This window comes from Eleutherodactylus coqui, chromosome 5 (assembly GCF_035609145.1).
Source record: "Eleutherodactylus coqui strain aEleCoq1 chromosome 5, aEleCoq1.hap1, whole genome shotgun sequence".
Taxonomy (NCBI): Eukaryota; Metazoa; Chordata; class Amphibia; order Anura; family Eleutherodactylidae; genus Eleutherodactylus; species Eleutherodactylus coqui.
This window is the reverse complement of record NC_089841.1, coordinates 18,418,867-19,572,299: the sequence shown is the minus strand read 5'-3', so window position 1 is coordinate 19,572,299 and position 1,153,433 is coordinate 18,418,867. Positions and strand designations below refer to the sequence as shown.

At 46.4% G+C, this 1,153,433-nt stretch overlaps 14 protein-coding genes, 4 long non-coding RNA genes and 2 pseudogenes across 26 annotated transcripts; 11 read left to right on the top strand and 9 right to left on the bottom strand.

Annotated features, from left to right (window-relative positions):
- Positions 1-47,324: 47,324 nt before the first annotated feature.
- On the bottom strand, positions 47,325-51,435 carry LOC136628713 (oocyte zinc finger protein XlCOF7.1-like). The gene is made up of 4 exons (XM_066604814.1): positions 51,143-51,435; positions 50,693-50,878; positions 50,493-50,610; positions 47,325-49,012 (listed from the first exon to the last, which is right to left on the bottom strand). The coding sequence occupies exons 1-4, from the start codon at positions 51,218-51,220 to the stop codon at positions 47,580-47,582; spliced, it is 1,815 nt and encodes a 604-aa protein (XP_066460911.1). The 5' UTR covers positions 51,221-51,435; the 3' UTR covers positions 47,325-47,579.
- Positions 51,436-93,313: 41,878 nt separating this feature from the next.
- Positions 93,314-185,811, bottom strand: LOC136629069 (zinc finger protein 585A-like). Its single transcript, XM_066605192.1, has 7 exons — positions 185,692-185,811; positions 181,001-182,457; positions 180,216-180,219; positions 180,033-180,052; positions 161,087-161,092; positions 140,565-141,539; positions 93,314-94,482 (listed from the first exon to the last, which is right to left on the bottom strand). The coding sequence occupies exons 1-7, from the start codon at positions 185,774-185,776 to the stop codon at positions 93,493-93,495; spliced, it is 3,537 nt and encodes a 1,178-aa protein (XP_066461289.1). The 5' UTR covers positions 185,777-185,811; the 3' UTR covers positions 93,314-93,492.
- Positions 105,782-112,391, bottom strand: LOC136629059 (gastrula zinc finger protein XlCGF66.1-like). The gene is made up of 4 exons (XM_066605184.1): positions 112,311-112,391; positions 106,571-106,674; positions 106,051-106,230; positions 105,782-105,968 (listed from the first exon to the last, which is right to left on the bottom strand). The coding sequence occupies exons 2-4, from the start codon at positions 106,646-106,648 to the stop codon at positions 105,828-105,830; spliced, it is 399 nt and encodes a 132-aa protein (XP_066461281.1). The 5' UTR covers positions 106,649-106,674; positions 112,311-112,391; the 3' UTR covers positions 105,782-105,827.
- LOC136629061 (gastrula zinc finger protein XlCGF66.1-like) lies at positions 153,030-154,044 on the bottom strand. Its single transcript, XM_066605187.1, has 3 exons — positions 153,780-154,044; positions 153,266-153,445; positions 153,030-153,183 (listed from the first exon to the last, which is right to left on the bottom strand). Exons 1-3 carry the CDS (start codon positions 153,855-153,857, stop codon positions 153,043-153,045), a joined length of 399 nt encoding a protein of 132 aa, XP_066461284.1. The 5' UTR covers positions 153,858-154,044; the 3' UTR covers positions 153,030-153,042.
- Positions 185,812-217,072: 31,261 nt separating the features above from the next.
- LOC136628998 (zinc finger protein 665-like) lies at positions 217,073-231,346 on the bottom strand. The gene is made up of 5 exons (XM_066605097.1): positions 231,202-231,346; positions 223,258-223,361; positions 222,812-222,991; positions 222,606-222,729; positions 217,073-219,125 (listed from the first exon to the last, which is right to left on the bottom strand). Exons 2-5 carry the CDS (start codon positions 223,333-223,335, stop codon positions 217,513-217,515), a joined length of 1,995 nt encoding a protein of 664 aa, XP_066461194.1. The 5' UTR covers positions 223,336-223,361; positions 231,202-231,346; the 3' UTR covers positions 217,073-217,512.
- Positions 231,347-298,435: 67,089 nt separating this feature from the next.
- Positions 298,436-756,404, bottom strand: LOC136628986 (zinc finger protein 420-like). 2 transcript variants are annotated; one of them, XM_066605071.1, is made up of 5 exons: positions 756,364-756,404; positions 751,288-751,406; positions 306,425-306,604; positions 306,219-306,342; positions 298,436-300,803 (listed from the first exon to the last, which is right to left on the bottom strand). In XM_066605071.1, the coding sequence occupies exons 2-5, from the start codon at positions 751,372-751,374 to the stop codon at positions 298,699-298,701; spliced, it is 2,496 nt and encodes an 831-aa protein (XP_066461168.1). In that variant the 5' UTR covers positions 751,375-751,406; positions 756,364-756,404; the 3' UTR covers positions 298,436-298,698. The 2 variants fall into 2 exon arrangements, with proteins under 2 accessions (XP_066461168.1, XP_066461169.1); XM_066605072.1 differs by lacking the exons at positions 751,288-751,406; positions 756,364-756,404 and adding an exon at positions 306,874-307,041.
- Positions 323,128-332,890, bottom strand: LOC136629058 (gastrula zinc finger protein XlCGF66.1-like). The gene is made up of 5 exons (XM_066605183.1): positions 332,829-332,890; positions 327,071-327,180; positions 323,952-324,055; positions 323,361-323,540; positions 323,128-323,281 (listed from the first exon to the last, which is right to left on the bottom strand). Exons 3-5 carry the CDS (start codon positions 324,027-324,029, stop codon positions 323,141-323,143), a joined length of 399 nt encoding a protein of 132 aa, XP_066461280.1. The 5' UTR covers positions 324,030-324,055; positions 327,071-327,180; positions 332,829-332,890; the 3' UTR covers positions 323,128-323,140.
- On the bottom strand, positions 375,509-420,573 carry LOC136629012 (oocyte zinc finger protein XlCOF7.1-like). The gene is made up of 4 exons (XM_066605117.1): positions 420,454-420,573; positions 418,184-418,248; positions 401,744-401,846; positions 375,509-378,061 (listed from the first exon to the last, which is right to left on the bottom strand). The coding sequence occupies exons 1-4, from the start codon at positions 420,536-420,538 to the stop codon at positions 376,491-376,493; spliced, it is 1,824 nt and encodes a 607-aa protein (XP_066461214.1). The 5' UTR covers positions 420,539-420,573; the 3' UTR covers positions 375,509-376,490.
- LOC136627317 (ubiquitin carboxyl-terminal hydrolase 5 pseudogene) lies at positions 423,526-426,421 on the top strand (annotated as a pseudogene).
- LOC136629008 (zinc finger protein 260-like) lies at positions 443,745-466,116 on the top strand. Of its 2 annotated transcripts, XM_066605111.1 has the most exons (10): positions 443,745-443,863; positions 444,168-444,347; positions 444,430-444,553; positions 449,087-449,151; positions 451,966-452,068; positions 452,294-452,385; positions 452,472-452,547; positions 452,642-452,739; positions 455,522-455,624; positions 465,026-466,116. In XM_066605111.1, the coding sequence occupies exons 1-10, from the start codon at positions 443,786-443,788 to the stop codon at positions 465,952-465,954; spliced, it is 1,848 nt and encodes a 615-aa protein (XP_066461208.1). In that variant the 5' UTR covers positions 443,745-443,785; the 3' UTR covers positions 465,955-466,116. The 2 variants fall into 2 exon arrangements, with proteins under 2 accessions (XP_066461208.1, XP_066461210.1); XM_066605113.1 differs by lacking the exons at positions 451,966-452,068; positions 452,294-452,385; positions 452,472-452,547; positions 452,642-452,739.
- LOC136629084 (uncharacterized) lies at positions 477,818-502,016 on the top strand. The gene is made up of 4 exons (XR_010792910.1): positions 477,818-477,905; positions 496,834-496,893; positions 501,403-501,506; positions 501,915-502,016. It is a non-coding gene; the product is annotated as an uncharacterized lncRNA (long non-coding RNA).
- LOC136629080 (uncharacterized) lies at positions 544,819-547,445 on the top strand. 3 transcript variants are annotated; one of them, XR_010792906.1, is made up of 3 exons: positions 544,819-545,415; positions 545,804-545,977; positions 546,994-547,445. It is a non-coding gene; the product is annotated as an uncharacterized lncRNA (long non-coding RNA). The 3 variants fall into 3 exon arrangements; XR_010792905.1 differs by having other exon boundaries at positions 546,989-547,445; XR_010792907.1 differs by lacking the exon at positions 546,994-547,445 and adding an exon at positions 546,783-546,843.
- On the bottom strand, positions 550,041-564,206 carry LOC136629079 (uncharacterized). 2 transcript variants are annotated; one of them, XR_010792904.1, is made up of 3 exons: positions 563,954-564,206; positions 562,540-562,685; positions 550,041-550,327 (listed from the first exon to the last, which is right to left on the bottom strand). It is a non-coding gene; the product is annotated as an uncharacterized lncRNA (long non-coding RNA). The 2 variants fall into 2 exon arrangements; XR_010792903.1 differs by lacking the exon at positions 550,041-550,327 and adding an exon at positions 560,782-561,066.
- Positions 554,220-557,089, top strand: LOC136629078 (uncharacterized). Its single transcript, XR_010792902.1, has 4 exons — positions 554,220-554,462; positions 556,284-556,429; positions 556,661-556,759; positions 556,848-557,089. It is a non-coding gene; the product is annotated as an uncharacterized lncRNA (long non-coding RNA).
- On the top strand, positions 564,390-895,908 carry LOC136629072 (zinc finger protein 585A-like). Its single transcript, XM_066605195.1, has 12 exons — positions 564,390-564,690; positions 571,502-571,605; positions 571,801-571,980; positions 572,063-572,186; positions 578,447-578,511; positions 584,635-584,737; positions 584,978-585,069; positions 585,152-585,227; positions 585,322-585,419; positions 848,508-848,610; positions 855,251-856,505; positions 894,034-895,908. The coding sequence occupies exons 1-12, from the start codon at positions 564,567-564,569 to the stop codon at positions 895,415-895,417; spliced, it is 3,708 nt and encodes a 1,235-aa protein (XP_066461292.1). The 5' UTR covers positions 564,390-564,566; the 3' UTR covers positions 895,418-895,908.
- LOC136627153 (zinc finger protein 585A-like) lies at positions 636,261-694,308 on the top strand. Its single transcript, XM_066602089.1, has 11 exons — positions 636,261-636,360; positions 636,627-636,806; positions 636,889-637,012; positions 641,969-642,031; positions 642,086-643,450; positions 666,437-666,540; positions 667,038-667,217; positions 667,300-667,408; positions 667,491-667,555; positions 675,338-675,440; positions 693,164-694,308. Exons 1-11 carry the CDS (start codon positions 636,283-636,285, stop codon positions 694,045-694,047), a joined length of 3,255 nt encoding a protein of 1,084 aa, XP_066458186.1. The 5' UTR covers positions 636,261-636,282; the 3' UTR covers positions 694,048-694,308.
- On the top strand, positions 774,886-809,293 carry LOC136628996 (oocyte zinc finger protein XlCOF7.1-like; annotated as a pseudogene).
- A 17,819-nt stretch (positions 895,909-913,727) lies between the features above and the next one.
- On the top strand, positions 913,728-942,795 carry LOC136629020 (oocyte zinc finger protein XlCOF22-like). Of its 2 annotated transcripts, XM_066605133.1 has the most exons (5): positions 913,728-913,814; positions 927,784-927,886; positions 928,085-928,261; positions 934,213-934,315; positions 940,939-942,795. In XM_066605133.1, the coding sequence occupies exons 2-5, from the start codon at positions 927,791-927,793 to the stop codon at positions 942,228-942,230; spliced, it is 1,668 nt and encodes a 555-aa protein (XP_066461230.1). In that variant the 5' UTR covers positions 913,728-913,814; positions 927,784-927,790; the 3' UTR covers positions 942,231-942,795. The 2 variants fall into 2 exon arrangements, with proteins under 2 accessions (XP_066461230.1, XP_066461231.1); XM_066605134.1 differs by lacking the exons at positions 913,728-913,814; positions 927,784-927,886; positions 928,085-928,261 and adding exons at positions 929,039-929,371; positions 929,454-929,518.
- Positions 942,796-953,148: 10,353 nt separating this feature from the next.
- Positions 953,149-981,473, top strand: LOC136628994 (oocyte zinc finger protein XlCOF7.1-like). 2 transcript variants are annotated; one of them, XM_066605091.1, is made up of 7 exons: positions 953,149-953,231; positions 967,622-967,724; positions 967,981-968,160; positions 968,243-968,366; positions 968,449-968,513; positions 973,541-973,631; positions 979,400-981,473. In XM_066605091.1, exons 2-7 carry the CDS (start codon positions 967,629-967,631, stop codon positions 981,019-981,021), a joined length of 2,178 nt encoding a protein of 725 aa, XP_066461188.1. In that variant the 5' UTR covers positions 953,149-953,231; positions 967,622-967,628; the 3' UTR covers positions 981,022-981,473. The 2 variants fall into 2 exon arrangements, with proteins under 2 accessions (XP_066461188.1, XP_066461187.1); XM_066605090.1 differs by having other exon boundaries at positions 973,529-973,631.
- Positions 981,474-983,138: 1,665 nt separating this feature from the next.
- LOC136628997 (oocyte zinc finger protein XlCOF6-like) lies at positions 983,139-1,152,927 on the top strand. 2 transcript variants are annotated; one of them, XM_066605096.1, is made up of 11 exons: positions 983,139-983,215; positions 1,030,015-1,030,117; positions 1,030,453-1,030,632; positions 1,031,618-1,031,741; positions 1,111,764-1,111,867; positions 1,112,134-1,112,313; positions 1,112,396-1,112,519; positions 1,113,925-1,113,989; positions 1,114,961-1,115,063; positions 1,120,000-1,120,881; positions 1,152,247-1,152,927. In XM_066605096.1, the coding sequence occupies exons 1-11, from the start codon at positions 983,193-983,195 to the stop codon at positions 1,152,843-1,152,845; spliced, it is 2,487 nt and encodes an 828-aa protein (XP_066461193.1). In that variant the 5' UTR covers positions 983,139-983,192; the 3' UTR covers positions 1,152,846-1,152,927. The 2 variants fall into 2 exon arrangements, with proteins under 2 accessions (XP_066461193.1, XP_066461192.1); XM_066605095.1 differs by lacking the exons at positions 983,139-983,215; positions 1,111,764-1,111,867; positions 1,112,134-1,112,313; ... (3 more) ...; positions 1,120,000-1,120,881; positions 1,152,247-1,152,927 and adding exons at positions 1,014,781-1,014,861; positions 1,031,824-1,031,888; positions 1,044,612-1,044,714; positions 1,050,001-1,051,940.
- The last annotated feature ends 506 nt before the right edge of the window (positions 1,152,928-1,153,433 follow it).

Sequence of the window (1,153,433 nt, the reverse complement as noted above, 5' to 3'; positions counted from 1 at the left end):
AAATCGATTATTCAATTCTAAGCGCCAAAGATTTAGCGTCCAAATTTTACGTACGGAATCTAATTTTCTCGCTTCCCAATGTCATAGAAAATTGAAATTTGGCATGAGCATTGATTATGTCAAAAATAGGAAAAGTTAATAGGTCCCAACTCGATTATTCAATTCTAAGCGCAAAAGAATTAGCGCTCAAATTTTACGTGCGGAATATAATTTTCTCGCTTCCCACTGTCATAGAAACTTGAAATTTGGCACGAGCATTGATTATGTCAAAAATAGGAAAAGTTAATGGGTCCCAAATCGATTATTCAATTTTAAGTGCAAAAGAATTAGCACTCAAATTTTACGTGCGGAATCAAATTTTCTCGCTTCCCATTCTCATAGAAACTTGAAATTTGCACGAGCATTGATTATGTCATAAATAGAAAAAGGTAATGGGTCCCAAATCGATTATTCAATTCTATGAGCAAAAGAATTAGCGTCCAAATTTTACATATGGAGTCTAGCGTCCAAATTTTACGAACGGAATCTAATTTTCTCGCTTCCCAATGTCATAGAAACTTGAAATTTGGCACGAGCATTGATTATGTCAAAAATAGGAAAAGTTAATAGGTCCCAACTCGATTATTCAATTTTAAGCGCAAAAGAATTAGCGCCCAAATTTTACGTACGGAATCTAATTTTCTCGCTTCCCACTGTCATAGAAACTTGAAATTTGGCACGAGCATTGATTATGTCAAAAATAGGAAAAGTTAATGGGTCCCAAATCGATTATTCAATTCTAAGCGCCAAAGAATTAGCGTCCAAATTTTACGTACGGAATCTAATATTCTCGCTTCCCAATGTCATAGAAACTTGAAATTTGGCATGAGCATTGATTATGTCATAAATAGGAAAAGTTAATATGTCCCAAGTCGATTTTTCAATTCTAAACGCAAAAGAATTAGCGTTCAAATTTTACGTACGGAATCTAATTTTCTCACTTCCCACTGTCATAGAAAATTGAAATTTGGCACGAGCATGGATTATGTCAAAAATAGGAAAAGTTAATGGGTCCCAAATCGATTATTCAATTCTAAGCACCAAAGAATTAGCGTCCAAATTTTACGTACGGAATCTAATTTTCTCACTTCCCAATGTCATAGAAACTTGAAATTTGGCACGAGCATTGATTATGTCAAAAATAGGAAAAGTTAATGGGTCCCAAATCGATTATTCAATTCCAAGCGCCAAAGAATTAGCGTCCAAATTTTACGTACGGAATCTAATTTTCTCGCTTCCCAATGTCAAAGAAAATGGAAATTTGGCATGAGCATTGATTATGTCATAAATAGGAAAAGATAATAGGTCCCAACTCGATTATTCAATTCTAAGCGCAAAAGAATTAGCACTCAAATTTTATGTACGGAATCTAATTTTCTCGCTTCCCGCTGTCATAGAAACTTGAAATTTAGCACGAGCATTGATTATGTCAAAAATAGGAAAAGTTAATGGGTCCCAAATCGATTATTCAATTCTAAGCGCCAAAGAATTAGCGTCCAAATTTTACGTACGGAATCTAATTTTCTCGCTTCCCAATGTCATAGAAAATTGAAATTTGGCATGAGCATTGATTATGTCATAAATAGGAAAAGATAATAGGTCCCAACTCGATTATTCAATTCTAAGCGCAAAAGAATTAGCGCTCAAATTTTACGAACGGAATCTAATTTTCTCGCTTCCCACTGTCATAGAAACTTGAAATTTGGTACGAGCATTGATTATGTCAAAAATAGGAAAAGTTAAAGGGGTTGTCCCGCGCCAAAACGGGGTTTTTTTTTTCAAACCCCCCCCCCCCCCCCCCGTTCAGCTCGAGACAACCCCGATGCAGGGACGTAAAAAAAAAAACGCTCAGCGCTTACCTTAATCCCCGCGCTCCGGTGACTTCTATACTTACCGGTGAAGATGGCCGCCGGGATCCTCTTCCTCCGTGGACCGCAGCTCTTCTGTGCGGTCCATTGCCGATTCCAGCCTCCTGATTGGCTGGAATCGGCACGTGACGGGGCGGAGCTACACGGAGTCGGCATTCTGCACGAGCGGCCCCATTGAAGACAGGAGAAGACCCGGACTGCGCAAGCGCGGCTAATTTGGCCATCGGAGGCCGAAAATTAGTCGGCACCAAGGAGACGAGGACGCCAGCAACGGAGCAGGTAAGTATAAAACTTTTGATAACTTCTGTATGGCTCATAATTAATGCACAATGTACATTACAAAGTGCATTAATATGGCCATACAGAAGTGTATAGACCCACTTGCTGCCGCGGGACAACCCCTTTAATGGGTCCCAAATCGATTATTCAATTCTAAGCGCCAAAGAATTAGCGTCCAAATTTTACGTACGGAATCTAATTTTCTCGCTTCCCAATGTCATAGAAAATTGAAATTTGGCATGAGCATTGATTATGTCATAAATAGGAAAAGTTAATAGGTCCCAACTTGATTATTCAATTCTAAGCGCAAAAGAATTAGCGCTCAAATTTTACGTACGGAATCTAATTTTCTCGCTTCCCACTGTCATAGAAACTTGAAATTTGGCACGAGCATTGATTATGTCAAAAATAGGAAAAGTTAATGGGTCCCAAATCGATTATTCAATTTTAAGCGTAAAAGAATTAGCGCCCAAATTTTACGTACGGAATCTAATTTTCACGCTTCCCAATGTCATAGAAACTTGAAATTTGGCACGAGCATTGATTATGTCAACAATAGGAAAAGTTAATGGGTCCCAACTCGATTATTCAATTCTAAGCGCAAAAGAATTAGCACTCAAATTTTACGTACGGAATCTAATTTTCTCGCTTCCCACTGTCATAGAAAATTGAAATTTGGCATGAGCATTGATTATGTCATAAATAGAGATGAGCGAACGTGTTCTTCCGAGCTTGATATTCGTGCGAATATTAGGGTGTTCGGGATGTTCGTTATTCGTAATGAACACCATGCGGTGTTCGGGTTACTTTCACTTCCTTCCCTGAGACATTAGCGCGCTTTTCTGGCCAATTGAAAGACAGGGAAGGCATTACAACTTCCCCCTGTGACGTTCAAGCCCTATACCACCCCCCTGCAGTGAGTGGCTGGGAAGATCAGGTGTCCGCTGAATATAAAAGTCGGCCCCTCCCGCGGCTCGCCTCAGATGCCATGTGAGTTAGATGAGGGACAGTGCTGTTTGTACCGGAGCTGCTGTAGGGAAAGAATTGGTAGTTAGTGTAGGCTTCAAGACCCCCCAAAGGTCCTTATTAGGGCCACTGATAGCTGTGTGTTGGCTGCTGTTAGCAGTGGCAATTTTTTTTTCCTCAAAATCGCCTCTGCAGAGCGTTGCACCCGGCATTAGGGACAGAAGTGCTGCATAGGCAGGGAGAGTGTTAGGAGTGAGTGTAGCCTTCAAGAACCTCAACGGTCCTTTCTAGGGCCATATTTAACCGTCTGCAGTACTGTGCTGGCTGCTGTTAGCTGTGCTGCATTTTTTTTTACTTCTCAAAATCGCCTCTGCAGAGCATTGCACCCTCCATTGATACTGCAGGGAAAGAATTGTGTAGGCAGGGCCACAACACAGTTATTATTCATTGAATATACGCAGTGCTGCCTTTTGGTGGAAAAAAACGGAAAATAATTCTATTTGTCCTGCCTCTGTCCGTCCTAAGGGCGGTGGACACGTGTCGGCTGCGTGTGCAACCTTTAAAAATCAGACGCACCCAGCTACGTTTTACTCCTGGCTTCGCCATTTGCTTTCCTTAATTGGGAAAAAAAATACCTGCTCTGCCACAGTTAATAACTCTGCTACCCTCACGTTCTGTGACACATTAGCAGGGACACAGCACAGTTATTAAACTTCTCATGTTCATTGAATATACGCAGTGCTGCCTTTTGGTGGAAAAAAACGGAAAATAATTCTATTTGTCCTGCCTCTGTCCGTCCTAAGGGCGGTGGACACGTGTCGGCTGCGTGTGCAACCTTTAAAAATCAGACGCACCCAGCTACGTTTTACTCCTGGCTTCGCCATTTGCTTTCCTTAATTGGGAAAAAAAATACCTGCTCTGCCACAGTTAATAACTCTGCTACCCTCACGTTCTGTGACACATTAGCAGGAAAACAGCACAGTTATTAAACTTAGATTATACATTCACTAGAGGCAGTGGGGCCTTTCGTTTTCAAAAAAGGGAAAAAATTATATTTGGCCTGCAGTCTTGCGCCAATTTATTAGCTGCCTGTGAAATCAAATCACTGGTAATACAGCATGCTGAGGGGTAGGGGTAGGCCTAGAGGACGTGGACGCGGCCGAGGACGCGGAGGGCCAAGTCAGGGTGTGGGCACAGGCCGAGCTCCTGATCCAGGTGTGTTGCAGCCGACTGCTGCGCGATTAGGAGAGAGGCACGTTTCTGGCGTCCCCACATTCATCGCCCAATTAATGGGTCCACGCGGGAGACGGTTATTAGAAAATGAGTAGTGTGAGCAGGTCCTGTCCTGGATGGCAGAAAGTGCTTCGAGCAACCTATCGTCAACCCGCAGTTCTGCGCCGTCCACTGCTGCAAATCCGAATCCTCTGTCTGCTGCTCCTCCTTCCTCCCAGCCTCCTCACTCCACTACAATGACACCTGCTCAGGAGCGGGAACACTCCCAGGAACTGTTCTCGGGCCCCTGCTTAGATTGGGCAGCAGCGGTTCCTCTCCCACCAGAGGAGTTTATCGTCACTGATGCCCAACCATTCGAAAGTTCCCGGGGTCCGGGGGAAGAGGCTGGGGACTTCCGCCAACTGTCTCAACAACTTTCTGTGGGTGAGGAGGACGATGACGATCAGACACAGTTGTCTTGCAGTGAGGTAGTAGTAAGGGCAGTAAGTCCGAGGGAGCAGCGCACAGAGGATTCGGAGGAAGAACAGCAGGACGATGAGGTGACTGACCCCACCTGGTGTGCAACGCTTACTCAGGAGGACAGGTCTTCAGAGGGGGAGTCAAGGGCATCAGCAGGGCAGGTTGCAAGAGGCAGTGCGGTGGCCAGGGGTAGAGGCAGGGCCAGACCGAATAATCCACCAAGTGTTTCCCAAAGCGCCCCCTCGCGCCATGCCACCCTGCAGAGGCCGAGGTGCTCTAAGGTCTGGCAGTTTTTCACAGAGACGCCTGACGACCGACGAACAGTGGTGTGCAACCTTTGTCGCGCAAAGCTCAGCCGGGGAGCCAACACCAACAGCCTCACCACCACCACCATGCGCAGACATATGATGGCCAAGCACCCCACAAGGTGGGACGAAGGCCGTTCAGCGCCTCCGGTTTGCACCCCTGCCTCTCCCCCTGTGCCCCAACCTGCCACTGAGATGCAACCCCCCTCTCAGGACACAGGCACTGCCGTCTCCTGGCCTGCACCCACACCCTCACCTCCGCTGTCCTCGGCCCCATCCAGCAGTGTAGTTCAGCGCACCGTCCAGCCGTCGCTTGCGCAACTGTTGGAGCGCAAGCGCAAGTACGCCGCCACGCACCCGCACGCTCAAACGTTAACCGTCCGCATAGCAAAATTCATCAGCCTTGAGATGCTGCCATATAGGGTTGTGGAAACGGAGTCCTTCAAAAGTATCATGGAGGCGGCGGCCCCGCCCCACTCAGTTCCCAGTCGCCACTACTTTTCCCGATGTGCCGTCCCAGCCCTGCACGACCACGTCTCCCGCAACATTGTACGCGCCCTCACCAACGCGGTTACTGCCACGGTCCACTTAACTACGGACACGTGGACAAGCACAGGCGGGCAGGGCCACTACATCTCCCTGACGGCACATTGGGTGAATTTAGTGGAGGCTGGGACAGAGTCAGAGCCCGGGACCGCTCACGTCCTACCCACCCCCAGAATTGCGGGCCCCAGCTCGGTGGTGGTATCTGCGGAGGTGTATGCTTCCTCCACTAAAGCACCCTCCTCCTCCTCCTCCTCTGTCTCGCAATCAAGATGTGTTAGCAGCAGCATGTCGCGAGCAGTCGGTGTCGCGCGGTGTGGCAGCACAGCGGTGGGCAAGCGTCAGCAGGCCGTGCTGAAACTACTCAGCTTAGGCGATAAGAGGCACACGGCCCACGAACTGCTGCAGGGTCTGACACAGCAGACCGACCGCTGGCTTGCGCCGCTGAGCCTCCAACCGGGCATGGTCGTGTGTGACAACGGCCGTTACCTGGTGGCGGCTCTGCAGCTCGGCAGCCTCACGCACGTGCCATGCCTGGCCCACGTCTTTAATTTGGTGGTTCAGCGCTTTCTGAAAAGCTACCCATGCTTGTCAGACCTGCTCGTAAAGGCGCGCCGGCTCTGCGCACATTTCCGCAAGTCCCACACGGACGCTGCCACCCTGCGCACCCTGCAACATCACTTAAAGCTGCCAGTGCACCGACTGCTGTGCGACGTGCCCACACGGTGGAACTCTACGCTCCACATGTTGGCCAGGCTCTATGAACAGCGTAGAGCTATAGTCGAATACCAACTCCAACATGGGCGGCGCAGTGGGAGTCAGCCTCCTCAATTCCTTTCAGAAGAGTGGGCCTGGTTGGCAGACATCTGCCATGTCCTTGGTAATTTTGAGGAGTCTACCCAGGTGGTGAGCGGCGATGCTACAATCATTAGCGTCACCATTCCTCTGCTATGCATCTTGAGAAATTCCCTGCAAACCATAAAGGCAGCTGCTTTGCGCTCGGAAACGGGGGCGGGGGAAGACAGTATGCCGCTGGATAGTCAGGGCACCCTCCTGTCTATTTCTCAGCGCGTACAGGAGGAGGAGGAGGAGCATGAGGAGGATGAGGAGGAGGGGGAAGAGACAGCTTGGCCCGCTGCTGATGGTACACCGGCTGATTGCCTGTCATCCTTTCAGCGTGTATGGCCTGAGGAGGAGGAGGAGGAGGAGGATCCTGAAAGTGATCTTCCTAGTGAAGACAGCCATGTGTTGCGTACAGGTACCCTGGCACACATGGCTGACTTCATGTTAGGATGCCTTTCTCGTGACCCTCGCGTTGCACGCATTCTGGCCCCGACGGATTACTGGGTGTACACACTTCTCGATCCACGGTATAAGGAGAACCTGCCCACTCTGATTCCCGAAGAGGAAAGGGGTTCGAGAGTGTTGCTATACCACAGGACCCTTGCGGACAAGCTGATGGTAAAATTCCCAGCCGACAGCGCTAGTGGCAGAAGGCGCAGTACCGAGGGCAAGGTAGCAGGGGATGTGCGTAGATCGAGCAGCATGTACATCCCAGGCAGTGCAACAGTCTTTAAGGGCCTGGCCAGCTTTTTGGCTCCCCACCAAGACTGTGTCACCGCTCCCCAGTCAAGGCTGAGTCGGCGGGAGCACTGTAAAAGGATGGTGAGGGAGTACGTAGCGGATCGCACGACCATCCTCGGTGACGCCTCTGCCCCCTACAACTACTGGGTGTCGAAGCTGGACACGTGGCCTGAACTAGCGCTGTATGCCCTGGAGGTGCTTGCTTGTCCTGCGGCTAGCGTCTTGTCGGAGAGGGTGTTTAGTGCGGCTGGGGGAATCATCACAGATAAGCGTAGCCGCTTGTCAACCGACAGTGCCGACAGGCTAACACTCATCAAGATGAACAAAGGCTTGATTTCGCCAGACTTCTTTTCTCCACCAGCGGACAGCAGCGATACGTAAGCAATACGTAGGCTGCACCCGCGGATGGAAGCTACGTTCTCTCTCACCATCCAAAACGGGGACATTTCTGCTTCATCAATCTGTGTCTAATATTCCTCCTCCTCCTCCTGCTCCTCCTCCTGAAACCTCACGTAATCACGCTGAACGGGCAATTTTTCTTAGGGCCACAAGGCTCACTCAAATAATTTTTCTGAACAATTTTTATAAGTTTCAATGCGCTTAAAAGCGTTGGAACTTTAACTTGAACCAATTTTTCGTTACACTGGGCTGCCTCCAGGCCTAGTTACCACTTAAGCCACATTAACCAAAGCGATTCACCTGCCATCTTGGTTGGGCATGGCCAATTTTTACTGAGGTACATTAGTACTGTTGGTACACCAAATTTTTGGGGCCCTCACCTACAGTGTAATCATAGCAATTTGTATGTTCTTCGCCTGCACTCATGGTACAGAAAGGTGTGTGGGGTTGGCCTACACTTTAGCTACATAAATGTAACTTGGGCCTTGGCTATACTAAGGCTACTGAAATGGAACGAAGACTGCGCTCCCGCTATACTGCTGCTTCAGAATTGTTACTGGGGCCTGTCTTGAGTGCTACTATTGCTGACATGGAACGAAGACTGCGCTCCCGCTATACTGCTGCTTCGGAATTGTTACTGGGGCCTGTCTTGAGTGCTACTATTGCTGACATGGAACGAAGACTGCGCTCCCGCTCTACTGCTGCTTCGGAATTGTTACTGGGGCCTGTCTTGAGTGCTACTATTGCTGACATGGAACGAAGACTGCGCTCCCGCTATACTGCTGCTTCGGAATTGTTACTGGGGCCTGTCTTGAGTGCTACTATTGCTGACATGGAACGAAGACTGCGCTCCTCCTATAATGCTGCTAGTGATATGTTAGTGGGGCCTGTCCTAATGCTACGGCTGAAATGTTACGAATTCTGGGCTCTGCCTATACCGCTGCTAATGGTATGTCTCTGGGGTGTGGAAACAGAGGCTTCCCAAAGACATGATGGCGGCGAGGCCATTTCCCACCAACGCGGTTACTGTTAAGGTGCATATAACCACGGACACGTGGAGAGGACACGTAGTGCCTCAAAAACATCCCCCTCCTCCTCCAACAGGGAAAACATTCTTGGCAAATGTCTTTGCATTGGTTCGTCTGGTGGCAGTCCAAGAATTTCACCTTTACCGACACAACAAGAGAGCCCCCACACCATCCCCCCGCCATGGCCCACTTAATCCTGGCCGCATTCCGAAAACCAACAAAATACAACCGTGCTACTAGGTCCGCAGTCACCACCACATTACCACCAACGCGGTTACTGTAAAGGTGCATATAACCACGGACACGTGGAGAGGACACGTAGTGCCTCAAAAACATCCCCCTCCTCCTCCAACAGGGAAAACATTCTTGGCAAATGTCTTTGCATTGGTTCGTCTGGTGGCAGTCCAAGAATTTCACCTTTACCGACACAACAAGAGAGCCCCCACACCATCCCCCCGCCATGGCCCACTTAATCCTGGCCGCATTCCGAAAACCAACAAAATACAACCGTGCTACTAGGTCCGCAGTCACCACCACATTACCACCAACGCGGTTACTGTAAAGGTGCATATAACCACGGACACGTGGAGAGGACACGTAGTGCCTCAAAAACATCCCCCTCCTCCTCCAACAGGGAAAACATTCTTGGCAAATGTCTTTGCATTGGTTCGTCTGGTGGCAGTCCAAGAATTTCACCTTTACCGACACAACAAGAGAGCCCCCACACCATCCCCCCGCAACGGCCCACTTAATCCTGGCCGCATTCCGAAAACCAACAAAATACAACCGTGCTACTAGGTCCGCAGTCACCACCACATTACCACCAACGCGGTTACTGTTAAGGTACATATTACCAGTCTGACTGGGGCATGCAGACACCTTGACAGAATGAATAGTGTGTGGCACATAGGTTCCCCATTGCTATGCCTACGTGTGCAGCTCCTGATGGCGGTGGCACAGGATTCTATTTCTCATTGCTTCTGTACAGCATTGTGGGCTATCGCCCCGCCACTTTTAAAGAGGGTCGCTGCCTAGCCATGCCAACCCTCTGCAGTGTGTGCCTGCGGTTCCTCCTCATGGCAGACGCACTTCTAAATAGACATGAGTGTGGCGTGGCATGAGGGCAGCTGAAGGCTGCGCAGGGACACTTTGGTGTGCGCTGTGGGGGGAGGGGGGGCGGTTGGTCAGCATGTAACCCAGGAGAAGTGGCAGCGGAGTGTCATCCAGGCAGTGATTGTGCTTTGTTGTAGGTAGTGTGGTGCTTAGCAAAGGTATGCCATGCTAATGAGGGCTTTTCAGAACTAAAAGTTGTTGGGAGGGGGGGGGGCCCACTCTTGCCGGTATTGTGGCTTAATAGTGGGACCTGTGAACTTGAGATGCAGCCCAACATGTAGCCCCTCGCCTGCCCTATCCGTTTCTGTGTCATTCCCATCACTTTCTTGAATTGCCCAGATTTTCACACATGAAAACCTTAGCGAGCATCGGCGAAATACAAAAATGCTCTGGTCGCCCATTGACTTCAATGGGGTTCGTTGTTCGAAACGAACCCTCGAACATCGCGGGAAGTTCGTTCCGAATAACGAACACCCGAACATTTTGGTGTTCGCTCATCTCTAGTCATAAATAGGAAAAGTTAATAGGTCCCAACTCGATTTTTCAATTCTAAACGCAAAAGAATTAGCGTTCAAATTTTACGTACGGAATCTAATTTTCTCGCTTCCCACTGTCATAGAAAATTGAAATTTAGCACGAGCATGGATTATGTCAAAAATAGGAAAAGTTAATGGGTCCCAAATCGATTATTCAATTCTAAGCGCCAAAGAATTAGCGTCCAAATTTTACGTACGGAATCTAATTTTCTCGCTTCCCAATGTCATAGAAACTTGAAATTTGGCATGAGCATTGATTATGTCAAAAATAGGAAAAGTTAATAGGTCCCAACTCGATTATTCAATTCTAAGCGCAAAAGAATTAGCGCTCAAATTTTACGTACGGAATCTAATTTTCTCGCTTCCCACTGTCATAGAAACTTGAAATTTGGCACGAGCATTGATTATGTCAAAAATAGGAAAAGTTAATGGTCCCAAATCGATTATTCAATTTTAAGCGTAAAAGAATTAGCGCCCAAATTTTACGTACAGAATCTAATTTTCTCGCTTCCCAATGTCATAGAAACTTGAAATTTGGCACGAGCATTGATTATGTCAAAAATAGGAAAAGTTAATGGGTCCCAACTCGATTATTCAATTCTAAGCGCAAAAGAATTAGCACTCTAATTTTACGTACGGAATCTAATTTTCTCGCTTCCCACTGTCATAGAAACTTGAAATTTTGCACGAGCATTGATTTTGTCAAAAATAGGAAAAGTTAATGGGTCCCAAATCGATTATTCAATTCTAAGCACCAAAGAATTAGCGTCCAAATTTTATGTACGGAATCTAATTTTCTCACTTCCCAATGTCATAGAAACTTGAAATTTGGCACGAGCATTGATTATGTCAAAAATAGGAAAATTTAATGGGTCCCAAATCGATTATTCAATTCTAAGCGCCAAAGAATTAGCATCCAAATTTTATGTACGGAATCTAATTTTCTCGCTTCCCAATGTCAAAGAAAATTGAAATTTGGCATGAGCATTGTTTATGTCATAAATAGGAAAAGTTAATAGGTTCCAACTCGATTATTCAATTCTAAGCGCAAAAGAATTAGCACTCAAATTTTACGTACGGAATCTAATTTTCTCGCTTCCCGCTGTCATAGAAACTTGAAATTTGGCACGAGCATTGATTATGTCAAAAATAGGAAAAGTTAATGGGTCCCAAATCGATTATTCAATTTTAAGCGTAAAAGAATTAGCGCCCAAATTTTACGTACGGAATCTAATTTTCTCGCTTCCCAATGTCATAGAAACTTGAAATTTGGCACGAGCATTGATTATGTCAAAAATAGGAAAAGTTAATGGGTCCCAACTCGATTATTCAATTCTAAGCGCAAAAGAATTAGCACTCAAATTTTACGTACGGAATCTAATTTTCTCGCTTCCCAATCTCATAGAAACTTGAAATTTGGCACGAGCATTGATTATGTCATAAATAGAAAAAGTTAATGGGTCCCAAATCGATTATTCAATTCTATGCGCAAAAGAATTAGCGTCCAAATTTTACATATGGAATCTAGCGTCCAAATTTTACGAACGGAATCTAATTTTCTCGCTTCCCACTGTCATAGAAACTTGAAATTTGGCACGAGCATTGATTATGTCATAAATAGGAAAAGTTAATGGGTCCCAAATCGATTATTCAATTCTAAGCGCCAAAGAATTAGCGTCCAAATTTTACGTACGGAATCTAATTTTCTCGCTTCCCAATGTCAAAGAAAATTGAAATTTGGCATGAGCATTGATTATGTCATAAATAGGAAAAGATAGTAGGTCCCAACTCGATTATTCAATTCTAAGCGCAAAAGAATTAGCACTCAAATTTTATGTACGGAATCTAATTTTCTCGCTTCCCGCTGTCATAGAAACTTGAAATTTAGCACGCGCATTGATTATGTCAAAAATAGGAAAAGTTAATGGGTCCCAAATCGAATATTCAATTCTAAGCGCCAAAGAATTAGCGTCCAAATTTTACGTACGGAATCTAATTTTCTCGCTTCCCAATGTCATACAAAATTGAAATTTGGCATGAGCATTGATTATGTCATAAATAGGAAAAGATAATAGGTCCCAACTCGATTATTTAATTCTAAGCGCAAAAGAATTAGCACTCAAATTTTACGTGCGGAATCTAATTTTCTCGCTTCCCAATCTCATAGAAACTTGAAATTTCGCACGAGCATTGATTATGTCATAAATAGAAAAAGTTAATGGGTCCCAAATCGATTATTCAATTCTATGCGCAAAAGAATTAGCGTCCAAATTTTACATATGGAATCTAGCGTCCAAATTTTACGAACGGAATCTAAGTTTCTCGCTTCCCAATGTCATAGAAACTTGAAATTTGGCACGAGCATTGATTATGTCAAAAATAGGAAAAGTTAATGGGTCCCAAATCGATTATTCAATTCTAAGCGCAAAAGAATTAGCGTCCAAATTTCACATACGGAATCTAATTTTCTCGCTTCCCAATGTCATAGAAAATTGAAATTTGGCACGAGCACTGATTATGTCAAAAATAGGAAAAGTTAATGGGTCCCAACTCCATTATTCAATTCTATGAGCAAAAAAATTAGTGCCGAAATTTTACGTACGGAATCTAATTTTCTCGCTTTCCAATGTCATAGAAACTTGAAATTTGGCACGAGCATTGATTATGTCATAAATAGGAAAAGTTAATAGGTCCCAACTCGATTATTCAATCCTAAGTGCAAAAGAATTAGCGTTCAAATTTTATGTACGGAATCTAGCGTCCAAATTTTACGTACGGAATCTAATTTTCTCGCTTCCCAATGTCAAAGAAACTTGAAATTTGGCACGAGCATTGATTATGTTATAAATAGGAAAAGTTAATAGGTCCCAACTCGATTATTCAATTTTAAGCGCCAAAGAATTAGCGTCCAAATTTTACGTACGGAATCTAATTTTCTCGCTTCCCAATGTCATAGAAACTTGAAATTTGGCACGAGCATTGATTATGTCAAAAATAGGAAAAGTTAGCTGGTCATGTAGAACACACGAACAATTCAAAAAAATATGGGGCCAATGGCCAGGCACCCCCTCCTCTACATCCCACTAAATGGCATACAGTCACTTTAGCTACAATTTAATTCAAACAGAACTTGCATATCTCACTCGTCTCATGATTTTCTTTTGGAGTTAGAGGTTATAATTAGAGATGAGCGAACGTGTCCGTAACGGACACATCCGCACCCGGACACCGGCTTTAGCGAACACTGGAGTGTTCGCGCGTAAGTGTCCGGGTGCCGCCGGGGGGCGGGGAGATGCGCGGCGGCGCGGGCGGCAGTAGCGGGGAACAGGGGGGAGCCCTCTCTCTCTCCCTCTCCCCCCCGCTCCCCGCCGCACCCCCCCGCACTGCCACGGCGGCCCCCGAACTTTTTCGCCCGAACACCGAGGTGTTCGCAAAGTTCGGTGTTCGGGCGAAAAAGGGGCGGGGCCGAACGTGTTCGCTCATCTCTAGTTATAATATAATAATAGATGTTCTCCCCCCCCCTCCCCCTCCCTTCCACACACCCTTCCTACCCTCACCTTTTTCACCATCCCAACCTCCGTTAAAAAAAAAATAATCAAGAAACGTTTTGCTTCTGTAACAATTAACATTGTTCAACTATTTTTCTCTGTAACAAATGTTTATTACAACCCTGTCGGTTGAACTTGTGCATGCCTTTCTTGAATAAATAAAGAATATTTAAAAAAAAAAAAAATAGGAAAAGTTAAAGGGTCCCAAATCGATTATTCAATTCTAAGCGCCAAAGAATTAGCGCCCAAATTTTACGTACGGAATCTAATTTTCTCGCTTCCCAATGCCATAGAAGCTTGAAATTTGGCACGAGCATTGATTATGTCATAAATAGGAAAAGTTAATGGGTCCCAACTCAATTATTCAATTCTAAGCGCAAAATAATTAGCGTCCCAATTTTATGTACGGAATCTAGCATCCAAATTTTACGTACGGAATCTAATTTTCTCGCTTCCCAATGTCATAAAAATTTGAAATTTGGCACGAGCATTGATTATGTCATAAATAGGAAAAGCTAATGGGTCCCAACTCCATTATTCAATTCTATGCGCAAAAGAATTAGCGTCCAAATTTTACGTACGGAATGTTATTTTCTCACTTTCCGGTGTCATAGAAACGGGAAATTTGGCACGAGCATTGATTATGTCAAAAATAGGAAAAGTTAATAGGTCCCAACTCGATTATTCAATTTTAAGCGCAAAAGAATTAGCGCCCAAATTTAACGTACGGAATCTAATTTTCTCGCTTCCCACTGTCATAGAAACTTGAAATTTGGCACGAGCATTGATTATGTCATAAATAGGAAAAGTTAATGGGTCCCAAATCGATTATTCAATTCTAAGCTCCAAAGAATTAGCATCCAAATTTTACGTACGGAATCTAATTTTCTCGCTTCCCAATGTCAAAGAAAATTGAAATTTGGCATGAGCATTGATTATGTCATAAATAGGAAAAGATAATAGGTCCCAACTCGATTATTCAATTCTAAGCGCAAAAGAATTAGCACTCAAATTTTATGTACGGAATCTAATTTTCTCGCTTCCCGCTGTCATAGAAACTTGAAATTTAGCACGCGCATTGATTATGTCAAAAATAGGAAAAGTTAATGGGTCCCAAATCGAATATTCAATTCTAAGCGCCAAAGAATTAGCGTCCAAATTTTACGTACGGAATCTAATTTTCTCGCTTCCCAATGTCATACAAAATTGAAATTTGGCATGAGCATTGATTATGTCATAAATAGGAAAAGATAATAGGTCCCAACTCGATTATTCAATTCTATGCGCAAAAGAATTAGCGTCCAAATTTTACATATGGAATCTAGCGTCCAAATTTTACGAACGGAATCTAAGTTTCTCGCTTCCCAATGTCATAGAAACTTGAAATTTGGCACGAGCATTGATTATGTCAAAAATAGGAAAAGTTAATGGGTCCCAAATCGATTATTCAATTCTAAGCGCAAAAGAATTAGCGTCCAAATTTCACATACGGAATCTAATTTTCTCGCTTCCCAATGTCATAGAAAATTGAAATTTGGCACGAGCACTGATTATGTCAAAAATAGGAAAAGTTAATGGGTCCCAACTCCATTATTCAATTCTATGAGCAAAAAAATTAGTGCCGAAATTTTACGTACGGAATCTAATTTTCTCGCTTTCCAATGTCATAGAAACTTGAAATTTGGCACGAGCATTGATTATGTCATAAATAGGAAAAGTTAATAGGTCCCAACTCGATTATTCAATCCTAAGCGCCAAAGAATTAGCGTCCAAATTTTACGTACGGAATCTAATTTTCTCGCTTCCCAATGTCATAGAAACTTGAAATTTGGCACGAGCATTGATTATGTCAAAAATAGGAAAAGTTAGCTGGTCATGTAGAACACACGAACAATTCAAAAAAATATGGGGCCAATGGCCAGGCACCCCCTCCTCTACATCCCACTAAATGGCATACAGTCACTTTAGCTACAATTTAATTCAAACAGAACTTGCATATCTCACTCGTCTCATGATTTTCTTTTGGAGTTAGAGGTTGTAATATAATAATAGATGTTCTCCCCCCCCCTCCCCCTCCCTTCCACACACCCTTCCTACCCTCACCTTTTTCACCATCCCAACCTCCGTTAAAAAAAAAATAATCAAGAAACGTTTTGCTTCTGTAACAATTAACATTGTTCAACTATTTTTCTCTGTAACAAATGTTTATTACAACCCTGTCGGTTGAACTTGTGCATGCCTTTCTTGAATAAATAAAGAATATTTAAAAAAAAAAAAAAATAGGAAAAGTTAAAGGGTCCCAAATCGATTATTCAATTCTAAGCGCCAAAGAATTAGCGTCCAAATTTTACGTACGGAATCTAATTTTCTCGCTTCCCAATGCCATAGAAGCTTGAAATTTGGCACGAGCATTGATTATGTCATAAATAGGCAAAGTTAATGGGTCCCAACTCAATTATTCAATTCTAAGCGCAAAATAATTAGCGTCCCAATTTTATGTACGGAATCTAGCATCCAAATTTTACGTACGGAATCTAATTTTCTCGCTTCCCAATGTCATAAAAATTTGAAATTTGGCACGAGCATTGATTATGTCATAAATAGGAAAAGCTAATGGGTCCCAACTCCATTATTCAATTCTATGCGCAAAAGAATTAGCGTCCAAATTTTACGTACGGAATGTTATTTTCTCACTTTCCGGTGTCATAGAAATGGGAAATTTGACACGAGCATTGATTATGTCATAAATAGGAAAAGTTAATGGGTCCCAACTCGATTATTCAATCCTAAGCGCAAAATTTGGCACGAGCATTGATTATGTCATAAATAAGATATTGAGAATGCTGAGGTAAAATAAAAGCTGTGCTGTGATTGGTTGCAATATATTATACCGCTGAGGTAAAATGAATGCTGCGCTGTGATTGGTTGCTGTTTTTTATATTGCTGAGGCAGAATAAAATTTCCGCTGCAAATTTTACATATGGAATCTAACTCTCTCACTTCCTGATGTCATCTATATATATAAAAATGAATGTATGTATGTCTGTCTGTCTGTCCTTTACTACACCATTCATCCAATCACCATGAAACTTTGGGAAGTTGTTGAGTACACTCCTGGGAAGATTACTGGCATAGTACAACTATCCACCGTCGACAGTTATGCCCCCCAGACAAAGATCATTTGATTTCCATCTCAAGCACAAAAACAAAAGGCATTACGAGCAACGGGATGCGTGTTCAACTACAAAATGATGCATCCGCCGAACGTTTTGCAAGACAATTGCTGCATATTGAGAATGCTGAGTTAAAATAAAAGCTGTGCTGTGATTGCTTGCTATCTCTTATACTGCTGAGGCAACATGAATGCTCCGCTGTGATTGGTTGCTATTTTTTATATTGCTGAGGCAGAATAAAAGTTGCGCTGTGATTGGTTGTTATTTCTCTTACTGCTGAGGTAACATGAAAGCTGCGCTGTGATTGGGTGTTATATATTATAAAGCTGAGGTAACATGTAAGCTGCGCTGCGATTGGTTATTATACAGTATATTATACCACTGAGGTAACATAAAAAAGCTGCGCTGTGATTGGTTGTTATCTAGATATATAAAACGAATGTATGAATGTCTGTCTGTCTGTCTTCGCAGTAACGCGCGACGGGTAAGCTGAGTGCACTCCTGGGAAGATTATAGGCATAGTACAAATATTCCATGATAAATGGCACGTGCGCGAGCGTCGTCGACGGTTACAACTCCCCACGTAGATCGTTCGATTTTCATCATTGCCACTAATTCTCTCACTTCCCGATGTCGTAGAAACATGAAATTTGGCACGAGCATTGATTATGTCATAAATAGGAAAAGCTAATCGGTCCCAACTCGATTATTCAATTCTAAGCGCAAAAGAATTAGCGCCCAAATTTTACGTACGGAATCTAATTTTCTCGCTTCCCAATGTCATAGAAACTTGAAATTTGGCACGAGCATTGATTATGTCATAAATAGGAAAAGTTAATGGGTCCCAACTCGATTATTCAATTCTATGCGCTAAAGAATTAGCGTCCAAATTTTACATATGGAATCTAGCGTCCAAATTTTACGTACGGAATCTAATTTTCTTGCTTCCCAATGTCATTGAAACTGGAAATTTGGCACGAGCATTGATTATGTCAAAAATAGGAAAAGTTAATAGGTCCCAACTCGATTATTCAATTTTAAGCGCAAAAGAATTAGCGCCCAAATTTTACGTACGGAATCTAATTTTCTCGCTTCCCAATGTTATAGAAAATTGAAATTTGGTACGAGCATTGATTTTGTCATAAATAGGAAAAGTTAATAGGTCCCAACTCGATTATTCAATTTTAAGCGCAAAAGAATTAGCGCCCAAATTTTACGTACGGAATCTAATTTTCTCGCTTCCCAATGTCATAGAAACTTGAAATTTGGCACGAGCATTGGTTATGTCAAAAATAGGAAAACTTCATGGGTCCCAAATCGATTATTCAATTCTAAGCGCCAAAGAATTAGCGTCCAAATTTTACTTACGGAATCTAATTTTCTCGCTTCCCAATGTCATAGAAAATTAAAATTTGGCACGAGCATTGATTATGTCAAAAATAGGAAAAGTTAATGGGTCCCAACTCCATTATTCAATTCTATGCGCAAAAGAATCAGTGCCCAAATTTTACGTACGGAATCTAATTTTCTCGCTTTCCAATGTCCTAGAAACTTGAAATTTGGCACGAGCATTGATTATGTCACAAATAGGAAAAGTTAATGGGTCCCAACTCGATTATTCAATCCTAAGTTTAAAAGAATTAGCGTCCAAATTTTATGGACGGAATCTAGCGTCCAAATTTTACGTACGGAATCTAATTTTCTCGCTTCCCAATGTCATAGAAAATTGAAATTTGGCACGAGCATTGTTTATGTTATAAATAGGAAAAGTTAATAGGTCCCAACTCGATTATTCAATTTTATGCGCAAAAGAATTAGCGTCCAAATTTTATGTACGGAATCTAATTTTCTCGCTTCCCAATGTCAAAGAAACTTGAAATTTGGCACGAGCATTGATTGTTATAAATAGGAAAAGTTAATATGTCCCAACTCGATTATTCAATTTTAAGCGCCAAAGAATTAGCGTCCAAATTTTACGTACGGAATCTAATTTTCTAGCTTCCCAATGTCATAGAAACTTGAAATTTGGCACGAGCATTGATTATGTCAAAAATAGGAAAAGTTAGCTGGTCATGTAGAACACACGAACAATTCAAAAAAATATGGGGCCAATGGCCAGGCACCCCCTCCTCTACATCCCACTAAATGGCATACAGTCTCTTTAGCTACAATTTAATTCAAACAGAACTTGCATATCCCACTCGTCTCATGATTTTCTTTTGGAGTTAGAGGTTATAATATAATAATAGATGTTCTCCCCCCCCCCCTCCCTCCCCCTCCCTTCCACACACCCTTCCTACCCTCACCTTTTTCACCATCCCAACCTCCGTTAAAAAAATAATAATCAAGAAACGTTTTGCTTCTGTAACAATTAACATTGTTCAACTATTTTTCTCTGTAACAAATGTTTATTACAACCCTGTCGGTTGAACTTGTGCATGCCTTTCTTGAATAAATAAAGAATAATAATAAAAAAAAAAAATAGGAAAAGTTAAAGGGTCCCAAATCGATTATTCAATTCTAAGCGCCAAAGAATTAGCGTCCAAATTTTACAAACGGAATCTAATTTTCTCGCTTCCCGATGTCATAGAAGCTTGAAATTTGGCACGAGCATTGATTATGTCATAAATAGGAAAAGCTAATGGGTCCCAACTCCATTATTCAATTCTATGCGCAAAAGAATTAGCGTCCAAATTTTACTTACGGAATGTTATTTTCTCACTTTCCGGTGTCATAGAAACGGGAAATTTGACACGAGCATTGATTATGTCATAAATAGGAAAAGTTAATGGGTCCCAACTCGATTATTCAATCCTAAGCGCAAAATTTGGCACGAGCATTGATTATGTCATAAATAGGAAAAGCTAATCGGTCCCAACTCGATTATTCAATTCTAAGCGCAAAAGAATTAGCGCCCAAATTTTACGTACGGAATCTAATTTTCTCGCTTCCCAATCTCATAGAAACTTGAAATTTGGCACGAGCATTGATTATGTCATAAATAGGAAAAGTTAATGGGTCCCAACTCGATTATTCAATTCTATGCGCAAAAGAATTAGCATCCAAATTTTACATATGGAATCTAGCGTCCAAATTTAACGTACGGAATCTAATTTTCTCGCTTCCCAATGTCATAGAAACTGGAAATTTGGCACGAGCATTGATTATGTCAAAAAAAGGAAAAGTTAATGGGTCCCAAATCGATTATTCAATTCTAAGCGCAAAAGAATTAGCGCCCAAATTTTACGTACGGAATCTAATTTTCTCGCTTCCCAATGTTATAGAAAATTGAAATTTGGTACGAGCATTGATTATGTCATAAATAGGAAAAGTTAATAGGTCCCAACTCGATTATTCAATTTTAAGCGCAAAAGAATTAGCGCCCAAATTTTACGTACGGAATCTAATTTTCTCGCTTCCCAATGTTATAGAAAATTGAAATTTGGTACGAGCATTGATTTTGTCACAAATAGGAAAAGTTAATAGGTCCCAACTCGATTATTCAATTTTAAGCGCAAAAGAATTAGCGCCCAAATTTTACGTACGGAATCTAATTTTCTCGCTTCCCAATGTCATAGAAACTTGAAATTTGGCACGAGCATTGGTTATGTCAAAAATAGGAAAAGTTCATGGGTCCCAAATCGATTATTCAATTCTAAGCGCCAAAGAATTGGCGTCCAAATTTTACGTACGGAATCTAATTTTCTCGCTTCCCAATGTCATAGAAAATTAAAATTTGGCACGAGCATTGATTATGTCAAAAATAGGAAAAGTTAATGGGTCCCAACTCCATTATTCAATTCTATGCGCAAAAGAATTAGTGCCCAAATTTTACGTACGGAATCTAATTTTCTCGCTTTCCAATGTGCTAGAAACTTGAAATTTGGCACGAGCATTGATTATGTCACAAATAGGAAAAGTTAATGGGTCCCAACTCGATTATTCAATCCTAAGTTTAAAAGAATTAGCGTCCAAATTTTATGGACGGAATCTAGCGTCCAAATTTTAAGTACGGAATCTAATTTTCTCGCTTCCCAATGTCATAGAAAATTGAAATTTGGCACGAGCATTGTTTATGTTATAAATAGGAAAAGTTAATAGGTCCCAACTCGATTATTCAATTTTATGCGCAAAAGAATTAGCGTCCAAATTTTATGTATGGAATCTAATTTTCTCGCTTCCCAATGTCAAAGAAACTTGAAATTTGGCACGAGCATTGATTGTTATAAATAGGAAAAGTTAATATGTCCCAACTCGATTATTCAATTTTAAGCGCCAAAGAATTAGCGTCCAAATTTTACGTACGGAATCTAATTTTCTAGCTTCCCAATGTCATAGAAACTTGAAATTTGGCACGAGCATTGATTATGTCAAAAATAGGAAAAGTTAGCTGGTCATGTAGAACACACGAACAATTCAAAAAAATATGGGGCCAATGGCCAGGCACCCCCTCCTCTACATCCCACTAAATGGCATACAGTCTCTTTAGCTACAATTTAATTCAAACAGAACTTGCATATCCCACTCGTCTCATGATTTTCTTTTGGAGTTAGAGGTTATAATATAATAATAGATGTTCTCCCCCCCCCTCCCTCCCCCTCCCTTCCACACACCCTTCCTACCCTCACCTTTTTCACCATCCCAACCTCCGTTAAAAAAATAATAATCAAGAAACGTTTTGCTTCTGTAACAATTAACATTGTTCAACTATTTTTCTCTGTAACAAATGTTTATTACAACCCTGTCGGTTGAACTTGTGCATGCCTTTCTTGAATAAATAAAGAATAATAAAAAAAAAAAAAAATAGGAAAAGTTAAAGGGTCCCAAATCGATTATTCAATTCTAAGCGCCAAAGAATTAGCGTCCAAATTTTACAAACGGAATCTAATTTTCTCGCTTCCCAATGTCATAGAAGCTTGAAATTTGGCACGAGCATTGATTATGTCATAAATAGGAAAAGCTAATGGGTCCCAACTCCATTATTCAATTCTATGCGCAAAAGAATTAGCGTCCAAATTTTACTTACGGAATGTTATTTTCTCACTTTCCGGTGTCATAGAAACGGGAAATTTGACACGAGCATTGATTATGTCATAAATAGGAAAAGTTAATGGGTCCCAACTCGATTATTCAATTCTATGCGCAAAAGAATTAGCGTCCAAATTTTACATATGGAATCTAGCGTCCAAATTTAACGTACGGAATCTAATTTTCTCGCTTCCCAATGTCATAGAAACTGGAAATTTGGCACGAGCATTGATTATGTCAAAAAAAGGAAAAGTTAATGGGTCCCAAATCGATTATTCAATTCTAAGCGCAAAAGAATTAGCGCCCAAATTTTACGTACGGAATCTAATTTTCTCGCTTCCCAATGTTATAGAAAATTGAAATTTGGTACGAGCATTGATTATGTCATAAATAGGAAAAGTTAATAGGTCCCAACTCGATTATTCAATTTTAAGCGTAAAAGAATTAGCGCCCAAATTTTACGTACGGAATCTAATTTTCTCGCTTCCCAATGTCATAGAAAATTGAAATTTGGTACGAGCATTGATTATGTCATAAATAGGACAAGTTAATAGGTCCCAACTTGATTATTCAATTCTAAGCGCAAAAGAATTAGCGCTCAAATTGTACGTACGGAATCTAATTTTCTCGCTTCCCACTGTCGTAGAAACTTGAAATTTGGCACGAGCATTGATTAAGTCAAAAATAGGAAAAGTTAATGTGTCCCAAATCGATTATTCAATTCTAAGCGCCAAAGAATTAGCGTCCAAATTTTACGTACGGAATCTAATTTTCTCGCTTCCCAATGTCATAGAAACTTGAAATTTGGCATGAGCATTGATTATGTCATAAATAGGAAAAGTTAATAGGTCCCAACTCGATTATTCAATTCTAAGCGCAAAAGAATTAGCACTCAAATTTTACGTACGGAATCTAATTTTCTCGCTTCCCACTGTCATAGAAACTTGAAATTTGGCGCGAGCATTGATTATGTCAAAAATAGGAAAAGTTAATGGGTCCCAAATCGATTATTCAATTCTAAGCGCCAAAGAATCAGCGTCCAAATTTTACGTACGGAATCTAATTTTCTCGCTTCCCAATGTCATAGAAGCTTGAAATTTGGCACGAGCATTGATTATGTCATAAATAGGAAAAGTTAATGGGTCCCAACTCGATTATTCAATTCTAAGCGCAAAATAATTAGCGTCCAAATTTTACGTACGGAATCTAATTTTCTCGCTTCCCAATGTCATAGAAACTTGAAATTTGGCACGAGCATTGATTATGTCAATAATAGGAAAAGTTAATGGGTCCCAAATCGATTATTCAATTCTAAGCGCCAAAGAATTAGCGTCCAAATTTTACGTACGGAATCGAATTCTCTCGCTTCCCAATGTAATAGAAACTTGAAATTTGGCACGAGCATTGATTATGTCATAAATAGGAAAAGCTAATGGGTCCCAACTCCATTATTCAATTCTCTGCGCAAAAGAATTAGCGTCCAAATTTTACGTACGGAATGTTATTTTCTCACTTTCCGGTGTCATAGAAACGGGAAATTTGACACGAGCATTGATTATGTCATAAATAGGAAAAGTTAATGGGTCCCAAAACGATTATTCAATCCTAAGTGCAAAATTTGGCACGAGCATTGATTATGTCATAAATAGGATATTGAGTATGCTGAGGTAAAATAAAAGCTGTGCTGTGATTGGTTGCAATATATTATACCGCTGAGGTAAAATGAATGCTGCGCTGTGATTGGTTGCTGTTTTTTATATTGCTGAGGCAGAATAAAATTTGCGCTGCAAATTTTACGTATGGAATCTAACTCTCTCACTTCCTGATGTCATCTATATATATAAAAATGAATGTATGTATGTCTGTCTGTCTGTCCTTTACTACACCATTCATCCAATCACCATGAAACTTTGGGAAGTTGTTGAGTACACTCCTGGGAAGATTACTGGCATAGTACAACTATCCACCATCGACAGTTATGCCCCCCAGACAAAGATCATTTGATTTCCATCTCAAGCACAAAAACAAAAGGCATTACGAGTAATGGGATGCGTGTTCAACTACAAAATGATGCATCCGCCGAACGTTTTGCAAGACAATTGCTGCATATTGAGAATGCTGAGTTAAAATAAAAGCTGTGCTGTGATTGGTTGCTATCTCTTATACTGCTGAGGCAACATGAATGCTGCGCTGTGATTGGTTGCTATTTTTTATATTGCTGAGGCAGAATAAAAGTTGCGCTGTGATTGGTTGTTATTTCTCTTACTGCTGAGGTAACATGAAAGCTGCGCTGTGATTGGGTGTTATATATTATAAAGCTGAGGTAACATGTAAGCTGCGCTGCGATTGGTTGTTATATATTATACCACTGAGGTAACATAAAAAAGCTGCGCTGTGATTGGTTGTTATCTAGATATGTAAAACGAATGTATGAATGTCTGTCTGTCTGTCTTCGCAGCAACGCGCGACGGGTAAGCTGAGTGCACTCCTGGGAAGATTATAGGCATAGTACAAATATTCCATGATAAATTGCACGTGCGCGAGCGTCGTCGACGGTTACGACTCCCCACGAGAATCGTTCGATTTCCATCATTGCCACTAATTCTCTCACTTCCCGATGTCGTAGAAACATGAAATTTGGCACGAGCATTGAGTATGTCATAAATAGGAAAAGGTAATGGGTCCCAAATCGATTATTCATTTCTAAGCGCAAAAGAATTAGTTCCCAAATTTTACGTACGGAAACTAATTTTCTCGCTTCCCAATGTCATAGAAACTTGAAATTTGGCACGAGCATTGATTATGTCATAAATAGGAAAAGTTAATGGGTCCCAACTCGATTATTCAATTCTATGCGCAAAAGAATTAGCGTCCAAATTTTACATATGGAATCTAGCGTCCAAATTTTACGTACGGAATCTAATTTTCTCGCTTCCCAATGTCATAGAAACTTGAAATTTGGCACGAGCATTGATTATGTCAAAAATAGGAAAAGTTAATGGGTCCCAACTCGATTATTCAATTCTAAGCGCAAAAGAATTAGCGCCCAAATTTTACGTACGGAATCTAATTTTCTCGCTTCCCAATGTCATAGAAAATTGAAATTTGGTACGAGCATTGATTATGTCATAAATAGGAAAAGTTAATAGGTCCCAACTCGATTATTCAATTTTAAGCGCAAAAGAATTAGCGCCCAAATTTTACATATACGGAATCTAATTTTCTCGCTTCCCAATGTCATAGAAACTTGAAATTTGGCACGACCATTGATTATGTCAAAAATAGGAAAAGTTAATAGGTCCCAACTCGATTATTCAATGTTAAGCGCAAAAGAATTAGCGCCCAAATTTTACATACGGAATCTAATTTTCTCGCTTCCCAATGTAATAGAAACTTGGAATTTGGCACGAGCATTGATTATGTCATAAATAGGAAAAGCTAATGGGTCCCAACTCCATTATTCAATTCTATGCGCAAAAGAATTAGCGTCCAAATTTTACGTACGGAATGTTATTTTCTCACTTTCCGGTGTCATAGAAACGGGAAATTTGACACGAGCATTGATTATGTCATAAATAGGAAAAGTTAATGGGTCCCAAAACGATTATTCAATCCTAAGCGCAAAATTTGGCACGAGCATTGATTATGTCATAAATAAGATATTGAGAATGCTGAGGTAAAATAAAAGCTGTGCTGTGATTGGTTGCAATATATTATACCGCTGAGGTAAAATGAATGCTGCGCTGTGATTGGTTGCTGTTTTTTATATTGCTGAGGCAGAATAAAATTTGCGCTGCAAATTTTACGTATGGAATCTAACTCTCTCACTTCCTGATGTCATCTATATATATAAAAATGAATGTATGTATGTCTGTCTGTCTGTCCTTTACTACACCATTCATCCAATCACCATGAAACTTTGGGAAGTTGTTGAGTACACTCCTGGGAAGATTACTGGCATAGTACAACTATCCACCATCGACAGTTATGCCCCCCAGACAAAGATCATTTGATTTCCATCTCAAGCACAAAAACAAAAGGCATTACGAGTAATGGGATGCGTGTTCAACTACAAAATGATGCATCCGCCGAACGTTTCGCAAGACAATTGCTGCATATTGAGAATGCTGAGTTAAAATAAAAGCTGTGCTGTGATTGGTTGCTATCTCTTATACTGCTGAGGCAACATGAATGCTGCGCTGTGATTGGTTGCTATTTTTTATATTGCTGAGGCAGAATAAAAGTTGCGCTGTGATTGGTTGTTATTTCTCTTACTGCTGAGGTAACATGAAAGCTGCGCTGTGATTGGGTGTTATATATTATAAAGCTGAGGTAACATGTAAGCTGCGCTGCGATTGGTTGTTATATATTATACCACTGAGGTAACATAAAAAAGCTGCGCTGTGATTGGTTGTTATCTAGATATGTAAAACGAATGTATGAATGTCTGTCTGTCTGTCTTCGCAGCAACGCGCGACGGGTAAGCTGAGTGCACTCCTGGGAAGATTATAGGCATAGTACAAATATTCCATGATAAATTGCACATGCGAGAGCGTCGTCGACGGTTACGACTCCCCACGAGAATCGTTCGATTTCCATCATTGCCACTGATTCTCTCACTTCCCGATGTCGTAGAAACATGAAATTTGGCACGAGCATTGAGTATGTCATAAATAGGAAAAGGTAATGGGTCCCAAATCGATTATTCAATTCTATGCGCAAAAGAATTAGCGTCCAAATTTTACATATGGAATCTAGCGTCCAAATTTTACGTACGGAATCTAATTTTCTCGCTTCCCAATGTCATAGAAACTTGAAATTTGGCACGAGCATTGATTATGTCAAAATTAGGAAAAGTTAATGGGTCCCAACTCGATTATTCAATTCTAAGCGCAAAAGAATTAGCGCCCAAATTTAACGTACGGAATCTAATTTTCTCACTTCCCAATGTCATAGAAAATTGAAATTTGGTACGAGCATTGATTATGTCATAAATAGGAAAAGTTAATGGGTCCCAACTCGATTATTCAATTCTATGCGCAAAAGAATTAGCGTCCAAATTTTACATATGGAATCTAGCGTCCAAATTTAACGTACGGAATCTAATTTTCTCGCTTCCCAATGTCATAGAAACTGGAAATTTGGCACGAGCATTGATTATGTCAAAAATAGGAAAAGTTAATGGGTCCCAAATCGATTATTCAATTCTAAGCGCAAAAGAATTAGCGCCCAAATTTTACGTACGGAATCTAATTTTCTCGCTTCCCAATGTTATAGAAAATTGAAATTTGGTACGAGCATTGATTATGTCATAAATAGGAAAAGTTAATAGGTCCCAACTCGATTATTCAATTTTAAGCGTAAAAGAATTAGCGCCCAAATTTTACGTACGGAATCTAATTTTCTCGCTTCCCAATGTCATAGAAAATTGAAATTTGGTACGAGCATTGATTATGTCATAAATAGGACAAGTTAATAGGTCCCAACTTGATTATTCAATTCTAAGCGCAAAAGAATTAGCGCTCAAATTGTACGTACGGAATCTAATTTTCTCGCTTCCCACTGTCGTAGAAACTTGAAATTTGGCACGAGCATTGATTAAGTCAAAAATAGGAAAAGTTAATGTGTCCCAAATCGATTATTGAATTCTAAGCGCCAAAGAATTAGCGTCCAAATTTTACATACGGAATCTAATTTTCTCGCTTCCCAATGTCATAGAAACTTGAAATTTGGCATGAGCATTGATTATGTCATAAATAGGAAAAGTTAATAGGTCCCAACTCGATTATTCAATTCTAAGCGCAAAAGAATTAGCACTCAAATTTTACGTACGGAATCTAATTTTCTCGCTTCCCACTGTCATAGAAACTTGAAATTTGGCGCGAGCATTGATTATGTCAAAAATAGGAAAAGTTAATGGGTCCCAAATCGATTATTCAATTCTAAGCGCCAAAGAATCAGCGTCCAAATTTTACGTACGGAATCTAATTTTCTCGCTTCCCAATGTCATAGAAGCTTGAAATTTGGCACGAGCATTGATTATGTCATAAATAGGAAAAGTTAATGGGTCCCAACTCGATTATTCAATTCTAAGCGCAAAATAATTAGCGTCCAAATTTTACGTACGGAATCTAATTTTCTCGCTTCCCAATGTCATAGAAACTTGAAATTTGGCACGAGCATTGATTATGTCAATAATAGGAAAAGTTAATGGGTCCCAAATCGATTATTCAATTCTAAGCGCCAAAGAATTAGCGTCCAAATTTTACGTACGGAATCGAATTCTCTCGCTTCCCAATGTAATAGAAACTTGAAATTTGGCACGAGCATTGATTATGTCATAAATAGGAAAAGCTAATGGGTCCCAACTCCATTATTCAATTCTCTGCGCAAAAGAATTAGCGTCCAAATTTTACGTACGGAATGTTATTTTCTCACTTTCCGGTGTCATAGAAACGGGAAATTTGACACGAGCATTGATTATGTCATAAATAGGAAAAGTTAATGGGTCCCAAAACGATTATTCAATCCTAAGTGCAAAATTTGGCACGAGCATTGATTATGTCATAAATAGGATATTGAGTATGCTGAGGTAAAATAAAAGCTGTGCTGTGATTGGTTGCAATATATTATACCGCTGAGGTAAAATGAATGCTGCGCTGTGATTGGTTGCTGTTTTTTATATTGCTGAGGCAGAATAAAATTTGCGCTGCAAATTTTACGTATGGAATCTAACTCTCTCACTTCCTGATGTCATCTATATATATAAAAATGAATGTATGTATGTCTGTCTGTCTGTCCTTTACTACACCATTCATCCAATCACCATGAAACTTTGGGAAGTTGTTGAGTACACTCCTGGGAAGATTACTGGCATAGTACAACTATCCACCATCGACAGTTATGCCCCCCAGACAAAGATCATTTGATTTCCATCTCAAGCACAAAAACAAAAGGCATTACGAGTAATGGGATGCGTGTTCAACTACAAAATGATGCATCCGCCGAACGTTTTGCAAGACAATTGCTGCATATTGAGAATGCTGAGTTAAAATAAAAGCTGTGCTGTGATTGGTTGCTATCTCTTATACTGCTGAGGCAACATGAATGCTGCGCTGTGATTGGTTGCTATTTTTTATATTGCTGAGGCAGAATAAAAGTTGCGCTGTGATTGGTTGTTATTTCTCTTACTGCTGAGGTAACATGAAAGCTGCGCTGTGATTGGGTGTTATATATTATAAAGCTGAGGTAACATGTAAGCTGCGCTGCGATTGGTTGTTATATATTATACCACTGAGGTAACATAAAAAAGCTGCGCTGTGATTGGTTGTTATCTAGATATGTAAAACGAATGTATGAATGTCTGTCTGTCTGTCTTCGCAGCAACGCGCGACGGGTAAGCTGAGTGCACTCCTGGGAAGATTATAGGCATAGTACAAATATTCCATGATAAATTGCACGTGCGCGAGCGTCGTCGACGGTTACGACTCCCCACGAGAATCGTTCGATTTCCATCATTGCCACTAATTCTCTCACTTCCCGATGTCGTAGAAACATGAAATTTGGCACGAGCATTGAGTATGTCATAAATAGGAAAAGGTAATGGGTCCCAAATCGATTATTCATTTCTAAGCGCAAAAGAATTAGTTCCCAAATTTTACGTACGGAAACTAATTTTCTCGCTTCCCAATGTCATAGAAACTTGAAATTTGGCACGAGCATTGATTATGTCATAAATAGGAAAAGTTAATGGGTCCCAACTCGATTATTCAATTCTATGCGCAAAAGAATTAGCGTCCAAATTTTACATATGGAATCTAGCGTCCAAATTTTACGTACGGAATCTAATTTTCTCGCTTCCCAATGTCATAGAAACTTGAAATTTGGCACGAGCATTGATTATGTCAAAAATAGGAAAAGTTAATGGGTCCCAACTCGATTATTCAATTCTAAGCGCAAAAGAATTAGCGCCCAAATTTTACGTACGGAATCTAATTTTCTCGCTTCCCAATGTCATAGAAAATTGAAATTTGGTACGAGCATTGATTATGTCATAAATAGGAAAAGTTAATAGGTCCCAACTCGATTATTCAATTTTAAGCGCAAAAGAATTAGCGCCCAAATTTTACATACGGAATCTAATTTTCTCGCTTCCCAATGTCATAGAAACTTGAAATTTGGCACGACCATTGATTATGTCAAAAATAGGAAAAGTTAATAGGTCCCAACTCGATTATTCAATGTTAAGCGCAAAAGAATTAGCGCCCAAATTTTACATACGGAATCTAATTTTCTCGCTTCCCAATGTAATAGAAACTTGGAATTTGGCACGAGCATTGATTATGTCATAAATAGGAAAAGCTAATGGGTCCCAACTCCATTATTCAATTCTATGCGCAAAAGAATTAGCGTCCAAATTTTACGTACGGAATGTTATTTTCTCACTTTCCGGTGTCATAGAAACGGGAAATTTGACACGAGCATTGATTATGTCATAAATAGGAAAAGTTAATGGGTCCCAAAACGATTATTCAATCCTAAGCGCAAAATTTGGCACGAGCATTGATTATGTCATAAATAAGATATTGAGAATGCTGAGGTAAAATAAAAGCTGTGCTGTGATTGGTTGCAATATATTATACCGCTGAGGTAAAATGAATGCTGCGCTGTGATTGGTTGCTGTTTTTTATATTGCTGAGGCAGAATAAAATTTGCGCTGCAAATTTTACGTATGGAATCTAACTCTCTCACTTCCTGATGTCATCTATATATATAAAAATGAATGTATGTATGTCTGTCTGTCTGTCCTTTACTACACCATTCATCCAATCACCATGAAACTTTGGGAAGTTGTTGAGTACACTCCTGGGAAGATTACTGGCATAGTACAACTATCCACCATCGACAGTTATGCCCCCCAGACAAAGATCATTTGATTTCCATCTCAAGCACAAAAACAAAAGGCATTACGAGTAATGGGATGCGTGTTCAACTACAAAATGATGCATCCGCCGAACGTTTCGCAAGACAATTGCTGCATATTGAGAATGCTGAGTTAAAATAAAAGCTGTGCTGTGATTGGTTGCTATCTCTTATACTGCTGAGGCAACATGAATGCTGCGCTGTGATTGGTTGCTATTTTTTATATTGCTGAGGCAGAATAAAAGTTGCGCTGTGATTGGTTGTTATTTCTCTTACTGCTGAGGTAACATGAAAGCTGCGCTGTGATTGGGTGTTATATATTATAAAGCTGAGGTAACATGTAAGCTGCGCTGCGATTGGTTGTTATATATTATACCACTGAGGTAACATAAAAAAGCTGCGCTGTGATTGGTTGTTATCTAGATATGTAAAACGAATGTATGAATGTCTGTCTGTCTGTCTTCGCAGCAACGCGCGACGGGTAAGCTGAGTGCACTCCTGGGAAGATTATAGGCATAGTACAAATATTCCATGATAAATTGCACATGCGAGAGCGTCGTCGACGGTTACGACTCCCCACGAGAATCGTTCGATTTCCATCATTGCCACTGATTCTCTCACTTCCCGATGTCGTAGAAACATGAAATTTGGCACGAGCATTGAGTATGTCATAAATAGGAAAAGGTAATGGGTCCCAAATCGATTATTCAATTCTATGCGCAAAAGAATTAGCGTCCAAATTTTACATATGGAATCTAGCGTCCAAATTTTACGTACGGAATCTAATTTTCTCGCTTCCCAATGTCATAGAAACTTGAAATTTGGCACGAGCATTGATTATGTCAAAATTAGGAAAAGTTAATGGGTCCCAACTCGATTATTCAATTCTAAGCGCAAAAGAATTAGCGCCCAAATTTAACGTACGGAATCTAATTTTCTCACTTCCCAATGTCATAGAAAATTGAAATTTGGTACGAGCATTGATTATGTCATAAATAGGAAAAGTTAATAGGTCCCAACTCGATTATTCAATTTTAAGCGCAAAAGAATTAGCGCCCAAATTTTACATACGGAATCTAATTTTCTCGCTTCCCAATGTCATAGAAACTTGAAATTTGGCACGACCATTGATTATGTCAAAAATAGGAAAAGTTAATAGGTCCCAACTCGATTTTTCAATTCTAAACGCAAAAGAATTAGCGTTCAAATTTTACGTACGGAATCTAATTTTCTCGCTTCCCACTGTCATAGAAAATTGAAATTTGGCACGAGCATTGATTATTTATCAAAAATAGGAAAAGTTAATGGGTCCCAAATCGATTATTTAATTCTAAGCGCCAAAGCATTAGCGTCCAAATTTTACGTACGCAATCTAATTTTCTCGCTTCCCAATGTCATAGAAAATTGAAATTTGGTAGGAGCATTGATTATGTCATAAATAGGAAAAGTTAATAGGTCCCAACTTGATTATTCAATTTTAAGCGCAAAAGAATTAGCGCCCAAATTTTACGTACGGAATCTAATTTTCTCGCTTCCCAATGTCATAGAAACTTGAAATTTGGCACGAGCATTGATTATGTCAAAAATAGGAAACGTTAATGGGTCCCAAATCAATTATTCAATTCTAAGTGCCAAAGAATTAGCGTCCAAATTTTACGTACGGAATCTAATTTTCTCGCTTCCCAATGTCATAGAAAATTGAAATTTGGCATGAGCATTGATTATGTCATAAATAGGAAAAGTTAATAGGTCCCAACTCGATTATTCAATTTTAAGCGCAAAAGAATTAGCGCCCAAATTTTACGTACAAAATCTAATTTACTCGCTTCCCAATGACATAGAAACTTGAAATTTGGCACGAGCATTGATTATTTATCAAAAATAGGAAAAGTTAATGGGTCCCAAATCGATTATTCAATTCTAAGCGCCAAAGCATTAGCGTCCAAATTTTACGTACGGAATCTAATTTTCTCGCTTCCCAATGTCATAGAAACTTGAAATTTGGCACGAGCATTGATTATGTCAAAAATAGGAAAAGTTAATCGGTCCCAAATCGATTATTCAATTCTAAGCGCCAAAGAATCAGCGTCCAAATTTTACGTACGGAATCTAATTTTCTCGCTTCCCAATGTCATAGAAGCTTGAAATTTGGCACGAGCATTGATTATGTCATAAATAGGAAAAGTTAATAGGTCCCAACTCGATTATTCAATTCTAAGCGCAAAATAATTAGCGTCCAAATTTTACGTACGGAATCTAATTTTCTCGCTTCCCAATGTCATAGAAACTTGAAATTTGGCACGAGCATTGATTATGTCAATAATAGGAAAAGTTAATGGGTCCCAAATCGATTATTCAATTCTAAGCGCAAAATAATTAGCGTCCAAATTTTACGTACGGAATCTAATTTTCTCGCTTCCCAATGTCATAGAAACTTGAAATTTGGCACGAGCATTGATTATGTCAAAAATAGGAAAAGTTAATAGGTCCCAACTCGATTATTCAATTTTAAGCGCAAAAGAATTAGCACCCAAATTTTACGTACGAAATCTAATTTTCCGCGCTTCCCAATGACATAGAAACTTGAAATTTGGCACGAGCATTGATTATGTCAAAAATAGGAAAAGTTAATGGGTCCCAACTTGATTATTCAATTCTAAGCGCAAAAGAATTAGTGCCCAAATTTTACGTACGGAATCTAATTTTCTCACTTCCCAATGTCATAGAAACTTGAAATTTGGCACGAGCATTGATTATGTCATAAATAGGAAAAGTTAATGGGTCCCAACTCGATTATTCAATTTTAAGCGCAAAAGAATTAGCGCCCAAATTTTACGTACAAAATCTAATTTACTCGCTTCCCAATGACATAGAAACTTGAAATTTGGCACGAGCATTGATTATTTATCAAAAATAGGAAAAGTTAATGGGTCCCAAATCGATTATTTAATTCTAAGCGCCAAAGCATTAGCGTTCAAATTTTACGTACGGAATCTAATTTTCTCGCTTCCCAATGTCATAGAAACTTGAAATTTGGCACGAGCATTGATTATGTCAAAAATAGGAAAAGTTAATGGGTCCCAAATCGATTATTCAATTCTAAGCGCCAAATAATCAGCGTCCAAATTTTACGTACGGAATCTAATTTTCTCGCTTCCCAATGTCATAGAAAATTGAAATTTGGCACGAGCATTGATTATGTCAATAATAGGAAAAGTTAATGGGTCCCAAATCGATTATTCAATTCTAAGCGCAAAATAATTAGCGTCCAAATTTTACGTACGGAATCTAATTTTCTCGCTTCCCAATGTCATAGAAACTTGAAATTTGGCACGAGCATTGATTATGTCAAAAATAGGAAATGTTAATGGGTCCCAACTCGATTATTCAATTTTAAGCGCAAAAGAATTAGCGCCCAAATTTTACGTACGGAATCTAATTTTCTCGCTTCCCAATGTCATAGAAACTTGAAATTTGGCACGAGCATTGATTATGTCAAAAATAGGAAACGTTAATGGGTCCCAAATAAATTATTCAATTCTAAGCGCCAAAGAATTAGCGTCCAAATTTTACGTACGGAATCTAGCGTGCAAATTTTACGTACGGAATCTAATTTTCTCGCTTCCCAATGTCAAAGAAAATTGAAATTTGGCATGAGCATTGATTATGTCATAAATAGGAAAAGTTAATAGGTCCCAACTCGATTATTCAATTTTAAGCGCAAAAGAATTAGCACCCAAATTTTACGTACGAAATCTAATTTTCCGCGCTTCCCAATGTCATAGAAACTTGAAATTTGGCACGAGCATTGATTATGTCAAAAATAGGAAAAGTTAGTGGGTCCCAAATTGATTATTCAATTCTAAGCGCAAAAGAATTAGTGCCCAAATTTTACGTACGGTATCTAATTTTCTCGCTTCCCAATGTCATAGAAACTTGAAATTTGGCACGAGCATTGATTATGTCATAAATAGGAAAAGTTAATGGGTCCCAACTCGATTATTCAATCCTAAGTGCAAAAGAATTAGCGTCCAAATTTTATGTACGGAATCTAGCGTGCAAATTTTACGTACGGAATCTAATTTTCTCGCTTCCCAATGTCATAAAAACTCGAAATTTGGCAAGAGCATCGATTATGTCATAAATAGGAAAAGTTAATAGGTCCCAACTCGATTATTCAATTTTAAGCGCAAAAGAATTAGCGTCCAAATTTTACGTACGGAATCTAATTTTCTCGCTTCCCAATGTCATAAAAACTCGAAATTTGGCACGAGCATTGATTATGTCATAAATAGGAAAAGTTCATTGGTCCCAACTCCATTATTCAATTCTATGCGCAAAAGCGTGCGGAATGTACTTTTCTCACTTTCCAATGTCATAGAAACGGGAAATTTGGCACGAGCATTGATTATGTCATAAATTGGAAAAGTTAATAGGTACCAATTTGATTATTCAATTCTATGCGCAAAAGAATTAGCGTCCAAATTTTACGTACGGAATCTAATTCTCTCACTTTCCGGTGTCATAGAAACTCAAAATTTGGCAGGAGCATTGATTATGTCATAAATAGGAAAAGCTAATAGGCCCTAACTTCATTATTCAATTCTATGCGCAAAAGAATTACCGTCCAAATTTTACGTACGGAATGTTATTTTCTCACTTTCCGGTGTCATAGAAATGGGAAATTTGGCACGAGCATTGATTATGTCATAAATAGGAAAACTTAATGGGTCCCAACTCGATTATTCAATCCTAAGCGCAAAATTTGGCACGAGCATTGATTATGTCTTAAATAGGATATTGAGAATGCTGAGGTAAAATAAAAGCTGTGCTGTGATTGGTTGCAATATATTATACCGCTGAGGTAAAATGAATGCTGCGCTGTGATTGGTTGCTGTTCCCAATGTCATAGAAACTTGAAATTTGGCACGAACATTGATTATGTCATAAATTGGGTTAATGGGTCCCAACTCGATTATTCAATTCTATTCGCAAAATAATTAGCGTCCAAATTTTACATATGGAATCTAGCGTCCAAATTTTACGTACGGAATCTAATTTTCTCGCTTCCCAATGTCATAGAAACTTGAAATTTGGCACGAGCATTGATTATGTTATAAATAGGAAAAGTTAATAGGTACCAACTCGATTATTCAATTTTAAGCGCAAAAGAATTAGCGTCCAAATTTTACGTACGGAATCTAATTTTCTCGCTTCCCAATGTCATAGAAACTTGAAATTTGGCACGAGCATTGATTATGTCAAAAATAGGAAAAGTTAATTGGTCCCAAATCGATTATTCAATTCTAAGCGCCAAAGAATTAGCGTCCAAATTTTACGTACGGAATCTAATTTTCTCGCTTCCCAATGTCATAGAAACTTGAAATTTGGCACGAGCATTGATTATGTCACAAATAGGATATTGAGAATGCTGAATTAAAATAAAAGCTGTGCTGTGATTGGTTGCTATATATTATACCGCTGAGGTAAAATGAATGCTGCACTGTGATTGGTTGCTATTTTTTATATTGCTGAGGCAGAATAAAAGTTGCGCTGTGATTTGTTGTTATTGCTCGTTAGTGTATATATATATACGCTAACATACGCACATGTATATACATAATGATAGAATGATAATTGATTATAGTTGAGACGTTGCAAAAAAAAATGCATTTCACAAAAAAATTTATTTGAGTATATATCATTTTTAGCATTTAAAAATCTGTAAAGCATGAAAAAAAAGTGCAAAAATTAAAAAATCCTACAAGTTCAATTGAAACTCCAAATTGCTTTCCGTCAGGTCCATGTAGAATTGGAAACCTGTGTAGTTTCCTTGAGGATCAGGGTAAGCTGTCCGGATTGCTTTTATGAAACACGATGGTATGGGGATTCTATGGTGTTTCCCCCGGAATCCATGTATCCAAGCTGTATAAGACCGATATGCGCCAACGCGCATAACCCTAAGGAAAATGAACTATATTTATTTTGAAAACTTATTACATTTTTTAATAAAGTCTACATGAAAACAAAAATAAAAAAAACGATGACGCATTGATAATATCTTATGTTTTTCCATGTTGCCTTTTTCACTAAGTAATTTTTTTTTTTAAATAAACTTTATCCTTTGTAAAAATTATACTTGCATTGCCTTGTGTGTTTTACAATAAAATTGTAATAAATACCTATTGTTTGTTGTGTCATAATGTCTCCTGGTGAACAGTGCAGATAGCCTGATCGCGTGTTCTAGGTTTTCACGCACAAGCGCATATTGTGCAAAAAGTGGATGCTTTGTTACACATAGGCAGTCTTCTGGTAAAATCTGGAGGACAACATCGTGTTCTCTGCAGCAGACACATTCTGCCGCTGTGGGCATGCTAATGCACTGCCCGCAGTGACACCACACTGTATTGGCAAGCCTGCCATATGGATCTTAAGTGGATCCCGACGCACCCTCTTCTGGTGCTCCCTGCGGATCATTTTGAAAGCATCGGACACTGCTTATGTCCGCCTGAGCATATAGGGAGTCTGCCAGTTGTTGTTGAACCTAAGAAGGAATTACATATGAAGAATACTGTATAAACACATAGAAACGTGCGTACATGTGTGTATGCATATTTACACTTGTGTAAATATGTTCCCCGCTGCTACACCCCGCTCCTGGAAACCACCCAGCACCCCCCTGAATCTTTTCACCGGAGTACGGAAGTACTCGAAAATCGTGGTGCTCGATCGAGTAATTACTCGAAACGAGTATACTCGCTCATCTCTATTACAAACCAAACAGAATTTTTACAATTTTAACACCTACCTCAGAATACTGCCGCCTTTCTGGAACATCCTCATTTTCATCGGAATCAGAAATGTATTCCTGCGAAAAAAAGTTCAACATTACTTTCATTATGTTTTTTGGCATGGTTTGCTGCAAAGTCTTATTACTAAACAAATTCTATTTGCAGCAAAGTCTTACCTCTTCAACATAATCAGATGGAATCTATTTCAACTTCAAGGTCTTCCTCCAGGTGGGACATGGTGGCCTGTGATTTAGACTAAATAAACAAAATCAAAGTACAAATTATTGATTGCAGTGCTATAACAGTAATGGAAAATGTAACTATTTCCCATTCCCATCTTACATATGTATATTGTAGGCAAATTGCAGGCAGATTGCTGGATATACAACAGACAGATTACAAGCAGTAAGTAGGCAGATTGCAGGCAGATTGTAGGCAGATTGTAGGATGGATTACAGGCAGATTTCAAGCAGTCAGTAGGCAGATTGTAGGCAGATTGTTGGATGGATTACAGACAGATTACAAGCAGTAAGTAGGCAGATTGCAGGCAGATTGTATGCAGATTGCAGGCAGATTGTATGCAAAGTGTAGGCAGATAGTAGCATGGATTACAGACAGATTATAAGCAGATTGTAGGCAGATTGTAGGCAGATTGCAGGCAGATTGTATGCAAAGTGTAGGCAGTTTGTAGTCAGATTGCAGGCAGGTTGTAGGCTGATTGCAGGCAGATTGTATGCAAAGCGTAGGCAGATTGTAGGCAGATAGTAGGATGGATTACAGACAGATTATAAGCAGTAAGTAGGCAGATTGTATGCAGATTGTAGGCAGATTGCAGGATGGATTACAGACAGATTTCAAGCAGTAAGTAGGCAGATTTTAGGCAGATTGTATGCAGATTGTAGCCAGATAGTAGGATGGATTACAGACAGATTATAAGCAGTAAGTAGGCAGATTGTAGGATGGATTACAGACAGATTTCAAGCAGTAAGTAGGCAGATTGTAGGCAGATTGTTGGATGGATTACAGACAGATTACAAGCAGTAAATATGCAGATTGTATGCAGATTGCAGGCAGATTGTATGCAAAGTGTAGGCAGATAGTAGGATGGATTACAGACAGATTATAAACAGATTGTAGGCAGATTGTAGGCAGATTGCAGGCAGATTGTATGCAAAGTGTAGGCAGTTTGTAGTCAGATTGCAAGCAGATTGTAGGCTGATTGCAGGCAGATTGTATGCAGATAGTAGGATGGATTACAGACATATTATAAGCAGTAAGTAGGCAGATTGTATGCAGATTGTATGCAGATTGTAGGATGGATTACAGACAGATTTCAAGCAGTAAGTAGGCAGATTGTATGCAGACTGTAGCCAGATAGTAGGTTGGATTACAGACAGATTATAAACAGTAAGTAGGCAGATTGTAGGCAGATTGCAGGCAGGTTGTATGCAAAGTGTAGGCAGTTTGTAGGCAGATTGCATGCAGATTGTAGGCAGATTGCAGGCAGATTGTATGCAAAGTGAAGGCAGATTGTAGGCAGATAGTAGGATGGATTACAGACAGATTATAAGCAGTAAGTAGGCAGATTGTATGCAGATTGTAGGCAGATTGTAGGATGGATTACAGACAGATTTCAAGCAGTAAGTAGGCAGATTGTATGCAGATTGTAGCCAGATAGTGGGATGGATTACAGACAGATTATAAGCAGTAAGTAGGCAGATTGTAGGCAGATTGTAGGATGGATTACAGACAGATTTCAAGCAGTAAGTAGGCAGATTGTAGGCTGATTGTATGCAGATTGTAGCCAATTAGTAGGATGGATTACAGACAGATTTCAAGCAGTAAGTAGGCAGATTGTAGGCAGATTGTAGGAAGATTGTATGCTGATTGTAGCCAGATAGTAGGATGGATTACAGACAGATTTCAAGCAGTAAGTAGGCAGATTGTAGGAAGATTGTTGGATGGATTACAGACAGATTACAAGCAGTAAGTAGGCAGATTGTATGCAGATTGTAGGATGGATTACAGACAGATTTCAAGCAGTAAGTAGGCAGATTGTAGGCAGATTGTTGGATGGATTACAGACAGATTACAAGCAGTAAGTAGGCAGATTGTATGCAGATTGTTTGACGGATTACAGTCAGATGGTCGTATATATTACAGGCAGATTACAGGTTTGTTGTTGGCAAATTGCAGCCAGATTACTGTCAGTATATAGGCAGTATATAGGAGGTGCTGAGACAGTGCATCAACGGGGACTACATAGAGGGCTGGATGGAGGGGGTTACCTGCTGTGGGGAGTGGGTCGGGTGCTCTTACCTTGGCTTCTTTATGTAAAATGGCAGTGAGAAACATGTGGTGGCTGAATCCTCACTTTCACGGCCTCTCAAATAACTCCACCTCCCTACTGCTCGTCGTGCCGTCCAACCAATGCGGTGGCTGGAATAGGCATTACAAGCAGTTGAATTTCCCTCCTCCCGCGATGACGTCATTGACTGAATCACGTGACCGGCGGCGTCTTGGGAGCGCGCACATCGGGCTCCATCAAGCACGGTGCACCATGGGAGAAAACCGCGGTGCACCTTGGGAAAGGACCGGCGGCCATCTTTGGAAGAAGTTTTATAAGTTGCTGAAACGCTGGAACGGTGAGTAGAAACCATCGTTAAAAGCCATTTAAACTTGTGCATAGTAATCTTTGCTTTAGAAGGGGGACTGGGCAAAAAAAAAAAATTCACTTTTGCCTCGGGACAACCCCTTTAATCGTATTCCTTGGCCGCACCATTTCCCACTGCTTCTTCCCTCTCCCCACTCCCCCAAACCTCTCCTCCCATGGGGTGGAGTTTCTGAGACAGTTTCCACTCTTCATATTCCTTACTTCCGCCCATGGACCTAAAAATAATTTCTCAATACCCCGCAAAAACGTTCAAAGACATTCCGATGCTACAAGAGCAGAAACGCAGATATAGTATGTCTGCAAGAAACCCAGTTCTCCACCAAGTCTGCCCCACATTAGCTTTCTCCCCAATACCCCACATTTTATTCAGCAAAAGCACCAACCATAAACAAGGGAGTCCCCATCTGCTTCAGTGTCAGCTCCTTTCACACATGTCTCCACTATTGCGGACCCAGAGGGTCATTACCTATTACTAACTGGCTCCATCCAAGATGTCCCAGTAACCATCATTTCCTACGATACTGCAAATTCAAGGCAAATTCAATTTTTCACGAAACTTTTCGAACTGGTTGAGGCCGACAAAACAGGCACTAAAATTCTCTGCTATGACTCAAACTGCATTTCTGACCCGAGTCTGGATAGGAATTCTACCACTCTCCTAGCCCGTCCTCAGCTGCCCCAACATGCGATCTCACACAACTTTAAGTCCCTCCTTCAACAATACCACTTAGTAGATACTTGGCGGGAACTAAACCCAACCACTAAAGACTGTACACACTTTTCAGCTCAGCACTCCCTATACAGGACAATAGACCAGATTCTAGTTCCCGACACCTTTGTATCTCAAATACTGCAGTCTAAAATCCTGTCAGTCCCATGGTCTGACCATAGCCCGCTGTCCACCATCTGTAATTCTTTGGTGTCTAAACCCACAAATACATCTTGGATCGTTAACGACTCTCTTTTATCAATCACTGAGGTTGTATCCCTATTAACACCACAACTGGAGGAATACATTCAGATTAACAGTCCCTCCGCCTCCTCCCCCATTTCTCTTTGGGAAGCACACAAAGTAGTGATTCGAGGTCATCTAATACAAATAGCAGCCCGCAGTAAACGGGAAGGCATGTCACAACAACTGAAATTAGAACAACCAGTCTCTCAGCCTGAAGAAGTAGCCAAAAAACACCCATCTAAAATTAATCTCCAAGCATTATCTTGAGCTAGAACTGAACTGGATCTTTGCCTTACTGGCTCAATAGAACAGAAATTGCGTTAGTCCTGTCAGCGATATTATGTATTCAACAATAAACCCTCCACGCCCCTAGCCCTCAGATTTCGCTCACATCCCAACATAAATTCCTTTTACAAGCTAGGTACAAACCAAAATGAAGTCACTGCAAACCCACACACAATAACATGGGAATTCCAGAAGTTTCTAGTCAAATTGTACCCACAACAATGTTCCCTCCCTATAAACCAAATCTCCTCTTATCTCCAAGAAATGCCACTATCTACACTTGAAGAAACATTCCTTGACAATCTGGCATCTAAAATTACCCAAGAAGAAGTGACAAATGCCATGAAAGCACTGAAGACCAATAAAAGACCTGGCCCAGATGGCTTTTCGGCCCTGTATTATAAGACATTTTCACCAATTCTGTGCTCCTATCTAGCAGATTACTTCAGTGCAATGAGAGACCGTCACCAAATTGGCCAGACAGCCCTTCTGGCTTCTATATCAATGATACCCAAGCCAGATAGAGACTCGTTAGACAAACAAAATTACCCCCCCCCCCATATCCTTAATAAAGGTGGACATATAGCTCCTCACCACAATCCTAGCGGCGTGTTCAAATATGGTCCTTCCTTTACTAGTTGGTAAAGATCAAGTTGGATTTGTCCCAGGCCCTTGATAGTATTTGAAGAGTAATCCACCTCACCAACCTCTGTAGAACCAGAGGTATCCCAGCAATGCTTCTATCCCTAGACATACATAAAGCTTTTGACACTTTAGGCTGGGAATACCTATTCTTGGTCCTTGACCGGTAGGGGTTCCCTGGAAAGTTCCTCTCGTGGCTACGGATATTATATGCCCACCCCAGGGCCTTTGTACGTTATAGCGGCTTCTGTTCAGATATATTCCCGATCCATCGGGGGACACAACAGGGTTGCCCACTGTCCCAATTACTCTTCATCCTGGCCATAGAACCTCTGGCTATTAAAATTCGTAATAATTTTAATATAAAGGGGATCAAAATTGCTTCGGTTCACCACAAACTCTCAATGTTTGCAGATGATCTGCTAATTGCTCACATATCTTTCCCACACACTACCATATCCAACCTAATGGCAGAACTATCCAGATTCGGGTCAATCTCTGGCTTAACAATAAACCATATAAAATCCAAAGCATTTAACCTCACGCCATCTCAGTCAGTAGATTTGCTTCAGATGAACTTTCCCTTTCAGTGGGCAACAGGCTCTTTAGGCTACCTGGGCATCCAATTGAGAAACTCCTATACATCCTTATATAGTCAAAATTACATTCCCCTCCTCCGTGAGACAAGGGTACTCCTGGAGAGTTGGAGCCGATACCACATTTCCTGGATCAGGAGAGTTAATACCTTAGAGAGGTCACTTCTCTCTAAACTATTATAGTATTTTAGAGCGCTCCCGATACGGGCACCTGGATACATGCTGAAGACTTTTCAGCAGATGTCCATTGATTCGTATGGAGTGACTCGGTCCCAAGGGTCTCGCGATCCACCTTATATAGACACAGACAGAAGGGAGGTTTGGGAGTTCCTAATTATTTGAAATACTACCAGGTGGCTCCGCTAGCTCTCTTGCACTCCTTCTCTAACACTCCTCTTTGGGTGTCCTTGGAAGCAACTGAAATACACCCCTATACTACCGACTCCATTTTATGGGTACCACCCAAACATAGGCCCCCAATCAGCAATCCCATCATTAGCCACTCCCTTCATATCTGGGACTCTATAAAGTATTCAGGGAAGCTAATATCTCCTCATCTACCTCTTACACCACTTTTGTGAAACCCTTTGTTTCTGCCGGGAATAGAATCGCCCCAATCGTTTGGGAATTGGACAAGTCAGGCCTCATCAAACTGTATCATTTGCTTCCAATAAATGGACCCACCCCTTTTCCTATCCTACAGAAGAGATTTAACTTACCGCCTTCAGACTTATTCCGATACCTGCAGCTAAAACATGTTATATCCTCTCTCCTTAAGAACACGAGCGCTCCACTGACCTCAACTCCATTTGAGAGATATTGCTATAAATACCCACCCGCAGCAAGCCTCGTTTTGCAGATTTACTTGGGACTGGTGCATTCCCCCTATAGTACACAATTACCATACATAGTGCGTTGGGTAAAGGACCTCGGCGAAACTCTCTCTGAGGAAGATTGGATTCAGATATGGGAGTCTACTAACAGTAGCACCAGAAATATATTAATGCTAGAAACTTCATGTAAAGTATTGCTTAAAGTATAACCCCAGATCGAGTAGCCCATGCAATACCCGGAAGTTCTCCCCACTGTTTCCGTGGATCTTTAGTTTCGGGAGATATGCTCCACATCTGGTGGTCCTGTCCTCGGGCTAGGAGGCTACGGATTTGAGTTTTATGTCTTAATATACTCAGGCCACAACATATGCAAAAACCCTTGGGAGGCGCTGTTAAGTAAACACATAAGCCCCCCCCCCCCCCTCCAACTCCAGGAAACTAATCTCCTTCCTTTTCCTGGCTACGAAACAAGTTATTGCCCGTTTGTGGTGCAAAGCTTCCTTGGTCTTCACCGAGGTTAAGCACAGGGTGGACTGGTATCTAATAAATTAAAAGGTGGCCTCCATTGTAGCCAATAGGCTCAAGAAAGTTTTGATAATATGGACCCCATGGCTAGATTACTCCCTCCCCTCGCAAAATAATAGATTCTTAACCTCCCTGTAAAAAAGAATAATAATAAAGGCCTACTAAATCACCATCCTATAGCCCGAGACTGTCCTCTGCAGTGTCCACCCCATGGGAAAAACTCCCCCTGTCTCAGAAGTCACCCCTCCCCCCTTTCCCTATCTTTTCCTAATTCTGCCCTATTTCCCCCTAAATTCAGGTTGGCCCTGGCCAGGCCGTTAGTATTCTGTTACTCTCAATTAACAGTCTAGCTTCAAGATTGGACCGGGACACTAAAACAGAAGACTACTCTAAATTTGCCTTTCAGACATGTTTTCTCCTCTCTTTCCCCCCAATCTATATCACTGGCTTTTGTTACATATTAATGAGACTGGGACGCATTTCAGGTAAATGTTTATTACATTATTGTAAAATATGAAAATCTCAAATAAAAATTACAGTAATAAAAAAAAAAGAAACACCAGTTTGTAACCGACAGCGTTTATTTATACTGAACAATTGTCAATCGAGTGAGAAACAGACAAAAGGTGCTGAAAGGGGCACTGTGATGGGCACTGCAATGGACACTGCAATGGGTGCTACAATGGGCACTGCAATGGGTACTGCAATGGGTGCTGCAATGGGTACTGCAACGGGTACTGCAATGGGTACTGCAACGGGTACTGCAATGGGCACTGCAATGGGTACTGCAATGGGTACTGCAATGGCTACTGCAATGGGCGCTGCAACGGGCACTGCAAGGAGCACTGCAATGGGCACTGCAAGGGGTACTGCAACGGGCACTGCAATGGGTAGTGCGATGGGCACTGCAATGGGCGCTGCAATGGGTACGTGCTTCTTGCCCAGTTCCGCAAACCCCTATGTGGGAGAGTTTATAAGGAAACACATATCATCCCAGCACCATTGGTCACATAGGAATTTATATAGACGCTACATTCACAGGTCTTCTTACATTTTACTCCGTACCTTAATACTAATGACTGGAATCCTACATTTACCGGCCTAGACTCTGATCTATTGACTATTTAGTGTGAGTCACGAAGAAAGGAGAATTATTACCAAAACATTTTTTTAAGTAACCGCCTGTTAGACTACAAAAGGGTCCATATCCAAAAATTAAAAATTCCCATCCCCTCTGTGCAATCCTATCGCTTAAGATGCAATTGTACAAAAGACGAGGATTTCCACAATCAAATTCCCATCATCCTAGGAATAAATGGAGCCGATGAAGTTTCCTGACAGCGGAACAAGTGAGGCCGGGTGAGCCGTCATTCTTTATGCTTGTGGGAAAAACATTGAATTTATGGTTTTGATTTCTCCCTTTCTTCCTAAGCTTTAGGGCTTTTACCCACTAGCGTTTTTTTAATGCTGCGATATCGCTGCGTTTATTTTACTGCAAACATCAATGGGACTTTCCAATGTTAAAATCGCAGAGCAAAAAAATCGCAAGTTTGTTCTTCTGCGATTTTAACATTAGAAAGTCCCATTGACATTTGCAGTAATCAAATGGGTATCACGGCCGTGGGTATCACGGCCCCTCTGAAGCAAACTAGTGACTATAACTGGGAATCTTGTTACACTCAAGAAAGGTTTCCAGGCGCCTCTTGTACTCTTCTAGTGAACATCACCACATCATCAGGCAGAGAATTCCACAGTCTCACTGCTCTTACAGTAAAGAACACTTTCTATGTTGTGTAGAAACCTTCTTTCCTCTAGATGTAGACCTATAACAGTCCAAAACACTATTGCCTGTCCGGGCATAACTGATATGCAATATATTACGCCATGCTTCTAGCTGACTTGGAGGGGTTTGCCAGGCCTGCGGCTGCCACTGGTGCTCATCAGCTCCTTATAATCACCCAACGGAATCCTGATGGGCTGCTAGCAGCGCCCCTCACTGTCTGACTATTGCCTCAGCATCTAGAGTAGCGTGTGGCAAAGACTGAGCTTAGTGAATAAGGGAAAGCCCTTTGTGGAGATCCCATTAAGACCAACCGCCTACACCTGTCCGACTCAGCTGAGCTCTTAGTCATGGCTTGTCAGATGTCAGGTGAGCCAAGAGGTTTATACATAAGTAGTAACTTGGAAGAGCCGGTCCGGCACAATAGTCCATATCAGGGTGCGAACATTTACATTCAATCACCACAGAAAGTGAAAATGTAAATCTGAGATCGGGCAGATATTGTCAGAACAAATACATAAGATCAGACTTAGAATTCACACCTAACGGAACCCGGGCACACAACTCCATAATCCAGGAAACTCATGTACTAATCCCCTCCCCGGGAAGGAAATGGCTATAATGTACAAAGAACCACTTTTTGCCTGAATGACATCACAACATTTCATCCAAAACCGATTCAATATGTCTTCTAAGGGTTAATCCTCCCTCTCAGTGAGGTGATTGGCACAGAAAACCTTTCCTACGTGAGTCTTACTGGATTACGGAGATGTGTGCCCGGGTTCTGTTAGGCTTGAAGTCTAAGTAAGATCTTATGTATTCCTGTTGGCAGTATCTACCTGATCTGTAAATGTTTGCACCCTGATATGGGCTATTATGTCGCAGCAGATTTCCCAAGTTGTCACTTATGTATAAAACTCTTGGCTCTCCTGAAATCTGGTGTGTTCAGAGCTCATCTGAGTGTGAAACATGTAGGGGGTTTGTTTTATCGGGCTGTGCGCCCCAAGTTGTATAGTCCTGTATAAGTAAAGTCTGATATGTTACACTGAAGTTGTAGAACCTTTCCCATGTGATCACAGCTGTATATTACTGTGTGCGACTCTTCCTAGTATATGACCCTATAGTGATGAGATGGAGGGGAGACCCTCTTGCTGGGCTCAGTGGTGGAAACATCATCTAAAGGAAGAAGAAAGATCGGCCCAAACACAAACATGTAAGTTATACAAGTAAACTTTTATTAACAGTTAGAAACAAGTTTAGAGACGCAGTTATACGTATCAGTGTGAAATATTCTATGTACACGGCTGATATAAAGGTGGGTTATCTGGATTGTATTTGTTTCCGGATAACGGATGTTTATTGGTAATTACATACATTTCTTATTCATCACTTACTGCTCTGAATTGCTTCCCTTTTCTTGTGTATGACATGTCACTTTACTTTTTATACCTTTTTTGTAGTTTGACAAGACAGGTTTAAAAAAATAGCTTCTCTCCGGTGTGAACTTTTTGATGGTGCAGTAAATGTGATTTGCGAGTAAAACATTTCCAACATTCTGAACAGGGAAACGGTTTCTCTCCGGTGTGAGTTCTCTGATGTGTAACAAGATGTGAATTCACAGTAAAACATTTCCCACAATCTGAACAAGAAAATGGCTTCTCTCCTGTGTGAATCCTCTGATGTCTAACGAGGAGTGATTTCCCTGCAAAACATTTCCCACAATCTGAACAAGAAAACGGCTTCACCCCTGTGTGACTATTTTGATGTCTAATAAGATATGATTTCACTGCAAAACATTTCCCACATTCTGAACATGAAAATGGCTTCTCTCCTGTGTGATTTCTCTGATGTTTAACAAAGTCTGATTTCACTGCAAAACATTTCCCACATTCTGAACAAGAAAATGGCTTCACCCCTGTGTGACTATTTTGATGTCTAATAAGATATGATTTCACTGCAAAACATTTCCCACAATCTGAACAAGAAAATGGCTTCTCTCCTGTGTGAGTTCTCTGATGTATAACAAGGAGTGATTTCAGTGCAAAACATTTCCCACATTCTGAACAAGAAAACGGCTTCTCCCCTGTGTGATTTCTCTGATGTTTAACAAAGTCTGATTTCACTGCAAAACATTTCCCACATTGTGAACAAGAAAATGGCTTCTCTCCTGTGTGAGTTCTCTGATGTGTAACAAGGAGTGATTTCTCTGCAAAACATTTCCCACAATCTGAACATGAAAACGGCTTCACCCCTGTGTGACTATTTTGATGTCTAATAAGATATGATTTCACTGCAAAACATTTCCCACATTCTGAACATGAAAATGGCTTCTCTCCTGTGTGATTTCTCTGATGTTTAACAAAGTCTGATTTCACTGCAAAACATTTCCCACATTCTGAACAAGAAAATGGCTTCACCCCTGTGTGACTATTTTGATGTCTAATAAGATTTGATTTCACTGCAAAACATTTCCCACAATCTGAACAAGAAAACGGCTTCACCCCTGTGTGACTATTTTGATGTCTAATAAGATTTGATTTCACTGCAAAACATTTCCCACATTCTAAACATACAAATGGCTTCTCTCCTGTATGAATTCTCTGATGTTTAACAACGAGTGATTTTGCTGCAAAACATTTCCCACACTCTGAACATGAATATGGCTTCTCCTTTCTGTCAGCCCTTTGACGTTTTCTCCTTCTGTGACATTTATTCTGCTTATCAGTCTGTGATGAATCAGAAGATGGGACCTGTATAAGAGGATCAGATGATGGATCTTTGCTGTGAAGGGCTGAGGAGATATCTGGGATAATGGCAGGTTCTTCATATGTATCTTGTGTGATACCGCAATCCTCTGCTTTACAATCTGCAGATATCAGACGTCCCTCTGAGCTCCCGGTACAGTCATCTGTCAAGAATAAAGTTGTTTTTTTTTTATACTATAGATCTTAAAATGATCCTGATATTTTATAACATTTCTGTGCAAATGACAAGTCATGGAGAAAAAGTTAATCATCATCTAAGGGTGCTTTTACACAGTGGCTAGAATAATCACTGAAAAGAGCCCCTACGGACAACTGTCTGTCCATGTAAACACGAGTCCTGACAGAGCAAGTGAGTGAGGATCATTCACTCCTAGAAGTCGCTTAGTTTGCAGCTCACTTAAACACCAAGTGATTGTCAGTGCAGAAAACATCACCAAAAACTACAGATGTGAATCGGGACTTACAAGTAACTAATTCTTGTTTTCATCAATAACATGGGGGTCCAGGGGGGTCTGAAAAAGGGTCATGAAGAGTAATTTACAGCAGAGTCCTCCACAAGCCCCGGGCTCCTGTCCCCGGAAGATCTCCGAGCCCAAGCTACAGGAATAGTATATTCCATACAGATGGAGTTCGGCCATTTCTGCACCAACATTAGTTTCTGGTTTTCCATGAAGAACTCATATAAAATCTCCCATGAAGCCGAATGTCAGTAACACACGGTGTGCAGCAAATACAGAACTGCTCATCTATAAGACAGCTTGGTACATACAGTAATTCTATATTCTGTCACCTCAGACCAGGACTAGGCCGGGGCAGGGAGGCATTCTGAGTATTGCTCTGGGACCCCATGGCTTCTTTGTATGACCCTGGAGCCTATACACTTCATAGTTCCCTGTCATGCTGCAAAATAAATTCTCTGAGGCAGAAAAAGTTTATTGTAACCAAAAGGAAAAGACCCTTCACAGAATAGACATATACCTAAAATGTATCCTTTATTAGTATACATTAAAATGTTATTGGGCTACAAACACATACTGCACGCTACAAACACAGATTGCGGGCCTCCGCAAGCGGATTCCACATATGGCCACATGAGCCCGGTGTTACTCAGACCGCTACCTGTAATACGTATTTTATAAGAAGCCCCGGGAACGCTCCCCTTCATGCAGTTCCAGGAGCAGCTTGTTGAGCGCCTTCTGTGTGAGACCGCCGCACCTCGGCAAGCTTACGGAAACCCACAGAGTGCCACTTTTTACACCCCATCCGCGCGGCTGAGGTCACAAAATAGCCCCCAAAAAGCATGAGAGGAGGGGGGATACCAGGTTTTATTGCATTGCGTTTTCTAACACAATCTTATGGCAGCTTCCAAAGGCGTAAATTCTGCAGGAAATCCTGCTGCGGAATTTCCGCCCATGTGCCGGGGGCCTAAATGTGTACTGGTGATATGTAGGCCTTCTGATATTACACTGTCATTAATCAACAACTGTGTAGTGAATGGCTCTACTAATCCAACTAGCACAGTGTCCTGCCTGGCTCACACCCCACTTCCTGCCTACAAGCACCAGGGGCACATGCCCCACATCACCCCTCCACAGCTATGATCCTGCTAAATACATCCATTACCTGGTGATGTGAGTTGCTGGTGGTCCTCCATCATGGCCTCCTTGTACAGATCCTTGTGTCCTTCTAAATACTCCCACTCCTCCATGGAGAAATAGACAGCGACATCCTGACACCTTATAGGAACCTGACAACACAATATACAGTCATTACCCAGAAGCCTCCAGTGCTGTTACTGTATAATGTCCCAGCATTCCCTGCAGCATCACCTCTCTAGTCAACAGCTCAATCATCTTGTTGGTGAGTTCTAGAATCTTCTGTACATTGATGTCCTCATGTATCAGGGGGCGAAGTGGGGGCCCCATGATTGGGCTCAGGGGTCTTCCCCATCCATCACACACAGGGGCCTGACAGTCATCACTACAGGTCTTCCTCATTACTGTGTAATCCTGTGTATGGGGAGACATTAATAAATATCACTACAGACATTTCCAGAGTCCATCACCTCTCCAGTGACATCATCAGTCATTACCAAAGATAAGAATGACATGACATCACCAGAATCTCTCCCCTCTCCAGTGACATCATCTGTTATAACCATAGATACGAATGATGTAATGTGACATCATCAGAATCTCTCCCCTCTCTAGTGACATCATCGGTTATTACCATAGATAAGAATGATGTAATGTGACATCCTCAGAGTCTCTCACCTCCCCAGTCAGCTGGAAGAGTATCTCTAGGGTGAGGTTGAATACACTCTCCGCCATCTTGTTTCTGTCCTTCTCCATCTTTGATGAATCAGTCCTGTAGGGACCTGAATGGAAACAATATGAACCAATGTAAAAACCACAAAAACCAACATCTCCAAGTTCAGCTGCTTTTTACAGGGTTTTCTCTGAAGCGCTGCGGTGTTTTAGCGCACAATATAGATGTCTGCAATGTACATGCGTGTTGGGATGTATGTGTGACATCGGGCAGCAGAATCCTCCGGACAGCCTCCCTTTAACCCCTTCCTGCAGCCATTTCTCATCCCCACCGCCCAACAACAATTGCTATTATATCTGCTAATAAAGCTGGATGAGCGCCGGTATTGTGAGGGACAAGTAGGATTTTTAATAGCAGCATTTAATGTGGGAGAACCTTAGAAATACTTTATTAGGAATTCATTTAATAAGGAATTTTCTAAAAACATTTGCTGGAATCCTTTAACCCCTTAGTGCTATAGGTAGTACATGTACGCCCTGCAGCGTCGGGGTATGTATGAACGCGGCGATCTCCCTCCATACAGCGCGAGCGCTGGCTGTTTATTGCGGCTGACACCAACTCCGATAAGCTGTCTATTCTCATAGCGCCATTTAAATGGGATGAGATCGCAGGGAGCCGTGCAGGTGTCATGGCAGCCAGGGGCCCTCTGTAACGCCCCGGGGTTGTCCTGGCAGAATGCCTATCAAGCCATGCCCGTGGCTCCTCCAGAAAAGGAGTGAGAAGATGAGCCCATTCCCATCTAATTACTTCTCTGTACTAATTACTTACTGACTCCACGACCTAAACGTTTACCAGCATCCAGATCGCGGCATCCAATAAGCTGCACAAACCTCAGTAAAGTTTACACCGCCCTATCCCGTCCTGGCCCAATTTGTAGCAGAAAGTAGGCCGACTGCTTTTATAGCGAAATCCGTTACACGCCGCCGTCACAAAGATAACAAATATCACTAGCGAGGAACGGCTAATACATTCCTGATGACAGATGGAAAAGATCCTGAAGGTCATACAAATGGCCACCAAAATAAACCTGCAGGGGGCGCCCTCCAGCCCCAGCCCTGTCCCGCAAAGAATTGCATCTTCTACACCCTGGTGATCAGAGGGATCTGGTCCTTCATCTACTAGGACGTACTATTCTTATACAGAGGAGTCTACATCCTGGTGGTCAGAGGGATCTGGTCCTTCAGCCGCTAGGTCTTACTATTCTTATACAAAGGAGTCTACATCCTGGTGGTCAGAGGGATCTGGTCCTTCATCTACTAGGACTTACTATTCTTATACAGAGGAGTCTAAATCCTGGTGGTAAGAGGAATCTGGTCCTTCAGCCGCTAAGACTAATTATTCTTAGACAGAGGAGTCAACAACCTGGTGGTCAGAAGAATCTGCTCCATCTACTAAGAGTTACTGTTCTTACATAGAGGAGTCTACTAGAGATGAGCGAGCACCAAAATGCTCGAGTGCTCGTTACTCGAGTTGAACTTTCAGTGATGCTCGAGAGTTTGTTTCGAGTAACGAACCCCATTGAAGTCAATGGGCGACTCGAGCATTTTTGTATATGACTGGTGCTCCGCTAAGGTTTTCATTTGTGAAAATCTTAGCAAATCACCAAAGTCATGAAAAAAACACAGAAATGGATAGGGCAGGCGATGAGCAACATGCAGGGCTGCATTTCGGGCTCCGAGGTCTCACTATTAAGCCACAATAGTGGCAAGGATGAGACACCCCCCCCCCCCCCGCTCTGTCAGCATAAAGATCGTTCTCCTATGCCACAGCTGTAACAGAGAAGAACGATGTGAGTCCATTGAATTCAATGGATCCGGCAATACAGCCGGCTCCATTGAAAGCAATGGGCTGCTGGTGAGCGCGGGATGAATTTTCGGAAAAGGCTTAAAAATATAAGCCCTTACCTGAAAATCATCCTAAAATGTGTAAAAATAAAAAAAAAATGTATACTCACCGTTCCGCTGCAGCGGGAGTTCAGCCGCGTCTGGCCGGCAGTTCTCCTGAACTGCTTTCTGCAGTATTCAGCAGGTAGGGAATTAAAATCCCCGCCTGCTGAATGAGCTGCCTCTGATTTGTCACAGCCTCACCAATCAGAGCCAGCTCTCACTCACCCATTCATGAATGGGTGAGTGAGTGCTGTCTCTGATTGGCTCAGCACAGGGACCAATCAGGGGCAGCTCTCAGCTGAATGACAGCTGAGAGCTGCCCCTGATTGGTCCCTGCGCTGAGCCAATCAGAGACAGCACTCACTCACCCATTCATGAATGGGTGAGTGAGAGCTGCCTCTGATTGGTGAGGCTGTGACCAATCAGAGGCAGCTCATTCAGCAGGCGGGGATTTTAAATCCCCACCTGCTGAATACTACAGAAAGCAGTTCAGGAGAACTGCAGGCCAGACGCGGCTGAACTCCGTCTGCTGGGACCAGGTGAATATATATTTTTTTTACACATTTCTGGATGAATTTCAGGGAAGGGCTTATATTTTTAAGCCCTTCCCGAAAATTCATCCCACGCTCGCCGGCAGCCCATTGCTTTCAATGGAGTCGGCTGTATTGCAAACTCCATTGAATTCAATGGTCAGTGCTCGTTTAATTGAGATGACTACCGCGTGGTGCTCGTCTCGAGTAACGTGCATCTCAAGCACCCTAATACTCGAGCATGCATCAAGCTCGGACGAGTATGCTCGCTTATCTCTAGAGTCTACATACTGGTGGTCAGAAGGATCTGCTGCTTCAGCAGCACGGACTTACTATTCTTATACAAAGGATTCTACATCCTTCTGGTCAGAGGGATCTGGTCCTTCAGTCACTAGGACTTACTATTCTTATACAGAGGAGTCTACAACCTGGTGCTCAGAGTGATCTGCTTCTTCAGTCATTAGGACTTACTATTCTTATACAGAGGAGTCTACAACCTGGTGGTCAGAGGGATCTGGTCCTTCAGCCGCTAGGACTTACTATTCTTCTACAGAGGATTCTACATCCTGGTGGTCAGAGAGATCTGCTCCTTCAGCCACTAGGACTTACTATTCTTATACACAGGATAAGGTACTGGACAGACCCCGTTGACCATAATGAGTTCTGGATGGCAGTTTCCTGGATAAGTAGCCCAGTGTGGTGTAGAGACTTCAGGCTGTCAGGCATTGTGTGTGTCAGGCCTTGGGCCTATCTCAGCTTCCATGTTATGGTTGTCATTTGTCAGGCCCTGGGAAAGCTGGATGAATTCAGTGTTCTAATCTCTTATTCCTCTCCTTTGTATCTGGCAAGCCTTCGATCTACAGGAGTCCCACCGGCTACTGACAAGGGGATGCTAAATAGGACCCTGCTGGCATGGATTGGCACCTTGGATGATTCACGCAGACATCCCGATGCCAAGTTCACATAAGAAATAATTTAATAAAGGATATTTGGGCGAATGAAGGTCTTAGCCAGATATGAATTAGATTTTCAGAATCGGGCTGACCAGCTGAACAAAACTCATCTACAGGCATTGAGGTCCAAGACTCAGAGCACCCATCCGTGTGTGGGCTCAAACCATATGCAAAATCAGGACTAAGAACATGCCACGCCCAAATTCACGTTTGCGGGGCTTTCCCGCCGAGATATGACTGAAAACGGGGAATTATGATTTTCCACCAGGAATACAGGACTCCACCCCAACTCTCCAGTGACATCAGAGGGGGCGGGGTAAGGAGTGTTCTGAGGGTCCTTTTATAATGAGGGACCCTACAGGCCCCAAATTGTCAGATCCTACAGATACGCCTTAGCATAAGGCTGTCCCATTCACTTCAGTGACTCTGCATGTATTGGAACATGGGACCAATATCCAAATCCGATATCTTTCTTTTATTTACACCAGTTTATTTTAAAAATCTGTCTTGTGTATTCTACTGTATTTCCTTCTGTCCTGTGAACAACCTTTTTATTTTTTTGTACAAATCAGATATATTGCACTGCGAGGCCTTTTCTAGATTAAATCTGCAATTTAAAAGTCAGCCTTGTCCATTTTACAACAAACCATAACGGTGAAGACTGTGTTCATAATTCGGCTTCCAGTTTACCAATGCCAAAGCTGGTGGTGGCAGCGTTATTTGTAGGAGTATTGCAGAGGTCCGGAGTGCGTTAGAACGGATCAGGTGGATGATTTGAGATTTTGCTTCACATGCGCGTAGAAGCCCGGGAAAGCTACGTATAAATCAGCCTGTATTCTAACGACTTTAAGCTTGCAATACTGCAGAGTGATCGAGGACAGAGGCGGGATCGATAGGTATTGTCCCTTCTCCTCTCTCCTACTGTCCACTACATGACTAACAGCATTGTGTGAAAAACATGAGCGGCTAAAAATCTTGTAAAAAAATAAAACACATGAAGTTTGTGGCCTGTAAACTTCAAGGGATTTTGTCATTAAAAATAAAAAAATCTTACTCACCAATTCCCCCCCCCAGTCAGTCTTCTTACCAGATCCTCACCTCAATGATCTTCTCCTGGCTCCTACAGTCTCCCGAGTCATGTCACCTCCAGCCGTCCGGATCCTCTTCTTCCTGTGACGTAGCACACATTGCCGGCATTCTGCTTCCTGCAGCTCAGTGTACCCAGTCACTAGTGACATAGAGTTCACTGCCTAGCAGGGAATGCTGAACCCTCGGCAGCCTGCTTTAGCGCGACTGCGTGACGATGAGATATTGCGAATGTACACTAAAGCAGGCTGCAGAGGATTCAGCATTCCCTGCTAGGCAGTGAAACCTACGTCACTCATAACATTCACTGCAGCTAATGGACACTCCAAAACAGGAAGTAGAGGATCTGGACGGCTGGAGGTGACATGACCCAGGGGACTGGAGGGCCAGGAGAAGATCGATGAGGAGAGGATGAGGTAAGAAGACTGCCTGGGAAGGAATAGGTAAGTATTGATTTTTTTCCTAATGAGAAAACCCCTTTAACCCCTTTCCAGAACAGGGCGCAAACTTACATCCTGGGGATAGCATGTGATATTGCGCTATCCCGCAGCGGGAGACAGCTGTCAGTCACAGCCAGCCTCCCGCTGCAGCAGCAGGGGTGCATCGGATATGCGACCCCCACTGTTAACCCCTTCCCTGCCGCGATCTATGTAGATCGCGGCATGGGATTGGTTCACAGAGGGAGCGCGCTTCCTCTGTGAAGTTGCCGGGCTCTCGCGATATAATCGCAGAGAGCCCGGCCTGTTGCCATGGCAACAGGATGCCAGACACTGGCGTCCTGTGTTGCCAGTGCCTGAGATCGCTGTATAAGCAATAAGGCATGGCAAGGCAGTAGCCCTGCCATGCCTTATCATAGCAATCATCAGGGCAGTGTTGTAAGTCCCTCAGGGGGGACACAAATAGTGTAAAAAAAAAAAAAAGATTTAAAAAAAAAAAAAAAAACTCAAAACAACTAAAAAAAAAGTCTTTTTGAAGCTTTTTCTCATATTAGCATAAAAATAGGTTAAAAAAAATTAAAATGGCACATATTTTGTATTGTCGCATCTGTAATGATGCGTACAATAAGCTGCACATGCTTTTGACTGTGCACGGAAAAAAAAGCATTAAAAAAACGCTAAAAAACTGAGGCAAAGTGCTAATTTTTAGCATTTTGCCTCCCTAAAAACACCATAAGGCCTCATGTCCACGGGGAAAATCAGATCCGCTGCAGATTCTACATGTAGAATCTGCAGCGGGTCCCTCCTGCCCCGCGGACATGAGCGCTGAAAATAGCAATTTAAAAGCATTTACCTATCCGTAGCAGGCGGCGAATCTCTGCTCTTCCTCACGGCCGGATCTTCATTTTCGGCCGGCGGATGAATTCCTGACGCCGGCGGCACGTCGCCGGCACGTCTTCGACGTGCCGCGCGCATGCGCCGGGCACATCCGCCGAGCCGAAGCAAGGGAGATGCGGCCGTGAGGAAGAGCAGAGCTTCGCGGCCCGCTGCGGGTGAGTAAATGCTTTAAATTCCTATTTTAGGTCTCCCGCGGATCCGGACGGCTTCCATAGGCTTCAATAGAAGCCCGCGGGAGCCGTCCCCGCGGGAGACCCGCATGAAAATGGAGCATGGTCCAGATTTTTTCATGCTCCATTTTTTTTTAAGTCACTTTTATTGACGATCCGCGGGTATTTATCTACCCGCGGGTGGTCAATGCATCCCTATGGGGTGCGGATCCGCGCGCGGGAGATCCGCTGCGGATTTTAAATCTCATTTTGCCCGTGGACATGAGCCCTAAAAGTGATCAAAAGAGCTGTATGTACCCCAAAATGGTACCAATAAAAACTACAGCTCGTCTCGGAAAATATAAGCCCTCATAGAGCTCCATACATAAAAAAATAAAAAAGTTAGAGGACTTTGAATGCTTCGATTTAGGGAAAAAAAAAAAAAAAGATTTCCAAAAAAAGGGTTTTTATTGCAGAAAAGTGTGAGAACCTAAAAAAAAAAAAATAAGAATTTTGGTATCGCTGTAACCGTACCGGCCCGCAGAAAAAATGGATTGTGTCATTTATGCTGCATGATTAACGCTGTAAAAAAAAAATAATAAAACCCCAAAAATCTATGGCAGAATTGATGCATTTTCTCTCCCTGCTATCATAAAAAAAAATTTATAAAAGTTTTACAATATAGTCAATGTACCCAAAAGTGGCACCGATAAACTACAGTTCGCCACGAAAAGAACAAGCCCTTACACGGCCGCATTGACACAAAAATAAAAAAGTTATGACTTTTGATAAATGAAGAAAATCCGCCAAAACTCGTTGCGTCGTTAAGCCCAAAATAGGCCGTGTCATTAAGGGGTTAACTGGAGCAACCAGCCTCAAAAGAGGTCACATGACGAGAACATTGTTGTTCCTCTTTACAAGGCACTGGTCAGACCACACATGGGATATTGTGGACAGTTTTGGGCATCGGTACTCAAGAAAGACATACCACAGCTTGAGTGGGTACAAAGGTGGGCAACTAAAGTAATTACTGGAATGGGCGGACTACAATACCCAGAGAGGTTATCAAAACTGGGATGATTTAGTTTAAAAAGAAGACAGCTAACAGCTTGATGACTATGTATACATATATCAGGGGACAGTACAGAGATCTCCCATCATCTAGTTATACCCAGGACCGTAACTAAGTCCCGGGAATTAGCCCCGCCCCCGTTCCGCCTCTCCCCATTGCAAATAGTGCAGAGGGGTGGAGAGGAGGCAGAGAGGGGGCGGGAGCTGAGTTTTTGCTACTGGGCTCTTCCAGCCTCCCCCCCTGCACATGAGGACAACGTATATCGGCTCGGCGTGAAAACCGAGCCGATATACGTTCGTGTGAACGCACCCTCAGGGTTAATGATTGAGCTGGCTGGTTGTGGTACTTTCTGATAGCCAATCCCCTGAATCTGTGCTCACATATAAACCCAGCTCCTGGTCAGTCTGTATGGCCCCTAAGGTGAGCAGTCATGAATGCTTGTCTGGTGAGGTTTGCAGTGTGATCTGGTTCATGTCCGTTTGTACGTTTAAATTGTGTCAGTTTTGTGTTAGCTTGCTGTGTGTCCTGCAATCTGTGTTGTGTCCTGTTGCAGCGTGCGGTGTGAACGGTGTCCGGTTCTGCTGGACTCCTGGTTAGTGTAGGGACTAGCAGTATAACCAGGAGCCGTGAAGTGGCCTGCTAGCTTTCAACATCTTGTACAAAATGTCAACCAATACCTGGTATTTATATTCAGCTTCCAATCTGTTACTAGTGGTTGTATGTTGTATGCGGTGTATTCTGGGTCTGTCATCTGGCATGTCAATGCATTCTGTTCTGGTGCGTGGCTCCTAGGATCAGCTAGGGCCCAGATCTGAAGACCGCTGGGCTGCCCTTATTGGGGCAATGTCCCCGCTCAGGTAGGGCCACTCTCATTCCTCCTTGTAGCACAGGGTCAGTTGCCTGAAACCGGTGTGAATCCCGTGTGTGTCCCCTTTGGTCATGATTGTGTGGGTCCCGTGCTTTGCCTGCCCACACGATCGTAATAACAGCTCTGCTACATGCATGTCACACACACATACAGCTCTACTACATGCTTGTCACACACACAGATACAGCTCTGCTACATGCATGTCACACACACACATACAGCTCTGCTGCATACATTTTTCATCCCAAACAACAGGGATCACAAGCAGCACAGCACTCTGGATGAAGTACCTGTGATGATGTCAACATCATGCTCCGTCCGTGATCACATGATAGTGACATCATCACAGGTTTTTTAACCTGAGTTAGTGTGCTTACAGGACCTGTGATGACGTCAAAGTCATGTGATCAGGGCAGAGCATGTAACTCACTCACAGATGGACAGTAGGACTCACATATCCTCCAAAAGCTTCCTGCTATCAGCGCTCCCCAACTCCCAGCAGACTGTAGTGGCCTCACCTGACCAGACCGCTGGGAAGAGGAAGCCGGGGAGCGCTGACAGCAGGAAGCCTGCAGAGGAGGTGAGAGGGAGCGCTGACAGCAGGAAGCCTGCAGAGGGGGTGAGGGGGGAGCGCTGATAGCAGCAAGCCTGCAGAGGGGGTGAGGGGGGAGCGCTGACAGCAGCAAGCCTGCAGAGGGGTTGAGGGGGGAGCGCTGACAGCAGCAAGCCTGCAGAGGGGGTGAGGGGGGAGCGCTGACAGCAGCAAGCCTGCAGAGGGGGTGAGGGGGGAGCGCTGACAGCAGCAAGCCTGCAGAGGGGGTGAGGGGGAGCACTGACAGCAGGAAGCCTGCAGCGGGGGTGAGGGGGGAGCGCTGACAGCAGCAAGCCTGCAGAGGGGGTGAGGGGGGAGCGCTGATAGCAGCAAGCCTGCAGAGGGGGTGAGGGGGGAGCGCTGACAGCAGCAAGCCTGCAGAGGGGGTGAGGGGGAGCGCTGACAGCAGGAAGCCTGCAGAGGGGGTGAGGGGGGAGCGCTGACAGCAGGAAGCCTGCAGAGGGGGTGATGGGAGAGCACTGACAGCAGGAAGCCTGCAGAGGGGGTGAGGGGGGAGCGCTGACAGCAGGAAGCCTGCAGAGGCGGTGATGGGAGAGCACTGACAGCAGGAAGCCTGCAGAGGGGGTGAGGGGGGAGCGCTGACAGCAGGAAGCCTGCAGAAGGGGTGAGGGGGGAGCGCTGACAGCAGGAAGCCTGCAGAGGGGGTAAGGGGGGAGCGCTAACAGCAGGAAGACTGCAGAGGGGGTGAGGGGGCAGCGCTGACAGCAGGATGTTTCCCCAGCCCTACCCCCACACAGAAACTTCTTAAATAACACAGAAACTACTTAAACATTGACTTCTCATGTACACAGAAATTCCTTCAGCTAGACTCCATGCTAAGAGGATAAAGTCCACACTACACTGGACTTGAGAGAAGGTGGGCAGGGAGGCAGGGAATTCTATATGACCCAGCGAATAAGAATATGTATATGTTAATGATGTAATCTGTTGCATGCCCATAAAGGGCAGGTATCATGTGTTTCAATAAAAACCCGAGGCTCTGTAACTCAAGAGAGAGCTGGTTGAGATTCAAGGCTGATGACTTGTGTTTGACTGGTTTCTTTCATTATGTGTGCACACTATACATTTTGGAAGCTACAGAATACCCTGAAACCTGCTGGAGGAAAATATTATCCAGATCAGAAATTAGCTGCACATACATGGCCAATTTACAATCAAACTGTGCATTGTCTCATATATCATCCCCAGTAGTAACAGTGACCTCCCTACGTAATCCACGAAAAGCCTGAGCAGTGATCGTGACCCCAAACACACAGTGGCCAGAGCAGCAATTGTGGCGCCCAAGCACACACACACAGTGGCCCGAGCAGTAATCGTGACACCCCCACACACGGTGGCCCGAGCAGCAGTCGTGACACACACACACACACGGTGACCCGAACAGTAACCGTGACACCCAAACACACACACGGTGGCCTGAGCAGTAATCGTGACACACACACGGTGGCCCAAGCAGTAATCGTGACACACACACGGTGGCCAGAGCAGTGATCGCGACACCCACACACACGGTGGCCAGAGCAGTGATCGCGACACCCACACACACGGTGGCCAGAGCAGTGATCGTGACACCCACACACACGGTGGCCAGAGCAGTGATCGTGACACCCACACACACGGTGGCCAGAGCAGTGATCGTGACACCCACACACACGGTGGCCCGAGCAGTAATTGTGACACACACACAGTGGCCCGAGCAGTAATCGTGACACACACACACACACACACACATGGTGGCCCGAGCAGTAATTGTGACACCCACACACACGGTGGCCCGAGCAGTAGTTGTGACACACACACACACGGTGGCCCGAGCAGTAATCGTGAAACCCACACACACACGGTGGCCCGAGCAGTAATCGTGCCACCCACACACACGCTGGCCTGAGCAGTAATCGTGCCACCCACACACACACACGGTGGCCCGAGCAGTAATCGTGCCACCCACACACACACACGGTGGCCCGAGCAGTAATCGTGACACTCACACACACACACGGTGGCCTGAGCAGTAATCGTGACACCCACACACACATACACACACGGTGGCCCGAGCAGTAATCGTGACACACACACACACGGTGGCCCGAGCAGTAATCATGACACACACACACGCGGTGGCCCGAGGAGTAATCGTGACACCCACACACACACGGTGGCCCGAGCAGTAATCGTGCCACCCACACACACGCTGGCCTGAGCAGTAATCGTGCCACCCACACACACGCTGTCAGGATGGGCGGCTATCGGGGTCACCGTGACCGCACAGCGGCCGCTGTTGCCCCTGCTGCGAGTGCGCGTCACAGGGGGACTCCTACGCTGGTCATCACTCCTGGCCGCCCCAGCTCCTACATGGTGCAGAGGTGCTAGGAGCATGGCGGCTGCTGCCCGGCGCCGTGTTCCTGTTTGCATGGCATCCTGCATCCCCACTGACCTAGTCTGGTCTGCTAGTGCTGAGGGAGGTTCTCCCAGCACTTTCTGATCATCCTGCTGCTGTCAGGTGCTCCGCCCCAATCAGCTGGATTGGGCTTTTTCCTTGCCCACCGACTCGCCCTTAAGGCAGTCCCTGGACTCTTTCTTTACCGCGTTAGGCCAGATATATGACGAGCCAGATCGTGACACCCAAACACACACACGGTGTCCTGAGCAGTAACCGTGACACCCACACACGGAGGCCCGAGCAGCAACCGTGACACCCACAAACACACACGGAGGCCTGAGCAGTAACCATGACACCCACACACACGGTGGTCCGAGCAGTAACCGTGACACCCACACACACACACGGTGGCCCGAGCAGTAACCGTGACACCCACACACACGGTGGCCCGAGCAGTAACCGTGACACCCACACACACGGTGGCCCGAGCAGTAACCGTGACACCCACACACACGGTGGCCCGAGCAGTAATCGTGACACCCACACACACGGTGGCCCGAGCAGTAATCGTGACACCCACACACACACGGTGGCCCGAGCAGTAATCGTGACACCCACACACACATGGTGGCCCGAGCAGTAATTGTGACACCCACACACACACACGGTGGCCCGAGCAGTAATCGTGACACCCACACACAGAGACCCGAGCAGTAACCGTGACACACACACACGGAGGCCTGAGCAGTAACCGTGACACCCACACACACACACGGTGGCCCGAGCAGTAATCGTGACACCCACACACACACACACACACACACACACGGTGGCCCGAGCAGTAATTGTGACACCCACACACACACACACACGGTGGCCCGAGCAGTATTCGTGACACCCACACACACGGTGGCCCGAGCAGTAATCGTGACACCCACACACAGAGGCCAGAGCAGTAACCGTGACACACACACACGGAGGCCTGAGCAGTAACCGTGACACACACACACGGTGGCCCGAGCAGTAATCGTGACACCCACACACAGAGGCCCGAGCAGTAACCGTGACACACACACACGGAGGCCTGAGCAGTAACCGTGACACCCACACACACACACGGTGGCCCGAGCAGTAATCGTGACACTCACACACACACACGGTGGCCTGAGCAGTAATCGTGACACCCACACACACATACACACACGGTGGCCCGAGCAGTAATCGTGACACACACACACACGGTGGCCCGAGCAGTAATCATGACACACACACACACACACGCGGTGGCCCGAGGAGTAATCGTGACACCCACACACACACGGTGGCCCGAGCAGTAATCGTGCCACCCACACACACGCTGGCCTGAGCAGTAATCGTGCCACCCACACACACGCTGTCAGGATGGGCGGCTATCGGGGTCACCGTGACCGCACAGCGGCCGCTGTTGCCCCTGCTGCGAGTGCGCGTCACAGGGGGACTCCTACGCTGGTCATCACTCCTGGCCGCCCCAGCTCCTACATGGTGCAGAGGTGCTAGGAGCATGGCGGCTGCTGCCCGGCGCCGTGTTCCTGTTTGCATGGCATCCTGCATCCCCACTGACCTAGTCTGGTCTGCTAGTGCTGAGGGAGGTTCTCCCAGCACTTTCTGATCATCCTGCTGCTGTCAGGTGCTCCGCCCCAATCAGCTGGATTGGGCTTTTTCTTTGCCCACCGACTCGCCCTTAAGGCAGTCCCTGGACTCTTTCTTTACCGCGTTAGGCCAGATATATGACGAGCCAGATCGGGCCGGGTATGCGGTTTCGAGGTTATTAGAACTGCGACAGGGTAGTCTGGCAGCGGAGGAATATTGCTCGCAGTTTCGACAGTATTGCGCTGAATCTGGTTGGAATGACCGAGCCCTTAAGGACCTATTTCTGACGGGTCTCTCGGATGCTCTGAGAGACGTCCTTGTTTCGTATCCTGAGCCTGATAGTTTGGAGCAAGCCATGACGCTAGCCATTAGAGCTGACCGCCGCCTTAGGGCAAGATGCTTCCCCAAGACCAGTTTTGGGTTATCAGCACGTAGGACCGACGTCCAGGGTTCACCAGCTGTTTCCACGGAACCCATGGAACTGGGGTCCATGTCTCCCAGACAACGCAAGGAGTTTCGTCTCAAGAACCGACTGTGCTTGTACTGTAGAGAACCAGGACACCGGGTCGCATCTTGCGAGAAGAGGCCGCAACCGGGAAGACTTCCGCTCCTAAGTGATGTCCGGGAGGATCACTTAGCAGCCCAGGTACCCCCAGAATGTTCCAAGTTGTTATGACCATGCTCTATTGTGTTTGACTCCTTCCATGTTTCTGGTCAAGCCTTCATAGATTCTGGGGCAGCCGCCAATTTAATTAATTTTGATTTCATTGCTCCCATAGCCAAGGTGTTAAGAAATCTTGATCCTCCTGTCCAGGTGTCTGGAATTGATTCTACACCCTTATTAGCTGGACATGTCAGTCGGGTCACTCCAGAGCTGAAGTTTTCTGTGGGGCCCTTGCACACAGAACCTTGTACCTTTTTGGTCATGGAAAACTTATCAGTGGATGTGGTGCTCGGCCTGCCGTGGTTAAAGGTACATAACCCAGTCATCAACTGGAAGACTCTGGAGTTAGTCCGATGGGGGGCAGGGTGCAGTGACCACATGCCTGGCATTCAGGTGCATACCATTGAATGCAAGGAACTGACCCTGCCGCATTATTTGACCGAATTTGCTGATGTATTTTCTAAACGGCTGTCCGATGCATTACCACCTCATCGGGAGTGGGATTGTAAAATCGACATTATTCCCGGGGCTAAACTTCCTAAGGGGGTATATATAACATCACTGTACCTGAGCGAGAAGCCATGAAGGAATACGTTTCTGAGAGTTTGGCCAAGGGCTATATCCGCCCATCTGAGTCTCCTGCTGGGGCAGGGTTCTTCTTCGTAGAGAAGAAGGATGGCGGCCTGCGGCCATGCATCGATTATAGAGGGTTGAATAAGATCACTGTCCGTAACCAGTACTCTCTTCCTCTGATACCTGATCTCCTGAATCAAGTATCAGGAGCTAAATGGTTCTCCAAGCTTGATCTGAGGGGAGCTTATAATCTGATCAGAATAAGAGAGGGAGACGAATGGAAGACGGCGTTCAATACGCCATTGGGGCATTTTAAGTATTTGGTGATGCCTTTCGGTTTATGCAATGCCCCAGCCATCTTCCAAGGTTTCATTAATGCTATATTCCAGGATGTCATGGGCATATTCTTGGTGGTCTACTTAGACGACATCCTGGTGTTCTCCGCTGACTGGGAGTCACACCGTTGTCACCTACGGACAGTCCTCAACCGACTTCGGGCTAATCAGCTGTTTGCGAAACTCGAAGTGTTTGCTTGGGGTCCAGGAGATCTCATTTTTAGGGTACATAATTACCCCATCTGTCATCAAGATGGATCCAGGGAAGGTTAGAGCAATAACAGACTGGGCGCAACCTACTAACCTGAAGGCTTTGCAGCGTTTTCTGGGATTTGCCAACTTCTACCGCAAATTTATTAAGGGTTTCTCAGTCATCACCAAACCATTAACTGATTTAACCAAGAAAGGGGCTGAGGTTGGCAGCTGGACGCCTTCTCCTCCACGCCTGTCCTTGTTCAACCCGACTTGAACAGCCCCTTCATTGTGGAGGTAGATGCTTCTGAATTTGGAGTGGGCGCCGTCCTGTCTCAGGGTCCAGCAACCCTCTCTAACCTCCGACCCTGCGCGTTCTTCTCAAGAAAATTCTCGCCTGCTGAACGTAACTATGATATAGGTAATAGGGAATTGTTGGCCATCAAGTGGGCTTTTGAAGAATGGCGGCATTTCCTTGAGGGAGCCAGACACCAGATTACCATCCTCACTGACCACAAAAACTTGGTGTATCATGAGTCAGCTAAACGACTAAATGCCCGGCAGGCGCGCTGGGCCTTTTTTTTTTCCCGTTTCAATTTTGTCGTCACCTTCTGGCCTGGGTCGAAGAACATTAGAGCCGACGTGTTGTCGCGTAGCTTCGATATGCCTGAACCCGTGGATTCTCAGCCAGAGGGGATCCTCTCTCCTGGAGTGGTTCTAGTGGCCTTAACCCCCGGTCTCTCATCTCTGCTACATGCCGCCCAGGAAGGTGCCCCGGAGGCCCTTCCGGAGGGCAAACTGTTTGTTCCCCTCTCCCTGAGACTACGGGTTCTCGAAGAGATACACTCTTCAGTTCTGACCGGTCATCCTGGCATTAGGGGGACACTGGATTTATGCTCCCGGTTATACTGGTGGCCCCAGATGTCCCGAGATGTCCGGGGTTTTGTCAAGGCCTGCGCTGTTTGTGCTCGGGGAAAGAATGTTAGGAGACGCCGTGTAGGTCTTATTCCTCCCCTACCAGCTCCATGTAAACCTTGGTCGCACATATCCATGGATTTCACTACGGATTTACCCCCGTCACAGAGTCATACCGTCATCTGGGTAGTGGTTGACAGGTTTTCTAAGATGGCCCATTTTGTTCCATTAAGTAAATTACCCTCAGCTAGGGACCTAGCTGACCTGTTTATTAAGGAGATAGTCCGTTTACACGGTGTTCCAGAAGATATTGTTTCTGATCGGGGGGTACAGTTCTTGGCACGGTTCTGGCAGGCGTTCTGTAAGCGCATCGATGTTAACTTGTCGTTCTCTTCCGCCTTTCACCCTGAGTCCAATGGACAGACGGAGCGTATGAATCAGGAACTCATTCAGTACCTTTGTCTGTTTGTCTCGGACAACCAGGAACAATGGATGAAGTTTTTGCCTTTGGCGGAATTCGCTATAAATAACCATACCAGCTCATCATCTCAGTTTTCCCCTTTTTTTCTGCAACTACTGGTTCCATCCCTGCTTTACCGTATCTGTCTCCTTGCCGTCGGATAACCTGTCGGCTGATTCCTTTACGGGGTAGCTGGACGCAGTCTGGGTCCAGGTTCGCAAGAACTTACTGGAATCGCAGGAGAAGTTGCAGAAACAAGGTGCTGGTAAACGCACTCTGTCTGACCCCTTTGTAATTGGTGACCTAGTCTATCTGTCCACAAGAAATTTAAAGTTGAAGGTACCATCTCTCAAGTTAGCTCCTCGTTTTGTTGGGCCATTCCCTATTTCCAAGGTTATTAACCCGGTGGCCTATGAACTAACCTTACCTGACTCCTGGAAGGTGCATAACACAGTCGCTCTTGAAGAGGTTCGTTCCCCCGGTATTGCCCACCCGCAAACCTCCTCCTCCCACCCTTGTCCAAGGAGAGATGGAGTTCGAGATAGAACAAATTCTGGACTCCAGGCGGGTATGGGGTGCTTACCAGTATTTAGTGCACTGGAAGGGGTTTGGAACCGAGGAGCGGTCATGGGTTCCGGCCAAGGATGTCCATGCACCGCAGCTAGTCCGTCACTTTCATAGGACCTACCCCCTCAAGCCAACCCCGGGTCATGGGGGTCCGGTGTCCCCTCGTAAGAGGGGGGGGGGGGTACTGTCAGGATGGGTGGCTATCGGGGTCGCCATGCCCGCACGGCGGCCGCTGTCGCCCCTGCTGCGATTGCGCGTCACAGGGGGACTCCTACGCTGGTCATCACTCCTGGCCGCCCGGCTCCTACACGGCACAGAGGTGCTAGGAGCATGGTGGCTGCTGCCCGGTGCCGTGTTCCTGTTTCCATGGCATCCTGCATCCCCACTGACCTAGTCTGGTCTGCTAGTGCTGAAGAAGGTTCTCCCAGCACTTTCTGATCATCCTGCTGCTGTCAGGTGCTCTGCCCCAATCAGATGCTGGGGCGGGAGCTCTGACAGCATTTAAACCCCTCAGTTTCTTCCTGACACTGCCAGTGTTTGTATAGGCTTCCTTGCACTCACCAGCGTTACCTTGTATTCCTGTTTACTAGTGTTTTGACCTCGGCTTTTCCCCTGACCTGACTTCGTCTCCTCCTTCTGTACTACGTTTCTCCGGACTGACTTTTTGTGCTTGACCCTGGCTTGCTCCTGGACTGGTTTGCGGTTTTCCCTTTGTGCCTTGCTGTGGTTGTCTGTTTGTCTATCCATTTGTTTTCTGTTTCCAGGGATTGTGGATTTCCCCAGCATTCCCCTAGCCAGTGCAGGGACCGTCACCCAGTTGCCCTTCTGGGGTTAGCCTGGGATGGAGGAAAGTAGGCAGGGACAGGGATTGTGGGCTACGTTGCAGGGACCCCCGACTCTTGCTTTCCCTGGTGTCCTGTCACACGCGGTGGCCTGAGCAGTAATCGTGACACCCACACACACATGGTGGCCCGAGCAGTAATCGTGACCCCCACACACACACGGTGGCCCGAGCAGTAATCGTGACCCCCACACACACACGGTGGCCCGAGCAGTAATCATGACCCCCCCCCCCTCCTAGTTTCCCTCTGAAACAATTAGACTTACTGCTTGCAGGTCTTATAAGCTCCACTGATCAACTCACTCAGGACTCCACAGACCAAAACCTGCAGAGCCACGAGCTTCCAGGACCTGTGATGATGTCACTGTCATGTGATCACCGATGTGGGAGGAGTCATTGGTCACATGACCAGGAGGATTAGCTTCTGCAGTATTCTGCTGCTGGATGTAGCAGAGCTGTATGTGTGTAATGTACACGCTCCTGTACTGTATGTGTATTGTGGATGTAGCAGAGCTGTATGTGTGTAATGTACACGCTCCTGTACTGTATGTGTATTGTGGATGTAGCAGAGCTGTATGTGTGTAATGTACACGCTCCTGTACTGTGTGTATTGTGGATGTAGCAGAGCTGTATGTGTGTAATGTACACACTCCTGTACTGTATGTGTATTGTGGATGTAGCAGAGCTGTATGTGTGTAATGTACACGCTCCTGTACTGTATGTGTATTGTGGACATAGCAGAGCTGTATGTGTGTAATGTACACGCTCCTGTACTGTATGTGTATTGTGGATGTAGCAGAGCTGTATGTGTGTAATGTACACGCTCCTGTACTGTATGTATTGTGGATGTAGTAGAGCTGTATGTGTGTAATGTACACGCTCCTGTACTGTATGTGTACTGTGGATGTAGCAGAGCTGTATGTGTGTAATGTACACTCTCCTGTACTGTATGTGTATTGTGGATGTAGCAGAGCTGTATGTGTGTAATGTACACGCTCCTGTACTGTATGTGTATTGTGGATGTAGCAGAGCTGTATGTGTGTAATGTACACTCTCCTGTACTGTATGTGTATTGTGGATGTAGCAGAGCTGTATGTGTGTAATGTACACGCTCCTGTACTGTATGTGTATTATGGATGTAGCAGAGCTGTATGTGTGTAATGTACACGCTCCTGTACTGTATGTGTATTGTGGATGTAGCAGAGCTGTATGGGTGTAGTGTACACGCTCCTGTACTGTATGTGTATTGTAGATGTAGCAGAGCTGTATGTGTGTAATGTACACGCTCCTGTACTGTATGTGTATTGTGGATGTAGCAGAGCTGTATGTGTGTAATGTACACGCTCCTGTACTGTATGTGTATTGTGGATGCAGCAGAGCTGTATGTGTGTAATGTACACGCTCCTGTACTGTATGTGTATTGTGGATGTAGCAGAGCTGTATGTGTTGTAACAGGGTGAGAGGAATGGTCTGGAGTGGAAGGTATGTGTCACAGAGGTTATTAGCCTCTGTGAGGTAGTCCGGTTCTCTCTCACTCTAGGCCAGATCTTACCACCTGTCCAGCATGCCATTTAAGGAGACAGGTGGAAGGTAGAGGGAGATGTGTGCGCCTGGGAGATACAGGCTGCATTACTCTGTGACATCCAGTGTGAGCAGAGAGGCGCTGTGGATGAGGCGCTGCCTGGTTGCAGCAGGACCCCTGGAGGGGATGCGCCTGCCCTTGGACTAGATCCTGAAAGATTGAAGGCACAAGGACCAGCTGCGCTCTGGACATCCACAGGTCTGTGCACCTCTATGGACTTGTATGGTCTCCTCAGCTGAGGAGTTACCTGCGTCACCTGCGGACTGTGGAGGGTTAAACCTGAACAGAGACTTTTGTTGTTGCTATCATTTACCATTTATCTAGAGACCCAGTTATTTATGTTTCTGTTAAAGACTGTATAAATAAACCAAACAAGTGGTTTGGAGTGCTCTTTAACCCCCGCTGTGCTACAGTGTGTAATGTACACGCTCCTGTACTGTATGTTGTATAGTGGATGTAGCAGAGCTGTATGTGTGTAATGTACACGCTCCTGTACTGTATGTATACTGGGGATGTAGCAGAACTGTATGTGTGTAATGTACACGTTCCTGTATTGTGGATGTAGCAGAGTTGTATGTGTGTAATGTACACGCTCCTGTACTGTATGTGTATTGTGGATGTAGCAGAGCACTGCAAAGGCAGCAAGACACAAATCATAGCAAGCTGAACAGACATATATGCACATATATATGGGGATTGACTGAGCTGGGCAAACAACCTGGCTAGCTACACTACCGTTCAAAAGTTTGGGGTCACATTGAAATGTCCTTATTTTTGAAGGAAAAGCACTGTACTTTTCAATGAAGATAACTTTAAACTAGTCCTAACTTTAAACAAATGCACTCTATACATTGCTAATGTGGTAAATGACTATTCTAGCTGCAAATGTCTGTTTTTTTGTGCAATATCTACAAAGGTGTATAGAGGCCCATTTCCAGCAACTATCACTCCAGTGTTCTAATGGTACAATGTGTTTGCTCATTGGCTCAGAAGGCTAATTGATGATTAGAAAACCCTTGTGCAATCATGTTCACACATCTGAAAACAGTCTAGCTCGTTACAGAAGCTACAAAACTGACCTTCCTGTGAGCAGATTGAGTTTCTGGAGCATCACATTTGTGGGGTCAATTAAACACTCAAAATGGCCAGAAAAAGAGAACTTTCATCTGAAACTCGACAGTCTATTTTTGTTCTTAGAAATGAAGGCTATTCCATGCGAGAAATTGCTAAGAAATTGAAGATTTCCTACAACGGTGTGTACTACTCCCTTCAGAGGACAGCACAAACAGGCTCTAACCAGAGTAGAAAAAGAAGTGGGAGGCCGCGTTGCACAACTAAGCAAGAAGATAAGCACATTAGAGTCTCTAGTTTGAGAAACAGACGCCTCACAGGTACCCAACTGGCATCTTCATTAAATAGTACCCGCAAAACACCAGTGTCAACATCTACAGTGAAGAGGCGGCTGCGGGATTTTGGGCTTCAGGGCAGAGTGGCAAAGAAAAAGCCATATCTGAGACTGGCCAATAAAAGAAAAAGATTAAGATGGGCAAAAGAACACAGACATTGGACAGAGGAAGACTGGAAAAAAGTGTTGTGGACGGATGAATCCAAGTTTGAGGTGTTTGGATCACAAAGAAGAACGTTTGTGAGACGCAGAACAAATGAAAAGATGCTGGAAGAATGCCTGACGCCATCTGTTAAGCATGGTGGAGGTAATGTGATGGTCTGGGGTTGCTTTGGTGCTGGTAAGGTGGGAGATTTGTACAGGGTAAAAGGGATTCTGAATAAGGAAGGCTATCACTCCATTTTGCAACGCCATGCCATACCCAGTGGACAGCGCTTGATTGGAACCAATTTCATCCTACAACAGGACAATGACCCTAAACACACCTCCAAATTGTGCAAGAACTATTTACAGCAGAAGCAGGCAGCTGGTATTCTATCGGTAATGGAGTGGCCAGCGCATTTACCAGATCTGAACCCCATTGAGCTGCTGTGGGAGCAGCTTGACCGTATGGTACGCCAGAAGTGCCCATCCAACCAATCCAACTTGTGGGAGATGCTTCTAGAAGCGTGGGGTGCAATTTCTCAAGCTTACCTCAACAAATTAACAGCTAGAATGTCAAAGGTGTGCAATGCTGTAATTGCTGCAAAAGGAGGATTCTTTGACGAAAGCAAAGTTTGATGTAAAAACAATGTTATTTCAAATACAAATCATTATTTCTAACCTTGTCAATGTCTTGACTCTATTTTCTATTCATTTCACAACGCATGGTGGTGAATAAGTGTGACTTTTCATGGAAAACACAAAATTGTTTGGGTGACCCCAAACTTTTGAGCGGTAGTGTAAATCAACCACTTGTGAAGCTGTGCTGCTAGAAACACTGAGGGAAAAAGATTCCAGCACAGCATAACCCTAACAAATACTGTCCCTTATATCGGCCCCAGTAGTAATAGTAACCCCCATTGCGGACCCCGTAGTAATAGGGTCTCATATTGCCACCCCAGTAGTGATAGGACCCTTCATTACTGCCCCAATAGTATGAGGGTCCCCCATTGCTGCCCCTGTTAGTGCAAATAAATATATTTGCTATGTGATATGCTTCTGGGGTCCAAATTGGTTAGAAGTATATATGGGCCCGAAAACAAATTGTCAGACTGGATGTGATCCAAAGTTATCTGTTTGTTGATTGACAGGCAGCAGCTTTTATGGAGACTCAAGCTTTGATTACAATAATTCACATTTATTATAATTCATTTATTACTATTGGTCAATGAAACATAAACACAATATGAATAGGCAAGATAAAGAATTTAACCTCTAAAATGCCAAGCAGGCGCAGTAGAATCATATATGATTAGCTTCTCAGAACACGTAAGTACAGTAATGGCATCATTAAGGGGTTTAGAGAGAACATATTTTGGAACATATGTGAACAGCGAGGAACATGTCATCTCCACACGGGGGCAGTCTGGAGGCCTTTTCATTATCTTCAGTGGCCCCGGCCTCGGCTCTTCACTCAAGGCTTTTTTTCTTATTTTAAAAAGAAAAATGACAATGTATGAAGGATCATACAAGATGGCTGCCGCATACAAAATAGAGTCATATTCATTTCACTACCAGTCCTAACATTAGTCCCCCAATGCCACCCCAATAATGATAGGGTCCCACAGTGTGGCCCTAGTAGTAATAGGGTTCTCCAATGCCACCCCAATAAGGATAGGGTCCTACATTGTGGCCCTAGTAGTAATAGGGTCCTCCAATGCCACCCCAATAACGATACAGTCCCACATTGTGGCCCTAGTAATAATAGGGTCTGCCATTGCCGCTATGCTTTTCAGAGGCAGGGAGGACTTTAGCAGTGCAGATTACAATAGGGGCGAGTGGGATGGCCGTGGGCCGCATTGCAGTCTCGCGTTGCTATGCCAATCACAGGTCCTGCTCACTAATTTCCACCTTACAGGCTGTCCAGACACTGATACAGCAGAATCCCACCATAAATGCGGGAAGAAGAGAATCTTACCAGGAATGCGGGAAGAAGGGAATCCCATCAGATATGTGGGAGGAAAGGAAGCCCAATAGCGATGTGAGGCTGTTTTCATGTGAAACTGCCTCGCATGCAGGGGTTTTCAGAAAGGTTGCGAGGGTGATATCGGGCCGTGACCAATGTAAAGGAGGTATTAAACTCCTAATTGTCCCCCCTGCTGTGTAAGGGGCACATGTTACCTCTCAGGCAGTTGTTGGGGAAATGTCCCCTTGGTATGTCATCCGGCATCCAAATTGTAATGAGTACTCATCATTGTTTAAGTAAGGCCAATCGGCAGGAAGAAATGAGACCGTACATGAGCATTGAATGTACAAAATCATCTTCGAGTTTATTGGTGTTACAAGAGGTCTTTTATAAGCATATCACATAATTAAAGTGACGTTGATTCTGAACCAAACATTACATATGTGTTTACATCATTCAGTAGTCTGCCACACGTTTGATCAAAGTCCATTCATAATACCTAATATTTTCCATTCTTCAGTGGTTTTGCTATTTTATTCTAATTAACATTTCATAATGATTCAGCATAGTTATTTATCAATACATGTTTGTCTTTATGGCTTTATTTACAGGCAAACATATTGCTTGTACCTGGTATGCCCTTGTACATTAGCCTTCATCAGCTGAGAGCTTTATCTTTCCCCACCCTCTGACTAACCTGCAAATGCTATTTTATTACTTTGTTAGTTATTTCTGAATTATTGCAATGTTTAAGGGTCATATGTGTTAGTGTTGTATGTGATAGAGAAAATGAATCTCTGAGACTGTAGAATTAATAAATAGTATCACACAATAATGGGGTCCTGGATAATTTCCCCCACAATTCCCCCTTTTTAAAATAGTCCATGCGAGGAGACGTTGATAGTCCATGCAAGGAGACGTTGTGGTACTTCAAAGAGGGTGGAGCCCTCCAAGCCAGACTTTTTCCCAATTTTCTCTTCTTTCTTCGGGCCGGGTTCCCACCGATACGGCTCCTCGATATGACTGTTTTTAAATTCATTGAAGATTATGATAGAATCGTAAGTCCTTCATTGTTTTCTTTGCGATGTTCAAGATGGTTTTCTTTTAATTCGCATATATTCGTGTTTTCTATTACTTGATTCCTCAGATATGAACAAACAAACACAAGCATTAGTTCTTATATAAATGTAATGGCATCTCTGTTATTCCCATAATAGGATAGTCTTTTTGGTACATCAGACACTTAGTCACCAAATTTGGAATACACTATATACAACAGCAGATCAATATTAATTAGAGATGAGCGAACGTGCTTGGCCACGCCCCTTTTTCGCCCGAGTACCGCCATTTTCGAGTACTTCAGTACTCGAGTGAAAAGTACTCGGGGTGGCCGGGGGGCGCCGTGGGTGAGTGGGGGGTAGTAGCGGGGAACAGGGGGGAGCCCTCTCTCTCTCCCTCTGCCCCCCACTCCCCGCTGCAACCCCCCACTCACCCACGGCGCCACCCGAATTTTTTCGCCCGAGTACGGAAGTACTCGAAAATCACGGTACTCGGATGAAAAAGGGGCGTGGCCGAGCACGTTCGCTCATCTCTACTATTAATCCCACAACTATTATTGCAAATATCAAAAATATTTTCTTTATCCCGTTCAAACTGAACCATGAAAATAACCAACTGAACCATCCCTGATCCACATCTTGTTTTATACTAATGGATATTTCCTTCAAAGTGTTAATTCTTTGATGAATTGATTCTGAATGGTAAGAGAGGTTGAAGCAACACATCAAACCCTTCACAACCATGATTTAGTGTTAATAACAGGTAATCTATAGTGGCTCTATTCTGCAGGGTGGCCTTTCCTACTCCTTACAGTCTAATAGGAGGAGGTCTAAAGCTTGAGAGGTAGTATTTAAACCTTTTGCTAAATCACAAGCTATACCATTTATGACTCTTCCATTATATACGGCTAGCCCCCAGACTCCTACTATAGAAAATCCTAACGCCTTTACTTCTGTGCCGCTAAGGAGGGTTGGTGGACCCTCACAGCTTTCATCTATCCCTTTTATTTCTCTTGTTACTCTCTCTCATTCTTCTGGTTTCTGGTACATAAAAATACTCAAACGGGACCGTGTACATGGTCCTCCTGTGACATTTGCTGGAATATATGTATAAGTGAGATTTCCACATGATAAAACCCAACCAGTTGGTAATTTAACATGTCGAAAATGATTGGAGCTTCGAACAATCACTTTACAACGCATTTCATTTGTTACCTTCTCACATTGATTTACTGAACGATTACAGAGTATTTGAGAATCATCAGTAGCCTGTTCGGGGTGTGTTCTAATATGCTGACCTTTCCCAATTTCATTAGGATCACAAGTGAAATTATAACACACCTCAGCTTCAGCTACATTTTTAACCTGAAACTTAGTCATATTAGTCCATTCAGTACCATCTGCTTCCTTACAGTCTGAGCAATAATCATACACATTTAAAAAAAAGTATTCATGCTAGTTATATCAGATTCATTTACTAAACTATCATTGTGTTTTGCTGTAAATATATTTCTGAGCACTTTCACAGGTGTAGGAACTGATAACAAACATGTCCGTAAGATATCATCTCCACTTCTCAAATTAGGCATACACATACTTGAAATATTTAATACATCTCTTGCCAAATATTCCCACATATTGGGACGCCCTTCTGTCCATACGGACCATCTCCTTTCCACCTTTGTCATTTCATTTGGTTTCCAATACCACAATATACCTGTAAGACAGATTGCAATACACACCAAAAAAACTAGGATATGCATACTTCCCCTGGGATCTGGACCTTTTTACAGTGTAAAGCATGTATCCAGTTTTGTTTTCCTTCTAGTTTTACTGAAGTAGAGGTGGTCAGGAGAACTTCGAAAAGGACCATCAAATCGTGGTTCCAATGCTTTTGTTCACGTGTCTTTTTATCACTACCCAATCACCAGGCTGTAATTCATGTGTACCCTCGAGAGAGTCTGGATCTGGAATGGAAGAGAACACTTGGTTGTGTGTTACTTTAAGTTTCTTACTTAGAGCGATAACATAATCTGTTAGGGTGCCATACTGGGCCTGCAGTTGTTGTGGAAAGTACAGTCCCAGTCTTGGCATACTTCCAAACAGAATTTCATAGGGAGACAAGCCTGTTTTCTTGTTAGGGACATATCTTACAGAAAAAAGGGCCAAAGGCAAACACTCAGTCCAAGGTTTGCCGGTCTCCTTCATGGCCTTATGTATTTTTAATTTCAGGGTGCCATTCAGCCTTTCCACTTTACCACTACTCTGTGGGTGGTATGGAGTGTGACAGGCCTGAGTGATGCCCAAAGCTGACATTATATATTTCATTATCTCTCCTGTGAAGTGGGTACCTCTATCTGATTCGATCACCTCAGGTACCCCATATCTGCAGATTATCTCGTTCATTAGTTTCTTTGCGGTCACTTGGGCAGTTGCCGAATTGACCGGATAAGGCTCAGACCACCCCGAGAACATGTCCACACATACCAACACAAATTCATACTTGCCTACACGGGGCAGTTAAATGCCAGTTTCTGAAACGGGTAGAGTGGTCTAGGTGCGTGTTTCTGGGGTACTTTGACTTTTTGCCCAAGATTGCTTACGGCAGAAATCATGCAGAATTGGACAAATGATGCGGCAGCTACAGAAAAGCCAGGAGCCAACCAGAATTTCTCTAACATTGCGACCATTGCTGTCTTTGATAGGTGCGTTCTTCCATGAATCATCTGGGCCATCAATGGGAACAAGGCATGTGGGAGGCAAGTTCTGATAACAGCTCTCCATATGCCGTCATCTTCCTTGGCCCCAGCTTTCATCCACTTGTCCTTTTCTTCTTTGCTGGCTTGTATTGAGAAAGTCTTAATAATGTCCATATCAGATGAAACAGGTTCCCTGTGTCTGCTTTAGAACAAAATGTCTCTGTGTCTGCTTTAGAACAAAATGTCTCTCTTGTGACTGGGTCGGGGTCTGTATGCTGCGTAGCAAAACCCCCCTTTTCTTCTTTCTTTTTCCATGGTTGTATCCTTTGGATGTGCTTTGATCATCAGTACTGCTATCTTATCTGCCAATAGTAGGGCCTCCATTAATTCTTTCACTGCAGCACCATTCTTAATAGGTTGTCCAGCAGAAGTTAAACATTGTCTGGCCTTCCTTATGGGGCCGTAATCATGACCTATGCCGAAAGCATACCTGGAGTCAGTGTACACATTAGCTGTTTTACCTGCAGCAACTCTACACGCTTCTGTGAGTGCTTTTAATCCTGCTTCTTGTGCTGAGACATGCGGAGGCAGAGACTCTGCTTTTACCGTGTCATGTTGTGTAACGACTGCATAACCGGAGTGGAATCGGCCATCTTCACCCTGATAACGAGAACCGTCTACAAAACATTCAAAATCAGGATTGTCTAGTGGTTTTTCAACAACATTTTCAAAACCTGACATTTCTTGTTGCATCAATTCTATGCAATCGTGCTCGTGTGTGTCATCATCAATTTCTGAATTTTCATCATGTTTTTCCCCTTCTTCCCCTCCTCCCTCCCCCCTTTTGGAATTCGGATAATCCACTGGCAATAGAGTAGCCGGATTCAAGGTAGTACATCTTTGAAAGGTAATCTTAGGGGGCATGAGGAGTGCACATTGCAAGCGGATCTGTCTGGCTAAGGACAGATGTTTTGGCTGCACTTGTGTGAGAATACCCTGAATGTCGTGTGGTGTTAATACAACTGTGTAGTCTAGTACAACTTCTGAGGCTTTGTCAATCATGGCCTGAACAGTAGCATCAGCTCTGACACAAGATGGAGCACCTCGTGCTACTGCATCAAGTCTGGCTGAGTAGTACGCCACAGGCCGTGACCTGCCACCATGTTGTTGGCAAAGTACAGCTGTAGCATGTCCAGAGAGTTCTGTACAGTAAAGTCGGTAAGTAAGTTGGTAGTTAGACCAAGTGCAGGAGAAGAAGCGATAGCCTGTTTTAGCAAATGAAAGTTAGTGACTGCTTCTTCAGAAAAAGTGAAAGTAGTGGTGGTAAGACAGTCATAGAGTGGTTGCATGAGTATAGAGGCTGAACACAACCAAGGCCTGCAGAATGATACAAGGCCTAAAAAGGTTCGAAGCTTTTTAGCAGAATTTGGGAGAGGCAAATTTTGAATAGACTTTTTTTTCTTTCTTCCGCCAAATGCCTGGTTCCTTGTGACAGGCAATGACCAAGAAAGATTACCTTCTGCTTACAGAACTGAAGTTTGTCTTTTGAAGCTTTGCATCCACTGTCTGCTAGAAACTGAAGCAGCGAGAGAGATGCCTGCTGGCAGATTTGGAGATTGTCAGCACATAGTAACAAATCATCCACATATTGTAGCAGGACCACCCCTTGTGGCCAGGGCCATATGTTCTTGTGGAGTCCATAGCTTATATTATTTGACTTTTTTAAAACTGTGTTAGGGATTTTGATATGGCTTCCTGTCTTTCCCGTAGCAGCTTCCTCTAGATTTGATTCTGCTATATTTTTCTAGTAATCACAGGGTAAAGTCCCTTAGGCATAGGGGCCGAAGGTTCTTCACCTGCTGCTTTCTGCTTTTTATCTATAGTCGGCGCTGAGAGAAGAGTTATTGCTGTGCTTTTGAGAGTCGTCTACCTGCACCACAGGCGGAACAAGTGTCTGTCCAACACGGGTTTTGCTGGTCACAGTTCCAACAAGTCCAGTAAGGACCTTTTTCTTCCGTGAGTAACTTTTGATTAGAATCATAGGGTGGTGGATTTTGTATTTTGGGGGCGTAATACATTATACCTTTATATTCTTTTTTTTTTTTTTTTATTGATAGTTAATATCTTCGCTTGTTTTACTTATTTTTATCCAACTATTTATTATCCCATACATGTTTTTAGCTGCAATCTATCCCCCCCTAGTAATTCCTGAATTCTTCCCAAAAGGAAGACTTAAGGATTTCATCGTTACTTAGTCCTACTCTTTTTAGTAGCTGATTACATCGTTTTCCTACTGCCCTCTGTCCCTTTATGTCTTCTACTATTTCCCTAGCAGTTTTCCATTAGTTACCGCTATTTTGGTGTGTATTTCCCATTTAGTTATGCCTGTATTTTCCTCCCGCTTCTTCCTGCTGACCTTAATTGCTACCCTTTACCTAAGAAGGGTATTTCCCCGACTAAGATATATATATAAAAAATATATATATATATATAGTCTATGTAAAATAAGCTGCTTCGCTAATTCTACTTCACAAGGCTTTAGAGAAGGGGATTTCTATACCACAGGGCTATAAAAAAAACCCCTCTATATTACCTTCCTGTTGGTTATATGATTCCATAAGCATACACACCCAAATTAAGAGGACAAAGTACAGTAGTAAACTTAGCAGTACTAGTGTGTGCTGAGGGGAGTCATTATAAAACATGAGACGCAACATTCTTACCCACCAAAATGACATTCCAGATCCTGTTTACAGGTTCTTTTGAGTTTCAAACTTTATAAGAGAAGAGGTCCACCTGCTTAGCTCCGGACGGGAAGAGGAGAAGATCAGAAAAGCACAGATTGAGTGGTAAGATATAAATCTCTTACCTGTACAGCGCTGTTTTGTGAATCTGTGGTTTCCTGGCATCCTCACTCCTCCACTGCTGGGTCTGGGGTCGGCAGGGGTCTTCCCTTGAATCCCTAGGTTTCTGCACCAAGTTTTGTTTGGGAAATGTCCCCTTGGTATGTCATCCGGCGTCCAAATTGAAATGAGTACTCATCATTGTTTAAGTAATACCGATCGGCAGGAAGAAATGAGTGTGGTAGACATGATAATTAGTTAGCGTAAAATGTCAATTGATTTGTAATAAACTGGATGTATCACGCAGCTGTAGTGACTTTAACTCTTAGAGGCTAATGGCTGCATAATTTCATTATAGCAATTGCTGGACAATGGCATGGTGAAAGATGTGTGTGGTATAATGTTAGCCTAATACAAAGTTCCACAGCAGCCTCTTAAAGAGTCAAGTCACATTCCAATACTAAAAAAGTGTATCCAGCCCCTCCCCCACTCTCCAACTTCTCAGACAAAGAGCTGTTTTAAGTGACCACATGTTGATAGAACAAAGACTGGCTTACACACTGGACTTGAGAGAGGTGTGGGAAGGGGGGGGGGGAATTCTATATGACCCAGCGAATAAGAAAATGTATATGTTACTGATGTAATCTGTTAAACGCCCATAAAGGACAGGTATTATGTGTTTCAATAAGTTAAGGCTTTTGGGCGTCGTATGCTCAGAACCATATTGGACATGAGACTGATATCTTGCGTCTAACTTGGGGCAGTGTGCGCATACTGTATTACACAATTAGGAAGCTGCAGAATACCCTGAAGCCTGCTGGAGAAAAACATAATCCAGCACATGAGACCGTATATGTCCATTGAATGTACAAAATCATCTTCGACTTTATTGGTGTTACAAGAGGTCTTTTATAAGCATATCATATAATTAAAGTGACGTTGATTCTGAACCAAACATTACATATGTGTTTACATCATTCAGTAGTCTGCCACATGTTTGATCAAAGTCCATTCATAATACCTAATATTTTCCATTCTTCAGCGGTTTTGCTATTTTATTCTAATTAACATTTCATAATGATTCAGCATAGTTATTTATCAATACATGTTTGTCTTTATGGCTTTATTTACAGGCAAATATATTGCTTGTACCTGGTATGCCCTTGTACATTAGCCTTCATCAGCTGAGAGCTTTATCTTTCCCCACCCTCTGACTAACCTGCAAATGCTGTTTTATTACTTTGTTAGTTATTTCTGAATTATTGCAATGTCTAAGGGTCATATGTGTTAGTGTTGTATGTGATAGAGAAAATGAATCTCTGAGCCTGTAGAATTAATAAATAGTATCACACAATAATGAGGTCCTGGATAATTTCCCCCACACAGTGAAAGGGTTACAGCTGACAACTTCCAGCAGCGACTGCCATCATCCACCAGGGGGCGCCGGCTCCTTCATGAGGAACCATAATTGTTCCATCTACAGTCACCCTCAGGGCGGCTTCACACGGCGGTTTTAAGCACGTAAAATATACAGCAGGAAACAGAAACAGCCACTAATATCAGCGGGTTCTCTCATATTTCTGTTATTTATACAGGTATTTCTTGCGCACACAAATACATAGAACCTGCTCTATTTTCTGTGTATTTGCCTTCCAAAGGTTCCTATAGAAGTCTATGGGGGGGGGGTGCGTCAAATGCGCGGCGAATGGTTGAAACACTACAAAACTTTGCTGAGAAAAGAGCACATCTGGGACTCGTTAGGCTAAATAACCCTTTAAATCATGGCGCGGGCGTGTCCTGCATGCAAGTGAACACGCCCATCATGTGCAAGAAAGTATGGTAAAATGCGCAGATACGCACACAAAAGCGCTTTATTCGTGGAGCAAATGCGTTGTGCTGAAGTGCCCATAAAAACACATGCCGCCCTTAGTCTACAGACGTTCCATGTGATTTACGGACTCTGAGTCTTCTGGCGATGAGATCTCTGAGTTTCTGTAACCAGCAGCATGCTCCATTTTCTGCGGATTCCCGCATGGACAGCTTCCATTGAAGTCATTGGGAACCGTGCGATCTGCGGTTCACCCTCAGCTGACACTGCGGACGTGCTGCGGATCCACAAGAAAGCAGGAGATTTAAAAAGAAAAAAACATCCGCTATGTGGAAGAAAGAAGATCTGGCTGGGGCGGAGAGGACCCACACCGCATCCGCACAGATAAGAAAGTGCCTATTGCTTACGGGCACAGCGGATTCCACTGCGGGATTCGGCACTTGGAATCTGCGTGTGCCGCGGACATGAGGCCTAAGTGTGATAATCAGGTCTCACCCACGGACCGTGGACAGTATAGTGTACTGGTAGATATAAAGAACCATTCACACTGCGTGAGGGAAAACAGCATTGGTTTATCGATGTTACCCACAAGACCAGCGGGACAGGAGATAAATGGGACTTATTCTCCCTTCATGCCAACCGTTATAATTGAGGTGCCAGCTGCTGGGAACAACCCGAACATCAGTGGACGGACAGTGGGGGGACCTATTATAAAGCAGCCTTATATGCCGACGATCTATTGTTATACATCACACAACCGCGCATCACCCTTCCCTCCTTGATTGAAGAATTTGAGAGATTTGGCCACCTATCCAATTTTAAAATAAACTACACCAAAACAAAAGCCCAAAATATATCCCTGGGCCCAGAAACGAAAAAACCCCACATAATAGAACACTATCCCCTTAAGAGGCAACAAGAGGCCATAAAATATCTTGGAATACATATCCCAATGGAAAACTCTAAGCTCTTCTCCATGAACTACTCCACCCTGCTGGACCGCACTCTACAAGACCTTCCTTCCTATTCCACCAGAGTCTTGTCATGGCTTGGGAGGTTCTTATACATTTTCCAGGCCATCTCGATTATGATACCCCAAACATTTCTTAACAAACTGAGGTCGGCACTGATCAGATTTGTTTAGGGGGGACAGAGACCACGGGGTGGGTATGCGCACGTTGTCATATCCCAAATCAAAAAGAAGGGGCAGGCTTGCTTGACTTTAAAAGCTATCATACGGAGAGAGGGAATAGTCCTTTGACGCCATTATTTGATAATCCAGCTTTCCTGCCAGGGAGGGCGCAAGATCGCTTTCTGGGTTGGGAGAATTGGTGGATATCAGGGTCCAGCAGGTTTTTGGTGGACAATCATTGCCCTCTCTTCAGGAATTCAAATGCCAATTTGGAGATATTCATATCTCCTGGCTCCAATACTTCTAGCTAGGCTCTTTCCTAATGCCTTGGGAAGGAGGCGGCACCCCGGCTTGGAGCTGACACCCTTTGAGGAGTTATCTGAGTTGCGGTCCCCTCTGAAGCAAACTGTCGCAAATATACGGTCTTCTTCTGCAGGACCAAGTGGAGAAGTTTCAAGTGGGCCTGTGAGCAGGAGTCGGGGGAAGAAAACACTCAGAGCGACTGGCAAAAGTCATTTATTTTCACACACAAGTTGACCATGGCATGCGCTGCTCAGGAGAAAGGGTACAAGGTGTTGGCTAGATGGTACAGATACCCAACGAGACTCCACGCGATGTTCCCTTCAGTGTCAGATATGTGTTGGCGCTGTGGGACCAATAGAGGCACTCTGCTACACATCTGGTGGTGTGTGATAAATTGCACCCCTTCTTGGACAGGGTGTTTGCCACCAATAACTCGATGTGCAGAAAATCCATAAACAATACTCCGCGGATATCTCTCCTCTCCATTCTACTGGGCCCAATTAGCGCTAAAAAGGGAGATCTGCTCTATTTCTGCATTGCAGCAGCCAGAGCAGTCATCCCTCGCCACTGGAGAACCACACAAGTCCCCTCCATGAAGGAGTGGCAACAAGAAATGTCGTATCCCAACCATATAGAGGAGCTATGTGTGGAACACTCTGGAGAACACGAAAAACAAAGGGGAAAATATAGAGAAACCTGGTGGCCCTGCATTCTGTTTGAGTCCTCTACTGAGTTCACCAGCCTGTTTCAATAGACCTACCCATGAGCCTTGAAGGGGACACAGGTCCGCCAGAATAAGGGATTGACAGGATTGCGCTCAAGGTGCCCCCCGCCCCCCTTTTTTCCCCGCTGTCCCCTCTGTTTTTGTGTGTTATTGTGGAAGAGCCTTACTATTGTCATACTTGGTTTTAATTTTCTTAGGTTTTCTCTATACTTTTTTTCTTTTTCCCCTTTCCAACGAAAGGGATTTCTATTGTCTAAGTTGTAACATTTTATTATGATATGGGGCCGCACTCCTACTTCTCAGTCAGTTTTGCACTGATATAGTAAAAGAGTAGACGACAGGGGAGGCGGTCTGGGGGATTACTTTTGGGCTAGAAGAACTATTTGCTGTTAATATGAAGATTTGCCTAATTGTTGTACAATGTGAATTGAAGATCCTGCGAGACCGGTCTTGATTTCTATTGCTATTTCCTAATGTTTGGGAAATATTTGTAAAATGTAACGATAAGGGATTAAACATAACACATGTCTGTTTTGGTTATTCCACATTATCTTTATATTTTTCACTGAATCCGAAAATGACCTCCGCTATGTCATAGGACATCACTAGAGATGAGCGAACGTACTCGTTAAGGGCGATTTCGCAATCGAGCATCGCTTTTTTCGAGTACCTGACTACTTGGGTGAAAAGATTCAGGGCGCGCCGGGGGTAAGCGGGGAGTTGCAGAGGGGAGTGGGGGAGCTCCCCCCTGTTCCCCACTGCTACCCCCCGCTCCACCACACCGCCCCCCGAATCTTATCACCCGAGTAGTAAGGTACTCGAAAAAAGCGATGCTCGATTGCGAAATCGCCCTTAACGAGTACGTTCGCTCATCTCTAGACATCACGTTTCCTGACAATCCAGTTATCTATGTTAAATAAGGAATGCCTCAAAATAAATGAAACTAATAAAATTAATTTTTAATTACAAAATTTACATGAAAATCATTTTTGAGCTGAAATGAGCACTAAAACCCACTAAAATCGTTTCTTCTTCCCTGTGAGGCTCCTCTTGGTACAGTTACACTTGTGAGTAGCATCTGGAACGTCTCTCTGAAGCATCCAACAGCAGTCTGCCATCATTGGAATGCTCCATTTTTCCTGCTATCTTCTTCACATCCCTTTATTGTCCTGGGGGAATCGTTCACCTTGTTCTTCACTCACAGCTCCCAAATTTCCATGCAATTAGTCAAGGTGGGATTAGAGGAAATGCACTTTTAAACTCATCAGGCAACCTAAAGCTTGAAATGGTTTCAGCATTCGTCCGACGATCTTTTTGTAGTCAGGATCTTTCTTATTGCCTAAAAATGTTTCTATGACCTCTTTAAATGCAATCCACCCTTCTTTTTAAATATCCTTTGTGGTATTGACAAACGGTTGATCAGCTACAACCCTTCTAATGTCTGGTCCGATGAACACATCTTCCTTCAATTTTGCCTCCGAGAGGCCTGAAAACTTGGTGACCAAATATTTGAATCATTCTCCATCTCTTCGAAGTGATTTCACGAATTGCTTCATCAATCCCAATTTTATATGCAGAGGTGGTAGAAGAACTTTATCTGGAGGTACCAAAGATTCTCGGAGGTCATTTTTCTGACCGACTGTGAGAACCCTCGGCTGCCAACTCTTCTTGGTCTAGTGATGTTGTCGGTCTCCACTGTCCATAAACACAGAAAACAAGGGGATTTGGTATATCCAGCTTGCTGCCCGAGCAGCATGCACAAGACCTTTAAATCCCCACACACTGGCCAACCGTGGTCTTCATATTTAAGTTTACAAAGAACCAATTCCACGTTCTCGTAGGTTTCCTTCAAGTGTACGGAATGACCTGCAGGGATGGAAGCGTAAAAACCGACGTTCTGTTATGTTGGAAGTCATGTATTTTGGCATTATATATCTTAAATGCACTGATGTGAATTAATTAGTAGTAATTTTGACTTTAAATTTAGTTAAAAATGCTAAGATTTAAAAAAAAAATACTAAATTTGAAGAGAATTTTGCATTTTGTGTATTTTTTTCTCATTTTTTATTGTCTTCAGCACACCAAAATACATGGAAATTAGTTGAAAACAATCAAACAGCTTTTTAGTCGCAGATCTGTATAATCAGTGGGGTCCGTCTGGCACTGTTTGGGTCCTGTATGGGCCAGATCGGCAGCTCCAACATTTTTGGTGTTCGGCTTCAAAGTCAGTGCCAGATAACGAAAAAGAAGCGGAATTACAGCCGCACGTGTGACTGGAGCCGTACAGCTAACAACCATTTTTTGCCTTTAAAACTGCCTGGAGACGTTTTGTAAAACGTGGATTTTTGCTAAAAGTCCTGATGTGTGAAAATGGAAATAACTCTAAAGTAGTAGTCAATTATATAAACTGGTCGCAGCAACAGATAATACATTTTCTGCAAGGCTGCAATTAAAAATAATTTGGTAAATCAAGACATAAAAACAGGTTTCTCTTCCCACTGGGATTTAGCTTCCTTTATATAAGAATGAGCCAAAGTACTTGGTCCCCCTGACCAGTAGAACCTAGCTTCCTCTATATAGGAATGCTAGCCTCACTGTGCCAAGGGACCCAGTCCCCCCTACCGGTAGGGTCTAGCTTCCTCTATATAAGAATGCTAGCTCTAGTGGGCCAAAGGACCCGGTCTCCTCAACAGGTAAGGTCTAGCTTCCTCTATATAAGAATGCTAGCTCTAGTGGGCCAAAAGACCTGCTCCCCCTGACCAATAGGGTCTAGCATCCTTTATATAAGAATGCTAGCTATAGTGGGACAAAGGATCTGGTTCCCCTGACCAGTAGGGTCTTGCTTCCTCTATATAAGAATGCTAGCCTCACTGGACCAAGGGACCCAGTCCTGTTGTTTGGCAGAGTCTAGTTTCCTCTATATAAGAATGCTAAAGCCTTCTGGACTAAAGGACCCGGTCTTTCTGTTTAGTAGAGTCTAGTGCCCCTGATATGTTTTTATATAGTTCTCCCCTCAGCCGTCCTTCTTCTTGAGTATTGACCACTCCATTCCACATCTACAAAAACAGTTTGTAACCGACAGCATTCAGTTTATATTGAACAATAATAATTTGAACAATTGCCAATCAAATGATGGAAAAATACCTCTACAGCGCCATCTATTGGATGGCAGCATTCCTTCAATTCAAGTGACCTTATAAAAAAAAAGTCTACAATGATTGATTGGGATTTTTAAACCAAGCCAGAAACTATCCATGTATGGGGTGTTTGCCCCTCATCAGTATGCAGCAGGTCCCTGGCTTAGTCTGTGAGGGGCCCATGACGTGGGTCAGACGCGGTGTTGTGTCTCCTTAAAGGGGTTCTGTCACTAAAAAAGAAAAATGCTCTACTCATCTATTCCTCCCCCATCAGTCTACTTACCAGATCTTCACCTCCCTTATCTTTTCCTGTCTCCTGCAGTCCGGGGGAGGGGGAGGAGGAAGGGGGGGTCCAGCTCCAGCTGTCTGATTCTTTTCCTTCCTGTGAGGTTACGTTATATAATGTACTTATGTCACAGCTCCCAGGCCAGCAGGAGGACTGCCTATCTTCTTCAGAGATTACTCATGCGAGCTATCTCTGAAATAGATTACAATTCCTTCCTAGGCAGTGAAGCTACAGAACAGGAATGTGACCTTCACTGACCCAGCAGGAAGGAGTTTGTGATAAGCAGCCTTCATAACAATCTGGGTACAGCCTGCAGTGAGCTGATCTGGGGCACTAGAGAAGCTCAACCAGGAGAAGATGTGATAAGGAGACAGATAGGGAAGGAATAGGTAAGTTTAGATAATTTTTCTTTTAATGACAAAACCCCTTTAAGGAGAGCACCCAAAGAGTGTGTGGGGACACCTAGGGGGTGAGTGGATTTGGGGATGGTATAGTCTCTCCCAAATGAGAGCACTCAGAAGGGATGTGGGGACACCTGATGAAGGGCAAACACCCCGAAACAGTCTGTTTATGCATGGTTTCTGGCTTAGTTTTAAAATCCCAATCATTGTAGACATTTTTTTACAAGGTCACTTAGAATTGAAGGAATGCTGCTATCCAATAGATGGCGCTGTAGAGGTATTTTTCCATGTTTCTGATTTGCATAAATTTCCTAGAGGAGCATTGCTTTATAAATTTCCTTACTTAGCTTTTAGGTGTCCCCACACGCCTTCCAGGTGCTCTCCTTGGGGAAAGTCTATACCATTCCCTGATGCACTCACCCCCTAGATGTCCCTACACACTTTTTGAGGGCTCTCCTTAAGGAGACAAGGACATAGCTTCTGACCCTCAATCAAGTGAGAAACAGACAAAAGGCACTGCAATGATACGTGCTTCCGCAAACCTCTATGTCAGAGAATTCATAATGCCACAACAGCACTCACATAGGTGTCTCACACCCTAAGGTGATCTACAGCCACAATGATGACACGCCTCCTCAGGCTGGATCCAAAGCCTGTTCCACTCACCAAGAAGTCCATACATAGAGAGGCAGCATCCACGGCAACAAGATGAATAAAAAGGAACTTTATTCCATTATGATTCCAGTAACAAAAGCAACAACATGGACTGCAAAACCAGGTAGTAGCGGCGACGTTTCCATCTGAATAGGATCTTACTCACACCCAGTCAAACTACCCACACTCAAAGTTTATATACATGTAATAATTAAAAACTAATTACCACCAGCCGATTGATCGTCATCGGTCTGCGTCCAGTGAGCGCCGTCATCATGCTGGGACTACCACTGCCACAGCGTAGGCCTTCCATCATCTGAGCGGAAAAGTTTCCCACCCATTATACCTACTACACATGCGCCAACCAGGCCAGCTGTCGCGCAGCCCAACCTACGTCACTCCTCACATACCTCAAGCGCATGAGCAAGAAAAAACGGCTATCACGCAGACAGTTGCGATAGCAGCGGACGCTCCCTGTGGTAATGCGGGCCCATCATGCCTACTATGTATGCGCCAACCAGACCAGCTATCATACAGCCCGCCCTACGCCCCTCATCACATACCTATAGTGCATGCACCAGAAAGAGCGGCTGTCGCGCAGCCCGTTGACAATAAGCAACATGGGCCACTTCCTTTATTTGAGACACCAGGGATTTTTTACCTAAGTTGAGTGCAGCGAGGGTATCTGACCCCCCGATCCTGGTGACACTGGATGTGGTGTCCCCTTATGCTAATATTACCCATTCCTGAGGTCTCAAAGCCATGAGGGAGCGTTTGTTGACATCTCAGTGGTCCAATACATGCCTGCAGTTTGCCCTGGCACTACTGGAATTCATTCTGGAGAATTTATTTCTCTTTAATAAATCTTTTATAGGCAGTGCCAGGGCACTGCGAAGGAGTCCAATGTGGCCCCTACTTATGCGGGCACGTATATGGACCACATTGAGAGGTGCGTCTATGTGTCTCCACACTGGCAGCTCGTGGAGATGCATAAATTACATCTTTATGCTCCGGAACGGCTCATTTGATGAGCTAAGAGATTTCCACAATTACCTTGATAATTTAGTTCCGGAATTGAAATTCATGCTGACCTCCTCTACTATGTTGATCCAATTTTTGGATATCCTAGTGGTCAAAAAGGGAACGGCGCTTATCATTAACTTGTACCGCAAGGAGACAGATCAAAATAACTTACTCCATTACTCGAGTTGTCATTCTAGATGTTTGCTGAAGGTGTTGCTATGGAGTCAATGCCTTCGTGTTCGCCAAAATGCAGCAGATTATTGCCTTGATGCCAGGCTTTCGGAGATGTGCAAACGGTTTTTACAGAGGGGTTACACTGATGACTTGGTGGCATCTGCGGCTGGAAGAGCACGTACTGTGCCGAGGGGTGATTTGTTGGTTCCCAGACTGAAATCTAAAAAGGCCCCTAGGATACCGATTATATTGACATTTGGACCCATGAGTGGTTGGATCTCCAGTATTATTTGTAGGCACTGGCACATGTTGGGAAAAAAATTGCCCGTTGGTTAATTAATTTGGCCGGCCCCCTTTGGTGGCATACAGAAGAGGTGCGAACATCTGGGACACAGTGGTGCATAGTATGATGGATAGTCATGCAGCAGGCACCCCATCTTTTGGACGTGTAGGCAACTTTCCCTGTCTCGGATGCTCATGCTGTAGCAACCTTCTTAGGGGTGATACGTTCCACCATACCAGGACGGGTAAACAATACCGGATTTGGAAAAGATACACTTGTCAGTCCACGTATGTTATATACCTTATAGTGTGTCCGTGTGGCATACTATATGTGGGTGAAACCACGATGGAGGCTCGGTCGTGGATTCCGAGCCATAAAAGTACTATTCGTACGAAGAAGCTAGATTTGCAGATACCTAGGCATTTTGACTCAGATGGCCATGCAGTCAGCCAGCTAAAGATTCGCATTATGCGCTTTAGGTATGTGATGAGTGACGTAGGGCGGACCGTGCGATAGCCGGTCTGGTAGGCGCATGCGTAGTAGGCATGATGGGCCCGCATTACCACAGGGAGCGTCCGCTGCTATGGCAACTGGCTGCGCGATAGCTGTTCTTTCTTGCGCATGAGGTATGTGAGGAGTGACGTAGGTCGGGCCGTGGAACAGCTGGCCTGGTTGGCGCATGTGTAGTAGGTATGATAGGTGGGGCACTTTTCCGCTCCGATAATGGAAGGCCTACGCTATTGCAGTGGTAGTCCCAGCATGATGACGGCGCTCACTGGACGCAGACCGATGACGATCAATCAGCTGGTGGTAATTAGTTTTTAATTATTACATGTATATAAACTTTGAGTGTGGGTAGTTTGACTGGCCTTGAGAAAGATCCTATCTGGATATAAACATCGCCGTTACTACCTGGTTTTGCAGTCCATGTTGTTGTTTTTGCTACTAGAACCATAATGGAATAAAGTTCCTTTTTATTCATCTTGCTGCCGTGGATGCTGCCTCTCTATGTATGGACTTCTCTATGTGGGAGAGTTTGTAAGGAAACACACATCATCCCAGCACCATTGGTCACATAGGAATTTATATAGACGCTACATTCACAGGTCTTCTTACATTTTACTCCGTACCTTAATACTAATGACTGGAATCCTACATTTACCGGCCAAGACTCTGATCTATTGACTATTTAGTGTGAGTCACGAAGAAGGGAGATTTATTACCAAAACATTTTTTTAAGCGGACAGTAACCGCCTGTTACACTACAAGAGGGTCCATATCCAAAAATGAAAAATTCCCATCCCCTCTGTGCAATCCTATAGCTTAAGATTAGAGATGAGCGAGCATACTCGATAAGGCAAGCTACTCGAGCGAGTAGTGCCTTATTCGAGTACCTGCCCGCTCGTCTCTAAAGATTCGGGTGCCGGAGGAGGGGGGGAGCGGCAGGGGAGAGCAGGGAGGAACGGCGGGGAGATCTCTCTCTCACTGTCTCCCCCCCGCAACTCACCTCTTACCCATGCCGGCAGCCGAATCTTTAGAGACGAGTGGGCAGGTACTCGAATAAGGCACTACTCGCTCGAGTAGCTTGCCTTATCGAGTATGCTCGCCCATTTCTACTTAAGATGCAATTGTACAAAAGACGAGGATTTCCACAATCAAATTCCCATCATCCTAGGAATAAATGGAGCCGATGAAGTTTCCTGACAGCGGAACAAGTGAGGCCGGGTGAGCCGTCATTCTTTATGCTTGTGGGGAATACAATTAATTTATGGTTTTGATTTCTCCCTTTCTTCCTAAGCTTTAGGGTTTTTACCCGCTAGCGGTTTTTTAATGCTGCGATATCGCTGCGTTTATTTTACTGCCAATGGGACTTTCCAATGTTAAAACCGCAGAGCAGAAAAATCGCAAGTTTGTTCTTCTGCGATTTTAACACTAGAAAGTCCCATTGACATCTGTAGTAAAAAAAAAAAAAAAGATCGCAGCGTTAAAAAAACTCTAGTGGGTAAAAGCCCCTACAGAGAGGTTTTGTGAATAAAACCAGCATTTCCACACTTGGTGCATTATTACTTTGTCATGCTGGTGTAATTTATATAGAATGTTATCCTTTACCGCAGATTCTGATTGCAGCGATACAATAAATAGTAACAAAACATAGAAACACAGTAAATCCATGGAGTTCAGCCCATTACCCCAATATTGATCTACAGGAAGGCAAATATACCCAATGAAGTCTGTTAGCCAGATCAGCGATCCAGGGGATCACGACCCCTCTGAAGAAAACTAGTGACTATAACCGGGAATCTTGTTACACTCTAGACAGGTATCCAGGCCCCTCTTGTACTCTTCTAGTGAGCAGCACCACATCATCAGGCAGAGAATTCCACAGTCTCACTGCTCTTACAGTAAAGAACCCTTTCTATGTTGTGTAGAAACCTTCTTTCCTCTAGCTGTAGACCTGGTAACAGTGCAAAACACTATTGGCTGTCCGGGTATAACTGATATGCAATATATTACGCCATGCTTCTAGCTGACTTGGAGGGCTTTGCCAGGCCTGTGGCCGCCACTGGTGCTCATCAGCTCCTTATAATCACCCAACAGAATCCTGATGGGCTGCTAGCAGCGCCCCTCACTGACTGACTATTGCCTCAGCATCTAGAGGAGCGTGTGGCAAAGACTGAGCTTCGTGAATAAGGTATAGCCCTTTGTGCAGAACCCATTAAGACCAACCACCTACACCTTTCCAACTCCGGTAGGCTGCTGAGGGCATGGGGGGGGCTTGTGGGGCAGATGTAGGGGGGTGATGGCCAGGAGGATGGTGGAGGGGGGAGGTAGGGGCAGGAAGGTGGGTAAGGCTTGTAGAGAGGGGCCGGTCCTGCACAATAGTCCATATCAGGGAGCGAACATTTACATTCAATCACCACAGAAAGTGAAAATATAAATCTGAGATCGGGCAGATATTGTCAGAACAAATACATAAGATCAGACTTAGAATTCACGGCTAACGGAACCCGGGCACACAACTCCATAATCCAGGAACCTCATGTACCAATAGTTTCCTGTGCCAATCCCCTCCCCAGGAAGGAAATGGCTATAATGTACAAAGAACCCATATTGCCTGAATGACATCACAACATTTCATCCAAAACCATTCAATATGTCTTCTAAGGGTTAATCCTCCCTCTCAGTGAGGTGATTGGCACAGAAAACCTTTCCTACGTGAGTCTTACTGGATTACGGAGATGTGCGCCCGGGTTCTGTTAGGCTTGAAGTCTAAGTAAGATCTCATGTATTCCTGTTGGCAGTATCTACCGGATCTGTAAATATTTGCACCCTGATATGGACTAGAGATGGAGGGGAGACACCCTTGCTGGGCTCAGTGGTGGAAACATCATCTAAAGGAAGAAGAAAGGTTGGCTCAAACACAAACATGTAAGTTATACAAGTAAACTTTTATCAACAGTCGTCAGACACAAGTTTAGAGACGCACTTATATGTATCAGTGTGAAATATTCTATGTACACGGCTGATATAAAGGTGCGATATCTGGATTGTATTTGTTTCCGGATAACGGATGTTTATCGGTAATTACATACATTTCTTATTCATCACTTACTGCTCTGAATTGCTTCCCTTTTCTTGTGTATGACATGTCACTTTACTTTTTATACCTTTTTTGTAGTTCTCTCCGGTGTGAACCTTTTGATGTCGCAGTAAATGGGATTTGCGAGTAAAACATTTCCCACATTCTGAACATACAAACGGCTTCTCTCCTGTGTGTGTTCTCTGATGTGTAACAAGGAGAGATTTCACTGCAAAACATTTCCCACAATCTGAACAAGAAAACGGCTTCTCTCCTATGTGAATCCTCTTATGTGTAACAAGCTCTGATTTCTGTATAAAATATTTCCCACAATCTGAACAAGAAAACGGCTTCTCCCCTGGGTGACTATTTTGATGTCTAATAAGATGTGATTTCACTGCAAAGCATTTCCCACATTCTGAACAAGAAAATGGCTTCTCTCCTGTGTGAATTCTCTGATGTGTAACAAGATGTGATTTGCGAGTAAAACATTTCCCACATTCTGAACAAGAAAACGACTTCTCTCCTATGTGAATCCTCTTATGTGTAACAAGCTCTGATTTCTGTATAAAATATTTCCCACAATCTGAACAAGAAAATGGCTTCTCTCCTGTGTGAGTTCTCTGATGTGTAACAAGGACTGATTTCACTGCAAAACATTTCCCACATTCTGAACAAGAAAATGGCTTCACCCCTGTGTGACTATATTGATGTGTAATAAGATGTGCTTTCACTGCAAAACATTTCCCACATTCTGAACAAGAAAATGGCTTCTCTCCTGTGTGAATTCTCTGATGTGTAACAAGATGTGATTTCACTGCAAAACATTTCCCACATTCTGAACAAGAAAATGGCTTCTCTCCTGTGTGAATTCTCTGATGTGTAACAAGATGTGATTTGCGAGTAAAACATTTCCCACAATTTGAACAAGAAAACGGCTTCTCCCCTGTGTGACTATTTTGATGTCTAATAAGCTGTGATTTCACTACAAAACATTTCCCACATTCTGAACAAGAAAATGGCTTCTCTCCTGTGTGAATTCTCTGATGTCTAACAAGGACTGATTTTACTGCAAAACATTTCCCACAATCTGAACAAGAAAACGGCTTCACCCCTGTGTGACTTCTCTGATGTGTAACAAGATGTGATTTCACTGCAAAACATTTCCCACATTTTGAACATACAAATGGCTTCTCTCCTGTGTGACTTCTCTGCTGTCTAACAAGGAGTGATTTTGCTGCAAAACATTTCCCAAACTCTGAACATGAATATGGCTTCTTCTTCCTGTCAGCTCTTTGATGTTTTCTCCTCCTGTGACATTTATTCTGCTTATCAGTCTGTGATGGACCAGGAGATGGGACCTGTATAAGAGGATCAGATGATGGATCTTTGCTGTGAAGGGCTGATGAGATATCTGGGATAATGGCAGGTTCTTCATATGTATCTTGTGTGATACCACAATCCTCTGCTTTACAATCTACAGATATCAGACGTCCCTCTGAGCTCCCGGTATCGTCATCTGCCAAGAATAAGGTTGATTTTTTTTCATATTATAGATCTTAAAATGATCCTGATATTTTATAACATTTCTATGCAAATAACAAGTCATGTAGAAAAAGGTAATCATCATCTAAGGGTGCTTTTACACAGTGGCTAGAATAATCACTGAAAAGAGCCATTACAAACAACTGTCTGTCCATGTAAACACGAGTCCTAGACTCTCACTGAGCAATTGATAATGGTCTATTAGATATGCGATAAATAACTTCATCGCCCATCAGTACAGCCTCTAAGACTCTTTGTGCTCCATAGAATCCTTACAATAAATACATTCCCCTGCCTGCCTAATAGCTGCTAGGAGAAATAAAAGATAAATAGCGAATCAAAGAAGAATACAATGGCCCCTAACCCAGATGGTAGGTTGGAGGCATCAATGACTGACAATTTACTGCTGCAGTCCCGCCCGGTTTATGGGACATCACAGGGACTGCAGCCAATAAGAGCTCAGAGATTCATCTTAACCCCTTAGTGACGGCCCCATCGGGATTCTACGTCCTCACTAAGTGGGCTTTAAATCCTGGAGGACGTAGAAATATGCGTCCTCTTAGGATTAATACCCACTTGGCTGAGGACGTGACAGCTTCATGGTGTAGGTGCCCGCAGGTAGCCGATAGCATGGAGCTGTCATCCTGGGCTGTGGGCAGGCCCCCCCCCCCCCCCCCCCACCGGTATTGCGATCAGTGCTATCGAATAGATAGCGCCGATCGCAATAAAGTAAACAAAAGTGGTAAAAAAGTTAGATATTCAGCTGCCCTGAATTCAGAATCTCCTGGCTACCGGCTCCTGAAGGTAGCGGGGAACCAGGAGATGTGAGCGGTCCCCAGGTTCGTGATCGCCGCTATCCAGTTAAAAAAAAAAAGTTAAAAAAAAGTTCCAGTTTCACCTCCCCTCATGGATCCAAAAATACTCACCTCGGGTCCTCCGCGATGTCCCTGGTATTCTGGGACCCGAAGTCCCCCTCTGCGCATGAGCGTCCGATGTCAATCATTGTGTGTGTGCACAGAGGGGCTCGAGCCTCGGGAAATTCAAAATCCCTCTGCTCCTGGCTGCCATGTGTAGCCAGGAGCAGAGGGATGTCACCCAGCATGTGATCATTTAAAGTTTAAAAAAAGTGTAAAAAGCTTACGCGTACGTAAGGCCCCTGGATTTATCCGTGGACCTTACCCTAGCTTTTGCGCACACGCCCGTCGCCAATATGGCGGACGCACTAGCAAAAGTCAAAGATTGCCCGGGAAATTCAAAATCTCCCTGCTCCTGGCTACAAAATTTAGCCGAGAGCCTGGAGATTTCACGGAGAGCCGCAGTGAGCGGTTCCTGATCACGGGTTCGCCATTTTCCAATGGATAATAACGATCACGTAAAAGCAAAAAAAGGTGAAGCTTCATCTCCCCTCCCTGATGTGATCGGTGAGAGGAGAGGAAACTTTTTAGCGGGGGCTCCGTATTTGCACCCCGACGCGATCTTTCTCCGTGAACTTTCCCGGATTCTGCACACGCGACCACCGGCAAAACACCGGACACATGCGCAGGAGTCGGGGAGCCCAGGAAATGTAAAATCTCCTTACTCCCAGCAACCAACGGTCGCCAAGAGCCTGGAGCAGTGACCTTGTTGAGCGGTCGCCGGTCACGTGATAAAAAGGTAGCGATCTACCTTAGGCCGGTCTCACATGACCGGATAGGAATTACGGATTCCGCATGCGTCTGATCCACGGTAATACGCAGATCAATTGCACTGGATTACACAATTCCGCTCACATTAGCGGGTCGGAATTACGTAATCCACTGGCAGAAAAGAGAACGCAGCAGGTTCTATTTTACTGCGGATATCAGCAACACAGAGCCCATTGTGCTCCATGGTCGCGGATATACCCGCAGCCCATACGCAACTACATTGTATACGGGCTGCGGGTACCCGTGTCATCGCTAAGCGACGGTGCGGGAAATACAAACAAAAAAAAAAAGTACTGCACATGACCGCCTGTGTGAGTAGGCAGTTATGCGCAGTACATTACGCGGCCGTACGCAGGGTCACAGCCGGGCTCACAGCTGGGATCCGCTGTGGGCCTCCACAAGCCGATTCCACCTACGGCCGCGTGAGCCCGGCGTTACTCAGACCGCTACCTGTAATACGCAATTTACAAGAAGCCCCGGGAACGCTCGCCTTCATGCAGTTCCAGGATCACCTTGTTGAGCGCCTTCTGTGTGAGACCGCCGCACCTCGGCAAGCTTACGAAGACCCACAGAGCGCCACTTTTTACACCCCATCCCCGCGGCTGAGGTCACAAAATAGCCCCCAAAAAGCATGAGAGGAGGGGGGATACCCGGTTTTATTGCCCGATGTACCCATACCAACCAGCCTCTGTAATTACCCCTGTCTTCGGAAATACCACACAGTTCATATTATTACTTTTATCTAAGATTTGGGGAACGCCGAAAAGGGCGCGGAGGGGGGGAATTTTTTTAACGTGTCAATTTTTATTTCGTACAAGTGGGCAATGGGTGGGGATAAATGGAGGGACAGGGGCAGCATGGGCCAAGGCACCTCTCCAGCCCTGCACCGCCGCCGGCTACTGTAGCAGTAGGGCTGGTGGAGCAGAGATCTTCTGTAGCCACATTCTGTTTGATATAGCAGTCATCCATCATATAGTCGCTGACTAGTGTCACTGTAGGACCGGGATGCTTATATATCAGCAATTAATAAGGCCGTCTGCAGACGACCGGGTCGGATCCTGCTGCGAGAATTGTCGCAGAGGGACCCGACTCGAGCCCCTGCAGGGACAAGCGCGGCTCCGGCTCTTTAACCCCTTCCCGCTGCAGGGCGTAAGTTTACGTCCTGGCAGTGGGATACTTCCCGCAATTGGACGTAAACTTACGCCCTGCACTTACAGTGTCGCCGCGGTGACTATCGCGGCGACACAGTAGTGACGTTTGCTAACATCGTTAGCAGACAATCACTACGTGCGGGCCAGGGACCAATCACAGTGGTCCCGCCCCAGCGATCGCTGTGATTGGTCAGTGAAGAACTCCCTGACCAATCACAGCTCGGCAGCAGAAAGCCCGCTGTTTATAGTATAGTCTCTCTCTGCAATCGCCTCACAGTGCTTCCGGCGGTTGTAGAGAGCGATAGAGCGGTGTAAAAAATAAAATATCATAGCGATCTGTAGTGTAGGGAGAGTGTAGTGAGGTGTAATAAGCAGTGTAGTGTAGTGAGAGTGTAATCAGTAGTGTGTAGTGTGGTGAGGTGTGATCAATAGTGTGATCTGTAGTGTAGCTGGGATTTGTAGTGCAGTGTGTGATCAGTAGTGTAGTGTAGCTGGGATTTGTAGTGCAGTGTGTGATCAGTAGTGTAGTGTAGCTGGGATTTGTAGTGCAGTGTGTGATCTGTAGTGTGTGATCAGTAGTGTAGTGTAGCTGGGATTTGTAGTGCAGTGTGTGATCTGTAGTGTGTGATCAGTAGTGTAGTGTAGCTGGGATTTGTAGTGCAGTGTGTGATCTGTAGTGTAGTGTAGCTGGGATTTGTAGTGCAGTGTGTGATCAGTAGTGTAGTGTAGCTGGGATTTATAGTGCAGTGTGTGATCAGTAGTGTAGTGTAGCTGGGATTTGTAGTGCAGTGTGTGATCTGTAGTGTGTGATCAGTAGTGTAGTGTAGCTGGGATTTGTAGTGCAGTGTGTGATCAGTAGTGTAGTGTAGCTGGGATTTGTAGTGCAGTGTGTGATCTGTAGTGTGTGATCAGTAGTGTAGTGTAGCTGGGATTTGTAGTGCAGTGTGTGATCAGTAGTGTAGTGTAGCTGGGATTTGTAGTGCAGTGTGTGATCTGTAGTGTGTGATCAGTAGTGTAGTGTAGTGTGTGATCAGTAGTGTAGTGTAGCTGGGATTTGTAGTGCAGTGTGTGATCTGTAGTGTGTGATCAGTAGTGTAGTGTAGCTGGGATTTGTAGTGCAGTGTGTGATCAGTAGTGTAGTGTAGCTGGGATTTGTAGTGTAGTGTGTGATCTGTAGTGTGTGATCAGTAGTGTAGTGTAGCTGGGATTTGTAGTGCAGTGTGTGATCTGTAGTGTAGTGTAGCTGGGATTTGAAGTGCAGTGTGTGATCAGTAGTGTAGTGTAGCTGGGATTTGTAGTGCAGTGTGTGATCTGTAGTGTGTGATCAGTAGTGTAGTATAGCTGGGATTTGTAGTGCAGTGTGTGATCAGTAGTGTAGTGTAGCTGGGATTTGTAGTGCAGTGTGTGATCTGTAGTGTGTGATCAGTAGTGTAGTATAGCTGGGATTTGTAGTGCAGTGTGTGATCAGTAGTGTAGTGTAGCTGGGATTTGTAGTGCAGTGTGTGATCTGTAGTGTGTGATCAGTAGTGTAGTGTAGCTGGGATTTGTAGTGCAGTGTGTGATCAGTAGTGTAGTGTAGCTGGGATTTGTAGTGTAGTGTGTGATCTGTAGTGTGTGATCAGTAGTGTAGTGTAGCTGGGATTTGTAGTGCAGTGTGTGATCTGTAGTGTAGTGTAGCTGGGATTTGTAGTGCAGTGTGTGATCTGTAGTGTGTGATCAGTAGTGTAGTATAGCTGGGATTTGTAGTGCAGTGTGTGATCAGTAGTGTAGTGTGTGATCTGTAGTGTGTGATCAGTAGTGTAGTATAGCTGGGATTTGAAGTGCAGTGTGTGATCAGTAGTGTAGTGTAGCTGGGATTTGTAGTGCAGTGTGTGATCTGTAGTGTGTGATCAGTAGTGTAGTATAGCTGGGATTTGTAGTGCAGTGTGTGATCAGTAGTGTAGTGTAGCTGGGATTTGTAGTGCAGTGTGTGATCTGTAGTGTGTGATCAGTAGTGTAGTATAGCTGGGATTTGTAGTGCAGTGTGTGATCAGTAGTGTAGTGTAGCTGGGATTTGTAGTGCAGTGTGTGATCTGTAGTGTGTGATCAGTAGTGTAGTGTAGCTGGGATTTGTAGTGCAGTGTGTGATCAGTAGTGTAGTGTAGCTGGGATTTGTAGTGCAGTGTGTGATCAGTAGTGTAGTGTAGCTGGGATTTGTAGTGCAGTGTGTGATCTGTAGTGTGTGATCAGTAGTGTAGTGTAGCTGGGATTTGTAGTGCAGTGTGTGATCAGTAGTGTAGTGTAGCTGGGATTTGTAGTGCAGTGTGTGATCTGTAGTGTGTGATCAGTAGTGTAGTGTAGCTGGGATTTGTAGTGCAGTGTGTGATCTGTAGTGTAGTGTAGCTGGGATTTGAAGTGCAGTGTGATTAGTATAGTAGTGTAGCACATTTTGTAGTCCCCCTTCCCGTCATTAGTTTGTCAGTGTATCTGTCTGTGTAAAAAAAAAAAAAACCTTTTGTGTTCCCATTTTATAGTCCCCCTTCCCGTCATCAGTCAGTGTAGTGTAGTGTATAGTTTGTCAGCGTAGTGTGTAGTTAGTCAGCGTATCTGTCGGTGTAAAAAAAAAAAGAAAAGAAAAAAAAAGTTCCTTTTGTGTTCCCATTTTATAGTCCCCTTCCCGTCATCAGTCAGCGTAGTGTGTAGTCCGTCGGTGTACTGTGTAGTTAGTCAGCGTAGTGTATAGTTTGTCAGCGTAGCGTATAGTTAGTCGGCGTAGTGTGTTCGTGTATTGTCAGCATATCTGTCAGTCTAAAAAATAAAAATAAAAATAAAGTTTGTTCTGCATTTCTGCCCCCGTTCGCTGGTCACCCCATCCCAGTGAACCCGCAGTGTCCTATACAATAATTTTTTTTTTCTGAAGTGCATATTACACTTTTATAATGGCCCGCAGGAGATATACTGCTGAGGAGGTGTACGCAATTATTGCCTCTGACTCAGATTCTGCTAGTGGGGATGACGCGACTTTTCTGGCATTCTCCTCCTCCTCATCTTCATCCTCATCTAGTGAATCTGAACTACCTGTACCCCCAAGAAGGCGTCCAAGAACGGCCACTACTGTGGACCCCAATACACCTGATGTTAGTTGGGGTACTCCTGAAAATTTTAGACCCCAGATCCCTGACTTCCATGGCAACCCAGGGATTCAGTTTGATACTGAAGGGCTCAGAGCGAGGGACTTTTTTATGTTTTTTTTTCCCGATGATTTTATTGCACACATAGTGACCCAAACGAATTTGTATGCCCAGCATTTTATACAGCAAAATCCCATCTCCAGCTACGCAAGACCCGATATGTGGACCCCTGTGGATCCACTAGAAATAAAAAAATTTTGGGGTCTTGTGTTAACCATGGGTCTAGTGAAAAAGCCGACCATCCGGGCGTACTGGAGTACTGACATTTTGTATCACACTCCTATGTTCCGCATGGCAATGTCAAGGACACGGTTTGAGATGATCCAAAAATTTTTGCACTATAACGATAATGCAGAGTGCCCCCTAGTGATCATCCCAATTATGATCGCTTGTATAAAATCAGGCCAGTAGTGGAACATTTTAATTTTAAATTTGCCCAGGCATATACCCCCTAAAAAAATATTGCAGTAGACGAGTCCCTGGTGCACTTCAAGGGGAGGCTTAAATTCCGCCAGTACCTGCCCAGTAAGCGGGCACGGTATGGCGTGAAATTGTACAAACTGTGCGAAAGTACATCGGGGTACACGCATAAATTCCGCATTTATGAGGGAAAGGACACCAAAATTGAGCCCCCAGAATGCCCCCCCGTGCTGGGAGTAACAGGGAAAATAGTGTGGGAACTGGTGCACCCACTATTAGACCAGGGTTACCATCTATACGTGGACAACTTTTATACCAGTGTCCCCCTGTTTCAGTGCTTCGCTTCCAGAGGAACAGTGGCATGTGGTACCATCCGAAAAAATCAGAGAAGCCTCCCTAAAACGCTGCTTGGGCAACTGCTCAGAAGGGGTGAGAGCCGGGCCCAATGCAGCGACAATATGTTGTGTGTCAAGTATAAGGACAAGAGGGATGTCCTTATATTGACCACAATCCACGGCCACAGCAGTACCCCCTGCCCAGTACGAGGTACCAGTACAGAAACCCCCAAACCAGACTGTGTCCTTGACTACAATAAGAACATGGGAGGTGTGGACCTATCAGACCAGGTACTGGAGCCGTATAGAGCCATGCGGAAAACACGGGTGTGGTACAAAAAACTGGCTGTGCACCTCGTACAGATGGCAATGTACAATGCCTACGTGCTGTATCGGGGTGCAGGCCAGAGGGGCACCTTCCTCGAGTTTCAGGAAGACGTTATCAAGGCCCTAATATTTGGGGACCAGGAGGTGGGGGAGAGGCCCAGTACTTCTGGAAGTGAGGCCACGAGGATTGTACCAGGGCAGCATTGTCCCAGTGAAATTCCCTCCACTGGGAAGAAGGGAAGGACCCAAAAAAAGTGCAGAGTGTGCTACAAACAAGGGATAAGAAAGGACACCATACATCATTGCGAAACGTGCCCCACACAACCCGGCCTGTGTATAAAAAATTGTTTTAAGACATACCACACATCCCTGAGATTATAATTTGACTGTTGCCCTGACGGTTTACCCCGATGTACTTCGCACAGCTTGTACATAAACCCACATGCCAAGTCCTTCCCTTCTGGGCCCTGCCATGTGCCCAAACAGTTTACGCCCAGATATGGGGCATTTCTGCACATAGGAGCAATTGGGTAACACATCATGGGGTACCTTTTTTCCTTCTGCTCCTGGTAAAAAATATAAATCTGGGCCTAAAGCTAAAGATTACTGGAAAAATTAGAATTTTTTTGTATTCAATTCAAACTGTTAAAAAAATTCCTGAAACACCTGAGTTCAAAACGCTCACTACACCCCTTACTAAATTCCCTGAGGGGACAAGTTTCCAAAATGGGGTCAATTCTTGGGGGTTTCAAATGTACTGGTACCTCAGGGGCACTGCAGACACTACATGGGGGCTGTAAATGATTCCAGCAAAATCTGCATTCAAAAACCGCTCCTTTCCTTCTGAGCCCTGCTATGTGCCCAAACAACAGTTTACGCCCACATATGGGGCATTTCCGTGCCCGGGAGAAATTGGGTAACGCATCATGGGGTACCTTTTCTCCTTCTGCTCCTGGTAAAAGCTATAAATCTGGGCCTAAAGCTAAACATTGCTGGAAAAATTAGAATTTTTTTGTATTCAATTCAAACTGTTAAAAAAATTCCTGAAACACCTATGAGTTCAAAACGCTCACTACACCCCTTACTAAATTCCCTGAGGGGACAAGTTTCCAAAATGGGGTCAATTCTTTGGGGTTTCAAATGTACTGGTACCTCAGGGACACTGCAGACACTACATGGGGGCTGAAAATGATTCCAGCAAAATCTGCATTCAAAAGGTGCTCCTTTCCTTCTGAGCACTGCCATGTGCCCAAACAACAGTTTACGCCCACATATGGGGAATTTCCGTGCTCGGGAGCAATTGGGTAACGCATCATGGGGTACCTTTTCTCCTTCTGCTCCTGGTAAAAAAATATAAATCTGGGCCTAAAGCTAAACATTACAGGAAAAATTTGAATTTTTCGTATTCAACTCAAACTGTTGAAAAAATTCCTGAAAAACCTATGAGTACAAACCGCTCACTACACCCCTTAATAAATTCCCTGAGGGGACTAGTTTTCAAAATGGGGTCAATTCTTGGGGGTTTCAAATGTACTGTCACCCCAGGGACACTGCAAACACTACATGGGGTCTGAAAATTATTCCAGCAAAATCTGCATTCAAAAAGCCAAATATCGCTCCTTCTCTTCTGAGCCCTGCCATGTGCCCAAACAACAGTTTACGCCCACATATGGGGCATTTCCGTGCTCGGGAGCAATTGGGTAACGCATCATGGGGTACCTTTTCTCCTTCTGCTCCTGGTAAAAACTATAAATCTGGGCCTAAAGCTAAACATTATGTGAAAAAATGGAATTTTTCGTATTCAACTCAAATTGTTAAAAAAATTCCTCAAGCACCTGTGGGTTCAAACCTCTCACTACACCCCTTAATAAATTTCCTGAGGGGTCTAGTTTCCAAAATGGGGTCAATTCTTGGGGGTTTCAAATGTACTGGTACCTCGGGGGCTGCAAACACTACATGGGGTCTGAAAATTATTCCAGCAAAATCTGCATTCAAAAAGCCAAATATCGCTCCCTCTCTTCTGAGCCCTGCCATGTGCGTGAACAACAGTTTACGCCCACATATGGGGCATTTCTAAAAACTGCAGAATCCTGGTAATAAATCCCGAGTTTTGTTTCTCTGCCAACTCCTGCTGTTTTATATGAAAAAATGGTTTTAAATTGAAAATCTGTAGAAAAATTGAATTTTTCTAATTTCTGATGCACATTTGTTTAATTCCTGTGAAGCATCTAAAGCGTTAATAAACTTTCTAAATGCCATTTTAAATACTTTGAAAGGTGCAGTTTTTAAAATGTGGTGATTTGTGGGGGTTTTCTGGTATACAGGCTCTTAAAATCCACGTCTAAACTGAGTTGGCCCTTAAAAATTCAGATTTTGAAATTTGCTAGCAAATTTGAAAAATGACTGCTAAATTTATATACTTTGTGGAGTCTAAAAAAAATAAAATAACGCTTAAAAAATTATTGCAGTATAAAGCAGGCATACGGGAAATGTTAATTATTAACTATTTTGTGGTGTTTGACTATCTGTCTTACAGAAAGTTTAATTCAAAGTTTGAAAATTGTCAATTTTTCCAAATTTTCTGTAAATTTCGATTTGTTTTCCTAGTTAAGACAAAATTTATTGATGCAATTTTTACACAAACATAAAGTACAATATGTCACGAAAAAACAATCTCAGAATCACATTGATAAGTAAAAGCATTCAAAAGTTATTAGCACATAAAGTGACAGATGTCCGATTGGAAAAATAAGGCTTGGTCCTAAAAGGGGTTGTCCCGAGGCAGCAAGTGGGTCTATACACTTCTGTATGGCCATAATAATGCACTTTGTAATGTACATTGTGCATTAATTATGAGCCATACAGAAGTTATAAAAAGTTTTTTACTTACCTGCTCCGTTGCTAGCGTCCTCGTCTCCATGGTGCCGACTAATTTTTGGCCTCCGATGGCCAAATTAGCCGCGCTTGCGCAGTCTGGGTCTTCAGCAGTCTTCTATGGAGCCGCTCGTGCCAGAGAGCGGCTCCGTGTAGCTCCGCCCCGTCACGTGCCGATTCCAGCCAATCAGGAGGCTGGAATCGGCAGTGGACCGCACAGAAGAGCTGCGGTCCACGAAGACAGAGGATCCCGGCGGCCATCTTCAGCAGGTGAGTATGAAGACGCCGGACCGCCGGGATTCAGGTAAGCGCTGTGCGGGTGGTTTTTTTAACCCCTGCATCGGGGTTGTCTCGCGCCGAACGGGGGGGGGGTTAAAAAAAAAAAAAAACCCGTTTCGGCGCGGGACATCTCCTTTAAGCCCAAAATAGGCCATGTCATGAAGGGGTTAATGTGCCAGCTGCCAGCCAGCAAGCACATGCCGGAGCGGAGCCGCCAGCCGGGGAGTGACATTTCTGTGCGGGGCTCGCAGAACCGCGCACAGAAATACAGCATACCGCCATTTGCTTTCCGCACGTGATTTCGCGCGGACAAATTGCGCTTGTCTGCATAGGATTGCGTTTTCTAACACAATCTTATGGCAGCTTCGACGGGCGTAAATTTCCGCCCATGTGCCGGGGGCCTAAATGTGTGCTGGTGATATGTAGGCCTTCTGATTATACACGGACTATAATCAACAACTGTGTAGTAAATGGCTCTACTAATCCAACTAGCACAGTGTCCTGCCTGGCTCACACCCCACTCCTGCCTACAAGCACCAGGGGCACATGCCCCACATCACCCCTCCACAGCTATGATCCTAAATACATCCATTACCTGGTGATGGGAGCGGCTGGCGGGTCTCCATCATGGCCTCCTTGTACAGATCCTTGTGTCCTTCCAAATACTCCCACTCCTCCATGGAGAAATAGACAGCGACATCCTGACACCTTATAGGAACCTGACAACACAATATACAGTCATTACCCAGAAGCCTGCAGTGCTGTTACTGTATAATGTCCCAGCATTCCCTGCAGCGTCACCTCTCCGGTCAGCAGCTCAATCATCTTGTTGGCGAGTTCTAGAATCTTCTGTACATTGATGTTCTCATGTATCGGGGGGTGAGGTGGGGGCCCCATGATTGGGCTCAGGGGTCTTCCCCATCCATCACACACAGGGGCCCGACAGTCATCACTACAGGTCTTCCTCATTACTGTGTAATCCTGCGTATGGGGAGACATTAATAAATATCACTACAGACATTTCCAGAGTCCATCACCTCCCCAGTGACATCATCTGTTATTACCATAGATAAGAATGATGTAATGTGACATCATCAGAATCTCTCCCCCCTCCAGTGACATCATCTGTTATTACCATACATACGAATGATGCAATGTGACATCATCAGAATCTCTCCCCTCTCCAGTGACATCATCTGTTATTACCATAGATAAGAATGATGTAATGTGACATCATCAGAATCTCTCCCCTCTCCAGTGACATCATCTGTTATTACCATAGATAAGAATGATGTAATGTGACATCATCAGAATCTCTCACCTCCCCAGTCAGCTGGAGGAGTATCTCTAGGGTGAGGTTGAATACACTCTCCGCCATCTTGTTTCTGTCCTTCTCCATCTCTGATGAATCAGTCCTGTAGGGACCTGAATGGAAACAATATGAACCGATGTAAAAACCACAAAAACCAACATCTCCAAGTTCAGCTGCTTTTTACGGGGTTTTCTCTGAAGCGCTGCAGTGTTTTAGCGCACAATATAGATGTCTGCAATGTACATGCGTGTTGGGATGTATGTGTGACATCGGGCAGCAGAATCCTCCGGACAGCCTCCCGTTAACCCCTTCCTGCAGCCATTTCTCCTCCCCACCGCCCAACGACAATTTCTATTATATCTGCTGATAAAGCTGGATGAGCGCCGGTATTGTGAGGGACAAGTAGGATTTTTAATAGCAGCATTTAATGTGGGAGAACCTTAGAAATACTTTATTAGGAATTCATTTAATAGGAAATTTTATAAAAACATTTGCTGGAATCCTTTAACCCCTTAGTGCTATAGGTAGTACATGTACGTCCTGCAGCGTCGGGGTATGTATGAACGCGCGGCGATCTCCCTCCATACAGCGCGAGCGCCGGCTGTTTACTGCGGCTGATACCAACTCCGATAAGCTGTCAATACTGATAGCGGCATTTAACCCCTTGAGTGGCACGCCCGGAAAATTTCCGGGGACGAGCTCCACTGCTCATAGTGACATAGCCCGGAAGATTTCCGGGCTATGTATCACTATGGGAGCTGCAGAGCACAATGCCACAAGCTGTGACAATGTGCTCTGCCCGCACAGACCCACAGAGAACAAAGCAAGGGCTTTGAAAAACCAGCAGAAGATATTGCCGCCATGTCGGCAATGTCCTGCTTTGTTTACAAGTTGCCATAGAGACCATCGGCTTGTCAGAAGCAAGCCGATGGTCTCTGTGGCAGGGAGAGCTTGGTGCTTGGCTATCAGAGGACAGCTAGGTACCAGCTCTTACAGCAGAGATCAGAGAAAACCTCCGATCTCTGCTGTGTTAACCCTTTACATGCTGCAGTCTATGTGACTGCAGCATGTAAAGGGTTGTCACTGCAGCATGTAAAGGGCTGTCACCATCGGACCCCCGGAATGTGATCAGGGGTTCTGATGGGTCCCTGTGGAAGTCCCCTAAAGGGACAAAAAAAAATTAAAAATTTAAAAAAAAAAAAAGTAAAAAAATAAAAAAAACACTTGTCTCCCTTTACTTTGTAGAAAATCAAAAATACAATCACACATGTGGTATCCATGCGTCGTAATGACCCAGAGAAGGAAGTTAATACATTATTTAACCCCTTAATGACATGGCCCCTTTTTTTTTCTTTTTTCCCCCATTTCTTTTTTATCTCCCCCCTGTTTAAAAAATCACAACTTGTCCCCCAAAAAACAAGCCCTTATATGGCCATGTCAATGGAAAAATGAAAAAGTTATGGCTCTTGAGACGCAACTGCAAAACTAGTTGAAATTCAATGATTAGACCATTTTAAAAAACCTGCCCTGGTGGGCACGACAGGGTGGTAGGAAACCCGCCACTCAAGGGGTTAAATGGGATGAGATTGCAGGGAGCCGTGCAGGTGTCATGGCAGCCAGGGGCCCTCTGTAACGCCCCGGGCTGTCCTGGCAGAATGCCTATCAAGCCATGCCCGTGGCTCCTCCAGAAAAGGCGTGAGACGATGAGCCCATTCCCATCTAATTACTTCTCTGTACTAATTACTTACTGACTCCACGACCTAAACGTTTACCAGCGTCCGGATCGCGGCATCCAATAATCCGCACAAACCTCAGTAAAGTTTACACCGCCCTATCCCGTCTGGGCCCAATCTGTAGCAGAAAGTAGGCCGACCGATTCTATAGCAAAACCCGTTACACGCTGCCGTCACAGAGATAACAAATATCACTAGCGAGGAAGGGCTAATACATTCCTGATGACAGATGGAAAACATCCTGAAGGTCATACAAATGGCCACCAAAATAAACCTGCAGGGGGCGCCCTCCAGCCTCACCCTGCCCTGCAAAGGATTGCATCTTCTACATCCTGGTGGTAAGAGGGATCTGCTGCTTCAGCCACTAGGACTTACTAGTCTTATACTGAGGAGTCTACATCCTGGTGGTCAGAGGGATCTGGTCCTTCAGCCACTAGGACTTACTAGTCTTATACTGAGGAGTCTACATCCTGGTGGTCAGAGGGATCTGGTCCTTCAGCCGCTAGGACTTACTATTCTTATACAGAGGAGTCTACATCCTGGTGGTCAGAGGGATCTGCTGCTTCAGCCGCTAGGACTTACTATTCTTATACAAAGGAGTCTACATCCTGGTGGTCAGAGGGATCTAGTCCTTCAGCCACTAGGACGTACTAGTCTTATACAGAGGAGTCTACATCCTGGTGGTCAGAGGGATCAGGTCCTTCAGTCACTAGGACTTTCTATTCTTATACAGAGGATAAGGTACTGGACAGACCCCGTTGACCATAATGAGTTCTGGATGGCAGTTTCCTGGATAAGTAGCACAGTGTGGTGTACAGACTTCAGGCTGTCAGGCATTGTATGGGTCAGGCCTTGGGCCTATCTCAGCTTCCATGTTATGGTTGTCATTTGTCAGGCCCTGGGAAAGCTGGATGAATTCAGTGTTCTAATCTCTTATTCCTCTCCTTTGTATCTGGCAAGTCTTCGATGTAGGACAGGAGGACAGGAAGCCCTTTGTCCCACCGGCTACTGACAAGGAGATGCTAAATAGGCCCCTGCTGGCATGGATTGGCACCTTGGATGGTTCACGCAGACATCCTGGTGCCCAATTTTACATCAGAAGGAAATCATTTAATAAATGATATTTGGGCGAATGAAGGTCTTAGCCAGATATGAATTAGATTTTCAGAATCGGTCTGACCAGCCGAACAAAACTCATCTACAGGTATTGAGGTCCAAGGCTCAGAGCACCCAGAACTGCATATCTGGGAAAATATGGATGTCAACCCATCCGTGCGTGGGCTCAAACCATATGTAAAATCAGGACTAAGAACATGCCACGCCCAAATTCACGTTTGAGGGGGCTTTCCCGCTGAGATATGACTGAAAACGGGGAGTTATGATTTTCCACCAGGAATACAGGACTCCACCCCAACTCTCCAGTGACATCAGAGGGGGCGGGGTAAGGAGTGTTCTGAGGGTCCTTTTATAATGTGGGACCCTACAGACCCCAAATTGTCAGATCCTACAGATACGCCTTAGCATAAGGCTGTCCCATTCACTTCAGTGACTCTGCATATATTGGAACATTGGACCAATATCCAAATCCGATATCTTTCTTTTATTTTCCCCAGTTTTAAAAAAAAAATCTGTCTTTTATGTATTCTACTGTATTTCCTTATGTCCCGTGAACAACCTTTTTATATTTTTGTACAAATCAGATATATTGCACTGCGAGGCCTTTTCTAGATTAAATCTGCAATTTAAAAGTCAGCCTTGTCCGTTTTACAACAAACCATAACGGTGAAGACTGTGTTCATAATTCGGCTTCCAGTTTACTGATGCCAAAAGCTGGTGGTGGCAGCGTTATGTGCAGAAGTATTGTAGAGCTCCGGAGTGCGTTAGAACGGATCAGGTGGATGATTTGAGCTTTTGCTTCACATGCGTGCAGAAGCCCGGAAAGTTGTGTATAAATCAGCCTGTATTCTAACGATTTTAAACTTGCAATACTGCAGAGTGATCGAGGACAGAGGCGGGATCGATAGGTATTGTCCCTTCTCCTCTCTCCTCCTGTCCACTACATGACTAACAGCATTGTGTGAAAAACATGAGCAGCTAAGAAGCTTGTAAAATAGATAAAACACATGAAGTTTGTGGCCTGTAAAATTCAAGGGATTCTGTCATTATAAAAAAAATAATAAAAAAAAAGATTCTTTACTCACCTATTCCCCCCCAGTCAGTCTTCTTACCAGATCTTCACCTCAATGGTCTTCTCCTGGCTCCTCCAGTCTCCCGGGTCATGTCACCTCCAGCCGTCCGGATCCTCTTCTTCCTGTGACGTAGCACACATTGCCGGCATTCTGCTTCCTGCAGCTCAGTGTACCCAGTCACTAGTGACATAGAGTTCACTGCCTAGCAGGGAATGCTGAATCCTTGGCAGCCTGCTTTAGCGCGACTGCGGATGTGTAATGACTCGCCGCTAGTCTATCATATACTATACTGTATGAAACACTAACGACGAGATATCGTGAATGTGCACTAAAGCAGGCTGCAGAGGATTCAGCATTCCCTGCTAGGCAGTGAAACCTACGTCACTCATAGCATTCACTGCAGCTAATGGACGCTCCAAAACAGGAAGTGGAGGATACGGACGGCTGGAGGTGACGTGACCCAGGGGACTGGATGGGCCAGGAGAAGATCGGTGGGGAGAGGATGAGGTAAGAAGACTGCCTGGGGAGGAATAGGTAAGTATTGATTTTTTTCCTAATGAGAAAACCCCTTTAAATGGAGCAACCAGCGTCAAAAGAGATCTAGGGGCGCATGAACATTGTTCTTCCTCTTTACAAGTCACTGGTCAGACCACACATGGGATATTGTGGACAGTTTTGAGCTTAGTCCTGTCCTCGGTGGGAGGGGCCGGAAGTGATGTCACACACCCTGGAAGTGAGCACATAGGAGGAAGTGACTTCAGGATGAGGGCGGGGCTCCCCACATTTGCTGCAAAGTCATACCATGTGGGATTTTCAACATTGCAGGGGGGAGCGCTGACAGCAGGGGAGGGGGGAGCGCTGACAGCAGGAGAGGGGGGAGCGCTGACAGCAGGAAGCCTGCACAGGAGGTCAGGGGGGAGAGCTGACAGCAGGAAGCCTGCAGAGGGGGTGAGGGGGAGCGCCGACAGCAGGAAGCCCGCAGAGGGGGTGAGGGGGAGCGCTGACAGCAGGAAGCCTGCAGAGGGGGTGAGGGGGCGCGCCGAGAGCAGGAAGCCCGCAGGGGGGGGTGAGGGGGAGTGCTGACAGCAGGAAGCCCGCAGAGGGGGTGAAGGGGGAGCGCTGACAGCAGGAAGCCCACAGAGGGGGTGAGGGGGAGCGCCGACAGCAGGAAGCCCGCAGAGGGGGTGAGGGGGGCGCTGACACCAGGAAGCCCGCAGAGGGGGTGAGGGGGAGCGCCGACAGCAGGAAGCCCGCAGAGGGGGTGAGGGGGAGCGCCGACAGCAGGAAGCCCGCAGAGGGGGTGAGGGGGAGCGCCGACAGCAGCAAGCCCGCAAAGGGGGTGAGGGGGAGCGCCGACAGCAGCAAGCCCGCAGAGGGGGTGAGGGGGAGCGCCGACAGCAGCAAGCCCGCAGAGGGGGTGAGGGGGAGCGCCGAGAGCAGCAAGCCCGCAGAGGGGGTGAGGGGGAGCGCCGAGAGCAGCAAGCCCGCAGAGGGGGTGAGGGGGAGCGCCGAGAGCAGCAAGCCCGCAGAGGGGGTGAGGGGGAGCGCCGAGAGCAGCAAGCCCGCAGAGGGGGTGAGGGGGAGCGCCGAGAGCAGGAAGCCTGCAGAGGGGGTGAGGGGGGAGCGCCGACAGCAGGAAGCCTGCAGAGCGGGTGAGGGGGAGCGCCGCATAGTATGAAATTAGCTGCACATACATGGCCGATTTTCAGTCAAACTCTGCACTAATTGTCTCATATCATCCCCAGTAGTAACAGGGACCCCAACATCATCATAACCCACACAGCGGCCCGAGAGGTGATCGGGACCCTCTGAAAAAATTTTACTTACTACTTGCAGGTCTAATAAACTCCACCGCTCAACTCACTCAGGACTGCAGAGCCACGAGCTTCCGGGATCTGTCATAATGTCACTGTTATGTGATCACCCATGTGGGAGGAATCATTGGTCACATGACCTGATGGGATCAGTGTCCGCAGGAGTCTGCTGCTGGATGAGCAGAGCTGTATGTGTGTAATGTACACGCTCCTGTACTGTATGCGTATTGTGGATGTAGCAGAGCTGTATGTGTGTAATGTACATGCTCCTGTACTGTGTGTATTGTGTATGTAGCAGAGCTGTATGTGTGTAATGTACACGCTCCTGTACTGTATGTGTATTGTGGATGTAGCAGAGCTGTATGTGTGTAATGTACACGCTCCTGTACTCTATGTGTATTGTGGATGTAGTAGAGCTGTATGTGTGTAATGTACACGCTCCTGTACTGTATGTGTATTGTGGATGTAGTAGAGCTGTATGTGTGTAATGTACACGCTCCTGTACTGTATGTGTATTGTGGATGTAGTAGAGCTGTATGTGTGTAATGTACACGCTCCTGTACTGTATGTGTATTGTGGATGTAGTAGAGCTGTATGTGTGTAATGTACACGCTCCTGTACTGTATGTGTATTGTGGATGTAGCAGAGCTGTATGTGTGTAATGTACACGCTCCTGTACTGTATGCGTATTGTGGATGTAGCAGAGCTGTATGTGTGTAATGTACCCCCCTCCTGTACTGTATGTGTACTGTGGATGTAGTAGAGCTGTATGTGTGTAATGTACACGCTCCTGTACTGTATGTGTATTGTGGATGTAGTAGAGCTGTATGTGTGTAATGTACACGCTCCTGTACTGTATGTGTATTGTGGATGTAGCAGAGCTGTATGTGTGTAATGTACACGCTCCTGTACTGTATGTGTATTGTGGATGTAGCAGAGCTGTATGTGTGTAATGTACACGCTCCTGTACTGTATGTGTATTGTGGATGTAGCAGAGCTGTATGTGTGTAATGTACACGCTCCTGTACTGTATGTGTATTGTGGATGTAGCAGAGCTGTATGTGTGTAATGTACCCCCTCCTGTACTGTATGTGTACTGTGGATGTAGTAGAGCTGTATGTGTGTAATGTACACGCTCCTGTACTGTATGTGTATTGTGGATGTAGTAGAGCTGTATGTGTGTAATGTACACGCTCCTGTACTGTATGTGTATTGTGGATGTAGCAGAGCTGTATGTGTGTAATGTACACGCTCCTGTACTGTATGTGTACTGTGGATGTAGCAGAGCTGTATGTGTGTAATGTACACGCTCCTGTACAGTATGTGTATTGTGGATGTAGCAGAGCTGTATGTGTGTAATGTACACGCTCCTGTACTGTATGTGTATTGTGGATGTAGCAGAGCTGTATGTGTGTAATGTACACGCTCCTGTACTGTATGTGTATTGTGGATGTAGCAGAGCTGTATGTGTGTAATGTACACGCTCCTGTTCTGTATGTGTATTGTGGTTGTAGCAGAGCTGTATGTGTGTAATGTACACGCTCCTGTACTGTATGTGTATTGTGGATGTAGCAGAGCTGTATGTGTGTAATGTACACGCTCCTGTACTGTATGTGTATTGTGGATGTAGCCGAGCTGTATGTGTGTAATGTACACGCTCCTGTTCTGTATGTGTATTGTGGATGTAGCAGAGCTGTATGTGTGTAATGTACACGCTCCTGTACTGTATGTATATTGTGGATGTAGCAGAGCTGTATGTGTGTAATGTACACGCTCCTGTACTGTATGTGTATTGTGGATGTAGCAGAGCTGTATGTGTGTAATGTACACGCTCCTGTACTGTATGTGTATTGTGGATGTAGCAGAGCTGTATGTGTGTAATGTACACGCTCCTGTACTGTATGTGTATTGTGGATGTAGCTGAGCTGTTTGTGTGTAATGTACACGCTCCTGTACTGTAAGTGTATTGTGGATGTAGTAGAGCTGTATGTGTGTAATGTACACGCTCCTATACTGTATGTGTATTGTGGATGTAGCAGAGCTGTATGTGTGTAATGTACACGCTCCTGTACTGTATGTGTATTGTGGATGTAGCAGAGCTGTATGTGTGTAATGTACCCGCTCCTGTACTGTATGTGTATTGTGGATGTAGTAGAGCTGTATGTGTGTAATGTACACGCTCCTGTACTGTATGTGTATTGTGGATGTAGCAGAGCTGTATGTGTGTAATGTACACGCTCCTGTACTGTATGTGTACTGTGGATGTAGCAGAGCTGTATGTGTGTAATGTACACGCTCCTGTACAGTATGTGTATTGTGGATGTAGCAGAGCTGTATGTGTGTAATGTACACGCTCCTGTACTGTATGTGTATTGTGGATGTAGCAGAGCTGTATGTGTGTAATGTACACGCTCCTGTACTGTATGTGTATTGTGGATGTAGCAGAGCTGTATGTGTGTAATGTACACGCTCCTGTTCTGTATGTGTATTGTGGTTGTAGCAGAGCTGTATGTGTGTAATGTACACGCTCCTGTACTGTATGTGTATTGTGGATGTAGCAGAGCTGTATGTGTGTAATGTACACGCTCCTGTACTGTATGTGTACTGTGGATGTAGCAGAGCTGTATGTGTGTAATGTACACGCTCCTGTACTGTATGTCTATTGTGGATATAGTAGAGCTGTATGTGTGTAATGTACACACTCCTGTACTGTATGTGTATTGTGGATGTAGCAGAGCTGTATGTGTGTAATGTACACGCTCCTGTACTGTATGTGTATTGTGGATGTAGTAGAGCTGTATGTGTGTAATGTACACGCTCCTGTACTGTATGTGTATTGTGGATGTAGCAGAGCTGTATGTGTGTAATGTACACGCTCCTGTACTGTATGTGTATTGTGGATGTAGCAGAGCTGTATGTGTAATGTACACGCTCCTGTACTGTATGTGTATTGTGGATGTAGCAGAGCTGTATGTGTAATGTACACGCTCCTGTACTGTATGTGTATTGTGGATGTAGCAGAGCTGTATGTGTGTAATGTACACGCTCCTGTACTGTATGTGTATTGTGGATGTAGCAGAGCTGTATGTGTGTAATGTACACGCTCCTGTACTGTATGTGTATTGTGGATGTAGCCGAGCTGTATGTGTGTAATGTACACGCTCCTGTTCTGTATGTGTATTGTGGATGTAGCAGAGCTGTATGTGTGTAATGTACACGCTCCTGTACTGTATGTATATTGTGGATGTAGCAGAGCTGTATGTGTGTAATGTACACGCTCCTGTACTGTATGTGTATTGTGGATGTAGCAGAGCTGTATGTGTGTAATGTACACGCTCCTGTACTGTATGTGTATTGTGGATGTAGCAGAGCTGTATGTGTGTAATGTACACGCTCCTGTACTGTATGTGTATTGTGGATGTAGCTGAGCTGTTTGTGTGTAATGTACACGCTCCTGTACTGTATGTGTATTGTGGATGTAGTAGAGCTCTATGTGTGTAATGTACACGCTCCTATACTGTATGTGTATTGTGGATGTAGCAGAGCTGTATGTGTGTAATGTACACGCTCCTGTACTGTATGTGTATTGTGGATGTAGCAGAGCTGTATGTGTGTAATGTACCCGATCCTGTACTGTACTGTATTGTGGATGTAGCAGAGCTGTATGTGTGTAATGTACACGCTCCTGTACTGTGTGTATTGTGTATGTAGCAGAGCTGTATGGGTGTAATGTACATGCTCCTGTATTGTATGTGTATTGTGGATGTAGCAGAGCTGTATGTGTGTAATGTACACGCCCCTGTACTGTATGTGTATTGTGGATGTAGCAGAGCTGTATGTGTGTAATGTACACGCTCCTGTACTGTATGTGTATTGTGGATGTAGCAGAGCACTGCAGAGGCAGCAAGACACAAATCATAGCAAGCTGAACAGACATATATGCACATATATATGGGGATTAGCTGAGCTGAGCAAACAACCTGGACAGCTAAATCAACCACCTGTGAACCTGTGCTGATTGCAACACTGAGGGAAAAAGATACCAGCACAACACAACCCTAACAAATACTGTCCCTTATATCGGCCCCAGTAGTAATAGTAACCCCCATTGCGGACCCAGTAGTAATAGGGTCCCCTATTGCCACCCCAATAGTGATAGGGTCCTTCATTGCTGCCCCAGTAGTATGAGAGTCCCCCATTGCTGCCCCTGTTAGTGCAAATAAATATATTTGCTATGTGATATGCTTCTGGGGTCCAAATTGGTTAGAAGTATATATGGGCCCGAAAACAAATTGTCAGACTGGATGTGATCCAAAGTTATCTGTTTATTGATTGACAGGCAGCAGCTTTTATAGAGACACATGCTTTGATTACAATAATTCACATTTATTATAATTCATTTATTACTATTGGTCAATGAAACATAAACACAATATGAATAGGCAAGATAAAGAATTTAACCTCTAAAATGCAGCGCAGGCGCAGTAGAATCTACATGATTAGCTTCTCAGAACACGTAAGTACAGTAATGGCATCATTAAGGGGTTTAGAGAGAATATTTCGGAACATATGTGAACAGCGAGGAACATGTCATCTCCACACGGGGGCAGTCTGGAGGCCTTTTTATCATCTTCAGTAGCCCCGGCCTCGGCTCTTCACTCAAGGCTTTTTTGAAGTACAGATATTTAATATGACAAATGACGACGTATGAAGGATGACGGCCGCATAGAAAGTGGGGTCATTCATTTCACTATCAGTCCTAACGTTAGTGGGATAGGGTCCCCCAATGCCACCCCAATAATAATAGGGTCCCTCATTGTGGCCCTAGTAGTAATAGGGTCCTCCAATGCCACCCCAATAATAATAGGGTCCCTCATTGTGGCCGTAGTAGTAATAGGGTACCCCATTGCTGTCCTAGTAGTAATAGTGTCCTACATCGTGGCCCTAGTAGTAATATGGTCTGCCATTGCCGCTATGCTTTTCAGAGGCAGGGAGAACTTTAGCAGTGCAGATTACAATAGGGGCGAGTGGGATGGCTGTGTACCGCATTGCAGTTTCGCGTTGCCTGCCAATCACAGGTCCTGCATGTTAATTTCCACCGTACAGGCGGTCTGGACACTAATACAGCGGTATCCCACCATAAATGCCGGAAGAAGGGAATCCCAATAGCGATGTGAGGCTGTTTTATGTGAAAATGCCTCGCATCCAGGGGTTTTCAGAAGGGTTGTGAGGGTGATATCGGGCCATGAATCACAGCCAATATCACCCTCGCCAGTGTGAAGGAGCCATTAAACTCCTTATTGTCCGCTCTGCTGTGTAAGGAGCACATGTTACCTCTCAGGCAGTGAAAGGGTTACAGCTGACAACTTCCAGCAGCTACTCCCATCATCCACCAGGGGGCGCCGGCTCCTTCATGAGGAACCATAATTGTTCCATCTACAGTCACCCTCAGGGCGGCTTCACACGGGCGGTTTTGAGCGCGTAAAATGTACAGCGGGAAACAGAAACAGCCACTAATATCAGCGGGTTCTCTCACATTTCGGTTATTTGTATGGGTATTTCTTACATAGAACCTGCTCTATTTTCTGTGCATTTGCCTTCAAAGGTTCCTATAGAAGTCTATGGGGGGTGCGTCACATGCGCAGCGAATGGTTGAAACACTACAAAACTTTGCTGAGGAAAGAGCACATCTGGGACTCATTAGGCTAAATAACCCTTTAAATCAGGGCGTGGGCGTGTCCCGCATGCAAGTGAACACGCCCATCTTGTGCAAGAAAGTATGGTAAAATGCGCAGACACGCACACAAAAGCGCTTTGTTCGTGGAGCAAATACGTTGTGCTGAAGTGCCCATAAAAACACATGCCGCCCTTAGTCTACAGACGCTCCATGAGATTTACGGACTCTGAGTCTTCTGGCAATGAGATCTCTGAGTTTCTATAACCAGCAGCATGCTCCATTTTCTGCGGATTCCCACACAGACAGCTTCCATTGAAGTCAATGTGAACCGTGCGATCTGCGGTTCACCCTCAGCTGACACTGCGGACGTGCTGCGAATCCGCAAGAAAGCAGGAGATTTAAAAAGAAAAAATATACGCGGTACGCCCGCACACATCCGCCATGCAGAAGAAAGAAGATCTGGCAGGGGCGGAGAGGACCCACACCGCATCCGCACAGATAAGAAAGTGCCCATTGCTTACGGGCACAGGCGGATTCCACTGCGGGATTTGGCACTTGGAATCTGCGCGTGCCGCGGACATGAGGCCTAAGGCCTCATGTCCACGGGGAAAATCAGGCCCGCTACGGATTCTCCATGGAGAATCTGCAGCGGGTCCCTCCTGCCCCGCGGTCATGAGGGCTGAAAATAAGAATAAATGAGAATAAACTCACCTCCCATCCGCTCCGTTTCTTCTCTTCGATGCGGCGTCATCTTCTCTGCGTCGCGGCCGGATCTTCTTTCTTCGGCTCGGCGGATGTGCATGATGACGTGCCCCGCGCATGCGCCGGGCCGAAGCAAAATGATCCGGCCGCGACTGAGAGAAGATGGCGCCGCGGAGAAGAGAAGAACCGAAGTGTGTGAGTAAAATCAGATTTTAGGTCTCCCGCGGATCCGGACGGCTTCCATAGGCTTCAATAGAAGCCCACGGGAGCCGTCCCCGCGGGAGACCCGCATGAAAAGGGAGCATGGTCCAGATTTTTTCATGCTCCATTTTTAAAAAAATCACTTTTATTGACGATCCGCGGGTATTTATCTACCCACGGGTGGTCAATGCATCCCTATGGGGTGCGGATCCGCGGGCAGGAGAAGAGTTAAAATCCGCTGCGGATTTTAATTCTTATTTTGCCCGTGGACATGAGGCCTAAGTGTGATAATCAGGTCTCACCCACGGACCGTGGACAGTATAGTGTACTGGTGGATATAAAGAACCATTCACACTGCGTGAGGGAAAACAGCATTGGTTTATCGATGTTACCCACAAGACCAACGGGACAGGAGATGAATGGGACTTATTCCCCTTCATGCCAACCGTTAGAATTGAGGTGCCAGCTGCTGGGAAGAATAGGAGGGCTCTGATGGCGTTTGGATTACCATTAAACCTAAATGAGTGAGCCGACTGCTGCAGCGCCTCCATGGATAGGAGCTGCTTCTAGTTTGGTGACACCATTCAGAGTAACTTATTCCTATGGTCAGTGGTGCCGGCTCTAGTAGACGCTGCGCTATTCTGTGCAGAAAAATGCTCATCAGAATGCTGGACGGACCCCATTATAATCAGTGAGGTCAGTTTCTTGCGGGAATCCTTAAACAGATAGGGCTGGGTCCTAAATTCTTGACTAGAACACTTGCCCTTTACGCTTACCCCACGGCCAGGGTTAGGATAAACAGCACGCTCTCCTCCCCCATCCATATTGGAATGGTACTAGGCAGGGCTGCCCCCTGTCCCCTCTGTTATTTGTATTAGTGATGGAGCATCTAGCGATGGCAATCAGAAACAACCCGAACATCAGCGGACTGACAGTGGGGGGACCTATTATAAAGCAGCCTTATATGCCGACGATCTATTGTTATACATCACACAACCGCGCATCACCCTTCCCTCCTTGATTGAAGAATTTGAGAGATTTGGCCACCTATCCAATTTTAAAATTAACTACAGCAAAACTAAAGCGCAAAATATATCCCTGGGCCCAGAAACGAAAAAACCCCACATAATAGAACACTATCCCCTTAAGTGGCAACAAGAGGCCATAAAATATCTTGGAATACATATCCCAATGGAAAACTCTAAGCTCTTCTCCATGAACTACTCCACCCTGCTGGACCGCACTCTACAAGACCTCCCCACCTATTCCACCAGAGTCTTGTCATGGTTTGGGAGGTTCTTATACATTTTCCAGGCCATCCCGATTATGGTACCCCAAACATTTTTTAACAAACTGAGGTCGGCACTGATCAGATTTGTTTGGGGGTGACAGAGACCCCGGGGTGGGTATGCGCACGTTGTCGTATCCCAAATCAAAAAGAAGGGGCAGGCTTGCTTGACTTTAAAAGCTATCATACGGAGAGAGAGAGAGACTAGTCCTTTGACGCCATTATTTGATAATCCATGTTTCCCGCCAGGGAGGCCGGGAGATTGCTTTCTGGGTTAGGAGAATCGGAGGATATCAGGGTCCAGCAGGTTTTTGGTGGACAATTAATGCCGTCTCTTCAGGAACTCAAACACCAATTTGGAGATATTCATATCTCCTGGCTCCAATACTTCTAGCTAGGCTCTTTCCTAATGCCTTGGGAAGCAGGCGGCACCCTGGGCTTGGAGCTGACACCCTTTGAGTAGAGATGAGCGAACGTACTCGTCCGAGCTTGATATTCGTGCGAATATTAGGGTGTTCAGGATGCTCGTTACTCGTAACGAGTACCACGCGGTGTTCCGGTTACTTTCAGTTTCCTCTCTGAGACGTTAGCGCGCTTTTCTGGCCAATTGAAAGACAGGGAAGGCATTACAACTTCCCCCTGTGACGTTCAAGCCCTATATCACCCCCCTGCTGTGAGTGGCTGGGGCGATCAGATGTCACCCGAGTATAAAAGTCAGCCCCTCCCGCGGCTCGGCTCAGATGCCGTGTGAGTTAGTGAGGGAAAGTGCTGTTCTATTGGAGTTGCTGTAGGGAGAGTATTTGTAGTGAGTGTAGGCTTCAAGAACCTCCTTCTTAGGGCCACATCTACGTGTGTGCAGGCTGCTGTTAGCAGTGGAGAAATTTTTTTTTTTTCTCAAAATCGGCAGTGCAGAGCATTGCACCCGGTATTAGGGACAGAAGTGGTGCTTAGGCAGGGAGAGTGTTAGGAGTGAGTGTAGCCTTCAAGAACCTCAACGGTCCTTTCTAGGGCCACATTTAACTGTGTGGAGTACTGTGCTGGCTGCTGTTAGCTGTGTTGCTTTTTTTTTTTCTTCTCAAAATCGGCGGTGCAGAGCATTGCACCCTGCATTGATACTACAGGCACAGAATTGTGTAGGCAGGGCCACAACACAGTTATTAGTCATTGAATAGACGCAGTGGGCCTTTTCTTTTTTAACAAAAGGGAAAAAAGTATATTTGCCCTGCCTCTGTCAGTCCTAAGGGCTCTATGTACGTCTGTGCTGCGTGGAGAACCTAAAAAAATCAGACGCAACCAGCTACGGTTGAGTGCAGCCTTGCGCCAATTTCTTTCCTGCCTGGGAAATACCTGCTCTGCCACAGTTAATAACTCTGCAACAGTAAAGTTCTGTGACACTTTTGCAGGGCCGCAACACAGTTATTAAACTTATTATTCATTCACTAGAGGCAGTGGGCCTTTCCTTTTTAAAAAAAGTTAAAAAATTATATTTGGCCTGCAGGCTTGCGCCAATTTCTTTCCTGCCTGTGAAATCAAATCACTGGTAATACAGCATGCTGAGGGGTAGGGGTAGGCCTAGAGGACGTGGACGCGGCTGAGGACGCGTAGGCCCAAGTGAGGGTGTGGGCACAGGCCGAGCTCCTGATCCAGGTGTGTCGCAGCCGACTGCTGCGCGATTAGGAGAGAGGCACGTTTCTGGCGTCCCCACATTCATCGCCCAATTAATGGGTCCACGCGGGAGACCTTTATTAGAAAATGAGCAGTGTGAGCAGGTCCTGTCCTGGATGGCAGAAAGTGCTTCGCGCAACCTATCGTCCACCCGCAGTTCTGCGCCGTCCACTGCTGCCAATCCGAATCCTCTGCTGCTCCTCCTTCCTCCCAGCCTCCTCACTCCACTACAATGACACCTGCTCAGGAGCGGGAACACTCCCAGGAACTGTTCTCGGGCCCCTGCTCAGATTGGGCAGCAGTGGTTCCTCTCCCACCAGAGGAGTTTATCGTCACTGATGCACAACCATTGGAAAGTTCCCGGGGTCCGGGGGATGAGGCTGGGGACTTCCGCCAACTGTCTCAAGAACTTTCTGTGGGTGAGGAGGACGATGACGATGAGACACAGTTGTCTTGCAGTGAGGTAGTAGTAAGGGCAGTAAGTCCGAGGGAGGAGCGCACAGAGGATTCGAAGGAAGAGCAGCAGGACGATGAGGTGACTGACCCCACCTGGTGTGCAACGCCTACACAGGACAGGTCTTCAGAGGGGGAGGCACGGGCAGCAGCAGGGCAGGTTGCAAGAGGCAGTGCGGTGGCCAGGGGTAGAGGCAGGGCCAGACCGAATAATCCACCAACTGTTTCCCAAAGCGCACCCTCGCGCCATGCCACCCTGCAGAGGCCGAGGTGCTCTAAGGTCTGGCAGTTTTTCACCGAGACGCCTGACGACCGACGAACAGTGGTGTGCAACCTTTGTCGCGCCAAGATCAGCCGGGGAGCCACCACCAACAGCCTCACCACCACCAGCATGCGCAGACATATGATGGCCAAGCACCCCACAAGGTGGGACGAAGGCCGTTCACCGCCTCCGGTTTGCACCGCTGCCTCTCCCCCTGTGCCCCAACCTGCCACTGAGATCCAACCCCCCTCTCAGGACACAGGCACTACCGTCTCATGGCCTGCACCCACACCCTCACCTCCGCTGTCCTCGGCCCCATCCACCAATGTCTCGCACCGCACAGTCCAGCCGTCGCTAGCGCAAGTGTTGGAGCGCAAGCGCAAGTACGCCGCCACGCACCCGCACGCTCAATCGTTAACCGTCCACATAGCCAAATTTATCAGCCTTGAAATGCTGCCGTATAGGGTTGTGGAAACGGAGGCTTTCAAAGCTATGATGGCAGCGGCGGCCCCGCGCTACTCAGTTCCCAGTCGCCACTACTTTTCCCGATGTGCCGTCCCAGCCCTGCACGACCACGTCTCCCGCAACATTGTACGCGCCCTCACCAATGCGGTTAGTGGCAAGGTCCACTTAACTACGGACACGTGGACAAGCACAGGCGGGCAGGGCCACTACATCTCCCTGACGGCACATTGGGTGAATTTAGTGGAGGCTGGGACAGAGTCAGAGCCTGGGACCGCTCACGTCCTACCCACCCCCAGAATTGCGGGCCACAGCTCGGTGGTGGTATGTTCCGCGGTGTATGCTTCCTCCACTAAAGCACCCTCCTCCTCCTCCTCAACCTCTGTCTCGCAATCTAGATGTGTCAGCAGCAGCAGGACGTCGCCAGCAGTCGGTGTCGCGCAGCGTGGCAGCACAGCGGTGGGCAAGCATCAGCGGGCCGTGCTGAAACTACTCAGCTTAGGAGATAGGAGGCACACGGCCCACGAACTGCTGCAGGGTCTGACAGAGCAGACCGACCGCTGGCTTGCGCCGCTGAGCCTCCAACCGGGCATGGTCGTGTGTGACAACGGCCGTAACCTGGTGGCGGCTCTGCAGCTCGGCAGCCTCACGCACGTGCCATGCCTGGCCCACGTCTTTAATTTGGTGGTTCAGCGCACATTTCCGCAAGTCCCACACGGACGCTGCCACCCTGCACACCCTGCAACATCGCTTTAATCTGCCAGTGCACCGACTGCTGTGTGACGTGCCCACACGGTGGAACTCTACGCTCCACATGTTGGCCAGGCTCTATGAGCAGTGTAGAGCTATCGTGGAATACCAACTCCAACATGGGCGGCGCAGTGGGAGTCAGCCTCCTCAATTCTTTTCAGAAGAGTGGGCCTGGTTGGCAGACATCTGCCAGGTCCTTGGAGACTTTGAGCAGTCTACCCAGGTGGTGAGCGGCGATGCTGCAATCATTAGCGTCACCATTCCTCTGCTATGCATCTTGAGAAGTTCCCTGCAAACCATAAAGGCAGCCGCTTTGCGCTCGGAAACGGAGGCGGGGGAAGACAGTATGTCGCTGGATAGTCAGAGCACCCTCCTGTCTATATCTCAGCGCATTCAGGAGGAGGAGGAGGAGGAGCATGAGGAGGATGAGGAGGAGGGGGAAGAGACAGCTTGGCCCACTGCTGACGGTGCCCCTGCTGCTTGCCTGTCATCCTTTCAGCGTGTATGGCCTGAGGAGGATGAGGAGGAGGATCCTGAAAGTGATCTTCCTAGTGAAGACAGCCATGTGTTGCGTACGGGTACCCTGGCACACATGGCTGACTTCATGTTAGGATGCCTTTCTCGTGACCCTTGCGTTGCACGCATTCTGGCCACTACGGATTACTGGGTGTACACACTGCTCGACCCACGCTATAAGGAGAACCTTCCCAGTCTCATTCCCGAAGAGGAGAGGGGTTCGAGAGTGTTGCTATACCACAGGACCCTGGCGGACAAGCTGATGGTAAAATTCCCATCCGACAGCGCTAGTGGCAGAAGGCGCAGTTCCGAGGGCCAGGTAGCAGGGGAGGTGCGGAGATCGAGCAGCATGTACAGCCCAGGCAGTGCAACAGTCTTTAAGGGCCTGGACAGCTTTATGGCTCCCCACCAAGACTGTGTCACCGCTACCCAGTCAAGGCTGAGTCGGCGGGAGCACTGTAAAAGGATGGTGAGGGAGTACGTAGCGGATCGCACGACCGTCCTCCGTGACGCCTCTGCCACCTACAACTACTGGGTGTCGAAGCTGGACACCTGGCCTGAACTCGCGCTGTATGCCCTGGAGGTGCTTGCTTGTCCTGCGGCTAGCGTCTTGTCGGAGAGGGTGTTTAGTGCGGCTGGGGGAATCATCACAGATAAGCGTACCCGCCTGTCAACCGACAGTGCCGACAGGCTAACACTCATCAAGATGAACAAAGCCTGGATTTCCCCAGACTTCTCTTCTCCACCAGCGGACAGCAGCGATACGTAAGCAATACGTAGGCTGCACCCGCGGATGGAAGCTACGTTCTCTCTCACCATCCAAAACGGGGACATTTCTGCTTCATCAATCTGTGTCTAATATTCCTCCTCCTCCTCCTGCTCCTCCTCCTGAAACCTCACGTAATCACGCTGAACGGGCAATTTTTCTTAGGGCCACAAGGCTCACTCATCTAATTTTTCTAAACAATTTTTATATGTTTCAATGCTCTTAAAAGCGTTGAAACTTTAACTTGAACCAATTTTTCGTTAAACTGGGCTGCCTCCAGGCCTAGTTACCACTTAAGCCACATTAACCAAAGCGATTAATGGGTTTCACCTGCCATCTTGGTTGGGCATGGCCAATTTTTACTGAGGTACATTAGTACTGTTGGTACACCAATTTTTGGGGGCCCTCACCTACAGTGTAATCATAGCAATTTGTATGTTCTTCGCCTGCACTCATGGTACAGAAGTGTGTGTGGGGTTGGCCTACACTTTAGCTACATAAATGTAACTTGGGCCTTGGCTATACTGCAGCTACTGAAATGGAACTAAGACTGCGCTCCCACTATACTGCTGCTTCGGAATTGTTACTGGGGCCTGTCTTGAGTGCTACTATTGCTGACATGGAACGAAGACTGCGCTCCCGCTATACTGCTGCTTCGGAATTGTTACTGGGGCCTGTCTTGAGTGCTACTATTGCTGACATGGAACGAAGACTGCGCTCCCGCTATACTGCTGCTTCGGAATTGTTTCTGGGGCCTGTCTTGAGTGCTACTATTACTGACATGGAACGAAGACTGCGCTCCCGCTATACTGCTGCTTCGGAATTGTTACTGGGGCCTGTCTTGAGTGCTACTATTGCTGACATGGAACGAAGACTGCGCTCCCGCTATAATGCTGCTAGTGATATGTTAGTGGGGCCTGTCCTAATGCTACGGCTGAAATGTTACGAATTATGGGCTCTGCCTATACCGCTGCTAATGGTATGTCTCTGGGGTGTGGAAACAGAGGCTTCCCAAAGACATGATGGCGGCGAGGCCATTTCCCACCAACGCGGTTACTGTTAAGGTGCATATAACCACGGACACGTGGAGAGGACACGTAGTGCCTCAAAAACATCCCCCTCCTCCTCCAACAGGGAAAACATTCTTGGCAAATGCCTTTGCATTGGTTCGTCTGGTGGCAGTCCAAGAATTTCACCTTTACCGACACTACAAGAGAGCCCCCCCACCATCCCCCCGCCATGGCCCACTTAATCCTGGCCACATTCCGAAAACCAACAAAATAAAACCGCGCTACTAGGTCCGCAGTCACCACCACATTACCACCAACGCGGTTACTGTTAAGGTGCATATAACCACGGTCACGTGGAGAGGACACGTAGTGCCTCAAAAACATCCCCCCGCCACGGCCCACTTAATCCTGGCCACATTCTGAAAACCAACAAAATAAAACCGCGCTACTAGGTCCGCAGTCACCACGACATTACCACCAACGCGGTTACTGTTAAGGTGCATATAACCACGGACACGTGGAGAGGACACGTAGTGCCTCAAAAACATCCCCCCACCACGGCCCACTTAACCCTGGCCACATTCCGAAAACCAACAAAATAAAACCGCAGTCACCACCACATTACCACCAACGCGGTTACTGTTAAGGTACATATTACCAGTCTGACTGGGGCATGCAGACACCTTGACAGAATGAATAGTGTGTGGCACATAGGTTCCCCATTGCTATGCCCACGTGTGCAGCTCCTGATGGCGGTGGCACAGGATTCTATTTCTCATTGCTTCTGTACAGCATTGTGGGCTATCGCCCCGCCCCTTTTAAAGAGGGTCGCTGCCTAGCCGTGCCAACCCCTCTGCAGTGTGTGCCTGCGGTTCCTCCTCATGGCAGACGCACTTCTAAATAGACATGAGGGTGGTGTGGCATGAGGGCAGCTGAAGGCTGCGCAGGGACACTTTGGTGTGCGCTGTGGGGGGGAGGGGGGGGCGGTTGGTCAGCATGTAACCCAGGAGAAGTGGCAGCGGAGTGTCATGCAGGCAGTGATTGTGCTTTGTTGTAGCTAGTGTGGTGCTTAGCAAAGGTATGCCATGCTAATGAGGGCTTTTCAGAAGTAAAAGTTTTTGGGAGGGGGGGGCCCACTCTTGCCGCTATTGTGGCTTAATAGTGGGACCTGTGAACTTGAGATGCAGCCCAACACGTAGCCCCTCGCCTGCCCTATCCGTTGCTGTGTCGTTCCCATCACTTTCTTGAATTGCCCAGATTTTCACACATGAAAACCTTAGCGAGCATCGGCGAAATACAAAAATGCTCGGGTCGCCCATTGACTTCCATGGGGTTCGTTATTCGAAACTAACCCTCGAGCATCGCGAAAAGTTCGTCCCGAGTAACGAGCACCCGAGCATTTTGGTGCTCGCTCATCTCTACCTTTGAGGAGTTGTTTGAGTTGCGGTCCCCTCTGGAGCGCGTATTGTCGCAAATATACAGTCTTCTTCTGCAGGAGCAAGTGGAGAAGTATCAAGTAGGCCAGTGAGCAGGAGTCGGGGGAAGAAAACACTCAGAGCGACTGGCAAAAGTCATTCATTTTCACACACAAGTTGACCATGGCATGCGCTGCTCAGGAGGAAGGGTACAAGGTGTTGGCTAGATGGTACAGATACCCGACTAGACTCCACGTGATGTTCCCTTCAGTGTCGGATTTGTGTTGGCGCTGTGGGACCAATAGAGGCACTCTGATACACGTCTGGTGGGGTTGTGATAAATTGCACCCCTTCTTGGACAGGGTGTTTGCCACCTATAGCTCGATGTAAGAATGCTAGCTCTAGTGGGCTAAAGGACCCGCTCCCCCTGAGCAGTAGGGTCTAGCTTCCTCTATATAGGAATGCTAGCCTCACTGAACCAAGGGACCCAGTCCTTTTGTTTGGTACAGTCTAGTTTCCTCTATATAAGAATGCTAAAGTCCAGTGGACTAAAGGACCCGGTCTTTCTGTTTAGTAGAGTCTAGTGTGAGGGTATATGTATATATTGCCACATGTTTTTTATGCTTTTATACCTGTATGCAAGTTCTATTCATTAATAATAATAATAATCTTTATTTGTATAGCGCCAACTTATTCCGCAGCGCTTTCAGGCATGGATAAATGCAAAACAATACAACAATTACAATATAAGGTACATTGGGTTAGACACAAATTGGTTGGGGGTGGTACAGGAGGTGCAGGGGGTGGGGAACACAGGCAATAGGAAATTTTATGTACAGATCATTTATCAGAAGGCAAACAGGGTGGAGCACCATAGGGAGGGGCGAGGGACTAGGTCAGGAGATTTGGTATGCTTCCCTGAAGAGGTGCGTTTTTAAGGCACGTCTGAAATTTCGTGCATCGGGAATTGTCCGGATGCCTTGGGGTAGAGCGTTCCAGAGGATGGGTGCTGCTCTGGTGAAGTCCTGTAGGCGAGCATGAGAGGTTCGTATTACAGGGGTGTTTAGTCTGAGTGTGTTAGCCGATCGGAGTGAGCGGGCTGGGTGGTGTACTGATAGGAGGGAGGCGATGTATGGTGGCGCAGCGCCATGCAGAGCTTTGTGAGTGAGGTAGAGGGGTTTAAATTTAGTTCTGCAGTGGATGGGCAGCCAATGCAGCGACTGGCATAATGCAGAGGCGTCTGAATAACGACTGGATAGAAAAATGAGTCTAGCTGCTGCATTTAGTATGGATTGGAGTGGAGCGAGTCTAGTGCGGGGGAGGCCAATGAGTAGCGAGTTGCAGTAGTCGAGCCGGGAGTGGATGAGCGCAACCACGAGCGTCTTTAGCGTGTCCGTGGTTAGGAACGGACGTATTTTAGCAATATTTCTGAGGTGCATGTGGCAAAGTTAAAATGAGAAAAACTTATATGTCGCCTTACATCAGATATTCCAAAGGCCTTGCAAGGCGAAGACAAAATGTATTTTAAACACAGCAAAGAAGAATCGGACGAAGGCCGTGTGCTTGGCTGTTTTCCCAGAAGCGCTGTATCAAGATGACGACCGTTCAACTATGCATCTGAACTTTCACTGTCTCAGGCCGGAAATCCGGACTTCCCATATATGGTTATGTGGTGAATTTGAGCCAATGAGCCCATCACCCATTCCTAGTGATGAGACCAAAGGGTATAAGATCCCATGTTATCTGTAATAAAGTGCGCAGTCATGTCCCCGTGTGAGGAGCTATACCAGACTTCCGTGTGTGGTGTTTTCTTCTTTACCGCCGGCAGCAGGGCATTGGGGTGGGCCTGATTGGTGCTGTACGCAGAAATTTCCCTGACAATGGCGTCCGAAAGTGGGGCGGTAAAACCGGAGCCTACAGCACAGTCCACCCGGATCCACGCCACGGGGAAGCTGTCCTGCTGCAAACCGAGCCTGATCAACTCACAGAACTCCAGGTAAGACCAGCAAATATTTATGTTGTGTTTTACACTGCGAGTCTTGCAGCGGGAGGGACTATCTGTGTTTTGTGACCAGACGGGTTGGGTTAAGAGTTCTACACGGTAACTCGTGGGCTTCGGGTTTGCCGTCACGGACCACTGACCGTGATATGCGCACCAATCGCTCACCCAGGAACTAGTCATTAGTCTATTTGTTGCTGAAGTCCATAGTGTTTTTAACGATAGTGAAGGTTGTTTGTTGTATCTGCAGAATTTTTTTTTCTCTTTTTCTTTTCATTTGGTCTCACAGAAGAAGGAACCCTCGGTTGTTTTAGTTGTTAATGGTTTAGCTGAGGAGAGGGATGCACTCTGTGAGCCAGGTCCCATAGACGAAGGAACCCTCCGTTTTAGTTTATTTAGTTGTTGATGGTTTAGCAGAGAGGGATACACTCTGTGAGATAGGTTCCACAGAAGAAGAGACCCTCGGTTTTAGTTTAGTTAGTTATTGATGGTTTAGCAGAGAGGGACGCACTCTGTGAGATAGGTCTCACAGAAGAAGAGACCCTCGGTTTTAGTTTAGTTGTTGATGGTTTAGCTGAGGAGAGGGATGCACTCTATGGGACTGGTTCCATAGAAGAAGATGCCTTCGGTTGTTTTGCCATATATAAGGGGCTGACAATTCGGGTCAGAAGGATGCACTCTATGGAGCGTGTTATTATTATTATTATTATTGTTGTTGTTGTTCTAATATGCGTAAGATCTTATTAAAGAAGACAGAGCCCCTCAAGGGCTGCCGCCGTGCGGATGAATTGGTGGAGGAGAGTTCCAATCTGTAAAATGTAAGAAAACTCTTATGAAAATGTGTAACAAGGACCCGCACGGTAGATTAGTTACATTGGCCATTGGCAGTTAGGTAGGGAGAGAAATATGGAGAACAAGCAAAGTCGAGAAGAAGGTTACAATGCATGTGATTTGTTGGCAAAGAAAGAGGAAAAGGTGTATAATACTAGATAGATATAGATGTATGTGTATATATGTATATATGTGTGCAAATGGTTAACTGAGCTTGCTTTTAGAGAAGGATTGTTTACAGCTGCAGTCTGTGTAGCTTTCCAAGGTCAAGAGATAACAAAGCGAGAGAAAATGCAATAACCCTGAAAAATATCTGCTTGCTTAAATGGAATGGAGGCTTGAAATGAATTTAATTAATTATACTGTCTTAGTAGGCAGGAAATATAGCAATTTCTAAGGTATATTCTTACTGGGTTCTGGTCACAAATGGAGACGTCTTGGTCTCTTTCATACAGGTGTAAGCTGTCAGAAGGTCCCAGCACATGTGTTAATTATGAGTTCAAATGCAGGGAATAGTTAAACTAAAACAACTAATAAAACAGTTACTTTGCAAAGGTGGTGGCTTTCAGATTCACTCTAAGCTCAGGGTCACAAGGGGGGCTGAAAGATACCCACGCATTCTAAAATATATCAGCGTTTAATACAGCATATAATAGTTTCAGTAAATAAGAAAGATAGAATGTCTCAGTCACTCAGCAATTTTTTTTTTCACATAATTTGTCAAAAATAGCGCTCATTCACAATCTCATCTCAATAGAATCATGTACTTTATAACATTATAGCACTCCCCTCAATGTTTTTCAACTGATGTATGTTTGTTTGTCAAACCTTTTTTGTCTGTGCATCTGTATGTACTGGGACACCTTCAATAGGGGGTGACGGGGCAGACTTGAGCGCATGGATCGATGAGAGTTAATGCCCAGTGTTCAGGCTGTGATGAATGTAACGTGTGATGCAGATATTGACTGGGGATAAAAGTCCCCTCCCCATGCATAAGACTTTACTTGGTTGTGATGTGGATGCTTGGACTGTTGGGCTTGAGTGGGGGTGTGGGGAAAGACACAAGCGACCAGTATCGAAGGGGTGGAGCAAGATGATGTAAAGGACGTAATGTTTCATCCCTCTTGTCCACAAGGGAGGGGGTGAGGATCTTGAGCAGCTAGTAAAAGTTGTTTTTTGTTTTCTCTCTCAAATTTGATAAGACATTGCAGGCAGGATCAGATTAATAATGAATTTGCTTAAAGGATATCACATTTCAAATATTAATAGAGGTTTGTAGATTATTCTGCCCTGATGTAACTCATGTCTCTGTTATTGGTGCTAACATTTTACAGGCCCTATCTGCATCCATCAAATCTTTTTACAATGTTATACTACCTTGAAACCGGGTACTCTTGTTCCAATTGAGTACCCTGGTTCAAAGGGGGGGAGGAGAAGGCATAGGTTATCTAGGTATTGCAAATCAGCCATTTTTAAATTTTTTGCAACAAGGTTCTGATCTTTTTTTAAATAGAATATCAGCCTGATTGTCAAGCAGTGATGCAACAAGAGAATTTAAGTTTTAAAAAGTTACTGAAAGCCCTTGTTAACAATGCATATTTTGAGTTGTTTTTTATAGATGGTACCAGGGGTGATTGACGACTCCACACTGGATATGCAGTGGTCACACAACAAGATGTCCTAAAAGCAGAATGCCTCCGCATGTCTCAGTACAAGAAGCGGAACTAAAAAGGCCCTCACTGAGGCGTGTAGAGTGGCAGAAGGTAAGACGGCAAACATTTACACTGACTCCCGGTATGCATTTGGCATAGCTCATGATTACGGCCCAACATGGAAGGCCAGACAGTTTTTTACCTCAGCAGGACAGCCAATTAAGAATGATGCAACGGTTCAGAGTCTCATGGAGGCCCTACTTCTACCTGACAAAGTGGAGAGCTCACACCAATTCCTACACCAAAGAAGCAAGAGGCAACGCCATCACAGGCCACACAGCAAAGGCAGCGGCCCTCAAGCCATGGAAGAAAAGAAGAAAAGAAGAATTTGACAATAACTTTGGACTTTGATAAAAACTTTGGACTTTGATAAAAACTTTGGACTTTGATAAAAACTTGGACTTTGATATGCTAAAGACTTTACAGTTACAAGCCAGCAAGGAAGAAAAAGACAAATGGACTAAATATGGGAGCAGCAGAAACAGGACGGTGTATGGTGAACAGTCAACAGCACTTGCCAACCACGGTCCCTGTGCCCCATGATGGCCCAGCTGATGCACGGAAAGACACACCTCTCAAAGCAGCAATGATGTCAACGCTTGAACGAGGACGGGTGGCTCCTGGGTTTTCTGTAGCTGCTGCATCATTTGTCCAATTTTGCATGATCTTTGCCGTAAGCAACAGGGCAGAGGTAAATTTGCCACATCACACTTGCCTAGACCACTCTACCCATTTCAGGGATTGCAAATTGACTACACTCAGCTCCCACTTGTTGGGAAGTATGAATATGTGCTTGTTGTTGTTGATGTCTTTTCAGGTCGGAGACCTACTCTGTTACCAAAGTAAATAAGCAGGTAACCGCACAGAAGCTCATGAATGAGGTAATCCGCAGATACGGGGTACCGGAAGTGATTGAGTCAAACAAAGGTACAAACTTCACAGGTGAAATAATGCAACACATCATGTCTGCTTTGGGTATATTCCAGGCTTTTCACACACCCTACCATCTACGTAGTAATGAGAAAGTAGATCTAAAAGGCAATGAAGGAAACGGGCAAATCTTGAATTGAGTGTCTTCCATTAGTTCTTTTCCAGGAGGATACATGCCACAGTAGCTGAGTTTGGGGAATGATTTTCTTGTTAATTTTGTCATAGGCCTCTCCAAGGAATTGTCAATAATGCATTCTGCAGTCTCTGCTTTTCTCCCAGGTCCTACAGATGAGTGTCACAATCTGAAACCAGGTGACAGGGTCTATGTGAAAAAGTTTGAGAGAGAAACCCGGTTTGAATGTCCCTACCAGATGTTGCTCACCACCCCAACTGCAGTCAAGCTCGAAGAAAAGCCCACTTGGTTCCACACCTCCCACTGCAAAAAGGCCCTGGGTCCTGGAGCACAGAACTCATGATCCTGCATATCCTTTACATGCGATAATGTAGTACAATTCCTCTTACACACACCTTTGACTACTGTACACTAGCCCCCTGTTTCAGGGATCAGAACAAATTAATACAATCAAATGTGCAATATGAAAACTACACTGAGGGTGAGAATCCAACACTGCATCGTGCTAAGAGAGAAGTTGACGCTCCAGGTGGTAACTTTGATCCACATGTATACATAGATGCAATAGGAGTGCCAATAGGAGTGCCAGATGAATTTAATTCTAGAGATCAGGTTAAAGCAGGTTTTGAGTCCTTATTTGCTATTGTCACTGTTAATAATAATGTAGATTGGATGAATTATATCTATTACAATCAGCAGAGGTTTGTAAACTACAACAGGCATGCTTTGCAAGGGTTAGCTGACCAGTTAGGGCCCACTGCATCCATTGCGTTCCAAAATAGAGTGGCCCTGGATATGATTTTAGCAGAAAGAGGTGGGGTATGTAACTTCCTGTATGTGTATTATCCCTTTGATCAAAAAGAGTATGAGTAAGGGACTGGATAATGTGACACCAACATTTCCCTTGTTTGAAAAAGATGAAGAGCCAGTTCCGATAGTGCCAACCACGTACGTTACCAGAAGAATGGAGAAATGTACTAGTACTGCGCTGCCCCGATCTCCTAAGATGGACTGTCAGTGGAATTCCCATTTGCCTAGGGTTAGTGCAGAAGACCTTAGGTTCGAGCGAGGGCACACCCTGTGGGGTGTTAACTTGTACAGATAGAGGGTATGGATGCCCGGAAATGAGCCCAGGGAATCCATGGCCTACTTCTGAGGTGAGGTAGGGATCCCCCCTCCTAGGAGTAGGGCCTTACGGGCAGTGGGGAAACCCTGATGCAAGGGAGAGGCGACCGAGGAAGAGTGCAAGGGCTGGTGCTTGATCTCCATATAAGTTTTTAGGGGGGTTTGTGAGGGTATATGTATATATTGCCATATGTTTTTTATGTTTTTATACCTGTATGCAAGTTCTATTCAAAGTTAAAATGAGAAAAACTTATGTCACCTTACATCAGATATTCCAAAGGCCTTGCAAGGCGAAGACAAAATGTATTTTAAACACAGCAAAGAAGAATCGGACGAAGGCCGTGTGCTTGGCTGTTTTCCCAGAAGCGCTGTATCAAGATGATGACCGTTCAACTATGCATCTGAACTTTCACTGTCTCAGGCCGGAAATCCGGACTTCCCATATATGGTTATGTGGTGAATTTGAGCCAATGAGCCAATCACCCATTCCTAGTGATGAGACCAAAGGGTATAAGATCCCATGTTATCTGTAATAAAGTGCGCAGTCATGTCCCCGTGTGAGGAGCTATACCAGACTTCCGTGTGGTGTTTTCTTCTTTACCGCCGGCAGCGGGGCATTGGGGTGGGCCTGATTGGTGCTGTACGCAGAAATTTCCCTGACACTAGTGCCCCCTGATATGTTTTTAAATAGTTCTCCCCTCAGCCGTCCTTCTACTTCAGTATTGACCACTCCATTCCACATCTACAAAAACAGTTTGTAACTGACAGCATTCGGTTTATATTAAACAATAATAATTTGAACAATTGCCAATCAAATTATGAAAAAATACCTCTACAGCGCCATCTATTGGATGGCAGCATTCCTTCAATTCAAGTGACCTCATAAAAAAAGTCTACAATGATTGAGAATTTTAAACCAAGCCAGAAACCATCCATCTATGGGGTGTTTGCCCCTCATCAGTATGCAGCAGGTCTCTGGCTTAGTCTGTGAGGGGCCTATGATGTGGGTCAGAAGTGGTGTAGTGTCTCCTTAAGGAGAGCACCCAAAGAGTGTGTGGGGAGACCTAGGGGGTGAGTGGATTTGGGGATGGTATAGTCTCTCCCAAATGAGAGCACCCAGAAAGGATGTGGGGACACCTGATGAGGGGCAAACTCCCCGAAACAGTCTGTTTATGCATAGTTACTGGCTTAGTTATAAAATCCCAATCATTGTGGACATTTTTTTTACAAGGTCACTTTGAATTGAAGAAATGCTGTTATCCAATAGATGGCGCTGTAGAGGTAATTTTCCAGGTTTATGATTTGCATAAATTTCCCAGAGGAGCATTGCTTTATAAGTCTCCTTACTTATAAAGCACCCCAGGTGCTCTCCTTGGGGAAAGTCTATACCATTCTCTGATCCAGCCCACACACTTTTTGAGTGCTCTCCTTAAGGAGACACGACACCGCTTCTGACCCTCAATCAAGTGAGAAACAGACAAAAGGCACTGCAATGGGTACGTGCTTCTTGCCCAGTTCCGCAAACCTCTATGTCAGAGAATTCACAATGCCACAACAGCACTCAGGTAGGTGTCTCACACCCTAAGGTGATCTACAGCCACAATGATGACACGCCTCCTCATGCTGGATCCAAAGCCTGTTCCACTCACCAAGAAGTCCATACATAGAGAGGCAGCATCCACGGCAACAAGATGAATAAAAAGGAACCTTATTCCATTATGGTTCCAGTAACAAAAACAACAGCATGGACTGCAAAACCAGGTAGTAACGGCGACGTTTCGATCTGAATAGGATCTTTCTCAAGGCCAGTCAAACTACCCACACTCAAAGTTTATATACATGTAATAATTAAAAACTAATTAACACCAGCCGATTGATAGTCATCGGTCTGTGTCCAGTGAGCACCGTCATCACGCTGGGACTACCACTGCCACAGCGTACGCCTTCCATCATCGGAGCGGAAAAGTGTCCCACCCATCATACCTACTACACATGCGCCAACCAGGCCAGCTGTCACGCGGCCCAACCTACGTCACTCCTCACATACCTCAAGCGCATGAGCAAGAAAAAACGGCTATCACGCAGACAGTTGCGATAGCAGCGGACGCTCCCTGTGGTAATGCGGACCCATCATGCCTACTATGTATGCGCCAACCAGACCAGCTATCGCACAGCCCGCCCTACGTCCCTCATCACATACCTATAGTGCATGCACCAGAAAGAGCAGCTGTCGCGCAGCCCGTTGACAATAAGCAACATGGGCCACCTCCTTTATTCGAGACACCGTGGATTTTTTATCTGAGTTGAGTGCAGCGAGGATATCTGACACCACGATCCTGGTGACACTGGACGTGGTGTCCCCTTATACTAATATTACCCATTCCTGAGGTCTCAAAGCCATAAGGGAGCGTTTGTTGACATCTCAGTGGTCCAATACATGCCTGCAGTTTGCCCTGGCGCTGCTGGAATTCATTTTTGAGAATTTATTTCTCTTTAATAAATCCTTTATAGGCAGTGCCAGGGCACTGCGAAGGGGTCCAATGTGGCCCCTACTTATGCGGGCACGTATATGGACCACATTAAGAGGTGTGTCTGTGTCTCCACACTGGCAGCTCGTGGAGATACATAGATGACATCTTTATGCTCTGGAACGGCTTATTTGATGAGCTAAGAGATTTCCACAATTACCTTGATAATTTAGTTCCAAAATTGAAATTCACGCTGACCTCCCCTACTGTGTCGATCGAATTTTTGGATATCCTAGTGGTCAAAAAGGGAACGGTGCTTACCACTGACTTGTACCGCAAGGAGACAGATCGAAATAGCTTACTCCATTACTCAAGTTGTCATTCTAGATGATTTCTGAAGGTGTTGCCATGGAGTCAATGCCTTCGTTTTCACCAAAATGCAGCAGATTATTGCATTGATGCCAGGCTTTCAGAGATGTGCAAACGGTTTTTACAGAGGGGTTACACTGATGACTTGGTGGCATCTGCGGCTGCAAGAGCACGTACTGTGCCGAGGGGTGATTTATTGGTTCCCAGACTGAAATCTGAAAAGGCCCCTAGGATACCGTTTATCTCGACATTTGGACCCATGAGTGGTTGGATCTCCAGTATTATTTGTAGGCACTGGCACATGTTGGGAAAAAAATTGCCCGTTGGTTAATGAATTTGGCCGGCCCCCTTTGGTGGCATACAGAAGAGGTGCGAACATCCGGGACAGAGTGGTGCATAGTATGATGGATAGTCATGCAGCAGGCACCCCATCTTTTGGACGTGTAGGCAACTTTCCCTGTCTCGGATGCTCATGCTGTAGCAACCCTCTTGGGGTCGATACGTTCCACCATACCCAGATGGGTAAACCATACCATCGAAATGTCGCCGTTAGTACCTGGTTTTGCAGTCCATGTTATTGTTTTTGTTACTGGAACCATAATGGAATAAAGTTCCTTTTTATTCATCTTGCTGCCGTGGATGCTGCCTCTCTATGTATGGACTTCTCTATGTGGGAGAGTTTGTAAGGAAACACATATCATCCCAGCACCATTGGTCACATAGGAATTTATATAGACGCTACATTCACAGGTCTTCTTACATTTTACTCCGTACCTTAATACTAATGACGGGAATCCTACATTTACCGGCCAAGACTCTGATCTATTGACTATTTAGTGTGAGTCACGAAAAAGGGAGAATTATTACCAAAACATTTTTTTAAGTAACCGCCTGTTAGACTACAAAAGGGTCCATATCAAAAAACGAAAAATTCCCATCCCCTCTGTGCAATCCTATCGCTTAAGATTAGAGATGAGCGAGCATACTCGATAAGGCAAGCTACTTGAGCGAGTAGTGCCTTATTCGAGTACCTGCCCACTCGTCTCTAAAGATTCGGGTGCCGGAGGAGTGGGGGAGCGGCAGGGGAGAGCAGGGAGGAACGGAGGGGAGATCTCTCTCTCACTCTCTTTCCCCCGCTCACCGCCGCAACTCACCTCTCACCCGTGCCGGCAGCCGAATCTTTAGAGACGAGCGGGCAGGTACTCGAATAAGGCACTACTCGCTCATCTCTACTTAAGATGCAATTGTACAAAAGACGAGGATTTCCACAATCAAATTCCCATCATCCTAGGAATAAATGGAGCCGAGGAAGTTTCCTGACAGCGGAACAAGTGAGGCCGTGTGAGCCGTCATTCTTTATGCTTGTGGGGAATACAATTAATTTATGGTTTTGATTTCTCCCTTTTTTCCTAAGCTTTAGGGTTTTTACCCGCTAGCGGTTTTTTTAATGCTACGATATCGCTGCGTTTATTTTACTGCAAACGTCAATGGGACTTTCCAATATTAAAATCGCAGAGCAGAAAAATCGCAAGTTTGTTCTTCTGCGATTTTAACATTAGAAAGTCCCATTGACATTTGCAGTAAAAAAAAAAAAAAAATTGATCGCAGTGTTAAAAAAACTCTAGTGGGTAAAAGCCCCTACAGAGAGGTTTTGTGAATAAAAACAGCATTTCCACACTTGGTGCATTATTACTTTGTCATGCTGGTGTCATTTATATAGAATGTTATCCTTTACCGCAGATTCTGATTGCAGCGATACAATAAATAGTAACAAAACATAGAAACATAGTAAATCCACGGAGTTCAGCCTATTTCCCCAATATAGATCTACAGGAAGGCAAATATACTCAATGAAGTCTGTTAGCCAGATCAGGGAGCCCGGGATCACGGCCCCTCTGAAGCAAACTAGTGACTATAACTGGGAATCTCTTGTACTCTTCTAGTGAACAGCACCACATCATCAGGCAGAGAATTCCACAGTCTCACTGCTCTTACAGTAAAGAACACTTTCTATGTTGTGTAGAAACCTTCTTTCCTCTAGCTGTAGACCTGGTAACAGTCCAAAACACTATTGCCTGTCCGGGTATAACTGATATGCAATCTATTACGCCATGCTTCTAGCTGACTTGGAGGACTTTGCCAGGCCTGCGGCTGCCACTGGTGCTCATCAGCTCCTTATAATCACCCAACAGAATCCAGATGGGCTGCTAGCAGCGCCCCTCACTGTCTGACTATTGCCTCAGCATCTAGAGGAGCGTGTGGCAAAGTCTGAGCTTAGTGAATAAGGGAAAGCCCTTTGTGCACAATCCATTAAGACCAACCACCTACACCTTTCCAACTCAGGTAAGCTCTTAGTCATGGCTTGTCAGATGTCAGGTGATCCAAGAGGTTTATACATAAGTGGTAACTTGGAAGAGCCGGTCCGGCACAATAGTCCATATCAGGGAGCGAACATTTACATTCAATCACCACAGAAAGTGAAAATATAAATCTGAGATCGGGCAGATATTGTCAGAACAAATACATAAGATCAGACTTAGAATTCAGGGCTAACGGAACCCGGGCACACAACTCCATAATCCAGGAACCTCATGTACCAATAGTTCCCTGTACCAATCCCCTCCCCGGGAAGGAAATGGCTATAATGTACAAAGAACCCATATTGCCTGAATGACATCACAACATTTCATCCAAAACCATTCAATATGTCTTCTAAGGGTTAATCCTCCCTCTAAGGGAGGTGATTGGCACAGAAAACCTTTCCTACGTGAGTCTTACTGGATTACGGAGATGTGTGCCCGGGTTCTGTTAGGCTTGAAGTCTAAGTAAGATCTCATGTATTCCTGTTGGCAGTATCTACCTGATCTGTAAGTGTTTGCACCCTGATATGGACTATTATGTCGCAGCAGATTTCCCAAGTTGTCACTTATGTATAAAACTCTTGGCTCTCCTGAAATCTGGTGTGTTCAGAGCTCATCTGAGTGTGAAACATGTAGGGGTTTGTTTTATCGGGCTGTGCGCCCCAAGTTGTATAGTCCTGTATAAGTAAAGTCTGATATGTTACACTGAAGTTGTAGAACCTTTCCCATGTGATCACAGCCGTATATTACTGTGTGCGACTCTTCCTAGTATATGACTCTATAGTGATGAGATGGAGGGGAGACGCCCTTGCTGGGCTCAGTGGTGGAAACATCATCTAAAGGAAGAAGAAAGATCGGCCCAAATACAAACATGTAAGTTACACAAGTAAACTTTTATGAACAGTCAGAAACAAGTTTAGAGACGCAGTTATATGTATCAGTGTGAAATATTCTATGTACACGGCTGATATAAAGGTGGGATATCTGGATTATATTTGTTTCCGGATAACGGATGTTTATTGGTAATTACATACATTTCTTATTCATCACTTACTGCTCTGAATTGCTTCTCTTTTGTTGTGCATGACATGTCACTTTACTTTTTATACCTTTTTTGTAGTTCTCTCCGGTGTGAACCTTTTGATGTCGCAGTAAATGGTATTTGCGAGTAAAACATTTCCCACATTCTGAACAAGAAAACGGCTTCTCCCCTGTGTGAATTCTCTTATGTGCAACAAGGACTGATTTCACTGCAAAACATTTCCCACATTCTGAACAAGAAAACGGCTTCTCTCCTGTGTGACTCCTCTTATGTAAAACAAGCTCTGATTTCTGTATAAAATATTTCCCACAATCTGAACAAGAAAATGGCTTCTCTCCTGTGTGAATCCTCTTATGTGTAACAAGATATGATTTCACTGCAAAACATTTCCCACAATCTGCACAAGAAAACGGCTTCTCTCCTGTGTGAATCCTCTTATGTGTAACAAGCTCTGATTTCTGTATAAAATATTTCCCACAATCTGAACAAGAAAATGGCTTCTCTCCTGTGTGAATTCTCTGATGTCTAATAAGATCTGATTTCACTGCAAAACATTTTCCACATTCTGAACAAGAAAACGGCTTCTCCCCTGTATGAATTCTCTGATGTCTAACAAGGAGTGATTTCACTGCAAAACATTTCCCACAATCTGAACAAGAAAACGGCTTCTCCCCTGGGTGACTATTTTGATGTGTAACAAGGAGTGATTTCACTGCAAAACATTTCCCACAATCTGAACAAGAAAACGGCTTCTCCCCTGGGTGACTATTTTGATGTCTAATAAGATATGATTTCACTGCAAAACATTTCCCACATTCTGAACAAGAAAATGGCTTCTCTCCTGTGTGAATTCTCTGATGTGTAACAAGATGTGATTTGCGAGTAAAACATTTTCCACATTCTGAACAAGAAAATGGCTTCTCTCCCGTGTGAGTTCTCATATGTTTAACAAGGTCTGATTTCTGTGCAAAACATTTCCCACATTCTGAACAGGGAAACGGTTTCTCTCTTGTGTGAATCCTCTTATGTGTAACAAGGTCTGATTTCTGTGCAAAACATTTCCCACAATCTGAACATGAAAATGTCTTCTCTCCTGTGTGAATTCTCTGATGTTTAACAAGGAGTGATTTCCATGTAAAACATTTCCCACATTCTGAACAAGAAAACGGCTTCACCGCTGTGTGACTGTTGTGATGGCTAATAAGATATGATTTTGCTGCAAAACATTTCCCACATTCTGAACAAGAAAACGGCTTCTCTCCTGTGTGAATTCTCTGATGTGTAACAAAGACTGATTTCACTGCAAAACATTTCCCACAATCTGAACAAGAAAACGGCTTCACCCCTGTGTGAATTCTCTGATGTGTAACAAGGAGTGATTTCACTGCAAAACATTTCCCACATTCTGAACAAGAAAATGGCTTCTCTCCTGTGTGAATTCTCTGATGTGTAACAAAGACTGATTTCACTGCAAAACATTTCCCACATTCTGAACAAGAAAACGGCTTCACCCCAGTGTGACTGTTTTGATGTCTAATAAGATGTGATTTCACTACAAAACATTTCCCACATTCTGAACAAGAAAACGGCTTCTCTCCTGTGTGAATTCTCTGATGTGTAACAAGGAGTGATTTCACTGCAAAACATTTCCCACATTCTGAACAAGAAAACTGCTTCACCCCTGTGTGACTGTTTTGATGTCTAATAAGATGTGATTTCAGTACAAAACATTTCCCACATTCTGAACAAGAAAATGGCTTCTCTCCTGTATGAATTCTCTGATGTGTAACAAGATGTGATTTCACTGCAAAACATTTCCCACATTCTGAACATACAAATGGCTTCTCTCCTGTGTGACTTCTCTGATGTGTAAGAAGATGTGATTTCACTGCAAAACATTTCCCACACTCTGAACATGAATATGGCTTCTCCTTTCTGTCAGCCCTTTGATGTTTTCTCCTTCTGTGACATTTATTCTGCTTATCAGTGTGTGATGGATCAGAAGATGGGGCCTGTATAAGAGGATCAGATGATGGATCTTTGCTGTAAAGGGCTGAGGAGATATCTGGGATAATGGCAGGTTCTTCATATGTATCTTGTGTGATACCACAATCCTCTGCTTTACAAGCTGCAGATATCAGACGTCCCTCTGAGCTCCCGGTACCGTCATCTGCCAAGAATAAAGTTGATTTTTTTTTCATATTATAGATCTTAAAATGATCCTGATATTTTATAACATTTCTATGCAAATAAGTCATGTAGAAAAAGGTAATCATCATCTAAGGGTGCTTTTACACAGTGGCAAGAATAATCACTGAAAAGAGCCATTACAAACAACTGTCTGTCCATGTAAACACGAGTCCTAGACTCTCACTGAGCAATTGATAATGGTCTATTAGATATGCGATAAATAACTTCATCGCCCATCAGTACAGCCTCTAAGACTCTTTGTGCTCCATAGAATCCTTACAATAAATACATTCCCCTGCCTGCCTAATAGCTGCTAGGAGAAATAAAAGATAAATAGCGAATCAAAGAAGAATAAAATGGCCCCTAACCCAGATGGTAGGTTGGAGGCATCAATGATTGACAATTTACAGCTGCAGTCCCGCACGGTTTATGGGACGTCACAGGGACTGCAGCCAATAAGAGCTCAGAGATTCATCTTAACCCCTTAGTGACGGCCCCATCGGGATTCTACGTCCTCACTAAGTGGGCTTTAAATCCTAGAGGACGTAGAAATATGCGTCCTCTTAGGATTAATGCCCACTTGGCTGAGGACGTGACAGCTCCATGCTGTCAGTGCCCACAGGTAGCCAACAGCATGGAGCTGTTATCCTGGGCTGTGGGCAGTCCTCCCCGGTATTGCGATCGGTGCTATCCAATAGATAGCGCCGATCGCAATAAAGTAAACAAAAGTGGTAAAAAAGTTAGATATTCAGCTGCCCTGAATTCAAAATCTCCTGGCTACCGGCTCCTGAAGGTAGCGGGGAACCCAGAGATGTGAGCGGTCCCCACCCAGGTTCGTGATCGCCGCTATCCAGTTAAAAAAAAAAAAGTTAAAAAAAAGTTCCAGTTTCACCTCCCCTCATGGATCCAGAAATACTCACCTCGGGTCCTCCGCGATATTCCGGGACCCGAAGTCCCCCTCTGCGCATGAGCGTCCGATGTCAATCATCGTGCGCGTGCCATGTGTAGCCAGGAGCAGAGGGATGTCACCCAGCATGTGATCATTTAAAGTTTAGAAAAAGTGTAAAAAGCTTACATTTCATCTCCCCCCACAGATCATATCCGTGAGGGAGGATGAAATGACGTACGTAAGGCCCCTGGATTTATCCGCGAACCTTACTCTAGCTTTTGCGCACTCACCCGTCGCCAAAATGGCGGACGCATTCGCAAAAGTCAAACATTGCCCGGGAAATTCAAAATCTCCCTGCTCCTGGCTACAAAACTTAGCCGAGAGCCTGGAGATTTCACGGAGGGCCGCAGTGAGCGGTTCCTGATCACGGGTTCGCCGTTATCCAATGGATAATGGCGGTCACGTAAAAGTAAAAAAAGGTGAAGCTTCATCTCCCCTCCCTGATGTGATCGGTGAGAGGAGATGAAACTTTTTAGCGGGGGCTCCATATTTGCACCCCGACGCGATCTTTCTCCGTGAACTTTCCCGGATTCTGCACATGAGACCACCGGCAAAACACCGGACACATGCGCAGGAGTGGGGGAGCCCAGGAAATGTAAAATCTCCTTACTCCCAGCAACCAACGGTCGCCAAGAGCCTGGAGCAGTGACCTTGTTGAGCGGTCGCCGGTCACGTGATAAAAAGGTAGCGATCTACCTTAGGTCGGTCTCACATGACCGGATAGGAATTACGGATTCCGCATGCCTCTGATCCGCGGTAATACGCAGATCAATCGCATTGGATTACACAATTCCGCTCACATTAGAGGGTTGGAATTACGTAATCCAATTGCAGAAAAGAGAACGCAGCAGGTTCTATTTTACTGCGGATATCAGCAACACAGAGCCCATTGTGCTCCATGGTCGCTGATATACCCGCAGCCCATATGCAACTACCTTGTATACGGGCTGCGGGTACCCGCGTCATCGCTAAGCGAGGGTTCGGGAAATGCAAACAAAAAAATATATACTGCGCATGACCGCCTGTGTGAGTAGGCAGTTATGCGCAGAACATTACGCGGCCGTACGCAGGGTCACAGCTGGCTCACAGCTGGGATCCGCTGCGGGCCTCCGCAAGCGGATTCCACATATGGCCGCATGAGCCCGGCGTTATTCAGATCGCTACCTGTAATACGTATTTTACAAGAAGCCCCGGGAACGCTCGCCTTCATGCAGTTCCAGGATCACCTTGTTGAGCGCCTTCTGTGTGAGACCGCCGCACCTCAGCAAGCTTACGAAGACCCACAGAGCGCCACTTTTTACACCCCATCCCCGCGGCTGAGGTCATAAAATAGCCCCAAAAAGCATGAGAGGAGGGGGGATACCCGGTTTTATTGCCCGATGTACCCATCCCAACCAGCCTCCATAATTACCCCTGTCTTCGAAAATACCACACAGTTCATATTATTACTTTTATCTAAGATTTGGGGAACGCCGAAAAGGGCGGGGAGGGGGAGGGGGAGGAGGAATTTTTTAAACGTGTCAATTTTTATTTCGTACAAGTGGGCAATGGGTGGGGATAAATGGGGGGACAGGGGCAGCATGGGCAAAGGCACCTCTCCAGCCCTGCACCACCGCCGGCTACTGTAGCACTAGGGCTGGTGGAGCCGAGATCTTCTGTAGACATATTCTATTTGATATATCAGTCATCCGCCATATAGTCGCTGACTAGTGTCACTGTAGGACCGGGATGCTTACATATCAGCAATTAATAAGGCCACCTGCAGACGACCGGGTCGGATCCTGCTGCGAGAATTGTCGCAGAGGGACCCGAGCCCCTGCAGGGACCAGCGCAGCTCTGGCTCTTTGATGTGCCGGCTGCCGGCTAGCAGGCACATGCCGGAGCGGAGCCGCCAGCCGGGGAGTGACATTTCTGTGCCAAGCTCTCAGAGCATACCACGATTTGTTTTCCACACGTAATTTCGCGCGGACAAATGGCGGCCGTCTGCATAGGATTGCGTTTTCTAACACAATCTTATGGCAGCTTCCACAGGCGTAAATTCTGCGTGAAATCCTGCTGCAGAATATCCGCCCGTGTGCCGGGGGCCTACATGTGTATTGGTGATATGTAGGCCTTCTGATTATACACTGACTTTAATCAACAACTGTGTAGTGAATGTCTCTACTAATCCAACTAGCACAGTGTCCTGCCTGGCTCACACTCCACTTCCTCCCTACAAGCACCAGGGGCACATGCCCCACATCACCCCTCCACAGCTATGATCCTGCTACATACATCCATTACCTGGTGATGGGAGCGGCTGGCGGGTCTCCATCATGGCCTCCTTGTACAGATCCTTGTGTCCTTCTAAATACTCCCACTCCTCCATGGAGAAATAGACAGCGACATCCTGACACCTTATAGGAACCTGACAACACAATATACAGTCATTACCCAGAAGCCTCCAGTGCTGTTACTGTATAATGTCCCAGCATTCCCTGCAGCGTCACCTCTCCAGTCAGCAGCTCAATCATCTTGTTGGTGAGTTCTAGAATCTCCTGTACATTGATGTCCTCATGTATCAGGGGGCGAAGTGGGGGCCCCATGATTGGGCTCAGGGGTCTTCCCCATCCATCACACACAGGGGCCCGACAGCCATTACTAGAGGTCTTCTTCACTACTGTGTAATCCTGTGTATGGGGAGACATTTATAAATATCACTACAGACATTTCCAGAGTCCATCACCTCCCCAGTGACATCATCTGTTACTACCATAGATGAGAATGATGTAATGTGACATCATCAGTCATTACCATAGATAAGAATGACATATGACATCACCAGAATCTTTCCCCTCTCCAGTGACATCAGCTGTTATCACGATAGATAATAATGATGTAATGTGACATCATCAGAATCTCTCTCCCCTCCAGTGACATCATCTGTTATTACCATAGATAAGAATGATGTAATGTGACATCATCAGAATCTCTCCCCTCTCCAGTGACATCATCTGTTATTACCATAGATGAGAATGATGTAAAGTGACATCATCAGAATCTCTCACCTCCCCAGTCAGCTGGAGGAGTATCTCTAGGGTGAGGTTGAATACACTCTCCGCCATCTTGTTTCTGTCCTCCTCCATCTTTGATGAATCAGTCCTGTAGGGACCTGAATGGAAACAATATGAACCGATGTAAAAACCACAAAAACCAACATCTCCAAGTTCAGCTGCTTTTTACAGGTTTTTCTCTGAAGCGCTGCAGTGTTTTAGCGCACAATATAGATGTCTGCAATGTACATGCGTGTTGGGATGTATGTGTGACATCGGGCAGCAGAATCCTCCGGACAGCCTCCCGTTAACCCCTTCCTGCAGCCATTTCTCATCCCCACCGCCCAACGACAATTGCTATTATATCTGCTAATAAAGCTGGATGAGCGCCGGTATTGTGAGGGACAAGTAGGATGTTTAATAGCAGCATTTAATGTGGGAGAACCTTAGAAATACTTTATTAGGAAGTCATTTAATAGGAAATTTTATAAAAACATTTGCTGGGATCCTTTAACCCCTTAGTGCTATAGGTAGTACATGTACGTCCTGCAGCGTCGGGGTGTGTATGAACGCGGCGATCTCCCTCCATACAGCATGAGCGCCGGCTGTTTACTGCGGCTGTCAATTCTGATAGCGCAATTTAAATGCGATGAGATCGCAGGGAGCCGTGCAGGTGTCATGGCAGCCGGGGGCCCTCTGTAACACCCCGGGCTGTCCTGGCAGAATGCCTATCAAGCCATGCCCGTGGCTCCTCCAGAAAAGGAGTGAGAAGATGAGCCCATTCCCATCTAATTACTTCTCTGTACTAATTACTTACTGACTCCACGACCTAAACGTTTACCAGCGTCCGGATCGCGGCATCCAATAAGCCGCACAAACCTCAGTAAAGTTTACACCGCCCTATCCCGTCTGGGCCCAATCTGTAGTAGAAAGTAGGCCGACTGCTTCTATAGCGAAACCCGTTACACGCTGCCGTCACAGAGATTACAAATATCACTAGTGAGGAACCGCTAATACATTCCTGATGACAGATGGAAAACATCCTGAAGGTCATACAAATGGCCACCAATATAAACCTGCAGGGGGCGCCCTCCAGCCTCACCCTGCCCTGCAAAGGATTGCATCTTCTACACCCTGGTGATCAGAGGCATCTGGTCCTTCATCTACTAGGACTTACTATTCTTATACAGAGGAGACCACATCCCGGTGGTAAGAGGAATCTGGTTCTTGAGCCGCTAGGACTTACTATTCTTATAAAGAGGAGTCTACATCCTGGTGGTCAGAGGGATCTGGTCCTTCAGCCGCTTGGACTTACTATTCTTATACAGAGGAGTCTACACCCTTGTGATCAGAGGCATCTGGTCCTTCATCTACTAGGACTTACTATTCTTCTACAAAGGAGTCTACATCCTGTTTGTCAAAGGGATCTCGTCCTTCAGCCACTACGACTTACTATTTTTAGAGAGGAGTCTAAATCCTGGAGGTAAGAGGAATCTGGCCCTTCAGCCGCTAGGACTAATTATTCTTAGACAGAGGAGTCAACAACCTGGTGGTCAGAAGAATCTGCTCCATCTACTAAGAGTTACTCTTCTTACGTAGAGGAGTCTACATCCTGGTGGTCAAAGGGATCTGGTCCTTCAGTCACTAGGACTTACTATTCTTATGCAGAGGATTCTACATCCTTCTGGTCAGAGGGATCTGGTCCTTCAGTCACTAGGACTTACTATTCTTATACAGAGGAGTCTACAACCTGGTGGTGAGAGGGATCTAGTCCTTCAGCCACTAGGACTTACTATTCTTATACAGAGGAGTCTACATCCTGGTGGTCATAGGGATCTGGTCCTTCAGCCGCTTGGACTTACTATTCTTATACAGAGGAGTCTACATCCTGGTGGTCAGAGGGATCTGGTCCTTCAGTCACTAGGACTTACTATTCTTATACTGAGGATAAGGTACTGGACAGACCCCGTTGACCATAATGAGTTCTGGATGGCAGTTTCCTGGATAAGTAGCACAGTGTGGTGTAGAGACTTCAGGCTGTCAGACATTGTGTGTGTCAGGCCTTGGGCCTATCTCAGCTTCCATGTTATGGTTGTCATTTGTCAGGCCCTGGGAAAGCTGGATGAATTCAGTGTTCTAATCTCCCCTTCCTCTCCTTTGTATTTGGTAAGCCTTTGATCTACAGGAGGACAGGAAGCCCTTTGTCCCACCGGCTACTGACAAGGAGATGCTAAATAGGCCCCTGCTGGCATGGATTGGCACCTTGGATGGTTCACACAGACATCCTGGTGCCCAATTTTACATTAGAAGGAAATCATTTTATAAAGGATATTTGGGCGAATGAAGGTCTTAGCCAGATATGAATTATATTTTCAGAATCGGTCTGACCAGCCGAACAAAACTCATCTACAGGCATTGAGGTCCAAGGCTCAGAGCACCCAGAACTGCATATCTGGGGAAATATGGATGTCAACCCATCCGTGCGTGGGCTCAAACCATATGTAAAATCAGGACTAAGAACATGCCACGCCCAAATTCACAATCGCAGGCTCTCCTGCCGAGATATGACCGAAAACGGGGAATTATGATTTTCCACCAGGAATACAGGACTCTACTCCAACCCTCTAGTGACATCAGAGGGGGCGGGGTAAGGAGTGTTCTGAGGGTCCTTTTATAATGTGGGACCCTATACGCCCCAAATTATCAGATCCTACAGATATGCCTCAGCATAAGGCTTCAACCCCTTCCCGCAACAGGGTGTAAATTCAAAATCCCTCTGCTCCTGGCTGCCATGTGTAGCCAGGAGCAGAGGGATGTCACCCAGCATGTGATCATTTAAAGTTTAGCCGAGAGCCAGGAGATTTCACGGGGGGCCGCGGTGAGCGGTTCCTGATCACATGTTCGCCATTTTCCAATGGATAATGGCGATCACGTAAAAGTAAAAAAGGTGAAGCTTCATCTCCCCTGCCTGATGTGATCGGTGAGAGGAGATGAAACTTTTTAGCGCGGCCTCCGTATTTGCAACCCGACGCGATCTTTCTCCGTGAACTTTCCCGGATTCTGCACATGCAAAACACCGGACACATGCGCAGGAGTCGGGGAGCCCAGGAAATGTAAAATCTCCTTACTCCCAGCGACCAATGGTCGCCGAGAGCCTGGAGCAGTGACCTTGTTGAGCAGTCGCCGGTCACGTGATAAAAAGGTAGCGATCTACCTTAGGCCGGTCTAACATGACCGGATAGGAATTACGGATTCCGCATGCGTCTGATCCGTGGTAATACGCAGATCAATCGCATTGGATTACACAATTCCGCTCACATTAGCGGGTCGGAATTACGTAATCCAATTGCAGAAAAGAGAACGCAGCAGGTTCTATTTTACTGCAGATATCAGCAACACAGAGCCCATTGTGCTCCATGATCGCTGATATACCCGCAGCCCATATGCAACTACATTGTATACGGGCTGCGGGTACCTGCATCATCGCTAAGCGACGGTGCGGGAAATACAAACAAAAAACAAAAGGTGTACTGCACATGACCGCCTGTGTAAGTAGGCAGTTATGCGCAGTACATTACGCGGCCGTACGCAGGGTCACAGCCGGGCTCACAGCTGGGATCCGCTGCGGGCCTCCGCAAGCGGATTCCACATATGGCCGCATGAGCCCGGCGTTACTCAGACCGCTACCTGTAATACGTATTTTACAAGAAGCCCCGGGAACGTTCGCCTTCATGCAGTTCCGGGAGCAGCTTGTTGAGCGCCTTCTGTGTGAGACCGCCGCACCTCAGCAAGCTTACGGAGACCCACAGAGTGCCCCTTTTTACACCCCATCCCCGCTGCTGAGGTCACAAAATAGCCCCCAAAAAGCATGAGAGGAGGGGGGATACCCGGTTTTATTGCCCGATGTACCCATCCCAACCAGCCTCCGTAATTACCCCAGTCTTCGGAAATACCACACAGTTCATATTATTACTTTTATCTACGATTTGGGGAACGCCGAAAAGGGCGGGGGGGTGGGGGGGGGGATTTTTTTAACGTGGTAATTTTTATTTCGTACAAGTGGGCAATGGGGCCAGGAATTTATTCAGTTGTGCCCTGAAATCCAACGGTGTTCCCTCCATTACAGGCCTTGCCATGTTTCCTGTAAGTAGATTAGGGCCACAGCGGGAATGTTTTTTAACACGGGACAAACAGGGGGATCGATTTTGGGGTGAATGTCTTCATTCCTATGTACACTGTACAAAAAAAACCTGTTTTTAAATTGACAAAAAAATGAAAATCGCAATTTTTTTCCTTCTGCTTTGCTTAGATTCATTCAAACACTGTGGGGTCAAAATACACAGTACACCCCTAGATGAATTCGTTAAGGGGTCTAGTTTTCAAAATGGGGTTGCTTGTGGGGGTTCTCTATGGTTTTGGCCGCTCAAGGGCTCTACAAGTGGGCAATGGGGCCTAAAACGCCTTCAAGCAAAATGTCTGTTCTGAAAGTCACCGATTACTCCTTTCATTTTGGGCCCTGTTGTGCATCCAGACATAAGATTAGGGCCACAATGCGCATGTCTCTGAACACTGTACAGACAGGGGGATCCATTTTGGGGTGTCAATCCTCATTTTCCTGTGCGCTATAGAAAAAAAAAAGGTCTTTAAATTTGAATTCCTGAAAAAAAACCTGTGGGGTCAAAATGCTCATGACACCCCTCAGTTGATACATTAAGGGGTGTAGTTTTTAAATTGGGGTCATTTGGGGGGGTATCTATCCTTCTGACACCTATGAGCCTTTGCAATCTTAGCTTGGTGTAGGAAAACAAAGCGTTCTTCAAAATGCTGAAAAGTAATGTTAAATTTGTACGGCTCCTAAATGGTTAAAAAAACACACAAGTTTTTTAAACGTGCGTCCAGAATAAAGTAAACAGGTGGAACTATATATCCCATCAAAACTTTGTACAGTATGTTTGGACATATTTGAGATATTACAGCTGAAAATGTGAAAAAAAAATGAAAATTTTTTCAAAATTTTCCCAATATTGGTACTTTTAATAAATATACATAAATACGATCAGTCTATTTTTACCAGCTAAATGAAGTACAACATGTGGCGAAAAACCAAATGTCAGAATCACTGGGATATGCAAAACCTTTACGGAGTTATGCTATGTTGAACGACGCATGTCAGATTTTCAAAATTTGGCTCCGTCACTAAGGCGCAAACAAGCTTCGTCACTAAGGGGTTAATGTGAAACTGTACAAAGGCTTTCCTGACACCCAGATAGGCGATATCAACGGCACAACTTTCATCCACTAATTCTGTGAAGGGGAATGCATTGTGGCTTGTAGTTTGCCCCCCCCCCCGCCCCCCGCCCCGCCCCGACAATCACAAGAAGTCCAAACTAGCTGGGCTTCATGTAATTGTAGGGTCACAGCAAACTGCGATACAACCGTACTGACCGCCATTACATCCCAATGAGAAGAGTATTGTGGCCAGAGTCTCCATGTAGCCACAGCCGTACTGGTGACCCCTTCACCAATTTAGAGGGGTTCTATGAATTACCAATATGAAACTAAGAGAACAATAAAGGCAGAAAATGATATTTTACAAGTCCCACCAAGCTGGATATCCACTCTGTAGATACAACCTAGCAGCTCTTACCGGTGATGCCAGATCCCTCCTCCTCCGGTCCTGCAGGGACTAAATGCAAAGCGGAGGATCTGGTGGGGATAGTTGGGGGGACGGGGTAGCATGGGCCCAGGCACCTCTCCAGCTCTGCACCGCCGCCGGCTACTGTAGCACTAGGGCTGGTGGAGCAGAGATCTTCTGTAGACACATTTTGTTTGATATAGCAGTCATCCGCCATATAGTCGCTGACTAGTGTCACTGTAGGACCGGGATGCTTACATATCAGCAATTAATAAGGCCGCCTGCAGACGACCGGGTCGGATCCTGCTGCGAGAATTGTCGCAGAGGGACCCGACCCGAGCCCCTGCAGGGACCAGCGCGGCTCCGGCTCTTTGATGTGTCGGCTGCCGGCCAGCTGGTACATGCCGGAGCGGAGCCGCCAGCCGGGGAGTGACATTTCTGTGCAGAGCTCACAGAGCCCGGCACAGAAATAGAGCATACCACGAGTTGTTTTCCACACGTGATTTCACGCGGACAAATGGCGGCCGTCTGCATAGGATTGCGTTTTCTAACACAATCTTATGGCAGCTTCCAAAGGCGTAAATTCTGCGGGAAATCCTGCTGCGGAATATCCGCCCGTGTGCCGGGGGCCTAAATGTGTACTGGTGATATGTAGGCCTTCTGATTATACTGACTTTAATCAACTGTGTAGTGAATGGCTCTACTAATCCAACTAGCACAGTGTCCTGCCTGGCTCACACCCCACTTCCTGTCTACAAGCACCAGGGGCACATGCCCCACATCACCCCTCCACAGCTATGATCCTAAATACATCCATTACCTGGTGATGGGAGCGGCTGGCGGGTCTCCATCATGGCCTCCTTGTACAGATCCTTGTGTCCTTCTAAATACTCCCACTCCTCCATGGAGAAATAGACAGCGACATCCTGACACCTTATAGGAACCTGACAACACAATATACAGTCATTACCCAGAAGCCTCCAGTGCTGTTACTGTATAATGTCCCAGCATTCCCTGCAGCGTCACCTCTCCAGTCAGCAGCTCAATCATCTTGTTGGTGAGTTCTAGAATCTTCTGTACATTGATGTCCTCATGTATCAGGGGGTGAAGTGGGGGCCCCATGATTGGGCTCAGGGGTCTTCCCCATCCATCACACACTGGGGTCCAACAGCCATCACTAGAGGTCTTCCTCATTACTGTGTAATCCTGTATATGGGGAGACATTAATAAATATCACTGCAGACATTTCCAAAGTCCATCACCTCTCCAGTGACATCATCAGTCATTACCATAGATAAGAATGACATATGACATCATCAGAATCTCTCCCCCCTCCAGTGACATCATCTGTTATTACCATAGATAAGAATGACATATGACATCATCAGAATCTCTCCCCCCTCCAGTGACATCATCTGTTATTACAATAGATGAGAATGATGTAATGTGACATCATCAGAATCTCTCCCCTCTCCAGTGACATCATCTGTTATAACCATAGATAAGAATGATGTAATGTGACATCATCAGAATCTCTCACCTCCCCAGTCAGCTGGAAGAGTATCTCTAGGGTGAGGTTGAATACACTCTCCGCCATCTTGTTTCTGTCCTTCTCCATCTTTGATGAATCAGTCCTGTAGGGACCTGAATGGAAACAATATGAACCGATGTAAAAACCACAAAAACCAACATCTCCAAGTTCAGCTGCTTTTTACGGGGTTTTCTCTGAAGCGCTGCAGTGTTTTAGCGCACAATATAGATGTCTGCAATGTACATGCGTGTTGGGATGTATGTGTGACATCGGGCAGCAGAATCCTCCGGACAGCCTCCTGTTAACCCCTTCCTGCAGCCATTTCTCATCCCCACCGCCCAACGACAATTGCTATTATATCTGCTAATAAAGCTGGATGAGCGCCGGTATTGTAAGGGACAAGTAGGATGTTTAATAGCAGCATTTAATGTGGGAGAACCTTAGAAATACTTTATTAGGAATTCATTTAATAAGGAATTTTATAAAAACATTTGCTGGAATCCTTTAACCCCTTAGTGCTATAGGTAGTACATGTACGTCCTGCAGCGTCGGGGTATGTATGAACGCGCGGCGATCTCCCTCCATACAGTGCGAGCGCCGGCTGTTTACTGCGGCTGATACCAACTCCGATAAGCTGGCAATTCTGATAGCGCCATTTAACCCCTTGAGTGGCACGCCCGGAAAATTTCCGGGGACGAGCTCCACTCCTCATGGTGACATAGCCCGGAAGATTTCCGGGCTATGTATCACTATGGGAGCTGCAGAGCACAATGCCACAAGCTGTGACAGTGTGCTCTGCCTGCACAGACCCACACAGAGCAGTGCAAGGGCTTTGAAAAACCAGCAGAAGATATCGGCAATGTCCTGCTTTGTTTACAGGTTGCCATAGAGACCATCGGCTTGTCAGAAGCAAGCCGATGGTCTCTGTGGCAGGGAGAGCTGGTTGTTAGCTGTCAGAGGACAGCTAGGTACCAGCTCTTACAGCAGAGATCAGAGAAAACCTCCGATCTCTGCTGTGTTAACCCTTTACATGCTGCAGTCTATGTGACTGCAGCATGTAAAGGGTTGTCACTGCAGCATGTAAAGGGCTGTCACCATCGGACCCCCGGAATGTGATCAGGGGTTCTGATGGGTCCCTGTGGAAGTCCCCTAAAGGGACAAAAAAAAAATAAAAATAAAAAAAAATAAAAAAAAAAAAAGTAAAAAAATTTAAAAAAACACTTGTCTCCCTTTACTTTGTAAAAAATCAAAAATACAATCACACATGTGGTATCCGTGTGCGCCGTAATGACCCAGAGAAGGAAGTTAATACATTATTTAACCCCTTAATGACATGGCCCCTTTTTTTTCTTTTTTCCCCCATTTCTTTTTTTCCTCCCCCCTGTTTAAAAAATCACAACTTGTCCCGCAAAAAACAAGCCATGTGGCCATGTCGATGGAAAAATGAAAAAGTTATGGCTCTTGAGACGCAACTGCAAAACTAGTTGAAATTCAATGATTAGACCATTTTAAAAAACCTGCCCTGGTGGGCACGACAGGGTGGTAGGAAACCTGCCACTCAAGGGGTTAAATGGGATGAGATCGCAGGGAGCCGTGCAGGTGTCATGGCAGCCGGGGGCCCTCTGTAACGCCCCGGGGCTGTCCTGGCAGAATGCCTATCTAGCCATGCCCGTGGCTCCTCCAGAAAAGGCGTGAGACGATGAGCCCATTCCCATCTAATTACTTCTCTGTACTAATTACTTACTGACTCCACGACCTAAACGTTTACCAGCGTCCGGATCGCGGCATCCAATAATCCGCACAAACCTCAGTAAAGTTTACACCGCCCTATCCCGTCTGGGCCCAATCTGTAGCAGAAAGTAGGCCGACCGCTTCTATAGCAAAACCCGTTACACGCTGCCGTCACAGAGATAACAAATATCACTAGCGAGGAAGGGCTAATACATTCCTGATGACAGATGGAAGACACCCTGAAGGTCATACAAATGGCCACCAAAATAACCTGCAGGGGGCGCCCTCCAGCCTCACCCTGCCCTGCAAAGGATTGCATCTTCTACATCCTGGTGGTAAGAGGGATCTGCTGCTTCAGCCACTAGGACTTACTAGTCTTATACTGAGGAGTCTACATCCTGGTGGTCAGAGGGATCTGGTCCTTCAGCCACTAGGACTTACTAGTCTTATACTGAGGAGTCTACATCCTGGTGGTCAGAGGGATCTGGTCCTTCAGCCGCTAGGACTTACTATTCTTATACAGAGGAGTCTACATCCTGGTGGTCAGAGGGATCTGCTGCTTCAGCCGCTAGGACTTACTATTCTTATACAAAGGAGTCTACATCCTGGTGGTCAGAGGGATCTAGTCCTTCAGCCACTAGGACGTACTAGTCTTATACAGAGGAGTCTACATCCTGGTGGTCAGAGGGATCTGGTCCTTCAGCCACTAGGACTTACTATTCTTATACACAGGATAAGGTACTGGACAGACCCCGTTGACCATAATGAGTTCTGGATGGCAGTTTCCTGGATAAGTAGCACAGTGTGGTGTACAGACTTCAGGCTGTCAGGCATTGTGTGGGTCAGGCCTTGGGCCTATCTCAGCTTCCATGTTATGGTTGTCATTTGTCAGGCCCTGGGAAAGCTGGATGAATTCAGTGTTCTAATCTCTTATTCCTCTCCTTTGTATCTGGCAAGTCTTCGATGTAGGACAGGAGGACAGGAAGCCCTTTGTGCCACCGGCTACTGACAAGGAGATGCTAAATAGGCCCCTGCTGGCATGGATTGACACCTTGGATGGTTCACGCAGACATCCTGGTGCCCAATTTTACATCAGAAGGAAATCATTTAATAAATGATATTTGGGCGAATGAAGGTCTTAGCCAGATATGAATTATATTTTCAGAATCGGTCTGACCAGCCGAACAAAACTCATCTACAGTCATTGAGGTCCAAGGCTCAGAGCACCCAGAACTTCATATCTGGGGAAATATGGATGTCAACCCATCCGTGCGTGGGCTCAAACCATATGTAAAATCAGGACTAAGAACATGCCACGCCCAAATTCACGTTTGAGGGGGCTTTCCCGCTGAGATATGACTGAAAACGGGGAGTTATGATTTTCCACCAGGAATACAGGACTCCACCCCAACTCTCCAGTGACATCAGACGGGGCGGGGTAAGGAGTGTTCTGAGGGTCCTTTTATAATGTGGGACCCTACAGACCCCAAATTGTCAGATCCTACAGATACGCCTTAGCATAAGGCTGTCCCATTCACTTCAGTGACTCTGCATGTATTGGAACATTGGACCAATATCCAAATCCGATATCTTTCTTTTATTTTCCCCAGTTTTAAAAAAAAAATCTGTCTTTTATGTATTCTACTGTATTTCCTTCTGTCCTGTGAACAACCTTTTTATATTTTTGTACAAATCAGATATATTGCACTGCGAGGCCTTTTCTAGATTAAATCTGCAATTTAAAAGTCAGCCTTGTCCGTTTTACAACAAACCATAACGGTGAAGACTGTGTTCATAATTCGGCTTCCAGTTTACTGATGCCAAAAGCTGGTGGTGGCAGCGTTATGTGCAGGAGTATTGTAGAGCTCCAGAGTGCATTAGAACGGATCAGGTGGATGATTTGAGCTTTTGCTTCACATGCGTGCAGAAGCCCGGAAAGTTGTGTATAAATCAGCCTGTATTCTAACGATTTTAAACTTGCAATACTGCAGAGTGATCGAGGACAGAGGCGGGATCGATAGGTATTGTCCCTTCTCCTCTCTCCTCCTGTCCACTACATGACTAACAGCATTGTGTGAAAAACATGAGCAGCTAAGAAGCCTGTAAAATAAATAAAAAACACATGAAGTTTGTGGCCTGTAAAATTCAAGGGATTCTGTCATTATAAAAAAAATAATAAAAAAAAAGATTCTTTACTCACCTATTCCCCCCCAGTCAGTCTTCTTACCAGATCTTCACCTCAATGGTCTTCTCCTGGCTCCTCCAGTCTCCCGAGTCATGTCACCTCCAGCCGTCCGGATCCTCTTCTTCCTGTGACGTAGCACACATTGCCGGCATTCTGCTTCCTGCAGCTCAGTGTACCCAGTCACTAGTGACATAGAGTTCACTGCCTAGCAGGGAATGCTGAATCCTCGGCAGCCTGCTTTAGCGCGACTGCGGATGTGTAATGACTCGCCGCTAGTCTATCATATACTATACTGTATGAAACACTAACAACGAGATATCATGAATGTACACTAAAGCAGGCTGCAGAGGATTCAGCATTCCCTGCTAGGCAGTGAAACCTACGTCACTCATAGCATTCACTGCAGCTAATGGACGCTCCAAAACAGGAAGTGGAGGATCCGGACGGCTGGAGGTGACGTGACCCAGGGGACTGGAGGGGCCAGGAGAAGATCGGTGGGGAGAGGATGAGGTAAGAAGACTGCCTGGGGAGGAATAGGTAAGTATTGATTTTTTTCCTAATGAGAAAACCCCTTTAAATGGAGCAACCAGCGTCAAAAGAGATCCAGGGGCGCATGAAGAGAACATTGTTCTTCCTCTTTACAAGTCACTGGTCAGACCACACATGGGATATTGTGGACAGTTTTGAGCTTAGTCCTGTCCTCGGTGGGAGGGGCCGGAAGTGATGTCACACACCCTGGAAGTGAGCACATAGGAGGAAGTGACTTCAGGATGAGGGTGGGGCTCCCCACATTTGCTGCAAAGTCATACCATGTGGGATTTTCAACATTGCAGGTGGGAGCGCTGACAGCAGGAAGCCTGCACAGCAGGTGAGGGGGGAGCGCTGACAGCAGGAAGCCTGCACAGGAGGTGAGGGGGGGAGCGCTGACAGCAGGAAGCCTGCACAGGAGGTGAGGGGGGGAGCGCTGACAGCAGGAAGCCTGCAGAGGGGGTGAGGGGGAGCGCCGACAGCAGGAAGCCTGCACAGGAGGTGAGGGGGGAGCGCTGACAGCAGGAAGCCTGCACAGGAGGTCAGGGGGGAGAGCTGACAGCAGGAAGCCTGCAGAGGGGGTGAGGGGGAGCGCCGACAGCAGGAAGCCCGCAGAGGGGGTGAGGGGGAGCGCTGACAGCAGGAAGCCTGCAGAGGGGGTGAGGGGGCGCGCCGAGAGCAGGAAGCCCGCAGGGGGGGGTGAGGGGGAGTGCTGACAGCAGGAAGCCCGCAGAGGGGGTGAAGGGGGAGCGCTGACAGCAGGAAGCCCGCAGAGGGGGTGAGGGGGAGCGCCGACAGCAGGAAGCCCGCAGAGGGGGTGAGGGGGGCGCTGACACCAGGAAGCCCGCAGAGGGGGTGAGGGGGAGCGCCGACAGCAGGAAGCCCGCAGAGGGGGTGAGGGGGAGCGCCGACAACAGGAAGCCCGCAGAGGGGGTGAGGGGGAGCGCCGACAGCAGCAAGCCCGCAGAGGGGGTGAGGGGGAGCGCCGACAGCAGCAAGCCCGCAGAGGGGGTGAGGGGGAGCGCCGACAGCAGCAAGCCCGCAGAGGGGGTGAGGGGGAGCGCCGACAGCAGCAAGCCCGCAGAGGGGGTGAGGGGGAGCGCCGACAGCAGCAAGCCCGCAGAGGGGGTGAGGGGGAGCGCCGACAGCAGCAAGCCCGCAGAGGGGGTGAGGGGGAGCGCCGACAGCAGCAAGCCCGCAGAGGGGGTGAGGGGGAGCGCCGACAGCAGCAAGCCCGCAGAGGGGGTGAGGGGGAGCGCCGACAGCAGCAAGCCCGCAGAGGGGGTGAGGGGGAGCGCCGACAGCAGCAAGCCCGCAGAGGGGGTGAGGGGGAGCGCCGACAGCAGCAAGCCCGCAGAGGGGGTGAGGGGGAGCGCCGACAGCAGCAAGCCCGCAGAGGGGGTGAGGGGGAGCGCCGACAGCAGCAAGCCCGCAGAGGGGGTGAGGGGGAGCGCCGACAGCAGCAAGCCCGCAGAGGGGGTGAGGGGGAGCGCCGACAGCAGCAAGCCCGCAGAGGGGGTGAGGGGGAGCGCCGACAGCAGCAAGCCCGCAGAGGGGGTGAGGGGGAGCGCCGACAGCAGCAAGCCCGCAGAGGGGGTGAGGGGGAGCGCCGAGAGCAGCAAGCCCGCAGAGGGGGTGAGGGGGAGCGCCGAGAGCAGCAAGCCCGCAGAGGGGGTGAGGGGGAGCGCCGACAGCAGGAAGCCCGCAGAGGGGGTGAGGGGGAGCGCCGAGAGCAGCAAGCCCGCAGAGGGGGTGAGGGGGAGCGCCGAGAGCAGCAAGCCCGCAGAGGGGGTGAGGGGGAGCGCCGACAGCAGGAAGCCCGCAGAGGGGGTGAGGGGGAGCGCCGAGAGCAGCAAGCCCGCAGAGGGGGTGAGGGGGAGCGCCGCATAGTATGAAATTAGCTGCACATACATGGCCGATTTTCAGTCAAACTCTGCACTAATTGTCTCATATATCATCCCCAGTAGTAACAGAGACCCCAACATCATCATAACACACATAGTGGCCCGAGAGGTGATCGGGACCCCCTGAAAAATTATACTTACTACTTGCAGGTCTAATCAACTCCACCGTTCGACTCACTCAGGACTGCAGAGCCACGAGCTTCCGGGATCTGTCATAATGTCACTGTTATGTGATCACCCATGTGGGAGGAATCATTGGTCACATGACCAGATGGGATCAGTGTCCGCAGGAGTCTGCTGCTGGATGAGCAGAGCTGTATGTGTGTAATGTACACGCTCCTGTACTGTATGTGTACTGTGGATGTAGCAGAGCTGTATGTGTGTAATGTACACGCTCCTGTACTGTATGTGTATTGTGGATGTAGCAGAGCTGTATGTGTGTAATGTACACGCTCCTGTACTGTATGTGTATTGTGGATGTAGCAGAGCTGTATGTGTGTAATGTACACGCTCCTGTACTGTATGTGTATTGTGGATGTAGCAGAGCTGTATGTGTGTAATGTACACGCTCCTGTACTGTATGTGTATTGTGGATGTAGCAGAGCTGTATGTGTGTAATGTACACGCTCCTGTACTGTATGTGTATTGTGGATGTAGCAGAGCTGTATGTGTGTAATGTACATGCTCCTGTACTGTATGTGTATTGTGGATGTAGCAGAGCTGTATGTGTGTAATGTACCCGATCCTGTACTGTACTGTATTGTGGATGTAGCAGAGCTGTATGTGTGTAATGTACACGCTCCTGTACTGTGTGTATTGTGTATGTAGCAGAGCTGTATGGGTGTAATGTACATGCTCCTGTATTGTATGTGTATTGTGGATGTAGCAGAGCTGTATGTGTGTAATGTACACGCCCCTGTACTGTATGTGTATTGTGGATGTAGCAGAGCTGTATGTGTGTAATGTACACGCTCCTGTACTGTATGTGTATTGTGGATGTAGCAGAGCACTGCAGAGGCAGCAAGACACAAATCATAGCAAGCTGAACAGACATATATGCACATATATATGGGGATTGGCTGAGCTGAGCAAACAACCTGGACAGCTAAATCAACCACCTGTGAACCTGTGCTGCTTGCAACACTGAGGGAAAAAGATACCAGCACAACACAACCCTAACAAATACTGTCCCTTATATCGGCCCCAGTAGTAATAGTAACCCCCATTGCGGACCCAGTAGTAATAGGGTCCCCTATTGCCACCCCAATAGTGATAGGGTCCTTCATTGCTGCCCCAGTAGTATGAGAATCCCCCATTGCTGCCCCTGTTAGTGCAAATAAATATATTTGCTATGTGATATGCTTCTGGGGTCCAAATTGGTTAGAAGTATATATGGGCCCGAAAACAAATTGTCAGACTGGATGTGATCCAAAGTTATCTGTTTATTGATTGACAGGCAGCAGCTTTTATAGAGACACATGCTTTGATTACAATAATTCACATTTATTATAATTAATTTATTACTATTGGTCAATGAAACATAAACACAATATGAATAGGCAAGATAAAGAATTTAACCTCTAAAATGCAGCGCAGGCGCAGTAGAATCTACATGATTAGCTTCTCAGAACACGTAAGTACAGTAATGGCATCATTAAGGGGTTTAGAGAGAATATTTCGGAACATATGTGAACAGCGAGGAACATGTCATCTCCACACGGGGGCAGTCTGGAGGCCTTTTTATCATCTTCAGTAGCCCCGGCCTCGGCTCTTCACTCAAGGCTTTTTTGAAGTACAGATATTTAATATGACAAATGACGACGTATGAAGGATGACGGCCGCATAGAAAGTGGGGTCATTCATTTCACTATCAGTCCTAACGTTAGTGGGATAGGGTCCCCCAATGCCACCCCAATAATAATAGGGTCCCTCATTGTGGCCCTAGTAGTAATAGGGTCCTCCAATGCCACCCCAATAATAATAGGGTCCCTCATTGTGGCCGTAGTAGTAATAGGGTACCCCATTGCTGTCCTAGTAGTAATAGTGTCCTACATCGTGGCCCTAGTAGTAATATGGTCTGCCATTGCCGCTATGCTTTTCAGAGGCAGGGAGAACTTTAGCAGTGCAGATTACAATAGGGGCGAGTGGGATGGCTGTGTACCGCATTGCAGTTTCGCGTTGCCTGCCAATCACAGGTCCTGCATGTTAATTTCCACCGTACAGGCGGTCTGGACACTAATACAGCGGTATCCCACCATAAATGCCGGAAGAAGGGAATCCCAATAGCGATGTGAGGCTGTTTTATGTGAAACTGCCTCGCATCCAGGGGTTTTCAGAAGGGTTGTGAGGGTGATATCGGGCCATGAATCACAGCCAATATCACCCTCGCCAGTGTGAAGGAGCCATTAAACTCCTTATTGTCCGCCCTGCTGTGTAAGGAGCACATGTTACCTCTCAGGCAGTGAAAGGGTTACAGCTGACAACTTCCAGCAGCTACTCCCATCATCCACCAGGGGGCGCCGGCTCCTTCATGAGGAACCATAATTGTTCCATCCACAGTCACCCTCAGGGCGGCTTCACACGGCGGTTTTGAGCACCTAAAATGTACAGCGGGAAACAGAAACAGCCACTAATATCAGCGGGTTCTCTCACATTTCGGTTATTTATACGGGTATTTCTTACAGAGAACCTGCTCTATTCTGTGTGCATTTGCCTTCAAAGGTTCCTATAGAAGTCTATGGGGGGTGCGTCACATGCGCAGCGAATGGTTGAAACACTACAAAACTTTGCTGAGGAAAGAGCACATCTGGGACTCATTAGGCTAAATAACCCTTTAAATCAGGGCGTGGGCGTGTCCCGCATGCAAGTGAACACGCCCATCTTGTGCAAGAAAGTATGGTAAAATGCGCAGACACGCACACAAAAGCGCTTTGTTCGTGGAGCAAATACGTTGTGCTGAAGTGCCCATAAAAACACATGCCGCCCTTAGTCTACAGACGCTCCATGAGATTTACGGACTCTGAGTCTTCTGGCGATGAGATCTCTGAGTTTCTATAACCAGCAGCATGCTCCATTTTCTGCGGATTCCCACACAGACAGCTTCCATTGAAGTCAATGTGAACCGTGCGATCTGCGGTTCACCCTCAGCTGACACTGCGGACATGCTGCGAATCCGCAAGAAAGCAGGAGATTTAAAAAGAAAAAATATACGCGGTACGCCCGCACACATCCGCCATGCAGAAGAAAGAAGATCTGGCTGGGGCGGAGAGGACCCGCACCGCATCCGCACAGATAAGAAAGTGCCCATTGCTTACGGGCACAGGCGGATTCCACTGCGGGATTTGGCACTTGGAATCTGCGCGTGCCGCGGACATGAGGCCTAAGGCCTCATGTCCACGGGGAAAATCAGGCCCGCTACGGATTCTCCATGGAGAATCTGCAGCGGGTCCCTCCTGCCCCGCGGTCATGAGGGCTGAAAATAAGAATAAATGAGAATAAACTCACCTCCCATCCGCTCCGTTTCTTCTCTTCGATGCGGCGTCATCTTCTCTGCGTCGCGGCCGGATCTTCTTTCTTCGGCTCGGCGGATGTGCATGATGACGTGCCCCGCGCATGCGCCGGGCCGAAGCAAAATGATCCGGCCGCGACTGAGAGAAGATGGCGCCGCGGAGAAGAGAAGAACCGAAGTGTGTGAGTAAAATCAGATTTTAGGTCTCCCGCGGATCCGGACGGCTTCCATAGGCTTCAATAGAAGCCCGCGGGAGCCGTCCCCGCGGGAGACCCGCATGAAAATGGAGCATGGTCCAGATTTTTTCATGCTCCATTTTTAAAAAAAATCACTTTTATTGACGATCCGCGGGTATTTATCTACCCACGGGTGGTCAATGCATCCCTATGGGGTGCGGATCCGCGGGCAGGAGAAGAGTTAAAATCCGCTGCGGATTTTAATTCTTATTTTGCCCGTGGACATGAGGCCTAAGGCCTCATGTCCACGGGGAAAATCAGATCCGCTGCAGATTTGTAATGTGGATTTGGGCTGCGGATGCACTGTAATTGTCTTTTATTTTTCATGCGGGAGATCAATTGAGCTATGTGCTCTATGAGCTCCCGCACGCGTGATCCGCACCTAAATGGAGCATGTCCATTTTTTTTCATGCTCCAGAAATTTTTAAATTCACTTTTATTGACCATCCACGGGTATTTATCTACCCGCGGGTGGTCAATGCATTCCTATGGGGCGCGGATCCGCGTGCGGGAAAAACGCTCCGGATTTTAATTCTTAATTTGCCTGTGGACATGAGGCCTAAGTGTGATAATCAGGTCTCACCCACGGACCGTGGACAGTATAGTGTACTGGTGGATATAAAGAACCGTTCACACTGCGTGAGGGAAAACAGCATTGGTTTATCGATGTTACCCACAAGACCAACGGGACAGGAGATGAATGGGACTTATTCCCCCTTCATGCCAACCGTTAGAATTGAGGTGCCAGCTGCTGGGAAGAATAGGAGGGCTCTGATGGCGTTTGGATCACCATTAAACCCAAGTGAGTGAGCCGACTGCTGCAGCGCCTCCATGGATAGGAGCTGCTTCTAGTTTGGTGACACCATTCAGAGTAACTTATTCCTATGGTCAGTGGTGCCGGCTCTAGTAGACGCTGCGCTATTCTGTGCAGAAAAATGCTCATCAGAATGCTGGATGGACCCCATTATAATCAGTGAGGTCAGTTTCTTGCGGGAATCCTTAAACAGATAGGGCTGGGTCCTAAATTCTTGACTAGAACACTTGCCCTTTACGCTTGCCCCATGGCCAGGGTTAGGATAAACAGCACGCTCTCCTCCTCCATCCATATTGGAATGGTACTAGGCAGGGCTGCCCCCTGTCCCCTCTGTTATTTGTATTAGTGATGGAGCATCTAGCGATGGCAATCAGAAACAACCCGAACATCAGCGGACTGACAGTGGGGGGGACCTATTATAAAGCAGCCTTATATGCCGACGATCTATTGTTATACATCACACAACCGCGCATCACCCTTCCCTCCTTGATTGAAGAATTTGAGAGATTTGGCCACCTATCCAATTTTAAAATTAACTACTGCAAAACTAAAGCCCAAAATATATCCCTGGGCCCAGAAACGAAAAAAACCCCACATAATAGAACACTATCCCTTTAAGTGGCAACAAGAGGCCATAAAATATCTTGGAATACATATCCCAATGGAAAACTCTAAGCTCTTCTCCATGAACTACTCCACCCTGCTGGACCGCACTCTACAAGACCTCCCCACCTATTCCACCAGAGTCTTGTCATGGTTTGGGAGGTTCTTATACATTTTCCAGGCCATCCCGATTATGGTACCCCAAACATTTTTTAACAAACTGAGGTCGGCACTGATCAGATTTGTTTGGGGGTGACAGAGACCCCGGGGTGGGTATGCGCACGTTGTCGTATCCCAAATCAAAAAGAAGGGGCAGGCTTGCTTGACTTTAAAAGCTATCATACGGAGAGAGAGAGAGACTAGTCCTTTGACGCCATTATTTGATAATCCATGTTTCCCGCCAGGGAGGCCGGGACATTGCTTTCTGGGTTAGGAGAATCGGAGGATATCAGGGTCCAGCAGGTTTTTGGTGGACAATTAATGCCGTCTCTTCAGGAACTCAAACACCAATTTGGAGATATTCATATCTCCTGGCTCCAATACTTCTAGCTAGGCTCTTTCCTAATGCCTTGGGAAGCAGGCGGCACCCTGGGCTTGGAGCTGACACCCTTTGAGTAGAGATGAGCGAACGTACTCGTCCGAGCTTGATATTCGTGCGAATATTAGGGTGTTCAGGATGCTCGTTACTCGTAACGAGTACCACGCGGTGTTCCGGTTACTTTCAGTTTCCTCTCTGAGACGTTAGCGCGCTTTTCTGGCCAATTGAAAGACAGGGAAGGCATTACAACTTCCCCCTGTGACGTTCAAGCCCTATATCACCCCCCTGCTGTGAGTGGCTGGGGCGATCAGATGTCACCCGAGTATAAAAGTCGTCCCCTCCCGCGGCTCGGCTCAGATGCCGTGTGAGTTAGTGAGGGAAAGTGCTGTTCTATTGGAGTTGCTGTAGGGAGAGTATTTGTAGTGAGTGTAGGCTTCAAGAACCCCAACGGTCCTTCTTAGGGCCACATCTACGTGTGTGCAGGCTGCTGTTAGCAGTGGAGAATTTTTTTTTTTTTTCTCAAAATCGGCAGTGCAGAGCATTGCACCCGGTATTAGGGACAGAAGTGGTGCTTAGGCAGGGAGAGTGTTAGGAGTGAGTGTAGCCTTCAAGAACCTCAACGGTCCTTTCTAGGGCCACATTTAACTGTGTGGAGTACTGTGCTGGCTGCTGTTAGCTGTGTTGCTTTTTTTTTTTCTTCTCAAAATCGGCGGTGCAGAGCATTGCACCCTGCATTGATACTACAGGCACAGAATTGTGTAGGCAGGGCCACAACACAGTTATTAGTCATTGAATAGACGCAGTGGGCCTTTTCTTTTTTAACAAAAGGGAAAAAAGTATATTTGCCCTGCCTCTGTCAGTCCTAAGGGCTCTATGTACGTCTGTGCTGCGTGGAGAACCTAAAAAAATCAGACGCAACCAGCTACGGTTGAGTGCAGCCTTGCGCCAATTTCTTTCCTGCCTGGGAAATACCTGCTCTGCCACAGTTAATAACTCTGCAACAGTAAAGTTCTGTGACACTTTTGCAGGGCCGCAACACAGTTATTAAACTTATTATTCATTCACTAGAGGCAGTGGGCCTTTCCTTTTTAAAAAAAGTTAAAAAATTATATTTGGCCTGCAGGCTTGCGCCAATTTCTTTCCTGCCTGTGAAATCAAATCACTGGTAATACAGCATGCTGAGGGGTAGGGGTAGGCCTAGAGGACGTGGACGCGGCCGAGGACGCGTAGGCCCAAGTGAGGGTGTGGGCACAGGCCGAGCTCCTGATCCAGGTGTGTCGCAGCCGACTGCTGCGCGATTAGGAGAGAGGCACGTTTCTGGCGTCCCCACATTCATCGCCCAATTAATGGGTCCACGCGGGAGACCTTTATTAGAAAATGAGCAGTGTGAGCAGGTCCTGTCCTGGATGGCAGAAAGTGCTTCGCGCAACCTATCGTCCACCCGCAGTTCTGCGCCGTCCACTGCTGCCAATCCGAATCCTCTGCTGCTCCTCCTTCCTCCCAGCCTCCTCACTCCACTACAATGACACATGCTCAGGAGCGGGAACACTCCCAGGAACTGTTCTCGGGCCCCTGCTCAGATTGGGCAGCAGTGGTTCCTCTCCCACCAGAGGAGTTTATCGTCACTGATGCACAACCATTGGAAAGTTCCCGGGGTCCGGGGGATGAGGCTGGGGACTTCCGCCAACTGTCTCAAGAACTTTCTGTGGGTGAGGAGGACGATGACGATGAGACACAGTTGTCTTGCAGTGAGGTAGTAGTAAGGGCAGTAAGTCCGAGGGAGGAGCGCACAGAGGATTCGAAGGAAGAGCAGCAGGACGATGAGGTGACTGACCCCACCTGGTGTGCAACGCCTACACAGGACAGGTCTTCAGAGGGGGAGGCACGGGCAGCAGCAGGGCAGGTTGCAAGAGGCAGTGCGGTGGCCAGGGGTAGAGGCAGGGCCAGACCGAATAATCCACCAACTGTTTCCCAAAGCGCACCCTCGCGCCATGCCACCCTGCAGAGGCCGAGGTGCTCTAAGGTCTGGCAGTTTTTCACCGAGACGCCTGACGACCGACGAACAGTGGTGTGCAACCTTTGTCGCGCCAAGATCAGCCGGGGAGCCACCACCAACAGCCTCACCACCACCAGCATGCGCAGACATATGATGGCCAAGCACCCCACAAGGTGGGACGAAGGCCGTTCACCGCCTCCGGTTTGCACCGCTGCCTCTCCCCCTGTGCCCCAACCTGCCACTGAGATCCAACCCCCCTCTCAGGACACAGGCACTACCGTCTCATGGCCTGCACCCACACCCTCACCTCCGCTGTCCTCGGCCCCATCCACCAATGTCTCGCACCGCACAGTCCAGCCGTCGCTAGCGCAAGTGTTGGAGCGCAAGCGCAAGTACGCCGCCACGCACCCGCACGCTCAATCGTTAACCGTCCACATAGCCAAATTTATCAGCCTTGAAATGCTGCCGTATAGGGTTGTGGAAACGGAGGCTTTCAAAGCTATGATGGCAGCGGCGGCCCCGCGCTACTCAGTTCCCAGTCGCCACTACTTTTCCCGATGTGCCGTCCCAGCCCTGCACGACCACGTCTCCCGCAACATTGTACGCGCCCTCACCAATGCGGTTAGTGGCAAGGTCCACTTAACTACGGACACGTGGACAAGCACAGGCGGGCAGGGCCACTACATCTCCCTGACGGCACATTGGGTGAATTTAGTGGAGGCTGGGACAGAGTCAGAGCCTGGGACCGCTCACGTCCTACCCACCCCCAGAATTGCGGGCCACAGCTCGGTGGTGGTATGTTCGGCGGTGTATGCTTCCTCCACTAAAGCACCCTCCTCCTCCTCCTCAACCTCTGTCTCGCAATCTAGATGTGTCAGCAGCAGCAGGACGTCGCCAGCAGTCGGTGTCGCGCAGCGTGGCAGCACAGCGGTGGGCAAGCGTCAGCGGGCCGTGCTGAAACTACTCAGCTTAGGAGATAGGAGGCACACGGCCCACGAACTGCTGCAGGGTCTGACAGAGCAGACCGACCGCTGGCTTGCGCCGCTGAGCCTCCAACCGGGCATGGTCGTGTGTGACAACGGCCGTAACCTGGTGGCGGCTCTGCAGCTCGGCAGCCTCACGCACGTGCCATGCCTGGCCCACGTCTTTAATTTGGTGGTTCAGCGCACATTTCCGCAAGTCCCACACGGACGCTGCCACCCTGCACACCCTGCAACATCGCTTTAATCTGCCAGTGCACCGACTGCTGTGCGACGTGCCCACACGGTGGAACTCTACGCTCCACATGTTGGCCAGGCTCTATGAGCAGTGTAGAGCTATCGTGGAATACCAACTCCAACATGGGCGGCGCAGTGGGAGTCAGCCTCCTCAATTCTTTTCAGAAGAGTGGGCCTGGTTGGCAGACATCTTCCAGGTCCTTGGAAACTTTGAGCAGTCTACCCAGGTGGTGAGCGGCGATGCTGCAATCATTAGCGTCACCATTCCTCTGCTATGCATCTTGAGAAGTTCCCTGCAAACCATAAAGGCAGCCGCTTTGCGCTCGGAAACGGAGGCGGGGGAAGACAGTATGTCGCTGGATAGTCAGAGCACCCTCCTGTCTATATCTCAGCGCATTCAGGAGGAGCATGAGGAGGAGGAGCATGAGGAGGATGAGGAGGAGGGGGAAGAGACAGCTTGGCCCACTGCTGACGGTGCCCCTGCTGCTTGCCTGTCATCCTTTCAGCGTGTATGGCCTGAGGAGGATGAGGAGGAGGATCCTGAAAGTGATCTTCCTAGTGAAGACAGCCATGTGTTGCGTACGGGTACCCTGGCACACATGGCTGACTTCATGTTAGGATGCCTTTCTCGTGACCCTCGCGTTGCACGCATTCTGGCCACTACGGATTACTGGGTGTACACACTGCTCGACCCACGCTATAAGGAGAACCTTCCCAGTCTCATTCCCGAAGAGGAGAGGGGTTCGAGAGTGTTGCTATACCACAGGACCCTGGCGGACAAGCTGATGGTAAAATTCCCATCCGACAGCGCTAGTGGCAGAAGGCGCAGTTCCGAGGGCCAGGTAGCAGGGGAGGTGCGGAGATCGAGCAGCATGTACAGCCCAGGCAGTGCAACAGTCTTTAAGGGCCTGGACAGCTTTATGGCTCCCCACCAAGACTGTGTCACCGATACCCAGTCAAGGCTGAGTCGGCGGGAGCACTGTAAAAGGATGGTGAGGGAGTACGTAGCGGATCGCACGACCGTCCTCCGTGACGCCTCTGCCACCTACAACTACTGGGTGTCGAAGCTGGACACGTGGCCTGAACTCGCGCTGTATGCCCTGGAGGTGCTTGCTTGTCCTGCGGCTAGCGTCTTGTCGGAGAGGGTGTTTAGTGCGGCTGGGGGAATCATCACAGATAAGCGTACCCGCCTGTCAACCGACAGTGCCGACAGGCTAACACTCATCAAGATGAACAAAGCCTGGATTTCCCCAGACTTCTCTTCTCCACCAGCGGACAGCAGCGATACGTAAGCAATACGTAGGCTGCACCCGCGGATGGAAGCTACGTTCTCTCTCACCATCCAAAACGGGGACATTTCTGCTTCATCAATCTGTGTCTAATATTCCTCCTCCTCCTCCTGCTCCTCCTCCTGAAACCTCACGTAATCACGCTGAACGGGCAATTTTTCTTAGGGCCACAAGGCTCACTCATCTAATTTTTCTAAACAATTTTTATATGTTTCAATGCTCTTAAAAGCGTTGAAACTTTAACTTGAACCAATTTTTCGTTAAACTGGGCTGCCTCCAGGCCTAGTTACCACTTAAGCCACATTAACCAAAGCGATTAATGGGTTTCACCTGCCATCTTGGTTGGGCATGGCCAATTTTTACTGAGGTACATTAGTACTGTTGGTACACCAATTTTTGGGGGCCCTCACCTACAGTGTAATCATAGCAATTTGTATGTTCTTCGCCTGCACTCATGGTACAGAAGTGTGTGTGGGGTTGGCCTACACTTTAGCTACATAAATGTAACTTGGGCCTTGGCTATACTGCAGCTACTGAAATGGAACTAAGACTGCGCTCCCACTATACTGCTGCTTCGGAATTGTTACTGGGGCCTGTCTTGAGTGCTACTATTGCTGACATGGAACGAAGACTGCGCTCCCGCTATACTGCTGCTTCGGAATTGTTACTGGGGCCTGTCTTGAGTGCTACTATTGCTGACATGGAACGAAGACTGCGCTCCCGCTATACTGCTGCTTCGGAATTGTTTCTGGGGCCTGTCTTGAGTGCTACTATTACTGACATGGAACGAAGACTGCGCTCCCGCTATACTGCTGCTTCGGAATTGTTACTGGGGCCTGTCTTGAGTGCTACTATTGCTGACATGGAACGAAGACTGCGCTCCCGCTATAATGCTGCTAGTGATATGTTAGTGGGGCCTGTCCTAATGCTACGGCTGAAATGTTACGAATTATGGGCTCTGCCTATACCGCTGCTAATGGTATGTCTCTGGGGTGTGGAAACAGAGGCTTCCCAAAGACATGATGGCGGCGAGGCCATTTCCCACCAACGCGGTTACTGTTAAGGTGCATATAACCACGGACACGTGGAGAGGACACGTAGTGCCTCAAAAACATCCCCCTCCTCCTCCAACAGGGAAAACATTCTTGGCAAATGCCTTTGCATTGGTTCGTCTGGTGGCAGTCCAAGAATTTCACCTTTACCGACACTACAAGAGAGCCCCCCCACCATCCCCCCGCCATGGCCCACTTAATCCTGGCCACATTCCGAAAACCAACAAAATAAAACCGCGCTACTAGGTCCGCAGTCACCACCACATTACCACCAACGCGGTTACTGTTAAGGTGCATATAACCACGGTCACGTGGAGAGGACACGTAGTGCCTCAAAAACATCCCCCCGCCACGGCCCACTTAATCCTGGCCACATTCTGAAAACCAACAAAATAAAACCGCGCTACTAGGTCCGCAGTCACCACGACATTACCACCAACGCGGTTACTGTTAAGGTGCATATAACCACGGACACGTGGAGAGGACACGTAGTGCCTCAAAAACATCCCCCCACCACGGCCCACTTAATCCTGGCCACATTCCGAAAACCAACAAAATAAAACCGCAGTCACCACCACATTACCACCAACGCGGTTACTGTTAAGGTACATATTACCAGTCTGACTGGGGCATGCAGACACCTTGACAGAATGAATAGTGTGTGGCACATAGGTTCCCCATTGCTATGCCCACGTGTGCAGCTCCTGATGGCGGTGGCACAGGATTCTATTTCTCATTGCTTCTGTACAGCATTGTGGGCTATCGCCCCGCCCCTTTTAAAGAGGGTCGCTGCCTAGCCGTGCCAACCCCTCTGCAGTGTGTGCCTGCGGTTCCTCCTCATGGCAGACGCACTTCTAAATAGACATGAGGGTGGTGTGGCATGAGGGCAGCTGAAGGCTGCGCAGGGACACTTTGGTGTGCGCTGTGGGGGGAAGGGGGGGCGGTTGGTCAGCATGTAACCCAGGAGAAGTGGCAGCGGAGTGTCATCCAGGCAGTGATTGTGCTTTGTTGTAGCTAGTGTGGTGCTTAGCAAAGGTATGCCATGCTAATGAGGGCTTTTCAGAAGTAAAAGTTTTTGGGAGGGGGGGGCCCACTCTTGCCGCTATTGTGGCTTAATAGTGGGACCTGTGAACTTGAGATGCAGCCCAACACGTAGCCCCTCGCCTGCCCTATCCGTTGCTGTGTCGTTCCCATCACTTTCTTGAATTGCCCAGATTTTCACACATGAAAACCTTAGCGAGCATCGGCGAAATACAAAAATGCTCGGGTCGCCCATTGACTTCCATGGGGTTCGTTATTCGAAACTAACCCTCGAGCATCGCGAAAAGTTCGTCCCGAGCAACGAGCACCCGAGCATTTTGGTGCTCGCTCATCTCTACCTTTGAGGAGTTGTTTGAGTTGCGGTCCCCTCTGGAGCGCGTATTGTCGCAAATATACAGTCTTCTTCTGCAGGAGCAAGTGGAGAAGTTTCAAGTAGGCCAGTGAGCAGGAGTCGGGGGAAGAAAACACTCAGAGCGACTGGCAAAAGTCATTCATTTTCACACACAAGTTGACCATGGCATGCGCTGCTCAGGAGGAAGGGTACAAGGTGTGGGCTAGATGGTACAGATACCCGACTAGACTCCACGTGATGTTCCCTTCAGTGTCGGATTTGTGTTGGCGCTGTGGGACCAATAGAGGCACTCTGATACACGTCTGGTGGGGTTGTGATAAATTGCACCCCTTCTTGGACAGGGTGATTGCCACCTATAGCTCGATGTAAGAATGCTAGCTCTAGTGGGCTAAAGGACCCGCTCCCCCTGAGCAGTAGGGTCTAGCTTCCTCTATATAGGAATGCTAGCCTCACTGAACCAAGGGACCCAGTCCTTTTGTTTGGTACAGTCTAGTTTCCTCTATATAAGAATGCTAAAGTCCAGTGGACTAAAGGACCCGGTCTTTCTGTTTAGTAGAGTCTAGTGTGAGGGTATATGTATATATTGCCACATGTTTTTTATGCTTTTATACCTGTATGCAAGTTCTATTCATTAATAATAATAATAATCTTTATTTGTATAGCGCCAACTTATTCCGCAGCGCTTTCAGGCATGGATAAATGCAAAACAATACAACAATTACAATATAAGGTACATTGGGTTAGACACAAATTGGTTGGGGGTGGTACAGGAGGTGCAGGGGGTGGGGAACACAGGCAATAGGAAATTTTATGTACAGATCATTTATCAGAAGGCAAACAGGGTGGAGCACCATAGGGAGGGGCGAGGGACTAGGTCAGGAGATTTGGTATGCTTCCCTGAAGAGGTGCGTTTTTAAGGCACGTCTGAAATTTCGTGCATCGGGAATTGTCCGGATGCCTTGGGGTAGAGCGTTCCAGAGGATGGGTGCTGCTCTGGTGAAGTCCTGTAGGCGAGCATGAGAGGTTCGTATTACAGGGGTGTTTAGTCTGAGTGTGTTAGCCGATCGGAGTGAGCGGGCTGGGTGGTGTACTGACAGGAGGGAGGCGATGTATGGTGGCGCAGCGCCATGCAGAGCTTTGTGAGTGAGGTAGAGGGGTTTAAATTTAGTTCTGCAGTGGATGGGCAGCCAATGCAGCGACTGGCATAATGCAGAGGCGTCTGAATAACGACTGGATAGAAAAATGAGTCTAGCTGCTGCATTTAGTATGGATTGGAGTGGAGCGAGTCTAGTGCGGGGGAGGCCAATGAGTAGCGAGTTGCAGTAGTCGAGCCGGGAGTGGATGAGCGCAACCACGAGCGTCTTTAGCGTGTCCGTGGTTAGGAACGGACGTATTTTAGCAATATTTCTGAGGTGCATGTGGCAAAGTTAAAATGAGAAAAACTTATATGTCGCCTTACATCAGATATTCCAAAGGCCTTGCAAGGCGAAGACAAAATGTATTTTAAACACAGCAAAGAAGAATCGGACGAAGGCCGTGTGCTTGGCTGTTTTCCCAGAAGCGCTGTATCAAGATGACGACCGTTCAACTATGCATCTGAACTTTCACTGTCTCAGGCCGGAAATCCGGACTTCCCATATATGGTTATGTGGTGAATTTGAGCCAATGAGCCAATCACCCATTCCTAGTGATGAGACCAAAGGGTATAAGATCCCATGTTATCTGTAATAAAGTGCGCAGTCATGTCCCCGTGTGAGGAGCTATACCAGACTTCCGTGTGTGGTGTTTTCTTCTTTACCGCCGGCAGCGGGGCATTGGGGTGGGCCTGATTGGTGCTGTACGCAGAAATTTCCCTGACACTAGTGCCCCCTGATATGTTTTTAAATAGTTCTCCCCTCAGCCGTCCTTCTTCTTGAGTATTGACCACTCCATTCCACATCTACAAAAACAGTTTGTAACTGACAGCATTCGGTTTATATTAAACAATAATAATTTGAACAATTGCCAATCAAATTATGAAAAAATACCTCTACAGTGCCATCTATTGGATGGCAGCATTCCTTCAATTCAAGTGACCTCATAAAAAAAGTCTACAATGATTGAGAATTTTAAACCAAGCCAGAAACCATCCATCTATGGGGTGTTTGCCCCTCATCAGTATGCAGCAGCTCTCTGGCTTAGTCTGTGAGGGGCCTATGATGTGGGTCAGAAGTGGTGTAGTGTCTCCTTAAGGAGAGCACCCAAAGAGTGTGTGGGGAGACCTAGGGGGTGAGTGGATTTGGGGATGGTATAGTCTCTCCCAAATGAGAGCACCCAGAAGGGATGTGGGGACACCTGATGAGGGGCAAACTCCCCGAAACAGTCTGTTTATGCATAGTTACTGGCTTAGTTATAAAATCCCAATCATTGTGGACATTTTTTTTACAAGGTCACTTTGAATTGAAGAAATGCTGTTATCCAATAGATGGCGCTGTAGAGGTAATTTTCCAGGTTTATGATTTGCATAAATTTCCCAGAGGAGCATTGCTTTATAAGTCTCCTTACTTATAAAGCACCCCAGGTGCTCTCCTTGGGAAAAGTCTATACCATTCTCTGATCCAGCCCACACACTTTTTGAGTGCTCTCCTTAAGGAGACACGACACCGCTTCTGACCCTCAATCAAGTGAGAAACAGACAAAAGGCACTGCAATGGGTACGTGCTTCTTGCCCAGTTCCGCAAACCTTTATGTCAGAGAATTCACAATGCCACAACAGCACTCAGGTAGGTGTCTCACAGCCTAAGGTGATCTACAGCCACAATGATGACACGCCTCCTCAGGCTGGATCCAAAGCCTGTTCCACTCACCAAGAAGTCCATACATAGAGAGAGGCAGCATCCACGGCAACAAGATGAATAAAAAGGAACCTTATTCCATTATGGTTCCAGTAACAAAAACAACAGCATGGACTGCAAAACCAGGTAGTAACGGCGACGTTTCGATCTGAATAGGATCTTTCTCAAGGCCAGTCAAACTACCCACACTCAAAGTTTATATACATGTAATAATTAAAAACTAATTAACACCAGCCGATTGATAGTCATCGGTCTGCGTCCAGTGAGCACCGTCATCACGCTGGGACTACCACTGCCACAGCGTACGCCTTCCATCATCGGAGCGGAAAAGTGTCCCACCCATCATACCTACTACACATGCGCCAACCAGGCCAGCTGTCACGCGGCCCAACCTACGTCACTCCTCACATACCTCAAGCGCATGAGCAAGAAAAAACGGCTATCACGCAGACAGTTGCGATAGCAGCGGACGCTCCCTGTGGTAATGCGGGCCCATCATGCCTACTATGTATGCGCCAACCAGACCAGCTATCGCACAGCCCGCCCTACGTCCCTCATCACATACCTATAGTGCATGCACCAGAAAGAGCAGCTGTCGCGCAGCCCGTTGACAATACGCAACATGGGCCACCTCCTTTATTCGAGACACCGTGGATTTTTTATCTGAGTTGAGTGCAGCGAGGATATCTGACACCACGATCCTGGTGACACTGGACGTGGTGTCCCCTTATACTAATATTACCCATTCCTGAGGTCTCAAAGCCGTAAGGGAGCGTTTGTTGACATCTCAGTGGTCCAATACATGCCTGCAGTTTGCCCTGGCGCTGCTGGAATTCATTTTTGAGAATTTATTTCTCTTTAATAAATCCTTTATAGGCAGTGCCAGGGCACTGCGAAGGGGTCCAATGTGGCCCCTACTTATGCGGGCACGTATATGGACCACATTGAGAGGTGTGTCTGTGTCTCCACACTGGCAGCTCGTGGATATATATAGATGACATCTTTATGCTCTGGAACGGCTTATTTGATGAGCTAAGAGATTTCCACAATTACCTTGATAATTTAGTTCCAAAATTGAAATTCATGCTGACCTCCCCTACTGTGTCGATCGAATTTTTGGATATCCTGGTGGTCAAAAAGGGAACGGTGCTTACCACTGACTTGTACCGCAAGGAGACAGATCGAAATAGCTTACTCCATTACTCAAGTTGTCATTCTAGATGATTTCTGATGGTGTTGCCATGGAGTCAATGCCTTCGTTTTCACCAAAATGCAGCAGATTATTGCATTGATGCCAGGCTTTCGGAGATGTGCAAACGGTTTTTACAGAGGGGTTACACTGATGACTTGGTGGCATCTGCGGCTGCAAGAGCACGTACTGTGCCGAGGGGTGATTTATTGGTTCCCAGACTGAAATCTGAAAAGGCCCCTAGGATACCGTTTATCTCGACATTTGGACCCATGAGTGGTAGGATCTCCAGTATTATTCGTAGGCACTGGCACATGTTGGGAAAAAAATTGCCCGTTGGTTAATGAATTTGGCCGGCCCCCTTTGGTGGCATACAGAAGAGGTGCGAACATCCGGGACAGAGTGGTGCATAGTATGATGGATAGTCATGCAGCAGGCACCCCATCTTTTGGACGTGTAGGCAACTTTCCCTGTCTCGGATGCTCATGCTGTAGCAACCCTCTTGGGGTCGATACGTTCCACCATACCCAGATGGGTAAACCATACCATCGAAACGTCGCCGTTACTACCTGGTTTTGCAGTCCATGTTATTGTTTTTGTTACTGGAACCATAATGGAATAAAGTTCCTTTTTATTCATCTTGTTGCCGTGGATGCTGCCTCTCCATGTATGGGCTTCTCTATGTGGGAGAGTTTGTAAGGAAACACACATCATCCCAGCACCATTGGTCACATAGGAATTTATATAGACGCTACATTCACAGGTCTTCTTACATTTTACTCCGTACCTTAATACTAATGACGGGAATCCTACATTTACCGGCCAAGACTCTGATCTATTGACTATTTAGTGTGAGTCACGAAAAAGGGAGAATTATTACCAAAACATTTTTTTAAGTAACCGCCTGTTAGACTACAAAAGGGTCCATATCAAAAAACGAAAAATTCCCATCCCCTCTGTGCAATCCTATCGCTTAAGATTAGAGATGAGCGAGCATACTCGATAAGGCAAGCTACTTGAGCGAGTAGTGCCTTATTCGAGTACCTGCCCACTCGTCTCTAAAGATTCGGGTGCCGGAGGAGTGGGGGAGCGGCAGGGGAGAGCAGGGAGGAACGGAGGGGAGATCTCTCTCTCACTCTCTTTCCCCCGCTCACCGCCGCAACTCACCTCTCACCCGTGCCGGCAGCCGAATCTTTAGAGACGAGCGGGCAGGTACTCGAATAAGGCACTACTCGCTCATCTCTACTTAAGATGCAATTGCACAAAAGACGAGGATTTCCACAATCAAATTCCCATCATCCTAGGAATAAATGGAGCCGAGGAAGTTTCCTGACAGCGGAACAAGTGAGGCCGTGTGAGCCGTCATTCTTTATGCTTGTGGGGAATACATTGAATTTATGGTTTTGATTTCTCCCTTTTTTCCTAAGCTTTAGGGCTTTTACCCGCTAGCGGTTTTTTTAATGCTGCGATATCGCTGCGTTTATTTTACTGCAAACGTCAATGGGACTTTCCAATGTTAAAATCGCAGAGCACAAAAATCGCACGTTTGTTCTTCTGCGATTTTAACATTAGAAAGTCCCATTGACATTTGCAGTAAAAAAAAAAAATAAATTGATCGCAGTGTTAAAAAAACTCTAGTGGGTAAAAGCCCCTACAGAGAGGTTTTGTGAATAAAAACAGCATTTCCACACTTGGTGCATTATTACTTTGTCATGCTGGTGTCATTTATATAGAATGTTATCCTTTACCGCAGATTCTGATTGCAGCGATACAATAAATAGTAACAAAACATAGAAACATAGTAAATCCACGGAGTTCAGCCTATTTCCCCAATATAGATCTACAGGAAGGCAAATATACTCAATGAAGTCTGTTAGCCAGATCAGGGAGCCCGGGATCACGGTCCCTCTGAAGCAAACTAGTGACTATAACTGGGAATCTCTTGTACTCTTCTAGTGAACAGCACCACATCATCAGGCAGAGAATTCCACAGTCTCACTGCTCTTACAGTAAAGAACACTTTCTATGTTGTGTAGAAACCTTCTTTCCTCTAGCTGTAGACCTGGTAACAGTCCAAAACACTATTGCCTGTCCGGGTATAACTGATATGCAATCTATTACGCCATGCTTCTAGCTGACTTGGAGGACTTTGCCAGGCCTGTGGCTGCCACTGGTGCTCATCAGCTCCTTATAATCACCCAACAGAATCCTGATGGGCTGCTAGCAGCGCCTCTCACTGTCTGACTATTGCTTCAGCATCTAGAGGAGCGTGTGGCAAAGTCTGAGCTTAGTGAATAAGGGAAAGCCCTTTGTGGAGGTTCCATTAAGACCAACCACCTACACCTTTCCAACTCAGCTGAGCTCTTAGTCATGGCTTGTCAGATGTCAAGTGATCCAAGAGGTTTATACATAAGTGGTAACTTGGAAGAGCCGGTCCGGCACAATAGTCCATATCAGGGAGCGAACATTTACATTCAATCACCACAGAAAGTGAAAATATAAATCTGAGATCGGGCAGATATTGTCAGAACAAATACATAAGATCAGACTTAGAATTCACGGCTAACGGAACCCGGGCACACAACTCCATAATCCAGGAAACTCATGTACCAATAGTTTCCTGTGCCAATCCCCTCCCCGGGAAGGAAATGGCTATAATGTACAAAGAACCCATATTGCCTGAATGACATCACAACATTTCATCCAAAACCATTCAATATGTCTTCTAAGGGTTAATCCTCCCTCTAAGGGAGGTGATTGGCACAGAAAACCTTTCCTACGTGAGTCTTACTGGATTACGGAGATGTGCGCCCGGGTTCTGTTAGGCTTGAAGTCTAAGTAAGATCTCATGTATTCCTGTTGGCAGTATCTACCTGATCTGTAAATGTTTGCACCCTGATATGGGCTATTATGTCGCAGCAGATTTCCCAAGTTGTCACTTATGTATAAAACTCTTGGCTCTCCTGAAATCTGGAGTGTTCAGAGCTCATCTGAGTGTGAAACATGTAGGGGGTTTGTTTTATCGGGCTGTGCGCCCCAAGTTGTATAGTCCTGTATAAATAAAGTCTGATATGTTACACTGAAGTTGTAGAACCTTTCCCATGTGATCACAGCCGTATATTACTGTGTGCGACTCTTCCTAGTATATGACCCTATAGTGATGAGATGGAGGGGAGACGCCCTTGCTGGGCTCAGTGGTGGAAACATCATCTAAAGGAAGAAGAAAGATCGGCCCAAATACAAACATGTAAGTTACACAAGTAAACTTTTATCAACAGTCAGAAACACGTTTAGAGACGCAGTTATATGTATCAGTGTGAAATATTCTATGTACACGGTTGATATAAAGGCGGGTTATCTGGATTATATTTGTTTCCGGATAACGGATGTTTATCGGTAATTACATACATTTCTTATTCATCACTTACTGCTCTGAATTGCTTCTCTTTTGTTGTGCATGACATGTCACTTTACTTTTTATACCTTTTTTGTAGTCCTCTCCGGTGTGAACCTTTTGATGTCGCAGTAAATGGTATTTGCGAGTAAAACATTTCCCACATTCTGAACAAGAAAACGGCTTCTCCCCTGTGTGAATTCTCTTATGTGTAACAAGGAGTGATTTCACTGCAAAACATTTCCCACATTCTGAACAAGAAAACGGCTTCTCTCCTGTGTGACTCCTCTTATGTAAAACAAGCTCTGATTTCTGTATAAAATATTTCCCACAATCTGAACAAGAAAATGGCTTCTCTCCTGTGTGAATCCTCTTATGTGTAACAAGATATGATTTCACTGCAAAACATTTCCCACAATCTGCACAAGAAAACGGCTTCTCTCCTGTGTGAATCCTCTTATGTGTAACAAGCTCTGATTTCTGTATAAAATATTTCCCACAATCTGAACAAGAAAATGGCTTCTCTCCTGTGTGAATTCTCTGATGTCTAATAAGATCTGATTTCACTGCAAAACATTTTCCACATTCTGAACAAGAAAACGGCTTCTCCCCTGTATGAATTCTCTGATGTCTAACAAGGAGTGATTTCACTGCAAAACATTTCCCACAATCTGAACAAGAAAACGGCTTCTCCCCTGGGTGACTATTTTGATGTCTAATAAGATATGATTTCACTGCAAAACATTTCCCACAATCTGAACAAGAAAACGGCTTCTCCCCTGGGTGACTATTTTGATGTCTAATAAGATATGATTTCACTGCAAAACATTTCCCACATTCTGAACAAGAAAATGGCTTCTCTCCTGTGTGAATTCTCTGATGTGTAACAAGATGTGATTTGCGAGTAAAACATTTTCCACATTCTGAACAAGAAAATGGCTTCTCTCCCGTGTGAGTTCTCATATGTTTAACAAGGTCTGATTTCTGTGCAAAACATTTCCCACATTCTGAACAGGGAAACGGTTTCTCTCTTGTGTGAATCCTCTTATGTGTAACAAGGTCTGATTTCTGTGCAAAACATTTCCCACAATCTGAACATGAAAATGTCTTCTCTCCTGTGTGAATTCTCTGATGTTTAACAAGGAGTGATTTCCATGTAAAACATTTCCCACATTCTGAACAAGAAAATGGCTTCTCTCCTGTGTGAATTCTTTGATGATCAACAAGGAGTGATTTCACTGCAAAACATTTCCCACAATCTGAACAAGAAAACGGCTTCACCGCTGTGTGACTGTTGTGATGTCTAATAAGATATGATTTTGCTGCAAAACATTTCCCACATTCTGAACAAGAAAACGGCTTCTCTCCTGTGTGAATTCTCTGATGTGTAACAAAGACTGATTTCACTGCAAAACATTTCCCACAATCTGAACAAGAAAACGGCTTCACCCCTGTGTGATTTCTCTGATGTGTAACAAGGAGTGATTTCACTGCAAAACATTTCCCACATTCTGAACAAGAAAACGGCTTCTCTCCTGTGTGAATTCTCTGATGTGTAACAAAGACTGATTTCACTGCAAAACATTTCCCACATTCTGAACAAGAAAACGGCTTCACCCCTGTGTGACTGTTTTGATGTCTAATAAGATGTGATTTCACTACAAAACATTTCCCACATTCTGAACAAGAAAACAGCTTCTCTCCTGTGTGAATTCTCTGATGTGTAACAAGGAGTGATTTCACTGCAAAACATTTCCCACATTCTGAACAAGAAAACGGCTTCACCCCTGTGTGACTGTTTTGATGTCTAATAAGATGTGATTTCAGTACAAAACATTTCCCACATTCTGAACAAGAAAATGGCTTCTCTCCTGTATGAATTCTCTGATGTGTAACAAGATGTGATTTCACTGCAAAACATTTCCCACATTCTGAACATACAAATGGCTTCTCTCCTGTGTGACTTCTCTGATGTGTAACAAGATGTGATTTCACTGCAAAACATTTCCCACACTCTGAACATGAATATGGCTTCTCCTTTCTGTCAGCCCTTTGATGTTTTCTCCTTCTGTGACATTTATTCTGCTTATCAGTGTGTGATGGATCAGAAGATGGGGCCTGTATAAGAGGATCAGATGATGGATCTTTGCTGTAAAGGGCTGAGGAGATATCTGGGATAATGGCAGGTTCTTCATATGTATCTTGTGTGATACCACAATCCTCTGCTTTACAAGCTGCAGATATCAGACGTCCCTCTGAGCTCCCGGTACCGTCATCTGCCAAGAATAAGGTTGATTTTTTTTCATATTATAGATCTTAAAATGATCCTGATATTTTATAACATTTCTATGCAAATAAGTCATGTAGAAAAAGGTAATCATCATCTAAGGGTGCTTTTACACAGTGGCAAGAATAATCACTGAAAAGAGCCATTACAAACAACTGTCTGTCCATGTAAACACGAGTCCTAGACTCTCACTGAGCAATTGATAATGCTCTATTAGATATGCGATAAATAACTTCATCGCCCATCAGTACAGCCTCTAAGACTCTTTGTGCTCCATAGAATCCTTACAATAAATACATTCCCCTGCCTGCCTAATAGCTGCTAGGAGAAATAAAAGATAAATAGCGAATCAAAGAAGAATAAAATGGCCCCTAACCCAGATGGTAGGTTGGAGGCATCAATGATTGACAATTTACAGCTGCAGTCCTGCCTAGTTTATGGGACGTCACAGGAACTGCAGCCAATAAGAGCTCAGAGATTCATCTTAACCCCTTAGTGACGGCCCCATCGGGATTCTACGTCCTCACTAAGTGGGCTTTAATCCTAGAAGACGTAGAAATATGCGTCCTCTTAGGATTAATGCCCACTTGGCTGAGGACCTGACAGCTCCATGCTGTCAGTGCCCACAGGTAGCCAACAGCATGGAGCTGTCATCCTGGGCTGTGGGCAGTCCCCCCCGGTATTGCGATCGGTGCTATCCAATAGATAGCGCCGATCGCAATAAAGTAAACAAAAGTGGTAAAAAAGTTAGATATTCAGCTGCCCTGAATTCAAAATCTCCTGGCTACCGGCTCCTGAAGGTAGCGGGGAACCCAGAGATGTGAGCGGTCCCCACCCAGGTTCGTGATCGCCGCTATCCAGTTAAAAAAAAAAAAGTTAAAAAAAAGTTCCAGTTTCACCTCCCCTCATGGATCCAGAAATACTCACCTCGGGTCCTCCGCGATATTCCGGGACCCGAAGTCCCCCTCTGCGCATGAGCGTCCGATGTCAATCATCGTGCGCGTGCCATGTGTAGCCAGGAGCAGAGGGATGTCACCCAGCATGTGATCATTTAAAGTTTAGAAAAAGTGTAAAAAGCTTACATTTCATCTCCCCCCACAGATCATATCCGTGAGGGAGGATGAAATGACGTACGTAAGGCCCCTGGATTTATCCGCAAACCTTACTCTAGCTTTTGCGCACTCACCCGTCGCCAAAATGGCGGACGCATTCGCAAAAGTCAAACATTGCCCGGGAAATTCAAAATCTCCCTGCTCCTGGCTACAAAACTTAGCCGAGAGCCTGGAGATTTCACGGAGGGCCGCAGTGAGCGGTTCCTGATCACGGGTTCGCCGTTATCCAATGGATAATGGCGGTCACGTAAAAGTAAAAAAAGGTGAAGCTTCATCGCCCCTCCCTGATGTGATCGGTGAGAGGAGAGGAAACTTTTTAGCGGGGGCTCCGTATTTGCACCCCGACGCGATCTTTCTCCGTGAACTTTCCCGGATTCTGCACACGCGACCGCCGGCAAAACACCGGACACATGCGCAGGAGTCGGGGAGCCCAGGAAATGTAAAATCTCCTTACTCCCAGCAACCAACGGTCGCCGAGAGCCTGGAGCAGTGACCTTGTTGAGCGGTCGCCGGTCACGTGATAAAAAGGTAGCGATCTACCTTAGGCCGGTCTCACATGACCGGATAGGAATTACGGATTCCGCATGCCTCTGATCCGCGGTAATACGCAGATCAATCGCATTGGATTACACAATTCCGCTCACATTAGCGGGTCGGAATTGCGTAATCCAATTGCAGAAAAGAGAACGCAGCAGGTTCTATTTTACTGCGGATATCAGCAACACAGAGCCCATGTGCTCCATGGTCGCGGATATACCCGCAGCCCATACGCAACTACCTTCTATACGGGCTGCGGGTAATACAAACAAAAAACAAAAGGTGTACTGCGCATGACCGCCTGTGTAAGTAGGCAGTTATGCGCAGTAGATTACGCGGTTGTACGCAGGGTCACAGCCGGGCTCACAGCTGGGATCCGCTGCGGGCCTCCGCAAGCGGATTCCACATACGGTTGCATGAGCCCGGCGTTATTCAGACCGCTACCTGTAATACGCAATTTACAAGAAGCCCCGGGAACGTTCGCCTTCCTGCAGTTCCAGGATCACCTTGTTGAGCGCCTTCTGTGTGAGACCACCGCACCTCAGCAAGCTTACGAAGACCCACAGAGCGCCACTTTTTACACCCCATCCCCGCGGCTGAGGTCATAAAATAGCCCCCAAAAAGCATGAGAGGAGGGGGGATACCCGGTTTTATTGCCCGATGTACCCATCCCAACCAGCCTCCATAATTACCCCTGTCTTCGAAAATACCACACAGTTCATATTATTACTTTTATCTAAGATTTGGGGAACGCCGAAAAGGGCGGGGAGGGGGAGGGGGAGGAGGAATTTTTTAAACGTGTCAATTTTTATTTCGTACAAGTGGGCAATGGGTGGGGATAAATGGTGGGGATAAATGGGGGGACAGGGGCAGCATGGGCAAAGGCACCTCTCCAGCCCTGCACCGCCGCCGGCTACTGTAGCACTAGGGCTGGTGGAGCCGAGATCTTCTGTAGACATATTCTATTTGATATATCAGTCATCCGCCATATAGTCGCTGACTAGTGTCACTGTAGGACCGGGATGCTTACATATCAGCAATTAATAAGGCCACCTGCAGACGACCGGGTCGGATCCTGCTGCGAGAATTGTCGCAGAGGGACCCGAGCCCCTGCAGGGACCAGCGCGGCTCCGGCTCTTTGATGTGCCGGCTGCCGGCTAGCAGGCACATGCCGGAGCGGAGCCGCCAGCCGGGGAGTGACATTTCTGTGCCGGGCTCTCAGAGCATACCGCGATTTGTTTTCCACACGTAATTTCGCGCGGACAAATGGCGGCCGTCTGCATAGGATTGCGTTTTCTAACACAATCTTATGGCAGCTTCCACAGGCGTAAATTCTGCGTGAAATCCTGCTGCAGAATATCCGCCCGTGTGCCGGGGACCTAAATGTGTACTGGTGATCTGTAGGCCTTCTGATTATACACTGACTTTAATCAACAACTGTGTAGTGAATGGCTCTACTAATCCAACTAGCACAGTGTCCTGCCTGGCTCACACCCCACTTCCTCCCTACAAGCACCAGGGGCACATGCCCCACATCACCCCTCCACAGCTAGGATCCTAAATACATCCATTACCTGGTGATGGGAGCGGCTGGCGGGTCTCCATCATGGCCTCCTTGTACAGATCCTTGTGTCCTTCTAAATACTCCCACTCCTCCATGGAGAAATAGACAGCGACATCCTGACACCTTATAGGAACCTGACAACACAATATACAGTCATCACCCAGAAGCCTCCAGTGCTGTTACTGTATAATGTCCCAGCATTCCCTGCAGCGTCACCTCTCCAGTCAGCAGCTCAATCATCTTGTTGGTGAGTTCTAGAATCTCCTGTACATTGATGTCCTCATGTATCAGGGGGCGAAGTGGGGGCCCCATGATTGGGCTCAGGGGTCTTCCCCATCCATCACACACAGGGGCCCGACAGCCATCACTAGAGGTCTTCTTCACTACTGTGTAATCCTGTGTATGGGGAGACATTTATAAATATCACTACAGACATTTCCAGAGTCCATCACCTCCCCAGTGACATCATCTGTTACTACCATAGATGAGAATGATGTAATGTGACATCATCAGTCATTACCATAGATAAGAATGACATATGACATCACCAGAATCTTTCCCCTCTCCAGTGACATCAGCTGTTATCACGATAGATAATAATGATGTAATGTGACATCATCAGAATCTCTCTCCCCTCCAGTGACATCATCTGTTATTACCATAGATGAGAATGATGTAATCTGACATCATCAGAATCTCTCCCCTCTCTAGTGACATCATCTGTTATTACCATAGATGAGAATGATGTAATGTGACATCATCAGAGTCTCTCACCTCCCCAGTCAGCTGGAGGAGTATCTCTAGGGTGAGGTTGAATACACTCTTCACCATCTTTTTTCTGTTGTCCTCCATCTCTGATGAATCAGTCCTGTAGGGACCTGAATGGAAACAATATGAACCAATGTAAAAACCACAAAAACCAACATCTCCAAGTTCAGCTGCTTTTTACAGGGTTTTCTCTGAAGCGCTGCGGTGTTTTAGCGCACAATATAGATGTCTGCAATGTACATGCGTGTTGGGATGTATGTGTGACATCGGGCAGCAGAATCCTCCGGACAGCCTCCCGTTAACCCCTTCCTGCAGCCATTTCTCATCCCCACCGCCCAACGACAATTGCTATTATATCTGCTAATAAAGCTGGATGAGCGCCGGTATTGTGAGGGACAAGTAGGATTTTTAATAGCAGCATTTAATGTGGGAAAACCTTAGAAATACTTTATTAGGAATTCATTTAATAGGAAATTTTATAAAAACATTTGCTGGAATCCTTTAACCCCTTAGTGCTATAGGTAGTACATGTACGTCCTGCAGCGTCGGGGTATGTATGAATGCGGCGATCTCCCTCCATACAGCGCGAGCGCCGGCTGTTTACTGCAGCTGATACCAACTCCGATAAGCTGTCAATACTGATAGCGCCATTTAAATGGGATGAGATCGCAGGGAGCCGTGCAGGTGTCATGGCAGCCGGGGGCCCTCTGTAACACCCCGGGCTGTCCTGGCAGAATGCCTATCAAGCCATGCCAGTGGCTCCTCCAGAAAAGGAGTGAGAAGATGAGCCCATTCCCATCTAATTACTTCTCTGTACTAATTACTTACTGACTCCACGACCTAAACGTTTACCAGCGTCCGGATCGCGGCATCCAATAAGCCGCACAAACCTCAGTAAAGTTTACACCGCCCTATCCCGTCTGGGCCCAATCTGTAGCAGAAAGTAGGCCGACTGCTTCTATAGCGAAACCCGTTACACGCTGCCGTCACAGAGATTACAAATATCACTAGTGAGGAACCGCTAATACATTCCTGATGACAGATGGAAAACATCCTGAAGGTCATACAAATGGCCACCAATATAAACCTGCAGGGGGCGCCCTCCAGCCTCACCCTGCCCTGCAAAGGATTGCATCTTCTACACCCTGGTGATCAGAGGCATCTGGTCCTTCATCTACTAGGACTTACTATTCTTATACAGAGGAGACCACATCCCGGTGGTAAGAGGAATCTGGTTCTTGAGCCGCTAGGACTTACTATTCTTATAAAGAGGAGTCTACATCCTGGTGGTCAGAGGGATCTGGTCCTTCAGCCGCTTGGACTTACTATTCTTATACAGAGGAGTCTACACCCTTGTGATCAGAGGCATCTGGTCCTTCATCTACTAGGACTTACTATTCTTCTACAAAGGAGTCTACATCCTGTTTGTCAAAGGGATCTCGTCCTTCAGCCACTACGACTTACTATTTTTAGAGAGGAGTCTAAATCCTGGAGGTAAGAGGAATCTGGCCCTTCAGCCGCTAGGACTAATTATTCTTAGACAGAGGAGTCAACAACCTGGTGGTCAGAAGAATCTGCTCCATCTACTAAGAGTTACTCTTCTTACATAGAGGAGTCTACATCCTGGTGGTCAAAGGGATCTGGTCCTTCAGTCACTAGGACTTACTATTCTTATGCAGAGGATTCTACATCCTTCTGGTCAGAGGGATCTGGTCCTTCAGTCACTAGGACTTACTATTCTTATACAGAGGAGTCTACAACCTGGTGGTGAGAGGGATCTAGTCCTTCAGCCACTAGGACTTACTATTCTTATACAGAGGAGTCTACATCCTGGTGGTCATAGGGATCTGGTCCTTCAGCCGCTTGGACTTACTATTCTTATACAGAGGAGTCTACATCCTGGTGGTCAGAGGGATCTGGTCCTTCAGTCACTAGGACTTACTATTCTTATACTGAGGATAAGGTACTGGACAGACCCCGTTGACCATAATGAGTTCTGGATGGCAGTTTCCTGGATAAGTAGCACAGGGTGGTGTAGAGACTTCAGGCTGTCAGACATTGTGTGTGTCAGGCCTTGGGCCTATCTCAGCTTCCATGTTATGGTTGTCATTTGTCAGGCCCTGGGAAAGCTGGATGAATTCAGTGTTCTAATCTCTTATTCCTCTCCTTTGCATCTGGCAAGCCTTTGATCTACAGGAGGACAGGAAGCCCTTTGTCCCACCGGCTACTGACAAGGAGATGCTAAATAGGCCCCTGCTGGCATGGATTGGCACCTTGGATGGTTCACACAGACATCCTGGTGCCCAATTTTACATTAGAAGGAAATCATTTAATAAAGGATATTTTGGCGTATGAAGGTCTTAGCCAGATATGAATTATATTTTCAGAATCGGTCTGACCAGCCGAACAAAACACATCTACAGGCATTGAGGTCCAAGGCTCAGAGCACCCAGAACTGCATATCTGGGGAAATATGGATGTCAACCCATCTGTGGGCTCAAACCATATGTAAAATCAGGACTAAGAATATGCCACGCCCAAATTCACAATCGCAGGCTCTCCTGCCGAGATATGACCGAAAACGGGGAATTATGATTTTCCACCAGGAATACAGGACTCCACTCCAACCCTCTAGTGACATCAGAGGGGGCGGGGTAAGGAGTGTTCTGAGGGTCCTTTTATAATGTGGGACCCTATACGCCCCAAATTATCAGATCCTACAGATATGCCTCAGCATAAGGCTTCAACCCCTTCCCGCAACAGGGCGTAAATTCAAAATCCCTCTGCTCCTGGCTGCCATGTGTAGCCAGGAGCAGAGGGATGTCACCCAGCATGTGATCATTTAAAGTTTAGCCGAGAGCCAGGAGATTTCACGGGGGGCCGCGGTGAGCGGTTCCTGATCACATGTTCGCCATTTTCCAATGGATAATGGCGATCACGTAAAAGTAAAAAAAGGTGAAGCTTCATCTCCCCTCCCTGATGTGATCGGTGAGAGGAGATGAAACTTTTTAGCGGGGCCTCCGTATTTGCAGCCCGACGCGATCTTTCTCCGTGAACTTTCCCGGATTCTGCACATGCGACCACTGGCAAAACACCGGACACATGCGCAGGAGTCGGGGAGCCCAGGAAATGTAAAATCTCCTTACTCCCAGCAACCAACGGTCGCCGAGAGCCTGGAGCAGTGACCTTGTTGAGCGGTCGCCGGTCACGGGATAAAAAGGTAGCGATCTACCTTAGGCCGGTCTCACATGACCGGATAGGAATTACGGATTCCGCATGCCTCTGATCCGTGATAATATGCAGATCAAGCGCATTGGATTACACAATTCCGCTCACATTAGCGGGTCGGAATTACGTAATCCACTGGCAGAAAAGAGAACGCAGCATGTTCTATTTTACTGCGGATATCAGCAACACAGAGCCCATTGTGCTCCATGGTCGCGGATATACCCGCAGCCCATACGCAACTACATTGTATACGGGCTGCGGGTACCCGTGTCATCGCTAAGCGACGGTGTGGGAAATACAAACAAAAAACAAAAGGTGTACTGCACATGACCGCCTGTGTGAGTAGGCAGTTATGCGCAGTACATTACGTGGCCGTACGCAGGGTCACAGCCGGGCTCACAGCTGGGATCCGCTGCGGGCCTCCGCAAGCGGATTCCACATATGGCCGCATGAGCCCGGCGTTATTCAGACCGCTACCTGTAATACGTATTTTATAAGAGGCCTCGGGAACGCCCGCCTTCATGCAGTTCCAGGAGCAGCTTGTTGAGCGCCTTCTGTGTGAGACCGCCGTACGTCATCAAGCTTACGGAGACCCAAAGAGCGCCACTTTTTACACCCCATCCGCGCGGCTGAGGTCACAAAATAGCCCCCAAAAAGCATGAGAGGAGGGGGGATACCCGGTTTTATTGCCCGATGTACCCATCCCAACCAGCCTCCGTAATTACCCCTGTCTTCGGAAATACCACACAGTTCATATTATTACTTTTATCTACGATTTGGGGAACGCCGAAAAGGGCGGGGGGGTGGGGGGGGGATTTTTTTAACGTGGTAATTTTTATTTCGTACAAGTGGGCAATGGGGCCTGGAATTTATTCAGTTGTGCCCTGAAATCCAACGGTGTTCCCTCCATTACAGGCCTTGCCATGTTTCCTGTAAGTAGATTAGGGCCACAGCGGGAATGTTTTTTAACACGGGACAAACAGGGGGATCCATTTTGGGGTGAATGTCTTCATTCCTATGTACACTGTACAAAAAAAAACTGTTTTTAAATTGACAAAAAAATGAAAATCGCAATTTTTTTCCTTCTGCTTTGCTTAGATTCATTCAAACACTGTGGGGTCAAAATACACAGTACACCCCTAGATGAATTCGTTAAGGGGTCTAGTTTTCAAAATGGGGTTGTTTGTGGGGGTTCTCTATGGTTTTGGCCGCTCAAGGGCTCTACAAGTGGGCAATGGGGCCTAAAACGCCTTCAAGCAAAATGTCTGTTCTGAAAGTCACCGATTACTCCTTTCATTTTGGGCCCCGTTGTGCATCCAGACATAAGATTAGGGCCACAATGGGCATGTCTCTGAACACTGTACAGACAGGGGGATCCATTTTGGGGTGTCAATCCTCATTTTCCTGTGCGCTATAGAAAAAAAAAAGGTCTTTAAATTTGAATTCCTGAAAAAAAACCTGTGGGGTCAAAATGCTCATGACACCCCTCAGTTGATACATTAAGGGGTGTAGTTTTTAAATTGGGGTCATTTGGGGGGTATCTATCCTTCTGACACCTATGAGCCTTTGCAATCTTAGCTTGGTGTAGGAAAACAAAGCGTTCTTCAAAATGCTGAAAAGTAATGTTAAATTTGTACGGCTCCTAAATGGTTAAAAAAACACACAAGTTTTTTTAAACGTGCGTCCAGAATAAAGTAAACAGGTGGAACTATATATCCCATCAAAACTTTGTACAGTATGTTTGGACATATTTGAGATATTACAGCTGAAAATGTGAAAAAAAATGAAAATTTTTTCAAAATTTTCACCATATTGGTACTTTTAATAAATATACATAAATACTATCAGTCTATTTTTACCAGCTAAATGAAGTACAACATGTGGCGAAAAAACAATGTCAGAATCACTGGGATATGCAAAACCTTTACGGAGTTATGCTATGTTGAACAACGCATGTCAGATTTTCAAAATTTGGCTCCGTCACTAAGGCGCAAACAAGCTTCGTCACTAAGGGGTTAATGTGAAACTGTACAAAGGCTTTCCTGACACCCAGATAGGCGATATCAACGGCACAACTTTCATCCACTACTTCTGTGAAGGGGAATGCATTGTGGCTTGCAGATTTCCCCCTGCCCCGACAATCACAAGAAGTCCAAACTAGCCGGGCCTCATGTAATTGTAGGGTCACAGCAAACTGCGATACAACCGTACTGACCGCCATTACATCCCAATGAGAAGAGTATTATGGCCAGAGTCTCCATGTAGCCATAGCCGTACTGGTGACCCCTTCACCAATTTAGAGGGGTTCTATGAATTACCAATATGAAACTAAGAGAACAATAAAGGCAGACAATGATATTTTACAAGTCCCACCAAGCTGGATATCCACTCTGTAGATACAACCTAGCAGCTCTTACCGGTGATGCCAGATCCCTCCTCCTCCGGTCCTGCAGGGACTAAATGCAAAGCGGAGGATCTGGTGGGGATAGTTGGGGGGACGGGGTAGCATGGGCCCAGGCACCTCTCCAGCCCTGCACCGCCGCCGGCTACTGTAGCACTAGGGCTGGTGGAGCAGAGATCTTCTGTAGACACATTCTGTTTGATATATCAGTCATCCGCCATATAGTCGCTGACTAGTGTCCCTGTAGGACCGGGATGCTTACATATCAGCAATTAATAAGGCCGCCTGCAGACGACCGGGTCGGATCCTGCCGCGAGGATTCTCACAGAGGGACCCGACCCGAGCCCCTGCAGGGACCAGCGCGGCTCCGGCTCTTTGATGTGTCGGCTGCCGGCCAGCTGGCACATGCCGGAGTGGAGCCGCCAGCCAGGGAGTGACATTTCTGTGCCGGGCTCTCAGAGCATACCGCGATTTGTTTTCCACACGTGATTTCACGCGGACAAATGGCGGCCGTCTGCATAGGATTGCGTTTTCTAACACAATCTTATGGCAGCTTCCAAAGGCGTAAATTCTGCGGGAAATCCTGCTGCGGAATTTCCGCCCGTGTGCCGGGGGCCTAAATGTGTACTGGTGATATGTAGGCCTTCTGATTATACTGACTTTAATCAACTGTGTAGTGAATGGCTCTACTAATCCAACTAGCACAGTGTCCTGCCTGGCTCACACCCCACTTCCTGCCTACAAGCACCAGGGGCACATGCCCCACATCACCCCTCCACAGCTATGATCCTAAATACATCCATTACCTGGTGATGGGAGCGGCTGGCGGGTCTCCATCATGGCCTCCTTGTACAGATCCTTGTGTCCTTCTAAATACTCCCACTCCTCCATGGAGAAATAGACAGCGACATCCTGACACCTTATAGGAACCTGACAACACAATATACAGTCATTACCCAGAAGTCTCCAGTGCTGTTACTGTATAATGTCCCAGCATTCCCTGCAGCATCACCTCTCCAGTCAGCAGCTCAATCATCTTGTTGGTGATTTCTAGAATCTTCTGTACATTGATGTCCTCATGTATCAGGGGGTGAAGTGGGGGCCCCATGATTGGGCTCAGGGGTCTTCCCCATCCATCACACACAGGGGCCTGACAGTCATCACTACAGGTCTTCCTCATTACTGTGTAATCCTGTGTATGGGGAGACATTAATAAATATCACTGCAGACATTTCCAAAGTCCATCACCTCTCCAGTGACATCATCAGTCATTACCATAGATAAGAATGACATATGACATCACCAGAATCTCTCCCCCCTCCAGTGACATCATCTGTTATTACCATAGATAAGAATGACATATGACATCATCAGAATCTCTCCCCCCTCCAGTGACATCATCTGTTATTACCATAGATATGAATGATGTAATGTGACATCATCAGAATCTCTCCCCTCTCCAGTGACATCATCTGTTATTACCGAGATGAGAATGATGTAATGTGACATCATCAGAATCTCTCCCCTCTCCAGTGACATCATCTGTTATAACCATAGATAAGAATGATGTAATGTGACATCATCAGAGTCTCTCACCTCCCCAGTCAGCTGGAGGAGTATCTCTAGGGTGAGGTTGAATACACTCTCCGCCATCTTGTTTCTGTCCTTCTCCATCTTTGATGAATCAGTCCTGTAGGGACCTGAATGGAAACAATACGAACCAATGTAAAAACCACAAAAACCAACATCTCCAAGTTCAGCTGCTTTTTACGGGGTTTTCTCTGAAGCGCTGCAGTGTTTTAGCGCACAATATAGATGTCTGCAATGTACATGCGTGTTGGGATGTATGTGTGACATCGGGCAGCAGAATCCTCTGGACAGCCTCCTGTTAACCCCTTCCTGCAGCCATTTCTCATCCCCACCGCCCAACGCCAATTGCTATTATATCTGCTAATAAAGCTGGATGAGCGCCGGTATTGTGAGGGACAAGTAGGATTTTTAATAGCAGCATTTAATGTGGGAGAACCTTAGAAATACTTTATTAGGAATTCATTTAATAGGAAATTTATAAAAACATTTGCTGGAATCCTTTAACCCCTTAGTGCTATAGGTAGTACATGTACGTCCTGCAGCGTCGGGGTATGTATGAACGCGCGGCGATCTCCCTCCATACAGCGCGAGCGCCGGCTGTTTACTGCAGCTGATACCAACTCCGATAAGCTGTCAATTCTGATAGCGCCATTTAACCCCTTGAGTGGCACGCCCGGAAAATTTCCGGGGACGAGCTCCACTCCTCATGGTGACATAGCCCGGAAGATTTCCGGGCTATGTATCACTATGGGAGCTGCAGAGCACAATGCCACAAGCTGTGACAGTGTGCTCTGCCTGCACAGACCCACACAGAGCAGTGCAAGGGCTTTGAAAAACCAGCAGAAGATATTGCCGACATGTCGGCAATGTCCTGCTTTGTTTACAGGTTGCCATAGAGACCATTGGCTTGTCAGAAGCAAGCCGATGGTCTCTGTGGCAGGGAGAGCTGGTTGTTAGCTGTCAGAGGACAGCTAGTTACCAGCTCTTACAGCAGAGATCAGAGAAAACCTCCGATCTCTGCTGTGTTAACCCTTTACATGCTGCAGTCTATGTGACTGCAGCATGTAAAGGGTTGTCACTGCAGCATGTAAAGGGCTGTCACCATCGGACCCCCGGAATGTGATCAGGGGTTCTGATGGGTCCCTGTGGAAGTCCCCTAAAGGGACAAAAAAAAAATTTAAAAAAAAAAAAAGTAAAAAAATTTAAAAAAACACTTGTCTCCCTTTACTTTGTAAAAAATCAAAAATACAATCACACATGTGGTATCCGTGTGCGTCGTAATGACCCACAGAAGGAAGTTAATACATTATTTAACCCCTTAATGACATGGCCCCTTTTTTTTCTTTTTTCCCCCATTTCTTTTTTTCCTCCCCCCTGTTTAAAAAATCACAACTTGTCCCGCAAAAAACAAGCCTTTATATGGCCATGTCAATGGAAAAATGAAAAAGTTATGGCTCTTGAGACGCAACTGCAAAACTAGTTGAAATTCAATGATTAGACCATTTTAAAAAACCTGCCCTGGTGGGCACGACAGGGTGGTAGGAAACCCGCCACTCAAGGGGTTAAATGGGATGAGATTGCAGGGAGCCATGCAGGTGTCATGGCAGCCGGGGGCCCTCTGTAACGCCCCGGGGCTGTCCTGGCAGAATGCCTATCTAGCCATGCCCGTGGCTCCTCCAGAAAAGGCGTGAGACGATGAGCCCATTCCCATCTAATTACTTCTCTGTACTAATTACTTACTGACTCCACGACCTAAATGTTTACCAGCGTCCGAATCGCGGCATCCAATAATCCGCACAAACCTCAGTAAAGTTTACACCGCCCTATCCCGTCTGGGCCCAATCTGTAGCAGAAAGTAGGCCGACCGATTCTATAGCGAAACCCGTTACACGCTGCCGTCACAGAGATAACAAATATCACTAGCGAGGAACGGCTAATACATTCCTGATGACAGATGGAAAACATCCTGAAGGTCATACAAATGGCCACCAAAATAACCTGCAGGGGGCGCCCTCCAGCCTCACCCTGCCCTGCAAAGGATTGCATCTTCTACATCCTGGTGGTCAGAGGGATCTGGTCCTTCATCTACTAGGACTTACTATTCTTATACAGAGGAGTCAACAACCTGGTGGTCAGAGGGATCTGGTCCTTCAGCCGCTAGGACTTACTATTCTTATACAAAGGAGTCTACATCCTGGTGGTCAGAGGGATCTGGTCCTGCAGCCACTAGGACTTACTATTCTTATACAAAGGAGTCTACATCCTGGTGGTCAGAGGGATCTGGTCCTGCAGCCACTAGGACTTACTATTCTTATACAAAGGAGTCTACATCCTGGTGGTCAGAGGGATCTGGTCCTGCAGCCACTAGGACTTACTATTCTTATACAAAGGAGTCTACATCCTGGTGGTCAGAGGGATCTGCTGCTTCAGCCGCTAGGACTTACTATTCTTATACAAAGGAGTCTATATTCTGGTGGTCAGAGGGATCGGGTCGTTCAGTCACTAGGACTTACTATTCTTATACAGAGGAGTCTATATCCTGGTGGTCAGAGGGATCGGGTCGTTCAGTCGCTAGGACTTACTATTCTTATACAGAGGATAAGGTACTGGACAGACCCCGTTGACCATAATGAGTTCTGGATGGCAGTTACCTGGATAAGTAGCACAGTGTGGTGTAGAGACTTCAGGCTGTCAGGCATTGTGTGTGTCAGGCCTTGGGCCTATCTCAGCTTCCATGTTATGGTTGTCATTTGTCAGGCCCTGGGAAAGCTGGATGAATTCAGTGTTCTAATCTCCCCTTCCTCTCCTTTGTATCTGGCAAGCCTTCGATCTACAGGAGGACAGGAAGCCCTTTGTCCCACCGGCTACTGACAAGGAGATGCTAAATAGGCCCCTGCTGGCATGGATTGGCACCTTGGATGGTTCATGCAGACATCCTGGTGCCCAATTTTACATCAGAAGGAAATCATTTAATAAAGGATATTTGGGCGAATGAAGGTCTTAGCCAGATATGAATTAGATTTTCAGAATCGGGCTGACCAGCCGAACAAAACTCATCTACAGGCATTGAGGTCCAAGACTCAGAGCACCCAGAACTGCATATCTGGGAAAATATGGATGTCAACCCATCCGTGCGTGGGCTCAAACCATATGTAAAATCAGGACTAAGAATATGCCACGCCCAAATTCACGTTTGGGGGGCTTTCCCGCTGAGATATGACTGAAAACGGGGAGTTATGATTTTCCACCAGGAATACAGGACTCCACCCCAACTCTCCAGTGACATCAGAGGGGGCGGGGTAAGGAGTGTTCTGAGGGTCCTTTTATAATGTGGGACCCTACAGACCCCAAATTGTCAGATCCTACCGATACGCCTTAGCATAAGGCTGTCCCATTCACTTCAGTGACTCTGCATGTATTGGAACATTGGACCAATATCCAAATCCGATATCTTTCTTTTATTTACACCAGTTTAAAAAAAAAAAAATCTGTCTTTTATGTATTCTACTGTATTTCCTTCTGTCCTGTGAACAACCTTTTTATATTTTTGTACAAATCAGATATATTGCACTGCGAGGCCTTTTCTAGATTAAATCTGCAATTTAAAAGTCAGCCTTGTCCATTTTACAACAAACCATAACGCTGAAGTTTGTGTTCATAATTCGGCTTCCAGTTTACCGATGCCAAAGCTGGTGGTGGCAGCGTTATTTGTAGGAGTATTGTAGAGCTCTGGAGTGCGTTAGAACGGATCAGGTGGATGATTTGAGCTTTTGCTTCACTTGCGTGCAGAAGCCCGGGAAAGCTGTGAATAAATCAGCCTGTATTCTAACGACTTTAAACTTGCAATACTGCAGAGTGATCGAGGACAGAGGCGGGATCAATAGGTATTGTCCCTTCTCCTCTCTCCTCCTGTCCACTACATGACACACAGCATTGTGTGAAAGACATGAGCGGCTAAGAAGCTTGTAAAATAAATAAAACACATGAAGTTTGTGGCCTGTAAACTTTAAGAGATTCTGTCATTATAAAAAAAATAATAAAAAAGATTCTTTACTCACCTATTCCTCCCCAGTCAGTCTTCTTACCAGATCCTCACCTCAATGATCTTCTCCTGGCTCCTCCCGTCTCCCGAGTCATGTCACCTCCAGCCGGCCGGTTCCTCGTCTTCCTGTGACGTAGCACACATTGCCAGCATTCTGCTTCCTGCAGCTCAGTGTACCCAGTCACTAGTGACATAGAGTTCACTGCCTAGCAGGGAATGCTGAATCCTTGGCAGCCTGCTTTAGTGTGACTGCGGATGTGTAATGTCTCGCCGCTAGTCTATCATATACTATACTATATGAAACACTAACAACGAGATATCGTGAATGTACACTAAAGCAGGCTGCAGAGGATTCAGCATTCGCTGCTAGGCAGTGAAACCTACGTCACTCATAGCATTCACTGCAGCTAATGGACGCTCCAAAACAGGAAGTAGAGGATTCAGCGGGTGGAGATGATGTGAATGGGGGGACTAAAGGAGCCAGGAGAAGATCGGTGAGGAGAGGATGAGGTAAGAAGACTGCCTGGGGAGGAATAGGTAAGTACTGATTTTTTTCCTAATGAGAAAACCCCTTTAAATGGAGCAACCAGCGACAAAAGAGGTCTAGGGGCGCATGAAGAGAACATTGTTCTTCCTCTTTACAAGTCACTGGTCAGACCACACATGGGATATTGTGGACAGTTTTGAGCTTAGTCCTGTCCTTGGTGGGAGGGGCCGGAAGTGATGTCACACACCCTGGAAGTGAGCACATAGGAGGAAGTGACTTCAGGATGAGGGCGGGGCTCCCCACATTTGCTGCAAAGTCACACCATGTGGGATTTTCAACATTGCAGGGGGGAGCGCTGACAGCAGGAAGCCTGCACAGGAGGTGAGGGGGGGAGTACTGACAGCAGGAAGCCTGCACAGGAGGTGAGGAGGAGCGCGCACAGCAGGAGATGAGGGGGGAGAGCTGACAGCAGGAAGCCTGCAGAGGAGGTGAGGGGGGAGCGCTGACAACAGAAAGCCCGCAGAGGAGGTGAGGGGGAGCGCTGACAGCAGGGGGTGAGAGGGGAGCACTGACAGCAGGAAGCCTGCACAGGAGGTGAGGGGGGAGCGCTGACAGCAGGAAGCCTGCACAGGAGGTGAGGGGGGAGCGCTGACAGCAGGAAGCCTGCACAGGAGGTGAGGGGGAGCGCTGACAACAGGAAGCCCGCAGAGGAGGTGAGGGGGAGCGATGACAACAGGAGGTGAGGGGGGAGCGCTGACAACAGGAAGCCTGCAGAGGGGGTGAGAGGGAGCGCCGACAACAGGAAGCCTGCAGAGGAGGTGAAGGGGAGCGCCGACAGCAGGAAGCCCGCAGAGGAGGTGAGGGGGGAGCGCCGAGAGCAGCAAGCCCGCAGAGGGGGTGAGGGGGGAGCGCCGAGAGCAGCAAGCCCGCAGAGGGGGTGAGGGGGGAGCGCCGAGAGCAGCAAGCCCGCAGAGGGGGTGAGGGGGGAGCGCCGAGAGCAGCAAGCCCGCAGAGGGGGTGAGGGGGGAGCGCCGAGAGCAGCAAGCCCGCAGAGGGGGTGAGGGGGGAGCGCCGAGAGCAGCAAGCCCGCAGAGGGGGTGAGGGGGAGCGCCGAGAGCAGCAAGCCCGCAGAGGGGGTGAGGGGGAGCGCCGAGAGCAGCAAGCCCGCAGAGGGGGTGAGGGGGAGCGCCGAGAGCAGCAAGCCCGCAGAGGGGGTGAGGGGGAGCGCCGAGAGCAGCAAGCCCGCAGAGGGGGTGAGGGGGAGCGCCGAGAGCAGCAAGCCCGCAGAGGGGGTGAGGGGGAGCGCCGAGAGCAGCAAGCCCGCAGAGGGGGTGAGGGGGAGCGCCGAGAGCAGCAAGCCCGCAGAGGGGGTGAGGGGGAGCGCCGAGAGCAGCAAGCCCGCAGAGGGGGTGAGGGGGAGCGCCGAGAGCAGCAAGCCCGCAGAGGGGGTGAGGGGGAGCGCCGAGAGCAGCAAGCCCGCAGAGGGGGTGAGGGGGAGCGCCGAGAGCAGCAAGCCCGCAGAGGGGGTGAGGGGGAGCGCCGAGAGCAGCAAGCCCGCAGAGGGGGTGAGGGGGAGCGCCGAGAGCAGCAAGCCCGCAGAGGGGGTGAGGGGGAGCGCCGAGAGCAGCAAGCCCGCAGAGGGGGTGAGGGGGGAGCGCCGACAGCAGGAAGCCCGCAGAGGGGGTGAGGGGGGAGCGCCGACAGCAGGAAGCCCGCAGAGGGGGTGAGGGGGGAGCGCCGACAGCAGGAAGCCCGCAGAGGGGGTGAGGGGGGAGCGCCGACAGCAGGAAGCCCGCAGAGGGGGTGAGGGGGGAGCGCCGACAGCAGGAAGCCCGCAGAGGGGGTGAGGGGGGAGCGCCGACAGCAGGAAGCCCGCAGAGGGGGTGAGGGGGGAGCGCCGACAGCAGGAAGCCCGCAGAGGGGGTGAGGGGGGAGCGCCGACAGCAGGAAGCCCGCAGAGGGGGTGAGGGGGGAGCGCCGACAGCAGGAAGCCCGCAGAGGGGGTGAGGGGGGAGCGCCGACAGCAGGAAGCCCGCAGAGGGGGTGAGGGGGGAGCGCCGACAGCAGGAAGCCCGCAGAGGGGGTGAGGGGGGAGCGCCGACAGCAGGAAGCCCGCAGAGGGGGTGAGCGCCGACAGCAGGAAGCCCGCAGAGGGGGTGAGCGCCGACAGCAGGAAGCCCGCAGAGAGGGTGAGCGCCGACAGCAGGAAGCCCGCAGAGAGGGTGAGGGGGAGCACCGACAGCAGGAAGCCCGCAGAGGGGGTGAGGGGGAGCGCCGACAGCAGGAAGCCTGCAGAGGGGGTGAGGGGGAGTGCCGACAGCAGGAAGCCCGCAGAGGGGGTGAGGGGGGAGCGCCGCATAGTATGAAATTAGCTGCACATACATGGCCAATTTTCAGTCAAACTCTGCACTGTCTCATATATCATCCCCAGTAGTAACAGGGACCCCAACATCATCATAACACACATAGTGGCCCGAGAGGTGATCGGGACCCCCTGAAAAAATTATACTTACTACTTGCAGGTCTAATAAACTCCACCGCTCGACTCACTCAGGACTGCAGAGCCACGAGCTTCCGGGATTGTCATAATGTCACTGTTATGTGATCACCGATGTGGGAGGAATCATTGGTCACATGACCAGATGGGATCAGTGTCCACAGGAGTCTGCTGCTGGATGAGCAGAGCTGTATGTGTGTAATGTACACGCTCCTGTACTGTATGTGTATTGTGGATGTAGCAGAGCTGTATGTGTGTAATGTACACGCTCCTGTACTGTATGTGTATTGTGGATGTAGCAGAGCTGTATGTGTGTAATGTACACGCTCCTGTACTGTATGTGTACTGTGGATGTAGTAGAGCTGTATGTGTGTAATGTACACGCTCCTGTACTGTATTTGTATTGTGGATGTAGCAGAGCTGTATGTGTGTAATGTACACGCTCCTGTACTGTATGTGTATTGTGGATGTAGCAGAGCTGTATGTGTGTAATGTACACGCTCCTGTACTGTATGTGTATTGTGGATGTAGCAGAGCTGTATGTGTGTAATGTACACGCTCCTGTACTGTATGTGTATTGTGGATGTAGTAGAGCTGTATGTGTGTAATGTACACGCTCCTGTACTGTATGTGTATTGTGGATGTAGCAGAGCTGTATGTGTGTAATGTACACGCTCCTGTACTGTATGTGTACTGTGGATGTAGCAGAGCTGTATGTGTGTAATGTACACGCTCCTGTACTGTATGTGTATTGTGGATCTAGCAGAGCTGTATGTGTGTAATGTACACGCTCCTGTACTGTATGTTTATTGTGGATGTAGCTGAGCTGTGTGTGTAATGTACACGCTCCTGTAATGTATGTGTATTGTGGATGTAGCAGAGCTGTATGTGTAATGTACACGCTCCTGTACTGTATGTGTATTGTGGATGTAGCAGAGCTGTATGTGTAATGTACACGCTCCTGTACTGTATGTGTATTGTGGATGTAGCAGAGCTGTATGTGTGTAATGTACACGCTCCTGTACTGTATGTGTATTGTGGATGTAGCAGAGCTGTGTGTGTAATGTACACGCTCCTGTACTGTATGTGTATTGTGGATGTAGCAGAGCTGTGTGTGTAATGTACACGCTCCTGTACTGTATGTGTATTGTGGATGTACTAGAGCTGTATGTGTGTAATGTACACGCTCCTGTACTGTATGTGTATTGTGGATGTAGCAGAGCTGTATGTGTGTAATGTACACGCTCCTGTACTGTACGTGTACTGTGGATGTAGCAGAGCTGTATGTGTGTAATGTACACGCTCCTGTACTGTGTGTGCATTGTGGATGTAGCAGAGCTGTATGTGTGTTATGTACACGCTCCTGTACTGTATGTGTATTGTGGATGTAGCAGAGCTGTATGTGTGTAATGTACACGCTCCTGTACTGTATGTGTATTGTGGATGTAGCAGAGCTGTATGTGTGTAATGTACACGCTCCTGTACTGTATGTGCATTGTGGATGTAGCAGAGCTGTATGTGTGTAATGTACACGCTCCTGTACTGTACGTGTACTGTGGATGTAGCAGAGCTGTATGTGTGTAATGTACACGCTCCTGTACTGTGTGTGCATTGTGGATGTAGCAGAGCTGTATGTGTGTAATGTACACGCTCCTGTACTGTATGTGTATTGTGGATGTAGCAGAGCTGTATGTGTGTAATGTACACGCTCCTGTACTGTATGTGTATTGTGGATGTAGCAGAGCTGTATGTGTGTAATGTACACGCTCCTGTACTGTACGTGTACTGTGGATGTAGCAGAGCTGTATGTGTGTAATGTACACGCTCCTGTACTGTATGTGCATTGTGGATGTAGCAGAGCTGTATGTGTGTAATGTACACGCTCCTGTACTGTATGTACATTGTGGATGTAGCAGAGCTGTATGTGTGTAATGTACATGCTGTATGCTCTACCATACATAATGCGTTGGGTAAAGGACCTCGGCGAAACTCTCTCTGAGGAAGATTGGATTCAGATATGGGAGTCTACTAACAGTAGCGCCAGAAATATATTAATGCTAGAAACTTCATGTAAAGTATTGCTTAAAGTATAACCCCAGATCGAGTAGCCCATGCAATACCCGGACGCTCTCCCCACTGTTTCCGTGGATCTTTAGTTTCGGGAGATATGCTCCACATCTGTGGTCCTGTCCTCGGGCTAGGAGGCTATGGTTTTGAGTTTACTCCTTAATATACTCAGGCCACAAGATATGCAAAAACCCTTGGGAGGCGCTGTTAAGTAAACATATAAGTAAGTAAAAAGGAAGGGGAGAGGAAAGGGAGGATTATGGTTGGGAGGGGGGGGGAGAGATATGCAAAATGGGCCTCGAGGCTCACTCCATTGAGAAAGCGGAGTGGGCGTCCAACCAAATCCCCCCTATTTTGCGAAACTTGGCCGGGCAGCCTCGGTTCTGGTTAATAATTTTCTCATAGGAGGTTACGGTATTTACCAGTTGGATCCAGTGTGGGATTGGGGGGGCTTCTGTAGCCATCCATTTCATGGCTATTACCTTACGGGCTAGGAATAATACTTTCTCAAGAAAGGCACGGGTGTGGTGTGGCCACACCTCCTCCTCCAGCAGGCCAAACAGCGCCATCTTAGGGTCTAAGTCGATAGATAATGGGGACGGTAGTAATGAGTTTATGAGGTCAGTAATATTTGACCAGTACTCGTTAACTGGGGGGCATTCCCATATTAGGTGCCAAAAATTCGCCTCTGGTTGGCGACATCTATGACAGGAATTTGGGGATGTGCTGCCCATTTTGTGTAAACGGCTGGGGGTAAGGTAGGCTTGGTGAGTTATGTATAACTGGATTTGTATGTTGTTGACGGCCGGGGAGACTGACAAGTGGGATTCAGAGATGTCTTGCCACTCTTCGGGTGTGAGAGATGGAATGGCATGTTTCCATTTGTCATATGCTGGAGGTGGGTTAGGGTCTATTTTAGCCGAGAGAAGGTGCGTGTATAGGGCAGAGATTAGCCCTTTAGGTCCTTGAGACTTGAGGATGCCAATTGTGGGGAACTTGGATATGCGGGTTGAGGTGGGTGGGAATTGGGAGTTCAGTGCGTGTCTTAACTGGAAAAACCTAAATAGCTGGAGATGCGGGGACTGCAACCTGTCGCGTAGTTGTGTGAATGTGGGAAGTGTTTCATCTATGTATATGTCACTCAGTGTGTGTACTCCCTGAGCCATCCAGTATTGTGGGTCTGGGATTGAGTGTAGGGCGGTGAGACCAGGATTGTCCCAAAGAGGGAGCTCGGGTATCGTGTTTTGGTATTGCTGCAGTGTCTTCACCTCCCTCCACACGCCAAGAGCTAATTTATGAAGCGGGATTGTATCGGTGGGGTTAGTGCACTCTGGAAATTCTAGGAAATTTAGAAGATTGTTACCTTTTACTTGTTTTGCAAGCTGTTTATCTGCTATGGGCATTTCTCTGTCCAAGACCCATGTTCATATATTTCTCAACTGTCCTGCCAAGTAGTAGAGTCGAAGGTCCGGGAGGGCCATTCCCGCTTGTTCTTTGGGCCTTTGTAGTGTAGCCAGGCTTAGCTTGGAGGGGGAGGAGCTCCATATAAATGTGATGATAAGGGAATTTAAAGGAGATGTCTCGAGGAAGCAGTTAATTTTTTTTTTTGCCCAGTCCCCCCCATTAAACACACATTACTAAGCCCCCCTGTAAATGACATTTCTAGCTGGTTCGTACTTACCGTTCCAGCGTTTCAGCAAGTTATAAAAGTTTCCTCAAGATGGCCGCCGGCTCTTTCCCAGTCGCTCGCTGCAGCCCGACGTGCGCGCTCCCGAGACGCCGCCAGCTGTGTCTCCATGGCAACCGGACGCATCGCAGCCGCCGACCAGACGCCCCGCAGCCGCCGACCAGACAGCAGGTAACCGGCGCTAGCCCCCGGCTCCCCAGCGCTAGCTCCCCCGGCGCAGCGACAGCCCCCCCCATCGCAGCGACAGCCCCCCCGGCCTAGCGCTAGCTCCCCCGGCGCAGCGACAGCCCCCCCGGCCTAGCGCTAGCTCCCCCCGGCCTAGCGCTAGCTCCCCCCGGCCTAGCGCTAGCTCCCCCGGCGCAGCGACAGCCCCCCCGGCCTAGCGACAGCCCCCCCCATCGCAGCGACAGCCCCCCCGGCCTAGCGACAGCCCCCCCGGCCTAGCGCTAGCTCCCCCGGCGCAGCGGCAGCCCCCCCCCCCCCCGGCGCAGCCCGGCGCAGCGGCAGCCCCCCCCGACCCATCACTTACCTGGGAGGCTTCTCGGGGCTGCTGGGCTGGGCTGGTCTTCTCCGCTGGGCAGCTCCAGTTTCTGCACCTTCCTCTAACAGAGGATGGTGCAGAATGGCCGCTTCAGCGCGCTCCCGAGCAGTGACAGCTCGTCTGCGCATGCGCAGAAGAGCTGTAGCGGGGAGCACACTGAAGCGGCTCGTGCTGAATGGAGAAGACCGGACTGCGCAAGCGCGTCTAAAAAAGCAAGCTGCCAGCGAATTTAGACGGAACCATGGAGACGAGGACGCTAGCAACGGAGCAGGTAAGTGGAATAACTTCTGTATGGCTCATATTTAATGCACAATGTACATTACAAAGTGCATTAATATGGCCATACGGAAGTGTATAACCCCACTTGGTTTCGCGAGACCACCCCTTTAAGGATTGGAAGAAGCGCTTGGGGACGCGTACTGGCATAGGTTGCAGTATGTATAGACATTTGGGTTGAATAGCCATTTTGATGAGATTTATGCGTCCAGCCACGGAGAGCGGTAACTTAGCCCATCTCTTCAATTTATGTTTGATGTTGTCCAACAGTGGGATTATGTTTTCTGCTATGGCGTTGCTGTGATCGTATGACATAAACACCCCCAAGTATTTAAATGTTGAGACCGGTTTTAGTCCGTACCTAGTGACACAGGGGTCGTTTTTTGGATTAAGGTCGGTATAGAGGATTGTTGATTTGGACCAATTAACATAGATTCTCCTACTTCTCGGGATTATATCTATCTATGTGAACCATAGCTTGGGAGAAGGAGTGTATTGGGTCTGATAGAAAGACTATTGTATCGTCCGCATACAATCCTACTTTACTTTCAAGGTCTGCCCATTTAATACCGTTCACGTCGGGGGTATTTCTCAAACGGATCGCTAAAGCCTCGATGGCTATGGCAAATAGGGCCGGGGATAGAGGACATCCCTGTCGGGTGCCTCTTGCCAGTTGATGGCAATGCCATTTACAATTACATTTGTGCTCGGGGATTTATAAATGGTATTAACCCATTGTTGGAATTTAGGTCCAAATCCAAACCGAACCAGACAGGCCTCCAGAAAGACCCACTCTAGCGAGTCAAAAGCTTTTGCCATGTCAAGCGAGACCAAAGCCCTGGGCATGTTGTATTGCTTGCCTAGTTGGATGGCTGTTTGGACTCTGCGGATGTTTATTGTCGTGGATTTCCCGGACATGAAACCCGTCTGGTCCGGATGAACAATGGACAGAATTACCTGATTTAACCTGGTAGCCAGGATTTTAGTTAAGATCTTGTAGTCTGCGTTTACCAGTGAAATTGGACGAAAGGAGCTGCAGTCTATAGGGTCCTTCCCGGGTTTCAGTATCACCACTATAGAGGCTTTGTAGAATGAAGGCGGGAGTGTTTTGTCTATTTGGGCCTGGTTTAGTGTTTCAGGTAGTAATGGGGTTAGTTGTTCACTGTATTTGCGGTACGTCTCTATCGGGAGGCCATCAGGGCCGGGTGACTTGTTAAGGGCCATGTCCTGAATTGTCTGTTGGATCTCTTCCAGTGTTATTGGAGCTTCCAGGACTTCAACCTGTTCTGCGGAGAGGGTTGGAAAATTTAGGTCCTCTAAGTAGCTTAGGATGTCTGTCACAGTGTTCTGGGAGAAAGAGCTATATAAGTTGGTGTAGAATTCTTTAACCCCTTAACGACGGCCCCATCGGGAAACTACGTCCTGGCCGGCTGGGCTTTATTCCTAGAGGACGTAGTTTTATGCATCCTCTAGGAATGACAGCCCTGCAGGCTCAGGACGTGATAGCTCCATGCTGCCGGTTACCGGAGGTAGCCGACAGCATGGAGCTGTCATCCCGGGCCGCGGGACCCCACCCCCGGTAATGCGATCGTCGGTATCGACCGGATACCGGCGATCGCGTTAAAGTCTATGAAAAGTTCAAAACAATTAAAGTTTCAGCTCCCCTTACAGATAGGTTCCGTAAGGGTAGCTGAGAGTACTCACCCCCGATCCTCCGCAGCGTCCGGATCCTTCTGTCTTCTCCCCGGCACTGTCGCCGGCGTCTGCGCATGCACGCCAGACGAATTACGTCACATGCACGCGCAGAGAGCCGGGAGGCCCGGGAAATTTAAAAACTCACTGCTCCCGGCTAGAATGAGTAGCCGAGAGCAGGGAGCTGTCACCAGGAACCGCTGTATGCGGCTCCCGGTCACATGATCGCTGCTATCCAATGGATAGCAGCGATCATGTAAAAGTAAAAAAAAAGTTTAAAAAGTGCAAAAAAAGATGATGAAAAGTTTGTTTCATCTCCCCTCATGGATCATATCCATGAGGCAAGATGAAATTAGGTACCTTAAGCCCCCAGATTTATCCGCGGACCTTGCCCGGCTTTTGCGCACGCGTCCGTCGCCAAAATGGCGGACGCAGGCGCAAAAGCCGCAGATTAGCGCGATAATTTAAAATCTCCCCGCACCTGGCTACTAAATGTAGCCAAGAGCCTGGAGATTTCATGGGGTGCCATGGTACGCGTTTCCCAATCACGTGATCACCGTTAACCAATGGATAACGGCGATCACGTAAAAGTTAAAAAAAGCTCAATTTTCACCTCCCATCACGGATTGGATCCGTGAGGGGAGGTGAAATTACTTAAATAAGGCCACCGGCGAGGTCCCCTGATGGGATCCTTATCCGCGGACCTTCCCCCAGTTTTGGCGCATGCGCCCGTCGCCAAAATGGTGCACGCCAGCGCAGAAGCTGGGGAGGGCAAGAGAAAATTTAAAATCTCCTTGCTCCTGGCTACTAAAAGTAGCCAAGAGCTTAGAGATGTCACGGGGGGCCGCGGTGAGCGGTCTTCGGTCACGTGATCGCCATTATCCAATGGATAATGGCGGTCATGTAAAAGTCAAAAGACAGTTAAAGTTTGACGCTCCGTTCAGTTTGGGCCCCGTTGTGCATCCAGACAGAAGATTAGGGCCACAATGCATATGTTTCTGAACACGGGACAAATTGGGGTATACATTTTGGGCTGAACGTCTTCATTCCTATGTATGCTGTACAAAAAAAACTATTTTTAAAATTACATAATTGCCAAAAATACAAAAATCCTTATTTTTTCCTTCTGCTTTGCTTCAATTCATTTAAAACCGGTGGGGTCAAAATACGCAGTACACCGCTAGCTGAATGCGTTAAGGGGTCTAGTTTTTAAAATGGGGTCATTTGTGGGGGTCCTCTGTCGTTTTGGTCGCTCACGGGTTCTATAAGTGGGCAATGGGGCCTGAAACACCTTCAACCAAAATGTCTGTTCAGAAAACCACCCGCTGCTCCTTCCTGTTTGGGCCCCGTTGTGCATACGGACAGAAGATTAGGCCCACAATGGGTATGTTTCTGAACACGGGACAAACGGGGGTATCCATTTTTGGGTGAAAGCCTCCATTTATATGTCTGCTATCCAAAAAAAATGTTTTTAAAATCACATAATTGATAAAAAAAGACAAAAATCGTAATTTTTTCTCTCTGCTTTGCTTCAGTCAAAAACTATTGGGTAAAAATTTGCAGTACACCCCTAGATTAATGCGCTAAGAGGTCTAGTTTCCAAAATGAGGTCATTTGTGGGGGTTCTCTATCGTTTTGGCCGCTCGAGGGGTCTACAAGTGACCAATGGGGCCTAAAACGCCTTCAAGCAAAATGTCTGATCTGAAAGCCACCGGCTGCTCCTTTCGGTTTTGGCCCCGTTGTACATACGGACAGAAGATTAGGGCCACAATGGGTATGTTTCTGAACACGGGACAAACGGGGGTATGCATTTTGAGGTGTAAATCCTCGTTTTCATGTGCACTATAGAAAAAAATTCTGTGTTAAAAATTACATATTTGCAAAAATATGAAATTTTATTTTTTTTACTCTAAATTGCATTAATTCCTGAAAAGAAACTGTGGGGTCAAAATACTCCTGACTCCCCTCAGTGAATACACTAAGGGGTGTAGTTTTTAAAATGGGGTCATTTGTGGGGTTATCTATATTTCTGACACCTATGAGAATTTACAATCTTGGCTTGGTGCCGGAAAATAAAGTGTTCCTCAAAATGTTGATAAGTAATGTTAAATTTGTACGTCTCCTAAGTGGTTAAAAAAAAACGAAAGTTTTTCAAACGTGCGTCCAGAATAAAGTGAACAGATGGAAATATATATCTGAGCAAAAATTTGTACAGTATGTTTGCACATATTTGAGATATTACAGTTGAAAACGTGAAAAAATTGAAATTTTTTCAAAATTTTCCCATTTTTGGGGTTTTTAATAAATATACACAAATTCTATGGGTCTATTTTTACCACCTAACTGAAGTATAACGTGGCGAAAAAACAATGTCAGAATCACTTGGATATGTAAAGCTTTCACGGAGTTATGATATGTTAAGTGACACATGTCAGATTTCCAAAATTTGGCTCCATCACTAAGGCGCAAACAGGCTTCGTCACTAAGGGGTTAAAGCAGTTTGTGATAAATGGGGCATCAGTCAGCTCCACCCCACGCTGATTCTTGATCTTAAGGACCGTGTTAGTGTTGTTTTCGCGTCTAATGAGGTTAGCAAGTAGGTGACTGGACTGGTTTCCCACTTCAAAATAATGTTGCTTGGTAAAGAATAATTTACGCTTGGTTTTAGCGTGTATTTGGTGTTTATGGAGGCGAAATAGGCTGAGCCAGGCTATTTTATTGGCGTCTGTGGGGTTAGTTATGTATGTTTTTTCGGCTTCCATTGTCTGGTTTTCTAATTCTTTGTTGGTCTGGGATGTCGACTTTTTAATGTACGAAATGGCTGACCTGAGGCACCCCCTAACGTAAGCTTTGAGAGTGTCCCATTTCAGGGCGGGATGGGTATTATCATTGTGGGCATCTAAGAATAGGGATATATGAAAAGGTGTTTGATCATCTGGTCCGATCAGCTTCAGCCAGAATGGGTGAAGTTTCCAGGTAGGCACTATGTTTTGTTGGGGGAATTTCAAGGTTATTAGTATAGGGCTGTAATCAGATATGCCTCGCGGACAGTGCGTAATATTAGAAAGGAATAATGCTAGTTCTGCGGAGCTAAATATGTAGTCGATCCTCGCCAGCGCATTATATCCCGGGGAGTGGCAAGTAAATTCCCGCGTATCGGGGTGTTGGAACCGCCAGAGGTCGATCCAGCCGACACTTTCAATTAACTGTCTTAGGGAGGAGCTTGGGGTGGAGGCCATACTAGGGTGTGTGTGAAATCTGTCTACATTAGGATCCATTACCTTATTGAAATCGCCTAAGCGGATCACCCCTGCCGAGGGGTATTGGTGTGCATATGTTATAGCAGTTTGTAAAAGATGGAGGTTGCTATGGGGCGGATTATAGATAGATAGGATGACATAGGGTTTGGAGTCTATTTTGCCATATATAAATATGAACCTTCCTTCAGGGTCCCTACGGACGTTAATGGGGTTCCAACGCAGCGACCTGTGAATGAGACAGAGACGCCTCTGGAGGAGGAGGTGTGGAAAGAGTGAGCTATCCATTGCACCCATGGCTTTGCTAGGGTATCGGCCTTTTCTTTAGTGAGGTGGGTCTCTTGCAAACTTATAATATGTGGGTTGATTTACCTGATATATGAAAAAACTGCCCTCCGTTTGAGTGCGGTACCGAGACCCCGGACGTTCCAACTAAGACATTTTAGAGACATAACTGACTATGCGGACAGGTAATTTACATATTGCGTCTATACCCATGGGGTGGGGAAGAGGGGAGAGTGTTGGTGGGTGTGGGGAAAGGGGTTGTGTCAGCGCAGACTTGCTAGAAATGTTGATATAGAACAGATTACAACAACTTAAACTTTTAACCTTTGACATCTTGCTTAAATTTCAGCGTAAATGTCAAAAACTAACAGATAGAAAAGTAAAAAACAATTTAGCTACAATCTATCTAGAAGTAGCAGATGGTATACTATTGGGGGGGGGGGGGATATCCCGGTGGCCTATAGAGGGTTATATATGTCCGCCAGGTCCCAAAGGCGATTTAAAGGTGCCGTGGCCTGGCGTTTCACCTCTATAAGTCAGAGGGGTATCAGTCGCATGAGTTATGGCTGGGTTCAAAGTCCTGCCATAAATGTGGTAAAGTCAATCGTCCTTCGGTGGCTCCGGGTGCATGTCCAGCCACTCCAGGGCCTCGGTGGGGGATTGAAGGAAGATCACTTTTCCTTGGGCTACAATGCGCAGGACAGCTGGATAAGCCATTGAGTATGGGATATTTCTTTCCTTAAATTTCCTCTTTGCTTCTATGAAGGTGGCTCTTTGTAGTTCAGCGGAGAAGTCCGGGAATATGGAAATTGTTGCATTATTGTATTTTAGTGGGCCCTTTAGCCTAGCCTGACGTAATGCGGCATCTCTGTCTCTACAATTCAGGATCCTTGCTAGGAATGGACGCGGGGGGGGGGGGCTCCCGGCTGTGGCGGTTTTGCTGGGACCCGGTGGGCACTTTCCACTGTAAAGTGAGTGGAAAAGGCGTCATTGCCCAATAGAGATTTCACTCAGTTTTCGGTAAATGTTTCTGGGTGGGAGCCTTCCGATTTTTCGGGTAGGCCTATTATGCGCAGATTATTGCAGCGCGACCGGTTTTCCAAGTCGTCCATTTTGGACTGGCAAAATTCTGTTACTCGTACGGCTTTTTTGACCGCCACGGAGAGCGGGCGTAGGGAGTCTTCTGCATTGGATATGCGGTCTTCCATCTCCTGCATTCTACCTTGCATGTTCTGTAGGTCTTGCATTAGCAAGGAGACATCAGACTTTATCTCTTCTATTTTGTTGGTAAGAGAGGATTTGCAGGTGTTAATTGCATCCAAGAGTTGTCGCATGGTCGGTTCTGGGGGTGTCCCGTTTCGTCTTCGGGTTCTCTCATCTGGGCGGGTCGCGTCGCTCGGGGGGTGTGATCAGGGGTTTCGGTGCGGGCAAACTCTTTTAACTTTTCCGCTGCCGATCCACTTTTAGCACGTGTGCTCATAATGAAGGGTGCTAGGTTAGTATAGCAGTTTATACAGATAGATGGTTTCCCCTTTTGTCTTTTTCCCCACCCGAGAGTTTAGATGTTGTTGACTATAAAGTCCTTGTAGTTATGCGGTTACCGTAACTGTTAGAGGGTAAAGGTCTTGTCTTTCCTGCTACAGTATGATACAAACGGTATTGAGAACTATTACTTGTGAGGTAGGCCGGATACCGGTTCTAGCGAATTGATGCGTTTCTTATAGGATTTAGATGTTGTTGGCTGTAGGGGCCCTGTAGTTATGCAGTTGCAGTAGCTGTTAGAGAGTAAGGGTCTTTGTCCTTTCCCGCCTGGTGACGTGTAATATAGAAGGTATCAAGACTATTGCTTGTGACAAAGGCCCGATAACGGTTCTAGCAATTTAATGCGCCTCTCAATTATTTTTTAGATGTTGTTGACTATAAAGTCCTTGCAGTTATGCGGTTACAATGGCTGTTAGAGGGTGAAGGTCTTGTCTTTTCCCCGCCTGCTACATTATGATATAAACAGTATCAGGAACTGTTGCGTGTAAGATAGGCCAGATAACGGTTCTGGTGAGTAGATGCGTTTCTTGTAGGATTTAGATGTTGTTGGCTATAGGGGCCCTGTAGTTATGCAGTTGCAGTAGCTGTTAGAGAGTAAGGGTCTTTGTCCTTTCCCGCCTGATGCAGTGTAATATAGAAGGTATCAAGACTATTGCTTGTGATAAAGGCCCGATAACGGTTCTGGTGATTTGGTGCGGCTCTCAGAACTTTAGATATTGTTGACTATAGAGTCCTTGTAAATTATGCAGTTACAGTATCTGTTAGAGAGTAAAGGTCCCGCAATCTGGGTTGCAATTATACAGGATTTATCCGGATCTTAGATGTTGCAAAGGTAGGGGGCAACGCCGACCTCATGTGGCGACACTGTCTATTGAGGATGACACAGTTCCGCCCCAGCGCTCCAAAAACGCAATTTAGGATACAGGGAGCACCTTTGTTGGTCAGATAGATCGCGGTCCGTGTAGGATCTTAGGTGTTAAGGCAGTTTATTCTTCTCTCCCTCTCCAGGGCGCCGTTATATAATGGCGTGGGCAGCAAGGGGTGAGGAGGATTGTGGTGTCTTGGGCTATTTGCCCGGTTTACAGTTCCAGGGGACGATGACGCTGGGTAAATGTGTTGTCCCCCAGCCCCCACAAGTTACTCACGATTTTGCCGCCGGCTCCGCAGGGCCGGGTCCGGAGGACAGAGTCTTCAGATAGTTCACAGTCTCTGGGGGCGCAGAGTGCCGCAGTCCGGCTGTTATGAGGTGGATAGCCGGTAGTACAGTCGGACCGACCGTGGCTCCAGGCGAGTTCTGTGGATATTTGTCCGCAGTGAAAGAGGGTGGCAGGGCACTTAGGTTTCCGGCCCGCGGCCGAGTCGTCCCCCGAGTCTGCGGTCAGTGCTCCGCAGGATGTTCAGCGCCGCTGGCAGGCGGTGGCAGGGTGTTGCAGAGTGGCAGGACTACCGGGTGTGCTGCAGCGCCCGCGTAGTTATTGCGATGGAGGATGAGGTCCGGAGGCTGGGAGGCCGGCTGCACCCCCCGTCCGAGAAGAAGTTGATTGCCTGTCAGTTGCAGAGGGCCTCCAGACGAGCAAGAGACGGGTGGCCTCCAGACCGCGGCTCCGGTCAGGATCCCGCAGCATGTGCTCCTGGTTGAAGGTAGGAGGGCGAGTTTCTCGGCTGAGGGGGAGGGGGGGGGGGGGTCGGGTCCGATTCGGCCTGTCGCTAGGTGTGGGTCGCCGCAGGCAAGCGGCGGTAGAGGGTCTGGAGCGGCGGAACGGCCGACGAGTCGCGACCCCGGCTTGGATTATATTGTGGCGGTTCAGCTGCTGATATAAGGAGGTGGGTTGTTCTGTCCCGCAAGTTGAGGTCCGGCTCGGGGGTTCTCTCCCTGTTCGGGTCGCAATCGGCCGGCGGTAGCGGGGCGGGGGGGGGGGGGAAAGGTCCTGCTCAGGTGAAGTACTTGAGCAGATCACGGGTCCCGGAGAGGTTCTGTCGGGTTGGCTGCTTCTGGGTGAGGGAGGACGGAGTGTACAAGCCCCGATCCAGCTTGCAGGCAGAGGATCAGTGAGGCCGGCGCCAGGCGGAGAGCGGGAAAGGCAGCAGGGCATTGGCGCGGCTCCTTTTCCGTCTTGGCCCGCTGTCTTGTTATAGATGTCAGGAGGCTATAATTGCTTCCAGCTGCGATCCAGTACTTCTCGCAAGGTCTATGGGTCCATAGGCGGTGTTCTGGACATCAGAGGTCCATTAAGGCCAGGATTTTGTTCGGATTTTGGCTATTCCCCTGGGGAGCTCTCCTCACTTGCGACTCTCCATGTTGGTCGCTAGCACTGCAATGTTTTTGTTACATATTAATGAGACTGGGACGCATTTCAGGTACATTTTATTACATTATTGTAAAATATGAAAATCTCAAATAAAAATTACAGTAATAAAAAAACAAAAAAACAAACAGTTTGTAACCGACAGCGTTCATTTATATTGAAGATAAGAATTTGAACAATTGTCAATCGAGTGAGAAACAGACAAAAGGCGCTGCAAGGGGCACTGTGATGGGCACTGCAATGGTCACTGCAATGGGCGCTGCAATGTGCACTGCAATGGGTGCTGCAATAGGCACTGCAATAGGTACTGCAATGGGCAGTGTGATGGGCACTGCAATGGGCGCTGCAAGGGTACGTGTTTCTTGCCCAGTTCCACAAACCCCTATGTGGGAGAGTTTGTAAGGAAACACACATCATCCCAGCACCATTGGTCACATAGGAATTTATATAGACGCTACATTCACAGGTCTTTTTAAATTTTACTCTGTACCTTAACCCTTTGCAATCCAATTTTGGATTCAGGGTTTCCTAGGGGGCTTTCTCTTTCTGCCATTATATAATGGCGCCATCTGCTAGCTAGAGCCAGTATTGCGGTATGTGACATGCTTGAGAGGCCCCCGGCAACAGAGCGGCCAGTAACCTACAGTAAGAATACCCTGCTGGACATCTTCCGGCATCGGAGCTGTACAGTCTTCAATCAGAATGTCTTTAGACGTCAGACAGTGGATTGGAAAGGGTTAATACTAATGACTGGAATCCTACATTTACGGGCCAAGACTCTGATCTATTGACTATTTAGTGTGAGTCACGAAGAAGGGAGAATTATTACCAAAACATTTTTTTAAGCGGACAGTAACCGCCTGTTAGACTACAAAAGGGTCCATATCCAAAAATGAAAAATTCCCATCCCCTCTGTGCAATCCTATCGCTTAAGATGCAATTGCACAAAAGACGAAGATTTCCACAATCAAATTCCCATCATCCTAGGAATAAATGGAGCCGATGAAGTTTCCTGACAGCGGAACAAGTGAGGCCGGGTGAGCCGTCATTCTTTATGCTTGTGGGGAAAACAATTAATTTATGGTTTTGATTTCTCCCTTTCTTCCTAAGCTTTAGGGTTTTTACCCACTAGCGGGTTTTTAATGCTGCGATATCGCTGCGTTTATTTTACTGCAAACGTCAATGGGACTTTCCAATGTTAAAATCGCAGAGCACACGAATCGCAAGTTTGTTCTTCTGCAATTTTAACACTAGAAAGTCCCATTGACATCTGTAGTAAAAAAAAATTTTAAAATCACAGCGTTAAAAAAACTCTAGTGGGTAAAAGCCCCTACAGAGAGGTTTTGTGAATAAAAACAGCATTTCCACACTTGGTGCATTATTACTTTGTCATGCTGGTGTAATTTATATAGAATGTTATCCTTTACCACAGATTCTGATTGCAGCGATACAATAAATAGTAACAAAACATAGAAACATAGTAAATCCATGGAGTTCAGCCTATTACCCCAATATTGATCTACAGGAAGGCAAATATACCCAATGAAGTCTGTTAGCCAGATCAGCGATCCTGGGATCACGACCCCTCTGAAGCAAACTAGTGACTATAACCGGGGATCTTGTTGCACTCAAGAAAGCTGTCCAGGCCCCTCTTGTACTCTTCTAGTGAGCAGCACCACATCATCAGGCAGAGAATTCCACAGTCTCACTGCTCTTACAGTAAAGAACACTTTCTATGTTGTGTAGAAACATTCTTTCCTCTACATGTAGACCTGGTAACAGTGCAAAACACTATTGCCTGTCCGGGTATAACTGATATGCAATATATTACGCCATGCTTCTAGCTGACTTGGAGGGCTTTGCCAGGCCTGCGGCTGCCACTGGTGCTCATCAGCTCCTTATAATCACCCAGCGGAATCCTGATGGGCTGCTAGCAGCGCCCCTCACTGACTGACTATTGCCTCAGCATCTAGAGGAGCGTGTGGCAAAGACTGAGCTTAGTGAATAAGGGAAAGACCTTTGTGGAGATCCCATTAAGACCAACAGCCTACCCCTTTCCGACTCAGCTGAGCTCTTAGTCACGGCTTGTCAGATGTCAGGTGATCCAAGAGGTTTATACATAAGTGGTAACTTGGAAGAGCCGGTCCGGCACAATAGTCCATATCAGGGAGCGAACATTTACATTCAATCACCACAGAAAGTGAAAATATAAATCTGAGATCGGGCAGATATTGTCAGAACAAATACATAAGATCAGACTTAGAATTCAGGGCTAACGGAACCCGGGCACACAACTCCATAATCCAGGAAACTCATGTACCAATCCCCTCCCCGGGAAGGAAATGGCTATAATGTACAAAGAACCCATATTGTCTGAATGACATCACAACATTTCATCCAAAACCGATTCAATATGTCTTCTAAGGGTTAATCCTTCCTCTCAGGGAGGTGATTGGCACAGAAAACCTTTCCTACGTGAGTCTTACTGGATTACGGAGATGTGTGCCCGGGTTCTGTTAGGCTTGAAGTCTAAGTAAGATCTTATGTATTCCTGTTGGCAGTATCTACCGGATCTGTAAATGTTTGCACCCTGATATGGACTATTATGTCGCAGCAGATTTCCCAAGTTGTCACTTATGTATAAAACTCTTGGCTCTCCTGAAATCTGGTGTGTTCAGAGCTCATCTGAGTGTGAAACATGTAGAGGGTTTGTTTTATCGGGCTGTGCGCCCCTAGTTGTATAGTCCTGTATAAGTAAAGTCTGATATGTTACACTGAAGTTGTAGAACCTTTCCCATGTGATCACAGCCGTATATTACTGTGTGCGACTCTTCCTAGTATATGACCCTATAGTGATGAGATGGAGGGGAGACGCCCTTGCTGGACTCAGTGATGAAAACATCATCTAAAGGAAGAAGAAAGGTCGGCCCAAACACAAACATGTAAGTTATACAAGTAAACTTTTATCAACAGTCAGACACAAGTTTAGAGACACAGTTATATGTATCAGTGTGAAATACTCTATGTACACGGCTGATATAAAGGCGGGTTATCTGGATTATATTTGTTTCCGGATAACGGATGTTTATTGATAATTACATACATTTCTTATTCATCACTTACTGCTCTGAATTGCTTCCCTTTTCTTGTGTATGACATGTCTCTTTACTTTTTATACCTTTTTTTGTAGTTCTCTCCGGTGTGAACCTTTTGATGCTGCAGTAAATGTGATTTCTGTGTAAAACATTTCTCACATTCTGAACATACAAACGGCTTCTCTCCTGTGTGAATTTTCTGATGTGTAACAAGGAGTGATTTCTGTGTAAAACATTTCCCACATTCTGAACAGGGAAATGGTTTCTCTCCTGTGTGAATCCTCTTATGTGTAACAAGGTCTGATTTGTGTATAAAATATTTCCCACAATCTGAACAAGAAAATGGCTTCTCTCCTGTGTGAATTCTCTGATGTCTAATAAGGAGTGATTTCACTGCAAAACATTTCCCACATTCTGAACAGGGAAACGGTTTCTCTCCTGTGTGAGTTCTCTGATGTGTAACAAGGAGTGATTTCTCTGTAAAACATTTCCCACATTCTGAACAGGGAAATGGCTTCTCTCCTGTGTGAGTTCTCTGATGTCTAACAAGGAGTGATTTCTGTGTAAAACATTTCCCACAATCTGAACAAGTAAATGGCTTCGCTCCTGTGTGAACTCTCTGATGTGTAACAAGGGCTGATTTCCATGTAAAACATTTCCCACATTCTGAACATACAAATGGCTTCTCTCCTGTGTGATTTCTCAGATGTTTAACAAGGAGAGATTTCACTGTAAAACATTTCCCACATTCTGAACAGGGAAATGGCTTCTCTCCTGTGTGAATTCCCTGATGTGTAACAAGGGTTGATTTATGTGTAAAACATTTCCCACAATCTGAACAAGAAAATGGCTTCTCTCCTGTGTGAATTCGCTGATGTGTAACAAAGTCCAATTTTACTGCAAAACATTTCCCACATTCTGAACATACAAATGGCTTCTCTCCTGTGTGATTTCTCAGATGTTTAACAAGGAGTGATTTCACTGCAAAACATTTCCCACATTCTGAACAGGGAAATGGCTTCTCTCCTGTGTGAATCCCCTTATGTGTAACAAGGTCTGATTTCTGTGTAAAACGTTTCCCACAATCTGAACAAGAAAATGGTTTCTCTCCTGTGTGAATTCTCTGATGTCTAATAAGGAGTGATTTCACTGCAAAACATTTCCCACATTCTGAACAGGGAAACTGCTTCTGTCCTGTGTGAATTCTCTGATGATCAACAAGGAGTGATTTCACTGCAAAACATTTCCCACAATCTGAACAAGAAAACGGCTTCACCGCTGTGTGACGATTTTGATGGCTAATAAGACGTGATTTCACTGCAAAACATTTCCCACATTCTGAACATACAAACGGCTTCTCTCCTGTATGAATTCTCTGATGTGTAACAAGATGTGATTTTCCTGCAAAACATTTCCCACACTCTGAACATGAATATGGCTTCTTCTTTCTATCAGCTCTTTGATGTTTTCTCCTTCTGTGACATTTATTCTGCTTATGAGTGTGTGATGGATCAGAAGATGGGACCTGTATAAGAGAATCAGATGATGGATCTTTGCTGTGAAGGGCTGAGGAGATATCTGGGATAATGGCAGGTTCTTCATATGTATCTTGTGTGACACCACAATCCACTGCTTTACAATCAGCAGATATCAGACGTCCCTCTGAGCTCCCGATACCGTCATCTGCCAACAATAAAGTTGATTTTTTTTCATATTATAGATCTTAAAATGATCCTGATATTTTATAACATTTCTATGCAAATAACAAGTCATGTAGAAAAAGGTAATCATCATCTAAGGGTGCTTTTACACAGTGGCTAGAATAATCACTGAAAAGAGCCATTACAAACAACTGTCTGTCCATGTAAACACAAGTCCTGACAGAGCAAGTGAGTGAGGATCATTCACTTATAGAAGTCGCTTGATTTGCAGCTCACTTAACCACCAAGTGATTGTCAGTGCAGAAAACATCACCAAAAACTACAGCTGTGAATCGGGACTTACAAGTAACTAATTCTGGTTTTCATCAATAACATGGGGGTCCTGGGGGGTCTGAAAAAGGGTCATGAAGAGTAATTTACAGCAGAGTCCTCCACAATCCCCGGGTTCCTGTCCCCGGTAGATCTGGAGCCCAAGCTACAGGAATAGTATATTCCATACAGATGGAGTTCGGCCATTTCTGCACCAACATTAGTTTCTGGTTTTCAATAAAGAACTCATATAAAATCTCCCATGAAGCCGGATGTCAGTAACACACGGTGTGCAGCAAATACAGAACTGCTCATCTATAAGACAGCTTGGTACATACAGTAATTCTATATTCTGTCACCTCAGACCAGGACTAGGCCGGGGCAGGGAGGCATTCTGAGTATTGCTCTGGGGCCCCATGGCTTCTTTGTATGACCCTGGAGCCTATACACTTCATAGTTCCCTGTCATGCTGCAAAATAAATTCTCTGAGGCAGAAAAAGTTTATTGTAACCAAAAGGAAAAGGCCCTTCACAGAATAGACATATACCTAAAATGTATCCTTTATTAGTATACATTAAAATGTTATTGGCTACAAACACAGACTGCAGGTTCTTACAAGAATCTTATGCAGCATAGTGCATAATGCGGCTGCATGAGACTGGGGGCGGGGGGGAGGTTATGCTAATAGCGAGCTTAGCTGGTGGTGGAGTTAGAACAGGAAGAGAAGAGAGAAGACAGGAAGAAGGTCAGAAAGAGCTGCACGAGGGAGAAAGAAGACGGAGCCGGACGAGACGCCCACCCACCCGCCCTTGGGGAAAAGGGTTAGGATGGACATTATACGTTTGGAAGTTGTCACAGCTTAGGTTAGGCCTGAACGTTCCATGCTGGATAAAGGAAAAGGAGGAAGGTTTACAAGCCCAAGGAAAGCGGGCTTACAAACGTCCATTGGAATACAGTTAAAGTTAAGCGGGTTTTAGCATGGGAAGAGTTATAGATTTAGAGGTAGTTAAAAAGTTAGTATATGTTTAGATCTTTTAATAAAGCTGTGGCCTACCCCACATTTATCCAACAAGAAGTCTATGGGTAAGTTTGTTTTCTGGTTAAGGGAGCGTCAGTTCAGTTTGATGCCCCCAGTCCCAGAACTGCAATCAGAACAATTAATGGGATTAGATGACAGACCAATCAGAAATCCGCTAGTGTCACTAAATCACTTATCTGTGAGCATAAACCGCTACCATCTAGACCTCACATATACAAGTCATAGATGTACAGATGGTTTACATAAATGCACTACCATCAAGACTTCTCATGTAACAGTCGTGGGCGCCGTAGAAATCTCTATAGGAGTTTTGATTTTGAAATGGAATGTCAATTGTAACCAGGAAATTATTCCTATTGGGTCGGCTGGGTTCGACACGTTTCTCTACCGATAGGGTAGTTCCTCAGGAACCGCTATCCCTCTGCACTAGTATCACAGAGCCTTTCTTTCCAGTGCTATAAATAATAGATGATTACACAATTTTCCTGATATCTCAGATATTTCCCGTATACCAAATACAGGCAGCTGGGATAGAGAAAAATTAGTATCAATGTCCTCTACTCCGGGTATTAATGTGGAGCAAACCTTGGAGATAATGGTCTGTCAGACTTCTAATAAAGCCAGGTACACAAGAGGCTGGTGGTCTTGCCAGCTCACACTCCTCAGTGCTGATTACACCCACTGGGGGATGAAAGACTAGACTCTCACTGAGCAATTGATAATGCTCTATTAGATATGCGATAAATAACTTCATCGCCCATCAGTACAGCCTCTAAGACTCTTTGTGCTCCATAGAATCCTTACAATAAATACATTCCCCTGCCTGCCTAATAGCTGCTAGGAGAAATAAAAGATAAAGAGTGAATCAAAGATGAATAAAATGGCCCCTAACCCAGATGGTAGGTTGGAGGCATCAATGACTGACAATTTACAGCTGCAGTCCTGCCCGGTTTATGGGACATCACAGGGACTGCAGCCAATAAGAGCTCAGAGATTCATCTTTATGTGAAACTGTACAAAGGCTTTCCTGACACCCAGATAGGTGATATCCACGACACCACTCTCATCCACCACTTCTGTGAAGGGGAACGCATTGTGGCTTGTAGTTTGCCCCCCGCCCCGACAATTACAAGAGGTCCAAACTAGACGGGCTTCATGTAATTGTAGGGTCACAGCAAACTGCGATACAACCGTACTGACCGCCATTACATCCCAATGAGAAGAGTATTGTGGTCAGAGTCTCCATGTAGCCATAGCCGTACTGGTGACCCCTTCACCAATTTAGAGGGGTTCTACAAATTACCAATATGAAACTAAGAGAACAATAAAGGCGGACAATGATATTTTACAAGTCCCACCAAGCTGGATATCCACTCTGTAGATACAACCTAGCAGCTCTTACCGGTGATGCCAGATCCCTCCTCCTCCGGTCCTGCAAGAACTAAACACAAAGCGGAGGAGCTGGTGGGGATAGTTGGGGGGGGGACAGGGGCAGCATGGGCAAAGGCACCTCTCCAGCCCTGCACCACCGGCTACTGTAGCACTAGGGCTGGTGGAGCAGAGATCTTCTGTAGACACATTCTGTTTGTTATAGCAGTCATCCGCCATATACTCGCTGACTAGTGTCACTGTAGGACCAGGATGCTTACATATCAGCAATTAATAAGGCCACCTGGAGACGACCGGGTCGGATCCTGCTGCCAGAATTCTCACAGCGGGACCCGACCCGAACCCCTGAACGGACCAGCGTGGCCCTGGCCCTTTGATGTGCCGGCTGCCGGCCAGCCGGCACATGCTGCAGCTGAGCTGTCAGCCGGGGAGTGACATTTCTGTGCCGGGGAGCCCCGCACAGAAATAGAGCATACCACAATTTGTTTTCCGCATGTGATTTCTTGCTGACAAATCGCGGCCGTCCGCATAGGATTGCGTTTTCTAACACAATCCGCCGTGTGCCGGGGGCCTAAATGAGTATTGGTGATATGTAGGCCTTCTGATATTACACTGTCATTAATCAACAACTGTGTAGTGAATGGCTCTACTAATCCAACTAGCACAGTGTCCTGCCTGGCTCACACCCCACTCCTGCCTACAAGCACCAGGGGCACATGCCCCACATCACCCCTCCACAGCTATGATCCTAAATACATCCATTACCTGGTGATGGGAGCGGCTGGCGGGTCTCCATCATGGCCTCCTTGTACAGATCCTTGTGTCCTTCTAAATACTCCCACTCCTCCATGGAGAAATAGACAGCGACATCCTGACACCTTATAGGAACCTGACAACACAATATACAGTCATTACCCAGAAGTCTCCAGTGCTGTTACTGTATAATGTCCCAGCATTCCCTGCAGCGTCACCTCTCCAGTCAGCAGCTCAATCATCTTGTTGGTGAGTTCTAGAATCTTCTGTACATTGATGTCCTCATGTATCAGGGGGTGAGGTGGGGGAGCCATAATTGGGCTCAGGGGTCTTCCCCATCCATCACACACAGGGGCCCGACAGCCATCACTAGATGTCTTCTTCACTACTGTGTAATCCTGTATATGGGGAGACAATGAATATCACTACAAATATTTCCAGAGTCCATCACCTCCCCAGTGACATCATCTGTTATTACCATAGATGAGAATGATGTAATGTGACATCATCAGAATCTCTCCCCCCTTCAGTGACATCATCTGCTATTACCATAGATAAGAATGATGTAATGTGACATCATCAGAGTCTCTCCTCTCCCCAGTGACATCATCTGCTATTACCATACATACGAATGATGCAATGTGACATCATCAGAATCTCTCACCTCCCCAGTCAGCTGGAGGAGTATCTCTAGGGTGAGGTTGAATACACTCTCCGCCATCTTGTTTCTATCCTTCTCCATCTTTGATGAATCAGTCCTGTAGGGACCTGAATGGAAACAATATGAACCGATGTAAAAAACACAAAAACCAACATCTCCAAGTTCAGCTGCTTTTTACGGGGTTTCCTCTGAAGCGCTGCAGTGTTTTAGCGCACAATATAGATGTCTGCAATGTACATGCGTGTTGGGATGTATGTGTGACATCGGGCAGCAGAATCCTCCGGACAGCCTCCCGTTAACCCCTTCCTGCAGCCATTTCTCATCCCCACCGCCCAACGACAATTGCTATTATATCTGCTAATAAAGCTGGATGAGCGCCGGTATTGTGAGGGACAAGTAGGATTTTTAATAGCAGCATTTAATGTGGGAGAACCTTAGAAATACTTTATTAGGAATTCATTTAATAGGACATTTTATAAAAACATTTGCTGGAATCCTTTAACCCCTTAGTGCTATAGGTAGTACATGTACGTCCTGCAGCGTCGGGGTATGTATGAACGTGCGGCGATCTCCCTCCATACAGCGCGAGCGCCGGCTGTTTATTGCGGCTGATACCAACTCCGATAAGCTGTCAATTCTGATAGCGCCATTTAAATGCGATGAGATCGCAGGGAGCCGTGCAGGTGTCATGGCAGCCGGGGGCCCTCTGTAACGCCCCGGGGCTGTCCTGGCAGAATGCCTATCAAGCCATGCCCGTGGCTCCTCCAGAAAAGGAGTGAGAAGATGAGCCCATTCCCATCTAATTACTTCTCTGTACTAATTACTTACTGACTCCACGACCTAAACGTTTACCAGCGTCCGGATCGCGGCATCCAATAAGCCGCACAAACCTCAGTAAAGTTTACACCGCCCTATCCCGTCTGGGCCCAATCTGTAGCAGAAAGTAGGCCGACCGCTTCTATAGCGAAACCCGTTACACGCTGCCGTCACAGAGATAACAAATATCACTAGCGAGGAACGGCTAATACATTCCTGATGACAGATGGAAAACATCCTGAAGGTCATACAAATGGCCACCAAAATAACCTGCAGGGGGCGCCCTCCAGCCTCACCCTGCCCTGCAAGGATTGCATTTTCTATATCCTGGTGGTCAGAGGGATCTGGTCCTTCCGCCACTAGGACTTACTATTCTTATACAAAGGAGTCTACATCCTGGTGGTCAGAGGGATCTAGTCCTTCAGTCACTAGGACTTACTATTCTTATGCAGAGGAGTCTACATCCTGGTGGTCAGAGGGATCAGGTCCTTCAGTCACTAGGACTTACTATTCTTATGCAGAGGAGTCTACATCCTGGTGGTCAGAGGGATCTGGTCCTTCAGTCACTAGGACTTACTATTCTTATGCAGAGGAGTCTACATCCTGGTGGTCAGAGGGATCAGGTCCTTCAGTCACTAGGACTTACTATTCTTATGCAGAGGAGTCTACATCCTGGTGGTCAGAGGGATCAGGTCCTTCAGTCACTAGGACTTACTATTCTTATACTGAGGAGTCTACATTCTGGTGGTCAGAGGGATCTGCTCCTTCAGCCACAAGGACGTACTATTCTTATACAGAGGAGTCTACATCCTGGTGGTCAGAGGGATCAGGTCCTTCAGCCACTAGGACTTACTATTCTTATACAGAGGATAAGGTACTGGACCGACCCCGCTGACCATAATGAGTTCTGGACGGCAGTTTCCTGGATAAGTAGCACAGGGTGGTGTAGAGACTTCAGGCTGTCAGACATTGTGTGTGTCAGGCCTTGGGCCCATCTCAGCTTCCATGTTATGGTTGTCATTTGTCAGGCCCTGGGAAAGCTAGATGAATTCAGTGTTCTAATCTCCCCTTCCTCTCCTTTGTATTTGGTAAGCCTTGGATGTACAGGAGGACAGGAAGCCCTTTGTCCCACCAGCTACTGACAAGGAGATGCTAAATAGGCCCCTGCTGGCATGGATTGGCACCTTGGATGGTTCAGGCAGACATCCTGGTGCCCAAGTTCACATCAGAAGGAAATCATTTAATAAAGGACATTTGGGCGAATGAAGGTCTTAGCCAGATATGAATTAGATTTTCAGAATCTGGCTGACCAGCCGAACAAAACTCATCTACAGGCATTGAGGTCCAAGGCTCAGAGCACCCAGAACTGCATATCTGGGGAAATTTGGATGTCAACCCATCCGTGCGTGGGCTCAAACCATATGTAAAATCAGGACTAAGAATATGCCATGCCCATATTCACGTTTGGGGGGGCTTTCCCGCTGAGATATGACTGACAACGGGGAGTTATGATTTTCCACCAGGAATACAGGACTCCACCCCAACTCTCCAGTGACATCAGAGGGGGCGGGGTAAGGAGTGTTCTGAGGGTCCTTTTATAATGTGGGACCCTACAGGCCCCAAATTGTCAGATCCTACCGATACGCCTTAGCATAAGGCTGTCCCATTCACTTCAGTGACTGTGCATGTATTGGAACATTGGACCAATATCCAAATCCGGTATCTTTCTTTTATTTTCCCCAGTTTTTTTTTTTTAATCTGTCTTGTGTATTCTACTGTATTTCCTTCTGTCCTGTGAACAACCTTTTTATTTTTTTGTACAAATCAGATATATTGCACTGCGAGGGCTTTTCTAGATTAAATCTGCAATTTAAAAGTCAGCCTTGTCCGTTTTACAACAAACCATAACGGTGAAGACTGTGTTCATAATTCGGCTTCCAGTTTACCGATGCCAAAGCTGGTGGTGGCAGCGTTATTTGTAGGAGTATTGTAGAGCTCCGGAGTGCGTTAGAACGGATCAGGTGGATGATTTGAGCTTTTGCTTCACATACGTGCAGGACCCCGGAAAAGCTACATATAAATCAGCCTGTATTCTAACGACTTTAAGCTTGCAATACTGCAGAGTGATCGAGGACAGAGGCGGGATCTATAGGTATTGTCCCTTCTCCTCTCTCCTCCTGTCCACTACATGACACACAGCATTGTGTGAAAAACATGAGCAGCTAAGAAGCTTGTAAAATAAATAAAACACATGAAGTTTTTTGTGGCCTGTAAACTTCAAGGGATTCTGTCATTATAAAAAAAATAATAAAAAAAAAGATTTTTTACTCACCTATTCCTCCCCAGTCAGTCTTCTTACCAGATCTTCACCTCAATGATCTTCTCCTGGCTCCTACAGTCTCCCGAGTCATGTCACCTCCGGCCGGCCGGATCCTCTTCTTCCTGTGACGTAGCACACATTGCCGGCATTCTGCTTCCTGCAGCTCAGTGTACCCAGTCACTAGTGACATAGAGTTCACTGCCTAGCAGGGAATGCTGAATCCTTGGCAGCCTGCTTTAGTGTGACTGCGGATGTGTAATGTCTCGCCGGTAGTCTATCATATACTATACTGTATGAAACACTAGCGACGAGATATCGTGAATGTGCACTAAAGCAGGCTGCAGAGGATTCAGCATTCCCTGCTAGGCAGTGAAACCTACGTCACTCATAGCATTCACTGCAGCTAATGGACGCTCCAAAACAGCAAGTAGAGGATTCAGCGGGTGGAGATGATGTGAATGGGGGGACTAAAGGAGCCAGGGTGGGAGGGTCGGAAGTGATGTCACACACCCTGGAAGTGAGCACATAGGAGGAAGTGACTTCAGGATGAGGGTGGGGCTCCCCACATTTGCTGCAAAGTCACACCATGTGGGATTTTCAACATTGCAGGGGGGAGTGCTGACAGCAGGAAGCCTGCACAGGAGGTGATGGGGGAGCGCTGACAGCAGGAAGCCTGCACAGGAGGTGAGGGGGGAGCGCTGACAGCAGGAAGCCCGCACAGGAGGTGAGGGGGGAGCGCTGACAGCAGGAAGCCCGCACAGGAGGTGAGGGGGGAGCGCTGACAGCAGCAAACCCGCAGAGGGGGTGAGGGGGGAGCGCCGAGAGCAGCAAGCCCGCAGAGGGGGTGAGGGGGGAGCGCCGAGAGCAGCAAGCCCGCAGAGGGGGTGAGGGGGGAGCGCCGAGAGCAGCAAGCCCGCAGAGGGGGTGAGGGGGGAGCGCCGAGAGCAGCAAGCCCGCAGAGGGGGTGAGGGGGGAGCGCCGAGAGCAGCAAGCCCGCAGAGGGGGTGAGGGGGGAGCGCCGAGAGCAGCAAGCCCGCAGAGGGGGTGAGGGGGGAGCGCCGAGAGCAGCAAGCCCGCAGAGGGGGTGAGGGGGGAGCGCCGAGAGCAGCAAGCCCGCAGAGGGGGTGAGGGGGGAGCGCCGAGAGCAGCAAGCCCGCAGAGGGGGTGAGGGGGGAGCGCCGAGAGCAGCAAGCCCGCAGAGGGGGTGAGGGGGGAGCGCCGAGAGCAGCAAGCCCGCAGAGGGGGTGAGGGGGAGCGCCGAGAGCAGCAAGCCCGCAGAGGGGGTGAGGGGGGAGCGCCGAGAGCAGCAAGCCCGCAGAGGGGGTGAGGGGGGAGCGCTGAGGGCAGGAAGCCTGCAGAGGGGGTGAGGGGGAGCGCCGAGAGCAGCAAGCCCGCAGAGGGGGTGAGGGGGAGCGCCTAAAGCAGGAAGCCCGCAGAGGGGGTGAGGGGGAGCGCCGCATAGTATGAAATTAGCTGCACATAAATGGCCAATTTTCAGTCAAACTCTGCACTGTCTCATATATCATCCCCAGTAGTAACAGGGACCCCAACATCATCATAACCCACATAGTGGCCCGAGAGGTGATCGGGACCCCCTGAAAAAATTATACTTACTACTTGCAGGTCTAATAAACTCCACCGCTCGACTCACTCAGGACTGCAGAGCCACGAGCTTCCGGGATCTGTCATAATGTCACTGTTATGTGATCACAGATGTGGGAGGAATCATTGGTCACATGACCAGATGGGATCAGTGTCCGCAGGAGTCTGCTGCTGGATGTAGCAGAGCTGTATGTGTGTAATGTACACGCTCCTGTACTGTATGTGTATTGTGGATGTAGCAGAGCTGTATGTGTGTAATGTACACGCTCCTGTACTGTATGTGTATTGTGGATGTAGCAGAGCTGTATGTGTGTAATGTGCACGCTCCCGTACTGTATGTGTATTGTGGATGTAGCAGAGCTGTATGTGTATAATGTACACGCTCCTGTACTGTGTGTATTGTGGATGTAGCAGAGCTGTATGTGTGTAATGTACACGCTCCTGTACTGTATGTGTATTGTGGATGTAGCAGAGCTGTATGTGTGTAATGTACACGCTCCTGTACTGTATGTGTATTGTGGATGTAGCAGAGCTGTATGTGTGTAATGTACGCGCTCCTGTACTGTATGTGTATTGTGGATGTAGCAGAGCTGTATGTGTGTAATGTACACGCTCCTGTACTGTATGTGTATTGTGGATGTAGCAGAGCTGTATGTGTGTAATGTGCACGCTCCTGTACTGTATGTGTGTTGTGGATGTAGCAGAGCTGTATGTGTGTAATGTACACGCTCCTGTACTGTATGTGTGTTGTGGATGTAGCAGAGCTGTATGTGTGTAATGTACGCGCTCCTGTACTGTATGTGTATTGTGGATGTAGCAGAGCTGTATGTGTGTAATGTACACGCTCCTGTACTGTATGTGTATTGTGGATGTAGCAGAGCTGTATGTGTGTAATGTACACGCTCCTGTACTGTATGTGTATTGTGGATGTAGCAGAGCTGTATGTGTGTAATGTACACGCTCCTGTACTGTATGTGTATTGTGGATGTAGCAGAGCTGTATGTGTGTAATGTACACGCTCCTGTACTGTATGTGTATTGTGGATGTAGCAGAGCTGTATGTGTGTAATGTACACGCTCCTGTACTGTATGTGTACTGTGGATGTAGCAGAGCTGTATGTGTGTAATGTACACGCTCCTGTACTGTATGTGTACTGTGGATGTAGCAGAGCTGTATGTGTGTAATGTACACGCTCCTGTACTGTATGTGTATTGTGGATGTAGCAGAGCTGTATGTGTGTAATGTACACGCTCCTGTACTGTATGTGTATTGTGGATGTAGCAGAGCTGTATGTGTGTAATGTACACGCTCCTGTACTGTATGTGTATTGTGGATGTAGCAGACCTGTATGTGTATTGTGGATGTAGCAGAGCTGTATGTGTGTAATGTACACGCTCCTGTACTGTATGTGTATTGTGGATGTAGCAGAGCTGTATGTGTGTAATGTACATGCTTCTGTACTGTATGTGTATTGTGGATGTAGCAGAGCTGTATGTGTGTAATGTACACGCTCCTGTACTGTATGTGTATTGTGGATGTAGCAAAGCTGTATGTGTGTAATGTACACGCTCCTGTACTGTGTGTATTGTGGATGTAGCAGAGCTGTATGTGTCATGTACGCGCTCCTGTACTGTATGTGTATTGTGGATGTAGCAGAGCTGTATGTGTCTAATGTACACGCTCCTGTACTGTATGTGTATTGTGGATGTAGCAGAGCTGTATGTGTGTAATGTACACGCTCCTGTACTGTATGTGTATTGTGGATGCAGCAAAGCTGTATGTGTGTAATGTACACGCTCCTGTACTGTATGTGTATTGTGGATGTAGCAGAGCTGTATGTGTGTAATGTACACGCTCCTGTACTGTATGTGTATTGTGGATGTAGCAGAGCTGTATGTGTGTAATGTACACGCTCCTGTACTGTATGTGTATTGTGGATGTAGTAGAGCTGTATGTGTGTAATGTACACGCTCCTGTACTGTATGTGTATTGTGGATGTAGCAGAGCTGTATGTGTGTAATGTACACGCTCCTGTACTGTATGTGTATTGTGGATGTAGCAGAGCTGTATGTGTGTAATGTACACGCTCCTGTACTGTGTGTGTATTGTGGATGTAGCAGAGCTGTATGTGTGTAATGTACACGCTCCTGTACTGTATGTGTATTGTGGATGTAGCAGGGCTGTATGTGTGTAATGTACACGCTCCTGTACTGTATGTGTGTTGTGGATGTAGCAGAGCTGTATGTGTGTAATGTACACGCTCCTGTACTGTATGTGTATTGTGGATGTAGCAGAGCTGTATGTGTGTAATGTACACGCTCCTGTACTGTGTCTGTATTGTGGATGTAGCAGAGCTGTATGTGTGTAATGTACACGCTCCTGTACTGTATGTGTATTGTGGATGTAGCAGAGCTGTATGTGTGTAATGTACACGCTCCTGTACTGTATGTGTATTGTGGATGTAGCAGAGCTGTATGTGTGTAATGTACACGCTCCTGTACTGTGTCTGTATTGTGGATGTAGCAGAGCTGTATGTGTGTAATGTACACGCTCCTGTACTGTATGTGTACTGTGGATGTAGCAGAGCTGTGTGTGTGTAATGTACACGCTCCTGTACTGTATGTGTATTGTAGATGTAGCAGAGCTGTATGTGTGTAATGTACACGCTCCTGTACTGTATGTGTATTGTGGATGTAGCAGAGCTGTATGTGTGTAATGTACACGCTCCTGTACTGTATGTGTATTGTGGATGTAGCAGAGCTGTATGTGTGTAATGTACACGCTCCTGTACTGTATGTGTATTGTGGATGTAGCAGAGCTGTATGTGTGTAATGTACACGCTCCTGTACTGTATGTGTATTGTGGATGTAGCAGAGCTGTATGTGTGTAATGTACACGCTCCTGTACTGTATGTGTATTGTGGATGTAGTAGAGCTGTATGTGTGTAATGTACACGCTCCTGTACTGTATGTGTATTGTGGATGTAGCAGAGCTGTATGTGTAATGTACACGCTCCTGTACTGTATGTGTATTATATATATATATATATATATATATATATATGTGTGTGTGTATTATATGTATATGTATGTACACACACACACACACGAGGGAAATACTCTCCTCTTTGCACTGATCTCCATCACTCTCCTCTTTTCAAGCCTTAAAGGGGTTCTGACATTAAAAAAAAAAAAAAAATTTGTACTCACCTTGCCTGGCCCGGCCCGATCGCCAGGCATGTCCCCTCCAGCCGGCATCATCTTCTGTGCCTTTAAAGCAGAGCAGGAGCGGTCAAAAAGACCGCTTCCTGGCTCTGGTCCGTCCGTGAGGCACTTCCGAGGTCAACGGACGGGAGCTACGTCACAAGCAGTGCTTGCTGTGGGCGGCCCGTTCGTCCTGCTGAACTCCGGAGTGCTGCGCATGCGCAGTGGAGACGCGGCCCGTCCTGACTCCTGTCAGAGGTCACCTCTCCACTGCGCATGCGCGCGATCCCGGAGTGGTGCGGCTGCTGGAGGAAGAAGACTGCCTGCCGGGAGGCATATTAGCACTTTCTGCTTAGGTTAAGCAGCGCTGCTGATTAGAGCCACCTGATTGGCTCTTCGGCACCACGTGACTGCACAGCGTGCACCAATCAGGTGGCTCTAGTCAGGCTGCTTAACCTAAGCAGATAGTGCTAATATGCTTCCGGAAGATGACCCCCCCCCCCCCCCCCCCCCCGATGTAAACAACAACAGGAGAACAGGTAAGTATAAGATTTTTATGCTTTAGCAGCCATTAAACCATGGGTTCCCTGGGTCCATTAGGCAGACCAGGGAACAATGGCTGCTAAAGCATAAAAACATTATTTGTGTCAGAACCCCTTTAACACTTTCCTCCAACGCCCAGCCCCAACACACTCCATCCACATCAGCCCCTCCCTCCTCTCCTCACCTATGTATGGCTCCCATGCACTGTTCAACTGCCTAAGACGCCTTCCACCCCCCAATACTGCAGAGAAACACTTCAGCTACCCACACAAATCCCCTAACCATGCGCTCACCCTTGCTACCCTGCTACTCCTAGCTGCAGGGGACATATCCCCCAACCCAGGCCCACCCCGTAGTGTTCTCTACCAAAATGCCCCCCTGCCCCATTCAAATGCGCCCTATGGAACTCCCAATCTGCATGTAACAAGCTGCCAACTATCCATGACCTTTTCACCAGTAAACACTTGAACCTGCTCGCCCTCACGGAAACCTGGATACAGCAGTCCGATTCTACCTCCCCCGCTGCATTGTCCTATGATGGCCTGCAGTTCTCTCACACCCCCAGATCGGATGACAGACGTGGCGTTGGAGTAGGCATCATCCTCTCCCCAAACTGTACCTTCCAGGTCATTCCCTCAGCTCCCTCGCTTACCTTCCACTCCTTCAAGGTCCACACCCTGCGACTCTTCCGCCCACTCCCCCTGCATGTCGCAGTTATTTACCGCCCCCCAGGTCCCACCCGCCTGTTCCTAGACCACTTCGCCGCCTGGCTCCCCCACTTCCTATCCTATGAAATCCCAACCCTCATCCTTGGTGATTTCAACATCCCTACTAACGACTCTAGCTCCTCATCTGCCTCCCGGCTTTAACACTTACCTCCTCCCTTGGCTTATCGCTAATCTCTGACTCCCCCACTCATAGAGATGGTAACACTCTCGATTTAGTTTTCCTCTGTCTCTGCTCTGCTTCTCACTTTACTAACTCCCCATTTCCACTCTCAGATCACAACCTTCTCTCTTTCTCCATCAGGCACCCTAGCATCTCTCCTGACCCTCCTATCTATCGCACCTCTAGGAACCTCCAGTCTGTCCGCACTAAACAGTTTGCCAAAACTATTAAGTACTCCCTATCCCCTATCTCTTGCCTCCCCTGCCCTAACCTGGCAGCCGAATACTACCACACCACCCTCAGCCGTGCCCTGGATGAAGCAACACCACCCATGACTCGAGCCGTCAAATGCAGACCACGGCAACCCTGGCTCACGTCCCAAACGTGCTTCATCCGGCGGTGCTCTAGGTGCGCCAAGTGGCTGTGGAGAAAGTCAAAGCTGCCGGCAGACTTCCTCCACTTCAAATTCATGCTTAAAACTTATAACCTAGCCCTTCACCATGCCAAACAAGTTTATTTCACCTCCCTTGTCTCCTCACTATCCCACAACCCCAAACAACTCTTTGAGACCTTTCACTCCCTCCTCAGCCCCAAAGAACAGGCCCCTGCGACAGACCTGACTGCTGGAGAACTAGCTGCCTATTTCAAAGAAAAAAGCGACAACATTCGAAAAGAAATCTCTGAAAGCTGCACGGTTAGCCCCGATCCCAGTTTCCTCAGCACTGCACCCAGCACCTACTCACTATCTACGTTAGAACCAACGACAGACGAAGAAGTCTCCAGGCTCCTTTCCGCTGCCCGCCCCACCACCTGCGCTAGCGACCCTCTCCCCTCTCACCTCCTCCGGTCCCTTTCCCCAGCTCTTATTACTCACCTCACTACAATCTGCAACCTCTTCCTAACCTCTGGCACTTTTCCCTCCTCATTCAAACACTCCATTATATCCCCTCTGCTTAAAAAACCAACCCTGGACCCAACTGATGCTGCCAATTACCGACCCGTCTCAAACCTTCCCTTCATCTCCAAATTACTGGAACGCCTGATCCACTCCCGCCTTACTCGCTTTCTCTCTGACAACTCGCTCCTCGATCCCCTCCAGTCTGTTTTCCGCTCTCTACACTCGACCGAAACTGCCCTCACAAAAGTAACAAATGACCTGTTGACTGCAAAGTCTAGAGGTGATTACTCCCTACTAATCCTCCTTGACCTGTCTGCTGCATTTGACACTGTCGACCATAATCTCCTTCTCACTTTGCTCCACTCTATTGGTCTAAAGGATACTACTCTCTCCTGGTTCTCTTCCTACCTCTCTGACCGCTCTTTCAGGGTTTCCTTTGCTGGTTCTATCTCTGCTCCACTTCCTCTCGCTGTTGGGGTACCCCAGGGCTCAGTCCTTGGTCCTCTTCCTTTCTCTATCTATACTGCCCCAATTGGACAAACCATCCCCAAATTTGGCCTCCAATACCATCTCTACGCTGATGACACCCAACTATACACCTCTTCTCGTGAGATCTCTGAACCATTCCTCCAAAATATCACCGACTGTCTGTCCGCTGTCTCTAACACTATGTCCTCCCTTTTTCTCAAACTAAACCTCTCTAAAACTGACCTCCTTGTCTTTCCACCTTCTAACCAACCTCCCCTCAACATCTCCATTCCAGTGTCTGGCACCATCACAACCCCCAGACGGCATGCCCGATGCCTTGGGGTCATACTGGACTCTGACCTCTCCTTTGCCCCCCATATCCAATCTCTGGCCCAAACATGCCATATGCACCTCAGAAATATTGCTAAAATACGTCCGTTCCTAACCACGGACACGCTAAAGATGCTCGTGGTTGCGCTCATCCACTCCCGGCTTGACTACTGCAACTCACTACTCATCGGCCTCCCCCGCACTAGACTCGCTCCGCTCCAATCCATACTAAATGCAGCAGCTAGACTGATTTTTCTATCCAGTCGTTATTCAGACGCCTCTGCATTATGCGAGTTGCTGCATTGGCTGCCCATCCACTGCAGAACTAAATTTAAACTCCTCTACCTCACTCACAAAGCTCTGCATGGCGCTGCGCCACCATACATCGCCTCCCTACTGTCAGTACACCACTCAGCCCGCTCACTCCGATCAGCTAACACACTCAGACTAAACACCCCTGTAATACGAACCTCACATGCTCGCCTACAGGACTTCAGCAGAGCAGCACCCATCCTCTGGAATGCTCTACCCCAAGGCATCCGGACAATTCCCGATGCACGAGATTTCAGACGTGCCTTAAAAACGCACCTTTTCAGGGAAGCATACCAAATCCCCTGACCTAGTCCCCCCCCCTCCCCTCCCTATGGCTCCCCACCCTGTTTGTCTTCTAATAAATGATCTGTACATGAAATCCCCTATTGCCTGTGTTCCCCACCTCCTGTACCACCCCCAACCCATTTGTGTCTAACCCAATGTACCTCACATTGTAATTGTTGTATTGTTTTGCATTTATCCATGCCTGAAAGCGCTGCGGAATAAGTTGGCGCTATACAAATAAAGATTATTATATATATATATGTGTATATGTGTGGGAGTGCAAGGTAGAGGGTCACACTTAGACTTAAAGGGGTTGTCTCACGCCAAAACGTTTTTTTTTTTCAATAGGCCCCCTGTTCGGCGCGAGACAAACCCAAGGGATTGGTTAAAAAAAAAATATATATATATATTACTTACCCGAATCCCCGCTCTGCGACGTCTTCTTTCTTCCTTCACCAAGATGGCTGCCGGGATCTTCACCCACGATGCACCGCAGGTCTTCTCCCATGGTGCACCGTGGGCTGTGTGCGGTCCATTGCCGATTCCAGCCCCCTGATTGGCTGGAATCGGCACACGTGACGGGGCGGAGCTACGATGATGACACGGGACCAGCTCTCCGGCACGAGTGGCCCCATTCACCAGGCAGAAGACCGCACAGCGCAAGCACGTCTAAAAACGCCAGAAGACAGCGAAATTAGACGGAGCCATGGAGACGGGGACACTAGCAACGGAGCAGGTAAGTGAATAACTTCTGTATGGCTCATATTTAATGCACAATGTACATTACAAAGCGCATTAATATGGCCATACAGAAGTGTACAACGCCACTTGATTTCGTGAGACAACCCCTTTAAGTTAGGTCTCTCACCAGTACGAATGTATGTTACCAAAAGGAGGGGCATCTAATTTAATTTCTGAGACTAGGTGTGTGAGATAATAGTCCAGGATTGTGTGTGTGTGTGTGTGTGTGTGTGTGTGTGTGTGTGTGTGTATGTGTATATCAATACAATCCTGGATCATTAGCTCACACAACTTGTCCCTCTGTGTCTCTCTGTCACATCACAGGTAGACACCAATGGGTTACACTTCAAATTCTTATTTCTTTTCACCTTCCCAGCAATATCATCTTGCTTCAGCACAGCACTTCATCAAATAAACCTAAATGTCTTTATAAGCAGGGTTTCATATACTTCAATTAACAGTCCAGTAGTGGTTCTCACACACTCTCCAGGGCAGCTTCATACAGTTGTCTTCAGTTCGGGACTCACTCTGCTTTCACCCAACTTTCCTGAGGCACATGAATTGTCTCTTCAGTGCGCAGGTCTCTCTCCAGACCTCTTGCTTTCCGTCAAGGTCTCTCCCTGGCTCTCTGGCTCTCACAGCCCAGGTCCCTCTCTGGACCTTTCTCTGGCTTGCAGCCCACTTCACATTTGACTATAGCAGGAATGAACACCTATATCCTACTTCCTGACCACACCCATGGGTGTTTTCCCTTGTCTCAGGCACCAGACTGCCTGTCTGTTGCCCCCTACAGGCCATTCGCTGTAGTGCACCTCTACATATCCTTCCCCCTTGATAAATGGCTGTAGGTCGTATCACACTTTTTCTCTTTTGACCCTCCAGGGTCAAAACTCCAGCCTCGGGGGTCTTTTTCTATTTTTACTTGCTGACAAGGTCTTTCTTCCTGTTTTCACTCTGCTCATCACATCATTGCAGATCTCTGTCAGACTATTCTCTCACAGCTTGCAAGTTGACTTCAAAGAGCAACTTTGTATCCTCTGTGGCTTGTAACTCATCTTCAAGTTCCTCTAACTGAATCTTGCTTTCTTCTACTTCCTTAGACTTTTCTAGTTCGTGTTCACTTATTTCACAATCATCCTTGGAGCTAACGACATCCTCCATTTCAGTGCGGAGTGGCTTGTTAAGTCTTTCAAACTGAGCCTTATTTCAAAGGTCTCTTCTAGCTCAAGAACCTTGTCTCTGTATTCTTCCAGTTCCTCTCGTAGCTCCTGCTCCAGCATGGCCTTGCTATGGATTACAGTCTCTAATTCATTTTTCAATCCATTCAGCTTTATAATTATCATCTTCTCCTCACTTTGTAACAATTCTATTTCTTCTCTTAATACAGTGTCATCATTGCTTAGAACTAGAGATAAGCGAGCACCAAAATGCTCGGGTGCTCGTTGCTCAAGTCGAACTTTCCGCGATGCTCGAGAGTTCGTTTCGAGTAACGAACCCCATTGAAGTCAATGGGCGACTCGAGCATTTTTGTATATCACCCATGCTCCGCTAAGGTTTTCATTTGTGAAAATCTGGAAAACCCAAGAAAGTGATGGAAACGACACAGAAACGGATAGGGCAGGCGAGGGGCAGCATGCTTGGCTGCATCTCAGATTCCCAGGTCGCACTATTAAGCCACAATAGCGGCTAGAGTGCCCCCCCCCCCCTAACAATTTTTACTTCGGACAAACCCTCATTAGCAAGGCACACCTTAGCTAAGCACCACACTACCTCCAACCAAGCACAATCACTGCCTGCAGGACACACCGCTGCCTCTTCTCCTTGGTTACATGCTACTTAACCCCACCCCCGCACAACCCTGCGTTCGCAGCGCACACAAAAGTGTCCCTGCGCGGCCTTCAGCTGCCCTCATGCCACACGCTGGCCTCATAGCCACACCACCCTCATGTCTATTTATAAGTGCATCTGCCATGAGTAGGAACCGGAGGCACACACTGCAGAGGGTTGGCAGGGCCAGGCAGCGACCCTCTTTAAAAGGGGCGGGGTGATAGCCCACAATGCTGTAGAGAATGAATGAGAAATTGACATTCGATCTGCATTCCAAACCTGTGCCACCTCCGTCAGAAGCTGCAAACGTGGGCATGAGTTACATAGCTATGGGGAATCCATGTGCCCACACAGTATTCATTCTGTCTAGGTGTCGGATTGCTCAATCGACACCGCAAGGGGAAAGCCATCTGCATTCTGCCCCCTACCCAAGTCAGTCAGTGTCTTTGTGCCAGACAGGTCAAACACCGCGATGGGAACTAAGTGGGCACCAACAGCATAGGTGGGTCCTAAGCAACCCAAGACATGAACAATAAGTAAATCATGCAGAGTAGATAAAATAAACTATCCGCGCTCCAAGGGAATAAAGCGGCTTCAAAGTAGGGAACCAATGTCCTTCTTTATTAGCATTCTTTGAGCAACGCGTTTCGGTAGATTAACTACCTTTTTCAAGCTCTATACATTAAAAATAGCTAGCACATATAAATAGGCACTCACATGTCAATCCATTTGTCTCCAGCCCTGTGAATAGCAGGTCTGTAATTAGTGGGGGTGTGGTGCACGCCTCTCAGGTAGATCCCACTTCATCTATGTTGATCACCTGGAACGCTCCAATCTGCGCTCCACAGTTTTCAATAAAGTTTTATTTAGGTTGCAAAAGAAAAACAAAAAACAACCCTCTTACAAATTTTGTGCATTCCCGCTAATCGCTGGCTATTATGTTAAAATTTCAATGATTACACTCTAAATAAATCCATTCTAAACTCTATAATAATCAGTTTAAAAATTAGTGAATAAATTTTACAAAAATAGGTATTACACCCGGTATGTTCCTATTCGCTGACAATATAAAATACATTCCTCGCTTAAAATAATAAATTCATAAATTAACACAATCATCCCCTATCTGTACACATATATGTGCATTATACCCACAAAAGACTGTTCGATCGTTATTTCTTAGTAATAATTTTTAACCTTTTTCCCTTTTTTTTTTTTTTTATTTATTTTTTTATAATTTTTCTAATACCTCATTTAAACCGTTTGGGCATAATGTGTTTAGTCTGTAGATCCAGAACATCTCGCGTCTTCTCAATTCGCTAACTGAACCTGTCTCTATTCATGGTGCCGATCTTTTAAAAATGTCAGTAACCCCCCTGGAATGCATAGAGACACATTATGCCCAAACGGTTTAAATGAGGTATTAGAAAAATTATAAAAAAATAAATTAAAAAAAAAAAAGGGAAAAAGGTTAAAAATTATTACTAAGAAATAACGATCGAACAGTCTTTTGTGGGTATAATGAACATATATGTGTATAGATAGGGGATGATTGTGTTAATTTATGAATTTATTATTTTAAGCGAGGAATGTATTTTATATTGTCAGCGAATAGGAACATACCGGGTGTAATACCTATTTTTGTAAAATTTATTCACTAATTTTTAAACTGATTATTATAGAGTTTAGAATGGATTTATTTAGAGTGTAATCATTGAAATTTTAACATAACAATAGCCAGCGATTAGCGGGAATGCACAAAATTTGTAAGAGGGTTTTTTTTTTTTTTTTCTTTTGCAACCTAAATAAAACTTTATTGAAAACTGTGGAGCGCAGATTGGAGCGTTCCAGGTGATCAACATAGATGAAGTGGGATCTACCTGAGAGGCGTGCACCACGCCCCCACTAATTACAGACCTGCTATTCACAGGGCTGGAGACAAATGGATTGACATGTGAGTGCCTATTTATATGTGCTAGCTATTTTTAATGTATAGAGCTTGAAAAAGGTAGTTAATCTACCGAAACGCGTTGCTCAAAGAATACTAATAAAGAAGGACATTGGTTCCCTACTTTGAAGCCGCTTTATTCCCTTGGAGCGCGGATAGTTTATTTTATCTACTCTGCATACTCTATCTAAGCCCCGGTTATCTGGTGGAGCTTAATCAAAACGGTCCTGCAGCTCTCCAAATGAGGTCGGATGGAACTAAAGGCTTTACTATAAGCGAACTTGGATTACGGTGTCAGCGAGGTGCCTTGGGAAAGGTATCCTCGCTTGACACCAGGTGAGTTAACACTCATTTTTTCATTATTGTTATAAGTATATAACAATTTTTATATCATCAAGGCGCCTCCTTACAATTTGTTTATAATAATTAAATCATAGTGGCCAAACATGGCAGACTTGCACTGCACCGACGACATAGGCCTCGGCCCACACCTTCAGCAATCGTAGGCAGGAAGCGGACTTCAAAGCTAGTACACCTGTGAAGGTCTCATTAAATCACTTACTTTTTCTTTCACTGCTCCAAAGACAGCATTAGCCAGGTAAAGGTTCCACAGGCCCAACCTGGCACCGTTGCAGTTCCCCCGGGACATAGGCCTCAGCCCACAGCTTCAGCAATCATAGGCAGGAAGCAGACTTCGATGCTAGTTCATCTGCGACGGGCTCATTAAATCAGTTACGCTTTCTTTCACCGCTCCAATGACTGGATTAGCAGGAAAAAGTTCCACAGCCCCAACCTGGCGTAGTTGCACTTCCCTGGGACATAGGCCTCAGCCGACACCCTCAGCAAACACGGGCATGAAGCGGACTTCGATGCTAGTTCATCTGTGACGGGCTCAGTAAATCAGTTCTTTTTGCTTTCCCCGCTCCAATGACTGGATTAGCCAGGAAAAAGTTGCACTGGCCCAACATGGCGCAGTTGCAGTTCCCCCGGGACATAGGCCTCGGCCAACAGCTTCAGCAATCGTAGGCAGGAAGCGGACTTTCACTACACCCAGGACATAGGCCTCTGAACAAACCCTCAGCAATCGCGGGCCTAGAGCGGACTCCAATGCTAGCGTAGCTGTGCACGTGTCATTAGCGCTGTATCGCTACTCTTGTTTGTCCCAATGCAGTGCCCCGGATAGCTGCGGTAACGTGAGATAAAATACAGGTTGGCTTCGGCCAACACTCCATGCCCTTGTCAGTCTGTGTTTTTTTTTTCTTAGTACCAGGCAGGTACAACTCTGCTATGGGAAGTCTGTGTGGACCCACACAATGGGTGGCTCCCTGGAACCCACCGACAGTACATAAATAAATCCCATTGCAGTGCCCTGGATAGCTGAGGTAACGTGAGATAAAATACAGGTTGGCTGTGGCCCACACTCCATGCCCTAGTCAGACTGGGTTTTTTTTTGGGGCCAGATACGTAGAACACCGCGATGGGAAAACTTAGTGCACCCATACTATGTACAGACCCCTGTAATATTCCTGTAGCAAAGGTATAAGCTGACCCCACTAACAGTTATGTTGCATATGTCTAGGTAGACCCCAGTAACATTTCTGTAGTAACAGTATAGACAGACCCCAGTAACATTTCAGTAGCTGCAGTATAGGCAGAGCCCAGTATCAGTTACATTTCAGTAGTAACAGTATAGGCAGAGCCCTGTAACATTTCAGTAGTAACAGTATAGGCAAATCCCAGTAACATTTCAGTAGCAGCAGTATAGGCAGAGCCCTGTATTAGTAACATTTCAGTAGCAACAGTATAAACAGACCCCAGTAACATTTCAGTAGAAGCAGTATAGGCAGAGCCCAGTATTTGTAACATTTCATTAGTAATAGTATAGACAGAACCCTGTAACATTTGTGTAGCAGCAGTATAGGCAGACCCCTGTAACATTTATGTAGCAGCAGTATAGGCAGACCCCTGTAACATTTCTGCAGCTGAAGTATAGGCAGACCCCTGTAACATTTCTGCAGCTGAAGTATAGGCAGACCCCTGTAACATTAACGTGGCAGAAGTATAGGCAGACCCCTGTAACATTAACGTGGCAGAAGTATAGGCAGACCCCAGTAACATTTTAGTTGCAGAAGTATACGCAGACCCCAGAAACATTTATGGAGCAACAGTATTGGCAGACCCCTGTAACATTTCTGCAGCTGAAGTATGGGCAGACACCTGTAACTTTAATGCAGTTACGCTCCCCACCTTTGGCCCAAACGTGTCTCTCTGATAACTGTGGTAACACGAGGGAAAATACATGATGCGCATTGCAGATCCCCTGACCCCAAGCAGGAGGAGGAGGTGGCATTACAAGGCCAAGACACCATGACCAGGACCCGCTATAGTCTGTGTGGGAAGCACGTTAGCGGGCCCAGGGCCAGGCTCGGTTCCATACCTCCACCTTGAATTCTGCCTCCTTGGGCAAAATCAAACCTTCAGATACGAACAAGAGCCAATGGACAAAAGTAAAGCCACAGAACAAAAGTGGAAGCGACAACAGCTATGTGGAAAAGCTAGTATTTTCTGAGACAAGAGGGGCATTTGATAGCAATGAAAAGGATATTCTAGGTACTAAAAGTCTAAACTCCTCCTCCTCTCAATCAGAAATGTGGAAAGGCTTCATTCATATGTTTTCTGTTGACCATTTCAAAGTGTTAGCAATGCAAGTTTCTGGCTATACCACTCCTCTTTGTCAGAAATTACCAAAGATGATCACAAGTAAAGGCCTCGTCAATCAGTCCAAAATCAGTCCTGGAGCATGTGGACCTCAGCTGGCCTGCTTCCACCAAGGATATGTGCCTGCTGCTACTCTGTCCCCAGCCCTGCAGGCATGCTGTGTTCTATAGTCGGCTCTATTCCTACCTCAGCTGTACACTAAAATATGTAATTAGCAGTACCAACAAGATGGAAGCCACTATTGCTCTACCGGTCGGCTGAAAGCTTCGGCTAGGGATAATGTAATAGGACCCCGGTTGTATTTAGTTGGTTTTCGGAACTGTGGCCAGGATTAAGAGGGATGGCCAGGGGCATTCCTATTGTGCTGGTTTAGGTGAAATTCTTGGACCGCCGCAAGACGGACCAAAGCGAAAGCATTTGCCAAGAATGTTTTCATTGTTGGAGGAGGAGGAGGGGGAGGGTTTAGAGGAGGTGGCATAGACCCCCGCAGATACCAGAACCGAGGAAAGACCCGCAATTCTGGGTGTGGGTAGGACGTGTGCGGCCCCAGGCTCTGACTCGGTCCCAGCCTCCACCAAATTCACCCAATGTGCCGTCAGGGAGATATAGTGGCCCTGCCCGCCAGTACTTGTCCACGTGTCTGTGGTTAAGTGGACCTTCCCAGTAACCGCGTTGGTGAGGGCACGATTGATGTTGCGGGAGACGTGCTGGTATAGGGCTGGGACGGCACACCGGGAAAAATAGTGGCGACTGGGGACCGAGTAGCGTGGGACCGCCGCCCCATCATGTGTTTGAAAGCCTCCCTTTCCACAAGCCTGTATGGCAGCATCTCCAGGCTGATCAATTTGGCAATGTGCACGTTTAATGCTTGAGCGTGCGGGTGCGTGACGGCGTATTTGCGCTTGCGCTAGCGACAGCTGGATGCTGCACTGAGAGACACTGCTGGATGGGGCCGAGGACAGCAGAGTCTGCCTGCTCATCAGAATGTGTCATTTTCATGGAGTGAGGAGGCTGGGAGGAAGAGGAGCAGCAGCGAGAAAATTCAGAGTTGCAGCAGTGGACGGCGTAGAAGACTGGGTGGTCGATACATCGCTGGATGCATTTTCTGCTATCCACGACAGGACCTGCTCACACTGCTCATTTTGTAATAAAGGTCTACCACGTGGACCCCAAAATTGTGATATGAAGCTGGGGACCCCAGAAACTTTCTTTGCTCCTAATCCCGCAGCAGCCGGCTGCCATTGACCTGGACCAGGAACTCGGCCTGTGCCCACACCCTCACTTGGACCGCCGCGTCCTCGCCCGCGTCCATGGCCACGTCCTCTAGGCCTACCCCTACCTCTCAGCATTGTGTATTTCGAATACAGCAGACACAGAGCGTTGTAAAAAAAATTAGGCGATTATTGGCCTGCACTTGGAGGCTGACAGCGGTACTGTAACGCACACTGTAGGCCGAAAAAATTATATGCTTGCCTGCAGGAAGGTCAAGCTGGCTAATAGTAAGCCACTGCAACTCCTAGGTGCCATGCAGTAAACTGCACACGCGCACAGGTAGCCCTAAAGAGTATTTTTATTTTTCAGATGTTTTTGAAAAAAACAGCAGCCAAAATAGCGTGTATTTGTCTTTCCCTCTATCAGCGGCGGTGGGCATATGCTGTGCGGGAAGTTGACGGGACACACAGAGCGGTGTAAATATTAGGCGATTATTGGCCTGCTCTTGGAGGCTGAAAGCGGTACAGTAACGCACACTGTAGGCTGAAAAAATTATACGCTTGCCTGCAGAAAGGCCTAGCTGGCTAAGTAAATCAGTTACATTTTTGCTTCCTGCTCCAATGATTGGATTAGCCAGGGAAAAGTTGCACAGCCCCAACCTGGCGCAGTTGCAGTTCCCCCGGGACATAGGCCTCGGCCAACAGCTTCAGCAATCGTAGGCAGGAAGCGGACTTTCACTACACCCAGGACATAGGCTTCTGCACAAACCCTCAGCAATCACGGGCCTAGAGCGGACTCCAATGCTAGCGTAGCTGTGAACATCTCATTAGCGCTGTATCGCTCCTCTTGTTTGTCCCAATGCAGGGCCCCGGATAGCTGAGGTAACATGAGATAAAATACAGGTTGGCTTCGGCCCAAACTCCATGCCCTAGTCAGTCTGTGTTGTTTTTTCATAGTGCCAGGCAGGTACAACTCTACTATGGCAAGTCTGTGTGGACCCACAGCATGGGTGGGTCCCAGGAAGCCACCGACGGTACATAAATTAATCCCATAGCAGTACCCCGGATAGCTGAGGTAACGTGAGATAAAATACAGGTTGGCTTCGGCCCACACTGCATGCCCTAGTCAGTCTGTTTTTTTTTTTTTAGGGCCAGATACGTAGAACACCGCGATGGGAAAACTTAGTGCACCCATACTATGTACAGACCCCTGTAATATTCCTGTAGTAAAGGTATAAGCTGACCCCACTAACAGTTATGTTGCAGAAGTCTAGGGAGACGCCAGTAACATTTCTGTAGTTACAGTATAGACAGACCCCAGTAACATTTCCGTAGCAGCAGTATAGGCATAGCCCAGTATTAGTAACATTTCAGTAGTAACAGTATAGACAGACCACAGTAGCATTTCAGTTGCAGCAGTATAGGCAGAGCCCAGTAACATTTCAGTACTAACAGTATAGACAGACCCCAGTAACATTTCAGTAGCTGCAGTATAGGCAGAGCCCAGTATCTGTTACATTTCAGTAGTAACAGTATGTACAGACACCTGTAACATTTCAGTTGTAACAGTATAGGCTGAGCCCTGTAACATTTCAGTTGTAACAGTATAGGCTGAGCCCTGTAACATTTTAGTAGTAACAGTATAGGCAGACCCCAGTAACATTTCAGTAGTAACAGTATAGGCAGACCCCAGTAACATTTCAGTTGCAGCAGTAAAACAGACCCCAGTAACATTTCAGTTGCAGCAGTATAGGCAGAGCCCAGTAACGTTTCAGTTGCAGTAGTATAGGCAGAGCCCAGTAACGTTTCAGTTGCAGCAGTATAGGCAGAGCCCAGTAACATTTCAGTTGCAGCAGTATAGGCAGAGCCCAATAACATTTCAGTAGCAGCAGTATAGACAGAGCGCAGTAACATTTCAGTTGCAGCAATATAGGCGGAGCCCAGTAACATTTCAGTAGCAGCAGTATAAGCATAGCCCAGTATTAGTAACATTTCAGTAGTAACAGTATAGACAGACCACAGTAACATTTCAGGAGAAGAAGTATAGGCAGACCGAAGTAACATTTCTGTTGCAGAAGTATAGGTAGGCAGACTCGAGTTACATTTCTGTAGCAAGAGTGTAGGCCAATCCCTGACACATTGGTGTACCATGAGTGTAGGCGAAGGCCAGAAAAATTACTTGGATTACAGTGTAGGCGAGGGCACAAAAAATTAGTGTACCAATAGTACAAATGTACCCCAGAAAAATTGCTCAACCGAGAGGGCAGGTGAAACACATTTATATTTTAGCTTACTGTGGCTTAATTTGTAACGGAGCCTGGAGGCAGCCCTGTTAAAAAAATTGGTTCTTGTTGAAGTTTCAATGCTTTATTTAGAAACGTAGAAATATTGTTTGAAAAAAGTTATATGAGCCTTTTGGGCCGCAGAAAAATTGGCAGTTCAGCGTGATGACATGATGTTTCAGGAGGAGGAGCAGGAGGAGGAGGACTAATATCATACACAGATTGACAAAGGTAAATGTCCCTTTTTTTATGGTGATAGAGAACAATGCTTACATCCGCGGTTGCAGTGAAAAGAATCTTTAGGTAATGCTGCTCTCTGCTGTTGGAGAAGAGAAGTCTGGGGAAATCCAGGCTTTGTTCATCTTTATGAGTATAAGCATGTCGGCACTGGCAGTTGACAGGCGGGTACGCTTAGCCGTGATGATTCCCCCAGCTACACTAAACACCCTCTCTGACAAGACGCTAGCGGCAGGGCAAGCCAGCACCTCCAGAGCATACAGCGCGAGTTCGTGCCACGTGTCCAGCTTTGACACCCAGTAGTTGTACGGAGCAGAGGCGTCACGGGGGACTCCCTCACCATCTTTTTACAGTGCTCCCTCCGACACAGTCTTGCTGGGGAGCCATAAAGCTGGCAAAGGCCCTCAAGAGTGTTCCCCTGCCTGCGCTGAACATGCTGCCTGATCTCCGCACCTCCCCTGCTACTTGGCCCACGGAACTGCGCCTTCTGCCACTAGCGCTGTCAGATGGGAAGTTTACCATCAGTTTGTCCACCAGGGCCCTGTGGTATTGCATCACTCTCGAACCCCTTTCCTCTTCGGGAATGAGAGTCAAAAGGTTCTCCTTATACCGTGGGTCAAGCAGTGTTTATACCCAGTAATCCATAGTGGCCAGAATGCGTCTAACGCGACGGTCATGAGAAAGACATCCTAACATGAAGTCAGCCATGTGTGCCAGGGTGCCTGTACGTAACACATCGCTGTCCTCACTAGGAAGATCACTTTCCGGATCCTCCTCCTCCTCGTCCACAGGCCATACACGCTGAACAGATGAGAGGCAAGCAGCATAGGTACCCTCTGCAGTGGGCCCAGCTGTCTCTTTCCCCCTCCTTTTCCTCAGGCTCCTCCCCCTCCTCCTCCTCCAAAACACGCTGCGATATAGACATGAGGGGGCTCTGACTATCCAGCGACATACTGTCTTCCCCCATCATCTGTTCCGACCGCAAAGCGTCAGTCTTTATGCTTTGCAGGGAACTTCTCAACAGGCATAGCAGAGGAATGGTGACACTAATGATTGCAGCATCGCCGCTCACCATCTGGGTAGACTCCTCAAAGTTTCCAAGGACCTGGCAGATATCTTCCATCCATGCCCACTCCTCTGTAAAGAATTGAGGAGGCTGACTCCCACTACGCCGCCCATGTTGGAGTTGGTATTCCACTATAGCTCTACACTGCTCATACAGCCTGGCCAACATGTGCAGCGTAGAGTTCCACCATGTGGGCACGTCACACAGCAGTCGGTGCACTGGCAGATTAAACTGATGTTGCAGAGTCCGCAGGGTGGCAGCGTCCGTGGTGGACTTGCGGAAATGTGCGCTGACCCGGCGCACCTTGCCAAGGAGGTCTGACAAGTGTGGGTAGTTTTTCATAAACCGCTGAACCACCAAATTAAAGACGTGGGCCAGGCATGGCACATGTGTGAGGCTGCCGAGCTGCAGAGCCACCACCAGGTTACGGCCGTTGTCACACATGACCATGCCCGGTTGGAGGCTCAGCGGCGAAAGCCAGAGGTCGGTCTGCTCTATCAGACCCTGCAGCAGTTCAGGGGCTGTGTGCCTCTTGTCACCTAGGCTGAGTAGTTTCAGCACGGCCTGCTGACGCTTGCCCACCGCTGTGCTGCCGCGCCATGCCACACCGACTGCTGGCGACGTGCTGCTAACATATCTTAATTGCGAGGTAGAGGTTGTGTAGGAGGAGGGGGAAGGTTGGTGAAGGCGTGTACAATGTTGCGGGAGACATGGTCGTGCAGGGCTGGGACGGCACACCGTGAAAAATAGTGGTGACTAGGGACCGAGTAGCACGGGGCCGCCGCCAACATGTTTTTGAAAACCTCTGTTTCCACAAGCCTGTACGGCAGCATCTCCAGGCTGATCAATTTGGCAATGTGCACGTTTAAAGCTTGAGCGTGCGGGTGCGTGGTGGCGTATTTGTACTTTCGCTCCAAGGCTTGTGCTAGCGACAGGGGGTGCTTTGGGAAACAGTTGGGGGATTATTCGCTCTGGCCCTGCCTCTACCCCTGGCCACCCCACTGCCTCTTCCAACCTGTTCTGCTGCTGCACTTGCCTCCCCCTCGGAAGACCTGTCCTCAGTTGGCTTAGCAAACCAGGTGGGGTCAGTCACCTCATCGTCCAGTGGCTCTTTCTTCGAATCCTCTGTGCGCTCCTCTCTCAGACTGACTGCCCTTACTACTGCCTCACTGATAGATACTGTGTCTCATCATCATCGTCCTCCTCACCCACTGAAAGCTCTTGAGACAGTTGCCAGAAGTCCCCAGCCTCATCACTCGTACCCCGGGAACGTTCCAAAGGTTGGGCATCGGTCACGACAAACTCCTCAGGTATGAGAGGAACTATTTTTTTCAAAATCAAGGCAGGGGCCCGAGAACAGTTCCTGGGAGTCTGCCTACTCATCAGAATGTGTCATTTTCATGGAGTGAGGAGGCTGGGAGGAAGGAGGAGCAGCAGCGAGAGGATTTAGAGTTGCAGCAGTGGACGGCGTAGAAGACAGGGTGGTCGATACATTGCTGGATGATTTTTCTGCCAACCACGAGAGGACCTGCTCACACTGCTCTGTTTGTAATGTCTACCACGTGGACCCAAAAATTGTAATATGCAGCTGGGGACCCCAGAAACTTGCCTCTCTTCTAATCCCGCAGCAGCCGGCTGTGATTCACCTGGACCAGGAACTCTGCCTGTGCCCACACCCTGACTTGGAACTCCGCATCCTCGCCCGCGTCCATGTCCTCTAGCCCTACCCCTACCCCTCAGCATGGTGTATTACAAATAGAGCAGACACTGAGCAGTGTAAAAAAATTTTGTGAATTATTGGCGCGCAGTTGGTGGCTGACAGTGGTTATGCAACGCAAAATGCAGCCAGAAATAAATTATACGGAAGGCTACAAGCAGGCATAGCTGGGCAATAGTGATGCACCTCAACTCCCAGCAGCCACGCAGTGAAATGCACACGGTCACAGGTAGCTGTAAGAGGGATTTAAAAAAAAAATTTTTTTTGGAAATGCAATGCAGGCTATATAGCGTGTATCTGACTTCCCCTCTATTGGGGGCTGTTGCCGTATGCTGTGCGTGCAGTTGACGGCAGACACAGGGCGGTGTAAAAAATATTTGAATTATTGGCGTGCAGTTGAAGGCAGACAGCGGTTATGTTACGCAAACTGCAGCCAGAAAAAAATGATACGGAAGGCTGCAAGCAGGCCTAGCTGTGCAATATGCAATAGTGATGCACCTCAACTCCCAGCAGCCACGCAGTGAAATGCAAACAGTCAAAGGTAGCTGTAAGAAGGATTTAAAAAAAAATTTTTGGAAATGCAATGCAGGCTATATAGCGTGTATCTGACTTTCCCTCTTTCGGGGGCTGTCGCTGTACGCTGTGCGTGCAGTTGACGGCAGACACAGAGCAGTGTAAAAGATTTTTGAATTATTTGCGTCAGTTGGAGGCAGACAGTGCTTATGTTACGCAAACTGCAGCCAGAAAAAAAACATTATACAGAAGCCTGCAAGCAGGCCTAGCTGTGCAATAGTGAGGTACTACAACTCCCAGCAGCCACGGAGCTAAATGCACACGTCACAGGTAGTCCTAAGAAGGACCATTGGGGTTCTTGTAGACAGGATTCCACACTACCACTATCCCTGCCTCACCACCACTCTCCCTATACTATGTAGTACAGACTGCAGCCTGAGAACGCTATAGCCTGCACTCCCGATATAAAAAAAAAATGTGCAAAACTGCTACCAGCAGCCACAACAGTAATGCACTAGGTCAGATGTGGCACTAAAAAGGACCGTTGGGGTTCTTGTAGACGCTAACACTATCCCTGAATGAGCAACAGCACCTTCCCTAATCTCTGCCAGCGTGTGTCTGAGGCGAGCCGCGGGTGGGCCCACTTTATATACTCGGCGGTCACTTGATCTCACCAGCCACTCACTGCAGGGGGGTGGGATGGGGCTGGCACGTCACAGGAGGAAGTTGTAATGCCTTCCCTGCATGTCAATTGGCTAGAAAATGGCGCTAAACTTTCAGGGAAGGAAATGGAATTGACTCGAGTACCGCGTGGTGCTTGCCTCGAGTAACGAGCATCTCGAGTACCCTAATACTCGAATGAGCATCAAGCTTGGACGAGTACGCTTGCTCATCTCTAGTTAGAACCATTAGCATTCTTCAAAGTTCCTTTACCTCTGAATCTGACTTTTGCTTGGTAGTATTCAGTTCCCTGATGAGTTGGTCCTTGGAGTCAGCATCCATGTGATAGAATGCTACCATTTGGACAAACTGTTTCTTCACTTTCTTGGTTTGCTTTTTGAGGTCATTATTTTCTTGTTGCAGTTCTTCCAAGATTTCTGCTGCCACTTCTGAGACCTTCTCAGCTTCAGGAGCCTCACTTTGTAAACATAATTTGGCATTCTTTAGTAATTGTAACTTTTTTCAGATTCTTTAACAAGATCATTTTTTTCTTTGCTTTTCTGTCTGAAATGGGTTTTAGACATCTCTGGTGTCTGAACCCTTCTTTCAGCCACTTGACTATTTGATTTCCAGCATTTCATCTTCACGCGCAACTTCTCTGAGAACTGCTGAAGCTCTGCTCTTTCTTCTGACACCACTTTCAGGGTGTGTGTCACTGTTAGTACCTCTGTTTCTTTCTCATTAGCCCTTTCTTCTGTATGCTCAAGTTCACTGGCATATCTGGCTTTCTCTTCAGTCAGCTCCTGGAGTTCACACAGCTTCTGTTTCTTCTCCAGTTTGGACACAAGGTCCTGTTGGTGACCAACCTTCACAGTAACATCTTCTAACTCTTGCTGAAGGCTTAGTTTAACCTTCTCAAGTTTATTATAGGCGGCTGTTTTCTCTTCATACTACTACCTTGTGGCTTCTAATTCCCCTTGTACTTCTCTTTTCTGCTCTTCCACAGAATCTAAGCCAACGGCACTCTTCTCCAGTCTATTTTCCAGATCCGACACCTCAGCCTGCAGTCTGCTCACCTGCTCAGACAATGCGGTCTACACACTGTCACCTTCAGTTATTTTTATTTGTAGCTCTTGAAGCTGCATCTCTACTGTATTTCTCTTGCATTCAGACTCCTGTTTAGTCTGCATAAGGACCTTCGCTTATGGGTAAGCTCAGTACACTTGCTTTCCACAGCCTGTTTGACCTCTTCCAAGGTTTCATTCATCTTTTCAACTTGCTCCAACCGCTGGGACAGTTCCTTCATAGGTAGAGCATTAGTCTGCTTAAGGTCCTGGATCTGGGCTTCATATAATTCGATCTCTTCATCCCGGCTTGTCTGTAGCTGGGTCAGCACCTGCTCCTGACGAGCTTCTTGGGCTTTCTTGAAGTCCAATATGCCTCTCAATACCTTTGCTTGCTTTTCTGCTCGACTGCAAGCAGCTTTCTCCATTTCCAGCTTTTCGTGGGGCTGATTTATCTGAACTTCCCATTCAACATTTCTCCTAGCTGACTGTGTTTTCAACTTTTTCAAACCTTGTTCACATTTGTGGGTTTGTTTTCCCAGCAACATCCTGTGATCAGCTTCAGTTAATCTTGTGAGGCGCTCCACCTTTAAGACTGTCTCACTTTGTCCTGGAGGTGCTATCTTCTTTGTAGCCCTGACTGACTCTGTCACTGCAGCGAACTGCTTCATTAAGAGTTGCCTTTCTTCCAGCTGCACCTGCATAGCCGCCACATGGGCTTTTTGCTGCTGAGCCATGGTCTCCTGTTGCTGCACCTTCTCTTGTATTAATTGCTTCAGCAATTCCTCCATACTCCTAGAGGCTGTCTACATTTCACTTCCATTTTTGAGCTGGGATATTCACTGCTTATGCCCGCATCCTCCACCATATGTAACATCCCGGGGATCATTCGCTCACATCACAGGTAGACACCAATGGGTTAAACTCCAAATTCCTATTTATTTTCAACTTCACAGCAGCTTGCTTCAGCACATCACTTTATGCAAGTAAACTTAAATGTCCTTTTACTTCAAGGGTTTAATAAACAGTCCAACTGTGGTTCTCACCCACTCTCGAGGGCAGATTCATACAGCTCTCTTCAGGACTCACTCTGCTTTTCCTCAGGAAAGCTTCACCCCAACCTTCCTGAGGCACACAAACAGTCCTTCAGTGTCCAAGTCTCTCTCTAAACCTCTTGCTTTTAGTCGAGGTCTCCCCCTGGATCTGTCTCGGGCTCTCACAGCCCAGGTCCTCTCACTGGACCTGTCTCGGGCTCTCACAGCCCAGGTCCCACTCACTGGACCTGTCTCGGGCTCTCACAGCCCGGGTCCCACTCACTGGACCTGTCTCGGGCTCTCTCAGCCCGGGTCCCACTCACTGGACCTGTCTCGGGCTCTCACAGCCCGGGTCCCACTCACTGGACCTGTCTCGGGCTCTCACAGCCCGGGTCCCACTCACTGGACCTGTCTCGGGCTCTCACAGCCCGGGTCCCACTCACTGGACCTGTCTCGGGCTCTCACAGCCCGGGTCCCACTCACTGGACCTGTCTCGGGCTCTCACAGCCCGGGTCCCACTCACTGGACCTGTGTCGTGCTCTCAGAGCCCGGGTCCCACTCACTGGACCTGTGTCGTGCTCTCAGAGCCCGGGTCCCACTCACTGGACCTGTCTCGGGCTCTCAGAGCCCGGGTCCCACTCACTGGACCTGTCTCGGGCTCTCAGAGCCCGGGTCCCACTCACTGGACCTGTCTCGGGCTCTCACAGCCCGGGTCCCACTCACTGGACCTGTCTCGGGCTCTCACAGCCCGGGTCCCACTCACTGGACCTGTCTCGGGCTCTCACAGCCCGGGTCCCACTCACTGGACCTGTCTCGGGCTCTCACAGCCCGGGTCCCACTCACTGGACCTGTCTCGGGCTCTCACAGCCCGGGTCCCACTCACTGGACCTGTCTCGGGCTCTCACAGCCCGGGTCCCACTCACTGGACCTGTCTCGGGCTCTCACAGCCCGGGTCCCACTCACTGGACCTGTCTCGGGCTCTCACAGCCCGGGTCCCACTCACTGGACCTGTCTCGGGCTCTCACAGCCCGGGTCCCACTCACTGGACCTGTCTCGGGCTCTCACAGCCCGGGTCCCACTCACTGGACCTGTCTCGGGCTCTCACAGCCCGGGTCCCACTCACTGGACCTGTCTCGGGCTCTCACAGCCCGGGTCCCACTCACTGGACCTGTCTCGGGCTCTCACAGCCCGGGTCCCACTCACTGGACCTGTCTCGGGCTCTCACAGCCCGGGTCCCACTCACTGGACCTGTCTCGGGCTCTCACAGCCCGGGTCCCACTCACTGGACCTGTCTCGGGCTCTCACAGCCCGGGTCCCACTCACTGGACCTGTCTCGGGCTCTCACAGCCCGGGTCCCACTCACTGGACCTGTCTCGGGCTCTCACAGCCCGGGTCCCACTCACTGGACCTGTCTCGGGCTCTCACAGCCCGGGTCCCACTCACTGGACCTGTCTCGGGCTCTCACAGCCCGGGTCCCACTCACTGGACCTGTCTCGGGCTCTCACAGCCCGGGTCCCACTCACTGGACCTGTCTCGGGCTCTCAGAGCCCGGGTCCCACTCACTGGACCTGTCTCGGGCTCTCAGAGCCCGGGTCCCACTCACTGGACCTGTCTCGGGCTCTCAGAGCCCGGGTCCCACTCACTGGACCTGTCTCGGGCTCTCAGAGCCCGGGTCCCACTCACTGGACCTGTCTCGGGCTCTCAGAGCCCGGGTCCCACTCACTGGACCTGTCTCGGGCTCTCACAGCCCGGGTCCCACTCACTGGACCTGTCTCGGGCTTGCAGCCCACTTCACCTCTGACTGTAGCAGGAATAAACACCTTTATCCTCCTTACTGACTACACCTGTGGGTGTTCTCCGCTTGTCTCAGGCACCAGAATGCTTACAGGCCATTCTCTGTATTGCGCCTCTACAATGTGTAATGTACACGCTTCTGTACTGTATGTGTATTGTGGATGTAGCAGAGCTGTATGTGTGTAATGTACACGCTCCTGTACTGTATGTGTATTGTGGTTGTAGCAGAGCTGTATGTGTGTAATGTACACGCTCCTGTACTGTATGTGTACTGTGAATGTAGCAGAGCTGTATATGTGTAATGTACACGCTCCTGTACTGTATGTGTATTGTGGATGTAGCAGAGCTATATGTGTGTAATGTACACGCTCCTGTAGTGTATATGTATTGGGGATGTAGCAGAGCTGTAAGTGCGTAATGTACACGCTCCTGTACTATATATGTATTGTGGATGTAGCAGAGCTGTATGTGTGTAATGTACACGCTCCTGTACTGTATGTGTATTGTGGATGTAGCAGAGCTGTATGTGTGTAATGTACAGGATACTGTACTGTATGTGTATTGTGGATGTAGCAGAGCTGTAAGTGTGTAATGTACACGCTCCTGTACTGTATGTGTATTGTGGATGTAGCAGAGCTGTATGTGTGTAATGTACACGCTCCTGTACTGTATGTGTATTGTGGATGTAGCAGAGCTGTATGTGTGTAATGTACACGCCCCTGTACTGTATGTGTATTGTGGATGTAGCAGAGCTGTATGTGTGTAATGTACACGCTCCTGTACTGTATGTGTAATGTGGATGTAGCAGAGCTGTATGTGTGTAATGTACATGCTTCTGTACTGTATGTGTATTGTAGATGTAGCAGAGCTGTATGTGTGTAATGTACGCGCTCCTGTACTGTATGTGTACTGTGGATGTAGCAGAGCTGTATGTGTGTAATGTACACGCTCCTGTACTGTATGGGTATTGTGGATGTAGTAGAGCTGTATGTGTGTAATGTACACGTTCCTGTACTGTATGTGTATTGTGCATGTAGCAGAGCTGTATGTGTGTAATGTACACGCTCCTGTACTGTATGGGTATTGTGGATGTAGTAGAGCTGTATGTGTGTAATGTACACGTTCCTGTACTGTATGTGTATTGTGGATGTAGCAGAGCTGTATGTGTGTAATGTACACGCTCCTGTACTGTACGTGTATTGTGGATGTAGCAGAGCTGTATGTGTGTAATGTCCACGCTCCTGTACTGTATGTGTATTGTGGATGTAGCAGAGCTGTATGTGTGTAATGTACACGCTCCTGTACTGTATGTGTATTGTGGATGTAGGAGAGCTGTATGTGTGTAATGTACATGCTCCTGTACTGTATGTGTATTGTGGATGTAGCAGAGCTGTATGTGTGTAATGTACATGCTCCTGTACAGTATGTGTATTGTGGATGTAGGAGAGCTGTATGTGTGTAATGTACACGCTCCTGTACTGTATGTGTATTGTGGATGTAGCAGAGCTGTATGTGTGTAATGTACACGCTCCTGTACTGTATGTGTATTGTGGATGTAGCAGAGCTGTATGTGTGTAATGTACACGCTCCTGTACTGTATGTGTACTGTGAATGTAGCAGAGCTGTATATGTGTAATGTGCACGCTCCTGTACTGTATGTGTATTGTGAATGTAGCAGAGCTGTATATGTGTAATGTACACGCTCCTGTACTGTATGTGTACTCTGGTTGTAGAAGAGCATGCATGCCATGCATGTGGCTGCCACACGAATATGAGCTGTATTAATTATGGCTGGATAAAGTATGATGCAGTTTGACAGGGTAGGAGACAGGTACGCCACAAACTCTGCCTAAATACGTTACACTTCAAAGCTATCACTAATGCTGTCACCTCTGTTCTCATCCTTGCTCTCAATTTCAGAACTTCTTTCAAGTGCCAACCTCTGGGGCGCTGTATTCACATTAGCCCCTCTCTCCTGTCCTCCCCTATGCACAGCTCGCATGCACTCTTTACCTTCTTGCTTAGCCTCAAACCCCCTAATGCCACTAATAAACATAACAGTTGTCCTCATAAATCTCCCAACCATCTGCTAACCCTCTCTAGCCTGCTGTTACTAGCTGCTGGTGATCTCTCTCCCAATCCTGGCCCACCCTCCACTGCTCCTAGCTATCACCCCCTACCCGACTCACTAATAAAATCCACAAGCCCAACTGCTAGCCCATGCAAACCTTCCCCTGACTCCTATAAATGTGCGCTCTGGAACTGCCAGTCAGCATGTAATAAACTCCCCACCATCCACAAGTTTTTTACTGCTAAATCTTTAAATCTGCTCGCTCTCACAGAAACGTGGATACAGCAGCCTGACACGGCCTCCCCTGCTGCACTGTCTTACAACAGCCTGCAGTTCTCCCATACCCCGAGACCAGATGACAGGCGTGGCGGAGGAGTAGGTGCTCTTCTCTCCCCGAAATGTACCTACCAGGTCATACCCTCTGTACCCTCACTCACTTTTCCATCATTTGAGGTACATCTGTAGTGTCCCAGAACCAGAGTCCTTGTTACACCCCTGTGCAAAGTTGCTGTGTGGTTGCATAAAGCATATTTTTCACAATGCATAATGATTAGAGATGAGCGAACAGACTCGTTAAGGGCGATTTCGTACTCCAGCATCGCTGTTTTCGAATACCTGACTACTCGGGTGAAAAGATTTGGGGGGCGCCGGGGAGCAGGGGGCGGCGTGGTGGAGCTGGGGATAGCAGTGGGGAACAGGGGGGAGCTCTCTCTCCCCCCCCCCCCCTCTCCCCTCTGCAACCCCCGGCGCCCCCCGAATCTTTTCACCCGAGTAGTCAGGTACTCGAAAATAGTGATGCTTGAGTATGAAATCGCCCTTAACGAGTACATTCGCTCATCTCTAATAATGATATATATTATGTGTATTTTGCACTGCCCTGCCTTATATTTGCAGACCTTTGCATAGCTCAGGCTATGCAGAGATATAAAGGGTTAAATTGTACAGATGAGATGTAATTTTGGTTATCAAGCCGACCCTCAGCAGATGTTGCAGAGTTCCACATCCCCCAAGAAGGTGGGAGGAACCCGACAGCAAAAGGAGTCAGTTGTCTCTTGGAGGCGGAAGGCGCGAGTAACATGTGAGCAAGAACAAAGGGCAGACAGAGAGAGAGCTCCTGGGATCTTAACCCACTCTGACATTTTTTTGTGCCAGTCCATGCTGTGAAGGGGATTACTGTGTGATGAGCTCTGAGGAAGCGAGACAGAGCTGGAGCTAAAGACAGAGAGGATAAGTTGTACAAGGACCTCCCTGCGTATGCTGTTTGTAACTTTTGGTGGAGAACAGTATTGGTCAGCTAGCACACTGATGAATTGTCCCCGCATGCGTCCTTCCAGGTACCGCGTGACGGAACAGAATTGTGAGTACCAAGTGAATATTGTAATGCAATGTGAATGGAGCCCCACAGCAGAGGTTAATCTAAACTGGACTGTGTATATCGAGAATTGAATCTAACTGTTAGCAAAGATATTCCTGCTACAAGCAAAGTAAGAGACATTTCCAAGAGCATCATAGACTGTATCGTCAATAACGCTGCTGAAGGAGCCACCTTTAAAGTCACGATAACCAAATGATCATCCATCTACGGCTTATTTGTAATACCGCACGTTATACTTTGACTCGTAACCTGGAATGTACATAAGCAATTGCAGTAAAGTTAAAGCTGTTTTATGAAATCTCAGTGTCAGAAGTCCATCCTGCACTCCGTATAACTGAAGCAGCTCTCTTGACAAAAGGGTATGGTGTGGGACCCGGGGCCATCAAGTTAGTGAAGCCACCCTGCCATGTGACAGGAGAACTATAGCTCTTGCTAGCCTGTTGCATTAACCCCCGGTACACCACAACGTCCCCCTTTTTCTGGCGTCACAAACAGGATTATTTGAGACTGTATGCTTATTGTGCAAAATCCAAAGTACAGCTCCCCTTTGTGGCTATATCAGTGATTTCTCCAACTGTGTCTGTGTTAAAGAGCAGGAGCCCTTTAAGTTTAAATGCAGCTATAAAGAGACTGAGCTTCATTTCACCGCTGCTGCACAAAATCATCCTTTGCCTTAAAGAGACAGTATGTTCAAACTTGCCAGCATGTCTGATCTCGACGCAAGTGAGCAATCAGGCAGCGGTGCCACATTGCTATCTACTGACAGTGCGATTCTTACTTCGGCAACAAGCGCAAACCCACCAACCATACCAGCTGCTACTATGACGGGAATGCCAGTTTTCTTCAGGACTCCAACGCTGCCAACCTATCGTGGGGACCCAAACACACTCAGGGATTTCCGCGAGAAAGTCTTTGGCATGTTCCAGTTTGTCTCTCTTTCTCCCCTTCAACAGGTGCAGTTGCTGCTGGGACAACTTCTGGGACCTGCTCTAGAAGAGGTTCGTACCTGGCCAGCTTCTGAAAAGACCAGCATTGAGCAGATATTGGCAAAGCTCAGGAAGGAGTTTGCGATCCAGCCACCAACAGAGGTCTGACTACGTTTCTATGAAAGGCGTCAGAGACCAGGTGAGACTATTCGGGCCCACGCAGTGGCCCTGCGAACTGCATTTTTGGCTGTTCAAAACATAGACACTGTTGCTGCAGCGGAAGTTGACAAAATATTGATGGACAGATTCATTGAGGGCATAGACTCTAAGCTGACCCAGACTCAGCTGCGCATGTTGGCTGTCCAGCACCCGTGCATATCCTTTTCAGCTTTTAAGTCCCTGGTGCAACAGGTGTTAAGAACTGACCCACCTCCTGAGAGGGCTACTGCCAGTGCATTTCCATCATGAGTCATAGGAGAGACTTTTGTTGCCCCTGAAAGGTCATTACATAGTGTTCCGCAGATTAGACAAGCTGCCCAAATTTCTACTCCTGCTCCTGAAGCCCTAACCCCAAAACTAGTGTACCACCACTTCGCAGACCCTCTCCACCAGAGCATCGCTCACGCCATCCACATCCTGTACGACCCCCTCCTGCTAAAAATGTTAGGGGCGAGAGGCCCACCTGTTTCTACTGTAATATGCCAGGTCCCACTAAAGCTCAATGTTTGCAGTTAAACGGGCTGCCCCTGAGGCCACAGACCGCCCCTTAGGAATAACGAAATAAGGTCCGACCCGAAGAGCCTCCAAAGCAGGAGCCTCACACTATGTCTCGCCCTGCCCCTATGTAACTATTGTGGGAAGACAGCTCGGTAGAGTGCGGGTTTGTGGCAGTCAGAGGTGGAGACAAGTATTTAAGGTCCAAGTACAGGCGTGACCTGCGTTTATTGCAGTCCAGGAAATCAAAATAAATCCAGCCTTATCTTCAGGCAAGAAAATAACAGTCCAGCATTAGGAAAATAGGCAGTCCCTGCCTGTACAGGTCATGTTCAGCAGGTGCACCACACAGCAGGGCTTTTACCTCCAACAGGTATCTCAGGCTGCCTGGGTCCAGCAGCCATCCAGTCTCTACTGTGTCAGTGCACACTGCTATTTATATACACCTCTTCCTGGCCCAGCCTCAGCACCTGTGCTGATTACCCCTGCACATAACCTGGAGTGGAGGAAGTGGAATGGATGGCCCCACTACCAACCTGTCATCCATTCCAAAAAACCAGGCCCAAAGACTTTTAAAGATAACATCTTCAGCAACTACTTGCTGGAGATTACATTGCCCTTCTGGCTTTTCATATCTCAAACAGCGGGACATGGACTTCCTCCAGCCCCACTAGGCATAATAACGGAACCTAGGGGCGACGTAGCAACCATCCACTATCATGCCCCTCAGTACCTCACTCTATTCATATTGATGGTGTACCACTTAAAGCATTAGTGGACACAGGATCACAAGTGTCTACTATACGTAAGAAAATGTTTTTAAAACATTGGGACTGTAATGGTTTGCGAACACCTGATATTAATGATGTGACTCTATATACAAGTAATGGTCAAGTTATACTGTTAGTGGGTTACAGGGAACATAATATGCAATTGGGTGACATGAGATTGCCTGATCAGGGTGTAGTAGTCACAGATGTAGAAGATGAAGGTGCTGCTGAGTTTATTTTAGGCATGAATATAATGCATCTTTGCTTTGTTGAAATGTTGGATGCCTTGCGTGCTTCTCTCCCTACTGCTTCTTTTTCATACAAGAAAGTTTTACAGCATCATATCAATGGAGCTACAATGGACATTGGACTCTTCCTAAATGGATAATGGACTATGGACATTGGACTCTTTCTAAATGGACAATTTCAAATGGGGGATTGTGAGGGATTATAAGAACCAACGTACCTCCATCTTGTCTTTTCATATACACAGTTAATAAATAACTAACATGGCTTCTAACTAACACTTACATGATGATTTAGCGTAAAGCTAAAAATACTAAAGCTTGTGACAATGAATAATGGACATCTTGTATCTTGTGGTATCTTGTGCTGAACGTTGGGTTCCCTAAAACTCAAGTACAGACAGTTTCACTTCAGTTATTCTAAAATCTAAAAATATATAGAAATTTTATGGGAAATTCCAGACTGTCCAGTATGCAGGTACACTGTTTGCATAGAACGCCTTCATTTCTTTGATATGGTATATAAGATTTGAGCATACAACCTCTTGTGTGGTTTTGATCTCTCTCTCCAAGCCGGCTTGGTACTCTACTTTAAACCGGCTCCCAGTTTAAAATATGGGCAATGTCCCAGGAACAGACACTTTTATGTGGAAGACAGCTAAGACAATAGTAGCAGGGTATGTTGAATAGTTGGGAGAAAGTAAGTGAGGCAACATCACGGGAAGGCTATTTGAATAAAGAGCACAAGGGCATTGTGTATTATGCACCTCCTTCAAAAGGACATCGTGCACCACCCGTGTGCTACAAACCGTCTGCACCACCCCTTGCGGATCATGCACCGGTTTGGCTTTGCTGGAAATGTGGGCAGCAAAATCCTGGGTGGCGAGACACTTGCCTTGCTTGTCAAGCACCTCGCCATAGGAAATTGCCTGCTGTCCTGCCCGTGGTAACAAGGTCAATGGCACGTGTAATAAAGGAAGAAAATGTAGCACAGGTAGAAAGTGCTGGAGTGAGGAGCAGAGAAACAGAGAAAGTTAAAGGGGTTGTCCGGCCATAGACAATTGTCATCACTTTTTGCCCAATACAGCACTGTTTGCCCAATACAATGCACTTTGTAATATACATTGTGCTTTGTAAATTAGGCAAACAGAAGATATTCACTTACCTTTTGGGGTGCTCCCCCGTGTTGCTCCTCCGTTGTCCTTGGATCCGACAAGTCTTCTCCTCCTCTTGTCGGCTGGCTCCAGGTCTTGACGGGACGACGGGGACGCGCTTCTTCAGCTCAGCTACTGTGCATGTGCTGGAAAGCACCTTCACTTCAGCTGCTGTCACGCTCTCGTCTGCCTGCAGGGGACCCGGCTGCTGGATCAGGTGAGAATCTGGGGGGGTGGGGGGAAGTTGCGGGAGTCAGGCGGCCTGTCACTGTGCGTGGGGGGGGTGCGGGAGTCTGGCGGCCTGTCACTGTGCGGGGGGGGGGGGGGTGGCGTGAGTCAGGCAGCCTGTCACTTTTTTTTTTGGGGGGGGGGGGGTGTTTGCGGTCACATAGACTTCTTGTGGGGTGGGTGTGTGGTCACATAGACTTCTTGTGGGGTGGGTGTGCGGCACATAGACTTCTTGCGGGGGTGGGTGTGTGGTCACATAGACTTCTTGCGGGGGTGGGTGTGCGGTCACATAGTCTTCTTGCGGGCGTGGGTGTGCGGTCACATAGACGTCTTGCGGGGGTGGGTGTGCGGTCACATTGACTTGTTCCTGTTGGGTGCTGTCACATAGACTTCTTGCGGAGGTGGTGGTGCTGTCACATAGACTTCTTGCGGAGGTGGTGGTGCTGTCACATAGACTTCTTGCGGAGGTGGTGGTGCTGTCACATAGACTTCTTGCGGAGGTGGTGGTGCTGTCACATTTTTTTGTCGCTGTTGGGGGCTGTCACATAGACTTCTTGCGTAGGTGGTGGTGCTGTCACATAGACTTTTTGCTGTTGAGTGCTGTCACATAGACTTCTTGCGGAGGTGGTGGTGCTGTCACATCGACTTCTTGAGGAGGTGGTGGTGCTGTAACAGACTTGTCGCTGTTGGGTGCTGTCACATAGACTTCTTGCGTAGGTGGTGGTACTGTCACATAGACTTGTTGCTGTTGAGTGCTGTCACATAGACTTCTTGCGGAGGTGGTGGTGCTGTCACAGACTTCTTGCGGAGGTGGTGGTGCTGTCACATAGACTTTTTGCGGAGGTGTTGGTGCTGTCACATAGACTTTTTGCGGAGGTGGTGGTGCTGTCACATAGACTTGTCGCTGTTGGGTGCTGTCACATAGACTTGTCGCTGTTGGGTGCTGTCACATAGCACCACCACCTCCGCAAGAAGTCTATGTGACAGCACCACCACCTCCGCAAAAAGTCTATGTGACAGCACTCAACAGCAACAAGTCTATGTGACAGTACCACCACCTACGCAAGAAGTCTATGTGACAGCACCCAACAGCGACAAGTCTGTTACAGCACCACCACCTCCTCAAGAAGTCGATGTGACAGCACCACCACCTCCGCAAGAAGTCTGTCACATCGACTTCTTGAGGAGGTGGTGGTGCTGTAACAGACTTGTCGCTGTTGGGTGCTGTCACATAGACTTCTTGCGTAGGTGGTGGTACTGTCACATAGACTTGTTGCTGTTGAGTGCTGTCACATAGACTTCTTGCGGAGGTGGTGGTGCTGTCACATAGACTTTTTGCGGAGGTCGTGGTGCTGTCACATAGACTTTTTGCGGAGGTGGTGGTGCTGTCACATAGACTTTTTGCGGAGGTGGTGGTGCTGTCACATAGACTTGTCGCTGTTGGGTGCTGTCACATAGACTTGTTGCTGTTGAGTTCTGTCACATAGACTTCTTGCGGAGGTGGTGGTGCTGTCACATAGACTTCTTGCGGAGGTGCTGTCACATAGACTTCTTGTGGAAGTGGTGGTGCTGTAACAGAGACTTGTCGCTGTTGGGTGCTGTCACATAGACTTCTTGCGTACGTGGTGGTACTGTCACATAGACTTGTTGCTGTTGAGTGCTGTCACATAGACTTCCTGAGGAGGTGGTGGCTCTGTCACATAGACTTGTTGCTGTTGGGTGCTGTCACATAGACTTCTTGCGGAGGTGGGGGTGCTGTCACATAGACTTGTCGCCGGGGAAAGAGTGTGTGGGGGGGGGGGTGTTGTCACAGCAATTTGTCGCTGTGGGGTGGGAGGGGGGCTGTCATAGTAATTTATCCCAGGGTGTAATCCTGCCTGTGCCGGGGGGGGAGGAGGTGAGCTGTGTCTATTGTGAATGGTGGGTCCAGGGGGGGGGGATTGTGGAGGACACTGAGGGCTGGGGCACTGTAGGGGGGCATTTGGGGGGGGCACTGTGCAAGAGTGCACTGTGGTGGGGGGTGCACTGTGGAGGGAACTGTGGGGGGGTGCACTGTGTGGCGGCACTGTGGGGAGGTTATTGTGGGGGGGGGTGCATTGTGTGTGGGCACTTAAGGGGGGACTGTGGGGGGCAGTGTGGAGGGGGCATGTGTGTGGGCACTGGAGGGGGCACTGTGGGGGGGAGGCATGTGTGTGTGTGGACACTGAAGGGGGGACTGTGGGGGGGGGGGACTGGAGGGGGGAACTGTGTGTGGGGCAGTGTGGGGGGGGCACTGTGAGGGGGGGCACTGTGTGTGGGCACTGTGTGTGGGCACTGTGAGGGGGGGCATGTGTGTGTGTATGTGTGTGTGTGTGGCATGCTTGGTGCTACTTTCCCTTTCAATAGCAGAGGAACGCGATCCTCTACTATTGAAAGTGCTGCTAGAAATCACAGTCTCCTGCTTACTGCGGTGACAGCTGTAGCAGGAGATTCCTTCATCTCCCCGGCACGTCCTCTGGTCACTGGACACTGGGACACTATTGTCACAGTGTCCAGTGATGAGGGGACATGCCGGGGAGATAAAGGAATCTCCTGCTACAGCTGTCACAGCAGTAAGCAGGAGATCGCACTGCTCTCTCATTGCTTTGAATGGAGCCGGCCGGCTGCCGGCTCCATTCAAAGCAGTGAAGTGTGCGTCTCCATTATGACGCCGGTCCTCCAGTCATATGACCGGCATCATCGGTAGCGCGCACGCTGAGGAAAGAAAGGCAGCAGTGCATCATGGGAACTACCCAGCGGCGCCATCTTTAAAAAGTTCTTCAGGCCAGCTTTATAAGGGGAAGAAAAGGAATAAAAAGGTGAATAAAATATCTTTTTTTTTATGGGTAAAGCTGTAGTGTGTGATGCTTCTCCTCTACAGGGCATTCATGGGAAAAAAAATTAGTTTGGGCAGCGGACAACCCCTTTAAGTATGTACACATTATTTGTTTAAGAAAGTATCTGTAAGTGAAATATTGGACAGTATAGTAAGTGATCAAGAGAGTGTCGGGAGAGTGTCTATTGAAGGTTACATTGGCAGTTAGGTAGGGAGAGAAATATGGGGAACAAGCAAAGCCGAGAGGAAAGTTACAAGACGTGATTTGTTGGAATAGAGAGAGAGGAAAGGATAGAATTTCTTACCGAAAATTCCTTTTTTCCGAGTCATCATGACGGCATACCTGGAGGTTGCCCCTTGACCTTGTAGGGACAGGAAGCAAGAGACTTGAAAAGGCTCCTCCTGCCTCCCATTCTCCAGTGTCTTCCAAATTACTTACATGGACAGGTCTCGGTTTATCAGGAAAAAATTTTATTTGCTCCAAGACAAAAGACAACATAGTTAGTCTTTTATGGGGGGGAGATATTATGCCATAATGTCGCATGTAAATTATATATGGGAGTCTCTGGACGTACGTATCTACACACAGCTGATTATACACGCCTATGTGTGCTCGGTGTGGGTGTGTGTATATATATAATTTTTTTTTGGGGGGGGGGGGGAGGGAATAACGTGCCGTCATGATGACTCGGAAAAAAGGAATTTTCGGTAAGAAATTCTATCCTTTTTCCCGGCGTCATCATGACGGCATACCTGGAGTTCTACCAGATTACTTTTTAGGGGGGGGGGACTATTGCCTGCAGGACTTTCCTCCCGAACGACAAGTCTGAGGAGAGGTCGGTGTTCAGTCTATAGTGCTTAGTAAAGGTGTGCAGGTTAGACCATGTGGCCGCCCTGCATATCTGCTCGGGCGTAGCCATGGCCCTCTCTGCCCAAGAGCAGGATGCTGCTCTGGTTGAATGGGCCTTGAGTCCTTCAGGAATCGGTCTGTCGCTGGAAGAGTAGGCCTGCTGGATTGTTGTTTTTATCCAGCGGCTAAGGGACCTTTTAGAAGCCGCTCTTCCTCTGCCCGGCCCCTGAAATTGAATAAAGAGACGGTCAGTGTTTCTAAAGGAAGATGTCTGTTCTAAATAACATAGGATGGCCCTTTTTACGTCCAGGCTGTGGTATTCTCTTTCTCTATCACTTTTGGGGTCCTGACAAAATGATGGAAGGATAATTTCCTGTTGCCTATGGAACTTTGAGGCTACCTTGGGTAGGAAAAAAGGGTCCATTTTTAGTATGATTCTATCATCTAGGATAAGCAAGTATGGTGTTTTGCATGAAAGGGCCTGGATCTCGCTTACCCGCCTCGCCGTCGTGATTGCGACTAGGAATATGGTTTTAAGGGTTAGCATTTTAATTGATGTCTGGTCTATAGGCTCGAAGGGGGACCTACAGAGGCTTTTGCGAACTAGGTTTAAGTCCCATGGGGGTACTGTACTGCGACATACTGGTCTCATCCTCTCCACTGCCTTCATCAATCTACGGATCAGCCTATGTTCGGCTAGTGGTTGGTCCAGAATGGCCAAGAGGGCCGAAATCTGCACCTTAAGGGTCCCTGGCCTTAGATTTTTATCCAGGCCCTCCTGGAGGAAGTCCAAGATCTCCGCCACTGAGGTGTCAAGGTTGGAGACCTCCAACCCCCTCCAGGAGAACCTCTTCCATATCTTGTTGTAGATCACGGATGTTATGTGTTTGCGGCACTGGCGCAGAGTCGATATTACTCTGGTGGACAGACCTTGTCTCAGCAGCATCTGCTCCTCAATATCCATGCTGTGAGGTTCAGCCTTTGTACGCTGGGGCACAGTACTGGGCCCTGCGAAAGGAGATCCTCTCTGGCTGGGAGGCGGATTGGGTCCGCGATGGACAGTTTTAGGAGCAGGGGGAATCATGCCCGCTACAGGGCGACCAATATGATGGTCGTGTGGCTTCGCTGGATCTTTTGTAAGACCCTTGGGATAAGGGGAATGGGAGGGAAGGCGTAAGCCAGACTGATGTCCCGGCTCTGGGAGAAGGCGTCCATTCCCTCGCCCTGTCCCTTGGATCGAGGGAAAAGTAAACGGGGCATTTTGCGTTTAGGCCCCTTGCAAAGAGGTCCACCTGCTACCTGCCCCAGGTGTCTATAATGCGCTAGAATTCCTCCTGGTTCAGGGACCATTCCCCGGGGTCTAGATGTCTTCAGCTGAGGTAATCTGCTGTTATATTCTGGGACCCCTTGAGGTGGACTGCTGTCAGGGACCACACCGTGGCTTCGGCCCACCGGAAAACCTGGGCTGTCAACTTCAGTAGATGGTGATTCCTGGTGCCTCCCTGGTGGCGAATAAGGGAGACCGCCGTCACCTTATCAGAGAAGACTTTAATGTGCTTATCCCTTAGGGTGTCCTGTGCTCTGCGCAGTGCTTCCCAAATGGCCCTGAGTTCCCTGAAATTTGAGGTCTGGTTCCTAGTCCTTGGGCCCCATTCGCCCTGCAACAGGCGATGTCCTATTTGCGCTCCCCAGCCGAGTTGGCTCACGTCGGTGACTACGCAAATGAAGGGTTCCGCCACCCACGGGGATTCTGCCTTTAGGTTACGCGCTGACTGCCACCAGTGAAGGAATCGTGTGACTGATGGTGACAGGGGCATCCTGGCGTCCAGGGAGGTCGCTGCTCCATTCCAGTTGCCCAGGACGGCCCTCTGGAGCGTTCTCGAGTGTGCTTGTGCCCATGGAATGATCTGGACGCAGGATGTCATGAGGCCCAGGAATCTCATCCTGTCCCATATCGTTATTTGCCTCTTCCCACAATACTTATGGGCTGCCAGCCTATGGTTCTCCCGCCTGGGTGGTGGCAAAGATAGGGTTTGTGACTCCAAGTCTATCCGCACCCCCAAGAATGTTTTACGGATCTCGGGGGGGTGGGAGGAGGTTGGATTTCTGGAAATTTACAAGCCACCCCAGTCTCTGGAACAGGGTGATGACCTGAGCGGTATCCTCCTTGACGGCTTTTGGCGAGGGTCCTATTACTAGAAAGTCGTCCTGGTAGGGAATGATATTAACGCCCGATGCGTGAAAGTGCACCACCATCTCTGCCACTATTTTTGAGAAGACTCTGGGTGCCATGGATATGCCGAATGGTGGGCACTGAAACTGGAAGTGATACAGGTGGTTTCCTATGCTGATTGCAAATCGCAGATACTTGTGGTGTTCTGGCAGGATCGGGACGTGATAGTACGCATCCTTCGGGTCGACTGTGCTCATATAGTCCCCCTTTTTTATTAGGGTTACTGCCGACCTGACAGTTTCCATTTTAAATTTTTTATAGATAATATATCTATTCAGGCCCTTCAGGTTGAGGATCATCCGGTGGGCGCCGCTTGGTTTTTTAATAAGGAAGAGGGGAGAGTAGTATCCCGACCCCTGCTATACGGTGGGGACCTGGACTATAGCCCCCATATGTAGCAGATTAGCGATTTTCCTTCTGAAAATATCCTGAAGGGCAGGTGATTGCATGGGGGTGATCCTGAAATTGTTTGGGGGCCGGACAAAGAATTCTATCCTATATCCTTGGGGTATCAGCTGGAGGACCCACGGGTTATCCGTAACGCGCTGCCATTCCCGAGCAAACCTTAGTAGTCTACCCCTCACCTGAGAATCCTCTACGGGGGTAGTGATTGCTTTCATCTTACCACTGCCGCCCTTTGGGTAGGACCAGTGGCCTGTCTTCCCCTTCCCCCGGTAGGGTCTGAAGGACGGTTGTCGTCTGGGAGGTAGCCCGGTTCTTGCCTGGTCTGGAAAGCTGTGGGTCCTGTCGGTTGCTTTCTTGAGGATTTCTTCCAGGTCTGCGCCGAAAATATGCTGGCCGTGGAAGGGGATGTTACACAATTTACTCTTGGATGCGGCATCTCTTTTCCATGTCTTCAGCCAGATCGCCCACCTAGCCATGTTGGATAGTGCTGCGTTCCTGGCTGCTAGCCTCATAAACTCTGAAGGAAGCCTGTCGCCTGTTTCAGCAGGGGTATGCACTCCTGAATCGCTTCCCTGGGTGCTCTTTGCTTGACCTGGTCGTCCAGTTCGCCCAGCCAGAGTAACATCGATCTTGCGACGGAGGTGGCGGCGACGTTGGATTCCAAGGTATACGCTGCCGTCTGCCAGGCCCGCTTCATTAGGGCGTCCACTTTATTGTCCATCGGATCCTTTGGGTGTGATGAGTCCTCAAAGGGAAGGGCTGTCTTCCTGGCCATCCTGGCTACCTGTGCGTCTACCTTCGGGACGTCTTCGTAAATGCGCACATCCTCCTCCGTGAACCGGAGCCTCTCCTTGTATTCGCGGGGTAGATAGAGATGCTTATCCGCGCAGGCCCACTCGTCCGAGATCACTTTTTTCAGGGTGGTGTTCACTGGGAAGCCGGTCTTATTTCTCGGCCTGAGCCCCCCAAGCATACCGTCCTGCACGGATCTTGGCTCGACCGTGTCCTCGATCTTCATGGTGTCCCTCACCGCTTTTATCAGTTCATTGAGAACACCCGACGAAAAGTAGTATTTCTTGTTTTCGTCCTTCGGGTCGGGAGGATGGTCAAACAGCTCGCCCTCGGAAAGCTCGCCCAATGATTGCTCTGAGTCGGAGCTTGTTAGCGGTGCATAACTAGGCCTTTTGGCGGCCCTTCTTTCCTGCTGGGCCGGGAGGAGGCTAGAGATCGACGCCCGGCCCTCTTCCCTAACCAGGGACCTTATATCCTCCAAGAATGCCTACTGTTCCTCTTTGAGGATCCTAGTTGTACATTCTGGACATAGCAATTTTTTGTATGCCTCGTCCAGCTTCTTAAGGCACAGGGAACATTTCCTGTGCCTTTTCTTAGGGTCTTGTTTTACTTTGATGGATTCCCTGTCCTGCAATTATACATACATGCGCATAAGGAAGCCCCCGTACGTTGCCCTTTAAGCCTCAAATTTTTGTACATATTGCACCGGTTTTGGTTCTTGGGTGAACACTTACGGTTTGCAGGGCTTCCATGTCAGTCTCTCTGCTAGTCATGGTATCCACAGTAGCAATAAGACAGACCTGTTCGCCTGGATAAACCTTCTCTGAAGGTGTCCTGCAGTGGAAGCTTGTCGGAGGGCTTTTTTGAATTTCCCGGGCTCTACTTCCGGGTTTGCGATGTCTGATGTCACCACGTCACGCCACATCACTAGCCCCGCCCCCGATGCTGCACGCGGGCGCGCTGGAGCCTGCCAGGAGGAGAGAGGTCTCAGAGCCTGTGGCCTGCTGCTCTCCTCCGCTGTGGTGATGACGTCCAGCCCGATAGGAGAGGGGTCTCAGGGCCTCTGGCCCGCCGCTCTCCATGGCACTGTGGTGGTGAAGCCGGGAGGCATGACCTGTGGCCCGCCGTCCCCCGGACCGCCTGAAGAGAAGAGGAGGTGAGAGGGGGAGGCGAGCCTGTGGATCACACTACCCCCCCCCCCCCCCGTCAGCTTTTCGTCTCCCTGGAGGGAGCTCTCTTGCATGTCCCTGTAGGAAGCACTGGAGAATGGGAGGCAGGAGGAGCCTTTTCAAGTCTCTTGCTTCCTGTCCCTACAAGGTCAAGGGGCAACCTCCAGGTATGCCGTCATGATGACGCCGGGGGAAAAGGTGTATAATACTAAGTGGATAGATATAGATGTATATGTATGTGAATGTATACAAAGGGTTAACAGAGTTTGTTTTAGTGAGAGAGAAAGGCTGCTTGCTCGAAGCTGCAGGCTTGGACCCCCCTTACTTCCTCATTTTCTAGGAGGAAGTGCTGTAACACTAGATTTAGGAAGTAGCTTTGTTTGCATTAATGGAATAGAAGCTTGTAATAAATCTAATGAATCATACTGTCTTAGAAGGCAGGAAAGATAGCAATTTTATTTATTTCAGTAAATAAGAAAGATAGAATGTCTCAGTCACTCAGCAAACTTTTTCACACAAATTGTCAAAAATAGTACTCACCTCAATGTTTTTCAACTGATGTATGTATGTTTGTCACACTTTTTGTCTGTGCATCTGTATGTACTGCTACACCTTCAAATGGGGGAGTGATGAGCCAGACTTGACCGCATGAATGGATGAGAGTTGATGCCCAGTGTTCAGGCTGTGATGAATGTAAGGTGTGTGATGCAGATATTGGCTGGGGATAAAGTTTTCTTCCCCCTCTGCATAAGACTTTGCTTCGTTGTGATGTGGATGGGCTCAGGACAAGCTTAAAGAATCGTCACTCTCATTAAGCAATGTGATTCAGGGGAAGGATGAAAGTGTTGAAGATTTTTATGGAGAATTACAACTCAGATGGGTGGATCTGGGTTATGGGGAAGTGGGGGGAGGAATAGGACTGCAATTGGTAGCATTAGCTTTTGTGGAAGGTCTTAAACCCTCCATAAGAACAAAATTGATGGATAACAAACCAGAATGGAGACATACAGAACCACCGGCTCTCTTGCAAGCTGCAAAAGGGCTAGAAATGAATGAAAGGATGAAAAAAAAAAAGATTTTACCAAAATGGCAATGATAATTCAAGGTGAATCAGAAGGCACTAAGGGTTTTGGGAAAGAGGGCGGCCGACCTCGAACTCATAACTTCAAGTGTCACTTCTGTGGAAAGACAGGACATTTTAAAAGAGATTGCAGGGCTTTTAAAGCACAGAAGGGGAAGGGGAAACCCCCACCTGATCCCGGGGGCACAGAAAACCAGGCATGAAGTGTAGGTGATCCCTTGCCCCTGCTCCCCACTATATTAGCTACAGATCAAGGCGTTTCTGCCTTTGCTAAGGGGGAGCTTTTAAACAAGGAAGTTTATTTCCTTGTTGATAAGGGAGCAGCCATATCAGTAATTCAGGGGCAGCACATACCTGAGTCCTACAGACAGCAGACTACTCAGTCAGTGATAGGGTTGGGAGGGGTTCTTACCTCCTTACAAGAAACTACAGCCCTGCCCTTAAAATTTAAAGATCAAACGGTAATTGCTAAATTGTTAATTAGTGATGATGTACCGTATTCCATTTTAGGTACATACATTCTGTCTGCCTTATCTGCGTCTATTCACTTCACCCCTGAAGGAATGGTGCAGGTTGATTTTGCAGACACTTGCACAGATAAATTTTGTCAGTTAGCTGCCCTTGCATCAGAAGACCCTGCCCTTATGGTCTGTGTCCTAACCCCGGAGGATGAGCTGCTGTTAGCAACCGTCCCAGATACCTTGTGGGCCAAATCAAAGCTGACATTGGATCATTGAAGGTTGCACCTATGATGGTTTTCCTTAAACCAGGCTGTATCCCTCCATGAGTCAAACAGTACCCTCTTAGAATGCAGCAAGAAGATGCTATAAGGTACAGGTGCATGATTTTCTTGCAATGAAGGCACTTAAGGAGATAGTGTCCCCTGCCAACACCCTTCTGTTTCCAGTAAAGAAAAAGACTCCTAAGGGACAACCAGATGTTTACAGGATGGTCCATGACCTCCGCGAGGTAAACAAGGTAAGGGTATTAGCGTATTTTTCAGTTCCGCTCCACCCAGATTGTCAATATTTGTTTGCTTTTACTTTCAAGGGTAAACAATATGCTTGGACAGTGTTGCCCCAAGGGGGAGCAAAACTCTCCGAACATGTACACGCACGCACTGCAGTCTGTATTGCAGACCTGGCAGATGTCAGAAGGTGTGGTCCTTCTACAGTATGTTGATGATCTTCTCCTCTGTGCGGAGAATCTGGAAACATGCCGGCTGGCCACCCTTTCTTTGCTAAACTTTTTGGCAGAAAACGGGTGTAAAGCTTCAAAAGACAAATTGCAATTCTGCAAACAAAAAGTGATTTTCCTTGGACATTGTCTGTCACAAGGTGTGCGACACCTCACTGAGGACCGCAAAGCGGCTATCCAGAACCTGCCTCTCCCTCACTCTGTTGCAAAACTCCGCACTTTCCTGGGACTGGTATCATACTGCCGGCCCTGGATCCGCTCTGCTTCTGTTCTAATGCAAACCTCTGTATCACTGTCTGTCCACTACACCTTTTTCTCTTTCTTCAGAAGCAGTGGACAACTTTTACTCTCTAAAACTGACTATTCTCAGCTCACCTGCCCTAGGTATTCCAAACTATACCTTACGTTTCAATCTCTTCTGTACTGAACTTCTGGGTCATGCAACAGATGTCCTCACTCAAAGACATGGAGGCCGACCCTGGCCAATTGGCTATTATTCCATGAGACAGGACCCGGTAGCCAGAGGAGCTCCCTCTTGTATCCGAGCAGTGGCTGCTGTCCAGTCCATGGTGGATACGGCCTCAGACATAGTCCTAGACTACCCCTAGTGGTCCAGACTCCACATGACATTCAAAGAATTTTGTCACAGGTTCAGCCAAAACATCTGTCCATTGCCAGGCAAATCAGGTTACAATGTGCCCTTCTCATGCCTCCTAACATCTCTTTTAAACGCTGCACGACATTGAACCCGGCTACTCTTTTGCCAATAGAGTACCCCAGTTCAAATGGGGGAGGGGAGAATGATAGTGCAGACAGGTTGTTTTTAAATGCAATTACAACAGAAGAAGAGGCTTTTGATGTTGAACATGAACATGATTGTGTAGCTGTAATGGAACAGGAAACAGCAGGTTTTGAAAATGTAACTGAAAAACCTCTGGATAACCCCGATTTTGAGTTTTTTGTAGATGGTTCCAGGTATCAGGGTGATGATAGTCGGTTCCACACGGGATATGCAGTGGTCACACAACACGGCACCATAGAAGCAAAATCTTTACCTCCGCATGTCTCAGCACAAGAAGTGGAACTGAAAGCACTCACTGAGGTGTGTAGAGTGGAAAAAGGTAAAACTGCGACCATTTACACTGATTCCCGGTATGCTTTTAGCATAGCTCATGATTTTGGTCCTATCTGGAAGGCCAGGAGTTTTTTAACCTCTACAGGACAACCAATTAAAAATGGACCGGCAGCAAAGGAACTCATGGAGGCTCTGCTGTTACCTGACAAGGCGGGGAGAAGCCAAGGGAAATGCCCTTGCAGATGCAGCCACAAAGAAAGCAGCAATGCTAGCGTGGAAGAAGGGAAAGGAAGAAGAAGAAAAAGGGGTCTTGATCACACGACGGGCAGATCCTAATGTGGACATTTCAAAATACTCTGATACAGTTACAAGAAATACACTTTTGCCAAAGATGGGCATTCTAAAAACCTTGGTGTCACAGAACTGGGGTCCGGGTACTGGAAGTCCCTAAAAGCTACTCGCAACCCCTGTCCCTACCTACTTGATCCCCTGGGCTAGGCCCCAGGGCGACAACTGGGCGACGGTCCCTATATTCACTAGGAAAGCGGGACAGGGGGTCAGACTTATGAGACAAACAGACGCAGAGGCAAGTCAGGAAGTCCGGGTCGGCAACAGGAGAATACGTGGTGCCAGGGATTAGGCAAGGTCAAAGTCAGGTCCAAAAGCAGAGGGTCACAACGGGAGATCAGATCAGAATAACGCGGGTGTAGCCTGGAGACAAACATACACTGGCAATGCTGGAGAGAAACAGGCACGTTTAAATGCTGTCAGAACTCCCGCCCCAGCAGCTGATTGGGGCGGGGAGCCTGCCAGCAGCCAGACCCTGGCAAAAGGCAGCGAGTGCAGATCCCAGACATCCAGCAGCAAGTGCAGATGCTGCTAGTCAGGATGTCATGGCAACATGGACTGCATCGCCGCATCTCCAGCAACTGACCACCCAGGCGCCGTTCCCTGAGCCCAGGAGCACGCGCCCGGAGCCAGTGTCCAGGACCCCGATGGCCCAGGGAGGTCACCAAGACTGGAGCTCCCCTGCGCCGCACCCGATCAGCTCGGGTGATAGGACCGGTGGTGCAGATGCGGAGACCCCGAGAGCTGCCTGTCCTAACAGTACCCCCCCACTTCTATGGGGGGACACTGGACCCCCAAGACCCGGAGCGGGCTTAAGAGGAAAGGTCAACAATACTCTCCACCTCAAATTCTAATTCTCCTTGCACCAGCGTACGAGAGGGCGGGTCCCGGGTGGGAAAAATTGGAGTCACATATCTTTTTAACAAGCTTTTATGAAAAACATTATGAATCTTCCAAGAGCCAGGAAGAGACAATCTATAAGCCAGGGGGTTAATAACCTTAACAATAGAAAAAGGACCAATAAACCGCGGTGCACGTTTCAAATTCTTAGAAGACAATAGGACTTGCTCCCCAACCAACAAAGGTGCAGCGATAGTGCTTTTCTTATTAGACTGCCTAAGTACCTTCTCCTGGGAACCCTGAAGGTTCTTACGAACCTGGGCCCGAACTGTGCAATTTTGTTCGGTGGAGGGGAATTTTCTGGAAAAATAGGCACAAGGCCTAAGGTTTGTGAGTGTGAATGTACCTTGGGACAGTACCGCTCCAACTCCAAACTCGGAGGCGTCTACCTCCACCACGAACGGACTGGACAGATCAGGTTGGATGAGGACGGGCGCTAAAGAGAGAGCAGCCTTCAGGGTAGTGAAGGCCGCAAGTGCATCTGGCGACCAATTACTCACATCCGCCCCCTTTCCAGTGAGATCCGTTAAAGGCTTAGCTACCACGGAGAAGTTCTTAATGAACTTACGATAATACTCAGCAAACCCCAGGAAGCGCTGCAGGGCTTTTAGGGTAACTGGCTAAGCCCATTTCATGATTGCCTTCACCTTAACGGGATCCATCTGAATATCACATGGTGTAGTGCTATATCCCTTGGTCAGACTGTCCTGAATATAGTCCTTCATGGACTCCCTCTCAGGAACAGTTACGTTGTAGATCCGACCCTTCGGGAGTTTAACACCTGGGATCAGATCAATTTTACAATCAAATTCTCTGTTTTGGTACGCTGAAAATGGGGAAAAACCCACATGAAGTGACAGATTCCAGATTTTGTGGTTTTGTGGTCTGTGCTGTTGAGAAAGACCTGACAGTTGATATATGTTCAGCGTCCTCACATTTCATGTCTGTGTGTGCAATGCTCTCTTGCTAATAAAGATTTACGGTTGCAGCTATCCTCCACTTTTTCCTTTGCTCTTTAATGAAAAATAAGTATTGGTTCTGAAGGACAAAATAGGCCACGTCGTTAAGGGATTAAATGCAATCCACCCTTCTTTTTAAAAATCTGTCATGGTATTGACAAACTCTCGATCAGCTATAAGGCTTCTAATGTCTGGTCCGATAGTAGTAAGCATCCATACCTTATGTCAAGCTGCCCATTTTTGGAAAGTGACAGGTGCCACGCCCCCTTCCCATGACCTTTGACCCTCCGCCTTCGGCGCACCACCTGACAGCCATCTGGTGGGTGGTGGACCCTCCCTTCCGCATTCCAAGGGTGTGTCGTGTATCAGGGGGCCCCCTTCCGCATTCCAGGCCTCTGACGTATCACGAGACACACTTTAGAATACAGTGTGTGTCATGATAATCAAGGGCCTTATCATATATATATAGCCTGACTTGATGTTATGTACCATTCAAGTCATCCCCCAATCAGTGGACTTATTATATTTATAGTCTGACTTGATGTTATATACCATTCAAGTCGCCTTATGAGTATAAGGGGTTAATATATAGAATGCATTTCCATCCACTAACAGCCTTTTCAGCATTGCCACCCCATCCTAATAAGCTTTTATGTATAGGCTAACAGTGAGCATGCTATAGAGAACACAAAGTAGACAAAATGCAAAGTTTTATAAAGCTTTATTGAGCGCACAGAATATATAACCGATGTGCGATAAAAAAAATACAGAATATAGAGTTATTACATAAAGGAATGCATAAGAATGATTACATAGATGTGTATAACACTGTATAATGTTAACATATATATAGTTACATTTTTACAATCCTTTATAAAGTTAACCACGACATGGGAAACGGTGGTGTCGGTCGCTTTTTAGGCAGCAAGCTCCCCTGTGTTATTCCGTATGGGGGTGGGGAGAAAGACAGGATTTTGTTTTTGGGGGTACCATGTGCAAAGCTGAGGTCCTAACCTGTTTTCAAATCCTGGAGAATTTCTCTAGTACTGTGGCTGCCAATGACCGTAGAAGGCGTATTAACATCTGCCAATGCTCGCATAAAAGTGTTCCAGCCCAGAGGGTCATTTTTCTTGGTAGTGCTATGGCTCTGCGTAGCATGGCGGATCAAGTCCAAAATGTTTGACCCATTAACTGGCTTCCCTTTATAAACAAACTCGTCATGCAAATTCCATGATGTAATATCACCATTCTGCGACAGTCTGTTTAGCAAAAGCTCAGCATTTTTTTTGAACCGTGGATTGACATGGCTTACAATTTCATGAACAGTATTTCTATTATCAGGAGAGGTATTTGCCACATGCTGATGATCAGCTTCACCCGCGGTTACGAGGTTTAAAGTTGTTAGCTGTTTTGCGTCCTGTTTAGCATGTACCAAGTATCTTTGTAAAACAGCTGTGTATTTTTTAATTTTCACATCATCAGGAATGTCACTACGTTGTAAAATTGAGCTAATTTCATCATCAAGGCGATGAATAGTCGTCTGTCGTATGCTCGGTGTCATTGTAGCGGATTGTCTTATCTTGTTAGGTTCGTGTTTAGGGACCAAGTACATTTTCTCCACATGCTCCATTATCGATTGGCAAGCAGACTCGTAATTATTGGGATTGCAAAACCCAAGAGCGATCCTATAAAACCAGTGGCCTGATTCACTACACGCTTCTTTTTCTTAACGGCCAGTGTTCTATCACCCAGACGCCTTATAGCACTTCGCCATTTTTTTAGTATCTTTTTCTGACGAGGTTTTAGAGGTATCCGGCCTTTTAAAATATTTAATGCGATCTCAGCTATGGCTGTAATTAGATCGTTGCTCGGGTCGCGTAAAATAGATTTTTTAACGGCCGGTTTCGCTTTCACCAGGCTTTTTAAGAGAGCCCAATTACGACGTATTCTCTCAGACATCCTGTCGGCCCAATGCGCACAGAATAAAATAAGTCGCGAAAAAGACAAACTCACTTTTTACAAGCATTTTTCTTGGGGATGTACACAGCTGGTAAAGCAGGTGGAAACAAACCCGCTCTCAAGCGGTGCTCCTCAGGCGTAACTAGCAGATATCCGTAAGGAGCACTCGTGGCATCCTCAAAAGCTTCTAAGAAGAAGCGCGTCTGCCCCGGATACATCTGTCTAGCCAACGTGACAGTTTGAAGTTTATCAGGAGGATTTTTAAATAAAACCATATAATTAGTATTCAGATTTATCATACAGCTTTTTTACCTTGACAAAATATGTTCTGCACAAAGTACAAAATGCTCAGATTTCTGTGGTGTACATACTTGGTAAACGCTTTCTCTATTTCGTTGTTCTCGCTGGCACTCTCCATGAGATCATCAACAACAGTCAAATTTACCTTATCAGGAGGGAATAAGTCATCATCTATAAAAGTCTGAGGTTGTTCTTCTATAAATCTAATGTTACAAAAAGAGGCGGAAAGTTCATCATAAAGCGGCTGCCAACACGAATGAAAAAAGACGATGTTGGTGGGGATATGAGATATATGTGTTGCAGAGTTAAGTAACAATTGCTTAACAAAGTAACTTTTCCCAGAGTTAGACGGACCGGCTAAAATACAAGAGAAGGGGTGTTGCAATCGTGTGTCCATCATGCAACCGTTAACACCCGTGAGGTTAGATTGTGAATTAGTCTAATAGTCGCCTCCTCACACAATCTCGCGAATTGCGTGGCGTTAATGCTGCGTCGATCCGGTAGTACGTATTCCTTACAGATCCTAGTTAGGAGAAGAAGCAGTTACCCCCGACATATAATTACGCCAATACGCCACAAAATCAAACAATATTACGGGTTTGCATGTCTGGATGTATTTGCACACTATATGATCTAATAACCCTAAGTGAGAGTTGTAAAATCATCTAGTAGATACCTCTTTGTATAAACACACCGCTGAGTTTTTTGTAGCGGCCTTGCTTCGGTGTCCCAATACTTTTTATTTCTCACGAAGCCAGGCTGCTCTACGCTGATAGTCTTTTGTGTTTCAGGGTCGCTGTTGCAAGGATAATCCAGAACCAGATCTTTCAGACTGTCAAAATCTATAACCTGAGTGGCTGACGTATTTAAAGTTATACCTTTCATTTTTTACACTGTTTTACCAGTGTTCAACTTGTACCTGTAGTTTTGGGACCAGCAGATACAAACTCTGCTATGTGTGTATCACCGGGGATCTCGCTGGTCAATTCCCCCAGGTAGTCGCCTAACGGCGGGTTCCCCTCACCTTCACGGTGTACAAAAATGACAGAGTCTGTGTCATGATAAAGGCAGCGTTCCTGCAATCTATCCAGAAGCGAGTAGAGCTCTAGGCGTGCGTAGGCGGTTGCAAAGCAAGCTATAAAGTTGTTGGTGTTTTTGTTGACCGTGTGGTGCTCTTTGGTATATTTCCACATGACATTGGCTGTTTTGTCATCAATAAAATTTAGACCTGAAATTTTGTACTGAGGTAAAAACACATACTCATAGAGTTAATCATGGTCAGTCACAATGTTGGTACACGGAAGGTTTGATTTCTGCGCAAACTTTCCCCACAAGGCGTTTAAGAAAAGCTTGGAGATTTGGTGTTTAGCAGGGTTTACGTCTATTTCCTCCTTACGCAATTGAACACCTTCTTTTTGAAGAAAGGAATCAATATATTCATTTTTCTTATCATCATCAGTGCACCAACTAGGATACCCTGAAGCCTCTTGCTAATCCCTAAGATGCAACTTGATGTAAGATGCAAATAGATCATCCAATGTTTCTGGAAAGTGCCATATTTCGTAGGTGTGGGCTATCCTGTAGCCTCTACAGCCATCTCGAGTTCTATCGTACACCATGTACCAATGATAGACCTCTCTTCATCGGTATGACTACACGGATCGGACTGTGAATTTAAAGCGCAAGTGTAACACAGCGGAAACATCAACCTATGATTCATTTTCACTGGTAGCAACGGGAAAAATAAATCGCGCGGCGGGTACACTTTAACTTTTGCAATACCAAAGTAATTTTTGATGTAGCCAAAATCTTCATAAATAATCGTCGGGTGCCCTATAGGGTAAGTCTTTGTTTTGTTGAGGAAAGGGTACATACTAGTGAAATCATAATAATTTATCGTCTCACCATCGGCCAGCCTGTGGTATAGCTTTATTGTGTTAGTTCGACCCCCATAAAGAGCATCACGCGGCTCTAACGGCACCGGTAACTGCATTTTAAGAAGAAATGCCTGAAGGTCTGAATTGGTCTCAACCATTTCACGCCATTCATGCTCCCATAAGATGTGTAAAGTGTACCCCTGCTGCTGTAAATAACGCTTTTTAGCTAAAAAAAGCCTGGTATAGTGGCTGTACGTCGTTTCTGTGACGTTATTTTGCACGTTTTCGTTAAAACAGACGCCACACCCATGGAAAAAGCAACCTTGGAATTCGAAAGCGATATGCCGTCCGTCAACATACGCATAACCATCTAAATAATACTTCCGACCTGTTTTTCGCCACCTCTCAGCGCGTGCTATATGACTATGTTTTCACTGTGAGACACGTACATCAACCACTGAATAGCTGGAGTTGAGTACCTTTTTTTGGTCTTGTGATAATTATCAGAGGGCATGACAGCTATAGTGTCTTTAGGTAAGAAGTTAAACCTGTATATAGCCGCGAGAGTGATGTGCTGGAACGGGTCAACGTAATAAGTCACAGTAACATTTTTCTTTTTTTCCGTACAATACCTTTTAACCTTTTTCTTAGCCATGTCCATTACCCGGTCTCTGTAACGCTCACAGGCTTTCTGCAATACATCAACATCCTGCTTACAATAGGCCTTCAATTCTGCATTAAAATCAAAAGTACAGTCCTTTTGCAATTCATACCACTCCATGAACTCTTTTCTGTCGTCAGGCATCATGTACTCTGGGCCGTAATATTTAGCATCAGGTAGGGGGCCGACATAATTCTGGTTTTCTTTAGTATTGAAAAAGTGAGGGAAATGTCCCTTTCCACCTGAAAAACCCATAGCCTGAGGTAGCTTGCTAAGCTTCATGGGGATGAAGTTAAGCGAGTCTATGAACCTCAAGTTCAGTGAAGGTACCGTCACACACAGAAGGCGACCGCCTTGAGTGATCATTTCTATTTGAATCTTTTCAATTATCAATTGCTTGACAATGAAATATGAATCATATCGTCCGGCATTGTGGGCAATAAAGGTGCAATCTGTAAAATCGCCGCTGAGAAAAAACTGAACAAAATCGCGCGTGCAAAACTCGCCCTCAAACTCCCAAGACACTGATCCGTGCAGCGGAGTGTCAAAAATAAAATTTGGAATGTGTTTACCTGTATCCTGTTGACACTCAAAGTCGTACATAATATACGACGAGGCGTCCTCAGCTGGTCCCCCTGGTAAGGCTGCATGTAACACGTGTGTTTGTCAAATTTCACCACGCTGGCTTTACAGATGTTACAGTGTAGCCCCTTGCATTCATGAGGATCGGAGCGTTTAACCACATAGCGGTAACAACTCTCGCAAGAGATTTTAGTTTTGCAAAACACTTTATTCGACGCAGCAATGACCCTGTGTCGGGCTAAACAATCGGATGAGCGACAAAACACGCGGCAAGTGGAACAACGGTATATCGATTCCGGTGTTTCGACACATGATTCTGTCTGAAAAGCCTTGCAAAAATACTGACACGAGTGATTACTTTTGTGGTGGAAAACAGAACTGCAATGATCACAAAAGTAATTGGCCCCGATAAAAGCTTTTATATTCGTAATCCCGTAATAATGATCATCATGGTGAAGGATGTATACAACATTCCCACCAGATGTTCTGCCGGTGTGAAAATAATGCCAGTCACTACGATTGTGGTATAGAACTCTTATGGTTATGCCCAGGTGCTTCTCGAATGCCTCGATATCGCTAAAACTCACTAACTGATTGTCGGGAATGTCCAATTCGTGATGTAATTCTCTAGCACGCTCCAATAAAACACTATCATCAGGAGACCCCTTCTCTAACAGTGCGAATAGGCTGGCAGCTAAGCACAGGTTAGAGTCGTAATTGTTAAAATCAAACAGCCATCGTTTTTTCTGCTTGATGATCTGTGTATAAAGTATTGATTTTAACCGTCTGCGATGTCTTCCACCGCCGCGCCTATTCCGCACTATTAGCACTCAGAGTCAGACATTCACCAGCTAAACACTCCACATTACTCTGTAATGCATTGGCCACAGCATTTAAGAAACTCTCAGCATTAAAATCATTCCGGGCCTGTTTTAGGGAATAAATAGGATCCAGCCATCATCCGCCATCGACCCTCAGCTATATAAAATCACCGGGTTGTATATCTCGTCTGATGCTGTCGAGCAAAGACTGAATGACACCGTGAACAGCATTAATTGCGCCAATAAAAGACTGAATCCTATGCAAATTTGCAAAGCTGAAATGATCAACGTGCTCCACGGCATTGAAGTGATCAACTTCACGGCGTATATGGAATAAATGCTGTAAAAACACAGACGCGCCAGCAGGTTGCTCAACATGATCAAACGGTATACGCTCTTGTCCCTGCGGGGGGATCAGCGGTGAGGGCTCATTATTTACAGGCGGATCGGGCGTGTCTGAAATCTGCGCGGTATGTGGTGTTGGATCAGGTCTTTGTGGGGATGCCTCAGGATTTTGTGGGCAAATTCTGGGTTGACTCTTTCTGCATCTTCTGGCGGATTCCCTCCTAGCGGTCATACACAACATTTTTATGGCTTTTTTAACAGACTTTGCTCTATGCCAAATGCAGCCTCTGTTAGAGCACTGTTTCTTCAGCCCTGGCCCGACCATAGATAATTATAAGGTGGGCGGCTGGGGGGGCGCCGTAATACCTATGGCCTTGGAAATCTTTTGCAACTTTACGAGCAGTTTTAAAAGTTAATCGGTACTAAGGTGCTCTACAAGTGCGTGCTCTAGCTCTGCTTGCCTTGTCCTCACTTGGGAAACTATAGCGTGATATTCTGATAGCTTAGCGATAATGCTGTCACGTAGAAACTGTAATGTATTTATCAGCTGTATCTGCTGCGTCACACAGTGACGGTAAATAGGATCATCAAGATTTCTCTGTGTTATCGACCTTTTTGAAACTTGATACTCATCAGATGATTTTCTCTTTCTATGAGCTGTAGTGGGTTGGGATGGGTTAGCTAGTGACTGCTGTGTATCAACACATGTTACAGTGTTAGTACTAGCAGTGGCTATCTGGTGTGGTGCATTATGACAAACCCGAATATCATTTGACATTACGGCATGCGGCTTACCATTAGCGGTATCAGTGTTGCTGTCCCTGGGCTTTTCGGCCTCTTCCAAAATAGATGATAGCGCTGTTTTTCTCACACGATTTTTCTCGCGCTTCAATAAGTTGCGTCGTTGTTTGACAGCAGCTGGAGTGGCGACGCGGTTGATGGTTATGTGTGGTTCTAACGGCAGCGGGTATCTCACGGGTTCGATGTCTGTCTGTAACACAGGGCTAGATGCATCCACCGACGCACTCACATGTTCCACAGAGTTTAGCGTCAGGTTTGCCATCCCTAATGTAGTGTTTTCCCCGGCGCTGCCGCGAGCATTCTCTGGAAGGAAAAAACACAATAAAAATGTGTAACGCTGTTGATGAATTACGCGGGACTTACGCATGTAACAGCCATACTATAATTGAACATTCGCTCAAATTGTTGCAAGCATCTTACCGATGACACTTTGACCGTCGTCCCCCGACTGGTTTCCATACGCATCCGATATAGGCGATAGCTCCACCATTCTCACGCAGCCATTTTGCTGTCTTAGCGGACTCCATGGATGATTGGTGAGTCCCGGCGACTGCGCTGGTCTTTCGTGAATTATGGGTGTTTCTAAAGGATATAACGGATCTAGGTGTCCATTTACATCTGCGGCATCTGTATTGAGACAATACTTATTTAGCATAAAATGTAACAGAAAGCGCGTAAACAAAACATCGCATACGGTGTGATAAAACCTACCATTGGCAGACTGTGAGAAACAATCGAATCGCGATTTGTCAAAAGTGGCGATGATGTCCTCCCAGTTCTCTTCTTTATACAGCAAATGATAAAAATGGATAAAATTAACGTATTTTTAAAATGTATCCTTATCGGGCAGCTATACGAAATCAAACGAGTAAACGCTGTTTACCTACCGATTTGAGTGTTGGTAATTTCAAGGGGGGAAACAATCGACACCCAGGCTTTCCATCTGAAAATACACAGACAGCATTACTGTAGCGAAAACTGACTTCTACCACCGCTGCTGTTCGTTAGAAAATTCGTTATTTAAAAATATTTGTCATGCATCTTTACTGATAGACTAGCGTGTCGTAGAAATATTACCGGACCGTATATTAAATACATACATATATTCTAATGATTAAAACTATAGTGATAGACTAGTATATTGCACACGTAATAAGGTTACCAATATTATAATTATACATACAGCTATTGGAATGCACTAGTTTATCGTGGAAATATTAACTGTACGTATATCAAATACATGAATATTAAAGGAGATGTCCCGCGGCAGCAAGTGGGTCTATACACTTCTGTATGGCCATAATAATGCACTTTGTAATGTACATTGTACATTTATTATGAGCCATACAGAAGTTATAAGAAGTTATTCACTTACCTGTTCCGTTGCTGGCGTCCTCGTTTCCATGGAGCCGACTAATTTTCGCCGTCTAATGGCCAAATTAGCCGCGCTTGCGCAGTCCGGGTCTTCTTCTTTTCTGAATGGGGCTCCGTGTAGCTCCGTGTAGCTCCGCCCCGTCACGTGCCGATTCCAGCCAATCAGGAGGCTGGAATCGGCAATGGACCGCACAGAAGCCCTGCGGTCCACCGAGGGAGAGGATCCCGGCGGCCATCTTCAGCAGGTAAGTAAGAAGTCACCGGAGCGCGGGGATTCAGGTAAGCACTCTCCGGTGTTCTTTTTTAACCCCTGCATCGGGGTTGTCTCGTGCCGAACGGGGGGATGGTTGAAAAAAAAAAAAACGTTTCGGCGCGGGACAACCCCTTTAATAATTATCTTAATACGCTAATATAATACACCATCAATACAGCAATATTAATACGTTATTAATAAAGATTCTAATAATTAAAACTATAGTGATAGACTGGGGTTTCACAGTAGCAGGATAAACACCTAGATGTCAATCTTATTTGTCACAGGAAGGGTTTAGCTTATCCCTCTGAAAACGTAACCTTTATTTCAAATAAAAAACTAAAAAGGATTTTATGGTAAATCCTAAAAAAAGACACAGACATACAAAAATATCTAGAACCTTGTTACAGGACTAGCTTGGTGTGTGTGAGCCAGACGAACATATATTCATGGGAATAAGGTTTGCGAAAACACCATATTGGGTATGTCGACCCTATTTCCCAGCACCCATCAAATGTTCGAAAAATGGCGGTGACCACTTCAGTGGTCAGTGTTCTTTAAAAAAAAATGGTGTTCCTAACTTATAAATTTCATATCAGTAGGCGGAAAAAATAGTAAGTGCTCCAAAACCCTGGTGCACTAATCACTCTATGAGAAAATGCTGTCTTTATTGTGTCACGGACCATAGGCATGCCACCATAACTGAGGACTGATGTCTCAGACCAATATGCATATGTAACATGCTGATGAAAGGTAGGGCTGCCGTGGTAGGTGACACAGGGTCACAAAATGCCACTAGGGTCAGAAGATAGGACCAAATGAATTGGTGCAAATAGGTTAACAGGTTCTGGCAAACATGCCACTAGAATCAAAAATTAAGACCAAATAAATTGGTGCAAATAGGTTCACAGGTTCAACGCGTTTCTGCTACAAATGTCGCAGCTTCATCAGGACCCCAACAATAGAAATATTGCCAATTATCAAATGCAGTATCTGATCTGAACAAACTCCAATATGTGGAGACAACCGCTATATAGCCACCAGCCTACCACTGAGGCAGGTGCTGCTGCTTTTTATTATTTTGTTCCTGCATTTGCTGGGGGGAAACTGGGTTTATTGTTACCTTAACTTAGTGTTAGGATCGACTATCGCTTCCTCTATGCGACTGTCTCCACACTTTGGAGTTTATTCAGATCAGATACTTGCTCTGTTACTTTAACTTAGTGTTAGGATGCTTGAAAAAGGCCAAGATTACGGCCGAAACGCATCGCAATTAAAGAATTTCCATATACATTGTTTGAATTCTGCCTGCTATCTTGGATCCAGGGGTGCTAAACCATATAGCACCCCTGCAAAGTAAGTTATATCCATTACTTTACAACTACAATTTTACCATAAATCTCTGCATTTTCTGATACCTTCCGAAACACCGGAGCGCTGGTTTATTTTTTGTCTGTCTTCTATTGGTTTAACTTAGTGTTAGAATCAACTATCGCTTCCTCTATGTTTCAGAATATGCAGCAAGCTCTACTTTTTTTCCATCCGCCGCGGCCGCGCTCTCCTCTATTCGAGCGCCGGCCGCAGCGGAAGAGCGAGCGGCCGGGCCGCTTCAAAGCCGCCGCCGGTTTTCCGCAGCGGTTCTCCCGTCGGAAATCTCGCAGTTTCGGCTGCGGCCAAACCGCGGGATTTCCAACGGCAATACGCCTAGTGGGAACCCAGCCTTAACGGGTACGTACATTAAAAATATACGGTATTAATAAAACAATGTTTATCCTTATACATTAATGCAAAAATGAAAAGATAAACACAATGTATTACTTTTTTTCCAACGATGCTTTGTGAAGTCCCGGAGATGATGTGGTTGGTGATGATGGAGTCCAAATTCAGTAGATGAACACAGAGATTTTCTGGCTCTGTAAAGCAGATGGGCTGACTGGCTCGGGAGCGGGCTGGTTGTGTGTGTGACCTGAAGGGCCACTTATATGCAATGGTCTCATGCCCACTTCGGACAAGTCCAGACAATCCCCTCAACACGTGTTTCTAGTTATTTACAAATACCCCTTGCTCCCACCATCCCAATAGGAACTTTTTTCAAAGTGTAATTAATCAGTTCTGTGACATCGCATCTTGATTTTATCAAGAGACAAGAGGTCATAAGGTTTCAAACTTCAGCTACTGTCATGGTAGATCATCCACAGGTCAGAAGGTCTCAAACTTCAGCTACTGTCACGGTAAATTAGCCACCTGGCTAATGACTTCAATTTGTTATAATGAACTCGTAAAGAGGCATTCATTGATCCTACAGATGTTAGATCTTTTTTTTGTATCCAGTTAATCAGAACTGTGACATTTACAACTAGATTTTATATTATCCTAAATGCATCATCCAGCCACACAATGAAACTTTGTAAATGCTACGAAGCTGAATATAGCATTCTATGTTCTGGCACATTTTAAAGCTGGATAGCGAAATCAAAATGTGGTAGATACTTTATAAAAAAGCGGAAAGTAATTAAAACGTTATACAGGCTTTCTACGTGCTGTAATCAGAGGATTTAAAACTACGAGTGGTAGAATCAAAGTGGGCTAGATTTATAAAAAGATAGGAGGTAATTAAACCGCAGCATCCCCATCCGTGCGGCATAATTACCATCATGCCCTCTTCACGGGATGCACGCCGGTTACAGCGCCAATATTTTACACCATCATGCGCCGGTTCTTATGCCGGAATTCAAAAATTGCATAAGGCACTTAAGGGGATAAACCAGCGCAAAATTACAGAATGGTTGCAAAAGATTAATTGTTATAGCCTTCACAAGCCGATCAGAAAGAAATTAGCTAGAAATAAAATAATTGCGGCTGATATAGATTCGCTCTGGGAATCTGACCTCGTGTGTTTAATGCAATACTCTAAAGAAAATGATGGCATAAAATACATTTTAACGGTTATAGATGTTTTATTAAAATATGCATGGTGCGTCGGGTTATCATCTAAATCGGGGTCAAGCGTCGCCAGAGCCTTCGAGCTGATATTTGAGAATAGCGATCGTGTACCTCGAAAAATACGCACAGATCGCGGCAAAGAATTTGCGAATCAACACATGAATCGCCTTTGTAAAAGATACAACATACACCATTACTTTACGAGCAACAACGTAAAGGCTTCGCTGGTCGAAAGTTTTAATCGCACTTTAAAATCGCAAATGTGGCGTTATCTCACACATCATAACACATTTCGCTATATCGATATTTTACCATCGCTGGTATAAAGTTATAACCGAACTTACCACCGCACTATTCGATGTCGACCTGTGGATGTCACGAAAAAGAACTCCTTAACAATTTAGCGAAATATCTACAGCGATATTCTGAACTCAAAACCTGAAAAGACTTCTTTAAAAATAGGGGATCATGTGAGGATTTCACAGTATAAAGGAACATTTGCGAAAGGCTATGAGCAAACTTACACTGATGAAATTTTTGTCATAGACTCTATTAATACGCGATTTCAAAAACCACTATATAAATTAATCGACCTGAGCGGCGAAGCTATAGAGGGTTTGTTTTATAAGGAGGAAATGCAGCAGGTACCCGCGGATGAGAACCGTGTCTACGGGATCGAGAAAATATTAAAGAAAAGGCGCGTCCGTGGAACGGAGCATTATTTTGTGAAGTGGCTCGGGTACCCTACAAAATTTAACAGCTGGGTCGCTGAAAATCAACTGTCACCGCATAGACCATGGAATCGGGCTCATTTTATATAACTCTTCCTAGTAATGCATCGTCCAGAATCTACCCCGAAAACTCAATGTCTGCTTAAAATAGCGAAGCCGATTCACCTCTCCGGCGCTCACAATGTGGCGCTAACCGAGATACAGTATCCGTACACGTGGGAAACGATTGGGGCGAACGAGGGAAACTTTTTCATCGCTAAGCAGGGCGATATCTATCGCGAGTATTATGTGAAGGCGGGTTTTTATGGCTCCGTATCAGATTTGACGCATGCGATAAACGACAGAATAGAGGTTTTAAGGATAACAAACGAGGTCTTTAAGCTACGCTATGATGAAGCAAAAAGAATTGTTACAGTTACCGATTCGCCAACGCTACACTTTGCGCCGGGGCATAAGTTGTCCGTTCTGCTAGGTCTGCCTGAATATAACGAAGGTTTTGTTGGAAATATCCCCGACAGGCGCCGACATTTCGCGGACATAAAAGCTGGATTTTAGTTTCAAATATTATTTATTAAAGAATCAAAACAAATTAAGTACAAAGTTCTTCGTCATCAAAATTTCGTTTCTCCTCGCAGGGGGAAAAGTATAACATTTTGCAGCCATTTTGATCATAAAATGAATATACATTAAACTTGTTTGTACTTATTTTCTTGTAGTCGACTATTATATTCTTTCTGTTATTAATTAATTTATGCAGAATGTAACATGTTTTATAGTTTTTAACTTTATCAATCAAACAATAAAACTTTAACTGAGATCTCAGGTGGTCGTCTTTTTGTCTTTATTTGACTTAATGTAGCTCACATTGCACTATTAGTTGATTTTAGGTCGACTGGAGGACATGTCTGAATCCTGGAATGTCTATCAAGGCAATCCAGGGGTCCCACACCTTTCCGAATTTTTCTAGTGAATCAGATCCTATTGCATGCAGTCTCTTATACATCACAATCCATGAGATTCTATCCAATACCTCTTGGAATGAAAGAGTCCTTTGTTTCCATTTTGATGCAACGTGGATCCTTGCTGCCATACACGCATCACAGAAGGGGAAATCAAGAATTAAAAACAATCACAGAAAAATGGCCGTTACTTACTGACTGAGGAGTGCATATAGATGCATCCTCCTCTCACCATGCAGGTAGCTGACTACCAAATGGAGGAGCGAATTACACCTGTGCAGGACACCGATATAACAACCACTCACACTGCCTCTTGATAATGAGGGGGGTGGATGCTTGGTGTAAACTCCCACACATAGTGGATACAGGGTGCCAGACCATTCTGATATATGTAGTTAACCATGCAGACCAGCAACCTATTAATGACGCCATGATAATTCGGCGGGTTGCCCTGCATATCCATCATATCCACCGTGAAGTGGTTAGTGGGCTCATGTATCTTGGCCAACATTCAACCAATGCCTTGCATTTATTATCTATCATTCACATGCAGTGTGGCATTAAGACTCCAGTGGGAGCCCAGGGTGGCAGTACCAATGTGGTTCACTGATGGATATGCAGGGCAACCCGCCGAATTATCATGGCGTCATTAATAGGTTGCTGGTCTGCATGGTGAACTACATATATCAGAATGGTCTGGCACCCTGTATCCACTATGTGTGGGAGTTTACACCAAGCATCCACCCCCCTCATTATCAAGAGGCAGTGTGAGTGGTTGTTTTATCGGTGTCTTGCACAGGTGTTATTGGCTCCTCCATTTGGTAGTCAGCTACCTGCATGGTGAGAGGAGGATGCATCTATATGCACTCCTCAGTCAGTAAGTAACGGCCATTTTTCTGTGATTGCTTGCTGCCATACACGCAGCCTGGATCAGCTTGTGAGTGCTATATTTGACCCCCATTTGGCGGTCTCCCAAGAGAAACACTGCTGGAGATTTTTGTAGGGGGCCTATAAACAGTCTCTGCAAAAGCCTGTGAACTTGTGTCCAGAGCCCTGCTACCACTGGGCAGGTCCACCATATATGAACCTGAGGGCCTTCCTCTGTACATCCTCTGTAGCAGAGGGGCGAGACTGATTGATAAATTTGGTGTAGTCTTTTTGGTACCAGGTGAGTTTGATGGAGAATCTTTAGGGATGTCTCCATCAAAGTCACCTGGTGGCTCCCCTTTGATATTGTCTCACAGCATTGTCTCCATCTATCTGTTGACATGTTAATGTTTGGGTCCTTTTCCCATTTTTCCATATATGGGAGTCTTCCTTCTCCTCCTAGACTGTTCATTATGTCGTAAATCAAGGATAGGGAGCCTTTTTTCATAGGATCTCTCATGCATATTCTCTCATACATAGTTAGGTCTGGGAGAGTTCGCGGTATTTTGAGTGAGTCGAAGAAGTGGTAGACTTGATTGATTCTATAATTCTCTAATGGGGGAGGATTGAATTTAGCTTTAAATTGGCTTATGGTGAACAGCTTCGCATTCTCTATCAGGTGATGCAGATTTGTGATTTCGTTCATTTTCCACCATTGAAAATGCATCAGGTCTTTACTTGGGGGGAATCTTTCATTTGGTATTATAGGTAGTAGTATAGATGGATTTACTGATAGTATATATTTATATCTAGATTCCTTCCAGATGCGCATTGAGTAATATGTGAGAGGGCTCCTGTCCAGAAGCTTCTCCTTCATTGGGCCATTGGACCAAATCAATTCTGAAAATGTATATGGGGCTATTTTCGTGGCCTCTAGTCTGACCCAGAGAGGTGCTTTTGCTCCTCCCATGGTTTCGGCCCATTGTGCTATTCTAGCTGCTATGTAATATTTCTTTAGATTGGGGATCGAAAGACCCCCCTGTTTTTTATGGAGGTACATGACACTATTTTTTATTCTTGCTCGTTATTGGTCCATATAAATCTAAAAATGAGCTTCTGAAAGTTGTTTAATACCTCAGATGGGATAGGGATGGGTAAAGTTCGGAATAGGTATAGTATTCGGGGCAAGAAGTTCATTTTCACCGCATGTATCCTTCCCACCCAGGAGAGCATTGGGTCGTCCCACTTTATTAGCTCAGCCGATAGTTTTTTATCAGGGGTGGGTAGTTCCACTTGTATAGTGTGGATAAGGATGTGGATAGATTAATTCCCAGGTATGGGATATAATGTGGTTGTTGCTGAAAGCCGAAGTTAAGGTCTATTAGTTTTGTCATAGAGGGTGATATTTTTATATAGGCTATGTCACTTTTGTCTGCGTTAACTCTTAGTCCTGTCAATGTCGCCCATTAAAGCTGGATTTTATACAATGCTCGTCTATAGCGATATTATCCATCATCAGTTTGTAGGAGATAGCTATGTACAGCTTTTAAGAACGGTAGAAATCAGTGGTAAAAACAGAGACAATTCAGTAAAATCGTCCTGATTACGTGCCGGTGTGCAAACAACATTTTGACACGATTACAATCTCGATTTTATCAGACCAGAACGTGCCTGATAATTCAGGTACGGAAAAAGTATAGTGCGATTACACTTTAGACCGCGTAACGATTCGCAGCGTTAAAACATGTTGTCTCAGCGGGTGTATGGAGATCCTGCGGTCTACGTGAGACATTATTTGACGCAAAGTGGAGGAGGAAAAATAGACAGGTTTCATGGAGACGAGTATATGATTGGCACAGGGATTGGCGGCATCTTCAAGTCGCTCTTCCGAAGGGCCTTGCCTCTTTTCAGAAAAGGTCTAGAATTAGTAAAGCCTCATGTAAAGACGGCTGTCAAAAATATCGCTACAGATGCGGTCACTTCTGTTTCGTCAGCTGTTTTGGACAGACTTAATCCGCCACGCCGAGAACAACGCGGCTCAGGCCTAGTTTCTGTTGTAAAAAATCCCGGTAAAAGAAAAAGACGAATCGTAGCGCGATTTCACCCGCTCCTCATGAATAAGACTCCTTCACGCAAAAGACAACATCGTCAGAAACCCACTAGACGCGCAGCAGACGACATCTTTTAATTCTCTAACATCGCGTTCATACACAACGGTTCGGTAGAGTGCACCAAATCTGAATTGGATATTTTCACCATACCGCCCACGCAGACGAGTATTGAAAAATCTTTATTTGTTGAAGTCCTGCCTATCGCAGCCCTCACTGACAACACTCCGTTGGAATTCTTCATATCGGGTAGCGGCGAATATTACTACGACCTAAATAACACCCTCCTGCACTTAACCTGTCGTATAGTTAAACAAGATAACACACCCATCCCCGATGGTGCTCGTGTGGGCTTTATTAATTATCCTGTAGCCAGGCTTTTTAATCAAGTGGACATCACATTGGGGGATCGACTAATCTCACAATCCGATAATCTTTATAGCTATAGAGCATTCATCGAAACAATTTTAAATTATAGTACTCAAACGCTTGCATCCCAATTTACCGCCGGTCTGTTTTACAAGGATTCGGCAGGTCACCACCATGAAAGGACACTCGATGGCCCAAATTTAGGCTTCGCTAAAAGAGCTGCCGCAACACAGCGCTCTAAAACTGTGGAGCTTCTGGGGCCTATCTATGGCGAGATATTTAATCAGCCGAAGCTTATCTTGAATGGTCTGGATTTAAAGATAAAACTGACAAGGAATAAAGACTTTTTCTGCTTGATGTCCGCAGACCCTGATGGTTTTAAAGTTCAAATCCTTCATGCTTCAATATTCATCAAGAGAGTACAAGTATCCTCAGCCGTCCGCATAGGGCACAGCCAAGCACCTCTAGCGACCTCTGCTAAATATACTTTGGATCGGTCTACCTTAAAAGTCTATAGTATAGCAATAGGAAATAAAATAACCAACCATGAAAATTTGTTCCTGGGCCAGATCCCTAAAACTGTGATATTAGCCTTGTGGACAATGAAGCCTTTAGCGGTAGCTTCCCAAAAAATCCTCTCTGTTTTCACCATTATTCCGTAAACCACGCGGCCTTGTATCTGGATGGTCAACAGATTCTGGCCAGGCCTTTTCAACCTGATTTTGAGGCTGAATTAGCTATTAGGGAATATATGGCTCTCGTCCATATCTCCGGAAAGCAGAGAGCGGACAGCTCGATTTCGATTGACAGGAATGAGTTCGTTAGCGGATACACATTTTTTGCATTTGACCTGTCGCCGGACATGGTGCCCGGTATGCACTTCTCGCTCGTTAAAACTGGGAACCTGCGAGCGGAAGTATGATTCCCAGTCCCGACCCCTCACATGGTTAACATGCTTGTATATGCTTCAAGTCCCGCTATTCTGGAAATAAATCACAGAAGAGAAGTTCTGTATGATTACAATTAAGTTATGAACACTCTTCAACTTACGAATCTCCTTAAATCCGATCCTTATACTTCGCAAATTTTTGCTGGCATATACCCGAGTGACTTCCTACCCCAATTCAATGCGGATAAAAGACCAGCGGCTTATATAATTAATACTGATGATTCATCACAACGAGGGAGACACTGGGTGTTAATTGTACTATGTGACTCGGAGAGAGCGGTCTTTTTTGATAATTATGACTAGCTCCGGATAGTCCCATTTTTCCTGTGACTTTTATAGAGTTTTTAAAAAGAAACTGCGAGAGGTACCTATATCAGGATAACCAAATTCAGGATACTGACAGTGTATTTTGTGGTCATTACTGCGTGTTTGTATTATATTACATAGCCCGCGGATTATCTTATGAGCGTATTTTACATTTCTTTACACCAGATTTTTTTAAAAATGATGATTTTGTAAAACATTTTAGAAAAATAACTTTTGTGATAGCCAATACCGGTGTCAAATCCCCTGTGCTTTTAATATGATCTGTGCATCGTTATATAATAGTTAGATACATGAAGTATAATAGATAGAGAGATAGATACATGTGTTAGCTGTTAACAAAGTAGTCTTTGATTCTAACTGTGTAATAATAGACACCTTTATTCATCACTATGCTGACATCCTTGCAGAGCTGGAACTAATTAGCTACTGGTTGTAAACAGCGTAACTAATTCAAGCCATGTCCCATTCATCGAGACACACACACCCCCTACGAGGTGTATACACATAAGACGACTTGAATAGTATATAACATCAAGTCAGACTATAAATATAATAAGTCCACTGATTGGGGGATGACTTGAATGGTACATAACATCAAGTCAGGCTATACATATAATAAGGCCCTTGATTATCATGACACACACTGTATTCTAAAGTGTGTCTCGTGATACGTCACAGGCCTGGAATGCGGAAGGGGGCCCCCTGATACACGTCATACCCCTGGAATGCGGAAGGGGGGTCCACCACCCACCAGATGGCGGCCAGGTGGTGCGCCGAAGGGGGGGGTCAAAGGTCATGGGAAGGGGGCGTGGCACCTGTCACTTTCCAAAAGTGGGCGGCTTGACATAAGGTATGGACGCTTACTACTTCTGATGAACACACCTTCCTTCTATATTGCTTCCGAGAGGCTTGGAAACTTGGTGACCAACTATTTGAATCATTCTCCATCTCTTGGAAGTGATTTCACAAATTGCTTCATCAATCCCAATTTTATATGGAGTGGTGGTAGAAGAACTTAATGTGGAGGTAACAAAGTTTCTCGGAGGTCTTTTTTTTTGACTGACTGTGAGCACCCTCGGCTGCAAGCTCTTCTTGATCCAGTGATTTTGTCGGTCTCGACTGTCCCATAGCCACAGAAAACAAGGGTATTTGGTATATCCAGCTTGTTGCCCGAGCAGCATGCACAAGACCTTTAAATCCCAACACACTGGCCAACCGTGGTCTTCATATTTAAGTTTACGAAGAACCAATTCCAGGTTCTCATAGGTTTCCTTCAAGTGTACAGATTGACCTGCAGGGATGGAAGCGTAAAAACCGCCATTGTGTTAAGTTGAAAGTTATCTTAAATGCACTGATGTGAATTAATTCATACTAATTTTGACTTTCAATTTAGTTTAAAAGCCTAAGATAAAAAAAAATTGCTAAATTTGAAGAGAATTTTGCATTTTGTGGTAAATCTTGACGTCTAGGATTTTTTCACATTTTTTGCCCTGTTTTCAGCGCACCAAAATACATGGAAATTAGTTGAAAACAATCAAACAGCTTTTTTAGTTGCAGATTTGTATAATCGGTTGGGTCCGCCCGGCATTGTTTGGGTCCCGTATGTGCCAGATCGGCAGCTCCAACATTTTTGGTGTTCGGCTTCAAAGTCAGTGCCAAATAATGAGAAAGAACTGGAATTACAGCCGCGCGTGTGACTGGAGCCGTACAGCTAACAACCATTTTTTGCCTTTAAAACTGCTGGAGACGTTTTGTAAAACATGGATTTTTGCTAAAAGGGCTGATGTGTGAAAATGGAAATAACTCTAAAGTAGTAGTCAATTATATAAAATAACTGGTTGCAGCAACAGATAATACATTTTCTGCAAGGATGCAATTAAAAATAATTTGGTAAATCAAAACATAAAAACAGATTTCTCTTCCCAGTGGGATTTAGCTACCTTTATATAAGAACGGGCCAAAGGACATGGTCCTCCTGATCAATAGGATCTAGCTTCCGCTATATAAGAATGCTAGCTCTAGTGGGCCAAAGGACCCGCTCCCCCTGATTAGTAGAGTCTAGCTTCCTTTATATGGGAATGCTAGCCTCACTATGCCAAGGGACCCGGTTCTCTCAACCGGTAGGGTCTAGCTTTCTCTATATAAGAATGCTAACTATAGTCGGCCAAAGGACCTGGTCCCTCCAACCGGTAGGGTCTAGCTTCCTCTATATAAGTTTGCTATCTATAGTGGGCCAAAGGACCCGGTCCCCGACTGGTAGGGTCTAGCTTCCTCTATATAAGAATGCTAGCCTCACTGAACCAAGGGACCAGGTCTTTTGTTTGGTACAGTCTAGTTTCCTCTATATAAGAATGCTAAAGCCTAGTGGACTTAAGGACCCAGTCTTTCTGGGTAGTAGAGTCTAGTGACCCCTGATATGTTTTTATATAGTTCTCCCCTCAGCCGTCCTTCTTCTTGAGTATTGACCACCCCATTCCACATCTACAAAAACAGTTTGTAACCGACAGCATTCAGTTTATATTGAACGATAATAATTTGAACAATTGCCAATCAAATGATGGAAAAATACCTCTACAGCGCCATCTATTGAATGGCAGCATTCCTTCAATTCAAAGTGACCTTATAAAAAAAAATGTCTACAATGATTGGGATTTTTAAACCAAGCCAGAAACCATCCATCTATGGGGTGTTTGCCCCTCATCAGTATGCAACAGATCTCTGGCTTAGTCTGTGAGGGCCTCTGACGTGGGTCAGAGGCGGTGTCGGGTCTGGAGAGCACCCAAAGAGTGTGTGGGGACACCTAGGGGGTGAGTGGATTTGGGGATGATATAGTCTCTCCCGAAGGAGAGCACCCAGAAGGGATGTGGGGCACCTGATGAGGGGCAAACCCCCCGAAACAGTCTGTTTATGCATGGTTTCTGGTTTTATAATCGCAATCATTGTAGACTTTTTTTTATAAAGTCACTTTGAATTGAAGGAATGCTGTTATCCAATAGATGGCGCCGTGGAGGTATTTTTCCATTTTTCTGATTTGTATAATTTCCCAGAGGAGCATTGCTTTATAAGTTTCCTTACTTAGCTTTTAAGTGTCGCCACACGCCTTCCAGGTGCTCTCCTTGGGGAAAGACTATACCATTCCCTGATTCACTCACCCCCTAGGTGTCCCCACACACTTTTTGGGTGCTCTCCTTAAGGAGGCACAACACTGCTTTTGACCCTCAATCGAATGAGAAACAGACAAAAGGCACTGCAATGGGTACGTGCTTCTTGCCCAGTTCCACAAACCCCTATGTGGGAGAGTTTGTAAGGAAACACATATCATCCCAGCACCATTGGTCACATAGGAATTTATATAGACGCTACATTCACAGGTCTTTTTACATTTTACTCCGTACCTTAATACTAATGACTGGAATCCTACATTTACCGGCCAAGACTCTGATCTAGTGACTATTTAGTGTGAGTCACGAAGAAGGGAGAATTATTACCAAAACATTTTTTTAAGCGGACAGTAACCACCTGTTACACTACAAAAGGGTCCATATCCAAAAATGAAAAATTCCCATCCCCTCTGTGCAATCCTATTGCTTAAGATGCAATTGTACAAAAGACGAGGATTTCCACAATCAAATTCCCATCATCCTAGGAATAAATGGAGCCGATGAAGTTTCCTGACAGCGGAACAAGTGAGGCCGGGTGAGCCGTCGTTCTTTATGCTTGTGGGGAAAACATTGAATTTATGGTTTTGATTTTTTACTTTCTTTCACGTTTTACAGAGAGGTTTTGTGAATAAAACCAGCATTTCCACACTTGGTGCATTATTACTTTGTCATGCTGGTGTAATCTATATAGAATGTTATCCTTTACCGCAGATTCTGATTGCAGCGATACAATAAATAGTAACAAAACATAGAAACATAGTAAATCCACGGAGTTCAGCCTATTACCCCAATATTGATCTACAGGAAGGGAAATATACCCAATGAGGTAAAATCCATTTTTCCTTATTTTAAAAGGAAAAAAATTCCTTACGACTCCAAATCTGGCAGCTAGATCAGGGATCCCGGGATCAGGACCCCTCTGAAGCAAACTAGTGACTATAACCGCTAATCTTGTTGCACTCAAGACAGGTAACCAGGCCCCTCTTGTAGTCTTCTAGTGAGCATCATCACATCATCAGGGAGATAGTTCCATCGTCTCACGGCTCTTAAAGTAAAGAACCCCTTCTATGCTGTGTAGAAACCTATTCTCTCTAGATGTACTTAGAATTCACGCCTAACGAAACCCGGGCACAAAACTCTATAATCCAGTAAGTCTCACGTGGCAGAAGGTTCCTGTGCCAATCACCTCCCCAGGAGGAAAATTAACCCTGCAATGGCTGTAATGTACAAGGAACACATTTTGCCTGAATGAAATCACAACATTTCATAGAAAACCATTCAATATGTCTTCAAAGGGTTAATCCTCCCTCTCAGTGAGGTGATTGGCACAGAAAACCTTTCCTACGTGAGTCTAACTGGATTACGGAGATGTGCGCCCGGGTTCTGTTAGGCTTGAAGTCTAAGTAGGATCTCATGTATTCCTGTTGGCAGTATCTACCGGATCTGTAAATGTTTGCACCCTGATATGGGCTATTATGTCGCAGCAGATTTCCCAAGTTGTCACTTATGTATAAAACTCTTGGCTCTCCTGAAATCTGGTGTGTTCAGAGCTCATCTGAGTGTGAAACATGTAGGGGGTTTGTTTTATTGGGCTGTGCGCCCCACGTTGTATAGTCCTGTATAAGTAAAGTCTGATATGTTACACTGAAGTTGTAGAACCTTTCCCATGTGATCACAGCTGTATATTACTGTGTGCGACTCTTCCTAGTATATGACCCTATAGTGATGAGATGGAGGGGAGACGCCCTTGCTGGGCTCAGTGGTGGAATACGGTTCTTATGGTTATCATCCATCAAAGAGTCATTCTCAAAACCAAAAAATATCCTAACAAACTCCACAAAGTCCGGGATCGGCAGTGATTCTCCCCTGACTACTTATACACATAATGGGTACCAGCTCTCCCTCATCTCCATCAGTTCTGAGGAAACATCATCTAAAGGAAGAAGAAAGATCGGCCCAAATACAAACATGTAAGTTATACAAGTAAACTTTTATGAACAGTTAGAAACAAGTTTAGAGACGCAGTTATATGTATCAGTGTGAAATATTCTATGTACACGGCTGATATAAAGGTGGGATATCTGGATACTGTTTGTTTCTGGATAGCAGATGTTTATCGGTAATTACATACATTTCTTATTCATCACTTACTGCTCTAAATTGCTTCCCTTTTCTTGTGTATGACATGTCACTTTACTTTTAATACCTTTTTTGTATGGTTTGACAAAACAGGTTTAAAAAAATGTCTTCTCTCCGGTGTGAACTTTTTGATGTCGCAGTAAGTGTGATTTGCAAGTAAAACATTTCCCACATTCTGAACAACAAAACGGCTTCTCTCCGGTGTGAGTTCTCTGATGTTTAACAAGATGTGATTTTACTGCAAAACATTTCCCACATTCTGAACATACAAACGGCTTCTCTCCTGTGTGAGTTCTCTGATGTTTAACAAGCAGCGATTTCACTGTAAAACATTTCCCACATTCTGAACATACAAATGGCTTCTCTCCTGTGTGAGTTCTCTGATGATCAACAAGGACAGATTTTACTGTAAAACATTTTCCACATTCTGAACAGCAAAATGGCTTCTCTCCGGTGTGAATTTTCTGATGACCAATAAGGTTAGATTTTGCTGCAAAACATTTCCCACATTCTGAACAAGAAAATGGCTTTTCTCCTGTGTGAGTTCTCTGATGTTTAACAAGATGTGATTTCACTGCAAAACATTTCCCACATTCTGAACAAGAAAACGGCTTCTCTCCTGTGTGAATTCTCTGATGTTTAACAAGGTCTGATTTCCCTACAAAACATTTCCCACATTCTGAACAAGAAAATGGCTTTTCTCCTGTGTGAGTTCTCTGATGTTTAACAAGGTCTGATTTCCCTACAAAACATTTCCCACATTCTGAACAAGAAAATGGCTTTTCTCCGGTGTGAGTTCTCTGATGTTTAACAAGATGTGATTTCACTGCAAAACATTTCCCACATTCTGAACAAGAAAATGGCTTTTCTCCTGTGTGAATTTTCTGATGACCAATAAGGCTAGATTTCTCTGCAAAACATTTCCCACATTCTGAACATACAAACGGCTGCTCTCCTGTGTGAGTTCTCTGATGTCTAACAAAATGTGATTTCCGTGCAAAACATTTCCCACATTCTGAACATACAAACGACTTCACTCCTGTGTGAGTTCTCTGATGATCAACAAGGACAGATTTTACTGTAAAACATTTTCCACATTCTGAACAAGAAAATGGCTTCTCTCCTGTGTGAATTCTCTGGTGTTTAACAAGGGCCCGTTTCTCTACAAAACATTTCCGACATACTGAACAGCAAAATGGCTTCTCTCCTGTGTGAATTCTTTGATGTTTAACAAGGTCTGATTTCGCTACAAAACATTTCCCACATTCTGGACAAGAAAATGGCTTTTCTCCTGTGTGAAATCTTTGGTGTCCAACAAGGAGTGATTTCACTGCAAAACATTTACCACATTCTGAACATACAAATGGCTTCTCTCCTGTGTGAATTCTTTGATGTTTAACAAGGTCTGATTTCGCTACAAAACATTTCCCACATTCTGGACACGAAAATGGCTTTTCTCCTGTGTGAATTTTCTGATGACCAATAAGGTTAGATTTCGCTGCAAAACATTTCCCACATACTGAACATGAAAAAGTCTTCTCTCCTGTGTGACTAATCTGATGTGCAACAAGGAGTGATTTCACTGTAAAACGTTTTCCACATTCTAAACAAGAAAATGGCTTATCTCCGGTGTGAATTCTCTGATGTCGAACAAACAGTGATTTCTCTGTAAAAAATTTCCCACATTCTGGACATACAAACGGCTTCGCTCCTGTGTGAATTCTCTGATGTTTAACAAGGTGTGATTTCTGTGTAAAAGATTTCCCACATTCTGAACATGAATATGGCTTCACTCCTGTGTGAATTCTCTGATGTGTAACAAGATGTGATTTCACTGCAAAACATTTCCCACATTCTGAACATACAAACGGCTTCTCTCCTGTGTGACTGCTCTGATGTTTAACAAGGTCTGATTTCTGTGTAAAACATTTCCCACATTCTGAACATGAATATGGCTTCTCCTTTCTGTCAGCTCTTTGATGTTTTCTCCTTCTGTGACATTTATTCTGCTTATCAGTCTGTGATGAATCAGAAGATGGGACCTGTATAAGAGGATCAGATGATGGGTCTTTGCTGTGAAGGGCTGAGGGGATATCTGGGATAATGGCAGGTTCTTCATATATATCTTGAGTGATACCATAATCCTCTACTTTACGATCTGCAGATATCAGACGTCCTTCTGAGCTCCCGGTACCGTCAGCTGCCAAGAATAAAGTTTTTATTTTTTCATATTATACATCTTAAAAATGATCCTGACAGAGCAAGTGAGTGAGGATCATTCACTTATAGAAGTCACTTGGTTTGCAGCTCACTTAAAAACCAAGTGATTGTCAGTGCAGAAAACATCAATAAAAACTACAGATGTGAATCGGGACTTACAAGTAACTAATTCTGGTTTTCATCAATAACATGGGGGATCTGAAAAAGGGTCGTGAAGAGTAATTTACAGCACAGTCCTCCACAATCCCCTGGTTCCTGTCTTTGGTACATCTCAGAGCCTAAGCTACAGAAATAGTATATTCCATAGAGATGGAGTTCGGCCATTTCTGCACCAACATTTCTCTTTTTCCATAAAAAACTCATATAAAATCTCCCATGAAGCCGTATGTCAGTAACACACGGTGTACAGCAAATATAGAACTGCTCATTTATAAGACAGCTTGGTACATACAGTAATTCTATATTCTGTCACCTCAGACCAGGACTAGGCCGGGGCAGGGAGGCATTCTGAGTATTGCTTTGGGTCCCCATCATAGGCGTAGCGTCAGGGGGTGGTGGGGTCCTCATGGCGACCCTGCCCCTGCGCTCAGGGGGCCCCGAGGCCGCCCTCTGCAGTACCAACATGCACATTTAGTGCATTAATTGCTGGCCGTTCTGACTGCAGCAAAATTCTCATCATGCGGCAGCCGGAACGGCCAGCGTGAGAGGAAGGCTCGGCAGAGCAGGGAGGAGGAGGGAAGTACTCACATGGGCCGGCAGGGGGGGATGGAGGAAGTCACATGGGATGGCAGGGGAGAAGGGAAGAAGTCACATGGGGAGGCAGAGCACAGTGATCATGTGCTGCCCCGTGCTACCTGCTGAATGGGAAGCTTCTGAGTTGCTTGCTTGCTGCTGCTGTCACATGAAGGAGAAGAGGACCGGGCCCTGGGGTAAGTGCATATGTGTCTGTCTGTCTGTCTGTCTCCCTCCTTTATCTATATACTATCTATCAATCTATCTATCTGCTATATATCTATATGCTGTCTATCTATATACCATTTATCTATCTGCTATCTATATACTATCTATCGCATATCTATATACTATCTATCTATCTGCTATCTATATACTATCTATATCCCATATCTATCTATCTATTGATATACTATTTATCTACTATCTATCTATCTATATATATATACACTATCTATCGATATACTATCTATCTATCTGCTATCTATATACTATCTACTATCTATATACTATCTATCTGCTATCTATATACTATCTATCCCCTATCTATATACTATCTATCCCATATCTATCTATCTATCTATATACTATCTATCTATCTATATACTATCTATCTATCCCATATCTATCTATATACTATCTATCTATCTATCCCATATCTATCTATATACTATCTATATATTCATCCATCTATCTATATACTATCTATCTGCTATCTATATACTATCTATCTCATATGAGATAGATAGCATATAGATAGATTAATAGATAGTATATAGATAGATAGTGTATAGATAGATGGATGAATAGATAGATGGTATATAGATAGCAGATAAATAGATAGTGTATAAATAAATATGAGATAGATAGTGTATAGATAGATATGAGATAGATAATGTATAGCTAGATAGTGTAAAGATATAGTATATAGATAGATAGTGTATAGATAGTAGATAGATAGTAGATAGATAGATATGAGATAGATAGATAGTATATAGATAGATGAATGATTAGATAGATAGTATATAGATAGCAGATAGTATATAGATAGATATGGGATACATAGATAGTATATAGATAGATATGGGATACATAGATAGTATATAGATAGATATGGGATAGATAGCTAGTATATAGATAGCAGATAGATAGCTAGTATATAGATAGCAGATAGCTAGTATATAGATAGATATGGGATAGATAGCTAGTATATAGATAGATAGATAGACAGTGTATAGATGGATAGTGTATAGATAGATATGAGATAGATAGATAGTGTATAGATAGATGGATAAATAGATAGTATATAGATAGCAGATAGATAATATATAGATAGATTTGGGATAGATAGATAGTATATAGATAGATATAGGATAGATAGTATATAGATAGATAGCAGATAGATAGATAGTTTATAGATAGATAGACACGTGTTCAGAAAACGCAGCTTGAAATCGTGGCATTTTTACCAGGATTTCAAGCAGCGTTTTTGAACACAGGTTACAGCGTCCGACGGCGCTTTTTAATGCACCCCATCGTTGTGAGGAGGTGTGTTAAAAACCACGACAACACAAAAATAGAACAGACAGCTCTCGAAACACTGTGTTCGAGCACAGGTTTAAGTAAGCTCATTAAAGTCTGTGGGAGTGTTGTACCGCGGTTAGTACGGCGCTCAGGACACTGCGCTAATAGCGGTAAAAAGCGGTGTGCGAGAGTGGCCTGCAGGGCTTCATACAAATGTTCATGTGCAGGAAATGCGTCATGTTTGGAAAAATTACGCCAAGGGGGAGATCATGTTTGCAGCACGATATGGGTATGGGTATGGGGGAGTGTGGGGTGGAGGCCCAAGGGGGGGCCCGAGCTGAACTTTTGCACCCGGGCCCCTGAGCCCTTAGGTACGCCCCTGGTTCCCATGGGTTCTTTGTACGCCCCTGCTTCTACTTGCAGTCTATACACTTTATAGTCCCCTGTTATACTGCAAGCTCTGCTTCATAGACCTGCAGTCGGGCTGGGACACATCTGTAAAGTGTGCCCTTAATAAGCTTGGCTCAGCTGCTGTATTTACGTACTAAGCTTGGTTCTGCTAATGCATCTATGTATATCACCAAGCTTGGTTCTGGTGCTGTAATTATGTTATGGCCTTGATTCTGATGCCTGTTAAATAGATAAACAAGGATGCAAGGACACATTGTGGCTGGTCACACACAAGCAGACCGTGCCCACCGACTGCGGCCAGTCGCCATACAATTATGCCAGTATTTTGTGTAGCCAACTGCACTGTCTGTTTCCACCCTTAAAGTGTGTTCACACACGGCAGATTGTGCTGCAGGTCCACACCAAAATCTGCATGACAATCCACACTACACAGTGTCGGTTATGGCACAGATCCGCAGCAGATGTCCTCCTTTCCTCCTTGGAAGGGTATTACGGTGAGATCACACACTGCGGGATTGTATAATCTACAGTACAATGTAAGGGAGTGGGATTCTAAGAAACCGCATTCACTCCCAGCTGAGAGATAAGATGTGACACCTGAAATATGATTTATCTGGTCAGCCATATTCAGATGGCTGAGTGCGAGTTGTGCCTGAGAACTCGCATTGGACATCATATGGACACATACGGACTGTGTGCTGCCCCATGCTGGCAGGCAGTAGGCATTGCATGTCCGATTCTGGTCCGGGAATCAAACCAGAATAGGACAGTTTTTTATGTGAATCACGTAAATGAAAAAGCTTACGTTAACCCCTTAGTGATAAAACCTGTTTGCGTCTTAGTGACGGAACAAATTTGCAAAATCTGACATGTGTCACTTTAACATAGAATAACTCAATAAAGGTTTTGCATATCCAAGGGATTCTGACATTGTTTTTTGCCACATATTATACTTCATTTAGGTGGTACAAGCAGACCGCTAGCATTTGTGTATATTCATTAAAAGCAGCATTTGTCATTTTTTTCCCATTTTCAATTGCAATATTTTTTTTTCAGCAAGCATAAAATGCTCCCTGGTAGCTTTACATCTCTCCATATTACCGAGGAGATGACCAGCCGGCCCATGTGCATCAGTCATCAGACTAAAGATCACTTGTTCCCATAGCAGCGATTCTTGGTGTAAAACAAAAAGTAACCCAGCAGTGATTGACCTGCCTACCGATCAGCGCTTGTTACATCAGATCAGAGTTGGTCAGTGTAAAGGGACCCTTAGTACCGGAGCTGGAAAACCATTTCTCCCCCATCAGTATAGATATCATATAATGAATAGTAGTTCCCGCTCACATAGGTGTGTTTCATGTCCGTGCTGTAAATGCCCATCATGTGTTATCACCTATAACGGTATCACGTGTCAGCCATATTTATTTTGTACAATTTTTTAAAAGGGGAGGGAAAAACAAAAATAAAAGGAAAAAAAAGGGGGCTGCATTGCTAAGGGGTTAATAATGTGCAGTTATCGGAGCTGAAGCATTACTGGGGAGGGGGTTACCACCGAGAGATGATGTGCAAATAATGCTGGTAAATCACTAAATGTAGCAGAAAAACATAACTTTATTAATATGTTCTATAGAGTAAAATACAAGCACTAAATGAGGGTAATAATATCAAAAACTATTTTAAAAAACCTAGACGTACCATCTGGGGGCAACCCCCTTCCCCACTGAGTAACATAACTAACTATCATATACTCACCTCTCCCCCCTCCCACTGTGTCCCACCATGGTGCTATGTCCCCCCCTCCAGTCTCAGTTTACAGCTGCAGTCCCGCCCGGTTTATGGGACATCACAGGGATTCATCTTTATGTGAAACTGTACAAAGGCTTTCCTGACACCCAGATAGGTGATATCCACGACACCACTCTCATCCACTACTTCTGTGAAGGGGAATGCATTGTGGCTTGCAGTTTGCCCCCCGCCCCGACAATTACAAATAGTCCAAACTAGCCGGGCTTCATGTAATTGTAGGGTCACAGCAAACTGCGATACAACCGTACTGACCGCCATTACATCCCAATGAGAAGAGTATTGTGGTCAGAGTCACCATGTAGCCACAGCCGTACTGGTGACTCCTTCACCAATTTAGAGGGGTTCTACGAATTACCAATATGAAACTAAGAGAACAATAAAGGCAGAAAATGATATTTTATTGGCCACCATTGCTCACAAGTCCCACCAAGCAGGATTCCCACACTGTAGATACAACCTAGCAGCTCTTACCAGTGATGGCAGAAGCCTCCTTCTCCAGTCCTGCGCAGGAAGAGCTGGTGGTGATAGTTTGGGGTCGGGGGCAGCATGGGCCAAGGCACCTCTCCAGCCCTGCACCGCCGCCGGCTACTGTAGCAGTAGGGCTGGTGGAGCAGAGATCTTCTGTAGCCACATTCTCTTACTGATGCACGACACAGCAGCCATCCGCCATGTAGTCGCTGACTAGCGTCACTGTATGACCGGGATGCTTACATATCAGCGATTAGTAAATGTGTATTGGTGATATGTAGGCCTTCTGATTATACACTGACTTTAATCAACAACTGTGTAGTGAGTGGCTCTACTAATCCAACTAGCACAGTGTCCTGCCTGGCTCACACTCCTCTTCCTGCCTACAAGCACCAGGGGCACATGCCCCACATCACCCATCCCCAGCTATGATCCTGCTAAATACATCCATTACCTGGTGATGGGAGCGGCTGGCGGGTCTCCATCATGGCCTCCTTGTACAGATCCTTGTGTCCTTCTAAATACTCCCAATCCTCCATGGAGAAAAAGACAGCGACATCCTGACACCTTATAGGAACCTGACAACACAATATACAGTCATTACCCAGAAGCCTCCAGTGCTGTTACCGTATAATGTCCCAGCATTCCCTGCAACGTCACCTCTCCAGTCAGCAGCTCAATCATCTTGTTGGCGAGTTCTAGAATCTCCGGTACATTGATGTTCTCATGTTTTAGGGTGTGAGGTGGGGGCCCCATGATTGGGCTCAGGGGTCTTCCCCATCCATCACACACAGGGGCCCAACAGCCATTGCTAGAGGTCTTCCTCACTATAGTGTAATCCTGTGTATGGGGAGACATTAATAAATATCACTACAGACAATTCCAGAGTCCATCACCTCCCCAGTGACATCATCTGTTATTACCATAGATAAGTATGATGTAATGTGACATCATCAGAATCTCTCCCCTCTCCAGTGACATCATCTGTTATAACCATAGATAAGAATGATGTAATGTGACATCATCAGAATCTCTCCCCTCTCCAGTGACATCATCTGTTATAACCATAGATAAGAATGATGTAGTGTGACATCATCAGAGTCTCTCACCTCCCCAGTCAGCTGGACGAGTATCTCTAGGGTGAGGTTGAATACACTCTCCGCCATCTTGTTTCTGTTCTTCTCCATCTTTGATGAATCAGTCCTGTAGGGACCTGAATGGAAACAATATGAACTGATGTAAAAACCACAAAAACCAACATCTCCAAGTTCAGCTGCTTTTTACAGGGTTTTCTCTGAAGCGCTGCAGTGTTTTAGCGCACAATATATATATATCTGCAATGTACATGCGTGTTGGGATGTATGTGTGACATCGGGCAGCAGAATCCTCCGGACAGCCTCCCTTTAACCCCTTCCTGCAGCCATTTCTCATCCCCACCGCCCAACGACAATTGCTATTATATCTGCTAATAAAGCTGGATGAGCGCCGGTATTGTGAGGGACAAGTAGGATTTTTAATAGCAGCATTTAATGTGGGAGAACCTTAGAAATACTTTATTAGGAATTTATTTAACCCTTTCCAATCCACTGTCTGACGTCTAAAGACATTCTGATTGAAGGCTGCACAGCCCTGATGTCGGAAGACATCCGGCAGGGTATTCTTACTGTAGATTACTGGCCGCTCTGTTGTCGAGGGCGTCTCCAGCATGTCACATACTGCAGTACTGGCTCTAGCCATCAGAGGGTGCCATTGTATAATGGTAGAAAGAGAAAATCCCCTAGGAAACCCTGAATCCAAAATTGGATTGCAAAGGGTTAATAGGAAATTTTATAAAAACATTTGCTGGAATCCTTTAACCCCTTAGTGCTATAGGTAGTACACGTACGTCCTGCAGCGTCGGGGTATGTATGAACGCGCGGCGATCTCCCTCCATACAGCGCGAGCTCCGGCTGTTTACTGCGGCTGATACCAACTCCGATAAGCTGTCAATTCTGATAGCGCCATTTAAATGATATGAGATCGCAGGGAGCCGTGCAGGTGTCATGGCAGCCGGGGGCCCTCTGTAATGCCCCGGGGCTGTCCTGGCAGAATGCCTATCAAGCCATGCCCGTGGCTCCTCCAGAAAAGGAGTGAGAAGATCAGCCCATTCCCATCTAATTACTTCTCTGTACTAATTACTTACTGACTCCACGACCTAAACGTTTACCAGCGTCCGGATCGCGGCATCCAATAATCCGCACAAACCTCAGTAAAGTTTACACCGCCCTATCCCATCTGGGCCCAATCTGTAGCAGAAAGTAGGCCGACCGCTTCTCTAACGAAACCCGTTACACGCTGCTGTCACAGAGATAACAAATGTCACTAGCGAGGAACGGCTAATACATTCCTGATGACAGATGGAAAACATCCTGAAGGTCATACAAATGGCCACCAAAATAACCTGCAGGGGGCGCCCACCAGCCTCACCCTACCCTGCAAATGATTGCATCTTCTACATCCTGGTGGTCAGAGGGATCTGGTCCTTCAGCCACTAGGACGTACTATTCTTATACAGAGGAGTCTACATCCTGGTGGTCAGAGGGATCTGGTCCCTCAGCCACTAGGACTTACTATTCTTATACAGAGTAGTCTACATCCTGCTGGTCAGAGGGATGTGGTCCTTCAGCCACTAGGACTTACTATTCTTATACAGAGGAGTCTACATCCTGGTGGTCAGAGGGATCTGGTCCTTCAGCCACTAGGACTTACTATTCTTATACAGAGGATAAGGTACTGGGCAGACCCCGTTGACCATAATGAGTTCTGGATGGCAGTTTCTTAGATAAGTAGCACTGTGTGGTATAGAGACTTCAGGCTGTCAGACATTGTTGTGTCAGGCCTTGGGCCTATCTCAGCTTCCATGTTATGGTTGTGATTTGTCAGGCCCTGGAAAAGCTGGATGAATTCAATGTTCTAATCTCCCCTCCTCTCCTTTGTATCTGGCAAGCCTTTGATTTACAGGAGGACAGGAAACCCTTTGTCCCACCTGCTACTGACAAGGAGATGCTAAATAGGCCCCTGCTGGCATGGATTGGCACCTTGGATGGTTCATGCAGACATCCTGGTGCCCAGTTTTCCATCAGAAGGAAATCATGTAATAAATGATATTTGGGCGTATGAAGGTCTTAGCCAGATATGAATTATATTTTCAGAATCGGCCTGACCAGCCGAACAAAACACATCTACAGTCATTGAGGTCCAAGGCTCAGAGCACCCAGAACTGCATATCTGGGGAAATATGGATGTCAACCCATCCGTGTGTGGGGTCAAACCATATGTAAAATCAGGACTAAGAATATGCCACGCCCAAAATCACGTTTGGGGGCTTTCCCGCTGAGATATGACCGAAAACGGGGAATTATGATTTTCCACCAGGAACAGAGGACTCCACCCCAACCCTCCAGTGACATCAGAGGGGGCGGGGTAAGGAGTGTTCTGAGGGTCCTTTTATAATGTGGGACCCTACAGACCCCAAATTGTCAGATCCTACAGATACGCCTCGGTGTAAGGCGTCCCATTCACTCCAGTGACTCTGCATGTATTGGAACATTGGACCAATATCCAAATCCGATATCTTTCTTTTATTTTCCCCAGTTTATTTTAAAAATCTGTCTTGTGTATTCTACTGTATTTCCTTATGTCCCGTGAACAACCTTTTTATATTTTTGTACAAATCAGATATATTGCACTGCTAGGGCTTTTCTAGATTAAATCTGCAATTTAAAAGTCAGCCTTGTCCGTTTTACAACAAACCATAACGGTGAAGATTGTGTTCATAATTCGGCTTCCAGTTTACCGATGCCAAAGCTGGTGGTGGCAGCGTTACTTGTAGGAGTATTGTAGAGCTCTGGAGTGCGTTAGAACGGATCAGGTGGATGATTTGAGCCTTTGCTTCGCATGCATGTAGAAGACCGGATAAGCTGTGTATAAATCAGCCTGCATTTTAAAGACTTTAAGCTTGCATTACTGCTAGAATGATCGAGGACAGAGGCGGGACCGATAGGTATTGTCCCTTTTGCTCTCTCCTCCTGTTCACTACATGACACACAGCATTGTGTGAAAAACATGAGCGGCTAAAAAGCTTGTAAAATAAATAAAACGCATGAGGTTTGTGGCCTGTAAACTTCAAGAGATTCTGTCATTATAAAAAAAAAAAATTTAAAAAAAAGATTCTTTACTTACCAGATCTTCACCTCAATGATCTTCTCCTGGCTCCTCCAGTCTCCCGGGTCATGTCACCTCCGGCCGGCCGGATCCTCTTCTTCCTGTGACGTAGCACACATTGCCAGCATTCTGCTTCCTGCGGGTCAGTGTACCCAGTCACTGGTGACATAGAGTTCACTGCCTAGCAGGGAATGCTGAACCCTCGGCAGCCTGCTTTAGCACGACTGCGGATGTGTAATGTCTCGCCGCTAGTGTATCATATACTATACTGTATGAAACACTAACGACGAGATATCGCGAATGTGCACTAAAGCAGGCTGCAGAGGATTCAGCATTCCCTGCTACGCAGTGAAACCTACTTCACTCATAGCATTCACTGCCCTGTAGGAAGTGGATTGCAGCTAACAGATGCTCCAAAACAGGAAGTAGAGGATTCAGCAGGTGGAGATGATGTGAATGGGGGGACTAAAGGAGCCAGGGGATCGGTGAGGAGAGTATGAGGTAAGAAGACTGCCTGGGGAGGAATAGGTAAGTAATGATTTTTTTTCCTAATGAGAAAACCCCTTTAAATGGAGCAACCAGCGTCAAGAGGTCTAGGGGCGCATGGAGAGAACATTGTTCTTCCTCTTTACAAGGCACTGGTGAGACCAAACATGGGATATTGTGGACAGTTTTGATCTTAGTCCTGTCCTGGGTGGGAGGGGCCGGAAGTGATGTCACACCCCCTGGAAGTGAGCACATAGGAGGAAGTGACTTCAGGATGAGGGCGGGGCTCCCCACATTTGCTGCAGAGTCACACCATGTGGGATTTTCAACATTGCAGGGGGGAGCGCTGACAGCAGGAAGCCTGCACAGGAGGTGAGGGGGGAGCACTGACAGCAGGAGGTCTGCACAGGAGGTGAGGGGAAGCGCTGACAGCAGGAGGTGAGGGGGGAGCGCTGACAGCAGGAAGCCTGCAGAGAGGGTGAGGGGGAGCGCTGACAGCAGGAAGCATGCAGAGGAGGTGAGGGAGGAGCACTGAGAGCAGGAAGCCTGTAGAGGAGGTGAGGGGGGAGCGCTGAGAGCAGGAAGCCCGCAGAGGAGGTGAGGGGGGAGCGCTGAGAGCAGGAAGCATGCAGAGGGGGTGAGGACACATATGGACTGTGTGCTGCCCCATGCTGGCAGGCTGTAGTCATTGCATGTCCGATTCTGGTCCGGGCATCAAACCAGAATAAGACAGTTTTTTTATGTGAATCACGTAAATGAAAAAGCTTATGTTAACCCCTTAGTGATGAAACCTGTTTGCGCCTTAGTGATGGAGCGAATTTGCAAAATCTGACATGTGTCACTTTAACATAGAATAACTCAATAAAGGTTTTGCATACCCAAGGGATTCTGACATTGTTTTTATGCCACATAATATACTTTACAAGCATACCACTAGAATTTGTGTATATTTATTAATGGCGCCATTTGTCATTTTTTTCCCATTTTCAATTGCAATATTTTTTTTCCAGCAAGCATAAAATGCTCCCTGGTAGCTTTACATCTCTCCATATTACCGAGGAGATGACCAGCCGGCCCATGTGCATCAGCGGTCAGACTAAAGATCATTTGTTCCCATAGCAGCGATTCTTGGTGTAAAACAGAGTAATCCAGCAGTGACTGACCTGCCTACCGATCAGCGCTTGTTACATCAGATCAGAGTTGGTCAGTGTAAAAGGACCCTTAGTACCGGAGCTGGAAAACCATTTCTCCCCCATCAGTATAGACATCATATAATGAATAGTAGTTCCCGCTCACATAGGTGTGTTTCATGTCTGTGCTGTAAATGCCCATCATGTGTTATCACCTATAACGGTATCATGTCATCCATATGTAGTTTGTACAATTTTTTTAAAAGGGGAGGAAAAAACAAAAATAAAAGGAAAAAAAAGGGGGGGCTGCATTGCTAAGGGGTTAATGATGTGCAGTTATCGGAGCTGAAGCATTACTGGGGAGGGGGTTACCACCGAGAGATGAGGTGCAAATAATGCTGGTAAATCACTAAATGTAGCAGTAAAACATAACTTTATTAATATGTTCTATAGAGTAAAATGCAAGCACTAAATGAGGCTAATAATACCAAAAACTATATAATAAACACCTAGATGTACCATCTGAGGGCAACCCCCTTCCCCACTGAGTAACATAACCAACTGTCATATACTCACCTCTCCCCCCTCCCGCTGTGTCCCACCACGGTGCTATGTCCCCCCCCTCCAGTCTCAGTTTACAGCTGCAGTCCCGCCCGGTTTGTGGGACGTCAGCCAATAAGAGCTCAGAGATTCATCTTTATATGAAACTGTACAAAAGGCTTTCCTGACCCCCAGATAGGTGATATCCACAACACCACTTTCATCCACTACTTCTGAGAAGGGGAATGCATTGTGGCTTGCAGTTTGCCACCCCCCCCCCCCCCCCCGCCCCGACAAGTAGTCCAAACTAGCCAGGCTTCATGTAATTGTAGGGTCACAGCAAACTGCGATACAACCGTACTGACCGCCATTACATCCCAATGAGAAGAGTATTGTGGCCGGAGTCTCCATGTAGCCATAGCCGTACTGGTGACACCTTCCCCAATTTAAAGGGGTTCTACAAATTACCAATATGAAACTAAGAGAACAATAAAGGCAGACAACAATATTTTATTGGCCACCATCGCTCACAAGTCCCACCAAGCAGGACTCCCACTCTGTAGATACAACCAAACAGGCTCTTACCAGTGATGGCAGATGCCTCCTTCTCCAGTCCAGCGGTGGAAGAGCAGGTGGTGATAGTTTGGGGTCGGGGGCAGCATGGGCCAAGGCACCTCTCCAGCCCTGCACCGCCGCCGCCTACTGTAGCAGTAGGGCTGGTGGAGCAGAGATCTTCTGTAGACATATTCTCCTGCTACTGTTTGATACAGCAGCCATCCGCCATGTAGTCGCTCACTAGAGTCACTGTATGACCAGGATGTAGAGATGAGCGAACGTACTCGTCCGAGCTTGATACTCGTTCGAGTATTACCGTGTTCGAGATGCTCGTTACACGTAACGAGTACCACGCGATGTTCGAGTTACTTTCACTTTCATCTCTGAGACGTTAGCGAGCTTTTCTGGCCAATAGAAAGACGGAAGGCATTACAACTTCCCCCTGCGACGTTCAAGCCCTATACCACCCCCCTGCAGTGAGTGGCTGGCGAGATCAGGTGTCACCCGAGTATATAAATCGGCCCCTCCCGCGGCTCGCCACAGATGCGTTCTGACATTGTTCAGGGAAAGTGCTGTCTTGCTGGAGTTGCTATAGGGAGAGTGTTAGGAGTTATTTTAGGCTTCAAGAACCCCAACGGTCCTTCTTAGGGCCACATCTGACCGTGTGCAGTACTATTGAGGCTGCTTTTTGCAGTGTTGCACTTTTTTTTTTTTTGTATATCGGCCGTGAAGAGCATTGTGTCCAGAGCATTGCGTCCTGCAGTAATTTTACATAGTCCAGGGCCAGTAGTGGTGACGCAGGGACAGTGAAAGACATATACAGTCTATATAGGCAGTGGGCTTTTCCAAAAAAATTTGGGAAAAAAAACTATTTGGGCTGCCTGTGACCGTCCTCAGTGTACTGCGTCTCTGCTGGGGGCAGTTGTCCTAATTCATACGGAGCCAGCTAAGTGTTACAGCAGGCTTGCGCAAAATTCTTTCCTGGCACTGCGTTGCCTCTTACATCACCGCTGTATTCCTGTCCAGAGTGAAACAGTCTGCAGTAATTTTACATAGTCCAGGGCCAGTAGTGGTGAGGCAGGGACAGTGAAAGACATATACAGTCTATATAGGCAGTGGGCTTTTCCAAAAAAATTTGGGAAAAAAAAATCTATTTGGGCTGCCTGTGACCGTCCTCAGTGTACTGCGTCTCTGCTGGGGGTTGCTGTCCTAATTCATACACAGCCAGCTAAGTGTTACAGCAGGCTTGCGCAAAATTCTTTCCTGCCTCTGTGTTGCCTGTTACATCACCGCTGTATTCCTGTCCAGAGTGAACCAGTCTGCAGTAATTTTACATAGTCCAGGGCCAGTAGTGGTGACGCAGGGACAGTGAAAGACATATACAGTCTATATAGGCAGTGGGCTTTTCCAAAAAAATTTGGGAAAAAAAATCTATTTGGGCTGCCTGTGACCGTCCTCAGTGTACTGCGTCTCTGCTCGGGGTAGCTGTCCTAATTCATACGCAGCCAGCTAAGTGTTACAGCAGGCTTGCGCAAAATTCTTTCCTGGCTCTGTGTTGCCTGTTACATCACCGCTGTATTCCTGTCCAGAGTGAACCAGTCTGCAGTAATTTTACATAGTCCAGGGCCAGTAGTGGTGAGGCAGGGACAGTGAAAGACATATACAGTCTATATAGGCAGTGGGCTTTTCCAAAAAAATTTGGGAAAAAAAATCTATTTGGGCTGCCTGTGACCGTGCTCAGTGTATTGCGTCTCTGCTGGGGGTTGTTGTCCTAATTCATACGCAGCCAGCTAAGTGTTACAGCAGGCTTGCGCAAAATTCTTTCCTGGCTCTGCGTTGCCTCTTACATCACCGCTGTATTCCTGTCCAGAGTGAAACAGTCTGCAGTAATTTTACATAGTCCAGGGCCAGTAGTGGTGACGCAGGGACAGTGAAAGACATATACAGTCTATATAGGCAGTGGGCTTTTCCAAAAAAATTTGGGAAAAAAAATCTATTTGGGCTGCCTGTGACCGTCCTCAGTGTACTGCGTCTCTGCTGGGGGTAGCTGTCCTAATTCATACGCAGCCAGCTAAGTGTTACAGCAGGCTTGCGCAAAATTCTTTCCTGGCTCTGTGTTGCCTGTTACATCACCGCTGTATTCCTGTCCAGAGTGAACCAGTCTGCAGTAATTTTACATAGTCCAGGGCCAGTAGTGGTGAGGCAGGGACAGTGAAAGACATATACAGTCTATATAGGCAGTGGGCTTTTCCAAAAAAAATTTGGGAAAAAAAATCTATTTGGGCTGCCTGGACCGTCCTCAGTGTACTGCGTCTCTGCTGGGGGTTGTTGTCCTAATTCATACGCAGCCAGCTAAGTGTTACAGCAGGCTTGCGCAAAATTCTTTCCTGGCTCTGCGTTGCCTCTTACATCACCGCTGTATTCCTGTCCAGAGTGCAACAGTCTGCAGTAATTTTACATAGTCCAGGGCCAGTAGTGGTGACGCAGGGACAGTGAAAGACATATACAGTCTATATAGGCAGTGGGCTTTTCCAAAAAGATTTGGGAAAAAAAATCTATTTGGGCTGCCTGTGACCGTCCTCAGTGTACTGCGTCTCTGCTGGGGGCAGTTGTCCTAATTCATACGCAGCCAGCTAAGTGTTACAGCAGGCTTGCGCAAAATTCTTTCCTGGCTCTGCGTTGCCTCTTACATCACCGCTGTATTCCTGTCCAGAGTGAAACAGTCTGCAGTAATTTTACATAGTCCAGGGCCAGTAGTGGTGACGCAGGGACAGTGAAAGACATATACAGTCTATATAGGCAGTGGGCTTTTCCAAAAAAATTTGGGAAAAAAAATCTATTTGGGCTGCCTGTGACCGTCCTCAGTGTACTGCGTCTCTGCTGGGGGTAGCTGTCCTAATTCATACGCAGCCAGCTAAGTGTTACAGCAGGCTTGCGCAAAATTCTTTCCTGGCTCTGTGTTGCCTGTTACATCACCGCTGTATTCCTGTCCAGAGTGAACCAGTCTGCAGTAATTTTACATAGTCCAGGGCCAGTAGTGGTGAGGCAGGGACAGTGAAAGACATATACAGTCTATATAGGCAGTGGGCTTTTCCAAAAAAATTTGGGAAAAAAAATCTATTTGGGCTGCCTGTGACCGTCCTCAGTGTACTGCGTCTCTGCTCGGGGCAGTTGTCCTAATTCATACGCAGCCAGCTAAGTGTTACAGCAGGCTTGCGCAAAATTCTTTCCTGGCTCTGCGTTGCCTCTTACATCACCGCTGTATTCCTGTCCAGAGTGAACCAGTCTGCAGTAATTTTACATAGTCCAGGGCCAGTAGTGGTGAGGCAGGGACAGTGAAAGACATATACAGTCTACATAGGCAGTGGGCTTTTCCAAAAAAAATTGGGAAAAAAAACTATTTGGGCTGCCTGTGACCGTCCTCAGTGTACTGCGTCTCTGCTGGGGGCAGTTGTCCTAATTCATACGCAGCCAGCTAAGTGTTACAGCAGGCTTGCGCAAAATTCTTTCCTGGCTCTGCGTTGCCTCTTACATCACCGCTGTATTCCTGTCCAGAGTGAACCAGTCTGCAGTAATTTTACATAGTCCAGGGCCAGTAGTGGTGAGGCAGGGACAGTGAAAGACATATACAGTCTACATAGGCAGTGGGCTTTTCCAAAAAAAATTGGGAAAAAAAACTATTTGGGCTGCCTGTGACCGTCCTCAGTGTACTGCGTCTCTGCTGGGGGTAGCTGTCCTAATTCATACGCAGCCAGCTAAGTGTTACAGCAGGCTTGCGCAAAATTCTTTCCTGGCTCTGTGTTGCCTGTTACATCACCGCTGTATTCCTGTCCAGAGTGAACCAGTCTGCAGTAATTTTACATAGTCCAGGGCCAGTAGTGGTGAGGCAGGGACAGTGAAAGACATATACAGTCTATATAGGCAGTGGGCTTTTCCAAAAAAAATTTGGGAAAAAAAATCTATTTGGGCTGCCTGTGACCGTCCTCAGTGTACTGCGTCTCTGCTGGGGGTTGTTGTCCTAATTCATACGCAGCCAGCTAAGTGTTACAGCAGGCTTGCGCAAAATTCTTTCCTGGCTCTGCGTTGCCTCTTACATCACCGCTGTATTCCTGTCCAGAGTGCAACAGTCTGCAGTAATTTTACATAGTCCAGGGCCAGTAGTGGTGACGCAGGGACAGTGAAAGACATATACAGTCTATATAGGCAGTGGGCTTTTCCAAAAAGATTTGGGAAAAAAAATCTATTTGGGCTGCCTGTGACCGTCCTCAGTGTACTGCGTCTCTGCTGGGGGCAGTTGTCCTAATTCATACGCAGCCAGCTAAGTGTTACAGCAGGCTTGCGCAAAATTCTTTCCTGGCTCTGCGTTGCCTCTTACATCACCGCTGTATTCCTGTCCAGAGTGAACCAGTCTGCAGTAATTTTACATAGTCCAGGGCCAGTAGTGGTGACGCAGGGACAGTGAAAGACATATACAGTCTATATAGGCAGTGGGCTTTTCCAAAAAAATTTGGGAAAAAAAATCTATTTGGGCTGCCTGTGACCGTCCTCAGTGTACTGCGTCTCTGCTGGGGGTAGCTGTCCTAATTCATACGCAGCCAGCTAAGTGTTACAGCAGGCTTGCGCAAAATTCTTTCCTGGCTCTGTGTTGCCTGTTACATCACCGCTGTATTCCTGTCCAGAGTGAACCAGTCTGCAGTAATTTTACATAGTCCAGGGCCAGTAGTGGTGAGGCAGGGACAGTGAAAGACATATACAGTCTATATAGGCAGTGGGCTTTTCCAAAAAAATTTGGGAAAAAAAATCTATTTGGGCTGCCTGTGACCGTCCTCAGTGTACTGCGTCTCTGCTGGGGGTTGTTGTCCTAATTCATACGCAGCCAGCTAAGTGTTACAGCAGGCTTGCGCAAAATTCTTTCCTGGCTCTGCGTTGCCTCTTACATCACCGCTGTATTCCTGTCCAGAGTGAAACAGTCTGCAGTAATTTTACATAGTCCAGGGCCAGTAGTGGTGACGCAGGGACAGTGAAAGACATATACAGTCTATATAGGCAGTGGGCTTTTCCAAAAAGATTTGGGAAAAAAAATCTATTTGGGCTGCCTGTGACCGTCCTCAGTGTACTGCGTCTCTGCTGGGGGTTGTTGTCCTAATTCATACGCAGCCAGCTAAGTGTTACAGCAGGCTTGCGCAAAATTCTTTCCTGGCTCTGTGCGTTCCGTAAGCGAAGTCAGCCTCCAACCACAGGCCAATAAGCGGCACATTTAATTACAGCGTTCTGTTTCTGCACTACTGGTAATACACCATGCTGAGGGGTAGGGGTAGGCCTAGAGGACGTGGACGCGGGCGAGGATGCGGAGGCCCAAGTCAGGGTGTGGGCACAGGCCGAGCTCCTGATCCAGGTGTATCGCAGCCGACTGCTGCGGGATTTGGAGAGAGGCACCTTTCTGGTGTCCCCACATTCATCTCACAATTAATGGGTCCACGCGGTAGACCTTTATTAGAAAATGAGCAGTGTGAGCAGGTCCTGTCGTGGATGGCAGAAAGTGCATTCAGCAATCTATCGACCACCCAGAGTTCTGCGCCGTCCAGTGCTGCAACTTTGAATCCTCTGGCTGCTGCTCCTCCTTCCTCCCAGCCTCCTCACTCTATTACAATGACACATTCTGAGGAGCAGGCAGACTCTCAGGAACTGTTGTCGGGCCCCTGCCCAGAATGAGCAGCAATGGTTCCTCTCCCACCGGAGGAGTTTGTCGTGACCGATGCCCAACCTTTGGAAAGTTCCTGGGGTCCGGGGGATGACGCTGGGGACTTCCGGCAAGTGTCTCAAGAGCTTTCAGTGAGTGAGGAGGAAGATGACGATGAGACACAGTTGTCTATCAGTGAGGTAGTAGTAAGGGCAGTAAGTCCGAGGGAGGAGCGCACAGAGGATTCGGAGGAAGAGCAGCTGGACGATGAGGTGACTGACCCCACCTGGTTTGCTAAGCCTACTGAGGACAGGTCTTCAGAGGGGAATGCAAGTGCAGAAGCAGGGCAGGTTGGAAGAGGCAGTGTGGTGGCCAGGGGTAGAGACAAGGCCAGACCGAATAATCCACCAACTGTTTCCCAAAGCGCCCCCTCACGCCATGCCACCCTGCAGAGGCCGAGGTGCTCAAAGGTCTGGCAGTTTTTCACTGAGAGTGCAGACGACCGACGAACAGTGGTGTGCAACTTTTGTCGCGCCAAGATCAGTCGGGGAGCCACCACCACCAGCCTCACCACCACCAGCATGCGCAGGCATATGATGGCCAAGCACCCCACAAGGTGGGACGAAGGCCGTTCAGCGCCTCCGGTTTGCACCACTGCCTCTCCCCCTGTGCCCCAACCTGCCACCGAGATCCAAACCCCCTCTCAGGACACAGGCACTACCGTCTCCTGGCCTGCACCCACACCCTCACCTCCGCTGTCCTCGGCCCCATACACCAATGTCTGTCAGCGCACCGTCCAGCCGTCGCTAGCGCAAGTGTTTGAGCGCAAGCGTAAGTACGCCGCCACGCTCTCGCACGCTCAAGCGTTAAACGTGCACATAGCCAAATTTATCAGCCTGGAGATGCTGCCGTATAGGGTTGTGGAAACGGAGGCTTTCAAACACATGATGGCGGCCGCGGCCCCGCGCTACTCAGTTCCCAGTCGCCACTACTTTTCCCGATGTGCCGTCCCAGCCCTGCACGACCACGTCTCCCGCAACATTGTACGCGCCCTCACCAACGCGGTTACTGCCAAGGTCCACTTAACAACGGATACGTGGACAAGCACAGGCGGGCAGGGCCACTATATCTCCCTGACGACACATTGGGTGAATTTAGTGGAGGCTGGGACCGAGTCAGAGCCTGGGACCGCTCACGTCCTACCCAGCCCCAGAATTGCGGGCCCCAGCTCGGTGCTGGTATCTGCGGTGGTGTATGCTTCCTCCACTAAACCACCCTCCTCCTCCTCCTCCTCCAACGCAATCTCTGTCTCGCAATCAAGATGTGTCAGCAGCAGCACGTCGCCAGCAGTCGGTGTCGCGCGGCACGGCAACACAGCGGTGGGCAAGCGTCAGCAGGCCGTGCTGAAACTACTCAGGTTAGGAGAGAAGAGGCACACGGCCCACGAACTGCTGCAGGGTCTGACAGAGCAGACCGACCGCTGGCTTGCGCCGCTGAGCCTCCAACCGGGCATGGTCGTATGTGACAACGGCCGTAACCTGGTGGCGGCTCTGCAGCTCGGCAGCCTCACGCACGTGCCATGCCTGGCCCACGTCTTTAATTTGGTGGTTCAGCGGTTTCTGAAAAGCTACCCACGCTTGTCAGACCTGCTTGGAAAGGTGCGCCGCCTCTGCGCACATTTCCGCAAGTCCCACACGGACGCTGCCACCCTGCGCACCCTGCAACATCGGTTTCATCTGCCAGTGCATCGACTGCTGTGCGACGTGCCCACACTGTGGAACTCTACGCTCCACATGTTGGCCAGGCTCTATGAGCAGCGTAGAGCTATAGTGGAATACCAACTCCAACATGGGCGGCGCAGTGGGAGTCGGCCTACTCAATTCTTTACAGAAGAGTGGGCCTGGTTGGCAGACATCTGCCAGGTCCTTGGAAACGTTGAGGAGTCTACCCAGATGGTGAGCGGCCATGCTGCAATCATTAGCATCACCATTCCTCTGCTATGCCTCTTGAGAAGTTGCCTGCAAAAGCATAAAGGCAGACGCTTTGCGCTCGGAAACAGAGGCGGGGGAAGACAGTATGTCGCTGGATAGTCAGAGCACCCTCCTGTCTATATCTCAGCGCGTTGAGGAGGAGGAGGAGGAGGAGCATGAGGAGGATGAGGAGGAGGGGGAAGAGACAGCTTGGCCCACTGCTGAGGGTACCCATGCTGCTTGCCTGTCATCCTTTCAGCGTGTATGGCCTGAGGAGGAGGAGGAGGATCCTGAAAATGATCTTCCTAGTTAGGACAGCCATGTGTTGCGTACAGGTACCCTGGCACACATGGCTGACTTCATGTTAGGATGCCTTTCTCGTGACCCTCGCGTTACACGCATTCTGGCCACTACGGATTACTGGGTGTACACACTGCTCGACCCACGGTATAAGGAGAACCTTTCAACTCTCATACCCGAAGAGGAAAGGGGTTTGAGAGTGATGCTATACCACAGGACCCTGGCGGACAAACTGATGGTAAAATTCCCATCCAACAGCGCTAGTGGCCGAAGGCGCAGTTCCGAGGGCCAGGTAGCAGGGGAGGCGCGGAGATCAGGCAGCATGTACAGCACAGGCATTGGAACACTCTCTAAGGCCTTTGACAGCTTTCTGGCTCCCCAGCAAGAGTATGTCACTGCCCCCCAGTCAAGGCTGAGTCGGCGGGAGCACTGTAAAAGGAGGGTGAGGGAGTACGTAGCCGATCGCACGATCGTCCTCCGTGACGCCTCTGCCCCCTACAACTACTGGGTGTCGAAGCTGGACACGTGGCCCGAACTCGCGCTGTATGCCCTGGAGGTGCTTGCTTGTCCTGCGGCTAGCGTCTTGTCAGAGAGGGTGTTTAGTGCGGCTGGGGGAATCATCACGGATAAGCGTACCCGCCTGTCAACCGACAGTGCTGACAGGCTTACACTCATCAAGATGAACAAAGCCTGGATTTCCCCAGACTTCTCTTCTCCACCAGCGGACAGCAGCGATACCTAAGCAATACGTAGGCTGCACCCGCGGATGGAAGCATCGTTCTCTATCACCATCAAAAACGTGGACCTTTTAGCTTCATCAATCTGTGTATTATATTCATCCTCCTGCTCCTCCTCCTGAAACCTCACATAATCACGCCGAACGGGCAATTTTTCTTAGGCCCACAAGGCTCTGTCATATTACTTTTGTAAACAATTTTTATACGTTTCAATGCTCATTAAAGCGTTGAAACTTTCACCTGAACCAATTTTTATTTTAACTGGGCTGCCTCCAGGCCTAGTTACCAATTAAGCCACAGTAACCAAAGCGATTAATAGGTTTCACCTGCCCTCTTGGTTGGGCATGAGCAATTTTTCTGACGTACATTAGTACTGTTGGTACACCAATTTTTTGGGGCCCTCGCCTACAGTGTAATCCAATTAATTTTTTGCCCACCTGCATTAAAGCTAACGTTACATCAGCTGTGCTGGGCACTGCAATGGGATATATTTATGTACCGCCGGTGGCTTCCTGGCACCCACCCATGCTGTCGGTCCACAGGGACTTTACAATAGGGAGTTGTACCTGCCTGTGTCTATGAATTAAAAACCCTGGTCAGGTTGGGGCATGCAGTGTGGGCCGAAGCCCACCTGCATTTAATCTGACGTTAGCTCTGCTGTCCAGGGCACTGCAATGGGATATATTTATGTACAGCCGGTGGATTCCAGGGAGCCACCCATGCTGTGGGTGCACACGGAATTCCCATTGCGGAGTTGTACCTGCCTGTGACTATTTATAAAAAAACGCGGTCTGACTGGGGCATGCAGACACCTTGACAGAAGGAATAGTGTGTGGCACATAGGTTCCACATTGCTATGCCCACGTGTGCAGCTCCTGATGGCGGTGGCACAGGATTATATTTCTCATTGCTTCTGTACAGCATTGTGGGCTATCGCCCCGCCCCTTTTAAAGAGGGTCACTGCCTAGCCGTGCCAACCCTCTGCAGTGTGTGCCTGCGGTTCCTCCTCATGGCAGACGTACTTATAAATAGACATGAGGGTGGTGTGGCATGAGGCCAGCGTGTGGCATGAGGGCAGCTGAAGGCTGCGCAGGGACACTTTGGTGTGCGCTGTGGACACTGGGTCATGCGGGGGGGGGGGTTGGGCAGCATATAATCCAGGAGAAGTGGCAGCGGAGAGTCATGCAGGCAGTGATTGTGCTTTGTTGGAGGTAGTGTGGGGCTTAGCTAAGGTATGCCATGCTAATGAGGGCTTTTCAGAAGTAAAAATTGTTGGGGGGGGGGGCACTCTTGCCGCTATTGTGGCTTAATAGTGGGACCTGGGAACTTGAGATGCAGCCCAACATGTAGCCCCTCGCCTGCCCTATCCGTTGCTGTGTCGTTCCCATCACTTTCTTGAATTGCCCAGATTTTCACAAATGGAAACCTTAGCGAGCATCGGCGAAATACAAAAATGCTCGGGTCGCCCATTGACTTCAATGGGGTTCGTTATTCGAAACGAACCCTCGAGCATCGCGAAAATTTCGTCCTGAGTATCGAGCACCCGAGCATTTTGGTGCTCGCTCATCTCTACGCGGGATGCTTACATATCAGCAATTAGTAAATGTGTATTGCTGATCTGTAGGCCTTCTGATTATACTGACTTTAATCAACAACTGTGTAGTGAATGGCTCTACTAATCCAACTAGCACAGTGTCCTGCCTGGCTCACACCCCACTTCCTGCCTACAAGCAACAGGGGCACATGCCCCACATCACCCCTCCACAGCTATGATCCTAAATACATCCATTACCTGGTGATGGGAGCGGCTGGCGGGTCTCCATCATGGCCTCCTTGTACAGATCCTTGTGTCCTTCTAAATACTCCCACTCCTCCATGGAGAAATAGACAGCGACATCCTGACACCATATAGGAACCTGACAACACAATATACAGTCATTACCAAGCCTCCAGTGCTGTTACTGTATAAGGTCCCAGCATTCCCTGCAGCGTCACCTCTCCAGTCAGCAGCTCAATCATCTTGTTGGTGAGTTCTAGAATCTTCCGTACATTGATGTCCTCATGTATCAGGGGGTGAGGTGGGGGCCCCATGATTGGGCTCAGGGGTCTTCCCCATCCATCACACACAGGGGCCTGACAGTCATCACTACAGGTCTTCCTCACTACTGTGTAATCCTGTGTATGGGGAGACATTAATAAATATCACTACAGACATTTCCAGAGTCCATCACCTCCCCAGTGACATCATCTGTTATTACCATAGATAAGAATGATGTAATGTGACATCATCAGAATCTCTCCCCCCTCCAGTGACATCATCTGTTATTACCATAGATAAGAATGATGTAATGTGACATCATCAGAATCTCTCCTCTCCCCAGTGACATCATCTGTTATTACCATAGATAAGAATGATGTAAAGTGACATCATCAGAATCTCTCCCCCCTCCAGTGACATCATCTGTTATTACCATAGATAACAATGATGTAATGTGACATCATCAGAATCTCTCCCCCCTCCAGTGACATCATCTGTTATTACCATAGATAAGAATGATGTAATGTGACATCATCAGAATCTCTCACCTCCCCGGTCAGCTGGAGGAGTATCTCTAGGGTGAGGTTGAATACACTCTCCGCCATCTTGTTTCTGTCCTTCTCCATCTTTGATGAATCAGTCCTGTAGGGACCTGAATGGAAACAATATGAACCGATGTAAAAACCACAAAAACCAACATCTCCAAGTTCAGCTGCTTTTTACAGGGTTTTCTCTGAAGCGCTGCAGTGTTTTAGCGCACAATATAGATGTCTGCAATGTACATGCGTGTTGGGATGTATGTGTGACATCGGGCAGCAGAATCCTCCGGACAGCCTCCCGTTAACCCCTTCCTGCAGCCATTTCTCATCCCCACCGCCCAACGACAATTGCTATTATATCTGCTAATAAAGCTGGATGAGCGCCGGTATTGTGAGGGACAAGTAGGATTTTTAATAGCAGCATTTAATGTGGGAGAACCTTAGAAATACTTTATTAGGAATTCATTTAATAGGAAATTTTATAAAAACATTTGCTGGAATCCTTTAACCCCTTAGTGCTATAGGTAGTACATGTACGTCCTGCAGCGTCGGGGTGTGTATGAACGTGCGGCGATCTCCCTCCATACAGCGCGAGCGCCGGCTGTTTACTGCGGCTGATACCAACTTCGATAAGCTGTCAATTCTGATAGCGCCATTTAAATGGGATGAGATCGCAGGGAGCCGTGCAGGTGTCATGGCAGCCGGGGGCCCTCTGTAACGCCCCGGGCTGTCCTGGCAGAATGCCTATCAAGCCATGCCCGTGGCTCCTCCAGAAAAGGAGTGAGAAGATGAGCCCATTCCCATCTAATTACTTCTCTGTACTAATTACTTACTGACTCCACGACCTAAACGTTTACCAGCGTCCGTATCGCGGCATCCAATAAGCCGCACAAACCTCAGTAAAGTTTACACCGCCCTATCCCGTCTGGGCCCAATCTGTAGCAGAAAGTAGGCCGACCGCTTCTATAGCGAAACCCGTTACACGCTGCCGTCACAGAGATAACAAATATCACTAGCGAGGAACGGCTAATACATTCCTGATGACAGATGGAAAACATCCTGAAGGTCATACAAATGGCCACCAAAATAACCTGCAGGGGGCGCCCTCTAGCCTCACGCCTGCCCTGCAAAGGATTGCATCTTCTACATCCTGGTGGTCAGAGGGATCTGCTGCTTCAGCCGCTAGGTCTTACTATTCTTATACAGAGGAGTCTACATCCTGGTGGTCAGAGGGATCTGGTCCTTCAGCCACTAGGACTTACTATTCTTATACAGAGGAGTCTACATCCTGGTGGTCAGAGGGATCTGGTCCTTCAGCCACTAGGACTTACTATTCTTATACAGAGGAGTCTACATTCTGGTGGTCAGAGGGATCTGGTCCTTCAGCCGCTAGGACTTACTTTTCTTATACAGAGGAGTCTACATCCTGGTGGTCAGAGGGATCTGGTCCTTCAGCCACTAGGACTTACTATTCTTATACAGAGGATAAGGTACTGGACAGACCCCGTTGACCATAATGAGTTCTGGATGGCAGTTTCCTGGATAAGTAGCACAGTGTGGTGTAGGACTTCAGGCTGTCAGACATTGTTATGTCAGGCCTTGGGCCTATCTCAGCTTCCATGTTATGGTTGTCATTTGTCAGGCCCTGGGAAAGCTGGATGAATTCAGTGTTCTAATCTCCCCTTCCTCTCCTTTGTATCTGGCAAGCCTTCGATCTACAGGAGGACAGGAAGCCCTTTGTCCCACCAGCTACTGACAAGGAGATGCTAAATAGGCCCCTGCTGGCATGGATTGGCACCTTGGATGGTTCAGGCAGACATCCTGGTGCCCAAGTTCACATCAGAAGGAAATCATTTAATAAAGGATATTTTGGCGAATGAAGGTCTTAGCCAGATATGAATTATATTTTCAGAATTGGTCTGACCAGCCGAACAAAACTCATCTACAGGCATTGAGGTCCAAGGCTCAGAGCACCCAGAACTGCATATCTGGGGAAATATGGATGTCAACCCATCCGTGCGTGGGCTCAAACCATATGTAAAATCAGGTATAGGAACATGCCACGCCCAAATTCACGTTTGGGGGCTTTCCCGCTGAGATAAGACTGAAAACGGGGAGTTATGATTTTCCACCAGGAATACAGGACTCCACCCCAACTCCAGTGACATCAGAGGGGGCGGGGTAAGGAGTGTTCTGAGGGTCCTTTTATAATGTGGGACCCTACAGAGATACACCTTGGCATAAGGCTGTCCCATTCACTTCAGTGACTCTGCATGTATTGGAACATTGGACCAATATCCAAATCCGATATCTTTCTTTTATTTTCCCCAGTTTAAAAAAAAAAAAAAAAAATCTGTCTTTTATGTATTCTACTGTATTTCCTTCTGTCCTGTGAACAACCTTTTTATTTTTTTGTACAAATCAGATATATTGCACTGCGAGGCCTTTTCTAGATTAAATCTGCAATTTAAAAGTCAGCCTTGTCCGTTTTACAACAAACCATAACGGTGAAGATTGTGTTCATAATCCACAATGCGGCTTCCAGTTTACCGATGCCAAAGCTGGTGGTGGCAGCGTTATGTGCAGGAGTATTGTAGAGCTCCGCAGTGCGTTAGAATGGATCAGGTGGATGATTTGAGCTTTTGCTTCCCATGCGTGCAGAAGCCCAGGAAAGCTGTGTATAAATCAGCTTGTATTCTAACGACTTTAAGCTTGCAATATCGCAGAGTGATCGAGGACAGAGGCGGGATCGAGAGGTATTGTCCCTTCTCCTCTCTCCTCCTGTCCACTACATCAGTGTTCCCCAACTCCAGTCCTCAGGGACCGCCAACAGGTCATGTTTTCAGGATTTCCTCAGTGTTACACAGGTGATGTAATTATTGTCGGTGCCTCAGACATTGCCATAGGTGTTCTTACTATAGGAGATCCTGAAAACATGACCTGTTGGTGGTCCCTGAGGACTGGAGTTGGGGACCTCTGCACTACATGACACACAGCATTGTGTGAAAAACATGAGCAGCTAAGAAGCCTGTAAAATAAATAAAAAACACATGAAGTTTGTGGCCTGTAAACTTCAAGGGATTCTGTCATTATAAAAAAATAATAATAAAAAAAGATACTTTACTCACCTATTCCCCCCCAGTCAGTCTTCTTACCAGATCCTCACCTCAATGGTCTTCTCCTGGCTCCTCCAGTCTCCCAGGTCATGTCACCTCCGGCCGGCCGGATCCTTTTCTTCCTGTGACGTAGCACACATTGCCAGCATTCTGCTTCCTGCAGCTCAGTGTACCCAGTCACTAGTGACATAGAGTTCACTGCCTAGCAGGGAATGCTGAATCCTCGGCAGCCTGCTTTAGTGTGACTGCGGATGTGTAATGTCTCGCCGCTAGTCTATCATATACTATACTGTATGAAACACTAGTGACGAGATATCGTGAATGTACACTAAAGCAGGCTGCAGAGGATTCAGCATTCCCTGCTAGGCAGTGAAACCTACGCCACTCATAACATTCACTGCAGCTAATGGACGCTCCAAAACAGGAAGTAGAGGATTCAGCGGGTGGAGATGATGTGAATGGGGGACTAAAGGAGCCAGGAGAAGATCAGTGAGGAGAGTATGAGGTAAGAAGACTGCCTGGGGAGGAATAGGTAAGTACTGATTTTTTTCCTAATGAGAAAACCCCTTTAAATGGAGCAACCAAAGTCAAAAGAGATCCAGGGGCGCATGACGAGAAGATTGTTCTTCCTCTTTACAAGGCACTGGTCAGACCACACATGGGATATTGTGGACAGTTTTGAGCTTGGTCCTGTCCTGGGTGGGAGGGGCCGGAAGTGATGTCACACACCCTGGAAGTGAGCACATAGGAGGAAGTGACTTCAGAATGAGGGCGGGGCTCCCGACATTTGCTGCAGAGTCACACCATGTGGGGTTTTCAACATTGCAGGGGGGAGCGCTGACAGCAGGAAGCCTGCAGAGGAGGTGACGGGGGAGAGCTGACAGCAGGAAGCCTGCAGAGGAGGTGACGGGGGAGAGCTGACAGCAGGAAGCCCACAGAGGAGGTGAGGGGGAGCGCTGACAGCAGGAGGTGAGGGGGGAGCGCTGACAGCAGGAAGCCTGCACAGGAGGTGAGGGGGGAGCGCTGACAACAGGAAGCCTGCAGAGGAGGTGAGGGGGGAGCGCTGACAACAGGAAGCCTGCAGAGGAGGTGAGGGGAGAGCGCTGACAACAGGAAGCCTGCAGAGGAGGTGAGGGGGGAGCGCTGACAACAGGAAGCCTGCAGAGGAGGTGAGGGGGGAACGCTGACAACAGGAAGCCTGCAGAGGAGGTGAGGGGGGAGCGCTGACAACAGGAAGCCTGCAGAGGAGGTGAGGGGGGAGCGCTGACAACAGGAAGCCTGCAGAGGAGGTGAGGGGGGAGCGCTGACAACAGGAAGCCTGCAGAGGAGGTGAGGGGGGAGCGCTGACAACAGGAAGCCTGCAGAGGAGGTGAGGGGGGAGCGCTGACAACAGGAAGCCTGCAGAGGAGGTGAGGGGGGAGCGCTGACAGCAGGAAGCCTGCACAGAAGGTGAGGGGGGAGCGCTGACAGCAGGAAGCCTGCACAGGAGGTGAGGGGGGAGCGCTGACAGCAGGAAGCCCACAGAGGAGGTGAGGGGGAGCGCTGACAGCAGGAGGTGAGGGGGGAGGGCTGACAGCAGGAAGCCTGCACAGGAGGTGAGGGGGGAGCGCTGACAGCAGGAAGCCTGCACAGGAGGTGAGGGGGGAGCGCTGACAGCAGGAAGCCTGCACAGGAGGTGAGGGGGGAGCGCTGACAACAGGAAGCCTGCAGAGGAGGTGAGGGGGAGCGCTGACAGCAGGAGGTGAGGGGGGAGCGCTGACAGCAGGAGGTGAGGGGGGAGCGCTGACAGCAGGAAGCCTGCACAGGAGGTGAGGGGGGAGCGCTGACAACAGGAAGCCTGCAGAGGAGGTGAGGGGGGAGCGCTGACAACAGGAAGCCTGCAGAGGAGGTGAGGGGGGAGCGCTGACAACAGAAGCCTGCAGAGGAGGTGAGGGGGGAGCGCTGACAACAGGAAGCCTGCAGAGGAGGTGAGGGGGGAGCGCTGACAACAGGAAGCCTGCAGAGGAGGTGAGGGGGGAGCGCTGACAACAGGAAGCCTGCAGAGGAGGTGAGGGGGGAGCGCTGACAACAGGAAGCCTGCAGAGGAGGTGAGGGGGGAGCGCTGACAACAGGAAGCCTGCAGAGGAGGTGAGGGGGGAGCGCTGACAACAGGAAGCCTGCAGAGGAGGTGAGGGGGGAGCGCTGACAACAGGAAGCCTGCAGAGGAGGTGAGGGGGGAGCGCTGACAACAGGAAGCCTGCAGAGGAGGTGAGGGGGGAGCGCTGACAACAGGAAGCCTGCAGAGGAGGTGAGGGGGGAGCGCTGACAACAGGAAGCCTGCAGAGGAGGTGAGGGGGGAGCGCTGACAACAGGAAGCCTGCAGAGGAGGTGAGGGGGGAGCGCTGACAACAGGAAGCCTGCAGAGGAGGTGAGGGGGGAGCGCTGACAACAGGAAGCCTGCAGAGGAGGTGAGGGGGGAGCGCTGACAACAGGAAGCCTGCAGAGGAGGTGAGGGGGGAGCGCTGACAACAGGAAGCCTGCAGAGGAGGTGAGGGGGGAGCGCTGACAACAGGAAGCCTGCAGAGGAGGTGAGGGGGGAGCGCTGACAACAGGAAGCCTGCAGAGGAGGTGAGGGGGGAGCGCTGACAACAGGAAGCCTGCAGAGGAGGTGAGGGGGGAGCGCTGACAACAGGAAGCCTGCAGAGGAGGTGAGGGGGGAGCGCTGACAACAGGAAGCCTGCAGAGGAGGTGAGGGGGGAGCGCTGACAACAGGAAGCCTGCAGAGGAGGTGAGGGGGGAGCGCTGACAACAGGAAGCCTGCAGAGGAGGTGAGGGGGGAGCGCTGACAACAGGAAGCCTGCAGAGGAGGTGAGGGGGGAGCGCTGACAACAGGAAGCCTGCAGAGGAGGTGAGGGGGGAGCGCTGACAACAGGAAGCCTGCAGAGGAGGTGAGGGGGGAGCGCTGACAACAGGAAGCCTGCAGAGGAGGTGAGGGGGGAGCGCTGACAACAGGAAGCCTGCAGAAGAGGTGAGGGGGGAGCGCTGACAACAGGAAGCCTGCAGAGGAGGTGAGGGGGGAGCGCTGACAACAGAAGCCTGCAGAGGGGGTGAGGGGGAGCGCTGACAACAGGAAGCCTGCAGAGGGGGTGAGGGGGGAGCGCTGACAACAGGAAGCCTGCAGAGGGGGTGAGGGGGGAGCGCTGACAACAGGAAGCCTGCAGAGGGGGTGAGGGGGGAGCGCTGACAGCAGGAAGCCTGCACAGAAGGTGAGGGGGGAGCGCTGACAGCAGGAAGCCTGCACAGGAGGTGAGGGGGGAGCGCTGACAGCAGGAAGCCTGCACAGGAGGTGAGGGGGGAGCGCTGACAGCAGGAAGCCTGCACAGGAGGTGAGGGGGGAGCGCTGACAGCAGGAAGCCTGCACAGGAGGTGAGGGGGGAGCGCTGACAGCAGGAAGCCTGCACAGGAGGTGAGGGGGGAGCGCTGACAGCAGGAAGCCTGCACAGGAGGTGAGGGGGGAGCGCTGACAGCAGGAAGCCTGCACAGGAGGTGAGGGGGGAGCGCTGACAGCAGGAAGCCTGCACAGGAGGTGAGGGGGGAGCGCTGACAGCAGGAAGCCTGCACAGGAGGTGAGGGGGGAGCGCTGACAGCAGGAAGCCTGCACAGGAGGTGAGGGGGGAGCGCTGACAGCAGGAAGCCTGCACAGGAGGTGAGGGGGGAGCGCTGACAGCAGGAAGCCTGCACAGGAGGTGAGGGGGGAGCGCTGACAGCAGGAAGCCCACAGAGGAGGTGAGGGGGAGCGCTGACAGCAGGAGGTGAGGGGGGAGCGCTGACAGCAGGAAGCCTGCACAGGAGGTGAGGGGGGAGCGCTGACAACAGGAAGCCTGCAGAGGAGGTGAGGGGGAGCGCCGAGAGCAGGAAGCCCGCAGAGGAGGTGAGGGGGGAGCGCTGACAACAGGAAGCCTGCAGAAGAGGTGAGGGGGGAGCGCTGACAACAGGAAGCCTGCAGAGGAGGTGAGGGGGGAGCGCTGACAACAGAAGCCTGCAGAGGGGGTGAGGGGGAGCGCTGACAACAGGAAGCCTGCAGAGGGGGTGAGGGGGGAGCGCTGACAACAGGAAGCCTGCAGAGGGGGTGAGGGGGGAGCGCTGACAGCAGGAAGCCTGCACAGAAGGTGAGGGGGGAGCGCTGACAGCAGGAAGCCTGCACAGGAGGTGAGGGGGGAGCGCTGACAGCAGGAAGCCTGCACAGGAGGTGAGGGGGGAGCGCTGACAGCAGGAAGCCTGCACAGGAGGTGAGGGGGGAGCGCTGACAGCAGGAAGCCTGCACAGGAGGTGAGGGGGGAGCGCTGACAGCAGGAAGCCTGCACAGGAGGTGAGGGGGGAGCGCTGACAGCAGGAAGCCTGCACAGGAGGTGAGGGGGGAGCGCTGACAGCAGGAAGCCTGCACAGGAGGTGAGGGGGGAGCGCTGACAGCAGGAAGCCTGCACAGGAGGTGAGGGGGGAGCGCTGACAGCAGGAAGCCTGCACAGGAGGTGAGGGGGGAGCGCTGACAGCAGGAAGCCTGCACAGGAGGTGAGGGGGGAGCGCTGACAGCAGGAAGCCTGCACAGGAGGTGAGGGGGGAGCGCTGACAGCAGGAAGCCTGCACAGGAGGTGAGGGGGGAGCGCTGACAGCAGGAAGCCCACAGAGGAGGTGAGGGGGAGCGCTGACAGCAGGAGGTGAGGGGGGAGCGCTGACAGCAGGAAGCCTGCACAGGAGGTGAGGGGGGAGCGCTGACAACAGGAAGCCTGCAGAGGAGGTGAGGGGGAGCGCCGAGAGCAGGAAGCCCGCAGAGGAGGTGAGGGGGAGCGCCGAGAGCAGGAAGCCCGCAGAGCGGGTGAGGGGGAGCACTGAGAGCAGGAAGCTCGCAGAGCGGGTGAGGGGGAGCGCCGAGAGCAGGAAGCTCGCAGAGCGGGTGAGGGGGAGGGCCGAGAGCCGCAAGCCCGCAGGGGGGGGTGAGGGGGACGGCCGAGAGCCGCAAGCCCGCAGGGGGGGTGAGGGGGACGGCCGAGAGCCGCAAGCCCGCAGGGGGCGTGAGTGGGAGCGCCGAGAGCCGCAAGCCCGCAGGGGGGGTGAGTGGGAGCGCCGAGAGCCGCAAGCCCGCAGGGGGGGTGAGTGGGAGCGCCGAGAGCAGCAAGCCCGCAGAGGGGGTGAGGGGGAGCGCCGAGAGCAGCAAGCCCGCAGAGGGGGTGAGGGGGAGCGCCGAGAGCAGCAAGCCCGCAGAGGGGGTGAGGGGGAGCGCCGAGAGCAGCAAGCCCGCAGAGGGGGTGAGGGGGAGCGCCGAGAGCAGCAAGCCCGCAGAGGGGGTGAGGGGGAGCGCCGAGAGCAGCAAGCCCGCAGAGGGGGTGAGGGGGAGCGCCGAGAGCAGCAAGCCCGCAGAGGGGGTGAGGGGGAGCGCCGAGAGCAGCAAGCCCGCAGAGGGGGTGAGGGGGAGCGCCGAGAGCAGCAAGCCCGCAGAGGGGGTGAGGGGGGAGCGCCGAGAGCAGCAAGCCCGCAGAGGGGGTGAGGGGGGAGCGCTGAGAGCAGCAAGCCCGCAAAGGGGGTGAGCGGGGAGCGCCGACAGCAGGAAGCCCGCAGAGGGGGTGAGGGGGAGCGCCGCATAGTATGAAATTAGCTGCACATACATGGCCAATTTTCAGTCAAACTCTGCACTGTCTCATATATCATCCCCAGTAGTAACAGGGACCCCAACATCATCATAACACACATAGTGGCCCGAGAGGTGATCGGGACCCCCTGAAAAAATTATACTTACTACTTGCAGGTCTAATAAACTCCACCGCTCGACTCACTCAGGACTGCAGAGCCACGAGCTTCCGGGGTCTGTCATAATGTCACTGTTATGTGATCACCCATGTGGGAGGAATCATTGGTCACATGACCAGATGGGATCAGAGTCCCCAGGAGTCTGCTGCTGGATGTAGCAGAGCTGTATGTGTGTAATGTACACGCTCCTGTACTGTATGTGTATTGTGGATGTAGCAGAGCTGTATGTGTGTAATGTACACGCTCCTGTACTGTATGTGTATTGTGGATGTAGCAGAGCTGTATGTGTGTAATGTACACGCTCCTGTACTGTATGTGTATTGTGGATGTAGCAGAGCTGTATGTGTGTAATGTACACGCTCCTGTACTGTATGTGTATTGTGGATGTAGCAGAGCTGTATGTGTGTAATGTACACGCTCCTGTACTGTATGTGTATTGTGGATGTAGCAGAGCTGTATGTGTGTAATGTACACGCTCCTGTACTGTGTGTATTGTGGATGTAGCAGAGCTGTATGTGTGTAATGTACACGCTCCTGTACTGTATGTGTACTGTGGATGTAGCAGAGCTGTATGTGTGTAATGTACACGCTCCTGTACTGTATGTGTACTGTGGATGTAGCAGAGCTGTATGTGTGTAATGTACACGCTCCTGTGCTGTATGTGTATTGTGGATGTAGCAGAGCTGTATGTGTGTAATGTACACGCTCCTGTACTGTATGTGTATTGTGGATGTAGCAGAGCTGTATTTGTGTGTAATGTACACGCTCCTGTACTGTATGTGTACTGTGGATGTAGCAGAGCTGTATGTGTGTAATGTACACGCTCCTGTACTGTATGTGTATTGTAGATGTAGCAGAGCTGTATGTGTGTAATGTACACGCTCCTGTACTGTATGTGTATTGTGGATGTAGCAGAGCTGTATGTGTGTAATGTACACGCTCCTGTACTGTATGTGTACTGTGGATGTAGCAGAGCTGTATGTGTGTAATGTACACGCTCCTGTGCTGTATGTGTATTGTGGATGTAGCAGAGCTGTATGTGTGTAATGTACACGCTCCTGTACTGTATGTGTATTGTGGATGTAGCAGAGCTGTATTTGTGTGTAATGTACACGCTCCTGTACTGTATGTGTATTGTGGATGTAGCAGAGCTGTATGTGTGTAATGTACACGCTCCTGTACTGTATGTGTATTGTGGATGTAGCAGAGCTGTATGTGTGTAATGTACACGCTCCTGTACTGTATGTGTATTGTGGATGTAGCAGAGCTGTATGTGTGTAATGTACACGCTCCTGTACTGTATGTGTATTGTGGATGTAGCAGAGCTGTATGTGTGTAATGTACACGCTCCTGTACTGTATGTGTATTGTGGATGTAGCAGAGCTGTATGTGTGTAATGTACCCGCTCCTGTACTGTATGTGTACTGTGGATGTAGCAGAGCTGTATGTGTGTAATGTACAGCTCCTGTACTGTATGTGTGTATTGTGGTTGTAGCAGAGCTGTATGTGTGTAATGTACACGCTCCTGTACTGTATGTGTATTGTGGATGTAGCAGAGCTGTATGTGTGTAATGTACACGCTCCTGTACTGTATGTGTACTGTGGATGTAGCAGAGCTGTATGTGTGTAATGTACACGCTCCTGTGCTGTATGTGTATTGTGGATGTAGCAGAGCTGTATGTGTGTAATGTACAGCTCCTGTACTGTATGTGTGTATTGTGGTTGTAGCAGAGCTGTATGTGTGTAATGTACACGCTCCTGTACTGTATGTGTATTGTGGATGTAGCAGAGCTGTATGTGTGTAATGTACACGCTCCTGTACTGTATGTGTACTGTGGATGTAGCAGAGCTGTATGTGTGTAATGTACACGCTCCTGTACTGTATGTGTATTGTGGATGTAGCAGAGCTGTATGTGTGTAATGTACACGCTCCTGTACTGTATGTGTATTGTGGATGTAGCAGAGCTGTATGTGTGTAATGTACCCGCTCCTGTACTGTATGTGTACTGTGGATGTAGCAGAGCTGTATGTGTGTAATGTACAGCTCCTGTACTGTATGTGTGTATTGTGGTTGTAGCAGAGCTGTTTGTGTGTAATGTACACGCTCCTGTACTGTATGTGTATGGTGGATGTAGCAGAGCTGTATGTGTGTAATGTACACGCTCCTGTACTGTATGTGTATGGTGGATGTAGCAGAGCTGTATGTGTGTAATGTACACGCTCCTGTACTGTATGTGTATGGTGGATGTAGCAGAGCTGTATGTGTGTAATGTACACGCTCCTGTACTGTATGTGTATTGTGGTTGTAGCAGAGCTGTATGTGTGTAATGTACACGCTCCTGTACTGTATGTGTATTGTGGATGTAGCAGAGCTGTATGTGTGTAATGTACACGCTCCTGTACTGTATGTGTATTGTGGATGTAGCAGAGCTTTATGTGTGTAATGTACACGCTCCTGTACTGTATGTGTATTGTGGATGTAGCAGAGCTGTATGTGTGTAATGTACACGCTCCTGTACTGTATGTGTATTGTGGATATAGCAGAGCTGTATGTGTGTAATGTACACGCTCCTGTACTGTATGTGTATTGTGGATGTAGCAGAGCTGTATGTGTGTAATGTACACGCTCCTGTACTGTATGTGTATTGTGGATGTAGCAGAGCTGTATGTGTGTAATGTACACGCTCCTGTACTGTATGTGTATTGTGGATGTAGCAGAGCTGTATGTGTGTAATGTACACGCCCCTGTACTGTATGTGTATTGTGGATGTAGCAGAGCTGTATGTGTGTAATGTACACGCTCCTGTACTGCATGTGTATTGTGGATGTAGCAGAGCTGTATGTGTAATGTACACGCTCCTGTACTGCATGTGTATTGTGGATGTAGCAGAGCTGTATGTGTGTAATGTACACGCTCCTGTACTGTATGTGTATTGTGGATGTAGCAGAGCTGTGTGTGTGTAATGTACACGCTCCTTAACTGTATGTGTATTGTGGATGTAGCAGAGCTGTATGTGTGTAATGTACACGCTCCTGTACTGTATGTGTATTGTGGATGTAGCAGAGCTGTATGTGTGTAATGTACACGCTTCTGTACTGTATGTGTACTGTGGATGTAGCAGAGCTGTATGTGTGTAATGTACACGCTCCTGTACTGTATGTGTATTGTGGATGTAGCAGAGCTGTATGTGTGTAATGTACACGCTCCTGTACTGTATGTGTATTGTGGATGTAGTAGAGCTGTATGTGTGTAATGTACACGCTCCTGTACTGTATGTGTATTGTGGATGTAGCAGAGCTGTATGTGTGTAATGTACACGCTCCTGTACTGTATGTGTATTGTGGATGTAGCAGAGCTGTATGTGTAATGTACACGCTCCTGTACTGTAAGTGTATTGTGGATGTAGCAGAGCTGTATGTGTGTAATGTACACGCCCCTGTACTGTATGTGTATTGTGGATGTAGCAGAGCTGTATGTGTGTAATGTACAGCTCCTGTACTGTATGTGTGTATTGTGGTTGTAGCAGAGCTGTATGTGTGTAATGTACACGCTCCTGTACTGTATGTGTATTGTGGATGTAGCAGAGCTGTATGTGTGTAATGTACACGCTCCTGTACTGTATGTGTATTGTAGATGTAGCAGAGCTGTATGTGTGTAATGTACACGCTCCTGTACTGTATGTGTATTGTGGATGTAGCAGAGCTGTATGTGTGTAATGTACACGCTCCTGTACTGTATGTGTATTGTGGATGTAGCAGAGCTTTATGTGTGTAATGTACACGCTCCTGTACTGTATGTGTATTGTGGATGTAGCAGAGCTGTATGTGTGTAATGTACACGCTCCTGTACTGTATGTGTACTGTGGATGTAGCAGAGCTGTATGTGTGTAATGTACACGCTCCTGTACTGTATGTGTACTGTGGATGTAGCAGAGCTGTATGTGTGTAATGTACACGCTCCTGTACTGTATGTGTATTGTGGATGTAGCAGAGCTGTATGTGTGTAATGTACACGCTCCTGTACTGTATGTGTATTGTGGATGTAGCAGAGCTGTATGTGTGTAATGTACACGCTCCTGTACTGTATGTGTATTGTGGATGTAGCAGAGCTGTATGTGTGTAATGTACACGCTCCTGTACTGTATGTGTATTGTGGATGTAGCAGAGCTGTATGTGTGTAATGTACACGCTCCTGTACTGTATGTGTATTGTGGATGTAGCAGAGCTGTATGTGTGTAATGTACACTCTCCTGTACTGTATGTGTATTGTGGATGTAGCAGAGCTGTATGTGTGTAATGTACACGCTCCTGTACTGTATGTGTATTGTGGATGTAGCAGAGCTGTATGTGTGTAATGTACATGCTTCTGTACTGTATGTGTATTGTGGATGTAGCAGAGCTGTATGTGTGTAATGTACACGCTTCTGTACTGTATGTGTACTGTGGATGTAGCAGAGCTGTATGTGTGTAATGTACACGCTCCTGTACTGTATGTGTATTGTGGATGTAGCAGAGCTGTATGTGTGTAATGTACACGCCCCTGTACTGTTTGTGTATTGTGGATGTAGCAGAGCTGTATGTGTGTAATGTACACGCTCCTGTACTGTATGTGTATTGTGGATGTAGCAGAGCTGTATGTGTGTAATGTACACGCTCCTGTACTGTATGTGTGTTGTGGATGTAGCAGAGCTGTATGTGTGTAATGTACACGCTCCTGTACTGTATGTGTGTTGTGGATGCAGCAGAGCTGTATGTATGTAATATACACGCTCCTCTACAGTATGTGTATTGTAGATGTAGCAGAGCTGTATGTGTGTAATGTACACGCTCCTGTACTGTATGTGTATTGTGGATGTAGCAGAGCTGTATGTGTGTAATGTACACGCTCCTGTACTGTATGTGTATTGTGGATGTAGCAGAGCTGTATGTGTGTACTGTACACGCTCCTGTACTGTATGTGTGTATTGTGGTTGTAGCAGAGCTGTATGTGTGTAATGTACACGCTCCTGTACTGTATGTGTATTGTGGATGTAGCAGAGCTGTATGTGTGTAATGTACATGCTCCTGTACTGTATGTGTACTGTGGATGTAGCAGAGCTGTATGTGTGTAATGTACACGCTCCTGTACAGTATGTGTATTGTGGATGTAGCAGAGCTGTATGTGTGTAATGTACACGCTCCTGTACTGTATGTGTATTGTGGATGTAGCAGAGCTGTATGTGTGTAATGTACACGCTCCTGTACTGTATGTGTATTGTGGATGTAGCAGAGCTGTATGTGTGTAATGTACACGCTCCTGTACTGTATGTGTATTGTGGATGTAGCAGAGCTGTATGTGTATAATGTACACGCTCCTGTACTGTATGTGTATTGTGGATGCAGCAGAGCTGTATGTGTGTAATGTACACGCTCCTGTACTGTATGTGTATTGTGGATGTAGTAGAGCTGTATGTGTGTAATGTACACGCTCCTGTACTGTATGTGTATTGTGGATGTAGCAGAGCTGTATGTGTGTAATGTACACGCTCCTGTACTGTAGGTGTATTGTGGATGTAGCAGAGCTGTATGCGTGTAATGTACATGCTCCTATACTGTATGTGTATTGTGGATGTAGCAGAGCTGTATGTGTGTAATGTACACGCTCCTGTACTGTATGTGTATTGTGGATGTAGCAGAGCTGTATGTGTGTAATGTACACGCTCCTGTACTGTATGTGTGTTGTGGATGTAGCAGAGCTGTATGTGTGTAATGTACACGCTCCTGTACTGTATGTGTGTTGTGGATGCAGCAGAGCTGTATGTATGTAATATACACGCTCCTCTACAGTATGTGTATTGTAGATGTAGCAGAGCTGTATGTGTGTAATGTACACGCTCCTGTACTGTATGTGTATTGTGGATGTAGCAGAGCTGTATGTGTGTAATGTACACGCTCCTGTACTGTATGTGTATTGTGGATGTAGCAGAGCTGTATGTGTGTACTGTACACGCTCCTGTACTGTATGTGTGTATTGTGGTTGTAGCAGAGCTGTATGTGTGTAATGTACACGCTCCTGTACTGTATGTGTATTGTGGATGTAGCAGAGCTGTATGTGTGTAATGTACATGCTCCTGTACTGTATGTGTACTGTGGATGTAGCAGAGCTGTATGTGTGTAATGTACACGCTCCTGTACTGTATGTGTATTGTGGATGTAGCAGAGCTGTATGTGTGTAATGTACACGCTCCTGTACTGTATGTGTATTGTGGATGTAGCAGAGCTGTATGTGTGTAATGTACACGCTCCTGTACTGTATGTGTATTGTGGATGTAGCAGAGCTGTATGTGTATAATGTACACGCTCCTGTACTGTAGGTGTATTGTGGATGTAGCAGAGCTGTATGTGTGTAATGTACACGCTCCTATACTGTATGTGTATTGTGGATGTAGCAGAGCTGTATGTGTGTAATGTACACGCTCCTGTACTGTATGTGTATTGTGGATGTAGCAGAGCTGTATGTGTGTAATGTACACGCTCCTGTACTGTATGTGTGTTGTGGATGTAGCAGAGCTGTATGTGTGTAATGTACACGCTCCTGTACTGTATGTGTATTGTGGATGTAGCAGAGCTGTATGTGTGTAATGTACACGCTCCTGTACTGTATGTGTACTGTGAATGTAGCAGAGCTGTATATGTGTAATGTACACGCTCCTGTACTGTATGTGTACTCTGGATGTAGAAGAGCATGCATGCCACACATGTGGCTGCCACACGAATATGAGCTGTATTAAGTATGGCTGGATAAAGTATGATGCAGTTTGACAGGGTAGGAGACAGGTAGGCCACAAACTCTGCCTAAATACTTTACACTTCAAAACTATCGCTAATGCTGTCACCTCTGTTCTCATCCTTGCTCTCAATTTCAGAACTTCTTTCAAGTGCCAACCTCTGGGGCGCTCTATTCACATTAGCCCCTCTCTCCTGTCCTCACCTATGCACAGCTCGCATGCACTCTTTACCTTCTTGCTTAGCCTCAAACCCCCTAATGCCACTAATAAACATAACAGTTGTCCTCATAAATCTCCCAACCATCTGCTAACCCTCTCTAGCCTGCTGTTACTAGCTGCTGGTGATCTCTCTCCCAATCCTGGCCCACCCTCCACTGCTCCTAGTTATCACCCCCTACCCAACTCACTAATAAAATCCCCAAAACTTTTAGCCCATGCAAACCTTCCCCTGACTCCTATAAATGTGCGCTCTGGAACTGCCAGTCAGCATGTAATAAACTCCCCACCATCCACAAGTTTTTTTACTGCTAAATCTTTAAATCTGCTCGCTCTCACAGAAACGTGGATACAGCAGTCTGACACGGCCTCCCCTGCTGCACTGTCTTACAACAGCCTGCAGTTCTCCCATACCCCGAGACCAGATGACAGGCGTGGCGGAGGAGTAGCTGCTCTTCTCTCCCCGAAATGTACCTACCAGGTCATACCCTCTGTACCCTCACTCACTTTTCCATCATTTGAGGTACATCTGTAGTGTCCCAGAACCAGAGTCCTTGTTACACCCCTGTGCGAAGTTGCCATGTGGTTGCATAAAGCATATTTTTCACAATGCATAATGATTAGAGATGAGTAAACAGACTCGTTAAGGGCGATTTCGTACTCCAGCATCGCTGTTTTCGAGTACCTGACTACTCGGGTGAAAAGATTTGGGGGGGCGCCGGGGAGCAGGGGGCGGTGTGGTGGAGCGGGGGATAGCAGTGGGGAACAGGGGGGAGCTCTCTCTTCCCCCCCCCCTCTCCCCTCAGCAACCCCCCGCTCACCCCCGGCGCCCCCCGAATCTTTTCACCCGAGTAGTCAAGTACTCGAAAATAGTGATGCTTGAGTACGAAATCGCCCTTAACGAGTCTGTTCACTCATCTCTAATAATGATATATATTATTTGGATTTTGCACTGTGCTGCCTTATATTTGCAGACCTTTGCATAGCTCAGGCTATGCAGAGATATAAAGGGTTAAATTGTACAGATGAGATGTAATTTTGGTTATCAAGCCGACCCTCAGCAGATGTTGCAGAGTTCCACATCCCCCAAGAAGGTGGGAGGGACCCGACAGCAAAGGGAGTCAGTTGTCTCTTGGAGGGGGGAGGGGCGAGTAACATGTGAGCCAAGAACAAAGGGCAGACAGAGAGAGAGCTCCTGGGATCTTAACCCACTCTGCCATTTTTTTGTGCCTGTCCACGCTGTGAAGGGGATTATTGTGTGATGAGTAGAGATGAGCGAACGTACTCGGTAAGGCCGATTTCGCAATCGAGCACCGCGATTTTCGAGTACTTCACTACTCGGGTGAAAAGTACTCGGGGGCGCTGTGGGTGAGCGAAGGGTTGCAGAGGGGAGTGGGGGGGAGAGGGAGAGAGGGCTCCCACCTGTTCCGCGCTGCTACCCCCCGCTCCACCACGCCCCGCCCCCCCCCCCCCCCCGGCGACCCCGAGTACTTTTCACCCGAGTAGTGAAGTACTCGAAAATCGCGGTGCTAGATTGCGAAATCAGCCTTACCGAGTACGTTCGCTCATCTCTAGTGATGAGCTCTGAGGAAGCGAGACAGAGCTGGAGCTAAAGACAGAGAGGATAAGTTGTACAAGGACCTCCCTGCGTATGCTGTTTGTAACTTTTGGTGGAGAACAGTATTGGTCAGCTAGCACACTGATGAATTGTCCCCGCATGCGTCCTTCCAGATACCACGTGACGGAACGGAATTGTGAGTACCAAGTGAATATTGTAATGCAATGTGAATGGAGCCCCACAGCAGAGGTTAATCTAAACTGGACTGCGTATATCGAGAACTGAATCTAACTGTTAGCTTGTAGCAGGAATATCTTTGCTCAGTAAGAGACATTTCCAAGAGCATCATAGGCTATATCTTCAATGACTCTGCTGAAGGAGCCACCTTTAAAGTCACGATAACCAAATGATCACCCATCTACTGCTTATTTGTAATACCGCATGTTATACTTTGATTGACTCGTAACCTGGAATGTACATAAGCAATTGCAGTAAAGTTAAAGGGGTTGTCCCGCGGCAGCAAGTGGGTCTATACACTTCTGTATGGCCATATTAATGCACTTTGTAATGTACATTGTGCATTAATTATGAGCCATACAGAAGTTATCAGAAGTTATTCACTTACCTGCTCCGTTGCTGGCATCCCCAGTCCGGTCTTCTCCCTTCTGAATGGGGCCGCTCGTGCTGGGGATCTGCTCCTCGTAGCTCCGCCCCGTCACGTGTGCCGATTCCAGCCAATCAGGAGGCTGGAATCTGCAATGGAACGCACAGAGCCCACGGTGCACCATGGGAGAAGATCCCGACGGCCATCTTCGCAAGGTAAGTAAGAAGTCACCGGAGTGCGGGGATTCGGGTAAGTACTATGCGTTTTGTTTTTTTTAAACCCCTTCATCGGGTTTGTCTCGCGCCGAACGGGGGGGCTATTGAAAAAAAAAAAAACGTTTTGGCGCGGGACAACCCCTTTAAAGCTGTTTTATGAAATCTCAGTGTCAGAAGTCCATCCTGCACTCCGTATAACTGAAGCAGCTCCCTTGACAAAAGGGTATGGTGTGGGACCCGGGACCCTCAGGTTAGTGAAGCCACCCTGCCACGTGACAGGAGACCTATAGCCCTTGCTAGCCTGTTGTATTAACCCCCGGTACACCACAACGTCCCCCTTTTTCTGGCGTCACGAACAGGATTATTTGAGACTGTATGCTTATTGTGCAAAATCCAAAGTACAGCTCCCCTTTGTGGCTATATCAGTGATTTCTCCAACTGTGTCTGTGTTAGAGAGCAGGAACCCTTTAAGTTTAAATGCAGCTATAAAGAGACTGAGCTTCATTTCACCGCTGCTGCACAAAATCATCCTTTGCCTTAAAGAGACAGTATGTTCAAACTTGCCAGCATGTCTGATCTCGACGCAAGTGAGCAATCAGGCAGCGGTGCCACATTGCTATCTACTGACAGTGCGATTCTTACTTCGGCAACAAGCGCAAACCCACCAACCATACCAGCTGCTACCATGATGGGAATGCCAGTTTTCTTCGGGACTCCAACGCTGCCAACCTATCGTGGGGACCCAAACACACTCAGGGATTTCCGCAAGAAAGTCTTTGGCATGTTCCAGTTTGTCTCTCTTTCTCCCCTTCAACAGGTGCAGTTGCTGCTGGGACAACTTCAGGGACCTGCTCTGGAAGAGGTTCGTACCTGGCCAGCTTCGGAAAAGACCAGCATTGAGCAGATATTGGCAAAGCTCAGGAAGAAGTTTGAGATCCAGCCACCAACAGAGGTCTGACTACGTTTCTATGAAAGGCGTCAGAGACCAGGTGAGACTATTCGGGCCCACGCAGTGGCCCTACGAACTGCATTTTTGGCTGTTAAAGACATAGACACTGTTGCTGCAGCGGAAGTTGACAAAATATTGATGGACAGATTCATTGAGGGCATAGACTCTAAGCTGACCCAGACTCAGCTGCGCATGTTGGCTGTCCAGCACCCGTGCATATCCTTTTCAGCTTTTAAGTCCCTGGTGCAACAGGTGTTAAGAACTGACCCACCTCCTGAGAGGGCTACTGCCAGTGCATTTCCATCATGAGTCATAGGAGAGACTTTTGTTGCCCCCGAAAGGTCATTACATAGTGTTCCGCAGATTACACAAGCTGCCCAAATTTCTACTCCTGCTCCTGAAGCCCTAACCCCGAAACAGGTGGACATAATGCCTGAGATGATGATAGAAATGACTAAGACCTTGCCAGAGCTCGCTGCCTGGTCCATATCTGCAGCTAGTGAGCCACCACTTTGCAGAGCCTCTCCACCAGAGCATCGCTCACGCCATCCACATCCTGTACGACCCCCTCCTGCTAAAAATGTTAGGGGTGAGAGGCCCACCTGCTTCTACTGTAATAAGCTGGCTCACACTAAAGCTCAATGTTGGCAGTTAAACGGGCTGCCCCTGAGGCCACGGACCGCCCCTTAGGAATAACGAAATAAGGTCCGACCCGAAGAGCCTCCAAAGCAGGAGCCTCACACTATGTCTCGCCCTGCCCCTATATAACTATTGTGGGAAGACAGCTCGGTAGAGTGCGGGGTTTGCGGCAGTCAGAGGTGGAGACAAGTATTTAACGTCCAAGTACAGGCGTGACCGGCGTTTATTGCAGTCCAGGAAATCAAAACAAATCCAGCCTTAGCTTCAGGCAAGAAAACAACAGTCCAGCATTAGGTCAATAGGCAGTCCCTGCCTGTACAGGTCATGTTCAGCAGGTGCACCACACAGCAGGGCTTTTACCTCCAGCAGGTATCTCAGGCTGCCTGGGTCCAGCAGCCATCCAGTCTCTACTGTGTTAGTGCACACTGCTATTTATATACACCTCTTCCTGGCCCAGCCTTAGCACCTGTGCTGATTGACCCCGCACACAACCTGGAGTGGAGGAAGTGGAATGGATGGCCCCACTACCAACCTGACATCCATTCCAAAAAACCAGGTCCAAAGACTTTTAAAGAAAAGACCTCCAGCAACTACTTGCTGGAGATTACATTGCACTCCTGGATTTTCATATCTCAAACAGCGGGACATGGACTTCCTCCAGCCCCATTAGGCATAATAAAGGAACCTAGGGGCGACGTAGCGACCACCCACTATCACGCCCCTCAGTACCTCACACTATTCATATTGATGGTATACCACTTGAAGCATTAGTGGACACAGGATCACAAGTGTCTACTATACGTAAGAAAATGTTTTTAAAACATTGGGACTGTAATGGTTTGCGAACACCTGATATTAATGATGTGACTCTATATACAAGTAATGGTCAAGCTATACTGTTAGTGGGTTACAGGGAACATAATATGCAATTGGGTGACATGAGATTGCCTGATCAGGGTGTAGTAGTCACAGATGCAGAAGATGAAGGTGCTGCTGAGTTTATTTTAGGCATGAATATAATGCGTCATTGCTTTGTTGAAATGTTGGATGCCTTGTGTGCTTCTCTCCCTACTGCTTCTTTTTCATATAAGAAAGTTTTACAGCATCATATCAAAGTTCTTACTGCTCAGCAGAAGTTTGTGATTCAGAAAGGTAAGATCTGGCGCGTCAGAGTTCAAAATGCTAGACCAGTGACACTACCACCTAATGCAGGAACTATGATCTGGTGTCGTGCCCGACCGGGTATCGCAAATAAAGACTATCCAGCCTTGCTAGAAGCTATCCAGCTAGATGGACAGCCACTGGTGAAAACTACAAGAAGTCTTGTCCCTGTCTCAAACGGTAAAGTACCAGTACGGTTAGTGAATTTAAGTGACGCACCAGTAGTTCTGCACAAATTTCACCCAGTGGCTCAGTTGTATCAATTTCATCCTGAGGATGTGGTGAAGAATAGCCCCGTTGGCACTCAACAGTCGATAGACGCCACTAGAGATAAAGGCAAATCAACTTCAAGTCCTTTATGGACCGAACTCCACGTGGGAGACACCAGTACCCCTGCTGATAGAGTAAATGGAGCCCTGAACGTTGCCAAGCGGTATTATCAGGTTTTCAGCAAACACCCCTTGTATTTTGGAAAGTCTACCCTTATCCAACATTGCATAGCGACCTGTGATCATCCTCCCGTTAAAGAAAGGCATCGACCAATTCCTCCATCAATGTACCAGGATGTGAAGAAAATGCTGCGAGAGATGAAGGAAGCCGACGTAATCTGTAAAGTCAAAGCCCCCTGGGCTGCGCCATTGGTTCTTGTTAAGAAGAAAGATGGATTGATCCGCTTCTGTGTGGACTATCGGAAACATTACAGTATTATGCACAAGGATGCGTACCCAGTGCTGCGTATAGAAGAGTCACTCACTGCCTTCGGCTCAGCTGCCTATTTTTCCACCCTAGACTTGACCAGTGGCTATTGGCAAGTGCCTATGGCACCTGAAGACAGGGAGAAAACTGCATTTACTATTCACATGGGACTTTTCGAATTTAATGGCATGCAATTCGGACTCTGTAATGCTCCCGCAACATTCCAGCGACTCATGGAGAGGTGCTTAGTTCATGTAAATTTCCAAAGCGTTTTGCTGTACCTCGATGATGTCATTGTCTACTCACTTACACTTTTTTGCCTGATGCAGAGCAATGGGTTAGGCTTCATTGGTTCCCATCATTCCTTCTGATGTCCAACTTAACTGTATCATTGGGAGGAGTGATTGCTCTAATGAAGGACACTGAACACCTGTGTAAACACCTAGAAAAGGCCAACACATCACTTATGGAGATTCAGAAGCAGACCATCTGGGTAGGAGACAAGTTAGCAGAAATAGGCACCATAATACAGGCAGACAGGACATCATTGGTATGATATCTTCACTGGATGGTCACCAAGTGCAGTTAAAATGATAAGTTTTGTGGTACACCCTATGCTGGTTATTTTCTTTCTGTTTGTTTTCTTGAGCATGATGAATTTTTTTTGGCTGTACTGTGCTATAAGGAAACAAAGCCGAACCATAGAGACGATTCCCCTAAGAATGTTTTAAACCATCCATTGAGGAAAGCGTTATGGTGGGAACCCGACTAAAAGAACCAAGGAAGCCCTACAGGAATGGAATTCCCGGAATTACCATCAGCTACAATGGACATTGGACTCTTCCTAAAAGGATATTGGACTATGGGCATTGGACTCTTTCTAAATGGACAATTTCAAATGGGGGACTGTGAGGGATTATAAGAACCAACGTACCTCCATCTTGTCTTTTCATATACACAGTTAATGAATAACTAACATGGTTTCTAACTAACACTTACATGATGATTTAGTATAAAGCTAAAAATACTAAAGCTTGTGACAATGAATAATGGACATCTGGTATCTTGTGGTATCTTGTGCTGGATGTTGGGTTCCCTAAAACTCAAGTACAGACAGTTTCACTTCAGTTATTCTAAAATCTAAAAATATATAGAAATTTTATGGGAAATTCCAGACTGTCCAGTATGCAGGTACACTGTTTGCATAGAACGCCTTCATTTCTTTGATATGGTATATAAGATTTGAGCATACAACCTCTTGTGTGGTTTTGATCTTTCTCTCCTAGCCGGCTTGGTACTCTATTTTAAACCGGCTCCCAGTTTAAAATATGGGCAATGTCCCAGGAACAGACACTTTTATGTGGAAGACAGCTAAGACAATAGTAGCAGGGTATGTTGAATAGTTGGGAGAAAGTAAGTGAGGCAACATCACGGGAAGGCTATGTGAATAAAGAGCACAAGGGCATTGTGTATTATGCACCTCCTTCAAAAGGACATAGTGCACCACCCGTGTGCTGCAAACCATCTGCACCACCCCTTGCGGATCATGCACTGGTTTGGACTTGCTGTAATTGTGGGCAGCAAAATCCTGGGTGGCGAGACACTTGCCTTGCTTGTCAAGCACCTCGCCATAGGAAATTGCCTACTGTCCTGCCCGTGGTAACAAGGTCAATGGCACGTGTAATAAAGGAAGAAAATGTAGCACAGTTAGAAAGTGCTGAAGTGAGGAGCAGAGAGACAGAAAGTTAAAGGGGTTGTCCGGCCATAGACAAGTAATGTTATCACTTCTGTTTGCCCAATACAATGCACTTTGTAATATACATTGTGCATTGTAAATTAGGCAAACAGAAGTTATTCACCTACCTTTTGGGGTGACCCCCCCCCCCCCCCCCCGTGTTGCTCCTCCGTTGTCCTTGGATCCGACTGGCTCCAGGTCTTGACGGGAGTGGACGCGCTTCTTCAGCTCAGCTACTGCGCAGGCCCTGGGAAGCATCTTTACTTCAGCTGCTGTCACGCTCTCGTCTGCCCGCATGGGGGGGTGGTGGTGGTGTGCGGGAGTCGGGCAGCCTGTCACTGTGCGGGAAGGGGGGGGCAGGTTGTCGGGCGCCTGTCACTGTGTGGAAGGGTGCGGGAGTCAGGCAGCCTGTCACTTTTTTTTTGGGGGGGGGGTTGCGGTCACATAGACTTCTTGTGGGGTGGGTGGGCGGTCACATAGACTTCTTGTGGGGTGGGTGGGCGGTCACATAGACTTCTTGTGGGGTGGGTGAGCGGTCACATAGACTTGTCTCTGTTGGGTGCTGTCACATAGACTTCTTGCGGAGGTGGTGGTGCTGTCACATAGACTTGTCTCTGGGTGCTGTCACATAGACTTGTTGCTGTTGAGTGCTGTCACATAGACTTCTTGCGGAGGTGGGGGTGCTGTCACATAGACTTGTCGCTGGGGAAAGAGTGTGGGGTGGTGTTGTCACAGTAATTTGTCGCTGTGGGGTGGGAGGGGGGCTGTTATAGTAATTTATCCCAGGGTGTAATCCTGCCTGTGCAGGGAGGGGAGGAGGTGAGCTGTGTCTATTGTGAATGGTGGGTCCAGGGGGGGGGGACTGGAGGACACTGTGGGCTGGGGCACTGTAGGGGGGCATTTGGGGGGCACTGTGCAGGAATGCATTATGGGGGGTGACACTGGAGGGGGGAACTGTGGTGGGGGCATTGTGGGGTGGTGCACTGTGGAGGGTCATGTGTGTGGTGGGGGCACTGAGGGGGTGTACTGTGGAGGGCACTGTGGGGGGGGTGCATTGTGTGGCGGCACTGTGGGGAGGTCATTGTGGGGGGGGGGGGGTGCACTGTGTGTGGGCACTTTGGGGGTGCATTGTGTGTGGACACTGAAGGGGGGACTATGCGGGGGCACTGGAGGGGGGAGGACTGTGTGTGGGGCAGTGTGGAGGGGGCACTGTGAGGGGGGGAATGTGTGTGGGCACTGGAGGGGGCACTGTGAGGGGGGGCATGTGTGTGGGCACTGGAGGGGGGGTGTGTTTGTGTGGGGGGGTCATGCTTGGTGCTACTTTCACTTTCAATAGCAGAGGAACGCGATCCTCTACTATTGAAAGTGCTGCTAGAGATCACGATCTCCTGCTTACTGCTGTGACAGCTGTAGCAGGAGATTCCTTCATCTCTCCGGCATGTCCCCTCGTCACTGGACACTGGGACACGGTCACAGTGTCCAGTGATGAGGGGACATGCTGGGGAGATGAAGGAATCTCTTGCTACAGCTGTCACAGCTGTAGCAGGAGATCGTACTGCTCTCCCTGCTCTCTCATTGCTTTGAATGGAGCCGGCCGGCTACCGGCTCCATTCAAAGCAGTGAAGCGTGGGTCTCCATTATGACGCCGGTCCTCCAGTCATGTGACCGGCATCATCGGGAGCGCGCACGCTGAGGAGAGAGAGGCAGCAGTGCATCATGGGAACTACCCAGCGGCGCCATCTTTAAAAAGTTCTTCAGGCCAGCTTTATAAGGGGAAGAAAAGGAATAAAATGACGGCATACCTGGAGTTATACCAGATTACTTTTTAGGGGGGGGGGGGGGACTATTGCCTGCAGGACCTTCCTCCCGAACGACAAGTCTGAGGAGAGGTCGGTGTTCAGTCTATAGTGCTTAGTAAAGGTGTGCAGATTAGACCATGTGGCCGCCCTGCATATCTGCTCCGACGTAGCCATGGCCCTCTCTGCCCAAGAGCAAGATACTGCTCTGGTTGAATGGGCCTTGAGTCCTTCTGGAATCGGTCTGTCGCTGGAAGAGTAGGCCTGCTGGATTGTTGTTTTTATCCAGCGGTTGATGGACCTTTTAGAAGCCACTCTTCCTCTGCCCGGCCTCTGAAATTGAATAAACAAATGGTCAGTGTTTCTAAAGGAGGATGTCTGTTCCAAATAGCATAAGACGGCCCTTTTTACGTCCAGGCTGTGGTATTCTCTTTCTCTATCACTTTTGGGGTCCTGACAAAATGATGGAAGGATAATTTCTTGTTGCCTATGGAACTTTGAGGCTACCTTGGGTAGGAAAAAAGGGTCCATTTTTAGTATGATTCTATCATCTAGGATTAGCAAGTATGGTGTTTTGCATGAAAGGGCCTGGATCTCGCTTACCCGCCTCGCCGTCGTGATTGTGACTAGGAATATGGTTTTAAGGGTTAGCATTTTAATTAATGTCTGGTCTATAGGCTCAAAGGGGGACCTACAGAGGCTTTTGAGAACTAGGTCCCATAGGGGTACTGTACTGCGACATACTGGTCTCATGCTCTCTGCTGCCTTCATAAATCTACGGATCAGCCTATGTTCAGCTAGTGGTTGGTCCAGAATGGCCGAGAGGGCCGAAATCTGCACCGTAAGGGTCCCTGGCCTTAGATTTTTATCCAGGGCCTCCTGGAGGAAGTCCAAGATCTCTGCCACCGAGGTGTCAAGGTTGGAGACCTCCAACCCCCTCCAGGAGGAGAACCTCTTCCATATCTTGTTGTAGATCGCGGATGTTACAGGTTTGCGGCACTGGCGCAGAGTCGATATTACTCTGGTGGACAGACCTTGTCTCAGCAGCATTTGCTCCTTAATATCCATGCTGTGAGGTTCAGCCTCTGTACGTTGGAGCACAGTACTGGGCCCTGCCAAAGGAGATCCTCTCTGGCTGGGAGGCGGATTGGGTCCGCGATGGCCAGTTTTAGGAGCAGGGGGAACCATGCTCGCTTTTCCCAATACGGGGCGACCAATATGATGGTCGTGTGGCTTTGCTGGATCTTTTGTAAGACCCTTGGGATAAGGGGAATGGGAGGGAAGGCGTAAGCCAGACTGATGTCCCAGCTCTGGGAGAAGGCATCCATTCCCTCGGCCCTGTCCCTTGGATCGAGGGAAAAGTAAACGGGGCATTTTGCGTTTAGGCCCCTCGCAAAGAGGTCCACCTGCTACCTGCCTTAGGTGTCTATAATGCGCTGGAATTCCTCCTGGTTCAGGGACCATTCCCCGGGGTCTAGACGTCTTCGGCTGAGGTAATCTGCTGTTATATTCTGGGACCCCTTGAGGTGGACTGCTGTCAGGGACCACACCGTGGCTTCGGCCCACCGGAAAATCTGGGCTGTCAACTTCAGTAGATGGTGATTCCTGGTGCCTCCCTGGTGCGAATAAGGGAGACCGCCGTCACCTTATCAGAGAAGACTTTAATGTGCTTATCCCTTGGAGTGTCCTGTGCTCTGCACAGTGCTTCCAAAATGGCCCTGAGTTCCTTGAAATTTGAGGTCTGGTTCCTAGTCCTTGGGCCCCATTCGCCCTGCAACAGGCGATGTCCTATTTGCGTTCCCCAGCCGAGTTGCCTCGCGTCGGTGACTACGCAAATGAAGGGTTCCGCCACCCACGGGGATTCTGCCTTTAGGTTACGCGCTGGCTGCCACCAGTGAAGGGATCGTGTGACCGATGGTGACAGGGGCATCCTGGCGTCCAGGGAGGTCGCTGCTCCATCCCAGTTGCCCAGGACGGACCTCTGGCGCATTCTCGAGTGTGCTTGTGCCCATGGAATGATCTGGATGCAGGATGTCATGAGGCCCAGGAGTCTCATCCCGTCCCTTATCGTTATTTGCCTCTTCCCACAATACTTATGGGCTGCCAGCCTAAGGCTCTCCCGCCTGGGTGGCGGCAAAGATAGGGTTTGTGACTCCGAGTCTATCCACACCCCCAAGAATGTTTTACGGATCTCGGGGGGGGGGGGGGGGGGGGAGGCTGGATTTCTGGAAATTTACAAGCCACACCAGTCTCTGGAACAGGATGATGACCCGAGCGGTATCCTCCTTGAGGGCTTTTGGCGAGGGTCCTATTACTAGGAAGTCGTCCTGGTAGGGAATGATATTAACGCCTGATGCGTGAAGGTGCGCCACCATCTCTGCCACTATTTTTGAGAAAACTCTGAGTGCAGTGGATATGCCGAATGGTAGGCACTGAAACTGGAAGTGATACAGGTGGCTTCCTATCCTGATTGCAAATTGCAGATACTTGTGGTGTTCTGGCAGGATCGGGACGTGATAGTACGCATCCTTCAGGTCGACTGTGCTCATATAGTCCCCCTTTTTTATTAGGGTTATTGCCGACCTGACTGTTTCCATTTTAAATTTTTTATAGATAATATATCTATTCAGGCCCTTCAGGTTGAGGATCATCCGGTAGGCGCCGCTTGGTTTTTTTAGTAAGGAAGAGGGGAGAGTAGTATCCCGACCCCTGCTCTACGGTGGGGACCTGGACTATAGCCCCCATATGTAGCAGATTAGCGATTTCCCTTTTGAAAATATCCTGAAGGGCAGGGGATTGCATGGGGGTGATCCTGAAATTGTTTGGGGGCCGGACAAAGAATTCTATCCTATATCCTTGGGATATCAGCTGGAGGACCCACGGGTTATCCGTAACGCGCTGCCATTCCCGAGCAAACCTTAGTAGTCTACCCCCCCACCTGGGAATCCTACACGGGGGTAGTGATTGCTTTTGTCTTACCCCTGCCGCCATTGGGGTAGGACCAGCGGCCTGTCTTCCCCTTCCCCTGGTAGGGTCTGAGGGACGGTTTTGGTCAGGGGGGTAGCCTGGTTCTTGCCTGGTCTGGAAAGCTGTGGGTCCTGTAGGTTGCTTTCTTGAGGATTTCTTCCAGGTCTGCGCCGAAAATATACTGGCCGTGGAAGGGGATGTTACACAATTTGCTTTTGGATGCGGCATCTCCTTTCCATGTCTTCAGCCAGATCGCCCGCCTAGCCATGTTGAATAGTGCTGCGTTCCTGGCTGCTAGCCTCATAGACTCTGCGGAGGCGTCCGCCAGGAAGCCTGTCGCCTATTTCAGCAGGGGTATGCACTCCTGAATTGCTTCCCTGGGTGCTCTTTCCTTGACCTGGTCGTCCAGTTTGCCCAGCCAGAGGAACATCGATCTTGCGACGCAGGTGGCGGCGACGTTGAATTCCAAGGTATACGCTGCCGTCTGCCAGGCCCGCTTCATTAGGGCGTCCACTCTATTGTCCATCGGATCCTTTGAGTGTGATGAGTCCTCAAAGGGAAGGGCTGTCTTCCTGGCCATCCTGGCTACCTGCGCGTCTACCTTCGAGACGTCTTCGTAAATGCGCACATTCTCCTCCGTGAACCGGAGCCTCTCCTTGTATTCGCGGGGTAGATAGAGATGCTTATCCACGCAGGCCCACTCGTCCAAGATCAATTTTTTCAGGGTGGTGTTCACTGGGAAGACGGTCTTATTTCTCAGCCTGAGCCCCCCAAGCATATCGTCCTGCACGGATCTTGGCTCAACCGTGTCCTCGATCTTCATGGTGTCCCTCACCGCTTTTATCAGTTCATTGAGAACACCCGACGAAAAGTAGTATTTCTTGTTTTCGTCCTTTGGGTCGGGAGGATGGTCGAACAGCTCGCCCTCGGAAAGCTCGCCCAATGATTGCTCTGAGTCGGAGCTTGTTAGCGGTGCATAACTAGGCCTTTTGGCGGCCCTTCTTTCCCGCTGGGCCGGGGGAAGGCTAGAGATCGACGCCCGGACCTCTTCCCTAACCAGGGACCTTATATCCTCCAAGAATGCCTACTGTTCCTCTTTGAGGATCCTAGTTGTACATTCTGGACATAGCAATTTTTTGTATGCCTCGTCCAGCTTCTTAAGGCACAGGGAACATTTCCTGTGCCTTTTCTTAGGGTCTTGTTTTGCTTTGGCGGATTTCCTGTCCTGCAATGATACATACATGCGCATAAGGAAGCCCCCATACATTGCCCTTTAAGCTCCAAATTTTTGTACATATTGCACCGGGTTTGGTTCTTGGGTGAACACTTACAGTTTGCAGGGCTTCCACGTCGGTCTCTCTGCTAGTCATGGTATCCACAGTAGCAATAAGACAGACCTGTTCGCCTGGATAAACCTTCTCTGAAGGTGTCCTGCAGTGGAAGCTTGTCGGAGGGCTTTTTTGAATTTCCCGGGCTCTACTTCCGGGTTTGCGATGTCTGATGTCACCACGTCACGCCGCATCACTAGCCCCCCCCCCCCCCCCGACGCTGCACGCGGCCGCGCTGGAGCCTGCCAGGAGGAGAGAGGTCTCAGAGTCTGTGGCCCGCCGCTCTCCATGGCACTGCGGTGGTGAAGCCGGGAGGCATGACCTGTGGCCCGCCATCCCCCGGACCGCCTGAAGAGAAGAGGAGGTGAGAGGGGGAGGTGAGCCGTCAGCTTTTCGTCTCCCTAGAGGGAGCTCTCTTGCATGTCCCTGTAGGAAGCACTGGAGAATGGGAGGCAGGAGCAGCCTTTTCAAGTCTCTTGCTTCCTGTCCCTACAAGGTCAAGGGGTAACCTCCAGGTATGCCGTCATGATGACGCCGGGGAAAAAGGTGTATAATACTAAGTGGATAGATATAGATGTATATGTATGTGAATGTATACAAAGGGTTAACAGAGTTTGTTTTAGTGAGAGAGAAAGGCTGCTTGCTCGAAGCTGCAGGATTGGACCCCCCTTATTTCCTCATTTTCTGGGAGGAAGTGCTGTAACACTAGATTTAGGAAGTAGCTTTGTTGCATTAATGGAATAGAAGCTTGTAATAAATCTAATGAATCATACTGTCTTAGGAGGCAGGAAAGATAGCAATTTTATTTATTTCAGTAAATAAGAAAGATAGAATGTCTCAGTCACTTAGCAAACTTTTTCACACAAATTGTCAAAAATAGTACTCACCTCAATGTTTTTCAACTGATGTATGTATGTTTGTCACACTTTTTGCCTGTGCATCTGTATGTACTGCTACACCTTCAATGGGAGGTGACGGGGCAGACTTGAGGACATGGACGGATGAGGGTTGATGCCCAGTGTTCAGGCTGTGATGAATGTAAGATGTGTGATGCAGATATTGGCTGGGGATAAAGTTTTCTTCCCCCTCTGCATAAGACTTTGCTTCGTTGTGATGTGGATGGGCTCAGGAGAAACTTAAAGAATCGTCACTCTCATTAAGCAATGTGATTCAGGGGAAGGATGAAAGTGTTGAAGATTTTTATGGAGAATTACAACTCAGATGGGTGGATCTGGGTTATGGGGAAGTGGGGGGAGGAATAGGACTGCAATTGGTAGCATTAGCTTTTGTGGAAGGTCTTAAACCCTCCATAAGAACAAAATTGATGGATAACAAACCAGAATGGAGACATACAGAACCACCGGCTCTCTTGCAAGCTGCAAAAGGGCTAGAAATGAATGAAAGGATGAAAAAAAAAAAGATTTTACCAAAATGGCAATGATAATTCAAGGTGAATCAGAAGGCACTAAGGGTTTGGGGAAAGAGGGCGGCCGACCTCAAACTCATAACTTCAAGTGTTACTTCTGCGGGAAGATAGGACATTTCAAAAGGGATTGCAGGGCTTTTAAAGCACAGAAGGGGAAGGGGAAACCCCCACCTAATCCCGGGGACACAGAAAACCAGGCATGAAGTATGGGTGATCCCTCGCCCCTGCTCCCCGCTAAATTAGCTGCAGATCAAGGCGTTTCTGCCTTTGCTAAGGGGGAGCTTTTAAATAAGGAAGTTTCTTTCCTTGTTGATAAGGGAGCAGCCATATCAGTAATTCAGGGGCAGCATATACCTGAGTCCTACAGACAGCAGACTACTCAGTCAGTGATAGGGTTGGGAGGGGTTCTTACCTCCTTACAAGAAACTACAGCCCTGCCCTTAAAATTTAAAGATCAAACGGTAATTGCTAAATTGTTAATTAGTGATGATGTACCGTATTCCATTTTAGGTACATACATTCTGTCTGCTTTATCTGCGTCTATTCGCTTCACCCCTGAAGGAATGGTGCAGGTTGACTTTGCAGACACTTGTACAGATAAATTCTGTCAGTTAGCTGCCCTTGCATCAGAAGACCCTGCCCTTATGGTCTGCGTCCTAACCCCGGAGGATGAGCTGTTGTTAGCAACCGTCCCAGCCACCTTGTGGGCCAAATCAAAAACTGACATTGGATCACTGAAGGTTGCACCTATGATGGTTTTCCTTAAGCCAGGCTGTATCCCTCCACGAGTCAAACAGTACCCTCTTAGTATGCAGCAAGGAGATGCTATTGCTGTACAAGTGCGTGATTTGCTGGCAATGAAGGCACTTAAAGAGATAGTGTCCCCTGCCAACACCCCTCTGTTTCCGGTAAAGAAAACGACTTCCAAGGGACAACCAGATGTTTACAGGATGGTCCATGACCTCCGAGTGGTAAACAAGGTAACGGTATTAGCGTATTTTTCAGTTTCGCTCCACCCAGATTGTCAATATTTGTTTGCTTTTACTTTCAGGGGTAAACAATATGCTTGGACTGTGTTGCCCCAAGGGGCGCAAAACTCTCCGAACATGTACACGCACGCACTGCAGTCTGTATTGCAGACCTGGCAGATGCCGGAAGGCGTGGTTCTTCTACAGTATGTTGATGATCTTCTCCTCTGTGCAGAGAATCTGGAAACATGCCGGCTGGCCACCCTTTCTTTGTCAAACTTTTTGGCAGAAAACGGGTGTAAAGCTTCAAAAGACAAATTGCAATTCTGCAAACAAAAAGTGATTTTCCTTGGACATTGTCTGTCACAAGGTGTGCGACACCTCACTGAGGACCGCAAAGCTGCTATCCAGAACCTGCCTCTCCCTCACTCTGTTGCAAAACTCCGCACTTTCCTGGGACTGGTATCATACTGCCGGCCCTGGATCCGCTCTGCTTCTGTTCTAATGCAACCTCTGTGTGACTGTCTGTCCACTACATCTTTTTCTCTTTCTTCAGAAGCAGTGGACAACTTTTACTCTCTAAAACTGGCTTTTCTCAGCTCACCTGCCCTAGGTATTCCAAACTATACCTTACCTTTCAATCTCTTCTGTACTGAACTTCTGGGTCATGCAACAGCTGTCCTCACTCAAATACATGGAGGCCGACCCCGGCCAATTGGCTATTATTCCATGAGACTGGACCCGGTAGCCAGAGGAGCTCCCTCTTGTGTCCGAGCAGTGGCTGCTGTCCAGTCCATGGTGGATAAGGCCTCAGACATAGTCTTAGACTACCCCCTAGTGGTCCAGACTCCACAAGACATCCAAGGAATTTTGTCACAGGTTCAGCCAAAACATCTGTCCATTGCCAGACAAATCAGGTTACACTGTGCCCTTCTCATGCCTCCTAACATCTCTTTTAAACGCTGCACTACATTGAACCCGGCTACTCTTTTGCCAATAGAGTACCCCAGTTCAAATGGGGGAGGGGAGAATGATAGCGCAGGCAGGTTGTTTTTAAATGTAATTACAACAAAAGAAGAGGCTTTTGATGTTTAACATGATTGTGTAGCTGTAATGGAACAGGAAACTGCAGGTTTTGAAAATGTTACTGAAAAACCTCTGGATAACCCCGATTTTGAGGTTTTTGTAGATGGTTCCAGGTATCAGGGTAATGATGGTCGGTTCCACACGGGATATGCAGTGGTCACACAACACGGCACCATAGAAGCAAAATCTTTACCTCCGCATGTCTCAGCAAAAGACGTGGAACTGACGGCCCTCACTGAGGCGTGTAGAGTGGCAAAAGGTAAAACTGTGACCATTTACACTGATTCCCGGTATGCTTTTGGCATAGCTCATGATTTTGGTCCTATCTGAAAGGCCAGGAGTTTTTTAACCTCTACAGGACAACCAATTAAAAATGGACCGGCAGCAAAGGAACTCATGGAGGCTCTGCTGTTACCTGACAAGGTGGCAGTAGTAAAGGTAAAAGCCGATTCCAGGACAACCACACCAGAAGCCAAGGAAAATGCCCTCGCAGATGCAGCCGCAAAGCAGCAATGCTACCCTGGAAGAAGGGAAAGGAAGAGGAAGAAAAAGGGGTCTTGATCACGCGATGTGCAGATCCTAATGTGGACATTTAAATGGACTCTGATACAGTTACAAGAAAGAGACTTTTGCCAAAGATGGGCATTCTAAAAACTTTGGTGTCACAGAACTGGGGTCCGGGTACTGGAAGTCCCTAAAAGCTACCCGCAACCCCTGTCCCTACCTACTTGACCCCCTGGGCTAGGCCCCAGGGCGACAACTGGGCGACGGTCCCTATATTCACTAGGGAAGCGGGACAGGGGGTCAGACATACGAGACAAACAGACACAGAGGCAAGTCAGGAAGTCCGGGTCGGCAACAGGAGAATACGCGGTACCAGGGATTAGGCGAGGTCAAGGTCAGGTCCAAAAGCAGAGGGTCACAACGGGAAATCAAGCAAGGATAACGCCAGTGTAGCCTGGAGACAAACATACACTGGCAATGCTGGAGAGAAACAGGCACGTTTAAATGCTGTCAGAACTCCCGCCCCAGCAGCTGATTGGGGCGGGGAGCCTGCCAGCAGCCAGACCCAGGCAAAAGGCAGCGAGTGCAGAGACCCAGACATCCAGCAGCAAGTGCAGATTCTGCTAGTCAGGATGTCATGGCAACATGGACTGCATCGCCGCATCTCCAGCAACTCACCACCCAGGCGCCGTTCCCTGAGCCCAGGAGCACGCGCCCAGAGCCAGTGTCTGGGACCCCGACGGCCCGGGGAGGTTACCTAGACTGGAGCTCCTCTGCGCCGCACCCGATCAGCTCGGGTGATAGGACCGGTGGTGCAGATGCATAGACCCCGAGAGCTGCTGGTCCTAACATTTGGACTTTGATATGCTAAGGACCTCACAGTTACAAGCCAGCAAGGAAGAAAAAGACAAATGGACTGAGATTGGGGCACTGGAGGACAATGGTATATGGAATCTTTCAGCCAGAATCTGCCTCCCTCGCATCCTGTTCCCAATGATGGGTCAGCTGATACACGGACGGACACACTTGTCTAAGACTGCTATGGTTTCTACGGTAGAGAAGTCCTGGGTTGCTCCTGGGTTCTCTGTTGCTGCTGCCTCATTTGTCCGATCTTGTATGGTCTGTGCCTTGAACAATCCGGGATAGAAGATAAGGGTTCCACAAAAACATTTGCCCAAAAACACTCTACCCGTTTCAGAGACTACAAATTGACTACATTCAACTTCCTAAGGTAGGAAAGTATAAATATGTGCTGGTCTGTGTTGATTGCTTTTCCAGGTGGGTTGAGACTTACGCTGTCAATTCTGTAGCTGCTCAGGTGACCGCTAAGAAACTCATGAATGAAGTCATCTGCAGGTATGGGGTACCAGAGGTAAGTGAGTCAGACAGAGGTACACATTTCACAGGAGAAATAATGCGACACATCATGCCAGCTTTGGGGGTTACTCAGGCCTTACACACGCCCTACCACCCTCAGAGTAGTGGCAAGGTAGAGAGACTGAATGGCACCCTAAAGCTGAAAATTCAAAAAGCAAAGAGCGAGACAGGCAAGCCCTGGACTGAATGTTTGCCTTTGGCCCTCTTCCCAGTAAGATACGTTCCTAACAAGAAAACAGGGTTATCTCCCTATGAAGTGGTGTTTGGAAGTGTGCCAAGACTAGGCCTGTATTTTCCTCAACAGTTGCAGGCTCAGTATGGCAACCTTACTGATTTATGTACAGTCCCTTTTGTAAGCGCCTCGCAATAACACACAAGCAGGTCTTCTCTTCCATTCCAGATCCAAATTCCCTGGAAGGTACACACGACCTAGAACCCGGAGATTGGGTGGTCATAAAGAGACACGTGAGAGGGGCACTTGAACCCAGATTTGACGGACCCTATCAGGTTCTGCTAACCACTAGCACCTCGGTTATTGTACCTATTGTACAGGAGTGTTTAAGGACTATGAGCCTGAGAACCATGACATTATGTGTAAATTCATGACCTTGCCAGTAATATTTGGTCCTCCAATGTATTCTCCTCAGTACTGGTTGCCTAAGTTCGTAGGTACACTGATGGACAGTAAGAACAGAACACACAGCGAAGAAACATGTGAGAGTACCTATGATGGGCTGGTGTGCGGACAAGGTACTCCTGTATATGAACCATGTTTCCTTCAGCACTCTATGAGCATCTGCGACTGGACGATCATACCGATCAGTACACAGATGTTCATGGAGGTAGGCCCACAATACATTTGTATGGTTACCAATGATGCAGCAACCACCAATTTGAACAACTTGCCTAATCCTTTCTCTGGATGTCTGCAGAATGTTTCTGTATTGTTCTGGGATAATCACACTTTTTTGCCTGATGCATAGCAATGGGTTAGGCTTCATTGGTTCCCATCATTCCTTCCGATGTCCAACTTAACTGTATCATTGAGAGGAGTGATTGCTCTAATGAAGGGAGGCATACCGCATTCCCTAAACAAACCCCTCTCTACTCCGCCTGATAACATGCTCCCTGACCTATTGGCTGCAATCCTTGCTACCCATTATAAACCTCCCCTTTATAATGACATAAAAAGTGTCCTTGACTTAGTGAAATATTAAGAGCATAATTGGATCATTTGTGTGGATCTTAAATTGGTAAATTTCCTCCTTGGACAACATAGAGGTTTCACAAAGTATCCTTACTTTCTGTGTTTGTGGGACAGCCAAGCTTGAAAGAAACACTGGACACAGAAGGAGTGGCCAAAACGTGAAGCTCTGGAAGTAGGGATGCCAAATATTGTGAATTAACCTAGTCAGTCAAGACATGATCATTTTCCCCCCGCTTCACATCAAGCTTGGCTTAGTGAAGCAGTTTGTTAAGGCTTTGAATAGAGAAAGTGAGTGCTTTCAACATACTGTTTCTGCTTTTCCTGCCTTGTCTTTCGAGAAGATAAAAGCAGGTGTGTTTGATGGACCTCAAATTCGAACCCTCATACATGATGAAGAATTGGCCGGGAAGATGAATAAGGAGGAAAAAGTGTTTTGTGGCAGTTACAAAGAACTTTTTTGGCAGCACAAAAGCAGAAAACTATGAACTTCTGGTTCAAAGGATGCTGTTGGCTTTTCTCAACATTGAATGTAACATGAGCATTAAGATTTACTTCCTGAACAGTCACCTTGATAAATTTCCTGAAAACCTTGGAGTTGTTAGTGATGAGCGGGAAGAACGCTTTCATAAATATCTGAAGACGATGGAAGAGCGTTATCAGAGGCGATGGGACAGGAATATGATGGCAGACTACTGCTGGAGCATCAAACGAGATTGTCCTCAGCAAGTACACAAATGCAAGAGCTACAAAATTCTTGCCTGAATAGAATCTAAATGAGTGTTACGCAAATTTTATGCTTAAAATAAGTGTTTTTAATTTGTTTTATTTCAAAATTGTAGACAAATTCTGATGCAATCACATGTTTTAGTGTATTTACTGTATTAGCGCTGCGGAATAAGTTGGCGCTATACAAATAAAGATTATTATTATTATTATATAAATGATTATATTCTCACCAGGATGATTCCCAAGAAGACATTCTACTTCATTATGTTAAACTAAATGCTGAAAATTTTACATTAAGATGAAAACCTAAAATCTTGAATTGCAAAAAACTGTAGCTTAAAGGGGTTGTCCCGCGCCGAAACGGGGTTTTTTTTTTTCAAACCCCCCCCCCCCCCCCCTCCCGTTCAGCGCGAGACAACCCCGATGCAGGGACTTAAAAAAAAAACAGCACAGCGCTTACCTGAATCTCCGCGCTCCGGTGACTTCTATACTTACCGGTTGAAGATGGCCGCCGGGGTCTGCTCTCTCCGTGGACCGCAGCTCTTCTGTGCGGTCCATTGCCGATTCCAGCCTCCTGATTGGCTGGAATCAGCACGTGACGGGGCGGAGCTACACGGAGCCCCATAGAGAACAGCAGAAGACCTGGACTGCGCAAGCACGTCTAATTTGGCCATTAGATGGCGAAAATTAGACGGCAACCATGGAGACGGGGACGCCAGCAACGGAGCAGGTAAGTGAAAAACTTTTTATAACTTCTGTATGGCTCATAATTAATGCACAATGTACATTACAAAGTGCATTATTATGGCCATACAGAAGTGTATAGACCCACTTGCTGCCGCGGGACAACCCCTTTAAGGCCTATTAACAAGATCGTATATCAGCCGTCATTTTCACTGCTGGCCGATATTCAATTCTATCTGAGCAGTTCCCCCTTCCTAGCCTCCCTCTCACCAGCTCTCTGCCTCTCTCCTTCACTCTGGAGTTTAAAATGGGAGGGCCCGGAATGGGGGTGGGGCAAAGCTCTGCTCAGCTCCACCCACTTCAATTGCTGGCTGTGAAGAGTGGGGGATTAGCCAGAGGGGGAGGAGAGAGGCAGTGAGGTGGAGGGAAGGGGGGGGACTGCTTAGTTGGAAGCGTACATTGGCCGGCCGTGAAACCTCCGGCCGATATACGCTTGTGTAAATAAGAACAGTCACAGTAAATGGCCGTTACTTACTAAGTGAGGAGTGCATATAGATGCATCCTCTTCTCACCATGCAGGTAGCTGACTACCAAATGGAGGAGCCAATAACACCTGTGCAGGACACCGATAAGACAGCCACTCACACTGCCTCTTGATATAGAGGGGGGTGGCTGCTTGGTGTTCACTCCCACACATAGTGGATACAGAGTGCCAGACCATTTTGATATATGTAGTTCACCATGCAGACCAGCAACCTATTAATGACGCCATGATAATTCGGCGGGTTGCCCTGCATATCCATCAGTGAACCACTTTGGTACTGCCACCCTGGGCTCCCCTAGAGTCTTAAAGCCACACTGCATGTGAATGATAGATAATAAATGCAAGGCATTGGTTGGATGTTGGCCAAGATTCATGAGCCCACTAACCACTTCACGGTTCCTTGCGCTGTAGTGGGTCCCTACACTAATATAAATGCGTCACAGAAGGGGGAATAAAGAATTAAAAACAATCACAGAAAATGGCCGTTACTTACTGGGTGAGGAGTGCATATAGATGCATCCTCCTCTCACCATGCAGGTAGCTGACTACCAAATGGAGGAGCCAATAACACCTGTGCAGGACACCGATGAGACAGCCACTCACACTGCCTCTTGATATAGAGGGGGGTGGCTGCTTGTGTAAATAAGCACTTACAGACAAAAACTAATTTCAGATTTGAGATCAGCACACTCAAATTAAGTAAGAACAAGTGTTTTTATGGATGCAACCAAAATTTTGTTCTCCTTTTCCATTTTCAATCACTCTCAGGGCGGCTTCACACGAGTGGTTTTGGGTACGTAAAGTGTACATGTGGGAAACCCAGAGAATAGAACCCACTGATATTAATGGGTTCTCACATTTCTGTTATTTATACGGGTGTTTCTTGTGCACACAAATACATAGAACCTGCTCTATTCTGTGCATTTGCCTCCAAAGGTTCCTATAGAAGTCTATGGGGGTGCGTCAAATGCGTAATGGAATGTGGGAAACACTACAAAATTTTACTGGGGAAAGAGCACATCTGGGACTCATTAGGCTAAATAACCCTTTAAATCAGGGCGTGTGCTGCATGCAAGTGAACACGCCCTACGTGTGCAAAAAAGGTATAGAAAAATGCGCAGACAAGCACACAAAAGCACCTTGTTCGTGGAGCTGAAGTGACCATAAACACATGCCGCCCTTAGTCTACAGACGCTCCATGAGATTTACGGCTCTCTGGTTCTTCTGGCGATGAGATCTCTGAGTTTCTATAACCAGCAGCTGGGAGGCGGAGGTCACCATCACAGAAAGGAGAACCGAAAACGGAACTTTTATTAGGATTGGAGTAAAAAGAAAGAACAAATAGCTGCATTCCATACAATCCACCAAACCCACGGATGAATTGCGGAATCTGCACGTGCCACCCACATGTGTTATCCGCAGTTAAATCAGCCCATAGACAATAATTAGCCCCTTAATGATGCGGCCCCTTTTTTTTCCATTTTCGTTTTTTCCTCCCCCCCTTCAAAAAAATTGTAACTCCTTTATTTATCCATTGACGTCGCTGTATGAGGGCTTGTTGTTTTTTGAGGGATGAGTTGTATTTTTCAATGGTGCTATTTAAAGTACCATATAATGTACTAAATAACTTTAAAAAAATTCTAAAAAATGAAAAAAAAATAATTTTGCCATCTTTTAGTGCGTCTTGTTTCTACGGCGCACAAACAGCAACAATAGCGACATGATAACTTTATTTTATGGGTCAGTACGATTACTGCGATGCCAAACTTGTATAGGTTTTTTCTTACTATAGTACTCTTTTTTTTTTTTTTTTTTTTTTTTTCCCAAAGACATTTAATTTTATTCAATTATATTCTGTTGTCATTTTGTGCGCACGGTAACTTTTTTATTTTTCCGTTGACGTAGTTGAGCAAGGACTCATTTTTTGCGGGATGTCCTGTACTTTCTTTTAGTACCAATTTGGAATACATACGACTTTTTGATCGCTTTTTATTGCATTTTTTGGGGGAGACAGGGTGACTGAAAAAGTGCATTTCTGCCGTTCTTTATTTTTTTTCAGACGACGTTCACCGTGCGGGAAAAATAATGCACAACTTTGATAGATCAGACTTTTACGGACGCAGCGATACCAAATACATATTTTTATTGTATGATTTAGATTTTTTAATAATAGATATGGCAAAAGGGGGTTATTTATACTTATTACTTTTTTTTTTTAACAATTAAAAAAAACTTTATTGATTTTTTTTTTTAACTTTACTTTGAAGTCCCCCTGGGGGACTTTAACATGTGATGCTTTGATCGCTCCTGCAGTATGACGTAATGCTATAGAATTTCGTCATACTGCAATTTAACAGGCAGTCTGGTAAGGCAGCCCTGGGGCCTTTCATTAGGCCCCAGGCTGCCATGACACCTGCAAGGCTCCCCCGATCTCACCACGGGGGGGGGGGGGGCTGTGCAGGACCCCCGAACATCGTTCAGGGGATTTAAATGTCGCTGTCAGAATTAACAGCGACATTTAAATGGTTAATAGCTGCGATCGGCCATATTGCCCGCGGGTGTCAGCCGTAAGCCGCCGCTGCAGCGCTGGTCTTCCTGTGCGGGTCAGCATCTTCAGGCTGCCGCTGCCACGATCGGATAGTTCCTCCTGGCAGCGGCCTCCCTGGGCTTCCTGGTCCTCGGCGCACATATCGGTGACGTCATCAGCTGTGGTGACGTCACGCACTTGACGTAGGGAGCGTGGCTACCAGCACAGACCAGGAAATGGCGCCAAATTCGAATAGTTTCTCCATAAAAGCAGGCTCTACTCCACAGAAGTTATCTTGCCGACTGCTAGAAGTGCCTAAGTATGTCTACACGCAACAGCTCAGCACAAGAAGGAGAAACAGAGACCCTACAAACCGTGAGTGGCTATATGCCAAAAAGTGGAACATGCAAACTTGCCATTTGTATTGATTGGATGCATATATGTTCCCTTTTTTTCTCCCCTCTCCCCCATTTTCTGTATGGGTTAGGCCGCCTGCAGACGAGCGGAAATCCCGCCGCGGGATTTCCCGCGGGATTTCCGCCGCTGAAAGTGCATAGGAGTGCATTAAAATACGCACTCCTATGCAGACGGCCGCGGTTTGGCCGCGCGAAATCTCGCGCGGCAAACAAAACGCGGCATGTCCTAATTTTCTGCGGGGCACGCACTCACCCGGCCGCCGGCTCCGGTCTGCGCATGCGCCGGCTGCGCGGCAGCCGGCACATGAAAGAGCCGGAGCCGCCAGGCGCGGGTGAGTACGCGCTCGTCCCTGCAGGCGCTCGGGTCGGATCGAGCGGCGAGAATTCTCGCTGCCGGATCCGACCCGCTCGTCTGCAGGCGGCCTTAGATGGATAAGGAGGATAATTATAAAAAACCCCTATGTGAGGAGTGTACGGGGAAGATCCTAGCGGAGGAAAGGTGGCATTTATAAACCGACATTCGCTGCATAATTAAAGAGGAATTGCAGGCCTTTATGGCATCCTTTTCTCACCCTCAATCCGGTCCTTTGCGGGCCCCCAAAAAGTCAAGACAAGTGGAGTCGGCGAGCTTTATTTCTGGTAAATCCCTGGAACTCCTGTCAGAGGGAGAACTAGAAGACCCGCCATCATTGCCTGAAGACGAGAAAAAATATTTTTTCTCGGACGACATAGGGCACTTCATCAAAGCAGTGAGGGAAACCATGCAAATTGAAGAGGATCACCCGCCCAGGACAGTCCAGGACGTAATGTTCGGGGGCCTTCGGTCAAGACGGAAGACCACGTTTCCAGTTAATCAGACCCTGCAACAAATTATTGTAGACGAGTGGCAGGAACCTAAGAAGAGACTATCGGTCTCAAAAGAAATCAGGAACCGGCTCGCGTTTGCTCCCAAAGACGTCCGCTTGTATAGAGAAACCCCAATGGTCGACATACAGATTGCAAAGGTGGCCAAAAAAAACCCTTCTACCTTTTGAGGACACATCGCAACTCTCGGACCCAATGGATAAGTAAATCGACGGTCTGATGAGGAAGACCTGGGAAGCGACGTCCTTTACCATCGACGCTAACGTGGCGGCAACATCCATAGCCAGGTCCATGGTCTTATTGCTGAACAGGCTGGAAACATCAATCAAAGACCGGGCTCCCAGGGAAGAGTTAGCCAGCTGTCTCCCCCTTCTAAAAATGGCCACTGCCTTTCTAGCAGACGCGCTGGCAGAGACCGTTAGATACGGCACAAAAACCGGGGTCCTCAGTAACACCACAAGAAGAGCGTTATGGTTAAAAACGTGGGCAGCAGATGTAACATCTAAGAATAAACTTTGCACCATTCCATTTCAAGGGGAATATATGTTCGGGCCCATCTTGGACAAGATATTTGAAAGGGTCGGAGACAAGAGCAAGACCCTTCCGGACAGAAAGCCCTACAGGAAACCATCTTTTCCAAGGAGGATACGGCAGCCACCTCCAGAAATCAAAGGAAAAGGGAAGATGGGAAGATGGTCGTACCCTAAGGGAGGTCAGGGTAAGGATGCTCAACCCACTTCTGATTCAATAGGGGGTAGACTAGCACATTACCTAATCCAGTGGCAGGGGTTAACCTCTAACCCCTGGGTTCTTCAGATAATTAAAGCTGGGTACCAAATCGAATTTGACTCTCTACCTCCTAGGAGATTCCTTCTAACCTCCCCTGGGTCCCCACAAGAACAGGAAAACCTGCTAAAGGTCATCCAAGAGCTGAGGGTCATTACACAGGTTCCCGATCACGAGAGGGGTGAGGGATTTTATTCACCCCTTTTCTTGCTAAAAAAAACGAATGGATCTATCAGAACCATCTTCAACCTGAAAGAGTTTAACAGTTTTAGATGTCAGAAGGGCTGTTCTAACGTATATAGAGGCTACCCACTCTTTCCGTAAAAATAACAACCTCTTTGTCCAATTTCAGGGGTCGGGCAAAGGGAAGATGGCATCTAAAAGCACTATTGCGAGGTAGATCAAGACTGCCATCCAGAAGGCGTACAAAGCTAGGGGTCTCTATCCCCTGGGGAGAATCAGAGCCCACTCTACACGCTCCCTCTCCTCCTCATGGGCAGAGAAGGGCCAGGCGTCTGCCGAGCAAATCTGCAAAGCAGCCACCTGGTCTAGTCTACACACCTTTATCAAACACTACAGGGTTAACGTCCAGTCGGACAAAGACCTGGGATATGGACGAAAAGTCCTCCAGGCAGTAGTCGCACCCTAAAGTCGCCTATAATTTGGTATTACTCCATTGTAATGGGGCCGTCGGGATGACGACCTGGAAATATATGGATTACTTACCGGTAGTCCCTTTTCCAGGAGTCATCACGACAGCCCGTAGTTCTCTCCCTTTTAGAATATTTATGTTCTTTTCAATGTAAATATGACCGAATAAAGGTAAATTTTGGTTCAGTAAAAATTGTCCACCATAATAATTTGAAAGTCATGGAAGTATGGTGGAAAGCGAGGTGCTTTTAAGGACTCTTCCTGTCCCTACCGAGGTCAGAGGGCAACCTCCATGGTAATGGGGCCGTCGTGATGACTCCTGGAAAAGGGACTACCGGTAAGTAATCCGTATATTTTATCTGTCCCTAATCCCGGGCCTATCTTATCTGTCTCTATACGCCTTGGAACTCTTTTGTGCCCTATGCTAGACAAGTCATGGCTATCCCATGACCCCCTTGCCATGGACTTTGCACTTAGAGAAGTCAGATGCTATCCCTATGGGCTTAAAGGTATTGTAATTGCTTAGCGGAAAGAGTCTGCAGGGGGGTGTAGGATTTTTCAAAGTCCTCTGGACTCTCCATGTTCAGCAGCATTGGCACAGCAGTGTCCACTATCTTCTAACAGAGTTATTTCAGGTAGGGTAGTACGCAGAAGACTATGATTGCAAGGATAATCAGAATTACAAGTATGATTATCCCTACCTGAGCCAGCACTCTCTGCCACCCACTCACCAACTAAAGTATTGGTCCCATGGGTCATTTATACCTGAGTTTTTCTTTAGCTCCACTGACAAGTCCTCTAACTTCTTAATGGCTAAGGTCACTTTACCATTTGGCCCTGTGTTGTCAGGGATGTATGTGCAGCAGGTCTCCACTATCATTTTACATACCCCTTCTTTCTCTGCTAAGATTATATCTAAGCCCATTCTATTCTGGAAAGTCATGGAGGAGGTCGGTCTTAGCTGGTCCGCTAGTCCATGTTAGGCATCTTTGGTATAATTGACAAATGTCTGCTGATTGTAATAGATATAGTTTATCCAATCTACGTTTTTGGTAACAGTGATAATGGGTATTAGTGACTCAAACCACGCTTTTATTTGATACCTGGCGTTGAATTTGTCGGGTACCCCCTTTGGAACACCGATGGTATCTATGTAGACATGAGGGTTAGAGCTTCTCATGGGAACACTGTTTTCTTTAATGGGAGTTGCTTACTGTCTCTTTTGGGAGGTCATTGTTGAGGATGTGTAAAGGCATAAGAATTTTAGCCAAGGCACACTCCCCTGTCCAACTCCCCTCCAATCTGGTTCTCAATTTCATGTCCCCACAAAGCCAGTAAATGTCCCCCAATGATTGGACCTGATTCTGTACCGCCTCCCTGCTCTTGTCACTGTCAGGGAGTTGGGGTCTGGGTAACTGGAAGTCCCTGAAACTTTCTGCAACCCCTGTTCCTACCTACTTGCCTCCCTATGCTAAACCCTAGGGCGACAACTGAGCGACAGTCCCTAGACTTACTAGGGATGCGGGGCAGGAGTCAGACTAACAGAGAAATACAGGAAACAAAACAAACACAAAGGCAGGTCAGGCAACAGGAGAAGGTGAGGTACAAGGGGTCAGGTGAAGGCAACGTCATGTCCAAAGCAAGCAAGTCACAGCAGGTAATCAAACATAGGAAATGCAGGTGTAGCTGGAGACCAAACATACACTGGCAAAGGTCTGAAAGAAACTGAGCGTTACAGCTCCCCGCCCTAACTGCTGATTGGGGCGGGGAGCCTGACAGCAGCAGACTCCAATTACAGAACACTGGGAGGAACAGCCCCCAGCACCTGCTAAAAACAGTCAGAAGCAGAACGCCGCGCCCAGGTGTCATAGCAACAGGAACACGTCGCTGAACGGCACCTGCCATGTCCCAGCAACTTGGTTACCTAGGCGCCTGCTCCCTGAGCACGGGAGTGCACGCCTGGAGCAAGCATCCAGGACTATGGCGACCAGGGCAGGTCACCAAAACTGGGGCTTCCCTGCGTCGCACCCCAGCAGCCCAGGTGATAGGACCAGCAGTGCGGGCAAGGAGACCCTTGTAACTGCTGGTCCTAACAGTCGCTATATGTAGAGTACCCATCAGTGAAATTCCCTAGGAATCTCCCTGAACCCAGTCTACTTTTATACCAGGTGTAGTTTCCAGGGGTAGATCGTGATCTCTTCACCTGGGGGGGGGGGGGGGAGTTTTGGTGTTTATGGGATACTACTTCTTCCATTTTTCACAGGCAGTGTGGTCGGTTGAGGTGTTGGTGAAGAGGCTGAGGAAGTAGTCCTCGTTTTCTGCTGGGATTTGGAGATGGACAGTACCTAGGTGTGGCCTGGCACTTCCACACACATAGCAATTGGACTTATTATATTTCCCCGCATTATATCTTATCCATTCTAACCAGAGATTTTGGTCTGAGAATCCTGCTTCTACTGCCATGGTGTCTTCAAATGTGAGGTTAGTTATGGCCACCATGTTATTTGGTGTCACTATCTTGGGGGCCAGGGGTTTGATCACTGTTAAGAGAATATGGGACGGTTTCAATTCTAGTCCAGCCTTCATGTCCCCTAGTTTGAATTTCCCTAGGGCATAGTCTGAGTCCACCCTTAGATTGGTCCCCAACAAATATGTTCCGGCATCCCCAGGACTCGGATATTCTATAGTTAGGGTGAGGGTCACGCTGAAGCCGGACCTTCCCTGGTAGAGGCATCTGCCAGTCTTGAGTAGGGTCATGCGACTTATCAAGGATTTCCCATTGCTGTCTTTCTTGTCTAAGGCACCCTGTGGTTTGTAGCCCCAGTCTGTCCCTGTGTTTCACCCTACAGATCCCCAATAGCTACAGTCCTGTCCCAGTAAGAATATATGTATATTATGCCCGCATATCTGTTACACTGCCACAAAGCATGAGAGCAGGGGGCTAGGTCACAATAATCAAAGGAGAATGTGGCTGCATGGGTGTTGGATGAATTGTAGAAGAACGTAACTGTACCCTAGTACACCTTTGACCAGGGGTTCCAGTTCCCATCCTTTTCTCTTGTGATGGCTACCTGAGATCTGCCCCCCTCCCAAGACAGCCCCAGTAGTAAACAGATATGTAGCATAATTATGCTTGCTGCTCAGGAGGTGGAGCCTTCTTGCAATGGAGGCGTGGATCCAGGAGCTCTTTCCGTGTAATTTCACTGATGTGGCTGTGATCAGTAACACCTGGTAGAGACCGTTGTATTTAGATTCAAGGGAGTGTTTTCTCACAAACTTCTTCACATAGACCCAGTCCCCAGGGAAGGGGATCATGGGCCACTGTGTTGGCCTCTGGATATGGAATAGAAGAAAACACCTGGGCATGTACTTTGGTTAGTTCTCGTGCCAGGGACGTCACATATTTAGTTAGCACATCAGACTGGTGCTCGAGCTATTTGGGGAAATAGCAGCCTAGTCTGGGGGCTGACCCAAACAGGATCTCATATGGGGACAAGGAATGCTCCCCTTGGCGGGTGTATCGGATGCTGAACAGGGCAATGGGCAGGCTCTCAGGCCAAGGCATGCCAGTCTCTCGGGCTATTTTCAGCATTCTGTTCTTCAGGGAGCCATGCAGTCTTTCCACTTTTCCACTGCTCTGGGAGTGGTAGGTGGTGTGAAAAGCCAGGTTTACACCCAGGGCTTCTGAAACTTCTTTGGTCATGTTTGCAGTGAAGGCTGGTCCCTGGTCACTCTCAATCACTGCTGGGACTCTGAATCTACACACCACTTTGCTAAGTAGTTCCTTGCTGTAGTTTTGGCAGTTATATTGGCCACTGCATAGGCTTCCAGCCAGCCCGACAACATATCCATTATCACCACTGCGTACTCGAATCTGCCACTTTTTGGCATCTGTATATGGTCGATTTGAATCCTCAGAAAGGGGTACAGAGGCTTGACCAGGTGTTTCCGGGTGACATTGTTGGTGTGTCCGGGATTGCATTCTGCGCAGATGACACACGACTTGCAAAATCTGTCGGTGAGGGAGGAGATACCTGGGCCACGGAGTACTTCTGGATAAGGGCATTCATCAGTGTCTTAGACAGGTGCGCAGGACCATGTGCCCATTGTACTACGGCTGGGTATAGGTATCCAGGTAGGCAAGTTTCCTGTTGACCTCATAGAGGCCATGTCTGTTGATTGTGGCCCTTTTCTTCACCCAGAGGTCCTTGTCTTTGTTGGATTTCTCCTGTAATTCTTGGAGGTATCTTTTGTCCACTGGGTGGGCTTGCATCCCCATCACCGATTCCGCTTCGACCCAACTCTGTTTCCCGTAGTCCTGCTGTTGCTTCCTCGGCTGCCATGTCTGCCAAGTGTTTTCCTCGTGTTTCTGCAGAGTTGAGCTTTCCGTGGGCTTTTACTTTGAGTATGGTCACTTGAGTAGGCAGGAGAAGTGCATAAATCAGGTCCCTAATGGCCTCATGATGTTTCACAGGGGTGCCCGCTGCAGTCAAGAACCCACGTGTCTTCCAGATGAATTCAAAGTCGTGGGCCTCTCCAAAGGCATACCTGAAATCGGTGTAGACATTTGCTCTTTTTCCCTTGGAGAGCTTGCAGGCTGAGGTCAATGCTTGGAGTTGGGCCTCTTGGGCTGACTTAGCAGGGGGTAATTCCTGAGCTTGGAGGATAGTATCCTCAGTGGTGACTGCAAAGCCTGTGTGGTATCTGCCTTGGTTGTCGGCATATCTGGAGCCATCAACAAAAATTGGGAGATCTGGGTTCTCCAGTGGTGTGTCGAACACAGTGGGGAGATGTAAAGTTTCTTGTTTCATCACTTCAAAACAGTCATGCTCATCAGGATCTATAGGATCTGTTTCCCCCTTGGGAATTAGGAGGAGGGTGAAAGGGTTCAGGATGGTGCACCTCTGCAGGGTGACTTCCAGGACGAGTAGGGAACACTGAAGGCAGAGATGCCTGGCAGCAGACAGGTGCTTGGGCTGCATCTGGTTGAGGATAGCAGCAATGTCATGAGGGGCCAGAAGCACCAACGGGTGTCCCAGGATCAGACCCAAAGTTTTGTCCAGCAGGGCTTGCGCTGTGAAGACTGCTTGCAGGCAGGAGGAGCCACTTCTGATGACTGTGTCCAGGTGAAAAAAGGAAGAACCAAAACGTTGGAGTCTGTTTCCGTGAGACTGGGTGAGAACCCCAGTGGTATGTCCTTGCCTCTCGGACACAAAGAGCTTGAAAGTTTTGTCATAGTCTGGTAAGCCCAGCGCTGTGGCTGAGGAGATGGCCTGCTTGAGCAGGGTAAACTGCAGAGCGCTTCCAGTAAGAGACTGAAAGGATCCATCTTGTAAGCATCGTACAGAGGTTGCATCAGTGGAGAGGCTTCTAAGATCCATGCTCTGCAGTCGGAGATGAGTCCAAGGGAGGCATAAAGTGCTTGTGGTCCTAGTGAGATCTGTTGAATGGCAGTGACCCAGTCTTGGGTGAGGTGTCTTGCATCCTTCGAGATGCAATGTCCCAAGAACACAATTGAGGTAAAACACCACTGGAGTTTGGATTTGGAGGTTTTGCACCCTTGATGGCAAGGAAACAGAGGAGGCTTTCAGAAGTTGAGTTAGCTGTGCAGAGGTCATCAGCACACAGTAGTAGGTCAACCCCATTGGGGTTTTCCAGTTGCCTTGTATTGAAAATGAGGGCCATGGCCTTGGCAAAGAATGTCTGGGTAAGGCAGAGATGGAACTTCTCCATGGACGCCCTTTTGTCCTGAGGGATATCTTGAATTGTGGCAGCTTGGTCAGCGAGGCGATCCTAGGCCCAGGTATGTAATTGTTTGCAGACTAGAAGGATTGGTCATCGATTAGCCTGGCTTCTGTGAGACATCTTTCTATGATCGGCCAGTATGTGTCTCCAGCTTTTACTTCGGTCAGTCCCTTTCGATCCCACCAGGTGGTTGAGAACATCTTCTGAATTTGCACTATCTAGTGGTAATAAGTCATTGGTTGTTTTTCTGGGTCTGAATGGAGGCCTGGGTGGGGGTGAATGCCACGTAGCTGAGCAGTGCGTCTTGTGGGGGCCCAGAGCTGGATGTGCCACTGCCCCATATGGACAGCAGGGGTGCAAAATTGATGGTTGAAGCCCCCGTGTCTAGACCTGGAGGTGGTCGATGGGCCCGAGGGGCCAATGTGATCGGGGGTTAGCGGCATCATCAGAGTTATCCCGATTTGAGGCTGGAGGGTTGTTGTAGGTGTGCATGCTGGGGGTCGGTAGATGGTTAGGCCACTGACCGGTGGTTGTGGCCGGGATGACCTGCATGCCTTCCAGTGGAGAGATTATGGCACCGGTGTCTTCTTGATCAGGAACACTAGGCATAAGGGGGGTGGGTGCCCGATGCAGGAGGGCCAGTATTAGTTGACGCATAGAAAGCGATCAGCCCTGAGGACCAGATAGAGGAACGTAGTGGGTTTAAGGCCTTCCTGGTTGTGCATTCCGGCTGGTGTACAAAGATGGCTGCCAGAAGTGGGTGAAGAAGGTGTAGTTCCAGGAGTGCTAAGATGGCCCCCGGGACAGGAAGTGGATGGAACAGTTCCGGGAGTGCTAAGATGGCAGCTGGAACAGGAAGTGGTTGCCGTAGTCACCGGAGGTGTAGTAGGATTGGCTTGGAGTACGGGGAGAAGAGGTGACATCTCGGAGGGATGGGGCGTGGCGCGTCATCTGGAATTCTGGACGTCACAGGCGAAACACACCCAGTGTGGCAGGTTGCCATTGTAGGGCGGCGTAGGGGCAGTTGCTTAAGGTACATCTCCACAATTTCTATGATACACGTTTTCATGATACACATACAGTTGGATAGTTTACTTTCACCTCTACCCACTTTTCTCTGTGAATCGCTCTAGCTACACTATACCAGCCTTCTGCTGCTTCCAGTAGATTATTATCTATTAGCATTCCTTTCTTGTCCCTTATGATTTTACGCCCTTTTTCTGGCTGTAATCTTCCTCCCTCTGTGTACAGTAATCCGCACACTTTCATTAGCTTTTTTAACTTCTTACAGCAGTCTTCTCCCTCTCTTGCCGCCACCAGATCAAATGCTAAAATGCCTTCCTGAGGCTTAGATTGTTTGCCACCCATACCCCCTCTTACTTGTCCTTTGGACTCCTTAACTATAATTCTAACTACTTAACCCTTTCCTGCTCTGTTTTCTCACAGCCCTCTGGCTGATTCTGGTGGCACAGACACCTCTCAATACTGTGTCCACTTGCTATTGCCTGCTCTTCTATCTCTCACAGAGACAATCCCACCCTCTCTTCAACTGGGTAATAGACGTTAAAGCGGAAAACCAGGACCTCAGGCGAACGTGGCGGCATCCTAGCAATCTAACCTCAAATCCTAGTCTCTTAATTTAAATTAGAGCTCAGTCACCCTCATTTATACCAACATAAGCCCAGTAACACACTTAGGACATGACATAATATTAGACAATACCGGTCATAGGAGACTGTGGAGGATACATGCTACTACGGACGTCCCACGTCACTTGACCATGAGGCGTATCCAGCGCCCTGTTTCAGTGACTCGCTACACTGCAGTGTCACTAAGGCAGTAACTGGTTCATTTAATCCTCCAAGTTTCTTTCAACTATCACGTAACATAAAACTGGGCAGCAGATATTGAGTATGACAGGTTTGGGGTTATCAGACACCGGGCAAGAAAATTGCCAGTCTTTGGTGGCCGCAGACCAGCCATATAAGTCACAGAAACAGACCAAGAGGAGAGACAGGTGTACTGGTAAGGTAACATAAAATGTCCTACCGTACTCTAGGAGGTGATCAGTCTCCAGCTGCGTCTGACTGTCTGGTCCACTTCAGCGACTTTTTCTTACGGCTGCTCATTGGTCCACAACCTGGGGTCTCATCTGGTATAGATTGGTACTGAATGTACCTAATGAATATCTGCCCCCTTCCTGATTAGAAGCTTCTTGGCCTGTGCATGCACAGAAGAATCACACTCTGACCTGACCCGCAGTTCAACTGCATGAGGTTTTATAGATGGTATGCATAGTTAGTACGTCATGAAGTACGAATCTGTAGCTGATTGGTTATTGCCTTATATGGGTTTCTTTCTCCAGGAGCTGGCATCATCATCTTGGATTTCCTGGACGAGGAATGCACTATCTTGAGTATACTGTTAGAAACGTGGTGGGAGGAGGGAGCGAGTAGTTAGTCAACACTTTAGCAGGCAGCTGTGTTAGCAAGTGTAGAAAAGAAGCACATATTTACAATAGGCAATTTACTTAGTTTATTACAGACCATCACAACATCACAAAATCTCATTCAAAACCATTTATTCAATATGTCTTCTTTATGCATTATAGCTATTAAAAAGGTCAATCCTCCCTCTCTTGGAGGTGATTGGAAAAGAAAACCTTTCCTATGTGAGTCTTACTGGATTACGGAGATGTGCGCCCGGGTTCTGTTAGGCTTGAAGTCAAAGTAAGATCTTATGTATTAGTGTTGACAGTATCTTCCGGATTTGCACCCTGATATGGGCTATTATGCCGCACCAGCTTTCCCAAGTTGTCACTTATGTATAAAACTTCTGGCTCTCTTGAAAACTGGTGTTAATCGGGCTGTGTGCCCCAAGTTGTATAGTCCTGTATGAATAAAGTCTGATATGTTACACTGAAGTTGTAGAACCTTTCCCATGTGATCACAGCTGTATATTACTGTGTGCGACTCTTCCTAGTATATGACCCTATAGTGATGAGATGGAGGGGAGATGCCCTTGCTGGGCTCAGTGGTGGAATATGGTTCTTACTATTAACATCTATGAAAGGATAATTCTCAAAACCAAACAATGTCCTAACAAACTCCACAAAGTCCGGGATCCACAGTGATTCTCCCCTCACTACTTATACACATAATGGGTACCAGCTCTCCCTCATCTCCAACAGTTCTGAGGAAACATCATCTACAGGAAGAAGAAAGATCGTCCCAAATACAAACATGTAAGTTATACAAGTAAACTTTTATCAACAGTTAGAAACAAGTTTAGAGACACAGTTATATGTATCAGTGTAAAATACTCTATGTACACGGCTGATATAAAGGCGGGTTATCTGGATTATATTTGTTTCTGGATAACAGATGTTTATCGGTAATTACATACATTTCTTATTCATCACTTACTGCTCTAAATTGCTTCCCTTTACTTGTATGACATGTCACTTTACTTTTTTTTTACCTTTTTTTGTACAGTTTGACAAAACAGGTTTAAAAAAAGGGCCTCTCTCCCGTGTGAACTTTTTGATGTCGCAGTACATGTGACTTGCGAGTAAAACATTTCCCACACTCTGAACAAGAAAATGACTTCTCTCCTGTGTGACTACTCTGATGTCTAGCAAGGAGTGATTTTCGTGCAAAACATTTTCCACATTCTGAACATCCAAACGGCTTTTCTCCTGTGTGAATTCTCTTATGTGTAACAAGGACTGATTTGTCTACAAAACATTTCCCACATTCTAAACAGCAAAATGGCTTCTCCCCTGTGTGACTACTCTGATGTCTAGCAAGGAGTGATTTTCGTGCAAAACATTTCCCACATTCTGAACATCCAAACGGCTTTTCTCCTGTGTGAATTCTCTTATGTGTAACAAGGACTGATTTCACTGTAAAACATTTCCCACATTCTGAGCAAGAAAACGGTCTCTCCCCTGTGTGACTTCTCTGATGTATAACAAGGTTTTTTTTCTCTGAAAAATATTTTCCACATTCTGAACATATAAACACCTTCTTTCCTGTGTGACTTCTCTGATGTTTAACAAGGTCTAATTTCTCTGCAAAGCATTTCCCACAATCTGAACATTCAAAAGGCTTCTCCCCTGTGTGACTAGTCTGATGTTTAACAAGAAGTGATTTCACTGCGTAACATTTCCCACATTCTGAACATACAAATGGCTTCTCTCCTGTGTGAATTCTTTTATGTGTGACAAGGACTGATTTACAAGTAAAACATTTTCCACATTCTGAACATGAAAATGGCTTCTCTCCTGTGTGAGTTCTCTGATGTTTAACAAGGTCTGATTTCGCTGTAAAACATTTCCCACAATTTGAACAAGAAAATGGCTTCTCTCCTGTGTGAATTCTCTGATGTCTAACAAGGAGTGATTTCACAGCAAAATATTTCCCACATTCTGAACATACAAATGGCTTCTCTCCTGTGTGAATTCTCTTATGTGTGACAAGCACTGATTTACCTGTAAAACATTTCCCACATTCTGAACATACAAATGGCTTCTCTCCTGTGTGAGTTCTTTGATGTTTAACAAGGTCTGATTTCGCTGTAAAACATTTCCCACAATCTGAACAAGAAAATGGCTTCTCTCCTGTGTGAATTCTCTGATGATCAACAAGGAATGATTTTGCTGCAAAACATTTCCCACAATCTGAACATGAAAATGGCTTCTCTCCTGTGTGACTTCTCTGATGTGTAACAAGGACTGATTTAGCTGTAAAACATTTCCCACATTCTGAACATACAAACGGCTTCTCTCCTGTGTGAATTCTCTGGTGTCTAACAAGGAGTGATTTTGCTGCAAAACATTTCTCACATTCTGAACATGAATATGGCCTCTCCTTTCTGTCAGCTCTTTTTCTCCTTCCGTGACATTTATTCAGCTTATCAGTCTGTGATGAATCAGAACATAGGACCTGTTTTCTGTGAAAGGCTGAGGGGATATCTGGGATAATGTCAGGTTCTTCATATGTATCTTGTGTGATACCGCAATCGTCTGCTTTACAATCTGCAGATATCAGACGTCCCTCTGAGCTCCCGGTACCGTCATCTGCCAAGAATAAAGTTGATTTTTTTCACATTATAGATCTTAAAAATGATCCTGATTTTTTTATAACATTTCTATACAAATAACAAGTCATGTAGAAAGATACGGATTACTTACTGGTAGTCCCTTTTCCAGGAGTCATCACGACGGCCCCATTTACATATGGAGGTTGCTCCTGACCTTGGTAGGGACAGGAAGAGTTTAAAAGCACCTCCCTTTCCACCATGCTTCAGTGACTTTCAAGTTATTACGGTGGATAATGTTTACTAAACCAAAATTTACCTTTATTCGGTCATATTTACATTGAAAAGAAAATTAATTATTCTAGAAGGGAGGGAACTTTGGGCCGCCGTGATGACTCCTGGAAAAGGGACTACCGGTAAGTAATCCGTATCTTTCCAGGTCGTCATCCCGGCGGCCCCATTTACATATGGAGTAATACCAAATTATAGGTGACTTTAGGGTGGGACTAGTGCCTGGAAGACTTTCCGTCCGTAGCCCAGGTAAAGGGTATCATTTAGGGTAGACAGGGTAGACAGGTTTGCGCGTATGGCCTTTTCCGTTCTTGACACCAACAAAAAGTCATCCAGATATGGTAAAATAAGGATCTGGTTTCACCTGAAATAGGCTACCATCTCTATTACTATTTTTGTGAAAACCCGAAGAGCGGTCGAGATTCCAAATGGTAGGGCCGTAAACTGATAGTGATGGATTTCACCCCCTCCCGCAGGGCGAATCTCAAGTATTTGTGGTGGACTGCGGCTATCGGGACGTGATAGTATGCATCTTTGAGATCTATAGTGCACATTACACTCTCGGGGTCTATTAGTGATACAATAGACCTCACAGTTTCCATCTTAAATTTTTTTATAGGAAATAAACTTATTTAGGGCCCTGAGATTAAAGATAGTTCTGATAGAGCTGTTCGTTTTTTTAATCAGAAAAAGGGGGGAATAGAATCACTCACCCCTTTTGTGATCAGGAACCTGCGCAATGACCCCTAAGTCCTTAAGTTCTTGGACGCCTTTTATGAGGTTCCCTTGTTCTTGTAGGGACCCGGGGGAGGTTATGAGGAGTCTTCTAGGAGGTAGCGAGTGGAATTCAATTCGGTACCCCACTTCAATTATCTGAAGTACCCAGGGGTTAGATGTTAACCCCTGCCACTGGTCTCAGATAGCGTGCTAATCTATTGCCTGTTGGCTCAGAAGAGGGTTGAGCTTCCTTGGGGTATGACCATCTTCCCGTCTTCCCTTTTCCTTTGAAGTGGCTGCCGTGTCCTCCTTGGAAAAGATGGTTTTCTGTAAGGCTTTCTGTCGGGAAGGGTCTTGCTCTTGTCTCCGACTTTTTCCATAATTTTGTCCAAGATGGGTCCAAACATATATTCCCCTTGGAATGGAATGGCGCAGAGTTTGTTTTTTGATGTTACATCCGCTGCCCATGTCTTTAGCCATAATGCCCTTCTCGTCGTATGGCTGAGGACTCTGGTTTTTGCGCCGTATCTAACGGTCTATGCTGATGCGTCGGCCAGAAAAGCGGTGGCCATTTTTAAGAGGGGGAGACAACTGGCTAACTCCTCCCTAGGGGCCCGATCTTTAATGGATGTTTCCAGCCTGTTTAGCCATAGGACCATGGACCTGGCTACGGATGTTGATGCTATGCTGGCCTCGACGGTAAAGGATGTTGCTTCCCAGGCCTTTCTCATCAGGCCGTCGATCTTTTTATCCATCGGATCTGAGAGTTGCGAGGCGTCCTCAAAAGGCAGGAGGGTTTTTGGCCACCTTTGCAATTTGTATATCGACCCTTGGGGTCTCTCTGTATAGGCGGACATCCTCAGGAGCGAACGCGAGCCGGTTCCGGACTTCCCTTGAGACCGATAGCCTCTTCTCGGGTTCCTGCCACTCATCTGCAATCACCTGTTGCAGGGTCTGGTTGACCGGGAACATGGTCTTTGGTTTTAACCGGAGGCCCCCAAACATCTCATCCTGGATTGTCCTGGGCGGGTGATCCTCTTCTATTTGCATTGTTTCCCTCACCGCCTTGATGAGGTGCCCAATGTCGTCTGAGGAAAAATAGTACTTTTTCTCGTCCTCGATTAATGCTAGCGGGTCCTCTAGTCCTCCCTCTGACAGGAGTTCCAGGGATTCGCCGGAAATTGAGCTCGCCGATTCTGTTTGTCTTGGTCTTTTAGGGACCCGTGACGGACCTGGCTGAGCATGGGAGAGGGATGCTATGGTGGCCTGTAATTTCTCTCTAATCATACAGCGGATGTCAGTTTTAAACGTCGCTTTTTCCTCCGCTAATATCTTTTCTGTGCATTCCGCGCATAGGGGCTTTTTATAATTTTCCTCGAGCCTTTTACTGCAGAGGACACATTTTTTGGACTTTTTCTTGGGGTCCGTCTTAGTCTACGGACCTTCTTTATCCATCTAACCCACACGCAAAAAATGGGGGAGAGGGGAGAAAAGAGGGGAACATATATGCATCCGATTCGGCACACGTGGCAATTTGCATGTTCCATTTTTTTGGCATATAGCCTACTCACGGTTTGAAGGGTCTCTGTTTCTCCCTCACGTGCTGAGCTGTCGCGAGTAGACATGCTTCTGGCACTTCTGGCAGTCAGCAGGGTAACTTTTATGGAGCAGAGCCTGCTTTATATGGGGAGATTTTCAAATTTGACGCCATGTCCGGGTTTCTGCTGGTAGCCACGCCCCCATGTCGAGCGCGTGACATCACCACGCCGGATGACGTCACCGCTATGCGCGCCGAGGATTGCGGAAGCACAGGGAGCCCAGGGAGGCCACCGCTGCCGTTCCCCTGCCAGGAGGAAGTATCCCATCGCAGCAGCGGCAGCCTGAATATGCGGACCGCGCGAGGAAGACCAGCGCTGCTGTGGCGACTGATGGCTTCCCGGCGGCGCAGGTCGGGGATGCAGGGACTGCGGCGGTATGCGGCCCCGACCTCTACCCTCCAGGGGGATCGCACAGCGTGTGGTAAGTCTTTTCTTTCCTGGAGTTCTTGCTTCATCTGGGCACCGTAGGGACAGGAAGACACCGGAGCATGGTGGAAAGGGAGGTGCTTTTAAACTCTTCCTGTCCCTACCGAGGTCAGAGGGCAACCTCCATTGTAATGGGGCCGTCGTGATGACGACCTAGAAAAAGGTAATCATCATCTAAGGGTGCTTTTACACAGGCTGACAGGCTAGAGTAATCACTGAAAAGAGCCACTACGTACAACTGTCTGTTCATGTAAACATGGGTCCTGACAGAGCAAGTGAGTGAGGATCATTCACTCCTAGAAGTCGCTTGGTTTGCAGCTCACTTAAAGACCAAGTGATTGTAAGTGCAGAAAACATCACCAAAAACTACAGATGTGAATCGGGACTTACAAGTAACTAATTCTGGTTTTTTTCAATAATGTGAGGGTCCTGGGGGTCTGAAAAAGGGTCATAAACAGTAATTTGCACCTCCACAAGCCCTAGGCTCCTGTCCTGTTACATCTCCAAGCTCAAACTACAGAAATAGTATATACCATACGGCCAGTCGCCATGTAATTATACCAGTATTTTGTGTGGCCAACTGCACCGTGTGTTTCCACCCTTAAAGTGTGTTCACACATGGCAGATTGTGCTGCAGGTCCACACCAAAATCTGCATGACAATCCACACTATACGGTGTGGGTTATGGCACAGATCCGCAGCAGATTTCCTCCTTTCAATTGAAGGGGTGAAGTCTGAAGCAGATCTGCATCAAAATACACACCAGTGGTAAAGACTGAAATGCGAAATTTGTTGTAGTCTTTCCTCAGCAGAAAACCCACTATGTATGAACGCACCCTTAGGTTGGATTCACACGGGGCGGATTTGCCGCGAAAATTCAGTGCGGAATTTTGCCGCGGCAAATCCATCTGCGGCCGCTAATCCAGGCATTAGCCAGCCATGTGGACGAGATTTCTCAGAAATCTCGTCCACACAGGACGGCAAATCCGCTGCGGCTAAGCCGGCAGAAGCTGCCGCTGCGGCGCGGACTTGCTGACTGCAGTATGTCCATTTTTTTTTTCCGCTGCGGCCGCGCTCTCCTCTATGGAAGCGCCGGCAATAGCAGAAGAGCGAGCGGCCGGGCCCCTTCAAAGCCGCAGCAGGTTTTGCAGCAGCGATTCTCCCGGCGGAAATCTTACGGTTTTTCATTGCGGCCAAACCGCGAGATGTCCGCCGAGAATCCACCCTGTGTGACCCTAGCCTTATGTTGGGCAGTTACTCATGGGCATGTGATAAATTCCTGCTTCACAGAGTCAAATTTGCCATCCAGCCCCTGAGCATTACACAGAGCCGCCATGAGATATATTGGGTTCCTATATAATGTAGAGCCAAAGACCAATTAGGGACTGAGGCCTCATGAAATCTGAGCGGAAATGGGTTTAAAAGGTCTTTTGGGCATTAATTATTAGAGTATTGGCTTACTAGGTAGGTATTTAATAGATGTTCTTTGAGTTCAGTACAGGGTCAGCTGTGAGCGGTCTGGAAGGTGCTGGAGGTGCCAGGGAAACTTTGGAGCCCTAGGATGGATGGCGATTGGTCTGAAGAAAATGGTGGGAATTAGCCTGAGGGATCCTTTTGTGAAGCTCAGGCCCCAGCAACAAGAGCTGATTGGTGGGAGTGATTGGTGAGAGAAAGCGAGAGCTGATATAGGGAGGTGCTGACAGGACAGGGGCTTCAGTTTTTTAAAATAGCACCAGAAGATTCTTCCACCCTCTTGTTTAGCTTCCATCTTGTCGCGGCATGTTTAAATGGAATGCCGCCCGACTCCTGCGGGTGGGTATAATGATGGATTAAAGATTGGTTATTGGTGTAGACTTGAGTATGTAGGAATCAGTCTATGTGTTATGTATGTTGGGGTTTTGAGTTTTTAATATTTATAAGGTAACCCAAAGTAAGTCACCGAGGCAGAAATTCTTCAAAAATGAGTCTAAGAGTAATCACCGAAGAAGAATTATATTAAAAATACTAACTTTACTAATAAAGATTAAAATCAGTTTGGACAGAACAAAACATATATTTTTAATTGAGGTATTAGGGAAAACCCTTCACTCTATGATTCAGAGCAAATTTCTTATCAGTAACCCCACTAATGAAAGTTAGGTGTCTAAAATCCCAGGTCCAAGTTGAGAGGGTACATGGGATAACACCCTTCCATTATTAATGTGGTGCGGTTATTGAGTTGAGTGGGGTTTAACCCTCCCCCTGCTGATACACAAATTACGGGGTTGCCCTCATTGGGGGTCCCCAGATCAGACAGATATTCCAGATAGAAGAAGGGGTGTTGTGCGTGTTACATGGACACAAAGCTGTACCCTGTAGGCTCAGCTGAGACCCTCCGTAAAAATATAAAGGAAGGAGTACAGTGTTAATACTTCTTTAATGTTCCCTTATCTAAGTGTGGTGATCAACGGTTATGCACCACTAGAGGAAAGGGTTAAATACCCTTTGAGTACCAACTATAGAAGCCTGAGACTGGTATTGTTAAAAGCGGAGTGAATGTTGTATTCCACTTAGAATATCAGTACAGGTGTATGATATAGGGCCCGGTAAGAATTCAGAAGGTCCAGTTAGCAAAGGGTTAAATAGTGCCATAAGAAAGTGGATCGGCGATAGTGAAGAGAAAAAAAAACTGGTTTTCTCTTCTAGTTAAATGATTTCTTCCTTAAATAAACTCCAAGTTATAGTGCACTGTTAATTAGACCAGGGTCGGAGAGGGAGGGGTTAACTTGTGCAATAAGGACCTTTCCACTAAATAAGCATATGGCCCAAGACCAAGGTTACTGCCCTAAATATCAAAACACCAGGTCAGGGAGTGATCGCTAATTGTTTAGCAAATCCAGCCAGCACTTCAGGGGTTAAATTTGCCCGTATGCCTGCAGTGCTATTAAATGCTATTTCAGTGTTTAAGATCACTTTAAGTCCTTCTGATAATACAAATCTCTAGGTGAATAGCCCTATACTTCAGCACAGCAGCGCTGCGAATAAGGAGAAACTAGATGGGCATTGATGTAGCTGCCCGACGGATGGTATCGGGCAGCCGTCTAGTTCTAACACCTCGACTAACTATCTGGAGAGGTTACTGACTCCCTAAAATCACGTCATCGACGCGTTTCTGCAGTGCTCTTAACATGTGCACTGCTTCATCAGGATGCGTTATTAAATGTCAGAGGGAACAGCCGTGATGTCTGGCGGTATCCCTGTAGTGAGTGCCGCGCGTCTGATATAGACAGCGCTTATATATGTGGAGCTCCTCCTTCCCTCTCTCATCCCAGCCAATCCCAAAAACTGGCTGTTATTTAGTACAGCCCCCTTGCATTCTCGCGATACAGGCTGAATAGAAAACCTCTGCTGAGGTACTTCAGCACTGGACAGCTCCCTGCTGTTGTGATGCCCAGCGTGAGTGTGCAGAGGAGAGGATCAGCACTGGACAGCTCCCTGCTGTTGTGATGCCCAGCGTGAGTGTGCAGAGGAGAGGATCAGCACTGGACAGCTCCCTGCTGTTGTGATGCCCGGCGTGAGTGTGCAGAGGAGAGGATCAGCACTGGACAGCTCCCTGCTGTTGTGATGCGCGGCATGAGTATGCAGGGGAGAAGATCAGCACTGGACAGCTCCCTGGTGTCATGATGCCGCAGAGGAGAGGATCAGCACTGGACAGCTCCCTGCTGTTGTGATGCGCGACGTGAGTATGCAGGGGAGAAGATCAGCACTGGACAGCTCCCTGCTGTTGTGATGCGCGGCGTGAGTGTGCAGAGGAGAGGATCAGCACTGGACAGCTCCCTCCTCCCTACTAGAGCCCTGTAAACGATTTCACAGGTTTATGTGAAGGCTGGGGTGGATATATTGTAATTGCGATTCAGATATATTCCAAGCTCTTTTCTGGGAAAGGTTGGGGGGGGATTTTTACCCTGGAGGGATGATTGTAGTTAGTCAAAATTTGAAGCAAAAAAGAGAGGATGCATCTCTCAGTGTTTGTTCAAAAACCAGGGGGGGGGGGGTTAAGTTTTGGTGGGGAGGTAAGGGGGGTGGGACGGGGCTTGTAGTTATTTCAGATGAAGGAAGTGTAGGATAGTTGTTCGCTCAAGCCCGTAGGTGAGCAGGTCTTGAGTCTGTGAATCCACATGCATTCCTTCTGTAGTCGTTTTTTATCGATGTCTCCCCTTCTTCCGTTATACCTAATCAGTTCAATGCCTTGAAATTTGAGAAGACTTAGGTCATTGTCCTGATGGTCTCTCATGTGTTTCGCCAAGCTTGTATGCTCCCCCCTCCGTACGTTCCCAACATGGGCTAAGATCCTTCTTCTGAATTGTTGCTTGGTCTTGCCCACATATTCCAGAGGACATGGGCAAGTTGCGAAATACACCACTCCTGGTGTCTTGCAATTTATGAAGTCGCGGATCTCATATGATCTTCCAGTGTTGACGCTCTCAAAAGTTGGTCCCTTTTTTATGAATCCACATGCCTTGCAGTCAGAGCAGGGGTATGTACCCTTGATTTTTTTTCGAAGTCAGCCAAGTGTCCCTGGGTATTTCTGGGGCTAGGTGGCTATGTACAAGGTGGTCTCTCAGGTTTCTCCCTCTTCGGTATGTGATAGAGGGCTTGTCTCCCAGGCATTCCACAAGGTCCTTGTCCTTGAGTAGGATAACCAATATTTTTGTAGAATCCTGTTCACATTTCTTGATTGATCGTCGTACGTACCAACCAGTCTAACAATGTTTTTGGTTATAAGGTAACCCCGTTTTTTTTTAATTAAAGTATTTTTTATTAAACTTTTTCACCTTTTGCATATTTTAAAACATTTTTTTTAACAAATCTTTGGTTTCCCCTCCCTCCCTCCCCCTCCCCCTCTCACCCACCCCCTTCCCCTCACCCCCCTCCCTCCCCCATCCCCCCTAAGATCTCTCTCTCAACGTTCTGTTCTTTGGGTAAACTGTCTCTGAATGAACACAGTGTTGTGTCGTAAACAATAATAACAGTTCATGTAACGTATATTTGTTTTCTTCTTTGGTCTTCGTGTTGCTTATCTTCTTGCTGTTTTCTTTTATTGATTCAGGGTTAGATTTTTTGTTGCATTCGAGGGGGGGTCATATTTCTTTTGCCCGTTGCCCGGTCTCTCTCTCTCCAATCCCTCCTTTCTTAACTTTTCCCTATTACTCCTTACCACTTTATTTTATTGTATATCGAGTCTGTAATTTGTTCTACATTTCCCAATAAACTTTATATATATCCATTACATACGTTGTTATGTCTTAGTAAATCCCCGGTTTACTGGTGCCTCCCCACACGGCTCACCACTCCCTATGTATTTGATCCAACATTACTGCTCTGGGCGTGTATCCATCTCAGCCATATGTCCTGATATTTTTGACTGGTCTTACGCTTAGTGTAAATACTCCTTTCCCACGGTAAAATTTGGTTGACCTTATTTTTGAATTCTCCCAGCGTGGGTGGTTCTTCGTCCAACCAGCGCTGGGCTATTGTTTTTCTGGCTATATACAATAGTCTGGCTACCGCTAGTTTTTCATGATCATCTAATGTTAGATCCTGTATGTATCCCAGAATGCACACGTATGGTGTAAAGTCCATACGTATGCCAAATGCCGCGTTAATTGCATTTCTTATTCCCAATATCTGTGCAATTTCGGACATCGCCATAGCATGTGGATTAGGTCCGCCGTGTGGGTTTTGCACCTTACACATATCGGGGAGGTTCTCATTCCTATATTGTGTAAGAAGGCCGGGGTGCGGTACACTCTGTGTATTAGAAATATTTGTGAGACTCTGTGTGATTCGCTCAGAGATAGCTTGGGTGTCATTTGTAGGATTTCCTCCCAGTGCGACTCCTCAATGGGCCCTATGTCTGCCTCCCATTTTGCTCTTGTTGATAACGGGTTGTGTGCATTGACCGTGTCCTGTATATGGGAATATAGTACAGATATTTTCCCCGCTGTGGTGGTGGCTTTTCCTATTATGTCCGCTACTATATTTATTACCATTGTTATTTCCGCCGTGTTTTTTTCCGCTTGTATAGCGTGTCTAAGTTGCAGATATTTGTAAAAGTCACTATTGGGGATGTCGTGGTTTTGCCTTAACTGCTCGAAGGTTTTTAGTTCCCCCCCCTCCAGTATCTGGTCCATTCTCCTAACTCCCCTGTCTTTCCACCCTTGGAATCCTTTTAGCTTGTTGATTTCTGGCAGGTGCGGGTTATTCCATATGGGGGTATGTTGTGTGCAGTTTTTTATATCAAGCATGTTTCTGGTCTTCCACCATATTTTATGTATCAATAATAGCGTGGGGGCACTTTGACCTTTTTTTTTAAACGCTCCACGTTCCAGGGTTTCAAACAAATGTGATCCGTTAAAGAGATTTACGTGTGTTTCTTCTGTCTCCCATCCCCTGAGATGTTGCAGCTGGGAGGCCATGAAGTACGAGAACGGATTGGGCAAGGCTAATCCTCCCTTTTCTTTTGAATTGTATAGCAGTTCTAATTTTATCCTAGGTGTCTTCCCTCCCCATACGAGTTCTCTAAACAGTCCCTTGGCCTTGTGGAAAAATTTTTGTGTTATCCAGTGTGGGGAGTTGTGTATTAGATACAGTAATTGGGGCATCCATATCATTTTTATAAGATTCACTCTTCCTATGATTGTCATGGGTAGTTTTTTCCATATGTGAAGTTTTTGTTTCCATTTTTCCATAAGTGGTTCCAGGTTTATTTTCCCGTACTCACTGACCTCTTTCGTAATTTTAACTCCAGATATTTAATTGTTGGGGTGCATTTCAGGGTTAATTCTCTGTTGGCAACTTGCATGTCTGGGGTGTCTATTGATAGTATTTCGGATTTGGTCCAATTGATAGCGAGTCCTGAGAAGGCTCCAAATTCTTTTATTGTTTGCATCGTGGTTTCTAAAGATTTTTCCCTGTCCCCTAAAAATAATAACATGTCGTCTGCATACAAAGCGATTTTCTCCTCCATGTTTCCTCTTATGAATCCCACTATTTCCTGGTGTGACCGAATTTTGCATGCTAGGGGCTCTATTGCAAGTGCAAACAGGAGTGGCGATAGTGGGCATCCCTGCCTTGTCCCTCTATGTAGTGGGAATGTTTCTGATGACCCCCCGTTGATGGACACATCCGCCTCCGCTCTAGCATATAGGAGTTTAACTCGTCTCACAAATATTGGGCCACAGCCCATTTTTTCTAGTACCTTCCACAGGTATTGCCACTCAACGCTATCAAACGCCTTGGCCGCGTCCAGTGAGCATATGATTCTGTCTCCGGTATTATCTACGGGTATTTGTAGGTTTAGAAATACTCTACGGATGTTCGTTGCCGTTGATCTTGCTGGTATAAACCCACTCTGGTCTGGATGCACCAAGGTGGATGCCACTTGTGATAGCCGCTTGGCTAAAACTTTTGCTATAATTTTGACATCCGCGTTTAACAGCGATATCGGCCTATACGAGTCCATCAACAGGGGGTCCTTTTCTGGTTTTAACAGAATTATTATTTTTGCTTTTCGCATTGTTTGTGGTAGTTCCCCTTCCTTTTCCGCCCCCGCCCATGTCTCCAGGAGTTGTGGTAATAAAGTGTCTGCATGTTGTTTGTAAAATTCTATTGGGAAACCATCCTCCCCTGGGGCCTTGTTATTTTGCATATCTTTTACTGCCTCTTGCATCTCCTCCAAGTCTATTGGTGCATCTAGAAACTCTCTCTGTTCCTCCGTCAATTTATGTGTTCTTATATCCGCCAAGTATTCCTCGATTTGTTCTACCGTTTTTTCCAGTTTCGAGGAATACAGAGAGGAGTAAAATTCCCGTGCAATCTCTCTTATGGATGTTGCGTCCCTGACTATCTCGCCTTGTGCGTCTTTTAGTTCAATGATGTATGTGGGGCTGGTTTGTGCTCGGGCTATAACTGCCAGCATATGTCCCGTTTTTTCTCCCTCCTCATAATATGTCTGTTTCCTGAACCCATTTTTAGTGGCTGCCGTTTCTAGGACGTATTTATTAAGGGCCTCTTGGGCCTGTTTCCATAGGTTGAGTGTTGTTATAGTTTTCTCTTTTATGTAATTTTCTTCTGATTCTTTTAGTTTGTCTCGTATTTTTTGCCCTCTTTCTCTATGTCCTTTTTTTGCCTGTGTGATTTGTTGTATGTATACCCCCCTCATATATGCCTTCATGGCCTCCCAGCAAATCGTCACACTTGTGGTATCCTTATTTAATATGAAGTATTCCTCTAGTGTTTTTTTCACTATTTCCTTGTTTAATATGTTTAGCCAGTGCGAGTTCAGATTCCATCTTTTTTGGGAATGACTCACAGTGTTACTGTGCTGTATGTCCAGACGTAGGATGGAGTGGTCAGAAACAACTCTTGGTAGATATTCTATCGAGGTTATATCTCTATATATCTGAATATTCCCTACCGCTAGGTCTATTCTAGATAAGCATTGGTATGTGGATGAGTAGCAGGAGTATTGTTTGTTTGTGGGGTGCCGTGTTCTCCATATGTCTATCAATGATATCTCGTTTATTAGTTTACCTAGTGGTGTCAGGTTCCTTTCTTCGTTTGCGTTTCTTGCCCTTAGTCTGTCCTGTGCAGGGTTAATGACCGAATTAAAGTCGCCTATGATAAGGACTGGAATGTCCGGTTTATCTGTTATGAAACCTATAACTTGCCTCATTATCATGTTATTATATGGTGGCGGGATATATACTGAAGCTATAATGCATGTGTAGTTGTAGATTCTGCAGTGTAGGCATATAAAGCGGCCTTCTGGGTCAATTTTTCGTGAGAGACATTTAAACGGTATATTTCTGTGTATCACTATGCTGACCCCCCTGGAATACCTCGTGTGTGTGGAGTGGAAGCTCTGACCCATCCCCCCTATTTTGAACGTGTCCGTATTTTCTTTTGATAAATGTGTTTCCTGCAAGCATATAATAGCCGGGCCTTGTTCCTTGATGACTTGCAGTACTGCTGATCGTTTTGTCTGGTCACTCATACCTCTCACGTTCCACGATACGACCCTTATCCTACTACCCATTTTCCTTGTTTTTTGTTTTCCGCAGGGTTATTATTTTTTGGGCGCCTCCACCCCTTTTTGTTTTTATGAGTGAGTCGCACTGGGAGGGTCCCCATCTCTGTATTTGTGTCTCGCCCGTGTCGCCCCGTATATGTGTATGTGTATTACTGTTTGTTCTCCGCATAGGGCTTCTCCAGTAACATTTTGGTTTGGTCCCCCACATCCCCCAGTACAGACATTTATCCACATTTACTATACATATTTTCGTTATTTGCAACACATTTATCATTTGTACATTTACGTTGACATTTCTTCCCCTTATCCCACCCTGAATCATTTTTCTATCGTTTAACCTTATCCCTTTTAACTGTATCTTATCTAATATTCCCCTAATATGCGAGAGAGAGACCAAACAACAGACACCCCCAACATGTAACTCACTGATCCGTTGTCTCATCGGATCGGGGTACCAGTCCTCCATTCTCCTACGCGATGCATCCTGTCGTCCCAGGAGCTCCTTTCAGAAATTTTCGGTTCCCTTTGCATGAACGTTTCTTTAGGTGCAGCCTCTTCATGGTGTCTTGCGCGGCGATCTTCCCCTCCGAATCTGTTCTTCATTTTGATCTATCCAGGCACCTGCATCTTTTGGGTTTTCAAAGAATTGTGTCGTGCCCAGCGCCGCCACTCTCAGTTTAGCCGGGTACAGCATCCCGTAGGGCACTTGTAGGTTTCGCAGTCGTCTTTTTATTTCTACAAATGTTGCTCGCTTCTTTTGTATTTCCGTGGAGAAATCTGGATAGAAGGAGACTTTCACGCCATTATATTGGATTTCACCCTTTTCGCGGGCCTTTTGGAGTATGGTATCACGGTCTCTGTAATGCAGTACTTTGATGAGTATCGGTCTGGCTGGAGCCCCCAGGGGGAGGGGTCGTGTCGGTACACGGTGGGCTCTTTCGACTGCAAACATTGCAGTTAGAGTGTTTCTTCCGAACAGTTCGGGCAGCCATGTTTCAAAAAATTCTGCAGGGTTTCTTCCTTCCGTCTTTTCTGGGAGGCCCACAATCCGCACGTTGTTCCTTCTTGACCTATTTTCTAGGTCGTCTACCTTGTTCTGTAGATATTGTATGTCATGCAGATTTTTTTCCACGTCTCGCTGCATCGGCTGTATTGCGTCTTCTACGTCGCTTATACGTTGTTCAGTTTCTGTCAGACGCTCTGATATTTTCCTCATATCTTGCCGTAGCAGGTTTACATTACTTTGCATCGCCCCCATCTGCATATTAAGGTTGTTCAGTGATGCGTTGCCTTTAGTGATTTCGCTGAATATTTCTTTCAACGTAGGCTCCCTGGCGCACCTTTCGTCCTCCTGCCTTTGATCTTTTTTGGCGGCATCTTCTGCACTTTGGGAGGTGTCTCGTATAGTGCTTTCTGAGGTGTCTGTATGATTTGCGCTGTGCGTGCATATGCCTGGGCTGCTTGCATTATTCATGCTGTCTTCTGTGTAGTGTTCGTCTGGATTGACACTGTTTGCACCTTTATTTTTGTAGTTGGGGTTGTCTGCCTGACTTGTGACTTCCTGCTTATTTCCAGCATGATCTTGTACAGCATGTAGACTATTTTGTTTTTCCTTGTCCTTGCTGTGTTTAGCAGGGTCCGTTGTTGTGTTTGCTTTGTCTGCTCTTTCCTTTTGACTTTCACTTTCTGCATGTACTGTGTCTGCAGTTTCTTCCTCCCCTCCTGCTCCCTCCGTTTGTGTGCTTCTCTGTGGGCTCTCCCGCTCTCCCCTCTGTTGTTTTAGGCTTATGGAGTCCTGTTTTCTGCCCCCCTCCTCCCTGGCATACCTCGCCAGTTTACGTGCTGTGTCTGCACTGTTTGTGCTGGGCCGCGGTATGAGTGTTCTCGGCTCCCTCCCTCCGGCGCCATGTTGTTTCTGCCAGCTGCCGGCTTCATCTGCCTTCCCCCGCTCCTTGCCTCGCACCATTAACTCTGCTGCTGTCTGTTCTGTCTCCGGAGCTTGCTACTGTGCCTCCGCTGCTTTTTGATTGCCTTTCGGCGTCTCTGGGTCCCGTTAACAGGATGGGAATGTCGGATCTTGCAGGAGCTACTCTGAGATGCGACTATCTACATCTCCGGCCAGGCTCCGCCCCCCAACCCCGTTTAAAAGAAATGCCGCAACCTTTCAGATCCATGCTGGCGTCTGTGTGTTTTAATGTCAGATATACCGTATATACTCGAGTATAAGCCGAGACAGTAAGTTTCACCACAAAAAACTGGGAAAACTTATTGACTCGAGTATAAGCCGAGCTCTACTTGAGAATATACTAGGTAGAAAAAAAACCTCCATGCTCACCTCCCAGCTGCCATCTATGTCTGTGCGACAAGCTACTTGAATTCTCTCCGCTGTCATCTCCTGCTATCCTCTCTGCTTGGCTCTGTCAGTGCTGTGTAAGTAAGCGCTGTGATTGGATTGAGCGCCAGCCACTCACAGCTGGTGCTTGATCCAATCACAGCGCTTACTTACACAGCACTGACTGCAGGGGATTTAAAAGCCGAGCAGGGAGAATTCTAAAGCAGCTTGATTGGCTGTGACTGATCGAGCACCTGCTGTGATTGGCTGACGCTCGATCTAATCCCAGCTCTTACTTACAAAGCGCTGACGGCGGGGGATGACAGAGCCAAGCAAAGAGGACGGTGGGGGATGACAGTGGGGAGAATTCAAGCAGCCTGCCGCACCGCCACCGGAGACACAGACACAGAGGGGAGTATGGAGGTTTTTTTTAAGCCTTCCCTGACTTGAGTATAAGTCAAGGGGGGCTTTTCAACACAAAAAAAATGTTCTGAAAAACTAGGCTTATACTCGAGTATATACAGTATGTTTAGATATTAATATAGAGCATAGGATTCCATAATATGAATGAGAGCCCCAGGGGACGGGTGGGGGATGGTGTTGGAGTCTTTAGTAGGAGGTGGGGAGCAGAATGGCCAGTAGGAAGCAGGGAACCCTCTCATTGGCCACAGGGGGGCTCCTTAAAGGGATCCAACCCCCCGAGATATAATTCCTACTGCTAGTATGCAGAGTGCCGGTGATCACTGACTTGGCTCAGGACATATTGATATCTTTATTGAGAGGCAGGCAGCAGCCAGCGGTCAGCGGGGGCCTCTGTAACCATTTATCCTGCCCTGAAGGCGGTCCGGTCATTAGACTCTGAACAAACTCTTTGGAACCGTTAGAAAACACATCTGTAAGCCGTTACTTTATCTCCAACCACCTTATAATCGGCTCAGACGTTATATTAGGATGAAACTACTCGGAATCTGTTTCCCAATTGTGCCCATTTATGGCACCTGGAAGAGTATTACGGTGAGATCACACACTGCGGGATTGTATAATCTACAGTACAATGTAAGGGAGTGGGATTCTAAGAAACCGCATTCACTCACAGCTGAGAGATAAGATGTGACACCTGAAATATGATTCATCTGGTCGGCCATATTCAAATGGCTGAGTGCGAGTTGTGCTGAGAACTCGCATTGGGCATCACATGGGCACATACGGACTGTGTGCTGCCCCATGCTGACAGGCAGTCATTGCAGGTCCGATTCTTGTTCGTGAATCAAACCAGAATAGGACATGCTGGATGTTTTTCCAGATGAACCACGTTAAAACATCTTCATGTTAAAGGTCTATTTGGCTATAAAGGATATAAGTGTGATCTATGAAATTCATGGTCAGCACTCAGATGGGAAATAGTAGCTATTGGCATAAGATCTTCATGATGATCAGCATCTCGGTGTCTTCCTCCCATGGCCTAACCCTATTTCTCCACATTTTTCTGGGACCATGCCATCAGGTTCTGTATTCTGTTATCGGTCTCTATGTCTCCACGTCCAGTATTATGTGGTCTGGGTGTATGTCTCTACAGGTTATTGGGGTCTTGGTCTCCATCTTCGGTATTGTGTTAGCACATAGCAACTTGTCTGGGGACAGCTGTGGCAGGGGATTCTTTAAGCCCTGTGGGGTGTCCACTGCATTAGCTGCTGCATTTCCCACGTTAGGATTATACTCGAGTCAATACGTTTTTCCAGTTTTTTATGGTAAAAATAGGTGCCTCGGCTTATATTCGGGTCGGCTTATACTCGAGTAGTTGGTACTCTGACTGAATTGGGGAACTCCCAGCGGAAACTGACAGATCCCAGAGCTGATAAATCTACATAACTATCAGCAGCCGCTGACCGAGGAGAATCTGTGACTCCTCTCTGCTGTATTTAGTGGTTACTACTCACCTGGGCAGTTACCTGTAGGAATCTCCTCTTTCCACCGCTGATCGCCCCTTACATTTGTCTCTGTGGTATTAATATTGGTCAGATCTTCATCCTGATACAAAAGCTGTGAGACAAATATTGTAAAAGTCAGCAGACGGTTGGAGAAGTCGTGTGGAAGGTTTTACATGTCAAAGTGGATGCTTCTTAAATTGATTCTTTCACTGGTTCATGAAGTTTGGCTTGGAGGTGAGCTCTGAGTCACGGAGGGGGTCATGCTGGCTTTTCCCTCCCACATCCTGCAGACTGACAGCTCTCTCCCCTTCTGTGTATAGGAGGAGAGCCGTCACTCTGTATGCTGCAGGCGGGGTAAAGCCAGCATGACCCCCTCTGTGGCTCAGAGTTCAACTCCAAGCCAAACTCCATGATGCTGGTGACAGAATCCCTTTAATTCTATAAATATTTGTATTTTGTAGCTGTATTTCATTCTACATGACTATAATGTGTATCAAACTACTCAATTATATAAAGGTCTCTTTACAACAAAGTAACTGCAGAATAACAAACGCTTGTTTTCTAAATTAAGTGTGTTTGCCTTTTTGATTATCTGACAAGTGGATTTCTTTTTTCCCCCTAACTGTATTCGGGATTTATGTCCAAATGTCTTGGATTAACCCCTTAACGATGGCCCCATCGGGAAACTGCATCCTGGCCGACTGGGCTTTATTCCTAGAGGACGTAGCTTTATGCATCCTCTAGGAATGACAGCCCTGCAGGCTCAGGACGTAATAGCTCCATGCTGCCGGTTACCGGAGGTAGCCGACAGCATGGAGCTGTCATCCCGGGCCGCGGGACCCCACCCCCGGTAACGCGATCGTCGGTAACCACCGGATACCGGCGATCGCGTTAAACTCAATGAAAAGTTAAAAACAATTAAAGTTTCAGCTCCCCTTACGGATCCGATCCGTAAGGGGAGCTGAGAGTACTCACCCCCGGTCCTCCACAGCGTCCGGATCCTTCGGTCTTCTCCCCAGCACTGCCGCCGGCGTCTGCGCATGCACGCCAGACGAATTACGTCACGCGCATACGCAGAGAGCCGGGAGGCCCGGGAAATTTAAAAACTCCCTGCTCCCGGCTAGAATGAGTAGCCGAGAGCAGGGAGCTGTCACCGGGAACCGCTGTATGCGGCTCCCGGTCACATGATCGCTGCTATCCAATGGATAGCAGCGATCATGTAAAAGTAAAAAAAAAAGTTTAAAAAGTGTAAAAAAAAGATGATAAAAAGTTTGTTTCATCTCCCCTCATGGATCATATCCATGAGGGGAGATGAAATTAGGTACCTTAAGCCCCCAGATTTATCCGCGGACCTTGCCCGGCTTTTGCGCATGCGTCCGTCGCCAAAATGGCGGACGCAGGCGCAAAAGCCGCAGATTGGCGCTGTAATTTACAATGTCCCCGCACCTGGCTACTAAATGTAGCCAAGAGCCTGGAGATTTCATGGGGTGCCATGGTACGCGTTTCCCAGTCACGTTATCGCCATTATGCAATGGATAACAGCGATCACGTAAAAGTAAAAAAAAAGCTCAATTTTCACCTCCCATCACGGATTGGATCCGTGAGGGGAGGTGAAATTACTTAAATAAGGCCACCAGCGAGGTTCCCTGACAGGATCCTTATCCATGGACCTTCCCCCAGTTTCGGCGCATGCGCCCGTCGCCAGAATGGTGGACGCAAGCGCAGAAGCTGGGGAGGGCAAGAGAAAATTTAAAATCTCCTTGCTCCTGGCTACTAAAGGTAGCCAAGAGCTTAGAGATGTCACGGGGGGCCGCAGTGAGCGGTCTTCGGTCACGTGATCACCATTATCCAATGGATAATGGCGGTCACGTAAAAGTCAAAAGACAGTTAAAGTTTGACGCTCCGTTCAGTTTGGGCCCCGTTGTGCATCCAGACAGAAGATTAGGGCCACAATGCATATGTTTCTGAACACGGGACAAATGGGGGTATACATTTTGGGCTGAACGTCTTCATTCCTATGTATGCTGTACAAAAAAACCTATTTTTAAAATTACATAATTGCCAAAAAAACAAAAATCGTAATTTTTTCCTTCTGCTTTGCTTTGCTTCATTCAAAACCGGTGGGGTTAAAATACGCAGTACACCCCCAGATGAATGTGTTAAGGGGTCTAGTTTTTAAAATGGGGTCATTTGTGGGGGTCCTCTGTCGTTTTGGTCGCTCACGGGGTCTACAAGTGGCCAATGGGGTCTGAAACACCTTCAACCAAAATGTCTGTTCAGAAAACCACCCGCTGCTCCTTCCAGTTTGGGCCCCGTTGTGCATACGGACAGAAGATTAGGCCCACAATGGGTATGTTTCTGAACACGGGACAAACAGGGGTATCCATTTTTGGGTGAAAGCCTCCGTTTATATGTCTGCTGTCCAAAAGAAAAAATGTTTTTAAAATCACATAATTGATAAAAAAAACAAAACTCGTAATTTTTTCCTTCTGCTTTGCTTTGCTTCATTCAAAAACTGTTGGGTAAAAATTTGCAGTACACCCCTAGATTAATGCGCTAAGAGGTCTAGTTTCCAAAATGAGGTCATTTGTGGGGGTTCTCTATTGTTTTGGCCGCTCGAGGGGTCTACAAGTGAGCAATGGGGCCTAAAACGCCTTCAAGCAAAATGTCTGATCTGAAAGCCACTGGCTACTCCTTTTGGTTTTGGCCCCGTTGTACATACGGACAGAAGATTAGGGCCACAATGGGTATGTTTCTGAACACGGGACAAACGGGGGTATGCATTTTGAGGTGTAAATCCTCGTTTTCATGTGCACTATAGAAAAAAAATTCTGTGTTAAAAATTACGTATTTGCAAAAATATATGAAATTTAATTTTTTTTACTCTAAATTGCATTAATTCCTGAAAAGAAACTGTGGGGTCAAAATACTCCTGACTCCCCTCAGTGAATACACTAAGGGGTGTAGTTTTTAAAATGGGGTCATTTGTGGGGTTATCTATAATTCTGACACCTATGAGAATTTACAATCTTAGCTTGGTGCCGGAAAATAAAGTGTTCCTCCAAATGTGATAAGTCTCCTAAATGGTTAAAAAAAAAACGAAAGTTTTTCAAACGTGCATTCAGAATAAAGTGAACAGATGGAAATATATATCTGAGCAAAAATTTGTACAGTATGTTTGCACATATTTGAGATATTACAGTTGAAAACGTGAAAAAATGACAATTTTTTCAAAATTTTCCCATTTTTGGGTTTTTTAATAAATATACACAAATTCTATGGGTCTATTTTCACCACCTAAATGAAGTACAACATGTGGCGAAAAAACAATGTCAGAATCACTTGGATATGTAAAGCCTTCACGGAGTTATGATATGTTAAGTGACATGTCAGATTTCCAAAATTTGGCTCCGTCACTAAGGCGCAAACAGGCTTCGTCACTAAGGGGTTAATGGAGGCATGTTTTTATACTGGCACTGCTCCTAATATTAATTAAGACTCACAAGTGTAAATACTAAAGGCCCATTTACACGGAGCGGTGATCGCTCAAAAAAACCCCCAAAAAAACAAACCGCTAATAAGCGATCATTTGAGCGATCCTCGTTGCATCTGAATGCGCGGCTATCATGCACTTTTCGTGCACTGCTACCTGATCGTTAAATTCAGTCTAACCTAAAAATCATCTTTCAGCCTTATCAGCAGTTCTCTGGGGGTAGTGCTGATAATATTGTTTACTGCTGGAGAACAAAAGAACTGAAAGCGGGTGTGCCTCTTTGGGCTTGTTGGAGGCATACCAGTGGCAGCAGCAACCCACACCTTATATAAGCTACTGTTTTTCTATGCTAAGGAGGTGATTTTGTTGAATTGGAAGCACCCTGATAGGCCGACCAGAAACGCTTGGATCCAGGTGGTGAACTCCGTGCTTCCAATGCATAAACTGACTTATTTGGCCAGGGGATGTCCTGAGAAGTTTGCAAAAAGTTTGGAGGGGGCTGGGTGAAGTGTCCGGCAACAGCAGCAGAGATGCCTGTCTAGATATTGGGAATGGATATGGTGAGAGATACCCGCTTGAACCAAACTACTGTTTAGGCTAATTCTTTTCTTTTTTAAGTCACGCAGGGTTGTTGTTTAAGGGGGGAGGGTTAAAGTTTTGGGGAGGGGAGGGGGGTGTTCTCTATTTTTTTTGTCCCTTTTTTTGTTTGTTTTGTCTTGTCTTTTCTTTTTTTCTTTTTCTCCTGGTGTCTTGTGGGGCTCCGAGGCTAGGAGCCCTCCCTGGTTTGGGTTTGTTCCATTATGGGTAGCTGATAAATAAATGTGAAAATGAACAGCCAAGTATTATGTTTTATGAGAAATGCACACGAATATGCGAGACACTCAGTGTTTTCACTTTTGTCTTTTTTTTTTCAGTTCTCATGTACTGTGATGTATCAGCAAGGTGTGCATTCTTTATGATGTCTGCTTTTTCTGTATATTTGTCTATTTTGGCTAAATTAACGCTCCTTTAACATCGAGGCAGTTTGGGATGAGATCCAGAAAAACCTTAAGAGATCGGTACAAAATTCTAAGTGGATGGCGGATAGCAGGCGGTCTGAGGGGTTAATTTCTTAATGGAAGATTTGGTCTGGTTATCAATTAAAAGCAGCAAACTCAAACAGTCTTTCGAACTGGGGCCGCGATTTATTGGTCCTTTCAATTAAATTTCATTTATTCACAAAATGAATAAATTCTGTATCCTTTAGATTGGAGATCGCCAGCTCTTTTGATGATTACAAATATGTTTCATAAATCTAAAGCTAAAAATAAAGCTAAAAAAGTATGTAGATCCAGGGAATGGCTCATCTTCTCCTGCCCCAGTGATGGTTAATGAGCATCTTTAATTTGACATCAGCCGCAATGTGGACTCTTGCCGAATGAGGAATTTGTTCCAGTACTTAGTGCGTTGGTGGGGTTATGGGCCAGAAGAAAAAACATGGGTTACCGGTAGAGATGAGCGAACGTACTCGGATAGGCACTACTCGTCCGAGTAATGTGCCTTATCCGAGTACCGCTGTGCTCGTGCTGAAAGATTCGGGACGCGCTGCGGAGCGGGGAGGAACGGAGGGGAGATCTTTCTCTCCTTCTCTCCCGCCCGCTCTGCCCCGCTCCCCGCTGCGACTCACCTGTCAGCAGCGGAGCGCCCCGAATCTTTCAGCACGAGTACAGCGGTACTCGGATAAGGCACATTACTCGGACGAGTAGCGCTTATCCGAGTACGTTCGCTCATCTCTAGTTACCGGCCATAGGTGTCAATGCAGATCCTCTAGTTAAGAATTTTAATAGACATAATCCAAATATACCTGGTCATACTGGTCCAGAGGCCCCTTTTAGTAGGGAAGGTACTTTAGTTTTCGTTCACGGAGGTCTGGTTTATGCTAGTATGGTTTTGGATTTTCCTCCCAGCTTTCTCTAGCACTGGTCGGTGTATCTATGGGAGTGTTCTGATTCTTAATGCACCTGCCAAGCAATTAGGGAAGGCCTAATGTCTTGTCTATGGACCTGTGCTGATTATTCTCAGTCTTCATCTGATGGTTGGTTGGAATCAGAGATGAATCATGGTCTTTTTTTTTTCCTGCTCATCACAAGCTAAGTACTGTGGTCACTGGTGGTAGTTGTAATTCCATGACAACTATTTGCAACTAACAGCCAGATGTATTTGGTATTGTTATATTCCCTATTTTCTTGTAAGCTGTCATTAAAGGCATTGTACGTTTGGGTCAGTAGAGGTGGACGTGTTGGAGTTCAGGTATGAAGATCTTCAATTTTTAGTGTCTTACTATATAACGGAAACCTCAGTGCTGCTGCCACCAAACCTTACTGCAGGTCTTTGGCAGCCATTGAAAGGTTTTGACCATTCGCCTCCTCAAGAATCTGGTGGCAGCCGGTGATAGATTACTTTTTCTGACATGTCTAGATAGTATAGCTAGTGTTCATTTGTGCAATGCATCCACCTATATCTCTAGGAACATTCAGTGCCTTTGTATTAATTTGCATCCTTTTCCTTTTTTGCACAAGGCAATAATCATTTCTTTTAACTTTTTGGACCAGTTTCTTGACATATCCATATTTCTAACATACAATCAAATATCAGGTCGGCAAAGCTCTTGCCAGTCCAGTTATTTGCTGTATTTTCTCTCAAGCACATCTGATGCAACTAATGAAGCCCTGGATTAGCTGCATCCGGTGTACTTGAGGCAACACCTGATTTCCAAATGTGTGCTGTTGTGAGGGATTCTTTTCTGGAGGTGAATAATTCTAAAACGGCAGTTTGATGGCAAATGTGGCATTTTGTAGAGAAGTTGGAGAACCACTTATTTTAGTTGTGTTGAGCTAGTTACACTGATCTTGCTTGATTGCAAAAAACAAAAACAAAAATGTTTGTAAATTTGGCAAAACAACTTAATCTGCAATATTAGATTACTTTCAGCACCAGCTGATTGGAATTGTGCAGTTAGTCTATGATTTACACTGCAGAACTTTACATTTGTTCCATACTAAATCTCAATTGCCAACTGGATGTGCAAACAGGTGGAAGTTCAATACTATCTTTCATGAAACCAGACACCATTTGTAACCCCAACCTACCAAAGCTATCAATATGAAAAAGCTGCATTACCATCTATAGAGGATTTGAGGTAATCTCAGCTTCATCTACCTGATGGTTCTCGGGGACACTTGGCTTTTCTTCTGGACAGTTCTGGGAATATAGATGGCTGGGACATTTCTCTGGTGGGTTTCTTTCCATGAGTCCATCTGTAGGAAACACACAGTGACAGAATAGATTATTGGCATGTGATGAGCAGATGATGGGCTCTAGGTGACCTTCAGTAACGTCTCCCCTCCTTACACTGCTGATCAGCCGTTATATCCATCTCTTCTGCTTCATCTTTAACCTCAACCTTAATATCAATTAGATTTTCACACTAAAACAGAAAAAAAAAAGTAAAAATGATCCTTGGTTCCATCACTTTATGGTCAGATTCTGGTGAGACATCAGCGTCATCTACCTGCTGGTTCTCTGGGACATTTTCCTCTTGACAGTCCTGAGAATATGGATGGCTGGGACATCTCTCTGATGGGTTTCCCCTACTGGATCCATCTATAGGAAATAACCAGAGACTGAATACATTATATATGTGCTGATGGGTGAATCTAGGTAACTGTCATACCTGCTTTCCTCTATAATCGTGAGGTCTCCTCTTACCCAGAGATGTGAGTGGTGGTCCTTCATCGTGGTGTCCTAATGTCCCTCTAAATACTCCCACTCTTCCATGGAGAAATAGTCAGCTCCCCTTTGCTGTATTTAGTGGTTACTACTCACCTGGGCGGTTACCTGTAGGAATCTCCTCTTTACACCGCTGATCGCCCCTCACATTGGTCTCTGTAGTATTAATATTGGTCAGATCTTCGTCCTGATACAAAAGCTGTGAGACAAATATTGTAAAAGTCAGCAGACGGTTGGAGAAGTCGTGTGGAAGGTTTTACATGACAAGTTATCAATCATGACAGAGTCGATGGACTTTTATGTTACAATTGCTCCTTAAATGGATTCTGTCACCAGATTCATGGAGTTTGGCTTGGAGCTGAGCTCTGTGCCACAGAGGTGGGACATGCTGGCTTTTCCCTCCCGCATCCTACAGACTGACAGCTCTCTGCCCTTTTGTGCATAGGGAGAGAGCCATCATTCTACATGCTGGGAGAGGCCGGCATGGCTCACCTCCGTGACTTGGAGCTCATCTGAAGTCTAACTTCATGAAGCTGGTCCAGGCATCATCCTCCGCGCATCAGTGTTCACATTCTGAGTGCCATTATGCCTGGAGCTCCGGAATGTGACTCTGCAGCCTCTGATTGGCTGCAATGGTCACCGAACTTCCTGTGTTGTCAGCTATCACATCCAACGCCAGGACCACAGCGAGGCGGCAGTGCGGGATCCCAGTGGTGGCAGAAGGGTAAGTACTGCTCAGTTTATTATTTATTGCATGCAGTCCTATTAAAGGGATGCTATCCTGTAACTGGACAACCCCTTTAATGGTTGTACCATGATGTATACATTCCTTTCATTTTTACTTTTTTCCTAGTTAGCTCTTCATGATGAGATCTAGATGAGGAATTCTATATTTTCTGATATTTTTACAATAACATTTAGTTATTTATCCTCCCCATACATCTGTGAAGTTATTTTGGTTTGCTCTCGAGTTAGAGGTCTATAGACGGTCCAGCAGGAAACCTCTTGTCCCAGTGGGTTATGTTCTAACTAACTGAGGTTAGCGAAACGGGTCGCTCTATGTATATTCTTGCTGTTCCAAATCAATTATAAGTGCTTGAGCTGCTCAGAGAATTACAGGTCCCACAGCATTGGTGTAATCCACTGAATTCCTTTATTTCTCTAGCAGACATGACTATTTATAGTTTTCAAACCAAGAACAAACTTTAGCGACACCTCACTTCTGAATATGTATAGCTTCTTACAATCCTATCATTAGTATTGGTCATTAACCCCTTAGTGACAAAGCCTGTTTGCGCCTTAGTGACGGAGCCAAATTTTGGAAATCTGACATGCGTCGTTCAACATAGCATAACTCCGTAAAGGCTTTACATATCCAAGTGATTCTGACATTGTTTTTTCGCCACATGTTGTACTTCATATAGGTGGAAAAAATAGACGGATAGTATTTATGAATATTTATTAAAAGTGCCAATATTGGGAAAATTGTGAAAAAATTGTCATTTTTTCACATTTTCAACTGTAATTACGCAAATATGTGCAAACATACTGTACAAATTTTTGCTAAGGTATATATTTCCATCTGTTTACTTTATTCTGAATGCACATTTGAAAAACTTTTATTTTTTTTTAACCATTTAGGAGACATACAAATTTAACATTACTTTTCAGCATTTTGAGAAACACTTTGCTTTCCTGCACCACCGCAAGATTGCAAAGGCTCATAGGTGTCAGAATGATAGCTACCCCCACAAATGACCCTATTTTAAAAACTACACCCCTTAATGTATCTACTGAGGGGTGTCATGAGTATTTTGACCCCATAGTTTTTATTCAGGAGTTAATGCAATTTAGAAGAGAAAAAATAAAAAGTCACAGTTTTGCAAATATGTCATTTTAAAGACATATTTTTTTTCTATAGTGCACATGAGAATAAGGAGTGACACCCCAAAATGGATACCCCTGTTTGTCCTGTTTTCAGAAACATACCCATTGTGGCCCTAATCTTATGTCTCGATGCACAACGGGGCCCAAAATGAAAGGAGTAGTTTGTGGCTTTCAGAGCACAAAATTTCCTTGAAGGCTTTTCGGCCCCATATCACACTTGTAGAGCTCTTGAGTGGCCAAAACCATTGAGGACCCCCACAAATGACCCCATTTTGAAAACTAGACCCCATAACGAATTGATCTAGGGGTGTACTGACTATTTTGACCCCACAGTTTTTGAATGAATTCAAGCAAAGCAGAAAGAAAAAATTGGGATTTTCATTTTTTTGGAAATTCTGTCATTTTAAAAGCAGATTTTTTTCTTCAGCACACATATAAATGAAGACTTGCACCCCAAAATAGATACCCCCCTTTGTCCCATGTTCAGAAACATACCCATTGTGGCCCTAATTTTATGTCTCGATGCACAACGGGGCCCTAAATGAAAGGAGTAGTCGGTGGCTTTCAGAACAGAAATTTAGCTTGAAGGGTCTTTAGGCCCCATATCACACTTGTAGAGCTCTTGAGCGACCAAAACTATTGAGGACCCGCACAAATGTCCCCATTTTGGAAACTAGACCCCTTAACGGATTTATCTAGGGGTGTACTGACCATTTTGACCCCACAATTTTTGAATGAATTCAAGCAAAGCAGAAAGAAAAAATTGGGATTTTCATTTTTTTGGCAATTCTTTCATTTTAAAAGCAGATTTTTTTCTTCAGCACACATATAAAAGAAGACTTGCACCCCAAAATAGATACCCCTGTTTGTCCCGTGTTCAGGAACATACCCATTGTGGCCCTAATTTTATGTCTCGATGCACAACGGGGCCCTAAATGAAAGGAGTAGTCGGTCGCTTTCAGAACAGAAATTTAGCTTGAAGGCTCTTTAGGCCCCATATCACACTTGTGGAGCTCTTGAGCGACCAAAACCATTGAGGACCCGCACAAATGACCCCATTTTGAAAACTAGACCCCTTAACGAATTCATCTAGGGGTGTACTGCGTATTTTGACTCCACAATTTTTAAATGAATTTGAGTAAAGCAGAAGGAACAAAATCCCAATTTTGATTTTTTAGCTGATTGTGTCTTTTTAATAGAAAGGTTTTTTGTGCAGCGAACTTATGAATGAAGACTTGCACCCCAAAATGGATACCCCTGTTTGTCCCGCGTTCAGAAACATACTTATTGTAGCCCCAATCTGCTAACTGGGGACATGGTGAAGCCTGTAATGGAGAGAACACCCATTGGATTTTAGGGCACAACTGAATAAATTCCAGGCCTCATTGCTCACTTGTAGAATCATTAAACTGCCAAAACCATTGAGAACCCGCACAAATGACCCCATTTTGAAAACTAGACCCCTTAACGAATTCATCTAGGGGTGTACTGTGTATTTTGACTCCACAATTTTTGAATGAATTGGAATAAAGCGGAAGGAACAAAATCCCAATTTTGATTTTTTTAGCTGATTGTGTCATTTTTTTTTCATAAATTTGTCATTTTCATGAGTTTTCTTTGTTTTAAGCAGAGAAAACTGGGGACACGTACCCCAAGGTTTATAGCGGTAATTGTTCTGTGTTCAGCAATACCCCCATTATAGGTCCAATTTGCATACAGGACACATTGCTAGGCCTATAATGGAGGGACTACCTATTGGATTTCAGGGCGCAACTAAATAAAAATGACTCCCTAAAAAGAACACTCCCCCCCCCCCCCTCCTTTTGGTGTTTCAGGACAATAAGTTATAGGGCGGCATAAGTGATAAAGAAATTAAAAAAGTAAAATTAATAATGTAAAACGGTGTGATAAATTTCGAAACAGGGGTAATTACAAAGGCCAGGGTGGGATGGGCACGTGGGGCAATAAAAACGTGTATGGCTCCTCCTCCCTTGCTTTGTGCAGACGCAACACCTTTTTTGAGCGTATTTTTTGCCCGGAGTCTCCGGGATGGGGTGCATAAAGTGGCGCTCTGTGAGCCTTCGCACCTCCTCAGATTCCAATGCATTTCGAGGTGCGGTGGTCTCAAATAATAGATGCTCGATGAGCTCCTCCTGGAACTGGAGGAAGCTCAGGATGCCCCCAGATAACTTATAGAGGACGTGCGCGTTATAGGTAGCCATCTGTATTAGGTAGATCGCTACCTTCTTATACCACGCACGCGTCTTTCTTTTAACCAAGTACGGTTGTAGAGCCTGGTCGGATAAATCGACCCCCCCCATAAATTTATTATAATCAGTCACACAGACCGGTTTTATTTTCTGCGTTGCAGCCCCCCTCTCCCTTACTGCAACGCAGGCGTCTGTGTGAACAGTGGACAGCATATAAACATCCTTTTTGTCGCACCACTTTATCGCAAGTAAGGGGTCCTTTGCCAGCGCGTAAGATGCTCCTTTGTCCACACGTCTTGAAACCAGGGGTTGTGGGAACCCTACTCTATTTCTGCTCACCGTTCCGCAGCCACCTGTGTCTGCGTCATGTAATGCCTTGAACAGGGGGATGCTGGTGTAATAATTGTCCGTGTAAATGTGGTACCCTGTATTTAAAAAAGGGCCCACAAGCTCCCACACGATTTTCCCACTCACGCCGATATCTTCTGGACAATTGGGGGGATTTAGGTGGCGGTCTCTACCCTCATAAATAAAAAAATCGGATGTATATCCGCTCGCGCTTTCACATATTTTATATAGTTTCACACCATATCTAGCGCGTTTTGATGGTATGAACTGGCGAAAAGATAGACGGCCCTTGAAGCTCATGAGTGACTCGTCTACCGCCAAATTTTTTTCTGGGGTGTAAACGTTTTTAAAATAATCTTTTAATAGAATTATAAGGGGCCTCAACTTAGACAAGCGGTCATACTCGGGGTCGTTTCTGGGGGGAATTTGTGTATTATCGGCGAGGTGGAAAAATCGCATGGTGTTTTCGAACTGCTGGCGGGGCATTACTGATGCAAACACAGGTGTTGCGTGAACGGCGCTAGCAGACCAGTAGGACCGTAAAGATGGTTTTTTAACGAGTCCCATAAGAAGGACAATTCCCAGGAATTTTTTAACTCCTGGGATGTCAATGGGGGTCCACGTCCTGGAGTATAACGATGCGGGGTGCGCGGTTATGTACTGTCCGGCATAAGTGTTTGTCTGCCGGACAATGAGATCCAGGACGGCATCACTTATGAATAAATTTAAAAAATTAAATGGAGTGAAATTAGCGACGTCCGCATTTATGCCAGGCGTGGCGGTAAATGCGGGGATGCGGGGCAAAAATTCATCTGCGTTACTCCACGCAGTCGCAGGCGCCACAATGTTTGGCCCTGCTGCCCCAACAACTACCTCAGCCTCTACAGCGCTAGAGGCTGAGTCGTCGCTTAAAAAAAACTCCGACTCGCTGGTAGCCTCACTACCGGAGCTTGACGCAAAGAGCATCGCATACGCCTGCTCTGCGGTATAGCGGCTACGATCCATTTTATAAATTTTTTAAAAATGGACATAAAAAAAAAAATGAAAAAAAATAATGTATCCCACAAAAAAAGACAGACGTGGGTATAGTGGGGTAATTAGGGTATGAGGGGCGGCGAAGACAGGGTGAGGAGGTAGACAAAATAAAAAATATATATTTTACCCCCCCAAAATTAAAAAAAAAACAGACGCGGGTGTAGAGGGGTAATAAGGGTACGAGGGGCGGTAAATATGGGACAGCGGCGGGGGTTTTTTCTGTGTTTTTTCAATGAATATCGCACACGATTTTTCTCAGCTATCTCTCTCCTGTCACAAATCACTCTGAGTGACGGGAGAGATACGCAGGACTCATCGTGTGCGATATTTACTAAACAAATGACATGGATGGCTGTGATAGGTTTATCACAGCCACCCATGTCAGCAGGTACCAATCACTTTCGTCCCTGCAAGTCACTATGCCCAAGGCAACTTTTGCCTTAGGCTCTACTTCGCATGCGCCGCCATTTTGGCAGTTTTGCCGTTATTTTCGGCAATTTGGGGGGCTTTGGGGACTTTTGGGGACTATTTTCATCTCCCCTCACAGATCCGATCCGTGAGGGAAGATGAAACTTATACACTTTTTAACTTTTTACAACTTTTCCATGATCGCCGCTATCCATGGGATAGCAGCGATCACAGAATCGGGGACCGCTGACATCTACCGGCGGCCGACTATCTGTTGATAGCCGGGCGCCAGGAGATTTCAAATCTCCCGGGCGATCCGGGCTTCTGCGCATGCGCAGAGTCCCGCGGCAATGGCAGATCGCCACGGAACATCTCGGAGGACGGGGGTAAGTATTTTCACCTCCCCTCATGGATCCGATCCATGAGGGGAGGTGAAACTTTTGTTTCTTACAACTTTTTCGCGATCGCCGTTTACCTCCGGTAAACGGCGATCGCGGTTCCGGGGACCGGTCACCGCGGTCCCCGGCGGCATCGCCTGTCTCTCAGCTACCTGCAGGTAGCCGGGAGACGGGAAATTTTAAATTTCCCGGGCGACTGCCGCTTCTGCGCATGCGCCGCCAGTTTTCTCCTGGCGCGCATGCGCAGAATACACCGGAGGGCCGCCGACATCGCCGGGGACAGCAGGGGACCGCCGGGGACTTCGGTGAGCAGTTTCAGCGCCCCCCATGGTTGCGATCCATGAGGGGAGCTGAAACTTCATCTTTTTTTCACTTTTTGTTTACTTTTTTGCGATCAGCGCTATCCATTGGATATCGCAACATCGCAATGCCGGGGGGGACTGCCCGCATCCTGGGATGACAGCTCCATGCTGTCGGCTACCTGCGGGCACCGACAGCATGGAGCTGTCACGTCCTCAGGCAAGTGGGCATCAATCCAAAGAGGATGCATAAAACTACGTCCTCTAGGATTAAGGCCCACTTAGGCAGGACGTAGTTTCCCGATGGGGCAGTCGTTAAGGGGTTAAACCTTAGCAGTAGTAGTGAGGTCAACTCTTAAGGTAGTAATACCCTCCTCCCAGATCACACCCTCTCTGCTTACTATCCCTTAGATGGTTAAAGTAAACTTTCTCTCTTATCATGTTAACCATCTCTAAAATCCTTGATTAACATTTATAATTCTTTGCAATTAGCAGTGTTTTGCAATCAATTAAAGCTTCCGTGAAGGTTATAAATTCACTAGCTGATATCCCCGGCTTCACCTAAGTTAATTTGATACAGTCGTTTACGTGTTGTTCGCATGGGAAATTTTATGAAGTCATGGTTACTTCAGAGGAATCGAGAAATAAAATATGTCTACACATAGAGGAGTGTTAGATTCTCCTCAGACTGCATGTACCAATGTCCCTCTGCAGAATGTGCCACCCCTCCCACTCTTACTGTTAACCCTTAAAAGGTAACAACTCCTTTTTATTCAAATTTAACCCCAGACTGCTTTATTTGCAGCATAATTCGCCACAATGGATTGTTCAACGATACTTTACTAAGTGAATCACATAGACGGTCACAAATATATTTGGTCCATAGAGTGTATGGTACTCTAGCCTTTCTACATGATATAGGGGTAAATGGTTGGATGCTTTCGGCCTGGTACAACTGAATTTACCCAATGGGTGAACTGAAAGTGAATAATATGGAGGGTATACCTCAATATCAAGAGAGAACAAACCAGCAATTCATAAGGTTCCAATAAAGTATGTATCTAATTATACCTTATTAATGACTGCTACCTCTAGCCCTATATGTCCACTCTATACTGTGATGTAAAACCGATATGCATGTGTGGGGGATGTATAAGCTGTATTCTTGTATCCAGACCAAAACCCTTAGGAGGAACAGAAGTGCTAGAGCTAAGTGTTTTATCAACCTAAACCCGAGTGAGCGAGCGGGGCCAACTGAGCGTGCGGGGCTGGCATAATTGTACAGAGTCCTAAGTGTGACTTGGGATCAGGGACTTTGGGAAAGTCATTTGCATTTTATTATGGTTTATCTATTTGAATTTTTGCATATATTACTTTCATCTAATCTGTCTGTACGGTCCCCATTTAGAATGTGCTCCATGATTGACAATGCCATCCAGAGTATCTCTTGTGCCATGTATTCAGTGAATGAACAGCTGGTCGGGGGTGCATACTGCTGGACAAGATGTGAGCGTGTTGCACATTTAGAAACCCTGATCCTGGACCTAAATGAGCACACCCCAGAAGGCAATGAGAGATTAGGGAGGTAAAAAAGTGTCTCCAAAGTTGATGCAGGAAGGAGGGTTTTGGGTTCCTGGAGAACTGGGCCGACTTTCCTGTTATCTCCAGGCTCTTACCGTAGGGATCAACTGCATTTTAATGGGGAGGGTGCAACTGTGTTAGGAGAGAAGATGGCTGGAAGTTTGGAGGAGTTTTTAAATTAGGGACTGGAAGGAAGGGCAACTAGAGATATAGGGGAAAAGATGGGGTGGAAAGTTTTATAGGGGAGTTATGAAAATACTCAATTTTAGGAAGGCCAAGTCTGATCAGCCTAGTGATGCCCTTAACCTTATTGACTGGGATGATGTCCTCAAAAATTAGAGTATGAACAATGCATGAGAAATGTTTAAAAACATCCTAATTACTTACTCTGAGAGTTTTATACCTTACAGGAATAAAAGACTTAGTAATGGGAGAAAGCCAATAATAAAGATATAAGAAGGGCAATAAACAGCAAAAATAAAGAGTTTAACTACTAAAACAAGAAGACAGCGAAACCTATGACCAATAAGCGAAAAAAAACTTAAAAAGCAAATAAAAGCAGCAAAGATGGAGACAGAGAGACTTATTGCAAAAGACAGTAAAACTAGCCCTAAACTGTTCTTTAACTATAATTAGTAAAAAGATAATACTGAAATGTTGGCCCTTTATAAATAATGTAGGAGAAATTGTTTCTTCTGTGCATATATTGAAGAAAAAGAAGGGATTACTTACCGGTGGTACTTTTTTTCATCCCGACGGCCCCTTTACACATGGAGGATGCCCTCTGACTTCCGTAGGGACAGGAAGAGCCTTAAAGGGGTTGTCCCGCGGCAGTAAGTGGGGTTATGCACTTCTGTATGGCCATATTAATGCACTTTGTAATATACATCGTGCATTAAATATTGGCCATACAGAAGTTATACACTTACCCCCTCCGGTGCTGGCGTCCCCGTCTCCATGGCGATGACTAAACTTCTTCTCTGGTCGCACGAACAGTCACGGTTGCGCACTGAAGATTTCTCTTCTGGATGGTCTGGGCTCACGAGCTGCATCCTGGCTCCTCCCCCTTCTCAGCATCATTGCATAGCTCCGCCCCCGTCACGTGGTGCCGATCAGCCAATGAGGTGGCTGTAATCGGCAGTGGAGCTCAGACTGGAGAAGAACATCCACGGTGCACCATGGGAGAAGACCCGCAGTGCACCATGGGAGAAGACCAGCGGTGCACCTTGGGAAATGACGGCGGCCATCTTGGAAGAAGATTTTTATAACTTCATGAAACAGCTTCATGGTGAGTAGAAACGCTCTAAAAATCCGATTTACATGGGTAGTTTGTGATGCTTGCTTAACATGGGGGACTGGGGTGTGAAAATTTTTTCGTTTTGGCCGCGGGACAACCCCTTTAAAGCACCTCCCCTCCACCATCTCCTCAGTGACTTCAAATTATTATGGTGGACAGTGTATACTGAACCAAAACTTTCCATTTATTCGGTATCTTTTTGTATTGAGAAAAGAACAGGAATATTCTATAGGGGAGGGCGCTATGGGCCGGCGTGATGACTCCCAGAAAAGGACTACCGGTAAGTAATCCCTTCTTTCCCCAGTCATCATCACAACGGCTCCTTTACACATGGAGCAATACCAAATTATCAGTATTTTTAGGGTGGGGCTACTGCCTGGAGGACTTTCCATCCATATGTCAGATCTTTGTTAAATTGTAGATTAACCCTATAATGTTTTATAAACGTGTGCAGACTGGACCAGGTAGCCGCTTTGCAAATTTGCTCAGCAGAGGCCTGTACTTTCTTTTTCCCCGAGAAGGAAAGGGATCTTGCAGAGTGGGCTTTGATATTTTCAGAAGGATTTAGACCCCGGGCTTTGTATGGCCCCCCTGATTCATCTGGCTATGGTAGCCTTAGATGCTGTCTTTCCTTTGCCTGGTTCCTGAAATTGAACAAAAAGATTGTGTTTTCAGAAAGATTGGGTAGCCTCTAGATATGCTAGGACAGCCCTCCTGACATCCAAATTATGGAATTCCCTTTTTATGTCATTACGGGGATCTTGGAAGAAAGAGGGTAGGATAATTGTCTGTTCCCTGTGAAATTTAGAAACCACCTTCGGAAGAAAAGCAGGGTCTAAGTTAAAAAGTATTTCTATCGTCTTGCACTATCATATGGGGTTCAACACAGGACAGCACCTGTTATTCTCCCTCTCTCCGTGGCGAGGTTATGGCCACCAGGAGAGAGACCTTAAAGGGGTTGTCCCGAGGCAGCAAGTGGGTCTATACACTTCTGTATGGCCATAATAATGCACTTTGTAATGTACATTGTGCATTAATTATGAGCCATACAGAAGTTATAAAAAGTTTTATACTTACCTGCTCCGTTGCTAGCGTCCTCGTCTCCATGGTGCCGACTAATTTTCGCCCTCCGATGGCCAAATTAGCCTCGCTTGCGCAGTCCGGGTCTTCTGCTTTCTTCTATGGAGCCGCTCGTGCCAGAGAGCGGCTCCGTGTAGCTCCGCCCCGTCACGTGCCGATTCCAGCCAATCAGGAGGCTGGAATCGGCAGTGGACCGCACAGAAGAGCTGCGGTCCACGAAGGTAGAAGATCCCGGCGGCCATCTTCAGCGGTAAGTATTGAAGTCACCGGACCGCCGGGATTCAGGTAAGCGCTGTGCGGGTGGTTTTTTTAACCCCTGCATCGGGGTTGTCTCGCGCCGAACGGGGGGGGGGTTTAAAAAAAAAAAAACCCGTTTCGGCGCGGGACATCTCCTTTAAGTGTAAGTAATCTTATGGGAAGTTGCGAGAGGGGTTCGAAGGGTGGCTTACCGAAACGGTTTAGGACCAAGTTTAGGTCCCAGGTTGAAAAAGTTTCCCTGATAAAAGGCCAGAGTCTGTCAGCCCCTTTTAGGAGCCTGTGGACCCAGCAATATTCTTCTAAGGGAAAATTCAGACAGGACCCCAACACTGCCACTTGCACTTTTAGGGTTCTAGGGCTTAAACCCTTCTACGCTTGGTGCCTCTCTTGGCTCTAGGTTACAGTATTCCTAGAATTTCCTACACACTTTGCTGTATATAGCTGTGGTTACAGGTTTGCGACTTTTACCCAGAATTGCAATCAACGGTTGAAGGAGGGTTGTTGTGTTCCGCCCTGGTGACGAATAAACGATAAGGCTGTCACGTAATCGGACAGGATTCTGACATGATTTCCTCCGAGGTGGGGATCTGCCACATAAAGGGTCTCCCATATCGCCCTTAACTCTCTAGAATTAGATGAGCATGCAACTATTCAGGAGTCCCAGGTTCCTTGAAAGGTTAGTTCAGTTACTTGTGTTCCCCACCCTCTCTTGCTTGCAACCAACATAACAGATATGGAGGGCTCTTGTAACTAAGGGGTACCTTTGCTAATGCTGTTCTAGGAAGTCCACTAGTGTAGGGACTGTTTAACCTGTATGGACAGGCTCACCTTATTATCTAGGGAGGCCTGCTCTTTGTCCCAGCAGGCAAGGATAAAGTGTTGCAGCTGTTGAGTATGAGCTTAGGCCCATGGGACTATCTGTATACAGGCTGTTAGGCCAAGAAGTTTCATTGCGTCCCTAATGGAAACTCACGTTGCCTGGCATAGGGACGATACTGATTGGATGAGGTCCTTTTCCTTGGAAGGGGGGAGCCGTGATTTCTGGGTGTGGGAATCTAGGAGGACTCCTAGATAGATTTTTTGCGCACCTGGGATCATAGTTTTTCTTCAGTATATGCACAGAGGAAAATGAAATGTCAGATGAGAAGCAGATAGAAAGCAGCAAAGATGGAGACAGTGAGACTTCTTGCCAAACAGAGTAAAACTGTTCTTTAACTATATAATTAGTAAAAAGATTAATACTGAAAGTTTTGGCCGTTTAACAAATTATGTAGGAGAAATTGATTCTTCTGTGCATATACTGAAGAAAAAAAATTAGAAAATCGGAGTCAAAAATCGGTGGCAGAAATGTCAACAACCTTCGATACGCAGATGACACAACCCTGCTTGTGGAAAGTGAAAAGGACCTGGAATACCTCATCCAAGGAGTGCAAAAGAAAAACAAACAAGTTGTTACTTGTGCTGCTGAGACATGTTGTACTACTGTGCTTCCAGCAGCACAGCACTTTCAGGGTTAATTGATTGAGCTGGCTGGGTGTGGTACTTCCTGCAAGCCAATCTCCTGGGTCTGTGCTCAAATATAAACCCAGCTCCTGGTCAGTCTGTCTGGTGTTCAGGGTGAGCAGTCATGAATCCTTGTTTGTTGCAAGCTTGCTGTGTGATCTGTGTCTTGCTGGTTCAGGTCTGTTTGTATGTTTATATTCTGTCAGTTTTGTGTTAGCTTGCTGTATTACCTGCGATCTGTGTAATGTCCTGTTGTAGCGTTCTGTGTGAACTGTGTCCACTCTGATGGACTCCTGGTTAGTGTAGGGACTAGCAGTATAACCAGGAGCCGTGAAGTGGCCTGCTAGCTTTTATGTTTTGTACAAAATGTCAACTAATACCTGGTATTTATATTCAGCTTATCCTCTGTTACCAGTGGTTGCATTTTGGCTGCTGTATGCTGTGTATTCTGGCTCTGTGTGTCCTGTTGTACAGTCCCTGTCATGTGGCTTGTGTATGTATCCTGTTCTGGTGCGTGACTCCTAGGATCAGCGAGGGCCCAGATCCGAAGACTGCTGGGCTGCCCTTATTGGGGCAATGTCCCCGCTTAGGTAGGGCCATGCCAACCTCCCGGTAGCACAGTGGAGGTTTGCTTGAAACCCGTGTGCGTACCCAATCCTCCTCTTTGGTCACAATCGTGTGGGCCCCGTGCTTAGTTTGCCCACACGATCGTAACACAAATGAGACTATACCATAGCAAGATAACGAAAGTCATGACCACGGTAGGTAATGTTTCAGTGAACATAAAAATCAGCAATGAAGAAGTCGAGTCGGTCCAAGATTTCGTCTTCCTTGGATGCAAAATTGATCAGAAAGGGCAATCTGGACGCAGATCAAGAGACGGATTACACTTGGTAGAATTGCAATGTAAGGAATTGAAAAGATCTGGAAAAGCAAGGATATTGCCACAAAACCAAACTGGTAAATGCAATCGTCTTCACCATAACGACGTATGTTGTGAAAGTTGGACGGTCAGGAAAACAGACAGAAGAAAAATTACCACGTTCAAACTTTGGTGCTGGAGGAGAATGCTACGGATACCTTGGACTGCCATGACTACGAACAAGGTCGTGTTAGATCAAGTCACGCTGAAAATATCACTGAAGGGAAAAATCATTAAACAGCGGCTCTCTTTTTATGGCCAGGAGATACGCGCGAACTCACTGGAGACAGGACTGATGCTTGGCAAGTCAATGGAAAGAGAAGATCAGGATGACAAAGAGCCAGATGGCTTGATACAATCAAAGACACCATGAACATTAAAATCGCAGAACTCAAAGAAGTGGTGAAAGACAGAAATGCAGTGTATACCCCTAATGTGCCGGCTTGACATAGACTTAAAAATGTCAGAGTAAAAGCCAGTCAGAAAGCTCATATGGGCAAAAAGTTGCACAGGGATAAGTAAGCTGGTGTGAGAGTCACGGCAGAGACCTATACTGCTATAGAAAAGACTCTGCAGCAATAATGGGTTGTAGGATAGAAGGAAGGTCCTCGTTTGTGAAACCACATCAGCAAGCCGGCATTATCCCCCCCTGGAACGGTCACTCAGAGAGATTTAAAGTTTCTACTATATGAAATTAAGCTGTCAGCCCTACAAAAGATGGTGTTATATGAGAGATAAGAGAGATAGCACCTCTGGCCTTGATGGTAGACTGGAGGATATGCTGCTCTGTCAGAATCGTGCAGACTAAATAGCGGTCTTACTCCTCTCCAATGGGCATGATAAGTAGTTCTGTACCAATCAAATCATACCGGGTGCAGAATGGGCTGCGGAGAGCACGCCCAAGAGAAACAAAAGCTCTGGCTTAAACAACTTTTGCTGAGCACCAGTGTTGACATAGATGGTCCATGGAGAAGAGATGCCGCTGCGTCCAAAGATGTCAAGTGATCGTTGCTAAAACCGCAAAATCACATAACGGTAGCGACATAGGCACTCCGTTACTCACCTATCATTCATAAATCCAGACGTTAGTCGTAGGCATGCGCGGGTCGCGTCACAACAGACAAGCGCAGATCAAACCAATATGAGTGCCCTGATTGATGACATGCAAAGGGGTGCGAATATTGTGCAACACGTGACCAATTACATGATGGCAATGTCTTCTTAGCTCAGTAACAGAGACCGGGACAGTTCAAAAAGATATCAGGATAGATCTGTCATTCAATGCGGACCCCATTTCACCAGAGAAAGATGTCAATATAACGTGCTGCATATTAATCAATCTCAGCATGCCGATTATAAGAGTAAACCAGAGATTCAAAGACCTATAGTTGAAAAACTCAGTATATATTCGAATCTGAATCTATCCCTGAAACTATATCTACAATAGAAGAGAAATAACCCCTATCCATCTCAGGCGTAGGTTAATGGATGCTAATAAATGTCTGTGATCCAACACTAACCATCACCAAGGTTGGGCTGAAGATGTGGGTGAGAGACGCTTTTCTGGAGAGGCCCCATCTGTCATAAGCTGGGGAGCCCCTTAATTTTGAGTTCTGTCAGCAACAGTAACCATCCAGATGGAGCATTGCTCACCTAGGAGTGTTTGAGTACAACGGTGCTTCCACCACCTGGACACCAGAACTTGGGTTATGAGGTTTCCATAAAGTCTATTCTTATGGAGCAAACGTCCATGTATAGGTGGTGCCTCCACATGCTTTCACCTTGCTATGTATTAATATACCGTTGGACCCTTATAAGAAAGGCCCTTAGAACCACAAAGGTACTGGTTTGGTTCCGGTTGGGTGTCTACAGCACAACAGGGGACCCAATAGATAGGTGATCCAGTACTTATGGACTTAAGGCAGTGTTTACACATATATATGTATTTGTTGGTCTTTTTTGGACCATTTTTTAAAACAACCAAATAAAAGTTATTTTTTAGGGATCCGTCCTGTGATAAGTTATTAAAAAAAAAGTAAGACTGAACTAGAGAGCTTTCCAGCCCTTCTACAGATTATGGGGATTATCTCCATCTACCCGATGATTATTTAGATGAATACTGATAATACCTCCCAGCAGGCAGAGATGGTACTGACAATAGCGGCTCATGTGATGTTGTGCTGACGCATCACAGCATTCATAGCTTAGAAAAATGAAAGAGAAAGCAGAAAAAATCCCAACATGAATATGGTGCCTGATAAGCATCAGAGAGGAGGCTGCACTGTGTGGAAGTGACTTTACTACACATAGGGCAGGTTCAGAGTACGGCAGACAATCAGATGAGGGGCGCAGGGATGGAAATATGTGTTTTCACCATGGCGGCACTTTAAGGTAAAGCTATAAACATTGTCTTTCTATTATATAACTGTCAGCCATGTTTTCAGCTTTAGAGATGTTCCCTGCATGTATTACAGGGTTCACAATACAACTTCATTGTTTACCTTCAGCCTGATGAGTTGTGAAACTATCACATTAAAATGATCAAGTTTTAGCAAAAGTGGACCTTGATCGTTCTTTCAATTAATGCAAACATGTCAAACTTAAGGTCCGCTGGCCGAATCCAGTCTGCTACCTCATGTTATGTGACCCACCAGCCACGTAGCCCCCAATAGGCATTCCACTCATCCAGCCTGCAGTCCCAGCAAGGCAGCCGCTGCTGAGTCTGTGACCGCCGACATCTCCAGCAGCACAGACGCTGAGGGAAAAGGTCAGCAGTCATAGACTAACCAGTGGCTGCCGGACCAGAGATAGGTGAGGGCAATGCCAGAGTCCAATAGGGGGCTTCACTATTTGTACTAGGGCAACTATAGAAGGCAGTATTACTACTGGGGCCACGGTGATGGACCCAAATACTAATGGGGTCACTATAGAGGATGCTATTACTACTGCGGTGACTTACTTCTTGGATCAATATCATGGAAACTATTACTATACAGTCTTATAATTACAACTGGCCCTTTGAAGGCCACCGTAACGCTGATGTGGCCCTCGGTGACAATGAGTTTGACACAACTGATCCAATGTCTCTGGTCAGCGGTAATCCTGCCATCTCCACCGGCCTCATCACACAAGTAGAAGACATCTAATAAGACTTAGTACTAGGGTACTATAGGGGTCAATATTGCTACTGGGGGCCACTATTACTGATCCTGCCATCTCCACTATCTTTATTACACAAGTAGAAGACATAATAAGACTGAAGGCAAGAGCTTCACAGCCTTCTATAGATCAGAGGGACATCTCCATCTACCTGATGGTCCTGTGGAAGAAGAGGACGGGGACATCTCTCTGGTGGGCTTCTCTTACTGGATGGAACTGCAGGAAACATAAAGAGACACTGAAGTCATTCTTCACATACAGATAATAAGACATGATTACCGGATTCTTCTGACCATAAGACATATTATTACAAGCATCCATCTTCCTGAAGTCTCCCTGCACCTTATAATCTGATGGTCTCCCCCTCCCTGTCCCAGGTACAGCCAAGCACAGAGCAGTGATAACGCGTCTCCCCCTCGTAGACCCCAGCGGAGAGCTGTCACTCTGAGTAACCCTTGAGTGACTGACCCTAGCCCCCCCCCCGCAGATACTGCCTGCACTCTTCTCTCCATCCCTCTTATTCCTCTTTCCTCACTCAGTCTGCTGAATCCCGTCTCCATCCCCGGCACACAGGCAATCTGCGACACTGAGACGAGGCTGAACTTATAGACCGAGCATACAAGTCATGGGAGGAAGCCTTGCTGTGTAATAATGTACAGTTATTGGAGCTGAAGCATTACTGGGGAGGGGGCTACCACTGAGAGATGATGTACAAGTGAATGCAGAGTAAGTAGACAGAGGACATCACTGCTACAATAGGTCAGGAATGCAGGTGTCCAGTGTCACAGTGAACTCCCAGTGCACAGAGATGGCAGGAGTGAGTGTACAAGTGTGCAGGAGGATATATTCCAGTTTGTGGTCCTCCAGCATCACTGAGGATAAAAACAAGCATTTATTAGAACTTCTGGCTACAAACATAGGACCGCCATCCAAAGAGAAGATCAATGTGGGCACTTCATCAGTGCCGGAGAACTACATAGGGCTCATTCCGACAGGCGTAATGTTGCTCCCCTCCCATCACCTTTATTATTGTAGTATTATAATAAAATATTAACCCCCTGTCTACCCTACAACACCAAACCCTGACACTACTCTGGGGAAGTTAGGAAAAAAATATTTTATACTAATGTCACTATTTCCTGCTGTGTAAGGCCGGGGTGCATCCGATAGTCCAAAAAATATAGTAAAGGCCAGAGGTTTTCCTGCACCGAAAGCAAAAGCCTTGTATATCTGAACATCCCCTCCGCTGGCTGACCCCTCCCACCAGTGACTGATAACGGAAAGTCACCCACACTATAGCTTACATTTGTTAGTAAATTACATCAAATGATAATGCAGGTAAATCACTAAATGTAGCAGTAAAACATAATATTATTAATATGTTCTATAGAGTAAAATACAAGCACTAAATGAGAGTAATAATACCAAAAACTATATAATAAACACCTAGATGTACCATCGGGGGGGCAACCCCTTCCCCACTGAGTAACATAACCAACTGTCATATACTCACCTCTCCCCCCTCCTGCTGTGTCCCACCATGGTGCTCTATCCCTTCCCCCGCTCAGTTTACAGCTGCAGTCCCGCCCGGTTTGTGGGACGTCACAGGGACTGCAGCCAATAAGAGCTCAGAGATTCATCTTTATGTGAAACTGTACAAAGGCTTTCCTGACACCCAGATAGGTGATATCCACGACACAACTTTCATCCACTACTTCTGTGAAGGGGAATGCATTGTGGCTTGTAGTTTTCCCCCCGCCCCGACAATCACAAGTAGTCCAAACTAGGCGGGCTTCATGTAATTGTAGGATCACAGCAAACTGCGATACAACCGCACTGACCGCCATTACACTCCAATGAGAAGAGTATTGTGGCCAGAGTCTCCATGTAGCCATAGCCGTACTGGTGACCCCTTCACCAATTTAGAGGGGTTCTACGAATTACCAATATGAAACTAAGAGAACAATAAAGGCAGACAATGATATTTTACAAGTCCCACCAAGCTGGATATCCACTCTGTAGATACAACCTAGCAGCTCTTACTGGTGATGCCAGATCCCTCCTCCCCCGGTCCTGCAGGGATTAAATGCAAAGCGGAGGATCTGGTGGAGATGGTTGGGGGGACAGGGTTAGCATGGGCCAAGGCACCTCTCCAGCCCTGCACTGCCGCCGGCTACTGTAGCTGTAGGGCTGGTGGAGCCGAGATCTTCTGTAGCCACATTCTCCTGCTGCTTGAAGACACAGCAGCCGTTCTGATTATACAATTATAAACAACAATTGCGTGGTGCGTGGGCGACTTATCTATTAATCCAACTAGCACAGTGTCCTGCCTGGCTCACACCCCGCTCCCTGCCTACAAGCACCAGGGGCACATGCCCCACATCACCCCTCCACAGCTATGATCCTAAATACATCCATTACCTGGTGATGTGAGCGGCTGGCGGGTCTCCATCATGGCCTCCTTGTACAGATCCTTGTGTCCTTCTAAATACTCCCACTCCTCCATGGAGAAATAGACAGCGACATCCTGACACCTTATAGGAACCTGACAACACAATATACAGTCATCACCCAGAAGCCTCCAGTGCTGTTACTGTATAATGTCCCAGCATTCCCTGCAGCGTCACCTCTCCAGTCAGCAGCTCAATCATCTTGTTGGTGAGTTCTAGAATCTTCTGTACATTCATGTCCTCATGTATCAGGGGGTGAGGTGGGGGCCCCATGATTGGGCTCAGGGGTCTTCCCCATCCATCACACACAGGGGCCCGACAGCCATCACTAGAGGTCTTCTTCACTACTATGTAATCCTGTATATGGGGAGACATTAATAAATATCACTACAGATATTTCCAGAATCCATCACCTCTCCAGTGACATCATCTGTTATTACCATAGATAAGAATGATGTAATGTGACATCACAATCTCTCCCCTCCCCAGTGACATCATCTATTACCATAGATAAGAATGATGTAATGTGACATCATCAGAATCTTTCCCCCCTCCAGTGACATCATCTGTTATTACCATAGATAAGAATGATGTAATGTGACATCATCAGAATCTCTCCCCTCTCCAGTAACATCATCTGTTATTACCATAGATAAGAATGATGTAATGTGACATCATCAGAATCTCTCCCCTCCCCAGTGACATCATCTATTACCATAGATAAGAATGATGTAATGTGACATCATCAGAATCTTTCCCCCCTCCAGTGACATCATCTGTTATTACCATAGATAAGAATGATGTAATGTGACATCATCAGAATCTCTCCCCTCTCCAGTAACATCATCTGTTATTACCATAGATAAGAATGATGTAATGTGACATCATCAGAATCTCTCACCTCCCCAGTGACATCATCTGTAATTACCACAGATAAGAATGATGTAATGTGACATCATCAGAGTCTCTCACCTCCCCAGTAAGCTGGAGGAGTATCTCTAGGGTGAGGTTGAATACACTCTCCGCCATCTTGTTTCTGTCCTTCTCCATCTTTGATGAATCAGTCCTGTAGGGACCTGAATGGAAACAGGAACCAATGTAAAAACCACAAAAACCAACAACATAGCTGAGCTGCAGTTTGTATTAGGGCTGTTTTAGGGGATTTAGGACTTCTAGATAATTTGTTATTCCATGTTTGGTTAGGCGAGGCGCCTACAGATCAGCCATTCTAGCATTAGTTTTTCTCTTTTACAGCATTCAGGCTGCCTTCACACGAGAAAGAAAATCATGCCAGATTTGATCACTGGAAGCAGCACAAATATGAACCCCATTTTTTGGAACAGGGTAATAAACATGAACGATATTTTTCTGCATTGCACCGAGATGCGATGTGGAAATGAAATCGCTGAATATTCTATCTCTGCTTCTTCAACCACTAGGACTTACTATTCTTATACGGAGGAGACTACATCCTGGTGGTCAGAGGGATCTGGTCCTTCAGTCACTAGGACTTACTATTCTTAAAGAGAGGAGTCTACATCCTGCTGGTCAGAGGGATCTGGTCCTTCAGCCAGTAGGACTTACTATTCTTATACAGAGGAGTCTACATCCTGCTGGTCAGAGGGATCTGGTCCTTCAGCCGCTAGGACTTACTATTCTTATACAGAGGAGTCTACATCCTGCTGGTCAGAGGGATCTGGTCCTTCAGTCACTAGGACTTACTATTCTTACAGAGGAGTCTACATCCTGTTGGTCAGAGTGATCTGGTCAATCAGCCGCTAGGACGTACTATTCTTATACAGAGGAGTCTTCATGCTGGTGGTCAGAGGGATCTGGTCCTTCAGTCACTAGGACTTACTATTCTTAAAGAGAGGAGTCTACATCCTGGTGGTCAGAGGGATCTGGTCCTTCAGCCAGTAGGACTTACTATTCTTATAGAGAGGAGTCTGTGCTGTAGATCTCTCATACTTCCCACTCACGCATAAACCCTCATGAATAATTTAGCCCTCTAATGAAAGTGTCAAAGGTTGTTAGAAATTTATATTCCCAAATTCTTCTATGGCTTTGTGACTTGAAATTGCCTTTAAGTATCATAACTTTCATATCTTCCATGTCATGTCCGTGACTGGAAAAATGCTCGGCAGACAATTCTGTCTTCCTCTGTTTAATTGTGTGGTGATGAGACCTCATCTCGCCTTTTGTGGTAGCATTCTTTTAGTGCAAATCAATTACATCCATGTCTGTGCCTTGTCATATATATTGTGAGGGACTAGCGTTAGGATAGGTAGCAATCTGGGCATCAACAGCCAGAGACAGTGACACACGGGATAAGGTTCGTAGTCTAGGCTTTGCCTGGGTTTATTTCAGCACAAAATAAAGTAAAACAGGCCTTAACTTCAGGCGAACATAAAGTAACCCCTGCTCGTCTGAGCACTCACTAAACATAGACCGGCCCTGACTAATCACTTGAAAAACAATCACTTGCTGCACGCGGCCAGCCTGGTCCTCAGACCTGCAGAGGTCTCAGCACACCCTCCTGGGTGTTGAGTTTAGGGACGTCTCCCTATGAACCTCTGGCCCCCTCAGCCACACACTGGGCTAGTCGGGCTCCTAGCTCCACTGAGCCGTCTCTCTGGCTCTCTCAGCCAACCTCTCCACAAGACCTGCAGGCCCAGGTTTTTATGAGGCCTGTTACCAGCCTCACCTTGTACATGGGAGTGGTCACCTCACCCATTGCTTTGACCACTCCAGGAAAAGCCGGCCAGGTCTATGCGGCTTGGAGCCACTTACAACACTACAATGTGTCAGTAACCTAGTGTTACGGACACCCAAATACTGGCTTCCTCCACCGAGCCCAGGCTGCTCGGTGACACGTATCTGTCCAAGCCACTTTGCCGGTCACTGTCTCACAATATATATATTATATGCATGCCTCTTCGGATCTTTTTCATTTGAGCCTGAAGAAGAACCCTGCGTTGTTTTGAAAGCTCGCTATTACATCATGTATTCTTGTTAGCCATTAAAAGGTATCATATCGACTCTCCTCCAGGAACCGGAGTCATGGTGGACGTTAAGGAGGCTCTGCTGTCTGTGCTGCCGACTATCCGGCTACCCAGGGCCGGGGACCGAGTACACAAGGACGAGTGTGCCTTCTCCTTACACACGCCGGAGTCTGATGGCGGATTATTTATCTGCATGAACACCTTCCTGGGGTTTGGTAGACCGTATGTAGAAAAGAACTACAACAAGACTGGCCAGAGAGCATTCCTGCACCTGAAGAGGACCCCAACACTGAAAACCGATGACTCCAGCTCTAATACAGGAGACCCCCCATGGAAGAAGCCCACCCGTCTCGCTATAGGGATGGAAGGTGGATTTGACATGTGTGACGAGCAGTGCAAGTACGAGGAAGAGGTGAAGTTGATCATTCTGCCCGAGTTTCTGGAGATTCAGCAAGATGGACTGTTGGGACTCCCAGAGATGGTCAGGGACAGGGTGTCTTCTGCCATTGATGCCATCTTAGCTGCTGACTCTCCTTCCCGCAAGCAGGAGGTTCAGGCATGGAATGGAGAGGTGAGACAGGTCTCTAAGCATGCATTCAGCCTGCAGCAGCTTGAGGGTGCTCCCCGCATCCCTCCTTGCGGTTGGAAGTGCAGCGTGTGCGATCTGTGGGAGAATCTGTGGGTCAATATGACTGATGGAGCCATCTTTTGCGAAAGACGATACTTTGATGGCAGTGGAGGGAACAACCACGCTGTGCAGCATTACAGGGAGACCGGCTACCCGCTGGCCGTCAAGCTGGGACAATCACTCCAGATGGAGCCGATGTCTATTGCTATGATGAAGACGACATGGTGCTCGACCCCAACCTGGCCGAACATCTATCTCACTTTGGAAATGACATGATGAAGATGCAGAAGACTGACACGACGATGACGGAGCTGGAGATCGATATGAACCAGAGGATTGGAGAATGGGAGCTGATCCAGGAGTTGGAGGTACAGCTGCAGCCGCTATATGGAACAGGGTACACAGGAATCCGCAACCTGGGCTACAGCTGCTATCTCAACTCCACAATGCAGGTCGTGTTCAGCATATCGGCCTTCCAGCGCAAGTACGTGGAACAAATGGATCAAATATTCCATAAGGCGCCTACTGATCTCACTCAGGATTTTAGCACCCAAGTAGCTAACCTCGGTCAGGGTTTGTTGTCTGGTGAATACTCAAAGCTGGCGAGTGAGAAAGAGGGTGAGGAGCAAAAGGGTTTGCAGGACGGTATTGCACCGTGTATGTTTAAAGCGCTGATTGGTAAAGGTCACCCTGAGTTTTCCACCAACAGGCAGCAGGATGCCCAGGAGTTCTTCCTTCACTTCATCAACATGGTGGAGAGGAATTGCCGCAGCACCTCCAATCCCAATGAAGTTTTCCGGTTTTGGTGGAGGAGAAGATCAAATGTCTGGTGTCTCAAAGTGAAGTACACGCAGAGAGTGGAGTACATCCTGCAGCTACCGGTACCCATGGAGGCAGCATTAAACAAAGAGGAGCTCGTCGCCTACAAAAAGGCCAGGCAGCAAGCAGAGCAGGATCACCGGCCTCTTCCGGAACTAGTCAGAGCACGGATTCCATTCACATCATGTCTAGAAGCCTTTGCTGCCCCTGAACAATTAGACGAGTTCTGGAGCGCCGCTCTGCAGGCCAAATCCACTGCACTCAAGACATCCCGCTTTGCCTCATTCCCTGATTACTTGGTCATCCAGATTAAGAAATTCACCTTTGGTCTGGACTGGGTTCCGAAGAAATTGGACGTCTCAATTGATGTCTCTGAGGAGCTGGACCGGTCTCAGTTTAGGGGTGGGGGTCTGCAAGGAGATGAAGAAGAACTTCCAGATGTTGCTCCCCCATTGGTGACCCCAGATGAGCCCAAAGCTCCCATGCTGGATGAGTCTGTGGTGACGCAGCTGGTCGAGATGGGATTCCCATCTGAAGCTTGTCGCAAAGCGGTTTACTACACCAGCAACAGTGGCGCAGAAGCAGCCATGATGTGGGTGATGTCACATATGGACGACCCAGACTTTGCTCATCCTTTATCCTGTTATCCGGGGTCAGCGCTCCACCTTCTGTCCCCGTAGGAGGAGACCCTCCATCTGAGGAGCACATAGCCACCATTATATCCATGGGCTTCTCGCATGAACAAGTGGGTCCTCCGCTCTACAAACAATAGTGTGGAGCTAGCCGTGGACTGGATTTTCTCTCACATCGATGACCTCGACGCTGAAGCTGACATGGACCTGTCAGAAGGACGTTCTGTTGCCGAATCTGTGTCCGTGAGCCTCCCTGCTGCCGGACCTCGTGTCAAAGATGGAAATGGCCGATATGAGCTGTTTGCGTTCGTCAGTCACATGGGGACGTCCACCATGTGCGGTCACTACGTGTGTCATATAAAGAAGAACAGACGGTGGATGATCTACAACAACCAGAACGTCTGTGCATCTGAGAAGCCTCCAAAAGACCTTGGTTACATCTACTTCTACCAGCGCGTGAAGAGCTAATCTCGCCCTTTCCTCTTGAGTACGTGTTCTTTGTCCCTCCATGGTGAGGATTGTGAGATGGAGGGTTTTCTGGTTCACATCTTCCAGGCTTGGGACGGCTTTATTCCAGGGTTATTGTTAGAAGACGTTCCTGTCCTTGGATTCACCCGACCATCCAATCCCATCACTGCACTTACTTCCCTGACTGTCCTCGGCAGAGAACGGCTCTGGCACAGGGGACGCTCAGGCTGTGTCTGCATTGGGACAGGACTCGGCAAGGCTTTCAGGGGTGGACATCTGATACAGGGATCTATGTGCTCCGGCTCGGGGTACAGAGGCTCCGCCCGCAGTAGTCGGCTGGTTTATGCGTTTCCAAAACTGTGTGAATAACTAATTTTTTACTTTTTTTTGCTCCCCCCCCCCCCCCCCCAAAAAAAAGGTCTCATATCTACAAGATTACTTGGTTTCTCTTGCTGGGAACAATCACACTTTGCTCTACTGGCGACATGGCACCAAACTCCTTTTCATTCTATCTACTGGAAGGATAACGGCGTTTTGTACATCAGAATTTCTAAGAAAACATGCAGTTTGTGATTAAGTTTTTCCAGGTGTTTTAAAGGCAAAAAGGCGCAGCCAGCGGTGAGGCCCGGTCACATGTGCGCCCGCTGTGCTCTTCTTTTTACGCTGTTCGCCTCTGACCTCAAAAGCGGAACTAAAATACTACAACTGTCGGAGCCAACACTGGCCAAACTCAAACGGCGCTGGACAGACCCCATTGACAGTAATGAGGCCCGGACGGCATTCTCCTGGACCAACTAGCGCGGCACGCTGGAAGCATTCATCCCAGAGATTTCTTCAATAAAAAAATTTTTTTAAAAAAAGGTAAAAAAAAAGCCACCGAAAGAACTTGCTAAAAAACATATGAAGTTTATGGCTTGTAAACTTAACTGGTGCAATCAGTGTCAGGCAGCTGCTGCCGAGGCAAACAGGATTGACGGGGGCATCAAAGAAGGTCTAGGTGTGAGGGCACGTGTGTGTGTATATATATATATCTTTATACCTGCGTGCAAATTCTATGCAATGCTTTGTGACAAAAAAAAAAACCGTAATATTCAATATGTATTCTTAAAGAATCTAATCAGATCTGACAAGGCTTTCTGCAAGGCAGACAAGGAAGAGTCTTGGAAACCAGAAAGAGGAACGAGCTACCATGGCTGTTAGCTTGGCAGTCTTCCCAGACAGGAACTTGCGACATCTTGGTCAAAGGACGGAGGAGGAAAGCAGAAGTGGCCGATATGGAAAGAGACGTGTGATTAACATCTGCTCTGAATGATATAACGGACATATATGGCTATGATATATACCGGGACCCATGAGATGCTATATGCTTTGTGAGGCCAGAGGAGGGTATAAAGCCCTGAGTAAGCCAGTAAAGGGGCCGCCATTACTCCCGTACAGGGAAGCATACCAGACCTGTGGGGGGTTTTCTTTTATCGTCGACAACGGGACATTTTAGGGAGGGCTTTGATTGGTGTTGTACTGATCCATTACCCTGACAGGGGCTGATGACAACAACATTGTTCTTCCACCTCTTAAGTCACTGGTCAGACCATAAGGGCATATTATGTATAGATTTGGGCACCGGTAATCAAGAGGGACATGTCAGAGCTGGAGCGGGTACAAAGACGGGCAAATAAAGAAATAAATGCAATGCGTATGGTGGATGTAGCAGAGCTATATGTGTGTAATGTACACGCTCCTGTACCGTATGTGTATTGTGGATGTAGCAGAGCTGTATGTGTGTAATGTACACGCTCCTGTACTGTATGTGTATTGTGGATGTAGCAGAGCTGTATGTGTAATGTGGATGTAGTAGAGCTGTATGTGTGTAATGTACACGCTCCTGTACTGTATGTGTACTGTGGATGTAGCAGAGCTGTATGTGTGTAATGTACACGCTCCTGTACTGTATGTGTATTGTGGATGTAGCAGAGCTGTATGTGTGTAATGTACACGCTCCTGTACTGTATGTGTATTGTGGATGTAGCAGAGCTGTATGTGTGTAATGTACACGCTCCTGTACCGTATGTGTATTGTGGATGTAGCAGAGCTATATGTGTGTAATGTACACGCTCCTGTACCGTATGTGTATTGTGGATGTAGCAGAGCTGTATGTGTGTAATGTACACGCTCCTGTACCGTATGTGTATTGTGGATGTAGCAGAGCTGTATGTGTGTAATGTACACACTCCTGTACTGTATGTGTATTGTGGATGTAGCAGAGCTGTATGTGTGTAATGTACACGCTCCTGCACCGTATGTGTATTGTGGTGTAGCAGAGCTGTATGTGTGTAATGTACACGCTCCTGTACTGTATGTGTATTGTGGATGTAGCAGAGCTGTATGTGTGTAATGTACACGCTCCTGTACTGTATGTGTATTGTGGATGTAGCAGAGCTGTATGTGTGTAATGTACACGCTCCTGTACTGTATGTGTATTGTGGATGTAGCAGAGCTGTATGTGTGTAATGTACACGCTCCTGTACTGTATGTGTATTGTGGATGTAGCAGAGCTGTATGTGTGTAATGTACACGCTCCTGTACTGTATGTGTATTGTGGATGTAGCAGAGCTGTATGTGTGTAATGTACACGCTCCTGTACTGTATGTGTATTGTGGATGTAGCAGAGCTGTATGTGTGTAATGTACACGCTCCTGTACTGTATGTGTATTGTGGATGTAGCAGAGCTGTATGTGTGTAATGTACACGCTCCTGTACTGTATGTGTATTGTGGATGTAGCAGAGCTGTATGTGTGTAATGTACACGCTCCTGTACTGTATGTGTATTGTGGATGTAGCAGAGCTGTATGTGTGTAATGTACACGCTCCTGTACTGTATGTGTATTGTGGATGTAGCAGAGCTGTATGTGTGTAATGTACACGCTCCTGTACTGTATGTGTATTGTGGATGTAGCAGAGCTGTATGTGTGTAATGTACACGCTCCTGTACTGTATGTGTATTGTGGATGTAGCAGAGCTGTATGTGTGTAATGTACACGCTCCTGTACTGTATGTGTATTGTGGATGTAGCAGAGCTGTATGTGTGTAATGTACACGCTCCTGTACTGTATGCGTATTGTGGATGTAGCAGAGCTGTATGTGTGTAATGTACACGCTCCTGTACTGTATGTGTATTGTGGATGTAGCAGAGCTGTGTGTGTAATGTACACAGTCCTGTACTGTATGTGTATTGTGGATGTAGCAGAGCTGTGTGTGCGTAATGTACAGGCTCCTGTACTGTTTGTGTATTGTGGATGTAGCAGAGCTGTATGTGTGTAATGTACATGCTCCTGTACTGTATGTGTATTGTGGATGTAGCAGAGCTGTATGTGTGTAATGTACACGCTCCTGTACTGTATGTGTTATTTGGATGTAGCAGAGCTGTATGTCTGTAATGTACACGCTCCTGTACTGTATGTGTATTGTGGATGTAGCAGAGCTGTGTGTGTGTAATGTACACGCTCCTGTACTGTATGTGTATTGTGGATGTAGCAGAGCTGTGTATGTGTAATGTACACGCTCCTGTACTGTATGTGTATTGTGGATGTAGCAGAGCTGTGTGTGTAATGTACACAGTCCTGTACTGTATGTGTATTGTGGATGTAGCAGAGCTGTATGTGTGTAATGTACACGCTCCTGTACTGTATGTGTATTGTGAATGTAGCAGAGCTGTATGTGTGTAATGTACACAGTCCTGTACTGTATGGGTATTGTGGATGTAGCAGAGCTGTATGTGTGTAATGTACACGCTCCTGTACTGTATGTGTATTGTGGATGTAGCAGAGCTGTATGTGTGTAATGTACACGCTCCTGTACTGTATGTGTATTGTGGATGTAGCAGAGCTGTATGTGTGTAGTGTACACGCTCCTGTACTGTATGTGTATTGTGGATGTAGCAGAGCTGTACATAGAGGTTATCAAAACTGGAGTTATACATTTTAAAAAGACGGCTGAGGAGTAACCTCATTACTATGAGCAATTTCAGCAGGAAGCCTTCGGAGATGGTGAGGGAGAGCGCCGCACAGAATGAAGTCCGCTGCGGGTGCACAGACAATTTCCAGTCAAAATCCACACCAATGGTCTTCTATCTCGGCCCCAGTAATAGTGTCGGGTATTATTGTATCTTGTCACCACAGGAAGTGTGGGTGCTGACAAGGTACAGGCTGCTTGATAGCCTGGCCACACCCCCAGTATTTGATTGGCTGCAGATCTATCTCCCCCTGTTCAGGCTCTCAAGTCCTGCTTTTCACTAAGAGCGGCTTCCCCGGTGGCACACGGCTCCCATGGCAGCACATGAGACCAGAAAGCGGCGGCGCAGCATCTCGGAGTGGAGAGTGCTGGGTCGCAGTGAGGGAGAGGAACGGGGAGGCAGTGGATAAGACTGAAGGGGAGAAGGACACTGCTGTAACACTGCAGGGGGACAGCGGTGGGTGACAGTCGGGGGGGGCAGGAAGGCTGCATCGGAGCGGGTACAGTACAAGAACACTCCGGGGACAGAGCTATGTGACATTGAGAGAGGGCAATGGTGCAGCGGGGGAGGCTGGAGGGAAGTTGAGGTTAGCAGTGTCCACTCCCCTCCATGAATGACTTATGGCTGCCATGGAGGGTTAGGGTTACATTATTAGCCCAACACTGAAACAACCCCCAACCCTAACCCCCGCCATTAAGTCAGTCCCCATGCGCTCGGACCTTTAAGGGCCTGGCTGCACACAGCCAATCAGCAGCGTGTCGGCGTACACTGGGCGGATACAGACCATCCCTAGGTCTCCAACCATTCTGCTGGTGGTGACAAGATACAGCCACCCCTGTAGTACTAGTGACCGCCTGAAACCATTATACTCACCTCTTCTAAACGCCGCTGCTCCTCTGCTCAACTCTCTCAGGACTCCCACAGATTTCCACCAGCAGAGATGGACAGCTGTGATCTTCAAGGACCTGTGATGATGTCACAGTCATGTGATCACCGATGTGCGAGGAGTCAGGGATCACATGATAGGGGGGGAAATCAGTGTCTACTGCTGGATGAGGCGGGGCTGTACTGTGTATTGTAGATGTAGCAGAGCTGTATGTGTGTAATGTACACGCTCCTGTACTGTATGTTTATTGTGGATGTAGCAGAGCTGTATGTGTGTAATGTACACGCTCCTGTACTGTATGTGTATTGTGGATGTAGCAGAGCTGTATGTGTGTAATGTACACGCTCCTGTACTGTATGTGTATTGTGGATGTAGCAGAGCTGTATGTGTGTAATGTACACGCTCCTGTACTGTATGTGTATTGTGGATGTAGCAGAGCTGTATGTGTGTAATGTACACGCTCCTGTACTGTATGTGTATTGTAGATGTAGCAGAGCTGTATGTGGAAAGTAGTCGCTGCCCCATGTAACTCAAAAGGTAGGCAGACATACTGGAAGAATCCCTCCAGAGTAGCAAAGGCAGTCTTTTCTTTGGCCTCGTCCGTAAGTGGTACCCTTTAGTTAGGTCCAAGGTAGAGGAAAAACCTAGCATGTCCTAGCCTTTCTATTAGCTCATCTACTTGTGGCATTGGGTAGGAGTCAAACTTCAAAACTTCGTTCAACTTCCTGAAGTCAGTGCAAAACCTTAAGGTGCCATCGGGCTTAGGAATCAGGACAATGGGACTAGACCAAATCACTTTTTGACACTTCAATGACCCCAAGGTCCAACATCTTTTTTACTTCCTATGTTATAGCCTTTCTATGTGCTTCAGGAATTCTGTATGGTTTCACCCGGACCCGTACATAAGGTTCCTTGATGATGTCATGTTTGATCACTGATGTATGTCCCAGTAGTTCCGAAAACACATCCGTGTTTCGAAGTACCAACTCCTTGGCCTCCTGTTTCTGAACTTTAGATAGGGACCCTGAGATAGCCACTTCAGGAGCTTTGTCCATGGACTTCACAAAAACCTGGCTGCTCAGCGCATTCACCGCTGCCAGAGACTCTTGTTCTTTCCAGGGTTTGAGCAAATTGACATGGTATACCTGCTTCGGCCTCCTCCTGCCAGGTTGGTACACTTTATAATTGACTTCTCCTATGCACTCAAGCACCTCATTAGGCCCCTGCCATTTGGCTAAGAACTTGCTCTCTACTGTAGGCACCAAAACTAACACCCTATCTCCTGGGCAAAAGGTTCTGACTTTGGCCGACCTGTTATAGACTCGACTTTCTGCCACTTGTGCCTGTTCCAAGTGTTCCTTTACAATGGGCATGACAGCTGCTATCCTATCCTGCATTACTGAAATATGTTCTACCACACTTTTGTAGGGGGTGTGTTCACTTTCCCAAGTTTCTTGGGCGAGGTCGAGGAGACCGCGTAGGTGTCTACCATACAGCAGTTCAAACGGAGAAAAGCCTGTGGAGGATTGGGGAACCTCACGTATTGCGAACATCAAGGCTGGCAACAAACAATCCCAATCCTTCCCATCTTGGCTGACCACCCTTTTTAACATCCTCTTCAAAGTTTTATTAAACCTCTCGACCAGGCCGTCAGTTTGCGGGTGATATACTGAGGTACGCAGTTGTTTAATCTTTAGAAGTTTGCTCATCTCTCTCATTACTTTTGACATAAACGGAGTCCCCTGATCGGTAAGGATCTCTTTGGAAAATCCGGTGCTGGAGAACATCTGGAACAGCTCTCGAGCAATAAGTTTGGAGGAGGTGTTTCTCAGAGGAATTGCCTCCGGATACCGCGTGGCATAGTCTAGAATGACCAGTATATACTGATGTCCCCTAGCGGGCTTCACTACTGGGCCGACTAAATCCATGGCAATCTGGTCAAATGGTACCTCGATAACGGGTAATGGCACCAACGGACTCCTGAAACGAGATTTAGGGGCCGCTAATCGACATATAGGACATGAGGCGCAATACTGCTTAACCTTCTCATGTACCCCTGGCCAATAGAACCTTTGCAACACTCGTTCGTGGTTTTTTTCACTCCCCAGATGACCTCCCAGCACATGTTTATGAGCCAGGTCGAGAACTACCTGGCGATAGGGTTGGGTTACCACTAGCTGTTCCAGTTCTTCCCCGCACACCTTATCCACTCTGTACAACATGTCATTATTAACAGCCATATACGGGTATGCTTCACTCCCACCTGGAGTTTGAGGTACACCGTTTATTTTTTTTTACAGCCTCACGGGCCCTGATCAATGTTGGGTCTTTCAGCTGAGCAGACCCAAAATTTTCACGCGACACCTCAAGTTCCGGCATGGCAGGAACTTCTGCCGGGCTTTCAGTTTCACCAACCAGTACAGCTATGGGACAAATCGACATCGTCACTTGTGGTCACCCCTACTGCGGGCACGGCAGTGTCTGGGTCATACGGTTCAGGGCTTACCTCCTGACAAACATTTTTAGCAACAGTCTTATTGTCCAAAGTCCTTTTCCTCCACATGGCCCAGAACAGTGGAAAGTCCCTTCCAATAATAGCCTCATGCATTAGGGACTTAACCACTCCTACCTCGTCGGTAGCTGTGCTGCAAGGGGTGGCTATTTGTACAGTAGCGGTGGGGTATTCCCGAGTGTCCCCATGGATGCACAGTACACCCACTCGGCCTCCATTGTAGGACGTTGCGTTAACCAACGAACCATGCACTAGGGTCACAAGGCTTCCGGAGTCCAGTAAAGCCAGTACTAGAAAGTCCCCAATGTTCACTGAACATACCTGCGGCTCATCTCCGGACAGGTTTTCGGCGGCTAGCGTGGGGCGTGCGTACAGGAAGACCTTCCGCCCGGAGCTGCAGTCCATGGGCTTGGAGCCTAGAGGACAGTGTGCCGCAACATGACCCCAATCGTGGCACCGCTAGCAGTGTAGGCATCCGGGGTCCTGCTGGCTCGCCCCCTGAGCCCCCTCCTTTCTTCCACCTAGGCCCACTGAAAGTAGAATATGGCATAGTCTTACCAACTCGACTGGAACCGTTAGCCTCTCTGTCGCAGCCCCGTCTGGTAGATGCTTGTAACAATTCCTCTGTGGCACAGTACCTCTCAACCAGATTCACGAGGTGGTTGGCGTCAGTCGGCCCAGCCTGTCCCACCCAACGCTGCACCGCAGGTGGCAAGGAACGATAGGAGATATCCAAAACGATCCTCTCTACCATTTGAGCAAGAGTGCAGTTCTCTGGCTGAAGCCACTTGGAGACAAGGTGTATTAAGCCATGCGTTTGGGACCGCGGTGGTAGGCTCCCCGAGTACCTCCAGGCATGTACCCGGCCTACACGCACCTGTATGGTCACTCCCAGTCGTGCCAGGATTTCGGCCTTTAGTTTGGCGTAGTTACGGGAGTCCAATTCACTTAGGTCATAATAGGCCTTTTGGGGCTCCCCCGACAGAAAAGGGGCCACAACATCTGCCCATTGGTCCGTGGGCAGCCCTTCTCGTTCCTCAATCCTCTCGAAGACGTTGAGGTAGGCTTCCACATCATCTGCGGCAGTCACCTTCTGCAGCAAAGCTTGCACTGTGGCCCTTGCGGTTGGTAGTCCTCCTTGGGCCCCCTGTGGATGGGTGCTCTGACTTGCTGTGAATGCAGGCCGTGGTATCATCACTGCCTCTCGCAGTGTCGCAATTTGTTCCATTAGCAGGCGATTAGTCACTTGCTGCACCTGCCTTGCCTCTCTGCATGGGTGTTTTGTTGCTGTAGACTAACCTGCACCAGCTGTCGGACCAGGTCCTCCATGACAGCAGTCGTCTTAGGTAGGGCACCAGCGGTTTTTACCCAGGAAATACAGTGATAGCCACAGGTGTCAATTCTTTGCCTATGTCTTTTAAGACTGTGTATTCCTTGCCCGCATCCCAAACACGATATGTGGGAAGACAGCTCGGTAGAGTGTGGATTTGCGGCAGTCAGAGGTGGAGACAAGTATTTAAGGTCCAAGTACAGGCGTGACCGGCGTTTATTTCAGTCCAGAAAATCGAAACAAATCCAGCCTTATCTTCGGGCAAGAAAACAACAGTCCAGCAATAGGTCAATAGGCAGTCCCTGCCTGTACAGGTCATGTTCAGCAGGTGCACCACACAGCAGGGCTTTTACCTCCAGCAGGTATCTCAGGCTGCCTGGGTCCAGCAGCCATCCAGTCTCTACTGTGTCAGTGCACACTGCTATTTATATACACCTCTTCCTGGCCCAGCCTTAGCACCTGTGCTGATTGACCCCGCACACAACCTGGAGTGGAGGAAGTGGAATGGATGGCCCCACTACCAACCTGTCATCCATTCCAAAAATCCAGGCCCAAAGACTTTTAAAGAAAAGACCTCCAGCAACTACTTGCTGGAGATTACATTGCACTCCTGGATTTTCATGTCTCAAACAGCGGGACATGGACTTCCTCCAGCCCCACTAGGCAGAATAACGGAACCTAGGGGGCGACGTAGCGACCATCCACTATCACGCCCCTCAGTACCTCACAACATACATACATCTACAAGGATGCACACGATGACTATAGTGGAATCTATTAAAATAGAATAAATACATAAATGTATAAAAGAATAAATGGAAGTACCTACACCTGTTATAAAAATCACAGCAAGAAGCGCAGCTTTAACCGCGTTAACGTTCTAAACCTCCTATCATCCCTAGATCCTTTCTAAAACCTCATTCCTACCCTGTGGTACTACTGTTTTGAGACGGTATATCCAAAAACATCTCCTTTCTACATAACTGACCTATGGATCTGGATGCGCCCTCAGTGCATTCTTTGTCCTGCCCACATATTTTAAGCCACAGGGGCATTCCAATAAATCTATGATATAGTGGGTATCGCAGCTCCATCTATATTTTGGTTTCATTTCTCGCTCATCTTGATCTCCTTTCTGCCGTGTGTTACATGTGGGCAGCATTTGCATTTCTTTTTATTACACTTGTAGATCCCAGGTTTCTGACTGATGGGGAGATTTGTTTTATTGGAGCTCTTTTTGTTTTCTGGTCGTGACGAGGCTAGAATGTTCTGTCTGGTCATGTTTCTTCTGACCACCATTCTCGGCTTTTCCCCCATACAATCTGTGGGGAGAAGATCATTCTGCAGGACAGACCAATTTCTTGTAATATCTCCCTGATCTCTTTGTGTTGGTTATTATATACGGTAATGAAGGCTAGTCACTAGAGATGAGCGAGCATACTCGCTAAGGTCAATTATTCAATCGAGCATTGCCCTTAGCGAGTACCTGCCCGCTCGGAAGAAAAGATTCGGCTGCCAGCGGGGAGCGGCGGGGGAGAGCAATCCCGCAAATCACCGCTCACACTTTGTTTTTTTTCCTTTTATTTTCTTCCATTTTTTTTCTTTCTCTCTTCCTATTCCTTTATTATTCTTTTTAGGCTGGATTCAGACGAACATATATTGGCTCGTTTTCATGCCCAGCCAATATGCGTCGTCTCTCTTTGCGGGGGGGAGCATGGAAGAGCCAGAAGCAGTGCTCTGAGCTCCCGCCCCCTCTCTGCCTCCTCTCCACCCCTCTGCACTATTTGCAATGGGGGAGAGGCGGGACGGGGGCGCCTCTGTCCCGCCCTTCTTTCATTGCAAATAGTGCAAAGGGGTGGAGAGGGGGTGGAGAGGAGGCAGAGAGGGGGCGGGAGCTCAGTTCCTGCTCCTGGCTCTTCCATCCCCCCCCCCCTGCAGATGAGGACACTGTAAATCGGCTCGGCGTGAAAACCGAGCCGATATACGGTCGTCTGAATGCGCCCTTAGGGTGCATTCGCACGAACGTATATCGGCTCGGTTTTCACGCCCAGCCGATATACGTCGTCTTTCTCTGCAGGGGGGGAGCCTGGAAGAGCCAGGAGCAGTGCTCTGAGCTCCCGCCCCCTCTGCACTATTTGCAACGGGGAGAGGTGGAACAGGGGTGGGGCTAATTTGCAGAACTTAGCCCCGCCACCGCCCCGCCTCCTTTCATTGCAAATAGTGCAGAGGGGCGGAGAGGGGGCTGGAGCTCAGTTCCTGCTCCTGGCTCTTCCATCCTCCCCCCCTGCAGATGAGGACACCGTATATCGGCTCGGCGTGAAAACCGAGCCGATATACGTTCGTGTGAATGCTGAGCACAGGGCTGCATTCACACGAACGTATATCGACTCGGTTTTCACGCCGAGCCGATATACGTTGTCTCCCTCTGCAGGGGGGTGGGGGAGGATGGAAGAGCTGTGCCCTATGCTGAATGCTGAATTCACCAATTTCTCTGGATATTTCTTCTCTTTGAATTGTTTTTGGTTTTCGAAGTCTTCTCTTTTTTTGCTGTTCCTCCTCACTCTTTTCAATTGTCCGTAGGGAATTTAGAGTTTCCAGGGACGCGCATGACAGCTGTAAACACTCTGCCCCAAAACATTCGCTCATCCCTGTTGCCTGGATGTTGCCCCTGTACCTGCTTATCGCCCACTTTTGTTTACGAATACCCAAATTTGACATGTAATTTCTCGTACTGCTTGTGTTCCCTCGTCTCCTGCCCCTGTACCCTGTGTCTTTCCAAATATTTTATATTACATGTAATTGTAGTTTTATTTTTGTGTTCCCCCTTGTTTTGAAAGCGCTGCAAAATAAGTAGGCGCCATACAAATAAAGATTAGTATTTTTCACCATAACTTCATAGAATTTTCCGTAAGAACAATGGGTAATCACCTGCGCCAAATTAACTTGAGTGAAGCCGGGTTTGTCAGCTAGTGTGTCTATATACACACGTACAATACCAAAGATGGCCTTTAGGGGGCTGGAGAGCACACTTTCCTATGAAAGATTTGGCAAAGCAAGGGTGTAGCCTGCTCCTCAATCTGGGAGCAGAGCTGGCGCATCAGCGGTGACGTTTCTGTGTGAGCGTCAGCGAGGCCCGCACAGAAATAGGACATGCTGCAATTTCTTTACCGTGCAGATTTTCCGCGGTCAAAACGGCGTGTCTGCATAGGACTGTGTGCCCGTATGCAATCCTATGGCAGCGTGCAACGGTGGTATTTCGCCGCGGAATTTCCATCCGTGGGCATTGGGCCTAAACTTGGTCTCTGCCTCAAGGCTCTGGACATAGAAACCTGTAAAACTCCATGCCAGAAGAATCAGAACCCGAAAATCTCATGGACCGTCTGTAGACTATAAGGGGGCTTCACACGGGCGGATTTGTTAATTCAGGTGCTTTTGAGCGTGTTTGCGCATTTTCCTATTCTTGTAGCATGTAGGACATGTTCACTTGTGCGCGGGATACATCCACGTTGGGATTAAAAGGGCCTGATGAGCCGCAGGGGCGCTCTATTCCTAGGGGAACTGTGCAACGTTTCACACATTCTCCTCCCAAGCCGCACGCGCCTCATAGACTTCTATGGAGATCTTTGGTAACGAAATACACAAAACAGAGCAGGTGCAATTTTTTTAGCACGTGAGAGAAATCTACACGCAAATAACAATAATCTGTATTTGTATATCGCCAACTTATTGCGCAGCGCTTATAATGTGAATCAACCCATGGGGATATCAGTGGGTTCTGTCCTCCGAGTCTGTATGTGTTCGAAAGAGCAAAAGTGCGCGATAATCGTTCAGTGTGACTGCGAGACGATGGAACAGAGAACAAGAATTGTTCATTTTTCGCTCATTTTCTGCAGGTATAAAGGGTTAATCAGCGCTCGGTCGCTCCGTCTCACTTATACGGCGAATGTGAAAGACGGAACGATTCTGAAGGATTTCTGGTTGAACGAGCAGCGATGTATCTGCTGTTATAAAAGGCCCTTAGATAAGAGTCCTTTACTGCAGCCGGGTCTACACTGAGGACACAGGAGGATACTAAATCCTGGGGGGTGAAGGACCCGGACCCTCCGACCAGGAGGGGGCAGCATCCTCACACACAGGAAGAGAGATCCTTGGGGGTGAAGGACAGGGACCCTCTGACCAGGAGGGGGCAGCATCCTCACACAGAGGAAGAGGAATCCTGGGGGGTGAAGGACCGGGACCCTCCGACCAGGAGGGGGCAGCATCCTCACACAGAGGAAGAGGAATCCTGGGGGGTGAAGGACCGGGACCCTCCGACCAGGAGGGGGCAGCATCCTCACACAGAGGAAGAGGAATCCTGGGGGGTGAAGGACCCGGACCCTCCGACCAGGAGGGGGCAGCATCCTCACACAGAGAAAGAGGAATCCTGGGGGTAAAGGACAGGGACCATCTGACCAGGAGGGGGCAGCATCCTCACACAGAGGAATCCTGGGGGGTGAAGGACCGGGACCCTCTGACCAGGAGGGGGCAGCATCCTCACACAGAGAAAGAGGAATCCTGGGGGTAAAGGACTGGGACCATCTGACCAGGAGGGGGCAGCATCCTCACACAGAGGAAGAGGAATCCTGGGGGGTGAAGAACCGGACCCTCTGACCAGGAGGGGGCAGCATCCTCACACAGAGGAAGAGGAATCCTGGGGGGTGAAGAACCGGACCCTCTGACCAGGAGGGGGCAGCATCCTCACACAGAGGAAGAGGAATCCTGGGGGGTGAAGAACCGGACCCTCTGACCAGGAGGGGGCAGCATCCTCACACAGAGAAAGAGGAATCCTGGGGGTAAAGGACTGGGACCATCTGACCAGGAGGGGGCAGCATCCTCACACAGAGGAAGGGGAATCCTGGGGGTAAAGGACTGGGACCATCTGACCAGGAGGGGGCAGCATCCTCACACCGAGAAAGAAAAAACCTGGGGGATGAAGGACCCGGACCCTCCGACCAGGAGGGGGCAGCATCCTCACACAGAGAAAGAGGAATCCTGGGGGTAAAGGACTGGGACCATCTGACCAGGAGGGGGCAGCATCCTCACACAGAGAAAGAGGAATCCTGGGGGTAAAGGACTGGGACCATCTGACCAGGAGGGGGCAGCATCCTCACACAGAGGAAGAGAAATCCTGAGGGTGAAGGACAGGGACCATCTGACCAGGAGGGGGCAGCATCCTCACACAGAGGAAGAGGAATCCTGGGGGAGTGATGAGACCAAAGGCTGATTTAGACACAATTCTCGCTCATTACCGTCTTTTGAATGAGAATGGTTGTGTCTAACTGCACTGACATCCTGTAGTTTTCGTTAACGAACTGCTAATCGTTATCTTTTAGTTGGGTCTTAACCAGGCTCAAGTCTTCTGCATCCCAGTCACAGCCCTCCCAGCAGCCTCCTCTTCCCTCTCCACAGGCGCTGCATTATTAGTAAGCCCCTCCCCTTCCAGTCATGTGACCTCAGACCATGTGACTTCCTGTCCTCAGACCTCCTAGGAGCCCCTCCATTCCAGCATCTACCCCGGCGGAGGTACGGGAGGGTTGTGAGACCTTCTGCCATCAGCAGGCTGTATGATGGGTCCTCATGAAGGAGCCGGCGCCCCCTGGTGGATGATGGGAGTCACTGCTGGAAGTTACCAGCTGTAACCCTTTCACTGCCTGAGAGGTGACATGTGCTCCTCACACAGCAGGGGGGACAATTAGGAGTTTAAGGGTTAATCACTGTAACCCTGCACTGGGCACTGAGTCCTATAGGGGCTGTGAGGAAGGGGCCCACTGAGGGATCTCCGACAGACGGCAGCTCAGGGGCTTTCTGCAGTGACAGGAAGAAGGCGGCACGTTGTCATCTGTAGGTCGCTGTGAGTCTCCCACACAGGGAGGCGCCGTCTATGGAGAGCAGCGCCATTGTTTATTACAGTCACTGCAAGTCAGAAGTTGTAGAAGAGGAGAAAAACCTGCGGAACATCCGGAGCGAACGCAGAAATTGTAGGGAGAAACACGGAGGATCCGCCGGTGAGCGACATAACTCTATCCGCCATCAGGACCATAGAAGACGTGTGTGATGTCACCGGTCACTATTATGTCACTACTGTCACCACTATCTGATGTCACCGGTCACTATTATGTCACTGTCACCACTATCTGATGTCACCGGTCACTATTCTGTCACTACTGTCACCACTATCTGATGTCACCGGGCACTATTCTGTCACTACTGTCACCACTATCTGATGTCACCGGTCACTATTATGTCACTACTGTCACCACTATCTGATGTCACCGGTCACTATTCTGTCACTACTGTCACCACTATCTGATGTCACCGGTCACTATTATGTCACCACTGTCACCACTATCTGATGTCACCGGTCACTATTCTGTCACTACTGTCACCACTATCTGATGTCACCGGTCACTATTATGTCACTACCGTCACCACTATCTGATGTCACCGGTCACTATTATGTCACTACTGTCACCACTATCTGATGTCACCGGTCACTATTCTGTCACTACCGTCACCACTATCTGATGCCACCTGTCACTATTCTGTCACTACTGTCACCACTATCTGATGTCACCGGTCACTATTCTGTCACTACTGTCACCACTATCTGATGTCACCGGTCACTATTCTGTCACTACTGTCACCACTATCTGATGTCACCGGTCACTATTCTGTCACTACTGTCACCACTATCTGATGTCACCGGTCACTATTCTGTCACTACCGTCACCACTATCTGATGTCACCGGTCACTATTCTGTCACCACTATCTGATGTCACCGGTCACTATTCTGTCACTACTGTCACCACTATCTGATGTCACCGGTCACTATTCTGTCACCACTATCTGATGTCACCGGTCACTATTCTGTCACTACTGTCACCACTATCTGATGTCACCGGTCACTATTCTGTCACCACTATCTGATGTCACCGGTCACTATTCTGTCACTACTGTCACCACTATCTGATGTCACCGGTCACTATTCTGTCACTACTGTCACCACTATCTGATGTCACCGGTCACTATTCTGTCACTACTGTCACCACTATCTGATGTCACCGGTCACTATTATGTCACTACCGTCACCACTATCTGATGTCACCGGTCACTATTCTGTCACTACCGTCACCACTATCTGATGTCACCTGTCACTATTATGTCACTACCGTCACCACTATCTGATGTCACCGGTCACTATTATGTCACTACCGTCACCACTATCTGATGTCACCGGTCACTATTCTGTCACTACTGTCACCACTATCTGATGTCACCGGCCACTATTCTGTCACCACTATCTGATGTCACCGGTCACTATTCTGTCACTACTGTCACCACTATCTGATGTCACCGGTCACTATTATGTCACTACTGTCACCACTATCTGATGTCACCGGTCACTATTCTGTCACCACTATCTGATGTCACCGGTCACTATTCTGTCACTACTGTCACCACTATCTGATGTCACCGGTCACTATTATGTCACTACTGTCACCACTATCTGATGTCACCGGTCACTATTCTGTCACCACTATCTGATGTCACTGGTCACTATTCTGTCACTACCGTCACCACTATCTGATGTCACCGGTCACTATTCTGTCACTACTGTCACCACTATCTGATGTCACCGGTCACTATTATGTCACTACTGTCACCGCTATCTGATGTCACCGGTCACTATTCTGTCACTACTGTCACCACTATCTGATGTCACCGGTCACTATTCTGTCACTACTGTCACCACTATCTGATGTCACCGGTCACTATTCTGTCACCATTATCTGATGTCACCGGTCACTATTATGTCACTACTGTCACCACTATGTGATGTCACCGGTCACTATTCTGTCACTACTGTCACCACTATCTGATGTCATCTGTCACTATTCTGTCACTACTGTCACCACTATCTGATGTCACCGGTCACTATTATGTCACTACTGTCACCACTATCTGATGTCACCGGTCACTATTCTGTCACTACTGTCACCACTATCTGATGTCACCGGTCACTATTCTGTCACTACTGTCACCACTATCTGATGTCACCGGTCACTATTCTGTCACTACTGTCACCACTATCTGATGTCACCGGTCACTATTATGTCACTACTGTCACCACTATCTGATGTCACCGGTCACTATTCTGTCACTACCGTCACCACTATCTGATGTCACCTGTCACTATTCTGTCACTACTGTCACCACTATGTGATGTCACCGGTCACTATTCTGTCACTACTGTCACCACTATCTGATGTCACCGGTCACTATTATGTCACTACTGTCACCACTATCTGATGTCACCGGTCACTATTCTGTCACTACTGTCACCACTATCTGATGTCACCTGTCACTATTCTGTCACTACTGTCACCACTATCTGATGTCACCGGTCACTATTATGTCACTACTGTCACCACTATCTGATGTCATGGGTCACTATTCTGTCACTACTGTCACCACTATCTGATGTCACCGGTCACTATTCTGTCACTACTGTCACCACTATCTGATGTCACCGGTCACTATTCTGTCACTACTGTCACCACTATGTTGTGTGACTGAGGAGATCCCTGTCGGGAGTCTGTGCTGCCTGTAGTTCGGGCTTCATTAAACTTACAAAAGAGGTTCCTTTCAATATCTCTTATAGGGGTTTTCCCATGACTTGCTTCACAACCCCCGTGTCCTTCCTGGTTGGTGCTGACCAGGACATGTGACTGCTGCAGCCAATCACGGACCACTGCGGAGACATTTTTGTAGCCACTGCAGCAGTCACATGTCCTGGTCAGCAGCAACCAGGAAGGACACAGGGGGTGTGAAGCAATTTTACCTAATAGAAAAACATTTTTAAATGTTTCCTTTCATCATGTCCAGGAAATTTAATTTTTATGTTTGTTTTTTTTGTGGTTTTTACATCGGTTCATATTGTTTCCATTCAGGTCCCTACAGGACTGATTCATCAGAGATGGAGAAGGACAGAAACAAGATGGCGGAGAGTGTATTCAACCTCACCCTAGAGATACTCCTCCAGCTGACTGGGGAGGTGAGAGATTCTGATGATGTCACATTACATCATTCTTATCTATGGTAATAACAGATGATGTCACTGGAGAGGGGAGAGATTCTGATGATGTCATATGTCATTCTTATCTATGGTAATGACTGATGATGTCACATTACATTATTCTTATCTATGGTAATGACTGATGATGTCACTGGAGAGGGGAGAGATTCTGGTGATGTCATATGTCATTCTTATCTATGGTAATGACTGATGATGTCACTGGAGAGGTGATGGGCTCCGGAAATGTCTGCAGTGATATTTATTAATGTCTCCCCATACACAGGATTACACAGTAGTGAGGAAGACCTCTAGTGATGACTGTCGGGCCCCTGTGTGTGATGGATGGGGAAGACCCCTGAGCCCAATCATGGGGCCCCCACCTCACCCCCCGATACATGAGGACATCAATATACAGAAGATTCTAGAACTCACCAACAAGATGATTGAGCTGCTGACTGGAGAGGTGATGCTGCAGGGAATGCTGGGACATTATACAGTAACAGCACTGGAGGCTTCTGGGTAATGACTGTATATTGTGTTGTCAGGTTCCTATAAGGTGTCAGGATGTCGCTGTCTATTTCTCCATGGAGGAGTGGGAGTATTTAGAAGGACACAAGGATCTGTACAAGGAGGCCATGATGGAGACCCGCCAGCCGCTCCCATCACCAGGTAATGGATGTATTTAGGATCATAGCTGTGGATGGGTGATGTGGGGCATGTGCCCCTGGTGCTTCTGGAGAGGAAGGTGCCAGGCAGGCAGAAAACTGTGCTAGTTGTATTAGTGAAGACATTCACTACACAGTTGTTGATTAATGTCAGTGTATAATCAGAAGGCCTACATATCACCAATACACATTTACTAATTGCTGATATGTAAGCATCCCGGTCATAAGGTGACGCTAGTCAGCGACTACATGGTGGATGGCTGCTGTATCAAGCAGTAGCAGGAGAATGTGGCTACAGAAGATCTCGGCTCCACCAGCCCTAGTGCTACAGTAGCCGGCGGCGGTGCAGGGCTGGAGAGGTGCCTTGGCCCATGCTACCCCGTCCCCCAACTATCCCCACCAGCTCCTGCGCTTTGCATTTAATCCCTGCAGGACCGGAGGAGGAGGGATCTGGCATCACCGGTAAGAGCTGCTAGGTTGTATCTACAGAGTGGATATCCAGCTTGGTGGGACTTGTAAAATATCATTGTCTGCCTTTATTGTTCTCTTAGTTTCATATTGGTAATTTGTAGAACTCCTCTAAATTGGTGAAGGGGTCACCAGTACGGCTGTGGCTACATGGAGACTCCGGCCACAATACTCTTCTCATTGGGATGTAATGGCGGTCAGTACGGTTGTATCGCAGTGTGCTGTGACCCTACAACTACATGAAGCCCGGCTAGTTTGGACTTCTTGTGATTGTCGGGGCGGGGGGGAAACTACAAGCCACAATGCATTAAACTTCACAGAAGTAGTGGATGAGGCCATTTCCCCTCCCTGAGAAAATTGCTTGAGATCTGTGCGTTATGAGGCACAGAAATCTTACACACATATGAACCCATTCTTTGGAATAGGGTCATGCACATGAGATATGGTTTCCCGCATGGCACCGCTTTGCGATGCAGGAAACAAATGGTTTCATGTTCTCTCTTGCTGCATGCTCTCACATCGTCCATCCATTATTCCCAACGGGGCTGGTGGCCGCATCGCAGCCCGTGCTAGGTACATGCAAAGCGATACGAGTTTCCCATAGAAAACAATTGGAGGAACTCCGCGATCCTCTGCCGCGGCTAACAGATCCTGCTGAAGATTGCTTCTTCCCAAAGTAATGCGAGGCAGTTTTGTTCAAGAGACGCCTTGCATCTGTGGAAAAATCACATGTTGGTAACTGGAAGCAGAAAACAATGAGGCAGCGATCCGAGGAGAGAGTAGGATGAAACAAGTGAAATCAAATAATGGGAAATGACTCACCTGACACACCAAAGACCCCCTTGAGAAGTTGGGGGCTCTGGGATGTCAACAATCCAGGTGGGCACACACAGCATAAGTATCCACTGGTCCTCGGTACATCCACACAGGGAAGAGCGTCGCAGGGTATACTGATGATCTAGTGATCTATATCGGAAAAAGGGCCAATGAGTGAAGGGTAGGTATAGTACCAGAAAAAACCTCAGCGCTCTATCAGATATCACAACTGTATATATAACATCAGGATCATCTTACTTCATGGGCGTGCCTCTGCCGAATGCCCCCCCTGACCAAGATGGCAGTAGCATTAAAACATTCAGGCAATATCTGGTGATGAGACTTCAATACAGCCGGACAACGCCAATAGTCAGCAATACGTTTAATCCAAATGACATGCAACGCGTTTCGGCCCAACAACATCCAATGGGGCTCAACTGTTTATATAGATAACATGTATTACCTGTAGGAGAAAAGTGGTGATGTATGGCAATGCTTGAGAAAGGCCCCATGCATGTGTGAGTGAGTATTTGACAGTTTGTTATGTTGGGGGGGGTTGTCCCCAGATGGTAGAATTCTGACAATTTCTATAAATTTCCTTTTAGAATTAAAGAAATGAATCTGTATAGCCTAAAGGAAAGAAGGGAGAGGCGCGATGTCTGATGTCTTCGATATATATGAAGGCGAAAACCCTCACTGACTCACTCACTCACTGACTCGCCACTAATTCTCTCACTTCCCGATGTCATAGAAACTTGAAATTTTGGCACGAGCATTGATTATGTCATAAATAGGAAAAGCTAATGGATCCCAACTCCATTATTCAATTCTAAGCGCAAACAATTTAGCGGCCAAATTTTACGTACATAATCTAATTCACTTCCTGATGTCATAGCAACTTGAAATTTGGCACAGGCATTGATTATGTCAAAAATAGGAAAGCTAATGGGTCCCAACTCAATTATTCAATTCTAAGCGCATAAGAATTAGCGTCCAAATTTTACATACGGAATCTAATTCTCTCACTTCCCGATGTCATAGAAACTTGAAATTTGACACGGGCATTGGTTATGTCATAAATAGGAAAAGTTAATGGGTCCCAACTCGATTATTCAATTCTAAGCGCCAAAGAATTAGCGTCCAAATTTTAAGTACGTAATCTAATTCTCTCACTTCCTGATGTCATTTTATATAAAGGAAATGTCGCATGGTTACCTCTACGTGGTGTTTCCTGGGTAACGCAAAGAACCATGCAAAATGGTGAACATATTTTTCTCCTCGGTATCTCTAAAGTAACCACGACTTCATAAGATTTTCAGTTTATCTGATTTATACATCAGATAAACACCAGTACCAAATTAACTCTGGCGAAGCCGGGTATATCAGCTAGTGTGTGTGTGTGTGTGTGTGTATATATATGTATGTATGTATGTATGTATGTATGTATATATACATATATATATATATATATATATATAGTGAGAACCCTCACTGACTGACTTGAATTCTCTTACTTCCCGATGTTGTACAAATCTTAAATTTGGCAGGAGCATTCTTTAAGTCCTAAGTAGAAAAAGTAAAGGGGTTACAACTTGATTATTCAGTGGTAAGTGAAAAGTATTAGTGTAATTTACCAAATCTAGTTCTCTAACTTCCTGACGTCGTACAAACATGAAATTTGGCAGGAGCATTCTTTAGGTCCTGAATAGGAAAAGTTAAGGGGTCACAACTTGAAGATTCATTGCTAAGTGCAGAACTATTAGCATCCCTCTGTAATGTACCAAATCTAATTATCTAACTTCCCGATGTCGTACAAATATGAAATTTGGCAGGAGCATTCTTTAGGTCCTTAATAGAAAAATTAAAGGGGTCACAGCCTGATTATTCAATGGTAAATACAAAAGTATTGGCACCCCTATGTAATGTAACTTTCCGGTGTCGTACAAACATGAAATTTGGCACGACCATTCTTAGGTCCTTAATAGCAATTTGGGGGCACTCGATTAATTGTTAAAGGTTTCACTTACTTTCGTTGGCACAGTCTTTGCTTGGTGCATTTATATCATTATGCATGGTGGCTTGATAGTCTTTTCGACTTACTGAAAAATGTAAGCTACAGTTTGAGTTACTTTCAATGATTAATCACTGGTGGAAGGGGCTCAGCAAGCAGAGAGAAGATTCACATGAGGGGGGAAGGGGGCTATACAATGCTTTTGTCCTGATTGCAGCAAAATCTAGCTCCGCCTCTGGGATTTTCTATATTTTTTCAGACTATAAGACGCTTCTGACTATCGGACGCACCCCGGCCTTAGACAGCAGGAAAAGGGGATAACAATATTTTCTACTAATGTCACTAACTTCTCCAGAGTAGTATCAGGGTTTTTGGTGTTGTAAATTAGAAAGGGGGTTAATATTTTATTATAATAGTATTATAATCTACAATAATAAAGGCGATGGGAGGGGAACAACAGAACGCCTGTCGGAATGAGCCCTATGTAGTCCTCCAGCACTGATGAAGGGCCCACATGGATCTTCTCTTTGGATGGCGGTCCTATGTTTGTAGCCAGAAGTTCTAATAAATGCTTGTTTTTATCCTCAGTGATGCTGGAGGACCACAAACTGGTATATATCCTCCTGCACACTTGTACGCTCACTCCTGCCATCTCTGTGCACTGGGAGTTCACTGTGACACTGGACACCTGCATTCCTGACCTATTGTAGCAGTGATGTCCTCTGTCTACTTACTCTGCATTCACCTGTACATCATCTCTCAGTGGTAGCCCCCTCCCCAGTAATGCTTCAGCTCCAATAACTGCACATTATTACACAGCATGGCCTCCTCCCATGACTTGTATGCTCGGTCTATAAGTTCAGCCTCGTCTCAGTGTCGCAGATTGCCTGTGTGCCGGGGATGGAGACGGGATTCAGCAGACTGAGTGAGGAAAGAGGAATAAGAAGGATGGAGAGAAGAGTGCAGGCAGTACCTGCGGGGGGCTAGGGTCAGTCACTCAAGGGTTACTCAGAGTGACAGCTCTCTGCTGGGGTCTACAAGGGGGAAGACGCGTTATCACTGCTCTGCGCTTGGCTGTACGTGGGACAGGGAAGGGGGAGACCATCAGATTATAAGGTGCAGGGAGACTTCAGGAAGATGGATGCTTGTAATAATATGTCTTATGGTCAGAAGAATCCGGTAATCATGTCTTATTATCTGTATGTGAAGAATGACTTCAGTGTCCGTCTGTGTTTCCTGCAGTTCCATCCAGTAAGAGAAGAACCCCAGAGAGATGTCCCTGTCCTCTTCTTCCACAAGACCATCTGGTAGGTGGAGATGTTCCTCTGTAGAAGGCTGTGAAGCTCTTGTCTTCAGTCTTATTAGATGTCTTCTACTTGTGTAATAAAGATAGTGGAGATGGCTGGATCAGTAATAGTGGCCCCCATAGTGGCCCCAGTAGCAATAGTGACCCCTATAGTACCCTAGTACTAATGGTGAATCCCCTGTTGGCATCTGACCAGGAAGCATCTCTACAGGTATTCCATTCACCTAACCTGCAGCTCTGGTCTGGCAGCCACTGCTTAGTCTTTGACTGCTGACCTCTCCTCTCAGCATCTGTGTAGCTTACGGGATGGCTCATACAGGCACCAAGGGAAACATGTCAGCGGTCACAGACTCAGCAGTGGGTGCCTCCGCGAGACCGGGCATACAGGCTGGGTGAGTGAAATGCCTATCGGGGTGCTGCACTGCCGGTGGCCACATAAACTGAGGGAGAAGACCAAATTCTGCCCAGGGACCTTCAGTTTGACATGTGTGCATTAAAGTCCCCTCTTAAACTCCTCTATGGATTTTGCCATCACCACATCCTCAGGCAGAGAGTTCCACAGTCTAACTGCTCTTACAGTAAAGAACCCCCTTCTGTGTTGGTGATGAAACCTGCTTTCCTCTATACATAGCGGATGCCCTCTTGTTACCGTCGTAGTCCTGGGAATAAACAGATCCTGGGAGAGATCCTTGTATTGTCCCCTCATGTATTTATACATGTTATTTTGTCACCCCCTTAGCCGTCTTTTTTCTAGAGTAAATAGTCCCAGTTTGGATAGCCTCTCTGGGTATTCCAGTCCCGTCATTCCATATATTAGTTTAGTTGCCCTTCTTTGAACCCCCTCCAGTACTGTAACATCTTTCCTGCGCTCCGGTGTCCAGAATTGTACGCAGTATTCCATGTGAGGCCTGACAAGTGCCTTATATAGTGGGAGGATAATGTTCTCGTCCCTCACCCCTATACCTCTTTTAATGCACCCCAAGACTTTATTTGCTTTTGCAGCAGCCGACTGGCATTGATTACTCCAGTGAAGTCCACAGACAACTAGTACCACCTCTACACTATAACTTCTGTGTGCCATTTTAGAACAAATTTCTTTTAATGGACGTAAACCAAACAAAAAAAATGGGGAAAAAAAAAGGACACGGTTGTTGGACAATTCTGCGCACAGGTCCTAACACAGTCTGGGATGCTTGACGCTGAGGCACCTCAAGGACTAAAACTTTAGTCAAATGAGAAAAAAATGGACGTGGATGTTCTTCACTTTGTGGGTGAAGCAGGGTGATTAGGGTGTGAGGGGGGGGGGTAATATTATACTCTGCTGGAGGAGGGGCCTAATAGCCAGAGTTACATGGCAGACATGGAGGCCTTTGTCAGGCTTCAAGCTGCCATGGAAACCTGTTGTTACCTTGCAATTGCACTGCAGAGTAGCGATGGGTGTCAGAATGTACCCCCTCTCCCTGTCATCTGCTTAAATGCTGTAGTTGCTATTGATTACGGTATATAAAGGGTTAAACTGCCAGACTCTAAGGTTTCTCCACATATGGCATTTACAGCAGGATCCTGGCTGTCAGTCAGTTTAGTCACTGCCTTAAAGAGGTGTATGTGCAGGTTAAAAGCCCATTAGTGAGGTCAGTGAAAAGGTGTATTAGTCATCACTAAGGGGTTAAAATAGCAGGAAATAAAGAACATAAAATATATCACTTTCCAGTAGGGGGCGCTGCCTATTTTCATCAAATTCCCACCCCTGTCTAAATCTCCAAGTCTCTCAAAGAAGGGAGGAAAAATAAACAAGAGTAACGATGGCGTTCACCAGTCGTTTTTTTTTCTTTCCCCCATTCCTGAGGACACATGGGACACCGCTTTGGCCAGAGGGAGATAAAGCTAGGGGAATCTCTGTGGGAACCTACAAATAATGTCATTGTAGTTAGAATATAACCCACTGGGACAAGAGGTTTCCTGCTGGACCTCCTATAGACGGCTAACTCGAGAACAAACCAAAATAACTTCACAAATGTATGATGGGGATAAGTAAGCTCTAAATTCTAAAAATGTCCGGAAATATAGAATTCCTTATCTATATCTTCTCATCCCTAAGAGCTAACGAGGAAGACATTGAAAGTGAAGGGAATGTTTACATCATTAGAACAACAATTAAGGGAGTTGTCCACTTACATGACAGGATCCCTTTAACAGGGCTGCATGTCATAAAATAATAAACTGAGCAGTACTTACTCCTCCACCACTAGGATCCCGCACTGCCGCCCCACCGTGGTCCTGGCATGTGTTGTGATAGCTGACCTCACGGGAAGTTAGGTGACCAGTGCAGCCAATCAGAGGCTGCAGAGTACAAATGCCAAACTCCTGGCATCATGGTACTCCAAATATGAGTGCCGATGCCTGAAGGATGATGCCTGGACCATCTTCATGAAGTTAGACTTGCTAATGAGCTAAGAGTCACAGAGGTGGGTCATGTTGGCCTCTCCCAGCCTGCAGCATGCAGAGTGACGGCTATCGTCCTATACACAAAAGGGCAGAGGGCTGTCGGTCTGCATGATGCGGGTAGGAAAAGCCAGTATGACCCACCTCAATGACTCAGAGCTCAACTCCAAGCCAAACTCCATGAAGTTGGTGACAGAATCCCTTTAAGGAAAAAGTGTAGCCTACAAAGTCCATCCACTTTGTCATGACTGATAACTGCTGCTGTCAGGTCAGTTTTGGTCATCATGGTGATTAATGACCTTTTCTGGTTATGTAAAACCTTCCACACGACTTCTCCAACCATCTGCTGACTTTTGCAATATTTGTCTCACAGCTTTTGTATCAGGATGAAGATCTGACCAATATTAATACTACAGAGACAAATGTGAGGGGCGATCAGTGGTGTAAAGAGGAGATTCCTACAGGTAACCGCCCAGGTGAGTAGTAACCACTAAATACAGCAGAGGAGAGCTGACTGTTTTTTTGGAAGAGTGGGAGTATTTAGAGGCACACTGGGATGTGTATGAGGGCGTCACGATGAAGGACCACCTCTCACATCTCGGGGTAAGAGGAGACCCTTTTGATTAAAGAGGAAAGCAGGTATGAGAGATTTGCCCATCATCACATATATAATGTATTCCATCTCTGGCTATTTCCTATAGATGGATCCAGTAGGGGAAACCCACCAGAGAAATGTCCCAGCCATCCATATTCTCAGGACTGTCGAGAGGAAAATGTCCCAGAGATCCAGCAGGTAGATGACGCTGATGTCTCACCAGAATCTGACCATAAAGTGATGGAACCAAGGAATATTTTTACTTCTTTTTTTCTCTTGTTTAGTGTGAAAATCTGATTGATCTTAAAGTTGAGGTTAAAGACGAAGCAGAAGAGATGGATATAACGGCTGATCATCAGTGTAAGGAGGGGAGACGTCACTGAAGGTCACCTAGAGCCCATCATCTGCTCATCACATGCTGATAATCTATTCTGTCACTGTGTGTTTCCTACAGATGGACTCATGGAGAGAAACCCACCAGAGAAATGTCCCAGCCATCTATATTCCCAGAACTGTCCAGAAGAAGACCCAAGTGCCCTAGAGAGCCATCAGGTAGATGAAGCTGAGATTTCTTCAAATCCTCTATAGATGGTAATGCAGGCTATGGTAGGTAAGGGTTACAAATAGTGGTTGGTTTCCTGAAATATAGTATTGAACTTCCACCTGTTTGCACATCTAGTTGGCAACTGAGATTTAGTATTGAACAAATGTAAAGCTCTGCAGTGTAAATCACAGACTAACTGCACAATTCCAATCAGCTGGTGCTAAAGCTAACAGAATATCGTCGTGTTCTGAAGGAGGCATTTAGTTAGCGGTTATATTCATGAAGTTGCAATCAAAATTCTTCAACTCCCATTGCAGACTCAGTTTATTTATAGAGATGAGCGAACGTACTCGTAATGAGTACTTACGCACCCGAGTACCGCCATTTTCGATTTCTTCAGTACTCGCGCGTAAAAATTCGGGGGGCGCCGGGGGGCGGGGAGAGGCGCGGCGGTGCGGGGGGTAGCAGCGGGGAACAGGGGGGAGCCCTCTCTCTCTCCCTCTCCCCCCCACTCCCCGCTGCAACCCCCCACGCCGCCACGGCGCCCCCCGAATTTTTTCGCCCGAGTACGGAAGTACTCGAAAATCGCGGTATTCGGGCGAAAAAGGGGCGGGGCCGAGCACGTTCGCTCATCTCTATTATTTACCAAATGTACAAACCTTCTGTTTGCTCTTGTTTGATTACAAAAAAAAACCCAATCTAAATAGCTCAACACAACCAAAACAACGAGTGGTCCTTCAACTTATCCTCAAAATGCCACATTTGCGTCTAACTGCCATCTCAGAATTATTCAGCCCCTGAATAGAATCCCTTATAACAGCACAGATTTGGAAATCCGATGTGCTTGAGAGAAAATGCATCAAATACCTGGACTGGCAAGAGCTTTGGTGACTGAGACATGTGATTGAAATACGGGAAAGTCAAGACACTGCACCCCAAAAGATTAAAAGAAACGATCACTGCCTTGTGCAAACAAAGAAAAAGATGCAGAGAAATACAACGGCACTGAATGTTCCTAGGGATATAGGTGGATGCCGTTCACAAGCTCAAAGCTACAGGAACACATGCTACACTATCCAGACATGGCAGAAAGAGTAAGCTATCACCGGCTGCCACCAGATTCTTGAGGAGGCAAATGGTTAAAAAGCCTTAAGTGACTGAAAAAGACCAGCAACAAGATCTGGTGGCAGCAGCACTGAGGTTCCCATTTATACAGTAAGATATATACTATAAACTGAAGGTCTTCATACCTGAACTCCAACACGTTCACCTCTACTGACCCAAAAGCAACATGTGATGCTTTGATCGCTTCTGCAGTATAATGTAATGCCATAGCATTATATCATGCTGGTATCGGGCAGGCAGTCTATCAAGCCACCCCACAGGCGTGACTTGATAGACATTCTGCTAAGATACCCCTGGGGACTTTCAGGAGGCCCACGGCTGCAATGGCACCCACTTGGTTTCCTCCGATCTCATCACAGGAAGGGGATCATTCAGGGTATTTAACCCCTTGAGTGGCGGGTTTCCTACCACCCTGTTGTGCCCACCAGGGCAGTTTTTTTAAAATGGTCTAATCATTGAATTTCAACTAATTTTGCAGTTGCGTCTCAAGAGCCATAACTTTTTCATTTTTCCATTGACACGGCCATATAAGGGCTTGTTTTTTGTGGGACAAGTTGTGATTTTTGTTAAACAGGGGGGAGGAAAAAAAGATATGGGGAAAAAAGAAAAAAAGGGGCCATGTCATTAAGGGGTTAAATAATGTATTAACTTCCTTCTCTGGGTCATTACGACGCACACGGATACCACATGTGTGATTGTATTTTTGATTTTTTACAAAGTAAAGGGAGACAAGTGTTTTTATAATTTTTTAAATAATTTTTTTACTTTTTTTTTTTTTTTTTAATTTATTTTTTGTCCCTTTAGGGGACTTCCACAGGGACCCATCAGGACCCCTGATCACATTCCGGGGGTCCGATGGTGACAGCCCTTTACATGCTGCGCTGACAGCCCTTTACATGCTGCAGTCACATAGACTGCAGCATGTAAAGGGTTAACACAGCAGAGATCGGAGGTTTTCTCTGATCTCTGCTGTAAGAGCTGGTACCTAGCTGTCCTCTGACAGCCAAGCATCAGCTCTCCCTGCCACAGAGAGCAAGCCGATGGTCTTGCTTGTCAGAAGCAAGCCGATGGTCTCTATGGCAACCTGTAAACAAAGCAGGAGATTGCCGGCATATCGGCAATGTCTTCTGCTGGTTTTTCAAAGCCCTTGCTTTATTCTCTGTGGGACTGTGCAGGCAGAGCACACTGCCACAGCTTGTGGCATTGTGCTCTGCAGCTCCCATAGGGATACATGGCCCGGAAATCTTCCGGGCTATGTCGCTATGAGCAGTGGAGCTCGTCCCGGAAAATTTCCGGGCGTGCCACTCAAGGGGTTAAATGCTGTCAGAATTGACAGCGGCATATAACGGGTTAACAGTTCTGATGAGTGATGGCTCTCTTCCTATACACAGAAGGGGAGAGAGCTGTCAGCCTGCATAATGGGGGAGGAAAAAGCCAGCACGGCCCCCCTCCGTGACTCATAGCTCAACTCCAAGCCAAACTTCATGAAACCGGTGACAGAAACAATTTTAACCTAAAAAGTGCACCCACTTTGACATGACTGATAACTGCTGCTGTCAAGTCAGTTTTGTTTGTCACAATGATTAATGATCATTCCTGGTTATGTAAAACCTTCCACACGACTTCTCCAACCATCTGCTGACTTTTACAATATTTGTCTCACAGCTTTTGTATCCGGATGAAGATCTGACCAATATTAATACTACAGAGACAAATGTGAGGGGCAATCAGCGGTGTAAAGAGGGGATTCCTACAGGTAACCGCCCAGGTGAGTAGTAACCACTAAATACAGCAGAGAAGAGTCACAGATTCTCCTCGGTCAGCGGCTGCAGATAGTTATGTAGATTTATAAGCTCTGGGATCTGTCAGATTCCGCTGTATATTCCCCCATTCAGCCGGAGTACAAATATGGATGAAATATGATACCTGTTATATAAAGAGATGGGTAAAGTGTCCCCAACTGTCCAGTAGTAATCATCTGCTGCTCAAGACACTAGGCAAGTTGCGCTGAAATTCGTCCCTCTTCCTAGGTGACGGGGATCTATCATCTCATATATCATGAGATGGGCAATGGTGGTTGATCTAAGATGGAGAAAAAGATCCTGATAATAGAATCCAGAATGGGCAGACAAAGACCCAAAGAATAGAGGACTCTTTAGAGGATATAAGTTTAGTGCTAGGAGTGTCAGGGATGCTGCTTACCAGAGACCTGGGAGGAAGACACAGAGTTGCTGGATCATCATGAAGATCCCATTCAGATAGCTTTTTCCAAAAGAACCCATGGGGCCTCAGAGCAAAACTCAGAATGTCCCTCTTCCCCACTGGGGTAAATTATAATTATAGATGGAATATCTAAAGAAGAATATAACGCGGTCTGCAGAAACTGTAGGGCTAGTGTCAGAAAAGCTAAAGCTGATAATTAATTGATGCTTGCAACAGAGGCCAAAAGCAATAAAAAAGGATTTTGGGGGTATGGTAAAAGCAAAAGAAAAGTCAAAGATGCTCTTGGATGCTTACAAGATCAAAATGGTGAATTGGTTGAGAATGATGTTGAGAAGGCCGACCTTTTAAATTCCTATTTTGTATCTGTTTTCTCTCAGAAAGTAGATGGAACAACAACTGATCTTTCCTGTGCTATTGGGGGAATAAAAGAATGCAGGCTATCTATAAGCAGAGAAATGGCGAGGGAACACTTAGCTAACTTAAATGAATTCAAGTCCCAAGGTCCAGATGAATTACATCTCAGTATACTAAAGGAAGCAGCAGAGGTAATTGCTGAGCCACTCGTCATAATCTTTGAAAATTCCTGGAGAACAGGAGAAGTCCCAGAAGATTGGAAAAGGGCAATGTTACCATGCAGCAGTTGCTGGTCCTCCCGGGGCGGCGGTGTGTGGGGTTCCAGCTTGTTGTCCAGCTGCCGGGGCGCGGGTGTCCGGCCTGCGTGGGGGACGTGGTGCTGGTGGACCTGCGAGTGCAGCTGCTGTGCACGAGCTCCCTTTTATTATGTTCTGTTGGGTGTTGGCTGTCTCCCTCTCTCTGCCCCTTTGGGCGGAGGCTTTTGTTTAAAGGTCGGGCAGAGACTTGCAATCACTGCCAGTTATTGGTTTCCCTCAGTGTGCTAGCTAGTCTGCCTCTGTTGGTCTCCTGCCTCTGTCAGCTTGTCTGCTATACTTTGCTATTGTCCGCCAGGTTTTTCCATCTTCCTCAGTTCTGCTTAGTATTGTTCGTGTTGGTTATTTACATCTGCCTTTTTTTGTCGGTATTCTACCCTTTCCATCCAGGTAAGCCAGCGTCCCTTTTCGGTCCCTAGTGAGAGTAGAGACCGCCGCCCAGTTGCACGCCTGGGGTTAGCCAGGAGTGGAGGCAAGCAGGCAGGGACAGGGGTTGTGGGTGAGATCTAGGGCACCCGAGCTGGCGTATCAAGGGTAGTTTACCGTAACATAATAACTGGCGCTTAAAATTGCTCTCCAATGGAGGCCATGAGTACCCTCGCAAGTCAGTTGCAGGATTTAGTGGTCGTGATCCAAGACCTGTCCAGTCGTATGGTGGCCCAGGAGTAGCGGGAGTTAGTGCATGTTTCTACCGCCCCTTCTATTCCCGAGCCCAAGTGTCCTCTTCCTGAGGTATTTTCAGGGGAGAGGAACAAGTATTTTGTTTTTCGGCAGGCATGTAGATTGTATTTTCGGATGCAGCCCCACTCCTCCGGCTCAGAATCTGAGAAAGTTGGATTAATTATGTCCTTACTTCGGGGTCCCCCCAGACACGGTCCTACTTCTTGCCTGAGAGTTCGGCTTGCCTGCAGTCAGTTGATTTGTTTTTTCAGGAACTTTGAGGTATTTTTGATGAGCCCTACCATGCAGAGTTGGCGGTATCCCATCTTGTGTTTCTACGTCAGGGGCAGCAGTGGGTAGAGGACTAATGCTCTAAATTTAGACTGTATGCAGGTGAAACCTCTTGGAACTATAGCGCCCTTAAAGATGTGTTCTTGTTGGGTTTTTCTGATGCTGTCAAGGATCTACTTATTTATCATCCCGCTCCCGTGACACTCAATGATGCTATGGAATTGGCGGTCAAAGCTGACAGTAGGCTGAGATCTAGAAAGGAGGAACGTCAGGCCCGTAAGGCTAGGGAATCCGGCAGGCCTGCTCCCCCTTCTCCCATGCCAACTTCTAGTGCCGACCCTATGGAAGTGGATCAGCTAAGTCCTGAGGAACGGCGATGGTTCCGGATGACTCATCGCCTCTGCCTTTATTGTGGGAAAGCCGGACATCGTGTAGCGACCTGTCCTCAGAAGCGTCTACAACATCAGTCTGAACCGGCGAAAACATTTAGATCCTAGACTATCTTTGGGAGGGTCGCCTAGGATCACAGCTACTCCCTAAGTTGTTGGTGCCTTGTCAGATTGGCTTCCGGAATTTCACTTGGACAGACCTCTGATGACTGAATTCTCGGCGTTAAAAATTCCCATTCGCTTCATTAGTATTGATTCTACCACTCTGTCTGTAGGGGTTGTACAATGGAGGACTCCCGTCTTACAGTTCACTGTGGGTGTTCTCCATTCTGAGAATCTGTCATTCTTGGTAATGGAAAGGATGTCCGTTGATGTAGTTCTTGGTATGCCCTGGTTGGCACTGCACAATCCCCGATTTGATTGGTCCACTCGGGAATTGACACATTAGGGTTTCTCCTGTCATAGTCACTTAGCTACTATATCCATGTGTTCAGCAGATACCGTACTTATTCCTGAGTATTTGTCCGATTTTCATGATGTATTTTCCAAGAAACTGTCTGAGACTTTGCCTCCCCATAGGGAGTGGGACTGTGGTATTGATTTGATCCCCAACAGTCCCATCTCTAAGGGAGCCATTTTCACTTTGTCTGGGCATGAGCACGAAGCCCTTAAGTCCTATATCTCAGAGTCTCTGGACAAACGACATATCAGGCCATCCAGTTCCCCTGCCAGGGGAGGTCTCCTCTTTGTAGGGAAGAAGGATGGGACATTGAGGACTTGTGTGGATTACCCGGCTTTGAAAAAAAATTACAGTGAGGAACCAGTGCTCCTTGCCCCTGATTCCTGATTTATTGCATCAGGTGGTAGGGGCCCACTGGTTTTCCAAATTGGACTTGAGGGGGGCTTACAATTTAATTCGCATCCAAAAAGGAGATGAATGGAACACCTTGTTCGGACATTTTGAATGTCTAGTCATGCCCTTCAGACTTTGTAATGCCCACTCTGTGTTCCAGGGATTTATGAACGCGGTCTACCACAACTTTCTGGGGGTATTTTTGGTCATATATCTCAATGACGTTCTGGTGTACTCCCCAGACTGGGACTCACATGTGCGGCACCTGAGGCTTGTTCTGACCCGTTTGCGTGAGTACCAACTTTTTGTCAAGTTGGAGAAATGCATTTTTGGTACTAAACAAGTGTATTTCCTTGGTTATGTGATTTCACCCACGGAGATTCAAATGGAGTCTGATAAAGTGGCAGCAATCTCCCAATGGGTCAGACCAGATAACCTGAAAGCTCTCCAGCGTTTTTAGGTTTCGCAAGTTTCTACCGTAGATTCATTAAGAATTATTCTGTTATTGCCCAACCCCTGACCGATCTTACCAAGAAGGGTGCCGACTTGGTAAGATGGTCACCTGAGGCCCTAGAGGCTTTTAGTCATCTCAAAAGGGCGTTTACTGCTGCCCCAGTGCTAGTACAGCCGGACGCGCGGCGACCGTTCTTCATTGAGGTCGATGCGTCTAAGGTTGGGGTCGGTGGCTGTATTGTCTCAGGAAGTCAACGGGAGACCTGGGTATAGTCCATGTGCGTTCTTCTCACAGAATTTCAGTTCGGCGGAACGTAATTACGACGTGGGTAATCGTGAGTTATTGGTCAGTAAGTGGTCTCTAGAAGAGTGGCGTCCCCTTCTCATCAGCATTCCACCCGCAAACTAACAGTCAGACTGAGCGGAAGTACCAGGATTTAGTGCAATATTTACGGTTGTTTGCTAGCGAAAAGGCTCATCAGTGGCCAGAATTCCTGCCGTTGGCAGAGTTTGCGCTAAACAACCATACTTGTTCTTCCACTGGGTATCCCCATTCCTTTGCGTATATGGTCAGCATCCTCACTTCCTTACAGCTATTTCTACTCCGTCGGCCTGTCCTGCAGCTGATGTCGCCACAGATGCGCTGCAGGGGGGTATGGAAAGAAGTACAGAAGAACCTGAAAGCAACAGGGACTCGTATGCAGTTGCGTAGTGGGAGGAGACTGTCAGTATCTGAACATTACAGGATGGGACAGAAGGTATATTTGTCTTCTAGAAATCTCAAATTGAAGGCTCTGTCTTTGAAACTGGCGCCGCATTACGTGGGTCCATTTGTCATCACGCGGGTAGTAAATCCGATTGCTTATGAACTTGATTTGCCAGCTACATTGAAGGTTCATAGGGTTTTTCATAAGTCATTATTGAAACCTTTTGTCCCTTCGGTGAGGTAGGAAGGTGGATCCAGGAAACTATAGGCCTGTGAGCCTGACTTCTATACTGGGAAAGATCTTTAAACAAATTATTAAACAGCATGTATGCAAGTACTTGGATAAAAATTGAGTAATTAACCAGAGCCAGCATGGGTTTGTAACAAACAAGTCATGCCAGACGAATCTAATTTTCTTTTATTTTATTAATTCTATTAAAATAATAGGTCTTGCCCCTCCCCCTCGCCCCTTACACCTACCTAACATACTCCCCAACTCTTCCCCCCCCCCTCCAGCTCCCTATCCCCCTTTTCTCTTTTTCTGAGCAATCTCCCTTCTTCTTCTTCTTCTTTAGCTACGCGACTTAGTAGTATTGTAATGATGAAGGTCTCAGCACTTATACGGATCCTTACTTCCCCTACATACCTGAGACACTTACACACATATATATATATATATACACGAGTTCATTTATATAAATGTTTATATGTTGAGATGTGTGTAGGTTCATAAGTTCCCACATAATACGTATATTTTGTTAACAAATTCCACCATATCAGTGGGGGGTAACCGAACTGGGAATACCCAGAGAAGAGATTGCTGATTCCAAGGTGTAGAATCAGCAAAAATTACCAGGCACCCATAGGGGCCCTTTTGAATTTACGTTACATTTCGGTTGAAATGATTATCTAAAATTGGACCTGATGTACCTTGTATTCTTGATGTTATGCTCCATAAAATATATATTGAACCTAAAATAATAGGGCTCAAAACACAGACATAACAAAATCGTCACATGGAAGTGTGGCGATAATTGGGAAAGAGAGAGAGGCAAATTTTCTAAGACTTGGAGTATCCCCTATGATGTGGGAGATACCGTACCCCTTCTGATTTCCCAGTGATTACTATATTACAAAAGACTTTGGAGTAAATTAAGCGAACACCCAAGGAAAGGAAAATTGTATCTTCCTGGGGTGTTTCTTTCAGTCACAATTAGATGATAAATGGTTCGTGGTTCAATAAATAATTTGTGGTTCGTGGTTCAACGCGTTTCGCTGGTGATATGACAGCTCTTCAGGAACCATTCAAGACGAAAAACGTTTTTTTGGAATCAAGTAGCAGTATCGTGTGACCGGAAATTTGAAAAGCTGCCTCATTAATAAGAGGGCTACCTCATTGATAAGAGGGAGGGGATATGACGTAGCAACTGTCTAAGTAAGGACAGATGAAGAATAAAGTTGTCCTAAAATGGGGAAATAGTGATGAAATGTGATACCCCATAAGATCAAATGCATGCAGAAAATCTGCTATGCAAAAAACAACAGGAGAGCTAAAGTAGTTGTCCAGTACTAAGCTCTAACTCCTAACATAGCAGCAGCTCTAGAGGACCCCTATCTAAAGTCAAAGATACAAAGCGATACCAAAATAATAAAAGTAGAGTATAAACATTTAGCCTTGATGGTAGGTAACCTAATGAATGCTGGTAATCTATAGGAAAAGTAAAAGGGTTGCAAGTCGAAAATTCAATGCTAATTGCAAAAGTATTGGCACCCCTGTGTAATGTACCTAATCTAATTTAACTTCTCGGTGTCATGCAAACATGAAATTTGGCAGGAGCATTCTTTAAATCTTAAATGGGAAAAGTAAAGGGGTCACAACTTGATTATTTAATGCTAATTGCGAAAGTAAGTGCACCCCTAATGTAATGCAACTTCTCAGGGTCATACAAGCGTAAAATTTGGCACGAGCATTCTATAACATCCCTCACTCTCCACCTCGCCATACCGTGCACACTACCAGCCCCTTTACCTTCTGTATCACCCCATTACTTGTAGTATGTAAGCTCGTTGGAGCCGGACCCTCACCCCTATTGTCTCCATCAGCTGATTACTATGTAACCGTGGTTCTGTAATGTTTGTACTTTTGTCTTTCTGTATCCCCCGTCTATGTAAGCGCTGCGGAATATGTTGGCGCTATACAAATAAAGATTATTATTATTATTCTTTAGGTCCTAAATGAGGAGAGTGGGAGGGGTGGCACATTCTGCAGTGGCCCATCAGTACATGTAGCCAGAGGAGAATCTAACGCTCCTCTATGTGTATTCATATTTTATTCCTCGGTTACTCTATTTTATTTCATCAAATTTTCTGTGCAAACACGTAAACACCTGTATCAAATTAACTCTGGCGAGGCCGGGTATATCAGCTAGTATTATATAGTATAATATTTTCTTTCAGAGTGCAACTTCTATTTCTTCCAGCCAAAACTTTCTTCGGCTCTGTCCATCATGTTGCTGCAACCACTTTTCCAGCGGTTCCCTCCCTCCTCAATAATATGCCCACTGTGGTCCCAGTTAGTAATATGACTCACTGTCTGGCCCCAATTAATAATGTGACCTGCTTTCTGGGGTCTCAGTTAGTATTGTGACCCCCATCCCCCCCTGTGTCCCTAATCAGTGACATAACTAGAATTATATGGGCCCCAGAGCAAACTTTAAACATCAAATGATATCTTTCCATATCATTCATGTCCATCTCCAAGCAGCTCTATCAACCTCTCATATCCCCAAAACAACCTCCATTATCCTCCAAGGTCCTGCAAACAGTCTCTATCATCCTCCAAATAGCCTCCATTATCAATGTCCCTGAACAGCACCCATCATCATCACCCATTGCCCCATCATCACCATCATCATCCATTGTGCAAACTCTCTTCACAGGCTCACAGGGTAATCTCGCTTTTTTTTCCCTTCGCTGTCTCTGAAACAGCCGCTATCATTCTCCGCTGCCGCCAAACAGACCCTTATCATCCTACAATGTCCTGCAAACAGCCCCCATCATGATCTTATACTGCCCCCATCATCCTCCATTGTGTGTTCTCTCACAGACTCACAGCGGGGCCTCGCTTCTTTCTCCGGACTACACTAACTCGGACTACAGTGAATGCTGGATCTGGGGAAGAAGGAGGGAGGTCACTCTGTCAGCCTATGAGAGAGAGGGGCATGGCAGTTACATGAGTAGGGTTGTAAGCCATAGAACCTGCAGGAGTGCCAAATCTTTGAGAGGGGCAAACTAGGTGGATGTAAAGCTGTGCAGGGGAACCCGGATGGCACATGCCCCACTGCCACTGGCCTAGTTCTGGCCTGACGTTACAGCATATAGAATTACTGTATGTACCAAGCTGTCTTATAGATGAGCAGTTCTGTATTTGCTGCACACCGTGTGTTACTGACATCCGGCTTCATGGGAGATTTTATATGAGTTCTTTATGGAAAACCAGAAACTAGTCTTGGTGCAGAAATGGCCGAACTCCATCTCTATGGAATATACTGTTTCTGTTGCTCGGGCTCCAGATCTACTGGGGACAGGAACCTGGGAATTACTTTTCATGACCCTTTTCCAGATCCTCCAAGACCCCCATGTTATTTAAGCAAACCCGAATTAGTTACTTGTAAGTCCCGATTCACAGCTGTAGTTTTTGGTGATGTTTTCTACACTGACAATCGCTTGGTCTTTAACCCCTTGAGTGGCACGCCCGGAAAATTTCCAGGGACGAGCTCCACTGCTCATAGCAACATAGCCCGGAAGATTTCCGGGCTATGTATCACTATGGGAGCTGCAGAGCACAATGCCACAAGCTGTGACAGTGTGCTCTGCCTGCACAGACCCACACAGAGCAGTGCAAGGGCTTTGAAAAAACAGCAGAAGATATTGCCGACATGTCGGCAACCTCCTGCTTTGTTTACAGGTTGCCATAGAGACCATCGGCTTGTCAGAAGCAAGCCGATGGTCTCTGTGGCAGGGAGAGCTTGGTGCTTGGCTGTGAGTGGACAGCTAGGTACCTGCTCTTACAGCAGAGATCAGAGAAAACCTCCGATCTCTGCTGTGTTAACCCTTTACATGCTGCAGTCTATGTGACTGCAGCATGTAAAGGGTTGTCACTGCAGCATGTAAAGGGCTGTCATCATCGGACCCCCGGAATGTGATCAGGAGTCCTGATGGGTCCCTGTGGAAGTCCCCTAAAGGGACAAAAAATAAAAAATTTAAAAAAAAAAAAAAAAAAAAAGTAAAAAAATTATTAAAAAATTTAAAAAAACACTTGTCTCCCTTTACTTTGTAAAAAATCAAAAATACAATCACACATGTGGTATCCTTGTGCGTCGTAATGACCCAGAGAAGGAAGTTAATACATTATTTAACCCCCTTAATGACATGGCCCCTTTTTTTCTTTTTTCCCCATTTCTTTTTTTCCTCCCCCCTGTTTAAAAAATCACAACTTGTCCTGCAAAAAACAAGCCCTCATATGGCTGTGTCAATGGAAAAATGAAAAAGTTATGGCTCTTGAGACGCAACTGCAAAACTAGTTGAAATTCAATGATTAGACTATTTTAAAAAACCTGCCCTGGTGGGCACGACAGGGTGGTAGGAAACCTGCCACTCAAGGGGTTAAGTGAGCTGCAGTTCAAGTGACTTTGATGAGCGAGCGATTCTCACTCACTTGCTTTGTCAGGACCTCTGTTTACATCAGCCGACAGTCATCCATAATGGCTCTTTTGAGTGATTACTCTAGCACTGTCAGCCTGTGTAAAAGCACCCTTCGATGATGATTACATTTTGCTACATGACTTATTTGTATAGAAATGTTATATATCAGTATCATTTTTAAGGTTTGTAGTACTAATGAATAATCAACTTTATTCTTGGCAGATGACGATACTAGAAGCTCAGAAGGACATCTGATATCTACAGATTGTAAAGCAAAGGATTGTGGTATCGCACAAGATACATATGTGGGACCTGCCATTATCTCAGATATCCCCTCAGCCCTTCACAGTAAAGATTTATCATCTGTTCCTCTACAGGTCCCATCACCTGATTCATCAAAGACTGATAAGCAGAATAAATGTCACAGAAGGGGAGAACATCAGAAAGCTGACAGAAGGGAAAAGCCATATTCATGTTTAGAATGTAGGAAATGTTTTACTCAGAAATCAGATCTTGTTAGACATCAGAGACGTCACACAGGAGAGAAGCCGTTTTCTTGTCCAGAATGTGGGAGATGTTTTACTCAGAAATCAGCCCTTATTAGACATCAGAGACGTCAAACAGGAGAGAAGCCATTTTCATGTTCAGAATGTGGAAAATGTTTTATAGAGAAATCACATCTTGTTACACATCAGAGACGTCACACAGGGGAGAAACCATTTGTATGTTCAGAATGTGGAAAATGTTTTGCAGCAAAATCAGACCTTGTTAATCATCAGAGAAGTCACACAGGAGAGAAGCCGTTTTTTTGTCTAGAATGTGGAAAATGTTTTGCAGAGAAATCAAATCTTGTTACACATCAGAGAATTCACACAGGAGAGAAGCCGTTTTCATGTTCAGAATGTGGGAAATGTTTTACACGGAAATCATATCTCGTTCGGCATCAGAGAACTCACACAGGGGAGAAGCCCTTTTCTTGTTCAAAATGTGGCAAATGTTTTACTCAAAAATCAATCCTCGTTACACATCAAAGAATTCACACAGGAGAGAAGCCATTTTCATGTTCAGAATGTGGGAAATGTTTTGCAGAGAAATCAAAGCTAGTTCAGCACTGGAGAACTCACACAGGACAGAAGCCATTTTATGTCTAGAATGTGGGAAATGTTGGCTTACTTGAAATTTGACAAGCTACTATTAAGAGCTCACCTGAGTTTGAAAGGCATAGGTGGTTGGTCTTAATGGGTTGTGTATCACAAGTTTTTAATCCTGCATACACTGTATAAAGTCTGATGGTTTATAGCGAAGCTGGAAAATGTTTCCATGTGATTAATATTCGTGGACTTAAGGTGCAACTCTTTTCAGGAAGAACATGTTTGAAACAATGGAATTAACCCGATTGTTTTTTATCGATTTAATTAAAACATCTAGTATTAACACATTTCGGGCACGCAGCCAATCCCTCAGAAACGGATGGGTTAAGTGTAGAGATGAGCGAACATGCTTGTCTGAGCTTGATGCTCGTTCGAACATTAGCATACTTGAAAGAACTCGTTACTCAAGTGAACACCACGCGGTGTTCAAGAAAATTTCACCCTCTCCTCCCCACATGTTTAGCGTCTTTTTTAGCCAATGAACATACAGGGAAGTCTTTGGCAACACCTGCTATGCCGTGCCAACCCTGTGCAGTGATTGGCTGGCCCGAACACGTGATCTGGTATCATAATTTCGCCTCACACAGAGGCTGGATTAGCTAAGGGACAGAGCTGCTGTGAATGAGGGAGAGCATTAGTGTAGGTTAGAAGGAGCTTTTAGGCAGGGATCCATATTCAAAGAACCCAACAGTCCTTTTTAGGACTACAACTCCACTTTTGTGCATCATCAGTTTGGCTGCCTGGGACCAGTAGTGGGTACAAAGCATTCACAAGCATCCCGGCTGTATACTGCATACTTTTACCGCTTTTATACAGTATACTGCTACTGGTGTACACAGACTTTATAGGAACTAACAAAACTCCTGTCATTTTTTTAAAATTTGTTTTTGTACAAGACTACTTATTTTCACTGTCTATTTTGGGCTACAGTGTACTTAAAATACCCAAGTGTGTGTCATGTCGATCCACACTATATGGCATGACTGTACACATTTTACACTATTTTTGGTTTAAAGCATACGCAAAATACCTCGCAGTTTACGTAGCATTTTGACGCAGTGCATTATACACCATGATAAAGACTAGCGGTAAGGGTCGAGGACGTGGGCGTCCAAATGAGGGTGTGGGCAGAGGCCGAGGTCCTGGGTGGGGTTAAACTGCCTGCTGCTAAGGAAGAAGTAGAACACCGCGTATCTACACTCCCTAGCATCATCTAACAGTTTGCAGGTCCGCGTGGTACACGATTATTAAAACCACAACAGTGCAATCAGGTGATGACATGGATAGCGGATAACATGTCCAGTAATTTATCCACCACCCAGTCTTCCACGCAGTCCACTCACTCTAGCCAAGGGACTGGACGTGTGAATCCTCACACTGATCCTCCTTCCTCCAAGCCTGGTCACTCCAGGAAAAGGAGAGATTTCTAACAGGCATACTCACAGGAACTGTTCTCAGGTCCCTTCCCTGAGTCGCAAACAACAGTTCATGAGCTAGGTGAGGAGTTTGTCGTGATTGATGCCCCAAAAATGTGGACCTTTCACAGTCTCAGGGTGATGAGAGTGGGGACTTCCAAGTAGTGTCTCGAGAAGTATTTGATAAGACACAGTTGTCCGTCAGTGAGGTTGTTAGGGCAGTAAGTCAGAGAGGAGCAGGCTGAGGATTCAGAGGAAGAGCTGGTAGATGATGAGGTGACTGACCCGACCTGGGTTGGTAAGCCTACTGAAGACAGCGCTTCAGAGGGGGAGGCAAGTGCAGCACCAGAACAGGTTGGAAGAGGCAGTGGGGTCACCAGAGGGAGAAGAAGAGCCAGAGCAAGTAATCCCCCAACTGTTCCTCCTTGGGGCAAACTCCCGTATAGATGGCTAGGTGTTCGAAGGTCTGGAGGTTTTTTTAATGAGAGAGCGGACGACCGATGAACAGTGGTTTGCAACCTGTGTTGCACCAAGATCAGCAGGGGAGTCACCACTACCAGCCTGACCACCACCAGCATGCGCAGGTATATGATAGCTAAGCACCCGACGAGCTGGAACGAAGGCCAGTCACCGCCTGTGGGTCAAACCACTGCCTCTTGTCCTGTGTCTCATGCTGGCACTGAGATGCAATCCCCCTCCCATGCACCCGCATGCACATTAGCTGAACGCGCATATCTCCAAACTGCTAAGCCTGGAGATGCTGCCATATAGACTGGTAGAAACTGAGGCTTTGTGCAACCTCATTACGGTGGCCGTCCCTCGCTATTCGGTCCCGTCACCACTATTTTTCCCGCTGTGCCGTCCCCACTCTACACCAGCACGTGTCACGGAATTTCAACCGTACACTCACCAACGCGGTTACTGGGAAGGTCCACTTAACTACCGACACGTGGACAAGTGCTGGTGGGCAGGGACACTACATCTCCCTGACGGCACATTGGGTTAACCTGGTGGAGTCTGGGACTGAGTCTGACCCTGGGTCTGCTAACGTGCTACCCACACCGAGGATTGCGGGTCTTACTTCGGTCATGGTTTCTCCGGCTTATTATGCCACCTCCTCCAACCCCCCCTCCACCTTTCAATTACCATCTGTGAGCACGTCGTCTTCAATCCATAGCACGAGGGGCTGCAGCACTGGGGAAGCGTCAACAGGCCGTGCTGAAACTCCTGGGCTTATGTGACAAAAGGGCACACCGCCAAGAGCTGTTACAGGTTTTAACGGAGCAGACAGATCTGTGGCTTTCGCCACTAAACCTTCAACCAGCCATGGTCGTGTGTGACAATGGGCATAAACTGGTGGCGGCTCTGCAGCTTGGCAGACTAACACACGTGCCATGCCTGGCCCACGTTTTCAATCTAGTGTTTCAGCGATTTCTTAAAAACTACCTGAATTTGAGCTTCTCAGCAAGGTGTTGTTACCATGCAGGGCGGCGCAGGGTCCCGCGGTCAGCGCGTGCCGCTCCGGCGTTGGCTCCGGCGTCCTGGAGCTCTGACGTCGGGGCTCTCCCGGCGACGTGGAGCGGCTGGTGTGCGGCTGCGTGGGCGTGTCCACCCGTAGGGCGCTGCCTGCACTCCTCCACCTCTCTTGTGCAGTAGTGGGGGAGCTGGCTCCTCCCACTCTCTGCCCCCGGGGCGGAGTCTTGTAGTTATAAGGCTGGCAGTGTCCTGAGCTCACTGCCAGTTATTGGTTCTGTTAGCCACTAGTTAGTTCGGTCTGCAGCCTGTCTCAGCCAGCTCCTAGTCTGCTAGTCAGCTTCCTCCAGCGTGCCTGTAGCTCAGCCTGTTTCTGTTTGGTCATTTCCATCTGCCTTTCTTGTCGGCACTCTGTCCCCCATCAGTTAGTTCCATCTAGGTAGTCGCCAGGTCCCTAGCCAGAGTAGGGACCGCCGCCCAGTTGTCCGCCTGGGGTTAGCCAGGTCGAGGCAAGTAGGCAGGGACAGTGGGGTGCGGTATGTTCAGGGCACCCCATCTGGCGCTCGGGGGTCAGAGTGCCGTAACATAATAACTGGCCCTTAAAACTGTTTTACATGGAGGTGATCAGCTCCCTTGTGAACCAGCTGCAAGCCCTGGTGCCGGTGGTCCAGGATTTATCTGCTCGCATGACAGCCCAGGAGCAGCAGGGGTTGTCACAGGGGCCGGACGCCTCAACCAGTCCAGAACCCAAGTGCCCTCTTCCCGATGGGTTTTCGGGGGAGAGGAACAGATTTTTTGTTTTCCAACAGGCGTGCCGCTTGTTTTTTCGGATAAGCCCCCGTTCTTCCGGGTCTGAGGCTCAGAGGGTCGGGCTGATCATGTCCCTGCTGCGGGGCTCTGCCCAGACCTGGACTTTTTCCATTCCCGAGGGGTCCCCCTGCCTGCAGTCCATGGACTCATTTTTTCAGGAACTCGGGGGTTTCTTCGACGAACCGGATCGAGCGGGGTTGGCGGTTTCCCGGCTGTTGGCGTTGCATCAGGGCTCGCTTTGTGTGGAGGATTATTGCTCCAACTTCAGACGCTATGCAGGTGATACAGCATGGAACGATAGCGCTCTGAAAGACGTTTTTCTGCAGGGCCTCTCGGACGCGGTAAAAGACCTGTTGATCTCCCATCCTGTTCCCGGGTCCTTAAAGGAGGCTATGGAGCTAGCGGTGAAGGCAGATAGGAGGCTCAGGGCTAGGAAGCAAGCTAGACAGGCCCATAGAGTCAGGGAGGTCGTCTGTCCTGTTCCCTCTTCGTCCTTACCCACCGCTGTTCCCGAGCCGATGGAGGTGGACCTGCTGGATCCTGAGGAGCGACGCCGGATTCGTTTGTTGCATCATCTCTGCCTCTACTGCGGGAAAGCTGGACATCGGGTGATCACCTGCCCACTGAGGCTTCAGCGCTCGCAGTCTGAACCGGCGGAACTCCGAGTCCTAGGCGATTGTAGGGAGGATCGCCTAGGACTTCAGGTACTTCCTAAGCTTCTGGTGCCTTGTCAGGTGAGATTCCAGAATTTCTCCCAACCAGGGCAGGCGTTTATTGACTCCGGAGCAGCCGCTAACCTGATAAGACTGTGTTTTGTCAGATCCCTGATGGCTGAGTTTGTGGCGCTGAAAACGCCAATTCATTTTACTAGCATTGATGCTACCCCTCTCTCTACAGGCCTGGTACGATGGAGGACCCCAGGATTACAGTTCACAGTGGGGATCCTCCACTCGGAAGAACTGTCTTTCCTGGTTATGGAAAAGATGTCGGTTGATGTGGTGCTTGGTATGCCCTGGTTGGCACTGCACAATCCCCAGTTTGATTGGTCCACCCGGGAATTGACTCATTGGGGATCATCCTGTCATAATCACCTATCTACTATAGCCATGTGCTCCGTAGATACTGTGCTTATTCCGGAGTATTTGTCAGACTTTTAGGATGTATTCTCCAAAAAACTGTCTGAGGCTCTGCCTCCCCATAGGGAGTGGGACTGTGGTATTGATCTAATTCCCGACAGTCCCATCCCTAAGGGAGCCATTTTCAATTTGTCGGGCCGTGAGCATGAGTCCCTCAAGTCCTATATCTCTGAGGCTCTGGCCAAACGACATATCCGGCCGTCCAGGTCCCCTGCTGGGGCAGGTCTCTTCTTTGTAGAGAAGAAGGACGGGACATTGAGGCCTTGTGTGGATTATCGGGCCTTGAATAAAATCACAGTGAAGAACCAGTGCTCCTTGCCCCTAATTCCTGACTTGTTGAATCAGGTGGTAGGGGTCCACTGGTTCTCCAAACTGGACTTAAGGGGGGCTTACAATTTAATTTGCATTAGAGAGGGAGATGAATGGAAGACAGCGTTCAACACCCCATTAGGACATTTTGAATGTCTGGTCATGCCTTTCGGACTCTGTAACGCCCCCGCTGTGTTTCAGGGTTTTATGAACGCGGTCTTTCACGACTTCCTGGGGGTATTTCTGGTCATCTATCTTGATGACATTCTGGTGTATTCTCCTGACTGGGATACACATGTGCGGCACCTGAGGTTGGTTCTGACCCGTTTGCGCGAGTACCAACTTTTTGTCAAGTTAGAGAAATGTACATTTGGTTCTAAAAAAGTATCTTTCCTTGGTTATGTGATTTCACCCACGGAGATTCAGATGGAGTCTGATAAAGTAGCTGCAATCTCCCAATGGGTCAGACCAGACAACCTTAAGGCTCTCCAGCGGTTCTTAGGTTTTGCCAATTTTTACCGCAAATTCATTAGGAACTACTTGGTTATTGCTAAACCCCTGACCGATCTGACTAAGAAGGGGGCCGATTTGGTAAAATGGTCGCCTGCAGCCCTTGAGGCCTTTAGTCATCTAAAAAGGGCATTTACGACTGCCCCGGTGCTAATACAGCCAGACGCACGACTACCTTTTTTCATTGAGGTAGATGCGTCTGAGGTGGGAACAGGAGCAGTATTGTCGCAGGAAGTCAGTGGGAGATCTGGGTATAGCCCATGCGCGTTCTCGCGGAAGTTTAATTCAGCAGAACGTAACTACGACGTGGGTAACCGTGAATTACTGGCTATCAAATGGGCTTTGGAAGAGTGGCGTCACCATCTTGAGGGTGCTAGACACCCAATTACCGTGTATACTGATCACAAGAATCTGGTATATCTCGCCAATGCTAAAAGACTCGCAGCTCGTCAAGCCAGGTGGGCGTTGTTCTTTGCCAGGTTTAATTTCATCGTGACATATATCCCAGGTGAGAAGAATGTGAAGGCGGACGCCCTGTCACGGAGTTTCGGGGTGCTGGAAAGTGAGACCATGACTCCCGAGAATATCTTGGCACCTGGCGTGGTGGTGGCAGCTATAGAGTCTAACTTCGTCCCCCAACTACAGAATGCTCAGCAGGACGCTCCTTCGGGGGTGCTGGAGGGCAGATGGTTTGTGCCAGAGACGTTACGTCTTCGAGTCATGGATGAATCTCACTCGTCGGTTCTCGCAGGGCATCCAAGGTTTCAGGGAACCCTGGATCTTTGTTCCAGACACTTCTGGTGGCCAGGCATGTCTCAGGAGATCCGCAAGTTTGTTAGGGGATGCTCGGTCTGTGCTCGCAACAAGAGTCGGCGGCGTCCTCCGGAGGGTCCCCTGAGACCACTACCGGTCCCTTCCAGTCCATGGTCGCAGTTATCGGTAGATTTTATCACTGATCTACCAGAATCCCAGATGTGCACCACTATCTTGGTGGTGGTCGACCAGTTCTTAAAGATGGCACATTTTGTGGCGTTAAAGAAGCTACCTTCGGCAAAAGAATTTGCCAAGATTTTTGTAAAAGAAATAATTCGCCTACATGGGGTTCCCCAAAATATTGTATCTGATCGCGGGGTTCAGTTTGTGTCGCAGTTTTGGCGTGCCTTCTGTAGAAACCTGGGAATGTCGCTTTCCTTCTCCTCAGCATTCCACCCACAAACTAATGGTCAGACTGAGCGGAAGAACCAAGATTTAGTGCAATATTTACGGTTGTTTGCTAGCGAAAAGGCTCATCAGTGGGCAGAGTTCCTGCCGTTGGCAGAGTTTGCACTAAATAACTGCCCTTGTTCTTCCACTGGGGTATCTCCATTCTTTTGTGTATACGGTCAGCATCCTCGCTTCCTTACAGCAATCCCTACTCCTTCGGTCTGTCCTGCAGCTGATGTCGCCACAGATACGCTTCGGGGAGTGTGGAAAGAGGTACAGAAAAACTTGGAAGCAATGGGGACTCGTATGCAGTTGCGTAGTGGGAAGAGTCTGTCTGTATGTGAACCTTACAGGGTGGGACAGAAGGTATAGCTGTCTTCTAGAAATCTCAAATTGAGGGGCCCATCCTTGAAGCTAGTGCCACATTACGTGGGTCCGTTTGTCATCACACGTGTGGTGAACCCGCTCGCCTATGAACTGGGTTTGCCAGCTACATGGAGGGTTCACAGGGTGTTCCATAAGTCTTTATTGAAACCTTTTGTCCCTTCAGGACACTGCAACAGCGCTTCCAGCTGCCTGTTCACTGACTTGTGCGACATGTCCACGCGCTGGAATTCAACTTTGCACATGTTGGCCAGGGTTTGAAAGCAGCGTAGAGCCATTGTTGAATACCTGCTGCGACAGAGTGGTAGTCAGCTTCCGCAGTTCTTCACAGAGGAGTGGGCATGGATGTCTGACATCTGTCAGGTGCTAGGAACCTTTGAGGTGTCAACACAAATGGTGAGCAGCGATGCCGCCATTATCAGCGTAGCTATCCTCGATGCTTTGCCTTCTGTGAAGGTCGATGCTAAGCATTAAGGCCTACGCTTCGCAGATAGAACAGGAGATGAGGGATGACAATACGTCACTTGATAGCCAGACCATCCTCAGGTCTGTTTCTCAGCGCGTATTGGAGGAGGGGGAAGAGACTGCTGCCCACACTGCTGAGGGTACCCATGCTACCTCCTTCACATCTGTTCAGCGTGTATGGGCTGAAGAGGAGGAAGAGACTGAGAGTCATCCTCTTAGTGAGGACAGCGGTGTGTTGTGTACTGGGACTCTGGCTCACATGGCTGACTTCATGTTAAGCTGCCTTTCATGTGACCCTCATGTTAGACGCATTCTGGCCAACACGGATTACTGGGTGTTCACCCTTCTCGACCCATGGTATAAGGAGTACCTTTCCACTCTCATTCCCGAAGAGGAAAGGAGTAAGAGAGTAATGCAATACCACAAGGCCCTGGTGGAAAAGCTGATACTAAAGTTCCCATCTGACAATGCTAGCGGTGGAGGATGTAGTTCAGTGGGCCAACTAGCAGGGGAGACGAGGGGAACAGGCAGCATGTTCAGCGCAGGCAGGGGAACACTCTCCAAGGCCTTTGCCAGTTTTATGGCACCCTAGTAGGAGGGAACAGTGTAAAAAGATGGTGAGGGAGTACATAGCCGACTGTACCAACGTCCTCAGTGATCCCTCTTCTCCATACAACTATTGGGTGTCAAAGCTGGACACGTGGCACAAACGTGCGCTATAAGTCTTGGAGGTGCTGGCCTGCCCTGCTGCTAGTGTGCTATCAGAGAGGATGTTTAATGCTGCTGGGGGGATTATCATGGAAAAGCGTACCTACCTGTCAACTGACAGCGCCGACAGGCTTACACTTATTAAGATGAACAAAGCCTAGATTTCCCCAGACTTCTCTTCTCCCCCGGTGGAAAGGAGCTTAACGTAAAATATCTTTAAGCTGGAACTGGAGAACCATGCACCCTCTATCACCCCAAAAAAGAGTTGAAGTAGCTGGGTCAATCCTTCTCTGATCTTCCTCCACCTAAACTAGCACGCTGAACAGCCAATTCTTCAGAGGGCCGCCTCCAGGTTCTCGCCCCCAATTTTGAAGAGGTTCACCACTAGAGTTCAGCAAACATGCTGGTTCCAGCTTCATACGCCCACAGAGTCCACAAATGTATCCCAGCGCTGTGTCCAGCTATCTGAGACTGAGAATGAATTGCCTGGTTTGGCCACTCTAATTTCTTCATAGTACCTGCTGTCTTTCCCTTGGGCACTGGTTAAAAAGCCCCTCAGGGGGAGGCAGGGGCTGAGACAGGCGGTAGCTTGCCTGTCGGTGGACCGCCACCTAGTTCCCATTAAGCAAGTACGAGTTCTATGTTAAAAAAAATATTTCAGGAGTTCACCTGCATTCTGGGTAAACAAATCTTTCAGGGGTTACCTATACTCTTGGTACACAAATTTTGCCGGGTTTTGCCTATACTCTTGGTAAACAAATCTTTCAGGGGTTCGTCTATACTCTTGGTAAACAAATACCCTGCACTCTCGCTCAAAAAATCTTTCAGGTTCTCACGGCAATCTTGGTAAAAAATCTTCTTTTTAAAATGAGTTGTTTTCTTCATTAAAAATGTAGAAGTACTGGCCTCTGAGTCCCCCTATGCTGGCGTTTGTGGCTAATGAAATGCTGCGAAGGAGGTGCCATGGGATGGCACTTACAATTATACATTAATTTGTCTCGTATTTGTCAGCTATGAAGCACAATTTTAAAAGAGTCACACGGCGTACAAAAACATATCCCAGCGCAGTGTCAATTTTTGGCCACTAATTTCTTTACAGTTCATGATGTCTTTCCCTGGGGCACTGGTTAACAAGTGGGGACAGGCGGTAGCTTGCCTGTCGGTGGACCGCCACCTGAATCCCATTAAGCAAGTACGAGCTGTCGCTCAAAAAATCTTTCAGGTTTTTACCTGCACTTTAGGTAAACAAATCTTTCAAGGGTGCACCTATACTCTTGGTAAACAAATCTTTCAATAAATTCTACGTCACTAGTGATGCTGCGTACATTGACCTAAAGGAAAGAGACTGCCGAGAATGGATGCATCGTCACAGAAAAAAGAATCGGCTGCCTGGAGGTGACATGACCCGGGGGACTAGAAGAGACAGTAGAGGATCATCGAGGAGAAGGTGCAGTAAGAAGACTGACAGGGGAGGAATAGGTAAGTATTTTTCTTTTTTTTTTTTTTTTTTTTTTTTTAGGACAGAACCCATTTAACTTTGCAGATGTCCACTCAGCAAACCAGTTCAGACTGACCATTTATAGTCAATCTTTAGACTGTTCCTCTTTTTTATGACCACTTTTACAACTCTTTAAAGGTGTTCTGTCATTAAAATAAATTTAAAAAAATCAATATTTGCCTATTCCTCCCCTGTCAGTCTTCTTACCACATCTTCTCCTGGCTTCTACAGGCCCATGAATCATGTCACAAAAGGACAACCGGATTCTCTTCTTCCAGGGATGAAGAGCATGTTGCCGGCATTCTCCTTCTTGCAGGTCAATTTATGCTACGTCAATAGTGACGTAGCGTTCAGTGTCTAGAAGAGAATGCCAACTCTTACGCCACGCTGTGTCGTGACAATAGTATATGAACACTCGCAGTGAGATATATGTAACCTGGTGCTATTCTGTCACTACTGTCACCGCTATCTTATGTCACCTGTCACTATTCTGTCACTACTGTCACCACTATCTTATGTCACCTGTCACTATTCTGTCACTACCGTCACCACTATCTGATGTCACCTGTCACTATTCTGTCACTACTGTCACCACTATCTTATGTCACCTGTCACTATTCTGTCACTACTGTCACTACTATCTTATGCAAGCTGAGGCTATTCTGTCACTACCGTCACCATTTTCTTATGTCATCTGTCACTATTCTGTCACTACCGTCCCCACCATCTTATGTCACCTGTCATTATTCTGTCACTACTGTCACCACTATCTGATGTCACCGGTCACTATTATGTCACTACCGTCACCACTATCTGATGTCACCTGTTACTATTATGTCACTACCGTCACCACTATCTTATGTCACCTGTCATTATTCTGTCATTACTGTCGCCACTATCTTATGTTACCTGCCACTACTGTCACCACTGTCTTATGTCACCTGTCACTATTCTGTCACTACTGTCGCCACTATCTTATGTCACCTGTTACTATTCTGTCACTACTGTCACCACTATCTTATTTCACCTGTCACTATTCTGTCACTACTGTCACAACTATCTGATGTCACCGGTCACTATTCTGTCACTACCGTCACCACTATCTGATGTCACTGGTCACTATTCTGTCACTACTGTCACCACTATTTGATGTCACCTGTCACTATTCTATCACTACTGTCACAACTATCTTATGGCACCTGTCACTATTCTGTCACTACTATCACCACTATCTAATGTCACCTGTCACTACTGTCATAACTATCTTTTGTCACCGGTCACTATTCTGTCACTACCGTCAATGCTGTTTTATATCACCTGTCACCACTATCTGATGTCACCTGTCACTATTCTGTCACTACTGTCACAACTATCTTATGGCACCGGTCACTATTCTGTCACTACTACTGTCACAACTATCTTATGGCACCTGTCACTATTCTGTCACTACTATCACCACTATCTAATGTCACCTGTCACTACTGTCATAACTATCTTTTGTCACCGGTCACTATTCTGTCACTACTGTCAATGCTGTGTTATATCACCTGTCACTACTGTCACCACTATCTTATGTCACCTGTCACTATTGTCACTACTGTCACCACTATCTGATGTCACCTGTCACTATTCTGTCACTACTGTCACAACTATCTTATGGCACCGGTCACTATTCTGTCACTACTATCACCACTATCTAATGTCACCTGTCACTACTGTCATAACTATCTTTTGTCACCGGTCACTATTCTGTCACTACCGTCAATGCTGTGTTATGTCACCTGTCACTACTGTCACCACTATCTTATGTCACCTGTCACTATTCTGTCACTATTGTCACCACTATCTTATGTCACCTGTCACTATTCTGTCACTACTGTCACCACTACAGAATGCCACAGAACCTGCTGGAGAAAATACCATCCAGTTCAGTGGAATCCCTGGGTGGGCAAGTAGACTTGTGAACAGTCGCAGTCTGGAAAATACAGAGATCGGCAGATAACACGCAGAATTCAGGGGCCCAAAAATCTACAAAACACGGTAAGATTGCTTTATGTTAATCTACCTGTGTGAGCTGACTTCTAACTGTTAATCTGCTATCCCTAATCCAGAGTGCAGATAGTCACTGAAAGACAGGTAATAGCTCTAGTTCTGTCTACTCGAGATTACCACCGTGTAACCTGTCTAGGGGTATTCTGTATGCTGTGAATGTTGTGTTTGAGACGGTTAAAGACTGTGTACACAAGACCAAGAGACAGATTCTGTGAGGGTTAATTTTTTTTTTTACTAGGGCGTACTTGAGCTGTATAGCAGGACACAGTGTGTGTTGCTATATGCTTTGAGAGAGCATGCCCGAGGCACTCTCCTACATAATAGTGCACAGTTTGCCCTAATACACTGGGAGAGCGAGGCCAGGAAAATTTTCTTTAAAAAGGCGTATTCACTTGTATGATCGAGCACGGTATATGCTCTCATACGTAAGGAAGGATACGCAGGGATTAAAATAGGTGTATTTACTTGTATGATCGAGCGTGTTATTTTCTCATATGTGGAAAGAGATACTCAGGGATTATAGTCGTGGTGTGAGATGGCTGGATAATCCAGAAACTGTTGAGGTCTTGGTCACTGAATATAATCGTTAGTCTTTGTGTATAGTCAAAGGTCTTGCTTAAAGGATGTGCAGTGTTTGTTACTGGGGATTTTGCTGATAGAGGGTGGGCTGTTGCACAGATAGGTGAGATGTATACTTTAGGCCACTGAGGATATTCCCCAGTAAACCCGTCTGTTCCTTTTGTTTTGTGTTATAGGAGTTAATGTGCATTGTGATTTGCGAGGAAAGAAGAGATTCTACTGAGAGAATTTGAGAAAGATGGAATCTAGTAAAGGAGTTTTACTATGTCCAGAAATTTCAAATAGGATAGAATGAGCAGGCAGAGTAGAATACGGAATAGATCCAGGCCGTCCAGGAATTCCAGAGAATGGGGAACAAAGCAAGCAAAGATAAGGGGCGTAGAGCATGTAACTTAGTTGCTGAAAGAAAGTAACAGAGTATGTTGGGAAATTAGAATAATAGGGGGGGGGGTTGGGTTGTATGCAGAAAAGTTATCAGAAGATAAGCAGGGGGGCCCTGGCAGACAGAAAGCTGCTTCAGATTGCTAAGAGGTGGTTTAACTTAGAAAAGGGATTTGCGAGCAGAATTGGGTGGGGGAGAAGGCGAGAGGGTAGTGGGGGATGTGTATTGCCTGTATCTTAACAATGTAATGCCTTTGTGTTGACTACAGCCCCTCCCTATGATGGCGGCCGCACCTGCAATGTTTAAAACCCCACATATTGTGACTCTGCAGCAAGTGTGGTGAGCCCCGCCCTCATCCTGAAATTACTTCCTCCCATGTGCTCACTTTCAGGGTGTGTGACGTCCCTTCTGGACCCTCCAATCTGGGACAGGACAAATCCCCGCCCCTTCCTCCTTAAGCAGCCATCTTGCTTCACCCAAAAGGTCTGTAGCCCCGCCCCCTTCCGCCTCTGGCGGACATCTTGCTGCACTCGGGAGGCCCAATTCCCCAATGCCACTATATCCAGTGCTATCATGATTGTCTGAAGTAAGGTCTTGTTTGACCAGACTTTATTACACTCCAAAATGTGGCCACCTTGGATGTGTGATAAGTTCAGGGAAACAAACCTTTGTTCTTTGTGAAGATGCAGCTTGGGACATAGTAGATGACCAAGCTGGTTTATAGAGTATAGAAGATTGGAGTTGATGCATGGAGGACAGAGGTCAGGGACCCATGAGCAGGGGACGCCTTCTCGTGGTGGGTTCCCAGGGGCTCTGTCTTCCTCTGCCTGCTTCTCCAATGGATGTTCAGACAGATGATGTTAAGGAAGGCTTCTACAGATGGAATAATTGCCCTACAGTCACCCAGCAAACTTTTTCACGCAATTTGCCAAAGTAGTCTGGGTTTTTTTGTGAGAAAGAGGGACTTAATTGCTCAGAGTAGGATGTCAATTCATCCACATTCTTTAGTTTTTTTTCCTTATGTCTTTGTATATTCTAGTGTCAGTCTCCACTGAAGCTATAATTTTATTCAGACAGGATAGTCAAAGTTAAACGGTGTAATTCCCTGAATGCCATTTCGACTGGATAGCTGTTAATAGCTGTTGCTTGTGTTGCGCCCCCTTGTGTTAGAAATGCTAACTGAGAAAAAAAAAAAATCAAAGGGATATTTTCGCTCAGATTTTGCTGCATACAATGGCACCTTGACCTACAAAGTACTTGTTTTGTGCCGTTTGGTTTCCTTTTTCAACGTCGTACTACTTTGAACCCGATTACTCCTTTTTTAATTGAGTATCCCTGTTCAAAGGGGGGAGGCATAGGTGATCTAGGTGTTGTAGATCAGCTATTGTGTTTTTTTAACCCGTTTAGGACCAGCCACTGTAAATTTACGGCGGCTGGTCCTGGGCTTAGAGCACCGCCGATAGTAAAATTACGGCGGTGCTCTGTGTCCTGCCTCTGCAATCAGTCAGAGGCAGGAATGGGTTATCAGCTGTTAGTGACAGCTGATAACCCGAAGCAGAAGGCAGGAGGGGTTTTTAACCCTTCCTGCCTTCTGCTTCCCCGATATACAGTGCTCAATGAGCACTGTATGGGGAAAATGAAAGTAAGATGTTCTTTCACTACGGGAGCTTCGGGGGGATTCCCTGCTACTGCAGAGCTGGAGGGTCAGACTAGACCCTGGCAGCTCTGTAGGTCACTAATGTCACCACAGGGGTTGCTTTCCCCTGTAACTAGGGCTCCTATGGACGCACCAGCTACAGTGGGAAAGTGTCAAATAAAGAAAAAAAAATATGTGAATGTCCCCCAGAGGTCTTATATGACGTCATGGGGGACATAGATAGTAAAAAACACAATTACATAAATAAGTAAAACAAAACAACAATATATACATAAGAAAGAGAATAACACAAAGCAGACGCCAACAAAAACCGTCACCGTATGCACCCTATAAACCAAAACCATACATACTATATATCAAAACGTCCGAAACAAATAAAGGAACCCGTTCCCATAATTTATTTTAGTGTAAATATAAAAATAATTTTAAAAAAACGATTTTTTTTTTAGCATTTTACCCCCAATAAAACTAAAAAACCGGAAAAAGAAGTCAGTGAAAAAGATATAAAAAAAAACAGTCCTATATGTCACAGAGAAAAAAAACAGCAAAAATAATTTTGGTAGCTAAAGGAAAAAAAATAGAGCAGTAAAACCGCCACATGGGTAAAATCCCTAAAAAGTGTCTGGTCCTTAAGGTACAAAACAGCCTGGCCCTTAAGGGGTTAAACAAAAAGGAAATAAATTTTTTGCTACAAGATTCTGATCCATGTTAAATAGAACATCAGCATGATTATTTAGTACTGATGTAGCAATAAACTGCAGGTATGCAAACAGTTACCGGAACCTCTGTTGACAATGCATATTTTGAGCTTTTTGCAGATGGTACCAGGGTGAGGATTGATGACTCCACATCGGATATGCAGTGGTCACACAACAAGATGTCCTAGAAGCAGAAGCTTTGCCTCCGCATGTCTCAGCACAAGAAGCGGAACTGAAGGCCCTCACTGAGGCGAGTAGAGTGGCGAGAGGTAAGACGGCAACCCTTTACACTGACTCCTGGTATGCATTTGGCATAGCTCATGATTACGGCCCAATATGGAAGGCCAGACAGTTTCTTACCTTAGCAGGACAACCAATTAAGAATGGTGCAGCGGTGCAGAGTCTCATGGAGGCCCTATTACTACCTGGCAGTGGAGAGTTCACACCGATTCCTACAATGGAGAAGCGAGAGACGACACCCTCGCTGACAGCATAGCAAAGGCAGCGGCCCTCAAGCCGTGGAAGAAAGAAGAAAAGATACTGACAGCATGAGTCAGTGGTAAAAACTTTGGACATTGACAAAATTTGGACTTTGATATGCTAAAGACTTTACAGTTACAAGCCAGCAAGGAAGGAAAGGATAAATGGACTAATATGGGAGCAGCAGAAACAGGACAGCGTATGGTGAACAGTCAACAGCACTTGCCTACTACAGTTCCTGTATCCCATGATGGCCTAGCTGACGCACGGAAAGATGCACCTAGTAAAGCAGCAATGACGTTGACGCTTGAAAGAGGACGGGCGGCTCCTGGGTTCTCTGTAGCTGCTGCATCATTTGTTCAGTTAGCATGATCTATGCCATAGACTAGTCAGGACAGAAGGTAAAAGGTGCCCCAAAGACACTTGCCTAGACCACTCTACCCATTTCAGGGATTGCAAATTGACTACATTCAGCTCCCACTTGCTGGGAAGTATGAATATGTGCTTGTTGTTGTTGTTGTCTTACCAAGGCAAACAAGTAGGTAACCGCAAAGAAGCTCATGAACGAGGTAAACTGTGAATATGGGGGTAGCAGAAGTGATTCAGAGTCAGACAGAGGTATAAACTTCACAGGTGAATGTAACATGTCATGTCTGCTCTGGATGTATCGCAGGCCTTTTGCACACCCCACCACCCATAGAGTAGTGGAAAGGTGGAGAGACTTAGTGGCACGCTAAAAAGCAAGATGCTTAAAATGACGCCGGAAATAGGGCTACCCTGGACAGACTGTCATCCAATCGCCCTATTCAGTGTTATATATACACCCAGGGGGAATCCTGCATTATCTCCCTACGAGGTTGTTTGGGCTAGCCCCAAGGCTAGGTTGCTACTATCCTCAGTAGTTACAATTACAATCTGATGTGTTGACTAAGTATGTGATTTCCGTTGTTAAAGCACTAACCAAAGCCTATGCACAGGTGTTCTCTTCCAGACTCAGAGGCAGACACTGGGACACATATCTTGCAGCCTGGGGATTGGGTGTGTGTCAAGACGTTCCCCAGGAAGCACCCTCTTGAGCCTCGATTTGATGATCCCTACCAGGTGCTTCTGACTACTGCCACAGCTGCGAAACTAGCCGAAAGACTTACTTGGATCCACGCTTCAGGGTGCATTCCCACGATCGTATATCGGCTCGGTTTTCACGCTAAGCCGATATACGTTGACCTCGTGTGCAGGGGGGGGGAGGTGGAAGAGCCAGGAGCAGGAACTTAGCTCCCGCCCCATCTTCGCCCCTCTGCACTATTTGCAATGGGTAGAGGTGGGACGGGGGTGGGGCTAATTCACGGAACTTAGCCCCGCCCCCGTCCCACCTCCTCTCATTGCAAATAGTGCAGAGGGGTGGAGAGGAGGCAGAGAGGGGGCGGGAGCTCAGTTCCTGCTCCTGGCTTTTCCATTCTCCCCCCCCCCCCCCTCTGCACACGAGGACAACATATATCGGCTCGTCGTGAAAACCAAGCCGATATACGTTCGTGGGAATGCACCCTCACACTGTAAGAAAGCCTCAGATTTGGGAAACCAGGCTTAGTCATGCTGTGGACATTACTCTGGTTGGGGCTAGTGAGAGAGGAGGGTGGCAACTGGAATCCTTAGTCGGAAGAATATGAGGGTATGGTTACCTTCTGGTATAACTCGTCCAACACTCAATTGGCCGCATATTCCTTCGACTATTGTACTGTGGTCCCGTGTCTAGGAGCAAAATCCCACCGCGGACCAGATTTAGCCCAGTCCAGCTGGTTATATGACTTATATACCCGGGGAATACAATATGTTTGCGCCACTGATAATATCTGGGGAGAAGACTATTGCTGTAAGGGATATGGTAGATGCTCCCGAGTGGAAGCCTTCACCTAGCCAGTGCCTGTAATTAACCCCCTCCGCCGTAAGATAAAAAACCTTGACGAACATGATGATCATAGCCGACCCTACCTTTGAGGACACCTTGACAGTAGCGACTGGCTACTCTGACCAGAATCTCTGGTTGGAGTTGATGAGGTACAATGCTAACAGGAGCAACAAGTCTAACTGTTGCGTGTGTGTGGTAGTGCCAGACAACACTCGGGGATGGTCCCCCTAAATCTCCATGTAGATGCTGAAGAGTGTTTCCTTAGTCTCTTCACTAACACCTCCACCAATTACACTGCTTGTGAGAAGTGGAAGAAGGAATACTCTATAACTACTTAAGTGTTTTGCACCGGAGAGAGTATTACTGACTACCCTGGAAACTACACCTGCCAGGCAAATGGGCAGGGTGGAGGGAGATTTTTGGGGAACTCACTAACGGGTATTGCTCCTCCTACGGTACGATAGGAGGGGAATGGATTCAGAATCAGGTCCAGTCCTTAGGAGACGTTTACTGGCTTTGTGGAGACATGAGGTGGAGGACCCGCCTGGAAGGTAATTGGACAGGGGAGTATGCCTTAGTAAAGCCCTTATGCTCCTCCACATCCTGTCAGATTCTGCTGTCATCCTGACAGCATTAAGGATAACGAGGTTACCCCCAATAGTTACCTTATTTCAATCCAACTCTGCCTGTGTTCTTCTTGTCATGTTGGTCTATCCTTGTCTTCTGCATAGGTACGGCGGTTCCTTCCAGTCTTGTCACTAGGTAGTGTAGGGTCAGTGTTGGCGGTCTGGACGTGTCCACCTTCAGGGCTATCTCCAGGAGGGACATTGGTGTGGGTGAAGATTAGGGAGTCCCACGCCGTGCGTACCTGTGCACACTACTAGTATTGTAACATTATACTAGAGCGAGAAGAGAGACCCCTGGTGGTAGTTTTGATCTACACGTGTACATTGACGTCATAGGACAGCCAAGGGGGGTACCTGACGAGTTGTAAAACTAGAGACCAAGTTAAAGCTAGATTCGAGTCCATTTTTCTGATCATTATGGTAAATAAAATGTTGACTGGATTAATTATGTTTATTATAATTAGCAGCGGTTTATAAATTACACTAGAGATGCCTTATAGGGACTAGTTGACCAATAGGACCTACCCCGACTATGACTTTTCAAGATAGAATTCTATATGGCCCAACGAATGAAAACTATATATGTTACTGATGTAATGTGTTGTATGCCCTTAAAGGGCAGGTATTATGTGTTGCAATAAAATGAGGTTCTGAGCAATGTACCGCCCAGAACCAGTTTAGACCTGAGACTTACAACTTGTGTCCGACTGGTTGTGATAATGCGTGCACATGCCATGCTATACAATTAGGAATCTACAGAATACCCCAGAACCTGCTGGACAAAATACTATCCAGTTCACACATACAGCTCTGCTACATCCGCAATACACATACAGTACAGGAGCGTGTACATTACACACATACAGCTCTGCTACATCTACAATACACATACAGTATAGGAGCGTGTACATTACACACATACAGCTCTACTACATCCACAATACATATATAGTACAGGAGCGTGTACATTACACACATACAGCTCTGCTACATCCACAATACACATACAGTACAGGAGCGTGTACATTACACACATACAGCTCGGCTACATCCACAATACACATACAGTACAGGAGCGTGTACATTACACACATACAGCTCGGCTACATCCACAATACACATACAATACAGGAGCGTGTACATTACACACATACAGCTCTGCTACATCCACAATACACATACAGTACAGGAGCGTGTACATTACACACATACAGCTCTGCTACATCCACAATACACATACAGTACAGGAGCGTGTACATTACACACATACAGCTCGGCTACATCCACAATACACATACAGTACAGGAGCGTGTACATTACACACATACAGCTCTGCTACAACCACAATACACATACAGTACAGGAGCGTGTACATTACACACATACAGCTCTGCTATATCCACAATACACATACAGTACAGGAGTGTGTACATTACACACATACAGCTCGGCTACATCCACAATACACATACAGTACAGGAGCGTGTACCTTACACACATACAGCTCTGCTACATCCACAATACACATACAGTACAGGAGCATGTACATTACACACGTACAGCTCTGCTACATCCACAATACACATACAGTACAGGAGCGTGTACATTACACACGTACAGCTCTGCTACATCCACAATACACATACAGTACAGGAGCGTATACATTACACACATACAGCTCGGCTACATCCACAATACACATACAGTACAGGAGCGTGTACATTACACACATACAGCTCGGCTACATCCACAATACACATACAGTACAGGAGCGTGTACATTACACACATACAGCTCTGCTACATCCACAATACACATACAGTACAGGAGCGTGTACATTACACACAGCTCTGCTACATCCACAATACACACACAGTACAGGAGCGTGTACATTACACACATACAGCTCTGCTACATCCACAATACACATACAGTACAGGAGCGTGTACATTACACACATACAGCTCTGCTACATCCACAATACACATACAGTACAGGAGCGTGTACATTACACACATACAGCTCTGCTACATCCACAATACACATACAGTACAGGAGCGTGTACATTACACACATACAGCTCTGCTACATCCACAATACACATACAGTACAGGAGCGTGTACATTACACACATACAGCTCTGCTACATCCACAATACACATACAGTACAGGGGCGTGTACATTACACACATACAGCTCTGCTACATCCACAATACACATACAGTACAGGAGCGTGTACATTATACACATACAGCTCTGCTACATCCACAATACACATACAGTACAGGAGCGTGTACATTACACACATACAGCTCTGCTACATCCACAATACACATACAGTACAGGAGCGTGTACATTACACACATACAGCTCTGCTACATCCACAATACACATACAGTACAGGAGCATGTACATTACACACTTACAGCTCTGCTACATCCACAATACACATACAGTACAGGAGCGTGTACATTACACACATACAGCTCTGCTACATCCACAATACACATACAGTACAGGAGCGTGTACATTACACACATACAGCTCTGCTACATCCACAGTACACATACAGTACAGGAGCGTGTACATTACACATACAGCTCTGCTACATCCACAATACACATACAGTACAGGAGCGTGTACATTACACACATACAGCTCTGCTACATCCACAATACACATACAGTACAGGAGCGTGTACATTACACACATACAGCTCTGCTACATCCACAATACACATACAGTACAGGAGCGTGTACATTACACACATACAGCTCTGCTACATCCACAATACACATACAGTACAGCATGTACATTACACACATACAGCTCTGCTACATCCACAATACACATACAGTACAGGAGCGTGTACATTACACACATACAGCTCTGCTACATCCACAATACACACACAGTACAGGAGCGTGTACATTACACACATACAGCTCTGCTACATCCACAATACACATACAGTACAGGAGCGTGTACATTACACACATACAGCTCTGCTACATCCACAATACACATACAGTACAGGAGCGTGTACATTACACACATACAGCTCTGCTACATCCACAATACACATACAGTATAGGAGCGTGTACATTACACACATACAGCTCTGCTACATCCACAATACACATACAGTACAGGAGCGTGTACATTACACACATACAGCTCTGCTACATCCACAATACACATACAGTACAGGAGCGTGTACATTATACACATACAGCTCTGCTACATCCACAATACACATACAGTACAGGAGCGTGTACATTACACACATACAGCTCTGCTACATCCACAATACACATACAGTACAGGAGCGTGTACATTACACACATACAGCTCTGCTACATCCACAATACACATACAGTACAGGAGCGTGTACATTACACACATACAGCTCTGCTACATCCACAATACACATACAGTACAGGAGCGTGTACATTACACACATACAGCTCTGCTACATCCACAATACACATACAGTACAGGGGCGTGTACATTACACACATACAGCTCTGCTACATCCACAATACACATACAGTACAGGAGCGTGTACATTATACACATACAGCTCTGCTACATCCACAATACACATACAGTACAGGAGCGTGTACATTACACACATACAGCTCTGCTACATCCACAATACACATACAGTACAGGAGCGTGTACATTACACACATACAGCTCTGCTACATCCACAATACACATACAGTACAGGAGCATGTACATTACACACTTACAGCTCTGCTACATCCACAATACACATACAGTACAGGAGCGTGTACATTACACACATACAGCTCTGCTACATCCACAATACACATACAGTACAGGAGCGTGTACATTACACACATACAGCTCTGCTACATCCACAGTACACATACAGTACAGGAGCGTGTACATTACACATACAGCTCTGCTACATCCACAATACACATACAGTACAGGAGCGTGTACATTACACACATACAGCTCTGCTACATCCACAATACACATACAGTACAGGAGCGTGTACATTACACACATACAGCTCTGCTACATCCACAATACACATACAGTACAGGAGCGTGTACATTACACACATACAGCTCTGCTACATCCACAATACACATACAGTACAGCATGTACATTACACACATACAGCTCTGCTACATCCACAATACACATACAGTACAGGAGCGTGTACATTACACACATACAGCTCTGCTACATCCACAATACACACACAGTACAGGAGCGTGTACATTACACACATACAGCTCTGCTACATCCACAATACACATACAGTACAGGAGCGTGTACATTACACACATACAGCTCTGCTACATCCACAATACACATACAGTACAGGAGCGTGTACATTACACACATACAGCTCTGCTACATCCACAATACACATACAGTATAGGAGCGTGTACATTACACACATACAGCTCTGCTACATCCACAATACACATACAGTACAGGAGCGTGTACATTACACACATACAGCTCTGCTACATCCACAATACACATACAGTACAGGAGCGTGTACATTATACACATACAGCTCTGCTACATCCACAATACACATACAGTACAGGAGCGTGTACATTACACACATACAGCTCTGCTACATCCACAATACACATACAGTACAGGAGCGTGTACATTACACACATACAGCTCTGCTACATCCACAATACACATACAGTACAGGAGCGTGTACATTACACACATACAGCTCTGCTACATCCACAATACACATACAGTACAGGAGCGTGTACATTACACACATACAGCTCTGCTACATCCACAATACACATACAGTACAGGGGCGTGTACATTACACACATACAGCTCTGCTACATCCACAATACACATACAGTACAGGAGCGTGTACATTATACACATACAGCTCTGCTACATCCACAATACACATACAGTACAGGAGCGTGTACATTACACACATACAGCTCTGCTACATCCACAATACACATACAGTACAGGAGCGTGTACATTACACACATACAGCTCTGCTACATCCACAATACACATACAGTACAGGAGCATGTACATTACACACTTACAGCTCTGCTACATCCACAATACACATACAGTACAGGAGCGTGTACATTACACACATACAGCTCTGCTACATCCACAATACACATACAGTACAGGAGCGTGTACATTACACACATACAGCTCTGCTACATCCACAGTACACATACAGTACAGGAGCGTGTACATTACACATACAGCTCTGCTACATCCACAATACACATACAGTACAGGAGCGTGTACATTACACATATACAGCTCTGCTACATCCACAATACACATACAGTACAGGAGCGTGTACATTACACACATACAGCTCTGCTACATCCACAATACACATACAGTACAGGAGCGTGTACATTACACACATACAGCTCTGCTACATCCACAATACACATACAGTACAGCATGTACATTACACACATACAGCTCTGCTACATCCACAATACACATACAGTACAGGAGCGTGTACATTACACACATACAGCTCTGCTACATCCACAATACACACACAGTACAGGAGCGTGTACATTACACACATACAGCTCTGCTACATCCACAATACACATACAGTACAGGAGCGTGTACATTACACACATACAGCTCTGCTACATCCACAATACACATACAGTACAGGAGCGTGTACATTACACACATACAGCTCTGCTACATCCACAATACACATACAGTATAGGAGCGTGTACATTACACACATACAGCTCTGCTACATCCACAATACACATACAGTACAGGAGCGTGTACATTACACACATACAGCTCTGCTACATCCACAATACACATACAGTACAGGAGCGTGTACATTATACACATACAGCTCTGCTACATCCACAATACACATACAGTACAGGAGCGTGTACATTACACACATACAGCTCTGCTACATCCACAATACACATACAGTACAGGAGCGTGTACATTACACACATACAGCTCTGCTACATCCACAATACACATACAGTACAGGAGCGTGTACATTACACACATACAGCTCTGCTACATCCACAATACACATACAGTACAGGAGCGTGTACATTACACACATACAGCTCTGCTACATCCACAATACACATACAGTACAGGGGCGTGTACATTACACACATACAGCTCTGCTACATCCACAATACACATACAGTACAGGAGCGTGTACATTATACACATACAGCTCTGCTACATCCACAATACACATACAGTACAGGAGCGTGTACATTACACACATACAGCTCTGCTACATCCACAATACACATACAGTACAGGAGCGTGTACATTACACACATACAGCTCTGCTACATCCACAATACACATACAGTACAGGAGCATGTACATTACACACTTACAGCTCTGCTACATCCACAATACACATACAGTACAGGAGCGTGTACATTACACACATACAGCTCTGCTACATCCACAATACACATACAGTACAGGAGCGTGTACATTACACACATACAGCTCTGCTACATCCACAGTACACATACAGTACAGGAGCGTGTACATTACACATACAGCTCTGCTACATCCACAATACACATACAGTACAGGAGCGTGTACATTACACACATACAGCTCTGCTACATCCACAATACACATACAGTACAGGAGCGTGTACATTACACACATACAGCTCTGCTACATCCACAATACACATACAGTACAGGAGCGTGTACATTACACACATACAGCTCTGCTACATCCACAATACACATACAGTACAGGAGCGTGTACATTACACACACACAGCTCTACTACACCTACAATATACATACAGTACAGGAGGCTAGACATTACACACATACAGCTCTGCTACATCCACAATACACATACAGTACAGGAGCGTGTACATTACACACATACAGCTCTGCTACATCCACAATACACATACAGGAGCGTGTACATTACACACATACAGCTCTGCTACATCCACAATACACATACAGTACAGGAGCGTGTACATTACACACATACAGCTCTGCTACATCCACAGTACACATACAGTACAGGAGCGTGTACATTACACACATACAGCTCTGCTACATCCACAATACACATACAGTACAGGAGCGTGTACATTACACACAGACAGCTCTGCTACATCCACAATACACATACAGTACAGGAGCGTGTACATTACACACATACAGCTCTGCTACATCCACAATACACATACAGTACAGGAGCGTGTACATTACACACATACAGCTCTGCTACATCCACAATACACATACAGTACAGGGGCGTGTACATTACACACATACAGCTCTGCTACATCTACAATACACGTACAGTACAGGAGCGTGTACATTACACACATACAGCTCTGCTACATCCACAATACACATACAGTACAGGAGCGTGTACATTACACACATACAGCTCTGCTACATCCACAATACACATACAGTACAGGAGCGTGTACATTACACACATACAGCTCTGCTACATCCACAATACACATACAGTACAGGAACGTGTACATTACACACATACAGCTCTGCTACATCCACAATACACATACAGTACAGGAGCGTGTACATTACACACATACAGCTCTGCTACATCCACAATACACATACAGTACAGGAGCGTGTACATTACACACATACAGCTCTGCTACATCCACAATACACATACAGTACAGGAGCGTGTACATTACACACACACAGCTCTGCTACATCCACAATACACATACAGTACAGGAGCGTGTACATTACACACACACAGCTCTGCTACATCCACAATACACATACAGTACAGGAGCGTGTACATTACACACATACAGCTCTGCTACATCCACAATACACATACAGTACAGGAGCGTGTACATTACACACATACAGCTCTGCTACATCCACAATACACATACAGTACAGGAGCGTGTACATTACACACATACAGCTCTGCTACATCCACAATACACATACAGTACAGGAACGTGTACATTACACACATACAGCTCTGCTACATCCACAATACACATACAGTACAGGAGCGTGTACATTACACACATACAGCTCTGCTACATCCACAATACACATACAGTACAGGAACGTGTACATTACACACATACAGCTCTGCTACATCCACAATACACATACAGTACAGGAGCGTGTACATTACACACACACAGCTCTGCTACATCCACAGTACACATACAGTACAGGAGCATGTACATTACACACATACAGCTCTGCTACATCCACAATACACATACAGTACAGGAGCGTGTACATTACACACATACAGCTCTGCTACATCCACAATACACATACAGTACAGGAGCGTGTACATTACACACAGCTCTGCTACATCCACAATACACACACAGTACAGGAGCGTGTACATTACACACATACAGCTCTGCTACATCCACAATACACATACAGTACAGGAGCGTGTACATTACACACATACAGCTCTGCTACATCCACAATACACATACAGTACAGGAGCGTGTACATTACACACATACAGCTCTGCTACATCCACAATACACATACAGTACAGGAGCGTGTACATTACACACATACAGCTCTGCTACATCCACAATACACATACAGTACAGGAGCATGTACATTACACACATACAGCTCTGCTACATCCACAATACACATACAGTACAGGAGCGAGTACATTACACACATACAGCTCTGCTACATCCACAATACACATACAGTACAGGAGCGTGTACATTACACACATACAGCTCTACTACATCCACAATACACATACAGTACAGGAGCGTGTACATTACACACATACAGCTCTGCTACATCCACAATACACATACAGTACAGGAGCGTGTACATTACACACATACAGCTCTGCTACATCCACAATACACATACAGTACAGGAGCGTGTACATTACACACATACAGCTCTGCTACATCCACAATACACATACAGTACAGGAGCGTGTACATTACACACATACAGCTCTGCTACATCCACAATACACATACAGTACAGGAGCGTGTACATTACACACATACAGCTCTGCTACATCCACAATACACACACAGTACAGGAGCGTGTACATTACACACATACAGCTCTGCTACATCCACAATACACATACAGTACAGCATGTACATTACACACATACAGCTCTGCTACATCCACAATACACATACAGTACAGGAGCGTGTACATTACACACATACAGCTCTGCTACATCCACAATACACACACAGTACAGGAGCGTGTACATTACACACATACAGCTCTGCTACATCCACAATACACATACAGTATAGGAGCGTGTACATTACACACATACAGCTCTGCTACATCCACAATACACATACAGTACAGGAGCGTGTACATTACACACATACAGCTCTGCTACATCCACAATACACATACAGTACAGGAGCGTGTACATTATACACATACAGCTCTGCTACATCCACAATACACATACAGTACAGGAGCGTGTACATTACACACATACAGCTCTGCTACATCCACAATACACATACAGTACAGGAGCGTGTACATTACACACATACAGCTCTGCTACATCCACAATACACATACAGTACAGGAGCGTGTACATTACACACATACAGCTCTGCTACATCTACAATACACATACAGTACAGGAGCGTGTACATTACACACATACAGCTCTACTACATCCACAATACACATACAGTACAGGAGCGTGTACATTACACACATACAGCTCTGCTACATCTACAATACACATACAGTACAGGAGCGTGTACATTACACACATACAGCTCTGCTACATCCACAATACACATACAGTACAGGAGCGTGTACATTACACACATACAGCTCTGCTACATCCACAATACACATACAGTACAGGAGCGTGTACATTACACACATACAGCTCTGCTACATCCACAATACACATACAGTACAGGGGCGTGTACATTACACACATACAGCTCTGCTACATCCACAATACACATACAGTACAGGAGCGTGTACATTATACACATACAGCTCTGCTACATCCACAATACACATACAGTACAGGAGCGTGTACATTACACACATACAGCTCTGCTACATCCACAATACACATACAGTACAGGAGCGTGTACATTACACACATACAGCTCTGCTACATCCACAATACACATACAGTACAGGAGCATGTACATTACACACTTACAGCTCTGCTACATCCACAATATACATACAGTACATAAACGTGTACATTACACACATACAGCTCTGCTACATCCACAATACACATACAGTACAGGAGCGTGTACATTACACACATACAGCTCTGCTACATCCACAATACACATACAGTACAGGAGCGTGTACATTACACACATACAGCTCTGCTACATCCACAATACACATACAGTACAGGAGCGTGTACATTACACACATACAGCTCTGCTACATCCACAATACACATACAGTACAGGAGCATGTACATTACACACTTACAGCTCTCCTACATCCACAATACACATACAGTACAGGAGCGTGTACATTACACACATACAGCTCTGCTACATCCACAATACACATACAGTACAGGAGCGTGTACATTACACACATACAGCTCTGCTACATCCACAATACACATACAGTACAGGAGCGTGTACATTACACACATACAGCTCTGCTACATCCACAATACACATACAGGAGCGTGTACATTACACACATACAGCTCTGCTACATCCACAATACACATACAGTACAGGAGCGTGTACATTACACACATACAGCTCTGCTACATCCACAGTACACATACAGTACAGGAGCGTGTACATTACACACATACAGCTCTGCTACATCCACAATACACATACAGTACAGGAGCGTGTACATTACACACAGACAGCTCTGCTACATCCACAATACACATACAGTACAGGAGCGTGTACATTACACACATACAGCTCTGCTACATCCACAATACACATACAGTACAGGAGCGTGTACATTACACACATACAGCTCTGCTACATCCACAATACACATACAGTACAGGGGCGTGTACATTACACACATACAGCTCTGCTACATCCACAATACACGTACAGTACAGGAGCGTGTACATTACACACATACAGCTCTGCTACATCCACAATACACATACAGTACAGGAGCGTGTACATTACACACATACAGCTCTGCTACATCCACAATACACATACAGTACAGGAGCGTGTACATTACACACATACAGCTCTGCTACATCCACAATACACATACAGTACAGGAACGTGTACATTACACACATACAGCTCTGCTACATCCACAATACACATACAGTACAGGAGCGTGTACATTACACACATACAGCTCTGCTACATCCACAATACACATACAGTACAGGAGCGTGTACATTACACACATACAGCTCTGCTACATCCACAATACACATACAGTACAGGAGCGTGTACATTACACACACACAGCTCTGCTACATCCACAATACACATACAGTACAGGAGCGTGTACATTACACACATACAGCTCTGCTACATCCACAATACACATACAGTACAGGAGCGTGTACATTACACACATACAGCTCTGCTACATCCACAGTACACACACAGTACAGGAGCATGTACATTACACACATACAGCTCTGCTACATCCACAATACACATACAGTACAGGAGCGTGTACATTACACACATACAGCTCTGCTACATCCACAATACACATACAGTACAGGAGCGTGTACATTACACACATACAGCTCTGCTACATCCACAATACACATACAGTACAGGAGCGTGTACATTACACACATACAGCTCTGCTACATCCACAATACACATACAGTACAGGAGCGTGTACATTACACACATACAGCTCTGCTACATCCACAATACACATACAGTACAGGAGCGTGTACATTACACACATACAGCTCTGCTACATCCACAATACACATACAGTACAGGAGCGTGTACATTACACACATACAGCTCTGCTACATCCACAATACACATACAGTACAGGAGCGTGTACATTACACACATACAGCTCTGCTACATCCACAATACACATACAGTACAGGAGCGTGTACATTACACACATACAGCTCTGCTACATCCACAATACACATACAGTACAGGAGCCTGTACATTACACACATACAGCTCTGCTACATCCACAATACACATACAGTACAGGAGCGTGTACATTACACACATACAGCTCTGCTACATCCACAATACACATACAGTACAGGAGCGTGTACATTACACACATACAGCTCTGCTACATCCACAATACACATACAGTACAGGAGCGTGTACATTACACACATACAGCTCTGCTACATCCACAATACACATACAGTACAGGAGCGTGTACATTACACACATACAGCTCTGCTACATCCATGATAAACAGTGCACCCCCTGCTCATCCAGCAGCAGACTCCTGCACTGTTCCCCCGGGTCATGTGACCCATGACTCCTCCCACATCGGTAATCACATGACAGTGACATCATCACAGGTCCTGGAAGCTCACCTTTGTCTGGCTCTGCAGGTGGAGATTTGTGGGAGTCCTGATTGAGTTGCGCAGCGGCGCTTGGAAATCGAGAAAGAGGTAAGTATAATGGTTTTAGGGGGCTAGTAATGCTCCTGGGGTTGGTGTGTCAGACGCTATTACTACGAGGTCCGCTGTGGGGGACACTATTACTAAGGGGGCCGCTGTGGGGGACTCTATCACTACGGGGGCCGCTGTGGGGGACACTATTACTAAGGGGGCCGCTGTGGGGGACACTATCACTACGGGGGCCGCCGTGGGGGACACTATCACTACGGGGGCCGCCGTGGGGGACACTATCACTACGGGGGCCGCCGTGGGGGACACTATCACTACGGGGGCCGCCGTGGGGGACACTATCACTACGGGGGCTCGCTGTTATGGGACGCTATTACAACGGGGGCCGTGGGGGACGCTATCCCTTTAGGGCTCACCGTGGGTGAAATTATCACTACTGGGGCCACCGTGGGGGACACTATTACTATGGGGGCCACCGTGGGGGACACTATTACTATGGGGGCCACCGTGGGGGACAGTATTACTATGGGGGCCACTGTGGGGGACACTATTACTATGGGGGCCACCGTGGGGGACACTATTACTATGGGGGCCACCGTGGGGGACACTATTACTATGGGGGCCACCGTGGGGGACACTATTACTATGGGGGCCACCGTGGAGGACACTATTACTATGGGGGCCAACGTGGGGGACACTATTACTATGGGGGCCAACGTGGGGGACACTATTACTATGGGGGCCAACTTGGGGGACACTATTACTAAGGGGGCCATCGTGGGGGACACTGTCACTTAGGGGGCTGCCCTGGGGGGACGCTGTCACTACCGGGGCCGCCCTGGGGGGACGCTGTCACTACCGGGGCCGCCCTGGGGGGACGCTGTCACTACCGGGGCCGCCCTGGGGGGACGCTGTCACTACCGGGGCCGCCCTGGGGGGACGCTGTCACTACCGGGGCCGCCCTGGGGGGACGCTGTCACAACAGGGGCTGTGGGGGACGCTAACCCTTTAGGACTCACCGTGGGTGAAATTATCACTACTGGGGCCACCGTGGGGGACACTTACTATGGGGGCCACTGTGGGGGACACTATTACTATGGGGGTCAACGTGGGGGACACTGTCACTTAGGGGGCCGTCATGGGGGACACTGTCACTTAGGGGGCCGTCGTGGGGGACACTGTCACTTAGGGGGCCGTCGTGGGGGACACTGTCACTTAGGGGGCCGTCGTGGGGGACACTGTCACTACCAGGGGGCCGTCGTGGGGGACGCTGTCACTACCAGGGGCCGCCCTGGGGGGACGCTGTCACTACCGGGGGCCGCCCTGGGGGGACACTGTCACTACCGGGGGCCGCCCTGGGGGGACACTGTCACTACCGGGGCCGCCCTGGGGGGACACTGTCACTACACAGGGCAGATTTTCTGTGGAATGTATAGTAGCTGTAGCAGGAACAAAGAAGAGATTTTAAAAATCTCATTCACACGTTGTGGAAAGTATCTGCACAGAACCGTGCGGGTGGTGTGTGGTGGGGGTGGCATGCGGCGCGGGTGGCATGCGGCGCGGGTGACATGCGTCGCGGGTGACATGCGGTGCGGGATTCAATTCCACAGCATGATAATAAATCCAGTATACTGTATATCAGTCGCCCCTCCGGCGCTCCAGGGTACCTCACTGTGGTTTTTTGAAACAACGCTGTCTTTCTTATCACAATGAAGGTAAAATTTATGTTGTGATAAGCCCCGCGCCTAACCCCTCCCCTGACCACACCCTCTGTGGGGCTCCACAAGAAACTTTTGCTACAGAAGGGCTCCATGGCTGAAAAAGTTTGCCAGCCACTGCTCTGGATATAGAGAGCGCCCCCTAGTTACAGTTCTGGGTATAATAGATTATGGGAGATCTCTGTACTGTCCCTTGATATATCTGTACATAGTGATTAGAGCGCCCCCTAGTTACAGTTCTGGGTATAATAGATGATGGGAGATCTCTGTACTGTCCCTTGATATATGTATACATAGTGATTAGAGCGCCCCCTAGTTACAGTTCTGGGTATAATAGATGATGGGAGATCTCTGTACTGTCCCTTGATATATCTGTACATAGTGATTAGAGTGCCCCCTAGTCAGCACTAAATACTCACTGGCACTATTGTGTCATTTAACTTCAAACTGTAATGAGAAAAAAATGCTTGAAGGGATCATCCAAGGAAAAGGAAATAGTACAGTTGGCCGTGCCACAAGGGAAACTATACTCTCCTCTCTCTTCCCCGGTGAAACGGCGTACCGGCTTCTACGGTGATCCTGGCCTCTGCCAACAGCAGAAGGCAGGTGAACAATCTGAGGCTGCACCGTCACCGCTCCGACCTCCTGGCATGATGGCGACCAGGATGTTTTCCATCTGTCATCAGGAATGTATTAGCCGTTCCTCGCTAGTGATATTTGTTATCTTTGTGACGGCAGCGTGTAACGGGTTTCGCTATAGAAACGGTCGGCATATTTTCTGCTAAAGATTGGGGGGTGTAAAAAGTATAAACCCCAAGTATGAGAGAAAGTATGTTGTGACTGATGAGGGGAAAGGTGGGGGGGGCAACATGAAGAAAGGTCCCTGTTTCCTCCCGTGGCGTGATGTACAGAGACACAGGCAGATCTGATCTGTCTCTGCTGCCTGTAGCTGTCGGCTCCCTGCAGCCCTTCTCACCACACTGAACTAAGGCTACCTTAAGATGAGCGAATGAATAAGTGAAAGACTGAACAAGCGCTGTTTAAGCTGAATGATAAGCCACAAACGTAATGCCTGCATAAAATGAACAAGCAAGAAGTGGATATTTCTTATTCATCTTTCAGTCGTTAGATCGCATTAAGACTGAACGATTATTGTTAACTTTCACTCATTAGAACAATATTGTTTAGTCTAAAAGCTGAAATCTGGCTAAAAGGAGGCGGCACTATTTACATTTCCTCTACCGCAGGCTGTGTAGCAAATGGCTTTATAAGACTGTCAAGCCTATTTTTCTAAGACTTTTTTGGATGTAAAACAAGGCCATGATGGATGCTGTATGTGCAACACAGCCTGAGATAAAGCCTATAGTAACCCAGGAATGACCAGACTGAGAGCTGCAGGTCTGCGCAGCAGTCACTACATCCACCTCTTCACTCTCCTCTATCTCAGGCTGTATTGTGGCCACAACCAACATTCCACATTATTGGCTTTAAAATCAGCATAAATCGATCCTCCAGCCACAATACAGCCTGAGATACAGCCATTAGCAGCAAGGATGTTATTACCTACTGGAGTGCCTCCCTGAGAGATTCATGGTCAGCAAGAAAAGGGTTAAAGCAGCATGTTATTTATGCCACACAGTAAGAAAAGGTACTGCTAGAATGGCTGATCTGTAGGCGCCTCGTCTCCCCAAAAATGAATAAAAAAAGGATCTAGAGGTCCTATATTCCCTAAAACAGCACTAATACAAACTCCAGCTCAGCCGGCAATAATCATCTCACACAGATCCACCAAAGAGCAATGTAAAAAGTCCTGGGGTTCAGAATTTGGTGACCGAGAAGAATTGAACAAAAAACGGGTAATTTTTTAATAGCAGTTAAAGATAACAGCAGCTGTAGGGATTTTACGTCACCATATTCACACCGGCGCACTGAATGGGAAAAACGGACAATTACTGCACAGTGATGTAAGCAAAAACAACTAATAAAAACTATGGGGAAATCACGTTTTTTTGTTTGTTTTTTTTTAATTCCAGCAAATGTTTTTATAAAATTTCCTATTAAATGAATTCCTAATAAAGTATTTCTAAGGTTCTCCCACATTAAATGCTGCTATTAAAAATCCTACTTGTCCCTCACAATACCGGCGCTCATCCAGCTTTATTAGCAGATATAATAGCAATTGTCGTTGGGCGGTGGGGATGAGAAATGGCTGCAGGAAGGGGTTAACGGGAGGCTGTCCGGAGGATTCTGCTGCCCGATGTCACACATACATCCCAACACGCATGTACATTGCAGACATCTATATTGTGCGCTAAAACACTGCAGCGCTTCAGAGAAAACCCTGTAAAAAGCAGCTCTGAACTTGGAGAGGAGTCATCGGGGCGGTCGCTGCCCGTGTCTCCCTGCCTGGGTCGGCTATCAGTCCAGCTGATCCGGGTGAGAAGAACCCTGGTGGGATTTTGTGTTGCCTGAAGTTTGGGCTTCATAAAACTCACAAAACAGGATCTCTTTAATATCTCTTAAAGGGGTTTTCCCATGACTTGCTTCACAACCCCCGTGTCCTTCCTGGTTGCTGCTGACCGGGACATGTGACTGCCGCAGCCAATCACTGGCTACAGCAGTGACCTGTAATAACCAGTGATTGGATGCAGCAGTCACATGTCCCGGTCAGCAGCAACCAGGAAGGACACAGGGGTTGTGAAGCAATTTTAACTGATGGAAAAACACTTAAATGTTTCTCCTTATTATCTCCAGTAAATTTCTCGCTATGTGTTTTTTTTGTTTGTTTGTTTTTTTTGTGGTTTTTATATTGGTTCATATTCTTTCCATTCAGGTTCCTTTATGATTGATTTATCAAAGATGGAGAAGGACAGAAACAAGATGGCGGAGAGTGTATTCAACCTCACCCTAGAGATACTCTTCCAGCTTACTGGGGAGGTGAGAGATTCTGATGTCACATTACATCAATCCTTCTATGGTTATAACAGATGATGTCACTGGAGAGGGGAGAGATTCGAGTGATGTCACTTTACATCATTTCTTATCTATGGTAATAACAGATGATGTCACTGGAGAGAGGAGAGATTCTGATGATGTCACATTACATCATTCTCATCTATGGTAATAACAGATGATGTCACTGGAGGGAGGAGAGATTCTGATGATGTCACATTACATCATTCTAATCTATGGTAATAACAGATGATGTCACTGGAGGGAGGAGAGATTCTGATGATGTTACATTACATCATTCTTATCTATGGTAATAACTGATGATGTCACTGGGGAGGTGATGGACTCTGGAAATGGCTGTAGTGATATTTATTAATGTCTTCCCATATACAGGATTACACAGTAGTGAAGAAGACCCCTAGTGATGGCTGTCGGGCCCCTGTGTGTGATGGATGGGGGAGACCCCTGAGCCCAATCACGGGGCCCCCACTTCGCCCCCTGATACATGAGGACATCAATGTACAGAATATTCTAGAAATCATCAACAAGATGATTGAGCTGCTGACTGGAGAGGTGACGCTGCAGGGAATGCTGGGACATTATACAGTAACAGCACTGGAGGCTTCTGGGTGATGACTGTATATTGTGTTGTCAGGTTCCTATAAGGTGTCAGGATGGCGCTGTCTATTTCTCCATGGAGGAGTGGGAGTATTTAGAAGGACACAAGGATCTGTACAAGGAGGCCATGATAGAGACCCGCCAGCCGCTCCCATCACCAGGTAATAGACAGGATTAAATCCACGGGGACTTTATTATCTGTATGTGAAGAATGACTTCAGTGTCCGTCTGTGTTTCCTGCAGTTCCATCCAGTAAGAGAAGAACCCCAGAGAGATGTCCCCGTCCTCTTCTTCCACAGGACCATCAGGTAGATGGAGATGTCCCTCTGATCTGTAGAAGGCTGTGAAGCTCTTGTCTTCAGTCTTATTAGATGTCTTTTACTTGTGTGATGAGGCAGGTGGAGATGGCAGGATTGGTAATAGTGTCCCCCGTAGTGGCCCCATTAGTAAAAGGGTATGTCGTACATGCCCCAGTAGCAATAGTGACCCCATTAGTATTAGGGCCTCTCACAATGGCACCAGTAGTAATACTGCCCCCTACAGTAGCCCTAGTAGTAATGGTGAACTCCCTGTTGGCATCTGATGGGGCAGCATCTCTACAAGTATTCCATTCACCTAACCTGCAGTTCTGGTCCAGCAGTCCCTACTTAGTCTATGACTGCTGACCTCTCCTCTCAGCATTTGTGCAGCTTACAGGACGGCGGACGCAGGCACCGAGGGAAAGATATCAGCGGTCACAGACTCAGCAGCGGGTGCAGCTGCCAGACGGGGCATACAGGCTGGATGAGAATTGAGGTGCTGCACGGCCGGTGGCCACATAAAAAGAAGTAGCAGACAGAATTCTGCCTAGTGACCTTAAGTTTGACGTGTGCTTTAAATAAAGGCCTTGGTAAAAGAATCATCAAGGTCCACTTTTACTAAGAATTGCACATTTTTTATTTGGATGGAATGTTTGAATCCTGTAACTCATGTAGGGAACATTTCTAAAGTGAAAACATGGCTGAAAGTTAGACAATTAAAAATAAAACCATTTTTATCTTTTCCCTAACCTGTTAGTGACCGCCAATACGCCTTTTGACGGCCTGTATCAGCTGTCTATGTATGAAGGGAGATCGGGGGGTGAACTTCCTTCATACATTTCAGGTGCCGGCTGTTTCTTACAGCCAACACCCAGCGGCAACAGCTCCAATCAACCACACGGCTGATCAGGGCTCTTGACCCTTTAAATGCCGCTGTCAGTTCTGACTATATTCGAGGATCTTGTATGCCCTCCCCCGCGCGCGCGCGATGAGATTACAGAGAGCCGTGCAGGTGTCATGGCAGCTGGGGTGGCTTGATAGACTGCCTGTCTGATCCCAATATGATGTAATACTTTGGTATTATATCATATTGCAGGAGTGATCAAAGAATCGCAAGCTGTTGTCCCCTCTGGGGACTAAAAATGAAAGTTAAAATAATAACAATAAAGTTTTACTAATTATAAAAAAAAAAACAACTTACAATAAAAGAATCTAAATAAAATAAAAATACATAATTGGTATTGCCGCATCCGTAAAAGTCCGATCTATCAAAGTAATACATTCACCCTGAACAGTTAACATCGTCTGAAAAAATAAAAAATGCCAGAAATGTGCTTTTTTGGTCATCCTGTGTACAAGAAAAAAAGCGAACAAAAGGTCGTATGTATTCCAAAATGGTACAAAGGCAAACTACAGGATGTCCCACAACAAATGAGCCCTCGCACAACTACGCCGATGGAAAAATAAATAAAGTTATTGTAGAAGATAGCGGCAGAAAATAATTTTTAAAAATTAAGTCTTTGAAAAAAAATACAAGTAGTACAGCAAAAAAATAAGTTATCGTCTCATTTTTCTTGCATTTTGTGCGCCGTAGAAACAAGATGCACCAAAAGATGGCGGTATTTTTTTTTTTCCATTTCTCTCCACTTAGACGTTTTTCAGTACATTATGTGGTATATTAAATGGTACCATTGAAAAATACAACTCGTCCCGCAAAAAACAAACCCTCATACAGCGACGACGATGGATATGTAAAGGAGTTAAGATTTTTTTTAAAAGGGGAAGGAAAAAACAGAAATGGAAATCCAAAAAAAGTCTTGGTCACTAAAAGGCCTCATGCCCACGGGGAAAATAAGAATTAAAATCCGCAGCGTTTTTCCCGCACGCGGATCCGCGCCCCATAGGAATGCATTGACCACCCGCGGGTAGATAAATACCCGCGGATGGTAATTAAAACATTTCTGGAGCATGAAAAAAAATGGACATGCTCCATTTTAGTGCGGATCACGTGTGCGGAGCTCATAGAGCACATAGCCCAATTGATCTCCCGCATGAAAAAAAAAAGACAATTACAGTGCATCTGCAGCCCTAATCCGCGTTACAAATCCGCAGCGGATCTGATTTTCCCCGTGGACATGAGGCCTAAGGGGTAAAAAGACATTTTCCCATCCCTGCACCCGTCATCTGATTTTCTCTTTTGCTCTAAATGTCTCTGAATATCTCCTGTGTAGATTGCAGTTACCTCCATGCAGTACCTTCTGCTGTCTGATGCTTACCAGGAGATGTGCCCGGTATGGCGAGGTGGAGAGTGAGGGATTCTATACACAGACAATGGTCAGACATTTGGCCATGTGATGGCAGAAACGATATGACTGCAGGAACGGTTTATGATGGCTAGCAATGGGTCAGGGAACATGTGATCAGGCGGAGTACAGAGGGGTTTGTTTAGGGAATGCGGTATGCCTCCCTGAAGAGGTGCGTTTTTAGAGCACGCCTGAAGTTCTGCGAGTCCTGGATTGCCCGGGTAGCCTTTGGTAGTGCGTTCCAGAGGACCAGTGCTGCTCTGGAGAAGTCTTGGAGGCGGGAATGAGAAGTTCGAATTAAAGGGGCGCTCAGTCTGGTTTCGTTAGCAGCGCGGAGAGCCCAGGCTGGGTGATGGATTGAGATGAGGGAGGCAATGTAGGGCGGCGCAGTGCTGTGGAGGACTTTGTGGATGAAGGTAGCGAGTTTAAATTGAATTCTGTATTTAACGGGCAGCCAATGCAGTGATTGGCACAGGGCAGAGGCGTCCGAGTAGCGGCTGGACAGGAAGATGAGCCTGGCTGCCGCATTCAGGATGGATTGGAGAGGGTAGAGTCTGGTGCAGGGGAGGCTGATCAGCATCGAGTTGCAATAATCGAGCCGAGAGTGGATGCAGGCAACAGTAAGCGTTTTTAGTGTGTCCACAGTGAGAAAAGAGCGGATTCTTGCGATGTTCTTGAGGTGCAGCTGACATGTTCGGGCAAGAGATTGGATGTAGGGGGTAAATGATAGACCTGAGTCGAATATGACCCCAAGGCAGCGGGCATGTTGTCTAGGAGTTATGGTGGCGCCACACACTGAAATGGAGATGTCAGGATGAGGTCGGTTAGTGGAGGGTGGAAATACCAGTAACTCAGTTTGAGAGGTTTAGTTTTAGGTAGAGAGAGGACATAGTGTTAGAGACAGCGGACAGACAGTCGGTGATGTTTTGGAGGAAAGGTGCAGAGATGTCACGGGAAGAGGTGTATAGCTGGGTGTTGTCAGCATAGAGGTGGTATTGGAGGCCAATACCTGAACAATCTCCTGATTGTTTGTCCAATAGGGGCTGCGTAGATAGAGAAAAGGAGGGGTCCGAGGACCGAGCCCTGGGGGACCCCAACAGCAAGAGGAAGAGGAGGGGAGGTAGAGCCAGCAAAGGAGATGCTGAAAGAGCGGTCAGATAGGTAGGAGGAGAACCAGGAGAGAGCAGTGTTTTTTAGGCCGATGGAGCGAAGCATACTGAGGAAGAGTTTGTGGTCAACAGTGTCAAATGCTGCGGAAAGGTTGAGGAGGATCAGTAGGGAGTAATCGCCCCTCGATTTGGCTGTCAGTAGGTCATTGGATACCCTTGTAAGGGCAGTTTCTGTCGAGTGTTGAGGTCGGAAGCCAGACTGTAGGGGGTCTAGGAGAGAGTGCTCTGATAGATAGCTTACAAGGCGGGAGTAAACCAGGCGTTGTAGTAGTTTGGAGATGAAGGGGAGATTAGAGATGGGTCAGTAGTTGGCAGCATCAGTCGCATCAATAGTCGGCTTCTTTAGCAGTGGGGATATGATGGCATGTTTGAAGGAAGAGGGAAAGATGCCAGAGGTCAGAGAGAGGTTGAATATAATGGTGAGATGGGAGATGACCACTGGGGAGAGGGATCGGAGGAGGTGTGAGGGGAGGGGGTCGCTAGCACAGGTGGTGGGGCGAGCAGAGAAGAGCAATTTGGAGACTTCTTCCTCTGTCGCTGGTCTGAGTACAGAGTGAGCAGGAGCTAGATGCAATGCTAACAAGACTAGGGTCAGGGCTAGTCTGGGATTGGGAAGTTATTTCCTAACCGATGTCATCAATTTTCTTTTTGAAGTAAGCAGCCAACTCTACAGCACTGAGATCCGTCACCGGGGGCTGCGGTTTAGGGCTGAGAAGGGAGTGAAAAGTATCAAAGAGACATTTAGGGTTGTGCGATAGTGAGGAGACTAGAGAGGTGAAGTAGACTTGTTTGGCATGGTGGAGGGCAAGGTTGTAGCTTCTGAGCATGAATTTGTAGTGGAGGAAGTCTGCGGACGTTTGCAATTTCCTCCACAGCCGTTCAGCACTTCTAGAGCACCGCCGGATGAAGCATGTTTGAGGCGTGAGCCAGGGTTGCCGCGCTCTACAACAGATGGCTCGGGTCATGGGGGCGCTGCTTCATCCAGGGCGTGTTTGAGAGCGGTGTTGTAGTGAGCGGCAGCCAGGTTGGGGCAGGAGAGGAGAGAGATTGGGGACAGAGAGGACTGTAGGGATTCAGCAAAGTCCTGGGTGTGAATGGCCTTAAGGTTCCTGTAGGTACGGTAGGTGGGTGAGTCTGGAGAGATGTTAGGGAGCGTGACAGAGAAAGAGAGGAGGTTATGATCCGAGAGCGGGAGAGGGGAGTTAGTGAAGTGGGAAGCAGAGCAGAGACGGAGAAAGACCAGATCAAGAGTGATGATAGACACAAACACCGAGAACATGTCGAATATGTCATTCACACTAACGACGCCTGATACCCAGGAATGGCCCAGGAGAAACAGACAGCCGACCTATGCAAACAAACAGAACACCAGGCAGCAGATTAGCAAACCCCAAACTTTTCTCTAGATTTCTGTCAAATTGCATCAGAAGTGGCATCGTGTATAACGCCTGGCATACAAAATACCTTAGAACGGGCCTTGCAAACCCCTCTCACTCATATTCAAGCTGAGCTAGCGTCTAACTCCAAACGAGCCGATGAACTGGAGCAATCGATACAACAGCAAAGAGAGATGGGAAATCTAAAACAAACGATTCGGGAATAATCCATCAATATCCAGAACATGGTGGACAAAATCGATGATCCGGACAACCGATCAAGGCCCAACAATCTGAGATTAGTGCGGCTGCCTGAAGCAATCCGCCAAGTCGACTTTTTTCAGATCTGTGAAAAAGAACTTCCGGAGGCACCGGGCTTCGACTACTACTGCACAATAGAAAGGGTTCATCGTGTAGGTCTGGAGCCACCAGCTGTTAGAGGGGCTGCAAAGACCACGTCAAATAATTATGGCCTTCTTGGACTTCAATATCAAAACAGCCCCAATGAGAGCTTCCAGAACCAGAAGCCATCCAATGCATGTTAGAAGCCATGAAGTACTACCACTTGAGGACTTTTCTGTAAGAGTGGTAAAACAAAGGCATGGATTTAACAACGTCTGAGGAAACGCCACGATGCGATGAGATGATACTTCGGCTCGAACCCCCGCAAGCAACAAAAGGGAGAAACGGACCAGTGTGTCGATTAGTCCATCAAGTGCAACCTGTCATACTTCACAAAGGTCACCAGCAAGCACCACTGAAACCTTCTGAATATCAACATCATCCTAACTACTCACCTTCTCCGTAGAAGCTCAGGATTCAGATACAAGATACAAGAATGCATGATCAAGGCAGAAAAATGCTACGTATTAAGAACTATTTTCGCAACAGGGGAGTTAGATAAAAGGGAAAAAGAAAAAGGAAAAATGAGAAATGAAGCTTTCCAGGACTTGTGTGTCATTACCCATGGGCCTCAGCTGGTTGTTTAGCAGTTACTAAGCACTGATGAGTGAGCTGTGACATATTTTGTTATACTTACCGGGTGGACGCAGCTCACCCATGTTAGAAAAAAGGGAGGTAAATACATTAAAACTAGGAGTTCTTATAGAGTCAGATAGTTTTCTGGAATGATTCCTGTCGTCAACTCATTAACCGGAAATCCTAATTAGAGAGCTATACCAGGGAATAACCCAAGCTCATCCCCAGTAAACCCTCCCCAACCCTCTTCATTTGATTTCACTCCTTTCCTTCCCCCTCATACCCAAATCTGAAGTTCATTAAAAAAGACTAGAGATAATATAGTAACACATAAACGTTAACAATAAACCCACAGTATGTATATACTGTTGTGAAATGTCAAGGGCCTGAGCTCTCCCCCCAAAAGAAATCTGGTACTGCGTCATCTCAAAAAATGTTGACTTGATTGTGTTTTGCTGCAGGAGCCACACTTATTGGAAAGAGACTTTCATTGCATAAAATATGGGTGGGTACAGTAGTCTGAGCATCAGCAGTGAAGGGAAGAGCAGGGGTTGTTACTCCAATTAACAAATCTCTCCAGGGCACCTTGATTACAGATAACAAGGATCATCAGGAGGGTGGGTGGTCTCACGTGCTTCTGGAACATGAGGGAACCAAGTACAGTATATACAACATTTATGCCCCAAATGAAGAAAATAAGCCTTTCTTTAAACAAATAGGGCGATTACTTCACAATGGCCCTATGGATCAAAAAGTAGTATGTGGGGTCACAAACCCAGTTATGAACGCGCTAGAAGACCGAAGGGGAACATATGAACTAGTGCTTAATAGGGATAGAATCCTGAAACCTCTCACCCAAATAGCCGACCCAAGTGATACATGGAGATATTTACATCCTGATGGCAGGGAATGTTTATTTTACTCGCATGCCCACCAATCTTGTTCTCTTATTGACTACATACTTATAACATTTGATACACAAAGTGCAGAAAGTAGAATTACTGGACATGGTAATTTCCAACGATGCAACTGTAACGATAAAGCTAAAAAAGAAGTACCCAAAGGACACAGATCACATATGGAGGTTCCCGGCCTTCTTGACTCAGGATGAAAATTTCTTAGCAGCCCTCCAAATGTGGTGGCTAGTTTACTCTGACCACAACAAAGAACATGTGACAGACCCCATCTTATTCTGCAGCGAAAGTTGTAATTCGGGGTAACCTAATGGGGTGCATGTCCAACTTATGCAAAAAGATAAATTCACACTATGACAAAGTATTAAGCTACGTGAAACCTATGTAATATGTTATGTGCAGAGTCTGCAAAAATGTCAAAGAAAAGTGGCATCTGCCTAAAGCAGATTTTGATCTCTGACTAGATAGGAAAGAAAGATCACACCAAAACTACCTTCAAGCTGAGCTATACGAACACAGAAATAAAGCAGGTCGGGTTTTGGGGAGATTGGCTAAAGGGCAACATTCCATCACACACATATACTCCATGAGAATGGTCAAATGCAAAAGCACTCAAGACAAAAATAAGCACAATACTCCAGAAGCATTTCTCAGCATCATATAAGCCCCCAATAAACAACACGGAATGCAGGAAAGAATTCCTTCTTTGAACCCTCTCCAGCACCGTAACATCTTTCCTGAGCACCGGTGACCAGAACTGTACAGTGTATTCCATGTGTAGCCTGACAAGTGTCTTATATAGTGGGAGGATAATGTTCTCGTCCTTCGCCCCTATACCTCTTTTAATACACCCCAAACTTAATTTGCCTTTGTAGCAGCTGACTGGCATTGGTTACTCCAGTGAAGTCCACAGACAACTAGTACCACCTCTACACTATATTTTCTATGTGCCATTTTAAAACATTTTTTTCTAATGGACGTAAACGAAATGAAAAAAATTGTACAAGAAAAGAAATTAACACGGGTGTTTTACAATTCTTGACTAGAGATGAGCGAGCGTACTCGGAAAAGCACTACTCGCTCGAGTAATTGGCTTTATCCGAGTATCACTGTGCTCGTCCCTGAAGATTCGGGTGCCGGCACGGAGCAGGGAGCTGCAGGGGAGAGCGGGGAGGAACGGAGGGGAGATCTTTCTCTCCCTCTCTCCCACCCGCTCTCCCCTGCTCCCCGCTGCGACTCACCTGTCAGCCGCAGCGGCACCCGAATCTTCAGGGACGAGCACAGCGATACTCGGATAAAGCCAATTACTCGAGCGAGTAGTGCTTTTCCGAGTATGCTCGCTCATCTCTATTCTTGACCAATTCTGCACGCAGGACCTGATGCGGCCTGGCATGCTTGACGCTGAGGCCCCTCAGAGACTAAAACTTTAGTCAAATACAAAAAAATGGACATGGATGTTCTTTCCTTTGTGGGTGAAGCAGGGTGATTAGGGTGTGAGGGGCGGTGATAACGGGGTGATGGGGGTCCTTCTGTACAGCACAGGATTTGTTGCTCTTATCTCTCTCCCCTTGCAAACTCTGTCAGTGAGGGTAGAGAGATACACAGCACTAATCCGTGAGGGGAGACGAAACTTTAACTTTTAAAAACTATTATCCATTGGATAACGGCAATCACATGACTCCGGACCGGACATCGTGACCCTTGATGGTAGCCGAGAGGCGGGAGCTGTCACGTTCACATCCCGGGTTTTAATCTACAGGGCTAGTGTGTTTTGGGTTTTTTTTGTTAGGGCACTGTAGATTAACGCCCAGACACCCAGGATGAGAACGTGTATGGATGGTCACTAAGGGGGTCACCAAATTTCTTTATTTTTTTTTACTAATTTCGCACAATAAAAACTCATTTTTAAAGAGAATTTATTCTGCATTCTAAGATCAATATTGTTATTTTTCTGCCGACTGGGTTCTGTGAGGGCTCGTATTTTGTGGAAGGACTGTATTTTCTACTGATGATATTTTGAGGTACATACGACATTTGAACTGCTTTTTTATTGTGTTATTTAGGAGGTAAACCAAATTAAAATAGCAATACGGCCTTAGGTTTTTAAATTATTTTTATGGCCATAAATAACAAAATACTTGTCATCGTCTGCGTCGTTCATGGACCCATTATATGCTGCGGCTTTTTAATTTTCTCTTATTTTTTATCTATTGAAAAAGGGTTTTTGTGGGGAAAAATGCATACTTTTTTATCTTCAATCAAACTTTCTAGCACTTCTCTTTGATGCTATTTCTTAGTTTTTGTAGGAGACTTTAGGTTATGATAGTTCCATTGCTAGGATAGTACACTGCATTACTTATGTAGTGCATTTTACTAAGCCTATGACAGCAACCTATTCTACTCTGCTGGAGGTAGAGCCTGATAGGCAGAGTTACATGGCAGACACAGAGGCCTTTGTTAGGCTTCCAGCTGCCATGCGAAACTATTGTTACCTTGCAATCATATTGTCGGGTGTCGATGCGTGTCAGAATGTACCCCCTCTCCCTCTCATCTGCTTAAATACTGTAGTTGCTATTAATTGTGGCATATAAAGGGTTAAACTGCCAGACTCTAAGGTTTCTTCACATATGGCATTTACAGCAGGCTCCTGGCTGTCACTCAGTTTAGCCACTGCCTTAACCTATTCCCTCTCAAGGGCGTAAGTTTACGTCCTGGGAGCGGGGTACTTCCCACAACAGGGCGTAAACTTACGTCCTGGGGATAACGCGAGATCCGGCTGTCGGTCACAGCCGGCGTCCCGCTGCAACAGCGAGAAGGCATCGGAGATGAGCCCCCCCGCTGTTAACTTCTTTCCTGCCGCGATCTAAGTAGATCGCGGCAGGGAAAGAGTTCACAGAGGGAGCGCGCTCCCTCTGTGTCGTCGGCCGGCTCTCGCGATGTTATCGCGAGAGCCCGGCCTGTCGCCATGGCAACAGGACGCCAGACACTGGCGTCCTGTGTTGCCAGTGCCTGAGATCGCTGTATAAGCGATAAGGCATGGCAGAGCTGTAGCTCTGCCATACCTTATCACAGCAATCATTAGGGCAGTGGTGAAAGTCCCTCAGAGGGACACAAATGTTGTAAAAAAAAAACAAAGTTTAAAAAAATGAATTAAAAAAAAGAGTAAAATACGCATTTTTTTAATGCTTTTTCTCAGATTAACATAAAAAAAGGTAAAAAAATAAAATAAAACCCCACATATTTGGTATTGTCGCGTCCATAACGACGCGTACAATAAGCTGCACATGCTTTTGACTGTGCACGGAAAAAAGCATTTTAAAAAAACGCTAAAAAACTGAGGCAAAATGCTAGTTTTTAGCATTTTGCCTCACTAAACACGCAATAAAAGTGATCAAAAAAGCCATATGTACCCCAAAATGGTACCAATAAAAACTACAGCTCGTCTCGCAAAAGGTAAGCCCTCATAGAGCTCCGTACATCAAAAAATAAAAAAGTTACAGGACTTTGAATGCAGCGATTTAGAAGAAAAAAAAAAGATTTCCAAAAAAAGGGTTTTTATTGCAGAAAAGTGGAAAAACCTAAAAAAATGTAAGAATTTTGGTATCGTACCGACCCGCAGCAAAAATGGAATGTCTCATTTATGCTGCATGATTAACGCTGTAAAAAAAAAAATCTATGGCAGAATTGATGCGTTTTCTCTCCCTGCTATCATTAAAAAAAAAATAAAAGTTTTACAATATAGTTAATGTACCCAAAAATGACGCCGATAAAAACTACAGTTCGCCACGCAAAAAACAAGCCCTTACACAGCCGCGTCGAGGGAAAAAAGTTATGGCTTTTGATAAATGGAGAAGAAAATCCGCCAAAAATTGTTGCGTCCTTAAGCCCAAAATAGGCCGTGTCATGAAGGGGTTAAAGATGTGTATATGCAGGTTAAAAGCCCATTAGTGAGGTCAATGAAAAGGTGTATTAGCCATCACTAAGGGGTTAAAATAGCCGCACATGAAGAACATAAAAGATATCGCTTTCCAGTAGGGGGCGCCGCCTCTTTTCATCAAATTCCCACCCCTGTCCAAATCTTCAAGTCTCTCAAAGAAGGGAGGAAAAATAGATGAGTAATAATGGCGTTCACCAGTCGACTTTTTTTTTTTCTTTCGTCTGTTCCTGAGGACACATAGAACACATCTTTTGGGCAGAGGGAGACAAAGCTAGAGGAATTTCTGTAGGTATATAACCCACTGGGACAAGAGGTTTCCTACTGGACATTCTATAGACGGCTAACCCAAGAACCAACCAAAGTAACTCCACACAGACGTATGAGGAGGATAAGTAAGATCTACATTTTATTCTAAAAATATCAGGAAATGTAGAATTCCTTAACTATATCTTCTCATCCCTAAGAGCTAACGAGGAAGACATTGAAAGTGAAGGGAATGTTTACATTATTAGACGACAATAAAAGGGGTTGTCCAGTTACAGAATATCATCCCTTTAACAGGGCTGTGTGTTGTAAAATAATAAACTGAGCAGTACTTGCCCCTCCACCACTAGGATCCAGCACTGCTGCCCCACCGTGGTCCTGGCATTTGTTGTGATAGCAATTAGAGGCTGCAGAGACACATTCCCAAACTCCTGGCATCATAGTACTCAGAATGTGAGTGCTGATGCCTGAAGAATGATGCATGGACCAACTTAATGAACTTTGACTTGCTAATGAGCTCTGAGTCATGGAGGTGGGCCATGTTGGCCTCTCCCAGCCTGCAGCATGCAGAGTGCCATCTCTCTCCCTATACACAAAAAGGGAGAGCGCTGTCAGTCTACATGATGCAGGCGGGGAAAAGCGAGCACAGCCCCCTCCACGACTCAGAGCTCAGCTCCAAGCCAAACTCCATGAACCTGGTGACAGAATCTCTTTAAGGAAAAATTGTAGCCTAAAAAGGTCACCTACTTTGAGAGTCACAAGAAGATGTACCAGATAGCGCCTCAAGGTTGTCACTCAGTGGAAACCAACACTATTTTGATCCTCCGATGCAAGGGGGAGAGCTGCAGAAAAAAATTGGGCTCTCTCATAAGAGAGTGATCCCAAAAGAATAAAATACAAAAGAGCTATCAGCAAACAAAATTTTCTGCGCTCAGTAAATAGTGTGTAACCACAAATTGTAGTCTGTCAAGAATATATAGGAGTTACACTTACTGGGGAGGAGGGGGGTATGATGACCATGAGCCCCCTCCTTGAAGTGATATCTCCTTCAGTCTCCAGAAAGATGTTTCCACACGTTTTAGAAATGAAGTAATAACACCTTTAATTCCAAACTTCGCTAAGACAACGGGCAACGCGTTTCAGTGCACACAGGCACCTTTCTCAAGCCATGGTATCACAGTAAAATCGTTACATATATATAGTAAATAGGTTACTTACAATGCATGCCGCTGGAGTCTCTCAGTGGTGGCAGCCATAATGGAGGCGTGTCTGAACGTACCGACGTCACAGCGCCGGTCACGTGGTCGGCTCTACGACGTTACACCACTGTTAGTAAGATCCGGTGGTAGCGGCCATATTGGGGGCGTGTTATCGCAAATCCACGTCATCACGCCGGTCACCTGACCAGCGTCCCGACGTCCATCACCAAACATATTGGGGGCATGTTTTCAATTTGCCAACGTCATCACGCCGGTCATGAGATCGGCGTAACGACGTTCCGTCATCGCCAGTAACACCTGGCGGTGACGGCCATAATGGGGGCATGTTATAGTAAGCCCACGTCATCGCGCCGGTCACATGACCAGCGTTCTGACGTACTCTAGTTGTTAGTATCGCCCGGCAACAGCGGCCATATTGGGGGCGTGTTTACCAACCACCAACGCTGGTAACCTGATCGGTGTCTCAACATCCCACCGAAGGAAATCGCAGACTTGTTCACAATATTATTGAGGACAACATTAACATATAATACCTCATTAAGATTACCTGACCAACTTTTACTTGGCCTTTACAGAATGAGTTGTGGGCGATGCCATATCTATAGGGATGGCTTCATTCATTCTCATATGATTGTTTAAAAAGTCGAATCATTTAAAAAAAGTATTATGTTCAATTAAAAATGCATTAAATATTATTTAAACATATCAGTATGGTCTTCCTTCTTTTGTTAAAAAACAATTATTGGCTTGTTCCTATGGTTGTAAAATTTGCACATACCAGAGAAAAATTTTTTTAGTATACACTAGCATTCGCCATGAAAGGTTATCTAAAATTCGGAATATGATATATTTTAGATAACCTTTCATGGCGAATGCTAGTGTATACTAAAAAAATTTTTCTCTGGTATGTGCAAATTTTACAACCATAGGAACAAGCCAATAATTGTTTTTTAACAAAAGAAGGAAGACCATACTGATATGTTTAAATAATATTTAATGCATTTTTAATTGAACATAATACTTTTTTTAAATGATTCGACTTTTTAAACAATCATATGAGAATGAATGAAGCCATCCCTATAGATATGGCATCGCCCACAACTCATTCTGTAAAGGCCAAGTAAAAGTTGGTCAGGTAATCTTAATGAGGTATTATATGTTAATGTTGTCCTCAATAATATTGTGAACAAGTCTGCGATTTCCTTCGGTGGGATGTTGAGACACCGATCAGGTTACCAGCGTTGGTGGTTGGTAAACACGCCCCCAATATGTTTGGTGATGGACGTCGGGACGCTGGTCAGGTGACCGGCGTGATGACGTGGATTTGCGATAACACGCCCCCAATATGGCCGCTACCACCGGATCTTACTAACAGTGGTGTAACGTCGTAGAGCCGACCACGTGACCGGCGCTGTGACGTCGGTACTTTCAGACACGCCTCCATTATGGCTGCCACCACTGAGAGACTCCAGCGGCATGCATTGTAAGTAACCTATTTACTATATATATGTAACGATTTTACTGTGATACCATGGCTTGAGAAAGGTGCCTGTGTGCACTGAAACGCGTTGCCCGTTGTCTTAGCAAAGTTTGGAATTAAAGGTGTTATTACTTCATTTCTAAAACGTGTGGAAACCTCTTTCTGGAGACTGAAGGAGATATCACTTCAAGGAGGGGGCTCATGGTCATCATACCCCCCTCCTCCCCAGTAAGTGTAACTCCTATATATTCTTGACAGACTACAATTTGTGGTTTCACACTATTTACTGAGCGCAGAAAATTTTGTTTGCTGATAGCTCTTTTGTTACCTACTTTGAGAGGACTTTGATAACTACCGCTGTCAGGTCATATTTGGTTGTCATGAAAATTCTAATTATTATTGATCTTATCTGATCATGTAAAACCTTCCACACGACTTCTCCAACCGTCTGCTGACTTTTACAATATTTGTCTCACAGCTTTTGTATCGGGATGAAGATCTGACCAATATTAATACTACAGAGACAAATGTGAGGGGCGATCAGCGGTGTAAAGAGGGGATTCCTACAGGTAACCGCCCAGGTGAGTAGTAACCACTAAATACAGCTGAGGAGAGCTGACTAGTTCTCCATGGAAGAGTGGGAGTATTAAGAGGAACACTGGGATGTGTTCAAGGACACCATGATGGACAACCACCTCTCGGGGTAAGAGGAGACCCCTCTTGATTATAGAGGAAAGCAGGTATGAGAGTTACCTGGATTTAACCCATCATCACATATATAATGTATTCAGTCTCTGGTTATTTCCTATAGATGGAACCAGTAGGGAAAACCCACCAGAGAGATGTCCCAGCCATCCATATTCTCAGGACTGCCGAGAGGAAAATGTCCCAGAGATCCAGCAGGTAGATGACGCTGATGTCTCACCAGAATCTGACCATAAAGTGATGGAACCAGGGATCATTTTACTTCATTGTTTTCTCTCTGTTTAGTGCGAAAATCTGATTGAGATTAAGGTTGAGGTTAAAGATGAAGCAGAAGAGATGCATATAACGGCTGATCAGCAGTGTAAGGAGGGGAGACGTCACTGAAGGTCACCTGGAGCCCATCATCTGCTCATCACATGCAGATAATCTATTCTGTCACTGTGTGTTTCCTACAGATGGACTCATGGAGAGAAGCCAACCAGAGAAATGTCCCAGCCGTCTATATTCCCAGAACTGTCGAGAAGAAAAGCCAAGTGTCCCAGAGAACCATCAGGTAGATGAAGCCAAGTTTTCCTCAAATCGTCTATAGATGGTAATGCAGCTTTCTACTACGCTTCTCTATGCTGTATTTCATATTGAAGGCTATGGTATGTAGGGGTTATAAATGATGTCTATTTTCATGAAAGATAGTATTGAACTTCCACCTGTTTGGACATCCAATTGAGATTTAGTATGGAACGAATGTAAAGTTCTGCAGCATAAACCATGTACTAACTTCACAATTCCAATCAGCTAGTGCTAAAGCTAACAGCTTTGAATAACACCCATTACGCTCGTTCGGATGAAATGGAGCAGCTTAAAGCAAAACTTGCTTATATTGAAGACCGATATAGGCGGAATAATGTGAAATTCAGGGGCATCCCAGAGTTCATACTACCTGCTGATATCCCTGGCTACCTGTAACAACTGATGAAAACCATGCTACCTGACTTACTAGTATGGGACCTGATACTCGAAAGAGCCCACAGGCTTCTTAAGCCAAGATTCAAAAATAGATCTGATATTGGTGGATCGTTGGACTCGTCCTTGTGTGGTATCCACTGCGACCGGCACTGCAACCTGGTCTGACTATATCCCGGCGGTTATTACCTGGGAATGTCTGGGTGATAAAGCCAGGACATGAAGAAACAAGACTTTCTTGATGAGGACCCCTGAGTGTAAAACAGAGATGACTAAAAAATTAGTGGAATACTTTGCTAGCAATACCACCCCAGATGTGAGCCCTCTCACAATCTGGAACACTCACAAAGCCTTTATCATGGGGATCCTTATTGGGATAAGTGCAAAATACAAAAAGAAAAAATGGGCCCAGATTGACAAAACAATATCCCAGGTAGTGGAGGACAAACTCCAGGGTTCCCCCTCAGGTGAGATGCACACTGAATTATTTTGCTTGAGACAGAAGCTAAGATTCCTCCTATTGGAAAATTTTGCTAGGATGATGAAAAAATCCAAATCTAACTTTTATATATCAACTAACAGACCTTCTCATATGATGGCAAATTTGGTAAGGAAACAGTCAGAGAAAGCAAAAATCCCTACTGTTTAAACCCAAATGGATGTGGAGGGAAAATATCTTCCTACTGCTACTGACCTTGGCTTCCATTTGACTACGCTTCCTGCCTTATCCTTTGTACTGCCCCGTGACCACCTGCTAACGACCTGGCTTCCTACCGACTACTCTCCAGTCCGGCTTGGCTACTCCACCGGGGCTCCAATCCTGCGCCGGTAAGACTTACAAAATAATCACACCCAAAATGGGGTCCATAGTGACCACGCTTAGGAAACAAGTTACAGAACTTCAGGAATTTTGTGCTTCCTACCAAGAGAAGGTTGTTGCTATGCAATGGGAGATCGAGGAGCTACAGAGGCAGCTCTTAGAGATGTGAAACCCTGCGCCATATGTTCGCATGCCACTGCCAGCGAAATTTGTAGCTGGCCGTCGCCAATATTGGGTTTTCTTAAATTAATGATGGATTTATTTCCAAATGCAGCCTACCATGTTTACCAGTGACCAGAAAAAGGTTTTCTTTAATATTAAAGGGGTTGTCTCACGCCGAAACGTTTTTTTTTTTATTCAATAGGCCCCCCGTTCAGCGCGAGACAAACCCAAGGGATGGGTTAAAAAAAAAAAGTTTATTACTTACCCGAATCCCCGCGCTGCGGCGACTTCTTTCTTCCTTTACCAAGATGGCCGCCGGGATCTTCACCCACGATGCACCGTGGGTCTTCTCCCATGGTGCACCGTGGGCTCTGTGCGGTCCATTGCTGATTCCAGCCTCCTGATTGGCTGGAATCGGCACACGTGACGGGGCGGAGCTACAAGGACCAGCTCTCCGGCATGAGCGGCCCCATTCACCAGGGAGAAGACCGGACTGCGCAAGCGCGTCTAAAAACGCCAGAAGACAGCGAATTTAGACGGATCCATGGCGACGGGGACGCCAGCAACGGAGCAGGTAAGTGAATAACTTCTGTATGGCTCATAATTAATGCACGATGTATATTACAAAGTGCATTAATATGGCCATACAGAAGTGCTGAACCCCACTTGATTTCACGAGACAACCCCTTTAACCTCCTCACTGACAAGGCGCTTGCCTGGGCCTCGCCATACATAGAGACTAACAGCAACCTCCTCAACACCTTTACGACCACTATGGGCCAAATCTTTGATAATGCAAACCACTGTGCCACAGCTAAAGGGAGGTTGCATAGCCTACAACAAGGGTGACCTTCTGTGGCAGAATATACAGCAGAATTTCATCACTGGGCAAATGACACCACATGGAATCCTGCTAATTAATAGAGCCAATTTTGCCGGAGACTGAGTGGGTAAAAGATGAACTTGCCAGAGTGGAGACTCCTGATAATCTGGAACACCTCATCCAGTTATGCAACCGGATTGACCAGAGACTTTTCAAGTGGCAAAGGGAGAGATTGCAGGGTTCAGGCACCGGCACCCTGTAGTCTTTTAGTCAACCCACGTTTAGTCCCAACCCAAGAACTGAAGCTGCCCCTGAACCTATGCAGATAGACATCATCTTTAGACCTCTTTCTATCATGGAAAAGGAAAATCTGAAAATCTGTGCCTCTATTGTGGGAGCTATGGACATTATGCCCTAAACTGTCCAAGTAAGCCCCAAGGACTCTCGCCTTGGCCCATGCCAAGCACATGGCCAATCTAGCCACCGTGAAACAAGGGGATGCCATCCAACACACCTTTGTACCAGTAATTCAGGACAGTGTAGAAACCTGCAGGAGCACTCATTTTCTTTGTTTAAAAAAGATTTGACTCTTCGGCCATGCATCGACTATCAAATCACCATCTAAGAATTGCTACCCTCTCCTGTTAATCCCAGAACTGCTGGAAAGGCTTCAGGCAGCCAAGGTCTTTACGAAACTGGAACTCAGAGGAGCATATAATCTGGTGTGGATCCGTCCCGGAGACGAGATGAAGACAGTCTTCAGGACAAGATATGGACACTTGGAGTCCCTAGTGGTGCCGTTGGGTCTATGTAGTCCTCCCACTACCTTGCAGCACTTTATCAACAAAGTGTTTCGAGGCCAGTTGGATCAATTTGTGGTGGCATACCTCAACGACATCCTCATATCCTCTGACCATTTGGAGGAAATCCTCATATTCTCTGACCATTTGTAGGAACATCGCAGACACATTCCGGTGGTCTTGGAGTGACTCCAAAGGAATAACCTCTACATCATGTTAGAGAAATGTGAGTTTGAACAGACCCAAATACAATTTCTGGGATACATTATCTCCCCAGAGGGCTTAAGTATAGATCCTGTGGGGGGTCTGGAACGCAGACCGTAATGCGAATGTTGCCTGTATCCAAATTAAGAGGAAATATTATATAGAGTACTCATAGAGAACCATAATAACCACTACACATAAGACCGTCTAGTGATCAGAATGAATTCTGTTTATTGTTGTACATTGCTAGTTTATATGCAAGTTGTAAAGAAGGCGTTTCCAAATGTTACCTGATGCCTGGTTACAAAGTACTTTTGGCAACTGTAAATCAACAAGCCAAATGTTACCTGATGCCTGGTTACAAAGTACTTTTGGCAACTGTAAATCAACAAGCTTTTCTAAACAAAAGGTATCAACAAAACTGTTTGAAGTAGACATGGAAACAGTTACAGTGTGATAATACAGGTTTTGTTAATTACATTTCTTGTTTGGGAAGAACTGTAATCTTCAAAGTTCATCAGCAATTTGCACATCAAAAGAGGGGACATTGTTTCTAATTTTCACATAGACAAAACTGGTTCAGCCACCTACTCGGAAGTCAGCACAAAGTTGGTAAGTTGGTATTCAGTAAGATAACTGAATAAAATCTAATTAGTCATACATTTAGTATTTTAAAATCAATATTCAAATAAACGCTTGAATATACCTTTTTACATATGATTCTATATCCAAATTCTACTAGCAACTTCCGGAATGTTTTACATATAATACATAACATTATATAACCAAATAACTAATGTCACATTTATTACACTGTTTCCTTATCTTTCTTATGTTAGGTTATTGATTAATAATGATTGACCCCTATCATTCCCCCATTTGGACATCAGAGCCACCATTATCTCCTGGTTCTGTCACCCATAGGTGCCGGGTTCCCAGGTAGGAATGGTGCACTCTATGTCCATCAAGATATGAAGACATAATATCAAATATTGCAAGTCAATCAAGTTTACAATACAGTAATCTTAGATTTATCAACATCAATATCGTCATTGTCATATTAGACACTTAAAGGGGTGTATTTTTGGGTATGTCTCAAAAAGTCTCTACAGGAGTAGGGACAGATAATAGACAAGTCCGCAAAATGTCCTCTCCACTCCTGAGGTTGGGCATACACGTGTGGGAAATATTTGCCCATCCAGTCCATCGCTTCTCCATGTGGATCGTTCGTAGTGGTGTTTCCCAATAAGAAGACAGTCCAATAAGACAAAATGTAGATGTCAAAGTCAAAATGTCCATTACCTCCCCCACCCAAACAACGCCGGGATCCCACCCATCACTTTTCCTCTGGCTCGGGAGCTTTCTTGCAGTGGGAGGCATGTATCCACTTTTACAGAAGTAGGTGTTGACAACAGAACTTGGTATTGTCCGTCAAACCTTGGGTCCAAGGCCTTTATTACGTGTCTTTTTGCGACCACCCAATCTCCAGGTGGCAAGAAATGAGTCCCCTCTAGGTTGTCAGGGTCTGGAATTGGGGAAAATACTAGATCGGGTGTTATTTTCAGTTTACGGCATAGTTCTTGTACATATTCAATAACCTTATCACACCCCTGCTGTAGGGCCTGTGGATGGTACAGGCCTAATCTTGGCATAGAGCCAAACAACACTTCTTTTAACTTAAGCATATCATTTCAGTTCTTTCAATTTTGTTAAACTCTGCGGGTGATATGGAGTGTAAAACGCTTGTTCCACCCCAAGGCTGACATCACCTTTCGCATCACTTCACCTGTAAACTGTGTACCTCTGTCACTCTCAATTTTCTCTAGTACCCCAAATCTACATACAAGTTCTGACACAAGTTTAGCCACTGTACATTGTGCGGTGGCTTTGAACAGGTCCACGCACACAAGGACGTACTCATACCTGCCTGATTTGGGAAGCTGGATGTAATCGATTTGTAATCTCTGAATAGGATACAGTGGTCACTTCACATGCCTTCACATATGCCTTCGCCAACCTGTCCAACCCTGGAGCATACCATACCTTGTCCATAACAGAAACCATGGCATTCCGAGAGGCATGCACTTTCCCGTGAGCTAGGACGGCGAGGTGGGGGTAGGCAGCCGCTGGTACATCATCTACGTCCCGTAGGACGCCAAATCCCAAATCAACAAGAGTGGTGGGACCAAGATCCAACTTACAGCACAAGGGGTCTTGCGTCCTGTCCAGGAGGGCTGCAGCCTTGGCTGCCCTATCCCCTTGTTCTCTGGTGACTGCCCCTGCGTGTGTGCTTTAACCTTTATTATGGCCACCTGTCCTGGCAACATGATAGCTTAATGGGCTTGCCTTGTGCCGTGAGAAAGCTCCTGGACCGCCAGATGGGTCCATAATCGTGTGCAGTACCAAAGGCGTACCTGGAATCAGTGTAGATATTAGTAGTGGTATATTTTTCAATCGTACAGGCCTCAGTTCCTGCGCTGACATGTGTGGCGGCAGTGGTTTTTGTACAAGCATCTCATTCAGTGTGACTACTTCAAAACCTGTTACAAACCTTCCTTTGTCATTCAGGTATCTAGATCCATCCACAAACATTTCAAGGTGGGGGTTTAGGAGGTGTTTGTCAGTGACATGTGCGAACCCAGCTGTCTCAATCATGCTGGTGTTCTGCGTCAAAGGCCTCCTCTTCATCATCAGTCAGAGAATTTGCAAAAAGCTGGTCCTCTGTACTTACTCCCCCATTTGAATCAGTGTCACCTAATGGCAATAAGGTGGCCGGATTCAAAGTGGTGCAACGTTGAAATGAGACATTGGATGAAGAGTGTACTGCAAGTTCCATTTTGATCTGTCTAGCAAGGGACAGATGTCTATGGCTTACCTGTGTCAGGATACCATGTATGTCATGTGGGGTGTAGATCACCATGGTGTGATCTAAGAAGTTTCTCTTTGCTGGCTTTGCAGCCATTCTACTCTGATGGAAACACAAAAGGCTTAGTGATGCATTGAGGTAACTATTTGTGTCAGCAGTACATAAAAGTAAATTAAAAACAAATCATCAACATATTACAAGAGGGCGGTGCCCTCGCGAATTGGCCAGGCGTCTAATACCAGTTTCATGAATCTGGTGAACTGGTATTGGGCTATACTGTGCCCCTTGTGGCAGCACTATCCAACAGTACTGCTTTCCTCTGAAATTAAATACAAACAAATACAGACAGTCTGTCGAGGTTCGTCTGACTGGTAGCCCAAAGGCTCAAAGGAACGACACTAAGAACTTGTTTCTCTGCGTGCGTAAGAGTGAAGACAGGGAGAGGTGTCGCTAGGTCTGCTGCCATCCGACCGAAGGTCGGGTGACTTTCAGACCTGGGGTGTATACGAGCCTCACCGGACGAGTGAAGTTCGATACAAGATCCCAAGGATCCCATCATTTCGGTTCCCAATATGCTTTCAGGACTTTCCAGCACAAGGAAGCGCATGAGGCATCATGACCCTTTAAACATTACCTCTAGTGGTTCAGTTTCTGCCAGCTGAATTGGCATTCCTGAAACCCCTTGCACCAATTACTGCTAGATAATCAAGCTGGTATTCTATTAAAATAGATCAGAACCTTGTTGCAAAAAAATTAAAAATTTAGAAATTGCTGACCTGCAATACCTGGATCAATTATGTCAGATATCCAGTTCCTTGGGCTAAGCAATGACTCAGGAATTGGAGTTTGTCTTGGAGGTGACTTACTATTTGTCAGGACCTGCGGAAAGCTGAGTTTCTGCAGTGGCTATCAAGACAAATACATGAGCCGGATCTACCAAGAGAGCAGTTAGTTTACAAAACCTCCTCTGAACTGTCACTTGAGGTCTCAACCCGTACCGATCCATCCGGTGAAAATTTGATGGATGCAGATAAGGCTTGTAAGATATTAGTACAAATAACAGACATGAATTACAACAAGGCAGAATAATCCACAAACATGTATTCATATTGGAATATGATATTCTTTAAGCAAATTCATTATTAATCTGATCCTGCCTGCAATGTCTCATCAAATTTGAGAAGAAAAAAATTTCCTAACTGCCCAAGCTCCTCACCCCCTCCTTTGTAGACAAAAGAAGGATGAAACATTACCTACTTTTACATTATCTAGCTCCACTCCTTCGATGCTGGTCGTTTGCATGTCTCTCCTACAGAACATTCTTTCAGAGACAGTGCAGTACTAACAGCATTTAGCAGTGATATAGACGTCCAACCAATCACAGAACTGACATTTACACAAAAAGCAAAAAAATATATATATATATATCTTAAAATCCCTATGTTCTCTATTTTTAAGACCGTATAATTCACATAATTCATTACAAGTTTCTTGTTTCATCAGCGTCTTTCTTCCTTTCTATGACACTGAATTTTATCTCTATGAAACAATAGCTAAGATATTAATAAGCAACTAAAACATTCAGACTTCAAACAGCATTAATTATTAGTAATTACTAGACGTATACTTCTCAGCTAGGCTGGTCTGTGTTGAGGGTGGAGGAAGACCTCTTCCTATTGTTCTTCCCTCCCATCTCCTTACATCACCTAGCTCCACCCCCTGTGGTCTGGCTCAGTGTTTGGTCTTTCTTGCCTCATTTAGTTTCTAGCCACCGGACAGTATACACCATATAACACAATCTAACTCTCATACGGGCCCTTGATTAATACACACACATAAAGACAAAAACATTTGCATGTCAGTTACTACTTTTTAAGTGTCAGTACTTCCTCACTTGTCTAAAAGTGTCGGTACTTCCCAACCCTGCTTATTTCCCTCGTCTCTACTACTTCTCTTATGTTTATTTTTATCCCAATCTGTGCCACAATAGTCTTTCACATAATTTTAGATTATAGTTCCCACTGCCTTCCCTGTTTTACATCTGCTTCTATATCACCCTCCGCTCCCTGCATCTCTTTCTTGTCCTCATGCTTCCACTCACTAGCCTAGGATCTAGTGAGCATAGGCATAACCGGTTTGCACCGAGGAGCTCCGCAAGCAGGGCAGCTCTCTCTCCAATCCGGGTTCTGTTGTCCACAATGCCAGCAGGTCCATCCCTCCAGTCCAATGTTTGACCTTGGAATGGATGACTTGGCATAGGGTGGGGGGGAGGAGACGGTTGGAATTGAGATGAAGGAGGGGGTGAAGGTTGAAGAGGGAACTGACCCCACAATGAGAGAACATTATATACCTGTGTCTTGAATTCTTTTCTCATTTCATTTTTAGCTATTGAACAGTATATATATATATATATATATATATATATATATATATATATAATACAACATACTTCCTATGTAGCCAAATATAACCAATTCTTAATTCACATTTCTTTGCAAAGACAAGTAGGTCTTCTAAAGCCCAGTACTCCCCACCCTTTGAAATGTATCTTATCTTCTATAGAACACAGAAACTTCTCCAGACAAATAGCTGTATAACTGGTTCCACCGCCTGTAAACATCTTCTAAACTGCAAATTCACACTCACTAAGGGGGGTTTTATTCATTCCTATACGGACTGATAGTATGTGAAGTAGAAATTGGGATTGTATTTACTGTACACCAGACTTCCAATAATGAGCGAATTATGTATAGATAAGAAAAACTCTTAGTACCGCGGTTTTTACACAATTCGCTCAGAATAGGCTACCCAATGACAAACACAATACAACTTATGCCCATTTCTACCCACATACTGATATTCACCACACTGCGACCACTCAGCGGCCAATATATTATAGGGGGCTTTATTCCACCCTGGCATAATTAAAGGAGATGTCCCGCGCCGAAATGGGTTTTTTTTTTTTTAAACCCCCCCCCCCGTTCGGCGCGAGACAACCCCGATGCAGGGGTTAAAAAAACCACCCGCACAGCGCTTACCTGAATCCCGGCGGTCCGGTGACTTCAATACTTACCGCTGAAGATGGCCGCCGGGATCCTCTATCTTCGTGGACCGCAGCTCTTCTGTGCGGTCCACTGCCGATTCCAGCCTCCTGATTGGCTGGAATCGGCACGTGACGGGGCGGAGCTACACGGAGCCGGCATCCTGCACGAAAGGCTCCATAGAAGAAAGCAGAAGACCCGGACTGCGCAAGCGCGGCTAATTTGGCCATCGGAGGCCAAAAATTAGTCGGCACCATGGAGACGAGGACGCTAGCAACGGAGCAGGTAAGTAAAAAACTTTTTATAACTTCTGTATGGCTCATAATTAATGCACAATGTATATTACAAAGTGCATTATTATGGCCATACAGAAGTGTATAACCCCACTTGCTGCCTCGGGACATCTCCTTTAACAATTCATCGGACACTTCTTTGTTCTTAGCTACCGACATTTTCGTACTATTGCGGATTTTCTTAAAAGGCGACATTTTCACACTAAGCCCGATTATCACAAGAAATTCTTCAACTATCAGTTTATCAAAATTTTCCTTTAAAACAAACTAGTGTATTACTCTCTGCGTAATCCTGTTCACAGCGCCATTTATGTATTGCTGCAAGGAGCAAGACTTAGTTCAAATTACGCTTTAAAGAGAGTAAGACACTATAAAAGGATCATACTGTAGTTGATTGGGACCCTAATAAGTGGGATGGGGACCAATATTCATTTGCCAATTTCTTTAGCTATCTTTCACACCTTCTCCTCTTTACCAGCAGTATGGACAATGGCTGGCGGCTTATGTACACCAAGAGGCTTATTGTTTTGTATTCTTTCACACACATAAAACAATTGTGTTTCACTATTTTCTGTGCAGTCTTTTACTATTTCTCTAGCTGATTTCCATATAGGCATACTACTTGCCCTGTACATTTCCCATATTGTCTGTTCCTTTATCTAAACCGGCGTCTCTGATATCTGTCATATGCTTTTTCCCGTACTGTTACCAGAACTCATAGTTAAAGGTTCCCGCTTTTCTAAGTCCTATCTTTCTATATTTTATACTCTGCAATCGTCTCCCCCTTCCCTTTCTCTTATGGACTTACCTCTTGATTTACCACTGTAACACAGCATTGAGGATGCATACGGCTTTCCTCAGATAAATCTGGCGGTCCCTTCTGCCAAGTCCGAAACTGGCAGGATATTTATTTCCCACTATTCATCACTAAGTAAACAGGACCTGATATCACCTAGTAAACTAAGGACCCCTGGTCCCTGGTCCTGGAATAGTTTTACGGACTCCTTAAGGGGGGTTTAGGGGATTTCTGGTGATATTATAACAGACTCAGTAAAAGCAAATTATGGCTAACATGACACAGACTATCAACGTACAGATTTCAACAATTACTACAGGCAACATGGCAATATACACACAAGGGTTCTTCCGTCTAGCACGGTTACTAAGAACACCGTAAATAATAGGCAGAAGCGTCTTATATAACATACAGCAACTCACCCCCTGTCGACACGAGGACTGAATGAAGTCAGGAGAGCCCAGAGCTTGAGTGGCAAGTCAAGGGCTTACCGTACACCGGTGTTTTGTAGATCTGGGGTCCCGTGGCCTCTGGTCCGGCTGGTCGGCAGGTAGTGTCGTCAGGTATCGGCTGCAGGTAAGGAGTTAGCTTCTGCCCCACGTTGGGCGCCAAATAAACTGTTGGGGGGTCTGGAACGCAGACCGTAATGCGAATGTTGCCTGTATCCAAATTAAGAGGAAATATTATATAGAGTACTCATAGAGAACCATAATAACCACTACACATAAGACCGTCTAGTGATCAGAATGAATTCTGTTTATTGTTGTACATTGCTAGTTTATATGCAAGTTGTAAAGAAGGCGTTTCCAAATGTTACCTGATGCCTGGTTACAAAGTACTTTTGGCAACTGTAAATCAACAAGCCAAATGTTACCTGATGCCTGGTTACAAAGTACTTTTGGCAACTGTAAATCAACAAGCTTTTCTAAACAAAAGGTATCAACAAAACTGTTTGAAGTAGACATGGAAACAGTTACAGTGTGATAATACAGGTTTTGTTAATTACATTTCTTGTTTGGGAAGAACTGTAATCTTCAAAGTTCATCAGCAATTTGCACATCAAAAGAGGGGACATTGTTTCTAATTTTCACATAGACAAAACTGGTTCAGCCACCTACTCGGAAGTCAGCACAAAGTTGGTAAGTTGGTATTCAGTAAGATAACTGAATAAAATCTAATTAGTCATACATTTAGTATTTTAAAATCAATATTCAAATAAACGCTTGAATATACCTTTTTACATATGATTCTATATCCAAATTCTACTAGCAACTTCCGGAATGTTTTACATATAATACATAACATTATATAACCAAATAACTAATGTCACATTTATTACACTGTTTCCTTATCTTTCTTATGTTAGGTTATTGATTAATAATGATTGACCCCTATCAATCCCAATAAATTTAAAGCCTTCCTGGATTGGCCCATTCCAAAAAATTTGAAGGAAGTACAGCGCCTGATTGGTTTCGCGAATTTCTACAGGAAGTTTATCAAGGACTTCTCAAAAGTCATCTCTCCCATCACCTCCCTCACAAAGAAAGCGCACACATTTTCCTGATTCCCAGAGGCATATAAACCGCTTCTGAAAAACTAAAGACTCTCTATTTACTTCAGCACCAATACTGCTCCACCCAAACCCAGAGTTGCCTTTTGTTGTGGAGGTGGATGCCATTTTGTCACAGTGAATGGGAGATAAGATGCAACTACACCCTTGCGCATTTCTATCCTACACGTTATCACCTGCAAAAAAAACTACGATGTTGGGAACAAGGAGCATCTGGCCATCAAAGTGGCTTTCACCGAGTGGAGACACTTCTTGGAAGGAGCCAATCATCCAGTGACAGTTCTTACTGACCATAAAAATTTAGAATTCCTCTACACTGCCAAGAGGTTAACTGCGAGACAAGCACGATGGTCCTTTGTTTATCTCTCTTCTTCCTTTTTTTTTCCTACCGCCCCAGTTCCTGAAATGGCCAGGCAAATGTATTGTCCAGGATATATATGCAGAATCTGAAGAGAGAGCAAATGTAGATGACAGTTCTGTACCCAAAAACTTTTTTGGGCATCTTACATTCCAAAGGCCTCCTAACAAAGCTCAAGGGAGGATATGAAAAGGATCCCTTCTTGAGTCATCCTTCTAAGGATGTGAAGCTTTTCTTTATAGAAGGGCTTTGGAGGTGAGAACATCAACTGTATGTTCCCGAGGCTGGTAGACTCGAAGTCCTTAAATTAGTGCACGATTCCAAAATGGCAGGTTACCTGGGGGTCAAAAAACTCCAGAGCTTCTACGTTGTTCCTTCTGGTGGCCTGACTGCAGGAGGGATGTGAAGAAGTATGTCATCTCTTGCGAGGTATGTGCTCAGAACTAGATGCACGAGATCGTCCGCTGGGTTTTCTACAGCCCCTTCCAGTTCCAGCCAGGACATGGGGATCTATATCCATGGACTTTATAGTAGATCTGCCCCCCTCAAAAGGAATGCCTACTGTCCTTGTGGTTTGTGGACTGATTTACAAAGATGGTTCACTTCATCCCCATAGAAAAAATTCCCACTGCCGAGTTAATGATTCGGGAAGAATTTCGATTACTAGGAATTCCGGTTGATGTGGTCTCTGACAGGGGTCTAGTTAACCTGAAGGTTTTGGAGACAATTCTGCACTGTCCTAGGTATTATCATAAATTTCTCCTCTGCCTTCCATCCACAGTCTAACAGCCAGATAGAAAGAACGAATCAGACTTTGGAGCAATATCTCCGCTGCTTTATCTCCCATCTACAGGATGAATGGGTGGATTATTTGTCAACAGCAGAGTTCACCTACAACAATGCTCAACACCGTTCTACCACCCAGAGCCTGTTCTATTCCAACTATGGTACACATCCCGTCTTTATTCCTGGTCTCTCTATAAACTCTGTGTTCCCAGCGGTTAACCATAGACTGACGGTGTTAGCTGAAACTCGGAAGCAATTAAAAGAAAACTTACAGGAAGCCCAGAATACCTACATGAAGGCTTCTGACCGTCATTGGCAAGCAGCTCTTACCTTCCAGGTTGGACAAATGTGTGGTTAGCCTCCAAGAACCTGAAGGTGAACGTACCCTCTCCCAAACGTAGTCAAAGATTCTTGGGACCTTTTCCAATTGCACTAAGGATTTGCTAGATGGCATTCTGGCAGAAGTTCCCGGGCAGCCTGAGGATTCACTGTGTCTTTCGTGTTTCCTTACTAAAGCCTTTTCATGAGAACACTTTTGTGGGACGTGATCAACCGCCTCCCCCGCCTGTGGAAGTTCAGGGCCAGTTTGTGGTAGAGAAGATTCTAGACTCCAAACTTCACAGAGGTAAAATACAGTACCTTGTGAAGTGGCAAAGGTATGGGCCAAAGGAGAACTTCTGGGAACCAAAGAAAGATGTGCATGCTCCGAGGCTCACAAAGGAGTTTCACAAGACATAGCCAGGGAAACCAGCACCTGGGATGTCTGGGGGCCATCCTCCCAGTTAGCAGCTCTCTCCTTTAGGCTATTCAGGACCCAGCTACCTAGTTCCTGCCCCCTGGTCCTGACCCCGCCTCTGTCCTTGATTATACTCCCTATATAAGCCCAGCCCTGACACTCCTTTAGTGCATGATCATTATGTTCCGCCACCTTGATCAAGGTGCTCTTCCTCCTGATCTACAATTGTACTGATATCTACTGCTACGGCCCTTGGGTTCCATTTGACTACACTTCCGTCTCATCCCATTGTACTGCATACTGATACCTACTGCTGCGGACCTTGGCTTCCATTTGACTAGGCTTTCATCTCATCCCATTGTACTGCATACAAATAACTGCTGCTGACCTTTGCTTCCATTTAACTATGCTTCCTGCCTAATCCTCTGTACTGCACCATGACCACCTGCTAACGACCTAGCTTCCTCCGGATTACTCTCCAGTCTGGCTTGGCTACTACATCTGGGTTCCAATCCAGCGCCGGTAAGACTTACACCATGTGTGGTCTGACCAGTGACCTGTAAAGAGGAATAACTATGTTCAGGTCATGCGCCCCAAGACCTCTTTTGATCCTATTTGCCTTGGCAGCAGCTGCTTGACAATAGCTGCTCCAATTAAGTTTACAGTTACCTACAATCCCCAAGTCCTTCTCCTTGTCAGAGTTACTTAGTGGTTTCCTATTCAGTCTGTAATGGTGACGTGTATTTCCCTGCCCATTCAGATAAGCATAACTGTTAGACCTGTGAATCTTAATTATTAGGAACCGTGTCCGTATAGAAACATAACTCCAATTACTTGTCCGATAACTAAGACATCTGGAGGTAAATCTGGGATAATTGTTAGTGCAGTTAACCCCTTAAGGACATGGCCTTTTTTTCCCTGTCTTTGGTTTTTCCTCCCCCCTTTTAAAAATCGTAAGTCCTTTATTTATCCTTCGATGTCGCCGTTTGAGGGCTTGCTTTTGCAGGATGAGTTGCATTTTTCAATGTTATTATTTAATGTACCATATGATGTACTGAAAAACGTTAAAAAAATTCTAAATGGAGTAAAATGAAAAAAAAAAATTAAATTCCGCTATCTTTCAATGCGTCTTGTTTCTGTGGCACACAAACTGCAACAAAAATAACATAACTTTATTTTATGGGTCAGTACGATTACTACGTTGCTACCATTTTGAAATACATACAACTTTTTCATCGCTTTTTGTTGCATTTTTTTTCTTGGAGACAGAGTGACCAAAAAAAAACTGCATTTCTGGCATTCTTTATTTTTTTCCTCTGGTGACGTTCATCATGTGGGGTAAATAATGCACTATTTTGATAGAACGGTCTTTTACATTTTATAATTTAGATTCTTATGTTACAATAATTGCAGAAGGGTTATTTTTTTAACTTTTTAATACTTTTTTTTTTTTTTTAAATAGTTAGTAAAACCTTATTGATGTTATTTTAACTCTTTTTTTTTTTTTTAGTCCCCAGAGGGGACAGCAACTTGCGATACTTTGATCACCATAGCATTACATCATACTGCGATTGGGCAAGCAGTCTATCAAGCCACCCCACAGGCATTCTCCTAAGATAGCCCTAGGGCCTTTCAGAAGGCCCCCGGCTGCCACGATACCCACATGGCTCCCTGCGATCTCATCATGTGCGGCTCTCCTCCTCTATACAAACGGGAGAGCGCTCTCAGTCTGTATGATTCGGGAGGGAAAAGTCAGAACGGCCCCCTCCGTGACTCAGAGCTCAACTCCTAGCCAAACTTCATGAACACGGTGACAGAATCCCGTTAAGAAACAATTGTAGCCTAAAAAGTGCACCCACTTTGACATGACTGATAACTGCTGCTGTCAGGTCCTTTTTGGTCGGCATGATGATTAATGATCTTTTCAGGTCATGTAAAACCTTCCACACGACTTCTCCAACCGTCTGCTGACTTTTACAATATTTGTCTCACAGCTTTTGTATCAGGATGAAGATCTGACCGATACTAATACTACAGAGACAAATGTGAGGGGCAATCAGCGGTATAAAGAGGAGATTCCTACAGGTAACCGCCCAGGTGAGTAGTAACGACTACATACAGCAGAGAAGAGTCACTGATTCTCCTCGGTCAGCGGCTGCTGATAGTTATGTAGACTTATAAGCTCTGGGAGCTGTCAGTTTCCGCTGGATATTCCCCCATTCAGCCGGAGTACAAACTAAATATGGATGACATGTGATACCGTTATAGGAGATAACACAGGATGGGCATTTATTGCACGGACATGAAACACCCCTATGTGAGCGGGAACTACTATTCATTATATGATATCTATACTGATGAGGGAGAAATGGTTTTCCAGTCCTGGGACTGCGGGTCCTTTTACACTGACCAACTCTTGATCTGATGCAACTACCGCTGATCAGTAGGCAGGTCGGTCGCTGCTGGTTTACTTTTTGTTTTACACGGGCCAAGAATCGCTGCTATGGGAATGAATGATCTTTAGTCTGACCGCTGATGCACATAGGCCGGCTGGTCATCTCATCGGTAACATGGAGACATGTAAAGCAGAAAATCATCGACCAGCTGATAAGTGAGCGTTCACCAGTATGTCTGCTCAGGACTGTCCCTTTCAGGTGTACAAATGTTCGCACCTGACAATCAGGACATGTAAAAGGATTTCGAGGAACTATTAATTCCTATTAGACTCCTATATAAAGCTGCTGTGTGCTAACACAATACCGAAGATGGAGACAAAGGCATATATATATATATATATATATATATATATATACACACACACACACAGATAACAGAATCCAGAATGTGGAGACATAGACCCTAAACACAGAGGATTCTTTAGAGGATGTAAGTCTAGTGCTGGAGTGTCAAGGATGTCGCTCACCAGAGACTTAGGAGGAAGACACCGAGGTGCTGATGATCATGAAGATCCCATTCAGGCAGCTACTTTTTCCCATAGAACCCATGGGGCCTCAGAGCAAAACTCAGAATGTTTCCCCCACCCCATGGGGGTAAATATAATATTTTCTTCCAGAGTGCCACTTAGATTTCTTCTAGCCAAAACTTGCTTCAGTTCTCTCTCCCCATCATGCTGCTGTGACCACTAATGAACTTTTTCCGCCCCCCACCCCCCCCAAATAATATGCCCACTGTGGTCTCACTAAGTAACAGTGCCCCCTGCTGTGGCCCCAGTTAATAATGTGACTCGCACTTTGTGGTCTCAATTAGTATTGTGACCTTCCTCTCTGTCCCCAATCAGTGGCATAACTAGAGTTCTATGGTCCCCCGAGCAAACTTTAAACATTAAAAGATATCATTCCATATCATGGCAATCTCCAAGCGGCTCCATCATCCTCTTATATCCCCCATCATCCTGGAAACATTCTCTATATCCTCCAAATAGCCTTCAGCACCCTCTACTGCTCCCTAACACAGCCCGCATCATTATCCATGATATAAGCTGTCTTGTAAGCAGCGTATATCATTCTTCACTGTCCTCCAAACAGCTCCCATCATCATCATTGTCCCTGAACAGCCCCCATCATGATCCATTTGCCCCCATCATCGTCTATTGCTCCCATTATTCTCCATTGTGCAAACCCTCTCTACAGGCTCACAGCATAATCTAGTTTCTTTTCCCCTTCGCTGTCTCCCAAACAGCCGCCATCATCCTCCGCTGTCCCCAAAACAGACCCCTATCATCCTACAATGTCCTGCAAACAGCCCCCATCCTCTCTCACAGGACCTCACTTCTTTCCCCCGGTGCGGTCACTCAGACTACAGTGAATGCTGGAGCCAGGGAAAAGGGAGGCGTGAGGTCACTCTGTCAGCCTATGAGAGAGCGGCAGTACTGTAAGATTGTGAGCCATAGGAGTGGCAGGAGCCGCCAAATCTTTGTGAGCGGGGCAAACTAGGTGGATGTAAACCTGTGTGGGGGAACCCAGGTGGCACATGCCTCCCTGCCCCGGCCTAGTCCTGGTCTGACGTTACAACATATAGAATTACTGTATGTACCAAGCTGTTTTATAGATGAGCAGTTCTATATTTGCTGCACACCGTGTGTTACTGACATCCGGCTTCATGGGAGATTTTCTGTCAGTTCTTTATGGAAAAAGAGAAACTAATGTTGGTGCAGAAATGGCCGAACTCCATCTGTATGGAATATACTATTCCTGTAGCTTGGGCTCCATATCTACTGGGGACAGGAACCCGGGGCTTGTGGAGGACTCTGCTGAAAATTACTTTTCATAAGCTTTTTCCAGATTCCCCCGGACTCCCATGTTATTGATGAAAACCAGAATTAGTTAATTGTATGTCTCGATCCACATCTGCCGTTTTTGGTGATGTTTTCTGCACTGACAATCACTTGGTGTTTAAGTGAGCTGCAAACCAGGCGCCTTCTATAAGTGAATGATCCTCCCTCACTTGCTCTGTCAGGATTGGTGTTTACATAGGCCAACATTCATCCGTAATGGCTCTTTTGAGTGATTTACTCTAGCGACTGTCAGTCTGTGTAAAAGCACCCTTAGATGATGATTACCTTTTTCTACATGACTTGTTATTTGTATAGAAATGTTATAAAATATCAGAATCCTTTTTAAGGTTTGTAGTATTGAAGAATAATCAACTTTATTCTTGACAGATGACGGTACCGGGAGCTCAGAGGGACGTCTGATATCTGCAGACTGTAAAGCAAAGGATTGTGGTATCACACAAGATACATATGAAGAATCTACCAGTATCCCCTCAACCCTTCACAGTAAAGATCCATCATCTGATTCTCTCATACAGGTCCCATCTTCTGATTCATCACAGACTGATAAGAGGAATAAATGTTACAGAAAGGAAGAACACCAGAGAGCTGACAGAAGGGAGAATCCGTATTCATGTTTAGATTGTAGGAAATGTTTTACTCATAAATCGGCCCTTGTTAGACATCAGAGACATCACACAGGAGAGAAGCCATATTCTTGTCCAGAGTGTGGGAAATGTTTTACTCAGAAATCATCCCTTGTTAGACATCAGAAACGTCAAACAGGAGAGAAGACATTTTCATGTTCAGAATGTGGGAAATGTTTTCGAGAGAAATCCCATCTTGTTATTCATCAGAAACGTCACACAGGGGAGAAGCCATTTGTATGTTCAGAATGTGGGAAATGTTTTGCAGCAAAATCGGACCTTGTTAAACATCAGAGACGTCACACAGGAGAGAAGCCGTTTTCTTGTTCAGAATGTGGGAAATGTTTTGCAGAGACATCAAATCTTATTACACATCAGAGAATTCACACAGGAGAGAAGCCATTTTCTTGTTCAGATTGCGGGAAATGTTTTGCTCACAAATCAGTCCTTGTTACACATCAGAGAACTCACACAGTAGAGAAGCCATTTTATGTCTAGATTGCGGGAATTGTTTTTCCCAGAAACGTACGTATAAAACTGTTGGCTCACTTGAAATCTGACAAGCTACTCTTAAGAGCTCAACTGAGTTTGAAAGGCATAGGTGGTTGGTGTTATTGGGTTGTGCATCACAAGTTTTCAATCCTGCATACAGAGTATAAAGTCTGATAGTTTATACCGAAACTGGAAAATGTTTCCATGTGACTAATATTCGTGGACTTAAGGTGCAACTCTTTTCACCAAGAACATGTTTGAAACATCCAGTATTAACACATTTTGGGCACATAGCCCCTTCCTTAGAAATGGATGGGTAAAGTGCTACAATAATAAGATAGGAGAACAAATAGAGTAAATAATGAGAGAAAGAAGAAAAGATGCATAAAAAGTACATATCTTTAGTGAAGAGTAAAAGTAACAAAGTATCGAACCGATTATGTGCCTGGGGGGTTTGTGAAGAATCGCTGTATCTATTAATTTATACAGTTAGTGTGATTTGGTAAATGTACTAGTAGTGTGTATAGCGCATGAGTAGAGGAAGGAGGGTTTGCTAAAATGACAGTGCTAAACCTATTTAGACGCCCATTTACACGCAACAATCATCACTCAGTCCCCGAGTCACCTCACCTCCGACCGGCCGGATCTCTTCTTCCTGTTTTGGAGCATCGTAGTGATGTAGCGTTCACTGCCTAGCATGGAATGCTGAGCTATTGGCAGACTGGATGATTGATAGAGAAGAACAAGTGCTAGTAATCTACCACCCACCACTTCTGGTCCCAAATTTTGTCCAAGCAGCAAAGAGTTAACAAATCTATACTCACAGTATCAAAGGATGTGGAGGATGGAAGATCATCTGGCTCTTCCCCTGTCTCCTGCATGTTAGAGCAGGAGACCAAGGGGAGAAGTCAGGGTATCTCCCTATGCAGCACCCCCACCCTGTGATACTATGGTAGATGTTTGTTAACTCTTTACTGCTTCATTGGATAAGCGGGAGTGAGACCCAGTGGTGGGATAGAACCATTTGCCACCGCCCCATTACAACTCAAATTTTCATAAGCAATTACTATTGCTGTTAAAAATGAATCCCATTACTGTATTTTTTTTCTAAATATAAGACAGTTTTCAGCAAGATAAAATATTGTTTTATAGCATCTTCTCTCTATTGTCCAGGGGCAGGGGGGTCTGATAGATCCAGAGAGCCCTGACCGCTGCCTACATAATCTGACAGTATGCTGAAAGGTCATCGGGAGAACTCTGGAGCCATGCATACTGCAGCTAAACAGTCCTTCCTCTCCTGCCTGGTCCATCCTCTCCAGCAGATAACTCATATCTTCCTGGGGGCAGGTGCTCCTCTGTACACATGGGGACAGACAGTAGTAGCAGCAGGACCATAGATTATGTCATAACTAGCTGGAGGGGCGGTCCCATGCCCCTGCAGAGGCCTGTGGCTCACCTGCTCCCGGCGTCTTCTCTCTGTGCTGTGTGCTGGCTGCCGCCCAGCTGGCGCAAGCGCAGAGAGTGAACTGGATCATATTTTCCTCCAGCAGGTTTCAGGGTATTGTGTAGCTTCCTAATTGTATAGTGTGCACACATAATGAAAGAAACCAATCGGACACAAGTCATCAGCATTGAATCTCAAACAGCTCTTTTGGAGTTATAATCCCCAGAGCCCTAATTTATTGAAACACATAATACCTGCCCTTTATGGGCATGCAACAGATTACATCAGTAACATATACATATTCTTATTCGCTGGGTCATATAGAATTCCCCGCCTCCCTGCCCACCTTCTCTCAAGTCCAGTGTAGTGTGGACTTTGTCCTCTCAGCATGCGGTCTCAGTGTACGTGGCAGTCTTTGTTTAAGAAGTTGCAATGTGAGCGTAGGGCTGGGGAAACATCCAAGATAAATACAAGTAATACATATAGTATTGTGATTTAACTTTTTCCTTATGTAGTAGAGCTTTATATTAGACTGAAGTTATAAAACACACATCTTTCACCATGACATTGTCCAGCAATTACCATAATGAAATTATGCAGTCATTAGCCTCTATAGAGTTAAATCACTACAGCTGCGTAATACTTCTAGTTTATTACAAATCAGTAGACATTTTACGCTAACTAATCATCATGTCTACTACAAGAGGAGCCGGTCCCTCACCACTGACATTTCTGTACGGACCACTGCGAGCCCCGCACAGAAATAGAACATGCTGCGTTTTGTTTTCCGCGTGGGATTTCACCGGGACAAATCGCGGCAGTCTACATAGGATTGTGTTTTCTAATGCAATCCTATGGCAGCGGCCACGGGCGGAAATTCTGCAGCAGATCCCACCGCCGAATTTCCGCCCGTGTGCAGGGGGCCTAAGGGGTATAAAACTACAATGGGAAGGGGCGCAGCGTTGGAGCAGATTAACAGCTAGAAACAGTAAGAGTAAATATGTTTATGCTAGTAGGTAGCGCTGCTGAATTGAAAGGGGGAAAGGTGATTGAAGTGCCGATGGGGAGAGATGAGGGAGAGATTGGGGACGGAGGGATAGTAGGTGCAGTGCTAATTGCTGGAGTGGCAAGAAAGGGAGGGATGTGGGTAGTGCAGCTGGAGGAGGCGCTAACGGCTGGAAAGAGTGTTGTGCCAATAGCAAGGAAAATGAAATGGGGAAGTTAGGCTTACTGGACTATTAGAAAGAAAAGTGATTGGTGCGGACTGGATCGCTGGGAGGGGGAAATAAATTTCCAGCGGTAATGGCGGGAAATGTTTTTGTAAGGAGTGCACATGTGCAGTTGGGTGCAGGGAGACTAACGAGCAGCGGTCCTATAAGTAGTAAGAATGTATCTAGAGATGTACAAGACAAAGGGCTCTGAATACATTGGAAGAGTGTGGTAATCAGCCGGTAGGGTTGGAAGTAAGGAATACATGCTAGCTGGACAGCGGAACCAGCAGCAAATGCATCACTTGAAAACGGGTGGTTGGCTCAAATACCCTGTTACTCTATTTTTAATTTTTAAACCATTTGTAATTTAAGTTAATAATGGCATGTACTTCAAAAATATCTATAAATGTATTAAATTAAAGTTAGTTTCATGGATTGTCTGTATATAGTGGATTGTGAGCGCCTCGGTAATACAATAAAAAATGGTCTGATCGATTCAGTTGCTTATATATTGTTCTTTATATATAGAAACAAGAGGGAGAGTGAAATGTGATGCATGAATCGCCTGCATATAACGGGCCGTACGCACCTCTGTAGTGAATAGGAATTACATGATACATTGTGGTGACATTTTCTAGCATATATAAAGCCTAATTAATCATGGAGGTTTTCAAGACTTTCATTTAAACCCAGTGGGACTAATATGTTTAGGCCTCCTTCCCACGAGCGTGAAGGGCTCCGCCGCGTAATATTCCGCGGTGAAGCCCGTCACGGCGCCCCCCAGAGACCCCATACTTACCAGCGGAAGATAGCGTGAAGACGCTTCCCCGCCCACCGCCGTCGCGTCATGTGACACGCCCACCGCGTCACATGACGTGCCGGCCGCGTCATGTGACGCGCGGCGGTAGGCGGGGAAGCGTTTTTTCAACTCTATCTAGCCGTCCGTTCACGCTATCTTCCGCTGCAACCAGCGGAAGATAGCGTGAACGGACGGCTTCCATTGACTGCAATGGAAGCCGTCAGCGCGTACACCCGCGGCAAATAGAGCATGCTGCAGGTGAGAACGGGAGATTTCACGGTGCGTAATTCCGCGGTGGAATTACGCATCGTGTGCATTGTGCTATTAGGTTCAATAGAACCTAATAGCATGGGGCAGCGCAGCGGATTTTTGCCGCGGATTTACGCGGCGTAAATCTGTTCGTGGGAAGGAGGCCTTAATCTATTAATCCATTACAGCTCGCGTTTTTTAAGGTATCACATTTATTTTCCGCATTCACTGGTACCTGCTACAATAGTAAATTCACTGAGGCAGCAAAATCAACTACAGTGTTTCCCCGAAAATAAGACAGTGTCTTATATTAATTTTTGTTCAAAAAGGTTTAACTTTTTTACATGTATAGCTGCCTGGACACTATTTAAATAGACCTTTTTAATTAACTGTTAGCAGGGCTTAATTTGGGAGTAGGGCTTATATTTCAAGCATCCTCAAAAAGCCTGAAAAATCATTTTTCATCCTCAAATTCTGGAAAATCATGCTATGTCTTAATTTCATGCTATGTCTTATTTTCAGGGAAACAGGGTAGGTGTACATAAGTATTCTTCACTGTGAGGATTCTTGTCTACTCTTAAAACATAACCTTTAATAAATAAGACTTTGTACAAGCCTGACCTGTAACACACACATACATAAAAAAATACCAGAAGGTATATAATTTTCCAAAACACCTTAATATCACTGGGGCTTCGATGTAGGGGACCAGATATGTAACCCCTTAAAGAGGAGGAATATTATGTCAGTGTTCCAACAAATAGTCTCCGGACCCGAATAAGTCCTCTAGCTAGATGGGGAACCGGCTTGTACCCTCCACCTATAGTTCCTGCGATCCAACATTTCTATATGGATCAAACTCAATAATGAAAAGATCTGTTCCAGGCAGACCGTCCAGCTACAGAGTGCAGGTCTCTCGGGTATACACCAACCCAGGACCTATTCTTGGGAACAATTACAAATTTACAAATACAATATTGGATTCAGGGATCCTTAGTGGTAGAGCATCGAATTCAGGGTTCAGCGCGTTTATACCGTGAATAGACTGTTTCATCAGGAACCCACGTACCACAGCGTAACTACATAACCGATGTAATAAGGCACTGTTAGAAGCTTTTTCAAAAAATCTTTTTTAGTATAGGAAAGGGATCGATATAGTGTAGCTGATGATAGTTCAGAACAGCATTCACACCCCCAAAAAATCCCAGACAGGAACCAAAACAACAAAAGGCAGCAACACCAGCCCGAATGGTAGGCTGGTGGCTAATAGTTCATGCCGTGTTCAAGTCAGGAATTTATGTTCCCTGAGCTCCCGCCCATGTAAAGGGGTCAAACTCCCAGTAGCCAATAGTAATACAGCATCCGGATCCTCCCCCTACCTGGGGGTTGTTTATCACTAATTAGCCCCTTTATTGTAATGCTGCGGGAGATCGGACCCATAAGCCGTTTCAAAACAGCTATAGATTTCACTTCTATGGCCGCACACGGTATTACCCGGTCATCTTATCCCTGCAGTGTTCAGCCGATCTTTACTGGGAAGGTATCGGAGTACTCTGATGCCAGAAGCGCGGCTAGCGTTACCTAGCAACCACGTCATGACGCTGGACACGTGACCGCGCCATGATGTAGTGAGCCGTGTCTATAGCATCCCTCTGCCCAGCGTCATGGGGGTGGAGTGAAGATACATTATCGGGTCCTTTGGCCCACTAGCATTCTTATATAGAGGAAGCTAGACTCTACTGGTCAGGGACACAGTGGTCAGCTGTGCGGCTCCATCACACATGCGCCTGTAATTCTGGTCATTTTTCATTATTCGTCTCTGACCTCAAAGCTGAACACTGATAATGTTGGAGCTGCCGGATCAGGCCCGATGCACCGGGAGAAATGATCACCTCCATGCAGGATCCGGCACGATGCGCCGGGAGACATGATCACCTCCATGCAGGATCCGGCGTGATGTGTCGGGAGACATGATCACCTCCATGCAGGATCCGGCACGATGCGCCGGGGGACATGTTCACCTCCATGCCGGATCCAGCACGATGCATCGGGGGACATGATCACCTCCATGCAGGATCCGGCACGATGCATCGGGGGACATGATCACCTCCATGCAGGATCCGGCGTGATGTGTCGGGGGACATGATCACCTCCATGCAGGATCCGGCGTGATGTGTCGGGGGACATGATCACCTCCATGCAGGATCCGGCGTGATGTGTCGGGGGACATGATCACCTCCATGCAGGATCCGGCGTGATGTGTCGGGGGACATGATCACCTCCATGCAGGATCCGGCGTGATGTGTCGGGGGACATGATCACCTCCATGCAGGATCCGGCGTGATGCGTCGGGGGACATGATCACCTCCATGCAGGATCCGGCACGATGCATCGGGGGACATGATCACCTCCATGCAGGATCCGGCACGATGCATCGGGGGACATGATCACCTCCATGCAGGATCCGGCACGATGCGCCGGGGGACATGATCACCTCCATGCCGGATCCAGCACGATGCATCGGGGGACATGATCACCTCCATGCAGGATCCGGCACGATGCGCCGGGGGACATGATCACCTCCATGCAGGATCCGGCACGATGCATGGGGGACATGATCACCTCCATGCAGGATCGGGCACGATGCGCCGGGGGACATGATCACCTCCATGCCGGATCCAGCACGATGCATCGGGGGACATGATCACCTCCATGCAGGATCCGGTACGATGCGCCGGGGGACATGATCACCTCCATGCCGGATCCAGCACGATGCATCGGGGGACATGATCACCTCCATGCAGGATCCGGCGTGATGCATCGGGGGACATGATCACCTCCATGCAGGATCCGGCGTGATGTGTCGGGGGACATGATCACCTCCATGCAGGATCCGGCGTGATGTGTCGGGGGACATGATCACCTCCATGCAGGATCCGGCGTGATGTGTCGGGGGACATGATCACCTCCATGCAGGATCCGGCACGATGCACCGGGGGACATGATCACCTCCATGCAGGATCCGGCACGAGGCGCCGGGGGACATGATCACCTCCATGCAGGATCCGGCACGATGCGCCGGGGGACATGTTCACCTCCATGCAGGATCCGGCACGATGCACCGGGGGACATGTTCACCTCCATGCAGGATCCGGCACGAGGCGCCGGGGGACATGTTCACCTCCATGCAGGATCGGGCACGAGGCGCCGGGGGACATGTTCACCTCCATGCAGGATCCAGCACGATGCGTCGGGGGACATGATCACCTCCATGCAGGATCCGGCGTGATGTGTCGGGGGACATGATCACCTCCATGCAGGATCCAGCACGAGGCGCCGGGGGACATGATCACCTCCATGCAGGACACACCTTGATTTAAAGGGTTAATAAGCCCGGGTTTGCTCTTTTGGTAGCAAAATGGCGTAGTGTGACACATTCGGTTGTGAACCCGATAGACGTCTATGGAGACCTCTGGCAAATGAACACAAAATAAGGCTGCCTGTCCGGGCCAAGATGGCAGTGAGATCCGCAGCGTACATCGCCCACGAGGCTGGCACGACACGCCTTCCACAGGATAGTCAGTGATTCTCCGCTCGTGCCGGGGTGAGCCTATCAATGAGATCATTGCGGACACCTTACAGCGCTCCCCCGTGGCGGAGTAGATTCTGTAGCGGCCGTGGACGGGCGTACAAATAATAGCAATGTGAAGGAACACATTAATATCAGCGCGGCCTGTGGATAACCTGTACATTCTATACACTGCAAACCGACTGTGTGCAGCGGGATCATAGAAGGTGCAATGCCAGTCACAGCCCTCCCAGCAGCCTCCTCATCATCCCTCTCCCCAAACCTGCATTAGTAAGCCCCGCCCCTCCCAGTCATGTGACCTCAGACCATGTGACTTCCTGTCCTCAGACCTCCTAGGAGCCCCTCCATTCCGGCATCTACCCCGGTGGCATATTAACACATTCTGCCGCAGTTCTACAGCGCGGCCGATTCAGCCAATCAGCTGGCTGGAATCGGCATCACGTGACTCAGCGGCGTGCCCGAGCATTGCCGTGCACGATGAGCTGTGCCCGCGCGTCACGTGGGCTGTGACGTCACCGAGCCTTGCATTTGCCCGCGGATTTTGAACAGTATCGATCTACGGAGGAAGCAAGCAGATGGTTGGAGCCTTTTCCCCAATTTACAAGATAGGAGAGTAAGATTTGTGCTCTACGTGTGGTGAGTACCCACCTGAGATTTGTGCGCTACGCTGTGCGCTACGTGTGGAGACGCGGTCACCTGAGATTTGTGCGCTACGCTGTGCGCTACGTGTGGTGAGTACCCACCTGAGATTTGTGCGCTGTGCGCTACGTGTGGAGACGCGGTCACCTGAGATTTGTGCGCCACGTGTGGAGATGCGGTCACCTGAGATTAATGCGCCGTGCGCTACGTGTGGAGACGCGGTCACCTGAGATTTGTGCGCCGTGCGCTACGCTGTGCGCTACGTGATGAGACGCGGTCACCTGAGATTTGTGCGCCGTGCGCTACGTGTGGAGACGCGGTCACCTGAGATTTGTACGCTGTGCGCTACGTGTGGAGACGCGGTCACCTGAGATTTGTGCGCCGTGCGCTACGTGTGGAGACGCGGTCACCTGAGATTTCTGCGCTGTGCGCTGCGCTGTGCGCTACGCTGTGCGCTACGTGTGGAGACGCGGTCACCTGAGATTTGTGCGCTGTGCACTACGTGTGGAGACAACACCCAAGATTTGTGCCCTACGTGTAGTGAGTACGTCACCTGAGATTTGTGCGCTACGTGTGGAGACGCGGTCACCTGAGATTTGTGCGCTACGTGTGGAGACGCGGTCACCTGAGATTTGTGCGCTGTGCACTACGTGTGGAGACAACACCCAAGATTTGTGCCCTACGTGTAGTGAGTACGTCACCTGAGATTTGTGCGCCGTGCGCTACGTGTGGAGACGCGGTCACCTGAGATTTGTGCGCTACGCTGTGCGCTACGTGTGGAGACGCGGTCACCTGAGATTTGTGCGCTACGTGTGGAGACGCGGTCACCTGAGATTTGTGCGCTGTGCGCTACGTGTGGAGACAACACCCAAGATTTGTGCCCTACGTGTAGTGAGTACGTCACCTGAGATTTGCGCGACGCCACCTGGCGCAACCTGTCTTTTTTTGCAGATTTGTGCGCCTTATTGCAAAATTACGTGTGGAGAGGATCCTGATGTTTGGATGCGTTTCGAGAAGAATTTCGCTTCGCTCGGACACCATCTGACATCAGCGAGGTAAGCTGCTGCATCTGCCCAAATTTTCATCGCGTGCATCTGCTCATATGCGCATATTTGCAGGTTTTCGCTTGCATCTGCTGATATGCGCATATTTGGCGCATATTTGCAGGTTTTCGCTTGCATCTGCTGATATGCGCATACTTGGCGCATATTTGCAGGTTTTCGCTTGCATCTGCTGACATGCGCATATTTGGCGCATATTTGCAGGTTTTCGCTTGCATCTGCTGATATGCGCATACTTGGCGCATATTTGCAGGTTTTCGCTTGCATCTGCTGATATGCGCATATTTGGCGCATATTTGCAGGTTTTCTCCTGCATCACCTGATATGTGCATATTTGCAGGTTTTTGCTTGCATGTGGTGATATGCTCTCCGTTTTCCACAGGACGACTCGTGTGGAGAGTAACCTGACATTTGGCTGCGTTTTGTACAACGTACGGAACCGGAGATTGGCGTTTTAGGTGCTGATCTCACATTTGCCCCCCGCCTTTTGGAGAGGACGACTCTTCTGGAGAGGAATTTCGCTTCGCTAGGACACCACCTGACGTCACTCGGCGAGGTAAGCTGCTGCATCTGCCAAATTTTTCATTGCTTGCATCTGCTCATATGTACATGCATGCCTGTATGCGTGCGTGCATGCCTGTATGGGTACATGCATGCATGCCTGTATGCGTACATGCCTGTATGCGTGCCTGTATGCGTACGTGCGTGCGTGCCTGTATGCGTACGTGCGTGCGTGCCTGTATGCGTACGTGCGTGCGTGCCTGTATGCGTACGTGCGTGCGTGCCTGTATGCGTACGTGCGTGCGTGCCTGTGTGCGTACGTGCGTGCGTGCCTGCGTACGTGCGTGCCTGTGTGCGTGCGTGCGTGCGTGCCTGTATGCGTGCGTGCGCCTGTATGCGTGCGTGCGTGTGCCTGTATGCGTGCGTGCGCCTGTATGCGTGCGCCTGTATGCGTGCGCCTGTATGCGTGCGTCTGTATGCGTGCGTGCGTGCCTGTATGCGTGCGTGCGTGCCTGTATGCGTGCGTGCGTGCCTGTATGCGTGCGTGCGTGCCTGTATGCGTGCGTGCGTGCCTGTATGCGTGCGTGTATGCGTGCCTGTATGCGTGCGTGTATGCGTGCCTGTATGCGTGCCTGTATGCGTGCCTGTATGCGTGCCTGTATGCGTGCCTGTATGCGTGCCTGTATGCGTGCCTGTACGCGTGCCTGTACGCGTACATGCCTGTATGCTCACATGCATGTATGCTCACCCACTTACTCAGCCACCCCCTCTCTCTCACACACACATTTGCTGTGTTAAATTCGTCTTATTGGCCGAAAAAGACATTCCATTAGATTTGAGCATTTAATTCCTTTTTTTAGCACACGTACAGGTTCCATCCCAATACTGCACCTAATCTGCACTAACTGAACAAACCTTCGGAGAAACATACCAATTGTCCAAATAAGATATCTTTATCTATTAAAGTAGGAGTGAAGAAAAGCAGGGACAGTGCAATAACTATGAAAACCCACGGAATTAAGCCAATTGCAGGCAGGGTTAATTTTTTTTCTCTTCCTCGTTATAGGTCAGCTGATACGTTTTGGTCAGAATCTTGCACTGTGGTAACCGTTTCCGGTGCTCGCAACCGCAGAGTTGAATCACCAGAGAGCCAGAAGTTCCCAGATGTTGGCTCCGGGGGACGCTTAAAAGCTGGAAATGGCCCATCACCTGCTATGGAAATCCATCATCAGGATCTGATGGAGCAGTACGATGAAGATTGTCAGGTTGCATGTGATGCTGCTCACTGTCCCTCGTTAGTCGGTTCACAGTTCATACACTAAGCTATTTATCCCCTTAGAGAACCAGGCTGTTTGCGCCTTTGTGACAGACCGAAAATTTGGAACTTTACATGTGTCACTTGACACATCATAAGTCCGTAAAGGTTTTGCATATCCAAGTGACTGTGACATGGTTTTCTTCCCCTTGTTGTACTTCTGTTAGGTAGTAAAAAAGGACTGTTAAAAGTTGTGTATATTTATTAAAATTGCTACTTTGCACAATTTTGAATTTTCATTTTTTCGCATTGTCAAATGTCATATATAAAATAAGTGCCAACATACTGTACAAATCTCTGCGAACATATAGATTTCCATCTGTTCACTTTATTCTGGATGCACGGTTTAAAACTTTGGTAAATTTATTTTTTCCATTTAGGAGACGTACAAATTTAACATTACTTTTCAGAATTTAGAGGAACACTTAGGCCTCATGTCCACGGGGAAAATCAGGCCCGCTCCGGATTCTCCATGGAGAATCTGCAGCGGGTCCCTCCTGCCCCGCGGACATGAGCGCTGAAAATAAGAATAAATCAGAATTAACTTACCTCTCACACGCTCCAGATACTTCATTCGCTGCGGCGTCATCTTCTCTCGTCGCGGCCGGATCTTCTTTCTTCGGCTCGGCGGATGTGCATGATGACGTTGGTGACGTGCCCCGCGCATGCGCCGGGCCGAAGCAAAATGATCCGGCCGCGACTGAGAGAAGATGGCGCCGCGGCGAAGAGAAGAACCGGAGCGTGTGAGTAAAATCTGATTTTTGTGTCCCGCGGATCCGGACGCCTTCCATAGGCTTCAATAGAAGCCCGCGGGAGCCGTCCCCGCGGGAGACTCGCACGAAAATGGAGCATGGTCCAGATTTTTTCATGCTCCTTTTTTTTTTAAATCACTTTTACAGGGCGGATTTGCCGCGGTTTTGCCGCAGCAGATCCGCCCGCGGCAAAACCGCCCGCGGCCGCTAAGCCCGGGATTAGCCAGCCATGTGGACGAGGTTTCTCAGAAATCTCGTCCACACGGGACGGCTAATCCGCTGCGGTAAATCCGGTTGAAACCGAGGCTGCGGCGGCCGCAGCCGCGGTTTTAAAAGAAGCAGCATGCTCATTCTTTTTTTCATTCCGCTGCGGCCGCGCTCTCCTCTATGGGAGCGCCGGCCGCAACGGAAGAGCAAGCGGCCGGACCGCTTCAAAGCCGCCGCGGCTTAAACCGCAGCGGCTCTGCCGGCGGAGATCTCGCGGTTTTTGCTGCGGCTAAACCGCGAGATTTCCGACGGCAATCCGCCCCGTGTGACCCTAGGCTTAAAATCCGCTGCAGATTTTAATTCTTATTTTGCCCGTGGACATGAGCCCTTAGTTTTCCTACACCAATCCTGCTAGGTGTCATAATTAAGGATGAGCGAGTATACTCGCTAAGGCACTACTCGTTCAAGTAATGTGCCTTAAACGAGTATCTCCCTGCTCGTCCATAAAGATTCGGGGACCGCTGCGGCTGACAGGTGAGTCGCAGGGGAGAGAGAGATCTCCCCTCTGTTCCTCCCGGCTCTCCCCCGCGGCGGCCCCGAATCTTTAAGGACGAGCGGGGAGATACTCGTTTAAGGCGCATTACTCGAACGAGTAGTGCCTTAGCGAGTATACTCGCTCATCCTTAGTCATAATGATAGATACTTACAAATTACCACATTTTAAAAACTGCACCCCTTAATGTATTCTCTGAGAGGGTCAGGGGTATTTTGACCCCACATTTATTTTTAGGAATTAATGCAATTTAGGAGACCAAATAATATTTAATTTTTAGAAAACCTGTCCTTTTCAAGACCTTTTTTTTTTCTATATTGCACATCAAAAGGAGGATTGAACCTCCGAAATGGACACCCCTGTTTTGTCTCGTGTTCACAAGTATACACAGTGTGGCCCTAATGTTATGTCTGTATGCACCACTGGGCCCAAAAAGAAAGGAGTAGTCAGTGGCTTTCTGAAGAGACTGTTACAATTGTGTGAGCAGATAAAGCAGAGGGCCCACACGATCGTGACTAAAGGAGTGGTAGTCTAGTAGTATACACGCACACAGGGAACACAGGAGAGTCACACAGAATCCAGGCAACCAAGCCTGTGCTACAGGGAGGATGACAGTGACCCTACCTAAGCGGGGACATCAGCCGAGTAAGAGGACGGCCCAGCGATCTTAAGAACTGGGCCCTAGCAGATCCGAGGAGCCACACCAAAGAACAGGAGTCATACACATGCCACATAACAGACACCGCCAACTGCATCAGGAGCAGGACAGGGCACACCGCCAACTGCATCAGGAGCAGGACAGGGCACACCGCCAACTGCATCAGGAGCAGGACAGGGCACACCGCCAACTGCATCAGGAGCAGGACAGGGCACACTGCCAACTGGAGCAGGACAGGGCACACCGCCAACTGGAGCAGGACAGGGCGCACCGCCAACTGGAGCAGGACAGGGCGCACCGCCAACTGGAGCAGGACAGGGCGCACCGCCAACTGCATCAGGAGCAGGACAGGGCACACCGCCAACTGCATCAGGAGCAGGACAGGGCACACCGCCAACTGCATCAGGAGCAGGACAGGGCACACCGCCAACTGCATCAGGAGCAGGACAGGGCACACCGCCAACTGCATCAGGAGCAGGACAGGGCACACCGCCAACTGCATCAGGAGCAGCACAGGGCACACCGCCAACTGCATCAGGAGCAGGACAGGGCACACCGCCAACTGCATCAGGAGCAGGACAGGGCACACCGCCAACTGCAACATATAGTGAAAACACGACAGACTCAACCCAATTCGGATTTTATAATTTATTGCTAGTGTGGATGTTACACCAAGGTTCATTCCGTGATATAGACAAAAGGCGGCTGTGTTCATGGGTCTTTTCTGTTTACTGCATCGCAGTAAAATATTGCGCAGTTTTTCAGGATCCTCCGTCATAATTCTTTTAAAGAAAAAGCGTATCAAAAAAAAGGGAGTCACTGGGAAAAAAACAGTTCATAAAAAGAAGGGTTTCAAGATTGCTGAACGTCGAGGGTCTCTTCACTGTCCGCCAGCCTTCCCGTTCTCAAGGACGTCAGATCTGCAGGAAATGACGAGAAATCAGCAGGTTAACAGTTACATCCCACCAGTATTACTGATCCCTAGATCCGCTCAACCCACTTACAATGACCACTACTCCCCCAACCTGGACAGAAGAATTAGACATACATACAGGCATGCACGCATGTATACACACAGGCACGCACGCACGTATACACACAGGCATGCACGCACGCACGTATACACACGCATGCACGCACGCACGTATACACACACAGGCACGCATGCACGTATACACACACAGGCACGCATGCGTGCACGCACGTATGCACGCACACACGCATGCACGTATACACGCGTGCACGCACGTATACACGCACGCACGTACGCGTACAGGCACGCATACAGGCATGTACGCATACAGGCACGCACGCACGTATACAGACACGCACGTACGCGTACAGGCACGCACGCACACACGCACGTACGCGTACAGGCACGCACGTACGCGTACAGGCACGCACGTACGCGTACAGGCACACATTCATATACGCATACAGGCACGTACGCATACAGGCACGCGCACGCATGTACGCATACAGGCACGCGCACGCATGTACGCATACAGGCACGCGCACGCATGTACGCATACAGGCACGCGCACGCATGTACGCATACAGGCACGCGCACGCATGTACGCATACAGGCACGCGCACGCATGTACGCATACAGGCACGCATACAGGCATATACGCATACAGGCACGCACACAGGCACGCACGCATACACGCACGCACGTACGCATACAGGCAAGCACGCACGTACGCATACAGGCACGTACGCATACAGGCACGCACGCACGTACGCATACAGGCACGCACACAGGCACGCACGTACGCATACAGGCACGCACGCACGCACGCACACAGGCACGCACGTACGCATACAGGCATGCATGCATGCACGCATACAGGCATGCATGCACGCATACAGGCAGGCATGCACGCATACAGGCAGGCATGCACGCATACAGGCACGCATACACGCACGCATGCACGCACGCATACAGGCACGCACGCACGCATACAGGCACGCACGCACACAGGCACGCACGCACGCACACAGGCACGCACGCACGCACACAGGCACGCACGCACGCACACAGGCAGGCCTGCACGCACGCACACAGGCAGGCCTGCACGCACGCAGGCATGCACGCACGCAGGCATGCACGCACGCACACAGGCATGCCTGCACGCACGCACACAGGCATGCCTGCACGCACGCACACAGGCAGGCCTGCACGCACGCACACAGGCAGGCCTGCACGCACGCACACAGGCAGGCCTGCACGCACGCACACAGGCAGGCCTGCACGCACGCACACAGGCAGGCCTGCACGCACGCACACAGGCATGCATGTACATATGAGCAGATGCAAGCAATGAAAAATTTGGCAGATGCAGCAGCTTACCTCGCCGAGTGACGTCAGGTGGTGTCCTAGCGAAGCGAAATTCCTCTCCAGAAGAGTCGTCCTCTCCAAAAGGCGGGGGGCAAATGTGAGATCAGCACCTAAAACGCCAATCTCCGGTTCCGTACGTTGTACAAAACGCAGCCAAATGTCAGGTTACTCTCCACACGAGTCGTCCTGTGGAAAACGGAGAGCATATCACCACATGCAAGCAAAAACCTGCAAATATGCACATATCAGGTGATGCAGGAGAAAACCTGCAAATATGCGCCAAATATGCGCATATCAGCAGATGCAAGCGAAAACCTGCAAATATGCGCCAAGTATGCGCATATCAGCAGATGCAAGCGAAAACCTGCAAATATGCGCCAAATATGCGCATGTCAGCAGATGCAAGCGAAAACCTGCAAATATGCGCCAAGTATGCGCATATCAGCAGATGCAAGCGAAAACCTGCAAATATGCGCCAAATATGCGCATGTCAGCAGATGCAAGCGAAAACCTGCAAATATGCGCCAAGTATGCGCATATCAGCAGATGCAAGCGAAAACCTGCAAATATGCGCCAAATATGCGCATATCAGCAGATGCAAGCGAAAACCTGCAAATATGCGCCAAGTATGCGCATATCAGCAGATGCAAGCGAAAACCTGCAAATATGCGCCAAATATGCGCATGTCAGCAGATGCAAGCGAAAACCTGCAAATATGCGCCAAGTATGCGCATATCAGCAGATGCAAGCGAAAACCTGCAAATATGCGCCAAATATGCGCATATCAGCAGATGCAAGCGAAAACCTGCAAATATGCGCCAAGTATGCGCATATCAGCAGATGCAAGCGAAAACCTGCAAATATGCGCATGTCAGCAGATGCAAGCGAAAACCTGCAAATATGCGCCAAGTATGCGCATATCAGCAGATGCAAGCGAAAACCTGCAAATATGCGCCAAATATGCGCATATGAGCAGATGCAAGCGATGAAAATTTGGGCAGATGCAGCAGCTTACCTCGCTGAGTGATGTCAGATGGTGTCCGAGCGAAGCGAAATTCTTCTCGAAACGCATCCAAACATCAGGATCCTCTCCACACGTAATTTTGCAATAAGGCGCACAAATCTGCAAAAAAAGACAGGTTGCGCCAGGTGGCGTCGCGCAAATCTCAGGTGACGTACTCACTACACGTAGGGCACAAATCTTGGGTGTTGTCTCCACACGTAGCGCACAGCGCACAAATCTCAGGTGACCGCGTCTCCACACGTAGCGCACAGCGCACAAATCTCAGGTGACCGCGTCTCCACACGTAGCGCACAAATCTCAGGTGACCGCGTCTCCACACGTAGCGCACAGCGTAGCGCACAAATCTCAGGTGACCGCGTCTCCACACGTAGCGCACAGCGCACAAATCTCAGGTGACCGCGTCTCCACACGTAGCGCACAGCGTAGCGCACGGCGCACAAATCTCAGGTGACCGCGTCTCCACACGTAGCGCACAGCGCACAAATCTCAGGTGACCGCGTCTCCACACGTAGCGCACGGCGCACAAATCTCAGGTGACCGCGTCTCCACACGTAGCGCACGGCGCATTAATCTCAGGTGACCGCGTCTCCACACGTAGCGCACAGCGTAGCGCACGGCGCACAATTCTCAGGTGACCGCGTCTCCACACGTAGAGCACAGCGTAGCGCACGGCGCACAAATCTCAGGTGACCGCGTCTCCACACGTAGCGCACAGCGTAGCGCACAGCGTAGCGCACGGCGCACAAATCTCAGGTGACCGCGTCTCCACACGTAGCGCACGGCGCACAAATCTCAGGTGACCGCGTCTCCACACGTAGCGCACGGCGCATTAATCTCAGGTAACCGCGTCTCCACACGTAGCGCACGGCGCACAAATCTCAGGTGACCGCGTCTCCACACGTAGCGCACGGCGCATTAATCTCAGGTGACCGCGTCTCCACACGTAGCGCACAGCGTAGCGCACGGCGCACAAATCTCAGGTGACCGCGTCTCCACACGTAGCGCACAGCGTAGCGCACGGCGCACAAATCTCAGGTGACCGCGTCTCCACACGTAGCGCACAGCGTAGCGCACGGCGCACAAATCTCAGGTGACCGCGTCTCCACACGTAGCGCACAGCGCACAAATCTCAGGTGGGTACTCACCACACGTAGAGCACAAATCTTACTCTCCCATCTTGTAAATTGGGGAAAAGGCTCCAACCATCAGCTTGCTTCCTCCGTAGATCGATACTGTTCAAAATCCGCGGGCAAATGCAAGGCTCGGTGACGTCACAGCCCACGTGACGCGCGGGCACAGCTCATCGTGCACGGCAATGCTCGGGCACGCCGCTGAGTCACGTGATGCCGATTCCAGCCAGCTGATTGGCTGAATCGGCCGCGCTGTAGAACTGCGGCAGAATGTGTTAATATGCACCCCGGTGGCATATTAGTAGTTTACACTGCGGTTATTCCTGCTGCCGATTCCAGCCAATGAGGTGGCTGGAATCGGCACCATGTGACCTCCCATTGTGCACGAGCAGTACAGTTCAGCTGCCGTGCACGATGAGAGCTGTGCCCGCGCCTCACGTGACCGGTGACGTCACCGGTACTTGAATTTGCCCGCGAATTCCGAGCCTACAGAGGAAGCTGATGGTTGGAGCCTTTTATACTACTTTCAACGTGGGAGAGGAAGATTTCTGCGCTGTGTGGTGAGTACCTACCTGAGATTAATGTGCTGTGCTGCTACGTGTGGTGAGTACCTACCTGAGATTAATGCGCTGTGTGCTGAGTACCTACCTGAGATTTATGCGCTGTGTGCTGAGTACCTACCTGAGATTTATGCGCTGTGTGCTGAGTACCTACCTGAGATTTATGCGCTGTGTGCTGAGTACCTACCTGAGATTTATGCGCTGTGTGCTGAGTACCTACCTGAGATTTATGCGCTGTGTGCTGAGTACCTACCTGAGATTTATGCGCTGTGTGCTGAGTACCTACCTGAGATTTATGCGCTGTGTGCTGAGTACCTACCTGAGATTTATGCGCTGTGTGCTGAGTACCTACCTGAGATTTATGCGCTGTGTGCTGAGTACCTACCTGAGATTTATGCGCTGTGTGCTGAGTACCTACCTGAGATTTATGCGCTGTGTGCTGAGTACCTACCTGAGATTTATGCGCTGTGTGCTGAGTACCTACCTGAGATTTATGCGCTGTGTGCTGAGTACCTACCTGAGATTTATGCGCTGTGTGCTGAGTACCTACCTGAGATTTATGCGCTGTGTGCTGAGTACCTACCTGAGATTTATGCGCTGTGTGCTGAGTACCTACCTGAGATTTATGCGCTGTGTGCTGAGTACCTACCTGAGATTTATGCGCTGTGTGCTGAGTACCTACCTGAGATTTATGCGCTGTGTGCTGAGTACCTACCTGAGATTTATGCGCTGTGTGCTGAGTACCTACCTGAGATTTATGCGCTGTGTGCTGAGTACCTACCTGAGATTTATGCGCTGTGTGCTGAGTACCTACCTGAGATTTAGGCGCTGTGTGCTGAGTACCTACCTGAGATTTAGGCGCTGTGTGCTGAGTACCTACCTGAGATTTAGGCGCTGTGTGCTGAGTACCTACCTGAGATTTAGGCGCTGTGTGCTGAGTACCTACCTGAGATTTAGGCGCTGTGTGCTGAGTACCTACCTGAGATTTAGGCGCTGTGTGCTGAGTACCTACCTGAGATTTAGGCGCTGTGTGCTGAGTACCTACCTGAGATTTAGGCGCTGTGTGCTGAGTACCTACCTGAGATTTAGGCGCTGTGTGCTGAGTACCTACCTGAGATTTAGGCGCTGTGCTGCTATGTGTGGTGAGTACCTACCTGAGATTAATGCGCTGTGCTGCTATGTGTGGTGAGTACCTACCTGAGATTAATGCGCTGTGTGGTGAGTACCTACCTGAGATTAATGCGCTGTGTGGTGAGTACCTACCTGAGATTTATGCGCTGTGCGCTACGTGTGGTGAGTACCTACCTGAGATTTAGGCGCTGTGCTGCTATGTGTGGTGAGTACCTACCTGAGATTAATGCGCTGTGTGCTGAGTACCTACCTGAGATTAATGCGCTGTGTGGTGAGTACCTACCTGAGATTAATGCGCTGTGTACCTACCTGAGATTAATGCGCTGTGTGGTGAGTACCTACCTGAGATTAATGCGCTGTGTGGTGAGTACCTACCTGAGATTAATGCGCTGTGTGATGAGTACCTACCTGAGATTAATGCGCTGTGTGATGAGTACCTACCTGAGATTAATGCGCTGTGTGGTGAGTACCTACCTGAGATTAATGCGCTGTGTGCTACGTGTGGTGAGTACCTACCTGAGATTAATGCGCTGTGTGCTACGTGTGGTGAGTACCTACCTGAGATTAATGCGCTGTGTGCTACATGTGATGAGTACCTACCTGAGATTAATGCGCTGTGCGCTACGTGTGGTGAGTACGTCACATGAGATTTGCGCGACGCCACCTGACGCAACCTGTCTTTTTTTGCAGATTTGTGCGCTACGTGTGGAGACGCGGCCACCCGAGATTTGTGCGCTTTTTTTTGCAAACTTACGTGTGGAGATGATCCTGACGTTTGGACGCGTTTTGAGAAGAATTTCGCTTCGCTTGCACACAAGCTGACATAACTCGTCGAGGTAAGCTGCTGCATCTGCTAAAATTTTCATTGCGTGCATCTGCTCATACGTGCTTATTTTGCGCATATTTGCAGGTTTTCGTGTGTGTGTGTACGTGTATATATAATATATGATTCTTCTGACCAGGTTGGGGGAGTAGTGGTCAATGTAAGTGGGTGGAGCGGATCTAGGGATCAGTAATACTGGTGTGATGTGACTGTTAACCTGCTGATTTTTCGTTATTTCCTGCAGATCTGACGTCCTTGAGAATGGGAAGGCTGGCGGACAGTGAAGAGACCCTCGACGTTCAGCAATCTTGAAACCCTTCGTTTTATGGACTGCTTTTTGCCGGTGACTCACCTTTTTTTTTTTGGGGTATTTTTGGATAGACTAAGCTTTTATTTATTTTCTTGCAAACTTTTTTCCTTCTTCTTTACAGGTGAGCTGATAAGTAATTTCAAGATTACCACACTGCGTTTGCTCACAATCATTGTTGAAGCAGCAGAGAGACTGACGGTCCTAGATGTTGGCTCAGTAGGACGCTTTCAAGATGGGCATGTTTGCAAATCGAAGTGATTCTTACATTGTTTTTTCTGTGCCTTGTTGTACTTCGTTTAAGTGGTAAAAATGGGCAGTTAGAAGTTGTGTATATTAATTAAAATTAATATTGACAGTTTTGAAGACATTGTAATTTTTTAACATTTGCAAATGTTATATCTCATATGGGCAAGCATACTCTACAAATCCTTGCCAACATATATTTCCATCTGTTCACTTTATTCTAGACGCACATTTGCAAAAACATCCTTTGTTTGGAACCATTTTGGAGACATTCAAGTTGAACCTCATTTTTCCTCATTTTGCTAAATCCTTTTTCCTCCACCGAGCCAAGATTGCAAAGGCTCGTGGGTGTCAGAATACATACCCCCTAAAATGGCCCTATTTTACAAAGTACACCCCTTTGTGTTCACTGAGTGGTGTGAGGAGTATTTAGATCCCACATTTTCAGGAATTAATGGAATTATGATAAAAAAAATTATAAGGCTTTATTTCGGCTAATGTGCTATTCTAAATTTTTTTCCACCAAAAATCATCATTTTCATGTGCACTGACACCCCAAAATGGATACCCCTGTTTGTATTGTTTTCAGAAATGTACCCATTGTGGCCCTAATGTTATGTTAGTATGCACAAATGGGACCCAAAATGTAATCAGTACTATGTGGCTTTCTGAACAGACTGTTATGATCGTGTGGGCAGATTTAGCAGACTGCCAACACCATCGTGACCAAAGGAGTAGTAGTCTAGTAGTATACATGCACACAGGAGATTCACATGGAATCCATGCAACTAACCCTGTGCTAAAGAGGGGGGTGTCGACAGTGGCCCAACCTAAGCATATACATCCCCAAATAAGAGGGCGGCCCAGCGGTCTTCGGAACTGGGCCATAGCTGATCCTAGGAGCCACAGAACAGGACACACGCATGGCATATAACAGACGGAACAGAATACACAGAGATAGAAAACACTGCATACAGAAGCCAAAAATGCAACCACTACTAACAGATAGGCTGATTATAAAGAACAGGTATTACTTGACATTTTAGACAAAACGTGAAGCTAGCGGGCGAACTTCTAAGCTCCTGGTTATACCGCTATTCCCTACACTAACCATGAGTCCAGGAGACCCGGACAATACTGCCCACTTGGCCTGTAGCAGCAGCCACAATGCATACTCGAGTATAGCCGATCCCAGTGCTAGCCGAGGTACCTAATATTACCCCTTGCCTTATACTCAAGTCAATAATTGACCCCAGGTTTTTGGGGTAAAAGTTGGTACCTTGGCTTATACTCAGGTCGGCTTAGACTGAAGTATATCTGATTACATACAAAAACCTAATGAAATAAGAGCAATCGTTGCATGCAAAGCATTAACCCTTTCCAATCCACTTATTTTTTCTCACCCATTCTCCCCAGCTCCAAATAAATTGGTTCTGGGGAGAATGGGTGAGAAAAAATACACTTTCCCTGCACCCTCCTGAGCTGACAGAGTTCAGGAGGGTGCAGGGAGGGACCTGCTTACCTGTCCGGCGTCTTCAGTACTCTCCTTCTGCCTCCCGGTTCGGCGATCATGTGACTGCTGGGGTCAGGTAACACCGGCGGTCACATGATCGCCGGTCAGAATCTATGCATTACATAGCGCTAAGTAATGTGTAAAGGAGAAGGCAGAAAGGATTAAAATCCCTTTCTGCCTTCTCCTCGGGGGTCTTCGATGAGGACCAGTGCAGGAGTGCATCTGCACCCGATGTGCCTGACGATCGGTTGCAGATCCACTCCTGCACTGCAGTGTCGGGCCTGCCCCGACATTGGAGGGAAATTATGATGTCGGGGCAGGCCCGACATTGGACTGGAAAGGGTTAACAGCGGGAATCTGTTGTCTCACCCATCCCCTCTGTGGCTGCGGGAGGCCAACTGTCATTAGCAACAGTCTTCAGCAGTAGATGGTGTGGGCTCAGATCTGTAGGATGTAGATGCAAGTCCATTCCAGAAAGCTGCTTCCTAACATATACATACATTCACGTGCTGCGGTGGCAAGGGGTTAAAAGGGTTCCCTGGGACTCCAGTACTGATGATCTATGCGCAGTGAAGTGGTGATCTGCCTCCCAGAATCCCTGCCAATCAGCTGATGACGAGTGCGCACCGCTGCCACTTCAGTCTATGCCAGACGCAGCACCGTACATTTCGGGCTGTACACGCCTGCATAGGATTGCATTACAATACGCAATCCTATGCAGAAGGCCGTGGTTTGTCTACGCGAAATCACGCGCAGAAAACAAACCGCGCCATGCTCTAATTCTGTGCGGGGTTCGCAGAGCCCCGTACAGAAACGCCACTCGCTGGCTGCCGGCTCTGCGCATGTGGCGTCTGCTGGCACATGAGTCAGAGCTGCGGGAGCGGGCGAGTTCCGCACTGCTCTCTGCAGGCGCTCAGGTCGGGTCCCGTTGCGAGCAGCTGGATGCGACACGGCCGTCTGCAGGTGGCCTTAGGCCTCATGTCCACTGGAAAAATACAATCCGCGTAGAATCAGCTTTCAATTGTATAATTTTCATGCAGATATCCGCACACATTGCTGTCAATGTGATAGCAATGTGGCCGATCCGCGGTAAAATGGAGCATGCCGCGGTTTTTTCTCCCACGCATGAAAAACGCAATTCTATTAAAATTCCATCCGCGGGTGCAAAAATCAGTTTAATGGACGGGATGGCCAATGATTCCCTAGGGGCAAATCCGCTGCGGAAACCGCAATTCCATTTTGCTAGTGGACATGAGGCCTTAAGGCTCCTTCCCACAGACGGATCTACCGTGTTTCCCCGAAAGTAAGACAGTGTCTTACTTTCTTTTTATCCCCAAAAGCCCCACTATGTCTTACTTTCGGGGTATGTCTTTATTGGAAAATGGAGCATGAAAAAATCTGGACCATGCTCCATTTTCATGTGGGTCTCCCGGGACACAAAAATCAAATTGTACTCACACGCTCCGGTTCTTCTCTTCGCCGCAGCGCCATCTTCTCTCAGTCGCGGCCGGATCATTTTGCTTCGGCCCGGCGCATGTGCGGGGCACGTCACCGACGTCATCATGCACATCCGCCGAGCCGAAGAAAGAAGATCCGGCCGCGACGAGAGAAGATGACGCCGCAGCGAAGGAAGTATCCGGAGCGTGTGAGAGGTAAGTTCATTCTGATTTATTCCTATTTTCAGCGCTCATGTCCGCGGGGCAGGAGGGACCCGCTGCAGATTCTACATGGAGAATCCGTAGCGGGCCTGATTTTCCCCGTGGACATGAGGCCAAAGGCGGCAGACGCGGTGACGTATGGAGGGGGGGGCGGCGCGCAGCTACCGTAGATGAGAGGGAGGCGGCAATACCCCCGTGTTTCCCCGAAAGTAAGACATATGTCTTACTTTCGGGGTACGGCTTACATTGGCCGACCCCCCTGAAACCCCCGATACGTCTTACAATCGGGGGGTGTCTTACTATCGGGGAAACACGGTATTCAACCTAATAGCTCAATGCTTACGGTGCGTAATTTCACAGCGGAATTCCGCACCGTAAAATGCCGCGGGTATACGCGCGGACGGCTTCCATTGCAGCCTCTACGCCTACCACCAGCCGCGTCACATGCCGCTGCGGTGCGTCTCACGCTCTATTACCCATGCGCACTGAGGCGTCATGCGGGACTCCGGAACCAGAGGTAAGTATTGGGGTCTCTTGGGGCTGCCGTGATGGGCTCCGCCCCGGAATTCCATGGCGGAGCTCGTCGCAGCCGGCTTTACAGCGTGGGTAATCAGGAGCCTGAAAACATAAATAAGGTAAAACAAATTCAAATCACGTTTTATTATTTATTAAAAATTTGGATTTTACACCAAGTGTCATTCCCTGATGAACCAAAGGCCGCTGTGTTTGGGGATCTTTTCTGTTTACTCAATCGGTGTAAAATATTGCGCAGTTTTTCAGGATACTCCAAAAAGCTTATTAAAAAAAAAAAAAAAAGGTGAGTCACCGGCAAAAAAGCAGTCCATAAAACGAAGGGTTTCAAGATTGCTGAACGTCGAGGGTCTCTTCACTGTCTGCCAGCCTTCCCGTTCTCAAGGACGTCAGATCTGTAGGAAATAACGAAAAATCAGCAGGTTAACAGTCACATCCCACCAGTATTACTGATCCCTAGATCCGCTCCACCCACTTACATTGACCACTACTCCCCCAACCTGGTCAGAAGAATCATATATTATATATACACGTACACACACACACGCGTGCGTGCGTACACACACACACACACGCGTGCGTGCGTGCGTACACACACACACACACACGCGTGCGTACACACACGCGTGCGTGCGTGCGTACACACACACACACGTGCGTGCGTGCGTACACACACACACACGCGTGCGTGCGTGCGTACACACACACACGCGTGCGTGCGTGCGTACACACACACGCGTGCGTGCGTGCGTACACACACACGCGTGCGTGCGTGCACACACACACGCGCGCGTGCGTACACACACACACACGCGCGCGTGCGTACACACACACACGCGCGCGTGCGTACACACACACACACGCGCGCGTGCGTACACACACACACACGCGCGCGTGCGTACACACACACACGCGCGCGTGCGTACACACACACGCGCGCGTGCGTACACACACACACGCGCGCGTGCGTACACACACACACACACACACACACGCGCGCGTGCGTACACACACACACACAGGCGCGCGTGCGTACACACACACAGGCGCGCGTGCGTACACACACACAGGCGCGCGTGCGTACACACACACAGGCGCGCGTGCGTACACACACACAGGCGCGCGTGCGTACACACACACAGGCGCGCGTGCGTACACACACACAGGCGCGCGTGCGTACACACACACAGGCGCGCGTGCGTACACACACACAGGCGCGCGTGCGTACACACACACAGGCGCGCGAGCGTACACACACACAGGCGCGCGAGCGTACACACACACACACAGGCGCGCGTGCGTACACACACACAGGCGCGCGTGCGTACACACACACAGGCGTGCGTGCGTACACACACACAGGCGTGCGTGCGTACACACACACAGGCGTGCGTACACACACACAGGCGTGCGTGCGTACACACACAGGCGTGCGTGCGTACACACACACAGGCGTGCGTGCGTACACACACACAGGCGTGCGTGCGTACACACACACAGGCGTGCGTGCGTACACACACACACACGCGTGCGTACACACACACACGCGTGCGTGCGTACACACACACACGCGTGCGTGCGTACACACACACACGCGTGCGTGCGTACACACACACGCGTGCGTGCGTACACACACACGCGTGCGTGCGTACACACACACACGCGTGCGTGCGTACACACACACACGCGTGCGTGCGTACACACACACACGCGTGCGTGCGTACACACACACACGCGTGCGTGCGTACACACACACACGCGTGCGTGCGTACACACACACACGCAAGCGAAAACCTGCAAATATGCGCAAAATAAGCACGTATGAGCAGATGCACGCAATGAAAATTTTAGCAGATGCAGCAGCTTACCTCGACGAGTTATGTCAGCTTGTGTGCAAGCGAAGCGAAATTCTTCTCAAAACGCGTCCAAACGTCAGGATCATCTCCACACGTAAGTTTGCAAAAAAAAGCGCACAAATCTCGGGTGGCCGCGTCTCCACACGTAGCGCACAAATCTGCAAAAAAAGACAGGTTGCGTCGCGCAAATTTCAGGTGACGTACTCACCAGACGTAGCGCACAGCGAATTAATCTCAGGTAGGTACCCGCCACACGTAGCGCACAGCGCATTAATCTCAGGTAGGTACTCGCCACACGTAGCGCATAAATCTCAGGTAGGTACTCAACACGTAGCGCATAAATCTCAGGTAGGTACTCAGCACACAGCGCATAAATCTCAGGTAGGTACTCAGCACACAGCGCATAAATCTCAGGTAGGTACTCAGCACACAGCGCATAAATCTCAGGTAGGTACTCAGCACACAGCGCATAAATCTCAGGTAGGTACTCAGCACACAGCGCATAAATCTCAGGTAGGTACTCAGCACACAGCGCATAAATCTCAGGTAGGTACTCAGCACACAGCGCATAAATCTCAGGTAGGTACTCAGCACACAGCGCATAAATCTCAGGTAGGTACTCAGCACACAGCGCATAAATCTCAGGTAGGTACTCAGCACACAGCGCATAAATCTCAGGTAGGTACTCAGCACACAGCGCATAAATCTCAGGTAGGTACTCAGCACACAGCGCATAAATCTCAGGTAGGTACTCAGCACACAGCGCATAAATCTCAGGTAGGTACTCAGCACACAGCGCATAAATCTCAGGTAGGTACTCAGCACACAGCGCATAAATCTCAGGTAGGTACTCAGCACACAGCGCATAAATCTCAGGTAGGTACTCAGCACACAGCGCATAAATCTCAGGTAGGTACTCAGCACACAGCGCATAAATCTCAGGTAGGTACTCAGCACACAGCGCATAAATCTCAGGTAGGTACTCAGCACACAGCGCATAAATCTCAGGTAGGTACTCAGCACACAGCGCATAAATCTCAGGTAGGTACTCAGCACACAGCGCATAAATCTCAGGTAGGTACTCAGCACACAGCGCATAAATCTCAGGTAGGTACTCAGCACACAGCGCATAAATCTCAGGTAGGTACTCAGCACACAGCGCATAAATCTCAGGTAGGTACTCAGCACACAGCGCATAAATCTCAGGTAGGTACTCAGCACACAGCGCATAAATCTCAGGTAGGTACTCAGCACACAGCGCATAAATCTCAGGTAGGTACTCAGCACACAGCGCATAAATCTCAGGTAGGTACTCAGCACACAGCGCATAAATCTCAGGTAGGTACTCAGCACACAGCGCATTAATCTCAGGTAGGTACTCACCACACGTAGCAGCACAGCACATTAATCTCAGGTAGGTACTCACCACACAGCGCAGAAATCTTCCTCTCCCACGTTGAAAGTAGTATAAAAGGCTCCAACCATCAGCTTCCTCTGTAGGCTCGGAATTCGCGGGCAAATTCAAGTACCGGTGACGTCACCGGTCACGTGAGGCGCGGGCACAGCTCTCATCGTGCACGGCAGCTGAACTGTACTGCTCGTGCACAATGGGAGGTCACATGGTGCCGATTCCAGCCACCTCATTGGCTGGAATCGGCAGCAGGAATAACCGCAGTGTAAACTACAGGAGGGCTGTGAGACCTTCTGCCATCAGCAGGCCGTATGATAGATCCTCATGAAGGAGCCGGCGCCCCCTGGTGGATGATGAGAGTCTCTGCCTGAAATTACCAGCTGTAACCCTTTCACTGCCTGAGAGGTGACATGTGCTCCTCACACAGCAGGGGGGACAGGTAGGAGTTTAAGGGTTAATCACTGTAACCCTGCACTGGCCACTGAGTCCTATAGGGGCTGTGAGGAAGGGGCCCACTGAGGGATCTCCGACAGACGGCAGCTCAGGGGCTTTCTGCAGTGACAGGAAGAAGGCGGCACGTTGTCATCTGTAGGTCGGTGTGAGTCTCCCACACAGGGAGGCGCCGTCTATGGAGAGCAGCGCCATTGTTTATTACAGTCACTGCAAGTCAGAAGTTGTAGAAGAGGAGAAAAACCTGCGGAACGTCCGGAGCGAACAGAGAAATTGTAGGGAGAAACACGGAGGATCCACCGGTGAGCGACATAACTGTATCCGCCATCAGGACCATAGAAGACGTGTGTGATGTCACCGGTCACTATGATGTCACTACTGTCACCACTATGTGATGTCACCGGTCACTATTATGTCACTACTGTCACCACTATCTGATGTCACCGGTCACTATTCTGTCACTACTGTCACCACTATCTGATGTCACCGGTCACTATTATGTCACTACTGTCACCACTATCTGATGTCACCGGTCACTATTCTGTCACTACCGTCACCACTATGTGATGTCACCGGTCACTATTCTGTCACCACTGTCACCACTATCTGATGTCACCGGTCACTATTATGTCACTACTGTCACCGCTATCTGATGTCACCGGTCACTATTCTGTCACTACTGTCACCACTATCTGATGTCACCGGTCACTATTCTGTCACTACCGTCACCACTATCTGATGTCACCGGTCACTATTCGGTCACTACCGTCACCACTATCTGATGTCACCGGTCACTATTCTGTCACTACCGTCACCACTATCTGATGTCACCTGTCACTATTCGTTCACTACCGTCACCACTATCTGATGTCACCTGTCACTATTCTGTCACTACTGTCACCACTATCTGATGTCACCGGTCACTATTCGGTCAATACTGTTACCACTATCTGATGTCACCTGTCACTATTATGTCACTACTGTCACCACTATCTGATGTCACCGGTCACTATTATGTCACTACCGTCACCACTATATTATGTCACCGGTCAATATTCTGTCACTACTGTCACCACTATCTGATGTCACCGGTCACTATTCTGTCACTACTGTCACCACTATCTGATGTCACTGGTCACTATTCTGTCAATACTGTTACCACTTTCTGATGTCACCGGTCACTATTATGTCACTACTGTCACCACTATCTGATGTCACCGGTCACTATTATGTCACTACCGTCACCGCTATCTGATGTCACCGGTCACTATTATGTCACTACCGTCACCGCTATCTGATGTCACCGGTCACTATTCTGTCACTACTGTCACCACTATCTGATGTCACCGGTCACTATTCTGTCACTACTGTCACCACTATCTGATGTCACCGGTCACTATTATGTCACTACCGTCACCACTATATTATGTCACTGGTCACTATTCTGTCACTACTGTCACAACTATCTGATGTCACTGGTCACTATTCTGTCAATACCGTTACCACTTTCTGATGTCACCGGTCACTATTATGTCACTACCGTCACCGCTATCTGATGTCACCGGTCACTATTCTGTCACTACCGTCACCACTATCTGATGTCACCGGTCACTATTCGGTTACTACTGTCACCACTATCTGATGTCACCGGTCACTATTCGGTCACTACTGTCACCACTATCTGATGTCACCTGTCACTATTCTGTCACCACTGTCACCACTATCTGATGTCACCTGTCACTATTCTGTCACTACCGTCACCACTATCTGATGTCACCGGTCACTATTCTGTCACTACCGTCACCACTATCTGATGTCACCGGTCACTATTCTGTCACTACTGTCACCACTATCTGATGTCACCGGTCACTATTCTGTCACTACCGTCACCACTATCTGATGTCACCGGTCACTATTCGGTCACTACTGTCACCACTATCTGATGTCACCGGTCACTATTATGTCACTACTGTCACCACTATCTGATGTCACCGGTCACTATTATGTCACTACTGTCACCACTATCTGATGTCACCGGTCACTATTCTGTCACTACCGTCACCACTATCTGATGTCACCGGTCACTATTCTGTCACTACTGTCACCGCTATCTTATGTCACCGGTCACTATTCTGTCACTACTGTCACCACTATCTTATGTCACCTGTCACTATTCGGTCACTACTGTCACCACTATCTGATGTCACCGGTCACTATTCTGTCACTACCGTCACCACTATCTGATGTCACCGGTCACTATTCGGTCACTACCGTCACCACTATCTGATGTCACCGGTCACTATTCTGTCACTACCGTCACCACTATCTGATGTCACCGGTCACTATTCTGTCACTACCGTCACCACTATCTGATGTCACCGGTCACTATTCGGTCAATACTGTTACCACTATCTGATGTCACCTGTCACTATTATGTCACTACTGTCACCACTATCTGATGTCACCGGTCACTATTATGTCACTACCGTCACCACTATATTATGTCACCGGTCAATATTCTGTCACTACTGTCACCACTATCTGATGTCACCGGTCACTATTCTGTCACTACTGTCACCACTATCTGATGTCACTGGTCACTATTCTGTCAATACTGTTACCACTTTCTGATGTCACCGGTCACTATTATGTCACTACTGTCACCACTATCTGATGTCACCGGTCACTATTATGTCACTACCGTCACCGCTATCTGATGTCACCGGTCACTATTATGTCACTACCGTCACCGCTATCTGATGTCACCGGTCACTATTCTGTCACTACTGTCACCACTATCTGATGTCACCGGTCACTATTCTGTCACTACTGTCACCACTATCTGATGTCACCGGTCACTATTCTGTCACTACTGTCACCACTATCTGATGTCACCGGTCACTATTCTGTCACTACTGTCACCACTATCTGATGTCACCGGTCACTATTATGTCACTACTGTCACCACTATCTGATGTTACCGGTCACTATTATGTCACTACCGTCACCGCTATCTGATGTCACCGGTCACTATTCTGTCACTACTGTCACCACTATCTGATGTCACCGGTCACTATTCTGTCACTACTGTCACCACTATCTGATGTCACCGGTCACTATTCTGTCACTACTGTCACCACTATCTTATGTCACCTGTCACTATTCGGTCACTACCGTCACCACTATCTGATGTCACCGGTCACTATTCTGTCACTACCGTCACCACTATCTGATGTCACCGGTCACTATTCGGTCACTACTGTCACCACTATCTGATGTCACCGGTCACTATTCTGTCACTACCGTCACCACTATCTGATGTCACCTGTCACTATTCGTTCACTACCGTCACCACTATCTGATGTCACCTGTCACTATTCTGTCACTACTGTCACCACTATATTATGTCACCGGTCAATATTCTGTCACTACTGTCACCACTATCTGATGTCACCGGTCACTATTCTGTCACTACTGTCACCACTATCTGATGTCACTGGTCACTATTCTGTCAATACTGTTACCACTTTCTGATGTCACCGGTCACTATTATGTCACTACTGTCACCACTATCTGATGTCACCGGTCACTATTATGTCACTACCGTCACCGCTATCTGATGTCACCGGTCACTATTATGTCACTACCGTCACCGCTATCTGATGTCACCGGTCACTATTCTGTCACTACTGTCACCACTATCTGATGTCACCGGTCACTATTCTGTCACTACTGTCACCACTATCTGATGTCACCGGTCACTATTATGTCACTACCGTCACCACTATATTATGTCACTGGTCACTATTCTGTCACTACTGTCACAACTATCTGATGTCACTGGTCACTATTCTGTCAATACCGTTACCACTTTCTGATGTCACCGGTCACTATTATGTCACTACCGTCACCGCTATCTGATGTCACCGGTCACTATTCTGTCACTACCGTCACCACTATCTGATGTCACCGGTCACTATTCGGTTACTACTGTCACCACTATCTGATGTCACCGGTCACTATTCGGTCACTACTGTCACCACTATCTGATGTCACCTGTCACTATTCTGTCACCACTGTCACCACTATCTGATGTCACCTGTCACTATTCTGTCACTACCGTCACCACTATCTGATGTCACCGGTCACTATTCTGTCACTACCGTCACCACTATCTGATGTCACCGGTCACTATTCTGTCACTACTGTCACCACTATCTGATGTCACCGGTCACTATTCTGTCACTACCGTCACCACTATCTGATGTCACCGGTCACTATTCGGTCACTACTGTCACCACTATCTGATGTCACCGGTCACTATTATGTCACTACTGTCACCACTATCTGATGTCACCGGTCACTATTATGTCACTACTGTCACCACTATCTGATGTCACCGGTCACTATTCTGTCACTACCGTCACCACTATCTGATGTCACCGGTCACTATTCTGTCACTACTGTCACCGCTATCTTATGTCACCGGTCACTATTCTGTCACTACTGTCACCGCTATCTGATGTCACCGATCACTATTCTGTCACTACTGTCACCACTATGTGATGTCACCGGTCACTATTCTGTCACTACTGTCACCACTATCTGATGTCACCGGTCACTATTCTGTCACTACTGTCACCACTATCTGATGTCACCGGTCACTATGATGTCACTACTGTCACCACTATCTGATGTCACCGGTCACTATTATGTCACTACTGTCACCACTATCTGATGTCACCGGTCACTATTCTGTCACTACTGTCACCACTATCTTATGTCACCGGTCACTATTCTGTCACTACTGTCACCACTATCTGATGTCACCGGTCACTATTCTGTCACTACTGTCACCACTATCTGATGTCACCGGTCACTATTCTGTCACTACTGTCACCACTATCTGATGTCACCGGTCACTATTCTGTCACTACTGTCACCACTATCTGATGTCACCGGTCACTATTCTGTCACTACTGTCACCACTATCTGATGTCACCGGTCACTATTCTGTCACTACTGTCACCACTATCTGATGTCACCTGTCACTATTCTGTCACTACTGTCACCACTATCTGATGTCACCTGTCACTATTATGTCACTACTGTCACCACTATCTGATGTCACCGGTCACTATTATGTCACTACTGTCACCACTATCTGATGTCACCGGTCACTATTCTGTCACTACTGTCACCACTATCTGATGTCACCGGTCACTATTATGTCACTACCGTCACCACTATCTGATGTCACCGGTCACTATTATGTCCGTACTGTCACCACTATCTGATGTCACCTGTCACTATTCTGTCACTACTGTCACCACTATCTGATGTCACCTGTCACTATTATGTCACTACTGTCACCACTATCTGATGTCACCGGTCACTATTCTGTCACTACTGTCACCACTCTCTGATGTCACCGGTCACTATTATGTCACTACTGTCACCACTATCTGATCTGTCTCTGCTGCCTGTAGCTGTCGGCTCCCTGCAGCCCTTCTCACTACACTGAACTAAGCCTACTTTAAGATGAGCGAATGTATAAGTGAATGTGAAGACTGAACAAGCGCTGTTTTAGCTGAATGATAAGTGAACGAGCCACAAACTTTAAAGCTGCATAAAATGACCGTCGAGCAAGAAGTGGATATTTCTCATTCATTTTTCAGTCGTTAGATCACATTAAGACTGAACGATTATTGTTCACTTTCACTCATTAGAACAATATTGTTTAGTCTAAAAGGGCCCTTAAGCTGAAATCTGGCTAAAGGGAGGCGGCACGATTTCCACTTTCTCTACCACAGGCTGTGTAGCAGATGGCTTTATAAGACTGTCAAGCCTGATTTTGTAAAACTTTTGGATGTAAAACAAGGCCATGATGGATGCTCTATGTGCAATACAACCTGAGATAAAGCCTATAAAAAACCCAGGAATGACTGGACTGAGAGCTGCGGGTCTGCGCAGCAGTCAATTCATTCCCCCTTCACCCCCCTGTATCTCAGGCTGTATTGTGACCAGGACCAACATTCCACATTATTGGCCTTAAAATCAGCATAAAATCGATCCTCCAGCCCCAATACAGCCTGAGATACAGCCATTAGCAGCAAGGATGTTACACCTATGTTATTACCTACTGGAGTGCCTCCCTGAGAGATTCATGGTCAGCAAGAAAAGGGTTAAAGTAACATGTTATTTATGCCACACAGTAGCAAAAAGAAAAGGAACTGCTAGAATGGCTTATTTGTAGTCGCCTCGTCTCCCCAAAAGTGGAATGAAAAATGATCTAGAAGTCCTATTGCCACTAAAACAGCAATAATACAAACTCCAGCTCAGCCGGCAATAATCATCTCACACAGATCAACCAAAGAGCAATGTAAAAAGGTCCTGGGGTTCAGAATTTGGTGAGTGAGAGAAGAATTACGGTAAGCAAAAAACGGGTAATTTTTTAAGAGCAGTTAAAGATAACAGCAACTAGAGGAATTATACATCACCATATTCACACCGGCGCACTGAATGAGAAAAACGCGTCAATTACTGCACAGCGATGTAAGCAAAAACAAACTAATAAAAACTATGGGGAAATTATGGTTTTTTTTTAAATAATTCCAGCAAATATTTAGACGTTTCTTTTTAAATTAATTTTTATAAAGTTTTTCCATGCTTTAAATAGTGCTCTGAACTTGGAGAGGAGTCATCGGGGCGGTCGCTGCAGACTTCTCCCTGCCTGGGTCGGCTATCAGTCCAGCTGATCCGGGTGAGGAGATCCCTGGTGGGATTTTGTGTTGCCTGAAGTTTGGGCTTCATAAAGTTCACAAAACAGGATCTCTTTAATATCTCTTAAAGGGGTTTTCCCATGACTTGCTTCACAACCCCTGTGTCCTTCCTGGTTGCTGCTGACCAGCACATGTGACTTCTGTAGCCAATCACTGGCTACAGCAGTGACTTGTAATAACCAGTGATTGGATGCAGCAGTCACATGTCCCGGTCAGGGGTTGTGAAGCAATTTTAACTAATGGGAAAACATGTTTAGATGTTTCCTCCCTATTATCGCCTGTAAATTTATTTTTTGTGGTTTTTACATCGGTTCATATTCTTTCCATTCAGGTCCCTACAGGACTGATTCAGCAAAGATGGAGAAATACAGAAAGAAGATGGCAGAAAGTATATTAAATCTCACCGTAGAGATACTTTTCCAGCTTACTGGGGAGGTGAGAGATTCTGATGATGTCACATTACATCAATCTTATCTATGGTAATAACTGATGATGTCACTGGAGAGGGGAGAGATTCTGATGATGTCATATGTCATTCTTATCTATGGTAATGACTGCTGATGTCACTGGGGAGGTGATTGACTCTGGAAATGTCTGCAGTGATATTTATTAATGTCTCCCCATACACAGGATTACACAGTAGTGAGGAAGACCTCTAGTGATGGCTGTTGGGCCCCTGTGTGTGATGGATGGGGGAGACCCCTGAGCCCAATCACAGGGCCCCCACCTCGCCCCCTGATACATGAGGACGTCAATGTACAGAAGATTCTAGAACTCACCAACAAGATGATTGAGCTGCTGACTGGAGAGGTGATGCTGCAGGGAATGCTGGGACATTATACAGTAACAGCACTGGAGGCTTCTGGGTGATGACTGTATATTGTGTTGTCAGGTTCCTATAAGGTGTCAGGATGTCGCTGTCTTTTTCTCCATGGAGGAGTGGGAGTATTTAGAAGGACACAAGGATCTGTACAAGGAGGCCATGATGGAGACCCGCCAGCCGCTCACATCACCAGGTAATGGATGTATTTAGGATCATAGCTGTGGAGGGGTGATGTGGGGCATGTGCCCCTGGTGCTTGTAGGCAGGAAGTGGGGTGTGAGCCCGGCAGGACACTGTGCTAGTTGGATTAGTAGAGTCATTCACTACACAGTTGTTGATTAAAGTCAGTGTATAATCAGAAGGCCTACAGATCACCAATACACATTTACTAATTGCTGATATGTAAGCATCCCGGTCATACAGTGACGCTAATCAGCGACTACATGGCGGACGGCTGCTGGATCAAACAGTATCAAGAGAATGTGGCTACAGAAGATCTCTGTTCCAAAGGTAGTGGTGCAGCGTTCAAGAGGTGCCTTGGCCCATGCTACCCCCAAACTATCACCACCAGCCCATCCTCCACTTTGCATTTAATGCCCGCAGGACTGGAGAAGGAGGCATCTGCCATCACCAGTAAGAGCCGGTTTGGTTGTATCTACAGAGTGGGAATCCTGCTTGGTGGGACTTGTGAGCGATGGTGGCCAATAAAATATTGTTGTCTGCCTTTATTGTTCTCTTAGTTTCATATTGGTAATTTGTAGAACCCCTCTAAATTGGTGAAGGGGTCACCAGTACGGCTGTGGCTACATGGTGACTCTGACCACAATACTCTTCTCATTGGGATGTAATGGCGGTCAGTACGATTGTATCGCAGTTTGCTGTGACCCTACAATTACATGAGGCCCGCCTAGTTTGGACTTCTTGTGATTGTTGGGGTGGGGGGAAAACTACAAGCCACAATGCATTCCCCTTCACAGAAGTAGTGGATGAGGCCATTTTCACACGGCCAAGAAAATCACTCGAGATCTGTGCGTTGTGAGGCACGAATGAGAACCCTATTCTTTGGAGTGGAGTCATACACATGAGCAATATTTTTCCCGCCTCGCAATGTGGGAAACAAATCGCTGTATGTTCTATCTTGCTGCGTGTTCTCACATCGCGTGTCCATTGTTTCCCATGGGGCTGGCGGCAGCATCGCAGCACATGAGGTCTCACTTTGAAAACAATGGGAGGAACTCTGCGATCCTCTACCGCGGATACCACCTCCGGCAGAATATCGCTAAGTCACTGAAGTGATGCAGGGCAGTTTTGTTCCAGAAACGCCCTGTATCCTCTGCAAAATCTCATGCTGGTAGCTGCAATATTGGGCCGTGATTCATGGTCGGATGTCGCACTCACCCGTGTGAGATTAGCCTTAAAGCGATGCCGTTGTTATCACCTATCTGATAAGTTATTGAGCATGAGACTTATTTCTTTGATCGTTCAGAAGATACACAGTTGATTAGCAAATAGATATGAGAGTGGTGAATCACTGAGCTCTTATTGGCTGCAGTCTCAGGGACCTCCCACAAACTGGGCGGGACTGCAGCTGTAAACTGACCGGAGCAGGAGAAGAGTATCGCTGAGGAACACAGCTGGAGCGTGTATAAGTGAGTGTATGACAGAGTGTATGTTAGGGGGAGGGGTTGTCCACAGATGGTAGAATTTAGACAATCTCTTTAAGTCTCCTCTCAGAGTTAAAGAAATAAATCTGTATAGCCTGAAGAAAAAAAAGGAGAGGAGGGATGTTTTCTATATATATGAAGGCGAAAACCCTCACTGACTGACTGACTGACTGACTGACTGACTGACTGACTGACTGACTGACTGACTGACTGACTGACTCACTCACTCACTCACTCACTCACTCACTCACTCACTCACTCACTCACTCACTGACTGACTGACTGACTGACTCGCCACTAATTCTCTAACTTCCCGGTGTTGTACAAACTTGAAATTTGGAACAACTATTATATAGGTCCTAAGTAGGAAAAGTAAAAGGTTTGCAACGTGATTATTCAATTCTAAGTGTGAAAAACTGTATGAAAATCCGCAATCTATGATATTTTCTCAGAAACCATAAAGCCTAGAGAAATGATCTTTATACGGAGGAGAATATGCCTCCCCTCTATGTGTGTATACTGAGGAGAATCTACCTCACCTCTGTGTATATACTGAGGAGAATCTACCTCACCTCTGTGTATATACTGAGGAGAATCTGCCTCACCTCTATGTGTATATACTGAGGAGAATCTGCCTCACCTCTATGTGTATATACTGAGGTGAATCTACCTCCCCTCTATGTGTATATACTGAGGAGAATCTACCTCACCTCTGTGTATATACTGAGGAGAATCTGCCTCACCTCTATGTGTATATACTGAGGAAAATCTACCTCACCTCTGTGTGTATATACTGAGGAGAATCTACCTCACCTCTATGTGCATATACTGAGGAGAATCTACCTCACCTCTATGTGTATATACTGAGGAGAATCTACCTCACCACTATGTGTATATACTGAGGAGAATCTACCTCACCTCTATGTGTACATACTGAGGAGAATCTACCTCACCTCTATGTGTATATACTGAGGAGAATCTACCTCACCTCTATGTGTACATACTGAGGAGAATCTACCTCACCTCTATGTGTATATATTGAAGGTAATCTACCTCACCACTCTTTTATATACTGAAGGGACTCTAACTGACTTCTATGTGTATATACTGAGAAGAATCTACCTCACCTCTATGTGTATATACTGAGGAAAATCTACCTCACCTCTATGTGTATATACTGAGGAAAATCTACCTCCCCTCTGTGTGTATATACTGAGGAGAATCTACCTCACCTCTGTGTGTATATACTGAGGAGAATCTACCTCACCTCTATGTGTATATACTGAAGGGAATCTACCTCACCACTCTTTTATATACTGAAGGGACTCTAACTGACTTCTATGTGTATATACTGAGGAAAATCTACCTCACCTCTATGTGTATATACTGAGGAGAATCTACCTCACCTGTAAGTGTATATACTGAAAGGCTGTAAAGTCTATAAGGAAGCTGTCATGCACTGCAGGGATGGAGCATGCTTAGGAGGCTAAGAAAAGCCTGCAAGCTCCAGTCTGGGGGTAAATTTGAATAAAAAGGGCCATTACATTTAAGGGTAAAAAGGTGAGGAGAGTGGGAGAGGTGGCACATCCTGTAGAGGGACATTGGTGCATGCAGTCTGAGAAGAATCTAACGCTCCTCTATATGTATACATATTTCATTCCTCGGCTTGCTCTAAAGCAACCATGAGTCCATAAAATTTTCAGTGCGAACAACAGATAAAGACTAGAGATGAGCGAGCCTACTCGCTAAGGCAAACTACTCAAGCGAGTAGTGCCTTATGCAAGTACCTGCCCTTTTGTCTCTAAAGATTCGGGTGCCGGCGGGGAGCTGCGGGGGGGAACGGGGAGATCTCTCACTCTCTCCCCCCCCGCTTCTCTCTGCTCACTCCCGCAACTCACCTCTCTCCCCCGCTGGCACACGACTCTTTAGAGACGAGCGGGCAGGTACTCGAATAAGGCACTACTCGCTCGAGTAATTTGCCTTAGCAAGTACGCTCGCTCATCTCTAATAAAGACCGATACCAAATTAACTCTGGGTAAGCCGAGTAATTCATACAGTCTTTATATATGTGTACAAGTATAAGTATGGCTCAGGAGGGAAGGGTTTTACTTAGGGAGGTGAAGATTAGAACAAGGGGCACAATCTGAGAGGAGTTGGGGAAATCAGATGCGACGTCAGAAAATATATTTTTTACTGAAAGAGTAGTAGATGCTTGGAACGAACTCCCAGCCGGTGCGGTTGGAGAATCCTCAATAAGTGAGTTCAAGCTGCCTGAGATACATATCTGTCCATCCTAAGACAGAAGTAATACAGGACAGCCTAGATGGACCGTGCGCTCGATTTCTGACGTCTGTTTTCTAGGTTTCACTAGATATCAATGTAGTGTGGCCATACAGTGATCTCCGGCGGTGTGATGTGTGCCCTCGCCTTTATCTGTGGCGGCACTCGATTAATTGTCATAGGTTTCACTTACTTATCATTGGCGCAGTCCTTGTTGGTGTATCTATATTATCACAGATGGAGCTGGTTTTTGCTTATGGTAGTTTGATAGTCTTTCCGTCCCCCACCCACTCGCTCTCAATGAGCGGTACCTCATACTGTACTATTATATTATTACTACTACAGTAGGGCAGGAAGGCGGCCGTGGTTGTATTTTCGGAGCAGGTACTTAAATTATACATGGTAGTACTGGATGCACCAGGGGCATCTATTATATTGTTTTTGGTATTATTACCCTCATTTAGTGCTTGTATTTTACTCTATAGGGCATATTAATAAAGTTATGTTTTACTGCTACATTTGGTGATTTACCTGCAATATTATTTGCTGTGACTTACTGAAAAATGTAAGCTACAATTAAAGTTGCTCTACATTAGTAATCACTGGTGGGAGAGTCTCAGCAAGCGGAGAGAAGATTCACATGTGGATGGGGGGGGGGGGGGCAAACCCTAGCTCCACCTCTGGTACTTTCCGTATTTTTCAGACTATAAGATGCTCCTGACTATCAGACGCACCCCGGCCTTAGACTACAGGAAAACGGCAACATTTTTTTCCAGCCTGATGCCACTAACTTCCCCAGAGTAGTGTCAGGTTTTGGTGTTGTAGGGTAGAAAGGGGGTTAATATTTTATTGTTATAGCATTATATTCTGCAATAATAAATGTGATGGGAGGGGAACAACAGAACGCCCGTCGGAATGAGCCCCATGTAGTTCTCCAGCACTGATGTAGTGCCCACATGTAGTTCTCCAACACTGATGAAGTGCCAACATGTAGTTCTCCAGCACTGATGAAGTGCCCACATGGACCTTCTCTTTGGATGGCGGTCCTATGTTTGTAGCCAGAAGTTCTAATAAATGCTTGTTTTTATCTTCAGTGATGCTGGAGGACCACAAACTGGTATATATCCTCCTGCACACTTGTACGCTCACTCCTTGTTATGTGTGCTGCTGGGGCCTGTAGTTCTAAGCTTCCTAGCAGCACAGACCTCACAGGGTTAATTGATTGAGCTGGCTGGGTGTGGTACTTCCTGCCAGCCAATCTCCTGGGTCTGTGCTTACATATAAACCCAGCTCCTGGTCAGTCTGTCTGGTGTTCAAGGTGAGCAATCATGAATCCCTGTCTGTTGCAAGCTCGCTGTGTGATCTGTGTCTTGCTGGTTCATGTCCGTTTATATTCTGTCAGTTTTGTGTCAGCTTGTTGTGTGACCTGTGATCTGTGTCCTGTCCTGTTGCAGCTTGCTGTGTGAGCTGTGTCTGGTGCTGCTGGACTCCTGGCTAGTGTAGGGACTAGCGGTATAACCAGGAGCCGTGAAGTGGCCCGCTACCTTTCATGTTTTGTACAAAATGTCAACTAATACCTGGTATTTATATTCAGCTTATCTGTTACTAGTGGTTGCATTTTGGCTGCTGTATGCTGTGTATTCTGGCTCTGTGTGTCCTGTTGCACAGTCCCTGTCATGTGGCATGTGTATGTATCCTGTTCTGGTGCGTGGCTCCTAGGATCAGCGAGGGCCCAGATCCGAAGACCGCTGGGCTGCCCTTATTGGGGCAATGTCCCCGCTTAGGTAGGGCCTTACCATTCCTGCCCTGTAGCACAGGGACAGTTTGCTAGAAACCCGTGTGCATACCCAGTCCTCCTCTTGGTCCCGATCGTGTGGGCCCAGTGCTTAGTTTGCCCACACGTGCGTAACACTCCTGCCATCTCTGTGCACTGGGAGTTCACTGTGACACTGGACACCTGCATTCCTGGCCTATTGTAGCAGTGATGTCCTCTGTCTACTTACTCTGCATTCACTTGTACATCATCTCTCAGTGGTAGCCCCCTCCCCAGTAATGCTTCAGCTCCAATAACTGCACATTATTAACCAGCATGGCCTCCTCCCACGACTTGTATGCTCTGTCTATAAGTTCAGCCTCGTCTCAGTGTCGCAGATTGCCTGTATGCCGGGGATGGAGACGGGATTCAGCAGACTGAGTGAGGAAAGAGGAATAAGAAGGATGGAGAGAAGAGTGCAGGCAGTACCTGCGGGGGGCTAGGGTCAGTCACTCAAGGGTTACTCAGAGTGACAGCTCTCTGCTGGGGTCTACGAGGGGGAGACGCGTTATCACTGCTCTGTGCTTGGCTGTATGTGAGACAGGGAAGGGGGAGACCATCAGATTATAAGGTGCAGGGAGACTTCAGGAAGATGGATGCTTGTAATAATATGTCTTATGGTCAGAAGAATCCGGTAATCATGTCTTATTATCTGTATGTGAAGAATGACTTCAGTGTCCGTCTGTGTTTCCTGCAGTTCCATCCAGTAAGAGAAGCCCACCAGAGAGATGTCCCCGTCCTCTTCTTCCACAGGACCATCCGGTAGGTGGAGATGTTCCTCTGATCTATAGAAGGCTGTGAAGCTCTTGTCTTCAGTCTTATTAGATGTCTTCTACTTGTGTGGTGAGGCCGGTGGAGATGGCAAGATTACCGCTGACCGCTGATCAAGGTCCACTTTTACTGACCATTGCTAATTTTATTTTTGAGACAGAATATTTGAATCCTATAACTCATGTAGGGAACATTTCTAAAGTGAAAACGTGGCTGAAAGTTATATATTTTAAAATAAAACCATTTCTATTTTTTCTTTAAGCCCTTAGTGACCGCCAATACACCTTTTGACATCCTGTATAAGCGGTCTATTTATGAAGGCAGATCGCAAGGTGATCTCCCTTCATACATCGCGGGCACTGGCTGTTTCTGACAACCAACAGCTGTGATGGCGGCATTTAAATCCCTTTTGCCATATTTGCAATAAAAAAAAATCTAAATAAAAAACCAAAAATATATATTTGGCCACATAATGAAGCACAAATCACAGTAGGGAAAGCTGAGCTCAAACAATACTGCTAACCCCGCAATACATAGGAGATAGTGGCTCCAATTGTGGCCCTGATTACAGTTGAGGAACACGTCTGAGGGAAGTAGGACATGGTAACACCAGCCGCACAGAGAAGACCGATAGTCTGCAGAGTATTGATTCACAAGCAAAACGACAGGCACCTAAAAAAAGATACTCCGGACAAGATGAAGAAAACAGAATTTGACTCGGGGCTTCTTTCACGGTCTCAGACTACATAAAATAACTAACAAAAACTTGTATGGAACGATACTTACTAGGGAGTGGCCAGAAGCTAATCGCAACCAAAACGATAGACACAAACAACGAGAACATGTCTAATATGTCATTCACACTAACGGCACCGATACCCAGGAATGGCCCAGGAGAAACAGACAGCCGACCTATGCAAACAAACTGAACACCAGGCAGCAGATTAGCAAACCCCAAACTTTTCTCTAACTTTTTGCATCAGAAGTGGCATCGTGTATAATGCCTGGCATACAAAAACCTTAGAATGGGCCTTGCAAACCCATCTCACTCATATTCAAGCTGAACTAGCGTCTAGCTCCAAACGAGCCGATGAACTGGAGCAATCGATACAACAGCAAAGAGAGATGGGAAATCTAAAACAAACGATTCGGGAATAATCCATCAATATCCAGAACATGGTGGACGAAATCGATGATCCGGACAACCGATCAAGGCCCAACAATCTGAGATTAGTGCGACTGCCTGAAGCAATCCGCCAAGTGGACCTTTTTCAAGTCCGTGAAAAAGAACTTCCGGAGGCACCGGGCCTCGACTACTACTGCACAATAGAAAGGGTTTCATGTAGGTCTGGAGCCACCAACTGTTAGAGGGGCAGCAAAGACCACGTCAAATAATTATGGCCTTCTTGGACTTCAATATCAAAACAGCCCCGATGAGAGCTTCCAGAACCAGAAGCCATCCAATGCATGTTAGAAGCCATGAAGTACTACTACTTGAGGAGTTTTCTGTAAGAGTGGTAAACAAAGGCATGGATTTAACAACGTCTGAGGAAACGCCACGATGCGATGAGATGATACTTCGGCTCGAACCCCCGCAAGCAACAAAAGGGAGAAACTGACCAGTGGATCGATTAGTCCATCAAGTGCAACCTGTCATACTTCACAAAGGTCACCAGCAAGCACCACTGAAACCTTCTGAATATCAACATCACCCTAACTACTCACCTTCTCCCTAGAAGCTCAGGATTCAGATACAAGATACAAGAATGCATGATCAAGGCAGAAAAAGAACTGTCTGTGCAACAGGTTAGATAAAAGGAAAAAAGAAAAATGAGAAAAGAAGCTTTCCAGGACTTGTGTGCCACTACCCATGGGCCTTAGCTGGTTGTTTAGTACTTGCTAAGCACTGATGAGTGAGCTGTGACATATTTTGTTATACTTACTGGGTGGACACAGCTCACCAATGTGAGAAAAAAGGGAGTTAAATACATTAACCCTTTCCAATCCAATGCCGGGCCTGCCCCGACATCATCATTTCCCTCCACAGCTCCGATGTCAGGACACGCCCGACACTGCAGTGCAGGAGTGCATCTGCACCGGATCGTCATAGAAATGAAGAACCAACAGCACAAAAATGGGAAAAATACCCTCTCAAGGGGAGGCTTTGAGGCTGCACAGTCACGAGCAGCACCTGGATCTGTGCTGCTGTCACTACGTCTGGATATTACGTTGCACCGGATCGTCAGACACATCGGGTGCAGATAGACTCTCCTGCACTGGTCCTCATCAATGACCCCCGAGGAGAAGGCAGAAAGGGTTTTTAACCCTTTCTGCCTTCTCCTTTACACATTACATATCGCTCCATTAGCGCTATGTAATGCAGATTGATTCCGGCCGGCGATCATGTGACCGCCAGTGTTACTTGACCCCCAGGGGTCAAATGAACGCCGAGTCAGGAGGCCGAAGGGAGAATGCGGAAGTATTACTTCCGCATTCTGCTTGGCGATCATGTGACCGCTGGGTGCCACTTGACCCCAGCGGTCACATGATCGCCGAGCCGGGAGTCAGAAGGGAGAATGCGGAAGTATTACTTCCGCATTCCCACCACGGTGCAGTGAGCACCGGCACCCTCCTGAACTATGTCAGTTCAGGAGGGTGAAGGGAAAATGTATTTTTTCTCATCCATTCTCCCCAGCTCCAATTTATTTGGAGCTGGGGAGAATGGATGAGAAAAAATAAATGCATTGGAAAGGGTTAAACTGGGAGTTCTTATAGAGTTAGATAGTTATGTAAATACTGTTGTGGAATGTCAAGGGCCTAAGCTTTTCCCACAAAAGAAATATGGTACTGCGTCTTTTGACTTGATTTAGTTTTCCTACAGGGGACACACTTACTTGAAAGAGACTTTTATCACATTAAAAATTTGGGGTGGGTAAAGTAGTCTGAGCATCAGCAGTGAAGGGAAGAGCAGGGGATGTTACTCCAATTAACAAATCTCTGTAGGGCACCTTGATTACAGATAACAAGGATCAGGAGGGTGGGTGGTCTCACGTGCTTCTGGAACATGAGGGAACCAAGTACAGTATATACAACATTTATACCCCAAATGGAAAAAATAAGCCTTTCTATAAACAAATAGAGCGATTACTTCACAATGGCCCCATGGATCCAAAAGTAGTATGTGGAGTCACGAACAAAGTTATGAACGCGCTAGAAGACCGAAGGGGATCATATGAGCCAGTGCTTAATAGGGATAGAATCCTGAAACCTCTCACCCAAATAGCCGACCCAAGTGATACATGGAGATATTTACATCCCGATGGCAGGGAACATTTATTTTACTCGCATGCCCACCAATCGTGTTCTCTTATTGACTACATACTTATAACATTTAATGCACAAAGTGCGGGAAGCAGAATCACTGGACATGGTAATGTCTGACCATGCACCAGAAATGATAAAGCTACAAAATGAATACCCAAAGGGCACAGATTACATATGGAGATTCCCAGCTTTTTTGACAGGGGATGAACATTCCAACACACACATAACCTCCATGACGGACGAAAATGGTGAAATACAAAAGCATCCAAGGCAAACACAATACTCCAGAAATGTTTCAGAATGCGGGATATAATTCCTGAAGAATGCCCCCCCCACCCCCAGTCAAGTGCAACTTGTGTTACTAAATGAAAAAGTAACAAAGGAGGGAATCCAGCAGATAATAACGCTATTACTCAATAGTAAAGCACCAGGCCCAGATGGATAGTCTGGGGAAGTCTACAACTCCCTTAAGACACTGATATCTCCCACACTAACAAACCTCCTTAATCAAATACTGCAAACTGGAAAACAGTCAGACAAAGCCAATCTAACGCACATCAAATAAATCCCAAAGCCAAATCATTTAGCCCAGTATCACTTATCAACCAAGTATCAAATGATTGTCTAAAATTATGGCTGGCAGACTCAGTAAATTCATGACATCGTTGGTAGGCCCGGCACAAGTGGGGGTCATAAAAGAGCATTCAGCAGTTACAGACATCTACAAAGTTCTGGCAAAAAGTAACACGGCTGTTCTTCAATTCTGGGACAATTCTGCACACAGGTCCTAACACAGTCTGGGATGCTTGACGCTGAGGCACCTCAGGGACCAAAACTGTAGTCAAATGAGAAAAAAATGGACGTGGATGTTCTTCACTTTGTGGGTGAAGCAGGGTGATTAGGGTATGAGGGGCGGTGATAACGGGGTGATGGGGTCCTTTTTTTAACTCAGACTCCGGGCTGTAATCTACAGGTCTGGCTTAGTTTTACGGTGATGTAGATTAAAGCCCAGACACCCAGGACGAGAAAACACGTATGGGTGGTTTCTAAGGGGTTAAGTAGATTTCTTTTTTATTTATTTATTTTTTTTAACTACTTTTGCACAATAACAATTTTTTTTAAGTAAATTTATTTTGCATCACTGCATTCTAAGATCGATATTGTTATTTTTCTAACGCCTGAGTTCTGCGAGGGCTCGTATTTTGTGGGAAGGACTGTATTTTCTATTGGTGATATTTTGACTTTTGGATTGCTTTTTTATTGTGTCGTTTAGGAGGTAAACAAAAGACAAATAGCAATTTGGTGTTAGCTTTAAAAGTTATTTTTATGGCTATAAATGACAAAATATCTTTTATTGTCTGTGTCGTTCATGAACCCATTATGTGCTGCTGCTTTTTAATTTAATTTTATTTTTTTGTATTGAAAAAGGGTTATTGTGGGCAAAATACATTTTTATCTTAAATCAAACTTTATAGAACTTTTTTTAATGCTATTTCTTATTTCCTCAAGGAGACGATCATTCCATTGCTAGGATAGTACACTGCACTACTTATGCAGTGCATTCTAGTAAGTCTCTTAAACTTTGCTGGAGGTGGAGCCTAATAGGCAGAGTTACATGGCAGACACAGAGGCCTTTGTTTAGGCTTCCAACTACTATGGAAACCTGTTGTTACCTTGCAATTACACTGCGGGGTGCTGATGGGAGACAGAAGGAGCCCCCTCTCCCTGTCATCTGCTTAAATGCTGTAGTTGCTATTGATTGCGGTATATAAAGGGTTAAACTGCAGACTCTAAGGTTTCTACACATATGGCATTTACAGCAGGATCCTGGCTGTCAGTCAGTTTAGCCACTGTCTTAAAAAGATGTATGTGCAGGTTAAAAGCCCATTAGTGAGGTCAGTGAAAAGGTGTATTAGTCATCACTAAGGGGTTAAAATAGCCGCACATGAAGAACATAAAATATATCACTTTCCAGTAGGGGGCGCTGCCTATTTTCATGAAATTCCAACCCTGTCTAAATGTCCAAGTCTCTCAAAGAAGGGAGGAAAAATAGATGAGTAATAATGGCGTTTGCCAGTCGTCTTTTCTTTCCCCCATTCCTGAGGACACCTGGGACACAGCTTTGGGCAGAGGGAGACAAAGCTAGAAGAATCTCCGTGGGAATCTCCAAATAATGTCATTGTAGTTAGAATATAGCCCAGAGGTTTCCTGCTGGACCTTCTATAGACATAACTCGAGAACCAACCGAAATAACTTCACAGACATATGCTGAGGCTAAGTAAGCTCATTGCAGCCGACCGCAATCAGAGTCCCATTCCCAAACTCCTGGCATCATGGTGCTCAGAATGTGAGCGCCGATGCCTGAAGAATGATGCCTAGAGGATGATGCCTGGACCAACTTAATGGAGTGTGACTTGCTTATGAGCTCTGAGTCTAGGAGGTGGCCCATGTTGGCCTCTCCCAGCCTATAGCATGCAGAGTGATGGCTCTCTTCCTATACACAAAAGAGCAGAGAGCTGTCAGTCTACATGATGTGGGAGGGAAAAGCCAGCATGGCCGCCTCCGTGACTCAGAGCTCAACTCCAAGCCAAACTTCAAGAAGCTGGTGACAGAATCCATTTAAGGAAAAATTGTAGCTTAAAAAAGGGCGCCCACTCTGACATGACTGATAACTACTGCTGTCAGGTCAGTTTTGGTCATCATGATGATTAATGATCTTTTCTGGTCATGTAAAACATTCCACACGACTTCTCCAACCGTCTGCTGACTTTTACAATATTTGTCTCACAGCTTTTGTATCAGAATGAAGATCTGACCGATATTAATACTACAGAGACAAATGTGAGGGGCGATCAGCGGTGTAAAGAGGGGATTCCTACAGGTAACCTCCCAGGTGAGTAGTAACCAGTAAATACAGCTGAGGAGAGCTGACTATTACTCCATGGAAGAGTGGGAGTATTTAGCGGGACACCAAGATGTGTAAGAGGACGCCATGATGAAGAACCACTAGTCGCTCACATCTTGGGGTAAGAGGAGACGTGTCTTGATTATAGAGGAAAGCAGGTATGAGAGTTACCTAGATTCACCCATCAGCACATATATAATGTATTCAGTCTCTGGTTATTTCCTATAGATGGATCCAGTAGGGAAAACCCACCAGAGAGATGTTCCAACCATCCATATTCTCAGGACTGCCGAGAGGAAAATGTCCCAGAGAACCAGCAGGTAGATGATGCTGATATCTCACCAGAATCTGACCATAAAGGGATGGAACCAAGGAATATTTTACTTTTTTTTTCTGTTTTAGTGTGAAAATCTGATTGATATTAAGGTTGAGGTTAAAGATGAAGCAGAAGAGATGGATATAACGGCTGATCATCAGTGTAAGGAGGGGAGACGTCACTGAAGGTCACCTAGAGCCCATCATCTGCTCATCACATGCAGATAATCTATTCTGTCACTGTGTGTTTCCTACAGATGGACTCATGGAGAGAAGCCCACCAGAGAAATGTCCCAGCCGTCTATATTCCCAGAACTGTCCAGAAGAAGACCCAAGTGTCCCAGAGAACCATCAGGTAGATGAAGCGGAGATTTCTTCAAATCCTCTGTGGATTGTAATGCAGCTTTCTACTAAACTTCTCTACGCTCTTTTTCATATTGATAGCTTTGGTAGGTAGAGGTTACAAATGGTGTCTGGTTTCATGAAAGATAGTATTGCACTTCCACCTGTTTCCACATCCAATTGAGATTTAGTATGGAACAAATGTAAAGTTCTGCAGTGTAAATTATAGACTAACTGCACAATTCCAATCAGCTGGTGCTAAAGCTAACAGAATATTGTCGTGTACTGAAGGAAGAATTTAGTTAGTTGTTAGATTCTTGAAGTTGGAATCATAATTCTTCAACTCCCATTGCCAAAAGTACAAACTTTTTTGTTTGCTTTTGTGTGATTGCAAAAGGAAACAATAAAAATAACTAAATCTTGGTATTTGTATAGCGCCAACTTATTCCGCAGCTTTTTTAGGTAATTATTACTTATTACCCCCCACCAAGCTGGGTTCTCATGTAAATAGCTCAACACAACTAAAATAACAAGTGATCTTTCAACTTAAACGGGTTGTCCCGCGCCGAAACGGCTTTTTTTTTTTTTATCAATAGGCCCCCCGTTCGGCGCGAGACAAACACAAGGGATGGGTTAAAAAAAAAAAGTTTAGTACTTACCCGAATCCCCGCTCTGCGGCGACTTCTTACTTACCTTACCAAGATGGCCGCCGGGATCTTCACCCACGATGTACCGCGGGTCTTCTCCCATGGTGCACCGTGGGCTCTGTGCGGTCCATTGCCGATTCCAGCCTCCTGATTGGCTGGAATCGGCACACGTGACGGGGCGGCGCTACGCGATGACGCGTAGAAGGGGGCGGAGCCAGAACGCAGCTCGTGCCGAGACCCAAGAGAAGGGAGAAGACCCTTCTGCGCAAGCGCATCTAATCAGGAGATTAGACGCTGAAGTTAGACAGCATCATGGCGACGGGGACGCTAGCAACGGAGCAGGTAAGTGAATAACTTCTGTATGGCTCATATTTAATGCACGATGTATATTACAAAGTGCATTAATATGGCCATACAGAAGTGCTTACCCCCACTTGCTTTCTCGGGACAACCCCTTTAACCTCAAAATGCTACATTTGCCATCAAACTGCCATCTCAGTATTAGGGTGTCTTCACACTTACAATCACGATATCGCAGCGTTTTTTTTAATGCAGATGTCAATAGGACTTTCTAATGTTAAAAGCGCATCTCACAAAAGTTGCAAGTTTGTGCTTCGCGATTTTTGTGCGATGCGTTTTTAACATTAGAAAGTCCTATTGACCTCTGCATTAAAAATGCTGCGATACCGCGATTGTAAGTGTGAAGACACCCTAATTCACACCCTGAATAGAATCCCTCGTAACAGCACAGATTTGGAAATCAGTTGTTGTCTCAAGCACACCGAATATAACTAATCAAGGGCTTCATTAGTTGCATCAGGTGTGCTTGAGAGAAAATGCATCAGATACCTGGACTGGCAGGAGCTTTGCTAATTGAGACATTTGATTGCATGTTAGAAATACAGGTAAGACAAGAAACTGGTCGAAAAGATTAAAAGACTGCCTTGTGCAAACAAAGAAAAAGATGCAGAGAAATACAACGGCACTGAATGTTCCTAGAGATATAGCTGGAGGCAGTTCACAAGCTCAAAGTTACAGGAACACATGCTACACTATCCAGACATGGCAGAAAGAGTAAGCTATCACCGGCTGCCACCAGATTCTTGAGGAGGCAAATGGTTAAAAACCCTTGAGTGGCTGCAAAAGACCAGCAGCAAGATCTGGTGGCAGCAGCACCGGGGTTCCCTTTTATATAGTACTAGCGTACCCGTCGCGCGTTGCTGCGAAGACAGACATACATACATTCGTTGCTGCGAAGACAGACAGACATAGCTATCCAATCCAGTTATTTACACTTTGCTTGTCTGCCTGCGTGCCGTGGATTATTCTAGGGGTTTTCCCCAGCTCGCAACATTGTATCCAATAAGCGAGTTCTCCACTAAACATTGTTCTCCATGAAAGAACTGAGCGTACCTTTTTTAAAAATGACGGCAGCAGCGACCACTGAGGTTTTGTAGGCCGCTGCTTCCCCCTTGCAGGCTGAATAAAATAGCCGTTGTGTGGAACATCCAATTTATCCGGCTGCTGTGGCTTCTTGGGAAGATAGCCTAGTACTTGTTTACCCACTTCCATCTCCAATGGAGACTGACTGTAAATGGCTGGCGTGCTCTAGTATTTATGGTTCCAAGCTGTACGTGTCATTGCATACAGTCTGTCTATCTATCTATCTATCTATCTATCTATCTATCTATCTATCTATCTATCTATCTATCTATCTATCTATCAGGGTTCTTGCATACAGTCTATCTATCTATCTATCTATCTATCTATCAGGGTTCTTGCATACAGTCTATCTATCTATCTATCTATCAGGGTTATTGCATACAGTCTATCTATCTATCTATCTATCTATGACATCAGGAAATGAGAGAATTAGATTCCGCACGTAAAATTTGAACGCTAATTCTTTGGCGCTTTGAATTGAATAATCGAGTTGGGACCCATTAACTTTTCCTATTTATGACATAATCAATGCTTGTGCCAAATTTCAAGTTTCTATGACATTGGGAAGTGAGAGAATTAAATTCCGTACATAAAATTTGGACGCTAATTCTTTTGCGCTTAGAATTGAATAATCGAGTTGGGATGAGACATAAGGCCTTGCCCATAAGCATTCCCCAACCTCCAAGAACTGAACCTACCTACCTGAATGAGATTTTGTAGGCCGCTGCTTCCCCATTGTGGGCTGAATAAAATAGCCGTTGGGTGGAACATACAATTTATCCGGCTGCTGTGGCTTCTTAGGAAGATATCCTAGTACTTGTTTACCCACTTCCAACTCCAATGGTAATTGGCTGGCGTGCTCTAGTGGTTCCAAGCTGTACGTGTCATAATAGAGCCTTAATGACATCACAATGCAGCTTTATAGAACATGTTGGGGCATGTTCAAGGGCGTCCGATGTTGATGACATCAGTGATGACATCACAATAGCAGGTGGCTTACTTATTCGATCTACGTGGGGGGGTGGTAACTTTCGACGACGCTCGCGCGCGTGCCATTTATCGTAGGATAGTTGTACTATGCCTATAATCTTCCCAGGAGTGTACTCAACAACTTCCCAAAGTTTCATGGCGATCGGATGAATGGTGTAGTAGCGCATAAAGGACAAACAGACAGACACGCAGACACGCACGCACGCAGACAGACATACATTCAATTTTATATATATAGAAGATACATACTATAAACTGAAGGTCTTCAATCCCTCAACTCCAACATGGCCATCTCTACTGACCCAAAAGCACAAGGCCTTTAGGTCTTATTCACATCAACATATATCGGGCGCTGTTTTCATGGCCGGCCGATATAAGCTACAGTCTGAGCTGTCTTCCCGTTCCCTCCCCCTCGCCGCCTCTCTGACTCTAAGCCCCTCTGGCTGTTTGCAATGCGAGGGGACGTGGCGGGGGTGGAGCTAAGCTCCCGCCCTCTCCCTGCCCTTTGTGCATCCATTATGATTCCCACAAATCACACACACAGCTCTGCTACATCCATCTAGATTCCCACACATTACACACACAGCTCTGCTACATTCTACATCCATTGTGATCCGCACACATCACACATACAGCTCTACTCCATCCATCCTGACCCCCACACATCACACACACAGCTCTGCTACATCAAGATCCACACACATCACATACACAGCTCTACTACATTCATCCTGATTCACACACATGACACACAGCTCTACTGCATCCATCTTGAATCCCACACATCACACACATACAACTGTGCTACATCCACATCCATCCTGATTTCCACACATCACCAGACTACTGGTTACAGTGATGAGACCCTGGTCATGCAATTCCTGACTCCAACAACGCAGGTGATCACATGACGGTGATGTAATCACAGATCCTGGTGGTAGTTGCTGTGCGCTTATCCTGTATACAGTACTTTCTACCAAATTGCACAATGGCTCCTCCCACAGCAGTGAGGTCACCACAGGGCCTTTAGCCCCCTGGATTTCTGTGGTGGCAGTAGGACAGTGTCTCCTGTCAGGACCGCTGAGTTGTGTCTGAGATAATAACGGCTTAGTTGTATTCTCATTTTGTTATTTTTGTGCTTCCCTCTTCAAGAGCCCTAACTGCGTTGTTCTTCTGTAGGTCAGGCTCTGTATTTTATATATGTTGTAGGACCTTCAATGATGTCACCATGGGACAGAGCGATGATGTCACCAGAGGGCAGAGCAATTACGTAACCGGGGGTGGAGCTATGATGTCACCAGGGGGCGAAGTGATGATGTCACTAGGGCCGGAGCTGAAAGGTCACTGGGGGTGGGGACAGAGCAATGACATCACCTGGGGGTGGGGTGGAGCACCAGCATCACCAGAGGGGGGAGCGATGGTGTCACCAGGCAGTGGAGCAAGGACGTCGCCAGCGGTGGAGTGATGATGTCACCAGGGGCGGAGCATCAGAAGCACTCACATATTCACTGACAAGTGGCTGTTAATAGTATAATAAAAACCTACTTGTGTCCGTTCTGCTGTCACAAACCAAACCATGATGGTATACTGTTTGCATGCTTAACAGCATGAGGATCTCCATCATTATAGTAGCCCCTAGGGATACCCACATATTAACAAAAATAGTTCCCCAGATGTCACCTCAGGCTCATAAGTCTGCTGACTTTTACAATATTTGTCTCACAGCTTTTGTATCAGGATGAAGATCTGACCAATATTAGTACTACAGAGACAAATGTGAGGGGCGATCAGCGGTGTAAAGAGGAGATTCCTACAGGTAACCGCCCAGGTGAGTAGTAACCACTAAATACAGCAGAGAAGAGTCACAGATTCTCCTCGGTCAGCGGCTGCTGATAGTTATGTAGCTTTATAAGATCTGTCAGTTTCCGCTGGATATTCCCCATTCAGCCGGAGTACAAACTAAACATGGATGACATGTGATAGCGTTATAGCTGATAACACATGATGGGCATTTACGGCGCCCTATGGTGGAGCAGCAGACCAACAGCCTTGGTGGCTACCACTAGCTTACCACCAAGGCTGTTGGTCTGCTGCTCCACCATTTTCTTTCTTTTTTGATTTCTTTTCTCTTCTCATTACTGCTGAGCTATTTGCAATTAAGAGGCAACTATAGGAAATAAGAAATTAGAAGTATCAGACAAACAAATAGAAAGTAGTTATTTAAAAGAAAGACAGCATTAGAAATTGAAGGGTGGAAACTAGGGATGAGTGAGCGTACTCGGAAAAGCACTACTCGCTCGAGTAATTTGCTTTATCTGAGTATCGCTGTGCTCGTCCCTGAAGATTCGGGTGCCGGCACGGAGCGGGGAGCTGCAGGGGAGAGCGGGGAGGAACGGAGGTAAGATCTTTCTCTCCCTCTCTCCCGCCCGCTCTCCCCTGCTCCCCGCCGCAACTCACCTGTCAGCCGCAGCGGCACCCGAATCTTCAGACCCGAGCACAGCGATACTCGGATAAAGCAAACTACTCGAGCGAGTAGTGCTTTTCCGAGTACGCTCGCTCATCTCTAGTGGAAACCAATTGGATGTAGCAGTCTCCACTATAATAATCGGAAGCTGAGCTGCGGGTAGATAGTGATTGCTTTCAGAGATATAGGCATCTAAAGTAGCATCCAGGAGAACACTGGGCAGAAGTCACGGGAGCATTGTAGTGAAAAGAAGGGCTCCTAGCAGATTGTTGAGGGTGACAATATTTACTCCACAGCGTAATTCTTGCTATTATTTACCTTGGCAAGAATAAGATAATACGACATCCCCCTATTATTTGGTGGATATATGGTGTATTATCCACTATTCCGCCCTCACAGTTAAATCTGCATGTGAGCTTTTCTTAACCAATTATTGTATAGCTGCTATACAATTTGGTTTTGGAAAGTCACCAGTACATATTGTATTGAGGTATATCAGGGTCCCTGTAGAGCTCCTTGTTGAGCCAAACGTGTCGGAGCAGGACCGATTTACTGTCAAGAATACTATTTCCTCCTCTTCATCTTCTGGGGAGTGATCTGATTTATGCCTTCCGTAGCCTCAGGGGGGCGCTATATATTAAAAACAAGTATTTTTGGTACAGTGACACCAAACACAACCATATACTTAGATCCTGACTTTATCACCCACTATATAAGTGAGAAGTATTCCAAGACTTTAATAGCTCATCAGTATGAGATGTTTGTTTGTTTGTGAGTTTTTGTAAAACATTTTTTAACAATAATATTAAAATTTATGTTTTAGAGTCCAAAGCAGTGAATAGATTCTAGTTATACTATTTTGCACTATTCCTGCCTCTGTGAAACCCCTTTATGGAAAACCAGAAACTAATGTTGGTGCAGAAATGGCCGAACTCCATCTGTATGGAATATACTATTCCTGTAGCTTGGGCTCGGAGATCTACCGGGGACAGGAGCCCGGGGCTTGTGGAGGACTCTGCTGTAAATTACTCTTCATGACCCTTTTTCAGACCCCCCAGGACCCCCATGTTATTGATGAAAACCAGAATTAGTTACTTGTAAGTCCCGATTCACATCTGTAGTTTTTGGTGATGTTTTCTGCACTGGCAATCACTTGGTCTTTAAGTGAGCTGCAAACCAAGCGACTTCTAGGAGCGAGCGATTCTTATTAACTTGCTCTGTCAGGATTGGTGTTTACATGGACAGATAGTTGTCCGTAATGGCCTTTTTTGAGTGATTACTCTAGTGATTATAAGCCTATGTAAAAGTTCCCTTAGATGATAATTATATTTTGCTACATAGTAACATAATACGTTAGGCTGAATGAAGACAATGTCCATCTAGTTCAGCCTGTTTCAACCCCTTCCTTATTGGTCCAGAGGAAAGCAAAAAAAAAGCCAATTTAGCTCATTTGGAGGAAAAAAATCCTTCCTGACTCCAAAATGGTAGCCAGAGTAATCCCTGGATCAACCTTTGAGATCAACAACCCTGCTGGACACCTAATGTCTATATCCTGTAATATCATAGCGCTCTACAAAGACATCTTATCCCCTCTTAAACTCCTCTATGGATTTTGCCATCACCACGTCCTCAGGCAGAGAGTTCCACAGTCTCGCTGCTCTTACAGTAAAGAACCCCCTTCTATGTTAGTGATGAAACCTGCTTTCTTCTAGACATAGCGGATGTCCTCTTATTACCGTCACAGTTCTGAGTATAAGCAGATCCTGGGAGAGATCCTTGTATCGTCCCCTCATGTATTTATACATTACTCTAGGGGTTTCTGAGAGACGCCATCCTAGAGTACCTCAAGGAGAACAAGGGAATAACTCCTCACCAGCATGGATTCATGAAGGGTCGCTCATGTCAGACAAATCTGATCAGTTTCTACGATGAAGTAAGCTCTAAGCTGGACCAGGGAGAATCTATTGATCTCGTATATCTGGACTTCTCTAAAGCCTTTGACACCGTGCCACATAATAGGCTAATATACAAAATGAGGCAGCTCGGACTGGGCGAAAACGTGTGTAAGTGGGTAAAAAATTGGCTCAGTGATAGAAAGCAGAGGGTGGTAATAAATGGTTCGTACTCTGATTGGACCACAGTCGCTAGCGGGGTGCCACAGGGTTCAGTATTAGGCCCCACTCTGTTCAACATATTTATCAATGACCTGATAGAGGGGCTGCACAGCAAAATATCAATATTTACAGATGATACAAAATTATATAAGACAAATAATACAACAGAGGACAATGTGCGGCTACAAAAGGACATAGATAAGCTGGGGGCTTGGGCAGAAAAATGGCAAATGAAGTTCAATGTTGATAAATGTAAGACTATGCACATGGGCAGGAGAAACGGATGTTACCAATATACACTTAATGGGGCACTGCTAGGGAAAAGACCTGGGGGTACTAGTGAATTGTAGACTAAACTGGAGTAACCAATGCCAGTCAGCTGCTGCAAAAGCTAATAAAGTCTTGGGGTGCATTAAAAGAGGTATAGGGGCGAGGGATGAGAACATTATCCTCCCACTATATAAGGCACTTGTCAGGCCTCACATGGAATACTGCGCACAGTTCTGGACACCGGTGCTCAGGAAAGATGTCACAGTGCTGGAGGGGGTTCAAAGAAGGGCAACTAAACTAATACATGGAATGAAGGGACTGGAATATCCAGAGAGGATATCAAAGTTAGAATTATTCACCCTGGAAAAAAGATGGTTAAGGGGCGACCAAATAACCATGTATAAATACATGAGGGGACAATACAAGGATCTCTCCCATGATCTGTTTATACCCAAGACTGTGACGGTAACGAGAGGACATCCGCTACATCTAGAAGAAAGCAGGTTTTATCACCAACACAGAAGGGGATTCTTTACTGTAAGAGCAGTGAGACTGTGGAACTCTCTGCCTGAGGAAGTAATGATGGCAAAATCCATAGATGAGTTTAAGAGGGACTAGATGTCTTTCTAGAGTGGAAGGATATTACAGGATATAGATTTTAGGTGATCAGTGGGATTGTAGTTCTGGGTCTTGCATTCAGGTAGGAACTATTGGGGGTTGATCCAGGGATAATTCTGGTTGCCATTATGGAGTCGGGACGGAATTTTCCCCCAAATGGGCTAATTGGCTTCTGCCTCTTGGGGTTTGCCTTCCTCTGGATCAACTAGGGGGTGGAAATAGCCTGAACTAGATGGACATTGTCTTCATTCGGCCTAACCTACTATGTTTTTATGTTATTTAGTCACCCCTTAACCATCTTTTTTCCAGGGTAAATAATCCCAGTTTTGATGCCTCTCTGGGTATTCCAGTCCTCTCATTCCATTTATTAATTTAGTTGCCCTTCATTGAACCCCCTCAAGCACTACAACATCTTTCCTGAGAACTGTACGCAGTATTCCATGTGAGGCCTGACGAGTCCCTTATATAATGGAAGAATAATGTTCTCGTCCCTCACTCCTATACTTCTTTTAATGCACCCCAAGACTTTATTAGCTTTTGCAGCAGCTGACTGGCATTGGTTACTCCAGTTTAGTCTACTATCCACTAGTACCCCCAGGTCCTTTTCCATCTCACTTTTCCCTAGCAGTACCCCATTTAGTGTATACTGGTGACATCCGTTTCTCCTGCCCATGTGCAGAACCTTACATTTATCAATATTGAACTTCACTTGCAATTTTTCTACTTAAGCCCCAGTTTATCTAGGTCTTTTTGCAGTCCTCCATTGTATTAATTACCTGGTATAATTTTGTATCGTCTGCAAATATTGATATTTTACTGTGCAGCCCCTCTATCAGGTCATTGATAAATATTTATTACCACCCTTTGCTTTCTTTCTTTTAACCAATTCTTTACCCAGATGCACACGCTTTCACCTCAACTGAGCTATCTCATTTTATATATCAACCTATTGATATATAAAATGTATATATCACAGTGTCAAATGCTTAAGAAAAATCCAGATATACAAGATCAACAGACTCTCCCAGGTCCAGCCTAGAACTTACTTCATCGTAGAAGCTGATCAGATTGGTCTGACATGATCGACCCCTCATGAACCAATGCTGGTGAGGAGTTATGCTGTTCTTTTTCTTGAGGTATTCTAGGATAGTGTCTCTCAGAAACCCCATCAATATTTTTCCATTTATTGAAGTAAGACTTACCGGCCTGTAGTTACCAGACTCTATTTCAGACCCATTTTTGTATATTGGAACTACATTGGCAATGCGGTCTCAATAAAGTCCCTAAATATAAGAAGTAGCGATCCAGCTATCACGTCACTTAGTTCCCTTAGAACCTTTGGGTGTACTCTATCTGGGCCCGGTGATTGATTGATTTTAATCCTCTTTAACCGACTCTGCACTTCCTCCTGTGTTAGGCGTGCAATATTTATTGTTCGTTTCATTCCTCTGCATCTCGTGTGACATTTCTTTTTCATTCGTGAATACACTTAAAAAGAATCTATTTAATAGATTTGCCTTCCCTCCATCATCTTCAATGATTTCTCCTGCATTATTTGTTAAAGGGCCAGTGCTTTCAGTGCAAATCCTTTTACTGTTAATATAATTGAAGAATAGTTTCGGGTTGTTTTTGCTCTCTTTGGCGATCAGTCTTTCTGCCTCCTCCTTAGCAGTTTTGATCGTATCTTTGCATATTTTGTTTTTTCCCCTGTATGATTTTAGCTTCTTCGTCGCCTTCTTGCTTTAGTAGTTTAAACGCTTTCTTTTTTTCGTTTATTGCCCCTCTTACCGTCTTGTTGAGCCACATTGGTTTCCTTCTACTTGAAGTTCTTTTATTTTTAAAGGGAATGAACTGCTCACATGAGGTGATTAGGATCCTTTTGAACTTTTCCCATTTGTCCTCCGTACTGGTATTTTTAAGGATGTTGTCCCAATTAATGTTACCGATAGTAGTTCTGAGCTGATTGAATTTTGCTTTTCTAAAGTTTAGTTTATTTGTCGCTCCCTGATAAAACTTATTGTATGACAGCTGGAAGTTATTTATATTGTGGTCACTATTTCCCAAGTGCCCCTCAACCTGCACCCCCGAGATTCTGTCTGTTTTTTCAGTTCATTAGTCCACAGTGGCCCTCCCTCTAGTTGGCTCCTGCACAAGTTGGATAAGATAGTTATCTTTAATTGTTCTCAAGAACTTATCACCCCTGTGAGATTTGCAGGTTTCGTTCTCCCATGTTATATCCGGATAATTAAAGAACTCCATAATAATTACTTTGTTGCGGTTTGACTCCTCTTCTATCTGCCTTAGTAATAGGGTTTCAGTTTCTTCTGTTGCTTTTGGTGGTCTATAGAAAACCCCTATCAGGATTTCCTTATTTTTTTCTCCCTGCATTTCTACCCATAGAGATTCCACATGTTCATCTGCTATTCCTATATCTTCGTGTAGCCTCGGCAATAAGTATGATTTAACGTACAGACACACCCCTCCCCCTTTGTGGTTCCCACGGTCTCTTCTGAAGAGATTGTAAGCCTGTAAATTCACCGCCCAATCACACTTATCATCAAGCCATGTTTCTGGTATTCCCACTATATTGTAATTTTCATCAGTCATTCTCACTTCAAGCTCACCCACTTTACCGATCAGACTTTTTGCATTTGTTGCCATACAATTTATATGGTGGTTGTTCTTTATATTTATTGTGCTACTAATGGCACTATTATAATAATAAATATAATAATCTTTATTTGTATAGCGCCAACTTATTCCGTAGCGCTTTCAAGCATGGGAGAAACACAAACAATACAACAATTAGATATGATATACAATTAGTTTGAAACAAATGGGGTAGGGATGATACAGGAGGTACAAGGGGGGCTTGGTATGGGGGAACATAGGCAGTATGGGGATTTCATATGAAAATCAGTTATTAGAAAGCAAACAGGTTGGGCCTGTAAAGAGGTGCAGGGTTAGAGGTCGTATGTGATAGGCAGGGTGAAAGGTGTGGGGAGGCATAGGGAGGGGCAAGGGGACTAGATCAGGGGATTTGGTATGCCTTCCTGAAGAGGTGAGTTTTTAAGGCATGTCTGAAATTTCGTGCATCGGGAATTGTCTGGATGCCTTAGGGTAGAGTGTTCCAGAGCATGGGTGCTGCTCTGCTGAAGTTCTGTAGGCGAGCATGTGAGGTTTGTATTACAGGGGTGTTTAGTCTAAGTGTGTTAGCGGACTGGATTGTGTGGGCTGGGTGGTGTACGGACAGAAGGGAGGTAATGTACGGTGGGGCGGCGACATGAAGAGCTTTTTGGGTGAGGTTGAGGAGTTTAAATTTAGTTCTGCATTGGATGGGCAGCCAATGCAGCGACTGGCATAGTGCAGAGGTGTCTGAGTAACGGCTGGATAGAAAAATGAGCCTAGATGCCACATTTAGTATGGATTAGATCGGAGCGAGCCTGGTGCGGGGAGGCCGATGAGTAGCGAGTTGCAGTAGTTGAGTCGGGAGTGGATAAGGGCAACCACAAGCGTCTTTAGCGTGTCTGTGGTGAGGAACAGATGGATTTTAGCAATATTTCTGAGGTGCGTATGGCATGTTTGGCCCAGAGATTGGACGTGGGGGGGAAAAGGAGAGGTCAGAATCCAGTGTGACCCCCAAGCCAGTGGACGTGCTGTCTGGGGGTTATGGTGGTGCCAGACACTGGAATGGAGATATTCAAGGGAGGTCGGTTGGAAGGTGGAAAGACGAGATGGTCCATCTTAGAGAGGTTAAGTTTGCGAAAAATGGAGGACATAGTATTAGAGACAGCAGACAGTCGGTAATCTTTTGGAGGAAAGGATCAGAGATCTCACGGAAAGAGGTGTATAGTTGGGTGTTGTCAGCATACCTACTCTGTCAGTTCGAACTATACTAACGCCACCCCCTGCTCGACCCCATTCCCATTACTTGGTTCTAGGTCGCTATCTACCCCCCGTTTTTTTTTTTTGCCCTCTCCCCAGTCCCTAGTTTAAATACTCCCCCAGCACAGCTGCACCCTCCCCATTAAGATGCAGCCTGTCTCTGTGGTAGAGCTTATAGCCGACAGCTAAGTCAGCCCAGTTCTCCAGGAACCCAAATCCCTCCTTCTTACACCAACTCCGGAGATACTTGTTTACCTCCCTATGATCCTGCTGCCTTTCTAGTGTGGCTTGTGGTGCAGGTAGTATTTTCGAGAAAACTACCTTGGAGGTCCTTGCCCTGAGCTTGGATCCTATGTCCCTGAAATCGTTTTTTGAGGGCCCTCCATTGACCTGTAATTTGTTCATTGCTGCGTATGTGCACCATGACTGCTGGATCCTCTCCAGCCCCTCCCAGTAATCTGTCAATCGCATCCGCAATGTTTTGAACTACATCTCATTTAGATGCAGGATTTGGGCTTCCAAATGTGCGACTTGTTATTTATCAAACTGTTATAAAATATCATAATCAATTTTTAGGTTTGTAGTATTAAAGAATAATCAACTTTCTTCTTGGCAGATGACAGTACCAGAAGCTCAGAGGGACGCCTGATATCTGCAGAGTGTAAAGCAGAGGATTGTGGTATCACACAAGATTCATATGACAAACCTTCCATTATCCCAGATATTCCTTCAACCCCTCACATCAAACATCCATCATCTGATCCTCTTATACAGCTCCTATATTCTGATTCATCACTGTCTGATCAGCAAAAGAGAAGTCACAGAATGGGAGAACACCAAAGGCCTCATTCTTGTCCAGAATGTGGGAAATGTTTTACTAAGAAATCAGCCCTTGTTAGACATCAGAGACGTCACACAGGAGAGAAGCCGTTTTCATGTTCAGAATGTGGGAAATGTTTTAGAGAGAAATCCCATCTTGTTACACATCAGAGACGTCACACAGGAGAGAAGCCATATTCATGTTCAGAATGTGGGAAATGTTTTGTTGTGAAATCGGACCTTGTTAATCATCAGAGAAGTCACACAGGAGAGAAGCCATTTTCTTGTCTTGAATGTGGGAAATGTTTTGCAGAGAAATCAAATCTTGTTACACATCAGAGAATTCACACAGGAGAGAAGCCGTTTTCATGTTCAGAATGTGGGAAATGTTTTACAGGGAAATCCTATCTTATTCGGCATCACAGAACTCACACAGGGGAGAAGCCGTTTTCTTGTTCAAGATGTGGGAAATGTTTTACTCAGAAATCAATCCTTGTTACACATCAAAGAATTCACACAGGAGAGAAGCCATTTTCCTGTTCACAATGTGGGAAATGTTTTGCAGAGAAATCAAAGTTAGTTCACCATTGCAGAACTCACACAAAAGAGAAATAGTTTACTTTTTCAGAATGTGGGAAATGTTTTACCCAGAAATGTACGTATAAAACTGCTGGCTCACTTGAAATCTGTCAAGCTATGGTTAAGAGCTCACCTTAATTTGAAAGGCATAGGTGGTTGGTCTTAATGGCTTGTACATCACAAATTTTTAATTCTGCAGATATAAAGTCTGATATTTCATACCGAAGTTGGAAAATGTTTCCACGTGAGTAATATTCGTGAATTTAAGGCGCATCTCTTTTCACCAAGAACATTTTATGGACATTCCTCTATGTCTTCTCTCAGTTGATGCTGAGAAGGCATTTGACCGTGTCAATTGGAACTTCCTGGAGGCTACATTACGAAAGATAGGACTGGGTGATAGATTAGAGTTGGATAATGTCACTTTATGAATCCTCCTCGGCAAAGGTACGAGTCAATGGGAAACACTCAAATTCAATTATTATTAGAAATGGAACACAGCAGGGCTGACCGCTATCACCAACATTATTTCTTTTAGTAATGGGATCCCTAGCAAATTGTCTTCGAGCAAATCGGGATATACAGGGCTATAAAGTAGCATCTATGGAACATAAAGTGGCACTGGTCACTGACGATCTCCTAATCTATATTACAAACCCTCAATGCGCCCTTCCTGCTGTTCTCCGTGAGTTTAAGTTATATAGTAGGGTTAGAAATTTCAGGGTCAACATGCATAAATCTGAAGGACTGAATATAACGCTCCAGATGACTGATGTTACTCAACTTAAATCCCTCTCTCCATTGAAATGGTGTGATGACCATATTAAATATTTAGGGGTTAAGCTTTCCTCTGACCCAGGGCACCTATTTAAAGGGGTTGTCCCGCACCGAAACGGTTTTTTTTTTTTTCAACAGCCCCCCCGTTCGGCGCGAGACAAACTCGATGCAGGGGTTAAAAAAGAAACCGGACAGTGCTTACCTGAATCCCCGCGCTCCGGTGACTTCTTACTTACCTGGTGAAGATGGCCGCCGGGATCTTCTCCCTCGGTGGACCGCAGGGCTTATGTGCGGTCCATTGCCGATTCCAGCCTCCTGATTGGCTGGAATCGGCACGTGACGGGGCGGAGCTACAAGGAGCCGCTCTCCGGCACGAGCGGCCCCATTCAGAAAAGAAGAAGACCCGGACTGCGCAAGCGCGTCTAATCCGGCGATTAGACGCTGAAAATTAGACGGCACCATGGAGACGAGGACGCTAGCAACAGAACAGGTAAGTGAATAACTTCTGATAACTTCTGTATGGCTCATAATTAATGCACAATGTACATTACAAAGTGCATTAATATGGCCATACAGAAGTGTATAGACCCACTTGCTTTCGCGGGACAACCCCTTTAAATTAAATTTTGAGCCCCTGTACACCACATGTCTGAAAGACCTAGAGAGATGGCGTCCGTTGACGCTCTCATGGTTCGGAAAAATTAACACCATCAAAAATCTCCTGCCAAAATTTGTGTATCTCTTTCAAACCCTCCCTATTCAGACCCCAAGGATATAAGAAAGGCTATTACACATTTTGTCTGGGGTGGGTCTAGACCTCGACTGAGTTATAAAATCCTTACTCCGAGGAAAGATAAAGGGGGCACAGGCCTCCCAGACTTACGTCTCTATTATAGAGCGGCAATAGGTAAGACTGTAATAGACCTTCTTAATAGACAGTCAACAAAACTCTGGGTGGAATTGGAACAGGCATCGGTGACAGGTGGAGTGGGGGGCCTCTTTTGGCTTAGAGGAGGTAGGGGACGAGAGAAGGTGTGGTTTTCAGAACAGAGATTTTGCTTGAAGACCTTTTAGGCCCCATAGCACACTTGTAGAGCTCTTGAGCGCCCAAAACAATAGAGAACCCCCACAAATGACCCCATTTTGAAAACTAGACCCCTTAACAAATTTATCTAGGGGTGTACTGCATATTTTGATTCCACAGTTTTTGAATGAATTCAAGCAAAGCAAAAGGAAGAAATTGTGATTTTCATTTTTTTGGCAATTCTGTCACTTTAAAAACAACTTTTTTTGTACAGCACACATATGAATGAAGACTTGCACCCCAAAATGGATACCCCTCGGTGCGGTTTTCAGAAATATACCCATTGTGGCCCTAATCTTATGTCTGGATGCACAACGGGGCCCAAAATGAAAGGAGCAGTCGGTGGCTTTTAGAACATAAATTTTGCTTGAAGGACTTTTATGCCCCATACCACACTTGTAGAGTTCTTCAGCGGCCAAAACAATAGAGAACCCCCACAAATGACCTTATTTTGAAAACTAGACCCCGTAATCCATTCATCTAGGGGTGTACTGTGTATTTTAACTGTACAATTTTTGAATAGATCTAAGCAAAGCAGTAGGAAAAAATTACGATTTTCATTTTTTGGGCAATTGCGTCAATTTAAAAATATTTATTTTTGTACAGCACACATAGGAATGAAGACTTTCACCACAAAATGGATACCCCTGTTTGTCCCGTGTTCAGAAACATACCTATTGTGGCCCTAATCTACTTACAGGGCCCACGGCAAGTCCCTTGATGGAGGGAACACCCGTTGGATTGCAGGGCACAACTGAATAAATTCCAGGCCCCATTGCCCACTTATAGAGCCATTGAGCGTCCAAAACGATAAGGAACCCCCCTCATATGACCCCATTTTGAAAACTAGACCCCTTAAAAAATTCATCTAGGGTTATACTGTGTATTTTGACCCCGCAGTATTTGAATGAATCTAAGCAAAGCAGAAGGCAAAAATTACGATTTTCAATTTTTTTGGCAATTTTTTCAATTTTAAAAAGTTTTTTTGTACAGTGCACATAGGAATGAAGACGTTCACCCCAAAATGGATCCCCCCGTTTGTCCCGAGTTCAGAAACATACCCCTTGTGGCCCTAATTTACTTACAGGGCCCATGACAAGGCCTCTAATGGAAGGAGCACACATTGGATTGCAGGGCACAACTGAATAAATTCCAGGTCTCATCGTTCACTTGTACGGAATAAAAATTGACTCCCTAAAAATATCCCCCCCCCCCTCCCCTCCCCCAAACACTCCGCGCCCTTTTCAGCGTTCCCCAAATCTTAGATAAAAGTAATAATGTGAACTGTGTGGTATTTCCGAAGACAGGGGTAATTACTAGAGATGAGCGAACCTACTCGGTTCGGGTGCTTTTGGACTCGAGCACTTCTTTTTCTGAGTAACTCAATACTCGGACGAAAAGATTCGGGGGGTGGTGTGGTGGAGCGGGGGTAGCAGTGGGGAACAGGGGGGAGCTCTCCCCCCCCCCCTCCCCACTCCCCTCTGCAACCCCATGCTCACCCCCGAATCGTTTCATCCGAGTAGTGAGTTACTCAGAAAAAGCGGTGCTCGAGTCCAAAAGCACCCAAACCGAGTAGGTTCGCTCATCTCTAGTAATTACGGAGGGTGGTTGGAATGGGCACATGGGGCCATAAAACCAATATCCGGACTTCAGTGGCGGGTATGGGGTGTAAAAAGTGGCGTTCCGTGAGACTTCGTAAGCTTGCCGAGGTGCGGCGGTCTCACACAGAAGGCGCTCAACAAGCTGCTCCTGGAACTGCATAAAGGCGAGCGTTCCCGGGGCTTCTTGTAAAATACGTATTACAGGTAGCGGTCTGAATAACGCCGGGCTCATGCGGCCATATGTGGAATCCGCTTGCGGAGGCCCGCAGTGGATCCCAGCTGTGACCCTGCGTACGGCCGCGTAATGTACTGCGCATAACTGCCTACTCACACAGGCGGTCATTCGCAGTACTTTTTTGTTTGTATTTTCTGCACCATCGCTTAGCGATGACACGGGTACCAGCAGCCGTATACAATGTAGTTGCGTATGGGCTGCGGGTATATCCATGACCATGGAGCACAATGGGCTCTGTGTTGCTGATATCCGCAGTAAAATAGAACCTGCTGCGTTCTCTTTTCTGCCAGTGGATTACTTAATTCCGACCCGCTAATGTGAGCGGAATTGTGTAATCCAATGCGATTGATCTGCATCATGTGAGACTGACCTATGTTAGATCGTTACTTTTTTATCATGTGACCGGTGACTGCTCAACAAGGACACTGCTCCAGGCTCTCCCCGACCAACGGTCGCCGAGAGCAAGCAGATTTTAAGTTTCCTGGGCTCCCCGACTCCTGCGAATGTGTCTGGCATTTTGCCGGCGGTCGCATGTGCAGAATTCGGGAAGGTTCACAAAGGAGGATTGCGTCGGGGTTCAAATACGGAGGCCTCCGGTAAAAAGTTTTATCTCCTCTCACTGACCGCATCAGGAAGGGGAGATAAAACTTCAATTTTTAAAAAACTTTTACGTGATCGCCATTATCCACTGTATAACGGCGAATACGTGACCAGGAACCGCTCACCGCGGCCCCCTGTGAAATCTCCACGCTCTTGGCTCAGTTTTGTAGCCAGGAGCAGGGAGAATTTCAATTATCTTGGCAATCCACAGCTTTTGCGCATGCGTCCGCCATTTTGGTGATGGGCGTGTGCACAGAAGCTGGGGCAAGGTCCGCGGATAAATCTGGGGGCCTTATGTACGTACTTTCATCCTCCCTCACGGATATGATCCGTGAGGGGAGATGAAACGTACGCTTTTTAAACTTTTTTTAAAAACTTTTTTACACTTTTTTTTAACTTTACATGATCACTGTTATCCATTGTATAACAGTGATCAAGTCCCCGGTGAAATCTCTCTGCTCCTGGTTACACATGACAGCCAGGAGCAGAGGGATTTTGAATTTCCCTCTGTGCATGCGCCCGATGTCAATCATCGGGCGCGCATGCGTAGACGGGGACTTCGGGTCCCGGAACACCGGCGGACCTGAGGTGAGTATTTTCCCCTCCCCTCATGGACGGATCCATAAGGGGAGGTGAAACTTGTACTTTTTCGTGATCGCCGCTATCCATTGGATAGCGGTGATCACGGGCCGGGGACCACTAACCGCGGTCGCCGATAACATCTCCTGGAGGTAGCCGGGAGCCAGGAGACTTTGAATTTGCCGGGGGCGCCCGGGCTTCTGCGCATGCGCGTGACGTCATCCGCAGAAGAGCGGCGGCGGGTCTGGGAGGACTCCGTCACCGCAGAAGACCCCGGAGAAGGCAGGTGAGTAATTTCAGCTGCCCTGATGGATCCGATCCATCAGGGCAGCTGAATATTTAACTTTTTAAAAACTTTTTTTCACTTTATTGCGATCGGCGCTATCCATTCGATAGCGCCGATCGCAATGCCGGGGGGGGGGGGGGTCCCCGCAGCCCGGGATGACAGCTCCATGCTGTCGGCTACCTGTGGGCACCGACAGCATGGAGCTGTCACGTCCAGTGCCCACGTGGCTTTATTCTCTGCAGGACACATGTTTTTACGTCCTCAAAGAATAAAGCCCACTTGGGCAGGACGTAAAAAGGCAATGGGCTGGTCACTAAGGGGTTAACCTTTCTTCATAGGACATGATTTGCAGACCGCTCACCATCTTGGTAACTCTTCTCTGAACTTGCTCCAGTTTGTCTATGTCTTTTTTAAAGTGGGGCGCCCAGAACTGGACACAATATTCCAGATGAGGTCTGACTAAGGAAGAGTAGAGGGGGATAATGACCTCACGTGATCTAGACTCTATGCTTCTCTTAATACATCCCAGAATTGTGTTTGCCTTTTTGGCTGCTGCATCACATTGTTGACTCATGTTCAGTCTATGAACTATTAGTATACCCAAGTCTTTTTCACATGTGCTGCTGCTTAGTCCAATTCCTCCCATTCTGTATGTGCTTTTTTCATTTTTCTTCCCCACATGTAGGACTTTGCATTTCTCCTTGTTAAATACCATTCTGTTAGTCGCCGCCCACTGTGCAAGCTTTTCTGGATCTTTTTGAATCCTCTCTTCCCTAGTGTTAGCTATCCAACCTAGCTTTGTGTCATCAGCAAATTTGATCAGTTTCCCATCAATTCCCTCCTCCAGATCATTTATAAAAATGTTGAACAACACTGGGCCTAAGACAGAGCCTTGTGGTATCCTACTTGATACATTCTTACACTTGGATGTGCAGCCATTTATGACCACTCTTTGAGTACGATCACTCAGCCAGTTGTGAATACACCTAACAGTTGCCTTGTCAATCCCATATTTGGTCATTTTTTTCAATAAGTATAGTATGAGATACTTTGTCAAATGCTTTACTAAAGTGAAGATATACTATATCCACCGCATTCCACTGATCAACCCAGTTGGTGATTCTGTCATAGAAGGAAGTTAGATTCATCTGGCATGACTTGTTTGTTGCAAACTAGAGATGAGCGAACACCAAAATGTTCGGGTGTTCGTTATTCGGAACGAACTTCCCGTGATGCTCGAGGGTTCGTTTCGAACAACGAACCCCATTGAAGTCAATGGGCGACCAGAACATTTTTGTATTTCGCCGATGCTCGCTAAGGTTTTCATGTGTGAAAATCTGGGCAATTCAGGAAAGTGATGGGAATGACACAGTGACGGATAGGGCAGGCGAGGGGCTACATGTTGGGCTGCATCTCAAGTTCACAGGTCCCACTATTAAGCCACAATAGCGGCAAGAGTGGGCCCCCCCCCCAACAACTTTTACTTCTGAAAAGCCCTCATTAGCATGGCATACCTTTGCTAAGCACCACACTACCTCCAACAAAGCACAATCACTGCCTGCATGACACACCACTGACACTTCTCCTGGGTTACATGCTGCCCAACCGCACCCCCTCCCCCCCACAGCGCACACCAAACTGTCCCTGCGCAGCCTTCAGCTGCCCTCATGCCACACCACCCTCATGTCTATTTAGAAGTGCGTCTGCCACGACGAGGGACCGCAGGCACACACTGCACAGGGTTGGCACGGCTAGGTAGCGACCCTCTTTAATAGGGGCGGGGCGATAGCCCACAATGCTGTACAGAAGGAATGAGAAATATAATCCTGTGCCACCGCCATCAGGAGCTGCACACCTGGGCATAGCAATGGGGAACCTATGTGCCACACACTATTCATTCTGTCAAGGTGTCTGCATGCCCCAGTCAGACTGGTAATATGCACCTTAACAGTAACCACGTTGGTGGTAATGTGGTGGTGACTGCGGACCTAGTAGCACGGTTGTATTTTGTTGGTTTTCGGAATGTGGCCAGGATTAAGTAGGCCGTGGCGGGGGGATGGTGGGGGGGCTCTCTTGTAGTGTCGGTAAAGGTGAAATTCTTGGACTGCCACCAGACGAACCAATGCAAAGGCATTTGCCAACAATGTTTTCCCTGTTGGAGGAGGAGGGGGATGTTTTTGAGGCACTACGTGTCCTCTCCACGTGTCCGTGGTTATATGCACCTTAACAGTAACCGCGTTGGTGGTAATGTGGTGGTGACTGCGGACCTAGTAGCACGGTTGTATTTTGTTTGTTTTCGGAATGTGGCCAGGATTAAGTGGGCCGTGGCGGGGGGATGGTGGGGGGGCTCTCTTGTAGTGTCGGTAAAGGTGAAATTCTTGGACTGCCACCAGACGAACCAATGCAAAGGCATTTGCCAACAATGTTTTCCCTGTTGGAGGAGGAGGGGGATGTTTTTGAGGCACTACGTGTCCTCTCCACGTGTCCGTTCCATGTCAGCAATAGTAGCACTCAAGACAGGCCCCAGTAACAATTCTGAAGCAGCAGTATAGCGGGAGCGCAGTCTTCGTTCCATGTAAGCAATAGTAGCACTCAAGACAGGCCCCAGTAACAATTCTGAAGCAGCAGTATAGCGGGAGCGCAGTCTTCGTTCCATGTCAGCAATAGTAGCACTCAAGACAGGCCCCAGTAACAATTCTGAAGCAGCAGTATAGCGGGAGCGCAGTCTTCGTTCCATGTAAGCAATAGTAGCACTCAAGACAGGCCCCAGTAACAATTCTGAAGCAGCAGTATAGCGGGAGCGCAGTCTTCGTTCCATGTAAGCAATAGTAGCACTCAAGACAGGCCCCAGTAACAATTCTGAAGCAGCAGTATAGCGGGAGCGCAGTCTTCGTTCCATGTAAGCAATAGTAGCACTCAAGACAGGCCCCAGTAACAATTCCGAAGCAGCAGTATAGCGGGAGCGCAGTCTTCGTTCCATGTAAGCAATAGTAGCACTCAAGACAGGCCCCAGTAACAATTCCGAAGCAGCAGTATAGCGGGAGCGCAGTCTTCGTTCCATGTAAGCAATAGTAGCACTCAAGACAGGCCCCAGTAACAATTCTGAAGCAGCAGTATAGCGGGAGCGCAGTCTTAGTTCCATTTCAGTAGCCTTAGTATAGCCAAGGCACAAGTGACATTTATGTAGCTAAAGTGTAGGCCAACCCCACACACCTTTCTGTACCATGAGTGCAGGCGAAGAACATAGAAATTACTATGATTACACTGTAGGTGAGGGCCCCAAAAAATTGGTGTACCAACAGTACTAATGTACCTCAGTAAAAATTGGCCATGCCCAACCAAGATGGCAGGTGAATCGCTTTGGTTAATGTGGCTTAAGTGGTAACTAGGCCTGGAGGCAGCCCAGTGTAACGAAAAATTGGTTCAAGTTAAAGTTCCAACGCTTTTAAGCTAATTGAAACTTATAAAAATTGTTCTGAAAAATTATTTGAGTGAGCCTTGTGGCCCTAAGAAAAATTGCCCGTTCAGCGTGATTACGTGAGGTTTCAGGAGGAGGAGCAGGAGGAGGAGGAGGAGGAATATTAGACACAGATTGATGAAGCAGAAATGTCCCCGTTTTGGATGGTGAGAGAGAACGTAGCTTCCATCCGTGGGTGCAGCCTACGTATTGCTTACGTATCGCTGCTGTCCGCTGGTGGAGAACAGAAGTCTGGGGAAATCCAGCCTTTGTTCATCTTGATGAGTGTTAGCCTGTCGGCACTGTCGGTTGACAAGCGGCTACGCTTATCTGTGATGATTCCCCCAGCCGCACTAAACACCCTTTCCGACAAGACGCTAGCCGCAGGACAAGCAAGCACCTCAAGGGCATACAGCGCTAGTTCAGGCCACGTGTCCAGCTTCGACACCCAGTAGTTGTAGGGGGCAGAGGCGTCACCAAGGATGGTCGTGCGATCCGCTACGTACTCCCTCACCATCCTTTTACAGTGCTCCCGCCGACTCAGCCGTGACTGGGGAGCGGTGACACAGTCTTGGTGGGGAGCCATAAAGCTGGCCAGGCCCTTAAAGACTGTTGCACTGCCTGGGATGTACATGCTGCTCGATCTACGCACATCCCCTGCTACCTTGCCCTCGGTACTGCGCCTTCTGCCACTAGCGCTGTCGGCTGGGAATTTTACCATCAGCTTGTCCGCAAGGGTCCTGTGGTATAGCAACACTCTCGAACCCCTTTCCTCTTCGGGAATCAGAGTGGGCAGGTTCTCCTTATACCGTGGATCGAGCAGTGTGTACACCCAGTAATCCGTCGTGGCCAGAATGCGTGCAACGCGAGGGTCACGAGAAAGGCATCCTAACATGAAGTCAGCCATGTGTGCCAGGGTACCAGTACGCAACACATGGCTGTCCTCACTAGGAAGATCACTTTCAGGATCCTCCTCCTCCTCCTCAGGCCATACACGCTGAAAGGATGACAGGCAATCAGCCGGTGTACCGTCAGCAGCGGCCCAAGCTGTCTCTTCCCCCTCCTCCTCATCCTCCTCATGCTCCTCCTCCTCCTCCTGTATGCGCTGAGAAATAGACAGGAGGGTGCCCTGACTATCCAGCGGCATACTGTCTTCCCCCGCCCCCGTTTCCGAGCGCAAAGCAGCTGCCTTTATGGTTTGCAGGGAATTTCTCAAGATGCATAGCAGAGGAATGGTGACGCTAATGATTGCAGCATCGCCGCTCACCACCTGGGTAGACTCCTCAAAATTACCAAGGACATGGCAGATGTCTGCCAACCAGGCCCACTCTTCTGAAAGGAATTGAGGAGGCTGACTCCCACTGCGCCGCCCATGTTGGAGTTGGTATTCGACTATAGCTCTACGTTGTTCATAGAGCCTGGCCAACATGTGGAGCGTAGAGTTCCACCGTGTGGGCACGTCGCACAGCAGTCGGTGCACTGGCAGCTTAAAGTGATGTTGCAGGGTGCGCAGGGTGGCAGCGTCCGTGTGGGACTTGCGGAAATGTGCGCAGAGCCGGCGCGCCTTTACGAGCAGGTCTGACAAGCGTGGGTAGCTTTTCAGAAACCGCTGAACCACCAAATTAAAGACGTGGGCCAGGCCTGGCACGTGCGTGAGGCTGCCAAGCTGCAGAGCCGCCACCAGGTTACGCCCGTTGTCACACACGACCATGCCCGGTTGGAGGCTCAGCGGCGCAAGCCAGCGGTCGGTCTGCTGTGTCAGACCCTGCAGCAGTTCGTGGGCCGTGTGCCTCTTATCGCCTAAGCTGAGTAGTTTCAGCACGGCCTGCTGACGCTTGCCCACCGCTGTGCTGCCACACCGCGCGACACCGACTGCTGGCGACATGCTGCTGCTAACACATCTTGATTGCGAGACAGAGGAGGAGGAGGAGGAGGAGGGTGCTTTAGTGGAGGAAGCATACACCTCCGCAGATACCAGCACCGAGCTGGGGCCCGCAATTCTGGGGGTGGGTAGGACGTGAGCGGTCCCAGGCTCTGACTCTGTCCCAGCCTCCACTAAATTCACCCAATGTGCCGTCAGGGAGATGTAGTGGCCCTGCCCGCCTGTGCTTGTCCACGTGTCCGTAGTTAAGTGGACCGTGGCAGTAACCGCGTTGGTGAGGGCGCGCACAATGTTGCGGGAGACGTGGTCGTGCAGGGCTGGGACGGCACATCGGGAAAAGTAGTGGCGACTGGGAACTGAGTAGCGCGGGGCCGCCGCCTCCATGATACTTTTGAAGGACTCCGTTTCCACAACCCTATACGGCAGCATCTCAAGGCTGATGAATTTTGCTATGCGGACGGTTAACGTTTGAGCGTGCGGGTGCGTGGCGGCGTACTTGCGCTTGCGCTCGAACACTTGCGCAAGCGACGGCTGAACGGTGCGCTGAACTACACTGCTGGATGGGGCCGAGGACAGCGGAGATGAGGGTGTGGGTGCAGGCCATGAGGCGGTAGTGCCTGTGTCCTGAGAGGGGGGTTGCATCTCAGTGGCAGGTTGGGGCACAGGGGGAGAGGCAGGGGTGCAAACCGGAGGCGGTGAACGGCCTTCGTCCCACCTTGTGGTGTGCTTGGCCATCATATGTCTGCGCATGGTGGTGGTGGTGAGGCTGTTGGTGTTGGCTCCCCGGCTGAGCTTTGCGCAACAAAGGTTGCACACCACTGTTCGTCGGTCGTCAGGCGTCTCTGTGAAAAACTGCCAGACCTTAGAGCACCTCGGCCTCTGCAGGGTGGCATGGCGCGAGGGGGCGCTTTGGGAAACACTTGGTGGATTATTCGGTCTGGCCCTGCCTCTACCCCTGGCCCTGGCCACCGCACTGCCTCTTGCAACCTGCCCTGCTGATGCCCTTGACTCCCCCTCTGAAGACCTGTCCTCCTGAGTAAGCGTTGCACACCAGGTGGGGTCAGTCACCTCATCGTCCTGCTGCTCTTCCTCCGAATCCTCTGTGCGCTGCTCCCTTGGACTTACTGCCCTTACTACTACCTCACTGCAAGACAACTGTGTCTGATCGTCATCATCCTCCTCACCCACAGAAAGTTGTTGAGACAGTTGGCGGAAGTCCCCAGCCTCTTCCCTCGGACCCCGGGAACTTTCGAATGGTTGGGCATCAGTGACGATAAACTCCTCTGGTGGGAGAGGAACCCCTGCTGCCCAATCTAAGCAGGGGCCCGAGAACAGTTCCTGGGAGTGTTCCCGCTCCTGAGCAGGTGTTATTGTAGTGGAGTGAGGAGGCTGGGAGGAAGGAGGAGCAGCAGACAGAGGATTCGGATTTGCAGCAGTGGACGGCGCAGAACTGCGTGTTGACGATAGGTTGCTCGAAGCACTTTCTGCCATCCAGGACAGGACCTGCTCACACTGCTCATTTTCTAATAACCGTCTCCCGCGTGGACCCATTAATTGGGCGATGAATGTGGGGACGCCAGAAACGTGCCTCTCTCCTAATCGCGCAGCAGTCGGCTGCGACACACCGGGATCAGGAGCTCGGCCTGTGCCCACACCCTGACTTGGCCCTCCGCGTCCTCGGCCGCGTCCACGTCCTCTAGGCCTACCCCTACCCCTCAGCATGCTGTATTACCAGTGATTTGATTTCACAGGCAGGAAATAAATTGGCGCAAGACTGCAGGCCAAATATAATTTTTTCCCTTTTTGGAAAACGAAAGGCCCCACTGCCTCTAGTGAATGAATAATCTAAGTTTAATAACTGTGCTGTGTCCCTGCTAATGTGTCACAGAACGTGAGGGTAGCAGAGTTATTATAACTCTTGGAGAGCAGGTATTTTTTTCCCAATTAAGGAAAGCAAATGGCGAAGCCAGCAGTAAAGCGTAGCTGGGTGCGTCTGATTTAGCAATGTTGTTCAAGCAGCTCACACGTGTCCACCGCCCTTAGGACGGACAGAGGCTGGACAAATAGATTTGTTTTCAGTTTTTTGGCACCAAAAGGCAGCACTGCGTATATTCTATGAACATGAGAAGTTTAATAACTGTGCTGTGTCCCTGCTTATGTGTCACAGAACGTGAGGGTAGCAGAGTTATTATAACTCTGGCAGAGCAGGTATTTTTTTTCCCAATTAAGGAAAGCAAATGGCGAAGCCAGCAGTAAAGCGTAGCTGGGTGCGTATGATTTAGCACTGTTCTTCACGCAGCTCACACGTCTCCACCGCCCGTAAGGACGGACAGAGGCTGGACAAATAGATTTGTTTTCACTTGTTTTTCCACCAAAAGGCAGCACTGCGTATATTCTATGAACATGAGAAGTTTAATAACTGTGCTGTGTCCCTGCTTATGTGTCACAGAACGTGAGGGTAGCAGAGTTATTATAACTCTTGGAGAGCAGGTATTTTTTTCCCAATTAAGGAAAGCAAATGGCGAAGCCAGCAGTAAAGCGTAGCTGGGTGCGTCTGATTTAGCAATGTTGTTCAAGCAGCTCACACGTGTCCACCGCCCGTAAGGACGGACAGAGGCTGGACAAATAGATTTGTTTTCAGTTTTTTGGCACCAAAAGGCAGCACTGCGTATATTCTATGAACATGAGAAGTTTAATAACTGTGCTGTGTCCCTGCTAATGTGTCACAGAACGTGAGGGTAGCAGAGTTATTATAACTCTTGGAGAGCAGGTATTTTTTTCCCAATTAAGGAAAGCAAATGGCGAAGCCAGCAGTAAAGCGTAGCTGGGTGCGTCTGATTTAGCAATGTTGTTCAAGCAGCTCACACGTGTCCACCGCCCTTAGGACGGACAGAGGCTGGACAAATAGATTTGTTTTCAGTTTTTTTCCACCAAAAGGCAGCACTGCGTATATTCAATGAACCTGAGAAGTTTAATAACTGTGCTGTGTCCCTGCTTATGTGTCACAGAACGTGAGGGTAGCAGAGTTATTATAACTCTTGGAGAGCAGGTATTTTTTTCCCAATTAAGGAAAGCAAATGGCGAAGCCAGCAGTAAAGCGTAGCTGGGTGCGTCTGATTTAGCAATGTTGTTCAAGCAGCTCACACGTGTCCACCGCCCTTAGGACGGACAGAGGCTGGACAAATAGATTTGTTTTCAGTTTTTTGGCACCAAAAGGCAGCACTGCGTATATTCTATGAACATGAGAAGTTTAATAACTGTGCTGTGTCCCTGCTTATGTGTCACAGAACGTGAGGGTAGCAGAGTTATTATAACTCTTGGAGAGCAGGTATTTTTTTTCCCAATTAAGGAAAGCAAATGGCGAAGCCAGCAGTAAAGCGTAGCTGGGTGCGTATGATTTAGCACTGTTCTTCACGCAGCTCACACGTCTCCACCGCCCGTAAGGACGGACAGAGGCTGGACAAATAGATTTGTTTTCACTTGTTTTTCCACCAAAAGGCAGCACTGCGTATATTCTATGAACATGAGAAGTTTAATAACTGTGCTGTGTCCCTGCTTATGTGTCACAGAACGTGAGGGTAGCAGAGTTATTATAACTCTTGGAGAGCAGGTATTTTTTTCCCAATTAAGGAAAGCAAATGGCGAAGCCAGCAGTAAAGCGTAGCTGGGTGCGTCTGATTTAGCAATGTTGTTCAAGCAGCTCACACGTGTCCACCGCCCTTAGGACGGACAGAGGCTGGACAAATAGATTTGTTTTCAGTTTTTTGGCACCAAAAGGCAGCACTGCGTATATTCTATGAACATGAGAAGTTTAATAACTGTGCTGTGTCCCTGCTTATGTGTCACAGAACGTGAGGGTAGCAGAGTTATTATAACTCTGGCAGAGCAGGTATTTTTTTTCCCAATTAAGGAAAGCAAATGGCGAAGCCAGCAGTAAAGCGTAGCTGGGTGCGTATGATTTAGCACTGTTCTTCACGCAGCTCACACGTGTCCACCGCCCGTAAGGACGGACAGAGGCTGGACAAATAGATTTGTTTTCACTTGTTTTTCCACCAAAAGGCAGCACTGCGTATATTCAATGAATAATAACTGTGTTGTGGCCCTGCCTATACAATTCTTTCCCTGCAGTATCAATGGAGGGTGCAATGGTCTGCAGAGGCGATTTTGAGAAGCAAAAAAAAATGCAGCACAGCTAACAGCAGCCTGGACAGTACTGCACACGGATAAATATGGCCCTAGAAAGGACCGTTGAGGTTCTTGAAGGCTACACTCACTCCTAACACTCTCCCTGCCTATGCAGCACTTCTGTCCCTAATGCCAGGTGCAACGGTCTGCAGAGGCGATTTTGAGAAAAAAAAAATTTGCCACTGCTAACAGCAGCCAACACACAGCTATCAGTGGCCCTAATAAGGACCTTTGGGGGATCTTGAAGCCTACACTAACTACCAATTCTTTCCCTACAGCAGCTCCGATACAAACAGCACTGTCCCTCATCTAACTCACACCGCATCTGAGGCGAACCGCGGGAGGGGCCGACTTTTATGTTCGGGTGACACCTGATCTCCCCAGCCACTCACAGCAGGGGGGTGGTATAGGGCTTGAACGTCACAGGGGGAAGTTGTAATGCCTTCCCTGTCTTTCAATTGGCCAGAAAAGCGCGCTAACGTCTCAGGGAAGGAAGTGAAAGTAACCAGAACACCGCATGGTGTTCGTTACGAATAACGAACATCCCGAACACCCTAATATTCGCACGAATATCAAGCTCGGACGAACGCGTTCGCTCATCTCTATTGCAAACCCATGCTGGCTCTGGATAAATACTCCATTTTCATCTAAGTTCTTGCATACTTGCTGGTAAATAATTTGTTCAAAGATCTTTCCCGGTATAGAAGTCAGGCTCACAGGCCTGTAGTTAGCTGGATCCAGCTTCTTCCCTTTTTTGATGATAGGACAACATTTGCCCCTTTCCAATCTTCTGGGACTTCTGTTCTCCAGGAATTTTCAAAGATTATGGCGAGTGGTTCAGCAATTGCCCCCGCTGCTCCCTTTAGCATCCTAGGATGTAATTCATCTGGACCTTGAGACTTGAATTCATTTAAGTTAGCTAAGTGTTCCCTCACCATCTCTCTGCTTATACATAGCCTGCTATTCTTTTATTCCCCCAATTAATAGTACAGAGAAGATCAGTTGATTTTCCATCTACTTTCTGAGAGAAAACAGACACAAAATAGGAATTTAAAAGTTCGGACTTCTCAACATCATTCTTAACCAATTCACCATTTTGATCTTATAAGCATCCAGCAGAGTATGTACATGCTCCTGTACATACAGCTCTGCTACATCCACAATACACATACAGTACAGGAGCATGTACATTACACACATACAGCTCTGCTACATCCACAATACACATACAGTACAGGAGCGTGTACATTACACACATACAGCTCTGCTACATCCACAATACACATGCAGTACAAGAGCGTGTACATTACACACATACAGCTCTACTACATCCACAATACACATACAGTACAGGAGCGTGTACATTACACACATACAGCTCTGCTACATCCACAATACACATACAGTTCAGGAGCGTGTACATTACACACATACAGCTCTGCTACATCCACAATACACATACAGTACAGGAGCGTGTACATTACACATATACAGCTCTGCTACATCCACAATACACATACAGTACAGGAGCGTGTACATTACACACATACAGCTCTGCTACATCCACAATACACACAGTACAGGAGCGTGTACATTACACACAGCTCTGCTACATCCACAATACACATACAGTACAGGAGCGTGTACATTACACACATACAGCTCTGCTACATCCACAATACATATACAGTACAGGAGCGTGTACATTACACACATACAGCTCTGCTACATCCACAATACACATACAGTACAGGAGCGCGTACATTACACACATACAGCTCTGCTACATCCACAATACACATACAGTACAGGAGCGTGTACATTACACACATACAGCTCTGCTACATCCACAATACACATACAGTACAGGAGCGCGTACATTACACACATACAGCTCTACTACATCCACAATACACATACAGTACAGGAGCGTGTACATTACACACATACAGCTCTGCTACATCCACAATACACATACAGTACAGGAGCGTGTACATTACACACATACAGCTCTACTACATCCACAATACATATACAGTACAGGAGCGTGTACATTACACACTTACAGCTCTGCTACATCCACAATACACATACAGTACAGGAGCGTGTACATTACACACATACAGCTCTGCTACATCCACAGTACACATACAGTACAGGAGTGTGTACATTACACACATACAGCTCTGCTACATCCACAATGCACATACAGTACAGGAGCGTGTACATTACACACATACAGCTCTGCTACATCCACAATACACATACAGTACAGGAGGGTGTACATTACACACATACAGCTCTGCTACATCCACAATACACATACAGTACAGGAGCGCGTACATTACACACATACAGCTCTGCTACATCCACAATACACATACAGTACAGGAGCGCGTACATTACACACATACAGCTCTGCTACATCCACAATACACATACAGTACAGGAGCGCGTACATTACACACATACAGCTCTGCTACATCCACAATACACATACAGTACAGGAGCGCGTACATTACACACATACAGCTCTGCTACATCCACAATACACATACAGTACAGGAGCGTGTACATTACACACATACAGCTCTGCTACATCCACAATACACATACAGTACAGGAGCGCGTACATTACACACATACAGCTCTGCTACATCCACAATACACATACAGTACAGGAGCGCGTACATTACACACATACAGCTCTGCTACATCCACAATACACATACAGTACAGGAGCGCGTACATTACACACATACAGCTCTGCTACATCCACAATACACATACAGTACAGGAGCGCGTACATTACACACATACAGCTCTGCTACATCCACAATACACATACAGTACAGGAGCGTGTACATTACACACATACAGCTCTGCTACATCCACAATACACATACAGTACAGGAGCGTGTACATTACACACATACAGCTCTGCTACATCCACAATACACATACAGTACAGGAGCGCGTACATTACACACATACAGCTCTGCTACATCCACAATACACATACAGTACAGGAGCGTGTACATTACACACATACAGCTCTGCTACATCCACAATACACATACAGTACAGGAGCGCGTACATTACACACATACAGCTCTGCTACATCCACAATACACATACAGTACAGGAGCGCGTACATTACACACATACAGCTCTGCTACATCCACAATACACATACAGTACAGGAGCGTGTACATTACACACATACAGCTCTGCTACATCCACAATACACATACAGTACAGGAGCGTGTACATTACACACATACAGCTCTGCTACATCCACAATACACATACAGTACAGGAGCGTGTACATTACACACATACAGCTCTACTACATCCACAATACACATACAGTACAGGAGCGTGTACATTACACACATACAGCTCTGCTACATCCGCAATACACGGTATAGGAGCGTGTACATTACACACATACAGCTCTGCTACATCCACAATACACATACAGTACAGGAGCGTGTACATTACACACATACAGCTCTGCTACATCCACAATACACATACAGTACAGGAGCGTGTACATTACACACATACAGCTCTGCTACATCCACAATACACATACAGTACAGGAGCGCGTACATTACACACATACAGCTCTGCTACATCCACAATACACATACAGTACAGGAGCGTGTACATTACACACATACAGCTCTGCTACATCCACAATACACATACAGTACAGGAGCGTGTACATTACACACATACAGCTCTACTACATCCACAATACACATACAGTACAGGAGCGTGTACATTACACACATACAGCTCTGCTACATCCACAATACACATACAGTACAGGAGCGTGTACATTACACACATACAGCTCTGCTACATCCACAATACACATACAGTACAGGAGCGTGTACATTACACACATACAGCTCTGCTACATCCACAATACACATACAGTACAGGAGCATGTACATTACACACATACAGCTCTGCTACATCCACAATACACATACAGTACAGGAGCGTGTACATTACACACATACAGCTCTGCTACATCCACAATACACATACAGTACAGGAGCGTGTACATTACACACATACAGCTCTGCTACATCCACAATACACATACAGTACAGGAGCGTGTACATTACACACATACAGCTCTACTACATCCACAGTACACATACAGTACAGGAGCGTGTACATTACACACATACAGCTCTGCTACATCCACAATACACATACAGTACAGGAGCGTGTACATTACACACATACAGCTCTGCTACATCCACAATACACATACAGTACAGGAGCGTGTACATTACACACATACAGCTCTGCTACATCCACAATACACATACAGTACAGGAGCGCGTACATTACACACATACAGCTCTGCTACATCCACAATACACATACAGTACAGGAGCGCGTACATTACACACATACAGCTCTGCTACATCCACAATACACATACAGTACAGGAGCGCGTACATTACACACATACAGCTCTGCTACATCCACAATACACATACAGTACAGGAGCGCGTACATTACACACATACAGCTCTGCTACATCCACAATACACATACAGTACAGGAGCGCGTACATTACACACATACAGCTCTGCTACATCCACAATACACATACAGTACAGGAGCGCGTACATTACACACATACAGCTCTGCTACATCCACAATACACATACAGTACAGGAGCGTGTACATTACACACATACAGCTCTGCTACATCCACAATACACATACAGTACAGGAGCGTGTACATTACACACATACAGCTCTACTACATCCACAATACACATACAGTACAGGAGCGTGTACATTACACACATACAGCTCTGCTACATCCGCAATACACGGTATAGGAGCGTGTACATTACACACATACAGCTCTGCTACATCCACAATACACATACAGTACAGGAGCGTGTACATTACACACATACAGCTCTGCTACATCCACAATACACACACAGTACAGGAGCGTGTACATTACACACATACAGCTCTGCTACATCCACAATACACATACAGTACAGGAGCGTGTACATTACACACATACAGCTCTGCTACATCCACAATACACATACAGTACAGGAGCGTGTACATTACATACATACAGCTCTACTACATCCACAGTACACATACAGTACAGGAGCGTGTACATTACACACATACAGCTCTGCTACATCCACAATACACATACAGTACAGGAGCGCGTACATTACACACATACAGCTCTGCTACATCCACAATACACATACAGTACAGGAGCGTGTACATTACACACATACAGCTCTGCTACATCCACAGTACACATACAGTACAGGAGCGTGTACATTACACACATACAGCTCTGCTACATCCGCAATACACATACAGTACAGGAGCGTGTACATTACACACATACAGCTCTGCTACATCCACAGTACACATACAGTACAGGAGCGTGTACATTACACACATACAGCTCTGCTACATCCACAATACACATACAGTACAGGAGCGTGTACATTACACACATACAGCTCTACTACATCCACAATATACATACAGTACAGGAGCGTGTACATTACATACATACAGCTCTGCTACATCCACAATACACATACAGTACAGGAGCGTGTACATTACACACATACAGCTCTGCTACATCCACAATACACATACAGTACAGGAGCGTGTACATTACACACATACAGCTCTGCTACATCCACAATACACATAAAGTACAGGAGGGTGTACATTACACACATACAGCTCTGCTACATCCACAATACACATACAGTACATGAGCGTGTACATTACACACATACAGCTCTGCTACATCCACAATACACATACAGTACAGGAGCGTGTACATTACACACATACAGCTCTGCTACATCCACATTACACATACAGTACAGGAGCGTGTACATTACACACATACAGCTCTGCTACATCCACAATACACATACAGTACAGGAGCGTGTACATTACACACATACAGCTCTGCTACATCCACCATACACATACAGTACAGGAGCGTGTACATTACACACATACAGCTCTGCTACATCCACAATACACATACAGTACAGGAGCGTGTACATTACACACATACAGCTCTGCTACATCCACAATACACATACAGTACAGGAGCGTGTACATTACACACATACAGCTCTGCTACATCCACAATACACATAAAGTACAGGAGCGTGTACATTACACACATACAGCTCTGCTACATCCATAATACACATACAGTACAGGAGCGTGTACATTACACACATACAGCTCTGCTACATCCACAGTACACATACAGTACAGGAGCGTGTACATTACACACATACAGCTCTGCTACATCCACAATACACATACAGTACAGGAGCGTGTACATTACACACATACAGCTCTACTACATCCACAGTACACATACAGTACAGGAGCGTGTACATTACACACATACAGCTCTGCTACATCCATAATACACATACAGTACAGGAGCGTGTACATTACACACATACAGCTCTGCTACATCTACAATACACATACAGTACAGGAGCGTGTACATTACACACATACAGCTCTGCTACATCCACAATACACATACAGTACAGGAGCGTGTACATTACACACATACAGCTCTGCTACATCCACAATACACATACAGTACAGGAGCGTGTACATTACACACATACAGCTCTACTACATCCACAGTACACATACAGTACACTCTGTACTCATCCAGCAGCAGAGGCCTGCAGACACTCCTCCATCATGTGATCATTGACCCCTCCCCCACCATCATGTGATCATTGACCCCTCCCCCACCATCATGTGATCATTGACCCCTCCCCCACCATCATGTGATCCCTGACCCCTCCCCCACCATCATGTGATCCCTGACCCCTCCCACACCGGTGATCACATGGTGGTGACATCATCACAGGTCCTGATAGCACACGGCCGTCCGGCTCTGCAGGTGTTGAGCTGTGTGTGTGGAGCCGCTGGCAGTAAGAGGTAGGTAGATGCGTTTCAGGGCCCACTAGGGTTAAGCTGTACCCAATCCCAGCGCAGCCTCTGCCATAAGCTGAAGCCTCCGTTGGGTCGTCTTATAAAGTAACTCTTATTGATATGTAATAACATATTTTGGAGCAGCGATGAATTAAGACGCTCGGAGTCTCCATGTGGAGCGACTGTAAGACGAGAGGCCAAACCGGTCTGAGAGACACAGGATCCTGCCTAAGGGCTCATGTCCACGGGGAAAATAGGATTTAGGATCCGCAGCGGATTTCCTGCATGCGGATCCGCACCCCATAGGGATGCATTGACCACCCGCGGGTAGATAAATACCCGCGGATCGTCAATAAAAGTGATTTAAAAAAAAATGGAGCATGAAAAAATCCGGACCATGCTCCATTTTCATGCGGGTCTCCCGCGGGGACGGCTCCCGCGGGCTTCTATTGAAGCCTATGGAAGCCGTCCGGATCCGCGGGACACAAAAATCATATTTTACTTACACGCTCCGGTTCTTCTCTTCGGCGCCGCGCCATCTTCTCTCAGCCACGGCCGGATCATTTTGCTTCGGCCCGGCGCATGCGCGGGGCACGTCACCGACGTCATCGTGCACATCCGCCGAGCTGAAAAATGAAGATCCGGCCGCGACGAGAGAAGATGACGCCGCCGCGAAGAGAAGAAACGGAGGTAAGTTTATTCTCATTTATTTGTATTTTCAGCGCTCATGTCCGCGGGGCAGGAGGGACCCGCTGCAGATTCTACATGTAGAATCCGTAGCGGGCCTGATTTTCCCCGTGGACATGAGGCCTTATGCACAACTATCTGGCTCACGACTAACACTTGCTGCAGAGGGTGGGTGCTACCATGCAGCCGTACACTATGTGCTGAAGATATGGCAAGAGATTGGATCCCTGCATGAACTGCCAGCATGTGTGATAAAAGCAAGTCTCTCATGTCTCCACCGCTGGGGGAGGGGATTACTAACCCTTTTACTACCGGGGATTTTGGACATTTTCCACCTCTGGTAACTGGACAATTTTCAACTTTTCCCATGTAGAAATGTAGTGTCCCCAAACTTCATCCTGATCCCCTCCATCAATGTCCTACATGTGTTGCCATGTTGGCCGTCATGTCATTTTATGTATGCATGTTGCACAGCTGTGGGGTCTGAAGGGTTAACTGATAAAATCCTTCCCTGTCAGCTCTGTTTGCTGATGTGACCTGTGGTACGAATGATGTGAGTGTCAGAGAGTGGGAAGGGGTCTGCCATCTGTGTTAAAGGAGGTCTTCCATCTGCCCGGCTGCAGAGTGCTAGAACAGCCGCATAGAAGCACCTTTAGCTTCAATGTCGGTGAAGATGGAGGAAGCGGAACGACTATCTGTAGTGTCTGGAGAGTGGATGTGAGAGGAGGGAGTGCCTTCCAGAAAGAGCGCACAACTCCCAATTTATTAAAACAAGTACCTAGTTACAACACAGGCGTTTTTCCTGTGCGGCTGTCTGTCATTAGGATCACCGCACAGAGGTACTTAATTGTGACCCCCACGCAGATATTGTGTGGGTGCATTAAGACTAAGCCATGTTCTTGAGTAGTTTGTCTGACAGTGTTTGTTGAGTGACCCCTACCCCCATTCCTCCTCCGGAGTACTCCCCATTCCAGGACTGGTGACTTATAGATAACGTGGGCTATAAGGCCGTGTTGTTCCTCTGTATCCTCCCTACTGCTGAGCTGAAGCCTGTCATTGCTGCGAGTGAATTATACCTGTTGTTGAAAAATCTACCAAAACAGAAGATGGAGGCAGAACCTCTGGCCTCGATGGTAGGCCAGGGCTATATGTGTCTGATGGCTCGGCCCGAAGTTACATAGGCTGCTAGCTCCTCCTTTAATTTCCTCAGCCTATCAGGTAAGTTGTGAACCATTCTGGCCATGTTAACGATGGTACACTTACATAGTAACATAGTTCATTAGGCTGAATGAAGACATTGTCCATCTAGTCCAGCCTGTCTATCCTACTGTGTTGATCCAGAGGAAGGCAAAAAACCCCAAGGCCAGAAGCCAATTAGCCCTTTTGGGGAAAAAATTCCTTCCCGACTCCCTAATGGCAATCAGACTGTTCCCTGGATCAACCCCTAATAGTTCCTACCTGCCTGTATACCCGGATTGACAATTAACCTAATATTTATATCCTGTAATATCCTTCTTCTCCAGAAAGACATCAAGTCCCCTTTGAAACTCCTCTATGGATTTTGCCATCACCACTTCCTCCGGTAGAGAGTTCCACAGTCTAACTGCTCTTACAGTAAAGAACCCCCTTCTGTGTTGGTGATGAAACCTACTTTCCTCTAATCGTAGCGGATGTCCTCTTGTTACTGTCGTAGTCCTGGGTGTAAACAGATCGCGGGAGAGATCCATGTGTTGTCCCCTCATGTACTTATACATGGTTATTTGGTCGCCTCTTAACCTTCTTTTTTCTAGAGTAAATAGTCCCAATTTGGATAGCCTCTCTGGGTATTCCAGTCCCGTCATTCCATGTATTAGTTTAGTTGCCCTTCTTTGAACCCCCTCAAGCACTGTTACATCTTTCCTGAGCACCGGTGTCCAGAATTGTACGCAGTATTCCATGTGAGGTCTGACAAGTGCCTTATATAATGGAAGGATAATGTTCTCGTCCCTCGCCCCTATACCTCTTTTAATGCACCCCAAGACTTTATTTGCCTTTGCAGCAGTTGACTGGCATTGGTTACTCCAGTTTAGTCTATTATCCACTAATACCCCCAGATCCTTTTCCATCTCACTTTTCCCCAGCGGTACCCCATTTAGTGTATATTGGTGACATCCGTTTCTCCTGCCCATGTGCAGAACCTTACATTTTTCAACATTGAACTTCATTTGCCATTTTCCTGCCCAAGCACCCAGCTTGTCCAGGTCCGTTTGTAGCCGCACATTGTCCTCCGTTGCATTAATTATATTGTATAATTTTGTGTCATCTGCAAATATTGATATTTTGCTGTGCAGCCCCTCTATCAGGTCATTGATAAATATGTTGAACAGAGTGGGGCCTAATACTGAACCCTGTGGCCCCCGCTAGCGACGGGGGCCCAATCAGAGTATGAACCATTTATTACCACCCTCTGCTTTCTATCATTGAGCCAATTTTTACCCACTTACACACGTTTTCGCCCAGTCCGAGCTGCCCCATTTTGTATATTAGCCTATTATGTGGCACGGTGTCAAAGGCTTTAGAGAAGTCCAGATATACAAGATCAATAGATTCTCCCTGGTCCAGCTTAGAGCTTACTTCATCGTAGAAGCTGATCAGATTTGTCTGACATGAGCGACCCTTCATGAACCCATGCTGGTGAGGAGTTATTCCCTTATTCTCCTTGAGGTACTCATCGATGGCGTCTCTCAGAATCCCCTCGAAAATTTTTTCCGTTACTGAAGTGAGACTTACTGGCCTGTAGTTACCAGGCTCACTTTTGCTCCCTTTTTTGTAAATTGGAACCACGTTGGCAATGCGCCAATCCAATGGTACAACACCGGTCTTGATAGTGTCCAGAAATATTAGGTATAGCGGCCTAGCTATCTCGTCACTTAGTTCCCTTAGTATCCTTGGGTGTAATCCATCTGGGCCCCGCGATTTATCGATTTTAGTCTTCTTTAGATGCTTCCGCACCTCCTCCTGCGTTAGGTATGAGATATTTTGTGAGGGTTTCGTTTTATTCCCCTGCATCTCGTGTGGCATTTCCTTGGGATAAATATGCGACAAATCGTAACTCAAGATGCCCGTAAATGACCTAATCCAATTGAAATAACTATAATGTAGCCCAACCGCCGTTTCTACGTATCGCATATGTCTAGTCGCTACAAAAGGCGTCAGTAGTAGAGTTGAGCGAACATACTCTGCCGAGCTTAAAGCTTGTTCGAGTTTGAGAAAGACCCCCCACAGGGGAAAGAAGGCTCATCACCCGGCGTCCCACATACAAAAATGCTCGAGTCTCCCATTGTAGTCAATGGGGTTCGTTACTCGAGTAGAGCTCTCGAATTTTATGAAAAGCTCGACTCGAGTAACGCGGACCCGAGCATTTGGGTGCTCGCTCATCTCTAGTCAGTAGGTGCTCTTGTAGTCATGGCGATGATTACCTGCTGTAGCGTGATTTGATGACGTTGCGCGTGACACGATGTCATGACGTACATCTCCCAGATCACCATTGGTGTATGGGCAAAAGAGCGCGTCGGCCATCTTTTTTAGGGCTGTAATAGAATACCAATAGACTCTAGTTTCGATGACATAATTAAACAAATCTAGATTCAGACAATCTATGCAGGGTTTCGGATTCATGGTCAGTATATTGCTGAGGTTATTTCATTGCTCCAGATAGAAAAAAGACTTTTCTTTGATCATTAGATGACCAGATTTATTAATAATGGCAGAAAAATAAAAATAAAAATGTCATTTCCAGGTGAGCAGAAAAGTATAACTACTTGTAGTTCTTAATATCCATGGTACGAATAATTGATGATGGCACTTCATTCTTTATATATTAATCATAGATATAAATATTAATATGGTGCTGATCAAGACTTAATTTTTTAGGAATTAATGCAATTTAGAGGAGAAAAAATAAAATTTGATATTTTTGCAAATATGTCATTTTTAAAGCCAGGGTTTTTTTTCTATGGTGCACATGAAAATGAGGATTTACACCCCAAAATGGATCCCCCTTTTTTCCCTGTGTTAAGAGACATGCCCATTGTGGCCCTAATATGTCTGGATGCACAACGGGGGCCAAACTTAAAGGAGCAGCCGGGGGTTTTCAGAACAGAAATTTAGCATGAAGGTGATTTATGCCCCATTGCCCACTTGTAGAACCCTTGAGCAGCTAAAACGATAAAGAGCCCCCACAAATGACCCTATTTTAAAAACTAGACCCCTTAATGCATTCATCTAGGGGTGTACTGTGTATTTTGACCCCACAATTTTTCAATTACTTTAAGTAAAGCAGAAGGAAAAAATTGCAGTTTTCATTTTTTTGGAAATTGTGTCAATTTAGAAACAGTTTTTTGTTTTTTTTTGTACAGCACACATGTGAATGAAGACTTTCACCCGGTTTGTCCCGTGTTCAGAAACATACTCATCGTGGCCCTAATCTGCTTACAGGACCCATGGCAAGGCCTATAATGGAGGGAACACCGTTGGATTTCAGGGCACAACTGAATAAATTCCAGGCCCTATTGCTCACTTGTGCGTAAAACAGTTGACTCCCTAAAAATAACCCCCCACACGCCCTTCTTGGCGTTCCCCAAATCTTAGCTAAAAGTAATAATGTAAACTGTGTGGTATGTCTGAAGATCGGGGTAATTACGAAGGCTGGTTGGGATGGGCACATGGGGCAATTAAATCGGGTATCCCCCCTCCTCTCATGCTTTTTTGGGGGTGTTTCTTGACCTCAGCGGCGGGGATGGGGTGTAAAAAGTGGCACTCTGTGGGTCTTCATAAGCTTGCCGAGGTGCGGCGGTCTCACACAGAAGGCGCTCAACAAGCTGCGCCTGGAACTGCAGGAAGGCGAGCGTTCCCGGGGCTTCTTGTAAAATACATATTACAGGTTTTAAATTTCCTGGGCAATCCTCGACTTTTGCTCATTTTGCTGATGGCCGCATGCGCCGAAGCCAGGGTAAGATCCACGGATAAAGATCCCATTGTGGGACAAATCTCGGCACCTTAGTTACGTAATTTCATCTCCCCTCACGGATACGATCCGTATGGGGAGATGAAACTTGAACTTTTTAAACTTTTTTTTTTTTTACCATTCCACGATCACTGTTATCCGATGGCTAACAGGGATCATATGACCGGGAACCACATACAGTGGTCCCCGGTCACATCTCTCTGAACTCGGCTATCTTTGACAGCCATGTGCAGGCAGATTTTAAAATTGCCGGGCCCTCTGGCAAATGGTCGCATTCGCAGCACCCGCGGGAGGTCCCGATCACCGTGGGACATCACGGAGGACTGGGGTGAGTATTTTCAGCTGCCCTCATGGATCTGATCCATGGGGGTAGCTGAAGTTTTTTCCTTTTTTTTTTTTTCTTCTTCACATTTTCCATTGGATACCAATGATCGTGGGTCTGGGGACTGTGGTCCCTGCCGACATCTCCTGCCTCCCGGCTACCTTCAGGAGCCAGGAGACTTCAAATTTGCTGATGCTCCTGGCCTTCTGCGTGTGACGTCATACGTCTGATGCACATGCACAAAGAAAGGCGTCGGGTCCCGGAGGAGCAGTTCACCGCTGGACATCAGGGTGAGTAATTTCAGCTGCCCTGATAGATTTGATGATTTGATCCATCAGGACAGCAGAATCTTTAACTTTTTTTATTTTAATGCGATTGGCGCTGTCCATTGGATAGCGCCGATCGCATTACCGGGGGGGAAGGGCTTCCCACGGCCCGGAATGACAGCTCAATGTTGTCGGCTACCCACAGGAACCGACAGCATTGGTGCTGTCACGTCCATAGCCCATGTGGCTTTAATCCTAACAGGATGCATGTTTTTACGTCCTCTAGGATTAAAACCCAGTTAGCTAAGATGTAAAAACACTATGGGGCCGTCACTAAGGGGTTAAGGCTTCTTTAACACAGGCTACAAAATTGTATGATTTTCTCGTGATGCGACAGTGCTACAAATCGCATGTATGTGAAGCCCATTTTTTTCAATGGGTTCTTTCACATTACCAATGTTTTGTAGACTGCTACATTGTGAGAATACAAAATCATGGCATGCTCTATACAGCCGTGATTTGCAATGTTTTGTAGCCCATGTTTCCCTATGGAGCCTTCCTTTGTGTTGCATCACACCACAAGAAAACACATTTTTTGTGCGGGGTGATGCAACTTTTACAGTGGTACTTCCTATTGTAAAAAAGCCCTAAAATAAACCTTATCTACATAAAAAAAATACATCACCTATCAAGCATGTTGCACTTGAGAACCAATCACAGCCAGCGATTACTAGAGGTGGGGGTTTTAAACCTCCTATCCAGGCAGCATTGCCTGAACACTATAGAAAAGGGTGCTGCAGCTACCTGATGGGTGTTTTTTTTTTTTTCATGCAGATAGGGTTTGTTTTCATGGTGGGCTTTTGTATTTCAACCCCCCCACCCCCCACCCCCAATCCAAAAATCCTGGCAAAAAAACGCAACAAAGTTATGCGACTTTGTAGTGACACACAATCGCGATATTCCTGTGAGAAAGCGCAGTGATATTGCACTGGACAGAGATGCGATATTGCTGTGATTGTCTCGTGGCGATATCGTCACATCTGTGTAAAGAATGGCCTTTTAGATTTAAAACAAGGCTACGATGGATGCTCTATGTGCAACACAGCCTGAGCTAAAGCCTGTAGAAACCCAGGAATGACCAGACTGAGAGCTGTGGGTCTGCGCAGGTGTCACTTAATCCACCTCTTCGCCCTCCTGTATCTCAGGCTGTATTGTGACCACAACCAACATTCCACATTATTGGCTTTAAGATCAGCATAAAATCGGTCCTCCAGCCACAATACAGCCTGAGATACAGCCATTAGTAGCAAGGATGTTCCACCTACATTACCTACTGGAGTGCCTCCCTGAGAGATTCATGGTCAGCAAGAAAAGGGTTAAAGCAGCATGGTATTTATGCCACACAGTGAATGTTATGTGAGAGAGAAAAACTAATGCTAGAATGGGCGATGTGTAGGCGCCTCGTCCCCCCAAAAATGGAATAAAAAATTATCTCCCATAAAACAGCACTAAAGGTACTTCTACATGGGACGAATGTCGGCAAACGATGCCCGACACTTGTTCCTGTATCCCCGTGCTCCTGAACGGGAGCAAGCAGAGCTGTCTTGCTCACAGAGCAACCAGCAGGGGGACGGAGTAGGGCAGGAGATTTCTCTCCTCACTCCTCCGTCCCCCTCTATTCACATGGTATAAATGAGGTGGGCAACAACACAACCCAAACACAATACCACAAGGTGGGAGAGTATATACGAGTGTGGTGCAAGACTTAGCGACCCATATCAGTATAGTTACCAATCACTTGATTTATGGTGAAATCAGCACTCCAGGACTTGTATTTTTTTAGAAAATATATAATTTTATCTTTCCATCGACGCGGCCGTATAAGGGCTCGTTTTTTGCGTGGTGAACCTTAGTCTGATACGTTGACTGTATTGTAAAAGAGGGAGAGAACACGCATACATTCTGCCATAGTTTTTTTTTTTGTTTTGTTTTTTTTTTTGGTGGAGAGTTTTATACTGTTAGTTGTGCAGCATAAAAGACACAATACGTTTTTGGTTTTTTTTCTGCAGTTCGGTTTGATTACAACGATTCAAAAATTATTTTTTTTCCCCCCACTTTTCCGCAATAAAAACCCCTTTTTTGGAAATTATTTCCCAGGATGTCTGTACGACAGCACCACCTGAGATCGCCTCCTCCTGATAGGACAGGAACACACCGAGAAGTTAAAATTCCCCCTCCCCTCCTCAGTGTTTTACTGTCCTGCCAGGAGGCAGGATCACCGAGAGGGGCTGGTGGAGACTCCAGCCAGAAGAACGTACCAGCGATCGGAGGGCAGTGGTCCAGCCTGTCCTTCCTACCTGCAGAGCGGCTCCCGGGACGCCACATGGGGTGGTTCCCCCGGGCCAGGTTCCTCCCGCGGCGGCCCATGAGGGGTTCAATGCGGGGCTCCAGCTCTCCTCAGCGCCGGCTTAGGAACGAGTGCGGCGCTTCCTGCCTCCCCTTAACGAGCAGGGAGGGGAGCAGGGCGCCGCGCCATGTGACTAACGCGATGATGTCATCGCGGCAAGCGCGGCCGGCGCTCGGAGGGGACAGAGCTTAAAATTAAAGGCGCCAGATTAAAAAAAAAAAAGGAAGGAATTTAAAAGGAACCTGAGAGAAGATGGCACTGAGTGAGTAAGAGCCATTCAGTGGGTATTGGCTTACTGCCCCAAGAGTGTCTGCAGCACCAGTAACAAGCAATGAGTGCTGATGTCGGGTGACCTGACATCAAAAAATAAATTATGCTCGCTCTCCTTTCACGGCCAGTTCCTCTTTGGTCCGGATCTGGACAAGATCCTAGAAAAAGCGTCAGATAAAAAGAAAGGATTCCCAGAAGAAAAACAGCGTAAAGGGAGGACCTTCTTCCGGGCCCCAGCACAACAGCCGGAACCGTGTAGAGGCAAAGGCAAGACGGGCCGCTGAAGTTACCCCAAGGGGGGCAGAGGGAAGAACTTCCTCTTCAACCCGCACCAGGGGGATCCAGCCAAGCAGAAGCCCTGACGCCATCCCAGTGGGGGCGAGGCTGCGGAGCTTCGCGAATCGATGGGCCTCAATTTGCAGGAGCCCGTGGATCCCGGAGATCCTGCAGCAGGGATACCGAATCGAGCTGGTATCCCTCCCCAGGAGAAGATACATTACAACCCGAGGTCCAGCGCAACAACTGCACCCGCTCCAGCAGGCGGTACAGGACCTACAACGTCTAAAAGCAGTATCCTTCATGTCACAGAGAGAGGAGACCTGGGGGCATTACTCCAGACTCTTCCTAATAAAAAAAACCTGGCGGAGGCTCACGCATGATAATAAATCTAAAACCCCTGAACGTTTTCGTCAAATATCGGAAGTTCAGGATGGAATTAATCACTTCAGCAGTAGGGTTGATCCCCAAGGGTGCCTACATGGCATCGATCGACCTGAAAGACGCCTATTTTCACATACCAATCCACAGGGACTCAAGGAAGTACCTAAGGTTCGCGCTAGAGATGGGCAAGAGGACAAGACCTCTCCAATTCAGATGCCTGCTCTTTGGAATCTCCTCAGCACCCCGCATCTTCACGAAAATCATGGCGGAGGTTGCAGCCTACCTAAGGCAGAGGTCGATTCTGATAGTCCCGTACCTGGACGACATCCTAATTATAGTCAGTTTAAATTTGGTGATAAAATAGCCTTCTGATGTGAATACCTATTAACACAGTTAGCTGAGCACTACACTATCCACATTAAGCCCACATTTATGGGGCATATAGTGTAGAGAGTAGCTAACTCTCTACTCTATATGCCCCATAAATGTGGGCTTAATGTGGATAGTGTAGTGCTCAGCTAACGGTGTTAAAGGAGATGTCCCGCGCCGAAACGGGTTTTTTTTTTTTTTTAAACCCCCCCCCCCCCCGTTCGGCGCGAGACAACCCCGATGCAGGGGTTAAAAAAACCACCCGCACAGCGCTTACCTGAATCCCGGCGGTCCGGCGTCTTCATACTCACCTGCTGAAGATGGCCGCCGGGATCCTCTGTCTTCATGGACCGCAGGGCTTCTGTGCGGTCCATTGCCGATTCCAGCCTCCTGATTGGCTGGAATCGGCACGTGACGGGGCGGAGCTACACGGAGCCCCATAGAGAAGAGGAGAAGACCCGGACTGCGCAAGCGCGGCTAATTTGGCCGTCGGAGGCCGAAAATTAGTCGGCTCCATGGAGACGAGGACGCCAGCAACGGAGCAGGTAAGTATAAAACTTTTTATAACTTCTGTATGGCTCATAATTAATGCACAATGTACATTACAAAGTGCATTAATATGGCCATACAGAAGTGTATAGACCCACTTGCTGCCTCGGGACAACCCCTTTAATAGGTGCTTACATCAGATGCCTATTTTATCACCAAACAGCTGATGCATATAATTAGCCCCGTAAATGTGGGCTTAGGTTGGATAGCGTAATGCTCAGCTAATGGTGTTAATGGGTATTAAAATAGGCATCTGATGTGATCACCAAATTTAAACTAATGCATATAATCATTGTCTATTCTGATTAACATAGGTGGTTCAAGTAAAACCAGCAAACATATTTAAAGTCCCCAAAAAACAGACAATAAAGAAGCAATCCATATCCCAATTAATATGGACCGGAGCATATTAATTTAATAACATCATAAAGGTTATTATAAACCAGACTGCTTCCATCCTGATGAAATAACACACACATCTCATGTTATAGAAACGCGTTGATGGAATAATGATGGAACTTTATATGGAATAAATAGACCAAAGCTCCACTTGTTAAAATAACCTGCTTCCAAGAATAAATGTGTAGGGAGGGGGTTATACCACAACTACCTAACGAAAATCTAAGATACCACAAAGAGAGTAAAATTTACAAATTGATAGACTGATTGTTACCAGCATAGTAAAGGGTGCCTATGCACAAAATGCACAGCACCAAGTTCTGTGCAGTTTTGTGTGGGTATAAAAACAAAAATAAAGTGGTTTCATATTTGGAAACAAACAAGTATTAATCACCACGAGTGCGTATCCAAACACAACACAGTGTTTTGAAAAAAAATTTTAATAGTAAATTTTCTCTATGTATGTACATATATGGCTCCTTTTTAGTTATATAAGAATAAAAGTTAAATTTTAATTATCAGTAAAGTTCTTTTCTGTGAGGATAGGCATAACACTCGACTCAGAAGCTCAGTGCTCCTTCCTCCCCGAGTCAAAAGTGTAGAAAATGCGACAGATGGTGGAATCCTTCATTCGGAGACGGTCATGCTCAATCCGGGAGGCTATGTCCCTCCTGGGAAGTCTAACGTCATGCATCCCGGGGGTAGCATGGGCACAGGCGCATACAAGACCTCTGCAAGCAGCAGTTCTCTCAGCATGGGACGGCAGGCAATCCTCACTAGAAAGGAGAATGCAGATCAAGAACTCGGTGAAAATATCCTTGTGCTGGTGGACGTCCCCGGGAAATCTACGAAGGGGGGTCCACTGGATATTGAATCAAGGCTGTGCAGGTCACGACGGATGCAAGCTCCTGGGGGTGGGGGGCGCACGTCGGAGACAAGCTCCTACAGGGCCCATGGCCGCTGGGGATGAAACACCAGTCCACAAACTACAGAGAACTACAGGCGATCTGGAAGGCCCTACAGCACCTGGGGGACACTGTAAAAAACCAGCACATAAGAGTGCTATCGGACAACACCACAGCAGTGGCCCATATTCGGCACCAGGGGGGCATGAGGTCGCCAGCTCTACAGAGCATCACACAAAGAATATTTCGCTGGGCGGAGGGCCGCATTATCGGCAGTACACTTGAAGGGATCCCTGAATCAGAGGGCAGACTTTCTCAGCCGAAGGCGTTTAGACCCAGGGGAATGGTCTCTATCCCAGGAGGCATTCCGGATTGTGACGGACAAATGGGGTCTCCCACAACTGGACCTGTTCGCGTCAAAACAAAATGCCAAGGTGGAGAACTTCTTCTCCCTCAGACAGGAGGACCAGCCAACAGCGGTGGACGCCCTGAGCCAGGATTGGGGAGGAGAACTGGCGTACGCCTTTCCCCCAATTCCATTAATCCCAAGGGTGCTGCAGCACTTCAGGTCACAGGCGTGCAACCTTATCCTGGTGGCTCCCTTTTGACCAAGAAGGAGCTGGTTCAGCCTCCTAAAGAACCTGAGCATCCAGGAGCCAGTCACCCTTCCGGCTCAAGCGAATCTCCTAACGCAGGGGCCCCTGAACTACCCCAACATAAGCAGACTCCATTTAACAGCTTGGTTACTGAAGAATCCATACTGAGGGGCAGGGGATTCTCGGACAAGGTAGTCAGGACGCTAATGGCAAGTAGAAAAGAGACAACCAACCGCATATACCAGAAAATCTGGAAGAGGTTTATCTCTTGGAAACAGGAGAGAGACTCCTCGAGCAGCGGTGCGGACATCCCATTGATCCTGCACTTTCTGCAGGAGAGCCTGGATATGGGCCTCGCCCCCAAGCACCCTAAGGGTCCAAACGGCAGCCCTTAGCACCCTATTTGACACTAAGCTAGCTGGGGACAGGTGGATCAGTAGATTCCTGACTGCGGCAGATAGGCTGCGACCTAGATCCACCAACATATGCCCAGACTGGAATCTGAATTTAGTCTTGGGGGCCATGTCAGGGGAACCCTTCAAACCAATTGAGGGGCTCTCAATAAAAATGCTCACAGTTAAAACAATTTTCCTAGTGGCCATTTCCTCAGCCAGACGGGTCAGCGAGCTACAAGCCCTATCCATCCGCCACCCGCTCCTCAAAATTACAGACACCAAATTAGTCTTCAAAATGGACCCGACCTTCTTGCCTAAAGTAGTATCCCCATTCCATAGGGCCCAGAACATAGTAATCCCCTCGTTCTATAATCACCCAAAAGACGAGAGAGAACGAGCCCTAAATTGCTTAGACGTCAGAAGAGCGGTCCTGACGTACATCGAGGCTACAAGCCCATGGAGGCAGGACGACAACCTGTTTGTCCAGTTCTCAGGCCCTAACAAGGGGAAGAAAGCAGCTAAAAGCTCTATAGCCAGGTGGATTCGCCTGGCCATTAGCGAATCATATAAGACATTGGGGAAGGAGGCCCCCTCAGCTCTTAAAGCCCATTCCATGAGGGCAATAGCGACCTCATGGGCCGAGCATAGCTCGGCATCCGTGGAGCAGATATGCAAGGCAGCAGTATGGAAAAAGCCTCACAGGAGGAGGCGATCTCAGGTGGTGCTGTCGTGGAGACTCCTGGAAACCCGATTTATCGGGTAGGTATCACACTTTTTTTTCTTTTATATCGCTGCATTCAAAGTTTTCTAACTTTTTTCATTTGACGGAGCTCAGTGAGGGCTTAATCTTTCAAGACGAGCTGTAATTTTTATTGGTATCATTTTTAGGTAGATACGGCTTTTTTGATCACTTTTATTTAATTTTTTTGGGGAGGAGAAAATGATAAAAATAAGCATTTTGCCTCAGTTTTTTGGGGGAAGGGGGTGTTTACGCCTTTTGCCGTGCAGGATAAAAAGCATGTTCAATTTATTGAATGTGTCATTATGGATACTGCGATACCAAATTATTGGGATTTTAATTTGAAAAAATATATGGGAAAAAGCACAAAAAAAGGTGTTTACATTTTTTTTACATCACATTATTTTTTATCTTTTTCTAAGTAAATTGCAGCAGGGAAGGAGTTAACAGCGGAGTCGCAGTCCCGTTGCACCCCCGCTGTTGCAGGAGGCTGGCTATCTTATAATCTCGCGCTATCCTCAGGAAATAACTCTACGTCCTGTTGCATAAAGTACCCCTCTGCCAGAACGTACGTTTACGTCCTTTGGTGGAAAAGGGTTACCGGGAGGCTGTCCGGAGGATTCTGCTGGCCGATGTCACACATACATCCCAACACGCATGTACATTGCAGACATCTACCGTATATACCGGCGTATAAGACGACTTTTGAACCCCGAAAAATCTGCTCTGAAGTCGGGGGTCGTCTTATACGCCGGTAATACAAAAAAGAGAAAGTGTCAAAAAAAAAAATCATTACTCACCTTCCCCGGCGTTCTGCAGCGCTGCTGCAGGCTGTCACTCCCTCCTGGTCCCCGGCAGAGCATTGCTTTCTGGACGCAGGGCTTGAAATCCCCGCCTCCAGAAAGCTAATACTGTGATTGGCTAACACACTCTGTCAGCCAATCGCAGCCATTCAATGATGTCATTGAATGGCTGTGATTGGCTGAAGGCACGTGTGTTTTAGCCAATCACAGCCATTTAATGATGTCATTGAATGGCTGTGATTGGCTGACGGCCCTGCGTCCAGAAAGCAATGCTCTGCCGGGGACCAGGAGGGAGCAACAGCCTGCAGCAGCGCTGCAGAACGCTGGGGAAGGTGAGAAATGATTTTTTTTTTTTGACACTGTATTCCTGGTGTATAAGGTGACAGTTGTGGGGTCGTCTTATACGCCAGAATATACGGTATATTGTGCGCTAAAACACTGTAGCGCTCAGAGAAAACCCTGTAAAAAGCAGCTCTAAACTTGCAGAAGAGTCAGTGGGGCGATCGCTGCTGGCTTCTCCCTGCCTGAGTCGATTATCAGTCCAACTGATCCGGGTGAGGAGAACCCTGTTGGGATTTTGTGTTGCCTGTAGTTCAGGCTTCATAAAGGTTCCAAAACAGGTTCCCTTTAATAACTACTTAAAGGGGTTTTCCCATGATTTGCTACATTACCAATCTGTCCTTTCTTGTTGCTGTTGGCTAGGACATATGACTGCTGCAGCCAATCACTGGTTACAGCAGTGACCCTTTTATAGCCAGTGATTGGCTGCAGCAGTCACATGTCCTGGTCAGCAGAAACCAGGAAGGACACGGGCTGTGAAGCAATATTAACTAATAGAATAAATACTTTAAAATGTTTCTCCTTATTATCTCCAGTTAATTTATTTTAATTTTTTTTTTTGTTTTTTTTTTTTGTGGTTTTTACATCGGTTTACATTTTTTCCATTCAGATCCCTACAGGATTCATTCATCAAAGATGGAGAACGACAGAAACAAGATGGCGGAGAGTGTATTAAATCTTACCCTAGAGATACTCTTCCAGCTTTCTGGGGAGGTGAGAGACTCTGATGATGTCACATTACATCATTCTTATCTATGGTAATAACAGATGATGTCACTGGAGAGGGGAGAGATTCTGATGATGTCACATATCATTCTTAGCTATGGTAATAACAGATGATGTCACTGGAGAGAGGAGCTATTCAGATGATGTCACATTACATCATTCTTATCTATGGTAATGACTGATGATGTCACTGGGGAGGGGATGGACTCTGGAAATGCCTGTAGTGATATTTATTAATGTCTCCACATATACAGGATTACACAGTAGTAAAGAAGACCTCTAGTGATGGCTGTCGGGGCCCTGTGTGTGATGGATGGGGAAGACCCCTGAGCCCAATCATGGGGCCCCCACCTCACCCGCTGATACATGAGGATATCAAGGTACTGAAGATTCTAGAACTCACCAACAAGATGATTGAGCTGCTGACTGGAGAGGTGACGCTGCAGGGAATGCTGGGACATTATACAGTAACAGTACTGGAGGCTTCTGAGTGATGACTGTATATTGTGTTGTCAGGTTCCTATAAGGTGTCAGGATGTCGCTGTCTATTTCTCCATGGAGGAGTGGGAGTATTTAGAAGGACACAAAGATCTGTACAAGGAGGCCATGATGGAGACCCGCCAGCCGCTCACATCACCAGGTAATGCACATATTTAGCAAGATCTTAGCTGGGTAGGTAGTATGGCACGTGCCACTGGTGCTTCTACGGAGTAAGGACCGGCCAGGCAGAAAACTGCGCTAGTTGGATTAGTGGATAAGTCGCCCACCCACGATGCAATTGTTGATTAAAGTCAATTTATAATTGTATAATCAGAACATGTCAGCAATACACATTTTACTAATGGCTGCTATGTATCGCTAATACAGTGACACTAGTCAGCGACTGCACCGCGGACAGTTGCTGTATCAAACAGCAGCAGGAGAATGTGGCTACAGAAGATCTCTGCCCCAACAGCCTTACATCTACAGTATTATGCGTCGGTGCAGGGCTGGAGAGGTGCCTTCGCCCATGCTACATCCGTCCCCCAAATTATCACCACCAGCTCCTCCTCCGCTTTGCATTTAGTGCCTGCAGGACCGGATGAGGAGGGATCTGGCATCACCAGTGAGAGCTGCTAGGTTGTATCTACAGTGTAGAAATCCTGCTTGGTGGGACTTGTGAGTGATTGTGATGTTAGGTCCAGCAGACCGAGGCGTCGTCCTGTCTCCTGAGTCTGCTTTTGTTTCTTTCAGCATTCACAGGGTTACCGTGCCTAGCTCTTCTACCCAGCCTGTTGGGATTTGCAATCGGCTTCCTATTTCAACCCCCCAGACCTTACCCACAATGCTTGGTGGTAGTGTTAATTCCCTGTGTTCCTGCATGCAAGCTGCTGGTGCTGCTATCCTGTCTGCACTCAGTTCTTTGTGTGTCCTTTACTAGTTTATACTGTGTCCTTGTGGTGGTCCCAGCTCCCTGTGTGTTTTGCTGCAGGGTTCTTGTTTGTTGTTCTATTCCCTGTATCTCTGCACAAGACTGTCTCCGGGTTTCACCTTACATCCACTCCTGCATATCTGCTTGGCTCAGTGCATCTGACTCTTGATTCCCATCCTCACCAGGTAGGTAGGGAGGTCTAGGAATCGGGGTTTAGGAGAGGAGGCCTGGATCTTTTCACCTCCAGGAATATCTCCAGGCAAGGGATCTCTAGCCCATCCAAGCTCAGGGTAAGGCCCATCCTTGTCCTGTGTACAGAGTCTACACATTTGCTCAGTCTTCACCTTGATGTGAGCAGTCTGTCCTGCCCGTAGGACAACACAGTGGATCCACAAACCCTACGTAACAAATGGCCAATGAAATATCATTGTCCGCCTTTATTGTTCTCTTAGTTTCATATTGGTAGTTTGTTGAACCCCTCTAAATTGGTGAAGGGGTCACCAGTACGGCTATGGCTACATGGAGACTCTGACCACAATACTCTTCTCATTGGGATGTAATGGCGGTCAGTACGGTTTTATCGCAGTTTGCCGTGACCCTACAATTACATGAAGCCCAGTGAGTTTGGGCTCTTGTAAATGTCGGGGCGGGGGGCAAACTGCAAGCCACAATGCATTCCCCTTCACAGAAGTAGTGGATGAAAGTGGTTCGTGGATATCACCTATCTGGGTGTCAGGAAAGCCTTTGTACAGTTTCATGTAAATCTCAATCACTGAGCTCTTATTTGAGAGAGATGTGGGAGGAAGACACCGAGGTGCTGAGCATCATGAAGATCCCATTCAGACAGACACTATTTCCCATCTGACGTCTGTCCATGTATTACATAGATCGCACTTAGACCCTTTATAGCCAATTAGACTGTTAACATGAAGGTGTTTTTACGTGTTTCACTTGAAAAAACTCCCAGCATGTCCTATTCTGGTTTGATTCCCGGACCAGAATCGGACATGTAATGTCTACTGCCTGCCAGCATGGGGCAGCACACAGTCCATATGTGTCCATGTGATGTCCAATGCGAGTTCTCAGGCACAACTCGCACTCAGCCATCTGAATATGGCCGACCAGATGAATCATATTGCAGGTGTCACATCTTATCTCTCAGCTGGGAGTGAATGCGGTTTCTTAGAATCCCACTCCCTTACATTGTACTGTAGATTATACAATCCCGCAGTGTGTGATCTCACCGTAATACTCTTCCAGTTGCCATAAATGGGCACAATTGGGAAACAGATTCCGAGTAGTTTCATCCTAATATAACGTCTGAGCCGATTATAAGGGGGTTGGAGATAAAGTAACGGCTTACAGATGTGTTCTCTAATGGCTCCAAAGAGTTTGTTCAGAATCAGGAAGAGTCTAACGGCCGGACGGCCATCAGGGCAGGATAAATGGTTACAGAGGCCCCCGCTGGCTGCTGCCTGCCTGTCGATTAAAGATATTAATATGTCCTGAGCCAAGTCAGTGATCGCCAGCACTCTGCACACTAGCAGTAGGAATTATCTCGGGGTGGGTTGGATCCCTTTAAGGAGCTTCCCCAGTGGTCACTGGCGGTTACTCTGCTTCCCGCTGGCCATTCTGCTCTCCACCCCCCAATAAAAACTCCATGTAGCAGTTTCAGACATTGGGTTGGAGCCTCAGGTGTAGCAGTAGCAGGTCTGGACAGTAGTCAGGAAAGAGCCAGGGGTCAGCAACGGGAGGTCTCGTGTCACGGTATAAAAGGAGAAGATGGGTAGCATTGTCAGAATGGAAGCCAGAAGTCTGTTTTAGGAGGTCTCAGTTTAATAACAGAGGAGCAGGTAGAACTGAAGGTTGGAGCACAATCATCACACGCTGAATCTGAGGCAGGGTCAGGCTTTTATAGGAAATCCTAATTAGTGGCAGGGCAGGGCCAGCAAAGGAAGGCAAGAACTAGACTAGCAGGAAACAAAGAACAAGGCTAGAGTCATGTAGGGCAGGGGTCCCCAACTTCAGTCCTCAGGGACCACCAACAGGTCATGTTTTCAGGATATCCTATAGCAAGAACCCCTGTGGCAATGTCTGAGGCACCGACAATAATTACATTACCTGTGCAATACTGAGGAAATCCTGAAAACATGACCTGTTGGCGGTCCCTGAGGAATGGAGTTGGGGAACACTGATGTAGGGGAACTGTCCAAGGCTGGATGGCTCACTAGTGAGAGCCACTGACTAGAGCGCAGGAGGTCCCAGGTTTGATCCTCCAACACCATCCCCTGGGGCTCTTATAATAGTCCCCCACATAATATCTTATGGCAGCTCAGGGGCTGGCAAATTTTAGCCTGGGGGCAGGAATATAGTCCAGTGACCCAACATAAAGGTGGTTTCACACATAGTGGACTTTTTGCTGAGGAAACGCTGCAATAAAACTGCATCACATTCTGAGTTTCAGTCTGCACCACCGGTGCGTATTTTGATGTGGATCTGCATCAAAGTTCACTCCTTCAATTGAAAGGGTGAAATCCGCTGCAGATGTGTCCGAATCCACACAATATAGTATGGATTTTGATGCTGGTCCACACCAAAATCTGCCATGTGGGAACACATCCTAAGGCTTGAAACATGCGGTGTAGTTGACCAAACAAAATACTGCCATAATTGCATGGCAAGTTGCCACAGTCGGTGGGCATGGTCTGCTTGTGTGTGACCGGCCACAATGTGTCCTTTTCATGCTTGTTTATCTATTTAACAGGAAATCTAGCCCCAGAACCAATACATAAATACAGCACCAGAGTCAAGCTCAATACATGAATACAGCACCAGAGTCAAGCTCAATACATGAATACAGCACCAGAGTCAAGCTCAATACATGAATACAGCACCAGAGTCAAGCTCAATACATGAATACAGCACCAGAGTCAAGCTCAATACATGAATACAGCACCAGAGTCAAGCTCAATACATGAATACAGCACCAGAGTCAAGCTCAATACATGAATACAGCACCAGAGTCAAGCTCAATACATGAATACAGCACCAGAGTCAAGCTCAATACATGAATACAGCAGCAGAAGCAAGGTCATAACATAATTACAGTGCTTGAACCAAGTTTGTAGAACATAGGTGCAATACCAGGATCAGTACATAAATACAGCACCATCACCAAGCTCAGTACATAGATGCAATACCAGAACGAAGCTCAGTACATAAATAGAGCACGCTCTGTGAATTTATACAGACCAGGAACTGTATTTTCCCCTTTATGACCAGCTTCAGATGAGCGCATTAAGGGCACATTTTACAGATGTGTCCCAGCCCAATTGCAGGTCTACGGAGCAGAGCTTGCACCATGACAGGGAACTATGAAGTGAGCAGGCTGTGAGTAGAAGCAGGGGCGTACAAAGAACCCATGGGGGCCAAAGCAAAACTCAAAATGCCACCTGCCCCCCCCCCCCCTCTCTTCCTCTACTGGGATAAATTTATTTAATATTTGCCACTGAGATTTTTCAGCCAAAACCTGCTTCTGCCCACTCTCCCCGTTAAGCTGCTGCCACCATTAGTGAACTTTTCAGTGCTCCCCAATAATATACCCAATGTGGTCCCACTGAGTAATAGTGCCCCACTCTGTGCCCCTATTATGTAATGTGACTCCCTCTGTGGCCTCAATTAGTATTGTGACCTCTATCAGTGGCGTAACTAGAGTCCTATGGGCCCAAGAGCAAACTTTAAATACCAAAAGATATCATACATGTCTATATCCAAGCAGTTCCATCATCCCACCATGTCCCCTAACAGCACCCATTCTCTTCCATTGCCCCCCATCATCCTCCAATGTGCGCTACTTGTAAGTCCTGATTCACATGTGCAGTTTTTGCCAGTGTTTTCTGCACTGACAATCACTCAGCAATTAAGTGAGCTGCAAACCAAGTAACTTTGACAAGTGAGCGATTCTCACTCACTTGCTCTGTCAGGACTTGAGTTTAAATGCATTGAAAGTCATCCATAATGGCTCTTGATTGATTACTCTAGCAACTGTCAGCCTGTGTAAAAGTATCCGTAGATGATAATTACCTTTTGCTACATCACTATCAATTTGTATAGAAATGTTATAAAATATTAGTATAATTTTTAAGGTTTATGGTGTTAAAGAATAATCAACTTTATTCTTGGCAGCTGACGGTATCGGGAGCTCAGAGGGACGTCTGATATCTGCAGATTTTAAAGCAGAGGATTGTGGTATCACACAAGATACATATGAAGAACCTGCCATTATCCCAGATATCTCCTCAGCCCTTCACAGCAAAGATCCATCATCTGATCCTCTTATACAGGTCCCATCTTCTGATTCATCACAGACTGATAAGCAGTCAGATAAGAAAAGTCACAGAAAAGGAGAACATCAGGAAGCTCACACGGGGGTTAAGGTGTATTCATGTAAAGAATGTGCAAAATGTTACAGTGCAAAATCATATCTTGTTATACATCAGAGAATTCATACAGGAGAGAAGCCGTTTTCATGTTCAGAATGTGGGAAACATTTTACTCAGAAATCAAATTTAATTCAACATCAGAAATGTCACACTGGGGAGAAGCCATTTTCATGTTCAGAATGTGGTAAACATTTTAGTATGAAAGCAAGTCTTCTTGTACATCAAATAAGTCACACAGGGGAGAAGCCATATTCATGTTCAGAATGTGGGAAATGTTTTGGCTTGAAAGCAACTCTTCTTGTACACCAAAGAAGTCACACAGGAGAGAAGCCATTTTCATGTTCAGAATGTGGGAAATGTTTTAAACAGAGAAAACAACTTATTGATCATCAAAGAACTCACACAGGAGAGAAGCCGTTTTCTTGTTCTAAATGTGGGAAATGTTTTGCAATGAAATCGGTTCTTGTTAAGCATCAAAGAATTCACAGAGAGGAGAAGCCGTTTTCTTGTTCAGAATGTGCGAAATGTTTTACACTGAAATCGAATCTTATTATACATCAGAGAATTCACACAGGAGAGAAGCCATTTTCATGTTCAGAATGTGGGAAATGTTTTAGAGAAAAATCCTTTCTTGTTAAACATCAGAGACGTCACAGAGGAGAAGAGCTGTTTTCTTGTTCGGAATGTGGGAAATGTTTTACACAGAAACAGCAACACATTGATCATCAAAGAAGTCACACAGGAGAAAAGCTGTTTTCATGTTCAGAATGTGGGAAATGTTTTGGCTCGAAAGCAAGTCTTCTTGTACACCAAAGAAGACACACAGGGGAGAAGCCATTTTCATGTTCAGAATGTGGGAAATGTTTTACACAGAAACAACAACTTATTGATCATCAAAGAAGTCACACGGGAGAGAAGCCATTTTCTTGTTCAAAATGTGGGAAATGCTTTGCAATTAAATCTGTCCTTGCTAAACATCTGAGAATTCACACAGGTGACAAGCCGTTTACATGTTCAGAATGTGGGAAATGTTTTGCAGTGAAATCGGAGCTCATTACACATCAGAGAACTCACACAGGAGAGAAGCCGTTTTCATGTTCAGAATGTGGGAAATGTTTTACTTACAAATCAAATTTTTTGAGGCATCAAAAAGTTCACACCGGGGAGAAGCTATTTTTAAAGCCTGTTTTGTCAAACTGTACAAAAAAAAAGTTAAAAGTAAAGTGACATGTCATACACAAGAAAAGGGAAGCAATTCAGAGCAGTAAGTGATGAATAAGAAATGTATGTAATTACCAATAAATATCTGTAATCCAGAAACAAATATAATCCAGATATCCCACCTTTATATCAGCCGTGTACATAGAATATTTCACACTGATACATATAACTGCGTCTCTAAACTTGTGTCTGACTGTTCATAAAAGTTTACTTGTATAACTTACATGTTTGTGTTTGGGCCGATCTTTCTTCTTCCTTTGGATGATGTTTCCTCAGAACTGATGGGGATGAGGGAGAGCTGGTACCCATTATGTGTATAAGTAGTGAGGGGAGAATCACTGCGGAGCCCGGACTTTGTGGAATCTGTTAGGACATTTTATGTTTGTGAAAATTATTCTTTCATAGATGATTTTAAGCACCGTATTACACCCCTGAGCCCAGCAAGGGAGTCCCACCATCCATCTCATGACTATACTATCATATATACTAGGAAGAGTCGCACACAGTAATATACAGCTGTGATCACATGGAAAAGGTTCTACAACTTCAGTGTAACATATCAGACTTTATCTATAAAAATTTGGGACCAAACACAGACCAATAAAACAACCTTCCTATGCATTTCTCGCTCAGGTGAGCTCTTAAAGGGGTTGTCCCGAGGCAGCAAGTGGGTCTATACACTTCTGCATGGCCATAATAATGCACTTTGTAATGTACATTGTGCATTAATTATGAGCCATACAGAAGTTATAAAAAGTTTTATACTTACCTGCTCCGTTGCTGGCGTCCTCGTCTCCATGGTGCCGACTAATTTTCGCCCTCCGATGGCCAAATTAGCCGCGCTTGCGCAGTCCGAGTCTTCTCCTCTTCTCTATGGGGCTCCGTGTAGCTCCGCCCCGTCACGTGCCGATTCCAGCCAATCAGGAGGCTGGAATCGGCAATGGACCGCACAGAAGCCCTGCGGTCCATGAAGACAGAGGATCCCGGCGGCCATCTTCAGCAGGTGAGTATGAAGACGCCGGACCGCCGGGATTCAGGTAAGCGCTGTGCGGGTGGTTTTTTTAACCCCTGCATCGTGGTTGTCTCGCGCCGAACGGGGGGGGGGTTTAAAAAAAAAAAAAACCCGTTTCGGCGCGGGACATCTCCTTTAACATGCCAGATATCAAGAGTTCACTGTTCGGACCCAAGCAGTCCCATTTGTCTGCTGGGAGTGTGGGGAGGTACATCATCACAGAGGAGACGTCTGTTCCTGTGGGACCCACTTGCCGTAGCACTAACCCTGGGGCACATACCTGGAGGAAAGAATTCAGGTCCAACACAGGTTATGAGATAAGGATCCAGGGTGGATCAGAGTGCACTGTTCAAAGCCAAGCAGACCCACTTGTCTGCTGAGAGTGTCATGCTCCAGGACATATTGCAGCCCACAGTTCTACATGTTCCGAGCCCATGGAGTGCACGTATAGCAGTCACTGCTCGTTATTTGCACATCCCATGAGGATTCTGGGACTTATGGGCTAAAGTGTCATGCTGCAGTGCTCGGGACTGTACTGCAGGACCTAGCAATGTTGCTTCTGACAGCATCGTCCACACCCCATTTATAACTAATACATTTCCTTTTGCAGGGTTGAATTAATTTCAGAACCCTGTATCTCTGATCTTGGGGTGACTCAGGGTAAGTTTGAGTCTGCACAAATTAACGGCTCCACCTTAAAAAATGCTTTGGAAAATGTGTCTATTGTATGTGTCCCCCAAGATCCAGGGTCAGAGAATCATTTTCCTCACTTTGCAATGAATTATATGTTATTTAGAGTCACAAAAATTAGAGGTGGGGTAGTGGAACAACTTCTGGTACCTGGTTGCTTTAGACGCATGGTATGAGACTTGGCCAATCACATGTGTTGGGAGGTCATTTTGGGGATGCAGCGCTAACAGCTGGAAAGAGTGTTTTGCCAAGAGCAAGGAAAATGAAATGGGAAAGTTAGTAGGTTTACCGGAGATGTCAGGAACGAAGTTCTAGCTGCACTGTTAAAAGAAAGAATGATGAGTGCGGATTGGATAGCCGGTAGGGGAGTAGGGGGATTATACTGCGAGAAATGTTTTTGAAAGGAGTGCACATGCGCAGTTGTGTGCAGGGCGATTATTGGTAGCGAAAATAACGCTTCAGGTATATTTTGGGTGCTTCAAATCTTCTAAAATAACAGTAGAATGGAGTACTCCTTGAATCAAATAACCACACTTGTTTCCTAGTGTGATTTAAGTTTTTCTGTTTATTCCATTAACAAGCAGAAGTATATATACAAATACATTTACAATGAGCCTAGAACAGGCCTCACTTCTAATAATTATAATTTATTGTAATTCATTTATTATCATTGCTTATTAAAACTTAACAAGAACAGTGACGTCTTAGTTGTCAGGCAGGACTTCTCTCAGACCAAGTGGAACTATTTCTCATGAGTTCTGTAAAATGGTCTTCTCGTGGGGGACAGGCGCTGATAGCATTCCAGGTTGTCTAGTCTGCTTCCTTTGTCTCAAAGTACTGGTCAGAATGGGATATTCTGACTAAGCAAGATTGTACTAGATGTAATATCTGCAGTTCTCATAAAGGAAAATGCAACAGTATAATATGACAGGCTGAAGCATACAAGATGGAAAATAGATAGAAATGTATTACTCTAACACTATCGGCACCACGTTGGCTATACGCCAAGCCAATGGAACATACTCTGTCACTATAGAGTCCCTAAATATAAGAAACTACAGTCAGTGTATCACTTTTGATATTGAAGGGTGGTTTCAAGTCACAAATCCAAAGAAGAACTTGGGAATCTAAATTTATAACAACTTTTGACACGTCCAATGGAGGACTAAATTATTCCCGAGGACTTATGTGTGAATGGCAGGTATGAGACCTCTATAGCACAGATAAGACTGCTGGCCTGGTGATTCTCTCCCCCCCCCCCCCCCCCCCCCCAACAGTAATTCTGGGAATATAAAACGTTCACTCCCTTAGCATGGTCTAGTTAACCCCTTAATGACGCGGCCCCCTTTTTTACATTTTTGTTTTTTCCTCCCCCTTCCCCCTTTAAAAAATCGTAACTCCATCATTTATCCATCGACGGCGCTGTATAAGGCCTTGTTTTTTGCGGGACGAGTTGTATTATTCAATGGTGCTATTTCATATACCATATAATGTACTGAAAAACTTTTAAAAAATTCTAAGTGGAGTAAAATGAAAAAAAAGACAAATTTTTCAGGGCTGCACCTATACTTTTGGTACACCGCTTTTTCAGGGTTTTGCCTATACTCTTGGTACACAAATCTTTCAGGGGTTCGCCTATACTCTTGGTACACAAATCTTTCAGGGGTTCGCCTATACTCTTGGTACACAAATGTTTCAGCTGTTCACCTATACTCTTGATACACAAATGTTTCAGCTGTTCACCTATACTCTTGATACACAAATCTTTCAGGGGTTCACCTGCACTCTGGGTAAAAAAAAACTTTAGCTATAGAATGGGTTGTTGAATTGTGGAGATGTGTAGAAGTACTGGCATCTGAGTCCCCTTTTATGCCCACGTTTGTGGCTCATGAAACTTTGTGACGGAGGTGGCATGGAACTGGAATTTTTGGAACCCAACAATCCTTTTTAGGACTACAACTCCACTTTTGTGCATCATCAGTTTGGCTGCCTGGGAGCAGTAGTGTGCACAAAGCATTCACAAGCATCCCGGCTGTATACTGCATACTGTTACCTGTGCTATAAAGTATAGTGCTACTGGTGTACACAGACTATATAGGAACTAACAAAACTCATTTTTTTTTTAAATTTGTTTTTGGCTGAAAGCATTTGCATAATAGGCCCAAGTGTGTGTTCTCTCGATCCGCTCTATATAACAAGACTGTACACATTTTAAACTGTCTATTTCTGGCTTAAAGTGTACGCCAAATACCCTTAGGGGTAAGAGTCGAGGACGTGGACATTGGCGTCCGAATGAGGGTGTGGGTAGAGGCCGAGGTCCTGGGTGGGGTGAAACTGTGCCTTGTTTGGCCACTCTAATTTCTTCATAGTACATGCTGTCTTTCCCTGGGGCACTGGTTAACACGCCCCTCGGGGACAGGCAGGGGCTGGGACAGGCGGTAGTTTGCCTGTCGGTGGACCGCCACCTGGATCCCATTAAGCTAGTACGAGCTGTCGCTAAAAAAAAACTTTCAGGTTTTTACCTGCACTCTTGGTAAACAAATCTTTCAAGGGTTCAACTATACTCTTGGTACACAAATCTTTCAGGGGTTCACCTGCACTCTGGGTAGAAAAAAACTTTTGTTTTAGAATGGGTTGTTGAATTGTGGAGATGTGTAGAAGTGCTGGCATCTGAATCCTCTTTATGCCCACGTTTGTGGTTCATGAAATTTTGTGACGGAGTTGGCATGGGATTGGAATTATGATCATACGTTAATTTATCAGCAATTCTCATCAGCGTTGTGTGTCTCTTGTTCCTCCTCATCCAATGCGTACTTATAAATAGACATGAGGGTGGTGTGGCTATCAAGCGAGCGTATGGCATGAGGACAGCTGAACGCTGCGCTGGGAAAAATTTCAGTGCGCTGTGGACTACTGAGAAGGGTAAGGGGTGTGCCTTACCCCGTCTGGGATGGGCCAGCTGGATGCTGCAGTGGGAAAAATTTTCAGTATGCTGTGGACGCAGGCTCGTGACTGCGTCCTGGGGGGATTGGACAGCAATGCCAGCATGTAACACAGAAGAGGCAGTGGTGTCACCCACAGGTGGTGATTGGTCTTCGTTGCACCTAGTGTGGTGCTTAGCTAAGATGTACCAGCACGTGTGCCTTGCTGATCATGGTCTGGCCCAAGTGAATTGTTAGGAGAGGGACCACCAGGCTCTTGCCCACAATTTGGCTTAAAAGTGCAACCTGGGAGCCTCAGATTTATCCATGCATGCTGCTCCTGCTGTTCCCTATCCATTTCTGTGGTCTTTTCATCACTTTCTGATGTTTTCAGGTGAATCACACACCCTCCCCTTTGCAGAGCATGGGTTACCTTGAAAAATGCTCGAGTCTCCCATTGACTTCAATGGGGTTCGTTACTCGAAACGAGCTCTCGAGCATTACGAAAAGCTCGACTCGAGTAACGAGCACCCGAGCATTTTGGTGCTCGCTCATCTTTAGCTGTAACCCTTTCACTGCTTTAGAGGTGACATGTGCTCCTCACACAGCCCGGAGAATAATTAGGAGTTTAAGGGTTTCTTTGGGTATTCAGTTTACTTTAGATCAGTGTATCTCAACTCCAGTCCTCAGCACCCCCAACAGGTCATGTTGTCAGGTTACGCTATAGTAAGAAAACCTGTCACTACTGTCACCACTATTTTATATCACCTGTCACTATTCTGTCACCACTATCTGATGTCACCGGTCACTATTCTGTCACTACTGTCACCACTATCTGATGTCACTGGTCACTATTCTGTCACCACTATCTGATGTCACCTGTCACTATTCTGTCACCACTATCTGATGTCACCTGTCACTATTCTGTCACTACCGTCACCACTATCTGATGTCACCAGTCACTATTCTGTCACTACCGTCACCACTATCTGATGTCACCAGTCACTATTCTGTCACTGTCACCACTATTTTATATCACCTGTCACTATTCTGTCACTGCCGTCACCAATATCTTATGTCACCGGTCACTATTATGTCACTACCGTCACCACTATCTGATGTCACCGGTCACTATTCTGTCACTACTGTCACCACTATCTGATGTCACCGGTCACTATTCTGTCACTACTGTCACCACTATCTGATGTCACCGGTCACTATTCTGTCACTACTGTCACCACTATCTGATGTCACCGGTCACTATTCTGTCACTACTGTCACCACTATCTGATGTCACCGGTCACTATTCTGTCACTACTGTCACCACTATCTGATGTCACCGGTCACTATTCTGTCACTACTGTCACCACTATCTGATGTCACCGGTCACTATTCTGTCACTACTGTCACCACTATCTGATGTCACCGGTCACTATTCTGTCACTACTGTCACCACTATCTGATGTCACCGGTCACTATTCTGTCACTACTGTCACCACTATCTGATGTCACCGGTCACTATTCTGTCACTATTCTGTCACCACTTTCTGATGTCACCGGTCACTATTATGTCACTACTGTCACCACTGTCTGATGTCACCGGTCACTATTCTGTCACTACTGTCACCACTATCTGATGTCACCTGTCACTATTTTGTCACTGCCGTCACCAATATCTGATGTCACCTGTCACTACTGTCACCACTATCTTATGTCACTTCTGTCACTATCGTCACCACTATCTTATGTAACCTGCTCTACTGTCATAGCTATGTATTGTTACCATGCGGCTGTTGCTGGTCCTCCCGGGGCGGTGGTGTGCTGGGTCCACCCAGACATGGGCCTACTCCTTACCCGAGAGTTTGGCTTGCCTGCAGTCAGTTGATTTGTTTTTTCGGCAACTTGGAGGTATCTCATCTCATGTCTTTACGTCACGGGCAGCAGTGGGTAGAGGACTATTGCTCTAAATTTAGTCTGTATGCAGGTGAAACCTCTTGGAACGATAGCACCCTTAAAGATGTGATTTTGTTGGGACTGTCCGACGCTGTCAAGGATCTACTCATTTCTCATCCCGCTCCCGTGACACTCAATGATGCGATGGAATTGCCGGTTAAAGCTGACAGGAGGCTGAGATCTAGAAAAGAGGAACGTCAGGCCTGTAAGGCTAGGGAATCCAGCAGACCCGCTCCCACTTCTGCAATGCCAACTTCTGGTGCCGAGCCTATGGAAGTGGACCAGCGAAGTCCCGAGGAATGGCGACGGTTCTAGATGATTCATCATCTCTGCCTCTATTGTGGGAAAGACGGACATCGTGTAGCGACCTGTCCTCAAAGTATCTACAACATCACTCCAAACCAGCGGAAAAACTTCAGATCCTAGGCGGTCTTTGGGAGGATCGCCTAGCATCACACGTACCCCCTAAGTTGTTGGTGCCTTGTCAGATTGGTTTCCGGAATTTCACTCGGTCTGGTCAAGCTTTTATTGATTCGGGTGCTGCCACCAATTTGATTAGTTTAAGATTTGTCAGACCTCTGATGACTGAATTCTCGGTATTAAAGGTTCCCATACGCTTCACTAGTATTGATTCTACCCCTCTGTCTGTAGGGGTGGTACAATGGAGGACTCCCATTTTACAGGTCACTGTGGGTGTTCTCCATTCTGAGAATCTGTCGTTCTTGGTAATGGAAAGGATGTCCGTTGATGTAGTGCTTGGTATGCCCTAGTTGGCACTGCACAATCCCTGAATTGGTTGGTCTACTCGGGAATTGACACATTGAGGGTTGTCCTGTCATAGTCACTTAGCTACTATATCCATGTGTTCAGCGGATACCATACTTATTCCTGAGTATTTGTCTGATTTTCATGACGTATTTTCCAAGAAACTGTCTGAGACTTTGCCTCCCCATAGGGAGTGGGACTGTGCTATTGATCTGATCCCCAACAGTCCCATCCCTAAGGGAGCCATTTTCAATTTGTCTGGGTGAGAGCAAGAAGCCCTTAAGCCCTATATCTCAGAGTCTCTGACCAAACACCATATCCGGCTGTCCAGTTCCCCTGCCGGGACAGGTCTCTTCTTTGTAGAGAAGAAGGATGGGACATTGAGGCCTTGTGTGGATTATCAGGCTTTGAATAAAATTACAGTGAAGAACCAGTGTTCCTTGCCCCTGATTCCTGATTTATTCAATCAGTTGGTAGGGGCCCACTGGTTTTCCAAATTGGACTTAAGGGGGGCTTACAATTTAATTTGGATCCGTAAGGAACATGAGTGGAAGACTGCGTTCAACACCTCGTTCGGACATTTTGAATGTCTAGTCATGCCCTTCAGACTTTGTAATGCCCCCGCGGTGTTCCAGGATTTTATGAACGCGGTCTTCCACGACTTTCTGGGGGTATTTTGGGTCATATATACATTCTGGTGTACTCCCCAGACTGGGATTCACGTGTGCGGCACCTGAGGCTGGTTCTGACCCGTTTGCGTGAGTACCAACTTTTTGTCAAGTTGGAGAAGTGCATTTTTGGTACTAAACAAGTGTCTTTCCTTGGTTATGTGATTTCACCCACGGAGATTCAGATGGAGTCTGAGAAGGTGGCAGCAATCTCCCAATGGGTCAGACCAGACAACCTCAAGGCTCTCCAGCGGTTTTTAGGTTTGGCAAATTTTTACCATAAATTAAGAATTATTCTGTTGTTACTCAACCCCTGACCGATCTTACCAAGAAGGGTGCCGACTTGGTAAGATGGTCGCCAGAGGCCCTAGAGGCTTTTAGTTGTCTCAAAAGGGCGTTTACTGCTGCCTCGGTGCTAGTATAGCCGGACGCGAGGCGACCGTTCTTCATTGAGGTCGGTGCAACTGAGGTGGGGGCTGTATTGTCTCAGGAAGACATCGGAAGATCTGGGTATAGTCCATGTGCGTTCTTCTCACGGAAGTTCAGTTTGGCGGAACGTAACTACAACATAGGTAATCGTGGGTTATTGGTGATTAAGTGGTCTCTAGAATAGTGGCGTCACCATCTTGAGGGGGCAAGGCATCCCATTACCGTGTATACTGATCATAAAAACTTGGTATATCTCGCCAATGCTAAGAGACTCACAGCTCGTCAAGCCAGGTGGGCGTTGTTTTTGCCAGGTTTAACCTCGTCGTTACATATATTCCAGGGGAGGAGAACGTAAAGGCAGACGCCCCCTCTCACGGAGTTTTGGTTCGCTGGAAAGTGAGACAGTGGCTCCCGAGAATATCTTGGCACCTGGGATGGTGGTGGGGGCAGCTGTACAATCTGATCTCGTTCCTCATCTACAAAATTGTCAGCAGGACACTCCCTGGGGGGTGCCGGAGGGCAGATGGTTTGTACCAGAGACCTTGTGTCTCAGAGTCATTGAAGAGTCTCATTCATCTGTTCTCGCAGGCCATCCAGGGGTTCAAGGGACTCTGGATCTTTGTATTAGACATTACTGGTGGCCAGGCATGTCTTAGGAGATCCACAACTTTGTTAAGAGAAACTCTGTCTGTGCATGCAGTAAAAGTCGTCGTCCGGAGGGGCCTCTGAGACGTTACAGGTGCCTGCAGCTGATGTTGCCACAGATGCGCTGCAGGGGGTATGGGAAGAAGTGCAGAAGAACCTGGAAGCAACGGGGGGGGGGGGGGGGGGGGGGGGCTCGTCTGCAGTTGCGTAGTGGGAGGAGACTGTCAGTATCTGAACCTTACAGGATGGGACAGAAGGTATATTTGTCTTCTAGAAACCTCACATTGAAGGTTCTGTCTTTGATATTGGTTCCGCGTTACGTGGGTCCCTTTGTCATCACGCGTGTAGTAAACCCGCTTGCTTATGAACTTGATTCGCCAGCTACATGGAGGGTTCATAGGTTTTTTCATAAGTCATGGTTGAAACCTTTCGTCCCTTCAGTAAGTACACATACAGCTCTGCTACATCCACAATACACATACAGTACAGGGGCGTGTACATTACACACATACAGCTCTGCTACATCCACAATACACATACAGTACAGGAGCGTGTACATTACACACATACAGCTCTGCTACATCCACAATACACATACAGTACAGGAGCGTGTACATTACACACATACAGCTCTGCTACATCCACAATACACATACAGTACAGGAGCGTGTACATTACACACATACAGCTCTGCTACATCCACAATACACACACAGTACAGGAGCGTGTACATTACGCACATACAGCTCTGCTACATCCACAATACACACACAGTACAGGAGCGTGTACATTACACACATACAGCTCTGCTACACCTACAATATACATACAGTACAGGAGCGTGTACATTACACACATACCGCTCTGCTACATCCACAATACACATACAGTACAGGAGCGTGTAGATTACACATACAGCTCTGCTACATCCACAATACACATGCAGTACAGGAGCGTGTACATTACACATACAGCTCTGCTACATCCACAATACACATACAGTACAGGAGCGTGTACATTACACACATACAGCTCTGCTACATCCACAATACACATACAGTACAGGAGCGTGTAGATTACACATACAGCTCTGCTACATCCACAATACACATGCAGTACAGGAGCGTGTACATTACACATACAGCTCTGCTACATCCACAATACACATACAGTACAGGAGCGTGTACATTACACACATACAGCTCTGCTACATCCACAATACATACAGTACAGGAGCGTGTACATTACATACATACAGCTCTGCTACATCCACAATACACATACAGTACAGGAGCGCGTACATTACACACATACAGCTCTGCTACATTCACAATACACATACAGTACAGGAGCGCGTACATTACACACATACAGCTCTGCTACATCCACAATACACATACAGTACAGGAGCGTGTACATTACACACATACAGCTCTGCTACATCCACAATACACATACAGTACAGGAGCGTGTACATTACGCACATACAGCTCTGCTACATCCACAATACACACACAGTACAGGAGCGTGTACATTACGCACATACAGCTCTGCTACATCCACAATACACACACAGTACAGGAGCGTGTACATTACACACATACCGCTCTGCTACATCCACAATACACATACAGTACAGGAGCGTGTACATTACACATACAGCTCTGCTACATCCACAATACACATGCAGTACAGGAGCGTGTACATTACACATACAGCTCTGCTACATCCACAATACACATACAGTACAGGAGCGTGTACATTACACACATACAGCTCTGCTACATCCACAATACACATACAGTACAGGAGCCTGTACATTACACACATACAGCTCTGCTACATCCACAATACACATACAGTACAGGAGCGTGTACATTACACACATACAGCTCTGCTACATCCACAATACACATACAGTACAGGAGCGTGTACATTACACACATACAGCTCTGCTACATCCACAATACACATACAGTACAGGAGCGTGTACATTACACACATACAGCTCTGCTACATCCACAATACACATACAGTACAGGAGCGCGTACATTACACACATACAGCTCTGCTACATCCACAATACACATACAGTACAGGAGCGCGTACATTACACACATACAGCTCTGCTACATCCACAATACACATACAGTACAGGAGCGTGTACATTACACACATACAGCTCTGCTACATCCACAATACACATACAGTACAGGAGCGTGTACATTACACACATACAGCTCTGCTACATCCACAATACACATACAGTACAGGAGCGTGTACATTACACACATACAGCTCTGCTACATCCACAATACACATACAGTACAGGAGCGTGTACATTACACACATACAGCTCTGCTACATCCACAATACACATACAGTACAGGAGCGTGTACATTACACACATACAGCTCTGCTACATCCACAATACACATACAGTACAGGAGCGTGTACATTACACACATACAGCTCTGCTACATCCACAATACACATACAGTACAGGAGCGTGTACATTACACACATACAGCTCTGCTACATCCACAATACACATACAGTACAGGAGCGTGTACATTACACACATACAGCTCTGCTACATCCACAATACACATACAGTACAGGAGCGTGCACATTACACACATACAGCTCTGCTACATCCACAGTACACATACAGTACAGGAGCGTGCACATTACACACATACAGCTCTGCTACATCCACAGTACACATACAGTACAGGAGCGTGCACATTACACACATACAGCTCTGCTACATCCACAATACACATACAGTACAGGAGCGTGCACATTACACACATACAGCTCTGCTACATCCACAATACACATACAGTACAGGAGCGTGTACATTACACACATACAGCTCTGCTACATCCACAGTACACATACAGTACAGGAGCGTGTACATTACACACATACAGCTCTGCTACATCCACAGTACACATACAGTACAGGAGCGTGTACATTGCACACATACAGCTCTGCTACATCCACAGTACACATACAGTACAGGAGCGTGTACATTACACACATACAGCTCTGCTACATCCACATTACACATACAGTACAGGAGCGTGTACATTGCACACATACAGCTCTGCTACATCCACAATACACATCCAGTACAGGAGCGTGTACATTACACACATATAGCTCTGCTACATCCACAATACACATACAGTACAGGAGCGTGCACATTACACACATACAGCTCTGCTACATCCACAGTACACATACAGTACAGGAGCGTGCACATTACACACATACAGCTCTGCTACATCCACATTACACATACAGTACAGGAGCGTGTACATTACACACATACAGCTCTGCTACATCCACAATACACATACAGTACAGGAGCGTGTACATTACACACATACAGCTCTGCTACATCCACAATACACATACAGTACAGGAGCGTGTACATTACACACATACAGCTCTGCTACATCCACAATACACATACAGTACAGGAGCGTGTACATTACACACATACAGCTCTGCTACATCCACAATACACATACAGTACAGGAGCGTGTACATTACACACATACAGCTCTGCTACATCCACAATACACATACAGTACAGGAGCGTGTACATTACACACATACAGCTCTGCTACATCCACAATACACATACAGTACAGGAGCGTGTACATTACACACATACAGCTCTGCTACATCCACAATACACATACAGTACAGGAGCGTGTACATTACACACATACAGCTCTGCTACATCCACAATACACATACAGTACAGGAGCGTGTACATTACACACATACAGCTCTGCTACATCCACCATACACCCCCTATCCAGCAGCAGACTCCTGTAGAGACTGATTACTCCCTGGTCATGTGTTCCTTGGCTCCTCCCACACCGCTGATCACATGACTGTGACATCATCAGAGGTCCTGGAAGCTCAGGGTTAGCTGGCTCTGTGGATGGAGGTTTAGCGGAGGCTGTTGGTTCCCCTGCACCCCCCTGCCGTCTACAAGAGGCCTCTGGCAGCTCTAGAACATTCCGCTGTTGTGGCTGATGGTTCCGTCTGGTGGTCTCTGGAGTTTATAGCCCCCCGGAGCAGTGAGGTGAGATCAGTGGGAGGTACAGGGGAATTCCGCTTGTGAGGAGAGTTCCAGATGTTGTGAAGGATCCCTGGGGTGTAACTAAAGTCTGACGGGCGGCTGCAGTACTTCAGCACGCTCCGCTTTAGTGCGCCTTCCATGCGGGTGGTTTCTATTGAAGTCAATAGCAGCCATCCAATCCTCACTTAAATTGCGGATGAGTTGCAGAATTCTCGGCAAAGCAGTGGTTCAAAAAGCAAAACCGCACTGCGCCGGCCAGCGCTTCGGTGCACAACCTCATTCAGGTCGGAATCCAACCCGTCCATGGACATGAGGCCCGTATTATTGTATCTTGTCACCACCAGAAGTGTGGGCGGTGACAAGATACAGGCTGCTTGACAGCCTGGCCACACCCACAGCTTTTAATTGGCTGCAGCGATGCCTCCCCCTGCTCAGGCTTTCAGGTCCTGGCAGTGACTAACAGCAGCTTCCACGATGGCACAGCGGCTACTTTTTATCCCGCGGCCTCCCTGCCTGCCTCCCTGCACTGGCAGCACATGTGGCACCACAGAGCGGCGGCGGACAATGAGGGAGTGACATCGGGCAGGCTTACTGCAGTGTCCCTGCTCCCCTCCAGCCTTGCCCACTCTCACCCAGCGCTGTAGTGTACAGTGCCTGATGCCGCACCTGGCGGTCTTCCTGCACTGGGAGCGCACGTGGGAGCAGAGAGCAGCGGCGGGCAGTCGTACTGCAGTGTCCCCACTCCCCTCCAGCCCCCCTTCATCACTGTCACCCACAGCTTTCCCCCAGGGAAGCCGTTCTTAGTAAGTGCCAGGACCTGAGAGCCCGAACAGTGGGAGGCAGCCCTGCAGCCAATGACAAACTGAGGGCGTGCCCAGGCTGGGAAGTAGCTTGGATCTGGTCACCACCCACACTTCCGGTGGTGACAAGATACAATAATACCCATGAGGCCTAAACTGCGCTGCATACAGCTGTAAAACGAATTTCCATACATAATCTGCCGCTTGGCGAAATCTTTCCAAATGTGATTCATTACACACACCTTTTTACCATTATATGTGCGGCGTCCCAAATTCCCATATTTCGAGATGCATTTTCTGAACGCATGTGTGAGCGAGGCGTTATGGTGTGTTCATGTTTTTTATTGTACTTTTGTACCACAATTAAGAAAAACACATAAATAAAACTACATATGGCATTCAAAGACCACAAACGTTTTTAAGAAACTGCAGACACTATTAACAACCGCCGGTGTCCTTAATGTGTTTTTTAATTGTGTGCAATTAAATACAGTAATACAGGGAGATGTATGACTTATACCAGAGATAGATGGACAGCTAGATATGACAGAGGGTCAGAGAGTGAGAGATAGGCAGATAGATAGGAGAGATCTCTGTACTGTCCCCTGATATATCTATACATAGTTATTAGAGCGCCCCTTAGTTACAGTCCTGGGTATAACTAGGAGATCTCTGTACTGTCCCCTGATATATCTATACATAGTTATTAGAGCTCCCCCTAGTTACGGTCCTGGGTATAACTAGATGATGGGAGATCTCTGTACTGTCCCCTGATCTATGTATACATAGTTGTTAGATCGCCCCCTAATTACAGTCCTGGGTATAACTAGGAGATCTCTGTACTGCCCCCTGATATATCTATACATAGTTATTAGAGCACCCCCTTGTTACAGTCCTGGGTATAATAGATGATGGGAGATCTCTGTACTGTCCCCTGATATATCTATACATAGTTATTAGAGCGCCCCCGTGTTACAGTCCTGGGTATAACTAGATGATGGGAGATCTCTGTACTGCCCCCTGATATATCTATACATAGTTATTAGAGCTCCCCCTAGTTACAGTCCTGGGTATAGCTAGATGATGGGAGATCTCTGTATTGTCCATTGATATATATATATATATATGTGTGTGTGTTATTAGAGCACCCCTCGGCTTTCTAAACTAAGTTATCCCCGTTTTGATAGCCTCTCTGGGTATTGTAGTCCACCCCTTCCGTTTATTACTTTAGTTGTCCGCCCTTGTACCGCTCAAGCTCTGATATGTCCTTGAGTACCGGTGCCCAAAACTGTCCACAATATCCCATGTGTGGTCTGACCAGTGCCTTGTAAAGAGGAACAACAATGTTCTTGTCATGCGCCCCTAGACCTCTTTTGATGTCCCCCTTTATCTTATTTGCCTTGGCAGCAGCTGCCTGACACTGGTTGCTCCAGTTTACAGTCTACGACAATCCACAAGTCCTTCTTCAGGCCAGAAACTTCATATGTTTTTTTTTACAAGTTCTTTTGGTGGCTTTTTTATAGACCTTTTTTTCCAGACTTTATTTTTTCAAATGCTGAAATCTCTGGGACAGACCTTTCCGATGTCTCCGGCGTGCTGCGCAGAAACATTCCGTCCAGACCCCATTATTGTCATTGGGGTCTGTCCCGCGCCATTTTAGTTTAGCGGGCTCTGAATCTGATGGTTGCAGTTTTTTAGTTATCTAACTCTCAGTTCAGAGGCGAAAGCAGAAAAAGATGGGAGGCGCGGGTCATTTCGAGGACGTTTCTGCTTTGGTGACTCCACCGGCCACATATGAGCATTTCTGTTTATCCAGCGCCATATGTATATTAGCTTTGCAGCGCCTGATGGGCCGCCCACCGCTTCCTTCCATCCCGCCTCTCTCTCGCTCTTCAGTGTTTGGACAACTGCCCCTTTCTGACCGTACTGAGGTCTCCAGCTCCGCCCACTGAACTGATGTCATGTGCCATCATTGGTGTGGCACAAGCATGGTGGTAATGGGATGTGTGATGTCTCCAGCAGGTGGAGCTGGAGACTAAAATAAGGATGGAAAGGTTTTTCATTTTCTGGGGAGGGAGAGAGCCGGGACTGAAAGCAGCCGTAGACCGCCCATCAGATGCTACAAAGCTAATTTAGCGCTGGATAACCCTAATATCTGGACGGTGGAGTCACCAGGAACAGAAATTGTTATTTTAGGACTTCACTTAACATCCCCCATTGTACAGGATATTCGGTTTTTAGCACAAAATATAGATGACCGACTGCCTGTAGTTTTTGGAAGGATGCAATTAAAGAAACAAGAATAAAACCAGATCCCTCTGACCACCAGGATGTAGACTCCTCTGTATAAGAATAGTCAGTGCTAGCAGCTGAAGGACCAGATCCCTCTGACCACCAGGATGTAGACTCCTCTGTATAAGAATAGTCAGTGCTAGCAGCTGAAGGACCAGATCCCTCTGACCACCAGGATGTAGACTCCTCTATATAAGAATAGTAAGTCCTAGTGGCTGAAGGACCAGATCCCTCTGACCACCAGGATGTAGACTCCTCTATATAAGAATAGTAAGTCCTAGTGGCTGAAGGACCAGATCCCTCTGACCACCATAATGTAGACTCCTCTGTCTAAGAATAGTAAGTCCTAGTAGCTGAAGGACCAGATCCCTCTGACCACCAGGATGTAGACTCCTCTACATAAGAATAGTACGTCCTAGCGGCTGAAGAACCAGATCCCTCTGACCACCGTGATGTAGACTCCTCTACATAAGAATAGTAAGTCCTAGCGGCTGAAGGACTAGATCCCTCTGACCACCAGGATGTAGACTCCTCTACATAAGAATAGTAAGTCCTAGCGGCTGAAGGACCAGATCCCTCTGACCACCAGGATGTAGACTCCTCTGTATAAGAATAGTAAGTCCTAGCGGCTGAAGGACCAGATCCCTCTGACCACCAGGATGTAGACTCCTCTGTATAAGAATAGTAAGTCCTAGTGGCTGAAGCACCAGATCCCTCTGACCACCAGGATGTAGACTCCTCTGTATAAGAATAGTAAGTCCTAGCGGCTGAAGGACCAGATCCCTCTGACCACCAGGATGTAGACTCCTCTGTATTAGAATAGTAAGTCCTAGTGGCTGAAGCACCAGATCCCTCTGACCACCAGGATGTAGACTCCTCTGTATAAGAATAGTAAGTCCTAGCGGCTGAAGGACCAGATCCCTCTGACCACCAGGATGTAGACTCCTCTGTATAAGAATAGTAAGTCCTAGCAGCTGAAGGACCAGATCCCTCTGACCACCAGGATGTAGACTCCTCTGTATTAGTGTATATATATTCCTAAGGGTGAAAGCACTAGTTCCCTCTCGCCAGTAGGATTTCCTTTTGTTTTATGCAAGAAGGTGCAATGTTTTTAGGGCCGGCGCGAGGTTAGAGGGCGTCTCCTGTAGGCTTATTTTGGCGGCTAATTTCTTGTCCTGAGACAACCGACTCTCTGGCTCATTCACGCGGGTGTTTTTGCGCAGCGCATTCTGGAGGCAAAATGTGTACATGTAGTATGCTGTAAATAGAATCCATTGATTTCAGTTGGATTATGCACATTTTGGTCATGTAAAAAAAGGCATGTTGTATTTTGTGTGCATTTGCACTGCTCAAGAGCCAATTGAAATAAACGGACTAGTGTATATATATGCGTGCGACATATGCAGAAAGCCTGCGTATTCATGGCGCCTGTGTGCACAACATCGATGTGATCTTGTATGTATATATTTGTGCACAAACAGGATGTGCGTTTGCGTATGCGAATACACGGTGGAGTGGACAACGTTTGCAGCATATTTGCGCATCAGAAATGCTCTTCCACCCGTGTGAATGGCCATGGTCACACAGGTGTGATGTCATCAGGTCACACAGGTGTGATGTCATCAGATGTCACTTAGCCCACTGGGATTTATCATCTACCATCCTCTCATGTCACCACCAACTGGGGGAGGGGATTATTAACCTTTTTGCTGACAGGGACTTTGCACTTTTTTCACCTTTGGTAACTAGGACAATTTTTCCATTTTTGACATGTACAAGTAATACCTGTCACTGCTGCTAAAGAAACTGACTCCTGACTCGATCGATGCTGCCAACTGCCGACCCATCTCAAACCTGCCCTGCATCTCCAAACTACTGGAACTCCTGGTTTACTCCCGCCTTTATAAGCTATCTCTCAGATAACTCTCTTCTTGACCCTCTACAGTCCGGCTTCCGTTGCCAACACTCGACAGAAACCGCCCTGACTTAATTGTCAAACGACCTCCTGACAGCCAAATCGAGGGGTGACTACTCCCTACTGATCCGCCTTGACCTCTCTGCAGTATTCGACACTGTCGACCACAAACTCCTCCTTAGTATGCTTCGCTCTATTGGACTAAAGGACACTGCTCTCTCCTGGTTCTCCTCCTACCTATCTGACCGCTCTTTCAGCGTCTCCTTTGCTGGCTCTACCTCCCCTCCTCTTCCCCTTGCTGTTGGGGTCCCCCAGGGCTCGGTCCTTGGCCCCCTCCTCTTCTCCATCTACACAGCCGCTATTGGACAAACCATCAGGAGATTTGGTTTCCAGTACCATCTCTATGCTGGTGATGCCCAGCTATACACCTCCTCCCAGGACATCACAGCAGCATTCCTCCAGAACCGACTGTCTGTCTGCTGTCTCTAACACTCTGACATCCCCTGTTTCTGCCCTCTACTTACCGATTTCATCCTGACATCTCCATCTCAGTGTGCGGCACCGCCATAACTCCCAGACAGCACACCCGCTGCCTTGGGGTCTTATTTGACTTCGATCTCTCCTTCACCCCCTTCATCCAATCTCTCGCCTGAACATGTCAGCTGCACCTTAAGAACATCGCTAGAATACATCCTTTTCTCACCGTGGACTTACTGTTGCCCTCATCCACTCTCGGCTCGATTATTGCAACTCGCTGCTGATCGGCCTCCCCTGCACCAGACTCTACCCCCTCCAATCCATCCTGAATGCGGCAGCCAGGCTCATCTTCCTGTCCAGCCGCTACTCGGACGCCTCTGCCCTGTGCCAGTCACTGCACTGGCTGCCCGTTAAATACAGAATACAATTTAAACTCGCTACCTTCATCCACAAAGCCCTCCACAGCACCACCCCAGCCTACATTGCTTCCCTCATCTCAATTCACCACCCAGCCCGGGCTCTCCGCTCTGCTAATGAAATCAGACTGAGCGTCCCTTTAATTCAAACTGCTCATTTCCGCCTCCAAGACTTCTCAAGAGCATCACCTGTCCTCTGGAACGCGCTACCAAAAAATATCTGGGCAATCACTGACACGCTAAAGTTCAGGCGTGCTCTAAAAGCGCAGCTCTTCAGGGAGGCATACCACATACCCTAAACCAAACCCCTCAGTACTCCACCTGATAACATGCTCCCTGACCTACTGACTGCAATCCCTGCTGGCTATAATCAACCGGCACCTGCAGACATCCCGATTCCGCCACTATATGGCCTGACCATTGTCTGTGTGTATAGCATCCCTCACTCTCCACCCCGCCATACTGGGCACATCTCCAGCCCCTTTACTTTTTCTATCACACCACTATCTGTAGTATGTAAGCTCGTTGGAGAAGGACCCGCAACCCCTATTGTTTCCATCAATTGATTACTTCATTTACCTGCTGTTTTATTTCCCCTGTATTGTAAGCGCTGCGTTATATAAATAAAGATTATTATTAATACCTAAATTACAAAGTGGAATCCTTCATCACCCCCCCCCCCCCCCCAATAGATTGTCCTAAGGTAGACACCTAGCATGTTGTCCAAATGCCAGTCAGCACTAAATATTCTCCTCTCTTCTCCGACCTCCTGGCATGATGGCGCCCAGGATGTTTTCCATCTGTCATCAGGAATGTATTAGCCGTTCCTCGCTAGTGATATTTGTTATCTCTGTGACGGCAGCGTGTAACGGGTTTCGCTATAGAAGCGGTCGGCCTACTTTCTGCTACAGATTGGGCCCAGACGGGATAGGGCGGTGTAAACTTTACTGAGTTTGTGCGGATTATTGGATGCCGCGATCCGGACGCTGGTAAACGTTTAGGTCGTGGAGTCAGTAAGTAATTAGTACAGAGAAGTAATTAGATGGGAATGGGCTCATCTTCTCACTCCTTTTCTGGAGGATGAAAGACCCCAAGGGTGACAGAAAGTATGTTGTGACTGATGAGGGGAAAGTCCAAGTTCCCCTCCTGTGGGGTGATGTACAGGCAGATCTGATCTGTCTCTGCTGCCTGCAGCCCTTCTCAGTACACTGAACTTATGTGTTGCTTAGATAAAAAGATGATCGTACAGAAAATCGTTCAAAGGAACAAAACTGAATGATCATTCAGTGCAAACATGAGCCAACAAGCAAGAATAATGAGGTTTTTGATTTAAAACAAGGCCATGATGAATGCTCTATGTGCAACATAGACTGAGATAAAGCCTATAGAAAACGGAGAATGACCAGACTGAGAGCTGCTGGTCTGTGCAGCTGTCACTTCATCCCCCCCCCCCCTTCACCCTCCTGTATCTCAGGCTGTATTGTGACCAGAACCAACATTCCACATTATTGGCTTTAAAATCAGCATAAATCGATCCTCCAGCCCCAATACAGCCTGAGATACAGCCATTAGTAGCAAGGATGTTCCACCTACGTTATTACCTACTGGAGTGCCTCCCTGAGAGATTCATGGTGAGAAAGAAAAGGGTTAAAGTAGGATGTTATTTATACCACACAGTGAATGTTATGTGAGAGAGACAATGTAATGCTAAAATGGCTGATCTGTAGGCGCCTAGTCTAACCAAAAATGGAATAAAAAATGATCTCCCCTAAAACAGCACTAATACAAACTCCAGTTCAGCCAGCAGTAATCTCACACAGATCCACCAAAGGGGAATGTAAATAGTTCTGGGGTTCAGAATTTGGTGACAGAAAGCAAATTTAAAGAAAAAAGGTCATTTTTTAGAGCAGTTAAAGATAGCAGCTATATGGACTTGACATTACCACATTCATACCGGCGCACTGAATAAGTACAATGTGTCAGCTTACTGCACAGTGATTTCATAAAAAGCAAACTCAAAAAAACTATGGCGGCATTATGCTTTTTTTTTAAAAATAACTTTATTTATTTTCCAAGGTCAAATAACGTACAACATTGTCAAATGCAACGATAATTTTAGGTGTACATGTTTTCAAAGGCTTGTTTCAAACAGCATTAGCAGCTATAGCCTAGAATGAGAGCATGTCGTTGTTGGAGGTAAGCTAGTTTGGGCCCTGCACACCAACAGCATCGTTGGGTTTGGGACTTCGTTTCTACTTGGACTTGGACTCAAAGCACAAAAAAAATCATGTCTAATAAAATCTCTATGTAAAGGAGAAAGCCCTCACTGACTGACTGACTCGCCTCGCCTCTAATTCTCTAACTTCCCGGTGTCGAACAAACTTGAAATTTGGCACGAGCATTCTTTGGATCCTAAATGGGAAAAGTAAAGGAGTCTCAACTTTATCAATGCTAAGTGCAAAAGTAAGTGACCCTCCCCCCCCACCTTCCCGTATGTAATGTACCAAATCTAATTCTCTAGTTTTTTGCGGGAAGAGTTGTATTTTCCAATGGTACCATATAATATACTGAAAAACTTCTTAAATTGTAGTGAAATGGAAAAAATGAAATCTTTGAGTGCATCTTGTTTCTACGGCGTACACACACGATGACCTGATTACTTTATTCCATGGGTCAGTACGATTGCTACCATACCATATTTATATAGTTTTTATCTTTGTACTACATTTTTTTTCTTTTTTGAAGATATTTAATTTTTTTAAAAATTTTCTGCCGCCATCTTTTAATAGCCATAACTTTTGTCCGTCCACATAGTTGTGTGAGGGCTCATTTTTTGCGGGACGTCTTGTAGTTTCTGAAGGTGCCCTTTTTGAATACATACAGCTTTTTGATCACCTTTTATTACCTGTGTTTCTTGGAGATGGGGTGATCAAAAAAGCACAATTCTGGCTTTCTTTCATTTTTTTTGTTTGTTTGTTTTTACTAACGATGCTCACCGTGCGGGATAAAGAATGCATTACTTTGATAGATCAGGCTTTTACGGAGGAGGCGATAACAAATATATGTATTTTTGTTTTATTATTTAAATTCTTTTATTCTAAATATGACAAACTTTTATTTCTTATTTTTTAATAATTAGTAAAAAAATTTCTAAGCTTATTTTTATTTTTTTTAGTCCCCAGAGGGAATAAGAACTTGCGATCGTTTACTTTGATCGCTCCTGCAGTATATTGCAATACATTATACTGTGTTCTGAAAGGCATTCTATCAAGCCACCCCCACACTCTACAAAGACAGTCCTGGGGCTTTTCAGAAGGCCCCTGGCTGCCATGACGCCTGCACCGCAACCTGCGATCTCATCGTGGGGGGGGCAGTGTGGGACCTCGAACATCAGTCAGGGCATTTAAATGCTGCTATCAGAATGGACAGTGGCATTTAAAAGGTTAAGAGCTACGATGAGCGGCGCAGCTTATCAGAAATGTAGCAGGCGTGTGTTGGCTGTAAGAAACAACCAGCACCTGCATTGTATGGAGGGAGATTACTCACGATCTCCCTTTATACATACCCTGAACGTGCAGGACGTAACCTTAATTCCTGTGTCCTTAAAGGTTTAAAGGGGTTTTCCCATGACTTGCTTCACAACCACTTTGTATTTCTTGGTTGCTTCTGACCAGGACATGTGACTGATGCAGCCAATCACTGGCCAATGAAGTGACCTTATATAACCAGTGATTGGCTGCAGCAGTCACAGGTTCTGGTCAGCAGTAGCCAGGAAGGACACAGGGGCTGTGAAGCACTTTAAACTAATGGTGGGAAAATACTTAAATGTTTCCTCGTATTATATCCAGTAAATGTATTGTTTTTTTGTGGTTTTTACATCGGTTCATATTGTTTCCATTCAGGTCCCTACAGGATTCATTCATCAAAGATGGAGAAGGACAGAAACACAATGGCAGAAAGTATAATAAATCTCACCCTAGAGATACTCATCCAGGTTACTGGGGAGGTGAGAGATTCTGATGATGTCACATTCCATCATTCTTATCTATGGTAATAACTGATGATGTCACTGGAGAGGGGAGAGATTCTGATGATGTCACATCACATCATTCTTATCTATGGTAATAACAGATGATGTCACTGTAGGGGATGAGAGATTCTGATGATGTCACATTCCATCATTCTTATCTATGGTAATAACTGATGATGTCACTGGAGAAGGGGAGAAATTCTGATGGTCACATTACATCATTCTTTGGTACTTGTGGATTATCTGTCATCACTTTTTTAAATATAGAATTTTTGACGCTATCTTGTGGGCTTTTGCCGTGTTTAAACCAACTGAATAACATATAAAGATTTATGTTTTGGAGAAATACAGAGTTTAAGAAATACAATTTTTTTTCCATATATGTATTGGTAAAACATCTGTGAAATAAATTTAAAAAGGGGTGACAGGTAACCCACAAGTACCTGGTATTTATTAATAACCCTCATATACAGGATTACACTGTAGTGAAGAAGACCTCCAGTGATGGCTGCCGGGACCCTGTTTCTGATCGATGGGGAAGACCCCTGAGCCCAATCACGGGGCCCCCACCTCACCCACTGATACATGAAGACATCAATGTACAGAAGATTCTAGAACTCGCCAACAAGTTGATTGAGCTGCTGACTGGAGAGGTGATGCTGCAGAGAATGCTGGGACATTATGCAGTAACAGCACTGAAGGCTTCTGGGTGATGACTGTATATTGTGTTGTCAGGTTCCTATAAGGTGTCAGGATGTCATGGAGGAGTGGGAGTATTTAGAAGGACACAAGGATCTGTACAAGGAGGCCATGATGGAGACCCGCCAGCCGCTCCCATCACCAGGTAATGGACAGGACTAAATCCACGGGGACTCTATTATCTGTATGTGAAGAATGACTTCAGTGTCTCTTTGTGTTTCCTGCAGTTCCATCCAGTAAGAGAAGCCCACCAGAGAGATGTCCCCGTCCTCTTCTTCCACAGGACCATCCGGTAAGTGGAGATGTCCCTCTGAGTGGTATCACCAATAAAAGGATACAACAGGACATTCAAGTCCATATGCATCACTAATATGAGTCAGAGCCTATGACTCACAGTAATTATCTCCAATATACATAACGTCCGTGACGGCATATAAGCTGCAAGTAAGATTCTCTTTATTCCTCCATATAAGCCACGTTTCGACCCTTTTATGGGTCTTTATCAAGCTTTACTAAAGCTTGATAACGACTAGAGATGAGCGAGCACGCTTGGTAAAGGCCGATACTCGAGCGAGCATTGCTCTTCTTCAGTAACTGCATACTTGTCCGAGCAAATGCGGGGGCGGCGTAGAGATCTCTCTCATTCCCCCCCTGCCGCCCCCTGCGCATTTGTTTGGACAAGCATGCAGTTACTTGAGAAGAGCGATGCTCGCTTGAGTATCTGCGTTTACCGAGCGTGCTCGCTTATCTCTAATAAAGACCCACAAGGGTCGAAACGTGGCTTATATGGAGGAATAAAGAGAGAATTTTATTTGCACCTTATATGCTGTCATGGACATTATATGTATTGGAGATGTCCCTCTGATCTGTAGAAGGCTGTGAAGCTCTTGTCTTCAGTCTTATTAGATGTCTTCTACTTGTGTGATGAGGAGATGGCAGGATTACTGCTGACCAGAGACATTACATCTTGTCTGGATCTTCTCCCAGTTTTCTGGCGGTGGAGACTGCTGGTGGGAATAAGGAGCCAACAGGTTGGATCTATATCTATCTGCTCCTTTATTTCCCTCGAGACAAGCAGCGGATGTGTCTGGTAGACGCTGATCTCCTTCACTGAGACAACGGGCAGCGTGTCTAGCCATGCCGAATATACATGTGTACTGGGGCAGACAAATTGCATTTGCACATGATCACAGAAGAATACCTTCAATCCTTATCCTGCTACCAACTCGCCAGGACACCCCTGACCGTCCAGCAGCAGTATATACAGTCCTATCTGACACCGGAGCCTTCTGTACCTCTCTATCTCCACCAGATACTATACTCGGAGAGAAGGGGAGCATTTGGGCTGTGCGCTATACAATGAGAGTCAGACCAGAAAAAAGATCTTATGCTGCTACTGATAGTTCAGCAGAAGGGACTGTAGACTTTTAGGGATACCATTCAAGTGCTTTTACATCAGGCAACAGATCGTCCGAGCGATAACACTGGGAACGTTTTTCATGGTGCCCGGAACTTTAGTGTGGACGATGGGATACGAATATGATGGCGGACTACTGTTAAAACACCCAGCATGAATGTACAGGAATATCTCCTCGCAGGAAATCCCAAAAATGCAGTTTCATCTACATTAGTGATGAGCGAACGTACTCGTCCGAGCTTGATGCTCGGGCGAATATTAGGGTGTTCGGGATGCTCGTTACTCTTAACGAGCACCACGCGGTGTTCGGGTTACTTTCACTTTCCTCTGTGAGACGTTAGCGCGCTTTTCTGGCCAATTGAAAGACAGGGAAGGCATTACAACTTCCCCCTGTGACGTTCAAGCCCTATACCACCCCCCTGCTGTGAGTGGCTGGCGAGATCAGATGTCACCCGAGTATAAAAGTCCGCCCCTCCCGCGGCTCGCCTCAGATGCCTTGTGAGTTAGCTGAGGGAAAGTGCTGCTGCTGGTGCTGCTGTAGGGAGAGTGTTAGGAGTGAGTGTAGGCTTCAAGAACCCCAACGGTCCTTCTCAGGGCCACATCTATCCGTGTGCAGTACTGTGGAGGGTGCTGTTAGCAGTGTTGCACAATTTTTTTTTTTCAAAATCGGCTGTCTGCAGAGCATTGCGCCCTGCAGTAATAGTCCAGGGACAGAAGTGGTGGTTAGGCAGGGAGAGTGTTAGGAGTGAGTGTAGGCTTCAAGAACCCCAACGGTCCTTCTTAGGGCCACATTTAACCGTGTGCAGTACTGTGCAGGCTGCTGTTAGCAGTGTTGCATATTTTTTTTTTTCAAAATCGGCTGTGCAGAGCATTGCGCCCTGCAGTAATACTACAGGGAGAGAATTGTGTAGGCAGGGCCAGAAGACATATATTATTGATTGAATATAGTCAGTGGGCCTTTTCTTTAAAAAAAAAAGGGAAAAATTCTATTTGGCCTGCCTCTGTCAGTCCTCAGCGTTCTGGGTACGTGTGTGGTGGGTGGAGATAGTAAAAAAATCATACGCAGCCAGCTACGTTTAACAGCAGTCTTGCGCCAATGTATTTCCTTCCTGCCTGGGGAAAATCACCGCTCTGCTGCACTTCATATAACTGCATTTCTGTGGAACAGATTTCTTATCTGATTGAATATAGTCAGTGGGCCTTTTCTTTTAAAAAAAAGGGAAAAATTCTATTTGGCCTGCCTCTGTCAGTCCTCAGCGTTCTGGGTACGTGTGTGGTGGGTGGAGATAGTAAAAAAATCATACGCAGCCAGCTACGTTTAACAGCAGTCTTGCGCCAATTTATTCCCTGCCTTCCTGGGAAAAATCACCGCTCTGCTGCACTTCATATAACTGCATTTCTGTGGAACACATTTCTTATCTGATTGAATATAGTCAGTGGGCCTTTTCTTTAAAAAAAAAGGGAAAAATTCTATTTGTCCTGCAGGCTTGCGCCAATTTATTTCCTGCCTGGGAAATCACTGGTAATACAGCATGCTGAGGGGTAGGGGTAGGCCTAGAGGACGTGGACGTGGCCGAGGACGCTTAGGCCCAAGTGAGGGTGTGGGCACAGGCCGAGCTCCTGATCCAGGTGTATCGCAGCCGACTGCTGCGCGATTAGGAGAGAGGCACGTTTCTGGCGTCCCCACATTCATCGCCCAATTAATGGGTCCACGCGGGAGACCTTTATTAGAAAATGAGCAGTGTGAGCAGGTCCTGTCGTGGATGGCAGAAAGTGCTTTGAGCAAGCTATCATCCACCCACAGTTCTGCGCCGTCCAGTGCTGCAAATCCGAATCCTCTGGCTGCTGCTCCTCCTTCCTCCCAGCCTCCTCACTCCACTACAATGACACATGCTCAGGAGCGGGAAGACTCCCAGGAACTGTTCTCGGGCCCCTGCTCAGATTGGGCAGCAGTGGTTCCTCTCCCACCAGAGGAGTTTATCGTCACTGATGCACAACCATTGGAAAGTTCCCGGGGTCCGGGGGAAGAGGCTGGGGACTTCCGGCAACTGTCTCAAGACCTTTCAGTGGGTGAGGAGGACGATGACGATGAGACACAGTTGTCTATCGGTGAGGTAGTAGTAAGGGCAGTAAGTCCGAGGGAGGAGCACACAGAGGATTCGGAGGAAGAGCAGCAGGACGATGAGGTGACTGACCCCACCTGGTGTGCAACGCCTACTCAGGACAGGTCTTCAGAGGGGGAGGCAAGGGCAGCAGCAGGGCAGGTTGCAAGAGGCAGTGCGGTGGCCAGGGGTAGAGACAGGGCCAGACCGAATAATCCACCAACTGTTTCCCAAAGCGCACCCTCGCAGTTTTTCACAGAGACGCCTGACGACCGACGAACAGTGGTGTGCAACCTTTGTCGCGCCAAGATCAGCCGGGGAGCCACCACCAACAGCCTCACCACCACCAGCATGCGCAGACATATGATGGCCAAGCACCCCACAAGGTGGGACGAAGGACGTTCACCGCCTCCGGTTTGCATCGCTGCCTCTCCCCCTGTGCCCCAACCTGCCACTGAGATCCAACCCCGCTCTGAGGACACAGGCACAACCGTCTCCTGGCCTGCACCCACACCCTCACCTCCGCTGTCCTCGGCCCAATCCAGCAATGTCTCGCACCGCACCATCCAGCCGTCGCTAGCGCAAGTGTTTGAGCGCAAGCGCAAGTATGCCGCCACGCACCCGCACGCTCAAGCGTTAACCGTCCACATAGCCAAATTTATCAGCCTTGAGATGCTGCCGTATAGGGTTGTGGAAACGGAGTCTTTCAAAAATATGATGGCGGCGGCGGCCCCGCGCTATTCAGTTCCCAGTCGCCACTACTTTTCCCGATGTGCCGTCCCAGCCCTGCACGACCACATCTCCTGCAACATTGTACGCGCCCTCACCAACGCGGTTACTGCCAAGGTCCACTTAACAACGGACACATGGACAAACACAGGCGGGCAGGGCCACTATATCTCCCTGACGGCACATTGGGTGAATTTAGTGGAGGCTGGGACAGAGTCAGAGCCTGGGACCGCTCACGTCCTACCCACCCCCAGAATTGCGGGCCCCAGCTCGGTGGTGGTATCTGTGGCGGTGTATGCTTCCTCCACTAAACCACCACCCTCCTCCTCCTCCTTCAACGCAACCTCTGTCTCGCAATCAAGATGTGTCAGCAGCAGCGTGTCGGTGTGAGGAGGAGGAGGAGTTCTGGCCACTCTCATTCCCGAAGAGGGAAGGGGTTCGAGAGGGTTGCTATACCACAGGACCCTGGCGGGCAAGCTGATGGAAAAATTCCCATCCGACAGCGCTAGTAGCAGAAAGCGCACTTCCGAGGGCCAGGTAGCAGCGGAGATCGAGCAGCATGTACAGCACAGGCAATACAACAGTCTTTAAGGGCCTGAACAGCTTTATGGCTCCCAGCAAGACTGTGTCACCGCTCCCCAGTCAAGGCTGAGTCGGCGGGAGCACTGTAAAAGGATGGTGAGGGAGTACGTAGCCGATCGCACGACCGTCCTCCGTGACGCCTCTGCCACCTACAACTACTGGGTGTCGAAGCTGGACACGTGGCCTGAACTAGCGCTGTATGCCCTGGAGGTGCTTGCTTGTCCTGCGGCTAGCGTCTTGTCGGAAAGGGTGTTTAGTGCGGCTGGGGGAATCATCACGGATAAGCGTACCCGCCTGTCAACCGACAGTGCCGACAGGCTTACACTCATCAAGATGAACAAAGCCTGGATTTCCCCAGACTTCTCTTCTCCACCAGCGGACAGCAGCGATACCTAAACAATACGTAGGCTGCACCCGCGATGGAAGCTACGTTCTCTATCACCATCAAAAACGGGGACATTTCTGCTTCATCAATCTGTGTATAATATTCCTCCTCCTCCTCCTGCTCCTCCTCCTGAAACCTCACGTGATCACGCCGAACGGGCAATTTTTCTTAGGGCCACAAGGCTCACTCATCTAATTTTTCTTAAAATTTTTTATACGTTTCAATGCTCTTAAAAGCGTTGAAACTTTTAACTTGAACCAATTTTTCGTTAAACTGGGCTGCGTCCAGGCCTAGTTACCACTTAAGCCACATTAACCAAAGCGATTAATGGGTTTCACCTGCCATCTTGGTTGGCCAATTTTTCTGATGTACATTAGTACTGTTGATACAGCAAGTTTTGGGGGCCCTCGCCTACAGTGTAATCAAATGAATTTTTAGCCCACCTGCATTACAGCTGACGTTACATCCGCTGTGTTGGGCAATGCAATGGGATATATTTATGTACCGCCGGTGGGTTCCAGGGAGCCACCCATGCTGACACCTTGACAGAATGAATAGTGTGTGGCACATAGGTTCCCCATTGCTATGCCCACGTGTGCAGCTCCTGATGGCGGTGGCACAGGATTATATTTCTCATTGCTTCTGTACAGCATTGTGGGCTATTGCCCCGCCCCTTTTAATGAGGGTCGCTGCCTAGCCGTGCCAACCCTCTGCAGTGTGTGCCTGCGGTTCCTCGTCATGGCAGACGCACTTATAAATAGACATGAGGGTGGTGTGGCATGAGGGCAGCTGAAGGCTGCGCAGGGACACTTTTGTGTGCGCTGTGGACACTGGGTCGTGCGGGGGGGTTGGGCAGCATGTAACCCAGGAGAAGTGGCAGCGGAGTGTCATGCCGGCAGTGATTGTGCTTTGTTGGAGGTAGTGTGGTGCTTAGCTAAGGTATCCATTGCTAATGAGGGCTTTTCAGAAGTAAAAGTTGTTGGGAGGGGGAGGGGCCCACTCTTGCCGGTATTGTGGCTTAATAGTGGGACCTGTGAACTTGAGATGCAGCCCAACATGTAGCCCCTCGCCTGCCCTATCCGTTGCTGTGTCGTTCCCATCACTTTCTTGAATTGCCCAGATTTTCACACATGAAAACCTTAGTGAGCATCGGCGAAATACAAAAATGCTCGGGTCGCCCATTGACTTCAATGGGGTTCGTTACTCAAAACGAACCCTCGAGCATCGCGATAATTTCGTCCCGAGTAACGAGCTCCCGAGCATTTTGGTGCTCGCTCATCTCTAATCTACATCTCAATGAAGAAACTCTTATTTTATTCGTGTTCTAGACATCTTGGGATTCATCTTTGTACCTTCAGCTTTTGATTGGCCGTCATGACATGTATAATACAATATGTGCACATACCTTTTATATAGACACATGCAGTATCTTGATAAGCAGACCTGATGGAGAAAAACTAATGTCGTTTTCAGAATCTTTGACCCCAAAATACCTCAAAAAAGTTCCAATATCTCAGTCACCAAAAATTTTGTTTCCCAGTGTAATTGGGACCTTTACAGAGGAAGGAGGATCGCTGACTGCGTTTACTGAATGGAGGCCGAGCGGGCTGAGGATCGTTCCGGCCCACCCACTTCCGTTAACAGTAAGCAGGCAGGCAGCTCAAAAGTGATATTGCCTGTTTACACTGAGCGACGGACGAGAAACGAATGATTCCTGATCATGGTTCAGCTGCTGCATACATCCGCACTGCACGATTATCGATCAGAATCTCGCTAGATCACGGGAATCCAAATAATGATGATCATTCCATGTAAAAGCACCTTTACTCTTTAGTCTGCATAGAGGGAGGATCGGGGTAGAGTGTACAAGGACAAGTCATGGCTGAGAGAAAGTGTCATGGCGATCTGGGCCTGGATACAACAATTGATACAGAAGACTCTAATCAGAGATGATGTGATCACTGTGCAGTAAACACTTTGTAGAAATGCTGTCTCTCGTGATGACTGGAGCCCAGCCGCTGGATCTAAGCCCTCCTGTTATAAAGGTTGTTTTAAAGTGTGTAAGTCTATATAAATATACATTTTAGTCACTTTTTCTAGCGGGGGTGGGAGGACTACATCTTTTGCACAGGTGCCCTTTACACTCTGTATTCACCCCTTCATGTCTGTGAGGCCTTTTAGGTTGTCAATAAAGGAGTTTTGTCATTAAAGAAAAAATATCTAAACTCACCTATTCCCTCCCTATCTGTCTCCTTATCACATCTTTTCCTGGTTGAGCTTCTCCAGTTCCCCAGGTCAGCTCACTGCAGGCTGGGCCCAGCTTGCTATGAGGGCTGAATATCTCAAATTCCTTCCGGCTGGGTCAGTGAAGGTCACATTCCTGTGCTGTAGCTTCACTGCCTAGGATGGAATTGTCATCTATTTCAGAGACAGTTCGTATGAGCAATCTCTGAAGAAGATAGGCAGTCCTCCTGCTGGCCTGTGAGCTGTGATGTAACGTACATTGGCAGACTGCCAACCAAATGTATGTAACCTCACAGGAAGGAGAAGAATCAGGCAGCTGGAGGTGAAGTGAGCCCCTGGACTGCAGGAGACAGGAGAAGATAGTGGAGGTGAAGATCTGGTAAGTAGACTGATGGGGGAGGACTAGATAAGTATAGCATTTTTCTTTTTTAGTGACAGAACCCCTTTAAGCTAGCTTCTAGATCTTCAGCTACTGTATGTGGCTGAGATAACAACTCCTGTCATACTCTTCTTAGACATCATAATTGATTGTTTCTTGTCATTTTGACTCATATTTTGAACATTCCACATGACTTCTCCAACCATCTGCTGACTTTTACAATATTTGTCTCACAGCTTTTGTATCCGGATGAAGATCTGACCGATACTAATACTGCAGAGACAAATGTGTGGGTCAAACAAGAGATCAAAGAGGAGATTCCTACAGATAACCACCCAGGTAAGTAGTAAGCCCCGAATACAGAAGAGAAGAGTCATGGATTCTACTCAATGTGATTGTTTTCGAAAAGACCAACCAAGTAATCTTGTAGATATGATACCTTTTAATGGCTAACAAAAATACATGATATTTATAGTGAGCTTTTGAACCTACTCTGGTTTCTTCCCAAGGCATAATGGAACAGATCTGAAGACTCATTTATATAAATACATATATACACATGATTACATAAAAGGGCACAGACAGTGGGTGATAATTTTGCACTTAAAAAGAATTCCAGAACAGGATAAGAAGGCACAGACATGGAGTGATTAATAAGGGCTTAGATAAATACCAGAAAGGGATGACCAGAACAGTAAATACGTAATTACTCCAGTGACAAGGAATGTGGTATCTAAATTGATGTTAGAGGGTCAACAGGCCAGCATGTTACTTCTATTCACATTCTCCACTGATGCAAAAAGCCAAAGCCGAGATTCATTCCATTTTAGATAGTATCAAAGATGGTTATAAACTTAGATTTCCAAAATCTCTGTGACGCTGGGATTTGAAATTGTATGATAACTCTCATATGTCGTATGTTGTGTCTGAGTAGAATAATGCTTCGCCACAGGTAATTCTGTCTTTTTGTAATTTGTGGTGATACAGTCTCATCTTCATTTTCTTTTTTTTTGTCCTATTTCCCCAACATAAAGCCCCCCAACAGGACATTTACTGCACATGATCAGGTACACAACATTGGACGAGGAACACGTGAATGTCCCCGGGATCTTATAGTCCTGCTGTGTGTTGGGGATCCGTATCCTGCCCGCGGTTCGTACATGTCAGCAGGTCTTGCAGCTCCTTACATAACAGGGATAAGTTCCTTTTGGTGTGTCAGAGGGCAATGCACTCCCGATTATAAAGTTCCTCAAGTTAGGAGGTTACCTGTAACACAGAAGAGGAGGGTCCGGGAATTACATTTGAGAGAGATCCTGGTGGCAGTAAACAAACATTACAGGAAAGTCTGGGGCAAATGAGGCACGACTTACAGAAGGGTTCAGAGCGTACCTCTGCTGAAGGCGGATGTTAAAATAATAGCTCAGATTAAGTGATCTCTTCCGTCGTTCTGACCAGAGTGACTTTATACCATCTAGATCGACGACCTTAACATCCGTAGACTATTTCTCAACTTACAAATACCAATGGAAAACACGGGTGGGGTGGGGTGGGGGTGCGGACTATTGGTTTACTAGACACTGCTAAGGCATCTGTTAGTGTGGAGTGGGTATTCCTATGGAGGTGATGACTAAGATGGGCTTCAGTCCCATCTTTATGCAATGGGGGCAGATTTTGTACACCAGTGTGTTAATATTACCGACAGCGTCACTGACCGCTGTCCAATCTTGTAGATATGATACATTATGACTAACAAGAATACATGATGTTACAGCGACGTAATGTCTTATTGTTAGCCATTAAAAGCTATCCTATCTACAAGATGACTTGGTTTGTATTGCTGAGAACAATCACACCTCCCTCTACTGGCTAACACCATAACAAACTTTTTTTTTAATTTGACACCTTTCCGTTACATCGTGAGACCCGACAAGTATATAGCTGCAATCACTGAGTATGGAATGTATTGTGGGCCTACGATAAACTGGAATAAATCTATTCTAATGCCAGTGGATGGATCAGAATTGACAATTAACATAGAAGGGGCCGCACTTGTCAGCGCATCGGTCTTCAGGTATTTGGGGGTGTATATAACAAAGTCGGGCTCAGATTATGAAAAATTGAATTTAGACCCACTATACTCGGATTTAAACAGAGGCTCACTATTTGGTGTAAGCTCCCTCCCCCACTGATGGGCCGGGTGAATCTCATTAAGATGATTTGGATGCCGCAGTTATTGTACTTGTTGTATATCTATCCCACTGGATTGTCAGACGGTTTTTCCATAAAATAGTCTTTTTAGAGGCTTCATATGGGGCAGAGAATGCGTAGGCATAATGTTGGAGACCTTGAGTAGAGCTAAAGAGGAGGGTGGATTAGCTCTTCCCAAACCCTGGGCATACGTCTTGGCATCACGAATGTAACACCTTAGGGGTGGGAGACGGGAGAGCTGCCGGGTGCTGCTTATCACTTATTAACACAGTTCTTTGGAAGTTGGTCTCTGTTTGAGGTGCTGGAGAGGTACAGATTTAGGTCCACTGCTCCACAATGGTGGAGACTTGGTGGAGAGTCAGGGGTGTCATCGGCATTGCAGGGTGTACCCAATACATGCCCATATGGGGAACCATGTGGCCATCTGAGCTGTACGAACTTCAGGATTTCGGGAGCTGGGAGGATAGGGGTCCGGTATGTCTCACAGATATCAGAAGCAGAGATGAAGTTGTTCATCCAGCTGTAGATGGAGTACGATATACCGCACACAATTGTATAAATATCTGCCTTTAAGGCGTACATACCAGGCCGAGGGGGTGTTACAAAAATGAGTGTTCATAAGTTTCTGCTGGCTGATGTAATTGGTAGAGCGACTGTCACTGCGGGAGAGAGATCACTACTATATACCCAGATACAGAACTATATAGGCTCCAGGGATCCAGTCAGAATCAGACCGGTGGGAGGCAGACCTTGGACCTCTAGAGGGCGACGTGCTGCAGATGCTACCCGATCTATCCCTAAGTGAAACACATGGACTGTCCAGATATGTTTAATACATAGGGGGTATCGCACCCGCTTTCTTGCACTCCATAGGAGTAAGAGATGGTCCCCTGTGCACAAGATGTACAATTCACCCCGGTGGTCTGATTCACATGATGTGGAGATGCCCAAAACTGAAGATACCGGACCGATGTGTATTCTCTGATTGATGGGGTCTATAAAATCAGTTTGGACTTTACCCCGCTGGTTGGCATACTTGGCTGTGTGAGTGATTTGCCAATGCCAGAGCCAGAACAGACTGCTGTGGCAAGGTTACTGTATCTAGTAAGAAGATTGATTGTGCAACGCTGGTCAGATGAATCTCCCCAACATTACGGGAATGTAGGGATCAGGTTAATAGGATTCTGCCATGGGAGAAGGGAGTATATATTAAACGCAAAGGGATATATAATTCTATGTGATATGGTCTAAATGGCTGAACACTACAGGATTAGTGCCTTTAACTATGCTTAATATAAATCTGTAACGAGGGTAGGAGGATCCGATAATGAGTATAGGGGAGAGCCTAGTGGTGGGTGATCCCCAGCACTAGAAGGAATTGGGTGGTATATAAATATTCCTCTCTGTCTGTTGGGTTGAAGCAGATCCGGTTGTATTGGATGGCCTGGCTGTAGACGATGGATGTTTTGATGTGCTTAGAATGGGGACTGTCCCGACTGAGGTATGTGGGACGATCAGTCAGTTTTCGGTCTAGGGATGTGTGTATTGAATCGTTTTAAATTTTTATGGTGTCCAAAAAGTTGATTTCTGTTATATGAGTAGCTTCATGTCTGTATGTGCGCCTGCTTGGAGCGGCGCTGAGTGTGTGCGCCTGCTTGGAGCGGCGCTGAGTGTGTGTGCCTGCTTGGAGCGGCGCTGAGTGTGTGCGCCTGCTTGGAGCGGCGCTGAGTGTGTGCGCCTGCTTGGAGCGGCGCTGAGTGTGTGCGCCTGCTTGGAGCGGCGCTGAGTGTGTGCGCCTGCCTGGAGCGGCGCTGAGTGTGTGCGCCTGCCTGGAGCGGCGCTGAGTGTGTGCGCCTGCCTGGAGCGGCGCTGAGTGTGTGCGCCTGCCTGTAGCGGCGCTGAGTGTGTGCGCCTGCCTGTAGCGGCGCTGAGTGTGTGCGCCTGCCTGTAGCGGCGCTGAGTGTGTGCGCCTGCCTGTAGCGGCGCTGAGTGTGTGCGCCTGCTTGGAGCGGCGCTGAGTTTGTTGTAAACCAGATATGAGTTTTAGAACTAAATTGAACGTCCAATGACATATGATTTCAGATACAGTAGTTTTGTTTGTTTTAAAGAAAGAGTAACGTGTCAGCCTTCTTCTGCTTGTATTGCAGCGGCAGCACGTCGCGGCACACTTTCCACGTGTCCTCTAAGTCTGGGCAGGAATAGCTCGCCATTCTTCATGCAGGGCTGTGAGAAGAGATTGTTGTGAAGATGGGCATGGGTGGCGGTGTTGTATCCGTTGCTCCCACAAGGGCTCGATTGGATGAATTGTCATTACTAAACGAGCAGCTTTTTTTCTTTTTTTTACCCATGCCCTTCCCAGCATACCGTTCTGCAAACTCAGTATTTGCATATTTGTTAATTTTCTGCCGTGTCCAAATACTTTTGTTCATATGGTATATATGTATGGCCCCAAGTAGCCATGGGTGAATTGGGATAATCGTATATTTGCAGCCTCCATTTTGTACAGTTTCAGCTAGGCATATGCCTTCTATAAACTAAGCTTTTTAGGTAGTTTGTTGTAGATCCTCTAGGACCTTGAAAGCATCTGAGCAGAGTGCCATTCTTGTCTGAGGCTTAAGCCTTGGGATCCTGACTACCTTGCAACTAGTAATTGGCCACTACCAGGAGCGATGGTTTTGAAGCGTCAGCAGTGATATGTGAGCACTTGGATTGGGTGTAAAATAAGCCGGGGAGCCCCAATTGAGTTGGAAACTCTGTGTGACTGGACAGAATGATGCTTGTAGCAGCTCTTGGTAAATCAGTAGTTTACAATAATATCTATCAAACGTTAATGTGTATGTGATAACTTCTGCTATATATATAGACTAGCTGATATACCCGGCTTCGCCCGAGTTAATTTGGTACTGGTGTTTATCTGGTGTTCACACGGAAAATCTTATGAAGTCGTGGTTACTTTAGAGATACCGGAAAAAAATATGTTCACCATTTTGCATAGTTCTCTGCGTTACCCAGGAAACACCACGTGGAGGTAACCATGCGACGTTTCCTTCATATAAAATAACATCAGGAAGTGAGAGAATTAGATTACGTACATAAAATTTGGACACTAATTCTTTTGTGCTTAGAATTGAATAATGGAGTTGGGACCCATTAGCTTTTCCTATTTATGACATAATCAATGCTTGTGCCAAATTTCCCGTTTCTATGACACCGGAAAGTGAGAAAATTAGATTCCGTACGTAAAATTTGGACGCTAATTCTTTTGCGCATAGAATTGAATAATCGAGTTGGGACCCATTAGCTTTTCCTATTTATGACATAATCAATGCCCGTGCCAAATTTCCCGTTTCTATGACATTGGGAAGTGAGTGATTTAGATTATGTACGTAAAATTTCGACGCCAATTCTTTTGCGCTAGAATTGAATAATCGAGTTGGGACCCAATTTCTTTTCCTATTTTGGAGATAATCTATGCTTCTGCCAAATTTCATGTTTCTACGACATCGGGAAGTTGGAGAACTTTTGGCCAGTCAGTCAGTGAGGGCTTTCAGCTTTTTATATATATATTACAGTTCCGCAATAACCTAATAAAAGCAGTGACCAGGCTTCATTTGGTCTCGAAAATGATAGTAATGAGATCAGATGATATGCTAGTGGTCGATACATCAGCAGTTCTGAGACGGTCTGGAGAATTCTGGTGTTTCCAGTCATTCATCTCGCTGTGCATTTGGAAAATGGCCAGCGTATCGCTTTAATCCAAATGACAAGATTAATTTGCTATAGAAGATTGACAGCCCCCAGAAAACGGCACTTTTAGCATTTTTTGACCTATGCAAAACAGATGATTTTGCAAAAACTCTTCTTTATGTGGAAGTTACTTCCTACTATGTGTGGAAAAATAACAGATTTGAGAGTAAAAAACCTGGAAATGATGTTGATGGCTGGCCAGAAGTAAAAGGGATCCCGCTTTGGGCAGAGTGCACACCGTCCACCCTAAGAACGCTGAGCGCGAGCCAACCTCTTTCCTGGCATTGTTCACCCAGCATATCAATCAGTCTGTAAGGCTTTAGGCTGGCTAGAGGATGACAAGCCCTGGAATACTATTGTGGAAGAACCTTCTCTTTGGGATTCTCCATTCCGACTAAGCATAATTTTCTTAGACTTGTTGTTATTTTGCCAATTATCAGACGCTTTATGTCTTTGTAGTATGTCGAAGGACATAAAGCGTCATATAGTGTCAGTTACAATACAATGTTCCCCACATTAGGGATGAAATTTATAATTAATGCCCGATTTTCAATTGAAGACACATTGCTGCCTTGGGGAGGACAATGTCTAGAACACGGTGGCTTACCTTAACCTACAAGTTGTGATACAGTCTTCCAAAAGAGAGATTACCTTAGAGGGATCAGTTATGACACAATTTTCTCGGCACAAGTGGTGTCTAATAACAAAAGTTCGTTAACTGAAGAACAGCTTCAAATTTACAACCAAATTTTAGAAAGTGTTGAGAAGGGCACTGGTCAAATATTTTTCCTGGATGCTCCTGGGGGTACCAGCAAAAGATTTGTCCTAAATCTACTAGCAGCCAGAATAGGGAAGGAACGTGGGATAACCTTGGCTATTGCCTCTTCTGACATTGCTGCCACATTGCTAGATGAAGGTAAGGCAGCTCGTTATGCTTTTAACCCCTTAGTGACCAAGCCCGTTTGCGCTATAATGACCAGGCCACATTTTGAAAATCTGAGGTGTCCATTTAACATTGAATAACTCCGTAAAGGTTTTGCATATCCAAGTGATTCGGACACCACATGTTGTACTTCAATTAGGTGGTAAAAATAGACCTATAGAATTTGTGCATATTTATTAAAAGGGCCAAAATTGGTAAACTTTTGAAAAAATTGTCTTTTTTTTTCACATTTTCAATTGCAATATCTCAAATATATGCAAACGTACTGTACAAACTTTTGCTAAGATATATATATTTCCATCCATTTACTTTTCTTTATTCTGGATGCACATTTGAAAAACTTTAGTTGCGTTTTTTTTTTTTTTTTAACCAGTTAGGAGATGTACAAATTTAACATTGATTATAAACATTTTGAGGAACACTTTTTGTTTTCCTACACCAAGCCAAGATTGCAAGGGCTCATAGATGTCAGAATGATGGATACCCCCACGAAGGGCCTCATTTTAAAAACTACACCCCTTAATATATTCACTGAGGAGGGGGGGGGGTCAGGAGTAATTTTGACTCCACAGTTTTTTCAGGAGTTAATCCAATTTAGTTGTGGCAATTTCTTGGTGGTATGGGGATACCAAGTAACCTTATATGCCTCCTGAGGAATCTGTATAATGACCAGGTAGCAACCGTAAGAACAGACCATGGATTGGTTTAAGATTGGAAATGGCTTACGGCAGGGTTGACTACTCTTACCCTACCTATTAAACTTGCATACAGAACACCTCATGCGACGAGCGGGGCTCGATGAATCCAAGGTTGGAGTTAAAATCGCTGGAAGAATCCTTTACAATCTTGGATATGCAGATGATACAACTTTGATGGCTGAAAGCAAGGAGGAGCTGATGAGCCTTATTACCAAGATGGAAGAAGAAAGTGTAAAAGCTGGGTTGCAGTTAAATATAAAAAAACAAGATTATGACAACCAGATTGATTGACAACTGGCAAAGAAGGGGGAAGAGGTGGAGGCAGTGACAGACTTCATATATCTAGGCGCAAAGATGACTGCAAATAGGGACTGCAGCCAGGAAATATGAAAAAAGCACATACAAAATGGGAAGAATTGAGCTAAGCAGCAGCACATGTGAAAAAGACTTGGGTATACTAATAGATCATAGACTGAACATGAGTCAACAATGTGATGCAGCAGCCAAAAAGGCAAACACAATTCTGAGATGTATTAAGAGAAGCATAAAGTCTAGATCACTTGAGATCATTATCCCCCTCTACTCTTCCTTAGTCAGACCTCATCCGGAATACTGGGTCCAGTTCTGGGCACCCCACTTTAAAAAAGATATAGACAAACTGGAGCAAGTTCAGAGAAGAGTTACCAAGATGGTGAGCGGTCTGCAAATCATGTCCTATGAGGAACAGTTAAAGGATCTGGGAATGTTTAGCTTGCAAAAAAGAAGGCTGAGAGAAGACTTAATAGCGGTCTACAAATATCTGAAGGACTGTCACAGTGCAGAGGGATCAGCCCTATTCTCATTTGCACAAGGAAAGACTAGAAGCAATGGGATGAAACTGAAAGGGAGGAGACACAGATTAGACATTAGACAGTGAGGGGGATCAATGAGTGGAACAGGTTACCACGGGAGGTGGTGAGTTCTCCTTCAATGGAAGTGTTCACACAAAGACTGGACAAATGTCTGTCTGGGATGATTTAGTGATCCCGCACTGAGCAGGGGGTTGGACCCGATGACCCTGAAGGTCTCTTCCAACTCCACCATTCTGGGGTTCTATGAATTGGTAATGCAAGCATGTGATCTTTAACTCCCAAAGATGACAAAACAGCTGTTATTAATGATCTTTTGTAGAATAAATGCAGTATAAGTCTATAGATTCAGTAATACAAACTGCTGACGCAGTAAACTATCCTGTGGAATTCCTAACCACCCCCATAACCTCATTCTTAACATTAGCCCACCCATTATGTTACTAAGGAACTTAAACCCTACGAAATTATGTAATGGCATCTGACTGCAAATAAAAGTTCTCCATCAAAAAGTTATCGAGGCCACAGTAATCCCTGGATGTGCTAAAGGGAAAACTGTATTTATATTACGAATACTGTTATTATCTACTGAGTACTAAGGTGTGCTTTGCAATGATGATCAATAAATTGCAGGGGCAAAGTAGCTAGAATAGACTTGAGAGGCTTTTTTTTCACACAGTCAGTTCTATGTGGCCTTTTCCAGAGTGAGTTCTGCTAGCAGTCTGGTGATCCTTGCACTTGAAGGTAATACTACAAATGTAGTTTTACAAAGCGGTCCTTCACTAATCAGGATTATACAGGTATTATGAGAATGGTTTATATAATAAAGAAACACCAAAGATCTATGATAAAGCAAGATTAAAGATTTATAATTAGTAGAGATGAGCGAGCATGCTCGTCAGAGCTTGATGCTCGTTCAAGCAGTAGCATACTCGAAGGTGCTCGTTACTCGAGCGAGCACCACGCCGTGCTCGAGAAAATGTCATCCTCTCCTCCCCACATGTTTAGCGCCATTTTTTTAGCCAATAAACATGCAGGGAAGGCTTTGGCACCTCCTGCAGTGACGTGTCAACCCTGTGCACCTCTATAGCAGTGACTGGCTGGGCTGATCAGGTGACCTACAAGCATAAAAACTCAGGTCATCTGAGGCTCACCTCACACGCAGGCTGCATGAGCTGAGGGATAGAGCTCCTGCTATTCAGGGAAAGTTATGATGTAGGTTAGAGGTTGCGGTTAGGCAGGGATCCTTGTTCCAAGAACCCAGCAGTCCTTTTAGGACTACAACTCCTCCCGTTGTCTGCATCAGCAGTTTGGCTGGCTGGGAGCAGTATTCTCAAGCATCCCGGCTGTATACTGCATACTGTTACCGGTTTTATGCAGTATACTGTTAGTGGTGTACAGAGAGTAGATGGGAAGTAACAAAACTCCTATCATTTTTCATTTTTTTAAATTTTCTGGGGGCCGCTCCAAGCGTACGCTATATACCTGTGTGTGAGTCTTGTCAATCCACACTATCTAACAACACTATACGCAGTTTACAGTATCTTTTTTTTGGTTTATAAGCGTACGCAAAATACCTCGCATTTTGACCAAGTGCATTCTACAACATGATGAAGACTAGAGCTAAGGGTCGAGGTGCAGGACGTGCATGTGGGCATCTGAATGAGGGTGTGGGCAGAGGCCGAGGTCCTAGGCAGGGTGAAACTGTGCCTGGTTTGGCCACTCAAAGTGCCTGCTGCTGAGGGATTAGTAGAGCTCCGCGTATCTACGCTCCCTAGCTTCATCTCACATTTTGCAGGTCGGCGTGTTAGACTAATATTAAAAGCACAACAGGCGATCAGTTGATGACGTGGATAGTGGGTAATGCATCCAGTAATTTATCCAACACCCAGTCTTCAACGCAGTCCACTTGCGCTAGCCAAGGGACTGGATCTGTAAATCCTCAGGCTGGTCCTCCTTCCTCTCAGCCTGGTCACTCCAGGAAAAGGAGAGATTCAGAACAGTTATACTCACAGGAACTGTTCTCGGGTCCCTGTGCTGAGTCCGAAAAAAACGATTCATCAGCCACGTGAGGAGTTTGTCGTGACCGATGCCCAAACTTTGGAGCTTTCACAGACTCGGAGTGATGAGGGTGGGGACTTCCAAGTAGTGTCTCAAGAGCTATTTGTGGATGATGATAAGACACAGTTGTCTGTCAGTGAGGTGGTTGTTAGGGCAGTAAGTCTGAGGGAGGAGCAGACTGAGGATTCAGAGGAAGAGCTGGTGGATGATAAGGTGACTGACCCGACCTGGGTTGGTAAGACTACTGAAGACAGCGCTTTAGAGGGGAAGGCAGTGGGGTGGCCAGAGAGAGAAGCAGGGCCAGAGCAAATAATCCCCCAACTGTTCTCCACAGCACCTCCTCGCGGCAAGTCTCCATGTAAAGGGCTAGGTGTTCGAAGGTCTGGAGGTTTTTTAATGAGAGCGCGGACTATCGACGAAGAGTGGTGTGCAACCTGTGCCGCACCAAGATCAGCAGGGGAGCCACCACTACCAGCCTGACCACCACCAGCATGCGCAGGCATATGATGGCCATTCACCGACTGCGGGTCACACCACTGCCTCTTACCCTGTGTCACCTGCTGGCACTGAGATGCAATCCGCCTCCCAGGACGCAGGCACGAAGTCTCCCACCCTCTAGCTTCACCTCCACGGTCCTCCACTGCCTCCACTAATGTGTCCCAGCACAGCGTTCAGGTGTTGATAACCCATGCATTGGAACGCAAGCGGAAATAAGCAGCCACCAACCTGCATGCACAATCACTAAACGTGCATATCTCCAAACTGCTGAGCCTGGAGATGCTGCCATATAGGCTGGTAGAAACTGACGCTTTCCGCAACCTAATGGAGACGGCCATCCCCTTATACTCGGTTTCCAGTATTTTTCACTCTACGCCATCCCAGCCCTACACCAGCACGTGTCATGGAATGTCAACCATGCCCTCACCAACGCGGTTACTGGGAAGGACCACTTAACCACAGACACGTTGACAAGTGCTCGCAGGCAGGGACACTACATCTCCTTGACAGCACATTGGGTTAACCTGGTGGAGGCTGGGACCGAGTCTGACCATGGGTCCGCTCACGTGCTACCCACACCGAGGTTTGTGGCTCCTACCTTTGTCATTGTTTCTCCAGCTTATTATGCCACCTCCTCCAAACACCCCCTCCACCTCTCAATTACCATCTTTGAGCACGTCGCCTCCAGTCGATAGCTCAAGGTGCTGCAGCACTGCCGTGGGGAAGCGTCAGCAGGCCGTGCTAAAACTCCTGGGCTTAGGGGACGAGGCACACGGCCCAAGAGCTGTTACACGGTTTGACAAAGCAGACAGATCTGTTGGAGTGAACCTCCAACCAGGCATGGTCGTGTGTGACAATGGACGTAACCTGGTGGTGGCTCTGCAGCTTGGCAGACTAACACACGTGCCATGCCGGGCTCACGTGTTCAATCTGATGGTTCAGTGCCTTCTTAAAAGCTACCCCAATTAGTTTGAGCTGCTCAGCAAGGTGCATCGCGTGTGCTCACATTTCAGAAAGTCCACCACAGATGCTGCCACCCTCCAGGACACTGCAACAGCGCTTTACAGCTGCCAGTGCACCGACTGTTGTGCGACGTGCCCATGCGTTGGAATTCAACGTTGAACATGTTGGCCACAGTTTACATGCAGTGTAGAGCCATTGTAGAATACCAGCTGCAACATGCCTGTCGGAGTGGTAGTCAGCCACCGCAGTTCTTCACAGAGGAGTGGGCATGGATGTCTGACATCTGTCAGGTGTTGGGAAACTTGGAGGAGTCAACACAAATGGTGAGCGGCGATGCAACCATTATCAGGGTAACCATCCCGCTGCTTTGCCTGCTGAGAATGTCGCTGCTAAGCATTAAGGCCGACATTTGCAGATAGAACATTCCCGAAGAGGAAAGGAGTACGAGAGTGATGCAATACCACAAGGCCCTGGTAGAAAAGCTGATGCTAAACTTCTCATCTAACAATGCTAGCGGTAGAGGACATAGTTCAGTGGGCCAACTAGCAGGGGAGATGCAGGGAACAGGCAGCATGTCCAGCGCACGAAGGGGGACACTCTCCAAGGCCTTTGCCAGTTTTATGGCACCCCAGCCAGACTGTGTCGCCACTCCCTCTAGGCTGAGTAGGAGGGAACACTGTAAAAAGATAGTTCGGGAGTACATAGCCGACCATACCAATGTCCTCCGTGATCTTTCTGCTCCATACAACAAGTCATAGCTGGACACGAGGCACGAACTTGCGCTGTACGCCTTGGAGGTGCTGGCCTGCCCTGCCGTAGCGTGTTATCGGAGAGGGTGTTTAGTGCTGCTGGGGGAAATATCACGGATAAGCGTACCCGCCTGTCAACTGCCAGCGCTGACAGGCTTACACTCATAAAGATGAACAAAGCCTGGATTTCCCCTGACTTCTCTTCTCCACCGGTGGAAAGCAGCGTAACAAAAAGTATCTTTAAGCTACAACTGGAAAACCATTCACCCTCTATCACCCCAAAAAAGGATAGAAGTAGCTTAGTCTATCCTTGTCTGATCTTCCTCCTTCTTCTCCTAAACCAGCATGTCAGCATGCTGAACAGCCAATTCTTCAGAGGCCCAAAACGCTCTGTAAAAACAATTTTTTTCAGAGGGCTGCCCCAGGCTCTGTTAGCAAATTAAGCAAGGACGAGCTCTATGTTTAAACAATTTTTCAGGGGTTCACCTGCACTCTCTGCAAACAAATCTTTCTGGAATATACCTATACTTTCGGTACACAAATTTTTCTGGGGTTCGCCTGTACTCTTGGTAAAGATATTTTTCTGGGGTTCACCTATACTCTTGGTACACAAATGTTTCAGAGGTTTGTCTATACTCTTGGTACACAAATGTTTCAAGGGCTAGCCTATACTCTTGGTACACAAATGTTTCAAGGGCTAGCCTATACTCTTGGTACACAAATGTTTCAAGGGCTAGCCTATACTCTTGGTACACAAATGTTTCAAGGGCTCGCCTATACTCTTGGTACACAAATGTTTCAAGGGCTCGCCTATACTCTTGGTACACAAATGTTTCAAGGGCTCGCCTATACTCTTGGTACACAAATGTTTCAGGGGCTCGCCTATACTCTTGGTACACAAATGTTTCAGGGGCTCGCCTATACTCTTGGTACACAAATGTTTCAGGGGCTCGCCTATACTCTTGGTACACAAATGTTTCAGGGGCTCGCCTATACTCTTGGTACACAAATGTTTCAGGGGCTCGCCTATACTCTTGGTACACAAATGTTTCAGGGGCTCGCCTATACTCTTGGTACACAAATGTTTCAGGGGCTCGCCTATACTCTTGGTACACAAATGTTTCAGGGGCTCGCCTATACTCTTGGTACACAAATGTTTCAGGGGCTCGCCTATACTCTTAATAAACAAATCTTTCAGGGGTTCACCTGCACTCTGAATGTTGTGTTGTAGAATTGGTTGTTGAATTGTGGAGATGTGTAGAAGCATCTGAGTCCCCTTTATGCCCACATTTTTGGCTCATGAAACTTTGTGACAGAGCTGGCATGGGATTGGAATTATTGGAACCCAACAGTCCTTTTTAGGACTACAACTCCTCTTATTTTGTGCATCAGCAGTTTGGCTGCCTGGGACCAGTAGTGTGCACAAAGCATCCACAAGCATCCCGGCTGTATACTGCATACTGTTACCGGTTGTATACAGTATACTGCTACTGGTGTACATAGACTATATAGGAACTAACAAAACTCCTCTCCTTTTTTCTTTTTTTTTTTTTGGGTGGTTTTCGCTGAAAGCACTTGCATAATAGGCCCAAGTGTGTGTCCTGTTGATCCACACCATAAAACAAGACTATACACTTTTTACACTGGCTTAATGCGTACGCAAAATACCTTGCAGTTTGCGTAGCATTTTGACACAGTGCATTATTAAACATAATGAAGACAAGGGGTAATGGTCGAGGACGAGGATGTGGACGTGGGTGCCCGAATGAGGGTGTGGGCAGAGGCCAAGGTCCTGGGCGGGGTGAAACTGTGCCTGGTATGGCCACTCAAATTTCTTCATAGAACATGCTGTGTTTCCCTGGGGCACTGGTTAATAAGCCCCTCGGGGAGAGGCAGGGACTGGGACAGGCCGTAGCTTGTCTGTCAGTGGACCCCCGCCTGGATCCAATGAAGCCAGTACAAAAAAAATCTTTAAGGGGTTCACCTGCACTATGGGTAAAAAAATCTTTCAGGGGTACACCTATACTGTTGGTACACAAATCTTTCAGGGGTTTGCCTATACTCTTGGTACACAAATGTTTCAGGGGTTTGCCTATAGTCTTGGTACACAAATGTTTAAGGGGTTCACTTATACTCCCAGTAAACACTTACCCTGCACTCTCGCTCAACAAATCTTTCAGGTTCTCACCTGCAATGTTGGTAAAAAAAAAATTCTTTTAAAAATGGGTTGTTTTATTCATAAACAATGTAGAAGTACTGGCCTATGAGTCCTCCCTATGCTAGCGTTTGTGCCTAATGAAATGCTGCGACGGAGGTGGAATGGGATGGCACTTACAATCATACATAAATTTGTCTTCGATTTTGTCAGCTATGAAGCACAATTTTAAAAGGGTCACATGGCGTACAGAAACGTATCCCAGTGCAGTAACTATCTTTGGCCACTAATTTCTTTACAGTTCCTGCTGTCTTTCCCTGGGGCACTGGTTAACAAGCCCCTCGGGGAGAGATTTTTTTCTATTCTCATTGCACGCTTCCTGCCAGCTACTGCGGGCGGACAGGCAAAGTGTCCCAAAGTAAGGCGGCAGAGGGGTGGCTGCAGTGCGTTGACTCCAGTGTGCACGTCCCCACTCAGCGCTTTAAGAAAATAGGTCAAAGACTGCCAGCTCTCCACCAGTACTCCCGGACAAAGGCGGGTTGATCCGAACCCCTGGGACGAGAGAAAAGGGCCGCTCCTCTCTTGCATGCCGCTCTGCGCAGGGGTGACGTCAGTCCGTGGGATGTCAGAAGCCGGAAGGACCGGCCTACGGTGTGGCGGAGCTCCCGTCAGCGAAGTAGGCAAAGGGGTGCGCTTTACCCCGTCTGGGATGGGGACACCTGGACGCTGCGCCGGGAAAAGTTTTCAATAAGCTGTGGACACAGGTTTGTGCGGGGGATCAGACTGCAATGCCAGCATGTAACACAGGAGAAGAGGCAGTGGTGTCACCCACAGGTGATGATTGGCCTTATTGCACCTTGTGTGGTGCTTAACTAAGATGTGTCGGCGTATGTGCCTTGCTGATTATGGTCTGTCCCAACTAAATTGTTAGGGGGGTGACCACCAGGCTCTTGCCCACAATTTGGCTAAATAGTGCGACTTGGGAGCCTCAGATGCATCCATGCATGCTGCCCCTGCTGTTCCCTATCAGTTTCTGTGGTGTTTTCATCACTTTCTGATGTTTTCAGGTGATTCTCACAACCTCTACTATGCAGAGCATGGGTCACCTTGAAAAATTCTTGAGTCTCCTGTTGACTTCAGTGCGGTTCGTTACTCAAAACGAGCTCTCGACCATTACAAAACGTTTGGCTCAATTAACGAGCACCCCAGCATTTTGGTGCTCGCTCATCTCTATTCATTAGCAATGTGTTAGCAACATAATAATTATGAAGATAGTTACTGTCATCTTGAAAGCGTAATACGAATTTCATACAGATGAAGTAGTTGGCAAAAACTGGTGAAAATACATACAAATATTTGAAGTGGCTGGAGCTGCAGTAATTTATGCGCCAGTACTACCCACTATGTCAACTGGCCAGATTTTGGGTTCTAATATTGGGAATGAAGTCAAAGCGTGAAGTGGAGGTGTTACAGCTCAATTGTATCCTATAGACATTAATTACTTTACTATTGCTAATTAGCCTGTTTCTTCTGTATAACGAGAAATAGGAATATTTATCGTTTTCTATGCAGCCGCAGGATGACGGGAAATCTGTCTCCGAGATCCTCCAGGCATCCTCCTTTGTACTCGGCTCCTCCAACTCTTTCAGAAGCCATAAATGTGCACAATTAAGGAATAGATTCCGAGTAGTTTTCTCCTAATATAACTTCTGAGCAGGTTATAAAGGGATTAGAAATGAAAAGACTGCTTCTATAGATGTTTCTACAATAGCTCCAAAGTGATGTTAAGCTGCGGTCCCATAAACATTGGGAAATGTTTTAAAGGGCACTTGTCACCACCGAATAGTACCATAAACTGTGTCTGCTGTCGGAGTCCACATGTGGTCGGAAAATCTATTTTCACATGCACTCCTGTAGGCGTCTATGGACCACCTGCTTGCCACTGGCGGCTTCCTGTCTGTCAAAGATATCCCAGCCAGGTAATCATTACCAGCACTCTGCACGCTCTCTCAAATATACCGTATAAGCTGAGTTTTTCAGCACATCCTTTTTTGTGCTGAAAAAGCCCCCCTCGGCTTATACTCGAGTGAGGTAAACCCCCCCCCCCCGCAATACTCACCTCCCAGCCCGCGTCTGTGTCCCTGCCGCAATGCCATCCGCGGGGGTGCGGCAAGCTGCTTAAGACTTCTCCCCGCTGTCATCTCCCTGGCTTTGTTTTGAATTCCCCCACCCCGTCAGCACTGTGTGAGGAAGCACTGTGATTGGATTGAGCACCAGCCAATCACAGCCTGCACATGATCATTCACAGCCATTCAGTGAATGACATCACTGAATGACTGATTGGTTTATCGAGGGCCAGTGTGATTGGCTGGTGCTCGATCCAATCACAGTGCTTCCTCACACAGCGCTGACGGCGGGGGAATTCAAAAACAAGCCAGGAAGATGACAGCAGGGAAAAGTCTGAAGCAACTTGCCGTACCGCTAGGGAGAGCATCGTGCCGGAGACACAGTCGCCAGCTGGGAGGTGAGTATTGTGTGGGTTTTTTTTTTAACCTAGTATATACTCGAGTATAGCTAGGCTTATACTCAAGTCAGTAAGTTTTTTTTACCAGTTTTTTGTGGTAAAACCTATTGACTCGGCTTATACTCGGGTCGGCTAATACTTGAGTATATACAATTTATTTATCTAGCCAACGTCAGAATAGTATAAAAACGTGTCCTCGTTTTTATATCTTCTAGCTTTAGCTAAAACTGAATAAATAATAGAAAACTACATGTACTAATCCAGCCTTACACTTACCATAGCTGTGACTTCTTCGTACATTATGACACTGCTCCTCTCCTCTGTGATAAAGTGCACACAGCTGTCAGGGTGTGTGTGTGATCAACACCACCAAATATCACTGACTCACAGGGGCGTTTATGGTTCTCTACTGAGCATTTACACTGATACAGAATCCTAGGAAGATGGAGGCTTCTCCACAAGGGAGAACTACAAGAGAACAGCCTGGTGGCCAAACACGATCTGCTGGTCCTCATTCTAAGGTCTACTGATAGATTGAGATCTGTTTTGCCACCACTCTTACATGATTATTACATTTTTCTACATGACTTATTTGTATAGAAATGTTATATATCAGTATCATTTTTAAGGTTTCTCTTATTCTAAAATAATCATTTTATTCTTGGCAGATGACGGTACCGGAAGCTCAGAGGGACCTCTGATATCTGCAGATTGTAAAGCCGAGGATTGTGGTATAACACAAGAAACATATGAAGAACCTGCCATTATATCAGATATCTCCTCAGCCCTTCACATCAAAGATCCATCATTTGATCCTTTTATACAGGTCCTGCCTTTTGATTCATCACAGACTGATAAGCAGAATAAAAGTCACACAAGGGAGAAGCCGTATTCCTGTTCAGTGTGTGGAAAAGGTTTTACAAATAAATCACATCTTGTCCAACATCACAGAAGCCACACGGGAGAGAAACCATTTTCATGTTCAGAATGTTGGAAAGGTTTTACCCAGTTGGCAAATCTTGTTAGACATCACAAAAGTCACACAGGGGAGAAGCCATTTTCTTGTTCGGATTGTGGGAAATGTTTTACCCAGTTATCAAATCTTCTTAGCCATCAAAGAACTCACACCGGAGAAAAGCCGTTTTCATGTTCGGAATGTGGAAAATGTTTCACCCAGTTATCAAATCTTGTTACACATCGGAGAACTCACACAGGGGAGAAGCCGTTTTCTTGTTCACATTGTGGCAAATGTTTTACCCAGTCAGCAAATCTTGTTAGACATCTAAGAAGTCACACAGGAGAGAAGCTATTTTCTTGTTCAGAATGTGGGAAATGTTTTACCCAGTTAGCACATCTTCTGAGACATAAAATAAGTCACACAGGGGAGAAGCCATTTTCTTGCTCAAATTGTGGCAAACGTTTTACCCAGGTAGCACATCTTCTTAGACATCAGAGAAGTCACACAGGGGAGAAGCCATTTTCATGTCCTGATTGTGGCAAATGTTTTACCCAGTTAGCACATCTTCTTAGACATCAAAGAATGCACACATAAGTGCGGAAAATGTTTTAACTACAAATCGGCATCAAAGTCATCATATAGGAGTGAAGCCATATTTTAAATCCCTCTAATTTACAAACCGTACAAGAAAATGGAAAAAGTAAAGTGACAAGACATACACAAGGAAAGGGAAGCAATTTAGAGCAGTAAGTGATGAATAAGAAATGTATGTAATTACTAATAAATATCCGTTATCCAGAAACAAATAGTATCCAAATAACCCACCTTTAGGCTGCATTCAGACGAACGTATATCGGCTCGGTTTTCACGCCGAGCTGATATACGTTGTCCTCATGTACAGAGGGGGGAGGATGGAAGAGCCAGGAGCAGGAACTGAGCTCCCGCCCCCTCTCTGCCTCCTCTCCACCCCTCTGCACTATTTGCAATGGGGAGAGGTGGGCTGGGGCGGGACTAATTCTCGGAACTTAGCCCCGCCCCGCCTCTTACCATTGCAAATACTGCAGAAGGGCGGAGAGGGGGCGTAAGCTCGGTTCCTGCTCCTGGCTCTTCCATTCTCCCCTCTCTGCACACGAGGACAACGTATATCGGCTCGGCGTGAAAACCGAGCCGATATACGTTTGTCTGAATGCAGCCTTATATCTATTATGCACATAGAATATTTCACATTGACATATATGAGAGTGAGTCAAAAATTATCTGCACTCTGGTTGTAGAATTTTTATGTTAATCAACTTTCAGAAAAGAGTAATACATTACTTTTGGACATAAGCTCCCTGCTTTTTCATAAACGTTGTCCATAAGCTTTTCTATTCCGTCATTAAAACGTTTTAGGCTGAACTACGAGCCATGAATGCACCACTGGCTTCACCTCCTCATCTGACATGAATTTTCCCCCTCTTGGGGCTTCTTTCAGGGGACCAAACAGGTGATAGTCCGATGGGAATAGAGAAGGATTATAGGGAGGATGCTTTCACATCTTGAAAAAAATCAGTTCACATGCAGGTTTAATGTTCTCATAGGTTGTGGATGGGCGTCCAGCTTCTTCGTCATGGGTGACACTTGTGCAACCTTCCGTGAACTTCTTTATCATTTCATACACACTTCCTCACTACAAAACACTTTCTCCATACTGCACACAAAGTCTTCGATAAATATTTTCACCAGACACTCTCAATCCACAAAAAACTAATTTCTGCGCATTGCTCTTTCATGCAAATTACAAGTAAGGCAGACATTTTTCTTGCACTGCAGTCACAAATTAATCTGGTCAAACCTGCATAGCGGTGATTGGGGAGACTAATCTACAACGGAAAGTGCGACCAACGGAAGTTTTAATATAACTGGAGTACGGACAATTTTTGATATTTTTTTTTTTTCCCTTGTTGTTGCGTCTGTAAACTTGTTTCTGACTGTTCATAAAAGTTTACTTGTGTAACTTACATGTTTGTATTTGGGCCGATCTTTCTTCCTCTTTTAGATGATGTTTCCTCAGATCTGATGGAGATGAGGGAGAGCTGGTACCCATTATGTGTATAAGTAGGGAGGGGAGAATCACTGCCGATCCCGGACTTTGTGGAGTTTTTTTTATTTTATTTTTTTTATTAAGGAAAAATTTGCACAGTACATAGTAAAGTCATGTAGAAAAAAAGACTCAATGTTACATAAGGTACATACTGTGCTATAACTTGCTTAGACATAATAACATAAGACTTTGTGGAGTTTGTTAGGACACTTTTTGTTTTTGAAAGTGATCCTTTTTTAAGAACTGTATTACACCACTGAGCCCAGCCAGGGAGTCTCCCCTCCATCTCCTCAGACTGACTACACATTGAATATTGTGTACAGTTTTGTGCATCGGTTCTCAAGAAGGACATATTGGAGTTTTGAACGGGTCCAAAGGTGGACAACTAAATAAATGTAATGAGTGAACTACAAGACCCAGTGTGGTTATCAAAACTGGGCATGTTTAGTTTAGGAAAAAGTTATTAGATTGTCCCTCCATTATCTGTGTTTAAATACTGTATATCAAGGGTCAATAAGAGATCTCTATTGCCATCTATGTGTACCTAGGACTGTTACGATCGTTTGGGCAAACTAAGCAGGTTACACCAGGGTCACACGGGTTTCAGGCAACTGACCCTGTGCTACAAGGAGGATGGCATAACCCTACCTAAGCGGGGGATTCACCCCAATGGTCTTCAGATCTGGGCCCTAGCTGCTCCTAGGAGCCACGCACCAGAACAGGCCGCATTCACATGCCACATGACAGGGACTGAACAACAAGACACACAGAGCCAGAATACACAGCATACAGCAGCCAAAATGAAACCACTAGTAACAGATGATAAGCTGAATGTAAATACCAGGTATTATAGTTGACATTTTGTACAAAACATGGAAGCTAGCGGGCCAACCTCACGGCTCCTGGTTGTATCGCTAGTCCCTACACTAACCAGGAGTCCAGCAGAACCGGACACAGTTCACACCGCACGCTGCCACAGGACACGACACAGATTGCAGGTCATACAGCAACCTAACACAAAACTGACAGAAAATAAACGTACAAATAGACAAGAACAGCAAGGCACAGATAACACAGCAAGCTGCAACAGGACAGGTAACAGGACACAGGTCACAAAACATACAGCAGGCTGCAAACTGGACAGGACAACCAGGGCACGGACTCTTATCGGCACAGACTTCACACAGATGAAACTCACAGCAAGTCTGTGTCCTCATACAAGGAGGATAGTCATCCACTGAGCTGAAATAGGGAGCAGTGTCAGGGATCCACGAACTGACACAGAGAGAGACCTAAGACGTTTGGAGGCTGCACCTCTAAAGGGGGGAGGAAAGGGGAGCTGCATGTGCTGCTGACCAGGACTACAGGTGTCCAAACCTTCTTGGGAGCAGAGAGACACAATAGACAAGGATTCGTGATTGCTCACTCTGGAACCCAGACAGAGACTGGCAGAAGCAGGGTTAATATGTAAGCACATACCCAGGAGATTGGCTAGCAGGAAGTACCACAGCCAGCCAGCTCAATCAATTAACCCTGTGAGGGCTGTGCTGCTAGAAGCACATCCTAACAGTGGAGGTTGTGTGATTCACCTGAAAACATCAGAAAATGATGGAAACGTCACAGAAATGGATAGGGAACAGCAGGGGCAGCATGCATGGGTGCATCTGAGGCTCCCATGTCTCACTATTAAGCCTAATTGTGGGCAAGAGCCTGGTGGTCACCCCGCTAACAATTTAGTTGGGCCAGACAATAATCAGCAAGGCACATGTGCTGGCACATCGTAGCTAAGCACCACACTAGCTGGAACGAAAGCCAATCACCAGCTGCGGATGACAGCACTGCCTCTTCTCTTGTGTTACATGCTGGCATTGCTGTCCAATCCCTCCCAGGATGCAGGCATGAGCCTGCATCCTCAGCGTACTGAAATTTTTACCAGCACAGTGTCCAGCAGTACCCATCCCGGATGAGATAAGGCACACCCCTTCACCTACATAGTAGTCCACAGCGTACTTAAATTTTTCCCAGTGCAGCGTCCAGCTGTCCCCAAACCCAAACAGGGTAAGCTGCACCCCTTCACCTACTCAGTAGGCCACAGCGTACTGAAATTTTTCCCAGCGCAGCGTTCAGCTGGCCTTATGCCACATGGTCGCTTGATAGCCACACCAGCCTCATGTCTATTTATAAGTGCGTATTGGATTAGGAGGAACTGGAGACACACACTGCAGAGGATTGGCAGGGCCTGGCAGCGACCCTCTTTGAAATTGTCGGCGATAGCCCACAATGCTGATGAAAATTGCTGATAAATTAACGTATGATCATAATTCCAATCCCGCGCCACCTCCATCACAAAATTTCATGAGCCACAAATGTGGGCATAAAGGGGACTCAGATGCCAGTACTTCTGCACATCTCCACAATTCAACAACCCATTCTAAAACAAAAGATTTTTTTACCCAGAGTGCAGGTGCACCCTTGAAAGATTTGTTTAACAAGAGTGCAGGTAAAAGCCTGAAAGATTTTTTGAGCAACAGCTCATACTTGCTTAATGGGATTCAGGTGGCGGTCCACCGACAGGCAAGCTACTGCCTGTCCCAGCCTCTGCCTCTCCCCAAGGGCTTGTTAACCAGTGCCCCAGGCAAAGACAGCATGAAATGTAAAGAAATTAGTGGCCAAAGCTGAACACCGCGCTGGGATACGTTTCCGTATTCCGTGTGAGCCTTTTAAAATTGTGCTTCATAGGTGACAAATCGCTGAAAAATTAATGTTTAATTGTAGGTGCCATCCCATGGCACCTCCTTTGCAGCATTTCATTAGCCACAAACGCCAGCATAGGGGGGGATCAGAGATCAGTACTTCTACTTTTTTAATGAAAAAGCAACCCATTTTAACAGGAAATTTTTTTTTTTTTTTAACCAAGATTGCCGTGAGAACCTCAAAGATTTTTTGAATGAGAGTGCAGGGTATTTGTGTACCAAGAGTATAGGTGAAGCCCTGAAAGATTTGTTTACCCAAGAGTATGAGCGAACCCCTGAAACATTTGTGTACCAAGACTATAGGTGAACCCCTGAAACATTTGTGTACCAAGAGTGCAGGTGATCCCCTGAAATATTTTTTCAATATAGACCTCGTACTTGCTTAATGGGATCTAGTTGGCGGTCCACCGACTGGCAAGCTACCGCCTGTCCCAGCCCCTGCCTCTCCCCGAGGGGCTTTTTAACCAGTGCCCCAGGGAAAGACAGCATGTACTATGAAGAAATTTGAGTGGCCAAACCAGGACAATTCATTCTGTCTTGGTGTTAGATAGCTGCACACTGCACTGGGATACATTTGTGGACTCTGGGCGTATGAAGCTGGATAGTTTTTACAGAGCCTTTTGGCCCTCTGAAGAATTGGCTGTTCAGCATGCTGACATGCTGGTTTAGAAGGAGGAGGAGGACGATTAGAGAAGGATAGACCAAGCTACTTCTACTCTTTTTGGGGTGATAAAGGGTACTTGGTTCTCCAGTTCCAGCTTAAAGATACTGTATGTTAAGCTGCTTTCCACCGGTGGAGAAGAGAAGTCTGGGGAAATCCAAGCTTTGTTCATCTTAATAAGTGTAAGCCTGTCGGTGCTGTCAGTTAACAGGCGGGTACCTTTATCCATGATAATCCCCCCAGCAGCACTAAACACCCTCTCTGATAACACGCTACTCCTTTCCTCTTTGGGAATGAGAGTAGAAAGGTTCTCCTTATAACGTGGGTCGAGAAGGGTGAACACCCATTAATCCATTTTGGCCAGAATGCGTCTAACGTGAGGGTCACGGGAAAGACCGCTTAACATGAAGTCAGCCATGTGTAACAGAGTCCCAGTACGCAACACATCACTGTCCTCACTAGGAGGATGACTCTCAGTCTCCTCCTCCTCCTCCTCGTTAGCCCACACACGCTGAACAGATGTGAAGGAAAAAGCATGGGTACCCTCTGCAGTGTGGGCAGCAGTTTCTTTCCCCTCCTCCTCCAATACACGCTGAGAAACAGACCTGAGGCTGGTCTGGCTATCAACCGACGTATTGTCATCCCTTATCTCCTGTTCTATCCACAAAGCGTCGGCCTTAATGATTAGCAGCAACCTTTTCAGCAGGCAAAGCAGCGGTATGGTTACGCTGATAATGGCGGCATCGCTGCTCACCATTTGTGTTGACTCCTTAAAGTTTCCTAACACCTGACAGATGTCAGACCTCCATGCCCACTGCTCTGTGAAGAACTACGGAGGCTGACTACCTCTCCAACGGGCATGTTGCAGCTAGTATTCAACAATCACTCTACGCTGCTCGTAAACCCTGGTTAACATGTGCAACGTTGAATTCCAGAGTGTAGGCACGTTGCACAACAGTCGGTAAACTGGCAGCTCGAAGCACCGTTGCAGCGTCCTGAGGGTGGCAGCAACTTTGGTGGACATTCTGAAATGTGTGCAGACGCGACGCACCTTGCTGAGCAGCTCAGACTAATTGGGATAGTTTTTAAGAAAGCGCTGAACCACCAGATTGAGCACATGGGCCAGACATGGCATTTGTTTTAGTCTGCCAAGCTGCAAAGCCGCCACCAGGTTACGTCCATCGTCACACACGACCATGCCTGGTTGGAGGTTCAGTGGCGAAGGCCACAGATCTGTCTGCTCCATCAAACCTTGTAACAGCTCTTGGGCGGTGTTCCTCTTGTCACCTAAGCTCAGGAGTTACAGCACGGCCTGCTAACGCTTCCCCATGGCAGTGTTGCAGCGCCTCAAGCTACCAACTGAAGGCGACGTGCTCACAAATGGTAATTGAGAGGTGGAGGACGAGGAGGAGGACGTTTGTAGAGGTGGCATAATAAGCCGGAAAAACCACAACCGAGGTATTACCTGCAATCCTCTGTGTGGGTAGCACGTGAGTGGACCCAGGGTCAAACTCGGTCCCAGCCTCCACCAGGTTAACCAAATGTGCCGTCGGGGAGATGTAGTGTCCCTGCCCGCCAGCACTTGTCGACGTGTCGGTGATAAAGTGGACCTTCCCAGTAACCGCGTTGGTGAGGGCACGGTTGATATTCCGTGACACTTGCTGTTGTAGGGTGGGGACGGCACAGTGGGAAAAATAGTGGCGACTGGGGACCGAGTAGCGATGGATGGCTGCCACCATGAGGTTGCGTAAAGCCTCAGTTTCTACCAGCCTATATGGCAGCATCTCCAGGCTCAGCCGTTTGGATATGCACGTTTAGCAAATGTGCATGCGGGTGGGTGGCTGCATATTTGCACTTGCGCTCTAATGTTTGTGTTATGGAAAGCTGAATGCTGCACTGGTACACATTGGTGGAGGCAGTGGAGGACCGTGCAGGTGAAGGTGAAGGTGCAGGTGCAGGGCAGGGGGTGCTCGTGCCTGCATTCTGGGAGGGGCATTGCATCTCAGCATGTGACACAGGGGAAGAGATGGTGGTGTGACCCGCAGGCGGTGAATGGCCTTTGTTCCACCTCGGTGGGTGCTTAGCTATCATATGCCTGAGCATGCTGGTGGTGGTCAGGCTGGTAGTGGTGGCTACCCTGCTGATCTTGGTGCGGCACAGGTTGTACACCACTGTTTGTCGGGTCGTCCGCTCTCTCCTTAAAAAACCTCCTGACCTTCGAACACCTAGCCCTCTGCATGGGAGCTTGCCGTGAGGAGGTGCTGTGGGGAACAGTTAGGGGATTACTTGCTCTGGCCCTGCTTTTCCCTCTGGCCACCCCACTGCCTCTTCCAACCTGTTCTGGTGCTGCACTTGCCTCCCCTTCTGAAGTGCTGTCTTCTGTAGGCTTACCAACCTAGGTCGGGTCAGTCACCTCATCATCCACCAGCTCTTCCTCTGAATCCTCAGTCTACTCCTCCCTCAAACTTACTGCCATAACAACAACCTCACTGACAGACAACTGTGTCTCATCATCATCATCATCATCATCATCAACAACAAATACCTCTTGAGACACTACTTGGAAGTCCCCACCCTCATCACCCTGGGACTGTGAAAGGTCCAAGTTTTGGGCATCGGTCACGACAAACTTCTCAAGTGGCTCATGAACCGTTGTTTGTGACTCAGGGAAGGGACCTGAAAACAGTTCCTGGGAGTATGCCTGTTCTGAATCTTTTCTTTTCCTGGAGTGACCACGCTGGAAGGAAAGAGGCTCAGCGTGAGGAATCCCAGTTCCAGTCCCTTGGCTAGGGTGAGTGGAGTGCATGGAGGACTGGGTGTTGGATAAATTCCTGAACATGTTATCCGCTATCCACGTCATCACCTGATTGCACTGTTGTGCTTTTAATAATCGTGTACCACGCGGACCTGCAAACTGTGAGATGAAGCTATGGAGCGTAGATATGCGACGTTCTACTTCTCCCCCTCAGCAGCAGGCACTGTATCACCCTGGCCAGGACCTCTGCTTCTGCCCACACCCTCATTCGGATGCCCATATCCACGTCCACGACCCTTACCCCTAGTGTTCATCATGTTCTATAATGCACCACATCAAAATGCTACGCAAACTGCGAGGTATTTTGTGTATGCTTTAAGCCAAAAATAGTGTAAAATGTGTACAGTCTTGTTTTATAGTGCGGAATTAACAGAACACAGACTAAGGGTATTTTGCTTATGCTTTAGGCCAAAAATAGACGGTGTTAAATGTGTGCAGTCTTGTTATATAGTGTGGATCGAGAGGACACAGACTAAGGGTATTTTACGTACGCTTTAAGCCAAAAATAGACAGTGTACGATGGGTACAGTCTTGTTATATAGTGCGGATCAACAGGACGCACATTTGGGCTTATTTCTATATAGTCTGTGTACACCAGTAGCAGTATACCGTATAGCACCAGTAACAGTATGCAGTATACAGCCAGGATGCTTGTGAATGCTTTGTGCGCACTACTGCTCCCAGGCAGCCAAACTGATGATGCACAAAAGTCGTAGTCCTAAAAAGGACTGTTGGTTTCTTTGAAAATCGATCCTTGCCTAAACGCTCCTTCTAACCTACACTAACGCTCTCCCTCATTCACAGCAGATCTGTCCCTCAGCTAATCCAGCCTCTGTGTGAGGCGAGCATCAGGTGACCTGAGTTTTTATGATCCTAGGTCACCTGATCCAGCCAGCCAATCACTGCTATAGACGTGCACAGGGTTGGCACATCATAGCAGGAGGTGCCAAAGCCTTCCCTGCATGTTCATTGGCTAAAAAGGCCGCTAAACATGTGGGGAGGAGAAGGTGAAATTTTCTTGAACACCGCGTGGTGCTCGCTCGAGTAACGAGTGCTTTCGAGTATGCTAATGCTCGAATGAGCATCAAGCTCGGACGAGCATGCTCGCTCATCTCTAATTGTAACAGCAGGGGAGCTGTCCAGTGCTGATCCTTGAGCACTGGACACATTCCCCTGAGACAGATCGTGAGAAAGCTAGGAGGAAGTGCCAGGTGACGACTATAACCTGGGATTGGTGGAGAGGGAAGTAGCCTGAGAATGAGGGAAGGAGGGGCTTGTTACATAGAAGCGCTGACAGGATCTGACGCGTGGCACTCACTACTGGGAATGCTGCCAGTCTTCATGGCCGCTTCCACTTACTTTCTCTGTCATCCTGATGACACAGTCTGCGTTCAGCAGACTGTAGGAACGCATCAATGCAGATTAGTGAGTCAGTTTAATCCATTGAGTGAATTAGTGCAGTGTCAGCCGGCCGCGTGATACCTTCCATCAAACGGCTACAACGGTGCCCAGTTAGCCAGCAATTCATCACGGCAATCAGCACCGGAATGGCCATCCAGAATTCTCATTTAGTAAACTTGGTGTCTATCGAACACTAAACCCCCTATCTTCCTTGGATCTTCTTGTTGGGAAAGGGAATGTTCAACATGAGGACCTGAGAAGGGAAATAGCTATTAGTGCGCTGGCTACCCAGATACACGGGTACATGTTAACCCTTTCAAGGCTGGCCCTACAAACTGACACTTTCACAAATACAGTGAGAGAGTTACTAAGTGTAGAGCCAGGTTGGGACTACATATCTGCCTGTTTTGACGGTCCAGAAAAATTTAACCCCTTCCTCTCCACTGCAAAAGATGGCAAAATTGCTATTTTTTCTATTTAACTCCACTTAAATTTTTTTTATGTTTTTCAGTACATTATATAGTACCATTGAAAAATACAACTCGCCGCACAAAAATAAGTACTAAGACAATTTTTTTGGAAAGGGGGGGGGCTCAAAAATAAAGAAAAAGGGGCTGCATTCTTCAGTGGTTAATGGAATTCAGAGATGAAGGTTGATGTTAATGTGAACTGGAACTGAAGGTGCATTTAGATGGGACGAATATAGGGCAAACTATGCCCGATACTCGTCCCCGCAAGTACCCACTAACCCCTCTTTTTGCACATGAGTGAATATCATTGCTTCACAGAGGGGCAGCTACAGGAGATTCCTCCCCTTGCTCTCCTGCCCCTCTCCATTCATATAACATAGCGGCCGTTCAGTACTGAGTGGCTGCTATTTGCAGTCATCGCTCATAGTTAGGAAAGAAATCTCCTGCAGCCTCCCTGCTGTGAGCCAGCAATACTAGCTTCCGTGCAACAGCATGGGAGTGAGTATGTGCGAGGACGAGTGTCGGGCATCGTTTGCCCAACATTCGTTCCATTCCATCTAAATGGGGCTTTATTTACTTATAGAAGTGTTTTCACAGGCTCTATTCCTCCTCTGTATGTTTGATGGGTGTAGTAGGGCAATGTCAGACTGGCCTGCAGAGCGTGCTAGATAGACAGACTTGGCTGAGAGACCAGAGAGGCGGTGAAGGGAGCTGCATTAGGGACTTGGAGCCTGAGGTCCAGTGTGGACCACTTGGGTCTGTTACCCTGTCTGACAGAGGAAGACGCCCTCCAGACACCACAGGAGGGGTTAGTGACAGGACCCTGTGGGTTGTGAATCCTAATACTTATGTGGACTGTGTATAATTACCTGTATACTGTAAATAAAGGCTGGCAGGAGCCAGAGTTTAAAGAAATCTTTTGTTGCTGGAGCATATTTTCGTGCAAGGTGCGTCACTTCCTGATTATGTGGATGGCGATCCAGAGGCGAGTTAACCCTGACTTGTCACATATGATGGAGGATGCGCTGGCACAAAATGGAGTGGTGCAACATGGGTAAAGAGCCAGGAGACTGAAAATGCGGTTGCCTTAGGGGTGACAAATGTCTGCTGGATGAAGTTTAAAGGGCCAGGAGGCCGAGTGTGCGGTTGCTGCTGGAACAGCATTTAACCCTTTCAAATCCAATTTGTATTCTGGTTTTTCTAGGGGGCTTACTCTTTTTCTGCCGTTATACAACAGCGCTATATGCTGGCTAAAGCCAGTACTGCATGAGGTGATACGTTGGATAGCCTCTGACAGCAAAGAGGCTGGCAATATACAAAACCCTGACGGATGTCTTCCAACATCAGAGCTGTACAGCCTTAAATCATAATGTCTTTAGAGGTCAGACAGTGGATTGGAAAGGGTTAAAGGGCCAGAAGGCCGAAGAATTGCAGTTGCTGTGGGAGCAACAAAGAACCTGTCTGAGGACGTTTGCAAAGCAAGTTGGTGAACTTGTTAATTTGTTTAACTTGGACTGTGCAGTCAATATGGCAGTCGTTGCGGGAGGCAACCAAAAAGAACCATGCTGGAGGTGTTTGCAACTGGACTTGTCCATGTATGGATGTCCTTTGGCAAAGTGGCCAGTAATGCCCCACTGGTCTGTGTTGGAGGCTAACTGCAGAGCTTTGAGGGCACAGCAAGAGGTATCCCTGCTAAAGGTCTGTGATAAAAGTCTGGAGAAGAATCTATGGAGTGGTGAGGCCACTAAAAAGACTGTGGGTTCTGTGCGGTATGGACTTGACAGTAAACAGATTGATGCCAATGTGGTTAAAATGCTGCATAACCGAATGTTTTCCTTGCAGGAGGGTACTGGGAAAACTGCAGTGTGTGCATTGGGTGGAAAGAAGTCCAAAAACCATATTGTGGATAATGTGTTGCAGAAACGTTTCATTAACCCTGAAGTATGATATGTATAGTTATGTTCCCCAAATGAAGTGAGGGTGTGAACAGGTTGCTGTAGGGAGTGCAGCCAATGCCCATGCTGGAGTTAGTAGTACTATGCTTTTAGAGAGAGAGCGAACAGATAGTACTAAAAGTGCAAAGAAGAAAAAGGCTGCTTCTAGTGAGACAAGTAAGGTTGTCAGGGCAGATCCTGATGTCCAGGATGAGACAGCAAGAGAACGCTTGTTTAAAATTCGGGAGGTATTTGCACCAATGCAAGCTTACATAAAGTTTCTTGACGAAGCATGGCAAACTGCTAATAAAGGATATGATGCATAATTGGAGAAAGAAAGGGCCAACTTGTGTCTGCTTGGAGAAGAGGCCAAAAGGCAAAGGCTGTTAGCAGAGGAGCAGACAGGAAAATTCCTGATAGAAAAGGAAAGTATTCTTCAGGAAGCTGAGCAGCTGAAAGCAGAGAATGCAGCTCTCTTAAAGGAGAATGAGCACCTTGGGAGATTGGCTAAGGAGGAAGCTGATCACTGGGTGTTGCTGGAACAGAAGAATGTTCCGTGTGAACAGAGCTTAGAAGAAATGAGAAGTGAGAAAAATAAGTATGAGGGATATCTTTCAACAGCCCATGAAGAGATACAAGACCTCAGAGATGTAGCCAGAGATGAGGCTGAACGCAGAGTATGTCTGGAGGTGCAGTATAAACAGGACTGTAGGAAACTGCAAATGAAAACTCAAGAGTTGGAGATGACGCGTTGCAAGTTAGAAAGAGCTTCTACAGATGCACGTAATCAAACTACAGGTTTACAGAATCAAGTTGCAGAGTTGCAAATGCAGTTAGCAGAGAAAAATGGTGAATTGGAGTTCCAGATAAGTTGGCTTAAGGAAAAGCTGGAAATAGAGAAAGCTGCTTGCAGTCAGGCAGAGAAGCAAGCAGAGATCTTGAAAGACAGACTGGGGTACAAGGAAAACCAGGAAGGCCTGCATGAGAGACTGGTGTCCCAGCTACAGATGAGCTTGGATGATAAAGCTGTACTACATGAAACCCAGATCGAGGAACTGGAACTGATTCATGCTATAGTTGTGGGCAAACTGTCCAAGCAGTTGCAGCAAACTGAAAAAGTGAAAGAAACATGGAAAAGTGAGTGTCTTGAGCTGACCCAAAAGGTGAAAGGGTTGTCGGATGACAAACATGAATTTGAATGCAAGAAAAATGCAGTAGAGATGCAGCTTCAAGAGCTACAAGTAAAAATCACTAAAGGTGACAGTGTGCAGACAGCGTTGTCTGAGCAGGTGAAGAGACTGCAGGTGAAGCTGGAAGCTCAGACTGAAGAGTCTCAGAGGCTGGTGCAAGAAGAGACGAAGCAGAGGCTTGGTCTTCGTGCACACCTGAAGACTATGCAAGATGAGAGAGATGTGTTCCTCAAGCAGTTAGAGGAAGATACAGAAACTAAGAGAAATCTGTCAGAGCAGATTGCAACACTTCAGGCGCAGGTGTCAGTGATGGAAGAGAAACTGGATGAGTACACTGCATGCTGGGTCACATTTGAAGAGCAAGATCGTGAAATCCTAAAAGAAGTGGAAGCCATAAATCAGTTGTTTTGTCTATGATGAACTTGAGAAGTGTACAGTGAGTCTTCAGCAGGAAGTAGAAGACATTAGTGTGGAGCTTGGTCACCAATGTCAGATGGTGTCCAACTGGGAGAAGAAACAGAAGATGTCAGAACAATGGCTTACTGAGGAGAAATCAATGTCTCCTAAAGATGCAAAAGAACGGCTTACCAAGTGTGTGCGCACTGAAATGCAAGACTGGATTAGCGTCAAGACAGACGATGAAAAGAGAACCCTGATACAGGAAAAGCTAAAAAGTGTGTTTCAACAACCGGTAGAAGGAATGGAGACCTTGATGGAGGACATTAAGAAAGAGACTGAAGCACTAAACTAGACATGCACCATGAAGGTGGTGTCAGAAGAAAAAGCGGTATTTCAAAAGTCTGCTAAGAATTTAAACGTGAAGATGAAACTCTGGAAATCAAAGGATCGTATTGCTGAAAAGAAGGTTCAGAGACTAGAGAGGTCTAGGGCCCAGTTCAGGCAAGTGAAAAGAAAGAAGATCTTGTTGAATTCTAAAAAGGAGATAAAAATTGTGAAAGTCATTGAGCAAGTGAGAGCTGAGCAAAAGTTCAACACTGAACAGACCTCTGAAGTACAAGAGGCCAAGGAGAAGGCAGAAGCTGAAAATGTTGCAGCAAAAATGGCCACTAAAGTAGAGATTAGGAAAGATGCCTCAGAAGTTACAGGTGAAGAAAGTCCTGTAAAAGAAGTTGCAGAGGTGATGGCTAAGAAAAGGCCAGTGAACGATTAGACTGAAGAGAAGATAGTTAATAGAGATGAGCGAGCACACTCGTGCGAGCTTGATGCTCGTTCGAGTATTAGGGTACTTGAGATGCTCGTTACTTGAGACGAGCACCACGTGGTACTCAAGTCAACTGCATTTCCTTCCCCGCATGTTTAGCGCCATTTTCTAGCCAATAAACATGCGGGGAAGGCATTACCACTTCCTGCTGTGACGTGCCAGCCCTCTGCCCGTCAACAGCAGTAAGTGGCTGGGCCGATCAGGTGACCGCCGAGTACTTAAACTGGTCCCGCCCGCAGCTCGCCTCAGACGCATGCTGGCAGAGGTTAGGAAAAGTGCTGCTGCTTATACATGGATAGTGTTAGCATAGGATCCTGTCTTCAAGAACCCCAACGGTCCATTTTAGGGCTACATCTGACCGTGTGCATTATAGTTGTGGCTGGCTGGGAGCAGTAGTGCATCAAATTTTTTTTTTTTAAGCATCTTGGGTTGTGCAGACCATTTCAGCTATAGCGTTCTCAGTGTGCAGTGCATTACGCTGAGTTTAGGGACAGAGCTGCTTATATAGGGAAAGTTTTACAGGACTCCTGATCCTCTGTCCAAGAACCCCAACGCTCCTTCTTAGGGCTACATCTCACCGTGTGCATTATAGTTGTGGCTGGCTGGGAGCAGTAGTGCATCAATTTTTGTATTACGCATCTAGGCCTGTTCCCAGCCTTGCAGTAATAGCGTTCTCAGCCTGCAGTGCCATACAACGAGCTCTCACCGTGAAACTGCACTCTAACATTTCCTAGCCTACTGCAAAGTACCTCAGTTATACTGTTCTGTGTGTGCAGTGCATAACACAAAGTTTAGGGACAGAGCTGCTTCTATAGGGAAAGTTATAAAGTCCTGATCCTCTGTAAAAGAACCCCAATGCTCCTTCTTAGGACTACATCTCACTGTGTGCTTTACAGTTGTGGCTAGCTGGGAGCAGTAGTGCACCAACTTTCGTATTACGTATCTAGGCCTGTTCCCAGCCTTGCAGTAATAGCGTTCTCAGCCTGCAGTGCCGAACAACCAGCTCTCACCGTGAAACTGCACTCTAACATTTTCTAGCCTACTGCAAAGTATTTCAGTTATATCGTTCTGTGTCTGCTGTGCATTAGACAGAGGTCTCACCGATAAACGATACTCTAATATTTCCTGGGCCACTGTAAATTATTTGTTATACCGTTCTATGTCTGCAGTGCATTACAAAGAGGTCTCACCGCGAAACAGTACTCTAATATTTCCTAGGCCACTGCAAAGCCTTTCAGTTATACTGTTTTATGTCTGCAGTGCATTAGACAGAGGTCTCACCACTAAAAGTACTCTAATATTTCCTGGGCTACTGCAAACTATTTCACTTATAGCGTTCTGTGTCTGCAGTGCATTAGACAGAGGCCTGACTGCTAAACAGTACTCTAATATTCCCTAGGCCACTGCAAAGTATTTCAGCTCTGCCGCTGTGCAGAGCGTCTCACAATACCCTTTCCTTGGTGGGGCTGAGATAGCCGCAGTTACCAGCACTATCCACTGGCTTTAGAGTCTTCTCCCACTCCACACAGCCTCTATTATCTACAAGTCTCTGCGAGCAGTAAATTACCCCTAGGTATCAGCGCAAGACAACGGGTTAATTTTTTCAAGTCACAGCATAGAGCCTCCGCTATCTACAAGTCTCGGTGTGCAGTGAATTAGCCACAGTTGTCAGCGCTGTACAGTGGGGTAATTTATTTGGGCCCTGCTCTATTCTTAATCTGCCATGATGAGGAGTAGGGGTAAGAGTCGAGGACGTGGACGCGGGTGTCCAAGTGAGGGTGTGGGCACAGGCCAAGTTCCTGGGAGTCGTGAATCACAGCCGGCTGCTGAGGGATTAGGAGAGAGGCAAGTTTCTGGGTTCCCCAGCTTCATATCTCATTTTATGGGTCCACGTGGTAGACCTTTATTACAAACAGAGCAGTGTGAGCAGGTCCTGTCGTGGATGGCAGAAAACGCGTCCAGCAATGTATCGACCACCCAGTCTTCTACGCAGTCCACTATTCCCGGTCTAGGGACTGCAACTCTGAATCCTCTAGCTGCTCCTCCTTCCTCCCAGCCTCCTCACTCCATGAAAATGACATATTCTGAGCGGGCAGACTCCCAGGAACTGTTCTCAGGTCCCTGCCATGAGTGGGAAAAACGGTTCCTCTCTCACTTGAGGAATTTGTCATGAACGATGCCCAAGCTTTGGAAACTTCCGGCAACTGTCTCAAGAGCTTTTTGTGGAAGAAGATGATGAGACACAGTTGTCTATCACTCAGGTAGTAGTAATTGGAGTAAGTCCAAGGGAGGAGCGCACAGAGGATTCGGAGGAAGAGCTGCTGGACGATGAGGTGACTGACCCCAACTGGTTTGCTAAGCCTACTGAGGACAGGGCTTCAGAGGGGGAGGCAAGTGCAGCAGCAGGACAGGTTGGAAGAGGCAGTGGAGTGGCCAGGGGTAGAGGCAGGGCCAGAGCGAGGAATCCGCCAACTGTTTCCCAAAGCACCCCCGTGTGGCAAGCCTCCGTGCAGAGGGCTAGGTGTTCAAAGGTGTGGATGTTTTTTAGTGAGAGCAATGATGACTGACATACAGAGGTGTGCAACCTGTGTCACACCACTATCAGCCAGGAAGCCACCACTACCAGCCTCACCACCACCAGCATGCGCAGGCATATGATGGCCAAGCACCCCACAAGGTGGGACAAAGGACATTCACTGCCTGCGGGTCATACCACTGCCTCTTCCCCTGTGCCCCAACCTGCCACATAGATCCAATCCCCCTCCCAGGACGCAGGCACTAACGCCTCCTGGCCAGCACCCACACGCTCACCTCCACGGTCCTCCACTCCATCCAGCAATGTCTCTCAGCGCAGTGTTCAGCTATCATTAACACAAGCGTTGGAGCGAAAGCGGAAATATGCCGTCACCCACCCGCATGCACAAGCTTTAAACGTGCAAATTGCCAAATTAATCAGCCTAGAGATGCTGCCGTACAGGCTTATAGAAACAGATGCTTTCAAAAACATGATGGCGGCGGCGGTCTCGCACTACTCGGTCCCCAGTCTCCACTATTTTTCCCAGTGTGTCGTCCCAGCCCTACACCAGCACATCTCCCGCAACATAAATCATGCGCTCACCAAAGCGGTTACTGGGAAGGTCCACTTAACCATGGACACGTGGACAAGTACTGGCGGGCAGGGCCACTATATCTCTCTGACGGCACATTGGGTGAACTTGGTGGAAGCTGGGACCGAGTCAGAGCCTGGGATCGCTTACGTCCTACCCACACCCAGAATAGCCGATCCTACCTCAGTGCTGGTATCTGCAGCATTGTATGCCACCTCCTTCAAACCTTCCCCCTCCTCCTCCTTCTACATGTCTACCTTTTAAGAAGTGTGAGCACGTGGCCAGCAGTCGGTAGCGCGCGTGCGGCAGCACAGTGGTGGGCAAGCGTCAGCAAGCCGTGCTGAAACTAATCAGCTTAGGCGACAAGAGACACACGGCCTCCGAGCTGTTGCAGGATCTGACAGAGCAGACCGACCTCTGACTTTCACCGCTGAGCTTCCAACCGGGCATGGTCGTGTGTGACAACGGCCGTAACCTGGTGGTGGCTCTGTAGCTCGGCAGCCTCACACACGTGCCATGCCTGGCCCACGTCTTCAATCTGGTGGCTCAGCGGTTTCTGAAAAACTACGCCCACTTGTCTGACCTGCTCGGCAAGTTGTGCCGTGTCTGCGCAGATTTCCGCAAGTCCACCACGGATGCTTCCACCCTGAGGACCCTGCAACATCGGTTTCCACTGCCAGAGCACCAACTGCTGTGCGACATGCCCACACAATGGAATTCTACACTGCACCTGTTGGCCAGGCTGTATGAGCAGCGTAGAGCAATAGTGCAATACCAGCTGCAACATGGGCGGCGGAGTGGTAGTCAGCCTCCACAATTCTTTTCTGAGGAGTGGGCATGGATGGCAGATATCTGCCAGGTCCTCAGAAACTTTGAGGAGTCTACCCAGATGGTGAGCGGCGATGCTGCCATCATTAGCGTTACCATCCCGCTGCTTTGCCTGCTGAGAAGTTCACTGCTAAGCATAAAGACCGAGGCTTTGCGTTTGGAACAGGATACAGGGGATGACAGTATGTCGCTTGATAGCCAGACCACATTCATGTCTATATCTCAGCGCGTTTTGGAGGAGGGGCAGGGGGAGGGGGAGTAGGAAGAGGAGGAGGGGGAAGAGACAGCTGGCCACACTGCAGAGGATACCCATGCTGCTTGCCTCTCATCTGTCCAGCGTGTATGGGCTGAAAAGGAGGAGGATCCTGAAAGTCATCATCCTAGTGAGGACAGCGATGCGTTGTGTACTGGTACCCGGGCACACATGGCTGACTTCATGTTAGCTGCCTTTCCCATGACCCTCACGTTAGACGCATTCTGGCCAACATGGATCACTGGGTGTACACCCTTCCAGACCCACGGTATAAGGAGAACCTTTCCACTCTCATTCCCTAAGAGGAAAGGGGTACGAGAGTGATGCAATACCACAGGGCCCTGGTGGAAAAAGTGATGCTAAAGTTCCCATCTGACAGTGCTAGTGGCAGAAGACGCAGTTCCGAGGGCCAAGTACCAGGGAAGGAGCGGGGATTAGGCAGCATGTCCAGCGCAGGCAGGGGAACACTCTCCAAAGCCTTTACCAGCTTTATGGCTCCCCAGAAAGACTGTGCCACCACTCCCCAGTCAAGGCTGAGTCAGAGGGAGCACTGTAAAAAGATGGTGGGGGAGTACGTAGCCAATCGTACCACCGTCCTCCATGATGCCTCTGCTCCATACAACTATTGGGTGTCAAAGCTAGACACATGGCACAAACTTGCGCTGTACACCCTGGAGGTGCTGGCCTGCCCTGCCGCTAGCGTCTTGTCAGAGAGGGTGTTTAGTGCAGCTGGGGGAATCATCACAGATAAGCGTACCCGCCTGTCCACTGCCAGTGCCGACATGCTTACACTCATAAAGATGAACAAAGGCTGGATTTCCTCAGACTTCTCTTCTCAACCGGCGGAAAGCAGCGGAACCTAATGATTCTTTTAGCTGCAACAGGAGAAAAATGCATACTCTATCACCACATAAAAGGGGGATTTGACCCGGCCATCTGCATTCACCCTGAGTGTAGGGGGGCTGTGTAACATAAGGAAGCAGTTACAAAAGGAGGGATTGTTAGATCAGTAAATGTGCATTCATTTTGTCTCTTGTATCCTTCTTGTATGCTTTAACCTGTTAAATTATACTGTTGACATTTTTCTTCAGAACATTGCAGATATACATCAAATACACAACTTTGCTTGTTCAGTGCATCCTGTACATTCAGCAATTTGAGACAATTAAACCAGGCTAAACAACCTTAGTGCTATCAGCACCAGCTCTCCAAGACAAGGGCATTTTATAGAAGTCTCATGAGAAATAATTCAAATCGGTCTGAGAGAAGACTTGCCTTTTATAAATACGTCACTATTCTTGTTTAGTTATAATAACCAATGATAAAATAATTTGAATAAATTATAATTATTACAAGTGAGGTGTGTTCTAGGCTTGTTTCAGATGTCTTTGTATATACACTTCTGCTTATTAATTGAATAAACAGATGACTTCCAATCACATCCCATTTGTGTATGAATTGTAAGCTTTTTTGAGCTTGAATAATAACAAAAAATAAGAAAAATTTAGTACAGAAACTTAGGCAAAATGCACATCAGGAATGGTTTGATTGGCTTTACGGTTCCAGGTTCAGTACATCTTGGCTTTGTCTACTTTTCTGTATACTTTGTGGTGCATTGGTAAGTTGTATACTCCTCTGCTGTTACATTTGGTGCATACCAAATCTAATGGGTTATATAATTGGTTCACAGGTCCATTAATACGCAGATTCTTAATTTATGTTATTAAAGGAAATCCAACTCCAAAATACCTAAATGGTTGCATCAAGTTTCCTCATACTATATCTATCCAGGTACACAGAATACAGTCGCCTGCCATCAAACCCATAGTTAGAAAAAAAGCCGTTAGGGACAGGCTGGGGCCACCCTACATGGGTTTTAACTAGCTGAGCATGGACTATTCTTAGGAACATCCATCTTCCTAGATATTAGGTAAGACAACACGTTCCTTCATGGTTATTTCAAGCTTGTGGAATGAGAATTGAGATCATTTTAAGGATGAATGCAGATGGGTGGAAATTCTGTGTAAAGCTTTCCCACAGAATTTCTGCCCGTGCACGCTGCCATAAAATTACATGCATGCACGCAATCCTATGCACACAGCAGTGATTTGACATGTGAAAACTCTCGCAATAAGCAAATCGTGGCATGTCCAATTCCTATGCAAGTCGCCAAGAGGCTCACATAGAAACGTCAGGGGTGATGCGCCAGCTCTACTCTGTGCATGTGTGGCTGTGCGTCAGCAGCACATAGCAAAGCAAAGACAAGATGCTGGGAGCAGGTGAGGAGCGGATCACTGCAGGGGCACAGCTCGCATTCCGCTGTGAGAATTCTCGCAGTCGGAATCCGACCCAGCCATTTTCATTCACCCCAAGTATTATGAGCTTTGTAACATGAGGAAGCAATTGCATAAGGGGGGACTGTTAGAGCAGTAAATGTGTATCCATTTGGTCTCGTATACATCTTGTTTGTTTATTCCTATTACATCATATTGTTGACATTTTTCTTTAGGAGAACATTGCAGATATACGTCAAGTATACAACTTTGCTTGTTCAGTGCATCCTGTACATTCAGCAATTTAAGACAAGAAAACAGGACTACACAACTCTGGTGCTATCAGCACCAGTTCTCCTAGACAAGGCCATTTTATAGAAGTCTCATGAGAAATAATTCCAATTGGTCTGAGAAAAGACTTGTCTCTAATTAAGACGTCAGTATTCTTGTTTAGTTATAATAACCAATAATAAAATAATTTGAATAAATATTACAAGTGAGGTGTGTTCTCGCCTTGTTTCAAATGTCTTTCTGTGTACACTTCTGCTTATTAATTGAATAAACATATGACTTCTAATCATATCCTATGTGTGTATGAATTGTAAGCTCCTTTGAGTTTGAATAATACAAAAAAAAAAGACAACGTTCATAGAGAAACAGGCAAAAAAAAGAATAGGGATGGTTTGATTGGCTGTAACGGTTCCAGGTTCAGTAAATCTTGGCTTTGTCTACTTTTCTGTATACTTTGTGGTGGTGTATTGGTAAGTTGTATATTCATTTGCTGTTACATTTGGTGCATACTAAATCTAATGGGTTATATAATTGGTTCACAGGTCCACAGATTCGTAATTTATGTTATTAAAAGAAATCCAACGTATTTTAGTATCATTATGTTCAATATCTGTTCGTTGATGTGCAATTACTGCAATTGAACATAATAATGATACTAAAATTCCGAACATAATGATTAGAGATGAGCGAGCGTACTCGGCCACGCCCCTTTTTCGCCCAAGCGCCGTGATTTTCGAGTACTTCCGTACTCGGGCGAAAAGATTCGGGGGGTGCCGTGGGTGAGTGGGGGGTTTCAGCAGGGAGTGGGGGGGGAGAGGGAGAGAGAGAGGGCTCCCCCCTGTTCCCCGCTGCTACCCCCCGCTCCGCCACGCCTTCCCCCGCCCCCTGGCGCCCCCCGAATCTTTTCACCCGAGTACGGAAGTACTCGAAAATCGCGGTGCTCGATTGAGTAATTACTCGAAACGAGTAGGTTCACTCATCTCTAATAATGATACTAAAATTCCAATAATACAATCTAAGTCATGCAATACCGCACAATTAGTTTATTTGATCGAATGTCCCTGGAATCTTAAATAGGTAGGAAGAAGTATCAATAAATTGAAAACATGTATAAACAATCACCGTTTGAACATCAAAAATAATCTGCGAAATCATAGTTTATCAAAGCACTTTAATGATGTGCATAAGGGTGTTTTCTCTGAGATGCGAGTAACACCACTTGAATATATTGAAGAAAGATCAATCAGTACACTCAGAAAAAAGGAGATGTATTGGATACATCGATTAAATACATTAACTCCTGGTTTATTAAACGAGGTTTTGGAAAAATTTTAGCATCTTTCTTTTTAACCATTATGGTTGATATTTTCATTTTTTGGAATTTATAGACTTTTTATAAAACACTAGTATCACTTTATAAGTAGTCTTTGTTGGCAGTAATTTTACTTGTAGAGTTTCTATTTATATGATTATATCCCGATATAGTTATTTTAATATATTAAGGATGAACAAACTAATATATGGTATTTATATAATTTTATTTATATTTTAACATATTATAAATATTGCCTACCTACTTGTGATCATTAAGTTTTTGGCATTATGCTACGAAAATTTGTTATAGTACTATGCCGTTTTTTGCATGGTGTGCGATTTACTGGTTAATTGCCGTGCTGTGCCTTATCAGCCGGCTGTCAATAAAGTTGATTTTGAACACATGGGACGCAGATGCGTTCCATGTTACGTACTAACGCCTTGACGTCATACGTCACGTGTATCGCGACGTGTACGCCTTTCTGCGAGGAGCGCTCCCGCCCCCCAGAACACACACCACTGATTGCGATCGGAATCTAGGCAGCCGGTATGTATTATGTAAGTGTGTATTAAGTGTTGTATATATGTATGTCTGTGTAATAATGTGACAGAGCTTGAAAAAGGCGACAATATTTCGCCGAAACGTGTCGCTCTTTATTTTTAATAAATTCTTTTTTCCCGACGAGCGCATAGGTAGCTAATTTTTCTTCTCGATACGAATATTATCCCAAGCACCATATAAAGTGCTTTGTTCGCTGACTCTTTGCTGCTCTCCGTGGAGCTACGGATGGGGGACTAAAGACTTCTATTTAAAAGCCTTCCTGGACATTGGTGTCAGCGGGGATCATCTGCTGATTTTCCCTGCTTGGCACCAGGTGAGTGCTCTATAAATTTATGTTTGTTAGCACTACTTGAATTCCACTGAAGGACCTGGCGCATCCCGGACAGTTTCTTAGTTTCTTTGATTCATAACTGTTGTTTTTTTAACTGTGATATGTTAAGATACTAGCAGGGGTAGTTTCATGCTTTGTGATCCTGGCTGCTGAAAGGTGTTTAGTCTGTGCCATATGGAGTATTTTCAGTACTGCATGTGGAGCCATGTATGTGAGAGGATGATCATGTACTTTAGGAGGCTTGGGGTATCCATTCTCTGCACTACTCCACCAATCCCTGAGGGTTTCTGGGGAATGGAACAGCCTGAATTCTCTCAGTGGTAATGTGTCTAGTGCCTTGTGAAATGCAATGCATGGGAACACGACCATCGATTGACAAAAATGAAGTTTGGACTTGGATGACTTGCAACCATTTTCAGCAAGAAAGTGTAACACACTGATAGTCTCCTCCAACCACTGTTCCTTAGTGTCACAACACAGAAGCAAATAATCAATGCATTAAAGCAGTGAGGTGCGGAGCCATTTTGGGACCAAATTTTTCAGAACTGCTTGTAGGGCCTCAGAGTATTACCCAGGGGTGTTGGCTGCCCCCTGCAGCAACACACACCAGTAATATTGCTTGCTGCAATGTATGAAAGTTAATAAAAGCTGGGCACCCTCTTGTAGGGGTACACTGAAGAATTGTTTGCAAGATCCACCACCGTGAAGAAGGTGGAGCTGGTCGTTACCAATGACAACAATGTGTGGAGATTTGGCACCAGTGCGGTGTTGACAATTGAGACAGTATTTACTGCTTGCAAATTATGGACCATGCGAAAGCTCCACCTTTTTCTTGACTGAGAACAATTGATTGTAAGGGGAATTACATTTCTTTCTTATTCCCTTTACAAGGTGGGCCTGGACATGCTCATTAATACTAGCTTCTTGATCAGCACTCAAAGGGTATTGCCTGATATTGGGTGGCTGCATACCAGGTTTGACTTACATCCACCAGAGTGATAAGCAATCATCTAACATTCATTTTGTCATTGACCCACAATATTTCTGGTAATAATGCAAGAACTTGTTGCATGTAAGTACATGCATTTTTCTGAGAATCTGTAACAGTAAGCATAGCACTAATGGTAGTAGGTAACTCGGTTAATTAGGGGGCTAGTCACCTTGGTAGTATTTGGGGTATACTTGATTGTCACTTGCATTTCTCTAAATATGTCTGCCCCTAATAAGTTGACAGACACCAAAAATCTACCCACAACTTCTTGGCTCTCATGTAAAGTAGCAGTTAATTGTTTTTTCTCCTGCAATTCCATTTCTTTACCTCATAATCCCATCCCATGTTTCACCACATTTAAAAGCAAATGGTTGTACATCAGATGCTCTAAATGTTGATCTGTCTGCTCCAGTGTCCATTATGTAACTGATGGGTTCACTTCCTGGAAGAGTGAGAGTAGTTGTAGCACATTGACTCTCTTCCTGTTGGAAGGCTGGAACGATAAGGAGGTATAAGACATCTGCATTGACAATTGCTCAATGGCCGACAAAGCCTCCCTGGGCCTCTTGTGGGCAGCTCAATGGACAATTGTGAGTAAAGTGACCCAATTGCTGGCAATTGTAGCATTTATGGTTCAAAATGTATTTAATTGAATACACCTTATAACACTGGAATAATCAAGGATTGACATAAGAATTATGTGCATAAATAGTGCTGCACATATCGTCATGAATTGGAATGAAACATAGTGAGCATGAAATCCAGGCTAAAAACTAGTCGGTAACAACTACACCACAAGGCACATAATGTTTGGGCTTTGTTGTTCTTATAGGAAAACAAAGATCCGATAAAGTGAAAAACTTACCATAGAGTAGGTGACAGAAAGGAAAAACACATAAGTATTAAGGTTTAGAAAGAGGAGAGTAACAACCTAAGGGAGACAGAAAGGTAAGGAGGGGAAGAAAGTTTTACCCAATGCGTATCTGCCACCGAATTACTGTCTCAAATCTTTTCTAATTGGTGTTTTAAGTCTGAGACCTTCCATTGTGGTGTCAAGCACCTCTTTGGAGCTAGGCCTCCAAGTTAGATGAAGAGCGAAACTGTATCCATCTTGCCCATAAACTATAAAACTTGAAAAATGTGTTGTTGTCACCAGTGCACAGCTCCTCTATGTATTTAAGATTATCCATAGCCTCCAACTACATCATCTTCATGAGGACCAAGGAGAATTTCCACTTTCTGTCTCATTGCTTTTAGGAAGAAGTTTAAAAGGGACCGTGTCATCTTGGCAATTGAGCCAGGCATCACCGAGAAGAGCACCAACTCCAGTGTGAACTCAATCACACTCCTACTGACCTCCTTATATAATGCATTTACCTCTTCCCACAGATATGAGATCAGTGGACATGACCACCAAGTATGTATGAAAGTACCCACATCATTGTCATATCTCCAGCACCTGTCCAAGTACTGCGGTCTGGCTATGATTACTGCCCTCCAGATGGGGTCATGTGGTTCATCTAGAAAGGAGTAGCAGAGAATCTGTTCATCCGCTGCTGATATATACAACCATACTACTTGTAGTCTGCTATAAAAGTCTACAACAATCTCTCCTTTCTTCTGTGCAATGTTGTCAAATGTCAGAGGACTCATATCTAACTCTGTCTTAGCCCAGAACTAAACACACTGCACAAAATCTTTTCACGATTTCCCAATTCTGTCATTGTCAACTTTTTTTTGCACTGCATAAGTCCCAGCACTGTTCTATGTCAACAATGATGCATTGTCTCTAAAGACATAGATCAGTGAAGTCCAGTCAGCCATTATGGCCATATTCATTGCTTGGAGTATCTCTGTCTGGCAAATTCCATAGTGTTAGTACTGGTTTCGGCAGCCCTTTAACCAAAGTCATCTTGTCCATCAGTGTCCAGGGTCTATAGAAGGTGTGGCTCAGGTCTACGGTTGGTCTCCGGCCTTCTGCTCCTGCAGGCTCCCACTGTATAGCACTAGTCATTAGCATAAGGTAGGCAGGATCTGGAAGTCCCGGTCCACCAAGGCAGGGCCCTTGACAAGATATGCAGTAATTGGCAGATTGGAGGGTTGCGTTATCCACAATGGAGAGGTAATAACAAAGGTCAGATACGGAGGAGGGGCTGATGCTCCAACAAAATCCATGACACTTCCTGATTGTCCTCAGTCACACTCAGACCTTTGTACAAATAACATCTATTCACTTCAACTTCCTTATATCCCCTGTCACACACTTTCTGAGACACTGTGGTCCATTCATCAACTTCCTTTTATAATCCATGTGCAGCTCTAATTCAGTGTTCTCCTATGTGCCCTCACACCATGATAGTGTCCTCTATGTGCACCCCAGATTCATAGTGTCCTTCTATGTGCCATCAGACAGTGATAGTGTCCTCCTATGTGCCTTTACACAGTTATGACGTTCTCCTATGTGTAACCCATATTCATAGTGTCCTCCTATGTGCCCCCACACAGCGATGGTGTCCTCTTATGTGCCCTCACACAGGGATGGTGTCCTCCTATGTTCCCTCACACAGCGATGGTGTCCTTCTGTGTGCCCCCCACAGTAATGGTGTCCTCCTGTGTGCCCTCACACAGTGATGATGTTCTCCTGTGTGTCCTCACACAATGACACACTGCAAATCCAATTGTTCTGGTAGGCAGGGGCAAAGTAGCTTTTACCATCTACCCCAGGGTGTTCCTACTCATGCTCCAGCAGTCTGTGAATGGATGGCTTGACTTTCTCATCACTGTTCCCTCATCTCGTAGTTGGGAAGACAGAGTGACCCATTCCTCTCTGTTGCCTGACAAAGAGGAGAGAGAGAAAGAATAAAGAGCAATAGCACAACAATCTAACCTCAAACATAAGGTAGAACGGATCTGGAGAACGCGACCAGTGCCTGCCTTCTACTGACACTAAACTAAAACGGATTAGCTCAGTATTAGTAGGTCGTAGGAGAGGAAACCAAGAGCCACCAGTACTGCAGAGTACTGTATCAGTAAGAGGGGAGGAAACCCAGCACCCCAGTACTGCAGATTATTGTATCAAAAGGAGGAAAGGACACAGAGCCCCTAGTACTGCAGAGTATTGTATCTTTAGGTGGAGAGGATACCCAGAGCCCCCAGTACTGCAGAGAATTGTATCTTTAGGTGGAGAGGATACCCAGAGCTTCCAATACTGGAGAGCATTGCACCTGTAGAAGGAGAGGACACCCAGAACCCTCAGTACTGCAAAATACTGTATCTGTAGGAGGAGAGGAAACCCAGAACCCCCAGTACTGCAGAGTATTACACCTGTAGGAGGAGAGGACACCCAGAGCCCCCAGTACTGCAGAGTATTGTATCTGTAGGAGGAGAGGACACCCAGAGCCCCCAGTACTGCAGAGTATTGTATCTGTAGGAGAGGACACCCAGAGCCCCCAGTACTGCAGAGTATTGTATCTGTAGGAGGAGAGGACAGCCAGAGCCCCCAGTACTGCAGAGAATTGTATCTTTAGGTGGAGAGGATACCCAGAGCCCCCAGTACTGCAGAGTATTGTATCTTTAGGTGGAGAGGATACCCAGAGCTTCCAATACTGGAGAGCATTGCACCTGTAGAAGGAGAGGACACCCAGAACCCTCAGTACTGCAAAATACTGTATCTGTAGGAGGAGAGGAAACCCAGAACCCCCAGTACTGCAGAGTATTACACCTGTAGGAGGAGAGGACACCCAGAGCCCCCAGTACTGCAGAGTATTGTATCTGTAGGAGGAGAGGACACCCAGAGCCCCCAGTACTGCAGAGTATTGTATCTGTAGGAGGAGAGGACACCCAGAGCCCCCCAGTACTGCAGAGTATTGTATCTGTAGGAGGAGAGGACAGCCAGAGCCCCCAGTACTGCATAGTATTGTATCTGTAGGAGGAGAGGACACCCAGAGCCTCCAGTACTGCAGAGTATTGTATTTGTAGGAGGAGAGGACACCCAGAGCCTCCAGTACTGCAGAGTATTATATCTGTAGGAGGAGAGCTAATATACAGCTAATACTATGTTACTAATACATTTGAGAACCTTGCTATTAGATGTGGAAAGAAAGAGCAAAGACAAAAAAATCAGAAGTAAAGTAGAGGCGCAAGAGACACCAATCACAAACTAAAATGTTTCCTTTACAAATGCACAGAGCATGGGAAACAAGCAAGGAAAATAGGAGCTCCGAACACAGGAAAAGAAATATGATGTCATAGGTATTACAGAAACTTGGTGGGATGATACACATGATCGGAATACAAGGCTTGAAGGATACATACAACGTATTCATAAGAAACAGACATAATAAAAGGGGAGCAGCAGTTGCATTGTATGTTAGCAAAGCGAACAGCTCCACAGAGATTCAAGCTTCAGAGCATGGGAGTGCTATATCAACTGTTTGGGTAAGAATACAAGAAGAGAACAACAGAAAGGACACCATTGTAAGCATTTACTATAGGCCGCCTGGACAAGCAGAAGATATGGAGGATCTCTTTCTACATCAGATGGCCATGTTATCAAAATGGTACAACATAGTGATCTTAGTAGATTTTAACTATCCAGACATTTGTTGGAAATCTCTCTCAGGCAAAAGTAATGGATCCAACAAATTCTTATCCGCTCTTGCTGACAACTTTACTTTCCCAAAGGTACATCAAAAAACAAGGGGATCTGCTATCTTGGACCTAATTCTTATCAACAGGGAGGAAATGATTGAGGAAGTACGAATGGCTGGGATCTTAGGAGGCAGTGATCATGTTTTACTTGAATTTTCAATAACAAAGGGAGGAAGACCTGAGAGGGCTCAGACTTCAAGGTTGGATTTCAGAAAGGCAGATTTTAATGGACTCAGAAAGAGGATAGGAAGAATCCAGTGGCTGGATGTTCTTAAGGGAAGAAATGTCCAAGAAGGTTGGGAAATATTGTGAAATTAGATTCTCATAGCACAATCGTTAACAATCCCTAAAAGAAAGAAGAATGGGAAGCATTTAAAGAAACCAGGATGGATGAACATAGTACTTAAATACATGCTGAAAAAGGAAGAAAAAATGCTTAGCAAATTGAAAGAGGGGGGCATTTCTAAAAAAGGATATAATGCGGTCTGTAGAAAATGCAGGGTAGGTGTCAGCATAACTAAAGCTAATAATAAATTGCCAAACCACTGTATGTAATCTTTGAACATTCCTAGAGAGTAGAAGTCCCAGAAGTTTGGAGAAGATCAAATGTTGTCCCTGTCTTCAAAAAAGGGAAGAAGGTGGACCCAGGAAACTACAGACCTGTGAGCCTGACTTCTATACCGGGAAAGATCCTTGAACAAATATTAAAAACGGCATGTATGCAACTACTTGGATGAGAATAAAGTAATTAACTCAAACCATGTCTCAAGTGGGGTACCACAAGGCACATTTGTTCAACATTTTTATAAATGATCTAGATGAAGGAATTAAGGGGAAACTGATCAAATTTGCAGATGACACAAAGCTAGGAGGGATAGCTAGCACTAGAGAGAGAGAGTGAGGATTCCAAAAGATCTATATAAGCTTGAACTGTGGAGGGCGACTAACAGAACGGTATTTAACAGTGAGAGAATGCAAAGTATTAAAATGAAAAAAATACATACAGAATGAAAGAGATTGAGCTGAGCAGCAGCACATGTGAGAAAGACTTGGGTATACTAATAGATCACATAGTGAACATGAGTCAACAGTGTGACGCAGCAGCAAAAAAGGCAAACACAATTCTGGGATGTATTAAGAGAAGCATAGATTCTAGATTATGTGAGGTAATAATTCTCATTTACTTTTCCTTGGTGAGATCTCATCTGAAATACTATGTCCAGTTCTGGGCACCTCAATTTAAAAAAGATCGACAAACGGAAAGTTCAGAGAAGAGCTACAAGGATGGTGAGCGGTCTGCAAATCATGTCCTATGAGGAACGGTTAAAGGATCTGGGAATATTTGGCTTGCAAAAAGAAGGCTGCGAGGAGATTTAATAGCTGCCTGCAAATATCTGAAGGGCTGTCACAGTGCAAAGGGATCAGCCCTATTCTCATCTGCACAAGGAACGACTAGAAGCAATGGGATGAAACTGAAAGGGAGGAGACGCAGATTAGATATTAGAGAACATTTTGTGGCAGTGAGGGTAGACAATGAGTGGAACAATTTGCAATAGGAGGTGGTGAATACTCCTTTAATGTAAGTCTTCAAACAGAGGCTGTACAGATATGTGTCTGGGATGATTTAATGAATCCTACATTGAGCAGGGGGTTGGACCCAATGACCCTCCCACTTGTATAATTCTATTATTCTATGATATGCCACTGGATCCTATACAGAACCTATATGCCTGCACGCATCACATCTTGCATCCAAGCTAGGGGCGGTACACGAGGGTACCATAGCCTCACTTCAGGAGTTCAATTTCTGCCATAAAGTATCCTTTATCTCTGATATTGTAATCATTTACTTAAAATAATGTTACAAGCACATTTTTGACAATGAATGTATGTAGATTTTGATGTAGATCCTTGGCAAAATTAACAAGTTTTCCACTCTGGAAATGATGTCCAGTGTAGAAGGTGATTTCTAAGTTTCATTGGCTCTTTCCAACTGTCATACATAAGAACTTGCTTTTTCTGTATTTACTTTTTTCCTACATTTTTCTTATTTTTGATGGCCTTGGTTGACATTTTCAAGCTTTTGGAACCAGTTTCCATAGAGTTACAGTTTGAACATACATTTCCAACATACATGGTCATCTGGGTGACAATTTATCCTGTGTGTTGAGGGACAGCTGTATTTATACACAGAGAGGGGAATTGATACGGAGAAGTTTTGACAGCAGCTTACATCTTCTCTCTAGTTTAAAGTGCATTTAATTTGATGAAACTTTGCAGGCAGATCATAACCTTATTGCATCTTTAAGGCCTCCTTCACACGGGCAACACAATATCACCGTGAGAAAATCTCAGCAATATTGCTGCATTTTCTGGTGGCGATAATGCAATTTTGTGGTGCTACAAAATCGCAAGTGGTGCAACAAAGTCAGCTTGAAATATAAGCACTACCCCACAAATAAGGCCTAGCTGCAGAAAAGCAAACAAACCCCCCAAAAAATACATCACCTAGGAGCGTTGTCCGGCTCCGGCCTGTCTTCTTCCCGATCCCTGGCACTGGTTTTTGATTCGCTGAGTGCTGTGACGGTCAGCCAATCAGAGCCAGCGCTCGATGAACCAATCATAGCTATTCATTGAGTCGAGGCTATCAGCCAATTAGAAGCAGTGCTTCCTGGAGGCAGGGATTTTCTAATCTGATATACCTAGCCGATATACTCGGCTTCGCCCGAGTTAATTTGATACAGTTGTTTACAAGTTCTCCTCAGACTGCATGAACCGATGTTCCTTTACAAATGTGCCACCCCTCCCACTCTCCTCATTTAGGACCTAAAGAATGCTCGCACCAAATTTCACGCTTGTACGACACCAAGAAGCTACATTACATAGGGGTACACTTACTTTTTCAATTAGCATTGAATAATTGAGTTGTGACCCCTTTACTTTTCCTATTTAGAACCTAAAAAATGCTCATGCCAATTTCATGTTTGTACGACACCAGGAAGTTAGAGAATTAGATTAGGTACGTTACATAGGGGGGGCCAATACTTTTGCACTTAGCATTGAATAATCAAGTTGTGAACCCTTTGATTTTCCTATTTAGAACCTAAAAAATGGTCGTGCCAAATTTTATGTTTGTACAACATCGGGAAGTTGGAGCATTAGTGGCGAATCAGTCAGTGAGGGCTCTCACATATATATGTGTGTGTAAAACTGGATAGATAGATAGATAGATAGGAGAACACATTCTATGCACATAGTAGACATAAAGGTATGTTATCTGGATTCCATTTGCTTTCTGGATAACAGATGTTTATTGGTAAATAAATACATTTCTTTTTCATAATTTAGTGCTCTAAATTTCTTTCACTCATTCATGTTTTTTTGTGTTATTCGTCAATAAAACAAGTTTTATAAATAGATTTTCCCCTGTGCGAGCTCTCTGATGTCCAACAAGTTGACCTTTCCTTGAGTATTAATTTCCCTTCTTCCCTTAAAATGGCTTAATCCCTGTGTGAGTTCTTTGATGTGCAAGAAGATTTGATTTCTGAGTAAAACATTTCCAACATTCTGGACATGAAAATGGCTTCTCCCCTGTGTGAATTATCTGATGTACCACAAGCTCTGATTTCTGGGTAAAACATTTCCCACATTCTGAACATGAAAATGGCTTCTCCCCTGTGTGACTTCTCTGATGTGCAACAAGATATGATTTCCATGTAAAACATTTTCCGCATTCTGAACATAAAAACGGCTTCTCCCCTGTGTGAATTCTCTCATGTTTAACAAGAATTGTTTTCTGGCTAAAACATCTCCCACATTCTGAACATGAAAAAGGCTTCTCTCCTGTGTGCCTTCGTTGATGTCTTGCAAGATCTGATTTAGCAGAAAAACATTTCCCACATTGTGGACATGAAAATGGCTTCTCTCCTGTGTGAAATTTCTGATGCACAACAAGAGTTGATTTATGGGTAAAGCATTTCCCACATTCTGAACAAGAAAATGGCTTCTCCCCTGTGTGAATTCTCTGATGTCTAACAAGGTCTGTTTTCCAAGTAAAACATCTCCCACATTCTGAACATGAATGTGGCTTCTTGCTTTTGTGAGATCTTTGATTTTCTCCCCTTTTATTCTGCTTATCGGTCTGTGATGAATCAGAAGATGGGACCTGTATAACAGGATCAGATGATGGATATTTTCTGTAAAAGGCTGAGGGAATATACGGGATAATTGCAGGTTCTTCGTATGTATCTTGTATGATACCACAATCCTCTGCTTTACAATCTGCAGATATCAGACGTCCCTCTGAACTCCCGATACCGTCATCTGCCAAGAATAAAATTAAATTTACTATTCCTAAATAATATAACCCTAAACATTCTAGTGACATTTATTGCATGTCTATATAAACATTTCACTACGATTTGAAAGTCATACAGTAAAGAGTGACAACGACAAATAGATCATGATGCTCGGCCACCAGGCTGTTCTCTTACTGTTCTCCCCTTCTGTGGTGAAGCCCCCATCTTGACAGGTTCATGTATCAGTGTACCTGTCCCCACTCTTCTAGTAAATGCTCAGTGGAGAACCATAAAGATCCCTAACAGTTAGTGCTACTAGGTTGAGTTTATCTCACACACTCCCTGACAGCTACATGTACTTTATCGCAGGGGGCAGGAGCAGTATGGTCATGTGTGTAGAAGTCATGGCTGTGGAGCACGTGTAAGGCTGCTGGATAACTACATGTAGTTTTCCATTCTTTATTGCTAGCTGAAGCTCAGAGTGGGTACAAAAACAAAGGACAAGTACTTTATAATTTTCTGTCTTTATCTTGTGCTCTGGACTTTGGCCAAATTATCTGCATGAAACAGCACCAAAAACTGCACACAACTAATTGTGACTGTCATGATTAATATGGAGGCAGTGGAGAATCTGAAATGGGAACATGCAAAAGAATTCGCAACGGAGTCCTCCACAAGCCTTGAGTAGATCACCCAGCTTAGATGATCCCTGCCTATCGTCTGTTTGAAGTGGGCACAGTGCTCAGGTCAATGCCTATACCGTTTCAGTACATACCCGGCACAGTGCCGTATTTGTTTATGTGCCTGGCATAGCAGCTCACTCCTATTCACCTGAATGGGACTGAACTGCGTTCAGAACATGTGGCTGAAGAACATGACATCCCATGCCTGAGAAGGAGTGGGAAATGGAGAGCAAACATGGAGCCGCCACCGTCACTGACATTGACACCTACCTCAAATTCCAGCGTGTCCCAGGTCGGTAGCCAGCCCTGCACCCCTAGCTAGGGGAGTGTAAAAAAAAACAAAAAAACAAGTTTCCACAAAAATAAGACCCTGTCTTATATTAATTTTTTTTCCCAAAAGAGGCACTAGGTCTTATTTTTATTAGGCTCAGTCCGAATCCCTCCAGGTCCCTCCCGCTGCTCTACGGAGCTCAGACGGGCTTCTTGCAGTCCTCGGCCATCCACAGAAGATTGGTTCATTAAGCGATGCATTGATTGGTTGTTCAATCGCTGATCAGCCAATCACAGCCATCGCATTATGAAGGCAGCCATGGCATTGACTGGCCAATTCATAAATCCTGCCTCCACAATGCGATCAATGCCGCGCTCGATGAACCAATCACAGCCATTGCATTGGTTTATGCTGCATTCATTGCCTGAGCAGTGCTCAGGAACCAATAAAAGCCATTGCTTCCTGGAGGTGGGATTTATGAATCACGTAACCAGGAAGAGATCTTCTGTGGGCGGCCAAGCACTACAAAAAATGCGTCGGAGCACTGAAGAGCAGCGGGAGGGACCTGGACTGAGCCTACTAGGTGTGTGTGTGTGTATATATAATTTTTTTGTATCACAGCAAGGACATATTTTTGGGGTAGGGCTTATATTTAAAGTCTCCCTCAAAAATCATGGTAGGGCTTATTTTCAGAGTAGGTCCTATTTTGGGGGAAGCAGGATACCTCCCCAACCGTCCACGAGCACAAAGCATGGAAATGCTGCTCTTTGGGCTGGTGGGCACAGACGCCTTCCATAAATGGTGGCTGGGCATCTGCTCCATGCTAACCCACAAAATTCGATGCAACAAAGGAGAAAAAGCCTGAGACATTTTTTTCACTATGTCATTAATATGCTCCATGATCCAGGTTGTTAACTTGCGAATAGTGCAGCCTGTAGAAAGGTCATTACAATTAGTGTAAATATATGATAATAATAATTATAAAATGTATACAGGCTGCACTATCTGCAAGTTAAAAACAAGTATCATGGAGCTTATTAGTGACAGAGAAAAAAATGTAAATGTCTCAGAAGTTGCAAGACATTTTTTGAAACATCATGCAGATTTTTGGAGTCATTCAGATTCTGCGTTATTTAAGCTGTAAAAAAAAAAAACCTTTAAGGCGAGGAGATTGGAGACAATGTGCGCTCAGCAGAGAGGCATTCTGGGAACTCGCTTACCAATAGGTTCAAACTTCAAAAATGATTTGCTGCATATTTATTATTTAAGAAAAGAAAAAAAAAAATTTTTTTTTTTGTATAATTAGTTTATAATTGGTCTTAAAGGGAAGTACCATGTCAGTTTGTCATCTGTGATCAAAAAGGCAGTGAGTCTTTGGAAACGTGTCTGCGGGGGGGATGTGTCACGCGGTACCCACCATTTATAAGGTTATGATTTTTTTGTAATAAATGGTGTTTTTAGGGAGGCGGCTTATTCTCCTTTGTTGCTGCTATTCAAGCCGTTTGACTTGTTGTCAGCTGAAGCACCTGAAGACTTTCAAGCCAAACCGGGGTAAATACTACCTACTAACCAGATGGAGAGAACATTGTGTTGTGTGTGTTTGAACCCACAGTACCCGATGCCCAGCCACCATTTCATTGCCCAAAAAAACGTTCCTGCTTTACACCGTCATGTGAGTGATAACATAGGCATGGCGATGCAGAACGTTGTGAGTGGAAGGGTGCACCTAAAAACAGATACCTGGTCAAGCAAGCATGGCCAGGGGCATTACACATAACAGTGCATGAGGTCAATATGCTGGAGGTGGGGCATGAAGCCGAAAGTGGTGGTCCTCGTTTCACGGAAACATCAAGACTTGTGTGACGTTCATGTCTGTAGCCTACTACCCCCCTCTTTCTTCTCTTCCTCCACCTCTTCCCACTGTCTTTCAACACCCTCCACATTGGCACGGATATCCATATGTGACAAAAGCCGGCCTCCATACAGCATTGCATGAGGAAAACACCACCATGCTGTGCTAAAACCTATGAAATAAGTTGTCAGATACAAAATATGTATGTTGGTAAAAGACGCTTTTTTAGAAGTTGGTCACTTAACGAGGTCCCACACAGGATTGGAAAGGGTTAAATATACCCAGAATGTCCCTTTAACTGTGGGTCTCCATGTTCTGTATTCTTTTACCTTGATGAGTCTAATAGAAGCTAATCATTGTGAAGTCCCAGAATTGGGCAATTTTCCCTCATCAGTATTGATAGGAGATGAAGTAAACCTATCTGGGCGGAGCCTAATTCTTCATCTTGTCCGTATTCTAGCTATATTTCTCATCCATATTGTAAATGCCCATCATGTGTTATCACCTATAACGGTATCACAGGTCATCCATATTTAGTTTGTACTTCGGCTGAATGAGGGAATATACAGCGGAAACTGACAGATCCCAGAGCTTATAAATCTACATAACTATCAGCAGCCGCTGACCGAGGAGAATCTGTGACTCTTCTCTGCTGTATTTAGTGGTTACTACTCACCTGGGCAGTTTCCTGTAGGAATCTCCTCTTTACACCGCTGATCGCCCCTCACATTTGTCTCTGTTGTATTAATATTGGTCAGATCTTCATCCGGATACAAAAGCTGTGAGACAAATATTGTAAAAGTCAGCAGCCGGTTGGAGAAGTCGTGTGGAAGGTTTTACATGACCAAAAAAGATCATTGATCATCATGACGACCAAAAATGACCTGACAGCAGTAGTAATCAGTCAAAGAGGGTGCTTCCTAAACTGACTCGGTCAGCAGCTTCATGAAGGTTTGGCTGGGAGCTGAGTTCTGAGTCACAGAGGGGGCCATGCTGGCTTTTCCCTCTCGCATCATGTAGACTGACAGCTCTCTCCGCTTTTGTGTAGATGTAGAGAGTCGTCACTTTGCAGACTTCAGGCAGTGAAAAGCCATTCATTTAGAGCTCAACTCCAAGCCAAACTCCATGAAGCTGCTGACAAGATACCTTTAATTCTATAAATGGTTGTATTGTGTAGAAGTATTTGATTCTACATGACCAGAATGGGCGTCAAACTTCTCCATATTATAAAGGTCGTCCCATTAAAACAAAGAAACCGCAGAATAACAAACACTTGTTTTCAGAATTAAGTGTGTTTGTCTCCATGATTATCGGACAAGTGGATTTCTTTTTGCATTAATTGTACTGACAATTATTCTAGATGTCTTGGTTGTCGGACAAGTAATTGAGTTATGTTTTTATACTGGCCCTGTTCCTAATATTAATTCACAAGTGTAATGGTTATGATTATCTGAATGGGCAGGGAAATGCATATCACCATTACAGACTAAATAGGAAATCACTGGGTAACACTGAGATGGAGAAGGACTTGGGGATTGTAGGTAACTGTAAACTTAATTGGAGCAACCAGTGTCAGGCAGCTGCTGTCAAAGCAAATGGGTCAGTGTGGTAGTTGTAAAGGACAAGACCCCGTCCAGTGTGGTAGTTGTAAAGAAGGACAAGACCCCGTCCAGTGTGGTAGTTGTAAAGTAGGCCAGGACCCCGTCCAGTGTGGTAGTTGTAAAGTAGGCCAAGACCCCGTCCAGTGTGGTAGTTGTAAAGTAGGCCAAGACCCCGTCCAGTGTGGTAGTTGTAAAGTAGGCCAAGACCCCGTCCAGTGTGGTAGTTGTAAAGTAGGCCAAGACCCCGTCCAGTGTGGTAGTTGTAAAGTAGGCCAAGACCCCGTCCAGTGTGGTAGTTGTAAAGTAAGCCAAGACCCCGTCCAGTGTGGTAGTTGTAAAGGAGGCCAAGACCCCGTCCAGTGTGGCAGTTGTAAAGTAGGCCAAGACCCCGTCCAGTGTGGCAGTTGTAAAGTAGGCCAAGACCCCGTCCAGTGTGGCAGTTGTAAAGTAGGCCAAGACCCCGTCCAGTGTGGTAGTTGTAAAGTAGGCCAAGACCCCGTCCAGTGTGGTAGTTGTAAAGTAGGCCAAGACCCCGTCCAGTGTGGTAGTTGTAAAGTAGGCCAAGACCCCGTCCAGTGTGGTAGTTGTAAAGTAGGCCAAGACCCCGTCCAGTGTGGTAGTTGTAAAGTAGGCCAAGACCCCGTCCAGTGTGGTAGTTGTAAAGTAGGCCAAGACCCCGTCCAGTGTGGTAGTTGTAAAGTAGGCCAAGACCCCGTCCAGTGTGGTAGTTGTAAAGTAGGCCAACACCCCGTCCAGTGTGGTAGTTGTAAAGTAGGCCAACACCCCGTCCAGTGTGGTAGTTGTAAAGTAGGCCAACACCCCGTCCAGTGTGGTAGTTGTAAAGTAGGCCAAGACCCCGTCCAGTGTGGTAGTTGTAAAGTAGGCCAAGACCCCGTCCAGTGTGGTAGTTGTAAAGTAGGCCAAGACCCCGTCCAGTGTGGTAGTTGTAAAGTAGGCCAAGACCCCGTCCAGTGTGGTAGTTGTAAAGTAGGCCAAGACCCCGTCCAGTGTGGTAGTTGTAAAGTAGGCCAAGACCCCGTCCAGTGTGGTAGTTGTAAAGTAGGCCAACACCCCGTCCAGTGTGGTAGTTGTAAAGTAGGCCAAGACCCCGTCCAGTGTGGTAGTTGTAAAGTAGGCCAAGACCCCGTCCAGTGTGGTAGTTGTAAAGTAGGCCAAGACCCCGTCCAGTGTGGTAGTTGTAAAGTAGGCCAAGACCCCGTCCAGTGTGGTAGTTGTAAAGTAGGCCAAGACCCCGTCCAGTGTGGTAGTTGTAAAGTAGGCCAAGACCCCGTCCAGTGTGGTAGTTGTAAAGTAGGCCAAGACCCCGTCCAGTGTGGTAGTTGTAAAGTAGGACAAGACCCCGTCCAGTGTGGCAGTTGTAAAGTAGGACAAGACCCCGTCCAGTGTGGGAGTTGTAAAGTAGGACAAGACCCCGTCCAGTGTGGGAGTTGTAAAGTAGGACAAGACCCCGTCCAGTGTGGGAGTTATAACAAGACCCCGTCCAGTGTGGTAGTTGTAAAATAGGCCAAGACCCCGTCCAGTGTGGTAGTTGTAAAGAAGGACAAGACCCCGTCCAGTGTGGTAGTTGTAAAGTAGGACAAGACCCCATCCAGTGTGGTAGTTGTAAAGTAGGACAAGACCCCGTCCAGTGTGGTAGTTGTAAAGTAGGACAAGACCCCGTCCAGTATGGTAGTTGTAAACGAGGACAAGACCCCGTCCAGTGTGGTAGTTGTAAAGTAGGCCAAGACCCCGTCCAGTGTGGCAGTTGTAAAGTAGGCCAAGACCCCGTCCAGTGTGGCAGTTGTAAAGTAGGCCAAGACCCCGTCCAGTGTGGTAGTTGTAAAGTAGGCCAAGACCCCGTCCAGTGTGGTAGTTGTAAAGTAGGCCAAGACCCCGTCCAGTGTGGTAGTTGTAAAGTAGGCCAAGACCCCGTCCAGTGTGGTAGTTGTAAAGTAGGCCAAGACCCCGTCCAGTGTGGTAGTTGTAAAGTAGGCCAAGACCCCGTCCAGTGTGGTAGTTGTAAAGTAGGCCAAGACCCCGTCCAGTGTGGCAGTTGTAAAGTAGGCCAAGACCCCGTCCAGTGTGGCAGTTGTAAAGTAGGCCAAGACCCCGTCCAGTGTGGTAGTTGTAAAGTAGGCCAACACCCCGTCCAGTGTGGTAGTTGTAAAGTAGGCTAACACCCCGTCCAGTGTGGCAGTTGTAAAGTAGGACAAGACCCCGTCCAGTGTGGCAGTTATAACAAGACCCCGTCCAGTGTGGCAGTTGTAAAGTAGGACAAGACCCCGTCCAGTGTGGGAGTTATAACAAGACCCCGTCCAGTGTGGTAGTTGTAAAATAGGCCAAGACCCCGTCCATTGTGGTAGTTGTAAAGTAGGACAAGACCCCCTCCAGTGTGGTAGTTGTAAAGTAGGCCAAGACCCCATCCAGTGTGGTAGTTGTAAAGTAGGCCAAGACCCAGTCCAGTGTGGTAGTTGTAAAGTAGGCCAAGACCCCGTCCAGTGTGGTAGTTGTAAAGTAGGACAAGACCCCGTCCAGTGTGGTAGTTGTAGACCCATTGCTTTATTAAATCTCCATATTAAATTACTGCCAAAACTCCTCGCCAGAAGGATAAATAAATTCCCAAATTTGATTAATGAAGAACAATCTGGTTTTGTGGCGGGTCAAGAAGGAAAGGATAACTCAGTTCACCTTTTACATGTAATTAGATAGGCTCAAAGTAAAAAGATACCATTAACCCTTTCCAATCCACTGTCTGAATTCTTCAGACATTCTGATTGAAGGTTGTACAGATCCGATGTTGGAAGACGTCCGGCAGGGTATTCTTATTGTCTATTATTGGCTGCTCTGTTGTCAGCGGCCTCTCCAGCCTGTCCCATACCGCAGTACTGGCTCTAGTCAGCAGATGGCATTATTGTATAATGGCAGAAAGACAAAGCCCCCTAGGAAACCCTGAATCTAAAATTGGATTGCAAAGGGTTAATCTTGCTAGGAATTGACTAAACCAAGCAATCTTCTCACTATATTCTAGTCCCTACGCTAAAATTAAAGTGAACGACATCTTCTCTCCTCCATTTTCTATAACTAACGGCACGCGACAAGGATGTCCGTTGTCTCCAACACTCGTTATTCTCACACTGGAAATTCTCTTACAAATGGTGCGACAGGACAACGATATTCAAGGAAAACATTTAATATCATCTGTTGCTTAAGACAGTAGCCTTAGCAGATGACATCCTGATCATCGTGACAAACCCTGAACAAAGCCTTCCCAAAATGAACAATATCTTACATGCATATGGCTCTATCTCAAATTTTACAGTAAATATTTCTAAATCAACCGTTCTAGGCATAACCCTCACCCCAAGCTGAAAGCTTACAAATATCCTCCAATTTAAATGGGTCGAGACACACACTGAATACCTAGGGATTCAAATCACAAAAAAACTCAAAAACTTCTATGACAAAAACTTTGCCTCCCTTCTTAAAGAAATAACAACACTCCGCCAAACATATAATCTACCTTTACTCACCTGGTCTGGAAGGAAAAACTTACTGCAAACATAGATAGTCCCCCAAATCCTATACAAGCTACAAATGATCCCGATCTACCTCCCAGCTCACTTCTTCTAATTCATTTAATCAAGCTTCTCCAGGTTTATCTGGAGTCATAGAAGACCTCAGATGGCCCATGGACTCCTGGTTAGGGTCAAGGAGAGGGGTGGAATCAATCTCCCAGGCATATCTCAATACTAAAAATCAATACAATTAAATAGATGGATGGAATTAGTAAAACCTTCCAAAAATCAAATAGTAAGCTTCTTGGCCCGGGCCTCCTATGGAGCAACCTTATCCAGGGACCTATGGCATCCTTCAAGGAAATCCCATAAAAAGGCTTTGTACGATCCTCTCTTGAGAGGAGCCTGTTAATTATGGGACTCTCTACAATGTGAACTTGCTCCAAAGCCTTCTTCTGTAGCACCTCTAAATCTCATCCCTGACTACTTGGAAACCAATCTGGACAGCCATACAAGACAGATATGGTCGCTCCTCAGCAACCTCACTATAGCAGATCTCTGGTCCCAAATAGGCATCAGAAATTCGTTACTCACCGACAGTCTACTATCTCAGGCAAGAAGCCCCCATCCCCCCCTCAACCAACTACATAGAATCCATTTAGCTAAAACTTTAGTTAAATTCAACAAAAACTTCCCATCCTCCCGTCCTCTAACCACATTGTAACGAACAGTTGCAGCCCAATCTAGCCGGATCTCTCTCCTCAAGAAAAAGTTCATAGTTGCACAGGATATTACGAGGCCTACATATATTCAATCCTGGGAAACTGAGCTTAATCTCAGACTGACAGATGGGGAGGTAAAGGTAGTCTTGGGTAGCTCACATGGCTGTCAACATATTTATATGGTTTCTTTATTATTATTTTTGTATCCCTACCACTAGCTCCTAGCCAAACTACTTAAACTCTTGGATCTGTATCTTACAGTACTATTAGAATACATATGGATCTCCTCTTACCCATCCCACCCTAACCCGTCCTCTACCTCCCCAACCCACTTTCTCCTAACTACAAAAAAGTGTATTTTGTACTGCTCAGACAACAACATGAACAAGTGTCTACTTGCAATGCCGACTATTGTATTTGATCTGTATACTTGTTATCCTTCAACAATGAAAAAAAAATTACAAATAAAACAATATGGCGATGCGTGGGAAACAGCCTTTAACACTCCTGAGGGACATTTGGAGAACCTGGCGATGCCCTTTGGTCTGACGAATGCTGCTGCTGTTCTTCAGATAACTTGGTTATTGGCCGTTTTGTACTAAGGTATCTTGACAATATTCTTATCTTTTCACCTGATTATGACTCAGGTCTTGCAGGAACCACGGGAACTGCAGGAGGAGGATTTATTTGTGAGAAAAGAAAAATGTGTCTTAGCCGTTCAAGAGATTACAATGTTTCGGTCATATTGTCACCTTGAAGGATTTCATGATGGATCCGGTAAAAGTCTGTGCTTTGCGGGACTGGGTATGGCCAGAAAATGTGAAAGCCCCCTCCAGAAGCTTCTGGGGTTCACTAATAACTACTGAAAATTTGTGGACTTTGGAAGGTGGTTAAACCTCCTATGAACATGACCAAGAAGGGTTGTCTTCCTATTCAGGCTGTGAAGAAATGTTTTGTGACAGCTCAGGTCCTGGTACAGCTGGATTCGTCCAGGCCTGTTGTGGGGGAGGTGGATGCTTCTGAGGTTGGTGTTGGCTCAGTACTTTCTCAAAGATCTAACATACTCAACACAAGATGGCGGTCTCCATTGACCACAAAAATTTGATTTATCTTGAATCACCTAAGAGACTTAATCCAAGGTCAGCAGTGGTAGTTTTTCTCCTGGTTTGACTTCATATTCATGTACTGTCCTGGCAGTAAAAATGTCAATATGGATGTGGTCTCCAGGAGTTTTGCTCTGGTGTTCTCGGACAAACCTCCAGCTCCCATTCTATCTGAAGGTGTAAACGGTGTAGTGGTTTTGGTGATGCCGTTAGATTTGGAAGAGCAATTTTTTAAAGGCACAAGATTTAGCTCCGCCCAATCTACCTGAGGAAAAGCTTTTCTTACCAGTACGTTTTACAAACATCAAACTCAAACAACAGTCTTTCAAAATGGCTCTGCGATTTATTGGTCCTTTCAAAATCACAAAATTAATTTTGTATCCTTTAGATTGGAGATTCTGTTTTATTGTCTTCTAGTTTAGCCGCTTTCCAGTTTCACTGATTTCTAAAGCCAGAATTTCGCCTCTAGTTTCACTGACTGCTTCTAGTTTCCTTGACGGCCGCCGGCCCACGTGGCCTCACTGCTGACATGGCCCACATGATCTCCTGCTCAGATCAACGAAACTAGAGCTTTGACTGTATGTAGATCCAGGGAATGGCTCGTCTTCTCCTGCCCCAGTGATGGTCAATGGGTATATTTAATTTGAGGTCAGCCACAATGTTGACTCCCGTCGAGTGAGGAATTTCTTACAGTACTTAGTGCATTGGCAGGGTTCTGGCCAAAGGTGTCAATGCGGATCCACTAGTTAAGAATTTTCATAGACATAATCTAAATAGACCTGGTCCTAAGCGTCCAGAGGTTCCTTCTAGTAGGGGAGGTATGGTTGTGGCAGGTCTTAGTTTTCATTCACGGAGGTCAGGTTTACACTAGTACGGTTTAGGATTTTCCTCCCAGCTTTCTCTAGCACTGGTGGGAGTATCTATGGAGTGTTCTGATTCCTGTTGCACCTGCCTAGCAATTAAGAAGGGCTTTTATTTCTGTCTTGGCTTTGGATCTTTACTGATTATTCTCAGTATTAATCTGATGGTAGTTGGAATCAGAGCTGGATCTTGGTCTTCTGTTTTTCCTGCTCATCACAAGCTAAGTACTGTGGTCACTGGTGGTTGCTGAAATTCTCTGACAACTATTTATAATTAACAGCCAGATGTATTTGGTATTATCATACTCCCTATTTTCTTGTAAAGCTCCAACACGTCCATCTCTGTCTGTCAGAGGCGGACGTGTTGGAGTTCAGGTATGAAAACCTTTAATTTTTAGTATCTAGTATATAAATGGAAACCTTAGTGCTTCTGCCACCAGATCTTGCTGCTGGTCTTTTGCAGCCACTCAACGGTTTTTGACCACTTGCCTCCTCAAGAATCTGGTGGCAGCCGGTGATAGCTTACTCTTTCTGCCATGTCTGGATAGTGTAGCCTGTGTTCCTGTAACTTTGAACTTGTGAACTGCATCTAGCTATATCCCTAGGAACATTCAGTGCCTTTGTATTTTTTTGCATCCTTTTCCTTGTTTGCACAAGGCAATAATCATTTCCTTTAACTTTTTAGACCAGTCTCTTGACTTATCCATATTTCTAACATACAATCAATTATCACTCAGCTAAGCTTTAGCCAGTTCAGGTATTTGCTGTATTTTCTCTCAAGCACATCTGATGCAACTAATGAAGTCTTGGATTAGTTGCATCTGGTGTGCTTGAGGCAACACCCAATTTCCAAATGCGTGCTGTTCTGAGGGATTCAATTAAGGGGGTGAATAATTCTGAAATGGCAGTTGGATGGCAAATGTGGCATTTTGTAGAGAAGTTGGAAAACCACATATCCAAGTTGCATTGAGCTATTTACATTGATCTTGTCTGATTGCCTCCTTCAGTTCATAACAATATTCTGTCAGCTTTAGCATCAGCTGACTGGAATTGTACACTTAGTCTATGATTTATTTGCAGAACTTTACATTTGTTTAATACTAAATCTCAATTGCCAAGTGAATGCGCAAGCAGGTGGAATTTCAATAATATGCATCACAGAAGGGGAAATTAAAAATTAAAAACAATCACAGAAAATGGCCGTTACTTACTGGGTGAGGAGTGCATATAGATGCATCCTCTTCTCACCATGCAGGTAGCTGACTACCAAATGGAGGAGCAAATAACTTTCAATAGTATCTTTCGGTAAACCAGACACCATTTGTAACCTCTACCTAACATAGCCATCAATATGAAAAAGAGTGTAGAGAAGTTTAGTAGAAAGCTGCATTACCATCTATAGAGGATTTGAGTAAATCTCAGCTTCATCTACCTGATGGTTCTCGGGGACACTTGGGTCTTCTTCTGGACAGTTCTGGGAATACAGACGGCTGGGACATTTCTCTGGTGGGCTTCTCTCCATGAGTCCATCTGTGGGAAACACACAGTGACAGAATAGATTATCTGCATGTGATGAGCAGATGATGGGCTCTAGGTGACCTTCAGTGACGTCTCCCCTCCTTACACTGATGATCAGCTGTTATATCCATCTCTTCTGCTTCGTCTTTAACCTCAACCTGAATAATAATCAGATCTTCACACTAAAGAGAGAAGAAAAAAGTAAAAATGATCCTTGGTTCCATCACTTTGTGGTCAGATTCTGGTGAGACATCAGCGTCATCTACCTGCTGGATCTCTGGGACATTTTCCTGTTGACAGTCCTGAGAATATGGATGGCTGGGACATCTCTCTGGTGGGTTTCCCCTACTGGATCCATCTATAGGAAATAGACAGATATTGAATACATTATATATGTGATGATGGGTGAATCTCTCATACCTGCTTTCCTCTATAATCCTCTATAATCGAGAGGTCTCCTCTTACCCTGAAATGTGAGTGGTGGTCCTTCATCGTGGCATCCCAGTGTCCCTCTAAATACTCCCACTCTTCCATGGAGAACTAGTCAGCTCTCCTCTGCTGTATTTAGTGGTTACTACTCACCTGGGCGGTTACCTGTAGGAATCTCCTCTTTACACCACTGATCGCCCCTCACATTGGTCTCTGTAGTATTAATATTGGTCAGATCTTCATCCTGATACAAAAGCTGTGAGACAAATATTGTAAAAGTCAGCAGACAGTTGGAGAAGTCATGTGGAAGGTTTTACATTACCAGAAAAGATCATTAATCATCATGACGACCAAAAATGACCGGACAGGAGTAGTTATCAGTCATGTCAAAGTAAAGGCTTTTTATATTACAGTACAATTGCTCGTTAAATGGATTCTGTCACCAGATTCATGGAGTTTGGCTTGGAGCTGAGCTCTGTGTCACAGAGGTGGGACATGCTGGCTTTTCCCTCCCGCATCCTACAGACTGACAGCTCTCTCCCCATTTGTGCCTAGGGAGAGAGCCATCATTCTACATGCTGGGAGAGGCCGGCATGGCCCACTTCCGTGACTTGGAGCTCATCTGCAAGTCTAACTTCATGAAGCTGGTCCAGGCATCATCCTCCGGGCATCAGCGTTCACATTCTGAGTGCTATTGTGCCTGGAGCCCCGGAATGTGACTCTACAACCTCTGATTGGCTGCAATGGTCACCAAACTTCCTGTGTTGTCAGCTATCACAACCAACGCCAGGACCACAGCGGGGCGGCAGTGTGGGGTCCCAGTGGTGGCAGAAGGGTAAGTATTGCTTAGTTTATTATTTATTGCATGCAGTCCTATTAAAGAGATGCTATCCTGTAACTGGACAACCCCTTTAATGGTTGTACAGATGATGTAAACATTCCTTTCACTTTCACTTTTTTCCTAGTTAGCTCTTCATGATGAGAAGATCTAGATGAGGAATTCTATATTTCTTGATATTTTTACAATAACATTAAGAGCTTACTTATCCTCAGCATACGTCTGTGAAGTTATTTTGGTTTGTTCTAGAGTTAGTGGTCTATAGAAGGTCCAAGAGGAAACCTCTTGTCCCAGTGGGTTATGTTCGAACTACACTGAGGTTAGTGAAACGGGTCGCTCTATGTATATTCTTGCTTCTTCCAAATCAATTTTCAGTGCTTGAGCTGCTCAGAGAAGTACAGGTCCCACAGCATTGGTGTAATCCAGCGAATTCCTTTATTCCTCTAGCAGACATTAAAGCCCAGACTGTGAAAACACATGTAAGCGGTCACTAAGGGATTAAACACTCCTCCAACCTTCTAGCCATCTTCCCCCAGCACAGCTGCCTGCTCCCCATTGAGATGCAGCCCATCCCTATGGTAAAACATGTAGCCAACTAGCAAAGTCAGCCTGGCTCTTTGGGGGAGGAGCCTAGCTAAGCATGTAAGCGGACGCACTGAGCGAGCGCTCCGGTGATGTATCCTGTCACGCATCTTGCAACTGGCATACCCTTGCACTATCAAGTGCATACAGCAATCGCCATATATTGCAGGAGCTGGGGGACCTCTCCTGCTGAACGTGGGGGGCATGACCCCTCGCGGAGATCATTGCAAGTCATGGAAAATCAAGCTGGAACGCAGAAGGAGGCAGAACACATGCTTAGAGCAGAAGGGGGCAGAGAATTTGCAGTGGAGCTGAAGAAACATGCCAAAGAAGAACCCCCAGCAGAGAGCGATGATCTGCAGGACAACAGCAAGAATCCCGCACAAGGCACCACTACTACACCAGCGGGGCATGATGATGCAAGCTGGCAGTCTGCTGGGACAGTAAAGAATGGAGGGGAGGAAGCAAGTCAGTCAGAGAGGAGTCCATAGCATAAAGACCCGTGGGAAAGGAATCTGTAGCAATGTCAGCGAAATCCTGGGAGCTGTGAACAAATGGACTACGGCCCTAAATCCACTACATTTACTAGTGGGTTCCCTGCCAGATGATATGGGCCTCCGCAGGCATGATATGCAGGAAGTATGACTGCACTGGGGGAAAGGATAAGTGAAGGGGAGGATCAGGTACGACCGCTGGAGCGTGATGGGAACAGAAAATGTACAGACTGGTGCCAGTTTGCTGATTAAAACAGAAGATCCGGAAGACGCAATAATGACCCCTACTGGGATAGAGCAAGAATGGACAGAGCTGGTGAAGAGGGAGGTTTACTCCATTAGGATGCCTTCTGAAAGGAATGCTACTCTTAGATTTATGGCGAACCAAAAACCCAGCTACTAAATGTTCATCCTGTCACTTGAGCGCATATCATACTCCATCGCATATAGATATGGCAGTGGGCAATACTTTGCTATAGAACTGCGTGCTGGCGGTCACATATTTACCCAGATTGCTATTGATAGACATACAAGTAGATGTAGGTTTGGGCGGCCGCTATGGAGATTTAATACATTCTGAGTACTGTTATAGATTGACCAAGTATATCGAGATTAAGCCCATCTTCGAGGCCTTCTCATCCAGAAGGTCACAGAGGTCAAACAGAAGCGCAATACTCTGGGTCGGGAACTTCAAAGACGTTTGGTTGACATGGAGTCTACATTTGTGAATAACAGCACACCCGAAACACCAGCTAGTTGGAAAGAGGCTCTGGAAATACTGAACCAACACGCATTGGAAACGGCAGCCAACAAACAAGGTTTTAAAAAACAAACCTATTTTGAAGAGGGGGAAATACCGGTCACATGCTGGTCATTATAGCTGGAGGGCAGGTAGGCTCTACATACATTACAGGCCTGAGAAATAGTCAAGGCACCATTGACACCGATACATCTACAATCAGTGCCAGGGTGTGCGCCTTTTATGTCTCTTTATGCTCCCCCAGACTCTGCAGAACACAGGAACAGATTAGACAGCATTTGGCATCTATAAAATGATACCCTATTTATCACAAGAACAAAAGGAGTTTTTTGAAGCTCCGGTGGACCTCAAGGAGCTGCAAGAGGAAGTGGCTTATCTACAAAGTAATAAAGGTACTGATGGTCTACCTGCGGAGATATATAAAAGTTTGGCAATAGGTAGATTATACTTACCCATAATGGTTTTTTTAGGGAGTCTCGATGACAGCACCACCTGAGATCTCCTCCACCCGAGATTGCCTCCACCCCCTTTTCCCACCTTCTTTAGTGCTTTATAACGAAACCTCCAGGGGTATGAACTCAACTAAATTAACTACCTATAATGGTATGATTAAATAGAAATTAAATGCAGTTTTCTTTTTCTTCTGGGAGGATGGGGTGCTGTTGTGGAGACTCCCTAGAAAAACTATTAATGATAAGTATAATCTACCTTTTCCCTATTGTCTCCACAACAGCAACACCTGAGACATATCAATTAAATTTGTCAGGGCGCGACTACAGCTGAAAGCACCTTATGACCAATGGTCAGATCCTCGTCTGCCTGAACGTCTAGCCTATAAGTTTTAGTAAAAGTGTGTAACTTCTCCAAACAGCCGCCCTACGTATCTGCTCTACTGACGCAGATGCTCTTTCTGCCCCAGACATGGACACTGCCCTTGTAGAGCGGGCCCTAAGGCTTTCTATCGCAGCGTTGGCTTCTGTGGTAGCTAATTTAATCCTTCTGGCCATTAAGATTTTTTGCCGCTTTTCTTCCCTTATTAGGGCCAAAAAAATTGAACAAATAAATTATTGCCTTGCCTCCACTGGCTTGTAGCGCTAAAATATTGAAGTAATGCCCTTCTAACATCTAGGCAGTGGGAATGCTACGGTATACTACCCTTGATACACCATCCCGGGTGCCCTAGATCTCACCCACAACCCCTGTCCCTGCCTACTTGCCTCCACTCCTGGCTAACCCCAGGTGGGCAACTGGGTGGCGATCCCTACTCTCATTAGGGACCGAAAAAGGGACGCTGGCGTACCTGGATGGAAAGGGTAGGATACTGACAGAAAAGGCAGATGTAAATAACCAACACGAACAATACCAAGCAGAACTGAGGCAGATGGTAAAACCTGGCGGACAATAGCAAAGTATAGCAGACAAGCTGGCAGGAGCAGGAGACCAACATAGGCAGACTAGGTAGCATACTGGGGGAAACCAATAACTGGCAGTGATTGTCAGTCTCTGCCCGACATTTAAACAAAAGCCTCCGACCAGGGGTAGAGAGAGGGAGACAGCCAACTTCCTTCAGAACAAAATAAAAGGGAGCTCGTTCACGGCAGCTGCACTCACAGGTGCGCACGGCGCCACGCCGGCCAGGCACCTGCGCCCCCGGCAGCCGGACAACAAGCTGGGGGGATGCGCCCCGACTGCGTGACCCCGCTGCACCGGGAGAACCAGCAACCACCGCATGGTACCCTGTCCAAGCTCATTATTGCAGAATGAGGAAATTACTATGTCCTGTGATCTGAGAAGAGAAGATACACCTTCGATAGGAAGGCTGGGTCTAATTTAACCTCTAAGTACTGATGTGGGGGCCTCTCAGGGCTGGCTATGTAGGCCTGAGAGCCCTACATAGCTAGATACATAAAATGTTTGTATCTAAAATAAGTAATATTTAAGTAAAAGTTGATCATAAAATTAAGTTTGTTTTATTTAAAATTACTTAAAAAACCGACTAGTGTTTTTTTTTAAACCTATAAATCATTGTACTTCCTTGTTCCAACCACATAAATGCTTGGCAGGCCCCACGTCTGTGCTTACGCAAAAATAAAACCACATCAGTAGTTAAAGGTTAAGTATTATTTTGTTATCCGTTACCATAAAAGATGGGAAGCAGATAGATAGGGCCTGTAACCCACTTATCCTTCTCGATGAGGTAATAACCACTAAGAACACGGATTTTAAAGTCAGATTCCTAATAGAGACCATATTTATAGGTTCTAACGGAGCCCTTCGTAGGCCCATAAGAACCCAAATAACATCCCATTGTGGGACTATGTTATGGATTCCTGGCCTTAGCCCATCTGCTGCCCTGAGGAACCTAGCTACCCAGGGAACTTCCGAGAGCTTAGTGTCATAGAAACCGCTAAGTGCCGCTACTTGGACTTTCAAAGTGCTCGGGGAAAGATCTTTATCCAGGCCCCCCGTGAAGGAACTCGAGGATTGTAGGGATGTCAGGAGAAGAAAATATGATTTCCCTTTCCCAACGCCAGGATACAAATTTCTTCCAGATCCTCTGATAAATTCTATTTGTTGTCTCCTTTCTACTAAATAGGAGCGTGTTTACCACTTCTGTGGAGAAGCCCCGTCCTAGCAGAATGACTTTTTAGGTTCGCTAAAACTGAGTGTTTTAGTGGACCCTGGGGTAAGAGGTCTGGCCCTACTGGTAGGAGGACTGATTCTTGTCAACTTAGGCTATTTACTAGCCCAAACCAGCTTCTTCTTGGCCAGAAGGGGGCTATTAATATAAGGGTGCATTTTTGATAATGAAAATTCTGGAGGACCCTCAGAATTAATGAGATTGGAGAGAACGCATGAACTAATCCTCGGCTTCCGTTTGTGTTAGGGCATCTATTGTCATTAGGTGGTCCCTTGGATTGAGTGAGAAGAATCTTTTCAGCTTGCGGTTCTTCTTTGTTGCAAAAAGATTGGTGTGCAGCATTCCCCATAAACGCTGAAGACCTTCTGCAAAAGGGACCATTCTCTTGGATCTAGTTGTTGTCTAAGGAAGTCTGCCTTTTAGTTTAGAGCTCCCCTCAGATGGATCGCTGAAATCCATAAGACATTTTGGTCGGCCCACAAAAAGATTTTCTGCACTATGTTTTGTAAGGCCCTGCAGCTTGTCCCTGCTTGACCTCCAATTTGGCTACCGCCCTAACGTTATCTGATATGATCTTTAGATGTCTGCCTTGATAGCCCCTTCTATTTTCTGTAGGGTTTTCCAGACTGCTAGACGTGTTGAAGATTGGAGGCCTATCTTCCGAGGTCAGATCCCTTGAAGGTCAAGGTCCCCTACAATTGCTCCCCAGCCCCCTGCACTGGCATCTGTCATGATGCACACTACTGGATCCTGTGACCAATGAACGCCCCTTGAGAGAGTCCGGGCCGAAAGCCACCAGACTAGAGATGCTTTTACTGTATTGCCCAGGGATGATTGTTGTTTGTTCCACGCGGCTAAGATTGCTCCCTGTAAGATTCCCGCATGAGCTTGAGCCCATGCTACCACTGGGATACACGACCTGAGTTTTTCCAATAGTGCCATCGCTGTCCTGATAGTACAGTCCTTGCATCTTAGGAACTTCTAGACTAGGAGATGTAATATCTGAATCTTTATTGAGGAATGGAAAGAATGCTGCTTTTCTGAATATAGTAAGATCCCCTCGAAAGACTTTCTTCTGGCTGGGTGTCATGCCAATTTCATCAAACTGATTACCCACTCTAGGTGTTGGAGGGATTGAATTAGTATTGCTAGGGGTTCTTCTAGACGTTCCCTGGATTCTGCCACTACTAGAATGTGTCCTAGATATGGTACGATCAGAATAGATCTTTGTCTCAGACTGGCTGCTCGTTCTTCCATAATGTTGGTGAAAATACAGGCGGCAGAGGATAGTCCAACCGGAAGACAAGTGAACTGAAAATCGCTTGCCCTCCCTTCCATGCATAGTGCAAACCTCGGGTATTTTGGGGAATTTGCATGAATCGGAACAAAATACGTGTCTTTTAAATCTATTGATGTCATGAACACCCCCTTGTTTCAATTGTATTGCTGAATCTATTGATTCCCTAACCCCCTTTGGGGTAGCTCCAGCAGCTGGTCATTCCTTTGCCTTTGTAAGATTCCGCCTGTGGTGTTGATGCATGAACAAAAAGGTTTCTTTCTTGGTTGCTTTTCTTCAGAAAACACCATTTTTTTTATCAGCTGCTTTTTCCAATATTTTGTCTAAATCTGGCCCAAATAAGAATTGGCCATGGAAAGACAGAAAGCATAACTTGCTTTAAGATGCCAAGTTCCCTGTCCATGACTTGAGCCATACTACTCTCCTCGTGGAATTGGAAATTGCGGCCGTACGTGCCGATATTCTGACTGTTTCGGCTGACGCATCTGCTGGAAAACTGGTCGCCATCTTTAAAACTGGGAGGGATTCCAGGATTTGATTGGACAGATGCATCCTTAATTGATTTAGCCATAAATTAAGTGTCCTGGTGACACAATTAGCTGCTACTCCTGGTCCAAGTACATTAGAGGCTGCCTCCCAAGTCTGTTTTAGGAGGCCTTCCGCCTTCCTATCCATTGGATCTCTTAACTGTGTGGCATCCTCTTGTGTATGGCTACTTTTGCCAACAGGACATCCACTCTAGATATGTCTTCCCAATTTGTACAAACGTCTTCGGTGAAGGTGTAGCATCTCTTGATACCTTTACATAAAAATGAGGCCCTGTCTGATTTATTCCATTCTTCTCTTATCATCTTTTGCACATTATCGTATACCTGGAAGGTATGTCTATGCCTTTTTCCCTAAGGCCCCTAAGACCTCATCTTGTACTGTGCGTCTTTTCTTGGGCTCTCCCATCTTAATTTAAGAGGATTTTTTGTAATCATCCTCAGAGGATTCCATGGGTTCTGCCTGTTCTTCTGTATCCGAAATCAGAGAGTTCTTTTCGGAGTCCAAATCGTAACATGAGCTGCTTGGTCTCTTTTGTTCTGTAGAAGAGGCCACAGCTGGCTGTACGTCATGAGACCCCAAAGCTGACCGGACATCCTACCTAATAAATCCCCCTGACTCTTCCTTTATCACCTTATCACAAATCTTACATAGGGATTTAGTATATGCTGGCAGTACCTTTTTTTACACATGCCGCCCTATTTTTTTAGTCTGGTCTTTACTGCGGCCTCTACCTTCTTGTCCCCTTAATAACGACAAGGAAAGGCATAGAAATTCATACATTTTTACAAACATACATTTTTTTCAATGACCTTTTCCCCAAACGGGTTACTTCTGACCCCAGAGGTAGCAGCCGCTTCAGTTATGTCCAATACGGGAGTATTCATGGTATGTAGTACTGCAGGTATGCTGGATATTGGTACCATTCTGTAGATTTACAGAATGGTACCTAATAGAGGAACTGAGGGGAACACGGGGCAGGTGAGCAGAGAGCAAACAAGAGGCAGGGAACACCAACCTACCCTCTCCCCAACCCTCCCATACCCCCTCCCACCGGACCTCCAGCAGGGGGCCAAGGGCAGTAGGAGTCAAGACTGTTCTGAAACTACCTCAAGGCAGAGGGGACTAGGAGCTACCGCCCCGGCCACCAAATAGATGAAAGGGAATGTAGAAACAAGGTATAGAAACAAAAGCTGATGGTGTGAAGATACTGATTATTTATCACAGAGGCGCTTGTTTGAAGAAGCGGGTCATGTGCCGTGTGAACGATCCATCGTGATCAGTGAGAAGATTGATGCTTGTCATATTCCAATGAATAACAAATAAAAAAGAGGCCTATGGGCGCATGACGAGAACATTGTTCTTCATCTATACAAGTCACTGGTCAGACCACACATGGAATATTGTAGACACTTACGGGCACCGGTACTCAAGAAGGACATATCACAGCTTGAGTGGGTACAAGGGTGGGCAGCTAAAGTAATAAATGGAATGGGCGGACTACAAAACCCAGAGAGGTTATCAAAACTGGGATTACTTAGCTTAGAAATAGGACGGCTGAGGGGCGACCTAATAACTATATATAAATATATGAGGGGTCAATACAGAGATCTCTCCCATCATATATTTATACCCAGGACTGTAACAAGGGGGCGCCCTCTACTTCTACAGCAAATAAGGCTTCTACATCTTTCAGTAAAGAACCTGCTTGTATGTCAAGCCGTGAGACTAAGGAACTCTCTGCCGGAGGACGCAGTCACGGCGAATTTGATAAAAGAGTACAAGAGGGGCCTGGAGTGTTTCTTTAGCGATGTAATATTATACGTTATAACCATTAATACCTGCAAAAGGCTTGCTGATCCGGGGATTATTCTGATTGGAGTCCGGAAATAATTTTTTCCCTTAACCCCTTGAGTGGCGGGTTTCCTACCACCCTGTCGTGCCCACCAGGGCAGGTTTTTTAAAATGGTCTAATCATTGAATTTCAACTAGTTTTGCAGTTGCGTCTCAAGAGCCATAACTTTTTCATTTTTCCATTGACATGGCCATATAAAGGCTTGTTTTCTGCGGGACAAGTTGTGATTTTTTAAACAGGGGGGAGGAAAAAAAGAAATGGGGAAAAAAGAAAAAAAGGGGCCATGTCATTAAGGGGTTAAATAACGCATTAACTTCCTTCTCTGGGTCATTACGACGCACGGATACCACATGTGTGATTGTATTTTTGATTTTTTACAAAGTAAAGGGAGACAAGTGTTTTTTTACTTTTTTTAATAATTTTTTTACTTTTTATTTTTTTAAATTTTTTAAATTTTTTTTTTTTTGTCCCTTTAGGGGTCTTTCACAGGGACCCATCAGGACCCCTGATCACATTCCGGGGGTCCGATGGTGACAGCCCTTTACATGCTGCAGTGACAGCCCTATACATGCTGCAGTCACATAGACTGCAGCATGTACAGGGTTAACACAGCAGAGATCGGAGGTTTTCTCTGATCCCTGCTGTAAGAGCTGGTACCTAGCTGTCCTCTGGCAGCCAAGCACCAGCTCTCCCTGCCACAGAGACCATCGGCTTGCTTCTGACAAGCCGATGGTCTCTATGGCAACTTGTAAACAAAGCAGGAGGTTGCCGACATGTCGGCAATATCTTCTGCTGGTTTTTCAAAGCCCTTGATTTGTTCTCTGTGGGTCTGTGCAGGCAGAGCACACTGTCACAGCTTGTGGCATTGTGCTCTGCAGCTCCCATAGTGATACATAGCCCGGAAATCTTCCGGGCTATGTCGCTATGAGCAGTGGAGCTCGTCCCGGAAATTTTCCGGGCGTGCCACTCAAGGGGTTAAATGGGGAAAATTAGCCTCTACCTCATTGTTTGTTTTCACAAAGCATTATGGAAAGGAGAAATACAGGCAAGGACTACAAAGACTGTTTGCCATCTATATAGTCTACATAACCTGCAAGGATGGAACATTCCATGAACTCAATATCCTGCCGTCCCTTCATGATGCTGGATAAACTACATAATGGATACATGAGACAAGTGTAAAACGTATAGTAAGACTGAACTAGAGAGCTTTACAGCCCTTCTACAGAGTGAATATCTCCATCTACCTGGTGAATACTGATAATACCTCCCAGCAGGCAGAGATGGTACTGACAATAGCTGCTCATGTCATGTTGTGCTGACGCATCACAGCATTCATAGCTCAGAAAAATGAAAGAGAAAGCAGGAAAAATCACTACAAGAAGATGGTGCCTGATAAGCATCAGAGAGGAGGCTGCACTGTGTGGGAGTGACTTTACTACACATAGGGCAGGTTCAGAGCATGACAGACAATCAGATGAGGGGCGCAGGGATGGAAATATGTGTTTTCACCATAGCGGCACTTTAAGGTAAAGCTATAAACATTGTCTTTCTATTCTATAACTGTCAGCCATGTTTTCAGCTTTAGAGATGTTCCCTGCATGTATTACAGGGTTCACAATACAACTTCATTGTTTACCTTCAGCCTGATGAGTTGTGAAACCTTCACATTAAAATGATCAAGTTTTAGCAAAAGTGGACCTTGATCGTTCTTTCATTTAATGCAAACATGTCAAACTTAAGGCCCGCTGGCCGAATCCAGCCTACTACCTCATGTTATGTGACCCACCGGCCGTGCAGCCCCCGATAGGCATTCCACTCATCCAGCCTGCAGCACAGACGCTAAGGTAAGAGGTCAGCAGTCATAGACTAACCAGTGGCTGCCAGACCAGAGATATAGGCTAGGTGAGGGCAATGCCAGAGTCCAATAGGGGGCTTCACTATTATTACTGGGGCCACTGTGATTGACCCTACTACTTATGGTGTCAATAGGGACCCCATTACAATTGGAACCAATATCGGGGACACTGACACAACTTTGACACAACTGATCTAGTATCTCTGGTCAGCGCTAATCCTGCCATCTCCACCGGCCTCATCACACAAGTTGAAGACATTTAATAAGACTGAAGACAAGAGCTTCACAGCCTTCTACAGATCAGAGGAACATCTCCATCTACCTGATGGTCCTGTGGAAGAAGAGGACGGGGACATCTCTCTGGTGGGCTTCTCTTACTGGATGGAACTGCAGGAAACACAGACGGACACTGAAGTCATTCTTTATATACAGATAATAAAGTCCTCGTGGATTTAGTCCTGTCTATTACCTGGTGATGGGAGCGGCTGGTGCTTCTCCATCATGGCCTCCTTGTACAGATCCTTGTGTCCTTCTAAATACTCCCACTCCTCCATGGAGAAATAGACAGCGACATCCTGACACCTTATAGGAACCTGACAACACAATATACAGTCATCACCCAGAAGCCTCCAGTGCTGTTACTGTATAATGTCCCAGCATTCCCTGCAGCGTCACCTCTCCAGTCAGCAGCTCAATCATCTTGTTGGTGAGCTCTAGAATCTTCTGTACATTGATGTCCTCATGTATCGGGGGGTGAGGTGGGGGCCCCGTGATTGGGCTCAGGGCTCTTCCCCATCCATCACACACAGGGGCCCGACAGCCATCACTAGAGGTCCTCTTCACTGCTGCGTAATCCTGTATATGGGGAGACATTAATAAATATCACTACAGGCATTTCCAAAGTCCATCACCTCTCCAGTGACATCATCAGTCATTACCATAGATGAGAATGATGCAATGTGACATCATCAGAATCTCTCACCTCCCCAGTCAGCTGGAAGAGTATCTCTAGGGTGAGATTTAATACACTCTCCGCCATCTTGTTCCTCTCCATCCTTGATTGGTCCATGAGGGGAATTCTTTTATATTGTAGAGACCTGACTGGAAAGAAGATGAGCCAGTGTAAAAAAATCAGATGACAAATCCTGGAGATGAGGTGAAACATTTCAGGAAATATTAAAGGGGGTTATCCGCGGGCATAGTTTTGTTAAAAAAAATTATCAACCTGCGACAGTAAAGTCACAGAATCCATACTCACCCTTCGGCGCTCCCCCACTGATCACCCGACACCGAGTCACGTGAGTGCCAGCCAGCGGAGGTAGCCTAAATTAACATTGCAGGCAGGTGCAAACTGGCCATTTAGCATAACAGTCGGATCCGGGGATTTTGGTGTAATGAAGTTTTTGGTGAAAAGTGAAAACCAAAGAAGCTATACCCGTGTCAGTGTGCCATTCCTGCTGCTCCCGGGCTTTGCCGTCACGCCCATATAGCTCAGCCGGTCAGTACCGAGTAGACTGATCATGCAACATGCACATAATAATAATAATCTGTATTTGTATAGCGCCAACATATTCCGCAGTGCTTCCATAGACGGGGGGAATACAGAAAGACAAAATACAAACATTACAGAACCACGGTTACATAGTAATCAGCTGATGGAGACAATAGGGGTGCGGGTCCTGCTCCAACGAGCTTACATACTACAAGTAATGGGGGGTACAGAAGGAAAAGGGCTGGAGATGGGCATGGTATGGTGAGGTGGAGATGGGCACGGTATGGCGGGCTGGAGATGTGCACGGTATGGCGAGGTGGAGAGTGAGGGGTGATATACACATAGACAATGGTCAGACATTTAGCCGTGTGACGGCAAAATCAGTATGACTGCAGGAGCGGTTTATGATGGCTAGCAGGGATTGCAGTCAGTAGGTCAGGGAGCATGTTATCAGGCGGAGTACAGAGAGGTTTGTTTAGGGAATGCGGTATGCCTCCCTGAAGAGGTGCGTTTTTAGAGCACGCCTGAAGTTCTGTGAGTCCTGGATTGCCCGGGTAGCCTTTGATAGTGCGTTCCAGAGGATCGGTGCTGCTCTGGAGAAGTCTTGGAGGCGGGAATGAGAAGTTTGAATTAAAGGGGCGCTCAGTCTGGTTTCGTTAGCAGAGCGGAGAGCCCGGGCTGGGTGATGGATTGAGATGAGGGAGGCGATATAGGGGGCGCTGCTCTGTGGAGGGCTTTGTGGATGAAGGTGGCGAGTTTAAATTGTATTCTGTATTTAACGGGCAGCCAGTGCAGTGACCGGCACAGGGCAGAGGCGTCCGAGTAGCGGCTGGACAGGAAGATGAGCCTGGCTGCCGCATTCAGGATGGATTGGAGAGGGTAGAGTCTGGTGCGGGGGAGGCCGATCAGTAATCACATGATCATTCTACCTGGATGTCAGTGGGTGAGCTTAGTGGGCAACTGACTGTAAAGGCCGTGAGTGGGAGGAGGAGCACCACGATACAGTAGAGCATAACTTTTTTTTTTACTATATCTAAAGGGTACCACTATTGAGTGAGGGGCTGTGGCCTGGGAGTGCCATCTCTACTGAGACCAGGGCCTATACAGAGCATTATTACAGAGTGGGGCCTATACGGAGCATTAGCACTCAGTGGGAATCTGTGAGTGGGGCCGTATATGGGGCATTATTACTGAGTGGGGCGTATATGGGGCATTATTACTGAGTGGGGCCGTATATGGGGCATTATTACTGAGTGGGGCCGTATATGGGGCATTATTACTGAGTGGGGCCGTATATGGGGCATTATTACTGAGGAGACTACATGGAGCATTATTACTGAGTGGGGCCATATATGGGGCATTATTACTGAGTGGGGGCGTATATGGGGCATTATTACTGAGTGAGAGCCTTTATAGAGCATTACTACTAAATAGGGGCCTACATGGGCCTCAATTACTAGGTTGGGACCTATAAGGAGCATTGGCACTTAGTGGGGACCTATATGGGGTATTATTATTGGCTGTGGCCTGTGAAGGGGATTATTACTGAGTGGGCTGCCTATATGGGGCCATACGTTTTGGTGAGACCATAAGAAGAACATCCTTATTGGAGTGGGGGCACTTCTACTGTGTGTGGGGCACAAGGCCTGGCACTTACCATGTGTGGCCTACAAGGCGCACAAAGAGAGGTATTATTACTGTGTGGGTCACCTCAAGTGGCATTACTATTATCTCAGGCACTCCGGATGGGGAAAAAGTATAGAAGTTTGGAAAATGAAGCTAGTTGTCAGGAAAAGTGAGGAGTCAGAGATATCTACGTCTAGTGGGGGGGGGGGGGGGGTCACACAAATGGGTAAATGGGATCTTTTCAATCATTTTCTTGGGTTTTATAATAAAGTTGACACATTTGTTGGGTTAGAATACGGTTTCTGTACCGTGACAGAGAGATCTGAAACACGCGATACGTTGTTGTCAGTAAAGAGACTGATGCTCCTTCTTACAAAAAGTAAGATCTGCTGGGTAATGTAGTTCATCACCGGAGTACTAGATATCAGCTATAGAAACTTGTTGGTACAACTTCAAGGCTTTTACCTTCTGGCTAAAGGATCTGTTAGGGGAAGGAGGGGGTTTAAGACCTGGATATAGGAGGGGTGGGATGTGAGGGGTTTGTATGCTAATTAACTGGGGCAAATCAGAAAAATGGAAAAATACCTCTACAGCGCCACCTACTGGATGGCAGCATTCCTTCAAATCAAAGTGACTTTATAACAAGTCTTATCAATGATTGGGAATTGGAAACCATGCATGTACGGGGTGTTTCGGGGTGCTTGCCCCTCATCAGTGTGCAGCAGGCTTCTGGCTTAGTGTGTGAGGGGCTATGGTGTCAGTCAGAAGTGGTGAAGTGTCTCCTTAAGGAGAGCACCCAAAAACTATGTGGAGACCTACTGCATACTGATGACGGGCAATCACCCCCAAACAGCCTGTCTGTACACGGTTTTCTGGCTCGGTTTCCTATTCCCAATCATTGATAAGACTTGTTATAAAGTCACTTTGAATTGAAGGAATGCTGCCATCCAGTAGATGGCGCTGTGGAGGTATTTTTCCATCTTTCTGATTTGCATAATTTCCCAGAGGAGCATTGCTTTATAAGTCTCCTTACTTAGCTTTTAGGTGTTGCCACACACCTTCCAGGTGCTCTCCTTGGGGAAATACTATACCATTCCCTGATTCACTCACCCCCTAGGTGTTCCCACACACTTTTTGGGTGCTCTCCTTGGGGAGAGTCTATACCATCCCCATATCCACTCACCCCCTAGGTGTCCCCATACACTTTTTGGGTGCTCTCCTTGGGGAGAGTCTATACCATTCCCTTATCCACTCACCCCCTAGGTGTCCCCACACACTTTTTGGGTGCTCTCCTTAGGGAGATGCGACACCACTTCTGACTCAGTTAATTGAGGGATGATTTGTCCCAAATGGGTTCTAATTGGGGCATCCGCGATCGCCGTGGATCACGTCCTACAGCAAGACGCAGGCATCGAAAGGCATGAAGTATCAGTTGTCCCTTCCCTCTTGCCTGCTCTGTTCTGCTGTGGACTCCGCGGGGACGCCCCCATTGGAATCAATGAACATTGTGCTGGGGCTGCAGCAAAGAGAAAACGAACGGTACTGCGCACGACAGCCGCCAGAGTCATTCGCGATATAGTTTAATGTGGTGTGCAGGGTGACCGACCTGTTCATGTGAGCCTAGCCTAATACTGCACAGACACGTTGTGATCAGGAAAAGTCATCATGGTGGTCTGGGCCACATGGTGAAAAGGGAAATAAACAGCTACAGTCAGAGTAGAGGTGCTGTGATCACTGGGTAGAACGATACTGTAATCACTGTGCCTGCATAGATCTAGTATATACCGCTATACGGGGGGTGTGTGTGGGGGAGTATTAGCCCTTGTGTATAGCTTTTATTCAGTGATACTATGGTGGCACTATGTACCCGTGATGTGGCGGTACTATTTGGACATTATAGAGGGTTTTCTATTGGTGATATGGATCTTTACAGTGGTCTTTATTGAGTGACAGTATGGTGGTGGTAATACATGATCATGGGGTGGCGGTATTATTGGTCCCTTACCCAGGGATGTCGGTCGTGGTGGTGTGGGTTGTGTTCAGTGACCGTTTGGAGGTCATTATACAGTCCGCACGGCTACAAACTATCAATATTAACGATCATTTATTATAAATATCCCTGGGGTTATTGATCTGGGCCCCCGAGGGGCTGCGCTGTGTGCTCCTTATTAGTCCTGGTCTGTCTAGAGCAGTGTACCCCAACTCCAGTCCTCAGGGACCCCCAACAGGTGATGTAATTATTGTCGGGGCCTCAGACATTGCCACAGGTGTTCTGACCATAGGATATCCTGAAAACATGACCTGTTGGGGTCCCTGAGGACTGGAGTTGCCGACCCCTGGTCTACACTACAAGACAGTCCATCAGGCGGTGCTGAAGGCTCATCCCATAGTCAGCCGCCTCTTCTGGGGGTCTTCCCTCTGGCTGTCGTGGTTACTCATCAGCATCCAGTTACATTTGTGGGGGTCTGATGGGCATGGAGGGGGCTCCCTCCCTCTAATCGCAGCTGACCGCGGCATCTAGGGAGTCAATGGCAGGGATCAGAGTCGATCTGATCCTTGCCACTACAGGGAGAGCGCGTCTGTCAGCCAGCAGAGGGCGCCGGACATGTGACATTAATGTCTGTCGCAGCGGCTCCACACAGGCCGATCTATGAGGATCATGGACATTAGGTAGGCCCAGCGGGTTAGAAACAGGCGGCAGCTTAATACCCCCCAGTGCAGACGTGTCCTGGGCACCCTGCGTGCCACACAGGCCCAGCCCACCAGACATTTGCTGCCCCCTGCCTACTTGTTTACCCCACTTGCTGCTGGTTTGGGCCCCCAAAGACATGGGGCCACGTTCAATTCCCAAACTGCCCAGATTTAAGGAGAAGCAAATACAGTCACCAACCTTTGGACCTCGTTGTACATAACAGACCCCACAGGAGGGCACAGACCTACCTCCACCCACAGACAAAGAGCCCCTGCTTCTAGGACCTGCGATGATGTCACCGTCATGTGATCACATGTGTGGGAGGAGTCAGGGATCACATTACTAGTGGGGGGGGGGGGGGGGGTGAGATCAGGGAATGCAGAACTGTGCTGTGCTGGCTGTGATCCCTGCTGGATGAGCTGAAGGGAGCAGGATGTAGCAGAGCTGTTTGTGTGATGTGTGGGGGTCAGGATGGATGGAGTAGAGCTGTGTGTGATGTGTGGGGGTCAGGATGGATGGAGTAGAGCTGTGTGTGTGTGATGTGTGGGGGTCAGGATGGATGGAGTAGAGCTGTGTGTGTGATGTGTGGGGGGTCAGGATGGATGGAGTAGAGCTGTGTGTGTGATGTGTGGGGGTCAGGATGGATGGAGTAGAGCTGTGTGTGTGATGTGTGGGGGTCAGGATGGATGGAGTAGAGCTGTGTGTGTGATGTGTGGGGGTCAGGATGGATGGAGTAGAGCTGTGTGTGTGATGTGTGGGGGTCAGGATGGATGGAGTAGAGCTGTGTGTGTGTGATGTGTGGGGGTCAGGATGGATGGAGTAGAGCTGCGTGTGTGATGTGTGGGGGTCAGGATGGATGGAGTAGAGCTGTGTGTGATGTGTGGGGGTCAGGATGGATGGAGTAGAGCTGTGTGTGATGTGTGGGGGTCAGGATGGATGGAGTAGAGCTGTGTGTGATGTGTGGGGGTCAGGATGGATGGAGTAGAGCTGTGTGTGTGATGTGTGGGGGTCAGGATGGATGGAGTAGAGCTGTGTGTGTGATGTGTGGGGGTCAGGATGGATGGAGTAGAGCTGTGTGTGTGATGTGTGGGGGTCAGGATGGATGGAGTAGAGCTGTGTGTGTGATGTGTGGGGGTCAGGATGGATGGAGTAGAGCTGTGTGTGATGTGTGGGGGTCAGGATGGATGGAGTAGAGCTGTGTGTGTGTGTGTGATGTGTGGGGGTCAGGATGGATGGAGTAGAGCTGTGTGTGTGTGATGTGTGGGGGTCAGGATGGATGGAGTAGAGCTGTGTGTGTGTGATGTGTGGGGGTCAGGATGGATGGAGTAGAGCTGTGTGTGTGATGTGTGGGGGTCTGGATGGATGGAGTAGAGCTGTGTGTGTGATGTGTGGGGGTCTGGATGGATGGAGTAGAGCTGTGTGTGATGTGTGGGGGTCAGGATGGATGGAGTAGAGCTCTGTGTGTGATGTGTGGGGGTCAGGAGGGATGGAGTAGAGCTGTGTGTGATGTGTGGGGGTCAGGAGGGATGGAGTAGAGCTGTGTGTGATGTGTGGGGGTCAGGATGGATGAAGTAGAGCTGTGTGTGTGATGTGTGGGGGTCAGGATGGATGAAGTAGAGCTGTGTGTGTGATGTGTGGGGGTCAGGATGGATGGAGTAGAGCTGTGTGTGATGTGTGGGGGTCAGGATGGATGGAGTAGAGCTGTGTGTGATGTGTGGGGATCAGGATGGATGGAGTAGAGCTGTGTGTGATGTGTGGGGATCAGGATGGATGGAGTAGAGCTGTGTGTGATGTGTGGGGATCAGGATGGATGGAGTAGAGCTGTGTGTGATGTGTGGGGATCAGGATGGATGGAGTAGAGCTGTGTGTGTGTGTGTGATGTGTGGGGGTCAGGATGGATGGAGTAGAGCTGTGTGTGTGATGTGTGGGGGTCAGGATGGATGGAGTAGAGCTGTGTGTGATGTGTGGGGATCAGGATGGATGGAGTAGAGCTGTGTGTGTGTGTGATGTGTGGGGGTCAGGATGGATGGAGTAGAGCTGTGTGTGTGATGTGTGGGGGTCAGGATGGATGGAGTAGAGCTGTGTGGGGGTCAGGATGGATGGAGTAGAGCTGTGTGGGGGTCAGGATGGATGGAGTAGAGCTGTGTGTGTGATGTGTGGGGGTCAGGATGGATGGAGTAGAGCTGTGTGTGATGTGTGGGGGTCAGGATGGATGGAGTAGAGCTGTGTGTGATGTGTGGGGGTCTGGATGGATGGAGTAGAGCTGTGTGTGTGATGTGTGGGGGTCTGGATGGATGGAGTAGAGCTGTGTGTGATGTGTGGGGGTCAGGATGGATGGAGTAGAGCTCTGTGTGTGATGTGTGGGGGTCAGGAGGGATGGAGTAGAGCTGTGTGTGATGTGTGGGGGTCAGGAGGGATGGAGTAGAGCTGTGTGTGATGTGTGGGGGTCAGGATGGATGAAGTAGAGCTGTGTGTGTGATGTGTGGGGGTCAGGATGGATGAAGTAGAGCTGTGTGTGTGATGTGTGGGGGTCAGGATGGATGGAGTAGAGCTGTGTGTGATGTGTGGGGGTCAGGATGGATGGAGTAGAGCTGTGTGTGATGTGTGGGGATCAGGATGGATGGAGTAGAGCTGTGTGTGATGTGTGGGGATCAGGATGGATGGAGTAGAGCTGTGTGTGATGTGTGGGGATCAGGATGGATGGAGTAGAGCTGTGTGTGATGTGTGGGGATCAGGATGGATGGAGTAGAGCTGTGTGTGTGTGTGTGATGTGTGGGGGTCAGGATGGATGGAGTAGAGCTGTGTGTGTGATGTGTGGGGGTCAGGATGGATGGAGTAGAGCTGTGTGTGATGTGTGGGGATCAGGATGGATGGAGTAGAGCTGTGTGTGTGTGTGATGTGTGGGGGTCAGGATGGATGGAGTAGAGCTGTGTGTGTGATGTGTGGGGGTCAGGATGGATGGAGTAGAGCTGTGTGGGGGTCAGGATGGATGGAGTAGAGCTGTGTGGGGGTCAGGATGGATGGAGTAGAGCTGTGTGTGTGATGTGTGGGGGTCAGGATGGATGGAGTAGAGCTGTGTGTGATGTGTGGGGGTCAGGATGGATGGAGTAGAGCTGTGTGTGATGTGTGGGGGTCAGGATGGATGGAGTAGAGCTGTGTGTGATGTGTGGGGGTCAGGATGGATGGAGTAGAGCTGTGTGTGGGGGTCAGGATGGATGGAGTAGAGCTTTGTGTGTGAGATGTGTGGGGGTCAGGATGGATGGAGTAGAGCTGTGTGTGATGTGTGGGGGTCAGGATGGATGGAGTAGAGCTGTGTGTGGGGGTCAGGATGGATGGAGTAGAGCTTTGTGTGTGAGATGTGTGGGGGTCAGGATGGATGGAGTAGAGCTGTGTGTGTGTGATGTGTGGGGGTCAGGATGGATGGAGTAGAGCTGTGTGTGATGTGTGGGGGTCAGGATGGATGGAGTAGAGCTGTGTGTGTGTGATGTGTGGGGGTCAGGATGGATGGAGTAGAGCTGTGTGTGTGTGATGTGTGGGGGTCAGGATGGATGGAGTAGAGCTGTGTGTGTGTGATGTGTGGGGGTCAGGATGGATGGAGTAGAGCTGTGTGTGTGTGATGTGTGGGGGTCAGGATGGGTGGAGTAGAGCTGTGTGTGTGATGTGTGGGGGTCAGGATGGATGGAGTAGAGCTGTGTGTGTGTGATGTGTGGGGGTCAGGATGGATGGAGTAGAGCTGTGTGTGTGATGTGTGGGGGTCAGGATGGATGGAGTAGAGCTGTGTGTGTGTGATGTGTGGGGGTCAGGATGGATGGAGTAGAGCTGTGTGTGTGTGATGTGTGGGGGTCAGGATGGATGGAGTAGAGCTGTGTGTGTGATGTGTGGGGGTCAGGATGGATGGAGTAGAGCTGTGTGTGTGTACTGTGTGGGGGTCAGGATGGATGGAGTAGAGCTGTGTGTGTGATGTGTGGGGATCAGGATGGATGGAGTAGAGCTGTGTGTGTGATGTGTGGGGGTGAGGATGGATGGAGTAGAGCTGTGTGTGTGTGATGTGTGGGGGTCAGGATGGATGGAGTAGAGCTGTGTGTGTGATGTGTGGGGGTCAGGATGGATGGAGTAGAGCTGTGTGTGTGTGATGTGTGGGGGTCAGGATGGATGGAGTAGAGCTGTGTGTGTGTGATGTGTGGGGGTCAGGATGGATGGAGTAGAGCTGTGTGTGTGATGTGTGGGGGTCAGGATGGATGGAGTAGAGGTGTGTGTGAAGTGTGGGGGTCAGGAAGCTGGGAACATGCTAATGAACACACACACATATATATATCATATATACCAGGGCCCGGTTCAAGGACATCCGCAGCACATATAGAGTTCTACAAGAATGATACAAAGCTATTGTCTTCGTTAGGTCAGATAAAGTCGTCATATAGTACAGTCATAGCCTGACCAATATTGACATCGTGACGAAGTTCTCTGACTCTGCAGACAGGCATAGTTATGATATCACTCACTCCATAACTTGTACCACGGTGGGTGTTGTATATTATGCCATATGTCCGTGTGGTCTGATATACATCGGTTTGAGTACGAGAACATGTATGGAGTATAGAATCGGCTAAAGATGAGGAATGGGTTGATTTTCTCACAACCATTGCTAAACTCTTTCAGATCTGTCCTGCATGTGAACGTTCTGCCTTCAGGGTTCGGGGAATTGATCACGTTGTCCAAAGTCCACGGGGAGGGAATTGGAAATTTTACTGGACGAAAAAGAATAGTGATGGGTTTACCAACTTGGTACTATTGTGGTACGAGGACTTATAAGCTATTGTTTCTCTGTTATCAGCCCAAAGGCTAAATCATATATTGTTATGTAGATACCAAATGAGATGTAGATACTGTATACTAATTTTACCTTTCCTAACTTCTCTTCTTCTAAACGTAATTGTCTGTATATGCAGTCTGCTCTGATATGTATCTAATCTGTTCCTGTGTGATACCAAGCTAAGATACACTGTGTAACCAGGTACCAGGAACCTGGATTGGAATTCACCCACTAACTTCCCCCCTTACCTTTTACTCTACCCCTCCCTACTTTTCTGTAATAAGTCTCCCATATAATTAGCTAAGAACGCAATGCAAGTGAAAGCTGAGAGATTGCAGCTATGCTCCCCCGCTTCTGCCCCCTGGTCTGACTGTGTCTCTCTCTTCCTGTATCCGCTTCTGCCCCCCGGGTCTGACTGTGTCTCTCTCTTCCTGTATCCGCTTCTGCCCCCCGGGTCTGACTGTGTCTCTCTCTTCCTGTATCCGCGTCTGCCCCCCTGGTCTGACTGTGTCTCTCTCTTCCTGTATCCGCGTCTGCCCCCCTGGTCTGACTGTGTTTCTCTCTTCCTGTATCTGCGTCTGCCCCCCTGGTCTGACTGTGTCTCTCTCTTCCTGTATCCGCTTCTACCCCCCTGGTCTGACTGTGTCTCTCTCTTCCTGTATCCGGCTTCTACCCCCCTGGTCTGACTGTGTCTCTCTCTTCCTGTATCCGCGTCTGCCCCCCGGGTCTGACTGTGTCTCTCTCTTCCTGTATCCGCGTCTGCCCCCCGGGTCTGACTGTGTCTCTCTCTTCCTGTATCCGCGTCTGCCCCCCTGGTCTGACTGTGTCTCTCTCTTCCTGTATCTGCTTTTGCCCCCCCTGGTCTGACTGTGTCTCTCTCTTCCTGTATTGGCTTCTGCCCCCCTGGTCTGACTGTGTCTCTCTCTTCCTGTATCTGCTTCTGCCCCCCTGGTCTGACTGTGTCTCTCTCTTCCTGTATCTGCTTCTGCCCCCCTGGTCTGACTGTGTCTCTCTCTTCCTGTATCCGCTTCTGCCCCTCTGGTCTGACTGTGTCTCTCTCTTCCTGTATCCGCTTCTGCCCCTCTGGTCTGACTGTGTCTCTCTCTTCCTGTATCTGCTTCTTCCCCCCTGGTCTGACTGTGTCTCTCGCTTCCTGTATCCGCTTCTGGCCCCCCTGGTCTGACAGTGTCTCTCTCTTTCTTCCTGTATCCGCTTCTGGCCCCCCTGGTCTGACTGTGTGTCTCTCTCTCTCTTCCTGTATCCGCTTCTGGCCCCCCTGGTCTGACTGTGTGTCTCTCTCTTCCTGTATCCGCTTCTGGCCCCCCTGGTCTGACTGTGTGTCTCTCTCTCTCTTCCTGTATCCGCTTCTGGCCCCCCTGGTCTGACTGTGTCTCTCTCTCTCTCTTCCTGTATCCGCTTCTGGCCCCCCTGGTCTGACTGTGTGTGTCTCTCTCTCTCTTCCTGTATCCGCTTCTGGCCCCCCTGGTCTGACTGTGTGTGTCTCTCTCTCTTCCTGTATCCGCTTCTGGCCCCCCTGGTCTGACTGTGTGTCTCTCTCTCTCTCTTCCTGTATCCGCTTCTGGCCCCCCTGGTCTGACTGTGTGTCTCTCTCTCTCTCTTCCTGTATCCGCTTCTGGCCCCCCTGGTCTGACTGTGTGTCTCTCTCTCTCTCTTCCTGTATCCGCTTCTGGCCCCCCTGGTCTGACTGTGTCTCTCTCTTCCTGTATCTGCTTTTGCCCCCCCTGGTCTGACTGTGTCTCTCTCTTCCTGTATTGGCTTCTGCCCCCCTGGTCTGACTGTGTCTCTCTCTTCCTGTATCTGCTTCTGCCCCCCTGGTCTGACTGTGTCTCTCTCTTCCTGTATCCGCTTCTGCCCCTCTGGTCTGACTGTGTCTCTCTCTTCCTGTATCCGCGTCTGCCCCCCTGGTCTGACTGTGTCTCTCTCTTCCTGTATCTGCTTTTGCCCCCCCTGGTCTGACTGTGTCTCTCTCTTCCTGTATTGGCTTCTGCCCCCCTGGTCTGACTGTGTCTCTCTCTTCCTGTATCTGCTTCTGCCCCCCTGGTCTGACTGTGTCTCTCTCTTCCTGTATCTGCTTCTGCCCCCCTGGTCTGACTGTGTCTCTCTCTTCCTGTATCCGCTTCTGCCCCTCTGGTCTGACTGTGTCTCTCTCTTCCTGTATCCGCTTCTGCCCCTCTGGTCTGACTGTGTCTCTCTCTTCCTGTATCTGCTTCTTCCCCCCTGGTCTGACTGTGTCTCTCGCTTCCTGTATCCGCTTCTGGCCCCCCTGGTCTGACAGTGTCTCTCTCTTTCTTCCTGTATCCGCTTCTGGCCCCCCTGGTCTGACTGTGTGTCTCTCTCTCTCTTCCTGTATCCGCTTCTGGCCCCCCTGGTCTGACTGTGTGTCTCTCTCTTCCTGTATCCGCTTCTGGCCCCCCTGGTCTGACTGTGTGTCTCTCTCTCTCTTCCTGTATCCGCTTCTGGCCCCCCTGGTCTGACTGTGTCTCTCTCTCTCTCTTCCTGTATCCGCTTCTGGCCCCCCTGGTCTGACTGTGTGTGTCTCTCTCTCTCTTCCTGTATCCGCTTCTGGCCCCCCTGGTCTGACTGTGTGTCTCTCTCTCTCTTCCTGTATCCGCTTCTGGCCCCCCTGGTCTGACTGTGTCTCTCTCTCTCTCTTCCTGTATCCGCTTCTGGCCCCCCTGGTCTGACTGTGTGTGTCTCTCTCTCTCTTCCTGTATCCGCTTCTGGCCCCCCTGGTCTGACTGTGTGTGTCTCTCTCTCTTCCTGTATCCGCTTCTGGCCCCCCTGGTCTGACTGTGTGTCTCTCTCTCTCTCTTCCTGTATCCGCTTCTGGCCCCCCTGGTCTGACTGTGTGTCTCTCTCTCTCTCTTCCTGTATCCGCTTCTGGCCCCCCTGGTCTGACTGTGTGTCTCTCTCTCTCTCTTCCTGTATCCGCTTCTGGCCCCCCTGGTCTGACTGTGTGTCTCTCTCTCTCTCTTCCTGTATCCGCTTCTGGCCCCCCTGGTCTGACTGTGTGTCTCTCTCTCTTCCTGTATCCGCTTCTGGCCCCCTTGGTCTGACTGTGTCTCTCTCTTCCTGTATCCGCTTCTGGCCCCCCTGGTCTGACTGTGTCTCTCTCTTCCTGTATCCGCTTCTGGCCCCCCTGGTCTGACTGTGTCTCTCGCTTCCTGTATCCGCTTCTTGCCCCCCTGGTCTGACTGTGTCTCTCTCGCTTCCTGTATCCGCTTCTGGCCCCCCTGGTCTGACAGTGTCTCTCTCTTTCTTCCTGTATCCGCTTCTGGCCCCCCTGGTCTGACAGTGTCTCTCTCTTCCTGTATCCGCTTCTGGCCCCCCTGGTCTGACTATATCTCTCTCTTCCTGTATCCGCTTCTGGCCCCCCTGGTCTGACTGTGTCTCTCGCTTCCTGTATCCGCTTCTTGCCCCCCTGGTCTGACTGTGTCTCTCTCGCTTCCTGTATCCGCTTCTGGCCCCCCTGGTCTGACAGTGTCTCTCTCTTTCTTCCTGTATCCGCTTCTGGCCCCCCTGGTCTGACAGTGTCTCTCTCTTTCTTCCTGTATCCGCTTCTGGCCCCCCTGGTCTGAGTGTGTGTCTCTCTCTTCCTGTATCCGCTTCTGGCCCCCCTGGTCTGACAGTGTCTCTCTCTTTCTTCCTGTATCCGCTTCTGGCCCCCCTGGTCTGAGTGTGTGTCTCTCTCTTCCTGTATCCGCTTCTGGCCCCCCTGGTCTGACAGTGTCTCTCTCTTTCTTCCTGTATCCGCTTCTGGCCCCCCTGGTCTGAGTGTGTGTCTCTCTCTTCCTGTATCCGCTTCTGGCCCCCCTGTTCTGACTGTGTGTCTCTCTCTCTCTTCCTGTATCCGCTTCTGGCCCCCCTGGTCTGACTGTGTGTGTCTCTCTCTCTTCCTGTATCCGCTTCTGGCCCCCCTGGTCTGACTGTGTGTGTCTCTCTCTCTCTCTTCCTGTATCCGCTTCTGGCCCCCCTGGTCTGACTGTGTGTCTCTCTCTCTCTCTTCCTGTATCCGCTTCTGGCCCCCCTGGTCTGACTGTGTGTCTCTCTCTCTCTCTTCCTGTATCCGCTTCTGGCCCCCCTGGTCTGACTGTGTGTCTCTCTCTCTTCCTGTATCCGCTTCTGGCCCCCCTGGTCTGACACTGTGTCTCTCTCTCTTCCTGTATCCGCTTCTGGCCCCCTTGGTCTGACTGTGTCTCTCTTCCTGTATCTCCCTCCCACCTTTTCTACATGTAACTCACATAAGTGAAAGTAAATCTACTCTTCCTTGCTTCTTAACATGATGGAACGATAAGATGAACCAATAAGTGTCAGCTTTTACTAAGCCTGCCTACTGGATATAAAAAGCTCAGTTGTGATGTAAGAAGGTAGTCTGAGATTTGTGAACTTGCGTGTCCCTCAGACATTTGTGTCAACACAATAAATCTTTGTTCATTTCCTGCGTGCCCTGGGTATACATCAGAAGTTGGATTGTACATCACTATCTCACCATTAGGCCTTAATGAAGCCGATAGCTTTGTATCATTCTTGTAGAACTCTATATGTGCTGCGGATGTCCTTGAACTGGGCCCTGGTATATGTTGTATATATTGGTTTTAACAGTTCATAAGTGTGTTCATGTTCCCCACTTCCTCCTTTTTAGAGTGCATAGTAACAGCCAATGACCTCTGTGAGAAATGTATGTATACATCAGATGTAAAGATATTTATTCATTTCCCTCAGTTTACACTTCACATGGGGGTGTACTTTTTATTTTTCACTTATTTTGTAGTTCTGTATGTGAAATATTTATATATCTCTTATTTTTGCCCTTTTTTCGGGCTTATTTACACGATCGTATATTGGCCGGCGTTTTCATGGCCGGCTGATACACGTTTTCATCTGAGCAATCCCCCATTCCTTCTCCCTCACTGGCTGTCTATCTTTCTCCTCATCTCTGAGCGATTTGCATTGGGAGTGGGCGGGATAAGGCGGAGCTAAGCTCCCAACCCTTATCTACAGCCAGAAATGGGAGTGGGCGGGAAAAAAAGTGGAGCTAAGCTCCGCCCCTGTCCTGCTCACTGCCATTGCAGACGCCAGAGCGGAGGAGAGAGGCAGAGAGTCAGTGAGGGGGAGGGAAAGGGGTGACTGCACAGATGGAAGCGTATATTGGTAGGCTCTAATACCCCTGCAGATATACGCTCGTGTAAATAAGTCTTTAGATGGTATATACTATTTTTCTCCAGCTTTAGGTATGTGGACGTGGGGCTCAATGGATAACACTGTTGTCATGTAATGTGGGGGCCTTGGTGTGAATCCCGCTAGAGACATCATGTATTTTTATGTGTTGCAGTAGACCTTTTTGGTCCTGTTTATGTTTTTATCTATATCCCCGCTTGTTAGATGTTTACTTTACTCTCGGCATAGACTGATGGGCGCAGATCCTAAAATGATATTGCAGTCCTAGAGGAACGAATGGGTCTGAGTAGGAATCCTTGTTCACGAGTCTGTTATTGGTGGAGGACTGTTTGTAGGTAATATAATTGAATCCCTACTTCCTGCAAGGGTGAGATGAACAGCTACTCAGCAGGGAGGGCTGTGCGTGCCGCCTCTGGAACGTGTGCCATAGGTTCGCCACTACTGCCCTAGAATAAGCCATCTTTTGGGTGATCCCTTGTGTCGGGTGCATCTAGGTCTGTGCTTTATATGGTGTTATGTTCATGTAGTCTGTGTGGTAACATGTGACTGCTAGTAATGTATTGTGATATGATGCTGGTTATACACTGCAACACATGTGGCACATCAACCATTGTACCAATGCAGATGTTACTGATGATGTGCTGTGTGGTGTGAGGGCTGCCCGCTCCTGTGACACTCTGTACTGTGTGGTGTGAGGGCTGCCCGCTTCTGTGACACTCTGTACTGTGTGGTGTGAGGGCTGCCTGCTCTTGTGACACTCTGTACTGTGTGGTGTGAGGGCTGCCCGCTCCTGTGACACTCTGTACTGTGTGGTATGAGGGCTGCCCGCTCCTGTGACACTCTGTACTGTGTGGTGTGAGGGCTGCCCGCTCCTGTGACACTCTGTACTGTGTGATGTGAGGGCTGCCCGCTCCTGTGACACTCTGTACTGTGCGGTGTGATGGCTGCCTGCTCCTGTGACACTCTGTACTGTGTGGTGTGAGGGCTGCCCGCTCCTGTGACACTCTGTACTGTGTGGTTTGAGGGCTGCCCGCTCCTGTGACACTCAGACATTTTATATAAAAATATTTTAATGATTGGTAAAGATTTTTTTCTATATTCCTAATCTGTGTTGAGACTATCTTTTGGGGTGGATATGATTATATACACAGCTGTATACACATCTATGCCCATTGTCATTTTGGGGTACTCTGTATTGTGGCTGTAGCAGAGCTGGGGTGGATATGATTATATACACAGCTGTATACACATCTATACCCATTGTCATTTTGGGGTACTCTGTATTGTGGCTGTAGCAGAGCTGTGGTAGGTATGATTATATACACAGCTGTATACACATCTATGCCCATTGTCATTTTTGGGTTCTCTGTATTGTGGCTGTAGCAGAGCTGCGGTAGGTGTAATTATATACACAGCTGTATACACATCTATGCCCATTGTCATTTTTGGGTACTCTGTAGTGTGGCTGTAGCAGAGCTGTGGTAGGTATGATTATATACACAGCCGTATACACATCTATGCCCATTGTCATTTTTGGTACTCTGTATTGTGGCTGTAGCAGAGCTGGGGTGGATATGATTATATACACAGCTGTATACACATCTATGCCCATTGCCATTTTTGGGTACTCTGTATTGTGGCTGTAGCAGAGCTGCGGTGGATATGATTATATACACAGCTGTATACACATCTATGCGCATTGTCATTTTTGGTACTCTGTATTGTGGCTGTAGCAGAGCTGGGGTGGATATGATTATATACACAGCTGTATACACATCTATGCCCATTGCCATTTTTGGGTACTCTGTATTGTGGCTGTTGCAGAGCTGCGGTGGATATGATTATATACACAGCTGTATACACATCTATGCCCATTGTCATTTTGGGGTACTATGTATTGCGGCTGTAGCAGAGCTGGGGTGGATATGATTATATACACAGCTGTATACACATCTATGCCCATTGTCATTTTTGGGTACTCTGTATTGTGGCTGTAGCAGAGCTGGGGTAGGTATGATTATATACACAGCTGTATACACATCTATGCCCATTGTCATTTTTGGGTACTCTGTATTGTGGCTATAGCAGAGCTGCGGTAAGTATGATTATATACACAGCTGTATACACATCTATGCCCATTGTCATTTTTGGGTACTCTGTATTGTGGCTATAGCAGAGCTGCGGTAGGTATGATTATATGCACAGCTGTATACACATCTATGCACATTGTCATTTTTGGGTACTCTGTATTGTGGCTGTAGCAGAGCTGGGGTAGGTATGATTATATACACAGCTGTATACACATCTATGCCCATTGTCATTTTTGGGTACTCTGTAGTGTGGCTGTAGCAGAGCTGCGGTAGGTATGATTATATACATAGCTGTATACACATTGTGAGACGGTGACCGGCAAGGTGCTGGAGGGCAGGTATGTGTCGCCTAGGATGCTCTCCTATGAGGCTTTGGGGAGCGCTTGGGCAGATACGTGCCACCGAGCAGCCTGGGCTCGGTGGAGGAAGCCGGCAGTATAGTGTTAGTGGCATTAAGCTACTAACACATTGTAGCAAGTAAGTGGCTCCAAGCCGCATAATCCGGGCCAACTTTTCCTGGAGTGACCAAAGTGAAGGATGGGATGGTCACTCCCACGTACCAGGCCTTATAAAGCCTGGGCCTACAGGGCCTAGAGCTGAGCTGAGACCTTTGCAGGTCTGAGAGTCCTGGATGGCTGTGTGCAGGAGCCATTTGTTTACCAGTACGTAGACAGGGACGCTACATGTTTAGTAAGTGCTCAGACGAGCAGGATTTACGTTATGTTTGCCTGATGTTAAGGCCTGTATTTTGCTTTTGTTTGCTTGGAAATAAACCCAGGCGAAGCCTGGACTAAAGACTTTATCCTATGTGTCACTTTCTCTGACTGCTTATGCCCAGGTTGCTACCGATCCTAAACGCTAATCCCTCACATATGGTGTTCGGATGCGGGCAGCGGTCTTAAAGAGACATACACCAATTAATGGACATTTTGCTGCAGCAGCTGGAGACCCGTTGCTAAGGGCAACCGCCCAACAGAGATTGACTGGAGAGTGCTGTAACCCCCATGTCCTGGGTGAAAGCTGCAATGGCGCATCAACCAGACACTGCCAAGATGGAGGAACTGATAAAGCAGCTGGTACAAATGAACGTGCAGCAACAGCAAGCGTTGGCCCAGCAGCAACAAGTGGCGGCGACCCAGCAAAAGATCCATGAGGAGGCGATGAGAGCTCAGGCCGAGACTAATGCTCTCCTGGCGCAAAGTGTGCAGAGGTCGTCTGGTTCGCTCCCCACCCCCGTGCCGCGGTACAGGCGGCCTTCCAAAAGATGACGGCCACCGATGTCATCGGTGGCCATCTGGCGGTCTTTGAGAGAGTGGCCGAGAGGGAGAAATTATCAGCGCCTCAGTGGGCGGAGGTAGTAGCGCCTTTCCTGACAGGAGAACCCCAAAAGGCCTATTTTGACCTCGGTGAGCAGGATGCCAAGGACTATAATAAGCTCAAAGGTGAGATCCTGGCATGCTTGGGCGTGGACACCCATGTGCGGGCCCGACGCGTGCACACCTGGACTTTCACGGACGACCTACCAGCTCGCTCCCAGATGTACGACCTGTTCCACCTGGTGAGAAAGTGGCTGCAGCCGGAGGAGTCGTCCCCGGCAGAGATCGTACAGAAAGTGGTTCTGGATAAGTTTATACGCTCGTTGCCCCCCGCAATCCAGCACTAGGTGGGACAAGGAGGTCCTCAGGACGTGGACCAACTCGTGAGCCTCGTCGAGAGGTATAAAGCCACGGAGGACTTACTGCAAGCCGTGCCTCCTGGACGTTCCAACCCCGTGAACAGCAAGTCGGCTGGAGCCCCTGGTAAGACTGTTCCATATGTAAGGGGTGTCAAAAGTGTCCCAAGGGGAGGCGGCTCAGAGCGGGATCGTTTGGGGCAGAGGAGGAGCCCCAAATGGACATTCGGGTCCCGGGTAGAACCCCAAGGAGACCAGGCCTCCATACGATGTTGGCGCTGTCATGAGCCCGGGCATCTTGCTGCCAACTGTCCACTTACCGTGGAACCAATGGACTGTGACTCTGCCCGGCGGAGGTCGATGTTCGCACGGCCAGTGTGTTCGGCAGAGACTGCGTCAGAGACTGATCGACCATTATGTCACCTGAAGGTGAATGACTTTGCGGTGACTGCTCTACTGGACTCAGGGAGCTTGGTTACAATGGTGCACTCCAGCCTGGTCGATCCCACAACCTTCACCAGCCGTCGCATGGTGGTTGTTTGTGTGCATGGGGACACCAAGGAGTATCCTATTGCCCTTGTACGACTTGATACTCCGTGTGGACTTGCCACCCATGAGGTGGGCGTCGTAAAATCCTTAATGCACACCGTGATCCTCGGGAGAGACTTTCCCCTATTTTGGTACTTGTGGCGGCACCAAGGGTCGTCTGCAAATAAGGTTCATGATAATGCAAATGTGTATGATGTGTGTCCAGAACCGTTTGACTCTGAGGGTACGGTTCCAGCAGTAGGGGTGACCCAAGAGAATGGGGATAACTTTCCCTTAACAGTACTAGCGGGTGAGACAGAGGTACAGGACGAAGTGGTTGCTATGCCTGACTTAGAGGTCTCACGTGCCAATTTCGGAACTGAGCAGCTCCGAGACCCCACCTTAGTAAAGGCCAGGGAAAATGTTAAAGTACTGAATGGGGAGCCTCAATTCCCGGGGGCTGATACTGTGTTTCCATACCTGGCAGTCAATCAAGAGTTGTTGTATCAGGTTGACAAGGTCCGTGGGGAGGTGGTGGAACAGCTGGTGGTACCTCAGTCTTATCGCAGGATGGTCTTAGACCTGGCGCACAAGCATGTGCTGGGAGGTCATCTCGGGAGCGAAAAGACTAGGGAACGCATCCTTCAGCGTTTTTTCTGGCCGGGGGTATATGGTGATGTAAAACGTTACTGCGAGTCGTGCCCGGAGTGTCAAATAACAGCTCCTATGCCCCATTACCGGAGCCCCTTAGTGCCCTTGCCCATCATAGAGGTGCCGTTTGAGCGGATCGCTATGGACCTAGTTGGGCCCTTGGTAAAGTCTGCCCGGGGTCACCAACATATATTAGTGGTTGTAGACTATGCCACCTGTTACCCCGAAGCCGTTCCTTTACGCAATACGTCATCCAAGGGTATTGCAAAGGAACTACTTCACATGTTCTCCCGCACGGGCATACCAAAAGAGATCCTGACGGACCAAGGAACCCCCTTTATGTCAAAGGTCATGAAGGAATTGTGTAAGCTGCTGAATATTAAGCACTTACGGACATCTGTGTATCACCCACAAACGGATGGTCTGGTTGAGAGATTTAATAAGACCCTAAAAAGCATGCTCAAAAAGGTGGTCAATAAGGATGGGAAGGACTGGGACTGTCTGCTGCCATATTTAATGTTCTCAATCCGTGAAGTACCACAATCCTCCACTGGGTTCTCTCCCTTTGAATTAGTTTATGGTAGACATCCCCGAGGGCTCCTTGATGTAGCTAAGGAGACCTGGGAGCACGAGTCCACCCCCTACAGGAGTGTTATTGAACACATCTCCCTCATGCAAGATCGAATTGCGGCGGTCATGCCCATTGTTAGAGAACATTTACAGCAGGCTCAGGAAGCCCAAAGCCGGGTATATAACTGGTCCGCCAAGGTGAGAACCTTCAACCCTGGGGATCGGGTACTAGTGTTGGTGCCCACCCTAGAAAGTAAATTCCTAGCAAAATGGCAAGGGCCCTATGAAATAATTGAGAAAGTCGGAGAGGTAAATTATAAGGTGTACCAGCCAGGTAGGCGGAAACCAGAACAGTTGTACCATGTAAACCTAATTAAGCCATGGAAGGACAGAGAAGCCCTGACTGCAGTGAGCACCCCCCATGGTGGGGTCCCAGAGGTGTGTGTATCAGGGTCCCTGTCCAAGTCCCAACAGCAAGAGTCTAGGGAATTTATACGACGTAATGCGGATGTGTTCTCTGATATACCAGGGCGTACTGGTGTCATAAAACACGACATTATAACTGAACCAGGGGTAAAGGTTCAGTTGAAACCGTACAGGGTTCTAGAAGCCCGCAGACGAGCCATCTCAGAGGAGGTCAAGAAAATGCTAGACCTCGGAGTAATTGAGGAGTCGAAAAGCGAATGGTCCAGCCCTATCGTGCTGATACCAAACCTGATGGCTCTCTGCGCTTCTGTAACGACTTCCGGAAGCTAAATGACGTGTCAAAATTTGACGCATACCCAATGCCGAGAGTGGACGAGTTAATTGAGAGACTGGGTCATGCCAGATACTTTTCCACTCTCGACCTTACTAAAGGCTACTGGCAGGTTCCCCTTACAGAGAGCGCGAAAGAAAAGACTGCGTTTGCCACACCTGAAGGGTTGTTTCAGTACATCTGCCTACCCTTCGGTTTGCATGGAGCCCCAGCAACCTTCCAAAGATTGATGGATATCATACTCAAACCCCATCGTCAATATGCGTCAGCATATTTAGATGATATCATCATCTTTAGCGAAGACTGGGACAGCCATCTACCCAAGGTACAGGCAGTACTGAACTCCCTTAGAAAAGCAGGGCTCACAGCAAACCCAAAGAAGTGCGCCCTGGGTCTTGAAGAAGCACGGTACCTGGGGTATGTAATAGGCAGGGGTATTATAAAACCCCAGGTCAATAAAGTTGAAGCCGTTCAGGACTGGCCACAACCCACAACTAAAAAGCAGGTGAGAGCCTTTTTAGGCATTGTAGGGTACTATAGGCGGTTCATGCAAAACTTTGCTAGCATAGCAGCGCCCCTAACAGACTTGACCAAGAACAGTAAGTCAGTCATGGTCAAGTGGAACCCTGACGCAGAAAAGGCATTCCAAGAGTTAAAACGGGCACTCTGTAGACGTCCAGTATTGGTCACACCCAATTTTAAAAGAGAATTTATTGTCCAAACAGACGCGTCCGATGTGGGACTGGGAGCAGTTCTGTCCCAGGAAGTAGAGGGAGAGGAACATCCCGTGATATATCTGAGCAGGAAGCTCACGCCACCCGAAAAAAATTACAGTATCGTTGAGCGAGAGTGCCTAGCCATCAAGTGGGCCCTGGAATCCCTAAAATACTACCTGCTAGGTCGGCACTTCAGGCTGATCACAGACCACTCCCCCTTAACCTGGATGTCACAGGCAAAAGAAAGAAATGCCAGAGTCACTAGATGGTTCCTGACCCTTCAAAACTTTAGTTTTCGGTAGAGCACAGGGCCGGAAAGCTACAGGGCAATGCCGATGCCCTATCAAGGACGCATTGCATGACGGCGAAAGGTGTCCGACCCCACAGGCTCGAACAGAGGGGGAGGGTATGTGAGACGGTGACCGGCAAGGTGCTGGAGGGCAGGTATGTGTCGCCTAGGATGCTCTCCTATGAGGCTTTGGGGAGCGCTTGGGCAGATACGTGCCACCGAGCAGCCTGGGCTCGGTGGAGGAAGCCGGCAGTATAGTGTTAGTAGCATTAAGCCACTAACACGTTGTAGTGAGTAAGTGGCTCCAAGCCGCATAATCCGGGCCGGCTTTTCCTGGAGTGACCAAAGCGAAGGGTGGGATGGTCACTCCCACGTACCAGGTGGGGCTGGTACCAGGCCTTATAAAGCCTGGGCCTACAGGCCCTAGAGGGAGAGCTGCGACCTTTGCAGGTCTGAGAGTCCTGGCTGACTGTGTGCAGGGGCCATTTGTTTACCAGTACGTAGACAGGGACGCTACATGTTTAGTAAGTGCTCAGACGAGCAGGATTTACGTTATGTTTGCCTGATGTTAAGGCCTGTATTTTGCTTTTGTTTGCTTGGAAATAAACCCAGGCAAAGCCTGGACTAAAGACTTTATCCTATGTGTCACTGTCTCTGACTGCTCATGCCCAGGTTGCTACCGATCCTAAACGCTAATCCCTCACAACATCTATGCCCATTGTCATTTTTGGGTACTCTGTATTGTGGCTGTAGCAGAGCTGGGGTGGATATGATTATATACACCGCTGTATACACATCTATGGCCATTGTCATTTTTTGGGTACTATGTATTGTGGCTATAGTAGAGCTGGGGTAGGTATGATTATATACACAGCTGTATACACATCTATGCCCATTGTCATTTTTGGGTACTCTGTATGGTGGCTGTAGCAGAGCTGCGGTAGGTATGATTATATACGCAGCTGTATACACATCTATGCCCATTGTCAATTTTGGGTACTCTGTATTGTGGCTGTAGCAGAGCTGGGATAGGTATGATTATATACACAGCTGTATACACATCTATGCCCATTGTCATTTTTGGGGTACTCTGTATTGTGGCTGTAGCAGAGCTGGGGTGGATATGATTATATACACAGCTGTATACACATCTATGCCCATTGCCATTTTTGGGATACTCTGTATTGTGGCTGTAGCAGAGCTGGGGTGGATATGATTATATACACAGCTGTATACACATCTATGCCCATTGTCATTTTTGGGTACTCTGTATTGTGGCTGTAGCAGAGCTGCGGTGGATATGATTATATACACAGCTGTATACACATCTATGCCCATTGTCATTTTGGGGTACTCTGTATTGTGGCTGTTGCAGAGCTGCGGTAGGTATCCACACCTCCTGATCATCCAGCAACGAAATCCTGCAGACGCTGTTACCCGGCTCCTCCCACATTAGTGATCACATGACGGTGACATCATCACAGGTCCTGGAAGCTCACCGCTGTCCGACACTGCAGGAAGAGATCAGTGAGTTCTGATTGAGTCTAAAAGAGGAGCTTAGAAGACCAGGAAGAGGCAAGTATATTGGTTTCAGGGGGTGACAGTTACTACTGGGGCCACTGTGGTAAGGGGGGACACTATTACTACTGGGGCCACTGTGGAGGGGGAGACACTATTACTATTGGGGCCACTGTGGTGAGGGGGGACACTATTACTACTGGGGCCACTGTGGTGAGGGAGGACACTATTACTACTGGGGCCACTGTGGTGAGGGGGGACACTATTACTACTGGGGCCACTGTGGTGAGGGGGGACACTATTACTACTGGGGCCACTGTGGTGAGGGGGGGCACTATTACTACTGGGGCCACTGTGGAGGGGGGGACACTATTACTATTGGGGCCACTGTGGTGAGGGGGGACACTATTACTACTGGGGCCACTGTGGAGGGGGGGACACTATTACTACTGGGGCCACTGTGGTGAGGGAGGACACTATTACTACTGGGCCACTGTGGTGAGGGGGGACACTATTACTATTTGGGCCACTGTGGTTAGGGGGACACTATTACTACTGGGGCCATTGTGGTGAGGGAGGACCCTATTACTACTGGGGCCACTGTGGTGAGGGGGGACACTATTACTACTGGGGCCACTGTGGTTAGGGGGACACTATTACTACTGGGGCCATTGTGGTGAGGGAGGACCCTATTACTACTGGGGCCACTGTGGTGAGGGGGGACACTATTACTACTGGGGCCACTGTGGTGAGGGGGGACACTATTACTACTGGGGCCACTGTGGTGAGGGGGGACACTGTTACTACTGGGGCCACTGTGGAGATGGGGGCCACTATTACTACTGGGCCACTGTGGTGAGGGGAGACACTATTACTACTGGGGCCACTGTCTTGAGGGGGGACACTATTACTACTGGGCCACTGTGGTGAGGGTGGACACTATTACTACTGGGCCACTGTGGTGAGGGGGGACACTATTACTACTGGGGCCACTGTGGAGAAAGAGGACACTCTTACTACTGGGGCCACTGTGGAGAGGGGGGCCACTATTACTACTCGGGCCATTGTGGAGAGGGGGGGGCACTATTACTACTGGGGTTCACTGTGGTGTGGGGGACACTATTACTACTTGGGCCACTGTGGTGAGGGGGGACACTATTACTACTGGGGTCACTGTGGTGAGGGGGGACACTATTACTACTGGGGTCACTGTGGTGAGGGGGGACACTATTACAACTGGGGTAACTGTGCGGCAGGGGAGACACTATTACTACTGGGGCCACTGTGGTGAGGGAGGACACTATTACTACTGGGTCACTGTGGTGAGGGGGGACACTATTACTACTGGGGTAAATGTGCGGCAGGGGGAACACTATTACTACTGGGGCCACTGTGGTGAGGGGGAACACTATTACTACTGGGGCCACTGTGGTGAGGGGGGACACTATTACTACTGGGCCACTGTGGTGAGGGAGGACACTATTACTACTGGGGCCACTGTGGAGAGGGAGGACACTATTACTACTGGGGCCACTGTGGAGAGGGAGGACACTCTTACTACTGGGGCCACTGTTGTGAGGGAGGACACTATTACTACTGGGGCCACTGTGGTGAGGGAGGACACTATTACTACTGGGGCCGCTGTGGAGAGGGAGGACAGTCTTACTACTGGGGCCACTGTGGAGAGGGAGGCCACTATTACTACTGGGGCCACTGTGGAGAGGGAGGCCACTATTACTACTGGGGCCACTGTGGAGAGGGAGGACACTCTTACTACTGGGGCCACTGTGGAGAGGGAGACCACTATTACTACTGGGGCCACTGTGGAGAGGGAGACCACTATTACTACTGGGGCCACTGTGGAGAGGGAGGACACTCTTACTACTGGGGCCACTGTGGAGAGGGGGGGACACTATTACTACTGGGGCCACTGTGGTGGGGGGACAGTATTACTACTGGGGTCACTGTGGTGGGAGGACACTATTACTACTGGGGTCACTGTGGTGTGGGGGACACTGTTAGTACTGGGGTCACTGTGGTGAGGGGGGACACTTTTACTACTGAGGCCACTGTGGAGATGGGGGCCACTATTACTACTGGGCCACTGTGGTGAGGGGGGACACTATTACTACTGGGCCACTGTGGTGAGGGGGGACACTATTACTACTGGGGCCACTGTGGAGACGGGGGCCACTATTACTACTGGGGCCACTGTGGAGAGGGGGGGACACTATTACTACTGGGGTCACTGTGGTGTGGGGGACACTATTACTACTGGGGTCACTGTGGTGTGGGGGACAGTATTACTACTGGGGTCACTGGTGTGGGGGACACTATTACTACTGGGGCCACTGTGGTGAGGGGGGACACTATTACTACTGGGGTCACTGTGGTGAGGGGGGACACTACTACTACTGGGGCCACTGTGGTGAGGGGGGACACTATTACTACTGGGGTCAGTGTGGTGAGGGGGGACACTATTGCAACTGGGGTAACTGTGCGGCAGGGGGGACACTATTACTACTGGGGCCACTGTGGTGAGGGAGGACACTATTACTAGTGGGTCACTGTGGTGAGGGGGGACACTATTACTGCTGGGGTAAATGTGCGGCAGGGGGAACACTATTACTACTGGGGTCACTGTGGTGTGGGGGACACTATTACTACTGGGGCCACTGTGGTGAGGGGGGACACTATTACTACTGGGGTCACTGTGGTGAGGGGGGACACTATTACTACTGGGGCCACTGTCTTGAGGGGGGCACTATTACTACTGGGGTCACTGTGGTGAGGGGAGACACTATTACAACTGGGGTAACTGTGCGGCAGGGGGGACACTATTACTACTGGGGCCACTGTGGAGAGGGAGGACACTCTTACTACTGGGGCCACTGTGGAGAGGGGGGCCACTATTACTACTGGGGCCACTGTGGAGAGGGGGGGACACTATTACTACTGGGGTCACTGTGGTGTGGGGGACACTATTACTACTGGTGTCACTGTGGTGTGGGGGACACTATTACTACTGGGGTCATTGTGGTGTGGGGGACACTATTACTACTGGGGCCACTGTGGTGAGGGGGGACACTATTACTACTGGGGCCACTGTGGTGAGGGGGGACACTATTACTACTGGGGCCACTGTGGTGAGGGGGGACACTATTACTACTGGGGTCACTGTGGTGAGGGGGGACACTATTACTACTGGGGTCACTGTGGTGAGGGGGGACACTATTACGATTGGGGTAACTGTGCGGCAGGGGGGACACTATTACTACTGGGGCCACTGTGGTGAGGGAGGACACTATTACTAGTGGGTCACTGTGGTGAGGGGGGACACTATTACTACTGGGGCCACTGTGGTGAGGGGGGACACTATTACTACTGGGGTCACTGTGGTGAGGGGGGACTCTATTACTACTGGGGCCACTGTGGTGAGGTGGGACACTATTACTACTGGGGTCACTGTGGTGAGGGGGGACACTCTTACTACTGGGGCCACTGTGGTGGGAGGACACTATTACTAGTGGGTCACTGTGGTGAGGGGGGACACTATTACTACTGGGGTAAATGTGCGGCAGGGGGAACACTATTACTACTGGGGCCACTGTGGTGAGGGGGGACACTATTACTACTGGGGCCACTGTGGTGAGGGGGGACACTATTACTACTGGGGCCACTGTGGTGAGGGGGGACAGTATTACTACTGGGGCCACTGTGGAGAGGGAGGACACTCTTACTACTGGGGCCACTGTGGTGAGGGAGGACACTATTACTACTGGGGCCGCTGTGGAGAGGGAGGACACTCTTACTACTGGGGCCTCTGTGGAGAGGGAGTCCACTATTACTACTGGGGCCGCTGTGGAGAGGGAGGACACTCTTACTACTGGGGCCACTGTGGAGAGGGGGGCCACTATTACTACTGGGGCCACTGTGGAGAGGGGGGGACACTATTACTACTGGGGTCACTGTGGTGTGGGGGACACTATTACTACTGGGGTCACTGTGGTGGGAGGACACTATTACTACTGGGGTCACTGTGGTGGGAGGACACTATTACTACTGGGGTCACTGTGGTGTGGGGGACACTATTAGTACTGGGGTCACTGTGGTGTGGGGGACACTATTAGTACTGGGGTCACTGTGGTGAGGGGAGACACTATTAGTACTGGGGTCACTGTGGTGAGGGGGGACACTATTAGTACTGGGGTCACTGTGGTGAGGGGGGACACTATTAGTACTGGGGTCACTGTGGTGAGGGGGGACACTATTACTACTAGGGGTCACTGTGGTGAGGGGGGACACTATTACTACTGGGGTAAATGTGCGGCAGGGGGAACACTATTACTACTGGGGCCACTGTGGTGAGGGAGGACACTATTACTACTGGGGCCACTGTGGTGAGGGGGGACACTATTACTACTGGGGCCACTGTGGTGAGGGGGGACACTATTACTACTGGGGTCACTGTGGTGAGGGGGGACTCTATTACTACTGGGGCCACTGTGGTGAGGTGGGACACTATTACTACTGGGGTCACTGTGGTGAGGGGGGACACTCTTACTACTGGGGCCACTGTGGTGGGAGGACACTATTACTAGTGGGTCACTGTGGTGAGGGGGGACACTATTACTACTGGGGTAAATGTGCGGCAGGGGGAACACTATTACTACTGGGGCCACTGTGGTGAGGGGGGACACTATTACTACTGGGGCCACTGTGGTGAGGGGGGACACTATTACTACTGGGGCCACTGTGGTGAGGGGGGACAGTATTACTACTGGGGCCACTGTGGAGAGGGAGGACACTCTTACTACTGGGGCCACTGTGGTGAGGGAGGACACTATTACTACTGGGGCCGCTGTGGAGAGGGAGGACACTATTACTACTGGGGCCGCTGTGGAGAGGGAGGACACTCTTACTACTGGGGCCACTGTGGAGAGGGAGTCCACTATTACTACTGGGGCCGCTGTGGAGAGGGAGGACACTCTTACTACTGGGGCCACTGTGGAGAGGGGGGCCACTATTACTACTGGGGCCACTGTGGAGAGGGGGGGACACTATTACTACTGGGGTCACTGTGGTGTGGGGGACACTATTACTACTGGGGTCACTGTGGTGGGAGGACACTATTACTACTGGGGTCACTGTGGTGGGAGGACACTATTACTACTGGGGTCACTGTGGTGTGGGGGACACTATTAGTACTGGGGTCACTGTGGTGTGGGGGACACTATTAGTACTGGGGTCACTGTGGTGAGGGGAGACACTATTAGTACTGGGGTCACTGTGGTGAGGGGGGACACTATTAGTACTGGGGTCACTGTGGTGAGGGGGGACACTATTAGTACTGGGGTCACTGTGGTGAGGGGGGACACTATTACTACTAGGGGTCACTGTGGTGAGGGGGGACACTATTACTACTGGGGTAAATGTGCGGCAGGGGGAACACTATTACTACTGGGGCCACTGTGGTGAGGGAGGACACTATTACTACTGGGGCCACTGTGGTGAGGGGGGACACTATTACTACTGGGGTCACTGTGGTTTCTACTTTTCCTTCCATTTTATTTTTAGACTTCTACCTTTTTCTATGCACTGTAGCCTGTCTTGCCCCAGCAATCTCTAAAGAAGAGGTTATTCCTCCAAATTCATTTGTTCTGCTGGTTTTACTCCTTAGATCATAAAATCTTTATATCTCATTATCACCATTTTTTTGAGTCGTTGTGCCTTAAGACATTTTTCTCCCACTGTGTATGTCTTATCCTGTCTTGTACAGGTAGACATCTGGCTGGTAGCACCTCCCATGTACAATTGTACCAGTATTCACAACCAACTCTATAGATCCACCAATAGGGTGAAAGTCAAGTGATGGAGCTACTTTATCATTGTAAACATGATGTAAACTCCTCTGTATAAGAATAGTATCTCCTAGCGGCTGAAGGATCAGATCCCTCTGACCACCAGGATTTAGTCTCCTCTGTATAAGAATAGTAAGTCCTAGTGGCTGAAGGACCAGATCCCTCTGACCACCAGGATGTAGACTCCTCTGTATAAGAATAGTATGTCCTAGTGCCTAAAGGACCAGATCCCTCTGACCACCAGGATGTAGACTCCTCTGTATAAGAATAGTAAGTCCTAGTGGCTGAAGGACCAGATCCCTCTGACCACCGTGATGTAGATTCCTTAGTATTAGAATAGTAAGTCCTAGTGGCTGAAGGACCAGATCACTCTGACCACCAGGATGTAGATTCCTCTGTATAAGAATAGTAAGTCCTAGTGGTTGAAGGAGCAGATCCCTTTGCGTACCAGGATGTAGACTCCTCTGTATAAGAATGGTAAGTCCTAGTGGCTGAAGGACCAGATCCCTCTGACCACCGTGATGTAGACTCCTCTGTATAAGAATAGTCAGTGCTAGTGGCTGAAGGACCAGATCCCTCTGACCAGAAGGATGTTTACTCCTCTGTATAAGAATAGTATATCCTAGCAGCTGAAGGACCCAATCCCTCAGACCACCAGGATGTAAACTCCTCTGTATAAGAATAGTAAATCCTATTGGCTGAAGGACCAGATCCGTCTGACCACTAAGATGTAGACTCCTCTATATAAGAATAGTAAGTCCTAGTAGATGAAGGACCAGATCCCTCTGACCACCAGGATGTAGATTCCTCTATATAAGAATAGTAAGTCCTAGCGGCTGAAGCAGCAGATCCCTCCGACCACCAGGATGTAGACTCCTCTGTATAAGAATAGTAAGTCCTAGCGGCTGAAGCAGGGGCGTAACTATAGAGGATGCAGGGAATGCGGTTGCACCCGGGCCCAGGAACCTTAGGGGGCCCATAAGGCCTCTGTTCTCTATATAGGGAACCCAGTACTATGAATACAGCATTATAGTTGGGGGCCCTGTTACAAGTTTTGCATTGGGGCCCGGGAGCTTCAAGTTACGCCTCTGGGCTGAAGGACCAGGTCCCTTTGACCATGAGGATTTCTTTTGTTTTATGTAGGAAGATGTAATTCTTTGCCGGGCAGGCATGAGGTTAGAGGGCGCCCCCTGCAGATTTATATTGGTAGCTATTTGTATGACCTTCAGGAAATATAAGAGCAGGCAGCAGCAATCCTCTGTTTCTGAAGTTCATATTCCATAGCATTTTGTAGAAACCCTTTGGATCGGGCTGAACTCATCTGTATGTGATGCCGGGCAGGACCCTCCGTGTGGTACATCAGTGGGCCAAACCCATTTAACCTTTTCAACCACACTTTTGTGTGCCCACATTAATGCCCACCTTTTGCCCATTTCTTTCCTTTTGTGCCGTTTCCAGCTGGTTCCCCTCCCTGCAATGTCATTATTATCATTCTATATGATTCTCGTCATTAATCTACAAGGAGAAAACAAAAATAAACTTATCACAAATAAAGTGCTGAATAAGGACCTTTTACAGGACCGATGAGTCGTTCCGATTCCGGCATCCAGCGGGAAACTAAGCGCTATCGCTCCGTGTAAATACATCCCCGACTGAACGACGGCCTGGCCCGTGTAAACAGGCAGCCGCTCATCTATGAACGACGCACTGCATACCGTGAATGGAGGCGGCTGGAATGATCCCCGACTCGCTGCACCTCCATTCACTGAGCGATGATCCCTACTGTGTAGAAGCACAAGAACGATTAGCGCTGGACGATCTATAGAGCATCTGCACCGACACGCCGTCTGGTGTAAAAAGGTCCTAAGAAAATAACCTTCAGGGCTCATTCACATGAGTGTATTCTCGCAACACAATAGGGGCACAACATTTATACTCTTAACCCCTTAGTGACAAAGCTTTTTTTCGTTTTTCCATTTTTGTTTTCTCCTCCCCCTCATCATCCTTTGTTTACCCATTAACATCGCTGTATGAGGCTCGTCTTTTGTAGGACAAGCTGTATTTTTCAATGGTATTATTTAATGTACAATAATGTGCAGAAAAACCTTTAAAAAATACTGATTGGAGTAAAATAAAAAATAAGTGAAATTCTGCCATCTTTCTGTGCGTCTTGTTTTTACGGCACACAACCTACAACATAAATACCATAATAACAGGACGGCTTTATTCTATGGGTCAGTAAGATTTAATACAATACCAAATTTATATTGGTGTTTTTTTTTTGCTGTACTACTTTTATTTTTTTGCAAGGACATTTAATTTTTTTAAATTATTTTCTGCCGCCATCTTCTGCAAACAATAACTTTTTACATTTTCTGTCCACATAGTTGTGCAAGAACTCCTGTAGTTTGCGATGGTACCATATTGAAATACATATGACTTTTTTATTACTTTTTATAGGATTTTTTCTCGGAGACAGGGTGACCTGGCGCTCTTTATTATTATTTTTTTGGAAGATGTTCACCTCATGGGGTAAATAATACGTTACTTTGAGAGATACCAAATATGCTTTCTTGTTTTATGATTTAGATTCTTTTATTATATGGTTCAAAATATGTTTATTGGTTTACAATAAAGAACAAATTAGGAAACTGCTTAAGGTATAATGTGGTTCTTATACAGCCTTAAAACATGAGAAATCACAATGCAGCCTTCAGGGATCAGCCGTGTGGGTCAGAAACCCTAATCGGGTCAATCGTTATAAGTTTGTTTATTTGTTGACCATCCCCTGGTTATTATGCTCATCTGAGCCAAGGGGCAGGAGGCAAGGGGCTGCGTTTAATTTGATGCTGTTGACTTATATGATAACTAGGTGTAGACAACAAGGCAAGGAGGGAAAAGAAAGTAGGATGGAGTGGGGAAAATTAGGAGATTGGGGGGAATGAGGGATGGGATCGGGACCTGGGAGGGGGGGAGGAGGGGAGTGGACATCTGCTGACGAGAGCTCCGAGTGGGTCTTGTAGATTATGAGACAATGGACGAGCTGCTAGTATCTAGGAAGAAGACATTGTACCTGTTTCGAGCCAGACCTTTAATTCCAGGGAATTCCTGAATCTGAGGGTTCCCTTTTTGGCTTTGGACAGATGTCTCGGGATCATGGACAGCAGAGCCATCTCCAGCGTGAGGACCACACTATCTTTGTGCACCGCATTGTAGAGGTTAACAATATCCTGCCATACTGGCAGAACCAAGGGGCAGGACCACCAGATATGTAGCAGGTCGCCTCTTCTGTCCTGACATCTCCAGCACGCGTCCGGGGTTTGGGGATATATTTTGGCTAGCAGGGCCGGGGTTCTATACCATTTGGTTAAGATCTTATAGTTAGTCTCCTGAAATTTGGAGGAGGTAGCCAATGAGTGGGTTAGAATAAAGGCGTTTCTCCATTTGTCCCTCTCAAAGGTTCTCCCCAAGTCCTTCTCCCAGCTCGCCACAAGCCCCGGCGGGTCGTCCCCGGCTTCCACATCCAGCAGCAGGCTATAAAGTGCCGAGATCTTTACTGGGCCGATGGCGGGAGAAGTGCAAAGCTGCTCGAACCGGGAAAGGGGGGCCTGGAGGGAGGTCAGAGGGCCCAGGGACTGGACAAAGTCTCTAATCTGCAGGTATAGGAACCATGCTCCTATCCGGGGGCCATCTCCACACAAGATCTCGTGTATTGGTCGTATTCCCAGGGCCGTCACTACATCCCTCGTTCTAAGAGCCAGGGATTCCCCTTCCCGCAGGAGTGGGGAGCCCCTAAGTAGGACGGGAAGGTCAGGGTTCCCGATCACCAGTGTAAGGGGTCCAGGGCGAGAGATCAAGCCCAAGTGGGAGGCGAAGCCATTCCACGCTACTAATATCTGCTTCAATAGGGGAGAGAGTGTAGGAATCCGACCTGCCACCGTTGGCGGGAGCCAGAAAGAACCCGTCACCAGGGCGATATGTTCCCCTCGTTCCAGGTCTACCCAGAGTTTAGGAGGATTGCTGTGGATGACGTCTAGCACGCATCTGCATAGAGAGGCCCTGTAATAAATAGAGAAACTGGGTAGGCTTACTCCCCCATCCTTTTTCCTTTTGATTAAGGTCTTGTATTTAATCCTTGGTTTTGTCCCTCCCCAAACGAACTCCATAAAGAGCTTGCGAAGCTTAGTCAAGTATGACTTCGGGATTTTGATCGGGAGGGTATGAAATAGATACAGAAATTTGGGCAAGGTGTCCATCTTTAACGCCTTTATTCTTCCGAACCAAGTCAACATGAGGGGTCTCCATTTTCCGAGGTCCCTTCTAAGACTGTCTAGCATTGGTTTGAAGTTAGCGTCAAAAAGGCCATCAGGGTCGCTGGTAATATTAGTACCTAGGTATTTAATATGGTCATTCCTCCATTTCAAGGCGGAAGATCTGCTTACTGCCGAAGCTACCTCCGGTGGGATCGAGACGTTGAGGATTTTTGATTTGCTTATATTTATTTTGAAGTTGCTAACATTGCTGAATCTCTCAAACTCTTCTAGGGCTACTGGGATAGCCACCCGGGGATTTGTAATGTAGAGTAACAGGTCATCGGCAAAGAGGGAAAGTTTAATTCTTTTATTATAAGTATGGCAACGTTTTTTTTTAAAACTTTTATTTGTTTTAATAATTAGTAAAACTTTATTGCTTTTTACTTTTTTATTTTAGTCCCCAGAGGGGACAATAACTTGCAATTGTTAAGTCTGCTTGGTGCACTAAAGTGCCACTCCACAGGTGGGAAGCAAATGTGTCCATTTAAAATCGCCAACACACGCATATAGTACTTGCACGGACCAATTGCACCTCTCCAGGAAACTGAATAGACAACTGTCCCTAATTAATCAGTGAAATAAGGGCACCCCTGCCTAAAAGCGGAGTCATCGCCTCGATAAAAGCGGACCCATTGTCTTCTTCTAACGACCTGGCTATCCCTGATCAGGGAGCTGGAGAGATGCACTAAACAGGCCCACAGGACACGACACTGTACTGGCACACCGAACACAGAACAGGACTAGACATACGGAAAATGTGTGGCAATCTACACGGACATATCAAACACATCGCTGTTCACACCAAACGTACAACAGAGTGCATAAAACAGGTAACCTCACCCAGAGCTCACATGCAAACAGGTGATATACCACAGCAAGTCTAGGTGTCCTTATACCAGGGGGATAGACAGTCAGCCACCATGCTGACATAGGGAACGGAGTCAGACCTCAAGTATCTGACACACAAATAAGACACCTGGAGGCCGCACCTGTCAGGGGAAGGGAAGAGGGGGTCTGCGTATGCTATAGATAAGGACTACAGGTGTCCAAAGTATTTGTAAGGAAGGAGAGAGATGGTGATATCTAAGCATATTAAAAACAGCATCTCTCAGTAGTTGATGCTGGTCCTTTTACTGCTTGGATGTCACTGTCTTGTGCCCACTCAGAGCTGTGTGTGCATGTCTATCAGTAGTGCCTCTCTGCTTCCCTTATGACGGTTTGGAAACCTGTAGCCCTTGTCTGTAGTATATGCTGACCCCCTCTTCCCTCCCCTGACAGGTGCGGCCTCCAGGCATCTTATATCTCATTTGTGTGTCAGATGGTTGAGATCTGACTCAGTTCCCTAGGTCAGCACGGTGGTTGACTGTCTATCCCCCTGGTGTAAGGACACTTAAACTTCCTGTGGTCTATCCCCTGTTTGCATGTGAGCTGTGGGTGGGGTTCCTGTTATATACACTGTTGTACCTTTGGTGTGAACAGCGACGTGTTTGATATGTCTGTGCTGTTGCCCGACATCTTCCATATGTTCAGTCTTGTTCTGTGTTTGGTGTGTCAGTACAGTGTTGTGTCCTGTGCATCTCTCCAGCTCCATGATCAAGGATAGCCAGGAGACTAGAAGAAGACTTTGGGGCCGCTTATATTGAGGCGATTACTCCGCTTCTAGGCCCTTCTCCCTGGAGTGGTGCTACTGTTCAGTATAGCGTGGCGCGTACTGTTCTACAGTGCATGGTATGTTCAACTGCAGTGGGTGCGAACATCACCCTGCATCTGGGCTGAGCATGGTGCTTGTGACCTGCATGGACATGACAGCAATGACAGAAAGTATATTATGACTGATGAGGGGGAAAGGTGTTGGTGATACCATGAAGAAAAGTCCCTGTTCCCCTCCTGTGCGGGGATGTACAGAGACACAGGCAGATCTGATCTGTCTCTGCTGCCTGTAGCCGTCGGCTCCCTGCAGCCCTTCTCACACTGAACTGATGTCTCGTTTAGACTAAATGATTATCCTTCAGGAAATCATTGAAACCAACAAAGGAGAATTATAATCATTCGGTGTAAGCACGAGCCGACGACTGAGCGACGAGCAAGAATCGGGAGGCTTTGGATCTAAAACAAGGCTTTATCTCAGGCCAACACAACCTGAGATAAAGCCTATAGAATGACCCAAGAATGACCAGACTGAGAGCTGCAGGTCTGCGCAGCAGTCACTACATCCACTCTTCACCCCCTGTATCTCAGGCTGTATTGTGGCCAGGACCAACATTCCACATTATTGGCTTTAACCCCTTCCCCCTCCTAGGATGTACACTTACATCATGGAGCGTTTGGGGTATGCATGAAGAGAGATTGCCCGATCTCTCTTCATACAGGGTGGGCATCAGCTGTTTATTACAGCTGACACCTGCGGGCAATAGCCGTAATTAGCTACGGCGGCCGATCGCAACTGTTAACCCTTTCAATGCCGCAGTCAATTCTGGCAGCGGCATTTAAATCCCCCGAACGTCCTGTACGGCCCCCCTGCAATGAGATCGCAGGGAGACATGCGGGTGACATGGCAACCGGGGGCCTTCTGAAAGGCCCCAGGGCTGCCTTAGCAGACTGCCTATCAAGCCATCCCTGTCAGATTGCAGTATGATGTAATGCTATGGCATTACGTCATACTGAAAGAGCGATTAAAGCATCGCATGTTGTAGTCCCCCAGGGGTGGGTAAAAAATAAAGTAAAAATTAGATCAATAAAGTTTTACTAATTGTGAAAAAAAAAAGTATTAAAAGTCTAAATCACCTCCCTTTTGCCATATCCATAATAAATAAACAATAAATAACAAAAGCATATTTGGTATCGCCACATCCGTAAAAGTCCGATTTCAAAGTAGATTATTTACCCCGCATGATGAACGTCGTTTGAAAAAAAAAGAAAAGAAAGAAAGAACGCCAGAAATGCACTTTTTCTGTCACCCTGTCTCCCAGGAAAAAATGCAATAAAAAGCGATCAAAAAGGTATATATATATTCAGAAATGGTACCAATGCAAACTACAGACCGCCCCACAAAAATGAGCCCGCGCACAACTTTGCTATTAAGCGCAGAAGAATGCAGTAGAAAATTATTTTTAAAAATGTAAAGTTTGGTATCGTAGTAATCGTACTGACCCAGAGAATAAAGTTATGCCATTTTTGTTGCAGTTTGTGAGCTGTAGCAACAAGACGCACTAAAAGATGGTGGAATGGGTTTTTTTTTCTTCATTTTACTCCACTTAGAAATGTTTTTTTTTTTTTATTACTATAATATTTTTTATTGAAATTTATAACATTTTACAAAGAAATAGACAGTACATTGCATCTTGAATATATCAATTAGCATTTGCATGGAATTAGCTTATAAAGAAGAACTTGTACATTGCAATGTGTAGTTATATCGGTTTTGTCCATGACAATAATACTGGCTAATTTGAGATTCTAGTACGCAATAAATTCCATGGTTGAAAGCTTTAAATTGTGCATATTGTACTGAGTTACATAAATCAACCTTAGAACCATGAACAATAAAACAAGGCATCTATGAATAAGAGGTAGCATCAGTGATCATATATGGATCTCCACATCTCCCATTGTGCTTCAAATTGTTTAGTTGTGTTGCTGCGAAACGCTAACCATTTTTCGTTAACATATTGTTCTGTCAAGCGGCGTTTGAACTCTTCTGCATCTGGGGGATCTGTTTTTTTCCAATATTTTGCTATTATTGTTTTAGCTGTCATTAATGAGTGTGCTAATAAAGGTCTTGTCTGTTTTGGTAAATCTTCGGAACCCACCAGTAATAGGGCTAATGTTGCTTTTCTAGGTATTTTAGCTTCAAATGTGTTGTCCAGAATGTTGAATATCTTGTCCCAGTATAGTTTTAGCCTGGGGCAATACCAAAAAATGTGAGAGAGGGTTCCCCTCTGACCGCATTCTCTCCAGCACAAACCATCTCCTATTTTTGACCTATTATATATTAGAGAGGGAGTGTAATACCATCTTAATAATAATTTGGTTTGGGTCTCTAATATACCTAAACCTTTGGTGGATTTAGATGCCAAAGAGATTGCTCTAGACCATGCGTCCTCTGATATCTCCTTTTTTAGTTTTTTTTCCCAACTTAACATGTATGATTTTTTTGTTAAGTTTGTGTTGTTGGTCATTATGTCATAAAAGCATCTTGTTTCAGATTTACTTTTTATCTTTGGAGTGCTGATTTTGTTTATAAGTATTGTTGGAAGCATAATTTTGTGTATAGATGTATCCTTTAGAAAAGAGCTAATCCTCAAGTAATTGAAAATTTCACCCGATGGGAGATTATATCTAAACTGTAGTTCATTGAAGTCCTTAATATTTTTTGAGACTACAAGGTCTTCTATCCTCTTAATTCCTTTATCTATCCAAGTCCTTATGTCCATATCCGGCAAATATAGATATAATATCTCTATAGGTAATGGGGGTTCTTTCATATTGTCTTCTGCTTTAGTTTTTTCTGAAAGTTCACCCCATAGGTCAATCGAGGCGCGCAACGTTGCGGGTACCTCAGATATTTGTAATTTTAATTTTTTGGGGTATAGAAACTTTTCGATTGAGGTTGCATACAGTATTGCCTGGCCTGGAATGTTCCTTAAGAAGCCTCTCTCCATAGTAGGCCACCCCAAGTCACTATCACTGGGTAACAGCTGTTTGTTTTGATTTAATATAATGGCTTTATGATATGCGCTTATATTAGGTATGTCCGCGCCTCCATTTCTCCTGTGCAGGGACAAAACAGATAGGGCTATACGGGGTTTCTTACCGCTCCATATAAATGTATTCAGTTGTTTCTGGAGTTTGCTTAAGGTGGGATTGGATACATGAATCGGCAATACCCTAAAATAATATAGAATCAATGGTAGAATTTTCATTTTGTAGGCCATGATTTTTCCAAACCACGTTAGGTTTAATTTAGCTAAGTTGTCTATTTCTTTTTGTATTATGTTTAATAGTTTGGAGTAGTTTTCGTTTTCTATGTTTTTAATTAGTGGTGTCAAGACTATACCCAAGTATGGGATGCTTTTTTCCCTCCACACAAAAGGGAATTCTGCTTGGATTTCTTCCTTCAGACCCTTTGGCATATTTGTACCTAGAATAAGTGATTTATCTACATTTAGCTTGTACATAGAGACTTTGCTGAAGTGCTCCAGTATCGCACAGGCAGACCTTAGTGATTCCAGAGGATGGGTCAATGTAAGTATCACATCATCTGCAAATAATCCCAATTTGTACTGCCTGTGGTTCACCGGAACACCCCTTACACCTGGATCCACACGAATCAGCTCCGCCAGTGGCTCTATAGCCATCACATACAATAGTGGGGACAGCGGGCACCCCTGTCTTGTACCATTTGTTATTGACAGTGAATCTGATAGCACACCGTCCACCAGCACTCTTGCAGTTGGGGAGGAATAGAGGGCCTGCACAGCACGTATGGTCTTGTCCCCAAATCCGAATTTCTCCAACGTTTTGAAAATATACCCCCAATGGACCCTATCAAAGGCCTTTTCGGCATCTAGTGTTAGCATAATAGCTGGAGTCTGCGTTTTTTCTATTAGATGTAGTAAATTTAGGATTTTTCGGGTGCTGTCCGAGGCCTGTCTCCCCCTCACGAATCCCATCTGATCAGAATGGATTATGTCAGGGAGGACTTTGAGAATTCGTTGCGCAAGAGTCTTAGCATAAATCTTAATATCCGTGTTTAATAAAGATATGGGTCTAAAATTCATTGGGGAATTTGGTTCCTTTCCGGGTTTTGGTAGGACTACAATCGTAGCTTGCAGCATCTCTTGGGGGAAGCTACCCTTCTGCATGGCAGAGTTGAACATGCCCGTCATATATGTTATTAGTGGCTGTGAAAAGTTTTTATAGTATTCTGTAGAATAACCATCCGGGCCGGGAGCTTTGTTGTTTTTTAACGAATTTAGGGTTTTGGATATTTCGTTAGCAGAGATTGGCTCATCAATCATTTTTGCTTGGTTCTGGTTTAGAGATGGTAGATTAACCAGTTGAAGAAAATTTCGGATTGAGGTTCCACTCGACTGCTCTGTTTGTACATCGTTTTTTAAATTATATAGGCTGCTGTAGTAAGATGAGAAGGCATTTGCTATTTGTGTTGGATGTGTTATTTTAATTTTTTTGTTTTGGTGACTCCAAATGTATGGAATGTTAGCTTTTATAGTTTTTTTCTTCAATAAATTGGCCATCCATCTTGAGGGTCTATTTATTGACGTATATATATTCGCTCTTTGGGCATTTACTTCTTTTTCGAAGTCGCCCAGCAGATTTTTACGAAGATCTAATCTTATTTTATACATATCTTCATGCGCTTTTTTTGATGGATTGGTTTGGAGTTCTTTTTCTTTAAGGCGTAAATTTGTGAGTAGATCATCTATTTTTTTTGATTTATCTTTTTTATATTTTGACCCTAGTTTTATCAAAATGCCTCTTATAAACGCCTTATGTGCGTTCCATAGGATTGTTGGATCTACCTGCGGTGTGTCATTGTATTTAAAATATTCTGAGATAGCTTCTTGAATTTCTTTTTTATACTTTGGAATAGTCATCAAATATGTGTTGTTTCTCCATGTTTTGTTAATTTTGTTAGGGTAGTTTATATTTAGTTGTATAGTTAATGGAGCATGGTCGGTCCACGTGGCAGTACCAATTTCTACCTTTGAAATTGATGTAAGAAGTGGTTTTTCTGCTAGGGATAGATCTATTCTAGAGAAGGTTCTATGCCTTGACGAGTAATACGAGTATTCCCTCGCGGAGGCATTGATGCATCTAAACGAGTCATATAGGGCATTTCTATGTAGCCAATTATTCAGTGTGGCATTTCTTTTGAGTGTAGGGTTTGTGGTATCTATATCTCTATCTGGGACTAAGTTGAAATATCCAAGCATTAATATTGGCCCTTGTGTGTTTTTGTTTATTTTTTTCATTAATTTGTTAAGGAAACTTATTTGTCTTGTATTAGGTACATATGTATTTACTAGGGTTATTTTTTGGTTTTTTAGGGTACCGATTAGAATTATAAATCTTCCCCTTGGGTCAGAGATTTGTTTTTCTATGGTGAACGGTGTGCTATCTTTAAACGCTATCATCACTCCAGCATGTTTTTTTTTTGCACATGCATAGACAATTTGTGGATATGATCTATGTGACATTCTGTTACAGTCGCTATCTAACAGGTGTGTCTCTTGCATACATACTACTTCCGCCCCGCCGGTTGATGCCTCCTTCCAAGCGCTTCTTCTTTTGAAGGGCGAATTCAGGCCGTTGACATTTAGCAATAGAAACTTCACAGCCATGGTGGTGAGGTCTGAAGAAAATAATTTAGACGTAGAAGATCCAAGAATATGAAGAAACAAGACAGCGCCCTTCTTGTCAGATGCTCTGCTGAACAGCCACAGAGTGTGGCTATAGATCGTAACATGGAAGACACAGAGGTGAAACAGTTTGAACAAACTGAGGCAAGATTGGACTTGCATGTTTCGTGGGGGTGAAAGTCCAGCTTCTGTGGGCAGGCACTACAATAAGTAGTAAGTTGTATCACTGGAGATTACTTAAGTTCATTTCGGAACGCAGGAAGCTTGTTTGATGGTTTGATGACGAACTCTAGGGTCCCTTTTAGGCTGTGGATGTGATGATGCTTGGAGGGTTATTCCCCAAGACGTTAGTGCTTCGGTAGCAGCTTTAGGGTTAAGGAAGATGTGGTGTTTACCATCTTTGTTTGCTATAATTTTGGTTGGGAAACCCCACTTGTAGGGTATATTTGCATTTCTCATGGCGGAAGTTATTTCTGCATAATTTCTTCTCGCTTCCAACGTTGCTTGCGACAGGTCTATGAAGATTCGCAATTCGGAGTACGGATGCGGAAATGGTTGATTTTTTCTCGCCGCGTACATAAGTTCTTCCTTTGTTTTGAAATAATGGATGCGGGCTATTGCGTCTCTGGGAACATTTTCATCCAAGAATTTCGGACGCGGCAATCTGTGAGCCCTATCAATTTTTAGGTCTTGTTCTGGTATGTTAGGTAGAAGAGCCTGCATGAAGCGTAGGATATAATTCGATAGTTCTGCGTTTGGTACTTTTTCTGGAATTCCTCTTATCTTAACGTTATTGCGCCTATTACGGTCTTCTAGGTCTGTTAACTTAAGCTGGAGCTTGTTTACTTTATCTTCTAGCTCATAATGCGCATCAATTAAGGAATTATGTGAGACAACAATCTCCTCCATTTTTTTTTCGCTTTTTTCTATTTTGTTATTAATATCTTGCACTGAGGAGTTGACTTTAGAAGTTAATACAAGCATGTCAGTCTGTATTGTGTCTCTAAGGGCCATAATTGCCTCTTTGATATATATTTCTGTAACTGGCCTGTTGGTTGCTGAGAGGTTAATTAACCCTCCTTCTCCTGCATTGGTATCTGCTGTTGTTATATTATCTTCTCCCTCCGCTTCAACAGACATTTTTTGTTTCTGTTTTGCAGGGCTGCAAGTGGGAGATCTGCTCTTAGGTAGCAGCATGGCCGACGCCATTTTAGTTGGGGACACTACTGTGTAGTTTATCCCCTTCTGCACTGACCTTGTGTTATCAGCATGTCTGTTGTTTTGCTGGGAGCTGTCGCTTGGTTCTTCTGCTGTTTGCAGCTCACTCCTTGTCACCTCTTCTTCTGCTGCAGCTCCGCTGTTCTCGCTCAGCTCCGACTCTGACAGTGCAGGGGTCAGTGTCTCTTCGGCGGCCATTACTGGAGCGGGGCCGCAAAGAAAGACTCCAGTCTCACCGGAGCTTGCTTAGAGGCTCTCCTCCTGGTCATTGCTGGAGTCTTGAGACCTTCCTGCAGCTTTTGAGGGGCAGAGGGATCTCCGGTGAGTGCTTTAAGTCGCTATAAGTGCCTTAGCTGAACGGAGCCTAAGAATTTGCTGCCATTCCGGTGCCTCGTTAAGCCACGCCCCCACTTAGAAACGTTTTTAACGTTTTTTGTAATACGTTAAATAGCACCATTGTAAAATACATCTTGTCCCACAAAAAACAAGCCCTCATACAGCCAAGTCGATGGATAAATAAAGGAATTATGATTTTTTTTAAAGGGGGGAAGGAAAAAACAAAAATGGGGAAAAAGTGCTGTGTCATTGAAGGGTTAAAACCAGCATAAAATCAATCCTCCAGCCACAATACAGCTTGAGATACAGCTATTAGTAGCAAGGATGTTCCACCTACGTTATTACCTACTGGAGTGCCTCCCTGAGAGAAAAGGGTTAAAGCAGCATGGTATTTATACCACACAGTGAATGTTGTGTGAGAGAGAAAAACTGATGCTATCATGGCTGATCTGTAGGCGCCTTGTATAACCAAAAATGGAATAAAAAAGAAATAATCTACAGGTCCAATATCCCCTAAAACAGCCCTAATATAATCTCCAGCTCAGCCGGCAATAATCTCACACAGATCCACCAAAGGGGAATATGAGGAGGTCTGGGGCTCAGAATTTGGAGTGTTGGCACAACTGCGCTGTTAGATATAATGTGGGTGACTAAATTGGGGGAGGTTGGTCGGAGCTCGGAGAATCGGCACACGTAACACATGAGACGCTTCACAGAATGATTCTGCTTTACTTGTAGTAGGTGGCTTTTATAGCAGAATACAAATGGCTGTATGCGGCGGGTGTAACAGCCGTGTGTTACAGGGGCCACATCATCCTGACATCACTGGGTACTCCTGTTATTGCTAGATAAGCACAAAATGGGCAGGGCGCGGTCGCTGCTGGCTTCTCCCTGCCTGGGTAGGCTATCAGTCCAGCTGATCCGGGTGAGGAGAACCCTGTTGGGATTTTGTGTTGCCTGTAGTTGGGGCTTCATAAACTCACTAAAAGGGTTCCCTTTAATATCTCCTTTACCTCTTAAGGACATGGCTCTGTTTTTTTCTCCCATTTTAAGTTTTTCCTCCCCCCCCTCCTTTTTTTTGTATTTTTTTTTCAAAAAAAGTAACTCTTTTCTTAATCTTCCGACAGATTTCTGGAGGCTTTTTTGGGGGGACAAGTTGTATTTTTCAATGTTGCTATTTAATGTACGTAAAAACTTTAAAAAGACTTCTAATTGGAAGAAAATGGGAAAAAAAATAAAATTCTACCATTTTTTGAAATAATTTTCTGTCACTATCTTCTGACAGCCATCTGACACTATCTGACTTTTTTTTTTCCTTTCGACATAGTTTTACAAAGGGACAAAGTCTTTGTGGGACGTCCTGTCGGTTCTGTTGGCACCTTTTTTTAAAACATACGATCATTTTATTGCGTTGTTTCTTGGAGACAGTGATGCCAAATATTTATTTTTGTTTTAATACTTCGATTATTTTATTATAAATGTGGCAAAAGGTTTTTTTTTTTAACTTATTCCTTTTTTTAAACTTTTACATTTTTTTTCTTTTTTAGTTCAGTTACTGTATGTCCGGTAGCATTAAAGGGGTTGTCCCGCGGCAGCAAGTGGGTCTATACACTTCTGTATGGCCATATTAATGCACTTTGTAATATACATTGTGCATTAATTATGAGCCATACAGAAGTTATAAAAAGTTTTATACTTACCTGCTCCGTTGCTGGCGTCCTCGTCTCCATGGTTTCGGACTAATTTTCGGCCTCTGATGGCCAAATTAGCCGCGCTTGCGCAGTCCGGGTCTTCTGCTTTCTTCAATGGGGCCGCTCGTGCAGGATGCCGGCTCCGTGTAGCTCCGCCCCGTCACGTGCCGATTCCAGCCAATCAGGAGGCTGGAATCGGCAATGGACCGCACAGAAGAGCTGCGGTCCACGGAGGAAGAGGATCCCGGCGGCCATCTTCACCAGTAAGTATAGAAGTCACCGGAGCGCGGGGATTCAGGTAAGCGAACGGGGGGGGGGGGGGGGGGGGGGTTGAAAAAAAAAAACCCGTTTCGGCGCGGGACAACCCCTTTAAGTGGTTAAAGAGATTTTCCTGTAACCTGCTTCACTACCTGCTTGCTGCTGACCAGAACATGTGACTGCTGCAGCCAATCACTGCCTACAGGATTGGCTACAGCAGCCACAATTTCCTGGTCAGCAGCAACCAGGAAGGACACAGGGGTTGTGAAGCAATTTTAACTAATGGAAAGTACTTTTAAATGTTTCCTCTTATCCTCGACAGTTAATTTTTATGTGTTAATTTTTTGTGTTTTTTACATTGTTTTAAATTCTGTCCATTCAGGTCCTACATGACTGATTCATCACAGATGGAGAAAGACAGAAACAAGATGGCAGAAAGCGTATTCAATCTCACACTGGAGATACTCTTCCAGCTTACTGGGGAGGTGAGAGAATCTGATGATGTCACATTATATCATTCTTATCTATGATAATAACAGATGATGTCACTGGAGAGGGGAGAGACTCTGATGATGTCACATTACATCATTCTTATCTATGGTAATAACAGATGATGTCACTGGGGAGGTGAGAGATTCTGATGATGTCACATTACATCATTTTTATATATGGTAATGTTAAGGACCACTGCACAGCCACTTAACCTTTCAGGCCTTGGGTCCCAAATGAGTTCGTATCTGGGTGCACCAGGGAGGCCAAGAACTAGACAGAAAGAGTCAGTTTTCAGTTCTCAGATACGTAGAGTGAAGCCATGGCAAGTATACAGATCACTCTGCTTAAGGCGCGCATACTCTGAACGTTTATTAACTTTGCATAGGTTTTTCAATACAGGAAAGGAATGCGTCATTAGTCAAGGCGTTAATCTCATTGGGTTAGAAAAACATTAAGAATCATGCATTGTTCAGCAGCAGCATAGCGTGAGAATACATATTAAATGTCCTTCAAATGTTTATTTCTCTCGACGTTATCTAGTCCTCCCTTGTGAGTTTGGATGGTCGCAGCAGCGTCTTATTAGCACGATTCGTTCTTTTTCCAAACCTCAGGGCGTGGGGGAGTCTCTTCTGATAATGATTGTACCAGGCTTGGTTCTCGGAAAAATAGAAACAAATGTCAAGAAACATTGTACCGAGTCTCATGCTCCAAAGTTATTTCTGCTTGAATTATTGTTTCACTACGCACAAGCTTATTTATATATTATAATGCTCCATTTTGTATCAAGCGGCCATTTTGAGACAGATTCTTCCATATTATGAGCCTGTACCTTTTCAGTAATAACAGATGATGTTACTGGAGAGGGGAGAAATTCTGATGATGTCACAATACATCATTGTTATCTATGGTAATAACAGATGATGTTACTGCAGAGGGGAGAAATTCTGATGATGTCACATTACATCATTCATATCTATGGTAATAACAGATGATGTCACTGGAGAGGGGTGAGATTCTGACCATGTCACATTACATCATTCTTATCTATGGTAATAACAGATAATGTCACTGGAGAGGTGAGAGATTCTGATGTCACATTACATCATTGTTATCTATGGTAATAACAGATGATGTCACTGGAGAGGGGAGAGATTCTGATGATGTCACATTACATCATTCTTATCTATGGTAATAACAGATGATGTCACTGGAGAGGGGAGAGATTCTGATGATGTCACATTACATCATTCTTATCTATGGTAATAACAGATGATGTCACTGGAGAGGGGAGAGATTCTGATGATGTCACATTACATCATTCGTATCTATGGTAATAACAGATGATGTCACTCGAGAGGTGATGGACTGGAAATGTCTGCAGTGATATTTATTAATGTCTCCCCATATACAGGATTACACAGTAGTGAAGAAGACCTCTAGTGATGGTTGTTGGGCCCCTGTGAGTGATGCATGGGGAAGACTCCTGAGCCCAACCCTGGGGCCCCCACCTAACCCCCTGATTCATGAAAACATCAATATACAGAAGATTCTAGAACTCACCAACAACATGATTGAGCTGCTGACTGGAGAGGTGACGCTGCAGGGAATGCTGGGACATTATACAGTAACAGCACTGGAGGCTTCTGGGTGATGACTGTATATTGTGTTGTCAGGTTCCTATAAGGTGTCAGGATGTCGCTGTCTATTTCTCCATGGAGGAGTGGGAGTATTTAAAAGGACACAAGGATCTGTACAAGGACGCCATGATGGAGACCCACCAGCCGCTCCCATCACCAGGTAATAGACAGGACTAAATCCACGAGGACTGTATTATCTGTACATAAAGAATGACTTCAGTGTCCGTCTGTGTTTCCTGCAGTTCCATCCAGTAAGAGAAGAACCCCAAAGAGATGTCCCCGTTCTCCTCTTCTTCCACAGGACCATCAGGTAGATGGAGATGTCCCTCTGATCTGTAGAAGGCTGTGAAGCTCTTGAGTTCTGTCTTACTATATGTTTTATATTTGTGTGATGAGGCCGGTGGAGATGGCAGGATTACCGCTGACCAGAGACATAACATGAAGGCCTCAGGGGAAAGAATGATCACGGTCCACTTTTACTGAAAATTGCTAGTTTTAATTTGAAAGTTTCACAACTTATCGTGCCCAAAGTAAACAATAAGATGGGATGTTTGAACCCTGTAATTTATGCAGGGAACATTTCTAAAGTGAAAACACGGCTGAAAAATCATATCATTTAAAAAAATGTAACTTTACATTAAAGCACCACTTCAGCAAAAAACACATTTTATGTAAATAGCTATTGCCAGTACTGTGATATAGAGACTGGTAGGCCTGTCTCAGCATCCATTTTATATCAGCCCATTCAAGCCTGGCTGTATGTCATCCATTTGGTGTGCAGTTAGATAGCTAATTAAATTAAAGGAAAATTTGTTAATAAAGATTCTTAGTCATGTGACTGTACAAGCCTGATATGAATTATATTTTCAGAATCTGGGGAATCAGCTGAACAAAACACACCTAAACATATTGAGGTTCAAAGCGCGGAACACCCCCAAATGGCGTATCTGCATACCGGGGCATAATTTACTTGTCATATTTGGTACCGCCGAATTGATGTAATCATGACCAGGAATTCCTGTTGGGAGGATCCTCTGCAAAGATATGTCCAAAATGGGAAATTGTGATTTTCCAGAAGTCCATACGTATTTACCCCACCTTTCTCTGAATGACCTCAGAGGGGGTGGTGGAGGTGTGTTCTAGGGAAATTTTAAAACTTATGGTCTCAGAGAGATCTTCGGTCAGACTTCAGATCCTGCTTCAGTGACTCTGCACAAATCAGAATCGTGAGCCAGATATCCCAAACCTGGTATCTTTCTTTTCATTTTCTTCCTGTTTATTTTAAAATACTGTTTGTGTGTGTATACTAGTGTGCCCTTATACTCCTGTGTACCAAGCTTTTTGTATATCTTTTTATAATTTTATATATATATATATATATATATATATATATATATATATATATATATCTTCACTGCTAATCCTTTTCTAAAATCAATCTGCAATTTATTAGTTAAGCCTTTCCCATTTTAAAACAAACCATAAACTCTGAAGATTGTGTTCATAATTCATAGTCTGGGTCCTGGCATCCCTTAACAGCTGGTGGTGGCAGCATGTGTATGTGAGCGGCATTGTATAGTGCTGGAGTGCGTCAGACCGGATTACGGGGTGCATTCGGTCTGCATGTGGCAGGACCATGTGAAAGCTGGTTACAAATGCACTTGTAGTCTGGCGACTCCACACTAGCAATCTCGCTATAGTGATCGATCAAGGCTCTGCCATGACACATGGTCATAGCCGCAAGGCGGACAGAATAATTGTTCCGTGAGTAATCAGTGATGGAGGGGGATCTGTCTGGTCTCCACTAACACATCCGTGACAAGTACCATATTGTCAGTACCTTCTGTATTCACCTAAATCAGCTACAGACTATAAGTATTCAGTCAGGAGACTGAACTGTCACCACCTTCATTATTACTGTGTGACAGGATCATCATCAGTAACTATACTAGGAGTCTCTGTGTCCCCCTCTAAAGATCTATGAAATGTCATAATTGGGCAATGCCCAGATGATGACTAAAGAGAAACCCCAGTGAGGTTTTTATTCATGATGTAATTTGCCCCTCACTGGGTTTTCTCTTTAATCGTCATCTGGGCATTGCCCAATTATGACATTTCATAGTAATCCTGGTATTCTGTTGGCACACACAGTTTCAGAGTCTGCAGATCGTTGTATTTGTGATCTTGTAATGGGGGAAGATTAGAGTACAGCTTACTATTACAGATCAGACCTGATCATTCTTGATGCACAGTGGACTTTTATCGTTCTTCCAACAACTGATTTCTTTGCACGGCTCTGGAATGGACTAGGATCATATTTGCATTTATCTGCCATCAGCAACACATTCTACAACAATCTACAACATGGCAGGTTCTGTTTAAAAAAATGCAAAAAGTGGACTTTGATCATTCTTTTTGCAAGCCCTTTAGATGTTTTGTGGATCTTCTCCCAGTTTTCTGGCAGTGGAGACTGCTGGTGGGAATAAGGAGCCAACAGGTTGGATTTATATCTATCTGCTCCTTTATTTTCCCCGAGACAAGCAGCGGATGTGTCTGGTAGACGCTGATCTCCTCCACTGAGACAACGTGTGCAGCGTGTCTAGCCATGCCTGATATACATGTGAGGTTGCTGAGGGGTTACTGAGCCGCCATCTAATATCTATGTCCGACTTCTAGACCTGCAGCTATGTGGCCATCAGAGTAGATAGAACATAACCCACTCAGAAAGAGAAGTTTCCTACTGGACCTTCTATAGACAACTGCGTCACAGAAGGGGAAATAAAAAGTTAAAAGCAATCACAGAAAATGGCCGTTACTTATTGGGTGGAGTGCATATAGATGTATCCTCTCACCATGCAGGTAACTGACTACCAAATGGAGGAGCCAATAATGTGGCCATCAGCGTAGATAGAACATAACCCACTCAGACAAGAGGTTTCCTACTGGACCTTCTGTGGACAACTAGCCCAAATAACATCACCCAGGTGTATAGTGAGGTTAAGTGAAAGTGTAAGGATTCCTTATCAAGATCTTCTCTACATTAACTCTTTAGTGAACAAACCTGTTTGTATCTTAACGTCTAAGCTAAATTTTGGAAATCTGACATGTGTCACTTTAACATAGAATAACTCCGTAAAGGTTTTGCATATCCAAGTGATTCTGACAATGTTTTTTTTGCCACATAATGTACTTCATTTAAGTGGTGAAAATAGACAGACAGAATTTGTGTATATATTAATTAAAAATGTTTTTTTTTCTCATTTTCAACTGCAATGTCTCAAATATGTGCAAACATATTTCCATCTGTTTACTTTATTCTGGATGCACATTTGAAAAACTTTACTTTTTCTTTAACTATTTAGGAGACGTACAAATTTAACATTGATTATCAACATTTTGATGAACACTTTGATTTCCTAGACCAAGCCAAGATTGCAAAGGCTCATAGGTGTCAGAATGACAGATACCCCACTTTAAAAGAAACTACACCCCTTAATGTATACAATGAGGGGTGTCATGAGTATTTGACCTCACAGATTTTTTGCTAAATAGAGTAGAAAAAATAAAATTTCATATTTTTGCAAATATGTTATTTTAAAGACATATCTTTTTCTATGGTGCACATGGAAATGAGGATTTGTACACCAAAATAGCTACACCTGTTTGTCCTGTGTTCAGAAACACACCCATTGTGGCCATCATCTGCTTACTGGACACATGGCTAGGCCTGGAATGGAGGGAACACCCATTGGATTTCAGGGCACAACTGAATACATGTTGAAATCTTGACCCCCTAGCCAATTTATCTCGGGGTCTATTGAGCGTTCTGACTTAACATTTGTTTGCAAAAATTATTATAAAGCAAGTGAAAAATATTTTTTTTTCACAAATTTGTCACTTTCATGACCGTTTTATTTGTTTCAAGCAGGGAAAACTGGGTAGATGCACCCCAAATTTTATATCTTTAGCTCTTCTGTGTTCAGCAATACCCCTCTTATAGCCCCAATCTGCTTACAGGACACATGGCTAGGCCTGTAATAAAGGGAACACCCATTGGATGTCAGAGCACAACTGAATATTCCAGGCCCCATTGTACTCTTGTGCAAAAAATAAATCCTCACAGAAAGCTGAATTAAAAAAGAAGAAATAAGTCGGCACTTCCCCCAAATACGAATCTATAGGTTCATGTAAAACCATGGCTGCAGAAACCTACTGTTCAAGCAAAAACCAAAAAGTGGCAACCGCACTCAATATACATTTCTCATCATAAAAATACATAACTATGTATACACTAACCACATTAAAGGAGATGTCTCGAGGAAGCAGTTAAATTTTTTTTTTGCCCAGTCCCCCCCATTAAGTACACATAACTAAGCCCCCCTGTAAATGACATTTCTAGCTGGTTCGTACTTACCGTTCCAGCGTTTCAGCAACTTATAAAAGTTTCCTCAAGATGGCCGCCGGCTCTTTCCCCGTCGCTCGCTGCAGCCCGACGTGCGCGCTCCCGAGACGCCGCCAGCTGTGTCTCCATGGCAACCGGACGCATCGCAGCCGCCGACCAGACGCCCCGCAGCCGCCGACCAGACGCCCACCGCCAGGCAGCAGGTAACCGGCGCTAGCCCCCGGCTCCCCAGCGCTAGACCCTCAGCCCAGGTGAAGGCCCCGGAGCCCAGCGCTAAGTTCCGGAGCCTAGCGGCAGCCCCCCCGGCCTAGCGGCAGCCCCCCCCCGGCCTAGCGACAGCCCCCCCCATCGCAGCGACAGCCCCCCCATCGCAGCGGCAGCCCCCCCCCGGCCTAGCGACAGCCCCCCCATCGCAGCGGCAGCCCCCCCCGGCCTAGCGACAGCCCCCCCATCGCAGCGGCAGCCCCCCCGGCCTAGCGCTAGTTCCCCCATCACAGCGGCAGCCCCCCCCCCGGCGCAGCGACAGCCCCCCCGGCGCAGCCCGGCGCAGCGGCAGCCCCCCCCCCCCCGGCGCAGCGGCAGCCCCCCCCGACAAATCACTTACCTGGGAGGCTTCTCGGGGCTGCTGGGCTGGGCTGGGCTTCTCCGCTGGGCAGCTCCACTTTCTGCACCTTCCTCTAACAGAGGATGGTACAGAATGGCCGCTGCAGCGCGCTCCCGAGCAGTGACAGCTCGTCTGCGCATGCGCAGAAGAGCTGTAGCGGGGAGCACACTGAAGCGGCTCGTGCTGAATGGAGAAGACCGGACTGCGCAAGCGCGTCTAAAAAAGCAAGCTGCCAGCGAATTTAGACGGAACCATGGAGACGAGGACGCTAGCAACGGAGCAGGTAAGTGGAATAACTTCTGTATGGCTCATATTTAATGCACAATGTACATTACAAAGTGCATTAATATGGCCATACGGAAGTGTATAACCCCACTTGGTTTCGCGAGACCACCCCTTTAAGCAATGCAAGGTACCTGGTATAGAATGTGATCACAGTATATTGGCCCATACACCAATGTCCAGATGACCAAGCTTTTGGATGGGTCCTAACACTAGTATTAGTGCACTCCTGCCCTTACCTCCTGTCCCTTCTATTGGACTATAGGAGGTGGGCATAATAGCCTCTCCCCCCCAGTAGGATGCAGAGTAATGGCTATCTACCTGTACACAAAAGGGAGGTGGGGAAAAGCCAGCACGGACCCCTCTGTGACTCAGAGCTCAGCTCCAAGCCTAACTTCATGAACCTGTGACAAAATCCCTTTTTGGAGTAATTATAGCCTAAAAAGTACACCCACTTTGACATGACTGATAACTGCTGCTGTCAGGTCATTTTTGGTCATCATGATAATTAATGATCTTTTCTGGTCATGTAAAACCTTCCACACGACTTCTCCAACCGTCTGCTGACTTTTACAATATGTGTCTCACAGCTTTTGTATCCGGATGAAGATCTGACCAATATTAATACAACAGAGACAAATGTGAGGGGCGATCAGCGGTGTAAAGAGGAGATTCCTACAGGTAACCGCCCAGGTGAGTAGTAACCACTAAATACGGCAAAGAGGAGTCACAGATTCTCCTCGGTCAGCGGCTGCTGATAGTTATGTAGATTTATAGGCTCTGGGATCTGTCAGTTGCCGCTGTATATTCCCCCATTCAGCCGGAGTACAAACTAAATATGGATGAAATGTGATAGCGTTATAGGTGATAACACATGATGGGCATTTACGGCACAGACATGAAACACACCTATGTGAGCAGGAACTACTATTCATTATATGAATAGCGTACTCGCTAAGGACAAATACTCGAGCGAGTATTGCCTTTTGCGAGTACCTGCCCACTCGTCTCAAAAGATTCGGGTGCCGGCAGGGGTGAGTTGTGGGAGTGAGCAGGGGGGAGAGAGAGAGAGATCCCCCCCGTTCCTCCCCGCTCTCCCCCACCAGCATCCGAATCTTTTGAGACAAGTGGGCAGGTACTCGCAAAAGGCAATACACGCTCGAGTATTTGCCCTTAGCGAGTACGCTCGCTCATCTCTAGTTTCAATCTGGCTTATGAGTAAACGTCTTGTAGACTGGGAGTAGGGAGACGAGGAAGAGATAGCAGAGGAGCTCTGCAGTGTGACCTTAAATTGAGGATTACCTACCAAGGTGGTGAGCGGGCCTGTGGAGGTAACTAGTTTAAATTAATCAGGGAATCTCACCTAGATTTGCAGTATCTGCTCAATGAGTGTTGAGTGTACCCCTATATAGTGTACCCCTATATTGTCATGATACCTCCTTGGGATTCAGTTTGTTTCCTGGTCATGTTCTGTTTCTACCCAAATTATGTTAAGGCGATGGTGTAGGAGGTTGAGTATGCAGTTACTGATACAAGCGCTATAGTATAAGGACAGAATCAGGTAGACCTACACCATCCAAAGTGGACGCCCTTTTTAGGCTACAATTGCTCCAAAAAGTGATTCTGTCACCAGGTTCATGAAGTTAGGCTTGCACATTGGGATGTCATGTTGAAACCCTTTAGGGATGACTTTAGAGAATCTGTGACTCCCGATGGGGCCTGGTTATAATACTTTCAGTTAAGAAGTTTTGCGGACTCCATGACCCCTAGGGGACCCCTCAATAGATCCCTCACCCTATTTGAGGCTCTGTGTGTATCCGTGGACCCCCAGACACACACTCTCTGTGATCTACAGGGCACTGCTGAGTCTAGAGATGGGGTACTCTAAGCAAAGCTTTCTGGTTGCGCGGGAGAGAGGACTAGGTATGTGCTTCTCAGTGGAGCTCTGGCATAAGGCCTTCCTCTTATCGCACAAGATAGTGGTATCCTGTAGATTGCAGGACCTTAAATATAGACCCTAACCCAATGTTATAGAACCCAAGAGAAACTACATAAAATGTATAGCCATCACTCTCCCTTATGTTGGAGATGCTTCTCTGAGGTGAGCAACATGATCCATCTATGATGGGAATGTCATACAGTAGCCAGCCTATGGGGAGATATTATGTCGCTCTACAACGTAGTCTGCAACTCCTCTGTTGCCTTAACTCCGGAAACTGTCGTCCTATCACTATTTCTGGGATCCATTTCCAAAGAAAAAAAGGGCTGCAAAAGCCAGCTGTCCTGATGGTGAACTGCTGGTCATGTGATACAAGCAGTCCACCATCAGGACGGCTGGCTTTTGCCTCATTTATTTTCTATTTTAGTTATTTTTGACATTGAGATAGTTCCTAGTTAAGAGGCTATCAGCCTCCTGCTGCTACTATGTAGTTAGTCAGGTTGAGGGAGTCACCACTGGTGTCGGCTTTCTCTAAACAAAGGATCCTAACTCACTAATAATTTGCGAGGAGTGGGAGGTTAGCAGGTTCTATAGGTGTGAAGCTGACAAGTAGGTGCTAGTTGTACTGAGGTGAAATACTTTACCATCCATGCAGCCTGGTATCCTGGTTTGCCTCATTTTCTTTAGGGGAAGGCTGCAAATCCTGGTGAGACCCCGGCATATCATTGGAATGTTACAGTAGATATTACTGGTGGGAGTTGTAGCTCCTACCAAGTTTTCCATGTTTCTGTGGGATTTCTATATCCTGAGATGATGGGATTTTTGGGGGTGGTTCATCTGACAAACTGACTTGCCATCTATATCAGTTCACATATAATCATTTTTGAGGTTTATGGGGTTCCCTGACAATCTGTGGGCTCCAGAGAAACATATTCCACCATTCTGATCTATATCTTTATAAAGTTTTGGTTGAGAGTTATTCTATCATATCGTCCTAAGGGATTATTTTTACCCCTACTAGAATCTATAACACTCTGTATCGGAGGGACATCTAGTACATGGAAAGTGTTCAGTTTTCTTGTAGGATTAATAATCAATACTGAAATATAGATGGATCTTTCCAACTAATCAACAAAGTAGTGGTTATTTAGCCAGTATCTATACGTATTGATTCTAACTTTTGTTATTTGTGTTCAGGTGTTTGCCTTGGTAACCTTTATATGTGTTTTAACATTTTCTAATAAATGTTCATTTTAGTTAGTCTAATCTGTGAAGGGTATATTAGTTTGTAGACTACTTCTGCCCCAGCGAAAACAGTTATTATATGTACTAAGCTGTCTTATAGATGAGCAGTTCTGTATTTGCTGCACACCGTGTGTTACTGACATCCGGCTTCATGGGAGATTTTATATGAGTTCTTTATGGAAAACCAGAAACTAATGTTGGTGCAGAAGTGGCCGAACTCCATCTGTATGGAATATACTATTTTTATAGCTTGGGTTCGAAGGTCTACTGGGGACCGGAACCCGGGGCTTGTGGAAGACTCTGCTGCAAGTTACTTTTCACGTCCCTTTCAGATCCCCCAGAACTCCATGTTATTGATGGAAACCAGAATTAGTTACTTGTAAGTCCCGATTAACATCTGTAGTTTTTGGTGATGTTTTCTGCACTGATAATTGCTTATTCTTTAAGTGAGATACAAACCAAGCGATTTTGATGAGTGAGCGATTCTGACTCACTTGCTCTGTCAGGACCCATGCTTACATGGACAGTTATCTCTAATGGCTCTTTTGAGTGATTACTCCAACAACTTTCAGCCTGTGTAAAAGCACCCTTAGATGATGATTACATTTTGCTACAACACTTGTTATTTCTATATAAATGTTATTAAAAAAATCTATATAATTTTTAAGGTTTATAGTATTAAAGAATAATTTTTGTTATTCTTGGCAGATGACGGTATCGGGAGCTCAGAGGGATGTTTGATATCTGCAGACTGTAAAGCAGAAGATTGTGGTATCATACAAGTTACATATGAAGAGCTTGCCATTATCCCAGATATCTCCTCAGCCCTTCACAGAAAAGATCCATCATCTGATCCTCTTATACAGGCCCCATCTTCTGATTCATCACAGATTTATAAGCAGGAGAAATGTTACAGAAGAGGAGAACATCAAGAAGCTCACACAGGGGAGAAGCCGTGTTCATGTTCAGAATGTGGGAAATGTTTTGCAGGAAAAACAGATCTAATTCAGCATCAGAGAATTCACACAGGAGAGAGGCAGTTTGTATGTTCAGAATGTGGGAAATGTTTTACAGGGAAATCAGCCCTTATTACACATCAGAGACGTCACACAAGAGAGAAGCCATTTTCTTGTTCAGAATGTGGGAAATGTTTTCCATGGAATTCACATTTAGTTATACATCAGAGAATTCACAGAGGAGAGAAGCCATTTTCTTGTTCAGAATGTGGGGAATGTTTTACACGGAAATCATCCCTTATAACACATCAGAGACGTCACACAGGAGAGAAGCCGTTTTCTTGTTCAGAATGTGGGAAATGTTTTGCCCGAAAATCAGCCCTCGTTAAACATCATCAAAGTCACACAGGAGAGAAGCCGTTTTCTTGTTCAGAATGTGGGAAATGTTTTAAGGATAAATCAGAGCTTGTTAGACATCTGAGAACTCATAGAGGAGAGAAGCCCTTTTCTTGTCCAGAATGTGGGAAATGTTTTGCCCGAAAATCAGCCCTCGTTAAACATCATCAAAGTCACACAGGAGAGAAGCCGTTTTCTTGTTCAGAATGTAAGAAATGTTTTAAGGCTAAATCAGAGCTTGTTAGACATCAGAGAACTCACACAGGAGAGAAGACATTTTCTTGTTCAGAATGTTTGAAATGTTTTGCAACAAAATCAGACCTTGTTATACACCAGAGACGTCACACAGGAGAGAAGCCGTTTTCTTGTTCAGAATGTTTGAAATGTTTTGCAGCGAAAACAGAACTTATTAAGCATCAGAGAAGTCACACAGGAGAGAAGCCGTTTTCTTGTTCAGAATGTTTGAAATGTTTTGCAGCGAAAACAGAACTTATTATACATCAGAGAAGTCACACAGGAGAGAAGCCATTTTCTTGTCCAGAATGTGGGAAATGTTTTACAGGGAAATCAGCGCTTGTTGTACATCAGAAAATTCACACAGGAGAGAAGCCATATTCATGTTCAGAATGTGGGAAACGTTTTGCAGGGAAATCGGCCCTTGTTGTACATCAGAGAACTCACACAGGAGAGAAACTGTTTTCTTGTTCAGAATGTGGGAAATGTTTTGGAGCGAAATCATCTCTTGTTAAACATCAGAGAATTCACAGAAGAGATTTTCCAGTTCAGAGTGTGGGAAATGTTCTACTGGCAAATCAAATTTACTGCGGCATTATAACGTTCACATAGGAGAGAAGCCATATTTCTAAACCTGTTTTGTTAAACTGTACAAAAAATAAAGAATAACTGCTGTCAAATTACTCCTCCCCTTACTGTGGTGAAACAATGATTCCCCCTCTCTAGGCCAGTGGGAAAACAAAATACATCAAATATTGCGCTCCGAGGAACTCATGAGCTGGTAGAACGGTACTTGAACTAAATGCCTGAACATCTGGTCACCAAGGATCGAATTAAAAAAAAAATAATTTAAAAAACCGGGTGGATTATAACTGGGGCTGTCCACCATCTCTCAACATCTAACATAACCCCTTCAACACTTCAAGGCTCTTAAACAGTCATTAGAAATACACTCCATAACTAACACTCTCGAGGCCAAAAACTCTGTGAAAATTACTGGTTCATAGGTTACTGTTTTATAGCTAACTAGCTTATCACCCTCAACTTCGTTTGTGTGGAATTTGTATTTTTTTGTTATACTGCTGAAGTAAAATAAAAGCTGCACTGTGATTGGTTGCTATGAACAATACAGATTGTTTAAATCTCCATCCATATTAATGTGTCTTTAGTTGACGTTTTAATTCCAGGCAACACCGGGTATCCCTGCTAGCTTTTATTTTGCAGAAATTCATCTGCAACCTTGGAATTATCAGCCTTCGCATAGATAAATGTCAGTCTTCACTGCAGCTTTTGCGCAACTCTGTGGTCAATGGTGCCTGGAAATGGGGAGAACATAGCAGTGGGGAGCGGTAAGCGATATTCGCTAATAGGCGTTGGATCGCTTCTGTTGATAAAAGACCAACATTGGGTCTCTTGTGTCCAAGGGGTTTGGTACTAAGGTTTTTAGCTACTGTGGAATGAGAATGTATGACATTGTATCTTCATTGTAAGCCTTTACCATGGACAAAATGCTCTAAGAGAACATTGTCTTCATTAGAATTGGCCTCCCTCTGACACTGAAACAGTTTGGACTTAACTAAGTACGGATGCTAACTTGGTTACATCCGGAATGGGTGTGGATATCTCTCTGTTGCAGGAACAGGTCTCTGAGGGAGCTTAGAAAGAAGAATGAATCACACACTGACAAGGTCAGAAGGAAGAATTATCTCACATGCATCCCCCCCGCATGCTCTACTCCATTATATCACACCTGAGCCATGAGCCAACCCTTCAATCTAAGCAGATACTGTGTGGTATTGTGTCTTCTGTTTTATTTTCCCCAGGGTTCAACACTGCTGTGACCCAGTTTGTACTGGGCTGCATGGGTATGCGCCTGATTACAATCCAGACCAACTGGTCAACATACCTCCTCGTTGCGAGCCAGACTATCCACTTCAGTGACTGCAAATGACTGCATACAGCTACCAGAGGTAGGTGTTTTTGAGTTTATATTGGTTTGCATAGATCTCTTCTCAACTAGAAGTGTGGCTTGTAGAAAAAATAAATAAAAATGCCAACACCAAAGATATAGCTAAGATATTGTCAAATTAAGTGTGTGTGTGTGTGTGTGTGTATATATATATATATATATATATATATATATATATATATATATCTCAAAATCAAAAAAATCATGGTATTTGTATAGCGCCAACTTATTCCGCAGCGCTTTCAGGTAATTATTATTTATTACCCCCCACCAAGCTGGGTTCTAATTTTACCGACCTCGGAAGGATGGAAGGCTGAGTCAACCTTGAGCCGGCTACCTGATTCATGTGGGGATCGAACTTGCAACCTTCAGGTTATATATATATATATATATATATATATATATATATATATATATATATATATATATATATATATATATATATATATATATAGTGTACCAGAAGTCATAGAGAATAATGAAGGTTCAGATTTTAGTAGTCTTCTACTCAGTTAGTCCTAATCATAAGACTGAATTGCGCCACCATGAAGTTTTGATAGGGTTCCTGTAGTACACATGTACTTGCTTAAGTCCTGGCTTGAGAATCTCACTGCCCATGTGTGTCACTCATAAATGCGTTTTCCTTGATTCCAGATAATTTTCAAAGGGCTTTAGGATTAAAAGATATAGCACTGTATTTGCATAAAGTGGTAAAGCATTTAATCATCTTCATTTACGTGTAAAAGGACCTTTAATCATTTTTTTCCTCCAGGAGTTGTTTGCTCAGCTGGACATGTGTTAAACGCACGCCCAGCTAAGCAAACATCTGCTGGCAGATTCCATTGTTCTCCTCACTACAGAGTACTGATTATGTATAGAATGCAGTGCACTGACACACCAACACAAGAACTTCTCTTTGTCCCCTGACAGCCTGATGTACCTGGGTCTACCACAGGAGTCAGGAGAAGGAGCAGCAGCAAGGGCCACAGGCTCGGTGGTGCCGAGTGCTGTGAGAGCAGTGGAGGTGAGGGACATCTCCCTGTGCCTTTTTTCTCCGGGATGGCTGTCACACATAGAGAAGTAGAGGGAGAGGAGAATCATAGAGGGAACGCAGGCCACGACAATGATGGCGTTGGGTGCACAGCAGTAGGAAAAGGTGATAATGGCAGGCCGTGAGGATAGCAGTGAAAGTTGCATACCAGAGGGAACTTCTCTCAGCTCCTCACCTCCTAATCCTGCTACCAAAATGGAGAGGGGGGTCATCATGGAGAACGGGGTTGAGAGAGAATCATGGAGAGGGGGGGGGGGTCTAGAGAGAAGCATCATGGAGAGGGGGGGTTTGAGAGATAAGCATCATGGAGAGAGGGGGGGTGGGTGAGAGAAAAGCTTCAAGGAGAGGCGGGTCGAGAGAGAAGCATCATGGAAATGGGGGTCGAGGAAGAGGCGTCATGGAGAGGGGGAGTCGAGAGAGAAGCGTCATGGAGAGGGGGAGTCGAGAGAAGCATCATAGAGGGGGGTCGAGAGAGAAGCATCATGGAGAGGGGGGTCGAGAGAGAAGCGTCATGGAGAGGGGTTGAGAGAAAAGCGTCATGGAGGGAGGGGGATCGAGAAAAGCGTCATGGAGGGAGGGGGATCGAGAAAAGCGTCATGGAGGGAGGGGGATCGAGAGAAGCGTCATGGAGGGAGGGGGATGGAGAAAAGCGTCATGGAGTTGGGGGGTGTCCAAAAAAGCATCATGGAGGGAGGGGGGTTGAGAGTGAAGCGTCATGGAGGGAGGGGGGGTCGAGAGAGAAGCGTCATGAAGCGGGTGGTCGAGAAAGAAGCGTTATGTAGAGGGGGTCAAGAGATAAGCGTCATGGAAACGGGGAGGGGGGTGAGAAAGGAGAATTATGGAGAGTGGGAGTGAGAGGGGAGTGCCATGGAGAGGGGGGTGTGAGAGGGAAGCGTTATGGAGAGGAGGAACTAGAGAAGAGCAGCATGGACAAGAGGGGAGAGAGGAGCAGCATGGAAAAGGGGAGAGAGGAGAAGCATGGAAAAGAGGGGAGAAAGGAGAAGCATGGAAAAGAGGGGAGAAAGGAGATGCATGGAAAAGAGGGGAGAAAGGAGATGCATGGAAAAGAGGGGAGAAAGGAGATGCATGGAAAAGAGGGGAGAAAGGAGATGCATGGAAAAGAGGGGAGAAAGGAGATGTATGGAAAATAGGGGAGAGAGAAGCTGCATGGAAAATAGGGGAGAGAGAAGCTGCATGGAAAAGAGGGGAGAGAGAAGCTGCATGGAAAAGAGGGGAGAGAGAAGCTGCATGGAAAAGAGGGGAGAGAGAAGCTGCATGGAAAAGAGGGGAGAGAGAAGCTGCATGGAAAAGAGGGGAGAGAAAAGCGGCCTGTAGAGGGAGAGAGAGAAGTGGCATGGAGAGGTGAAGAGAGTAGCGGAATGGAGAGCGAGGAGAGAAAGAGAAAACTGGCATGGAGGGGAGGAGATTCACAACCACCATTCTTCAAAACATTTTATGATCGTGTAGCGAACATCGGGGGATCTAGTGAAATGAATATGCTCAGTCTTTCAGCGGCTTGATGATGGATTTTGTGCGGACTGAAATCTATTGTTCAAAAAAAGTCCACGATGCCCACATTTATATGTAACGATTATTGCTCATTTGAGTGATAATTGTTGCATGTAAAAGGGCTATTAAAGTTGTGTTTTAAGGTGACTGGGTTGTCCTCAAAAGGATATATGTGCAAAAGTTTGGAACCAAGATTTGATGGACCATAACAGATCCAATTGACGACTTCTACTTCAGTCAAATTGAAACGCAAAGATAGTTGGGTCCATACCAAGGTTTGGGGCTGCTTGAATAATACGTTAGAAAATAATTGGGACCATTTGTGTGTTAAAAATCATGAAGTACTTGTAGAAAATTGAAGAACTGTTTTATTTATACCCATGCTCCTATAATATCCTCCTCTACACCCTTTTTGTGCATACCCCACATTACCTCATTATGAAGGAAGTCAAATCATGTTAAAAAAAAAATCTAGCAGGATTAGCTTAGAATTGTATGACAGCTTGTGGCTGCAGCTTCTACAGTGATCTTTATTGTTACTGAGCTCCAGTCTGCTGTAGCTATTTGCAACTTGTGTACCTTCCAGGTTCTCTGTTACCTACTCTCACTTTCGGCCTCTGCTCCTGCTTGGTACGGCCACTCTGGTGTTAGGGTTGTGACGGTTAGTCAGCGCCCAGGTTCCAGCTCAGGGCTGTCCTTGTCAGGACGATTACCCTGCTCTCTGTTAGGCAAGTATTTCCTATTCCTCACCAGTGCGAGGCTTGCTCAGTCCTAATTTCCACCTCGTACCAATCTACGTGCTGATGGGTCAGTATCTGGTCTATGGGTCAGCTGTCAGTTCCACTGGGTGGTTTTCCTGCCCAAAGGGATGACCTAATCATTCCACACCTGAATACAAGAATATACCTCCAGTCACAGTGCAGCAGAAGCCAGGGACACAAGTGGTGTCCATCAAGCGATACCGCCTATCATCTGCTGCCTGCCACGGCATCACACTGCATCTGGAAAGGTTTCTGAAAAATGGTATTTTGGTGACATGCCAATCACCTTGGAATTCTGCTCTCCTGCCTGTAAAGAAACCTAGAAGAACAGAGTATCACGCAGTTCCAAGATCTCAGATCAATGAGTCAAGCTGCGGATCCAGCAACCCTGTGGTCCATCAGAACTGAAACTGCTGACTATAACTGCTGTAAGGTAATGGATGAAGTCTTTAGCAGCCATCACGATCTATGAGACACACCACTTGGAAGATGGAAAATTCACCCCTTGAGGGCTGGTTCATCCCCTCGGATGGACGAAGTGTGGTCCTAACAGCTTTAGCAACGGAGATTGTCAAGAAAGTGCATGAGGAGACACTATGGGTCCACTACTATGAAAGATCTAATCCATGATGTGCTGTACATGCCAAGACGTACCAGGTGAGCACCAGAAATGCGTCATTTGCACTGAAAATAATTCCAGACAAGGAGCTCTGAAGACTCCAGGGATACAATCTTATGAAGCAGCTCTCTTCCAAGATGTACTAGTGGACTTTACTCAAATGCCTGCAGCTGATGGATGGAAGCATCTCCTGGTCTTTGTCTGCACTTACACATGGTGGGTGGAGGCTTACCCCACTAGGACTGAAAAATACTCCGAAGTGGCCAGAGCACTACTAAGAGACATAATTCCAATACACGGCCTACCAGTGCAGATTGGGTCAGACAACGGACCAGACTTTACTGCAGAGATAAAACAAGAGCTAGCTAGATGTCTTGTACTTTGCACACAGACCTCAGGTAAGGCTGAGCACATGAACCGAACCTTAAAATTTGCCTTAGGGAAGCTCTGTCAGGAGACTCGCATAAAATGGCCACAAGTCCTACCCATTGCTCTGCTCAGAATCTGTTCTGCCCCAACCAAAAGAACTGGTTATTCCACTTTTAGGGCTTATGCAGTCGACCGTATATCGGCCGGGTATTCAGGCCCGACCGATATACAGTGTCCCTCTCTGCAGGGGGAGGAGGCTGGAAGAGTCGGGAGCAGTGCACTGAGCTCCTGCTCCCTCTCCGCCCTTCGGTACTATTTGCAATGAGAGGGGGTAGGATGGGGGCGGAGATCAGTGGGTCACGTCAGCAGCGAGGCCATGTGGGCCAGCGGTTGCCAATGCAACTAGAAGCAGCCAGCGAAACTAGAGGCGAAATTCTGGCTTGAAACATCTGTGAAATTTGAAACCGGCTAAACTAGAAGACAACGAACCTAGAGGTTTGACTGTACTGTTTGTATCCAGCTTTAGGTATGGAGCTGCAAATGTGGGCATGAGTTACATAGCTATGGGGAATCCATGTACCCATACTCATATTCATTCTGTCTAAGTTAAAAGTCACAACAGTTCAGACAGCACCAGAGGATTAGTGGTGGGTTACTCATCTTAGCATTTTCAAATCCCTTGTAAGTAAGGAGAGCTGCAACGACAATATGGGAGGTTCTCGCAAGGAGAACGAGCCCCCAAAGGAAAAATAGAGTTTTAAATAAAGAATGTTTGCGCTCATGGAAAATGAAAGAAGTTAACCCAAAGTAAATCGTCAATCTGGTGAAAAAGAAATCAGGATGGCAACGTGTTTCGGTGTGAAAGAGCACGTTTCTCAAGCCAATACAAAGGTGTTCTTTCGCACCAAAACGCGTTGCCTTTATTATCCAATAAACAAAAGCGAAGATTTAATCCGCCTGTTGCAGTAATATCCGAGACTAGGAGGACTGTGAGGAGTCGACACTTCAAGGAGGGGATTTCTTGTTCAATACACCCCCCTCCTCCGGAGTAAGTGCCATCCTGATTTCTTTTTCACCAGATTGACGATTTACTTTGGGTTATCTTCTTTCATTTTCCACGAGCGCAAACATTTTTTATTTAAAACTTTCTGTTCATTCTAAGTGTCGCATAGCTCAATCGACACTGCAAGGGGAAAGCCATCTGCACTCTGCCCCCTACCCAAGTCAGTCAGTGTCTTTGTGCCAGACAGATCAAACACCGCAATGGGAACTAAGTGTGCACCAACAGCATAGGTGTGTCCTAGGCAACCCCAGACATGAACAATAAATAAATCATGGCCAAACATGGCAGACTTGCACCGCGCCGACAACATAGGCTCGGCCCACAGCTTCAGCAATCGTAGGCATGAAGCAGACTTCGACGGGCTTAATTAAATCAGTTACCTTTCCTTTCACCGCTCCAATGACTGGATTAGCAGGAAAAAGCTCCACCGCCCCAACCTGGCGCAGTTACAGTTTCCCCGGGACATAGGCCTAGGCCAACAGCCTCAGCAATCGTAGGCAGGAAGCGGACTTTCACTGCACCCAGGACATAGGCCTCTGCACAAACCCGCAGCAATCGCGGGCCTAGAGCGGACTCCAGTGCTAGCGTAGCTGTGAATGTCTTATTAGCGCTGTATTGCTCCTCTTGTTTGTTCCAATGCAGTGCTCCGGATAGCTGAGGTAACGTGAGATAAAGTACAGGTTGGCTTTGGCCCACACTCCATGTCCTTGTCAGTCTGGCCTTTTTTCATAATCACAGGCAGGTACAACTCCGCTGTGAGAAGTCTGTGTGGACCCACAGCATGCGTGGGTCCCTGAAGCCACTGACGGTAGATTAATAAATCTCATTGCAGTGCCCCGGACAGCTGAGCTAACGTGAGATAAAATACAGGTGGGCTTCGGCCCATACTGCATGCCCGAGTCAGACTGGGCTTTTTAAATTAATAGTCACAGGCAGGTACAACTCCGCTATGGGAAGTCTGTGTGCACCCACAGCATGGGTGGCTCCCTGGAACCCACCGACGGTACATAAAAAAATCCCACTGCAGTGCCCCGGACAGCTGAGCTTACTTCAGATAAAGTTCAGGTGGGCTTCGGCCCACACTCCATGCCCTAGTCAGTCTGGCCTTTTTTCATAGTCACAGGCAAGTACAACTCTGCTCTGGGAAGTCTGTGTAGACCCACAGCATGGGTGGGTCCCAGGAAGCCAGCAACGGAACATAAATAAATCCTATTGCAGTGCCCCGGATAGCTGAGCTAACGTGACATAAAGTACAGGTGGGCATCGGCCCACACTGCATGCCCGAGTCAGACTGTTTTTTTTAAATTAAAGGGGTTGTCCCGCGGCAGCAAGTGGGTCTATACACTTCTGTATGGCCATATTAATGCACTTTGTAATGTACATTGTGCATTAATTATGAGCCATACAGAAGTTATAAAAAGTTTTTTACTTACCTGCTCCGTTGCTGGCGTCCTCGTTCCCATGGAGCCGACTAATTTTCGCCCTCCGATGGCCAAATTAGCCGCGCTTGCGCAGTCCGGGTCTTCTCCTGTCTTCAATGGGGCCGCTCGTGCAGAATGCCGGCTCCGTGTAGCTCCGCCCCGTCACGTGCCGATTCCAGCCAATCAGGAGGCTGGAATCGGCAATGGACCGCACAGAAGAGCTGCGGTCCACGGAGGAAGAGGATCCCGGCGGCCATCTTCAGCCGGTAAGTATAGAAGTCACCGGAGCGCGGGGATTAAGGTAAGCGCTGAGCGGTTTTTTTTTTACGTCCCTGCATCGGGGTTGTCTCGCGCCGAACGGGGGGGGGGGGGGGTTGAAAAAAAAAAAACCCGTTTCGGCGCGGGACAACCCCTTTAATAGTCACAGGCAGGTACAACTCTGCAATGGGAAGTCTGTGTGCACCCACAGCATGGGTGGCTCCCTGGAACCCACCGGCGGTACATAAATAAATCCCATTGCAGTGCCCCGCACAGCTGAGCTAACGTCAGATAAAATACAGGTGGGCTTCGGCCCACACTGCATGCCAGAGTCAGTCTGGTTTTTTTTCATTAATTGTCATAGGCGGGTACAACTCCGCTCTGGGAAATCTGTGTGGACCCACAGCATGGGTGGGTCCCAGGAAGCCACCGACGGTACAAAAATAAATCCCATTGCAGTGCCCCGCATAGCAGAGCTAATGTCAGATAATAAAAGTCTCGGTAGACCCCAGTAACATTTCTGTAGTTACAGTATTGACAGACCCCAGTAACATTTCAGTAGCAGCAGTAAAGGCAGAGCCCAGTAACATTTCATTTGTAACAGTACAGACAGACCCCAGTAACATTTCCGTACCAGCAGTATAGGCAGAGCCCAGTATTATGTACATTTCAGTAGTAACAGTATAGACAGACCCCAGTAACATTTTAGTTGCAGATGTATACGCAGATCCCAGAAACATTTATGCAGCTGCGGTATTGGCAGACCCCTGTAACATTTATGCAACTGAAGTATAGGCTGTAACGTTAATGCAGTTACGCTCCTCTCCTTTGGCCCAAAGAAGTTTCTCCGATAACTGTGGTGACACGAGAGAAAATACATGATGCGCATTGCTGATCCCCTGACCCCAAGTGGGAGGAGGTGGCATTACAAGGCCAAGACACCATGACCAGGACCTGCTATAGTCTGTGTGGGAAGCACGTTAGCGGGCCCAGGGTCAGGCTGGGTTCCGCGCCTCCACCGTGAATTTTGCCTCCATGGGCAAAATCAAACCTTCAGATGCGAATAAGAGCCAATGGACAACAGTGCAGCCACAGAACAAAAGTGGAAGCGACAACAGCTATGTGGAAAAGCTAGTATTTTCTGAGACAAGAGGGGCATTTGATAGCAATGAAAAGGATATTCTAGGAACTAAAAGTCTGAACTCCTCATCTCAATCAGAAATATGGAAAGGCTTCATTCATATGTTTTCTGTTGACCATTTCAAAGTGTTAGCAATGCAAGTTTCTGGCTATACCACCCATCTTTGTCAGGAATTACCAAATATGATCACAAGTAAAGGCCTCATCAATCAATCCAAAATCAGTCCAGAAGTATGTGGATCTCAGCTGGCCTGCTTCCACCAAGGATATGTGCCTGCTGCTTCTCTGTCCCCAGCCCTGCAGGGATGCTGTGTTCTATAGTCGGCTCTATTCCTACCTCAGCTGTACACAATGTACAATATGTAAGTATTATCAGTACCAACAAGATGGAAGCCGCTATTGCTCTACCGGTCGGCTGAATGCTTCAGCTAGGGATAATCAAATACGACCCCGGTTGTATTTTGTTGGTTTTCGGAACTGTGGCCAGGATTAAGAGAGGGGGGGAGGGGGGGCGACAATGCTTGCAATGTTTAGGTAACGCTGCTCTCCACTGGTGGAGAAGAGAAGTCTGGGGAAATCCAGGCTTTGTTCATCTTTATGCGTGTAAGCATGTCGGCACTGTCAGTTGACAAGCGGGTATGCTAATCCGTGATCATTCCCCCAACTGCACTAAACACACTCTCTGACAAGACGCTAGCGGCAGGGCAGGCAAGCACCTCCAGAGCATACAGCGCGAGTTTGTGCCACGTGTCCAGCTTTGACACCCAGTAGTTGTACGGAGCAGAGGCGTCACGGAGGACGGTGGTACAATCGGCTACGTACTCCCTCACCATCTTTTTACAGTGCTCCCTCCGACTCAGCCTTGACTGGGAAGTAGTGACACAGTCTTGCTGGAGAGTCATAAAGCTGGCAAAGGCCTTAGGGAGTGTTCCCCTGCCTGCGCTGAACGTGCTGCCTGATCTCCGTGCCTCCCATGCTACTTGGCCCTCGGAACTGCGCCTTCTGCCACTAGCGCTGTCAGATGGGAAGTTTACCATCAGTTTGTCCACCAGGGCCCTGTGGTATTGCATCACTCTCGAACCCCTTTCCTCTTCGGGAATAAGAGTCGAAAGGTTCTCCATATACCGTGTGTACACCCAGTAATCCATAGTGGCCAGAATGCGTCTAACGCGAGGGTCATGAGAAAGGCATCCTAACATGAAGTCAGCCATGTGTGCCAGGGTTCCTGTACGCAACACATGGCTGTCCTCACTAGGAAGATCACTTTCTGGATCCTCCTCCACAGGCCATACACGCTGAACAGATGAGAAGCAAGCAGGATGGGTACCCTCTGCAGTGGACCCAGCTGTCTCTTCCCCCTCCTCCTCCTCAGGCTCCTCCCCCTCCTCCAAAACGCGCTGAGATATAGACATGAGGGTGCTCTGACTATCCAGCGACATACTGTCTTCCCCCGTCTCCTGTTCCGACCGCAAAGCGTCAGCCTTTATGCTTTGCAGGGAACTTCTCAACAGGCATAGCAGAGGAATGGTGACGCTAATGATTGCAGCATCGCCGCTCACCATCTGGGTAGACTCCTCAAAGTTTCCAAGGACCTGGCAGATATCTGCTATCCATGCCTACTCCTCTGTAAAGAATTGAGGAGGCTGACTCCCGCTACGCCGCCCATGTTGGAGTTGGTATTCCACTATAGCTCTACGCTGCTCATACAGCCTGGCCAACATGTGCAGCGTAGAGTTCCACTGTGTGGGCATGTCGCACAGCAGTCAGTGCACTGGCAGATTAAACCAATGTTGCAGGGTGGCAGCGTCCGTGTTGGACTTGCGGAAATGTGCGCTGACCCGGCGCACCTTGCCGAGGAGGTCTGAAAAGTGTGGGTAGTTTTTCAGAAACCGATGAACCACCAAATTAAAGATGTGGGCCAGGCATGGCACATGCGTGAGGCTGCCGAGCTGCCACCAGGTTACGGCCGTTGTCACACATGACCATGCCCGGTTGGAGGCTCAGCGGCAAAAGCCAGCGGTCGGTCTGCTCTGTCAGACCATGCAACAGTTCGCGGGCCGTGTGCCTCTTCTCGCCTAAGCTGATTAGTTTCAGCACGGCCTGCTGACGCTTGCCCACTGCTGTGCTGCCGCGTGACACCGACTGCTGGCGACGTGCTGCTGACACATCTTAATTGCGAGGTTGAGGTTGCGTAGGAGGAGGGGGAAGGTTTAGTGGAGGTGGCATACAATGCCGCAGATACCAGCACCGAGTTGGGGCCCGCTATTCTGGGGATGAGTAGGATGTGAGCGGTCCCAGGCTCTGACTCGGTCCCAGCCTCCACTAAATTCACCTAATGTGCCGTCAGGGAGATATAGTGGCCCTGGCCGCCTGTGCTTGTCCACGTGTCCGTGGTTAAGTGGACCTTGGCAGTAACCGCGTTGGTGAGGGCGCGTACAATGTTGCAGGAGACGTGGACGTGCAGGGCTGCGGAGGCACACACCGTGAAAAATAGTGGCGACTGGGGACCGAGTAGCGCTGGGCTGCCGCCGCCATCATGTTTTTGAAAGCCTCCGTTTCCACAAGCCTGTACGGCAGCATCTCCAGGCTGATCAATTTGGCAATGTGCACATTTAAAGCTTGAGCGTGCGGGTGTGTGGCGGCATATTTGCGCTTTTGCTTCAACGCTTGTGCTAGCGACAGCTGGACGCTGCGCTGTGAGGCATTGCTGGATGGGCCCGAGGACAGCGGAGGTGAGGGTGTGGGTGCAGGCCGGGAGATACTCGTGCCTGTGTCCTGAGAGGGGGGTTGGATCTCAGTGGCAGGTTGGGGCACAGGGGGAGAGGCAGTGGTGCAATCCGGAGGTGCTGAACGGCCTTCGTCCCACCTTGTGGGGTGCTTGGCCATCATATGCCTGCGCATGCTGGTGGTGGTGAGGCGGGTAGTGGTGGCTCCCCGGCTGATCTTGGCGCGACAAAGGTTGCACACCACTGTCCGTCGGTCGTCTGTGCTCTCAGTGAAAAACTGCCACACCTTGGAGCACCTTGGCCTCTGCACAGTGGCTTGGCATGAGGGGGTGCTTTGGGAAACAGTTGGGGGATTATTCGCTCTGGCCCTGCCTCTACCTCTGGCCACCCCACTGCCTCTTCCAACCTGCCCTGCTGCTGCCCTTGCCTCCCCCTCTGAAGACCTGTCCTCAGTAGGCGTAGCAAACCAGGTGGGGTCAGTCACCTCATCGTCCAGCGGCTCTTCCTCCGAATCCTCTGTGCGCTCCTCCCTCGGACTTACTGCCCTTACTACTGCCTCACTGATAGACAACTGTGTCTCATCATCATCATCATCGACCTCCTCACCCACTGAAAGCTCTTGAGACAGTTGCAGGAAGTCCCCAGCCTCATCACCCGGACCCCGGGAACTTTCCAAAGGTTGGGCATCGGTCACGACAAACTCCTCAGGTGGGAGAGGAACCATTTTTTCCCAATCAGGGCAGGGGCCCGAGAACATTTCCTGGGAGTCTGCCTGCTCCTCAGAATGTGTCATTTTCATGGAGTGAGGAGGCTGGAAGGAAGGAGGAGCAGCAGCGAGAGGATTCACAGTTGCAGCAGTGGACGGCATAGAAGACAGGTTGCTGGAGACATTGCTGGATGCACTTTCTGCCATCCATGACAGGACCTGCTCACACTGCTTATTTTGTAATAAAGGTCTACGACATGGACCCAAAAATTGTGATATGAAGCTGGGGACCCCAGAAAGTTTACTCTCTCCTAATCCCGCAGCAGCCGGCTGCGATTCACCTGGACCAGGAACTTGGCCTATGCCCATACCCTCACTTGGAACTCCGCGTCCTCGCCCGCATCCACTAGCCCTACCCCTACCCCTTAGCATGGTGGATTACGAATAGAGCAGACACAGAGCGGTGTAAAAAATTATTGAATTATTGGCGTACAGTTGGAGGGATAGAGCTCTTATGTTACAAAAACTGCAGACAGAAAAATTATACGGAAGCCTGCAAACAGGCCTAGCTGTGCAATATGCAATAGTGATGCACCTAAACTGACAGCAGCCACGCAGTGAAATGCAGAGGGTCACAGCTAGTGGTAAGAAGTTTTTTTTTTGGGGGGGGGGGGGGGGGGAATGCAATGCAGGCTATATATCGTGCATCTGACTTTCCCTCTAACCGGGGGCTGTCGCTGTCCGCTGTGTGTACAGTTGACAGCAGACACACAGCGGTGTAAAAAATTTTGGAATTATTAGTGTGCAGTTGGAGGGAAACAGCGCTTATGTTACGCAAACTGCACCTAGGACAAAAAATATTACGGAAGCCTGCAGGCAGGCCTAGCTGTGCAATAGTGAGGTACTAGAACTGCCAGCAGCCACGGCGTTAAATGCACACGGTCACAGATAGCCCTAAGCAGGAGCTTTTTTGGGGTACTTGTTGACAGGATTCTACAGTAGCACTGTCCCTGCCCCACCAGTACTGCCCCTATACTCTGTATAATTTTCTGCAGACTGAGAATGCAATACTCTGCAGAGCCCAAGATGAAAAACAAAATGGTGCAAAACTGCTCCTAGCAGCCACAACAGTAATGCACACGGTAAGATGTGGCCCTAAGAAGGACCATTGGGGTTCTTGGACACAGGATTCCACACTACCCACTGTCCCTGCCTGACCAATATTGCCCCTATACTAAGTAGTACAGACTGCAGCCTGAGAACGCTATAGCCTGCACGCCCGATATGAAAAAAATAAAAATAAAGAGCAAAACAGCTTCCAGCAGCCACAACAGTAATGCATGGGGTTCTTGAAGACACCAACACTCTAACTATAGCACCAGCTGCACCCTCCCTAATCTATGCCAGCGTGTGTCTGAGGCGAGCAGCGGGCGGGACCGCTTTAAATACTCAGCGGTCACTTGATCTCTCCAGCCACTCACTGCAGGGGGGTGGGATAGGGCTGGAACATCACAGGAGGAAGTTGTAATGCCTTCCCTGCATAACTATTGGCCAGAAAATGGCGCAAAACTTTCAGGGAAGGAAATGGAATTGACTCGAGTAACGCGTGGTGCTCGTCTCGAACACCCTAATACTCGAGCGAGCATCAAGCTCGGATGAGTACGCTCGCTCATCTCTAATTGTAACATGTGGCACATCAACCATTGTACCAATGCAGATGTTACTGATGATGTGCTATGTGGTGTGAGGGCTGCCCGCTCCTGTGACACTCTGTATTGTGTGGTGTGAGGGCTGCCCGCTCCTGTGACACTCTGTACTGTTGGGTGTGAGGGCTGCCCGCTCCTGTGACACTCTGTACTGTGTGGTGTGAGGGCTGCCCGCTTCTGTGACACTCTGTACTGTGTGGTGTGAGGGCTGCCCGCTCCTGTGACACTCAGACATTTTATATAAAAATATTTTAATGATTGGTAAAGATTTTTTTTTTCTATATTCCTAATCTGTGATGAGACGATCTTTTGGGGTGGATATGATTATATACACAGCTGTATACATATCTATGCCATTGTCATTTTTGGGTACTCTGTATTGTGGCTGTAGCAGAGCTGGGGTGCATATGATTATATACACAGCTGTATACACATCTATGCCCATTGTCATTTTGGGGTACTCTGTATTGTGGCTGTAGCAGAGCTGCGGTAGGTATGATTATATACACAGCTGTATACACATCTATGCCCATTGTCATTTTTGGGTACTCTGTATTGTGGCTGTAGCAGAGCTGCGGTAGGTATGATTATATACACTGCTGTATACACATCTATGCCCATTGTTATTTTGGGGTACTCTGTATTGTGGCTGTAGCAGAGCTGCGGTAGATATGATTATATACACAGCTGTATACATATCTATGCCCATTGTCATTTTTGGGTACTCTGTATTGTGGCTGTAGCAGAGCTGCGGTAGGTATGATTATATACACAGCTGTATACACATCTATGCCCATTGCCATTTTGGGGTACTCTGTATTGTGGCTGTTGCAGAGCTGCGGCAGGTATCCACACCTCCTGCTCATCCAGCAACAGAATCCTGCAGACGCTGTTACACGGCTCCTCCCACATTAGTGATCACATGACGGTGACATCATCACAGGTCCTGGAAGCTCACCGCTGTCCGACACTGCAGGTAGAGAACAGTAAGTTCTGATTGAGTTGAGAAGAGGAGCTTAGAAGACCAGGAAGAGGCAAGTATATTGGTTTCAGGGGGTGACAGTTACTACTGGGTCCACTGTGGAGGGGGGACACTATTACTACTGGGGCCACTGTGGTGAGGGGGGACACTATTACTACTGGGGCCACTGTGGAGGAGTGGACACTATTACTACTGGGGCCACTGTGGCGAGGAGGGACACTCTTACTACTGGGGCCACTGTGGCGAGGAGGGACACTCTTACTACTGGGGCCACTGTGGCGAGGAGGGACACTCTTACTACTGGGGCCACTGTGGTGAGGAGGGACACTCTTACTACTGGGGCCACTGTGGCGAGGAGGGACACTCTTACTACTGGGGCCACTGTGGCGAGGAGGGACACTCTTACTACTGGGGCCACTGTGGCGAGGAGGGACACTCTTACTACTGGGGCCACTGTGGCGAGGAGGGACACTCTTACTACTGGGGCCACTGTGGTGAGAGGGACACTCTTACTACTGGGGCCACTGTGGTGAGGGGGGACACTATTACTACTGGGGTCACTGTGACGAGGGAGGACTCTATTACTACTGGGGCCACTGTGGCGAGGGAGGACTCTATTACTACTGGGGCCACTGTGGCGAGGGAGGACACTATTACTACTGGGGCCACTGTGGCAAGGGAGGACACTCTTACTACTGAGGCCACTGTGGTGAGGGGGGACTCTATTACTACTTGGGCCACTGTGGTGAGGGGGGACACTCTTACTACTGAGGCCACTGTGGTGAGGGGGGACTCTATTACTACTTGGGCCACTGTGGTGAGGGGGGACACTATTACTATTGGGGCCACTGTGGTGAGGGGGGACACTATTACTACTGGGGCCACTGTGGTAAGGGGGGACACTATTACTACTGGGGTCACTGTGGTGAGAGGGGACACTATTACTACTGGGGCCACTGTGGTGAGGGGGACACTATTACTACTGGGGCCACTGTGGTGAGGGGGACACTATTACTACTGGGGCCACTGTGGTGAGGGGGACACTATTACTACTGGGGACACTGTGGTGAGGGGGACACTATTACTACTGGGGACACTGTGGTGAGGGGGACACTATTACTACTGGGGCCACTGTGGTAAGGGAGGACACTCGTACTACTGGGGCTACTGTGGTGAGGGAGGACACTATTACTTCTGGGGCCACTGTGGTGAAGGGGAAACACTATTACTACTGGGGCCACTGTGGTGAAGGGGAAACACTATTACTACTGGGGCCACTGTGGTGAGGGGGGACACTTTTACTACTGGGGCCACTGTGGTGAGGGGGGACACTTTTACTACTGGGGCCACTGTGGTGAGGGGGGACACTTTTACTACTGGGGCCACTGTGGTGAGGGGGACACTATTACTTCTGGGGCCACTGTGGTAAGGGAGGACACTATTACTACAGGGGCCACAGTGGCTATGGGAGGACACTATTACCACTGGGGCCACTGTGACAGTGGGAACAATATTACTACTGGGGCCAATGTGGCGAGAAGGTGCAGTTTACTACTGGGGCCACTGTGGTGATGGGGGACACTATTACTATTGGGCCCACTGTGGTGAGGGGGGACACTATTACTACTGGGCCACTGTGGTAAGGGGGGACAATCTTACTGCAGGGGCCACTGGGGTGAGGGGGGACACTCTTACTACAGGGGCCACTGTGGTGAGGGGGGACACTCTAACTACTGGGGCCGCTGTGGCGAGGGAGGACACTCTTACTACTGGGGCCACTGTGGAGAGGGAGGACACTCTTACTACTGGGGCCACTGTGTGCAAGGGAGGACACTATTACCACTGGGGCCACTGTGGTGAGGGGGGACACTTGTACTATTGGGGCCACTGTGGTGAGGGGGGACAATATTACTACTGGGGCCACTGTGGCAGTGGGAACAATATTACTACTCGGGCCACTGTGGCAAGGGGGTGGAGTATTACTACTGGGGCCACTGTGGTGTGGGGGGACACTATTGCCACTGGGGCCACTGTGGTGAGGGGGTGCACTATTAATACTGTGGCAGGTGGGGCACCACTACTACTGGCGCCACAGTCTGGGGGGGACACTATTACTACTGGGGCCACTGTGGCTATGGAGGACACTGTTAGTACTGGGGCCACTGTGGCTATGGAGGACACTGTTAGTACTGGGGCCATTCTTATGAGAAGAGACACTATTATATGCCTGTACCTTATGTTCTGTTTTATATTCTGGAGTTATGATTTACATGGCACATCACCATTATTAGAAGACCAGGAAGTGGCAAGTATATTGGTTTCAGGGGGTCACTATTACTACTGGGCAACTGTGGCGAGGTGGGGACACTATTATTGATGGGGCTACTGTGGTGAGGGAGGACACTATTACTACTGAGGCCACTGTGGTGAGGGAGGACACTATTACTACTGAGGCCACTGTGGTGAGGGAGGACACTATTACTACTGTGGCCACTGTGGTGAGGGAGGACACTATTACTACTGTGGCCACTGTGGTGAGGGAGGACACTATTACTACTGTGGCCACTGTGGTGAGGGAGGAAACTATTACTACATGGATCACTGTGGTGTGGGGGGACACTATTGCCACTGGGGTCACTGTGGTGAGGGGGTGCACTATTAATACTGTGGCAGGTGGGGCACTACTACTACTGGCGCCACAGTCTGGGGGGGACACTATTACTACTGGGGCCACTGTGGCTATGGAGGACACTGTTAGTACTGGGGCCATTCTTATGAGAAGAGACACTATTATATGCCTGAACTTTATGTTCTGTTTTATATTCTGGAGTTATGATTTACATGGCACATCACCATTATTAGAAGACCAGGAAGTGGCAAGTATATTGGTTTCAGGGGGTCACTATTACTACTGGGCAACTGTGGCGAGGTGGGGACACTATTATTGATGGGGCTACTGTGGTGAGGGAGGACACTATTACTACTGAGGCCACTGTGGTGAGGGAGGACACTATTACTACTGAGGCCACTGTGGTGAGGGAGGACACTATTACTACTGTGGCCACTGTGGTGAGGGAGGACACTATTACTACTGTGGCCACTGTGGTGAGGGAGGAAACTATTACTACATGGATCACTGTGGTGTGGGGGGACACTATTGCCACTGGGGCCACTGTGGTGAGGGGTTGCACTATTAATACTGTGGCAGGTGGGGCACTACTACTACTGGCGCCACAGTCTGGGGGGGACACTATTACTACTGGGGCCACTGTGGCTATGGAGGACACTGTTAGTACTGGGGCCATTCTTATGAGAAGAGACACTATTATATGCCTGAACTTTATGTTCTGTTTTATATTCTGGAGTTATGATTTACATGGCACATCACCATTATTAGAAGACCAGGAAGTGGCAAGTATATTGGTTTCAGGGGGTCACTATTACTACTGGGCAACTGTGGCGAGGTGGGGACACTATTATTGATGGGGCTACTGTGGTGAGGGGGTACACTATTACTACTGTGGCCACTGTGGCAGGGGGGACACTAATACTACTTGGGCAACTGTGGTGAGGGAGGAAACTATTACTACATGGATCACTGTGGCGAGGGGGGACACTTTTACTAATGGGGCCACTGTGGCGAGAGGGGAACCTATTTCTACTGGGAACATAGAACAATGCAGTAAGTCCATCAGATAGCGCCTTGAGAAAGACCATTTTGGTCGAAACGTTACCTACATTTCTGACTATGGAACAATAAAAGCTGTGTTTATATTAAAGAAGCTTTTTTGCACCAATTTATGGTGCCAGACCTTGATATACTATCACTACTGGGGACACTATTACAACTGGGGCCACTGTGATGAGGGAGGACACTCTTACTACTGGGGCCACTGTGGTGAGGGGGACACTATTACTACTGTGGCCACTGTGGTGAGGGAGGACACTATTACTACTGGGGCCACTGTGGTGAGGGAGGACACTATTACTACTGGGGCCACTTTTACAACTTGTGCCACTGTGGAGGTGGACACTATTATAACTGGGGCCACTGTGGGGCACTATTATAACTGGGGCCACTGTGGAGGGCACTATTACAACTGGGGCCACTTTGGGGGGGGGGGGGGGGAGGTGCACTATTGCTACTGGGGCCACTGTGGTGAGGAGGCAGTATTACTACTGGGGCCATAGTTGCAGGGGGGCAGTATTACTACTGGGGCCATTGTGGGGGAGAGATACACTATTACATTCCTGAATTTTATGTACTATTCTATATCCTGGGGTTATGATTTACACGCTATATCACCATTATTAGAAGACCAGGAAATGGAAAGTATATTGGTTTCACAGGTTCTCTATTACTGATGGGGCCACTGTGGTAGGGAGGATACTACATGTATTACGACTGGGACCATTGTGGCAAGGGGTACACTATTAGTGTTGGGGCCACTGTGGTGATGGGGGACACTATTACATTCCTGAATTTTATGCACTATTCTATATCCTGGGGTTATGATTTACATGCCATATCACCATTATTAGTAGACCATTAAGAGGGGTCACTATTACTACTGGGGCCATTGTGGCGAGGGGGACCACTGTGTTGAGAGGGAATACCATTTCTACTGCGGCCACTGTGGCTTGGGGGACACTATTACTACTGTGGCCACTGTGGTGGGGGGACACTATTACTACTGTGGCCACTGTGGCAGGGGGGGGGGCACTATTACTACTGGGCCACTGCGGTGTGGGGGGGACACTATTACTAATGGGCCACTGTGGTAGGGGGGACACTATTACTACTGGGCCACTGTGGCGGGGGGGGGGGACACTATTAGTACTGGACCACTGTGGTGGGGGGGGGGGGGGGACACCAATAATTCCTGAATTTTATGTACTATTTTATATCCTGGGGTTATGATTCCCATGTCATATCACCATTATTAAACCAGATAATCGTGTTATTACAGCGATTTTATGGACTGTTGTGTTTTTATTTTTTTTCTTGTTTCTTTTACTGTTCTTCCGTTTCATGTTCCGTTCGGCCTTTTCAGTGATCCGTATTACCCCATGAGTCACTCCCTTTGACTTTGAATGGACTGTGACAGACTTTTTCCCTTTATTCTACACGCAGACAGTGTTTGTTCCATCAGATAGTAACTGTGCACCGGTTAATGGATTTACTCTTATTATTGCTGATACAATGTCTATTTGTGATATTGCGAATACTTTTACTATTTTGACGAACTCCTGATTATATTTTGTTTTCTCCCTATTCTTCTTCTGATTTCTTCTTTCCTTCCATTTTATTTTTAGACTTCTACCTTTTTCTGTGCACTGTAGCCTGTTTTGCCCCAGCAATCTCTAAAGAAGAGGCTATTCCTCCAAATTCATTTGTTCTGCTGGTTTTACTCCTTAGATCATAAAATCTTTAGATCTCATTATCACCATTTTTTTGAGTCCTTGTGCCTTAAGACATTTTTCTCCCACTGTGTACGTCTTATCCTGTCTTGTACAGGTAGACATCTGGCCGGTAGCACCTCCCATGTACAATTGTACCAGTATTCACAACCAACTCTATACATCCACCCATGGAGCTCCATCACTTGACTTTCAGCCTATCATTGTAAACATGATTGTGATAGCATTGGATATCTCTTGTGTAGGTGTCTATTAACATGACATTTATAGAGCCTGGTGTGGTGCCTGGGGTGTTATGGCAGCAGAGTGGAGTCCTAGGCTCTTGCTCACAACCGGGTTCAATCCTCTCATTGGGTCAGTTAGCCGACTCAAGGGTGACTCAGCCTTCCATTTCGAGGTCTGTAAAATAAGTACCCAGCTTGCTGGGGAGTAAAGATCACTGGGGAAGGCAATGGCAAATCATCCTACAAAAGCCACCCCTGCCAAGAAAATGTCACGGTGTGACGTCCCCCTAGGAGTCAGTCACCACTCGGTGTTGGCACCAGGGGACTTTACCTTTTACTTTAACATGCTATTTGCCTTCCTTTTTTGATGCAAGATTTCTTTTGGTTTGGGAAATCATCTCCTCTGTAATGTGAGATTTTAATACAATTCTATTTAATTACATGTAAAAGTTCTTTTGGTTGAGACTTTTGTGTGCTGACCTCTTTTTTTTGGGGGGGGGGGGGGGGTGTCTATCAACAGGGAAGGGGTTGCCCCCAAATGATAGAACCCCTTTATGTCTCCTCCTTAAAGAAATGAGTGTATAGCCTGGAGAAAAGAGAGAGAGAGAGGGGGACAGGACTGATGTCTTCATATATGTGTACAAGTACAAGTATGGGTCAGGAGGGAAGTGTTTTACTAAGGAAAGTAAAGATTAGAACAAGGGGCACAATCTGAGCGGAGATGGGGAAAATCAGATTAGCTTAGCTGTCTCCCCCTTCCCTCCCCCTCACTGGCTCATCACCTCTCTCCTCCCCTCCGGTTGTTTGCAATAGGAGGAAACAGGATGGGGGTGGAGCTAAGCTCCCTCTTCGCCCCTTGTCTACAGCCAGCAATGGGATGGGGTGGAGCTTAGGTAATAGGAAAAAAATATTTCCTCCTATCATCACTGACTTCTCCTAAGTAGTGTCAGGCTTTTGGTGTTGTAGGGTGGAATTAATATTTTAACATTATATTCTACAATAATAAAGGTGATGGGAGGGGAACAACAGAACGCCTGTCGGAATGAGCCCCATGTAGTTCTCCAGCACTGATGAAGGGCCCACATGGACCTTCTCTTTGGATGGCGGTCCTATGTTTTTAGCCAGAAGTTCTAATAAATGCTTGTTTTTATCCTCAGTGATGCTGGAGGACCACAAACTGGTATATATCCTCCTGCACACTTGTACGCTCACTCCTGCCATCTCTGTGGAACAGGGTCAGTCCAGTACCTTATCCTCTGTATAAGAATAGTAAGTCCTAGTGGCTGAAGGACCAGATCACTCTGAGCACCAGGATGTAGACTCCTCTGTATAAGAATAGTAAGTCCTAGCGGCTGAAGCACTAGATCCCTCTTACCATGAGGATTTACTTTGTCTTATGTAGGAAGATGTAATTCTTTGCTGGGCAGGTGTGAGGCTAGAGGGCGCCCCCTGCAGGTTTATATTGGTAGCTATTTGTATGACCTTTAGGAAATATAAGAGCAGGCAGCAGCAATCCTCTGTTTCTGAAGTTCATATTCCATAGCATTTTGTAGAAACACTTTGGATCAGGCTGAACTCATCTGTATGTGATGCCGGGCAGGACCCTCCGTGTGGTACATCAGTGGGCCAAACCCATTTATCCCTTTTAATCACACTTTTGTGTGCCCACATTAATGCCCACCTTTTGCCCATTTCTTTCCTTTTGTGCCGTTTCCAGCTGGTTCCCCTCCCTGCAATGTCATTATTATCATTCTATATGATTCTCTTCATTAATCTACAAGGGGAAAAAAAAAAAAAAAACTTATCACAAATAAAGTGCTGAATAAGGACCTTTTACAGGACCGATGAATCGTTCAGATTCTGGCATCCAGCGGGAAACTAAACTCTATCGCTCCGTGTAAATACATCCCCGACTGAACGATGGAGCGGCCCGTGTAAACAGGCAGCCGCTCATCTATGAACGACGCACTGCATACTGTGAATGGAGTCGGCTGGAATGATCCCCGACTCGCTGCACCTCCATTCACTGAGCGATGATCCCTACTGTGTAGAAGCACAAGAACGATTAGCGCTGGACGATCTATAGAGCCTCTGCGCCGACACGCCGTCTGGTGTAAAAAGGCCCTAAGAAAATAACCTTCAGGGCTCGTTCACATGAGTGTATTCTCGCAACACAATAGAGGCACAACATTTATACTCTTAACCCCTTAGTGACAAGGCTTTTTTTCGTTTTTCCATTTTTGTTTTCTCCTCCCCCTCATCATCCTTTGTTTACCCATTAACATCGCTGTATGAGGCTCGTCTTTTGTAGGACAAGCTGTATTTTTCAATGGTATTATTTAATGTACAATAATGTGCAGAAAAACCTTTAAAAAATACTGATTGGAGTAAAATAAAAAATAAATGAAATTCTGCCATCTTTCTGTGCGTCTTGTTTCTACGACACACAACCTACAACATGAATACCATAATAACATGACGACTTTATTCTATGGGTCAGTAAGATTTAACACAATACCAAATTTATATTGTTTTTTTTTTCGCTGTACTACTTTTATTTTTTTTGCAATTTAATTTTTTTTAAATTATTTTCTGCCGCCATCTTCTGCGCCCAATAACTTTTTTAATTTTCTGTCCACATAGTTGTGCAAGAACTCATTTTTTTGCGGGACGTCCTGTAGTTTGCGATGGTACCATATTGGAATCCATATGACTTTTTGATCACTTTTTATTGCATTTTTTCTTGGAGACAGGTTGACCAAAAAAATCGCATTTCTGGCGGTTTTTTTTTCTGAAGATGCTTACTATGCGAGATAAATAATGTGTTACTTTGGGCATACTTTTACGGATGCAGCAATACCAAATATGTATTCTTGTTTTATGCTTTAGGTTCTTTTATTATAAATATGGCAAAAGGTTGTTGTTGTTTTTTTAACGTTTATTATTATTTTTTTATAACTAGTAAAACTTTATTGCTTTTTACTTTTTGTTTTTTAGTCCTCAGAGGGGACAACAACATGCAATTGTTACGTCCACTAGGCGCACTAAAACGCCACTCCGCAGGTGGGAGGCAAACATGTCCATTTAAAACCACCAACACACACATATAGTACTGGCGTTCTTTATTATTATTTTTTTTGGAAGGTGTTCACCGTACGGGGTAAATAATACGTTACTTTGAGAGATACCAAATATGCATTGTTTTATGATTTAGATTCTTTTATTATAAATATGGCAAATGTTTTTTTTAAACTTTTATTACTTTGTTTTAATAATTAGTAAAACTTTATTGTTTTTTACTTTTTTTATTTTAGCCCTCAGAGGGGACAACAACTTGCAATTGTTAAGTCTCCTTGGTGCTCTAAAGTGCCACTCCACAGGTGGGACGCAAACGTGTCCATTTAAAATCGCCAACACACGCATATAGTACTTGCACGGACCAATTGCACCTCTCCAGGAAACTGAATGGACAACTGTTCCTAATTAATCAGGGAAAGGAGGGCACCCCTGCCTAAAAGCGGCCCCATTGTCTTCTAATGACCTGGCTATCCCTGATCAGGGAGCTGGAGAGATGCACTTAACAGACACACAGAACATGACACTGTACTGACACACCGAACACAGAACAGGACTGGACATACGGAACATGTCTGGCAATAGCACAGACATATCAAACCCGTCGCTGTTCACACCAAACGTACAACAGATATTGTGCATATAACAGGAACCCCACCCACTGCTCACATGCAAACAGGTGATATACCACAGCAAGTCTAGGTGTCCTTACACCAGGGGGATAGACAGTCAGCCACTGTGCTGACATAGGGAACTAAGTCAGACCTCAACTATCTGACACACAAATAAGACACCTGGAGGCCGCACCTGTCAGGGGAAGGGAAGAGGGGGTCTGCGTATGCTACAGATAAGGACTACAGGTGTCCAAAGTATCTTTAAGGAAGCAGAGAAACACTAACAGACAGACATACAAACACAGCTGAGTGGGCATAAGACAGTGATATCCAAGCATATAATAAACAGCATCTCTCTCATTAGTTTAATATAGCCCCACAATAGCAAAAATACAAGATGTCCCCTCTCGTATGCAGGACAATGTCCACTACGATGATCACAATATCCTGTTAAATATTATGTTATGTTTATTCCCCTCTCCAGTCTCAGGATTTAGCCTACATAAGGTTTGATAATGAGACTCTCAGGTAGGATTATTTTTACTTGTGCTGGTTGAGGGTCCATCCTATAGCGGTGGCCGTGAGTTAGATACTTGTTTACATTGATTGATGTTTACCACGTTCTAACCACTGCTGCAAGTGGTGAGCTGCTCTCTCCTTTCATCCTCTTCCTCCCTTCCTCCCTCCTTCTCTCCTCTACTTATCTCTTCTCCTCAATCTCCTCTTCCCTTCTTCCTGAATCTTCCCCTCCAAAAAAGGGGTCTCCTTACCTTATCCCCTATGTTATAACTTTAAGTTTCTCTCTGGCACCTTCGCAGTGTGCCGATGCTGTTAGCAACAGCTGCCATGACTATTACGGCAGCCTTACTGTTGACAACGCTATCTCATTTGGTTGGCCATTTCTTCCACCTCCCCCCGTCCTTCTCCCCTCCTCCCTCCCTCTCTCTCGGGACTGGCGTATCGGAAAAGTCTTCATCTTCTATAATCCTGTAAACCTGCCCCCATGGATTTAAAAATTGTTTTGCACAATGTGCAGGGCTTCAATTCCCCTAATAAAAGATCCAAGGCCTTCCGTTATTACAAAAGTATCCACGCCGATATCGTATGTTTACAGGAGACCCACTTCTCTGACCACTCCACCCCACGTTATCTTTCTCTCCATTATCCCACCTTCTTTTCAGCAATGGGTCCATCCAAAACAAAGGGGGTGACTATATGTTTCGGTCGTTCTGTCCCTTTCACCCATACTTCAACTATATCTGACCCGGAAGGCCGCTTCCCAATCCTGACGGGGGTTATTCAGGATGTCCCGATTACCATTGCAGCATATTATGCTCCAAATTCAAGACAAATTATCTTCCTTACAAAGCTATTCGAAATTGTAGAAGCTAATAAGTGTGGCACAGTCATCCTATGTGGAGATTCCAATTGCATCTTTGACCCGAGCCTGGACAGGAATGCCATTTCCCTTCCAATGCCCCATATACAACCACAACATTCCATTTCACATAACCTCAAAAGGCTCCTATTACAACATCATCTTGTTGATACCTGGAGGGAAGTCAACCCCACAGTCAAAGACTTCACACATTTCTCCGCCCCTCATTCCCTATACTGGAGAATAGACCATATTCTAGTACCGGCTTCATTTCTAATACCTCCTGGACTATTAACGATTCTTTATTAGTGCTTCTCGAGATAATTGCCTTATTAACACCTAAACTTGAGGAATACTTTACCATCAATAGCCCTTCTGCATAATCCCCTATTTCCCTTTAGGAAGCCCACAAAGTGGTACTTCGCGGCATCCTGATCCAAATATCCTCTTGGAAGAAAAAGGAACGTTTACCAAGACAACTAGATCTCGAACAGAAAGTTCTTCAATTAGAGGAAACCGCCAAAAAATGCCCATCTCGAGATAATATGAGGACTCTTCCGCAAGCTAAGACAGAGCTAGATCTGTGCATCACAGATTTGGTCGAAAGAAAATTACATTGGTCCCGTCAACGGTATTACATATTAAACAATAAACCAACAACGCCACGAGCCCGCAGACTCCACACCCACCCCATAGTGACCCTTTTCTTTAGGCTCCGCACACAACATGGCACTGTCACTGCAAACCCACAGACTATAACAGCCGAATTCAGACAGTTCCTAGCCAAACTATACTCTCAACCACAAAACACGCCAACGGACCTTCAGGACACATACCTTCGAGATACCACACTCCCAATACTTCCGGAAACACTACAGGAACTTTTGGCTGCCAAAATCACTCCAGACGAGGTCAAAGAAGTGATAAAAACACTTAAAGTAAATAAACATCCAGGGCCGGATGGCTTTTCCGCTTCTTGCCATAAAAAATTTTCCCCATTACTTCAAACCCATCTTGCTAATTATTTTAACGCGATGCGGGATGGTCAACATGTCAGACAAACATCACTTATGGCAGCCATTACCATGATTCCCAAGCCCGAGAGAGATCCTCTGGACAAACAAAGTTACCGGCCAATCTCCTTAACCAATATCGATATAAAACTTCTCACTAAAATTCTAGCCTCACGATTAAATACGGCATTACCATCTATAATTGGAAGGGATCAAGGTGGCTTCGTCCCTGACCACAAAGCCTCAGACAGCATTCGTCGGATAACACACCTCACATACATCTGTCAAGCCAGGGGCATCCCTGCAATGTTGCTCTCCCTGGACGTCTATAAAGCCTTTGATACCTTAAGCTGGTCATATCTGTTTTCGGTACTAGAACATTGGAAGTTTCCCGCTGAGTTCATAACTTGGTTACGCATCCTATATAACTCCCCAAAGGCCTTCGTTCGTTACAAGGGCTTTTGTTCTGACAACTTTACAATCCAGCAGGGCACAAGGCAGGGCTGCCCACTCTCCGCGCTCCTCTTTATTTTAGCATTAGAGCCTTTAGTTTTAAAAATCTGTAATAATCCTGACATTAATGGAATCAAGATTGCTGGGGTCCATCAGAAAGTTAGCCTGTTCACAGACAACATACTCGCTATAATATCATCCCCTCACATTACAATTCCAAATCTCATGGCGGAGCTGTCCAGGTTCGGGTCAATCTCTGGTTTAAAAATCAACGAAACCAAATCAAAAGCTTTCAATCTCACTCTACCCCCCCACACACTGTCCTTACTGCAATTTAACTTCCCTTTTCAATGGTTGACGGGGTCTCTAGGCTATCTGGGCGTGAGCTTGACAAATTCCTATGATAAACTATACACACAAAATTATATACCACTCCTCCGTAAATTTCGTCTAAGGTTTGGGACTCCCACAAATTACAAAATACTATCAGGTGGTCCAATTGGCCTCCTTACACTCCATCACAAATACCCCTCTCTGGCTCTCGATAGAGGCCATGGAAATTCATTCTCTTACAGTAGACGCACTATTATGGATCCCCCCGACTCATAGGCCCGCAATATCTAATCCAATCATAAAACACTCTCTAAGAGTTTGGGACTCCATAAAGTACTCCGCGAATTTGCTCTCCCCTCATCTGCCCCTGCTGCCACTCTTGCGTAATCTGCTCTTTTCGCCGGGTAATGACTCCCCTTCGGCCTTTCAAAATTGGACACAAATAGACATCAGTAAGGCTCACCATTTACTCTCTCGCGAAGGAGTGACTACATTCCCTATCCTACAGAAAAATAAGGATATATACCACCCTTGGAATTATTCCGTTATTTACAGTTAAAAAACTGGCTGTCCTCCTTATTGAAAAATACAGAATCTCCACTCACCCTTACCCCCTTCGAATCTTTCTGCCTTAAACACCCGCAGGCAAAAGGTATTATCTCTCAAATATATTTGAATCTTGTCCACACCACCTACTGCACACAATTACCATATGTATCCAAGTGGGAGCGAGACTTGGGGGACTTGAGAAGGAGTGGTCTTAGATTTGGAGCTCTACCAATCAAGGGACCCGCAACCTATTAATGTTGGAAACCTCATACAAAATCCTACTTCGTTGGTACTTGGTCCCAACACGAATTGCACATGCGGTCCCTGGTTACTCTAAAGATTGCTTCAAAGGCTGTTCTTCCCCTGGAGACATGCTCCATATATGGTGGTCCTGCCCTAGGGTCAAAAGACTTTGGATTAGAACATACTCTCTAATTTATTCTGTAACGTATCACAACCTGCGCAAAAATCCCTGGGAGGCCCTGTTGAACAAAAAGATCAAGGATATACCCCCAAACTCCAGAAAATTGATTTATTTCCTCTTCTTAGCCACAAAACAAACCATAACCCATTCCTGCCGTAAAGCTTCCCTACATTTTTCCGAAGTTAAATGCCGCATGAATTGGTACCTGATAAACGAAAGGCTAGCTTCGATAGCAGAAGATAAAAATGACAAATTTCTTAAAATATGGACCCCATGGAAAAATTATGTGCTCCCTACAGCGGGGATGAACCTACTAACCTAAACATGATTTCTTGATGCCTTCGCCCCTACCGGCGACAGTCCTGAGAGAGAGAATACCCCAAATACCCCATCCCTCCCACCATCCCACTTTTCCCCTCCCACACCCCCACCCCCAACACACTATTTGGCCCTGGCCAGGCCATTGTTACTTTTTGAATATTATTTTTCCGGAAATCTGCATTGATAGTTGTGATATAAAATAACAATTGTTTGCTATTACCTCGGTATAAACCCATCTGGAAGATACAAGGTTTGTAATCACTCTGTTACATCAAGACTGGAAACCTTTCCACACTGCTGTACTCTTGTATGTAAGCTTAATTGAAAACTTAATAAATATTATTGTAAAAAAAAAAAAAAAAAGAAAACAGCATCTCTCAGTAGTTGATGCTGGTCATTTTACTGCTTGGATGTTACTGTCTTGTGCCCACTCAGAGCTGTGTGTGCATGTCTGTCAGATGGTGCCTCTCTGCTTCCCTTATGACGGTTTGGAAACCTGTAGCCCTTGTCTGTAGTATATGCTGACCCCCTCTTCCCTCCCCTGACAGGTGCGGCCTCCAGCCGTCTTATATTTCATTTGTGTGTCTGATGGTTGAGATCTGACTCGGTTCCCTATGTCAACACGATGGCTGACTGTCTATCCCCCTGGTTTAAGCACACTTAGACTTCCTGTGGTCTATCCCCTGTTTGCATGTGAGCTGTGAGTGGGGTTCCTGTTATATACACTGTTGTACGTTTGGTGTGAACAGCGACGTGTTTGATATGTCTGTGCTGTTGCCCGACATCTTCCATATGTCCAGTCTTGTTCTGTGTTTGGTGTGTCAGTACAGTGTCATGTCCTGTGTGTCTGTTAAGTGCATCTCTCCAGCTCCATGATCAGGGATAGCCAGGAGACTAGAAGAAGACAGTGGGACCTCTTATATTGAGGCGATTACTCCGCTTCTAGGCCCTTCTCCCTGGAGTGGTGCTACTGTTCAGTATAGTGTGGCGCGTACTGTTCTACAGTGCATGGTATGTTCAACTGCAGTGGGTGCGAACGTCACCCTGCATCTGGGCTGAGCATGGTGCTTGTGAGCCACATGGACGTTACAGCAATGACAGAAAATATGTTGTGACTGATAAGGAGGAAGGTGGGGGTGATACCATGAAGAAAGGTCCCTGTTTCCTCCCGTGGGGTGATGTACAGAGACACAGGCAGATCTGATCTGTCTCTGCTGCCTGTAGCTGTCGGCTCCCTGCAGCCCTTCTCACACTGAACTGATGTCTCGTTTAGACTAAATGATTATCCTACAGGAAATCATTCAAAGCAACAAAGCAGAATTATAATCATTCGGTGTAAGCACGAGCCGACGACTGAGCGACGAGCAAGAATCGGGAGGCTTTGGACTTAAAACAAGGCTTTATCTCAGATCAACACAGCCTGAAATAAAGCCTATAGAATGACCCAAGAATGACCAGACTGAGAGCTGCAGGTCTGCGCAGCAGTCACTACATCCACTCTTCACCCCCCTGTATCTCAGGCTGTATTGTGGCCAGGACCAACATTCCACATTATTGGCTTTAACCCCTTCCCCCTTTAGGACGTACACTTACATCATGGAGCGTTTGGGGTATGCATGAAGAGAGATTGCCCGATCTCTCTTCATACAAGGTGGGCGTCAGCTGTTTATTACAGCTGACACCTGCGGGCAATAGTCGTAATTAGCTACGCGGCCGATCGCGACCCTTTCAATGCCGCAGTCAGTTCTGAGAGCAGCATTTAAATCCCACGAACGTCCTGTACGGCCTCCCTGCAAAGAGATCGCAGGGAGACATGCGGGTGACATGGCATCCGGGGGCCTTCTGAAAGGCCCCAGGGCTGCCTTAGCAGACTGCCTATCAAGCCATCCCTGTCAGATTGCAATTAATGTAATGCTATGGCATTACGTCATAGTGCAAGAGCAATCAAAGCATTGCTAGTTGTGGTCCCCTCTGGGGCTAAAAAAAAAGTAAAAATCAGATCAATAAAGTTTTACTTATTGCGGGAAAAAAGTATTAAAAGTTTAAATCACCTTCACCTCCCTTTTGCCACATCCATCATTAAAAAACGGAATCAAAAATACATATTTGGTATCGTCGAATCCGTAAAAGTCTGATATCAAAGTAGATTATTTACCCCGCATGGTGAACGAGGTTCGGAAAAAAAAATAAAGCACGCCAGAAATGCACTTTCAGTCAGCCTGTGTTCCAGGAAAAAAATGCAATAAAAAGTGATCAAAAAGGCATATATATTCCGAAATGGTACCAGTGCAAACTACAGGCCGCCCCACATAAAATGAGCCCTCGCACAACTTTGTTGATGGACAAATAGAAAAGTTATTGAGCGCAGAAGAATGCAGTAGAAAATAATTTTTAAAAATTGAATGTACTGCAAAAAAAACTAGACAAGTTTGGTATCGTACTGACCAATAGAATAAAGTTATGTCATTTTTGTTGCAGTTTGTGCGCCGTAGAAACAAGACGCACTGAAAGATGGCGGAATGTTGGTTTTTTTTCATTTTACTCCACTTAGAAATTTTTTAAAACAAGCCCTCATAGAGCTAAGTCGATGGATAAATAAAGGAAGTATGATTTTTTTAAAAGGGGGAAGGAAAAAACAAAAATTGGAAAAAAGGGCATTAAGGGGTTAAAACCAACATATTCACAGAGACGGAAAAAGTCTATAATATTATAAAGCCCTTTCACAGTAACAGACTAATACCTAAAAGATTCTTTATTAGGGATACTCTTAAAAAAACATACATGGGCTGACATACGTACACAACGTAGAAAACGAAGGATAAATGAATACCCTTTCTCGACAGTAGCCTCCACTTTATTAATATATGTGAAGGAGACTTGATCATAAGTAAGTGCTAGTGGAAACAATACTAGGACTTATAGGTTCATTCACCATGCGTAAAGAGTGTTTTGATGCATGGCCGAACTTTTTAGATTTCCTTGCAATCTCAACCCTGGTGGTAATATGATGATGGTAGTAATCAATTACACTTTCAGAATGCAAAAGGTGACAAATTGCCAATCTATCAGGGTTACTGCTATTTATTCGATAAGGTAAAATGATATCCTAGGCTGTTTAAGACAAAAATACACAAGGGGATTTCTCCCATAGATGAGGATGTCTCAAACAGTTTTAAAGAGCTCACGATCGAGAAATCAGTATATAAGAGAAGCTTCTCTTATATACTGATCAAGTCTCCTTCACATATATTAATAAAGTGGAGGCTACTGTCGAGAAAGGGTATTCATTTATCCTTCGATTTCTACGTTTTGTATGTAGGTCAGCCCATATATGTTTTTTTAAGAGTATCCCTAATAAAGAATCTTTTAGGTTTTAGTCTGTTAAAACCAACATAAAATCGATCCTCCAGCCTCAATACAGCCTGAGATACAGCTATTAGTAGCAAGGATGTTCCACCTATGTTATTACCTACTGGAGTGCCTCCCCGAGAGATTCATGGTCAGCAAGAAAAGGGTTAAAGTAGCATGTTATTTATACCACACAGTGAATGTTATGTGAGAGAGAAAAACTAATGCTAGAATGGCTGATCTGTAGGCGCCTCGTCTAACCAAAAATGGAATAACAAATAAATAACCTAGAGGTCCAATATCCCCTAAAACATCCCTAATATAATCTCCAGCTCAGCCAGCAATAATCTCACACAGATCCACCAAAGGGGAATGTAAGAAGTTCTGGGGTTCAGAATTTGGAGTGTTGGCACAACTGCGCTGTTAGATATAATGCGGGTGACTAATTGGGTGAGGTTGGTAGGAGCTCGGAATCACTCTATGAACACGTCATGTGTTACGTGGGCTGAGTCTCCGCTTTACTTGTGGGTTTTATAGCAGAATACAAATGGCTTTATGTGGCAGGTGTAACAGCCATGTATTACAGGGGCCACATCATCCGGACATCACTGGTACTCCTGTTATCGCTAGATAAGCACAAAATAGGCAGGGCGCGGTCGCTGCCGACTTCTCCCTCCTTTACCCCTTAAGGACATGGCTCTGTTTTTTTTCTTCCCTTTTAAGTTTGCCACCCCTCCCCCCCCCCCACTCCTTTTTTTTTTGTATTTTTTTTTCCCAAAAAATGTAACTCTTTTCTTAATCCTCCGACAGATTTCTGGAGGCTTTTTTGGGGGGACAAGTTGTATTTTTCAATGTTACTATTTAATGTACGTAAAAACTTTAAAATGACTCCTAAGTGGAGTAAAATAGAAAAAAAAAAATTCCGCCATTTTTTGAAATTGTTTTCTGTCACCATCTTTTTTTTTTTTCCCTTTGACATAGTTTTGCAAAGGGACAAAGTCTTTGTGGGACGTCCTGTCGGTTCTGTTGGTACCTTTTTTTAAAGCATACGATCACTTTTTATTGCGTTGTTTCTTGGAGACAGTGATGCCAAATATTTATTTTTGTTTTATTACTTCGATTATTTTATTATAAATGTGGCAAAAGGTTTTTTTTTGTTTTTTTTCTTATTCCTTTTTTTAAACTTTTACTTTTTTTTTCTTTTTTAGTTCAGTTACTGTATGTCCTGTAGCATTAAGTGGTTAAAGAGATTTTCCCGTGACCTGCTTCACTACCTGCTTGCTGCTGACCAGAACATGTGACTGCTGCAGCCAATCACTGCCTACAGGATTGGCTACAGTAGTCACAATTTCCTGGTCAGCAGCAACCAGGAAGGACACAGGGCTTGTGAAGCAATTTTAACTGGAAAGTACTTTTAAATGTTTCCTCTTATCCTCGACAGTTAATTTTTTGTGTTTTTTACATTGTTGTAAATTCTGTCCATTCAGGTCCTACATGACTGATTCATCACAGATGGAGAAAGACAGAAACAAGATGGCAGAAAGCGTATTCAATCTCACACTGGAGATACTCTTCCAGCTGACTGGGGAGGTGAGAGACTCTGATGATGTCACATTACATCATTCTTATCTATGGTAATAACAGACGATGTCACTGGAGAGCAGAGAGATTCTGATGATGTCACATTACATAATTCTTATCTATGGTGATAACAGATTATGTCACTGGGGAGGTGAGAGATTCTGATGATGTCACATTACATCATTCTTATCTATGGTAATAACAGACGATGTCACTGGAGAGCAGAGAGATTCTGATGATGTCACATTACATCATTCTTATCTATGGTAATAACAGACGATGTCACTGGAGAGCAGAGAGATTCTGATGATGTCACATTACATAATTCTTATCTATGGTGATAACAGATTATGTCACTCGAGAGGTGATGGACTGGAAATGTCTGCAGTGATATTTATTAATGTCTCCCCATATACAGGATTACGCAATAGTGAGGAAGACCTCTAGTGATGGTTGTTGGGCCCCTGTATGTGATGGATGGGGAAGACTGAGCCCAATCACGGGGCCCCCACCTCACCCCCTGATTCATGAGGACATCAATGTACCGAAGATTCTAGAACTCACCAACAACATGATTGAGCTGCTGACTGGAGAGGTGACGCTGCAGGGAATGCTGGGACATTATACAGTAACAGCACTGGAGGCTTCTGGGTAATGACTGTATATTTTGTTGTCAGGTTCCTATAAGGTGTCAGGATGTCACTGTCTATTTCTCCATGGAGGAGTGGGAGTATTTAGAAGGACACAAGGATCTGTACAAGGAGGCCATGATGGAGACCCGCCAGCCGCTCCCATCACCAGGTAATAGACAGGACTAAATCCACGGGGACTTTATTATCTGTATATAAGGAATGACTTCAGTGTCCGTCTGTGTTTCCTGCAGTTCCAGCCAATAAGAGAAGAACCCCAGAGAGATGTCCCCGTCCTCTTCTTCCGCAGGACCATCAGGTAGATGCAGATGTCCCTCTGATCTGTAGAAGGCTGTGAAGCTCTTGAGTTCTGTCTTACTATATGTTTTGTATTTGTGTGATGAGGCCGGTGGAGATGGTTGGATTACCGCTGACCAGAGACATAACATGAAGGCCTCGGGGAAAGAATGATCACGGTCCACTTTTACTGAAAATTGCTAGTTTTAATTTGAAAGTTTCACAGCTCATCATGCCCAAAGTAAACCATAAGATGGGATATGTGAACCCTGTAATTTATGCAGGGAACATTTCTAAAGGAAAAGCAAGGCTGAAAAATCATATCATTTAAAAAAATGTAACTTTACATTAAAGCACCACTTCCGCAAAAAACACGTTTTCCCATCCCTGCACCCGTCATTTGATGTTCTTTTGTGCTCTTAATGTCTCTGGATTTCTCCCATGTATATTGCAGTTACTTCCCTGCAGTGCAGTCTCCTGTCTGATGCTTACCAGGCACTATCTCAATGTTAAGACATGTCCCTGATTTCTCTTCCACTCTTTTGGGTTATCAATCCCATAGTGCATCAGCATAACATTATGTAAGTAGCTATTGCCAGTACTGTGATATAGAGACTGGTAGGCCTGTCTCAGCATCCATTTTATATCAGCCCATTCAAGCCTGGCTGTATGTCATCCATTTGGTGTGCAGTTAGATAGTTAATTCAATTAAAGTAAAATTTGTTAATAAAGATTCTTATTCATGTGACTGTACAAGCCTGACATGAATTATATTTTCAGAATCTGGGGGACCAGCTAAATAAAACGCACCTAAACACATTGAGGTTCAAAGCGCAGAACACCCCAGAATGGCGTATCCACGTACCTGGGCAAAATTTACTTGTCATGTTTGGTACCGCCGAATTGATGTAATCATGACCAGAAATTCCTGTTTGGAGGATCCTCTGCAAAGATATGGCCAAAATGGGAAATTGTGATTTTCCAGAAGTCCATACGTATTTACCCCACCTTTCTCTGAATGACCTCAGAGGGGGAGGGTGGAGGGGTGTTTTGGGAAATTTTAAAACTTTTATGTTCTTGGAGAGATCCTGGGTCAGACTTCAGATCCTGCTTCAGTGACTCTGCATGAATCATAACCTTTAGCCAGATATCCCAAACCTGGTATCTTTCTTTTATTTTCTTCCTGTTTATTTTAAAATACTGTTTGTGTGTGTAAACCAGTGTGCCCTTATACTCCCGTGTATCAAGCTATTTGTATATCTTTTTATAATTATATCTGCACTGCTAATCCTTTTCTAAAATAAATCTGCAATTTAGTAGTTAAGCCTTTCCCGTTTTAAAACAAACCATAAACTCCGAAGATTGTGTTCATAATTCATAGTCTGGGTCCTGGCATCCCTTAACAGCTGGTGGTGGCAGCATGTGTATGTGAGCGGCATTGTATAGTGCTGGAGTGCGTCAGACCGTGAGTAATCAGTGATAGAGGCGGGATCTGTCGGGTCTCCTCTTACTCATCCGTGACAAGTACCATATTGTCCGTACCTTCTGTATTCACCTAAATAAGCTGCAGACTATAAATACACAGTCAGGAGACTGAGCTGTCATCACCTTCATTATAACTGTGTGACAGGATCATCAGCAGTAACTATACTAGGGGTCTCTGTGTCCCCCTCTAAAGAGCTTACTGACAAACAGACATTGTAAGAGTACCATAAAGCGCAGTAAATCTGGGATGTTCAGAATGAAATCACAAGGCACACTGAAGGAGAAGGACTCTGAGAAGCTTCCGATAGAAAGGAATTGCTAAACAAGGTAACACGAGCCAACTTCTATATACCGGGGCACATTACATCATGAATAGAAACCTCACTGGGTTTTCTCTTTAATTGTCATCTGGGCATTGCCTAATTATGACATTTCATAGTAATCATGGTATTCTGTTGGCACACACAGTGTCAGAGTCTGCAGATCGTTGTATTTGTGATCTTGTAATGGGGGAAGATTAGAGTACAGCTTACTATTACAGATCAGACCTGATCATTCTTGATGCACAGTGGACTTTTATCGTTCTTCCAACAACTGATTTCTTTGCACGGCTCTGGAATGGACTAGGATCATATTTGCATTTATCTGCCATCAGCAACACATTCTACAACAATCTACAACATGGAGGCTCTGTTTAAAAATGCAAAAAGTGGACTTTGATCATTCTTTTCGCAAGCCCTATAGATGTTCTCTGGATCTTCTCCCAGTTTTCCGGCGGTGGAGACTGCTGGTGGGAATAAGAAGCTTGGATTTATATTTATCTGCTCCTTTATTTCCCCGAGACAAGCAGCGGATGTGTCCGGTAGACGCTGATCTCCACTAAGACAACGTGCAGCGTGTCTAGCCATGCCGAATATACATGTGTATGAGGATCCTGAGGGGTCATTGAGCCGCCATCTAATATCTATGTCCGGCCTCTAGACCTGCAGCTATGTGGCCATCAGAGTAGATGAAACATAACCTACTCAAAAAGAGAAGTTTCCTACTGGACCTTCTACTGACGACTAGCCCAAATAATATCACCCAGGTGTATAGTGGGGTTAAGTGAGAGTGTAAGGATTGCTTATCAAGATCTTCTCTACATTAACCCCTTGTTAAACCATCATTAATCCTTAACCCATCATTACGCCTGATTGTACCGTAATGACTAAGCAAAATTTTGGAAATCTGACTTGTGTCACATAGAATAACTCTGTAAAGGTTTTGCATATATATGTAATTCTGGTATTGTTTTTTGCCACATAATGTACTTCATTTAGGGCCCCTGCACACTTGTGGCTTTTTTAACGCTGCATTATCGCTGCGTTTTTTTTAACGCGATTGTCAATGGGACTTTCTAATGTTAAAAAGGCATCGCACAAAAATTGCAAAGCACAAACCTGCGATGCGTTTTTAACATTAGAAAGTCCCATTGACAATCGTGTTAAAAAAACGCAGCGATCTCGCAGCGTTAAAAAAAAAAAGCAAGTGTGCAGGGGCCCCCAGGTGGTAGAAATAGACCGATAGAATTTGTGTATATTTATTAAAAATGTTTTTTTTCACATTTTCAACTGCAATATCTCAAATATGTGCAAACATATTCTACAGATATATATTTCCATCTGTTTACTTTATTCTGGATGCACATTTGAAAAACTTTACTTTTTCTTTAACTATTTGTGAAAGGTACAAATTTAACATTGATTATCAACATTTTGATGAACACTTTGATTTCCTAGACCAAGCCAAGATTGCAAAGGCTCCTAGGTGTCAGAATGATAGATACCCCCACAAATAAGCCACTTTAAAAGAAACTACACCCCTTAATGTATTCAATGAGGGGTGTCATGAGTATTTTGACCCCACAGTTTTTTTGCTAAATAGAGTAGAAAAAATAAATTTTCATATTTTTGCAAATATGTCATTTTAAAGACATATCTTTTTCTATGCTGCACATGGAAATGAGGATTTGCACCCCAAAATAGCTACACCTGTTTGTCCTGTGTTCAGAAACACACCCATTGTGGCCATCATCTGCTTACTGGACACATGGCTAGGCCTAGAATGAAGGGAACACCCACTGGATGTCAGAGCACAACTGAATACATTTTGAAATCTTGACCCCCTAGCCAATTTATCTCGGGGTCTATTGAGCGTTCAGACTCAACATTTGTTTGCAAAAATTATTATAAAGCAAGTGAAAAATAAATTTTTATTTTTTTTTCACAAATTTGTCACTTTCATGACAGTTTTATTCGTTTCAAGCAGGGAAAAGTGGGTAGATGATAGGTTCATGTAAAACCATGGCTGCAGAAACCTACTGTTCAATCAAAAACCAAAAAGTGGCAACCGCACTCAATATACATTTTTCATCAGCAAAATACATAACTATGTATACACTAACCACATTAAGCAATGCAAGGTACTTGGTATAGAATGTGATCACAGTATAATGGCCCATACACCAATGTCCAGATGACCAAGCTTTCGGATGGGTCCTAACACTAGTATTAGTGCACTCCTGCCCCTACCTCCTGTCCCTTCTATTGGACTATAGGAGGTGGGCATGCTAGCCTTTCCCCCATGCAGCATGCAGAGTGATGGCTATCTACCTGTACACAAAAGGGGAAAAGGGGGTGGGGAAAAGCTGGCATGGCCCCCCTCTGTGACTCAGAGCTCTGCTCCAAGCCAAACTTCAGGAATCGGTGACAAAATCCCTTTCTGGAGCAATTGTATTCTAAAAAGTGATACAAAGTGATAACTACTGCTGTCAGGTCATTTTTGGTCGTCATGATGATTAATGATCTTTTCTGGTCATGTAAAACCTTCCACATGACTTCTCCAACCGTCTGCTGACTTTTACAATATTTGTCTCACAGCTTTTGTATCAGGATGAAGATCTGACCAATATTAATACTACAGAGACAAATGTGAGGGGCGATCAGCGGTGTAAAGAGGAGATTCCTACAGGTAACTGCCCAGGTGAGTAGTAACCACTAAATACAGCAGAGAGGAGTCACAGATTCTCCTCGGTCAGCGGCTGCTGATAGCTATGTAGATTTATAAGCTCTGGGATCTGTCAGTTTCCGCTGTATATTTCCCCATTCAGCCGGAGTATAAACTATATATGGATGACCTGTGATACCGTTATAGGTGATAACACAGGATGGGCATTTACTGCACGGACATTAAACACATCTATGTGAGCGGGAACTACTATTCATTATATGATGTCTGTACTGAGGAGAGAGAAATGGTTTTCAAATTCTAGGACTGCGGGTCCTTTTACACTGACCAATTCTTGATCTGATGTAACCAGTGCTGATCAGTAGGCAGGTGAATCGCTGCTGGTTTACTTTTTGGTTTACACGGGACAAGAATCGCTGCTATGGGAATGAATGATCTTTAGTATGATGGCTGATGCACATAGGCCGGCTGGTCATCTCCTCGGTAATATGGAGAGATGTAAAGCTGAAAATCATCAATCAGCTGTGTAAGGAGAATTTATGTGTTTATCAAAGAGAAGATGATCCCAGATCTCGTGCAGAAGTCTGGACCCAGGAGAAATATACATCACATCAGCCTGTGCGGTATCAGATGATTTTTCTAATTTATTCTAAGGCGTATTTGGTTTTTATACTATAAATGACATCACAGCAAAAGTATATATACCTCCAAGATTAATAATAATACATGATAGGCTAAAACAAAAATGATTAACATAAGTTACACCTCTTAAGGCGCTACTATAACATACAATGAGACCGTTATGAATTCAGAGAAAAGGAATGCAAGGGAGGCAGTCTGGAGATTCTTATCTTGTCTGTCTACCCCGTAATGGTATAGAAAAGTTTTCGTTTAACCCTTTAACTACTTATACTAGCAGCAGGCTATATCTTTCTAGTTTACAATCCAATAAAAGAACAATTAACTGATACATTGATCTACAATTTTCTTAACAAGCTGATAATCGAGCATCCCCTTTTTCATGATCTGGCAGTCAGGCTGTGTAAAAGGGATTTGAGGAACCATTAATTCCTATTAGACTAATATCAAGTTGCTGTGTGCTAACACAATACCAAAGATGGAGGCAAAGACCCCGATAACAGCATCCAAAGCATAGTGCCATGGACTTAGAAAAAATAATCATATTGTGGAGACCTAGACCCAAAGAATAGAGGGTGCTTTAGAGGATGGAAGTCTAGTGCTGGAGTGTCAGGGATGTCGCTCACCAGAGACTTGGCAGGAAGACACCGAGGTGCTGATCACCATGAAGATCCCATTCAGACAGACACTATTTCCCATGTGACTTCTGTCCATGTATTTCATAGGCCGCACTTAGATCCTTTATAGCCAGCTAAACTATTTACATGGACATGTTTTTTATGTGGTTCACATAAACTCCCAGCATGTCCTATTATGGTTTGATTCACCGACTAGAATCAGACATGCACTGACTACTGCCTGCCAGCATGGGGCAGCACACACTCCGTATGTGTCCATGTGATGTCCATTGCGAGTTCTCAGGCACAACTCACACTCAGCCATCTGAATATGGCCGACCAGATAAATCATATTTCAGGTGTCACATCTTATCTCTCAGCTGGGAGTGAATGCGGTTTCTTAGAATCCCACTTCCTTACATTGTACTGTAGATTATACAATCCCGCAGTGTGTGATCTCACCGTAATACTCTTCCAGGTGCCATAAATGGGCACAATTGGGAAACAGATTCCGAGTAGTTTCATCCTAATATAACGTCTGAGCCGATTATAAGGGGGTTGGAGATAAAGTAACGGCTTACAGATGTGTTTTCTAATGACTGCAAAGAGTTTGTTCAGAATCAGGAAGAGTGATCATCAGGGCAGGATAAATGGGGAACCCCTTAAGGACCCGACCCTTTTTTCCATTTTCTCCCCCCCCCTTTTCTTAAAAAAAACCCCAAAAACTCCTATTTATCCATCAAGATAGCTGTATGACGGCTTGTTTTTTGCGGGATGAGTTGTGTTTTTCAATGGTACTATTTAATGTACCATAAAACTTTTAAAAAGTTTTTCAGTACATTATAAGTGGAGGGAAATGGAAAAAAATAAAAATTCCGCCCTCTTTGGGTGCATCTTGTTTCTACGGCGTACACACTGCAGCAAAAATGACCCGATAGCGTTATTCTATGGGTAAGCACGATTACTACAATACTACATTTTATATAGTGGGTTTTTTGTTTTATTTTTTTGCTGTATTACTTTTATTTATTTTTTTCCATAGAGATTTAAGTTTTTTAAAGTTTTTTTTTCTGCTGCCATCTTCCGACAGCGATAACTTTTTTCCATCAACACTGCTGTGTGAGGACTCATTTTTTGCAGGATGTCCTGTAGTTTCCGTGGGTATCATTTTGGAGTACATACGCTTTTTGTTACCTTTTTACTTGGAGACAGGGTAACCAAAAAAAAATGCAATTCTGGCATAAATTTTTTTTTTCTGACGACATTCGCCATATGGGGTAAATAACGCATTATTTTGATACGTCAGACTATCAAATGTGTTTTTTGTTTTATTATCTAGAATCTATTATTATAAATATAGCAAAAAGATATCTGTCACGCCCGAGGGTGGGACTCCCAGCGCTACAACAAGAATTTCAGGAATTCGGGAGGGTTAGTAATTTCAAAGTAAATCTAGTAAAATCAGAGATCCTGACTATTACATTGGTGCAGAGCGAGGTGTCATTCCTGGAAAGGAAGCTCCCCCCTAGATGGAATTACACCTCCATCAGATATTTGCACTTGCCAGCAGACCCCTCCCAGGTTTTCTCCCTAAACTTTAAGCCATTCATTCCTGTTGGACATGGAGAGGGATCTGGAGAGATGGAGCCCACTATATCTGTCATGGTTCATCAGAGTTAATGTCATTAAGATAGATATCTTGCCGAGGTTTCTAGCTCTATGCCAGACCCTACCTGTGAAATTAAACAGTTCCTGTTTAATGAGCATCTGTCATCTGATCTCTAGATTTGTCTGGAGGGGACATTGACCAAGATTAAAACATGACATCCTAATGTGCGAGCCTAACTTCATGAACCTGGTGACAGAATCACTTTTTGGAGCAATTGTAGCCTAAAAAGGGCCTCCACTTTGGGTGGAGTAGGTCTACCTGATTTTGTCCTTATACTATAGAGCTTGTATGAGTAACTGCATACTCAACCTCCTACACCATCGCCTTAACATAATTTGGGTAGAAACAGAAGATGTCCAGGAACCAAACTGGTTACAGAAAGTATTCTGAATCCCAAGGAGGTATCATGACAATATAGGGGTACACTCAACACTCATTGAGCAGATACTGCAAATCTAGGTGAGATTCCCTGATTATTTTTAAACTAGTTACCTCCCCAGGCCTGCTCACCACCTTGGTAGGTAATCCTCACTTTAAGGTCATGCTGCAGAGCTCCTCTGCTATCTCTTCCTCGTCTGCCTACTCCCAATCTACGAGACATTTACTCATAAGCAAGATTGAACCTAGAGATGAGCGAGCGTACTCGCTAAGGGAAAATACTTGAGCGAGTATTGCCTTTTGCGAGTACCTGCCCGCTTGTCTCAAAAGATTCTGGTGCCGGCGGGGGTGAGCGGTGAGTTGCGGGAGTGAGCATGGTGGGGAGAGAGAGATATCTCCCCCCGTTCCTCCCCGCTCTCCCCCGCTGGCAACCGAATCTTTTGAGACGAGCGGGCAGGTACTCGCAAAAGACAATACTCGCTCGAGTATTTGCCCTTAGCGAGTATGCTCGCTCATCTCTAATTGAAACCCTTTAGGGATGACTTTAGAGAATCTGTGACTCCCGAGGGGGCCTGGTTATAATACTTTCAGTTAACATGTTTTGTGGACTCCATGACACCTAGGGGGCCCCTCACTGGATACCTCACCCGATTTGAGGCTCTGTGTGTATCCGTGGACCCCCAGACACACACACTCTGTGATCTACAGGGCACTGCTGAGTCTAGAGATGGGGGACTCTAAGCAAAGCTTTCTGGTTGCGTGGGAGAGAGGACTAGGTATGTGCTTCTCAGTGGAGCTCTGGCATAAGGCCTTTGTCTTATCGCACAAGATAGTGGTATCCTGTAGATTGCAGGACCTTAAATATAAGACCCTAACCCAATGTTATAGAACCCAAAAGAAGCTACATAAAATGTATAGCCATCACTCTCCCCTATGTTGGAGATGCTTCTCTGAGGGGAGCAACATGATCCATCTATGATGGGAATGTCATACAGTAGCCAGCCTATGGTGAGATATTATGTCTCTCTACAATGTAGTGTGCAACTCCTCTGTTGCCTTAACTCCGGAAACTGTCCTCCTATCACTATTTCTGGGATCTATTTCCAAAGAAAAAAAGGGCTGCAAAAGCCAGCTGTCCTGATGGTGAACTGCTGGTCATGTGATACAAGCAGTCCACCATCAGGACGGCTGGCTTTTGCCTCATTTATTTTCTATTTTAGTTATTTTTGACATTGAGATAGTTCCTAGTTAAGAGGCTATCAGCCTCCTGCTGCTACTATGTAGCTAGTCAGGTTGAGGTAGTCACCACTGGTGTCGGCTTTCTCTAAACAAACCATCCTAACTCACTAATAATTTGCGGGGAGTGGGAGGTTAGCAGGTTCTATAGGTGTGAAGCTGACAAGTAGGTGCTAGTTGTTCTGGGGTGAAATACTTTACCATCCATGCAGCCTGGTATCCTGGTTTCCCTTATTTTCTTTAGGGGAAGGCTGCAAATCCTGGTGAGACACCAGCATATCACTGGGATATTACAGTGGATATTACTGGTGGGAGTTGTAGCTCCTACCCAGTTTTCCATGTTTCTGTGGGATTTATATATCCTGAGATGATAGGATTTTTTTGGGTGGTTCCGTTTGTCCTTCCATCTGACAAACGGACTTGCCATCTATATCAGTTCCCATATAATCATTCTTGAGGTTTATGGGGTTCCCTGACAATCTGTGGGCTCCAGAGAAACGCATTGCACCATTCTGATCTACTATATCTTTATAAACTTTTGGTTGAGAATCATATCGTCCTAAGGGATTATTTTTACCCCTACTAGAATCTATAACACTCTTAATTGGAGGGACATCTAGTACATGGAAAGTGTTCAGTTTTCTTGTAGGATTAAAGGGGTTGTTTCGCGGCAGCAAGTGGGGTTATGCACTTCTGTATGGCCATTTTAATATACTTTGTAATATACATCGTGCATTAAATATGAGCCATACAGAAGTTATTCACTTACCTGCTCCGTTGCTAGCGTCCCCGTCGCCATGGTGCCGTCTAACTTTAGCGGCTAATCGCGTGATTAGACGCGCTTGCGCAGATGGGTCTTTTTCCTTCGGCTCGGCAGCAGCGGCGTTCTGGCTCCGCCCCCTTGTACGCGTAATCGCGTAGCTCCACCCCCATCACATGTGCCGATTCCAGCCTCCTGATTGGCTGGAATCGGCAGATGTGACGGGGCGGAGCTACGCGATGACGCGTACAAGGGGGCGGAGCCAGAACGCCGCTGCTGCCGAGCCGAGCCGAAGGGGAAAGACCCATCTGCGCAAGCGCGTCTAATCGGGCGATTAGACGCTGAAGTTAGACGGCACCATGGCGACGGGGACGCTAGCAACGGAACAGGTAAGTGAATAACTTCTGTATGGCTCATATTTAATGCACGATGTATATTACAAAGTGCATTAATATGGCCATACAGAAGTGCATAACCCCACTTGCTGCCGCAGGACAACCCCTTTAATAATCAATACTGAAATATAGATGGATCTTTTCAACTAATCAACCAAGTAGTGGTTATTTAGCCAGTATCTATACGTATTGATTCTAACTTTTGTTATTTGTGTCCAGGTGTTTGCCTTGGTAACCTTTATATGTGTGTTAACATTTTCTAATAAATGTTCATTTTAGTTAGTCTAATCTGTGAAGGGTATATTAGTTTGTAGACTACTTCTGCCCGAGTGAAAACAGTTATTGTATGTACCAAGCTGTCCTATAGATGAGCAGTTCTATATTTGCTGCACACCGTGTGTTACTGACATCCGGCTTCATGGGAGATTTTATATGACTTCTTTATGGAAAAACAGAAACTAATGTTGGTGCAGAAATGGCCGAACTCCATCTGTATGGAATATACTATTCCTGTAGCTTGGGCTTGAAGGTCTACCGGGGACCGAAACCCGGGGATTGTGGAGGACTCTGTTACAAGTTACTTTTCATGACCCTTCTCAGATCCCCCAGAACCCCCTATATTATTGATGGAAACCAGAATTAATTACTTGTAAGTCCCGATTCACAGCTGTAGTTTTTGGTGATGTTTTCTGTACTGATAATTGCTTATTCTTTAAGTGAGATACAAACCAAGTGATTTTGATGAGTGAGCGATTCTGACTCACTTGCTCTGTCAGGACCCATGCTTACATGTACCGTCATCTGTAATGGCTCTTTTGAGTGATTACTCAAACGGCTTTCAGCCTGTGTAAAAGCACCCTTAGATGATGTTACATTTTGCTACAACACTTGTTATTTCTATATAAATGTTAAAAAAATCTGCATAATTTTTAAGGTTTATAATTTTTGTTGTTGTTGACAGATGACAGTACCAGGAGCTCAGAGGGATGTCTGATATCTGCAGATTGTAAAGCAGAGGATTGTGGTGTCATACAAGATACATATGAAGAACCTGCCATTATCCCAGATATCTCCTCAGCCCTTCACAGCAAAGATCCATCATCTGATCCTCTTATACAGGTCCCATCTTCTGATTCATCACAGATTGATAAGCAGGAGAAATGTTACAGAAGAGGAGAACGTCAAGAAGCTCACACAGGGGAGAAGCCATATTCATGTTCAGAATGTGGGAAATGTTTTGCAGGAAAAACAGATCTAATTCAGCATCAGAGAATTCACACAGGAGAGAAGCAGTTTGTATGTTCAGAATGTGGGAAATGTTTTACAGGGAAATCAGCCCTTATTACACATCAGAGACGTCACACAAGAGAGAAGCCGTTTTCTTGTATAGAATGTGGGAAATGTTTTAGATGGAATTCACATTTAGTTATACATCAGAGAATTCATAGAGGAGAGAAGCAATTTTCTTGTTCAGAATGTGGGAAATGTTTTACACGGAAATCATCTCTCATTACACATCAGAGATATCACACAGGAGAGAAGCCGTTTTCTTGTTCAGAATGTGGGAAATGTTTTACATGGAAATCAGCCCTTATTGCACATCAGAGACATCACACAGGAGAGAAGCCATTTTCTTGTTCAGAATGTGGGAAATGTTTTAAGGATAAATCAAAGCTTGTTAGACATCAGAGAACTCACACAGGAGAGAAGACATTTTCTTGTTCAGAGTGTTTGAAATGTTTTGCAGCAAAATCAGACCTTGTTATACATCAGAGACGTCACACAGGAGAGAAGCCGTTTTCTTGTTCAGAATGTTTGAAATGTTTTGCAGTAAAAACAGAACTTATTATACATCAGAGAAGTCACACAGGAGAGAAGCCATTTTCTTGTCCAGAATGTGGGAAATGTTTTACAGGGAAATCATACCTTGTTGTACATCAGAGACGTCACACAGGAGAGAAGCCATATTCATGTTCAGAATGTGGGAAATGTTTTGCAGGGAAATCGGCCCTTGTTACACATCAGAGACGTCACACAAGAGAGAAGCCATATTCATGTTCAGAATGTGGGAAATGTTTTGCAGGGAAATCGGCCCTTGTTGTACATCAGAGAGGTCACACAGGAGAGAAGCCATATTCATGTTCAGAATGTGGGAAATGTTTTGCAGGGAAATCGGCCCTTGTTGTACATCAGAGAATTCACACAGGAGAGAAACTGTTTTCTTGTTCAGAATGTGGGAAATGTTTTGGAGCGAAATCATGTCTTGTTAAACATCAGAGAATTCACGGAAGAGATTTTCCTGTTCAGATTGTGGGAAATGTTCTACTGGCAAATTAAATTTACTGCGGCATTACAAAGTTCACATAGGAGAGAAGCCGTTTCTCTAAACCTGTTTTGTCAAGCTGTACAAAAAAAAGGAATAACTGCAGTCAAATTACTCATCCCCTTACTGTGGTAAAACAATGAGTCCTCCCCTCTCATGGCCAGTGGGAAAACAAAATACATCAAACATTGCGCTCCGAGGAACTCATGAGCTGGTAGAACGGTACTTGAACTAAATGCCTGAACATCTGGTCACAAAGGATCGAATTAAAAAATAATAATTTAAATAACCGGGTGGATTATAACTGGGGCTGTCCACCATCTCTCAACATCTAACATAACCCCTTCAACACTTCAAGCCTCTTAAACAGTCATTAGAAATACACTCCATAACTAACATTCTCCAGGCCAAAAACTCTGTGAAAATTACTGGTTCGTAGGTTACTGTTTTATAGCTAACTAGCTTATCACCCTCAACTTCGTTTGTGTGGAATTTTTATTTTTTTGTTATACTGCTGAAGTAAAATAAAAGCTGCACTGTGATTGGTTGCTATGAACAATACAGATTTCCCCTCGTCATCATGACAGCATACGCTTGGAGGTTGCTCACCTGCTGACCTGATGGGACAGGAAAAGGCAGAGCATAAAAGAAACCTCCCCTCCACCAAACACCAGTGTTTTTCCTGTCCCTTCAGGACAGCAACGGCAGAGCTCCAGCGACGCTGTCCCATGCCGGAGGAGGACTTACCGGCGAAGCGGCGGCGCTTTTCTTCGGGCAGCCCCGGCAACCCCAGTGGGAAGGACCCCATCTGGGCGCTTTCCGGGGACTGCGTGGGCTGGGGTCCAAGAACGGGCTGCCGGCACCACTGCGGCCATCATTTCTGCGGCGGACGCCATCTCTGGGTCCAGGGCCGAGCAGCAGCGTTGCTCAAGGGGGCGTGGCCTCAGCGGAGCTCCGGGAGTGACGCGGTGATGGCAGACGCTCCGCAAGGGGGCGTGGCCTAGCGTGAAAGTGGGCGTGGCTTAGCGCGGCTGGCGCCAGATTCAAATTTTTAAAGCTCCTCCACACCAGGGAAGCAGCTGGTGTTTCTTCACGCCGGGAATCGATCCTAAGTACAGGAGTTGATCCCACAAGCAAGCGCAGGATGTCGGCCAGAGAGGACCCAGAGAATCTCCAAACTGTAAGTGGTCCAGTGGGCCAACCTACAGACACCTGCACTACATACACTTCCTTACTAACAGAGTTCTCCCATGTCATTTCAGGACAGGGATACTCAAAAACCTAGGGAGGCTAGGAGGAGGAGTAAAAAGTGTCCAGTGTGCTTGGCCAAACGACTCCTACACCAAAACATTATGTGCCGTTTGTTCTGCAAAAGTTCTGCAGGAGAAAAAATCTTCCCTCGTGTCCGAAATTCAGTCGGTCGTCCGGGAAGAAGTTCAGTCCTCCCTCTCGGACCTCCAACCTGGGCCCTCAGGGGTTACACGAAGGTCTGCTCCGGCTGTGTCAGAGTCCGACTCTGACATGGTGGAAGATTTGGAGTTTGGTAATCTTGGGGAAGTGTTACAGGAGGAGAAAAAGTACCTTTTTTCCACCGCTGACATGGATCAACTTTTAAAAGCTGTACGTAGAACCATGCAGGTGGAGGAAGATGTGCAGCAACCCCGCACAGCACAAAACGAATATGTTTGCGGGATTGCTTCCACAACGGAAATCTTCGTTTCCTGTAAATGCCACACTTAAACAACTAATCCTGAACGAGTGGGATTGTGTGGATCAGACTCCGCTAATCCCTAGGGAGTTCAAGGAGCGCCTTTTATTTGCGGGAGACGAGGTGGCGTTTCTGGACGAAATGCCGAAAGTAGATGCGGCTATCGCTATGGTGTCCAGGAAGTCTGGATTACCATTTGAAGATACGTCTCACTTAAAGGACTCCTTGGATAATAAAGTGGACATGACCATGCGCAAGGCCTGGTCCACGTCCAGCCTTATTATAAAATCCAATATCGCGGCCACTTCGGTGGCTCGCTCCATGGCAGTCTGGCTGGATCAGCTTGTGTCCCTAATCGACCAAAAAGCCTCCAGGGAAGAGTTGGCGAGCGGCATCCCTCTGCTACAGATGGCAACGGGGTTTCTGGCGGATGCCTCTATGGAAACGGTCCGCTTCGGAGCTCGCACGGCAGCCCTATCCAACACCGCCAGAAGGGCAGTCTGGGTAAAGGAGTGGTCGGGGGACTTAACATCCAAAAACAAGCTGTGTGCCCTACCCTTTCGGGGTGCACGCATTTTTGGACCAGACCCTTGACAAGAACCAGGGACTGCCAGCCATCAGACCGCCCAAAAGACCCTTCACTCCACGTCCCTCGTCTACATACGCTGGGAAAGGGAAGACCGGAACATGGTCTTATCCGAAGGGTGGAAGGGGTAAGACTCTTATTATCGTCCCTCAGCCCGCATCTTCGTGCCCGGTGGGCGGTAGACTGGCTCGTTTTGCCACTAGTTGGCATAATATAACGACTAACGAGCGGTTGCTACACCTGGTGGCGGAGGGGTACAAGATCGAACTAGAATCTCGCCCCCCTGACAGATTTATTGTAACCCCAATCCAGTCTCCAGCCCTAGAGCAGGCTCTGTTGAGAGGTGTACAGAACCTGCTGGATCTCGGCGCGGTTATCCCCGTCCCCAAAAAGGAGCAGGGGAAGGGATTTTATTCCCCCCTTTTTCTGGTTCCCAAACCAGATGGCTCCCACCGCACAATAATTAACCTCAAAGAATTGAATAAATTCATTGAGTATAGAAAATTTAAAATGGAGACGATCAGAACTGCAACTCCCCTAATTGCCAGGGATAATGTAATGGCTACAATTGACCTAAAGGATGCTTACTTTCACATCCCTATTTACACCAACGCGCAAAAGTTCCTGAGGTTTGCGCTGAGAATGGAAGGGGAAATCTGTCACTTTCAGTTTATTTGCCTCCCATTTGGAATTTCCTCCGCTCCGCGAATTTTTTCCAAGGTGGTGATAGAAATGGTTGCCTTTTTGCGCAATCGTGGGACTATTATCGTCCCCTACTTGGACGACTTCCTGCTGGTGGCAGATTCTCCGACTATTCTGAGGTCACACTTGGGTTCCACACTTCAACTGTTTAAGGACCTGGGTTGGATTATTAATGATCTAAAATCCAACATGGAACCAGAAACAAGGAAAAAATTCCTGGGAGTCATTCTGGATTCCAGTCTCCAAAATTCCTCCCTTCCTCCCCTAAGGAAACAGCATATTTTAGAGGAATGCTCCACTCTCTATAAAAAATCTAGAGTAACGGTAAGAGACGCAATGCGGATCCTGGGGCTAATGACTTCGTGTATTGGCGTGGTTCCCTGGGCTCAGTTCCATAGTCGCGGTCTCCAGTCACTAATCCTTCAGAATTGGGACAAGTTACAGTCCTCACTCGACCAGACAATCGAGAGATCTGGTCCGTCTAATTTTAGAGAACTTAATGCGGTGTGGAAATCCCTACATAGCCTGCAATCGCTCTTAGGGATGAAGCATGTGAGGATCTTTTCAGATAATATGACAACAGTGTCACTCATTCGCCACCAGGGTACCACCAGGAATCCTCTACTGCAGCAGTTGGCGGGAAGGATCCTTCAGTGGGCGGAACTCACAACCAAGTCACTGTCGGCCTTTCACATAAAAGGAGCCGAGAATTCAGCCGCGGACTTTCTAAGCAGGAAGAAAGTGGACCCAGGAGAGTGGGAACTCCATCCCGAGGTGTTCAGCCTGCTCGTGACGAAATGGGGGGTACTGGAAATAGACCTATTTGCGTCAAGCGCAAATACCAAGTGCCGGCTTTTCTTTTCCCGAGGCGTGGAGAAACAGGCCTTGGGCACGGACGCTCTCTCTCACCCCTGGGTTTGGGACTTGGCGTACGCTTTTCCCCCTTTACCATTAATTCTGCTCCTACTAAGGAAATTACTGCGGTCAAGCATGTCAGTAATTCCGGTAGCACCTTATTGGCCCAAAAGACCTTGGTTTCCCCTCCTGAGATCTCTGTCAGTAGGAGAGCCTTTCCACCTTCCACCAAGACCCGACCTATTGCTGCAGGGCCCTCTTCTTTACCCGGAGGTTCACAGGTTCAGGCTTACGGCCTGGATCTTGAACGGGTAAAATTCTTGGGGAAGGGTCTTTCTCCTAACGTAATTTCCACTATTAGTGAGAGCCTTAAACCCTCGACAAAAAAGATCTATTCCAAAGTCTGGGGAAATTCTCAGAGTGGATAGGCCAGGACATCCAGCAGTTAGATCAGCTAGACATCCGTAAAATCCTAGATTTTCTCCAGGCGGGCCTGGATAAAGGGTTGAGTTCGAATTCCCTCAAAGTCCAAGTTGCGGCTTTGGGGGCATTTTTTGATCTCGCGCTTGTGGAGCACAGGTGGATTAGGAGATTTCTTAGAGGGGCAAGTAGATTGCATCCATTTACAAGGCTTACGGCACCCCCCTGGGATCTGACCATAGTCCTTCAGCCCTTCTGCGATCCCCCTTTTGAACCTATTAGAGATCTATCCATCGCCTTGCTGACGTATAAGGTAGCCCTCCTTGTGGCAGTCACGTCGGCCAGACGCGTGGGTGAAATCCAGGCCCTCTCACGAAGGGCCCCATATATGACTATTCACCCAGACAAAATAGTATTTTCTTTAGACCCGTCCTTTCAGCCTAAAGTCTTGTCAGATTTCCACAGAGGCCAGCCAATAGTTATTCCAGCCTTCTGCCAAAATTTCAAAAACGAAAAGCAGCAGAAGCTCCATAATCTAGATGTCAAAAGAGCTATACTAGCGTACCTTGAGGCAACGGAAAGTTTCAGGAAGACCGATAAACTTTTCGTTCAATTTCAGGGGCAGGCCAAAGGAAGGGCCGCTTCTAAAGATGCGATCGCCCGGTGGCTCAGGAGAGCGGTCCAGGAAGCTTACAAGGCCAAGGGCATCCCTCCTCCAGAAGGATTGAAGGCCCACTTGACGAGAGCGGTGGCATCTTCTTGGGCAGAAAGAGCGCACGCGTCAATCGAGCAGATTTGTAACGCAGCCACGTGGACTTCTGGCCATACTTTTATTAAACATTACAGGCTGGACTTTAAATGTAGTCAGGACGCAACCTTCGGTAGGAAGGTGCTCCAAGCGGTAATCCCTCCCTAAAAAAGCCCATGCCAAGTTATTTGGTATTCCTCCAAGCGTATGCTGTCATGATGACGAGGGGAAAACGGGAATTTTTCTTACCGATAATTCCCTTTCTTAAAGGCATCATGACAGCATACGGGCTTTCCCCCCCCCCCCCTACCGACATGGTTACCCTTATTTTGTCCAACACATGAGGTAATGTGTATGCTTATGTTTCTTTGTCTGAGGTGTGTGATGTCAATAAAAACACACCTTCTGCTTAAGTATTCTGTCACTGTGGTTATTTGGAACACACTGGTGTTTGGTGGAGGGGAGGTTTCTTTTATGCTCTGCCTTTTCCTGTCCCATCAGGTCAGCAGGTGAGCAACCTCCAAGCGTATGCTGTCATGATGCCTTCAAGAAAGGGAATTATCGGTAAGAAAAATTCCCGTTTTTGTTTAAATCTCCATCCATATTAATGTGTCTTTAGTTGACGTTTTAATTCCAGGCAACACCAGGTATCCCTGCTAGCTTTTATTTTGCAGAAATTCATCTGCAACCTTGGAATTATCAGCCTTCGCATAGATAAATGTCAGTCTTAACTGCAGCTTTTGCGCAACTCTGTGGTCAATGGTGCCTGGAAATAGGGAGAACATAGCAGTGGGGAGCGGTAAGCGATATTCGCTAATAGGTTGGATCACTTCTGTTGATAACAGACCAACATTGGGTCCCTTGTGTCCAAGGGGTTTGGTACTCAGGTTTGTAGCTACTGTGAAATGAGAATGTATGACAATGTATCTTCATTGTAAGCCTTTACCATGGACAAAATGTTCTAAGAGAAGGACCTGGGGTAATGTTGACCCTTCCAGATGGGCATACAACAATTTTCAGTAACAATTACAGGATGAAGACAACCATCTGCAGCTTCGGCTCAACTGCCTCTTTCTTTTGAGTGGCCCCTTAATCTTTTAGAAATGGGTGGAGGACATTGTCTTCATTAGAATTGGCCTCCATGTGATGCTGAAACAGTTTGGACTCTACTACTTGAAGGCCTAAAGGGCTGGTGATTTCCCTGAACTTTGGGCCCGGAGTGGTCTCTGGATTAGTATCACATGGGTGAACTGTATTTAACTGATTGGTCATAGAGAGTTGCAGCTAGATTGGAGGCCATAAAACAGGTCGGCGCCATAAAAGTAACTACGCTGAATCCCGCTATATTATTTTCATGTGGATTCAGAAGGGGGAGAAATTGGAACAGAAACCACTGAGCAGCCTGAAAATACTCTGTATTTTAAATTATTAGATCTCACAGAACAAAATCTGAGAATGTTAAAAGTAAACCTACTGCAGTTGTTAATGCAGGTTTTGAGTTTTTATAGATTGTTCCAAAATATCATGGAAATGGACAAGCAGAATAGGTTATGCTTTGATAACCAATATTGGTAATCAGGAAGAAAAAAAAACCACTCCTTTCTTGGGACTGATATGAGGAGGTTGGAAATGATGAGGTACACTTTTGGTAGCGCATTCGATTTTACATCCGTGTGGCGCAGTGGAAATGTTTGTTGAATCATCGGGTAAACCAATCCAGAAGTGTCTTTGTTGCACAAGGCTTTAGATCTTCCCACACAGGTAGTTGTCATCAAGGTCCACCAAGCTCACACCAAGGATGTAACTCCTGAGGCTCTAAAGAACCGGAGAGTAGACGCAGTAGCTGGACTCTCCTTAAAGGGGTTGTCCCGCGGCAGCAAGTGGGTCTATACACTTCTGTATGGCCATATTAATGCACTTTGTAATGTACATTGTGCATTAATTATGAGCCATACAGAAGTTATAAAAAGTTTTTCACTTACCTGCTCCGTTGCTGGCGTCCTCGTCTCCATGGTTGCCGTCTAATTTTCGCCGTCTAATGGCCAAATTAGACGCGCTTGCGCAGTTCGGGTCTTCTGCTCTTCTCAATGGGGCTCGGTGTAGCTCCGTGTAGCTCCGCCCCGTCACGTGCCGATTCCAGCCAATCAGGAGGCTGGAATCGGCAATGGACCGCACAGAAGCCCTGCGGTCCACGGAGGGAGAAGATGCCGGCGGCCATCTTCAGCCGGTAAGTATGAAGTCACCGGAGCGCGGGGATTCAGGTAAGCGCTGTGCGGATTTTTCTTTAGGTCCCTGCACCGGGGTTGTCTCGCGCCGAACGGGGGGGGTTGAAAAAAAAAAAAAACCCGTTTCGGCGCGGGACAACCCCTTTAACTAAGTACGGATGCTAACTTGCTTACATCCGGAATGGGTGTGGATATCTCTCTGTTTCAGGAACAGGTCTCTGAGGGAGATTAGGAGACTGGTGGAAGAAAGAAGAATGAAACACACACCGATGAGGTCAGAAGGAAGAATCATCTTGTGTGCATCCCCGCACGCTCTACTCCATGATATCACACCTTAGCCATGAGCTAACCCTTCAATCTAAGGAGGTACTGTGTGGTATTGTGTCTTCTGTTTGATTTTACCCCGGGCTCAACACTGCTGTGACCCAGTTTGTACTGGGCTGCATGGTATGCGCCTGATTACAATCAAGACCAACTGGTCAACATATCTCCTTGTTGCGAGCCAGACTATCCACTTCAGTGACTGTAAATGACTGCATACAGCTACCAGAGGTAGGTGTTTTTGAGTTTATATTGGTTTGCATAGATCTCTTCTCAACTAGAAGTGTGGCTTGTAGAAAAAATAAATAAAAATGCCAACGCCAAAGATACAGCTAAGATATTGTCAAATTAAGTGTGTGTGTGTATATATAAAATATATACCATATATACCGGCGTATAAGGCGACGGGGCGTATAAGACGACCCCCCAACTTTCACCTTATACGCCGGTAATACAGTGGAGAAAAAAAAAGATCATTACTCACCTCCCCCAGCGTTCTGCGGCGCAGCTGCAGGCTGTCGCTCCCTCCTGGTCCCCGGCAGAGCATTGCTTTCTGAATGCGGGGCTTGAAATCCCCGCCTCCAGAAAGCTAATACACACGCCGTCAGCCAGTTACAGCCATTCAATGGCATCATTGAATGGCTGTGATTGGCTAAAACACACGTGGCTTCAGCCAATCACACTATTCAATGACATCATTGAATGGGTGTGATTGCTAACACACATGCGCCTTCAGCCATTCACAGCCATTCAATGATGTCATTGAATGTCTGTGATTGGCTGACGCTGTGTGAGTTAGCCAATCACAGTATTAGCTTTCTGGAGGCGGGGATTTCAAGCCCTGCGTCCGGAAAGCAATGCTCTCCCGGGGACCAGGAGGGAGCGACAGCCTGCCGGAGCGCGACAGAACGCCGGGGGAGGTGAGTACTGATTTTTTTTTTTTGACACTTTTTTTTTTTTGTATTACCGGCGTATAAGACGACCCCCGACTTCAGAGCAGATTTTTCGGGGTTCAAAAGTCGTCTTATACGCCGGTATATACGGTACATATATATTTATATATTAGTGTACCAGAATTCATAGAGAATAATGGAGGTTCAGATTTTAGTAGTCTTCTACTCAGTCCTAATCATAAGACTGAATTGAGCCACCATGAAGTTTTGATAGGGTTCCTGTAGTACACATATACTTGCTTAAGTCCTGGCTTCAGAATCTCACCGCCCATGTGTGTCACTCATAAATGTGTTTTCCTTGATTCCAGATAATTTTCAAAGGGCTTTAGGATTAAAAGATATGCGATGTATTTGCATAAAGTGGTAAAGCATTTAATCATCTTCATTTGTGTGTAAAAGGACCTTTAATCATTTTTTTCCTCCAGGAGTTGTTTGCTCAGCTTAACAAACATCTGCTGGCAGATTCCATTGTTCTCCTCACTACAGAGTATTGATTATGTATGCAAAGCAGTGCACTGACACCCTGACACAAGAACTTCTCTTTGCCCCTGTCCCCTGACAGCATGATATACCTGGGTCTGCCGCAGGAGTCGGGAGAAGAAGCAGCAGCAAGGGCCACAGGCTCGGTGGTGCCGAGTGCTGTGAGAGGAGGGGAGGTGGGGACATCTCCCTGTGCCTTTTTTTCTCCTGGATGGCTGTCACACATAGAGAAGTAGAGGGAGAGGAGAATCATAGAGGGAGCGCAGGCCACGGGAATGATGGCGTTGGGTGCACAGCAGCAGGAAGAGGTGGGAATGGCAGGCCGTGAGGCCGTGAAAGTTGCATAGCAAAGGGAATTTCTCTCAGCTCCTCACCTCCTAACCCTGCCACCCAAATGGAGAGGGGGGTCATCATGGAGAACAGGGTCGAGAGAGTCATGGAGAAGGGGGGGTAGGAAAGAGAAAAGCGTCATGCAGAGGGAGGCTTGAGAGAAAGCATCAAGGAGAGGAGGGGTCAAGAGAAAAGCGTCATGGAGGGGGCGAGAGAGAAGCGACTTGGAGGGAGGGGGCGAGAGAGAAGCATCATGGAGGGAGAGGGGGGGTCGAGTGAAGCGTCATGGAGGGAGAGGGGGGGGTCGAGTGAAGCGTCATGGAGGGAGAGGTGGGGTCGAGAGAAGCATCATGGAGGGAGAGGGGGGGGTCGAGAGAAGCATCATGGAGGGGGGGTCAAGAGATAAGTGTCATGGAGACGGGGGATGAGAGAGGAGCATCATGGAGAGCGGGAGGCGAGAGGGGGGTGTGAGGGAAGCATCATGGAGAGGGGGGACTAGAGAGGAGTAGCGTGGAAAAGAGCAGAGAAAGGAGCAGCATGGAAAAGAGGGGAGAGAGGAGCAGCATGGAAAAGAGGGGAGAGAGGAGCAGCGTGGAAAAGGGGAGAGGGGAGCAGCGTGGAAAAGAGGGGAGATGGGAGCAGCGTGGAAAAGAGGGGAGCAGCGTGGAAAAGGGGAGAGGGGAGCAGCGTGGAAAAGAGGGGAGAGGGGAGCAGCGTGGAAAAGAGGGGAGAGAGGAGCAGCGTGGAAAAGAGGGGAGAGAGGAGCAGCGTGGAAAAGAGGGGAGAGAGGAGCAGCTTGGAAAAGAGGGGAGAGAGGAGCAGCGTGGAAAAGAGGGAAGAGAGGAGCAGCGTGGAAAAGGGGGGAGAGAGGAGCAGCGTGGAAAAGAGGGGAGAGAGGAGCAGCGTGGAAAAGAGGGGAGAGAGGAGCAGCGTGGAAAAGAGGGGAGAGAGGAGCAGCGTGGAAAAGAGGGGAGAGAGGAGCAGCGTGGAAAAGAGGGGAGAGAGGAGAAGCGTGGAAAAGAGGGGAGAGAGGAGAAGCGTGGAAAAGAGGGGAGAGAGGAGAAGCGTGGAAAAGAGGGGAGAGCAGCTGCATGGAAAAGAGGGGAGAAAGAAGCAGCCTGGAGAGGAAGAGAGAGTAGCGGAATGGAGAGCAAGGAGAGGGAGAGAAAGAGAAAACTGGCATGGAGGGCCGGGGAGGAGATTCACAACAACATTCTTCGTGTGGCGAACATCAGGGGATCTAGTGAAATGAATATGCTCAGTCTTTCAGCGGCTTAATGATGGATTGTGTGTGGAATGAAATCTATTGTTCAAACAAAAAGTCCACGATGCCCACATTTATATGTAATGATTATCGATCATTTTGAGTGATAATTGTTCCATGTAAAAGGGCTATTAAAGTTGTGTTTTAAGGTGACTGGGTTGTCCTCAAAAGGATATATGTACCAAAGTTTGGAACCAAGATTTGATGCACCATACCAGATCCAATTGACGACTTCTACTTCAGTCAAATTGAAACAAAAAGATAGTTGGGTCCATACCAAGGTTTGAGGCTTGAATAATACGTTAGAAAATAATTGGGACAATATGTGTGTTAAAAATCATGAAGTACTTGTAGAAAATTGAAGAACTGTTTTATTTATACCCATGCTCCTATGATATCCTCCTCTGCACCCTTTGTGTGTATACCCCACATTACCTCATTATGAAGGAAGTCAAATCATGTTAAAAAAAAAATCTAGCAGGATTAGCTAGAATTGTATGACAGCTTGTGGCTGCAGCTTCTACAGTGATCTTTATTGTTACTGAGCTCCAGTCTGCTGTAGCTATTTGCAACTTGTCTACCTTCGAGGTTCTCTGTTACCTAATCTTACCTTCAGCCTCTGCTCCTGCTTGGTACGGCCACTCTGGTGTTAGGGTCGTGACAGGGTTAGTCAGCGCCCAGGTTCCAGCTCAGGGCTGTCCTTGTCAGGACGATTACCCTGCTCTCTGTTAGGCAAGTATTTCCTATTTCTCACCAGTGCAGGGCTTGCTCAGTCCTAATTTCCAGCTCGTACCAAGCTACGTGCTGAGGAGTCAGTATCTGGTCTATGGGTCAGCTGTCAGTTCCACTGGGTGGTTTTCCTGCCCAGAGGGATGACACAATCATTCCACACCTGAATACAAGAATATACCTCCAGTCACAGTGCAGCAGAAGCCAGGGGCACAAGTAGTGTCCATCAAGCAATACCGCCTACCATCTGCTGCCTGCCAGGGCATCACACTGCATCTGGAAAGGTTTCTGAAAAATGGTATTTTGAAGATATGCCAATCATCTTGGAACAGTGCTCTCTTGCCTGTAAAGAAACCTAGAAGAACAGAGTATTGCGCCCTCCAAGATCTCAGAGCAATGAGTTAAGCTGCGGTTCCTTTGCATCAAACAGTGCCCAACCTGTACACACTGCTTGGACTGATAACAGGAGAAGCTACTATCTTTACTGTGCTGAATTTAAAAGACGCATTCTTCACCATCAGACTGACAGAGGACGGTCAGCTTATCTTTGCCTTCCAATGGGAAGATCCAAGAACTGGAGAAAAGTACCATTTGCCCTAAGGGCTCAAGAACTCACACTCTTTGGAGAAGCTCTTGCTATTGACCTAAGAAGAAACTCTCTTTCCCCTCCCAGCCAGGTACTGTATTGCTACAGTATGGGGATGACCTCGTCATAACTGAATCTACCTCTGAACGATGTCTGCAGAACACTAAGACAGTAATTCATCAGCTCTATGAAGCCAGATACAAAGTCTCAAGGAAGAAGTTACAGATCTGCCAAGCGACTGTCAAATACCTGGGATTTCATATCTCACAAAGTGAGGTACAACTGGAAGTTTAAAGAAATTGGGTCGTCTGCAATATCCCTGTACCAACCACCAGAAGAAAAAGTCAGAGAATTCCTTGGAGTTGCCGGATTTTGCAGAATATGGATACCTGGCTTTGCTGAAATGGCAAAACCCATTTATGAAGTTACAAACAGGGATATGAAGATGCCCCCTTCTGCTGGGAGCTGGAAGATAAAAGGGCCTATGACAACATCAAGCAAGTTCTTCTTCTAAAAATACCAGCACTGGCCTTGTCTAATATAGAGAAACCACGTATTCTGTATGTTCATGAGAAGAAGGGACTGGCAATCGGCGTTCTCAACCAAATGATGGGATTATGGCATCAACCTGTTGCCCATCTGTCCAAGCAACCAGATAATGCGGCCATGGGATGGCCTCTCTGCCTCAGAAGACTGGCAGCAAGAGTGGCCTTTGTTACAGACGCTGACAAGCATACCCTGGGTCTAGATCTTACAGTACTCTGATGGATACCAAAGATCACCACTGGCTAACAAATGCTCACATGAGCAAGTACCAAAGCCAACTATGTGAAAACCGAAGACTGGAAGTATGTACTACTCAAAATCCAGCAACCCTGTGGTCCATCAGAACTGAAACCGCTGACTATAACTGCTGTAAGGTGATGGTTGAAGTCTTTAGAAGCCATCCTGATCTACGAGACACACCACTTGAAGCTCCTGATCTCGAATAGTACACAGATGGTAGCAGCTTCCTAAATGAAGGCATACGCTTTGGTGGATATGCAGTGGTCACCCTACTACAAAAGCAGAACAGCTGCCCAGAGGAACTTCAGCTCAAAAGGCAGAACTTATTGCACTTATCAGAAATTTTCCTTAAACTCCAGGTTCATGGGGCCCTGAAAAAAGAAAAGAGTCTAATCTCTTCAGTGGGTCAAAAAGTCAAGCACGCTCCTCTCATTCTAGACCTGTCAGAAGAGAAGTGGGTCATTCACTGTTAAGGAAAACAGAAGGGAGACTGATTGCACAGGCAAAGAGAGGCAAGTGAGCTGTCCCTCTCCTAAATGCCAAAAATACTGTCGCGCTACAAGCCTTTTACCTGGTTACCCCTCAGCTACTGGAACTCCTGTTACAATCGAAGTGAACAGGAATGGCTAAAGATGGAAGATGGAAAATTCACCCCTTGAGGGCTGGTTTATCCCCTCGGATGGACGAAGTGTGGTCCCAACAGCACTAGCAACGGAGATTGTCAAGAAAGTGCATGAGGACACACTATGGGTCCACCACTATGGAAGAGCTAATCTAAGATGTGCTGTACATCCCAAGACTTACCAGGCGAGCTTCAGAAAATGTGTCATTTGCACTGAAAATAATTCCAGACAAGGTCCTCTGAAGACTCCAGGGATACGATCTTATGAAGCAGCTCTCTTCCAAGATGCACTAGTGGACTTTACTCAAATGCCTGCAGCTGATGGATGAAAGCATCTCCTGGTCTTTGTCTGCACTTACACGAAGTGGGTGGAGGCCTACCCCACTAGGACTGAAAAATACACCGAAGTGGCCAGAGCACTACTAAGAGACATAATTCCAATACACGGCCAACCGGTGCAGATTGGGTCAGACAACAGACCAGACTTTACTGCAGAGATAAAACAAGAGCTAGCCAGATGTCTTGTACTTTGCACACAGACCTCAGGTAACGCTGAGCACATGAACCGAACCTTAAAACTTGCCTTAGGGAAGCTCTGTCATGAGACTCACCTAAAATGGCCACAAGTCCTACCCATTGCTCTGCTCAGAATCTTTTCCGCCCCAACCAAAAGAACTGGTTATTCCACTTTTAGGGGATATACGGTGTCCCTCTCTACAGGGGGAGGAGGCTAGAAAAGCCGGGAGCAGTGCACTGAGCTTCCACCCCCTCTCCGTCTCCTCTCCACCCTCTCTCTGCCCTTCGGTACTCTTTGCAATGAGAGGGGATAGGATGGGGGTGGAGATCAGTGGGTCACGTCAGCAGCGAGGCCATGTGGGCCGGCGGCTGCCAATGCAACTAGAAGCAGCCAGCGAAACTAGAGGTGAAATTCTGGCTTAAAAAATCTGTGAAACTTGAATCCAGCTTAACTAGAAGAGAACGAACCTAGAGCTTTGACTGTACTATTTGTATCGAGCTTTAGGTATGTGAACGTGGGGCTCAATGGATAACACTGTTATCATGTAATGTGGGGGCCTTGGTGTGAATCCCGCTAGAGACATCATGTATTTTTATGTGTTGCAGTAGACCTTTTTGGTTCTGTTTATGTTTTTATGTATATCCCTGCTTGTTAGATGCTTACTTTACTCTCGGCATAGACCGATGGGAGCAGATCCTAAAATGATATTGCAGTTCTAGAGGAACGAATGGGTCTGAGTAGGAATCCTTGTTCATGAGTCTGTTTTTGGTGGAGGACTGTTTGGAGGTAATATAATTGAATCCCTGCTTCCGTCTGGCAGTTTGGTGATGTCTGCCTCACTTTCTGCAAGGGTGAGACGAACAGCTACTTAGCAGGGAGGGCTGTGCGTGCCGCAGGTCTGCCACTACCGTCCTAGAAGAAGCCATCTTTTGGGTGATCTCCTGTGTCGGGTGCATCTAGGTCTGTGCTTTATATGGTGTTAGTATGTTCATGTAGTCTGTGTGGTAACATGTGACTGCTAGTAATGTATTGTGATATGATGCTGGTTATACACTGTAACACACATATGGCACATCAACCATTGTACCAATGCAGATGTTACTGATGATGCACTGTGTGGTGTGAGGGCTGCCCGCTCCTGTGACACTTTGTACTGTGTGGTGTGAGGGCTGCCCGCTCCTGTGACACTCTGTACTGTGTGGTGTGAGGGCTGCCCGCTCCTGTGACACTCAGACATTTTATATGAAAATATTTTAATGATTGGTAAAGATTGTTTTATCTATTCCTAATCTGTGTTGAAACATTCTTTTGGGGTGGGTAAGATTATATACACAGCTGTATACACATCTATGCCCATTGTCATTTTTGGGTACTCTGTATTGTGTCTGTAGCAGAGCTGGGGTGGATATGAATATATACACAGCTGTATACACATCTATGCCCATTGTCATTTTGGGGTACTCTGTATTGTGGCTGTAGCAGAGCTGGGGTAGGTATGATTATATACACAGCTGTATACACATCTATGCCCATTGTCATTTTTGGGTACTCTGTATTGTGGCTGTAGCAGAGCTGGGGTAGGTATGATTATATACACAGCTGTATACACATCTATGCCCATTGTCATTTTGGGGTACTCTGTATTGTGGCTGTTGCAGAGCTGCGGTAGGTATGATTATATACACAGCTGTATACACATCTATGCCCATTGTCATTTTGGGGTACTCTGTATTGTGGCTGTAGCAGAGCTGCGGTGGATATGAATATATACACAGCTGTATACACATCTATGCCCATTGCCATTTTTGGGTACTCTGTATTGTGGCTGTAGCAGAGCTGCGGTAGGTATGATTATATACACAGCTGTATACATATCTATGCCCATTGTCATTTTTGGGTACTCTGTATTGTGGCTGTAGCAGAGCTGCGGTAGGTATGATTATATACACAGCTGTATACACATCTATGCCCATTGTCATTTTGGGGTACTCTGTATTGTGGCTGTTGCAGAGCTGCGGTAGGTATGATTATATACACAGCTGTATACACATCTATGCCCATTGTCATTTTTGGGGTACTCTGTATTGTGGCTGTAGCAGAGCTGTGGTGGATATGATTGTATACACAGCTGTATACACATCTATGCCCATTGCCATTTTGGGGTACTCTGTATTGTGGCTGTTGCAGAGCTGGGGTGGATATGATTATATACACAGCTGTATACACATCTATGCCCATTGTCATTTTGGGGTACTCTGTATTGTGGCTGTTGCAGAGCTGCGGTAGGTATCCACACCTCCTGCTCATCCAGCAACAGAATCCTGCAGACTCTGTTCCCTGACTCCTCCCACATTAGTGATCACATGACGGTGACATCATCACAGGTCCTGGAAGCTCACCGCTGTCCGACACTGCAGGTGGAGATCAGTGAGTTCTGATTGAGTCGAGAAGAAGAGCTTAGAAGACCAGGAAGAGGCAAGTATATTGGTATCAGGGGGTGACAGTTACTACTGGGGCCACTGTGGAGGGGGGGACACTATTACTACTGGGGCCACTGTGGTGAGGGGGACAATATTACTACTGGGGCCACTGTGGTGAGGGGGGACACTATTACTACTGGGGCCACTGTGCTGAGGGAGGACACTATTACTACTGGGGCCACTGTGGTGAGGAGGACACTATTACTACTGGGGCCACTGTGGTGAGGGAGGACAATATTACTACTGGGGCCACTGTGGTGAGGGGGGACACTATTACTACTGGGGCCACTGTGCTGAGGGAGGACACTATTACTACTGGGGCCACTGTGGTGAGGAGGACACTATTACCACTGGGGCCACTGTGGCAAGGGAGGACATTATTCCCACTGGGGCCACTGTGGTGAGGGAGGACACTATTACTACTGGGGCCACTGTGGTGAGGGAGGACACTATTGCTACTGGGGCCACTGTGGTGAGGGAGGACACTATTGCTACTGGGGCCACTGTGGTGGTGGGGGGGGGGACACTATTACTACTGGGGCCACTGTGGTGAGGGGGACACTATTGCTACTGGGGCCACTGTGGTGAGGGGGTACACTATTACTACTGGGGTCACTGTGGTGAGGGGGACACTATTGCTACTGGGGCCACTGTGGTGAGGTGGACACTATTACTACTGGGGCCACTGTGGTGAGGGGGACACTATTACTACTGGGCCACTGTGGTAAGGGAGGACACTATTGCTACTGGGGGTCACTGTGGTGGGGGGGGACACTATTACTACTGGGGTCACTGTGGCGAGGGAGGACACTATTACTACTGGGGTCACTGTGGCGAGGGAGGACACTATTACTACTGGGGCCACTGTGGCGAGGGAGGACACTATTAGCACTGGGGTCACTGTGGCGAGGGAGGACACTATTAGCACTGGGGTCACTGTGGCGAGGGAGGACACTATTACTACTGGGGTCACTGTTGCGAGGGAGGACACTATTACCACTGGGGTCACTGGCGAGGGAGGACACTATTACTACTGGGGTCACTGTTGCGAGGGAGGACACTATTACTACTGGGGTCACTGTGGCGAGGGAGGACACTATTACTACTGGGGTCACTGTGGTGAGGGAGGACACTATTACTACTGGGGTCACTGTTGCGAGGGAGGACACTATTACCACTGGGGTCACTGTGGTGAGGGAGGACACTATTACTACTGGGGTCACTGTGGTGAGGGAGGACACTATTACCTCTCGGGCCACTGTGGTGAGGGGGACACTTTTACCACTGGGGCAACTGTGGTGAGGGCGGATATTCCTACTACTGGGGCCACAGTGGCGAGGGGGGACACTCTTAGTATCTGCCCCTGCCACAGTGGGCCTAGTTGTAAGAGTGTCCCCCCTCGCCACAGTGAATCCAGTTGTGGGGGGGGGACACTATTACTACTTGGGCCACTGTAGTGAAAGCAGACACTATAGCTACTGGGGCACTGTGGTGAGGAGGTGCACTATTACTACTGTAGCGAGGGGGTGCGCTATTACTACGGCGGCAACTGTGGCAGGGGGGCGCTACTACTACTACTGGTGCCACTGTGATGGGGGCACTATTACTACTGGGGCCACTGTGGTGAGGGAGGACACTATTACTACTGGGGTCACTGTGGCAAGGGAGGACACTATTACTACTGAGGTCACTGTGGCGAGGGAGGACACTATTACTACTGGGGTCACTGTGGCGAGGGAGGTCACTATTACTACTAGGGTCACTGTGGCGAGGGAGGACACTATTACTACTGGGGCCACTGTGGCGATGGAGTACACCATTACCACTAGGGCCACTGTGGTGAGGGAGGACACTATTACTACTGTGGCCACTGTTGCGAGGGATGACATTATTACCACTGGGGCCACTGTGGTGAGGGAGGACACTATTACTACTGGGGTCACTGTTGCGAGGGAGGACACTATTATTCTGGGATCACTGTGGCGAGGGAGGACACTATTACTACTGGGGTCACTGTGGTGAGGGAGGACACTATTACTACTGGGGTCACTGTAGTGAGGGGGGGCACTATTACTACTGGGGTAACTGTGGGGCAGGGGGGACACTATTACTACTGGCGCCACTGTTGTGAGGGAGGACACTATTAATACTGGGGCCACTGTGGCGAGGGATGACATTATTACCACTGGGGCCACTGTGGTGAGGGAGGACATTATTACTACTGGGGTCACTGTGGTGAGGGAGGACATTATTACTACTGGGGTCACTGTGGTGAGGGGGACACTATTACTTCTGGGGTCACTGTTTCAGGGGGACACTCTTACTACTGGGGCCACTGTGGCGAGGGGGGACACTATTACTACTGGGACCACTATGGTGAGGGGGACACTATTACTACTGGGGTCACTGTGGCGATGGAGGACACTCTTGCTACTGGGGCCACTGTGACGAGGGGGACACTCTTACTACTGGGGCCTCTGTGGCGAAAGAAGGACCCTCTTACTACTGGGGCCACTGTGATGAGGGGGACACTATTGCTACTGGGGGTCACTGTGGCGGGGGGGGACACTATTACTACTGGAGTCACTGCGGTGAGGGAGGACACTATTACCACTGGGGTCACTGTGGCGAGGGAGGACACTATTAGCACTGGGGTCACTGTGGCGAGGGAGGACACTATTACTACTGGGATCACTGTGGCGAGGGAGGACACTATTACCACTGGGGTCACTGTGGTGAGGGAGGACACTATTACTACTGGGGTCACTGTGGTGAGGGAGGACACTATTACCTCTCGGGCCACTGTGGTGAGGGGGACACTTTTACCACTGGGGCAACTGTGGTGAGGGGGGACATTCCTACTACTGGGGCCACAGTGGCGAGGGGGACACTCTTAGTATCTGCCCCTGCCACAGTGGGCCTAGTTGTAAGAGTGTCCCCCCTCGCCACAGTGAATCCAGTAGTGGGGGGGGGACACTATTACTACTTGGGCCACTGTAGTGAAAGCAGACACTATAGCTACTGGGGCCACTGTGGTGAGGAGGTGCACTATTACTACTGTAGCGAGGGGGTGCGCTATTACTACGGCGGCAACTGTGGCAGGGGGGCACTACTACTACTACTGGTGCCACTGTGATGGGGGCACTATTACTACTGGGGCCACTGTGGCGAGGGAGGACACTATTACTTCTGGGGTCACTGTGGCGAGGGAGGACACTATTACTACTGGGGTCACTGTGGCGAGGGAGGACACTATTACTACTGGGGCCACTGTGGTGAGGGGGACACTATTACTACTGGGGTCACTGTGGCGAGGGAGGACACTATTACTACTGGGGTCACTGTGGTGAGGGAGGACACTATTACTACTTGGGTTACTGTAGTGAGGGCGGCACTATTACTACTGGGGTAACTGTGGGGCAGGGGGGACACTATTACTTCTGGGGTCACTGTTTCAGGGGGACACTCTTACTACTGGGGCCGCTGTGGCGAGGGGGGACACTATTACTACTGGGACCTCTATGGTGAGGGGGACACTATTACTACTGGGGTCACTGTGGCGAGGGAGGACACTCTTACTACTGGGGCCACTGTGACGAGGGGGACACTCTTACTACTGGGGCCACTGTGCCGAAAGAAGGACCCTCTTACTACTGGGGCCACTGTGGTGAGGGGGACACTATTGCTACTGGGGTCACTGTGGCGGGGGGGGGGACACTATTACTACTGGAGTCACTGCGGTGAGGGAGGACACTATTACCACTGGGGTCACTGTGGCGAGTGAGGACACTATTACCACTGGGGTCACTGTGGCGAGTGAGGACTCTATTACCACTGCGGTCACTGTGGCGAGGGAGGACACTATTACTACTGGGGTCACTGTGGCGAGGGAGGACACTATTACCACTGGGGTCACTGGCGAGGGAGGACACTATTACTACTGGGGTCACTGTTGCGAGGGAGGACACTATTATTCTGGGGTCACTGTGGCGAGGGAGGACACTATATTACTACTGGGGTCACTGTGGCGAGGGAGGACACTATTGCTACTGGGGTCACTGTGGCGAGGGAGGACACTATTACCACTGGGGTCACTGTGGTGAGGGAGGACACTATTACCACTGGGGTCACTGTGGTGAGGGAGGACACTATTACCTCTCGGGCTACTGTGGTGAGGGGGACACTCTTACCACTGGGGCAACTGTGGTGAGGGGGGACATTCCTACTACTGGGGCCACAGTGGCGAGGGGGAAACTATATTACTACTGGGGTCACTGTGGCGAGGGAGGACACTATTGCTACTGGGGTCACTGTGGCGAGGGAGGACACTATTACTACTGGGGTCACTGTGGCGAGGGAGGACACTATTACTACTGGGGTCACTGTGGCGAGGGAGGACACTATTACCACTGGGGTCACTGTGGTGAGGGAGGACACTATTACCTCTCGGGCTACTGTGGTGAGGGGGACACTCTTACCACTGGGGCAACTGTGTTGAGGGGGGACATTCCTACTACTGGGGCCACAGTGGCGAGGGGGACACTATATTACTACTGGGGTCACTGTGGCGAGGGAGGACACTATTGCTACTGGGGTCACTGTGGCGAGGGAGGACACTATTGCTACTGGGGTCACTGTGGCGAGGGAGGACACTATTACTACTGGGGTCACTGTGGCGAGGGAGGACACTATTACTACTGGGGTCACTGTACTACGGGAGGACACCATTACCACTGGGGTCACTGTGGTGAGGGAGGACACTATTACCACTGGGGTCACTGTACTACGGGAGGACACCATTACCACTGGGGTCACTGTGGTGAGGGAGGACACTATTACGTACTGTTGTACGTTTGGTGTGAACAGCGACATGTTTGAAAAAAAACTCAGGGAGGCACACCACATTCCCCAAATATCCCCTCTGTACGCCGCCTGATAACATGCTCCCTGACCTACTGACTGCAATCCCTGCTAGCCATCATAAACCGCCCCTGCAGTCATACTGATTCTGCCGTCACATGGCCAAATGTCTGGCCATTGTCTGTGTATAGAAACCCTCCCTCTCCACCCCGCCATACCATGCACATCTCCACCTCGCCATACCGTGCACATCTCCAGCCCCTTTACCTTCTGTATCCCCCCATTACTTGTAGTATGTAAGCTCGTTGGAGCAGGACCCTCACCCCTATTGTTTCCATCAATTAATTACTTTGTAACCGTGGTTCTGTAATGTTTGTACCTTTGTCCTTCTGTATCCCCTGTCTGTGTAAGCGCTGTGAAATATGTTGGCGCTATACAAATACAGATTATTATTATTATATGTCTTCCATATGTCCAGTCCTGTTCTGTGTTTGGTGTGTCAGTACAGTGTTGTGTCCTGTGTGTCTCTCCAGCTCCCTGATCAGGGATACCAGGTCACTAGAAGAAGACAGTGGGGCCGCTTTAATTGAGGCGATTAATCTGCTTCTAGGCAGTGACCCTTCACCCCCTTGCTAGGTTAGGGCCAGGCTTCCTTCTCCCTGGAGGGGTGCTACTGTTCAATATAGCGGGGTGCACACTATTCTACAGTGCATGGTATGTTCAACAGCAGTGGCTGATAAGGAGAAAGGTGTTGGTGATACCATGAAGAAAAGTCCCTGTTCCCCTCCATGGGGTGATGTACAGAGACACAGGCAGATCTGATCTGTCTCTGCTGCCTGTAGCCGTCGGCTCCCTGCAGCCCTTCTCACACTGAACTGATGTCTCATTTAGACAAAACGATTATCCTTCAGGAAATCATTGAAACCAACAAAACAGAATTATAATCATTCGGTGTAAGCACGGGCCGACGACTGAGCGACGAGCAAGAATCGGGAGGCTTTGGACTTATAACAAGGCTTTATCTCAGATCAACACAACCTGAGATAAAGCCTATAGAATGACCCAAGAATGACCAGACTGAGAGCTGCAGGTCTGCGCAGCAGTCACTACATCCACTATTCACCCTCCTGTATCTCAGGCTGTATTGTGGCCAGGACCAACATTCCACATTATTGGCTTTAACCCCTTCCCCCTCCTAGGATGTACACTTAAATCATGGAGCGTTTGGGGTATGCATGAAGAGAGATTGCCCGATCTCTCTTCATACAGGGTGGGCATCAGCTGTTTATTACAACTGACACCTGCGGACAATAGCCGTAACTAGCTAAGCGGCCGATCACGACCGTTAACCCTTTCAATGCTGCAGTCAATTCTAACAGCGGCATTTAAATCCCCCCCGAATGTCCTGTACAGCCCCCCTGCAATGAGATCGCAGGGAGACATGCGGCCGGGGGCGTGGGGTGGCTTCATAGACTGCCTGTCAGATTGCAGTATGATGTAATGCTATGGCATTACATCATACTGCAAGAGCGATCAAAGCATCGCATGTAGTAGTCCCCCAGGGGTGGGTAAAAAATAAAGTACAAATCAGATCAATAAAGTTTTACTAATTGGGGGAAAAAAAGTATTAAAAGTTGAAATCTATCCATAATAAAAAAAAATAAATCAAAAATACATATTTGTTATTGCTGCATCCGTAAAAGTCAAAGTAGATTATTTACCCCGCATGGTAAACATTGTTCCAAAAAAAAAAAAAGCGCCAGAAACGCACTTTTTCAGTCACCCTGTCTCCCAGGCAAAAATGCAATAAAAAGCTATCAAAAGGGCATATATATTCAGAAATGGTACCAATGCAAACTGCAGGACGCCCCACAAAAAACTACGTTGGCAGAAAAATAGAAAAGTTATTAATTTTTAAGAATGTAACGTTTGGTATCGCAGCAATCGTACTGACACATAGTATAAAGTTATGTCCTTTTTGTTGCAGTGTGTTTACCGTAGAAACAAGACGCACTGAAAGATGGTGGAATGTTGTTTTTTTTTTTCATTTTACTCCACTTAGAAATTTTTAAAAACAAGCTCTCATACAGCTAAGTCGATGGATAAATAAAGGAATTATGATTTTTTAAAAAGGGGTAAGGAAAAAACAAAAATTGGAAAAAAGGGCTGTGTCATTAAGGGGTTAAAACCAGCATAAAATCAATCCTCCAGCCACAATACAGCCTGAGATACAGCCATTAGTAGCAAGGATGTTCCACCTACGTTATTACCTACTGGAGTGCCTCTCCGAGAGATTCATGGTCAGCAAGAAAAGGGTTAAAGTAGCATGTTATTTATGCCACACAGTGAATGTTGTGTGAGAGAGAAAAACTAGTGCTAGAATGGCTGATCTGTAGGCGCCTCGTCTAACCAAAAATGGAATAAAAAATAATCTACAGGTCCAATATCCCCTAAAACATCCCTAATACGAACTGCAGCTCAGCCGGCAATAATCTCACACAGATCCACCAAAGGGGAATGTGAGAAGGTCTGGGGCTCAGAATTTGGAGTGTTGGCACAACTGCGCTGTTAGATATAATGCGGGTGACTAATTGGGGGAGGTTGGTCGGAGCTCGGAGAATCGGCACACGTAACACATGAGACGCTTCACAGAATGATTCTGCTTTACTTGTACTAGGTGTTTTTTTTTAGCAGAATACAAATGGCTTTATGCGGCGGGTGTAACAGCCGTGTGTTACAGGGGCCACATCATCCGGACATCACTGGTACTCCTGCTATCACTAGATAAGCACAAAATGGGCAGCATCCTGCTTGCTTCTCCCTATGTCAAGCATAAAGAGGAGCTCTGAACTTGGAGAAGAGTCATCGGGGCGGTCGCTGCTGGCTTCTTCTTGCCTGGGTCGACTATCAGTCCAGCTGATCCGGGTGAGGAGAATGAACCCTGTCGGGATTTTGTGTTGCCTGCAGTTCGGACTTCATAAACTCACGAAAAGGGTTCTTTTTAATATCTCCTTTACCTCTTAAGGACATGGCTCAGTTTTTTCTCTTCCATTTTAAGAATCCCCCCCTCCCCCCGCTTTTTTTTTGTAATTTTATTTAAAAAAACGTAAGACTTCTCTTAATCCTCCGACAGATTTCTGGGGGCATGTTTTTTGGGGGACAAGTTGTATTTTTCAGTGGTACTATTTAATATATGGAAAAACTTTAAAAAGACTTATAAGTGGAGGAAAATGGAAAAAAAATAAAATTCTGCCATTTTTAAAAATTATTTTCTGTCACCATCTTCTGACAGCCATAACTCCCCCCCCCCCCCCCCCCCCCCCCCCTTGGACATAGTTTTGCAAAGGGACAAAGTCGTTCCTGTTGGTACCTTTTTTGAAAACATACGATCACTTTTTATTGCGTTATTCTTGGAGACAGTGATGCCAAATATTTATTTTTGTTTTATTACGTAGATTATTTTATTATAAATGTGGCAAAAGGTTTTTTTTTTAACTCTTATTCCTTTTTTTAAACTTTTACTTTTATTTTCTTTTTTAGTTACTGTATGTCCGGTAGCATTAAGTGGTTAAAGAGGTTTTCCAGTGACCTGCTTCACTACCTGCTTGCTGCTGACCAGAACATGTGACTGCTGCAGCCAATCATTGCCTACAGAAGTTGCCTTTTATAGCCAGTGATTGGCTGCAGCAGTCACATGTCCTGGTCAGCAGCAAGCAGGAAGGACACAGGGGTTGTGAAGCAATTTTAACTAATGGAAAGTACTTTTAAATGTTTCCTCTTATCCTCGACAGTTAATTTTTGTGTTCACTTTTTTGTGTTTTTTACATTGTTTTAAATTCTGTCCATTCAGGTCCTACATGACTGATTCACCAAAGATGGAGAAGGACAGAAACAAGATGGCAGAAAGCGTATTCAATCTCACACTGGAGATACTCTTCCAGCTTACTGGGGAGGTGAGAGATTCTGATGATGTCACATTACATCATTCTTATCTAGGGTAATAACAGATGATGTTACTGGAGAGGGGAGAGATTCTGATGATGTCACATTACATCATTCTTATGTATGATAATAACAGATGATGTCACTGGAGAGGGGAGAGATTCTGATGATGTCACAATACATAATTCTTATGTATGATAATAACAGATGATGTCACTGGAGAGGGGAGAGATTCTGATGATGTCACAATACATAATTCTTAAACAGATGATGTCACTAGAGAGGAGATGGACTGGAAATGTCTGGAGTGATATTGATTACTGTCTCCCCATATACAGGATTACACAGTATTGAAGAAGAACTCTAGTGATGGCTGTTGGGCCCCTGCGTGTGATGGATTGGGAAGACCCCTGAGCCCTATAACGGGGCCCCCACCTCACCCCCTGATACATGAGGACATCAATGTACAGAAGATTCTAGAACTCACCAAGAAGATGATTGAGCTGCTGACTGGAGAGGTGACACTGCAGGGAATGCTGGGACATTATACAGTAACAGCACTGGAGGCTTATGGGTGATGACTGTATATTGTGTTGTCAGGTTCCTATAAGGTGTCAGGATGTCGTTGTCTATTTCTCCATGGAGGAGTGGGAGTATTTAGAAGGACACAAGGATCTGTACAAGGACGCCATGATGGAGACCCACCAGCCGCTCCCATCACCAGGTAATGGACAGGGCTAAATCCACGTGGACTTTATTGCCTGTATATAAAGAATGACTTCAGTGTCTGTCTGTGTGTCCTACAGTTCCATCCAGTAAGAGAAGCCCACCAGAGAGATGTCCCCGTCCTCTTCTTCCACAGGACCATCAGGTAGATGGAGATGTCCCTCTGATCTGTAGAAGGCTGTGAAGCTCTTGAGTTCTGTCTTACTATATGTTTTATATTTGTGTGATGAGGCCGGTGGAGATGGTTGGATTACCGCTGACCAGAGACATAACATGAAGGCCTCAGGGGAAAGAATGATCACGGTCTACTTTTACTGAAAATTGCTAGTTTTAATTTGAAAGTTTCACAACTCATCATGCCCAAAGTAAACAATAAGATGGGATATGTGAACCCTGTAATTTATGCAGGGAACATTTCTTAAGTGAAAACACGGCTGAAAATCATATAATTGAAAAAAAAGTAACTTTACATTAAAGCACCACTTCAGCAAAAAACACCTTTTCCCATCCCTGTACCCCTCATCTGATGTTCTGTTGTGCTCTTAATGTCTCTGGATATCTCCCATGTATATTGCAGTTTCTTCCCTGCAGTGCAGTCTCCTGTCTGATGCTTACCAGGCACTATCTCAATGTTAAGACATGTCCCTGATTTCTCTTCCACTCTTTTGGGCTATCAATCCCATAGTGCTTCAGCACAACATTATGTAAGTAGCTATTGCCAGTACTGTGATATAGAGACTGGTAGGCCTGTCTCAGCATCCATTTTATATCAGCCCATTCAAGCCTGGCTGTATGTCATCCATTTTGTGTGCAGTTAGATAGCTGTGATGTAAATACGTTCCTCCAGTCTATTTAACTCTACCGTCTATTTAGTTAGAATTAGCATGAGTAAATCGCATCGTGTGATTGGTTGCCTGTTAATGAAGTCTCAAGAGGCTCATTCATCTCGGAGTGGAATTCTCCCAGGCATTTAGGCACCGACAGTCCAATTAAAGGAAAATTTGTTAATAAAGATTCTTAGTCATGTGACTGTACAAGCCTGATATCAATTATATTTTCAGAATCTGGTGAACCAGCTGGACAAAACGCACCTAAACACATTGAGGTTCAAAGCGCAGAACACCCCCCAATGGCATATCCGCGTACCTGGGCATAATTTACTTCTCATGTTTGGTACCGCCGAATTGATGTAATCATGACCAGGAATTCCTGTTTGGAGGATCTTCTGCGAAGATATGGCCAAAATGGGAAATTGTGATTTTCCAGAAGTCCATACGTATTTACCCCACCTTTCTCTGAATGACCTCAGAGGGGGAGGGTGAAGGTGTGTTCTAGGGAAATTTTAAAACTTATGGTCTCACAGAGATCCTGGGTCAGACTTCAGATCCTGCTTCAGTGACTCTGCACAAATCAGAATCGTGAGCCAGATATCCCAAACCTGGTATCTTTCTTCCTGTTTATTTAAAAATACTGTTTGTGTGTGTGTATACCAGTGTGCCCTTATACTCCTGTGTACCAAGTTTTTTGTATATTTTTTTTTATAATTATATATCTGCACTGCTAATCCTTTTCTAAAATCAATCTGCAATTTAGTAGTTAAGCCTTTCCCATTTTAAAACAAACCATAAACTCCGAAGATTGTGTTCATAATTCATAGTCTGGGTCCTGGCATCCCTTAACAGCTGGTGGTGGCAGCATGTGTATGTGAGCGGCATTGTATAGTGCTGGAGTGCGTCGGACCGGATTACAGGGTGCATTCGGTCTGCATGTGGCAGGACCATGTGAAAGCTGGTTACAAATCCACCTGTAGTCTGGCGACTCCACACTAGCAATCTCGCTATAGTGATCGATCAAGGCTCTGCCATGACACATGGTCATGGCGACAAGGCGGACAGAATAATTGTTCCGTGAGTAATCAGTGATAGAGGCGGGATCTGTCGGGTCTCCTCTAACCCATCTTTGACAAGTAGCATATTGTCAGTATGTTCTATATTCACCTAAATAAGCTACAGACTATAAGTATACAGTCAGGAGACTGAACTGTAATCACCTTCATTATTACTTTGTGACAGGATCATCAGCAGTAACTATACTAGGGGTCTCTGTGTCCCCCTCTAAAGAGCTTACTGACAAACAGACATTGTAAGAGTACCTTAAAGCGCAGTAAATCTGGGATGTTCAGAATCTTTTCACCCGAGTAGCCAGGTACTCGAAAATAGCGGTGCTCGATCGAGTAATTACTCGAAACGAGTACGTTTGCTCATCTCTAGTGTCTAGCCATCCTGAATATACATGTGTATAAGGGTCATGAGGGGTCATTGAGCCACCATCTAATATGTATGTCTGTCCTCTAGGCCTGCAGCTATGTGGCCATCAGAGTAGATAGAACATAACCCACTCAGACAAGAGGTTTCCTACTGCACCTTCTGTGGACAACTAGCCCAAATAACATCACCCAGGTGTATAGTGAGGTTAAGTGAAAGTGTAAGGCTGGGTTCACACACCGCAGATTCCCGATATAAATGTCGCGGTTTGGCTGAAGCTTTGAAGCGGTCCGGCAGCTCGCTCTTCCGCTGCGGCCAGCGCTCCCATAGAGGAGAGCGTGGCCGCAGCGGGAAAAAGACATGCTGCGTTCGGCAAATCCGCGGCTGCAGGCGGTAAAGCCGCGCCGCAGCGGTGGTTTCTGCCGGATTAGCCGCAGCGGATTTTCTGAGAAATCTCGTCCACTTGGCTGGCTAATCCCACGATTAGCGGCCGCATGCGGATTTGCCGCGGCAAAATTCCGCATGGAATTTCCGAGGCAAATCTGCTCCGTGTGAACCCAGCCTAAGGATTCCTTATCAGGATCTTCTCATCATTAACCCTTTAGTGAACAAGCCTGTTTGTACCTTAATGACTAAGCTAATTTTTGGAAATCTGACATGTCACTTTAACATAGAATAACTCTGTAAAGGTTTTGCATATCCAAGAGATTCTGACATTGTTTTTTCGCCACATAATGTACTTCATTTAGGTGGTGAAAATAGAATGATAGAATTTGTGTATATTTATTAAAAAAGTTTTTTTCACATTTTAACTGCAATATCTCAAATATGTGCAAACATATTCTACAGATATATTTCTATCTGTTTACTTTATTCTGGATGCACATTTGAAAAACTTTACTTTTTCTTTAACTATTTGGGAAACGTACAAATTTAACATTGGTTATCAACATTTTGATGAACACTTTGATTTCCTAGACCAAGCCAAGATTGCAAAGGCTCATAGGTGTCAGAATGATAGATACCCCCACAAATAACCCCACTTTAAAAGAAACTACACCCCTTAATGTATTCAATGAGGGGTGTCATGAGTATTTTGACCCCACAGGTTTTTTTTTCAGGCGTTAATGCTAAATAGAGTAGAAAAAATAAAATTTCATATTTTGGCAAATATGTCATTTTAAAGACATATATTTTTCTATGGTGCACATGGAAATGAGGATTTGCACACCAAAATAGCTACACCTGTTTGTCCTGTGTTCAGAAACACACCCATTGTGGCCATCATCTGCTTACTGGACACATGGCTAGGCCTAGAATGGAGGAAACACCCATCGGATGTCAGGGCACAACTGAATATATTTTGAAATCTTGACCCCCTAGCCAATTTATCTCGGGGTCTATTGAGCGTTCCAAAAATTATTATAAAGCAAGTGAAAAATAAATTTTCTATTTTTTTTTCACAAATTTGTTACTTTCATGACCGTTTTATTCGCTTCAAGCAGGGAAAACTGGGTAGATGATAGTGTTGGGGGTCTGTCAATGCAGACCAGTGCGAATGTTGCCTGAGTCCAAATTCAAAGGAGAATTATAATGAGTACTCATAGGTGAGAACCATAATAAGCCACTACACGCAGACAGTCTAGTGAATCAGAATGAGTTCTAGTTTATTGTTGAACATTGCTGGTTATATGCAAGATGAAAAGAAGGCGTTTCTAAATGTTACCTGATACTTAGTTTCAAAGTACTTGACCAAGTCCTCATTCCAACAGATTACAATATGGCTGTAAATCAAAAGCCTTCTAAACAAAAGGTATCAGCAAAACTGTGTGAAGTGGACATCAAACAGTTACATATGATCGTAAAGATGACTCCATACTGTCTGAGTACGTACTTAATTACACCTCTTCCCAGACCAGGATGTAATCTTAAAGTCCATTGTGTTAAATTTTATCTTGTCTCCAAGTCTGATTTGCACATCAAAGAGGGGGCATTGGTTCTAGTTAAACACATAGAACTGGTTTTAGCGACCTACTTAGTATTCAGTACATTCTGATCAAGAGTTCAGAATTGAAATCAAAATGGCTGAATGAAATCTAATTAATCATACATTTAGTATTTCAAAATCATCATCCAAATATACTTTTTGACATATGATTCTATATCCAAATTCTATTAGCAACTTCCGGAATGTTTTACATATTTTTCATTTCCATATTACATAACATTATACAACCAAATAACTAATGTCACATTTATTACACTGTTTCCTTATCTTTCTTATGTTAGGTTATTAAAAATATGATTGACCCCTATCAATAGGTTCATGTAAAACCATGGCTGCAGAAACCTACTGTTCAAGCAAAAACCAAAAAGTGGCAACCGCACTCAATATACATTTTTCATCAGAAAAATACATAACTATGTATACACTAACCACATTGAGCAATGTAAGGTACTTGGTATAGAATGTGATCACAGTATAATGGCCCATACACCAATGTCCAGATGACCAAGCTTTTGGATGGGTCCTAACACTAGTATTAGTACACTCCTGCCCCTAACTCCTGTCCCTTCTATTGGACTATAGGAGGTGGGCATGATAGCCTCTCCCCCCAGTAGCATGCAGAGTAATGGCTATCTACCTGTACACAAAAGGGGGATGGGGAAAAGCTGGCATGGCCCCCCTCTGTGACTCAGAGCTCTGCTCCAAGCCTAACTTCATGAACCGGTGACAGAATCCCTTTTTGGAGCAATTTCTGTTATGAGGTTATTTTTTGTTCTCATGATGATTAATGATCTTTTCTGGTCATGTAAAACCTTCCACACGACTTCTCCAACCGTCTGCTGACTTTTACAATATTTGTCTCACAGCTTTTGTATCAGGATGAAGATCTGACCAATATTAATACTACAGAGACAAATGTGAGGGGCGATCAGCGGGGTAAAGAGGAGATTCCTACAGGTAACCACCCAGGTGAGTAGTAACCACTAAATACAGTAGAGAAGAGTCACAGATTCTCCTCGGTCAGCGGCTGCTGATAGTTATGTAGATTTATAAGCTCTGGGATCTGTCAGTTTCCGCTGTATATTCCCCCATTCAGCTGGAGTACAAACTATATATGGCTGACCTGTGATACCGTTATAGGTGATAACACATGATGGGCATTTACTGCACGGACATGAAACACATCTATGTGAGCAGGAACTACTATTCATTATATGATGTGTGCACTGATGAGCAGAGAGAAATGGTTTTCCAGTTCTCGGGCTGAGGATGATTTTACAGTGACCAACTCTTAATCTGATGGAACCAGCGCTGATCAGTAGGCAAGTCAATCGTTGCTGGATTACTTTTTGTTTTACACGGGACAAGAATCACTGCTATGGAAATGAATGATCTTTAGTCTGATGGCTGATGCACATAGGTCGGCTGGTCATCTCCTCGGTAATATGGAGAGATGTAAAGCTGAAAATCATCGATCAGCTGATAATCGAGCATCCCCTTTTTCATGATCTGGCAATCAGGCTGTGTAATAGGGATTTGCGGAACCATTAATTCCTATTAGACTTATATCATGTTACTGTGTACTAACACAATACCAAAGATGGAGACAAAGACCCCGATAACAGCATCCAAAGCATAGTGGCATGGACTTAGAAAAAAATAATCATAATGTGGAGACCTAGACCCAAAGAAGAGAGGATGGAAGTCTAGTGCTGGAGTGTCAGGGATGTCGCTCATCAGAGACTTGGGAGGAAGACACCGAGGTGCTGATCACCATGAAGATCCCATTCAGACAGACACTGTTTCCCATCTGACATCTGTCCATGTATTTCATAGGCCGCACTTAGATCCTTTATAGCCAGCTAAACTATTTACATGGACATGTTTTTTACGTGGTTCACATAAACTCACAGTACATCTTATTCTGGTTTGATTCATGGACCAGAATCGGACATGCAATGTCTACTGTCGGCCAGCATGGGGCAGCACACAGTTCATATATGTCCATGTGATGTCCAATGCGAGTTCTCAGCACAACTCGCACTCAGCCATCTGAATATGGCCGACCAGATAAATCATATTTCAGGTGTCACATCTTATCTCTCAGCTGTGAGTGAATGCGGTTTCTTAGAATCCCACTCCCTTACATTGTACTGTAGATTATACAATCCCGCAGTGTGTGATCTCACCGTAAAACTCTTCCAGTTGCCATAAATGGGCACAATTGGGAAACAGATTCCGAGTAGTTTCATCCTAATATAACGTCTGAGCCGATTATAAGGGGGTTGGAGATAAAGTAACGGCTTACAGATGTGTTCTCTAAGGGCTCCAAGGAGTTTGTTCAGAATCGGGAAGAGTCTAATGGCCGGACCGCCATCAGGGCAGGATAAATGGGGAACCCCTTAAGGACGCGGCCCTTTTTCCCATTTTCTTCCCCCCCCCTTTAAAAAAAACATAACTCTTATTTATCCACCAACATAGCCGTTTGATGGCTTGTGTTTGTGTTTTTCACTGGTACAATTTAATGTACCATAAAACTTTTAAAGTTTAAGTTTTTCAGTACATTATAAGTGGAGGGAAATGAAAAAAAATAAAACTTCCGCCCTCTTTTGGTGCATCTTGTTTCTACGACGTACAAACTGCAACAAAAATGACCCAATAACCTTATTCTATGGGTAAGGACGATTACTACAATACTACATTTTATATAGTTTTGTTTTGTTTTTTTGCTGTATTACTTTTATTAATTTTTTCCAAAGAGATTTAAGTTTTTTAAAAAGTTTTTTTTCTGCTGCCATCTTCCAACAGCAATAACTTTTTTTTCCATCGACACGGCTGTGTGAAGACTCATTTTTTGCAGGATGTCCTGTAGTTTCCGTGGGTATCATTTTGGAGTACATACGCTTTTTGTTACACTTTTACTTGGAGGGTAACCAAAAAAAACGGAATTTTGGCATTCATTTTTTTTTCTGACAACATTCACCGTATGGGGTAAATAACGCATTATTTTGATACGTCAGACTATCAAATGTCTTTTTTGTTTTATTATCTAGAATCTCTTATTATAAATATAGCAAAAAGATATCTGTCACGCCCGAGGGTGGGACTCCCAGTGCCGCAACAAGAATTTCAGGAATTCGGGAGGGTTAGTAATTTCAAAGTAAATCTAGTAAAATCAGAGATCCTGAATATTACATTGGTGCAGAGCGAGGTGTCATTCCTGGAAAGGAAGCTCCCCCCTAGATGGAATTACACCTCCATCAGATATTTGCACTTGCCAGCAGACCCCTCCCAGGTTTTCTCCCTAAACGTTAAGCCATTCCTGTTGGACATGGAGAGGAATCTGGAGAGATGGAGCCCACTATATCTATCATGGTTCAGCAGAGTTAAAGGGGTTGTCCGGCCATAAACATTAGGTCTCATTACTTCTGTTTGCCCATTTCCATGCACTTTGTAATATACATTGTGCATGGAAAATGAAGCAAACAGAAGTTTTGGACTTACCTGAAGGGATGCCCCCCCCTGTGTTGCTCCTCAGTCGTCCCTGGTTACCACAAGAATCTTCTCTTCTTCTTGTCGGGCTGCAGCAGCTCTTGTCGGCGCGGGAACGAGCCCCTTCTCATCCGCGCATGTGCAGTTCTTCTCTCTGCAGCCGGGACCGATATACGATCTTCTTGTGTGCAGGGGGGGGGGAGGATGGAAGAGCCTCAGAGCAGGAACTGAGCTCCCGCCCCCTCTCTGCCTCCTCTCCGCCCCTCTGCACTATTTTCAATGGGGAGAGCCGAGACAGGGGCGGGGCTAATTCTCGGACCTTAGCCCCGCCCCCGTCTCGCCTCTCCTCATTGAAAATAGAGCAGAGGGGCGGAAAGGAGGCAGAGAGGGGGCGGGAGCTCAGTTCCTGCTCTGAGGCTCTTCCATCCTCCCCCCCCTTCCCCTGCACACAAGAAGATCGTATATCGGTCTCGGCTGCAGAGAGAAGAACTGCGCATGCACGGATGAGAAGGGGCTCGTTCCCGCGCCGACAAGAGCTGCTGCCGCCCGACAAGAAGAAGAGAAGATTCTTGTGGTAACCAGGGACGACGGAGGAGCAACACAGGGGGGGGGCATCCCTTCAGGTAAGTCCAAAACTTCTGTTTGCTTCATTTTCCATGCACAATGTATATTACAAAGTGCATGGAAATGGGCAAACAGAAGTAATGAGACCTGATGTTTATGGCCGGACAACCCCTTTAATGTCATTAAGATAGATATCTTGCCTAGGTTTCTAGCTCTATGCCAGACCCTACCTGTGAAATTAAACAGTTCCTGTTTAATGATCATCTGTCATCTGATCTCTAGATTTGTCTGGAGGGGACGTAGACCAAGATTAAAACATGACATCCCAATGTGCGAGCCTAACTTCATGAACCTGGTGACAGAATCACTTTTTGGAGCAATTGTAGCCTAAAAAGCGCCTCCACTTTGGGTGGAGTAGGTCTACCTGATTTCTTCCTTATACTATAGAGCTTGTATGAGTAACTGCATACTCAACCTCCTACACCATCGCCTTAACATAATTTGGGTAGAAACAGAAGATGTGCAGGAACCAAACTGGTTACAGGAAGTATTCTGAATCCCAAGGAGGTATCATGACAATATAGGGGTACACTCGACACTCATTGAGCAGATACTGCAAATCTAGGTGAGATTCCCTGATTAATTTAAACTCGTTACCTCCCCAGGCCCGCTCACCACCTTGGTAGGTAATCCTCAATTTAAGGTCACACTGCAGAGCTCCTCTGCTATCTCTTCCTCGTCTCTCTACTCCCAGTCTACAAGACGTTTACTCATAAGCAAGATTGAAACCCTTTAGGGATGACTTTAGAGAATCTATGACTCCCGATGGGGCCTGGTTATAATACTTTCAGTTAAGAAGTTTTGTGGACTCCATTACACCTAGGGGACCCTCACTAAATTCCTTACCCCATTTGAGGCTTTGTGTGTTTCCGCAGACCCCCAGACACAATCTTTCTGTGATCTACAGGGCACTGCTGAGTCTAGAGATGGGGGACTCTAAGCAAAGCTTTCTGGTTGCATGGGAGAGAGGACTATGTATGTGCTTCCCAGTGGAGCTCTGGCATAAGGCCTTCCTCTTATGGCACAAGATAGTGGTATCCTGTAGATTGCAGGACCTTAAATATAAGACCCTAAACCCAATATTATAGAATCCAAGAGAAACTACATAAAATGTATAGCCATCACTCTCCCTTATGTTGGAGATGCTTCTCTGAGGTGAGCAACATGATCCATCTATGATGGGAATGTCATACAGTAGCCAGCCTATGGTGAGATATTATGTCGCTCTACAACGTAGTGTGCAACTCCTCTGTTGCCTTAACTCCGGAAACTGTCCTCCTATCACTATTTCTGGGATCCATTTCCAAAGAAAAAAAGGGCTGCAAAAGCCAGCTGTCCTGATGGTGAACTGCTGGTCATGTGATACAAGCAGTCCACCATCAGGACGGCTGGCTTTTGCCTCATTTATTTTCTATTTTAGTTATTTTTGACATTGAGATAGTTCCTAGTTAAGAGGCTATCAGCCTCCTGCTGCTACTATGTAGCTAGTCAGGTTGAGGTAGTCACCACTGGTGTCGGCTTTCTCTAAACAAACCATCCTAACTCACTAATAATTTGCGGGGAGTGGGAGGTTAGCAGGTTCTATAGGTGTGAAGCTGACAAGTAGGTGCTAGTTGTACTGAGGTGAAATACTTTACCATCCATGCAGCCTGGTATCCTGGTTTCCCTTATTTTCTTTAGGGGAAGGCTGCAAATCCTGGTGAGACATCGGCATATCACTGGGATATTACAGTAGATATTACTGGTGGGAGTTGTAGCTCCTACCCAGTTTTCCATGTTTCTGTGGGATTTCTATATCCTGAGATGATGGGATTTTTTGGGTGGTTCGGTTTGTCCTTCCATCTGACAAACTGACTTGCCATCTATATCAGTTCACATATAATCATTCTTGAGGTTTATGGGGTTCCCTGACAATCTGTGGGCTCCAGAGAAACGCATTGCACCATTCTGATCTACTATACCTTTATAAAGTTTTGGTTGAGAATCATATCGTCCTAAGGGATTATTTTTACCCCTACTAGAATCTATAACACTCTGTATTGGAGGGACATCTAGTACATGGAAAGTGTTCAGTTTTCTTGTAGGATTAATAATCAATACTGAAATATAGATGGATCTTTCCAACTAATCAACAAAGCAGTGGTTATTTAGCCAGTATCTATACGTATTGATTCTAACTTTTGTTATTTGTGTCCAGGTGTTTGCCTTGGTAACCTTTATATGTGTGTTAACATTTTCTAATAAATGTTCATTTTAGTTAGTCTAATCTGTGAAGGGTATATTAGTTTGTAGACTACTTCTGCCCGAGTGAAAACAGTTATTGTATGTACCAAGCTGTCCTATAGATGAGCAGTTCTATATTTGCTGCACACCGTGTGTTACTGACATCCGGCTTCATGGGAGATTTTATATGACTTCTTTATGGAAAAACAGAAACTAATGTTGGTGCAGAAATGGCCGAACTCCATCTGTATGGAATATACTATTCCTGTAGCTTGGGCTTGAAGGTCTACCGGGGACCGAAACCCGGGGATTGTGGAGGACTCTGTTACAAGTTACTTTTCATGACCCTTCTCAGATCCCCCAGAACCCCCTATATTATTGATGGAAACCAGAATTAATTACTTGTAAGTCCCGATTCACAGCTGTAGTTTTTGGTGATGTTTTCTGTACTGATAATTGCTTATTCTTTAAGTGAGATACAAACCAAGTGATTTTGATGAGTGAGCGATTCTGACTCACTTGCTCTGTCAGGACCCATGCTTACATGTACCGTCATCTGTAATGGCTCTTTTGAGTGATTACTCAAACGGCTTTCAGCCTGTGTAAAAGCACCCTTAGATGATGATTACATTTTGCTACAACACTTGTTATTTCTATATAAATGTTGTTAAAAAATCTGTATAATTTTTAAGGTTTATAGTATTAAGGAATAATTTTTGTTGTTCTTGACAGATGACAGTACCAGGAGCTCAGAGACTTGTCTGATATCTGCAGATTGTAAAGCAGAAGATTGTGGTATCATACAAGATACATATGAAGAACCTGCCATTATCCCAGATATTTCCTCAGCCCTTCACAGCAAAGATCCATCATCTGACCCTCTAATACAGGTCCCATCTTCTGATTCATCACAGATTGATAAGCAGGAGAAATGTTACAGAAGGGGAGAACATCAAGGAGCTCACACAAGGGAGAAGCCATATTCATGTTCAGAATGTGGGAAATGTTTTGCAGGAAAATCAAATCTAATTCAGCATCAGAGAATTCACACAGGAGAGAAGCAGTTTGTATGTTTAGAATGTGGGAAATGTTTTACAAGGAAATCAGCCCTTATTACACATCAGAGTACTCACACAAGAGAGAAGCCGTTTTCTTGTTCAGAATGTGGGAAATGTTTTACACGGAAATCATCCCTTATTACACATCATCAGGGAAGTCACACAAGAGAGAAGCCATTTTCTTGTTCAGAATGTGGGAAATGTTTTGCTGTGAAAACAGTACTTGTTACACATCAGAGAAGTCACACAGGTGGGAAGCCATTTGTTTGTTCAGACTGTGGAAAATGTTTTGCTGTGAAATCAGTCCTTGTTAAACATCAAGAAAGGCACACAGGAGAGAAGCCATTTTCTTGTTCAGAATGTGGGAAATGTTTTGCAGGAAAATCAAATCTAATTCAGCATCAGAGAATTCACACAAGAGAGAAGCCGTTTTCTTGTTCAGAATGTGGGAAATGTTTTACACGGAAATCATCCCTTATTACACATCATCAGAGAAGTCACACAAGAGAGAAGCCATTTTCTTGTTCAGAATGTGGGAAATGTTTTGCTGTGAAATCAGTCCTTGTTACACATCAGAGAAATCACACAGGTGAGAAGCCATTTGTTTGTTCAGACTGTGGAAAATGTTTTGCTGTGAAAGCAGTGCTTGTTAAACATCAAGAAAGGCACACAGGAGAGAAGCCATTTTCTTGTTCAGAATGTGGGAAATGTTTCAAGGATAAATCAGACCTTGTTAGACATCAGAAAACTCACACAGGAGAGAAGCCGTTTTCTTGTTCAGAATGTTTGAAATGTTTTGCAGCAAAATCAAACCTTGTTATACACCAGAGACGTCACACAGGAGAGAAGCCGTTTTCTTGTTCAGAATGTTTGAAATGTTTTGTAGCGAAAACAGAACTTATTACACATCAGAGAAGTCACACAGGAGAGAAACCGTTTTCTTGTTCAGAATGTGGGAAATGTTTTGTAGTGAAATGCGACCTTGTTACACATCAGAGAAGTCACACAGGAGAGAAGCCATTTTCTTGTCCAGAATGTGGGAAATGGTTTACAGGGAAATCAGTGCTGGTTAAACATCGGAGAATTCACACAGGAGAGAAGCCATATTCATGTTCAGAATGTGGGAAATGTTTTGGAGAGAAATCATTTCTTGTGAAACATCAGAGAATTCACACAGGGGAAAAACTGTTTTCTTGTTCAGAATGTGGGAAATGTTTTGGAGCAAAATCATCTCTTGTGAAACATCAGAGAATTCACGGAAGAGATTTTCCTGTTCAGTGTGGCTTCTCTTCATAGGAGAGAAGCCGTTTTTCTAAACCTGTTTTGTCCAACTGCACAAAAAATAAAGAATAACTGCAGTCAAATTACTCCTCCCCTTACTGTGGTGAAACAATGAGTCCCCCCCTCTCTAGGCCAGTGGGAAAACAAAATACATCAAATATTGCGCTCCGAGGAACTCATGAGCTGGTAGAACGGTACTTGAACTAAATGCCTGAACATCTGGTCACCAAGGATCGAATTTAAAAAAAATAAACCGGGTGGATTATACCTGGGGCTGTCCATCATCTCTCAACATCTAACATAACCCCTTCAACACTTCAAGGCTCTTAAACAGTCATTAGAAATACACTCCATAACTAACACTCTCCAGGCCAAAAACTACTGGATCATAGGTTACTGTTTTATAGCTAACTAGCTTATCACCCGCAACTTCGTTCATGTGGAATTTGTATTTTTTTGTTATACTGCCGAAGTAAAATAAAAGCTGCACTGTGATTGGTTGCTATGAACAATACAGATTTTGTTTAAATCTCAATCCATATTAATGTGTCTTTAGTTGAAGTTTTAATTCCAGGCAACGCCGGGTATCCCTGCTAGCTTTTATTTTGCAGAAATTCATCTGCAACCTTGGAATTATCAGCCTTTGCATAGATAAGTGTCAGTCTTCACTGCAGCTTTTGCACAACTCTGTGGTCAATGGTGCCTGGAAATGGGGAGAACATAGCAGTGGGGAGCGGTAAGCAATATTCGCTAATAGGTTAGATCAGTTCTGTTGATAAAAGACCAACATTGGGTCCCTTGTGTCCAAGGGGTTTGGTACTCAGGTTTTTAGCTACTGTGGAATGAGAATGTGTGACAATGTATCTTCATTGTAAGCCTTTACTATGGACAAAATGCTCTAAGAGAAGGAACTGGGGTAATGTTGACCCTTCCGGATGGGCATACAACAATTTTCAGTAACAATTACAGGATGAAGACAACCATCTGCAGCTTCGGCTCAACTGCCTCTTTCCTGTGAGTGGCCCCTTAATCTTTTAGAAATGGGTGGAGGACATTGTCGTCATTAGAATTGGCCTCCATGTGATGCTGGAACAGTTTGGACTCTACTACTTGAAGGCCTAAAGGGCTGGTGATTTCCCTGAACTTTGGGCCCGGAATGGACTCTGGATTAGTATCACATGGGCGAACTGTATTTAACTGATTGGTCATAGAGAGTTGCAGCTAGATTGGAGGCAATAAAACATGTCGGCGCCATAAAAATAACTACATTGAATCCCGCTATATTATTTTCATGTGGATTCAGAGGGGGGAGAAATGGGAACAGAAACCACTGAGCAGCCTGAAAATACTCTGCATTTTAAATATTTAGATCTCACAGAACAAAATCTGAGAATGTTAAAAATAAACCTAATGCAGTTGTTAATGCAGGTTTTGTGTTTTTATAGATTGTTTCCAAATATCATGGAAATGGACAAGCAGAATAGGTTATGTTTTGATAACCAATATTGGTAATCGGGAAGGAAAAAAAAACCTCCTTTCTTGGGACTGATATGAGGAGGTTGGAAATGATGAGGTACACTTTTGGAAGCGCATTCGATTTTACATCCGTGTGGCGCAGTGGAAATTTTTGTTGAATCATCGGGTAAACCAATCCAGAACGCAAAAGCAGTGTCTTTGTTGTACAAGGCTTTAGATCTTCCCACACAGGTAGTTATCATCAAGGTCCACCAAGCTCACACCAAGGATGTAACTCCTGAGGCTCTAAAGAACCGGAGAGTAGACGCAGTAGCCGGACTCTCCTTAACTAAGTACGGATGCTAACTTGGTTACATCCGGAATGGGTGTGGATATCTCTGTGCTGCAGAAACAGGTCTCTGAGGGAGATTAGGAGACTGGTAGAAGAAAGAAGAATGAATCACACACTGACGAGGTCAGAAGGAAGAATCCTCTCACGTGCATCCCCGCACGCTCTACTCCATGATATCACACCTGAGCCATGAGCTAACCCTTCAATCTAAGGAGGTATTGTGTGGTATTGTGTCTTCTGTTTAATTTTCCCTAGGGTTCAACACTGCTGTGACCCAGTTTGTACTGGGCTGCATGGTATGTGCCTGATTACAATCCAGACCAACTGGTCAACATATCTCCTCGTTGCGAGCCAGACTATCCATTTCAGTGACTGCAAATGACTGCATACAGCTACCAGAGGTAGGTGTTTTGGAGTTTATATTGGTTTGCATAGATCTCTTCTCAACTAGAAGTGTGGCTTGTAGAAAAAAATAAATAAAATGCCAATGCCAAAGATACAGCTAAGATATTGTCAAATTAAGTGCATGTGTGCATATATAAAATATATACTTATATATATATTAGTGTTCCAGACGTCATAGAGAATAATGGAGGTTCAGATTTTAGCAGTCTTCTACTCAGTCCTAATCATAAGACTGAATTGAGCCACCATGAAGTTTTGATAGGGTTCCTGTAGTACACACATACTTGCTTCAGTCCTGGCTTGAGAATCTCACCGCCCATGAGTGTCACTCATAAATGTGTTTTCCTTGATTCCAGATAAATTTCAAAGGGCTTTAGGATTAAAAGATATGCGATGTATTTACATAAAGTGGTAAAGCATTTAATCATCATTTTTTTCCTCCAGAAGTTGTTTGCTCAGCTAAGCAAACATCTGCTGGCAGATTCCATTGTTCTCCTCACTACAGAGTACTGATTATGTGTGCAAAGCAGTGCACTGAAACCCTGACACAAGAACTTCTCTTTGCCCCTGTCCCCTGACAGCGTGACATACCTGGGTCTGCCGCAGGAGTCGGGAGAAGAAGCGGCAGCAAGGGCCACAGGTTCGGTGGCGCTGAGTGCTGTGAGAGGAGTGGAGGCGGGGACATCTCCCTGTGCCTTTTTTTTCTCCTGGATGGCTGTCACACATAGAGAAGCAGATGAAGAGGAGAATCATAGAGGAAGCACAGGCCACAAGAAGGATGGCGTTGGGTGCACAGCAGCAGGAAGTGGTGGGAATGGCAGGCCGTGAGGATGGCAGTGAAAGTTGCATAGCAAAGGGAACTTCTTTCAGCTCCTCACCTCCTAACCCTGCTACCCCGATGGAGAGGGGGGTCATTATGGAGAACGGGATCGAGAGAGAAGAGTCATGGAGGGGGGGGGGGAGCGTCATGCAGAGGGGGAGTTGAGAGAAAAGTATGTTAGGGAGGGTTGAGAGGAAAGCATCATGGAGAGGAGGAGTCAAGAGAAAAGCGTCATGGAGGGGGGCGAGAGAGAAGTGTCATGGAGGGAGGGGGGTCGAGAAAAGTATCATGGAGGGAGGGGGGATCGAGAGAAGCGTCATGAATGGGGGGGTCAATGGATAAGCTTCATGGAGAGGGGGTCAAGAGATAAGCATCATGGAGAGCGGGAGGGGAGAAGGGAGCGTCATGGAGAGGGGTGTGTGCGGGAAGCATCATGGAGAGGGGGGACTAGAGAGGAGCAGCATGAAAAAGAGGGGAGAGAGGAGCAGCATGGAAAAGAGGGGGAAAGGAGAAGCATGGAAAAGAGAGAAAGGAGAAGCATGGAAAAGAGGGGAGAAAGGAGAAGCATAGAAAAGAGGGGAGAAAGGAGAAGCATGGAAAAGGGGATAAAGGAGAAGCATGGAAAAGGGGAGAAAGGAGAAGCATGGAAAAGAGGGGAGAAAGGAGAAGCATGGAGAAGAAGGGAGAGAGAATCTGCATGGAGAAGAGGGGAGAAGCATGGAAAAGAGGGAAGAGAGAAGCTGCATGGAAAAGAGGGGCGAGAGAAGCGGCCCGCAGAGGGAGAGAGAGAAGTGGCATGGAGAGGTGAAGAGAGAAGCGGCATGGAGAGAGGTGAAGAGAGAAGCAGAATGGAGAGCAAGGAGAGGGAGAGAAAGAGAAAACTGGCATGGAGGGGGGGGGGAGGAGAGGAGATTCACAACAACCATTTTTCAAAACATTTTATGATCGTGTAGCGAACATCGGGGGATCTAGTGAAATGAATATACTCAGTCTTTCAGTGGCTTGATGATGGATTTTGTGCGGCCTGAAATCTATTGTTCAAACAAAAAGTCCACGATGCCCACATTTATATGTAATGATTATCGATCATTTTGAGTGATAATTGTTCCATGTAAAAGGGCTATTAAAGTTGTGTTTTATGGTGACTGGGTTGTCCTCAAAAGAATATATGTGCAAAAGTTTGGAACCAAGATTTGATGCACCATAGCAGATCCAATTGACGACTTCTACTTCAGTCAAATTGAAACGAAAAGATAATTGGGTCCATACCAAGGTTTGAGGCTTGAATAATACGTTAGAAAATAATTGGGACAATATGTGTGGTAAAAATCATGAAGTACTTGTAGAAAATTGAAGAACTGTTTTATTTATACCCATGCTCCTACAATATCCTCCTCTGCACCCTTTGTGTGTATACCCCACATTACCTCATTATGAAGGAAGTCAAATTATGTTTAAAAAAAAAAATCTAGCAGGATTAGCTTAGAATTGTATCACAGCTTGTGGCTGCAGCTTCTACTGTGATCTTTATTGTTACTGAGCTCCAGTCTGCTGTAGCTATTTGCAACTTGTCTACCTTTGAGGTTCTCTGTTACCTAATCTTACCTTCAGCCTCTGCTCCTGCTTGGTACGGCCACTCTGGTGTTAGGGTCGTGACAGGGTTAGTCAGCGCCCAGGTTCCAGCTCAGGGCTGTCCTTGTCAGGAAGATTACCCTGCTTTCTGTTAGGCAAGTATTTCCTATTCCTCACCAGTGCAGGGCTTGCTCAGTCTTAATTTCCACCTCGTACCAAGCTACGTGCTGAGGAGTCAGTATCTGGTCTATGGGTCAGCTGTCAGTTCCACTGGGTGGTTTTCCTGCCCAGAGGGATGACACAATCATTCCACACCTGAATACAAGAATATACCTCCAGTCACAGTGCAGCAGAAGCCGGGGGCACAAGTAGTGTCCATCAAGCAATACCGGCCACCATCTGCTGCCTGCCAGGGCATCACACTGCATCTGGAAAGGTTTCTGAAAAATGGTATTTTGAAGATATGCCAATCACCTTCGAACAGTGCTCTCCTACCTGTAAAGAAACCTAGAAGAACAGAGTATTGCGCAGTCCAAGATCTCAGAGCAATGAGTCAAGCTGCGGTTCCTTTATATCAAACAGTGCCCAACCAGTACACACTGCTTGGACTGATAACAGGAGAAGCTACTAACTTTACTGTGCTGAACTGGAGAAAAGTACCATTTGCCCTAAGGGCTCAAGAACTCACACTCTTTGGAGAAGCTCTTGCTATTGAACTAAGAAGAAACTCTCTTTCCCTTCCCAGCCAGGTACTGTATTGCTACAGTATGGGGATGACCTCGTCATAACTGAATCTACCTCTGAACGATGTCTGCAGAACACTAGGACAGTGATTCATCATCTCTATGAAGCCAGATACAAAGTCTCAAGGAAGAAGTTACAGATCTGCCAAGCGACTGTCAAATACCTGGGATTTCATATCTCACAAAGTAAGGTACAACTGGAAGTTTAAAGAAATGGGGTCGTCTGCAATATTCCTGTACCAACCACCAGAGGAAAAAGTCAGAGAATTCCTTGGAGTTGCCGGATTTTACAGAATATGGATACCTGGCTTTACTGAAATGGCAAAACCCATTTATGAAGTTACAAACAGGGATATGAAGATGCCCCCTTTTGCTGGGAGCAGGAACATACAAGGGCCTATGACAACATCAAGCAAGTTCTTCTTCTAAAAATACTAGCACTGGCTTTGTCTAATAAGGAGAAACCACTTATTCTGTATGTTCATGAGAAGAAGGGACTGGCAATCGGCGTTCTCAACCAAATGATGGAATTATGGCATCAACCTGTTGCCCATCTGTCCATGCAACCAGATAATGCGGCCATGGGATGGCCTCTCTGCCTGAGAAGACTGGCAGCAAGAGTCACCTTGGTTACAGAGGCTGACAAGCATACCCTGGGTCAAGATCTTACGGTATGAGTGCGACCTTCTGTCCTAACTCTGATGGATACCAAAGGTCACCACTGGCTAACAATGGCTCGCATGAGCAGGTACCGAAGCCACCTATGTGAAAACCGAAGACTGGAAGTATGTACTACTCAAAATCCAGCAACCCTGTGGTCCATCAGAACTGAAACCGCTGACTATACCTGCTGTAAGGTGATGGATGAAGTCTTTAGAAGCCATCCTGATCTACAAGACATGTAGTGGATATCCGCCATATCTATATTTTCGGGACAATGGACATACATTTCATGTGGACAGGAGACCTGTGTTTATAGATTCAAGCATTCTGTATACCAATGCCAGTAGTATTCCATTTTGTTTATTCTTCTACAAATATAGCTATATTCCTTGTGTACCCAATCTATTCACTTCCTTATATGAAAAAATGTTGAAACTTTCCATTCCCTAAACTCCTATAGATGCAAGCAAAAGCTAGCAGTTAGCAAGAATGCTCTATTTCCCGATTCTTAGTAACTTTGGCAGGGGTACATCAGACATAAATAACCGCAGTCTGAAGCAGCTACCGCTATAATAACCCAAGCAGTTTTACTGGAAACTTATGCAAATAACATGGGAAATTTATGCAATTAATAGTTCACGCTGTAACCTCCAATCATATCGGAGGAACCACATGTGGGTCCAAGACAACCCACTCATCTCGTCCTGCTACCACATGATGGCCAATAACAGATGACCGGAGGATGGAAGAATTTCAAGATGCTTATCCAATAATTAAACAATACGTTGGATCTATGTAAGCTTTGACCTGCCCAGATGGTCAGATATGTTAAACTCTTTAAAAGAGGCTGCGTGCCCAACAATAAAGCGGAAATGAGGAAGCTTATACATGCTGACCCTGTGTCAGTGTGAAATCTTCTTATGCGCATAATCAATTCGTAACCAATCAGGAAAGGGTCCAAACATTTCTGCTTGAGTAGGCTGTGGACGCAAAAAGGGATTCCACGACAGTTGGTGGCCCGTACGGGGAGTGGTCGATTGGGATCTGAAGACGATCGGAAAATAAGGCGCGGACATAGGCAACCTTGGACTTGGCGGGCCCAACAAATCATCAGAACACGGTAAGATAAATTAATTATCTATACCTGTGTGGCTGACTCCAAGCTCGCCTATGTGCCGTGTCAAGGCCGATCGATTTGGATCCGCGCAACAGGTACTTGACCACGTAAATAGAACCTGTCTTGAGAACAAAAAGGAATGTTTGTATGCCTGTTGTTTTTGAGAGTACCGGTTGACTGGTGACATCAACAGGCTGTTCCGGGGAGGGCCTGTACGAGGTTTTTCCACTCCTGGAGGGAGGAGGGAACTGTCAGCTAGCCTGCGCAGAGACTCTGCTCCTGGAAAGTCTGAGTGCCAGACTGGGAGAGAGAGAGACTGTCAGAAGGTCTGATTAGGGTTTTTCCACTCCCGGGAAGTCTGTAGTCAGGCTTGGGAGGAGGGAACTGTCAGACGTGTATCCCAAGGGGCAGTGAGACTAAGCCAGCTATACTGGTGCTCTGTCTATTTGTATGTGCGTCCCAGGTGAAGTCAATAGGTTGCCCAAGTAAGGGCCTGTGTAGGGACTCTAATCCTGGGAAGTCTGCGTATCAGACTCAGGAGGCCGGGAGAGGCTGACAGACGTCTGAGCAGGGACTCTGCCCCGGGGGAGCCTGCAGAGAGGCTCAGGGGTGAGAGAGGCTGTCAGACATCCAGGCTGAGGTAATTCAGTCTGGCGTATTCCGAGGGAACAGTGAGATTAAGCCAGTTGTACTAGTGCTCTGTTTTTTTTTTTGTGTCTACTTCCCACCTCCATGTCTTGGCCCGATTGTAAGAAAGGGTTATTGTTAATCATAAGCACATGGGGATGGGAGATCTGTAGACAGGATAACCGCTACCCCAGTCACCGGTGTGGCTATGGTCCACTGGTTGAGGGTTACTAGCCACACTTATTTGTTTATCGATTGAACGTTCATGAGTGTATCCCTCTGTCTGAGGGTAGATTATTAAACTGTGTAGCGTCAGAAATGCTAGAGACTCTAGGGCGGGACATACTGTGTCTGGCGTCTGAGGAGAATCCTATAATCATAAATCTGGCTGCCATGATTGAGATTGAGAGGCAGCAAACATTGTACCAAGGCCAATTCTTACACCCTCCAGAAAAGTGTGGAAGGTGTGGAGAGTCAAGTTATCATTGATTAATCAAGCAATCTTTCTGTGTGCTCAAAACAGGTCCCCTGTCCGTTTTATAAAGTTAGTGTGCTTGTCTGTTGTGTAGAGCTAATCCTGCTGAGTTGTTTATATGGAAATAGTCTGTTTGTCTATCATATAGAATTAGTAACAGTCCTACTCAAACTGTAAGAAGGGATTGTCAGCAATGAGAACGCATTGGCTGGGTTATAGCCAAGATTGATGCCCCGTACACAGCAGCGTTGTGGGTTTGTAATTTAAAGGCTAAATGTGCATTATTGGATCCCTTCTAGTAAAGGCAGACTGCTAAACTTTGTTGCTGTTGAATTGTTGAAAGTAAAGGCTGTGATAGATAGATATAGATATATATGTAAGTGAATGTATACAAAGGGTTAACTGAGTTTGTTTTAGTGAGAGAGAAAGGCTGCTTGCTTGAATCTTCAGGCTCAGACCTTACTTCCTCATTTTACAGGAGGAAGTAACTTTGTTGCGTTAATAGGATTAAATGTTATAATGAATATGATGAATTATATTGTCTTAGAAGGCAGGTAAGATAGAAGTTTTAAGGCACCTAGTGTCTAGGGTCACAGATGGAGGTCAGTGATGTACTAAATTGTTAGAGCAGGTGCATTAGACCCAAGCGATAGAAGAGAAAGCAAATTCATGTGCTGTGACAAATAACAACTACTGTTCGTATGTCTTGTTATTGTAATCTAATCTTTGTTGTATGTCCTTCATACAAGTGTAAAAAGTTACATGCCACTCACATCCTGTCGGGGCTTTTAAGAATACCAGGGTTACAAACTGTAGCCCACCATGCCCACAAGAAAATACATCTATGTTTGCCAAGTCCCCAATTCAATTGTAACCACATACAATGTTAGGTGGTCACAGCTGTGACCATAAAGTTACAACATAGTAGTTATACATTAGGCGTTAGAATTTCCCTGAATGTCAGTCAGAGGAAGAAAGGTCTGAAATGGCGTCGGTACCCACGCATGCCAAAGACACCAGCGTTCAGTATAACAGGTTAATTGTATAACGGTTCAGTAAATAAGGAGATAGAATAATATCTCAGTCACTCAGCAACCTTTGGCACACAATATGTGAATTACAGTACGTTACCAATCAGATGGAGATGCATCTGCTCCGGTCTCTGGTTTAAAATGTCAGTTGGTTTCCCATTCGCCTAGGATAGTGTAGAAGGCCGTAGGTTCGAGGGAGGGCACGCTCCAAGGAGTGTTAACTCGTACAGATAGAGGACGTGGATACCTGAAAAACATAGCCCGGGGGGATCCATGTCCTCCTTCTGAGGTGAGGTAGGGATTACACTCACCCTAAGAGTAGGGCCTTGTGGGCAATGAGGAATCCTTGATGCTGGAGGGACGACCAGGAACAAGTCTGGGACAAAACTGTTGTAAAAGTAAATTAGCCACGTTCTCCCTTATAATCCTGTCTCTCTGTCTCTTCCATTCTGTGATAGAGAAGGGAGGGGCTGTCACGGGAGGGAGAGATTTTAAAAAGAGGAAGTCACTGGGAGAAGCATTAGTACTGCAGTCCCAGGGAAGATAAATTTGCAGACAGTATAAAAAATAACTAAATTACAGGGAGTTAGGTGTAGATCTAAGTAAGCAGAGAAGCCAAAGAATGGGAACCAAGCAGGTAACGATAAGGCCTGGTATCGACAGGAGGGATGGGGCAGATTGACCCGTAAATTGTAAAATGTAAATTGTGTGATGCATAAGACTTTATTTGGTTGTGATGTGTATTCAAGGACTGCAAACTTTGAATGAAAATATAAGGAAGTAAGTGATCAGCCAAATTCAGAGGGGTGGAGCTAGATGATGCAAGAATACGTAATGGGTCATCCCTCTCTTGTCCACAAGGAGGGGGTGAGAATCATAGATAGCCAGGAAAAGTTTTGTTTTTTTCTCCTGTCTCAAATCTGATGAGACATTGCAGGCAGGATCAGATTAAATTAATAATGAATTGTCTTAAAGAATATCACATTTTAAATATGGCTGCCCGGATGGAAGGCATGTCTCTGTTATTGTCACTGATGTTTTACAAACCCTATCTGCATCCATCATAATGGCGCCAGATGGATCGGTACGGGTTTGGACCTCAGGTGTCATTTCAGAAATTTTTTTGTAAATTAAACTGCTCTTTTGGTGGAGCTGGCTTATGTGTTTGGCCTGATAGCCGCTGCGGAAACTCAGCTTTCCACGGTTACTGACAAATTATGGGCCACCTACAAGACAGACATAGGGAAATTGAATGTACCCACCATGATAATATATATGAGACCCGGATACACACCCCTGGGTCAAACAGTATCCCCTTAGTGAAAAAAAGGGGGGGGGGTGAAGGGTCAGCCACGCATGTTAGGTGCTGTGTGCTGATGATTTTGGAAAAACTGCCGACCGGCCACAATTTCACTGTTAATTTCCCTTGCAGAAGATGGCTGTAAGGCCTGGAGGCCTCCAAAGATAGACCAAGTTCTGCAAGAAAGGTTGTTCTCCTGGATCATTGTTTAGCCAGGGAACTAGACCTCTGACAGAGGAACAAAAGGCTGCTGTCCAGGCCATACCTGTACCTACATCCGTTGCCAAATTCCACACCTTTCTGGGCCTTGTTTCATACTGCCGCCCATACGACAGTATTGACACAAAAGCACGGAGGACAACCACGGCCACTGGGATACTACTCCATGAGGTTGGATCCAGTGACTCGAGGAGCTCCCTCTTGTGTTTGTGCGGTGGCAGCAGTACAGGCAATGGTTGACAAATCTTCTAAGTTGGTATTGGACGACCCCCTAGTGGTCCACACCCCTAATGACATCCAGAGCATACTCATGCAAGTGCAACCCAAGCACTTATCTCTGGCCTGTTAGACCAGGCTACAATGTGCTCTTTCCATGCCTCCCTTAATATTTCTTTCCAATGTTGTACTACCTTGAACCCGGCTACTCTTCTCTTAATCAGGTATTCTGGTTCAAATGGGAGAGGGGAGGCATAGGTGATCTAAGTATGGCAGATCAGCTATTTTTTAAATTTAATTCTTTGCAACAAGAAAACTGTTATTAGAACCCACTGTTAATAATGCATATTTTGAGTTTTCTTTTGCAGATAGTACCAGGGTGAGGATTGATGACTCTGAACCAGATATGCAGAGGTCACACATCAAGATGTCCTAAACGCAGAAGCTCTGCCTCCGCATGTCTCAGTGCAAGAAGCGGAACCGAAGGCCCTCACTGAGGCGTGTAGAGTGGTAGAAGGTAAGACGGCAACCCTTTACACTGACTCCTGGTATGCATTTGGCATAGCTCATGATTACGGCCCAATATGGAAGGCCAGACAGCTTGTTATCTCAGTAGGACAGCCAATTAAGAATGGTGCAGTGGTGCAGAATCTCATGGAGGCCCTACTACTACTACCTGGCAGTGGAGACCTCATACCGATTCCTACAATGGAGAAGCGAGAGACGACACCCTCGCCGACAGCACAGCAAAGGCAGCGGCCCTCAAGCCGTGGAAGAAAGAAGAAAAGATACTGACAGCATGAGTCAGTGGCAAAAACTTTGGACATTGATTGAAACTTTGGACATTGATAAAAACTTTGGACATTGATAAAAACTTTGGACATTGACAAAACTTTGGACATTGATATGCTAAGGACTTTACAGTTACAAGCCAACGAAGAAGGAAAGCAAAAATGGGCTAAAAGACGGGAGCAACAGAACAGGACGGCGTATGGCGAACAGTCAGCAGAACTTGCCTACAGAGGTCCCTGTGCCCCATGATGGCCCAACTGGTACACAGAAAGACATACCTATCAAAAGCAGAAATGACGTCGACACTGAACGCGAATGGGTGACACCTGGGTTCTCTGGGTTCTGTGTAGCTGCTGCATCATTTGTCCAATTTGCATAATCTTTGCCATATGCGAGTCAGGACAGAAGTAAGGTGGCCATATAACACTTGCCTGGACCACTCTACCCATTTCAGAGATGGCCAATTTGACCACATTCAGCTCACACCTGTTTGAGGAGTATGAATATGTGCTTGTTGTTGTTGGAGTCTTTTCAGGTTGGAGGCCCACCCTGATACTAAGGTAAATGAGCAGGTAACCACACAGAAGCTCATGAATGAGGTAATCTGCAGATACAGGGTACCGGAAATGAATGAGTTAAACGAAGGTACACACTTCATAGGTGAAATAATGTGACATCCTGTCTGCTCTGGGTACATCCTAGGCCTTTTACACACCCAACCATACACGGAGTAGTGGGAAAGTAGAAAAGATGAACGGTACCCTAAAATCTAAGATACAAAAGGCAGATATCTTAAACTTATGGAGAAGTTTAAACTGAGAGAAAGTGATGGAGAAAACGGACTAAGTGTCTTTTATTAGTCTGTTTCCTCAGTTAGGTACATACCTAACAGGAGAAGAATAAAAATAAGTTTTAAAACATTGTGTATTTAGAACACTGTGATAGATTTTCGCTAAGATTTTGCTTTATTTTATCTGCAGTGAACTCTGCTCATGCCACGCAACACGCCGGCATTACAACGCCCCCAGTCCCGCTACCTTGCCGCCTCTGGAAAAGGGAAGTGGGAATAATCACCTTGTAGTTTTCCTTCCAGACTGATAGATATGATTATGCACTTACTAATAATACAGAGGTTCAGTCATGTTGATCAGTCATTAGATAGCCCTAATTTTGCACTCTTTGTGGATGAATCGAGGTAGCGTCAAGCAGGACGGTTCTACACAAGTTATGCAGTATTTACCTGAAATAGTAAAAGCCAAACCTCTCCTAACCTAATGCCTCGAGATCCCAGGTGGTAGCTTAGACCTCCACATGTACAGAGAAGCCGCAGGGGTACCTATGAGGGTACCAGATGAATATAAAGCCAGAGATCAAGTTAAAGCAGGATGGGTCTGGTCCTGTGGTAATCTTTCCTACACAAATATCCCCACCAATATTCCAGGAGGGCCGTGTGCACTGTCCCGGCTATGTATCCTTATGTACCAAAGACCCGATTGCCATGAACCCACACCTAGGTATCGGACGGGCATTTACAGCCGGAGCGACAGTTGTGAAAGACCGCCCACTCTACTGAGTTTTCAGAACATTCTACACTAGAGTTTATTCTGATAAAGAAGTTATTAATTATATTTGTTACCTTTATAGTCATCCTAATTTCTATTTGTTGTTGTTGTGTACAGTGTATTCCAACCCCGATGACTACCTGTTCCACCCTGATGACTACCTGCTCCATTGTGTGCCTATCACGATCTGGGACGTCGAGGAGGGTCAATAGTTGAGAATAATATGTGGTAGTGTAGGAACACTTGGTGTAGTGAGTTTAGTGAAACAGATAGTTTCAAGGGGGGTTTGTAGTGGATATCCACCATATCTATATTTTCGGGACAATAGACATACATTTCATGTGGACAGGAGACCTGTGTTTATAGATTCAAGCATTCTGTATACCAATGCCAGTAGTATTTCATTTTGTTTATTCTTCTACAAATATAGATATATTCCTTGTGTACCCAATGTATTCACTTCCTTATATGAAAAAATGTTGAAACTTTCCATTCCCTAAACTCTTATAGATGCAAGCAGAAGCTAGCAGTTAGCAAGAATGCTCTATTTCCCGATTCATAGTTACTTTGGCAGGGGTACATCAGACATAAATAACCGCAGTCTGAAGCAGCTACCGCTAACCCAAGCAGTTTTACTGGAAACATGCAAATAACATGGGAAATTTATGCAATTAATAGTTCAAGCTGTAATCTCCAATCATATCGGAGGAACCACACGTGGGTCCAAGACAACCCACTCATCTCGTCCTGCTACCACATGATGGCCAATAACAGATGACCGGAGGATGGAACAATTTCAAGATGCTTATCCAATAATTAAACAATACGTTGTATCTATATAATCTTTGACATGCCCAGATGTGGAGATATGTTAAACTCTTTTATAGAGGCTGCGCGCCCAACAATAAAGCGGAATTGAGGAAGCTTATACATGCTGAACCTGTGTCAGTGTGAAATCTTCTTATGCACATAATCAATTCGTAACCAATCAGGAAAGGGTGCAAACATTTCTACTTCAGTAGGCCGTGGACACGAAAAGGGATTCCACGACAGACACACCACTTAAAGCTCCTGATGTCGAATAGTACACAGATGGTAGCAGCTTCCTGGATGAAGGCATACGCTATGGTGGATATAGTGGTCACCGTGCTACAAAAGCAGAACAGCTGCCCAGAGGAACTTCAGCTCAAAAGGCAGAAATTATTGCACTTATCAGAAACCTTCCTTACACTCCATGTTCATGGGGCCCTGAAAAAAGAAAAGAGTCTGATCTCTTCAGTGGGTCAAAAAGTCAAGCACGCTCCTCTCATTCCAGACCTGTCAGAAGAGAAGTGGGTCATTCACTGTAAAGGAAAACAGAAGGGAGACTCGTTGCACAGGGAAACAGAGAGGCAGATGCTGATGGCAAGTGAGCTGTCACTCTCTTAAATGCCAAAAATCCTGTCACACTACAAGTCTTTTTCCTGGTTTTCCCTCAGCAACTGGAACTCGAAGTAAACAGGAATGGCTAAAGACGGAAGATGGAAAATTCCCCCCTTGAGGGCTGGTTCATCCCCTCGGATGGACGAAGTGTGGTCCCAACAGCACTAGCAACGGAGATTGTCAAGAAAGTGCATGAGGACACACTAAGGGTCCACCACTATGGAAGAGCTAATCCAAGATGTACGAAACAATATAAGTCAGAAGCGGCACTCCAGTGGTATGTAGGAAAGACAGAAGAGGAACTGGTGTAAAGGGGGACTCACCGCAACTGAACCGGTCCTAGGATTTAGAAACCGGTCAGTCTGTTGATCCACGTAAGCCTCTTATACCAGAATTTGGTTATTAAAAGATCAACGGTCCTAAGACATCCCAGAGGGAGAGCAGCAGAAGGTGACTCCAAAGAAATACGGGCCTATTTTACTTAATACACGTCTCTTTCTCTTTCCCCCATGTGACCTTGGCCGCGCGGTCACGTGACGCCACGCCCCCAACCCGGACGTAACCATGTTCCCTGTAGCATCACGTGACCATACCAACGTCACTGGGAGTGATTCCCTTTAGTGACGCCCTCAGCCTGGACGTAACTACGTTCCTTGTGGTACCATGTGACCATACCAACGTCACTGGGACGCCACAGCATCACGCCTACAACCTGAAACCAGGGTTACTAAATATTTACACTTACGTCACTAGAAACGTCCCCCCTCCATGGCGTCATACAACTCCGCCCCTTTCCTTTGGAAGCCTGGGTTACTATATGACTATATAGATGCCATTAACGGCGCTGTGTTACCACGCGGATGCCGTTTTAGAGCGAGCCTACCCACCACTATATACCTGTGTAGTACCATACGACGTGTGGTCAACACCAGCAACACCTAAGGGGTAAGACATTTTGAGATCTTTCATATGTAGTTTAATATATTAACAACTGGAAGCTCAACGCCCACCTAGGGGAGTGACAAAGCAGAACCTCCCCCTCTTCTTTCTATTTGCTTCATTTGTATGTTCACTATAAATAGAGGCAGCTTGTAACTTGTTCCATATGCTTGAGAAAGGCATGGTATAAGCCGAAACGCGTCGCAGCATTATAAATTTGTTTTAAAATGATTAAATTTGACCTACAAGAACACGCTTCCCTCTACTGGGTTTTCTGCTTCTCTGGATGTGAGGGGTGCCAGGAGATCGGGCACCCCCAAACAAGTAAGATCCTGACATATAATGATACAGTTTTAACGGAGCGCTGAAGTGTTTTTTCCTTTTATCCTGATTGTATAATCCAAGATGTGCTGTACATCCCAAGACGTACCAGGCAAGCACCAGAAAATGTGTCATTTGCACTGAAAATAGTCCCAGACAAGGAGCTCTGAAGACTCCAGGGATACGATCTTATGAAGCAGCTCTCTTCCAAGATGCACTAGTGGACTTTACTCAAATGCCTGCATCTGATGGATGAAAGCATCTCCTGGTCTTTGTCTGCACTTACACGAAGTGGGTGGAGGCCTACCCCACTAGGACTGAAAAATACACTGAAGTGGCCAGAGCACTACTAAGAGACATAATTCCAATACACGGCCAACCGGTGCAGATTGGGTCAGACAACGGACCAGACTTTACTGCAGAGATAAAACAAGAGCTAGCTAGATGTCTTGTGCTTTGCACACAGTCCTCAGGAAAGGCTGAGCACATGAACCGAACCTTAAAACTTGCCTTAGGGAAGCTCTGTCAGGAGACTCGCCTAAAATGGCCACAAGTCCTACCCATTGCTCTGCTCAGAATCTGTTCTGCCCCAACCAAAAGAACTGGTTATTCCACTTTTAGGGCTTATGCAGTCGACCGTATATCGGCCGTGTATTCACGCCCGACTGATATACGGTGTCCCTCTCTGCAGGGGGAGGAGGCTGGAAGAGCCGAGAGCAGTGCACTAAGCTCCCATCCACTCTCCGCCCCCCTCTCTGCCCTTCGGTACTATTTGCAATGAGAGGGGGTGGGATGGGGGCGGAGATCAGTGGGCCACGTCAGCAGTGTGTCCATGTGGGCCGGCGGCTGCCAATGCAACTAGAGGCGAAATTCTGGCTTGAAAAATCGATGAAACTTGAAACCGGCTAAACTATAAGACAACGAACCAAGAGGTTTGACTGTACTATTTGTATCGAGCTTTAGGTATGTGGACATGGGGCTCAATGGATAACACTGTTAGCATGTAATGTGGGGGCCTTGGTGTGAATCCCACTAGAGACATCATGTATTTTTATGTGTTGCAGTAGACCTTTTTGGTCCTGTTTATGTTTTTATCTATATCCCTGCTTGTTAGATGCTTACTTTACTCTCGGCATAGACCGATGGGCGCAGATCCTAAAATGATATTGCAGTCCTAGAGGAACGAATGGGTCTGAGTAAGAATCCTTATTCATGAGTCTGTTTTCTGTGGAGGACTGTTTGGAGAGGATATAATTGAACCCCCACTTCCGTCTGGCAGTTTGGTGATGTCTGCCCCACTTCCTGCAAGGGTGAGATGAACAGCTACTCAGCAGGGAGGTCTGTGCGTGCCACGTCTGGCACACGTGCCATAGGTTCGCCACCACTGCCCTGGAAGAAGCCATCTTTTGGGTGATCCCCTTTGTCGGGTGCATCTAGGTCTGTGCTTTATATGGTGTTAGTATGTTCATTTTGTCTGTGTGGTAACATGTGACTGCTAGTAATGTATTGTGATATGATGCTGGTTATACACTGTAACACACATATGGCACATCAACCATTGTACCAATGCAGATGTTACTGATGATGTGCTGTGTGGTGTGAGGGCTGCCCGCTCCTGTGACACTCTGTGCTGTGTGGTGTGAGGGCTGCCCGCTCCTGTGACACTCAGACATTATATAAAAATATTTTAATGAGTGGTAAAGATTGTTTTATCTATTCCTAATCTGTATTGAGACAATCTTTTGGGGTGGATATGATTATATACACAGCTGCATACAGATCTATGCCCATTGTCATTTTGGGGTACTCTGTATTGTGGCTGTAGCAGAGCTGCGGTAGGTATGATTATATACACAGCTGTATACACATCTATGCCCATTGTCATTTTGGGGTACTCTGTATTGTGGCTGTAGAAGAGCTGCGGGTAGGTATGATTATATACACAGCTGTATACACATCTATGCCCATTGTCATTTTGGGGTACTCTGTATTGTGGCTGTAGCAGAGCTGCGGTAGGTATGATTATATACACAGCTGTATACACATCTATGCCCATTGTCATTTTGGGGTAATCTGTATTGTGGCTGTAGCAGAGCTGCGGTGGATATGATTATATACACAGCTGTATACACATCTATGCCCATTGTCATTTTGGGGTACTCTGTATTGTGGCTGTTGCAGAGCTGCGGTAGGTATCCACACCTCCTGCTCATCCAGCAACAGAATCGTGCAGATGATGTTACCTGACTCCTCCCACATCAGTGATCACATGACGGTGACATCATCACAGGTCCTGGAAGCTCACCGCTGTCCGACACTGCAGGTGGAGATCTGTGAGTTCTGATTGAGTCGAGAAGAGGAGCTTAGAAGACCAGGAAGAGGCAAGTATATTGATATCAGGGGGTGACAGTTACTACTGTGGTCATGGTGGCAGGGGGACACTATTACTACTGGGGCCACTGTGGTGAGGGAGGACACTATTACTACTGGGGCCACTGTGGTGAGGGAGGACACTATTACTACTGGGGCCACAGTGGTGGGGGGACACTCATTACTGGGGCAACTGTGGCGAAAGAAGGACACTGTTACTACTGGGGCCAGTGTGGTGAGGGGGACCCTCTTACTATTGGGACCACTGTGGTGGGGGGACACTATTACTACTGGGGCCACTGTGGCGAGGGGGGACACTATTACTACTGGGACCACTATGGTGAGGGAGACACTATTACTACTGGGACCACTATGGCGAGGGGAACACTATTACCACAGGGGTCACTGTGGCGAGGGAGAACACTATTACCACTGGGGTCACTGTGGCGAGGGAGGACACTATTACCACTGTGGTCACTGTGGCGAGGGAGGACACTATTACCACTGGGGTCACTTTGGCGAGGGAGGATACTCTTACTACTGGGGTCACTGTTGCGAGGGAGGACACTATTACTACTAGGGTCACTGTGGCGAGGGAGGACACTATTACTACTTGGGTCTCTGTGGTTAGGGAGGACACTATTACCACTGGGGCCACTGTGGTGAGGGGAACACTCTTACCACTGGGGCAACTGTGGTGATGGGGAACACTCTTACTACTGGGGCCACAGTGGCGAGGGGGGACCCTCTTAGTAATCGCCCCTGCCACAGTGGGCCTAGTAGTAAGAGTGTCCCCCCTCGCCACAGTGAATACAGTAGTAATAATATCCACCCCTGCCACAGTGGGGACCATATTACTACCACTGTGGTGAGGAAGGACACTATTATTACTGGGGCAACTGAAACTATGCGGGACACTAATTCTACAAGGGCCACTGTGGCTATGGGAGTTGCTATTACTACTGGGGCCACTGTGGCGAGGGGGGACACTTGCTACAGGGGCCACTGTGGTGAGAGTGGGCACCATTACTACTGGGGCCACTGTGGCAGGGGGGCACTATTACTACTGTAGCCACGGTATGGGGGGGGGACACTATAACTACTGGGGCCACTGTGGCGAAAGGGGACACTATAACTACTGGGTCCACTGTAGCGAGGGGGTGCACTATTACTACTGGCGCCACTGTGGAGGGGGAGGACACTCTTACTACTGGGGCCACTGTGGCCAAGGGGGGAATACTCTACTGGGGCCACTGTGGCAAGAGGGGAACCTATTACTACTGGGGCCATTGAAGCTATGGAGGACACTATTACTACTGGGGCCACTGTGGCTATGGGGGATACTATTATTCTTGGGGCCCCTGTGGCTATGGGGGACACTAATACTACTGGGGTGACTATAACGAGGGGGGACGCTATTGTTACTGGGCCCACTATGGCGAGTGTGGGCACTTTTACTACTGGGTCCACTGTGGCTGGGGGGCACTATTACTACTGGGGGCACTGTTGCAGAGGGGGGGGCACTATTACTACTGCGGCCACTGTGGCAGTTGGAACACTATTACTACTTCGGCCACTGTGGCAGGGGGCCAGTTTTAATACTGGGCCCACTGTGTCAAGGGGCGCACTACTACTACTGGTGCCACTGTGAGGGGGGCACTTTTACTACTGGGGCCACTGTTGTGAGGGAGAACAGTAATACCACTTTGGCAATTGTGGAAGGGAGGACACTATTACTATTGGGGCCACTGTGGTGAGGGGGGACACTATTACTACTGGGGCCACTGTAGCTATGGGGGGGACACTATTACTACTTGGGCCACTGTGGCTATGGGGGGGACACTATTACTACTTGGGCCACTGTGGTGGGGGGGACACTATAGCTACTGGGGCCACTGTGGTGAGGGGGTGTGCTATTACTACTGGGGCAACTGTGGTAGGGGGGCACTACTACTACCACTGGTGCAACTGTAATGGGGGCACTATTACTACTGGGGCCACTGTGGTGAGCAAGAACACTAATACCACCTTGGCAATTGTAGAAGGAAGGACACTATTACTACTGGGGCCACTGTGACGAGGGCGTACACTATTACTACTGGGGCCAAGGAATGGGGGCACTATTACTACTGGGGCCACTGTGGCTATGGAGGACACTATTACTACAGTGCCACTCTGGTGAGAAGAGACACTATTACTGTGGAGAGGGGGGACACTCTTACTACTGGGGCCACTGTGTGTGTGGGGGGGGGGGATGCTATTACATTCCGGAATTTTATGTACTATTTTATATTCTGGGATTATGATTTACATGCCATATCGCCATTATTGGAGGACCAGGAAGTGGCAAGTATATTTGTTTCAGGGCGTCACTTTCACTACTGGAGCCACTGTGGCGAAGGGGGACATTATTACTACTGGGGCTACTGTGGCAGGATGGACATTATTAGTACTATGGCCACTGGGGCAGGGGTGACGCTATTACTACTGGGGCTACTGTGACGAGGAGGGACATTATTACAACAGAGGCCCCTGTAGGGAACACTGTTACTACTGAGGACACTATTACAACTGGGGCCACTGTGATGAGGAAGGACACTCTTATTACTGGGGCCACTCTTACAACTGGGGCCGCTGTGGGGGTGGACACTGTTACAACTGGGGCCACTGTGGGGATGGACACTGTTACAACTGGGGCCACTGTGGTGGTGGACACTATTCAGGGAAAGAAGGGCACCCCTGCATAAAAGTGGAGTCACCGCCTTGATAAAAGCGGCCCCATGGTCGTCTTCTAATGACCTGGCTATCCCTGATTTGGGAGCTGGGGAGATGCACTAAACAGACACACAGAACAGGACACTGTACTGACACAGCGAATACAGAACAGGACTAGACATTCGGAACATGTCTGGCAACAGCACAGACATATCAAACACGTCGCTGTTCACACCAAGCGTACAACAGTGTATATAACAGGAACCCCACCCAGAGCTCACATGCAAACAGGTGATATACCACAGGAAGTCTCCGTGTCCTTACACCAGGGGGATGGACAGTCAGCCACCATGCTGACATAGGGAACTGAGTCAGACCTCAAGTATCTGACACACAAATAAGATATAAGACGCCTGGAGGCCGCACCTGTCAGGGGAGGGAAGAGGGGGTCTGCGTACATTTGTGTGTCAGATGGTTGAGATCTGACTCAGTTCCCTAGGTCAGCACGATGGCTGACTGTCTATCCCCCTGGTGTAAGGACACTTAGACTTCCTGTGGTCTATCACCTGTTTGCATGTGAGCTGTGGGTGGGGTTCCTATTTTATGCACTGTTGTACGTTTGGTGTGAACAGTGATATGAACAGCGACATTCCCCAAATATCCTCTCTGTATGCCGCCTAATAACATGCTCCCTGTCCTACTGACTGCAATCCCTGCTAGCCATCATAAACCGCCCCTGCAGTCATACTGATCCTGCCGTCACATGGCTAAATGTCTGACCATTGTCTGTGTATAGCGTCCCTCACTTTCCACCTCGCCATACTGTGCACATCTCCAGCCCCTTTACCCTCTGTATCACCCCATTACTTGTAGTATGTAAGCTCATTGGAGCAGGACCCGCACCCCTATTGTTTCCATCAGCTGATTACTATGTAACCGTGGTTCTGTAATGTTTGTACTTTTGTCCTTCTGTATCCCCCTGTCTATGTAAGCGCTGCGGAATATGTTGGCGCTATACAAATGAAGATTATTATTATTATATGTCTTCCATATGTCCAGTCCTGTGCTGTGTTTGGTGTGTCAGTACAGTGTTGTGTTCTGTGTGTCTCTCCAGCTCCCTGATCAGGGATACCAGGTCACTAGAAGCAGGCAGCGGGGCCGCTTTAATTGAGCCGATTAATCTGCTTCTAGGCAGTGACCCTTCACCCCCTTGCTAGGTTAGGGCCAGGCTTCCTTCTCCCTGGAGGGGTGCTACTGTTCAATATAGCGGGGTGCACACTATTCTACAGTGCATGGTATGTTCAACAGCAGTGGCTGATAAGGAGAAAGGTGTTGGTGATACCATGAAGAAAAGTCCCTGTTCCCCTCCATGGGGTGATGTACAGACACAGGCAGATCTGATCTGTCTCTGCTGCCTGTAGCCGTCGGCTCCCTGCAGCCCTTCTCACACTGAACTGATGTCTCATTTAGACAAAACGATTATCCTTCAGGAAATCATTCAAAGCAACAAAACAGAATTATAATCATTCGGTGTAAGCACGAGCCGACGACTGAGCGACGAGCAAGAATCGGGAGGCTTTGGATTTATAACAAGGCTTTATCTCATGTCAACACAACCTGAGATAAAGCCTATAGAATGACCCAAGAATGACCAGACTGAGAGCTGCAGGTCTGCCAGCAGTCACTACATCCACTCTTCACCCCCTGTATTTCAGGCTGTATTGTGGCCAGGACCAACATTCCACATTATTGGCTTTAACTAGAGATGAGCGAACGTACTCGTCCGAGCTTGATGCTCGTTCGAGTATTAGCGTGTTCGAGATGCTCGTTACTAGAGGCGAGCACCACGCGATGTTCGAGTTACTTTCACTTTCATCTCTGAGACGTTAGCGCGCTTTTCTGGCCAATAGAAAGACAGGGAAGGCATTACAACTTCCCCCTGCGACGTTCAAGCCCTATACCACCCCCCTGCAGTGAGTGGCTGGCGAGATCAGGTGTCACCCGAGTATATAAATCGGCCCCTCCCGCGGCTCGCCTCAGATGCGTTCTGACAGAGATCAGGGACAGTGCTGCTGCTGCTATAGGGAGAGGGTTAGGAGTTATTTTAGGCTTCAAGAACCCCAACGGTCCTTCTTAGGGCCACATCTGACCGTGTGCAGTACTGTTGAGGCTGCTTTTAGCAGTGTTGCACTTTTTTTTTTTTTTTTGGTATATCGGCCGTGCAGAGCAATTGCGTCCTCAGTCTGCAGTTATTTTACATAGTATAGGGCCAGTAGTGGTGAGGCAGGGACAGTGGGAAAGGTGAAAGAGATATACTGTCTATATAGGCAGTGGGCTTTTTCAAAAAAATTTGGGAAAAAAAAAAATATTTGGGCTGCCTGTGACCGTCCTCAGTGTACTGCGTCTCTGCTGGGGGTAGGAGTCCTAATTAATACGCAGCTAAGTGTTAAGGCAGGCTTGCGCAAAATTCTTTCCTGGCTCTGCGTTGCCCGTTACATCACCGCCGTCATCCCGTCCAGAGGGAAACAGTCTGTAGTAATTTTACATAGTATAGGGCCAGTAGTGGTGAGGCAGGGACAATGGGAAAGGTGAAAGAGATATACTGTCTATATAGGCCGTGGGCTTTTTCAAAAAAATTTGGGAAAAAAAAAAATATTTGGGCTGCCTGTGACCGTCCTCAGTGTACTGCATCTCTGCTGGGGGTAGTAGTCCTAATTAATACGCAGCTAAGTGTTACAGCAGGCTTGCGCAAAATTCTTTCCTGGCTCTGCGTTGCCCGTTACATCACCGCCGTCATCCCGTCCAGAGGGAAACAGTCTGTAGTAATTTTACATAGTATAGGGCCAGTAGTGGTGAGGCAGGGACAATGGGAAAGGTGAAAGAGATATACTGTCTATATAGGCCGTGGGCTTTTTCAAAAAAATTTGGGAAAAAAAAAAATATTTGGGCTGCCTGTGACCGTCCTCAGTGTACTGCATCTCTGCTGGGGGTAGTAGTCCTAATTAATACGCAGCTAAGTGTTACAGCAGGCTTGCGCAAAATTCTTTCCTGGCTCTGCGTTGCCCGTTACATCACCGCCGTCATCCCGTCCAGAGGGAAACAGTATACATATATACGCTGCCTACAGTATCTGTCTGCTGTCTCAGCTCAGCCTTTAAAAAAATAGAAGCAAAACACTTAAGGCCTACTAGTGGCCTTTGGACACTTGACTGCTTCTGCGCTGTGAATTCCACTAGCTCAGTCATACGCACCTACGTCTCACTACAGGCTTGCGGAAAAATTCTTTCCTGGCTCTGCTGTGCGTTCCGTAAGTGAAGTCAGCCTCCAACCACAGGCCAATAAGCGGCACATTTAATTACAGCGTTCTGTTTCTGCACTACTGGTAATACACCATGCTGAGGGGTAGGGGTAGGCCTAGAGGATGTGGACGCGGACGAGGACGCGGAGGCCCAAGTCAGGGTGTGGGCGCAGGCCGAGCCCCTGATCCAGGTGTATCGCAGCCGACTGCTGCGGGATTAGGAGAGAGGCACGTTTCTGGCGTCCCAAGAATAATCTCACAATTAATGGGTCCACACGGTAGACCTTTATTAGAAAATGAGCAGTGTGAGCAGGTCCTGTCGTGGATGGCAGAAAGTGCATCCAGCAATCGACCACCCAGAGTTCTGTGCCGTCCACTGCTGCAACTCTGAATCCTCTGGCTGCTGCTCCTCCTTCCTCCCAGCCTCCTCATTCCATTACAATGACACATTCTGAGGAGCAGGCAGACTCCCAGGAACTGTTCTCGAGCCCCTGCCCAGAATGGGCAGCAATGATTCCTATCCCACCGGAGGAGTTTGTTGTGACCGATGCCCAACCTTTGGAAAGTTCCCGGGGTCCGGGGGATGAGGCTGGGGACTTCCGGCAACTGTCTCAAGAGCTTTCAGTGGGTGAGGAGGACGATGAGACACAGTTGTCTATCACTCAGGTAGTAGTAATTGCAGTAAGTCCGAGGGAGGAGCGCACAGAGGATTTGGAGGAAGAGCAGCAGGACGATGAGGTGACTGACCCCACCTGGTTTGCTAAGCCTACTGAGGACAGGTCTTCAGAGGGGGAGGCAAGTGCAGCAGCAGGGCAGGTTGGAAGAGGCAGTGCGGTGGCCAGGGGTAGAGGCAGGGCCAGACCGAATAATCCACCAACTGTTTCCCAAAGCACCCCCTCGCGCCATGCCACCCTGCAGAGGCCGAGGTGCTCAAAGGTCTAGCAGTTTTTCACTGAGAGTGCAGACGACCGACGAATAGTGGTGTGCAATCTTTGTCGCGCCAAGATCAGCCGGGGAGCCACCACCACCAGCCTCACCACCACCAGCATGCGCAGACATATGATGGCCAAGCACCCCACAAGGTGGGACGAAGGCCGTTCAGCGCCTCCGGTTTGCACCACTGTCTCCCCCTGTGCCCCAACCTGCCACTGAGATCCAACACCCCTCTCAGGACACAGGCACTACCGTCTCCTGGCCTGCACCCACACCCTCACCTCCGCTGTCCTCGGCCCCATCCAGCAATGTCTCTCAGCGCACCATCCAGCCGTCGCTAGCGCAAGTGTTTGAGCGCAAGCGCAAGTACGCCGCCACGCACCCGCACGCTCAAGCGTTAAACGTGCACATAGCCAAATTGATCAGCCTGGAGACGCTGCCGTATAGGCTTGTGGAAACGGAGGCTTTCAAAAGCATGATGGCGGCGGCGGCCCACGCTACTTGGTTCCCAGTCGCCACTACTTTTCCCGATGTGCCATCCCAGCCCTGCACGACCACGTCTCCCGCAACATTGTACGCGCCCTCACCAACGCGGTTACTGCCAAGGTCCACTTAACAATGGACACGTGGACAAGCACAGGCGGGCAGGGCCACTATATCTCCCTGACGGCACATTGGGTGAATTTAGTGGAGGCTGGGACAGAGTCAGAGCCTGGGACCGCTCATGTCCTACCCACCCCCAGAATTGCGGGCCCCAGCTTGGTGGTGGTATCTGCGGCGGTGTATGCTTCCTCCACTAAACCACCCTCCTCCTCCTACGCAACCTCTGTCTTGCAATCAAGATGTGTCAGCAGCAGTACGTCGCCAGCAGTCGGTGTCGCGCGGCGTGGCAGCACAGCGGTGGGCAAGCGTCAGCAGGCCGTGCTGAAACTACTCAGCTTAGGAGAGAAGAGGCACACGGCCCACGAACTGCTGCAGGGTCTTACAGAGCAGACCGACCGCTGGCTTGCGCCGCTGAGCCTCCAACCGGGCATGGTCGTGTGTGACAACGGCCGTAACCTGGTGGCGGCTCTGCAGCTCGGCAACCTCACGCATGTGCCATGTCTTTAATTTGGTGGTTCAGCGCTTTCTGAAAAGCTACCCCCGCTTGTCAGACCTGCTCGGAAAGGTGCGCCGGCTCAGCGCACATTTCCGCAAGTCCCACACGGACGCTGCCACCCTGCGCACCCTGCAACATCGGTTTAATCTGCCAGTGCACCGACTGCTGTGCGACGTGCCCACACGATGGAACTCTACGCTTAACATGTTGGCCAGGCTCTATGAGCAGCGTAGAGCTATAGTGGAATACCAACTCCAACATGGGCGGCGTAGTGGGAGTCAGCCTCCTCAATTCTTTACAGAAGAGTGGGCCTGGTTGGCAGACATCTGCCAGGTCCTTGGAAACTTTGAGGAGTCTACCCAGATGGTGAGCGGCGATGCTGCAATCATTAGCATCACCATTCCTCTGCTATGCCTCTTGAGAAGTTCCCTGCAAAGCATAAAGGCAGAAGCTTTGCGCTCGGAAACGGAGGCGGGGGAAGACAGTATGTCGCTGGATAGTCAGAGCACCCTCCTGTCTATATCTCAGCGTGTTGAGGAGGAGGAGGTGGAGGAGCATGAGTAGGAGGGGGAAGAGACATCTTGGCCCACTGCTGAGGGTACCCATGCTGCTTGCCTGTCATCCTTTCAGCGTGTATGGCCTGAGGAGGAGGAGGATCCTGAAAGTGAGCTTCCTAGTGAGGACAGCCATGTGTTTCGTACAGGTACCCTGGCACACATGGCTGACTTCATGTTAGGATGCCTTTCTCGTGACCCTCGCGTTACACGCATTCTGGCCACTACGGATTACTGGGTGTACACACTGCTCGACCCACGGTATAAGGAGAACCTTTCCACTCTCATACCCGAAGAGGAAAGGGGTTCGAGAGTGATGCTATACCACAGGACCCTGGCGGACAAGTTGATGGTAAAATTCCCATCCAACAGCGCTAGTGGCAGAAGGCGCAGTTCCGAGGGCCAGGTAGCAGGGGAGGCGCGGAGATCAGGCAGCATGTACAGCACAGGCAGGGGAACACTCTCTAAGGCCTTTGACAGCTTTCTGGCTCCCCAGCAAGACTGTGTCACCGCTCCCCAGTCAGGGCTGAGTCGGTGGGAGCACTGTAAAAGGATGGTGAGGGAGTACGTAGCCGATCGCACGACCGTCCTCCGTGACGCCTCTGCCCCCTACAACTACTGCGTGTCGAAGCTGGACACGTGGCCTGAACTCGCGCTGTATGCCCTGGAGGTGCTTGCTTGTCCTGCGGCTAGCATCTTGTCAGAGAGTGTGTTTAGTGCGGCTGGGGGAATCATCACGGATAAGCGTACCCGCCTGTCAACCGACAGTGCCGACAGGCTTACACTCATCAAGATGAACAAAGCCTGGATTTCCCCAGACTTCTCCACCAGCGGACAGCAGCGGTACCTAAACAATACGTAGGTTGCACCCGCGGATGGAAGAATCATTCTCTATCACCATAAAAAACGGGGACCTTTTAGCTTCATCAATCTGTGTATTCTATTCATGCTCCTCCTCCTGCTCCTCCTCCTGAAACCTCACGTAATCACGCCGAACGGGCAATTTTTCTTAGGCCCACAAGGCTCAGTCATATAATTTTTGTAAACAATTTTTGTACGTTTCAATGCTCATTAAAGCGTTGAAACTTGCACCTGAACCAATTTTTATTTTAACTGGGCTGCCTCCAGGCGTAGTTACAAATTAAGCCACATAAACCAAAGCGATTAATGGGTTTCACCTGCCCTCTTGGTTGGGCATGGGCAATTTTTCTGAGGTACATTAGTACTATTGGTACACCAATTTTTTGGGGCCCTCGCCTACAGTGTAATCCAATTAATTTTTTGCCCACCTGCATTAAACCTGACATTACCTCAGCTGTGCTGGGCACTGCAATGGGATATATTTATGTACCGCCGGTGGGTTCCAGGGACCCACCCATGCTGTCGGTCCACAAGGAGTTGTAACTGCATGTGTCCACTTCTAAAGAACCCCAGTCTGACTGGGGCATGCAGTGTGGGCCGAAGCCCACCTGCATTAAACCTGACGTTACCTCAGCTGTGCTGGGCACTGCAATGGGATATATTTATATACCGCCGGTGGGTTCCGGGGAGCCACCCATGCTGTGGGTCCACACGGACTTCACAATAGGGAGTTGTACCTGCCTGTGTCTATGAATTAAAAACCCCGGTCAGGTTGGGGCATGCAGTGTGGGCCGAAGCCCACCTGCATTTAATCTGACGTTAGCTCTGCTGTCCAGGGCACTGTAATGGGATACATTTATGTACAGCCGGTGGGTTCCAGGGAGCCACCCATGCTGTGGGTGCACACGGAATTTCCATTGCGGAGTTGTACCTGCCTGTGACTATTTATTTATAAAAAAACGCGGTCTGACTGGGGCATGCAGACACCTTGACAGAATGAATAGTGTGTGGCACATAGGCTCCCCATTGCTATGCCCACGTGTGCAGCTCCTGATGGCGGTGGCACAGGATTATATTTCTCATTGCTTCTGTACAGCATTGTGGGCTATCGCCCCGCCCCTTTTAAAGAGGGTCGCTGCCTAGCCGTGCCAACCCTCTGCAGTGTGTGCCTGCGGTTCCTCCTCATGGCAGACGCACTTATAAATAGACATGAGGGTGGTGTGGCATGAGGGCAGCTGAAGGCTGCGCAGGGACAATTTGGTGTGCGCTGTGGACACTGGGTCGTGCGCGCGCGCGGGGGGGGGGTTGGGCAGCATGTAACCCAGGAGAAGTGGCAGCGGAGTGTCATGCAGGCAGTGATTGTGCTTTGTTGGAGGTAGTGTGGTGCTTAGCTAAGGTATGCATTGCTAATGAGGGCTTTTCAGAAGTAAAGGTTGTTGGGAGGGGGGGGGGGGCCCACTCTTGCCGCTATTGTGGCTTAATAGTGGGACCTGGGAACTTGAGATGCAGCCCAACATGTAGCCCCTCGCCTGCCCTATCCGTTGCTGTGTCATTCCCATCACTTTCTTGAATTGCCCAGATTTTCACAAATGGAAACCTTAGCGAGCATCGGCGAAATACAAAAATGCTCGAGTCGCCCATTGACTTCAATGGGGTTCGTTACTTGAAACGAACCCTCGAGCATCGCGAAATTTTCGTCCCGAGTAACGAGCACCCGAGCATTTTGGTGCTCGCTCATCTCTAGCTTTAACCGCTTCCCTCTCCAGGATGTTTGGGGTATGCATGAAGAGAGATTGCCCGATCTCTCTTCATACAGGGTGGTCATCAGCTGTTTATTACAGCTGACACCTGCAGGCAATAGCCGTAATTAGATACGCGGCCAATCACAACCGTTAACCCTTTCAATGCTTCAGTCAATTCTAACATTTAAATCCCCCCGGCATTTAAATCCCCCCCGAACGTCCTGTACAGCCCCCCTGCAACGAGATCGCAGGGAGACATGCGGGTGACATGGCAGCCGGGGGCCTCCTGAAAGGCCCCAGGGCTGCCTTAGCAGACTGCCTATCAAGCCATCCCCCTGGGGTGACTTCATAGACTACCTGTCAGATTGCAGTATGATGTATAGCTATGGCATTACGTCATACTGCAAGAGTAATCAAAGCATCGCATGTTGTAGTCCCCCAGGGGTGGCTAAAAAATAAAGTACAAATCAGATCAATAAAGTTTTACTAATTGTGAAAAAAAAAGTATTAAAAGTTGAAATATATCCATAATAAAAAAATAAATCAAAAATACATATTTGTTATCGCCGCATCCGTAAAAGTCTAAGTAGATTATTTACTATGCATGGTAAACGTTGTTCAAAAAAAAAAAAAAGAACGCCAAAGACGCACTTTTTCAGTCACCTTGTCTCCCAGGCAAAAAGGCAATAAAAAGCTATCAAAAAGGCATATATATTCAGAAATATACCAATGCAAACTGCAGGATGCCCCACAAAAAATGAGCCCCCGAACAACTACGTTGACGGAAAAATAGAAAAGTTATTGAGCGCAGAACAATGCAGTAGAAAATATTTTTTAAGAATGTAACGTTTGGTATCGCAGCAATCGTACTGACCCGTAATATAAAGTTATGTCATTTTTGTTGCAGTGTGCTTACCCTAGAAACAAGACCCACTGAAAGATGGTGGAATGTTTTTGGTTTTTTTTTCATTTTACTCCACTTAGAAATGTTTAAAAACAAGCCCTCATACAGCCAAGTCGATGGATAAATAAAGGAATTATGATTTTTTTAAAAGGGGGAAGGAAAAAACAAAAATGGGAAAAAAGGGCTGTGTCCATTAAGGGGTTAAAATCAGCATAAAATTGATCCTCCAGCCACAATACAGCTTGAGATACAACTATTAGTAGCAAGGATGTTCCACCTACGTTATTACCTACTGGAGTGCCTCCCTGAGAGATTCATGGTCAGCAAGAAAAGGGTTAAAGTAGCATGTTATTTATGCCACACAGTGAATGTTGTGTGAGAGAGAAAAACTGATGCTAGAACGGCTGATCTGTAGGCGCCTCGTCTAACCAAAAATGGAATAAACAATAATCTACAGGTCCAATATCCCCAAAAACATCCCTAATACGAACTACAGCTCAGCCGGCAATAATCTCACACAGATCCACCAAAGGGGAATGTGAGAAGGTCTGGGGCTCAGAATTTGGAGTGTTGGCACAACTGTGCTGTTAGATATAATGCGGGTGACTAATTGGGGGAGGTTGGTAGGAGCTCGGAGAATCGGCACACGTAACACATGAGACGCTTCACAGAATGATTCTGCTTTACTTGTACTAGGTGGGTTTTATAGCAGAATACAAATGGCTTTATGTGGTGGGTGTAACAGCTGTGTGTTACAGGGGCCACATCATCCTGACATCACTGGATAAGCTCTAGATGGGCCACACCCTGTTCGCGGGGAGGGGGGTTCTGTAGAACATCCTGCTTGCTTCTCCCTATGTCAAGCGTAAAAAGCAGCTCTGAACTTGGAGAAGAGTCATCGGGGCGGTCGCTGCCGGCTTCTTCCTGCCTGAGTCGACTATCAGTCCAGCTGATCTGGGTGAGGAGAACCCTGTCGGGATTTTGTGTTGCCTGTAGTTCGGGCTTCATAAACTCACGAAAAGGGTTCTCTTTAATATCTCCTTTACCTCTTAAGGACATGGCTCTGTTTTTTTTCTTCCATTTTAAGAATTCTCCCCCCCCCCCCCGCTTTTTTTTGTAATTTAAAAAAAAAAACAAAAAACTTAACTCTTTTCTTAATCCTCCGACAGATTTCTGGAGGCTTGCTTTTTGGGGGACAAGTTGTATTTTTCAGCGGTACTATTCAATGTACGGAGAAACTTTAAAAAGACTTCTAAGTGGAGGGAAATGGAAAAAAAAATAAAATTCTGCCATTTTTAAAAATTATTTTCTGTCACCATCTTCTGACAGCCATAACTTTTTTTTTCCCTTTTCGACATAGTTTTGCAAAGGGACAAAGTCGTTCCTGTTGGTACCTTTTTTTGAAAGCATACGATCACTTTTTATTGCGTTGTTTCTTGGAGACAGTGATGCCAAATATTTATTTTTGTTTTATTACGTAGATTATTTTATTATAAATGTGGCAAAAGGGTTTTTTTTCAACTCTTATTCCCTTTTTTAAACTTTTACTTTTTTTTTCTTTTTTAGTTACTGTATGTCCGGTAGCATTAAGTGGTTAAAGAGGTTTTCCCGTGACCTGCTTCACTACCTGCTTGCTGCTGACCAGAACATGTGACTGTTGCAGCCAATCACTGCCTACAGAAGTTGCCTTTTATAGCCAGTGATTGGCTGCAGCAGTCACATGTCCTGGTCAGCAGCAACCAGGAAGGACACAGGGGCTATGAAGCAATTTTAACTGGAAAGTACTTTTAAATGTTTCCTCTTATCCTCGACAGTAAATTTTTATGTGTTCATTTTTTGTGTTTTTTACATTGTTTTAAATTCTGTCCATTCAGGTCCTACATGACTGATTCATCAAAGATGGAGAAGGACAGAAACAAGATGGCAGAAAGCGTATTCAATCTCACACTGGAGATACTCTTCCAGCTTACTGGGGAGGTGAGAGACTCTGATGATGTAACATAACATCATTCCTATCTATGGTAATAACAGATGATGTCACTGGAGAGGGGAGAGATTCTGATGATGTCACATTACATCATTCTTAGCTATGGTAATAACTGATGATGTCACTGGAGAGGTGATGGACTCTGGAAATGTCTGTAGTGATATTTATTAATGTCTCCCCATATACAGGATTACACAGTAGTGAAGACCTCTAGTGATGGCTGTTGGGCCCCTGTGTGTGATGGATGGGGAAGACCCCTGAGCACAATCCTAGGGCCCCCACCCCACCCCCTGATACATGAGGACATCAATGTACAGAAGATTCTAGAACTCACCAAGAAGTTGATTGAGCTGCTGACTGTAGAGGTGATGCTGCAGGGAATGCTGGGACATTATACAGTACAAGCACTGAAGGCTTCTGGGTGATGATTCTATATTGTGTTGTCAGGTTCCTATAAGGTACTAACAGCATACCAGGTGTATAAATCCAAATATAATTTTATTCCTCCATAATCACGACGTTTGGACCCACTCGGGGTCTTGGTCAAGCAAGATACAGTGCATTTCAGCATTCACAGGCTTATAAAAAAAACACAGCAAACCCACCACCAATCACAGTTAAAAATAATCAGGTGTTACAAGGTCCTAATCACCAAACAGCTCTTCCTCTTACTCCAGTAAATATCCATTAAGACCAGCATCATTACATACCTCCGGTGCCCCGTGTATTAAGAGAAGCTACCGGTAATGTCACAAACACTGCTTACATGAGCAGTATCGTGAGGGGATTCTAGAACGCTACTGGCACAGCAGTAGGTAGCGCGATGTGCCCAGAACTCCCGCGCATGTGCAGTAGAAGCATATGAACACTGGAGACCGCGATATGCTCGGAACTCCAGCGCATGCGCAATAGAGGAGAACGAATGCCGACCAGAGTCTGGAATCCCACGCAGCTTTGAAGTGAGCAGGAGGTATGCTGGTCTTAATGGAAATTTCCTGGAGTAAGGGGAAGAGCTGTTTGGTGATTAGGACCTTGTAACACCTGACTATTTTTAACTGTGATTGGTGGTGGGTTTGCTGTGTTTTTGTTATGACTCTGTGAATGCTGAAATGCACTGTATCTTGCTTGACAAAGACCCCGAGTGGGTCGAAACGTCGTGATTATGGAGGAATAAAATTATACTTGGATTTATACGCCTGGTATGCTGTCACTCGCTTCGTATATAGTGGAGCATGAAAAAGAGTCTGTAGCTCAGACTCTCCCCTGCGATGTGCTTTAAAGGACTTACAAGGTTGGTCGTTCAGTTGGCAGGCCCTAAAAAGTGCTGCGGATTAATTGTGTTATATCCCAGGTTCCTATAAGGTGTCAGGATGTCGCTGTCTATTTCTCCATGGAGGAGTGGGAGTATTTAGAAGGACACAAGGATCTGTACAAGGAGGCCATGATGGAGACCCGCCAGCCGCTCCCATCACCAGGTAATGGACAGGACTAAATCCACGTGGACTTTATTGCCTGTATATAAAGAATGACTTCAGTGTCCGTCTGTGTGTCCTACAGTTCCATCCAGTAAGAGAAGCCCACCAGAGAGATGTCCCCGTCCTCTTCTTCCGCAGGACCATCAGGTAGATGGAGATGTCCTTCTGATCTGTAGAAGGCTGTGAAGCTCTTGAGTTCTGTCTTACTATATGTTTTATATTTGTGTGATGAGGTCGGTGGAGATGGCACGATTACCGCTGACCAGAGACATAACATGAAGGCCTCGGGGGAAAGAATGATCACGGTCCACTTTTACTGAAAATTGCTAGTTTTAATTTGAAAGTTTCACAGCTCATCATGCCCAAAGTAAACAATAAGATGGGATATGTGAACCCGGTAATTTATGCAGGGAACATTTCTTAAGTGAAAACACGGCTGAAAATCATATAATTGAAAAAAAAGTAACTTTACATTAAAGCACCACTCCAGCAAAAAACACATTTTCCCATCCCTGCACCCGGCATTTGATGTTCTTTTGTGCTCTTAATGTCTCTGGATATCTCCCATGTATATTGCAGTTACTTCCCTGCAGTGCAGTCTCCTGTCTGATGCTTACCAGGCACTATCTCATTGTTAAGACATGTTCCTGATTTCTCTTCCACTCTTCTGAGCTATCAACCCCATAGTGCATCAGCACAACATTATGTAAGTAGCTATTGCCAGTACTGTGATATAGAGACTGGTAGGCCTGTCTCAGCATCCATTTTATATCAGCCCATTCAAGCCTGGCTGTATGTCATCCATTTTGTGTGCAGGTAGATAGCTTTGATGTAAATAAGTTCCTCCAGTCTATTTAACTCTACCGTCTACTTAGTTAGAATTAGCATGAGGAAATCGCATCGTGTGATTGGTTGCCTGTTAATGAAGTCTCAGGAGGCTCATTCATCTCGGAGCTGAGTTCCCCCAGGTGTTTAGGCACCGACAGTCCAATTAAAGGAAAATTTGTTAATAAAGATTCTTAGTCATTTGACTGTACAAGCCTGACATGAATTATATTTTCAGAATCTGGGGAACCAGCTGGACAAAACGCACCTAAACACATTGAGGTTCGAAGCACTAAACACCCCCCAATGGCGTATCCACGTACCTGGGCATAATTTACTTGTCATGTTTTGTACCGCCGAATTGATGTAATCATGACCAGGAATTCCTGTTTGGAGGATTTTCTGCGAAGATATGGCCAAAATGGGAAATTGTGATTTTCCAGAAGTCCATACGTATTTACCCCACCTTTCTCTGAATGACCTCAGAGGGGGTGGTGGAGGGGTGTTCTAGGGAAATTTTAAAACTTATAGTCTCAGAGAGATCTTCGGTCAGACTTCAGATCCTGCTTCAGTGACTCTGCACGAATCATAACCTTGAGCCAGATATCCCAAACCTGGTATCTTTCTTTTATTTTCTTCCTGTTTATTTAAAATACTGTTTGTGTGTGTATACTAGTGTGCCCTTATACTCCTGTGTACCAAGTTTTTTGTATATTTTTTTTTATAATTATATATCTGCACTGCTAATCCCTTTATAAAATCAATCTGCAATTTATTAGTTAAGCCTTTCCCGTTTTAAAACAAACCATAAACTCCGAAGATTGTGTTCATAATTCATAGTCTGGGTCCTGGCATCCCTTAACAGCTGGTGGTGGCAGCATGTCCATGTGAGCGGCATTGTATAGTGCTGGAGTGCGTCGGACCGGATTACAGGGTGCATTCGATCTGCATGTGGCAGGACCATGTGAAAGCTGGTTACAAATCCACCTGTAGTCTGGCGACTCCACATTCGCAATTTCACTATAGTGATCGATCAAGGCTCTGCCATGACACGTGGTCATAGCGACAAGGCGGACAGAATAATTGTTCCGTGAGTAATCAGTGATAGAGGCGGGAGCTGTCGGGTCTCCTCTAACCCATCTGTGACAAGTACCATATTGTCAGTACCTTCTGTATTCAGCTAAATCAGCTACAGACTATAAGTATACAGTCAGGAGACTGAACTGTCATCACCTTCATTATTACTGTGTGACAGGATTATCCGCAGTTACAATACTAGGGGTCTCTGTGTCCCCCTTTAAAGAGCTTACTGACAAACAGACATTGTAAGAGTACCATAAAGCATAGTAAAACTGAGATGTTCAGAATGAAATCACAAGGCACACTGAAGGAGAAGGACTCTAAGAAGCTTCCGATAGAAAGGAATTGCTAAACAAGGTAACACGAGCCAACGTCTATATACCGGGGCACATTACATCATGAATAAAAACCTCACTGGGTTTTCTCTTTAATCGTCGTCTGGGCATTGCCTAATTATGAGATTTCATAGTAATCGTGGTATTCTGTTGGCACACACAGTGTCAGAGTTTGCAGATCGTTGTATTTGTGATCTTGTAATGGGGGAAGATTAGAGTACAGATTACTATTACAGATCAGACCTGATCATTCTTGATGCACAGTGGACTTTTATCGTTCTTCCAACAACTGATTTCTTTGCACGGCTCTGGAATGGACTAGGATCATATTTGCATTTATCTGCCATCAGCAACACATTCTACAACAATCTACAACATGGAGGTTCTGTTTAAAAATGCAGAAAGTGGACTTGATCATTCTTTTCGCAAGCCCTTTAGATGTTTTCTGGATCTTCTCCCAGTGTTCTGGCGGTGGAGACTGCTGGTGGGAATAAGGAGCCAACAGGTTGGATTTATATCCATCTGCTCCTTTATTTCTCCTGAGAGAAGCAGCGGATGTGTCTGGTAGACGCTGATCCCCTCCACTGTGACAGCGTGCAGCGTGTCTAGCTATGCCAGATATACATGGGTATGAGGATCCTGAGGGGTCCTTGAGCCACCATCTAATATCTATGTCCGGCCTCTAGACTTGCAGCTATGTGGCCATCAGAATAGATAGAACATAACCCACTCAGACAAGAGGTTTCCTACTGGACCTTCTATAGACAACTAGCCCAAATAACATCACCCAGGTGTATAGTGAGGTTAAGTGAAAGTGTAAGGATTCCTTATCAAGATCTTCTCATCATTAACCCTTTAGTGAATAAGCCTGTTTGTACCTTAATGTCTAAGCAAAATTTTGGAAATCTGACTTGTGTCACTTTAACATAGAATAACTCTGTAAAGGTTTTGCATATATATGTAATTCTGACATTGTCTTTTCGCCACATAATGTACTCATTTAGGGCCCCTGCACACTTGGTCTTTTTTAACGCTGCATTATCGCTGCGTTTTTTAAAATGCAATTGTCAATGGGACTTTCTAATGTTAAAAACGCATCGCACAAAAATTGCAAAGCACAAACCTGCGATGCGTTTTTAACATTAGAAAGACCCATTGACAATCGCATTAAAAAAAACGCAGCAATCTCGCAGAGTTAAGAAAAAGAAAAAAAAGCAAGTGTGCAGGGGCCCCCAGGTGGTAGAAATAGACCGATAGAATTTGTGTATATTTATTGAAAATGGTTTTTTTTCACATTTTCAACTGCAATATTTCAAATATGTGCAAACATATTCTGCAGATATATATTTCCATCTGTTTACTTTATTCTGGATGCACATTTGAAAAACTTTACTTTTTCTTTAACTTTTTGGGAAACGTACAAATTTAACATTGATTATCAACATTTTGATGAACACTTTGATTTCCTAGACCAAGCCAAGATTGCAAAGGCTCATAGGTGTCAGAATGATAGATACCCCCACAAATGACCCACTTTAAAAGAAACTACACCCCTTAATGTATTCAATGAGGGGTGTCATGAGTATTTTGACCACACAGTCATTTTGCTAAATAGAGTAGAAAAAATAAAATTTCATATTTTTGCAAATATGTCATTTTAAAGACATATCTTTTTCTATGCTGCACATGGAAATGAGGATTTGTACACCAAAATAGCTACACCTGTTTGTCCTGTGTTCAGAAACACACCCATTGTGGCCATCATCTGCTTACTGGACACATGGCTAGGCCTAGAATGGACGGAACACCCATCGGATGCCAGGGCACAACTGAATACATTTTGAAATCTTGACCCCCTAGCCAATTTATCTCGGGGTCTATTGAGCGTTCGGACTCAACATTTGTTTGCAAAAATTATTATAAAGCAAGTGAAAAATAAATTTTTTTTTTTTTTTCACAAATTTGTCACTTTCATGACAGTTTTATTCGTTTCAAGCAGGGAAAACTGGGTAGATGATAGGTTCATGTAAAACCATGGCTGCAGAAACCTACTGTTCAATCAAAAACCAAAAAGTGGCAACCGCACTCAATATACATTTTTCATCAGCAAAATACATAACTATGTATACACTAACCACATTAAGCAATGCAAGGTACTTGGTATAGAATGTGATCACAGTATATTGGCCCATACACCAATGTCCAGATGACCAAGCTTTCGGATGGGTCCTAACACTAGTATTAGTGCACTCCTGCCCCTACCTCCTGTCCCTTCTATTGGACTATAGGAGGTGGGCATGCTAGCCTTTCCCCCATGCAGCATGCAGAGTGATGGCTATCTACCTGTACACAAAAGGGGAAAAGGGAGGTGGGGAAAAGCTGGCATGGCCCCCCTCTGTGACTCAGAGCTCTGCTCCAAGCCAAACTTCAGGAATCGGTGACAAAATCCCTTTCTGGAGCAATTGTATCCTAAAAAGTGATAACTACTGCTGTCAGGTCATTTTTGGTCATCATGATAATTAATGGTCTTTTCTGGTCATGTAAAACCTTCCACACGACTTCTCCAACCGTCTGCTGACTTTTACAATATTTGTCTCACAGCTTTTGTATCCGGATGAAGATCTGACCAATATTAATACTACAGAGACAAATGTGAGGGGCGATCAGCGGTGTAAAGAGGAGATTCCTACAGGTAACTGCCCAGGTGAGTAGTAACCACTAAATACAGCAGAGAGGAGTCACAGATTCTCTTCGGTCAGCGGCTGCTGATAGCTATGTAGATTTAAAAAGCTCTGGGATCTGTCAGTTTCCGCTGTATATTCCCCCATTCAGCCGGAGTATAAACTATATATGGATGACCTGTGATACCGTTATAGGTGATAACACATGATGGGCATTTACTGCACGGACATTAAACACATCTATGTGAGCGGGAACTACTATTCATTATATGATGTCTGTACTGAGGACAGAGAAATGGTTTTCAAATTCTAGGACTGCGGGTCCTTTTACACTGACCAATTCTTGATCTGATGTAACCAGTGCTGATCAGTAGGCAGGTGAATTGCTGCTGGTTTACTTTTTGGTTTACACGGGACAAGAATCACTGCTATGGGAATGAATGATCTTTAGTCTGATGGCTGATGCACATAGGCCGGCTGGCCATCTCCTCGATAATATGGAGAGATGTAAAGCTGAAAATCATCAATCAGCTGATAATCGAGCATCCCCTTTTTCATGATCTGGCAATCAGGCCGTGTAAAAGGGATTTGAGGAACCATTAATTCCTATTAGACTTATATCATGTTACTGTGTGCTAACACAATACCGAAGATGGAGGCAAAGACCCCGATGATAGCATCCAAAGCATAGTGGCATGGACTTAGAAAAAATAATCATATTGTGGAGACCTAGACCCAAAGAAGAGAGGATGGAAGTCTAGTGCTGGAGTGTCAGGGATGTCGCTCACCAGAGACTTGGCAGGAAGACACCGAGGTGCTGATCACCATGAAGATCCCATTCAGATTGCCACTATTTCCCATGTGACTTCTGTCCATGTATTTCATAGGCCGCACTTAGATCCTTTATAGCCAGCTAAACTATTTACATGGACATGTTTTTTATGTGGTTCACATAAACTCCCAGCATGTCCTATTATGGTTTGATTCACCGACTAGAATCAGACATGCAATGTCTGCTGCCTGCCAGCATGGGGCAGCACACAGTCCGTATGTGCCCATGTGATGTCCAATGCGAGTTCTCAGGCACAACTCACACTCCGCCATCTGAATATGGCCGACCAGATAAATCATATTTCAGGTGTCACATCTTATCTCTCAGCTGGGAGTGAATGCGGTTTCTTAGAATCCCACTCCCTTACATTGTACTGTAGATTATACAATTCCGCAGTGTGTGATCTCACCGTAATACTCTTCCAGTTGCCATAAATGGGCACAATTGGGAAACAGATTCCGAGAGGTTAATCCTAATATAACGTCTGGGCCGATTATAAGGGGATTGGAGATAAAGTAACGGCTTACAGATGTGTTCTCTAATGGCTCCAAAGAGTTTGTTCAGAATCAGGAAGAGTGATCATCAGGGCAGGATAAATGGGGAACCCCTTAAGGACCCGACCCTTTTTTCCATTTTCTCCCCCCCCCCCTTTTCTTTAAAAAAACCCAAAAAACTCCTATTTATCCATCAAGATAGCTTTATGACGGCTTGTTTTTTGCGGGATGAGTTGTGTTTTTCACTGGTACTATTTAATGTACCATAAAACTTTTAAAAAGTTTTTCAGTGCATTATAAGTGGAGGGAAATGGAAAAAAAATAAAAATTCCGCCCTCTTTGGGTGCATCTTGTTTCTACGGCGTACACACTGCAGCAAAAATGACCCGATAACGTTATTCTATGGGTAAGCACGATTACTACAATACTAAATTTTATATAGTGGGTTTTTTGTTTTGTTTTTTTGCTGTATTACTTTTATTTATTTTTTTCCATAGAGATTTAAAGGGGTTGTCCCGCGGCAGCAAGTGGGTCTATACACTTCTGTATGGCCATAATAATGCACTTTGTAATATACATTGTGCATTAATTATGAGCCATACAGAAGTTATAAAAAGTTTTATACTTACCTGCTCCGTTGCTAGCGTCCTCGTTCCATGGTGCCGACTAATTTTCGCCCTCCGATGGCCAAATTAGCCGCGCTTGCGCAGTCCGGGTCTTCTCCTCTTCTCTATGGGGCTCCGTGTAGCTCCGTGTAGCTCCGCCCCGTCACGTGCCGATTCCAGCCAATCAGGAGGCTGGAATCGGCAATGGACCGCACAGAAGCCCTGCGGTCCACGGAGACAGAGGATCCCGGCGGCCATCTTCAGCAGGTAAGTATGAAGACGCCGGACCGCCGGGATTCAGGTAAGCGCTGTGCGGGTTGTTTTTTTAACCCCTGCATCGGGGTTGTCTCGCGCCGAACGGGGGGGGGGTTAAAAAAAAAAAACGTTTCGGCGCGGGACAACCCCTTTAAGTTTTTTAAAGTTTTTTTTTCTGCTGCCATCTTCCGACAGCGATAACTTTTTTCCATCAACACGGCTGTGTGAGGACTCATTTTTTGCAGGATGTCCTGTAGTTTCCGTGGGTATCATTTTGAAGTACATACGCTTTTTGTTACATTTTTACTTGGAGGGTAACCAAAAAAAAATGCAATTCTGGCATAAATTTTTTTTTCCTGACGACATTCGCCATATGGGGTAAATAACGCATTATTTTGATATGTCAGACTTTTACGGATGCAGCGATGTCAAATGTGTTTTTTGTTTTATTATCTAGAATCTCTTATTATAAATATAGCAAAAAGATATCTGTCACGCCCGAGGGTGGGACTCCCAGTGCCGCAACAAGAATTTCAGGAATTCGGGAGGGTTAGTAATTTCAAAGTAAATCTAGTAAAATCAGAGATCCTGAATATTACATTGGTGCAGAGCGAGGTGTCATTCCTGGAAAGGAAGCTCCCCCTAGATGGAATTATACCTCCATCAGATATTTGCACTTGCCAGCAGACCCCTCCCAGATTTTCTCCTTAAACGTTAAGCCATTCCTGTTGGACATGGAGAGGGATCTGGAGAGATGGAGCCCACTATATCTATCATGGTTCAGCAGAGTTAATGTCATTAAGATAGATATCTTGCCTAGGTTTCTAGCTCTATGCCAGACCCTACCTGTGAAATTAAACAGTTCCTGTTTAATGAGCATCTGTCATCTGATCTCTAGATTTGTCTGGAGGGGACGTAGACCAAGATTAAAACATGACATCCTAATGTGCGAGCCTAACTTCATGAACCTGGTGACAGAATCACTTTTTGGAGCAATTGTAGCCTAAAAAGGGCCTCCACTTTGGGTGGAGTAGGTCTACCTGATTTTGTCCTTATACTATAGAGCTTGTATCAGTAACTGCATACTCAACCTCCTACACCATCGCCTTAACATAATTTGGGTAGAAACAGAAGATGTCCAGGAACCAAACTGGTTACAGAAAGTATTCTGAATCCCAAGGAGGTATCATGACAATATAGGGGTACACTCGACATTGAGCAGATACTGCAAATCTAGGTGAGATTCCCTGATTAATTTAAACTAGTTACTTCCCCAGGCCTGCTCACCACCTTGGTAGGTAATCCTCACTTTAAGGTCACGCTGCAGAGCTCCTCTGCTATCTCTTCCTCGTCTGCCTACTCCCAATCTACGAGACATTTACTCATAAGCAAGATTGAACCTAGAGATGAGCGAGCGTACTCGCTAAGGGAAAATACTTGAGCGAGTATTGCCTTTTGCGAGTACCTGCCCGCTTGTCTCAAAAGATTCGGGTGCCGGCGGGGGTGAGCGGTGAGTTGCGGGAGTGAGCATGGTGGGGAGAGAGAGATATCTCCCCCCGTTCCTCCCTGCTCTCCCCCGCTGGCAACCGAATCTTTTGAGACGAGCGGGCAGGTACTCGCAAAAGACAATACTCGCTCGAGTATTTGCCCTTAGCGAGTATGCTCACTCATCTCTAATTGAAACCCTTTAGGGATGACTTTAGAGAATCTGTGACTCCCGATGGGGCCTGGTTATAATACTTTCAGTTAAGATGTTTTGTGGACTCCATGACACCTAGGGGACCCCTCACTAGATCCCTCACCCCATTTGAGGCTCTGTGTGTATCCGCGGACCCCCAGACACACACACTCTGTGATCTACAGGGCACTGCTGAGTTTAGAGATGGGGGACTCTAAGCAAAGCTTTCTGGTTGCATGGGAGAGAGGACTAGGTATGTGGAGCTCTGGCATAAGGCCTTTGTCTTATCGCACAAGATAGTGGTATCCTGTAGATTGCAGGACCTTAAATATAAGACCCTAACCCAATGTTATAGAACCCAAAAGAAACTACATAAAATGTATAGCCATCACTCTCCCCTATGTTGGAGATGCTTCTCTGAGGTGAGCAACATGATCCATCTATGATGGGAATGTCATACAGTAGCCAGCCTTTGGGGAGATATTATGTCTCTCTACAACGTAGTGTGCAACTCCTCTGTTGCCTTAACTCCGGAAACTGTCCTCCTATCACTATTTCTGGGATCCATTTCCAAAGAAAAAAAGGGCTGCAAAAGCCAGCTGTCCTGATGGTGTACTGCTGGTCATGTGATACAAGCAGTCCACCATCAGGACGGCTGGCTTTTGCCTCATTTATTTTCTATTTTAGTTATTTTTGACATTGAGATAGTTCCTAGTAAAGAGGCTATCAGCCTCCTGCTGCTACTATGTAGCTAGTCAGGTTGAGGTAGTCACCACTGGTGTCAGCTTTCTCTAAGCAAACGATCCTAACTCACTAATAATTTGCGAGGAGTGGGAGGTTAGCAGGTTCTATAGGTGTGAAGCTGACAAGTAGGTGCTAGTTGTACTGAGGTGAAATACTTTACCATCCATGCAGCCTGGTATCCTGGTTTCCCTTATTTTCTTTAGGGGAAGGCTGCAAATCCTGGTGAGACCCCAGCATATCACTGGGATATTACAGTAGATATTACTGGTGGGAGTTGTAGCTCCTACCCAGTTTTCCACGTTTCTGTGGGATTTATATATCCTGAGATGATAGGATTTTTTTGGGTGGTTCCGTTTGTCCTTCCATCTGACAAACGGACTTGCCATCTATATCAGTTCAGATATAATCATTCTTGAGGTTTATGGGGTTCCCTGACAATCTGTGGGCTCCAGAGAAACGCATTGCACCATTCTGATCTACTATATCTTTATAAACTTTTGGTTGAGAATCATATCGTCCTAAGGGATTATTTTTACCCCTACTAGAATCTATAACACTCTTAATTGGAGGGACATCTAGTACCTGGAAAGTGTTCAGTTTTCTTGTAGGATTAAAGGGGTTGTTTCGCGGCAGCAAGTGGGGTTCAGCACTTCTGTATGGCCATATTAATGCACTTTGTAATATACATCGTGCATTAAATATGAGCCATACAGAAGTTATTCACTTACCTGCTCCGTTGCTAGCGTCCCCGTCGCCATGGTGCCGTCTAACTTTAGCGTCTAATCGCCCGATTAGACGCGCTTGCGCAGATGGGTCTTTTTCCTTCGGTTCGGCAGCAGCGGCGTTCTGGCTCCGCCCCCTTGTACGCGTAATCGCGTAGCTCCACCCCCATCACATGTGCCGATTCCAGCCTCCTGATTGGCTGGAATCGGCAGATGTGACGGGGCGGAGCTACGCGATGACGCGTACAAGGGGCGGAGCCAGAACGCCGCTGCTGCCGAGCCGAGCCGAAGGGGAAAGACCCATCTGCGCAAGCGCGTCTAATCGGGCGATTAGACGCTGAAGTTAGTAGGGACCATGGCGACGGGGACACTAGCAACGGAACAGGTAAGTGAATAACTTCTGTATGGCTCATATTTAATGCACGATGTATATTACAAAGTGCATTAATATGGCCATACAGAAGTGCTGAACCCCACTTGCTGCCGCGGGACAACCCCTTTAATAATCAATACTGAAATATAGATGGATCTTTCCAACTAATCAACCAAGTAGTGGTTATTTAGCCAGTATCTATACGTATTGATTCTAACTTTTGTTATTTGTGTTCAGGTGTTTGCCTTGGTAACCTTTATATGTGTTTTAACATTTTCTAATAAATGTTCATTTTAGTTAGTCTAATCTGTGAAGGGTATATTAGTTTGTAGACTACTTCTGCTCTAGTGAAAACGGTTATTGTATGTACTATTTTATACATGAACATCCGGCTTCATGGGAGATTTTCTGTGAGTTCTTTATGGAAAAACAGAAACTAATGTTGGTGCAGAAATGGCCGAACTCCATCTGTATGGAATATACTATTCCTGTAGCTTGGGCTCGAAGGTCTACTGGGGACCGGAACCCGGGCTTGTGGAGGATTCTGCTGCAAGTTACTTTTCATGACCCTTTTCAGATCCCCCAGAACCCCCCATATTATTGATGGAAACCAGAATTAGTTAGTTGTGAGTCCTGATTAACATCTGCAGTTTTTTGGTGATGTTTTCTGTACTGATAATTGCTTATTCTTTAAGTGAGATACAAACCAAGCGATTTTGATGAGTGAGCGATTCTGACTCACTTGCTCTGTTAGGACCCATGCTTACATGGACAGTTATCTCTAATGGCTCTTTTGAGTGATTACTCCAACGACTTTCAGCTTGTGTAAAAGCACCCTTAGATGATGTTACATTTTGCTACAACACTTGTTATTTCTATATAAATGTTATTTTAAAAAATCTATATAATTTTTAAGGTTTATAATTTTTGTTGTTGTTGACAGATGACAGTACCAGGAGCTCAGAGGGATGTCTGATATCTGCAGATTGTAAAGCAGAGGATTGTGGTGTCATACAAGATACATATGAAGAACCTGCCATTATCCCAGATATTTCCTCGGCCCTTCACAGCAAAGATCCATCATCTGATCCTCTTATACAGGTCCCATCTTCTGATTCATCACAGATTGATAAGCAGGAGAAATGTTACAGAAGAGGAGAACGTCAAGAAGCTCACACAGGGGAGAAGCCGTGCTCATGTTCAGAATGTGGGAAATGTTTTGCAGGAAAAACAGATCTAATTCAGCATCAGAGAATTCACACAGGAGAGAAGCAGTTTGTATGTTCAGAATGTGGGAAATGTTTTACAGGGAAATCAGCCCTTATTACACATCAGAGACGTCACACAAGAGAGAAGCCGTTTTCTTGTATAGAATGTGGGAAATGTTTTAGATGGAATTCACATTTAGTTATACATCAGAGAATTCACAGAGGAGAGAAGCAATTTTCTTGTTCAGAATGTGGGAAATGTTTTACACGGAAATCATCTCTCATTACACATCAGAGATATCACACAGGAGAGAAGCCGTTTTCTTGTTCAGAATGTGGGAAATGTTTTACATGGAAATCAGCCCTTATTGCACATCAGAGACATCACACAGGAGAGAAGCCATTTTCTTGTTCAGAATGTGGGAAATGTTTTAAGGATAAATCAAAGCTTGTTAGACATCAGAGAACTCACACAGGAGAGAAGACATTTTCTTGTTCAGAGTGTTTGAAATGTTTTGCAGCAAAATCAGACCTTGTTATACATCAGAGACGTCACACAGGAGAGAAGCCGTTTTCTTGTTCAGAATGTTTGAAATGTTTTGCAGTAAAAACAGAACTTATTATACATCAGAGAAGTCACACAGGAGAGAAGCCATTTTCTTGTCCAGAATGTGGGAAATGTTTTACAGGGAAATCATACCTTGTTGTACATCAGAGACGTCACACAGGAGAGAAGCCATATTCATGTTCAGAATGTGGGAAATGTTTTGCAGGGAAATCGGCCCTTGTTGTACATCAGAGACGTCACACAGGAGAGAAGCCATATTCATGTTCAGAATGTGTGAAATGTTTTGCAGGGAAATCGGCCCTTGTTGTACATCAGAGAATTCACACAGGAGAGAAACTGTTTTCTTGTTCAGAATGTGGGAAATGTTTTGGAGCGAAATCATGTCTTGTTAAACATAAGAGAATTCACGGAAGAGATTTTCCTGTTCAGATTGTGGGAAATGTTCTACTGGCAAATTAAATTTACTGTGGCATTACAAAGTTCACATAGGAGAGAAGCCATTTCTCTAAACCTGTTTTGTCAAGCTGTACAAAAAAAAGGAATAACTGCAGTCAAATTACTCCTCCCCTTACTGTGGTGAAACAATGAATCCCCCCTCTCTAGGCCAGTGGGAAAACAAAATACATCAAATATTGCGCTCCGAGGAACTCATGAGCTGGTAGAACGGTACTTGAACTAAATGCCTGAACATCTGGTCACAAAGGATCGAATTAAAAAATAATAATTTAAATAACCGGGTGGATTACACCTGGGGCTGTCCACCATCTCTGAACATCTAACATAACCCCTTCAACACTTAAAGGCTCTTAAACAGTCATTAGAAATACACTCCATAACTAACATTCTCCAAGCCAAAAACTCTGTGAAAATTACTGGTTCATAGGTTACTGTTTTATAGCTAACTAGCTTATCACCCTCAACTTCGTTTGTGTGGAATTTGTATTTTTTTGTTATACTGCTGAAGTAAAATAAAAGCTGCACTGTGATTGGTTGCTATGAACAATACAGATTTTGTTTAAATCTCCATCCATATTAATGTGTCTTTAGTTGACGTTTTAATTCCAGGCAACACCGGGTATCCCTGCTAGCTTTTATTTTGCAGAAATTCATATGCAACCTTGGAATTATCAGCCTTCGCATAGATAAATGTCAGTCTTCACTGCAGCTTTTGCGCAACTCTGTGGTCAATGGTGCCTGGAAATGGGGAGAACATAGCAGTGGGGAGCCGTAAGCGATATTCGCTAATAGGTTGGATCACTTCTGTTGATAACAGACCAACATTGGGTCCCTTGTGTCCAAGGGGTTTGGTACTCAGGTTTGTAGCTACTGTGAAATGAGAATGTATGACAATGTATCTTCATTGTAAGCCTTTACTATGGACAAAATGCTCTAAGAGAAGGACCTGGGGTAATGTTGACCCTTCCAGATGGGCATACAACAATTTTCAGTAACAATTACAGGATGAAGACAACCATCTGCAGCTTTGGCTCAACTGCCTCTTTCTTTTGAGTGGCCCCTTAATCTTTTAGAAATGGGTGGAGGACATTGTCTTCATTAGAATTGGCCTCCATGTGATGCTGAAACAGTTTGGACTCCACTACTTGAAAGCCTAAAGGGCTGGTGATTTCCCTGAACTTTGGGCCCGGAGTGGACTCTGGATTAGTATCACATGGGCGAACTGTATTTAACTGATTGGTCATAGAGAGTTGCAGCTAGATTGGAGGCCATAAAACAGGTCGGTGCCATAAAAGTAACTACGTTGAATCCCGCTATATTATTTTCATGTGGATTCAGAAGGGGGAGAAATGGGAACAGAAACCACTGAGCAGCCTGAAAATAATCTGTATTTTAAATTATTAGATCTCACAGAACAAAATCTGAGAATGTTAAAAATAAACCTAATGCAGTTGCTAATGCAGGTTTTGAGTTTTTATAGATTGTTCCAAAATATCATGGAAATGGACAAGCAGAATAGGTTATGCTTTGATAACCAATATTGGTAATCAGGAAGAAAAAAAACCACTCCTTTCTTGGGACCGATATGAGGAGGTTGGAAATGATGAGGTACACTTTTGGTAGCGCATTCGATTTTACATTCGTGTGGCGCAGTGGAAATGTTTGTTGAATCATCGGGTAAACCAATCCAGAAGTGTCCTTGTTGTACAAGGCTTTAGATCTTCCCACACAGGTAGTTGTCATCAAGGTCCACCAAGCTCACACCAAGGATGTAACTCCTGAGGCTCTAAAGAACCGGAGAGTAGACGCAGTAGCTGGACTCTCCTTAACTAAGTACAGATGCTAACTTGGTTACATCCGGAATGGGTGTGGATATCTCTCTGTTTCAGGAACAGGTCTCTGAGGGAGATTAGGAGACTGGTAGAAGAAAGAAGAATGAAACACACACCGATGAGGTCAGAAGGAAGAATCATCTTGCGTGCATCCCCGCACGCTCTACTCCATGATATCACACCTGAGCCATGAGCTAACGCTTCAATCTAAGGAGGTAATGTGTGGTATTGTGTCTTCTGTTTGATTTTACCCCGGGCTCAACACTGCTGTGACCCAGTTCGTACTGGGCTGCATGGTATGCGCCTGATTACAATCCAGACCAAGTGGTCAACCTATCTCCTTGTTGCGAGCCAGACTATCCACTTCAGTGACTGCAAATGACTGCATACAGCTACCAGAGGTAGGTGTTTTGGAGTTTATATTGGTTTGCATAGATCTCTTCTCAACTAGAATTGTGGCTTGTAGAAAAAATAAATAAAAATGCCAACGCCAAAGGTACAGCTAAGATATTGTCAAATTAAGTGCGTGTGTGCATATATAAAATATATACTTATATATATATTAGTGTTCCAGACGTCATAGAGAATAATGGAGGTTCAGATTTTAGTAGTCTTCTACTCAGTTAGTCCTAATCATAAGACTGAATTGAGCCACCATGAAGTTTTGATAGGGTTCCTGTAGTACACATATACTTGCTTAAGTCCTGGCTTCAGAATCTCACCGCCCATGTGTGTCACTCATAAATGTGTTTTCCTTGATTCCAGATAATTTTCAAAGGGCTTTAGGATTAAAAGATATGCGATGTATTTTCATAAAGTGGTAAAGCATTTAATCATCTTCATTTGCATGTAAATGACCCTTAATCATTTTTTTCCTCCAGGAGTTGTTTGCTCAGCTAAGCAAACATCTGCTGGCAGATTCCATTGTTCTCCTCACTACAGAGTATTGATTATGTATGCAAAGCAGTGCACTGACACCCTGACACAAGAACTTCTCTTTGCCCCTGTCCCCTGACAGCGTGATATACCTGGATCTGCTGCAGGAGTCGGGAGAAGAAGCAGCAGCAAGGGCCACAGGCTCGGTGGTGCCGAGTGCTGTGAGAGGAGGGGAGGCGGGGACATCTCCTATGCCTTTTTTTCTCCTGGATGGCTGTTGCACATAGAGAAGCAGAGGGAGAGGAGAATCATAGAGGGAGCGCAGGCCACGAGAATGATGGCGTTGGGTGCACAGCAGCAGGAAGAGGTGGGAATGGCAGGCCGTGAGGATGGCAGTGAAGGTTGCGTAGCAAAGGGAACTTCTCTAAGCTCCTCACCTCCTAACCCTGCTACCCCAATGGAGAGGGGGGTCATCATGGAGAATGGGATTGAGAGACAAGAGTCATGCAGAGGGGGGGGGGGGGGTTGAGAGAAAAGCGTCAAGGAGAGGGGGGGTTGAGAGAAAAGCGTCAAGGAGAGGGGGGGTTGAGAGGAAAGCATCTTGGAGAGGAGGGGTCAAGAGAAAAGCGTCATGGAGGGGGCGAAAGAAAAGCATCATGGAGGGAGGAGGGTTGAGAGAAGCATCATGAATGGGGGGGTCAAGTGATAAGCTTCATGGAGAGAGGGTCAAGAGATAAGCATCATGGAGAGCGGGAGGGGAGAAGGGAGCATCATAGAGAGGGGGGTATGAGGGAAGCATCATGGAGAGGGGGGACTAGAGAGGAGCAGCATGGAAAAGTGGGGAGAGAGGAGCAGCGTGGAAAAGAGGGGAGAAAGGAGAAGCGTGGAAAAGAGGGGAGAAAGGAGAAGCGTGGAAAAGAGGGGAGAAAGGAGAAGCGTGGAAAAAAGGGGAGAAAGGAGAAGCGTGGAAAAGAGGGGAGAAAGGAGAAGCGTGGAAAAGAGGGGAGAAAGGAGAAGCGTGGAAAAGAGGGGAGAAAGGAGAAGCGTGGAAAAGAGGGGTGAAAGGAGAAGCGTGGAAAAGAGGGGAGAAAGGAGAAGCGTGGAAAAGAGGGGAGAAAGGAGAAGCGTGGAAAAGAGGGGAGAAAGGAGAAGCGTGGAAAAGAGGGGTGAAAGGAGAAGCGTGGAAAAGAGGGGAGAAAGGAGAAGCGTGGAAAAGAGGGGAGAAAGGAGAAGCGTGGAAAAGAGGGGAGAAAGGAGAAGCGTGGAAAAGAGGGGTGAAAGGAGAAGCGTGGAAAAGAGGGGTGAAAGGAGCAGCGTGGAAAAGAGGGGAGAAAGGAGAAGCGTGGAAAAGAGGGGAGAAAGGAGAAGCGTGGAAAAGAGGGGAGAAAGGAGAAGCGTGGAAAAGAGGGGAGAAAGGAGAAGCGTGGAAAGGAGGGGAGAAAGGAGAAGCGTGGAGAAGAGGGGAGAGAGCATCTGCATGGAGAAGAGGCGATAAGCATGGAAAAGAGGGGAGAGAGAAGCGGCATGGAGAGAGATGAAGAGAGTACCAGAATGGAGAGGGAGAGAAAGAGAAAACTGGCATGGAGGGGGGAGGGGGGAGGGGAGGAGATTCACAACAACCATTCTTCAAAACATTTTTATGATCGTGTAGCGAACATCGGGGGATCTAGTGAAATGAATATGCTCAGTCTTTCAGCGGCTTGATGATGGATTTTGGACTGAAATCTATTGTTCAAACAAAAAGTCCACGATGCCCACATTTATATGTAGCAATTATCGCTCATTTGAGTGATAATTGTTCCATGTAAAAGGGCTATTAAAGTTGTGTTTTAAGGTGACTGGGTTGTCCTCAAAAGGATATATGTGCAAAAGTTTGGAACCAAGATTTGATGCACCATACCAGATCCAATTGATGACTTCTACTTCAGTCAAATTAAAACGAAAAGATAATTGGGTCCATACCAAGGTTTGAGGCTTGAATAATAAGTTGGAAAATAATTGGGACAATATGTGTGTTAAAAATCAGAAGTACTTGTAGAAAATTGAAGAACTGTTTTATTTATACCCATGCTCCTATAATATCCTCCTCTGCACCCTTTGTGTGTATACCCCACATTACCTCATTATGAAGGAAGTCATTATAAATCATGTTCAAAAAAATAATCTAGCAGGATTAGTTTAGAATTGTATGACAGCTTGTGGCTGCAGCTTCTACAGTGATCTTTATTGTTACTGAGCTCCAGTCTGCTGTAGCTATTTGCAACTTGTGTACCTTCCAGGTTCTCTGTTACCTACTCTTACCTTCAGCCTCTGCTCCTGCTTGGTACGGCCCCTCTGGTGTTAGGGTCGTGACAGGGTTAGTCAGCGCCCAGTTTCCAGCTCAGGGCTGTCCTTGTCAGGACGATTATCCTGCTCTCTGTTAGGCAAGTATTTCCTATTTCTCACCAGTGCAGGGCTTGCTCAGTCCTAATTTCCACCTCGTACCAAGCTATGTGCTGAGGAGTCAGTATCTGGTCTATGGGTCAGCTGTCAGTTCCACTGGGTGGTTTTCCTGCCCAGAGGGATGACACAATCATTCCACACCTGAATACAAGAATATACCTCCAGTCACAGTGCAGCAGAAGCCAGGGGCACAAGAAGTGTCCATCAAGCAAAACCGCCTACCATCTGCTGCCTGCCAGGGCATCACACTGCATCTGGAAAGGTTTCTGAAAAATGGTATTTTGAACATATGCCAATCACCTTGGAACAGTGCTCTCCTGCCTGTAAAGAAACCTAGAAGAACAGAGTATTGTGCAGTCCAAGATCTCAGAGCAATGAGTCAAGCTGCTGTTCCTTTGCATCAAACAGTGCCCAACCTGTACACACTGCTTGGACTGATAACAGGAGAAGCTACTAACTTTACTGTGCTGAATTTAAAAGACGCATTCTTCACCATCAGACTGACAGAGGACGGTCAGCTTATCTTTGCCTTCCAATGGGAAGATCCAAGAACTGGAGAAAAGTACCATTTGCCCTAAGGGCTCAAGAACTCACATTCTTTGGAGAAGCTCTTGCTATTGACCTAAGAAGAAACTCTCTTTCCCTTCCCAGCCAGGTACTGTATTGCTACAGTATGTGGATGACCTCCTCATAACTGAATCTACCTCTGAACGATGTCTGCAGAACACTAAGACAGTAATTCACCATCTCTATGAAGCCAGATACAAAGTCTCAAGGAAGAAGTTACAGATCTGCCAAGCGACTGTCAAATACCTGGGATTTCATATCTCACAAAGTAAGGTACAACTGGAAGTTTAAAGAAATGGGGTCATCTGCAATATCCCTGTACCAACCACCAGAAGAAAAAGTCAGAGAATTCCTTGGAGTTGCCGGATTTTACAGACTATGGATACCTGGCTTTACTGAAATGGCAAAACCCATTTATGAAGTTACAAACAGGGATATGAAGATGCCCCCTTCTGCTGGGAGCAGGAACATACAAGGGCCTATGACAACATCAAGAAAGTTCTTCTAAAAATACCAGCACTGGCCTGGTCTAATATGGAGAAACCACTTATTCTGTATGTTCATGAGAAGAAGGGACTGGCAATCGGCGTTCTCAACCAAATGATGGGATTATGGCATCAACCTGTTGCCCATCTGTCCAAGCAACCAGATAATGCGGCCATGGGATGACCTCTCTGCCTCAGAAGACTGGCAGCAAGAGTGGCCTTTGTTACGGAGGCTGACAAGCATACCCTGGGTCAAGATCTTACAGTATGAGTGCCACCTTCTGTCCTAACTCTGATGGATACCGAAGGTCACCACTGGCTAACAAATGCTCGCATGAGCAAGTACCAAAGCCACCTATGTGAAAACCGAAGACTGGAAGTATGTACTACTCAAAATCCAGCAACCCTGTGGTCCATCAGAACTGAAACCGCTGACTATAACTGCTGTAAGGTGATGGATGAAGTCTTTAGAAGCCATCCTGATCTACAACACATGTAGTGGATATCCGCCATATCTATATTTTCGGGACAATGGACATACATTTCATGTGGACAGGAGACCTGTGTTTATAGATTCAAGCATTCTGTATACCAATGCCAGTAGTATTCCATTTTGTTTATTCTTCTACAAATATAGATATATTCCTTGTGTACCCAATGTATTCACTTCCTTATATGAAAAAATGTTGAAACTTTCCATTCCCTAAACTCCTATAGATGCAAGCAGAAGCTAGCAGTTAGCAAGAATGCTCTATTTCCCGATTCTTAGTAACTTTGGCAGGGGTACATCAGACATAAATAACCGCAGTCTGAAGCAGCTACCACAATAATAACCCAAGCAGTTTTACCGGAAACTTATGCAAATAACATGGGAAATTTATGCAATTAATAATTCAAGCTGTAATCTCCAATCATATCGGAGGAACCACACGTGGGTCCAAGACAACCCAATCATCTCGTCCTGCTACCACATGATGGCCAATAACAGATGACCGGAGGATGGAAGAATTTCAAGATGCTTATCCAATAAATAAACAATACGTTGTATCTATGTAATCTTTGACCTGCCCATATGGGCAGATATGTTAAACCCTTTAAAAGAGGCTGCACGCCCAACAATAAAGGAGAATTGAGGAAGCTTATACATGCTGAACCTGTGTCAGTGTGAAATCTTCTTATGCGCATAATCAATTCGTAACCAATCAGGAAAGGGTGCAAACATTCCTACTTGAGTAGGCCGTGGACACAAAAAGGGTTTCCTCGACAGACACACCACTTGAAGCTCCTGATGTCGAATAGTACACAGATGGTAGCAGCTTCCTGGATGAAGGCATACGCTATGGTGGATATGCAGTGGTCACCGTGCTACAAAAGCAGAACAGCTGCCCAGAGGAACTTCAGCTCAAAAGGCAGAAATTATTGCACTTATCAGAAACCTTCCTTACACTCCATGTTCATGGGGCCCTGAAAAAAAAAAAAAGAGTCTGATCTCTTCAGTGGGTCAAAAAGTCAAGCACGCTCCTCTCATTCCAGACCTGTCAGAAGAGAAGTGGGTCATTCACTGTAAAGGAAAACAGAAGGGAGACTCGTTGCACAGGGAAACAGAGAGACAGATGCTGATGGCAAGTGAGCTGCCACTCTCTTAAATGCCAAAAATCCTGTCACGCTACAAGCCTTTTTCCTGGTTTCCCCTCAGCAACTGGAACTCCTGTTACAATCGAAGTGAACAGGAATGGCTAAAGACGGAAGATGGAAAATTCCCCCCTTGAGGGCTGGTTCATCCCCTCGGATGGACCAAGTGTGGTCCCAACAGCACTAGCAACGGAGATTGTCAAGAAAGTGCATGAGGACACGCTATGGGTCCACCACTATGGAAGAGCTAATCCAAGATGTGCTGTACATCCCAAGACATACCAGGCGAGCACCAGAAAATGTGTCATTTGCACTGAAAATAATTCCAGACAAGGAGCTCTGAAGACTCCAGGGATACGATCTTATGAAGCAGCTCTCTTCCAAGATGTACTAGTGGACTTTACTCAAATGCCTGCAGCTGATGGATGGAAGCATCTCCTGGTCTTTGTCGGCACTTACACGAAGTAGGTGGAGGCCTACCCCACTAGGACTGAAAAATACACCGAAGTGGCCAGAGCACTACTAAGAGACATAATTCCAATACACGGCCAACCGACCTGTGCAGATTGGGTCAGACAACGGACCAGACTATACTGCAGAGATAAAACAAGAGCTAGCCAGATGTCTTGTACTTTGCACACAGTCCTCAGAAAAGGCTGAGCACATGAACCGAACCTTAAAACTTGCCTTAGGGAAGCTCTGTCAGGAGACTCACCTAAAATGGCCACAAGTCCTACCCATTGCTCTGCTCAGAATCTATTCTGCCCCAACCAAAAGAACTGGTTATTCCACTTTTAGGGCTTATGCAGTCGACCGTATATCGGCCGGGTATTCACGCCCCACCGATATACGGTGTCCCTCTCTGCAGGGGGAGGAGGCTGGAAGAGCCGAGAGCAGTGCACTAAGCTCCCATCCACTCTCCGCCCCCCTCTCTGCCCTTCGGTACTATTTGCAATGAGAGGGGGTGGGATGGGGGTGGAGATCAGTGGGCCACGTCAGCAGTAAGGCCATGTGGGCCGGCGGCTGCCAATGCAACTAGAGGCGAAATTCTGGCTTGAAAAATCGATGAAACTTGAAACCGGCTAAACTATAAGACAACGAAACTAGAGGTTTAACTGTACTATTTGTATCCAGCTTTAGGTATGTGGACGTGGGGCTCAATGGATAACACTGTTATCATGTAATGTGGGGGCCTTGGTGTGAATCCCACTAGAGACATCATGTATTTTTATGTGTTGCAGTAGACCTTTTTGGTCCTGTTTATGTTTTTATCTATATCCCTGCTTGTTAGATGTTAACTTTACTCTCGGCATAGACTGATGGGCGCAGATCCTAAAATGATATTGCAGTCCTAGAGGAACGAATGGGTCTGAGTAGGAATCCTTGTTCATGAGTCTGTTTTCTGTGGAGGACTGTTTGGAGATGATATAATTGAACCCCCACTTCCGTCTGGCAGTTTGGTGATGTCTGCCCCACTTCCTGCAAGGGTGAGATGAACAGCTACTCAGCAGGGAGGGCTGTGCGTACCGCCTATGGCACACGTGCCATAGGTTCGCCACCACTGCCCTGGAAGAAGCCATCTTTTGGGTGATCCCCTGTGTCGGGTGCATCTAGGTCTGTGCTTTATATGGTGTTATGTTCATTTTGTCTGTGTGGTAACATGTGACTGCTAGTAATGTATTGTGATATGATGCTGGTTATACACTGTAACACACATGTGGCACATCAACCATTGTACCAATGCAGATGTTACTGATGATGTGCTGTGTGGTGTGAGGGCTGCCCGCTCCTGTGACACTCTGTACTGTGTGGTGTGAGGGCTGCCCGCTCCTGTGACACTCTGTACTGTGTGGTGTGAGGGCTGCCCGCTCCTGTGACACTCTGTACTGTGTGGTGTGAGGGCTGCCCGCTCCTGTGACACTCTGTACTGTGTGGTATGAGGGCTGCCCGCTCCTGTGACACTCAGACATTTTAAGTAAAATAATTCTAATCTGTATTGAGACGATCTTTTGGGGTGGATATGATTATATACACAGCTGCATACAGATCTATACCCATTGTCATTTTGGGGTACTCCGTATTGTGGCTGTAGCAGAGCTGGGGTGGGTATGATTATATACACAGCTGCATACAGATCTATGCCCATTATCATTTTGGGGTACTCTGTATTGTGGCTGTAGCAGAGCTGGGGTGGATATGATTATATACACAGCTGTATACACATCTATGCCCATTGCCATTTTGGGGTACTCTGTATTGTGGCTGTAGCAGAGCTGGGGTAGGTATGATTATATACACAGCTGTATACACATCTATGCCCATTGTCATTTTTGGGTACTCTGTATTGTGGATGTAGCAGATCTGGGGTGGATATGATTATATACACAGCTGTATACACATCTATGCCCATTGTCATTTTTGGGTACTCTGTATTGTGAATGTAGCAGATCTGGGGTGGATATGATTATATACACAGCTGTATACACATCTATGCCCATTGTCGGGGTACTCTGTATTGTGGCTGTAGCAGAGCTGGGGTGGATATGATTATATACACAGCTGTATACACATCTATGCCCATTGTCATTTTGGGGTACTCTGTATTGTGGCTGTAGCAGAGCTACGGTGGATATGATTATATACACAGCTGTATACACATCTATGCCCATTGTCATTTTGGGGTACTCTGTATTGTGGCTGTTGCAGAGCTGGGGTAGGTATGATTATATACACAGCTGTATACACATCTATGCTCATTGTCATTTTGGGGTACTCTATATTGTGGCTGTAGCAGAGCTGCGGTAGGTATGATTATATACACAGCTGTATACACATCTATACCCATTGTCATTTTGGGGTACTCTATATTGTGGCTGTAGCAGAGCTGCGGTAGGTATGATTATATACACAGCTGTATACACATCTATGCCCATTGTCATTTTGGGGTACTCTGTATTGTGGATGTTGCAGAGCTGCGGTAGGTATCCACACCTCCAGCTCATCCAGCAACAGAATCCTGCAGACCCTGTGCCCTGACTCCTCCCACATTAGTGATCACATGACGGTGACATCATCACAGGTCCTGGAAGCTCACCGCTGTCTGACACTGCAGGTAGAGATCAGTGAGTTCTGATTGAGTCGAGAAGAAGAGCTTAGAAGACCAGGAAGAGGCAAGTATATTGGTTTAAGGGGGTGACAGTTACTACTGGGGCCACTGTGGAGGGGGGGACACTATTACTACTGGGGCCACTGTGGTGAGGGGGGACACTATTACTACTGGGGCCACTGTGGTAAGGGAGGACACTATTACTACTGGGGCCACTGTGGTGAGGGAGGACACTATTACTACTGGGGCCACTGTGGTGAGGGGGGACACTATTACTACTGGGGCCACTGTGGTGAGGGGGGACACTATTACTACTGGGGCCACTGTGGTGAGGGGGACACTATTACTACTGGGGCCACTGTGGCGAAGGGGGACACCATTACTACTGGGGCCACTGTGGTGAGGGGGGACACTATTACTACTGGGGCCACTGTGGAGGGGGGGACACTATTACTACTGGGGCCACTGTGGTGAGGGGGGACACTATTACTACTGGGGCCACTGTGGTAAGGGAGGACACTATTACTACTGGGGCCACTGTGGTGAGGGAGGACACTATTACTACTGGGGTCACTGTGGTGAGGGAGGACACTATTACTACTGGGGCCACTGTGGTGAGGGAGGACACTATTACTACTGGGGCCACTGTGGTGAGGGGGGACACTATTACTACTGGGGCCACTGTGGTGAGGGAGGACACTATTACTACTGGAGCCACTGTGGTAAGGGGGGACACTATTACCACTGGGGCCACTGTGGTGAGGGGGGACACTATTACTACTGCGGCCACAGTGGTGAGGGGGACACTATTACTACTGGGGCCACTGTGGTGAGGGGGACACTATTACTACAGGGGCCACTGTGGTGAGGGAGGACACTGTTACTACTGGGGCCACTGTGGTGGGAGGACACTATTACTCCTGGGGCCACTGTGGTGAGGGGGACACTATTACTACAGGGGCCACTGTGGTGAGGGGGGACACTATTACTACTGCGGCCACAGTGGTGAGGGGGACACTATTACTACTGGGGCCACTGTGGTGAGGGGGACACTATTACTACTGGGGCCACTGTGGTAAGGGGGATACTATTACTACTGGAGCCACTGTGGTAAGGGGGGACACTATTACTACTGGAGCCACTGTGGTAAGGGGGGACACTATTACTACTGGGGCCACTGTGGTGAGGGGGACACTATTACTACTGGGGCCACTGTGGTGAGGGGGATACTATTACTACTGGAGCCACTGTGGTAAGGGGGGACACTATTACTACTGGGGCCACTGTGGTGAGGGGGACACTATTACTACTGGGGCCACTGTGGTGAGGGGGACACTGTTACTACTTGGGCCACAGTGGTGAGGGGGGACACTATTACTACTGGGGCCACTGTGGTGAGGGGGACACTATTACTACTGGGGCCACTGTGGTGAGGGGGGACACTATTACTACTGGGGTCACTGTGGTGAGGGGGGACACTATTACTACTGGGACCACTGTGGTGAGGGGGGGACAATATTATTACTGGGGCCACAGTGGTGAGGGGGGACACTATTACTACTGGGGCCACTGTGGCGAGGGGGGACACTCTTACTACTGGGGCCACTGTGGTGTGGGGGACACTATTACTACTGGGGCCACTGTGGTTAGGGAGGACACTATTACTACTGGGGCCACTGTGGCGAGGGGGGGACACTTACTACTGGGGTCACTGTGGTGTGGGGGACATTATTACTACTGGGGCCACTGTGGTGAGGGGGGACACTATTACTACTGGGGCCACTGTGGTGAGGGGGGACACTATTACTACTGGGGCCACTGTGGCGAGGGAGGACTCTATTACTACTGGGGCCACTGTGGTGAAGGGGGACACTATTACCACTAGGGCCACTGTGGTGATGGGGGACACTATTACTACTGGGGCCACTGTGGTAAGGGGGGACACTATTACAACTGGGGCCACCTTGGTGAGGGAGGACACTATTACTACTGGGGTCACTGTGGCGAGGGAGGACACTATTACTACTGGGGCCACTGTGGCGAGGGAGGACACTATTACTACTGGGGCCACTGTGGCGAGGGAGGACACTATTACGACTGGGGCCACTGTGGTGAGGGGGGACACACTACTGGGGCCACTGTGGTGAGGGGGGACACTATTAGTACTGTGGCCACTGTGGTGAGGGGGGACACAATTACTACTGGGGCCACTGTGGTGAGGGGGGACAGTATTACTATTGGGGCCACTGTGGTGAGGGGGGACAGTATTACTATTGGGGCCACTGTGGTGAGGGGGGACAGTATTACTATTGGGGCCACTGTGGTGAGGGGGACACTATTACTACTGAGGTCACTGTGGTGAGGGGACACTATTACTACTGGGGCCACTGTGGTGAGGGAGGACACTATTACTACTGGGGCCACTGTGGTGAGGGAGGACACTATTACTACTGGGGCCACTTTGGTGAGGGAGGACACTATTACAACTGGGGCCACTGTGGGGAGGGAGGACACTATTACCACTGGGGTCACTGTGGCGAGGGAGGACACTATGACTACTGGGGTCACTGTGGTGTGGGGGACACTATTACTACTGGGGTCACTGTGGTGTGGGGGACACTATTACTACTGGGGCCACTGTGGTGAGGGGGGACACTATTACTACTGGGGCCACTGTGGCGAGGGAGGACACTATTACTACTGGGGCCACTGTGGTGAGGGAGGACACTATTACTACTGGGCCACTGTGGTGAGGGGGGACACTATTACTACTGGGGCCACTGTGGTGAGGGAGGACACTATTACTACTGAGGCCACTGTGGTGAGGGGGACACTATTACCACTGGGGCCACTGTCGCGAGGGAGGACACTATTACCACTGGGGCCACTGTGGTGGGGGGGACACTATTACTACTGGGGTCACTGAGGCAAGGGGGACACTATTACCGCTGGGGTTACTGCGGCGAGGGAGCACACTATTAGCAGTGGGGTCACTGTGGTGAGGGAGGACACTATTACCACTGGGGTCACTGTGGCGAGGGAGGACACTATTACCACTGGGGTCACTGTGGCGAGGGAGGACACTATTACCACTGGGGTCACTGTGGCGAGGGAGGACACTATTACTACTGGGGCCACTGTGGTGAGGGGGACACTATTACTACTGGGGTCACTGTGGTGAGGGGGACACTATTACTATTGGGGTCACTGTGGCGAGGGAGAACACTATTACCACTGGGGTCACTGTGGCGAGGGAGAACACTATTACCACTGGGGTCTCTGTGGTGAGGGAGGACACTATTACCACTGGGTCCACTGTGGTGAGAGCGACACTCTTACCACTGGGGAAACTGTGGTGATGGGGGACACTTACTACTGGGGCCACAGTGGCGAGGGGGGACACTCTTAGTATCCGCCCATGCCACAGTGGGCCTAGTAGTAAGAGTGTCCCCCCTCACCACAGTGAATCCAGTAGTAATAATATCCACCCCTGCCACAGTGGCGACCATATTACTACCACTGTGGTGAGGTAGGACACTATTATTACTAGGGCAACTGAAACTATGCGGGACACTATTACTACTGGGGCCACTGTGGCTATGGGGGTTGCTATTACTACTGGGGCCACTGTAGTGAGAGGGGACAGTTGCTACAGGGGCCACTGTGGCGAGAGTGGGCACCATTACCTCTGGGGCCACTGTGGCAGGGGGGCACTATTACTACTGTAGCCACTGTATGGGTGGGGACACTATAACTACAGGGGCTAGTGTGGCGAAAGGGGACACTATAACTACTGGGGCCACTATAGCGAGGGGGTGCACTATTACTACTGGGGCCACTGTGGTGATGGGGGACAGTATTACTACTGGGGCCACTGTGGTGTGGGGGACACTATTACTACTGGGGCCACTGTGGTGAGGTGGGACACTATTACTACTGGGGCCACTGTGGTGAGGGGGGACACTATTACTACTGGGGCCACTGTGGCGAGGGAGGACACTATTACTACTTGGGCCACTGTGGTGAAGGGGGACACTATTACTACTGGGGCCACTGTGGTGAAGGGGGACACTATTACTACTGGGGCCACTGTGGTGATGCGGGACACTATTACTACTGGGGCCACTGTGGTGAGGGGGGACACTATTACTACTGGCGCCACTGTGGTGAGGGAGGACACTATTACTACTGGGGTCACTGTGGCGAGGGAGGACACTATTACTACTGGGGCCACTGTGGCGAGGGAGGACACTATTACTACTGGGGCCACTGTGGCGAGGGAGGACACTAGTACTACTGGGGCCACTGTGGCGAGGGAGGACACTATTACTACTGGGGCCACTGTGGTGAGGGAGGACACTATTACTACTGGGCCACTGTGGTGAGGGGGGACACTATTACTACTGGAGCCACTGTGGTGAGGGAGGACACTATTACTACTGAGGCCACTGTGGTGAGGGGACACTATTACCACTGGGGCCACTGTGGCGAGGGAGGACACTATTACTACTTGGGCCACTGTGGTGAAGGGGGACACTATTACTACTGGGGCCACTGTGGTGAAGGGGGACACTATTACTACTGGGGCCACTGTGGTGATGCGGGACACTATTACTACTGGGGCCACTGTGGTGAGGGGGGACACTATTACTACTGGCGCCACTGTGGTGAGGGAGGACACTATTACTACTGGGGTCACTGTGGCGAGGGAGGACACTATTACTACTGGGGCCACTGTGGCGAGGGAGGACACTATTACTACTGGGGCCACTGTGGCGAGGGAGGACACTAGTACTACTGGGGCCACTGTGGCGAGGGAGGACACTATTACTACTGGGGCCACTGTGGTGAGGGAGGACACTATTACTACTGGGCCACTGTGGTGAGGGGGGACACTATTACTACTGGAGCCACTGTGGTGAGGGAGGACACTATTACTACTGAGGCCACTGTGGTGAGGGGACACTATTACCACTGGGGCCACTGTCGCAAGGGAGGACACTATTACCACTGGGGCCACTGTGGTGGGGGGGACACTATTACTACTGGGGTCACTGAGGCAAGGGGGACACTATTACCGCTGGGGTTACTGCGGCGAGGGAGCACACTATTAGCAGTGGGGTCACTGTGGTGAGGGAGGACACTATTACCACTGGGGTCACTGTGGCGAGGGAGGACACTATTACCACTGGGGTCACTGTGGCGAGGGAGGACACTATTACCACTGGGGTCACTGTGGCGAGGGAGGACACTGTTACCACTGGCGTCACTGTGGCGAGGGAGGACACTATTACCACTGGGGTCACTTTGGCGAGGGAGGACACTATTACCACTGGGGTCACTGTGGCGAGGGAGGACACTATTACCACTGGGGTCACTGTGGCGAGGGAGGACACTATTACTACTGGGGCCACTGTGGTGAGGGGGACACTATTACTACTGGGGTCACTGTGGTGAGGGGGACACTATTACTATTGGGGTCACTGTGGCGAGGGAGAACACTATTACCACTGGGGTCACTGTGGCGAGGGAGAACACTATTACCACTGGGGTCTCTGTTGTGAGGGAGGACACTATTACCACTGGGTCCACTGTGGTGAGAGGGACACTCTTACCACTGGGGAAACTGTGGTGATGGGGGACACTTACTACTGGGGCCACAGTGGCGAGGGGGGACACTCTTAGTATCCGCCCATGCCACAGTGGGCCTAGTAGTAAGAGTGTCCCCCCTCACCACAGTGAATCCAGTAGTAATAATATCCACCCCTGCCACAGTGGCGACCATATTACTACCACTGTGGTGAGGTAGGACACTATTATTACTAGGGCAACTGAAACTATGCGGGACACTATTACTACTGGGGCCACTGTGGCTATGGGGGTTGCTATTACTACTGGGGCCACTGTAGCGAGAGGGGACAGTTGCTACAGGGGCCACTGTGGCGAGAGTGGGCACCATTACCTCTGGGGCCACTGTGGCAGGGGGGCACTATTACTACTGTAGCCACTGTATGGGTGGGGACACTATAACTACAGGGGCTAGTGTGGCGAAAGGGGACACTATAACTACTGGGGCCACTATAGCGAGGGGGTGCACTATTACTACTAGGGCCACTGTGGCGGGGGAGGACACTCTTACTACTGGGGCAACTGTGGCAAGGGGGGACACTCTTAGTTCTTGGGCCACTGTGGCCAAGGGGGGAAGACTCTAACTACTGGGGCCACTATGGCGAGAGGGGAACCTATTACTACTGGGACAACTGAAGCTATGGGGGACACTATTACTACTGGGGCCACTGTGGCTATGGGGGACACTATTATTCTTGGGGCCACTGTGGCTATGGGGGACACTATTATTCTTGGGGCCACTGTGGCTATGGGGGACACTATTATTCTTGGGGCCACTGTGGCTATGGGGGACACTTATACTAATGGGGCCACTATAACAAGGGGGGACACTATTGTTACTGGGGCCACTATGGCGAGAGTGGGCACTATTACTTCTGGGGCCACTGTGGTGAGGGGGACACTATTACTACTGGGGCCACTGTGGTGAGGGAGCACAATATTACTACTGGGGTCACTGTGGTGAGGGGGACACTATTACTACTGAGGCCACTGTGGTGAGGGGGGACAATATCACTACTGGGGCGACTGTGGTGAGGGGGACACTATTACCACTGGGGCCACTGTCGCGAGGGAAGACACTATTACCACTGTAGCCACTGTGGTGAGGGAGGACACTATCACAACTGGGGCCACTTTCGTGAGGGGGACACTATTACTTCTGGGGTCACTGTGGCAGTATGACACTCTTACTACTGGGGCCACTATGGTGAGGGGGACACTATTACTACTGGGGTCACTTGTTCAGGGGGACACTATTACTACTGGGGTCACTGTGGCAGGGGGACACTCTTACTACTGGGGCCAGTGTGGTGAGGGGGACCCTCTTACTACCGGGGCCACTGTGGTGGGGGGGACACTCTTACTACTGGGGCCACAGTGGGGGGGGGGGATACTATTACATTCCGGAATTTTATGTACTATTTTATATTCCGTGATTATGATTTACATGCCATATCGCCATTATTAGAAGACCAGGAAGTGGCAAGTATATTTGTTTCAGGGCGTTACTTTCACTACTGGAGTCACTGTGGCAAGGGGAGGACACTATTACTACTTGGGCCACTGTGGCGAAGGGGGACACTATTACTACTGGGGCTACTGTAGCAGGAGAGACATTATCAGTACTATGGCCACTGACACAGGGGTGACGCTATTACTACTGGGGCCACTGTGACGAGGAGGGACATTATTACAACAGAGGCCCCTGTAGGGGACACTGTTACTACTGAGGACACTATTACTACTGGGGCCACTGTGGTGAGGGAGGACACTATTACTACTGGGGCCACTGTGGTGGGGGGACACTCTTACTACTGGGGCCACTGTGGCGGAAGAAGGACACTCTTACTACTGGGGCCAGTGTGGTGAGGGGGACCCTCTTACTATTGGGGCCACTGTGGTGGGGGGACACTATTACTACTGAGGTCACTGTGGCGGGGGGGATACTATTACTACTGGGGTCAGTGCGGCGAGGGAGGACACTATTACCACTGGGGTCACTGTGGCGAGGGAGGACACTATTACCACTGGGGTCACTGTGGCGAGGGAGAGCACTATTACCACTGGGGTCACTGTGGCGAGGGAGGACACTATTACCACTGGGGTCACTGTGGCGAGGGAGAACACTATTACCACTGGGGTCACTGTGGCGAGGGAGGACACTATTACCACTGGGGTCACTGTGGCGAGGGAGAACACTATTACCACTGGGGTCACTGTGGCGAGGGAGGATACTCTTACTACTGGGGTCACTGTTGGGAGGGAGGACACTGTTACTACTGGGGTCACTGTTGGGAGGGAGGACACTATTACTACTGGGGTCACTATGGCGAGGGAGGACACTATTACTACTGGGGTCTCTGTGGTGAGGGAGGACACTATTACCACTGGGGCCACTGTGGTGAGAGGGACACTCTTACCACTGGGGCAACTGTGGTGATGGGGGACACTCTTACTACTGGGGCCACAGTGGCGAGGGGGGACACTCTTAGTATCCACCCCTGCCACAGTGGGCCTAGTAGTAAGAGTGCCCCCCCTCGCCACAGTGAATCCAGTATTAATAATATCCACCCCTGCCACAGTGGGGACCATATTACTACCACTGTGGTGAGGAAGGACACTATTATTACTGGGGCAACTGAAACTATGTGGGACACTATTACTACTGGGGCCACTGTGGCTATGGGGGTTGCTATTACTATTGGGGCCACTGTAGCGAGAGGGACACTTGCTACAGAGGCTACTGTGGCGAGAGTGGGCACCATTACTACTGGGGCCACTGTTGCAGGGGGGCACTATAACTACTGGGGGCACTGTTGCAGGGGGGGGGCACTGTTACTACTGGGGCCACTGTGGCAGTTGGGACACTATTACTACTTCGGCCACTGTGGCAGGGTGGCAATTTTAATACTGGGGCCACTGTGTCAGGGGGCGCACTACTACTACTGGTGCCACTGTGAGGGGGCACTTTTACTACTGGGGCCAGTGTTGTGAGGGAGAACAGTAATACCACCTTGGCAATTGTGGAAGGGAGGACACTTACTATTGGGGCCACTGTGGTGAGGGAGGACACTATTACTACTGGGGCCACTGTAGCTTTGGGCGGGGGACACTATTACTACTTGGGCCACTGTGGCTATGGGGGGGACACTATTACTACTTGGGCCACTGTGGTGGTGGGGGGGGGGGGGGGACACTATTAGTACTGGGGCCACTGTGGTGAAAGGGGACACTATAGCTACTGGGGCAACTGTGGTAGGGGGGCACTACTACTACTACTGGTGCCACTGTAATGGGGGCACTATTACTACTGCGGCCACTGTTGTGAGGGAGAACACTAATACCACCCTGGCAATTGTAGAAGGAAGGACACTATTACTACTGGGGCCACTGCGGCGAGGTCGTACACTATTACTACTGGGGCCAAGGTATGGGGGCACTATTACTACTGGGGCCACTGTGGCTTTGGAGGACACTATTACTACGGGGCCACTCTGGTGAGAAGAGACACTGTTACTGTGGCGAGGGGGGACACTTTTACTGCTGGGGTCACTGTGATAAGGGGGGCACTCTTACTACTGGGGCCACAGTGGGGGCGGGGGGATACTATTACATTCCGGAATTTTATGTACTATTTTATATTCTGTGATTATGATTTACATGCCATATCGCCATTATTAGAAGGCCAGGAAGTGGCAAGTATATTTGTTTCAGGGCGTCACTTTCACTACTGGAGCCACTGTGGCAAGGGGGGGACACTATTACTACTTGGGCCACTGTGGTGAGGGGGGACATTATTACTACTGGGGCTACTGTAGCAGGAGGGACATTATTAGTACTATGGCCACTGGGGCAGGGGTGACGCTATTACTACTGGGGCCACTGTGACGAGGAGGGACATTATTACAACAGAGGCCCCTGTAGGGGACACTATTACAACTGGGGGCACTGTGATGAGGAAGGACACTCTTATTACTGGGGCCACTCTTACAACTGGGGCCACTGTGGGGCTGGACACTATTACAACTGGGGCCACTGTGGGGGTGGACACTGTTACAACTGGGGCCACTGTGGGGGTGGACACTGTTACAACTGGGGCCACTGTGGGGGTGGACACTGTTACAACTGGGGCCACTGTGGGGGTGGACACTGTTACAACTTGGGCCACTGTGGGGGTGGACACTGTTACAACTGGGGCCACTGTGGGGGTGGACACTATTACAACTGGGGCCACTGTGGGGGTGGACACTATTACAACTGGGGCCACTGTGGGGGTGGACACTATTACAACTGGGGCCACTGTGGGGGTGGACACTATTACAACTGGGGCCACTGTGGTGGTGGACGCTATTCAGGAAACTAAATGCACAACAGTCCTTAATTGATCAGGGAAAGAAGGGCACCCCTGAATAAAAGCGGAGTCACCGCCTCGATAAAAGCGGCCCCATGGTCGTCTTCTAATGACCTGGTATCCCTCATCATGGAGCTGGAGAGATGCACTAAACAGACACACCGGACATGACACTGTACTGACACAACAAACACAGAACAGGACTGGACATTCGGAGGATGTCTGGCAACAGCACGGACATATCAAACATGTCTCTGTTCACATCAAACGTACAACAGTGTATATAACAGGAACCCCACCCACAGCTCACATGCAAACAGGGGATAGACCACAGCAAGTCTCCGTGTCCTTACACCAGGGGGATAGACAGTCAGCCATCGTGCTGACATAGGGAACAGAGTCAGACCTCAAGTATCTGACACACAAATGACATAAGACGCCTGGAGGCCGCACCTGTCAGGGGAGGGAAGAGGGGGTCTGCGTACATTTGTGTGTCAGATGGCTGAGATCTGACTCTGTTCCCTATGTCAGCACGGTGGCTGACTCTCTATCCCCCTGGTCTAAGGACACCTAGACTTCCTGTGGTCTATCCCCTGTTTGCATGTGAGCTCTGGGTGGGGTTCCTGTTATATGCATTGTTGTACGTTTGGTGTGAACAGCGACATGTTTGGAAAAAAAACTCAGGGGGGCATACCACATTCCCTAAATATCCCCTCTGTACTTCACCTGATAACATGCTCCCTGACCTACTGACTGCAATCCCTGCTAGCCATCATAAACCGCTCCTGCAGTCATACCGTTTCTGCAGTCACACGGCTAAATGTCTGACCATTGTCTATGTGTATAGCATCCCTCACTCCCCACCTCGCCATACCGCGCACATCTCCAGCCCTTTACCTTCTGTATCACCCCATTACTTGTAGTATGTAAGCTCGTTGGAACAGGACCCGCACCCCTACTGTCTCCATCAGCTGATTACTATGTAACCGTGGTTCTGTAATGTTTGTCCTTTTGTCTTTCTGTATTCCCCCGTCTATGTAAGCGCTGCGGAATATGTTGGCGCTATACAAATACAGATTATTATTATTATTATATGTCTTCCATATGTCCAGTCCTGTTCTGTGTTTGGTGTGTCAGTACAGTGTTGTGTCCTGTGTGTCTCCCCAGCTCCCTGATCAGGGATACCAGGTCACTAGAAGCAGGCAGCGGGGCCGCTTTAATTGAGGCGATTAATCTGCTTCTAGGCAGTGACCCTTCACCCCCTTGCTAGGTTAGGGCCAGGCTTCCTTCTCCCTGGAGGGGTGCTACTGTTCAATATAGCTGGGTGCGCACTATTCTACAGTGCATGGTATGTTCAACAGCAGTGGCTGATAAGGAGAAAGGTGTTGGTGATACCATGAAGAAAAGTCCCTGTTCCCCTCCATGGGGTGATGTATAGAGACACAGGCAGATCTGATCTGTCTCTGCTGCCTGTAGCCGTCGGCTCCCTGCAGCCCTTCTCACACTGAACTGATGTCTTGTTTAGACAAAACAATTATCCTACAGAAAATCATTCAAAGCAACAAAACAGAATTATAATCATTCGGTGTAAGCACGGGCCGACGACTGAGCGACGAGCAAGAATCGGGAGGTTTTGGATCTAAAACAAGGCTTTATCTCAGGCCAACACAGCCTGAGATAAAGCCTATAGAATGACCAGACTGAGAGCTGCAGGTCTGCGCAGCAGTCACTACATCCACTCTTCACCCCCCTGTATCTCAGGCTGTACTGTGGCCAGGACCAACATTCCACATTATTGGCTTTAACCCCTTCCCCCTCCCAGGATGTACACTTAAATCATGGAGCGTTTGGGGTATGCATGAAGAGAGATTGCCCGATCTCTCTTCATACAGGGTGGGCATCAGCTGTTTATTACAACTGACACCTGCGGACAATAGCCGTAACTAGCTAAGCGGCCGATCACGACCGTTAACCCTTTCAATGCTGCAGACAATTCTAACAGCGGCATTTAAATCCCCCCCGAATGTTCTGTACAGCCCCCCTGCAATGAGATCGCAGGGAGACATGCGGGTGACATGGCGGCCGGGGGCGTGGGGTGGCTTCATAGACTGCCTGTCAGATTGCAGTATGATGTAATGCTATGGCATTACATCATACTGCAAGAGCGATCAAAGCATCGCATGTAGTAGTCCCCCAGGGGTGGCTAAAAAATAAAGTACAAATCAGATCAATAAAGTTTTACTAATTGGGGGAAAAAAAGTATTAAAAGTTGAAATCTATCCATAATAAAAAAAAATAAATCAAAAATACATATTTGTTATTGCTGCATCCGTAAAAGTCAAAGTAGATTATTTACCCCGCATGGTAAACATTGTTCCAAAAAAAAAAAAAAAGCGTCAGAAACGCACTTTTTCAGTCACCTTGTCTCCCAGGCAAAAATGCAATAAAAAGCTATCAAAAGGGCATATATATTCAGAAATGGTACCAATGCAAACTGCAGGACGCCCCACAAAAAACTACGTTGGCAGAAAAATAGAAAAGTTATTAATTTTTAAGAATGTAATGTTTGGTATCGCAGCAATCGTACTGACACATAGTATAAAGTTATGTCCTTTTTGTTGCAGTGTGTTTACCGTAGAAACAAGACGCACTGAAAGATGGCGAATGTTGTTTTTTTTTTTCATTTTACTCCACTTAGAAATTTTTAAAAACAAGCCCTCATACAGCTAAGTCGATGGATAAATAAAGGAATTATGATTTTTTTAAAAGGGGTAAGGAAAAAACAAAAATTGGAAAAAAGGGCTGTGTCATTAAGCGGTTAAAACCAGCATAAAATCAATCCTCCAGCCACAATACAGCCTGAGATACAGCTATTAGTAGCAAGGATGTTCCACCTACGTTATTACCTACTGGAGTGCCTCCCCGAGAGATTCATGGTCAGCAAGAAAAGGGTTAAAGTAGCATGTTATTTATGCCACACAGTGAATGTTGTGTGAGAGAGAAAAACTAGTGCTAGAACGGCTGATCTGTAGGCGCCTCGTCTAACCAAAAATGGAATAAAAAATAATCTACAGGTCCAATATCCCCTAAAACAGCCCTAATATAATCTCCAGCTCAGCCGGCAATAATCTCACACAGATCCACCAAAGGGGAACGTGAGAAGGTCTGGGGCTCAGAATTTGGAGTGTTGGCACAACTGTGCTGTTAGATATAATGCGGGTGACTAATTGGGGGAGGTTGGTCGGAGCTCGGAGAATCGGCACACGTAACACATGAGACGCTTCACAGAATGATTCTGCTTTACTTGTACTAGGTGTTTTTTTTTAGCAGAATACAAATGGCTTTATGCGGCGGGTGTAACAGCCGTGTGTTACAGGGGCCACATGATCCTGACATCACTGGTACTCCTGCTATCACTAGATAAGCACAAAATAGGCAGCATCCTGCTTGCTTCTCCCTATGTCAAGCATAAAGAGGAGCTCTGAACTTGGAGAAGAGTCAATGGGGCGGTCGCTGCCGGCTTCTTCCTGCCTGGTCGGCTATCAGTCCAGCTGATCCGGGTGAGGAGAACGAACCCTGTCGGGATTTTGTGTTGCCTGCAGTTCGGACATCATAAACTCACGAAAAGGGTTCTCTTTAATATCTCCTTTACCTCTTAGGGACATGGCTCTGTTTTTTCTCTTCCATTTTAAGAATCCCCCCCCCCCCCCCGCTTTTTTTTGTAATTTAAAAAAAAAACAAAAAACTTAACTCTTTTCTTAATCCTCCGACAGATTTCTGGAGGCTTGCTTTTTGGGGGACAAGTTGTATTTTTCGGTGGTACTATTTAATATATGGAAAAACTTTAAAAAGACTTATAAGTGGAGGAAAATGGAAAAAAAATAAAATTCTGCCATTTTTAAAACTTATTTTCTGTCACCATCTTCTGACAGCCATGACATTTTTTTGCCCCTTCGACATAGTTTTGCAAAGGGACAAAGTCGTTCCTGTTGGCACCTTTTTTGAAAACATACGATCACTTTTTATTGCGTTGTTTCTTGGAGACAGTGATGCCAAATACTTATTTTTGTTTTATTACGTAGATTATTTTATTATAAATGTGGCAAAAGGTTTTTTTTAACTCTTATTCCCTTTTTTAAACTTTTCCTTTTTTTTTCTTTTTTAGTTACTGTATGTCCTGTAGCATTAAGTGGTTAAAGAGATTTCCCCGTGACCTGCTTCACTACCTTGTTGCTGCTGACCAGAACATGTGACTGCTGCAGCCAATCATTGCCTACAGAAGTTGCCTTTTATAGCCAGTGATTGGCTGCAGCAGTCACATGTCCTGGTCAGCAGCAAGCAGGAAGGACACAGGGGTTGTGAAGCAATTTTAACTAATGGAAAGTACTTTTAAATGTTTCCTCTTATCCTCGACAGTAAATTTTTGTGTTCACTTTTTTGTGTTTTTTACATTGTTTTAAATTCTGTCCATTCAGGTCCTACATGACTGATTCACCAAAGATGGAGAAGGACAGAAACAAGATGGCAGAAAGTGTATTCAATCTCACACTGGAGATACTCTTCCAGCTTACTGGGGAGGTGAGAGATTCTGATGATGTCACATTACATCATTCTTATCTAGGGTAATAACAGATGATGTTACTGGAGAGGGGAGAGATTCTGATGATGTCACAATACATAATTCTTATGTATGATAATAACAGATGATGTCACTGGAGAGGGGAGAGATTCTGATGATGTCACAATACATAATTCTTAAACAGATGATGTCACTAGAGAGGAGATGGACTGGAAATGTCTGGAGTGATATTGATTACTGTCTCCCCATATACAGGATTACACAGTATTGAAGAAGACCTCTAGTGATGGCTGTTGGGCCCCTGTGTGCGATGGATGGGGAAGACCCCTGAGCCCTATAACGGGGCCCCCACCTCACCCCCTGATACATGAGGACATCAATGTACAGAAGATTCTAGAACTCACCAACAAGATGATTGAGCTGCTGACTGGAGAGGTGACACTGCAGGGAATGCTGGGACATTATACAGTAACAGCACTGGAGGCTTATGGGTGATGACTGTATATTGTGTTGTCAGGTTCCTATAAGGTGTCAGGATGTCGTTGTCTATTTCTCCATGGAGGAGTGGGAGTATTTAGAAGGACACAAGGATCTGTACAAGGACGCCATGATGGAGACCCACCAGCCGCTCCCATCACCAGGTAATGGACAGGGCTAAATCCACGTGGACTTTATTGCCTGTATATAAAGAATGACTTCAGTGTCTGTCTGTGTGTCCTACAGTTCCATCCAGTAAGAGAAGCCCACCAGAGAGATGTCCCCGTCCTCTTCTTCCGCAGGACCATCAGGTAGATGGAGATGTCCCTCTGATCTGTAGAAGGGCTGTGAAGCTCTTGAGTTCTGTCTTACTATATGTTTTATATTTGTGTGATGAGGCCGGTGGAGATGGCAGGATTACCGCTGACCAGAGGCATTAGATGAAGGCCTCAGGGGAAAGAATAATCAAGGTCCACTTTTACTGAAAATTGCTAGTTTTAATTTGAAAGTTTCACAACTCATCATGCCTAAAGTAAACAATAAGATGGGATATGTGAACCCTGTAATTTATGCAGGGAACATTTCTTAAGTGAAAACAAGGCTGAAAATCATATAATTGAAAAAAAAAGTAACTTTACATTAAAGCACCACTTCAGCAAAAAACACCTTTTCCCATCCCTGTACCCCTCATCTGATGTTCTGTTGTGCTCTTAATGTCTCTGGATATCTCCCATGTATATTGCAGTTTCTTCCCTGCAGTGCAGTCTCCTGTCTGATGCTTAGCAGGCACTATCTCAATGTTAAGACATGTCCCTGATTTCTCTTCCACTCTTTTGGGCTATCAATCCCATAGTGCTTCAGCACAACATTATGTAAGTAGCTATTGCCAGTACTGTGATATAGAGACTGGTAGGCCTGTCTCAGCATCCATTTTATATCAGCCCATTCAAGCCTGGCTGTATGTCATCCATTTTGTGTGCAGGTAGATAGCTGTGATGTAAATACGTTCCTCCAGTCTATTTAACTCTACCGTCTATTTAGTTAGAATTAGCATGAGGAAATCGCATCGTGTGATTGGTTGCCTGTTAATGAAGTCTCAAGAGGCTCATTCATCTCGGAGTGGAGTTCTCCCAGGCATTTAGGCACCGACAGTCCAATTAAAGGAAAATTTGTTAATAAAGATTCTTAGTCATGTGACTGTACAAGCCTGATATCAATTATATTTTCAGAATCTGGTGAACCAGCTGGACAAAACGCACCTAAACACATTGAGGTTCAAAGCGCTGAACACCCCCCAATGGCATATCCGCGTACCTGGGCATAATTTACTTGTCATGTTTGGTACCGCCGAATTGATGTAATCATGACCAGGAATTCCTGTTTGGAGGATCTTCTGCGAAGATATGGCCAAAATGGGAAATTGTGATTTTCCAGAAGTCCATACGTATTTACCCCACCTTTCTCTGAATGACCTCAGAGGGGGAGGGTGAAGGTGTGTTCTAGGGAAATTTTAAAACTTATGGTCTCAGAGAGATCCTGGGTCAGACTTCAGATCCTGCTTCAGTGACTCTGCACAAATCAGAATCGTGAGCCAGATATCCCAAACCTGGTATCTTTCTTCCTGTTTATTTAAAAATACTGTTTGTGTGTGTAAACCAGTGTGCCCCTATACTCCTGTGTACCAAGCTTTTTGTATATCTTATATATTATATATAATAATTATATATATATCTTCACTGCTAATCCTTTTCTAAAATCAATCTGCAATTTATTAGTTAAGCCTTTCCCATTTTAAAACAAACCATAAACTCGGAAGATTGTGTTCATAATTCATAGTGTGGGTCCTGGCATCCCTTAACAGCTGGTGGTGGCAGCATGTCCATGTGAGTGGCATTGTATAGTGCTGGAGTGCGTCGGACCGGATTACAGGGTGCATTCGATCTGCATGTGGCAGGACCATGTGAAAGCTGGTTACAAATCCACCTGTAGTCTGGCGACTCCACACTAGCAATCTCGCTATAGTGATCGATCAAGGCTCTGCCATGACACATGGTCATGGCGACAAGGCGGACAGAATAATTGTTCCGTGAGTAATCAGTGATGGAGGCGGGAACTGTCGGGTCTCCTCTAACCCATCTGTGACAAGTACCATATTGTCAGTACGTTCTGTATTCACCTAAATAAGCTACAGACTATAAGTATACAGTCAGGAGACTGAACTGTCATCACCTTCATTATTACTGTGTGACAGGATCATCAGCAGTAACTATACTAGGAGTCTCTGTGTCCCCCTCTAAAGAGCTTACTGACAAACAGACATTGTAAGAGTACCATAAAGCGCAGTAAATCTGGGATGTTCAGAATCTTTTCACCCGAGTAGCCAGGTACTCGAAAATAGCGGTGCTCGATCGACTAATTACTCGAAACGAGTACGTTTGCTCATCTCTAGTGTCTAGCCATCCTGAATATACATGTGTATAAGGGTCATGAGGGGTCATTGAGCCACCATCTAATATGTATGTCTGTCCTCTAGGCCTGCAGCTATGTGGCCATCAGAGTAGATAGAACATAACCCACTCAGAGAAGAGGTTTCCTACTGCACCTTCTGTGGACAACTAGCCCAAATAACATCACCCAGGTGTATAGTGAGGTTAAGTGAAAGTGTAAGGCTGGGTTCACACACCGCAGATTCCCGATATAAATGTCGCGGTTTGGCTGAAGCTTTGAAGCGGTCCCGCAGCTCGCTCTTCCGCTGCGGCCAGCGCTCCCATAGAGGAGAGCGTGGCCGCAGCGGGAAAAAGACATGCTGCGTTCGGCAAATCCGCGGCTGCAGGCGGTAAAGCCGCGCCGCAGCGGTGGTTTCTGCCGGATTAGCCGCAGCGGATTTTCTGAGAAATCTCGTCCACTTGGCTGGCTAATCCCACGATTAGCGGCCGCATGCGGATTTGCCGCGGCAAAATTCCGCATGGAATTTCCGCGGCAAATCTGCTCCGTGTGAACCCAGCCTAAGGATTCCTTATCAGGATCTTCTCATCATTAACCCTTTAGTGAACAAGCCTGTTTGTACCTTAATGACTAAGATAATTTTTGGAAATCTGACATGTCACTTTAACATAGAATAACTCTGTAAAGGTTTTGCATATCCAAGTGATTCTGACATTGTTTTTTCGCCACATAATGTACTTCATTTAGGTGGTGAAAATAGAATGATAGAATTTGTGTATATTTATTAAAAAAGTTTTTTTCACATTTTAACTGCAATATCTCAAATATGTGCAAACATATTCTACAGATATATTTCTATCTGTTTACTTTATTCTGGATGCACATTTGAAAAACTTTACTTTTTCTTTAACTATTTGGGAAACGTACAAATTTAACATTGGTTATCAACATTTTGATGAACACTTTGATTTCCTAGACCAAGCCAAGATTGCAAAGGCTCATAGGTGTCAGAATGATAGATACCCCCACAAATAACCCCACTTTAAAAGAAACTACACCCCTTAATGTATTCAATGAGGGGTGTCATGAGTATTTTGACCCCACAGGTTTTTTTTTCAGGCGTTAATGCTAAATAGAGTAGAAAAAATAAAATTTCATATTTTGGCAAATATGTCATTTTAAAGACATATATTTTTCTATGGTGCACATGGAAATGAGGATTTGCACACCAAAATAGCTACACCTGTTTGTCCTGTGTTCAGAAACACACCCATTGTGGCCATCATCTGCTTACTGGACACATGGCTAGGCCTAGAATGGAGGAAACACCCATCGGATGTCAGGGCACAACTGAATATATTTTGAAATCTTGACCCCCTAGCCAATTTATCTCGGGGTCTATTGAGCGTTCCAAAAATTATTATAAAGCAAGTGAAAAATAAATTTTCTATTTTTTTTTCACAAATTTGTTACTTTCATGACCGTTTTATTCGCTTCAAGCAGGGAAAACTGGGTAGATGATAGTGTTGGGGGTCTGTCAATGCAGACCAGTGCGAATGTTGCCTGAGTCCAAATTCAAAGGAGAATTATAATGAGTACTCATAGGTGAGAACCATAATAAGCCACTACACGCAGACAGTCTAGTGAATCAGAATGAGTTCTAGTTTATTGTTGAACATTGCTGGTTATATGCAAGATGAAAAGAAGGCGTTTCTAAATGTTACCTGATACTTAGTTTCAAAGTACTTGACCAAGTCCTCATTCCAACAGATTACAATATGGCTGTAAATCAAAAGCCTTCTAAACAAAAGGTATCAGCAAAACTGTGTGAAGTGGACATCAAACAGTTACATATGATCGTAAAGATGACTCCATACTGTCTGAGTACGTACTTAATTACACCTGTTCCCAGACCAGGATGTACTCTTAAAGTCCATTGTGTTAAATTTTATCTTGTCTCCAAGTCTGATTTGCACATCAAAGAGGGGGCATTGGTTCTAGTTAAACACATAGAACTGGTTTTAGCGACCTACTTAGTATTCAGTACATTCTGATCAAGAGTTCAGAATTGAGATCAAAATGGCTGAATGAAATCTAATTAATCATACATTTAGTATTTTAAAATCATCATCCAAATATACCTTTTGAGATATGATTCTATATCCAAATTCTATTAGCAACCTCCGGAATGTTTTACATATTTTTCATTTCCATATTACATAACATTATATAACCAAATAACTAATGTCACATTTATTACACTGTTTCCTTATCTTTCTTATGTTAGGTTATTAAAAATATGATTGACCCCTATCAATAGGTTCATGTAAAACCATGGCTGCAGAAACCTACTGTTCAAGCAAAAACCAAAAAGTGGCAACCGCACTCAATATACATTTTTCATCAGCAAAATACATAACTATGTATACACTAACCACATTAAGCAATGTAAGGTACTTGGTATAGAATGTGATCACAGTATAATGGCCCATACACCAATGTCCAGATGACCAAGCTTTCAGATGGGTCCTAACACTAGTATTAGTGCACTCCTGCCCCTACCTCCTGTCCCTTCTATTGGACTATAGGAGGTGGGCCTGATAGCCTCTCCCCCCAGTAGCATGCAGAGTAATGGCTATCTACCTGTACACAAAAGGGGAAAGGGGGGGGTGGGGAAAAGCTGGCATGGCCCCCCTCTGTGACTCAGAGCTCTGCTCCAAGACTAACTTCATGAACCGGTGACAGAATCCCTTTTTGGAGCAATTTCTGTTATGAGGTTATTTTTGGTTCTCATGATGATTAATGATCTTTTCTGGTCATGTAAAACCTTCCACATGACTTCTCCAACCATCTGCTGACTTTTACAGTATTTGTCTCACAGCTTTTGTATCAGGATGAAGATCTGACCAATATTAATACTACAGAGACAAATGTGAGGGGCGATCAGCGGGGTAAAGAGGAGATTCCTACAGGTAACCACCCAGGTGAGTAGTAACCACTAAATACAGCAGAGAGGAGTCACAGATTCTCCTCGGTCAGCGGCTGCTGATAGTTATGTAGATTTATAAGCTCTGGGATCTGTCAGTTTCCGCTGTATATTCCCCCATTCAGCCGGCGTACAAACTATATATGGCGGACCTGTGATACCGTTATAGGAGATAACACAGGATGGGCATTTACGGCACGGACATGAAACACATCTATGTGAGCGGGAACTACTATTCATTATATGATGTGTGCACTGATGAGCAGAAAGAAATGGTTTTCCAGTTCTGGGGCTGAGGATCATTTTACACTGACCAACTCTTAATCTGATGGAACCAGCGCTGATCAGTAGGCAAGTCAATCGTTGCTGGATTACTTTTTGGTTTACACGGGGCAAGAATCACTGCTATGGGAACGAATGATCTTTAGTCTGACTGCTGATGCACATAAGCCGGCTGGTCATCTCCTCGGTAATATGGAGAGATGTAAAGCTGAAAATCATCGATCAGCTGATAATTGAGCATCCCCTTTTTCATGATCTGGCAGTCAGGCCGTGTAAAAGGGATTTGCGGAACCATTAATTCCTATTAGACTTATATCATGTTACTGTGTACTAACACAATACCGAAGATGGAGACAAAGACCCCGATAACAGCATCCAAAGCATAGTGGCATGGACTTAGAAAAAATAATCATAATGTGGAGACCTAGACCCAAAGAAGAGAGGATGGAAGTCTAGTGCTGGAGTGTCAGGGATGTCGCTCACCAGAGACTTGGGAGGAAGACACCGAGGTGCTGATCACCATGAAGATCCCATTCAGACAGACACTATTTCCCATCTGACATCTGTCCATGTATTTCATAGGCCGCACTTAGATCCTTTATAGCCAGCTAAACTATTTACATGGACATGTTTTTTACGTGGTTCACATAAACTCACAGTACATCTTATTCTGGTTTGATTCATGGACCAGAATCGGACATGCAATGTCTACTGCCGGCCAGCATGGGGCAGCACACAGTCCGTATGTGTCCATGTGATGTCCAATGCGAGTTCTCAGGTACAACTCGCACTCAGCCATCTGAATATGGCCGACCAGATAAATCATATTTCAGGTGTCATATCTTATCTCTCAGTTGGGCGTGAATGCGGTTTCTTAGAATCCCACTCCCTTACACTGTACTGTAGATTATACAATTCCGCAGTGTGTGATCTCACCGTAATACTCTTCCAGTTGCCATAAATGGGCACAATTGGGAAACAGATTCCGAGAGGTTAATCCTAATATAACGTCTGAGCCGATTATAAGGGGGTTGGAGATAAAGTAACGGCTTACAGATGTGTTCTCTAAGGGCTCCAAAGAGTTTGTTCAGAATCAGGAAGAGTCTAACGGCCGGACGGCCATCAGGGCAGGATAAATGGGGAACCCCCTTAAGGACGCGGCCCTTTTTCCCATTTTCTTCCCCCCCCCCCTTTAAAAAAACAGAACTCTTATTTATCCACCAACATAGCCGTTTGATGGCTTGTGTTTGTGTTTTTCACTGGTACAATTTAATGTACCATAAAACTTTTAAAGTTTAAGTTTTTCAGTACATTATAAGTGGAGTGAAATGAAAAAAAATAAAAATTCCGCCCTCTTTGGGTGCATCTTGTTTCTACGGCGTACAAACTGCAACAAAAATGACCCGATAACATTATTCTATGGGTAAGCACGATTACTACAATACTACATTTTATATAGTTTTGTTTTTTTGCTGTATTACTTTTATTAATTTTTTCCAAAGGGATTTAAGTTTTTTTAAAGTTTTTTTTCTGCTGCCATCTTCCGACAGCGATAACTTTTTTTTCCATCGACACGGCTGTGTGAAGACTCATTTTTGGCAGGATGTCCTGTAGTTTCCGTGGGTATCATTTTGGAGTACATACGCTTTTTGTTATATTTTTACTTGGAGGGTAACCAAAAAAAACAACACAATTTTGGCATTCATTTTTTTTTTCTGACAACATTCCCCTTATGGCGTAAATAACGCATTATTTTGATATGTCAGACTATCAAATGTGTTTTTTGTTTTATTATCTAGAATCTCTTATTATAAATATAGCAAAAAGATATCTGTCACGCCCGAGGGTGGGACTCCCAGCGCTACAACAAGAATTTCAGGAATTCGGGAGGGTTAGTAATTTCAAAGTAAATCTTGTAAAATCAGAGATCCTGAATATTAGTTTGGTGCAGAGCGAGGTGTCATTCCTGGAAAGGAAGCTCCCCCCCTAGATGGAATTATACCTCCATCAGATATTTGCACTTGCCAGCAGACCCCTCCCAGGTTTTCTCCCTAAACTTTAAGCCATTCCTGTCAGACATGGAGAGGGATCTGGAGAGATGGAGCCCACTATATCTATCATGGTTCAGCAGAGTTAACGTCATTAAAGGGGTTGTCCCGTGCCGAAACGGGTTTTTTTTTTTCAACCCCCCCCCCCCCCCCCGTTCGGCGCGAGACAACCCCGATGCAGGGACCTAAAGAAAAATCCGTACAGCGCTTACCTGAATCCCCGCGCTCCGGTGACTTCTTACTTACCGGCTGAAGATGGCCGCCGGGATCTTCTTTCTCGGTGGACCGCAGGGCTTCTGTGCGGTCCATTGCCGATTCCAGCCTCCTGATTGGCTGGAATCGGCACGTGACAGGGCGGAGCTACACGGAGCCCCATTGAGAAAAGAAGACGACCGGACTGCGCAAGCGCGGCTAATTTAGCCATTAGACGCCGAAAATTAGTTGGCTCCATGGAAACGAGGACGCTAGCAACGGAACAGGTGAGTGAAAAACTTCTTATAACTTCTGTATGGCTCATAATTAATGCACAATGTACATTACAAAGTGCATTAATATGGCCATACAGAAGTGTATAGACCCACTTGCTGCCGCGGGACAACCCCTTTAAGATGGATATCTTGCCTAGGTTTCTAGCTCTATGCCAGACCCTACCTGTGAAATTAAACAGTTCCTGTTTAATGATCATCTGTCATCTGATCTCTAGATTTGTCTGGAGGGGACGTAGACCAAGATTAAAACATGACATCCTAATGTGCGAGCCTAACTTCATGAACCTGGTGACAGAATCACTTTTTGGAGCAATTGTAGCCTAAAAAGCGCCTCCACTTTGGGTGGAGTAGGTCTACCTGATTCTGTCCTTATACTATAGAGCTTGTATGAGTAACTGCATACTCAACCTCCTACACCATCACCTTAACAAAATTTGGGTAGAAACAGAAGATGACCAGGAACCAAACTGGTTACAGGGAGTATTCTGAATCCCAAGGAGGTATCATGACAATATAGGGGTACACTCGACACTCATTGAGCAGATACTGCAAATCTAGGTGAGATTCCCTGATTAATTTAAACGAGTTACCTCCCCAGGCCCGCTCACCACCTTGGTAGGTAATTCTCAATTTAAGGTCACACTGCAGAGCTCCTCTGCTATCTCTTCCTCGTCTCTCTACTCCCAGTCTACAAGACGTTTACTCATAAGCAAGATTGAAACCCTTTAGGGATGACTTTAGAAAATCTATGACTCCCGATGGGGCCTGGTTATAATACTTTCAGTTAAGAAGTTTTGTGGACTCCATTACACCTAGGGGACCCTCACTAAATTCCTTACCCCATTTGAGGCTTTGTGTGTTTCCGCAGACCCCCAGACACAATCTTTCTGTGATCTACAGGGCACTGCTGAGTCTAGAGATGGGGGACTCTAAGCAAAGCTTTCTGGTTGCATGGGAGAGAGAACTAGGTATGTGGAGCTCTGGCATAAGGCCTTTCTCTTATCGCACAAGATAGTGGTATCCTGTAGATTGCAGGACCTTAAATATAAGACCCTAAACCCAATGTTATAGAATCCAACAGAAACTACATAAAATGTATAGCCATCACTCTCCCTTATGTTGGAGATGCTTCTCTGAGGTGAGCAACATGATCCATCTATGATGGGAATGTCATTCAGTAGCCAGCCTATGGTGAGATATTATGTCTCTCTACAATGTAGTGTGCAACTCCTCTGTTGCCTTAACTCCGGAAACTGTCCTCCTATCACTATTTCTGGGATCCATTTCCAAAGAAAAAAAGGGCTGCAAAAGCCAGCTGTCCTGATGGTGAACTGCTGGTCATGTGATACAAGCAGTCCACCATCAGGACGGCTGGCTTTTGCCTCATTTATTTTCTATTTTAGTTATTTTTGACATTGAGATAGTTCCTAGTTAAGAGGCTATCAGCCTCCTGCTGCTACTATGTAGCTAGTCAGGTTGAGGTAGTCACCACTGGTGTCGGCTTTCTCTAAACAAACCATCCTAACTCACTAATAATTTGCGGGGAGTGGGAGGTTAGCAGGTTCTATAGGTGTGAAGCTGACAAGTAGGTGCTAGTTGTACTGAGGTGAAATACTTTACCATCCATGCAGCCTGGTATCCTGGTATCCCTTATTTTCTTTAGGGGAAGGCTGCAAATCCTGGTGAGACTCCAGCATATCACTGGGATATTACAGTGGATATTACTGGTGGGAGTTGTAGCTCCTACCCAGTTTTCCATGTTTCTGTGGGATTTATATATCCTGAGATGATGGGATTTTTGGGGGGTGGTTCGGTTTGTCCTTCCATCTGACAAACGGACTTGCCATCTATATCAGTTCCCATATAATCATTCTTGAGGTTTATGGGGTTCCCTGACAATCTGTGGGCTCCAGAGAAACGCATTGCACCATTCTGATCTACTATACCTTTATAAAGTTTTGGTTGAGAGTTATTTCATCATATCGTCCTAAGGGATTATTTTTACCCCTACTAGAATCTATAACACTCTGTATCGGAGGGACATCTAGTACATGGAAAGTGTTCAGTTTTCTTGTAGGATTAATAATCAATACTGAAATATAGATGGATCTTTCCAACTAATCAACAAAGTAGTTGTTATTTAGCCAGTATCTATACGTATTGATTCTAACTTTTGTTATTTGTGTCCAGGTGTTTGCCTTGGTAACCTTTATATGTGTTTTAACATTTTCTAATAAATGTTCATTTTAGTTAGTCTAATCTGTGAAGGGTATATTAGTTTGTAGACTACTTCTGCTCTAGTGAAAACGGTTATTGTATGTACCAAGCTGTCTTATAGATGAGCAGTTCTGTATTTGCTGCACACCGTGTGTTACTGACATCCGGCTTCATGGGAGATTTTATATGAGTTCTTTATGGAAAAACAGAAACTAATGTTGGTGCAGAAATGGCCGAACTCCATCTGTATGGAATATACTATTCCTGTAGCTTGGGCTCGAAGGTCTACCGGGGACCGAAACCCGGGGATTGTGGAGGACTCTGTTACAAGTTACTTTTCATGACCCTTCTCAGATCCCCCAGAACCCCCTATATTATTGATGGAAACCAGAATTAATTACTTGTAAGTCCCGATTCACAGCTGTAGTTTTTGGTGATGTTTTCTGTACTGATAATTGCTTATTCTTTAAGTGAGATACAAACCAAGTGATTTTGATGAGCGAGCGATTCTGACTCACTTGCTCTGTTAGGACCCATGCTTACATGGACCGTCATCTGTAATGGCTCTTTTGAGTGATTACTCAAACGGCTTTCAGCTTGTGTATAAGCACCCTTAGATGATGATTACATTTTGCTACAACACTTGTTATTTCTATATAAATGTTGTTAAAAAATCTGTATAATTTTTAAGGTTTATAGTATTAAGGAATAATTTCTGTTGTTCTTGACAGATGACAGTACCAGGAGCTCAGAGACTTGTCTGATATCTGCAGATTGTAAAGCAGAAGATTGTGGTATCATACAAGATACATATGAAAAACCTGCCATTATCCCAGATATTTCCTCAGCCCTTCACAGCAAAGATCCATCATCTGACCCTCTAATACAGGTCCCATCTTCTGATTCATCACAGATTGATAAGCAGGAGAAATGTTACAGAAGGGGAGAACATCAAGGAGCTCACACAAGGGAGAAGCCATATTCATGTTCAGAATGTGGGAAATGTTTTGCAGGAAAATCAAATCTAATTCAGCATCAGAGAATTCACACAGGAGAGAAGCAGTTTGTATGTTTAGAATGTGGGAAATGTTTTACAAGGAAATCAGCCCTTATTACACATCAGAGAACTCACACAAGAGAGAAGCCGTTTTCTTGTTCAGAATGTGGGAAATGTTTTACACGGAAATCATCCCTTATTACACATCATCAGGGAAGTCACACAAGAGAGAAGCCATTCTCTTGTTCAGAATGTGGGAAATGTTTTGCTGTGAAAACAGTACTTGTTACACATCAGAGAAGTCACACAGGTGGGAAGCCATTTGTTTGTTCAGACTGTGGAAAATGTTTTGCTGTGAAATCAGTCCTTGTTAAACATCAAGAAAGGCACACAGGAGAGAAGCCATTTTCTTGTTCAGAATGTGGGAAATGTTTTGCAGGAAAATCAAATCTAATTCAGCATCAGAGAATTCACACAAGAGAGAAGCCGTTTTCTTGTTCAGAATGTGGGAAATGTTTTACACGGAAATCATCCCTTATTACACATCATCAGAGAAGTCACACAAGAGAGAAGCCATTTTCTTGTTCAGAATGTGGGAAATGTTTTGCTGTGAAATCAGTCCTTGTTACACATCAGAGAAGTCACACAGGTGAGAAGCCATTTGTTTGTTCAGACTGTGGAAAATGTTTTGCTGTGAAAGCAGTCCTTGTTAAACATCAAGAAAGGCACACAGGAGAGAAGCCATTTTCTTGTTCAGAATGTGGGACATGTTTCAAGGATAAATCAGACCTTGTTAGACATCAGAGAACTCACACAGGAGAGAAGCCATTTTCTTGTTCAGAATGTTTGAAATGTTTTGCAGCAAAATCAAACCTTGTTATACACCAGAGACGTCACACAGGAGAGAAGCCGTTTTCTTGTTCAGAATGTTTGAAATGTTTTGTAGCGAAAACAGAACTTATTACACATCAGAGAAGTCACACAGGAGAGAAACCGTTTTCTTGTTCAGAATGTGGGAAATGTTTTGTAGTGAAATGCGACCTTGTTACACATCAGAGAAGTCACACAGGAGAGAAGCCATTTTCTTGTCCAGAATGTGGGAAATGGTTTACAGGGAAATCAGTGCTGGTTAAACATCGGAGAATTCACACAGGAGAGAAGCCATATTCATGTTCAGAATGTGGGAAATGTTTTGCAGAGAAATCATCTCTTGTGAAACATCAGAGAATTCACACAGGGGAAAAACTGTTTTCTTGTTCAGAATGTGGGAAATGTTTTGGAGCGAAATCATCTCTTGTGAAACATCAGAGAATTCACGGAAGAGATTTTCCTGTTCAGTGTGGCTTCTCTTCATAGGAGAGAAGCCGTTTTTCTAAACCTGTTTTGTCCAACTGCACAAAAAATAAAGAATAACTGCAGTCAAATTACTCCTCCCCTTACTGTGGTGAAACAATGAGTCCCCCCCTCTCTAGGCCAGTGGGAAAACAAAATACATCAAATATTGCGCTCCGAGGAACTCATGAGCTGGTAGAACGGTACTTGAACTAAATGCCTGAACATCTGGTCACCAAGGATCGAATTTAAAAAAAATAAACCGGGTGGATTATACCTGGGGCTGTCAACCATCTCTCAACATCTAACATAACCCCTTCAACACTTCAAGGCTCTTAAACAGTCATTAGAAATACACTCCATAACTAACACTCTCCAGGCCAAAAACTACTGGATCATTGGTTACTGTTTTATAGCTAACTAGCTTATCACCCGCAACTTCGTTCTTGTGGAATTTGTATTTTTTTGTTATACTGCCGAAGTAAAATAAAAGCTGCACTGTGATTGGTTGCTATGAACAATACAGATTTTGTTTAAATCTCAATCCATATTAATGTGTCTTTAGTTGAAGTTTTAATTCCAGGCAACGCCGGGTATCCCTGCTAGCTTTTATTTTGCAGAAATTCATCTGCAACCTTGGAATTATCAGCCTTTGCATAGATAAGTGTCAATCTTCACTGCAGCTTTTGTGCAACTCTGTGGTCAATGCTGCCTAGAAATTTGGAGAACATAGCAGTGGGGAGCGGTAAGCGATATTCGCTAATAGGTTGGAACATTTCTGTTGATAACAGACCAACATTGGGTCCCTTGTGTCCACGGGGTTTGGTACTCAGGTTTTTAAGCTACTGTGGAATGAGAATGTATGGCATTGTATCTTCATTGTAAGCCTTTACTATGGACAAAATGTTCTAAGAGAAGGACCTGGGGTAATGTTGACCCTTCCAGATGGGCATACAACAATTTTCAGTAACAATTACAGGATGAAGACAACCATCTGCAGCTTCGGCTCAACTGCCTCTTTCCTTTGAGTGGCCCCTTAATCTTTTAGAAATGGGTGGAGGACATTGTCGTCATTAGAATTGGCCTCCATGTGATGCTGGAACAGTTTGGACTCTACTACTTGAAGGCCTAAAGGGCTGGTGATTTCCCTGAACTTTGGGCCCGGAGTGGACTCTGGATTAGTATCACATGGGCGAACGGTATTTAACTGATTGGTCATAGAGAGTTGCAGCTAGATTGGAGGCAATAAAACATGTCGGCGCCATAAAAGTAACTACATTGAATCCCGCTATATTATTTTCATGTGGATTCAGAGGGGGGAGAAATGGGAACAGAAACCACTGAGCAGCCTGAAAATACTCTGTATTTTAAATATTTAGATCTCACAGAACAAAGTCTGAGCATGTTAAAAATAAACCTAATGCAGTTGTTAATGCAGGTTTTGTGTTTTTAAAGATTGTTTCCAAATATCATGGAAATGGACAAGCAGAATAGGTTATGTTTTGATAACCAATATTGGTAATCGGGAAGGAAAAAAAAAACTCCTTTCTTGGGACTGATATGAGGAGGTTGGAAATGATGAGGTACACTTTTGGAAGCGCATTCGATTTTACATCCGTGTGGCGCAGTGGAAATTTTTGTTGAATCATCGGGTAAACCAATCCAGAACGCAAAAGCAGTGTCTTTGTTGTACAAGGCTTTAGATCTTCCCACACAGGTAGTTATCATCAAGGTCCACCAAGCTCACACCAAGGATGTAACTCCTGAGGCTCTAAAGAACCGGAGAGTAGACGCAGTAGCCGGACTCTCCTTAACTAAGTACGGATGCTAACTTGGTTACATCCGGAATGGGTGTGGATATCTCTGTGCTGCAGAAACAGGTCTCTGAGGGAGATTAGGAGACTGGTAGAAGAAAGAAGAATGAATCACACACTGATGAGGTCAGAAGGAAGAATCCTCTCACGTGCATCCCCGCACGCTCTACTCCATGATATCACACCTGAGCCATGAGCTAACCCTTCAATCTAAGGAGGTATTGTGTGGTATTGTGTCTTCTGTTTAATTTTCCCTAGGGTTCAACACTGCTGTGACCCAGTTTGTACTGGGCTGCATGGTATGTGCCTGATTACAATCCAGACCAACTGGTCAACATATCTCCTCGTTGCGAGCCAGACTATCCACTTCAGTGACTGCAAATGACTGCATACAGCTACCAGAGGTAGGTGTTTTGGAGTTTATATTGGTTTGCATAGATCTCTTCTCAACTAGAAGTGTGGCTTATAGAAAAAATAAATAAAATGCCAACGCCAAAGATACAGCTAAGATATTGTCAAATTAAGTGCATGTGTGCATATATAAAATATATACTTATATATATATATTAGTGTTCCAGACGTCATAGAGAATAATGGAGGTTCAGATTTTAGCAGTCTTCTACTCAGTCCTAATCATAAGACTGAATTGAGCCACCATGAAGTTTTGATAGGGTTCCTGTAGTACACACAAACTTGCTTCAGTCCTGGCTTGAGAATCTCATCGCCCATGTGTGTCACTCATAAATGTGTTTTCCTTGATTCCAGATAAATTTCAAAGGGCTTTAGGATTAAAAGATATGCGATGTATTTACATAAAGTGGTAAAGCATTTAATCATCATTTTTTTCCTCCAGGAGTTGTTTGCTCAGCTAAGCAAACATCTGCTGGCAGATTCCATTGTTCTCCTCACTACAGAGTACTGATTATGTGTGCAAAGCAGTGCACTGAAACCCTGACACAAGAACTTCTCTTTGCCCCTGTCCCCTGACAGCGTGACATACCTGGGTCTGCCGCAGGAGTCGGGAGAAGAAGCGGCAGCAAGGGCCACAGGTTCGGTGGCGCTGAGTGCTGTGAGAGGAGTGGAGGCGGGATCGTCTCCCTGTGCCTTTTTTTTCTCCTGGATGGCTGTCACACATAGAAAAGCAGATGAAGAGGAGAATCATAGAGGAAGCACAGGCCACAAGAAGGATGGCGTTGGGTGCACAGCAGCAGGAAGTGGTGGGAATGGCAGGCCGTGAGGATGGCAGTGAAAGTTGCATAGCAAAGGGAACTTCTTTCAGCTCCTCACCTCCTAACCCTGCTACCCCGATGGAGAGGGGGGTCATTATGGAGAACGGGATCGAGAGAGAAGAGTCATGGAGGGGGGGGGGGGAGCGTCATGCAGAGGGGGGGGGGGGGTTGAGAGAAAAGTATGTTAGGGAGGGTTGAGAGGAAAGCATCATGGAGAGGAAGAGTCAAGAGAAAAGCGTCATGGAGGGGGGCGAGAGAGAAGTGTCATGGAGGGAGGGGGGTCGAGAAAAGCATCATGGAGGGAGGGGGGATCGAGAGAAGCATCATGAATGAGGGGGTCAATGGATAAGCTTCATAGAGAGGGGGTCAAGAGATAAGCATCATGGAGAGCGGGAGGGGAGAAGGGAGCGTCATGGAGAGGGGTGTGTGCGGGAAGCATCATGGAGAGGGGGAACTAGAGAGGAGCAGCATGAAAAAGAGGGGAGAGAGGAGCAGCATGGAAAAGAGGGGGAAAGGAGAAGCATGGAAAAGAGGAGAGAAAGGAGAAGTATGGAAAAGAGGGGAGAAAGGAGAAGCATAGAAAAGAGGGGAGAAAGGAGAAGCATGGAAAAGAGGGGATAAAGGAGAATCATGGAAAAGGGGAGAAAGGAGAATCATGGAAAAGGGGAGAAAGGAGAAGCATGGAAAAGGGGAGAAAGGAGAAGCATGGAAAAGAGGGGAGAAAGGAGAAGCATGGAGAAGAAGGGAGAGAGAATCTGCATGGAGAAGAGGGGAGAAGCATGGAAAAGAGGGAAGAGAGAAGCTGCATGGAAAAGAGGGGCGAGAGAAGCAGCCGCAGAGGGAGAGAGAGAAGTGGCATGGAGAGGTGAAGAGAGAAGCGGCATGGAGAGAGGTGAAGAGAGAAGCAGAATGGAGAGCAAGGAGAGGGAGAGAAAGAGAAAACTGGCATGGAGGGGGGGAGGAGAGGAGATTCACAACAACCATTTTTCAAAACATTTTATGATCGTGTAGCGAACATCGGGGGATCTAGTGAAATGAATATACTCAGTCTTTCAGTGGCTTGATGATGGATTTTGTGCGGACTGAAATCTATTGTTCAAACAAAAAGTCCACGATGCCCACATTTATATGTAACGATTATTGATCATTTTGAGTGATAATTGTTCCATGTAAAAGGGCTATTAAAGTTGTGTTTAAAGGTGACTGGGTTGTCCTCAAAAGAATATATGTGCAAAAGTTTGGAACCAAGATTTGATGCACCATACCAGATCCAATTGACGACTTCTACTTCAGTCAAATTGAAACGAAAAGATAATTGGGTCCATACCAAGGTTTGAGGCTTGAATAATACGTTAGAAAATAATTGGGACAATATGTGTGGTAAAAATCATGAAGTACTTGTAGAAAATTGAAGAACTGTTTTATTTATACCCATGCTCCTACAATATCCTCCTCTGCACCCTTTGTGTGTATACCCCACATTACCTCATTATGAAGGAAGTCAAATTATGTTTAAAAAAAAAAATCTAGCAGGATTAGCTTAGAATTGTATCACAGCTTGTGGCTGCAACTTCTACAGTGATCTTTATTGTTACTGAGCTCCAGTCTGCTGTAGCTATTTGCAAGTTGTCTACCTTTGAGGTTCTCTGTTACCTAATCTTACCTTCAGCCTCTGCTCCTGCTTGGTACGGCCACTCTGGTGTTAGGGTCGTGACAGGGTTAGTCAGCGCCCAGGTTCCAGCTCAGGGCTGTCCTTGTCAGGAAGATTACCCTGCTTTCTGTTAGGCAAGTATTTCCTATTCCTCACCAGTGCAGGGCTTGCTCAGTCTTAATTTCCACCTCGTACCAAGCTACGTGCTGAGGAGTCAGTATCTGGTCTATGGGTCAGCTGTCAGTTCCACTGGGTGGTTTTCCTGCCCAGAGGGATGACACAATCATTCCACACCTGAATACAAGAATATACCTCCAGTCACAGTGCAGCAGAAGCCGGGGGCACAAGTAGTGTCCATCAAGCAATACCGGCCACCATCTGCTGCCTGCCAGGGCATCACACTGCATCTGGAAAGGTTTCTGAAAAATGGTATTTTGAAGATATGCCAATCACCTTCGAACAGTGCTCTCCTGCCTGTAAACAAACCTAGAAGAACAGAGTATTGCGCAGTCCAAGATCTCAGAGCAATGAGTCAAGCTGCGGTTCCTTTACATCAAACAGTGCCCAACCAGTACACACTGCTTGGACTGATAACAGGAGAAGCTACTAACTTTACTGTGCTGAATTTAAAAGATGCATTCTTCATCATTAGAGATGAGCGAACGTACTCGTCCGAGCTTGATATTCGTGCGAATATTAGGGTGTTCGGGATGGTCGTTACTCGTAACGAGTACCACGCGGTGTTCCGGTTACTTTCAGTTTCCTCTCTGAGACGTTAGCGCGCTTTTCTGGCCAATTGAAAGACAGGGAAGGCATTACAACTTCCCCCTGTGACGTTCAAGCCCTATATCACCCCACTGCTGTGAGTGTCTGGGGAGATCTGATGTCACCCGAGTATAAAAATCGGCCCCTCCCGCGGCTCGGCTCAGATGCCTTGTGAGTTAGCTGAGGGAAAGTGGTATCGTGCTGGAGCTGCTGTAGGGAGAGCGTTAGGAGTTAGTGTAGGCTTCAAGAACCCCAACGGTCCTTCTCAGGGCCACATCTAATAGTGTGCAGTACTGTGTTAGCACTGTATTTTTTTTTTTTTTTTTTTCAAAATTGGATCTGCAGAGCATTGCGCCCTGCAATAGGGACAGAAGTGGTGGTTAGGCAGGGAGAGTGTTAGCAGTGAGTGTAGGCTTCAAGAACCCCAACGGTCCTTTCTAGGGCCACATCTATCCGTGTGCAGTACTGTCCAGGCTGCTGTTAGCAGTGTTGCATTTTTTTTTTTTTTCTCAAAACCGGCTGTGCAGACCATTGCACCCGGCAATAATACTACAGGGATAGAATTGTGTAGGCAGGGCCAGAAGACATACATTATTCATTGAATAGACGCAGTGTGGCTTTTCCTTTGAAAAACAAGGGAAAAAATTCTATTTCGCCTGCCTCTGACAGTCCTCAGGGCTCTGGGTACGTGTGTGCTGCGTGCAGAACGTTAAAAAAAAATCAGACGCAGCCAGCTACGTTTTACTGCAGCCTTGCGCCACTTTTTTTCCTGCATGGGAAATCCCTGATCTGCTGTAGCGAATAACTTTGCATCACTGCAGTTCTGTGACACATTTGCAGGGCCACAACACAGTTATTAAACTTAGTAGTATTCATTGAATACACGCAGTGTGGCTTGTCCTTTGAAAAACAAGGGAAAAAATTCTATTTTGGCTGCAGGCTTGCGCCACTTTCTTTCCTGCCTGGGAAATCAAATCACTGGTAATACACCATGCTGAGGGGTAGGGGTAGGGGTAGGCCTATAGGACGTGGACGCGGGCGAGGACGCGGAGGCCCAAGTCAGGGTGTGGGCACAGGCCGAGCCAGTGCGGTGGCCAGGGGTAGAGGCAGGGCCTGACCGAATAATCCACCAACTGTTTCCCAAAGCGCCCCCTCGCGCCATGCCACCCTGCACAGGTCAAGGTGCTCTACGGTGTGGCAGTTTTTCACAGAGACGCCTGACGACCGACGAACAGTGGTGTGCAACCTTTGTCGCGCCAAGATCAGCTGGGGAGGCACCACCAACAGCATGCGCAGGCATATGATGGCCAAGCACCCCACAAGGTGGGACGATGCCCGTTCACCGCCTCCGGTTTGCACCACTGCCTCTCCCCCTGTGCCCCAACCTGCCACTGAGATCCAACCCCCCTCTGAGGACACAGGCACTACCGTCTCCTGGCCTGCACCCACACCCTCACCTCCGCTGTCCTCGGCCCCATCCAGCAATGTCTCTCAGCGTAGCGTCCAGACGTCGCTAGCGCCGCAGTTTGAGCGCAAGCGCAAGTACGACGCCACGCACCCGCACGCTCAAGCGTTAAACGTGCACATTGCAAAATTGATCAGCCTAGAGATGCTGCCGTATAGGCTTGTGGAAACAGAGGCTTTCAAAAGCATGATGGTGGCTGCCCCGCGCTACTCGGTTCCCAGTCGCCACTACTTTTCCCGATGTGCCGTCCCAGGCCTGCACGACCACGTCTCCCGCAACATTGTACGCGCCCTCACCAACGCGGTTACTGCCAAGGTCCACTTAACAACAGACACGTGGACAAGCACAGGCGGGCAGGGCCACTATATCTCCCTGACGGCACATTGGGTGAATTTAGTGGAGGCTGGGACAGAGTCAGAGCCTGGGACCGCTCACATCCTACCCACCCCCCGAATTGCGTGCCCCAGCTCGGTGGTGGTATCTGTGGCGGTGTATGCTTCCTCCACTAAACCACCCTCCTCCTCCTCCTACGCAACCTTTGTCTCGCAATCAAGATGTGTCAGCAGCAGCACGTCGCCAGCAGTCGGTGTCACGCGACGTGGCAGCACAGCGGTGGGCAAGCGTCAGCAGGCCGTGCTGAAACTACTCAGCTTAGGAGAGAAGAGGCACACGGCCCACGAACTGCTGCAGGGTCTGACAGAGCAGACCGACCGCTGGCTTGCGCCGCTGAGCCTCCAACCGGGCATGGTCGTGTGTGACAATGGCCGTAAGCTGGTGGCAGCTCTGCAGCTCGGCAGCCTCACGCACGTGTCATGCCTGGCCCATGTCTTTAATTTGGTGGTTCAGCGCTTTCTGAAAAGCTACCCCCACTTGTCATACCTGCTCGGAAAGGTGCGCCAGCTCTGCGCACATTTCCGCAAATCCCACACGCACGCTGCCACCCTGCGGACACTGCAACATCGGTTTAATCTGCCAGTGCACCGACTGCTGTGCGACGTGCCCACACAGTGGAACTCTACACTCCACATGTTGGCCAGACTCTATGAGCAGCGTAGAGCTATAGTGGAATACCAACTCCAACTTGCGCGGCGCAGTGTGAGTCAGCCTCCTCAATTATTTATAGAAGAGTGGCCCTGGTTGGCAGCCATCTGCCAGGTCCTTGGAAAATTTGAGGAGTCTACCCAGATGGTGAGTGGCGATGCTGCAATCATTAGCGTCACCATTCCTCTGCTATGCATCTTGAGAAGTTCCCTGCAAAACATAAAGGCAGACGCTTTGCGCTCGGAAACAGAGCCGGGGGAAGACAGTATGTCGCTGGATAGTCAGAGCACCCTCCTGTCTATATCTCAGCGCGTTCAGGAGGAGGAGGAGGAGGAGCATGAGGAGGAGGGGGAAGAGACAGCTTGGCCCACTGATGACGGTACCCATGCTGCTTGCCTGTCATCCTTTCAGCGTGTATGGCCTGAGGAGGAGGAAGAGGAGGAGGAGGAGGAGGATCCTGAAAGTGATCTTCCTAGTGAAGACAGTCATGTGTTGCGTACAGGTACCCTGGCACACATGGCTGACTTCATGTTAGGATGCCTTTCTCGTGACCCTCGCGTTACACGCATTCTGGCCACTACGGATTACTGGGTGTACACACTGCTCGATCCACGGTATAAGGAGAGCCTTTGCACTCTCATTCCCAAAGAGGAAAGGGGTTCGAGAATGATGCTATACCACAGGGCGCTGGTGGACAAACTGATGGTAAACTTCCCATCCGACAGCGCTAGTGGCAGAAGGTGCAGTTCCGAGGGCCAGGTAGCAGGGGAGGCGCAGAGATCATGCAGCATGTACAGCGCAGGCAGGGGAACATTCTCCAAGGCCTTTGCCAGCTTTATGGCTCCCCAGCAAGACTGTGTCACCGCTCCCCAGTCAAGGCTGAGTCTGCGGGAGCACTGTAAAAGGATGGTGAGGGAGTACGTAGCCGATCGCACAACTGTCCTCCGTGACGCCCCTGCCACCTACAACTACTGGGTGTCGAAGCTGAACACGTGGCCTGAACTCGCGCTGTATGCCCTGGAGGTGCTTGCTTGTCCTGCGGCTAGCGTCTTGTCAGAGAGTGTGTTTAGTGTGGCTGGGGGAATCATCACGGATAAGCGTACCCACCTGTCAACCGACAGTGCCGACAGGCTTACACTCATCAAGATGAACAAAGCCTGGATTTCCCCAGACATCTCTTCTGCACCAGCAGACAGCAGCGATACCTAAGCAATACGTATTATGCACCCGCGGATGGAAGCATCGTTCTCTCTCACCATCCAAAACGGGGACATTTCTGCTTCATCAATCTGTGTATAATATTCCTCCTCCTCCTCCTCCTGCTCCTCCTCCTGAAACCTGACGTAATCACGCCGAACGGGCAATTTTTCTTAGGGCCACAAGGCTCACTCATATAATTTTTCTAAACAATTTTTATACGTTTCAATGCTCTTAAAAGCGTTGAAACTTTAACTTGAACCAATTTTTCGTTAAACTGGGCTGCCTCCAGGCCTAGTTACCACTTAAGCCACATTAACCAAAGCGATTAATAGGTTTCACCTGCCCTCTTGGTTGGCCATGGCCAATTTTTTGGATGTACATTAGTACTGTTGATACAGCAATTTTTGTGGCCCCTCGCCTACAGTGTAATCATAGCAATTTCTATGTTCTTCGCCTGCACTCATGGTACAGAATGGTGTGTGGGGTTGGCCTACACTTTAGCTACATAAATGTAACTTGTGCCTTGTCTATACTGCAGCTACTGAAATGGAACGAAGACTGCGCTCCCACTATACTGCTGCTTCGGAATTGTTACTGGGGCCTGTCTTGAGTGCTACTATTACTGAAATGGAACGCATACTGTGCTCCCCCTATAATGCTGCTAGTGATATGTTAGTGGGGCCTGTCCTAATGCTACGGCTGAAATGTTACTAATTATGGGCTCTGCCTATACCGCTGCTAATGGTATGTCTCTGGGTTGTGGAAACAGAGGCTTCCCAAAGACATGATGGCGGCGAGGCCATTTCCCACCAACGCTGTTACTGTTAAGGTGCATATAACCACGGACACGTGGAGAGGACACGTAGTGCCTCAGAAACATCCCCCGCCACAGCCCACTTAATCCTGGCCACATTCCGAAAACCAACAAAATAAAACCGCGCTACTAGGTCCGCAGTCACCAACACATTACCACCAACGCGGTTACTGTTAAGGTACATATTACCAGTCTGACTGGTGCATGCAGTGTGGGCCGAAGCCCACCTGCATTAAGCACGACATTACTACCTCAGCTGTGTTGGGCAATGCAATGGGATATTTCTATGTACCGCCGGTGGCTTCCTGGCACCCACCCATGCTGTGGGTCCACAGGGAATTATAAATGCATCTGTTTCCACTTGTAAAGAACCCCAGTCAGACTGGGGCATGCAGTGTGGGCCGAAGCCCACCTGCATTAAGCACGACATTACTACCTCAGCTGTGTTGGGCAATGCAATGGGATATTTTTGTGTATCGCCGGTGGGTTCCAGGGAGCCACCCATGCTGTCGGTCGACAGGGACTTCACAATAGGGAGTTGTACCTGCCTGTGTCTATGAATTAAAAAGCCCGGTCTGACTGGGGCATGCAGAGACACCTTGACAGAATGAATAGTGTGTGGCACATAGGTTCCCCATTGCTATGCCCACGTGTGCAGCTCCTGATGGCAGTGGCACAGGATTCTATTTCTCATTGCTTCTGTACAGCATTGTGGGCTATCGCCCCGCCCCTTTTAAAGAGGGTCGCTGCCTAGCCGTGCCAACCTCTGCAGTGTGTGCCTGCGGTTCCTCGTCATGGCAGACGCACTTCTAAATAGACATGAGGGTGGTGTGGCATGAGGGCAGCTGAAGGCTGCGCAGGGACACTTTGGTGTGCGCTGTGGGGGGGGGGGGCGGTTGGGCAGCATGTAACCCAGGAGAAGTGGCAGTGGAGTGTCATGCAGGCAGTGATTGTGCTTTGTTGGAGGTAGTGTGCTGCTTAGCAAAGGTATGCCATGCTAATGAGGGCTTTTCAGAAGTAAAAGTTTTTGGGAGGGGGGGGGGGGCCCACTCTTGACGCTATTGTGGCTTAATAGTGGGACCTGTGAACTTGAGATGCAGCCCAACATGTAGCCCCTCGCCTGCCCTATCCGTTGCTGTGTCGTTCCCATCACTTTCTTGAATTGCCCAGATTTTCACACAAGGAAACCTTAGCGAGCATCGGTGAAATACAAAAATGCTCGGGTCGCCCATTGACTTCAATGGGGTTCGTTACTCGAAACGAACCCTCGAGCATCGCGAAAAGTTCGTCCCGAGTAACGAGCACCCGAGCATTTTGGTGCTCGCTCATCTCTATTCATCGTCAGACTGACAGAGGACGGTCAGCTTATCTTTGCCTTCCAATGGGAAGATCCAAGAACTGGAGAAAAGTACCATTTGCCCTAAGGGCTCAAGAACTCACACTCTTTGGAGAAGCTCTTGCTATTGAACTAAGAATAAACTCTCTTTCCCTTCCCAGCCAGGTACTGTATTGCTACAGTATGGGGATGACCTCCTCATAACTGAATCTACCTCTGAACGATGTCTGTAGAACACTAGGACAGTGATTCATCATCTCTATGAAGCCAGATACAAAGTCTCAAGGAAGAAGTTACAGATCTGCCAAGCGACTGTCAAATACCTAGGATTTCATATTTCACAAAGTAAGGTACAACTGGAAGTTTAAAGAAATGGGGTCGTCTGCAATATCCCTGTACCAACCACCAGAGGAAAAAGTCAGAGAATTCCTTGGAGTTGCCGGATTTTACAGAATATGGATACCTGGCTTTACTGAAATGGCAAAACCCATTTATGAAGTTACAAACAGGGATATGAAGATGCCCCCTTCTGCTGGGAGCAGGAACATACAAGGGCCTATGACAACATCAAGCAAGTTCTTCTTCTAAAAATACCAGCACTGGCCTTGTCTAATAAGGAGAAACCACTTATTCTGTATATTCATGAGAAGAAGGGACTGGCAATCGGCGTTCTCAACCAAATGATGGAATTATGGCATCAAGCTGTTGCCCATCTGTCCAAGCAACCAGATAATGCGGCCATGGGATGGCCTCTCTGCCTGAGAAGACTGGCAGCAAGAGTCGCCTTGGTTACAGAGGCTGACAAGCATACCCTGGGTCAAGATCTTACGGTATGAGTGCGACCTTCTGTCCTAACTCTGATGGATACCAAAGGTCACCACTGGCTAACAATGGCTCGCATGAGCGGGTACCGAAGCCACCAATGTGAAAACCGAAGACTGGAAGTATGTACTACTCAAAATCCAGCAACCCTGTGGTCCATCAGAACTGAAACCGCTGACTATACCTGCTGTAAGGTGATGGATGAAGTCTTTAGAAGCCATCCTGATCTACAAGACATGTAGTGGATATCCGCCATATCTATATTTTCGGGACAATGGACATACATTTCATGTGGACAGGAGACCTGTGTTTATAGATTCAAGCATTCTGTATACCAATGCCAGTAGTATTCCATTTTGTTTATTCTTCTACAAATATAGCTATATTCCTTGTGTACCCAATCTATTCACTTCCTTATATGAAAAAATGTTGAAACTTTCCATTCCCTAAACTCCTATAGATGCAAGCAGAAGCTAGCAGTTAGCAAGAATGCTCTATTTCCCGATTCTTAGTAACTTTGGCAGGGGTACATCAGACATAAATAACCGCAGTCTGAAGCAGCTACCGCTATAATAACCCAAGCAGTTTTACTGGAAACTTATGCAAATAACATGGGAAATTTATGCAATTAATAGTTCACGCTGTAACCTCCAATCATATCGGAGGAACCACATGTGGGTCCAAGACAACCCACTCATCTCGTCCTGCTACCACATGATGGCCAATAACAGATGACCGGAGGATGGAAGAATTTCAAGATGCTTATCCAATAATTAAACAATACGTTGGATCTATGTAAGCTTTGACCTGCCCAGATGGGCAGATATGTTAAACTCTTTAAAAGAGGCTGCGCGCCCAACAATAAAGCGGAAATGAGGAAGCTTATACATGCTGATCCTGTGTCAGTGTGAAATCTTCTTATGCGCATAATCAATTCGTAACCAATCAGGAAAGGGTCCAAACATTTCTACTTGAGTAGGCCGTGGACACAAAAAGGGATTCCACGACAGTTGGTGGCCCGTACGGGGAGTGGTCGATTGGGATCTGAAGACGATCGGAAAATAAGGCGCGGACATAGGCAACCTTGGACCTTGCGGGCCCAACAAATCATCAGAACACGGTAACATAAATTAATTATCTATACCTGTGTGGCTGACTCCAAGCTCGCCTATGTGCCGTGTCAAGGCCGATCGATTTGGATCCGCGCGACAGGTACTTGACCACGTAAATAGAACCTGTCTTGAGAACAAAAAGGAATGTTTGTATGCCTGTTGTTTTTGAGAGTACCGGTTGACTGGTGACATCAACAGGCTGTTCCGGGGAGGGCCTGTACAAGGTTTTTCCACTCCTGGAGGGAGGAGGGAACCGTCAGCTAGCCTGCGCAGAGACTCTGCTCCTGGAAAGTCTGAGTGCCAGACTGGGAGAGAGAGAGACTGTCAGAAGGTCTGATTAGGGTTTTTCCACTCCCGGGAAGTCTGTAGTCAGGCTTGGGAGGAGGGAACTGTCAGACGTGTATCCCAAGGGGCAGTGAGACTAAGCCAGCTATACTGGTGCTCTGTCTATTTGTATGTGCGTCCCAGGTGAAGTCAATAGGTTGCCCAAGGAAGGGCCTGTGTAGGGACTCTAATCCTGGGAAGTCTGCGTATCAGACTCGGGAGGCTGGGAGAGGCTGACAGACGTCTGAGCAGGGACTCTGCCCCGGGGGAGCCTGCAGAGAGGCTCAGGGGTGAGAGAGGCTGTCAGACATCCAGGCTGAGGTAATTCAGTCTGGCGTATTCCGAGGGAACAGTGAGATTAAGCCAGTTGTACTAGTGCTCTGTTTTTTTTTTGTGTCTACTTCCCACCTCCATGTCTTGGCCCGATTGTAAGAAAGGGTTATTGTTAATCATAAGCACATGGGGATGGGAGATCTGTAGACAGGATAACCGCTACCCCAGTCACCGGTGTGGCTATGGTCCACTGGTTGAGGGTTACTAGCCACACTTATTTGTTTATCGATTGAACGTTCATGAGTGTATCCCTCTGTCTGAGGGTAGATTATTAAACTGTGTAGCGTCAGAAATGCTAGAGACTCTAGGGCGGGACATACTGTGTCTGGCGTCTGAGGAGAATCCTATAATCATAAATCTGGCTGCCATGATTGAGATTGAGAGGCAGCAAACATTGTACCAAGGCCAATTCTTACACCCTCCAGAAAAGTGTGGAAGGTGTGGAGAGTCAAGTTATCATTGATTAATCAAGCAATCTTTCTGTGTGCTCAAAACAGGTCCCCTGTCCGTTATATAAAGTTAGTGTGCTTGTCTGTTGTGTAGAGCTAATCCTGCTGAGTTGTTTATATGGAAATAGTCTGTTTGTCTATCATATAGAATTAGTAGCAGTCCTACTCAAACTGTAAGAAGGGATTTTCAGCAATGAGAACGCATTGGCTGGGTTATAGCCAAGATTGATGCCCCGTACACAGCAGCGTTGTGGGTTTTTTAATTTAACCCCTTAAGGACCAGGTTGTTTTGTACCTTAAGGACCAGACACTTTTTAGGGATTTTACCCATGTGGCGGTTTTACTGCTCTATTTTTTTTCCTTTAGCTACCAAAATTATTTTTGCTGCGTTTTTTTTTCTGTGACATATAGGACTATTTTTTAAATATCTTTTTCACTGACTTTTTTTTCCGTTTTTTAGTTTTATTGGGGCTAAAATGCTAAAAAAAATGATTTTTTTAACATTTATAGTTTTTTTAAAAATTATTTTTATATTTACACTAAAATAAAGTATGGAAATGGGTTCCTCTATTTATTTCGGACGTTTTGATATATAGTATGTATGGTTTTGGTTTATAGGGCGCGTACGGCGACGGTTTTTGTTGGCGTCTGCTTTGTGTTATTCTCTTTCTTATGTATGTATTGTTGTTTTATTCTGCTATTTTGTTTTACTGATGTATGTAATTGTGTTTTATACTATCTGTGTCCCCCATGACGTCATATAAGACCTCTGGGGGACACTCACTTTTTTTTTTTTTTAACTTTATTTGACATTTTCCCACTGTAGCTGGGCAGTCCATAAGACCCTCAGTTACAGGGGAAAGCAACCCCTGTGGTGACATTAGTCACCTGCAGAGCTTCCAGGGTCTAAGTCTGACCCTCCAGCTCTGCAGTAGCAGGGAATCCCGGGAGGTCACATGACCCCCCGAGGCTCCCGTAGTGAAAGAACTTCTTACTTTCACTTTGCCCCGACAGTGCTCATTGAGCACTGTACATCGGGGAAGCAGAAGGCAGGAAGGGTTAAAAACCCCTCCTGCCTTCTGCTCCAGGTTATCAGCTGTCACTAACAGCTGATAACCCGTACCTGCCTCTGACTTATTGCAGAGGCAGGAGGCTTAGAGCACCGCCGTATTTTTACAATCGGTGGTCCTTTAAGCCCAGCACCAGCCGCCGTATATATACAGTGGCTGGTCGTAAATGGGTTAAAGGCTAAATGTGCATTATTGGATCCCTTCTAGTAAGGGCAGACTGCTAAACTGTGTTGCTGTTGAATTGTTGAAAGTATAGGCTGTGATAGATAGATATAGATATATATGTAAGTGAATGTATACAAAGGGTTAACTGAGTTGGTTTTAGTGAGAGAGAAAGGCTGCTTGCTTGAATCTTCAGGCTCAGACCTTACTTCCTCATTTTACAGGAGGAAGTAACTTTGTTGCGTTAATAGGATTAAATGTTATAATGAATATGATGAATTATATTGTCTTAGAAGGCAAGTAAGATAGAAGTTTTAAGGCACCTAGTGTCTAGGGTCACAGATGGAGGTCAGTGATGTACTAAATTGTTAGAGCAGGTGCATTAGACCCAAGCGATAGAAGAGAAAGCAAATTCATGTGCTGTGACAAATAACAACTACTGTTCGTATGTCTTGTTATTGTAATCTAATCTTTGTTGTATGTCCTTCATACAAGTGTAAAAAGTTACATGCCACTCACATCCTGTGGGGGCTTTTAAGAATACCAGGGTTACAAACTGTAGCCCACCATGCCCACAAGAAAATACATCTATGTTTGCCAAGTCCCCAATTCAATTGTAACCACATACAATGTTAGGTGGTCACAGCTGTGACCATAAAGTTACAACATAGTAGTTATACATTAGGCGTTAGAATTTCCCTGAATGTCAGTCAGAGGAAGAAAGGTCTGAAATGGCGTCGGTACCCACGCATGCCAAAGACACCAGCGTTCAGTATAACAGGTTAATTGTATAACGGTTCAGTAAATAAGGAGATAGAATAATATCTCAGTCACTCAGCAACCTTTGGCACACAATATGTGAATTACAGTACGTTACCAATCAGATGGAGATGCATCTGCTCCGGTCTCTGGTTTAAAATGTCAGTTGGTTTCCCATTCGCCTAGGATAGTGTAGAAGGCCGTAAGTTCGAGTGAGGGCACGCTCTAAGGAGTGTTAACTTGTACAGATAGAGGACGTGGATACCTGAAAAACATAGCCCGGAGGGATCCATGTCCTCCTTCTGAGGTGAGGTAGGGATTACACTCACCCTAAGAGTAGGGCCTTGTGGGCAATGAGGAATCCTTGATGCTGGAGGGACGACCAGGAACAAGTCTGGGACAAAACTGTTGTAAAAGTAAATTAGCCACGTTCTCCCTTATAATCCTGTCTCTCTGTCTCTTCCATTCTGTGATAGAGAAGGGAGGGGCTGTCACGGGAGGGAGAGATTTTAAAAAGAGGAAGTCACTGGGAGAAGCATTAGTACTGCAGTCCCAGGGAAGATAAATTTGCAGACAGTATAAAAAATAACTAAATTACAGGGAGTTAGGTGTAGATCTAAGTAAGCAAAGAAGCCAAAGAATGGGAACCGAGCAGGTAACGATAAGGCCTGGTATCGACAGGAGGGATTGGGCAGATTGACCCGTAAATTGTAAAATGTAAATTGTGTGATGCATAAGACTTTATTTGGTTGTGATGTGTATCCAAGGACTGCAAACTTTGAATGAAAATATAAGGAAGTAAGTGATCAGCCAAATTCAGAGGGGTGGAGCTAGATGATGCAAGAATACGTAATGGGTCATCCCTCTCTTGTCCACAAGGAGGGGGTGAGAATCATAGATAGCCAGGAAAAGTTTTGTTTTTTTCTCCTGTCTCAAATTTGATGAGACATTGCAGGCAGGATCAGATTAAATTAATAATGAATTGTCTTAAAGAATATCACATTTTAAATATTGCTGCCCGGATGGAAGGCATGTCTCTGTTATTGGCACTGATGTTTTACAAATCCTATCTGCATCCATCATAATGGCGCCAGATGGATCAGTACGGGTTGGGACCTCAGGTGTCATTTCAGAAAATTTCTTGTAAATTAAACTGCTCTTTTGGTGGAGCTGCCTTATGTGTTTGGCCTGATAGCCGCTGCGGAAACTCAGCTTTCCACGGTTCCTGACAAATTATGGGCCACCTACAAGACAGACATAGGGAAATTGAATGTACCCACCATGATAATATATATGAGACCCGAATACACACCCCTGGGTCAAACAGTATCCCCTTAGTGAAAAAAAGGGGGGGTGAAGGGTCAGCCACGCATGTTAGGTGCTGTGTGCTGATGATTTTGGAAAAACTGCCGACCGGCCACAATTTCACTGTTAATTTCCCTTGCAGAAGATGGCTGTAAGGCCTGGAGGCCTCCAAAGATAGACCAAGTTCTGCAAGAAAGGTTGTTCTCCTGGATCATTGTTTAGCCAGGGAACTAGACCTCTGACAGAGGAACAAAAGGCTGCTGTCCAGGCCATACCTGTAACTACATCCGTTGCCAAATTCCACACCTTTCTGGGCCTTGTTTCATACTGCCGCCCATACGACAGTATTGACACAAAAGCACGGAGGACAACCACGGCCACTGGGATACTACTCCATGAGGTTGGATCCAGTGACTCGAGGAGCTCCCTCTTGTGTTTGTGCGGTGGCAGCAGTACAGGCAATGGTTGACAAATCTTCTAAGTTGGTATTGGACTACCCCCTAGTGGTCCACACCCCAAATGACATCCAGAGCATACTCATGCAAGTGCAACCCAAGCACTTATCTCTGGCCTGCTAGACCAGGCTACAATGTGCTCTTACCATGCCTCCCTTAATATTTCTTTCCAATGTTGTACTACCTTGAACCCGGCTACTCTTCTCTTAATCAGGTATTCTGGTTCAAATGGGAGAGGGGAGGCATAGGTGATCTAAGTATGGCAGATCAGCTATTTTTTAAATTTAATTCTTTGCAACAAGAAAACTGTTGTTATTAGAACCCACTGTTAATAATGCATATTTTGAGTTTTCTTTTGTAGATAGTACCAGGGTGAGGATTGATGACTCTGAACCAGATATGCAGAGGTCACACATCAAGATGTCCTAAACGCAGAAGCTCTGCCTCCGCATGTCTCAGTGCAAGAAGCGGAACCGAAGGCCCTCACTGAGGCGTGTAGAGTGGTAGAAGGTAAGACGGCAACCCTTTACACTGACTCCTGGTATGCATTTGGCATAGCTCATGATTACGGCCCAATATGGAAGGCCAGACAGTTTCTTATCTCAGTAGGACAGCCAATTAAGAATGGTGCAGTGGTGCAGAATCTCATGGAGGCCCTACTACTACTACCTGGCAGTGGAGACCTCATACCGATTCCTACAATGGAGAAGCGAGAGACGACACCCTCGCCGACAGCACAGCAAAGGCAGCGGCCCTCAAGCCGTGGGAGAAAGAAGAAAAGATACTGACAGCATGAGTCAGTGGCAAAAACTTTGGACATTGATAAAAACTTTGGACATTGATAAAAACTTTGGACATTGACAAAACTTTGGACATTGATATGCTAAGGACTTTACAGTTACAAGCCAACGAAGAAGGAAAGCAAAAATGGGCTAAAAGACGGGAGCAACAGAACAGGACGGCGTATGGCGAACAGTCAGCAGAACTTGCCTACAGAGGTCCCTGTGCCCCATGATGGCCCAACTGGTACACAGAAAGACATACCTATCAAAAGCAGAAATGACGTCGACACTGAACGCGAATGGGTGACACCTGGGTTCTCTGGGTTCTGTGTAGCTGCTGCATCATTTGTCCAATTTGCATAATCTTTGCCATATGCGAGTCAGGACAGAAGTAAGGTGGCCATATAACACTTGCCTGGACCACTCTACCCATTTCAGAGATGGCCAATTTGACCACATTCAGCTCACACCTATTTGAGGAGTATGAATATGTGCTTGTTGTTGTTGGAGTCTTTTCAGGTTGGAGGCCCACCCTGATACTAAGGTAAATGAGCAGGTAACCACACAGAAGCTCATGAATGAGGTAATCTGCAGATACAGGGTACCGGAAATGAATGAGTTAAATGAAGGTACACACTTCATAGGTGAAATAATGTGACATCCTGTCTGCTCTGGGTACATCCTAGGCCTTTTACACACCCAACCATACACGGAGTAGTGGGAAAGTAGAAAAGATGAACGGTACCCTAAAATCTAAGATACAAAGGGCAGATATCTTAAACTTATGGAGAAGTTTAAACTGAGAGAAAGTGATGGAGAAAACGGACTAAGTATCTTTTATTAGCCTGTTTCCTCAGTTAGGTACATACCTAACAGGAGAAGAGAAAAAAATAAGTTTTAAAACATTGTGTATTTAGGTTTTCGCTAAGATTTTGCTTTATTTTATCTGCAGTGCACTCTGCTCATGCCACGCAACACGCCGGCATTACAACGCCCCCAGTCCCGCTACCTTGCCGCCTCTGGAAAAGGGAAGTGGGAATAATCACCTTGTAGTTTTTTCCTTCCAGACTGATGGATATGATCATGCACGTACTAATGAGACAGAGGTTCAGTCATGTTGATCAGTCATTAGATAGCCCTAATTTTGCACTCTTTGTGGATGAATCGACGTAGCGTCAAGGGGGCGGGTTCTACACAAGTTATGCAGTATTTACCTGAAATAGTAAAAGCCAAACCTCTCCTAACCTAATGCCTCGAGATCCCAGGTGGTAGCTTAGACCTCCACATGTACAGAGATGCCGTAGGGGTACCTATGAGGGTACCAGATGAATATAAAGCCAGAGATCAAGTTAAAGCAGGATGGGTCTGGTCCTGTGGTAATCTTTCCTACACAAATATCCCCCCCAATATTCCAGGAGGGCCGTGCGCACTGTCCCGACTAAGTATCCTACGTACCAAAGACCCGATTGCCATGAACCCACACCTAGGTATCAGAGGGGCATTTACAGCCGGAGCGACAGTTGTGAAAGACCGCCCACTCTACTGAGTTTTCAGAACATTCTACACTAGAGTTTATTCTGATAAAGAAGTTATTAATTATATTTGTTACCTTTTATAGTCATCCTAATTTCTATTTGTTGTTGTTGTGTACAGTGTATTCCAACCCCGATGACTACCTGTTCCACCCTGATGACTACCTGCTCCATTGTGTGCCTATCACGATCTGGGACGTCAAGGAGGGTCAATAGTTGAGAATGATATGTGGTAGTGTAGGAACACTTGGTGTAGTGAGTTTAGTGAAACAGATAGTTTCAAGGGGGGTTTGTAGTGGAAATCCGCCATATCTATATTTTCGGGACAATAGACATACATTTCATGTGGACAGGAAACCTGTGTTTATAGATTCAAGCATTCTCTATACCAATGCCAGTAGTATTTCATTTTGTTTATTCTTCTACAAATATAGATATATTCCTTGTGTACCCAATGTATTCACTTCCTTATATGAAAAAATGTTGAAACTTTCCATTCCTAAAACTCTTATAGATGCAAGCAGAAGCTAGCAGTTAGCAAGAATGCTCTATTTCCCGATTCTTAGTAACTTTGGCAGGGGTACATCAGACATAAATAACCGCAGTCTGAGGCAGCTACAGCAATAATAACCCAAGCAGTTTTACTGGACACTTATGCAAATAACATGGGAAATTTATGCAATTAATAGTTCAAGCTGTAATCTCCAATCATATCGGAGGAACCACACGTGGGTTCTAAGACAACCCACTCATCTCGTCCTGCTACCACATGATGGCCAATAACAGATGACTGGAGGATGGAAGAATTTCAAGATGCTTATCCAATAATTAAACAATACGTTGTATCTATATAATCTTTGACCTGCCCAGATGTGCAGATATGTTAAACTCTTTTATAGAGGCTGCGCGCCCAACAATAAAGCGGAATTGAGGAAGCTTATATATGCTGAACCTGTAACATAGTAACATAGTAACATAGTATGTAAGGCCGAATGAAGACATTGTCCATCTAGTCCAGCCTGTCTATCCTACTGTGTTGATCCAGAGGAAGGCAAAAAAAAACCAAGGCCAGAAGCCAATTAGCCCTTTTGGGGGAAAAATTCCTTCCCGACTCCCTAATGGCAATCAGACTGTTCCTGTATCAACCCCTAATAGTTCCTACCTGCCTATATACCAGGATTGACACTTAACCTAATATTTATATCCTGTAATATCCTTCTTCTCCAGAAAGACATCAAGTCCCCTTTTAAACTCCTCTATGGATTTTGCCATCACCACTTCCTCCGGTAGAGAGTTCCACAGTCTAACTGCTCTTACAGTAAAGAACCCCTTTCTGTGTTGGTGATGAAACCTACTTTCCTCTAATCGTAGCGGATGTCCTCTTGTTACCGTCGTGGTCCTGGGTGTAAACAGATCGCGGGAGAGATCCATGTGTTGTCCCCTCATGTACTTATACATGGTTATTTGGTCGCCTCTTAACCTTCTTTTTTCTAGAGTAAATAGTCCCAAATTGGATAGCCTCTCTGGATATTCCAGTCCCATCATTCCATGTATTAGTTTAGTTGCCCTTCTTTAAACCCCCTCAAGCACTGCAACATCTTTCCTGAGCACCGGTGTCCAGAATTGTACGCAGTATTCCATGTGAGGCCTGACAAGTGCCTTATATAATGGAAGGATAATGTTCTCGTCCTTCGCCCCTATACCTCTTTTAATGCACCCCAAGACTTTATTTGCCTTTGCAGCAGCTGACTGGCATTGGTTACTCCAGTTTAGTCTATTATTCACTGATACCCCCAGATCCTTTCCCATATCACTTTTCCCTAGTGGTACCCCATTAAGTGAATATTTGTGACATCCGTTTCTCCTGCCCATGTGCATAGTCTTACATTTTTCAAGATTGAACTTCATTTGCCATTTTTCTGCCCAAGCCCCCAGCTTATCCAGGTCCGTTTGTAGCCGTACATTGTCCTCCGTTGCATTAATTATATTGTATAATTTTGTGTCATCTGCAAATATTGATATTTTGCTGTGCAGCCCCTCTATCAGGTCATTGATAAATATGTTGAACAGAGTGGGCCTAATACTGAACCCTGTGGCACCCCGCTAGCGACTGTGGTCCAATCAGAGTATGAGCCATTTATTACCACCCTCTGCTTTCTATCGTTGAGCCAATTTTTTACCCACTTACACACGTTTTCGCCCAGTCCGAGCTGCCTCATTTTGTATATTAGCCTATTATGTGGCACGGTGTCAAAGGCTTTAGAGAAGTCCAGATATACAAGATCAATAGATTCTCCCTGGTCCAGCTTAGAGCTTACTTCATCGTAGAAACTGATCAGATTTGTCTGACATGAGCGAAACTTCATGAATCCATGCTGGTGAGGAGTTATTCCCTTAATTTCCTTGAGGTACTCATCGATGGCGTCTCTCAGAATCCCCTCGAAAATTTTTCCCGTTACTGAAGTGCGACTTACTGGCCTGTAGTTACCAGGCTCACTTTTGCTCCCTTTTTTGTAAATTGAAACCACGTTGGCAATGCGCCAGTCCAATGGTACTACTCCGGTCTTGATAGTGTCTAGAAATATTAGGTATAGCGGCCTAGCTATCTCGTCACTTAGTTCCTTTAGTATCCTTGGGTGTAATCCATCTGGGCCCGGCGATTTATGAATTTTAGTTTTCTTTAGACGCTTCCGCACCTCCTCCTGCGTTAGGTATGAGATATTTTGTGAGGGGTTCGTTTTATTCCCCTGCATCTCGTGTGGCATTTCCTTTTCTTTGGTGAACACTAGAGATGAGCGAACGTACTCGTCCGAGCTTGATATTCGTGCGAATATTACGGTGTTCGGGATGCTCGTTACTCGTAACGAGTACCACGCGGTGTTCTGGTTACTTTCAGTTTCCTGTCTGAGATGTTAGCGCGCTTTTCTGACCAATTGAAAGACAGGGAAGGCATTACAACTTCCCCCTGTGACGTTCAAGCCCTATACCACCCCCCTGCTGTGAGTGGCTGGGGAGATCTGATGTCACCCGAGTATAAAAATCGGCCCCTCCCACGGCCCGCCACACATGCCTTGTGACTTAGCTGAGGGAAAGTACTATCGTGCTGGAGCTGCTGTAGGGAGAGCGTTAGGAGTTAGTGTAGGCTTCAAGAACCCCAAAGGTCCTTCTTAGGGCCACATCTACCTGTGTGCAGGCTGCTGCTAGCAGTGGTTTTTTTTTTTTTTTCTCAAAATCGGCAGTGCAGAGCATTGCACCCGGCATTAGGGACAGAAGTGGTGCTTAGGCAGGGAGAGTGTTAGGAGTGAGTGTAGCCTTCAAGAACCTCAACGGTCCTTTCTAGGGCCACATTTAACCGTGTGCAGTACTGTGCTGGCTGCTGTTAGCAGTGTTGCATATTTTTTTTTTCTAAAAATCGTCTGTGCAGAGCATTGCACCCTCCATTGATACTACAGGGACAGAATTGTGTAGGCAGGGCCACAACACAGTTATTGTTCATTGAATATACGCAGTGGGGCCTTCCCTTTGCAAAAAAGCGAAAAAATTACATTTGGCCTGCCTGTGTCAGTCCTAAGGTCTCCGTGTACATGTGTGCTGCGTTGAGAACGTATAAAAATCAGACGCAACCAGCTACGGTTTACTGCAGCCTTGCTCCAATTTCTTTCCTGACTGGCAAATACCTGCTGTGCCAGAGTTAATAACTCTGCTACACTAAAGTTGTGTGACACTTTTTCAGGGCCACACCACAGTTATTAAACGTATTGTTCATTGAATATACGCAGTGGGGCCTTCCCTTTGCAAAAAAGCGAAAAAATTATATTTGGCCTGCCTGTGTCAGTCCTAAGGTCTCCGTGTACGTGTGTGCTGCGTGGAGAACGTACAAAAATCAGACGCAACCAGCTACGGTTTACTGCAGGCTTGCGCCATTGTCTTTCCTGACTGGCAAATACCTGCTCTGCCAGAGTTAATAACTCTGCTACACTAAAGTTGTGTGACACTTTTTCAGGGCCACACCACAGTTATTAAACGTATTGTTCATTGAATATACGCAGTGGGGCCTTCCCTTTGCAAAAAAGCGAAAAAATTATATTTGGCCTGCCTGTGTCAGTCCTAAGGTCTCCGTGTACGTGTGTGCTGCGTGGAGAACGTACAAAAATCAGACGCAACCAGCTACGGTTTACTGCAGCCTTGCGCCAATTTCTTTCCTGCCTGGGAAATCAAATCACTGGTAATACAGCATGCTGAGGGGTAGGGGTAGGCCTAGAGGATGTGGACGCGGCCGAGGACGCGGAGGGCCAAGTGAGGGTGTGGGCACAGGCCGAGCCAGTGCGGTGGCCAGGGGTAGAGGCAGGGCCAGACCGAATAATCCACCAACTGTTTCCCAAAGCGCCCCCTCGCGCCATGCCACCCTGCACAGGTCAAGGTGCTCTACGGTGTGGCAGTTTTTCACAGAGACGCCTGACGACCGACGAACAGTGGTGTGCAACCTTTGTCGCGCCAAGATCGGCTGGGGAGGCACCACCAACAGCATGCGCAGGCATATGATGGCCAAGCACCCCACAAGGTGGGACGATGCCCGTTCACCGCCTCCAGTTTGCACCACTGCCTCTCCCCCTGTGCCCCAACCTGCCACTGAGATCCAACCCCCCTCTGAGGACACAGGCACTACCGTCTCCTGGCCTGCACCCACACCCTCACCTCCGCTGTCCTCGGCCCCATCCAGCAATGTCTCTCAGCGCAGCGTCCAGACGTCGCTAGTGCCACAGTTTGAGCGCAAGCGCAAGTACGACGCCACGCACCCGCACGTTCAAGCGTTAAACGTGCACATTGCAAAATTGATCAGCCTAGAGATGCTGCCGTATAGGCTTGTGGAAACGGAGGCTTTCAAAAGCATGATGGCGGCGGCTGCCCCGCGCTACTCGGTTCCCAGTCGCCACTACTTTTCCCGATGTGCCGTCCCAGCCCTGCACGACCACGTCTCCCGCAACATTGTACGCGCCCTCACCAACGCGGTTACTGCCAAGGTCCACTTAACAACGGACACGTGGACAAGCACAGGCGGGCAGGGCCACTATATCTCCCTGACGGCACATTGGGTGAATTTAGTGGAGGCTGGGACAGAGTCAGAGCCTGGGACCGCTCACGTCCTACCCATCCCCAGAATTGCGGGCCACAGCTCGGTGGTGGTATCTGCGGCGGTGTATGCTTCCTCCACTAAAGCACCTTCCTCCTCCTCCTCCTCCAACGCAACCTCTGTCTCGCAATCAAGATGTGTCAGCAGCACGTCGCCAGCAGTCGGTGTCACGCGGCGTGGCAGCACAGCGGTGGGCAAGCGTCAGCAGGCCGTGCTGAAACTACTCAGCTTAGGAGAGAAGAGGCACACGGCCCACGAACTGCTGCAGGGTCTGACAGAGCAGACCGACCACTGGCTTGCGCCGCTGAGCCTCCAACCGGGCATGGTCGTGTGTGACAACGGCCGTAAGCTGGTGGCGGCTCTGCAGCTCGGCAGCCTCACGCACGTGCCATGCCTGGCCCATGTCTTTAATTTGGTGGTTCAGCGCTTTCTGAAAAGCTACCCCCACTAGTCATACCTGCTCGGAAAGGTGCGCCAGCTCTGCGCACATTTCCGCAAATCCCACACGCACGCTGCCACCCTGCGGACACTGCAACATAGGTTTAATCTGCCAGTGCACCGACTGCTGTGCGACGTGCCCACACAGTGGAACTCTACGCTCCACATGTTGGCCAGACTCTATGAGCAGCGTAGAGCTATAGTGGAATACCAACTCCAACTTGCGCGGCGCAGTGGGAGTCAGCCTCCTCAATTATTTACAGAAGAGTGGCCCGGGTTGGCAGCCATCTGCCAGGTCCTTGGAAAATTTGAGGAGTCTACCCAGGTGGTGAGCGGCGATGCTGCAATCATTAGCGTCACCATTCCTCTGCTATGCATCTTGAGAAGTTCCCTGCAAAGCATAAAGGCAGACGCTTTGCGCTCGGAAACAGAGGCGGGGGAAGACAGTATGTCGCTGGATAGTCAGAGCACCCTCCTGTCTATATCTCAGCGCGTTCAGGGGGAGGAGGAGGAGGAGCATGAGGAGGATGAGGAGGAGGCGGAAGAGACAGCTTGGCCCACTGCTGACAGTACCCATGCTGCTTGCCTGTCATCCTTTCAGCGTGTATGGCCTGAGGAGGAGGAAGAGGAGGAGGAGGAGGATCCTGAAAGTGATCTTCCTAGTGAAGACAGCCATGTGTTGCGTACAGGTACCCTGGCACACATGGCTGACTTCATGTTAGGATGCCTTTCTCGTGACCCTCGCGTTACACGCATTCTGGCCACTACGGATTACTGGGTGTACACACTGCTCGATCCACGGTATAAGGAGAGCCTTTGCACTCTCATTCCCGAAGAGGAAAGGGGTTCGAGAATGATGCTATACCACAGGGCGCTGGTGGACAAACTGATGGTAAACTTCCCATCCGACAGCGCTAGTGGCAGAAGGCGCAGTTCCGAGGGCCAGGTAGCAGGGGAGGCGCAGAGATCAGGCAGCATGTACAGCGCAGGCAGGGGAACATTCTCCAAGGCCTTTGCCAGCTTTATGGCTCCCCAGCAAGACTGTGTCACCGCTCCCCAGTCAAGGCTGAGTCTGCGGGAGCACTGTAAAAGGATGGTGAGGGAGTACGTAGCCGATCGCACGACCGTCCTCCGTGATGCCTCTGCCCCCTACAACTACTGGGTGTCGAAGCTGGACACGTGGCCTGAACTAGCGCTGTATGCCCTGGAGGTGCTTGCTTGTCCTGCGGCTAGCGTCTTGTCAGAGAGTGTGTTTAGTGTGGCTGGGGGAATCATCACGGATAAGCGTACCCACCTGTCAACCGACAGTGCCGACAGGCTTACACTCATCAAGATGAACAAAGCCTGGATTTCCCCAGACTTCTCTTCTCCACCAGCGGACAGCAGCGATACGTAAGCAATACGTAGGCTGCACCCGCGGATGGAAGCTACGTTCTCTCTCACCATCCAAAACGGGGACATTTCTGCTTCATCAATCTGTGTCTAATATTCCTCCTCCTCCTCCTGCTCCTCCTCCTGAAACCTCACGTAATCACGCTGAACGGGCAATTTTTCTTAGGGCCACTAGGCTCACTCATCTAATTTTTCTAAACAATTTTTATATGTTTCAATGCTCTTAAAAGCGTTGAAACTTTAACTTGAACCAATTTTTCGTTAAACTGGGCTGCCTCCAGGCCTAGTTACCACTTAAGCCACATTAACCAAAGCGATTAATGGGTTTCACCTGCCCTCTTGGTTGGCCATGGCCAATTTTTTGGATGTACATTAGTACTGTTGATACAGCAATTTTTGTGGGCCCTCGCCTACAGTGTAATCAAATGAATTTTTAGCCCACCTGCATTACAGCTGACGTTACATCCGCTGTGCTGGGCAATGCAATGGGATATTTTTGTGTATCGCCGGTGGGTTCCAGGGAGCCACCCATGCTGTAGGTGCACACGGAGTTTAACCTACATGTGTCCACTTGTAAAGAACCCCAGTCTGACTGGGGCATGCAGTGTGGGCCGAAGCCCACCTGTATTAAGCACAACATTACTACCTCAGCTGTGTTGGGCAATGCAATGGGATATTTTTATGTACCGCCGGTGGCTTCCTGGCACCCACCCATGCTGTGGGTTTACAGGGAATTATAAATGCATCTGTTTCCACTTGTAAAGAACCCCAGTCAGACTGGGGCATGCAGTGTGGGCCGAAGCCCACCTGCATTAAGCACAACATTACTACCTCAGCTGTGTTGGGCAATGCAATGGGATATTTTTATGTACCGCCGGTGGGTTCCAGGGAGCCACCCATGCTGTCGGTCCACAGGGACTTCACAATAGGGAGTTGTACCTGCCTGTGTCTATGAATTAAAAAGCCCGGTCTGACTGGGGCATGCAGACACCTTGACAGAATGAATAGTGTGTGGCACATAGGTTCCCCATTGCTATGCCCACGTGTGCAGCTCCTGATGGCGGTGGCACAGGATTATATTTCTCATTGCTTCTGTACAGCATTGTGGGCTATCGCCCCGCCCCTTTTAAAGAGGGTCGCTGCCTAGCCGTGCCAACCCTCTGCAGTGTGTGCCTGCGGTTCCTCCTCATGGCAGACGCACTTATAAATAGACATGAGTGTGGCGTGGCATGAGGGCAGCTGAAGGCTGCGCAGGGACAATTTGGTGTGCGCTGTGGACACTGGGTCGTGCGGGGGGGGGGGGGGGGGGTTGGGCAGCATGTAACCCAGGAGAAGTGGCAGCGGAGTGTCATGCAGGCAGTGATTGTGCTTTGTTGGAGGTAGTGTGGTGCTTAGCTAAGGTATGCCATGCTAATGAGGGCTTTTCAGAAGTAAAAGTTGTTGGGAGGGGGGGGGGGCACTCTTGCCGGTATTGTGGCCTAATAGTGGGACCTGTGAACTTGAGATGCAGCCCAACATGTAGCCCCTCGCCTGCCCTATCCGTTGCTGTGTCGTTCCCATCACTTTCTTGAATTGCCCAGATTTTCTCACATGAAAACCTTAGCGAGCATCGGCGAAATACAAAAATGCTCGGGTCGCCCATTGACTTCAATGGGGTTCGTTACTCGAAACGAACCCTCGAGCATCGCGATAATTTCGTCCCGAGTAACGAGCACCCGAGCATTTTGGTGCTCGCTCATCTCTAGTGAACACACTTGAGAAGAAACTGTTTAGTAGATTTGCTTTCCCTTCGTCGTCATCAATGATTTCTCCTGCATTGTTTTTTAAAGGGCCAGCACTCTCCCTGCAAATCCTTTTGCTGTTTATGTAACTGAAAAATAGCTTCGGGTTGTTTTTGCTCTCTTTGGCGATCCGTCTTTCTGCTTCCTCCTTGGCAGTTTTGATCGTATCTTTGCATAATTTGTTTTTTTCCCTGTATGATTTTAGCGCTTCTTCGCTGCCTTGTTGCTTTAGTAGTTTGAACGCTTTCTTCTTTTCGTTTATTGCCCCTCGTACCGTCTTGTCGAGCCACATTGGTTTCCTTTTAGCTGAGTTTCTTTTATTTTTAAAGGGAATGAACTGCTCACATGAGGCGATTAGGATCCTTTTGAACTTTTCCCATTTGTCCTCCGTACTGATATTTTTGAGGATGTTGTCCCAATTAATGTTACCGATAGTAGTTCTAAGCTCATTAAATTTTGCTTTACTAAAGTTTAGTTTATTTGTCGCTCCCTGATAAGGCTTCCTATTGATTGACAGCTGGAAGTTGATTATATTGTGGTCACTGTTCCCCAAGTGCCCCTCAACCTGCACCCCCTTTATATGTTCCGGTTTGTTGGTTAGTACTAGGTCCAGAGTGGCTCTCCCTCTTGTTGGTTCCTGCACAAGTTGGTTCAGGTAATTGTCTTTAATTACTCTCAAGAACTTATCACCCCTGTGAGATTTGCAGGTTTCGTTCTCCCATGTTATATCTGGGTAATTAAAGTCCCCCATGATAATTACTTCGTTTCGCTTTGACACCTCTTCTATCTGCCTTAGTAGTAAGTTTTCAGTTTCTTCTGTTGCTTTTGGTGGTCGATAGAAGACCCCTATCAGGATTTTGTTATTTTTTCCTCCCTGTATTACTACCCACAGAGATTCCACCTGTTCGTCTCCTACCCCTATATCCTCCCGTAGCCTCGGCTTCAAGTACGATTTGACGTACAGACATACCCCTCCCCCTTTCTGGTTCCTTCGGTCTCTTCTGAAGAGATTGTACCCCTGCAAATTCACCGCCCAATCGCACTTATCATCAAGCCATGTTTCAGTAATTCCGACTATATCATAGCTTTCATCAGTCATTCTCGCTTCAAGCTCACCCACTTTACCAATCAGACTTCTTGCATTTGTGGTCATACAATTTATATCATTTTTTTTGTTTTTTAAATTTGTTTTGTTGCTATTCGTACTTATGGCTGATCTATCAGTTGTAACTGTACTAACCCCACCCCCTGCTCGTCCCCCATTCCCTTTGCTTGGACCCGGATCGCTAATTACACTGGCTACCCCACTATTTCTCATTTTACCCTCCCCCCCAGTCCCTAGTTTAAACACTCCTCCAGCCTTCTAGCCATCTTATCCCCCAGCACAGCTGCACCTTCCCCATTAAGATGCAGCACGTCCCTACGGTAGAGCCTGTAGCCGACCGCAAAGTCAGCCCAGTTCTCCAGGAACCCAAATCCCTTATGCGCATAATCAATCCGTAACCAATCAGGAAAGGGTGCAAACATTCCTACTTGAGTAGGCCGTGGACACAAAAAGGGATTCCACGACAGACACACCACTTGAAGCTCCTGATGTCGAATAGTACACAGATGGGAGCAACTTCCTGGATGAAGGCATACGCTATGGTGGATATGCAGTGGTTATCGTGCTACAAAAGCAGAACAGCTGCCCAGAGGAACTTCAGCTCAAAAGGCAGAAATTATTGCACTAATCAGAAACCTTCCTTACACTCCATGTTCATGGGGCCCTGAAAAAAGAAAAGAGTCTGATCTCTTCAGTGGGTCAAAAAGTCAAGCACGCTCCTCTCATTCCAGACCTGTCAGAAGAGAAGTGGGTCATTCACTGTAAAGGAAAACAGAAGGGAGACTCGTTGCACAGGGAAACAGAGAGGCAGATGCTGATGGCAAGTGAGCTGTCACTCTCTTAAATGCCAAAAATCCTGTCACTCTACAAGCCTTTTTCCTTGTTTCCCCTCAGCAACTGGAACTCCTGTTACAATTGAAGTGAACAGGAATGGCTAAAGACAGAAGATGGAAAATTCCCCCCTTGAGGGCTGGTTCATCCCCTCGGATGGACGAAGTGTGGTCCCAACAGCACTAGCAACGGAGATTGTCAAGAAAGTGCATGAGGACACGCTATGGGTCCACCACTATGGAAGAGCTAATCCAAGATGTGCTGTACATCCCAAGACTTACCAGGCGAGCACCAGAAAATGTGTAATTTGCACTGAAAATAATTCCAGACTAGGTCCTCTGAAGACTCCAGGGATGCGATCTTATGAAGCAGCTCTCTTCCAAGATGTACTAGTGGACTTTACTTGAATGCCTGCAGCTGATGGATGGAAGCATCTCCTGGTCTTTGTCTGCACTTACACGAAGTGGGTGGAGGCCTACCCCACTAGGACTGAAAAATACACTGAAGTGGCCAGAGCACTACTAAGAGACATAATTCCAATACACGGCCAACCGGTGCAGATTGGGTCAGACAACTGACCAGACTTTACTGCAGAGATAAAACAAGAGCTAGCCAGATGTTTTGTACTTTGCACACAGACCTCAGGAAAGGCTGAGCACATGAACCGAACCTTAAAACTTGCCTTAGGGAAGCTCTGTCATGAGACTCACCTAAAATGGCCACAAGTCCTACCCATTGCTCTGCTCAGAATCTGTTCTGCCCCAACCAAAAGAACTGGTTATTCCACTTTTAGGGTTTATGCAGTCGACCGTATATCGGCCGGGTATTCACGCCCGGCCGATATATGGTGTCCCTCTCTGCAGGGGGAGGAGGCTGGAAGAGCCGAGAGCAGTGCACTAAGCTCCCATCCACTCTCCGCCCCCTCTCCGCCCTTCGGTACTATTTGCAATAAGAGGGGGTGGGATGGGGGCGGAGATCAGTGGGCCACGTCAACAGCGAGGCCATGTGGGCCGGTGGCTGCCAATGCAACTAGAGGCGAAATTCTGGCTTGAAAAATCGATGAAACTTGAAACCGGCTAAACTATAAGACAACGAAACTAGAGGTTTAACTATACTATTTGTATCGAGCTTTAGGTATGTGGACGTGGGGCTCAATGGATAACACTGTTGTCATGTAATGTGGGGGCCTTGGTGTGAATCCCGCTAGAGACATCATGTATTTTTATGTGTTGCAGTAGACCTTTTTGGTCCTGTTTATGTTTTTATCTATATCCCTGCTTATTAGATGTTTACTTTATTCTCGGCATAGACTGATGGGCGCAGATCCTAAAATGATATTGCAGTCCTAGAGGAACGAATGGGTCTGAGTAGGAATCCTTATTCAAGAGTCTGTTTTCTGTGGAGGACTGTTTGAAGAGGATATAATTGAACCCCCACTTCCGTCTGGCAGTTTGGTGATGTCTGCCCCACTTCCTGCAAGGGTGAGATGAACAGCTACTCAGCAGGGAGGGCTGTGCGTGCCACGTCTGGCACACGTGCCATAGGTTCGCCACCACTGCCCTGGAAGAAGCCATCTTTTGGGTGATCCCCTGTGTCGGGTGCGTCTAGGTCTGTGCCTTATATGGTGTTATGTTCATTTTGTCTGTGTGGTAACATGTGACTGCTAGTAATGTATTGTAATATGGTGCTGGTTATATACTGTAACACACAAATGGCACATCAACCATTGTACCAATGCAGATGTTACTGATGATGTGCTGTGTGGTGTGAGGGCTGCCCGCTCCTGTGACACTCTGTGCTGTGTGGTGTGAGGGCTGCCCGCTCCTGTGACACTCTGTACTGTGTGGTGTGAGGGCTGCCCGCTCCTGTGACACTCAGACATTTTAAGTAAAAATATTTTAATGAGTGGTAAAGATTGTTTGTCTATTCCTAATCTGTATTGAGACAATCTTTTGGGGTGGATATGATTATATACACAGCTGTATACACATCTATGCCCATTGTCATTTTGGGGTACTCTGTATTGTGGCTGTAGCAGAGCTGCGGTAGGTATGATTATATACACAGCTGTATACACATCTATGCCCATTGTCATTTTGGGGTACTTTGTATTGTGGCTGTAGCAGAGCTGGGGTGGATATGAGTATATACACAGCTGTATACACATCTATGCCCATTGTCATTTTGGGGTACTTTGTATTGTGGCTGTAGCAGAGCTGGGGTGGATATGATTATATACACAGCTGTATACACATCTATACCCATTGTCATTTTTGGGTACTCTGTATTGTGGCTGTAGCAGAGATGGGGTGGATATGAGTATATACACAGCTGTATACACATCTATGCCCATTGTCATTTTGGGGTACTCTGTATTGTGGCTGTAGCAGAGATGGGGTGGATATGAGTATATACACAGCTGTATACACATCTATGCCCATTGTCATTTTGGGGTACTCTGTATTGTGGCTGTAGCAGAGCTGCGGTGGATATGATTATATACACAGCTGTATACACATCTATGCCCATTGTCATTTTGGGGTACTCTGTATTGTGGCTGTTGCAGAGCTGCGGTAGGTATCCACACCTCCTGCTCATCCAGCAACAGAATCCTGCAGACGCTGTTTCCTGACTCCTCCCACATTAGTGATCACATGACGGTGACATCATCACAGGTCCTGGAAGCTCACCGCTGTCCGACACTGCAGGTGGAGATCTGTGAGTTCTGATTGAGTCGAGAAGAAGAGCTTAGAAGACCAGGAAGAGGCAAGTATATTGGTTTCAGGGGGTGACAGTTACTACTGGGGTCATGGTGGCAGGGGGACACTATTACTACTGGGGCCACTGTGGTGAGGGGGACACTATTACTACTGGGGCCACTGTGGTGAGGGGGGACACTATTACTACTGGGGCCACTGTGGTGAGGGGGGACACTATTACTACTGGGGCCACTGTGGTGAGGGGGGACACTATTACTACTGGGGCCACTGTGGTGAGGGGGGACACTATTACTACTGGGGCCACTGTGGTGAGGGGCGGCACTATTACTACTGGGGCCACTGTGGTCTATTACTACTGGGGCCACTGTGGTGAGTGGGGACACTATTACTACTGGGGCCACTGTGGTGATGGGGGGCACTATTACTACTGGGGCCACTGTGTTGAGGGGGGGCACTATTACAACTGGGGCCACTGTGTTGAGGGGGGGCACTATTACTACTGGGGCCACTGTGGTGAGGGGGGACACTATTACTACTGGGGCCACTGTGGTGAGGGAGGGCGCTATTACTAATGGGGCCACTGTGGTGAGGGAGGACCCTATTACTACTGGGGCCACTGTGGTGAGGGAGGACACTATTACTAATGGGGCCACTGTGGTGAGGGAGGACACTATTACTATTGGGGCTACTGTGGTGAGGGGGGACACTATTACTATTGGGGCTACTGTGGTGAGGGGGGACACTATTACTACTGGGGCCACTGTGGTGAGGGCGGACACTATTACTACTGGGGCAACTGTGGTGAGAGGGGACACTATTACTACTGGGGCCACTGTGGTGAGGGGACACTATTACTACTGGGGCCACTGTGGTGAGGGGACACTATTACTACTGGGGCCACTGTGGTGAGGGGACACTATTACTACTGGGGCCACTGTGGTGAGGGGGGACACTATTACTACTGGGGCCACTGGTGAGGGAGGACACTATTACTACTGGGGCCACTGTGGTGAGGGGTGATACTATTACTACTGGGGCCACTGTGGTGAAGGAGGACACTATTACTGCTGGGGCCACTGTGGTGAGGGGGGACACTATTACTACTGGGGCCACTGTGGTGAGGGAGGACACTATTACTACTGAGGCCACTGTGGTGAGGGAGGACACTATTACTACTGGGGCCACTGTGATAAGGGGGGACACTATTACTATTGGGGCTACTGTGGTGAGGGGGGACACTATTACTACTGGGGCCACTGTGGTGAGGGCGGACACTATTACTACTGGGGCAACTGTGGTGAGAGGGGACACTATTACTACTGGGGCCACTGTGGTGAGGGGACACTATTACTACTGGGGCCACTGTGGTGAGGGGGGACACTATTACTACTGGGGCCACTGTGGTGAGGGAGGACACTATTACTACTGGCACCACTGTGGTGAGGGGGGACACCCTCACTACTGGCACCACTGTGGTGAGGGGGGACACTATTACTACTGGGGCCACAGTATGGGGGGGGGGCAATATTACTATTGGCACCACTGTGGTGAGGGGGACACTATTACTACTGGGGCCACAGTATGGGGGGGACACTATTACTACTGAGGCCACTGTGGTGAGGGGGAAACTTACTACTGGGGCCACTGTGAAGAGGGAGGACACTATTACTACTGGCACCACTGTGGTGAGGGGACACTATTACTATTGAGGCCACTGTGCTGAGGGGGGACACTATTACTACTGGGGCCACTATGGTGAGGGGGGACACTATTACTACTGGGGCCACTGTGGTGAGGGAGGACACTATTACTACTGCGGCCACTGTGGTGAGGGAGGACACTATTACTACTGGGGCCACTATGGTGAGGGAGGACACTATTACTACTGGGGTCACTGTGGCAGGTGGACACTCGTTCTACTGGGGCCACTGTGGTGAGGGAGGACACTCTTCCTACTGGAGCCACTGTGGTGAGGGGGACACTTACTACTGGGGCCACTGTGGTGAGGGAGGACACTATTACTACTGGGGCCACTGTGGTGGGGGGACACTCATTACTGGGGCAACTGTGGCGAAAGAAGGACACTGTTACTACTGGGGCCAGTGTGGTGAGGGGGACCCTCTTACTATTGGGACCACTGTGGTGGGGGGACACTATTACTACTGGGGTCACTGTGGCGGGGGGGATACTATTAGTACTGGGGTCACTGTGGCGAGGGGGACACTATTACCACTGGGGTCACTGTGGCGAGGGAGAACACTATTACCACTGGGGTCACTGTGGCGAGGGAGAACACTATTACCACTGGGGTCACTGTGGCGAGGGAGGACACTATTACCACTGTGGTCTTAGTAATCGCCCCTGCCACAGTGGGCCTAGTAGTAAGAGTGTGCCCCCTCACCACAGTGAATACAGTAGTAATAATATCCACCCCTGCCACAGTGGGGACCATATTACTACCACTGTGGTGAGGAAGGATACTATTTTTACTGTGGCAACTGAAACTATGCAGGACACTAATTCTACTGGGGCCACTGTGGCTATGGGGGTTGCTATTACTACTGGGGCCACTGTGGCGAGGGGGGACACTTGCTACAGGGGCCACTGTGGTGAGAGTGGGCACCATTACTACTGGGGCCACTGTGGCAGGGGGGCACTATTACTACTGTAGCCACGGTATGGGGGGGGACACTATAACTACTGGGTCCACTGTAGCGAGGGGGTGCACTATTACTACTGGCGCCACTGTGGCGGGGGAGGACACTCTTACTACTGGGGTCACTGTGGCCAAGGGGGGAACACTCTACTGGGGCCACTGTGGCAAGAGGGGAACCTATTACTACTGGGGCCATTGAAGCTATGGAGGACACTATTACTACTGGGGCCACTGTGGCTATGGGGGACACTATTATTCTTGGGGCCACTGTGGCTATGGGGGACACTAATACTACTGGGGCCACTATAACGAGGGGGGACGCTATTGTTACTGGGCCCACTATGGCGAGTGTGGGCACTTTTACTACTGGGTCCACTGTGGCTGGGGGGCACTATTACTACTGCGGCCACTGTGGCAGTTGGAACACTATTACTACTTCGGCCACTGTGGCAGGGGGCCAGTTTTAATACTGGGCCCACTGTGTCAAGGGGCGCACTACTACTACTGGTGCCACTGTGAGGGGGGCACTTTTACTACTGGGGCCACTGTTGTGAGGGAGAACAGTAATACCACTTTGGCAATTGTGGAAGGGAGGTCACTATTACTATTGGGGCTTCTGTGGTGAGGGGGGACACTATTACTACTGGGGCCACTGTAGCTATGGGGGGGGACACTATTACTACTTGGGCCACTGTGGCTATGGGGGGGACGCTATTACTACTTGGGCCACTGTGGTGGGGGGACACTATTAGTACTGGGGCCACTGTGGTGAAAGGGGACACTATAGCTACTGGGGCCACTGTGGTGAGGGTGTGTGCTATTACTACTGGGGCAACTGTGGTAGGGGGGCACTACTACTACCACTGGTGCAACTGTAATGGGGGCACTATTACTACTGGGGCCACTGTGGTGAGGAAGAACACTAATACCACCTTGGCAATTGTAGAAGGAAGGACACTATTACTACTGGGGCCACTGTGGCGAGGGCGTACACTATTACTACTGAGGCCAAGGAATGGGGGCACTATTACTACTGGGGCCACTGTGGCTATGGAGGACACTACAGTGCCACTCTGGTGAGAAGAGACACTATTACTGTGGCGAGGGGGGACACTCTTACTACTGGGGCCACTGTGGGGGCGGGGGGGGGGGGGATGCTATTACATTCCGGAATTTTATGTACTATTTTATATTCTGGGATTATGATTTACATATCGCCATTATTGGAGGACCAGGAAGTGGCAAGTATATTTGTTTCAGGGCGTCACTTTCACTACTGGAGCCACTGTGGAAAGGGGGGGGGCACTATTGCTACTTGGGCCACTGTGGCGAAGGGGGACATTATTACTACTGGGGCTACTGTGGCAGGATGGACATTATTAGTACTATGGCCACTGGGGCAGGGGTGACGCTATTACTACTGGGGCTACTGTGACGAGGAGGGACATTATTACAACAGAGGCCCCTGTAGGGGACACTGTTACTACTGAGGACACTATTACAACTGGGGCCACTGTGATGAGGAAGGACACTCTTATTACTGGGGCCACTCTTACAACTGGGGCCACTGTGGGGGTGGACACTATTACAACTGGGGCCACTGTGGGGGTGGACACTATTACTACTTGGGCCACTGTGGGGATGGACACTGTTACAACTGGGGCCACTGTGGGGATGGACACTGTTACAACTGGGGCCACTGTGGGGATGGACACTGTTACAACTGGGGCCACTGTGGTGGTGGACACTATTCAGGAAACTAAATGGACAACAGTCCTTAATTGATCAGGGAAAGAAGGGCACCCCTGCATAAAAGTGGAGTCACCGCCTTGATAAAAGCGGCCCCATGGTCGTCTTCTAATGACCTGGCTATCCCTGATTTGGGAGCTGGGGAGATGCACTAAACAGACACACAGAACAGGACACTGTACTGGCACAGCGAATACAGAACAGGACTAGACATTCGGAACATGTCTGGCAATAGCACACACATATCAAACACGTCGCTGTTCACACCAAAGGTACAACAGTGTATATAACAGAAACCCCACCCACAGCTCACATGCAAACAGGTGATATACCACAGTAAGTCTCCGTGTCCTTACACCAGGGGGATGGACAGTCAGCCACCATGCTGACATAGGGAACTGAGTCAGACCTCAAGTATCTGACACACAAATGACATATAAGACGCCTGGAGGCCGCACCTGTCAGGGGAGGGAAGAGGGGGTCTGTGTACAATGTCTGACCATTGTCTGTGTATAGCATCCCTCACTTTCCACCCCACCATACCGTGCACATCTCCAGCCCCTTTACCTTCTGTATCACCCCACTACTCGTAGTATGTAAGCTCGTTGGAGCAGGACCCGCACCCCTATTGTTTCCATCAAATGATTACTATGTCACCGTGGTTTTGTAATGTTTGTACTTTTGTCCTTCTGTATCCCCCTGTCTATGTAAGCGCTGCGGAATATGTTGGCGCCATACAAATAAAGATTATTATTATTATATGTCTGTGCTGTTGCCCGACATCTTCCATATGTCCAGTCCTGTTCTGTGTTTGGTGTGTCAGTACAGTGTTGTGTCCTGTGTGTCTCCCCAGCTCCCTGATCAGGGATACCAGGTCACTAGAAGCAGGCAGCGGGGCCGCTTTAATTGAGGTGATTAATCTGCTTCTAGGCAGTGATCCTTCACCCCCTTGCTAGGTTAGGGCCAGACTTCCTTCTCCCTGGAGGGGTGCTACTGTTCAATATAGCGGGGTGCGCACTATTCTACAGTGCATAGTATGTTCAACAGCAGTGGCTGATAAGGAGAAAGGTGTTGGTGATACCATGAAGAAAAGTCCCTGTTCCCCTCCATGGGGTGATGTACAGAGACACAGGCAGATCTGATCTGTCTCTGCTGCCTGTAGCCGTCGGCTCCCTGCAGCCCTTCTCACACTGAACTGATGTCTCATTTAGACAAAACGATTATCCTTCAGGAAATCATTGAAACCAGCAAAACAGAATTATAATCATTCGGTGTAAGCACGAGCCGACGACTGAGCGACGAGCAAGAATCAGGAGGCTTTGGATTTAAAACAAGGCTTTATCTCAGGCCAACACAGCCTGAGATAAAGCCTATAGAATGACCCAAGAATGACCAGACTGAGAGCTGCAGGTCTGCGCAGCAGTCACTACATCCACTCTTCACCCCCTGTATTTCAGGCTGTATTGTGGCCAGGACCAACATTCCACATTATTGGCTTTAACTAGAGATGAGCGAACGTACTTGTCCGAGCTTGATGCTCGTTCGAGTATTAGCGTGTTCGAGATGCTCGTTACTAGAGGCGAGTACCACGCGATGTTCGAGTTACTTTCACTTTCATCTCTGAGACGTTAGCGCGCTTTTCTGGCCAATAGAAAGACAGGGAAGGCATTACAACTTCCCCCTGCGACGTTCAAGCCCTATACCACCCCCCTGCAGTGAGTGGCTGGGGAGATCAGGTGTCACCGGAGTATTTAAATCAGCCCCTCCCGCGGCTCGCCACAGATGCATTCTGACATAGATCAGGGAAAGTGCTGCTGATGCTGGAGCTGCTATAGGGAGAGTGTTAGGAGTTATTTTAGGCTTCAAGAACCCCAACGGTCCTTCTTAGGGCCACATCTGACCATGTGCAGTACTGTTAAGGCTGCTTTTAGCAGTGTTGCACTTTTTTTTTTGTATGTCGGCCGTGCAGAGCATTGCGTCCTCAGTCTGCAGTAATTTTACATAGTATAGGGCCAGTAGTGGTGAGGTAGGGACAGTGGGAAAGGTGAAAGAGATATACTGTCTATATAGGCAGTGGGCTTTTTCAAAAAAATTTGGGAAAAAAAAACATATTTGGGCTGCCTGTGACCGTCCTCAGTGTACTGCATCTCTGCTGGGGGTAGTAGTCCTAATTAATACGCAGCTAAATGTTACAGCAGGTCCTGTCGTGGATGGCAGAAAGTGCATCCAGCAATCTATCGACCACCCAGAGTTCTACGCCGTCCACTGCTGCAACTCTGAATCCTCTGGCTGCTGCTCCTCCTTCCTCCCAGCCTCCTCACTCCATTACAATTACACATTCTGAGGAGCAGGCAGACTCCCAGGAACTGTTCTCGGGCCCCTGCCCAGAATGGGCAGCAATGATTCCTATCCCACCGGAGGAGTTTGTCGTGACCGATGCCCAACCTTTGGAAAGTTCCCGGGGTCCGGGGGATGAGGCTGGGGACTTCTGGCAACTGTCTCAAGAGCTTTCAGTGGGTGAGGAGGACGACAACGATGAGACACAGTTGTCTATCACTCAGGTAGTAGTAATTGCAGTAAGTCCGAGGGAGGAGCGCACAGAGGATTTGGAGGAAGAGCAGCAGGACGATGAGGTGACTGACCCCACCTGGTTTGCTAAGCCTACTGAGGATAGGTCTTCAGAGGGGGAGGCAAGTGCAGCAGCAGGGCAGGTGGCCAGGGGTAGAGGCAGGGCCAGACCAAATAATCCACCAACTGTTTCCCAAAGCGCCCCCTCGCGCCATGCCACCCCGCAGAGGCCGAGGTGCTCAAAGGTCTGGCAGTTTTTCACTGAGAGTGCAGACGACCGACGAACTGTGGTGTGCAACCTTTGTCGCGCCAAGATCAGCCGAGGAGCCACCACCACCAGCCTCACCACCACCAGCCTGCGCAGACATATGATGGCCAAGCACCCCACAAGGTGGGACGAAGGCCGTTCAGTGCCTCCGGTTTGCACCACTGCCTCTCCCCCTGTGCCCCAACCTGCCACTGAGATCCAACACCCCTCTCAGGACACAGGCACTACCGTCTCCTGGCCTGCACCCACACCCTCACCTTCGCTGTCCTCGGCCCCATCCAGCAATGTCTCTCAGCGCACCGTCCAGCCGTCGCTAGCGCAAGTGTTTGAGCGCAAGCGCAAGTACGCCGCCATGCACCCGCACGCTCAAGCGTTAAACGTGCACATAGCCAAATTGATCAGCCTGGAGATGCTGCCGTATAGGCTTGTGGAAACAGAGGCTTTCAAAAGCATGATGGCGGCGGCGGCCCACGCTACTTGGTTCCCAGTCGCCACTACTTTTCCCGATGTGCCGTCCCAGCCCTGCACGACCACGTCTCCCGCAACATTGTACGCGCCCTCACCAACGCGGTTACTGCCAAGGTCCACTTAACAACGGACACGTGGACAAGCACAGGCGGGCAGGGCCACTATATCTCCCTGACGGCACATTGGGTGAATTTAGTGGAGGCTGGGACCGAGTCAGAGCCTGGGACCGCTCAAGTCCTACCCACCCCCAGAATTGCAGGCCCCAGCTCGGTGGTGGTATCTGCAGCGGTGTATGCTTCCTCCACTAAACCACCCTCCTCCTCCTACGCAACCTCTGTCTCGCAATCAAGATGTGTCAGCAGCAGCACGTCGCCAGCAGTCGGTGTCACGCGGCGTGGCAGCACAGTGGTGGCAAGCGTCAGCAGGCCGTGCTGAAACTACTCAGCTTAGGAGAGAAGAGGCACACGGCCCACGAACTGCTGCAGGGTCTGACAGAGCAGACCAACCGCTGGCTTGCGCCGCTGAGCCTCCAACCGGGCATGGTCGTGTGTGACAACGGCCGTAACCTGGTGGCGGCTTTGCAGCTCGGCAGCCTCACGCATGTGCCATGTCTTTAATTTGGTGGTTCAGTTCTTTCTGAAAAGCTACCCACACTTGTCAGACCTGCTCGGAAAGGTGTGCCGGCTCAGCGCACATTTCCGCAAGCCCCACACGGACGCTGCCACCCTGCGCACCCTGCAACATCGGTTTAATCTGCCAGTGCACCGACTGCTGTGCGACGTGCTCACACGGTGGAACTCTACGCTCCACATGTTGGCCAGGCTCTATGAGCAGCGTAGAGCTATAGTGGAATACCAACTCCAACATGGGCGGCGTAGTGAGAGTCAGCCTCCTCAATTCTTTACAGAAGAGTGGGCCTGGTTGGCAGACATCTGCCAGGTCCTTGGAAACTTTGAGGAGTCTACCCAGATGGTGAGCGGCGATGCTGCAATCATTAGCATCACCATTCCTCTGCTATGTCTCTTGAGAAGTTCCCTGCAAAGCATAAAGGCAGAAGCTTTGTGCTCGGAAACGGAGGCGGGGGAAGACAGTATGTCGCTGGATAGTCAGAGCACCCTCCTGTCTATATCTCAGTGCGGTGAGGAGGAGGAGCATGAGGAGGAGGGGGAAGAGACAGCTTGGCCCACTGCTGAGGGTACCCATGCTGCTTGCCTGTCATCCTTTCAGCGTGTATGGCCTGAGGAGGATCCTAAAAGTGATCTTCCTAGTGAGGACAGCCATGTGTTGCGTACAGGTACCCTGGCACACATGGCTGACTTCATGTTAGGATGCCTTTCTCGTGACCCTCGCGTTACACGCATTCTGGCCACTACGGATTACTGGGTGTACACACTGCTCGACCCACGGTATAAGGAGAACCTTTCCACTCTCATACCCGAAGAGGAAAGGGGTTCGAGAGTGATGCTATACCACAGGACCCTGGCGGACAAGTTGATGGTAAAATTCCCATTCGACAGCGCTAGTGGCAGAAGGCGCAGTTCCGAGGGCCAGGTAGCAGGGGAGGCGCGGAGATCAGGCAGCATGTACAGCACAGGCAGGGGAACACTCTCTAAGGCCTTTGACAGCTTTCTGGCTCCCCAGCAAGATTGTGTCACCGCTCCCCAGTCAAGGCTGAGTCGGTGGGAGCACTGTAAAAGGATGGTGAGGGAGTACGTAGCCGATCGCACGACCGTCCTCCGTGACGCCTCTGTCCCCTACAACTACTGGGTGTCGAAGCTGGACACGTGGCCTGAACTCACGCTGTATGCCCTGGAGGTGCTTGCTTGTCCTGCGGCTAGCGTCTTGTCAGAGAGGGTGTTTAGTGCGGCTGGGGGAATCATCACGGATAAGCGTACCCGCCTGTCAACCGACAGTGCCGACAGGCTTACACTCATAAAGATGAACAAAGCCTGGATTTCCCCAGACTTCTCTTCTCCACCAGCGGACAGCAGCGGTACCAAAACAATACGTAGGCTGCACCCGCGGATGGAAGAATCGTTCTCTATCACCATAAAAAACGGGGACCTTTTAGCTTCATCAATCTGTGTATTCTATTCATCCTCCTCCTCCTGCTCCTCCTCCTGAAACCTGACGTAATCACGCCGAACGGGCAATTTTTCTTAGGCCCACAAGGCTCAGTCATATAATTTTTGTAAACAATTTGTGTATGTTTCAATGCTCATTGAAGCGTTGAAACTTGCACCTGAACCAATTTTTATTTTAACTGGGCTGCCTCCAGGCCTAGTTACCAATTAAGCCACATTAACCAAAGCGATTAATGGGTTTCACCTGCCCTCTTGATTGGGCATGGGCAATTTTTCTGAGGTACATTAGTACTATTGGTACACCAATTTTTTGGGGCCCTCGCCTACAGTGTAATCCAATTAATTTTTTGCCCACCTGCATTAAATCTGACATTACCTCAGCTGTGCTGGGCACTGCAATGGGATATATTTATGTACCGCCGGTGGGTTCCAGGGAGCCACCCATGCTGTCGGTCCACACGGAGTTGTAACTGCATGTGTCCACTTCTAAAGAACCCCAGTCTGACTGGGGCATGCAGTGTGGGCCGAAGCCCACCTGCATTTAATCTGACGTTAGCTCTGCTGTCCAGGGCACTGCAATGGGATATTTCTATGTACCGCCGGTGGCTTCCTGGCACCCACCCATGCTGTAGGTGCACACGGAATTCCAATTGTGGAGTTGTACTTGCCTGTGACTATTTATAAAAAAACGCGGTCTGACTGGGGCATGCAGACACCTTGACAGAATGAATAGTGTGTGGCACATAGGTTCCCCATTGCTATGCCCACGTGTGCAGCTCCTGATGGCGGTGGCACAGGATTATATTTCTCATTGCTTCTGTACAGCATTGTGGGCTATCGCCCTGCCCCTTTTAACCCCTTCCCGCTCCAGGGCGTACCGGTACGTCCTGGGAGCCTGGTACTTCCCGCAACAGGGCGTACCGATACGTCCTGGGGATAGCGCGGGATCACATAAGATCCAGCGCTATCCCGCAGCGGGAGCCGGCTGTCAGTCACAGCCGGCGTCCCGCTGCAACAGCGGGGGGGCATCAGAGATGCACCGCCCGCTGTTAACCCCTTCCCTGCCGCGATCTAAGTAGATCGCGGCAGGGAAAGAGTTCACAGAGGGATCGCGATCCCCCTGTGTCTCCAGCCAGAACTCGCGATGTCATCGCAAGAGCCCGGCCTGTCGCCATGACACTGGCGTCCTGTATTGCCTGTGCCTATAATCGCTGTATAAGCGATAAGGCATGGGAGAGCAGTAGCTCTGCCATGCCTTATAACAGCGATCATAGGCACAGTGTTGTAAGTCCCTCAGAGGGATTCAAATAGTATAAAAAAATGAAAAGAAAAGTGTAAAAAAAGAAAAATTTAAAAAAAAATTTAAAAAAAAACCCCTTTTTTTATGCTTTTTCTAATATTAGCATAAAAAAAGGGAAAAAAAATTAAAACCCCACATATTTGGTATTGACTCGTCCGTAACGAAGTGTACAAAAAGTTGAACACACTTTTTATTTTGTACGATAAAAAGCGTAAAAAACAACGCTAAAAAACAGAGGCAAAATGCTAATTTTTAGCATTTTGCCTCCCAAAAAATGCAATAAAAGTGATCAAAAAAGCCGTACATTCCCCAAAATGGTACCAATAAAAACTACAGCTCGTCTCGTAAAAAAAAAGACCTCATAGAGCTCCGTACATAGAAAAATAAAAAAGTTACAGGACTTTGAATGCAGTTATAGAGGAAAAAAAAGATTTCCAAAAAAAGGGGGTTTTATTGTAAAAAAGTGTAAAAACCTAAAAAAAATATAACAATTTTGGTATCGTTGTTACCGTACCGACCCGCAGAAAAAAATTTAGTGTGTCATTTATGCTGCATGATTAACGCTGTAAAAAAAAGAAAAAGAAATCTATGGCACAATTGATGCGTTTTCTCTCCCTGCTATCATAAAAAAAAAAATTAAAAAATTTTACGATATTGTCTATGTACCCAAAAGTGGCACCGATAAAAACTACAGCTCGCCACGCAAAAAACAAGCCCTTATACAGCCGCGTCCACAGAAAAATAAAAAAGTTATGGCTTTTGAAAAATGGAGATGGAAAAATACCAAAAAATCGCTTGGTCCTCAACGCCAAAATAGGCCATGTCATTAAGGGGTTAAACAGTGGGTCGCTGCCTAGCCGTGCCAACCCTCTGCAGTGTGTGCCTGCGGTTCCTCCTCATGGCAGACGCACTTATAAATAGACATGAGGGTGGTGTGGCATGAGGGCAGCTGAAGGCTGTGCAGGGACAATTTGGTGTGCGCTATGGACACTGGATCGTGCGGGGGGTTGGGCAGCATGTAACCCAGGAGAAGTGGCAGCGGAGTGTCATGCAGGCAGTGATTGTGCTTTGTTGGAGGTAGTGTGGTGCTTAGCTAAGGTATGCATTGCTAATGAGGGTTTTTCAGAAGTAAAAATTGTTGGGGGGGGGGGCACACTCGCCGCTATTGTGGCTTAATAGTGGGACCTGTGAACTTGAGATGCAGCCCAACATGTAGCCCCCTCGCCTGCCCTATCCGTTGCTGTGTCGTTCCCATCACTTTCTTGAATTGCCCAGATTTTCACAAATGGAAACCTTAGCGAGCATCGGCGAAATACAAAAATGCTCGAGTCGCCCATTGACTTCAATGGGGTTCGTTACTCGAAACGAACCCTCGAGCATCGCGAAATTTTCGTCCCGAGTAATGAGCACCCGAGCATTTTGGTGCTCGCTCATCTCTAGCTTTAACCCCTTCCCTCTCCAGGATGTTTGGGGTATGCATGAAGAGAGATTGCCCGATCTCTCTTCATACAGGGTGGGCATCAGCTGTTTATTACAGCTGACACCTGCAGGCAATAGCCGAATTAGCTACGCGGCCGATCACGACCCCCCCGAACGTCCTGTACAGCCCCCCTGCAACGAGATCGCAGGGAGACATGCGGGTGACATGGTGGCCGGGGGGCCTCTTGAAAGGCCCCAGGGCTGCCTTAGCAGACTGCCTATCAAGCCATCCCCGTGGGGTGGCTTCATAGACTACCTGTCAGATTGCAGTATGATGTAATGCTATGGCATTACATGATACTGCAAGAGCGATCAAAGCATCGCATGTTGTAGTCCCCCAGGGGTGGCTAAAAAATAAAGTACAAATCAGATCAATAAAGTTTTACTAATTGTGAAAAAAAAGTATTAAAAGTTGAAATCTATCCATAATAAAAAAAATAAATCAAAAATACATATTTGTTATCGCCGCATCCATAAAAGTCAAAGTAGATTATTTACCCCGCTGTTCAAAAAAAAAAAAAAAAGAACGCCAGAGACGCACTTTTTCAGTCACCCTGTCTCCCAGGCAAAAAGGCAATAAAAAGCTATCAAAAAGGCACATATATCCAGAAATGGTACCAATGCAAACTGCAGGACGCCCCACAAAAATGAGCCGCGAACAACTACGTTGACGGAAAAATAGAAAAGTTATTGAGCGCAGAACAATGCAGTAGAAAATAATTTTTAAGAATGTAACGTTTGGTATTGCAGCAATCGTACTGACCCAGAGAATAAAGTTGTCCTTTTTGTTGCAGTGTGCTTACCCTAGAAACAAGACGCACTGAAAGATGGTGGAATGTTTTTTGTTTTTTTTCATTTTACTCCACTTAGAAATGTTTAAAACAAGCCCTCATAGAGCCAAGTCGATGGATAAATAGAGAAATTATGATTTTTTTAAAAGGGGGAAGGAAAAAACAAAAATTGGAAAAAAGGGCCGTGTCATTAAGGGGTTAAAATCAGCATAAAATTGATCCTCCAGCCACAATACAGCTTGAGATACAGCCATTAGTAGCAAGGATGTTACATCTACATTATTACCTACTGGAGTGCCCCCCGAGAGATTCATGGTCAGCAAGAAAAGGGTTAAAGTAGCATGTTATTTATGCCACACAGTGAATGTTATGTGAGAGAGAAAATGTAATGCTAGAATGGCTGATCTGTAGGCGCCTCGTCTAACCAAAAATGGAATAAAAAATAATCTACAGGTCCAATATCCCCAAAAACATCCCTAATACGAACTACAGCTCAGCCGGCAATAATCTCACACAGATCCACCAAAGGGGAACGTGAGAAGGTCTGGGGTTCAGAATTTCGAGTGTTGGCACAACTGTGCTGTTAGATATAATGTGGGTGACTAATTGGGGGAGGTTGGTCGGAGCTCGGAGAATCGGCACACGTAACGCATGAGACGCTTCACAGAATGATTCTGCTTTACTTGTACTAGGTGGGTTTTATACAGAATACAAATGACTGTATGCAGCGGGTGTAACAGCCGTGTGTTACAGGGGCCACATCATCCGGACATCCTGTTATCACTAGATAAGCACAAAATAGGCAGCACCCTGTTCGGGGGAGGGGGGGGGGAGAGAAGGGGGTCTGTAGAACATCCTGCTTGCTTCTCCCTATGTCAAGTATAAAAAGCAGCTCTGAACTTGGAGAAGAGTCATCGGGGCGGTCGCTGCTGGCTTCTTCCTGCCTGGGTCGACTATCTGTCCAGCTGATCCGGGTGAGGAGAACGAACCGTGTCGGGATTTTGTGTTGCCTGTAGTTCGGGCTTCATAAACTCACGAAAAGGGTTCTCTTTAATATCTCCTTTACCTCTTAAGGACATGGCTCTGTTTTTTTTCTTCCATTTTAAGAATTCTTTTCTTAATCCTCCGACAGATTTCTGGAGGCTTGCTTTTTGGGGGACAAGTTGTATTTTTCAGTGGTACTATTCAATGTACGGAGAAACTTTAAAAAGACTTCTAAGTGGAGGAAAATGGAAAAAAAATAAAATTACGACATTTTTAAAAATTATTTTCTGTCACCATCTTCTGACAGCCATAACTCCCCCCCCCCCCCTTGGACATAGTTTTGCAAAGGGACAAAGTCGTTCCTGTTGGTACCATTTTTTAAAGCATACGATCACTTTTTATTGCGTTGTTTCGTGGAGACAGTGATGCCAAATATTTATTTTTGTTTTATTACGTAGATTATTTTATTATAAATGTGGCAAAAGGTTTTTTTTAACTCCTATTCCCTTTTTTAAACTTTTACTTTTTTTTTCTTTTTTAGTTACTGTATGTCCTGTAGCATTAAGTGGTTAAAGAGGTTTTCCCGTGACCTGCTTCACTACCTGCTTGCTGCTGACCAGAACATGTGACTGCTGCAGCCAATCACTGCCTACAGAAGTTGCCTTTTATAGCCAGTGATTGGCTGCAGCAGTCACATGTCCTGGTCAGCAGCAACCAGGAAGGACACAGGGGTTGTGAAGCAATTTTAACTAATGGAAAGCACTTTTAAATGTTTCCTCTTATCCTCGACAGTAAATCTTTATGTGTTCATTTTTTGTGTTTTTTATATTGCTTTAAATTCTGTCCATTCAGGTCCTACAGGACTGATTCATCAAAGATGGAGAAGGACAGAAACAAGATGGCAGAAAGCGTATTCAATCTCACACTGGAGATACTCTTCCAGCTTACTGGGGAGGTAAGAGAATCTGATGATGTAACATAACATCATTCCTATCTATGGTAATAACAGATGATGTCACTGGAGAGAGGAGAGATTCTGATGATGTCACATTACATCATTCTTATCTATGGTAATAACAGATGATGTCACTGGAGAGAGGAGAGATTCTGATGATGTCACAATACATAATTCTTATGTATGATAATAACAGATGATGTCACTGGAGAGGGGAGAGATTCTGATGTCACAATACATCATTCTTATCTATGGTAATGACTGATGATGTCACTGGAGAGGTGATAGACTGGAAATGTTTGTAGTGATATTTATTAATGTCTCCCCATATACAGGATTACACAGTATTGAAGAAAACCTCTAGTGATGGCTGTTGGGCCCCTGTGTGTGATGGATGGGGAAGACCCCTGAGCCCAATCCTAGGGCCCCCACCCCACCCCCTGATACACGAGGACATCAATGTACAGAAGATTCTAGAACTCACCAAGAAGTTGATTGAGCTTCTGACTGGAGAGGTGATGCTGCAGGGAATGCTGGGACATTATACAGTACAAGCACTGAAGGCTTCTGGTTGATGACTCTATATTGTGTTGTCAGGTTCCTATAAGGTACTAACAGCATACCAGGCATATAAATCCAAATATAATTTTATTCCTCCATAATCACGACGTTTCAACCCACTCGGGGTCTTGGTCAAGCAAGATACAGTGCATTTCAGCATTCACAGGCTTATAAAAAAACACAGCAAACCCACCACCAATCACAGTTAAAAATAGTCAGGTGTTACAAGGTTCTAATCACCAAACAGCTCTTCCTCTTACTCCAGTAAATATCCATTAAGATCAGCATTATTACATACCTCCGGTGCCCAGTGTATTAAGAGCAGCTACCGGTGATGTCACAAACACTGCTGACATGAGCAGTATCGTGAGGGGATTCTAGAACGCTACTGGCACAGCAGTAGGTAGCGTGATGTGCCCGGACATCCCGAGCATGCGCAGTAGAAGCATATGAACACTGGAGACCGCGATATGCTCGGAATTCCAGCGCATGCGCAATAGAGGAGAACGAATGCCGACCAGAGTCTGGAATCCCACGCAGCTTTGAAGTGAGCAGGAGGTATGCTGGTCTTAATGGAAATTTCCTGGAGTAAGAGGAAGAGCTGTTTGGTGATTAGGACCTTGTAACACCTGACTATTTTTAACCGTGATTGGTGGTGGGTTTGCTGTGTTTTTTTTATAAGCCTGTGAATGCTGAAATGCACTGTATCTTGCTTGACAAAGACCCCGAGTGGGTCGAAACGTCGTGATTATGGAGGAATAAAATTATACTTGGATTTATACGCCTGGTATGCTGTCACTCGCTTCGTATATAGTGGACCATGAAAAAGATTCTGTAGCTCAGACTCTATTCTGCGATGTGCATTAAAGGACTTACAAGGTTGGTCGTTCAGTTGGCAGGCCCTAAAAAGTGCTGCGGATTAATTGTGTTACATCCCAGGTTCCTATAAGGTGTCAGGATGTCGCTGTCTATTTCTCCATGGAGGAGTGGGAGTATTTAGAAGGACACAAGGATCTGTACAAGGAGGCCATGATGGAGACCCACCAGCCGCTCCCATCACCAGGTAATAGACAGGACTAAATCCACGGGGTCTTTATTATCTGTATATAAAGAATGACTTCAGTGTCCGTCTGTGTTTCCTGCAGTTCCATCCACTAAGAGAAGCCCACCAGAGAGATGTCCCCGTCCTTTTCTTCCGCAGGACCATCAGGTAGATGGAGATGTCCCTCTGATCTGTAGAAGGCTGTGAAGCTCTTGAGTTCTGTCTTACTATATGTTTTATATTTGTGTGATGAGGCCGGTGGAGATGGCAGGATTACCGCTGACCAGAGGCATTAGATGAAGGCCTCGGGGGAAAGAATGATCACGGTCCACTTTTACTGAAAATTGCTAGTCTTAATTTGAAGGTTTCACAACTCATCATGCCCAAAGTAAACAATAAGATGGGATATGTGAACCCGGTAATTTATGCAGGGAACATTTCGAAAAGGAAAACACGGCTGAAAATCATATAATTAAAAAAATATAACTTTACATTAGAGCACCACTTCAGCAAAAAACACATTTTCCCATCCCTGTACCCGTCATCTGATGTTCTGTTGTGCTCTTAAAGGGGTTGTCCCGCGAAAGCAAGTGGGTCTATGCACTTCTGTTTGGCCATATTAATGCACTTTGTAATGTACATTGTGCATTAATTATGAGCCATACAGAAGTTATAAGAAGTTTTTCACTTACCTGTTCCGTTGCTGGCATCCTCGTTTCCATGGAGCCGCCTAATTTTCAGCGTCTAATGGCCAAATTAGACGCGCTTGCGCAGTCAGGGTCTTCTTCTTTTCTCAATGGGGCCGCTCGTGCTGGATGCCGGCTCCGTGTAGCTCCGCCCCGTCACATGCCGATTCCAGCCAATCAGGAGGCTGGAATCGACAATGGACCGCACAGAAGAGCTGCGGTCCACCGAGGGAGAAGATCCCGGCGGCCATCTTCAACCGGTAAGTAAGAAGTCACCGGAGCGCGGGGATTCAGGTAAGCGCTGTGCGGATTTTTTTTTAGGTCCCTGCATCGGGTTTGTCTCGCGCGAACGGGGGGCTGTTGAAAAAAAAAAAACCCGTTTCGGCGCGGGACAACCCCTTTAATGTCTCTGGATATCTCCCATGTATATTGCAGTTACTTCCCTGCAGTGCAGTCTCCTGTCTGATGCTTACCAGGCACTATCTCAATGTTAAGACTTGTCCCTGATTTCTCTTCCACTCTTCTGAGCTTTCAATCCCATAGTGCTTCAGCACAACATTATGTAAGTAGCTATTGCCACTACTGTGATATAGAGACTGGTAGGCCTGTCTCAGCATCCATTTTATATCAGCCCATTCAAGCCTGGCTGTATGTCATCCATTTTGTGTGCAGGTAGATAGCTTTGATGTAAATTAGTTCCTCCAGTCTATTTAACTCTACCATCTACTTAGTTAGAATTAGCATGAGGAAATCGCATCGTGTGATTGGTTGCCTGTTAATGAAGTCTCAGGAGGCTCATTCATCTCAGAGCTGAGTTCTCCCAGGCGTTTAGGCACCGACAGTCCAATTAATGGAAAATTTGTTAATAAAGATTCTTAGTCATGTGACTGTACAAGCCTGATATCAATTATATTTTCAGAATCTGGGGAACCAGCTGGACAAAACGCACCTAAACACATTGAGGTTCGAAGCAGAGAACTCCACCCAATGGTATATCCACGTACCTGGGCATAATTTACTTGTCATGTTTTGTACCGCCGAATTGATGTAATCATGACCAGGAATTCCTGTTTGGAGGATCTTGGCCAAAATGGGAAATTATGGTTTCCCAGAACTCCATACATATTTACCCCACCTTTCTCTGAATGACCTCCGAGGGGGAGGGTGGAGGTGTGTTCTAGGGAAATTTTAAAACTTATGGTCTCAGAGAGATCCTGGGTCAGACTTCAGATCCTGCTTCAGTAACTCTGCACGAATCATAACCTTGAGCCAGATATCCCAAACCTGGTATCTTTCTTTTATTTTCTTCCTGTTTATTTAAAAATACTGTTTGTGTGAGTAAACCAGTGTGCCCTTATACTCCCGTGTACCAAGCTATTTGTATATCTTTTTATAATATATATATATATATATATATATATATATATATATATATATCTTCACTGCTAATTGTTTTCTAAAATCAATCTGCAATTTATTAGTTAAGCCTTTCCCGTTTTAAAACCATAAACTCGGAAGATTGTGTTCATAATTCATAGTCTGGGTCCTGGCATCCCTTAACAGCTGGTGGTGGCAGCATGTGTATGTGAGCGGCATTGTATAGTGCTGGAGTGTGTCAGACCGGATTACGGGGTGCATTCGATCTGCATGTGGCAGGACCATGTGAAAGCTGGTTACAAATCCACCTGTAGTCTGGCGACTCCACATTCGCAATTTCACTATAGTGATCGATCAAGGCTCTGCCATGACACATGGTCATAGCAGCAAGGCGGACAGAATAATTGTTCCGTGAGTAATCAGTGATGGAGGCGGCATCTGTCGGGTCTCCTCTAACCCATCTTTGACAAGTAGCATATTGTCAGTACCTTCTGTATTCAGCTAAATCAGCTACAGACTATAAGTATACAGTCAGGAGACTGAACTGTCATCACCTTCATTATTACTGTGTGACAGGATCATCAGCAGTAACTATACTAGAAGTCTCTGTGTCCCCCTCTAAAGAGCTTACTGACAAACAGACATTGTAAGAGTACCATAAAGCGCAGTAAATCTGGGATGTTCAGAATGAAATCACAAGGCACACTGAAGGAGAAGGACTCTGAGAAGCTTCCGATAGAAAGGAATTGCTAAACAAGGTAACACGAGCGAACTTCTTTTTTTTTTTCTTTTTTTTTTAAATCAGTTTTTATTAGTTTTTCAATAAACAAGTTACATACAAACAAAGTTGTCTGATATCGCTGAAAGACAGGAACATTTATCTTAGCATGAGCAATATCAGTAAATCTACATATCGAGTAATGCTAAATAAAGGAAAGCATATATATGGGAAAGAAGTGCGTAACGCCAATATCTGCTATCTCTGACTTCTCTCCTTGCCAGCCGCAGGCGTATTAATACTATGTATTTTAATGCTAGAGGGGATGAGCGTAGGACCATGTCTCAGTCCCGCTCCTCTCCTCCTTGCACCCTTACCCTTCATATAGTCGTGGTGCTTACAAAAAACATCGACTGTAGATTATATAAAGAGGGGGGGGGGGGGGAAGATGGGGAGGGGGAGGGGGGGGGAACCTTTGTTGTGGTGGACCGTCAGCCCATAACTGGATAGGGAGCAGGTGTACCTCATCTCGTTAGTCCCACAACGTCAGGAGCCGAACCTCACGCCACGGTGCCCAGGTCACAATAAACTTATCATAAGTGTTGTTTGACCAGCTGTGTAGTTCCTCTAAGGAGTACAAGTTATCAATTCTCTCTCTCCAATGACCTAGCGTAGGGGGAGTGTTTTGCAGCCAAAGACGGGGGATTAGTGATTTGGCTGTGTCCAGGAGCATGGCTATCAGTTTGTTTCTAAAAGGATGGAAATGTTTCTATGGTCTCCACAACAGGACTAAGTCCAGAGAGATCAAAGTCTTAGGGGAAATCTTCCTGATAATTGTGTCTACGCCTCTCCAGAAGGGAGCCAAGACCGAACATGACCACCATATGTGTAGGTATGTCCCCTCTTCGGACTTGCATCTCCAGCAAATTTTCTGAGTGGAGAGCTTGTGGTCAAATAGCCACTGGGGGGTCCGATACCACCTTACAAGCAGTTTCTAATGTGCCTCCTGGGCTGTGATGCAAGGAGATAAACCAAATGAGGTGTCTAAGATTAATTTAGACTCCTCTGCGTTTATGTGTATCCCCAGTTCCTTCTCCCATGAGGAGAGGAAGGCTGGTTTGTAAGGCAGACCCGGGGAGACCAAGCTCCTCCGTAGGTAAGAGATGCTCTTTTGAGAGGCTTTATTTTCCATCCAGGCCTTTTCAAAGGGTGTAGTCGGTCTAGTGGATTTGTGCTTACCAAGAAATACTTTAAGTGTGCCTGTCACCTGAGCCTTTTCTAGAAATGAGAACTTCTCTTCAGGCCGTAATTTTTGAAGGATGCTATTCGGGTCGAGGTGAGCAATGGTCTGAAGATTTGCAATTTGGAGAGATTTAACTTTCTCCCACACTGGAGCTATGTCCCGCCTCAGGAAGGGGTTCAGTATTTTAGGAACTGCGGACAGTGGGAGTATGGGTGAGGGAGCCGGAGCCAGCTCCCCCCTAAGCCTGTCCCAGACCTCACATGGACCCCTGAGGAGTGGGTTGTAGGTTCTAGATTGATAGCGTGCACTGGCTGGGAACCACAAGTCATCCTCTAGTGGAGACTTATTATAACCTTCAACTAAACTTGTGAGGAGCTTATCTCCCTCCCTCTGCGTTAAGTCCCACCAATAGCGGAGTTGGGATGCTCTGTAATAATCACAAAGGTTGGGGAGGTCAATGCCACCTTCGCTACGGCTCTTTATCATGAGGCTATGTGCCAGTCTTGGTCTCCTCCGCCTCCACACAAACCCCGAGAAGGACGAGCGTAGGTCTTTAAAGAAACTGGAGGGGAGATGTATAGGAAGCATCCTAATTTTATACAATATAATGGGGAGAATGTTGGTTTTGATGATGTTTTTCCTCCCGAACCATGACACACACGGTATGTCATATGTTTTGAGAAGATGTTTGACCCTATCTATAAGGGGGATAAAATTCGCTCTATACAGATCTTCCGCTTTTTTAGTTAGCTTAATACCCAAATATTCTAGATGGGAGGGTGCCCAGGCTAGAGGTGAGTCAGCTTTTATTTGATCAAACTGCATTGGTGGAATAGAAATATTTAGTGCGGTCGACTTTGCTAAATTGATCTTAAAGTTCGATATTCCTCCAAATTCATCCAGAATCTCTAGTAGCCTGGGCAAGCTCCTCCTAGGCTCGGTAACTATAAATGCCGCGTCGTCCGCGAAGGCCGCCACAGAAAGTTGTCGTCCACCGATATCTAGGCCCCTCACCTCGGAGTCCTGCCTTATCCTCAATAAAAGAGGTTCCAGCGACAGAATGAAGAGTGATGGAGAGAGGGGGCATCCCTGCCGAGTACCATTTTTTATAAGGAAGGGAAGGGAGAGAATCTCGTTTACCCTCAGCCTTGCGTGGGGGCAAGCATAGAGCGAAAAGATGGCCCTGATGAATTGCACAGGGAAGTTAAAATGGTGCAACACCCTCTCCATGTATAGCCAGTCCACTCTATCAAAAGCCTTTTCGGCGTCAGTACCTACTAAGGCAAGCGGGATCTTGTGATGTTGAGCGTATCTCGCCGCATGGAGAAGCCTAAGGCAGTTGTCTCTCCCCTCCCTTCCCTTAACGAAGCCCGCCTGTTCCCCATCTATCAAGGAGGGTACCCAGGGAGCCAGTCTATTTGCTAGCAATTTCGCCCAGAGCTTCATATCCTGATTAATCAGTGAGATGGGGCGGTATTTCCCACATAATTCTGGGTCTTTGTTGTCCTTATGTATCAGGACAATGTGGGCCTCCAGTGCTTGACTCGGCAGGGATGCCCCTCCCATCAGGTCATTGAACAGGGTTGTCAATCTCGGACCAATCACCTGAAGAAAGGTTTTATAGTATTTGAGAGGGAAGCTGTCGGGGCCGGGGCTTTTATTCGGGGGGCTAGACTTTATCAGATCTCCTACCTCGGAGAGTGTTACCTGGTCAGTTAGCGAAGAGACCTTTGCAGAATCGAGTCTGGGCATTTGGATCTGCCCCAGAAAGCCGTCTATCAGGTCAGCGAGGTTTCCTGGAGGGGAAGCATCACCCTCTTTTCTGATATTGTATAAGGCCGAGTAATACTTTCGGAACTCTTCTGCTATATCTATGGAAGTGGTCATGGATACACCCGAGGGGGACCTGATAGTCCCAATTTGGGTCTTAGCGCAGGCTTTTTTAATCAGTGCAGACATAAGTCTACTTCCCCTGTTGCCTTGGGCATAAATCTTAAGTCTGAAGTTCAACTGTTTCTTATTGAATGTTTAACAATAGATTCAGGTCAGCCCTTACCCCCGTAAGTTTGTCCAGGTTTTGTTTTGTTTGGGATAATTTCGCAGAGAACTCGAGTCTAGCAATTAGTGAGAGTTTATCGTCTATGGCCTTTTGAGTGCGCTTCTTGACTCTCGAACCGAGGTCAATCAATAGTCCTCGCATGTAAGCCTTGTGGGCTTCCCAGACCATCGGGGAACTAGACTCCTCTGTTGCGTTGAGGTGGAAATATTCCTCGAGCTAATTGGTCAAGTATTCCCTGTCCTCAACTTGGTCCAGAAGGGAGGTATTAAGAGCCCATCTCCATTCTCTAACGCTTGGTTGTGGTGGACGAATCGTCACATGCACGGGGGCATGATCCGATATCGTCATGGTGTCTATGTCGGCTCTAATCAGTGACGTGAGGAGGGCGGAGGAGACCAGGACATAGTCCAGCCTTTGGTATGTTGAATGTACCGAAGATAGATACGAAAAATCTCTCGTGGTAGGGTTTAGGGAACGCCATGAGTCTACCAAGCCGAGCTCCTGAATCAGCTTGCCCAGCTTCCTCAATTTGGTCTGTGAGATCTGGGACCGGCCAGAGGACGAGTCCAGTGCGGGGTTAAAGGTGATATTAAAGTCGCCCGCTAAGATGATCTGGCTTACGCTAAAGTTTTTCAAGTTTTCCAGCTGTTTTAACAGCCAGGGTATCTGCTCTGTGTTGGGGGCATAGATGTTTGCTAGTGTCATCTTGGTATTGTTCAATGTGCCTCTCAGGAAGAGAACTCTACCCTCGCCGTCCCCGAACCGGGCCTCCTCCACAAAATTAACTGACTTATGTAGGAATATGGAGACTCCCTTCGAGGCCGACGAGGGGTGAGTACTGTGATAAACACTGGGAAAACACTTCCCCGGAAGGGGGAAGGATTTGGTTCCCTTGAAATGGGTCTCTTGGAGAAAGAGAATTCTGGTGTCGTACCTTTTCAGTAGTAACTCCAGGTCATGGCGTTTTTGCGGAGAGCTGAGGCCCCTGACGTTGAAGGAGGTAAGACGCAATCCGCTCATTGCAGGGCACCTGCGCTAAGAAGGAGATGGACAAAGATTTAGAGACAAGGTTACACGAAAATGATGGGTAAAGGGATCTCTGACGGGTCCCTTACGCGAGTTCACCACACTAGGCAAATAAAAGATAGATAACTTGGGTCGTAGGGGAATAGGTAGGAGGGGAAGGGGAGAAAAAGGCAGTGGGGGAGGTTACGCACAAGTCTTGCTGTGAGTAGGAGAGGCTAGATTCCCTATAAGGGGGATCTCAGCTTCCTAATATAACCTGTGAAAAATAAGCTTGTACTAAACCAAGTTGTGTTTGATATTCTTGATATTCGAGGGCGGTATTCCGAAGTCCCGGGGAGTGTCGACCCCAACGGGAGTACAGAATATCAGTTACTGCGTGGACATTACCCGACAGGCACCCACCAGTTCCTCGGCGGAGGGCTACACGGGTTAACACCCGTAAGAGGAAAAATAATGTTATGCAACGGCAACATCTTGTAAACGTTAACTAATAAAGGCATAGATATACCATAACATTAGCAATAGGCTATAAGCAATGAGCTATATGCATTAAACAGTAAGCATGAAGTATAAGCAAAAGCAATAAGGGTCGAATTTGTAGAGCAACAGTCACCAGTCCCGGGCCGTGAATCAGAGGTGTGGAAGGGGGTGTAAATCTTCAGCATCCTTCTGGAAGCAGTCCTCCACCCTCTGGCCCCGTCGGACCAGTTGTAACACCAGTGATCTGAAAAAAGGAGTAGAAAACCAGTAGCAGAGTGAAACATATAATCCCGAAACAAAGCGGGAACTTAACCCCTTTCAGGTGGCAGACAATGTGAGTGGAACTAGGACTGCCTCTGGGGTACGCTCTGGCTCTGACCAATAAAAGTGTAAGGTCCGCAAGTCCACGAACCCCCGATTCACGAGTCCTGGCGCGGCTTCTTCTTTTTCCCCCTAGGGGATTTAGAACTGCTCGCTAACATCCAGTCCCCTGGGTCTTCAAGCGGCTGAAACTGAAGCGGATCAGGAATCGATTGCCAGTTTGAAAGGACAATAGGCTCTATATCCAGGAGCTCCCATAATTTTTGCATTTCCTCCTGGGTGCGGATATTGACTCTTTTGCCTTGGATGGAAATGCTAATGCCAAAAGGGAATAACCACGCGTAGCGTAGCTCCCTAGACTTAAGGATCTCTAATAATGGACGTAAAGCCCGGCGCTTAGCAAGCGTAGAGGGTGCCAAGTCCTGTAAGATCCGAATCAGAGAGTCCGAGTATTTCAGTTCTCCATGTAGTCTGGCTGCCCTTAGCACTGCGGTTGTATCGGGGAAGGAGAGCACTTTACAAATTACATCTCTGGGGGACTCAGTAGTGCCAGGAGGGGGCCTGAGAGCTCTATGAATTCTCTCGATGTTAATGCTGGATGCTCTTTCTTCCCCCAGTAAGATGGCGAAGATTTCCTTGGCGACTTTCGTCAAAGTTTCACTGGCATAAGATTCCGGGATCCCCTTTAGGCGCAAATTGTTACGCCTATTTCTATTCTCCAGGTCTTCTTGGAGTAAGAGTGCTCTGTTGAGATGTAAGTGTTGTTCCTTGACTGCTTGTTCTAGTTGCAAGGAATGTGACACTATGGCAGCAGAGGATGTCTCCATATCCTCCACCCTATGGCCCAAGTGTTTTAGCTCGTCTTTTATTTCACTTAGGTCAGAGCTGATAGGGCGTAGGGCTTGGGAGAGTAAGCTTTTCATAAAGCCTCGGGAAACGGACTCACCCTCTTCTCCGTCAGAGGGCAGCTCTTCTTCCTCTGTTTGGTTAGGTGCAGGGATGAGCTCCCGTGCCGGCGCCATCTTGGACGGGGGCCGCGGGGATCGGGACGGGTGCTCTTTTAAAGAAGCGTTGCACGTCTACCTGCGTTTTGGCCGGCCGAGGTGTGCTCTGCGGGTCTGTGCCTCTTTCTTTTGATGTTTTGTCCATTTTTCTTGTAGTTTGCCGATGCTGTAGGGTTCCATGGGTGCCTGTCTGCAGGAGCGCGGCTCTCAGTTAGCCATCTCGCTCGGCGTCCAGGCTCCGCCCTTGTGAAAGTCCAAATTTGAGAAATTTGTAGTGGATGAATTAGATCTTGCGCTGCAGGATCTCCAAGAAAAGATTGGAGCAGTGCTCCTATATATGAGCTTTTGGGTCCCCTGGGGGTGATAACAGGCTGTTCAGGTGTTAAGGGGTTAACAGGAGCTGTAGTAAATTAGATCCTGCGCTGCAGGATCTACAAAAATTAGAGCAGTGCTCTTATATATAAGCCTCTGGGTCCCCTGAGGGTGATTACAGGCTGTTCCGGTGTTAAGGGGTTAACAAGAGCTCCCCTTGGAGACAGTTCAACTATCTTCATCCAGATGGGGGGGGGGGGTGGAGTGGTGGAGATGTTAGGCGGGAAACTTCCCGCCGAGGAGGGAGAAGAAGGAGGGGGCGCTGGGGGGGAAAATGGCGTGGAGGCAGAAGGCACCTGGAATACTGCTCCTTCTTCACTTTTAGTGGAGGATAGTGTTGGAGCAGCCTCCTCTCTTTATCCACCTCACACCCGACCGTCACCCTCCTTCGCTGATCTGCTCACCTGTCCCGGCGTCTGTTGCTATAGCACCGGAGGAGCTGAAAGCCTGCCGCTCCAGTGAGTGCTGCAGTCACGCTCTCCTTCCCCTCTGACCTCCCGGGGAGCTGAAACGTTGTCTGTGCCGGTCGTGCTGGCTGTCGCCGGGCGCTTCCTTTCTTTAGAAAGCGAGCGGACCCTCAGTGTATAGGATGGCCGCTGCTAGTCTCCCGCGCCCGGTCCCGCCGCTCTGCCACTGACAGTAACGGCGTCGGAGCCCGCACACAGTTCTCTCGGCATGCAGGGGGATCAGCTGTGCTTCACACCGGTCTCTGGTGGACTTGAGGTGCCAAGAAGGTATTAAAAGTCCACGAGCCAACTTCTATATACCGGGGCAAATTACATCATGAATAGAAACCTCACTGGGTTTTCTCTTTAATCGTCATCTGGGCATTGCCTAATTATGAGATTTCATAGTAATCGAGGTATTCTGTTGGCACACACAGTGTCAGAGTCTGCAGATCGTTGTATTTGTGATCTTGTAATGGGGGAAGATTAGAGTACAGCTTTCTATTACAGATCAGACCTGATCATTCCTGATGCACAGTGGACTTTTATCGTTCTTCCAACAACTGATTTCTTTGCACGGCTCTGGAATGGACTAGGATCATATTTGCATTTATCTGCCATCAGCAACACATTCTACAACAATCTACAACATGGCAGGTTCTGTTTAAAAATGCAAAAAGATGGACTTTGATCATTCTTTTCGCAAGCCCTTTAGATGTTTTCTGGATCTTCTACCAGTGTTCTGGCAGTGGTGACTGCTGGTGGGAATAAGAAGCTTGGATTTATATTTATCTGCTCCTTTATTTCCCCTGAGACAAACAGCGGATGTGTCGGGTAGACGCTGATCTCCTCCACTGAGACAACGTGCAGCGTGTCTAGCAAACCTGAATATACATGTGTATGAGGGTCATGAGGGGTCATTGAACCACCATCCAATATCTATGTCCGGCCTCTAGACCTGCAGCTATGTGGCCATCAGAGTAGATAGAACATAACCCACTCACACAAGAGGTTTCCTACTGGACCTTCTGTGGACAACTAGCCCAAATAACATCACCCAGGTGTATAGTGAGGTTAAGTGAAAGTGTAAGGATTCCCTATCAAGATTTTCTAATCATTAACCCTTTAGTGAATAAGCCTGTTTGAACCTTAAAGGGGTTGTCCCGCGGCAGCAAGTGGGTCTATACACTTCTGTATGGCCATATTAATGCACTTTGTAATGTACATTGTGCATTAATTATGAGCCATACAGAAGTTATAAAAAGTTTTTTACTTACCTGCTCCGTTGCTAGCGTCCTCGTTCCCATGGAGCCGCCTAATTTTCGCCCTCCGATGGCCAAATTAGCCGCGCTTGCGCAGTCCGGGTCTTCTGCTCTCTTCAATGGAGCCGCTCGTGCAGAATGCCGTCTCCGTGTAGCTCCGCCCCGTCACGTGCCGATTCCAGCCAATCAGGAGGCTGGAATCGGCAATGGACCGCACAGAAGAGCTGCGGTCCACGGAGGAAGAGGATCCCGGCGGCCATCTTCACCGGTAAGTATAGAAGTCACCGGAGCGCGGGGATTCAGGTAAGCGCTCCGGTAAGCTTTCTTTAGGTCCCTGCATCGGGGTTGTCTCGCGCCGAACGGGAGGGGGGGGGGGGGGGGGTTGAAAAAAAAAACCCGTTTCGGCGCGGGACAACCCCTTTAATGACTAAGCAAAATTTTGGAAATCTGACGTGTCACTTTAACATAGAATAACTCTGTAAAGGTTTTGCATATCCAAGTGATTCTGACATTGTTTTTTCGCCACATAATGTTCTTCATTTAGGTGGTGAAAATAGACTGATAGAATTTGTGTATATTTATTAAAAATGTTTTTTTTTCACATTTTCAACTGCAATATCTCAAATATGTGCAAACATATTCTACAGATATATATTTCCATCAGTTTACTTTATTCTGGATGCACATTTGAAAAACTTTACTTTTTCTTTAACTATTTGGGAAACGTACAAATTTAACATTGATTATCAACATTTTGATGAACACTTTGATTTCCTAGACCAAGCCAAGATTGCAAAGGCTTCTAGGTGTCAGAATGATAGATATCCCCACAAATGACCCCACTTTAAAAAAAACTACACCCCTTAATGTATTCAATGAGGGGTGTCATGAGTATTTGATCCCACAGGTTTTTTTTTCAGGCGTTAATGCTAAATAGAGTAGAAAAATAAAATTTCATATTTTTGCAAATATGTCATTTTAAAGACATATCTTTTTCTATTGTGCACATGGAAATGAGGATTTGTACACCAAAATAGCTACACCTGTTTGTCCTGTGTTCAGAAACACACCCATTGTGGCCATCATCTGCTTACTGGACACATGGCAGGCCTAGAATGGAGGGAACACCCATTGGATTTCAGGGCACAATTGAATACATTTTGAAATCTTGACCCCCCTAGCCAATTTATCTCGGGGCCTATTGAGCGTTCGGACTCCACATTTGTTTGCAAAAATTATTATAAAGCAAGTGAAAAATATATTCATATTTTTTTTCACAACTTTGTCACTTTCATGACCGTTTTATTCGTTTCAAGCAGGGAAATCTGGGTAGGTGATAGGTTCATGTAAAACCATGGCTGCAGAAACCTACTGTTCAAGCAACAACCAAAAAGTGGCAACCAAACTCAATATACATTTTTAATCAGAAAACTACATAACTATGTATACACTAACCACATTAAGCAATGCAAGGTACTTGGTATAGAATGTGATCACAGTATATTGGCCCATACACCAATGTCCAGATGACCAAGCTTTCGGATGGGTCCTAACAGTAGTATTAGTGCACTCCTGCCCCTACCTCCTGTCCCTTCTATTGGACTACAGGAGGTGGCTATGCTAGCCTCTCCCCCCTGCAGCATACAGAGTAATGGCTATCTACCTGTACACGAAAGGGGAAAAGGGGGGTGGAGAAAAGCTGACATGGCCCCCCTCTGTGACTCAGAGCTCTGCTCCAAGCCTAACTTCATGAACCGGTGACAGAATCCCTTTTTGGAACAATTTCTGTCAGGTTATTTTTGGTTCTCATGATAATTAATGATCTTTTCTGATCATGTAAAACCTTCCACACGACTTCTCCAACCATCTGCTGACTTTTACAATATTTGTCTCACAGCTTTTGTATCCGGATGAAGATCTGACCAATATTAATACTACAGAGACCAATGTGAGGGGCGATCAGCGGTGTAAAGAGGAGATTCCTACAGGTAACCGCCCAGGTGAGTGGTAACCACTAAATACAGCAGAGAAGAGTCACTGATTCTCCTCGGTCAGCGGCTGCTGATAGTTATGTAGATTTATAAGCTCTGGGATCTGTCAATTTCCACTGTATATTCCCCCATTCAGCCAGAATACAAACTATATATGTATGACATGTGATAGCGTTATAGGTGGTAACACATGATGGGCATTTACGGCACGGACATGAAACACACCTATGTGAGCGGGAACTACTATTCATTATATAATGTCTATACTGATGAGCAGAGAGAAATGTTTTTCCAGTTCTGGGATTGAGGATCCTTTTACACTGACCAACTCTTGATCTGATGTAACCAGCGCTGATCAGTAGGCAGGTCAGTCGCTGCTGGCTTACTTTTTGGTTTACACAGGACAAGAATCACTGCTATGGGAACGAATGATCTTTAGTCTGACTGCTGATGCACATAAGCCGGCTGGTCATCTCCTCGGTAATATGGAGAGATGTAAAGCTGAAAATCATCGATCAGCTAATAATCGAGCATCCCCTTTTTCATAATCTGGCAATCAGGCCGTGTAAAAGGGATTTGAGGAACCATTAATTCCTATTAGACTAATATCAAGTTGCTGTGTGCTAACACAATACCCAAGATGGAGGCAAAGACCCCGATAACAGAATCCATAGCATAGTGGCATGGACTAAGAAAAAATAATCATGATTTGGAGACCTAGACCCAAAGAACAAAGGATGCTTTAGAGGATGGAAGTCTAGTGCTGGAGTGTCAGGGATGTCGCTCACCAGAGACTTGGCAGGAAAACACAGAGGTGCTGATCATCATGAAGATCCCATTCAGACAGACACTATTTCCCATCTGACGTCTGTCCATGTATTTCATAGGCCGCACTTAGATCCTTTATAGCCAGCTAGACTATTAACATGGACATGTTTTTTATGTAGTTCACATAAACTCCCAGCATGTCCCATTCTGGTTTGATTCACGGACCAGAATTGGACATGCAATGTCTACTGCCTGCCAGCATGGGGCAGCACACAGTCCGTTTGTGTCCATGTGATGTCCAATGGGAGTTCTCGGGCACAACTCGCACTCAGCCATCTGAATATGGCCGACCAGATAAATCATATTTCAGGTTTCATATCTTATCTCTCAGCTGGAAGTGAATGCGGTTTCTTAGAATCCCACTCCCTTACATTGTACTGTAGATTATACAATTCCGCAGTGTGTGATCTCACCGTAATACTCTTCCAGTTGCCATAAATGGGCAAAATTGGGAAACAGATTCCGAGTAGTTTCATCCTAATATAACGTCTGAGCCGATTATAAGGGGGTTGGAGATAAAGTAACGGCTTACAGATGTGTTCTCTAACGGCTGCAAAGAGTTTGTTCAGAATCAGGAAAAGTCTAATGGCCGGACCGCCATCAGGGCAGGATGACTGGGGAACCCCTTAAGGACGCGGCCCTTTTTTTCCCATTTTCTCCCCCCCCCCTTTAAAAAAAACACAACTCTTATTTATCCATCAACATAGCTGTATGATGGCTTGTTTTTTGCGGGATGAGTTGTGTTTTTCACTGGTACAATTTAATGTACCATAAAACTTTAAAAAAGTTTTTCAGTGCATTATAAGTGGAGGGAAATGAAAAAAATAAAAATTCTGCCCTCTTTGGGTGCATCCTGTTTGTACGGCGTACAAACTGCAACAAAAATTACGCCAAAACGTTATTCTATGGGTAAGGACGATTACTACAATACTAAATTTTATATAGTGTATTTTTTTTTTTTTTTGCTGTATTACTTTTATTTATTTGTTTTTCAAAGAGATTTAAGTTTTTTAAAAGTTTTTTTCTGCTGCCATCTTCCGACAGCGATAACTTTTTTCCATCAACACGGCTGTGTGAGGACTCATTTTTTGCAGGATGTCCTGTAGTTTCCGTGGGTATCATTTTAGAGTACATACATTTTTTGTTACATTTTTTCTTGGAGGGTAACCAAAAAAATCGCAATTCTGGCATTCCTTTTTTTTTCTGACGACATTCACCTTATGGGGTAAATAACGCATTATTTTGATACATCAGACTTTTACGGACGCAGCGATATCAAATGTGTTTTTTGTTTTATTATCTAGAATCTCTTATTATAAATATAGCAAAAAGATATCTGTCACACCCGAGGGTGGGACTCCCAGCGCTACAACAAGAATTTCAGGAATTCGGGAGGGTTAGTAATTTCAAAGTAAATCTAGTAAAATCAGAGATCCTGAATATTAGTTTGGTGCAGAGTGAGGTGTCATTCCTGGAAAGGAAGCTCCCCCCTAGATGGAATTATACCTCCATCAGATATTTGCACTTGCCAGCAGACCCCTCCCAGGTTTTCTCCCTAAACTTTAAGCCATTCCTGTCGGACATGGAGAGGGATCTGGAGAGATGGAGCCCACTATATCTATCATGGTTCAGCAGAGTTAATGTCATTAAGATAGATATCTTGCCTAGGTTTCTAGCTCTATGCCAGACCCTACCTGTGAAATTAAACAGTTCCTGTTTAATGAGCATCTGTCATCTGATCTCTAGATTTGTCTGGAGGGGATGTAGACCAAGATTAAAACATGACATCCTAATGTGCGAGCCTAACTTCATGAACCTGGTGACAGAATCACTTTTTGGAGCAATTGTAGCCTAAAAAGGGCCTCCACTTTGGGTGGAGTAGGTCTACCTGATTTTGTCCTTATACTATAGAGCTTGTATCAGTAACTGCATACTCAATCTCCTACACCATCGCCTTAACAACATTTGGGTAGAAACAGAAGATGACCAGGAACCAAACTGGTTACAGGTATATTCTGAATCCCAAGGAGGTATCATGACAATCTAGGGGTACACTCGACACTCATTGAGCAGATACTGCAAATCTAGGTGAGATTCCCTGATTAATTTAAACTAGTTACCTCCCCAGGCCCGCTCACCACCTTGGTAGGTAATCCTCAATTTAAGGTTACACTGCAGAGCTTCTCTGCTATCTCTTCCTCGTCTGCCTACTCCCAGTCTACGAGACATTTACTCATAAGCAAGATTAAATCCCTTTAGGGATGACTTTAGAGGATCTGTGACTTCCCATGGGGCCTGGTTATAATACTTTCAGTTAAGATGTTTTGTGGACTCCATGACACCTAGGGGACCCCTCACTAGATCCCTCACCCCATTTGAGGCTCTGTGTGTATCCGTGGACCCCCAGACACACACGCTCTGTGATCTACAGGACACTGCTGAGTCTAGAGATGGGGGACTCTAAGCAAAGCTTTCTGGTTGCGTGGGAGAGAGGACTAGGTATGTGCTTCCCAGTGGAGCTCTGGCATAAGGGCTTCCTCTTATCGCACAAGATAGTGGTATCCTGCAGATTGCAGGACCTTAAATATAAGACCCTAACCCAATGTTATAGAACCCAAGAGAAACTACATAAAATGTATAGCCATCACTCTCCCCTATGTTGGAGATGCTTCTCTGAGGTGAGCAACATGATCCATCTATGATGGAAATGTCATTCAGTAGCAAGCCTGTGGTGAGATATTATGTCTCTCTACAACGTAGTGTGCAACTCCTCTGTTGCCTTCACTCTGGAAACTGTCCTCCTATCACTATTTCTGGGATCTATTTCCAAAGAAAAAAAGGGCTGCAAAAGCCAGCTGTCCTGATGGTGTACTGCTGGTCATGTGATACAAGCAGTCCACCATCAGGACGGCTGGCTTTGCCTCATTTATTTTCTATTTTAGTTATTTTTGACATTGAGATAGTTCCTAGTTAAGAGGCTATCAGCCTCCTGCTGCTACTATGTAGCTAGTCAGGTTGAGGTAGTCACCACTGGTGTCAGCTTTCTCTAAACAACCCATCCTAACTCACTAATAATTTGCGGGGAGTGGGAGGTTAGCAGGTTCTATAGGTGTGAAGCTGACAAGTAGGTGCTAGTTGTACTGAGGTGAAATACTTTACCATCCATGCAGCCTCGTATCCTGGTTTCCCTTATTTTCTTTAGAGTAAGGCTGCAAATCCTGGTGAGACCCCAGCATATCACTGGGATATTACAGTAGATATTACTGGTGGGAGTTGTAGCTCCTACCAAGTTTTCCATGTTTCTGTGGGATTTCTATATCCTGAGATGATGCGATTTTTTGGGGCGGTTCGGTTTGTCCTTCCATCTGACAAACTGACTTGCCATCTATATCAGTTCACATATAATCATTCTTAAGGTTTATGGGGTTCCCTGACAATCTGTGGGCTCCAGAGAAACGCATTGCACCATTCTGATCTACTATATCTTTATAAAGTTTTGGTTGAGAGTTATTCTATCATATCGTCCTAAGGGATTATTTTTACCCCTACTAGAATCTATAACACTCTGTATCGGAGGGACATCTAGTACATGGAAAGTGTTCAGTTTTCTTGTAGGATTAATAATCAATACTGAAATATAGATGGATCTTTCCAACTAATCAACAAAGCAGTGGTTATTTAGCCAGTATCTATACGTATTGATTCTAACTTTTGTTATTTGTGTCCAGGTGTTTGCCTTGGTAACCTTTATATGTGTTTTAACATATTCTAAAAAATGTTCATTTTAGTTAGTCTAGTCTGTAAAGGGTATATTAGTTTGTAGACTACTTCTGCCCGAGTGAAAACAGTTACTGTATGTACCAAGCTGTCTTATAGATGAGCAGTTCTGTATTTGCTGCACACCGTGTGTTACTGACATCCGGCTTCATGGGAGATTTTATATGAGTTCTTTATGCAAAACCAGAAACTAATGTTGGTGCAGAAATGGCCGAACTCCATCTGTATGGAATATACTATTCCTGTAGCTTGGGCTCCGAGATCTACTGGGGACAGGAACTCGGGGATTGTGGGGGACTCTACTGCAAGTTACTTTTCATGACCCTTCTCAGATCCCCAGAACCCCATGTTATTAATGGAAACCAGAATTAGTTAGTTGTAAGTCCCGATTAACATCTGTAGTTTTTGGTGATGTTTTCTGTACTGATAATTGCTTATTCTTTAAGTGAGATACAAACCAAGTGATTTTGATGAGTGAGCGATTCTGACTCACTTGCTCTGTCAGGACCCATGCTTACATGGGCCGTCATCTGTAATGGCTCTTTTGAGTGATTACTCATACGGCTTTCAGCCTGTGTAAAAGCACCCTTAGATGATGTTACATTTTGCTACAACACTTGTTATTTCTATATAAATGTTAAAAAAATCTGCATAATTTTTAAGGTTTATAATTTTTGTTGTTGTTGACAGATGACAGTACCGGGAGCTCAGAGGGATGTCTGATATCCGCAGATTGTAAAGCAGAAGATTGTGGTATCATACAAAATACATATGAAGAACCTGCCATTATCCCAGATATCTCCTCAGCCCTTCACAGCAAAGATCCATCATCTGACCCTCTAATACAGTCCCGATCTTCTGATTCATCACAGATTGATAAGCAGGAAAAATGTTACAGAAGGGGAAAACATCAAGGAGCTCACACAGGGGAGAAGCCGTGTTCATGTTCAGAATGTGGGAAATGTTTTGCAGGAAAATCAAGTCTAATTCAGCATCAGAGAATTCACACAGGAGAGAAGCAGTTTGTATGTTTAGAATGTGGGAAATGTTTTACACGGAAATCATCTCTTATTACACATCAGAGATCTCACACAAGAGAGAAGCCGTTTTCTTGTTCAGAATGTGGAAAATGTTTTACACGGAAATTATCCCTTATTACACATCATCAGAGAAGTCACACAAGAGAGAAGCCATTTTCTTGTTCAGAATGTGGGAAATGTTTTGCTGTGAAATCAGCCCTTGTTACACATCAGAGAAGTCACATAGGTGAGAAGCCATTTGTTTGTTCAGACTGTGGAAAATGTTTTGCTGTGAAATCAGTCCTTGTTAAACATCAGGAAAGGCACACAGGAGAGAAGCCATTTTCTTGTTTAGAATGTGGGAAATGTTTCAAGGATAAATCAGACCTTGTTAGACATCAGAGAACTCACACAGGAGAGAAGCCATTTTCTTGTTCAGAATGTTTGAAATGTTTTGCAACAAAATCATACCTGGTTATACATCAGAGACGTCACATAGGAGAGAAGCCGTTTTCTTGTTCAGAATGTTTGAAATGTTTTGCAGCGAAAACAGAACTTATTAAGCATCAGAGAATTCACACAGGAGAGAAACCGTTTTCTTGTTCAGAATGTGGGAAATGTTTTGTAGTGAGATGCGACCTTGTTACACATCAGAGAAGTCACACAGGAGAGAAGCCATTTTCTTGTCCAGAATGTGGGAAATGGTTTACAGGGAAATCAGTGCTGGTTAAACATCGGAGAAGTCACACAGGAGAGAAGCCATATTCATGTTCAGAATGTTTGAAATGTTTTGCAACAAAATCAAACCTTGTTATACATCAGAGACGTCACACAGGAGAGAAGCCGTTTTCTTGTTCAGAATGTTTGAAATGTTTTGCAGCGAAAACAGAACTTATTAAGCATCAGAGAATTCACACAGGAGAGAAACCGTTTTCTTGTCCAGAATGTGGGAAATGGTTTACAGGGAAATCAGTGCTGGTTAAACATCGGAGAATTCACACAGGAGAGAAGCCATATTCATGTTCAGAATGTGGGAAATGTTTTGGAGCGAAATCATCTCTTGTTAAACATCAGATAATTCACAGAAGAGATTTTCCTGTTCAGTGTGGCTTCTCTTCATAGGAGAAAAGCTGTTTTTCTAAACCTGTTTTGTCAAACTGCACAAAAAATAAAGAATAACTGCAGTCAAATTACTCATCCCCTTACTGTGGTGAAACAATGAATCCCCCCCTCTCTAGGCCAGTGGGAAAACAAAATACATCAAATATTGCGCTCCGAGGAACTCATGAGCTGGTAGAACGGTACTTGAACTAAATGCCTGAACATCTGGTCACCAAGGATCGAATTTAAAAAAAATAATTTAAATAACTGGGTGGATTATACCTGGGGCTGTCCACCATCTCTCAACATCTAACATAACCCCTTCAACTCTTCAAGGCTCTTAAACAGTCATTAGAAATACACTCCATAACTAACACTCTCCAGGCCAAAAACTACTGGATCATAGGTTACTGTTTTATAGCTAACTAGCTTATCACCCGCAACTTCGTTCATGTGGAATTTGTATTTTTTTGTTATAATGCTGAAGTAAAATAAAAGCTGTGTTGTGATTGGTTGCTATGAACAATACAGATTTTGTTTAAATCTCCATCCATATTAATGTGTCTTTAGTTGAAGTTTTAATTCCAGGCAATGCCGGGTATCCCTGCTAGCTTTTATTTTGCAGAAATTCATCTGCAACCTTGGAATTATCAGCCTTTGCATAGATAAGTGTCAGTCTTCACTGCAGCTTTTGCACAACTCTGTGGTCAATGGTGCCTGGAAATGGGGAGAACATAGTAGTGGGGAGCGGTAAGCAATATTCGCTAATAGGTTAGATCAGTTCTGTTGATAAAAGACCAACATTGGGTCTCTTGTGTCCAAGGGCTTTGGTACTCAGGTTTTTAAGCTACTGTGGAATGAGAATGTATGACAATGTATCTTCATTGTAAGCCTTTACTATGGACAAAATGCTCTAAGAGAAGGACCTGGGGTAATGTTGACCCTTCCAGATGGGCATACAACAATTTTCAGTAACAATTACAGGATGAAGACAACCATCTGCAGCTTCGGCTCAACTGCCTCTTTCCTGTGAGTGGCCCCTTAATCTTTTAGAAATGGGTGGAGGACATTGTCGTCATTAGAATTGCCTCCATGTGATGCTGGAACAGTTTGGACTCTACTACTTGAAGGCCTAAAGGGCTGGTGATTTCCCTGAACTTTGGGCCCGGAGTGGACTCTGGATTAGTTTCACATGGGCGAACTGTATTTAACTGATTGGTCATAGAGAGTTGCAGCTAGATTGGAGGCCATAAAACAGGTCGGCGCCATAAAAGTAACTACGTTGAATCCCGCTGTATTATTTTCATGTGGATTCAGAGGGGGGAGAAATGGGAACAGAAACCACTGAGCAGCCTAAAAATACTCTTATTTAAATATTTAGATCTCACAGAACAAAATCTGAGAATGTTAAAAATAAACCTAATGCAGTTGCTAATGCAGGTTTTGTGTTTTTATAGAGTGTTTCAAAATATCATGGAAATGGACAGGCAGAATAGGATATGTTTTGATAACCGATATTGGTAATCGGGAAGGAAAAAAAACACTCCTTTCTTGGGACTGATATGAGGAGGTTGGAAATGATGAGGTACACTTTTGGAAGCGCATTCGATTTTACATCCGTGTGGCGCAGTGGAAATTTTTGTTGAAACATCGGGTAAACCAATCCTGAATGCAAAAGCAGTGTCTTTGTTGTACAAGGCTTTACAGGTAGTTGTCATCAAGGTCCACCAAGCTCACACCAAGGATGCAACTCCTGAGGCTCTAAAGAACCGGAGAGTAGACGCAGTAGCCGGAGACTGGTAGAAGAAAGAGGAATGAATCACACACTGACAAGATCAGAAGGAAGAATCATCTTGCGTGCATCCCCGCACACTCTACTCCATGAGCCATGAGCTAACCCTTCAATCTAAGGAGATACTGTGTGGTATTGTGTCTTCTGTTTGATTTTCCCCAGGGTTCAACACTGCTGTGACCCAGTTTGTACTGGGCTGCATGCAATGTGCCTGATTACAATCCAGACCAACTGGTCAACATACCTCCTCGTTGCGAGCCAGACTATCCACTTCAGTGACTGCAAATGACTGCATACAGCTACCAGACGTAGGTGTTTTAGAGTTTATATTGGTTTGCATAGATCTCTTCTCAACTAGAAGTGTGGCTTGTAGAAAAAATAAATAAAATGCCGACGCCAAAGATACAGCTAAGATATTGTCAAATTAAGTATGTATATATAAAATATATACATATATATATATTAGTGTACCAGACGTCAGAGAATAATGGAGGTTCAGATTTTAGTAGTCTTCTACTCAGTTAGTCCTAATCATAAGACTGAATTGAGCCACCATGAAGTTTTGATAGGGTTCCTGTAGTACACATATACTTGCTTAAGTCCTGGCTTGAGAATCTCACCGCCCATATGTGTCACTCATAAATGTGTTTTCCTTGATTCCAGATATGGATGGCTATCACACATAGAAAAGCAGATGGAGAGTAGAATCATAGAGGGAGCACAGGCCACGAGAATGATGGCGTTGTGTGCACAGCAGCAGGAAGAGGTGGGAATGGCAGGCCGTGAGGATGGCAGTGAGAGTTGCATAGCAAAGGGAACTTCTCTCAGCTCCTCACCTCCTAACCCTGCTACCCCAATGGAGAGGGGGGTCATCATGGAGAACGGGATCAAGAGAGAAGAGTCAAGGAGAGGAGGGTGGGGGAGGAAAGCGTCATGCAGAGGGGGGATTGAGAGAAAAGTGTCAAGGAGAGGGGGGGTTGAGAGAAAAGCATGTTAGGGGGGGTTGAGAGGAAAGCATCATGGAGAGGAGGGGTCAAGAGAAAAGCGTCATGAAGGGGGGCGAGAGAGAAGCGTCATGGAGGGAGGGGGGGGGTCGAGAGAAGCATCATGGAGGGAGGGGGGTTGAGAGAAGCGTCATGAATGGGGGGGTCAAGCGATAAGCTTCATGAAGAGGGGGTCAAGAGATAAGCATCATGGAGACGGGGTGAGAGAGGAGCATCATGGAGAGCGGGAGAGGAGAAGGGAGCGTCATGGAGAGGGGGGTGTGAGGGAAGCATCATGGAGAAGGGGGACTAGAGAGGAGCAGCATGGAAAGAGGGGAGAGAGGAGCAGCATGGAAAAGAGGGGGGAAAGGAGAAGCATGGAAAAGTGGGGGGAAAGGAGAAGCATGGAAAAGAGGGGGAAAGGAGAAGCATGGAAAAGAGGGGAGATAGGAGAAGCATGGAAAAGAGGGAAGATAGGAGAAGCATGGAAAAGAGGGGAGATAGGAGAAGCATGGAAAAGAGGGGAGATAGGAGAAGCATGGAAAAGAGGGGAGATAGGAGAAGCATGGAAAAGAGGGGAGATAGGAGAAGCATGGAAAAGAGGGGAGATAGGAGAAGCATGGAAAAGAGGGGAGAAAGGAGAAGCATGGAAAAGAGGGGAGAGTGAATTGTGCATGGAGAAGAGGGGAGAAAGGAGAAGCATGGAAAAGAGGGAAGAGAGATGCTGCATGGAAAAGAGGGGAGAGAGAAGCTGCATGGAAAAGAGGGGAGGTGAGAAGTGGCATGGAAAGGTGAAGAGAGTAGCGGAATGGAGAGCGAGGAGAGGGAGAGAAAGAGAAAACTGGCATGGAGGGGGGAGGGGAGGAGATTCACAACAACCATTCTTCAAAACATTTTATGATCGTGTAGCGAACATCGGGGGATCTAGTGAAATGAATATGCTCAGTCTTTCAGCGGCTTGATGATGGATTTTGTGCGGACTGAAATCTATTGTTCAAACAAAAAGTGCACGATGCCAACATTTATATGTAACGATTATTGCTCATTTTGAGTGATAATTGTTCCATGTAAAAGGGCTATTAAAGTTGTGTTTTAAGGTGACTGGGTTGTCCTCAAAAGGATATATGTGCAAAAGTTTGGAACCAAGATTTGATGCACCATACCAGATCCAATTCACGACTTCTACTTCAGTCAAATTGAAACGCAAAGATAATCGGGTCCATACCAAGGTTTGAGGCTTGAATAATACGTTAGAAAATAATTGGGACAATATGTGTGGTAAAAATCATGAAGTACTTGTAGAAAATTGAAGAACTGTTTTATTTATACCCATGCTCCTATAATATCCTCCTCTGCACCCTTTGTGTGTATACCCCACATTACCTCATTATGAAGGAAGTCATTATGAATCATGTTTTTAAAAAAAATCTTGCAGGATTAGTTTAGAATTGTATGACAGCTTGTGGCTGCAGCTTCTACAGTGATCTTTATTGTTACTGAGCTCCAGTCTGCTGTAGCTGTTTGCAACTTGTGTACTTTCCAGGTTCTCTGTTACCTACTCTTACCTTCAGCCTCTGCTCCTGCTTGGTATGGCCCCACTGGTGTTAGGGTCGTGACAGGGTTAGTCAGCGCCTAGGTTCCAGCTCAGGGCTGTCCTTGTCAGGACGATTACCCTGCTCTCTGTTAGGCAAGTATTTCCTATTCCTCACCAGTGCAGGGCTTGCTCAGTCCTAATTTCCACCTCGTACCAAGCTACGTGCTGAGGAGTCAGTATCTGGTCTATGGGTCAGCTGTCAGTTCCACTGGGTGGTTTTCCTGCCCAGAGGGATGACACAATCATTCCACACCTGAATACAAGAATATACCTCCAGTCACAGTGCAGCAGAAGCCAGGGGCACAAGTAGTGTCCATCAAGCAAAACCGCCTACCATCTGCTGCCTGCCAGGGCATCACACTGCATCCCGAAAGGTTTCTGAAAAATGGTATTTTGAAGATATGCCAATCACCTTGGAACACTGCTCTCCTGCCTGTAAAGAAACCTAGAAGAACAGAGTATTGCACAGTCCAAGATCTAAGAGCAATGAGTCAAGCTGCTGTTCCTTTGCATCAAACAGTGCCCAACCAGTACACACTGCTTGGACTGATAACAGGAGAAGCTACTAACTTTACTGTGCTGAATTTAAAAGACGCATTCTTCATCAACAGACTGACAGAGGACGGTCAGCTTATCTTTGCCTTCCAGTGGGAAGATCCAAGAACTGGAGAAAAGTACCATTTGTCCTAAGGGCTCAAGAACTCACACTCTTTGGAGAAGCTCTTGCTATTGACCTAAGAAGAAACTCTTTCCCCTCCCAGCCAGGTACTGTATTGCTACAGTATGTGGATGACCTCCTCATAACTGAATCTACCTCTGAACGATGTCTGCAGAACACTAAGACAGTAATTCATCAGCTCTATGAAGCCAGATACAAAGTCTCAAGGAAGAAGTCACAGATCTGCCAAGCGACTGTCAAATACCTGGGATTTTATATCTCACAAAGTAAGGTACAACTGGAAGTTTAAAGAAATAGGGTTGTCTGCAATATCCCTGTACCAACCACCAGAAGAAAAAGTCAGAGAATTCCTTGGAGTTGCTGGATTTTGCAGAATATGGATACCTGGCTTTGCTGAAATGGCAAAACCCATTTATGAAGTTACAAGCAGGGATATGAAGATGCCCCCTTCTGCTGGGAGCAGGAACATACAAGGGCCTATGACAACATCAAGCAAGTTCTTCTTCTAAAAATACCAGCACTGGCCTTGTCTAATAAGGAGAAACCACTTATTCTGTATGTTCATGAGAAGAAGGGACTGGCAATCGGCGTTCTCAACCAAATGATGGAATTATGGCATCAACCTGTTGCCCATCTGTCCAAGCAACCAGATAATGTGGCCATGGGATGGCCTCTCTGCCTGAGAAGACTGGCAGCAAGAGTCGCCTTGGTTACAGAGGCTGACAAGCATACCCTGGGTCAAGATCTTACGGTATGAGTGCGACCTTCTGTCCTAACTCTGATGGATACCAAAGGTCACCACTGGCTAACAATGGCTCGCATGAGCAGGTACTGAAGCCACCTATGTGAAAACCGAAGACTGGAAGTATGTACTACTCAAAATCCAGCAACCCTGTGGTCCATCAGAACTGAAACTGCTGACTATAACTGCTGTAAGGTGATGGATGAAGTCTTTAGAAGCCATCCTGATCTACAAGACATGTAGTGGATATCCGCATATCTATATTTTCGGGACAATGGACATACATTTCATGTGGACAGGAGACCTGTGTTTATAGATTCAAGCATTCTGTATACCAATGCCAGTAGTATTCCATTTTGTTTATTCTTCTACAAATATAGCTATATTCCTTGTGTACCCAATGTATTCACTTCCTTATATGAAAAAATGTTTAAACTTTCCATTCCCTAAACTCCTATAGATGCAAGCAGAAGCTAGCAGTTAGCAAGAATGCTCTATTTCCCGATTCTTAGTAACTTTGGCAGGGGTACATCAGACATAAATAACCGCAGTCTGAAGCAGCTACCACAATAGTAACCCAAGCAGTTTTACTGGAAACTTATGCAAATAACATGGGAAATTTATGCAATTAATAGTTCAAGCTGTAATCTCCAATCATATCGAAGGAACTACACGTGGGTCCAAGACAACTGACTCATCTCGTCCTGCTACCACATGATGGCCAATAACAGATGACCGGAGGATGGAAGAATTTCAAGATGCTTATCCAATAATTAAACAATACGTTGGATCTATGTAAGCTTTGACCTGCCCAGATGGGCAGATATGTTAAACTCTTTAAAAGAGGCTGTGCGCCCAACAATAAAGCGGAATTGAGGAAGCTTATACATGCTGATCCCGTGTCAGTGTGAAATCATCTTATGCGCATAATCAATTGGTAACCAATCAGGAAAGGGTCCAAACATTTCTACTTGAGTAGGCCGTGGACACAAAAAGGGATTCCACGACAGTTGGTGGCCCGTACGGGGAGTGGTCGATTGGGATCTGAAGACGATCGGAAAATAAGGCGCGGACATAGGCAACCTTGGACTTGGCGGGCCCAACAAATCATCAGAACACGGTAAGATAAATTTATTATCTATACCTGTGTGGCTGACTCCAAGCTCACCTATGTGCCATGTCCAGGCCGATCGATTTGGATCCGCGCGACAGGTACTTTAAGTCTCGACCACGTAAATAGAACCTGTCTTAAGAACAAAAAGGAATGTTTGTATACCTGTTGTTTTTGAGAGTACCGGTTGACTGGTGACATCAACAGGCTGTTCCAGGGAGGGCCTGTACGAGGTTTTTCCACTCCTGGAGGGAGGAGGGAACCGTCAGCTAGCCTGCGCAGAGACTCTGCTCCTGGAAAGTCTGAGTGCCAGACTGGGAGAGAGAGAGTGTCAGAAGGTCTGATTAGGGTTTTTCCACTCCCGGGAAGTCTGTAGTCAGGCTTGGGAGGAGGGAACTGTCAGATGTGTATCCCCAGGGGCAGTGAGACTAAGCCTGCTATACTGGTGCTCTGTCTATTTGTATGTGCGTCCCAGGTGAAGTCAATAGGTTGCCCAAGGAAGGGCCTGTGTAGGGACTCTAATCCTGGGAAGTCTGCGTATCAGACTCAGGAGGCCGGGAGAGGCTGACAGACGTCTGAGCAGGGACTCTGCCCCGGGGGAGCCTGCAGAGAGGCTCAGGGGTAAGAGAGGCTGTCAGACATCCAGGCTGAGGTAATTCAGTCTGGCGTATTCCGAGGGAACAGTGAGATTAAGCCAGTTGTACTAGTGCTCTGTTTTTTTTGTGTCTACTTCCCACCTCCATGTCTCGGCCCTATTGTAAGAAAGGGTTATTGTTAATCATAAGCACATGGGGATGGGAGATCTGTAGACAGGATAACCCCTACCCCAGTCACCGGTGTGGCTATGGTCCACTGGTTGAGGGTTACTAGCCACACTTATTTGTTTATCGTTTGAACATTCATGAGTGGATCCCTCTGTCTGAGGGTAGATTATTAAACTGTGTAGCGGCGGAAATGCTAGAGACTCTAGGGCGGGACATACTATGTCTGGCGTCTGAGGAGAATCCTATAATCATAAATCTGGCTGCCATGATTGAGATTGAGAGGCAGCAAACATTGTACCAAGGCCAATTCTTACACCCTCCAGAAAAGTGTGGACGGTGTGGAGAGTCAAGTTATCATTGATTAATCAAGCAATCTTTCTGTGTGCTCAAAACAGGTCCCCTGTCCGTTATATAAAGTTAGTGTGCTTGTCTGTTGTGTAGAGCTAATCCTGCTGAGTTGTTTATATGGAAATAGTCTGTTTGTCTATCATATAGAATTAGTAGCAGTCCTACTCAAACTGTAAGAAGGGATTGTCGGCAATGAGAACGCATTGGCTGGGTTATAGCCAAGATTGATTCACCGCACACAGCAGCGTTGTGGGTTTGTAATTTAAAGGCTAAATGTGCATTATTGGATCCCTTCTAGTAAAGGCAGACTGATAAACTGTGTTGCTGTTGAATTGTTGAAAGTATGGGGTGTGATAGATAGATATAGATATATATGTGTTATGGCACTTTGCCCCCCCGAGCGCTAGATGGGGTGCCCTGATCTTCCCGCACGCCACTGTCCCTTCCTACTTGCCTCGGCCCTGGCTAACCCCAGGCGGACAACTGGATGACGGTCCCTGCCCTGGCTAGGGACCTGGCGACTGACAAGAAGCAAGCTACCTAATGGGGGGAACAGAGTGCCGACAGGGGAGGCAGATGGAACCAACCAACAAAACTACCAAGCTGGAGATGGAGCTCACAGGCAAACTGACAGGGTACTGGATAGCAACTAGTGCTGACTGGGCCAGACCAAACTAGAGGCTAACAGAACCGACAAGAGCAGACAGAACAAGGGGAACCAGAGGGAGCTGACCAGCAACTAGGGACTGGCTGAGGAACCGCAGACAGACTGGCTAGGTGCAAGCAGAACCAGTAACTGGCAGTGAGCTCACTTCACTGCCAGTCTTTTAACCACAAGGTTCCGCCCAGGGGCGGAGAGTGGGAGGAGGCAACTCCACCCACTGCTGTATAAAAAGAACGGAGGAGTGTGGGCGGCACCCTACGGGCGGACACGCCCACGCCGCCGCCCACCGGCCGCCCCAAGCTGCTGGGATAACCTCGACACAGGGCTCCAGGCCGCCGGAGCCGACGCCGGAGCGACAACAGGTTTCGACAAAGACTTATGGAACCCCCTGCGACCCCTCCTTTTGCGATTTCCAGAGGACCGGTACCCCTTCTGTCCCACCCTGTATGGCTCAAATACCGACAGACTCTCCTCACAACGCAACTGCATACGAGACCCCACCCCTTTCTTCCGTCCCCCCTGCAGGGCATCGGTGGCGACATCAGCAGCAGGGCAGGCGGACGGGGTGTGACGGTAAGTGAGACCTCAGGGACTGAGTGCGGTATCGACTGAGCAGGGAGGAAGGGAAGCGCGATGGCTATGGCAGGACGGCCCCCACTGGGTTAGCTCCCCAGTGGCCCAATCGAATTGGGGGTTGTGCAACGCCAGCCACGGCATCCCTAGTACCATGTCTATCGACATTTTCTCCATCACCAGGAATGATAGACCTTCCGAATGGCGACCCCCCACCGTGAGTTGTAACACAGCTGGTTTCAGAAGTGGGATCGTGATCGATAGGCTCCAAAAAGCTCGGACACAAGGCACGGACAGACAACCTTGGACTTGGTGGGCCCACCAATCTACAGAACACGGTAAGATAAATCAATTATCTATACCTGTGTGGCTGAGTTCAGGCTTGCCTGTGTTGTGTCAAGGCCGATAGATTTGGATCCGCACGACAGGTACTTCTTAAGTCTCGATCACGTGATAAGAACCTGTCATAAGATATAAAGGAATGATTACATGCCTGTCGTTTTGAGAGTACTGGTCGGTTGGCAAGGTCAGTGAATTGCTTTAAGGGAGAGGAAGACCCTGTACAGGGGCCCCTTGCTCGGGTCAGGTTTGGTGTCTAAAACCTTAGAGTAAGGGGACCTGTCGGGGTAGTTTGACTAGGTGGTCCTGCTCGGGTCATGTTTGGTGTCTAAAACCTTAGAGTCAGGAAACGGTCAAACGTCTGGACAGGCACCGCTGCTCCGTTAGAGTCTGGTAAGAGACCTAGGAGAGACAGGGGCTGCCAGACAGTATCCCGAGGGGCAGTTTAGACCAAACCGGCCGCACTGGTGCTCCGTCTACTTGTCTGTCTAATTGTATGGGTATACCACCCATGTCTTGTCCAAATTGCCAAAAAGGATTGTTATTGACGATAAGTACCCTCGGATGGGAGATCTGTAGTCAGAATAATCCCTACCCCGCCCACCGCTGTGGTTATGGTCCACTGTTTGAGAGGGATGGTCCACAAATATTTGTTTATCGTTTAAACGTGCATGAGTGGATCCCTCTGGCTGAAGGTAGATTGTTGAACTGTGTAGCAGTAGAACTCAGTGAGGTTCTAGGACGGGACATACTGTGTCCGGCATCTAGCGATACTCCTAGAATTTTAGACCTGACTGCCGTGATTGAAATTGGAATGCAACACCTGTTGTATCAAGGACAGTTTTTGCATCCCCCTCTGAGATGTGGAAATCCAAATAATCACTGCTATCACTGACTCTCTGATGTGTTCAAAAGAGTCATGTTTATAACTGTAATGGACAGTACTAACAATTGCTATGCAACGGTAGAGTATAAGGTGATTGCATTAGATTGAATCTGAGTAGTTCTGCTCATCCTTTGCATAAAATAAGCCTTGCATAGAATTTAGAGTGTTTATATATAACGTAGAGTTGATCCTGCTTATATCTCATATAGAAATAGCCTGTTTGTATATTGCATAGAATTAAGATTAAGTCTGTGATATAGGGTTAAACTGTAGTCTGTAATCAGAGGAAGGGGGGCTGTCTGGCGCGGGGGATCAACGCTGCGCCCGAGAAAGAGGAAGTTCTCAATTACACATTACACTTAGCAGAGAAAGGAAAAAACATAGAAACTAGAGATATCGCTGTTTCTGACCATCACTGACTATTCCTGGCCAGTGACCTAAGGATGGGATATCTATAGTACCTGCAGCGGCACCGCTTGTCTCTTGTCTGGACTCCGGCACTGTCCTAGTCGGCACAGTTAGCGCAAACTACGCACGGTTACGGACACCTGCTCCATAGTCCTATCAGCCAGTTAATCTCCCGTCCGCCTAGGGATAGCATAGTCGGCCATAGGAACCAGCGAGGGGACGCTTCACGAAGCGCCACCTCGTACAGGTGAGGGGTGTGGATTTCTCGGAAAAAAACCCACGGGAGGCCCATGCCCCCCTCCTGAGATAGGCAGGGATTTCACCCCCTTGTTGTAGGGTATTGTGGGCGACGGGAGGTTAATGGACAGGGGAGCAGGTCTCTGTCAGAATTGATAAGGGAGAAGGGGGGTTTCTATAAACATTAGTCGCGTTGTGAGTGAAAGATTAGAGATCCTTCCTGCCAGAGTAAGTGTCAGAGAGAAAGGGGGAGAAACTCTGCGAAGGCCAGGAAAGAGGAAGTGTTCGTTTAGAATCTATTAGTACTACAGATTCCAGCATAAAGTTACGGACATAGGAATGGGAAATAAATCAAGCAGTAATAACGGCCGACGAGCACGTGATTTAGTAGCCGAGAGGGAAGGTAAACACTGCTCTGATAAATGGCCACAGATAAGGAAAGTAGCGGGCTGGCATCCAAATCCAGATGGACGACTTCAGCCGGAGCCCTGGAGAGTCTTGATAAGGGACAAGCGTGGCATGCTGCAGGATAAAAACCTGCTCACAGCTGCCGAAGGATGGTATCGGGTCGCAAAAACACTGAATAGAGACGGGTGGGCGGAGACGGAGCAGGGGGGCAGTGGGAAATACAAACGTTATGTGTATCATGCAAATTCTGTGAACCCACTTCTTACACATCCGTCAGCACCTCCCATGCATTCAGGTAACTTACCATATTGGATGTGCCTAGTCTGTGGAATGCAGAACCCAAGGCAGCGAGAAACCTGTCTGGGATGTGGTGCCCCGCGCCCAGGCGGAAGTGTAAATGAGCCCACACTTCCTGCATTCAACGCTGAGCAGGCGGTTCCCACATCCGGAGCTACCGTGCGTTCCAACACTGCAGTTTCCTGTGATGATGTCACAGGAAATACTAGGCATTCCAATATGCGTTCCACAGCCACTTCCTCAATGACCACTTCCTCTGGCGGCCATCTTGATGCACCTCAGAGGCCTAGTGCACGGCCACCTACTCCGTACGGTGGCCATCTTGGTACACCCCAGAGGCCTAGTACCCAGCTGTCCACCCATCAAGGCAGCCATATTGCTACACCTCAGAGACGCAACACACCTGCCATGTCTCCACTATATCCAGTGATAGATCCTCAAGCGTTACAAGCACAAAGACAAGCTGTTCCTCTGTTTCCAAACCAGCCAATTACAGATGATCAAGCAACCACAGAGGATCAGCTGATCGCAGGACCTGTTGCAAGTGAAGGTGGAGCTCAGGGAGGCTTTGATCTACCCCCACCCAGGGAGGAAGATGGAGATCAATGGACAGACAGTGAGGAGGATGGTGAAACAGGAGTCACCAGGTCTGGGGAGAAATTCCGAGGCCGACCCCCTCCTGTGAAAATGGTGCGCCGCCGGGATGGCATATTGGCAAACAAGGGATATGGTGCAAGGCCCAAGCATCGCCCAGCGACGATGACTTCAGGGGGAGCAGAAGAACAATTCTCGCTAACAAAGCCCAGCTTACGTAAAAGCCCAGCAGCTCGCACGAGTATACAAGAACAACTTAACTTTGCACCCCCCAATACATCTACTCCTAAGGTCCATTTCATGTCTCCACAAGGAGATGACCCGTATGGATCGCAGGACTCCCTTACACAAGATGAACATCAATCTCTGGCACCACAGATCACGCCTCAGCTGGCACCACACAGGATGCCTTCGTACCGGCAGACGCCCCGCTCCTATACGTCAGCTTCACTCCAAGTCAAGCCACTACTCTCCAGGCGGGATTACCAGAACCAAAAAAGCAACCCATGCCTTTCTTCAGGAAGCTGGTCCAGTACCAACGTAATTATTCAGCCACCTGGAAGGATCTACAGGCCTTGACGGAAGTAAAGGCTGGAGATACATATTGGCCAGTCATCCAGAAATCCCTCGATCCGACGAGTGAAAATGCTACTCCAGAGACAACATACGCTTCCGGAAGGGAATTTTGCAAGCAAGTGAAGGCCTGGGCGCAAGACAGGTTGGCAGATCAAGCTATCACACTGCAAGACGTGACCCAAGAAAAAGGGGAATCTGTGGACAAATTCTACGGTCGCCTCATTCAACTCTTTGACTATCTCGGATTCTCATCACAAATCAGAACACACCAATTGATGCTTTCCGCTGCTTTTGTTTCTGGCTTACGGGACCCGATAAGAAAGGGACTGATAGCAGCAAAACCGGAATACAAGATCCTGGCTATCGATGTCCTACTACCAGTCGCAAAGGGAGTAGCAGGAAATGGACCTACCCCTGTGATGGTGGCGATGGGAGCTCCACACAATCGTAGTCAGGATGGGCCAAGAAGATGTTATAGATGTAACAAAACAGGGCATTTCAAGAGAGACTGACGCGCACCACCAGGACAACACGGACAAACGAATCAGGCCAGAAGACAGGCTGGACCAACATCTTCTGATGACCTTCCGCCTCCACCACCACCCCCACCACCCCCACCACCGGTATCCTACCATGGCCCGTCCCAATAGGACACAGGCCAGCCAGTCTCCAGTATGGCCTCTTTCCAGCAGAACCCTGCAGTAGATAATACCGGACCCCAAGCCCAAGTGACTCTCTCTTTCGCAGGGAATCCAACTACCTTCCTACTGGACACTGGTGCAGCCAGGAGCATCATTCGTGCTGACGATTTTCCCTTCAAGCACCTGCTGGATGACAAGACCATACTGACCGTAGGAGTAGGAGGAAGGCCGTCTGAAAACCCACTAAGCAAGCCACTTCCTGTCGGCATACAGAACATTCTGGCTAGATTTGTGGTCCACAAGACCTCACCGCTCAACCTATTGGGAGCTGACCTTCTATCAAGACTTCAAGCTACAATTGCCTACACTGAAGACGGTGGCATAACGGTTACCTCCCCTCTATCTGAAGATGACCAGATGACACTTGCCTCAGAACCATTCCTCATGACCTGTCAAGAAGTTCGAAAGACAATACCAGATGAAGTGAAAGCAAGAATCCCTGATACACTGTGGTCAAAAGGACCTGAGGACATTGGTCGTCTGAGAGTTCCACCAGTGATAGTGAGGATGAAGCCCGGAATGCCATTCCCAAGAAGACCACAGTATCCACTGAAGCACTCAGTGTCACTAGCCATCGACGAACAGATTAAGATGCTGGTCCAGAATGGAGCCCTTGTGCCATGTGAGTCGCCATGCAACACCCCGTTATTTCTGGTGAAGAAGAAGACACCGAAGGGCGAACCAACCAAATACCGTATGGTTCAAGACCCACGAGCAGTGAATCAGGCTACCATATTGGAAACTCCTTTGGTGCCAAATCCACACACGCTACTGTCTAGAATTCCGCCAACAGCGAAGTATTTCACGGCCATAGATATGGCAAACGCTTTTTTTGGCGTCCCGCTAGACCGGTCATGCCAATTTCTATTCGCCTTCACGCACAACGGAGGCCAACTTACATGGACTGTAATGCCTCAGGGTGCACAAAATTCACCCAGCCAGTTCGCCAAAACAATGTCTCTGATTCTAAACCCATGGATGGAGGGACACCCCACAGTGGTCTTACTCCAATACGTGGATGACCTGTTACTTTGTGCAGACGATCTGGACACGGCCTCCTCCTCCTCTGAAAATCTTCTGTGCTATCTGGCGTATCAGGGATGTAAAGTGTCAGAATCCAAGTTACAGTGGTGCTGCACCACCGTCATCTTCCTTGGCCACTGCATTTCCCAAGGAGTACGACATTTGACAGAAGACCGGATCGCCGCCATTCAACAAGTGCCTCTTCCCCGATCTGAAAAGGCTCTTCAAGCTTTCCTGGGACTGATCTCATACTGTAGAGCCTGGATTCCAGAGGCCTCTTTGCTGATGCAACCCCTGTACGAAGATGTCAGAAGGATCGGTGAAGAAGGAGGAAAAGCCAAGGCCTCATGTACACTCTCAGAAGACTCGACAAGAAATTTCAGCACACTTAAGGACCTGATCTCTAAAGCACCTGCATTGGGACTACCAGACTACGACAAACCATTTGCTCTGTTTGTGTCCGAAAACCAAGGACACGCATCAGGTGTCCTTACGCAGAAACATGCTGGAAAATCGCGGCCCATCGGCTACTTCTCAGCCAGACTCGACCCAGTGGCCAGAGCAGGACCTTCCTGCCTGCGGGCAGTCTTTGCAGCCCATGTCTTGCTGGACAAGACTTCAGATCTTGTGTTGGGTTACCCTCTGACTGTCCTGGCTCCACATGACATTGCCGCCGTACTCAACCAGACACAGCCGAAGCATCTATCAGCAGCAAGGCATCTACGCTTGCAATGTTCACTGTTGATTCCGGAGAATGTCACGTTACAGCGTTGTAATGTCCTCAACCCTTCCACCCTCCTTCCAATTCTTCAGGGGGAAGGCGATGAAGAGGATGATGCTGAGGAAAAACCGAATGGTTCCGTCTCCTACTACGACATTCCACGTCCTTCACATGACTGCGTCAAGATGATGCAACAGGAAATCTCTCATCTACCATCAGTCTATGACAAACCACTGGAACCCATAGACTACACACTCTTCGTGGACGGCTCCAGATTCGCCGATGAGATGGGTCGATACCATACCGGTTACGCAGTTACCACCACCACGAAAATAATCCAAGCCCAACAACTCCCTCCTACTGTATCAGCACAAGAAGCCGAACTACAGGCCCTCACACGGGCGTGTGAGGTGGCCCAGGACCATACAGCCAACATCTACACAGATTCACGGTACGCTCATGGAGTGGCACACGACTTCGGGATGATCTGGAAAGTTAGAGGATTCCTCACAGCTGCAGGCACCCCAGTCAAGCATCATCAAGCCATCAGGCACCTGCTGGATGCCCTCCAACTGCCACGGAAGGTGGCCGTACTGAAAGTGAAAGCTCACAGCAAGAAGAACACTGAAGAGGCCGTTGGTAATCATACAGCGGATCAAGCAGCAAAAAGAGCTGCAAGGGGGGAGTTTGGAAGAATTGGAATTCAGGTGGAAGCACTACCGGTAGGGGTGGAATCAACGGAGGAACCAGACCCGTCCATGATGGTCAGTGTGGATGAGAAGATACGACCGGACTACCTTACAGAAGCACAAAAGAGAGCAAGCAAGGAAGAAAAAGAAGAATGGACGAAGAAGGGAGCGAAGAAGGACGAACAGGGACTGTTTGCGCTGACAGGCCGCCCATGTTTGCCTAGAAGCTTCTACCCAGCAGTGGTACAGTGGGCGCATGGCCCAACCCATTTGTCCAAGATGCTCATGAACTCATTGATCCAGAAATATTACCTGGCGCCTGGCATCACAACGTTGGTGGACAAGTACTGCAAATCTTGCACCATTTGCGCCCAATGTAATCCAGGAAAAATGGAAGACACACCTAGAAAACACCTGGCCAAGCCACTGTATCCATTCCAACGGATCCAGATTGACCACATCCAAATGCCGAAATCAGGACGCTTTGAATACGCCCTAATAGTGGTGGATGTCTTCTCTGGGTGGGCAGAAGGATATGCAAGTACCAATATGACTGCCAAAACTACCGCTAAGAAACTCATAACTGAGTTAGTTTGCCGTTTCGGAATACCTGAAGTTATTGAAAGCGATCAAGGTCCAGCGTTTACCGCCAACGTCACCAAAGAGATATGGCAGGCGTTGGGCAGCAACTTTTGTTTCACACACCCTATCACCCCCAGAGTAGTGGTAAGGTAGAGAGACTAAACGGTACCTTGAAAACAAAAATACTCAAAATGTCACGAGAAACTGGCATGCCCTGGCCAGAAATTCTTCCCATAGCACTGTATAGCGTGAGGTACACACCAAGGGGAAAACATAAGTTATCACCTTATGAGATTCTTTTCGGGACCGTCCCCAGACTAGGGTGTTATTTCCCTCAGCAGTTACAATTGCACTCAGATGTTCTGACCAAGTATGTTATATCACTCGCCAAAGAAATAACTAAAGTCCATGCACGAGTTTTCTCTTCCATTCCAGACCCAGACCAAGACACAGGCACCCATTCCATACAACCCGAGGATTGGGTGTACGTAAAGAAGTTCCTGAGAAAAAACTCGCTTGAACCCAGATTCGACGGTCCGTTCCAGGTGTTGACCACTGCCACCTCAGTGAAACTAGAGGGGAAGCCTACCTGGATCCACGCAAGCCACTGCAAGAAAGCTCCATCCCAGGAGGACGACTCATCATGAAATATTTAGGTCAAGTTATCATAACACTTCTCCTATGTGGGGTTCTGGTAATGTGGGACGAAAAGGGTACCTCAGTGAAGAACCAGAAACAGCAGGCTAAATGGGTGAAGGAAAGTCATATCAATATGTGGAAGTATTTAGCCAGAGATGTTATCAATATAACTAATATGTGCATGCCTAAATTAAGGAGCGGGGAAGATATTCTACGAGCTTGCTTACTGGCCATTCCCACTCCAGTAAATGTATTGAGATCAATTTATGCAATGGTACATGATGATGATGATGTGGGGGAAGGCGATGTGATACAAGATAACACCTTCATTAACATATATGAATATTGTCCCTACTGTAAAGCTGTAGAACACGCTGACTGGTCCAATATGACTGAGTTCCAGGTTAGAAATGTCTCACAGGCTGAGGTATGTTACAACTTCACATGTAATCCACGGTACATTGGGAAATGTGAGAGGGGCCAAGTGGTCACTAGTGATTCCCGAATACTTTGCTCCCGTACTGAAGAACAATGTCAAAAGATAGTGACTACCATGTCTTGTGGAAAGGTAGTTCGGAGTCCCAGCCACTCCAGACATGTCAAACTACCAGTAGGATGGGTCCTGTTCTGTGGCAATTTAACATACACATATATCCCTGCCAACATTACAGGAGGACCGTGTGCATTGTCCCGTCTGAGTATCCTTATGTATCAGAAGCCAGACTCCCCGGCACCCACACCCTCACTTAGGGATCGGAGGGACATCCACGGCCTGGCCGATAACTGTGTAGGACCACCTACTCTACTGAGTTTCTCAGAGCACACTGCACTAGCTCTCAGTATTCTGGGCACCCCCGCATTGGCCCAGCATAACACAAGAGTAATTAACGGCTTAGCTTGTGACATGGTAAAGGGCCTAAATGCCACATCCCAGGCACTGGACCTACTACTCTTAGATGTACAAAACATACGAAGAGCCGCCCTACAGAACAGAGCCACCATTGATTACATCCTTATGACCATGAACCACGGGTGCGAAGAGTTTGAAGGGATGTGTTGTTTTAATCTCTCTGACAACTCTGCGTCAATCCACCAACAGATCAACCGCCTGAGAGATCTAGCCACCAGTATCAAACAAGGAACGGATCAAGGGTGGTTTGACTGGTTGACAGGGTCCTGGTTTGGGCTTACTCTGATGAAAAAAATACTAACTGTTTTTGTTGCCATTGTAATGGTTCTAATTTCTGTTTGTTGTTGCATACAGTGTATTCCGGCCCTGGTGTCTACCTGGTCCACCTGTTTCTCTATGATGTCCAGCAATAGGCCCACCGTCAATGCCAATGTCGTCATCACAGATCCAGAATACGATGATGTTGAACCGGCCTATACCCCCATGGCAGCAATGGCTCCAGTATACAACACAATGGCTCCACCAATGGCTCCAGAATACAACACAATACAAGTCTAGAGTCAGCGGTGGGGGTGGGATGGAGCAGGGCGAGTTTGGTGAAACAGATAGTTTCAAGGGGGGTCTGTGGTGGCAACCCCAATACATAAATCTTTATGTATTGGGGTTTGGTGGGCCTCAATTCAAATGCTTTAATTCTGTTTTGATTCAACTATAGAAGTGTACGTACAATTATGCAATACTTATATTAGGCAATGCTTATATGAAATATCTGTTTTTCATAACTCTGCTGACAAAGATGGAATTTAGCACGCAACCAAAATATATAAATATCTGTTCGTCCAGCTGCATGGGAGATTAAGGGAACTAGAAATTAGACAATTAACCGCACCTGAGACGAACTACCGCTTTCAAGTCACCGCGAAAATCCCCCAGCGATTTTACTGGAAACAGACGCGAATGACATGGGCGGTCTATGCTATTACTAACTCATGACGACACAGCCAATCGTTTCGGTGAAGATACACGTGGGATACGAAATAGTATCCGCCCTATCCAATCTGCTACCACGTGATGAGCCATACCAGATGACCGGATGAAGGAAGATGCTTATCCAATAATCAAACAATACGTTGTGCCTATGTAACCTTGCCTGCCCCAAAAGGGCTGTTTTGATTGTGCCTTATAAAAACATGATACACGCCAAAATAAACAGGAACTTACTTTTCTCTGAACTTGTGTCAGACTAAATAATTTCAGTGCGCACTGTGCAATACCTTTGATCAATCAATCTGGAAGGGTGTGATCATTCCTAATTGAGTAAGGCGTGGTTCCAGAAAGGAGGGTTCCACGATAGGGTCCTCCATCGTACCAAGTCCGAAGCAAGAGGAGTAGCATCAATGCTAGCAAAACGAATTGGCGTCTTTAGCGCCACAAATTCAGTCCTCAGGGGCTCAACGAGATGCATGCTTACCAGGTTAGCGGCTGCTCCGGAATCAATAAACGCCTGCCCTAGGCGGGAGAAGTTCCGGAATCTAACCTGGCAGGGTATCAGAAGTCTAGGACGTACCTGTGGTCCTAGGCGACCCTCCCTGCAATTGCCTAGGACTGGGAGTCTTTCTGCCGATTCAGACTGTGGACGCTGAGGCCTCAGGGGGCAGGTTATCACTCGATGTCCAGCTTTCCCGCAGTAGAGGCAGAGATTATGCAATAACCGAACTCGGCGTCGCTCCTTGGGGTCCAGCGGGTCCAGTTCCATAGGCTCGGGAACAGAGACTAGTACGGAAAGGGGAGGGAACAGGACAAACGACCTCCCTGACTCTACTGGTCTGCCTGTCCTGCTTCCCAGCCCTGAGCCTCCTATCTGCCTTCACCGCTAGCTCCATAGCCTCCTTTAAGGACCCGGGAACGGGATGGGAGATCAACAGTTCTTTGCCCGCGTCCGAGAGACCTTGCAGAAAAACTTACTTCAGGGCACTATCGTTCCATGCAGTGTCACCCGCATAGCGTCTGAAATTGGAGCAATAATCCTCCACACAAAGCGACCCCTGATGCAGCGCCAGCAACCGTGAAACCGCCAACCCCACTCGGTCCGGTTCATCGAAGATACCCCCGAGTTCCTGAAAAAAGGAGTCCACCGACTGCAGGGAGGGGGAACCCCCGGGAATGGAAAAGGCCCAAGTCTGGGCAGAGCCCCGCAGCAGGGACATTATAAGCCCGACCCTCTGGGCCTCCGAGCTGGAAGAACGGGGACGCATCTGAAAAAACAGGCAACACGCCCGTTGAAAAACGAAAAACTTGTTCCTCTCCCCAGAGAACACTTCGGGAAGAGGGCACTTGGGTTCGGGACTGGTAACGGCATTCTGCCCCTGCGACAATGCCCACTGCTCCTGGGCCACCATGCGAGCTGACAAATCCCTGATCACCGGCACCAGGTCTTGCAGCTGGTTTGCAAGGGCGCTGATCGCCGCCATGAAAAGAAAAACAGTATTTTAAGGGCCAGTTATTATGTTACGGCACTCTGCCCCCCCGAGCGCCAGATGGGGTGCCCTGATCTTCCCGCACCCCACTGTCCCTTCCTACTTGCCTCGGCCCTGGCTAACCCCAGGCGGACAACTGGATGACGGTCCCTGCCCTGGCTAGGGACCTGGCGACTGACAAGAAGCAAGCTACCTAATGGGGGGAACAGAGTGCCGACAGGGGAGGCAGATGGAACCGACCAACAAAACTACCAAGCTGGAGATGGAGCTCACAGGCAAACTGACAGGGTACTGGATAGCAACTAGTGCTGACTGGGCCAGACCAAACTAGAGGCTAACAGAACCGACAAGAGCAGACAGAACAAGGGGAACCAGAGGGAGCTGACCAGCAACTAGGGACTGGCTGAGGAACCGCAGACAGACTGGCTAGGTGCAAGCAGAACCAATAACTGGCAGTGAGCTCACTTCACTGCCAGTCTTTTAACCACAAGGTTCCGCCCAGGGGCGGAGAGTGGGAGGAGGCAACTCCACCCACTGCTGTTTAAGAAGAACGGAGGAGTGCGGGCGGCACCCTACGGGCGGACACGCCCATGCCGCCGCCCACCGGCCGCCCCAAGCTGCTGGGATAACCTCGACACAGGGCTCCAGGCCGCCGGAGCAGACGCCGGAGTGACGCGCGCCGACCGCGGGACCCCGTGCCGCGCTGTATGGTAACAATATGTAGGTGAATGTATACAAAGGGTTAACTGAGTTTGTTTTAGTAAGAGAGAAAGGCTGCTTGCTTGAATCTTCAGGCTCAGACCTTACTTCCTCATTTTACAGGAGGAAGTAACTTTGTTGTGTTAATAGGATTAAATGTTATAATGAATATGATGAATTATACTGTCTTAGAAGGCAGGTAAGATAGAAGTTTTAAGGCACCTAGTGTCTAGGGTCACAGATGGAGGTCAGTGATGTACTAAATTGTTAGAGCAGGTGCATTAGACCCAAGCGATAGAAGAGAAAGCAAATTCATGTGCTGTGACAAATAACAACTACTGTTCGTATGTCTTGTTATTGTAATCTAATCTTTGTTGTATGTCCTTCATACAAGTGTAAAAAGTTACATGCCACTCACATCCTGTGGGGGCTTTTAAGAATACAAGGGTTACAAACTGTAGCCCACCATGCCCACAAGAAAATACATCTATGTTTGCCAAGTCCCCAATTCAATTGTAACCACATACAATGTTAGGTGGTCACAGCTGTGACCATAAAGTTACAACATAGTAGTTATACATTAGGTGTTAGAATTTCCCTGAATGTCAGTCAGAGGAAGAAAGGTCTGAAATGGCGGCGGTACCCACGCATGCCAAAGACACCAGCGTTCAGTATAACAGGTTAATTGTATAACGGTTCAGTAAATAAGGAGATAGAATAATATCTCAGTCACTCAGCAACCTTTGGCACACAATATGTGAATTACAGTACGTTACCAATCAGATGGAGATGCCTGTCATCTAAGACTGCATCTGCTCCGGTCTCTGGTTTAAAATGTCAGTTGGTTTCCCATTCGCCTAGGATAGTGTAGACGGCCGTAGGTTCAAGCGAGGGCACGCTCCAAGGAGTGTTAACTCGTACAGTAAATTAGCCACGTCCTCCGTTATAATCCTGTCTCTCTGTCTCTTCCATTCTGTGATCGAGAAGGGAGGGGCTGTCACGGGAGGGAGAGATTTTAAAAAGAGGAAGTCACTGGGAGAAGCATTAGTACTGCAGTCCCAGGGAAGATAAATTTGCAGACAGTATAAAAAATAAATAAATTACAGGGAGTTAGGTGTAGATCTAAGTAAGCAGAGAAGCCAAAGAATGGGAACCAAGCAGGTAACGATAAGGCCTGGTATCCACAGGAGGGACGGGGCAGATTGACCCGTAAATTGTAAAATGTAAATTGTGTGATGCATAAGACTTTATTTGGTTGTGATATGTATCCGAGGACTGCAAACTTTGAATGAAAATATAAGGAAGTGATCAGCCAAATTCAGAGGGGTGGAGCTAGATGATGCAAGAATACGTAATGGGTCATCCCTCTCTTGTCCACAAGGAGGGGGTGAGAATCATAGATAGCCAGGAAAAGTTTTGTTTTTTTCTACTGTCTCAAATTTGATGAGACATTGCAGGCAGGATCAGATTAAATTAATAATGAATTGTCTTAAAGAATATCACATTTTAAATATGGCTGCCCGGATGGAAGGCATGTCTCTGTTATTGGCACTGATGTTTTACAAACCCTATCTGCATCCATCATAATGCCGCCAGATGGATCGGTACGGGTTGGGACCTCAGGTGTCATTTCAGAAAATTTTTTGTAAATTAAACTGCTCTTTTGGTGGAGCTGGCTTATGTGTTTGGCCTGATAGCCGCTGCGGAAACTCAGCTTTCCACGGTTCCTGACAAATTATGGGCCACCTACAAGACAGACATAGGGAAATTGAATGTACCCACCATGATAATATATATGAGACCCGGATACACACCCCTGGGTCAAACAGTATCCCCTTAGTGAAAAAAAAAGGGGGGGAGGGTGAAGGGTCAGCCACGCATGTTAGGTGCTGTGTGCTGATGATTTTGGAAAAACTGCCGACCGGCCACAATTTCACTGTTAATTTCCCTTGCAGAAGATGGCTGTAAGGCCTGGAGGCCTCCAAAGACAGACCAAGTTCTGCAAGAAAGGTTGTTCTCCTGGATCATTATTTAGCCAAGGAACTAGACCTCTGACAGAGGAACAAAAGGCTGCTGTCCAGGCCATACCTGTACCTACATCCGGTGCCAAATTCCACACCTTTCTGGGCCTTGTTTCATACTGTCGCCCATGCGACAGTATTGACACAAAGGCACGGAGGACAACTTCGGCCACTGGGATACTACTCCATGAGGTTGGATCCAGTGACTCGAGGAGCTCCCTCTTGTGTTTGTGCGGTGGCAGCAGTACAGGCAATGGTTGACAAATCTTCTAAGTTGGTATTGGACTACCCCCTAGTGGTCCACACCCCAAATGACATCCAGAGCATACTCATGCAAGTGCAACCCAAGCACTTATCTCTGGCCTGTTAGACCAGGCTACAATGTGCTCTTTCCATGCCTCCCCTAATATTTCTTTCCAATGTTGTACTACCTTGAACCCGGCTACTCTTCTCTTAATCAGGTATTCCAGTTCAAACGGGGGAGGGGAGGCATAGGTGATCTAAGTATGGCAGATCAGCTATTTTGTAAATTTAATTCTTTGCAACAAGAAAACTGTTATTAGAACCCACTGCTAATAATGCATATTTTGAGTTTTCTTTTGTAGATAGTACCAGGGTGAGGATTGATGACTCTGAACCAGATATGCAGAGGTCACACATCAAGATGTCCTAAACGCAGAAGCTCTGCCTCCGCATGTCTCAGTGCAAGAAGCGGAACCGAAGGCCCTCACTGAGGCGTGTAGAGTGGTAGAAGGTAAGACGGCAACCCTTTACACTGACTCCTGGTATGCATTTGGCATAGCTCATGATTACGGCCCAATATGGAAGGCCAGACAGTTTCTTATCTCAGTAGGACAGCCAATTAAGAATGGTGCAGCGGTGCAGAATCTCATGGAGGCCCTACTACTACTACCTGGCAGTGGAGACCTCATACCGATTCCTACAATGGAGAAGCGAAAGACGACACCCTCACCGACAGCACAGCAAAGGCAGCGGTCCTCAAGCCGTGGAAGAAAGAAGAAAAGATACTGACAGCATGAGTCAGTGGCAAAAACTTTGGACATTGATAAAAACTTTGGACATTGATAAAAACTTTGGACATTGATAAAAACTTTGGACATTGACAAAACTTTGGACATTGACAAAACTTTGGACATTGACAAAACTTTGGACATTGATATGCTAAGGACTTTACAGTTACAAGCCAACGAAGAAGGAAAGCAAAAATGGGCTAAAAGACGGGAGCAACAGAACAGGACGGCGTATGGCGAACAGTCAGCAGAACCTGCCTACAGAGGTCCCTGTGCCCCATGATGGCCCAACTGGTACACAGAAAGACATACCTATCAAAAGCAGAAATGACGTCGACACTGAACGAGAATGGGTGACACCTGGGTTCTCTGGGTTCTGTGTAGCTGCTGCATCATTTGTCCAATTTGCATGATCTTTGCCATATGCGAGTCAGGACAGAAGTAAGGTGGCCATATAACACTTGTCTGGACCACTCTACCCATTTCAGAGATGGACAATTTGACCACATTCAGCTCACACCTGTTTGAGGAGTATGAATATGTGCTTGTTGTTGTTGGAGTCTTTTCAGGTTGGAGGCCCACCCTGATACTAAGGTAAATGAGCAGGTAACCACACAGAAGCTCATGAATGAGGTAATCTGCAGATACAGGGTACCGGAAATGAATGAGTTAAACGAAGGTACACACTTCATAGGTGAAATAATGTGACATCCTGTCTGCTCTGGGTACATCCTAGGCCTTTTACACACCCAACCATACACGGAGTAGTGGGAAAGTAGAAAAGATGAACGGTGCCCTAAAATCTAAGATACAAAGGGCAGATATCTTAAACTTATGGAGAAGTTTAAACTGAGAGAAAGTGATGGAGAAAACGGACTAAGTATCTTTTATTAGCCTGTTTCCTCAGTTAGGTACATACCTAACAGGAGAAGAGAAAAAATAAGTTTTAAAACGTGTATTTAGAACACTGTGATAGGTTTTCGCTAAGATTTTGCTTTATTTTATCTGCAGTGCACTCTGCTCATGCCACGCAACACGCCGGCATTACAACGCCCCCAGTCCCGCTACCTTGCCGCCTCTGGAAAAGGGAAGTGGGAATAATCACCTTGTAGTTTTCCTTCCAGACTAATAGATATGATTAAGCACTTACTAATGATACAGAGGTTCAGTCATGTTGATCAGTCATTAGATAGCCCTAATTTTGCACTCTTTGTGGATGAATCGAGGTAGCGTCAAGAAGGCGGGTTCTACACAAGTTAAGCAGTATTTACCTGAAATAGTAAAAGCCAAACCTCTCCTAACCTAATGCCTAGAGATCCCAGGTGGTAGGCTAGACCTCCACATGTACAGAGATGCCGTAGGGGTACCTATGAGGGTACCAGATGAATATAAAGTCAGAGATCAAGTTAAAGCAGGATGGGTCTGGTCCTGTGGTAATTTTTCCTACACAAATATCCCCACCAATATTCCAGGAGGGCCGTGTGCACTGTCCCGGCTAAGTATCCTATGTACCAAAGACCCGATTGCCATGAACCCACACCTAGGTATCGGAGGGGCATTTACAGCCGGAGCGACAGTTGTGAAAGACCGCCACTCTACTGATTTAGTTTATTCTGATAAAGAAGTTATTAATTATATTTGTTACCTTTATAGTCATCCTAATTTCTATTTGTTGTTGTTGTGTACAGTGTATTCCAACCCCGATGACTACCTGTTCCACCCTGATGACTACCTGCTCCATTGTGTGCCTATCACGATCTGGGACGTCGAGGAGGGTCAATAGTTGAGAATGATATGTGGTAGTGTAGGAACACTTGGTGTAGTGAGTTTAGTGAAACAGATAGTTTCAAGGGGGGTTTGTAGTGGATATCCACCATATCTATATTTTCGGGACAATAGACATACATTTCATGTGGACAGGAGACCTGTGTTTATAGATTCAAGCATTCTCTATACCAATGCCTGTAGTATTTCATTTTGTTTATTCTTCTACAAATATAGATATATTCCTTGTGTACCCAATGTATTCACTTCCTTATATGAAAAAATGTTGAAACTTTCCATTCCCTAAACTCTTATAGATGCAAGCAGAAGCTAGCAGTTAGCAAGAATGGTCTATTTCCCGATTCATAGTTACTTTGGCAGGGGTACATCAGACATAAATAACCGCAGTCTGAAGCAGCTACCGCTAACCCAAGCAGTTTTACTGGAAACATGCAAATAACATGGGAAATTTATGCAATTAATAGTTCAAGCTGTAATCTCCAATCATATCGGAGGAACCACACGTGGGTCCAAGACAACCCACTCATCTCGTCCTGCTACCACATGATGGCCAATAACAGATGACCGGAGGATGGAACAATTTCAAGATGCTTATCCAATAATTAAACAATGCGTTGTATCTATATAATCTTTGACATGCCCAGATGTGGAGATATGTTAAACTCTTTTATAGAGGCTGCGCGCCCAACAATAAAGCGGAATTGAGGAAGCTTATACATGCTGAACCTGTGTCAGTGTGAAATCTTCTTATGCACATAATCAATTCGTAGCCAATCAGGAAAGGGTGCAAACATTCCTACTTGAGTAGGCCGTGGACACGAAAAGGGATTCCACGACAGACACACCACTTAAAGCTCCTGATGTCGAATAGTACACAGATGGTAGCAGCTTCCTGGATGAAGGCATACGCTATGGTGGATATAGTGGTCACCGTGCTACAAAAGCAGAACAGCTGCCCAGAGGAACTTCAGCTCAAAAGGCAGAAATTATTGCACTTATCAGAAACCTTCCTTACACTCCATGTTCATGGGGCCCTGAAAAAAGAAAAGAGTCTGATCTCTTCAGTGGGTCAAAAAGTCAAGCACGCTCCTCTCATTCCAGACCTGTCGGAAGAGAAGTGTGTCATTCACTGTAAAGGAAAACAGAAGGGAGACTCGTTGCACAGGGAAACAGAGAGGCAGATGCTGATGGCAAGTTAGCTGCCACTCTCCTAAATGCCAAAAATCCTGTCACGCTACAAGCCTTTTTCCTGGTTTTCCCTCAGCAACTGGAACTCGAAGTAAACAGGAATGGCTAAAGACGGAAGATGGAAAATTCCCCCCTTGAGGGCTGGTTCATCCCCTCGGATGGACGAAGTGTGGTCCCAACAGCACTAGCAACGGAGATTGTCAAGAAAGTACATGAGGACACGCTATGGGTCCACCACTATGGAAGAGCTAATCCAAGATGTACGAAACAATATAAGTCAGAAGCGGCACTCCAGTGGTATGTAGGAAAGACAGAAGAGGAACTGGTGTAAAGGGGGACTCACCGCAACTGAACCGGTCCTAGGATTTAGAAACCGGTCAGTCTGTTGATCCACGTAAGCCTCTTATACCAGAATTTGGTTATTAAAAGATCAACGGTCCTAAGACATCCCAGAGGGAGAGCAGCAGAAGGTGACTCCAAAGAAATACGGGCCTATTTTACTTAATACACGTCTCTTTCTCTTTCCCCCATGTGACCTTGGCCGCGCGGTCACGTGACGCCACGCCCCCAACCCGGACGTAACCATGTTCCCTGTAGCATCACGTGACCATACCAACGTCACTGGGAGTGATTCCCTTTAGTGACGCCCTCAGCCTGGACGTAACTACGTTCCTTGTGGTACCATGTGACCATACCAACGTCACTGGGACGCCACAGCATCACGCCTACAACCTGAAACCAGGGTTACTAAATATTTACACTTACGTCACTAGAAACGTCCCCCCTCCATGGCGTCATACAACTCCGCCCCTTTCCTTTGGAAGCCCGGGTTACTATATGACTATATAGATGCCATTAACGGCGCTGTGTTACCACGCGGATGCCGTTTTAGAGCGAGCCTACCCACCACTATATACCTGTGTAGTACCATACGACGTGTGGTCAACACCAGCAACACCTAAGGGGTAAGACATTTTGAGATCTTTCATATGTAGTTTAATATATTAACAACTGGAAGCTCAACGCCCACCTAGGGGAGTGACAAAGCAGAACCTCCCCCTCTTCTTTCTATTTGCTTCATTTGTATGTTCACTATAAATAGAGGCAGCTTGTAACTTGTTCCATATGCTTGAGAAAGGCATGGTATAAGCCGAAACGCGTCGCAGCATTATAAATTTGTTTTAAAATGATTAAATTTGACCTACAAGAACACGCTTCCCTCTACTGGGTTTTCTGCTTCTCTGGATGTGAGGGGTGCCAGGAGATCGGGCACCCCCAAACAAGTAAGATCCTGACATATATTGATACAGTTTTAACGGAGCGCCGAAGTGTTTTTTCCTTTTATCCTGATTGTATAATCCAAGATGTGCTGTACATCCCAAGACATACCAGGCGAGCTCCAGAAAATGTGTCATTTGCACTGAAAATAGTCCCAGACAAGGAGCTCTGAAGACTCCAGGGATACGATCTTATGAAGCAGCTCTCTTCCAAGATGCACTAGTGGACTTTACTCAAATGTCTGCAGCTGATGGATGGAAGCATCTCCTGGTCTTTGTCTGCACTTACACATGGTGGGTGGAGGCCTACCCCACTAGGACTGAAAAATACTCCGAAGTGGCCAGAGCACTACTAAGAGACATAATTCCAATACACGGCCAACCAATGCAGATTGGGTCAGACAACGGACCAGACTTTACTGCAGAGATAAAACAAGAGCTAGCCAGATGTCTTGTGCTTTGCACACAGTCCTCAGGAAAGGCTGAGCACATGAACCGAACCTTAAAACTTGCCTTAGGGAAGCTCTGTCAGGAGACTCACCTAAAATGCCACAAGTCCTACCCATTGCTCTGCTCAGAATCAGTTCTGCCCCAACCAAAAGAACTGGTTATTCCACTTTTAGGGCTTATGCAGTCGACCGTATATCGGCCGGGTATTCACACCCCGCCGATATATGGTGTCCCTCTCTGCAGGGGGAGGAGGCAGGAAGAGCCGAGAGCAGTGCACTAAGCTCCCATCCACTCTCTGCCCTTCGGTACTATTTGCAATGAGAGGGGATGGGATGGGGGCGGAGATCAGTGGGCCACGTCAGCAGTGAGTCCATGTGGGCCGGCGGCTGCCAATGCAACTAGAGGCGAAATTCTGGCTTGAAAAATCGATGAAACTTGAAACCGGCTAAACTAGAAGACAACGAAACTAGAGGTTTAACTGTACTATTTGTATCCAGCTTTAGGTATGTGGACGTGGGGCTCAATGGATAACACTGTTATCATGTAATGTGGGGGCCTTGGTGTGAATCCCGCTAGAGACATCATGTATTTTTATGTGTTGCAGTAGACCTTTTTGGTCCTGTTTATGTTTTTATCTATATCCCTGCTTGTTAGATGTTTACTTTACTCTCGGCATAGACTGATGGGCGCAGATCCTAAAATGATATTGCAGTCCTACAGGAACAAATGGGTCTGAGTAAGAATCCTTATTCATGAGTCTGTTTTCTGTGGAGGACTGTTTGGAGGGGATATAATTGAACCCCCACTTCCGTCTGGCAGTTTGGTGATGTCTGCCCCACTTCCTGCAAGGGTGAGATGAACAGCTACTCAGCAGGGAGGGCTGTGCGTGCCGCGTCTGGCACACGTGCCATAGGTTCGCCACCACTGCCCTGGAAGAAGCCATCTTTTGGGTGATTCCCTGTGTCGGGTGCATCTAGGTCTGTGCTTTATATGGTGTTAGTATGTTCATGTGACTGCTAGTAATGTATTGTGATATGATGCTGGTTATACACTGTAACACACATATGGCACATCAACCATTGTACCAATGCAGATGTTACTGATGATGTGCTGTGTGGTGTGATGGCTACCCGCTCCTGTGACACTCTGTGCTGTGTGGTGTGAGGGCTGCCCGCTCCTGTGACACTCTGTACTGTGTGGTGTGAGGGCTGCCCGCTCCTGTGACACTTTGTACTGTGTGGTGTGAGGGCTGCCCGCTCCTGTGACACTCAGACATTTTAAGTAAAAATATTTTAATGATTGGTAAAGATTGTTTTATCTATTCCTAATCTGTATTGAGACGATCTTTTGGGGTGGATATGATTATATACACAGCTGTATACACATCTATGCCCATTGTCATTTTGGGGTACTCTGTATTGTGGCTGTAGCAGAGCTGGGGTGGGTATGATTATATACACAGCTGTATACACATCTATGCCCATTGTCATTTTTGGGTACTCTGTATTGTGGCTGTAGCAGAGCTGGGATAGGTATGATTATATACACAGCTGTATACACATCTATGCCCATTGTCACTTTGGGGTACTCTGTATTGTGGCTGTAGCAGAGCTGGGGTGTATATGATTATATACACAGCTGTATACACATCTATGCCCATTGCCATTTTTGGGTACTCTGTATTGTGGCTGTAGCAGAGCTGCGGTAGGTATGATTATATACACAGCTGTATACACATCTATGCCCATTGTCATTTTGGGGTACTCTGTATTGTGGCTGTAGCAGAGCTGGGGTGGATATGATTATATACACAGCTGTATACACATCTATGCCCATTGTCATTTTGTGGTACTCTGTATTGTGGCTGTAGCAGAGCTGCGGTAAGTATGATTATATACACAGCTGTATACACATCTATGCCCATTGTCATTTTGGGGTACTCTGTATTGTGGCTGTAGCAGAGCTGGGGTAGGTATGATTATATACACAGCTGTATACACATCTATGCCCATTGTCATTTTTGGGTACTCTGTATTGTGGCTGTAGCAGAGCTGGGGTGGATATGATTATATACACAGCTGTATACACATCTATGCCCATTGTCATTTTGGGGTGCTCTGTATTGTGGCTGTAGCTGGGGTAGGTATGATTATATACACAGCTGTATACACATCTATGCCCATTGTTATTTTTTGGGTACTCTGTATTGTGGCTGTAGCAGAGCTGGGGTGGATATGATTATATACACAGCTGTATACACATCTATGCCCATTGTCATTTTGGGGTACTCTGTATTGTGGCTGTAGCAGAGCTGGGGTGGATATGATTATATACACAGCTGTATACACATCTATGCCCATTGTCATTTTGGGGTACTCTGTATTGTGGCTGTTGCAGAGCTGCGGTGGATATGATTATATACACAGCTGTATACACATCTATGCCCATTGTCATTTTGGGGTACGCTGTATTGTGGCTGTAGCAGATCTGTGGTAGGTATGATTATATACACAGCTGTATACACATCTATGCCCATTGTCATTTTGGGGTACTCTGTATTGTGGCTGTAGCAGAGCTGGGGTGGATATGATTATATACACAGCTGTATACACATCTATGCCCATTGTCATTTTGGGGTACTCTGTATTGTGGCTGTAGCAGAGCTGCGGTGGATATGATTATATACACAGCTGTATACACATCTATGCCCATTGTCATTTTGGGGTACTCTGTATTGTGGCTGTAGCAGAGCTGGGGTGTATATGATTATATACACAGCTGTATACACATCTATGCCCATTGTCATTTTGGGGTACTCTGTATTGTGGCTGTAGCAGAGCTGCGGTAAGTATGATTATATACACAGCTGTATACACATCTATGCCCATTGTCATTTTGGTGTATACACGTTATAACAAAATAGGTCCGCGCTCCGGGAATATGGCATCAGTACTTTTAATCTCCACAACGCGTTTCATCCCATAAAAGGGACTTTATCAAGTGTGGCAACATACTACATACAAGACATTTATAGTAAAAATTACATACCTCCATTGCATGCGGTTCGCTCCGTCCTCCTTCCCTCACAGCGTCCAGCGGCGCCACGCCTCCTCCGCAAGTGTCAGCTGACTAAGTCACGTGGGGCCGTGACGTCACCTCATCGGGCGCTGCTTCTTGTGTGAGAACGGGAGTATGGACGGGCTCGCTCGCATTCCTGGATATATTAATCAGATGGATGTTACTGGCCAACATCACTGTATAAAACTAATGTTTTGTTATTATTACGCAATACATGAATTAAAAAATAAAATAACATATAATATCCGAATAGACATTAGACCCCTATTATATTATAAATTTTTTTCCATTCATAAACTCTTATCGGTAAATAAACTGTATGCAAACATAAATATATTACATAATAAATATAAATATAAATATTATATATAGATGTTAAATATAAAAATTAAAAATATTAAAAAGATCTCATTATTTTCATTATATTTTTATCTAGTATAAGACAATAAATTAACGAATTTATATAAGAATGCAATAAATGGATAAAAATACATAAACTAAAATGGAACTATATATTTATCTATAAATTTATATGTATTTTTTATGTGTTTATAATTTCTCTACCACTTCGTTCAAACCTCTAGGGACCAGAGTATTCATACGAAATATCCAATACATTTCTCTGGATCTTAGCTTCTCCACTGATTTCTCCCTAATATTTTCTATGGGAATAACTCTTAAAAGGGAGGAATCTTGGGCATGGTGGGTACTAAAATGTCTGGACACGCTGTGTTTATCGAATCCTTTCTTAATATTGCTACGGTGCTTGTTAAGTCTTCCTCGTAGCGTGTTGATGGTTCTTCCTATGTATCTCAGCCCGCAAGGGCATTCCAACATATATATGACTTTTGTCACATCACAGGTCATATTTTGTTTTATCATATACTCTTCTCCATCAGGAAGTTGAATTTTCTTGGCACCATGTTGGATATTCGTACAGCATATACATCTTTTTTTCTTGCACTTATAAGCACCTCCTATTCCTTTCTCGTCATCTCCTCCTCTACTTTTTCTTTCTTTTCCATTCTTGGGGTATGACGGAGCGATAAGGTTTTTTAATGTTGCATTTTTCCGAAATATGCACAATGGTTTTGTGGTTAGTTGTTTTTCTAAAAATGGATCTTCTTTCAGGACTATCCAATTTTTCCTTAATATACCATTAATCTCTCCTGCATGGGCATTGTATTTTGTGGTGAAAGCTGCTTCATATCTCTCTCTCTCTTTTTTGGAATTTTTTACCTGTTTTGTTCTGTCTACTATTAGACTTCCCAAATTTAAAGCTTTAGATTTTTTCAACAGGAAAGTTCACACCACCGGAATAGATGGCAGAATACAAGTCAGAATAGGTATTACCTGAATAATCGTGGTAGATATAATGGGTATAGGAGTAATATAGGTACAACAAACACTAATATAGAAGAAAGAACACAACAGTATGGTAGAGTACGGCATGGAAATACAGGTAGAAATACAAACATTGAACAAGAGGATAACATGCAATTTGAAAGACAAGGAAGGAGAAGATACCAGTCTAATAGACAGGTGAGAGATAATAATACACAAACAGAAATGGGTTTGAATGTTTGTCGAACCAGAAACCACCATTATGAAGAAAGAAATATGGGAAAATATCTGGATGAAAATTGTGGAATGTTATATACAGTAGATACAACTGTATGTAGCGAGAGAGAACAGACCCCAGTTGTACGGGATAGGATCATACACCCCCTACAAAATAAGAATAATATGCGGGGTGGAGTACAAAGAGGAGAATTACTTACCCCTAGGGTGGATCGATGCGAAATAGAAAATTTATTATTACGATCTCCAATGGCAAATTCGCCACCGGATATGAATGAAATACTGGATTTGAGTATAAACAGGAGAGGTGAAGAGAATAGAAGATCATCAACGGGAGTAAGTAATAACCATAGCAATACAGCTCCTTTTTTAGGAGGAAGAGGACCCCTCACTCCAAAAGAACCGATAACGGCGTCATCCCCCAATCGGAGTCTGGGAGCTTCAAGACCAACCCCACCAAGGAGTACGACCGATATGCAACCACAAAGGATGATAAGTGCACCTCAGAGAGGGAGGACGAAAATACACCAATTTTATCAGCCGTTGCGAACAACTACAACCAAGACAAGAAATACAAGAGAAATCGGAGGGGTAAAAGAGGTGGTATCCGCAACACAAAGATCAACAACCGGACCAAACCATCCGGCGAAGAAGTAGTTTCTTTTGAGGAAGCCAGACAGAACGGCATATATAATATATCAAATCACAAACTCAGAAGAGATGAAATGGAGGTGCTGTTGAAGGGACTTTCATTCAGCCCAACCAAAGGAGCAAATTTATTCGAGTTATTTGTGGACCTAAATGCTTTTATAAGGAAGATCACACTCCAAAGGTTCTTCTCTATTCAGGAAGTGAAAAATATCGAGAATAAAAAAGTACAGGATGCCGGACCAATTGAGTTCAATCTAAATGACCCCATAACTACAGATCTGAAACAAAAAAGCAAGTTTTTTCCAGTAGAATCAAAGGGAGAATACGTGGAACTATTCTACAACAAAACTATGAAAGACTTTACAAAAATGTGTAGGGAAAATAAGCCCAAACATCATAACCTTACCAGGGCACAAAGAAATGTCTTGAAGAAATTGAAAGAGGAGAAGTCAATTGTCATAAAACAAGCAGACAAGGGGGGAGCGATTACAATAATGGACCATCAACAATACCACGAAGAAGCACTGCGAATTTTAGGGAAGGAGGGACAATATACTGAATTAAGAGAAGATCCAACGAAAGAAATTACTGGGGAGTTCTACGCATTAATACAGGAAGGACATAGAAATAATAGTATATGTAAAAAAGAGTATCTATATTTAAAAGAAACCCCCATTGGGATGCCATATTTTTACCATGCACCCAAGGTGCACAAGGATATACATCAGCCACCAGGTAGACCAATAGTGGCGGGCATGGAGTCTGTTACACACAGGCTATCAGAATACATAGACCGCCAACTACAAAAGTATGTAGTGGGCCTACCTTCGTACATCAAAGACTCAGGTCACCTATTGGAATTCATCAGAGGTATTAAATGGCAACCCACTTATTTATGGTGTAGTGTGGATGTAGAGTCACTCTACTCGAATATCGAACACAAAATTGGAGTAGAATCAGTGGAGGAGATATTGAAGGAAGATCTGCTTATGCCAGAACACCAAAGGCAGTTCATAGCCAAAAGCATCATGTTCATTTTACAAAATAATATTTTTATGTATGATAAAAAAATCTACAGACAAGATGTCGGTACCGCGATGGGGACGAAATGCGCCCCTACGTTCGCCAACTTGGTGATGGGAACGTTCGAAAAAGAAAGGTTTACGGATGAGCGGATAAAATTATATAAACGCTACATAGACGACCTCATCATAATTTGGGACGGAAGACAGGAAGATTTGATGGATTTTCTGGAGAACCTATCAACAAATGAATTTAATTTTAGGTTCACATACGAAATATCAGCGACAAGGATTATATACCTGGACCTAGTAATAGAAGGGAAGAACAACGAAGTTATTACGAAAACTCATTTTAAGAGAGTGGACGCTAATAGCTATTTGAATTTTAATAGCTGCCACCATAAGAGATGGAAGAAAAACGTCCCTTATGGCCAATTTCAGAGAATCAGAAAAAATTGTACAAAAATAGAAGATTATAACGAGCAAGCCAAAATACTAGAAAAAAGATTCAAGGAAAAGGGGTACCCAGAAACTTTAGTGAAGGCCGCATACAAGAAAGCTTTAAATTTGGGAAGTCTAATAGTAGACAGAACAAAACAGGTAAAAAATTCCAAAAAAGAGAGAGAGAGATATGAAGCAGCTTTCACCACAAAATACAATGCCCATGCAGGAGAGATTAATGGTATATTAAGGAAAAATTGGATAGTCCTGAAAGAAGATCCATTTTTAGAAAAACAACTAACCACAAAACCATTGTGCATATTTCGGAAAAATGCAACATTAAAAAACCTTATCGCTCCGTCATACCCCAAGAATGGAAAAGAAAGAAAAAGTAGAGGAGGAGATGACGAGAAAGGAATAGGAGGTGCTTATAAGTGCAAGAAAAAAAGATGTATATGCTGTACGAATATCCAACATGGTGCCAAGAAAATTCAACTTCCTGATGGAGAAGAGTATATGATAAAACAAAATATGACCTGTGATGTGACAAAAGTCATATATATGTTGGAATGCCCTTGCGGGCTGAGATACATAGGAAGAACCATCAACACGCTACGAGGAAGACTTAACAAGCACCGTAGCAATATTAAGAAAGGATTCGATAAACACAGCGTGTCCAGACATTTTAGTACCCACCATGCCCAAGATTCCTCCCTTTTAAGAGTTATTCCCATAGAAAATATTAGGGAGAAATCAGTGGAGAAGCTAAGATCCAGAGAAATGTATTGGATATTTCGTATGAATACTCTGGTCCCTAGAGGTTTGAACGAAGTGGTAGAGAAATTATAAACACATAAAAAATACATATAAATTTATAGATAAATATATAGTTCCATTTTAGTTTATGTATTTTTATCCATTTATTGCATTCTTATATAAATTCGTTAATTTATTGTCTTATACTAGATAAAAATATAATGAAAATAATGAGATCTTTTTAATATTTTTAATTTTTATATTTAACATCTATATATAATATTTATATTTATATTTATTATGTAATATATTTATGTTTGCATACAGTTTATTTACCGATAAGAGTTTATGAATGGAAAAAAATTTATAATATAATAGGGGTCTAATGTCTATTCGGATATTATATGTTATTTTATTTTTTAATTCATGTATTGCGTAATAATAACAAAACATTAGTTTTATACAGTGATGTTGGCCAGTAACATCCATCTGATTAATATATCCAGGAATGCGAGCGAGCCCGTCCATACTCCCGTTCTCACACAAGAAGCAGCGCCCGATGAGGTGACGTCACGGCCCCACGTGACTTAGTCAGCTGACACTTGCGGAGGAGGCGTGGCGCCGCTGGACGCTGTGAGGGAAGGAGGACGGAGCGAACCGCATGCAATGGAGGTATGTAATTTTTACTATAAATGTCTTGTATGTAGTATGTTGCCACACTTGATAAAGTCCCTTTTATGGGATGAAACGCGTTGTGGAGATTAAAAGTACTGATGCCATATTCCCGGAGCGCGGACCTATTTTGTTATAACGTGTATACACTTGAATCGAGCGGCTCTCGTTAGTGAGAGACGGAGGAGGACCGCGGCTCCCCAGCTGACTGGCCCAGCAGGACACCAGGGGATTTAAAGGCGCAGGAGTACATTTTTATATAGGAGAACTTGGACAAAGAGTGTCAGTGAGGACCCTAGTAAACAGGATTCTCACTGGGCACCGGGTGAGTGATATATTATTTATGCATTGATATCCAGTTATGTTTTCTCGGTACACTCAGGCAGCGCTATCCTAATTTTTTCTTGCATATATTACATTGTCATTTTGGGGTACTCTGTATTGTGGCTGTAGCAGAGCTGCGGTGGATATGATTATATACACAGCTGTATACACATCTATGCCCATTGTCATTTTGGGGTACTCTGTATTGTAGCTGTTGCAGAGCTGCGGTAGGTATCCACACTTCCTGCTCATCCAGCAACAGAATCCTGCAGATACTGCTCCCTGACTCCTCCCACATTAGTGATCACATGACAGTGACGTCATCACAGGTCCTGGAAGCTCACCGCTGTCCGACACTGCAGGTAGAGATCAGTGAGTTCTGATTGAGTCTAAAAGAGGAGCTTAGAAGACCAGAAAGAGGCAAGTATATTGGTTTCAGGGGGTGACAGTTACTACTGGGGCCACTGTGGAGGGGGGGACACTATTACTACTGGGGCCACTGTGGTGAGGGGGACACTATTACTACTGGGGCCACTGTGGTGAGGGGGACACTATTACTACTGGGGCCACTGTGGTGAGGGAGGACACTATTACTACTGGGGCCACTGTGGTGAGGGGGACACTATTACTACTGGGGCCACTGTGGTGAGGGGGACACTATTACTACTGGGGCCACTGTGGTGAGGCGGGGCACTATTACTACTGGGGCCACTGTGGTGAGGGGGGACACTATTACTACTGGGGCCACTGTGGTGAGGGGGACACTATTACTACTGGGGCCACTGTGGTGAGGGGGACACTATTACTACTGGGGCCACTGTGGTGAGGGAGGACACTATTACTACTGGGGCCACTGTGGTGAGGGGGACACTATTACTACTGGGGCCACTGTGGTGAGGGGGACACTATTACTACTGGGGCCACTGTGGTGAGGGGGGACACTATTACTACTGGGGCCACTGTGGTGAGGGTGATACTATTACTACTGGGGCCACTGTGGTGAGGGGGACACTATTACTACTGGGGCCACTGTGGTGAGGGGGACACTATTACTACTGGGGCCACTGTGGTGAGGGGGGGCGCTATTACTACTGGGGCCACTGTGGTGAGGGGGGGCGCTATTACTACTGGGGCCACTGTGGTGAGGGGGGGGGGGGCGCTATTACTACTGGGGCCACTGTGGTGAGGGAGGGCGCTATTACTACTGGGGCCACTGTGGTGAGGGAGGGCGCTATTACTACTGGGGCCACTGTGGTGAGGGAGGACACTATTACTACTGGGGCCACTGTGGTGAGGGAGGACACTATTACTACTGGGGCCACTGTGGTGAGGGGGACACTATTACTACTGGGGCCACTGTGGTGAGGGGGGACACTATTACTACTGGGGCCACTTTGGTGAGGGGGGACACTATTACTACTGGGGCCACTTTGGTGAGGGGGACACTATTACTACTGGGGCCACTTTGGTGAGGGGGACACTATTACTACTGGGGCCACTTTGGTGAGGGGGACACTATTACTACTGGGGCCACTTTGGTGAGGGGGACACTATTACTACTGGGGCCACTTTGGTGAGGGGGACACTATTACTACTGGGGCCACTGTGGTGAGGGGGACACTATTACTACTGGGGCCACTGTGGTGAGGGGGGGCGCTATTACTACTGGGGCCACTGTGGTGAGGGGGGGCGCTATTACTACTGGGGCCACTGTGGTGAGGGAGGGCGCTATTACTACTGGGGCCACTGTGGTGAGGGAGGACACTATTACTACTGGGGCCACTGTGGTGAGGGAGGACATTATTACCACTGGGGCCACTGTGGTGAGGGAGGACACTATTACTTCTGGGGTCACTGTTTCAGGGGGACACTCTTACTACTGGGGCCACTGTGGCGAGGGGGGACTATTACTACTGGGACCACTATGGTGAGTTGAGACTATTATTACTGGGGTCACTGTGGTGAGGGGGGACACTATTACTACTGGGGTCACTGTGGTGAGGGGGGACACTATTACTACTGGGGTCACTGTGGCGAGGGAGGACACTATTACTACTGGGGCCACTGTGGTGAGGGAGGACACTATTACTACTGGGGCCACTGGTGAGGGAGGACACTATTACTACTGGGGTCACTGTTGCGGGAGGACACTATTACTACTGGGGTCACTGTTGCGAGGGAGGACAGTATTATTCTGGGGTCACTGTGGCGAGGGAGGACACTATTACTACTGGGGCCACTGTGTTAAGGGGGACACTTACTACTGGGGCCACTGTGGTGAGGGGGGACACTATTACTACTGGGGCCACTTTGGTGAGGGGGACACTATTACTACTGGGGCCACTTTGGTGAGGGGGACACTATTACTACTGGGGCCACTGTGGTGAGGGGGACACTATTACTACTGGGGCCACTGTGGTGAGGGGGGGCGCTATTACTACTGGGGCCACTGTGGTGAGGGAGGACACTACTACTACTGGGGCCACTGTGGTGAGGGAGGACACTACTACTACTGGGGCCACAGTGGCGAGGGATGACATTACCACTGGGGCCACTGTGGTGAGGGAGGACACTATTACTTCTGGGGTCACTGTTTCAGGGGGACACTCTTACTACTGGGGCCACTGTGGCGAGGGGGGACACTCTTACTACTGGGGCCACTGTGGCGAGGGGGGACACTATTACTACTGGGACCACTATGGTGAGTTGAGACTATTACTGCTGGGGTCACTGTGGTGAGGGGGGACACTATTACTACTGGGGTCACTGTGGTGAGGGGGGACACTATTACTACTGGGGTCACTGTGGCGAGGGAGGACACTATTACTACTGGGGCCACTGTGGTGAGGGAGGACAGTATTATTCTGGGGTCACTGTGGCGAGGGAGGACACTATTACTACTGGGGTCACTGTGGTGGGAGGACACTATTACTACTGGGGTCACTGTGGCGAGGGAGGACACTATTACTACTGGGGCCACTGTGGTGAGGGGGACACTATTACTACTGGGGCCACTGTGGTGAGGGAGGACACTATTACTACTGGGGTCACTGTTGCGAGGGAGGACAGTATTATTCTGGGGTCACTGTGGCGAGGGAGGACACTATTACTACTGGGGCCACTGTGGTGGGAGGACACTATTACTACTGGGGTCACTGTTGCGAGGGAGGACAGTATTATTCTGGGGTCACTGTGGCGAGGGAGGACACTATTACTACTGGGGTCACTGTGGTGAGGAGGACACTATTACTACTGGGGCCACTGTGGTGAGGGGGACACTATTACTACTGGGGCCACTGTGGTGAGGGGGACACTATTACTACTGGGGCCACTGTGGCGAGGGAGTAGACTATTACTACTGGGGTCACTGTGGTGAGGGAGAACACTATTACCACTGGGGTCACTGTGGTGAGGGAGGACACTATTACTACTGGGGTCACTGTGGTGAGGGTGGACACTATTACTACTGAGAGACCATGGACACTGGGGTTCCACCTCACTGCCACAGCCAGATGCTTCAACTCTAGAGCTAAAAGCATTGGAGACAGCAGGCCACCCTGTCTAGTTCCGTTTGCTATTGAAAATGGGGGTGACGGGATCCCGTTAGTCCTCACCTATGCCCTAGGTCCATTGTAAAGGGCAAAAATCTTCCCTAACACGCCTGGCGTTGGGCCAATCTTCTCCAACAAGGCCCTTAGGAAACCCCAGTGTGCAGAGTCAAAGGCTTTTCAGCGTCTAAAGATACTATACATAGTGGGAATTCTGGTTTTTAACAGGAGGATCGTCTTATTGGTGTTGTCCCTCGCCTCTCGTTCCCCTACGAACCCCCTGATCTCCATGTACTAAAGTTGGCAGGATAGGACCTAGTTTATTTGCCATACCTTTAGAGAATAGCTTAATGTTTACGATTGGTCTATAACTAGCGCATATAGGTGGATCCTTTCACATAACTAATAAGTGTGGATAAAGACTGAGCCGGGAACGGGAAAGATGGAAATATACTACTGAATTCTTTTGTAATAAAATGTATTAGCTGTTCCTCAAAAGTTTTAGAAAAGTGGGACGTCACGACTTGAAGCAGGAACCTCTTGTACTGCAAGCACTAACCATTCTTGTTGATCTATCCAACTTGTGAACACTTTCCTTGTTCTCTGATCTGAGCTATCTAGCCAGTGCCTCCTGTTCCTGACCCCGCCTCTTGCCTTGATTGTATCTCCTATAAAAGCCTGGCTTTGCCATTCCCTCAATGTGTGATTATTGTGTTCCACCACTTGATCAAGCTCCTGTTCCTCCTGCTCCTCTACTGCATATCGATACCTGTTGCTGACCTTTGGCTTCCACTTGACTACAATTCCTGCCTCATCCTCTGTACTGCAACCGTGACCACCTGATAAAGACCCGGCTTCCTCCCAACTACTCTCAAGTCCGGCTAGGTTACTACACAATACAGTGCTGCTAAGACCTTATAATGGGTGTACCTGTCTGGACCCAGGCTCAATAAGCATATTTTTTGATTTGCTGTCTGTATTTGGTATATTTGTTTGTCCAGGAGAGCTCAAGTCTAGTAGTAATAAGATCATTCAGCCTGTTAGGGGATTGTTTGGCTTTATGAGCAACCTCTGAGTTTCATTTTAATTGGTAGATTAACCACTGCAGCGCAGTTCGAGTCAGAGTCGCGGTTCGATTCAGAACTCCCAACCATCCCCGCAATCTCTAAAAAATTGAGAGACCGGTGCATGATCCTGACCACACAATGCTTCCTATGGTAGAAGATATATGCCAAGTAAGGGCATGGTGGGTATATGACTGTAAGAATTGTGTGCATGCAAAAAGAATGTGTAGTCTTTATCCTGGGTGTGTAATATTCTCCATATGTCTACTGGCTGCGCATCATGGAGAAGTTGCTTAATAGCTTGGAAATGTAACTCTGGAAGGCAACCTTGTTTATATGAGGAGTCAATCTGTGAAACAAACATAAAATTAAAATCACCACCTATCAGCACAACTCTCTCAGGAAACTTAGTTTTCAGAGTATTAGGCTGCTCTGCTCTGTGTTAGGGAGATATATGTCGCAGATTATGAGATTCTTACCACCCATATGTGTTTTGAGAAAGATGTAGCGCCCCTCTGGATCCACCAAGTTGCCCATGACCTGATGCCTCAAAGATTTATGGATCATTATAGACACCACTGAACTTGGAGTGCGCGTTGGTACTATGGAACCACTCAGGATAATATTTGTCCGTGAGACCTCGTTCACACGGGCGACAAAGTTGTGCGATTTTTGTCGTGTTGCTGCAATGCTACAAATTGGATGTATGTGAAGCCCATGCTTTCCTATGGGTTAATTCACATGTGCGATGTGTTACCATGCGGCGGTTTCTGATCCTCCCGGAGCGGCGGTGTGCGGGGTCCCGTGGTCGGGGTGCGTCCCCCAGCTTGTTGTCCGGCTACCAGGGGCGCAGGTACCTGGGCGGCGCGGTGCTGGTGGTGCACCTGTGAGTGCAGCTGCTATGCACGAGCTCCCTTTTGTTGTGTTCTGTTGGGAGTTGGATGTCCTGTCTCCACCCCTGGGCAAAGGCTTTTGTTTAAAGGTTGGGCAGAGACTTGCAATCACTGCCAGTTATTGGTTTCCCTCAGTGTGCTAGCTAGTCTGCCTCTGTTGGTCTCCTGCCTCTGTCATCTTGTCTGCTATACTTTGCTATTATGCACCAGGTTTTTCTATCTGCCTCAGTTCTGCTTAGTATTGTTCGTGTTGGTTATTTACATCTGCCTCTTCTGTCGGTGTTCTACCCTTTCCGTACAGGTATGCCAGCGTCCCTTTTTCGGTCCCTAGTGAGAGTAGGGACCGCCACCCAGTTGCCCGCCTGGGGTTAGCCAGGAGTGGAGGCAAGTAGGCAGGGACAGGGGTTGTGGGTGAGATCTTGGGCACCCAGGCTGGCGTATCAAGGGTAGTATACCGTAACATAATAACTGGCGCTTAAAATTGCTCTCCAATGGAGGCCATGAGTACCCTCGCAAGTCAGTTGGAGGATTTAGTGGTCGAGATCCAAGACCTGTCTGGTCGTATGGTGGCCCAGGAGCAGCGGGAGTTAGTGCATGTTTCTACCGCCTCTTCTATTCCTGAGCACAAGTGTCCTCTTCCTGAGGTATTTTCAGGGGAGAGGAGCAAGTTTTTTGTTTTTCAGCAGGCATGTGGATTGTATTTTTGGATGTGGCCCTGCTCCTCCAGCTTAGAATCCCAGAAAGTTGGATTGATTATATCCTTACTTCAGGGTCCCCCCAGACATGGGCCTACTCCTTACCAAAGAGTTTGGCTTGCCTGCAACCAGTTGATTTGTTTTTTCGGGAACTTGGAGGTATTTTTGATGAGCCGGACCGTGCGGGGTTGGTGGTATCTCATCTCATGTCTCTACGTCAGGAGCAGCAGTGGGTAGAGGATTATTGCTCTAAATTTAGACAGTATGCAGGTGACACCTCTTGGAACGATAGCGCCCTTAAAGATGTGTTTTTGTTGTGTCTCTTTCTGACGCTGTCAAGGATCTACTCATTTCTCATTCTCCTTCCGTGACACTCATGATGCTATGGAATTAGCTGTTAAAGCTGACAGGGGGCTGAGATCTAGAAAAGAGGAATGTCAGGGCCGTAAGGCTAGGGAATCCAGCAGACCCGCTCCCACTTCTCCCATGCCGACTTCTGGTGCCGAGGCTATGGAAATGGACTAGTTAAGTCCCAAGGAATTGCAACGGTTCCGGGTGATTCATCATCTCTGCCTCTATTGTGGGAAAGCCGGGCATCGTGTAGCCACTTGTCCTCAGAAGTGTCTACAATATCAGACTGAACCGGCGGAAAACGTCAGATCCTAGGCGATTTTTGGGAGGATCGCTAGGATCACTGGTACTCCCTAAGTTGTTGGTGCCTTGTCAGATTGGTCTCCGGAATTTCATTCGGTCCAGTCAAGCTTTTATTGATTTGGGTGCTGCCGCCAATTTGATTAGTTTGTTTTGTCAGACCTCTGATGACTGAATTCTCGGCGTTAAAGATTCCCATTCGCTTCACTAGTATTGATTCTACCCCTCTGTCTGCAGGGGTTGTACAATGGAGGACTCTCATTTTACAGTTCACTGTGGGTGTTCTCCATTCTGAGAATCTGTCGTTCTTGGTAATGGAAAGGATTTCTGTTGATGCAGTGCTTGGTATGCCCTGGTCAGCACTCCTGTCATAGTCACTTAGCTACTAAATCCATGTGTTCGGCACATACCATACTTATTCCTGAGTATTTGTCCGATTTTTATGAAGTATTTTCCAAGAAACTGTCTGAGACTTTGCCTCCCCATAGGGAGTGGGACTGTGGTATTGATTTGATCCCCAACTGTCCCATCCCTAAGGGAGCCATTTTCAATTTGTCTGGGCGGGAGCACAAAGCCCTTAAGTCCTATATCTCACAGTCTCTGGCCAAACGACATATCAGGCCATCCAGGTCCCCTGCCGGGGCAGGTCTCTTCTTTGTAGAGAAGAAGGATGGGACATTGAGGCCTTGTGTGGATTATCGGGCTTTGAATAAAATTACAGTCAAGAACCAGTGCTCCTTGCCCCTGATTCCTGATTTATTGAGTCAGGTGGTAGGGGCCCACTGGTTTTCCAAATTGGACTTAAGGGGGGCTTACAGTTTAATTCACATCCGAAAGGGTGATGAGTGGAAAACTGCGTTCAACACCTCGTTCAGACATTTTGAATGTCTAGTCATGCCCTTCGGACTTTGTAATGCCCCTGCTGTGCTCCAGGGGTTTATATCTCCATGACATTCTGGTGTCCTCCCCAGACTGGGATTCACATGTGCGGCACCTGAGGCTGGTCCTCACCCGTTTGCGTGAGTACCAACTTTTTGTAAAGTTGGAGAAATGCATTTTTGGTACTAAACAAGTGTCTTTCCTTGGTTATGTGATTTCACCCACAAAGATTCAAATGGAGTCTGATAAAGTGGCAGCAATCTCCCAATGGGTCAGACCAGATAACCTCGGGGGCTGTATTGTCTTAGGAAGTCAGCGGGAGATCTGGGTATAATCCATGTGTGTTCTTCTCACGGAAGTTCAGTTCGGTGGAACGTAGCTACAACGTGGGTAATCGTGAGTTATTGGTGATTAAGTGGTCTCTAGAAGAGTGGCGTCATCATCTTGAGGGGGCAAGACATCCCATTACCACGTATACTGATCATAAAAACCTGGTATATCTCGCCAACGCTAAGAGACTGACAGCTCATCAAGCCAGGTGGGCTTTGTTTTTCTCCAGTTTTAACCTCGTCGTTACATATATTCCAGGGGAGAAGAACGTGAAGGCAGACGCCCTCTCACAGAGTTTTGGTTTGCCGGAAAGTGAGACAGTGGCTCCCGAGAATATCCTGGCACCTGGGGTGGTGGCAGCTATAGAATCTGATCTCGTTCCTCATCTACAAAATTGCCAGCAGGACGCTCCCTCGGGGGTGCCGGAGGGCAGATGGTTTGTGCCAGAGACCTTGCGTCTTAGAGTCATTGAAGAGTCTCACTCATCTGTTCTCGCATGCCATTCAGGGGACTCTGGATCTTTGTACTAGACAATACTGGTGGCCAGGCATGTCTCTGGAGATATGCGACTTTAAGGGATGCTCTGTCTGTGCACGCAATAAAAGTCGTCGTCTGAAGGGGCCTCTGAGACGTTACCGGTGTCTTCTCATCCGTGGTCGCATTTAACGGTAGATTTTATCACCGATCTCAGAAGTGCACCACTATCCTAGTTGTTGTAGACCGTTTCTCAAAATTGGCACATTTCGTGGCCTTAAAGAAGCTACCTTCTGCAAAAGAATTTTACAAGATTTTTGTAAAAGAAATCATTCAACTACATGGGGTTCCCGAGAACATCGTATCTGATCGCGGTGTTCAGTTTGTTTCACAATTTTGGCGAGCCTTCTGTAGAAACCTGGGAACGTCGCTTTCCTTCTCGTCAGCATTCCACCTGCAAACTAATGGTCAGACTGAGCAGAAGAACCAGGATTTAGTGCAATATTTACGGTTGTTTGCTGGCGAAAAGGCTCATCAGTGGGCAGAATTCCTGCCGTTCGCAGAGTTTGTGCTAAACAACCGTACTTGTTCTTCCACTGGGGAATCTCCATTCCTTTGCGTATATGGTCAGCATCCTCGCTTCCTTACAGCTATTTCTACTCCGTCTGCCTGTCCTGCAGCTGATGTCGCCACAGATGCGCTGCAGGGGGTATGGAAAGAAGTACAGAAGAACCTGGAAGCAACAGAGTCTGTCAGTATCTAAACCTTACAGGATGGGACAGAAGGTATATTTTGTCTTCTAGAAATCTCAAAATGAAGGTTCCGTCTTTGAAACTGGCGCCGCGTTATGTGGGTCCCTTTGTCATCACACGTGTAGTATATCCGCTTGCTTATGAATAGAGATGAGCGAGCATACTCAATAAGGGCAATTACTCGATCGAGCATTGCCCTTAGCGAGTACCTGCCTGCTCGGGAGCAAAGATTCGGCTGCCGGCGGGGAGTGGCAGGGGAGAGCGGGGAGGAACGGAGGGGAGATCTCTCTCTCCCTCTCTTCCCCCCTGCTCGCCCCGCTCATGGCCGCAACTCACCTGTCACCCCCGCTGGCAACCGAGCCTTTTCTTCCAAGCAGGCAGGTACTCGCTAAGGACAATGCTTGATCGAGCAATTGTCCTTAGTGAGTATGCTCGCTCATCTCTACTTATGAACTTGATTTGCCAGCTACATGAAGGGTTCACAGGGTTTTTATTGTCATTATTGAAACCTTTTGTCTGTTCGGTGAGTAAAGGCAGAAAAGAAAAGTAAGTAAAAAAAAATATAATAAATAAAAATAAATTCAGCTAACTGTACTAAGGCTAGGTCCAGTACTTTAAACACGGTTTACAATATTACGACTAGCTATTCGGTTTTCCCTGCCCTAACAATAGAAATAACTAATAAAGAAACCTAAAACCATTCAACCCACCTACATTGTTGCCTGCACTTTGTGCGAGCTTCGGGAAGCCAAGAGCAATGCTGTCAGCCCCTCTTCTCTCCTTAATCAGCTCTGCTAGAATTCCTCCAGGTGAGAGTAGTGCCTCCTGCTCTTCTCCTGACCTCTGCCCGCCATTATCTCTCCTAATCCTGTTACAGCTGCGGATGCTGCTGAGGTGAGTCCATGTGGCACTGACATTTCGTCCTCTCCTTTGGACAAATACCCTCTGGAAGAAGTTTCTGCTGTGTTCGAAAGGCCAGTCTGCTTCCCCATGCTAGATATTCAGTCAGATTCTGGTCTGGAATCTGTTGATCTACTGTATGGCAAAGATCTCTCAGAGCTCACAGACCCAAGTCCTCACGGCTCGATGACCAAGCCATGCCCCCCAGGGGACTCAATTATAAGAGGGACTGGCACATCGAGGCACATCACGGATTGGGTTGACAGATTACTGGGAGAAGCAGGTGAGGATCCAGCGGTCATGGTACACGGCACCAATGACAAAGTTAGAGGTCACTGGAGGACCCTCAAAAATGTTTTCAGGGATCTAGGTTCTAAGCTCAGGGCAAGGTCCTCCAAAGTAGTTTTCTCGGAAATACTACCTGTACCACAAGCCATACCAAAAAGGCAGCAGGAGATTAGGGAGGTCAACAAGTGGCTCCAGAGTTGATATAAGCTAGAGGGGTTTGGGTTCCTGGAGAACTGAGCTAACTTTGCTGTCAGCTACAGGCTCTACCATAGTGACAGGATACATCTCAATGGGGAGGGTACAGCTATGCTGGGGAAGAAGATGGTTAGAAGGTTGGAGGAGTGTTTACACTAGTGACTCGGGGGAGGGCAAAAAGAGAAATAGGGGGGGTAAGACTGTGTAGACAGTGTACACAGGATGCGTTTCCACTCGGTAAGGAGTCTTGATCACTTGATTATGGGGGTTACATCACTCCCTTAAATATTTAAATAATTAAAAACAATACAAAACAGCTGCCTTATTTAATTCTATATGAACTTAAACCCAGATTCTAATACGGCAAACCTGTTCTAAACTAATTCTGCATATAGTATAATATGATATAGTATGATATAGCATAATTCATATAGCATAATAATCAATATATTTTCATCAATATATATACTACTAGCTGATATACCCGGCATCGCCCAAGTTAATTTGCTACTGGTGTTTATCTGGTGTTCACACGGAAAATCTTATGAAGTCGTGATTACTTTAGAGATACCGGGAAAAAAATATGTTCACCATTTTGCATAGTTCTCTGCGTTACCCAGAAAACACCATGTGGAGGTAACCATGCGACGTTTCCTTTATATAAAATGACATTGGTAAGTGAGAGAATTTGATTCCCTACGTAAAATTTCGACGCTAATTCTTTTGCGCTCAGAATTGAATAATGAAGTTGGGATCCATTAACTTTTCCTATTTATGACATAATCAATGCCCGTGCCAAATTTCACGTTCTATGACACCAAAAAGGGAGAGAATTAGATTACATACGTAAAATTTGGACGCTAATTGTTTTGTGCTTAGAATTGAATAATCGAGTTGGGACCCATTAGTTTTTCATATTTATGACACAATCAATGGCCGTGCCAAATTTCAAGTTTCTATGACATCGGGAAGTGAGAGAATTAGATTTTGTACGTAAAATGTGGACGCTAATTCTTTTGCGCTTAGAATTGAACAATCAAGGTGGGACCCATTAGCTTTTCCTATTTATGACATAATCAATGCCCGTTTCAAATTTCATGTTTCTATGACATTGGAAAGTGAGAGAATTACATTCCGTACGTACAATTTGGACGCTAATTCTTTTGCGCTTAGAATTGAACAATCAAGGTGGGACCCATTAACTTTTCCTATTCATGACATAATCAATGCTCGTGCCAAATTTCAAGTTTCTATTACACCAAGAAGTGAATTAGATTCTGTATGTAAAATGTGGACACTAACTCTTTTGCACTTAGAATTGAATAATCGAGTTGGGACCCATTAGCTTTTTCTATTTATGACATAATCAATGCCTGTGCAAAATTTCACGTTTCTATGACACCGGGAAGTGAGAGAATTAGATTTTGTACGTAAAATGTGGAAGCTTATTCTTTTGCACTTAGAATTGAACAATCGAGATGGGACCCATTAACTTTTCCTATTTATGACATAATCAATGCCCGTTCCAAATTTCATGTTTCTATGACACCGGAAAGTGAGAGAATTACATTCCGTACGTAAAATTTGGACGCTAATTCTTTTGCGCATAGAATTGAACAATCGAGGTAGGACCCATTAACTTTTCCTATTTATGACATAATCAATGCTCATGCCAAATTTCAAGTTTCTATTACACCAAGAAGTGAGAGAATTAGATTCCGTACGTACAATTTGGACGCTAGTTCTTTTGCGCTAGAATTGAATAATCGAGTTGGGATCCATTAACTTTTCCTATTTATGACATAATCAATGCCTGTTCCAAATTTCACGTTTCTATGACACGGGAAAGTGAGAGATTTAGATTCCGTACGTAAAATGTGAGCGCTAATTCTTTTGCGCTTAGAATTAAATAATCGAGTTGGGATCCATTAGCTTTTCCTATTTATGACATAATCAATGCTCATGCCAAATTTCATGTTTCTATGACATTGGGAAGTGAGAGATTTAGATTATGTACGTAAAATTTCGACGCTAATTATTTTGCGCTAGAATTGAATAATCGAGTTGGGACCCATTAACTTTTCCTATTTATGACATAATCAATGCCCGTTCCAAATTTCACGTTTCTATGACACGGGAAAGTGAGAGATTTAGATTCCGTACGTAAAATTTGAGCGCTAATTCTTTTGCGCTTAGAATTAAATAATCGAGTTGGGACCCATTAGCTTTTTCTATTTATGACATAATCAATGCCTGTGCAAAATTTCACGTTTCTATGACACCGGGAAGTGAGAGAATTAGATTGTGTACGTAAAATGTGGAAGCTTATTCTTTTGCACTTAGAATTGAACAATCGAGATGGGACCCATTAACTTTTCCTATTTATGACATAATCAATGCCCGTTCCAAATTTCATGTTTCTATGACACCGGAAAGTGAGAGAATTACATTCCGTACGTAAAATTTGGACGCTAATTCTTTTGCGCATAGAATTGAATAATCGAGTTGGGACCCATTAACTTTTCCTATTTATGACATAATCAATGCTCATGCCAAATTTCAAGTTTCTATTACACCAAGAAGCGAGAGAATTAGATTCCGTACGTACAATTTGGACGCTAGTTCTTTTGTGCTAGAATTGAATAATCGAGTTGGGATCCATTAACTTTTCCTATTTATGACATAATCAATGCCCGTTCCAAATTTCACGTTTCTATGACACGGGAAAGTGAGAGATTTAGATTCCGTACGTAAAATTTGAGCGCTAATTCTTTTGCGCTTAGAATTAAATCGAGTTGGGATCCATTAGCTTTTCCTATTTATGACATAATCAATGCTCGTGCCAAATTTCATGTTTCTATGACATTGGGAAGTGAGAGATTTAGATTATGTACGTAAAATTTCGACGCTAATTATTTTGCGCTAGAATTGAATAATCGAGTTGGGACCCATTAACTTTTCCTATTTATGACATAATCAATGCCCGTGCCAAATTTCACGTTTCTATGACACTGGAAGGTGAGAGATTTAGATTCCGTACGTAAAATTTGGACGCTAATTCTTTTGCGCTTAGAATTAAATAATCGATTTGGGACCCATTAACTTTTCCTATTTATGACATATTCAATGCTCGTGATAATAAACCTGAGATAATAAACCAAACCAAAGTATGGGAACTATATCCCTATATAAACAACACAGAAACGGGACCTGTCTAAACACAGGCAATTCATCCTGACAGGGACATACCTGACCTTGTACATCGGCCCTTAGTTAACCATATGTTGAACAGGGGAATAACCTAAAAAACAATACAGAAATGAAAAGAATCGCAGACTTGGCTTTGAGATGCAGTAGGCAAAGGAGAGATCCAGGACTAAGCACTGACTGCAACCACAGTCAGGGCAGACTGGAGATTCTACAGCAATTCAGCTCCATATCAGGCCAAGCTAAATAGCCCTGATAATTACCCACAGGTGTGACTAAGCACGTCTCACCTAATGCCACACCCACTGGAGCCAAAAGATGGCGAACCACCTGCACCAGACTATCAGCAAGGCAGCAATCCCAGAACCTCTGCAACAGTCCTTTAGAACTTGTTTGGACAGTTTAGGGTATAATGTCCCGACCTTCCACAATAAAGTCACAGATTTTCAGCACAATGCCTTATTTTTTCAGAGGTGGAAAGGTGATTGTGGATGACCTAGAACTGCATCGGTTCTGGTGTGGTTTCGTGGGACTCAATGTGGTTTGACTGAAGGAGTAAGGGGTTTTGGTGCACAGACCCCGCAGTCTCTCTTTTCACCACTCAGAAAGTCTCTAGTCAATTCGAATGCACAGCTGAATGAAATCTTCCAGGTTATGAAGCGTCTCCACTCTGACAAGTTTTCCTTTACCCATAATCCCCAGCAGAAGTGTTGATAAACAATACCTTTTATCAGTCACTGGTAATCAAGGGGGGGGGGGGCTGCATCTGAAAACAGATTCAGCATAGATTTAGGAAACCTCAGTATTGGCGACGATCTCCTGCTAATTTCACGAGCAGTGGCATGGGGATGTCTGGGGCTGAATTGCGCATCCCCAGGAGTTGCCTCTTTGATCCCTCAATCTCTCGTTGCATACTAACAAACTTTTTCTGGTAGGAGGCACAAAAATCCTGGAGCTCCGTAATCTGTTTTCTTAGCGTGGCTACATGTTTATTTTGTAGTGGTTTTAGGCACTGAGATGAATCCTCAGATGCATTAGCCATGGGTCTGGAGAGTAGTCAGGGACCAAGCAGGAGTCAGCAACAGGAGGTCTCTGTTTACAGTACAGATGGATGAGATGGGTAACATAGTAAGATGGGAAGCCAGGGGTCTGAAACTTGAGGTCTCGGTTTGCAGTACAGATGGATGAGGCAGGTAATATAGTCAGATGGTAAGCCAGAAGTCGGTATCAGGAGGTCTTGTCATGACAGCAGAGGAGCAGGCAGAAGTGAAGCTTGATCAATCAAGGCTGTTGAGCAGAATAATTATGCAAGGAGTGGGTGGAAAGGCAAGGCTTTACAAGAAGTCCTAATTAGCAGCAAGATGAAGTCAAAGAGGCAGGAACAAGATCAAAAGCAATAAAGAGGTAGAAAGGATTCGGCAAGGAAGATTATCCAGAGAGCAATATCCAAGGAAGATTATTCAGTTGAGTGATATGCTTGACAGTATCAGCCATCGTGTCCTTTGGCGGCCCAGTCTTCTATTGTCATTGATCTCTCCAAGCATTATAGATTTTCAAGCGACTTTGCAAACGTGACTCTGGGCATCTTGCCCTCCAGTGATATATCAGGTCTTATACAAGTCAGGGCTTCTCTGTCACTCTTACTGTCCAGGGTATACACAGCAGCTTTCGCCAGCACCACCACAGTACACATACAGTACAGGAGCGTGTACATTACACACATACAGCTCTGCTACATCCACAATACACATACAGTACAGGAGCGTGTACATTACACACATACAGCTCTACTACATCCACAATACACATACAGTACAGGAGCGTGTACATTACACACATACAGCTCTGCTACATCCACAATACACATACAGTACAGGGGCGTGTACATTACACACATACAGCTCTGCTACATCCACAATACACATACAGTACAGGAGCGTGTACATTACACACATACAGCTCTGCTACATCCACAATACACATACAGTACAGGAGCGTGTACATTACACACATACAGCTCTGCTACATCCACAATACACATACAGTACAGGAGCGTGTACATTACACACATACAGCTCTGCTACATCCACAATACACATACAGTACAGGAGCGTGTACATTACACACATACAGCTCTGCTACATCCACTTTTTTATATATTTATGTTCTATATACATTGTGCATTTATTCACTATTGACTATATACATTGGGGACTTGAACTCCCATCTTCTGTCTTGGAGACGGGCACCTTAGTTGATGTGCTATAGCTGTGCACATACAAACAAGCGAGTCAGATAACATCTACCTTTTTGGGCTGTACACTTCTGAATCACTCCCTCTTTGGGAGACATGCTGGAGGGTGTGTTCTTTGGAGTCATGTGATACATCAGGCGCTCCGTGATAGGTTGTTTAGGAGACTATTTAAACACGGTCAGTCATTGTTACCGTGCCCCCATCAGAAAGCAGATGCAAAATGTGCTGGGGCTCAGGATACAGGGCGGGCTGGCAGGTGGTGACAGCTTTGTATTTCTGCTTTGTGTCATCAGTCTGTCCTAATTTATTGCCTTGCTTATATTATATATGACTCAGCAGATCCACTATGGTATATATTGTTATCCTATTTATATCGGGAATGACTTGTTATTCCACTGTTCAGTCCTGTTCCTGTCATCCAGATGCTCTTCTCCCACTATATATAGGTGTGTGTGTGTGTATATATATATATATATGTTTGTAACTATTAGTCTGTCTTGTAATAAAGTCTATCTAATGTAATTATTCTAAGCTCTATGTGGATCCATTCTTGTGTTCTCTATCCACAATACACAGTAAACCCCGAGTCCTGCAGACACTGAGCCCCTCTGGTCATGTGATCATTGACTCCTCCCACACCAGTGATCACATGACAGTGACATCATCACAGGTCCTGGAAGCTTATGGCTGTCCGGCTCTGAGGCTGGAGATCTGTGGGAGTCCTGATTGAGTGGAGCAGAGGAGCAGCGGAGCTTAGAAGATAAGCAAGAGGTAAGTATAATGGTTTCAGGGGGTCACTATTACTACTGGGGCTGCTGATGGTGACACTATTGCTTCTGGGGCCACCATGGGGGGCCCTATTGCTGCTGGCACACTGTGGGGCAAGCCCCATTGCTGCTGATTAGACCAGAGATTAGAGCTGCAGGAAGATCATTTGCATATTCCCTATGCATTCTGGGAAGAGCAAAGAATCACTGCAAGTGGGAAGATTGCTGGGATTGGCCAGGTCTAGCTACTCGGAAAACATCGCCAGACCAGAGATTGGAGCTGCAGGAAGATCATTTTCATATTCTTTGTGCATTCTGTGATGAGAAAGCATTGCTGGGATTAGCCAGGTCTAGCTGCTTGGAGTACATCGCCAAACCAGAGAATGGAGCTGCAGGAAGATCATATGCATATTCCCTGTGCATTCTGGGAAGAGCAAAGAATCACTGTAAGTGTGAAGATTGCTGGGTTTAGCTGCTTGGAGAATATCACCAGACCGTGTGCCATTAGGTGCGCAAAGTTGTACACTTGGTAGTATCTTATAGGTTATATACCTTCATTACAATTTTTGACTTTTAGAAGTTCGGAAGTGACATCAACTGACAACATGGAAAAGGAGAGGAGCCACATGGTGAGCTGCAACGTATGCTATATGTTTACAGACCTACCAGAGGAAAAGCTAAACTTCACCTGCCAGAAATGCAAGCTTGTGTCTCTACCGGAGAAAAAGGTGCAGAGTCTTCAGGAGAGAATAGCTACACTAAAACTTATTAAGGAAGGTGAGGATTTCCTTGACAGAGCAGAAGAAAGTCTTCAAAATGTTGAAAGAAAAGAAATGTCCAATGTACCTGCAGAAGCCGAGGAATGGAAGCATGTAACCCAAAGAAGCAGGAAGATCAGGAGTCAGCCAGCACCCATACTGCTTGGGAACAAGTACAAGATTTCCAAGCAGAAAGAGGTACATCAAGAAATGACTCTACCCACAAAGAACTGTGCAGTAAGCACACAGAGTCCTCTTGAAGGGAGAAAAAGAAGTGCTGTTGTGAAAAAGAAAAGGAGAGTGGTGGTTACAGGGGATTCCCTATTGAGAGGAACAGAGACTGCTGTCTGCAGACCTGACACCTCAGGAGAGGTGCGCTGTCTTCTAGGGGCACAAATCAAAGAGGTGTCTAAAAAGCTGTCAAGACTCTTCTGTCCTACAGAACACCACCAATTCCTCCTAATACATGTGGGGACTAATGACACTGCAAAAAAGGAACTTACAACTATCTGCAGAGACTTTGAAGACTTCGGAAAGAAGGTGAAGAAACTAGGCGTACAGGTGCTTTTCTCATCCACCCTCCCAGTGGATAGCCATGGAATAAGAAGATGAAATAGGAGGTGAACTGGCTATGTCGATGGTGCCGTCAGCAACTATTTGGATTTATAGACCCTAGAGTGAATTACCTATATGATGGACTGCCTGCTAGAGACGGGTTGTACCTTTCAAAAACAGGTAAGCATCTATTTGGTGGGCGCCTTGCTTCACTCATCAGGAGAGCTTTAATCTAGAACAATATGGTAAGGGAAGTGAAAGGCCAGGTAAATAAAACATTTGAGAACCTCGCTTTTACAAGTGAAAAAAAAAAAAGAACAAAGACAAAAAATTCAGAAGAAAGTAGAGAAGCAAGAGACATCGATCACAAACTAACATGTTTTAACACAAATGCACAGAACATGGGAAAAAAACAAGGAGAATTAGAGCTCCTCACACAGGAAGAGAAGTATGATGTCATAGGCATCAAGGAAACTTGGTGGAATGATACACATGATTGGAATACAAGGCTTGAAGGATGCAACTTATTTATAAGAAACAGACCTAAAAAAGGGGAGAAGGTATTGCATTGTATGTTAGCAAAACATTCATCTCAGAGATTCAAGCTTCAAAGTAAGATAATTCTGTGGAAACTGTTTGGGTAAGAATACAAGGAGAGAACAACAGAACGGACACCACTGTAGGCATTTACTATAGGCCGCCTGGACAAGCAGAAGATATGGAGGAACTCTTTCTACAGCAGATGGCCAAGCTCTCAAAAAAGCATGACATAGTGATCATGGGGGATTTTACCGATCCAGACATTTGTTGGGAATCTCTCTCAGGTAAAAGTAATGGATCCAACAAATTCTCATCTGCTCTTGCTGACATCTTAATCTTCCAAAAGGTCGAAGAGAAAACGAGGGGATCTGCTATCTTGGACCTAATTCTTACCAACATGGAGGGAATGGTTGAGGAAGTACGGGTGGCTGGGACCTTAGGAGGCAGTGATCATGATATCCTTGAATTTTGGATAAAAAGGGGAGGAAGACCTGAGAAGACTCAGACCTCATGGTTGGATTTCAGAAAGGCAGATTTTAATGAAGTCAGAAAGAGGGCAGGGAGAATCCAATGACTGGATGTTCTTAAGGACAGAAATGTCCAAGAAGGTTGGAAAATATAGCGAAATAAGATTCTCAAAGCACAATCGTTAACAATTCCTAAGAGAAGGAAGCATTTAAAGAGACCAGGATGAATGAACACAGAACTTGCGCTCATGTTAAAAAGCAAGAAAGATATGTTTATCAAATGGATAGAGGGGGGAATATCTAAAGAAGAACACAATGCGATCTGCAGAAACTGTAGGACAAGTGTCTGAAAAGCTAAAGCTAATAATGAATTGAGGTTTGCAACAGAGGCCAAAAGCAATAAAAAAGGATTTTGGGGGTATGTCAAAAGCAAAAGAAAAGTCAAAGATGCTATTGAATGCTTACAAGATTAAAATGATGAATGATGTTGAGAAGGCCGAACTTTTAAATTCCTATTTTGTATCTGTTTTCTCTCGTAAAGTAGATGGAACATCAACTGATCTTCCCTGTGCTATTGGGGAAATAAAAGAATGCAGGCTATCTATAAGCAGAGAGATGGTGAGGGAGCAGTTAGATAACTTAAATCAATTCAAGTCTCAAGGTCCAGATGAATTACAACCTATAACACTATGGCAAATTGTTGTCCCTATCTTCAAGAAAAGGAAGAAGCTGGATCCAGGAAACTACAGGCCTGTGAGCCCGACTTCTATACTGGTAAAGATCTTTGAACAAATTATTAAACAGCATGTATGCAAGTACTTGGTTGAAAATGGAGTAATTAACCAGAGCCAGCATGGGTTTGTAACAAACAAGTCATGCCAGACGAATCCAATTTCTTTCTATGACAGAATCACCCACTGGGTTGATCAGGGAAATGCAGTTGATATACTATATTTTGACCTTAGTAAAGCATTTGACAAAGTATCTCATACCATACTTATTGAAAAAAATGACCAAATATGGGATTGACAAGGCAACTGTTATGTAGATTCACAACTGGCTGAGTGATCGTACTCAAAAAGTGGTCCTAAATGGCTGCAGATTCAAGTGGAAGAATGTATCAAGTGGGGTACCACAAGGCTCTGTCCTAGACTCAGTGTTGTTCAACATGCTTAAATGATCTGGAGGAAGGAATTGATGGGAAACTGATCAACTTTGCTGATGATACAAATCTAGGAGGGATAGCTAACACTAGGGAAGAGAGAGAGAGTATTCAAAGGGATCAGGAAAAGTTTGAACAGTGGGTGGCGACTATGCAAAGTCCTACATCTGGGCAAGAAAAATGAAAAAAAGCACTTACAGAATGGGAGGAATTGGGCTAAACAGCAGCAATGTGAAAAAGACTTGGGTATACTAATAGATCATAGACTGAACATGAGTCAACAATGTGATGCAGCAGCCAAAAAGGCAAACACAATTGTGGGATGTATTAAGAGAAGCATAGAGTCTAGATCACGTGAAGTTATTATCCTCCTCTACTGTTCCTTAGTCAGACCTCATCTGGAATACTGGGTCCAGTTCTGGGCACCCCACTTTAAAAGAGACATGGACAAACTGGAGCAAGTGCAAATAACGGTTACCAAGATGGTGAGTGGTCTGCAAATCCTGTCCTACGAGGAACGGTTAAAGGATCTGGGAATGTTTAGCTTGAAGAAGAGAAGGCTGAGAGGACTCTTAATAGCTGTCTGCAAATATCTGAAGGGCTGTCACAGTGCAGTGGGATCAGCCCTATTATCATTCGCATAAGGAAAGACTAGAAGCAATGGGATAAAACTTAAAAGGAGGAGACACATATTGGAAAAAAACTTTCTCATAGTGAATGGAACAGGTTGCCATGGTAGGTGGTGAGTTCTCTTTCAGTTGAAGTGTTCAAACGAAGGCTGGACAAATATCTTTCTGGGATGATTTAATAAATCCTGCACTGAACAGGGGGTTGGATCTGATGACTCTGGAGGTCCCTTCCAACTCTACCGTTCTGTGATTCTATGCTGGGGCCGCTGTAGCGGAGCCCTATTGGTGCTGGGGTCACTGTGGGGGAACCCTATTGCTGCTGGGGCCGCTGCTGAGGTTTCAGCCAGTTGGGGAGGATTATTATTCATAGTCCTCAATCAGGGATACACACAGGTCTCTACATGCACAACACACACATACAGCTCTGCTGCCTCCGCAATACACATACAGTACAGGAGCATGTAAATTACACACATAGAGCTCTGCTACATCCACAATACACATACAGTACAGGAGCGTGTACACTACACACATACAGCTCTGCTATATCCACAATACACATACAGTACAGGAGCGTGTACATTACACACATACAGCTCTACTACATCCACAATACACATACAGTACAGGAGCGTGTACATTACACACATACAGCTCTGCTACATCCACAATACACATACAGTACAGGAGCATGTACATTACACACATACAGCTCTGCTACATCCACAATACATAGTACTATTTTTTTTTTAATGATAATCATTTGATCTAAAAAGGCCCCTAAGCTGAAAGTTTGCTAAAGAAGGCGTCACCATTTCCACTTTCTCTACCGCAGGCTGTGTACCAAATTGCTTTATAAAACTGTCAATCATGATTTTGTAAAACTTTTGGATATAAAACAAGGCTATGATGAATGCTCTATGTGCAATACAGCCTGAGATAAAGCCTATAGAAACTAAGGAATGACCAGACTGAGAACTGCAGGTCTGTGCAGCTGTCACTTCATCTCCCCTTCACCCTCCTGTATCTCAGGCTGTATTGTAGCCTAAACCAACATTCCACATTATTGGCTTTAAAACCAGCATAAAATCGATCCTTTAGCCACAATACAGCCTGAGATACAGCTATTAGTAGCAAGAATGTTCCAGCTACGTTATTAGCTACTGGAATGCCTCCCTGAGAGATTCATGGTCAGCAAGAAAAGGGTTAAAGCAGCATATTTATGCTACACAGTGAGGGTAACTTCACACGGGCGAGCATGATATGGGGCTAAAAATCACAAGCCTAAAGCACTGACCTTTGATAGCTAGTGATTGGCTGCAGCAGTCACATGTCCCGGTCAGCAGCAACCAGGAAGGACACAAGGGTTGTGCAAGTCATGGGAAAACCCCTTTAAGGAGATACTAAAAGAAATATGTTTTGTGAACTTAATGAAGTGCGAACTACAGGCAACACAAACTCTTCACCTAGATCAGTTGGACTGATAGCCGAGCCAAGCAAGTTGTGAAGCAATTGTAACTAATGGGAAACACTTGCTCTTATTATCGCCAGTAAATTTATTGTTATGTTAATTTTTGTGGTTTTTACATTGGTTCATATTGTTTCCATTCAGGTCCCTACAGGATTCATTCATCAAAGATGGAGAAGGACAGAAACAAGATGGCGGAGAGTGTATTCAACCTCACCCTAGAGATACTCTTTCTGCTTTATGGGGAGGTGAGAGATTCTCATGATGTCACATCACATCATACTTATCTATGGTAATAACAGATGATGTCACTGGAGAGGGGAGAGATTCTGATGATGTCACATTACATCATTCTTATCTATGGTAATAACAGATGATGTCACTGGAGAGAGGAGAGATTCTGATGATGTCACATTACATCATTCTCATCTATGGTAATAACAGATGATGTCACTGGGAGGTGATGGACTGGAAATGTCTGTAGTGATATTTATTAATGTCTCCCCATATACAGGATTACACAGTAGTGAGGAAGGCCTCTAGTGATGGCTGTCGGGCCCCTGTGTGTGATGGATGGGGAAGACCCCTGAGTTCAATCACAGGGCCTCCACCTCACCCCCTGATACATGAGGACATCAGTGTGCAGAAGATTCTAGAACTTACCAAGAAGTTGATTGAGCTGCTCACTGGACAGGTGATGCTGCAGGGAATGCTGGGACATTATACAGTAACAGCACTGGAGGCTTCTGGGTGATGACTGTATATTGTGTTGTCAGGTTCCTATAAGGTGTCAGGATGTCGCTGTCTATTTCTCCATGGAGGAGTGGGAGTATTTAGAAGGACACAAGGATCTGTACAAGGAGGCCATGATGGAGACCCGCCAGCTGCTCCCATCACCAGGTAATGCGCATATTTAGCAGGATTGTAGCTGGTGGGAGAAGTGGGGCATGTGCCCCTGGCACCTGTATGAGGTGAGTGTAAGATAATTTGTTATGTTACTCAATAGGGAAGGGGGTTGCCCCCAGATGGTACAGCGAGGTGTTTATTATAGATTCTTTGGTATTATTACCCTCGTTTAGTGCTTGTATTTTACTCTATAGAACATCTTAATAACATTATGTTTTACTGCTACATTTAGTGATTTACCTGCATTCTGATTTGATGTAATTTACTAACAAATGTAAGCTATAGTGTGAGTTACTTTCCGTTATCAGTCACTGGTGGGAGGGGTCAGCCAGCGAAGAGAAGGTTCAGATGGTGGGGGGGCTATACAAGGCTTTTGCTTTCGGTGCAGGAAAACCTCTGGCCTTTACTATATTTTTTGGACTATCGGACGCCCCCCGGCCTTACACAGCAGGAAATAGTGACATTAGTATAAAATATTTTTTTCCTAACTTCTCCAGAGTAGTGTCAGGGTTTTGGTGTTGTAGGGTGGACAGGGGGTTAATATTTTATTATAATCTACAATAATAAAGGTGGTGGGAGGGGAACAACGCCTGTCGGAATGAGCCCCATGTAGTTCTCCAGCACTGATGAAGTGCCAACATGTAGTTCTCCAGCACTGATGAAGGGCCCACATGGACCTTCTCTTTGGATGGCGGTCCTATGTTTGTAGCCAGAAGTTCTAATAAATGCTTGTTTTTATCCTCAGTGATGCTGGAGGACCACAAACTGGTATATATCCTCCTGCACACTTGTACGCTCACTCCTGCCATCTCTGTGCACTGGGAGTTCACTGTGACACTGGACACCTGCATTCCTGACCTATTGTAGCAGTGATGTCCTCTGTCTACTTACTCTGCATTCACTTGTACATCATCTCTCAGTGGTAGCCCCCTCCCCAGTAATGCTTCAGCTCCAATAACTGCACATTATTACACAGCATGGCTTCCTCCCATGACTTGTATGCCCTGTCTATAACCCCAGCCTCGTCTCAGTGTCGCAGATTGCCTGTGTGCCGGGGATGGAGACGGGATTCAGCAGACTGAGTGAGGAAAGAGGAATAAGAAGGATGGAGAGAAGAGTGCAGGCAGTACCTGCGGGGGGCTGGGGTCAGTCACTCAAGGGTTACTCAGAGTGACAGCTCTCCACTGGGGTCTACGAGGGGGGAGACGCGTTATCACTGCTCTGTGCTTGGCTGTACGGAGGACAGGGAAGGGGGAGACCATCAGATTATAAGGTGCAGGGAGACTTCAGGAAGATGGATGCTTGTAATAATATATCTTATGGTCAGAAGAATCCGGTAATCATGTCTTATTATCTGTATGTGAAGAATGACTTCAGTGTCCGTCTGTGTTTCCTGCAGTTCCATCCAGTAAGAGAAGAACCCCAGAGAGATGTCCCCGTCCTCTTCTTCCACAGGACCATCAGGTAGATGGAGATGTTCCTCTGATCTGTAGAAGGCTATGAAGCTCTTGTCTTCAGTCTTATTAGATGTCTTCTACTTGTGTGATGAGGCCGGTGGAGATGGCAGGATTACCGCTGACCAGAGACATTAGATCAGTTGTGTCAAACTCATTGTCATTGAGGGCCACAGTGGACTAGTGTAGAGCCTTGTGTGGTGCAGAGTGTAAGCTCTCGCCTACGACCTTAAGGTTGCAAGCTCAATCCCCACGTGATTCAGGTAGCCTGCTCAAGGTTGACTTCCATCCTTCTGAGGTTGGTAAAATGAGTACCCAGCTTGGTGGGGGGTAATAAGTAATAATTACCTTAAAGCGCTGCGGAATAAGTTGGCGCTATACAAATAACAAGATTTATTTACTAGTAAACCAAGACCTCTGGACGTAAATTCGGGATAATTGTAAGATAAAAAGAAATCCACTTGTCAGATAATCGCATTTAATTCTGAAAAAAAAGTCTGTGTTATTCGGCCATTATATAATGCAGCAGTGTGACGCACATTCTGGTCATGAAGAATCAAATACAGCTACACAATACAAACCTTTATAGAATTAAAGGGATTCTGTCAGCAGCTTCATGGAGTTTGGCTTGGAGTTGAGCTCTGAGTCGTGGAGGGGGCCGTGCTGGCTTTACCCCGCCTGCAGCATACAGAGTGACAGCTCTCTACCGATACACAAAAGGGCAGAGAGCTGTCAGTCTACATGATGTGGGAGGGAAAAGCCAGCACGGCCCCCTCCGTGACTCAGAGCTCACCTCCAAGCCAAACTTCATGAACCGGTGACAGGATCCATTAAGGAAGCATCCACTCTGACATGACTGATAACTGCTGCTGTCAGGTCATTTTTGGTTGTCACTATAATTATTAATCTTTTATAATCATGTAAAACCTTTCACATGACTTCTCCAACCGTCTGCTGACTTTTACAATATTTGTCTCACAGCTTTTGTATCCGGATGAAGATCTGACCAATATTAATACTACAGAGACAAGTGTGAGGGGCGATCAGCGGGGTAAAGAGGAGATTCCTACAGGTAACCGCCCAGGTGAGTAGTAACCACTGAATACAGCTGAGGAGAGTCACAGATTGGTAGAGTTGGAAGGGACCTCCAGGGTCATTGGGTCCAGCCCCCTGCTCAATGCAGGATTCACTAAGGGTGCGTGTTCACGGGCGTGAAGCCTTTCCATAGCATTGCTATGGAAAGCGCCAGCACGCTGTTCACAAGCAGGGAATTATTGCGATTCTCCGCTTGCGGCGGGCAATTCGCAGCATGTTGCGAATTGCCCCGATTCTCCACCGGTCAGCCTGTCTATCAGATAGGGTTGACTGGTGGAGATTCATTGGCAGCTGCTGCTGCGGAGCTCCGCCGCGGGATACCACAACACCCGTGGACAAGCAACTTTAATTATCCCAGACAGATATTTGTCCAGCCTTTGTTTGAACACTTCCATTAAAGGAGAACACACCACCTCCTGTGGTAACCTGTTCCACTCATTGATCACCCTCACCGTCAGAATGTTTTTTCTAATATCTAATCTGTCTCCCCTCCCATTCAGTTTCATCCCATTGCTTCTAGTCTTTCCTTGTGCAGATGAGAAAAGGGCTGATCCCTCTGTACTATGACAGCCCTTCAGATATTTGTAGACAGCTATTAACTCTCCTCTCAGTCTTCTTTGCAAGCTGAACATTTACAGATCCTTTAACCGTTCCTCATAGGACATGATTTGCAGACCGCTCACCATCCTGTTACTTTGCTTTTTTAATTAATGGTGCTCATAACTGGACCCAGTATTCCAGATGAGGTCTGACTAAGGAAGAATAGAGGGGGATAATTACCTCACGTGATCTAGACTCTATGCTTTTCTTAATACATCCCAGAATTGTGTTTGCCTTTTTTTCTGCTGCATCACATTGTTGACTCATGCTCAGTCTGTAATCTAGTAGTCACAGATTCTCCTCGGTCAGCGGCTGCTGATAGTTATGTAGATTTATAAGCTCTGGGATCTGTCAGTTTCCGCTGTATATTCCCCCATTTAGCCGGAGTACAAACTATATATGGATGACGTGATCTGTTATAGGTGATAACTAGAGATGAGAGAGCATGCTCGGATAAGTCAGTTACTCGAGCAAGCCTTGCTCTTCTCGAGTACGTGCATTCTTGTCCGAGCCCCCCCGAGCACACTCGGACAAGAATGCAGTTACTCGAGAAGAGTGAGGCTCGCTCCAGTAACTGACTTATCTAAGCGTGCTCGCTCATCTCTAGTGATAACACATGATGGGCATTTACAGTACAGACATGAAACACCCCTATGTGAGCGGGAACTACTATTCATTATATGATGTCTATACTGATGAGGGAGAAACGGTTTTCCAGCTGCGGTACTAAGGGTCCTTTTACACTGACCAACTCTGATCTGATGTAACCAGCGCTGATCGGTAGGCAGGTCAGTTGGGTTACTTTATGTTTTACACGGGTCAAGAATCGCTGCTATGGGAATGAATGATCTTTAGTATGATGGCTGATGCACATAGGCCGGCTGGCCATCTCCTCGGTAATATGGAGAGATGTAAAGCTGAAAGTGATCGATCAGCTGATAAGTGAGCGTTCACCAGTATGTCTGCTCAGGGATGTTCCTTTTTTTTCATGACCTGACAATAAGGCTTCTTTCACATGAGCGCATATTGGCCGTCATTTTTATGGCCAGCCAATATACGCTTCCATCTGGGGTGTAGAAGCTTGTGAACAAGCGCCCAAATCTAACGTTTGTGCACCCGTTCACATGGCATGGGGTCCGGTGCATATGCACCGAGCTCACCATGCTGTCGCCCATTTCCACTTCCTCTCCATTGTAGGCTCACCTCTCATTTTCTCCCTACTCGTTCTTTGCAATGGGAGAGGGTGGGGCGGAGCTTAGCTCTGCCCACGTCCCGCCTCTTGTCCATAGCCATCAATGGGAGGAGGCGGGATGGGCATGTGCTTAGCTCAGCCCCCACTCCCTTCGATTGTACAGAACGAGCGGGGAGGAGACGAGAGGTGAGCCTGCACAGGAGGGGGAAGAGAGCAGAAGGAGAAAGTTTAGCAGCCATGCTGCTAAACTCCTTCCCACCTACGGCCCCTGTTATGGGCTCCAATAGGAGCCCATGCAGCAGCAGACCTATTCCGGCCCGAAAGATATCTTTTGGGTCCGACGTAAAAATGCCTGGTGCTATATTGGCCTTGCCGGGCGCTTTTACGTCTCAGTAACACGTCCATGTGATCTGATACATTGGAATCCAATGCATCAGATCACAGCGCATATCGGCCGGCCGTGAAAACACCGGCCATTATGCGCTCGTGTGAAAGAAGCCTCAGGCTGTATAAAGGGATTTGAGGAACCATTAATACCTATAAGACTTATATCAAGTTGCGGTGTGCTAACACAATACCGAAGATCGAGGCAAAGGCCCCGATAACAGAATACAGTATTTAGAGACATACACCCAGACCCCGTAATACTGAACGTGGAGACATAGACACCGATAACAGGATACAGAACATGATGGCATGGGCCCAGAAAAAAAAAATCACAGAGACCCATGTAATAGAATCCAGAATGTGAAGACATAGACCGAAAGATCAGAGGATGCTTTAGAGGATGTAAGTCTAGTGCTGGAGTGTCAGGGATGCTGCTCACCAGAGACTTGGCAGGAAGACATCGAGGTGCTGATCACCATGAAGATCCCATTCAGACAGCCACTATTTCCCATCTGACTTCTGTCCATGTGTTTCCTAGACCCTTTATAGCCAATTAGACTATTAACATGAACATGTCCTATTCTGGTTTGATTCCCGGACCAGAATCGGACATGCAATGTCTACTGCCGGCCAGCATGGGGCAGCACACAGTCCATATGTGTCCATGTGATGTCCAATGCGAGTTCTCAGGCACAACTCTCACTCAGCCATCTGAATATGGCCGACCAGATAAATCATATTTCAGGTGTCACATCTTATCTCTCAGCTGGGAGTGAATGCGGTTTCTTAGAATCCTACTCCCTTACATTGTACTGTAGATTATACAATCCCGCAGTGTGTGATCTCACCGTAATACTCTTCTATTTACCATAAATGGGCACAATTGGGAAACAGATTCCGAGTAGTTTCATCCTAATATAACATCTGAGCCGATTATAAGGGGATTGGAGATAAAGTAACGGCTTACAGATGTGTTTTCTAACGGCTCCAAAGAGTTAGTTCAGAATCAGGAAGAGTCTAATGGCCGGACCGCCATCAGGGCAGGATAAATGGTTACAGAGGCCCATGTATATAAAATCAGGAACTGTATTTCCCCTTTATGACCAGTTTCAGATGAGCGCATTAAGGGCACATTTTACAGATGTCTCAGCCCGACTGCAGGTCTACAGAGCAGAGCTTGCGCCATGACAGGGAACTATGAAGTGAGCAAGCTGTGAGTAAAATCAGGGGCGTACAAAGAACTCATGGGGGCCAGAGCAAAACTCAGAATGCCCCCCACTGGAATAAATATAATATATTATTTTCCTTCAGACTGCCACTAAGATTTATCACTCCCCCCATCAAGCTGCTGCAACCACTAGTGAGCTTTTCAGTGCCTCTGCTTCAATATTATGTCCTCTGTGGTCCTAGTAAGCTATAGTGCCCTCTGTTGTCTCACTTTATGTAATAGTGCCCACTGCTGTAGCTCCAGTTAGTAATGTGACTTCCTGTGAGGCCCCAATTAATTATGTGACCCCCATTCTGTGGCCTCAGTCAGTATTCTGGCCTCCCTCTGTGCCCCCAATCAGTGGCATAACTAAAGTCCTGTGGGACCCAAAATAAACTTTAAACACAAAAAAGTATCATTCCATATCATGCATGTCCATCCCCTAGCAGCTCCATCATCCTCCTATGTCCCCCAAACAGACTCCTTCATCCTCCATTGTGCGCTCTCTCCCACAGGCTCCCAGCGTGACCTCGCTTCTTTCCCCCGGTGCGGTCACTCAGACTACAGTGAAGGCTGAGCCGGGGAGTGAGAAGGGAGGAGTGAGGTCACTCTGTCAACCTATGAGAGAGCGGGACATGGCAGTACTGTAAGATTGTGAGCCATAGGAGTGGCAGGAGCCACCAAATCTTTGTGAGCGGGGCAAACTAGGTGGATGTAAACCAGTGCAGGGGAACCCGGGTGGCAAATGCCTCCCTGCCCCCCGGGCTCGTCCTGGTCTGAGGTGACAGAATATAGAATTACTGTATGTACCAAGCTGTCTTATAGATGAGCAGTTCTGTATTTGCTGCACACCGTGTGTTACTGACATCCGGCTTCATGGGAGATTTTATATGAGTTCTTTATGGAAAACCAGAAACTAATGTTGGTGCAGAAATGGCCGAACTCCATCTGTATGGAATATACTATTCCTGTAGCTTGGGCTCAGAGATCTACCGGGAACAGGAGGCCGGGGCTTGTGGAGGACTCTGCTGCAAGCTTTTTCAGAACCCCCAGGACCCGCATGTTATTGATCAAAAGCGAAATTAGTTTCTTTCTAATTGGCTTCTAAGTCCTGATTCACATCTGTAGTTTTTGGCGATGTTTTCTGCACTGACAAATATTTGGTGTTTAAGTGAGCTGCAAATCAAGCGACTTTGACGAGTGAGCGATTCTCACTCCCTCGCTCTGTCAGGACTCGTGTTTACATGGGCCGACAGTCATCCATAATGGCTATTTTGAGTGATTACTCTAACGACTGTCAGCCTGTGTAAAAGCACCATCAGCTTTCCCAGGGTCCTGACAAATTACCAATGCTATCTAACTGCATCCAACATGGATGCCATACAGCCAGGCCTGAATGGGCTAAAAAATTGGATGCTGGGAAATGCCAAGGGCCTGACACACACAAAATGTCTGATGGCCTACCAGTCTTTATATCACAATATCAGTATGATTTTTAAGGTCTATAATATGGAAAAAATTCAACTTTATTCTTGGCAGATGACTGTACCGGGAGCTCAGAAGGACGTCTGATATCTGCAGATTGTAAAGCAGAGGATTGTGGTATCACTCAAGATACATATGAAGAACCTGCCATTATCCCAGATATTCCCTCAGCCCTTTACAGCCAAGATACATCATCTGATCCTCTTATACAGGTCCCATCTTCTGATTCATCACAGACTGATAAGCTGGAGAAATATCACAGAAGGGGAGAACATCACACAGGGGAGAAGCCATATTCATGTTCAGACTGTGGGAAATGTTTTACACAGAAATCAGACCTTGTTAGACATCAGAGACATCACACAGGAGAGAAGCCGTTTTCTTGTCCAGAATGTGGGAAATGTTTTACACAGAAATCAGCTCTTGTTAGACATCAGAGAAAACACACAGATGGGAAGCCGTTTTCATGTTCACAATGTGGGAAATCTTTTACAGAGAAATCAAATCTTGTTATACATCAGAGACGTCACACAGGAGAGAAGCCATTTTCATGTTCAGAGTGTGGGAAATGTTTTACAGACAAAAAAAAATATGTTCGACATCAGAGAATTCACACAGGTGAAAAGCTGTTTACTTGTTCAGAATGTGGGAAATGTTTTGCCGACAAATCGGTCCTTGTTAGACATCAGAGAATTCACACAGGAGAGAAGCCATTTTCTTGTTCAGAATGTGGGAAATGTTTTGCAGAGAAATCAAATCTTGTTGTACATCAGAGAAGTCATACAGGAGAGAAGCCGTTTTCCTGTTCAGAATGTGGGAAATGTTTTTCAGGAAAATCAAAGCTAGTTCAGCATCAAAGAAGTCACACAGGAGAGAAGCCGTTTGTATGTTCAGAATGTGGGAAATGTTTTACTCGCAAATCACATTTACTGCACCATCAAAAAGTTCACACAGGAGAGTAGCCATGTTTTCAAACCTGATTTGTCAAATTCTACAAAAAAAAGGTAAAAAAGTAAAGTGACATGGCATACACAAGAAAATGGAAGTAGAGCAGTATGTGATGAATAAGAAATGTATGTAATTACGATAAACATCTGTTATCCAGAAACAAACATTATCCAGATATCCCGCCTTTATATCAGCCGTGTACATAGACTATTTCACACTGATACATATAACTGTATACTTGTTTCTAACTGTTGATAAAAGTTTACTTGTATAACTTACATGTTTGTATTTGGGCCGATCTTTCTTCTTCCTTTACTGTTAAAATATGTTTATTCAAAGTATTACATAGAGCATACAAATTGACGTACAGATTGACAGACCCCGAAGTCAGACTAACATGTTCGTTGGAAAGAATACAGGTGGCAGTTATGACGGAAACATCTAAGACCATACTCTGAGGTCGGTGTAGATGGGTGACTATGCCCTAAGCAGCAGTATCTCACCGCTCGATGCCCCGTGTTTTAATATCTCTAGACTTCAAGGTTTAGACTCCACAGCTAAATAGTACCAAAATAACTATTTCAATTTGTTAAACCGTGTAGGTTACTCATGATAAAGTTAAATCTTAGAGAGTTAATGAGAGTCGGATCGGTTCAAGATGATCCTCGACTCAAAATGAGTGTGGTGTATTGGGGAAAGAAAAACGGGATGTAGAAAAGTGGGATGTGAAAGAGAATAAGAAAGGTAGTAGCTGAGAAGGACAGAGATGGGCTAGGGTAGTGAATAGCTTTCACCGACAAGAACTTTACTAATACTAAAATCATAAATTTTATTAATATTTCTTAAAAAAGGAGAAAGGAAAGGGGGAGGGACCATATACAGACATACATAAATGAAAAGACTTTTTCTTGAAAATCTTGGTCCGTCTTTTGGATAACTAGACCAAATCTACACTCACAACTTCTGTTATCTTCTGAGTGTAGACGTTACTTCTTTTCTTTTTTCACTACCCATATAACTTGCATGTGCTAAAGAGGATTAATACCTTTTGCACAATGTTATATTGGGAAGGGCAATCATAGACATCGAAGGTGATGAAATGATTTGACTCTGTCACCAACGCATTATACTTATACGTCTTCTATCAAAAAAAGTCAAGAGCGTTTGTTAATGTAATACCCCTAGATCGTATCAGCAGAAAGGATCAGCACTTATGTTGTGCTTTCTATATCTGTACACACTATATAACATGGACAACCTCAGATTGAATAAGTTAGAGGGGTCAACGTTTTTTAGCACTTTATATTGTACTTTTTTACTAATACACACTGTCACATCAACGCGTTTCTGTGACACTATTTTCACGTGTCACTTCATCAGGACGGACTGGCTGTGTACATTTCGAGTCGTTTTATTTGCTTAATTAGGGTTAGTGCTTGTTAGCTATTCACTCTCTAAACCGCCAAAAGACTGTACTGATGACGTCGTGGTTTAATGCTACCTACTCCTCTTCAAACCACGTTGAAATACAGTGGCAAGAAAATATCACAACCCTAATTAAGCAAATAAAACGACTCGATGCCTCAATGAGGTCTCAGAGAAGATTTAGTGTTAGAATAAATCTTCCAACTGTCTACTTTTCATTTTTTAAGAATCACATTAGAATATAACATTTACAGAACCCATGCCGACATACAGCATGCCACTCACATTCTTTACTCGTTAGACACTACACATAGGTCTCAACTGAAAACCTTTTTTGAGGCCTACGGAAAATACACAATACTATAAGGGATACATATAGGTAGTTATTAGAGATGAGCGAGCACCCAATTGCTCGGGTCCGCGTTATCCGAGTCGAGCTTTTCGTAAAATTCGAGAGCTCTACTCGAGTAACGAACCCCATTGACTACAATGGGAGACTCAAGCATTTTTGTATGTGGAACGCAGGGTCCCGAGCTTTTGTTTTTTTCTTGGTTCGTGTTTCTCTCCCTCTCCCTCTGCTTCTCCCCCTTCCCCTTCCCCTTCCTGCCAGACCAAAAATTTTCAAATGACGCGCGCTGCGTCGCGGCAGGGAGGGGCCAAAACAAGCACGTCTCAGTGAGGAGGAGCCAAAAGCTGGGGCGGGGTCGAACGTGATTTGATGCTCGTTCGAGTAACAAGCACCATCGAGTACGCTAATACTCAAACGAGCATCAAGCTTGCCAGAGTACGTTCGCTCAACTCTAGTAGTTATTAAAGATAATATAGTTATCACCAGATGCACAAATTATACACCTACATCTATGATTAGTGTAGTTCCATATAACTAAAAGCAAGATATATTATAACAAATTAGATATTAACTTAGTAAATAATTTTAAAAGTTTTTAAAATTCTAATTTATAATAATGCACACCAAACTATTGCGATCAGGGAGTCTGTCTGACTTATCTATCATTGGCATAGGACTGATAGTGACACCGTTGAGACGGTAGCTTGAAAGGTGCATGATGGCAAGAATATGTACTCCACCTAAACCTGCCATCCCCAATAAGTCATACTGATAAGTCCCACTAATGTCCCCTTTTCTTGCCATAAAGAGACATGCTTCAGTCGTTTTTAATGTATGGTTTTAATGTAACCAAGCGATGGACGTAATGATGTCTTTATAGTTCTCTATAATGGAATGCATATCTGCATTTCAAACGGACTTCCTTGTCACATAATAGATGTAGTCATGTCATCACGCTCTTTCAATGAAATATACGCAATACCTTCTAAATGGACCCCCTAGGTCACGTGTGAAGTGACTCCCTAGTCCCGTGATAGGTGTAGTTATGTTATCACGCTTTTTCAAATGGAACACAAGTTTGCGTTCCAAATGCACACTGCAATCAGGCACCAGGATGCCACATCATCAGATGACGCCACTGCATTACCGGCACGGACCGAACAAATGGGCGGGTGAGAGATCTTGTGTTTTGTACTTGATATGTATATATATGTGTATGTTTTATAGAGTGTTAATATGCTTGAAAAAGGCTTGATATTGAGCCGAAACGCGTCGCAGTGATTGAATGTTTTTATGAATAAATTACTTGGTAATACATCGGGACCAGAAATCTCTATACCGGCTTAACATAAGTTTTGTCAGACAACGCTATCTCGGATTAGGGGTGCACTCACCAGAAGCACCCTTGTGAAGTAAGTATTTCACATCGTACAGCTCAAAGTTTTGCCTACTAGAGCGCTGGGTATTTTTAAGCTTTCCTGACCTATGCTGTGTTGTAAGATGATATTAGAGAAGCCTTTAATGATTCTCCAGTTGAAATTTGGAAATCCCATTACTCATTGAACGTCTTTTAGGCTTCTTGGAGTAGGCCAATCAACCACAGCTTTAATTTGGCCCATACTCAGACCAGCTGGGAGATGATTCACCCAAGGAATGGGATCCTAGTTTGTTCCAACACACACTTCCAGTTTCCTATAAAGATGATTCAGTTGTTACAAAATGAGACGGACATGCCAGCGATGTTCCTACAAGCTGTCAGAATATATAAGAATGTCATCGAGGCAAGCAACAACTAACTGATCCAAAAAATCTCGAAACAAATCATTAATAAATGTTGAAAGGTAACTGGAGCATTGCAAAGGCCAAAAGACATAACCAGGTATTTCAAATGTCTATATCTTGTTCTAACGGCGGTCTTCCACTCATCCCCTGGACGAATCTGTATGAGGTTATAGGCCCCTCTCAGATTAAGTTTGGTAAAGATCTTGGCAAAACGGAGTCTTTCCAGCAACTCCAGAATTAACGGGAGAGGGTAGCGATTCTTAACAGTAACTTCATTTACTTCCTTATAATCAATGAATGGCCACAAGGTTCAGTCTCTCTTTTCTACAAAAAACAAGGGTGCCCCTGGGTGCTGCTGGGGATGCAGAAGGTTGAATGAAACCCTTTTTTAAATTTTTGTCCAGGTATTCTCTGAGTACCTTTAATTCTGCTTAGGAAAGATTGTAAATTTGCCCAAAAGGAATGGTTGTTCCATGGGAAAATTCTATTGGATAATCATATGACCAATGAGGGGCTAGTTGATCAGATTTCCTCATGCTACAGACGTGATTTAATTGCTGGTATTGATGTGGGTGCTTATCAGAATTCTGCTGACAATCCTCAGGGGTTAGAGTATGTTCAAGGGCAGGTAGTGACATCTGGCATTTTTCTTTACATACTCAGAGGGGAAGGTAATGGTTCTTAAGTCCCAGTTGATGGAAGGATTGTGGGTAGAAAACCAAAGACTTTCTAGGATAAGTGGAAACTTGGGAGAAGAGATAAAGTGGAAACTAATCATTTCATGGTGATCAGGTTCGATAATGATTTAAAATTTGATTGTCTCATGAGTTACAGGCCCCAAGACAACCATCCACAGTTTCCATATCAATTGGTAGGGGTTTCTCTACGGCGCCTTTCCTACTCTGCTAGGGAAAGAGGTTTGTGGATTACATAAATCTGCATTAATTCAGGGGCAGCTTCAGTCCATTGCTGAGCGTTTAATGCTGGTTTGCTGAAAGAATTGGCGGGGGGGTTTCCAAAAGCCCCCAGCTTCTCCTTCTTACGTTCATTAAGTCTTTGATCAACACGAATACAGAACTGAATAAAGTCCTGCAAGTTGTCAGGGGTCTTGGGGTCACACTGGATTCTGACCTCACCTTCACCCCCCACATGCAATTTCTGGCCTGAACATGCCACCTGCACCTCAGTAAGATTGTTAAAATCCAGCCATTTCTCACCACGGACACACTAAAGACACTCGTTATCGCCCTCATCCATTCCCGACTCAATAACTGTAAGTCGCTGCTCATTGGCCTCCCCGCACTAGACTTTTCTCTCTGCAATCCATACTGAATGCAGCAGCTAGACTAATTTTCCTATCCAGCTGCTTCTCACACACCTCCACACTATGCCAGTTGCTGCACTGGGGACCCATCCACTACAGGACTAAATTCAAACACCTCACCCTTACCCATTAAGCTCTCCATGGTGCTGCGCCACCATACATCACCTCCCTCCTGTCCATACACCACCCAGCCCACACACTATGATCAGCCAACACATTTAGATTTAGATTAAACACCCCTTTAATTCGATCCTCACATGCTTGACTCCAGGACCTCTCTAGAGCAGCACCAATCCTCTGGAACACACTACCCTCAGACGCGCCTTAAAAATACACCTCTTCAGGGAGGCATACCAAATCTGATGCAAGCCCCCTGCCCCTCTCCACATCTTCCACTTTGCCTATCATATACTTCTTCTGCCCCTGCACCTTCTTATCCCCCCCCCCCCCTGGTTTCCTAATTAATTAAATACCATATGTAATTTTCTCACTGTTTTGAACTGCCCCGTGCCTCCTCTCCTGCCTCTGTACTTCCTGAACCATCACCACCCCATCTCTCCCAAAATAATTGTATACCACATGTAATTGCCATATTTTTTGGGGTTCCCCCATGCTTTTAAAGTGCTGTGGAATGAGTTGGCACTATACAAATAAAGATCATTATTATTTCATTTTAGCGTCTTTCTTTCCATGTTGGGTTACATGTGAAACTAATGAATTCGGGCAACCATAGGTGCGCACTTATGCCAATGCGTTTTGAGTATTCTCATGCAGGTATCGTGGGCTGTTTACAAAGGAGGACGGTAGAATAACCATTCTGTCTAAATGATTAGGATTAACATTTGCGTCATTTGCTGCAGCATCTTGAAGATGGATGTAATTCTCTGCTCTTAACTTAGTCTGATTTAATGATGTATATCACAATTGCTCGCTTTCAACCTTACTGTATAAATCGACATAAAACTGATTGGCCAGTTGTCTGAATTGTGGTGGTATATTAAAATCGTTTTCTCGTATCATCATGTTGTAGGTATAAAAATCCTTAGATGACACCTTTTTGTTTGCCAAGGAAAGACCTGTTACAGGGTTAATTTGTGGTAATTCAAAGTGATACCATTCCTGCCCCTAAAAATGAGCAGATATTGTAATGCATCATATTTATGTCTATCAGGCACCCTGGGTAATCTGTCATCACAGGCATGTAAAACCATATCACGGGTTTTAAACTGTTCGCCTGTAAGCGTGGCTGCGACTTCATTTATCAATGGTGTGTTATATCGTCTTTCGTGTTCCCCACTTGGCGTACAGTCCGGGTGCATCACTAATTTATCATCTTCTCCCAGTGTTCTGTCCAAAGCAATTTTGAAAGCGGTGATCAGATGGTTTTGTTCATGCAACATTCTTCGGATTTTTAGAACAGTATCTTTTTCAACCGCTTGAATATTCTGACATCTGCAGTCTGCTTCAATATTTTCATCCCCATGAACTAAATCTGTAAGAACTTATGTTGCTGATTCTCTGTAGGAAGCAAAATTTGACCTTGGATTGTGAAAGTAGGTGAAGATCCAGGCATTATGACTTCCCTCTCCACACCAGATGACGTCACTGGAATCACGAATTGTATTTCTTAATTCTTTTAAAAAATGCTATTTTATAAATTCGCTGCAATCGTACAAAAGTAGAGTTTTTAGCGGTTCCTCCGGCTCGCCTAGTGATGGCTGCGAGATTGTTCCCCCAGAACAACAGATACTAACAGTTTTCTCCATTTTAGCGCTTTGCAATACTTACATTTTTGATTAATTCTCCCTATGATTACTAATTGATGATTAACATAGTCAATCAATGGGTAACAATGAACTGTGGCATCATTAGAAGGCTCCCACATGCTACATACACATCTCCTTTCTGACTGTTGTTCAGCAAATAAAACACGCCGTCTTTATGAGTCTTCAAGCGTCTCTGCAGCTGGCAGACGCGTAACGCTCAGCATCTACAATCTGACGGGCCTGAGTTTGCTCTAGGATCTCAGCAGCTCTAAGGGCTGTGTGATGCTCAGGATCAAAGGTCCGGCGGGCCTCAGATTGCTCCAATGTCTTGTGTGCTCTAAGAGATGTGTGATGCTCAGCATCTAAGGCCTGGCGGCCCTGAGATTGCTGCAATGTCTTTGTATCTCTAACAGATGTGTGACCATCAGAATCTAAAGTTTTGTGGACCTGAGGTTGTTCCAAACATAATCCAGCACAAATTGGCGTTCCTGTGTGAGCGGGTGGATTTGTGAAAGTCAGAGTCTGGAAAATATAGAGATCGGCAGATAACACGTGGAACTCAGGGGCCCGAAAATCTACAGAACACGGTAAGATTGCTTTATGTTAATCTACCTGTGTCAGCTGACTTCTAACTGTTAATCTGCCTATATCTGATCCAGACTAGACCGTTCACTGAAAGGCAGGTAATAACTCTAGTTTTGTCTAACCGACTATCACTGTGTAACCTGTCTAGGGGTATTCTGTATGCTGTGAATGTTGTGTCTGAGACAGTTAAAGACTGTGTATCCAAGACCCAGAGACAGATTCTGTGAGGATTAACTTTTTGTGTGTAGACGGGCGGACTTGAGTGTATAGCAGGACATAGTCTGTGTTCCTATACGCTTTGAGGGTGCACGCCCGAGGGGCGCACTCTCCTAGGTAATAGTGTGAGGCCAGGTAAATTTAAAATAGGTGTATTCACTTGTATAATTGAGCACGGTATATGCTCTTGTACATAGGGAAGGATACGCGGGGATTATAGCCGTGTGGTGTGAAAGCTAAAGGCTCCGGATATTGTTGAGGTCTTGGTCACTGAATATAATCGTCAGTCTCTGTGTATAGCTAAATGTCATGTTCCAATTGTGTGCACGGAGTTCTGTTGGGGATTACTAGTAGAGGGTGGGCTGTTGCAAAGGTAGGTGAGACATATACCTTGAGCCGTTGGGGGTATTCTCCAGTAATCCCGTCTGTTCGCTGTTATAGAATTAATGTGCATTGTGATTTGAGGGGAAAAGAGGGGTTATATTGGAAGGATTGAGAAGGTTAGGCATAGACCCAGGTTGTTCAGAGAATGGGGAACAAAGTGAGCAAAGGTAAAGGCCATAAAGCATGTGATTTGGTTGCTGAAAGGGAGGGAGCAGAGTTTGCTGAACAATGGGAAAGGATCAGGAAAGTTGCAAGATGGGAGAAGATTAGGGGTGGTAGATTACAGCCAGAACAATGGAGGAAAGTTTTGAGGGATAAAAAGGGGGCTCTGGCAGACAGGGGGGCGCTACAGTCTGCTGAGGCGTGGTATAGAGTAGCAAAAGGGATACACGAGCAGAATTGGGTGGAGGTAAAGGAGGGGGATGTGTATTACTTGTATCATGAACAATGTAATGCCTTTGTGTCCACTCTACCCTCTCCCTATGATAGTGGCCATCTTTGCTGGACTTGCTGTGTTTGTAATGTTCAGAATCCCACATGGCGTGAGGTCTGCTGTAATTGTGGGGCGCCCCACCCCTACCCTGATGTTACTTCCTCCCATGTGCCCACTTCTAGTGTCTGTAATGTCACTTCCGGTCCCTCCCCATCCGGGACAGGACCAGGCCCCGCCCCCTCCTCCTCCAGTGGCCATTTTGCCTCACCTGGAAGTGTTGCCGCCCTAGGCCCCGCCCCTTCCTCCTCCGGCAGCCATCTTGCCTCACCTGGAAGTGCTGCTGCCCTAGTCCCCGCCCCTTCCTCCTCTGGCAGCCATCTTGCCTCACCTGGAAGTTCTGCCGCCCCAGGCCCGCCCCTCCCTCCTCGGCGGACATCTTGCTACACCCGGGAAGCCTAATTCTCCGATGCCCCTGTATCCAGTACTGCGTGCAGATGGCTCTTTTCATGTGCCATCCAGCACTGTGCCTCTATCCCCAGAGGGCACTGTAGAACTAGCTAACTAGTCCAATTTCGGCAGCTTTCCCCTGATGATGTTAGGGGAAGATGGTTCCCCAAGCCTTGCCCCTGGCTATGGATTACATCCATGGGCAGATCCATCCCCCTCAAGTGCTAATGTAACCCATAGCCTCATGGGGGAATTCCAAGGAGTACAGAGAGACATCCGAAGTGCGCAGGACCACCTAGAACACTTCATTAACGCAAGTGGTGACCAGCGGGCCCGGATGCCAGGGCCCGCACGTTTAGCCCACAGCCAACAGCCTCCCATGTCCGCAGGATTCCAGCATCCAGCTGATGCTCCTGTGTTGTACATTTCTTTTACTCCTACTCAAGCATCCAGCCTCCATACCAGTCTCCCTGACCCGGAGAAACAGCAGATGCCTTTTTACCGGAGACTGGTGCAAATTCAGAAGAATTTTAATGCTATCTGGAAGGACCTCCAGGCCCGTACTGAAGTTAAAGCAGGAGACACCTACTGGCCAATAATTGAAAAGTACCTGGACCCACTAAAGGTGGAGAGCGACATTACATATGAATCCGGTGTCCAGTTCTGTGAATAGATCAAGGTGTGGGCCCAGGATCGTCTTGCAGATCAAGCCACCATCATCCAAGACGTCACCCAGGAAAAGGGAGAATTTGTGGAGAAGTACCACACTCGCCTGATTCAGTTGTTTAATGACCTAGGCTTCTCCACGCAAACCAAAGCGCATGCTCAAATGCTTTCATCTGCCTTTGTGTCGGGACTTCGTGAACCCATACGGAAAGGTCTCATCACATCTCGTCCGGAATACAAGACGCTGTCCATGGATACGCTGTTAGTGGTAGCAAAGGGACTAGACAGGAAAGGACACTCACTGGCTATGCTGGCGGAGGACCCATCCCTGCAGAGGTTTCGGACACCACAGCCTGGACAACCAGACGAGCGCACGTGTTACAATTGTAGTTGCCCTGGACATTTCCACCGTGACTGCCGCGCCCCAAGGAGGCGACGTTCCGGCCGAAGCACCAGAGAGCAACTCCCCCCCCCACCTCCTCCAGCCACTGACCTTCTACAATAGGACAGTGGCAAGCCTGCGTCCATCATGGCCATGTCTCAGCAGGATACCAACATCGATCTGCCGTGTCCACAAGCCCAGGTTACTCTCTCCGTTGCAGGCCGTCCCACTACCTTCCTCCTGGACACAGGTGCAGCCAGAAGTGTGATTAAAGAAGCGGATTTCCCTTTCAAGACCCTGCTGGACAATGTCGAAATCTTGACCATGGGCATAGAAGGACGTCCTACCGCTCACCGCCTTTCAAAACATCTGCAGATTGGCTCTCTCCCTAATGTGTTAGCACGGTTTGTGATCCACAAGACATCTCCGCTTAACCTGCAGGGAGCAGACCTGCTATCCAAGTTGCAAGCCACCATCACCTATACCGAGGATGGAGGAATAAAAGTGTCATCGCCTTTGTCGGAAGAAGATACGATGATTCTGGCATCAGAACCTTTACTCCTTGCAGTCAGCACAGAAAACCCTAATACAGTTCCGGCCGATGTCCTCCAGGGAATTCCAGATAAACTGTGGTCCAAGGGCAAGGAAAGACATCAATAAACTCCGAGTGCCACCTGGGGTAGTTAAACTGAAACCTGGAGCCAGCCTCCCACGTCGGCCGCAGTATCCACTTAAGCTTGCCGTCTCACAAGCTATCGCAGGGCAAGTGAAGGCACTCTTGGAAAAAAGGGCACTCATACCCTGCAATACCCCGTTGTTTCCAGTAAAGAAGAAGACACCCAAGGGGATGCCGGTGAAATACCGTACGGTGCAGGACCTCCGAGCAGTGAACGAGGCCACCATTTGGGACACATCCCTCGTGCCAAATCCACATACCCTGTTGGCGGGGGTACCGCCCACCGCCACATACTTCATAGTCGTGGATCTTGCAAATGCCTTCTTCAGCATTCCATTGGACCCGTCCTGCCAATTTCTCTTCGCCTTCACCCATGATGGCCAGCAATATACATGGACCGTGATACCTCAGGGGGCCCAGAATTCTCCAAGTCAGTTTGCAAAAGCCATAGCGTCCATCCTCGCACCATGGCAATCCGAACACACTACAGTGGTTCTCCTACAATATGTTGATGACCTTTTGCTGTGCGCTGATGACCTCCCCATAGCTGAGGCGGCGTCGGAAAGCCTGCTTCACTTCCTGGCCGACCAAGGTTGCAAAGCATCTCTATCCAAGCTCCAGTGGTGCTCCACATCGGTGGTTTTCCTTGGTCACTGCATCACGCAGGGGGCCAGGCACCTCACCCACGAACGGATACTGGCAGACCAGAGGATACAAGTGCCAAACTCCGCGCGGGCGTTACAGGCTTTCCTTGGCCTAATTTCCTACTGCAGATCATGGATCCCAGAAGCCTCTCTACTGATGCAACCTCTCTACGATGCTTTAAAGACGGATCCATTTCTTCAAGGACCCGAGGCGCTTGAAAGTTTCTATCTTCTGAAGACAGCCATCTCCACAGCCCCTGCATTGGGCCTGCCGGACTTTAACAAGGACTTACACCTTTTTGTCAGCGAACGGCAGGGACATGCAACGGGTGTGCTTGGCCCATCTCACGGCCCCAGAATGAGGCCAGTTGGCTACTACTCTGCATAGCTAGACACAGTAGCCCATGGAGGGCCCTCCTGCCTAAGGGCCGTTTTTGCTGCTCAGGTCCTGTTGGACAAAACTTCGGACCTTATTTTGGGACACTCTTTGATTGTCCAAGCTCCTCATGACATTACGGCCATCCTCAATCAAACGCAACCAAAACATCTTTCGGCAGCAAGACACCTCAGACTGCAATGTTCGCTCCTCCTGCCGGATAATGTGACTCTACGCCGATGCCATATTCTCAACCCCTCCACTCTCCTCCCACTTCCCAAGGGGGGTGTAGAGTCAGAAGAGGGGGGAAAAAAAATGATCCGGGGGTGCCCGAACATGATTGCTTTGAGCTCATTAAACAAGAAACCTCCCCCCTACCTACTGTCCTAGATACCCCACTGCAGAATCCCGAACTTACAATTTTTTTTGACGGTTCCAGGTATGCGGACAGCAAGGGAAGGTTTCACACGGGGTATGCAATCACTACGGAAGACACCATCCTCCAAGCTCAGAGACTGCCTCTGACGATGTCTGCACAAGAAGCAGAACTGCAAGCCCTGATTTCAGCCTGTAAATTGGCCGAAGGGAAGACTGCAAATATCTACACGGACTCCATGTATGCTCTTGGAGTGGCCCACGACTTTGGACTAATATGGAAAACCAGGGGATTCCTAACGACAGCTGGTACTCCAGTGAAACATCATGAGGCTATCGGAGAACTGATGGATGCGCTACTTCTACCTACCCAAGTGGCTGTGCTGAAGGTCAAGGCTCACGGAAAGTTAAACTCACCAGAAGCTAGAGGGAACTATCTAGCTGACAAGGCAGCTAAAGAAGCAGCAGCAGGTCCAGACGAAGGAAGTGAGACTCGGGTGGAGGATCAGCCAATGGAAATAGTTGCCCAGATGGGACCAGAGGTGTTTACCACCCCAGATGTAAGAAGTCTCTCAGAAGCACAGGCGAGAGTTACGCCAGAAGAGCTGAAAATCTGGGAAGATAAGGGGGCTACCAAAGACAGAAGAGGGCTGTATCAAATTTCAAGAAAACCCTGTCTTCCAAGATCTCTGTACCCAGCAGTGGTACAATGGGCTCAGGACCCACGCACTTATCCAAAATGCTGATGAACGCCCTCATTCAGAAGTACTATGTGGCCCCTGGAATCTCAGTCCTGACTGACCGATACTGTAAGTCGTGCAATACTTGTGCGTTATGTAACCCAGGGCGTATGGAGAAGGTTCCTGCAAAACACCTTGCCAGACCCGTGTATCCCTTTCAACGGATCCAGATTGACCACATCCAGATGCCAAAGAGCGGGCGATACGAATACGCCCTAGTAGTAGTAGATGTCTTCTCCGGCTGGCCAGAAGCATACGCAGTGAGCAACATGACTTGTATATATACATGGGAGTGCTTTAGCCCTAGCACTCATTCCCATGTGTTTTATTACATCTTATTTTAGTATAGCCTAAACACATAAATATTTTTGTGAATATCTAAAACCATTCATAATTTATATAAATAAGTCCTTCATATTATCAACATGTATTTCATTAAAAAGCTATATAAAAACTAATATGTTCAGTAAAAGATATATATACACATAATTTATATTAATATCTATACAGATAGTCCCCGACTTGCGAACATTCGACTTACGAATTTCGCTAGATACGAACTATCTGTCCTGCACAGTATGATGTCATGCTATGGCATTACATCATACTGTGCAGGGAGCGGACAGGCTTCTATCAAGCCTGATAGAAGCCTGTCCGGTCACATCGCGGTTGCTGGGCAGCCGGGGGCCTTCTGAAAGGCCCTAGGGCTGTCTATGCAGAGCGCCTAGCAAGCCGTGCGCTTGATGGGCACTCTGCATAGGCAGCCCTGGGGCCTTTCAGGAGGTCCCCGGCTGCCTAGCAACCACACAGCGTCCCGCGATCTCATCATGGGACGCTGTATGGGCCCCCTGAACGTCGGGTGCAGGCTGTTTCTTACAGCGGGCACCCGGCGGCAGCAGTTCCGACGAGCCGAGCCGCTCGTCAGAACTGTTAACACTTTAAATACCGCTGTCAGAGCGGTATTTAAAGTGTTAACAGTTCTGACAAGCGGCGCGGCTCGTCAGAACAGCTGCCGCCGGGTGCCCGCTGTAAGAACAGCCGGCACCCGACGTTGTATGGAGCGGGATCCACCCGCGATCCCCTCCATCCAACCATTTGTTCGACTTGCGAACAAAACGGACTTGCGAACGGGCTCCCGGAACGGAACCTGTTCGCAAGTCGGGGACTAACTGTATATATAAAATTGAATGTATGTCTGCGTGTCTGTCTGTTTGTCCTTTATGCGCTACTACACCATTCATCCGATCGCCATGAAACTTTGGGAAGTTGTTGAGTACACTCCTGGGAAGATTATAGGCATAGTACAATTATGCTATGATAAATGGCGCGTGTGCAAGCGTCGTCGACAGTTACGCCCCCCCACGTAGATCGTTTGATTTCCATCACTGCCACTAATTCTCTCACTTCGCGATGTCGTAGAAACATGAAATTTGGCACGAGCATTGATTATGTCATAAATAGGAAAAGTTAATGGGTCCCAATTCGATTATTCAATTCTAAGCGCCAAAGAATTAGCGTCCAAATTTTACGTATGGAATCTAATTCTCTCACTTCCCAATGTCATAGAAACTTAAAATTTAGAACGAGCATTGATTATGTCATAATTAGGAAAAGATAATGGGTCCCAACTCGATTATTCGATTCTAAGCGCAAAAGAATTAACGTCCAAATTTTACATACGGAATCTAATTTTCTCACTTCCTAATGTCATAGGAACATGAAATTTGGCACGAGCATTGATTATGTCATAAATAGCAAACGTTTAAGGGTCCCAGCTCGATTATTCAATTCTAAGCGCCAAAGAATTAGCGTCCAAATTTTACGTACGGAATCTAATTTTCTCCCTTTCCAATGTCATAGAAACTTGAAATTTGGAACAAGCATTGATTATGTCATAATTAGGAAAATATAATGGGTCCCAACTCGATTATTTAATTCTAAGCGCAAAAGAATTAGTGTCCAAATTTTACGTACGGAATCTAATTTTCTCACTTCCTAATGTCATAGGAGCATGAAATTTGGCACGAGCATTGATTATGTCATAAATAGGAAAAGTTAATGGGTCCCAACTCGATTATTCAATTCTAAGCGCAAAAGAATTAGCGTCCAAATTTTACGCACAGAATCTAATTTTCTCACTTTCCAATGTCATAGAAACTTGAAATATGGCACAAGCATTGATTATGTCATAAATAGGAAAAGGTAATAGGTCCCAACTCGATTATTCAATTCTAAGCGCAAAAGAATTAGCGTCCAAATTTTACATACTGAATCTAATTTTCTCGCTTCCCAATGTCATAGAAACTTGAAATTTGGCACGAGCATTGATTATGTCATAAATAGAAAAAGTTAATACGTCCCAACTCAATTATTCAATTCTAAGCGCAAAATCATTAGCGTCCAAATTTTACGTACGGAATCTAATTCTCTCACTTCCTGATGTCATCTATATATATAAAAAGGAATGTATGTCTGTCTGTCTGTCCTTTTTGCGCTACTACACCATTCATCTAATCGCCATGAAACTTTGGGAAGTTGCTGAGTACACTCCTGGGAAGATTACTGGCATAGTACAACTATCCTACTATGCCCCCCAGACAAAGATCGTTTGATTTCCATCTCAAGCACAAAAGCAAAAGGCATTACGAGCAACGGGATGCGTGTTCAACTAAAAAATGATGCATCCGCCGAACGTTTCGCAAGAGAATTGCTGGATATTGAGAATGCCGAGGTAAAATGAAAGCTGTGCTGTGATTGGTTGCAATTTTTTTATACTGCTGAGGTAAAATGAAAGCTGTGCTCTGATTGGTTGCTATTTCCTATACTGCTGAGGTAACATGAAAGCTGCGCTGTGATTGGTTGCTATATATTATCCCGCTGAGGTAACATGAAAGCTGCGCTGTGATTGGTTGCTATATATTATACTGCTGAGGTAAAATGAAAGCTGCTGTGCTGTGATTGGTTGTTATATATTATACCGCTGAGGTAACTTGAAAGCTGCGCTGTGATTGGTTGATATCTAGATATATAAAAACGAATGTATGTATGTATGTATGTATGTCTGTCTTCGCGGCAACGCGCGACGGGTACGCTAGTAGATAATATTTCCATATTCTAAAACATATACCTATAAATTAAATTTTGTTTTTACCCATTAATATGTCTATATCATCCACATAAAACATTTATATATTATTAAATATGAAATATGCAGTGTTTGAAAATATATGTGTATAAAACAAATTGAACAGCAGGCATCACTAAAATATATATCCTATCCACCCTTAAAAAATTATAAAATATATATAGAATAGAGTATAAATTTCAAAGTTTCTCCAAGACCTCGTTCAGTCCATTAGGTACTAATGTGTTTACCAGGAAGATCCAGTACATCTCCTCTCTTAATTTTGGTACTGATCTTTCATTGATGTATTCCAAGGGTGTAATTTTTAAAGCTCCATATTGGTTTGCATGTGTCGGAGCGAAATGCCGGGAAATACTATGTTTCATGAAGCCTTTTCTTATATTGCTTCTATGTTTATTCATTCTTTCTCTGATAGTATTGATCGTCCTTCCGACATACCTCAGGCCACACGGGCATTCCAGCATATATATTGCACATTTCGTTTTGCATGTCATATGTTGTTTAATTTCTATCTGTTCCTGAAATTGATCGTTGTACAATAAAGGAGAGTTCATTTTCAGAATTGCCATCCAGTGGACTGTTTTAAAAAGGAGCGCTGGTTTATTTTTTCTTCACCTCATTCAGCTTTTCTGATTCAGTTCCCGGTCAGGGAAACAGAAGATCCGCTCAGCTCTCCTGCTTTTTAGCCTAGCAGGATTTCAGAAATATCTGTGGATTGTTTTATAGGCCACACAGGATCTTGTGTGCTAGTAGAGACCCTGCATAGGGTTCTACAGCACACCGGGTAAGTTTATCCCATATATTGTCTACATAGTAAATTGGATTTGCATACTTCCTGGAGCGCTATTCTCATCCCATATTTTATTCTATTTTCAATAAATTGAGGCTTTTGGGCGTTGTATGCTCAGAACCATATTGGACATGAGACTGATATCTTGCGTCTAACTTGGGGCAGTGTGCGCATACTGTATTACACAATTAGGAAGCTACAGAATACCCTGAATCCTGCTGGAGAAAAACATAATCCAGCACAGTAGTCTATGTCCTGACTCATGCTAACGAAAATTTGGGGGGCTCAAGAGCCCACTAGGGTTACATTGTAACCAATCCCAGCATACACTCTGCCATTAGCTAAAGCCCTCAGTTGGGTCGTCTTATAAAGTAACGTTTATTGATATGTAATAAAATATCTCAGAGCAGCAATGAATTAAAAAGATCAGAGCCTCCATGTAGTGTGAGTGACTGTAATACACATGCTGGCAGTTCATGCAGAGATCCAATCTCTTGCCATATCTTTAGCACATAGCAGTGTATGGCTGCATGGTAGCACCCACCCTCTGCAGCAAGTGTTAGTCATGAGCCGGATAGTTGTGCATAATCAGCAAGGCAGAATATTGTCTCTCTCAGACCGATTTTGTTTTTTGTATTACATTTACACAACATGGAGACTCCGAGCTGCTTAATTCATTGACGTTCTAAGGTATTTTATCACATACCAATAAAAGTTACTTTATAAGATGACCCAACTGAGAGCTTCAGCTTATGGCAGAGGCTGTAGTGGAATATGTCCTTCCTCAAGCTGCAAGCTATTTCCCTGCAAGATTTCAGCATGATAAAACCCAGAGCTCCCAGTACTGGAGAGCATTGTATCTATGGGAGGAGAGAACACCCAGAGACCCCAGTACTGCAGTGTATTGTATCTATAGGAGGAGAGGACACCCAGAGCCCCCAGTACTGCAGAGTATTGTATCTATGGGAGGAGAGAACACCCAGAGACCCCAGTACTGCAGTGTATTGTATCTATAGGAGGAGAGGACACCCAGAGCCCCCAGTACTGCAGAGTATTGTATCTGTAGGAGGAGAGGACACCCAGAGCCCCCAGTACTGCAGAGTATTGCACCTGCAGGAGGAGAGGACACCCAGAGCCTCCAGTACTGCAGAGTCTGGTATCTGTAGGAGGAGAGAACACCCAGAGCCCCCAGTACTGCAGAGTATTGTATCTGTAGGAGGAGAGGACACCCAGAGCCCCCAGTACTGCAGACTATTGTATCTGTAGGAGGAGAGGACACCCAGAGCCCCCAGTACTGCAGAGTATTGTATCTGTAGGAGGAGAGGACACCCAGAGCCCCCAGTACTGCAGAGTATTGTATCTGTAGGAGGAGAGGACACCCAGAGCCCCCAGTACTGCAGAGCATTGTATCTGTAGGAGGAGAGGACACCCAGAGCCCCCAGTACTGCAGAGTATTGTATCTGTAGGAGGAGAGGACACCCAGAGCCCCCAGTACTGCAGTGTATTGTATCTGTAGGAGGAGAGGACATCCAGAGCCCCCAGTACTGCAGAGTATTGCATCTGTAGGAAGGGAGGACACCCAGAGCCCCCAGTACTGCAGAGTATTGTATCTGTAGGAGGAGAGGACACCCAGAGCCTCCAGTACTGCAGACTATTGTATCTGTAGGAGAAGAGAACACCCAGAGACCCCAGTACTGCAGAGTATTGTATCTGTAGGAGGAGAGGACACCCAGAGCCCCTAGTACTGCAGAGAATTGTATTTGTAGGAGGAGAGGACGCCCAGAGCCCTCAGTACTGTAGAGCATTGTATCTGTAGGAGGAGAGGACACCCAGAGCCCCCAGCACTGCAGAGTATTGTATCTGTAGTAGGAGAGGACACCCAGAGCCCACAGTACTGCAGTGTATTGTATCTGTAGGAGGAGAGGACACCCAGAGCCCCCCGTGCTGCAGAGAATTGTATTTGTAGGAGGAGAGGACACCCAGAGCCCCCAGTACTGCAGAGAATTGTATCTGTAGGAGGAGAGGACACCCAGAGCCCCCAGCACTGCTGAGTATTGTATCTGTAGGAGGAGAGGACACCCTGAGCCCCCAGTACTGTAGAGCATTGTATCTGTAGGAGGAGAGGACACCCTGAGCCCCCAGTACTGCAGAGTATTGTATCTGTAGGCGCAGAGGACACCCAGAGCCCCCAGTACTAGAGAGTATTGTATCTGTAGGAGGGGAGGACAACCAGAGCCCCCAGCACTGCAGAGTATTGTATCTGTAGGAGGAGAGGACACCCAGAGCCTCCAGTACTGCAGAGTATTGTATCTGTAGGAGGAAAGAACACCCAGAGACCCCAGTACTGCAGAGTATTGCATCTGTAGGAGGAGAGGACACCCAGAGCCTCCAGTACTGCAGAGTATTGTATCTGTAGGAGGAGAGAACACCCAGAGACCCCAGTACTGCAGAGTATTGTATCTGTAGGAGGAGAGGACACCCAGAGCCCCTAGTACTGCAGAGTGTTGTATCTGTAGGAGGAGAGAACACCCAGAGCCCTCCGTACTGCAGAGTATTGTACTTGTAGGAGGAGAGGACACCCAGAGCCCCCAGTACTGCAGAGTATTGTATCTGTAGGAGGAGAGGACACCCAGAGCCCCCAGTACTGCAGAGAATTGTATTTGTAGGAGGAGAGGACGCCCTGAGCTATCAGTACTGTAGAGCATTGTATCTGTAGGAGGAGAGGACACCCAGAGCCCCCAGCACTGCAGAGTAGTGTATCTGTAGGAGGAGAGGACACCCAGAGCCCCCAGCACTGCAGAGTATTGTATCTGTAGGAGCAGAGGACACCCAGAGCCCCCAGTACTGCAGAGTATTGTATCTGTAGGAGGGGAGGACACCCATAGCCCCCAGTACTGCAGAGTATTGTATCTGTAGGAGGAGAGGACACCCAGAGCCCGCAGCACTGCAGAGTATTATATCTGTAGGAACACAGGACACCCAAATCCCCCAGCAATGCAGAGTATTGTATCTGTAATAGTACAGGACACTCAGAGCCCTCAGTACTGCAGAGTATTGCATCTGTAGGAGGAGAGGACAACCAGAACCCCCAGCACTGCAGAGTATTGTATCTGTAGAAGGAAAGGACACCCAGAGCCCCCAGTACTGCAGAGTATTGTATCTGTAAGAGGAGAGGACACCCAGAGCCCGCAGCACTGCAGAGTATTGTATCTGTAGGAGCAGAGGACACCCAGAGCCCCCAGTACTGCAGAGTATTGTATCTGTAGGAGGGGAGGACACCCAGAGCCCCCAGTACTGCAGAGTAATGTATCTGTAGGAGCAGAGGACACCCAGAGCCACCAGTACGGCAGAGTATTGTATCTGTAGGAGGGGAGGACACCCAGAGCCCCCAGTACTGCAGCGTATTGTATCTGTAGGAGGAGAGGACACCCAGAGCCTCCAGTACTGCAGACTATTGTATCTGTAGGAGGAGAGGACACCCAGAGCCTCCAGTACTGGAGACTATTGTATCTGTAGGAGGAGAGGACACCCAGAGCCCCCAGTACTGCAGAGTATTGTATCTGTAGGAGGAGAGGACACCCAGAGCCCCCAATACTGCAGAGAATTGTACTTGTAGGAGAAGAGGACACCCTGAGCCCCCAGTACTGTAGAGCATTGTATCTGAGGAGGAGAGGACACCCAGAGCCCCCAGCACTGCAGAGTATCGTATCTGTAGGAGGAGAGGACACCCAGAGCCTGCAGCACTGCAGAGTATTGTATCTGTAGGAGCAGAGGACACCCAGAGCCCCCAGTACTGCAGAGTATTGTATCTGTAGGAGGGGAGGACACCCAGAGCCCCCAGTACTGCAGAGTATTGTATCTGTAGGAGGAGAGGACACCCAGAGCCCGCAGCACTGCAGAGTATTATATCTGTAGGAACACAGGACACCCAAATCCCCCAGCAATGCAGAGTATTGTATCTGTAATAGTACAAGACACTCAGAGCCCTCAGTACTGCAGAGTATTGCATCTGTAGGAGGAGAGGACAACCAGACCCCCCAGCACTGCAGAGTATTGTATCTGTAGAAGGAGAGGACACCCAGAGCCCCCAGTACTGCAGAGTATTGTATCTATAGGAGGAGAGGACACCCAGAGCCCCCAGTACTGCAGAGTATTGTATCTATAGGAGGAGAGGACACCCAGAGCCCCCAGTACTGCAGGGTATTGCACCTGTAGGAGGAGTGGACATCCAGAGCCCCCAGTACTGCAGAGTATGGTACCTGTAGGAGGAGAGGACAGCCAGAGCTCCCAGTACTGCAGAGTATTGTACCTTTCGGCGGGAGAGGGCACCCAGAGCCATCAGTACTGCAGAGTATTGCATATGTAGGAGGAGAGGACCCCCAGTTCTCCCAGTACTGCAGAGTAATGTATCTGTAGGAGGAGAGGATACCCAGAGCTCCCAGTACGGCAGATTATTGTATCTGCAGGAGGAGAGGACACCCAGAGCCCCCAGTACTGCAGAGTATTGTATTTGTAGGAGGAGAGGACACCCAGAGCCCCCAGTACTGCAGAGTATTGTATCTGTAGGAGGGGAGGACACCCAGAGTCCCCCAGTACTGCAGAGTATTGTATCTGTAGGTGAAGAGGACATCCAGAGCCCCCAGTACTACAGAGTATTGTATCTGTAGGAGAAGAGGACACCCAGAGCCCCCAGTACTGCAGATTATTGTACCTATAGGGGGAGAGGACACCCATAGCCCCTGGTACTGCAGAGTATTGTTTCTGTAAGAGGAGGGGGCACCCAGAGCTCCCAGTACTGCAGACTATTGCATCTGTAGGAGGAGAGGACACCCATAGGTCCCGGTACTGCAGAGTATTGTTTCTGTAAAAGGAGGGGGCACCCAGAGTCCCCAGGACTGCAGACTATTACATCTGTAGGAGGAAAGGACACCCAGAGCCTCCAGTACTGCAGACTATTGTATCTGTAGGAGAAGAGGACACTCAAAGCCCCCAGTATTGCAGGATATTGTATCTGTAGGAGGAGAGGATACCCAGAGCCCCCAGTACTGCAGTGTATTGTATCTGTAGGAGGAGAGGACACCCAAAGCCCCAGTAGTGCAGAGTATTGTATCTGTAGGAGCAAAGGACACCCAGAGCCCCCAGTACTGCAGAGTATTGTATCTGTAGGAGGAGAGGACACCCAGAGCCCCAGTACTGCAGAGTATTGTACCTATAGGAGGAGAGGGCACCCAGAGCCACCAGTACTGCAGAGTATTGCATATGTAGGAGGAGAGGACCAGCAGTTCTCCCAGTACAGCAGAGTATTAAATCTGTGGGTGGAGAGGACACACAGAGCCCCCAGTACTGCAGAGTATTGTATCTGTAGGAGTAGAGAATACGCAGAGCTCTCAGTACTGCAGAGTATTGTATCTGTAGGAGAGGAGGACACCCAGAGCCCCCCGTACTGCAGAGTATCGTATCTGTAGGAGGAGAGGGTACCCAGAGCCTCCAGTACTGCAGAGTATTGTATCTGTAGGAGGAGAGGACACCCACAGCCCCCTGTACTGCAGAGTATTGTATCTGTAGGAGAAGAGGACACCCAGAGCCCCCAGTACTGCAGAGTATTGTATCTGTAGGAGAAGAGGACACCCAGAGCCCCCAGTGCTGCAGAGTATTGTACCTATAGGGGGAGAGGACACCCAGAGCCCCCAGTACTGCAGAGTATTGTATCTGTAGGAGGAGGGGGCACCCAGAGCCCCCAGTACTGCAGACTATTGTATCTGTAGAAGGAGAGGACACCCAGAGCCCCCAGTACTGCAGACTATTGTATCTGTAGGAGGAGAGGACACCCAGATCCCCCAGTACTGCAGAGTATTGTATCTGTAGGAGGGGAGAACACCCAGAGCCCCCAGTACTGCAGAGTATTGTACCTGTAGGAGAAGAGGACACCCAGAGCCCCCAGTACTGCAGAGTATTGTACCTATAGGAGGAGAGGACAGTAAGAGTCCCCAGTACTGCAGAGTGTTGTATCTGTAGGAAGAGAGGACACCCAGAGCCACCAGTACTGCAGAGTATTGCATATGTAGGAGGAGAACCACGACATCACGTTCTCACGTGACTAGTGACGGTCCATACATCCCCATGTGACCACTCACCGAATACACCCAGAGCTCGCCGCGTCATCACGCGGCGCGACTGACGTGCACAAGCGATCACCTGACATCCGGAAGCCACTCCAAACACCATATGGGGAGGTACTCATTTTATTGTTATTCTATAAATATTGTATGTTTTTTATCATGCCTTGTACTTGATGAAGGCCAAACGATTGCACGGCCGAAACGCGTCTACCATCATTTAATAAATTGTGGAACCTACTACTGTTGCCAACGGTAATTTGATACACTAGCCGGGATTGGGCGCGTCTGGGCACGGACGCCTCCGTGAAGTAAGTCATCTGCTTTATCACTCTTACATCTCCCACCAGCCTGTACCCTTATGTTTGAGCGCTGAGGCTTTTTTCTTTTTCTCTTTCTATATATTTACTCCACCATTCACATGATTGGAGCCTCCTCAAGTCTCTCTGCAGTACATCCATTGTCTGCATGAATTTGGGTATATCCTCCTGTTGCATCAAGAGAAACAATCCTACCACCGCATTTCTTACCACAGGGATACCTATGGACGTCTGATCAGTGAGCGCCACCTATTTAATAACTTTGATATGTAGGAGGAGAGGACACCCTGAGCCCCCCGTACTGCAGAGTATTGTATCTGTAGGAGGAGAGGACACCCAGACCCTCCAGTACTGCAGTGTATTGTATCTGTAGGAGGAGAGGACACCCAGAGCCCCCCGTACTGCAGAGTATTGTATCTGTAGGAGGAGAGGACACCCAGACCCTCCAGTACTGCAGTGTATTGTATCTGTAGGAGGAGAGGACACCCAGAGCCCCCAGTACTGCAGAGTATTGTATCTGTAGGAGGAGAGGACACCCAGAGCCCCCAGTACTGCAGAGTATAGTATCTGTAGGAGGAGAGGACACCCAGAGCCTCCTGTACTGCAGACTATTGTATCTGTAGGAGGAGAGGACACACAGAGCCCCCAGTACTGCAGACTATTGTATCTGTAGGAGGAGAGGACACCCAGAGCCCTCAGTACTGCAAAGTATTGCACCTGTAGGAGGAGAGGACACACAGAGCCCCCAGTACTGCAGAGTATTGTATCTGCAGGAGGAGAGGACACCCAGAGCCCCCAGTACTGCAGAGTATTATATCTGTAGGAGAAGAGGACACACAGAACCCCCAGTACTGCAGCGTATTGTATCTGTAGGAGGAGAGGACACCCAGAGCCCCCAGTACTGCAGAGTATTGTATCTATAGGAGGAGAGGACACCCAGAGCCCCCAGTACTGCAGAGTATTGTATCTGTAGGAGGAGAGGACACCCAGAACCCCCAGTACTGCAGAGTATTGTATCTGCAGGAGGAGAGGACACCCAGTACTGCAGAGTATTGTATCTGCAGGAGGAGAGGACACCCAGAGCCCCCAGTACTGCAGAGTATTGTATCTGTAGGAGGAGAGGAACCCAGAGGCCCCAGTACTGCAGAGTATTGTATCTGTAAGAGGAGAGGACACCCAGAGCCCCCAGTAGTGCAGAGTATTGTATCTGTAAGAGGAGAGGACACCCAGAGCCCCCCCCCCCTACTGCAGAATATTGTATCTGTAGGAGGAGAGGACACCCAGAGCCCCCAGTGCTGCAGAGTATTGCACCTGTAGGAGGAGAGGACACCCAGAGCCCCCAGTACTGCAGAGTATTGTATCTGTAGGAGGAGAGGACACCCAGAGCCCCCAGTACTGCAGAGTATTGTATCTGTAGGAGGAGTGGACACCCAGAGCCCCCAGTACTGCAGAGTATTGTATCTGTAGGAGGAGAGGACACCCAGAGCCCCCAGTACTGCAGAGTATTGTATCTGTAGAAGGAGAGGACACCCAGAGCCCCCAGTACTGCAGATAACTGTATCTGTAGGAGGAGAGGACACCCAGAGCCCCCAGTACTGCAGAGTATTGTATCTGTCGGAGGAGAGGACACCCAGAGCCCCCAGTACTGCAGAGTATTGTATCTGTGGGAGGAGAGGACATCCAGAGCCCCCAGTACTGCAGAGTATTGTATCTGTAGGAGGAGAGGACACCCAGAGCCCCCAGTACTGCAGAGTATTGTATCTTTAGGAGGAGAGGACACCCAGAGCCCCCAGTACTGCAGAGTATTGTATCTGTAGGAGGAGAGGACACCCAGAGCCCCCAGTACTGCAGTGTATTGTATCTGTAGTAGGAGAGGACACCCAGAGCCCCCAGTACTGCAGAGTATTGTATCTGTAGGAGGAGAGGACACCCAGAGCCCCCAGTACTGCAGAGTATTGTATCTGTGGGAGGAGAGGACACCCAGAGCCCCCAGTACTGCAGAGTATTGCACCTGTAGGAGGAGAGGACACCTAGAGCCCCCAGTACTGCAGATAACTGTATCTGTAGGAGGAGAGGACACCCAGAGCCCCCAGTACTGCAGAGTATTGTATCTGTGGGAGGAGAGGACATCCAGAGCCCCCAGTACTGCAGAGTATTGTATCTGTAAGAGGAGAGGACACCCAGAGCCCACAGTACTGCAGAGTATTGTATCTGTAGGAGGAGAGGACACCCAGAGCCCCCAGTACTGCAGAGTATTGTATCTGTGGGAGGAGAGGACACCCAGAGCCCCCAGTACTGCAGAGTATTGCACCTGTAGGAGGAGAGGACACCTAGAGCCCCCAGTACTGCAGATAACTGTATCTGTAGGAGGAGAGGACACCCAGAGCCCCCAGTACTGCAGAGTATTGTATCTGTAGGAGGAGAGGACACCCAGAGCCCCCAGTACTGCAGAGTATTGTATCTGTAGGAGGAGAGGACACCCAGAGCCCCCAGTACTGCAGAGTATTGTATCTGTAGGAGGAGAGGACACCCAGAACCCCCAGTACTGCAGAGTATTGTATCTGTAGGAGGAGAGGACACCCAGAGCCCCCAGTACTGCAGTGTATTGTATCTGTAGTAGGAGAGGACACCCAGAGCCCCCAGTACTGCAGAGTATTGTATATGTGGGAGGAGAGGACACCCAGAGCCCCCAGTACTGCAGAGTATTGTATCTGTAGGAGGAGAGGACACCCAGAGCCCCCAGTACTGCAGAGTATTGTACCTATAGGAGGAGAGGACACCCAGAGCCCCCAGTACTGCAGAGTATTGTATCTGTAGGAGGAGAGGACCCAGTACCGCAGTCCCCACAGTACATTGTACTTGGGGTCTCCTTGGGTTGAGGGTCTTTCAGTAAACAGTGTGGATTTCTGAGAAGTTCAGGAGACCAACCAGCTCTATAATGGCTCCTCCCACACAGGTCACATGACGGTGACATCACACAGGTCCTTTAGTCCTCTAGGACTTAGCATCTATGGTGGAGGTATGTGTGTCCTCAGCATAGCTCTATCTAAGACAATGCCGAGAGGGCGCCTTGCTCTGTATGGGGCCGGCTGATCCCACGCTGACTGCTGCCTCTCCAGTATGCTGCTGGAAGGAGATCTTTTCCGAGATGCTCTAATGTAGCCGCGGCGCCATTTACTGCAGCGATCCCCATACGAAGCCTTTATGTCGTCACTATCAAGTCCCTAAAACAAACCGCCATCATTGGTGGAACCTTGACGTTTGGTGCCCCAGCTGTGATAGGCAGGCAGCTGCCTCCCTCCCTCCTTCTTGGGATCTGCTGCCCCCTGCTGTCAGGCTGCGATGGGTTTCTCCTGCATGTGTTGGGTCCGCCATGCTCGACTGAACGACAAACAAGAATTCATTCACTATTCATTTGTCATTCATTGTCTGCATGCAGAAGACTGACCAATGTTTCTCTCTGTGTAAACAGGCAGCCGCTCATCTATGAACGACGCACTGCATACTGTGAATGGAGGCGGCTGGAATGATCCCCGACTCGCTGCGCCTCCATTCACTGAGCGATGAACGCTACTGTGAAGAAGCACAAGAACGATTAGCGCTGTGTAGCAGTTTCAGGGACTGGGTTGGAGCCTCAGGTGTAGCAGCTGCAGGTCTGGAGGGCAGGAAAAAGCCAGGGGTCAGCAATAGGAGGTCTTGTGTCACCGTACCAATGGAGGAGTCGGATAGCGTTGTCAGAAGGGAAGCCAGAAGTTGGTATAAGGTGGTCTCAGTTTGATAGCAGAGGAGCAGGTAGAACTGAAGTTTGATCATGGCTTGCAGCACAATAATCATGTGCTGGAGGCTAGGTCAGACTTTTATAGGAATTCTCGGTTAGTGGCAGGATGGGGCCAGGACAGGCAGACAGCAACTAGACTAGCAGGAGACATAGAACAAGGCTAGAGTCATGCAGGGGAGCTGTCCAAGGCTGGATGGCTCAATAGAGAGCCACTGACAAGAGCATAGGAGGTCCCAGGTTCGATCCCAGGGATGATCTATCTGGGACCTATTGCCTGACAGATCACCCTGTGTAGAAGCCTCTCCGGTGCTCTCATGCAGTTCCCCAGCCCTCCTGCCTCGTGTGTGGAGGGTGTTATGCTCAGAGGAGCAGGAAACTGTGCTAAGTCCAAGGTCTATGGTTGCCCTGCTTCTGAGGTCTGCTGTTATGGGCTTATGCATGTGCAATTGGCCGCACACAGACTCATTATGATCAAGGCAGCTATTCAGACTTTCTAATATGGACCAATGAAGAAAAAAAGAATCAATAAACATTTAGTTATTTCTCATTCACATGTTAGTTGGCTCGTCCCGCTTTGTTCTCCCTCATGTGTCTGAAAGCCTCACTCGGTGTCTGGAAGATCACTGGAATAGATCCCAGCATCGGGAAGATGGGATGTGTTCCTATAGGTGGCTGTGATGTGGGCAAACTTGGGAACAAGATTGACAGTAGGAGGTCTCCACCACTCAATGCCAATAAAACTTGGTATTAGAGATGAGCGAGCACCCAAATACTCGGGTCCGCGTTATTCGAGTCGAGCTTTTCGTAAAATTCGAGAGCTCTACTCGAGTAACGAACTCCATTGACTACAATGGGAGACTCGAGCATTTTTGAATGTGGGATGCAGGGTGCCGAGCTTTTTCTTTTCTCTCTCTCTCTCCTCTCCCCCCTCTCTCTCCTCTCTCTCCTCTCTCTCCTCTCCCCTCTCTCTCCTCTCCCCTCTCTCTCCTCTCCCCTCTCTCTCCTCTCCCCTCTCTCTCCTCTCCCCTCTCTCTCCTCTCCCCTCTCTCTCCTCTCTCTCCTCTCTCCTCTCTCCTCTCTCTCCTCTCTCTCCTCTCTCCTCTTTCTCCTCTCCCCTCTCTCTCTCCTCTCTCCTCTCTCTCCTCTCCCCTCTCTCTCCTCTCCCCTCTCTCTCCTCTCCCCTCTCTCTCTCCTCTCCCCTCTCTCTCTCCTCTCCCCTCTCTCTCTCCTCTCCCCTCTCTCTCTCCTCTCCCCTCTCTCTCTCCTCTCCCCTCTCTCTCTCCTCTCCCCTCTCCCTCTCTCTGCCCTCTCTCTCCCTCTCTCTCCCCTCTCACTCCCCCTCTCACTCCCCTCTCTCCCCTCTCACTCCCCTCTCTCCCCTCTCACTCCCCTCTCTCCCCTCTCACTCCCCTCTCTCCCCTCTCACTCCCCTCTCTCCCCTCTCTCTCCCCTGCCTGCCAGACAAAAAATTTGCAAATGACACATGCTGTGTCGCGGCAGGGATGGGCCAAAATAGGCACATCACAGCGGGGAGGAGTCAAAAACTGGGGCGGGGTCGAACTCGTTCAAGTAACGAGCACCATCGAATACGCTAATACTCGAACGAGCATCAAGCTCGGCAGAGTACGTTCGCTCAACCCTACTTGTTATCCATTGACAGTGATTGGTGAAGACCACCCATTTGACTAAATACCAGTGCGGGGTTCTAAATTTAACCCATTAAAAACTACAATATGCCTTTTTTACTGACCTCACTAATGGGCTTTAAACCTGCACATACATCTTCTTAAGGCAGTGGCTTGACTGACTACAGACAGCCAGGCTCCTGTGCTAACAGCTAGTAGCAAATAAACCTCAGTTCTTGACAGTTTAACCCCATACATGCCACAATAACTGCAGCATATAAGCAGATGGCAGGAGGAAGGGATCTTTTGTCACATATTGGCGCCATGTAATTCAATCACAAAGGGTTCCCATGTCAGCTGGAAGCCTGACAAAAGCTTCCATGTCTGCCATGTAACTCAGCCCATTAGGCCCCGCCTCCTACAGAGTCTAATAGTGATGATAACAATCACTTGGTGCTTAAAGGGGTTTACCTGGGAGAATACTACTGATGACCTATCCTGCAATCGATTTCTGCTCGTGGGCAGGAAATCGTGATTTGCCATTCGCAATGCAAATCCGCCCATGTGCTGGAGGCCTTAGGATGGATTCCTGGGCGGCTTTCTGGACTCTTGAAAATCTTATTCAATTCATTTCCCAGTCCATACAGAAAGAGAGAATCCAACATCTGCACTTTAATAACTCCTGAAATGTTTAACCTCATCTCCAAGAATTGTCTATTTTTTACACTGGCTCATCTCATCTTCTTTACACTCAGGTCTCCACAATATAAAAGAATTTTCTTCATTCATCAATCAAGGATGGAGCGGAACAAGATGACAAAAAGAATACTAAATCTCACCTTAGAGATAATCTACCAGCTAACTGGAGAGGTGAGAGATTCTGATGATGTCACTGGAGAGGTGAGAGATTCTGATGATGTCACATTACATCATACTTATCTATGGTAATAACAGATGATGTCACTGGAGAGGGGAGAGATTCTGATGATGTCACATTACATCATTCTTATCTATGGTGATAACAGAGGATGTCACTGGGGAGGTGATAGACTCTGGTAATGTCTATAGTGATATTTATTAATGTCCTCCCATATACAGGGCTACACAATAGTGAAGAAGACCTCTAGTGATGGCTGTTGGGTCCCTGTGTGTGATAGATGGGGAAGACCTCTGAGCCCAATCACAGGGCCCCAACCTCACCCCCTGATACATGGGGACATCAATGTACAGAAGATTCTAGAACTCACCAACAAGATGATTGAGCTGCTGACTGGAGAGGTGACGCTGCAGGGAATGCTGGGACATTATACAGTCACAGCACTGGAGGCTTCTGGGTGATGACTGTATATTGTGTTGTCAGGTTCCTATAAGGTGTCAGGATGTCGCTGTCTATTTCTCCATGGAGGAGTGGGAGTATTTAGAAGGACACAAGGATCTGTACAAGGAGGCCATGATGGAGACCCGCCAGCCGCTCCCATCACCAGGTAATAGACAGGACTAAATCCACAGGGACTTTATTATCTGTATATAAAGAATGACTTCAGTGTCCGTCTGTGTTTCCTGCAGTTCCATCCAGTAAGAGAAGAAACCCAGAGAGATGTCCCAGTCCTCTTCTTCCACAGGACCATCAGGTAGATGGAGATGTCCCTCTGATCTGTAGAAGACTGTGAAAGCTCTTGTCTTCAGTCTTATTAGATGTCTTCTCCTTGTGTGATGAGACCGGTGAAGATGGCAGGATTACCGCTGACCAGAGACATTAGATCTTGTCTGGATCTTCTCCCAGTGTTCTGGTGGTGGAGACTGCTGGTGGGAATAAGGAGCCAACAGCTTGGATTTATATCTATCTGATCCTTTATTTCCCCAGAGACAAGCAACAGATGTTTCTGGTAGACGCTGATCTCCTCCACTAGGACAACATGCAGCATGTCTAGCCATGCTGGACATACATGTGTATGAGGTTCCTGAGGAGTCATTGAGCCACCATCTAAAATCTAAGTCCAGCTTCTAGACCTGCAGCTATGTGGCTCAGATAACTACTCCAGTCAGGTCGTTTTTGGTCGTCATGATGATTAATGATCTTTTCTGCTCATATAAAACCTTCCACACGACTTCTCCAACTGTCTGCTGACTTTTACACTATTTGTCTCACAGCTTTTGTATGACGATGATGCAGTAACAATTGTGACCATCAAACAAGAGATTCCTACAGGTGAGTAGTAACCACTAAATACAACAGAGAAGAGTCCCAGATTCTCTTCAGTCACCGGCTGCAGATAGTTATGTAGATTTATAAGCTTTGGGATCTGTCAGTTTCTGCTGTATATTTCCCCATTCCGCCAGAGTAGAAACTAAATATGGATGAAAAGAGATACCGTTATAGACACAAACTAGTAGAACTGACTCACGGAAATCTTTTTGGTTCTCCATTGAGCATTTACTAGAAGAGTGGTGACAGGTACACTGATACATGACCCTGTCAAGATGGAGGTTTCACCACAGAAGGGGAGAACTGCAAAAGAACAGCATGGTGGCTGAACATCATGATCTACTAGTCCTTGCTGTAAGGTCTACTGAGATCTGTTTTGCTACCACTGACTTAGATGATATTTAATTTTACTGTATGACTTCTAATTTTTAGTGAAATGTTTATATAGAAATGCTATAAAATATCACTAGAATGTTTAAGGTTATATTATTTAGGAATAGTAAAATCAGCTTTATTCTTGGCAGATGACGGTGCCAGGAGCTCAGAGGGACATCTGATATCTGCAGGTTGTGGTATCACACTGAATACCTATAAAGAACCTGCCATTATCCTAGATATCCCCTCAACCCTTCACAGCAAGGATCCTATAACACAGATCCCATCATCTGATTCATCACAGAGTGATAAGCAGAAGAAAAGCCACAGAATGGGTGCTGAACAACAAAGAGCTCACACAGGAGAGAAGCTGTATTCTTGTTCAGAATGTGGGAAATGTATTACTCGTAAATCTGATCTTGTTGTACATCAGAGAATTCACACAGGGGAGAAACCATATTCATGTGCAGAATGTGGAAAATGTTTTTGTACTAAATCAGATCTTGTCAGGCATCAGAGAATTCACACAGGGGAGAAGCCATTTTCATGTTCAGAATGTGGGAAATCTTTTATTCGGAAATTACATCTTGTTACACATCATAGAATTCACACAGGAGAGAAGCCATTTTTATGTCCAGAATGTGGGAAATGTTTTACATATAAATCAACTCTTGATTTACATAAAAGAACTCACACAGGGGAGAAGCCTTTTTCATGTTCAAAATGTGGGAAATGTTTTATCCAGAAGTCGGATCTTGTTGCACATCAAAATACTCACACAGGGAAGAAGCCGTATTCATGTTCAGAATGTGGCAAATTTTATTCAGCTAAAAAGCATCTTGTGGTACATCAGAGAATTCACACAGGGGACAAGCGATTTGGATGCTCAGAGTGTGATATATTTTTCACAAAGAAAGTTCATCTTGTTGAGCATCAAAGAACTCACACAGGGCAGAAAGTATTATTTTTAAAACCTGTTTTATTGACAAGTAGTACAAGAATAAGAGAAAGCAATTCAGAGCACTAAATGATGAATATGAAATCTATGTAATTATTAATGAACATCTGTTATCCGGAAAGCACAGCTATTTAATTAGTGTGTGCATAGATTGTGTCGCATTGGTATATATATATATATATATATATATATATATATATATATATATAACTGCACCTCGAAGTATGGTACAAATTCATAATAATATTTTGATTTTAAAAAAGTATATATTTGTGCTGATTATCTCTTTAGACTATTAGTTATTTGCTCAAAACCTATAGATGTATAGAGGGTACTTTACACTCTAACCTCCAGGGTCTACCGGAACCCTATCATGGTTTTGCAGATGTCTTTGACAAGAAAGAGGCTGCATGTCTGCCACCACATCACCCAAGACGGATACTTGGTGAGAGAGGGATCTCCCTCTCCTGGTTATCAGTTCAGGGCAAGATTCCATCCCTAGTTTCCATCTATATACAGGGCTGTTCATCTGGTATCTTACTTCCCATGCTGGGGTTGGCTGTCAGCTGCGCTGAATTGGATCTTCACCTACCCGGTAGGTTGACACAGTGGTTCCACATCCACAGTCCTTACACCCACTGCCAAGAGCAGCAGTGG

Bases quoted from the DNA above. Each gene is read 5' to 3' on its own strand.
- LOC136628713 (XM_066604814.1), bottom strand. From the start codon at position 51,220: ATGGAGAAGGACAGAAACAAGATGGCGGAGAGTGTATTCAACCTCACC. The intron at 50,879-51,142 runs GTGAGAGACTCT...CCCCATACACAG, and splicing joins TCTTCCAGCTGACTGGGGAG to GATTACACAGTAATGAGGAA. The intron at 50,611-50,692 runs CTGCAGGGAATG...TGTCAGGTTCCT, and splicing joins TGTTGACTAGAGAGGTGATG to ATAAGGTGTCAGGATGTCGC.
- LOC136629059 (XM_066605184.1), bottom strand. From the start codon at position 106,648: ATGGAGAAGGACAGAAACAAGATGGCGGAGAGTGTATTCAACCTCACC. The intron at 106,231-106,570 runs GTGAGAGATTCT...CCCCATACGCAG, and splicing joins TCCTCCAGCTGACTGGGGAG to GATTACACAGTAATGAGGAA. The intron at 105,969-106,050 runs GTGACGCTGCAG...TTGTGTTGTCAG, and splicing joins TTGAGCTGCTGACCGGAGAG to GTTCCTATAAGGTGTCAGGA.
- LOC136629061 (XM_066605187.1), bottom strand. From the start codon at position 153,857: ATGGAGAAGGACAGAAACAAGATGGCGGAGAGTGTATTCAACCTCACC. The intron at 153,446-153,779 runs GTGAGAGATTCT...CCCCATATACAG, and splicing joins TCTTCCAGCTGACTGGGGAG to GATTACACAGTAATGAGGAA. The intron at 153,184-153,265 runs GTGACGCTGCAG...TTGTGTTGTCAG, and splicing joins TTGAGCTGCTGACTGGAGAG to GTTCCTATAAGGTGTCAGGA.
- LOC136629069 (XM_066605192.1), bottom strand. From the start codon at position 185,776: ATGGAGGAGTGGGAGTATTTAGAAGGACACAAGGATCTGTACAAGGAG. The intron at 182,458-185,691 runs GTAATGGATGTA...TATTCTTGGCAG, and splicing joins CCAGCCGCTCCCATCACCAG to ATGACGGTACCGGGAGCTCA. The intron at 94,483-140,564 runs TTTACTCGCAAA...GGAGAGAAGCCA, and splicing joins GTTCAGAATGTGGGAAATGT to TTTTCTTGTTCAGAATGTGG.
- LOC136628998 (XM_066605097.1), bottom strand. From the start codon at position 223,335: ATGGAGAAGGATAGAAACAAGATGGCGGAGAGTGTATTCAACCTCACC. The intron at 222,992-223,257 runs GTGAGAGATTCT...CCCCATATACAG, and splicing joins TCCTCCAGCTGACTGGGGAG to GATTACACAGTAGTGAAGAA. The intron at 222,730-222,811 runs GTGACGCTGCAG...TTGTGTTGTCAG, and splicing joins TTGAGCTGCTGACTGGAGAG to GTTCCTATAAGGTGTCAGGA.
- LOC136629058 (XM_066605183.1), bottom strand. From the start codon at position 324,029: ATGGAGAAGGACAGAAACAAGATGGCGGAGAGTGTATTCAACCTCACC. The intron at 323,541-323,951 runs GTGAGAGATTCT...CCCCATACACAG, and splicing joins TCCTCCAGCTGACCGGGGAG to GATTACACAGTAGTGAGGAA. The intron at 323,282-323,360 runs GTGACGCTGCAG...TTGTGTTGTCAG, and splicing joins TTGAGCTGCTGACTGGAGAG to GTTCCTATATGGTGTCAGGA.
- LOC136629012 (XM_066605117.1), bottom strand. From the start codon at position 420,538: ATGGAGGAGTGGGAGTATTTAGAAGGACACAAGGATCTGTACAAGGAG. The intron at 401,847-418,183 runs GTAGATGGAGAT...TTTGTCTCACAG, and splicing joins TTCTTCCACAGGACCATCAG to CTTTTGTATCAGGACGAAGA. The intron at 378,062-401,743 runs GTGAGTAGTAAC...TATTCTTGGCAG, and splicing joins TCCTACAGGTAACCGCCCAG to ATGACGGTACCGGGAGCTCA.
- LOC136629008 (XM_066605111.1), top strand. From the start codon at position 443,786: ATGGAGAAGGACAGAAACAAGATGGCGGAGAGTGTATTCAACCTCACC. The intron at 444,348-444,429 runs GTGATGCTGCAG...TTGTGTTGTCAG, and splicing joins TTGAGCTGCTGACTGGAGAG to GTTCCTATAAGGTGTCAGGA. The intron at 455,625-465,025 runs GTGAGTAGTAAC...TATTCTTGGCAG, and splicing joins TCCTACAGGTAACCGCCCAG to ATGACGATACTAGAAGCTCA.
- LOC136629072 (XM_066605195.1), top strand. From the start codon at position 564,567: ATGGAGAGCAGCGCCATTGTTTATTACAGTCACTGCAAGTCAGAAGTT. The intron at 571,606-571,800 runs GTGAGAGATTCT...CCCCATACACAG, and splicing joins TTTTCCAGCTTACTGGGGAG to GATTACACAGTAGTGAGGAA. The intron at 585,228-585,321 runs GTAAGGAGGGGA...TGTTTCCTACAG, and splicing joins TATAACGGCTGATCATCAGT to ATGGACTCATGGAGAGAAGC.
- LOC136627153 (XM_066602089.1), top strand. From the start codon at position 636,283: ATGGAGAACGACAGAAACAAGATGGCGGAGAGTGTATTAAATCTTACC. The intron at 636,361-636,626 runs GTGAGAGACTCT...CCACATATACAG, and splicing joins TCTTCCAGCTTTCTGGGGAG to GATTACACAGTAGTAAAGAA. The intron at 636,807-636,888 runs GTGACGCTGCAG...TTGTGTTGTCAG, and splicing joins TTGAGCTGCTGACTGGAGAG to GTTCCTATAAGGTGTCAGGA.
- LOC136628986 (XM_066605071.1), bottom strand. From the start codon at position 751,374: ATGGACCAATCAAGGATGGAGAGGAACAAGATGGCGGAGAGTGTATTA. The intron at 306,343-306,424 runs GTGACGTTGCAG...TTGTGTTGTCAG, and splicing joins TTGAGCTGCTGACTGGAGAG to GTTCCTATAAGGTGTCAGGA. The intron at 300,804-306,218 runs GTAATGGATGTA...TATTCTTGGCAG, and splicing joins CCAGCCGCTCCCATCACCAG to CTGACGGTACCGGGAGCTCA.
- LOC136629020 (XM_066605133.1), top strand. From the start codon at position 927,791: ATGACTGATTCATCAAAGATGGAGAAGGACAGAAACAAGATGGCAGAA. The intron at 927,887-928,084 runs GTGAGAGACTCT...CCCCATATACAG, and splicing joins TCTTCCAGCTTACTGGGGAG to GATTACACAGTAGTGAAGAC. The intron at 934,316-940,938 runs GTGAGTAGTAAC...TGTTGTTGACAG, and splicing joins TCCTACAGGTAACTGCCCAG to ATGACAGTACCAGGAGCTCA.
- LOC136628994 (XM_066605090.1), top strand. From the start codon at position 967,629: ATGACTGATTCACCAAAGATGGAGAAGGACAGAAACAAGATGGCAGAA. The intron at 968,514-973,528 runs GTAGATGGAGAT...TTTGTCTCACAG, and splicing joins TTCTTCCGCAGGACCATCAG to CTTTTGTATCAGGATGAAGA. The intron at 973,632-979,399 runs GTGAGTAGTAAC...TGTTCTTGACAG, and splicing joins TCCTACAGGTAACCACCCAG to ATGACAGTACCAGGAGCTCA.
- LOC136628997 (XM_066605096.1), top strand. From the start codon at position 983,193: ATGACTGCATACAGCTACCAGAG. The intron at 1,112,520-1,113,924 runs GTAATGCGCATA...TGTTTCCTGCAG, and splicing joins CCAGCTGCTCCCATCACCAG to TTCCATCCAGTAAGAGAAGA. The intron at 1,113,990-1,114,960 runs GTAGATGGAGAT...TTTGTCTCACAG, and splicing joins TTCTTCCACAGGACCATCAG to CTTTTGTATCCGGATGAAGA.